This window comes from Delphinus delphis, chromosome X (genome assembly GCF_949987515.2).
Source record: "Delphinus delphis chromosome X, mDelDel1.2, whole genome shotgun sequence".
NCBI lineage: Eukaryota > Metazoa > Chordata > Mammalia > Artiodactyla > Delphinidae > Delphinus > Delphinus delphis.
The window spans coordinates 117495562-118589260 of record NC_082704.1 but is presented as its reverse complement, the minus strand read 5'-3'; the positions used below and the strand labels follow the sequence as shown (position 1 = coordinate 118589260).

Here is a 1093699-nt window from a genome sequence, read left to right as displayed (position 1 = left end):
GCCTAGCCGCTCCGTGGCATGTGGGATCTTCCCAGACCGGGGCACAAACCCATGTCCCCTGCATCGGCAGGCGGACTCTCAACCAGTGTGCCACCAGGGAAGCCCAGCAAGATTTTTTTTGATCCACCTCCTAGAGTAATGGAAATAAAAACAAAAATAAACAAATGCGACCTAATGAAACTTCAGAGCTTTTGTACAGCAAAGGAAACCATAAACAAGACAAAAAGACAACCCTAAGAATGGGAGAAAATATTTGCAAACGAATCAATGGACAAAGGATTAATCTCCAAAATATATAAACAGCTCATGCTGCTCAATATTAAAAAAACAAACAACCCAATTCAAAAATGGGCGGAAGACCTAAATAGACATTTCTCCAAAGAAGACATACAGATGGCCAAGAAGCACATGAAAAGCTGCTCAACATCACTAATTATTAGAGAAATGCAAATGAGGTATCACCTCACACCAGTTAGACTGGGCATCATCAGAAAGTCTACAAACAACAAATGCTGGAGAGGGTGTGGAGAAAAGGGAACCCTCTTGCACTGTTGGTGGGAATGTAAACTGATACAGCCACTATGGAGAACAGTATGGAGGTTCCTTAAAAAACTAAAAATAGAATTACCATATGATCCAGCAATCCCACTACTGGGCATATACCCTGAGAAAACCATAATTCAAAAAGACACATGCACCCCAATGTTCGTCACAGCACTATTTACGATAGCCAGGTCATGGAAGCAACCTAAATGCCCATCGACAGACGAATGGATAAAGAAGATGTGGTTCATATATATGATGGAATATTACTCAGCCATAAAAAGGAACGAACTTGGGTCATTTGTTCAGACGTGATGGATCTACAGACTGTCATACAGAGTGAAGTTAAGTCCGAAAGAGAAAAACAAATATCGTACATTAACACATATATGTGGAACGTAGAAAAATGGTACAGATGAACCGGTTTGCAGGGAAGAAATTGAGACACAGATGTAGAGAAGAAACGTATGGACACCAAGGGGGGAAAGTGGCGGGGGTGTGGGGATGGTGGTGTGATGAATTGGGAGATTGGGATTGACATGGATACACTGATGTGTATAAAATGGATGACTAATAAGAACCTGCTGTATAAAATAAATAAATAAATAAATAAATAAGCTACGATAAGAACTCTTAATCCTAAGAGTTCTCATTACAAGGAAAACATTTTTTCTTTTTTCTTTTTTTTTTTACTTTAGATGATGGGTTGTTCACTAAAATTACTTTGGCAATAATTCCATGATGTATGTAAGTCAAATAATTACGCTGTGTAACTTAAACTTAAAACTTGTATGTGAATTATATCTCAATAAAACTAGAAGGAAAAAAATTAAGCGCTAACAAATATTTAAAAAAAAAAGTGCTACTTTTTTTTTAGAAAACCTTAAACCCGAAAGGTAACAGATGATAAATTGGAAATGGATGAATCAAACGCATTTAGTACCCATGTTACCAAAAAGAAACAGGTTATAATTTGGCGGGGGTGGGGGGCGGTGGTTGTAGGCTTAAGGAGGCATCTGATTCCATGTGTCCAAAGCATGTAGTGAACCTCAGCACGACAATCCTGTCCCTTTGTGCAGGTAACTATGGCAACTACAGTCAGTGCCATTCAAATGTGGTCCTGGCTGAAATCACTGAGCAGCAGAATGGTCTTCTGTGCAGGTAAAAGAAAAGCAGAATTATCACAAATGACTCAGCCGTGTTCTTCATTCCTCATTTTAGGGATCTCCTCCCATTGTCAAAAGTTAGTTTTCCTTTCACCTTGTACACACAACTGTGTGCCTCTCATCTTTCTGAAAAAGTATTGAACAAAATTCCTCAGTAATCTCCAGCCACAGGTTCTAACTATTCCAGTTATGTTTTATTTTTACCTTCACCTCCGGCAGAAGAATATGAGAGTCCACTGCCAACGGCATTTCTAAGGTTTCATACATGTACTTATCAGCAGCATAAAAAAAGATTTCTCTGAGGCTTTCCCTCTATTGCATATTTGAGCATATGCTTTTGTAGCTGTGCTTTTGTTACAATGCCTCAATGACCATGTAACTTTGGGTAAGTCCCAAAACTGCTTCAGTTTTTTCATGTACCTCTAGGGGTTAAGGTAAGAATTAAATACAACCAATCATTAAATAGGGTACAAACATGAACTCTACTATTCTTTTCTTTTTTACGTAAGTGTAGTTGATTTAAAATATTGTGCTAGTTTCAGGTATTCAGCAAAGTGATTCAGATCAACCTATCTATCTATCTATCTATCTATTCTTTTTCAGATTCTTTTCCCATATAGGTTCTTACAGAATATTGAGTAGAGTTCCCTGTGCTATACAGTAGGTCCTTATTGTTTACATATTTTATATATAGTAGTGTGTATATGTTAATCTCAAATTCCTACTTTATCCCTCCCCCCTACTATTCTTGAATATAGGACATTGTGCTTCCCACTGGAGATTCAAAGCTCAATAAGAGGCTCTTTTCCCTTGACAAGTTGAAAACCAAAACCCAAAAACCAAGTAAGCAAGTACAATGTATCATAATATTGTGATCAATAGTCTATTGGCTATTAAGCAATGATATGTATAGGTATACACTAAACTGGCCATCAGAAAATTCACTTTTAGTCCTACCTCTACCCTTATCTAGCTGTGTAAGCTGGTAAAACCAGTTAACCTGTTTGGGACTCAGTTTATCCATCTGTAAAGTAAGGGTTGAATAAAATAATTTCCTAAGTCCTTTGATTCAAACCCATGCTCTAGCATTTCTCATTATATCTCTCATTTCTAATACTTATTAGAGGCAAGACTGTACCTGGAAGACACTTGTAGTTGACCGTCCTATAGCCATTGCCCCTTAATCTTGGCTAACAGCACCCTCCCCCAAGTTTTGTCAGGTCTGGGGCAGCAATATATTCAGGGAGGTGTGCTCTCCTCAACTCCACGTGATGATGTGGAACTGTCAAAGCCACAAAAAGGGGGGACGTGCGAAGAGTAACTCTACCTCCTGCCTTTGGATACGGGGGAGTGAGGAGGTGATGCCTGGAGCTAGGGCAACCATCTTCCAACCACTTGCTGATGTAAGGCTACCTAGTGAGGATGCAGAATGGAAAACTGAGACACATCAGGATTCTTGATGACACTGTCATGCCAAGAAATTAATCAATCCTTGAACTGTGCTTGAATTTGTGTGTGAGAGATTTTTTAAAAAAACAAGAAGAGGGCTTCCCTGGTGGCGCAGTGGTTGAGAGTCCGCCTGCCGACGCAGGGGACGCGGGTTCGTGCCCCGGTCCGGGAAGATCCCACATGCCGCGGAGCGGCTGGGCCCGTGAGCCATGGCCGCTGAGCCTGCGCGTCCGGAGCCTGTGCTCCGCAACGGGAGGGGCCACAACAGTGAGAGGCCCGCGTACCGCAAAAAAAAAAAAAGAAAATCTCTGTTGTTCAAGCCACCCAAAGTGCCCAACTAAAGCCATGCAATCTGAAAAGCTGAGTTATGGTACTTTGAAATGTTCACTAACCACAAGCCAAATTTACTACTGTAAGAAATTGAATTCATTTCAGACCAATAAGAGGATACGATGAGTGATTCAGAGAAAGAAAAGCCCTTAACCAATCTGATCTTCAACCTCCTCATCTGTAAAATAGAATCCAACGTATGTCTACGTCACTGAGATGGTTAAGGGCACAGTACGAATCCACTAACTATTGTTAATTGTTGTATCATACATGAGAAATCCGGTATGGCAGAGATTGCTATATGGCCACCAAATCGTGTTATATTTTGTTTTTCTTCCTGGACACACAGGAAGACCATTTTTCCCCAGTTGCCCACATGAATAGGTCTCAATCATGTGACTGAATTCTATGTTGTGCGAAAAAGTGATGCAATCCGCCTGTGGCCTGACTCCTGTTAATATCCCACGTGATCCTCCTGCTGGCTCTCCCAGTGTCATATTACTGTTGAATTTCAAGGCACGAGACCAAGTCTTCATATTGGCCACTAGATGGACATTGAATATTTTTATTTTATTAAAATATCTAACAAGATTTACTTAAACTTACGATGATCTCCTTTCACTCATGCTTTCTATTTTCCATTTAAAAATGAAAGGCAAGGGGCTTCCCTGGTGGCACAGTGGTTGAGAGTCCGCCTGCCGATGCAGGGGACACGGGTTCGTGCCCCGGTCCGGGAGGATCCCACATGCCGCGGAGCGGCTGGGCCCGTAAGCCATGGCCGCTGAGCCTGCGCGTCCGGAGCCTGTGCTCCACAACGGGAGAGGCCACAGCAGTGAGAGGCTCTCATACCACAGAAAAAAAAAAAAAAAAGAATGTAAAAAAAAATGAAAGGCAAGTTAATAATTAAGAAAGCTAGCTCAAAATCTATACAAAATTAAATATGGGGAAATGGCTTTAAAAATATCAGATAAAGTTTGCAAAATCCATGGACAAATTCTTCCCAGGGAAGCAAAGCAGCTACCCCTCTAAGTAGGTGCATATAAGTGGTATTATTTATACCTAAACATCCACTAGGAAGAATGCCCGTAAAGAAAATGATGTCCTTAGGCACATACATTTATTTTTCCTTTTCTCAAGCACAGCCTAGACAGCTTATCTTCTCCTGCAGCTTGTAACACACACTCTGCATTTCCACTCTGTCTGGTCTGGCTGGTTTTAAAGGAAGATGTGGGGTTGTGAGAAAATGCCAAAGGAGAAATCCACCTCTCCTTGTAGTTGAATCACATTTACCACGAGATATAAGCAAGTAAATGTGTGTGCCTGCTAATGGCAACATAGTTTTCGTTTTACGAGTTGTATCATGTTTATACCAACTTCTTCTTTTTGTAAGCAGTTACAATAACAGAATTACAGTTTATATCCATCTAAGTAAAAAAATGCCATGGAAATAATTTCTATATATGTTACCTAGAAGATAAAGAAGTCTCCAGCATTTCCCAAAGAACTCTAGCTGGCATTACGATTTTTTAATGTGAACCATGTAATGTGGAATACGATTAACATAGGAAATGATTTAAAATTTTTAGCTTAATGAAATGCAATGTACATTCTCATTCGAATTTGGTTTTGCATTTCACTTGAAACAGGGCGTAAATATGAATTGACTGATTTCGATATAGCTTGACTTTGAAAATAGTAATTTTTGAACACTTAATCCTAAAGGGTCCACCTCACTGGAAGATTGAAAAGAAATGGTCCTCTTCAGTAATAGTATGCCCTTCATAACTTTTAAAAATGTATAGTAAAATAAACTGATATATATTAAAAGAAACAGAAAAATACAGAGACTGCATACATGTTTAAGATAAGATTATGAAAACAAAAGATGTCAAAGAAAGTTCACTGGAAACTAAACCCACTGCCACTAGGGAGTGAAACCTCTGTGCTGATAGGGATACTTTAGTGGAAAATTTTCAAAAGCCCTATTTGCTCAAGTTATTTGCTCAAGTCACTTATCTCCAGCTTGATTTTTGCCTCAAGAGTTTCACATCTAAGTGAGCGTGTTCGAACACATCCAGGGACAGGAAACTCATTCCCTTCCTTGCAATCCCTTCTACAGTTGGGCAGCTCTATAAGTTAGAAGATATACTGTCAGGGTAAGTAAATCTAGCTGCTACAACAAAAGACCCCCAATTCTCCATGGCTGGACACAATAAGGATTTAGTTCATGCTCATATCACAGTCCAACATGGAGTTGCTGTCCCGATTCCTCTCACGCGCCCAGGCTCCCAACCACCATCTTCTAGGGTCTCAGAATTTTCCCCTGGGTCTTCTGCACCTGGCTGGCTGGCAGGCTAGGACATATAGCGTATCAGGGTCCCAAGGCTGGAGATGAGCTCACAGATCTTTGAGGGCACTAGCTGTGTCTGTTAAGGAAAGCTATCCTTCCATTGAGCTAAAGTGCTTCTTGCAGGAGCTTCTCCCTGTAGGACCCAGCTTAAACTTGAGTCGTATTGACTAAGTTTAATTCTGCTTTTGTACAACAGCCCTACAGATATTCAAAGATAGTCGTCGTGCTTCTTGGTTCACTTTTGTTTTGGGGCTACTCCTACAATTAGCCAACTTGTTCTCATATGGTCTGTTTTTATGTCCCCACGTGATCTTTTGTTCTTCTTAGCTCCAGTTGTTCTATAGCTTGAGTAAAAACTAAATGATACTGTGGCGCTTGCTTCGGCAGCACATATACTAAAACCTGGAATGATACAGGGAAGATTAGCATGGCCCCTGTGCGAGGATGACACGCAGATTTGTGAAGTGTTCCCTATTTTTTACGTGGATGGACCTAGAGACTGTCAGAGTGAAGTACGTGAGAAAGGGAAAAACAAATATCATATAATATTGCTTATATGTGGAATCTAGAAAAATGATACAAATATTTGCAAAGCAGAAATAGAGAAACAGATGTAGAGAACGGACGTATGGATACCAGGGGGAGAAGGGGGGAGTGGGATGGACTGGGAGATGGGTATTGACATATATACACTACTATGCATAAAATAGATAACTAATGAGAACCTGCTGTATAGCACAGGGAACTCTACTCACTGCTCTGTGGTGACCTAAACGGGAAGGAAATCTAAAAAAGAGGGGATATATGTATACGTAGAGCTGATTCACTTTGCTGTACAGCAGAAACTAACGCAACACTGTAAAGCAACTATACTCCAATAAAAATTAATAAAAAAATACTGCAGTAGTGATCCCACGGCTGCCAAGCTACATTTCTTCCTTTTCGCACTTAGTTTAATGGTAGGACTGATATTCTATTCGTTTCACGTTGTTGGATTTGAATACTGTGACTAGCCTAATCCGCACACATTTGCTCCTATCTGTTCCATCTCTGGCCCTTTAAACATGTGACATCCCTAAAAGCAACTGAGCAGTTTAGAGCCAGCCATGAACACAGCCAGATGCTCAGACCAAAATCTTTGTAGTTATCCACGGTTTGTTTCTTTCTCTCAAATCTGACATCCAATTCAAAGGGAAATTCTGTCAGTCTCACCTAGAATCTGACGACCTCTCACCATATCCCACTGCTCTGGTCCAAGCCTCCCCCATCTTTTGATTGCATTCCTGCTATAGCCTCCTAAGGGGTGCCTGCTTCTACCGTGCATTCGGCCTGCACCCCCTCCCCAGCCTATTTAAAGCTGTCGTTCCTTTGAACTCCTCTGCTCAAAACTCTCCAACGGCTCCCACTTGCACACGAGTAAAAGCCAAAGGTCACGCGACACCTACAAGCCTCTAAAAGGTCATTGCCTGGCAATCCACGACACACGCCTCATGCTCCCGCGTCAGGGCCTTCGCACTTGCTCTTCTCTCTGCCTGGGATTCTCTCCCCCAGGAGAACAGCATGCTTTGCACTTCTTTCGGGTCTCTGCTCAACTGTTATCTTTTCCAAGACGCTTCATATGACAAGACAACTTCCTCACTCCTCTCTCTTTCTGCAGCTGTGTCTTCATAGCATCTCTCACTACCTGACATATTAGACCCTCGTTGGTTTACTGTCCATCTCTCTATATTAGAATATAAGCCGAATGAGGACAGGGACTTGTTTCATTGACTTCTGTAGCCTCAGCATTCAGAATAGAGCTGGATATATTGTTGGTGCTCAGTAAGACTTGCTGAGGGAGGCATGAACCCTTTACTGCCCTCAGCTTCCGGCTTCGCCCCCGGCCTGCCAGGTCCCTTGGTTTTATGTGTTCTTTTCACAGTGAGGTTACCTCCTGTCCCTTGAATCTGTACTTCAAAGTACGAGCTGTTTCCCCAACCTTAGATATTACCCTTCAAATGTATAAATTAATGAATAAAATGTAAGCTTAATTAAGGCACTAAGTAGTTTCAACTCTAAGTTCACTTAGGCAAGACCGATTCACTAATTCTTGTGTTTTATTTCTGCCTTCTGACTTAGAAATCAACTCTGGGCAATAACCAAAATTCTCTCTAGAACATATTTTCAGCACTAGGCATTGGTTTTTGTTTGTTTATACATTTATTTATTTTTTATTTTATTTTATTTATTTTTGGCTGCGTTGGGTCTTCGTTGCTGCGTGTGGGCTTTCTCTAGTTGCAGCGAGCCGGGGCTACTCTTCGTTGCGGTGCGTGGGTTTCTCGTTGTGGTGGCTTCTCTTGTTGTAGAGCACGGGCTGTAGGCGCACAGGCTTCAGTGGCTGTGGATCGTGGGCTCTAGAGCTCAGGGTCAGTAGTTGTGGCACAGGGGATTAGTTGCTCCGCGGCATGTGGGCTCCTCCCGGACCAGGGCTCGAACTCATGTCCCCTGCAGTGGCAGGTGGATTCTTAACCACTGCACCGCCAAGGAAGCCCGGCACTAGGCATTGTTAATGCAAAAATCAGCACAGCACATTTCTCAGAAAATATTTGCTCTTAACAATGGAAGACAAGGTCTATACCTGCCTTAACCTTTCTTTTATATCATCGACCAAAAAGGTAGAAATAGAAACCTACATTTTTTTAAAGAAAAAAAGGAAAACAGGGCTTCCCTAGTGGCGCAGCGGTTAAGAATCCGCCTGCCAATGCAGGGGACACGGGTTCGAGCCCTGGTCAGGGAACATCCCACATGTCGTGGAGCAACTAAGCCCATGCACCACAACTACTGAGCCTGCGCTCTAGAGCCCACGAGCCACAACTACTGAGCCCGTGTGGCACAACTACTGAAGCCTGCGTGCCTAGAGCCTGTGCTCCACAACAAGAGAAGCCACCGCAATGAGCAGCCCACGCACCACAACAAAGAGTAGCCCCGGCTCGCCACAACTAGAGAAAGCCCACGTGCAGCAGTGAAGACCCAACACAGCCCCAAATAAATAAATTTAGAAAAAAAAAAGGGAAACATTGTTTTTCCAATGAAAAATCCAAGAATTGAAACATGAAAAAGGAAATTATCAGAAAATTCCCCCCAATGTGAAAACATAACAAAATTTAATTATTTTGTTGATGGAGGTTAAAAAAGACAGTGATAAAGTTTTAAGGCCTTCTGCCAAAATCTACTATCATTCCTAGCCATACCTTTTAAGGTTTTCCTCCATGGGAATGCGAAAGAAATTTATCAAAAAATGTCTGTTGTGTAAGTCGTCCCTGCCAAGCATTCTCCTTGAATAACAGAAAATTCTACCAGTATTTTAAGAGAGCTGTTCTTTAGCTTCAATTAACCACACTCCTTAGTGAAGCATTATAAAGATCTGTGTATCATTTCTACGGTCATTCAGACAATGAATATTTATGGAGAGCATGTTTTATATACAGAGTTTGAGAAGAGAAAAAGATTATTCTCGGGGAGGGTAAGAGGGAGTCCTGAGAGGGAGGGGATATAGGTACACATATAGCTGATTCACTTTGTTGTACAGCAGAAACTAACACAACAATGTAAAGCAATTATAATCCAATGAAGATGAAAACAAAAGGTTATTCTCAGCAGAGATAGTTCTAGCAAAGATGGAATTTCTGCCGGGTCAAGTGAACCTTTAGTGCACGTAGATATAGACATTAATATAATGATCGTTACATGTAGATATAAATATAGCAGCAACCAAAAGGAATTTGGTCTTATACTACCTAATAAATTTATTCGTGTACTTCCTCTACCTTGAAAATATTACCTAAATAGGGAAAACACTTTTGTCATGAGAAGAATTTCCCCTTCCAATAGCACTAGCTACTTTTCCTTTCTTGGGTAAGTCAGTTATTCACTTAAGAACAATTTATGGGACTCCTATACATGCCAGAGCGGGTAGGGCACTGGAGATATAAAAATGTGTAAAACCCCCAAAACCCACAGTAGACACGGGGGTAGAGTCAAGGGCAACAACAGGACTATGTGCTACAGAAGACTCGCTCTGATACATTCATTCATTCAACAAATCTTTATTAAGTGCCTTCTATGTGCCCGGCACTGTTCTAGACGCTTAGGATACATCAGTGAAATAAACTGACAAAATCTCTGTCTTTGATGTGCTGCCACAGCATGATAGAAAGATAAGAAACAAGAAACAAAATAAATTATATAGTATCTTAGAAAATAAGCCCTATTGGGAAACAGAATATGGTAAGGGGCAGTGGGAGTACTGTCGGCAAGATGTGGGGCCTGTAATTTACACAAGAAGTCAGAGAGGACCTCTTAGGAAGGTAACATATGATCCTCTCAACTTAAGTGATGTCCATTTGTGGGGTGACACCAGTATGTAGTGGAAAACCTTGACTTTAGAGTCCAGTTGGCTTGGATCAAAATGTGTTCCATGTTACTTAACAATCCGAGCCTGAATTTCCTCCTCGACAAAATGGGAACAATAACACTTCCGTCACAAGTTGTTGGAGAGGTTGAAACAATATTTGCCAAACCTCTTTTTTAAAACATACACCTGAAGTATAGTAAGTACTCAGTCACTTCAGACCCTGGACTTGCCCTACGGGCCATGAGACAGCCTGCTCTGTATGGCTTCCATCTGTGGAAAGAGCCACCCATCTTCATCCCCCAACACGCAGGCCAGGTCAGTCACCTTTATTCTCAGAATTTTCTTAATTGGGCCTAAGAGAAAAGAACACTTTTCTCTCAGGTTATGATGTAGTGAGGATGTGAGCCCAAGAGCTGAAAGTGACCAGAGAGCCCCTGTCTTGTCAAGACAGCTGGCCCAAGAGACTGAAGTGGGTAGAGAACGAATAGAAAAGATAAGAAGCAGAGGCTGTATTCTTTCACTGTTCTATTCCTAATTCTGTGGGTCCTCAGCTGCCCTTCTCTAGTAGATTGCAAAATTTGGCCACAAATTCCATCAAAAAGTAGAATCTATCCACTCCTTGAATCTGGGCATGGTTATACAGTTCTTGTAGGTCAACAGGACACTAGCGAACGTGAAGCAAGTAGAGGCTTAAAAAGTGTTTGTGCTTTGGGAGCTGCCCTCTCTTGCTGCTGGGTACCTTTCCGTTAAACTATGCAATGGTCCAGGTCAGCCATCTAGAAGATGAGAGACATGGAGAGCATAGATCATATAGACCATGTACAAGCATCATAGCTGATGCTTCCTAGACCAACCAGTCCCCAGACGACCTGCCAGCTGACTACAGACACATGAGTGACCCCAGGTGAGACCACCTGAAGAATCATCCAGCTGAGTCCAGGTAATCGCTGGCCCACAGAATCATGACCTAATGATTGTTGTCTTAAGCCACTAAGTTTACAGAGAGCTTGTTATGCAGCACTGGATAGCTGATACACTCTTCTCGCACACACACCCAACACAAACAAACTTTCCATTCCTTTCCCTAAAATAAAAGATTTTTTCTTTTGCCATTTACAACCAAAAGGCATCCTGACTAAAATGAAAGGGCTTCCTGTGTCCGTGTCAGTGCCTCGATGCTCTGTCCATTCAGTTTATTCTGTGACTCGAACTATGCCCCTAACCCCCAAGCTTCTCCTGCCAGCCCCCATGTTGCCATTACCCACTTATGCTCTGTCCTCACAAGTTGCCAAAGAACCATCTCCTCCCTTCTCTCCATGCCCAACAACCTGCAGGTTGGACCCGTTCCCGTGGCCTTGGCCAAGGGTCTGTACCTGCCACTTCCTGTTGGCTCTTCCCAATGCCAACTGCTTGATGATGTGACTCTCCATCTGTTACTGATCATCGGACCTACTGCCACCACTCCTCACTTGTCTGTGTAGACCTCCTCCTGCGAAGAGGAGAGCTATCCACCTGCCAAATACTGACAGCCAGCTTCCTCCTTGGATGTTCTGTTCCATCAGGCCCAGATTCCCATGCTCTTATTCTTTTGGTTTTCGGTTTATCCTCTGTCTGAGATACAGCTGGGCCTGGGAAGTTAGGTGAATCTCCATGAGCTCTCATATCCAGATGATAAATTGTAAACAACAGAAGTAGATGATGATTTTTAAAAACAAGCCATAAGGAAATACTCTTTCTCTCTGGTGGAAGAATATTGGCAAGGCTGTTGCAGAGACCTGTGGAGTCTGTGGGCTGCCTTTGGGGTGCATAGACAGTGAAGAGCGTTCCGAATAGTATGAACTGGATAGGTCAACGCTCAACTCGTATTCCCTTAAGCCTTTCCATTTCTGTGCCTGGTGGGCTGACACCTGCCAGCCCCTACATCTCTTTGCTAGAGAGCTTTCTCTGGTGCTGGGACCAATTTTTGCTTGCTCTGGCAAGGTCAGAGGTACTGCAGAATTAAAGTCTCCCACCTCTGGCCCTGTGCAGTCCTTACCTAGTCAATGACCAGAGTTGGTATATAAATACCCCGACTCCCTCGTCACTTGGCTGGGATACCTCTGAGGAGTCTGTTTGACACTGGCTCCCAGAGTTCCCCAGTAGGATTAAGCTTCAGGTGCCCACAGTGATAACTTACTTGAAACACAGTCTTTATTGGTTTCCTTCCCTCCTTTGTCTCTCTCCTCCAAATAAATCACTTGCGCTTGAAATTTTGTTTCAAGATCTACAACCAGGAGAACCCAAACAAAGACAGTAAGCCACCTACTGAACGCCCTGAAGGACAGGAGTTGGATCTACGAAGGTGACGGCAACAGTTTAGGGGGAAAAGAGCCCAACGATGTGATGATGAACAGAACCAGCCACTGGGATGGGAAAGAGGCTAAGAGCTGCCACTGGGCCCCATGTGCCCTCTGTCCAAGAGTCTGGGTGATTCTCCTGATAGTGGAGTAACTGAAACAGGCCGAATATAAGGGCAACTTTGGGTTATAACCTGCTTCATCTGTAACGTGGGCATCAGTCTCTTTGCCCAATATCCACAGGGCAATAAACTTGTGGAATTTAATTTCTTTGCATGTGGAGCTATTCAAGCATTACTCTGCAGATTTCTATGGGAGAATGATACTCTGATACGATTCTTTGTCTAAGAGCAAAGTACAACTTAAACAGATAACCAGGGGTGTTCCAATAACTATGTTCAAATATTTATGCAACATTGACTTTTTGAGCACAGAGTTAAATACCTTAGTTCTTTTGCCAAATGCCTTCAGACTTCATTGACTTTTTTTGGAATTAGTACAAAAGCAGAGATTATATCCAAAACTTGTACAAGGATTCTGTGTGGTCCAGAAGATGATGAGTCTTTACTGGTACATATGAATTAAATATTGAACATGTTTACTTTTCATCTTTTGGGACAGAGTGAACAACCAGACTGACTGAGGAAAGACTGCTCTATAAATCTTGGACCTATTCTTCTAACAAAGAGCAGAAACATGCTTAATAGTTCCGAATGATGAGCCGTGTAAGAAAAAAAGTGGTTTCGGCATCTGGGAGACAAGGCTGACCATCTGAAGAGGGCTCCCTTTGCTCGCAGCCAGTATTGTTGTCACTGCTTTGTCAAGAATTCTGAGATCCTTCGAGCGTGACAGGGAGGATAGGAAATCAAATCTCTCTACTTCACAGAGAACGTATTAGAACCGCTTCAAAATTAGCCCCTGCTCGGCTTAATGAAATTTCCCTATTGTTCAGCGGTGGCCCACCAGGTCCACAGCATTCAAGTGGTAGCCCTTTGCCTGTAAAAAGCCTTGCAAATCAGAGGACCTACAAAATGAAGGTGATTATTCCTCTTCCCCAGGTTCACAAAAAGACTCAAACCTGCTCAGCCTTTGGAGTAGGCTAAATATTCAAGGCATCCCGACTTAGGAGGACACGCTTTATTCTCCAATGCACAATTTAACGTGTAAAATGCCTATGATATCGAGCCAGACGTTTCTGCTATGAAACTCGCCAGCCCTGCTGTGCTCGAGAAATCAGTTTCGAGAAGGGCAGAGTAACCGAGAGACGTGAACTGGAGTCACTCCTCTCTGGTGTCGCTGAAGCGTCTCCAGTGGGATTTCACTTGGAAGGCCTTCTCCCTGAGGACTTCTCCCCAGGTCTGGTTAAATAAATTAATTTATTTAATTTAAATTCACTGGCCTGAGATAAGAGAATTATAATTGCTTCTCCACTCGTCATCCCTTCCACTCTGCACCCACACACAATCTTTGTGTTTCCAACCCTCCTGAATGTGTCACTGCAATATCCACGTGACTTTCTAGTTGACACCAACATGTGCATAAAATCTGACCTCGCAGCTCACCTTTTATGAGTACACACTCACTCTCTGTGTGTTCACCTCCCTTTGGCCTAACAACAGTGTGCCCCAATTTACAGTCTTCAGGGCACCAGTCAGTGACGCAACGTAGCAAACAAAGGACCTCTTGATTCAGATTAGACCAATGTCAAATGCTGATGTGTGTAAATCATTAACTGTGTTTTCACTGCTGAGTCCAGTTTGATCTTTCATTGCCTGGTGACCCCTGGGGTCTGCGGCTCCCCAAGAAGCAGGGACGTTTAGGATTTCTTATTAGCAGCTCATAACTAATTTATAGATTACTGTGGAGTCAGGTGCACAGATTCAATGCCTCATCTATCACTGTAAGTAGCTCCAGTGTTAAGGGCTGGCTACTTCCCAGCAAGCAACGAAGACAACAGAGACGAGGACGAGGGACAAGACCCATAAGCCACAGAAGGGATATCTTTCCGAAGAAGCACGAATGTCTCAAGGTAAAGAATTTACTACTTACAAACGACCAAGCTCTCTATCTCCTAAAGGTAAAACCCACTGTATGTCACATAGTAAAAAAAAAAAAAAAAAAAAAAAAAGATCATTAAAATTATGTTTTTCCTCTCTGATTTGCCTTCTTCAGTGAAGATTTACCAGAACAGCTGCATTAGACTCAAACTTGTAGCAAGTACGATTGCTTTTTAAAAAAGAGAGGGCTCTTTCTTAACTAGAAAATTTTATCATGCCAGGAAATGACCTTGAAAGAAAAGGAAAACACTGAAGCCTAATTACAGCTTTGATAACACATGTGCTATGTCTTTGCACAACAGCACTGAGCGTAGAGTTTATTTCCTTACGATTTTCTAAAGAGTGTGGTATTATGTGCACATGTTGATACGTGATAGAAAGAATTGAAAAGTGCAAATGCTAAAAGGGCTGTTTATTACATATCTTCAAAGAAACCAGCGACTTAGGGATGTATAGTATATTCCTGAGTTTTACGTGGTTTCCTCGATAGCATTAAGAGTTTTCCGCGAAGATACTCTGGAATTCCATCTCCAACACAGCCAAGTATATACTCCCACCCTCTGACCCCTCAGTCACGTCCACAACTTTGACACACAAAGCTCGTTCTCCCAGAGCAAAGGAAAGATGGGCTGTGTAAATAAAACCTAAACCCAGTGGCATCTGAAACAAGTACTAGCGGAATAAAGAAATCTCTGAACATATTCATAAGGAGTGTTCCTTTATGGTACTTTTCTCCGTCTCAGGGACAGCACCGAAGCTGGGCCACATTCTGAAACTGTTGCTATGGCAAAAGCGTCTTGTTTTATTGACTATGGAGCACATTGTTGTGTTTAAGTCATGTAAATGATCAGGATACAAAGGAAAGGGCCTCGGCAGGCCCTGCTCAATCACGACAGCGCTGGGGTCTCTCCCCCTTGACACATGCATTTACACAGCCTGGGAAGGCATTTCTTTCAGAAAGCCTCACTTGCTGGGTGTTGCTAACTGGTCTTTGGAGACATTTATGAGATCTCCATATCTTTGAGAATTGATTCTGCAGGGGAAAAAGAATTCACAATGATGAAGCCCTTGCTTTTGTTTTAAGGCCAGGATCTTTCTATAGAAAATTTGCATTCTCTGCCTATTAACACATTTTTGTTTCCAGGCTCCTGGTCTTGTCTAATACTTCAACTTTCTATCAATTTCTGTCACTTAGAAGCAAAGTAGGAGAGTTTCTCTTTTGTTCCCCACTTATCTCTCAAATGTGTGTTTTTAATTAAGTATTTTAGTACAGCATCAATTCACACTGATTAGACATAATTACAGAAACAAAATATGCAGAATACATTTTAATAATGCCTGCCACCTCTGAGGAAACAATGAGGATCTAATTTAATGATCTAAGTGTTGTTTGAAAGCAATGCAGAGTTAAAAAATAGTAATATATTTTGAAAAGGAGCTTAATAGTATTTTTGGATACAAATGTAATCTAAAATGCACCATTATCTGGGGTTTCAATACATGTAATTTTAAAAAACCCACTGAGGGCAACATTTGTTTACATGAAGAATCAAATGACACTCTTTAATAATTAAAAGCCTGATCCAATGAAAACAGTTTCAATTGTGACACTTGAGACAAGCTGTGATAATTTGCAGCCCAATTTCTCAGGGAAATTTTACCACTATGAAAATCGACTTTTGACGGTATTCTGTCAGTGTCGATTTCCAGGGTTTGACACTCTATGTACTTACGAAGAATGTTATCATTGGGGGAAGCTGCATGAAGAGTACATATGAATTCTCAGTACTAGTTTTGCAACCTTTTGTGTCTTAAACTATTTCACACTACAAAACAGTTAGAGCAAAAATCCACTTTGGATGCCGGATAAAAATGTATTTTTCCGACTTGTAGAAAAATGTGCTGTCTCAGTAGAGCTTAGGTAATTACAATTACAGAGCCATATGACATATTACTCCCAGCACTTGTGTAGGGGTCTGGAGTCGAAGGAGTTTTAGACAATAAGTTAACTTTCTCAACAAAAATTCTATGTACTCCACATTTTCAATTCACTCAGAAAAGAATTCTGTAAACAATTATAAGTGAGAGCTCTATTTACTTTTACTACTTCAGACGTCCTTCCAGTAGTTATTAAAACAGTATTTACAATTCCCATAAACCTAGTTGTGGCATTGGATCTCTCACTTTAACTTTGTTGTTCTCTTTTTAAAAACTTGGTAGTTAAAATCCTAGTTTTGCATTCCTCCTCTTCATGAGTGAAGTTCAGAGAATAAAAAAAAAAGATTATAAAACATAGCACAGGGGCTTCCCTGGTGGCGCAGTGGTTGGGAGTCCGCCTGCCGATGCAGGGGACGCGGGTTCGTGCCCCAGTCCGGGAAGATCCCACATGCCGCGGAGCGGCTGGGCCCGTGAGCCACAACTACTGAGCCTGCGCGCCCGGAGCCTGTGCTCCGCAACGGGAGAGGCCACAACAGTGAGAGGCCCCGCATACCGCAAAAAAAAACAAAACATAGCACAAACCAAGATTATACCTAATGTAAATGTCTGTTCATATTTCACTTGGGTGTAACCGCGTGTGTCTGTGTATGTGTGCGGAGGTGTGTAATCATACAATGTCAGGAGCAAGAGAATCATAGGAATCACCTAATTCAACCTAAATATTAACATATTAAAGATACATATATTTGGTATTTATAATACATACTGCTGGTTATATAATAAGTCTTTGCCTTTCCACGGCATTCTTTAAGGGGCCATGATAGCACACACCTAATTTTATCCTAATATTATTCTGTGAACTTACTAGAGGTCGTTACCATTATTCTCACTGAGAAAATGGGCAGCTAGCTTCTAAAGTGGTCCAACGCTAGCTTACTCTTGTAAGGCATGCTAAGGTGAGGTTGGGGATTAAAACCCAGACTCCATACTACTGAGCCGTCAACAAGAATGAAATCATGCCGTTTGCAGCAACAAGGACGGACCTAGAGATGATCATACTAAGCGAAGTAAGTCAGACAGAGAAAGACAAATACCATACGATATCATTTATACGTGGAATCTAAAATATGATACAAATGAACTTATCTACAAAACAGAAACAGACTCACAGACGTAGAGAATAGACTTGTGGTTGCCAAGGGGGAGGGGGTTGGAGCAGGGATGGACTGGGAGTTTGAGATTAGCAGATGCAAATTATTACATATAGAATGGATAGACAACAAGGTCCTACTGTAGAGCACAGGGAACTGTATTTACTATCCTGTAATAAACCATAATGGAAAAAGAATATGAAAAGGAATGTATATACACGTATAACTAAATCACTTTGCTGTACAGTAGAAATTAACACGACAACTATACTTCAATAAAATAAATGAAAAGAAAAACAAAACCAGATTCCACATCCTTGCTCAAGGTACTTCATTCTGAGCCACAGTCTCTAAGGCCACGGTCATGATTAAATTATCTTGTTTGGCATCTCCAATAGTGCCACTTGGAGAAAATATTTAATTAAAACGATAACAGGAGTTAGTTATCTTTTTTTTTTAATTTAATTAATTTATTTTTGGCTGTGTTGGGTCTTCGTTGCAGCGCGCAGGCTTTCTCTAGTGGCGGCGAGCGGGGGCTACTCTTCGTTGCGGTGCATGGGCTTCTCATTGTGGTGGCTTCTCTTGCTGTGGAGCATGGGCTCTAGGCGTGCAGGCTTCAGTAGTTGTGGCGCACAGGCTCAGTAGTTGTGGCTCGCAGGCTCTAGAGCACAGGCTCAGTAGTTGTGGTGCACGGGCTTTGCTGTTTTGTGGCATGTGGGATCTTCCCGGACCAGGGCTCGAACCCATGTCCCCTGCCTTGGTAGGCAGATTCTTAAACACTGCGCTGCCAGGGAAGTCCCTCTCTTTTTAACTTATAATAAATAAAAGCATTTTGGAACACTGGGCTCTGTATCATAACTCTTTTTCTTTCCCTAACAGCTTCACTGACATACAATTCACATACCATAGTTTATTCATTTAACGGGCACAAGTCAAGGTTTTATCTGAATATCCACAGAGTTGTAGAACTAGCAGCACAATCTAATTTACAGAAGAGGCTCAGCTCCCATAAAAGAAACCTTGTATCCATTACCAATCACCCCCTACTTCCCCCACCTTCCACTCCCAGCCCCTAACAACCACTAATCTACTTTCTGTTTATACGGAGATTTACTTCATCTGGACATTTCATACAGATGGAATCACAGTGTGTAACCGGCCTCTTTTACTCAGCGCAATGTAGCATGTACCAGTACTTCGTTCCTTTTTATTGCTGAGTAATATTCCATCCTATGGATTTGCTACATATTATTTCTTCCTTCATCAGTTGATGGACATTTGGGTTCTTTCCACTTTTTGGCTATTGTGAATGATGCTGTTATGGGCACTTATGTACGAGTTTTTGCGTGGACATATGTTTCCATTCCTCTTGGGGCTACGCCTAGAAGTGAATTGCTGGGTCATGTGTTAACTTCATGTTTAACCTTTTGAGGAGCCGCCAGAATATTTCCAAAGCGGCTGCACCATCTTACATCCCACCAGTAATTCCTTTTTTTAACCTGAGCTAACAAAGTCACCCTGAGGGCTTATGTTTTGACTGTTATTAGTAAACTCCAAAGTCCCTTCTTTCACTGGCCAGTTGAAAGATGGGAGAGTGTATTTGCCTCACCATGATTTCAGAAAAGTGATCAGGAATCAGAATGGGAAGCAAGGAAATGAAGGATGTGTTTATCAAGTCTACATCTAGAGTGTGAATTACTTTTCGGCAAGGAAAATTAAAATTTTAGATGACAACAAATACACATTGACACAAAACTCAACTACCCTACAAAAATAAAAACAAACCAACCAGTCAAACAGAAACTCCCAACGTGCAGGCGTTTGCTTCTTCATCTCCTGAAGAATTAGAAGATATTTGAACTGTTTTTATAGTTTTGTAGTTTTCAATAGCAAGAGAGATTTTGGGCTATAAAGACATCCATGCAAAAGCCCTCACACCTGCTTCCTGCCCACAGACACACAACTATGAAAAAAAATCTCCAAAGATGCGCGAAGAAACCTTTTATAATCTCAAGGATTCTTAAGTTTCTAGACAGGGATCAATACAGACTTTGGCTTTTCAGACAAGCTCGGACACCTTCTGGAATTTAAAACACATGCTTGGCCCCTGACAAATCAAGTACGAGTCTGCCAGAGAGGGATGCAGAAGTCTCCTGGCTGGCATTGCTAGGTAGCTGGGGCTGAAGTGACCATTTTTTCTCCTTCTTCTTGATTCTTATTAGATCCATCAGTTGCTGCTTCTGACTTGTTCCTATCTGTGAGCTATGTGGCTGGATTTCAGCGAAGCCAGTGTGTCACTCCCAACCATGATAAGTAAACAAACGTTCCGGCTGGGGAACCATCTCCAGCAGGGAGAGCTGGAAGGTATTGAGCGAAAATGGAAGAGAAGCAGAGGAAGAAGGGATGGGTAAACAGAAAAAAAGAGAGGAAAAAGAGAGCGTGAAATAGGAAAAGAGTACGTCCTGGGACAAAGGTCAGAAGGGGGGAAGGGGTGGCAGAGAGCAAAAAGCCAAGAGCTAGGAGGCATGCTTGGGCTGAGGGTGTTAGCCCTTGGTTGGTACAATGAGTCATTGGTAATGCCCAACTTGAGTTTGCCAATGACTTCGAACCTCAGCAGGAGTTACCAGTGGTTTCTAGCTTTGCAAACTGAAATCGAAACTCAAAATGCCTTTGATAAACTGCAATTAAATATTACAGAGAAGAAATCCCCTCTAGGTTACAGAATAACACAAAAATAAATTTTTTTTTTAACGGGAAAGGAATAAACAAAGCTATCCAGCTACCTAATAGCAAGCACTGATCGTAGAAGTAAGTTGAATATGGGGATACACTAAAGTATTAGCTACCCAGCCTGCAGAAATCTGGCCATTCAAACTATTTCAAAGGTGCTCTGCCTATAGTTCCGAGCGCCACAGTTAAAGAGGGGTGTGGAAAACTTGGCAAGAGTTCGGGGCAAAGCCACAAAGAAGATCAAAGAGTTGAAGAAAAGGGGCCTGAGAGGAACGACTCAGGGAGCTGGAAAAATTCAATCTGGAGAAGAGAAGATTAAGGACATCACTGAGGAGCTTTTCATAGGCAAGGTGGCCACCTGCCCTCCATCGCCACTACGGACGGACAGAGACGCAAGAGGCTTAAAGAGGCAACATGGGGGATCTCAGTTAAGTTTAAGGAGTTCCCTGACATGAGAAACGGCAAATAATGAAATGGGCTCCTGATCATGGATGGGAATAAGGAATATCCTCTAGTGTCTTAGAAAAGAAGTAAGACTCTCCTAGGTGTGGGATGGCTTACAGACCTTGCTACCTAGAAGCTGGGGCTGGGATGATAGAGCGGGTCTATTCTAACATTCTAGAACACAATCTGGTTCGACTTCACACTGGTGTATTCATCATTCGCCTGACCAAATTTCTCACATTTCTTGGGCCTGACACAAAATACCTTGTCTGGCATGCTACTTTGAGATAGAACCATTTCATCTGTGATCAAGGACACTGGAAGAAAATCTTTGAAGAGTGGGAATCTGTTGAGGGAAACAAGTCAGCTAAACAAGACTCACCAGGGTGGGGGTGGGGTAAGGCACCTCGGAGTGCATGCTGGGATTCGGGCTAATTAAGATGTTGACTGAATCTATGCTAATCATGTCCCAGCAGACTCTGCTGGATTAGTATGTAAATTGGTAAACTCTGTTCTGAAATTGCCCTACCACCTGAGGTCTAATTACTGACTAGACATAACAAATAAAAATGGGATTTGTATTTTAGGATGTTTAATTATGGAAATACACGTCTGGAAAAAATACCAGTTGTATTGCACAGAAAGAGAATTCATAATGCTTTACCCAAAGTTTATGAAATTTTACAACTTTAATAAGAGCACCGCGAACCAGGATGGGTGGTGGGGGACTCCTTTCAGAGATCTAGCATCTGTGAAGGGAGACCAGAATCACAGTGATTAATTCGCTGCTTGAGTAACTTCCCCAAAGCTTCTCAAAGACTAATTGTTTCATTGCTGATACACGGCATCTTGTGAGCTTTTAGTTCTATCACCAAAAGAACTGGAACTCATCCATGAAGAAAAACCAAGATGCTATGGATTTAACTCAACTACTCCGTAGCGTGCACTCGGATGGAATTAAAAGCAACAGGCCAACAATATTTGTAGGAAATGAAACCCCTAACATAGTTTTTCTTCCCAGAAATTATTCTATGATATTGTAATCATTAAATTTATAAATGAGAAAATCATTAGTCCAATTCTGAAGCAAGAGTGTGTATTTCATGGTTTTAGAGAAAAGCAGCTTAGGTCTAGAATTCACTGAATGGGTACCTCGGGACACAAACTTCTTTGCAACTATTTATTGCCTCATCCTGTGACCCACCCTTTCCGGAAAATAACTCACATGGGAACAGTTATAAACAGAGTTTTAGACAGAGCTGTGATAGCTCTGCGTGCCCACTGTATTGCTGTTTCTCCCATGATTTTAAAGGCACATGGGTGATCATTAAATCTTTATTAGGCTTTACATCATGAAATAAATTATTCATGTTGTGCTAATACATTCTGATATCTTTACAGCCCTTCTGCCCACATTTAGCCAAACAAATCTCATTTGCATAACATTTTTATTTTAATTTAGGACAGTTTTGTTATGAAAATATAAGGCTTAAATGCCTATTATGTCCCAATTATGTGCCAATTTCCCACACTTTTCTTGGGTCCGTACGGTGCATGACTAATGAGGGAAAGTTCACATAATTAACAAAGACGGATGATTTCCTTTCACTTACAAGAAGTTTTAGAATGTTTGCTCTTGCTGTTACGTGGCAAGAGGATGGGTATTATGAAACAAATTCGGTGAGTGAGCTTGTGTTTACAGTAGCTTCAAGCCTCTATATATTTGAAGTTACACAGGTATATGGAAATTAAATTTGTTGATCACCTTGATCTGAATTAGTCGATATAAAGCGTTAACTTATCTTTGTGGTGCAGAACTACAGGGAAGAATAATACAGTATTACTGGGACCTGAGGATCTCTGAACTCCGAATGGAAATTCATTGAACACAATAATTTTTCATTGAGGGATCAGGCTTTGCAGATCTCACTGGCATGTTGATAACTGTATTTATTTAGGTTGCAATTATGGATTTTAGCTTCTTTGTTCATTCGTTTTAAAAATATAAGACACGCTAGGAGATGTTTGATTACCTAACGGTGGAGGCAAAAAATCTGAACAAACTTTCCCCTTCGATAAGATACTGAGTTCTCACCGTCAAGCAGTGCTATTAAGTTTGCATGATGACATCTTCCTGTAGGCAATGTATCACTGAAACATTATTTTAAGTGCTATTTCCCAATGCCCAAAGGCACCTGTCAGCAATTATGTATTATTTACTATTAAAACTAATCGTGACCTACTCTCAGCATTGATCCCAGGGTCAGGTACTCTGGGATGATCATTCTAACTTGGTCCCCCCTCCTTGTCAGGAGTTTTGGGAGAAGTCAACATGGGGTTAGAACATTTGGAAGGTTCACAGAGAGTGTTTTGCCAACACGTATGTAAGCAGAGCGTAAGCCCGAACAGATGTCACGTTGAATGTAAATCTCTCAGCCACTGGCTAGCAAGCTGTTGGGTAAACCTCCTATTTTTGGGAATTCTCACTTTGAAGCAAATTATACAATTGTAGAGCGTTATCCTTTCAACCAATGGGCTTTGAAATCCTCTTGCATTAAAGCAAGCTGCAGATTATTTCGATAAATAGGAATATTGATCCCCAAATGTGCCTAACATGGGAATATGACCAAACTCTCCTAGTCTGCTCTTCCAAATGGAGAAACATCATGGGGTCCTTCTCCGGCAGCTCTGAGTGCCCATCTTAGCTCAGTAGCCTGAGAGGCACGAGAGCCAGTCTTCCGGGCTAAAGGGCAGAAACCAGGAGTTCAAGTCCAGCTGTGCCATTCTCCAAGACTCTCTTTCCTCCCCTAGAAAGAGGAGCCTTCTGAACAGGAGCTGCAGGGAATAAACGAAAGCAAACGTGTGCCCAACACACAGTAGATACCAAATCATTGTCTGTGAAATAAACATCCAGTAGAAAAGGTTAAACACATCTAAAGGGCTTCCCTGGAGGCGCAGTGGTTAAGAATCCACCTGCCAGTGCAGGGGACACGGGTTCGAGCCCTGGTCCGGGAAGATCCCACATGCTGCGGAGCGACTAAGCCCGTGCGCCATAACTACTGAGCCTGCACTCTAGAGCCCATGAGTCACAACTACTGAACCCACGCGCCACATCTACTGAAGCCCACGCACTCTAGAGCCCATGCTCCGCAACAAGAGAAGCCACCGTGATGAGAAGCCCGTGTACCACAACGAAGAGTAGCCCCCACTCGCCGCAACTAGAGAAAGCCCGTGCACAGCAACAAAGACCCAATACAGCCAAAAATAATAAAAATAAATAAATAAACACATCTAAACTTTTCTGTTACATAAATTAAGAAGCCAACTTAAGGGGCAAGGTCTCATATCTTCCTGGTGAGCTAGCTGTAAAAGAAGAAAAGCTCACCCTATTGCTCTCAATAATATCTCTTGGTATTTGTTACCTAGTGACTACTGTATTATTTTTTTAGAGCCCATAGGTACCTGTTCTATCACTTCACGTTGCAACTTCTGCAAAGATTATAGAATAGTTTAAAGAAGATAACAAGAGAATGTAAAAAAGAAGTTTACACCTATCTTTTCTTGGCAAGAATGATTTTCCTTTTAAAGAGCACCTGCAGTGAGCGATACTCAAATCTTCACACACACAAGGCAGCTCTACCCAACAGACTCGTCAATGATAACGATACTGAAGAAGAACCATATTACGGACCAGGGCTTTTCAAAAGATGTAAACATTATTTTAGAATTCCTGAGGCATTTAAAAATTTTATTTCTAGGTCTGGTATACTGAACCCAAAGCCTTTAAACACACACTAGCAGAGTGAGAAATGAGATCTTGGGGTCCAAATGTTACTCTGGTACCTCTCTCCGCCTAAATTTCCCCATCTATCAGGCCAGTGATTTTATAGCATTGTTGTAAGGATTAAATGGAAGAATGTACAGAAAGTGCACAGCACATGGAAGCACTGGCTCAACACCCCTGCATCTGACCATCTTAACCTTCTCATCGCCTTGCTTTTTCCCACTTTCCTTTTTTTTTTTTTTCCTCCGGTACGCGGGCCTCTCACTGCTGTGGCCTCTCCCGTTGCGGAGCACAGGCTCCGGACGCGCAGGCTCAGCGACCATGGCTCAGGGCCCAGGCGCTCCGCGGCATGTGGGATCCTCCCGGACCGGGGCACGAACCCGCGTCCCGTGCATCGGCAGGCGGAGTCTCAACCACTGCGCCACGAGGGAAGCCCCCCACTTCCTTTTAGAAGAAGACTATATCCTCGTGGCAGATTTCTCCAGAGGGATAGCTCTCATACTAAACAGCCCATAAAATTAAAATTAGTTATTAAGTGAGGCAGTAGAGTGTTATAATTAAAACCGTGGGCCCTAGAGCCAGACTACTTGGCTTCAACTCCCTTCTCTCCCCGTGCGAATTGCTGAAACTTGGGCAAATTATATAATCTTTCTGTCTCTCAGTTTCTTCATCTGAAAAATGGGATGATAATGATACTAATATCTACCTAAGAGGCTTGGTATAAGGCGTAAATACAAGGTGCTGGGAGTGAGATAAAGCACTCAATAAATATGAGTTCTTGTTATTCCTATCACTGGTATCTTCATAACTGGGCTTTGAGCTACACGAGCAAAGAGGTCTTTCTGGCCACCACTGTACTCCCAGCACCCAGCCCAGTGTACGCACATCTTCTCAGAGTCACCCACCCAAGTTATCCAAGTCACAGACCCTTTCCTCTCAGCTGTCCTGCCGACACGCTCTTTTTATCTCTCAAACTCTTCCCCGTCCCCTCTTCTACAACTCTTCGGTCCTGCATCCCAGCTGGCATCTTCGTTGGGCCTCCATTTCCATAGGACTCTCTCTGTAAGCTTCCTAACAAGGAAACCTGAGTACTTCACCTTCTCCACTTGAAATGCTTCCGTGACTCCTCCTTACCTACAAGATCATGGAATAAATAAATATCATGTAGCTATAAAGAAATATTCAAAAGGGTGGGAAAATCAGAATAATGTCTCCCCAGTGATGTCCGCGTTCTGATTCCCCAAACCTGTAAATACGTTACGTGGCAAAGGAGACTTTGCAGACGTGATTGAGGATGTTGGGACGGGAAGATTTCCTTGGATTAGCCTGGTGGGTCCAATGTAATCACAAAGGTCTTTTTAAGGGAAACAAGGAGACGAGAGAGTCGGTGTCAGAGAAGCAGACATGACGACGAGAGCAGAGAAGTCGGAGGGACGTGAGGCCATGAGGCAAGGAATGCCGGTGGCCTCTAGAAGCTGGGAAAAGCACGACACAGATGCTCCCCTAGAGCCTGCAGAAGGAATGCAGCCCTGCTGCCATCTTGGCTTTAGACCACTTCAGACCTCCAGGACTGTAAGAAAAGAAATGCGTGTTGTTTTAAGACACTAGATTTGTGGTAATTTGTTACAGCAGTGACAGGAAACAAATACACAAGGCAGTTGGATAGATAGTGCTGACTACGTAAATGTGTTGGGGTCAATCAATGACTGTACTCTGGGCGCGCCAATACATCTAGAAGTCTTTTTTATTCGTGACATGCCACTGGTTCCTCTCTCTCAACTCAGTGCTTTACAAGGGGGCTGGGATGCATTTCCCAGGTTTCTACAGCTCTGTCCTTTCCTCACCTTCCCTGCAGGAGGCAGGAAGTGAGGCCTAGCGGGGTGGGAAACCCACGTGTCTATACAAATAGAGGAGGAGACCCACTTGCCTCCCAGCTTGCCTGCAGACTGGGACCCTACTAGATATATGGTGAAAACCAGGGCAGGTGTGGCCAAAAACCAAACCAAGTTTACTCACTTCCCCTATAACCAAGCAGACCTAATACGCCGCCTTCTGCATTTTAATATGCTGCTTCTACTCTGACGTTTCAAAAGCAGTTTTTACACGTAAATACATACAGCACCTGTCGAATCCCTACATACATATGTTGGCTGTCAGCTCATAAAGGAAGCAGGGAACAGGGTGAAACTGTCAAGGGAGATTCTCTGGAAGCATTAAGATAAGCTATAGGGAATGATCAAGTGATCTGGGATCTGGGAAGAAAGAAAGACATGGCTGTTAAGAGAGTGACACAGAAGTGACTAAAAAGTACCTTTGTGGAGCAAGAGACAGATCTGGGTTTGCGACCTCAGTAGTCACATGACATGATTTCATTCTTAGTTCTCTGGGTCTCAGCGTCCTCATCTTTAAAATGGGCATAATAATACCTATTTTGCAGCATTGTTGAGAAGACTAAATGATAACATGCTTGTGAAGATGCCAGGGCAGTGTCTGCTACGTGGTGGATTCAAGAAAGGTTCCTTTCTTTCCCATGATGCCCTTTTCCGATTGATATTATTGTAAACTATGTACTTTATTGTAATACATCATTTAACGAGAAAAACATTTCACAAAAACCATCTAACAGAAAAAAAGCTAATAAGTCAAGATAAAAAATGAGAAGGAACAGTCATTTATAAGCTGTAAAGATGAAGCTTGTGAAAACGTTTTGGTTCATACTTTCCCAACCTGCACCATGACTGGATTAATTCATGAGAAACCTGACTTTTGAATTCCTGAAATGCCCAGCCGTGAGAATAACACACAGTGGATCTTGTGCAGTGTGAGAGGCTTATTGATCAACTCAGCTCCCGGATTCTAAGTAGCCAGTAATCTATTTTAAGGTATCAATAATTCAGAAGAAGGAGCATTTTCTGTGGTTGCTGAAACCACATCTGCACTTGAACCATGTGAACAAGCAAACAACTGTCAGAGCAGCCAAAGTTGGTCTCTTCCCTTCTAGCCGTGGCCACCTCTGCAGGGAGCCCCGGCAAAATACAGTTTTTATCTCTAAGAGCAAATGTGGGCCACGCGGGTGACACCCAGACACTCAAAAAATAGAGGCCAGATGAATGACCATTGTGTAAGGTGGTGGTGAAAAATGACCAGCAGAAGTATTTTAAAAGATCAACCTGGAAAGAAAATCAATTCTAATAAACTCGATGCTCTCGGGCTCAAATATCATGAACCTAAATAGTCTTTGAAACTGCAGTGAGCAAAGCAGCAGAGGATAGGAAATAACATTGATCAAACCTGAAAACCTCCCAGGCATCCTCTGAGTTCACAGATAAATTGATTAACTGTTATCTCACACCCAGGACCCCCAAGTTAACTGCCTGAATTCAGTAAATAATTCCCAGGCAAAGATAAAACTGCTTGGTTAAATGAGCATTTTCAGCTGAAGAAGGATGAAAACGGAAGAAGAATGAAAACCACAACTGAAAGGGAATTGGCTTTCATTTTTTTAAAGAAAGAGCGTATATTTTTCAGGCATTGATATTAATGTGCGTGCAAAGAAACTTTATTTAAATAGTTATATACTTAGAAAACCTGATTTTTGAATACTCTAATAATCGGGTCATTTTAAGACGGCAGAATTAAGGAGACAAAACTCTAGGGGCCTAATCTCAATTGAGGTTAAAGGTGCGGACCTGTGTAATTACTTGCTGCTGAATCATTTTACTTGAGTATCGTTTTCATGATGTACAGATTCAGCTGGAATGATCGTAAGTGTCCTCTCTGGTATATGTTAAGTTTAGAAACTAAACATCTACCTTGCAGAACTTTGCACAGCTTGCGACATTTTTAGTTTTATTTTAATGAGGAGGGGAAAAAATGCCGTCAGCTCCATCAGGCAGCACCCAAACTTTGTCAGGGAAAAACCACCACAGCAAAGATTACCACCCCTCCTGTGCTGTGGACGGGAGGGGCAGCAGGGTTTGCAGGAATTTGGTTCTCAGCTCTGGGGACAGGCTTCTGGACTTGTCCGTCACAGAAACAACAGCTGTCTGTCACTTATATCTTCCCCATGCGTACACCAGCTTGGAGGACTTTAGTAGCTTGTTTGAGGGATAAATGGCCTCCAACTGAATTCATATATTTCTAAACGATTCAGACTCAAGTTTACCAGGATATACTAAAAGGATATATATATGTATATATATATATATATATATATCCACACAAATACCAAAATCAATTCTAAAAATAACAGAATGGAATTAGGGAGTAAGACCTAACGTTTGCCAAATAAGGCCACGGGAGCGAGCTGATTCCTCGCAAACGCTGAAGGAGCCTTGCTACCTACGCTTTCCGATTCTGCAGCAGTTTCCTCACTGCTTTCCGATTAGAACACCGGCTGAGTAAGGAACAGAGAATGTAAGTGCTTCGTGACTGACTCACAATTCCATTTTCCTCATTTTAGTGGGACCACTCTCCCCTTATCTCACACTGTCTAGAACTTACTCTTGGGACTGTTTGATGGATCAGCAGTGGTTTGGGTCCGCACGGCCCTAGTTACAAAACAGGTGAAATGGGCGTCCTCTGAAATGGGCGTCCTCAGAAACGGGCGTCCTTCCTTTCTAGAAAGGCCTGATTTTTCTCCCACCTCCATGCAGTTATATCCTGATATATTATATCATATCTAAATGATATATTATATCATTTAGATATAACTGCTTTACAAATATGATTATCCTATAAATAGCTGCATTCCGATACGGAGTATAGGGTCTGCGTGTGTTTCGTTTAAACCAGTTGCTCAGAAGTGATGCTAATCAACTTTGGGAAAAGTCAGATTATGCTCTGACTACCAGCCCTTTGTGCAGGAAACAGCGCCTTTCGCAGACGTTAGCCAGAGACAATGCAGGATAACCCCCAGAATCGCTAACCAATTTCCCTTCCTTCCAACACCGCCACTTTAATAAAGCAGTTAAGAGTAGCATCCCAGGAGCAGTAGGAAAAAAATAAAAAAGGAGCCTTACCAGTTTCTCCTGCGGTAGACAGACGAGAGAAAACCGCCCCCAGCTGCTCTAGGCCGGGCAACTGGGTTTCTTAGAGTCACTTGACTGAGGGGACCAAGAAGGCTGAAGTCTTCCTTTGCTCTGTTTGGTTTCTCCCCAGCAAGCCCTCCCAGGATCTTTCCCACAAAGCGCTCTGCTATTCTCTAATCCCCTCACAAGGAAAACCGGCACACACACCAAATGACTTCTGCAGAAGCGCCTCTCCTGGGGAGCGGGAGGGGAGGGGGTGAAAGGGGGTGTTTGCTGGCAGTAATTCCTACGAGGCGGATCCTCAGAGAGGCATGGGACCCGGACAGCAAGTACGGAGCCCGGGACCGGGATGGGTCCCTGGCAAGCGTGGGGATTCGCGTTTGCTCTCTTTCTCGGTGCCCTCCAAACGCTCAGGGATGGGCAAGGCAGCTCGCCTAAAACTTCATCTGACTTCTACACTCCTTTCTACTCCCTCCCAGGACAGAAGAATTTCAAACAAGGTAGGGAGAGATCAGCTAGAAGCTGCCCAAATCTAGCTAGCACTTTCAAAGCCCTTGACAATTTACAGCAGCTGCTTGTTTCTCGTGTATCCCCAAACTGAAAATAAATTGAAAACATCGAGAAAAGGCAGAATAGCAAATAGGAAAACGTGGATGGACATGCGCTAGCGAAGATCCTGAAAATGACCTAAATTCAATTTTAAAAATCATGTTTTAAAAATAGTAATGAAAAGTCAGTTGCTAAGTTGTAAGGCACGACCTTTTTTAAGATCTAAAGTTTACCTTGTCTTCCCGAGGACAGGGCTCACCCTGGTATTTCACAAAACTTTTCGCACCTTACAAACCCAAATCCCCTTCCAACCGAAGACAAATAGCTTACATATATCTCAGAGACGCTCTAATCGATCTGGGATTCCTCCCTTTCCCCTCGAGTTTTGAAAAAGAAGACTTACCTTTCTAGCGTGTCATCTGAAACCCCGAAACGAATAAATCAAGGAGGAGATAAGCAGATGGCAGCCTTCTACATTTTGCAGTGAGGGTCATTATTTCTAAGGAGACGCTGCTGCGCGGGTGCCTCTGCTCGGCAGCATGCCATTTGGGCCTTTGAAACAAAATGAATCGGCTTCACACCACCAGCTTTGCTACATACTAACACTCCAGAATGCCCCAACTGGGGCAGGCCGCCTCTTTCCGTAGCGACCCTGCACAGAATCAGAAGTGACGGTTTGATGGATGAGTTTCCCAAGAGACAATGCAATCTGTGACATCACGGTTCTGTCTGCACCCCCTACCCCAGGCCCCGTCCAGCCTGTCCTCTCTCGAAAGAAAACTGCCCCTGCTTGGTGACAGTGCCATCTCAAAAGCAAAAATGAGCCCGGGGTGCAAAACAAATGCTATAACTTATCTGTCCTTCTTCACTTCAATTTTCTGATTCCCCTTGGCTGGGGTAAGGAAAGGAGGACCGAGATAGGAATGGTCTGGGGAGAAAATTCAGACAAAACCAAACAAAAGCGCAGAATTCGATATTCTAAAAGTTTATCACCGGACAGCAAAGTAGTAACCTTCAAAAGGAACATTTTATTTTTCCTATCACTATTGAACACCTCCACAGTGACACGCGATTTAAGAGATTTTACGACGAAATTATATACAAACAACTGCAAAGATATTTCAAGTGTCTGTATGAAGACTTTCAGACTTAACCGCAACTCACTTAATACCACATTTTTCTTGATCATAAAAGATTTTCCTCTTCCTCACTCTCAAGTAATATATAACTTTTGAATTAACCTTGGCTACTCGCTCTATTCTGTGTTTTAGTTGTTCTCTGAACCAAGTACACGTCAGCAGTCTTAACGGTTAAAGTAATGCTTAGTGGCTGTGTCAATTTACATTCCCGCCAACAGTGCAGGAGGGTTCCCTTTTCTCCACACCCTCTCCAGCATTTACTGTTTGTCGATTTTTGGATGATGGCCATTGACACAGCCACTATGGAGAACAGTATGGAGGTTCCTTAAGAAACTAAAAATAGAACTACCATACGACCCAGCAATCCCACTACTGGGCATATATCCTGAGAAAACCATAATTCAAAAAGAGTCATGTACCACAGTGTTCACTGCAGCGCTATTTACAATAGCCAGGACGTGGACGCAACCTAAGTGTCCATCGGCAGATGAATGGATAAAGAAGATGCGGCACGTGTATACAATGGAATATTACTCAGCCATAAAAAGAAACGAAATTGAGTTATTTGTAGTGAGGTGGATGGACCTAGAGTCTGTCATACAGAGTGAAGTAAGTCAGAAAGAGAAAAATAAATACCGTATGCTAACACATATATATGGAATCTAAAAAAAAAAGGTTCTGAAGAACCTAGGGGCAGGACAGGAATAAAGACGCAGACGTAGAGAATGGACTTGAGGACACGGGGAGGGGGAAGGGTAAGCTGGGACAAAGTGAGAGAGCAGCATGGACATATATACACTACCAAATGTAAAACAGACAGCTAGTGGGAAGCAGCCGCATAGCACAGGGAGGTCAGCTCGGTGCTTTGTGACGACCTAGAGGGGTGGGATAGGGAAGATGGGGGGCAGATGCAAGATGGAGGGGATATGGGGATATATGTATACATATAGCTGATTCACTTTGTTGTTATACAGCAGAAACTAACACACCATTGTAAAGCAATTATACTTCAATAAAGATGTTTAAAAAATAAAATAAAAGCAAAAGAAATAATTTTAAAAAGTAATGCTTACTAAGTCCACTTGAACTTCTAATACAAACGTACTTGCAAATAAAAGCTCTAATATCTTTGCCACTCTCATCATTACCTCCATCCTTTTCACCCACTTAAATTTCAGATGTGTGGCACAAGGACAATACAAAACCCAGAAGATATCTATATCTATATTATGTCTGTCTCATCTATCTCATCTATTTATCTATCAATCTCTCTCATCTATATCTCTATCTGTATCATCTATATCTATACTCTTTTTCTAGCTTATCTATCTACGAATGATCAGTAGATCTAACTATATAAAAATCAAAATCTTTGGCATGGCATAAAACAACATAAGCTAAGTCAGAAGAAATGACGAACCGGGACAGAGGGCCTCCCTCCTTTACGTTTAACAAGTGGGGAAACTTTGAAAAGAGAAAAACCTACCACCCAAAAGAAAAATGGGCAAAGGTTATGAAACAGAGGTGACATATAATTGGTCCTTAAATGTATGGAAGGATGTTCCTTCTCACTTGCAGTAAGAAATGCAAATGAAAACTACACCAAGATATCACTTGTCACCTAATGGACTAGACGAAATCCAAAGGTTTGGCCTCATACGTCATTGGAGAAACAGGCACTCCCATAGGTTGCTGGTGGGAGTACAGAACACTACTACAAATATGGAGGGGGGTTGGCAATAAGTAACAAATTTAGAGCTGCATGGACCCTTCCATCCAGCCATACCCCTTCTAGGCATCTATTCCACAGAGTCACCAGTACAAGCATAAAATGTCATACGTTCAAGCAAAATAATGGAAAGCCCAGCAGTAGACTGATTATTCCATAGTACGGCTCCATAGCAAAGTTCTGCCCAACTGCAAAAGGAAGGTCAGATCTCTATGTACTAGTATGACGAACGGCCAGGTCACTGAAACGAAGTGTAGAAGAGGGCGTGGGGCTGTGAGAAATCAGGAAGTGGGAGGACTAAAAGTCCTAACGTAGCGTAGGCGAAACTGTGATGTTTGGTAGATCAGGCTTATTAAATGCATTTCCTACTAACAATATTTTCAACTTACGTTGGGTCTATCAGGATGTAACCCCATCGCAAGTCGAGGAGGATCTGTAGTTTGCGAATCCCAGACAGAAAAGGATAAGCAAACACAGAGGAATCTCGGGTCCGTTTCTGCCCTTCTCCCCCTCTTCACTTCCTTTCCCTATAAAAACCTATTTTTATTAGATTTTTATTTATCCTTCCAGAGTTACCTTTTTTTGTAAATACAGGCACAGGCATATAGACACTTCTAGTCCTACAGTTGGGCAAAATCATCTAACACCAAGTCTATATTATAATAAAGTATTGAATATCTCATGTAATTTATTGAATACTGTCCTCAAAGTGAAAGCCAGAATGGTTGTCTGGGTCTAGAATGGTCGTAAGTGTATGGGTTGTTTCCACTCATGATCATGGGGCTGACCGCTGGCCAGCATCACGAGAGAGAATCAGACTGCATAGCGCTTGCCAGGGAAACGATCAAAGTTCAGAATTCGAAGTACGGTTTCTACTGAATGGGTATCGCTTCCATACTACCATAAAGTCATAAAACCATGGGACTTCCCTGGCAGTCAAGTGGTTAGGCCTCCGTGTTTCCACTGCAGGGGGCGCAGGCTCGATAGTCGGGGACTACCTGTATAGCCTAAGGACCCCAAAGGCCCTCTGCCTGGTTTTGAAAATAAAGGGTTATTAGAACACAGCCATGCCCATTCATGGCACGTTGTCCACGGCTGCTTTCCTGCTACAGTGACAGAGCTGAGTAGTCGCAGTAGCGGACTGAATGGCCCACAAGGCCTAAAATGTTTACTATCTGGCCCTTTACAGAAAAAATTTGCTGATCCCCACTCTGTGTGATGAGATGACTTTTAGCATACTGCAAGAGACACTCTTAAGAAGATGAGGTAGATATCCCTGGTTTCTACTTTAAAAGATGTTAAATTGAGATCAGAATACTTGTGTTCAACTCCTGGATGTCTCTGTCTGGTTACTTAACTTCCTTGGACTTGTTTTCATCATCTGCAAAGTGATGACCCCTGGCTTTGTTGTGAAGATTAAATAAAACAATGAAACAGGGCTTCCCTGGTGGTGCAGTGGTTAAGAATCCGCCTGCCAATGCAGGGGACATGGGTTCAAGCCCTGGTCTGGGAAGATCCCACATGCCGCGGAGCAACTAAGCTCTTGCGCCACAACTACTGAGCCCACGTGCCACAACTAGTGAGCTTGCGCTCTAGAGCCCGTGCTCCCCAACAAGAGAAGCCACTGCAGTGAGAAGCCCGCGCACCACAACGAAGAGTAGCCCCCGCTCTCCGCAACTAGAGAAAGCCCGCGCACAGCAACGAAGACCCAACGCAGCCAAAAATAAATAAATTAATTAAAAACAAAAACCAATGAAATAAATATGAAAGCACCTTGTAAACTCTCAACGACTATACTAAGATTTATTTTTAATATTATTATATTAGAAGGTGATAGGTAATACACATATACACACATAATCAGTATAGACAATTGATATTAGAGTAGCCATGACATTTAAAAAATTTGCAGCACTTAACAAGAAAACATTGCGTTTAAACTTTTCTCCACTTAACATTTCTAGGTAATATTATACTTATATCAGCCATGGTCACAGGATAACTCTCAGCTCCCATCTGTTCTCCACAACTAGTCAAGTCATTGCATCTGATCATGCGCCAATACTGACTCACAGGTAAAAGCCTACTCAGGACAAGGTCTTCAGACTGCAGTAGAATTGTTTGGTTTTCAGAAAGCTCTCGAAATTTTGAGACTTGAAGATATCTTTAAGTTCTAGTAGTTAAAATTCATCTAACAGAGGTTATCTTACTATGAAGTATGGCATACTAAATGTATTTGGGGTCCATCTGGGGACTATATGTGACACATATGTACTCAGATTTGAGGAAGAGACTCCCACACTCAAAATTCATGTTTGCATAATCACTTTTTCTTCTTTGAATGTATTATTTAAAGAAATTTTTTTAAAAATTTTTATTTATTTATTTTTGGCTGCGTTGGGTCTTCATCGCTGCGTGAGGGCTTTCTCTGGTTGTGGCGAGCAGGGGCTACTCTTCATTGCAGTACGGGGGCTTCTCGTTGTGGTGGCTTCTCTTGTTGCAGAGCACGGGCTCTAGGCATGCAGGCCTCAGTAGTTGTGGCTCGCGGGCTTCAGTAGTTGTGGCTCGCGGGCTCTAGAGCGCAGGCTCAGTAGTTGTGGCGCACGGGCTTAGTTGCTCTGCGGCACGTGGGATCTTCCCAGACCGGGGCTCGAACCCACGTCCCCTGCATCGGCAGGCAGATTCTTAACCACTGTGCCACCAGGAAAGCCCCTGAATGTATTATTTTTAACATAAAAGCCAGAACTTCTTTTTGTTAGAACTATCAGTGGTTCTTCTTATACTCAATGATCTTTCCTTTTCAGTTAACGAATTTCTAGTAACTGATTTTGTTAAAGTATTTTAACTATTTCTAAACCATACATATCTGTGAGTCTCTAAAAAGTGAACTGCCCCCAAAGTGCATCAAAAGCCCTTAAAATATGCACATGATTTGACCTGCACCTCTACTTTTGGGAAATAATATTGAGGAAATAAGGCTACACATACCACTGTGTTCAGAGAAGTACATACAAGTGATGTATAAATTAGCAAAGCAACAACATCAAAATACTAGTAACAAAAGAAATGTCCCCAAAGAAGAAATCAGCTACAGAAGTTGTGGTATGGTCATTCAAAGGAATATTGCTATTCCTGCTATCTACTCCTATATAAACAAACCACCCGGAAACCTAGTGGCTTAAAAGAAGCCACATGCACCGTGCTCACAAACCTGTGATTTTGGAAGGGTCCAGCGTGGACAACCGCCTCTTCTCCACTTCGCATCAGCTGCTGTGGCTTGAAGGATGGAGGCTGGAGTGATCTAAAGACTTGCTTACCACACGGATAGCAGCTGATAGTGGGTGTTGCCTGACACCTTAGTGGGGGCTGGTGGCTAGAACACCTACATACAGCCTTTCCTGTGTGGCATGGGCTTCCTCAAAATATGATGGCTGAGTTCCAAGGGTGAGTGTCCGAAGGGAGGAGTAGGCAGAAGTCATATCCCCTTTTAGGATCTCTCTTGGAAATCATATGGTGTCACATCTGGTGGATTGAGGCAGTCATAAAACTTCACCCAAGTTCAGGGTAAGGGGACGTAGACTCTACCTCTTGCTGGGGCATGACAGGTCCAGAAAGTGAAGGGGGTGATGGAAAGGTTGTCGTCATCATTTTGCAAAGTATAATCTGTCATAATTATGCAGTCATTAAAAATGATACAGCAGATCCAATTTATTGACATGGAAAGACATTCAAATGATAGTGAATGCTGAGTTGCTAGAATAGCCAATACGGTGTTGTCCACTAGAAAGAACACAGGCACATAACTGACACTCAACACAAATTGGTTGAATAAATTGTTGTATAGAAATGAATTATGTTTTATGCTTGTGTCTATATTGAAAACATTCTAAGAGAAGCTACATCAAAATGTGAACATTGGTTATATTTCTGTGATGGGATTACAGTTTCACTTTTTTAAGATAGTGAGTTTATAATATTCTTTTAATGAATGTTCATAGAAAATTAAAAGGTATTTCAAAATGAACCTCAGAGGACAATAGTCTGAGTTGATTGTCAGAAAGGTTGCCCTATTTTTTTAAAGATAATTGAAAGCTAATTAGAATGCTCCCTGCCAAGCACTTTTTCCTTTTTCTGCCTTTTGGAAGAACTGATTGTTTAGCTATCTGTAAGCATTTAATTGATGTAAAGTATAATATTTAAAGAATTTAAGGGACGTAAAAATAAAACTTTCTCTTTCCTTTGTAATAACTGAAGAGCACCAGGAACATAAAATATAATTACTTTTTTTTTTTTTTTTTTTGCGGTACACGGGCCTCTCACTGTTGTGGCCTCTCCCGTTGCGGACGGAGCACAGGCTCCGGACGCGCAGGCTCAGCGGCCATGGCTCACGGGCCCAGCCGCTCCGCAGCATGTGGGATCTTCCCGGACCGGGGCACGAACCCGCGTCCCCTGCATCGGCAGGCGGACTCCCAACCACTGCGCCACCAGGGAAGCCCGAAATACAATTACTTTAAACTATAAGATACCTCATTACAGTAATTTGTCTCCAAATTAGTCATTGGTGAGAATAACAGTAATCAATTCACATTTTCATCACTGAAACAGTAGGCTATAGTTCAGTGGGGATCAGGATATCAGAAAAGAAAAACTGTGGTGTGCATGTAAGGCACCTTTTTCTTGAACATTAATATTTTTAAAATATATGAAAATAGAACTTATTTTTGGAAGCAAAATTGCTAACTTCTCATATAGCAAATACTTTGAAAGCGCTGCTTAACCAAGATGTTAGAAATGACACATGAACCAATGTGAATGGACAATTTCCTCTTGTGCTGGGAGAGTGATAGTGTCAGATTTGGGCATTGGATGAAGCTGGATTAAACAAACAATCCTGATAGAATGAGAGTCATTTGTGCGACACCAGAAGAATACAGTTTTAGCTGAACTCCTAAACTGGTTTAATAGTCATCAGCTTTTAGTAAGCCTTGTCATGTTTGTATCCAATTGTAGTCATTTCCTTTTACTTGACTCCAATTGAAATCTCTAATATTTTATGCTAGAGCTCTAACTTCACTCCTTGAAAGGTCACTCCTCTGAAGGAATGCATGGGTGAACTCAGCTCTGATTCTCTAGAAGCAAAAAGAGTTCCACGGTCAACTCTTAATGACGAAATCATTAACATCCTGAATAAACACAGTTCATCTTGTCTCTGGAAGCTAGGATCTCTGATCCTCCTTTTTGGAATCGGATCATTAATCACTTGAATCACAGGCGCGCTCACACCCACACTCACCCCCACCCCCTCCCACCTCCGACTCCCACAGGCAAGATATTATTCATCCAAAGAGTCAATCATTTTGTCTTTCCAAAGAGTTTTTGTTTTTTCAGTTTGTAAGTTAATTGCTTCAAGTAATAAATGCTCAGTGTGGAACTGTGGATATTAAAAAAAAAATCTAAGAAAAAAAAATCACCTATAATTCAAAACCGAAGTGACAACCACTATTAATAGTTTGCTATACATATTTATAGATAGATGGATGATAAATGATAGAGATAACATTCAACAAATTGAGTTCATACTGGAGATATATATATATATATATACATATATACATTTTTACATTGTGTTTTTCAAAAAATGTCATTATTTTTGAATCTTTAACAGCTTTACTAAGGTATAGTTTACGTATCACAAAGTTCACCCATTTTTAATGACTTTTAGAAAAGTTATCAAGTTCTGCAACCATCACCAGAAGTCACTGTTAGAGTATTTCCATCACTCCAACAAGACCCCCTTGCTTCTTTAGAGTTTATCCCCATTCCTACCCCCAGCCCCAGGCAACTACTTCCTATTTCTATAGATTTGTCTGTTCTGGATACGTCCTATAAATGGGGTCATACAATACGTAGGTCTTCTGTGTATGGCCTCTTTTACTAAAAAAATTGTTTTTGAGCGTCATCCATGTTGTAACATGTACTATGACTCCATTGGTTTTTAACCCTAAATAGCATTTGTAGCTCTTCATCAAATCTAGCATAAAAACACTCAGCTTTAACCACTCTTTGGGTCTTTATTTCTTTATAAAGGCTCTTGTGTCATGTAAAACTTTTGTTAAATAAATATGTATGCTTTTCTCTTGTTAATATGTCTTTTGTTACAGAGGCCCCAGTCAAGAACTTAGAAGCCTAGAAGAAAAAGATATTTTTCTTTTCCTCCAAGAGCTGGTTGATTCATTCAACAAATATTGATCCAGTGTCTACTATGTGCCAGCCCACTGTCCGAGATGATTAGTTCACACTAACATACAGGAAACGCAGTTGATCCTGCTTTCCCATGGGTTAGAGTCTATTTGGGAAGAAAAACACTCAACTTGAGGGGATAATACAGTGAATGAGAACTATGGAATGAGAGGTACAGTTAGCATTACAGCATGGAATAGCAAACACCTAACCTCTTCTATGGTTCTGTGAGCCCGCACTTGGAACACCAAAGTTGGTATAAAGATTATTTTAAGATGATGACATTTGAGATTCAACAGATACAGAAAGAAGTCTTCTTGGAGTTTCCCTTATTTGACTAAAAGCAGAAACTTAGGAGAAATGAAGACTACCATAAATTCCCTCTTGAGGGTGCCTTCTACTCCCAGGAGACAGACCAAGAGTAAACCCACCACAAATCCCCTCTTGGCGGGAGTTTCCTAGTCATGCATAAGCAAACATCATAAACTTAAAAAAAATCTGCCATTTGTTCTTCTAAAAACCCATCTGACTTTCCAAAAAAGACCTATTTGTTCTTCCCCACATATGTCTTTACTCCCCACTCCATTTGCCTACTAAATTAGGTATATAAGCCCCAGACTTTAACCACTCCTTTGAAATACTCATCACCAAGCCCTCCCATGTACGTGTGCAGCACATGTATATGAAGTCTGTCTGTTCTCCTGCTAATCTGTCTTTTGTTAGTTTAAATTCTCAGGTCCCTCCCAATCACAAACCTAAGAGTGCAGAGGAAAAGTTTTTCCTACCCAACAGTTTTTTTTTTTCCCCAGAAGAATCAACGTTGGTGACGAGTAAGTAGGAATTAGCCAGGTAGGGTAGGAGAGACGATGGAGCCTGCTCCAGGGAGAGACTTGTACAAAGACCAAGAAATAAGAGAGAACAACACATGGGCCGACAGAAGGAAATTCGCCAACACTGGAACGTGAATTTCACAAGGGAGAGTGAAAAAATAGATGGAGTCCAATAGATAGACGGGGGCTAGACTGCGCTGTCCAATATGATCAACTGAAATGCAGTGAGTCTGGCTGAGATATGCTGAAGATGTAAAAATACACACCGGCGTTCAGAAATTTAGCATGAAAAAAGAATGTAAAATATCTCGTTAATAATTTTAAAAACAAAGATCATATGTTGAAATTATAATACCATGGCTATATTGGGTTAAATAAAATATATGATTACATTGAGTTTTATTTGTGTTTTATTTGTAATTTTGCTACTGGAAACGTTTTAATTACACATGCAGCTCACATGATATTTCTACTGGACAGTGCTGTTCTAGACCAGGGAGGGCCTGAAAACCTAGATTAGGACTTGTTGGTGTATCGAAAAATAACATCGGCTCTAAGAGGTCACTAGCCACTATTTCAACGAGCTACATCCTGATTAATAATTGTGTTGCCTGGAACAAACAGGAGGCTGACCTTTGCCCATAATCAAATGGTTTTTTTTAAAAAAAACAGTTTTTTGAGAAGTCATTACTACAATTCTCATGGACCTTTACTTTCTTATACATTTGCTACTAACTCCCTCTGTTTCAAGAAGCATAGGGCCTGGGGATACCCCCCAGGTTCCCAGTACCATTTATCCCATTTATAAAGGAACTGGGAGATTGGACACTCCATTTATTTCAGAAATCTACCAGGTGGTTTTGCTTTTCAGTTAACAAAAATCTGCTACTTCCTCCAAGAAATAGAAACAATGGATTAACAGGGCTACTCTCAGCGGGTGAAAATGCTGACTTTATTCTACAAAGGGACACCACAGCCAGCTCTTAATGGCTCTTTAACGATCCATCCAAGGATCAACATTCAAAGGACTGGATCCCAGAATGCCTCAGGGGACGTTTCCTAAACTCAAATTACAAGTCCAAACAAAACCCAAAGAAACACTGAAAGAAACCTACAGAAGCTTGGAGCAGGGGAATTTGGGGATGAGAACTGTCTCTCAGTATGCAGAAGCTTTCAAAATAAGGCGAGAGAGATGATTTATACGGGACTGCCTGTGATCACTCATCACTGATGAGGGTTTTTTTCCATGAAAAATTCACTTTGAGTCTAATAAAAAAGGGAAGCTCAAATATCTTTCCTGATGATTCAGTATGTTTGCTTTAAAGCACATAAGACCCTTAAGAATTGATTGAAGGATTTGGTCTCTTTCCACATATCTGGCGTGGTGTCTGCGGGTGTCCCGTGGTGGTGGTTTGTTTTTGGAGCCATGGCTGGGAGGCAGGGGGTGGGTGTGCCCTGACTTGTGCCGCATGGTGATGGAAAGCAGGTTTTCTCCATCATGACACTATTGACATTTGCGGCTAGATCATTCTCTGTCCTGGGGGCCGTCCTGTGCATTATAGGATGTTTAGCAGCATCCTTGGTCTCGACTCACCAGATGCCAGTAGCTTCCACCACATCCCGCTGGTAACAACCAAAAATGTCTCCAGACTTTGCAACAGGTCCCCTGGAGGCCAGAATCGCCTTCCCCCACCTCCTCTTGAGAACCACTGATGTAATCCCTTAAAATACAGTATTTATAGAGACACAGACTTCAAAGCATTGATGTGCGTTTTCCCGGTTGTTTTTTTACCCCTTAAGTGCTATGATGCAGACCTAGACATGTGTGTTTCTAAAATCTTTCTAACAAGTTGGACAGCGTTGGAGAGAACACGTTTTCCACTGAACCCCGACCCCGTCAGGCAAGCTGAGAGTCCAGCCTCAGTCTGGAGGGATCTTTTACTGGGGAGGCTCTGGTCACACGTTGACATTCTGCTGGGGCGAGTCCTGCCCCCATCCTCTGCAACCATCCCAAAGAAACTGAGAAACAAGATAGTCTCATAACCCCGATTTGTGTTCACCCTTAAATGAAATAAAATGGCCCATCTTAGTGTACCAGGGAAGGGCCAAATGTGACTCCATGTTGGATCTGTTTCTTTTACTTTAACCTTTGCTTCCCGTTGCTTTGGTTCACTGAAAGGATACTGTCTCTACATAATGGCCTGCCTCGGGGAACCCTGCCCCTCTGCCTGAATGTTAAACCAAAGTGCCTTTGTTCAGGGAAACATCCGGACCCTGTCCACCTGTGGATGGCTGTAAGAAAGAAGAAATTAACACATCCCCTCCCCGAGGCTGGCCATTCCAGGGGAAGTTTGCAAATCTTATGGCCTTTTTACTTTACTTCCTCATCTCCTCCCCCTCTCTGCTGGAAAAGAAACTGGCATCCAAACCCCGATAAGATGGTTATTTTGAGACTGTAGTCTGCCATCTTCTCGGTCTGCCAGGTCTGCCGGCTTTCCGGATAAAGTCGTCTTCCTTGTCTCAACACCTCACCTCTTTATTGGCCTGTCTGCGAGCTTGGACTCGGTAACATTAGTTTTTCAAAAATGGATCTCATTTAAACGGACAACCGACATCTTGACAAATGCACGATTCTGGTTGAGAGCGCACATTTAATAGTGAGGTAGACTGAATTTATATGGGTGTGCTCTTGTGAATGTTGTCCTAAAAGTGATTCAGAAAGGGTAAGAGGGGGTATACCTCAGTGGTAGATCATATGACTGCAGAAAGGGTAAGGGGTGCTATTCTATGATAAGGGGATCAACATCCTGAGTGTCCCCCACTATTCACTTCTACAATCATACACCCATTGAAGAGGAGCCGAATATGCTACCCCCAAATATGCCACTTGGGCATGACGATGACTTTGAGCGAAAGGCAACTGAGAAACAGCAGGTAGAGAAAAAGCTCTCTACCCTCCCCTATTTGCCCAAAGGCAGGGCATACATTTCCCTCCGTGAAGATGTCTCCCCTCCACCCTCCGGTATCAAGAGGAGACCGACTTATCACTGGAGATGGCAGTGAAATCTGCATCAAGAAATCTTACTGAAATAATCCTTATCTTCCATTAGTCTCCTCCATGTGTTCCTCACAATTTACTGTCCCCAGAGTCCTGAAACCCTTCTCCATTGTCTTGGCACATGTCCACCAATTTATAGCACTCTGTTGAAATAGTAATATAAGCCTCTAGGTCTGATAGCCTCTTTGGGGTTTTCACTTCATTTCTGTGAGCCCCCCCATATGCATATTTAATAAACCTTTTTCTCCTGTTAATCTGTCTTTTGTCAGTTTATTTTGCAGGGTCCCAGTCACCGAACCCAAGAGGGTAGAGGAATAAGCTTTTTTCCCTCCCTGACTCCATGTTGGCACCTGGAAGAGACCTCCCATGTGGACGTAGAACAGATCAAAACAACAACAGGTCATGCTGCAATTGTGCAAATATGGGGGACTGATACCTCCTATCTAGAACAAGTTTTACTAACACCTTTATTCCACCAGTGGGCCTTGCCAGTTTTAACCATCACTAAGGAACTAAATCCCTGGACAATCCTCCCCCACCCTCCTACAAAGAGTTGCCCTTTTGAGAAGCAGCTCCATTGCAAACTGGAGTCTGCAGCTCGGTGCTCTACCCCTGCGACTTATGCTCAGAGGCTCCCATTAGACCCATCGCTTGTTTCTGTAGCCCTGTTTTGATAGGTGTGGCTCGTCTCTCCCCAGAGCAGTGTCCTGCATTTGCCCCTACCCTCTGAGGAGCTGTACTTCCTAGTGGTACCACACTCAGCCTCTGTGAGGCAAAATAAATTTCTGGACATCACAGAGTCTATCATTTAACTCCAACGACCACAGATATACTCTTTGAACACGTTAAAGAATTGCCTAGATCTTTTCACTTAAGACCATGCAGTTTTTAGATAGACTCCTGGATGCAGATTAGGTAAAGTGACCAGCTCGGTACTTCAGTCAAGTTTTACTGTAATGCAGCTGAAAGGTAAATTTATCCTACGATGTAGCGAAACACCATTATACTTTCCCTCCTTTTTAATATATTGTGCATCTCATGGACTGTGTGAAATATGCGTAATAGAAATCGGGGTAAAAAGACATTTTTAGAAAGTTCTTTACATTTCGGAAAGTGGGATTTCAAGTAATGGATTACAGGCAAAATCTTTCATAGTAGCAGAGCAAAGAAAGAGGGAGGTAGCTTTAAGATATCTTAGGGAAAGAATTAGATTTGCCTTGGATAGATAGAATTAAAGGACAATCTATATATATATATTTTTTTTTTGCGGTACTCGGGCCTCTCACTGTTGTGGCCTCTCCTGTTGCGGAGCACAGGCTCCGGACGCGCAGGCTCAGCGGCCATGGCTCACGGGCCCAGCAGCTCCGCGGCATGTGGGATCCTCCCGGACCGGGGCACGAACCCGTGTCCCCTGCATCGGCAGGCGGACTCTCAACCACTGCGCCACCAGGGAAGCCCCAATCAATATTTTTGACTAAACAATTTTTAAAAAACCCAGGTCACTCTTACTCTATGACGATGTGAAGCCTACCCATGCAATGGAAATGTTCTGTTCTTACACTGGTGGGAAAGTAAATTTGTAGACTTTAGCAGTTTTTTAATGTCATCTACAAAAAACTTTTTTGAAACTATGGAGACAAGAAAATTATTTTTTTAGACAACTAAAGAGAGGCTTGCAAGCCTGAACACAAATCATTAACAATGCAGTGCTGGAAACTCTGTTTTTTTGCTTTTTTTAATGTAAAATCCAGAACAGGCAGACTATCGAGTTCGAAAAAGAAATTAATATAACCTCCCAGGCAAGAAGAAAAGCAAATACTCACTCTAAAGCAGCTGCCGTTCATGCCAGCAAAGGTTAGAGCAACAAGGCTATTTTCTAACAAAGTGTGAATCCCATTAGTGCCGAAGTGTTATCCATTCCTTAATCCTTACATCTTAGCCTGAACAGATTTAGGATTTTACTTCCATCATGATCTCAAGACTGGTAAATAGGACCCACAGAGATGGGCAAAAATGGTGAAACCATTCAAAAGGCATTTTTGTCTTAGCGTAAGACTTTGACATACACACAATAGGCAGTGGCCAAAGTCTGCGCAAATACCTCTTTAGCATGCTTAGGTGGACAAAGTAGGGAGCTGCCCCCCCCCCCGTTTCCCAGATTCCCTTGCGGCCCCCATTGTCTCTTCCCAAATACACAATGATGCCATTTCACGATTGGTACACTAGATGTGGAGCACTTGGAAAAGTTTCTCTGGGGAGCTCAGAATTTAAACTTGTTTCATTTAAAGAAGAAGAAGAAGGAAAGTAGAGGAGTTGCAGCAGCAGCTAAAAAAGTAAAACATCTGGAAATTATCAATGACTGACTTAGTTGTGTGCCCAACCAAGGTGATATACTAACTTTAATATTGCAGTCCAGTGGACATTGATTGTTTATTACAGCAGTTCATCTGCAAGGATCTGAAATCAAAATGCTTGCATATGATTTTTTTTTCTGTATCAAGATCTGTCAAGTATGCCTCCTAAGCCAGATTGTGTCATTGGGCAGAACCAAATAAAGTCACAAAATGAAGTTACCTATTCTCGTAAAGAAAAATCCAATGTAAGAAAAGCTCATACCTTGGCAAAGATTTTCAACATGGTTGCAGTCAAGTCATTTTCCAATTTTATAAGTAAATAACATTGACCACATGAAATATTCGGCCAGAAGTATACACAGTCGCGATGACTTTTCTTTATTAAAGGTGTAAAGCTAAGTGTTCAAATTTAAAATTATTGGACTTGGGTTTCAGCACTTAAATGTATGCGGTGAATGGGTAGGATAATTATACCACGATGTGTTTAACACAAAGAACGTTTCTATCTTGAGGAAAAACCTTCTGATTCCCAACTGCACAAAGCTGTACCAACTTGCCAAGAATGAAGAAATAAAAAAAGCTCACTGGAAGTAACATTTGGTTGTGCACATTAGCACTGAAGACAACTGTGGTTTAGAAATTTCCCCTCTTTTAATTATAGCAAGTAAACTATTGTGCCAACTCTCTTTGGGCAGCTCAATTTTCATCCTAGCTGACTAGCCTGAAAATGAAGCTGTCAAGAGCCCTAGGTTAAAACTGTTTTTCTGAAAAGAATGTGTATTATATAGCATGTCTCCAAAAGTTGTGGAGAATCTGTTCAGAAAGATACGTCGTCTTCAAACTGAGTCTGATGCATAGTTTTATTACTTAAGGTGAAGAAGATCCATACGGAAAGTTCTTTTAAATAATTTAAATCATATATACAGCAGGACTTCTTTTAGGTATCTTACTTATTTGCCTTTAAGTACACACCATTTTCAGAATCCATGACTAAGTTGAATACATGCCATTGTGTTTTTTTGAAAGCAAACTAGGTTTGCACCAATACAAGTTCTTACCCGACATTCACTTAATCACCAGGAAAGTTCTTTGGTAGTTATGAAAAATTCTATAGGACAGTTTACTCTTTCCTGCAATTAATGAATATTATGAACTGAATGTCTGTGTCTCCCCAAAATTCATATACTGAAGCCTTAACTCCTAACGTGACTGTATTTAGAGATGGGATATTTCTGGAAGTAATTAAGGCTAAGTGAGGTCATAAGGTGGGGCCCTGATCCAATAGGATTAGTGTCCTTATAAGAAGAGACACCAGAAAGCTTGCTCTGTTTCCACGTGCATGCACTAAGGAAAGGCCATGTGAGGACACAATGAGTAGGCAGCAGTCTGAAAGCCAGCAAGACAGCCTTTACCAGAAACCTAATCAGCTGGCACCTTGATCTTGGACTTCCCAGCTTCTAGGACTGTGAGAAGTAAATGTCCGTCATTTAAGTCACCCAGTCTGTAGTATTCTGTTATGGCAGCCCGAACTAATACAATGAACAACACAACTTAGTAGCATAAATATATTTTAGTTAGAATCTTGTCATTACAGTAGGATTCCTGGAGCAAGCACAAAGGATACTGGGATTTAAGAAGGAAAAGTAACCGAAAATCACACAATAAGCGTCTTTAGCCTCTAAGAATTTTTACTGCCTCACGCTCAAACGGTACAGTTTGCAATATCCACACAATTAAAAGTGATATTTAGCTACGAGCTTATACGGTCTCACTAAGTAACAGCAAAATGTAAGGAGATAGTCATAAGTTCATTATATCCAGAGTCAGGATTTTTAGCCATTGAAGGCAATGTTTAATACATTCTTTTTGCAACACGAAATAAAGGTGATGGATAATTCACAAAATAAAATAAGACGTGGCCTACGAATTTCAGAGGTGTTTTGAATCCTCTCTTCCAACATAATTTTCTCATTTTAAAAATGAGAAAGACCAAAAAGTAGAAACAACCTAAATGTCCACCAACTTGTGAATGGATAAATAAAATGTGATCTATCCATGCAATGGAATATAATTCAGTAATAATAAGGAATGAACTATTGATATATACAACAATATGGATGGACGCTGAAACATTAGGGTAAGTGAAAGAAGTCAGTTGCAAAGGACCACATATTGCATGATTCCACTGATAGGAAATGCCCACAAAAGGCAAATCTCTATACACACAAAATCGATTAGTGGTTGCCTGGGGTGGGAGATGGAAACAAGGAGTGACTGTCAGTGGGCAAATGGAATCTTTGTGGGTAATGGAAAATTTCTAAAGCCGGATTGTGATGAAGGTTGCACAACTCTGTACATTTCTTAAACTTATTGAATTGTACACGTAAAATAAGTGAATTTTATGGTCAGCAAATGATATCTCAATAATGCTGTTTTATAAAAAACGAAGAGAGGGGGCTATGAAATGCTGAGAAACACACCCGCGGTCACCCATCTAAATGAAAACCCAGGCCAAAGCCTCAGAAGATTCAGATCTTCATTCAGATCTGTCAAAACTTTAGATGTATTGCGACCTCGTCTATTAACATACATTCTTGATCTCTCTAGTCTTCCACTGGAAACTGAGTTAAGGGAAAACAAATACAGTGGGTGGTTCTTCTAACTCTGAGTTTTCATTCAGTAACTCTAGCATATATAACATCAATTTTTTTTCCAAATTAGAGTAAATATTATTTTAGATGGTAAGATTGAGATCAGAGTGTTCTATTAAGAAATCACTAATCCAGGTAGGTTACCATTTTTTTAAAACAAATAACCAAGTATACACTCTTTTAAGATTCCAAGACTCTGAACAAAATTTGTGGAGGCTTTTCAAACATCCATTAGTACTAGCATGAAATCGGGCGCCACTTTCCTTTCTTTATATTGATATGACACCACGTTGCTTATACTGCACCCTCACCCCCTTCCAGTGCATGTACACACACACACACACACACACACACACACACACACACACACACACACACACACACACCTCAGGCTGACTTTTACCTTCAAACCTTGGCTGACCCCTCTTCCTTGAAAGCTATAACCATCCCCTTCCCACCTCACTTTCCACCTCCGGTCTGGGGAAATCCGCCTTTCAGATTCAGGTCTGATCTTGCCTTCTCCGGAATCCTGCTCCTCTTTCCCATCCACAACCTCACTTTTCTTCCTCGTAGCACGTTAAACACCTGTTCTCGAGGTATCACTCACATTAGACTGGGCTTAGATATGGAACTGTCTCTGCCTCTAGACGGGAAAGCGCAGGGATAATAAGGTCTTAGTCATATATGGATGTTTAGGGTCGAGGATAGAATTTAACACACCGTAGGTATTCAGGAAGTGTCACAAAAGGGAAGGAAGGGAAGGAGGGAAGGAAGGGAAGGAAAGAAAGAAGGATGTGAGGGAGTAAATCGTGCACGGCTGCCTCAAGGATTCTCTCCATTAATGCGTTTATTTGTCTTGTGCACTTATAGTTCAACCCTTTGTCCATAGCCCTGATGAGCCCCAAATCACTTCCTGTTCTGCACCTCAGGACCACTTCTCCTGTCATTGAAGGGAAGGGGCTAATGACCCTGAGGGAGAGAGTGCCCTCTTGGGAATCGCCATCAAATCAGAGGGGATCTGGGGCCCCAACGACTCTGAAAGTACTTTAGAATCTTCTCAACTTAGGCAGCTCGGAGGTTTACGACTGGGAGCCAGATGCTTGGGTATGTGAGGGTGTGGGCGCAGCAGGGAAAGTGAACTTCGGACGCTGTAGGCACGTCCCGAGTTTAGCCCAACTTCCCGAGATCCTAAGGGACAACCTCAGTGGAGTCGGGGTCTTGATCAGCAACACAGTGGTGACAGTGACAGTGACAGGAATATATAGTACGGGCCACTGATTACGTAAAGGTTTTACAGAGCTTACCTCACGGGACCACCCAGAATAAATACAATTTTGGGTACAATTTGTTCCCATTTTATTGTATTTATTTTTTGTTCCCATTTTCAAGATGAAGACACAGATTCGGGTGGGAGATGTAACCTGCCCAAAGTAATGGACTCAGCAAGCGATACTTGGAACGCTCTTCTTCCAGATGGCTGCTCCCTCTCCACGTTTCTTTACCTCTTCTCCACTGTCTCCTTTCTTTTTTTTTTTTGCGGTACGCGGGCCTCTCACTGTTGTGGCCCCTCCCGTTGCGGAGCACAGGCCCCCGGACGCGCAGGCTCAGCGGCCATGGCTCACGGGCACAGCCGCTCCGCGGCATGTGGGATCTTCCCGGACCGGGGCACGAACCCGCGTCCCTTGCATAGGCAGGCGGACTCTCAACCGCTGCGCCACCACGGAAGTCCTCCACTGTCTCCTTTCTACGAGGCCTCCCATGATTTCCTTATTTAAACTGCAGCCTCCCCCAAATCCCTTCCTTGTTTATTTTTCTTCATTGCACTGACCACCTTCTAATCCTTACGGAGTTTACACATGTATTTTTATAACGTCTATTCACAAACATTCCCCTCCACAAGATATAAATTCTTCAAGGACAGTCATCTTTTTCTCTCTCTGTGTTGAGGGCTCTATCCCTGGCACCTAGACAGGTGGCCCGGCATACAGAACATTCTCATCAGTATCTGTTGAATAAATGAGTAATTCAACAAGGATTGGGATGCCTTGTTGGGCCTTCTCAATGATTTTTCCAGAAGATATTACACCATTTCACATTCAACTTGTTAATGACATTCCGCTTTCGAGCTTTCACCATTTCCCATTGGTAAATGTAAGTGTCCTACAGAGAAGTTCACTGAAGACAATGCTGGTGCCTTCAGAAGGTTAAATTTGCAGAGAACTTAATAGTGCTAAAATAACTGGTAAAGCTTGACAGAATGTTAAATGTTATACATGCAGGTGCACTACCATATCTGGATTTTCCTTTTTCTGAGAGTTAAAAATGTGATATACTTAATCTAGCTAAAATGAATATTCCTCTATATATGTATTATATATTTTAGGGGCTATCTCCATTGAAAAATGGTGTATTTGTTTATCTCTAATTCTATCTCTCTGTTAGGCACACTGATGAGGCACCCTCAGTGTCTGAACTGAATATAAGTTAAGTTCTCTGGGGGTAGAAATAGTTGCCCCACCCCTTTGCCAAATGCAGCAGCTTCTAAAGTATGTTTCCTTGAGATGCTTCCCATTAAGGATGTCACGAGACCAAGAAAGTAAAGCCTCTGGGAGGTCTGTACAAAGACACCTGTATAACTTTGTTCAAGTGTTTCCTCAATTTATGTGACCATGGTACCTACTGTTTGTGGACATCTGGAATAACTCCCTTTGAGAAAGCTGGTTAAAAGCAGTTACTTAAAATACCTGTATTACATCCTATACCAAATGCCCCAACCATTCTCATCTTTGAGGGAGGAAGGGAGAGACAGGGGGGAGGAGCGAGAAGAAAAAGGAGAAGAGGATGGCTTAAAATCAGATATTTTGGGCTTCCCTGGTGGCGCAGTGGTTGGGAGTCCGCCTGCCGACGCAGGGGCCGCGGGTTTGCGCCCCGGTCCGGGAAGATCCCACATGCCGCGGAGCGGCTGGGCCCGTGAGCCATGGCCGCTGAGCCTGCGCGTCCGGAGCCTGTGCTCCGCAACGGGAGAGGCCCGCGTACCGCAAAAAAAAAAAAAAAAAAAAAAAAAAAAAAAATCAGATATTTTGTTCATAATGATTTTTTCTGTCCCTTTGGTGGGTTCAGAATTGTTCCTTTTTCTTTTAAAATAGATACATAAAGACTCAATGCCAGTTTTATTTCATCTCCAAGTTCTGATGAACGGAAATGAGATTTATTCTAATATAAATCACTAAAACAAATCTATTGCCAAAACATCTCTGAAGTGTATGTTGGAGAGCTTTTATAATACAATTTGTATTGTGAGACCAGTTATTGCCTGTTGTACCAAAACCATATGGTGTTAGTTTCACAGGAAAAGAAGATGTAAAAGAATGCTTTCAAACCAGTGCCTAGTCAAACACTCGGCCCATCCCCTTTCTTCCCCCAGTGCCTTGTCCAACAGACGCAGTAAGCTTTCTATAAGTCATCTCACTTTTTGAAGTGGTCACAAAATCTTTCCTAACTGTTTATACTTTAGTTCTTCTACACAATTATGACATTTTAAAGACGCATTGAGCTCTAAGCTTCACTTATTATGTCTTTGGCAGGTCAAAGTTTTCCTATGAATTTTATTCTTAAAAAGACGCAGTTCAGTGAAAGCCCAGGGACCACTGCATCCCACCACTCCCATCACCAGTAGCTTTGTCTCCAGAACCTTCTAATGGTTGTTGTGATTTGCTTTTGAGAAGGCAGCAAAGCTCTGTCACGCTGATATAGCATGTGACTATCAGTAAAAGTAACAGAGAACCCACATGCTATTGTACTCACAAATATTACTGAAAAAGAAGATGAGTTGAGAAATATTAAACTCAAAGAATGAGAGAAAGGAAGAAAAAAAGAGAAAGGTTATAATCACCTAGCTTCCTTTCCTTTATGATTTTGTTTTGATTCTCAAAACATTGTTAAATTTAATTTGCTAAATTTTGTTAAGTATTAGATGAATGTTGGATAAGCTTTAATAAGAAATTTGAGGCTTTATTAAATTAAATCCCTTTGTTAGCATGAACCCAATGCAAGTTTTAGAGCACTCTGGGGTGACTTTCTTGCGTCTTAAAAATTGAGCCAACTATGAAAACCGTATCTAGGTGAGTTAACGTGATTTCTCCCCGGCAGTACGGCAGGAAGTTTGCTCTGAGAAATCCATGCTCAATCCTTGCCAGGAGCATTGGATGAGGTATCACCACAGAAGAAGTAGAATACAGTGCATGATTTTAAGAAGCTTAGAATCCAGTTGATAAAACAGGGAAGGAACAAAGTTACAATATTTGCAACTTTGATTTACAAGAAATGGTACAATATGGGATCAACGATTTTATAACCTGCTAAATGTGTTGGCCAGAGTTCATTATATGTTAGATGAAAGCTCTGGAAAGTGGGATATTGCCACCTAGCTCAATAAACATTGTCAATACCACATGAGAGGAACTTTGTAAAGCCCAAGGGGATCGCTTTCACACCCTTTGATTTTTTTTTTTGGCTGCTTTTTGAGTCTTAGTTGCTGCGCGTGGGCTTTCTCTAGTTGTGGTGAGCAGGGGCTACTCTTTGTTGCGGTGCTCGGGCTTCTCATTGTGGTGGCTTCGCTCGTTGCAGAGCACAGGCTCTAGGCACGCGGGCTTCAGTAGCTGTGGCACATGGGCTTCTGTAGTTGTGGCACGCGGGCTTCAGTAATTGTGGCTTGCGGGCTCTAGAGCGCAGGCTCAGTAGTTGTGGTGCACGGGCTTAGTTGCTCTGCGGCATGTGGGATCTTCCCGGACCAGGGCTCGAACCCGTGTCCCCTGCATTGGCAGGTGGATTCTTAACCACTGTGCCACCGGGGAAGCCCGACACCCTTTGATTTCATAGAAGTTAGTTAGATTCAGGAGTTTCATAAAGAAGCCAGTGTATTCTGATGGAGGGAACTTGGGCTTTGGGGTCTTATGATTCCCACACTGTTTGTGCCTCTTTTTTTTTTTTTTTTTTTTTTGCGTTATGTGGGCCTCTCACTGTCGTGGCCTCTCTCGTTGCGGAGCACAGGCTCCGGACATGCTGGCTCAGCGGCCATGGCTTATGGGCCTAGCCGCTCTGCGGCATGTGGGATCTTCCTGGACCAGGGCACGAACCCGTGTCCCCTGCATCGGCAGGTGGACTCTCAACCACTGCGCCACCAGGGAAGCCCTGTTTGTGCCTCTTAATAGCTCTGTGATCTTGGCAGACTGCTTGACATCCCTAAAACCCGGTTTCCTCTTCTGCGAAACAAAAAGTCCTACTCCATTGATATTGTCAAGAAGATTAAATGAGATGGTGGACATCCTTAACTCTGTATCTGGCACATGACGGAAGCCCAGAAAACACTGGTTTCTTTCCTCTTAATAAAAGTTAATATTTATCGACGGCATCTCAACCACTGCACTTTATTTATTTATGGCTGCATTGGGTCTTTGTTGCTGCGTGCGGGCTTTCTCTAGCTGCAGCGAGCGGGGGCTACTCTTCGTTGCGGTGCGTGGGCTTCTCACTGCAGTGGCTTCTCTTGTTGCGGAGCACGGGCTCTAGGCGCACGGGCTTCAGGAGTTGTGGCTCGTGGGCTCTAGAGCGCGGGCTCAGTAGCTGTGGCCCATGGGCTTAGTTGCCCCACGGCATGTGGGACCTTCCGGGACCAGGGCTCGAACCCGTGTCCCCTGCATTGGCAGGCGGATTCTTAACCACTGGGCCACCGGGGAAGTCCTGAGCAAACATTACTAAGTACTCACTTTGTTTCAAGCTCTTTATGAATGGCTGAATTGCAACGATGAAGAAAACAGACATGGCCCTTGCCCTCATGGAGCTCACAACCTAGCCTAGGGTTTCTCAGCTTCAGTGTTGTTGACATTTGGGGCTGGACAATTCTTTGCTATGGAGAGCTGTCCTGTGCACCATAATACCGAGCAGCATCCTTGGCCTCCACCCATTAGACAGCAGGTTGTGACAATCAGAAAAGTCTCCAGGGCTTCCCTGGTGGCGCAGTGGTTGAGGGTCCGCCTGCTGATGCAGGGGATGCGCGTTTGTGCCCCGGTCCGGGAGGTTCCCACATGCCGCGGAGCGGCTGGGCCCGTGAGCCATGGCCGCCGAGCCTACGCGTCTGGAGCCTGTGCTCCGCAACGGGAGAGGCCGCAGCGGTGAGGGGCCCGCGTACCGCAAAAAAAAAAAGTCTCCAGACATTACCATATGTCTTCTGGGGAGGAGACTGCCCTGAATAAGAACCACTGCTCTTGTGAATACAATATTAAGAGTCTTGTGCTTAAGGAACTAGGAAACTCCTACTGACCCTGAGGCTCTTTCAAGATACACAGTTTGTCTTTAAAAAACAAACAAAAAACCGCCAGAGAGAGAGGGTGTGGAGAAAAAGGAACCCTCCTATGTGGTTGGTGGGAATGTAAATTGGTGCAGCCACTATAGAGAACAGCGTGGAGGTTCCTTAAAAAACTGAAAATAGAACTACCATAAGACCCAGCAATCCCACTCCTGGGCATATGTCCGGAGAAAACTCTCATGCAGAAAGATACATGCACCCCTATGTTCATAGCAGCACTATTCACAATAGCCAAGACATGGAAACAACCTAAGTGTCCATCGACAGATGAACAGATATAAGAAGATGTGGTACATGGACACAAGGGAATATTACTCAGCCATAAAAAAGAGTGCAATAATGCCGTTTGCAGCAACATGGATGGACCTAGACATGATCATACTAAGTGAAGTGAGTCAGACAGAGAAAGACAAACACCATACGATATCGCTTATATGTGGCATCTAAAAAAAAAGATACAAATGAACTTATTTACAAAACGGAAAGACTCACAGATACAGAAAACAAACTTATGGTTACCAAAGGGGGAAGGAGGGGAAGAGATAAATTAGGAGTTGGGAATTAGCAGATACACACTGCTATATATAAAATAAACAACAAGGACCTACCGTACAGCAAAGGGAACAATACTCAGTATTTTGTAGCAAACTATAAGGGGAAAGAATCTGAAAAAGAGTAGGTGTCTATAACTGAATCACCGAGCTGTACACCTAAAGCTAACACAACACTGTAAATCAACTATACTTCAATTAAAAAAAAAAAACAAAACTCAGTCCTCTGCCATAATGTGTAGCCTGACATGTAACTACCACCTCACAAAAAAGTTTCACATTCCTCTGCTGAAGGCTTTCTTGGTGGAACTATCTCTAGTTTGGAAAAAGAAGTCATTAAGATTTGCTCCATAGGGAATTCCCTGGCAATCCAGTTGTTAGGACTCTGCGCTCTCACTGCCGAGGGCCTGGTTTCAATCCCATCCCTGGTTGGGGAACTAAGATCCCACAGGCCACCGGGTACAACCAAAAAAAAAAAAAAAAATTTGCTCTATAGAAATATGTTTCATAGTCAACTTACCTGAAACAGAGTATACCATAAACTAATTACTACGTTTCCAAAAAAATTGAAAGGGATCTGTAGACATAGTGACTCATACTATAGTTGGGGCTAATTGTAGTTTTATAATTGGGCAGCTGAGGAAAGCATTGAATTGGGGGTTGCTAGGTTCAACACTGTCAGGTTTCTCAGAGAATTTTCAGGTTGTTGGTGCTATTAGCCCTGGCAGGTTCACTGTTGCAATCCAAAAATGACACAGGGAAAACTTAGTTCTCTACACCAGCGGTCCCCAACCTTTCTGACACCAGGGACCAGTTTCCTGCAAGACAATCTTTCCACAGACGGGGTGGCAGAGGTGGGGAGGTAGGGGCGGGTGGGGGGATGCTTCAGGCAGTAATGCAGGTGATGGGGGGCAATGGGGAGCAGCAGATGAAGCAGCTTCACTGGCCCGCCGCTCACCTCCCGCTGTGCGGCCTGTTAGGAACGGGGCTGGTCCCCTGCTCCACACTGAGACTCAGGAACCCAGTCTTCCATAGTGTGTGGGCGGTGGTGGAGGTTTTCACAGACTGTGACTACAATTCTGATACCGTAAATCCCTTACATATGAATGAGTTCCATTCTGAGAGTGCGTTCGTAGGTCCAGTTTGTTCATAAGTCCAACAAAGTTAGCCTAGGTACCCAGCTAACACAATCAGCTATATAGTACTGCACTGTAATAGGTTTACAATACCTTTCACACAAATAATACTCTGGCTTCTGGACATCCTGGGCTTGAAATAAAGATACCGTACTACTGTACTCTATACAGTATTGAACAAGAAAGTACACAGAAGCACAACCACTTGTAGAGGATGCACGCACGTGACGATATACACCAGACACGTGAATTAACTTACGTGACTGGACGTGTGAACGCACGTTCCCATCTCTGAAAATTCGCAACTTGAAGTGTCATGTGTAGGGCACTTAGTGTATTCCATTGGTAGGAATTCAGGTACATGACTACTGCTAGACACAAGGGAGGCTGGGATATGGAGTCCCACTACGTGTCCAGGGCGGAAAGGAGAATTGTCTGGTGAACATCTAGCCGTACTTGGCCCATATGGTCAAAATCATTTTCATTGCCCAAGAGCCATACATTGTCTCATTTTCTGATGTATAAAATCAGAATACGATATACTTTATAAAGATTCTGTGAGGACTAATGAAAGATGTGTAAGCTACATTCTTCCCAAAGATCTTGTGCTATGTATATATCTGATATCTAGAGAATAATCCGCTATGCTAATTTATAGCCCCATTATGAACAGACACATTCTTAATCCCTGGCAGACATCCTGATGTGGTCAATCCGTTATCATTCATTACAGAAAGGAGAATGTGCTATGCCGTACAAGTTCATGTCCCTAAATGATGCTGTAATATTTTCTTTTGCTCTCAATGTGTGAATTATTAAAAATAAGCTAGCTACAATGTCATCATTTTTGATTATATCAAAAACAAAGGCAGAGACAGGACTGCTTCCAATCTGTGAAGTTATTCAGCATTTAATATTCCCTTTGGGAAATCAATATGGTTTGGAGGAGATTATTTATACACCACTAGTCAAGTGTGGTTTAAATAAATGCAGCATATTCCTAGTACTCTGTGAATGAATCTTTCAATGTCAAGACCTCACTATTGAATAAAGAGATATATCATAAATCAGCTAACGGGAAAATGGTTAGCAGAAATTATCTGGTCATTCTACTGATATAGATGAATATCTTAGGTTCTATTTTTCTCGGATTTAGTCAAATCATAAAATAATGAATGTCTGGGCATTGCATGCCAAGCTATTAACATGTATTCATTATTTAAAATGTATGTTCTATGAAACTAATTTTATTTTAGGGGAGTGAAATGTAGGCTGGTGGTTCACACATGAATAAATAATCATGCTTTTCTTTTTATCCCACGAGGTAAAAAAAAAAAGAAAGAAAAAAGAATTAATTGAACGACAACAAAGTAATTCCTAACCTTAAGTAGTCAGGGTGCACTCTGCATGATTCAGGATACAAATCAGCATCTTGACCTCAAGCTTCATGGAAATTTGGGGCAGAGGAGGAGAGTTAGCAGGGCGGAGAGAAAAAGGACGATGAAGATAAGCCTCAGGTCACTGAGCTAAAGCACGTGTTGGTGAATTTCTCCTTAGGCTGCTTGACTCATATTAGGAAACAAAAATTCCTGGGAGAAACTGCAACTAAAAAGAAGTGCAGCTAAAGAGATCGACTTTTCCAAAGCAATCCTGGGGGGTATTTTTGGAGTGAGAACCCACAAACCTCAGTGTGAACAGAGAACCGACGCTGGCTTTCCCTTTCCCCATTTACCTGCTCTCCATACAACGAGTATGCCCTGCTTTAAGCACATAGAACATGGAACCGGAGGGATAAATTCATTTGTCATTATTAAATTTACAAAGGGATACCACTCTTTACTGCAACAGTCACTATAAAATGTATTTAACTAGTGACTTTTCCTCGGAGCCCATAAAAAACGTTGTGGTTTATAAAACTTATTTTCACATATTTACGTTGAACAATATGAAATGGTCACTACCCAACCATTCTGACTGGCAAAAACGGCAGTTTCTTAAGGTCCAGCAACCTCAAGATTTAGCTTTCTGAGAACATATCCTTTATAGAAAGCAAGCGGTGCCCTGCTGAGAAACCCTACAACAAACTGGATGGGGAAATACTTAATGGAGTAAAATAATTCAAAGGGCATTATTTTGAGGTAATTAAAAATCCCCAATAATCTGACCTCCAACACTCTCAAAGTATTGGACCATGACACTTCAAGTGTGGACCAAAACGCTCAAGAAGTTCTGAACCTACAAACTGACACTGTCAAAAGATCAACATTGTCCAACAACTGACTGACTGCACCAGTTTGCAAGAGCAATAACCGAACAGATAGATCAGTCATTGGCGTCACCGAAGAAAAAGACGTTGTTGGCTGATGGTATCTTTCCTTTTCCACTGTTGTAAGTATCACGTGTGCAATGCACTGCATGGCTGATATCACAAATCTGAGTCTTTTAATATCTGGGAGAGACAGAACAGCAGGCTGCAGGCGGGTTAGGCGAGTTTTGCCCTTTATGGCTCATTTGTCTGAGAAAGAATTTGGTGAGTTGACAAGTTTCTGAAAGTAGAGGAAAATGATTTGAGTGAAGGCAGCCAGAGGCAGTTAGCAAATCCTGACCACCATCATAGTTGTCCCCCACCGAAATTTCAACTCCAGTCCAAATTTATACAAGTGGATTCACTTACGTGGTACAGAATTCATTTTTTTATTAACCATCATTGGGTCCTTTCTTCTGAACCCTGTACATTTTTGGATGGCAGGCCATTTTGGAAGCTGTAATCCCCTTGTGACAGGTTATAAGAGCCAGGTAAAACCTTCGTATTTTGTTCTAACTTAGTAGACTCATCTTTAAGCAATGATGACTGTGATTCCAAAGACGAACTTCAGGAAAGGAAGTGAGAAAGTCAGAAAGTCTGGAGAAGGTGGGAGGAGGGAGTGTGTGTGGGATGTGTGGGGAGAGAGGAAGACAGCAGATTCTTCCCTTTTTTTTTTTTTTAAAAAAAGTGATTTTTCACTTCTAAATGAGACAGCTCCATTTAACTGCCCCGAATTTATGGGTCTAACCATTGGGAAAGATTATGTGTCTGGAGTCCTCTGGGGAAAGAAGCTACCTGGCGGTCCAACATTCATGGTCAATTGTTATTACAGGTGTGGGAACTCATTGCTGGCAAAGAGAGAATTTCTAGGGCAGGAAATTTAGGTGGGGTTCCTTGATGGGGCGGTGGGAGGCAGCCAAAGCTCTGTGCCAGTAAAGGGTATAGGTAGCTACCGCAGCTAGGATTTTCTGCTCTGTACTTTAGAATTTGGGGGCGATCCATGATTTCTCTATAGAAATGCACGACCAACTTTATGTGTCCATTGACTTAATTTTGCCCAGAATTTACACTAAAATACGAAGCAGCCAAGTTTTTCTCTTTTTAGAGTGATAAGATTATCTTTTATAGTTTTAATTAGTAAGTCACATAAATTAACAAGTACGTTATTGGGCACCAGTCACGTCTTTGCGATCAAAACCTGTGTATAGTGAAATGACCTATCTAACAAATGCATGAGTCCCTTAGAATAACTCTGGAAAAAAGCTGTCACTGTATTAACCAATTAACCAGTGAGTGATCAGGATAAATTGATGAGGTGGACACACTCTGAATTATTTTTAAAATACTTTTTTTTTCTTTGAAAATTACTCAGGTAATTCATGGTCACTGTAGAACGATTGGGTTGGCCAAAAAAATTCGTTTGGAAAATCCGAACGAACTTTCTGGCCAACCCAATGCTAGAAAATCCAGGGGAGTACATCAAGACCACTTATGAGCTAGCCCACCTTCCAAAGTCAACCACTGGTAGCAATTTATTTTGTAAACTTCCAGAGTTTTTCCCACGTAAATAAAATAAAATAAAATATAATATATTTTAAGTGGGATTATTCTACATATACCACTCTGTAATCTGCCCTTTTAATAGTATCATTATCCTTTTTAACCACTATGTAATATTCCACTGTAAGGGTATGTATACACCATACATTATTTCAACTAATCCACTTCTGTTGGTCCTTTAGACTGTTAACAGTCTTTTGGTTTGATTATGGATTAGTTATCCACATCATTTTATATTCATGTTAGCAATTTGTCCAATTACTTCCTTAGGATAAATTCCTGGAAGTAGGATTGACTGGTAATAGGATATAGTTTTTGGTGGACGTTTTAACAGAGATGATGAAGTGCTTTCTTTGAAACTTGTATTCACTTGCAATCTCACCAACCGTATGAGAGTTATTAGTATGTTTTAAGAGTTTCCAGCCAGGCCATTCCCGACTTGGGAGGAGAACAGGGCATATTTCCTACTTTGCTCCCTTCTTTCCTTCTCTCCTTCTATTCCTCCCCCTGACAAACACTGATCCATCACCTACCACTTTCAGGCAGGGGACACCAAGTCTCCGATCACATTAGCCAGCACGTGTGGGAGGGTAATGATTTTCTATGAGCTCATCTTTTGCCCTCTTATGGAATCCACATAAGTATTATTGAAAATTCCAACATGTCGACCTCCAATCTCCCTTTCCCAGATGCTTTTCACATCTGGAAGTAACACACATCCTTCATTTTACTCTGGAAATACTGTCCCTGGAACCGTGGGGGACAGAAACCAGCCACGTCCCATCTTCCAGCTGACGGCTCAACACATTAAGTAGCTCTTCCTCCCTTCTCCCCCTCGGTGATGATTCTATGGTGTCTCTTCACCACATCCCCACTCCCCAGGCCCAGCTCCAAAGCAGTGCAGAGACAAGAGCGCATGGGTTACGCAGAGGCATCTGTCAGCGCCCTTCCTCCCTTATCCCAGACTATTACGTTAATGAGCTACTTTCATGATGCTCTAAGAAGCCAGGATGAACAACAGTCTTTTTGTCAAGGAAAGTGACAGTTAATGAGAGTTCTCTGTATCGTTGTAAGTAGAAAGCCCCTAAGTAACTTGTAAATTAGTGAGAGGAACTTCAGAGCTCCCTCTATGCCCAGAATGCTCTGACAAGTTTCAAATCATTAATGGACCGCTTTCAAGCCCTTGTGATGCTTGGGCGTTTACGATGACTACTAAAGGCCAACAAACCACACCGATAATTATAAATTAATAAGACACATTGAGCTGTACGTGACGTGAAACATGATTAGAACACTCCCAACCATACTGATCCCACAGACCATACTAGGAGCTTAGGAATTCTGGCCAGGCCTCTTTCAAGTGGTCCAAAGTAAAAGTACACTGTTTTTTAATGGGGGTTTTCTTCTCTTTCCAACTATTTCCCTTCACGTAGAGAAAAAGAGAGAGCAGGGAATTCCCTGGCGGTCCAGTGGTTAGGACTCAGCGCTTCCACTGCAGGGGGCACTGGTGTGATCCCTGGCCGGGGAACTAAGATCTCACATGCCGTGTGGCATGGCCAAAAGATTAAAAAATTTTTAAAAAAAGAAAGAACAAATGTTAGGATCATTGAGTTGATGAGGCAAAGGGTTAAGATGCAATAGACAGCGAATGAAGGTTTGCCCTGGCCAAATGTTGAAAGTGAAGCTCAAGTGAGTTACGGTGGCACGTTCTTACGAGAGTACCTTCTAATTCTTTTGAACACTTCAGTGATTCTGTGAATGATTTAACTTGGTGGTTCTCAACCAGGGGTGATTTTACCATGAAGGGGACATCTGACAACATCTGGAACATTTTTGGTTGTCACAACTGGGATGGAGGTCTACTGGCATCTAATGAGTGGACACCAGGGATATTGCTAAACAATCCTACAAAGCTTAGGACAACCTCTCACACCAGAGAATTACCAGCCCTAAATGTCAATGGTGCCAAGGCTGAGAAACTACGATTTAATGTACTTCAAATTCAGTTTGTTTGATTCAAAGTTGATATGTGAATAATTATTTCAAGCGTTATCAGCTGTGACAACATGTGATCTTAAAATTCAACTCTAGCCAAGATTATAGGTAGAAGCCTTCATTTTCTTTTTTTCTTTTTTCTTTTTTTTTGTCCATACCCCATGGCATGTGGGATCTTTGTTCCCCAACCAGGTATTGAACCCACACCCCCTGCACGGGAAGCACGGAGTCTTGACCACTGGACCGCCAGGGAAGTCCCAAGACTTCATTTTCATATCAGGAAACTTCTGTAGAGGGGTAGCTAGTGCCTCAGTAACATTTGAGTCCTTCCGAAAGACCATTGTTGGAGAAAGAAAACCATGAAGAAGAACAATGAGAAATGTGCCTTTTCTCTTCAAGAAACTACTGGATACATTTTTAGGTTCTAGAAAAAATCATGTAAAGCTTGGCTGCTTTCCTTTTTAAACTCGTTCTAATTGTAAGGTGAGGGGTTAAGGAGGATTCCTATTGAAAGCAATTCCTTCAGATCAGCTGAAATCTTCTGCAAGTCCTGAGAGAACAAGAGACCACTATAGGATGAGACTGCACCTCAGTGGTTCTCAAAGTGTGTTCCCTGGATCGGCAGCCGCCGCAGCAGCACCACCTGGGAACTTGTTACAGATGTAAATTCTGAGGCCTCACCCGGACCTACAGAACCTGAAACTGATGGTGTCTCACTGTGACTGACCACGTCTTCCAAGTGATGCTGATAACATGCCCAAGTTCAAAACAACTTTAGCTAAAAAAAAAAAAATGTTGGCAAGATAGAGAAGACAGAGAAACAGAAAATTTCTTAAGGAAGATCTAGGTTTGTGTTACTCAAGAACAAATCAAGATATTCTCTTAACCTCAACAACTTTTTTTTTTTTTTTTTTTCTGGCCGCGTGCACGGCTTGCAGGATCCTAGTTCCCTGACCAAGGATCGAACCCTGGGCCCACAGCAGTGAAAGCTCACAGTCCTAACCAATGGACTGCCAGGAAATTCCCTTAACCTCAACAACTTAATTTAAAAGTACAAAATCTGGGGCTTCCCTGGTGGCGCAGTGGTTGAGAGTCCGCCTGTCGATGCAGGGGACACGGGTTCGTGTCCCGGTCCGGGAAGATCCCACGTGCCGCGGAGCGGCTGGGCCCGTGAGCCATGATGGCTGCTGAGCCTGCGCGTCCGGAGCCTGTGCTCCGCAACGGGAGAGGCCACAGCAATGAGAGGCCCGCGCACCGAAAAAAAAAAAAAGTACAAAATCTGAGTTGGGGTTTTCACTTCGAATCTCATTTCCAGGGCAGCCTGTGATGTCATGGATCTGTAGACTTAAAGCTCATGGGCTGAAACCTTTATTGTATTAATTTGTATTTCCTTGATTACTAATGAAACTGAACACCTCTTATGTGTAGGTTATTTATATTTTTTATTTTGTGAACTGTCTTTCATATCTTGTATGTACTCTTTTATTGATTTATCTTGTTTATATTAATTCTGTCATATATACACTGTGAATATTTTCTCATTTGATGTTTGTCAGTGTTTACTGTTTACAGTCATAGAAATTTAAAAATTTCATTTCATCCAAAAAAAAAAAAAAAAAGCTAACGAGCTGAGATAGTCCACAGATCTTTAGAGCTGAAGTCTTGCCATTTAGTAAGTTTTAGGCCAGGGGGGCGATAGGGAACCCTCTCCTGATGACATTCCTGGGCACATTCAGGCTTTTCATGATTAAAGAGGGGGAGGAGCTAATACTTCCTATCACATCTGCACTCATCTCAGTTTCAAGTTTTGAAAAAAATGTCATCATTCATGTTGGCATTTTTGTGCCCTGTGACAACGGGATTCAAAATGCAGAGACAAGAAAATGCCCACTTTCCAGTTACTATTCTAGCACTGGCCTGGTTTAATCATTCTTTCTTCCCAGGTGCACCACTGTACTTAGAACACTTGGAATTTTATGCTCTGACAGAATTCCCTCTTACAGACTCCATAGCAAGATGCTTTCTCTTTACATTTTGAAAAGATTACCTTTAGAAGAAAATGAAAATACAACGAAAGCGTGAGGGGAAAGCCTTCTTTTGTGCCAGTCCTTGGGCACCCAAACAACCAGAAACACTCATGATCATGCCAGCATCCCAGCCTAGGGAAGAATCATGCCTTCCTGGAGCACAGCTTAAAGTGGAGCCCAGGTGAAAGCTGAGCAGGAGAGGGCACAGAAGACCCTCAATTCCAAGGGAGCCCTAAGTGAGGTGACTGTGGAACCTGGAAATCTATACAGATCATGGGGCCTTCATGCCCAAATGAAGAATTCCTCTTCTAAGAGAAGTGGCACAGATTCATCTTTGACAGTTGCCGATCTTGTGTAGAACTAGCACAGTCTGTTTACAATTCATGAGCAATCTATCTTTGTTAATCGGATCTGGAACATTCTAACATGGTTCGTGTTTCAACTGTCTTAGCGGCACTGCTGATTTAACTGTAGCTCATGCTTCCAGAGAGCCATGGATAAAAGTCAGTCACAGGTAACACACCAAACAGCCTCATCTGTAATACTCCAAACATTATGAAAAGAGAATGAAAATGAAACCATGTCTGGTAGGGCTTGAAAAGATTTTATATCCAAGAAGCCTGCCAAGATGTGAACATGAGGGAACAATATCATCAGACCTAAGGGGGAAAAAGCTACTAAAGCAATTAGTGATAATATGGAGAATGCCAAGCTTTCATTAAATAAAATTCTATCGTTAAAATAGGACAATTTCCCAAAGTGCTTATTGTTCTAATTTTATGTAATCAAGACATAATATTCTCTTTTGTATACTGTACGTATTGCAATTTTTAAAGAAATGATTTAATCGGCATGCATTAGAAAGTCAGTTTTTTTCTCAAAAATGAAGTTAGATGTTGAGGTTTTCTTGTGTTAAATAGGACATTTTCTCTCTCTCTGTGTGTGTGTGTATATATATATATATATATACACACACATATATGTATATGTGTATATATATATATATATACGCACACGTGAATAGATAGACTTCTCTATAATCAGAACTAAAGGACAGCTTTCTACAGTGTGAATGAAAGAGTAATTAATCCAATGCCATATACACAGGACTGAGTAATAACAGATGTACAAGGTCTGTATGTTTCAAACTCGGAGACAAATTCATATAAAGTATATTTTTGTGAGTTTCTGGCTTATCAGATCTAAAGATACAGCCCTCTTAGCTAATGTTTCAGTGACATCAATCTATCAACAAGTATTTTCCATGGTCATTCTGTGCCCAAAACACAGGATCAGATTTCCCATCACCCAAAGTTCAACTTGGAACATAAGGATTATGGGGGCAAAAAAACTTCCTTAACAAATGATGCTAGCAAAAACCAAGAACTGCTTTCTTGGGCAAAGGAGATTAAATCTAAAAACACTTCTTTCTGAAAATTAAGGCCAAATCAATAGTTTTGCACTTCAAACAGAATACTTTCTTTTATAGGGTACAGGCTTGCTATTTTGGGGATTATGCAAAGAAAAATTTTCAAATTGCCACACACACAGTTCTTTGGCCATATCTTTACACCGTTGAGTAAATGTATGCTTAGGAAAAACATTTTATCCTACGCCAGGTACAATTTTAAAAGTGAGCACATGGCTGCATAAAAATCATATCATAGATGATAATTCTTGTCCAGAGTTGGGAGAAAGGGGACACAAATTTCTCAAAAGCCCCTTCCAGTTCTCGTATTTTCTTTTGCCATGTAAAAGGATACACTCTGCTGGCTTATCCCAGGGAAATTCATACTGCTATTATAAATACATAGCAAATTATATAAGCAAATGTGAATTTGGAGTCTCAAAAATTCCTTTAGGAATATATGATATGATCTGGACTGTTAGTAATGCTGGCCACTTATTTATTATTAATCAACTGGAGATGATAAATCTTTAAATAGTCCCCGAGGACACAAATGACCATTCCAATGGGGGAAAAAATATGAGACAAACAGGAATTAGTCAATTGTTCTCTCCCACCAAACGAACCATGAAAGCAGCAAAAACACCTTCCCTGGTTGAGAAACATCCTGTAATTTAAGTTGCAGGGTTAAGGCGTATCAGCCCTCAAGGGGAAAACTGAAATTTATCTTATCATGCTAGTTTTCTAAATTATTTATTTACTTATTTAAGCAGAAAAGGAATTTCTGAGATGACTGGAAATCTAGCTCAGAAAATGCACAGGAACAAAGGGAGCCTAGGCAGTCAGAAACCCAGCCCAAATCACGTCTTAGAAATTCGTTTTTCTAAGGAGAAAATCCCTGTAGCAACCTCTGACACTGAGAGCCCCCATTAGAAACGCAGAAGCTGCTGTTCCTGGAAAGTGTAACTGTCCCTTTCTTGCTGGTCACCCCCTCCTGCCGACCTTATCAGAAAGACTGTGTGTCGGGACTGAGGATCTAAAGAACCTCTTCTTCTAGGGGGGTCACTGAAGTTGAGGTGGTAAAGAACGGATGGAGGTGTAATGGTGCCCTCTGCTGGAGAGACTCAGTAATGCTGCCCAGTAAGTTTCCTACTGGGGCTGAAGTAATCTTGGGGGCGGGGGGGGGGGGGGGTGAAGGGCACAAGGGTGTTCCTGGAACAAAAAGTCCTGAGAAGTACTCTGCAAAAAAGTAGTTGCAAAACCCCAAACCACATGAAATTAGCTTGATTCTGAGTTGACAGTAGAATGTGAAACCAGCTGTATTTCATCCTAAAATGTTAGCACTATAAACCCTTCATCAAACCTGGAGACAATTATTTTCTCACTATCTGGACAAGACCACATTTGTAGCGGCTGAATTTTTCCAGGGCAGACTTTGCTTTCCCATTTTCCTTTTGCAGAGCTCCCCTCTCACAGACTTGCATAAACAAGCCTCACTCGAGGATGAAGGATGCTCTGAGGTTCAGCCTTGCTGGACCGTCCATGATTCCCCTACTAAAAATCATCAAAGGAATTTGTTATGAAAGCACACATCACCGTGGCCTTCCCAGGCTTCTTAGAAATACAGAGGAAGGCCACAAACTGATTTTAAAAAGTCATTTGAGAAAGTTTAGGAAAACAGCGGTATTTCATTCAAGGAGTAGTTTCTTGACCTCATTTACCAGTTCTGGAAGCACAGTTTACATATTTAAACTACCTATCATTTAAAATAGCTAAAAGTAAATAAGGGACAGTAAAAGGAGACTGTCAAAATGCACTGCGTGCTGATTGAACTTTTGGTAATAGGCATACTGTCGGCTTCACTACCTTCAACGATATCTGCTAACCTCTGAGATATTAAGGAAACATCATTTAAATAGAAGTGATGAGTAAAAGAGACAAAATATAATTGCTTCAAGGAATCAAAACACTGTCTCCTGGCTAGTGTGGCTTTTTTTTTTCCTTGTTGTTGCTGTTGGTTTTAAAACTGAAGCCGTGACTAGACACCCGAAAACCACGGCTTTGGTTGGGTAAGTGAATGACTGATGGATTCATTCACTCAGTTACACACCTGTGAGGTTGGCTTCATGGGTGTGCAACCTGTGTAGTTGCACAGGGCCCCGTGCTCTGAAGAACCGTGAGCGTGGTTTAATGCTCTACTGTCACCATCTTGAAATTCTTAGAATTTTTAAACCAAGGGCCCCGCGTCCTCATTTTGCACTGGGCTCTGTGAATTGGGTAGCCTGTCCTGTACACGAGCTTATTCAGCATGTAGTTTTGAGCACTGTCTGAGGCTGACCTTCCTGGAGAACACAGTGATGTCCAAAGTATGATGTTCTTGTTGAAGGAGCTTATAGTCTAAGAAAGGAGATAAGACATGTCCTGTCCAAGGACCATGAGAGCATGCAGCCGAATATAATAATAATTCAATAAAAAGAGGCCTGGGCACTCTGTAGTTGAGAAGACGATGGCAAGATCATTTCCAGCTGGGAAAACCCGAAATGCCTCATGAATGGGGTGTCATTTGAGCTGGGCCTTTCAAACTGATGCTTTAGTACTTATTTCTCTGCAGGAAAATAGAAAAACAAATAAAATAAATAGAGGCGCTTTCCCTTTTTGCCATCTGGTCCACTTTGTGGTTTTACTGTTTTTCTTAGTCACCTTAGTTGACTTTGGACTTTTAATCACGGGCTTTCAGTGTTTTTGTACTCATAAAGTGTGGTCTTCCGTAGAGAAAAGAGTTTTAATTTTTAAAAATCGGGGGACGGGTCCAATTTGTGTGCCTCTCAGCAAGCTTCGTTGGAGATGTCAGATGGAACCAATGGGGGGGCCTTCATTTTCCATGGCGGTTGCTCCGTTGTTACAGCCTCATGGCTATGAGGCAATGCTTGTGATCTCAAACTGTGTAGTATTGTGTGAGCGATTCAGGGAACACTTCCCCACAGGGGGATAAATCTTATCATCTCACTACAAAAAAAAGGAGGCTTCTTTTTCCTTCCAGGGATGATGTCACTGTGACACTGATGGTGCCAAACCTCTATCTAGAAAGCCAACTACGTCCACTTTAGGGCCCTAAAGAAGCTCAATAAAGAAAATCAGACACCAAAGCTATAATTCGTTGTACCCAAACGTCCAGATCGTCTCTCTCTCAACTTCCACAAGCGCCTTCCCAGCAAACTCTCTGCTTAAGAGAGATCTGGTTTTGAGGACAGCGAAGAGAATACAAGAGTATTCTCTAAGATCTGAGGTAAAAATTATACATGTAGGGCTAAAGTTGAATGCAACCAATTTTTTTAAAAAAATTATTTTTAGGATATACTGGCCACGTTAGATAATAAAAGTGAATTTTAAAAAATCTTCGTACATTAGTGGACGTAACCACATGCCATGCTTAGGGTCAACGTCCTTAGAAAAAGAAGAATGTACTGCATAAAAGAAATAATACCATCAACGAAATTTGCAGAGTATGCAAATATTTTTTCTTTCCTGCACTGTTTCATAGTTACTCTTAATATGTTCTATAACATATTCCTAGAATGTAGCCTCTTTAATTCTTAAGGGAACAAGGTAGAAGTTAAAAGAAAAATCCACTACATGTTGTTAAGCCTCTCATTGTGGATAAAGCTACGTAAGCAAGGTACGATGCAATACATTATATGTTCTGACATTTTTCTTTTAGCCTTGCCTTATCTCAGCTTCATTTCTCACTAGATATTTACACCAGAGCCAGCAGCAGATAGTCTCTGTATATCGACGAAGCAGCATTTGTCATTTCTTACAAAACTGATCCTTTTGGCTTGCCCCATATAATACAATCAAGAGAGAGCTCTTAATATTTTAAGAAGCTAAAAATCTAATTCCCTAGGAGGGAAAAACAGTAAACATTTAAATGAAATTATTTACTTGTACTTTGTGACAAAATCAAGACAGAAAAGTAGGCATTTTTAACACTGTAGGTTATATGACTCAGGTTAAGACCGAAGGTCAGGGATTTTACGTATTCAGTCTGTAACATAAAATTTAGTTGAGTGTTTCTTTCTCTGAGAAAAGAATGCTAAAGATACATTTGACTCAAATTCAACAGCCAAGCCTGCTTGAATGAAACCACTGTCTGGCAGAATTTATGAGAGCAAAAGAAAACCGTGTAAGCAGCAGTTGGCTTTAGAAAGGGGAGGCATAACAGAAGCAAATCCAAGAACAGCAAGCTTTACCTTTGCCCTCATTTCCCATTTTAAGAACTGTGGCAGCATCACATGTTTCCAACTTGAGCCTTCTGGTTCTTATAACCACTACGCTTTGGCATTCTGGCAACTCGCTGACCCACATTTTTGGTGGCCCCACTGTGGTTCGTGTGGGTCAGGGAGCCAGGAATTGCTGACTAAACTCTTTCTGAAGCTTGTGGCTACACAGGAACCAGTGGGCAACGGTTGGATTCCTCTTCTGCGCCCGGAGCACATGACATAGTGGGACAGGGAAGGGGTACAATTAGCAGATGTCACAAGACTGCTTTCTGGATCCCCATGGAATGCTGGGAAGAGCTGGAGCAAAGAAATAGGTCTGCAATCAAACCTCCATTTATGTGGTGTCCCTGTTATGTGGCAGAATGAAGATTCATGCTGTGTCTATTTCGTCGCTATTTCTTTTTCAACTCTGCCTTTTGACTTACGAAGAACGGGCTCATCGGAGCCATGGGTAGATCCAAATGAAATGAAAATTGGCCTTCATTCTGCTCAAGTAGAGGGGATTTTGCGACTTTTTTTTTAAGTTTTTTTTTTTTAAGACTTGAGAGCATCGCTGTTCTGTCTAAAGAAGTGGTTCTCAAAGTGTGGTCCCCCGCCAGCAGCAGCAGCACGGGGAGGGGTTAGACGGATGGAAATGAGCAGACTCCCAGGCTCCATCTCAGTCCCACTTAATCAGCATTCTGAGGCTGGGTCCCAACAACCTGGCTTTTACCAAGCCTTCCACGTGATTCTATCGCACGCTCAACTTGAGAACCGCTGATCTAAGGAATCAGTGCGGAGGTGACGTCTATGACAGTAAACAGTGTTGCCCTCCCCCTGGGAAATGGGCTCCTGCTAATGTGTTACCAGGGGCACTTCAACTTTGTATTTTGTCCATGACATCAGACCACTCTAGTTTAGCTGAAGAAAATAAGCCACCTGCTCCCTCAAATACTGTCATTTGGCTGGTTCAAATTCAAATTGTCCAAGGTTTTCCTAAAAGCCCAAAGCACAAAATATCATTTGTATGATCGAATAGTAATTCTTTGGACCATTCTCCGTATATTGTTGCTGGTTTCTGTGCAATTAAAACGCTTATTTTCTCTCTGAAATAAATTTTTCACAATTTATAGGCTCAAAGATTTTTAGAATGGGAACGGATCTTTACAATTCATCAGCATATATATATTTTTTAACCCAGGGAGAAACTCAGGCCACAGGATGAGGGCTGTGAGAGGTGATGCGGAGGAATCTTCACGGGTGAAATGGGACTAGGTGGCCAGCAGCTAAGCTATAAATTCCTCTACTAGAATCTGAAATCAAGGACCACATCGTATTCGTTTCTTCTCTCCCTTCCATATCGCAGTTCTTGGAACAGTGTTGGCACGGTTCGATCAATGTTTGTCGAAAAATGATATGAAATAAAACGTGTGTTCCTTTTTCCCCTGCTCCTACAGGGATGAGGGAAGATGAAAATTACTTCAGTTTCTATTAAATAATAGGTTACTTCTTTGAAGTTACCAACCTAGGAGGCTGTGATCATATAAAATGGATTCTATTAACAGGAGGCCCAGGACAATGAACGGGAATTATCAGGACTGAGATCTGTCGGAAAGGCTACTTGGAGATGTTTGCACAGCACAGGCTCATTACTATGTCTGGCTCAGGTCAATTTTATTTAGCACCATGAAAACAGACTTAGCTTATGATATTTTAAGCATTTTAAACAAAGCGAGACTTATGCTATGGGGTGTGACTTTGGACCTTCCACTGTACCAGGTTTTCCCCAGATCTGGAGAGGCAAGAAACTGTTTCTTTATGCATCGCGAGCGCAAAGTGGGAAGCCCCCTCCTTCTCCCTTCTAATATCACCAGGAATGAATAGGCAGCATGTTTCCCATAATTCAGCAATAACTGGGCTATTATTCTTTAATGTCTCAGTTTATTAATGTAACCAGTATCATTCCTACCATGCCCATGTAATTAAATTACCCAACAGACATTTGATATGAAGCTCTCAATCCCCACAGAAGCCCAGAATTTCTATGCCCCTTTGTGAGTCCCTAATGAATGAGTGGCACAGACACTTCTGTCATCCACGTTCATTCACTGTCCTCTCTGATTGCTCTGCTGTGTCGCAGGGCCTGGCTCCTGCAGACAAACTGGGAACCGTTCAAAAGTAGAGGAGGGTCACGTTTCCAACAGCAACAAGCACTAGGTATGCTATCACCTTCCTTTCTGTTTGTCCGGCTAAACCAGAGGCTGACCAAATTAAATTCTGAAACCACTGCCTGGGTGGATCAATGGTACATTCTTTAACCTTGGCTCCCGAATGCTAATCCTTCCTTGGGTCATGAGTATAAAGGGAAAATCAACTGAAACATTTTTTTAAAGCAACCATTGTGTCCCTCCGAAGATATGTCACCTTGTGACTTTGTGAAAAGGAAAACAAATAGTTTTACTTAATAATTAACTGTTTGACTTTAAAACTTTGCAAATGGAGCTATAATAATGAAGCTTCCTCAATCCAGATGCTATCCCAATCCAGCTTGTGAAAAGGTACCTGTGATTATTAATAAAATAATGGATTTTTCTTACATCAACTGTTTATTTCAAGCTATTAATTACAAAACACAAATCACGCGAAATGTTGTAGAACTTGGACATGAATTCTTTAAAATAATCAAGAGACTTTATTCCTAGAAATGGCACTTTAGAGACTCTAGATGTTTCTAAAGACTTTTTAAAAACTTGTATTTTGCATTTAACAAAATGTAACACGATTATCTTAGTACATATTTGTTATGAGGAGAGAGTCAGATTCGAATGCACACCTTGACACCTGAGTTTTGAATATTTAATTACATGCTTTATATATGGCAGGAAGAGTATAAGGAGATGTAACTGTAGAGGAATAAAAATTGAGACCTAATCTCAAAAACAATTACTTTGCTTTAACGTGAAAGAAGCTTCAAATCAAAGTATATGACGCCCACATTAAGGAGATTAGAAATGTTTCCAACCAACCAACCAAGCTTTTATTTTTTTAATAAATTTATTTATTTTATTATCTTATTTTATTTATTTATTGTTTCTGGCTGCGTTGCGTCTTCGTTGCTGCACGGGCTTTCTCTACCTGCGGCCAACGGGGGCTACTCCTCGTTGCGGTGCGCGGGCTTCTCATTGCGGTGGCTTCTCTTGTTGCAGAGCACAGGCCCTAGAGCTCGCGGGCTTCAGTAGTTGTGGCACACGGGCTCAGTAGTTGTGGCTCGCGGGCTCTAGAGTGCAGGCTCAGTAGTTGTGGTGCACGGGCTTAGTTGCACTGTGGCATGTGGGATCTTCCCAGACCAGGGCTCAAACCCGTGTCCCCTGCATTGGCAGGCGGATTCTCAACCATTGCGCCACCAAGGAAGCCCCCAACCAACCTTTTAGAACGGCTATTTGAGAGAAGAAATCACATCTTACTGGAATGTAGAAAATTTAAATGTGGCTAAAATCTGAGTAAAAATTACTCTCTTACTTTGACTGCTCTTTAATGTTAAAGTTTGTTTACATATGATCAACATAATTTTAATTTATGTGATGTCTCAACTGCACAGATACACAGAAAAAGTATTAAATTTAAATCCTGAAAATATTTCAGGTGAAAAGAATACTTATAGTTATCAGTAACTATTCTGTTAGTCTCAGAAGAACTCAATAAAGGTACAAGAAAACATCTAAAACATACACCTGAAACTAACACAACATTAAAAAAAAGAAAACATCTGAAACGGGGGGACAAATAGAAAACGAACAACCAGGTAGGAAACCTAATCTTAACGATACCAATAATTACATTAAGCATGAAGGGACCAAGCACTCCAATTAAAAGGCAGAAAGTGTCAGACTGCACTTAAAAATATATATATAATTAATTATATGCTATGTAGAAGAGACACACTTTAAAGATAAAAACACAAAAAGATTAAATGTAAGAAGATAGAAAAAGATATACTATGAAAATACTCAGCAGAAAAAATTAGCTGAGCTATAATAATGTCAGATAGGATAGTCAATGAACATTTGTCAGAGACAAACAGGAACATTTCATAATGACAAAAGAGCAAATTGTCAGGATGACATAATGACAATAAATGTGTATATATTTAATAACAGAGCTTCAAATTAAATGAAGAAAAAGTGCCAGAACTAGAGAAGAAAAAGACAAATCCATGCTCCTAGTTGCAGATTCTATACCTCTATTTATTTTTTATTTATTTATTTTTAACCATTTGTTTAAACCACTTTTAATTCAAGTATAGTTAATTTACAATTGTGTTAGTTTCAGGCATACAGCAAAGTGATTCAGTTATACATCTATCTATCTATCTATCTATTTTCAGATTCTTTTCCATTATAGGTTATTACAAAATACTGAATATAGTTCCCTGTGCTATACAGTAGGTACTTGTTGTTTATCTATTTTATATATAGTAGTGTGTATCTGTTAATTCCAAACTCCTAATTTATCTCTCTCCCTACCTGCCCCTGTGCTAACGCATATAGTAGTGTGTATATGTTAATTCCAAACTCCTAATTTATCTCTCTCCCTACCTGCCCCTCTGCTAATGCTTTCCTAACCATGTTTGTCTTCTATGTCTGTGAGTCAATTTCTGTTTTGTATATAAGTTCATTTGTATCATTTTTTTTAAGATTCCTCATATAAGTGATATATATAATATTTGTCTTTCTCTGACTTAATTCACTTAATATGATAATATCTAGGTCCATCCATGTTGCCGCAAATGGCATTATTTCATTCTTTTTTTTTAAACTTTTAATTTTATATTGGAGTACAGCTGATTGACAATGTTGTGTTAGTTTCAGGTGTAAGGCAAAGTGATTCAGTTATACATATACATGTATCTATTCTCTTTCAAATTATTTTCCCATTTAGGTTGTTACATAACATTGACCGGGGTTTCCTGTGCTACACAGTAGGTCCCTGTTGCTTATCCGTTTTAAATATAGCAGTGTGGACACGTCAATCCCAAACTCCCTAACTATCTCTTCCCCCCACCCTTCCCCCTGGTAACCGTAAGTTCGTTCTCTAAGTCTGTTTCTGTTTTGTAAATAAGTTCATTTGTATCATTTCTTTTCAGATTCTGCCTATAAGCAATGTCATACAATATTTCTCTTTCTCTGTCTGACTTACTTCACTCAGTATGATGATTTCTAGGTCCATCCATGTTGCTGCAAATGGCATTATTTCATTCCTTTTAACGGCTGAATAATATTCCATTGTGTGTGTGCGTGTGTGTACACACTGTATCTTCTTTATACATTCATCCGTTGATGGACATTTAGGTTGCTTCCACGTCTTGGCTACTGTAAACAGTGCTGCAAAGAACACTGGGGTGCATGCATCTTTTCGAATTAGAGTTTTCTCTGGATATATGCCTAGGAGTGGGATTGCAGGATCATATGGTAACTCTATTTTTAGTTTTTTAAGGAACCTCCATACTGTTCTCCATAGTGGCTGCACCAATTTACGTTCCCACTAACAGTGTAGGAGGGCTCCTTTTTCTCCACACCCTCTCCAGCATTGATTATTTGTAGACTTAAAAAAAAAAAATTGGAATATAGTTGTATTTGTAGAGTTTTTAATGATGGCCATTCTGAACAGTGTGATACCTCACTGTAGGTTTTTTTTTTTTTTTTGGCGGTATGCGGGCCTCTCACTGTTGTGGCCTCTCCCGTTGCGGAGCACAGCTCCGGACGTGCAGGCTCAGTGGCCATGGCTCACGGGCCCAGCCGCTCTGCGGCATGTGGGATCTTCCCGGACCGGGGCACGAACCCGTGTCCCCTGCATCGGCCGGCGGACTCTCAACCACTGCGCCACCATGGAAGCCCCCTCATTGTAGTTTTGATTTGCATTTCTCTAAAATTAGCAATACAGATCAACTTTTCACGTGTCTGTTGGCCATCTGTACGTCTTTTTTATTTATTTATTTATTTTTGACTTCATTGGGTCTTCGTTGCAGTGTGCGGGCTTCTCATTGCGGTGGCTTCCCCCATTGCGGAGCACAGGCTCTGGAGCACAGGCTCAGGAGTTGTGGCACATGGGCTCAGTAGTTGTGGCGCATGGGCTCTAGAGCACAGGCTCAGTAGTTGTGGCGCACGGGCTTAGCTGCTCCATGGCATGTGGGATCTTCCCGGACCAGGGCTTGAACCCGTGTCCCCTGCATTGGCAGGCGGGTTCCCAACCACTGCGCCACCAGAGGAGCCCCATCTGTATGTCTTCTTTGGAGAAATGTCTATTTAGGGCTTCTGCCCATTTTGTGATTGGGTTGTTTCTTTGATATTAAGCTGTATGCGCTGCTTGTATATTTTGGAAATTAATCCCTTGTTGGTAGCACTGTTTGCAAATATTTTCTCCCAGTCCATAGGTTGTCTTTTCATTTTCTTTATGGTTTCCTTTGCTGTGCAAAAGCTTTTGAGCTTAACTAGGTCCCATTTGTTTATTTATTTATTTATTAGTTTTTGTGGTACGCGGGCCTCTCACTGTTGTGGCCTCTCCCGTTGCGGAGCCCAGGCTCCGGACGCGCAGGCTCAGTGGCCTTGGCTCACGGGCCCAGCCGCTCCGCGGCATGTGGGATCTTCCCGGACCGGGGCACGAACCCGTGTCCCCTGCATCGGCAGGCGGACTCTCAACCACTGCACCACCAGGGAAGCCCCCATTTGTTTGTTTTTGTTTTTATTTTCATTACTCTAGGAGATGGATCCAAAAAAATATTGCTGTGATTTATGTCAAAGAGTGTTCTACCTGTGTTTTCCTCTAGGAGTTTTATAGTTCTACAGTATATATGCCTCTATTTAAGTGACAGATACAACAACTAGACAAAAAAAGTCAGGTCTTTAAAAAAAACCCCAAATATTTAAAAAGTAAATAACACACATCTAAATAATCCACGAGTAAAGGAAAAAATCACAAGGACAATTAGAAAGTACTTTGAACTGAATGAAAAACAAAGCTCAATATATCAAAATCTGTGAGATGCAGCTAAAACACTGCTGAGAGGGAAATTTGTAGAGTTAAATGTCTATAAAAGAAGGAAAGTTTAAAATCAGTGATCTAAGTTTATACCTTAGGTAGCTAAAAAAAAGAGCAGCAAATTAAATCCAAAGTAGTGGAAGGAAGGAAAAGTAATACATCACAATCAGGAATATAAGGTTAATTTAACATTCAGAATCAATCAACCAATAAAATTCACCACATTAAGAGGAAGAAGGAGAAAAATCACATGATCATTTCAATAAGGGCAGATAAGGAGTTTTATAAAATTCAACATCCATTCAATGATATAAAACTCTGCTAACTAGGAATTGAAGGCAATTTTATCAACCAAATGAACAGCACCTATGGAAAAACCTACAGTTCACATCATACTTCATTGTGAAAGATTGAACACTTTCTCCCAAGGTCAGGAACAAGACAAAAATGTCTGCTCTAACCACTAATATTCAACAATGTACTGGATACTATAGCCAGGGCAGTAAAACAAGAAAAGTAAATAAAAAGACATAAAAATTTAAAAGGAAGTAAATCTGTTCTTTGGAAAAAAATTGCATGATTGCTTATATAAAAATTTCTGAGGAACCTACAAAAAATTGCTCAAAATAATAAGTACATTTAACAGTGTCACAGAATACAAGATTAATATAGAAATCAGTCATATTTTTTATAATTGCAGCAGGATAAAAGACAGGGACTTGATTTAAAGACGTGCAAGACCTAGACTGAAAACTATAAACTACTGCTGAGAGAAATTTTAAAAGACAGAAATAAATGGAGACATATACGATGATTATTGCTTGGAAGATTCAATATTGTTAAGATGTCAATTCTGCTCTAATTGATCTATAGATTTAACGCAACTCCTGTTAAAAGCCTCAAGGCTGTTTTGTAGAAACAGACAAGTTGATTCCAACATTTACATGAAAATGCAAAGGAACAAGAATGGCCAATCTTTAAAAGAATAACAAAGTTGGAGAACCCACCCTACTTTATTTAAAAACCAATTATAAAGCTACAGTAGTCAACAGAGTTTGTTTCTGGCTTAAGGACAGACTGAGACCAATGAAACAAAATAGAATCCAGAAATATATTCACATATATATGGTCAGCTGATTTTCGACAAAGGCGCCAGCGTAATTAAGCGGGGAAAGGAACAGTCTTTTCATAAAATGGTGCTGGAATAACTGGAAAATAATGTAAGAAAAAACGAACTTTGACCTCTACCTCACATTACATAGTCATTAAGTTGAGATGTAGCATAGACCTAAACTTGAAAGCTAAAATTGTAAAGATTCTAGAAAAAAACAAAGGCAAACATCTCATAACCACAAAGTAGAAATACATTTTTCACAGAAGAAGCAAAAAATAATAAACGTAAGAAATTGAAAATTGTGCTTCATCTAAATTTAAAAGTTCTGTTGGACTTCCCTGGTGGCGCAGTGGTTGAGAATCTGCCTGCCAATGCAGGGGACACGGGTTCAATCCCTGGTCCGGGAAGATCCCACATGCTGCAGAGCAACTAAGCCCGTGCGCCACAACTACTGAGCCCTCGTGCCACAACTACTGAAGCCCGCACACCTAGAGCCCATTCTCTGCAACAAGAGAAGCAGCCATCTCAATGAGAAGCCCGCGCACGACAATGAAGAGTAGACCCCACTCCCCGCAACTAGAGAAAGCCCGCGTGCAGCAACAAAGACCCAACGCAGCCAAATAAATAAAAAAATAAAAAATTTTTTAAAAAGGTCTGTAAAAAAAAAAGTTCTGTTCATCAAAGACACTGTTAAGAAAATGAAAAGGTAACATATAGACCAGGAAAAATATTTTATCTATCCATCTAGCCATCCATACACACACACACACCTGACACAGTAATTGTATCCAGGGTATACACTGAGTTGGCCAAAAAGATTGTTCGCTTAATGAATACGTTGTTCAATAAAGTTCTTGGTGAAAATGAAATATGTGTCTTTTATTTTTACTTAAAACTGAAGGAACTTTTTGGCCAACCCAATATAATACCCCTCCAATTCAATAATAAAAAGATAATCAACCCAATAAAAATGGGTAAAAAATGTGAAGAGAAATTTTACAGTGGAAAGTACATGAACAGAATAAGTACAGAAAAAAGGTTTTTAACATCGCTGTTTATCATCAGGGAAACGTAAATTAAAAACTCAACAAGATATCATTTCATACCCATGGGAATGGTAAAGATTAAAAAGACATCACCAAATGTTGGTGAGGATGTGAAGCAACCGGAAGAATCCTCCTACATTACTGGGGCGAGTGTAAAATGGTGCAAGCACTTTGGAAAACTGTTCTGCAGTTTCTAGTACATACACCTATGCTGCTCCCCGCAATTCTGCTCTCAGGTATTTACCTAAGGGCAGTGAAAACACACGTCCTCACAAAGACTTACACACAAATGTTTAGAGTAACTTTATTCATAACAGCTCCAAACTGTATATAACCCAAATGTCCATCAGAGGTGAATGGATAAATAAGTTGTGGTATGCTCGTGCAGCAAAATACTACTGGGCTATAAAAAGGAACAAAAAATTGATGTAGGCAACAACATGGGTGAATCTCAAAGCATTATGCCAAATAAAAGAAGTCAGACACAGAGAGTTCACAAGGCATGACTCCATTTATACGGTGGTGAAAGTGAGAACAGCCAATGTCTATGGGAAAGGGCCTGGAGGAACTTTCTTGGGGTGCTAACAGTGTTCTAGTGGTTGGACTCGCGCTTCCTTGGCGTATGCATTAATAAGACTCATTAAATTGTGCCCTTCTGATCTGTGCAGTTCACCTTATGTCCGTTTTTACCTCAATTAACAAGTTCTGGTGACTCCTATCTTTTTCATAGCAGTGGTCTGTCAGTCACTGCTAGCTTGTTTGAAATACAACATAGGAATCTCGGGGGTCAATTGCTAATCAAGGTCACTTCCATTTGGTATGTCTTCCCCTCTCTTTTCCACCAAGAGTCCATCAGACATAGTAGGAATTGAGAAATACATGCCTCCAATTACATCCTAGTTTCTCTCTGTCCTTACCGCTCTTGCTGTTTATACTGTATGCCCTTTTCTCCCCTACCCTAAAAGAAAATCTATGATCTGTTCTCTAACAAGGTTAGGGAATTTTTGTCGAATTTTAAGTGTAGGTGAGTTTCAAGCTGAAGTTCTGTTTAAATTTCTTATTCTTCCAACTTCAAAGTATTCTGCCTTTAAAGGCAAGGGATTCCTGCCTATAATATTATACACTTATTCATGATTCTTGAGGTACACCGTCAGGGTGTGCTACCTTCGTATATTTTTCCAACCTCTACCACGGAGTACGTATTACACCTGAATTAAAATCAGTTGTCAAGGGTTAGCTGTGATATCCTTAATCTAAAGTTGTTGATTTTACCCTAATTATGATTCTCACACTGAGTTTGAAACCACAGGGTTTTTCTGAGTTGGGTGGGAGGGGTTGTTTTTAAAGCAGCACTTCCTAATGGCTCTATTATTGAGTTTTTCTTTGGAAAGAGCAGAGAATCATTTTGTCCTCGATATTCATAAGCCGTGTTTGCTGTTGTTGTTGTTCAAGACTCCAACTCCCTCCCTTCCCAAAGAGAGCCAAGGATAAGGCTGTTCACGAGTGTTAGGGTTTGATGATGGAGGTGGAGTGTTGTTCTCAAGGTCACCAGGCTGTCTTCAGCCCCTGAACATGTGGTGGAAAGCAGAAGACATGTTGGCGTGTGAACTTCGTCCATTTGTGACCAGAACATCAGACTTGTGAATTCCAAGGTCTTTGGATTTTGCCCGGGCGACCTCCTTTTTCCCTGCTACCAAAGAATTCTTTGAGCTAAGGCTCATTTCCTCTTACACTTATTTGTGAGAGCTACTTAAGATATTTTGTTCAAATGAAAGTGCTTAAACCTAATTTAAACTTAAACCAAGAAGCGGCATAATATCTCTAAATAAAATCGGAAACCCCCAAATTCCTCATTCTTTCATCCCTAACCATGGTTCGCGATAACATCCTAAACAATCTTTTTGTATAATCAAGTATTTATATACAACCACAGGCTTTAGAGCATTTGTACATATATGTGTATAGTATAGATGCCCATTCAGATATAGTTTATATATATAAAATATATTTTGAAGAAATACATGTATAGAGTTATTGTATTTACATTGTATATATATATGTGTATATATATATGTGTGTGTGTGTGTGTATATATATATATATATATATATATATATATATATATATATATCCTCTCACACAAATATGTAAGCACACTCTTATTTCAAAATAGTCTCTGCATTTCCCCTCCAGATCTGGGAAATAAAGAGTCTAAGAATATTGCTTTTCATTCTCAACAAAGAAGTGGGAAAGAGCTTATGAAAACCTTATTTTGATCCCTTCAAAAATATGCTTAGGAACGAACGTAAGCTCCAAGGATAAGAGCGATTTGACAGAATTGCGATTCTCAGAGAGCAATTTTCTCAGAATTCTCGAACAACTGGTTTCTACAAAACCAAGCAAACACATCAAACACACACACACACTGGGGCCCTTGTCAATGAGGCCCTCGCTATCGATGCTCAAGGGATGCTAGAAACTACTCTGTTCCTGGTTTCAGTAAATCTGCTCTCTGGATGGATCCTGCAGCCCCAAATTAAGTAGGTTTTGGTGTGTAGATTTGGGCCAACCCCTCACAGAAAAAATGTCGCTGTTCCCAGTGGCAGAGCCTGGAAGGAGAAACAGAAGGTCCCTGCCACAGTCTCAGAAATTCCTCCTCTGTAGAGTGACGCCGATGGCAATGCGTGAGACAGACAGCGGGAAAGAGGGAGAAAGGAACAAAGTGGGAGAGGGTGGGAGGGAGGGACAAGGGCAGAAGAAGGGCAGGACAGCAAGAAAAGAGCAGAGAGGCCAGGAGTAATGCAGTGAGGGGGAGACGCAGAGTGGAGGGAGGGGCTGACAGGACCGGAGCGGAGCGACGTAGGAGAGCAGAAGTACAAAGGGACCTAGAGACACTAGAGAGAGACCAAAATAGAACAAAGGGAGGGTTGCAGGGACAAAGACACACTTAAAGGAGAAGAAGATAGAAGGATAAAGGGGAGAAGAGGTGCAGACTTGCAGAGACACAGGGACGGATAGAAAAGGGTCTGAGGGAGGCTGTGCAAAGAGGGGATGTTGGTCTGTACCCTGCAGGTCTGCAAGCCCTGTACTTGCCCAGACTTGAGACCAAAGAAAGAGCCCGGAGACAGCAACAGAGACATCAGTGGTTTACTGGATACGGATCTTAAACACCTGAAGCCAGGTCCTGGAGTCTGTGTGCAGCAGACGGCGGGCAGGACATGGCAGCAGCCTTCACTACTCAGGAGAGAAGGAGGCTACCCTTTATAGGGGGAACTGACATCAGGTGGGCTCATCAGCTACCAGGGACGAAGTAAGCCCTATAATTAAGAGGGTTGGACAGTCACATGAGTGAAGCAGGGACTGTTGAGCAGGGGATGTACAGAGAGCAAGAGAACAGCCATCTGGAATGACCTAACCATACGGGAGACCACACTGGCAGGTAAGCCACCAAACAAGGCAGCATGGGCATGGCCCAGCTGTGTGGTTGGGCACCCCTGTGATCCATCCCTTGGACTGCTCCTCTCATGAAGTGCACAATCTCAGACGGCCGAGTCCAGGGAGCTTCGGGTCACCTCTCCAACCACCAAGCTGTCCTGATCTCATTGCAAACGTAGATATCACCACTCCGGCCTTCTCAGTGTCTTGATGAGTTACAAGAGGCATTCTCTTTTCCCTCCCCAGTTACGGCTCAGAAGAAGCGCGCACACATAACAGGAAATGCTAGAGTAAAGCCGGGGGTGGGGGTGGGTGGGCTGGAGCGGGAAGGAGAAGCTGTAACCCGAGGTGGAATCACCCGCAGCAGGTCTCACTGCCTTTCACAAGGTCATGGGCAGATTTTACCAGTCATACCACCTCCAGTTGGTAAACAGAGGGAGGCCCTGCCCAGGAAGGATTAAGACCCAGACCCGAAAAGCAAATGAGAAAGTCTCTGGTATCAGGATACTTTGTCTGGAACTTTGTTTCTCCAAGAAGTCAGTGGGCATTTCAGCCAGAATGACCAGGTTTAGCAAATACACAGACAGATGCCCAGTTCAATTTGAATTTCACGTAAACCATAAATAACACTTTAGTAGAATACTTTTTGAAGATAAATATATCACACATAGAGAGGGCGAGAGAGACATGACACACTGAAAACAGGGGTGAAATGGGAAGGGGGAGGAGAGCGAGTGGCAGAGGACAAATGCAACGTTTGGGACACACTGATACTAAAATGTTATTTGTTGTTTGTCTGAAATACAAATTGAACTAGGCATCCTGTAGTTTATCTGACAACCTTGGTTTCGGGTCTGTTTCTTTCCCCCTGTCATTTTCTTAACCTATTTTCACTAATTCTACTGTCTCATCCATCCTTTTTATATCTATGGTTAATGACATCTATTATGATTTACCCTCACAGCGTAGCAATTTTCTGCTAAATACAAAAAAATTTCCTAAACTTTTGTCCCATGTGCCAGGGTTTTCTTTTGGTTTGTTATGCTTTTCATTCTAGCATCTCTTTTGATTCAAGCAACGTTTTGTCAGGAGAAAAGACAATGTGTTTACTTCTTCCAAGAGCAGAAAACCTGGTATGGGATGGGAAGGACGTCAATACGTTGGATAAATTGTTGAGTGAAGATCCAGGGAACGGAAATAAGATTGAGGAGGGGCGGCTGAGGAGACTGAATTGCACAATCAGACATCCTGTTCCTGTGTGTGGGTAGCACGGATTCCCTGTCCAGGAGCTATATTACCGTCTTCCTGTAGGAGTGGTGGCTGGGAAATGAGAATAAATGACCTCTGAGATTCCATCTAACTGGGATTTTTCTGGCATTGATTTTAAAAATGGGCCCATCGAAAAACTCTGTCATCGAGCCTCATCATTCTGTGAAACACCTCCTATATGCCTTTAGAAGAAATGAGCATAGAAAACTTGGGAACCCCCCAAAATGATTAAGCTAATGTTTTAACCTTCCCGTCAAATATTCTCAGAGAATATCAGGGCACTACAAGGACTTTGGGGGTGATCCCAGCATGTCTTGGGGAAGTGCCAGCGGGTGGAGTGGAATGCGGATATTGCTAGCGAAGGATAAACGTATGAACGCGTGGCAGCAGAAGACTGAAGAATGCAACAGGAAGATGAGAAACAGCAACTGGGACAAACAGGACTCTGACCATGGAGAAACAAAAACCCTATTCAACTTGCTACTTGAACATGGAGTGCGGTGTATGCCGCAGTGATACTCTCCCTATCCCCCCCCCCCCCCCGCCCCCGTGTCCTAAAATGTAGATTCTCTTTTCTGAGCATATATAGCCACAGCATTGGAGAACTCAGGGGAGAATTAGCCAGAGGCTAGGTCTTGGAGGATAGGTTGCATCTGTTCTGAATATGTTCATGGCCCACGTGTGGGCACTGACCTCCTGTCAGAGACGCCTCTGAAGTGCAACCCAAGAAGATGTGTTGACCCAGAAAATGTTTATACAAAGCTTACATACTTGAAATCTTCTGTGCCTTTCGCACAGCAGCTAAAGATATTCTAGAACTGTACCGCTGTCACCTTTTTCTTCTTTCTTAGTTTTAGAACTGGGATGCTGTAAGGCATAAGGGGGAAAGATAAATGGAGAAAATCCAATATATGAACAGATGTTAACTTACATTCATGGGGCACCTCAGACTTTACACAGGGCTTGGGGTTGGCTATACGCTCACACAGGACCCTCCCAACATTGCAATGAGGTAGGAATTATTGATGGCATTTTCGAGATAAGGAAACAGTAACTCAAGAAGTGAAGGTCCAGCCGGGGACCAATATCAGGGCTTTTAATTTTCAAGTTCCACGCTATTCTCGCTAAACCAGAGGTGCCTTCCCCAAGGCCACATGATTGATATGAGGTAAATTGACCTTTATGATCTTTCTTTGTGTCCAGGCAACTTACAGAGGTTCATGAAAAGAGAAAGAAGGGTAGTATAGTGATTAATTACTGAGTCCTGGAATCAAATCTCTGTTCCATCATTTATTAGCTGTACATCCAAGAGCGAGTTTCTTTCCTTTCCCAGACTTAGTTTTTCTAACAGTAGAATAGGTTGAAAAATAATATTTTCTTCACTGAGTCGTTGTGAGGATTAAATAAGTTCATATGTGTAAAGTCTTAGCATAGAAAATGCCCTCACCTGGACTTCCCTGGCAGTCCAGTGCTTAAGACTCCGTGCTTCCGTTGCAGGGAGTGCGGGTTCGATTCCTCCCCGGGGAACTAAGACCCAGTGCGGCCATACAAAAGAAAATGCCCCCACCTGCACATACTGTCGTTAGTATGATGATTACCTCAAGGAGTGGATTATACTCTTTCCTTCAGTGCTGACTCGCCCATCAATCTAGAATGTTGCCTGTGGAGTCTCGTTCTGTGGGCTTGTTCTAAGAGCGTCAGGCATTTTGAAAGAAGGGATTAAGAGCTTCACCAAAAAGTAACTTATCTTAAAGTCCAGTCAGAGCAATCCAAAGAAATATTTTCTAATGATTTTTGAGAAATGTGCAAAATGATCAGAAATCAAATGTGAGATGTGGAACAAAGCCTATTAGCAACTGAAGCTGGACTTAGAGGAAATGCACACAAAAGGGGAAAAATTCACTGTGCTCCCGCCAAGGGTATCTGTGTCTTGTCTACATCATTTTTGCTTAAATGCCTCTAAGCTTCTAAAGCCCGGAAAGATAACCTTGGACTTTTAAAGCTAGGATTTTGCTGATAGGATATTAGATGATGAAGCATTTCATGACACTGTTATTTAATTAGGAGAGAAAAGATAAACTTCGGAAATAAATTAAGACTACCAATTTCAACACTAAAAGCCTTAAAGTATGGAGTTATTCTGAAAATGTTTGGAGATGGGGAGAGACCTGCACGCTAGGGATCTGTGTGCAGAAAGGATGTGTAGATCAAGACAGCAGCCTTGGGCTCTGGGCTACACCCTGAATCACTGTAAGTGGTAACAAGGTAGGACAAAGACATGCTTTCTTTTCTGTTCTTTTCTTTTCTTTTCTTATTTCTTCCCAACGCACTCTTTTTTTCTTAGGTGATTAAGAAGATTTCAGTCTTTGAAAATAATCTTTGTTCTTTTCACAGCTGTTAAGAATCTAGAGGAAGGTAGTTGCTCCAAGCCTGTCCACTGGGGGAAGGAGACAATCGTTCATAATCTGCTGAGCTTGCAGTCGGAACACCATAAAATACAGCCCAATGGAAGACTGATTCCACTGCTGGGAGTGGGGAGACATTCTACTAAAGGAGCAACTTGCAAAATGAATTGTGTAAAATCATGTCTCAAGAAGAAGGGGGATTTAAGAAGAAAAATAATACCAAGTGACATTTAATTGAGATGTTTTGTCTTTCCAGGAAAATTAGTTGATGAATAAACATACTCAAGGTTACAATTGGGTGGAATGTCTGGAGGAATAAGTGGCTAAAACTAGCTATATTCAAGGGAATGAGAAAAGCATGTTATATTTCTATAAAGCTCTTGGTAAAAAAATAAAAAACTGGAGGAATAAGCAAACCTAGGAAACATTTTGAAATAGGATGCATTTGATATTGAGGCCTCAGTCTTCCAACTTAGTTCCCTTTTCCCCTTTTTAGCTCCTGTTGCTACTAAGAGACCTCGCCCCATCTCTCTCTGTGGCCCAGTGCCTTCATTTCTCCCTCCCTCCTGTATTTTTTATCAATTCCTGATCTCAGATGAGAGTCTGAAACCCTGGCATTTAAAGTTATAAGAACTGATATGAGATGACCACATTTTACCTCCCCTTTTCCAGAACTGCATTCTAATCGGGATCAAAGATTCATGTTGAAGTCATGATTTTACGTGGCATTCAAGACTGCGGCCAGAAAGTGGGAAGAGGGAATAAGGGAGTTTGAGGAGGAAAGGACCAAAAGAAGGGTTTTCATGAAAACACAGTATGTTAAAAACTAAGAATCCCCTCTACACATGTGGAGCACGGACCTGCCAAAGGCATTGTGTGCTTACCGTACAAGGTCGAATTTAGCCCTTCCAACAACCAACCGAACTAAATCTACTTTTCTCAGGAAGCACAGAAAGGGAATGTTGTGCAATACCTTATTATGACTTTTCTTTGGTAGTGACTTAAAAACACTTTAAATGGTAAAGACAAATTGCTTGTGGTTTACACATCCAGAGAGGGCAAGATACTTTATCCCTGACTTCTCGATTTCTTCAAATAATTACAAATTATTCTCAGTAGAAAAATTAGACTCATTTTCTTCACAAGTCTATGAGATTTTTACGTCCCCATCCTAACATAAGTGGCCCTGTGGCATTTCAAATCTGCAGTCATTGGAACAATTGGTTGACTTTGGCAGTCTCTATGACTAATGCGCTAACTTCAACCCATCAAATGAACTAAAACCGAGTGTGTTTGAATATTTGGTCTACAGATAAGCCTATGGGGGACATTCAAACAAATGAGGTGAACTTGACTTTTCTGGTCCTTTCAAGATTATGTTCAGGGGAAAGGTTACCCAACAGTTTAGAAGAGCCAAGCCAAAAACATCTACATCCAAAGCCTTCCTTTCAACAATAGACTGTCTTTGCATTTTGCTAAATTTTGTTACTTGGAATTAAAAGCTTATTAGAAGCAAGTCTTCCCTGCAAGCTGACATATTCAATTACAGTCATCTGTTCTAGAGAACAGACTGTGTCTAGACAGAAGAATACCACTGTGGCTTAGAAGGAACACGATGCGTTACAGAGGCTGGATTCTAGGGCTGGGTGACCGTTTTTTACGATCTGCGCCGGGAACACCGTTTGATAAGCTGTTTCACAGCTTCCCAAATGCACGTCGGTACAAAACGACCTGAATGGCTACAGCTGAGAGCAAAAACCCAATGAGATTAAATGACGAAGATTTGGTGGTGATGGGAGAAGAACGCGTAAGCCGAAGAGAAATAGGAAACAGAGCATTAAAAATTCAAAATAAAATCAAGCAAACAACACCAGATCAATAGAAACGAAAGCCAAGATTCCAAGCTTTGCAAGAGAAAAAAATTCTCGTCTGTGTTGCATGTTCCAGGATCTTCACAACTGTGTTTAGGGCGGGGGTGTGGGATGAGTTATTATTCCCACGTATGTGGAATAAAAACAAGCAGTTGGCCGGCTATAAGAAATGAAACATCTGTCCCGGGAAGCCTCCTCCCAAACAGAACCACACTGAGTGCATCCCACAGGCAAAGGAACAGGCTAGGGGAACTGGCTGGTCCTGATAGAAACTTGTAAGAAAGCAGTCTTCATGTTTTGAAATGTTTAGGCTTAAATGCATGTCTAGCACTTCAGCGACTTAAAACGCAGTAGACATGTTTGATCTTAGGAAGAATCTCAGTTTAAATCAATTTTCCTAGGATGAGTTTACACGCGCTATAAACCCTGCGTGCTTTGCAAACCATTGCCAATAGGTAAGAATAGGATTCTGCTCCCCGATGCAGCACCCCTGGCCCGGCCCATGAAATCGGTCATCATTTTGAGAGTCATAAATACAATCATTGTCAGCTTTCTGGTTTCCATGGCTTAGAGATCTGAGACGGCAGGGGTTCATTTCGTACTACATTTGCCCCCTAGGTTGGAGAAGGAAGACGCAAATAAAAGCAAGGACACGACGTAGGTACGGGTGGTTGCTAAGAAACATGCAACTGAACGCAGGCTGCCACTTAATAATGGCCAGAGGGGGTGTGTGCTGTGATAACATCAGCCGTGATAGCGTAGCCTCTCGGCCCAGCAGGGGCCAGTGCGGTGGGGAAAATGAAAAGGAAGGCGGTCTTGTGAGGGAAAATGTAAGAAGATCTGGAAAGGGAAATGAAAGTCTGAGGCCCTTCTCACACTGAGATGGTGCTACCGGTGCCTTGTGGGTAAAGGTTAAGCTTTGTGTTATTTTCTACTAGTAATGAAGGTGGACCGGATTAGGACTGATTCCCACTCTGCTACTTGCTCACCTGGTAGCCTAGAGCTCTTCTTTGAAAGACCGGGGCCCTGTGAGTTCACTGCTCAGGACTCCAAGAGTCACCGCATATTCCTGACTAGATTAGCCCCATCAAAAGGAAAAAGGGACTTTAGCCCTGAGCTAACTAGTTACCTAGCTCCAAACAGCCATAGGACAGACATACCGTATTGTGCAACCGCCATGATCAGCACAGCCCAGTGGCCCAGAGTATAGCCTCTGGGGGTCTGGCTAACGTGGGTTCAAATTCTGATCCTTCCGCCTGGTGACCTGGGGCAAGTTACACAAACTCAAGTCTCGGACTGCTCACTGTGATTAGAGGCGCATAATAATATTCACAGGCTAGTTTTCAGCCCAGCACCCCGTGCCCCTTTTCTTCCAGTAACGGACCTCCCCTGCTCTTACTGTGGAGAAATCCCCAGCCAACGTAGGCTCTAGTGGGGTTACAAGTAAGAATACCAACACCTGCCAAACCCACCCCTGTCTCAGCTACAGTTAATTGGCACAAGGATTTGGGCAATGACTCACACCAGGTGGACCAGAATCCTGCCACTGGGATTGTAACTAGATCAGGGCATGGGGTTCACATACGTCCAGGGCAAGATGCCTTCTCTCCAGTGGTGAAGCTGGCAGGGCTACTGGCAACCACTTTTCCCATCTCATGGATAAAGCTGGTCTACGGAGGAAGAGAATGACATTGACAAGCAAAGACATGCACAGGTGGGAGAAACAAGTGCCCCAGGTCATTTGAATACCTGGCTCTAGTTCCTGAGTTCCCTGAGACCATCTTGGTTCCCACCTACCACGGATCTAGGTGACAGTTAGATGAGAAAAGAATCTTCAGCACAGTGCCTGACACAATGTAGTTCATAAGTGTTGATATTAATACTCTCTCACGCCCGGGTGAAGAAGTTCATTGAACAGCTGCTTCTCACCCCATTTGTTAACTGAATCCTATGGAAAGTGGCCTGTCCAGGATGGAGGAAAGAGGACACGATGTGACTGATGTGACTACAGAGTGATGATCTGCTGTGGAGTGGCCCCGCTGACAGCGACCACCCCCACTGTACCCCCCGACTCACTGAACCAAGTTGCTGCAACTGTCCAGCTGTTCCAGCTTCCAGATGGACTTGTTCTTAGTGGCCAAGAGTTCCTGGGTTTCACCAAGTTAAGAGCAAACAGCTAAACGAAAAGGGCTGGACAAAAACATTACAGAGACTAGATCCCGGCCCCGATTCTGCCACGTGTAAGTTTAAGACTAAGCACCGCTTTGGGAAGGGGTGGAAATTGAGTTCACAACACTATTGAGAAGATCCCATCCTTAACAAGTATAAGCTCTAGAGAGTCTGAGAACATGTGGAAGAGTTGTGAATATTTTCCTAGAGGGCAAGAGAACTGGTATTGTGACTAAGGCCATTTCTACACATGCAAAGGAGAGAGAAGAAGCAAAGATTCAGTCCAGCAATTAATGCACTGAGCATCTTCTGTGTGTCGGCACTGAGGTTAGAGAAATTAACCACAGCTGTTATTCTTATGGCGTTCACAGGCCGACCCCTGAAACAGACCCAGAGACAAGGACTAGGAGAGCTGTGAAATCCCAGAGGAAGACGCAATGATTTACGTCTGGAAGAAGGCCAGGGAAGGAGACACAGAAGAGATAATGTTTGATCTGAGCTTTGACATTCAACAGGCAGAGAAGAGCTGGGAGGTCTTCGTGAGCAGAGACAACGTGGAGTCAGGGTGGCGGGATGGTGCAAGGCATGCTTGGGAAGAGCCGAAGAGGCAAAAAGGACTGTGGCTAGAACACAAGGTACGTTGGCACTGATATCCAGCTACGCAGATGAGGGAGCCACTGAAGACGTCAGAGCTTGGGAGGGAGGTGCTCAGTCTGTTAGTGGGCTCAGCGTGGGGACAGGGGAAGGCTGGAAGGGATAGGGGACACTAGAGGAAAGAAGAGCCATCATAATCGTTGAGAACAGACCCGACGAGGATTAGCACGACAGTGAGAGTCAATGTAGTGGCAGCTAGGATATGAAGGTGTTTTCTCGTTTCTTGGCTGCGTCGGGTCTCAGTTGAGGCATGCGGGATCTTTCGTTGTGGCGTGCGGGCTTCTCTCTAGTTGTGGCGCGTGGGCTCCAGGGCACGTGGGCTCAGTAGTTGTGGTGCGTGGGCTTAGTCGCCCCGAGGCATGTGGGATCTTAGTTTTCCGATCGGGGATCCAACCCGTGTCCCCTGCATTGGAGGGCGGATTCTTTACCACTGGACCACCAGGGAAGTCCCTGTTTTTTTTTTTTTAAAGCAATCTATGAGTCAGAGGATTCCAAAACATACACAGTCTGTTTTAAAACTCAAAATATTTGTGAATTTCAAGTGAAGGCAAATCTTCAAAAATCGCAACTTTAAGACCTCATTGACCCCCTATATAAATTTTCCTAATTAAGGCAAGGGCTGCGGATGATAAGACAATAAAATGATCATTTGTGTGTGTATATTAAAAATGTTTTCTCTAGGCTTTAAACTCATTTCTTCATGGAAAGCTTTTTCTCATTACCTTCCCTCTTCTGAGTATTTGGAAGCTATCCATTAAGTAGTCCTTCCTTTGAACCCCAAATTTGTGGGATTTATTTTATGAGAAGACCTTTATGCATTTAAGATCTGCGCACACCTTTTTAAAAAAATTTTTTTAATTTACTTTTATTTATTTTACTTATTTATCTTTGGCTGCATTGGGTTTCCATTGCTGCGCGCGGGCTTTCTCTAGTTGCGGGGAGTGGGGGCTACTCTTCGTTGCGGTGCACGGGCTTCTCATTGTGGTGGCTTCTCTTGTTGCAGAGCACGGGCTCTAGGTGCATGGGCTTCAGTAGTTGTGGCACACGGGCTCAGTAGTTGTGGCTCGCGGGCTCTAGAGCGCAGGCTCAATAGTTGTGGTGCACGGGCTTAGTTGCTCCGTGGCATGTGGGATCTTCCTGGACCAGGGCTCGAACCCGTGTCCCCTGCATTGGCAGGCAGATTCTTAACCACTGTGCCACCAGGGAAGCCCACGCACACCTTTCAAAAGTTCCTCACACTATACCTTTCAAAACCAAAAGCTTCAGACATTAGGCCTGATCTTGCAGAAAAAAAAGGAGGAATTTTTTTTTTTAGATGTACCAATTCTTTAAGCTTCTGGGATCCATTTAGTGAGCTGGAGATGACAACGGTTCATGAGATTCTAGTGGCCCAAATCATAAGGAACTTATACAGTCTTGCTGCCCCCGGGAATGATATTCATATATTTCCGTTGACAACTGGCTCCAGCTTCTCCCACCTGGCTGGTCTCTCCCCTGCTCGCTGTCCACAGGGCCCCTCTTCAAGCAGTCCCATTGTTCTCCGGCCCCCGCCCATCGAGCCGGCTGTCATGAGGCTAAGACACAGAGCCAGCAGCGGCAGGGCCAGGGCTTCACGGTCCCAGGCCCAGGTTCAATTTATAGCCCTTTCCCATGGGACAGAAAACAACTAAATGTGAAAACTCACCCCTGATTTATGAGGTGCACTTTGTGAAGTCTGAAATTAAACAGCAAGCAAGTTGAGATCACGCTGGTCAACGTAGCTAGCCTTAAAGATTTATATACTAGCCTGAACGACTCAGAAGGAGGTCTGAGTTACAGACGAGTGCATAGTTATAGGTTATTGATGCCTTTACATCGAGAAGAAACTTCTCTTAATTTACAGGAATTGACTATAATGTTGGGTAGTTATCACCTGAGTAACTTATTGTTATGAATTAACCCATCCCCGAAAGCTAGTGGGAACTATAATAATTACAATGAGGTGAATGAATGGAACACAAAGTAGGGTTTAGGGAGATGTAAAACCAGTTTCAGGGTTATCAATACACACGTTGGTGGCCGTGTAGCACGTATGCCACGTCACCCAGAAGAAAAATGGCTTCACCCACAGTGCACAGTAGATGGTGGGTTATGAGATAAGCAGGGGTCTGACTGCCGGTACTTTCAGCCTCATTAATTCCATGTGCCAGAGAAACGTGTGACAGGGCATGTCGGTACCATGGGGCTGGGGCTGGGAGGTACACTCTGGTGCTGTCATAAGGCAAGAGCGTCTTTGCTGCTGCTACTGCAACAGCCCCTTCTTTCTACTGCTCCTCTGCAGTCAGCTCTGGGGTCATGCATAGTTTTCATCTGTGCAGAACAGATTATTTCTGGAAGGTTCTGACCCTATCCTCACGCACAGCCACACTAGGTAACGTGGGGTGTTTCGTATATCTTCACTGCCAGAAATGCCTCTGCTAAGAGTGCACCATTTCCCCATCCTCTCTTTCCACTTTATCTGAGATTCCCATCATAGGGGCTCTTCCTCAACGTTCGATTAGGCCTGAAAGAGCTCTGTCTCCACAGGGCACTGATACATTGCAGACAGTATGTGAAGAGAAAGGCGCAAAGGGTCCAAGCAGAGACGTCACCACCAGAAAGGGTAGACCAGGACCTCACGACTCCCAGTGCGGTCCACGCACCAGCGGCATTAACATCTCCTGGGAACCCGGTAGAAATGACGAATCCTGGGCCCCGCCTCAGACCCGCTGAGTCAGAGTCTGCGCTGTAACAGGATGATTTGACGGCACGTTACGGTTTGCCCTGACCTTGAAGAAAGAGGAGCAGTGTTGTTTGGAACAAGGATGGCCAAACCAAGATGACTAAAGAGATGGTTGAAGAGAAACTCGCTATTGTGCCAGGGAGCAATATTCCACCCATTGATTCCCGAAGCGGGGTGAGCACCGGACTGTTCACGAATGTACATTTCCAGATCACATTGCAGAATTCAGGTTCTGTTGATCTGAGGAGGTGCCCGGGAATCTCCATTTTTAGCAAGCACCTGTGTGCTTCTCCTGGAGCTGGTTGTTTTTGGGTCTCCTATAGATCACTCTGTGTCCCAACTAGCTACTACCTACCACTGCTTCTAAGCCGCCATCATCATAACTTCATGGGCATCAACGTCACGATCTGGTCGCTGAGTAACCCGGGACCATTCTCAAGTCCACAGCCATCTTCAGACTTACTGACCGTGAAAACTTGAAATTATAGACCTGCATTTGCTGTTGGCCTGACTAGAGTTATCCAAGACAGCTGGTGAAGTGAGTCTATATTTAGAAGCATACTAGTGAGTATGCTTTTGTTGAGGGGAAATGCCAGTGATTCCAGATGGGCAGGGGGACATAGGGTTGTGTCCTCAGTATCACAGTCACGCCTGCTGGCGATGCTGTCACTTCATCAGAAAACGATACAAAGTCAACACAGGATTTCTCTCAGTAATTTTCTCATCGAAAACAAAGGTCTCTACTTCCTGAAACAAGAAGGGAATTTCAGGCCTGATGCTTGATCAACGGTCAGCATTTGCCCTCCCTGTCTCCCCTCCTGAGGCTTCAGAGAAACACCCAGCTTTCCACACGGGGCCCACTTCTCTCCTGGAGTCATAGGAAATGCTGGCTTCTCTTGCAAAGGATTTTGCCTCACAGGGCGGCAGTTTGGAAAGAGTCTTCTTTTCCCTAAAAATGCCAACATAGGGACTTCCCTGCTGGTCCAGTGGTAAAGAATCCACCTGGCAATGCAGGGGACGCGGGTTCGAGCCCTGGTCAGGGAACTAAGATCCACATGTCGCGGGGCAAGTAAGCTCGCGTGCTGCAACTGCTGAGCTCGTGTGCCTCAACTAGAGCTCACGTGCTCTGGAACCCGTGCACCACAACTACAGAGCCCAAGAGCCCTGGAGCCCGCACGCCACAACTAGAGAAGAGAAAACCCGCACGCCACAACTAGAGAGAAGCCCGCGTGCCGCAACGGAAGATCCCGCATGCCTCAATGAAGATCCCGTGTGCCGCAACTAAGACCCAACGCAGCTAAAAAAAAATAATAAAATAAAAAAATAAATAAATCTTAAAAAAAAACAAAGCCACCGTAAGGAGTATGGTGCAGGGACCAGGAGTGTGAATTCTCCGGCCAGTCTGCCTCCTTCAAGTCCTACTAGTCTCTTACAAACGATGACACCTCGGGCAAGTTCCCCTGTGCCTCAGGTGGGCCCCTAGAAAACGGGATCCTCATAATACCTCTGTCACAGAGCCACTGAGAGGATTAAATGGGAAAATGTAAGGTGATGGACCTAGTAGATAGCATCGTCAACCTGTTCCCCAAAGCCCCTCCACCTAGAAACTTGCAAGAGCAGATGGTGGCCAATTGCCCAGACCCCTTCCTCCATGGCCTCCTGGGTACCCAGATTTCTCTATCCTCTGCAGGGAAACTGGCACCCAAATGGGGACATTGTTCTGTAGGGCGGCCCATCAGATGAGGACATGTTTTTCTCCCTTTCTCTTGTTCACCTCACCTTTCAGAGTCCAGAGTCCACTACCGCATTCTTCATTTGTTTCTTCAAAAGAAAAGTCTGCAAGGACTTCACTCTAACAGGCCCGGTGAAAATGCATCTGAACTTCCAAAGGCCCTGCCCCACCCTCTCACCCCCGCCAAGGCCCCTTTCATCTGGCAGTCTCTAATCTAGAACCAGTTAGAACGAACAGACCCTGCTCCTCTGTAAGTCCTGCCCCTTTCGGCAGATGCCTGCCAGATCTGGCCCCTGTTGCCTCTGTTTGCTCAAATGGCTTTTGTCGTATTGAGGGGAAATGGGAATAGGACATGTGGTGGGAAGGGGTGGGTAGAAACAGAAATCTTCAAAGACAAAACAAATGAGCACTGAGCCCCCAGTTCCATGTGTAACATCCGTGGGGGTCACGAGGTTGCCGAAACGGTGGCAGTCGTCGGCTAACTAGGAGGGTGAACGGTATGCTGTGCTGGTTTGGCTGAAAAGACTGTCTTCCCCAGTAAGCAAATTATTGATTATAAACTGTTATGATTCCATCGGAGCCGTTGTGGCCAACTGCATTATTCCATCTGCCTTAAATGTCTGCTGTGTTCCCATGCCAAAACCCTTATGAAATTTCCACTGGAAAAAAAAATGAGTAGCAAATTCGGGTCTCAGTGCTCATATATAATTTCAGATTTCATTAATGGTTATTAAATATATGCCCCGAGGAAGGATAAAGTTCTTCATATGAATGGAAAGAGAATTGAATTTATAAATAAGGTGACTCTGTTTTCAAGGACTATTCATTAGACATATCCAGGACATACTTTTTTAAAAAAAACTTTCAAATGAAACGTGTTTAAAATCTCACAGGATAAAAATGTTGGGAAGGGGCTTCCCTGGTGGTGCAGTGGTTGAGAGTCCGCCTGCCGATGCAGGGAACACGGGTTCGTGCCCCGGCCCGGGAAGATCCCACATGCCGCGGAGCGGCTGGGCCTGTGAGCCATGGCCGCTGAGCCTGCGCGTCCGGAGCCTGTGCTCTGCAACAGGAGAGGCCGCAACAGTGAGAGGCCTGCGCACTGCAAACACACACACACACACACACACACACACACACACACACACACACAAATGTTGGGAAAATGCAGTCTTGCTCAAAAAATTCAAAACACCCCTAAGTCCGAAATATTGTTCTTCGCCTGGAATTTGAAAATGAATTTGGGGGAAATTTTTTTTTAAGTTGTAAAAATATTTTCATATTGCGGCCCAAAGATATCCACAATTAGGAAAGATGGATGTATCTATTGGTAGGTGGAAAACTGGATGCTAAACAGAATGTTGAAATTAAAAAAAAAACTCCTTTTAAGAACCACAATTATAAAAAGATGAAAAGAGGCTATTTAAGTAATTTTGACTAAGTGAAGCCCTTCGAAGCTTTAGGCTACTAAAGCCACGTAACCTGGACAATATATTCTTAGGAGGAGTTGTCAAATGCCCAAGTAAGAAATTCAAATCCTTTTCAGGCCTGTTGCAAATCTCCCTGAAAGCTGTACAAATGGCACGCTTTTAGCTTACAGTGAGTAAGTAGATGGAGAATGTTTTTTTAATCTTAATGAGTGCAAGTTAAGTATCTGCCCGAGCGCTAAACTCCTAAGGAGAGAGACTGTTGCACTCAAGACATTTTTGTACCAGGTGAGTTTCCTGACATCTATTTACACTGAACTGTCTTATTAGCCAAGAAGAGATAAGATCATTTTTTTTGTCATCAGCTGGCCTGCTGCTGCTACATGAAGTATCATTAGAGATAAAATATACAGAAGGTCTTCAAGAGTAGTGAGTTCAAATTTCAGCTCTTCTCACTCAGAAGTGAACTTGGTGATATTTTCTAGCCAAAAAAAGAGCTTTTATAAATAACCTTAACACAAATAAACTGTTGATGCAATGAAGACAATTTTCCTATTTGAATTTTATGTCATGAGACCCCCTGAAATGGAATTTTATCTTTGAAAACAAATAATTCCCAGAGAGGGGCTGAGATGAATAAAACCTCCCTCCTGCCCTATCTTGTATTCATTTCTCGAGTGAGGTGCACTGTGTGACGGAGCAGATGTGATTAGCCCGACCTGTGGGACCAGCAGGCCATTTTCTATTGACCCTGTAATCTCTACGATCAGTCTCAGATCTAGGGAACATTTCCCTCGGAAAATTCACATCATCGCAAATGAAAAGTCTCATTATTCAAAAACAATAATTATTCAGTTGTAGAATACATCAAACATAATTCTTATTTTTACTGTTTTCTAGGTATCCAAATTCAAAGAAGTTGGCCCCAAACATATGAAAATGTTGAGCTTTACATTACCCTAAAAGTTTTTTTTCTTATAAGTTTGATTCTAAGATACAAGTTCTTTTTTTTTTTTTTTTTTTTTAAAAACCAGGCTGTTGCTCATACCAGAAGTGCAATGCCAGAGAACTTGTAGGAAAGGTTTGGAAAAGCCATCTTAAAGTGACATTTATATAAGGGGATAAGCACGAAAATGCTAGTGTAAATCCTATCCAGCTGGTTATGAGGTGGACTGTGGTTGACGTCTGTTTGTAGATTGAAGATTTAAACAGAAATGCTTTGGAAAAATAAGCGAAAAGCAACATGAATCCAAATATGGCCTCTATTAGGCTACAGAGCAGTAAAAGGAATTCCTAGAGAAGATTGCAGAAAACAAAAATCAACTTCCCTCCCTGAAACAGTTACAAAAAGTAGAAAGTAGAAAACAGTGAAGAATACTGAATCACTTCCACTGTCCAGTGTACAGAGTTTTTTCAAGAGTTGCTGATAGGAGATGGTGGCTAATCTGCCAACGAGCACAGAAAAAAGAATTTTGAAAACAGACAAACTAAATGTCAAATGGTGCTTTCATGGAGCAAGGGGAGACCTGTCATTTCATAGGGAGCACGAGAAGAAGAACAGATTTCTGTTTCTTAGCAAAGACATTTGGTGCAAGGCAGACTAGAGCCTGGCTAGATCAGAATCTCATCAACCCCCAAGCCCGGGGTGCTTAGCGCCCGCATAAAAGCTCAGGTGGCAGCTGTGGAATCTCAGATGAACTAATAAATATGGAGCGAGCGAGCTGAGTTTAGCAGGAAAGAATGTCAGCAATTTACCAGTGGACGCCTAGGAGCTTGTCGTAACCGTCTTGTCACGGTTTTCAGAGAAATGAAGTTCCAGAAATTTCAGAACGGCAGAGAGGGCCCACTGAAGTCAAGAAATTCAGGACGAAATTGGGGTGGGACAACTGGTGAAAAGGGGACATGGCTTGTTTTCCGTTGCTAAATGCTTCCCCATGCTTGCACACCCAAACTTACTGTGAGAAAGCAGAGAAAGGTGTACTTTGTAAAAAGTTTCTAATGAATTGAATTCCACTATGGGGTGAATCTGGCACTAATTTTCTTGGTGACGTGACACCACCTTAAGAAATGAACAAGATATCCAGGAGATAACCCTGTTTCTCTATTTATGCACACACTCAAACATACAGTCTCATAGAGAGAAGCAAAATTAAAAGCAGACAGCAAACAGCCATTTACAACATAGAAGCTTTCTGTAGTCCGTGTAAATTAAGCTCCTTCGGAAGGAAAAAAAAAAGCCCACGCTATGTATTTATGCAGGTGTTTTCAAACAAGTTTCTCAGATTATTGGATAATTATAATGCTATCATCTACGAACGAGCAGTGAAATTAAAAATCAGGACACTGCACGTGGGGAGCAAAGCAGAGAAATTTCATGGGGAGCTTTTAATTCTGGGAGGAACATTTTGAATAGAGTATTAAGATTGATTGTATCTAATTAAGATGCTAAATCATATAGTGAACAAAGACAAGGGAAAACACTAGGGTCTGCGGACTTGCAGCGAAGGCCTTCAGGAGCCCCCGCTCCCTCCCTTCACAGCCGAGGAGCCTGAGTTCCCGGACATTCCTACCGTGTGAAATCACACACACAAGCTGGGGTCAGGGCTCTGTGTGTCCAGTCGTTTATTCATGTATCAAAAGGGGGAGATATGCACACATTCAAACACACAGAGAAAGAAAGGATGTGAAAACAATGCAGTGTGCGGTTGTGGGAATGTATCATTCCCCCAGGAAGAAAACACACACGCTTTGCAGAGAAAAGGAATTCATCAAAGTCGAGCCTTCCTGTTGTGCGCTGAAAGGCTGGGTGGCAGACAGGGACTCTCAGATGAAGTGAAAATGACAAGGGGGTCCTCACACTTGAGCGCGCATCGGCTTCACCTGGAGGGCTTGTCAAGGCAGTCTGCCGGGTTCTACCTCCGGCGTTCCTGACTCAGTCTGGGGGTGGCCTGAGAACCTGCATTTCTAACAACTGTCTCTGTGGTGAAGCTGCTGGTACCCAGATCACACTTGGGTTTAGTGCCCTGCACTAGCACAACTGAGGCTGGCTGAAACTGGATGACTGAACTGATGGATGAAAATGATGCTCTTCTACTGGATCACATAAAATATGGTGTGCGCACCTATCACCTGCCAATGAAAGCAGTGACGAAGCAAGATCAATGGGATGGAACTTAAAAACACAGCTGTCTCGGTAATAAAAGCTACATGAGTAATTACTGTAATTGTAGAGGTGGATGCACGCAGTTCTAAGAAGTGTGGGAAATTTGTATGTCATTTTGGGGTTAAATTAAGTATTTCTGAAACGACTTCATTAGAAAAGAACTTTTTAATTACCACAACTTTACATCCAAACTCTTCCTTTCTAAAGAAAAGCATTACGGAGTTTAAGCTGCAGAGTCTTATTACTGGATTTTACTTTTCAGCAGAAAATGCAACTCTATCAAAATGAAGAAATTAATGTTCTGTTCAAGCCTGCTATTCAGAACAATGTAGTTATTTATAAATCAGGTTTTCAATTTTGGCTAACTTAATATGTACAAGAAAGAAAAATAATAGACATGTAAATATAGATTTGGGGGCAACTCAAAAATTTATGAATCACGGTAATGGTGTTAAACCATATTAATGTCCAGCAACTGCTCTCATAATTCACTTTATACTTTGCATTAAAGACCAGTTTATCTATCAAGACAAGATACAAAGCTTCTTTGTTCTAAGTTGGTTTATTTCTTCTCTTGATTAACCCTCATCTGAATCTGCAGGCCGGCGACAAAGAGTTTTGTTAGGTCTCCAAATGGCTGTTTGTCTTCTTGAAAACAATCTTTTTTTTTTTTTTGAGGGGGATTGAACCCGTGCCCCCTGCAGTGGAAGCGCGGAGTCTTAACCACTCGAATGCCAGGGAAGTCCCTGAAAACAATCTTTAATAGTACTTTTTTACCATGTCACGCTCCTCCACATGTAATTAAAATAGAAGAGCTGCAAAAATTTAAAGAATGCAAATCACAAATTATATCTGTATAACAAGCAGATGAAGTGAACTATTGAAAATCTGTACGCAGTTAATTAATTTTGCACCGGCCGGCAAATGATTACAGATGTTCCCCGCTCGTAACCTTTCCCATTTTGCATATCCTTCATCCTGTAAAACGCTCATTTCTTTCTCAGAAGCTCCCAGATAGTAAATACTCCATTTTCAAGGGACGTGGACAACATATACATACATCATTCTGGTTGGGCAGTGAAGAAGGTGGCTAAAATCATGTAATTTCTCCAGTCATTGTACCTTTGCAGATGGGTGACAAGACCTTCCCATAGAGTGAACCTCTGCAGCACTTCCTCCTAAGCGCTGTTGCCCGGCTTTGGGCCTCAGCTGAATACTAGAGGGAGAGCAAGGGGGTAGGCTCCACTCGCATGTGGCGCCTCTAGGCTGTGGGGCAAGTGGCCTTAATGATTTGCAGAACTTTCTCCTGCAGTGTGAAGGGGTTGGAAACATAGAGACATCAAATCTGATTTCCCAGGTGATGTGAGATAAGGAAGACTTCTGGTGAACGATGCCCCCGGGCAAGATCACCTTAGTCACTTTCTGCTCGTCTGCGAAGCCACCTTCCTTTACATGCTGCCTTGGGAGCACCCGTGCAGTCTCCCTGCTTCAGGGAGTACCTTCACCTCACTTTCCAATGCCCCCTCCGGCCCCCCCCCCCGTTTCTCCTTAGTCACTTTTGTCACTGACATCACTGTGTCGCCCACTTGATACATGATTCTCTGCACCCATTCCAGCTGCCCAACTTTCTCGTTTTAACTCCTCTCTTCTGGGCCACCTCCGCACTCAGTCCTCTAATAAAAGGAGTATCCGTGTGGTTGGTAAAGCGCAACTTAAAAACCGATATAAAAAGTATTCCAGGGACTTCCCTGGCAGTCCAGTGGTTAAGACTTCACCTTCCAATGCAGGAGGTGTGGGTTCGATCCCTGGTTGGGGAGCTAAGATCCCACATGCCTCGTAGCCAAAAAACCAAAACTTAAAACAGAAGCAATATTGTAACAAATTCAATAAAGACTTTAAAAATGGTCCACATCAAAAAAAAAAAAAAAATCTTAAAAAAAAAAGTATTCCAGGCAAGTGAATTCAGCTGCCGGATATATTAGGCAAGAGTAAGCCTAATGGCACTGTTGGTGGGAATGTAAATTGGTGCAGCCACTATGGAAAATAGTACGGAGGTTCCTTAAAAAACTAAAAATAGAGCTACTATATGATCCAGCAATCTCGCTCCTGGGCATGTATCTGGAAAAGAGGAAAACTCTAATTCGAAAAGATACATGTACCCCCATGTTCATTGCAGCACTATTCACAACAGCCAAGATACAACCTAAGTGTCCATCGACAGATGAATGGATAAATATGTGGTACATATATATAGTGGAATACTATATATACTGAGTAGTACGAATATTACTCAGTCATAAAAAAGAATGAAATAATGCCATTTGCAGCAACATGGATGGACCTAGAGATGATCATACTAAGTGACGTAAGTCAGACAAAGACAACTCTCAAATGATATTGCTTATATGTGGAATCTAAAAACGGATACAAATGAAAACCAATTTATGGTTACCAAAGGGGAAAGAGGGGAGGAGGGATAAATTCGAAGTTTGGGATTAACAGATACACACTACTATATATAAAACAGATAAACAAGAACCTACTTATAGCACAGGAAACTGTATTCAATATCTTGTAATAACCTATAAAGGAAAAGAATCTGAAAAAGAATATATGTGTATGTACAAATGAATCACTGTGCTGTACATCTGAAACATTGTAAATCAACTACATTTCAATTGAAGAAAAAGAGAAGGCTCAAGGGGAATCTGGGTTGGACCCTCAGCTGACCCACACGGACACTGCTCTCCAACGTGCTCCCTCACTGCGCTGCTCTGCCTGTTTCCCACAGGACTCCCCTTCCAGGACGCCCAGCCTCCAGGCTGCAGTCCGCACACCAGCCTGGGAAGCGCTTTTCCAAACCAATCCTCTTTTCTTTCCTTTTTTTTTTTTTTTAAACATTTATTTATTTAGGCTGCGCCGGGTCTTAGTTGCAGCACGTGAGATCTCTAATGGCGGCATGCAGGGTCTTTAGTTGCGGCATGTGGGATCTAGTTCCCCAACCAGGGATCCAACCCGGGCACCTTCACTGGGAGCGGGGAGTCCCCTCCACTGGACCACCAGGGAAGTCCCTGAAACCAATCTATTCTTCAAATTGAACACTTTGCATTAAGTCATCCACCAACCACAGCCCTGAAAAATGAAGGCTCAGTGCATGACAGTGATGTGAGCCCTGGATAGTCAAGGGCAGGTGAAGGCTTTCGTTCGGGGGCAATAAAAGCACACGCTGTCTTTCATTAATCTACAACGGCTCACTCTTCTCTTCATTCCGCTGACTTACCTAGTTAAGTCCCCCTCCCGCTAAAGATACGAGAGGAATGGAGTATCACTATATACTTCATTCCAAACCTGTAAAATGACTTTTATTTTCTTGGGTATGCCTCAGATAACAAAGAAAATTTTAAAATTTACATTTCCCTTTTATGCTGTCCGCATACACATCTCATGTGCTTTTGTGACTGTATTATGTGCCGGGGGGCGGCGTGGGGGAGAATGTTAATATGAAGTTGTCTTTGTCTTGTCAAAAAATAAAGCAAAAACAGAAAAGAAAACTGGACTCATCTTGAAAATACTGGGTTGCCCTAAGCTTTGGGTAAACATTGGGAAACGTCCAGAATTGTCTGCTCTTCCGGCAGAAGAATCTATAGAATATTCACACCAATCAATAATTCCTGCCTGGAAACTAATTGTCTAAGCTTCACGATCACTTTTATTTTCTGTTAATGACTGTGTAAGTACCTGAGAACGAACGGCAGGAAGTTGTCACACGGCTGGCATCAACCATCATCTCTTACTCAGAGCAGCTAACAGTAAGGAAATCGTTCCTTTTACTAAAATACAGACTAGGATTGTCAAGTAAGTTGTTACACAAGTCTAATCATGTAGAACCTGCATTCCGTTCTGTCATTCCCCACCCCGCTTTTTCCCCCCCTCTAGTGTGCACACACGTGCACACGCACACGCACACACACACACATACATACTACACTTGTAAATCTTCTATAGATGGAGAAGATGCTGCTTTCCTTAACCAGTAAAGACCTATATTATTTATTTTTTACAAATTTATTTATTTCTTTATTTTTGGCTGCATTGGGTCTTCATGGCTGCGCGCGGGCTTTCTCTAGTTGTGGCGAGCAGGGGCTACTCTTCGTTGCGGTGCGTGGGCTTCTCATTGCGGTGGCTTCTCTTGTTACAGAACATGGGCTCTAGGCACACGGGCTCAGTAGTTGTGGCTTGTGGGCTCTAGAGCGCAGGCTCAGTAGTTGTGGTGCATGGGCTTAGTTGCTCCACGGCATGTGGGATCTTCCCGGACCAGGGCTCGAACCCATGTTCCTTGCATTAGTAGGCAGATTCTTAACCACTGCACCACCAGGGAAGTCCCAAGACCTATTTATTTAATCAATGGTAACGTGCTCCGCCAAGCACTGTCAGGGGCTTGTTCTCTAACCAAGTACAATGAAGCGCTGGCTACTCTCGGGGCAGAGTTTTGTATAAACTAGGACTCAGGGGGTTGAAAAGGGTCCAAGGAACCCTGCGAGGCTGTGTGTCCAGAATCCTCCACGCGCACCTCGGATGCTCCTGTCATGAGGGCTTGGTGGGGAACACTAGTTGGCTGCCTCCTTGGTTACAGGGTAATTACAATTGAAAACAAGCATAATTCTGGGCCTGGTTTTCAGATAATCGAAACTTATAACATTTGAAATAAAGTCCTTTTACTTTTAATCAATCTATGAGTGGAAGATTGGCTCTGATCCTTCACTTCTCCCTGTGTCCCAGCCGTGTCCCTGTGTTGCCATGGTACACCGTGAACAGGCTGTACTTCTCTGCCTCTTGACTTGGCCACGTTCTAGCCCAAGGAATGAGGTCGAAGTGGCACTGTGCCAGTCCTAAGCCCAGGATTCAAGAGGCCTTGTGTGTTTCCACTTGCTCTTGCAACTCTGCCAATGCCAGGAGAATGAGATGCCTGGGCTTGCCTACTGGTCCCAAGAGAAGAATGGGAGGCACTTGCAACAGAGCCCTCCTCAAGCCAAGACCAGATAAGCCAACCCTCAGCTGATCAGCAGACTTGGGAAACATCATAAATCATACCTGTTCTAAGCCACTACACGTGGGGATGATTTGTTATGCGGTATTAACTAACTGATATATCATGAAATCAGTATCAGGCAGGTTTGGTTTACGGCACTAATTGGTGGCGGTCCACGTGATTAGTTTATTTTTAAATGTGATATAACAATACAATCATGTTACTCAATATAATCTTGAGAGAATCCTAATAGAAACAGATTAGCTTTTCAGTCGAACGGCTCTATATCCACTCACAGGGAATGTTCCCTCATCTTTCAGAGCCTCGGTTTGGGCATTTGTAAAGCCAGGATTATCATACTTACCTTGAAGAGTAGGAGTTAATGGGTAAAGTATGTAGTTTACCGAGCATACGGTAGAACAGTAAATGTTATTATTATTATTATTTTTGGCCATGCTGCGCGGCCTGTGGGATCTTAGTTCCCCGACCAGGGATGGAACCCGCGCCCCCTGCAGTGGACGCGCGGAGTCCTAACCACTGGGCCACCAGGGAAGTCCCTTAGCTATTATTTTTATTCAGTACAATGTGCAAGAGAAAGTCTACTTTATACTTGAGTCAGTATTTGTATTCCATGATTTTTTTCATCTTTTAATTTTTTGCTCATTTTCTTCTGTTTCCACTTACACAACTCCTCTCTGTTCCTTGCCTTAGGTCTTTTGAAAAATTCAAGTACAAAATCTGCCATTCTTCTTGCCCAGTGCCCAAAAGGGATGATTTATCAAAAGCGGTAAGTCCCACGAGCTATTTATATTGCTCTGGACACAAGTTTCATGTTATGGACAAATTTTCAAACATTAAGCTCTTTTGAAAGAAAATCAAGCATAGAAGATCATTAAATGACCTCCTTAAAAAGTGAACATTTTTTTCTCTCCCCTCTCTTCCATAAACTCCTTCAAATAAGTATTTGATATAATTGAGATGTTTTCTAATTAAACCCATCATCCACTCTGTGTAAAGCAATGACAACAAGAAAATGCTTGCCTTCCTTTCTGTTGTAGCTACAGAAGTTATTTCACTTTGCAAAGGATCGTCAAATGATTTTGCCAGGAGCAAGCAACCTTTTTCTGGAAAGGACCAGATAGTACATATTTTCAGCTTTGTAAGCCATATGGTCTCTGGTGCAACTATTCAACTCTGCGGTTGTAGCACAAAACCAGCCACAGACAATATGTAAACGAATATGTATGGCTGTGTGCTAATAAAAGTTGTATACAAAAGCAGGTGGGCCATAGTTTGCAGACAGCTACTATAAACTGCAAGACAAAAGTCATGCTGATATTAATGCAAAATGAGCCGCACTAAAGTTCAGATACTTCCTTTACTATAATATCCATACTATATGTAAATATCTCTTGGGCTTGCTTTTAAATATCAGAACTTTTTAAAGGTTTTGTGTAGGACAATCATAAGGTTGGGTTTTATTCATGGCATCTATCCTCATGGTCCAAAGTTCCCCAACATTTGCAGGCCAGAATATTTTAGTTTCAATCCTGCCGGCAGGCTGATTTAATTCAATTTCATTCTAATTATTCTGTATAGGACATTCATTCTGCTATTTCCACAAAGATCAACATGGGGTCTATGTAGCACCAATGTAACAGTATTTCCGTCTATTTGCATGTTACTCAGTCCTGTTTTAAATGGTGACCATATTAGACAAAACATTTTTTGTTTTCCAAATAAGAACCAACAAGAATATCAAAGGAAATACATGTCCCCCCCGACCCCAGCCCCATTTCATGTGGAATCTCCCCCTGGCTTCCCAAAGCTCATCATTAGGGTGCACTCTGACACCACTTTTATTTAGCTCTTCCTCATGTTCACAGGATCTCACACCAACCCAATAATCGTTCTGGTTCACCCCCGTGAAGACTGCCTAACTAACACACTCAGCCCATAAGAAACAAGTTAAAGAAAGGCACGCACGTGCACAGAGTTCACACGAACCCAGCTGCCCTGACACGCTATGGAAGTATTCATGTGCAAGCTGAGTTTGGTGTGCAGATGTTGGTGAACGGTTCATGAAGACCTCCACGAGAACATCAAGCCTGCCGCCGAGTGAACTAGCTAAAGGTGAATTTCTTCCAGGTTTCCATCGTTAAAAACATTTCATTCACTAAGATGGGTTTCAGCAATCTCACGGTGTGACCTTTACTTTATCGGGTAATTTAATCTGCCCTTAATTTCAAAGGGTGGTATTCTGAAATAAAGCTAGACTGCGCCGTGTGTCCCTTTTGTGAAGTAAGATGCGGGTTCCTCTCGTCTTCAAGAAGAAATGATTTATCATGCAGCATGTGATAGATCAAGCCGTAAGATTCCCTTTCATCTCTGAGCCTGTCTATATTCCCAGTTTTTAGGACTCTGGATTTTCTTTGACTGCCCGGATTTTGATTATTTTTGTTTCAAACCATTCTAACCAAAAACGTTGCCAAGGTGGGCGTTGAAAAAAAATTCCAGTTCATCATTGTGAATGTAAAGAAAGACAGAGTCAAGAAATTCATGTGAAACTAGATTCCTGGTTTGGACAATGAGTATGTGTAGAAACATCAGTGTTTCTCAAAGCCCACTTCCTGATACCGTATGAAAATAAACGGCTGTTTTTAATAGCAGAATTTGTGTAACGATTGTTAATACAAAGCTAAAAGCTGACACGGAACCCTTTCATCTAGGAAGCATGCTGCCTAATGTTGTGCAGGCTGAAAGACAAAGAAAAAAAAATCAAAAAACAAAAAAACCGGTGCTCAATTCCCCAATGCAGAGCTTCCTTCCTTAGGGTCCGGGCAGGGAGCAGAGCCGAGGGCACTGATAGGTTATGAGAAAAAGAACGACACAGTCACGGCACAAATGGTCCTATTGCTGTGTGACTGTGTTCGGCGGACGGTCTGTTGCCCTGAGCCAGTGGTTCACAACGTGTGTGTGTGGGGGGGGAGGGGGAGGTGATTTTGCTCATCAGAGGACATCTGGTAATGTCTAGAGACACTTTTGGTTGTCACCACTAGGAGGGGGTGCTACTGGCATCTAGCGGATATAGAGGACGCTTAGGAGGCTACTACACATCCTACAGGACACAGGGCAGCCCCACACCAGAGAACGGTCTGGTCCTAAATGCAGTAGTGCTGAGACTGAGAAACCCTGTCTGCCCTTGGAGGGTACTTGGGGGGCCTGTAGTGAACTGGAGAGCACCAGCTCTCTCTAGGGGCAGCAGCTCGAAGGTTCCAGCTGATGTGGGCATGTGGGAACCTTCCATGCAGGAAGAGAACCAAACAAAGGACTGAGATTTATTCAGGATATGATGGAATGACTTCAAATTATCTTTAGAGCCAGATGAGAAGAATTAAAATATCTTAAGACTTGTTGCCAGAAGGACAACACAAAGAAAGCCAACTTCTTTCAACCTAAATCAGATGAAAGAAATGGGTAATGAAAAGGGGAGAAGGGAGGGAGAGGGATGGACTGGGAGTTTGGGGTTGGTAGATGCAAACTATTACCTTTAGAATGGATAAACAACAAGGTCCTACTGCAGAGCACAGGGAACTATACTCAATACCCTGTGATAAAGCATAATGGAAAAGAATACAAAAAAAGAATGTCTCTATGTGTAGAACTGAGTCACTTTGCTGCACAGCAGAGACTGGCACACATTGTAAATCAACTCTACTTCAATTAAAAAAAGAGTGATAAAAAAAAGAAATGGGTAATGAAATGGATTCAGGGTCACAGGTTGACACGGTGATTCTAAAACAAAGGATATCCATGGAGGCACAGTGCATACACCCTGGCTGACAGCAGCCTCCCTGTCCTACACCCTGGGTCAAATCTCTAACCCAGAAGCTACCATGTTAACGTCCTCAGTCAACCCATGATGGAAACTCAGTTGAGTTAATAAATGAATTTCACAGCGTTCTTTTGTTTTAAATTTAGGAACACATTTAGTAACTGTAGTGACAATCTGGGTATGTGATTGAAAGCATTTTTGATTTTTAAGAGTATTTTGGCATTTTAGAAAATGGACATATTTGCTTAGTCAGTAAATATTTGTCAAATTATTAAATGTATTAGCCTTTTTTTAAAAAAAATGACTTATTTATTTATGGCTGCGTTGGGTCTTCGATGCTGCACGCCGGCTCTCCTTAGCTGTGGCGAGCGGGGGCTACTCTTCGTTGCGGTGCGCAGGCTTCTCATTGTGGCGGCTTCTCTTGTTGTGGAGCACGTGGCTTCTCTTGTTGCGGAGCACAGACTCTAGGCGCTGCAGGCTTCAGTAGTTGTGGCACGTGAGCTCAGTAGTTGTGGCTCGCGGGCTCTAGAGCGCAGGCTCAGCAGTTGTGGCGCACGGGCTTAGTTGCTCTGCGGTATGTGCGATCTTCCTGGACCAGGGCTCGAACCCGTGTCCCTTGCATTGGCAGGTGGATTCTTAACCCCTGTGCCACCAGGGAAGTCCCCATATTAGCCTTTTGATTCAAATTTTAAACGTGAAATTGACTTTAGACTTGTGATTGTAAATCGAAAAGTATAACAGAATTTAACTGTTTGGTAAATAGTATTGGACTCAAGGTGAACTTTCAATTCTCTAAATAAGTATGGATACTCCAGATATTTAACAGACTCAACCACTGAAATGTTTAAATGGTAAAAGTCTAAATATTTTAAAGTTTTAATGGTAATAAGTTGAAACATTTAAAGTTTAAGTGGCAATGACTTGAATAAATTAATGCATGTATTAGATTTACAAAAGTTATTTAAGTTTTTTAAAAAGATTTTGCCTATTAGGGTTGTAAGTTCGCCCAGTTAGATAGATACTTGAATGGTTAAACAGAAAACAGAATATATTAACTTTATAAATGTAGATTACAATGTATAAAGAATTTTAGCTAATTAAATTTAGAAATGAGAGCAATTGTTTGAGTTTAGATTGTTTAACTTAAATTAATTCAACACTAATCAAAACCCTCTGTAAAATTATTTGCTCTTATTATATACAAAAATGTTACTTGAATTATAAGCAGAAAAAGAATATTCGTAAGTTGAACTTAAACCTTGAGGGATATTTTGATTTTTGTCACTTAAATAAGTTAATTATCAATTTAAAGCCTACAAAACTGTATATAGCCCTTTAGGGTGGGAAGGAGGGAGGGAGGGAGGGAGACGCAAGAGGGAAGAGATATGGGGATATTGTTATGAAGCAGAAATTGTAAAGCACCATTGCTTTACACCATTGTAAAGCAATTATACTCCAATAAAGATGTTAAAAAAAAAAACAAAAGAAAAATGCCAGCCTTAGACATTTAAAAAATCATTAATAACAACCCAACTTGTCTTTTAGCAATCAAGAAATAATGTTCACTATTGAGCAAAGGTGATTTGTCAGAAAGGTGCACAACTTTCCAGGTTCCAAAGGTACAGGATTTCTGGAGCCAATCCTATGTACCCCATTTGTCTCAAGGAAACTGCAAAGCAGAGTTTGTAGCCCCTGGACAGATAAGGCAATGGTGCTGACTAGAATCCTTTCTGGAAGCTGTTACCATTAAACAGAATATAAGAATGTTAGTTCTGAAGGACCCTTCTCCCCAGGGCTGAAATGGCCAGGACACCCAGTGTAGAGGACGTTTCCAACAGGGTTACTCATACACCCTCCCCCGTCTGTTAATTTGTTAGGATTCATTCTACAATACTTTCCAATTTTTATATAGCAGTTTCTACAGACCTCAGTGAGTTCCTTTTCTGCATGAGTAGATGAGCAAAGAGGTACCATGAAGCAAAGTATATGGCGACGACGCACTTACGAGAACTGTCTGACAGTGTTGGGTAGGGGAGCGCGTTTTTGAGTACAAGAGGGGAAAGTGAAGGCTGGCATCTACTTTTTCCTCTAATTTCCTATCATTTGAAAATGATACCAAGACTATGCTCTGCAGTTCCATGATGTGCAGTTGTTAAAAGAGGCATATGATTTTCTTTTCTTTTTTTTCCTGCTCTGACTTTAGACAATGTATCAAGATGACCTACGAGGACACCTCATAACAGCTAGAATCGGTATTTAGACAGAACTGATGACAGGATAGTAAGCTGAAAATAAAAGCGAAACCCTTTTTATCTTATTACCTAAAAAAAATAAAACAAAACCCAGGAAGCTCTCAATTTAGCGCTAAACCAAACAGCACCATCTGCTGGCTGTTTGCGAATAAGTGTTATCTAATCAGGGCCGCCGAACAAAGCTAATGGATGGGAGAAAAGGGAGAAGCGGGCTCCCTCCCCACTCTTTCCTCGGTGTCCTGGGACTCCCTGTCACAGGCCCTCTGCAACGCAAAGATGACAAGGCTTGCTTCTAAGACCAAGCATCCCCATTTCCGCTGGGACCCGTTTTTCCCCCTTTCCTTGGATTCAGCTTGGCCATCAACAAATACATTTCTAAGCAAACAAAGATTCCGCTTAACTTCCTCATTTTCTTTTTCCACTCCTGCTCTTTTCAGTAAAGAGATTAACTACAAGCTTGCCAACCAATCAGCGCAAATACACTGAGAGCCTGACTCTTTCACTGAAGCTCCAAAAGGAAGGCCTGGGTAGCAGGAGGTGAAGGTAACTGAGGTGCAGCTAATCTAGCACCAAGCAGGCTGTTTCTACCCACCGGCTTCATGTTTCAGTTCATACGGCATCAGGACTAGCTCTCAGCTGAGATGATCCTGCTGGGCTTTTTGACTGTCTTGCCGTTTCCATAGATGAGCTGGCCTGAACAATATTTATATTTTAATCAAATACAAATCCACATGAAACCGTCTTTTTCAGTTTCTTTTCCTGTGTAACGAAATGAAATGAGGGAAAACACTGACCTGACTGATCAGATTCACCACTCCAAAGAAGCTCAAATGTCATCACCATGGCAACAGAACAGTCAGGGTCCACCCTGTCTCTTCCCTCAGACTGGAAACTGCATCGCGCCCTCACTAATGAAGGAACGTGGTGAACACACTAAAAACAGTGAGTTTGGGGCTATGAGGAAGGGTCTTAAGACTGATCAGCTTCATGAAACATTCTATCCTGTTTTTAGTTTTCTTTCTCCAAATTAAATTAGCCTCTGAGGACCTGCTTTGAATAAAGGATTTGCTCACTTGCTGGCTTACTCTGTGCTTTCAGAAGGATCCCATGTTATTGAGCCCTTTGTTCTGGGAAATGACAGGGATCATTTCTACTTTGGAACCCAAACTGGGCAAATCTCAGGCGAAGTGATGCAGAAGGTCAGTCCAGGGTACATATCGGGGGGTAATTTTAACATATTAAGAAGGTATGCAAAAGATCCTCTATTCGTTAGAAGATCGTTTATTGAAAATTCTGAATGAGTTTCTGACTAAACTCTTCCAAGGCTGGTGTTTATGTAGGCAGTCAATTAGCTTCAGAACTCAGGAGAAATGTCCCTTTCATCAATTATGTGCCTGATATTTGAGTTCCTTTTGAGGGAAAATTAACCTACACAGCTAGTCTAAACCCCTTCATTTTATCATAATTAACCATTTCTTTTTATCCATTCTTAAAATTGTAGAAAATGGCTCAAAACCATCTTCCTTAAGATTCTTTTTATGTCTTAAAAACCTAGGTTTCGCACAAGGAGGCCAATTTGCCAAAAGCTAATTTTCCAAGAAGCCAAATACACGAAATCTACCCACTGTAGGTTTAATCACTTTAATAGTTTTGAGTGGAATGTTGGATTTTAGTGATTGATATATATTTTCTGAAATGTAAGTAAATTAAGGGCAGCATAAGAATTCTAAAAATGCTACAAGTCTGGCAAAAGAGAAATACTGTAAAATTCCCATATGGAAAACTATTTTTAATTAAAAATTGGCATTTTTTATATATGCCAATATATATAAAGACTGTTTCAGCTACTCCTGATTTCAGTCTGGATGTTTTTAAAAGACACTCCCTGGGGCTTCCCAGGTGGCGCAGTGGTTGAGAGTCCGCCTGCCGATGCAGGGGACACGGGTTCGTGCCCCGGTCCGGGCAGATCCCACATGCCGTGGAGCGGCTGGGCCCGTGAGCCATGGCCGCTGAGCCTGCGCGTCCGGAGCCTGTGCTCCGCAACGGGAGAGGCCACAACAGTGAGAGGCCCACGTACCGCAAAAAAAAAAAAAAAAAAAAAAAAAAAAAAATACGGTATCTAAAAGACACTCCCTGTTTTTTTCCATTTATCTAGTTTTTAATGGACTATCAGTCTTTCCCTACTACATCTAGTAATTAAAAATTTTTTAAATTGTAAATTAAATTAAATAGAAATTAAATTAAACTTTAATTAAATAAGTACAAGTAAAATTTAAAATACAAATTAAAAGGCAGATCAGATAAGTCAGCATTTAAAATTAAAAATGAAGTTGAAATTTAATTCAAAGTATTGACATTTAAATCCAAAAGCAAATGTTCATAAATTGCCAAACAATTCTATCATAGGGTTTGATTACACACACACACACACACACACACACACACACAGACACACACGCACACACACACAGACACACACACACACACACAGACACACACGCACACAGACACACACACACACACAGACACACACGCACACAGACACACACACACACACAGACACACACAGACACACAGACACACACACAGACACGCACACAGACACACAGACACACAGACACACACACACACACACACAGACACACACACACACACATATAATTTTCTTTAAACAGCTGAGATTTGACATGGGAGGTAAAATCATGTAAAGAAGTGGAAAGGGAGTATGGTGGTAACCCGGAAGGACATATGAAGAGTTGAGTGAATGGTAGCTCAATTTTGAAATACATTAACTATAAATATGTAATTGGACATGAAGGATTACAAAAATGAACTGGTTAAAACAACTAAAAATGCTGAAAGATGACTGCAAAACCAAAATATTTAATTTAATTTAAACTGAAAAATGACCAATTCTGATATTTTGATTATTGATAATGAAATAATACATTTCTGAACATATATTTTATTAATTATTAAATTGACTGTATAGAAAATGTACATGTAACCCATCATCAGATGCTACGGTTGAACAGTTGTGTTAAAGCTGTTTAGATACTCCTTGGAATGCTCTAATGCCACCTTTTAATAAATCAGGACATTTATATATTAGCTTTAGGTGAATGGATGAGAATCACTGTGTGTGCGTGCATACGTAAGTATGTGTGCATTTATGTGTGCAGGTTTCAAATTCAGCTATTTCTTACCTCTCCTCCTTTAATCATTGTGTTCTGACCAGTGCAGAGAATAGCAACTCTAACGATTTTTCCATTTTAGATGCTATGATTCTACTAATGCAGCCTCAGAGTACATTGTTTAGTCCCAAAGTCACACTGTGCCTCATATCAGAGCTTTTAGTCAACTGATACCGCCAATTATTTTTTGCTAGAACTGATGTAAATTCAAATCGCCCTGATTCTGCTGTTGTGCGGTTGAACTTTCTTGAACTTAAGCACTAGATTTTTTTCCTGGTTACGTTTTCTCTTGTTTTACACACTACATTGTATTGTTTGTTGTGTATTAGTTAAGTCTGTGATTTCTACCTCCCCCTCAGTCCTTTGCTCCATTTTGGCCTAAGGTAGCCTGTAACAAGTCTGTCACTGAAGAGTGACACATACTTGCTGAACACACTTGTCCTGTCCCCAGAGCAAATACCTCTAATACCTTCCAAGATTCCATTTATCCAACCCTGTGCAATGAATATTTTCATCTCTCCTGTCCTCTTTTATTTGAAGTTCAACTATTGAAACATGCGAAAAATGCACTTACAAATGGCATTTTAGTAAAAACTTAATTAATGAACAAATGATGCCAAGTTAATTAAAAACTGAGATGAAAACAATCTGATAAAATGATTAATCTTCCTGAAAGTGTTGAATGAAAGCATACAGTATATCTTCATGAATATGAATGTCACAAATGTATGTTACAGTGACAGCTACATAATCAACTCTAAGTTTTAGGCAGCTATCTAAAATAACAAAAAGAAAGTTTAAATTATTTATATTTTATTGGGGATTTGAGTATATTTCAATGGTGCATATATCCAGCATTCTGAGAACCCACGCTCACTCTAAACAAGATAACGACAAAGAATCAAACCATAAAGAGAAGAAAACTTCAAAAGCTCAACAATGAAGAAGAGACAACTTCTCTTCTTCAATTCTTGAAGAAGAGAAGAAATCAAAAGTTTTAAGTGACCTTCCCCATCCCAAACTCAGAATTCTAAAGGACACTAAGAAATTACGGATTTAGTGAGGGAATTCTTCTGAAGTCTCTTGAGTAGCTCTTCCTCATGTTAGCAAAATCTTTCTTGGAAATAATTATGGCCTCAATTCTAAAACCTGATAAACTTAGGAAAAAGTTTTAGTGGCCAGTGTCACTCATAAACTTCAAAACGAAACATTAAAATAAAGTAACAAAAAGAATCTTGTAATGCTTTGAAATAAAAATAATCCCCAATCCTGGATGATCTCTTGCAGAAATATTAGGAAAGCTCAGTCAATGGAAATCCAATTTCCAGACCGGGGCACGAACCCGCGTCCTAATGAGAAAGAGATCATGTGAACATTTCAAGAGATAACAAAAGAGATTTGATAAAAATGGATGTGTACTTCCTTAAAGAATTAAAGGAGAATAGAAATAGTGCCCATTAAGATGTCACTGAAGACCTGTCTTACCCTGAAAGCTAACAGCCACGCCCTAGCGCCTCACCGTCTAGAGCTTTCTGTGATGATGGAAATGTTCTCTACCTGTGCTGACCCATATAGTAGCCACTAGCCACTTATGGCTACTGAGTACTTGACATGGACATTGTGACGGCAGAACTGAATTTTAATTTCATTTTTATCCATTAAAAATTAAAAAGCCACATGTGCTAACGGCCATTATAAAGCACAGTACAGCCCTAGGGGGTGTCTCTTTGTTCAAGGTGGGAGGGAGGGCAATAATGTACAGTGTAACTGTTATTTTTGATAGTTTAGCAGCTGCTGTTATCAATTATTAAGACATTTTTAAAAAACAAATAGAAAAATTTTAAAAGCTATAATTTTATGTAGATAGTATAATTTTCTATCTAAGCAATTAAAAGGAGTTACCTTTAAAAATATAGTCTTAATTAGGATTGTGTAAAAGGGAGAGAGGTAAATTTACAAAAGTCTGTAGCACTGATCTCCAACAGCAATACTGACACGCTGAAAATGGTGGAAAGGTAATGCCATTCACGACAGCAACCAGAAAAAAGGAAAACCATCCCTACCGATTAGAGAACATGAGACGAATATAATATGGCTTATCGAGAAAACAAGAGCATAAGTCTATCAAAGAATATCCTGCACATATCTTGGGGGGCGCTTTTCTTCCAGATTTTCAGACTAACACTAGCCTTTCAGGCCACAGAAGAAGAAAACTAACACTGAGTTATGCTAGATGTCTTCTCTATCGCTGCTCATTGTAGCAGAACAACTGGATTCAACACTTACTTTGCACCTTTTTTTTTTTTTTTTGCAGTACGCAGGCCTCTCACCGCTGCGGCCTCTCCCGTCGCGGAGCACAGGCTCCGGACGCGCAGGCTCAGCGGCCATGGCTCATGGGCCCAGCCGCTTCGCAGCATGTGGGATCTGCCCGGACTGGGGCACGAACCCGCGTCCCCTGCACCGGCAGGCGGACTCTCAACCACTGCGCCACCAGGGAAGCCCCCGAGTGTGATTATTAATGCATGTGCTGGAACCTACATGTCTAACTGAGGCCTGGTCCTTGGGAAGAGCCATCTTGGAAGTGCAGGTGTAAATTCTAATTAAGCTAAACTCGTTCAAGAATTTCTGAATTACTCTTTTAAAAGTTCCTCCAGAGCCAGTGTACAAGTAACAATAAAATTAGCCTTACAGATTTTCTGTGAGGAAATAACAAAGCCAATATTGTGAAGAAAACAAATAAAATTTATGAGGAATACCTTTAAAAATGACTTTAACTTGAATTCTGGTACTCCCAGAAAAGCAGCTTTGATTCGAAGAGAATACGGAGGCAGTCAAAGGCTTTCCTCACACTCGGAAGGGGGCTTCTAGGAGCTTTCATGGGCTTTAGAGATTGGTGGCTTTGGCTCTTGACTACATCTAAGTCCACCTCAAATCTCAACAACTTTTCTTTTCTTTGCTAAAGTGGTATAATTCTAACTACTCCTCTGTTTGGCATGGATGGTCTTGAAACTGTCTTCCAGCTCTAGAATGCTTTGAAGTTTAGGAAGAAGCAAACTGCAATGGGATTTTTTGGAGGTCCTGAATGGCAGTGAGCAGTGGGGCAGGGGATGGGGATGGAGCAAGGAGAAAATGAAAGAGAGAGGGAAGTGCTGGGGGGAGGGAGTGAGGGAGGGAGAGGGAGGGGGAGGGGAAGGGGGAGGGGAGAGGGAGGGGAGGGGGAGGTGAGAGGGAGGGGGAGGGGGAGAGGGAGGGGAGGGGAAGAGGGAGAGGGAGGGGGACGGGAGGGGGAGAGGGAGAGGGAGGAGGAGAGGGGGAGGTGAGAGGGAGGAGGAGGGGGAGAAGGAGGGGGAGGGGGAGAGGGAGAGGGAGGGGTGGAGGGATAGGGAGCGGGGAGAGAGAGAGAGAGAGATGGGGGAAAGATGAGCAGGCAGGAGTTGGGAGTGAGGAACGATAGAGAGAATGGGGACTATAGAGCATGCGTATGAGAAGAGATGATCTATAATTAACTGAGCTGTAGGAAGGGCTAGTTGGGTGGGGAAAGAAGAGCAAGGCAGATTGGAAAGAAAGGAGGAAGAGGGAGAATGCGGGTCAAGAAACCACACATTAGACATTTCCCAGCATTGGACACCAAAGACTACTCGACTCAGATGTGCTTGACTGCTACGTAGTGTGGGAGAGGGGAGGGGAAGGGAAGCAAGGAGGCAGGGGGTGTCCATGCTGGGACACTGGTCAGGTCCAGTACTCATTAAACTGAATCATGAATGAATGATTTGTTTTGACATATCACACTGAGATCCTCAGGATGGAAGCACAGCATTAAGTGTTATAAAAGAGAATATTTCTGACATTAATGAAGGCCCTGCATCAGACAGAGACGCTATAAATTTCCTTCTACCCGTCAGGAGAGTGTACCGTATGAGACCCTGCAAGGTAGCCTTGGCCTCCCTGAAGACCAGCAATCCTCTGGATTCCTTACTGTGGATAATGGGACCCAATAATGCCAGCCTGTATATTCAGGTTGATTAAAAAACAAGTGACCTCAGGGAAAGAGAGATGTCTTCCGCAAATTAAATCAGCAATAGCTTCAAGTGTTCTTAAACCTCAGGTTCCTACACAAACAACTCCTGACAGGTAGACAATGGAGGAAGCCTATTCTCTTTTGAACAGCTGTGAGTTAGAAGAGCCAGATGGAAGGAAGAGATTCAATTCCCACAGTAATTGTCCAGATTATCTAAAGGCATTAAGGCTTGCCCTCTTCCTTCTCCATCAACATGAAGGATTTCCAAGAGCCTTAACCCCCAAGACAAAGCAAAACACCAGTTTTTTCCCAAAGCAGAATGCCAGCAATAAACTGCACTCAGAGCGATTTTGCCTTTTTTCAAGATGCCTTTCTACTATCCTGTGTGATCTTGGTAATATTACGAGGTAGGCGCAGGCAAGTTTTCAAAGTGAGGACACAGATGTTCTAAAAGGTGAAGTGATTAACCTCAGGCCACACCAGACAAGTTAGTTACAGAATCCAGACAGAGCTCAGAAGACCTGAAGAATATTCCAATATTCATGACAGCCAGAATAGCCAATTTCAGGCTTCTCACCGGAATTTAATTTAACTTTATTTGAATTAAGGTCTTGCAAAGGTGATGAAAAAAGAGCAACCAGTTTAACCCCATACAACTACTGAGCACCTAGAATGTTCTAGATGCTATTTTTGTGGTTAGGTTACAATAAACTAGATGTAGTCCCTATCTTTAAAACATACTGTTTAGGGCTTCCCTGGTGGCGCAGTGGTTGAGAGTCCGCCTGCCGCTGCAGGGGACACGGGTTCGTGCCCCGGTCCGGGAGGATCCCACATGCCGCGGAGCGGCTGGGCCCGTGAGCCATGGCCGCTGAGCCTGCGCGTCCGGAGCCTGTGCTCCGCAACGGGAGAGGCCACAACAGGGAGAGGCCCGCGTACCGCAAAACAAAAAACCAAAAACATACTGTTTAGCCTGGGAGACAAGAAAACAGGGAAATAAACAATGAAATGAGTTAGATGTTTCCAGGTGGAGAAGGTGGCAATGGGAATACCAGTCCATTCACTTATTTTCAATTATATACTCAATAAATTGACATTAAGCAGTCACCATGTGCCGTGCACTGTGCAGCCATGTGCTGAGGACACAGAGATGGAAGGGTACATGATTCCTTCTCTCCAGAATCTAGGAAATACACATGGAACGGCCAAATGCTGTGCAATGAGGTTACGTCTAGGGCAGAGATGCACATATGAGAAGCAATGGAATCACAGAGAAAGGAACTGAAAATCTACCTGCGGAGTGTGAGACACTTCCACTGAGCATGCGTATGAGTAGAGACTATCTATACTTAACTGAGCTGCAAGAAGGGCAAGTTGGGTGGGGGAAGAGCAAGGGAGATGGATTGGGAAGGATGGGAGAAGAGGGAGAATTGGGAATCTGAATCCGAAACTTCTAACACCCCGTCTTGCCCTTACGAAACTTAGCACATAGCCAGAACAGGCCATATGGACAGAGAACTACAGTAAACCGTGGTCAGTGCTGCTGTGTTTGCGAAGTGCTGTGCTAACACACCCTCTAGCAACTCCTTCTGCGTGAGCACGTGAGGAAGCATCGCAGTGCTGAGGACTGAGCTGGCCCTTGGAGCACGACCAAGTCTATCAGGGGGAGAAGGCAGAAGCCATTTCAGGCAGATGAGAACAAAGAAACAAAGTCTCCAAAGCATGAACATGCTTGGTGATACGGATTGGGAAGTCTGGAAACAGGATCTGAGATTCGATTGAATAGAAGAACAGAACAGGAGGCAGGAAAGCGAAAGCTGTAGAACATATGGGACCTGGGAAACCTGCAACGTAAGTGAAGAGAGAGGGGCGGAAGATGGCTTGCAAGTTTCTAGCTTCACTGGCTGAGCGGCTGGAGAAGCATTCGTGGAGGTGAGAGACACAGAGAGGAATGGTTTGGGGGTGTGGTCGGCAGAATAATGGCCCCCAAGGTGTCCATGCCCTCCTCCCTAGAAACTATGAGTATGTTAGCTCGTATGGCAGAGGGCGTTTGGCAGATGTGATTCAATTACGAATCTTGAGATAAAGAGATTCTTTTGGATTCTGGAGATTATTCAGATGGACCCAGTGTAATTACAAAGGTCTTTGAGGAGAGAGGTAGGAGAGTCAGAGGCGGGGAAAGAGATATGATGATAGAAGTGAGTGAAGGAGAGGGAGAGAGGGAGAGAGAGGGGGAGAGAGGGGGAGAGAGGGAGGGAGGGGGAGGGGGAGGGGGAGGGGGAGAGGGAGAGGGAGAGGGAGAGGGAGAGGGAGAGGGAGAGGGAGAGGGAGAGGGAGAGGGAGAGGGAGAGGGAGAGGGAGAGGGAGAGATTGATTTGAAGATGCTTTGCTGCTGGCATTGAAGATGGAGGAAGGTGTCATGAGCTAAGGGACACAGGTGACCACTAAAAGCTAGAAAAGGCAAGGCAACAGATTCTCCCCCAGATCCTCCATTAGGAAGGCAGGAATGATGAACCATTTTGGACTTTTTCCATTGTTTTAAGCCACTAAATCTGTGGAAATCTGGTACAGCATCAGCAGGAAACTAATACGGGAACAAACAGGAAGATTAAAAATTCAATCTTACGACTGTTGAATTTGCGTACCTGGGGTTCACCTACTTGGAATTCACACGAAAGCGAGAGTAAAACATGTTGAATTGGGAGTCTGCAGTATATAGGTCATGGTGACGCCAAGGGGCTGAAAGGGGTTATCACTAGGAGCGAGAACCAGAAAGTGGCTGGAGCTACACCCTAGCAAAGAGCAACCTTGAAGGATTTCACAAAGGAAAAGGGATCAGCTACAGAAATGAGGAGGTGGTGGGAGGGAAACTTCGAGGGCGCCGTGTCACAAAAGCCTGGGTGAGATGCCTAGCAAGGCAACTGTCAGTGAAGTTAAAGTCTATCTGAGGCCAGGTGGGAAGAGCTCAGAAAAGAAGGCGCTGGACTTGACAATATGGCGGGTCTTTGGTGACGTTGGCAAAAGTAGCTTCAGTAAAGCTGTGGGATGGAAGCCAGATCAGGTGGAAGAGTGAATGGGAGATGGGGAAGTAGAGACAATGGCAGTCCATGATTTCTAGGAGGTTCTCCTGAAAGTTGGGTGAACAGCAGGGTGAGAACTGGGTGGGTTGAGGGAGAAGTATTTGAGTACTTGCTTGGTTGCTACTTTTTGAAGTTGGGGGTTATCTGAGCATGTTGTAGACGGAGGGGTAAGATATTAAAGTGGAAGAAAGAAGAGGGAATGATGGATAAAGGCTGAATTCTCTGGAAGCCTCCATTTTAAGAGTAACAATTTCAAGAGAGCCCATCTTTATTCATGTGTTTACTGTGAACACACAACATGAGACCAACTCCCAAAAGTCTTTCAAATGTCCATTAGCTGAGAAAGTGAGATGTCTTCACAATTCTGTGGTTTTCACAACTTATCTCATGAATTTCTACCCATCACCAGGGCTCTGATGGTGGGAGGGGTGTGGAGGGGTGGAGAATTGAAAGTAGGGTTTTTATTTGTATACGTTGCAGGGAGCATCAGAAATAAGAAAAAAAAAAAAAAAAACTTAATCCAGGCACTTGGTCCTAAATAGAGAGAGAAATCTTCTACTTTGTTTTGGGAGTTATACTAAACGAATTGTTGAAACATTCATTTCAGCCAGGAGCATATTGTTAAATACAGTTTGGGAGGAGAGAAGCAATGAATCCAATCAGTCTCAAAGAAACATAGATGAAGGAAGTAACAATAAGTTCCTGAGTTCCTTTATACCAGGTTGAGTGTTTATAGTTTAAGCTGAGAACTGAATATTGAAATGGCCTACATAAGTAAAAAAAAAAAAAAAAGTAGTTTTTAAAAATATCAAATCTCCTTTAGTTCGTGAACACAGGAGTTTTCAGTGATGTAAAATATAAACAGTGCATTTTTCACTTTTTGAAAAATATAAGGAGTAAGAGTTATATTTGAAAAATGAAATTTCCTGGCCTGTCATCATAGAAATTTGCCCTAAACACCCAGGACAGTGATACCCTAAGTGATATCCTGTGATGTACAGGTCCATTAAAAATAATACTCTCAAGATGGCTGCACTGCTGTCTGTAGGTTTAAATCTGATAGATGTGTTATGCATGTTGAACAAGAAAGGAAACCATCAAATTCCTTTTAGTGACCTCAGGAGATTGCCCAGAGCCTTTCTAGTGCATTATATGACATTCATTTGTTGTTGCTAAAATTCCCTAAGATTCCATAACTCCTGTTAAATTCAAAGGTAAAGTCACCATTTGCTTTTGTGGGTTTAAAACAGTTTCTATCTACACCTCCATAGGTACATGGTATTGAGGATGATCTTTTGGATAATTAGTAATACTTTCCATTAAGTTTGGTCAGTGTTATCTATTGTTCCTGGAAATCTGATTTTGTATATATAAAACAACAGTACAGAGGGAGGAACCAAGATGGCGGAGTAGAAGGACATGCTCTCACTCCCTCTTGTGAGAACACCAGAATCACAGCTAGCTGTTGCACAGTCATCGACAGGAAGACACTGGAACTCACCAAAAAAGATACCCCACATCCAAAGACAAAGGAGAGGCCACAATGAGACTACAGGAGGGGCGCAATCACAGTAAAGATCAAATCCCATAACTGCTGGGTGGGTGATTCACAGACTGGAGAACACTTATACCACAGAGGTACACCCACTGGAGTGAAGGTTCTGAGCCCCACGTCAGGCTTCCCAACCTGGGGGGTCCAGCAATAGGAGGAGGAATTCCTAGAGAATCAGACTTTGGATCCTAGTGGGATTTGATTGCAGGACTTTGACAGGACTGGGGGAAACAGAGACTCCACTCTTGGAGGGCACACACAAAGTAGTGTGCGCATCGGGACCCAGGGGAAGGAGCAGTGACCCCAGGGGAGACTGAAACTGACCTACCTGCTAGTGTTGGAGGGTCTCCTGCAGAGGCAGTGGCTGGCTGTGGCTCACCATGGGGAAAAAGACACTGGCAGCAGAAGTTCTGGGAAGTACTCCTTGGCGTGAGGCCTCCCAGAGTCTGTCATTAGCCCCAACAAGGAGCCCGGGTAGGCTCCAGTGTTGGGTTGCCTCAGGCCAAACAACCAACAGGAAGGGAATCCAGTCCCGCCCACCAACAGTCAAGTGGATTAAAGTTTTACTAAGCTCTGCCCACCAGAGCAAGAGTCACCTCTACCCACCACCAGTACCTCCCACCAGGAAACTTACACAAGACCTTAGATAGCCTCATCCGCCAGAGGGCAGACAGCAGAAGCAAGAAGAACTACAATCCTGCAGCCTGTGGAACAAAAACCACACCCACAGAAAGATAGACAAGATGAAAAGGCAGAGGGCTACGTACCAGATGAAGGAACAAGATAAAACCCCAGAAAAACAACTAAATGAACTGGAGATAGGCAACCTTCCAGAAAAAGAATACAGAATAATGATAGTGAAGATGATCCAGGACCTCGGAAAAAGAATGGAGGCAAACATCGAGAAGATGCAAGAAATGTTAAAAAAAAAACCTAGAAGAATTAAAGAACAAACAAACAGAGATGAACAATACAATAACTTAAATGAAAACTACACTAGAAGGAATCAATAGCAGAATAACTGAGGCAGGATAAGTGACCTGGAAGACAGAATGGTGGAATTCACTGCTGCGGAACAGAATAAACAAAAAAGAATGAAAGGAAATGAAGACAGCCTAAGGACCTCTGGGACAACATTAAACACACAACATTCGCATTAGAGGGGTCCTCGAAGGAGAAGAGAGAGAGAAAGGACCAGAGAAAATATTTGAAGAGATTATAGTCAAAAATTTCCCTAACATGGGAAAGGAAATAGCCATCCAAGTCCAGGAAGTGCAGCGAGTCTCATACAGGATAAACCCAAGGAGAAACACACCAAGACACACAGTAATCAAACTGGCAAAAATTAAAGACAAAGAAAAATTACTGAAAGCAGCAAGGGAAAAACGACAAATAACATACAAGGGAACTCCCATAAGGTTAACAGCTGATTTCTCAGCAGAAACTCTACGAGCCAGAAGGGAGTGGCATGATATACTTAAAGTGATGAAAGGGAAGAACCTACAACCAAGATTAGTCTACCCGGCAAGGATCTCATTCAGATTCGATGGAGAAATCAAAAGCTTTACAGACAAGCAAATGCTAAGAGAATTCAGCACCACCAAACCAACTCTACAACAAATGCTAAAGGAACTTCTCTAAGTGGGAAACACAAGAGAAGAAAAGGACCTACAAAAACAAACCCAAAACAATTTAAGGAAATGGTAACAGGAACATACATATCAATAATTACCCTAAACGTGAATAGATTAAATGCTCCAACCAAAAGACACAGGCTTGCTGAATGGATACAAAAACAAGACCCATATATATGCTGTCTACAAGAGACCCACTTCAGACCTAGGGACACATAGAGCCTGAAAGTGAGGGGATGGAAAAAGATATTCCATGCAACTGGAAATCAAAAGAAAGCTGGAGTAGCAATGCTCATATCAGATAAAATAGACTTTAAAATAAAGACTGTTACAAGAAACAAGGAAGGACACTACATAATGATCAAAGGATCAATCCAAGAAGAAGATATAACAATTATAAATACATATGCACCCAACATAGGAGCACCTCAATACATAAGGCAACTGCTAACAGCTATAAAAGAGGAAATCGACAGTAACACAGTAAGAGTGGGGGACTTTAACACCTCACTTACACCAATGGACAGATCATCCAAAATGAAAATAAATAAGGAAACAGAAGCTTTAAATGACACAACAGACCAGATAGATTTAATTGATATTTATAGGACATTCTATCCCAAAACAGCAGATTACACTTTCTTCTCAAGTGCGCACGGAACATTCTCCAGGATAGATCACATCTTTGGTCACAAATCAAGCCTCAGTAAACTTAAGAAAACTGAAATCATATCAAGCGTCTTTTCTGACCACAAGGCTACGAGATTAGAAATGAATTACAGGGAAAAAAACGTAAAAAACACCAACACAGGGAGGCTAAACAATACGTTACTAAATAACCAAGAGATCACTGAAGAAATCAAAGAGGAAATCAAAAAATACCTAGAGACAAATGACAATGAAAACACGACGTTCCAAAACCTATGGGATGCAGAAAAAGCAGTTCTAAGAGGGAAGTTTATAGCTATACAAGCCTACCTCAAGAAACAAGAAAAATCTCAAATAAACAATGTAACCATACACCTAAAGGAACTAGAGAAAGAAGAACAAACAAAACCCAAAGTTAGCAGAAGGGGAGAAATCATAAAGATCAGAGCAGAAATAAACAAAATAGAAACAAAGAAAACAACAGCAAAGATCAATAAAACTAAAAGCTGCTTCTTTGAGAAGATAAACAAAATTGATAAACCATTAGCCAGATTCATCAAGAAAAAGAGGGAGAGGACTCAAATCAATAAAATTAGAAATGAAAAAGGAGAAGTTACAACAGACACCGCAGAAATACAAAGCATCCTAAGAGACTACTACAAGCAACTCTATGCCAATAAAATGGACAACCTGGAAGAAATGGACACATTCTTAGAAAGGTATAAGCTTCCAAGACCGAACCAGAAGAAATAGAAAATATGAACAGACCAATCACAAGCAATGAAACTGAAAGTGTGATTAAAAATCTTCCAACAAACAAAAGTCCAGGACCAGATGGCTTCACAGGTGAATTCTATCAAACATTTAGAGAACAGCTAACACCCACCCTTCTCACACTCTTCCAAAAATTGCAGAGGAAGGAACACTCCCACACTCATTCTATGAGGCCACCATCACCCTGATGCCAAAACCAGACAAAGATACTACAAAAAAAGAGAAAATTACAGACCAATATCACTCATGAATATAGATGCAAAAATCCTCAACAAAATACTAGCAAACAGAATCCAACAACACGTTAAAAGGATCATACACCATGATCAAGTGGGATTTATCCCAGGGACGCAAGGATTCTTCAATATATGCAAATCAATCAATGTGATAAACCATATTGACAAATTGAAGAATAAAAACCATATGATCATCTCAATAGATGCAGAAAAAGCTTTGGACAAAATTCAACACCCATTTCTGATAAAAACTCTCCAGAAAGTGGGCATAGAGGGAACCTACCTCAACATAATAAAGGCCATATACAACAAACCCACAGCAAACATCATTCTCAATGGTGAAAAACTGAAAGCATTTCCTCTAAGATCAGGAACGAGACAAGGATGTCCACTCTCACCACTATTATTCAACATAGTCTTGGAAGTCCTAGCCACGGCAATCAGGGAAGAAAAAGAAATAAAAGGAATATAAACTGGAAAAGAAGAAGTAAAACTGTCTCTGTTTGCAGATGACATGATACTATACAGAGAGAATCCTAAAAATACCACCAGAAAACTACTAGATTCAATCAATGAATTTGGTAAAGTTGCAGGATACAAAATTAATGCACAGAAATCTCTTGCATTCCTATACACTAGTGATGAAAAATCTGAAAGAGAAATTAAGGAAACACTCCCATTTACCACTGCAACAAAAAGAATAAAATACCTAGGAATAAACCTACCTAGGGAGACAAAAGACCTGTATGTAGAAAACTATAAGACACTGATGAAAGAAATTAAAGATGATAGCAACATATGGACAGATATACCATGTTCTTGGATTGGAAGAATCAATATTGTGAAAATGACTGTAGGACCCAAAGCAATCTACAGATTCAGGGCAATCCCTATCAAATTACCAAATGGCATTTTTTACGGAACTAGAATGAAAAATCTTAAAATTTGTATGGAGACACACAAGACCCCGAATAGCCAAAGGAGTCTTGAGGGGAAAAAACGGAGCTGGAGGAATCAGACTCCCTGACTTCAGACTATACTACAAAGCTACAGTAATCAAGACAATATGGTACTGGCACAAAAATAGAAACATAGATCAATGGAACAAGATAGAAAGCCCAGAGATTAATCCATGCACCTATGGTCAACTAATCTATGACAAAGGAGGCAAGGATATACAACGAAGAAAAGACAGTCTCTTCAATAAGTGGTGCTTGGAAAACTGGACAGCTACATGTAAAAGAATGAAATTAGAACACTCCCTAACACCACACACAAAAATAAACTCAAAATGGATTAGAGACCTAAATGTAAGACCGGACACTATAAAACTCTTAGAGGAAAACATAGGAAGAACACTCTTTGACATATATCACCGCAAGATCTTTTTTGATCCACCTTCTAGAGTAATGGAAATAAAAACAAAAATAAACAAATGGGACCTAATGAAACTTCAAAGCTTTTGCAAAGCAAAGGAAATCATAAACAAGACGAAAAGACAACCCTCAGAATGGGAGAAAATATTCACCAGTGAATTAACGGACAAAGGATTAATCTCCAAAATATATAAACAGCTCATGCTGCTCAATATTAAAGAAACAAACAACCCAATCCAAAAATGGGCAGCAGACCTAAATAGACATTTCTCCAAAGAAGACATACAGGTGGCCAAGAAGCACATGAAAAGCTGCTCAACATCACTAATTATTAGAGAAATGCAAATCAAAACTACAATGAGGTGTCACCTCACACCAGTTAGGATGGGCATCATCAGAAAATCTACAAACAACAAATGCTGCAGAGGGTGTGGAGAAAAGGGAATCCTCCTGCACTGTTGGTGGGAATGTAAATTGATACAGCCACTGTGGAGAACAGTATGGAGGTTCCTTAAAAAACTACAAATAGAATTACCATATGACCCAGCAATCCCACTACTGGGCATATACCCAGAGAAAACCATAATTCAAAAAGACACATGCACCCCAATGTTCATTGCAGCACTATTTACAATAGCGAGGTCCTGGAAGCAACCTTAATGCCCATCTACAGACGAATGGATAAAGAAGTTGTGATACACACATACAATGGAATATTACTCAGCCATGAAAAGGAAAAAACTTGAGACATTTTTTGAGACGTGGATGGATCTAGAGACTGTCATACAGAGTGAAGTAAGTCAGAAAGAGAAAAACAAATATCGTATATTATCGCATGTGTGTGGAACGTAGAAAAATGGTACAGATGAACTGGTTTACAGGGGTGAAGTTGAGACACAGATGTAGAGAACAAACCTATGGACACCAAGCGGGGGAAAGCTGCGGTGGGGTGGGGGTGGTGGTGTGCTGAATTGGGTGATTGGGATTGACAGGTATACACTGATGTGTATAAAACTGATGACTAATAAGAACCTGCTGTATAAAAAAATGAATAAAATAAAATTCAAAAATTAAAAAAAACAACACAGTGAGATCTCAAAACTTTAAAAACAACAACAACAAGAATGCATTTTTCTGGGGCTTCCCTGGTGGCGCAGTGGTTGAGAGTCCGCCTGTCGATGCAGGGGACACGGGTTCGTGCCCTGGTCTGGGAGGATCCCACATGCCGCGGAGCGGCTGGGCCCGTGAGCCATGGCTGCTGAGCCTGCGCATCCGGAGCCTGTGCTCCGCAACGGGAGAGGCCACAACACTGAGAGGCCCGCGTACCGCAAAAAAAAAAGAATACATTTTTCTAAAACTGGTTATAATTTGACTTCTTGGATTCAGAAAGTACTTTGGTATCTTTCACCGCTTCAATGTTGTTGTTATGAGCAATTGTCATTTTTATATATAGTACTTTAGACATACTAGGTTTGTACGGCATTCTCTAGATGTTGCTTTTCTACAAAATAAATTCCCCGTGTCAGCTTGGAAAAAAAAAGAGATGAAGATGTTGTATAAAGTCCTCAAGGTGTTTCAAGAACTCTGAACCATTTAGAATGAACGTATACACACTAATATATATAATAGATAATCAACAAGGACCTACTATATAGCACAGGGAACTCTACTCAGTATTCTGTAATAACCTATATGGGAAAAGAATTTGCAAAAGAATGGATATATGTATATGTATAATTGAATCACTTTGCTGTACACCTGAAACTAACATAACATTGTAAATCAACTATACTCCACTATGAAATAATAATAATAATAAAAAAAGAACTCTGAACCACTCCTAAATCTGCGAGCTACACAGTACTTTTCCTAGGTGCTTTGGATTGCTGGAATATTGTTTATCTGTGCCATTTTAAATGTCCATTCCACACACACACAGATAATCATCCTAGGAGTCGCTCACCCAACAGGATGCTTTTCTGATGTGTGTGTAATAATGCCTTATAAAGTACACCTCTGAGACAAGAGTCCACTAATATCCTAAAGAAAAAGCACAGAGATGAACGCGGCTTCAGTGTGATCTGAGGGATAACAAAAAGGGTTTATATCGGCTTCTCGGTGGAAAGTGCTGGGGGCGCCTTTTGTGTTTCCTGTTTTGGTGAGTGCCATTGCCGCTGTTCCAGTGCCTCAGGATCGAAACCACCAAGTCATCATTACAACTCTCCTCTTCCTCACACCCCGCAACCAATTAGCTGCCCAATCCAGTTGATTCTATGACCTCAACGTGTCTGGCATCTGACCCCTCCTGTCTGCCGCCCATAGTTCCTTCTGCCTGGATTCTGTCATGGCCTTGGTATGGGCAGCGTCCTTTCCCCATCACTCCTCTCTACCGCCACCACATTTCTCTTCCTATGATTTGGATGATATAATTTCCTGGCTTACAAGCCAGGAGGAATCACTATTACGAACAGCATGAAGTGCAGGATTCTGAAGCTGATTCAAAGTGTATCAGTATATGGTCCGGGGACCAGTGTGGTTCACCATGGGGGGACAGAGACAAATAGGGAGCAATCACTGAGAAACCTCTCTAGACATTCTTTCCTGTTTTCCTATATTTGTTCTGATTCTATTCATTGAAATGTAATTACATGTCTGTTGCATCTGCTAATGTAGTTTTCAAGTTTGTAAATTTAAAAAATATCTTAATACCTTTTTTCTAGTAACTCAGTTTTACTCTTGAAAAACATATGTATCAACAGACCACACACTGACAACTTAAAGCTGATTGTGAAGCACTGTTCTACAATGGTGTTACACCAAGTGTGGTTCCTGAACTGGCAGCATCCCCATCATCTGGGAGCTCATTAGAAAAGCAGAATTTCAGGTCCCGCCCCAGACTTACCAACTCAGAATCTCTGGGAGTGGATACCGGAAGCCTGTGTTTTAACAAGCCCTCCAGGTGCTGGCTAACATTTGGGAGGCACTGATTAACAATCTTTCCACTGCTCCTTCAACCCCCTGCAGCCCCTGGTGGCTATGAAACACTTCAAATGTGGCTACTACAACTGAGAAACAATCTTTAACTTTATTTAGTTTGACTGAAATCTACATAGCCACAGGCACCCCCTGGCTGCCATACTGGACAGCACTGGTCTATTCCCTATACTCTAACCTTAAATGGACAGCTGCAGTGCCACCTCTGTGCCATATTTTTAAGCTTTTCAGTCCACCGAGGAAGAATTGTTTTCCAACCCCAGCACCCTCACAGTAATCTATTAAATTTCACCCATCTTTCAATATTTTCAACTCTTCCAAGAAGACCTCCAGGGTCTCCTTTATTTAACTTAACTTCCCTCCTTGTTTTCTTTTTACGGTGTTTTTCTTTTTAATTCTCTTATAGAACTTATTACTCTCTGTTTTGTGCCCAAGTTATTTAGGGATGGGTTTGTCCTCCCCCAGATGGAGAGATGCTAGTTTCATCACCTTTAATCCCACAACAACGCCTACACGGTACTTTGCAAATGGGAGACATTCATCAACCATGTAATTGAATTAAACCTCCATGAAACCAGAGAGAAAAGTCTTCAACACCAACAATGCATCCTAGTGTTCTTAGAAGTCAAGACAGGATGAATTGGAAGACTGGGATTGACATATATACAATAATATGTATAAAATAGGTAACTAATAAGAACCTGCTGTATAAAAAATAAATAAAATAAAATTCAAAAATAAAAAAACAAAACAAACAAAATGTTAACATATACAATTTAGTTTAGAATAGGAAAAATGTTAAAGTCACGGTGAAGCATTTGTCACAGGATCAAAATCCATTGTTATAAAAATAAACACAGTGCCTGCCTCATCATTTCTTTAGCAGCAGGAAAGCATTTTCCCTTGGCCTCCATCCTCTACCTCCATCAGAACTGTTCCTTAACTAAATTTGAGATTAGAAACAGACTTGTAGCTTTTTAAAAAAAATGCCGCTGCCATATTCCTGGTGATAGAAAAGCAGTTTTCCTGTCAATTTCATGAAAGATATTAACGTTCTGACTGGATCAACATTTTGCTACAAATAAAAAAGGTAATCTTTATCTTTACAGAAAAGGTGAGGAGAAAACACAACTCATTCTGCTTTATTTCAGAGTTCTATGCTTGATCCTGTTCTTCCAAAGCTATAAAATTAAAATACAAGACATTAACCACACCAAACCAAACGTTAGGGTGGTTAATAATTAAGTATATTCTGCCATCAATGTAATGAACCTCAATAGACTTTTATACGGATTACATACCCACAATGACTCACAAATACAGCACCACAAAGAACTTACACTTCACAATGCCCTCACAGAAAAGTGAATGGGAAACGCATGTTACTTTCCAGCAATGGGAATTGGCAGCATTCATATTACATTTGAAAACCTGAATGTCAAATACAATTGACAGTTTTTGGAGTGCCTTTCATTATGGGAACTCACCAACTAACATCAATGCCAACTCCCCTTGCAAGTTGTATTTTCAAAATTTTTACACTGTCTGATTGTGGCATGGTAGAAAAGCGCACGAATCAACAAGCTCCAAGTGTCCACATGTGACACATCTGATGCTCTTCTCAATCTGTTCTGAGAAACCTGGAAGAATGCAGGTTTCTAGACAATACTTTCTAATTTATTGTGGGCACTAATTTAGATGAAGAATAGGCTGGTAGTCCAAGATAAGATAATATATCTCAATAACCCACCATTTATTAGAACATAATGGCAAAAATATTTTAAGACGTGAATTAATGAAAAAAAGATATCACGGTACAAAAAATATATTCCTAGCTATGTAAAAACAAGTAAATATATGTGAAAATACAGAAAAATAACTCCTAACTGTTAAAACTGGTTTCCCTTGAGTAAGTAATGGTCGTGGGGCAATGAGGAATATATTTTTCATCAATCTACTTTATGTATTTTTGCTAGTTTGAATATTTTGTAACAAGAATGTTTCCATATACTACGTGTATAACCAAAAGTAATAATTATTTTAAGAAAATAACAAAAACATTCTATTTAAAGAAAAGCAAAAGAACTATTTTTTTTCCTGACAGAAGATTTTCTCCTAAAATGTAGTATAACCCAGAGCAAGTTTTTAAAAAATGTTTTGTTAGGAAAACATAATAAAAAATTAAACAGGGCTCCCTAATGAACTGTGATTAACTCTTATTAATGACAATGAATATTTATATAGTGCTTTATAGTTTAGAAATTATACTTCACAGTCATTATCACAGTTATTAACTTAATGGTGAGACAGATTTCACCATCATCATTTTACAGATGAGGAAACTGAAACTCAGGGATGTTAAACTATTTGGCTGTTACCACCCAGGTCATAAGTGGCAGGTCCAGAATTTGATCCAAATTCTGACTCCAAAGCTCAGGTGTCAGCCACCATACTCCCTCAACTCAAGGAGATACAGCTCAGAGAAACTGACTAACTGAACCTGATTAGAGAAGTTAAACAACAGAATCTAGGCAACTAATGACTTTGTAAAGTTTAATGGATTTATTTGAAGCAATTCTGTATGAAATAGTAATATTTTATACAGCCTGAACAGTCTTTAATAACTTCCCTCCATACTCCTTCTAGCGATTCTTTCTTTAATTAGAAGAACCAGCAGTGGGAGAGAATGACTTAAGTTTCCCTGGATCCCAATCCCATGCTCATGGTTGTATCACATTTTAGGTCCATTCATTGTTCATTCACTTGTTCCACAAATATGTATTGATCTCCCCATGCGTTGCTTATTATGTGTGCAGGAAATGGTGTCAGAGAGAAGAATGAGGCATCATCCCTATTTCTGGGGAACCCCACACTCCTGGGAAAATAGGTAGAAAATAATAACCCCATGTGAAAGAAAGAAGGGCAATACCAGTGTATGTGCTGACCTGAAGTAGTTCTCAAGAGGGGTGACTGTGCCACCCAGGGGATGTTCAACAATATCTGGACACAGGTTGGTGGTCACACTTGGGGAAGTAGCATGTAGTAGGCAGAAGCCTGAGATGCTGCTAAACATCCTATAAAGCATAGGACAGCCTCCATGGCAAAGGACTATCTGGTCCAAAATGCTAACAGTGCCAAGGTTTAGAAATATTTTGCTATAGCATATTACTCTTTCCAGATTTTAAGTGAGGAAATTTACATCAGCTAAACAGAGGAATTTATAATTCCACAATAATGAGTGCATTAAAAATGTAAGTCATCTATTCTTTTTTTTTTTTTTTGCGGTACACGGGCCTCTCACCGTTGTGGCCTCTCCCGTTGCAGAGCACAGGCTCCGGACGTGCAGGCTCAGCGGCCATGGCTCACGGGCCCAGCCGCTCCGCGGCATGTGGGATCTTCCCGGACCGGGGCACGAACCCGTGTCCCCTGCATCGGCAGGCAGACTCTCAACCACTGCGCCACCAGGGAAGCCCATCTATTCTTGAATAAATGCCCTAATCCTATCTTTATCTGTCTGTGGGATTAAGACAAAGGATAACTTTTCTAGAAGTGGGCTAATAATACCTAAGAGGATTCTCCATCTTTAAGGGAATGAATTCCTATTCTTTTGCCCCACCCTTGGCCAGGCTCCCATCATCTCTCCCTTCTGAGACTGTTGTGCACCAGGATCAGATTGTCTTCTGTTCGGCCCTCTTAACAGATCCCCACTGCACTGGGAGCAACATTCAACCTGGCTTCAACACCAACAAGGTGCCTGTGACCTGGACCCTGACGACCTCGCACCGCCACCTTGTTCCCTCTGCTCTAGCCACAGTGATCCCAACTCAGAGGCTTCCCATATTCTGTTTCCTCTAAAGCTCCTCCCCCACCACTAAGTGCTCAAGCTTCACATCATGACCTAAACAGCATGCCGGCAAAAAGGCTTTCCCTAACTTCCCATTTCCTCTCATCCTCTCCTTCCTTATCCATGCTCCCTGCTTCTCCGCCCTACTCTGTGCTCCTTGCCCCTGTGGCTCTGTATAACTGAAGCACCGTTGCTAGCGGGCTCCGGGTTGGATTCAGCCAGTGGGAAGCATCAGTAAGAGATCTGAGGGCTGGAGGAGATGGACATCCAGCTATTTCAACCTCCTTTCCTACTTAGGTGCCATTCTGGGAGAGTTCCTCCTGGTAGCACCCCGGGTCCTGCTCTCATTAAGCCCTGGTGCCACATTCTGTCCCCTTATCCACTTTAGCTGATATGAGTTTCTGGTTAAGGTGGCATCGCTCCTGTGTCCCCTTCACCGCCCTCACCTCTGCAAGTGGGCCCTTCATTAATAAATTTTCGTCTGAACCATCTAAAGTGAATCTTGTTACTGGCCAGCACTTGGACATTCATACACCTCAATCTAAATCAGTACAGATTCTTCGGATTATTTTTCATACAGCTACTTCCACAGCCCCCGGGCATTTCTCCTCTGAGCTTGTATCATATTTTATCAATGCGCACATGGGTGGTTGTATTTTGATTCTTCGTGTACTATCTGTCGCCTGACCCAACACAATTACGTATGTTCGACAGGGATCATGGCTGTTTGGTTAATGACAGTTGAATGGATGAATTAAATGGCAGGCCATGTCATCACTGAAGACAGACACCTGAGATTGTCAGGAAATAAATCACTATTAAAAAACAATGTTAATATAAGGAATTTATGGATGAATAAAACAACATATGTGAAGGAAAATGCTTGAAGCTTTAACTACCTTCATGCACGGAGTCAACTGACATTTGTCCAGCACCTTGCAGTGCCACATAGAGGCATGAAAAGGAAACTGTCTATTTTCTCAAAGGCTTAGAGGCCAATGGGGAAGACAGAAATGTAAAGGTAATGGGGCACCTGAGACACTTGAGCCAGGGGCACAGTAGGGTCAAGAAAGAGACTGCTATCAAAGGGGGACGATTTACAAGGGAGGCATCTGGAAATAAAAGAAAAAAATTAAGAGCACGTTTCAGTTTTGTTCAGAAAACACGATGGCTCGTAGGACCGTAAATTCTTTGTCCCTCAAATTCAGGAAGGAAGAGAAGGAAGTAACATCCATGCCAAAAGGTTGCTTTGGGGTAACGTCTCAGCCCAGATAAAAGCGTCCAGTTCACACTGGCAGGCGAAGATGCAACGACATGAAAATTGCCTGCGTTTTACTACAAGACTCCAAACGTGGGTTCTGATCATAATGGAAACCCAAATGGTGCAATCGTGGAAGCCTCCAGCTAGAGTTCCTGCATTTTCTGAGCCGAGAAAGGTTTAAGTAATTTACTCGCTGTCAAGTTTGATACACATGTGTGTGCCACTGGGTGGTATGTATGGGTGTGTGTGATTACAATATGACATTTATAATCCTCAAGGTAACAGTTATGTTCACTAACATTCTTTCTGTCTTGAAATATTAAGAAATAGCCTAACATCTTTTTTCATTGAAGGAATACTTTTTTTACCCTCCTGTCTACAGGAAAACAATTATATCAACAAATGATTTTCTCATCTTCCTGATTCTTGTCGATGAGTTGCCCCAGTCCAGAGAGGTCATGATGAGTCACAAATCATTCTGATTAGAAGCAAATAAACACTTAGGTCCTGTCGTCCGTCAGACGTTAGAACAGGGGTTGGCAAACTTTTGTTATAAAGGTCAGCTAGTAAATATTTTAGGGTTTGTGAGCCATATGGTCTCTTTCAACAATTCAACATGGTCATCATAACATGAAAACAGCCACAGACAAGATGTACATGAATGGGCATGGCTGTGTTCCAATCAAACTTTAGTTACAAAAAGAGACGGCAAGCCAGATTTGGCCTCTGGGCTACAGTTTGCCAGCCCTGCACCAGGCTACACAGAAGGAAAGGGAAAAAACGAACTGGGAACAAGGGAGACAGCTCCAAAACAAGTGGGAAAAATAGAATCATTGATGCAAACACTGCAGTGGTACCAAGGAGAGAATGCTCTAGTTGTAAGATATACTAAGAGAATGATAATAAATCAATAAACTCTGACCTGCCACATGAGAAAATAAAACTAATCGGTAGAATTTCCTACCAACTATAACTACTGTGCAAAAAAATCCTATTTTGACAAATATAAATAAATACATAGCTCAGACATAGGAGCTAACTGTAACGTAGATAAGCCTTGAAAACATGATGCTTGGTGAAAGAAGCCAGACACAAGAGGCCACATATTGTACGATTCCACTTAGACGAAACGTCCAGAAGAGGCAAATCCAGAGACAGAAGGCAGATGAGTGGTTGCCAGGGGCTGGGGAGGAGGGAACGGGGAGCGACTGCTAGTGGGCACAGGCTTTCTTCTGGGGCTGATGGAAATGTTCGGAATTAGAGAGTTGTAATGGTGGCACACCTCTGTGAATGTACCAAAAAACCCACTGAATTGGACACTTTAAAGAGTGAACTTTATGACATATGAATTATACCTCAATTTTTAAAAAGGGAGCAGGACATTCTCACTGAATGCCTCCATCTTTCCAGAGGGCAGTATGATGCAATATATTGGGTTGGCCAAAAAGTTTGTTCGGGTTTTTCCATAAGATGTTACGGAAAAACCCGAGCGACCCTTTTGGCCAACCCAATATATTAAAAGTCCTACAAATGTGAGAAGCGAAAGAGAAAGAGGAGCTAAGGAGATGTGGAAACGGAAAAGCAGCAAATCAATCAATCAATCATGTCAGCAACTGGGATGGTCCTCTGTATATCAAGTCGAACACAAAAGGGCGTCTACCACGTCCTGAGAGCAATTAAAAGGTAATACTTCACCCTTCCACCTGCCTGCAAAGTGGCCATGGATGTGCGATCTGTTTACCTGAGTTAACAACACATTTGCCGGGACACAAGATGATTATCGCTGGGCACTGGGCTGGGAGCTTTTTAGGCTCTGCTGATCGTTCCCAGGGTTCCGCAGGGTATGCGTTCTAAATTCCATTTCGCAGATGAGCAAACGAATTGTCAAAGGCCATGCTCTTTCCCCCATCCCTCCTGATCTCTCAGATCTCACGTGGGTGGTGCCTCTAGCAGGAGGTGGGTGTCAGCCTGCCCCTCACTTCCTGAATGTTCCCCAGCTGTGTTCTTTCCCCGAAGGGGGGTGCAGACGAGGCCCTGCAAACCAGTTCACAATATCGCCATCTGGTGCTCAGCAGCGGGCTCGCAGCTGGCTTTCCTGCTCTTTCCCCTGCCATAACTGCCACAGGGATCTATTTAAATCTTCAAACAGCCCAGTCCAAAAATGGCAGAAGGCCTAAATAGACATTTCTCCAAAGAAGATATACAGATGGCCCACAAACACATGAAAGAATGCTCAACGTCATTAATCATTAGAGAAATGCAAATCAAAACTACAATGAGATATCACCTCACACCAGTCAGAATGGCCATCATCAAAAAATCTAGGAACAATAAATGCTGGAGAGGGTGTGGAGAAAAGGGAACCCTCTTACACTGCTGGTGGGAATGTAAATTGATACAGCCACTATGGAAAACAGTATGGAGGTTCCCTAACAAACTACAAATAGAACTACCATACGACCCAGCAATCCCATTACTGGGCATATACCCTGAGAAAACCATAATTCAAAAAGAGTCATGTACCAAACTGTTCATTGCAGCTCTATTTACAATAGCCCGGAGATGGAAACAACCTAAGTGTCCATCATCGGATGGATGGATAAAGAAGATGTGGCACATATATACAATGGAATATTACTCAGCCATAAAAAGAAACGAAATTGAGTTATTTGTAGTGAGGTGGATGGACCTAGAGTCTGTCATACAGAGTGAAGTAAGTCAGAAAGAGAAAGACAAATACCGTATGCTAACACATATATATGGAATCTAAGGGGAAAAAAAAAGGTCATGAAGAACCTAGGGGTAAGATGGGAATAAAGATGCAGACCTACTAGAGAATGGACTTGAGGATATGGGGTGGGAGAAGGGTAAGCTGGGACAAAGTGAGAGAGAGGCATGGACATATATACACTACCAAACGTAAAATAGATAGCTAGTGGGAAGCAGCCTCATAGCACAGGGAGATCAGCTCGGTGCTTTGTGACCACCTAGAGGGGTGGGATGGGGAGGGTGGGAGGGAGGGAGATGCAAGAGGGAAGAGATCTGGGAACATATGTATATGTATAGCTGATTCACTTTGTTATACAGCAGAAACTAACACACCATTGTAAAGCAATTATACTCCAATAAAGATGTAAAAAATAAAAATCTTCAGTCATCTCATGTCCCTGTCCCCCCACTAACTCCAGCTTAAAAAGTGAAGCTCTTCACCCAGACTTAGAAGGGCCCAGACTCCCTGGCTCCTCGGCTAGCACCCGTGCCGCATCCTGCCCTTGCCCTTTGTGCATCAGCCTATGGGCCTTCCTTCACATCAAGCCTCAGGGCTCGGCCCGGCTGGTCCCTCTGCCTGGAATGCCCCTCCCACGCTGCGTCCTCCTTCAGGTCACGTCCCACAGAGACTGTCTTTGTCTACTGTTCCCAAGTAGCAACAACGCTTCAATTCCTTTCTTCTTTCCTCTTTCCTTTCTTTCCTTCCTCCTTCCATAGAATGTAAGCTCTTTGAGAACACGAACTCTGTGCTGTTCACTGTCCCAGCCCATTGAAGGCACTCAATTATTTGTTGAAAGAATTAATGGATGAGGATGAAACCTGGCAAAGGTCCTATGTTTAGCTAATGATTAAAGATGGAAATCCCACAGCACACAGCCTTGCCTCTGCGGAGCGCTAACCAATAAATGGGAGTTCTAATGACCACAGACTTCAGAAGGTCCTCATCAACACCGACCATTTACAACTGCCCTCACCCCCAAAGTTCCATGTCTGAGACAAGTTTCTGCCTGGAGAGAGTTTTTATGACAGACTCATAAAGCCCTGAATCATGTGGTTTACAGGGAAAGTGCTAACGCAGTCATAATTACATTGGTGTGAGCACACTGGCATCGAAATGTAGCAAACATAGACACAGGCATTTAAGAGGGATCAGCTGCTCCCGACACAAGATCAACCGCCACAGAGAAACCAGTGAGCAGCTCAGGAACTTGAACTGAGTGGCTGAAGGTGACAAACCCTATAAATCAGCGAGTAAAATGACACTTTGCACCGACACCTCGGAGTAACCAGCTCACTACCCAGAGAGCTATGCATTGGGGGGAAACCTATAAGTCATGGATACCACGTGCCCCGATACGGTGACTGCCATTCCTTTTTTGTTTAATTAACCCAAACACAAAAGAAACAGAAACATCAGTCCGTGGGTGATTTCTTTCTTTTCTCTTTGGAAGCAGATCAAGAAACAGGAAGGGACACGACTTCATTATACATTCAGCACTTACCTATGGTGTTTTTTTTTTTTCCTTTCTAATCTTTGAAATAACCGTTGATCCATTAAGAGACTTGAAGGCGAAAAATGTCAAGCCTTTGACCTTTTCTTAATTCACACACATACTGAGCCAGTGAAAACATACCCACACACCCACCCAGTCCATCTGCCCACAGTTAGTACTTTCCATGGCCTCCGTGACCATTCTAGAGCAAGGTTTCTCACCCGAGGCACTGCGGACATTTTGGATCAGATAATTCTGTTGGCGGCAAGGGGATGGGGGAAGGGGAGATGTCTTGTGCACTGTTCAATATTTAGCAGCCTCCCTGGCCTCCACCCACTAGATGCCAGTAGCACCCACCCGTCAGCTGTGACAACCAAAGATGCCTCCGGACATTGCCAAATGTTTCCTGGAGGGCAAAACCAACCCAGGTTGAAAACCGCTGTTCAGCCAACAAGGACCTACGGTACAGCACAGGGAACTCTACTCAATATTATGGAACAACCTCAATGGGAACAGAATTTGAAAAAGAATAGATACACGTATATGTATAGCTGAATCGCTTTGCTCTACCCATGAAACTATCACAACATTGTTAACCAACTATACTCCAATATAAAGTAAAAAGTTTAAAAAAAGCGACTGTACATAAAAAACTGGAAGAAAAAGCTCAGCAAATGTTCTCTAATTATTTTCCTCTTTCAACATAGGCTGCCACATTTTATCTCTTGGACACTATAAACTTATCAATCCAGAATGTGTACACGCATTGCCCCTGTATCATTTGTTGCTGAGTCGTGGACATTACTCAGCATCTTACTGAAATGCCAGAAGGCCAGGGCTGCTCTTGGAGGAAGACTCCTGAAATTCAATGCAGAATTCTATGCCTTCATAAAGAACTGTATGCCAAGATTACACCTTCTTAAAACAGCCAGGGCCTGTAAACGCCTCTAAGACTCGGCAATATTTGCAATTGGTGGACGGATCTCAAAACTGGTTTCAAACCAGACATTTAAAGATCATAATATTTGTACAAAGAGCTCTTTAAAGGGAAAGAAGAGAGCTGGTTTTAGTTTGAAACCAATGAAGAAATAAGTCGTCTGTCTCTGCCTTTTGCTAAAGTAACTAACCTCTCTTAATGACGATGTATTTAGATTAACAACAGAAAGAGCGGAACTAGCCCTGGTATCGGCCTTACAAGACCTTACATTCTGCAAAGGCCATTAATCAGCAAACAATCTCTAAAGACAACCTAAAGAAAATGTGTTCCAACTGCCTCATTCCCTTGCTTGGTTATAATCCAAGAGTAAATCCTCCAAGTCTAAATCTTGCTACCCATAAAACTTCTTATCTGCCTTTACTCAGTAAAAGCCATCAACCAAATCTCTATACACGGCTTTTCCCATGGAGGAATGAGGCTGTAAGTTTGTTCACTAAAAGGCACTAGGTGGGAAGAAAGACTAAGCAAGAAATCTGCCATAAATCTTCATCAGCCTTCTTGTGTAAAGCTGACATGGATTTAGACAAAGCTTTTCTTCAGGGTTTTCATAAACTTTATTATTTGCCCAGGAATAATTTATCCTAATTGGAAAAATGCATTTTAAAAGCTGCTGACAATCGTACATGGGTTATTTCACATTACCCAGGAAGCTGACCACTGTAACACTTCTGCGGCATCGTCACACTGTCGAGGGATTTTGTTTGCTTTTACAATTTTCTTGTATGATATTTTACGGGTTTTGATTTAGCACCAGATGCACGTTTGGTATGAATGGTATAATTTCTTTAAGAGGGTGTTTACAGAGAGATGAAAAGTAGATTAGTAGCATTTTTTAATCTTTATTTCCTGATGGGTTAATGACATGCATGGTGCAAACCCCACATTTTTATTGGGGCTGAAGAGAAATATATTTGACATAATCCATTTCAATCTAACTTGTGGTTTTGCTTTAAGCCCTCGACGAATAGCTTGCATCTTGAGATCTATTTAATACCTTGCCTTTCTTATTAACAAAACCGAAACTAGGCCATGTTCAGGGTGGTCAGCTGGAGAGAATGTGGCTCATCAGAAAGGGCGGGTGTATACCCAGCATTCTTCTCGAGGAACAGCAGGGCTCCCCACAAATGTGGAGCGTGGGAGGTCTGGGCCCCGAGTCTAACTCTCGACTAGGGGCTGTTTGAACTTTTATTAATGACAATTTAAACACCCTTCCTTTCTATAGGTCTCCCATCAACTAATTCAACAGCTGTTGGGGGATCATACTGGCATCACAGATTCAGTTTAAGAGGAGTCTAAATGCTTCCAAGTCACCTTCATGTAATTTCTAGAATAACCGATCATGAATAACGAGCATCTTGTAGTTATAAGTCAAGGAAATTAATGATTTGAATACTACTTGAATAAAGTGTGCTATTGTTTCCCCTCTCATCCCCCCATTCAATGGAGGTACATCTAGCAATATACCTTCTCTGCAAAAATGTGGTTGCTAATTTTCAGGTGACCTAACAGAAATTCATCTGTGTAAACTACTGCACAGTGAAATGTCTTACGGGCCAGGCATGCACTGTATTCCTTCTATTTTCAGATGTTAAATACTACTTAAAAGCTAACTATTTAAGAAGTCTGAGGACAACTGGACTTATATTTAGAGTGGGACGCAGTAAATCAGCTTTACAAGGAAGCTGCAATTTCTCCCATTTTACGGAGAGGTAAAGCGATTCGCCGGAGTCGTGTAGCCAGCAAGGGGCTGAGACGGGCCTTGAAGGTATCTCCACCCAAGCATGTAGTCAGTGCTTTCCCCTCCGCGGGGAAGAGGAAGTCATCGCCCTGAGGTGGGGCGCTGTTGGCTCCCATCGCGAGGACGTGGTGAATGGAACCACTGGTACTCCCATGCCAAACCAGACACGTGTTTGATAGGACACCAAAGTATTAAGGGCATCACCAGTCAATATTAGTACCTGTGACTAAGTATCCTTCCTATATGTTACGCCCTCTCTGAGACAAACCAATATGCAAAACCCGTGCTTGACGCATTGCTTAGTCCTTAAAAATCTCACCCGTGCTGTCCAGTCAACCTGTTTTCTTCTCTAGACGTTACCCATCAGCTGTTCTTTATTCTGCCAGCACTTTAAATGGCCAGAAAGCAGGCACTGAGCAGGGGCCTGGCCTTTGGAAGTGCCTTTGAGTACAGTAACAGAGCTGCACACTGGAGCGGTGGGTTCTGAAATAGCAGTTTTGTTTTGTTTCTTTTAAAATTTTATACCTTATTTATTTTTAAAACAATTTTTTTGATGTGGACCATTTTTTAAAGTTTTTATTGAATTTGTTACAATATTGCTTCTGTTTTATGTTTTGGGTTTTCGGCCGCGAGGCATGTGGGATCTTAGCTCCCCGACCAGGACCAAACCTCCACTCCCTGCACTGGAAGGTGAAGTCTTAACCACTGGACCGCCAGGGAAGTCCCGACAGCAGCTGTTTTATGGTTAGCAGCTGCTGCATCTGCGGTGGGCTTTGCAGATGGGGCCTTGCCAGCTGTGGCTGTGACCTAGAGAATTAATTCCTTATATTCTCCTATTAGAGCAATTATTCTCTACGCCTCCCCTCCCCATAGTGTGTCCCCTACAGGGTCCCTCTCGATTTGCTTTGTCACCTTCCATCAAAACGTCCTGAATCATCTGTCTTGTCCCCAGAACTTGGAGCCCCTCGAAAGCTCACTGCTGTGGATTGCCTTAGGGTCTGACAACCGTGCCCGGCTCACGTTGATGTTCCCCCCTCCCCCCTCCCCTCTCCTATTTCGGTTTCTATCTTCTGAAAGTTCTCATCTGAATTCTTTCATTTAATTCTTTAAACTTCACTGACTCAGGCTCTACAACAGCACTTGACCACTTTGAGTCCTCACTGCATTTTGCTTCTATTACTGATTTACTTTCCCTTAGATTTCTAGTGCAAGTCAGAAAGGCGAAGAAGACACACTGCACTCTCTGGAGTCTCTGGCGAGCTATGCGGTGAGGAATATCTTTAATCATCTGAGTTCACTGTGATCCTTATTCCTACTTCTAAGGAGAGAGCGGAGTCAGGAGAAGGGAGGGAAGGGAAGAAAGGGAAGGAAGGAAAAGAAGTAAAGGGAAGGAAGAAAAAAACAGCAAGAAAGTCCATCTGTATGGTCACTGTAGGAACTGTAGAGACTGTGTTTTGTAAGCACCTGACACTGAACAGCCATTTTTGTGTTCCTGAGTCTAACCATGAATACTCCAGGGCCAAACAGAAGACACACCACATACTGGAGTAAGAGAAGATGTGCCTTGGATTGATTTTTTGTCACCATGATGGTAACTGTGGGTGAATTTTCTTCTTATTGGTGAATATCATTGGAATTTTTATTTATAAGGTGAATTCACATTACATTTAGATCTTAACTGGTGCTGGGATCAGCCTTCTAAAATATCTGATATTAGCAAGCAGCACTGAGGTGAGGTCATCGGATCAACATTCACATCAGAGACAACCCCTCTCCAAACCGCTCTCACCCACCAGGCCACCATTACTAAAATTACTGCGATGTGGTCACCTCTACCCTGGTTTCTGCAGACAGTTCTTTAACACAAATTTTGTCCTCCTTCCTTTTTCCCCCTCTCAAGCAAATGTCAGTGAGGAATAATGGACAAGTAGACAAGCACCCAAAAAACTGTTTTAAAGAGAGCTGTATTGAATTTGGGCAAAATGATCAATTATCGACCATCATGCAGAGTACGATGAGGGGCAACAGACACTGTAATTTGTAGGAAACTTCGATTTCTAACCATGCATGTAGGCCAGAGCATGAAGGTCGCAGGGAAAATCTTATGAGAGTAACAAGTCAGAATCAAATCCCTTGGGCTATTTTATAAAAATATCGTAAGTGAAAACCATCATTACCAAAAAGCATTCATTTACTGAGTTAATCAGTATATGGTTTGGGTGAGATATAACAAAAATCATGACAACTCAACAGACTTCCAGAACTTCCAGGAAGTTTAGGGTGCGGTTCAGATACCAAACAGACTGATTAAAGTCTCATTTTGAGCCATGAGGGAGGTGAAGAGATAGTAGCATGCCATGAACACTTTCACCCACCAGATGGGAGACCAGCAGGCACTCTTCCCACATCTTCACAACTGTTAGGCAAAGCCAGTATGTTTATCTCCATATTTCTCAAAGGAGAAATTGAGACCTAAAGAAGGCAAGAAACTACCAAAGTCCAGACTTGTTGGAAGTAGCTGAGCTGGAATCTGAACTCTTTTCTGGACCTAGAAGTCTTTTTGACCAGGCACAATAGGGTACCTAATTATACTGTCCTTCAAACCACCAAAAGTACTATGGTAGGCACCTCTAAGATGGTCTCTGATGGTCTCTACCTGCTGGTATTCATGACTTGGTATCTACCTTCCCTTAAGTAACTTGCCTCTAACTAACAGAATAGGGCAACATTGAGGGAAGTCACTTCCATGACTGGTCAAAAAAAGATTGTGATCTCCATCTCGTTACTCTCTCCCTAGCTGGCTTTGATGAAGCAAGCTGGCATGTTGGAGAGGCCCACATGGCAAGAAATGGAGCGTGGCCTCTGGCTAACAGCCACAAAGGAAATAAAGCCCTCAGTCCAACAGCCCTCAATGAACTGAATCCCGCCAACAACCAACACGAGTGAGCTTGGAAGCATATTCTTCCCCAGTCGAGCCTCCAGATGAGACTTCAGCCTCAGTGGACACCTTGATCACAGCCTTGTGAGACCCTGAGCAGAGGACTCAGCTGAGGTATGCCTGGACTCCTGACCAGGAAAACCTGTGTGATAATGAATGTGTATTGTTTTAAGCCTCTAAGTTCTGGGGCAATTTGTTAGGCAGCAATACATTCCTAATACAAGAGCCTCACAGAAAGACCAAAAATAAAAGCAATTGGCTTGACACATGTAGCTACCAGTTTGAGACCCACGGAATACAGTGATGCTATTTTTTCAAAGTGACAGATAGCTGAACTCCTCCACTAGGTCATACCCCCAAAACAGGCTAAAAACAATGCAGTGAACACATTGCCTCCCGGGCCTAATACATTTGCTTAACTCCTGTGTCAAAAGTATAAAGCAGAAAGGGTGCAACCATTAGGCAGAAAAACAATCAATGAATACACAGATGTAATGAATTAATATAAATGAACAAAGAACAAGTACATACTGAATGATGCAAATTTTAGAAATCACTTTAACCAGGCTGGAGTTACAGAGAATTCCAACCTACACTGAGATTTAAAACTAGGGGATGGCTGAGTCATCACCTAAGGCATCGTTTTGGTAACCTGGCTGGTTAGGCTAGCTCTGTTTGGTTTAGCTGCATCAGCAGGGAGCAGTCCTTTGGGTTAGAAAGTTTTCATCTTTTTCGGAGCTTTTATTTTTTAGTAAGTGAATAACCAAGACTCAAATTCAAAAAATTTCTGGCCTGATTACATTTAGTAATATGAGAAATTAAGTAATTTCCCTTGGCTTTAAAAATTAGTCAAGGCTCATTTGGAATTGTTAAAATTCCTATTTATTTGATTTTGTTGTTCTCTTCATCTATAGATTAGCCTTTATGTTCAATATCAGTTCCTTTGTATAACTATTAGAAGTGACAATTGACAATTTCCATACTAATGGGAAACCACAGCTCTAAACTTTATTATCAGAATGCAGAAATGTATAACTTTCCATTCTGAGGTCAGTACGTATTCATCATACTAAGTTATGCTCCATCAGCACTATTTCTTAGTACTTGGAACAGAGTGTGAGTTTGAATTCTTGTCAATTCACTTTCTAAACAAGTAGTCTTAACCTCCTAACTCTCAGTTTTATAATCTGTAAATGGGGATGAATATAAAGTCCTTGAGATGGAGATTTCCATATAAATTAAGTGACATAAGTAAAATGCTTATATTATGCTTGGCACATAACAAGCAGCTGTTACTATATTTTAAAGATTTTCTCCTTGTCTTTGGTTTTCTGTGGTTTGAATATGATATGGCTAGGTACAGACTCTTTGGTATTTATCCTCGTTGTGTTTCAGGAACTGCTGGGATTTATGGTTTGGTTTCTGTCATTAATTGTGGAAAATTCTCAGTCACTGTTACTTCAGCTATTTTTTCTGCCCCTTTCTCTCTTTCTTCTTCTGATAGTCCCATTATGTGGATGTTATCCCTTCTGCAACTGTCTCACAGCCCTCGGATACTATGTTCCTTTTTTTTTTTTTTTTTTCCTATTCTTTTTTTCTCCTTGCATTTCAGTCTTGGGAAGTTTCTATTGGCATATCTTTCAGCTCACTGATTCTTTCCTTGGCCATGTACAGTTTACCATAAGCTCATCAAAGGCATTCTTCATTTCTGTTACAGTATTTTTGACTTCCAGCATTTCCTTTTGATTCTTTCTTAGAGTTTCCATTTCTCTGCTTATGATACTCATCTATTCTTCCATGTTGTCCACTTTTTCCATTAGAGCCATTAGCATATTAATCACAATTATTTTAAGTTCCTGGTCTGATAATTCCAAAGTCTGTACCATACTTGAGTCTACGTCTGATGCTTGCTTTGTCTCTTCAGATTGTGGTTTTTCTTGCCTTTTAGAATGGCTTGTAATTTTTTGTTGAAAGTTGGACATGATGTGTTGAGTAATAGGAACTGAGATAGGCTTTATGCTGATCTGCCTAGGAATTAGGCTGTGTTTGTTGTAGCTGTAGGTATCAGAGGCTTCAACTTCCTTGAGTATCCTTGTTCTGTTTTGTGTTGTTTCCCCTCCTGTGGTCTTTGTGTTTCCCTAAAAACTCCTGCTTAGAGTCTAAGCATCATAGTTATTTTGCTTGTAATCTACTGTCATTAGACAGGAGTCCTATTAATGCAGTGATAGAGTGGGGGGGCATTCTATAATCCTATGATTAGTTCTTAATCTTTTAGTGTACCTGTGCCCATGGAATGTGATCCTCACAAGCACTTCTTAGCTTTTGCTGTTCCCCTCAAGCAAGGTAGGAAGGCTAAAGAGGGCTGAAACTGGGTAATTTCCCTTCTCTCAAGTCAGATAAAGCTCTAGTAAATTCTTTTCTCTTGCTGGTGAGGTTTTTGTTGTAAAGAATGCTCTGGGATTGTTTCAAAACAGTTACTTTTCCCCTGAGCTTATTTCAAAATTGTATTTCAAAATGGTTTCTTTCCCCCTCACTCTGCCCAAGCACTAGAGGATTTTTCTCTGAATTTCACCACGAGAATTTGGTGAGAATCCTAGGGGTGAAACACGCAAAAGTATGGGGTCCCCACTTAGAATGAGCCTCCAGTAGTTTTTAACTCTCAAGCTAGTCGATACTCAGCCACCAGCAATTCACTGAAGTTCTGGTTTAAGTGTGACTACCAGCTACTGGGGCCAGTGGCTTCCGCTTTAGGTAAACTGATTATAGTCTCTGTATCTGCCTGTCTCTCCAGTTTTGAGGATAGTACTTTTTGTCTTGTGAGTCCATTCTCTGATGGAGCTCAGTTACTGATTTTCAGTTTGTTCAGCCTTTTTCTTGTTAAGAGGGCAGAAGTGATGGTTTCCAAACTCTTTACGTGCTGGAGTGGAAACCAGATGGTTCTGCTGTTAAAATATTTTAAATTTATGAACAAGTTACACTCTCCTCAACTAGAGACATCTATAAATCTACAGATCTAGAAATCCAATTGTCCAAACGTGTTTCTATCACGGCACTCAAGTTCCTCACATTATCAACCATATCTTATTACATGAAACAAATCAGAAATAGGAAAACAACTGCTCCTTTTTCATAAGTACAAACATTACCGCAGTTCATTCTGAAAATATATTTTAAGTAATCTAACTGGCAATTAATGATCTGAAATAGGAAAGAAAAAAATTCTCTCAAATCAAAGGGGGAGGGATGGGGAAGGAATTCTTTTCCTACTTAGAACTGAAAGAAAAATATTTAGTTAGAATGCTCATTAAAAGAATCAATTCCAGGAACTTATAAAGAAGCACTGCGATAAATGACATATTAGTTTTCTACTGCTGCATAACAAATTACAACAAATTTAGTGAATTAAAACAACACTTTTTATTATTTCACAGTTCTGCAGGTTTGAAATCTGGACAGGCTCTCTTCGGTTCTATGCTCAGGGTCTCACAAGGCTGAAATTAAAGGGTTTGACAGCTAGGACTCTTATCTGAAGGCTCTGGGAAACAATTCACTCCCAAGATCATTCAGATTGTTGACCAAATTCAGTTCCTTGTTGTTGTAGGACTGAGGTCTCCATTTCCTTGTTGGCTGCCAGTGTAGAGTTGCTCAGCTCTTACTGGCTGCTCTTCCATCCGTACACATGGCTCCTTCCATCTTCAAAGCCAGAAATGTTGCATCAAATCTTTCTCATGCTTTGAATCTCTCTGTCTTCCTCTTCTGCCACCAGCCAGAAAATGTTCTCTGCTTTTAAGGGCTCGTGGGACCAGATCATACCCACCAGATAATTTCCCTATTTTAATAGGGAATAACATAACGTAGTCATGGGAGTAACATCTCATAACATCACAGGTTCCAGGGATTAGGACAGGACATCTCTGGGGGGGCATCCTAAAAATTCTGCCTACCACAGATGGGTAGGCAGAGGGCTCTTAGGATGGGAAAAGTCAGAAATATTCAGCACATTGGAAAATTTTCTAAGAACTAGGCCAATTCAGTCTGCAGAAGAGAAGAAATGGGTAACAGGTTCTACATCTTTCAAAGGCCATGTGTAGAAGAGATGGTATACATATAGTCACCCCACAAAGAAGATTGGGTAGCTATTGTATCCCGAAGTATGTGTCAGATGTTGAAAAAGTAAAGATGAATAAGATCCATCTCTGGTCTCATGGAGCTCACAACCTGATGTCCAGAGAGGAGAAGCTGACACAAAAGCTTCTAAGGCGTTCCTATCTGACAGACTTCTCTAGAATGAGCCTATGTTCCTTCTCTCTATGATGAACTTACATATGATAACCATCAAAACTCCTTCCTATGAGATCCATCTCTGTACTGACCTACCATGATGTCCCTTTTTATGCTGCCGTTATCTGTGATGGACCTCTCTATGATGCAGTCAATCTATGATGCCCTCCTCTATAGTGCCCCTTCTGTGGTATTCCTCTTCATTATGCCTATCTCCAGGAAGCCATGATCTAAGATGCCTGTTTTTAAGAAGCCCCACTCTGAGAATCCATTCTCTTTTTAAAACTATTTTTTTACAGTGGTAGAATATTCATAACACAAAATTTACCATTTAAACCATTTAAAAGTGTACAACTCAATGGCATTAAGTACATTCACGACACTGTATTACCATCACCACTATTGATTGCTGTAAGTTTTTCATCCTCCCAAACTGAAACTCTGTACACATTAAATAACTACTCCTTATTCCGTCCTCCTCCAGCCCCTAGTAACCTCTATTCTCCTTTTTTTCGTTTTATTTTAAAAATTTATTAGGCTTCTTTTTGACTTCCTTCCCTCAGCTTTAATGAGGTACACTTGACAAATAAAATTGTATATATTTAAAGTGTACAATATGATGATTTAACATATGTATATGCTGTGAAATGATTACTGCAATTAATTAACACATCCATCACCTCACGTGGTGACCTTTTGTGCATGTGTCTGTGTGTGCGTGGTGATAATGCTTAAGAGCTACTCTCTTAGCAAATTTCAGATATATAATACAGTATTGTTAACTATAGTCACCATGTTGTACCTTATATCCTCAGAACTTATTCGTCTTAGAACTGGAAGTTTGTACCCTTTGACCAACATCTCCCCACCCCTCAACCCACTCCCTCTCCCCAACAACCACCATTCCACTCTGTTTCTATGAGTTTGACTTTTTTTTTTTTTAGTTTCCACATACAAGTAACACCAGCCAGTATCTGCCTTTGTCTGGCTTATTTGACTTAGAATAATGTCCTCCAGATTCATCCATGTTGTTACAAATAGCAGGATTTCCTTCTTTCTATGGTTGAATAACATTTCATTGTATATGTATATATATGCACTATATATATGCACTATATATATGTGTATGTATATATATACACTACACACACACACACACACACACACACACACACTACATCTTCGTTATCTATTCATCTGTAGATGGACACTTAAGTTTTCTGTATCTTGGTTGTTGTGAATAATACAGCAATGAACATGGGAATGCAGATATCTCTTTGAGATGCTGATTTTACTTCCTTTGGATGTATATCCAGAAGTGGAATTACTGGATGATATGGTAGTTCTAGTTTTAATTTTTGAGGACTCTCCATATTGTTTTCCATAATGTCTGTACCAATTTACATTACCACCAACACTGTAAAGAGATTCCCCTTTCTACACACCGTCACAACCATTTGTCATCTCTTGTGTAACATAAGGATACAGTTTCATTCTTTTGCACATGAATGTCCAGTTTTCCCAACACCATTAATTGAAGAGACTATGCCAATTGTGTGTTCTTGGTGCTTTTGTCAAAGATCGGTTCATCATATATGTGTGGGTTTATTTCTGGGCTCTTGACTCTGTCCCATTGGTCCATGTGTCTGTTTTTATGCCAGTATCATACTATTTTGATTAGTATAGCTTTGTAGTATAGTTTGAAACCAGGAAGTGTGATGCCTTCAGTTTTATTCTTTCTCAAGGTTGCTTTGGCTATTCAGAGTCTTCTGTGACTCCATACAAATTTTAGGATTTTTTTTTTCTATTTCTGTAAAAAATGCCACTGAAATTTTATAGGAACTGCACTGAATCTGTAGACCACTTTGTGTAGTAGGGACGTTTTAAAAGTATTAATTCTTCCAGTCCAAGAACATGGGATATCTTTCTATTTGTGCCTTCGTCAATTCATTTAATCAATGTCTAACAGTTTTTAACACACAGGTCTTTCACCTCCTTGGTTAAATTTACTCCTAAGTATTCTATTGTTTTTGATGCTATTGTAAATGGGATTGTTTTCTTAATTTCTCTTTCAGATAGCTTGCTGCTAGTGTACAGATTCACAACTGAATTTTGTGTGTGGATTTGGTATCCTGCAACTTTAGTGAATTTATTAGTTCAAACAGTTTTTTGACGGAGTCTTTAGGATTTTCTTTATATACTTTTCCTCTCTCTAGTGTCCTTCTCTATGGCACCCTTATCAGTGGGATAAAATGTCCTTCAGGGGATGATATCCTTTTCTTAAAGGCATTTGAGTAGAGGCAAGATGGCCAGCAGTCATGGATACCATAGAGAATTCTGAGGTCACTTCTGACTAGGATAGGACAGCAAAGTCCATCTCTGCATAGTGGCTTTGAGCTATTATTTCAGCATCTGTGATGTATTTTCACTGACTCATCCAGACACGCTCCATATTGGTCCCTTCCTACGGCCAGTGGCACATTCCATGAAAAAATGCCAGGGCACAGTTTGGTGTGCTGTTTTTGGTGAGGTACATTTTTTTCTTTTTTTTTTTAAGCCTGTTTTTGCTTCTATTTAACCATAGCTTTTATAGTGGTTACTCTGAGCCAGGGACTGTTGTAAGCACTTTATAAACATGAACGTATTAAATCCAGTTAATTCTGATTTTACAGATGGGGAATTGAGAACAGAGAAGTTGAGAAACGTGCCCAAGTTAATACAGCTGGTAAGTGCAGATGCTGGGATTCAAACCCAGGCAGTCTGGCTAAGAATCTATACTCTCAAGCATTCAGTTGAAAGGTTAATAAATTTATTTTTGAAGATTGACCAGGTACAAAACAAAGATACAGTTCTTGTGCTTACTAAGGAGTCAAATCAAGTCCAAAGAGGGAAAGAGGCTTCCACTGATGGTGATTTTGACACAGAGAGTACATGAATGTGAGTGAGGAAAATTTTGGGTGGGAGGGTAGGCAAGGGGCTAGAGCATGAAGAAGAGACTTGTCAGGGCTATTGAAATTTGAAACCATGAAGGATCAGACTAGGACTGATCCACAACGAAGTTTCATATGAAGAGTAGTGGAATGAAGAAAATGTAGATAATTTAATAATTTGTTCATAAAGCTGAATTTATTTAATATAAATGACTCCTCTTTAAGATTACATCCTACTGGGCTTCCCTGGTGGCGCAGTGGTTGAGAGTCTGCCTGCTAATGCAGCGGACACAGGTTCGAGCCCTGGTCTGGGAAGATCCCACATGCCGTGGAGCAACTAGGCCCGTGAGCCACAACTACTGAGCCTGCGCGTCTGGAGCCTGTGCTCCACAACAAGAGAGGCCACGACAGTGAGAGGCCCACGCAGCGCGATGAAGAGTGGCCCCCACTTGCCACAACTAGAGAAAGCCCTCGCACAGAAACGAAGACCCAACACAGCAAAATTAATTAATTAATTAATTAACTCCTACCCCCAACATCTTCTTAAAAAAAAAAAAAGATTACATCCTGCTTATATTTTTTGATGGTAAAATGTCCATTTTTTGAATATTTTGTGTGTAAGAAGGTTTTTTTGTTATTGTTATGTCATTAGTGGCAAAATTTAAAGTCAACAACTCATATTAGTTCCCTGATATTAAAAAAAAACCAATAATAAAATACCTAGGAATAAACCTACCTGAGGAGGCAAAAGACCTACTCAGAAAGCTATAAGACACTGATGAAAGAAATCAAAGATGACACAAACAGTTGGAAAGATATACCATGTTCTTGGATTGGAAGAACCAATATTGTCAAAATGACCATACTATCCAAGGCAATCTACAGATTCAATGCAATTCCTATCAAATTACCAGTGGCATTTTTCACAGAACTAGAACAACAAAAAAATTAAATTCGCACGGAAACACAGAAGACCCCCAAATAGCCAAAGCAACCTTGAGAAAGAAAAACGGAGCTGGAGGGATCAGAATCCATGACTTCAGACTATATTACAAATCTACGGTAATCAAAACAGTATGTTACTGGCACAAAAACAGAAATATAGATCAATGGAACAGGATAGAAAGCCCAGAAATAAACCCATGCACCTATGGTCACCTCATCTATGACAAAGGAGGCAAGAATACACAACGGAGAAAAGACAGTCTCTTTAATAAGTGATGCTTGGAAAACTGGACAGCTACATGTAAAAGAATGAAATTAGAACATTCTCTAACACCACACACAAAAATAAACTCAAAATGGATTAAAGTTATAAATGTAAGACTGGATAGTATAAATCTCCTAGAGGAAAACATAGGCAGAACACTGTTTGACATGAATAGCAGCAATATCTTTTTGGATCCACCTCCTAGAGTAATGAAGATAAAAACTAAAATAAACAAAGGGAACCTAATTAAACTTGAAAGTTTTTGCACAGCAAAGGAAACCATAAACAAAACAAAAAGACAACCTACAGAATGGGAGAAAATATTTGCAAATGATGTGACAGACAAGGGATTAATATCCAAAATATACAAACAGCTCATGAAGCTTAATATCAAATAAAACCCAAACAACCCAATCAAAAAAATGGGCAGAAGAACTAAACAGACATTCCTCCAAAGAAGACATACAGATGGTCAAAAGTCACATGAAAAGATGCTCAACATCAATAATTAATAGGGAAATGCAACTCAAAACTACAATGAGGTATTACCTCACACCAGTCAGAATGGCCATCATTAAAAAGTCTACAAATAATAAATGCTGGAGAGAGTGTGGAGAAAAAGGAACCCTCCTATACTGTTGGTGGGAATGTCAATTGGCGCAGCCACTATGGAGAACAGTATGGAGGTTCCTTAAAAAACTAAAAACAGAGCTACCATATCATCCTGCAATTCCACTCCTGGGCACATATACGGAGAAAACCATAATTCGAAAAGATACATGCACTCCAATGTTCATGCAGCACTATTTACAATAGAGATTTATACATTATAAATATTTTATAAATTTTTACATTTCTAAAATGTATAAATGCATTCATTAATAGGCAAGACATGGAAGCAACCTAAATGTCCATCGACAGATGAATGGATAAAGAAGATGTGGTATATTTATATGGTGGAATATTACTCAGCCATAAAAAAGAATAAAATAATGCCATTTGCAGCAACATGGATGGACCTCGAGATTATCACTCTAAGTGAAGTAAGTGAGACAGAGAAAGACAGGGACAGTTTCGACGGAGGAAAGAGGGGTGAGGGGCAGGTTACAGTGGGATAGATAATTCTCATTTATCTTTAGGCAACTGAACTCGAGTGACCACGCAGAAAAAATATATTTTGGCTCCGTATCTGCATGTAGTTGCATTCTGCTGGTTGTTAGGTTGCCATATCTTTTAAGACACATGGGGAAGAGGAGTGCCATAAAGAAATTAAGTAATTTAAGCCATAGCTCTGAAGCAAAAATACTGGCAACTCCAAAATTACTCATTTGTGGCAGTGAAAAAATCAGCCATCAGCTTTTTTTACCACCCTCTCTCTTTCAGTTATGCCAAAGTAGATAAACATCAACATCCTAAAAATCTCCTCCCCGAGCATCTCTATGAGGGATCAAAGTAATGACCAGGGATGCATGTCTCCATCAGCATGTCAAGTCATTCCAGTCCTGTTCTGCCTGTTCCAGAGTTGGGAGGACACCTGAGACTGGATTTTATGTCCTTTCCAGAGTGTGTGTGGCAAAGAACACAGGCCTCCCAGCCGCCAGCCTGATCTGCTCTAGGAGAGCTCGTGTGGGAAGCATGCCCAGGTCCCCCTTGAACCAATGTGGAGAGTTAATCACCAGCCAGCGCACTGTAAATTGAACGTTCACCTGTGATGAACTGGCAAAGCCAGCCTCCCTGCATGCCTCCCTTCAGACTACACGATTTCAGTGAGAATGTTGTCTTTACAATCTGAAGGCCTGGAAACATTAAAAAATAAAAACCGGAATTGGCCTATTCCTGGAGCCTAGGTACTGAGCCTACTGGGATAACATCAATCTGCAGGTTTCCCCCAGCATGGAAGACATATTTCATCCTATAATTGAAAAACAGACTTGATTTAGATTCCAGTGTGTCAGAGCTTACACTTGGGTCTCTTAGTGGAGAGGTCTGGGCAACAGGGAGACGGTCTCGTTCTGAAAAAAAAGACACTCCATAGACACTTGTGGAGAACGCTGCAAAAATGGAGCCAGGGTGATGTTTGAAGAAGGATTCTGAGACCTCTTGGTAGATTCTGGGGTTAGATTGAGGGATGTGAGGCATGGAGAGCCCAGACACGAAACAGAGCAAGTAGTGGCCTCCCATCCCGGAACTAGCATTTGTGGAGTCCCACTGCAGGCTAGGCACTTGACGTGTGAGTTCCCTGACTCCTCTCAACGTGCCTGACACTGGTTATCATTACCTCTATTTGAAAGAACTGTAAAGAAAGTCCAGAGAGAAGGGTAACAGAGCTGGCCAATGACCCAATGATGATTTGAACTGGAACCCAAGTCTGTCTTGCTCTGAGATCATATTGTTTCCCGTGCTCCGCAAGAAACCTCGTTCCTTCCCTCTGAGCAGGTGCCTATTGTCCTATGGGCTGAGTTTGGAAAGTTGTGATGCTTCTGCCAGAAGGACAAAGCAACATAACCCAAGATCACATGCTATCGACTCAGGCATTTTCCTATGGAGTTTATGTTGTGAACTGATAGCATCCTTTTCCTCATTTTCTCAGGGAATGCCTGGAAATCACATGTCTCTGCTCAGGGCTACTTTAGGAAACCCAGATGACAATGGGAAGCCCTCAGAGCCTAGCAAATTCTGGGCAAGTATCCCTCTCATGCAGAGGTGGACCTACTTTTCCTGAAAAGGGTTGGTGAGTTGATGTTTTAGGCTTTATGAGTCAGTCTCTGTCACAACTACTCAACTGTACTGTTGTAGCCCCAAAGCTGCCGTGGACGATATACATCAGTGAACAAGTGTGGCTATGTGCCAATCAAACTATTCATGAATTTCATATAGTTTTCACTTGTCACAAAATATTATTCTTCTTTTGAATTTCTTTTTAATTAAAAAAATGTAAAAACCATTCTTAGCTCGTGGGCCATACATAAACGGGTAGAGACCTGGATTTGGCCTGTGGGCCACAGTTTGCCAATACCTGCTGTAGAGGATCATACTTTACTGTTTCACGTATGCTCCATAGTTTACTTCTAGAAAATTTACAAAAGTAGAACAGAAGATCTGTTTACAACTAATTAACGAAAACTACTAAGTGTAACTAGGCATTTTAAATCATAGTAACACCGTATATGTATAACAGATTCACTTTGCTGTACACCTGAAACTAACACAACATTGCAAATCAACTATACTCCACTAAAATTTTTTTTCAAAAAATCCTAGTAACACCAATTTTGGGTTTCTAGAGTAGCTCACGGAAAATGAGGTTCTGTATGACTTTAAAAAAAAATTATTTCCTTAGGTTTTTAATCCAAAATTGGGGTTTATTTTTATTATTTTTTTATTGGAGTATAGTTGATTTACAGTGTTGTGTTAGTTTCAGGTGTACAGCAAAGTAATTCAGTTATACATACATCCATTCTTTTTTAGATTCTTTTCCTATATAGGTTATTACAGAATATTGAGTAGAGTTCCCTGTGTGTATGACTTTTTTAAAAGCTATTTTTTACTTGAAATTTTCATTGAGGTAAATATAAATTCACATGCAGTTGTAAGAAAGAACCCAAAGAAACTCTTTGTACCATTTTAGGTACACTCTTTGTGCCTAATTTCCTCGTATGGTAATAGTTTGTAAAACGATAGTAGAATAACACAAGGAGGATACTGACATTGATATAATCTACTGATCTTATTCAGATTTCCCCTGTTTTACTTGTATTGGTGTGTGTGTGTGTATTTAGTTCTACGCAATTTTATCAAATGTACAGATTTGGGTATCTGCCACCAGGATCAAGATGCAGAATAGTACCATCGCCACAAGGATTCCTTGTGTTACCATTTTGTAACTACATACATCTCCCTCCATCCCTTCCAGCCCTAATCCCTGGCAACCACTAATCAGCTCTTCATTTCTGAAATTTTCTCTTTTAAAGAACGTTATATAAATAGAATCATACAGTATATAACCTTTGGGGACTGGCTTTTTTTGACTCAGAATAAGTCCCTAGAGATTCATCCAGGTTGTTGAATGTATCAGTAGTTCATTCCTTTTTACTGTTGTGTGGTGTCCCACAGTGTAGGTGTACCATAGCTTCTTTAATGCTCTACCTGTCGAAGGACACTTGGGTTCTCTCCAGGTTCAGGCTAACATGAATAAAGTTTCTATGAATGTTTGTGTACAGGTTTTTAAGTGAACATTTCATTTGTCTGGAATAAATGTCCAAGAGTGCAATTTCTGGGCTATATGGTAATTTCATACTATTACTTTTTAAAAGTTCCCTTTGAGCATGTTTCAAAATAAGCTTTTTTAACATTATTTCAAAAATACTCAATAACAAATGATGGCATGGTAAAGGCCCTTTAAAAGTTTCCTGCCGCCTTGCATTCCCATTTTATAGACCCAGGAACTCCAGACTAGAGGACTAAACTGACCCCAAAAAGTCACAAGTTACAGAATGGTCAGTGCAGCGTAAGCCAGGACAAGAAATCGCTTCTGTCTTGCCATTTAGTGCTCTCTTCCTATCACACTGCACCAGTGAAATTACAAATGGAAACGGCCAAGGATGGGGTGCCTCTCATCACAGAAGAAAGGACATGATTTTCTTGGCCCTTGGGGATGTTGTGAGCTCACATCCAACCATGCGTCCTTGACACGGCCCCACTCAATGGAGTCTTGTGTGGCTTCTCCACTCAAAACTTGAAACTGCCTCAACGGTGTGAGCGAGTGATCAGGGACAGCAAAGTGTGAACATGACAACAATGCTTAATAATTCTCCCGGGTGTGTGTGTAAACTGGAAACTCGAATGCTCTGTGACCACAGCAAACAAACAGGCCCCCAGGGGTTATGCAGCTGCATGGTTAACAAGTTGATTCTACTGATTAGAGAAGGTTGAAGTTGTTTGGATAAGTTAGCAATTCCTCCAATCTAAAACCTCCAATCTAAAGTTCTGAGGTCCTGAACGGTCCAAAGAAGAATTTATTTCATTTCTACATGAGTTGGGACAATTGGTTTTTTCACTCCAATGGCCATGACTAGAACTGCAGATTCCCTACATTTTTCAGTCTCTCCTCAGAATCTAGGAGGCATTGCCACAGTGTGTCCATATCTTAAACTGGTTCTCCTCAAAACAGCGTCTTTGGACCAGCAGCATCGCCTGCAAACTTGCTAGGAACGCAGACTCTCAGGCCCCGCCCCAAGACCGGCAGAATCAGAATTGCTGCAGGTAAACCCCAGCCACCTGCTTCGTTACTAGAGCTTGCCTGGAGACGCCGAAGCTCACTAAAGCTTGAGCAGCGGTACAACTGTCTCCAAACTACATTTCAAGTAGACAACGGAAACGGAAGCCATAGCTTGCAAATAAGTTTAAAAAAAACCAGCCAACAAAACAGTTTCAGTCCTTTTCTGTCAATTACAGAGTCTTTACGAGGTCAATATTGATACAAGCATAAGCCAGAGTTGTTATTTCTGACACTCAACGGATCATAGCTCTCTTCACACGTGCTACATGTACGTTATGTTTCTAATGAAAATGTTCAGTTCGTGCTTCTACTTAGCACCTATTTAAAATTCTTTATCAAACTGTAATTTCCTTGAGGGCAGGAAACGTGTGTCTCCACAGCCTAATAAAGTGGTACCTAATAAATGGTTGTCGAACAACCATTTGTGCTTTATATTACAGTGGTTTTGTCCTCCACTGAACAGTGCACTTGAAGGTTGTAGAAGATTCTGGAATTGCGAAAACATTCTGACTATCCTTAAGTATCCAGCAGATTTCCCTGAACACAAAGAACTTGCAGAAATTGTTGAATAAACAACAACCAATGAAATCACATCTTTGGTGTTGCTGCACTGACTCCAAATAATTTTACTGGGGACATTAGTTCCATGTGCATGTGGGAAAAACTAATTTCATAGGTGCCGTCTGGAATATTGTTGAAAAAACATTATTACCTACAAAATGGAACTTGAGACCGTGTGAGTAAACAAAGGTGCCCTGTGACAGAGGTACCTTCTTTCAGAAGGGTCACTCATGGAACAATAAAGCTGGTAGGCGCCGGCTTCTGCTTCTACAATTCTTTTTTTTTAAAAATTATTTATTTTATTTATTTATTTTTGTCTGCGTTGGGTCTTCGTTGCTGTGCGCAGGCTTTCTCTAGTTGAGACGAGCAGGGGCTACTCTTCATTGCAGTGTGAGGGCTTCTCCTTGCGGTGGCTTCTCTTGTTGCGGAGCACAGGCTCTAGGCACATGGGCTTCAGTAGTTGTGGCACGCGAGCTCTAGAGCACAGGCTCAGTAGTTGTGGCTCACAGGCTTAGTTGCTCCGCCGCATGTGGGATCTTCCTGGACCAGGGCTCGAATCCGTGTCCCCTGCATTGGCAGGCAGATTCTTAACCACCGCGCCACCAGGGAAGCCCTATAATTCTTCTAGTTAAGAAACCAAATTACACTGTCTTACCAGATGATCCAAATTCTGGCGTTAAGGTAGGGATGTCTCAAGCTCTTTGTTTGAAGTTGAACCTTTAGACTGTTCTGCCTGTTGGTTATTCTGTAAGAGTGAGAGTAACTGACACGACCACAGAAAGGTATTACGACAAATAGGCACTCTTGAAGGATCAGATATGTGTAAAGGAAAACACATCTATACTCAAGGATCTGAGATCACTTAGCAAGGAAGATTTGTGCTGTTGAATTTTCATACAGCTCATCTGAAGGACGGGAAATTCTAAGTGCTCTCCTCAGTGCTCTTTGTTATACAACACTACAACAGGGATACAAATTCTGTAAACTACCTTTCAGTAAAACAAGCAAATAAATCATTCATCTGTGCCTAGGCATTTAAGAGGAGGAAAAAGTGAAATTAAGCGTTTATGATAAGAAGACTTCAGCAAGGAAGTACTTTGGAAATCTACAATTATTAATAATCATAGGATGACTTCAACATGGTTTTCTTTCCCATCCAAAGAACATTTCCTTGAGGGTGACAGGAAGACGAAATGGCTACAGATATTCATTCATTTCCTTCATGCAATATCGCTGCCGTCTCTGCATATTTATAGGAACAGGATTCTGCTGTTGATTAGGGGTTTTGCCCTCTTGAAATGGGGCTGCAGGATATGTAGATTTCTAAAAGGACGAACATGTTGCTGATCCAAGAGGAAATACAAAACCAGTCTGGGAAAAATATCACCTTCCAGACAAATTTTCACTCTGTACTTAATTTGTTCAGGTATTTCACAGAGAATCTGTCACCAGGCAAAACTCTTAAAAGCTAGTTTTGGGACTTCCCTGGTGGCGCAGTGGTTGAGAGTCCGCCTGCCGATGCAGGGGACGCGGGTTCGTGCCCCGGTCCGGGAAGATCCCACGTGCCGCGGAGCGGCTGGGTCCGTGAGCCACGGCCACTGAGCCTGCGCGTCCGGAGCCTGTGCTCCGCAACGGGAGAGGCCACAGCAGTGAGAGGCCCGCGTACCGCAAGAAGAAAACAAAACAAAACAACTAGTTTTGAGCCAACATGTGTTACAACAGTTGTTGGCAATCCCTGAATATTTTCGTAGCGTTAGTTCAAATATACTGAGTAACGTTTGATATACAAAGCTTCAGGCTGATCTAGTCTCAGAAAGATTCTTTAAAGTTATAAAGCTGTCCATTGTGAACTGAATGGACAGTGTGGTAGAAAATGAATGTCCACCTTCAACTCTGGCAGGTCACTGTCTCAACAGGCTATCAAGCCTTTTCATTAGTTATATTCACAAAGAGATCCTAAGTCCCGCCTAAGTCCATGGACCTCTGAAGGAAGACTAAACAATTCTGAGTGATTTGGAGTAAAAGCAGTATTAACCAACAAAGTCAAAAGCTTGTTAGCGGGCACTCTCTCCCCCAGGGAAATTTGTTCTCCTAACCTCTATGCCATTCTGCACCTCCCAGGGCATTAACAGCTAGTGATGGTTCTCCAATGTGGCTTCTTCTTTTCTGTATCTTTCCTTAGCTGGGATGGGAAGCAACACATATGTATTAGTTTTATTTTGGTTTATTTATAGGGGAGTAATTTGCATCATGTGCACATCTGTGTGTGTGTGTGTGTGTGTGTGTGTGTGAGAGAGAGAGAGAGAGAGAGAGAGAGAGAGAGAGAGAGAGAGAGAGAGAGGAAAGGAATACTCAGAAATATTGAAAAAGTTTGAAGACCACTCATCTAGTCTTTTCAACTAATTAAATGAAATTAATTTGAACTCTAATTTATCTCCCTTCTCACATCCCTCTATTTGTGACTTACAGAACACTATATTCTTTTTCTTACACACTCCATTATAGTTGTTACATTTACTCTATGCAATGGCCTCAAATTTCTCCATCTCATTCTTCTTTTCTCCCAAGTCACGAGGAAGTGGGCGTGTTTTTTCCCACCCCTAACTGCTTCCCTTTGGTACACACTCATGTCCTCCCTTCCATTTTCACAAATTCAATATTTGGAACCCAGAAAGAATAAGAAACAAATAGAAATCATTACAACCTAATATTTCCACATTTGTTCTGTCTGGTCTCTCAGAGCTCCTAATTAGTCTTGTCTTAATTCTTTGGCAAATTTCAGGAACTTTCACAATCTCTGAATTATCATCTTCCAACATTCTCACTTGGGAATTCCATGGAAACCTCCTGCCCCCATGCAATCCTAGGATTTGATTAAGAGCCATATTTTATGGAATGCCATGAGAGCTCTCACCTCTCTGGCCTATTCTGTAACATTCTACAAGTTACAGGACCCAGTATGTACAGACATGTCCTCCCAAGCCTTTCCAATCAGTGGGCTAGGGAGAGCCATTATAGTATTCACTATACCTTTTGCCAGTCTTTTTTCAAATCTGGGATCATAATTGATGGGTTTTATTTATCCCATCGGTAGAGCCTTTGTTTCATGGATCTCATTTTCTTGAGCAGCCCCACTGGCCTCAAACCCTTACTTGCCATAAAAGTCAGATAAAATTGCCCACCAAGAGGCCCTGGAATACAGCCAGTCTGTTGGAATTTAAGGAACGGTCCTTGCTGCCCTGAAGCTTATCTGTGCTGGACACGAGCGTAGCCCGGAGGGCAAACCGATTGCCTGCCACACGTCAGGGTAACATAAGTATGCAGGGGAGGAAATGGCGAACCCTTGCGGGGCAAACCGAACTGGGCAAATCCACAAAGCCATGGTCGGTGAGCACAAACCAGTAGGTCGGCTGTCCCATATTCAGTAAATGAAAATGTGAGGTTTCTTTTGACCTCGTGTGCTGATGTAAACCTACGGTTCACACAACCCCCGAAGACAACGCATTCCACAGCAGGCCAGGGTCCGTGAGTCATAATGTCATCCTTGAAAAAGGTCAGGAAGGTAGGAAATATGATCTTTACAATTTTTGTGTACCTAAAGGGTCCATGATCTATTAAACAAATGGAAAGAGTGATGGTTTCAGGGAAACACTAAAAGAGTCTTTAAAAATAGTCAGTTGATTCCAGTGATTTACGTCATCAAGAAACAGACCATCTTAAGTAACACATGGGCAATAAAAGCGAGCAGATGTTTGCATTCTAACCAGGGCACTAATGGAGGTGCTATTGCACGGTATCAAAGTAAAGTCTGCCATCTTCAGAACTGCCCACTGGAGTTTTAAATACAGCTGCGTAACTTTGACTCAACAACCGGTAAGCTTTCCGGGGCCACTCTGAACATCATGCCCTGCCGCAGGTAAGAATGAATAATTCACCGTTAACGTGCTATGTCAAACTCATTTCCTGAAATGGACCTTGAAGCGTGTGATTGACTGTAAGATCCGAACGTGCCATAAAGACAATTCCTTGGGTTGCTGAATTACGAACATAAGTTATTATGAGCGAAGCACAGTAAAAGTAAACGAGCGAGTCCAAACCCACAGGAGACTGGATTTGGAATTTCACGCGCAGGCTCTCTAAGCCTCGCAGTTAGGGAGTCAAGCATCGGGTACTTGGGTAAAGCTTGATAGTGGAAATGTATTCAGAAAAGACACCCTCTCCCTCCCACTCCCCTTCAGAAATTGAAAGTGTTCAATAAACATTAAGCCAGGTTCTTCTGGCTCAGTAACTGACTCCTGGGAGTATGGAAGGCATTTGGAGGATTAACTCTTTAGGCCACCAGGCTAGCGTAATTCTAGGGCCGCTGCCCTAGAATGATCATTTATTAAATCAGAAATAGCCAATCAGCTCTGGAGCACCTCAGAGCTAAGGAGCCGGGATTCCTGCTACACTGGCGTTTTTTGAGTAGGGACATTTAAAAAGCAAATTGTGGGGACTTCCCTGGTGGTCCAGTGGTTAAGAATCCATCTTGCAATGCAGGGGACGCCAGTTCAATCCCTGGTCAGGGAACTAAGATCCCACATGCCGCGGGGCAACTAAGCCCGCGTGCCACAACTAGAGAGCCCGTCTGCCGCAACTACAGAGCCCACGTGCTCTGGACCCTGCGTGCCGCAACTAAGAGCCTGCGTGCTGCAATGAAAGATCCCGCATGCTGCAACTAAGACCCGACACAGCCGATAAATAAATAAATAAAGCAAAGTGCGTTCACACTACTATTACAGAATACGACTAATGACAAAAACCAGACAAGCCCTGCCATTTGTAGGGGTCAGTTTCACCGGCATGAACCCCGCCAGGACATTATTCCGCAGCCAGTCTCTGGCACCTACCCCTTGGCTGGCTGTCTTGTCACGTGGAACAATAGTGCCCCCTTCACCTGATTCCTGCTGTCTTCCATCACTCGCCCGCTTTCATTTCTGTGCCATCTACTCCTCTTTTTTATCAAGACACCTAGAGAACAATGTCTTCTCAGCCCCACCGACTCAAGCACAATGACCGTTTTTGTCTCGTATCATATTTCTTGATTTTTTAACGTGACCTCCTCATTTCTTACTTACTTCTGTAGCTGGCTCTTCCTGCCCGTTTGCTTTAACTTTGCAAGCATTTCCCGTGAAGTTTCATTCTCACCCTTTCTTTTGTGGTCTGTTTTCCCTTTCTCTCTCTCTCACACTCTCTCTCTTTTCGGTCCCCAGTATTTTCTAGCAATTTGTGGCTTTTGCCCCTTCTTTTCTTGAGCCCTTTGTCTTCCACCTGCTTGTTTGCTAGGCTTTTGTTTATGGATGGAGGGTGGACTTGGCTGGGGAGGGGAGAGTAGATTTTTGTTGCTTTGAGACCTCCTTTCCTCTATCATCTCCTGCTACTCTTTTTTTTTTTTTTTTTTTTTTGCGGTACGCGGGCCTCCCATTGCTGTGGCCTCTCCCGTTGCGGAGGACGCGCAGGCTCCGCGGCATGTGGGATCTTCCCGGACCGGGGCACGAACCCGCGTCCCCTGAATCGGCAGGCGGACTCTCAACCACTGTGCCACCAGGGAAGCCCTCTCCTGCTACTCCTTTCTTTCCTACACTCTTTTTTCTTTTCCTTTCTTTGTTTTACCCCCCGACCTCTTTGGACTTCCACATAACTTTTAAATCATCATATTTGGTCTTAAAAAAAAAAGTGGCCTTTTCTTTTCTTATGTTTCATTCGACTTAAAAAAAAATCAGTCAACAATGGCTACAGCTTATCCAAACTTTCAAAGGGAAACATACATTTGTATACATGTAACATACATAGATACATACATAGACACGTAGAGTGTTGCTATATTATCCATAGTGACTCTAATAGATAAAACAAGAACTGGGTGTACTAACAGTAGTATGTGGAAATATTCTACAGGAACTATATAAGCCCTGAAAAGGTCTTGGAAGCAGCAATAAAAATTAATTTTATGATAAATATATTTTGGCATATAACAATATTCATGTTTCACTGGAATTACTACTGTTATATATTGACATCTAAAGTTAACTGTGAAACTCCTGATCAACAGCAATAAGTTACATACAACACACACACACGCACACACACACACACACAACTGTTCTTGTCCCCACAGAAGGCAGGTCATTTAAAAATAAACTTTTGTATAATCTAAAACTCACATATTGACTTATGCTACCAAAATACAGCCTGGAGTAAGCAGAGAAACAAGTAAATCAAATGGACAAGTATATATAAAATAGACTGCTGCAGAGATAACACGGGACAGATTTTATTAACTAATTTATGACCTACAATCTGTTGGCGGAGACCTTCCTCCTCCGCAATTTCAGTCTTCCTGAGCTGGATAAACAGATCAGAAGGCCTGATGGTGTGCAAAGCTCACATCTTTATCTTTGCAAGAACTTTATTTGGGGGCCTGGAAACAGAAGTTCCCACCATTTTTCATTCACTGTAACGTCTGATGTGCTTTCTCTTTGCTGCAACCTTCACTTCGGATCATTCTACCAGGTTCCTTCTTTATCTTTGAGCTATTGGCAAATGATTTACTATTGGCAGGTCACTACACTCACAGACAGTGTGAACTCTCTCTGGTTTGACACTGTCTCGCTCCTGCTACATCACTGTGACTCCTCAAGCAACCAGACGTGGAGCAACTACTATTGCACACGCTAATCAGAAGTTTCTACTGACTGCTCCTGCTTGGAACTCCGCAAAACTAGAGCCAAGTGCGTCTTCATGAAGTGAAAAGGCAGCTCCTCCGGGAGATACAATTCGGATTTAGAATCGCCTTTTTAAATTGCTCTTATACCTTGAAATACATTTGCATCAAAAAGGACCACACAGAGAAAAAATTATAAAGGCAGGGAAGGTAGGGGAAAGAGGAAGGTCTTAAAAGCATGTCTGAGACTTCTAACTCAGATCACAGCTTCCACTCCACTTCCTTCTCCGCTCCTCCCACACCCCCAAATCCCTGCCTGGGTGTAGACAGTAAACTCTCAAATATCCACACGGGGAACCAAGCACAACTTGCTTATCCGAAAAGTCATACAAATGTGTCACATTCTTCCACCCGAACAAGTGAAATAACGAAATAAGATGCCTCCCACTCTCTCCCACCCATTTTTCTGTATGAAAATAAGTGTTTCTTGCATGGAAAAATAACCGAATGGGGTCTGGATGGGACACTTAATCTTTCTGATAATTCAGTGGGAGATAAATGTGGCTATAAAGAGACAATAGTGGGTCAAGAACGGAGGGAAAGAAGTGGAACCAGGCAACAGGGGGAGACTTTTCGTAGTGACTAGGATCCTACAACGCCAGAACACCTGCAGAGACGGACGCTAATACCTGGTTTCCACGGGGGGCTTAACCCCTTCTGCCGTTTCACCTGCTCATTGCAGCGTTTTCCTAACCCGATGGCTGCAGCTTTCACTGTCTAATGGCTCCCTTTAATGAGGGAATATTTGGAAGCCAGAATGGAATTCGCTGAGGTCACTCAAGGGCAGCGGAATTACATATGTCGTATAAAATGCTCTCGCTAAACTGATGCTAGAAAAACAGAATGGGAAAGCCTTCACCCGAACCCTACAGGGAGTATGTAGTTAATCGACTGTGATCACCTGTTAGTGCAAACTCTCCGGTTACATTTTCCTAAATCCTATAGTCCTCTTACAAGTGATAAGGGATCTCAGCTGAGAAAAGCAATGTAGCTTATTCCTATATGGGATCCCTTAATCCAGGCTGAGAGAGAGGAGGAGAGGGGGTTGGAACGAAATAGAAGGAATTCACTGGCCAACTGAAGCCAATAGCTGCCCTGTACATTATCAACAAGGCGAAACTTCACTAAGGTAAACTTACAGAGTGTTGAGACCTCAGCTGTCAAAACTCTCACACCCCACCCCACCCCCTCGGAAGTTCTTGAAAATAGCCACTCTTCCTCTAGGCTTCATTGCTGGTCAATTTTGGAATAATAATAGGAACTCATGTAGGTAGGACCTTCGACCATATCTGAAGTTATCTTGATTGTCCCAACAACCCTGTGAGGTGGATGCTTACGGCCTCATCTTCTTTTTTTCTTTTTTGGCCATGCTGCACGGCTTGCAGGATCTTAGTTCCCCGACCAAGGATCGAACCTGTGTCCCCCGCAGTGGAAGCGGGGAGTCCTAACCACTGGACCTCCAGGGAATTCCCCTCATTTTAAAGATGGGAGAACTGAGGTTCAGAGAAACTTAGCATCACAAAGCTAGTAAATGGATGAGCGAGGACTTGAACCCACGCCAAGCCTTTCGGCCCCAAAGCTGGCGCATCTTCCACTCCATCAGGCTACAAACGATTCCTCTCTCTACTGTCAAACCAGGTCAACTTTCATTGTTCCCTACATCATTAATGACACCACTATTCCTCTAGTTAGGAGGACCAAATTCCTGGGAGTCTGCCTTGCCGCTTCCTGGTCCCTCATCATCGCTCATGTCCCATTCACTACCCACTGCTGTCTATTTCACCTGTGAAATATAACTGAAATCCACCCACTTCTCTTCCTCTCTACCTCCACGATATTAGTATAAGTAGACATCATCTTTCCCTGGACTCCGCTTTTAGGCTCACCCACATTCACTCTGATGTCCTCCGATCTAGTCTCTCGGATGCTGCCAATGTGGTGTTTCTGAAAGACAAATGTCATCCCTTGTTGAAAACTCCCTGATACAGTCCGGCCATTTCCTACCCCTCCAAACACTGACTCACATCCCTTCCTACTACCTCTCAGTTGAAGCACCCCTTTCTTGGGGAAGCCTTCTCTGACTTCCCTTGATTAGCTAAATCCTCCCAGTACAATCTCATGGCAACATACAACTATACAGCTTTTATTCTAGGCAGACTTTTACTCTTGTTTGCATGATACGCCATCAACGCATGTAGGGTGATGCCTGGTTCAAAGCAGGAATTTGATAAATATCGTTGAATGAATGTTGAGCTTCTCCTTTATTTCTCTTTTCCTGCTCTCTTTCCGTTCCCATATCCTCATCCCTAACCCATTCCTTGTCCCATCGTCACAGGCTCTTGCTTTCTTACTTCATCTTAATGGGAAAGAAACCCCCGCCAGAGCAGTAAATACGGCAACTACAATTGATGCTCTTTCTAGAGCCATTAATTTCTACTAAAACACTCTTGACACCTTAAAAGACAATTAAATCATTCTATAATGCTGAGATTTTAGGCATCCCTGTGGGATGGGGGAGATACACTCTATTTCCTGAGTTCTCGGGGGAAATGCTTTCCAGTTTAACAAGGCTGACATTGGGATGTATCTTACACTTGCTGCTGCCCAGGGGGCAGTCACGATACAATTGTCACTGCCCACCCATGAACCTTCTTGGTCCTAGAAGTTCATATTTTTGTCACTTCTATTGAGTTCTAGGCATTATTTGAAACAAGCCCCCCACATTAGGAGAAGAGAAGTCACATGCCTGGCAAAGCCTCTCAAAGAAATGAAAAGGAGGAAGGGTTTCCCCCAGGCCAGAAGGAGATCGTCTTAGGGCTCAGGTGGGGCTAGAGGAAAGGCGTCTGGACAGGCACCTAGGAGATCAATGGAACCCACCAAGAGTGCTGGTTCTTAACACATTTGTGGAAATGTGTCAGAAAGGCTGAAGAATGAGTGCACTGACAAGTGTAGTCGCTTGGTGGATATTCCTGGGGGTATGAAGGGATAACTGCATTCCCAGGTAGGACCATTTGAGGAAGGAACATGGTTCTGGTTGTTGCCTTTTGGTAGAGACTCAGAGATAGTAGAGAAGCTCTTTAAAAAGAAATGCAGTGGGGCTTCCCTGGTGGCGCAGTGGTTGAGAGTCCGCCTGCCGATGCAGGGAACGCGGGTCCGTGCCCCGGTCTGGGAAGATCCCACATGCCGCGGAGCGGCTGGGCCTGTGAGTCATGGCCGCTGGGCCTGCGCGTCTGGAGCCTGTGCTCTGCGACGGGAGAAGCCACAGCAGTGAGAGGCCCACGTACCGCAAAAAAAAAAAAAGAAAAAAGGAAAAAAAAAAGAAATGCCGTATTTTGGCACAGAACATGATGGCATCGTGCAGAAAAGCATACACGTGACAACTCCAAATGAAAAGTGCTTTAGCAAAGTTGGAATCTTACAAAGTTTACCCTGACTATATTTTCCATTTTATGTATGCAAAGGAGGAATACATGATTTTTGTAAAACATTGCTCTAAATAAGCCTAGAAGAATTCTTTCAAAAAAGTAGCATAAAATGTTTCAATGCTAAGAAAACACTGTTAGGGTCTAAATGGAAGAATGTTTTTTCTTTCTTAATGCTGTATCTTACAATAGAGGTTATCTCAAGTTCAATGAAAATAAGTCAGAAATAGAGAGTCACTTGACCTACGTTTTGATAAAGCCACTTCTGTGGACTGAATTGTGCCCCCCTCCACCACCAAGTTCATATGCTGAAGCCCGAACCCCCAGTGCGGTGATATTGGAGATGGGGCCTTTGGGAGGTAACTAGGGTTAGATGAGGTCATGAAGGCTGGATCGCCATGGTGGGATTAGTGCCTGTATAAGAAGAGGAAGAGAGAGAGACTGCTCTCTCTCCATCATGTGAGGACACAGTGAGAAGACGGCTATCTACAAGCCTCCAGAACTCTGAGAAATGAATGTCTGGGCTTTGACCACCCAGTCTGTGCTGTTTTGTTATAGCAGCCTAAGCTGACTCATACACCTGCCCTGTTTCCTCATCAAAGCAACACCATATGGTCCCCACTTGCCTTAGCCAGGAGTGAACTTTGGGCAGGGCACATCAGCCCACAGGACACATCCCGTCCACATCATAGGAGTGACATCAGATTAAATGTTATATTCCACTGGGGTGGGATGTGATGTGTGGGGAGTGGGAGAAAGAGAGTGGGATCTGAGGATAACCTTGGGGGCATAACACCTTAGAGAAGTCCATCCTCAAGACCCCTGCATAACCACTGTTATGAACTGAAGCCAGGGAGAATTCTACTTATTGTTAGTAAAACAAGTTTTGCTTATAAAACGTGTTACTTTGGGGAAAACACCTTAAAAGGGGGAAACTTTGTCTGAGACAACATAGATTGCTACCGAAGCCTTTAGAACAAGGGTCTCAAACACAAAACCTACAGGGGACAAACAGGTAACACACATTAGAAAAGAGGACCTGGTACAGGGCATTAGAAAGTATATCACGCTTCACTGAAAAGCATATTTGAAATCACCGAGTGGGCAAAATGACATATGGGACACCAGTGTTCGTCTTCTACTTCTTCAACCCCTTAATTGCCTTTTTTTTTTTCCCGCACGTGGGATCTTTCGTTGCAGCATGCGGGATCTAGTCCCCTGACCAGGGATCGAACCGGGGCCCCCTGCGTTGGGAGCTCGGAGTCTTAACCACTGGACCACCAGGGAAGTCCCCAGCCCTTAACTGTTTACTGGAGGATGCCTCATCCACCCCGACACATTTCAGATCCAACTAATACTTATTGACTGGCCTCCTGCCCAGCATTGTGCTAGGTGCTTTCAATACTCATAACTGTCCAGTGAATTGTGTATTTATGTCTCCAGTGATACATGAGGAAATTGAATCCCAGAGAAGTTTAAGATGACTTAGCCAAAGCCACCATCCACTACTTTGGAAGAAACTTGGGAAACACGCTATATTCTTTTGTTTCTTAGCTTTAAGCCAAGTATATCAGTTCGAATAAACTTGTTATCTGTTCTCTAGTAGTTTATGTACTGTTTTGTTCCCCAAGGCAATACATGATGACTCTGTCAGTACAGATCGAAATAGCTGCACAATTAGATACTCATGGGGGAGGGGGAAATAATTCTGGTTTAAATAACCAAGGCCTCTGTTGCAGAACAATAGCTATAAATAATGCAGTATTTCCTGGCTCGAGCTCTTTGACCAAAATTCCAATTCTGTCACGTGTTAAAACTGAAACTGTCAAATTGAGGAGGTTCTGCTTAATTTCACGTCTGTCTCAAGTTTAGACAAGTGAAGAGCAACTCACAAGAGAGTGCGCAGTTGTAGCCAATCTCTATGCAGATCCAGCTATTAAGCACCCAGCATACCTGAGAATGCTATATTCCACAAAGCACTGCTATCCATTTCCATTTTCCTTTTTTTTTTTTTTTTTTTTTTTTTGCGGTACACGGGCCTCTCACTGCTGTGGCCTCTCCCGTTGCGGAGCACAGGCTCCGGACGCGCAGGCTCAGCGGCCATGGCTCACGGGCCCAGCCGCTCCGCAGCATGTGGGATCTTCCCGGACCGCGGGCGCACGAACGCGTGTCCCCAGCATCGGCAGGCGGACTCTCAACCACTGCGCCACCAGGGAAGCCCTCCATTTTCCTTTTAAATAAAAAACAAAATTAACTGAACCCTGGGCAATACTACGTAAAGTAACTCAATTTCTCCGAAAGCTTCACTCACAGAAGATTCCCTTACATGTGATTGCAAGCAATTAATTAAAAAATGGAAATGTACTTTTACATTTAACTAGAAGTCCTAGTCTAGTATCTATCACCTCGCCAGCCAAGCATTCTTCAAATATAAATATATTTTAAATTGGTTTTGCCAGTGTCCTAGATACTTCGAAAATCCTGCTGGCGCAAACCAGTTATTGATTCACAGTCCCTGATTCTAAGCCTCTCATCTACAGCCCTAGAAGTAACAGCAGGTGCTCTTGCCAGCCTCATAAGAATTGTCACTGGACAATTAGTAATTTCCAGTGGTTAAAAGCCAGTATAAAAGCTCTCGAGTTACCTAGTACTCTGGAAAGCTCTCTTCTTAATGTGGCGCCCTGGGAACCCCTGACAACCCAAGAAAATGTGGCCTTGAAGAATACATTAGCAAAATATAAATAGGTATCATCCAGCTCCCTGTCATTTAGAGACGCTCTGCAGGGCATCTACCGGACACGTTCTGACCTGGAAATCATCTGGTCACTGAAAGCATGAACATCTTGAACTGTGTGTTAACCTGTTTTCTGCCCACAAGCTGGAAAGCTCTGACTTCAACAGCGCCCCTCAGGACGATCAGCCATAAAAGTGAGTGGTCGAGTAAGTTTGTAGCAAATCATACTTCAAATGCTGCACACCGTGCAGGCAATGAGACTTCTCTTTGCGGAAATGCTATCAGTTGCACGAAGATTTGGTTTAAGTTCATCTGTCTCTTGTATACCCGCTTTTCCTCCCGAGTACTTAGCACAGGACTTCAAAAGGCACTCAATAAAGATTCGCTGAATGAATGTAACAGGAATTAATAACACAAAATGTTTTTGAAAAGGTGATTGATGTCAAATGGTAGGCAGAGAAAGTTCGCCAGGGATAGGAATGCTGTGCACAGATTTGGTACAGGGTCTAAGGAAAGAATTTACAATTGATAAATAACCTTTGAAACCAGGTTCTTTTATGTCATTGCCTCTGGACTAGGCCACACTGGCGGCAGGAGGAGCTCAGCCGAACACACTGTGATAGCAGTCTGAGAAAGGGAAGCATACATGATAACAAAACGTTAGAAAGGATCCCGGGAGGAAACACTTTGCCATCAGCTTTCCAGGAGATCTTTAAGAATAGAACAACAGCGACAACGACAGCAACACACGCACAAATACTTATTTAAATTCTTTATAGAATAAAGGGGGAAAACTGGATGACATACAGAGGACCTTGACATCCCCACCGTAGCATGAAAGATGATAAAAATTAGGGTATTTTTCATCACATTGAGCCCCAAGGCTTGGGTTAACACAGTGTAGTTGAATTTTGACTGGCTCTATCTGTATTCTGGGCCTGGATTGTCAAAGACGGTTTCCTAGCTTTTACACATCATGACAGATATAGAAATTGACCCTATCTGTACAACATACTGGGGCAAACTGAGGAAGCTATGTGGTCCACGGATAGACTTCAGGGGGATACGGCCAGCCCAGGCACAGCCAGATGACCCAGATGCCAAAGAGGGATTAAGTCTTGGGCATGTCTGCAACCCACTGATCATCTCTCAGCACTCTTTGGCCCATCTGTTGGGAAGCTTTGCCTTAGAGAATGTTCCTCGGGATGATCAGGCAAAAATGGAGCCATCAGGGAAATGTGCAGCAAACCATACTTCATACGCTGCACTTTTTCAGGGAGTCACAACACACATTAGCAAAGGACCGCGCCGATGCTCCGTTACTCTCTTTTTCCGCCCCCAGGACTTTTCATCCTCCTTCACCAGGACACTTACTAACATCTCACAGACCTAAGGAGGCTGCCGAATGGTTCCAATGTCCACACAAGCACGCAGCACCAGTGACTCGAAAACAGCTAATGCAACGCCACCACATCCTACCTGCCTTTCACTGCAGGATTCTTTAATCTTCAAGAAGGAATCTTCCTGGAACTCTATTAATGGCAGAGTGTTAAATACAATAATCACTATTACTGCCCCCAAATGAACTGCCGGGCAGCCAAAGGTAAGTAGATTCAGGAGTCAGGGCTCCCAGTCACTGACAGTAATTCATAAGACACTGGCAAGGAGAACTCTAAACAGGAGATTCCCCAAACCCCAAGCTCACCCCCAGCGCTCCTCGCCCTAGGAGACTTATCTACCTTTCTGGTTACATATTCCTTTGGCTGTTAATGTAATCAGTGTATAATAACTGCGTACATATCAGCTCACAGAAAAAACGGCAGACCTGCTAGTTGATTTGGCTTGGGGCCATCTCTTCGGCAGGGTGAGACAACCCGGTGTAAACATCTGTTATTAACCGTGTATTTTAAAATAGTGTTTTGTGTCTCCTGGGTTCCTAATTCCCATCAAAAGCAATACAATATCAAGACTCCTGTTTTTCTGAGCAGCACCTAGGAGATAACAAGCTTTAAAACATTTGCATTAGTCTTCTCAGTTTTGTCGCTTGTGCTATTAATTTTATTTACTAAGACATCTACTGTATTACACACACTGCTTTTCTCGGTTTTATTCCCACTGAGGTGAGCAGGTTTCATTTAAACTGTGTTACCACGAACAGTAAGGCTTTTGCAAGTCGAGAGCGCTACATAAAACTGGCCACAGCTTTTGTTTTTATGAATATGCAGTTGCCAATCCCTGTATTAAACCAATAGCCTCACTAGGGAATAGACTATGACTTGCAATTTTTTAAAAAGTGGCCATTCTCTCAAATCTGCTTGTTTGCGCTGATTACTTTTCTTGAAATTAATTGAAAAAATAATTTCTTAATATGAGAGATTGGAAATTGGGTCCTTGTGCCACTTGCCTGCTCCCCAAACCCTTAGGATTAAGTCGCTGTGACAGAAAACGACAATATTTCTCTGCGAGATGAACAATCAAATCGTTCAAACAAGCTCACTCAATTAATAAAACCACCTTGCCATAAAAAAATAAAAATTTGTACCCAATTCAAAAATCACTTTGGATGGCTGTACTATTAAAAAACAAAATCGATTTTCTTTTCAAAACTTTTACCTACGCCCCAGAACTCAGCTGCAATAGCTTTTTCTTTTCTCACTCAGTTGCCTCTGATAATTGACCATTCCCGAGTATTACTAAAATTCCCCTGCAAGTCTGTTAAACACTTTCACATTTCCATGTTTAATTACATTCAGATTTCAATTTTTGTCTACATACAGAATAGAGCCAAAATTTAACTCAATCGACTGCAATGCCTTTGACATAAAGACTTTATTCATCATTCTTGCCTTATGTATAAATAGACACACGCTACTTGTCAAAATACAAGAGTGGGCTTCTTTACATTGTCTAGAACAAAGAGCCCCGCTCGGCTTCTTTCTTTCCTCAGTGTCTCAGAAGGTGTCCTTTATTACATGTGCAGGATGCAAGGATTTTGCTGCCGCATGAATGAAAAATGATACCTTCAGACTGCCTTTTTAGTGACAAATTGCACTTCTGCAGACTATCACACTGCCTGTGGTTTTAAGAACCCCACTTAGATTTACTATTACTTCCTTGGGGAGCTCAGCCTTCTCGCAAAGCACCCCAGGGCTCATTTCCACTCTTTCAGAGTGCAACAAAGATGAGAAAGTTTGCTCATCGCGGTGGGAGAGAAACTCTTGGCTAGTAAAAAAAAAACACTCTCTGGAATGTCTAAGGAGCGAAAATCACTGCCTCTGTGGATTCTTGGGGTACAAAACAGGCAGGAAAAGTTGTCTGGAGGTATTCGCGAAGCATTGTGTTTGTTCAGGAAGGAGCTGTGGAGTTAGCGGCTGAGCGACGCCTCTCCCTTTGCTTCCTGGGTGAGAGCAATGAGGCGTGCCCCTTAGCAGAAGCAAGCAGACAGAGATCGGTAAAACTCACCGGCTTCCCCATTTTTCCTAGGACGGGGTTTTTGTTCCTCAACTGTGATCTGGAAGAGGCAAACCTGTAGGTCCTCCAAGCAGGCTGCCTCGGATCAGCTGAATGACTGGGGCGTTCAGGAAGCTTGCTCTGTCCAGCTCGGAATCACTCCCCCTCTCCGGGCTGTGTGCTTCCACGCCTCCCAGTCAGCGCAAAAATCCGCCAAACTCAGGTCAGCCTAACAGGTTTCCTTATATAGGTAAACACGAATTGCATTCCTGGTGAAAGAAGTTAACTAGGAAGCCCGGTAACCTGGTTAACTCTACACACGCCAGAATGGCTCAGAGTCAGCCAGCCTGCGTATGGTTTGCTTGCAGTACAAAGGGATTTGTGCGATTTAATTAAAATCATCTTTATCCCGGCAGTCTGTAAAATTGGCTCTTCTAGTGTGAGTCAACAGCTAGTATTTTATATCATGAGCTATGACCGACCTTATATTATATAAAGGCACTGTAGGGAGAAAAATCGAAGCATAGGATATAACTTGTCTTGAAATTATTTTTCAAAGAAGCAAATAGAACATGTGATGGGAAAAGAACACGAACAAACCTCTGTCAAGTGAGACTCCAGTGCCTTGTTTGAGCAGAGTAACTAATAGTTATTCAACTTTCCCAGGCCTTTAGTAGATAATGCAATGAGATCATTTTGAGTTTACTCCTTTTACAATGCAGTAATTGCTACTGTTTTTTTTTTTTGATGGGCGAAATGACACATAATGACATCTATTTATTCCCCGAAATAACCCTCCTGAGCCCACATATTGAAGTGTTATTTGATGGTTTCAGGAAAGAAATCTAAGACTTGTGAATTTGCATAATTACATGGAAAAAATTTTAAACAACCTCCTAGACTTCAGAAGATAAGAAAATGTATCTTTAAAAGTACTCTGTGGAAGGTCTAACCCTAGGCTCAAAACAGTTTTTAAACGTAAGTGTGTAACACATCAATTGTCTAATAATTGGCTCTCCCCCCTACATTTATCTACCATGGAGGAAAGTAATAATTCTTTTCAAGTCTAACCGATTCCACTGAAGTCTCAATATGAAGTACAGACTCAAGACTTAGCACCTGAGTGTTGGAGGTGAAGATTACCTGCTAAATAAAACTTATCTTAAAATGAATCATTTGTTCCTATTTCATCCACTGGTTGACTGCTCCTTGAGTAACGCCATTCTTAGCAAAAATAGCTCCGTGTTGCGTTTTAGGTCTCTGCTTGGGAAAGGGGAGAGAACGAATGTTTACACACTACCGAAGCCAGCACCAACACAAGCCAATGATGAAGGGTTTCTGCTAAGAGCAGGAGAGTGCAAAAAACACGGGGCAGGAAGAGCAACTACTCTTTGATTGCATTTTCCACTGGGTAAAGACTTTTCCATACAATTTCTCTTCATATCTCCACAGGAAGTGTGTGTTATTACTTCCTTTTCACGATAACAAAATTGACTCACAGAGATAAAGTGACTGGTCCAAAATCTCGGGATCCACTTGTAGCAGATCCAAAATCCCAGATCTGCTAGAATTGACTTCCAAGAGAATTTGCAAAAATCAAGTCAACTTGAAGAGACAGGAGAACATTAAAATGGCAGTTTTCCATGTTCAAATATAAGTTTTAGGAATCACATGTCCAGAGAGTTTACAGGCAATACACAAACTGATAAAAATACTCTTTATAAAGTCATAAGTTACTGCTAAAATGACTGCATTTACATGACTCCAGAATGATCCTAAAATGAGATATTAAGTGTATTTCTATTGAATACAAATTTGGGTTAAAAATATTATGAAAATATAACTTTGCAAATATTGCACACGTTCTTCTGTTCAGAGTACACACATTTCTATTATATCAAGTTAAGACTCATCTTGACTGCCCCACTGGAAGGAATATTAGTGTTTTCTACTTATTGGGTTTTCATTAATCTTAAATAAAACTCTGTGTGCCATGCTAGGTAAATAGCTTTCACTAATATAGCCCATTTATGATCCCGCAGCTTTTAGGTTCTCGTAATTCCCGCAGAAGTAAGTTCTGTTTGTGCAGGAACTTTAGACTTTATTAACATGTCGATGCAAGACAAAGAATGCATTTTTTTCCAGGGCAGGCTAAACCTTTAAGTGCCTTAAGCTGGCCTCCAAATTTGTTCTTACAATTCTAAGCAAACAATCATTTGGGCTTTAAACATAAAATGTCTTAGGCTATAATTATTGAATTGGAAGGTCAAAACGCAATTTGGATCTGAAAGTAGCCTGTTTCAAAGAGGGAATATAACCCTCTGCTAAATGCATTTTGGATGCCTCAAGAAATGGTTTGGGAAAGACTGGGTCGCGGAAGCAGCATGAAATCAACCTAACCATAGAGGACCCCAATGAGAGAGTACTTACAGCTGAATAATTACACCACGCCAAAAAAATAGCACTTATGGGAAACTAAATAAAATACAAGACCGATTTGAAGGGCAGAAAATATCATTGTGGTTTAAAGAAAACATCAGGGGACAGATTTGAGAAATTCCCAATGACATATAACTAATGAGTAGTTGAGCTATAATTCAAATCTCGGTCCATCAGACCCCAGAATGTTCGCTCTTTCTACTGAACCCTGAGGGTACCACACTATCCAAGAAAGAGCAAATGCCTTAGAGGCAGAAGATGCTTCCATTCTGGTTCCGTCTCTTGGTTGTGTGACCTTGCATGAGTTACTTGTAATGCGTCTGAGCCTCACCTCCAAAATGGAAATAAAAATGGGTGCGTGTCTCACAGATGACGGAAAGTACCGAAAGCGATTTTTGAAAAATCCTTCCACGTATTTATTGATGCCTCTATGGTCCGGGCATTCTGCTAGGTTCTAGGAATACAACCATGAGCAAGTGAGGCATGTCTCCCCTTCACGAAGCTAACAATCTTGAAGAACAGCCTGTGCACGTCTATATTATGGAATGTGAAACTCTAATGTTTCCCTAAATTTCGTATAACGCAAACATGTTTAATTGAAGTTCCACCTCAGTACAGAAATACTAATAGGCAAATGTCCAAGCTAGTGCTCTCACTATAGTTAGTGCAAGTTACTCTTACTGACCAGAGCCTGGCCTTACCATGATTACACTTGTTAGACCTGGGCTGAGCCAAATGCCGCCATCATAATGACAATGTCCTTTTATCTCACAGTTGAGGGGGACCAGCATGTTCAACTGAAAAACACCTCGAAGATACTTAGGAAGCTGGATGCACATGGAGTTATTTTATCATTAGCTCTGTATATATGAATGGGATGGAAAAGCATATAAAAGATTCCCTAAATATGTCAGCCAGCTATCCATCTATTAATCTATTATTAATTCACTTCTACGCACTAAACATTTAATTGGTGTGCCCAATGGATAAGGTTCTCCGAGGGATACACACAGAAAAGGATGTATAGAAAAAGAACGGTCCCTAGCTTTACTGGAGATTTCTAGAAAAATGTTATGGTGCTCAAGAGCTGTATCAGGCACAATGGGTGAGGTGATGCTCTGGTAACAAGCAACCCCCAGATCTCAGTAGCTTACAGCAACAAAGGTGTACCTCTCACTCACGCTGCACACTTATGCAGATCACTAGGGAGGGTTCTCCTATCCAAAGTCACTCAGGAACCCAAGCTGATGAAGGTTCCTTTCAACATGTACTTCCACGGCTGCTGACACAGGAAACAGGGACTTGGTGAATCATGAAGTGCCTTTCAAAACTTCACTCCGTAAAGGACACAAACTTCCGCCCACCTTTCATTGGCCAGAGCAAGTCCTCTGGCCCTGCTTAACTTCAGAGAAAGACAGGAGAACCAGACTACATGACGAACGAAGACATGACAGCCATGGCAAATCATCTGGCTGGAGGAAAGGATCCATTCAGTAGACACATTCACGACCCCTATGGCATAATGACTGGCGTTTGAAGTTTGGAAATCACTGACCAGATCCAATTTCTAGAAGACTGGGAGTTTAAAGGTGGACTCACAGATTATCAGTGGTTCTGGCTGAACCTTGAGGGAAAGAGTGACATTTGAAAAGGATGTCCTGAGGCAGGCTCTTCTTAATATTTCTATCAGTTACTTGAGTGGTGAAATAAAAGGCAAGTTGATTTAATTTGCAGATGGTGCCAAATTGGATAGCTAACACCTCAGAGGATTGTATTATAATTCAAAACGACCTTGAAGAGTTGGGGGAAAAAGACGTTAAGAAAGAAGCTTGAGTTCAACAGTGATAAATAGAAGATTGGAATGAAACGTCTACGAAATGGATGGTAGAAAAACCATATTGAGCTAATACTAGCCTATAAGTTGAACATATGCTGGCAGCTTAGCACTTTTACTTGTAAAGCCTTTGGTATGGTGGTATTAGCCATGTAAGCAGTGGAAAATAGGTGTTCTCAGAATACTACTTCACTGGGGATCCACATTTTCAGAAATAAGAAATCGGAGCAAATTCAGAAGCAAAAGCAGAAATTTCCAAAAGACTAAGTGCCCTAGGTCAGGAGTGAGCGAACTGTTTCTGCGAGGAGCGGGATAGTAAATATTTTCAACTTTGCCAGCCATAAGCTTCTCTGCTGCAACTACTCGATTCTGCTACTGTGGTCCAAAACGGCCATAGATGATATGTAAATGAACGGGCGTGACTGTGTCCCAGTAAAACTTGCTTTACAAACCCGGGCAGCCAACCCTGGGCTATGCTTTGCAGACCCCTACTCTCTACATTATGAGAGCCGTCCCAGAATGGCAAGGAACTCACATTTACTGCAAGTGCCCAGAAGGCAAGAGGGACACTATTTTGGCCTAGTTCGTTTAATACTGCTTTCCACACAGGTGCTAGTGAATAAACTGGTGAAATAAATACAATTAAATTAGCCAAAAATGTTACTATACTGGTCTCCTTATTAAATATTCAAAAAGAATTGGATCACGTAATTCTTGAAAAGGTCGTGGAAATAAAATCCAAAATATAGTTTACCTTCTCAATTTGTTAAATATTTATCAATTATATTGTCTTTTAGGTATAAAAATATGACTGGTGAAAACTATAATAAACCTCGAAAAGAAGGATCACAAAAATGAAATTAAAGGGAAAAAATCTGCAAAGCAGAATGTACGCATATAGCCCCTTTAATTTTTTCCCAAGTTCTTTGTAACTAGCTGAGCTTGATAAAGCAGATGTTGTCTTAATTAGACACAGGTGAAAATGGAGACAAGGAGAGGTTAACTCAGTTGTCTAATGTCACCAAGCTAGTGATGATGGAGAAGAAAATAGGACCCGGGTTCCCTGGGTTTACAATTCTAGACCATGATAAGCACCGAATGCATAGGAACTCAGAAAAGAGAGCCAATACGGAATGCAATGAAAATCCTGCAGCGTGTCTTTCTGGGTGCCTGGAGGAAAGCCCAGCACTCTAAATATCACCTCTCCTTCCCTCCCCCAAGTGCCCCGCACCCCCTCCCTCTCCAATCTAGTCTACTTTGCAGTCAACCCCACGGCCTATCCCTCCTTTGATCAAGCCCTGAAAGCTAAAGCCTAGTTATGGGTGACTGTGTGTCCAAACGCCCTCGAGTCCTGATTCTGACTACTTCTTTCTATCGCCTCTGACCCTTCCAGTCTCTCAGCCTCTGCACTATAGGGCGGGATCATTCTTAGTGCTGGGGGCTGCCCTGGGCATCGCAGGATGCTCGGCAGCATCTCTGGCATCTTCCCAATGGATGGCAGTGGCACTCTTCCCCCTTAACTCCAAGGCGTGACAACCCAAAGAGTCTTCAGACATTGCCAAATGTTCCCTGGGTGCTGGGCTGGGGTGCAAAACTGCCCCTGGTTGAGAAACTCTGAACTAGATCACTGTAGCTGCTTTTTCTTTTAGTGGGATTTTAGTTCCCCGACCAGGGATTGAACCCGGGCCCACGGCGGTGAAAGCGCCGACTCCTAACCACTGGACCGCCGGGGAATTCCCCATAATTGCTTCTTAATTGCTCTCCCTGCTTCTGCCCTTGCCTCTCCAGTCTATGCTTCACAGAGCATCCCAAACCATCTTTTAAAAATATACATCAGATCATGCCATCCTCTGCTTGAAACCTCTAGCAGGGGACTTCCCTGGTGGCGCAGTGGTCAAGAGTCTGCCTGCCAATGCAGGGGACGCGGGTTCGAGCCCTGGTCAGGGAAGATCCCACATGCCGCAGAGCAACTAAGCCTGTGCACCACAACTACTGAGCCTGAGCTCTAGAAGCTGAGCACAGATTCTCCCCTAGAGTATCCAGAAGGGACGCAGCCCTGGAGACACCTTAATTTTAGCCCAGTGAGACCTGTGTTGGACTTCTGACCTAAAGACCAGTACAAAAATAATTTGGGCTGTTTTAAGCCACTAAGCTTATGATAATTTGTTACAGCAGCAATAGGAAACATACACCTGGCATCTTCACGGCTAACCCCTAAAGCCTCAGAATTTATGCAAAAGTTTTCTCCAGGAAGAGGTCATCCATGATAAATGACAACCCGAAAGGACATCACCACCCATCCCACATGCAGTGGTTCCATGTCAATTGCCCTATTTTATCACCTTCATAGCTCTGATCACTATGTGACATTACCAAAAGGCAAAAACGATGACAAACGAAAAAATAATAATAATAAATGGGGTGGTCTTTTTATCTGCCTTGGAACAGGAATGTTGGAGAAAGAACCAGGTTTGGATTAAGTAAAGAACGTTTATGTTGGATGAAAAGACATTCTTGACGGTAGTTGGAGTAATTGCACAATGAAACAGGCTGCCAAGAAGGGCCACGGAGGACTAGATCGTGGCAACACTTACAGAAGAGATGAGATAACTCAAGTCAGGAGAGTAGGTGGAGCTCAGCCGAGAGCATTTACTTGATGACCTGCTTGTTCTTCCTCCAGCTTGCAAATGTGTGTAGCACAAAGCAATGAATCACAGGACAACATCTGCATGTAATTGCATTTCTGTTCCAATAATAAATGTTTCAACTGCTATGCTATTTATGAAAGCTGTTATCATAAAGAGCCAAGTGGGGGAAATTGGAAACACAAACGCTTATCTTAAGAAACCTTTCCTTTGCAATTCAGTGTCCAAGTACCCAAACACCCAATTCGCTGTAGTATATGAAATGTCCCGGGGAGTTTCTTTTTTGAAATTCTATTTGAAAGTGATTTTTAGGTGTCTAAGTCCCTGTAAAAGCCCTTTCTGTCACCCATGGTTTTCTAATATTTTTTTGAACCCGAAGAGGAACAAAGGCTAGAAAATTGTTCATTATTTCCCTCACGGACTCATCGTCTGAATTTTGGGCCCATGGTCGATGGGGGAGAGAAGGTGTTTTGCACTTTCTTTTCAGTCAAGATTGTTTACTCTCAAAACAGAAAACGAGAATGACAGATCCTCCCACCCACCTCACTCCCACAAACCTCCCCACCCGCCAGGATTTGGGGCCTTTGAATAACTCGCGAAATGCCAAGACAGTTTAAAATTATTAACCACCCATACAGAAAAGAATAGGAAATAAGAGAAACTCTTATTTCCTCGGATCAGCCTGCCCCCTCACCTCCCCACGGTGGCAGATCGTTTTTCCATAGGCCCTGGTACAGGAGAACCCGGCTCCTTCATTCAAAGATCCCCACGCCACCAGTGCCACCAGTGGCACCAGCAAAGGCTAGCAATCATTCTGGCCTCTTAAACTTAGCTTGGAGGGAATGCGTGGTCCGCGAAATCAAGCAAGCTGAATTTTTGAACAGTTCACTTTACTTGCAGTTGCGTCTGTCAATTTGGGTAAAGCATGAAAACTCGATCAAGCCACAGAGAAAATGAAGCCAGAGCTCTTAGAAGCCTGCCTCTTTCCATTTCGCCAGGCAGGTGTTTCAGGATGATGTCTTTGACAGTTGCTCTTTTAATGAGATGGCAAAACACCATGCAGGAGGGAAAATCCTCAAAAAGCAACGAAAATAAGCAACTGTACAATAATAATTCTAAACTGCCCCCCCCATTTCCCAAGGTCTGTATCTCTTAACTCCTACCTGCTTAGCTCTCACTACATTAGCACTGTTTACAACACCGCAGTTGAGTATCAGAATCAAAAGAAAACTTCGAACATCCTTTTAGGAGGATGAAAATGTATCACAGCTTTCCGAAGTTATTTTTAATTAACTCTTTAAAACCCAAATCGATAAGAGCGGTTGCACTATGGAGTGGCTAGTATCTAGGCTGCCTGAGACATCTCTTTTTCCCCACCCAGGGACCCTGACCTATGGTATAGATGAGGCTGGAGACAGATATAGAGATTTTCGTTCACTTACCAAGTAACATTGATTAAATACTATGTGTCAGACACACGTTCACATTTGGGGGTAGATAACAGCAATCTAACTAAAGGTGGGAAGAGTTTCAAAAGTTATGTTATAGTGAAACGTATAAAATATTGCATTTTCTTGTTTTTGCATTAAAAGCAATGTGCATTTAGTGGCATTAGAAATCAACAAGAACACATTACCAGTGATAAGTGATGCTGACAGCATGTTACGATGTGATGAAAAGGGTACTTCACCTCCTTGGTATCCTTCCCCAAACCATGACCCCAGTCTAATCATGAGCAAAACAAGAGATAAACCTAATGTCTTAGTGCATCTGGGCTGCTGTAACAGGATACCACAGGGTGGGGGGCTTAGAAACAACCGAAATTTATTTCTCACAGTTCTGTGGGCTTGAAGTCTAAGATGAGGCTGCCAGCATGGTCAGGTGAGCACCCTCTTCTGAGCTGCAGACTTCTTGTATCCTTACCTGGCGGAAGGGGCTAGGGAACTCTGTGGGGTCTCTTTTATAAAGGGTACAAATTCCAATCATGAGAATTACACCATCACACTGCAGATTAGGATTTCAACATATGCATTTTGGGGAGACACAAACATTCAGACTGTGGCAGCTAAAATGAGTGACATCCTATAAAATACCTGACCAGTACTCCTCAAAACTGGGAAGGTTTGGAAAAGGAAAGACAGAGAAACTCACAGCCCAGGGGAGCCTAAAGAGACACGATGACTAAATACAATGTAGTGCTTTGGATGGGATCCCGGAACAGAAAGAAGACATTTGTGAAAAAACTAGAGAAATCCGAATAAAACCTGTAGTTTAGTTAATAGTAATATACTGGTGCTGGTTTCTTAGTTTTGACAGAAGTACCATGGTGACGTAAGATATTAACATTAGGGAAAACTAGGTAAAGAGTATAAAGGAGCTCTCTGTACTTATTTTGAAACTTGTTTGTTAACCTAAAATTATTCCCCCCGAAGTTATTTAAAAACAGAACAAAACAAGAACAACAAAACAACATACCACATTCATTTTACACTGTGGCCAGAGAAGGAAAAACAAGATTGAGAAAAGATCCATCGAAGAAGGACAGAGACCAGAGGCAGGGAGGGACATACAAAGAGCAACAGACAGATAGAGAAATAGACGGGTGGGCTCCAGGAGGGTGTTAGAGCTCCACGGCCTTGTTATGCGGCTCCCCGCTATTCTCTTAAGCTACAGGGATCAGAGAAAAGGATCATTCTTTAAAAGAACTCAGAGATCTGACATAGTTTGGAAACATATTAGCATACAGAGAATCTTCGCAACGTCAGGTATATTTTTTTCTATGTGGTTCTGAAGGTTTTGTAGGTGTGTCAACGAATAGCTTCGGTTTACCAAGTTTTTCAGGAACCTCGGAGAGACTGATCACCAAACTTTCAACACTGAAAGCTGTCATTTGCCAAAGAGTTGCTCTCTGAGAATGCCACCTCTCTAGTGTCCCAATGCCACCAGGGCTACATTTAGAATTGGTATTTCACTTGGTCCTAATAAGCACTTCTATTTAGAAATCAATCTAGTTCTTGGTCTACTTGGGAATATATATGACGGGAAGCAAAACAAGATAGTAAAAAAAAATCCCTAAAGCTGGGTTCTGTTTTTATGGTTGCGCATATGAAGTCTTTGGGGTTCTCTTCTTAGAAGAGTTGTCCCAGTATTTCACAGGGGTTTCCCCGATCCTTTACCCCCCCCCCCCACAGTTAATCTGAATTAATGCAGGCTAAGAATTTCTGCTGACCGGTGTGCACTCATTTACACTTTCTACGGTATTTTCTAAAAAGGACTTGAAACAGTATTAACAATAAGTGAGGACAGTCCGGACCAGGTTAAGTGTGAGATATTAACAGCCAACCATGTATTTCGTGGATGGGATACTCACACCTAGGTCTCCAAATCTTTTACTGAGCTTGATCGGAGAATCCACGTACATATTACACGGAAGAAATCTCTACCTACAAACCGATTGAGATTTTTGGTAATGGTTGCCATGTTGAAAACGGGAGAAGAGGGAGATAGACCTGGGAAGACATCTCAGGGGACTGCCTATTTCAGCTTGAATTAATTTTATATCATAAATGTGAAGTTCTTGTGAGCTTGGACTTAAACTTTAATTCGGCAAATTACATAAACTCTTCAGCGAGAGCCAAAGTTCTAAAGTGCCCGCTTCCATTTGTTTTCTTTTTCCCCTTAAACAGCATACCAAATCTGAATCTGATTAAGTCTGCTGAATTCGTTATCAGTGCTAGGAACTACGTATTCTGTACAGAAAATTAACTTCACTTAGAAATGCATGTTTTGGTGGTTTTACTCCTAAAAAAATGCTGATTAGAAAAGCAATAAATCCTGGGAGAGGCCAAACTTCATTTTTCCCAATAATGAAAACAAGGCTGGATTTTGAGGGATGAAGACACATAATGACTTTACATTAAACTTGCTGTCAGTAAGGGATGTCCTGGTTACTCTCTGCTGAGCACAGTACGTGGCACTTAGTATATATCTAGCTTTCTTCCTATGTATCTACCTATCTAGCTAGCTATCTTTGTATCTATCTGTCTGTCTGTCTAACTACCTATCTATCTATCTACCTATCTATCTATCTCAAAGTTTCTCAACATCAGCACTACTGACATTTTGGATCAGACAATTCTTTGTGTGTGTGTGTATGTGTGTGTATGGGGAAGGAGCTGTCCTATGCACTGTGACAACCAAATATGTGTCCAGCTATCGCCAGCTATTCTGGGGTGGAGGTGGGGCAGAATCTCTCTTAGGTAAGAACCACTAATTATTTCTATCTCTATGTACCTACATACCTATAAAAAAAAAATGAACGAACGGATTTTATAGTAAAACATCCAGGCTTCAACCTGGCGTGACCAACTAAGAAGGTGAGGAAGATTAGCGGGATTTATCTCATATGATAAAATGCATAATATATATCTATTGTAATAATAAACTATAATACTATTGGGTTGGCCAAAAAGTTCACTCGGGTTTTCCCGTAAGATGGTGTGGAAAAACCCGAACAAACTTTTTGGCCAACCCAATATGTAATAAATGCAAGACAATATTTTGGGATTCCCGTATGTTTCCCTCCCCTATGCCTTCTACCTACTACTCTTCTGCATACCAGGTGGCAACACACTTTTTCTGTGCACACTGCTTTCAGATACAGCTTAGAACACATAAGTCAATTGTTTTGCAAAATCAAGTTAGTAAAGTCCTAGCAGATCATAATAATCTGAAAAGCAAAGCTCATTTGATATATAAAAAGTAGGCTTTTGAGGGGAAAAAAATGGGATTTTTTTTATTTAATAAGTTTTTCTTTAAATATTAAGAGCCAGGGCCCCAGCTGATTCAGACCACAGAAAGTAAAAAAAAAAACCAACAAAACACCCGACCAAAGAGATTTGGTTTCTGGAAGCAGAGACAGTACTATCCTATTTCCCATCTAAAAGATGAGGAAAAGACAACTTTACGGGGTACCCTGCCCACTAACCCAGTGGCTTGCACACAGTAGGTACTCAATCATTATCATCTAAAATAAATTATGCCACATTTTTAAGAATATATAACTGGTATATCAATACTTCATTCTAAACTTTAATCATAAACAAGACCATAATTAGAATAACTTGGATCACTTTCTCTGAATCAAAAGCCCAGAGTCTGCATTTTCATAACGCACCAGACTCCTCCATATACCACAGCTGAGTAGAACACAGACATTCAACTAGGAAGCAGACAGATGACCTTGGGTATGCCATTAAAACTCTTTGAGGCTCTTTGATCCCATCATCTGTAAAAAGGGAGAGAGAACAATTTCTACCTTTTAGGGTTTCTCTGAGGATGAAATGAGATCAATAAGACCCAGTGCCTTATTATAAACATTTAGTCATTTGCTTAGCGCCCCTGGAGACTGGCTTCCATGGTCAACAGCTTTGAATGCAGGACCAAAATTAATGTTCCTCCTGTGCTTGAATCAAGCACATATCCGTGAAGCCTTCTGAGAAGAGTAACATACATTTATACATGATACAAATGTAGATACAGTGGCAGCAGTGTATGCCTTACTCTTTCAAGGTAACTCTTCCATCCTATCCCTCCTTAAACAGAAAGAGGATGCATTTAAAAATATATGACTCCCTTTTAACCCTGACCATTGTTTAAGGGCCCCCAGGACACATAATCCCAGGAGGTGGACAGAGAAGAGATCAGCTTCAGCTTAAAGTCAAGACTGAACTGTTTCTCCACAGCTGCCCTGGCTGACCCAGCTTACTGACCCTTGTCTAATTTCCAAAACATGGTGGATTTGACTATTCTACTCCGGGCTGGGTGACCACCGTTAACTCGACCCCTGGTGTAAATGACCTCCACGGCCTCATTCTCTCACTGCCTCATTAATTCACTCGTTCCTTCTCTGATGAACTATATTCAAGTTATAGTTAAACAGTGACACTCAGTGTTGCGGAAGATCAAAGGATGATTCAGGAATTTACTGTGTGAACAATCTGCTCTCACGCATACACATATACACATAATACAGATGCATGTGACATAAGAATCCAACTAATATGTTTCTAAAATTCAATGAGAAAAAGACTACAAATAGAGGCTTCTGCAAGTCTTCGCTGAAGGGCATCTAATCTGGTCTTTGAGGCATGGACAGAATTTGGTCTTAAGGAGAGAGTGACTCTATAGGTGTTCATTTTATAAAACTTTGTTAAGCTGAACATATACACTTAAGTTTAAAACATTTTGGCAGACTCTTTAATCATCATGTTTCTAAAGTTTGCACTACATTCTCTGCTCTTTTGACCATTCCAAAATATGGTATCTGAAATCTATATTTTAATTAGGCTAACAAAATTATTTTGTCAAACCACTTCTAACAATAATTGGGGTGTACTGATGAAATGGAAAACCGGGATTGGGATTCATCCATCTAAGTCATCTAAAACTCTGAAACCAAGATAATTTTCGCAAAGAAATAGAATCTATAGTTCTCTTCGCTTTCCTTGACTGAATATTTCCTCTTGTAACATATGGATAAGATTATTGGTCTCCCTGAGGTGTGTGGCTATTAATGGGAGTTACTAGGGCAATTTGTTCAAGTACTTTAATGAGCCCAGTGTATTTGAGATCAGCTCAGGATATCTTTCTTCCATGCGCAGACTGACCAAGGGTTCAGGAGCTAGTTCATCCATCACAGCATAAAGGGCCTTAACAGAATCTACGTAATGGGTGGAGGGTGAACTACTTACCCACAGTCCCCTGGGGGAAATCGACAATTAGATTGGTAAGTGGCTTGGAGAGCCAGGGATGGCTTTGGGAAGGACAAAGAAGAAGAGGTGGCGTAAGATATAGGAGAAAGTCCAACCACCGAGTGAGAAAATGTTTCAGTGCCTGGTGGCTTTGGAGGGTAAGAGATTACGAATCAGAGGATCCAGGGGTTAAGCTTAAATATGGGGATTTGTATATTCTAGTTATGTTTCAAAATCAACTTATAATAAATGACACAGACAAAATAGAACTCTTAAGGATAAAGGAGTAAGAACAAAATAATGAACAAAAGGAAGCAGTTGGATTAGAAAGCAAGTCAGCACAGTTATTACAACTGAACACAATTATTAGCTCTAAGACCCTGGTAGCCAAGGAAGAAAGGGAAACGAGACAAATTACACAGCTCATGTGACATACAGAAAGAGACAACCATTTCACCAGCATCAAGCCATAGATATTTTATTCAATGGATCTTGTGGTAGACAGAATAATGGCCTCCCAAAGATGTTCATGTCCTAATCCCTAGACCTGTGAATGTTACCTTACACGGTAAAAGGGACTTTGGAGACATTATCAAGTTAAGGGTCTTGAGATGGAGAGGTTCTCTCACATTATTGCTGTGGACCCAATGTAATCACAAGGGTCCTTATATGGGAAAGAAAGAAGTAGGAGGGGCATAGTCAGAGAAGGAGATGTGATGATAGCAGAAGAGGTCTCAGTGGTACCATTGCTGGGAAGAGCCCAGGACCCAAAGAATGCAGGCGGACTCTAAAAGCTGGAAAAGGCAAGGAAACAGATTCTCCTCAGAAAACTTCAGAAAGAGCTAGCCCTGCTGAAACCTTGATTTTAGCCTAGTGAGATCTATTTTCAGACTTCTAACCACAAAATTGTAAGATAATAAATTTCTGTTTTTCTTCAAACCACTAAACTTATGGTAATTTGTTACAGCGGCAACAGAAAATGAATACAGATTGTTTTTATAATGGATCAAGAGAAAAATCATTAAAATATAACTTTTAGCTCACTTCTGCTGGAAGTAAAAATAATATGGCTGAGTTATATAACTTTCTGCTGAGGCTGACTAGGTATAAGAATCAAGACTAGAGCATTTGGAGTGATTTCTAAACCAGGCACATCAGAATCTGAGATGATGATGAAAAATTCAGATTCCCAAGTCCTCCAGTATTGCTAAACAGACTTTGTGGCTAGGACCTGGGACTCTGTATTTTTAACAAGCATCTATAGTAGTTGTCATTATTGCAAACAAATTACTACAGAATTTAGCAGATCAAAACAACAGACATTTACATTTCCCAGTTTCCGTGGGTTAGAAATCTAGGCATGCCTCAGCTGGTTCCACTACTTCAGGGTCTCCTAAGGCTGCAGTCGATTCACCAGCTGGGGATGGGGCCTCATCTGAAAGTTTGACTGGGGAAGGATCCACTTCCAAGCTCACCCAGGTGGTCAGCAAAATTCAGTTACTTAAGGGCTTCTGGACTGAGGGTCTAGGTTCCTTGCTGGCTGTTGGTTGGAGGCTGCCCTCAGTTCCTTTTCAGACAGACCTCTCCAACATGGCAGTTTGCCCTATCAAAGCCGGCAAAAGAGAGAGTCCACTACAAAGGCAGGGATTACAATCTTAGTAATGTTATCACTGAGGTGACATCACATTACCTTTGCCATATTCGTTTGGTTAGAAGCAAGTCACAGGTCCCACGCACACTCAAGGGAGGGGATTACACAATGGTGAGAAAACCAGGAGAAGGGATCACTGTGGGGGTGGGTCTTCTTAGAGTCTTTCCACCGCAGCATTCCGGATGATGCTGTGTACAACCAAGTTAGGAAAAGGACTAACCAAGGAGACTAAATGATTAGAAGGAAACGACCATTTCATTTGGGCTTTTGACAGGAAGCGGACATGAAACATTTCAAGACTGTGGGCTCTGGTGATATCTCAGCTGTGTCCTTTATGGAAAAAAAAGATGTTATGGGTTAGCTCAGTGTCTGGACCTTGGAGACAGTCATTATCATTACCCCCAGGCCCCTCTCTGCTGCCAGCTCAGTTGCTCCCTGTCTCTGAGCTGACCTCGACATCTCAGGGTAGCAGCTTAAGTGGGAGGGAGAGAGATGAAGGAACGAAGGGGGATAAACTGACATGGTAATAGTGGGTCTCTGAAATTCATGAGTTTTGATTATTTTTACTTTCTTGTCAAAAAAATGTAAATTTTGCCCTGTTACGATATAAAGAGAATCCCTTTCACAATTTATGCAGTCGATTTTAAATACTAATCCTATTTCAAGCTCCATCACATTTTCCTCAAATATTGAAACGATAATCTGGCAGAAACACTGGCATGTGCTTGCCAAGCCCTCCTGGGCACAAAACTAAACAGTATTTCCCAGCCCCTCGCAGTGAAGTGAGGCCAAGGAATGGAGTTGGCCTGTGGCAAATGGCCTGCCTCCTCAAGCCTCCTGCTTGGGCCGTGAAACTCTCTCTTCACTCACCCCTTGGCCAGATATTGAGAACACAGCCAATGCCTCTGAGGCCCTAGTAGTGACGGAGCCACTAGAATGAAGGCGGATGGATCCCCAGACAACTACTCCCTTTCTACTGTCACTGGCCAACTGCGCTGAAGTCAAATGTGAGTAATCAACAGTTGTGGGAAGTCACTGTTCATCTCAGCAGCTGACATTACTTACCCTGACTAAAACGGTTGTATTATTTTCTTTGTAGGACAAATGTCACACGCTGGGTATAGAGGGACAATGTAACAGAACAGGTCATGAGGGTGGCGACGGGGGCATACACCCTTTGTGTTCTTCCCTTCTAAACTACACAGCACCCTGGATCATGCTACACACCAGTTCTCTGTCTGTGGAAAATGAGGTCTTTTCTCAGTGGGTCTGACAGAGTGGGGCCTCCTATTCTGACTCAGACACTGATTCTAAGGAGGCTGACGGCCTGGAATTGACATACTCCCACCCAGCTGACTTGGAATCATGACACTACTAGAAGACCCTGCTTCCAACCTGTGCCCCCAGACCAGAGAGCTTCTGTATTAATGCTAGTCTGGCCCAAGCAGAGGTTGGCTACAGCCTTTGCACACCCTTTGTGTAGTGGAAAGTTTGCTTCCACTTGAGGGTGCAGTGATGGCTCAGGCCCAAGTGAGATGGCTCTCATTTCTACATTAACACACAAGCCTGTGCCATTAAGGTACCAGCCTGTCTTGTGTCAAGATCCAAGACTTAACATTTTTTTTTTTAATTTTTTGGCTGCGTTGGGCCTTCGTTGCTGCACGCAGGCTTTCTCTAGTTGCGGCGAGCGGGGCCTACTCTTCGTTGTGGTGCGTGGGCTTCTCATTGCAGTGGCTTCTCTTGCTGTGGAGCACGGTCTCTAGGCGCGTGGGCTTCAGTAATTGTGTCACACGGGCTCAGTAGCTGTGGCTTGCGGGCTGTAGAGTGCAGGCTCCGTAGTTGTGGCACACGGGCTTAGCTGCTCCGCAGCATGTGGGATCTTCCTGGACCAGGGCACGAACCCGTGTCCCCTGCATCGGCAGGCGGACTCTCAACCACTGCGCCACCAGGGAAGCCCAAGACTTACATTTTTAAAAAGAAGAAAAAGACCATTGAAGCCAACTAGTAGCAAAGTTCTCGCTTTGCAATCACGAAGTTCTCGGAGGAAGCAACTGTTGGAAAATACACTGCTTCCCACTGAGCTTTTCAGAACAGCGATAATCATGATCACGGGCACAGCAACCACCAGGATAATAATGCCATTTAATATGTGTGAGGCCTTTGTGCTCAGTATATCATGTTTTGTGCAGTTTTATTTAAACTTCTGAGATAAAGTATCAATATTAGTATTATACTGCCATGTGCTGATAATAAAAGTGACTTGCAGAGAAGTTGCCACACAGCTAATAAGTAGGAGGAGCCGGGATTAGGAGGCAAATCTAACTCCAAAGATGACGTTATTAACTCTGTGTGTGTGTGTGTGTATAATGAACAGATTTTGTAATGATTAGACTTTATATATATATATATATATATATATATATATACACACACACACACACACATACATATATATGTGTGTGTGTGTGTACTGAATAATATTTAAACCATATAGATGTATGTGTATATATGTAATGAATAGACTTTAAACCATATTTATATGTATGTATGTATACATATACTTATTTAATAGAATTTAAACCATATATGTATATACATCTGTGCATCGGATAGACTTTAAACTATGTATTGGGTTGGCAAAAAAGTTCGTTCGGGTTTTTGTAACATCTTACAGACAAACCCGAACGAACTTTTTGGCCAGCCCAACATTTATATGTATGTGAGTGTGTGAGTGTGTATGTGTGTGTGTAATGAAATAGAGTCCCCAAGGAGGGAATGCTTACTTTGCCAATGCCCCAAAACTAGTGACCGAGGTAGAAGTCTATCCTGAGCTCCCCCCATCTATAAAAGGGACCTCCCTGAAGTCTACGTGTTAATAAGGGTAACTTCTAATAATTTCAGCATATGTTTGACAGGCTTTGCAAAGGGCCAGAAATATGCATCTCCTGCGTCATGCCAATAGAAAAGGCCACGGGATAGTCTAAAACTGGCGTGTCCTATGGATTATAATATTAAAGATTATTTCTAGAATTTATTATAATGTTGTATTTAAAAGGCCTGGATTAAAAAATGAACACATGATATCTCATACAACTAATTCAGAACTTGTGGAACTTGTGAATTAATATGTATGCTAATTTTAAAAAGTATAGTTCTTAAGGTTTTTTGATACAGAGGGTTTAAAAATATGTAACATCTTTAACTTTAGCCTGCACATATACAGAGCTTTGGAATATCATCTCCCATATCAGTTATGAACAATTATTTGGTAAAAATACTTAGGGCTTAGGCAGAAAATTCTCTTAGTTGATATTCAACTAATGCTTGCTTACTTATTTACTGAAGGAATAAATGAACAGATGACTGATATGAGAATCACACTACTGAACCTGATGATAATTAAAGGTTATAAAGTATATGCCACAGATTTTCCTGAGTAAAACAAATCAGACAACACTATTTGTCACACATACAAGACAAATGTCAAGTTACTAAGGGGAATCCTCCTACACTGTTGGTGGGAATGTAAACTGGTACAACCACTATGGAGAACAGTATGGAGGTTCCTTATAAAACGAAATATAGAACTACCATATGATCCAGCAATCCCACTCCTGGGCATATATCTGGAGAAAACCATAATTCAAAAAGATACATGTACCCCAATATTCACTGCAACACTATTTACAACAGCCAAGACATGGAAGCAACCTAAATGTCCACCGACAGAGGAATGGATAAAGAAGATGTAGTACATATATACAACGGAATATTAGCCATGAAAAAGAATGAAATAATGCCATCTGCAGCCACACAGATGGACCTAGAGATTGTCATACTGAGTGAAGTAAGTCAGACAGAGAAAGACAAATATCATATGATATCATTTATATGTGGAATCTTAAAAAATGGTACAAATGAACTTATTTACAAAACAGAAATAGAGTCACAGATGTAGAAGACAAATTTATGCTTACGGGGTGGGGGGGAGTGGGGGGAGGGATAAATTGGGAGATTGGGATTGATATATACACACTACTATATACAAAATAGATAACTAATAAGGACCTACTATATAGCACAGGGAATTCTACTCAGTACTCTGTAATGACCTATATGGGAAAAGAATCTAAAAAAGATTGGATGTATGTGTATGTATAACTGAATCACTTTGCCATACAGCAGAAACTAACACAACATTGTAAATCAACTATACTCCAATAAAAAATTTTTTTAAATGTTAACTGATGATAAACTTGGCAGTTTCGTTGAAAGTGTGAATTAAATTCTGATATGGGTCTCTGCTGCATATTCCTCAATTTGAGGACTGTCTTATGCCAACTCAGGATGCCATAACAAAACACCATAGACTGGGTGATGTAACACAAATTTATTTTCTCACAGTTCTGGACGCTGGAAGTCCAAGATCAGGGTACCAGCATGGTTGGGTTCTGGTGAGGGCTCTCTTCCTGGTTTGCAGATGGCTGCCTTCTCACTGTGTGCTTACATGGTGGAGAGAGACCAAGTTCTCTGGTGTCTTCTTATTAGGGCACTAACCCCATCAGTTGGGCCCCACCCTCATGACCTCATCGAAATCTAATTACCTCCCAAAGGCCCCATCCTCAAACATCATCACATTGGGGGTTAGGGCTTCAACATATGAATTTTGAGGGGACACAATTCAGTCCATAGCATGGAGTAATGAGGTCGTGATTCAATTTTTAATTTTCTAACCAACAGTTGGTTACATTCTAGAATTCTGTTACACTGACCTCATATCACAAGCCCCTCACTATCATGGTTGTGTAACAGGGTTTCTCAACTTCACCACTATTGACAGTAGGGGCTGCTGTCCTAGGTCTTGAAGGATATTTGACAGCATGCTTGGTCTCTACCCACTGGATACCAGTAGCCTTTCCTCTAGTTGTGACAACGAAGATTGTCTCCACTCATTACCACATGTCACCTGGGATGGTTGGGGGGGGGCTCAACTGTTCTGCTTGAGAACCACTAGTGTAGAAGAATGATGAGCACGTGTGGGACGCCTTCAGCAGGGAGCTGTAACCCCATGACCTGGATTCACTTGCAGGTATCAACATTTATCTGGGTGGGACTCAGGCCATTGACCTTCTTTTGACCTTAGTTGGCTCCAAGCCTCTTTACAGGTATCCTGAAGTTAACTGGTGACCTAGTCCGATCTCTCCACCCAGTTTATGTTTTATTTTTTTTATTGAGGTATAATTGACTTATAACATTGTGTAAGTTAGGGTGTACAATGTGTTGATTTGATTCATTTATATATTACAATACAATTACCACTGTAGCATTAGGTAACACCTCTAACCCGTCACACAACTATCATTCCTTTTTTTGTGGTGAGAACAATTAAGATCTACTCTTTTAGCAACTTTGAAGTTTATAATCCAGTACTGTTGACTATAATCTCTATGCTGTGCATTAGATTTCCAGGACTTATTTATCTACTAGTTGCATGTTTGTGCCCCTCAACTACATCTCCCCAGTTCCCCCACCTCCATCCCCTGGTAACCACCGCTCTACTCTCTGTTTTCATGAGTTTGGCTTTTTAAGATTCCACATATAAGTGACATCATACAATGCTCGTCTTTCTCTGTCTCGCTTATCTCACTAAGCGTAACGCCCTCAAAGTCCATCTATTTTGTTGAAATTGGTAGGATTTTCTTCTTTCTCATGGCTGAATAGTATTCCATTGTGTGTGTGTGTGTGTGTGTGTGTGTGTGTGTCTACACACACACATACATAACACCGTTTTCATCCATTCATTTGTTGTCAGACACTTAGGCTGCTTTCATATCCTGGTTATTGTGAATAATACTGCAATAAACATGGGAGTACAGATATCTTTTCAAAATCCTGTTTTCATTTCCTTTAGATATATAGCCAGAAGTGGGGTTGCTGGATCGTATGGTAGTTCTATTTTTAATTTTTTGAGGAATCTCCAAATTGTTTTCCATAGTGACTGTACCAATTTACATTCCCATCCATCCAGTTTACATTCTGGCCATATGGATAGAACTTTTTTTGTTCTCGTCAAAATACCTAAAGTTTAAACTTTAGTTCTCACCTAACTCTCCTGGGATCTGGCAGTTACTTCAAAAAAAAAAGTACTACTATACAGGCTACTTTTAAAATTACTTAGATCAGAACAGATATTAAATATGATACATTTCACTCTCTTGACATTGACAGCTATTAAAAAAAATTTGATGAGCATAAGTGTTTACATGTATCTTCTTTTTTAACAGTCTCCAAAGCAAACAATCTTTTTTGCAGACACTTAGACGAGGTTTTAATAATGTTTCATTAAGATCTCCGTAAGACTTGTAGCGACATTTACATTTTGTTTCAGTGCTACAGGAATGAATTGTTTTTCCTCAGGGGAACAAGGTCTCCAAAAATACCTTAAGGGAATGCTTAAGGGAAACAGACACAAATGCTAAAGTTTCCTATTGCAGCCCAGAGATAAACTGAAGAACCTCTCTTATCCAAAGAAGCAAATGGAGTTAACTCCTGAATTTGCTACCAAAAATATATTTTCACTGATGCTCCCCGTGAGTTAACTCAATCTCAAGTCCCGCCCCCCACCAAAAGCATGATGTAGTAAGTGGGCAGGTGTAGTTTAAACAAAGAAATACAAACAATTATGCCTCTACACGAAAAGAAAAGTTCTCCAAGTCATCCTTGGAGAACACTCAAGTGTCTCCTCACTGTGTTTCCTCAAGTTTCCTTCAAGTTTCTGGGTCAGATTTGCCAATGCTATTGTTGACAGAGTCCTCTCAAAACCAGAACATAACGTTCTATGCTTATTCTCTCTTGGTCATTCTCTAATAAATTTATTTAGAACCAAGACATGTTATTCCAAGCTGCAAGGTCCTCAACACAGCACGAGAAATGTGGGTTTTCTTCCATCTGCCCCTTATATCTTTTCTCTTAATAACAGTCCAGTAATCCGATTTGAGCTTGCATTTTACTCGGGACTCTATCAGGCAGCAGAGAATTCAGTTTGCTCACTTGCTTCCCAAGAACCCAGGCTGAAAAGAAGTCTTGTTATTGTCAAAGCAAACAACATAATTTGAAGACTTGTAAGGCATTAAAAGGATAAGAAAGAAAATGAGGTCCTAGTCCTTCAACACGTGATCTCTCAGTTTTTACTCTTCGGTGGGAAGCAGAAGGTGACTTTGTTTTCAATACAAAGTAGAACTTAAAAAGAAAAACTTTTGTAAATAAGGAATTTTCTCAGTTGCCCCATGGATGATTTTCAAGGGTACAGGAAAAGCATGTGTTACTACCGAGAGGATGTATTCCCGATCAATAGCTGATGCAAAAGCTTCTTTCTTGTCACCCCAACTTGCCCACGTTAAGCCTCACAGCTAAAACCACATGAGAGTGCCAGGGTATATTTATCCCCCTCTATGCACAATTCTTAGTTTATACTGTTGGTTCAGATCATCTCCCTCAAGATATTTTAACCAGAAGAAATATTTTGCTTTAAACCAAGAGTCCCAGGTCTCGGCTTAAAATCTGTAATGTGCTGAGAACATTTTGCGGGGCTGCACTCTGCTACATCTGCCTACCAGCTGCCGGAAACGTAAATACACAGAGCAAATCTCCTATCAGAGATGCAGGTGACTTTGATATCTTAGAGGAGAGAAGGTAACACAGAGAAAAGCTGTCGAAACGGAGCGGGAAATTCCCCTTCTTACCTTGCCCTAGACATCCCTCACCCCATCCCATGTTTTGAAAAGTCATCCTACAACTCAGAGCTCGAAGCTCAGACTTCTCATGTTCTTGTTGTGGCTTCTGACCTTTCAGCTGACCCACTGATAACCCAGCATAAGAGACATTAACTAACCATATGCTGAAAGGTTGGACCATCCCTTAGGGGGTATTGAACTACACGGAGAACTCTATGTCCTGGCAAGGGAAACACAGTCTAACCCAATTTTTTTTTTCACCACTACATGCATTTCACGGGCCTGGGAAAAATGGATCTTCTTACTTGTTTAACCAAACTCCATCAAAACAAGACTGGGTGTCGCCCAAACAACTAATCAGAGCCTGGATTTTATTGTGGCTCGAGGGGAAAGCAGAAAGATCATTGACATTTTCTTGGCTCTCAAGCTACAGTAGGGGACCTCCCAACCCACACATTCCTCAAGGGATACCAAATGTCACTATAATTGATATGGAAAGGGGTATTAACTCAAGAACCCAGATATCCTCATTCTTGTTTTGGCAAATTGATTGACATAGATGAGGGTAGTCATCTACAAAGACATCGTGCTACACTTGTTCTTAGTGCCTTCTTAGAGTTCAGTCCAAAATACTGAGCTAATTCTCAAAACCTCGCCTCTGATGTCAGAAAACTTGCAAGAACTCTATGCATTATTACCAGCAGAGAGCTACTGCTCAATCAGAAGGCAAGGCCTGCTACGTAACCTCCCTTCCAGAGTTAGAGATCACTGTCTTCCAACAAAGCAAACCTCCAACACGAGGAAGGCAAAGAGCCAGAGTTCCTTTCTTAAAACCTCTAGGTCAAGGTGCCAGATTTTCCAGCCATCTCTCCCAACCATAGGTGGCTTTCCCGGTTTCAAGCGCTTATCTAATTTTTATCCCCACCGCCCCTACTTTGGTTCAAGCCCTCTTGTCTTCCTTGCATAATCACATCAGACTGTTTTGTTTGGTTTGGTTTTGGCAAAAGTTATTGAGGTATAATTTACATATTACAAAACTCACCCCCTTTATGTGTACATTTCAATGATTTTTAGTAAGTTCACCAAGTTGTACAACTATCACTGTAACCCAGTTTTAGAACATTGCCATCACCCCCACAGAGATCCCTCTTTACTATTTACGGTCAATCCTTGTTCCCACTCAGAGAGTCCTCGGAAGGATTAAATGTATTACAATGTGTGAAGCCCTTAGGACAGTCCTCACTGAAAGTCAGTGATGACCAACGAATTCTTCATGTTTTGCCTTAGATTCCACTCCCTTTTAGAAGCTGTCTCTGATCCCATACGTATGAGCTTGCTCCTTGAGATCAATGTTTCCATAATACTTTCTTCTTGTTGTATCATGTTATCATTGCCATCATATTGCCATTTACTGGCCCGTCCCCTGGCAGTCTCTGAGTTTTGTAAGGCAAATTAAACCGCTTCGATCACTTCTACCACATCTATCTCCCAGAGCATAACTCACAGTAAGTGCTCATTAAAATCTTTGCTGAATTGAAAAACTGTGCTAGATGTTCTCTAGATTCCATCCATTCTCACACCTTTCTTTGTCCAGTTTTCTCTGCCAGAGAGACCTCCATGGACTGTAGTACCCAGACTACTGACCACCTGCAATTTGGTTGGGTTGGGCCAAAAGGAGGATCTGGCAAGATTGAGCGTGTCATCTGATTCCTGTTGGGACCCTAAATGGTACAATGGCTGAGCATAGCCACTATTATACAATTCACATTCCTGCTGGGGGGTTCGGGTGGCAGAGGTTGGGGGGCCTCTTTGCTGTATTTTGTTGGAGAGGTGGTGGTGCGGGAGAAAATTATTTCATTATTAAAATAGCCTGCGATGTTTATAGTTGTTATTTTTACATGTATACATGTCATTCGCCATATGCCAGCATGTGTTATTGCCAATGGTTTCCATATGGATCGTTCTTAAAGCATTTTACTGGTGGATCTTGCTACAGTGTACTCTGCAGTGAAGACTGGGTAGTAGCTTGTGATTAATGGAAAATCGTGGTCCACCCAGAGTGCTAAGATTCTTCAAGCATCATGATGCTTTCTGGTTCCAGCTAACGGTACATTTCCCAGGCAATTACCTCTAGTTCCATTTGAAAAACAATGCTGATATGTGACGTCGTAAGTTCCATTACAGCAATAGGCTGTAGACAGCCATGTACCAAACTGTGAAACCAGGAAAGATCTGTAGGTCCAAAGCCCACCACCCACACACCTGTGTGTCTTATGTTGATCTGTTAGCGTCTGTTGAGCACACACTCCTTACAGAGCATGGTCTTATTTGGTCTGTTCCATAGAAACAAGAGGCCTGGACTGAACATTCAAATAGTTTGTCATCTAACTATGGCTTTGTGTCAAGGAGGTGTCTCTTATATGCATGCGTATGAACGTAGAGTTATAAGCAATTGCCCACAAGGACCTGGCATTATTATCCCATTTGCATGACTTAAAATGTTTCTCTAATATGATCAAAGCTCAGATTTCAAAAGCCCGAAGTAAATTCTTTTGTCAAAGCCATCAAAATGTGTCACGCACTCAATGTGAGAGGCTACACAGAGGAATTGGTGAATTTATAAAACTGTGTACTCTAAAAAAAATAGCTGTGCTACTTTCCTATGGCTGCTGTAACAAATTACCACAAGTTTAGTGACCTAAATCAAAGCCAACTTATTATTTTACGGTTTTGGAGGTCAGAAGTCCAAAATGGGACTCGCTGGACTAAATTCAAGGTGTCAGTGGGGCTGTGTTCTTTCTTCAGGCTCTGGGGGGGAATCCGTTTCCTTGCCTCTTCCAGATTCTAGAGGCTGCCTGTGTTCCTTGGCTCGTGGCCCCCTTTTCCATCTTCAAAGCCAGCGATGGCTGGCGAGCCTTTCTCACATCCATCATATCACTCTGACGCTGCTTCATCCTCACGTCTCCTTCCCTGCCTCTCCTGTCTCCCTCTTTCACTTACAGGACCCTTCTAATTACATTGAACTCAGCTGGATAATCCAGGATCATCTCCCCATTTCAAGATTTTAACTAAATCACATCTGCAAAGTCCCTTTCGCCATGTAAGGTAACATACTCATAGGTTCCAGAAGTTAGGATGTGGACATCGTTGGGGGCCGCTATTCTGCCTACTACAACAGCTATTAAATAATTATTTAACATTTTAGAGACCTGTGCCTTTGCAGTTATAAATAATGAAACGTGGTGGAAATTAAAACTATTTTATGAGTGCTTTGAATTTCACCCTATAGACACAAAAAAATCCCTAGACACGTTCTGTTGCTTTGATGTCTTTACATATTAAATAACTATAAAAATAACAACTTCAAAGGGTTTCGATGTTTGAATTTTAAATTAATAATGCAGGTAAAGTTACTGTTATAGAGAAAGTACTTGAAAGAGTCCCCAGTCATTACACACCATTTTAATACATATCATTTTCCCTGAGTTAGGAAACACAAATATTTCAGTAGTAATAATGATAACCGTTTAGGTTTCAGATGTCATTTTGTGATTTGGAAAGCCCCATGAAACGATTTCAGTTTGTATCCTCTCATCTTCAAAATTAATACAGGAGAAACACAATTTTTGAGTCTACATATAATTTTTACTTATATGTAGTTTGGGGTTTGGCTTTCTACAAGATAGGAACTAGAAAAATTTTTTGGTTTCTGTGGTCGAAGCAAGGAATTCTTCCCCCAAACAACAAGCCAACGATCATATGTGATTATCCATTTGAGCAACTGAGAAGGTAATTGCAAGATTTGAGGAAGGCCAGGTTGGACTTAGCACCGTGAAGGTTATCATAGCCGTGTATTGTACTGAAAACAGTGAAGTAAATGGCTACCCAACAAAACATATGGATCAAAAGGTTAACTGATTGCCTGGTTAAGGACGAGGGTGGTGTAAACAGAAAGGGCGCCTGCTTTTGTGGCGCCTACATTCTAATGGAGGGTAAGAGGGAAACAATATACCAACAGGTAAGTGAGCCAATATGGGAACAGTATAATTCCAAGAAGGGTAGATGCTACGGTGACGGTGACGGGATGGGCTGTGTTTGCGGGAGAGGGGAGGCAACTCTAAGGGAAGATGTCTCCGGAGAGGGGACATTTGAGCCATCGTTTGATGATAAGCAATTCACGCCGTATGTTCTTAAGAGCCTGGATCACTACGGCCCCTCTCTTCGTCTCCAAAGTGAGGTGTGTGTACTACTGACTGAGCAAGCTAATCGGACGGAGTACACGGGAGAAAGATGAAAACATCTATTTGTATTTATTTTAAAATAGAAAACAAGGTAGAAATTAAAAATGGTATTATGTAAATTTTTACGTTGGCACCCTACACTTGGTCCCTATGACAGTCACTCTCCCTCTGGAGTATTTCAACGTATTACATTTTATAAGACCCTATTAAGTGAACTTAAAATGTTATTGTCTAATTTTAACTAGAATAAACCTCACATAATGGACCAATGGTCTTCAAAGTTTTCTGTAAGGAAACCATGGGTAGAGGTAATACTATTAACGCAATTTCAAGCTAATAGGAAGAAAATGCCAGAAGCAACTCTTTTTCTCCTCCAAGTAGGCCATCGACAGCCATATTACGACTCTTCATTCAGAGCCAAAAAGAACTCAGCCACAAACATTTAACATTATCAAGAACCTCATATAAAACATGTATTGACAACCACTTCCATTGTGGACAAACCGTACCCAGCCTTTCCATAGGATGAAGCCATCACGGTGAGCAACACATCTCAAAATATACTGGTTCCTGACTCGTGTGTATAACATAAGTTAATATACATATATTTAGGTTTTGCGTGCATTTATTTTTACTTCTAGACTCGCACAATCAAACATGCTTTGTGATCCCTGCCCCAAACTATTTGATAGTTTACGGCCCTTGTCAGCGACTGTCGGCAACCATATATGGGACAACCCAGCTTTGAACTCTGAAACGAATTTTCAAGATGGTGTGAAGTTTTGAGCATAATCAAAGTGCCAAGAATCACATAATCCAGCAGAATCTGGGTGGAGCAGCAATTCCCCAGTGCTTCGGAAGGAACATTCCAGTTCCAGCTAGAAGCTGCAGGGAATCTGAGCCAGTCCCTGAGGCAGTGCTCTAATTCCTATGCCTTCAGTTCATACAGGATATTGGCCAAGATTCCTCTGCAGCTCCATTCCTCAAAAACAGAGTTCCGAGAGTCTACACAGGGTCTGATCAGTGACAAGTTTAAGTGAGTGAGTGTGCGTTTGGGTGCATGCATGCACACACGTGTACCAAAGTGAGACCAACCAGGGTTTCCTTTGACTCTTTGTGATTTTGTCAAACACCGTTGAGATACTTTGATGCTTGGATAAAGTATTTCATAAAAGAGGTCGTTACTTTCTCTGGTCAGTGGCCAAGAAAATCCAAACTGTAACTATAGGCATGTTGACCTAAAACAAATAGACTGCCAGATATTTCTCTAGCAAAGATGGGTTTATTTGGGATCAGCAGAGAATTGCGATTCAGGGTCTGCAACCATGGCGAGCCTCGTGCAAGTCCCCACATGGCAGAGGAAGAAGAATGCTTTCATACAGGGGAAAAGGAAGTTGGGAGGGCTAGAATAAATGAAGAGTCCATGGCTTTTCATTGGCTCAACCCTCTCCATGAAAGAAGAGGAGTCTTTCTTCTTCCTGCTGGGCTCTGCTATAGTCACAGGGCATGAGAGCACCCCCTTCTTGTCTCCCAGCTCTATTTAACTGAGGTTTCTGTTTATTACTTTTACAGACACCAAAGAAAACCATACTTCGAAAACATACACCCCGATGTTCACTGCATTACTATTTACAGTAGCCAAGACACGGAAGCAACCTAAACGTCCCACGATAGAGGAATGGATAAAGAAGATGTGGTACATATATACAATGGGATATTACTCAGCCATAAAAAGGATGAAATAATGCCACTTGCAGCAACATGGATGGACCTAGAGATGATCATACTCAGTGATATAAGCCAGAGAAAGACAAATATCATGTGATATTGCTTACATGTAGAATCTAAAAAATGATACAAATAAACTTATTTACAAAATGGAAAATAAATGGTTACCAAAGGGGAAAGGTGGGGGGAGGAATAAATTAGGAGTTTGGAATTAACATATACACACTACTATATATAAAATAATCAACAAGGACCTACTGTATAGCACAGGGAACGCTACTCAATATTCTGTAATAACCTATATGAGAAAAGAATCTGACAAAGAACAGATATATGTATATGTCTAACTAAATCACTTTGCTCTACACCTGAAAGTAACACAATATTGTAAATCAAATATACTCCAATATAAAAAATTTAAAAATTCCATTAAAAGAATCTATGGATAGGGCTTCCCTGGTGGCGCAGTGGTTGAGAGTCCGCCTGCCAATGCAGGGGACGTGGGTTCGTGCCCTGGTCCGGGAAGATCCCACATGCTGCGGAGCGGCTGGGCCCGTGAGCCATGGCCGCTGAGCCTGCGCGTCCGGAGCCTGTGCTCCGCAACGGGAGAGGCCACAGCAGTGAGAGGCCCGCGTACCTACCGCAAAAAAAAAAAAAAAAAAAAAAAAGGATCTATGGACAATGAAAAAAAGTTAAATGTATTTTTTTTTGCCAGTTTTTTTACCTTGTTCATTTTTTTTAACATCTTTATTGGAGTATAATTGCTTTACAATGTTGTGTTAGTTTCTGCTGTACAACAAAGTGAATCAGCTATATGTATACGTATATCCCCATATCCCCTCCCTCTTGCGTCTCCCTCCCACCCTCCCTATCTCACCCCTCTAGGTGGTCATAAGGCACCGAGCTGATCTCCCTGTGCGATGCAGCTGCTTCCCACTAGCTGTCTGTTTTACATTTGGTAGTGTATACATGTCACTGCTACTCTCTCACTTCGTCCCAGCTAACCCTTCCCCCTCCCCGTGTCCTCAAGTCCATTCTCTACGTCTGCATCTTTATTTCTGTCCTGCCCCTAGGTCTGTCAGAACCAGAGTTAAATGTATTTATAAGTTATGTTTCCATTTTACTCTAATGGTATTGATGAAATAATTTGCAATTTTGTTTGTCCTTAAGTATAGGAACTAAATACATCATGTAGCTGAGTCCTTTTTCGCCATGAATAAAGAACCAATGTAGCTGACGATGGCCTATGATATAAGGCAACTGCTAATCTTTAAGGATTTCTTCATGATTAGATTGTGGATGCTTCAACATGTATAACAGAATGCATCCCCGGGAGAAAAAGGACAGTAGAAATTCAAAGGTGCCCCAGACCTACCATACTTCACATTTATCAAATTGCTAACTGTCCTGTCAAAGGATTTTTCTTTCACTCCCTTTGCCTGCCCCCTTGGTCCCCTCTTCAGTAAGGCAGGTACACCCACTTTTGGAATACAGACTAAGTCATCCCATAAATACGAGCAGGGTAGAGTCACCTAAGACCCAGCTGGTCGTGGTGCATTTCATTCTCATTTTTCATCTATATCTCTACCATCCCAGGCTCTGAAGTGTAATACTACAGAAAGAACATGAATAAAAGCATCTTGTGCATGTAAATCTATGTGTGAGTGTGTATGTTTTGGTCATGGTGACCACTGTCTCTGAGGAGACACATACCCTCATTTGACCTTTGATGGTGCTGGTACGGGTGCTAGAGGTGGGTGAGCATGTATGCATGCACAGACATTGGCAGAGGGAGAGGGAACAGGCTTTCATAGAAGACCCTTTCCCATACTGTGGGAAAGAAGATAGAGTCGAAGCCTCTTGAATTACTAAACAAATACTGCTTGAGGGCCCATCCCAGGCAAAGGAAACTTAGGAAACTGGCTTGAATGTTCCATGAAAACTCTATATTTGGACCTGATTATGTGTTCCTTGGAAAATCTCTTCTGTCCCTTTCTTATTTTTTTTAATTAATTAATTTATTTTTATTTGTTTATTTTTGGCTGCGTTGGTTCTTCGCTGTTGTGCGTGGCCTCTCTCGAGCTGTGGCGTGCGGGCTTCTCGTTGCGGTGGCTTCTCTTCCTGCGGAGCACGGGCTCCAGGCGCACGGGCTTCAGCATTTGTGGCTCTCGGGCTCTAGAGCTCAGGCTCAGCAGTTGTGGCGCATGGGCCCAGCTGCTCCGTGGCATGTGGGGTCCTCGCAGACCAGGGATCAAACCCGTGCCCCCTGCATTGCCAGGCGGATTCCCAACCACTGCACCACCAAGGAAGCCCCATGTCCCTTTCTTATTTTTACCACATCTACCCTGAAGGTAGATTCTGGACTTTAGGTTCAGGGAATCTATGAGTTCCAGGTCGACTTTAATAAAAATATTTCTAGTTCTAAGCAATTTGGGGGTCAGGGACAAACTAGCCCCTATCTGGGTGAAGTGGCCAGCTCAGAGGGGACCTCACAGACTTGATCACCTTTGAGAAGGAAAGGGGTGGGCCTGGAGTCTCTCAATCACCTTGGCCTCCACTTTCTTCTCCACAGAGACCTACTTAGACACGTCCATCTTTGAATACTGAGGTCGTAGTGGATTTCCTCTATAAAGGTCAACGTCCCAGGGGGCTTCGAAAGCCCAATGTCCTAAACCAAAAATACAGAAAACCAAACACCCCCCTGCTCTTGTCGTCACAATAAACATGTGCCACAATAGGATGGTTTAAATTTTTTTCCACGTGGAAGATTTGATTAAGTTTAAAGTAGACTGGGTACACAGTTCTTTCCTGCAGCTGCAGATTACGATGAGGGTAACCCAAAACACATGATCACATGATAAAACAATGTAATGCAGCGCTTCAAGAATTCCGAGTGGACAGAAGGTTGGAAAGCGATCATCTGTGTAAATAAGAGCTGGCCTCACATAACGGTAGATACTTGTAGATTTAAAAATCCAAAGAAACACGCACTTTCCCCAGGATGTCATTCTCAGGATAACAGACACGATTCCAAGTGCTTCTACACAAGCACTGTCATGCGAAGCGCCTGGATGTCCATCACTCTCCAGTACTACCTATTTGAACAGAATGTCAACCTGGAACTCTCTGGAGGGGCTTTTTATTTTTATGAAAGTAAATTCAAAAAAGATTCCAGCATTTCTCTTTCTTCTTGATCTTGCTGTCAGGTCACCAACCAACTTGCTTCTTTCTGATGTTAGCCCAAGTGAAAGAAACTTCTTAGATGATTTTTGCAGTTTCCTCATTTCCCTGCAACCCACTGCCTCTTTTCCTGGCCAGTCCAGACACATGTCTTCGGACCCTCCACGGAGGTAAAACTTGTAGTACTGCCCCTTCCACTACCACCAGCGACCTGCTCCAGCACTTAGGAAACTTTTGCAGAATGTTCTTTCTTGCTCACAAGTATAATCCTCTCATGATGCATGAAATATTAAGAGATAAAAATAGCATTTTGGAAAACATTTTGGATGACATATGCAGGAATTGGACTAAGCATGAAACGGTGTGATTTACTGGAGAGAAGACATGCTCTGCAGTTAGTAGCCTTGATTCACCGTACTCACTCTGCCATTCACCAGCTGGGGGAAGTTGGCCAAGTCATTTGGCCTCTCGAAGCCTCATGATCCTCCTTATCTTAAAAGGGACCAAGAAGGGCTTCCCTGGTGGCGCAGTGGTTGACAGTCCGCCTGCCGATGCAGGGGACACGGGTTCGTGCCCCGGTCCGGGAGGATCCCACATGCCGCGGAGCGGCTGGGCCCGTGAGCCGTGGCCGCTGAGCCTGCGCGTCCGGAGCCTGTGCTCCGCAACGGGAGAGGCCACAGCAGTGAGAGGCCCACGTACTGCAAAAAATAAAAATAAATAAAAGGGACCAAGAATATCTCTCTTACCAACCTGCAGGGTGTTTTTAAGTATTGGATTATTTGTAAAGTGCTACAAATAAGCGGGTTACTTACTGGTATCCAATGACTGGTTTCTGTGCTAAAGAAAGTTAGAGGTACTTCTAGAGATTATTTGGTAAAACCAGTTCATTTTCTAGATGAGTGATCTGAGGCACAAAGAAGAGAAGAAACTCAAAAGTTTGGCGTGGTTACCTAGTAGATGTGTTTTCAAGATACACAAGAATGACACCAACGATTCTGTCGCCCGGTGTACTCACTCCCTGTGATAATTTCCACGATATCTATTCAGAACCGATTTAGAGAACATGACAAGAACGTTTCTTTTCCAGCTATTCCTTTCAAACATTCTCTGTTCCAGCTCCCTTCTCCTTCCTCCAAGATACCCTGGGCAGATCCTGTAGTTGCCTGCCTATTCTGATCTTTGAAAATGCCCGGGCCAGTCCAGTTTAAACTTCAATCTCATATTCAATTTATCATGAACACTTTATCTGGGTGCCCAGTACGGGGCCTTGGCCTGAAGGGTTTTGAATGGGGGGAGAGATTTTTGACTTCTTTCATACTGCCCTCTTCTGGGTTCTTTCCTCCTGTTCTGTATCACAGCCTAGGAAGAAAGAACAGGGGTGGTGGTACCTGGGGCAGACATCCCCGATAGAAGAGGGCTTTTGCAGTCTTCTCTGTTGACTATTCCTGCTCGTCCTTAGGGGCCTCGTGCATGCATGAAACCAAACACTCCATCTGACCTGAGGCTCATGGATACATTTTTCTAGAAGCGCCTTGGGATGGATCCTCCCACCACACAGTTCTCATGCATGAAGCATATACTTCAGCTTGAACCCACTGCAAAAACTGCCGCTGGCCAAATAGGCAGCCATCGTGAGGTGATGACTCAAGACCAAGTACATTTCTTTGTGTCTGTTTGACTCGTGGGAAACCCAAACGTCCAGGTTCACCCAGAGTGAGCGCTACTTAGTCTCTGTTTTGCTATCTCTCTACATTGATTGCCAGGCTCCTCAGTCCCAGAGAAGAAATCAGCAAGTCCGTTACACAGGCAAACAGCCAACTATGGAATTAAATGACATCCTTCATCTCTAATAATGATGCTCTAGAACCTTCTCTAGCACTTGATTTAAAATTTAGAGATGTTCTCTGATGATTCTCCACTGTATTCGCAGTCTTCTACCCATACAGGTTAAGGGAAGTGGTGAGGAAATTGCAGCTATTTGGGGCCCCCCAACTCTCATTGAGTTCTATGGACTTTGAGAATTGAAAGTGGGAATATCTGGTGCCTGCTGTTTTCATTCTGGTGTCTTTATCTGCTCAAATCTGTTAAGCCCCTCTAGTAAATTTTTCAGTTCAGTTATTATACTTTGCAACTCCAGATTTTCTATTTGGCTCCTAAAAAATAATTTCCAGCTCTTCATTAATATTCTCTATTTGGTGAGATATTCTCATACTCTTCTTTAGTTCTTTAGACATGGTTTCCTTCAGTTCTTTGAACATATTTAAAATAGCTGATTTAAAGTCATGGTCTAGAGACTTCCCTAGCGGCACAGTGGTTAAGAATCCACCTGCCAATGCAGGGGACACGGGTTCGAGCCCTGGTCCGGGAAGATCCCACATGCCGCGGAGCAACTAAGCCCGTGCGCCACAACTACTGAACCTGTGCTCTAGAGCCCGCCAGCCACAACTACTGAGCCCGCGTGCTGCAACTACTGAAGCCCACGCGCCTGGATTCCATGCTCTGCAACAAGAGAAGCCACTGCAATGAGAAGCCCATGCACCACAAGGAAGAGTAGCCTCTGCGCACCGCAACTAGAGAAGGCCTGCGCAGCAACAAAGACCCAATGCAGCCAAAAAAAAACCAAACAACAACAACAAAAGCACCCCAAAACAAAACAAAAACAAAAAAAGCCCTAATTGTCTAGTAAGGCCAAAATCTGGCTTCCTCGGGGACAGTTTCTATTGACTGTTTTTTTCCCCTAGTGGATGGTCCATACTTTATTATTCCTTTCCATATCTCATAATTTTTTGTTAAAAATGAGACATTTAAAATAATACAAGGTAGCCACCCTGGAAATCAGATTCTCCCCTTTTCCTAGAGTTTGTTGTTATTTTTTTGTTGCTATATTTGGGTTTTGGTTTTTGTTTCTTGTTTTTTTTTGGGGGGGTGGGTGACTTTCCTGAACTAATTAAGTCTGTATTCTTTTTCATTCAAGGCCACTAAACTCTCTTCTCAGTTAGCCAAATAGAGCTCTATTCACTTTTCTCGTACTCTGTCAAACTACAAGAGAGATGAGTCATCCAGGGAAAGGAGGGAATTAGACCCAATGATATATCTACATATGCCTATATATCTGTATCTATATCCTTTAGGCTGAAGGCTGAGAATGTTCAAGGAGTGAGTGACAGCAGTAATTCTAGAGATGCCATACCAGGACCTTGATTCCATTACTGGTCACTAGGAGCCAGGGACGACTTTGGGCAGATGCAGAAGAAAACTTTGACTAAGTCTAGACCTGTACTGCAAATGCAAGATGATGCCATTTCCAAGAGTGACCAGTTTAATATAGTGAAAAAAAGTACATTTCAAAACTATTACAGTGGTTGGATGAAGTATAAATATGACACTAATTAATGTATTTGCCTCCTATGTCAACCTGTGGGTCTGGTATGAACGTTCTAGGGATCTCAAAGTTCACCAATAAGGATTATTCTCTTAATCAAAAACCTAGTCCAAGATGCAATTTTTTTCTTAGGTCCTGAAGGATGACTCCAAGGTAGAGAAATCACAAGGGCTGTTGTTTCATCAGATCCCAGCTCACTATTCTTCTAGCCTGCCTTTGCTTTCATGCCGGTGGTAGAGATTTCTCCTGTTCACGCATACCTGCGTCTCCTCTCCCCTAGAGCTATGTCCAGTTGTTCAGAGTCATGTGACTAGTAATAGCCAATATGCTGCGGGAAGAAGTGACTTGTGTCATTTCCCAGCTGGGGAATTTTATTGTCATTGTGAGACCCTGCAGCACTCTCTTCCCACTGCTGTCATGACTGCTGATGTTCCGTATGCTGGTGAGTCTATTAGCCTGGGTTCCAGAGGCAGAACGACATAGAGAAGCACCCTTTACAGACATCTGCTATTTATCAGATGTGATTAAAAAAATAAACCTCAGACCAAGCACAAGTACTGAAATTGAAACTGTGATATAAAAACTCCCAACAAACAAAAGCCCAGGACCAGATGGCTTCACAGGCAAATTCTATCAAACATTTAGAGAACAGCTAATACCTATCCTTCTCAAACTATTGCAAAAAACTGCAGAGGAAGGAATACTTCCAAACTCATTCTATGAGGCCACCATCACCCTGACACCAAAACCAGACAAAGATACCACACACAAAAAAAGAAAATTACAGGCCAGTATCACTGATGAACACAGACGCGAAAATCCTCAACAAAATACTAGCGAAGCAGATCCAACAATATGTGAAAAGGCTCATACACCATGATCAAGTGGGATTTATCCCAGGGATGCAAGGATTCTTCAATATTGACCAATCAATCAACGTGATACACCGTATTAACCAATTGAAGAATATAAACCATAGGATCATCTCAACAGATGCAGAAAAACCTTTTGACAAAATTCAACACACACTTATAAAAACTCTCCAGAAAGTGGGTATAGAGGAAACCTACCTCAACATAATAAAGGCCGTATATGACAGACCTACAGCTAACATCATACTCAACAGTGAAAAGCTGAAAGCATTTCCTCTAAGATCAGCAACAAGACAAGGATGTCCACTCTCGCCACTTTTATTCAACATAGTTTTGGAAGTCCTAGCCATGGCATTTGCATTTCTCTGATGCTTAGTGATGTGGAGCTTCTTTTCATGTGCCTGTTGGCCATCTGTATGTCTTCTTTGGAAAAAGTGTCTATTTAGGTCTTCTTCTGCCCATTTTTAATCAGGTTGTTTGTTTTCTTGATATTGAGTTATATGAGCTGTTTGTATATTTTGGATAGTAACCCCTTATCATGAAATCCTGCCATTTGAAATAACATGGATGGACCTAGAAGGTGTTATGCTTAGTGAAATAAGTCAGAGAAAGACAAATATTGTACGTTATCACTTATATGTGGAATCTAAAAAATAAAACAAACAAGTGAATATAACAAAACAGACACTCACAGATACAGAGATCAAACTGGTGTTTACCAGTGGGGAGAGGGGCAAGATAGGGGTAGGGGACTCAGAAACACAAACTACTATGTATAAAATAAGTAAGCTACAAGGATATATTGTACAGTACAGGGAAATATAGCCAATATTTTATAATAACTTTAAATGGAATATAATCTATAAAAATACTGAATCACTATGTTGTACACCTGAAACTAATATTGTAAATCAACTATACTTCAATGAGAAAATGATAAATAAGTACTAGGGATGTAATGTACAACATGATAAATATAATTAACACCGCTGTATGTTATATATGTAAGCTATTAAGAGAGTAAATCCTAAGAGTTCTCATACGAAAAACAACTTTTTTCTATTTTAAAAATTTTGTATCCATATGAGAAGATGTTCACTAAACTTATTGTGGTAATCATTTTATGATGTATGTAAGTCAGATCAGGAGGCTGTACACCTTAAACTTATAGTGTTGTACGGCAATTGTATCTCAATAAAACGGGAAGAAAAAAATAAAATTTATTTTTGTAAAAACAAAATAAACCTCATGGTGCTACCCGACTAGGAGTTTGGAGGTCTTTTTTAGCGTAGCATAATCCGTGCTATCCCAACTGGTATCTTACTTCATTTCGCGATTTTAAGCTTGACCCACGTACAGTCCTCTGGTTTGGCCCTCTGCACTCTTTTTACCACATATGTCATATTCATCAGCTTCCTCATGCTTATTTGGGACAGTGAAGGGAGGAAAAGCGTTCATATTTTTTTCTCTTTTCCTCTGAGCCTCCCACTAACATATGAAGTTATGACACAAACCATAACAAACCAGTCTGTTCTATATTTAACTAACATTCTCATTCTCATTCTCTTTCTCTCTCTCTCCCCCCCCCTTCCCTCTCCCGCTCTCTCTCTCTGAAGGACAGATTTGACATGGAAGTCAACTGTCTACAATTAACTGATGAGACTACACACATACTCAGAGTTCCAATGCCTCATTATAACTTCAGCAAACCACCATCGTCTTGGGTTTCCTCTCGCTGCTCTGTAAAGCAAGGACAAGAGTGGTATTTCCCAAGGTGGTTATGAGACTGAGTGTGTGTGGGTGCGGGGGGAGTGTTAGGGGAAATGGGGTGTATTTTGCATAACGTGAGCTATAATTGAAACAGGCACTCCATTCTGAGGGAGTGGTCAAGAGAACTAGTATGGACCTCCAGAGCATGCTGGAATCTGTTTTATATTTTCCCACATTTGTTTCATGCTAAACTCTTTGGGTCCCCATTCCCCATTGAGATATTTGGCCCCAACGAAACACTAGTTACTAATTTAAGAATAGTAGCCAATCCAATAGGAAGAAGAATCATTCTTGTATCAGTGTGTGGGGTAGGAAAAAAATGTGTTTCTGCAAATTCTAAATGCTTTCATTTTTAACTTCTTCTCATTTTGATTATAAAATAACCGGCCACTTTTCATTAAAAGATTAGTCTGCTTATACAATGTTGAAATAATGATTAAGCCTTATCAAAGCATATGCAGGGTAAACTACATTTCATTTTCACCTCAGGCATGCAGATTCCAGTCCTCCCCAGAAGCAACTCTTGCTACTGTTATATATTCTGTGAATACAGAGACATAATATGTGATATATACAATGTATAAAACCTACCCCTCCCCATAGTTATCAACAAATATGGGAGCAGACTGTGTACACTGTTCTTAACCTTTTTTTTTTTTTAACTGAACAAGGTTATCTTGGCCATTGCTCCTCTTCCATCCACATAGAATGACCCACTTTTTCTAATGGCTAAATAATATTTCATTGTACATTTAGGACTTGACTTGGTGCAGTTGGCCAAATGGGAGGTCTGTAGGTGGGTCTAATTAAAAAATTGTGAGATGCAGTAGAACATGCGCCGTGATAGCGCAGGCTATGCTGCATTAACAATCCCCGGATGGTGGACATTTATCTTGTTTTCAGACTGACTATTACAGACAATGCCATGAAGACCTTGTTTGACCATTGCATACATGTGCAGATGTATATGAAGGATATATTCCTAGAAGTAGGGTTGCTGACATAAGGGGTGTGTACATTTGCTTTTGTTTTAAATAAACTTTATATACAATCAAATGCATCCTTTTTAAATGTGCAGTTACCACCAGCACAATTAAGATATTGCCTCCCATCATTAAGCTAAGACTTTCCCAGTCTTCCTTTCAGTTCTGTGTGTTCAATATATCACAGTTCCAGCCAGTAGGGTATAAATCAAAGTCCGTTGGGACCTATCTAGGTACGATTTTATTTACCTAATAAAGGGACGGGTGTGCCAGCACTGCTCCCTCCCTCCCTCCCTCCCTCCCTCCCTCCTCGCTCCTTGCTGACTTGATTGCAGACACGGTTCCTCATGCTATGGTTCGGGGGCTCTGGGTTGCCAGCAGCCACGTACCTCTAAACTTCAAATTATGTGAGAAAAGTAAACCTGGACTTATTTAAGCCATTGTGCCCCACATAGTTTCTTATTTTCAGGAGATCAGACGAACACTCCTCACGTTCCTTATTATTCATCTAAGCAATAGCAAAGGGGATCGCCAGTTGACATGGTGTGGTTTTCATGCTTACTCTTAAGTTGTTTTAACAGACACTCACTTAATCGTGGCTGAAGGTGGAGCCTCGTTTGTTTAAAATCTATTCATTGTTTTTTCTGTGACTGGCCTGTACATGTCTTTTGGGTATTGATTTGTAAAAACTCTTTACATCTTAATAGCATCGGCTCTTCATCTGTCATATTCGTCTTTTGTCTTTCAATTTTGTGTACGGTAGGTTTTTCACTGGTCCGAAATTTTTACTTTTAATAGAATGGTTTCCTTGAAGTGAGATGTCCTGCGTTCAGCATTAGGTCATCATTCTAAGGGAAATGACACCTGAAGTTTCAGAGAAGCCTGACTTTCCTAAGTGTGTATCCTTCCAATCTGTGTGAAAATGTCACTCCCTGAGGCCTTCCTGTGTAGGTTATATACAGATAAGTGGATCATCTGTCTAAGAGAAGTCCTACTTAAAGCACTGAGAAAAAATGCCTTTCTGCGGTTTAAGGAAAGGTGTACTCATACTTCCAATCTTTTCTAAAAAACACGGCTCCTCTTATGACTTCAGCTGTATGATATGGACAGCTACGTGGTAGGTCCAAGTTGGTCTCCCAAGATCAAATTGTATCTCCCTTTTCATGATCTCTACTAAAATCATTTGTCTTAGTTCATGAAATCTTCCAATGTCATTATCAATCGAGTGCCAAAATATTATCAACAATTTAGATTATTATCATTAACATAAAAAATCTAAGAACCAGGGACAATCAGCTTGGTGTGGGCTTTTCTTTCCCTCTATGGCTATATAAGGGTGGGCGTTCGTTTTTTTTTAACCTACATGAAATTAGAATTTTATAGTACATGCCAAACAAAATCAGCCTTTTCCTCAATCCCATTTCAGTTTTAGACTGTGATTTCGCTTTGGCTTACATTTTAATAAAGTTGGCATTTTTACCTCTGCTGCATCTGGAAATTCCCAATTGGCTTTGTCATGATGCAAACTGAAATAGTAATTCAGTTGGACTGCATTTGCTTTAAGGAATGAACCACCACTTTTTACATTTTTCTCCCCTATGATTTATTGATTTGCAAGATGTGCTATGAAATATACATATATACACACATATACACACGCACACACAGAGACTGAAGTTAAAGAAGAGAAGCAATGCGTGCATGGCTCAGCTTACCGCTAATTTGATTTCTTTGTTTAGGGCAGCTCCAAGGAGTTAGAAGCTGAGAAAAAGTGAACTCAAGAGAGAGGACAAACAATAAATATATATGTAGATTGTTGAAAATACAATTGTTTCCATCCCTTCACTGCTTTTGGAAAATAAGCAGTATTGTTTTATGTGTTCAGTATTTAAGAAGAGTATATCCTGATAAATCAGTAACTACAGGCAAATCCACTAGATACCCTAAACCAGTGTAAGTTTAGGCACCTTCTTTTCTTGCTCGAGGTTAAACGCAGGTGACCAACTGTACCATTTACCCAGAACTGGGGCGGTTCCCAAGACATAGGACTTTCAGTGCCCGGGAAAGTCCTGGGAAACTATGACGAGTTGGTCAGCCTAGAGCAGGGAAACCTGTCACGGGTGTTAAAACTGTACCCATCTGGGTTTGATATTGGAATACATGACTGTCCTTTATGCGCCCAGAACTGACATCATCCCTAGGACATGCTCATAGTGTCAAAATGGAAGAAAGCATTCTGAAACCACAGTATTACATGTTTTGTAAGTTGAAAATGAATGCTTTTTGTAGTTGAATGTCCCCAGAGTGATCAGGATATTGATATAAATGCAATATATTCTAAAACAAATTCAGTTAGAGAAAAACAACCTTCCCTAAGATAAACATCAAGTCTAAGATGTACAGCAACTTAGTGTTTTGCTATGACGGGAAGAGGGACGTTTACGGTATGGGTGGAAAGGCAATATTCTGTTCAGAAAGCCATTGAGAAAGCAGCTTCTTTTATCGTTATTAGCACTGGACCCTCCAAGATAGTGGAAAGCCCATTTTATGGGGAAAAAATCACCAGTGGCTGACGTTTTGGTGGCAACTTTAAAAAAAGCTATACCTGAATCTGCCACTGTTGTCCCCATTCAGCTAGGCACAGAATTGGAGACCGTATCTAAACGCATCGGATGTGAAGAAAAGACCTCTGAAAAGGAGCTATTAACACTCCCAGATCATATATTAAGTAGTTTACAAACAACTAGACACCTCTCTTATCTGTCCTTCACAATCGGCCATTTTGTAGGAGGTATTCTGGTTGAGAACTTTTCCATCTACTTTTGAGTTGATGGCTAGACAAAATGCACAGATGAGGGATGAGACCTGGCTGAACTTTTTTATTCTTTAAGAAGACTCAGGCTGTAACCCAGATGTCAGCCCAGCCATGCTTTCCCTTTTGATTCTCACTAAATCAGGTGGTACCTCCATCCCAACAGCAGTACAGATCCTCCAGGGATTCATGGGGGCAGGTGGGGCTTGGACTTCTCCTAGTTGTTTTTGACTCTAATTCCTTCTTCTGACGAATTAGTGGTGTTTGGACTGCGTCACCCTTTTGAGCTTATCTTTTTTGGTGGTCATGGGGTTGTACCGGTCAGATCTCCCTTCAGGACAATTTGCTGCCAGGAATGTGGTTAGCAGACAGCCGCCAGTGGTACCTACAGATCTGCGATGACATTTATGCCATGGGTACACTGCCTCAGGGCCACTCCCAGCCAAAGAATTAGCAGGAAAGGAGACTAGATCCAAGTCCCTATCTGACGTGGATTCCCTAATGGCAGAGCTTTGCTCTGGGAGTCCCCATCGTCTAGGCCACGATGGTCTCAGAGCTGCACTGCTGGCCAGGAGGCTCCTGACCCAATCTCGCTTCCTTCCTTCTTTCGTGCATCATGGATTAAAGGCTCTCCCCGCCTCCTGCTGCTCTACCTCCCCCTTATCTTTCATTGGTATTTTCTCCATCTGTGTATCTGCTTCTCAGACGATCTGAATTGACACAGTTATTCTTATTGCCTTATGCTAGATGCCACTCTAAGTACCAAGGACACAAGGCTCTGCGTTTAGCAGTTTTTTACTGAAGGTTGGAGGCAAAGGATGGCATTTACCCTGTAACACACAAAATGATGTAAGACTGCATCTTTAGCATCCTTGTACTCAAAATCTTTTGTTTACACCCCATCTTCGAACTTCCCATCAACTCTCTTCCCATAGGCTCCAACCTCTTGCCCCATCTTTCACGTTCCCAGCCTTGCCTCATTTCTTTGATCTCCACTCCGCACTCAATATTTGCCATGTCCCCTAGATCTCTGTTAACTTCCCCCTTTACAAATTATGTAATTGGGATATCACCTGCCACAGTTCAAGCAGTTTATTATTTCTCTTTCTAAAAGTAACTGTGAGGCCAGGGCAAAAAAATAACATTTTTTTCAAACTCCACTATGCATACCATGAATGACTAAGGATAAAGGACCACAATTCTCATATTTACAGATGAAACGAGAGATAACTCTACCCAACCGGAAAGAGGATTTCTTTACCCCTATGATGTCATGAGAAATAAATGAAGGGAAAAAAGAGCTAAATTGGGTCAAACCCATGGTATTGTAATAATGTTTTACACATTTGGGATTTACTGTAGAATATTCTTATTTGCCATAAAACCACCTTAGTTTCAGCATCCACTGATAGTCACTAATTCTAATGACACAGAATGTGGAAGAGATGAACTAGCTGTTTGCTAAACCCATTTTCCTCTTTTGTTGGGCAGTTCGGTGTGATCACATGACAGAGTGTGGCCAGTGAAACATGGGCAGGAGTGACGTACACCACACCCCACCAGGTCTGGCTCGTAAAACCCCTCATTTGTAGATCCCCCCTGCTCTTTCCCCCTTTTCAGCAATTGTGGAAGACAGCAAACCCACATGATGGAAAGATCCTGGGTCTCTGAAATTAGGTATGGAGAAGAGCATCCTACCTATCAAGAATTTTGCCAATTTTTATTGGGTGGCTCTTTTCTTTATTATTAAATTTTGACAGTTGTCTTTATATTCTGGATACAAATCCTTTATCAGATATATGATTTGCAAACATTTTATCCCAGTCTGTGCTTGTCTTAACGATTCTCTTAACAGTGACTTTAAAGAGCAGAGTTTTAAAAATTTGATCAAGTTCATACTATCAATGTGTTCTTTTATAGATCACATTCTGGTTTTGTATCTAAGCAGCCTTTGCCTAATCCAAGACAAAACCTTTCCCTTCTATTTTCTTACAGAAGTTTTATAGTTTTAGGCATCACATTTTCATCACAGATCAAATATGCTGCCTATGTCATAGGAGATAGAGATCAAAGTTTCTTTTTTTTTTTTTTTTGGTTTATGGATATCCTAGTTGCTCCATCACCAGTTTTTTTTTTCAAAGATTATCCTTTCTCTACTGAATTGCTTTTGCACCTATGTTAAAATTCAGTTGTCCATATATACGTGCATGAATTAATAGGTTCTCTGTTCTGTTCCACTGATATATTTGTCTGTCTTTATATCAATACCACACTGTCTTGATTACAGGAGCTTAATAATAATTCTTGAAACTGGGTAGTGTTTTCCCACCTTTTTTCTACTTTTTCAAGTTGTTTTGGTTGTTCTAGCTTCTTTGCATTTCCATATGAATTTTAGAATCAGTTTGTCAATATCTATTAAAAAATCCTACTGGGATTTTGACTAGGATTGCATTAAATCTATTGATCAATTTTGGGGGAAGTGACATTTTAACTATATTGAGTCTTTTGCCCTTTGAACAAGGCATATCTGACTTTTTATGTAGGTAATTATTTAATTTCTCTGAAGAATGTTTTATAGCTTTACCTGTACATGTCTTTTACATATTTTGTCCAATTTATCCCTAAGCATTTCACTTTTTATGCTATTGTACATGGTATTTTCATTTAATTTCCTACTGTTCCATGCCAGTATATAGGAATAGTTATTTTTGTATATTGATCTTGTATCTTGCAACTTTTCCCAACTCGCTTACTAGCTGCCGCAGCTTTTTAATAGATCCATCGTATTTTCTACATAGGCTATCATGTCATCTGTGAATTTAGACAGTTTTACTTTTTCCTTTCCACTCTTTAGTTCTTTTCCTTAACTCATTTCTCTGGCTAGACTATCCAGTACAATTTTAAATAGAGGTGATGAAAATGGACAAACTGATCTTGTTTCTTATTTTAGAGAGAATGCTTTCAGTCTTTCACCATAAGTATGACGTTAGCTGTGGGTTTTTCATAGACGCCTTTTATCAGATTGATGAAGGTCTCTTCTATTCCTGTTTGCTGAGAGGTTTTGTCAGGAATGGATGTTGGATTTTGACAAATGCTATTTTCTGTGTATATTATCACATAGGTTTTTTTTCCTTTTTTTTAGTTTGTAAATATAATGAATTAATTGGTTGATTCTCACATTTTATGCCAACCTGCATTCCTGGGATTAACCACACATGGTCATGATGTATTATAATTTTTATATATTGTTGGATTTGAATTGCTTAATTTTTTTTTTTTTTTTTGCGGTACGCGGGCCTCTCACTGTCGCGGCCTCTCCCGTTGCGGAGCACAGGCTCCGGACGCACAGGCTCAGCGGCCATGGCTCACGGGCCCAGCCGCTCTGCGGCATGTGGGATCCTCCCGGACCGGGGCACGAACCCGTGTCCCCTGCATCGGCAGGCGGACTCCCAACCACTGCGCCACCAGGGAAGCCCTGATTTGCTAAATTTTTATTTAGAAGTTTTCTGAGAAGCATTGGTCTAGCACATATTAAATATTCAAAATAGGTTAATGACCCAACTGCTCCAATGTACATGCCCCTTCCGCAGTTGCTGTTTTTCTGGAGTGAGATAAATAAAACTACAAAAAATATGCCCAGTAGTACTTTTAAGCACCTGGGCAAATTTAATTAACTTGTTAGGAGTTGTCATAGGAATTTAGGTTAAATTACATTTAAACCTAAGTTGAACTTCTATTTCTTAGCTACATGAAAATAATGAGCACATGTCCCTTCCTGTCTGTAACAAAGGGTCTCTGGAGCTGAGGCTTTACTTGCAATCTCAAATTCCTCTCTGGCTTTCTACATTCAGTTTCAGACTTACACAAGCAGCAGAAAAGCCCACCGTTCAAAATCATGGCTAACAGGGTGTCTTTACACCCACACAGGACAGTAGGGTCAGGCTTCCAGTAGAGAGAACTGGGAAAGCCATCCAAATACATTACGCTCTGTTAAATCTCACACTTCAGATCCATTCACCCCTGAGCACACATTATGTCCAATTCACATTCTATATACACAAGGCTGTTATGCAAACTGACTGAATTCCAATGCTTGTAATCTTCTACCCCATTCTTACACGTCAAGCAAAACCAAGGTCAACCTGATGCAAGAGCAGACAACTCGTCTTCAGATCTAGTCCTCTGTGTCATCACCTTCCAACATTTCCTGGGTTAGTGTCATGGGCTGTGCAACACAGCCACTCAAACTGCCCAGACAAAGGAAAAGTAGTCTGTTCTGTTGTCACCTATAGACTGTTTACACAACAGCTGGATGTGGACCCCTGTCCCTCAACCCCGGGTAAGCGGCTGGGTGTTAGGAGGCCTTGGAGTAGGGAGATAGCGAAAGAATCAGCAAATGTTTGTGGGTATAGGCGGGGCTGTCTGTTGGGCCATAACACATAATGTAATACGATCTAAAATCTCCACAGAGCAAACAATGTTTAAGCTTAGCACATTTGTGTCTAAGGACCTTGAACGTTTACACTCACATTCCATACTAGGCTGAAACACTCAGGGTGTGGAGGCAACTTAATCCCAGGGGCCTCAAATACCTGTAAGGCAGGCTTGGTGGGTCTCCCAATTTGTCTTCTGACTATCTTCTGAGTGATCCCATTTGGGGTTCAAAAGCGACTACTATAATTTAATCTAGTATTTTGTAATCAACTTCAGGTATGGTGGAGTGGAAGTATATTTTTAAAATGAATCATAGCCCTACTATTTACCTAATTTTTCCCCTTCTCTTGTTCTCTATTTGCTATTATTATATTCTAGGCAAAGATAGGATGGTAAATTAGTAGAAGTCTTGTTTACTGGGAGATATTGCTAAGAAAGCTCTGAGCTATTTCTCATGAGCACGTATTTCTAAATTTTAAGCACTAAGTGAAAACGAAGCATTTTTCCCTCAATTTCTTCTGACCAATTTATTTGGAATGCATATTCTTTCATTCACCTTTTTTGGGAATTGCTGTCTGGGTGCCCAATGCAAAGTTTCTGATTTTAAAATAGTAAAGCCTTTGTGTGCAAAGATAATCTCTTATATTTATTTGTTAGATACCAGCATATCTAACACAATGCAAGTCACATTAAAAAACTTCCGTAAATACTTACAAAGAATTTGAAAAACTGTGTATTTAGGGTAACACTTTTTGTTGTTTGGACATTTGGTCCAGTGATTTCCTTAACTCTTTCTTGTTTTTCATGATTTTTATCATAGACAAATCCTTCTTTCACTCTAGCAGGAAGTAGATTTTCTTTTTAAAAAACACATAAATATAAAAATTTATATATGCTATATTTGTATATTTTTGTATTTATTTATGTATTGATGTATTTATTTCCTTCTGAAAACATAACTGGCCATAAGTATGAAAGAAGGATACTGCCAGAGACCACACTCTGTGTGTTGAACAATACTTTGGCAAGACTTTGTGAGCTACAACCTCCCTGGAAGGAGGAAGCACAGAGTGGCACATATGCTGAGCTGACACTCCTAATGATGGATATCTTCTTCAGATGGACACCACCAGCAATACCCGCTTCTCGCATCATCACCACCAAGCCGCCATCTCTGTCCTAGCTCTATATTTAGGTTTAAACTCTAGGATTTCCCATGTCTACTGTGTGTTTTGCTAGTCTTTAGGGTAGAATCCCCTCAGGGAATGGTGGTCTATCATATTCTAAAGACGCAATCTGCTACGCATTCCGTCCTACTGGTCTACCTAAAATTGTGTAGTCTGTGTTTGTCCTTTCAGCCTCTTGTCTTCATTGGATGTGGGGAGGACGGAAGCAACAACTCTTCCTTATGGAAGAATTCCAATTAATAAAAGTAGAAAAAATGATGGAAATCAAAAATAGAATTTCTAAATAAAACAGTTGTAAATGAATTTGAGAAGCACAGTGATGACTGAAGATCCACCAATGGATGCTTCAATGAGTGGGTAATAGTCTAAGAAACAGGGTATTTGCTTCAGTAGTATCTCTCCCAACATATTTAGTAATTACAAAGGGAAAAAATAGTAAGTTATAGTGGAGAATCCTGGCAGATACCACCTTAGCCAGGTGATCAAAGTTAACATCACCAGTAATACCTGTGGACACCATGCACCCCCAGATATGGTACCCTGAGAAGTGCTCCTCGCTTCAATAGTATTCTTGCCCCTAATGCATAACCTCAGTCTGATCATGAGAAAACATCAGACAAACCCAAATTGAGGGGCATTCTAACAAAACAAGCAACCACTAGTCTTCAAAAGTGTCAAGATCTGGAAAGAAAGAGAAACTCTCACAGATCAGAAGAGACTAAGGAGAAGTGAGAGTTGCATGCAATGTGGAATCCTGGATTGGATCCTGGAACAAAAAAAGGGTGTTAGTGGGAAAACTGGTGAAATCTGAATAAGTTCTGTACTTTTGCTGGTAGTTTTATGCTGAAGTTAACTTCTTAGGTGTTAAGAATAGGGCGAGCTGGGTGAAGGGTATATGGGAACTCTCTGTACTATCTGTGAAACTTTTCTGTAAGTCTACAATTATCTCCAAAAGAAAAGATTAACTGTTAAAAAGAAATTACATCTTAGGTCCTAAGGGGTATCTTGTAGCAATCATGTTTAAAAAAAATTAGCTCCAGAAGTTCCCTTTTAATCCTTTTTTACTTCCCAATACCTCTACCCTTTTTGCTACTTCTCCAAATAAAAGATTCTCAAGGTTGACAGAATGATTAATTAGTTCCATAACCTGCATTGAGATGGCTTCTTCTCTCTAGTGTGAAGTGTCCAGTGCCCAGTAGTCAGTCATGAGTCTTCTCCTTTTTAGCAAGATTCGAACCTTTTCCACTCGGAAAGATGGCCCTTGTAGAGAGTTCATTCTAAACAGACTCAGGCTCCAGGGGGTGGGGGACCAAACAGAAATGGAAATATACTGGGCAACCACGTCACCAGTCAGAAAAGTACTTGGTGAAGTTTGGGAAGATAGTTCATGTCTTGGACAGAAAACCTAAGCAGCTATTCTACACTGCAGAAAATACTGGAAGGTGAAGTAGAATGATCACATCTTCTAGAGAAGAGCCTCTTGATTTAAACCCTGTTGGGGCTTTCAGGACAAATTTCCTGCTCTCACCTCTGACTATTTTCAAAGAAAATTATTTGTTTAGTTTTAGATATTACCGTTAACGTTCCTTCCTTCCTCATTCAGTGGGTATTTGGGCTTCTCCCATGTATAGGGTGGATGCTGGTCAGAACCCTGTGGCCAGTATTAAGTGATCCCATGGAAGAAGCCTGGGACTTCATGTTGGAGGAGCTGCCTTGCAGTTCCATCTCTGGCTCTGTTGGTAGATGAACCTGAGGTGTAGAGCTGCAGTTCCCCTTAGAGAGCTGGCTCTCCAAATTTCTTAGATGTTTAAGAAATACAGATACCCAGCCCACCTTTGGAAATTCAGATTCAGTAGGGTTTCTGTTCGGATTCTGGTGTTTTCCAAGAAACAAGAAGATTTGTAACGTGCAGCCAAGTTTGAATTTCCCAAAGATGCTGCATCATAAGCCTCACCAGGGAAACATTTCAAAACACATGGGCTGGTAGAACTCAAGAATCGCCATTGATTCCAAGTTCCATGGGTGATTATTATCCTAAAGTTTGTGAAATACTGATCAAGAGACAGAATTGGAATGTAGGCTTAAATAGCTGGAAAGTATGATACACATGTAGATTTTGTTATCTTTCATTGTATCCACGGATGACGTGTTTAGCATGGCACAATTCCAGAACAAGTGATGACCTTGACTGAAAACAGTATTATATTCATTTGTATCTTCTGAGCTTATAGAGGCAGGAGGAGGCTTCCCAACCAGCAGAATTATCACGATCATCCCTAGGGATTAGAGCACTGACATTTGACAGCTACCACTGCTTTCTGTGCAGACCATCTGAGTAGAAAAGTAATTGTGTTCTCATGAGATTATGACCCCACTTTACAGGGTAAAATCAACAGATTTCAGGTATTCCCGCTAAGATAAGTGTCCCAAAGTACCTATCGTAGAGCATTAGTTCTGTCTAGGGATCATGGTTCTGTGCAAGAGGTAATTCCACGGAAAAGGAGTTGTGTGGACAAGTGGTGGGGGGAAATGTGGTATTTTAGATTCATCTCTTGGAGATTCATAGCACACACTAGCATATTAAAGGCTCTGATAAATCCTACACGTCTGATTAACATTGTTTAATCCAACATTTTAAATTAACTTTAATAGAGAATTCTTTTTTTTTTTAATAGGGATACCTAGTCACATCTGGCGAATCTGCTCTTTGAAGAAACCTTGAGGAACATTGTTCTAAGGTACTAATATTGTGCCGACACCTAGGAGAAATATTTATGGGATTTAATACCGATGACAAGGAACAGACATTTTCTCTGTTCTCAGAAGATGCAATTAAACAAAAAATTAGGTACAAATGGAAAAATGCATTTGTTTAATAACTGATGGCAATAACCACATAGAAAAAAGAAATGTTCTGTTTTATATGTCTGTTTACATTGGGATATTTAGGGAATCAAACAAATTATGGGTTACCTAAGCTCGAAATCAAATAACAGGCATGTATTAAATACTACTGGTTACTCTTTGCTCTGTTAGTTGCTATGGACACTACAAAGTGATATGGGACACAGACTTATAATCTCTATTTATAGATTTATAATAGATCTGTCATATTAATAGTGAATGTTTATTGAGTCTCTAATATGTGCTGGGGTCCAGTCTAGTGCTTTACATGTATTATCTCACTTAGTCCCCACGACTGCCATATAAGGTAAGTACTGATATTATGCCCATGTTTTTTGAGGTCTGGATCTTTTCTAAGTCATACTGATATTTAGTAGCGAACCTGGTGTCTAAGGCTTGAAGGTTTCACTCTAGAAACTCCAAGCTTGACCAGTACACGGCCTCCAAACCACGTGCATGGGTCCTTGCTAGCTAAGCACGTGGAAGAAAGGATTCCTGGGCTTGGAGGCTCATCTTAAAATTCCCCACTTGCTGTGGCCTGACTTTAAAATCTTAGCTCTGTTTGATTTAAAGTATGTTTTAAAATTGACATTTATCTTTTTATTTATTTATTTAATTTGCGGTACGCGGGCCTCTCACTGTTGTGGCCTCTCCCGTTGCGGAGCACAGGCTCCGGACACGCAGGCTCATAGGCCATGGCTCACGGGCCCAGCCGCTCCGCGGCATGTGGGATCTTCCCGGACCGGGGCACGAACCCGTGTCCCCTGCATCGGCAGGCGGACTCTCAACCACTGCGCCACCAGGGAAGCCCTCTTTTAATTTATTTAAAAACATATAAGTATATTATATATATATATATATATGTATGTATGTAAGCAGTGTGTATTATCAGGTTGAATCACCATACAGTACACACAATCAATATACATCCGGTGTATCCCAAACATTTGCTTTTACGTTCAAGAAAGTTCCTATCCCTTGCTTTTGTAGGAACTAGTGTTTTGAAAAACAGCTTGACCAAGTTCATTTTTACCATCCTACTTCAGTGGCGGCCCACATGTGAAATTTCAGCCTTGTTTGGGCTCTGCACACGGGCAGATTTCATAGTCTGTCATTATTTCTCAGCGACGTGGAATTAAAGGCCTTTCCTTGTGTCTGTTGGCAACTTTTGGTTCCTCGATCATACTGAGGCACTATAAGCATGAAAAACCCTGCTGGGTTACCAGGAGTTTTAGTCTAGCGTACCAGATATGATTTCACGTCAGCCCTACTTGTTCGTTTTCTCTTGGTCGAATTTGGTCTTCTCCTATCCCTTTGGGCTTCTATGTTTGGATATTTATTTGTGCTTCTGTTGTTTTAGAACACGGCTTTCTTGTTCCATGGGATCCTTTCAAAATATTAAGTCGACCACAAAGATGACAAAACACTCTCATTGCTTTATCTTTTCTTGTGTCTTCTTACTCCCTGCAGTTTCTTGGTGGGAGGCTAGGGCAAGACTTGCTACTGACTGGGTGCCAAGCTGTTCACCGTGTCATGTCTTTTGAATGTGCACATGGCGACAGCTCACGCGCAGGGCCAGAGGCGTCCTTGCATGAGCCCCTTCCCTTCCAAATCCCTTCCAGGATGATTTTCCCATTTCCTGTCCTGCTGATTGCACCCTTGGAAGGGATCTGAAGTCTGGAGTGTCTTTGATGTTTTCTTCTGTCCATGCCAAAGCCTCCCCAGGAGACGACAGGCACTCTCAAGCCTGTGCAAATGGGTTTTTAAGTCAGTGTGTCTGCCAAGCTGTTGTGTTTCTTTGCTGTCTCTTTGATGTCTATCTAGCATGGTGCCTCGTATGCCTCACCCAGTGCCTGGCATGTAACAAGTCCTCATTACCATTGGCTTGGTGTGGAAACTTGCACGGAAAATATTTCTGGAACTCCCCGTTACCCATCCCAAGTGTATTTCCTTTTTCCCGTTCCATCTCCTTCCCTCTCCCCTCTACCATACAGACGTTTGCCAGATGTGAAGAATTTTCAATACATTAAAGTAAAAAAACCAAAACAAACAAATAAGAAAAACCAAGAAGAGGTAAGAATGTGTTCCTTTAAATAACAGACTGCAGGATTGGAATAAATGTGTCACTTGACTCGTACACTGAGAACCTACGGTTTCAAGGCTTCAGATCTTCTGACAAGGCTTTGGACTCATCCAGTTAGCCCAGTTTAAATATATTCCTTTCTTGGTCTTTCTGAGGTGCGAGAAGGGTATTTATGGAGGGGCTGATCCAAAAATGAGGTGTTAACAAATCAGACAATCGCTTTCACCACCTATTGACACATACATGAAAGTCTACTGACAACTTTCACCATGTTCATTTTATTTTATGCTCACTAGTTGCGTTCCAAATGAAATTTTTTACCCTGAAGAAACTACTGAAATAAAACACAAGGGGTACAACTTTAAAGGATGCTATGTTAAATTTAGAAGTTGGATAAGCCACTGACATCATTAAAAAAAATATATATATATATATGCGTATATTTCAGTTCCTAGACTTTCAGTCATCAGAATGTTCCAGTGTAACTCCCTGGGAGGGAGTACAAAGGAGGACACTGAGACATGGCGAGGTTAAGGGACTTGAGTCCAAGGTCATTCACTGAGTCATGTTTTCTCTCAAGACTTTCTTGAAGCATTCTCTTCTCTTTCCTCCTGACTGATTATTCCAGCTCCGCTCCTTCTGGGAATGCCTTGACATTTTTCTTCCTTTTCAACTTGAATTGTTCTACCTGGTACCTATCATTCTTTTGTATTTGGTGTTTCCGTCCAACAGTTCCAGCAGATGCTGCTCCTCTTTCCTTTCCACTTCTTTGAGCTTCTGACAAGCGTGCATATCTCTCCTTCAGTCTCTGCTGTCTGTCTCATCTTGGTTAATATCTGAAATGAATGACTTGCCGATTGTGGATTATTAAGACGAGTCTCGTGTTGGCAGACTTCAGCCCTGGGAGTATTTCCCAGGGGACTGGTCAGGCCAGATAGAGCCATAAGCTTGGCAGCATTGTGTCGCTTCGAATGATAATAAATAATGCAAGGGAAGGGGCAGTGTTTCGGTGAATAAGGGCAGAAATATTACTTCTGTTGGCTCTTTATTAACTATGGAATGCAGAGGAACAGAGGCGCAGGTAATCCAGATACCTAAACATGATATTTGTACGTGGCTTCACAGCGCGCCTTCTGCAGTGAAACTTGAACACGAGCTTTCTGACCTTCCAAACATTCACAGGGGTGTTTAACCACTGGACTGAGGCACTGGGCAATTGGTCCAGATTATTTCTCCTGAAATCCTCCCTCCAAACCTCACTGGCTGAAGATGGGCTGCTTCCCATTCTCTGTTGCTTCTTGTAGACCAAACCGTTCTGGCTGAAGGTACGTGTTTGCACACTTCAATCTGCCTTTCAAATGCAGGAACAGAAGACTTTCTGGGGTTCAGAGAGTATAGGCAGAACAGGTTAAACAGTTTGAGGGCAACTGGATGCTTGGTCAAAACACAAGCCATTACCAAGAGAGTTCAGACCAAAGGTGGCAGGGCCAGTGAAGAAATTCTAGAAAGAACGTAGGCCAAGATCCCATGAAGATTAGGACCGGGGACTGGGGAATCTGGGTGAAAGCAAGCAAGCCAGGCAAATGTGATATAATGGGAAAGTAGAAAAGATTAGCTGGTATCGTCAGAACTGTTCTCTGCAAAGGGCCAGAGAATAAGTCTTTGGGGCTCGTAGGCTACAGGCTCTGTCCCACAACTCAGTTCTGCAGCAGCTGCAGTGCGGATGCAGCCACAGACATCATGTAAAGGAATGGGAACGGCAGGATTTGTCTTGCTGTGAGTCAGTTTGGCCTGTGGATCATAGTTTGCCAATCATGAGGCCAACAGAGCCAAGAGCACACTTGCAGCCAAAATGTCCTTTGGGTTCTATACACAGTCCCTCCTGGTCGGTCCTGTCTTCACTTAAAACCTCCCCAAGGGGCAGAGGACTAAACAAATGACTACAGTCACTTCAAACAAGGCAGAATAATTTGGAGGATTCTTGATAACGAGGGGTCAGAGTTCCTCTAGTTATTACTCTATATCTAGATAGAGGGGTGAGCATTACCTCGGAAATGAACCAAATTACTTACGTTTATAATACATTCCCCCCAGTTACATACGCTATATACTTTTATTTGGAAGTTAAATTTTAGAAGTGCTTTATGCTGAGGTTTCTTGAGATATTTTGAACCAAAATTGAATATAAGCCACTACTATTATTATTAAATGGCCTCAACTTGAAATTTTATGATATGAGTAATTCGAACCAAGTTCTTGCCTTAAATTATTTCAGTAAGTTGAAATAAAGGAAACACTAACATTCTCTCCATCCTTTGATTCATCTCTGGCCTAGTGTTTTGTTTAATGTTCTCCTTAAACATTATACCTTTGAAATACAAGCTTTTAGAACATGATGGTGGCTAAATAGAGAAGGATGAACCAGAGGAGAATTTCAAATCACCTTGCTCTAGGAGAGTTAGAATATACAGAAAACATTAAACTAACCCTTTTAGGAGTAAGATATCAATTCTATTTTCCTTGTACCCTCTGGGCTTTTCTTGAATCTTTGAAATCCCTTCTCTATAACTGGAATCCCTGTGAAGATATTTCTGTATATTTATTCTCAAGTAGCATTAAAAACACTTTAGAATTCTTTGCTAACTTAATTTTATGGTATTTTATAATTTTATCAGCCTTGTAAGTTATCTGGATGCAAACATAATGCAAGATAGGCAAAGGCATAGCTGCTCATCTGCGGGATGAGTAAAGAGAGAAAAATACCTTTCAATATTTTCAGTTTCCATAGTGTCTTATTAGTTCTCTGGAAATTTAATTTCGAGCCTGTATCATACTTTGCAGATTTGATTTGAAGTAAAAGAGCCAATTTCAATAAAATATCAGGAAGATGTTTTCCTGTTTTAAATTTCATTAGACTGAAAACTGGTGTAAGACACACTTCGATCCACGTCTCAATCTACTACTTTGTAACATGGGAGTTGAAATATTAAGCAAATTGTTTTTCATGTAAGAAACTTGTCAGCAATTTGCTTTTACCTTGTGAAAGAAAATAATAGTCTCACATCCCAAACCAGTAAACAGACTATAGAATCATTTGAGCCTTAGGGCTGTGAATATTCTGATTATTAAATCCATGCATTCCTTTGGGCATAAATTAAGTAGGCCACAGGGCAGTTGGAGGGTGACCACAGCTTGACAAACCTTATGGTTCAGCAGATGTGGTTGTAAGATATGGCTTCACTGAAAAATACTCACCAGTAAGCAATTTTAGAACTACACTCTGAGGTTTTGATTTAAAAACCTGGAATTTCCAATAGAAAAGGAGGGGGTTTATATCATATTGGTCGTGAGATACAAAAATACTTAGTTGCCTCAAGTAAGCAGTAATGTGAACCAACAGAGTATTTCAAATTGCAGTATTTCTACAAATGTGTAAGTCATGAGCTGAGAAAGGCTTTCAGCACAAACAATGAACCTATTTCAGTTTCTTTTCGGTGACTCCCAGATACCCAGGGGCTTTTCGCGGCATATATATTAGAAACCTTCAAGTGGATCATTTGCTTTAAAAGATCAGCTCAGTATCTGAGTAAATTATTTGAACGGTGTATTCTCTGATTTGGAAAATAGTATGTGTATTGTCACGTAGGTGTAGAATTATTGAAATGTTCCAAGATTTTAGGGGAAGCACCACAGCCACAATCATTTCCTTGGCTGTGGAGCTGAACACTATCATTTATAATATACATTGAGAAATTCCATAAAATCATGAAATGCGCAGGAATCGAGTAAGTACCTAGACATGTGGGAGAATAGGAACGAAGGAACTTCAGAAACAACCTAGTGTCAACCTCATGCTTCCAAGGTTTGGGTTAATAAGAATTGAGTCAGACCAGCAGTACTACTTTGATCTAGATCAAAACTTCCCACTGTAATTCCCTGGCTATGAGAGGAAAGTGGATTTCCAGATTTCTCTTTGTAAAGGAAAAAAATAAACGCGAAAGATGCTGACATACTTCTTCAATGGTTTTAAAACTTGTGGTTAAATTTATGAAACTCAGTAAGTTACGATCCAACATTTACATAAAAGGGGGGGGGCTGATGAAATTCACATGTCCAAAAGTTACAAAGGAAACCTCTAAGATAAGGCGGGATGGCCGGTAAAATTTCCTTAACGGCTGCTGGTTCCCCACCTGGGGGATAATTCCTACTAGGTGAAATACTTAGTGCACAGAACCTCTTGATTGGTTCCAGTTCCTCGCTTACCTTCCCATGGACTGTTCAGAGTATTTACTGGTTTTATTAGTCAGGACTCTTTGCTTTCCCAATCCTAACAATATTTATTTTAAAATATTCCTGTTTATTTGTAGTGTCCTTGAAAATGACCATATAAAACCTCACCGCACTAACTCGTACAGACGAATGAAGACCAAGAAAAAGAAAAGTCGTGTTCTCATTGCCTAAGAAGCTGACAGTGTTTTCTCACTAGACTGTAAGTTCTGCGAGGGTAGGGATATGAAGTAGTTGTCCTTCATGCGCTAGTTATGTGGTTTGTGCGTAATATAGCAATTCAATCAATATTTCAGTTTGAGCGATTACACCTGGTGTTACCAGCCCCTGTGCAAAGTGTTTCCTCTACTTATTACCAATTACACTTCACAACGACTTTTCTAGTTAGGCAATATTATCCTCATTTTATAAAGTCCCAATATCACACAGCAGGAGAGCAAAAAGAATTGGGATTAGATCCTAAGTTTCTTATTCTAAGTTTCTTACTTCCACACCAGCTGCCTAAAACAGTATTCAGTGGACAGAGGCAGTTGCAAAATCTTGCCTCATCCCAGCAAATAAAGGATAATATTTGATTCTTCTCATTTTTATCTGAATATCTGATATAGGTATCCTTAACCACAGAAAAGGAAGTGTTTTGAAGTTCATTATTTCTTTCAGTTGTGAAGGAACCCAAAAGTCATCAGTTAACTATTCAGAGAAAAACCTTCCCCATTCCAATATTTTCCTAATCACGTTCCTGGTTGGAACACAGGCACTGAATTTGGAAACTGAAGCCCATTTCCTGTCTAAAATGGTTTTCGTTCATTGAATGTGAACGCTTGTTTTTTATTGCAAAGTTGTTTACAAAGCTTGAATTGCTGGAATTCATTTCTTTAATGAACAAAAGAGTGATGGAATATGGAGCTGGAAGGAATTCACAGAGGGCTGCGTGCAACTGGCAGCGTTTTAAGGAAAAGTTTTCAGTTCTCATGGAGGCTCCTCAGTCCAAACTGGAGGAACATTCAGGTAAAATTCTTTTAATGAAAGAAATGAATAACTGAGAAAAAGGAAGTTGGTAACCTCTTCAAACTAAACAGAGCTTGTTCTCATCCAAAAGAATCATTCATTCAGCAAATATTAATGAACATAAAATCCTTACTACATGCCAGGCATCAGGATACAAAGTTCACTAAGACTGATCTGTACTCATAAAATGTAACCGGTAATTTTATGTCCTTATGAAAAGTGGCAAATGACTGCTATTCTTAGAGGCAGTTCGTTGAACTGAGAGCAAATTACATTCAGAACCCTAACAGGTAGAACAATAAAATCAACACATGAGGCTGAGATCAGCCGGAAATACAAGTCCCCTTCAATACCAAAACTCGATAGAGAGTTGACTTATAGAATGTATGCATCAAAAGAAAGCATTCTTTTGTTTAATTTTTTTAAAAAAATGTAATCAAAATAAAATTAACGATTCCTTAATGTTCTCTAATTTAAATTGAGATACAATTCACATACCATAAAATTCACCATTTCAAAGTGAACAATTCAGTAAGTTTTAGTATATTCACAGAGGTGTGCAATCATCACCATTACCGAATTCCAGAACACTTTCATCACCGCAATGAGAACACTCTGTACCCTTTAAGCAGTCACTCACTCTTCCCTCCTTTTCCCAGCCCTGACAACCACTAATTTACTTTCTGTATCTATGGAGTTGCCTATTCGGGACATTTCATGTAAATGGAGTCATACTATATGTGGCCTTTTGTGATTAACTCCTTTCACTTAGCATTATGTTTTTGAGATTCATCCACACTGTAGCATGAATCACTTCATTCTTCTCTATAGTTGAATAATATCCCATGGTATGGATAGACCACATTTTGTCCATCTATTCATCAGTTGATGGGCATTTGGGTTGTTCTCACCTTTAGGCTATTATGAATAATTCTGTGATGAACATTCATGTACATGTTTTTGTGTGACCATGTTCCTTTCATGGTCAACTTAGAAAGAAAGAAAAGCAAGAGTCAGAAAGGTACCCAGCACTGTGCCAATGACAGCAAATGTATCAGTAGTCTGTTCCTTTTGTTGCTGAATAGTATTCCATTGTATGAAGATATGACTATTCACTTACCAGGTGTTAGGATGCTTGGGTTGTTTCTAGTTTTGGGTAATTATGAATAAAGCCAGTATAACACAGGTTTTTGTGTGAATATAAATTTTAACTTCTCTTGGGTAAGAATCTAGGAGTGGATTACTGCATCATATAATTCTACACTTAACTTTATAAGAAACTGCTAAAATCTTTTCAAGGAAACCCAACCCTTTTTCATTTCTACCGACAATGTATGACTTCCAGTTGCTCCATATCCTTGCTGACATTTGATATTGTCAGATTTTTGTCTGTTTCATTTGTTTTTAACCATTCTAATAAGTGTACAGTAGTATCTCATCAATAGTTTTGATGCTTTAAATCATCCTAGCTGGGTTTTTTAATACTGTTTTTTATTTGGCAAGCATTGGGTTGGCCACAAATTTCGTTCGGGTTTTTCTGTAAGATATTATGGAAAAACCCGAACAAACGTTTTGGCTGACCCAATAACTTGTTTTGTTGTTACTGTTGTTGTTTTTCTCCTTAGCGTTTAAAAAAACTTGCACAGATGTAGAGAGAATAGTATAATAAATCTGCATAAACTGATTACCCAAGTGTCAATGATTATCAACATTTTGCCAATTAGTTTCATCAAGCACTACTACCATTTTCTGGTTTTTTTCTGTAGTTCTTTAAAGCAAATCTCATACTTTATTTCATGTCACTATTAAATATTTCAATATGAATCCCTTGAGTGACTTTAAAAATAAAACAAAATGTAGTCAAAACAAGATTAACAATTCCTTAATGTTCTCTAATATATAGTCTATGTTCAAATATCCCCAGTTGCCTCAGAAGTGTCTTTTTAAAGGTTATTTTGTTTAAATTTAATTTCCTTATGACATTAAGTGGAAGCTAAAAAATCCGAGGTCCTACTCTCTCCAAATGATTGAGGTTCCACTGAATTTTCAGAAATAGTTTGAAGTTAGTTCAGATTTTACCCAAGTTATAGTTTAGCTATTCCAAATTATATTTTTATTGCACAGAAGTAGTTGGGGATTATAAGGCAGATATTAAGAATACAGAATTGGTGTATCATTTAACTCACAGATCAAAATACTGAAAAAAAGACTGCTACTATTAAACAGTGCAGCCAACTGATTCTGTTGGCAGTGAAAACATGTGTTGGCATTACCAGCCCAGGGTACGGCAGAAAGGACAAATACAGAGGTGGGGACACAGGAAGGGGTTCTTTATTTGGCCACCAGACAGGAAGACTTGCTTCTCACACCTGGCATTGTTCCATACAAGGCTTGTTCATAGTAGGCCCTCAAAACAACTGGAGAATTAATTAAACATCCCATCAGGGGCTTCAGCCAAATAAAATTTTGGTTTTGTTTTGGAATAAAACCCAAATAAGAAAATTTTAAGTCATGTCAGTTTTAACTTTCACTTCATTTAATAAGCAGACAATATTTTATTTTGAATTAGTTCCACTTTAGTTCACAGTTGAGTCATACAAAAATCCAGAAATCACTATGTAGATTTGAAGATAAGCAACTTGTTCTGTTCTAATTTTTAAATTAATATCTCAGTTTAAATTCCTGGTGGTAACAAGACTTTTCTTCAATGCAAACTGTCGTGCTGTGTTATATGGCTCTCTACATCCCCTCAGCTCTTTTTCAGGGTTTGCACAAATGTATTTGCTAGCTCTATTACCGCTTGGTCCAGATAACAAGGCTCAAGGAAATGTAGCCTGTACAATAAGAATATAAACGCTGTTTAAAATCAGACTTCAGAGCGGGTTCAACATGGCATAATCTGTCTAAGTGATCTGTAATTCGCCTCTCTAGATAGTCATCGCGGCCCTGGAGCAGTTTAAAAGGTAGTAGCTGCCCAAAACTGTTTACCATTAAACAAAGGTTTGCTTTTCTTTTATGTGGCAGGAACAAAGGTGCACTTCTAAATCTGTGTCTGAAAAACGTGTAGGCTTCGAAGACTCCGATCCACTCTATAACTCTTGGTTTTCGTATCCAAAACAAACCTTTTAAAGTGTTCTGGGGGTTTGGGTTTGGTTTTTTGGGGGTTTTTTTTAGCTTAAAAATTAACAATAATTTTATTTGTTTACTTTCGCCTGTGTCAGCAATTTGTTCTTGTTTTTTTGTTTTCCCTTGGTTGGGTGATCTGAGCGAAGGTATGTGGGTTTTACTTCTGGGGGCAAAGCTGACATAAAGAAAACTTGGAAAACCCAAAAGAGTCCTGAAAGGAGGGTGTATTACACTGAAATGTATCCCAACAATTGGCAGAATATTTAATAACACTGAGTCATCATGATGGGGAATGTGCCCTTCATAAGGACAAAGATGAGTTTTCATCATGGAGAACATACACCTCTCTTATTGAACCATGGTGCAATTTAGCAGTCCATATAGTTGCCTTCCATGGTAGCTAAAAAGTAAACATTAGCATTTTTGTTCACTGTTCAATTTCATAAAGTTAGCCCACTGCATTGCTTCCATCTTCAAAAACGCCTAGTTTCATTTTCAAGCCAACTCTAGAAGACGTAACATTTTAAGCACTAGGGGACTCGACACTCATACATACATAGCCTCTCATGGATTCAATTAGTCACCATTAGAACCTGAAGATCTAAGTTTCTAAGTTTCTGCTTAAGGCAGGTCTCCCCCAGGGCCTTGTGCTCTGTCACAGTTACATTTGGTTTCTGCCAAGTTCTCTATTTGGAACTTAGATTGTCTTTTTAGACCTTCACCAGTGGAAGGACAATGCCAGGCTTTTCATTAGCGTAATGGACCCATTTGCCAAAGCTAACAGAATATGATGTTACTGATCAAATTCCTTAAACATGTTGGCAAAGTCATCGCTTGATTCTACCTATTAGAATTGTGGTTTTCTTCCTTTCTTTCTACTACCAGATGAAAGAGAAAAAGATAGTAATGTTTTATAACCAGAGTTTTTCAACCTCCTTGGCACTACGAAGATCTGGGGCAGGATCATTCTTTGTTGTGGGAGCCGTCCTGTGCATCATAGGATGTTTAGCAGCGTCCCTGGCCTCTACCCACTAGATGTCAATACCCGCCCCCACCCCAGTCGTGACAATCACAGATATCTCCAGAAACTGCAAAATGTCCCTTGGGGGACAAAATCATCCCCTGTTGAGAACCACCATTTTATAACCAGCAAGACAAGTATCTATCTTCTGTCTTTTGAATGACTTATTCATTGATACATTCCACAGTCAACTACTCTATAAAAGAGTGGTGCTGGACACTAGGTGGCGCTAGACATGATCTGTGCGTGATGCTTATCTTCACAGAGTTTATGGATTAGCCTAGGAAGCCCCCAGTCTAACCTTGTTCCTAACATCCCCCTAGCAAGAGCCCTGAACCACAGGCAATACAGGCTAGGACCCATTCTGTGAACTCACATCTAGCCTTGCCTCATGACCTCCGTGTTTGTCCCCAAATCCCCAAACCACAGCACCTATGTGGCCTCCGTGACCATTCCAAAGGATGATCCCACTGTCTTTTGAGCTGTTTCACGGTACTGGCTTTGTACCATTCATGACCTACTGCCTGGTTTACAGGTGCTATGTACAGCTCATCATTTTCTTACAGCACCCCCCTTGGATGGCTGGTTGGTTGCCTGGATGGATGGTTGGGTCAATTACTGTGGAGCACCTTGGTAGCCAAACTAAAGGGTTTGGAGACAAATTTTTTTTTTTGAGTATGAGAATGACATGACCAAAACAATTACTTAGAAATATCATCATGTGACACTGCGCTAGAAAGACTGGAGAAGGGAAAACCTGAAGGCACGGAGGTAGTACCAAAATTATTTTATATTCTTCCTATGGATCAATAGAGTACATCAGCAGAATAATGGCAACGTGAATGAGGAACAAAGGAACAAAAAGGAGAACTATTTTAAATAAAAAATAAATAAGGTTTTGAAAGAGGAAGTGACCATTACAAAGGAAATGGAAGCCAAAGGACTCCGAAGTTTGGAGCGTGGGGATCTAAAAATATGGTTTCTTCACTAAATACAGATAGAAGTATTGAGATGAGCCAGGGATGTTCTGATGGACTGAGGTCATCCTTCTTCATGTAACTTCCCTCCTTTGAAAGTAATATTCTTATGAATCTCCTACTCTTAAAGTCAGCAGTAATCTAAGAGCTACCAAATTCGAGAGTCAGATGATTCACTCTGTGAACGTCGCATGGAAAACACTGATGAGTAAAGCAACAGAATATGGATAAAAGAGGACTTACAGGATCCCTCCACTGCTATGAAGAGAACAGACTATGGTGGGTCTAGGGTAGAAGCAGGGATATCATTTAGAAATCTATTACATCAGACTCTGGTGGCAGGGATGGAGACTATGAGAAGTGGTCAGATTAGAGATACATTGTGAAGACTGAGCCAACAGAGCTGTAGATGAATTCACTATAAGAAGTAACTTAGGGACTCCCCTGGTGGCGCAGTGGTTAAGAATCCGCCTGCCAATGCAGGGGACACGGGTTCGAGCCCTGGTCCGGGAAGATCCCACATGCCATGGAGCAACTAAGCCCATGCGCCACAACTACTGAAGCCCGTGTGCCTAGAGCCCGTGTTCCGCAACAAGGGAAGCCACCGCAACGAGAAGCCCGCGCACCGCAACGAAGAGTAGCCCCCGCTCGCCGCAACTAGAGAAAGCCTGCGTGCAGCAACGAAGACCCAACGCAGCCAAAAATAATAATAAAAAAAAAAGAAGTAACTTAAAAAAACAAACCAACCCAAGTTTTATGGCATGAATTACTGAGTTGAGGAATTTAGGGAAGTAGCCAGTTTGGGGGGATATCAAAAATTCATTTTTTGACATGGTAACATTAAGGAACTTGTTAGATATCCAAGCACAGATGTCAAGTAGCCATCTGGAAATATGAATCTAAAGTTAGGTGCTTGGCTGGAAATAAAAACACGGGAGTGGTATTGCACAGAGTTCTTAATTGCAGACGACAGAATCCACTCTTGCCAGTTTAAATAGAAAAGGGATGTTACATAGCTCCAAGGATTTTGGGGTGAGATGGAACGACACTTGGTTGTTATGCAGCCAGAAACAATGTAGCCAGGGCAAATGTCTAACCACACCAGGAGCAAGTTCTAATGGAAACACCACTGTTGCTACTACCCACTGTGATGTTAGGAACTGGACATTGGAAATCTATCTGACTTGCCTCAGACAAGGCAGACACCTCAGCCACCATGAAAGGTGACCCTGTCTCTCCTAGGCATGACTGCACCCGAATCTTGCACTTCTGTGCATTTGAGTCATAGAACTTTGGTCACATGTCTCCATTCTAGCTACAAGAAAAACGTACAATTTTAGCTTTACAAGCTCTCCATTAATGGAAGGCAAGCTAGAGGAGTTTGGAATGAGTGTTGAATAAGTCCATTTGCTATATCTGCTTTAGGGAGTCATTGGTGTATAGGCGGTATTTACAGTTTTGGAATTGGGCGAGGCCACCAGGGGAGAGAAGAGGAACAATGCCTGGGATGAGTCCTTAGGCACCCCAATACTTAGATGTCCAGGAAGGAGATTGAGAAGGGTCAGGTAGTGAGGAAAAGAAGAACTAGGAAAAGTGTGGTATCCTAGAAGCTCAAGGAATAAGTGATCAACTGAAGTGAATGGTGCTTTGAGATAAATTATGGACAGAGAACTGCCTACTGGATTTGAAAACACTGACATCATTTGTGACTTTGACAAGAGGCATTTAAATAGATTGATTAGAATGGGTGCAGAAGAGCTCTGGAGAGGCTGAAGTGAAGACAATGTGTATAAAGGGGCAAAGACGTGTTGCTGGGAGTTAGGGGTGAAAATGGGACCAAGTGAAGATCTTCCTTCAAGTGGGAGATGTTTAAAAATTTAAAATGAGGGTGGACAACCTTGCCTTGTTCCTGATCTTAGAGGAAATGGTTTCAGTTTTTCACCATTGAGAACGATGTTGGCTGTGGCTTTGTCATATATGACCTTTATTATGTTGAGGTAAGTTCCCTCTATGTCTACTTTCCAGAGGGTTTTTATCATAAATGGGTGTTGAACTTTGTCGAAAGCTTTTCCTGCATCTATTGAGATGATCGTATGGTTCTTCTCCTTCAATTTGTTAATACGGTGTATCACGTTGATTGATTTGCGTATATTGAAGAATCCTTGCATTCCTGGGATAAACCCCACTTGATCATGGTGCATGATCCGTTTAACGTGCTGTTGGATTCTGTTTGCTAGTATTCTGTTGAGGATTTTTGCATCTGTGTTCATCAGTGATATTGGCCTGTGGTTTTCTTTCTTTGTGACGTCTTTGTCTGGTTTTGGTATCAGGGTGATGGTGGCCTCGTAGAATGAGTTTGGAGGGTTGTGATGAGTATCAATAGTTTCTTCCTTTTTATTGCTGAGCAGTATTCTATTTTATGGATGTACTACCACTTCTGTATCCGTTCACCAATGATGAACACGTGAGTTGCTTCCAATTGTAAGTGATTATGAATAGAAATGCTAATTACTTTCAGTTTTTTGGTGTCCACAGATCAAGAGGTGTCTTCATTTTTACTGGGTAAGTATGGAGTGGGGCTGCTGAATTATAAAATAAGTGTATGGTTATCCTTTATCTACACTGGTGTGGTAACCATTTTATATTCCAACCAGCAATTTATCTCATATCCTGAGAACTACCTAAACTCATTTATTAGTTCTAATAGATTTTTTGTAGATTCTTTGAGATTTTCTACAATCATGTTGCTGAAAAAGACGGTTTTACTTATTCCTTTCTAATATGTCCCTTTTTTAAAAAACTGCCTTATTTCACTGGCTAGGAATTCATATCGACTAGAAGTACTGAGAATAAACATCCTTGCCTTATTCCTATATCTTGGGGAGAAAATATTCAGTCTTTAACAGTAAAGTATGATGGATGTTTCTGTTGATGCCCTTTATCAGAATGAGGAAGTACTTTTTTTTTCATGATGAATAGACGCTGAATTTTGTCGAATGATTTTTCTGCATTTATTGAGATGAGCATGATGAATTTCATTGATGTTTGAATGTTAAACCAATCTTGCGTTCCTAACATAAGTCCTATTTGGTCATAACTTATTTTTTTTCACGCATTTTATTTGCTAATATTTTGTTAAGAATTTTTATGTTTATGCCCATGAGGGATATTGGTCTGTTATTTTCTCTCCTTTAAATGTCTTTGTCTGGTCTTGGTTTCAGGGTAACACTCGCCTCATAATTTGAGTAGGAATGTGTTTCATCTTCCTCTATTTTCAGGATGAGTTTATATAAAATTGTGTTATTTCTTCTTTCGATGTTCATAAATTTTGCTGGTGAAGTCAGCAGAGCCCAGAGTTTTCTTTGTTGGAAGGTGTTTAAATACAAATTTAATTTCATTATTTAGTATAGGATTATTCACGTTACCCATTTCTTCATGGGTGAGCTTGAGTGTTATGTGTTATGTTCAGTATTTTTCATTGCATTTACGTTATCAAATTTATTAGTATAAAGTTGTTCATAATAGTCCCTTTATTCCCCTTTTGGTGGATCTTTTTTTTTTTTTTTTTTTTCTTCTTAGGATCTTAAATGATGCCTCCTCTTTTATCCGGGATACTGTTCATTTGTGAGTTCTCCCTCTTTTCTTAAACAGTTTGGCTCAAATTTTATCAATTTGATTGGTATTTTTCAAAGAAACATTCTGGGGCAGAATGGAGGTTTCGTGAAGTCAAAGGTAGGAATGCATAACATGCTTTGAAGAGAGACAAAGGCCAAGCCAGCGCTGCAGGCATTCATGACTAGAATTCTTAAGCCCTGTGAGAAATCAAGCTGTGCAGAATTCTGTTCTAGCACTGGCTTCTCTTGGTTGCGTTAAGTGACCACTTAGAGTGAAAGCAAAGCTCAGCTCCCCATGCTGAGCCGTACACCTGAATGCTCTGGAAACTTGTCCTTATTTTATTCTCCTTCAAAACCCTACAGCCTGCTGACCAGGTGAAAGAAAAGAACATATGGTCTCTATTTAATTCCTTCGTGCTTAGCGCCAAGACAAGAGGAGGTTGAAGAGTGAAGATCTCTTGGCTGTCTGCAATGCTTTCCTTTAATCTTACTTTATTTACTAAGAGCTAATAAAAAATCTGAAGTGCTTAAGTCTCCAGTGTTGTTTTTCTTCTGGGCATTGGTATTTGATTTGTTGCTTGGCCTGAACCCCCCTAACTCTTTTTACTGCTGAATGTGCCACTGTGAACCTCCTTTTTAAGGCTCTTTTCATTCTCCTTTCTTTGATATATTTTTCAGCTTCTCAAAGTTTGTCTTTTCCCACTCATTCAAATTATTCTAAGTTATTTTAAAATATAATAATATTGGACTTATAAAAGTAACAATTTAATTATAAAAGTAACGGTTACATGAACAATTTTGGAAGAGAGGAGAAAATCATTTATAATCTCACTGCCCAATTGCAGTAGCTTTTTATTCTTTTAATATACATATCGCATTCTGCAAACTGACAGTCAGAGAGTGTACAGAATTCTTCCCCAAATGTCTTTCATTCCATGTTATCCTATCAACACGGTTCTCTGTTTGCTAACTCTCCTTTGTAATTGCTAGGTTGGATATTCAAGTGACATTGCCTCAATTTACTTAGCCACCCTGCTATCAGTGGGACATTTAGAATGATAATATCTGTTTTTAAGGCCACGTTAACACTGACAGGAGCTTTGTAAAGCAATCAAACCTGCACAAAATTAACATGTAAGGGCCAATAATGTGTGACATTTTAGATATGAAAATGACAAGTTGTAAAAACTTTGTGACAAATAATCAACAAGAACAATAATTCTTCTTGTTGAATAATAATAATTATTACTGTGACAAATAATTCTTCGGTTATTTTCAAGACCTACAGCTGTAGATGGGGGATGTGAGCATAGACATGACTGGAGTACCAGCATCCTTCTTAGAAAAGGGGAGGATGGCTATTAATGGAATCATCCATCCCCACAGAGGCAATTTCCTGCCATATCATTTCTGAAATTTATCCTTGAAAATGTGATCCTTGATACTATATCCAACTCCCAGGTCAAACTAACTTTTACCTTTAATATTTGTACAAGATAAATATTTATTTATCAATTATGTCGTAAGTAGCTTTTTAATTATCTTCCCGATTCTAAGAGTCACATCTTCTAATATTTTATTTGGAGCCTTTAAAAAACTGAGTTGTTCTTCTCAGGGGTTCATATTTCTCTATAGACAATAAAAACTGAGAATAAGAGCTTAAGAAACCTGAACGCATCGTCACTATTAAGCCTGATCACCTTGTTTTTTGAAAACCGGGAAATTGTAAAATAGACAGAAACATGCTCTTACCCTTTGTAAATTACTCACTGTACTACCTCTTTTTAAATATTGTGCTTCTTAGTATATCAATTTCTTTTCTTTTTAAAATTATTTTAACTTGTTAATAAAATACTTAGGATAGGGTATTAAGAGGTACAAACTACTATGTATAAAATAAGCTACAAGGACATATTGTACAACCCAGGGAATATAGCCAATATTTTATAAAAACCGTAAGTGGAGTATAACCTTTAAAAATTGGGAAACACTCTGTTGTACACCTGTAAAAAATTAAAAAAAATAAAATACTTAAAATGTACAGAAATCCTTGAGATTCTTAATATGATCAACTCCTAGTCAAATACATTTTACCCATACTAAAACCCTGTAATACTCTTACTAGATTACTTTTTCCTTACTCATTCCATTTTTAATACCTTTTCCCTTTTTAATACATTTTTCTTTAATTCTATTTTATAATACATCAGCATGTCTGTTTTGTTTGTGTGCACACGTATGTGAGATTTGATATTTCCCTGAATATCCTTTTTTAATCCTTTATTTTAAAATATTTTGTATCACTTTGTTTTATGTTTCTCTTGTGAGCAGCATATATTTTATTATCTATCCAATCTGATAATCTTCATGGTTAATAAATATATTAATCTTTTTGCATTTATTCTTACTGACAAGTTAAAATTTCTGTAACCTTTTACTTTTTTCTTTATTCTCTGCTACTAATTGTTTTCCTTTTTTGACTTCTGTTGGATTAATAACTTTTTCTGTTCTTCTTTTAAAAAGATATCGTTTGCATTTATATTACTTCAGTGGCTCTTCATGTTAACATACATTGCAATTCTACAATTTTCTAACAACTTTAAGGTTATTTGACGGTCCCACTCTTTTCCAGGGCAAAGCAAGTACTTTAATGCCTTAAATTCCATGGAAAATTCCACACCCTCTCTTTTTATTATTGTTCGTAATTTTACTTTGTTCTCTTTCAAAAAATAAACTTATTTCTTGTCAGAGTTATGTCCATTTACATATTTTATTAATTTTATGCTCCCCTTTTTTTCTTGTATCCCACATTTCCTCCTGGGTTTACATTTCTTCGTGCAGAAGCCCCTCATTCCTTGGTACTTTAGTGAGGGTCTCTTGAGGGTAAATTCACTTAGTCTTTGTGAAACTGAAAACGTCTTTATTTTGCTTTTGCTCTTGAATGACAGTTAACTGAGTATAAAACCCTAGGTTGACATTTACCATCAGCACTTTGAGACTATTAATCTTACATTATCTTCTAGCATCTATTTCCAATTATGAAGAAATGTCCTGGGAGTCTACCTGACAACAGTCCATTCTCTGTCTTTCTCTCTCTGGCAGCTCTTAAGACCTTTTGTATACTACCCTTCATGTTCTGTAGTTTCATTACTATGTGTCTAGGTGTAGATTTATTTTCATTTAACCTCCTTAGCATGGGGGGCATTCTTTTAAATTGAGGACTTGTCTTTCTCCGATTTAGACATATTTAAGCTATTGTAACAGTCATTTCCTCTAATCTGACACCATTTCGACCAGTTAGGGGGTTGAGGTACCTCGTCCCAGTCTCGAGAGGGTGGAAGTCTAAGCTCTGCACCTGGTGTTTGCTGGCAAGGGTGGTCATGCGCCTCCAGTCTTCTCTGTGGTGTTTCACTAGAGTGGTTAGTATCTAAAAGTTCTTTATGTTGCTAGTCTGTCCTCTTCCTGATCCTTTAGCTAGAGAGAGATGGCTTTTCTCAGGTGTTTGGGTTTTTTTGTGTGTTTGTTTGTTTGTTTGTCTGTGCCTGTTAGCATTTCCAGGTATCCAGTCTGGGGCATATGATATACAAAGGAAACCTCAGGTTCCAAGATCCCTAGTGGGTCTGCCTTCTTTTCTACACCTTTCTAAGCATTATGCTTGTTTTATGTATTGTGTTCAGAGCTTTTAGTTCTACCTACTTGGAGAAATAGGGAAAAGTATGTCTACTGCATCTTCTTGGAAACAAAACCCATGTATTTTAAAGTCTTTGTCAGTTTCCTCTATAAATTAATTTTAAGTGGGAAGAACAACTAATTATTTACTTATCAATATTTCTGGCTATGTTTCTTGCATTAGATTTCTTCACTTGTTTTTGCATTTTGGTTTGTAAGATCATTTGAAGAGGAAAGTCTTGCTTTATTTCTCTTTCTCTCTCTTTCAATTATCACCCATCTCTTTCTAGTAATTTTGTTGTTTCTTTCTCCAGACCCTAGACGCCAATTCTAGAACCAGGTTTAAAATGTAATTCAGGGTCTCTGCTCTTTGCACTAAGCAAGAGTTATCACAGACCTGGGTCCCAAGCCATTTGGTGATTTGGTTAAGCTCCTAGTTAACCAACTACGCCTGAGGTTTCCCACTGGCTTGGCCCATAGGTAACGAATTGTGAGCATGGTCCCGGGCAGTGAGTGGCAGCAGGTTTCTCAGCCTCCTTTCATTCGTGAGGTAAAAGGAAGTCCCATCTCAGCCCCAGCTTTAAGTAATGAGCCTATCCTAGTGCATCTCGAGTGGAGATGGAGAATCAGAGAGTACTTTAGTTGCTCCTACTTTGCAGAAGTCCAACTACCTGCTATCAGACTCAGATTCCAAGAGGTCGCTTGCTTCACCACTGCCTGCCATTTTGCTCTTCTGTTGTATTTCTGGACCACAGAACCGTTTAATTACATGCTCTCTAAAAAAATCTTTTTGATATCTCATTGTCATGTGCTGGGAGCAGAAACTGTACACCAAAGCGTGAACTTACTGGGTCATCTAGATGGAAAATCTAAACTTCTCTTAAGTATGTTTTGGAAACACTTGGAGGAAATAGTTTATGTAAGATAACAAGCTCCGAAATCCAAAAGCATCTTGAAGTTTGTTTCATAACAGAACCAGTTTTTTTAAAGAGTGACATCGTCTATTTATTAGCCATTTTGATATGTAATTATGCAGTTCTCTTACACCCGCTTCACCTCAACCTACTATCCAAATATGGGGAGATGGTAACTTTCTGCTACATTGTTATTGAACATTATTGGGTAAATATAAGCCAATTGTTTACCATGATTAAATTAACTTTCTTGTAAACTTTATTTTCTGGTGCTAATAACTGTCTCATTTTCCTTTGCTTCATTGTCTTTTTACTTATGGTCAATTCTTCCAATACTTTAAAAGATTATGGCAATGCAGATTTCTATGTGATCAAATCTCTCAGTCCCTATACCCTTTTCTCCTTCCTGACTTTCTTCTTATACTCTTCATCTTCTTTTTCCATTAGGACCAGTTACTTTCTTGGACTTCTGACAGTTGTCTTCTTGAAACTTCTCTTTCCCATCAACCTTCTCCTCTTTCCCGTGCTGCATCTCTCGTTTTCAGGACTTGAGTTCTTCTTTCTTGGTTCACTATAGTATGGCCCATGCTCCAGGAACTTCCTAAGATGCACTAGAAAAACCTTTAAATATGTCTGTTTTGCTCTCATAAAATGATGAGTTTACTCTCATAAAATGATGAGTTTAGCTAGTACAGCATTCTCGGTTGGAAATTATCTTCCCCCAGAAGTTTTGGAAGTCACTGCTCCATTTTCTTCCAGTTAACAGAGTTACTAAGTCCAAAATAGTTTTCATTCCTGATCTTTCATATAGGACCTGATTTTTTCCCATGGAATATTTTAGGATCTTATTTACATTCTGCAATTTCATAACTGACGTACCATGATGTGGGGTTTTTAAATTCCTCGAATTATGCTCTTGGCGGGTCTTTTCAAGATGGTTATTTATGTACTTGAGTCCTAGAAATTTTTCTTGAGTTGTGTGGCAGAGACACCTAAACTCCCATTGGAATGTTGTTTTTCCCCTTTGTTATGGTCTGAATGTTTGCATCCCCTCAAAATTCATGGGTTGAAATCCTAACCCCAAGGTGATCGTATGAGGAGGTAGGGGCTTCGGGACGTGAGTAGGTCACGAGGGTGGAGTCTTCGTGAATGGGATTCGTGCCTGTATATAAAAGAGGCTCCAGGGCACTTGCTAGCCCCTTCCCCCATGGAAGGACATAGCAAACAGTGGGTAGTCTGCAACCCGGAAGAGGGCCTTCAACAGAACTTGACCATACCGGTAACCCTGATCTTGGACTTCTAGCCTCCAGAACCGTGAGCAATACATTTCTGCTGTTTATAAATCACCCATTCTATGGTATTTTTTGTTATAGCAACCTGAATGGACTAAGATAGAAAACAGAGTTTTGTTTTTCCCTCTCCAGAGTCCAGCCCCCTCCTTGCACCCAGGTGGCCAGATGATAAGTTCTCCCCAGTGAAGTGGGAGAAGAGTGACATGTGGTACTCTGGGCCAGTGTAATGAGGAAGTCGGCAGATTGCTCTATTCTCTTTTCCTCCACTTGCCAGTGAATATGAAGGTGCAAATAGCAAGGTGCTGGGGTGGCAGAGCCACAAGATAGAAGGCTCATGGGTCCCTTAGTCATCACGGGGAAGAAGCAGTTGGTAACCAGTAACCAGGAATGTTTACCTGTTGTGTGAGCGAGAAATGTCACTTTAGTTTTATTAAGTCACTGACGTTTAGACCTTATCTGTCATAACACTCAGTGCTCCCTGACTGATACATTTCTCTGAAATATTCTGCCAACTGCTTTCTCTGCTCTCAATTTCTAGAATGTTGATCAGTAAGATACTAGACTTCCCAGATTAACCTTCTACTTTTTAATCTTTTTTTTCACTTTGTATCTCTGACTTTTTTCTTTTCCACTTTGTATCTCTGACTTTTTTCTTTTCCACTTCTAGCGGTATTTATTTGAAAATTTCTTCCAACCGTTCTATTAAAAACATTGGAGGGGAGAGAGAGGGAGCTATCATATTTTTAATTTCCAAGAGTACTTTCCTTTGATTCTTCTTCTTTTATAGTATGTAGTTCGTGTTTGATTCAATATTTTCCTTATCTCTGAGGATAAGAATTATAGCTTTTAAAATTATTTTCCTGCTTCTTATATCATTTATTTCCTTTTTGTATGTGTGTATTGAAAGCTATTCCTCAATGTCTTATGATCCAGGGTAGCCCTGTTTCTTTAGATTGAAGCACTAGAAATTTGACTGAATGTTCTGTGTGTGGCACGGGGGAGCGGTGATGGTCTTGCCAACTAGTGGGCTTCCTGTAGGGCAACTGGATGGCCAATAGCTTCTTCATTGGACCTCCAGTTCTCTGTCTTGGGTTTTCAACTTGGCCCTGATATTCTGAGAGCCATACAGGGGCAGGAGGCCGGGTGGGGGCGTGGAATGAAGTTTCCATAACTTTTTATGCACACTTGCATTTCACCCTCACCTCCACCTTAAGATGTGTCACGTGTTCCCCCCCCCCCCCCGCCCCCCATCCTCCCGCATTCTGAAGCCTCTCTAGTTCAATGTCTCCATGGAATAAGACTCCTGGTCTTATTACAAGGATTAAGGAGAAATAATTACCAGATAAGAAAGCTAAGGCTGGACTGTGGAAGCAGAGCAGGATTGCCCAATTGGCACAGTCCAGAGTTTTACAGGTCAAGTAATGTATTAATGATTATTTTGGCCAGGATATGGGCAACACAGGAGACACAGTAAGTGGTGTATGGTTTGGGGTCCTATCTGATTGACCTTCCTGTAGGATAGAAGGATCCCAGCAATGATAACCTGGATCATCAGGATATCTCACTGTGGGGTTCTCCTGAAAACAGAGCCTGAGATGATGACTTGAGTGAATGTGGCACGTGATATTTGAAATAGAACTGACGGAACAAGGAGAGTGAGACAGGAAGGGAGAAAAAGCCACAAAAGACTGAGTTACTGATTTAATAGAGTGTGGGAAACTGGGGCTCAAGCCCAATCAAAACCATCTGAAGAGCCAGTAAAACAGACCTCAGAAATGTCACATCAAATGAAATGGAAATAAGGTTATCTGTCTATGGACTCTCACTGCCCCTCTTATCAGGGTCATTAACATGACCCTGGGAGCATTAACATCCCCCTCACACTTCAGAGCAGTGGTTGTTTAACACCTGAAGAGTCTCCCCCTGCTTTGGAGACAGCTCCCACCATCCCAACAAAGAGATGCTGAGATGGAGATGCTGCAAGCTGGCAGAATGCACCGAATGTTCATCCCAGCTACACGGAGATCAGTTAGACTAAGAGCACACAGTGAAAGACACCATGAGGATCTGCTACACATGGGTGGCGGAAGATGATACAAGTGACCAAACAAAAGAGAGACGCACCTGCCTAGCTCAAGGGCACCAAGGTCAGAGGGTTCAAATAGAGATACTCCAAGGAGCCCTCAAAAAGGCCCACATGAAAAACAAACAAACAAACAAAAACAGCTTGAAACAACTGTCAATCACGGCAAAAGCAAAGCCAGCTCAGAAGGGACCAACGCCATTCATTCCGTCTGCCCTTTCCGACTCCTCCCTATGTGTAGACGCTTGAGCCATCTGGTCAACAGGCTGGAGGACTGGGCAAGAGGAAAAATCCAAGTCCATGCCTCCTTTCTCCACTGGAGGCTTCAAGCCTGGGGAAGTGATGAAGTGCTGCCTTTAAATCAAGTTCAGAGTTCTCATTACTATCCTGGACTCGACACTGACTTGTGAACCAAGAGTGTTTGCAACTCTCTATAACCGTACGAGCTACATGTTACCTAAGAAAGAGCAGAAAAGTTTCCATCTTGGGGCAGGGGACATTCAACCCTTCCAAACAAAGTTCTATGGAGGATGTGGGAGATCAGTTAAGATTGCATTTTGATTGCAGCATCGGTTGTCCTTTTATGATCTAAATGTATCAGGCCATTTTTATAAAATAAAATTCATCTTTGCTTTTCTTTTATTTCTGAGTGACCGTATTTCCCGAAGTGAAAAAGGTGATGAAGGATCTGACAGACAGGAAGTTTGGCTTGAGGCTGTAAGAATCCAAATCCTTTACCATTGCTGATAAGGCCTGGTGTGGTCCTGAGTCTGCTTAGCCCTCCAACTCATGTAATACCCTCTTTTCTCAAACTCTGTGCTCCAGCCACACTGAAATTCTTTCACTTCCTACAGAACATCACCATGTAGCTCTTCCCCAGTCCTCCATATTGTCATTCTCTCTCCTTTCCTCCCACCTCATCTTTTACACCCACCTAATTACTTACCATTCACTAGATCTCAACTTAAATCCTGCCTCCCCCAGGAAGACCCCCCCAAGCATCCAAGTTTACATCATGTATCCTTCAGGTGGTGAAGTAACTCATGGTGCCCCATCCCTCCCAGCACCTTACCACTACTGTATCTACCTGTTTACTTTACAGGGCACTCTCTGCCCTCACCCACTACCACAGTCTCTGTAGGAGCTCGTCTGGCTGGTTCACATCTGTAGCCCCAGAAATTAGCATAGTGTCTGGCATATAGTGGAAACACTTGTCAAATGAATTAATTTCTATGTGCATGTTCATAAAACATCTGACAAATGTACACAAATTAAGCCACAGGTTTTTAAACAATCAGCTTTGCAGGAAGGAAGAAAATGACAATGTGTTGGAACCATCCTGGAAAATTCAGGATTTATGGTGGCTGTATATTATATCCCTTAAGAGAGAGTTTCTCAAAGTGTGGTCCCTGGACCAGCAACATCACTGGGGAGCTTGTTAGAAATGCAAATTCTCGGCACCTCCCCCTAACCAGAAACTCTGGGGGAGGGGTCCAACATGTGTCTTTAACAAGCCCTCCAGGGTACACTCAATTTTGAGAACCACTGCCCTAAATGCCGCTCCCCCCAAAAGCGCTTAAGTCATATTTGGAAGGAGGAGATGGTGTCTATTAAACATCCCTGAAAGTCGAGACCCATGTGATCTCCTCCTTCTTGATGCCATTCAAGTTAACCATCTAAACTAAAGACCTCCCCACACAGCCCATTACCAGAGGACTCAGCTGGAAAGGATTACATGTGAGCAGCATTGTCAACGTCTACAAACGGGGTCCAGGTGTGCGCATCTGGTACTCCTGGCTAGGAAATCACTGGATTACTTGCTTCATTTAGTTCTACATTTTAACGGTCTGACATTTTAAACCGCATGGCTGAGTTTTTAATCAGATGGGCCTATATCTGTACCTATCTTGGCACGATGACTCACTTTGTGGGAGAGTTGAATTAGCAAGGGCGTTAAGCCTCAGGTTTGGCCAAAGGGAGAGGAAGTGACACTTGAAATGTTTGGCTGATCTATATGTGACCTCGAGATGTGAGATCAAAGCCTCCAGGTGGAGAACAGTGAAGAGCCACGTAGAAATCAACCAGACCCTGCAGTGAGTATAATATGCTGATTCCTTTACCCAAGAAGGTTGTATATTCTTAAAATCCTATCAAGCTCAGGGAGGGGGGAATTCTTGTACCTTGGATCACATTCTGTTTTACCCATGAGGGCCACCAACAAGACCAATGGGACAGACCTAAGACATAGGAAGGAAAGTAAGTTTTTAAATGGAGTAAAAAAAAATAAAATTTTAAAAACCAAAACACAAACAAAAAACAAAACTAGGAGAGTGAAGGGAAGGAAGGAAAAAGAGTGAAAAATTTTCAGTTCAGGTTAACAAAAAACAAAGAAAAAATAAATAATGTGCCAGACACTATGTAGAGGAGGAAAAAAAGAGAGAATAAAAATGCTCATCATCTTAGTGCCAAAGGCTATATACTTATCCTCTACAATGTCTCTGTCCATAAGGAAACTGGTAGCCACATGAAGCTATTTAAATTAAAATCAATTAAAATTAAAGAAAATTTAAAATTCAGTGCCTTAGCCACACAAGCCACATTTCCACTGCTAGTTAGTCATATGTGGCTATCATATTGAACAGCACAGATTAGCACACTCCCATCACCCTAGACGGTTCTATTGGACAATGCTGCTCTAGAACTTACTCTAAGGCCCAACTTCCAAGGATTCCCAAATTCATAGAATATGGAAAATCAAAGGTAAATGGCCAAGGATGTAAGTAATTTTGCTTTGTTGATGAGTTAGAATTCTCCCTGAAATTCAGTGCAAACATGGCCTGATTTGTTTAGCTACACATCTCTCAAGCATATACACAATTTAACACAATGAATGTTAACTTGAATGCCTGCTCTGGGCAAGGCACTGCCTTGGGTACCACCTGAAGAGTCAAGATGCATAGAATGTAGCTCGTGTTCTCCAGGGTCACATTCGACAGAAAATGTTAAGACCAGGACACAGTTATAAGAAAAATAGGTACATTGGGAGAGGTATAAATTAAGGTGTGGGTCTCCAGCGTTGCTATGCATATCATAATAGCCTTGTTAAAAATACAAATGCTCCAGCCCCATCTGAAGAGAGAGGCTTCCAGCATCAGGAATATACCTCCTTCACAGAAGCAGACGCCTGCAGGATGGCTGTTGGGTATAAAGAGAGAGGGCAGTGTAGGAGAATGGGCATTCTCCTATAGGCCAAAAGAAGGAGGTTTTATAAACTAGCTTTGGCACAAACATTTGTGTGTTTTTGACCAAACCACTTCAGCAACTTAACGAGTGACTACTGTCAAAACATCCCATCATGATTTGTTTTTGAATCTTCAAAAGCCAAAAAGGACAGTTTGAATCCTTGAGTAGGAAAATGATCTCAGGAGTTAGTGAGAGCTGAATGGAATTAACAGGGAAACAAAGTCCTAAAGTCACCAGAGCTATTCAAAGGCCTTAAGCCAACCTAGAACACAATATAGCCTATCCTTTGCGGACAGACGAGTCATCTGTTATACTTAACGAGCTATTAATTAATCTAGAGGGATCAGCATTCCTTAAGGGAAGCACACATTTTTTAAAGATACAATAACTTTGGATTATAGGAAAGCATCCCTGGGGATTGCAATATGTAAAGCTAAGAGCAGCTGGCAAGTATTATGCCCCAAGATGCTGGGCTTATCAGATGACAGAAACTCTGAGGTTCTTAGCCAGGGAGTAACTTTGGGAGCCTACGTTATCAATAGCTATCTCCTGGCCCATCCCTCGGCAGTGACGCCTTTAACGTCAATGGCTGACTGACTCGGGCCAGTGAGATGTACACCTGCCCTGTGTTTGAACAAAACCAGAGAAATCAGCATTATGTTTGCAGTTGACTTTGATAGCATCATAACCTAAAATCATGTATTAAAATTTTAACTTTTCCATTCTCATCCTGGTTTCATTTTTGTTCTTCTATTCTGGGGTATTGCAAAAACTCATCCCTTCTTTTTTCTCTTTCTTTTCCTTCCTTCCTTCTTACTCCTTCCCATCTTTCTTCCCTTTTTATTTTTTAAAGGTTGGAGATGAAGGGGATTGCTCTTTCTTAACAGGATAAAGCAGGTAAACAGCAAGAATGTTGATTCACTCAAGGCTGTCTTAACTTTCTTTGTCTGAACATATCCTGTCACCACCACCAGAATGCCTTCTTTAATGACAATTTCCTGTTGTACCAGATCCCAAGACTTTAATCCTTGTGAAGGGCCATGCAAATGTTAGATTTGTAAGTCATGTGCAGTTGTTCCAAGGAATTTTTATTGAGTTACACGGGACATGCAGGTTAACAATGCAATTTCTGGCTTTTATTAAACACTAGAAGTCTATGTTTCAACGAACGCAACAAAGAAAACTTTGGGAGTGATACATAGCACATGGGAAGACCATCAGGTAAGGCTGTACTGGTTGTACACTGCTCAACTCCAGGGAGAGCCATTCACAGTCTTTGAAGTGAATAGTGTCCCTGGGAGTTGTACAGTGTACAACCTGCTCAACTGTTCATAACAGCCTTAACAGGAAGCTTTCTAAATAATTATCATAGATTATTTGTTCACTCAATTAAGTATTTATTGGGTGTTTCTCATATGTAGGCTCTGTACTAGATCCTGGTGAGCAAGACTGATTGAGTCTCTCTCTTCATGGAGCTAACACTATACAGGCAGACCTCACTTTATTATGCTTTGCTTTCCTGCGCTTCACAGATACAGCGTTTTTTATAAATTGAAGGTCTGTGACAACCCTGCATCACGCGAGTCCATAGCCACCATTTTTTCAACAGTATTTGCTCGCTTCATGTCTCTGTGTCACGTGTGGTAATTCTTGCAATACTTCAAGCTTTTAAATTATTATATTTGTTATGGTGATCTGTGAGTGGTGATGATCTTTGATGTCACTACTACAGAAGGATTACTGCTTACTGAAGGCTCAGATGATGGTTAGCGTTTTTTAAGCAATAAGGTATTTTTAAATTAAGGTATGTACGTTGTTTTTTAGACATAATGCTATTACACACTTAATAGATTACAGTTTACTGTAGACACAACTTTCATATGCACAGGGAAAACAAAAAAGTCATGATTTGTTTTATTACAGTATTCACTTTATTGTGGTGATCTGAAACTGAACCTCCAATATCTCCAAGGTATACCTGTATTAGGAGAGTCAAATAATTAAGCAAGCACTCATGATTAAAGCTGGGATACAAGACGAAATACATGGTGCTATGGAGCACAGAGGATGCAGTCCCTTTGGGGAGGGGCCAAGAGAGGTTCTTAAAGGAACTGATGGTGATTTCAAAATACTAGGAATGAATAGAAATTCGGCCGAGTGGATATGGTTGGCTTGGGGAGGTAGTAGGGGATGCTGAGAAGAGAATGTTTCAGGAAGAACATTATGCATGAAAAGGACAGAATGATGTGCGGCACACTGACTCATCAGCTACTTCCTGCTGCCACTTTTGTTGGAGCCAAGTGTACTTGTGCTCTCAGTGCCCAGGGCAGAACCGAGCCGTGGGTCCTGCTTGGGGAAGTCGTCATCTCTACGCAATCACCTGGACAGCTGTGTTTTGCCCCTACTTAATGACACTTGTCTCTAATCTTATGCTTTGTTTCAAAGTAGTCAGAGTATTTTACTCCCCGCTTGACTGGGGGAGCCCACTGAGAACAGGGTGTATTAGCTCTCAATGTCCTGTTATTATTCTATCTTTGCATGTGGTAAGTATCTAATAAATACTGGGAGAAAATAATTGAACCATCATCTAACTTATGGTAAATCAATGTGAGATAAGGACTTGGAAACTTTATTTTTCCTTTTCCCAAACTTTCAATTAAGTTAAACCAACATACACATCCACCTCAGGCAGTCTCCGAGCCTGGTTCTTCTGATTTCAATTGTGCCATTAGTCATCACATAAAGTGCAGTTTCCTGATATTGTAATATGACAGAAAAGGACATTTAAACAAGTAATGGTATTTGCAGCAAAAGACTCACGATCTCATGTTTTGATTCCAATCTTATAAACACTTGAAAGTAGCTTTATAGGTGTCTTGGGCTAATTCTGAGAGAGCGTATAGTTCTTGTGCAGTCATTGGAAAGAAAACACAGTATCCTGTTCCAATAAAAGTTTCAGACACGGCAGTAAATCAAGCTCTCCTTTCAGAATACAACATTAGGCCGTTGGTTTGGGCATAACATTTGGTAATATCATTGAGACACTGAAGGCAGTCGTCACAGCCCACATATATCCCCAGTTCCAAGGGCGGCTTTATACCGAAGCCAGAACATGACGTTGGCATGTGGTTTTTACCTGGTATGGAGGAGACCATAGAGACAGCCTGAAATCCATTAACAAGATTAATCTTTGCCTTGACACCAGGGGAGTAGCTTTTCTGAAAGCTCATCAAATATTTTTGTGTCTTCACTAATAAGTGTGCAGTAACAGTGGGAGAAAGTTGTAATTCACTTCATTCAGCTTAGCACTTTTTAAAACATGTTAGATTGCAAATACGTGCACTGACCTAACTCAACTGCACCGTTCCTTTCTCTTGCTAGTGACAATGTACAGTCACAGTGAAGATAAGTGATCTAAAAAGTGGGCTTTCATAATGTGGCTGATATCTTCAGCTTGCATGTAAAGTAGGAGATTTTACATCTAATTTTCTCCTGGTTTTCGGACTACTTTAATTTCTCACAAGATCTGATTCCAGAAGAGCTGTGCCAGATCTCATCAGCCATGACGGTGGTAAAAGTTAGAGAAATACTGACCTCCAGATTTCTCTGGAGAACAAATTCAGATTTAATGCTGCCAATACTCCATATTTCTTGGGAGAAATATGCTAGAATCTTTGATTTCACCTACAGGGATACTCAATAAAAATGAATAAGGTTACTCATTTAAAAGCCTCCCAGCTACTATATGTTCTCATTACTTTTTTTTTTTTTTTTTTTTTTGCGCTACGCGGGCCTCTCACTGCTGTGGCCTCTCCCGTTGCGGAGCACAGGCTCCGGACGCGCAGGCTCAGCGGCCATGGCTCACGGGCCCAGCCGCTCCGTGGCATGTGGGATCTTCCCGGACCGGGGCACGAACCCGTGTCCCCTGCATGGGCAGGCGGACTCCCAACCACTGCGCCACCAGGGAAGCCCTGTTCTCATTACTTTAAATTCTGATGATCTTGGATTACACTGGGCTGTTTCAGCACTTAATTTTTCATAGTTTCTTGAGACTTTCAAACAAAGCAAATATACTCTTCAGGTGTAAATAATTGATATGTTACAGCAGAGATATAAACAGCTTTACAACCGAGCATCTTTCCATATTTGCTCTGCACATAGTTGTCCCGTGATTTTTTAAATAAAAGAATAATTCTATCAATATTTCTCCATATCAATCAGCCAAAATATGTTAAGGCCAGACTGTGACTTGGATAATTTTCGAACAATATACTTCCAATTGCAAGATACAGTGCAAACCGCTCAGCACATGCAGTGCACTATTGCTCTGGTCCCTAGGTCTATGTTCTCTCACAGGCCAGCCCAGCTCCCAGGAATAGCCAGTAAAGTGACTGTGCCAGAGTCACCTCAGTGGGCGGCCCCATTCTCCAGGCCACAAGAATGTTTACCTTGCTCTGTGGGACCCTCGATAGCTCCATTCTCTCCCCGAGCTGAGCCCTCAGGCTTCCTACAAAAATCCTTCTCATAACTGAAGGTTCAATCCTGTGCTAGTTGCTGGAACCAATCTTTAACTTCGTTGGAAGGATTTCAGGAACTCTTTTTAATAGCTAGAACACGCTTTCATACTCTCTTGGTGCTCCTGTAACTGGATGTCTTCTTCGTCCCCAGCATAGCTGCCTCACCTGTGGCCTCCCAGCTCACCTCTTGGGTTCAATCTGTATCTTGGTAATTGGAATGAGCTCGGCATCCTCGGGCATGTAGTGTCTTCATCCCTTCTAGGCACCTTGCAGGGGTGGAGGACTGCGTTCTCTTGCTCCGGATCGGCTCGGGGAAGAACGCTCCTGCAGTCTCCTGCCTGCCTGCTGCGGGGATCGCTCAACGCCCCTCTGGCTCCCGAATTTCCTGCCAAGGTGTTACTCCCACTTGCCAGACACTCCACAAGATCTTCTAACCCCTGTTTGCTGTAGGCATGATGGCTGGGTACTGTGATCCACTTGTGTGTTAGCCCACATCCTCTGCGAAGCAAGTGCTGAGACACGACGAAGTGCTCAAGGATTTCATTAGGGGGCACGCCTGTGTGAAAGGAACTAGGCTGGGGAGTGGAGAAGGACGGAAGAGCAATCAGACTGTGACACACAGTGACTTCCAGTGAAGGAGAGAAGGGGAGAACGCAGAAGCTCCTAGTCGGCCCATCAGTCTGAGGAAGGTTCGGAAGAGCTGTCAGGGCATCTCAAGCAAAGTCACCCATCAAAGGGGTACTGTGCCTTCCGGGGACGGGCTTGCCTTGCTATCCCCTCATCATGAAGCCATTGGCAGGGAGCAGCCTGTGGGGGCGGGGGTTGGCACACACACCTCACGATGGATTGCACGGGGCAGCAGCTGGGGCCCTTGGTCGGTTCCCTGTCCCATGGTCACAGGCCTGCCAGGTGCACACTCAGGGCCTTCACAACCTGCCAGGATGGACTTTCTTCCAGCACCTGAAGCTGGGTCTGTACCCTAGGAGCTAGCCCCACCCTGGCAAGCGTGCTGTTTTATCTCCAGGACCCAGCCTCTCCCAGCCTGCTCACGCCTTATCACAGGTAGCACTTTCATGTGTGAATTCCCTCCTGGCATTTCTCAGGGAATTTATGTGTGTTTCTAAAATCCAAATTCCAAAAAAAAAAAAAAATTAGTTGAGACATCGAAGAAATAAGAAAAGGTGTTATAATCATTCTCCTCCGAGAATTAAGACTGAACAATCAACATAGAGACATAACTGGTTTGACGAAAGTCACTGCCACCAAGTCAAAAGAGCAGGAAACTCTTGACGCACAGAGTCAAAGAACAACGTCGGCGTTTCCAGAACTGGGACAGGAGCCCAGAAGAGAAGTCGGGAGCCAGTCAGTCAGCCTTGCTTGCCCCTGTTGCTATGTCATACACGTATGTTCATGCAAATAAGATAAATATTAATAAGTTTATATGCATAGTATACTTTGTACAAATCATATCATTGGTGTTCAAAGAAAGGCAAGTGTTTGAAGCAAGGTAAGTTCTTCAATTGGCAACTTCCATGTGTAACTCTGGGTAGCTTTGTTAATCTCACAAGGACACCTGAATGTAAGGTTATTCGGATACCACCCAGTAACGCTTGCCAGCATTTTCCAGTCTTTGAATATTTGTTATAGGTCCCAATTCTTTGTAGATAAGGCTAAACCGAAAATTCCTTATTCAACAATTTTTGATATCCATAATTCCTAAAGAGCATGAAGAATTTTGGAAGTATTTTAACAATAATGCATAATAGAGAATAGCTTATGAAATTCCCCAGAATTCTCATTTCTTGTTCTGAGTCCTGAAGATTGGAAACACTGAGAGAGAAGACTTGGGAATTCTCCAGGAATGAGGAGAGAAATAACGATGACTAAAATGAGCCTTTGCCAATCAGAATTCAACGCTCTTAGCCAAGCAGAACTTTAACCTCACTGCTCTGTGAACCTAATTTAACTGCTCCTTCACAACAAGGAAAATAATCATATCATACAGGCTTCAACTGTGAATCTTTCCATTTTAGAAAAAGATAAGAGTTTTCTTGTAAATTATGCATCCTCTATAGGGCTTGGCAACCACATAGCGAAAATGGAAAGAGATACTCCAATCTAATAAAAAGAAAAGTACAGCCTTTCATTTATGATATTGCTGCAGAAGGTTTCATACACTGGATCCTTGGTGAACAGCTCTAAAGAGCTAGTCCTGATTCTACTCCAGCGTCTTGGTTTGCTTGGAATGCCATGACAAAATATCACAGACTGGGGGTAGGGGGTGGGGTTCAACAACAGACATCTATTTCTCCCAATTTTGGAGGCTGGCAATTCCAACATCAAGGTGTTGGCCAATTTGGTTCCTGGGGAAGGCTCTCATTCTAGATTGCATTTTGCTGGGTCCTCGCATGGCAGAGAGACAGCAAGCTCTCTGGTGTCTCATTTCGAGAGCACTTTTCCCATCATGAGGACTCACCCCCGTGACCTCATCTAACCCGAATTACTTCCCATCTTAAATACCATGACACTGGGGCTTAGGACTGGAACATATAAATTTGCCCAGGGGTGGGGGGGAAAAACATTCAATCCATAACATCCAACATGGCTTCCTGACACAGCCCCAGATCATACAAAAAGGGGTCCAATCCTGGAAGGGTGACTGGACAGTTCTCAGCCCGTCTCCTTGGTGCTCCTTACTCCCCTGCAGGAACCAGTCCCTTAGCGTCCTCCTCGGGTCCCTCTCTGGGATCTGGGCAGAGAGTGAAGGGGGCACTGCACTCCCATATACTGAGGGCAGACCACGTGCAGGGGCTCCACAAAACATCATCAACTCCCATCCTTCCAACAACCCTAGTGGGAGCCCTCCTCCGTTTTACAGACGAGAGACATTTGGGGTTCAAACGGTTTCAGTAATTCACATGTCCATACCACACAAACAGCAAGGACTAGACCTAGTTTTTTAAAGATATACCATATACCATAAAATTCACCCTTTGAAACTGTACACTTCAGTGTTTTCTAGTACATTCACAAGGTAGTACAACCATCGCTACTATGAAATTCCAGAACATTTCGTCATCCCCTCAAAAAACCCCATACCCATTAGCAGTCATTCCTCATTCCCCCCTTCCCCCAGCCCCTAGAAACTGCTAATCTTCTTTGTCTGTATGCAATTGCCTACATTGGACATTTCATAGAAATGGAATCATATATGACGTGGTCTTTTGTGCCTGGCTTCTTTCACTCAGCATAATATTTTCAAGGTTCAGCCATGTTGTAGCATGAATCATTACCTCACTCTTCTTTATGGCTGAATAATATTCCATTGTATGGACTGCACACATTTTGTTTATCCATTCATCAGTTGATGGACATTTGGGGTGCTTCTACTTTTTTGGCTATTATGAATAATGCTGCTAATAACATTCATGTACAAGTTTTTGTGTCGACATATGTTTTCACTTGTCTTGGGCATATACCTAGGAGTTGAACTGCTGGGTCATACGGTAATGCTATCTTTAACTGTTTGAGGAACTGCCAATAGACCTAGTTTGGAACGGTCTAGTTTTGATCTGTCTGGGTTCCTCCCACCACATCAAGCAATTATCACAGTTCCTCTTAATCTTTGCTACACATTCCAAGCACCTGGGGACCTTTAAAATATACTGAAGCCCAGGTATCTTCCTGCAAGACAGCCTGACTTAATTGGTCTAGGGTGGGGCTTGGACACTGGCGTTTGTTTAAAGCTCTGAGTGGATTCTACTAGGAAGCCAGGGTTGGGAACAATCACATTATGCTTTACATATTCAGGTCTGTAGACCTTTCAGCTGAGGTTGGCCTCCCTACCGTTGATAAAGAGAAATGACTGGCTAAAGAAGTCTGTGGAATTGTTGCTTGTCTCTTGACCACATCATGCTTTAAGAGAGTAAAGATGCACAGGTCCCTGACAGAGGATCAGACGTGTCTCGGAAGCACGGTGAGACCATAGTGGCCAGCAGGCCTGTTGGGGCCCAATGTACATCCATGGAAGTCAGGGCACATCCCCTTTCTTGAGCTCCGGGATGACCTGGTTGTCTATCAACCTCACAACAGCCCTCTGAGGTGGTAATGGCCGTGATGTCCATTTTATAGACCAAAACTCTGAAGCTTGGAGCGTCAGCAAACATCACCCACGGTCCCCAGGGGGTAGAGCTGAGATTTGAACTGAGGGCATCTGGCTCCAGAGCCCTCAGTCTTAACTGCTTTGCGATACTGACTCTGACTCTGTTCTACTAAACAACTTCATCGGTGATGAGAAATATTTCTGTACCTTAATTACTGCAAAAATATCCCCAAACACAGTACACTCTATGACCAAAACCAAAACACTCTGTTGAGAAATGAACCAACGAGTTTGACACTTGGCCAAAGGCACTAAGAAAATTAATACTGATATCAGAAAACTTCAGATACTCCGGCTTCCAAACTTGTGCACCTGACCCTAGGGCACAAGATATTTTTTCTCTCTACCCATGATGGAAATATTTAACGTTTCTTTTCTGCTCTGGGGATGCTCTGATAATGCACTATGCCTGATAACATCGCCCTGAATCTGGGAGGAGTTCTGAAACGCTGAAAAGTTTGCTAAGCATTTATCAGCCCTGTGCAGCCTGGGCTGCTCTCTCCTTCTACCAACCAAACCATATCAATTTCCAAACTGTCTCTCTCAGTAGCCTCTGGTTTTATTTAATTTACTGCACTTGGAATTTGATAAGTTCCTGGCTAGCTTTCGCATTCTTTCGCATCCTCGTAATTCGCATATTATCTTTCAGTTTTCAGTTTTTCGAATCTTCTAGTTACTCCTGGAGAAAAGCTGCTGTACCGTTTTATCTGGTTAATGCCTCAAAAACGTAGTCAAACACAGGCATATACCGTTACCCAGAAATGTCACTGTTGTCCAGACACTCCTCAAGGCCTGACATTTTGGGAGGTCCAATTTTGTTCACGGGCCCCATTAGGGTTCTACCGATGAAAAAGAATGCTCCCATTCTACAGGAGCTCACACTTTTGTGGGAAGGACAGACAACAGCCAGTTACAAAATAATATAAGCATTCTGACCGGTATGTCTGACCGGTGCTGCCCATATGCCCGTGATTGCAGCAGCCAGCACAGACTGTGGAAGCCAAGGAAGTTTTAAAATTGGAGGTTGTAGAACATGATAAGTAAAGAAGTTCCAGGAGGCTATGAGAGTGCATGTGATTCAAACACAGATTTGGGGGCAGGGAGCGAAAAGACATAAAAATCGTTAATCCTCATACAGTTTTAATACACACCATGCGTAGTTCTTCAGCTTAATAACTCCCAGTAACCCTCACAGCACTTGAGAGGTAGCCCATTTTTGAGATGAGGATACTAAGACAGAGAGCAGTCACAGGGCCCAGTAAGGGATGAAACTATGATTCGAACCCAGGTAGCCTGGCGTCAGAGTCCACAGTTTAATTCTAACAGGCTGGTGTGGAGAGCGTGTGTCAAATCCCGAATGACTTGGCCAGTTCATCCCATTCATTTGTTCATTCATTTGTTCAACACATACTCCCAGAATGCTGCTATATGCCACGCATGACGATAGGCTTGAGGACGAACGAGACAAGGCCCTTGAATTCTACCCTTAAGACAGTGGCGTAGGCAGGGCAGTGGGCAGGCCGCCATTTAATGAAGATGGAATAGAATAATAATACGACACGGCCTCCAACAGGAGGAAATGCTATAAAACAGGAAATACTCCAGCAAATAACCTCAGTCAAAATCATGAAAAGAAAATTTAGGCGCAACAGGAGACCTAATAAAGGTAAATCTCATCATGTGTAAGTGGGAAAAGACTAGTAAAGAAAATACTGTTTCACACAGAAGAGAAGGAATACTGTCCAGAGACAGCTGATGCCAATGGAAAGGGAAGACAATTTGGTATAAGGGGGTTACATGGAGCAGAGGGCAGGGCAGGCTTGCTGGGCTGGTAAGTGGCACCTGAGGCACCATGAACAATGCTTGGGTCTCTATCCAGATCCATCATGGCTTCTCCCAGAACACCCAAGATGTTGCCAGCACATATTAGCATCTGGAGGCAAGCCTTAATAATCTCTCTGGCTGGCCAAGAGGAACACTCACCTAAAGGAATAGAGTTCTGAATTCTTCCGGAAACACACTCAATTAGAACACTCTGCTCTCAAGCGATAACGACTTCAGCAGACTGGGCACACAACATAGGATCTCGCCAACTCCCCACTGTCTAACTTGCTCCAAAGTGAGCCTCCCTCACCTCCCCTGCCGCCTCCAGAACTTGAAAGTGACAAGAGGGGGCAAACTACTGGGCTTAGAAAGTTTTCCTCTGAAACTCCTTCTTGAACTGAAGCAGGGACAACACTTTGGGAAGCTCTTTCCAAAGCAGATTTTTCTGCTTGACCAAAGATATAATTTTTCCTACAGGAAGTTAAGGCACCTCATGCTGGTGTAATTGAGTTTCCCTGGGAAGAAGCTGCTGCCCCCTGGGTGGTCACTGCAGCTGAAAAATTAAACGCAGATGTTTGGCGGGTCGCCTCCCCATGCATCCTGCCCTTTGTGTTTTTCCTCTTAGAGCGATGGGAGTGCGTTCAGGATGTCCCTAATGCTGGCCCTACGTACTCATCAACAATATGTCCATGCAGTTGGCTGTTATACAAACCTCTGAAATTAATCAATCATCCAGTGACTCCAGTCACCTCCCGTATTGTTTATCCCTTCTCCCAGCCACTGTCCTAGCAATGGACACAGCAGTTGTATCCCTTTTATTTGAGGAATGACTGTGGGAAAACTCACAAGTTTGCGAACTGCAGATTTTTAAAGCTGTGTTCTTATTTTAGAAACAACTGTCGATGATTTTAACCTTTCCAATGAAGGTAAAAAGGGTAATGGTTGCTTTCCTAACATGGCGCTATTAGGCAAGGGTGATTGATGGATATCGATTTGCTAGCGCATTCACCTATTAATAGTAATTTTTTGAGAAATTATGAGTTGGGGAAAAGAAGAGGTTAAACTTTTAAAACTCGCCTTTACAAATATCCTACTATTTCTTCTATTACAAAAAACATATTTATTCCAATCCCCCTCCAGTTACTCCGCTCTTTATTTCCTTTTATAACACAACTCCTTTAAAGAACTGTCTGTACTCCAAGCCTTTTCCTACACGTTCCATGTTACTTCAATTTCTTCATCTCACAACAAAACCCATTCACTTGAAAACCTTCCAGATACAAAACAAGTCAGCTCTGCTTTGGGGCTGAATCTCATTTTCCTTCCAATCCTCTACTCTCTCATTTTAGGACTATGTTCTAATTAGGCTTGTGCGTCAGTTCAAGGAGGGCTTCTTTTGAGCTCACGGCTATGCTCTCCCATGGTAGGTCCTTAAACAGGCCAATAAAATCATAGTGAAAACTCTAAGACTTCATTCTACAGCACAAATATTAATCTATTGTCAGCTATATTTGCAGGCAGCAGTATTTTCTAGTATCAACGAGCCTGTCCAAATCTGATACAATGCCCCCAAAAGCATTATGATATACAATGCAAATACTGTGTTTCCACTGTTTTTAGTCAGGGCCATTAAATAGTGTGTGTGTCCACGTGTGTGCTATGTACCCTAGAAGTACACGAATGCCACTCAGTCACCTTGCACTTCTATAACTGTGCTCATCGAATGTGTTTCTTCCCAAAGTGATAATAGTAGACTAGAGTAATGGATTGGTTGGCAAGTACATTCACCCTTTAATGGTAAACCCTGCCAGCAACTTTTGAGTAATTATCAGGTGGAAAAAGGAGTAAGTCGAAGTTTTCAAAACATGCCGTTATTTCTTCCATCACTCAAGCCTTCTCCAGATACTGCCCATTTCCCGATTTCCTTTTACAACAGAAGTCCTTCAAAGTGTTGTCTCTACTTCCGGTTTCCAATTTCCTGCTCGCATGAATTTCCACCTTGGGAACTTCTTCTGATCAAACTTTTGCAGTCACCACTCACCAACGCTGTTCTGCTGAAAGATCGCTGGTTATTTCCACATTACTAAGTCCAACCTCAATTCTCAGTCCTTTTCACGTGGGGCTCATGAGCAGCATTGCCCAAACTCATCACGTTTGGACATACAACATGTCCAAGTGGGAACGTTTAATATTCTCCCTCACCTGCCATTTGCTGCCAATCCTGCTCCTGGTTTTTCAGTCTCAGTTAATAACAACTCTATCTATCTTTATGCTTTGGCCAAAGACCTTAGAGACACCCTGACTCCCCCATACTCACATTTGATTCTCCAGCAAATCCTACCATCTGCGCTCATCACCTCTACTCTGACCACCTAGGTCCAAATGACCTGGTCTAATCTCTTCTAGATTATTAAAATGGTCCCCTGGCTGCTGGCCTCTCAGCTTCTGGCAAGACTGGGTTTTATGTGTATATATATATATATATTTATATATATGTATACATCTATATATTTATATATGTACATACATACACACACATATATGTATATATATAAAATACATTTATAAATGTATATTTTATATATAAGAACATCAACTCCTCAAGACTCTTCTCTTTTTTGATGTTTTCACAAACTGTTAGTCTGAATCTGATTATAAAAAATTTTGGGAAAAAAAAAGAACGAATACAGCAGTCTATATACAGGAGTCACGCAAAAAAACAAGTTTTGTGGTGGGGGACAAAAGCATTATGACCTTCCAGGAGAAATTTAAGTCTATCCATTATCATCTGGTGAGAACATTCTCGACTGAAATAAGGACGGAAGAAATGACTTTGATTTATTCATTTTTAAAAGTTCTTGTATTCTGGTTTTATTTTCCTTGCTTCCAACTCTTAAGGGAAAAAAACATCCACATAAATTAAGTTTTTAGATCTACTCCAAGGGAAGGGAACAAGTTCTTCTTTGTGCAATTTTGAGAGTAATCTCCCTCCATCTATTTTAATATATGGACTGACTCCCGATTCCATGCCCAGCTCCTATTCCATGTATATGAATTAGCTCCATGTTGCCTAAGAATTTAAAAGGGCAGTAAATTAACTCTACTGAATCCCATTCACAAATAGACGATAGCAAAGTAGCACTGAAAGCTTAAAGCAGGGTTCAGTTAGCATCAAACTCTTTTACTTGTCCAATGGATAATCATGCCACTATTACTTAAGAAAATAAAATTTGTGATGTAATATCACTGTCAATTTATTTCACTATAAAGCTGTGGTTTTCAGCTGGGGGCAATTCCTGCCCCCCTCCCTGGGACATTTGGCAATGCGTGGAAACATTGTTGGTTGTTTCAACAAGGAAAGGGGCGGAGCTACTGGAGTCTAGTGTGTAGAGCCCAGGGATGCTTCTAAACATCCTGCAATGCACAAGACAGCGCCCCCCAACGAAGAATTACCTGGCCCAAATGTCAAGAGTGCCAACTCTGAAACACTGTCATTTAAAGTTAAAACAGGCCTTCCCTGGTGGCGCAGTGGTTGAGAATCTGCCTGCTAATGCAGGGGACTCGGGTTCGAGCCCTGGTCTGGGAGGATCCCACATGCCGCGGAGCAACTAGGCCCGTGAGCCACAACCACGGAGCCTGCGCGTCTGGAGCCTGTGCTCCGCAACGGGAGAGGCTGCGATAGTGAGAGGACCGCGCACCGCAATGAAGAGGGGCCCCCGCTCGCCGCAACTAGAGAACGCCCGTGCACAGCAACGAAGACCCAACGCAGCCAAAAATAAATAAGTAAATAATAATAATAAAGTTAAAACATTTATCACTCTGTCTGACCATGGGGTATAAATCCAATTAAAATAGATTTAAATTTTATGAGACTTTTGGTTTTCAGACTTTTGGTGCCTTTCATTGAAGACACAGCATTTACAATTTTATGTAAGTCACCCAGGTGGCACCGAAGCAACCTGTGGAAATACTCTGAGAAGAACTCAGTGGCAACTAATTTCCTGAAGCACTGCTCTGGCACCAAACTGACACTCCAGAGGTGAATACAAAAGCATGAAGCAAGTGCATTGCACATAGTAGGTGTTGACAGTGTCTAGTGACTTATTGACTCTCACTCAGAATGTGTTTGCAATTCAAGTTTCTGGATGGTTTGTTAGTATCTACATTTATCAACCTGATATGGTATTCAAATACTTTGGGGTCCAGTAGGGTCCCGCAATTTCTATCAACGAAGGTGATGTGAGATGATTTAGGAAGATTTTATTCTAAAATGCTCAAATCAACCTCTGTTTCAAGTATAGGCATATGTGTAGGTTTTGATATACCTCTGTAACCACTGGGGACATCTTAAATTGGAAATCCCGCATGTACTGTATTCTCTACTTTTAGAGACTAACTGAAACATTATTAGCTTCCAGAATGAGGATACCTGAAGGACTAATAAATATCTAGTGCAACCACACCTCTCTCATTACAAATGAAGAACGAGAAGCTCCCAGAGGTTAGAAGACTTTTCCAAGGCCACAGAGCTGGTTAGTGGCCAATTGTGGACAATAGCTCTGCTCTTCTCTTGGAGCATTCCGGGATTTTCCCAATAGACTAATCTTTCTTTGCTTGACTTGTTTGGAATCAAACTTTCTAAAACGGCTGTATAAATTTGCATTGTCTAGTTTATTTTGAGTCTGTAAACTTGATATAAGTCCCTGAATAAGTTATTCATCATTTCTCTGAAGTTAAAATCTTTCCACTAGGTACACAGCACAATTCTTCTTTAAAGTGAGCTGAACATTATTATTATACAGACCCAATAAATGCAATATATAATACATAATACTTAATACACAGTAACTGTCATTAATAATTTTTTTGCCATAACGGCTTTTGAAGAGTTGTATCACTTTGGGGACAATTCCTTTTTTCCCCAGAACGTCAACTTTTTAACCCCAAAACACACTAAATAAACTATAAGAAGTGATATGTCAACGTATTAATGTAGGCAATGACATACCAATTTACCTGACACAACAATTTTTAGTCAGATAATTCAACAGTATGGAACAAATCTCAGGTATACCGTGTCTGAATAAACCCAAAGAATTCCGTTTGGTCCTTACACCAAGCAAGCGGAACGAACAGGTTGATGGCTGTTGGCCACACGTGCCATTTCTACATTTTTAAGGACAATCATATTTAACCTTAATGTTTCTCCAAAAGTAACTTTCTGTGCTACAACTTCATTTGTAAGTTTGAGTATAATGTAACCATAAGCCTTAAAAGGTTAAAAAACTGGTAAGGAAAATGGGTCAGAAAAAGAAATGACAACAAACCTTCAAGATATTATATTTTACATATAAAATCTATTTAAGTATTTACCTATTAATTTATGTAGTATCTAATTAACAAAAGCTTTTTTTTATTTAATCGTTTTCAGGAATAAATTAAAGTTAAGCAAAGATAGAGTTGAAAGTGATTCGGGATTTTTATCGTAAAATTCTACAGGTCACCTTTCCCTGCTCCCCAGAACAGATTATTACGATATTTCATTCTACACCTTCTCTTTGCCTATCTTCTCTTTATACCTTTTCCTGTCAGCTAAATACCGAAGCGTTGTAACAGACACTTCAGAAATGCCTGGAGTCAGGCATGTGACTTTAATAGGAGGCTCTGGCTAGAGCTTTTTGCAATGAAAACCAATTAATGCTGCATTCAAATGGAAATGGAAATATTTCATCCCAAATTACCTTTACAAGGTGATTCCAGCTTTTACATATGAGAATAACAGTTGAGATTTTTATCCGTGAATTTCTCAGGAGCTCCATTTTCAAACTATGTCTATTTTAAACACACCATATGGATTATGTACTCTAAGAACTACTCTGGCCTAAAAAAAAAAAAACAAAAAAACTGTGCAAACACAAACCACCCAGTTCTAAAGTCCCAGCTGGTACTTCTGTTACCCATAAGTGCTCTTTTCTGTTTATGTCTCTTACACCCACATGTATATATGTTTACAGTTGGAATCCTTCACCCTTGTCTCTTGAAAATTCCTTGAGCAAAAATGCAGCTCGGAATGGGACTTCACTCCGTTTCTGCAGGTCAATATTCCCCCCGCCCCGCAGTGCAGACAAGGCTTAGGCTGCAGGGGAAAGGCTGCCAGGAGAATGCATAGTCCAGAATCTTCTCCTCCCCCCTTCCATTCTAATTTGCTTGTCTGCTGTTCCATTCACTTGAGGCTTAAATATCTGCTTTTGCAGATGCCACCCAATCTGTTGAGCCAGCACTTCCCGAAGTATGAGCCTTACCGGCTGTTGACAAGAGTCCCATGGAAAGAAGCATCCCACGGCAAAAGCGTGGGGAGTGAAAACTTCTCAAAACCTTTTATGCCCAGAGCTTTCCATGTTAACGTTCAGTGTAAACATTCATTGCGATGGGTCAGTGGAGTACAGGCTCTCTTATAGTCTGTTTAAATATGGAGCTCTTCCTTTTCTCCTGGGTGCCATACAGGAAGAATATTCCACAGAACTCATTTTGGGAACTACTACCAATGTTACCGGCTGAAGGGAACTTCTCAAGCTCTAGTACTATATCCCAGGGCATGAGTCTCAACTAGGACACGCAGGCCTCCTAGGTGGCTGCTGGGAAGCTATTTTTAAATAAGTGGCACTACTGGCACATGTCAGGACCCGCCACACAAGCGGTTGACTATTTCAGCCCTGATAATGTACTCCCCTGTGACACACTCACGTTGTCACACATCTAGGAGTGATAGCAATGATTTCAGGGATGATGAGACACGTGAGGCAAAGCAGAAAATAGACAGAAATTGAACTGTGTCATTTAGGGTTTATGAATTACAAGTAGCAGCAATCCCTTTTGTCCTTCCGTCCCCCACTACATGATGATTACCTTGAGAGCAGGGCCAGGCTGTCCTCAGCTGTGGTCCTGGCACATTTGTGCACTCAGCGAGTATCTGCAGGGTGACTCAGTGATCACCAAATTTGGGCACTCTACTGTTCGTTTGTCCCCAGTCCAAAGTGACCTACACTGAGTGAACAATCAGCTCTCTCGTATTTGAAAACTCCAGTAAAGAGGCTTCAAGGCATCCTTCGTACTCTGCTCCAGAGTTGCATGACACTCACGGCTAAGAAAATCATCCTCAGTCACACCTTCTGTCTTGTGCAACTGTCTAAAAGGCACTTGACGGATGGTGGCCATTTCCCTGGAGGTGTCAAGTTCAACCACACTGTTTGCCTCAACACTTTCGCAAAACTACCAAAGAACAGGATTTTCCTTCCTGCATGAGTAGATGAAGAACAGTCTCTGGAATCTTTTCCATTCTCACCTTAAAATATTCACACACACACACACACACACACACACACACACAAATATCTGTATGTATGTGTGCATTCACAGATGTGTGTTTGCATGTACTAATATCTGCCTAATCCTATATGTTCAAGACTTCAGCCATTTTCGGGTCCTCATCCTCCTGTGAACTTTGTTCATTTAATGAGCCATTGAATTTGATCCATACTGTTCCTGAAAGGACACTCACATTCATTGGATCTTCTCCAAATTTCTACCATTAGTTCTGGACTTCCTTCCCTCTCACTTACACTGTGCAGTAGGCTCCAAACTAGTAGACAGATATTTTCAAGCTCCCATCCAGTATTGCATTTTTATGGCCCTTTATAACCGCTAAAATGTCTTGCAATATGTTATTTAATGCTTGTGACAGTCTGTGTGTGCAGATGAGGTCACTGTGGATGGTAAACAATTAGCTCAGCGTCCCACAGCTAGTAATTTATTTGTCAACAAATCACACTTCCCCCAACCTTGCTTTCTCCTCATGGACCTTTGACAGTTTTAAAAACACAATTAAAAAAATTGTTTTAAAGACGGCTAAATAGGAACTTATTAAGCAGGAAAAGACAGAATGTGTCTTTATGTATCATTAATAAAGTTATTAGCCCTTAAAATCATAAAATAAGTAACTACGGATCAAAATTAAATATATTCTACTTAAAGCTAGTTAATTTACACTATGAGAAAATGACGAGATACTTGTTGTGGTTAACACCTAAGGGCATGTGAAAAGTGGTACGTTACCATGAAAGGGCTCTGATATTCCCTAATGAATTGTTGGGATTCGCGGATCTTGCCACGTAGAACGTACGGCGTATGGTGGGTGCATACACTGTGTTTGTCTATGCTTTTCTCCCAGCATAGGCGGCCTCTTCCCAGTATCACCAACCTGCCAAACCCTGCCCAGCCTTCGAGCTCCCGCTCACAGGCCACCCTTCCCTCCACTCTGCAAGTCTGCTCTGCTACCCTAGGTTGATGCTTTTAACTCCCGTAAGGTACTCATCAGATGCTAGCCTATACCCTGGTTATCTAGGTACATATCCTCCGCCCTTAGAGAATAATTCATTCACTTACTGATTCAACAAATAACCCTTCAGCGCTGCTACCATGCCAAGCACTATTCTGGGCTCTGAAAACAGAGAGTCTTAAGAAATAAATTCTGCCTCAGAGTGCAATCTTGGGCAAGCACCTGCCATCTTTGTTATGTCACATATGTTGATGAATAGCGCTGCTGTGGCTGGTTCAGCATGTCTGATCGCAGACTCCAGTTTACAGAGAACTGTTTACTCTTCCCTCTCTGGTGTAGCCTGAGACTGTAAATCCAACAGAAAGACATCTTGCATTTCAGCCTTGCATTTAGCATCTAATAGCTGACTGCACTTCAAACAGAACGGTGCTTCTATTGAGAAACAAGTATCCCTTACATGAGCCCAGCATTCCATTAACCAATCAAAGAAAGTGTTGTTTAAACATGCCATTTCCCACTGAATTCTTCTCTTAATTATGTAGCTCAGAGCAGTAACAGTAGTGCAGAAATCTGTCCCAGCCAGGGTTCTTTTCCACTAAGGAACTAATTAGAACTTCTTTTTTATATTTATATATAAGAGGGAGTTAATTTTGCAAAGTGTACTGAGTTCAACAGTGATGAGAAGGGTCCATAGCCTCCCTGAATAATTAGGAACAATTGTTTCAGTGCTTTGGTGCTAATTATAATTGTCAGTTCATCACCTATATAATAAACTCTTCTAAGGGACTCTTTCCACAGCCAGTGTAAACGAATACACTAAGGAAAACAAAGAGAAACTAAGGGAAAAAAGGGAAAACAACGTTCAGAAGTTTCGGTAGACCCTAGAAATTACAGACTCCATCATTACTTTATATCTTGGTGAATTCTTTCAAAGCAGAATTTGAGACAGTTCTTAAGTAAGTACATAAATTCCGAATAAAAATAAGAAGCTGAGGTCATGAAAGGATGTAGAAAGATGTACACTCATACATTTGATGAAAATAACAGGTGTAACTCTGAGCTTCTTGTTGGCCAAGGCAAAAAGAGAATAATGACCCGTAACTACGTTCTCCTCAGCAGAATGGACCACATATATGTGTCTTCTCTTTGGCTGAGCACCGCAACTGAGACTGGATGGTAGCTTATTCATCTTTGCCTCCCAGTTTGTTAAACTGGATCTCCCATCCCAAGTGGAGGTCTGGGCTCCATTAAATTTGACTAAGTTTCCTCTGTAATTGAAGATAGTATTGTATTAAGAGCTTATAACTAGGATGCCTGCCTTCCCTCCTGACTCCCTGTAATCCATTCTTCAGAGAAAAGTTAGAGTGATCCCTCAGGAACGTAAATCAAAGCATGTCTCTCACATGCTTGCCATCCTCCCAAGGGTTTCCGTTGCATTTAGCATAAAGTCTAGACTCCTGTACTCTGACACCTATGGCTCTATAAGATCTCAGCTCGTACCTCCCTTCCTTTCCCTCAACTCAGCTTGAAGCACTGTGGCGGGGGGTGGGGTGGGGTCTAAGCTCCTGCAGTTCCCTCTGCCTGGAAAGCTCTTTCCTCTGACTTTCACATACTTGCCTCTTCATTCATTCAGCTTTCATGCTAAATTCTCAGGAAGCACTCTCCTGACCACTGCAGAACCAGTCTGCACATGACTTTTGAACGCATTACTAGGTCTTACTTCCTTCCCCTTGCTTACCGTCTGAAGGGATCTTAGTGCCTATCTTTGTTTTCTTGTTTTTCAGTGTCCTCACACCAGCACATAAACTCTTAAGAGAAGAGGCATGTGTATCTTACTTCCCTCTCCATCCCAGGAGCTCAGAGCCACGCATGACACATGGTGGTGATAAACCAAGCAATCCATGAAAGACCATATACTCTAAACTGATTTTATTATAAAATGTACCAAACGAAAGAGGTATGTAACTATATCATGGTTAACTCCCTTCCCAAACTATGGGGTAAAAGTCCAAATCAGTGTATTCATTTAATGCAGGGATCAGCAAACTTTTCTGTAAAGGGCAAATATTTTAGGCTTTGCGGGATATACCGCCTCTGCCTCAACTACTCAACTCTGTCATTGCAGCACGAAAGCCACTACACACAACACGTAAACAAATAGGTGTGGCTGTGCGTCAATAAAACTTTATATGCAAAAATAGGCATCTGTTGGATTTGGCCTGTAGTTTACTAACTACTGATATAATGTGTAGATCACAATTAGTAGCAGGAAAATAATAGTTAAAAGTAAAAAACAAACAGAAAACAAAATCAATGTTAAAAGACATCCAGCAACAGTAGAGTAAAAATCTGTATGACTAGAAAAATAATGAAACCAAGTAATAGTAATAAATGAATCCACGATAAGAATAGTAAAAGAAAGACCAAATAGTAGCAATGCCAATGGCCACATCATGGTTTAGGCCACACTCACAGGCTTCACTCTGTGACTGTGAAGAGATAACCCTCCCTCTCGAGAAGATGCTGATGACGTCACACTTGGAAAAATGGAGACAGGTCCAGGCACCTCATTAAAGAGAAAATGGAAAAAAAAATGTCCAAAAAATTGGAAAGTCTTAACAGTCACTGGCTCGGGAAGCTAATGCTTGGAGAATAATTAAAAAGACCCCAAGATCTGTAACAAGGTGGGACAAATGAAGACGATAGAGGACACACCCAAGTGCTCATGTAAGAACATTGCAAATACTGTAGAAAGAAGAGGTATACGCTGTTCATCTATCTGGAGACTTGAAAACATGAAATAGAATGAAATTCGGATAATACATATTTAAGTCAAATTTTCCTACCAGAATAAAAATTCTCAATATCCAGGGTTTTTCTTCAGATTTTTAAAGTCTCTTCCAGTGATCCCAGAAACTGTTTCCAAGAATATGAGTATTTACATTTATTTAACACTTCACAGTTGTCCAGATACATTTGGAAACTCCATTCCAATTTGATCATTAAGGCAGGCCGGAAAAAATTTAATATCCCCATTTTGTAGATGAAGAGACAGAGGCTCAGAGAAGTTACTCATTAGCTAGTAAGTAGTGGTAAAAAGCCCAAGTTTTGAAGATGTGAATTCAAATTACTCAAAGTCTGATTTGCCCATTTACCAGTTTAAGAAAGAACTTACTCTAAACATGTATGTCTTCATGGACTCAAAGAATGTCACACTTGGAGAATTTCTGGCTATACATTAGGTTTAATGGAATGATTATTTTTAAGTGTAGCAATGCCTGGGCCCCATCCCAGAGCAATTAAATAAAAATTTCTGGGAGTGGGATTCAGACATGAGTTATTTTTAAATGTTCTAAGGCATTGCCGAAGTTGAGGATCACTGATCAAGTACAGAGGTCGGCAAACGTTTTGTGTCAAGGGCCAGACAGGAAATATTTGAGGCTTTGCTGGCCATATGGTATCTGCCACAACTACTCTGCTGTTGCACGGCGAAAGCAGCCATAGATAATATGTAAACAAGTGGGCATGGCTGTGTTCCAATAAAACTTTATTTACAAAAACAAGTGATAGGCCAGATTTGGACCAAGGGCCATGGTTTGCTAACCCTTGATCTAGAACCTTTCTGTGGAAGAGACGCCTAGAGATGTTAACTATTTTACCCAAGGTCTCATCATTCATCAATAACAAACTCAGGGCTGGGATTCTGCTCTTCTCTCACTGGCCTACCACGGTTCCACTACTAGCTTGCTCTTGGTCTCTCAAACCACAACTTTGGATATGCTATGCTTCATTTTCCACAAGCTTAAAACATCACTCTCAGAATAACATATCATTTATTGGGAAGAAGGCTGCCTTTGGACATAGAGAGCTGTGGTTTTGAGTTGCAGCTCTTCCACTTACTAGCAGGGGAACCTCTGGCAGTTCCCTCAAATCATCTGGAGTGTCTGCGTTATAACCCACGAGATTCCCAAAGGAAAATGTCTGTATGGATTAAATGATTACTGAATGACCTGGTACCATGTGTGGCACAGAGTAAGTGTTCAATAAATATTTATTACACAACCTGAGGACTTTTACTGTTTTAAGATTCATTTTTTTGTTACTTCATGTGGAAAAAAATTGGAAAAACCTAGAATATTAGGAAAATAGAAACATTTCACCAAAATTTACTCTCGCCGTCGGAGAGAGGAACAGGGACGTATGAAAAAAGGGATGGGAAGAAAGGTAAAGGAGATATGCAAAGAAGCTCCCCCAAGAGATTCTGATGGCCGTGGTCCCAGCCAACCTCACGACCAACTGAGAATCAGTGCCCTAAATTTTGACTAATTTTCAATCATCCTAGAAGTTGAGGGGAGATGAAGAGAGTGTGAAGATTCCATGTTTTCATTCAGAGATATAAGATTTGGGGTGGGGGTTTGTTCACTCCATCATCCTAAACTTGGCTACTTGAATATGAACGTAAATCTCCCAATCCATTATTTGCCACTGAATATGAGAGACAGGGTTAGTCAAATTATGAATTCAGGATTTACTTGACATGATATGATTGATTTAAACTTGATACCATTAGTGAATTTACTTTTCAAAATATCCTGGGTGACCATCAAGCTACTTATTTTTCCACTGAGATTTATAAGATTTCTATGTCATATATTCTAAAATATTAGGATGGTCTATAACCAGGAACTGTTGGTTGACTGTACAACATACATTTCCTTACCTCCTTGCTAAGGGATTCCTATTTCATTCAAACATAGCTTATTCGAGGGCAATCATATGTTTCATGCTAGGCAGTCTGATCCTATTTTCAGCTCCACTCACGGATCTGATTGATCTAGGGGTAATAAAGGAAGCTTCCCACCAGTGATTGGACAGAGAATGGGTATGTCACCTTATTCTGGCCAATGAGAGATGAGAAGTCAGGGAGGGGCTTCTGAGAAAGGTTTACCTAATTCTCCGGAGAGGGCAAGAGGAGAGACTCTTTCTCCTCTTTCCCTAGAAAGTACTGTGTCCATAGGCAATGCCTGGAACCTGAGCTGTCATCTTATCTGTAGTTAAACTAATGATAAAGATGACCCAGACAAGTGGTGTCCAGAACCTGGATCCTTGCTGATATCATTAAGTCGAAGAATCAACCACCCTGAACGTGCTCCAGCTATGGATGTTTGTTTATGTGAGCTAATACCTCTCCTTATGGTTTAAGTCATTAAGAATATCTTGATTCTGAATGCATGCTACTGAAACCTTTTATCTGATGCTATTTTGTGGATGTGTTTCTCTCCCATCTCTCCTAAAACCGCTTTTCAACTTACATTTTCAAAATAAAAAAAAGCAGAGAGTGAGGACTGGTTCAAGATGGTGGAGTAGAGGGACATGTATTCACTCCCTCTTGCGAGAGCACTGGAATCACAACTAACTGCTGAACAATCGTTGACAGGAAGACACTGGAACTCACCAAAAAAGGTACCCCCACATGCAAAGACAAGGGAGAAGCTGCAATGAGACGGTACGAGGGGTGCAATCACAATAAAATCAAATCCTATAACTGCTGGGTGGGTGACTCACAAACTGGAGAACGATTATACCACAGAAGTCCACCCACTGTAGTGAAGGTTCTGAGCCCCACGTCAGGCTTCCCAACCTGGGGGTCCAGCAATGGGAAGAGGAATTCCCAGAGAATCACACTTTGAAGGTTAGTGGGATTTGACTGCAGGACTTCAACAGGACTGGAGGAAACAGAGACTCCATTCTTGGAGGGCACACACAAAGTAGTGTATGCATCAGGACTCAGGGGCAGGGAGCAGTGACCCTGTAGGAGACTGAACCAGACCGACCTGCTAGTCTTGGAGGGTCTCCTGCAGAGGTGGGGTGTGGATGTGGCTCACCATGGAGACAAGGACATGGGCAGCAGAAGTTCTGGGAAGTACTCCTTGGCGTGAGCCCTCCCGGAGTCCGGCATTAGCCCCATCAAAGAGCCTGTAGGCTCCAGTGCAGGGTTGCCTCAGGCCAAAGAACCAACAGGGAGGGAACTGAGCCCCACCGATCAGCAGACAAGCGGATTAAAGTTTTACTGAGCTCTGCCCACCAGGGCAACACCCTGCTCTACCCACCACCAGTCCCTCCCATCAGGAAGTTTGCACAAGCCTCTTACATAGCCTCATCCACCAGAAGACAGATAGCAGAAGCAGGAAGAAATACAATCCTGCAGCCTGTGGAACGAAACCCACATTCACAGAAAGACAGACAAAATGAAAAGGCAGAGGACTATGTACCAGATGAAGGAACACATAAAACCACAGAAAAACAACCAAATGAAGTGGAGATAGGCAACCTTCCAGAAAAAGAATTCAGAATAATGATAGTGAAGATGATCCAGGACCTTGGAAAAATGGAGGCAAAGATTGAGAAGATTCGAAAAATGTTTAACAAAGACCTAGAAGAATTAAAGAACAAACACACAGAAGAATTAAAGAACAAACAAACAGAGATGAACAATAAAATAACTGAAATGAAAAATACACTAGAAGGAATCAATAGCAGAATAACTGAGGCAGAAAAACGGATAAGTGACCTGGAAGACAGAATGGTGGAATTCACTGCCGCAGAACAGAATAAAGAAAAAAGAATGAAAAGAAATGAAGACAGCCTAAGAGACCTCTGGGACAACATTAAATGCACCAACATTCACATTATAGGGGTTCCAGAAGGAGAAGAGAGAGAGAAAGGACCTGCGAAAACACTGAAGAGATTAAAGTTGAAAACTTCCCTAACATGAGAAAGGAAATAGCCACCCAAGTCCAGGAAGTGCAGAGAGTCCCAGGCAGGATATACCCAAGGAGAAACATGCTGAGACACACAGTAATCAAACTGACATGAATTAAAGACAAAGAAAAATTATTAAAAGCAACAAGGGAAAAACCACAAATAACATACAAGGGAACTCCCATAAGGTTAACAGCTGACTTCTCAGCAGAAACTCTACGAGCCAGAAGGGAAGGGCACGATATGTTTAAAGTGAAAAGGGAAGAACCTACAACCAAGATTACTCTACCCAGCAAGGATCTCATTCAGATTCGATGGAGAAATCAAAAGCTTTACAGACAAGCAAAAGCTAAGAGAATTCAGCTCCACTAAACCAGCTGCATAACAAATGCTAAAGGAACTTCTCTAAGTGGGAAACACAAGAGAAGAAAAGGACCTCCAAACACAAAGCCAAAACAGTTAAGAAAATGGTAATAGGAACATACATATTGATAATTACCTGAAATGTGAATGGATTAAAGGCTCCAACCAAAAGACACAGAATCACTGAATGGATACAAAAACAAGACCCATATATATGCTGTCTACAAGAGCAGACCGATCACTGAAAGAGAGGGGATGGAAAAGGATATTACATGCAAATGGAAATCACAAGAAAGCTGGAGTAGCAATTCTTATATCAGATAAAGTAGACTTTAAAATAAAGAATGTTACAACAGACAAGGAAAGACACTACATAATGATCAAGGGATCAATCCAAGAAGAAGATATAACAATTATAAATATATATGCACCCAACATAGGAGCACCTCAATACATAAGGCAAATGCTAACAGCTATAAAAGAGGAAATCGACAGTAACACAGTAATAGTGGGGGACCTTAACACCTCATGCCAAAGGACAGATCATCGAGACAGAAAATTAATAAGGAAACACAAGCTTTAAATGACACAATAGACCAGACAGATATGATATTTATAGGTCATTCCATCCAAAAACAGCAGATTACACCTTATTCTCAAGTGCACATGGAACATTCTCCAGGATAGATCACATCTTGGGTCACAAATCAAGCCTCGGTAAATTTAAGAAAATTGAAATCATATCAAGCATCTTTTCCAACCACAAAGCTATGAGATTAGAATTACAGGGAAAAAACACAAACACATGGAAGCTAAATAATACATTACTAAATAACCAAGAGATCACTGAAGAAATCAAAGAGGAAATCAAACAATACCTAGAGACAAATGACAATGAAAACACGGTGATCCACAACCTATGGGATGCAGCAAAAGCAGTTCTAAGAGGGAAGTTTATAGCAATACAATCCTACCTCAAGACACAAGAAACACCTCAAATAAACAATCTAAACTTACACCTAACGAAACTAGAGAAAGGAGGACAAAACCCAAAGTTAGTAGAAGGAAAGAAATCAAAGATCAGAGGAGAAATAAATGAAATAGAAACAAAGAAAACAATAGCAAAGATCAATAAAACTAAAAGCTGGTTCTTTGAGAAGATAAACAAAATTGATAAACCTTTAGCCAGACCCATCAAGAAAAAGGAGAGGACTCAAATCAATAAAATTAGAAACGAAAAAGGAGAAGTTACAACAGACACCACAGAAATACAAAGCATCATAAGGGAATACTACAAGCAAGTCTATGCCAATAAAATGGACAACCTGGAAGAAATGGAGAAATTCTTAGAAAGGTATAACCTTCCAAGACTGAACCAGAAAGAAATAGAAAATATGAACAGACCGATCACAAGCACTGAAATTGAAACTGTGATTAAAAATCTTCCAACAAACAGAAGTCCAGGACCAGATGGCTTCACAGATGAATTCTATCAAACTTCTAGAGAAGAGCGAAAACCATCCTTCTTAAACTCTTCCAAAAAACTGCAGAGGAAGGAACACTCCCAAACTCATTCTACGAGGCCACCATCACCCTGATACCAAAACCAGACAAAGATACTACAAAAAAAGAAAATTACAGACCAATCTCACTGATGAACACAGATGCAAAAATCCTCAACAAATTACTAGCAAACAGAATCCAACAACACATTAAAAGGATCATACACCATGATCAAGTGGGATTTATCCCAGGGATGCAAGGATTCTTCAGTATACGCAAATCAATCAATGTGATACACCATATTAACAAATTGAAGGATAAAAACCATATGATAATCTCAACAGATGCAGAAAAAGCTTTTGAAAAAATTCAACACCCATTTATGATAAAAACCCTGCAGAAAGTAGGCATAGAGGGAACTTTCCTCAACATAATAAAGGCCATATGTGACAAACCCACAGCCAACATCATTCTCAATGGTGAAAAACTGAAACCATTTCCACTAAGATCAGGAACAAGACAAGGGTGCCCACTCTCACCACTATTATTCAACACAGTTATGGAAGTTTTAGCCACAGCAATCAGAGACGAAAAAGAAATAAAAGGAACCCAAATTGGGAAAGAAGAAGTAAAACTGTCGCTGTTTGCAGATTACATGAATTTGGTAAAGTAGCAGGATACAAAATTAATGCACAGAAATCTCTCACATTCTGATACACTAATTATGCAAAATCTGAAAGAGAAATTAAGGAAACACTCCCATTTACCATGGCAACAAAAAGAATAAAATACCTAGGAATAAACCTACCTAAGGACACTCCCATTTACCATGGCAACAAAAAGAACAAAATACCTAGGAATAAACCTACCTAAGGAGACAAAAGACCTGTATGCAGGAAACTATATGACACTAATGAAAGAAATTAAAGATGATACAAACAGGTAGAGAGATATACCATGTTCTTGGATTGGAAGACTCAACATTGTGAAAATGTTTATATTACCCAAAGCAATCTACAGATTCAATGCAATCCCTATCAAACTACCAATGGCATTTTTCACAGAATTAGAACAAAAAATTTCACAATTTGTTTGGAAACACAAAAGACCCTGAATAGCCAAGCAATCTTGAGAAAGAAAAACGGAGCTGGCGGAATCAGGCTCCCCGACTTCAGACTATACCACAAAGCTACAGTAATCAAGACTGTATGGTACTGGCACAAAAACAGAAATAGAGATCAATGGAACAGGATAGAAAGCCCAGAGATAAACCCATGCACATATGGTCACCTTATCTTTGATAAAGGAGGCAACAATATACAATGGAGGTGCTTACTGCATTTGGTCTCCTTTGGAGGTACATCCTCTAAGTCTGACACAGGAAAAAGTTAAAACTGTTCTGAATGAGCAATCCCCCTACCCCACCATCTTTTAACTCTGATTTATTCCTAAGCTGAAAGTATTTGGCACTAGTTGAGCTAAAATAAACTAACTCTTATGACATATCAGTAAATTACTGGCCGAAATAAAATCTAAAATTCCTCCAGAGTACTTCACATAAACGTCAGCAGAACAATTGAGTTGAGGTAAAATATTTTGTTGAAAGGCCCCCCCCCCAAATTCACCTGAAGGAATTTGTTTCCCTAATCTCTGACAATGTTTAATTTTCTTTCCACAATAATTATAGAAAAAATCTCACTTGTATGTAAAATCCCCTCTTCTCTCAATTCTTCTTTGCCTCCCTTCCTTTTCCATATCTTTCCCAGAAAATGGAAATAAAAACATTAGGGAAATGTTTAAACTCTTAGCTAAATGATAGCCTCTCAAGATCTGGCTAAAAGAAATTATGCATTTACTCAGTATTCACAGCTTCTAGGTTAAAATTCTAGAAAGACAGAGTGTTATATTTCCAGTCTATCTATCTGATTTTCCTTTTAGCTGACCCAAGAACAGGCTCAATTACTCCAAAGACTTCGTAACAAGGGCACATTTGGGAGAATAGTGATTTCTCAGCCCCTAATTAAATAGCCTTGAGGAACGAACACACACACACACACAGAGACACAAACACACCCCACTCAGTCATTGCACTTTTGCCCATTCAAAAACTTGTAAGAATGACTTCAGCTCCATTGTGCTTACGAGTTTGTCCTGCCTTTCTGTCACTTGAAATTCCAAAATGATACAGTCATTTTAGAAGCTAGAACTACAGTGTCCACACCACATGGAAAATCCTTAGGCCAACTTTTTCCGGGTTCACCACGAAATGAACAAGTCAACAAAATGTTGGGTGGCTCACAAGGCAATAAATTTTTCCTCTAAGATGTTGTGGTATCATTTTCATATTTACTTCTTTTTTTAAAAATAGATATTCATTGGAGTATAATTGCTTCACAGTACTGTGTTAGTTTCTGTTGCACAACAAAGCGAATCAGCCATATGCATACATATGTCCCCATATCCCCTCCCTCTCGAGCCTCCCTCCTATCCTCCCTATCTCACCCCTCTAGGTCATCGTAAAGCACCAAGCCGATCTCCCTGTGTTATGCTGCTGAATTTTTTTAAGGGAAAAATATCTCTTAACTGCCTCTTCCTTTTGTTGAGAAGCAATTTTGAAATTATCTGGTGGTTTGATAAATTTCTCTTATTTTTCTCAACCTTCCTTCAATTGTGCCAGTATTTTTCAGGCCACTCTCCTTTCTAGATGCAGGAGAAAAAGAAAGATTGCACTTGGATTAGGAAAATCGGGATCAACCCCAACTCTGCATTTATTAGCCACATGGACCGTGGCTGGTCCTGGAGTCCCTCTGAGCCCAGTGGGCTTATCTGCAAAACAATGACATAAATAACTATAGCATGAGTAGAGGATTCAAAGAAATGGGGGTTTGTGAAGAAGGCTTTCTAAGTGCCAAGATGCTGCACATAGGTATTTTTTTATTCAGACACATCTGTGTGATGAGGAATATTTGGCAAAAGAATGCACTGGCCTTCTTCCTCTAGGAAGAAAGGGTGCTGTCTCATTTATCAGCACTCCATGCTATAAGGACAAATGTCTTCCCACTCTGATCTCCAGAAAACTCTCCTTCTCAACATTCAGAACCATCCTAGTCCAGTTCCCAGAAGATAATGCCACTCTTACCATTTTTGGAGCTCCATCTACTAGTAACATCTCCCTACCACTTCATTTTCTTTCATCTCTCTGCCCCTTGTCTTGTTCTCCTCTGCTTCTTATCATTAAGGCTCCATCTCCTTTCCTGACCAAAGGAGGATAGGCTGCTCCTTGTCACACCTCCCATGATTTGGGGGTAGGGGTAGATGACTAGGAGGTGATGAAATACTCTCTACTCTCCTCTGCAGCTTCTAGGTTCCTGCCTCACCAATATGCAATTATACTCTTAGTTTTTAAGTCTTTATCCATAAGCTTATGCCTCTCTCCTTTGCCATTCATTGTTGTTACATCCTGGGACACTTTCTCAGGACCTTTAAGACCCTGAGCATCCAACACAATCTTCCCTTTCAGTGGCTATCATCCTTTAAGGCTCTAACAACCCTATCGAAACCCTTTCTGACACCACACCTCCCAGATCCTTGTCCTTTAGGGCTCTAAGAACTCATTTCTTTGGCACTTCGCCTACAAGGAAGCATCACAATACACTTAACCATTGATTGCTACCAAAATCTCAAACTGTGAGAGTCCTCGAAGAAGTCACAACCTCCTGACCTTTCAACTCTTCCAAATCCTAACTCCTCCTACAGCTCTTTCCTCATCATGACACCCACTTCTTGACCCCTCCCTGCTTTCCCAGTGGATCACCATCTGTGGTCAAACAATAGGCCCTGAAAGGTATCCACGGCCTAATCCCTGGAACCTGTGAATATGCTACATTATATGACAAAAGGGATTTGTAGATGCAATTGAATTAAGGATATTGGGATAGAGAGAGAATCCTGGATCATCCTGGAAGGCCCAATGTCATCATGAAGGTCCTTATAAGAAGTAGATAGGAGGAGCAAGGCCAGACAAGGTGATATGAGGATGGAAGCAGAGATTGGAGTGATGCAGCCACAAGCCAAGTAATGTCAGTGCCCTCTAGAAGCTAGAAGAGGCGAGAAACAGATTCTCCCTTGGAGCCACCAAAGGAACCAGCCCAGACACCATAATTTCAGCCCAGTGAAACTCATTTTGGACTTCTGACCTCCAGAACTGTAAGACAATACATTTTCAATTTAATCCCCTAAACTTATGGTAATTTGCTACAGCAGTGAGAGGAAACTAATACACCACTCACGCAGCTGAATGCCCTCTTAACCCAGTTCTGAGAGTGCCAATAATCAATAATTTCAGTTTTGCCCTTATCTTCACCCTAGAATTCCTCTTGTTTGGGGCCTTCCTGGATTCCTGCCCTGCCTTTCTCCAACTCTGATTGACTGCTATCCTAATGATGGATTTTTTCATTCCTGCTCATCAGTTTCTAAATGATGTTGGAACAGATCCCGAACTAGTTAACTGGGGTCATTTATACTTCACTGGGTTTTAGATTTTTTTTTTTCCTTTAAGATTTCTCACTAGTGGCTTAGTAACAGAAGGTACCAGTATTTCTCCTCTGCCTGGGATCCCAAATCCATCTCCTTCCACTTCACTGTTAGATGAACTCACCTTTTCTGAGGTTAAGATCATCTACAGCCTTTCAACTTTGCTTCTATCTTTACTCCTTTTTCTTACCTCTTGTCTCAAAATCAGTACCTTTTCTCCTTCTCCAATCCACATCCTCTCCATGCCACCTGGATCTCATACCATCCCACATATTCCTCAACTTCACTCCACCCATTAGCTTCTGGCATTGGAACACATACAGAGGGGTCATTAGCTCCACTCCTTGTGCAGGGAAGCAACATCTAAGCCATGCAGCGTAAATCATTCTCTAGCTTTTCCAAAAGATCTCCAGAGCTAGGAATCCATATCTTCTTTTACTTCCCCTTCTATTGTTTGCTTGCCTTAAAAATCAAGAAGTTCTCAAGTGGGAAAGAATATTCAGTTGTTCAGCCTTTCAGAGACACACAGGAAAAATGGTAAACATAATGACATTAATAGGAATTCTCTGAGATCATGCAGATTGAAAATTTCTATACCAATGTCTTCATAAACATAAAATGATTCTTTGTTTTGTTTTGGAAAATAGAGGCCCTCTTCCCAGGAGTCCTAAAGAACTTTGTGTTTTATGTAGTAAGCACTAGCTGTTTATTGAATTAAATGGTCAAAGCAGCTCATTGAAATGGAAATTTTCCATGAGCTGATCGTCACGGGCCATAGAACTCTTAGCCCAAATAGCTGGAACCGCCTTCAGGTAAGAATCTCTCCATCTCTGTCTCGGTAAGTTGGTTACAAAATATCATTTTCCTCAGTGTATAACCTTTATCATATGGCTTCCCATTGTTGAAAACACAGTTATCTGCTTTCTACTGCTGACACTATCATATTCTTGTTATAGGTTTCAAAAACCTCACGTAATAGTTCAAACAATTTTTTGCTGGCAATGGAAGCCCATGGACGAAGAGAAAGAAGCATACAAGGGAAAAGTGATTTTAGAAAAACAACTGACTTTATGTAGACGTTAAAGATGCCAACATTTTTGGGGGAAAAAATCTTGCTTATTTTAAAATGTCTAACATTATTCTAGCCAAATAAATACAGAACTAAGCTCTTGTAGAAATATAATCCTTGTGGAAAAGATATAGATTTTTTTCATATAGCTATTTACTTTTTCCTTAAATTAATTGCATGTGTATGTAAAGTCCACAAGACCTATATTTTAAAAACATATTAAATATATTAACCTTCTCAAAAATTATATTTTCAATGAATTTACATGTATGTGACATATGTAAGCCATTTCAATGACAGTGTAAGAATACGTTAAAAACCCAATTTATGAAAATATCTTTAAAAAATTATGAAGTGTAAAAAAGAGAAGCAATATAGAGTAGCAAAAAGAAAGTACATGTATAAGTCAAGCTGATCTGGATTTTAATCTTTATCACTCACTATATAACATTTAACAAGCTCAATCCCATTAATACCCAAAATTGGGTATAATAAATTCAGAAAATATGAATGACAGACATCATTCAGTATGGTTAATATATATAATAGGTTGATATTAAGAAAGCTTCCAAATGTATCTCACCCTGGTTATAAACCAAAAAGATAATTGTTCAGGAGATGTACAATTGTCTGGAAAGTAAAGTCCTAATAAAACCCTAACATAACAGGAAAATGAATTGACGTGGATAGGTCAGTAGTGCTATAGACATACAATACAGATCATTGATGTGTTTGCCTTAAAATAATTTCGGCTAAAAATGAAGTTGTTTTCATAAAGTGAAGCTTAGGTATATTTTAACATTTTACTCTGGCATCATTATCGTATGGTATTTGAAGAGAGAAAAATAGGTATATAATTTTGAAATAAGGAAATGAAAAAAATTTTTAAATGGGGACAATAATAACGTAATTCTCATCTTCCAAGGCTATTATGGCGCTTAAATGAGTCATAGCTTCTCCGAAAACCTGGGTTTCCCCTCTTCCTTCTGTTAGATAGGAATAATTCTTTCTTCCTCAAGAGTGCCCAACACAATGCTTTGAACAAAGCGGACATTCAGTAAATGTTTGCTAAGTAAATCAATGCCTTGAAAATCATTTGACAATGTATAATATCTGCTTTCCTCCACACTGAGAAAGAAACCCCTCAAAATCAATCAGGTTACTTATTTCCCTTCACATAAGAACTGCATCTCAATTTATTTTGGAGAATCTTACACTTTGAGTTTCTAAGGTTTTCATTCAAATTATTTATCTTATATGGGGCTTCGGAACCATGTGACTAAAAAAAAAGAGATATCAAACTTTAAGGAAAAGCAAAGCACATCATCTTATCCATGCTGCTTCTGCAGAAGATTTCATACACTTGGCCTTCGATAAACATGTCTTTCCAAAGTGCTATTCCTGATTCTACTCTAGCATGGCTTTCCCAAGACCAGAACCAGCTCATGAAACAGTCCAATCAGGGAAGGGTGACTGGGCAGTTCTCAGCCCTCCTCCTTGGTGCTCCTTACTGCCCTGCAGGAACCAGTCCCTTAGCGTCCTCCTCGGGTCCCTCTCTGGGATCTGGGCAGGGACTGAAGGGGGCATTTCCCTCCCATGTACTGAGGGCAGACCATGTACAGGGGCTCCACAAATATCATCAACTTCCATCATTCCAACATCCCTAGGGGGAGCCCTCCTCCGTTTTACAGCTGAGACACAATTGGGGTTCAAACAGTTTCAGTAATTCACATGCCCATGCCACACAAACAGTAAGGATGACAACTGCTTTTTTTCCCCCTAAGATATAGTTTATATACCATAAAGTTCACCCTTTTAAAGTACAGTTCAGTGGTTTTCAGTGTATTTACAGTGATGTGCAACCATCACCACTATCTAATTCGAGAACATTTTCATCCCTCTAAAGAGAAACCCCATACCCAGAAGTAGTCACTTCGCGCCTCTCCCTCCAGCCGTAGGCAACCACTATTGTACTGTTTGTAGCTTTTCTGTACCTTTCATATAAATGGAAACATACAACATATGGTCTTTTGTGACTGGCTTCCGTCACCTAGGATAACGTTTTCAAGATTCATCCACGTGGTAGCATGCATTTGAACTTTCTTCCTTTTTCTGGCTGAATAATATTCCATGACACACAAAAAAATATTTTTAAGCATTACATTGTTAAACAAAAACTGTTTGTGGTCATAAAGTTCAAACACCATGAGGCAGAAAGATATAAAGAAGAAAACACCATTTCTCAACTATCAGACTGGCCAAAAGCTAAAAGTTTTATAATACTCTGTGCTGCCGAGGCTGTAGGAAACCAGCATTCAAGTGTTTCTAGGGCAAGGATGATAAACTGGTTCATTCTTTATGGAGGGCAATTTGGTAATATCTATTAGAATTATAAATTCCCCTTCTGGAAATTCATTCTATAGATACATCAGCACATATGTGAAACAATGCATTTGTTTCAACATCATTTGTTGTAGCAAAAGACAGGAAGCCACATTACAGTACACTACTACTGAACTGGTTAAATAAATGATGGTACGCCATACAGTGCAATACTCTAAAGATTGAGAAAGTTCCTTACATACCAATATGGAAAGTTCTCTAAGATACTGTCATACCTGAAAGAAGAAGGTGAAGAATACTACATATAGAAAGTTTTTTAATAAAGAAAGGGAGTAAAGTAGAATGCATATATTTATACTTTATATGCATGAAGAAACTCTGGAAGGATAACAAGAAGCTACTCATTGTGCTTACCTGTTTCGTGGAAGAGGTCACAACATTATGACTGGGGCATAAGTTGGGAAACACTTTTGGCTGTGCATATACATGCCGTGGTAGGCAAAATTCTAAAAATGCCCCAAAGCTTCCTGTCTCCTGACTACTTACTCAAACACTCACCTAGGTACTGCTGTGAAAGGACTGTGCAGATGGAATTAAGGTTGTGAGTCAGTTGATCCTAAAGTAGGAAGATTTTCCTGGAATATCTGAGCGGACCCAATGGAATCACATGAGCCCTTAAAGGCAGAGAGGAAGGCAGAGGAGTCAGTTGAGAGATGACGAAAGGGGGTAAGAGAGACTTGACCCACTGTTTCTGGAGGGGGCCACTAAGAAAGCAAGAGGAAGGATGCAAGCAACTGCTAGTAGCAGAGAGTACTCCAACTGACAGCCAGCAAGGAAACAGGGACCTCAGTACTACAACCACAAGGAATCAAACTGGCCAACATCCTGAATGAGCCTGGAAGCACATTTTCCCCCACAGCCTCTTTAGGAGAGCCCAGGTAGCTGACAGCTTGCTTTCAATCTTGTGAGCCCCTGAGCCGAGAAACCAGCCAAGCCACCTTGGACTTCTAACCCACAGAGCTCTGAGATTTTGTGGTGTTTTAGGCTGCAGTGTTTGTGGTAATACGTTACAGCAGCAATAGGAAACTAATACATATATGGTTGTACTGCTTATCTTTTTATGATAAATGAAGATGTAAAGTTAAAGAAAATCCAAATACACCTCACTAAGATAGCTGAAAATAAGGTTATCTTTCCAGGAGCGTAACTATCAAGTCAAAAGTTCATGGTACTTTTCTTTGTTTCGTGTGCCTACACTTAAATAATTTCAGTCTGAAATCACAATTTTGATAAAAATCCCCTGGGCAGCAAGTCTGTCTTATAAAACCTGAATGGTAGGCTTGTTTTCCCAAGGCCCTCTGTCTCCTAAATCTAATGTCTTCTCTAAAAACTAAAATGCCAGGATATAAACACAGTTTATTTAATTCTTAGTTAGAACTGATAAAATTAAATTAATAGACTCTGAAGAGACAGACACTTGGCTTAAAGGAGAATGTTTGCCTTCTCTAATTGAAATGTCTAAAGGTTAAGCCTGCACTTTGTCTAACATTTAACTACACGTTTCTTCCCTTTGGTATTGGGTATGTTCCAGAGTTTTGTTAAAGGAGTTTATTGTTCCTCCATGGAAAAAAAAATGGTCAAATAAGTGGTCTTTAATACAGAATTAAGATGAAAGCTCCAAGGACACCAGTTCTCTTTATTATCATTTAGCTCTTTATAGCTAAAAACTTTGTATGAAAACAAAAACCTTCCAAAATTAACTACCTTCCATGAGAAAAAGCAAAAATCGATTTCCTTTCTAATTTGTTAGAAGTTAAATTAATCTCACTGTTGAGAAAAACCTACCAATTAATGTCACTGTTAGGGAATATCTACTTATTTTCAAAACTCTCTTCTAAGACCTGCGTCTACTTCTTGCTACCCACTGTTGGTCAACATCTATCACAGTGGTTCTCAACGAGGGGCAATTCTGCTCCACGGGGCACCTTTGGCAATGTCTGGAGATATTTTTGGTTGTCACAACCGGGGGGTGCTACTGGAATCCAGTGGGTAGAGGCCAGGGGTGCTCTTCAACATCCTATAGTACACAAGACAGCCCCACAACAGAGAATTGTTTGGCTTCCAAATGTCAACAGTGCTGACGTTGAGAAATCCTGGTCTAGATGAATCTAGAAGGATGGCTTGGTAATGAATAAAGATGTGAGGTTCTCCATTTAGGAGAAACAGGGAAAGCCAAGTTAGTACAGGATGGTCATAAAAGGGAGAAAGAAAGAAAGAAAGAAAGAAGGGAAGGAAGTTCTTTCCTTCTAAGTTTCCCCCAAACTGAATTCAGTATCATTATTAAATTTAAATTTATTAAAAAGAAAGTCAAATTTAAAGTTCAGTGCCGCAATCACACTAGCCACACTGCAAGCCACATAGGACAAGTGACTACCAGGTTGGGAGCATGAATTCAGACAATATTCCTGGGACATAGTTCTGAGGAAGGCTTAATCAGCAAGGTTGACTGCTATGAAACAAGACTGCTGAGCGATCACTAAGGAAAAGGACATGACTTTCTTACTAGTGTATCATGGGTGACCTCTGAGATACAAGCTTTCAGTGAACAGATGAACTTTAACGAAGATTTCAAGGAAGATTGTTTTGAAGGAGTAAGAACAAACGTCCATTTTTATTTACTTATGCTTATTTCATTTGTTTGTTTTCTTGCCTTTTTAGGACAAGGAAAACTGGATTGGTTATACTGATAAAATGTGGTTATACTAATAAAATGACCACCAAGCAGTCTCAAGTCTCATTGTGCAAAAAGTTCTCCTCTGAAATAATGAGAACTTCAAATAATTTCAGAAAATTTTCACAACTCAAGCAATCACATAGGAAGGGGCATTTATCATGTATGACCTTTAAAGTGAGGTATATAAACTGTTTCGTGAAAAAAGAAATGATCTAGCACAAAAAAGATATGCTTCTCTCCTTGTTCCTCTTATACCCAGTTGTAAAGTCCAGTTCATGAAATATAGAAAAAACAAAAGGTGATTAAATCTAAATAATCAGCCAACTGGGGTGAGGGGAGTGCAGAAAGGAGAGTGTTTTGGTTACACTGGTGTCTGGCATGAAGAGAATCAATTGGTAAACTGATTCGCTTTTGTTTTTTCACTCTTCAGCAGCATTTTCTGAATGGTATAGAGAGCTTAAGTCTGATTTCCCCATTTGAAACCAAAATGGATTGGCATGACAACTATTTCTTTGAGTAAACCATAAAAAAATAATTTATTCAACTGCTTGCTTCCTCCATCCCGGACAGCTGGTTGCCATCCTGGACCGTGAACTGTCATTCTGGACCTGAGAAGCCCTTCCTTCGTGGGGAACCTGGGCTGCTCCCGTGACGCCACACGGCCCTTGAGGGGCATGCCCTGTGGCTCCTTGGAAGGGATATGTGAGCTGGAAGGTTGCTACGGAGCAGCAGACGTGAGTCACTCCCTTTTGGAAAGCTCAACTGCTGTAAACAACCGTAGGTGGCAGATTTCTGGGAGGGAGTCCGCTCCTCCAGCCTCTAAAAAGGGAACACTTTTGCCCAGACCCCTGAGAGCATTTGGTTCCAGCACTCTCTTGGCTTTGGGTTAGAGAATCTAGCTGAGTAAGATCTAATCAATATCATCATGCATTCGCTCTCTTTAAAGTCACTGACATGCCAGCCTGGGGGCGAGAATTGAAGCCCAATGCCACATGCGCTTCCGCCTCTGTAGGTTGGTTAGCTTTGCCTTATGTCACACTGTCGCATCCTAAATAGGTCTACAAAGTCATGCGGATAGATCCGCATGTTCTATGTAACTACTGGAAAATAAATAAAACACCATCTTCCCGATGTGAGACCTACAGCATCTGCCATGTAAGGGGAGAGTATTCTATTATTCTTGGTGATAAAAGTAGATATTACATAGAAGATATTCACATAAACAATTCTACTTCCAACTCATTAGTAGCTGAATTCTCCCGCCATGCTATGCTCTCCTGCTGATTTTGCAAGTCAACAGCCCTCAGTCTGTCTCTCCAGTCCCCGCCTGCCCCCCCAACCCCCGCTTCAAGACTTTGACTCGACACAGACTTCTGTCTCTCTAATCCCTGCCCATCCACCACCTTGTCCAACATTTCAGAAGGACACCACAGGATCTTGGCATTGAGCTTGTGAAAAGTTGCCAGGCCTATCTGTATCAATGCCCCTACTGAATGCTCATACAATGAAATTGGAGTTTAGTATGAAAAACCCCATCGCTTTCATAAATGCTGCGATAACACTCATTACACCAACACAGAGCAAGAGAAAGGTGCTCAGACTTAATCCGTTTTAATCTTAGTTATTTCCTAATATAAAAGACTGTGGGACTTTTCACATTCTTTTGGAAGGATTAGTGAAGGCAAACATGAATAACAAATTGACATTTCTGAGTTTTGGAAGAGCCAAAAGCAATACAAAAGGAAGGCAGACAGATCAAATTTCTGAGCAGAATTATTTTTCTAAGCGGAGTTTAACAGTTAACATTAGGAACAAATGTTAAACAGCTCTGCACAGTTATTTTTCTGTACCTGGAACACATTTTGCCAAACAGTTGAAATGACAAGTTTGAAAGACACATCTTGATGTCATAGAGACAAAGGAACTTCGTCTATGTGACAGGCATGAGAGAACTTTTTTAAAAGAAGAGTTTCTTGGATAAAAATTTTTATATTCCTTCAGTCACTTAGTTGTCTGAGATATTCCAAAGCTAACGGTGTCTATTACTTTTCTAGTGAAGAATATGTTGATTCCTTTCAAATCATTGAATACTGGCATTAAGAGATTTTGAAATAATCTACTTTGGCCTCTTCATTTCATCAACGAGGAAAACAAGATCTACGAAGAATCTCCAAGCCATGCAATGTCACAAAATCAGAGATCCATGACAGTTTAGGAATAGTACGCTGTTTTTTGATGATGCATTCCACGATCTTTTCTCATTGTCCCTTTCCTCGAGAACATTCTTTATTGTTGTATAGCATTAACTTCCTCTTCCATTATAACCCCATTCCAATTTGCTTCAATGTACCTTGAATCAAAATAGCAAGAACAAACTGGTTGTTGTGGTTTTGCTTGTCTTAATGCCCCCACTGAGGGCACTGAGAAATGCTGTGAAGATGGGTTCCACCCAAGCACTTTGAAAGCAATTCATGTCTAACTAATAGAATTGTAAAATGAAAAGATCCCTAAGGGACTAGTTCCAAGATGGGATTCTGGGTCTTAACACACTCCACCTTCACACTTAATCCTAGACGTGGGGTTCAGTCTAAAGCCGGGTTTCTCAACTCTAGCCCTATTGACTTTGGGGGCTGGATGAGTCACTGATCTTGAGTGCTGTCCTGTGCGTTGCTTAGGAGGCCTAGCAGCATCCCTGGCTTCTACCCATTGGATGCTAGTAGCACCCTCCCATTGAGTGGTGATAACCAAAAATGTCTTCAGACATTCCAGATGTCTCCTTGGGGGGGCTAAAATCAGCCCAGATTGAGAAACACTTGACACAAAATAGGAACAAAAGCCGAGATGAAAAGTGCGATAAAAAGGAACTCACTGGCACCTTCGGCTATGAACCTTCTTTAGCTCTAAAGCCACTTAAATGTTTTGGTTGAAAAAAAAGGAAACTTGTTTTAATCAACCCTATGCCTTTCCTCACTCCCCCTACACTTCTGCCTTCAAAGTGTATTTCTGTTGCCATGAAAACAGAGCCTGCCTGTTTGTAATTATAATATTACTCTGTAGCAAATTTCAGAAAGAACCAATTGGTGCACTTCCAACCTTCAATTCACTCTCTCCTCTTCTCCATTCCTTAGCGGGGAGTTTGGAGAGAGGGGAGGAATGAGAGGAGAACGCTTCCGTACACTCAGCTCTGGCCTCGTTCTGATGCCTACACTCAGTACCAACCTCTCAGGTCTCCAGGACCTGCCCACCAAACTTCAAGCACCACCCTGGCTCTGCCCCAACTTCATGCCACGACAAGGTTCTCATCTGCTCAGCATTTTCACCCAAGACCACAGAACTTTGGTGAGAGATGGTCAGGACTCAACCATAGTGATGTGATGAAGGAAGGGAGGGAAGAGGTAGATAAGCCATTCTTAATCAAAAATGAGTTAGGATATTTTATTTGGAGCTTGGGTTACTTCTTAGAATATACCAATGATAGCCGTGCTGCAGAAATTTAATAGACATGTTTAATAGATGTGGTGCTTACGTAATTTCTTCTCTGGCTTTTCATAGATTGAGATATAAATAATAAAATGCTCAAATCTGAAGTGTAAAGCTCCATGACTTTTTACATATGTATACATTCATGTCACCGCCTCCCAGATCAAGACCGCATTACCCTAGGTTTCCCTGCCTCCAGTTAAAACCCACCCGCCACCTCCCAAGGCAAGCAATATTCTGATTTCTATCAATGAAAGTTAGCTCTGCTTTTTTATAATTAAGTTGCACAATATGTACTCTTTGTAGCTTTTTTCCCACATAACGTTTCTAAAGTTCATGCATATACTTATATGTGTCAGTGGTTTGTTCTTTTTTGTTGTTATGTAGTATTCCATCATGGAAATATACCACAGACCCTGTTAATGGATATCTGTGGGGTTTTAAAAAATATTTGGGGACCATTCGTAAAGAAAATGTATGCAAGGCTTTGTTCGGATATATGCATGTGGTTCCCTTGGGTGTATAACTAGGAGTGAAACTCTAATATTAACGAATAGAAAATATCAATCATTAAACTGAAGTTTTTATATCAGTATAAAGACTTAAAGGACACAACGATCATCACTCATTTATTTTGCATAAAGGAAAAATAGATGAATTTCTAAATTATGTATCAAGAAAAATATATACTAACATAGCTAACAGTAGGGTGAACACAGAATGTGTCTTGACACTGGGAAACTTTTCAGAGTACAAAGGGCACTGTTAATATTTGCACTGGGGCCATTTAACCCGGAGTTGCCTGAGAAAACTAAATCTTACGGTCATTCAAGCTAATTCTGACTGAGAAGATGAAAGCTAGGGCCAGGTATCTAATGCCAACTTCAGAATCAAGTCCCTTTTTTGACCTTGGCCAACTTGTTTAAACCCTTGTCCTTTAATCATGACATTGGTCAGAATCTTTTCCACTGAAATTTTATGAATACTTCATTAAGTGGCAAGTCATAAATCATAAATCTCAAATCCAATAGAGCTGTCTAGGAAGGACTGAGGGCTGGAATGCAGACTTCCAGGGTTGAGGTATACGCTTTCAAGAGCTTGGCTATACCCGCATCTAACGTGCCACTCAATTAATTTATGAGGTTCTCGCTTCTTTTTCATTTTCTCTTTCAGTTCTGAAGACATTCTGACTTAAGAATAAGTTTAGTCTAGCCACATATGCTCTATGTTATTTCACTGAAAAGAAGTGAACTGCAAATTACATCAGCGGTTGCTACGCGTTTGGCAATATCTTTCTTCTTCATGCTTCAGTCACTGGACTTACTGTGTGATGAGAATCCCAGAAGCCCAGTGCGACAGTGCCTGAAATCTCGACTAAATCAAATACCATGAAATTGTTTCATCAAGCTGATTCTCAACATTGGATGGGAGGGGGTGAGAGTCACCCCATTGAAGCTGCTGTTCTTAGGCTCACATGACAAAACAATGCTTTATTTCTACAGTGTTTAAAAGTGTGAAAGCTACACAAGACAATAACCATAAATTAGCAACGCCTTTTGAATGTGAAGGACTGCCAGGTTTTACAGGCATTTAAAACTACATTTGTTGAAAGACGGAGATAGAAAGCGGCACCCCTTGAAAGGAAAACAATGTATACTGGCCACATTTAGAATGTCCTCAGATTTGCTGTACCAAAATGATAAGTTGCATAGAAAGAGTAAATTTAAGTGGAATAACGATGATCTGACACTAAGGAAACTGTGCTTCCTACTGCAGAAAAGCAGCCACTCCAAGTGAATTCACTGGCAGTTGGAGCCTGTTACAAATTTACAGGTTAGAACGAGGACTAGAAATACAGTACAAGATTAGAAAACTGAGATAATACTTGTAACATGAATTCCTTGTGGAACAAGCCTTGTTTTATAAAATCATTATCTTAATGTTAAGTTCATCTTTTCTAACATTTTTGGCTGAGTCTGTACCTTCTAAAAATTAACCAATGTGGTCACATTTTTGCATTAAAAAAATCCCTATCTACGCTAATATACAACCCAGTAATCATACTCCTGGGCCTCTATCTACAAGAAATGAAAATTCATGTCCACATAGAAACGTATACACAAATATTCACAGCAGCTTTTCTGGTATTAGTCAAAAAGGGGAAGCAACCCAAACATCCATCAACTGATGAACAGATAAACAAACTGGTATGTCCATACCGTAGAATACGACTTAGCAATAAAAAGGAACAAAATCTTGATACATGCAACAATTTGGATGAGTCTCCAGATAATTATTCTAAGTGGGGGAAAAAAATCTCAAAAGGCCACGTACTGCATAATTCCTTTTTTTTTTTTATGCGGTACGCAGGCCTCTCACTGCTGTGGTCTCGCCTGTTGCAGAGCACAGGCGCCGGACGCGCAGGCTCAGCGGCCATGGCTCACGGGCCCAGCCGCTCCACGGCATGTGGGATCTTCCCGGACCGGGGCACGAACCCGTGTCCCCTGCATCGGCAGGCGGACTCTCAACCACTGCGCCACCAGGGAAGCCCCATAATTCCATTTATATAAAATTATCAAAATAGAAAAATTATAGAGCTGGAGAAGAATTTAGTGGTTGCCGAAGGTTCGAGATGGTAAAGCACGAGTGGGTGTGACCAGAAGGGGGTGGAGCATGAAGGAGCCTCGTGGTCATGGAACATTGGGTATCTTGACAGTGGTAGTGGCTACACGAATTTACATTATGTGATAGAATATGGAAGAGAACGATACCCACATATGGCACCAATGTCCATTTCATGACTTTGACACTGTAGTGTATAGTGTCAAATATCTATATATATAAGATATAACCACTGGAGGAAACGGGGTATATGGTACATTGGATCTCTGTATTATTTTTGCAGCTGCCTGTAAATTGAATTATTTCAAAGTAAAATCTTTTGAAAAAGGTACAGCCACATTTATGTCTGAACACACACACACACAGGTTTTGCCCCCTACCTTTTGAGTCATTACCTCCTAGGAAAAAATCCTTCCTAAGGTCAATTTTCATAAGTAAGAAACAAAATCACCATTAATGGCAAAGAGGAAAGTTTTCACGCATTTCTGACACCCAAAAATCAACCAATTTATGCTAAGGCAACACCAAGTCACATTAAATGAACCCAATCACGTCAGTACTGTACACAAGTTGTAATAACATAACAAGGAAATGGTCTTCTAATTCCTCACTAACAGAATTGTCTATCTGTATGTGTTTCACTCTTTCCCAGCAGTTATGTACTGTGCATGCAAGTCTGTAATCATAATGCCTGCACTTGACACTGTTAAGCAATTGTGCATTTAGTTAAAAAAAAAAATAAAAAGAAGAGCAATGACAAAACCATCAGTGGTAACAATACAGATGGTGCCTGAGATCATCATTATTTGAAGCAAGAAAGCCGGGCATTTTCTTGGAGGAAGAGGTGCAAGATGCCATATGCCTGTTCCCTTTCTACGGCACACAGCCGCCCGCAAGGCAGGGTGAATCTAGCCCATAAATATAAGTAGGAATCTTAGACCAAACTCCCCTGAAAAGTCCAATTCTTATAACCTGAATGGCATAAATTGAAAAGAAAGGCTGAAATGGTATATGACTAAATCTTCAAGGCAACTTGCAACTGGATGTTAAAATTATGAGGAAGTTTGTTTCTCATATATTTTTTTACACTTTCCACATGCATATTTTACTTATAAAATCAATTTTTGAAATATATGTAACTACTGTATAGCACAGGGAACTATATTCAATATCTTGTAATAAGCTATAATGGAAAAGAATCTGAAAATAATATTTTCTATATATATACACGTGTCTATGTGTAATAGAACCACTTTGCTCACACCTGAAACTAACACAACACTGTAAATTAACTATACTTCAGTTAAAAAATGGTTTAAAAATGTACACATACACACTGCTATGTATATATGTACACATATCTGTGCGTACACACCTGTAAATGGCAGTGCTCACCAAGGGTCCTTGATCTGAGACGGAATGGTGGTAGACACTTGCTCCCCCCAGATCCCCTGAAGTCCTTTTCACTCCTTCTGGGCCACCTCCCCTGGTTTTGGTACATTTTGGCCTCCAGTGACTGCACGCGGCACTGCCCTTGGACCAGGGGAGCTACTTCGGCTACACCACATCCTGACATACCTGGTAGTTGACCCTTAGCTCATGACTAACAAGAGGGGAGCACGTAAACAAACACAGCTCCAGGCACCAGAGGAGGGGGCAGCCTGTGGGGTGTAAGTTGCTCTTGGAGCTACCCCGTGGCCCAGCAGAAGGAAGATGCGACTTTGCTTGCCATTGCATCCCTGCTTGTCTTCAGCCCTGGCTGCCTGCTCCCCCGATCCCTTCAGCCGCATCACCTGCAAGTGTTTTCTTTACCACTTACATATAAATCCTCATTTCAGAGTTTCTGGGGACCAAACTGAAAACAAGACTACTTTTCACATTAAAAATTTTCTGAAGCCAAGGCATATCTTACAACTGAAATGAACATTTAATGCAGCTTTTGTTCTTGAAAGATCTGTTATTAAATCCATGTTGCATCCTATAATTGATGACATCTAAGATTATAAGCTGTGTGAGGGCAAGGTGGGTCTATTTTATTCTCCACTGTGCATCCAATGCCCCAAACATTGCCTCAAACATATTTTACTCATTAAATTTTTGTTGAATTAATGGATCAAAAAATATAGTTTTATAATGTCTTGTATTATTATTCAAGTGATGAATTTTCTTGATGGTAGGGCATGAATCATGTCTGTATTTATGCTTTCCATAATACTTAACGCAAAGTCTTCTCCAAATTCAGCACCAACAAATGTTGACTACAATTGGAACACAGATGCAAAAAAATTTTACAGAGGGAAAAATACGTATAAAACTAGGAAAAAGCAGGAGAGAGAAAATAAGGAAAGGGAAAGAAGAGTTGGGGACAATAGGAATAAAGAAAGACTAGAGGGGTGAAATCACAAGAAATGACAAGTGGCAGGTCAACTTTCAAGTGACAACAAAGAAGAGATTACAAAAACCATAATGGCTGGGAATAAGATGTGAACAGGAGGCATCTGATCTACATCGAATTTAAGCAGGAAGAGTACACGCTTGTTTGTTTTTTTAAGACCAGAAAATTAAAATCTGGACTAGATCTCCCAGAGTATGCAAAATTCCCCATCCAGCAACTATGGACAGGAAGTAAGAAGACGCCCTAACACGGCACCATAACACAATGGTTTGCAGAGCTCACCACAATGCCAGGGACTTCTAGACACAACCATAGTATGAGAAGACTCTGAAAGCCAGGCTGGCAACACTGGGCATCCATATTCTTTGGGCCAACCAACGAGCACTCAAGTGCCCTTTCATCTGTCCTTCACCACGGCCAATCTTCAGGACTGAGTCATTCTTCTCTAGTATTCTTTAAAGACAGCCAAGCAGACATGGGGATGCTATTTGCAGTTTGGTGAGGACCTGATCAAAGGTAAGGTGACTTTTGAAGCTGTCCTGCATTAAGAGGTGTCTAGATAAGACAATAGTGTAGAGGAACAAAAATACACTATTTCAGTGGGAGCAAAAGTACCGTTATCTGTGTTTGTGTTAAAGCACACATGTGTCCATGTGTGCTGTGATGTGTCTAATCACAGTTGGCAAGTACTGCTGTGGAATTTGCTGAGTTAAGGGAGTTAGTATCATTGGGAGGGAATGAAGTCAACGTAAAGGATATAATGCTTCCTCTGATACACAAAATTCATCTCATTCTGATGAGTCTCCCCTTTTACCTGGCATGCCCAAACTCTCCAAGAAGGGGCGGAAAGCGGCGGAAACGTGAAGGAGACAGGAAACACAGGGCAGGGGAGACCCAGAAATCTGAGGCAAAAAGTCAAACTCTATTCAGGATGGGAATGGGAGAGGTGCAGGTGTGGGCAAGGCCTCAGCTGCACCTCCACTCGCACTTTCTTGCCCCCTCAAGGAGGGAGGGAGCAAGAAGAAAAGCACTGCAACATCAGCCTGTCGTCCCCAGAGGCTCCCCCATCCATCCCCACCTGGCTCATCTCTCAGGGCCATCGCTTCCATCCAGGCTCTGTCTGGAGCACGGGGGGTTGGCTCAGCCCAACCTCCTTTACACACAGGTTGCTATATCCTCGTCTGAACAGGGCCACCCATTGGCACGGCAAATGTGGCTAGAGCGAGTAATGAGGAAATGTCAAGAGAGGTGAGCAGAGAAGTGGAGTCACCTAATAAGAGACGCCTTCCAACTGGAACCCCTAAAAATCCGTGCTTCTCAACCAAGGGCAATTTTGCCCCTCCCCCCCACCAGAGAGCACTGGGCAGTGTCTGGAGATACTTTTTGTTGTCATAGCTTGGGGTGGGGATGCTGCTGGTTTCTAGCGAGTTTCTAGCCAGGCATGTTGCCCAACATTCTATAATGCACAGGACAGCCTCCAACAGCCAAGCATTATGTGACCCCCAAATGTCACTAATGCCACGGTTGAGAAACCCTGGCCTAAAAGAAGCCAATCCTGAAGGTCAGCTTGGTGATGGACAAGCAGCCGGATTACACGGCCAAGGACAGAGTTGGAGAGAGCCAGGCAGGGGCTCCACAGTCACAGTCCAGAGCCCGCCTCTTCACAGCTGCACGGGCTCAGGCAACGACTACACATTTCTCAGTCTCAGTTTCTTCATCTACAAGACCTGGGTCCTCACAACTGCACAGGTATTTGCAAGGGTTAAAGAACATGTTGGCCATAAAGCACGTCTCAGCAGGCACTCAACAAAGAGCACTTCCCTTCCCTTTTCTGGTTCCAGATAATTTCTGGAATGAATACCACAGAGGTAGAGGGAGGAAGGGGACAGTCCGACCCTCTTCCCACAGCCCGACATTTTCAGGGTTCTTTGATCCTCCTTCACTTCTCTTCTGTTTTCTTTCTCCTCTACCTCCTTTTTTTTTTTTTTTTTTTGCGGTACGCGGGCCTCTCACTGTTGTGGCCTCTCCCGTTGCGGAGCACAGGCTCCGGACGCGCAGGCTCAGCGGGCATGGCTCACGGGCCCAGCCGCTCCGTGGCATGTGGGATCCTCCCGGACCGGGGCACGAACCCGCGTCCCCTGCATCGGCAGGCGGACTCTCAACCACTGCGCCACCAGGGAAGCCCTCCTCTACCTCCTTTTGAGAATTGAGATTTCCCATCCATCAGTGATCACAGGCTCAGGCAGGGGCTTGAGTTACCACTGTTTTCACCTTGTGACTCAGGAGGATCCAGCCGAGTGAACTTGCCGGGGATCTAGACACAAAAGAAACCAAGAGGCCTCTCGGAAAACTCCTCATCCTAAGAGAGCAAAGGGTCAACAGCAAAAGTGTGTTTCGAAGACAAGACGTGAGCTTTGAAAGAAAGGGGTCATCCTGAGCACAGCATAGGTCCTATAACAGAATTGTTTCCTTGTTCAGTCACTGTGGAGTCACCCTGAGTCTCTGGACAAAGAAACTCTAATAAATTTCTACTAGAAACCAAAATTGTTTCTGCAAAATTTCCGAGGGCTACTCAAAGAGCAAAGGAACAGAAAATCTGTGATCGTGGAGGAGTTGGCACTGGAGGAGGCATTGATGGCAGTGGCTGCTTCATTCTGATAACCATACTGGTGACACGGTGGCCACCAGACACACTCTTGACAGAGGGCATCGGTTGCAACAGCAGCAGCAAGGCTCTCGAGAGACATCGGCAGTGGAAGTAGTTTCTTTGGGGTCATTAAAAGCCATCAAATCCCTCCCCAGTGGACTTCCCTGGTGGCTCAGTGGTTAAGAATCCACCCGCCAAGGCAGGGGACACGGGTTCGAGCCCTGGTCCGGGAAGATCCCACATGCCGCGGAGCAACGAAGCCCGTGCGCCACAACTGCTGAGCCCGCGAGCCACAACTACTGAAGCCTGTGCACCTAGAGCCTGTGCTCCACAACAAGAGAAGCCACCGCAATGAGAAGCCTGCGCACCGCAATGAAGAGTAGCCCCCGCTCACGGCAACTAGAGAAAGCCCGCGCACAGCAACAAAGACCCAACGCAGCAAATAAATAAACATAGCTAGCTAGCCAAATTTTTTTTAAAAAAATCCCTCCCCACAGAGACCCAGAGGAGGGGAGGGGAGAGATGGCAGGCACTTCCCACAGCATCGGGAAGGAAGTCACCTTGTGAGTATGGGGGTGCATCCCCTGGAAAGCCCCAGTGCTCCGGAGGGACCACCCAAGCAGTGGAGGCAGACCAGCCAGATAAACACCGGTGGTTGTCACTGGCATCTTTTTCTCTTCTTTGTGTCAGAGGAATAAATATACTTTAATAATTTACTGATTACAAAAAGTAACACTCATTTTAGAAAGGTTGGAAACTAACAACAAAAAAGAAACATGGCAATTGTCAATCATGCCACTGCTCAGAGATGACCTCTTGCTGACGCTGCAGTGCATTTGCTTTGGTCCTTTTCTTTGCTGCGGGTATTTTTACATAGTTGGGAACATGCTGGATGTCCATTTCCATGGCCATCTTTTTTTTTCCAGCTCACATGGAGATGGTCTAAGAGGTCGAAGCTGTGGGAAGACTTACCACGGCCCCTACCCACCCAGCTCCATGAGGGGTGGGGAAAGTGAAGTTAGTATTCTTATCACTTACCTGATCTCCCAGCAATGCTTGTAGGTCACTGTACCCTCACTTCCCCATTTCAATTAAGAAAATATATTAAGTTCAAATTTTTCCCGTTAAGGTGAGGGAAAGGGAAGCCAAGGTAGCTTGACCTGCATGGCAGTGCGTTAGGAGACAAAGGAATACCCAGGAGCCCTCCCTCACCCAGACAATCACGGCACAGTCTCCCCTGGAATCAGACAGCCTGGAACACATACAGTGTAAATAAAGACCTAAGGAGGAAATAAAAGCCTGGCTCTCTATAATATATTAGAGGAATGCAAAATACTAGACCTAAGTCATTCACATTCAATCTCTTACATTCCATTATTTGTATCCGAAGCTCCTTTTCTTGTTCTTTATGTCATTTTTTTTGACAGGATGTTAATCCTCAATCAAGATTGTAAAACTAAACCATTTAAAATATATGCATGCTTAGCCAAAGGATCCCAGGGTTTAAGAATCATTTTTAAAATTAGATTTTTCAATTCCGTTCAATAAACATGTATTGGATGTAAGCCCCAGAGTCTCCAACTCCATTCATTTGTAGGCACGAAAGGCCCCCAAGAGGCGAGCCCACTCTAGCCCAACCCCAATTCATCTGTCCTCCAACCAGTAATACTTTCATCGAGAGCTTCCTATGTGCTGAGGTACTGGGCAAAGAGGTTTTTGAGTTCTGTATCTAATACGTCTACAATCAACACACATTTCTGTCTTTACTGTAGACAAGAAATATTTCACGTTCCTCTTAACTCTCCTATATGTATAAATGTATATAACTCTCCTATACACTAAGTCCCCTTCATACGAACCTTCAAGTTGCGAACTTCCAAAGATGCGAACGTGCCCCTGTACACCAGCTGCCCAGCTGCTGTACTGTACTACTGTACTTTTCAAGGTACTGTACTGTAAGATTTAAAGTGTTTTCTTTATTTTTTATGTTTGTTTTTTATGTATTGTTTGTGTGAAAAGTATTATAAGCTTATTACAGTACAGTACTATATAGCCGACTGTGTTAGTTGGGTACCTAGGCTAACTTCGTTGGATTTAGGAACAAACTGGACTTCAGAATACACTGTAATAAATGGCACCAAAGTATGGCTTCAATGTTGGGAGGCAACAGGAAATACTGGGAACTATGGCGACCCAGAGTGTTCATTATGCACCTAAAGAGAACAGTCACGACTGATCCTCGCTGATTGATGCCTGTGGGTTCGTGGGGTCAATGTCAAGTGTTTCAAGAAAACCCCGATATCTCAGTTTTTAAATTAAATCTCCCTTTTCTAAAAGTTCAGGTATTTTATATACTGTGTAGGCCCAAAAGAAAATGACGAAGATGAGGAATGTACTCTCATACGTTTTGAGAGTGCGCATACACTGGTTCAACCTCTATGGAAGGCAGTTTGGAAATACCTGTCAAAATTAAAGTGCACATTCTTTCTGCATCGGATATCCCAGTCCTAAGTATTTATCCTGCAGAGATACTCTCACATTTGTGAATCACATACATGCCCACCAATGTAAAACTAATTAAGTAGATACAGTACACCCATGCAATAGAATTCTATGTCGCTATTTAAAAATTGAAGTAGCTTTGTACAGAATGATTTCACAGATAGAATGCCAAGTTAAAAAAACCCCACAAAGTGCAGAACATTATACACATATGCTAACATTTGTGTAAAAAAAAAGATGTATACATACATAACTGTCTATGCTTCAAGATGGCCAAGGGCCATTGGATCTCCCTCACACTTGCATGAGAGAAAAAATAAAAATCTGTATGACTCTGGATTCACAGCTTTTGGCCACTCTTCCACGGCCTTTAGGCAGTTGCTAGGAGCTCCACACTTATCCTCTTCCATAATCCCCAGTCCCTGTTTCCAGATGGGCACTCCAACTTCTCAGGGCAGCTGGAGCCCGGCCTGAACAGCTAACAGAAGCTGTGATCATCAGACTTTACCATTTCTCTTTCCTTGGGTGGGACACTGCCTCTGGCCTTCCCTGGCCACTCCTTCCCTTGCTGCTAAACAGTACCTGGGATATGGGCAGCCCCCCCCCCCGCCCCAGAATGAGCCCTCCCTTTGCCGTGCCTCCATGGGCATCAAGGAATGGACTACTGTCTCTCTCTTCTGAACCGAGTCCTTCTATAGCCTGGGTAGAGCACCAAGTCCAGGTGTAGTCCATGGAGCACAAGAATCTCATTACTTATATGGTCAAATAAACCTTACGAACGCTGCATACACTGGCATATTCACAAGCACACTAACTTGATGATGACTCTGAAGACTGCAGTGTAGAAAAACAGTTGCCCGTTGCCACCCGACAGTTACCCGAGATTATGTGATGAATGACTCTTCCCTCTTTTTGTTGAATGCCTGTGAACATCATGCAGAACTAGGGTTTTCCAAGCATAACACACTTGGGAAAATCTATTCTAATCCAAGCCCAGCTTCCATTCTTCGCTCCAGCTTGCCCTTTATAAAAGAGACTCCAGTGACCTTCCCAAACAAAGCCACAAGGGTTACGGTCAACTACAAAGAAAAGAGACTAAACAGGAGAGGGAAAGAAACCCAATAAGGAGGAACATTTCAAAATTAAATGTCTAATTCTATGATTTCATGGTTACGTTCATTTCAGACAGAAAACGAACCAGATCGTGGAAAGTAAATAAATCAGACAGCAGAAGGCAAGCAGGCGTGAGAACAGACAGGAATGTTGAAGGTCACGGCAGGCAATGGGTCGTAAATCAGGAGCTAAGAGAATACAAGTGCCTAACGGGAGGTCAAGGTCAGTGGTTCCACTCTGGGCCGCCCATCAGAAACCATTAAAAAGCCACCAGAGTGAAATGGGTTACGGACTCTTCCCCAACAGAAGGTTCAAAGATGACTACCTTAGGTTTGATTGATCTGAATAGTTAGAGGACAACATGGTTCCTCACGTTGTATACCTAAAGGAAACCATTAAGATGGCAAACACTGTAGATTTGTATATTTATTGCCATAATTTTATGGTAGACTCCTTCTAGCAAAATTTTTATATTATGACAATCTAGACATAGATTACATTTCTCCTTCATGCGAAGGTGCCACATGAGCTGCAGCAGCCCTTCCCCAGAGATCTACTCAGTCCAAAGAAGGCCATGGGGCACATGGCTGGATGCCAGCTCAAGTCAAGTGACTTGCCTCCTACACCTGGCTCCACTGGACAGTTTTCTTCACCCTTCTAGGTCTGAGGGTCCTCATCAGCTAAATGAAATTTGGTACTAGATGATCTTTCAGTTATTTGAATATACTACGCACTTTCCCACCTCGGATCTTTCACACATCCTGTTGCCTCTACCTGAAATGCTTGTCCTTCACTCATTACCAGGCTGACCCTCCAAATCCTTCAGGTGTCAGCATAAATACCAAATATTCTGGAAGACCTTCACTTCTACCATGGTTACGTCCCCTACTGAAAGCTTCTTCTATCATCCACCAACATAATTCACATCAGATTTTACCATAATTATTTATTTTGGTGTTCGTCTTTCCCACTAGACTTTAAACACTGCCAGGAAGGAAAACATCTCTTTTGTTCAGGGTTATCTCTTCACTACCAAGCACACAGTTAGATGAAGACATGAATGATATCAAAATGGAAACCACCAAGTCTCATTTTTAAGGATTTTTTTCGAGATCTAGTATACCTCTTCATTTAAATTTAGCAAAATAAGTCAAATTCACTAGTCTCCTGCTTTAGAAAATCAATTCCTGAATCCTGATTTCTTATCTAGATGTTTTCTTCTAAAAGTAAAGTGCTCTACAGGTTCAAATACATTCCTGTAAAGTTGTATATGTTTTGAGTATGTGAAAATTGTTTTCTATTTTAATTATACTCAGCAACTTAGAAAAGGTTTAGAAAAATGCCTACCATGCAATATATGTTGGATATGACTTTTATTATCCTTAGCTCTCTATTCACGGGCAGGGACTGGGAGGAAGCTGCTGCTGTAAGGTACAGAGTACATGCGGGCTCTCCAGCGCAGTCCGAGGCAATTGATAAAAATTGAAATGGCAACATTTCTTTGGGTCGGGGAGCCCAGAAGAGCCGAAGTCATTTAGAAGTCCCACGAGAATCGCTTGGGATCCTCCAAATTCTCTCACTTCGGTGTGGGCAGTGGCAGCACGGGAGAGGACAGAAGCCAGGATGGAAACACCAGTTAACACAGGGAGGGTGACAGGATGAGAAAACACCAGTACTCAAGAAGCAGAGATTGGAAATGCCAAGAGACAAAGATTATCAACGTCCCTGGTCAAATGTTTGCCAGCCTTTCCTTTTTAGGTGTCTTCAGAAGGACAGGATAGCAAGTGGCTCATGGTAGGAGGCATCCCAAGCCTGAAACCTTTACAATTGTCCTCCAGTTCTTTAACTGAACATGGAAAATCTCACTGGACAACACAGAAGCACTGAGCTGAGAGAAAAAAAAATTAAGTTTCTCCATCAATAAATAATTTGTTAGCCTACCGTTCTCATGTTATAGTTTTGTACCATTTCCTGCCATGAAATACCAGAAACTAAACTAAACCTAAAACTGTATAAAGCTTTACATCTGGGCATTTAGAGACTACTGATTCATCACTAAGTTGTCACAAGCGATGTATATATATATTGGCCTCTCTCAAGAGGTCATTTACGATGGGAAGACACTATCATTAACTTCACTTCCAACAGTTGGCCTATTATAATCTGGTTGTTCCTTTCACAAAACATCTGTGACATTGCTGGAACTTGTCATTAAGTCCCTTGGCAGCAGGCTCTACCTCTCATCTTTGCCGGGCACTGGCTTCTCACTGCCGTTTTCTCACCCAGCTCCACATGCTGTAACTGAGGACTGTGGCTGGGCTTGCATGTGTAATTAGAGTTGGGCCTCTTTGCCAGGCGGTTTCTCCCTTCTCTACTAATTAGTCCAGTTTTCCCTTTAAGGCATGTAAGAACTATCAGTTGAGTCAAATGAAAACTATAGGCTGGGTGATAGCAGTTTTTAAACCTGTGGATCATTTTCCATATTATATCGTATGGTCATGACGATTACTCTGCACTTATGGGTAAACTCTTCAGTTACTCATTAGCTCAGTCCAGACACATCGAGGCTTGTCCTAGTTAACTAACCTTTTAAGCCATGTGACACGGGAAGAACAAATCCTTCTTCAACAGGTGTTAAACTAAATATCATACTAAGACCTTCCTTTCCTGGTGGCTTTTCTAGTAATTTTTCTCACAACACAACAATTCCAAAGACAAGGATTTGGAACAAAAAGTAATAAAATAATGGTATCTTGAATATCTCAAGAAGCTACAGTCATATTTTTTTTTTACATCTTTATTGGAGTACAATTGCTTTACAATGGTGTGTTAGTTTCTGCTTTATAACAAAGTGAATCAGTTATACATATACATATGTTCCCATATCTCTTCCCTCTTGCGTCTCCCTCCCTCCCAACCTCCCTATCCCACCCCTCTAGGTGGTCACAAAGCACCGAGCTGATCTCCCTGTGCTGTGCGGCTGCTTCCCACTAGCTATCTATTTTACGTTTGGTAGTGTATATATGTCCATGCCTCTCTCTCGCTTTGTCACAGCTTACCCTTCCCCCTCCCCGTGTCCTCAAGTCCATTCTCTAGTAGGTCTGTGTCTTTATTCCTGTCTTACCCCTAGGTTCTTCATGACATTTTTTTTTCTTAAATTCCATATATATGTGTTAGCATACAGTATTTGTTTTTCTCTTTCTGACTTACTTCACTCTGTATGACAGACTCTAGGTCCATCCACCTCACTACAAATAACTCAATTTTGTTTCTTTTTATGGCTGAGTAATATTCCATTGTATATATGTGCCACATCTTCTTTACCCATTCATCTGATGATGGACACTTAGGTTGCTTCCATCTCCGGGCTATTGTAAATAGAGATGCAATGAACACTGTGGTGCATGACTCTTTTTGAATTATGGTTTTCTCAGGGTATATGCCCAGTAGTGGGATTGCTGGGTCGTATGGTAGTTCTAGTTGTAGTTTGTTAGGGAACCTCCATACTGTTCTCCATAGTGGCTCTATCAATCTACATTCCCACCAGCAGTGCAAAAGGGTTCCCTTTTCCCTTTTCTCCACACCCTCTCCAGCACTTATTGTTTATAGATTTTTTGATGATGCCCATTCTGACTGGTGTGAGATTATATCCCATTGTAGTTTTGATTTGCATTTCTCTAACTAATGATGTTGAGCATTCTTTCATGTGTTTGTTGGCAGTGTATATACCATTTAAAGCTTGTGTTTCCTTATTTATTTACATTTTGGATAACCTGTCCATTGGTGAAAGTTGGGTGTTAAAGTCCCCTACTATGAATGTGTTACTGTCGATTTCCCCCTTTATGGCTTTTAGCATTTGCCTTATGTATTGAGGTGCTCCTATGTTGGGTGCATAAATATTTACAATTGTTATATCTTCTTCTTGGATCGATCCCTTGATCATTATGTAGTGTCCTTCTTTGTCTCTTCTAATAGTCTTTATTTTAAAGTCTATTTTGTCTGATATGAGAATTGCTACTCCAGCTTTCTTTTGGTTTCCATTTGCATGGAATATCTTTTTCCATCCCCTTGCTTTCAGTCTGTATGTGTCTCTAGGTCTGAAGTAGGTCTCTTGTAGACAGCATATATATGGGTCTTGTTTTTGTATCCATTCAGCCAATCTGTGTCTTTTGGTGGGAGCATTTAGTCCATTTACATTTAAGGTAATTATCGATATGTATGTTCCTATTCCCATTTTCTTAAATGTTTTGGGTTCGTTATTGTAGGTCTTTTCCTTCTCTTGTGTTTCTTGCCTAGAGAAGTTCCTTTAGCATTTGTTGTAAAGCTGGTTTGGTGATGCTGAACTCTCTCAGCTTTTGCTTGTCTGTAAAGGTTTTAATTTCTCCATCAAATCTGAATGAGATCCTTGCTGGGTAGAGTAATCTTGGTTGCAGGTTTTTCTCCTTCATCACTTTACATATGTCCTGCCAGTCCCATCTGGCTTGCAGAATTTCTGCTGAAAGATCAGCTGTTAACCTTATGGGGAGTCCCTTGTGTGTTATATGTTGTTTTTCCCTTGCTGCTTTTAATATGTTTTCTTTGTATTTAATTTTTGACAGTTTGATTAATATGTGTCTTGCCGTATTTCTCCTTGGATTTATCCTGTATGGGACTCTCTGTGCTTCCTGGACTTGATTAACTGTTTCCTTTCCCATATTACGGAAGTTTTCAACTATAGTCTCTTCAAATATTTTCTCAGTCCCTTTCTTTTTCTCTTCCTCTTCTGGAACCCCTATAATTCGAATGTTGGTGCGTTTAATGTTGTTAAAACAGTCTAGAGGTCTCTGAGACTGTCCTCAGTTCTTTTCATTCTTTTTTCTTTATTCTGCTCTGCAGTAGTTATTTCCACTATTTTATCTTCCAGGTCACTTATCCGTTCTTCTGCCTCAGTTATTCTGCTATTGATTCCATCTACAGTATTTTTAATTTCATTTATTGTGTTGTCCATCGTTGCTTGTTTCATCTTTAGTTCTTCTAGGTCCTTATTAAAAGTTTCTTGCATTTTGTCTACGCTATTTCCAAGATTTTGGATCATCTTTACTATCATTATTCTGAATTCTTTTTCAGGTAGACTGCCTATTTCCTCTTCATTTGTTAGGTCTGGTGGGTTTTTATCTTGCTCCTTCATCTGCTGTGTGTTTTTCTGTCTTCTCATTTTGCTTATCTTACTGTGTTTGGGGTCTCCTTTTCGGAGGCTGCAGGTTCGTAGTTCCCGTTGTTTTTGGTGTCTGTCCCCAGTGGCTAAGGCTGGTTCAGTGGGTTGTGTAGGCTTCCTGGTGGAGGGGACTAGTGCCTGTGTTCTGGTGGATGAGGCTGGATCTTGTCTTTCTGGTGGGCAGGTCCACGTCTGGTGGTGTGTTTTGGGGTGTCTGTGGACTTATTATGATTTTGGGCAGCCTCTCTGCTAATGGGTGGGGTTGTGTTCCTGTCTTGCTAGTTGTTTGGCATAAGATGTCCAACACTGTAGCTTGCTGGTCGTTGAGTGAAGCTGGGTGCTGGTGTTGAGATGGAGATCTCTGGGAGATTTTTGCCGTTTGATATTATGTGGAGCTGGGAGGTCTCTTGTGGACCAGTGTCCTGAAGTTGGCTCTCCCACCTCAGAGGCACAGCACTAACTCCTGGCTGCAGCACCAAGAGCCTTTCATGCACATGGCTCAGAAGAAAAGGGAGAAAATGTAGAAAGAAAGAATTAGTAGAAAGAAAGAAAGAAAGAAAGAAAGAAAGAAAGAAAGAAAGAAAGAAAGAAAGAAAGGAAGGAAGGAGAGAGGGAGGGAGGGAGGGAGGAGGGAAGGAAGGAAAAAAAGAAAGAAGATAAAGTAAAATAAAATAAAGTAAGATAAAATATAATAAAGTTATTAAAATAAAAAAATAATTAGTAAGAGAAAAAACAAAAAAACGGACGGATAGAACCCTAGGACCAATGGCGGAAGCAAAGCTATACAGACAAAATCTCACACAGAAGCATACACATACACACTCACAAAAAGAGGCAAAGGGGAAAAAATCATAGATCTTGCTCTCGAAGCCCACCTCCTCAATTTGGGATGACTCGTTGTCTATTCAGGTATTCCACAGATGCAGGTACATCAAGTTGATTGTGGAGATTTAATCCGTTGTTTCTGAGGCTGCTGGGGGAGATTTCCCTTTCTCTTCTTTGTTCTCACAGCTCACAGGGGCTCAGCTTTGGATTTGGCCCCGCCTCTGCGTGTAGGTCGCCGGAGGGCGTCTGTTCTTCGCTCAGACAGGACGGGGTTAAAGGAGCCGCTGATTCGGGGTCTCTGGCGCACTCAGGCCGGGGGGAGAGGGAGGGGCACGGAGTGCGGGGCGGGCCTGCGGCGGCAGAGGCCGGCGTGATGTTGCACCAGCCTGAGGCGCCCCGTGCATTCCCCCGGGGAAGTTGTCCCTGGATCCTGGGACCCTGGCAGTGGCGGGCTGCACAGGCTCCCCGGAAGGGGGCTGTGGATAGTGACCTGTGCTCGCACACAGGCTTCTTGGTGGCGGCAGCAGCAGCCTTAGCGTCTCATGCCCGTCTCTGGGGTTCGCGCTTTTAGCCGCGGCTCGCGCCCGTCTCTGGAGCTCCTTTAAGCAGCGCTCTTAATCCCCTCTCCTCGCGCACCAGGAAACAAAGAGGGAAGAAAAAGTCTCTTGCCTCTTCGGCAGCTCCAGACTTTCCCCCGGACTCCCTCCTGTTCAGCCGTGGCGCACTAGCCCCCTGCAGGCTGTGTTCACGCCGCCAACCCCCGTCCTCTCCCTGCGCTGCGACCGAAGCCGGAGCCTCAGCTCCCAGCCCCGCCCGCCCCGGCGGGTGAGCAGACAAGCCTCTCGGGCTGGTGAGTGCCGGTCGGCGCCGACCCTCTGTGCGGGAATCTCCCCGCTTTGCCCTCCGCACCCCTGTGGCTGCGCTCTCCTCCTCGGCCCCGAAGCTCCCCCCTCCGCCTCCTGCAGTCTCCACCCGCGAAGGGGCTTCCTAGTGTCTGGACACTTTTCCTCCTTCACGGCTCCCTCCCACTGGTGCAGGTGCCGTCCCTATTCTTTTGTCTCTGTTTTTTCTTTTCTTCTTTTGCCCTACCCAGGTACGAGGGGACTTTCTTGCCTTTGGGGAGGTCTGAGGTCTTTTGCCAGCGTTCAGTAGGTGTTCTGTAGGGGTTGTTCCACGTGTAGATGTATTTCTGGTGTATCTGTGGGGGGGAAGGTGATCTCCGCGTCTTACTCTTCCGCCATCTTCCCCTTGTCCTAGAGTCGTATTTTGCAAATGTATCACTGGTCCATTTTTCCAACAGGGTGACAAGAGAATTAGAAACTTTCTGGCAGTAGCATAGGTTGTTCCAACACTTCCAACACATCGAGTCCGTAGGTTACCCTAGCACGAGGACTAGTAGCTTCCAGATGTTAACTATGGGGCATGTGGTATATACTCTTACTTCCTTCTCCAGGAGTTCTCAAAAACTGGTCCAGGGACTGGCAATGTCAGCATTACCTTGGGAATTTGTTAGCTGGGCAACTTCTTGGGACTCACCCAAGACACAGTGAATCAGAAACTCTGGGGGCACAAGACAGCAATCCAAGTCTTAAGGAACTCTCTGGGTGATTCTGGGGCATCTCCCTCAGATGGAGCTCCACTGCCAATCATACGGCCAAGCAGATACGGGCAAAGCCAGTCTGTACAGATTTTGGTGGAATCCTCAAAGCTCATCCTGTTACTATGCATCTTACATCACAGAAAACAGTGTTAGGATCATTGTTAGCCCTACGAAGAAAAGGAAGAAGGAAAAAATGTACCAATTTCCTGGTAAATTTCCCCAATGGTTTTAACAATCTTTACCATATGCAAAGCATAATGTTCTCAAAGATTAAATACCACTCTTGGGACTTAAAGAAAAGAGGAATAGAAGACCATACTTGGGGAAAGAAATTTCTCTCCTTCCTGCTATGAAGAAATATAACACTTATTAGGTCATTCCACAATCTAGTGCACTGGTTTCTAAGACAAAGAAAACTTTTAAGACAGAATGGCCAAGATGAATCAGAATACCTTCTGTAGTGACTTTTCCGGTGCTGCTGACACACAACTTCTCCGAAGAACTTTTTCCTAAAGAGAGTAACCTAATTACTCAAGTTCTCTTCACTGCAGTGACAAAGGAAGGGGGAGGGGAGTTCAGGTGAAAGTGTCTTGAAATCAGAGCCCCAGACCTACGCACATTCTTCACATTTGTGGCATTCTTGAGGCCACTGGACCACCCCTAATGACAGAGAAAAGACGACTAACTGGAGGCAGCACAAACAGCAATTATTAAAGCCATTTCCAAGTGGGTAACTCATGAAAACACATTTCTTTATAGCCATTAAGTGGCAGTAAGGATAAGGGAGGGCGTGCCAGCTAATGTAAGAGTGTGAACTGAGCAAGCGCCTTCCTGAACTTATCAGCAGGAGAAGGCTTTGAGGGGATGGAGATGCCTGGGCGCTGAGGTCATCTCAGCTCTAGCAGCTACCCCACCACTTCCCAGTGCTGTCAAAATCCAATTGTTTGTTTGGATTAGCTCTGCCAATTTACAATAGATGCTTCAAGGAAATCAAAATAATTTATTGTGCTAAGTGAAATTTTAGGACCAGGACCAGCCAGGTAATTTAACCTGGAGGCGCAGCCACTTCGTTCATTAGCACTGACCTTGGTCAATTTATTAAATCCCTCGTTCCAGCGACCCCATGAGTCTAGTGGGAATATTATTGTCATCTCGTTACTGGATGACTCCCGAGAGAAATGTATGAAAAGAGCTGGGCATTCTACAATATTCTAGGTATTCTTATTTTTATTTTGAAGAACCAATTAGAAGTGGTCCATATTCCAAGTCTCTGTCACTGAAACTGAATGGGAAATTACTGAGCCAGTGGCAGTCATACTGTTGTGCGTGACGTAGACCATTAAAAGGAGATCAAATGTTTCTTTGAACAGCAGAGCTTTTCTTCATTCAGAGTGAGTGTCTGTGTGCACGCATGTGCACGTGCACACACACGTAAGAAAGAGTAATTTAAGACAACTGAAAGGCTGATTGTCAACAGTGCCTAGGAGTCTGAGAAGTTTGGGATAAGCGAGAGTGACGTAAACACCATTAAGCCCTGATTCTTTTGGAATAAATATTCTAGAGCTGATCTGGCAATCCAAGCCTTCAAATGAGGAAGTCGCTACACCAGCAGGGTAGATGCCATAGTTTCGGCCTTCAAGGTGGCCCTACATTCACTATCTGCCTACCAATGGCATTTCTTTGAGCTACCTCTGAACCCTTCCCTAGGTAGCACCAGTCCTTCAGGCGCAGCCAGCTGGGGTTGCTGTGCCATGGCCCAAGGGCAGGACAATTCAAATTCATTATGTCAGATCAAGGGAAGAATTCCGAACACTGGGCCCTCCACCAAGAATGCAGCATCCTGACCCTCCTACTTCAAGCCCTGAGAAGTTTTCAGCAAAAATAACCCTAGCTAAGCATAACTCCTGGGGAACATAAAGATAATCTCAGTGAGGTCACAAGGAGCTAAAAAAAAAAAAAAAAAGTCTTTAGAGATCAAAGAGTTATACTAAGAAAGGGTCAGAAAATTCAGGATGTAACGATTTATCTTATACGCTTCTGCTCTTTCTGAGCCTCAGATGGGTCTGCGATGCTGGGATACTGGGATGAGGCTACCTGTCCCACAGGTAAAGCCTTATGTTGAATCAATTCCTATTACTTCCACGCTGAAAAGAAACCTCATTTTACCTTTTCAAATAAATGAGTAGTATGCAGCTAAATAACATTCAAAACAGAGAAAGTCATCATTGTGACAGACTTGTAAAAGGCACTTGCAGGAAATTGCACAGAATAAGCAGAGTAAATATTACTGAAGTGAACTGGACGCTTCGTGTAACAACCGCCTGAAACGCCAACTTTCTTTCAAATTTCACTTTTCCTCCTTTCTCTTTTTTGCCAGATGAATGTACTTCCAGCTGGACCAAGGAGAAGCAATGGTGTCAAACAACGACTTGTTAAGAAATACACACCTGTCATAAATGCAAGATTCTCTCAGGGGATATATTGAATTGCGTTCCCTGCTTCCTATGAAAAGGTGCAATGAAAAAATGAATTAACTATCAACTACCAGATGTTTCTAGCATCTCTATTAGTCTGAGAAAGATGAAACAATTGCTGCATTGTACAGATGTATAACTCACATAAACATAAGTATTTAGGATGTGGGAAGAAGGCTCAGCTAAATGCGTCTTGAGAGTAATTGATCTTTTCTCTTTGGCAATGCTTCATAATAACAGGAAGAAATCTCTTCTCCTTGAATTGACACGTCTTCTACCAACACAAAGAATAGATGGGCATTTTTCTAAGGGCACAATCATACAGATATGCACTTTTAGTTTGACTTTGCTTCACTGCATCAATTATAATTAACGTGAATTTGCTGGTGATTTTCATACATGTACATTTCATGATTTGAAAGCTGGCTAGTTCCAGAAAGTTCCAAGTACTGTAAATCCCATTCTCTAAATAACAAGAACGGATTCTAGTGAGGACAGACATTGTGATCAATGGTGCGGGAAGCACAGAGCTGCGTGCTCTGTAAAAATAGTAAAGGAGAATATATACAAAATGTTTGAGTTCCTTTTGACTTCACCACCATCGGTTCAATGTTCAAGTATGTGGCACAGTCAATGTGTCATTTAAGGGAAGGGACAGAAGTATATCATGACAACAGCCTCGATGTCTGCCTCTGGCTCCACATTACTGTGTCTCCCAGTTGACTGGGCTTTGAATTCAGTCCGCTGCCATCTCAGTTCCAAAGGAGAACCATAAAACGGAAAGCAGAAGGGGAACACCATTTTGTGTCACATAGTACACGACTCACAAACAGGACTCACTCACACTTGGCTCACATGCCAAAGCTGATGGATTTTCCCTAGTGGCTGCACAGGCCCTTTCTAAAGGATTCTGAGATCATATCTGGGCAGAAAGACGGTTGGAGTCTCTTAGCAACATCTGACAGTACTCCAGAAAGACAGGGTGTCAGCTCTCGGGCAGGAATTTTCCAGCCTGGAGCCTGGTAGCAGTTAAGGCAGTGGGCTTTCTGATCAGCCAGACCTTGGTTCAAAACCACAGCTCCACTACTTACAAGCTCAGACATTCTAGGAAATTTACTTCACCTCCCTTAGATTATTATCCCTACTTGAGAAAATAGGAAACAATGAAAATTACCCGAAAAGGCCACTGTAAAGATTAAATGACATAATGTATGTAAAGGTTCACCCATTTCATGCCATAGAGTAAGAGCTACAAGAATGACAGCTGTGGCTATGACAGTAGTGGCTGTGCTAACAGCAGTAGTAGCAGCAGTAACAGTCTAGTAGTAATGGTAAGAGTAGGAGTAGCCGTAACATTACTTAGTAGTTTAAAGGCTCAAATGTGAAACATTTCCGTTATGGATCAGAGATGAAAACTAATATCAAAGGGGAGAGAGGGAATGGGAGGGAGGGAGGGAGGGAAGGAGAGGGGGAGAGAAAGATTGAGAGAGAGAGACTGAGAGACTGAGATTGAAAGAGAGGTGTTCTGACTAGCCAAGTAAACTGGAACCTGAAATCATCTCTGGAGATCATACCGACGGTCATCATCCTTCTACTGAAGTGACCCCCTCAGCCCCAGTGAGGTTTACCCTTCTCTCTTGGCTGTTCTCATAGTGTGACATGTGCCATATCTACTAGACTAAAACTGTGTCAGTACCTCTGAGGTGAAGGTTATGGTTTGAACTCTCTGAGTAAAGTGAGTATAAACCAAGGAAGAAGTGAAGCAATGACTGGTGGTCAGGTGCTACTGAAAATCTTGAAAACATAGAGAAAACAGAAATGGAGGGAAAAGCCACCATCCCTTGAACTAATCCTTCATCCCACTGGTGCCAGTTCTTAGGACTCTGCTTTCTGAGTGGCACCCAGAGGTGAGTTATCAGGTGGCTTGGAGAGTTGAGAGCATCTGTGGATGAGTAAGAAAGAAGGAAACTGGTGAGTAGTTGAATGCTGAGAACACAGGTGGTATGTATGTTCCCTCTGGATACTGGAGCTACTAACTGTAGCAGGGTGGGTTTGAGAGGATCAAAGAGGTGTTTCACAAAGGCAGCATGTTCCAGTAAATTTGTTAGAGAAATAATGGCCACCCTCCAGACAAATAGTGAAAAAAGGAATATTCAGAGGGAAGAGTTCAAAAGAATTTTAAAGAGCAGTGTTGGTAGAATAATAAAGAAATAGTAGCTATAGATCATAGACTTTTATTCCTGGAATAAGCCTTTGAGATCATTTAATCTAATCCCATTACTTATAAATGAAGAAATACACACCTTATGAATAACAGACCTGTGGAAATAACCTATTAAAACCCCGAGTTACGGACGCTGGTGGGGAATCCTGACACCCAAGGAGATGGGAAGAACCCCCAAGTGAACCGGATCTTGGTTTATGAGCCAGGGGTTGGGCCAAAGCTCCTGCGGTGGGAGCTCCAAGTCCAAACCACTGGACAAACAGAGAACCTCAGACCCCAGAGAATATTCATTGCAGTGAGGTCTCCCGGAGGTCCTCATCTCAGCACCAAGACCCAGCTCTACCCAATAGCCTACAAACTCCAGTGTCGGAAGCCTCAGGCCAAACAACCAAAACAGGAACACAATCCCACTGGTAAAAAAAGGAACAAAAAAATGAGATGGTAAAAACATATGTCACAGATGAAGGAGCAAGGTAAAAACCTACAAGACCAAATAAATGAAGAGGAAATAGGCAATCTACCTGAAAAAGAATTCAGAGTAATAATAGTAAAGATGATCCAGAATCTTGGGAATAGAATGGAGGCATGGACTGAGAAAATACAAGAAATGTTTAACAAAGATCTAGAAGAACTAAAGAACAAACAAACAGAGATGAACAACACAATAACTGAAATGAAAAATACACTAGAAGGAATCAATGACAGAATAACTGAGGCAGAAGAACGAATAAGTGAGGTGGAAGACAAAATGGTGGAAATAACTACTGAGGAGCAGAATAAAGAAAAAAGAATGAAAAGAATCGAAGACAATCTCAGAGACCTCTGGGACAACACGAAATGCACCAACATTTGAATTATAGGGGTCCCAGAAGAAGAAGAGAAAAAGAAAGGGTCGGAGAAAATATTTGAAGAGATTATAGTGGAAAAGTTCCCTAACATGGGAAAGGAAATAGTCACCCAAGTCCAGGAAGCACAGAGAGTCCCATACAGGATGAATCCTAGGAGAAGCACATGAAGACACATATTAATCAAACTAACAAAAATTAAATTCAAAGAAAAAAAATTAAAAGCAGCAAGGGAAGAACAAAAAACAACATACAAAGGAATCCCCATAAGGTTATCAGTTGATTTTTCAGCAGAAACTCTACAGGCCAGAGGGAGTGGCAGGATATACTTTAAGTGATGAAAGCGAAAAACCTACAACCAAGATTACTCTACCCAGCGAGGATCTCATTCAGATTCGAAGGAGAAATCAAAAGCTTCTCAGACAAGCAAAAGCTAAGAGAATTCAGCACCACCAAACCAGCTTTACAATAAATGCTAAAGAAACTTCTCTAGGCAGGAAACACAAGAGAAGAAAAAGACCCACAAAAACCAACCCAAAACAATTACGAAAATGGTAATAGGGACATACATATCAATAATAACCTTGAATATAAATGGATTAAATGCCCCAACCAAAAGACACAGACTGGCTGAATGGATACAAAAACAACACCCATATATATACTGTCTACAAGAGACCCACTTCAGACCTAGGGACACATACAAACTGAAAGTGAGGGGATGGAAAAAGATATTCCATGCAAATGGAAATCACAAGAAAGCTGGAGTAGCAATTCTCATATCAGATAAAGTAGACTTTAAAATAAAGAATGTTACAAGAGACAAGGAAAGACACTACATAGTGATCAAGGGATCAATACAAGAAGAAGATATAACAACTATAAATGTTTATGCACCCCAAGTAGGAGTACCTCAATACAGAAGGCAGATGCTAACAACCATGAAAGGGGAAATCGACAGTAACACAATAAGAGTAGGTGACTGTAACACCCCACTTACATCAATGGACAGATCATCATCATCCAAACAGAAAATAAGGAAACACAAACTTTAAGTGACACAACAGACCAGAGAGATTTAATTGATATTTACAGAACATTCCACCCGAAAGGGGCAGAATACACTTTCTTCTCAAGTGCACATGGAACATTCTCCAGGATAGATCACATCTTGGGTCACAAATCAAGTCTCAGAAAATTTAAGAAAATTGAAATCGTATCAAGCATCTTTTCTGCCCACAACACTATGAGACTGGAAATCAATTACAGGGAAAAAAAACAGTAAAAAACACAAATACATAGAGGCTAAACAGTGCACTACTAAATAACCAAGAGATCACTGAAGAAATCAAAGAAGAAACTAAAAAATGCATGGAAACAAATGACAACGAAAACACAATGACCCAAAACCTATGGGACGCAGCAAAAGCAGTTCTAAGATGGAAGTTTTTAGCAATTCAATCTCACCTCAAGAAACAAGAAAAATCTCAAATAAACAATCTAACCCTATACCTAAAGCAACTAGAGAAAGAACAAAGAAAACCCAAAGTCAGTAGAGGAAAGAAATCATAAAGATCAGAGAAGAAATAAATGAAATAGAAATGAAGAAAACAATAGCAAAGATCAATAAAACCAAAAGCTGGTTCTTTGAGAAGATGAACAAAATTGATAAAACTTTAGCCAGACTCATCAAGGAAAAGATGGAGAGGATTCAAATCAATAAAATTAGGAATGAAAAAGGAGAAGTTACAACAGACACCACAGAAATACAAAGGATTATAAGAGACTACTACAAACAACTCTGTGGCAGTAAAATGGACAACCACGAAGAAATGCACGAATTCTTGGAAAGGTACAATTTTCCAAGACTGAACCAGTAAGAATTAGAAAATATAAAGAGACCAATCACAAGTAATGAAATTGAAACTGTGATTAAAAATCTTCCAACAAACAAAAGTCCAGGATCAGATGTCTTCACAGGTGAATTCTATCAAATATTTAGAGAAGAGCTAACACCGATCCTTCTCAAACTCTCCCAAAAAATTGCAGAGGAACACTCCCAAATTCATTCTACGAAGCCACCATCACCCTGATATGAAAACCAGAAAAAGATACTACAAAAAGGAAATTATAGACCAATATCACTGATGAACATAGATGCAAAAATCCTCAACAAAATACAAAGAAAACAGAATCCAACAACATATTAAAAGGATCATACACCATGATCAAGTGGGATTTATCCCAGGGATGCAAGGATTCTTCAATATACGCAAATCAATCAATGTGATACACCATATTAACAAATTAGGGAATAAAAACCATATGATCATCTCAATAGATGCAGAAAAAGCTTTTGACAAAATTCAACACCTATTTATGATGAAAACTCTCCAGAACATGGGCATAGAGGGAAGCTACCTCAACATAATAAAGGCCATATATGACAAACTCAGAGCAAACATCGTACGCAGTGGTGAAAATTGAAAGCACTTCCACTAAGATCAGTAACAAGACAAAGATGTCCATTCTCGCCACTATTATTCAACATATTTTTGGAAGTCCTGGCCACAGCAGTCAGAGAAGAAAAATAAAAGGAATATAAATTGGAAAAGAAGAAGTAAAACTGTCACTGTTTTTAGATGACATGATACTATACCATAAAAAATCCTAAAGATGCCGCCAAAAACTACTAGAACTAATCAATGAATTTGGTAAGGTTGCAGGATACAAAATTAATGCACAGAAATCTCTGGCATTCCTATACAACAAAAATGAAAAAACAGAAAGAGGAATTAAGGAAACAATCCCACTTACCATTGCAACAAAAAGAATAAAATACCTAGGAATAAACCTGCCTAAGGAGGCAAAAGACTTGTACTCAGAAAACTACAAAACACTGATGAAAGAAATCAAAGATGACATAAACAGATGGAGAAACATACCATGTTCTTGGACTTGAAGAATCAATACTGTGAAACTGACTATACTACCCAAAGCAATCTACAGATTCAATGCAATACCTATCAAAGTAACAATGGCATTCTTCACAGAATTAGAACAAAAAATTTTACAATTCGTATGGAAACACAAAAGACCCCGAATAGCCAAAGCAATCTTGAGAAAGAAAAACGGAGCTGGAGGAATCAGGATCCCTGACTTCAAACTATACTACAAAACTACAGTAATCAAGAAAGTATGGTACTGGCACAAAAACAGAAATATAGAACAATGGTACAAGATAGAACGCCCAGAGATAAACTCATGCACATATGGTCACCTTATTTTTGATTAAGGAGGCAAGAACATACAATGGAGAAAAGATGGCCTTTTCAATAAGTGGTGCTGGAAAAACTGGACAGCTACATGTAAAAGAATAAAATTAGAACATTCCATAACACCATACACAAAAATAAACTCCAAATGGATTAAAGACCTAAATCTAAGACCAGAAACTATAAAACTCTTACAGGAAAACAGGAAAAGCACTCTTTGACATAAACCACAGCAAGATCTTTTTTGACCCACCTCCTAGAATAATGGAAAAAGAAACAAAAATAAACAAATGGGACTTAATGAAACTTCAAAGCTTTTGTACAGCAAAGGAAACCATAAACAAGACGAAAAGACAACCCTCAGAATGGGAGAAAATATTTGCAAATGGAACAACGGACAAAGGATTAATCACCAAAATATACAAACAGCTCATGGAGCTCAGCATCAAAAAAACAAACAATTGAATTAAAAAATGGGTGGAAGACCTAAATAGACATTTCACCAAAGAAGACATACAGATGGTCAAGAGGCACATGAAAAGCTGCTCAACATCACTAATCATTAGAGAAATGCAAATCAAAACTACAATGAGGTATCACCTCACACTGGTCAGAATGGCCATTATCAAAAAATCTGGAAACAATAAATGCTGGAAAGGGTGTGGTGAAAAAGGAACCCTCCTGCACTGTTGGTTGGAATGTAAATTGATACAGCCACTATGGAGAACAGTATGGAGGTTCCTTAAAAAACTAAAAATAGAACTACCATACGACCCAGCAATACCACTACTGGGCATATACCCTGAGAAAACCATCATTCAAAAAGAGACATGTAACACAATGTTCACTGCAGCTCTACTTACAATAGCCAGGACATGGAAGCAACCTAAATGTCTACTGACAGATGAATGGATAAAGAAGATGTGGCACAGATATACAATGGAGTATTATTCAGCCAAAAAAGAAGTGAAATTGAGTTATTTGTAGTGAGGTGGATGGACCCAGAGTCTGTCAGAGTGAAGAAAGTCAGAAAGAGAAAAGCAAATACCATATGCTAACACATATATATGGAATCTAAAAAAAAAAAAAATGGTTCTGATGAACCTAGTGGCAGGACAGGAATAAAGACGTAGACATAGAGAGTGGACTTGAGGACACGTGGTGGGGAGGGGGAAGCTGGGGCAAAGTGAGAGTAGCATCGACATATATACAGTACTGAACGTAAAACAGATAGCTAGTGGGAAGCAGCAGCATAGCACAGGGAGATCAGCTCGGTGCTTTGGTATGACCTAGAGGGGTGGGATGGGGAGGGTGGGAGGGACGCTCAGGGGGGAGGGGATGTGGAGATGTATGTGTGCATGTGGCTGATTCACTTTGTTGTACGACAGAGACTAACACAGTACTGTGAAGCAATTATACTCCAATAAAGATCTATTAAAAAAAAAACACGAGTGGGCTTCCCTGGTGGCGCAGTGGTTGAGGGTCCGCCTGCCGGTGCAGGGGACGCGGGTTCGTGCCCCGGTCTGGGAGGATCCCGCGTGCTGCGGAGCGTCTGGGCCCGTGAGCCACGGCCGCTGAGCCTGCGCGTCCGGAGCCTGTGCTCCGCAACGGGAGGGGCCACAGCAGTGAGAGGCCCGCGTACCGCAAAAAAAAAAAAAAAAAAAAAAACACGAGTTATTGTACTAGAAAGAGGAAAAGAGTATAGAAATGGAGATGCAGACTTAGGAGTCATCTAGGTACATGCAGTAATTGAAATCATGTATGATGATACAGTTCACCCTAGCAGAGGGAAGAGATGCATTTCAGCTTCCAAGCAAAGCACGTAGAGAGTGACACACCCATACTGAAATAGCCAAATGGGAAACACCCAAACAAAGAAAACTCTATGGTCCAAACCATGTGACTCAGAGGGAGCTGGACAGTTATAGTTCATAATTTTTTGGCATATCAGTTGAACTTTATTTTTTACTCTTGGGATGATTCTGCTTCTCAAAGACTGTTAAGGAAATAAAGGCAGATTCAAACTTTACACAGTGTGATACTGTTTGGCTAACAACTGTAAATATGTAAAGGAAAAAGAATATAAGAAAGACCTTTTGTCTGTTGGTAAGCACTGAAAATATTTAGATGGAAGGTGAATCAAATACATATGATTATAGTACAGAATGCAAAATAATTCATCATTCTTGAAAGCAAATGTATGAGTTAAAATAGTTTCAATATTAAATAATATGGCTCTACAATCTCAGACAATTCCAACAAAAATCATGAACTGCATAAACACAGGGGAGGGGAGAATAAAAGCAACTAATAACCTCATCTTACATGGGATACAAATAATTATATTTCCTTTGTGAAACTGACAATTAGAGATATACAGGCTGTATTTTTTTAATTTAATGGTAACCATTATAATGAAAATACATTCAGTGTTTCCAGAGGAAAACAGCCCAGGAATTAACTAATAATAGTTATATACTATTTACTATATACCAGGTACATTCAAGGTATTTATTTATATGGCCCTCAGAATAACCCTGTGAAATGGGTACTATTTTTATCCCCACTTTACAAATTTTACAAATGAGGACATTTAGGTACAAAGAATTTAAGAGCTACTGATTCTTTTTTTTTTTTTTCCCAAGAGCTACTGATTCTTGAAAAGTTGAAATGAGATCCATGCTCAGGAAAGCATATGCTTGAGCTAATGGTCTTAACTCATATGCAACACATGCATCAAAAGATGGAAACCAACAGGGACAACAGAAAAATATTTTTAAATGTAAACCAAGATGTTAGAAGATCAAATACATTAGCATAAATATAAACACAAACTTGTTAAACTAATTTTTTAAATATTTAAGTATTTAATATTTAAATAAGGCTTATTAAAAACCTGACAAAGAAAGATTAAAGAGAAAATTATAGCCTAAATCATTCTTAAATCCATAAGCAAAAATCAACATTGAATAGAAGCAAATCAAGACAGTGAATTAAAACAACTGCTGTGTATTATTAGAATGGCACATCTTAGAAACATGGGATTTATCTAAGATTTACTGCTAGGAATTTTATTATTTTGATTGAACACTTAAATATGTCAGAGAAGAAAAACGTTATTTCAAGTACATCTCAGAGGAGTATTTTGTTAAATATAATACTTGTTGCCAATTTCTTAAAATTCTAGAATCCAGAAATATGGCTATTTCCATATCATAATAATTAATGTCTCTATTAGGAAAACAGTATCACAGTTGAATGTCAGCACAAATGCATTCTCACAGAAATCAAGAGCAACTCAGGATGCCCAATATCACCACATTTCCTGAAATTGTCCTAGAAGTTGTAGCCAACGTACTAAGACATGAAAGAAAACATTTATAGTTATTCCCATAGAAAGGGAAAACTCTTACTTTGTGACTGATTTTTATCTATGTAGAAAATTTAAAAAACAAAACAAAGCTAGTACTGGTATAAGTAACAGTAAAGTACCTCAAAATAAAAATATAGAAATATAAAATATTCTTCTATATACCTCTAGTAATAATATAATGACATAAATATTATAGTCACAATATGAGGAAAAAACCCTAGATTTAATCTAGGATTAACAGGGAATGTAAAGAAATTGTTACATCTATTGTGAGACTTAAGATTCAAACACTTGAAAAGGCATTCCATTTTCCTGGATGGAAAGTCTAATGAGTAAGACGTCAACAATTCTTCCCACATAGTAAGATTAACCTAATTCCAACTACAATTCCATCAGTGCATTTGAAGAGTCTTTAAAAAGTTATTCAAAATTATATCAAGAAGATTAAAGGGATATCATGTAAAAATAAAATTTTGAAAGAGAAGATAAAGTGTGAGAAAGTATGATCTACCAAATATTAAATTATATGCATGCAAATTTGATACATGAGAATTTACTAGATATTATACAGTTACATTTATTGTATATTATTGCTTATTAATGATAAAAGGAGGCAAATTCACTAAACAGTACTGTGACAAAAGCACAGATTTTATCTTCATGACTATATATATTCCAAAGTAAATTTCAGAAGAATTAAAGATTTAAATATAGGAAACTTCCAGCTACAGTAGCACTGACGTGGTGCTACTACAAATGCATATAAATGCTGGATACAATAAAAAAAAATTTTAGTACACAGCCGACCTTGAAAGAAGGAAAGGAAAGAAGGCAGAGAGGGAGGGAGGGAGGAAGGAAGGGGAAAAGAGAATAGAGAGAAGAAAATCCTCTCAAAAAAATAAATAGATAAAAAGGGAAAAAGAAGGACTCTCAAGCCAGAGTAGTAAATGAGTAAACTGACACCAAAGTGTCCCAAGAGGACATGGACCTTATTAAGACTGGGGTCTGTTCTGCTTTGGCATGTGGGTGGTCTGGGAATGAATTTATAGGAGCCTGTATTATGGATATACCAGTCCAACAAATTATATGAGCCCCCCTATTGAAAGTCACACAGTTAAGTCCCAAGGAGGAGGAAAATAAATCCATAGACATAGGGAAACCACACAACACGAAAGACTACTAGAAAATTTTTAAAGCAGCCAGGGAGAGAAGACAGATTCCATATAAAAACAAACAAACACAGTTAGACTTCTAGCAGACTTCTCAACAGAAGTGGAAGATAATGGCTTAATATCATCAATGTGCTGAGGATAACTGTCAACCTAAAATTCCATACACAGAAAAAATATCATTCAAAGTGGTGGGAAAATAAAGGTATTTTTCAAACAAGATTGAGAGACTTTCCCATTCTCAGACCTTTAATAAAAGGATTGCCAAAGCTTAGTTATAACTCAGGAAAGAAAACTGACATGAGAGGCAAGAGTGAACAAACGGAAAAACGAGATAATGAATGTAAACAATCACTGCTTGTAACTGATAACAATGAACATTACAATAATGCTGACTAATGGGTATAGTAACAGTAAGTTGGAACTAAAAATCCAGACCACAACAACATCGATAGGGCAAAGAGAATAATCAAAGTGAAAGAGTTCGAAGGTCTCATACTGCCTGGAAAGAGGCTGACTGTAGAAAGTGACCGAGACCTTTCATAGAGTCACAGAGGCACAGTCATGAGCATTATTGGAATGAGAACACAGAAACCCATCTGGGCTGCAGACAGGCAGCAGGCTGGGACTGGGCTCCACATGAAGTACTAAACAGCTGGAACCCGAGAATTCCTATAATCAACTGGCACCCCAAATCTAGACAGAAAACTCAAAGCAGCCTGTGTGTTCACCCTGATTGCTGAGGATGCTTTCCATGCTGCCCTGTAGCAAGGGAGAGGTTCCATGCTGCCTTGTAGGAAGGGGCACATTCCCGCTACCAAACACAGGCACATACTGCAGGCTCAGCAGCACCATGGGCCCAAGACAGCTCTCTGTAGGATGGTGGATTGAAGGGAGACCTGCAACTTCCAGTCTCTTGCTTCAATTTCCCCTATAAAAGCCCCTTCTTTAAAGAGCCCCATATGCCAGAGTGGACTTTGCTCCAAATCCAGAGGCATAACATGGGATGACCCAGAAGAAATCCACCTGGCATAAAAGTCATATATGCTTTTTTAGTTTTAAGGCTAACATTAAATTAACAGAATGCAATAATGCCAACCAGCAGAGAAATATGGGGAGATAAAAACAACTCAAACAGAAAAGTGAGAAAAAATTGGAAAAAAGAAAATGAAAAATAAAAGGGCAGAAATAAATTTATATATCACAATAATCACAAAAATATAAAGAAATTAAATCTACTTGTAAAAGGATATTCTCCAATTGAGTAATACAACGAAACTAGTTTTGTGGTGTTTATAAGAGACATAACTCAAAGACAATCCACAGACTTGAAGAAAATCATTGCACATCATTTATCTGATAAAGGACTTGCATCCAGAACACACCATGAACTTTCAAAACTCAGTAATAAGAAAACAAACAGCCCAACAAGATAAAACTGTGCAGAAGATTTGAATAGACACTTCAAAAGTAAGATATACATATAGAAAAAAAAGAAAAACCACACACACACGAAAAGATACTCAACATTAGTCATTAAGGAAATACAAATTAAAATCATGAGATACAATCATATGCCTACTAAAATGACTAAAACTTTAAAAATTAACCATACTAGGTGTTGGAAAGAATTCAGAGGAACTGGAACTCTGAGACTGCAGGTGGGAGTATTAATTAGCACAACCACTTTGGAAAACATTTTGGCAATTCCTTAAAAACTTAATTATATACCTCCCATATACTCCAGTCATTCCAATAGAATACATACTCATAACAAATAGTTGCACATAAATTATCATACCAACTTGTAAGAGTCCAAAACTGGAATCAGCCTAAATGTCCATCAACAGGTGACTAGATTAAGAAAACTATGGTATATCTGTACAATGGAATACTACTGAGCAATCAAAAAGGAATGAGCTACTTATACATGCAACAATGTGGATCAACCCAAAATAATTATGCTGAAAAAAGCCAGACTACTAAAAGTATAATTCAAACTATAATTCAATTTACATAAAACTCTAGAAAATGCAAACTAACCTATAACAACAGAAAGGAGATTGGTGGTTGTCTGGGGATAGGAGATGGCAAGGGGCCGGAAGGAAAGGTTAAAAAGGGACACAAAGTAGCCTTGTGGGGGAGTTGATGGATATGTTATCTTGATTTTAATGATGGATTCACATGTGTATACATTTGCCAAAAGTTATGAGATTGTACATTTAAATATGTACAGTTCATTATATGTCAATTATACTTCAATAAAGCTGTTATTATAGAATGACATACAAAAGGTTAAAGTAAAAGAATGAAAAAAATATTTGAGGCACATTCCAAAAGAAAGCTGGTACACATTAAACAGAATAGATTTGAGAGCAAAAAAAGAAAATTTTAAAAAAAGGTTTTAAGGTGAAGAGGATCTTCATAAAATGGTAATTGAAAAAATTCACCAGGAATATGTGAAGATCCTGAACATGTGTGCATCTGACAGTGTGGGCTCAAAATATATAAAGCAAAAAGTGAAAGTAATATAAGGAGAAATGGTGAAAATGATACTCATAATAGTAAACTAAAATAACTCTCAGAACTCAAGTATAGGACTTGCCTTGTGGCACACTGGTTAAGAATCCACCTGCCAATGCAGGGGACAGGGGTTTGAGCCCTGATCCGGGAAGATCCCACATGCCGTGGAGCTACTAAGCCCACGAGCCACACCTACTGAAGCCTGCGTGCCTAGAGCCCGTGTTCTGCAACAAGAGAAGCCACTGAAATGAGAAGCCTGTGCACTGCAAGGAAGAGTAGCCCCCGCTCGCCACAACTAGAGAACGCCTGCGCACGCAACGAAGACCCAACACAGCCAAAAATCAAATAAATTTATCAAACAAACAAAAAAAGAAACCAAGTATATAGCAAGGACAAAGAAGATTTGAATGACACAATTAACAACCCTGAACTAAATGAATTAGAAAATTCCCTGCACTCCACAATATCAGAGAACTGCTTTTCACGTATTCATGGGACATTTATAAAAATGACCATATAATAGTTCACAAGGAAAATTTCAACACCAAGGAGTATCATACAGCCCATGTTTTCTAATCGTAGTTACGATACAGCTATAAATTAATCTTTAAATGATAAAAAAATACAATATGAACTAAAAATCACACAGCTAATTTCCAATATCACACATCAACCTGGATATACATGTTTACCTCTACACCCTCCCCAGACTCCCCTAAAATTACAGTTGTAAAAGGGCCAGGGGCTTCCCCGGTGGCACAGTAGTTGAGAGTCCGCCTGCCGATGCAGGGGACATGGGTTCGTGACCCGGTCAGGGAAGATCCCACATGCCGCGGAGCAGCTGGGCCTGTAAGCCATGGCCGCTGAGCCTGCGCGTCCGGAGCCTGTGCTCCGCAACGGGAGAGGCCACAACAGTGAGAGGCCCGCGTACCGCAAAAAAAAAAAAAAAAAAAAAAAAGATCCAAAACTCACAAGAATAAAGAAGTGGGGAAAAAGCCTGTACCCAAACATTTGGAATCTGAAGCACAGATGGAATTTCAAATGGCAATGAGAAACCCCTAAAGCAAGCCAATTCGTACCACAGGACCCCGGGATCATTCAGGAATTGGAGTCACTGCATACCTTCAAAATTGGGTTACAGGCAATGCAGAAAATAGTACGATTAGTTGCATTTTAAAAAGCAGTTCAAGTCATGTATCTTTTCCTTAACCCAGGTGATCTGGACTACTCTCATTTTCATAAAAGTTTGCAGATATATTTTTGGGAGGTGATGGGTTGCAGGTGCTTTGGGTTTAGGGATGGTCAGGGGAAAAGAGGCAGTAGTGTATACAGGGAAATTAAGTGAAATTCCACTGTCTAATAAGTGATATCCTACTGAGCAGCTTCCAGCCAGCATTAAATCCCCTAAGACGGAGATAGAGCACTTCCCCCTGCGGAAACTCGTCTCAAAGAAAAGACTCACAGATCCTGAGATTTGGGGAGCAAAATAACTCATCCCAATGATTCCACATTGAAGCCCGCTGCTCTGAAAGGCCCTCCTTCCCCAATACCCACACGGGAATCCAGAGCGACCAATTAGCTCCTTTTTTATAAGCTGGAAGCCAAGGATCCCTAGACCTTCCAGAAAGCTTCCAGCAGGAATGACAGATCAATACCAAAGAAGACCTGAAGAAAACATAGGTAGTCAGGGAGGACACTTTAAAAAATTATATCATCCAAGAGATAAGAAAAGATATGGCATTCAGAAAGGAAAGACAGGGTGGTATTTTTAAAAAGAAAGACAGAAATATCAGACCTTACAAAGTAAAATCATGATAATAGGCATTAAAATGTATGAGAAGGATTAAAAGTTGAAGTTGATAATGCTGCCAAAGAGGTAAAACAAAAACTTAGGGAAACTAGAGAGAAAGATAAAAAAACTAGAGGGTAAGTTTAGGAGCTCTAAAATCCAACTTAGTAGAAATTTCAGAGAGAGCAGAGAATATTGTAGGGAGGAAAGTATGTAAGAAATAATACATAAATTTCCCAGAATTTAAGAAGTTTCCAGATTGAAAATTCCTGTCAAGTGTGTAACACAATGCAGTCTTTCATCAGGTTGAGCACCACTCTGCTTTATTATATGACTATGAAGTAGCATACCATGAACTAATTATATTCCCAGGAAAAGTACAAATGCAGTACTGTTGTCACAGAACCACTAACAGTCTAGGATCATGACACATAGCAAAAGCAGCCCAGGGTATCTCTGTATCCTTTATAAGATCAGCTTTCCTATATCACCATGGAGAATATTGCTAGAAACGTTCTACTATGAAGAAATATATTCACAAGGGCTTTCCTGGTGGCGCAGTGGTTAAGAATCTGCCTGCCAATGCAGGGGACACGGGTTCAAGCCCTGGTCCGGGAAGATCCCACATGCCGCGGAGCAACTAAGTCTGTGCACCACAACTACTGAGCCTGAGCTCTAGAGCCCGCGAGCCACAACTACTGAAGCCCACGTGCCTAGAGCCCATGCTCCATGAGAAGCCACCGCAAGGAGAAGCCCACGCACTGCAAAGAAGGGTAGCCCCTGCTCACCGCAACTAGAGAAAGCCCATGCGCAGCAACGAAGACCCAATGCAGCAAAAAAAAATTAATTAAAAAAAAGAAATATGTTGCCAAGAGTCAAAAGGTGAAAGCAACCAAGTGACCATCAACAGATGAATGGATAGACAAAATGTACTCTACCCACACAGTGGAATATTACTTAGCCTCAAAAAGCAAGGAAATTCTGACATATGCTCCAATAGGATGAATCTTGAAGACTTTATGCTAAGTTAAGTAAGCCAGACACAAAGGGACAAATTCTGTATGCTTTCACTCATACGAAGTAGGTAAGAGTTGTCAGAGTCATAGAGACAGAAAGTAGAATGGTGGTTGCCAGGGCCTGGAGAAAAAGGGGGAATACAGAGTTATTGTGTAGTGGATACATGGTTTCAGTTTTACAAGATGAAAAAAGTTCTGGAGGTGGATGGAGTGATGGTTGCACAACAGTAAGGATGTGCTTAATGCTACTGAACTGTATATTTAAAACGATTTAAATGGTATATTTTGTTACCTATCTTTTACCACAATTAAAATTTTAAAAAATAAGGTATTAAGGAGTTGTGGGAAGTTAAACATTTAAAATTTTACCTTTTCTTTAAAAAGTAAAAAATCTTTGATTCAACATTCCCAGCCACGCATGTATGGATGTATACATATATACAAACATGTATGTGTGTATAGCACTTTTCATTTAATATTTAACTTAAAAAATTTTTTTATTGGAGTATAGTTGATTTACTATGTTCTGTTAGTTTCTGCGGTACAGCAAAGTGAGTCAGTTATACATACACATATATCGACTCTTTTTTAGACTCTATTCCCATATAGGTCATTACAAAGTACTGAAGAGACTTCCCTGTGTTATTCAGTAGGTTCTTATTAGTTATCTATTCTATATATAATAGTGTGTATATGTCAATCCTGATCTCCCAGTTTATCCCCTCATCCCCCCCCCCCCCACCGCTTTCCCTCCTGGTAGCCACAAGTTCGTTTTCTACATCTGTGACAACTTCTGTTTTTGTAAATAGGTTCATTTGTACCATCTCTTTAGATTCCACATATAAGCAATATCCTGATATTTGTCTTTCTCTGTCTGACTTACTTCACTCAGTATGACAATCTCTAGGTCCATCCATGCTGATGCAAATGGCATTATTTTGTTCTTTTTTTATGGCTGAGTAATATTCCATTGTACATATGTGCCACATCTTCTTTATCTATTCTTCTATCAGTGGACATTTAGCATATTTAACTTTATGTCTATACTCATAACTGATCTAAAGTGCACAGATCTTCATGTAGATAATCACATGACTACAGTTAATCAAACTGTAATTTTACTAAAAATCGTTTTGAGTTCATGGTGGTCATAAATATGCTCAACTTAGCATTACTTGCCTTATAATTAAATGGCTTAACATAAAGAACTAATGTGCAGAAATATTTTTTTAAAAGGAAAGACACAGAGTGGGTGATCATAGGAGCTTTGCATTCTTTAAAGAGAATGTTCCAAAACATTAAATTTATAATAGTGTACATTCAAATAGAGAGGAAAGAAAAAGTGTGTCTCCTTCAGTTTTCTGCTGAGAGATATCTCTTCTTATCTTTCTCCTGCTCTCCCATGATATCCTCTTATCAGGTTAGAAACAAACTTTAAAATGCTACCTTCTCTATATTAATTTTGCATACAGCAACTTTACTGAATTCATTGATGAGCTATCTGTTGCTTTTCTATACACTAACAGTGCAATATCAGAAAGAAATTAGCCATTTACCATCACATCAAAAAGAATAAAATACCTAGGAATAAACCTACCTAAGGAGGCAAAAGAACTGTACTCCAAAAACTGTAAGATGGTGATGAAAGAAATTGAAGATGACACAAACAGATGGAAAGATATACCATGTTATTGGGCTAGAAGAATCAATATTGTTAAAATGTCCATACTACTCAAGGCAATCTACAGATTCAATGCAATCCCTATCAAATTACCAATGGCATTTTTCACAAAACTAGAACAAAAATTTTTTAAATTTGTATGGAAACACAAAAGACCCTGAATAGCCAAAACAATCTTGAGAAAGAAGAACAGAGCTGGAGGAATCACACTCCCTGACTTCAGACTATACTACAATGCTACAGTAATCAAAACAGTATGATACTGGCAATGAAAATAGACACGTGGGTCAATAGAACAGGATAGAAAGCCCAGAAATAAACCCACGTATTTACGGTCAATTAATCTTCGACAAAGCAGGCAAGAATGTACAATGGAGAAAAGACAGTCTCTTCAGTAAGTGGTGCTGGGGAAACTGGACAGCTACATGTAAAAGAACGAAATTAGAACATTCTCTAACACCACACACAAAAGTACACTCAAAATGGATTAAAGACCTAAATGTAAGACTGGATACTATAAAACTCCTAGAGGAAAACATAAGCAGAACACACTTTGACATAAATCACAGCAGTATTTTTTTTGTATCTATCTCCTAGAGTAATGGAAATAAAAACAAAAATAAACAAATGGGACCTAATTAAACTTCAAAGCTTTTGCACAGTAAAAGAAACCACAAACAAAACGAAAAGACAACCTATGGACTGGGAGAAAACATTTGCAAACGATGCTACCAACAAGGGATTAACTTCCAAAATATACAAACAGCTCATACAGCTTAATAACAGAGAAAGAGCGCAATTAAAAAATGGGCAGAAAGGGGCTTCCCTGGTGGTGCAGTGGTTAAGAATCCACCTGCCAATGCAGGGAATACGTGTTCAAGCCCTGGTCCAGGAAGATCCCACATGCCGTGGAGCAACTGAGCCCATGTGTCACAACTACTGAAGCCCGCACGCCTAGACCCCATGCTCTACAACAAGAGAAGCCACCGCAATGAGAAGCCCGCGCACTGCAACGAAGAGTAGCCCCTGCTCATGGCAACTAGAGAAAGCCCGTGTGCAGCAACAAAGACCCAGCACAGCCAGAAGTAAATAAACAAAAATAAATTTATTTTTAAAAAATGGGCAGAAGACCTAAACAGACATTTCTCCAAAGAAGACATACAGATGGCCAACAGGCACATGAAAAGATACTCAACATCGCTAATTATTAGAGAAATGCAAATCAAAACTACAATGAAGTACCACCTCTCACACCAGTCAGAATGACCATCATTAAAAACTCTACAAATAATAAAGGCTGGAGAGGGTGTGGAGAAAAAGGAACTCTCTTACACTGTTGGTGGAAATGTAAATTGATGCAGCCACTAGGGAGGTTTCTCAAAAAAACTAAAAAGAGAGTTACCATATGATCCAGCAATCCCACCCCTGGGCATATATCCGGAAAAAACTATAATTCAAAAAGATACATGCACCCCAATGTTTGTAGCAGCACTGTTTACAATAATCAAGACATGGAAGCAATCTAAGTGTGCAATGACAGATGAATGGATGTGCTACGTATATACAATGGAATAGTATTCAGACATAAAAAGAATGAAACAATGCTAATTGCAGCAACACGGAAGGACCTAGAAGTTATCATACTACGTGAAGTAAGTCAGACAAAGACAAATATGATGTGATATCACTTATATGTGGAATCTAAAAAAATGATACAAATGAACTCATTTACAAAACAGAAACAGACTCACAGACATAGAAAACAAACTTATGGTTACCAAAGGGGATCACAGGGAAGGGGGATAAATTAGGAGTTCGGGATTAAGATATACACACTACTATATATAAAATAAATGACAAGGACCTACTATATAGCACAGGGAACTATACTCAATAACTATACTCAATATCTTGTAATAACCTATAATGGAAAAGAATCTGAAAAAGAATCAGTTTATATATATATATAAATATATATAATTATACATATATATAATCATTTTGCTATATACCTGAAGCTAACACAACGTCGTAAATTAACAATACTTCGATTAAAAGGAATGGTAAAAAAAAAAAAAAAAAAGTTATCTTCTACTCCATCTCAGTCAGCCTTGAAGGAAAGTCAGTGTTCCACCAGCACTTGTTGAGTATGCATCTATTTATGGTCTCTAAGTCAGAGATTTTACGAGCTTCCTGATAACTCAGATATGTTTTAACTATCTCTTCTCTTAAGTAATCAAAGTTCTTCATTTCTTTCCTGCTTTGCCTTTATTGGAAAAAGACAGTTGAAATCTGTATGTTTTAGATTCAAATCATGTTTTAATGTGGTCACTGAAGAAACATTTTAAAAGTAGATTAAAGCTTTATAACTATAGTCTTATATACTATATGATGCCATTTATGTGAAATCCAAGAAATGGCAAAATTTTAGTTACAGAAAGACCAGCTGTCTGGGGCTAGGGGTGGGGAGAGGGGATTCACGGTGAAAGTTGGGATGGTGATAATCAACTGAACACCACAATTCACTGTACTATATACTAAAAATGGGTGAATTTTATTGTGTATAAATAATACCTTAATTTTTTTAAAGTGCCTTTTTAAAAAGGAAAAACAAATCCAGCCTGTAGTCTCACTACTCAAACACAACCACTATTAATCGATGTGTTCCCTAATGTTTATCATACATTTTTTCTTCATTTATAAACATAAATGGGCTCATATAGCCTTTTTGCAGCCTGTTATTATAACAATTTAATGTATTTTCTATATTACATGGTCTTTGAAATCACCATTTTCATTACCTAATATTCAATCAAGTGACAATTACTTAACTGTGAAAACTATTTAATCACGTGTCTACTGTTACTGATATTGGTTCTTGCCCATTACTAATTTATACAAACATTACTGACAAAAAATTTTTGTACATAAAGTTTTTTCCTTCAAAATTTAGAAATATTTTTTAGACTATATTCCCAGAAGTATAATATTGAGCCAAACAGTATAAGTATGTTTAAGGCTCTTGCCAAACTCTAGATTCTTGCCAGAAGAGCCATACACATTTTTACTGCCTCCACCAATGCTTAATGCCCTTTTCACCCGTCCAAAATTGGTTATTATCATTTTTTACATCTTAAAGACTTCCTAAGGAACCTCTCCCCACAGCCTTTCAGCCATAATGAACTCCTGTAACCTTTTTTGTGTCAAGCTTCTCAAAATATCTTTTTCAGACCCTGAATAGCCAAAGCAATCTTGAGAAAGAAAAACAGAGCTGGAGGCACAGGCTCCCTGACTTCAGACTATACTACAAGGCTACAGTAATCAAAACAGTATGGTACTGGCACAAAAACAGAAATATAGATAATTGAAACAGGACAGAAAGCCCAGAGATAAACTCATGCACGTATGTTCACCTTACCTTTGATAAAGGAGGCAAGAATATACAATGGAGAAAAGACAGCTTCTTCAATAAGTGGTGCTGGGAAAACTGGACAGCTACGTGTAAAAGACTGAAATTAGAACATTCTCTAACACTACACACAAAAGTAAACTCAAAATGGATTGAAGATCTAAATGTAAGGCCAGACACTATGAAACTCTTAGAGGAAAACATAGGCAGAACACTCTCTGACATAAACCACAGCAAGATTCTTTTTGACCCACCTCCTAGAGAAATGGAAATAAAAACAAAAACAAACAAATGGGACCTAAAAAAACTTAAAACCTTTTGCACAGCAAAGGAAACCATAAACAAGACAAAAAGACAACCCTCAGAATGGGAGAAAATATTTTCAAACGAAGCAACTGACAAAGGATTAATCTCCAAAATATACAAGCAGCTCATGCAGCTGAATATCAAAAAAGCAAACAACCCAATCCAAAAATGGGCAGAAGACCTAAACAGGCATTTCTCCAAAGAAGATATACATATTGCCAACAAACACATGAAAGGATGCTCAACATCAATAATTAGAGAAATGCAAAAATGCAAAACTACAATGAGGTATCACCTCACACTGGTCAAAATGGCCATCATCAAAAAATCTACAAACAATAAATGCTGGAGAGGGTGTGGAGAAAAGGGAACACTCTTGCACTGCTGGTGGGAATGGAAACTGATACAGCCACTATGGAGAACAGTACGGAGGTTCCTTAAAAAGCTAAAAGTAGAACTACCATATGACTCAGCAATCCCACTACTTGGCATATACCCTGAGAAAACCATAACTCAAAAAGAGTCATGTACCACAATGTTCATTGCAGCATTATCTACTATAGCCAGGACATGGAAGCAACCTAAGTGTCCATCGACAGATGAATGGATAAAGATGTGGCACATATATACAATGGAATATTACTCAGCCATAAAAAGAAACGAAATTGAGTTATTTGGTGGATGGGCCTAGAGTCTGTCATACAGAGTGAAGTAAGTCAGAAAGAGAAAAACAAATACCGTATGCTAACACATACATATGGAATCTAAAAAAAAAAAAAAAAAAAAAACGGTTCTGATGGACCTAGGGGCAGGACAGGAATAAAGATGCAGACGTAGAGAATGGACTTGAGGACACAGGGAGGGGGAAGTGTAAGCTGGGACGAAGTGAGAGACTGGTATGGACTTATATATACTACCAGCTGTAAAATAGATAGCTAGTGGGAAGCAGCCGCACAGCCCAGGGAGATCAGCTCGGTGCTTTGTGACCACCTAGAGGGGTGGGATAGGGAGGGTGGGAGGGAAGGAGACGCAAGAGGGAGGAGATATGGGGATATATGTATATGTATAGCTGATTCACTTTGTTATACGGCAGAAAGTAACATTAAAGCAATTATACTCCTTATAAAGATGTTTTAAAAAGTACCTTTTTCTTTTTGTTCCTGTCGTCATTCCCCATTTTCTCTTCCTTCTTCCCTTCTCTCATCCACTGCATCCCCCTCCCATTCCCAAGGCAACTGTAATTGATATTTTGCTTCTTTATCAAACAGAACACCCGTTATAATATAAATCTGAGAAGGTTTCGCCTCGGCCAGAACAGAATCTAAGGCATGGGAACAACAACAGCTCTTCGTGTAACACAGTGCAGAAGATACTCATAAAAATCAAACACATTTTAGAGACTGGAGTGTCAGAGGCCAGGGACTGCAGACCTTCCTAGTGATAGGGAGTCTAGGAAAGCAGAGAGTCAAGGAGTCGGGCTTGAAGGCTGTCATTTCCTTTCTTAAATCCTTCCTTAACAAAGCAGAAATCTGGGGGTAGAAGAGTCACTGGGACCTGGTGAGAATCAGGCACATAGTAATCAGCTAATGGCTGAACAATAAACCATTGTTATTGAGCAGAATCAATAAACTCGTAAACTGCCCTTCCCAGTTTGGACTCCAGGGTCAGTCATTCCCTTGGATCTCCTGGGAACCTTTAGTTTGTCCACTATGCTTCCCTGTCTCTCTCACACACACACACGCACATGGTCCTTTTCTTGTGAAGTCTCAGTCTTACTCTGTATTTCTATTCCCTCCTCTTGCCACTCATTGACCAGTGGTGTATCAAAAGGGCGGGGAGGGGAGGTAGTGGTATTTTATCACTGACAGTGTTTACAATCACAGGTGCATGATAATAATGAAAATAAGACCAACTTTCAGCCAGTTTTATTAGTCTTTTAAAATTATCTATATACGATATACCTCCTTCTCTCTGGACCCAGGGTGGACTGGCCCCCTGCATACACTGTGGCTGGTATATTCTTTTCCCCTACTTCATTTATCTTTTCATTTACCTCCCAGCTTCAGCTAACTCATGACTTGTGAATCCTCATAACCACAGCTTCTCTGTTTCATCGCCAAGGTTGCCACGTGTGGCCACCCAGGTTCTGTACTGCACAACTGTGGGAGTCCTCATGGCTCTCCTTCTACCTTGCTACTTTTTACCTTAGGCTTTTGATCTTTCCTAAAGAAGAGCTGGAAGGAAGATCCAACCCTTCATTTTGCACGTCCTAATTGAAATTTCCAAGGGGCAGGAATCTGACTGGATTGCCTCGCCTTTCCATGCGAGGCCACGTGGGAGGATCAACTCCACTGAGTCGTGGACACATCTTGGATCCAGTAGACGATCACCCTGCTGCATTCTAGACCAATTCCTGCGGAGCGGAAAGTTGCACTTCGGAAAGGGAAGATTTAGACATGCAGGCACCTGATAGGCACACCTCATGGAAAAAAATCTTGCCTTACTTACAGGATATCAGTAGCTCACACAACGTACTGAGTGGTATTAGGAAATGTACAGCATCTTCACAAAAACCAAGGACCAGTTTGTTTACTCGGAAGCCAAGAACAATACCCAACCACTCTAGTCTCTTCCAAATGAGGCCAACATCACAGCTTTCCTACCCTTGTACAGCTCACACCAAAACTCTACTTCTGTCTTCAGAAGGCAAATCCCATACACTTACGCTGCTCGCTTCTATATCAATGTCTCCTGTGGGTGCCTTTGACTGCTGAAATCTAGGTCATGGGCAAGTGTCTGGCTCCAAATGAGGCTGTGGGAGAGTTTTGTGCCTTCTACTTTGGGAGGCAAGAAGTTTCCCACTGATTACAAGAGTGTTTAAAAGAATCTAGACAACAATCATCCACTATATCCTTCCTTCTTTATGACCAAATTCATATCCTCCTCCTAAGGCACATCATCAGATTCCCTCAGGCATTGGGCTCTCAGGCTCATGGAGCATACCTATACTGTGGCACGCTGTATTGGAATTATGCATTTGTGTTTCCCTCACTCATAAACTCCATAAAACCCATGAGTGTCACGGGTGTGCCTTCTTTGCATTCATTATTCTTCTCCCTATTTAACATGTAACCAATGTCTGGCATATGGTAAGCACTTAATAAATGTTCCTCTTGGAAGACTGAGTAAAAACTGAAGAAATCCTAATTCAAATGTTCTTTATCTGCAAATAGTTCAGTGATACACCATTAGCTGAATTCTTTGACTCAATCCCCCCAATTCAAGGGAAGATTTTAAATTCCGATGCAATAATATAGCATTGTAATGTACAAAGTGCCTAACCAACACTAAAAACCTTTTAAATAGTTTGTGGTTTTCTAATATGCCCAAGGGAACTTAGAACACTAGCATGAGTCTTCCCAAAATTAGCAATACACAAGCAATTTGAATTCAGGACCCCATGATATTATTAACAAAGATGTGACTTTGAAATGGAGACACAGTAGTGAAGAAGAGTCCAGAGAGGGGACCTCAATGTAAAAGTCATTTAAAATGAGTTCCGTTTGTCTTGTTAATAACCATGGGATCTGCATCAATGTTACTCTGTCTTTACTTTGACATCATAAAGTGGTCTCCGTGGACCTGCTGACAGCTTCATGAGCTGATTGTGACAACAGTCTATGTCCAGTGAGAGGAATAGGCAAGTAGGGAGTACATATTTTTATAAATGAACATAAAGGGGGCTTCCCTGGTGGCGCAGTGGTTGGGAGTCCGCCTGCCGATGCAGGGGACGCGGGTTCGTGCCCCAGTCTGGGAAGATCCCACATGCCGCGGAGCGGCTGGGCCCGTGAGCCATGGCCGCTGAGCCTGCGCGTCCGGAGCCTGTGCTCCGCAACGGGAGAGGCCACAACAGTGAGAGGCCCGCGTACTGCCAAAAAAAAAAAAAAAAAAAAAAAAAAAGAACATAAAGGGAATAGTGAAGCAAGTTCCCTTTCTATGTTTGAAACGTACATGCTTAAGTTTCTGAAAAAGAATTGGTCACTTGGAGTCAATTCAAGGAATCTAACATCGATCTTTGATAGCCATTTAATTGAAATTGTTATGAATCAGTTCTGCAAGTGGGACAATTCACCGAGTACCTGAATGGTAGATCCTCACCCCACACCCCCAAATTGTACAATTCCATGGCCCTGTAGCCTTGCAGAGTAGACAGTGTATGCAGGGGATGAGAGTGAGGTAGGTAAAGGGGAGAATTAATGCAACATATACCAAATGTATTAGAAAATACTCAAAAAAGATACATCCTAGAGCTACTCTGATCACTGAGAATAAAGGTAGAAAAACAAAGTCAATTTCAATACGCATTTCCACTTTTCCCTCCACATTTTTAAAGGTAAAAAAATAAAATGAGCAACTTGATCCTGAGCGTAAGTCATCCATTGCCTCTTGCATAATGAAATTTCTTTGATAGGAAAATCAGGCGAACCTCCCTGTGCTAAATACATTCACTGTTTTCCTCAATGTTTTGTTAAAGAGGAGAAAGAATCCAGTTACAATTGCTACAGTAGCACGTTTATTATCACAGGGCTACTTTAAACATAGAGAGCATTTCAGTACAATATAGATAATTTACTTTCCAATTATGACAGGCCAGGTTCAATTTCACGGTAGACTTGGCTAGCAAGGAAGGATGGTCTAGCGTTCATCTGTGGTCTCCACATAGCTCTGGGCTTAATCTCAGCAATATACAGTATGAACTATGAGGGACCATTAATTAAAGTCCAAAAGGCCAAGTGGAAGATGGATGTTTATCCGACACAACTACTATTTTCTCGGTCTGTTTCTACATTGTGCAAATAAGGATTTTCTCCATCAAATGAAGAAAAGAAAACATTTCAGAAATGTCTGTATTTCCAAATATTAGGCTGAAATTCAAATTTTTCTAATAAATTTTGACAGTGTTTATACATGTTCTTAATCTAATCATTTATATATTCTTTTTTCTTCTAAAATGATTAATCTGTAAATGCATGTGACCTTGGCAACTAGCAGAATTGTGTTTTTCACTATGGTCTCAGCAGTTATGACTTCTTTTTCCTACAATACTTCACTACTAGATTTCTCTTCCTCACCCTTTCATCCGCCATCCCTTCTTTGCTCTATTTTTCTTCCAATTTCTCTTGCCCTTCCCCTCTTCTGTCTTTCTCCATCATGTACTGTAGGAATATAGAACTGTGATATATTTTTATTTATAAAATATCTTGCACTTTAAATAAAATGGAAATGATGCTAACACTAACTTCATTGGGTTCTTGTGATGATTAAATAAGTTAATGTAGGATTGGGATTAACATATACACACTACTATATATAAAACAGATAACTAATAAGGGCCTACTGTATAGCACAGGGAACTCTACTCAATACTGTGTAATGACCTATATGGGAAAAGAATCTACAGAGTGGATATATGAATATGTATAACTGTTTCACTTTGCTGTACACCTGAAACTAACACAACATTGTAAATCAATATGCTCCAATACAAAAGAAAAAAATTAAAATACAAAATAAAAGCACTGGAAAAAATAAATAAGTTAAAGTATGCAATATGCTTAGAACATTGCTGGGTACATAAGTTAGCAGACGTCATCTTTATTTTTGGTAGCTACTGAATTTTATAATCCTTGTTCTTAATTTCAAAGCAGATGAGTGAAATGTCTAGCATTTCTCTTAAAAAAGCCATCTGAATAACTTACTCTTTATTTGTTCTTCAGTCTCCTCTCCTGCTTTGAGGAATTCCCAGCATCCCCAACTTTTTAGAACAGTGGTTCTTCATCTTTTGGGGATGGCAAGAGAAGCTCTAGCCTTCATCGCCCAAACACTGCCCATACACTAACCCAACACTTTGCACACTGCGCGGGGTTTCATTGACATCTTTAGTTCATCTACTGGTAGCTTAGTGGTCCATTTGAGAAACTCTGCTCCACAGAGAAGTTTTCCTTCCCTGATTAGTACCATGTTACATAAATGAAAAACAAAAAGCATGTGCTTATGACAATACCAAAGCGGGGTGTGGGGGAGAAAGAGGGGTTGGGGTGCTCTTTGAAAATTTTGGTTACTGCTATTTCCATAGTAACTAAACATAATATTAGCCTTGGGAAAAATGTAAAACCTCACGGGTCCTCTTCACACTTATTTAGGCTTTGGCATTATTTTATTTTGCATCACGTTGGAGGGATTCATCTTTGTAGGTGTCGGGACCGTGATCCACACATCTTGCCTCAGGACTAAAAACAGTACGGTCAAGTGAAGAGAGCAGGGATTTTGGAAGTTTATGTCCTGGAGTTTGTGTTCTGGTTCTCTTCTTTCACTTCCTTGCTTTGGATGAGATATTACGTTTCTCAGAAGCCTTGTCTCTTAAGGTTTTAAGAAGGTAATACCACCTACTGCACAGGCTATTGGAGAGAATATGAGATTGGTGTGTTAAGATTCATAATGCTTGTAGGCCCCCTTTCCTTGGATTTTTAATAGTTAAAGTTTGCTGAATGAACAAATGATAGTGAAGCCTGTTGCCTTACTGTTTTAAGAGCAATTTTAGGGCTTTCACACCACGATCTCCATGCCTTACTGATCTTATCTGAGTGACAGATTTTGCTTTTGTTGGTTTTACTGTAAAATTTGAACTTAGAAACATAATTGTGGCATAGTGTTGCTGTTGTGAGGATGGGACATCCTTAAACAACACAGAGAAACTGTCCATGTGCCTATTTTCTTTGACTTTATAAGGGAAGGTATAGAGAAAAAAATGAGGAGATAAGAATGAAATGGTAAAAATGGGTGTGAAGTATCTGTATTCCTTTATATGTTTTATAATAGAGAACAGTACAATTGGTATTAATCCTCTGATGCTTTAAACTTTCCATTTTAAAGACAAATGCTTATTCTTTTACCCTTATTCATGTTTTTCTACTTGCTTCATAGTCTAATAGGTGAAGAAATAAAATACCACACCTGGCAATGGTTTTTCATGGCAATATTCTGTTTGGAGTATAAACTTCTTCATACTATTTGATAAATTAAGAATTGCACGCAAATTCCATCTGCTTATGCCATGTTCAGTAATTAATCTATTGCAAGCAAAGCAATTTTTCTTAACTTATAAAAGAATTTCCACTGAGAGGAAAAATTAATATTTCCTTAATTCTTTCCCATCCACATCTTATGCAAAAAGTACACTTTTTTCTGTACACTTAAATATTGCTACAGGGACTTCTCTGGTGGCACAGTGGTTAAGAATCCACCTGCCAATGCAGGGAACCCGGGTTCAAGCCCTGGTCCGGGAAGATCCCACATGCCGCGGAGCAACTAAGCCCGTGCACCGCAACTACTGAGCCTGTGCTCTAGAGCCCGCGAACCACAACTACTGAGCCTGCGTGCCACAACTACTGAAGCCTGCATGCCTAGAGCCCGTGCTCCACACAAGAGAAGCTACCACAATGAGAAGCACGTGCACTGCAACGAAGAGTAGCCCCCGCTCACTGCAACTACAAAAAGCCCGTGCGCAGCAACAAAGACCCAACGCAGCCATAAAATATATATATATATATAGCTACAAAATTTACCGATCAAATATCCACTCAGAAAACCTAAACGCTGAGATGGATACCTCTGAGAACAATTGTCCAAATAACTTCTGAATTTCCATTCTACCAGGCATTGGGTAAATGTAAAACGTTAGAGGCAGATATTTGGGTAGCACGTGATTTTCCTTTGAGGGACAGAGGCATACATGCAGAGACTGAATGATGCAAATAGACTAGCATTTGGAAAATCATCCCTTTAAATCTATGTATCAGGACTTTTTCTTCCTTTTTCCCTTCCTAACCTTGATGGTTACTGTACTTCTCTTTTCCTATTTCCCATCCTTCCTTTGATAAAAGCAAAGATGATACTGGCTTTTTAAAATTTTCATATCGGAAGCATTCTAAAAGAGACAAGTTCTGCTCTTTTTTTTTTTGTGGTTTTCCTTCTTTATTTTTTCTTCCTGTGGTGGGAGGATAGCTATTAAATGATTTTTGAGATGCTGAATTTATAAAGACATGAAATTTACATGAAATACCAACCATTTCCACCAATAAACACTTACTGAGCACCTACTATATGCATCAACATTAGGCACTGAGGACACAAACATGGCTTAGGTATAATTGGGGCCCTTTACACAGGAACTGTCTATTGGGAGAAACAGATGCTTAAATAAGTAATTATCAAACAGACAGACTCTCTAATCAGTATGTGCCCAGGAGTTTGCTGGCACAGAGGATGACATGATGACTTCTGCCTAGAAGCAAGGGGTATCAGAGATATAACATCACAAAGGAATGATGTAGAAACGAATTTAAAAGGTGAAGCGTTCCAATAATGGCCGAGTAGATGACTGGAAGCACCCCTACCCTGAAGGAAAATTGGACAACATATTGAAAACAGCTCACTTATGGCATTCAACAACAAGGAAGTAAGCCATTTTATTTCATTTCTATTTTTTATACACCTTTATTGGTGTATTAAAGTCAAAGAACTAGAAACAGAATCACAAAGAGGTAATCCTGCCATTTGGGTGCCCCTTCTCCCTGAGGAAGATTTGTCAAGTGCAAGAGAAGTCACCTTCCTCCCCACAGATACACCAGAAATACATCTACACGTGGAACAACTCCTACAGAACACCTACTGAACACTGGCAGAAGACATCAGGCCTCCCCAAAGGCAAGAAACTCCCCACGTACCTGGGTAGGGCAAAAGAAAAAAGAATAAACAGAGACAAAAGGATAGGGAAGGCACCTGCACCAGTGGGAGGGAGCTTTGAAGGAGGAAAGGTTTCCACACACTAGGAAGCCCCTTCGCGGGCGGAGACTGCAGGTGCCAGAGGTGGGGAGCTTCGGGGCCACGGAGGAGAGCACAGCCACAGGGGTGCGGAGGGCAAAGCGGAGAGATTCCCGCACAGAGGATCGGTGCCGACCGTCACTCACCAGCCCGAGAGGCTTGTCTGCTCACCCGCCGGGGCGGGCGGGGCTGGGAGCTGAGGCTCGGGCTTCGGTCAGAGCACAGGGAGAGGACGGGGGTTGGCGGTGTGAACACAGCCTGCAGAGGGTTAGTGCACCATGTCTAGCCGGGAGGGAGTCCGCGGAAAAGTCTGGACCTGCTGAAGAGGCAAGAGACTTTTTCTTCCCTCTTTGTTTCCTGGTGCGTGAGGAGAGGGGATTAAGAGCGCCACTTAAAGGACCCCCAGAGGGGCTTCCCTGATGGCGCAGTGGTTGAGAGTCCGCCTGCCAATGCAGGGGACACGGGTTCATGCCCCGGTCCGGGAAGATCCCACATGCCACGGAGCGGCTGGGCCCATGAGCCATGGCCGCTGAGCCTGCGCGTCCAGAGCCTGTGCTCCGCAACGGGAGAGGCCATAACAGTGAGGGGCCGCGTACCACTAAAAAAAAAAAAAGAGCTCCAGAGATGGGCGCGAGCCGTGGCTAAAAATGCGGACCCCAGAGACGGGCATGAGACGCTAACGCTGCTGCTGCCGCCACCAAGAGGCCTGTGTGAGAGCACAGGTCATTATCCACACCCCCCTTCCGGGGAGCCTGTGCTGCCCACCACTGCCAGGGTCCCGGGATCCAGGGACAACTTCCCCGGGACAATGCACAGCGCACCTCAGGCTGGTGCAACGTCACGCCAGCCTCTGCCACCGCAAGCTCACCCCGCACTCCGTGCCCCTCCCTCCCCCCGGTCTGAGTGAGCCAGAGCCCCCGAATCAGCGGCTCCTTTAACCCCATCCTGTCTGAGCAAAGAACAGACACCCTCTGGCAACCTACACGCATGAGCCCCGGGAGCTGTGAGAACAAAGAAGAGAAAAGGAAATCTCTTCCAGCAGCCTCAAAAGCAGTGGATTAAAGCTCCACAATCAACTTGATGCACCTGCATCTGTGGAATACATGAATAGACAGCGAATCATCCCAAATTGAGGAGGTGGATTTTGAGACCAAATTTTATGATTTTTTCCCCCTTTTCCTCTTTTTCTGTGTATGTGTATGCTTCTGTGTGAGATTCTGTCTGTATAGTTTTGCTTTCACCATTTGTCCTAGGGTTCTACCCATTTTATTTTATTTAAAAAAATATTTTCTTAATAATTAGTTTTTATTTTAATTACTTTATTTTATCTTCTTTGTTGCTTGCTTTCTTTCTTTCCTTCCTTCCCTCCTTCCTCCTTTCTTTCTTTCTTTTTTTCTCTTTCGTTCTTTCTACTTTTTCTCCCTTTTATTCTGAGCCGTGTGGATGAAAGGCTCTTGGTGATGCAGCCAGGAGTCACTGCTGTTCCTCTGAGGAGGGAGAGCCAACTCCAGGACACTGGTCCACAAGAGACCTCCCAGCTCCACATAATATCAAACGGTGAAAACCTCCCAGAGATCTCCATCTCAACACCAGCACCCGGCTTCACTCAACGACCAGCAAGCTGCAGTGCTAGACACCCTATGCCAAACAACTAGCAAGACAGAAACACAACCCCACCCATTAGCAGAGAGGCTGCCTAAAATCATATTAAGTCCACAGACACCCCAAAATACACCACCAGACATGCACCTGCCCACCAGAAAGACAAGATCCAGCCTCATCCACCAGAACACAGGCACTAGTCCCCTCCACTAGGAGGCATACACAACCCACTGAACCAGCCTTAGCCACTGGGAACAGACACCAAAAACAACGGGAACTACGAACCTGCAGACTCCAAAAAGGAGACCCCAAACACAGTAAGATAAGCAAAATGAGAAGACAGAAAAACACACAGCAGATGAAGGAACAAGATAAGAACCCACCAGACCTAACAAATGAAGAGGAAATAGGCAGTCTACCTGAAAAAGAATTCAGAATAATGATAGTAAAGATGATCCAAAATCCTGGAAATAGAATAGACAAAATGCAAGAAACATCTAACAAGGACCTAGAAGAACTAAAGAGGAAACAAGCAACGATGAACAACACAATAAATGAAATTAAAAATACTCTAGATGGGATCAATAGCAGAATAACTGAGGCAGAAGAACGGATAAGTGACCTGGAAGATAAAATAGTGGAAATAAGTACTGCAGAGCAGAATAAAGAAAAAAGAATGAGAAGAACTGAGGACAGTCTCAGAGACCTCTGGGACAACATTAAACGCACCAACATTCGAATTATAGGGGTTCCAGAAGAAGAAGAGAAAAAGAAAGGGACTGAGAAAATATTTGAAGAGATTATAGTCGAAAACTTCCCTAATATGGGAAAGGAAATAGATAATCAAGTCCAGGAAGCACAGAGAGTCCCATACAGGATAAATCCAAGGAGAAATACGGCAAGACACATATTAATCAAACTGTCAAAAATTAAATACAAAGAAAACATATTAAAAGCAGCAAGGGAAAAACAACAAATAACACACAAGGGACTCCCCATAAGGTTAACAGCTGATCTCTCAGCAGGAACTCTGCAAGCCAGAAGGGACTGGCAGGACATATTTAAAGTGATGAAGGAGAGAAACCTGCAACCAAGATTACTCTACCCAGCAAGGATCTCATTCAGATTTGATGGAGAAATTAAAACCTTTACAGACAAGCAAAAGCTGAGAGAGTTCAGCACCATCAAACCAACTTTACAACTAACGCTAAAGGATCTTCTCTAGGCAAGAAACACAAGAGAAGGAAAAGACCTACAATAACAAACCCAAAACAATTAAGAAAATGGGAATAGGAACAAACATATCGATAATTACCTTAAATGTAAATGGATTAAATGCTCCCACCAAAAGACACAGACTGGCTGAATGGATACAAAAACAAGACCTGTATATATGCTGTCTACAAGAGACCCACCTCAGACCTAGAGACAAATACAGACTGAAAGCAAGGGGATGGAAAAAGATATTCAACGCAAATGGAAACCAAAAGAAAGCTTGAGTAGCAATTCTCATATCAGACAAAATAGACTTTAAAATAAAGACTATTACAAGAGACAAAGAAGGACACTATATAATGATCAAGGGATCGATCCAAGAAGAAGATATAACAATTGTAAATATTTATGCACCCAACATAGGAGCACCTCAATACATAAGGCAAATGCTAAAAGCCATAAAGGGGGAAATCGACAGTAACACATTCATAGTAGGGGACTTTAACACCCCACTTTCACCCATGGACAGATCATCCAAAATGAAAATAAATAAGGAAACACAAGCTTTAAATAATACATTAAACAAGATGGACTTAATTGATATTTATAGGACACTCCATCTAAAAACAACAGAATACACATTTTTCTCAAGTGCTCATGGAACTGCAGGATAGATCATATCTTGCAGGATATTCTGCAGATATGATCTATTCTGCAGGATAGATCATATCTTGGGTCACAAATCAAGCCTTGGTAAATTTAAGAAAATTGAAACTGTATCAAGTATCTTTTCCAACCACAACGCCATGAGACTAGATATCAATTACAGGAAAAGATCTGTAAAAAAAATACAAACACATGCAGGCTAAACAATACACTACTTAATAACGAAATGATCACCGAAGAAATCAAAGAGGAAATCAAAAAATACCTAGAAACAAATGACAATGGAGACACGATGACCCAAAACCTATGGGATGCAGCAAAAGCAGTTCTAAGAGGGAAGTTTATAGCAATACAGTCCTACCTTAAGAAACAGGAAACATCTCGAATAAACAACCTAATCTTGCACCTAAAGCAATTAGAGAAAGAAGAACAAAAAAACCCCAAAGTTAGCAGAAGGAAAGAAATCATAAAAGTCATATCAGAAATAAATGAAAAAGAAATGAAGGAAACAATAGCAAAGATCAATAAAACTAAAAGCTGGTTCTTTGAGAAGATAAACAAAATTGATAAACCATTAGCCAGACTCATCAAGAAAAAAAGGGAGAAGACTCAAATCAATAGAATTAGAAATGAAAAAGGAGAGGTAACAACTGACACTGCAGAAATACAAAAGATCATGAGAGATTACTACAAGCAACTCTATGCCAATAAAATGGACAACCTGGAAGAAATGGACAAATTCTTAGAAATGCACAACCTGCCAAGACTGAATCAGGAAGAAATAGAAAATATGAACAGACCAATCACAAGCACTGAAATTGAAACTGTGATTAAAAATCTTCCAACAAACAAAAGCCCAGGACCAGATGGCTTCACAGGCGAATTGTATCAAACATTTAGAGAAGAGCTAACACCTATCCTTCTCAAACTCTTCCAAAATACAGCAGAAGGAGGAACACTCCCACACTCATTCTACAAGGCCACCATCACCCTGATACCAAAACCAGACAAGGATGTCACAAGGAAAGAAAACTACAGGCCAGTATCACTGATGAACATAGATGCAAAAATCCTCAACAAAATACTAGCAAACAGAATCCAACAACACATTAAAAGGATCATATACCATGATCAAGTGGGGTTTATTCCAGGAATGCAAGGATTCTTCAATATATGCAAATCAATCAACGTGATACGGCATATTAACAAATAGAAGGAGAAAAACCATATGATCATCTCAATAGATGCAGAGAAAGCTTTTGACAAAATTCAGCACCCATTTATGATTAAAAACCCTGCAGAAAGTAGGCATAGAGGGAACTTTCCTCAACATAATAAAGGCCATATATGACAAACCCACAGCCAACATCATCCTCAGTGGTGAAAAACTGAAAGCATTTCCACTCTTAAGAGTGGAAACAAGGTTGCCCACTCTCACCACTCTTAGTCAACATAGTTTTGGAAGTTTTAGCCACAGCAATCAGAGAAGAAAAGGAATCCAAATCAGAAAAGAAGAAGTAAAGCTGTCACTGTTTGCAGATGACATGATACCATACACAGAGAATCCTAAAGATGCTACCAGAAAACTACTAGAGCTAATCAATGAATTTGGTAAAGTAGCAGGATACAAAATTAATGCACAGAAATCTCTGGCATTCCTATACACTAATGATGAAAAGTCTGAAAGTGAAATCAAGAAAACACTCCCATTTAGCATTGCAACAAAAAGAATAAAATATCTAGGAATAAACCTACCTAAGGAGACAAAAGACCTGTATGCAGAAAATTATAAGACACTGATGAAAGAAATTAAAGATGATACAAATAGATGGAGAGATATATCATGTTCTTGGATTGGAAGAATCAACATTGTGAAAATGACTCTACTACCCAAAGCAATGTACAGATTCAATGCAATCCCTATCAAACTACCACTGGCATTTTTCACAGAACTAGAACAAAAAATTTCACAATTTGTATGGAAACACCAAAGACCCCGAATAGCCAAAGCAATCTTGAGAACGAAAAATGGAGCTGGAGGAATCAGGCTCCCTGACTTCAGACTATACTACAAAGCTACAATAATCAAGACAGTATGGTACTGGCACAGAAACAGAAATATAGATCAACGGAACAGGATAGAAAGCCCAGAGATAAACCCACGCACATATGGTCACCTTATCTTTGATAAAGCAGGCAGGAATGTACAGTGCAGAAAGGACAGACTCTTCAATAAGTGGTGCTGGGAAAACTGGACAGGTACATGTAAAAGTATGAGATTAGATCACTCCCTAACACCATACACACAAATAAGCTCAAAATGGATTAAAGACCTAAATGTAAGGCCAGAAGCTATCAAACTCTTAGAGGAAAACATAGGCAGAACACTCTGTGACATAAACCACAGCAAGATTCTTTTTGACCCACCTCCTAGAGAAATGGAAATAAAAACAAAAATAAACAAATGGGACCTAATGAAACTTCAAAGCTTTTGCACAGCAAAGGAAACCATAAACAAGACAAAAAGACAGCCCTCAGAATGGGAGAAAATATTTGCCAATGAAGCAACTGACAAAGGATTAACCTCCAAAATTTACAAGCAGCTCATGCAGCTCAATAACAAAAAAACAAACAACCCAATCCAAAAATGGGCAGAAGACCTAAATAGACATTTCTCCAAAGAAGATATACAGACTGCCAACAAACACATGAAAGAATGCTCAACATTTTTAATCATTAGAGAAATGCAAATCAAAACTACAATGAGATATCACCTCACACCAGTCAGAATGGCCATCACCAAAAAATCTAGAAACAATAAATGCTGGAGAGAGTGTGGAGAAAAGGGAACACTCTTGCACTGCTGGTGGGAATGTGAATTGGTACAGCCACTATGGAGAACAGTATGGAGGTTCCTTAAAAAACTACAAACAGAACTACCATATGACCCAGCAATCCCACTACTGGGCATATACCCTGAGAAAACCATAATTCAGAAAGAGTCATGTACCACAATGTTCACTGCAGCGCTATTTACAATAGCCAGGACATGGAAGCAACCTAAGTGACCATCGACAGATGAGTGGATAAAGAAGATGTGGCACATATATACAATGGAATATTACTCAGCCATAAAAAGAAACGAAATTGAGCTATTTGTACTGAGGTGGATGGACCTAGAGTCTGTCATACAGAGTGAAGTAAGTCATAAAGAGAAAGACAAATACCGTATGCTAACAGATATATATAGAATTTAAGAAAAAAAATGTCATGAAGAACCTAGGGTGAGATAAGAGTAAAGAAACAGACCTACTAGAGAATGGACTTGAGGATATGTGGAGGGGGATGGGTGAGCTGTGACAAAGCGAGAGAGTGGCATGGACATATATACACTACCAAAGGTAAAATAGATAGCTAGTGGGAAGCAGCCGCATGGCACAGGGAGATCAGCTCGGTGCTTTGTGACCACCTAGAGGGGTGGGATAGGGAGGGTGGGAGGGAGGGAGACGCAAGAGGGAAGAGATATGGGAACATATGTATATGTATAACTGATTCACTTTGTTATAAAGCAGAAAGTAACACACCATTGCAAAGCAATTATACTCCAATAAAGATGTAAAAAAAAAAAAAACATGAGAAGGGAACAAGAAGCGGAGAAGTTGAGTAGAACTTCTGACAGTCTCCTAAGTCTAGGGGAACAAAATTGGGAATCGTGGATCACCAAAGTGAGTGGGAGCCTGCTAACCATGCGAGGCTGTGGAACGGGACCGTGAGGGGCTGGCGTGGAGGAGTCAGGCTGCTGGAAAAACATCATCCCTCACGAGCAACTGCTGACTGACTAAATGATCAGATCTGTCCATCAAGGGGGTGGTGGCCCCTCTCTTTGCCAGCTGCCCCATCAGAGAGCGTACAGTGGCTTGATGGCTATGTGGCAGAGGCGAGGTGGGGCGGTGTGGCCCAAGCACCAAAAGAATGTGAATCCACAGAATTGGGGTTCTCAAGTAGGAGGATTTAGGCAAGAAAAAAAAAAGTGGCAGAGACATGCATCTGGGACCACCATCTCCAGCCAATTATGTCCCATTTGGAACATTAAAATAGAGAGAGGGGGAGAGAGGGACAGGGGTAGGGACGAGAAGGTGGGAAAATAACCCAATTAAAAAACAAGAAAGGGCCTCCCTGGTGGCGCAGTGGTTGAGAGTCCGCCTGCCGATGCAGGGGACGTGGGTTCGTGCCCCGGTCCGGGAAGATCCCACGTGCCGCGGAGCGGCTGGGCCCGTGAGCCATGGCCGCTGAGCCTGCGCGTCCGGAGCCTGTGCTCCGCAACGGGAGAGGCCACAGCAGTAAGAGGCCCGTGTACCGCAAAAAGAAAAACAAAAACAAAAAACCCCATTCTATTATATAGTGATCATAGTTTCCTACAATTGCACAGAAGACATATTCCTTAAATCCACCATGATATTAACTAATTATGTTAACATCAATTTCACTTTGCACCATATTGGAACTAGTTTTATTTCAGCTGTGGTTTGTGGAGAGCTGTGATCTCTCTTCATTCCCAGTCCCCTTCTAGATCCCCAGTATTTAACAGTTTGAATCTCCAAATAAAAATTTCTTACCTTGTTGAAATTTTTTTCTAAGTTCTAAAAACTTTGGGTTTCATGTTGACCACTCAGAAGAAGTGGGAGTTGTTCAAATTTGTGCACATTTCTCGAAACAGAGTTGTGAGTGAACAAAGGCAAAGTTTCCATTTTGTAGCTCAGTGATAAATGAGGCAAGTCTAGCATAGCTCTTGTACAAAATACAAAATACAATTTGTCTTTCTCTTCCTCTCATTACGCTTAGAAGGACCAGGTGACTGCCCCACAAAGTATTTATTCCAACAGCAAACGTGGTCTTACTGAACTGGTTTCTGTGGACGCCATGTGTTTATAAATCTCCTTATCCTGTTACCTCCTCTTCTCTCAAGCTGATACTCTGTATGGTATGCATTAATGCACAATTGTTTAAAGGGTGAAAAATCAAAACTCAGGAAATTTCTAGTTCAGGATCTTCGGAGCAATGAGAACTTGGCCATATTATATATTCTGGGTAAATTATGACACGGTTTTTACCACATGAACAGAACTGCACTGAAGGTATAAGTTTACAAGGGAGAGAGGAATAGAAAAATTACATTCAGGCCACAACACCCACGTAATTGGGCTGTAGAACTTTTGGAATTTCCTGACAACTGTTCTAAAAATTGGACTTTGCACGTTGATATTGTGGTAGCAATATTTGTATTTAGTTTCCATGGGCTTATTAAAGGAAGAAAGCATTCTAGAGAAATCTTCAACTTAGCAGTCCCTAACCCAAAAGTTCTTAATTCTTGTGTCTTTATGGGATTGCAATGGAACAACAATAAATCAGAACAAAAGATTAAAATGTCTTTATGAGTTCTTATTCTTTACGTTTGTGTTAAGAATCTTTCCTGAGAAATTACCATTCTGCTAAAGTGAACTTTTAACAATTTATCATTCAGAAATATCAAAGCACAGGTATCTGTGCTTTAAAATTTGTTTTTGAGCAAGAAATAAATGGGTAAAAGTGATGGAAAAAGCTGAACTGGGGAACTATCATTCATATTCATTTCCTCTCTCCCTCTCTCCTGACCACAGCCTTAATAACTAAAGAATCAAGTTTTAACAAGGATAAATCTTTAGCACTTCTTCTTGCTTCATATATGCAAATAGTAACCACAGACAGTAATATGGTTTTCTAGATAAGATCAATTAATCCTTTGGTATCTGCTAAGAATTAGAAATCAGTGGCTATGTAAATATAATTTCCTTACCAACTTCCTGAAGGGATTGAGGATTTTAAATAAAATTTGCTATTAAATTCTCAGTCTGAAAAGTTACATCTTTCATGACTGTAACATCAAAAGCTCTTTTGAACTGCACAGATTTTAACAGTTGAAAAAAAGAGTATGTGAATTACCATGCTTCCTAAGTTTAATTCAGTTTCAGAAAGAGGGTAGAAATACATCAATTCACCATTTATCTCCTGGAGTGGGTGAGAAAATTCCACAAACAAAATTGAAAAGCCTTTACTGGATTAGAGTTAGAATTTCATTCTTAAATTTATGGAACACGAATATAAATGATTATTACTAACAATTCTGTTCCCCCGAGTAACAACCATAACAGCAGCTAACACTTGATTTCTCACTTTGTGTGAGTCATTGTGCTAATAAGCCCTTCACCCCCTTATCTCATTTAAGCCGCTCAAAAATGCTATACCCAAATATGTATAAAATAGATAACTAATAAGAACCTGCTGTATAAAAAACTAAATAAAACTCAAAAATTCCAAAAGAATTCTATATCCAAGATGCTATTACTACATCCTTCAGATGGAAAAGGCAAGAGCCGCTTAACAAGGTTTAGGAACTTGCACGGTAAGAGCATGCTTGGCAACAGGTGCACACTGCTGGTGCGCAGCTAGTGAATACTATTCAGTAGAAAATACAGGAACAACCGCAACACGTGGCCTTGCAGAAGCTGAATCACAGCTTCTGGAGGGTGCAAAGTGAAAAAAAAAAAATGAATTTAGAGTCCTGCTATTCCGAACAGGAAGTTGATTGCTGAAGAAACAAACACTGCAGAAGTGTTCCATCTTTCACTTCTGCCTATTTCCATTCTGGTCATTACCTATTACTTCTACTATGGAAGACGAAGGTTTTGGTAATTGTTCCTCACCCCGACTCCCCACAGACACCTCCCATCTCCAACCCTCCTAAGCACTGACAGGGTTCAGGACATGCTACCCCCAAATACAGCACCTTGTCGTATTGCATTTTTCCAGCTGAAGGAATTTGAGAAAAGGCAGGTGTGCGAAGGACTTTCTGACCTCCTGAAGCAGGTCAGAAACCCCTCCGTGAGAGGTGCCCTCCCTACACGGGGAGGAAAGAAGTACCCTCATCTCCAAAGTCAAAGGGACACAGAGAGGAATCTGAATGAACCGGTCTTGCTATGTTTCCCTCACTTCACTCTACTCATTTCATACCCTTTGTCCTATGGTATCTTTCCACGACTTTCTAGTCTTCATCAAGCCTGGCACAAAAACACTCACGTTCAGCCATTGCTTTGGGTCTTCATTTCCTTATGCAGGCTCCTGTGTCACATAAAGGTCATGTTAAATAAATTTGTATGCTTTTCTCGTGTCAATCGGTTTTTGTCAGTCTGATTTTCAGACCCAGCCAGGGACCCAAAGAGCATTAAGGAAAACTTTTTCGTCCTTTACAGTATTCATCCTGTAATTTTGCTTAGGCTGTCATTTGCTTTTTACATTATTATGACGCTGTAAATCCTATTTATAACTGAGTCACGTTATATACTATGACTGTTTTCCCATGCAACGTTTTGTTTTTCTTACAGTTACTAATGGTCTTGTGTTTGACTGCTTAGTTTTGTATGTACTTATTACCAACACATTTTCCAATTATCCTCAAGTTGTGTACATCTTTCAAGACATTAGGACACAATGACACCTCTGGATAAATCCAGAATCTTCTGATAAATCTGATACATGAGTCTTCAATCAATCTGGATTGATTATCCTTTATACCCACATTAGTTATCTACTGATATAAATTTAGTGGCTTCAAACAATACTCATTCATTATCACATCGTTTCTCTGGGTCAGGGGTCCAGGTACGGCAGAACTGATTCTCTATTCAGAGTCTTACAGGGCTGAAATCAAGATGACGGCCATGGATGCATTCTCATCTGAGGCACGGAGACCTCTTCCAAGCTCATGCGGCTCTTGGCAGGATATGATTCCCTGTGGTGATAGAACTGAGGCCCTCAGCTTCTACAGACCACCCACCATTTCCTGCCATGTGATCCTCTCCATAAATAGCTGTCTGCCTCTCTAACGCCAACAGGAGAGAAGATCTGCTGCTTCGAATCTCTCCGACTTCTTCACTCTAGGATCTCTGGACCCTCTTAAAGGGCTCACCTGATCAAGTCAGGCCCACCAAAAATAATCTCCGTTTTGATGAACTTAAAATCAACTGGTTAGGGGCTTTCATTACATCTGCAAAATCTCTTCACCTTCACCATATAACTTAACTTAAATCATGGGAGTGATATCCCATCATGTTCACAGACCCTGCCCAGACACGGGGAGGGGATTATTCACAGCATGTCTATCAGGGATTGGAAATCTTGGGGGCTGTCCTAGAATTCTGCCTACTACTACACCTAATAACTGGAGGTCATCCAGGAATCCTCTTTCATTACTATCATGGGGATTCCCTTAGCCTTTCTCTTGGGTTGGAGTCCCTGTTTCCTGGACCCTATGTCTTCTTTCTTGATTAACTCCTTAATTTTGTGGAAGCACATCTCAAACAGCTTCCTGAAAAGGGCAGCACGGGAAGCTAAGTTCTGTTTTTCGACACTGAATATGCAATTCTCAGTTTGAAGGGCTTTCTCCTCAGAATTTTCAGTGTGTGCTGCTCCATTGCTTTCTAGCTTACACTGTTGCTACTGATAACTTGATGTCTTCTAATACTTGATACTGTGTGTAAAACTTGCTTTCTTCCCCCTCCCTCAGAGTTTGTAGACTCTATTTTCTGTCCCCAGCTTTCTGAAATTCATTGATAACAAGCCTTGGAGTGGGTCTACTTTATCCACTGTTCTGGACACTCAGTCACCCCTTTCCATTGGAACATTCATGTTCTTCGATTCTGGGAGATATTTTTTGAATTACTTTATTGATGATTTCCTTTTCTCTGTTATCTCTGTCCTCTATTCATAGAACTTCAATTATTCCAGAACATTCTAGATGGCTCTTTTTTTTAAAAAAATCTTATCTTATTTTCCTATTTTCTATTCTACTTTCTGGGCAGTTGCCTTAATTTTATCTTCTAACAGTGTGTGTTAGCATGCTTTTAATGTCTAAGATTTTGCGTTCACTGAATTTTTTTATAGTATCTATTTCTTGCCTCACAGATTCATATCTTCTCTGAAGATATTAATAAAAGTTATTATGCATTTTTTTCTTTCCATTGGTACTTCAAGTTAGTTTTCAAAAAATCAATGTCTGGCAGTCCTTGACTGTCTGGTCGTATTTAAGGGTGAGGCACTAAAAAGATGACTGGGAGCTCTTGGGGGCAATGCTTGTCAATGGTGCTTTTCTCTCTACGGTGATATTTGGAAGACCTCGGATTCCAGTATCCTCTGCTCATTTCTTTTGTAAGTTACGTTTTCAGAGAAGATACTTCTGACCTCTTGCATTGAAAGTACACGTCGGGCTTCCCTTGGTGCAGTGGTTGAGAATCCGCCTGCCGATGCAGGGGACGTGGGTTCGTGCCCCGGTCCGGGAAGATCCCACGTGCCGCGGAGCGGCTGGGCCCGTGAGCCATGGCCGCTGAGCCTGCGCGTCCGGAGCCTGTGCTCCCCAACGGGAGAGGCCACGACAGTGAGAGGCCCGCGTACCGCCAAAAAAAAAAAGAAAGTACATGTCTGGCTGCCAAAATTCTTGAGCCATGGGAGGGGAGAAGGCTGGAGATCTCAAGTCTCATATATAAGGTTTATCTTAATCCCCATGTTTTCTACTTGGTGTCTCTGTTTTAGCTGTGCCTCATACTGTCTCGTTCAAAGATCATCTGTTTATCCTCTTTACAGAACAAACCTCAAGCCTCTGGCCAGAATAGGGGAGGGCTGTTTGCTCAGCTGCCGAAATTTGGAATGGAGATATGAGGGGCTAAATTCTTAAACAGACTTTCAACCAATTCTTCCACCTGCCAAACTCCGCTCCTTTGGAGGCTTCTGCGATGGACATTAGGTCATTTCTCCCCTTTCCCCACTTCCAGCTTAGGATTCAGCTTTCTCATGTCTGTGAAGTCATTTAATTCCCATCTACCTTCATACCAACCTCTAAGATTTTGTCACTGTTGTCTCCTATCTCATTCTTTGTCCTTGTCTATTTATATCTTCTTTCCACATTCCTTTGCTCTCATTTAGTGGGATTTGGGGAAGAAGAGGAGTTAAAGTACTTATATGTTCAAGCTGCCATTCTTAACTATTTGCATAGAAGACAATCAATCAAAGTTTTGGGGGGTAATCTCACCAGGTGATTTGACAGCCTGCCTGGAAGAATGTACTAGTGAGAGAGGCAATAGACTTGCGGACAAAAATAATGGTGAGACATTTCTCTACAAGATATTAAAATATAAGTACATCATTACTAAAATGGAGTCATTTTAGTGGTTACAGACAGATACGTTAATGGAGCAAAACACAGCAAAACCAAATACATAAAATATTTGGTATACGATAATGTACTAACTCGAATGGTGAGAAAAGGATTAACATGCAAATTAGCCAGTTGACAAATGACATTATAACAAACAACTAACAATTTTCATATACCTATGTATAAAGCCTTCATCAGAATACATTCTGAGAGTCCCTACCACCTCCCAGCATCAGAAAAGGGTCCCAGGGGCTGACAAGGATTCCAAGGATGTCTTTCAGTATTTGCTTGTATCTCTGCCATTTCTCTTTGCCCTGGCTCTTGTGGGCCATCTGAAGGCAGCTGGCTTTTCTGACACCACCTGCCCACTACACACACATGCACACCCTAAGGGATCATGACAGCCTTTACCACCACTCCCAAGATCATTGAGCTCAGTCCTTGGTCCACAGGCTCCCACACTGTCTGAAGTTCTGCCGCTTCCTTAAGGCCCAGTTGAGAGTGGGACACCTTCTCCACTGCTCTCAGAACTCCCAGCTCCTATCCATGGGGCTTGGCAATTTTGCTCCTTAGGGGCTGGGACTGCTGCCTCACTTCTTGAACTCTTTGAGCCCTGATCTGGTTCTCCCTGACCTCTGAAAACAAGGGCCCCTTATCTGTCCCCTGAAGCAAAAAACTACACATGCCTCCAGACAGGAAGCCCTGGGGTTCCACAATTCTGTCATCTTGATTAACAAATTACCCCCCCAACTTTGCACCTCAAGCAATAACATGAGGAGACATGTTTTGCTTGAAACCCTGCAACTTGGGGCTGCTCAGAGGCTGAGGGCTGGGATATGGAATTATCTGAAGGCTAGTGCACTAACATTTCTGGCGGCTGATCGTGGCCGCCCATGTGGGAGACGGTCTCCGCTACTGCTGCCAAGTCAGGAATGAACACATGGTCTCCTCATGTGGCTGAGGCTTCCTCACAGCATGGTGGGTGGATCTCAAGGATAAGTGTCCCAAAGAGAGAGCACATCAGGTACAGCCAGAACACTACTTACGACCTGGCCTCGTAAGTCATACAGTGTCACTTCCACTACATTCTATTTGTTGAGCCCGTCCCAAAGTTCTACTCAGGCTCAGAGGAGGAGAAACGGATTACACCTCTTGATAGGGTGGTGGCATGGTTCTAGAGGACCATGTGGGCCTGGATATGTTGCTGTGGCAGTTTGAGAAAATATAATTTGCCATACCTGCCTTCCTAAGTTAAAAAAGAAGAGGAAGAAAAAAGTTTCCTTTATCTGTGTGTGAAAAGCCCACAGGCAAGAAAAGATACAGTTAATTTCTCAGTCAAGTTACCCTGCCCATCTGGTTTCATGGTTGCCATACAAGTGCTAACAAATGCTTGGCTACATCAATTAACTCTGCTTTGCTCCAAGGTCATGGAATAGCTCCTTAACTAGACCCAGTCATCTTGAAAATAAATGATACTGCTAACAAGCGCAACCAGACAATAAAAAGAATGGCTCAGTGTAATTCCATTTCCACTAGCACATGATCTATTAAAGATACATCAGGAAAAAAAAGATATATCAGGACATCTTCTTTGCCTAAATAAGGGCAGCCTATAAACACTTACAGTGACAGGAGTAGGAAATCATCTTCTGTTTTCTTTCCAAGTAAATTACTTGTACATTACTGCTCTATTGAACTCATTTATAGACGAAAAGATCACGTTTTTGTTTTTGTTTTAACTAAGAACAAGCCACTTATTGCTAAAATGCAACATTACTGTCTTGGCAGCCACATTTAGCTAAATCTTTGTAGAGGTTCTGTCATTTGACTTTCTATCATGACTACACTTTTTGCAAATGTACCCATGAAAAATTAGCAATTGCCTTTTGCAGTGTTTTTTTCTTTTAGGAATTAGGCAATCTGCTTAGAGATTTCTAACATATAGAATAACTGCATTTCCTTTATTATTATATTATAAACAGTTAATAATCTAAACCAAATTCCTGGTTAGTTTCACTAAATGACATGCCAAAAAGTTGCCTGAGGCTAGATTCTAAAATTCATAAGTGATATATTTGCATCTGGAATAGGGCGAGGGAGAAAGTTTGATTTGCTTATATCCTTTCTTCTTTCAAATAAATAAGATTTGAGCTAAGTAAGGAAGCTTTGTCCCATGTACTGAGGGTCTTTCTTAATAAATGAGTCAAAAAATAATGTGCTAATGACCTTAAATCTAATGTGAACCAGAGACATGGCCCATTTAACTCCCAAATCTGACTCTGATCAATGGAATTTCCTGGGAGACTTGTTAGAAATATAGATGCCTACAGAGACCCTCAAGAATTTGCTTACGTCTGGTGTAACACCCCAGAATCTGCATTTTACACAATGTCCCTATTTGGAGACTGATACAAATGGACCGATTATCCCAGATGATGTTTTGTTGTTAGTTTTGACAATGTAATAAGAGAACTCCTACTCTATGCCAGCCATGGTTCCAAATGCTTTACAAATATTAACTCATTTCATCCTCATAACAAGCTAATGACGTAGGGGCTATCACCCTCAACTTACAGATGAGCAAACTGAACGACAAAGACGTCAAGTAACTTGTCTAAGGGCCACTCTTGAACCCAGGCAGCCTGGCTCCAAAGTCTATGCTTACATTCACTGTGCTTTGCTGACTTCTGGGAGACTTAATCGCAAACACATACAAAGTATTTGTGGCCATGGACCTACAGGATCAAAGACCAATTGACTGGAAGTCGTCAGCTTCCCTTTATCTCAGCCCTTTGTAGCTGGGGTTACCATGGTGGGCTCGACGCCATGGGGTTTCTGTGACAATGTAGCCATGGAGTGCCAAGTCCTACCACCACGAGGAGACAGTGCTACCCAATTGTCGGCCATCCTAACTCCCCTAATTCCCATTATGGCAATCATCTTTATCCTCTGGGTTCTCCACTGGGACGGCCTGGAACTATCCTGCCATCCATACCCATTCCCAACTCTTGCCAACTTTGTCCCTTGAGTGACCAACTGATGGGTGTCATTTCCCATAACCCACAGCTACTGCCTGAGGTCCTTCTCTGAGGGACTCATTTACAACCATAAAGTTTGTCCTCCCAGTGACCACCACTCTGACCCAGCAACCAGACCACATTATCCTGGACACATCCGCCATCCAGAACCAAGCCCTCATCTTTCCCTAGGTCTGGTGTCTTCAGCCTCACCCTAGCCCGTGCCTCAGAGCATTCAAACCCAGAAATAAAATACACAGCTCCCCAGCATGCTTTATGGGGTATTCCACATCCCCATATCTGGAAATAAGCTGATAGCTCAAAACTATACTTACAACTTGCTATCCCAACTCATTCCTTCCCTAAAAATGAGGGCAATCCAAAAATGAGACTTTAAAAGCTTTCATTTACATATAAGTAACTTATGATGCCTCTTATGGTCCTTTTTTAGCTCATCAAGAGGTACATTAAGATAACTAGGGCTAGTTCTTAGCTGCACATGCAGTATGAATGGGTATAAGGCTAAATTTTTCATTCCTAAGCATTTGGGTCAAGTTGTCTTGGGTGTGAATTGCCAGTTGAAACAATTAACTCCACTGAAGTCCCGCCTAATTCACAAAGCTTCAAATGAGGGTCACACAGGAGCACCAGAATACTAAACTGGTTACACTGAAGGGGTCACCAAAGGAAGACTGCATGCTAATACTTACCCTGCAGGCAGAAATCAACAGAGACAAGGAACCTAATGATGAAGAATCAAGTTCTTGATGTAACTGAGTATTAAATTCTCTCTTAAGCCCCTGGCTTTTCACTTCATTTAAGTCTACTTAAGCAACTGACCTTTTATCAAAGGTCACCGATGAAATCCTGGCCATCAGGCTCCACAAGTTGGTTTCAATCTTTTCCTTCTTTCGATTCTTCTGGGTTGCCCCTACTGGACACATCTTCTTCCCAAAGTGTTCCCATGATTCCAGGACAGGTTTTTTTTGTTTGTTTTTTTCTGGTGTTCCCACTTCTTCTCTGTCCATTTCTTAGTTTTTATTCCTTTTTTTTTTCCTCCTCAGGCTTCTAAATGAAGGCATACCTCACAGCTTAGTTTGGGGTCCTCTTTTAATATTTACTCTTTTGGTTAGTCTGTTCACTCCTTTGGCTCCTATTTTTCTATCTCAAACCCTGATCAACTTCTTAAGCATAGTTCTACACTTCTAAGTTGCTTGTACACATCGTTACCACGTACACATCGCTAACCGATGACTCACCGACCGCCGCAACTTTACACCATGCTTCTCTTCTTCCATTCCCTGCCCCGGCACCCTCAAATTCCCCAATATAGCTCCTCTTTGTGCCTTCCTCTCAAGCTACCCAGGCTCACAAACTTCAGGTCACCCAGGACATCCCCTTCTCATCCGCCCTTGTACCTTAACAGCTGTTGATTACTATAGATTTTGCCTCCCCAATTCATCCAGGTCTATGTCACTCCTCTCCTTCCCCAATGACACTGTTTTACACCCCCATTACCTCCTGCCTAGAGTTAACATCAAGAGAAATACAAGTGCTCTATTTGTTCAAAGATTATTAAATCTTAAATGGATTATTCACGTATCTGTTCCAGATAACACAAGGCAAAAAACACTGAATGATTATCAATCCAGGGAAAATAACCCAAAAGGCTAAAATGAATGCTGTGTCTTTAGATAGAAGCTAACTGTTGTAGAAAGAATTAATATTTACAAGGGGCAGGGCTCCTTTTTAAAGGAGACAAGGCAGACTCCGTGCTCCCAATACAGGGGGCCTGAGTTCGATCCCTGGTTGGGGAACTAGATCCTACATGCCACAACCAAAATAGACAAAGCAAAGGTAAAAATCCATAGTTTCTTCCCTCCTCTAGTCAGTGTATAATACAGAGATGATGGCGACATAAGGGTGCATATCAGTCTTTCCAAGTGCTTTTTATAGAACATCTGAATCAGGATCATCTGTGGCTATCTGTTAAAATGCTGTTTCCCAGGCCCCATCCTTTACCCTTCTTTTGTAGTGTACGTAGAACATCCTTTTTAAACAAGTTCTCACTACGATTCCTATGCACATTAGAGTTAGGGAACCGCTAAAATCTAACAAGAAAAACGGTTATAAAGCTTAGATAAGAGTATTATAAATTACATTCATTTTCCTTTTTATACTTGTCTCTCTTTTTCAAATTTTATAGTTATGTAAGAAAAGGAATGTGTGATTTTAAAAACAAATTTGTAGACTATCCCTGAATTTTGCCTACATATATCAGGCAATAACTCATAGATAAATTCTTTCAAAATACTAGGAGGATTCTGTAAAAGAAGAAGAGATTTGAGGCAGAACTTTTCCATATATTCTCAAAAGTACAATGAAACTCAAGAGTGACTTAAATAATCTAACGGGATTTTTTTATTCAAAAAATTTTTTTTCAAAATTCCAGATGTGTAGGAAAAAGATAATAAAATTATAATACCATTGTTCTTTTTTAAAAACTCAAGTTCTCTTGCTAATAGTTAAGAATACTGATTTATTTAAAACATAACATGTTTCTGCTTCATAACAACATCTGTATTATTTTACATTTTTATTGGCAACTTTCACTGTACCCTGGTGATTTCTAAAAATCCTCATACTTCCCTGCTGGTCAAAGTTTCCAAAAAATAATAAACAAATGATTATTAACTCTGATCTTTTTATTCCATGACCATGTATCCCATAAGAAACACTTGAGAAAGCTGAGCTATTAACTTTGGGGAAAATAAGGTCCATATAACCAGATCTGAACTTTAGAGATTATTTTGAGGTGGGCAGATCATCAAGAGTAGATAGGGAAATACCCACCACAAGTGCATTATTCCCAAGAGAGGGTGTCAGTATCTGGACTTCCATTAGCATTAAACACACTCCTAAGTTTTCCTCCTCACAAAAGCGATGTCCATTGCTCACAGAGAAGCTGCCATCATGGCAAGTGTTGCCTGTTGCTCAAGTTTCCAGCCAAGTTGTTCTCAACTGGGAATGATTTGGACCTCTGGTGGACATTTGGCAATATCTAGATATTTTATTGGTTGCCAGACCTGAGGAGAACTGTTGGTATCTAGTGGGTAGAAGCCAGGGATACTGCTAAACATGTATCAAGCACAGGACAGCCCCCAAAACAAAGAACTGTGAAGCCCAAAATATCCATAGCACCACAGTTGAGAAACCCTGGGCTAAACCCAGTTCCATAAATTAATACCCACTGCCATAAAGTCCGAGGCTCCGTCTGTTCCTGCTTCCCAACCTCCCAGCATAATAACCACCATCTGAATCAAGCACCTGGGCTTTGGGGCTCTTTATACCCTTATATTAATGGTTACTAATCTCTTTGAAGCCTTCCTTAATCCATGACCTCGCCCCTAGCCCCTGAACCAACTCTGTCCATCAGAGAGTTCAGATCCTTCCATATCACCTTAAACTTCTATTTAGTAAGTACTATTTGCACTGGAACTAAAAGTCTGTCCCTCTTGCTCTCAAGAATCATCTTCTTGAGTGTGAACTCTTACCTAAGTCTCCCTAGCATTCAACACAGTGCCTTAAACATAATAGGTGCATAATAAATATTTGTCAAACTAACGAAATAACTTTAGACTCGCGTTGTGCCAAACATAGATGATGATTCACAGAATACAGAACATAACCTTTGCCCTCAACTACTTCCACTGTGGGGTGAAGACACACACAGGGAAGCATAGCTGGCAATGTAAAACAGTACCTACAGAGGAGCGGATGTATAACTCAGATAATAATTACTACAAAAGATTCCTCCTGATGTGTGAATTCCCTTAGAATCCAGGTAAGCAGAGAGGGCCTCACAAAAGTGAAAATTTAGATATACCTCAAAGGATGAGGCTATCTTTTGTGAGTTACTAAAAGTGAGGAGGCCATTCCATGCTGGTAGGAGGTGGGTGTGAAAAATGGAGCTTGGGCCAAACTGGTCTTTGCGAAACCATTTTGCCAAACAGAACTATGGCCTTTGAAAGCACATTCTTGGGCTCCTCTTTCATACTCCTGCTCATACAGTGTTCCGAGGAGGTAGGGGTTTTACAGAAAAGCAGTGGTAGAGGCCTAGGCATTATCATCTACGAAAGAGAACTCTGCGTCGGATTCTACTTCTTAGGGAGAGATTTCGCTAGTGTAGTGGATGCTGTAGTGCGCTGCCCAGACCCCCAGGTGCCATGCATATTGGATAGGGGTGGCTCACAGCTGAGTTCCCCTCTAGGAACTACTCATCGCTTAAGACAGCCGCCTCACCCCAGTTCACACCCGCCTCTCTGAGCGCAGCTTGCATCCAATGATCGTTCAACGGAGAGGGATATAAAAGCCTGGGCCCCTTGTCTCAAGGCAGGACAACTCTGAAGATCCGTCAAAGCTCTAAATCTTCCTAACCCACGACCATTTCAACTCCTCCCTCTCTCTATCCTACTTCTATCATTCCTCCAGAGGGGTTGAGAGCACTCTCCAATAAATTATTCGCATGAAAACCTCCATCTCAGAGTTTGTTTTCTGGAGAACCCAACTAAGACTACAGGAGAGGAAAAGAACCAACAATACCAGTGGTGGCAATGAGAAAGGATGGGGTCCAGCAGATTTTAACACTGTCCTTCTTGGGCAATCATCAGTTAGGCCACTGTAAGTAGGTAAGGAATAACTGGTCAACCACCTTGCTCACCCTGCAGTATTTCATTCCTACTACCGAGCTGGTACCCTGGGAATTTTTCCCACCTACCCTCAAACAAGACCTGCTTTCAAAGCCTCAACCACGTGGGAGGTTAAATGACTGACAGTAGGTTAAAGTCTCACCTACCAGAAATCAGTGTTTCCATTTAACCTCGATGCAAGCTAAATCAAGGAATCAGCTTGCCGTAGGAGAGTGGTTGGGGAACTTCAGGAGCCCTGACGGTACCTTTGAAATCACAGCAGTCAACCTGTATGGTGGCAGAGTCAAGGCCATGAACTCACCAAACTCCATTTTCTTATCCACCTAGGCTCCATGTTATAGATTTCCCAGCCTCCTCTGTGATGCTGCCGGGCCGTATGAATGAATCCTGGCCCACATGGTGTGGGTGGAAGTGACGGCTGCGCACTGCGAGGCCAGGTCCTTAACTACCACCCCCCCCCCGAAAAAAACCAGACAGTTCTCCATGCATCCTCTCTTCCTTTTTCTACCATTTGGTTGAAAATAATCTAGTCAAATTCTGAGGCCTCAGGGGAGAGTAGAGCCATAAAACGTATAGAACCTGGGTCCCTGAATGGCTGAATGTAATACAGCCTTCCGACGCACCACATCAACCGTGCTTGGGTTATGCCATAGAGATTTACAGGTCACTTATCAAAACAGATAGTTTTGCTTACCTTAACGCATTTGAATGCAGTCGTAAGAGCTAGGTTTGTGAGAAGGTTCCTCGATATTTGAGGAAACTTGTCTCAGAGAAGCCCCACACATAAAAATATCCTAGAAGATTCAGGAAAAAGCAAAGACTTCTTTGCCATTATAGGCTTAGCTAGTGGAGATAATTTAATCAAAGGCATAACCACTTACACAGCAACAAACAACTGGCATCCTGTATTCAGCTATGGAAGATGTAAGTGGATCATGTAATTGCATTCACCCATACATATTATACACATCATTGATTGTGTGTTAATGTGTTTAAATTTTGTTTCAAAAACAAAGTACACTGTCGGCACGCTCTGCGTAAACAGACTCTGAGAAAAAATGATGAACAATGTCTGGGAAAAGAGAAGGAAAACTTGAGGAAAGTGAACTAAGATTTTCACTTTTAAGTGAAAACTTGGATAAAATATAAGGCTGGTTAGGTAAATATAGAAATTATACAAGCCAGAAATTTAAGAAATGCGTATTTTAAAAGCCAAGATAAACAAAACATGATGAATATTAACTCACTGTTACCCTGCTTTCTAGATTCCTATATTCCATATTTGGAATAGAAAATAACCAAGTGAAACAGGATGACTTGCTTTTCTCTTTTAAGTGAATTTTCTATGTTGAGGGATTTGGCTATGCCTCAGTTCTCTGGAGGGACTATTTTTAAAAAAAAACACAGATTGTTATCTTTGAAACCATCTTCACAAAGGGCTCAAATTTGAAGTAGTAAGAAACTTTGGTTTCAAACCTAGAAACGCATCTGATTTCATTTTATTTTAAATTTTATCCTCAAAGAGCACATTACGTATTTACGTATTTTAAGTCACTCTGGAAGGGGGCGTTCAAAACTCTTTCAGTTCACAAGAGTATTCACTAGACTGCAACATTTTCATCCAGTTACTAATGTCTGAACACCTCTAACACTCATTGCTGGTTCAATCCACGATATGGGTGTGTGTGTGCACGCGCACACACACACAGGTCAGTTTGTTGCATCAGAGGCACTTTTAAGTTTCTTTAAATGTGGGATCACACACTGCTTCAGGGAAAAAATGCATTAGATAAGATACAGTGAATGGATATTCAAGCAGCTACACACATACAACTTGAAAAAATCTGAGGAAACTCAAATTTATGCTTCTGGTACTAGAAGTCTATGCACTGTCAACACAACATTTTGATAAATTATATTTCTCTTGATTTCAATCAAAAATGCAAAAAAATGACATATTTATAATTAGGTTTGCAGCACTGAGTATATTTCTGACGGGATAGGATTTCTAGTTTAACTAGGTATCAACGAGAACTAAATCCAATGCATATAATTTTACACATCTGCTGATTAGCAAAAATGTCCATAGACTGACTTCTGGCTTCATACATTTCAAACTTTATTGTTTTCCCCACTCTCTACATACTTTTGTGCCACATCCCACAGGGCACACTCATACCCCAATACAATTCACACTCATACCCCAATCCTGTGCTTCAAGTCATAACACAGAGTGAGTCAGCAGAGTGGACAGAAGGAGTCTTCATGGAAGCCATCCCTACACTAGAACAACTAGTGGTAATATACACAGACGAGACTGATAATAAATATATTCCACCACTAATTATGGGGGTGTCAAAGTACATGTAACAGCTGGGAATTTTATATCTGTATTTTTCATTCGTGAGTAAACATACCAAAAGTTAGCTATGTGTATCCCCAACTCAACTTTCCCTTAGCTAGATTCCCCAAAAGCCCACGGCCTCTCAAACACCCTGAAGAGAGGTATAATGGAGGGGACTTTGAAATGGGAAGAGATAGCAGTTTTAGCCCACTGTAGTTAAATTATATTACTTTTGCAAATTGTACAAAAACACAGAACATTTGAAAACAGGGGCTCCTCCCAGCATTCTAGAAGGGACCCATCCAGTGGCGGGTCCTCAGGTTTAAGCTTTAGTAGCTTCAGGATGTTTCTGGCTTATTACCATGTCACCTACAATTATTTCTATATATACATATATGTTTAAGTTTATATTTCTTGTGAGATTTTATGCCAATTTTATCAACGGCTATAATTAAACAAACATTTGTTTTGACTTCTGCAAGAAGAATCACCTCTATTTCTACTATTTTCGTAACACAGACTGAGTCTGTTCAACACTACTCATTTTAACATTTGCAATAAAGACGAGATGTCATTTGACCTTAAACTTACATAATGTTATGTGTCGATTATATCTCAGTAAAGCTAGGGGAAAAAAAGATTGCATTTGAACTGACAATGACCTTTCCTTAACAATAGAGCTGTGAATGAACTTTGCTCCAAGAACTCCCACATGTTCCATTTTTCTTATCTTTAATAATAGTCATTAATCAATCATTATATGCACACACACAAATACACACAGAAAGACACATGTAATTTTTCTCCCTCTATCACATTCTTCTAGCCTAAACCAGATTTTTTTTGGTCACGGGGGAAAAAATCTATAAATAAGGTGCTAAAGAAATAAGAAAAATACATGAAAAGTCATCTAACATGTTAACACAGTTAAGGAAATCAATGCCACACCCCATTCCACAGATTCCATGGGCAGATTTTCCCCTCACATTTTATACCATAGTTATATACAACTTCACATTATCATAAAGCATGCCTAAAATTAAAATACTTTAAAATCTCATCACTAGCATTTTAGTCAAAGTCAAAAGAAGGGATTTAAGTTGGTGCCTTTAGTTCAAGAAAAAATTCATAAGATTTTACTATTCTCATTATTTAAAATAAAGGCTGTTGGGATACAGCACACCTTGGGGAATTTTCCTTTAGAGCCGTAAATGTACTAGCAAGAGAAAAATAGTATATTAGTAGTATATTAGTACATTAAAGAGTGTTGGTACATGCCTTGGCTCTAAACTGGTCTAATATTAAAGAGTTATGATAAATTCCTTCATAATTTGAGAGATTCACCCTGGGCCGGAAGCCAAGGGTTCTGGGATTAACGAGACGAGCACAGTCCCTACCCTCACAGAACTCACGATCTACTGAAAAATACAACTACCCGAGCAGTCACAATCGAGTTGTGACACTTGTTACCACAGAGGAATTACAAGGGGCTTCAGGAGGGCAGAGCAAGGGAGCTGAACCCAGGAGTGGCCTGGGGAAGTGATGTGTAAGCTGAGACTTGCAGATCCTTCATGGTGCAGTTGTGTTTTATTAAAAGTTTGGATCTATGCAGAGTGGAACAGAGATTGGAGAAGACAACATGGGGGCAGACAGAACAGGTAAAGACCACTGACATTGACACGAGAAGATGGCATCCTGAACCAGGGCAATGGCAAGGAAAACGGGCAGAAGTAGATTCATGAGCTATTTCAGAGCTAATATCCACGGACTTTAGTGATGAGTTAGGATGAGTGATAAGAAAACAGGGAGAATTGGGAATGTAGCTGAGAGTGGAAGGTGACGGTTTTTGTTTTGTGAAGTCGGACGAGTTGAGCTCTTTGGCTTCAAGATTTCTATTTTAGTTGATTCTCCAGAGGCAGACGCAAACATGTCAAATTAGAGCTTGGCCTTGTGATTCACGAAATTTTTAAGAATGTGCATGCGTGGTGTAATCACTGCTGTAATTTAACGGGGCTGCTTTGTGCCCTAAAGCTGAGAAGCAAGCATACCTTTGTGTGTTCGGAATGTTAATTGAATTACCTCCGACTTTAGTTTATGTTCCTTAAGTACAAGCTCTTAAGTCAGGCAAAAGGGATCACAGTTATGTAGTACCATACTTAACTATCCTTTTTATAAGCAAGGGTTTTTATACCGAAAATAAACAGAGGCATACAGACATAAACCCATAAATTATGTGGGCAAGTACTTTAAAGGAACATGTATTTGCACGAGGACCAAGAGAGCCTTCCTAAAAGGGACTAGGTCCTGGGAATTCTCTCTAAAAGTGATTTATTTCTGTCAACATTCTTCTTCAGTTTAAACATACGCATTCACATATATTTAAATTTCTCCAGACATCTGACTTTAAAGTTTGACTTCTGATGTTCTGAATAAATACCTTCAGCAAAAAAGCAATAAAGTAAGTTAAGGCAGCTTTTCTTTTTGAATCTACCTTTCTTGTACAGATCTTCCTCTAACCACCTCAAGATTATTTGATAATATTTCTTCAGAGATGGTTCCGTATATATATATGTATAATATATACATAATACGTATCATACACACGTATGTTACAAACTATTGAAATGTTTTTTATTGCTTTGAATTTTTTTCTTACAGAAGAGTTCTCAGCTTTCTGGCAAGATAGATTTCAGACTTTATAAATGTATTTATATAATCACTTTCAACAAGCATTTATTAAACATCTACTCTGTATAGGTGTATGTGCTGGTGTGTGTCAATGCATATTATTACCATAATAAGTCAACTGTCAAAAAACAACTAATAAGTAATAATGTTAAAAAAAAATTCACAGCCACAGGTAAAAACAGGCATATGCAACAATTTTCTACCTTTCTAGTTTATTAAGGGACAAGTGAGAATAAAACAAACTTTTCCCTGGTGTATGGTAACAGGAAGTGTCCGTTCTCCAGCCTTGATAACCCATTCGCCATAGAATCCGGACAACCACCTTCAACAGGATACTGCACGTGGCCAATGGCACAGGTCAAGTTATTGCACATTCTAGGTGATTACTCAGTGCCCAGAAAGTCTTCACGTTATTTCTCTTTCCTGTAAAATAATCTTTAGTTCCCAGGAGGAGGTCATTTTGCATTAAATGATGAAACTGCACTTTTGAGTTCTGTATCCTCTTAGTGTGTATCATATTAGTACATTATCCGTAATAGAAAAATCTCATCTGTTAGTTTAATGCAAAGCTTTACTTTCCCCTCACTTATAACTTACAGAAAGACATGTTGAACAAGTTAGTTATGTCAATACATGTCTGTTAAGCCCATGAGCTGAATTCCAAAAGGACTGGAGGAATTTTTTTAAATGCTCTGCTTACACTGCTGCTACGTTAACATCGCTGACCCAATTAGAAACATACATGGACAGTTCTGTATCTGTAACATTCTGTATGATTTAAATGACAAGGTACCTTAAAATGGAGCCAAAATGTGTGTTTTGATGTTCCAGAAGAGATTCTCTCTGGCAGAGGGAATGTGATTCTTCAGCTAATTAGAGAGTGATCTCTCTTTAAATCTGGAGTTGGAGATGCCCAGCATAAGAAAGAGAATGGGCTCAAAAGTTACCCAGAACAGAGTGAATTTTTGTATCGTTCCTCAGGCCTTGAGGTACCAGGGAATTTTGCTGGTGTGAAGGCGGGTACATCCAAAGAAAAATCACTCCAAGGAGTTGCTGACTTGCCCTGGGTAGCCCACCACACACCCAACGGCTGCCCCTGGGATGACCATGCCTTGGCTCCCCCGTTGCTACGTAATGAAACATCATGGACAGACTCTGTTCCCTGGTTCCAGGGTTTGTCCCTCAGGTGCTGCTCCATCACTGCCTTTACTCAGCTCCAAACCTTTGGCTCTACTTCCTGCCTCTCCCTGCCAGTCCCACACTTGATCTTGGACAGATTTGGACACATGGATATTTGGTACCTTGTCTGAATATGGTTTGAACTCACTCTCTGGTACCCATGTCTCTGGCTACCCCTCCATCCGAACTCTGGTGTCCAGTGCATCCACTAGACTCAATGCTGCCCAAAAAGAGCAAAGCAAACAGTCTGAATTATCCTAAAAGGACTGCATCAGTCAATCGGGACAGGCTTAGTGACGCTTATGTAACAAACAGCTCCAAATTCTCCATCGGCCAAAGCAGAGGTTTACGTTTGGCTTATTCTACACATCCATCGTGGCCCAGCTATGATTCCGCTCCAAGATACCTTCGCTCAGAGGCTCCTCTACTTGGAACATCCCTGGTCCCCATGGCTAGGGGAAGAAAGCACGATGCGGTGCAAATGAGCTCTTAAAGACTTGTCCAGAAGCAATACATTCCCAGACACATTTCATTGGCCAACACAAGTCATGTAGCCCTGCCTCATGTCAAGGGGGCACAAAGGTACAATCCCACCCAAAGGCAGGAGAACCAAAGATATTGCTGAATAATATTACCTATTACCACAGGCATCAATTTTGAAGCCACAGTTTTCTGATCTCTTTGTTCATGGAACTGGAATATGGATTCAGTGTTGGTTGGCTCTATCTGTTAACTCTTAGTAATCCCTAGAGAAAGTTTGATTTAAGGTTTAATTAAGATACAAAAGGGATTGGCTGAGAGGAAGTAAGTCCTTGATAAAAAAAAAAAACTTCCAATGCTGTAACTACTAATTGTCATTACTCCCAATATATTAATAACAGCTAGGGTTTCACTTATCAGGCATTTGATATATGCCTCTAAGCTCTTTACATCTATTAATTTGTTTAATCCTCCAGCAACACCATGATGCAAGTACTCTTTTTATTCCCATTTTATAGACAAGGAAACTTGACACAGTAGTGTTTAGTAACGTGCTCAGCGTCAACAGCTATCATGGTTTACTGGACGCTACTTTAATCTTTAAAATATTAACATAAAAGTGTAATATAGTTTGGCTCTTCTACTGTACTAACTCCAGGGTCTCCACACTGGGTTACTGTAAGCCTCCGGGCTCATGCTTTCTAAAGCAATGTCACAGTCTTTAGGCTTTCATCCAGAGATATTTCTGGCACATCACAGCAAAGAATGGAGTAGGGGGGAAAGTGCAGGACTTCTGATTCTGACTAGAATGTACAAAGTCTTAAGAGAGCATCATTCTTACCCCACCCACCAAAATAAGCCTGATACGCCACAAAATCAAACTTTTATAAACTATCTAAGAGTGGGGTATGCAAAGAACCCTAAATGAACACATTTCCAGAAAACAATGAGCCTGTCCTAGGTGAGAAGAGAGCCGTAGCTGTCCTCACTCGGAGCAGGAAGATGAATGGAGAAGAAATACACACGGAAAGGGTAAGGAGAAAGAAGCCAAGACTGCAGGGAAAGTTCAATGGTCACATGTGGTCTGGCAGGACAGAGGACAACACCAAGGGTTCAGCCACAGAGCGAGTCTACGCTGACCCATCAAATCATTCCCACGGCTTGTCACCAAGTTCTCAGGGGTATTGTGCCAAAGGCTGGGACAGGACAGAAGACGGATTTCCCCGTGAGAAGAACAGGGCCTTTCCCAAGTGCACGGCAGCCATGTCCCATCTCTAAAAGCAGAACGGAGAAAACTGCATCATTGGCCCTCTGGGCTCTGAGGTACCAGAGGCATGGGGCTTGTCAGTTGAGAGAAATCCATCTATGACACTCCTACAAGTCAGCAATAAGGAAACAGTAAGAATGGACAAGTTACCAAGGAAATGCAAATTAAACCCAAATTTAAGAGACAGACATCAAATACTGCTGAGAATATGGAGCAACTAGAATTCTCATACATTTCTGGTCAGAGTTTAAAGGAGTACAACCACTTTGGAGAACTGCTTAGCAGTTTCTAACAGTTAAACACATATCTGTCCTAAGAACCAGCATTCCACTCCTGGGTAATTACCTAAGATTAATAAAATACACGTCCAGAAAAAGATTTGTTTACCAATGACCAAAGCAGTCTTACTGATGAGCTCAAAACTGGAGACTACCTATGTGTTCATCAACATGTAAGTAGATAAAATTTTGTATGTTCACACAATACAATACTGCTCAGCAATTGATCAACAATACGAATTACCAATACAATCAAAAACATAGATGATTCTCAGAAACATTATTCTGAGTCAAAGAAGCCAAGCATGAGAGTACACATGTATGCATCCATTTATATGAAGTTCTAGAACACGCAAAATAATGCATGGCGATGAAACCCAAGACAGTCGTTGAATTAACCAGAAAGGGGCACAAGAGAGCTTCTGGCATAGTGGAAATGTTCTATTTTTTGGCTTCGGATGGTTAATACATGCAGTTGTCAAAATTTAATCGAAATGAATTTTTGTGCAATTTACTATAGCTTAATTATACCTCGCTTTTAAAATGTACAAGGTTAAATATCATTCTTCCCGAACACTGTAATGAGTCAGCTCCAGAGTCCATGATACAATAAAAGCCAGGTCCTGTAGGCCACCCAAGGTCAGTATAAAACAATCACAGCACTTCTCTTATTCAGAGCATTTAACAGTTGGGTGCAGACACGATGGGACTTGCTTTAAAAAAGGCACGACCCCACACCTCATGAGTGACCCTACCCTTTCATCTGTTTGTACCCCGTGTTATCTCACGCTGATTCACCCAAAACCTGCTGATGTGTCACTGCCATAATCTGTGTCAGCCCTTAATTGTTCAAGGTCAGCCCTTAAAGCACTGGGGATTCCCAGTCTAACCATGCAGAGCTTATCAACGTATGGCTTGCTGGAGCTCTACCAGTAACTGCTTGATTATTTTGTTATTGCCATTTCTGATCTTAACTTCTCCATACAAGCCTGTGCAAACTCTTTCCTGTGAGGCTCCTTCGACACGCTCAGAAACAACTACTCCTATAGAGAAGGAAAGTGGTATTAGGCAGTAGGGTGACTGTAGGTGAGAAAACACACAACTTGTCTTAATACTTCCTAAAGTGGCACTTCTAACACTTTAATGTGCAGAGGAATCACCAAGGAATATTGTTAAAATGACGATTCTGGGGTCTTCCCTGGTGGCGCAGTGGTTGAGAGTCCGCCTGCCGATGCAGGGGACACGGGTTCGTGCCCCGGTCCGGGAAGATCCCACATGCCGCGGAGCGGCTGGGCCCGTGAGCCATGGCCGCTGAGCCTGCGCGTCCGGAGCCTGTGCTCCGCAACGGGAGAGGCCACAGCAGTGAGAGGCCCGCGTACCGCAAAAAAAAAAAAAAAAAAAAATGACGATTCTGATTCAGTCGGTGTGGAGTGAAGCTCCAGATTCTGCATTGCTAACAAGCTCCCAGATTACAGGCTGTTGCTGGTCCACGGAGCAAGTTTTCTTTTCTCTAGGGTTAAGTTCTCTGTTTCTCGGAGGTGCCTCTCTCCATGTGTGAATTCTCAGTCCAGGCTTCAACATTTGACTGCTTCAGGTTCAAACATGCAAGCTAGGGTCCCAGCAGTGGACCAAGGATAGCTTTTGGAATTCAAAATCAACATTCTGGAAAGGCAATTTTCATGTATTAACTCAAAATTAATATCAATACATCTCCTCTGATGTATTCCCATCATCCACGTGTAGGACTTCCCTTGCCCAGCAGCTTCCACAGAGTAGGCAGACCTTCCAGAATCATCTGGTACTAGAGCCATGGACCATATGCAGGAGCTACACCAAAACTTCCGCTCACACTGCTTAGCAGGAGCACACTGCCTGACAGCCAAGGAGGCAAGGAGGGGTGCAGGTCAGTAAGCCCCTCTCTGGAATGGCTCAGAGCCTGCTTCCATGACCAAGCGGGGAAACAGCTTCCTTCCCCAATGACTCTGCCGAGTACAATGTTGCTCCTCAGAGGGATACAAAGGAACACAGATTTTGCCTCAAAGGGACCTTCTGGTAACAGCATTACAAGAGATGGTAAGATTATAATGACAGTATGATACTTGGCATCCAAGTCTTAAATCTTTCAAAAAATACTTAAGATATTATCTCTGCACAAGAACTCCAGACCTCCTCTTTTATTTTTTTTAGAAAAATACACTTGGGTCATTGAATCTAAATAATTCAGAATATTCATAAATCCCCCAACCATTTTATTTAAGCATTTGATTTATCATTCACAACAAAACTTTCTATGTAAAACAAGAAATACTAATGCTTAATGTAATATGATATACAAGAGTTATTGCAATTGATCAGGTTTAATTGGATTAGTGGCAGGACTTCCCTGGTGGCACAGTGGTTGAGAATCTGCCCGCCAATGCAGGGGACACGGGTTCAATTCCTGGTCCGGGAAGATCCCACATGCTGCAGAGCAGCTAAGCCCGTGCACCACAATTACTGAGCCTGCGCTCTAGAGCCCGCAAGCCACAACTACTGAGCCCATGTTCCACAACTACTGAAGCCCGTGCGCCTAGAGCCCGCGCTCTGCAACAAGAGAAGCCACTGCAGTGAGAAGCCCGCGCACCGCAACAAAGAGTAACTCCCGCTCGCCGCAGCCAGAGAAAGCCCGCGCACAGCAATGAAGACCCAACACAGCCAAAAATAAATAATAAATTAATTAATTTAAAAAACTGGATTAGCGGCATTAGTTCTTGAGCACACACTTTGTCAAAGAAACAAAAACAACTAAAACATACGTGCACACACAACATGGCAGCAAAAGAAGTCTTCAATCTGCCCACAGTTTTGCTAGTTTAAGAAGATGAGCCCGTCATAATGCAATGAATGTTTAAGAGTTCTAAATTTTGCAGAACGAGCTTAAAAATTATACATAAACCCTAAATGGAGGCATCCAGTTAAGTGCTGCCTCTAACGTTCAGGAATCCACCTACATACAGAAATCTGTGGATTTATTAAGAAACAAACACTGGAGGCGTTCAGCTGGGATTCCTGGTACTCAGCAAGACAACTACATAAGCATATGGCAACAGTCAACTATTTTATTTTCATTGCTTGCCTTCCCTTAAAGTCTTCCTCTGCCATCGTAGGACATTTTATGACAGTGGTTCAAGGTTGTGGGAGTCTTTATTTCTAAAAAGTAATTCTGCGTAACTCAACATTGCAATACTAAAGCACTCACCTAGCAGTGGCCCAATACTTTGGTAGCAATTATAAAATGGATACTCTAAGTCAAGCCTAGTTTTCCTAACATGGCTTTAGCTGAAGCATCCGGATTTCTCTCCACACTCAAAATGAGGAGTGATAAAATCTGCAGGTGATCAGATATCTGAGGATAATTAGAGGTAAATTGAATTATTACAGAAAAGCCCTGGGTTCTTCTGCAACATAGTATAATCACCCCCCCACCACCGCCTGCACTACAATCACCACTGGCACCCTTATCACTATATCATTACAATTATCATCACCATGACTGCCACCATCATACACTAGTGATGGTACAGAAAACTGTAGAAGCCTTATTGAAAATAATTTTGGCAGTAACTATTAAATCTTAAAAATTCATAACCCACTTGCATCCTATAAAAATACATATGCAAAAAAAGCATGGAAAAACTTATAAAAATGTCAATTCTCACCAATAAAATTCCAAAGTCCCAACAGGATTATTTTTAGGCAAATTGACAAATGGACTCTAAAATTTACATAGAAACATTGCTTGAAACAAGGAAAAGTTACAAATGCCCTAAGTAATTTCAAAGACAAATTTATTTACCAAATGTTTATCAAGTGGTTATTACATGCCAGATACTGTTTTAGCCAAAGGGATGACTAAATAAAATCTTGGTATGTTCCTACTACAGAACCCTGGGTTCATGTAATAAGAATAAAAGACACCTAATCAACTAATGTGGAAAAATCTACAAGACATATTGTGAAGTTAAAAAAAATCATGGCACAATATATGCAGTATGAGGCTGTTCCCTAAAAATCATCTCGATCTGGGCATGTAAAAATATAACTGCATAGAAAATAATCTAGGAAGATATCTACGAATAGGGGATGGATGATAACTTCTGGAGAGGAAAGTGGGATTGAGTCATGGACAAATCTGGCTTTGTGTAATATTTGAATTCTTAAAAGAAGAATGTGTTTATTACATGCATACCTAAAATCTACCAGGCTACCTGAAAAATACTGATGAAGTATTACTTGTCACAATCTAGTCTAGAATAAACTGTACGTAATAGAATGTTTTCAAATACCATTTTTCTAGGAATTCAAATTCCGTAGGCTAATAATGACAGACGAAGTTTCTTTTTGTTTAAAGAAAAGGCAGGAAGGGAGGTGGTAAGAGGGAGAACGTACCAGGATGGTGCTGACCATCAGTTAAACGTAGATTCTTATCCCTGTTCTAGTACCTGACAAACACATATGTCCTCAGAATGTATGCTTTCAATAACAAGCAACATGATATCTAACAAAAAATGACTTAAACAATAGGGATTTCTTCACCCACACAACCAGAAATCTAGAAACAGAACAATGCCAAGGAGGACAACTGCAATAGTTCTCCCTTGGCTTTTACCTCATAGTTGCAACATGGCTGCTGCAGCTGCAACAAAACACCACATCCTTACAAGACAGCAGTCCAATGTAAGAAGGAACAAGGTCTTTTAAATATGCAGGTCTCTACTTTATTAGCGAGGATAGCTTTTCACAGCAGTCCCCACAATTTCCCCTTACATTTAATTGGCCAGAACCAGGTCACATGGCTACCCTCAAACGAATCACTGGGAAAGAGAATAACGTTTGACTTAAGCCCAAACATATTTCATATCCTGAGACTAAGCCCTCCTTCCCTGAGCACATAACTACCCACTACCTGCAGTAATTCTGGGTTCCTCCGTTAACAAAAGAATAAAAAAGAAATCACCACTGAACAGCCAATGAACTGCTACAATAAGTGATTAAAGGTTTAGTTTGGTCATCTGTAAATTGAGCCAAATGACGTATTCTCATAATTGTCTGGTGCGCTAAATGCGACACTATATGGTGAGCACTTGACTTATACTAGCTGCTTGATAAATCTCAGTTTTCTTCCTCAACCCCTTCGCCATCAGCAATTATATCATTATTTCCGTACGGAGCCTTTGAAAAGATAGACATCAAGAAAACTAGAAGGTGAAGTATCTAGATATAGTTCTCCATTCCTTGCATTTAGGTAGTTCTATGTACAAAATATATTTATATTCTGCAACCAGAAATGTCACTACCTGCCTGAGGGCTGTTACCTAAAATGCCAAATTAGTTTCTGCAAAGAGTCCTGTAGCAGCACAACTAAGTGATAGAAGCCATTAGAGGAGATATACCATCAGGGAAAGACTTTTTCAATATTAATTTCAAGTTTATGTCTTGAAGAAAAAAGGGATCCATGTAAGTGCTAATTGGACACTATAACCTCATGTGGCGGAAGGGAAGAGGGAGCTAGGTCTCTGGGGTCTCTTGTAGAAGGGCACTAACCCCAGACTCCCATTCCTTTCTTCACAACTCAGGATGACACATTTACCTTCTCATGAAGAACATTTCCCTGCAAACTTCAAAACCGTAACACCCAAAGTCCTTTGCACAGGATGATGATTTAAAATTATTCCACTATGAACAATCTGATGACAAATTTGGCATTTTGATTTTAGCCACGGCAGGCAGGGGAAGAGTAAAAGGGCTCAGAGTTGGGCTTCTCTCCATCCAAGTAGACAGATTTACCTCGAGCAGCAGTTCTCAAACTTGCGTGTGTATCTGAATCACCTGGAGGACTAGTTAAGACACAGATTCTGGGGTCCTGCCTTCAGTAGGTCTAAGGTGGATTCCAAGAATGTATAGTTCTAACAAACTCCCAAGTGATGCTGAATATGCCATTCAGGACCACTCTTGGAGAGCCACTGCCCCCGGGTGATGCAGGAGCCACGAGCATAAGTGATGGCATCAGTCTCTCGCTGAATCCTCACCTGTGAACTCAGACTCATCCCCAGACAAACAACAATGGAGAGAAGAGCTGTGAAAGGTATGACATTGTTGAATAATTTCAAATTATTTCCAGGCTGCAGAACTTGAGACTGGAAGACTTCATTTTGGGGTAGACCCCCTTCAAGTAAGCTTGAAAGGAGAAGAAAAAGGCCACCTATCGAAGTAAGCCAGCTTCTTACCATGTCACCTGCCAACTTTCCAACAAAGAGAGAACAAAGTAACACACAAATTCTAAATGCTTTCAAGGGTTTGCAAGTATTTCAAGTAAATTAGCCTTCCTTTCTTTTAGGCCTCAAGAATTTAGGGCTTTTTGCATCTCTGCCATCACAAAACTCTGAGATTGGCTTGGGCTCCATCACAAAACCCAAGAGCGTGGCCCAGACAAACTGGCTAGATGAGCCTGCTGTCAACTGCTTAGCCAACAAAGGACCGAAGAACTGGATTAGAAAAAATTTTTTCTGTCATTTGAGGCCACAGAGTTTTCCAAACAATATTTTAATTTGCATACCGAGCCAAATTCCCTCTCGGAGGAGGGACAGAGCACATTCCATTGTGTAAGATAATACTCATTCCCACACGGTGATGTCAGGGCTCAGCGAGCAATGCTCTTTCTGAGATCCTTTTCCTTGCCATTAAGGTTCCTATTATAAAATTTTAACCACTTCAGAATCGAGCAAGATGTTGCAAATCTTTCTGTTAGCGTTTTGGCAAAAGCGAAAGAGACAAGGCTGTCACCGACTGCCTCATGCACAATTATTTAATGACTTTTCCCTCATGGTATGAATAGGATTTCTGAAATCTATCTTCACCTCCCAGGACTTTCTTCTCATAGGAATACTGATTTGGGTAGTTTATTTCTGCCAGCTTTTGACGTTCAGGGAGCAGTCTGATTGTTTGCTAAAATGACAGGAGGCCTTTCAGGGCTCTAAGACTAAATCCTGGTAGGAATTTTGAGGTTAATGGGAAACACACTGGGCATTTTGCTAGTTAGGGGAATACTAGGGCACAGGGAAGATTAAGGACAAAATGCTCTCTAACACATAAATGAAATAAAATGGCATGAAGAAGTATAGCACAGCAGGGAGATTTTGGCAAGAGCCTGTTCTTATGATTACTTGAAGAAACACCAAGTTAAAAAAAAAACCCACAATACTTTACCTACTAACTATGTATCTATCTTTTCTATCTGCATGCATATCCCATAATTTTAAGATTAAAGAAAAAAATTGGATTTCCATTTGAACTCCAACCATGTGCTACTTTGTAATTGTGAAAAGCTTGAAAAAAAAATAGAACAGTGAAGAAAATACAGTATCAACCAGCCTGAAATAACGGTCGTTCACTTTTAGTCAATTTAACAAAGCTAATTTTCAAATGCAAAAAAGGAGAAGAGGAACAATTGAAATCCCCTTGACTTTTTTCCTCGTCCTATTTACCTCTCACTATTGAATTTCTTGGGAGCCCTTCTAGTACATGGGTTTGTACTTTTATTTTATCTACATAAAATAAAAATATATATTCCAAACATATTCCAAAAATAATAAAAAATATATATTCCAAAACAATGCTGAATATAGTCTTGTATGTTTTCTATTATCTACATAAACGCTACCAATACAGTACGTATGATCATGAAACTTTTTTTTCAGTGTTATACTTCTGAGCCTATAGATCGAGGTCATCTTTAACAGCAGCATCACATTCCTTTCTATAAGTACACTACAGTTTGTCTTTTAGCCAGCCAATAAAAGCTTCCACTACTGTTGGAAATGGTGTTGTCCAGTTGACAATTACAAATAACGCTACAAGGAACAGTCTTCTCCATGTTTCCAGAGGCTAGAGTGGAAGAGTTTTCATTGTGACTCCGTTGAGGACAGAGTGTTGGAATGTCTGCACGCTTTCAGCCATGTTAGATACCATCAAAATGCTCTCCCAACGGGTGACCGCAATTAGTATTCCAATCAGAAGCACTGACAGTTTCTGTCTTCCCTCATTCCGGCCAAAACCCCAACTAGGTCATTCTTCAGTTATTCCACTCATCCAAGGATCCCTGATCAGCAGCCACGATGAGATTTTGGCCCACAGCTGGAAGGAGACGACCGTGGGCACCTCTTACACCTCTACGCAACAGCATCCCCCCTTTCTAGAAACAGAGCCTCTCTTTTCTACAGAGAACTGTCCTCCCACCCGGTGGGTTGTTGGTCACAGTCACGAAGGAGCTTCTCCCTATAGGTATAATGACCCATCCAGAGGTGGAGAACAGAATATGAACAAGCAGAATTTCTCTTTAGTGGTTAATATGGGCTCTGAAAGAAAAATCTCGAGCTTACTTAAAATTTTAAAGAACTTCAGGAGTACAGAATAAGCTGTCTTTATCTGCCTGAGGATAAGGGAACAAAGAGGAAAGAGGAATCAAGATTAGACAGATAGCAATTCCACTCCTAGGTATACATCCAAAAGAACTGAAAACAGGGACTCGAACAGGTATTTCTATACCGAGGTTTATTTTAGCATTATTCACAATAGCCAAAAGATGGAAATGCATGTCCATCAACAGATGAATGAATAAACAAAACATGGTATATAATACAATGGAATATTACTCAGCCATAAAAAATACAGTACCGATACCTGCTGTAACATGGATGAACCTTGAAAACCTTATGCTATGTAAAATAAGCCAGACACAAAGGGACAAATACTGTTATGATCTCACTTATATGAAATATCTAGAATAGGTAAAGACAGAAAGTAAATTAGAGGTTACCAGGAGCAGGGGGGAGAGGGGAATGGGGAGTTACTGCTTCATGATTACAGAGGTTGTTTAGGGTGATGGAAAAGATTTGGAAACAAATCGTGGTGATCTTTGTACAACATTGTTAAGGTAGTTAACGCCGTTGAATTACACACTTTAAAATGGTTAAGATGGCATATTGCATGTTACGTATATTTCATCACAAAAAAAATTTAAGAACTACAAGACCTTTGAGAATGAAAAAAAAGATCAGACATATAGACAGACAAAAAGACGCACATATATATCTCCCAATGACATCGTTAGGCTCCCTGGAGCCTGCCAGGCCTGAAATCAGAACTAACAGTTTTGTTTTTTTGCGGGCTATTAGAGGAGCTGGTAATAGCTTGAATAAACATGGCAATTCCATAATTTCCCTTCACTGCTTGATACAAGGTCTATCCCAACCCAATTTTTTCCAGATACATTTCTCCTCTGGTTAATGTGCTATGGAGAAATGAATGACATGCTGAAGAGGATACCAAGGAAAAAAAGAGTCCACAACAGTGAGAAGACGGACATTAAAAAATGATTCTGTACTGCCAAAGAGAAATGATCCAAGATCCTAAGGCGAAAATAATTCTCACATTTCAAGCAATCATACTGACCTGGAGAGTGGGTGCCCCCTTTTCAGAGCCACCGCCCCTTCTCGGAGGAGGCAGGAGTTCCCTCCTCTTGTGTAAAGGCAACTAAGGATTCTTGCCTTGATTTCACCTGCTGTTCAGTAAGGAAACTGATCAATCCTCAGTGGCAAAGAAGACGGGGAGGAGGAAAGAGAGAACTGCTTCCCCTTGGTTTATCACTTTAATTTGGTATTTCTAGCTTCACAAAAATTTAGCAACAGACAACATAAATGTAGCAATATAAAAGTAACGGGAGATGTGCAAAACTAGATAGGCAATTTTAGACCTTAATAAATTCATGGGAACAATTATACTTTGAATCCAACAGTTTCCCCTTTCTCAGAAATTACACATACAGCAAACCTGGCTGACTTGACTGTAATCCTGCTCCTATTATGATTTTAAATGAAGCAACAAGTAAAAGAAATCCATTTGCAAAGAGACAAGCTGTAAGATTAAAAGTATTATTTATTGTAGAATTTCTTAAGGACTTAAACATGTGAGGTGTACAACAAAATTGTCTAGGATTCCAAAATAAGTAGTAACTGTGATAAAAATCCTAGAAATACAACAGTCTTCGGAACGAAAAAGAAAGGGAGAAGAAGTTTGCTTGTGCAGAGCAGGGGAAGCGAAAGCACGTCAACAGTAAACTGGCAGACCCTGGAGACCGCAATAGGCGAAACCCAAGTATCAGTAAGAGGATAGATTGCTTTGTAAGTGTTTTCACAGTGGCCAAGCACTAAAAATGCAAATTCAAACGGAAATTAGGCAAATATACCTAGTATGTGTTCAACATGAAAAGAAAACCACAAAGATAGGAAAGGAATACTACAGTATATGGAAGTTTTTTCCTCCCATGGTTCTTTTCTTCGTCTTCTTTTTTTTTTTTTTTCTTTTTTTGGCTCTGAAATAGCTCCATAAGGACTGGAAGGAGGGGAGAGCAAAGGAACCAGGGAAACTCCTTTAGAAAAACAAACAGGGTTTCCAAACTTCATTTATGCTGCCCTTCATCCAGTTCAGTCTGTTTCTTTCTCCTCTAAATGCTGACGTGGGTGCTTTTTCTGCCTGGTATTCATAAGCAAGACATTTTTGAAATATGTAGCTTCATACCAGTAATGGGGTGGGGTGGGACACCACACAAAGGAGCTTGCCTTCCAAATATTAGCACAAAGAACTGCTTCTTGAAATGTGTAACATTTCCAACTCTGGGAAGGCACTGCTGGCTAAGGAAGCAACACAAGAGGACTACAATGTATAGTCCATATCTCATTAGAATACAATCAAAAATATGAGCTGCTATTTCCACTTCTGACTCCATGTGAGTTTTTAGTCTGTTTCTCATTCATGGAGGTTCAGTTGAATGAATAATGCCATAGTTAGAGGGAAAAATTATTTGGCAGAAAGGAGGGGCAAGGAGGGGACAGGAGAAATAATTGACATGGCAAGTCATTTGATATTACCAGTTAAACTCCAGAATTGGGGTTTTGAGGATAATTCCAAACAAAATCCCAGACATTGGTTTGGAAGCTGTTTCTCTAATCTGTGTTCTACTTTTGTGGCATTCCAATGAATGATATCCTCAAATTTTAACTGTTTTCTTCAAACCGAATTTCCTGTGAATTGGCAACAATGTAATTGGATTGAAGAAAATACGATTAATGTTGAGAAGGACATATTTTCTCTGAATCTTTTAGAGGAAAATCCATTCTGTTTTGGTCAAAGTACGAACCAGAGTTATAAATAATTCATTATACAGTTCTATGATAAATTTGAGGGCTTACTTAAATACTGACATTTTCTTTGTAATATTAGGCTATAATAATTAAATGTATCACAGGGAGTTCGATTCTTCATTAAAAATCCATTTTACTAGCGGTTACCAGTGGGGGGGGAGGGGCAATATAGGGTGAGGGAGTGGAACGTATAAACTATTGAGTGTAAGATAACCCTACAAAGATGTATTGTACAACACAGGCAATATAGCCGGTATTCTGTAATGACTGTAAATGGAGTGTAACCTTTAAAACTGTATAAAAATTAAAAAATTAAAAATCCATTTTAATTCAAGGCCAAAGTCTTAATTTCCTTCCTACAGTTTTTTATCTTCTCATTTGTGCACATATTTCCTTGCATCCATTCATTGGCTCACTCTAGAAGCTGAGAGCTGTAAAACTGCTGCATACGTATGTTAATAACTATCCTTTATTAAACAGTAACTGTAGTAACTATATGTTATCTAATTTAATCCTTGAGACAATGTTTTCATCTCCATTTAACAGATGAGAAAGCAAGTCCCTGAGGTGTTGGATAACTTGACCACAGCTGCATTTAAATGCAGACCGAACGCCAAAGCCTGTGCAGTTTTCAGTATGCTATGCTATCGCCAACTGAAAGAAGATGGCAATGCCGCCACAAAGGGGGCTATGTTAACATACCAACCAAATGTTTATAGAGAATAAATAGAACAATATATCAGAGAAAAGACCTTTTCCAAAATATTAGTTATAAGAGCTCTAAAAAAATTCTAGAACTACATCCCCTTAATCCCCAATCATTAGTATTACTCCATTATTTACATTTATATTACTGGAAATTTAATGTTTTTTAAAAGATCTTAGTCAACTGCTTGACAGTATTTTCATCACTACAGCATTTACTACTTAATAAAAATTCAAATTATACACCAACTCAAATTCCTCAATATACTTATATTGGGTTTGAAAACTATTTCCTTCAAGAAATTGGCCACAAGGCTTCCCTGGTGGTGCAGTGGTTAAGAATCCGCCAATGCAGGGGACACGGGTTCGAGCCCTGGTCCGGGAAGATCCCACATGCCGCGGAGCAACCGAGCCCGTGCGGAGCAACTGAGCCCGTGCACCACAACTACTGAGCCTGCGCTCTAGAGCCCACAAGCCACAACTACTGAGCCCGCATGCCACAACTACTGAAGCCCACACGCCTAGAGCCCGTGCCCCACAACAAGAAGCTACCACAATGAGAAGCCCACGCACCACAATGAAGAGTAGCCCCCGCGCGCCACAACTAGAGAAAGCCTCCGCACAGCAACAAAGACCCAACTCAGCCAAAAGTAAATTAATTAAAAAAATAAAAAGAAATTGGCCACACTCACATCATCCTTGTGCCTATCTTCCTCTGTACTGCAGAGAGACTTGACAATTTACCACCAGACAAAACTAAGAAAAAGGAGAAGTGATGTTCAACCAGAGAATAAATTATCACTCTCCTGCCACCACTGTCCAGCAGCCCTACTGCCATCCAGAGGGAGTTGCAGGGAGTATTTTAGTCAAGTTACCTAACGTGGCTACATTGTATCATCAACTAATAAAAGCTGAATTAGTTACCTCACCCCTCTTCCCAGTATTTCACAGAGGTGAAAAGTGAAAATGAGATGGACCACACCTGGGAGAGAAGGGAAGGACTTGTACCCCAACTTAAGAATCTAACATCTATTTCTGTTAAATAGGGAGATATGAAAATATGTATAAAGAAACATTTTCTTATGTACTTGAAATATTAACTGTCATTGGAATACAATGTGGTGTCTTTTTACCAAATAATAACACATTTGAAACAAGGTTTTCCAAAGCTATGGTGACTTACATAATTCTAAGAATGAAGGTCTGTTATGAGTTCCATCATACATGTTTCCCATCAAACTAGCCCCAAAGACAATTTGTAGCAACACGTAGAGCTGAGAATAGATACAATGGAATAAAGTCTACTTTTTCTATGTAGCCTCGAATCCACCCCTCCGTATTTGTGTGTATGATTTATATTATCTTAAATAGATCTTAAGACTATAAACTAACATGATTTCCTATAACGATCATATAATACTAAGCTATATATATATAAATGATAATATTCTAACTCTTTCCAAATCTCACAATTTTGTTAGCAGTTTGGTATATACCTTTTTACATCTTTCTTAGGCTCATTGTAATGTGTATCTATTGCCTTTTTATTTTTTTAACATCTTTATTGGAGTATAATTGCTTTACAATGGTGTGTTAGTTTCTGCTATATAACAAAGTGACTCAGTTATACATATACATATATCCCCATATCTCCTCCCTCTTGGGTCTCCCTCCCACCCTCCCTATCCCACCGTTCTAGGTGGTCACGAAGCACCGAGTTGATCTCCCTGTGCTATGCGGCTGCTTCCCACTAGCTATCTGTTTTACCTTTGGTAGTGTATATATGTCCATGCCACTCTCTCGCTTTGTCACAGCTTCCCCTTCCCCGTGTCCTCAAGTCCATTCTCAACGTCTGCGTCTTTATTCCTGTCCTGCCCCTAGGTTCTTCAGAACTTTTTTTTTTTAAGATTCCATATATATGTGTTAGCATAATGGTATTTTTCTCTTTCTGACTTACTTCACTCTGTATGACAGTCTCTAGGTCCATCCACCTCACTACAAGTACCTACTGCCTTTTAATTTTCTTCCAAAAATAGGATTACTCTACAATTTGCTTTTCTCATTTATCAATAATCAGTATTCCTCTGCTTAATACGTGAAAACATGCGTTCTATTTTAATAGTTGCATAATGCATCACAGTATGAATATACAATAATTTATTCACCTGTTCCTATTTTTAAAAATTTATTTATTTTGGCCTTGCCCTGAAGCATGTGGGATCTTAGTTCCCCAACCAGGGGTCAAACCTGCGCCCCCTGCATTGGAAGCGCAGAGTCTTAATCACTGGACCGCCAGGGAGTCCCAACTGTTCCCATTTTTAAAGGCATCTTGGCTATTTCTAAGTCATTTGCTTCTTCGAGTGATGCTACAATAAACATCCCTCTGCATATGTTTATCTATTGGTGGTTTTATTTCTCTAGAACCAAGTCTCCAAATTGAGAGTACTGGGTAAAAGCAGATGTTCATTTTAAAATTAAATAAATACTGCCAAAAATCAATAGCTTTTCATGTTTAGCTTAATGTAGGAACAGATATTCACATATAGAAATATTTATTGATATGTCTGTAAATTAAGCTATGTGAATGCACAGATTTCCTTACTCTGTCAACTGAGAGGACCTACTTGCAACAAGCCCACTTCATACCCAGATCTTGGATTTTAATAACATCCTCCAATGAAAGGAACCAGAGAGCCTTGTAGTGATGGCTAAGTCTAGGGCTAGGGCAAGCAATATACAAAATGAGCCTGGAGCAATTTGAACAAAAAAATGAATAAAGTAGTTTTGGATTATAACCCTAAACAAAATAATTATCCATGAGTCCATACTGGTAGAAATAAATAATTGAATAAATAAATGGGGGAGACCAGACATGTCTTCCATGCAGAAGAATTCCAAATAATTCATGTAGATCCTCTGCCCCCAAGAAGGTAGAGGATAATTCCTCATTCCTTAAATATGATCTGGGTATAGTGACTTGTTTCCTAAGAATGTAGTATAGAAAGGGGTTAAAAAAAAAACCCAGTAATTTTACAGTGTAGCAGCTTGACAAACACTACCTCAGTCAGGTGATCAAGCTCTGTATCAACAGTGATAAGACATGTTGGCAGTATATACTGTTGATAATGTGATGAGAATGGAACTTTACCTCTGTGGTCTTCCTCCCAAGAACCCACAACCCCAGTCTAATTATAAGAAAAACAAATCTCATTAGTGGGGTATCCTACAATATACCAGACCAGGACTCCTCAAAACTGTCAAGGTCATCGAAAACAAGGAAAGTCTGAGAAATTGTCACAGCCGAAAGGATGTGAGTTAAAGAGACATGACGACTATATGTAAATCAATGACTAAAACAGTTTCTTGGATAAGATTCTGGGACAGAATAAAGACATCAGGTAAAAACTAAGGAAATCTGAATCAACAATGAACTTTAGTTAATGATGTTTCAATACTGGTTCACTGGTTTTGACAAATGTACCATACTAATGTAAGATGTTAGTGGGGAAACCAGCTGTGCAATATATGGGTACTCTGTACTATCCTTGCAACTTTTCTGTAAATGAAAAGATATTCTAAGAAAATAGTTTTATTATTTTAAAAAACAATAGCTCTTAAAATACCAATTAAACTGGGGAGTGAAAGAAAATCATAATAGCAAGAAATACAAAATACTTCAAAATACATTTTTAAAAGGTATAGAACCTACATGAAGAAAACTACAAAATTATATTAAAATTATTAAAACAAGATCTTTTAAAGGTAGAGAAGTACCAGGGTCCTTTTCTGGAAGACTTAATAAAAAGGTCAATCTATTGGTTTAATACTATTTCCACAAGAATCCAAGTGAACTTTATTTGGATTGTTGGACTTTTTTTTTGAAGGGGGGGTAGGCGGGGTGAAGAATCAGATGAAAATGGTTATAAAGTTTTATGAAAATAAGAAATATTTAAAATGTGATAAAGAAAGATTTGCTCAACATTTTAAAACATATAATAAAGTTACTATAATAAAAGGGTATGGCATTAACATGAGAAAAGACGAAGAGATTCAAATATATAAGAATTCAATGTCTGTTAAAGCAACTGTTTCAATTACAAAGAGAAAAAATATATGATGTATTTGGAAAGGAGAAAAGGAAGGAGGGGAATGGAACACTGAAAGCAAAACTAAAAAGCAGAAATGCATATGACATGTTGAAAGGATTCAATGAACTCAAGCAGGAATACAAGGGAGTAGTTGGGGATTAGGGAAAGCAGACAGGAGAAGGTTTGGAGAGGGCCAAAATGTCAGGGTGTAGTTAGGCTTTATCCAACAGTTACAAGACTGCTAAGGAAAAGTTTGAATGAGACAGAGAGTTGATGGGGCAGGGGTAGAAGACTAACATTTACTGAGTACTGACTGTTGTCCAAGGTGTTATTCTCAGAAATTGACATAGATCATTAAATCCACATTGCAACCTTATGAATTTGGTAGTTTTCAATTAGTAGTTTGTTGTTCTGGTTCACCCTGTTGTTTTATATTTTGTAGTAATATTTATACTGTTATTTTGAATTTTTTCCTGTAGTATAAAGAAAACAAGTATACCATTAGTATTACAAAAAGATTTTCCATATAAGAGAACAAAGCCATAATTATAAAATTAAAGCAGAAAACTAGTATTGTTAATTCGAGTTGGAAATATGTATTATTAATATGAACTCCTAAGTTTTAAAAATACATACTTTCTGGTTCTGACAAGTAAAATGACCAGTAGAAATGAACGCCCAAGCCCTTAGATTCTTGCCTCCAATTCCATTCCCCTCTGAAAGGTATCAGAGTTTCTTGGAGAAACGGTCAATTCAAGATCTGGTTCAGTGGCAGGGAAGATAAAAGATGAACCTGGGACATTTTTGTAGTGCCAGAAATCAAGGAAGCTTTTAAAGACAAATAGAATCATTTCCAAAGGACACTGGAACCAGCTTAAAGAGGATCCTACTAGTCAAATCTATGAAAATCTGAGCATCAAACAGTAACTGCAGTTCAGTATCCACATTTTACAAGTAGTAACTGTAGAAACTCAGGCTGGGGGAAGTGAGATACTTTGCCCAAGAATATCCAGCCAGTAAGAGGTAGAGTCGATGCTGACTGAATTTTCATGACTCCAAAGCATTGTTTCTACCATACGCCATGCTCCTTGACCAAAGCAATGCTTAACTGAAGAAACAAGTGCAGAAGTGAGGAGCATAAGGGGAGACAGTTAGGAAGAGGCAAGTAAGGAAACCTGAACTCAGTTTTCACTGGCAAGGATTTTATTTTCTACTAACTAGCTCCATGCAACACTACAAAAAGATGACTACGGATACCCAAGCAGTGGCCGGATAAGATGGCATATTAGAAAAACCACTCAAGTCCTTCCAATAGTGGAAGTCCTGCCTCATGGTGACACTTCCCCCTCATGTCCCTGTAACAGTGGTCAAATCCCCACTCACGACACAGGATGTTTTCCAGCCCAGGTATCTCTGCTATGGAGATGCCTAAACACCTGTTGACTATTCCTTCAGTTCACCCTGGTGCCGTTGGGGGCTACAGCCAGTCCTGGAATTCAGCATCTGATGGTCTCCTAGCCTTTCCCAGCAGGCTGCAGTAACTCTTCTCACCGCTTTGCCCCCAACAGGGACCCTATCCCTCCTTTAATTTCACCAAGAACTAAGACCAGGCCCTAGAATTTCATCAATTTTTGCTGACCACATGAGGCTAACAGGAGAAAACTATAACGCAGAAGAGAACATTTAAAGCTAGATATGAAATAGTACAGCTCCTGGTACCCACCATGTTACAGAGTAGAGCCCACCTCTCATTACCTACTCCTCCTGGGAGGGTTTTTGACCTTTGTCTCCCCCGTACCCAAACTCTCCTGGGACCTAGAGAGAGTAAACACTAGTTTATCCTTGATTACCAGCCTCAGGTTCCCCTCCTGTGAGGGTCCAACTCTGGCCTACTACGAAGAATTAATAGGCACATGGCTTAGAGTTACAGCTTCCCTTTGACATAACCAAAAAGTTTACTGTGGGCATTTTTCTTCCCACAACTGAAGAGCAATCATCCTCACAGTAGAATCAAGCATCCATCTCTAGCAACAAGATAAACCACAGAAACTTCAACACTAGCGTGTCTTTTTCTCCCAAGGCTCAAATATCCCAGAACTAATTTCTTCAATTAAGGTCCAGATTAAAATTCTGGGACTTCCTTTCATCTAGATTCAGAAGTCTCAGTGAAAGAAAAGCCGTCCCCAAGCATGTGACCTACGATGAAAAGAGCACCCTTGCTGTGGGGGAGGGGGAGATGGGAAGGGAAGAATCCACATAGGGTACCCATTTCCTCCCCAGAGCAAACACCAAGGAGCATATTACTACCTCACCTCCTCTCACCCATTTTATGATTCAACTAGACCCAAGAGTTTCACTTCATTCTACATCTCAACTAAGAAGGTGTACTGATAGATTGTGACCTCGGGGTGGTACAGCGCAGAGACGTGCAAGGTGGTCACAGCTCTCCCTTGAAAACAACCTCGCCACCTCTTTCCCCAGCCATCACCGGCTGCAGTCCAGCTGCCTGATGCTTGGGAAGGGCAGGCAATGTCCCTCCCTCCCTCAATCCCTCTCAACCTCTCCACTTCTCCCCTTCCCCCTCATTTTCTCTGATCTTATCTGCCTACTGACAGCTGAAGCTTTGGACCCCACCCAGGGAGAAGAGAAGATCTGCACACTCCACTCTTGTAGCCTGGCGCTGGACCCCTGGGGGCTGACCTCTATGGACTACATGAATCAGCCCCCCAGCGGCGAGTCCTAGCATAATATCAGAGAAAGCAAGAAGACTGAGTTTGAAGTAAGAATTCCCCCAGCGCCCTAGCTGCAGGGTCATCTGAAGCAAGCTCTGTTTGTTGGCCGAAGGTCACAGCCTAGGCAGCTGGCCTCCTTGACTGAGCTCTCCTTGTCTCTGGGTCCTGGAAACTGTTCTCTCCCCTCCACTCTTCTGGCTGAGGATGTAAACAGCATCAACTCTTACTAGCCCCAGGGTACTGGACCCTCTTGAGGCTTCCACACCTTTGTAACTAGACCCTTTAATAAAATCTCTGCAAATGACTCAACATGAATGTGCTGTCAGTTTCCTGTTCATACCATGACTCATCTAAGTGCTCAGGAAAGTTGTAACTTAACTCATACCATTGTGAGATGGATTTATGCTCTCTGAGACGTCCGCTTTTCTGAGGCAGGTACCTACATTCTCAAGGGATCCCTCTGACTGCAATCGCTGGGACACTATATGGCCTTTCCTCTGACTCACTGTTCCCAGTCCCCTCTGAGCTTCTGCCCCCAGCAGCACACACACTTGCCTTGTAATGCTGAGGTACCCCTGCTCGGTATGATGGCCGCTGAGATGTGCTATCCAGACTTCCACTCAAGGAAAGCCTTGTTGCCCCAGCTGCTGAGAACACCACGGGCCAAAAACCTTGAGCTGGCAACTTAGCAGCACAGGGCTGCCAAAGTCAAGGCGAGGTCCTTCCCAGGCTGGCGTACACCCGTTGACCACTGGTCAAAGCAAAGGTATAAAATCCCTGACTTTTGGCCTAAAGCAGGACCACTATAATGGGGAATTTTAGACCAGAGTTCCCCACGGGAATGGCCAAGGCTAACAAGGCCTGCACAGCAGCTCAACTTTACCCTCTACCCAATCCTGCTTCCTTCCTCTCCCTTTCCCAGGTGTCGACCTCAAGGGCATCCCTACTAGACATGCGCACACTGAACCCCCTCTCACGGTGTGCTCCCTGAAGGAACCAACTCATAGCACTCAGCTGCAAGATCCTTGCTCAAACAACCCTCGGCCAATACTCCCATCACAAACTCCGCAGATGGTCTCCAGAATCCATGCAACCTACAGGGAGGGCACTTTCCTTCCAGACGGAGCCCCCTCCCTCTGCCTAAGCCATCTGGGCTTCCGCAGATGAGTCAGGCACCTGCCCCAGCCCTCTGGGGTCCTCGGATGCAAAGGACAGACCTCACATGTCTCAACACAAGTCCCATAGGTGCTCTCCTCACTGTGACAGGGGTTACGGGTAGAAGTCCCCTGCCCTCATTCTTCGATGCTGGGGGAAATGGTGGGACTCTCAGTGCCTCTTCCTCCAAGGAGACCCCGTCACAAACACATCTTTCTTCTCTATCCTCCTGACTCATCTTCCATGTCAGTGAGTCCTCTGTTCAGGTTTTCCATGGCCTACTTAAAATGACTGTCCTGGTGGTCTCTTGGAACGTGGTGTCCCTTGTCTTCATTCCTGAGCCAAAAACGACCCTGGGAAAGTCCCATTTTAAAACTACGGGACATTATGGAAATGCTTGAATATGGTAAGATTATCTTTTCAAAAAATTCCAGTGGTGGTCTTCCCTGAGGAGGGAAACGGATGTGCAAAGAAGGAGGACAGAACTGAGACGTACTTTTCATTCTCTTGTTTTTGGGGATTTTTGTACCATGCGCATGCATGTTATACCTATTAGATTGAACCTAAGGAAACTACCAATGTTTGACAATTTTTGATCTACAATTTTCTTATTACCTTGTTTGTCCTCAGCATAGTCAATTGCAGGAAACCAGAGGTGAATTACTTGATGTTTCCCCCACCATCCAGTTATGACAACTGTTAAGTGACCGAAGCTGCCCCTTATCCCTTGCTCTCAAACCTTGACCCCGCTATATCATTTTCCTACTGCCATCTTCTACTCTCGAGGTTTCTGGCGGCAGATAGGAGCTGAATGCAACCTTAGGAAGACAGGAACACTCCCACTGTCACTACCCTGTGTCCAGTACTGTCCCCAAGGCCCCAGATAAACAACCCTCTTCCAAGACTCTAAGACACCACCGTCTCCCTCTAGTCTTCTACTGAATTTCTTCTCACTGCCCACAGCCCAGTGAAGAGAGACTGGCCATTCCATGGTACTGGCCATGCGCATCCAAGGATCTCTCATGGTATCAGCCTCATGTGTAGACATAGCTGTCTCCTTCATTACACTATTCATTTTTTTTAAGAAAAAAAGTTCATGTCTTTATCCCCCAAATGAGAACAGCGCCAGGATCAGAATAGCAGGTACTCAATAAATGATTACTGAGTGAACGAACGACCTCATTATGAAAGCTGGCATGATTTCATAGCATAAATGAACTCAGCAAATACTTTACGCTGTACACTCCTTATTCTGGTTTCAGTGCAATATTCTGCCTCGACGTGCAATGGGATACAACTGTGAATCATTAGCATACGCAGACTCAATTACTCAATGGTCCGTGTATGATAGATGTCTTGGATACACAGTCCTAGCACACAGAAACACACTCTTTCTGAAAACATCCCTTGACAAGAAGGGTAGCCAGTAAGACCCTGGCTCCTACAGACGATAATTCCGTTATGCTTCAGAGCCTCCAAATTTCTATCTTGCTTCTAAGTGATGAGGAATTTCAAGTCTCTGAGGAGTACAAATAACAGGAGAAAACTTTGTCAGGAAACTACAGGCCCCCAGGGCCAGAGTTTAGAAAACACTCATGCAGGTGAGGCTGCTTTCAAGAAGTTTTGACTATATAAATTCCTCTTTGTCAGACTTAACCATGTATTAGTCTAAGACAGTTATTATATTTTCTTACTATAAGTATGCACTGTGTCCTGCACCTGGAGCTTTTGCCAAATTGTAGATTTATTCCTCTTTCTATACATCTGTGAAAAGAATGTGTGTTCTGTTTCATCAGGGAGTTACTTGAAGTCACAGGTTGCTAATTCCAAATGAATAGAAACAGTGATTAATCTGGGAGATACGAGCTCGCCACTATTCATGTAACAGATGTCCATTATGATGAGTTACACATTTGTTCCGTGTTTACACTAAAACACAAAAGAAGACTCAACTATTTTGTTAAAAAATAAAAAGAGAAAAGAATGAAAGGGCGATGGGGGAAGGTAGGGAATTAGAACATACTGGAAACTGTTTATTCAGGCGCCAGGTTAGATGCGATCAACGTGCGGTGCGGTACGTCGCAGGGTGGCAGGTAGAGAGGCAGAGAGTGAGCGGAGCGAGGGAGAAGCCAGGGTAAATGTTCCTGGCTTCACGTCAGGGTGTGGATATTAACTCAGTTCATCTCACTCGCCTGACAGAAGCACTAATGCCAAACCCGGCAATTTCATCAGCATGAGCTACGCAGAAGATGGGATTTCAGAGGGAGGCATGAGAAAAGGAGACTGATGTATGTAATTTTATTCAAATAATTAAAAACAAAGTTGGCAGTCTATCTTCCTGTCAAGAAGAATAAATATCAGACTCTGGAGTTGGAAGGCCAACTTAACTTTGGTCCAATACAAACTTTAGAGTTGATTCTTCACAAAAAAAATCCATTCAAAGTGATCCTTCTATGTGCCTTTGCAGTTACTCTGTGCGCAGAGCTGACGTAGCAAGAGGACAGAAGCCAGGAATAAGTGCGGAGGAGGCCGCCTGACTGAGCCACGCTAGGGCTGTTAGTCTCACAGCCATGAATACAGGGTTTGTATAACTGAGCTATTTCTCCAAAATCGGATGAGCCCAAGAGAAGTTTCCAGAACTTTCCTTTCTCTCATTATTTGCCTCCTGTCCTCATAAGCCCAGGAACTAAAGAAAGGCCAGGCACACAGTAGGAACTAAGTACATACATATATACACTTTTTTTTTGGTTTTTAAACAGCCAACCGTCATGACTTTTTTTAACATCTTTATTGGAGTATAATTGCTTTACAATGGTGTGTTAGTTTCTGCTGTATAACAAAGTGCATCAGCTATACGTATACATATATCCCCATATGTCCTCCCTCTTGTGTCTCCCTCCCACCCTTCTAGGTGGTCACAAAGCACCGAGCTGATCTCCATGCACACACGCTTTGTTAAATGAGCTGATTGAGCATGGGCTGGACTTAATGAATGACACGTGCACACGGATTATATTTATCAACAGATTAATTATCTTACAGATCTGCAGGCTCGCTGGATTATAGCAGAGGCAGTATCACAACCAAAAGCTAAAGAATCTTCTTTGCATGTCGTAACAGGGCTGTAGCATGGCAAACTCTCTCTCTCTCCAGAGTTGCTTTTTAATAGCAACACTTTTTAGAGAAGAGAGCAAGCTCCATTCCGTCACTTAATAAAGAGAAGAAATTAGCATGGCCAGCTGGTAAAAAATGAGTAATTCCAACAGACTCACCGAGGGTTTTGCTTTTAAAGCATTTTAATCACTAGTCCTCTCTATTTCCAGTAACGTATCCAATCTCTCTTCAGTTGCTCCTCACATGTTGAGTTTTAAGATGTGAAACAGTCCACTTTTACATCTAAGCCCTTTTTATTATTGGAAGATTATGACAGAAGGGAGCAATCCTCCTCGCATCTGTGACACAATTCCACTTAGAGAGCAAAGGTATCCTTCAGAACCGTCCTCATGCTGATGACACTTCCGGGAACCACGTAAGGCAGCAAGCAAGAGCCTATTCGCTTACCTCAAGCAATGCAGGGAGGGACACACTGCAAAGGTAGTCAAAATGATTAAGGAGGAACTCAGCCTCATAAAAATGACATGTTGCAATGCCTAGTTTGAAGTGTTAGTAAGCGGGTACTTGGAGCCAGGTATAAGGTTCTGAAGACGTCCTCAATCTCTTTGCCAAATAATTAATGTTTTTATTTAGTCCAGTCCCACCAAGTGAGCTAAGTTGATGATGCCAGAGAAAAAAAGCTTCCATTTTTGAAGGCAGTAGGAATTCGGAGAATAGCGGGGTCAGCAAACTTTGTGTAAAGGGCCAAACTGCACACGTTCTTGGCTTTGTGTGCCCCAGGATCTCTGCCATTATGGGGAAAGCAGTCATAGTCAAAAAGTAAAAAAAGAGAAAAAAAGGCAGAGCTGTGTTCCAATAATACTTTATAAAGGCAGGTGACAGGCTGGATTTAGCTCACAAGCCATAGTTTGCTTACCCCTGGGATGAAACATACATGTCTCTCCAAAACAGACTGAAGATGCCAATCTTTAGATCCAATTGAAAATTATAGTGTTTCTTCATTCCCTGTATCTTTATTTATTTTTATTTCCATTCCCTGTATTTTTAAAACATGCTCAGCACTACCTACGATTCTTGTGTGCATCTTCACAGTGTTCCAACAGCATGTTCCTTAAATCAACCATTGAGATGCACTTCTCAAACTATCTGCATAAGCTTAGATTCAATCAGGAAAATAAAGTCATTCTAAACATCCCAGGAATAAAGAAGTCAATACACGAATTCGGGCTTATATCAGGGTTGGAATATCTGGGAGAGTGGGATCAAGCAAGTCGACTCCAAAATGGAAAAAACAAAAACAAAAAAACAATCAAAGAAGGTCACTACCAAAGAGCAGGGAAGCACGCACTGAATCCATCAGCCCATCACCATAGTGTGGGTGGTTATCAAAAGCACTACAGGAATTTTTCCAGTTTGCAAGAACCTATGAGCAACCTCTCAGCAACTGTGTCAGTCTGCATCACCAAAGCGTCTTGGTTCTCCATCACTCCCTGAAAAGCCACTGTGAGTCTCCTGCCTGCCCAACATCCAGCTGCAATCACCCCTGAACATAATCGCTTCTATTCCTTTCACCCGAAAAAAAGCTTATGTTACTCCCTTTGGCAAACTCTAACTCAGGACCGTATAGGGAAGGAGACTGGAAGGGATGTCATGCCCACCTGGCTTCTCAAAGATGTAGAAGAGATCTTAGAAGGGGAGGTAGTGATACGTATTGTACTTGATCATGACTAAGTCACCACATTCCAGCCCTTTGTCAATGTGGCATCCATACCGTCTCCCTTTACCCATTTTTAACTTCCAAATAAACAACATAATGCTTCTGTTCTACTTGATGCAACGATTCCCTATCCACCGCAAACTCACTCAAGCTTTCCCCCCAGGCGGAGCCACCAAGTCCTGTTTGTTATTTTATCCATAAATGTTTGATGGCTGTCTTGCAGTTCAGTCACAATAGCTCTTTCCTACTGTGCAATTTAAAAATTGAAATACAGGTTTAACTCAATCCTTATATTACATAACAAAGAGAAGGATACATTTTATTGATATATACAGATATCCATATCAAAACTGGAAGAAAAATGCCTTAACACAACCCTCATTTCTACAACTGGTCACATGACCGTTGCTAGCTCTTATACCCGGCTTCTTTTATTACTCATGGGGATCACATGAACCCAGAACACTCGAGTGGGATCATCATGCATTCTGAACACCAAGCTGGGACGTGCCACCCACCAGTCATCGTCAGGTGACCCGTGTGCAGTAGTCCAGCCTAGGTCTCTCCAGCTCCCAGGGCCCCAACAGACCCCAAGGTCTCACCCACTCTAGTGACCCACTTTTTGGCAACTGCCTGGCTCAAGCGAAGCAAACAGATCAGGGTTCGGCGTACCAAGGAAAGGAGTGGAGCCCATGTTTTAACCTTTAAATCTGGTTCCTGGTCTTCTCAATGGGTACAAAATTTAGCTTCACCTTCAATTAATATCATCTCCTTCTCTCTTCCTCTCTAAGATCTAGATTTTAGAGATAAGATCTTCATTCAAATTGCACCTAAAAGGCATGTATTAGCTCCCTGTGATCTAAGCTGGGTAGCTGAGTTGATTATAGACTAGGGTTCGTGGATTTAGATTCTGCATGAACATATCTTGCTTTGTACCAAGGAAGAGCCTATTTCAGGACTTCAAAGTCTAACTCCCCTAGCCAGCCAGTTCTCAAATGTGTGCTTGTGGTCAAGGGCAAGGATATGCATGATGTTTCAGTGCAAGCCCTACCCCCGTCCGTAAGAAGCCAACTGAGAAGCATTCTCCTTAATGACAGGTGTTTTAATGGGCAAAGGATAATGAGGTTTCTTTTTAAAAAGAGGAAAAAAATGGTCAAAATATTATCATCTGAATAATCTTTGCCAATTAAAGCCCCCAAAATATCCAGTTAGAATACCAGTTTCCAAACCCTCTCTCAGTGGACTGGAGGACACGGGGAGGGGGAAGGGTAAGCTGGGACGAAGCGAGAGAGGCATGGACATATATACACTACCAAACGTAAAACAGCTAGCTAGTGGGAAGCAGCCGCGTAGCACAGGGAGATCAGCTCGGTGCTTTGTGACCGCCTGGAGGGGTGGGATGGGGAGGGTGGGAGGGAGGGAGATGCAAGAGGGAGGAGATATGGGGATATATGTATATGTATAACTGATTCACTTTGTTATAAAGCGGAAACTAACACACCACTGTAAAGCAATTATATTCCAATACAGATGTTAAAAAATAAAAAGCTTACTGGGGTACTAACCTGCCTACTGAAGAGTTAATTACCCAGGGAATGTATTTGCGTTTGACTTTCTTTTATTTCATTAGAATTCATATGCTCTGAAGTCACATGTTAATTCACAGATTTTTGCCCAGTGGTAAAGGTAACCTCAAAGGTTGTAGTTTTATTGCCCTGTAGCATGTTAACCAGTTTTGAATCTATCCTAGCAATATTATTCCAACACACTGTTTTTCCCCTCAGAATGTCTATAAATACCAAATTCTTCAAAATGCTCTTCGCATCATCTTAACCCTCTTAGGGTTTCCATTATTAATGAGTTGAGTAAATTCTTGACATGCATTCATTCTCTATTTGTGTGAGACCCCTGTTTGTAGCTCTTTAAAAATTATACTTTGACAATACCTACATCATGAAGTTATTATGAGAATAAAATAATGCAAATAAAGTAATTAAGGCCCTGACATTTTAAGCAGTTAATGAATATTAGCTATTATTGTTAGCTATAATTAAATGCAGTTTGATGCACAGGAAATAAAAAATGTAGCATACTCCTAACTTAACCCACAGATACCCATGCAGTTAAACAAAAATAAAGAGAATATTCATTTAACATTCAGCTCCACCTTGATTTCCCTTGGGACTTTTGACTCCTCTTGAGTCTAGCCCAGTGAATTCAGCTTTTGAATTAATAGCCATTTTCATGGATGATGCCATACCTTGTAATTACTGGGATCCGTAACTGTTGGGATCTGTAAGGGTATACAGAAGAATCTATCCCATAAAGAAAAAGAACTTCCCCACTTCACATGCCCAATAGTAGATAATACAATTAAAACAAGGATTAAAGTAAAAAAATCCTGCTTTGAGAGACCCAATTATTCTTACTCATTTTATTTCCTTCAATTTTAATGGGTTATCCTCTGGATTTTTCCCCCGAAGTTTTTAATAGCTACGTTCTTCCTATCTTCCTTTGTCTGAGTTCAGAAAGAAACGAAAGGACAATAAAGGGAGAAGCATGACCAATTCCTCCAATTTCACTATGATTTTCGTTGCTATTTATACTCAGATAACTTACTCAGATTATAAATCCTCAAAAAGACAACTCAATTTTAGTTTTTGTTTTTCGGATTTTTTTTTTGTTTGTTTTTCTGTTTTTTGGAACCTGGCATAGGAGTTAAATCAGCTTTGGCTCAAATAAGCTTTGGCTCAGAGGAACCAACTGAATTGAATAATTAAATACATGTTGAAACAACACTTCAAAAGTAATACATAACCTTTCCATACTGATGTCTAGAAAAGAATAAAAATCATCTGTAGAAATAAATACAAGTACTGAGGCACACAATTTCCACGTACGAGCACAGGCGAAGCAAATGGAACTGGGATTTACTCTGCACTGTACACAAAACCACAGAGCCTGGGTCATCAAATACTTTTTAAATAACTTCAAACACTGAAACACAATGCAGAAACCTACTGCACTCATTTTAAAAAAGCAAACAAAGGAATATAGGGACTTAAATCAAGATTAAACATTCAGCTGTTGTTCAGTTCCAGTGAACCAAAGAAGATCAAGCTGAATGTGAAAGAAAGTGAAGAAGACAAATAACACATGTAGTACTCAAGCGTTCCTTCTCTTTGCGGAGCTTATTCGTGTGTCTAGACACGATCAGATGTTTTATATATAAATATATACACATACACACACACACACACACCTATGTATACTTCAGATACATAACGTGTGTACGTATGCCTACCTGTTTCATATATATTCATACCAACACACATTTCTTAGCCTTTGAAATGAGAGAATACCACTAAGCAAGTAGAGAAATCAGTTGAGGCGGCCCTCATTCAAGATTCCTGTAGTCCCTGGCTACTCAAAGTGCGGTCGCAGGATCAGAAGCGTCAGCATCACCGGGGAGCTTGTTAGACATGCAGAGTCTCAGGCTCCACCCCACATCTCCTGAATCAGAAGCTAGATTTTAACCACGCTGCCTGGTGATTTGTATGTACACATTCAAGTTTGAGAAGCAGTGGCCTAGATCCGTGCTACCCACGACAAGAGCTATTAGCCACCTGTCTATTCACCTGACATGTGATCAGTGAGACTGAGAAACTGCTTTTATTTTAATTATCAAAATGTGAATTTAAAAGCTAATACTTGATTCCATTACTGGAGTACTTCTAAACATGTTGGGAACAACTCAGATATACGAATCTGGAGACAGATCAAGTATTTCTGATGAAAATTTACTATCTGAATTGAGAAAGTGCTCTAAGTGTAAAATACACACCAGATTTCAAAGACGTGGCATGAAAAAATGCCTGCAACATGTCATTGATAATTTTTTAGAACGATTACAGGTTAATATTTCAGATATGCTGAGTTAAATTTAATACATTCTTAAAGTTCACGTGCTTCTCTTTAACTTTCGAAAAATATGACTACTAGAAAATAACGCCTCATGTATTATTTTTACTGGACAGTACTGCTTTAGAGCCACGGTTCTCCAATTATAAAATTACTGGTGCCTGGGCTCCCATCCCAGAGATTCTGGTGAAGTTGGTCTGGGATGAACCTGGGCATTAGGATTTTTCAACTCTCCTTGGTGATTCTACTGAGCCGCCAGGGTTGAGAACCACCGCCGCAGGTTAATACAGATTCATTAATCACAACTGATACATAATGACCTCCTGAAGACCTTACATCGTTTAAGAGCTCCCATCATTCCTCAGCTCAAAGGTGGAACTGGAGAAGTAGTGCGTATTTCTTACCTAGAGGGCAAAAGCACCCCACTGATGTTATCAGGGCTGGAGTCTGGGTGATATTATTCTACTTCAACTCCAGGCAGAATCAAACATACCAAAACAGATGGAAATCGAGGTTTTCTCAGTGTCTCCAGAAACCCGTCCCCAGCAATGTCAGCAATTTGTTCCCATATCCGACGCAGTGGATCTCCAACTTCTGTATGTTTAACAGAATAACCCCTTGCATAGTTTGTTTAAAAGCAGATTGCTGGGCCCGAGCAAGTCCTAGGAACGCTGTGGTAGGATGACAAGCCATCCTGGATTGCCTGGACTGTCCCAGTTTGGGTTTCAGCACCACATCCTGGGAACGGGTCAGTTCTGGGCAAACCAGGCCAGGGGGTCATCCTACCCCGGCGAAGTGCGTGTTTAACGAGCAGCCCAGGTGACCATCCTGGGCGCCAGGTGAGCACAGTTTGAGAACCACGCCTAGAAACACAAGTTCTTTAATACTTTCTAGTGACGTTCCTTCTGAACTAACCAAGCGCCCTAAGAAAGCAGCCACTGAAGTGACACAAATAGTTCAGCAAATAACCGACTGGAGAAATGTTCGAACCTAATTAAACATACCAGTAAATTGTTTAAAACTGTATGCAAGAACAGCTACAAAAAGCATCACCCTGGTAGCCTTGAAAGGAACTATTTCAATGTCAAGAATTCAGCAGATAGGAGCTGGGGAGGCCAAGTAAGTGTGTGGCATGAGGTCATGTCAACCTCGACTTTGATCACTGCTTCTGTCATTTGCTAGCTGTGTGACTTTGGGGAAGTTCCTTGACCTCTCTGTGCCTCAATATTTTCATCTGTAACGACGAAGTAATTTATCCCAACACTGAAGCTTAGCCATCAGAGTAAAAAATAATGCATTACATCAGACTGATCCCAGTTGAGGGATAGTCTACAACATACCTGACCACTCCTCCTCCAAACTGTCAAGGTCTTGAAAAACAAGGAAAGCCTGAGAAACTGGCACAGCCAAGAGAAGCCCAAGGAGACAGGATGATCTGCTGTAATGTGGCCTCCTGGAAGGGGTCCTGGAATAGAAAAAGGACACTAGGTAAAAACTAACAAAATTCAAATCAAGAATGAAAGTTAATATTAATGTATCAAAATTGGTTTATTGCTTGTACAAATGCACCAGGCTCATGTAAGACGTTAGTCATAGGGTAAACGGTGTGTGCAGTGTATGGGAATTCTCTTTATGGCTTTGCAACTTTTCTGTAGATCTCAAACTACTGTAATTTTAAAAGTTTATTACAAAAAATGCCTAGCATAGTAGTGCCCAGGTCAGAAGTACACAATTAACAATAGTCATTACTATTACTGTGAACTGTAGGTGACGGATGATATCGAAGAAAAGAACAGCATCCTCATTCAACATTTTCATGAGAAACTAGGAGCTTGAAAGCCTTGGAGATGAGGGTTGAGGGAAGAAAAGATGAGAGGGAAGACGAAGAGGCCATAAAGACTGTTTATTTCGTCTACAGCCAGTCCCAGGCCTGTAACTTCTGTCACGTGACCCTGGTTTTCTCCCTGACGTTGTTCAGAGTCTGTAATTATTTTCTTCATTCAGTTGTTCTGAGTTCTGAGCCCAACCTCCCTTACCTCTCCACCACGGACTAGAACCAGAATCCTTTTATGTTTTCTTCTCCTAGCCTCCTTGTAGCTCCCCCGCCTCTCAAAAAAATAAAAGCCCGCAGGCAAGGAAACACAAACACCACTCCACTGACCAAGTAACCTCGCTTGGTGGGGAAGCCCTCAACATTTGAGTCCAGAGTTGCTAGGTTACATCTGCAAATAGAGGTGATTGAGCTTAAACAGAAATACTTTAATATTTGCTTGTAGTATATTGTATCTTGTATTTTGGGGGGGTTTTTGCGGTACGCGGGCCTCTCACTGCTGCGGTCTCTCCCGTTGCGGAGCACAGGCTCCGGACGCGCAGGCTCAGCGGCCATGGCTCACGGGCCCAGCCGCTCCGCGGCATGGGGGATCTTCCCGTACCGGGGCACAAACCCGTGTCCCCTGCATCGGCAGGCGGACTCTCAACCACTCTGCCACCAGGGAAGCCCTACCTCATGTTTTTGATTTAATTTAAGCTTCAGAAAAATTTTGTTGGATAAGCAGGGCAGATGTTTTTACCTCCATTTGAGTGATGTAAAAAATTTTGAAAAGAAAGGAAGCAAGGGGGGGAGGGAGGGAAGAAGGAAGGAGAGAGGGAGAGAAGAAAGACATTTAAAGTGACAACAAGATTCATACAGTTAATGTGTGCATCATTGTTTTAATCTACTGGGGCCGCCCTTACAAACCATCACAGACTAGGGGGCTTAAACAACAGAAATTGAGTTTCTTACAGTTGTAGAAGCTGCAAGTCCCAAACCAAGGGGCATCGGGGTTGGTTTCTGATAAAAGCTCTCTTCCTGGCGTGCAGATGACTGCCTTGCTGTGTCCTCACACGGTGGAGAGGGAAGGTTCTGGTGTTTCTTCCTCTTCTTATAAGGACACCAGTCCTATCCAATTAGCACCCCTCTCATATGATCTCACTTAACTTTAATTACCTCCTTAAAAAAAAACCTTCTCCAAATGCAATCACACCTGAGGCTAGGGCTTCAACATATGAATTTGGCAGCGGTGGGGGGGTGGGGAGGTGGAACCCAATTCAGTCCATAGAAGGAGGAGCTAACACTTCGAGAACGGGGAAGAAGTACCAATTAGACTACAGGTAGCTAACTGTGGCCACGCCCATTCAGCCACATATTGCCCGCAGCTGCAGAGCCGAGTAATTTCCAGACAGAGACTAGGGCTCACAAAGCCCCAAATACTAACTCTCCCGCCCTTTACAGAAAACGTGTGCCAACTCCTGGGTTAGACCGGTATATGATCGTTCGTCCCACCCACAGATGACTCCACAGGTTGGTATTCTTGCCACTCCACTGGGAGCAGAAGTGACTTCCAGATTCACAGCCCGCAGGGAGGGAGCTCGAGAGAACTCAGACATGGGAACAGAACATTCAGAAAGGTAGCCTTTCCAGGCCACCCCGCCGCAGCGCCTAGGGCTTTCCTCTTAGACCTTGCAACTGTGGGTGGATGTCGGCCCTCAGCACAATGGCTTCCGACAACCCTCTCAGCCTTGCAGACCCTTTTTGTCACCCAGGCCCAAATGCCCCGCTGTCTCCAATCACACCCTATCAGTGTTTGCTGCAAGCTATTTTAGGCGCTCAGTTTCTTGCAATTTTACTTTGTTTCAGTTTATGTTTTGCACCGGGGCATGTGTTTTGTATGATTAGGATTTACATAGAAAGCAGATCACTTGAATTAAGGGAGCCTTGCAATAATTATGGAGACCTTAAGGGGTTTCCAGGGCTAATTTCAGGACTGTTAGTCCCAAATGCAGTTGTTGGTCCTTTTCGTTATTAGACAGTATGTTCCCTTTTCTTTTCAGCATCCGATATTGAACTCATGGTGCTTTCCTTATTGCATTGATTACAACTCAGGTTCCTTTTGATAGAGGCATTTGCCAATAGAAAACAGTTCCTAGATCCTCTTGGAATTAGTAGAGACATTCCCCAACTTACTTACTCAAGAATCCAGAGCCTTTTCATTAGGCCTATGGTAGAATTTAAGGAAGCAAAACTACAATTGGGATTAATTTTACTGTTGGCTAACTGATCTCATTATTATTTGACTTCTTGATCTCCTGTCCACACAGACAAATTATTTGCATGTAGATTCCTGCTGCTTTAGTCTGTCCAGAATCAATTCCTCTGAGGAACATCCTCTCTCCCATTTCATGTGGTCCTAGGTGGGCTATCAGTAACAACCCTCGGGGCCCCCGCAAATCATATTACCCTGTTCTACCCCTCAACAGAGTCAATGATCCGAAAGAAAGTATGTGACCTGATAGGAGCTAATTACCCAGGATATTAAAGAAGTTGGGAGAGAGACTGTCACACAGATGGACACCGGGCTGAGAGAGGGAGGCAGAGCCCCCAGATCCAGCCCTTCCTGAAGCCTTCCCCACCCCTGGACTTCCTAGGGATGTGAACCAATAAATTCCTTTTTCTGCTTGACTAATTCAAGTTGGGCTTCTCACTCAAATGTCCTCACTGATATAACATGCTTCCAGATAGATTTCTGAGTGTCCTCAGAAACATGCACCAGCAGCTTCCAGCGGGCACCAGGCACTGAGCTCTGGGATCCATGGGTCCTCATCTGAGCTGCAATCTTGGAACTCCCGGGCCATCCCTCTGCTAGGTTCGAGGGCTTTAGAAACGGAGAACCTATGGGACATGGGGTGCCACACAGTCCCTTGGCTATATTTATGCCTTCTCTTATGCACAAAAGTGCATTCTGGACTTGCTTTCTTACGTTCTACTTCTCCCTGTCCTTTGGCCCTTCTTGGAGTGGAAGCGGGACAAAAATCCTTGTGCTGCTGACACTGATGGTATCAATCTCAGGAAAGAAGAGAAAACCAAGTAAGATCAGTGGACCCCCAACAATGATAATGCTGAATGGAGTGGGATGGCCAAAGTCTGGGGCCAGGTTTGGACCCCAATCCGACCAGTGGTCCCAAGCACCGCAGAGGTAACCGGGAAGGAGAAATAAAACCCACAGCCCACCACCAAGTGGCTGCAGAATTACCCCTTCAGTGAAGACACATGTTTTTCTCCTTTGTTTTCCACAAGATACCTTTCTAAACCCATCTAAACTCTGCCTCACTAGATTCTTTGTCACCTGAAGTGTTAGCTATGACTCAGAGTTTCCTGAGATAAACTCTACAACCTCCCTCCTCCCCCAGGAAAGTTCCTGACTGAGGCCCACCCACACCAGCCAAAACTCTGATCCAAGCGGCTGGGAGATACCTTAATGCCGTTTAAACTATGCACTTACATGTGTTTGCAGGTCCTGATAAATAAGCACCCTCCTTTGTTGTCTCATTTGTTTGCAGTTTAACTTGGCTTCCTCTGTTTCTAACTGATGGGAACTAAAGTCAGTTTTTAAGATGCACAAGGAAGGAAAGCTCTTTGTGTTAAAGGCGGTCCGCCAAGGTGCTAATTCCATCTTTGGTAGGTTTTTCCCAGGACTGTGTTCCTTATCCAGGAATTTCCCTGAGCTTGGTGGTTCGCTAGTCCAAATTCCAGCTCTGAATAAATAAACCAGCTGAAGTGCTCCAATGCCTTAGGGACTAGCAGGGCAGTTTCTGAACTTCCATCGCCCCCCAGTGGCAGTTTCCTAAGTCTTTTTGTTAGTTACTCAAAAAGCTTTAGGTTAAGATTCTTCCCTCCAAAGCTGTTTAAAATTTTTTTTAAAAAAAATTCTCACACTGAAGATTATGAAATGTGTGTGTGGAAGTGTGTTAGTAATGTTGAGTTTATAACCTCTGGGTCACAGGGTCGTAGATTCATGCAATTGACAAGAATCATGCAATTGACAGATCTCACCAATGAGGATGCCCTTTGGAAAAAATTCCTACCTATCATAGCTGTACAGTCCAATATTAAAGTGATTACCCCAAATGCACTTTTGTTTTTAATTTAGAGGATCTAGATCAGGGTTTCCATTTTTCTGGTTCAATGAAATCACTGTCATTGACTATAATTTTTAAACTCATGCTATCCCTTTGTAAACTTTTCCACCATAAAATGTTTTGTAACATTGTCCTAGAAGGTGAGAAATCATTTAAAGCCAAAAAATATGAAGGTTTACAAGCCATGTATATAAAACTTTGTAAAAGCCAACATCAAACCCACACAAATAACTAGAAATTATCACTGTTAGGTTGTCAAAACCTGCAGCAGATTAATACACAAAGTGGCAGAATCAAATGAATGGAAGTTCGTGATTTCAAACTTTAACCAAGTGAAACTCAGAAACAGGTGATAGAGTTGCCCCGAGTCATCATACAGAGATAGTTTAATGATACTGAAGAGTCTCCATGGTCAGTAGGAACTGATGGTGTAACATTGAATTCATCCCCCACCCGTCCGCTCACCTATCATCCCATCCCCTTGTCCATCCTCCCACCCATCCATTTAGACAGGTTTAGGAAGATATCCTGTGGAAAACAAAAGGGAAAAAAAGTGTTTCTTCACTGCAACAATAATTTTGCAGCCTCCTGGTAGCACACTGTGGGCACCTCCATCCATCCGGCTGTACATTACGTATGTGTCAGACATTGTGTGAGGTACCAAGGACAGAAGATGGGTAAGATGTACTACCTGCTTTCATGATTCTCAAAGCGAAAGAAACTTTTAAGATTTTCTCAGTATGGTCTCTATTCTAAGGCTTCATTCTCAGAGCAGATGGAAATAACCAGTACCAAATCGCCAAATCCAGAAAAGACTCTCAGCAGTTAGCATCAAGTGGGCCTAGAGACCTAGTGGGCCTTGGTTGCCTGGGGGTAGAGGTGAGACCTCATTCGGCCACAGCCATTGAATGTTTTCTCTGAAAAACAAAATGTGGGCTACGTGGGATTCCAAAAACACAAACTACTTTGAGGGAGAGAGCAGCTATAACCTATGAAACAGCCAAGGGACACTTTTATAACGTAATAAGATCACAGCCTCACGTTATATAGAGTCAATGCTTTTTTGTGGCTGGTATTATTTCACCTCATTTTCGAGAAAAGGAGGAGGTGGAATTTAGGGAAGCAAGTCCAGACGCAGGAGGCTTACTTTCACCTCAGGAAGGGGAAGGTTCTCGCCTGCCTGCCCACGATGGGGTTATTACTTCAGCTTATTTTTCAGATCCCAGTAAATTCTTTTGGTTCACCACCTGCTAGACCCTGCCTCCACACCCCTTCTCAATTAGAGGCCAGGCTTATAGTCCTTTAGATATAATACTGACCTGGTGCTAACCTCCTACACCCCAAGCGTTCCCGCCACTCCTAAACCCAAAGCGGAAATGTGTGTCCTTCAGCTTTCTGTACTCAGATCTTGACTCCTTTCCGGCCAGAACATTCTCCTCCTCTGACCACCCCTCTCCCCCTACCTTTGGAGGATAAACTTCATCAAATCTCTTTTGCTCAAGTATCCCAAATCCTGGTGGTCTGGGGGCCTCATTATTAGTGTCAAAGTCTATCTTTTCTCTCTTTTTTCCTGTCTAGCATAATATCTTGCACATAGGAGGTGCTCAATAATTTGTTAAAAGGAAGGGAAGGGGCAGTAGTGGGAGAGAAGGACGGAAGGAAGGGGGGAAGGCCAGAAGGAGGGGAGAGAGAGAGGGAGAAGAGAGAACAATAAAGAAAGAAAGGAGAGGTAGAGAAAAGAATTCTCTTACAAGGACCTGCTATCTCCCTAATTAACACCACCCACCAATTAAATGCTCACTTGTCCTTAATGAATGCCCTCAGCACACTTTTGAAGTTTGTTTTCAGTGATGTGACTTTAAACAGATGTAATCTATTGGAGTTAATAGTTCACAGTGATGGTTTTCAATGTTTTCCTGTGGTACTTTGGGGGCCAGACTGAGCTGTTCTCTGTTAAAATAAAATAACACCCGCCCCCCCCCCACACACACAATTTTCAGGAAACCTTTAAATGGATAGAACATTCTTAAATTTAGCCCTTTTCCCACCACACAATTCTCATCTATATTGTCAAGTGTTCGCAGAGAGCAAAGCGTATGAACACAGAACGACAACACAAAATCCAAGGAAGTTCCCAGAAGTGGAAATCTCTTTTAAGTATTTAACCACTAGTATAATATGCAATCAATTGTTTCTAGTTCATGTGATACAATAAAATATATATTTCATGCTGTTTCCCACGGAGTAGTAGCCCATTTTCATTCTAGCAGTCACTTTTTGGTACTAGAATTTCCAGCACCATAGCAGACTCACCTGAGGATAAACATATCACATTGTAGGTGACCTTCAAACCGCATCAGTGCCACACAAGCCTTTCTCACCCCAGGGGGCTCAGTGCTCAGTGCTACAACCCTGCAAAAAGCAATGGAATCAAGTATGAGGCCACTCTGAGCAATTACAAAGGCATTTTAAAAAATAAAGCAAGTATATTATTTTCATTGATAATTATTATTGAAATTATTCAGATAAAGCTAGGGGTTAATTATATTACGATTATAAACAGTAGAATAGTCATACTCATCTCTTCTACTCCCTAATTATCAAGCTGAATTAATTTGGGGTAACTGAAAACTTTAGACAGATGTTCCTGCTTCCACGTGAGACAAGAAAGATAATCAATTTTCCTTCCGGAGGAGGTACTTTAAAGTAATGCTTCTGGAACTATCCGTAGCGAAGGACTGGTTGTCTTGTTTTGTTTTTTTAATTTCTAATCAATTGCCCACCGATATTTTCGTAAAAACCAAAACCAAAAAATTACTAATGGAATGAAATAAAAAGCAAATGTACGCCAAATTTCTTTATTCTCAGATTCATGAGAAAGAAAATTACTCTCTTAAACTGCTACAAAAGTTTCTGAATGCTTACTCTCAATCTCTGTATTTCTTTCTACGGACAACACATAGGGTACTCGAAAGCCTTGCCATCCAAAGTGTGCTCCTTGGACCAGAAGCACTGCCATCACCTGGGTGCTTGTGAGAAATACAAAAGCAGATTCTCATGCCCCAGCCAGAGTAAGCGAATCAGAATCTGCATTTTAACAGGATCCCTGAGGGATAGATACACCCAGTAAAGTATGAGAAGCAATGGTCTAAACTAGAAAATCAAAAGCAATTGTACAGATACACAGACACACACATATCACTTTCAGACCATAGAATGTTTTAGTATCAGCTCACCACATTTTGTACAATATTTAATAGATTTACCCTTAAGCAAAGTGTAAGCCTTTGTCAGCTAGGCCTGGCCTTCCCACTGCCTGGGGCTCAAGATCTGATTCACTTGAATCTCCAGGTCCTCAGAAGATCCAGTTTCCCTAAGTTATATGGTGCTTCTCAGCAATCTATGCTCCCATGGTCACCTCTGCCTCTGGACTCCTCTTTCTACCTGTGCTGGTTCAGTTCACATTGACTCAGATGAACAAATCAACCCCTCTATCATCTTCTACAGAAGCCCATTCACCAAAGCGTTTGTTGATTTTGTTAAAACTTGGAATAAAAAGAGATAGACGGATATTTCTTGAACATGTTTAAAAAAAAAACTATATGCCAATCTAAAAAGTTAACCCAATGCTTAATGGATAAATAACACTAGACACATTCCCACAAAAATTAGGAATGTCCACAACCACTTCTATTAGTTAATATTTTGCTGCGAAGTCCTAACTTTTTTGCAATTAGCAGAAAAAAGAAATTACAGGCATTACAGTTAGAAATGAAGAGGTAAAATTATTATTAGTTGAGATTATATGAAAGAATCCCTGGAAAATCCAAGATAAAGAAACAAAAAATAAGACTAACGAAAACACACGAATTCAAAACATTGCAAAACAGAAGTTGAATGTAGTCAACAGCTTTCATAAATGTACCAATAAGTTTGAAGATATAAAAAAGGAAAAGATTTCCCTTACATTGCAAAACCGAAGTTTAAATACCAAGGAATAAACTCAACACTTTAAAATGATTTTAAGAAACACTTTAAAATTGCACTGAGGGACACAAAAGAAGACTTGAACATCTGGAGAGGGCACTGCATATTCATGTATAGGATGACACATTTTTCTAAAGACTTCTAGTTTTCCTATATATATAAATTTAACATAATCCCAGTAAAATTACCATCCAGATTTTCAAAAAAAATACAAAAATAAAAAACTTGACCAGCCAACTCCAAATTTCATTCAGAAATATAAACAAGCAAAAGTATCAAGAAAAATTCTGAAAAAAGAAGAAGAATGAGAGAAGAATGACTTGCCAGATGGTCCCAGTACTTTAACATGATATTGGTGTGTTGTTCATGGACATAATAATGGCTCGGAGTAAAAAGTCCACAAACAGATCTGAGTATACATGGGAATTTCGTGTCTTAATAATGAGATGATATCTCAAATCTCTGTATGTGTGTAGGGGGATATGGGGGGATGGTTTATTGAAAAAATAGTCCTGAGACAATTGAGTAACTGAAAAAAACAGGGGAGGTTAGAGCTGTACTTTATTCCTTACACCAGAATAAATTTCAAATACATCAAGGGTTTAAAGTAAAAAGGCATAGCAGAGCAGCTCCCTCGCTGCGATCTATTGAAAGTCAGCCCTCGACACAAGGGTTTGTAAAAAAAAAAAAAATAAAATAAAATAAAAATAAAATAAAATAAAGTAAAAAGGCAAAATTTTTATAAATTTGAAAAATCGTAGAAGAATTCATTTAGGACTTAAATGAAAGTAATTCTAACGACACCCCAACACCCAGAAACCATATAAGAAAAGACTGTGAAATTAAGGTGCATAAAAATTACTCAAAGCAAAATTCACCACAAACAAAAACAAAAGAAAAATGACTGAGAAAATATTTCTAACTCATTGTTATGGATCGAATTGTGTGCTCCCCCTCCAAATTTGTACGTTGAGGTCCTAACCCAAATACGACTATGTTTGGGGATAGGGTCTTCAGGGAGGTAACGAAAGTTAAATGAAGTCTTAGGGGCGTGGCCCTAATCTGATAGGACTGGTGTCCTCTCAGGAAGAGATACCAGAGAGCTCCCTCTCTCCACATGCATAGAGAAGAGGCCAAGAAAGCAGCTGTCTACAAGCCAGGAAGCCAGAAACCAACGCTGACGGCACCTTGATCTTGAACCTCTGACCTCGAGAACAAAATAAATTTCTGTTGTTTAAGCCACTCAGTCTGTTTTATTCTGTTATGGCAACCCAAGCAGACTCACACACTCATACTTCGGAAAAAGAGTTAATTTCCTTACTATGTAAATAGTTCCTACAAAATCAGTAACAAAAAGCAATACAATGTATTGATGAAGGTGTGAGGGAATGGGCTCTCTCATACATTCTGAGAGGGACTGGTACAACCACCTATTGAGGGTAATTTGGAAATGCCTACCAAAGATAAAAGCAACTTCCTCTGGAGCAAGTCATTTTGATTCTAGGTGTTTATTCCACAGATCTGCTCGCATGTGAGAAAAAATGTAAGTATTACAATATTATTCATTGCAGCATTGTTCGTAATGGGAATGCATTAGAAACAATTAAATTTTGTTCACTATTAAGAGACCACTTACATAAATTATATTAATCTATACAATGGGACAGTGTACAACTGTTAAATAAAATCAAACTGGAATGCTTTATGTATCAATATGGAAAACCTCCAAGATATTTTAACTGAAGAAAACAAGGGTGAAAACTCTATGTGAAGTATGCTACCATTTGTGTAAAAAAAAAAATGTAGGCAGGGAGAGAACAGATGTTATATTGCATCTAACAGTGTCTGATACACCGGAATAACCCCCAGTTAGCCTTTAAAGGGCAATTCACGGTGATGTTTGTACAACATTGTCAATGTACTTCATGCCACAAAATTGTACACTTAAAAACAGTTAAAATGGTTTTTTAAAACCATTTTAACCATTTAACCATTTAACCATTTTAAAACCATTTTAAAAACCATTTAATTTAACAGTTTAACATTTAATTTAACAGTTAAAAAGTCAATTCAGAGGTCATCTCCTCCAGAGTAAAGGCCATGGCTAAATACATTTTCTTTATCCTCCCACAGTAAGTTTATAGAGTTACGAAATAAATGAAATTATCTGAAGATGTGTCTGTCTCACTACCTAGAGTATTGGTGAGGCAGCAGGGAACATGTCCCACCCATCCCATGGCCTCCGAGACTGGCTCCAGAACCAGCACGTGGTAGAAGCTCAGGAAATGTTTTCCCTACAGATTTCAGACTCAAGGCTGCAACGTCAGCTTATTGCTGAGTTTCCAGCCTGCAGGCCTGCCCTGCAAATTTAATACTTGGCACTGCTCACAGTTGTGTGAACCAATTCCTTAAAATAAATTTCTTGATATGTAGCTAGCTAGCTAGATCTCTGGTTGGTTCTGTTTCTTTGGAGAACCCTGATTTGGGGCAAAAGAGCACTCCTCAGATAACCTCATGCGTTAGGCTTCCTACTCACATGGCTGCCTCTGCTTCTGACGTAACATCAAGGAAAGTGCAACTGAAGAGGGGCAGAGTAACATATTTTAGCATTTTTGTTAACAATTTATTTCATACTTTATAATTCACAGTATATTTCTTTGGCTATAAAGCCTTATATTGCCATTGCTGGAGATAGAGACAGACTGAGAGAGAGAGAGAGAGAGAGAAAGAGAAGGAGGGAGAGAGAGAGAGAGAAAGAGAGAGAGAGAAGAAAAATCCAAACCTTTGCTATAATATTCTGATTATATCTTTTAAATATTTGTACCAATAACTCTGTATTTAGAGCCTGTATATCTTTGGTTTTTAATGCATAAGGAGACCAAGCAATAAAATAATATCACAAACATCTGTTCCTAGGATTCAAGAGTTAAAGTATGAATTTTAATATCCCCCACAGCATATTTCTTGGAAAACTGTGTCTGATGTGGTGGTGGTAGAGAATGGTTTGTCAACTTGTCTTTTGCGGCTTTAATTCTTCAATCCCACTTTACAGTGAATCCAAACCACTTAAGAGAGCCTCCCCCTCCTTCTCCTACAGCCACTCATAACTTACCTTCTTGATTTTCCTTCCATTTTTACTTTTCTTCTCTCCAATTTATTAATTCACAATGCTTACGATAACAAACAAAACTGCCAAAGAGGCAGGAATATATTTAGGTGAGCTAATCAGGCATTCCCTTCTGAGTAGGGAAACCCAACTAGTCCGAAGACTCTTTGGTAAGTACAGAATGATAGCAAAGGAGAACAAAAGCCGTGAAGGCTATCACCATTCATCCTTGTGGTCTGACCATCCAACCACACCAGATGACTTACGTTTCTTTATTTGTAACCAGCTCTCACTTCCCTGAGTTTCAGTTCTGTGCTCTGAACTGCTTCTTGGATTTCACTGTCGATAACCATTGTCATCACAACTGCAGTGTTTCCAACAATGAACTCATCTTGCCCCTAAACCCAGACATTTCTCAAAATCAGCAGCCATTTCTTTTACTGCCTCTCTTCTTGCCTTCTTTATCTTTTCTCTTTATACGGCAAGTTGGTAGATTCAGACATAGCCTACCATGTTGTTGTTTCCCCTCAAAAGAAAAATTATGTTGCATGGTCCTTGGCTACAGTTTATACTTAAAAAGTGAAAGGCAAATCCAATACCAGCAGGAAATTTCATTAACATAACCCTATTATTGCTCCATTTCTCTTTAATTTTGGTAATTATTAGCAAACCGGATCCATTACCAATTATTTCCACAGGGGAGAAAGGATGAAATCTCTCACTCCTCTAGGCAAGTCTATCCTGATGTTTCCTGCCTGGGTGGCTGGTAACACGTTGCTCCGCACAGCTCCTCTCCAGAGCAACGTGCGTTTCATCCGTTGTGACCAGTGGTACACTCCTGGCATTCTCAGTCCACCATGTCAAATCTGCTCACACATAAAGGCCCACTTGTGGTAACAACTGGCCTAATAACTTAATTACAATAACATAATAGTAATAACAACAACAGTTTACTATTAAACACCAGCTTTTCCCCCCATTTCAGCTTCAGAATAACTGGGGTGAAAATAGATAACCAACAAGGACCTACTGTACAGCACAGGGAACTATACTCAATATCTTGTAATAATCTATAAGGGGAAAAAAGTCTGAAAAAGAATACATAGACAGATAGATAGACAGACGAATCACTTTTCTGTACACCTGAAACTAACACAACATTGTAAATCAACTATACTTCAATAAAAAATTTTTTAATTAAAACAAAATAGGGTAAAAAGGAGGAGAATTAAGTTAAATTTTCCCAACGTAGTTACTTAGTAACTACACACACACACGTACCTGTACATGTGTATCTATATTATATACTGTCCAAGCTGAGGAGGTAGGAGCCCATGCTCTAGCTGCCAGGTATCAAGGATAGCAAGTTTCTGGCCTTTGGTTTGCCTAGAACAGGGTCTCTCAACCTTGGCACTATTGACATTTGGGCTGGCTAATTCTGTGCTGTGAAAGCTGTCCTGTACATTTCAGGATATTAGCAGCATTCCTGTCCTTGATCCAGTAGATGACAATAGCAATCCCTACCTCCAGTGTGACAGCCAAAAATGGCTCCTGCATGGGATGGGAGTAACAAAATCCCACCCCCACCTCCGCGTGAGAACCACCGCTACACAGGGGAGCGAGCCCCTGCCCCCTATGAAACCTCATACAGGATGGATCCCCAAACAGAGTAAAAGGCTGGGCATCTCCCTGTCAGCATTCATCAGAGGACAAGCTTCAGTTTTCTGAACTGGTCCCATAGCAGGCCTGTCAGTGCCCTCCCAGGCCCACTTGGCACATATCAAGGAGTGTTCAGTCTTAAATAAGTTCAGCTATAAATTAGAGAAACTTCTTCAAACAGTCATGGCCTGTGTACATCTGGAGATATGGAACTAGGGTTCAGATAAGTTGAGAGTGACCCACAATAAAAGGCAGTTATCTATCATCAGTGAATTAAAATTAATTCATTTTTTTAGAGGTTTATGTTAAGAGACCCTGGTCTCATCAAAAAAATAAATAACACACACCCACACACACACACACAAGCTTGGAACTTGCAATAATATATTCTCTGAAGTTATTACAATAGTATTAAAAATATTAAACAGAATGATAACCTCCAGTAATTTAATTTTACTGGCAACAAATCCCTTTGAAGAACAGTGGCATTTACCATATTTCAAAGAGTGAGAGGCAGCCCTGGCCCTTGAGAGAGACATGATACAGACATGGTCCCTCTGCGTACCGATGCGGCGAGTCCTGGTGAACCCATGCAGACCCCGTGGAACACTGAGCTATAAGGACGCCCACTGGCTGTGTCTTAGGAACTTGCCTTCATGCATTCAGACCTTAGCAAAGACTGTGAAGGTCAAGGGCAGCGCTGGCAGGGGGCCAAGTGAAGGTGTCCAGGCATAACTGGAGAGTGGTGAAGACTGAAGTTGAGAAAAGCAAATTCTCCCTGTTGTCGGGTCAGTAACTCTTCTTTTTAAAACCCTCCTATGGCTTCACATCTCACTTAGAAGAAAATGCAACCCCCCCGCCGCTCCCAAGAAGCCGAGCACGCTCCAGTCCCCACATCCTCTCCTACGTTCTGCCGTCACTCACCCCGTGCAGGCCCCGCTGGCCTTCCCCTGTTCGTTCCAAGCACAGGAAGCTCTCCTTTGCTGTTCCCATTGTCTGGACCACTCTTTGTCCTGACCTTTACACGGCTGGGTCCTTCTCATGAGTCAGGTCTCAGCTAAAATGTCCCCCCCTTAGAGAAGGCTTCCTGACGACCACATCTGAGGTTGTATCCAGGGTTCTCAATCTGCACTGTGCACACGGATCTCCTGGGGAGCCTGTTACAATGCAGACTTGGACTCAGCGGTGGGGGGATGGTGTTGAAGCTGTAATTCTGCATTTCTAACAAGCTCCCAGGAGATGCAGATCTGTTGCTTCCTGGACCACACTTGGAGTAGCACCATCACCCTTCAATCTCTGTCACACCACTTGGTTTTTCTTCATGGTGTTTCTCACACTTTGAAATTATTTGTTTGTGTACTGGATTGTTCATTGGTTGCTTGATCTGTTTACTTAGAAGGTAAATTCCCTAAGAGCCAGGGCTTTGTGCAGTGCGTTCACCTGTGTGTTCTCAGCACTTAAGACCTGGCACATCACAGATGCGCCACATGTACTGTTGAATGAATGATATTGTTCAAGATTCATTGACTCTTCTACCCTTTCAGTGCCTGCCTACTGACTGCTTCAGTGACTGACAGTGCTAGCTACTCAAATGCCAGCCCAGGAATTGCTAGCTGCAGGTCCAAGCTGAGATACGAAATTTGTACTAAAATACCAATCTGCTGTCACTAAGCACAACTTTAGTTGAGATGATGTATTTTTCATAGCAAGATTTTCTTGATGAAGGAAGCAGTGCCTTACTTTCCCTCTGGTCCAAGGTCCTCATCTCATTGCAGACTGGTAAGTGTGTGAACTAGACGCACTGGGGTGACACATTGTGAGTAGCACTAAAATAAGGGATAGAAAGCTTTAAAAATGTATTTTCTGATTTCAAATAACCATAGGTAGGTAGCATAAATAATATACTTTTAAATACACGATTACAAAATATTTTTGTCATGTACTGAAATAGAGTATTGTCTCAGAGACAAGGAATTGACCCCCTGTCTTTCCTCCTTAGCTATGCCCTCCCAGGCCACCTGCACTCCATCATAACCAAGAATTTTCCTACTTTTGCCCTGACAGAGTCATTCCCCTGCCACTTACACCACACTCCTGCATGTCCATGCCCACACTCCTCCCCACATGGCCATGCCCCTCCTCTCTGCCTGGCCATACAGAGCTCATCTGGGTCACACTCGTCCTGCCACACCCATTTTCCTTCTTGGCCACACCTATATCCCATGCAAAGCTAGCTATGTCCTCCTGCTGACACCCTACCTTCTGTGTCACATCCTCATTCCCAGGCCACACTCTGTTCCCACACTCTGGCCATGCCACTCCTGAATGGGCCAAACCTTCTGTGCTTCTTCCACGCAGGGGCCTGATCCTGGCAAACCCTGGGGATGGGCTCCAGGGATCTAAGAAATTTTGACAGAGAACAGAGAATGGCAGGAGAGATGGGAATTAACAGTAGAAGAAAAAAAACAATTATGGGAGAGAAGGGAGAATTCTGTGAGAGATAGAATTGTGAAAGATGATCAAGTATTGTGAGAATGGAAAATTGTGGGAGAAAATGGGGAATTGGGGAGAAAAAAGAATTGGAAGAGAAACAGGAAATTATTAGAAAGAACAGAAAACTGTGGGTGAGTTGAATTGTGGGAGACAAGGGTAGTTGTGGGAAAGAAGAGACAATTGTGGGAGAGTTAGAGAATTGTGGGAAAAAGCAGAGGCTTGTGAGAGAAAGGGAAACTCTGGGGGAAAAACAGAGAATTGTGGGATAGATTAGGAATTACGAGAAAAACAGGAAATTGTGGGAGAGAATTAGAGAACTGTTGGAAAGAACAGAGAATTGTGCATGAAAAGGGAATTGTGGAAGGGACAAGGAATTGTAGGAGTGATAGGGAAACTGGGGGGGGGGGAACTGGGACATTGTGAGAGAAAAAAGAATTGTGAGAAAGAACAAAACAGACAATTGTGAGCAAGAACAAAAAATTATGGGAGAGAAGAGAGCATTATGGGAGAAGAAAGAATTGTGCACAAGAGAACTGTGAGAGAAACAGAATTGGGAGGAGCAAGGGGAACTGTGAGAGAGAAGAGAATTGAGGAAGAAATGGAGAATTGTGGCAGGAACATGGAATTGTGGGATAGAACAGAAAAGTGTGAGAGAGATCAGGAAGTATGGGAGAAACAGGGAATTGTGGGAGAGAAGGGGGATTGTGGGAGTGACAGAAAAAACAGACAATTGTGAGAACAAAGAAATGTGGAGAGAAGACAGTATTATGGTAGAAAGGGGAATTGTGAAAGTTAATGGGATTCTAGGGGAGAGAATAAATTGTGGGAGGTAAGGAGAACTGTGAAAACAACAGAGAATTTTAGGAAAGAACACAGAATTGTGGAAAAGACAAAGAATTAAGAGAGAAACAGAAATCTGAATGAGACAAGAGGAACTGTGGGAGATGGGGAATTGTGGGAGAAAAGGGAATTCTGGGATAGAACAGAGATTTGTGGGAGCCATGGGGGATTGTGGGACAGAGTAGAGAACTGTGGGACAAAACTGAGAATTTGGAGGGGACCTTGAAGATGGCGGAAGAGTAAGACGCGGAGGTCACCTTCCTCCCCACAGATACACCAGAAATACATCTGCACGTGGAACAACTCCTACAGAACACCTACTGAACGCTGGCAGAAGACCTCAGACCTCCCAAAAGGCAAGAAACTCCCCACGTACCTGGGTAGGGCAAAAGAAAAAAAGAAAAAACAGAGACAAAAGAATAGGGAAGGCACCTGCACCAGTGGGAGGGAGCTGTGAAGGAGGAAAAGTTTCCACACACTAGGAAGCCCCTTCGCGGGCGGAGACTGCGGGAGGCGGAGGGGGGAGCTTCGAAGCCGCGGAGGAGTGCACAGCAACGGGTGCGGAGGGCAAAGCGGGGAGATTCCGCACAGAGGATCGGTGCCGACCGGCACTCACCAGCCCGAGAGGCTTGTCTGCTCACCCGCCGGGGCTGGTGGGGCTGCGAGCTGAGGCTCCGAGGCTCAGGTTTCGGTTTCCCACGGAGCGCAGGGAGAGGACTGGGGTTGGCGGCTTGAACATAGCCTGAAGGGGTTAGTGCACCTGCCGAAGAGGCAAGAGACTTTTTCTTCCCTCTTTGTTTCCTGGTGCGTGAGGAGAGGGGTTTAAGAGCGCTGCTTAAAGGAGCTCCAGAGACGAGCGCGAGCTGCGGCTAAAAGCGCGGACCCAGAGACGGGCGCGAGCCGCGGCTAAAAGCACAGACCCAGAGACGGGCGGGAGACGCTAAGGCTGCTGCTGCCGCCACCAAGGGGCCTGTGTGCAAGCACAGGTCACTCTCCACACCCCTCTTCCGCGGAGCCTGTGCAGCCCGCCACTGCCAGGTTCCCGGGATCCAGGGACAACTTCCCCGGGAGAACGCACGGCGGGCCTCAGGCTGGTGCAAAGTCACGCCGGACTTTGCCGCCGCAGGCCCGCCCCGCACGCCATGCCCCTCCCTCCCCTCCGGCCTGAGTGCGCCAGAGCCCCCGAGTCAGCAGCTCCTTTAACCCCGTCCTGTCTGAGCAAAAAACAGACGCCCTCCAGCGACCTACACGCAGAGGCGGGGCCAAATCCAAAGCTGAGCCCCTGTGAGCTGTGAGAACAAAGAAGAGAAAGGGAAATCTCTCCCAGCAGCCTCAGAAACAGCGGATTAAAGCTCCACAATCAACTTGATATACCCTGCAGCTGTGGAATACATGAATAGACAACCAATCATCCCAAATTAAGGAAGTGGACTTTAGGAGCAAGATCTATGATTTTTTCCCTTTTCCTCTTTTTGTGAATGTGTATGTGTATGCTTCTGTGTGAGATCTTGTCTGTATAGTCTTGCTTCCACCATTTGTCCTAGGGTTCTATCCGTCCATGGTTTTTTTTAAAAATTTTTTTCTTAATAATCAATTTTAATTTTAATAACGTTATTATACTTTACCTTCGTTCTTTCTTTCTTTCTTTCCTTCCTTCCTTCCCTCCTTTAGACAACGAATCATCCCAAATTGAGGAGGTGGTCTCTGACAGCAAGATTTGATTTTTCCCCCTTTACCTCTTTTAGTGAGGGTGTATGTGTATGCGTCTGTGTAAGCTTTTGTCTGTATAGCTTTGCTTCCAACATTTGTCCTAAGGTTCTATCCGTCCCTTTTTTTTTCTAAATAAGAATTTTTTAATTCAATAACTTTATTATACTTTATTTTATTTTTACTGTATCTTCTTTCTTTCTGTCTTTTTTCCTTCTTTCCCTCCTTCCTTCCTTCCTCCCTCCCTCCCTCCCTCCTTTCTTTCCTTCTTGCCTTCTTTCCTTCTTTGCTTCTTTCTTTCTTTCTTTCTTCCTTCCTTCCTTCCTTCCTTCCTTCCTTCCTTCCCTCCTTTCCTTCTTTCTTTCCGCATACTTTTACTAATTCCCTCTACTTTTTCTCCCTTTTATTCTGAGCCATGTGGATGAAAGGCTCTTGGTGCTCCAGCCAGGAGTCAGGGCTCTGCCTCTGAGGTAGGAGAGCCAACTTCAGGACACTGGTCAACAAGAGACCTCCCAGCTCCACATAATATCAAATGGCAAAAATCTCCCAGAGACCTCCATCTTAACACCAGCACCCAGCTTCACTCAACGACCAGCAAGCCACAGTGCTGGACAACCTATGCCAAACAACTAGCAAGACAGGAACACAACCCCACCCATTAACAGAGAGGCTGCCTAAAATCATAATAAGGCCACAGACACCCCAAAACACACCACCAGACGTGAACCTGCCCACTAGGGGGACAAGATCCAGCCTCATCCACCACAACACAGGCACTAGTCCCCTCCACCAGGAAGCCTACACAACCCACTGAACCAACCTTAGCCACTGGAGACAGACATCAAAAACAGCGGGAACGACGAACCTGCAGTCTGCAAAAAGGAGACCCCAAACACAGTAAGATAAGCAAAATGAGAAGACAGAAAAACACACAGCAAATAAAGGAGCAAGATAAAAATGCACCAGACCTAACAAATGAAGAGGAAATAGCCAGTCTACCTGAAAAAGAATTCAGAATAATGATAGTAAGGATGATCCGAAATCTTGGAAATAGAATAGAAAAAATGCAAGAAACAGTTAACAAGGACCTAGAAGAAATAAAGATGAAACAAGCAACGATGAACAACACAATAAATGAAATTAAAAGTACTCTAGATGGGATAAGTAGCAGAATAACTGAGGCAGAAGAACGGATAAGTGACCTGGAAGATAAAATAGTGGAAATAAGTACTGCAGAGCAGAATAAAGAAAAAAGAATGAGAAGAACTGAGGACAGTCTCAGAGACCTCTGGGACAACATTAAACGCACCAACATTCGCATTATAGGGGTTCCAAAAGAAGAAGAGAAAAAGAAAGGGACTGAGAAAATATTTGAAGAGAGTATAGTCGAAAACTTCCGTAATATGGGAAAGGAAATAGTTAATCAAGTCCAGGAAGCACAGAGAGTCCCATACAGGATAAATCCAAGGAGAAATACGCCAAGACACATATTAATCAAACTGTCAAAAATTAAATACAAAGAAAGCATATTAAAAGCAGCAAGGGAAAAACAACAAATAACACATAAGGGAATCCCCATAAGGTTAACAGCTGATCTCTCAGCAGAAACCCTACAAGCCAGAAGGGAGTGGCAGGACATACTGAAAGTGATGAAGGAGAAAAACCTGCAGCCAAGACAACTCTACCCAGCAAGGATCTCATTCAGATTTGATGGAGAAATTAAAACCTTTACAGACAAGCAAAAGCTGAGAGAGTTCAGCACCACCAAACCAGCTTTACAACAAATGCTAAAGGATCTTCTCTAGGCAAGAAACACAAGAGAAGGAAAAGACCTATAATAACAAACCCAAAACAATTTAGAAAATGGGAATAGGAACATACATATCGATAATTACCTTAAATGTAAATGGACTAAATGCTCCCACCAAAAGACACAGATTAGCTGAATGGATACAAAAACAAGACCCTTATATATGCTGTCTACAAGAGACCCACTACAGACCTAGAGACACATACAGACTGAAAGTAAGGGGATGGAAAAAGATATTCCATGCAAATGGAAACCAAAAGAAAGCTGGAGTAGCAATTCTCATATCAGACAAAATAGACTTCAAAATAAGGACTATTAAAAGAGACAAAGAAGGACACTACATAATGATCAAGGGATCGATCCAAGAAGAAGATATAACAATTATAAATATTTATGCACCCAACATAGGAGCACCTCAATACATAAGGCAAATACTAACAGCCATAAAAGAGGAAATCGACAGTAACACATTCATAGTAGGGGACTTAAACACCCCACTTTCACCCATGGACAGATCATCCAAAATGAAAATAAATAAGGAAACACAAGCTTTAAATGATACATTAAACAAGATGGACTTAATTGATATTTATAGGACACTCCATCCAAAAACAACAGAATACACATTTTTCTCAAGTGCTCATGGAACATTCTCCAGGATAGATCATATCTTGGGTCACAAATCAAGCCTTGGTAAATTTAAGAAAATTGAAACTGTATCAAGTATCTTTTCTGACCACAACGCCATGAGACTAGATATCAATTACAGGAAAAGATCTGTAAAAAATACAAACACATGGAGGCTAAACAATACACTACTTAATAATGAAGTGATCACTGAAGAAATCAAAGAGGAAATCAAAAAATACCTAGAAACAAATGACAATGGAGACACAACGACCCAAAACCTATGGGATGCAGCAAAAGCAGTTCTAAGGGGGAAGTTTATAGCAATACAAGCCCACCTTAAGAAGCAGGAAACATCTCGAATAAACAACCTAACCTTGCACCTCAAGCAATTAGAGAAAGAAGAACAAAAAAAACCCAAAGCTAGCAGAAGGAAAGAAATCATAAAAATCAGATCAGAAATAAATGAAAAAGAAATGAAGGAAACAATAGCAAAGATCAATAAAACTAAAAGCTGGTTCTTTGAGAAGATAAACAAAATTGATAAACCATTAGCCAGACTCATCAAGAAAAAAAGGGAGAAGACTCAAATCAATAGAATTAGAAATGAAAAAGGAGAGGTAACAACTGACACTGCAGAAATAAAAAAGATCATGAGAGAATACTACAAGCAACTCTATGCCAATAAAATGGACAACCTGGAAGAAATGGACAAATTCTTAGAAATGCACAACCTGCCAAGACTGAATCAGGAAGAAATAGAAAATATGAACAGACCAATCACAAGCACTGAAATTGAAACTGTGATTAAAAATCTTCCAACAAACAAAAGCCCAGGACCAGATGGCTTCACAGGCGAATTGTATCAAACATTTAGAGAAGAGCTAACACCTATCCTTCTCAAACTCTTCCAAAATACAGCAGAGGGAGCAACACTCCCAAACTCATTCTACGAGGCCACCATCACCTTGATACCAAAACCAGACAAGGATGTCACAAAGAAAGAAAACTACAGGCCAATATCACTGATGAACATAGATGCAAAAATCCTCAACAAAATACTAGCAAACAGAATCCAACAGCACTTTAAAAGGATCATACACCATGATCAAGTGGGATTTATTCCAGGAATGCAAGGATTCTTCGATATACGCAAATCTATCAATGTGATAAACCATATTAACAAATTGAAGGAGAAAAACCATATGATCATCTCAATAGATGCAGAGAAAGCTTTTGACAAAATTCAACACCCATTTATGATAAAAACCCTGCAGAAAGTAGGCATAGAGGGAACTTTCCTCAACATAATAAAGGCCATATATGACAAGCCCACAGCAAACATCATCCTCAATGGTGAAAAACTGAAAGCATTTCCATTAAGATCAGGAACAAGACAAGGTTGCCCACTCTCACCATTTTATTCAACATAGTTTTGGAAGTTTTAGCCACAGCAATCAGAGAAGAAAAGGAAATAAAAGGAATCCAAATCGGAAAAGAAGAAGTAAAGCTGTCACTGTTTGCAGATGACATGATCCTATACATAGAGAATCCTAAAGATGCTACCAGAAAACTACTAGAGCTAATCAATGAATTTGGTAAAGTGGCAGGATACAAAATTAATGCACAGAAATCTCTGGCATTCCTATACACTAATGATGAAAAATCTGAAAGTGAAATCAAGAAAACACTCCCATTTACCATTGCAACAGAAAGAATAAAATATCTAGGAATAAACCTACCTAAGGAGACAAAAGACTGTATGCAGAAAATTATAAGACACTGATGAAAGAAATTAAAGATGATACAAATAGATGGAGAGATATATCATGTTCTTGGATTGGAAGAATCAACATTGTGAAAATGACTCTACTACCCAAAGCAATCTATAGATTCAATGCAATCCCTATCAAACTACCACTGGCATTTTTCACAGAACTAGAACAAAAAATTTTGCAATTTGTATGGAAACACAAAAGACCCCGAATAGCCAAAGCAATCTTGAGAACAAAAAAAGGAACTGGAGGAATCAGGCTCCCTGACTTCAGACTATACTACAAAGCTACATTTATCAAGATGGTATGGTACTGGCACAAAAACAGAAAGATAGATCAATGGAACAGGATAGAAAGCCCAGAGATAAACCCACGCACATATGGACACCTTATCTTTGATAAAGGTGGCAGGAATGTACAGTGGAGAAAGGACAGCCTCTTCAATAAGTGGTGCTGGGAAAACTGGACAGGTACATGTAAAAGTATGAGATTAGATCACTCCCTAACACCATACACAAAAATAAGCTCAAAATGGATTAAAGACCTAAATGTAAGGCCAGAAACTATCAAACTCTTAGAGGAAAACAGGCAGAACACTCTATGACATAAATCACAGCAAGATCCTTTCTGACCCACCTCCTAGAGTAATGGAAATAAAAACAAAAATAAACAAATGGGACCTAATGAAACTTTAAAGCTTTTGCACAGCAAAGGAAACCATAAACAAGACCAAAAGACAACCCTCAGAATGGGAGAAAATATTTGCAAATGAAGCAAACGACAAAGGATTAATCTCCAAAATTTACAAGCAGCTCATGCAGCTCAATAACAAAAAAACAAACAACCCAATCCAAAAATGGGCAGAAGACCTAAATAGACATTTCTCCAAAGAAGATATACAGACTGCCAACAAACACATGAAAGAATGCTCAACATCATTAATCATTAGAGAAATGCAAATCAAAACTACAATGAGATATCATCTCACACCAGTCAGAATGGCCATCATCAAAAAATCTAGAAACAATAAATGCTGGAGAGGGTGTGGAGAAAAGGGAACCCTCTTGCACTGCTGGTGGGAATGTGAATTGGTACAGCCACTATGGAGAACAGTATGGAGGTTCCTTAAAAAACTACAAATAGAACTACCATATGACCCAGCAATCCCACTACTGGGCATATACCCTGAGAAAACCAAAATTCAAAAAGAGTCATGTACCAAAATGTTCACTGCAGCTCTATTTACAATAGCCCGGAGATGGAAACAACCTAAGTGCCCATCATCGGATGAATGGATAAAGAAGATGTGGCACATATACAATGGAATATTACTCAGCCATAAAAAGTAACGAAATTGAGCTATTTGTAATGAGGTGGATAGACCTAGAGTCTGTCATACAGAGTGAAGTAAGTCAGAAAGAAAAAGACAAATACCGTATGCTAACACATATATATGGAATTTAAGAAAAAAAATGTCATGAAGAACCTAGGGGTAAGGCAGGAATAAAGATGCAGACCTCCTAGAGAACGGACTTGAGGTTATGGGGAGGGGGAAGGGTGAGCTGTGACAGGGCGAGAGAGTCATGGACATATACACACTAACAAACATAGTAAGGTAGATAGCTAGTGGGAAGCAGCCGCATGGCACAGGGATATTGGCTCGGTGCTTTGTGGCGGCCTGGAGGGGTGGGATAGGGAGGGTGGAAGGTAGGGAGACACAAGGGGGAAGACATATGGGAACATATGTTTATGTGTGACTGATTCGCTTTGTTATAAAGCAGAAACTAACACACCATTGTGGAGCAATTATACCCCAATAAAGATGTTAAAAAAAAAACAACTGAGAATTGGGGGAGACAAAGGGAATTCTGGGATAAAACAGAGAATTGTGGGAGAGATTAAGAATTATGGGAAAAAACAAAGAATTGTGGGAAAGAGAGAACTGTGGGACAGAGTAGACAATTGTGGAAAAATAAGGAAATTCAGTGAATGCAGAGAATTGTGAAAGTGACAGGAACTGTGGGAGGCACTGGGACCTTATGAGAGAAAAGGAAATTGTGACAAGGGAAAAGCATACAATTGTGAGAGAGAATAAATAACTGTGGGAGAGAATAGAGTGTTATGGGAGAAGAAACAATTGTGATAAATGTGGTAATATGGGAGAGAAGAAAAACTGTGGGAGAAATGGAGAATTGTGGGAAAGAACAGAGAACTGTGGGAGATGAGGAATTCTGTGAAAGAACAAAGAATTGTAGGAAAACAATTATGGGAGACACATGGAATTGTGGGAATGACAGGGAATTGTGGAAGAGAAGAGAGGATTGTGGGAGACCTGTGGAATTATGGGGGAAACCTGAGAATTGTGGGAGACGGGAACTGTAGGATAGAAAAGAGAATTGTGGGAAAAACAAGGAATTGTGGGAGTGACAGGGAATTGTGGGAGAGAATAGAAAATTGTGGGAGACACATGGAACTGTGGGAGTGACAGGGAATTGTGGGAGAGAACAGAGAATTATGCGAGGCACATAGAACTGTGGGACTGACAGGGAATTGTGTGAGAGAACAGAGAATTATGGGAGGCACATAGAACTGTGGGACTGACAGGGAATTGTGGGAAAAAACAGAGAACTGTGGGAGAAAAAGGGAACTGTGGGAGACAGGCGGAATTGAGGGAGAGAGAGAATTGTGGGAGTGACAGAGAACTGTGGAAAAGAGAGGACTGAGAGAATATAGAGAACTGTGGGAGTGAATAGAGTATGATGGAGGAGCAAGAACTGTGAGAGATAATGGGGTACTGCAAAAGAGAGTAAGGAATTATGAGAAAGACAGGAAATTTAGGAAACAGAATTGTGAGAGTGGAGAATTATGGGAAAGAATAGAGAATGGTTGGAGACACTGGGAATTCTGGAAGTGACAGGGAATTGGGGTTAAGAACAGAGAATTGTGGGAAAAACAAGGAGTTGTGGGAGAGATGAAAAATTGCAGTACAGAGTAGACAATTATGGGAAAAACAGGAAATTGAGTGAGTGCAGACAATTTTGAAAGTGACAGGGGAATTGTTGGAGGCATTGGGGCACTGAGAAAGAACCATGACAAGGAAAAAATAGACAGTTGTGAGAGAAAATACGTTTTATGCGAGAAAAATTGTCATAAATAATGAGGTAACAGGGGACAAAAAAAGAACTGTGGGAGAAATGGAGAATTGTGGGAAAGAACAGAGGATTGTGGGAGACACATGGATCTATGGGAGTGACAGGGAATTGTGGGAGAACATGGAACTGTGGGAATGACAGGGAATTGTGGGAGAGAATAGAGAATTGTGGGAGACACATGGAACTATGGGAGTGACAGGGAATTGTGGGAGAACATGGAACTGTGGGAATGACAGGGAATTGTGGGAGAGAATAGAGAATTGTGGGAGACACATGGAACTATGGGAGTGACAGGGAATTGTGGGAGAACGTGGAACTGTGGGAGTGACAGGGAATTGTAGGAGAGAATAGAGAATTGTGGGAGACAAGGGGAACTATGGGAAAGACCAAAGAATTACGGGAGAGAATGGAGAGAAAGTAGAGAATTGTGGGAGTGAACAGAGTATGATGGAAGAGCAAAAACTGTGAGAGGTAATGGGGTACTGCAAAAGAGAATAAAGAATTATGAGAAAGACAGGAAATTTAGGAAACAGAATTGAGGGAGAGTGGAGAATTGTGGGAAAGAATAGAGAATTGTTGGAGACAGTGGGAATTCTGGGAAAGAAGAGAGAATTGTGGGGGACAGGAGGAATTCTGGGAGTGAGGGAATAATGGGAAAGAACAGAGAATTACGGGAGACACATGGATTTGTGGGAGGGACAGGGAATTACGGGAAAAAACAGAGAACTGTAGGAAAAAGAGAGAATTATGGGAGACAAGAGGACCTGTGGGAAAGAAGGAGAATTATGGGAGACATGTGGAATTGTGGGAGTGACATGGAATTGTGGGAGAGAATAGAGAATTATAGGAGACATGTGGAATTATGGGAGAGATGGAGAACTCTGGGATAAAACAGAGAATTGTGGAATCCATGTGGAATTGTGGGAGTGACACAGAACTGTGGGAAAGAAAAGAGAATTGTGCATGAGACAGGGAATTGTGGGAATCACTTGCATTTCCATAAACTAATAATGAACTAGCAGCAAAAGAAATTAAGAAAACATTACCATTCACAACTGCAACATAAAGAATAAAATACCTAGGAATAAAGTCCCCAGGAAGTTGAAAGACCTGAACATTGAAAACTGGTTGACCAAAAAGTTCATTCGGGTTTTGCTGTAAGATGTTACAGAAAAACTGAACGAACTTTTTGGCCAACCGAATATATGATTTTTATTAAAGAAATCAAAGAAAACACAAATAAATGGAAGGATATTCTATGCTCATGGATTGGAAGGATTAATATTGTTGAAATGATCATACTAACCCAAAGCAATCTACACATTCAATGCAATCCATATCAAAATTCCAATGGCATTTCAGACTTCCCTGGCGGTCCAGTGGTTAAGACTCCACGCTTCCACTGCAGGGGGCACAGGTTCGATCCCTGGTAGGGGAAGTTCCGCATGCCACGTGGTGTGGCCAAAAAGAAAGAGAAAAAAAATCCAATGGCATGTTTTCACAGAAATAGAACAAACAATCCTAAAATTTGTATGGAACCACAAAAGACCCCATATAGCCAAAGCAGTCTTGGGAAAAAAGAATAAAGCCGGAGGCACTACAGAGTCTGATTTCAACTATATTACAAACCTACCATAATCAAAACAGTATGGTATTGGCATAAAAACAGACACATAGATCAATGGAATGGAATAGAGAGTCCAGAAATAAATCCATGCATACATGGCCAAATAATTTACAATAAAGGAGCCAAGAATACACAATGGGGAAAGGACAGTCTCTTCAATAAACGGTGTTGGGAAACTGCACAGCCACATGCAAAAGAATTGAACTGGACCACTATTATACACTATACACAAATATTAACTCAAAATGGATTAAAAACTTAAAAGTAAGACCTGAAACCATAAAACTCCTACTAGAAAACTCCTACAAGTTTACAAGGCAGTAACCTCCTTGACATTGGTCTTGGAGATGATTTTTTGGATTTGGCAACAAAAGTAAAAACAAACAAGTAGGACTACATCAGACTCAAAAGCTTCTGCACAGCAAAGGAAACTATCAACAAAATGAAAAGGAAACCTACCGAAGGGGAGAAAATATTTGTAAATCATATATCTGATAAGGCATTAATATCCAAAATATATGAAGAACTCAATAGCAAAAAACAAACAATCCAACTAAAAAATAGGAAGAGGAACTGAGTAGATATTTTTCCAAAGAAGATATATAGATAGCCAACAGGTACATAAAAATGTGCTCAAAATCTCTAATCATCAGGGAAATGCAAATAAACCCAGATGAGATATCACTTCACACCTGTTAGAATGACTACTGTCAAAAAGACAAGAAATGAGGATGAGCGTGTGGAGACAAGGAAGCTCTCGTGTGCTGTTGGTGGAAATGTACACTGATGTAGCAACTAAAGAAAAAAGCATGAAGTTTCCTCAAAAAGTAAAAATAGAACTACCACATGATCCAGCAATTCCACTTCTGGTTATTTATCCAAAGGAAATGAAAACACTAGCTTGAAAAGATGTACACACCCCCACGTTCATTAAAACATTATTTACAATAGCCAAGACATGGAAGCAAACTAACTGCCTATCAATGGATGAATGGATAAAGAAGATGTGGTATTTGTATACAGTGGAATATTACTCAGCCATAAAAAGAATGGAATCCTGTCATTTGTGACAACATGCAAAGACGTTGAGAGCACTATACTAAGTGAAAGAAGTCAGACAGAGAAAGACAAATACCATGTGATCTCACTTATAGTAGAATCTTAAAAAAATGTACTCACAGATACAGAGAACAAATTAGTGATGCCAGAGGCTGGGGGTTGGGGGCGGGGTGAAATAGGTGAAGGTGGTCAAAAGATACAAACTTCCAGTTATAAAATAAGTAAGTCCTCAGGATGTCATATACAGCATGGCAACTGTACTTAATGGTACTGTGTTGTATATTTGAAAGTCACTAGTTGAGTAGATCTTAAAAGTTCTCATCACAAGACAAAATTTTGTAACTAAGTGTGTCATGGATCTTAACTAGACTTATTGTGGTAATCATTTCCCAGTATATACATATATCAAATCATTATGTTGTACACCTGAAACTAATATAACATACATCAACTATATCTCAATTAAGAAAACAATTAAAACAACCCCTCCACCACAAAAACTGTGGGAAAGGAATTATGGGAGAAGCAGAGAATTGTGGGAAAAGACAGATTGTGAGTGAGACAGGGAATTGAGGGAAAGAATAAAGAATTGTGGGAGGCATGGGGAATTCTGGGAAAGAACACAGAAATGTGGGAGACACAGGGAACTGTGGGAAAAAACAGAATTGGGGGGGAATTGGGGAAGAAATGGGGGAATTGTGAAAGAGGTCAGAATATTATCAGAGAACAGAGAATTGTGAGAGAGAATGGAGAATTGTGGAAGAGATGGGGAATTATAGGAGAAATGGAATTATGGGAAATGAGAATTGTGCAAGGGATGAGGAATTGTGAGAGCTCTGAGAACAAAAGCAACACTGTAAACGTAAGTAATTGCAGGTTTGGAAAGGAGACTAATTTTACCAGGACCAGTCATAAATTCTGTTTGTAACTCTAAAAGAGATTCAATTTTTCCTCTCTGCTAAACCCTGGGTCTGACAGCAGCAGTTCATATCACATTACCATGGATTGGCAAACCCGTATACACTGCCTTGTATATGTGCGTGTACACATACTCACACATGCACATACTCACACACATATACACACACACAAATGCACACATACACATAAAAATAAATACATACATGTCTTGGAAACTTCATACATGAGCAGAAATAAACCTAATAAAATGGATGGGAAATTTTTAAAATATCCTAAAAAATAAAACAAAATGAAAAACTGATAGAAAATGAGACTGCCAGTCTGGGAATCCGACATATGAGTAATAGAAGTTACTTAAAAGAGAGAATGAAGAAAGAGGAGGGGAGCAAGTTATTAAGAAAATTAATAATATAAGATAATATCCCTAACATGAAGGATATCAGTATCCAGAATGAATGGTCCCTTCAGGTGCCAAGCCAGTGAAAGCAAAGAGGTCTATATCAAGGCACATCTTTTCAGGCCACTGGAAGAAAGAGACGATGTTAAAAATATTGAGGAAGAAAAAAAAGAAATGACATCTGATTTCTCAACACCAACAGTGGGAACTAGAAGATGATGAAGCAATCACTTAACAATTCTGAAAGAAATGTCTCTAAACCTAGAATTATATATCCAAGCTAGCAGTCAAGTGGGAGGGTAAAACAGACATTTTTTGATTTTCCAGACCTCAAAAACTGATGTGCTCCCAAAACAATGCAAAGAAGAATACACGGTATCCAAAAACCAGAGATCCAGCACAGGGCAGGAAAAGGTTGACAGCAAGTCCCAGGAAGACAATGGGCAGAAGTCATTTCCAAACAGTCTAGAACTGGGCAGTGACAGAGGTGAGGTGTTTATTCAAGAGTGAGGACCCAAGGGAAAAAAAAACCAAAAAAGGAAACATAAAGAGTAGTTGATATATTTGAATGCATTGAGAGGAGATTTACAATGCTGATGGGTAATCATTTAAAACTACACAAAGGGGAAAAACAAGGCAAGTATTAAATTCTAGTGGAAAAGTTATACAAGAAAAAATTTCATCATTGGTCATTACGAATATTTTTAGAGTCATAATAACATAAATACTAAACCGTGATTTATCCAAAATTGTTTATAACTATTGGCAGACGGGAGGGATGTGTTTGTGTGTGCATGTTGGTGTTAGCGTGTTACCTGGAATGTGGAGGGACAAACAAGACAAAACAATTCAGAGAGTGGAAATTGGGGTCGAAGGTGTCCTGCCAGTCTTCTCACCCACCTACCACTCTTCCTGTAACACGCGACGTTAGCAGCTCCTTCTCTATAAAGCATTCTTGTTACTTACACTTTCCCTTCCACCCACTTCCTGCACATCATCCTCACAATAGTCACTTCTTCCTTTTTGGCCAGGAATAGTCTGCACATACATATACTGACATGTAAATATTGTTACTTGTTTGCATGCCTGTCTCTTCAATTACCAAAGGCTTTTGCCCTTTTGGTGCCATGTGACCCTTTGGAATCTGGTGAAGTCTGTATCTTCTCAGAATAATATTTTTACATGCATAAAATAAAATACAAGAAATTACAAAAGAAACCAATTACAGTCGCTCCTCAGTATCCGAGGGGACCTGGCTCCAGAACCCACCACGGATCCCCAAATTCGAAGAAGCTCACGTCCATAGGCAACCCTCCATATCCGCGGTTCAACCAATCCCAGATGGTGTAGTACTGTAGTATTTACTGGGGGGGAAAAAAAAACAAACAACCCTGCATACAAGTGGACATGTGCAGTTCAAGCCCCTGTTGTTCTAGGGTCTACTGTATGTTGAAATATAGTTATCAACATATTTTAAAAAACAGATTAGGCTAGGTTCCCCCAGGAAATATACACCAATGTAACAGAGTTTTTTTTAATGCTGTCTTGATCCAGTTTTGACGCTCTGGCTAGAGGCTGGTCAGTTCCCCGACTTCAGCATCTAAGCTCACACCCCCCAATCACCTCCCTTTCTGGGATGTCACACTCGGGGCCACTATCCACCTGCCCTTATCACCCCAGGGCCAGGTACCAAACAACTGGGGACAGCCCCTATGCTCCAGAGCCTGCTGAAATTATTCCAATTAGCCAATTCTAAACCTGCTTGCCCTGCTTTGCCCATCCCTTCTTATGGAAACCATAATAAAGGCTCATGCCCACAGTCCCCCTCTCTCCTCCTGCCTCGTGATCAACCCCAGCGCCTCCACGTGTGGCGCCCCACGGTGTGGTGTGTCCTCCATCTCTTGGGATCTGTGAGTATAATAAACTACCTTTTTAATGGTAGTTGTTTCCCAATCTGCCGGCCTCACCAAACCTAAATAACAATTACACTTATTAAAAAGGCTGAGACTCCACAAGATTTGTGCATACAAATGTTCTCATGGGGCTTCCCTGGTGGCGCAGTGGTTGAGAATCTGCCTGCTAATGCAGGGGACACGGGTTCGAGCCCTGGTCTGGGAGGATCCCACATGCCGCGGAGCAACTAGGCCCGTGAGCCACAACTACTGAGCCTGCGCGTCTGGAGCCTGTGCTCCGCAACAAGAGAGGCCGCGACAGTGAGAGGCCCGCGCACCGCAATGAAGAGTGGCCCCCGCTTGCCACAACTAGAGAAAGCCCTCGCACAGAAACGAAGACCCAACACAGCAAAAATAAATAAATTAATTAATAAACTCCTACCCCCAACATCTTAAAAAAAAAAGGTTCTCATGAACAGCTTCGAGAGAGTGATAGAAAGACAGGGCAAAAGGAGAAATGGAACTGTGATGCAGTCACAGTGGAAGCCTCAGCTGACCCTAGGAGCAGCTCTGAAGCTGGGATGGCCCTTCTGAGTTGTCGCGCTTGAGGCTAGGGGCCTGGGCTTAGGTACCCTTGCAGAGACGACTCAGAGGCAGCAACCTGTCCCCAGAGAGGGAATGTGATTTTGCTTGAAGCAGTTCTCTTAGGCAGAGGGCGATTCCTGGAAAGAGACTTCACAGATCCACTACGGTGATACAGAAAGACATATGCTTCTTATTAACACTTTAAAAAACAAGATAAACTTACTTTAATTTCAAAGTAGTGATGAATAGTATTTTGAGACAGAAATAACCATCATATGTGACATTATTTCTCTGTGAGTGCTACCAGTGCCACATATAGCTAACACTACTAGGATTGGTTGCCTGCCTTCCTGAAGGAAAAAAAAATGCTAAATTTCTGTTACAGGCAAGTGAAAATACAAACCTTCAAATCCACACACCCAGTTAAGAAGACCTGGGGAGCCGGGACCTTGTTTTGTTCATTTTTAGATCTCCAGAGTCGGCCACAGTTCTGCACACCTACTGATGTTTCTTGAGTCATTACTATAATTAAAACTGACGGGATACAATTTAAAAGATAGAAATTTTAAAACGAACTCTTCCAAAGCAACGCCTCCGCAGCCTAAAGCAGCTACAGCAGAGAACGTCACTCTACGGTAAGTCTCTGGTCCAGCCGAAGCTTCTCTCTGCCCGCTCTGGCCAGGAGGGGCGGGGCCGGCGAGGGACACTCGCACTTATAGGCCGAGGAAGGAGAGGGCGGGGCCTGCTCCTCCGTGATTGACGGAAGCCCTTCCCTTTCAGCCCGCGTGCCCGCCTTCCACGCGCCCGGAAGTTCCGCCTTCGGAAGAGGAAGTAGCGGCGCGCAAGAGAGCCTGCAGTGACCGGGGCAACCTGCGGTGACCGAGCGAGGGGAAGGAGGTGCCGGCGGGTCGCTGCCACTCCGCGCCGGAGTTGGCGGTTAGAGGCGGGGCCGGAGCCCGGGACCGGAGTCAGGTGCGGAGGGGCGGGCTGGCTGAGGCCGTGGGGGTCTGAGATCCTGGGATTCGACGGTAGCACGCGCGGGGACCGTGCCAGGAAGACTCTGGCCGCGCCTTGCCCTCTACTGTCCTTTTCTTCCTTCCTCTAATCTTTTTTTCTACGCCATACCCTTCCCAGACTCCCAGACCCTCGCTGAGCTCCAGGGCCGGGGGTCTAATCTGGACTCAGTGGGCTTCCTTTCTCCCATCGGATCACCACCTAGAACCCCCTTCTCCCCAACCCCGGGCCTACACCCCCTCGCTGTGACATGACTTCTCAGGGACCTCCTCACGTCACCGCCAAAATCCGCACACCCTTAGAAACGTGTCCCCAAAGGTGGTGTAGATTTCACACTAGTATTTCCCAAAGTGAGTGATATGCTAAAGCTCCACTTCGAGGGCGAAGTGGAGGGCGAAGTGGCGTCCCTGCCCAGCACATTTCCATAAGGGTGACGAGGAGGAGAAACAAGCGTTGGCCAGATTAAGAACACTAAGGGGGCTTCCTTGGTGGCGTAGTGGTTGAGAGTCCGCCTGCCGATGCAGGGGACACGGGTTCGTGCCCCGGTTCGGGAAGATCCCACATGCCGCGGAGCGGCTGGGCCCGTGAGCCATGGCCGCTGAGCCTGCGCGTCCGGTGCCTGTGCTCCGCAACGGGAGAGGCCGCAACAGTGAGAGGCCCGCGTAGCGGGGGAAAAAAACCCCAAAAAACACTAAGGGAGTAGTTGGAGCCCAGGCATCAGCATTAATCTATCTCTTTGCTCTGGCACCTGTGAATTTAGACTTGCTTGGATTCAACACTGCGATTCCAACCATGGGTTTGTCTGTATCTACCCCTGATGTTGCAGTTCAGACGTCAGATCATCAGACAGCAGCCCCGCCTTCGGGATGCCCAATGCATGAAGAGAAAATGAAAGGTAATCTACCCTTTGTCTAGGAAATAAAAACGAGAATTCTCAAAAGAATCCTCAGGAGACAGTACAGCATGCTGGTGAGGCGCCTAGGCCTGGGAGTGAGGCGACCTGGGTTCACTCCTTAGGTTGTTACTTACAAGTATGTGACTGTAGACAAGTTACTTCTCTAAGTCTCCACCCATCCTCTGTAAACCGAGGATATAATAACGATATTTCACAGGGTTAGTGTGATGGTGGAGATAGTGCATGAGAGTGTAGGGATTCTTCCCATACATCAGCCCCCACCCCCAGAGTTTGCCATTGTCTACTTCAGCGGTTCTCCCCCCTTCACCCTGCAGGGCACCTGGCAACGCCTGGAGGCATTTTTGCTTTGTCATAACTGAGAGAAGAGGGTGTGTCTAATGAGTAGAAGCCAGGAGTTCTGCTAAACATCCTGCAATGCACAGTGCAGCCCTTAAAACAGGCCCCAGATGTCAAGAGTGCCCAGGCTGAGAAACCCTGGTCTAGATCTCGCTGTCTTTCTTTACTAAGACAGCTTTACTCCTCCATCCGTTGGAGTACTCTCTGTGTAAAACTAAGGCATTGCCGGGACTTCCCTGGCAGTCCCAGTGGTTAAGACTTCGCCTTCCAATGCAGGGGGTGCGGGTTTGATCCCTGGTCGGGAGCTAAGATCCCACATGCCTCACGGCCAAAAAACCAAAACATAGAGCTTCCCTGGTGGCGCAGTGGTTGAGAGTCCGGCTGCCGATGCAGGGGACACGGGTTCGTGCCCCGGTCCGGGAAGATCCCACGTGCCGCGGAGCGGCTGGGCCCGTGAGCCATGGCCGCTGAGCCTGCGTGTCCGGAGCCTATGCTCCACAACGGGAGAGGCCACAACAGTGAGAGGCCCGCATACTGCAAAAAAAAAAAAAAAAAAAAAAAAAAAAAAAAAAACCAAAACATAAAACAGAAGCAATATTGTAACAAATTCAATAAAGACTTTAAAAATGGCCCACATCGGGCTTCCCTGGTGGCGCAGTGGTTGGGAGTCCGCCTGCCGATGCGGGGGACGCGGGTTCGTGCTCCGGTCTGGGAGGGTCCCATGTGCCGCGGAGCGGCTGGGCCCGTGGGCTGTGGCCACTGGGCCTGCGCATCCGGAGCCTGTGCTCTGCGGCGGGAGAGGCCACAGCAGTGAGAGGCCCGCGTACAGCAAAAAGAAAAAAAATGGTCCGTCTTAAAAAAAAAAAGTCATTGTATGATGGACTTGCTGTTCATTTTTTAAGTGCAAAGGGGAGAATGGAAATGCTTTCATTTTTAATCGGTCCACCTTCCGCTTTAGATTGTCCATGTAAAAGTATGGCCTGAATTCACCTGACGTGTGACTTCTTGTTTTAAGACGTGAGGGCAGGAAGCAGTGTTGCATGCTTACTGAGTGCTGACACTCCCTTGTTATAACAGTTATAGCTTTTATATAACAGTTATAGCTGTTCATTCCCTCCGTCAGTCAGCAAGGATTTGCTCCCTGCCCACTCTGTGCCAGGCACTGATGGGTTTTGTGCGTTTGTTTTTGCACTGAGAGAACAGCAGTGTCCGAAACAGACAAAAATCCTTTGCCTAGTGGAGTTTACATTCTCATCCTCATAATCCTGCATGGTAGGTTTTCCCCCTGTTTTATAGTTAAGGAAACTTTCAAGTCACACAGCTAGTAAATGGCAAAGCCAGTGAAAATTCTGGGACCTTGGATAAGGACCAGTCCAGTGCTCTTCTGGGCTTTCTTCATACAGGAAAGAATGGAGGCAGACTTGGACGAAACAGGTGTGTGCCTGCTCTGAGCATCCCCAGGAAATCACAGAGCCCTGTGTACGGTTTGATTTCATTCGCTGTGTATCCAGGAGAGCCGTCAGCTGAATTTGCATTAGGAAAGAATGTAGGTATCTGTAGGAGATCGAAGGGGCTAGTGGTTATATAATACGAAAAATGTAAACAGGATTTTCTCTGCAACACCCAGCTGGGACCAGTGGCCCAGAGAAGACTGGCACTTGGAATGGTGGCGAGGAGAGGAGATGGAACAAGTCTCCCTCTACCCCTCAGGAGACAGCTGTACAGGGTCCTAGGGAATGAGGGTCTGGGAGGAGAAGCAGAGGAAAGGAAGTGAAAGGAAACATCTTTTTTCGTGTAGGGCACCCAGCATTCAGTGTATTCCTGGTGCCAACTGCTGCTGCTTAAGATAAGGGTTCCTTTACACAAGCGCTGTCTTCCTGGGCCGTAGCTCTCCCAATGCCTGCCCCCCACCTCCTGAGTCTACACCGCCTTCTGGGTCCGCACACTCGCTTCCAACAGTACCCAGGATCCTTGGGCACTCACTACCCTGCCCGCTGCTGTTCTTGCAGCTGGAGAGCTTTCCTCTTAAGTGGCATCTGGATCCTACGTGGATTGTGGAACGTTTTCTTTCATGTGTGCCCTTGCTTGATAAACTTGCTATCTGCTGACAGGGAATAGAACCTCGGCCAAGTGCTAATTTTCTGTGCCCTGTTTTAGTCCTGGAGCAACGCACAAGCAGAGTGGCATTCTTTTCTCCAGTAGCCTTTCTGAAGGCTCCTCTGCTCATTTTTTATCTCCTGTCCCCAGTCCCTGAGAGAAGGCCTCAGTAATGAAAGCCTGGCCTCCTGTGTCCCGGTTGGGGTTGGATCTTGTCTGGAATTTGGGAACAGAAAATCAGGGAGACCCAGTCACATGTGGCCCCCGGCCCCACGGAGGTTCCTCTGTAGCAGCTCACAGCAGCTACCTTCCACCCCTTACTAAAACCCTGGTGTGGGCAGTAGCTTCTCTTGCAAATGCTGAGGCTTTGGGGTTTATTTTTACTAGGGGAATGACACAGTAAGCCAATGGGTACCCCTTTCTCTTTCAAGGGGCAGGTAAATTTATTGCTGGTCTTTAGGATGTTAGAATGTTGACTAGCTTAACTCCTGGCAGCTGTGAACAGTAGCAACCTGGCTTTGCCTGTGCTGGTGGGTCACTAGTCAAACATTCAGCTCTTTGGGCCCAGGATGAGAGAGGCAGATGTCCTGCCTTTGTGGTGACACTGTTTTTACCCTTCAACTATTTCAGGCGGTGCAGTGCGTGCTGAGCCATCTGACCCAACCTGTGGGAGCAAAACGGACTCTGTGCCTGCGCACCAAGAACGCGCGTACGAGTACGTGCAGTGTCCCGTCACCGGCGCGATGGCTGAGAATAAGGAGAACCTAGATCCTTCTAACCTGGTAATCCGCGCCCGGCCCCTCTTCCTAAAGTTTTTATGCAGAGATGCTTTTACAGACTCCAAGACAAACTGCTAGGATTGATTCTTCTGTCCTTTGAAAACAGAGAAGTCTGATATTCCATCCACAGTGAAAATCTAGAATGTGTCACTAAGTGTAGTTTCAGAGAGCACCTGAGAAAGCAAAGGGCCATCCCGAAGCCCCAGAGTGGGCTGACCAGGAATAAGCCAGGCCAGAGGACATTGCCTTTTGGGATAGAGTTTTAGGAGGGCAGGAAATTCAGTTAGGAGCACAGCTAGAATTCGGAGGTGTTCGTGGTCTGGGGAAACCTCGTAGGCACGCTGCAAGATTGGGGCGCCTCTTAAGGCACACCTGGGTGCCAGCCTGTACGGCAGTGACAAGGGTGGTGCAGTGTCACGTGGCAGCCAGCAGTGGAATGCCATCGAGAAAGCAGTGGTATGCTGCTATCTGTCTGTCTATAAATACACACACACAAACACACATGTATATACATAGCCCCACCTTCTCTCTTCCAGGAATTTGTAGCAGTTCCTGCCCATCATGGTATTAGTTTTTACTTTTTAATCCTTGAGGAGAAAGAGACCAAATTTTTAAGTACAGCGTGCATTTACCATTTATGAGAACTCAAAACAACGAGGAGAAACAGCCAGATGACCTGAGAGTCTGCAACTTTGATGTCGCTGGTCTAATAGGGAACCTGTGCTGTGTTCGTGATGCCTTGCTTTCTAGGAAGTAGTTCATTATATTGTTTCAACTTTATATCTCTAACCTTTTTTTAAAAAACCCACTTACTTTATTTAGATGCCACCACCTAATCAGACGCCAGCCCCCGATCAGCCGTTTGCACTATCTACTGTGAGACAGGAGTCATCTATTCCGAGGGCAGATTCAGATAAAAAGTGGGTTTATCCTTCCGAACAGATGTTCTGGAATGCGATGTTAAGGAAAGGGTGAGTGAGTAAGCACATTACTGAGGGTATAAATTTGCTCGTGAATCTAACGTCTTTCACATTTAATTCTTAGATGAATCAAATGTGAAAGAGGTTTTTAATCCCCCAGACGTACAGTAAATGTTTATAATAATCAACTGATTTTTCAGACTCATCAGAATATAAGTGCAAGGCCAATGTATTAGGATTCTCCAGAGAAACAGACCTAACAGGATGTGTATGTCTTTCTATACATATAGAGAGATTAGTGATAAGGAATTGACTCACAGTTACGAAGGCTGAGAAGTCCTACAATCTGCTCGGCAGGCTGGAGACACAGGAGGGCCGATGTTTCAGTTCAAGTCCTAAGGCAGGAAAAAGACCGATGTCCCTGTTGGAAAGCAGGCGGGCAGAAGGAATTCCCTTTTACTGGCAGAGGCTCAGCCTCTTTGTTCTGTTTCAGCCTTCAGCTATTAGATCTGGGCACTCTCTGCCCATTTAAATGTTAATCTCATCGTAAAATTAACCCATCATAGCCAGTAATAGTTTAAAAAAAAAAAAGGTAACACTACTATATAAAATACTTGGGAAAGGTAGGGAATCCGTGATGCCAATTGAAAAAGTGTCACCTTAAAAATAGATGGATCCTTGATATCTGGGTAAATCTGATTTTTGGTGACTCAATGAAATGAATACATGGCATTCTCAGTAATATTTGTCAAGTTTTACCAAAATGTTCTTTCCTAGGTGGACATGGAAGGATGAGGATATTAGTCAGAAAGACATGTATAATATCATTAGAATTCACAACCAGAACAATGAGCAGGCCTGGAAGGAAATTTTGAAGTGGGAAGCCCTTCACGCTACGTAAGTCTGTTTGAAGTCTTAAAAAACATCCTTCCGGCATCTTCCTAATGTCATTGCCACTTTCTATGAAAAGAAATAGAGAAGCATTTTATTCAAACAATGTGCTATTCTGATAAAACATTTTAGGTAGTGGGCCTGTTCCAGACCACCCCGCTCGGCCATGTGAAATGGCAACTAGTTAATTATGCTCGTGGGTTTGGTGAGTCCCAAGTACAGAAAGGACAGAGCAGGGATGGCTCGTCTCTGCTCCCTGATGCATGGGGTCTCAGCCACCGAGACCCAGGGGTCAGGGGTGGCTTTGACAGCCGTGGGCTGGCATCTTCTGGTAAGTGATACCAGCTGTCGGCCGGGACACTTGCCCATGGCCTCTAAATGTGGCTGCTTTGGCTTCTTCACACCATGGTGGCTGGGTTCCCAGAGCTAGAGTTCCAGAAAGCGGCAGGGAAGCTGCCTCTCCTTTGATGACCGCCTGCCCAGATTCAAGGGGAGGGGCCGTAGACGGCAGCTCTCAACAGGAGTGTCAGAGTCCACTGCAAGCAGAGCATGGGGGTTGGGAGATTCTAAAATGCTCTCTGCCCACAGGGAGCTGGGAAAACCAGTTTTGTTTGTTCACTCAGCAGCGTTTATTGACTCCCCATTAGGAGCAGACATCAAGAGGCATCTTTGCACACGGCCCTTTTTCTCAGGGAGACTAACCAAATGCAGTTGTGAGCTAGTGGCGATGGGCCATCAGTCTCTTCAGGGCCGCGGTCCTCATGCCGTAGCTGCATCAGCATCACCTGCGGGTTTGTTAAAATACCGAGCGCTGGGCCTCACCCCTAGGGTTTGTGATTCAGTCAGTCTGGGGTGAGGCCCAAACTTAGCATTTCCAGAATGATGGCGGTTTGAGGGCTCCCCCGGAGAAGCGTGGGGCGGAGGCTGGAGTCTCCACGGAGCCAGATTTGACCATGGTCGGTGGCTAATATTTTTAATTCATGGCAAAATGCGAGTGATTAATTTCTTGGGTAAAATCCACGTAATGATTTTTAAGGTGCTGTTTGTTTTTTCATGCTTGGACTCTGAAGTTCATTAGTCACTCCCTGGGTGTCACTTGGCCACGCTTCCCCTCTCAGTTCCTCGGGATAGGCAGGCGTCATCCTCCTGGCTGGCTCGTGACGGGGGCTCCGAATGTCTGCAGCGACTTGTGCTGAAAGTGTGCTGTCGTTAGAGCCGAGAAGGGAAGGAGCTCGGCTAGTCCTCGCCTGGGGGCCCGTCACACTCGGGGTGCTTTGCTCCCTCCCAGTTCATTAGAGAGACCCGCCCAGGCCGAAACCTGTCTCAACAATGACAGCAGCTGCCCAGACAGGTGGTCTCCGGGAGCTCCCCCTCCCTCCACAGGGGCCGCTGCCGTGTGCCTCGTGCTAGGCCTACCGTGACCCCCCAGTGCCGGCGCGCGGGCCGGCGGGCACCTGGGACGTCCAAGCCCAGGGTCTGCCCAGAGGCTGAGTGGACTGTCTAGGCAGAACCTTGCCCTCCGTCAGCTTGTATGCAGTTACTTAAAGAGATGGTTCCAACACTGATGACATTAGTTCCTAGGGAATCAGCCAGCAGTTTTCTTTCCTCACGAAGGCTGTTTATTGGTTTCAAATGAGAGAAGAGTATAGGATTTTCGTATATTCATCTGAAAAAACCCCAGCTGCTCTTCGTGAAAGCGAAGCGTGATGCCCGATGCCTCACACTTTCCTTCCTGAGAGTGTACCCCCACCCCATGTGGAAAGGCCCTGTTTCCTCACTCCTGCCAAGAGCAGTGCAGATGTATGGAGCGAAAGGCGGGGAGTAAAACGTACTTGATCCAGAAGTAAAGCACAGAATTTTTAACGAATAGGGCTATTTCTTTGAATTTTTTCGAAGTTACCTTTCTCTGTAAATGTGGTATTATGTAAAATGCCTACAGAAAAATGTGTATCATTGAGAAACTGCAACACCCTCTTTTTCAAGGGAAAGAAAATATTTTAATAGAGTTTTCTTCCTTGGGAATTTCTAGGGAGTGTCCTTGTGGGCCATCACTGATCCGGTTTGGAGGGAAAGCGAAAGAGTATTCACCAAGGGCGAGAATTCGTTCCTGGATGGGGTGAGTGTCAGTGCAGACATGTTCTTTTCTGTTCCTCAGGTCAGGGTCTGCTTTCTCTTGGCAGCAAAACCAGACAGTGGAAGAACTGTGGTGCTAACTTCCAAAACGTCACCGGCGCCCAGCCGTAGACCTGCGCTCCCGCAGGGCGGCCGCTGGCGGGCGGATTGCTCAGGGCGCCGCGGGCTGCTTCCTGTCTAATTCTTACAGGATTGAACCAAGCCATCTTCTGTGTTCTCGCAGCTGTCCCCTCCTCCTCCCGCGCTCCATCTCTGTCCGCCTGTGCAGTCAGCGCTCCTCTTGTAGTCGGATTTGCAGCTCACACCCGCATTTCTGCAGGACCTCAGCTGACCTCCCAGGCCTGGGCGTCTTTCCGCCGTTGACCTTATTCCCTTGCAGCAGATAAGCTGTCCTCTGACCGGGGCTCCTCCGGCCCTCCAGCCCCACCAGCCTTCAGCGCTGTGGACTGTTCTGACCTCCGAGTCTCACCTCCCCTTAGACGTGGACTCTGAGAGCAGGCCTCCCCACGCGCGGCCTCACCGCCTTGCTCACCGCCTAAACCCGAGCTGAACACCCCACCAGCGTTTTAACCCCCGCCGCCATGTTTTCATTCCAGGTACGAGCTGCCTTTTGACAGGCACGACTGGATCGTCAACCGTTGCGGGACAGAAGTCAGATACGTCATTGACTACTACGATGGTGGCGAGGTCAACCACGACTACCAGTTCACCATCTTGGACGTCCGGCCGGCTCTGGATTCGCTCTCGGCCGTGTGGGACAGGGTGAAGGTCTCCTGGTGGCGCTGGACTTCCTAACCACTGCTTTGTCAGACATGGGAATATATAAACTATTTTTTTTTTCTGAGCAATACATTAAACTACTTTCCCCAAACTGAATTGCACTCCTGATATAATGGGAGTGTCAAGGGGGTCATCACACCTTACATGTCACTTAGCAGAGGGCACTCTGCACGTGCTCTTCTGAGCTCTGTTTCCACCTTGCAGTTGATACTGCATCATTTTAAGTCGTCTTCCCATTTAGAGAAGTGGGAAGCACTCCCTGTAGCATTGCCTGTGTATTTAATCTAGAAAAGTCTGAACAACCTCCGAGAAAGACCTTTGCTTAAAATATGAAGAGAGCTGCTTTCTTCCTCCCTGTTTTCTCTTACATACTGACACGTAGATCTGAAAGCCCATGGGATGCTCAGGAGCTCTGACCTGGTCCAGTGTTTCAATTAAAAGTGTTCTGTTACGCTTTTTAAAAAGTCACCAACATTTCTAAAGTCCCTGCGATCCAGTAGTGAGCCCTGAGGGAAATGCGGTCACACACTGGAAATGCGCTCAGCCAGACTGAAGTGTGTCTGGCTCTGCACATCTTCGCTTCTGTGACTTTTTCACACTGGACCTTGATCTAGAATAATTTCAGCTCCCCCATGACTTGATGATGCACGTGCATTGGAGTATATGTTTTAACTTTTTAAATATTTTTGTTTTAATTCCAATTGTTCTGATATGTAACTCTGCCCGCCCCCCGCAAGCGGGCCTCACTGTACTGGCATTTGACAACTTAATCCCACCCTTGAGTCCCATTCCTTCCCCTGCCTGAAGCCCTTCTCTGCTTGGCCTCATCTGAACCATGAAGGTCTGGCTGAAGTCGCAGTGCTGGGGACAGTCCCACTCTAAAACACGATTATATTTTGTCCACTGTTGTTAGAATTCACAAGGAGAATGTTTTTCCCAGATGTAGAATGGTTGCACCAACTCACTGTCTCCGTTCACATTTGTTTTTTTAAGGGAGCTCTAAGTTTGCCATTGAAATTCTTTATACCAGTAAAATCCATACACTGGTTGTTCAACTCACAGCAGCATGTTACAGATGACTGTTGGTGGTTGTTTTGGGTTTTTTTTTTAAAGTATTAATAATATGAACTCCTTTCATTTGAGTGCTGTAGTGTTAAATTAGTAGATGGACTTAGCAGTTTGGAGTGATCCATTTGGTATGAATTTCATTTGTTGTGTCTCTTTTGTGTGGAGTTTTAAAAATCCAACAACCCTAAACTCTTCTACATTTCAAAATACTTGTGTGTTTTCAAAGAAAATAAAGCTGATAGTTAACAGGTTTTGAAAATCTTTTAAGAGTAACTTTACACTTATTTCATCAGACAGATGAACTATTTCTAATCTGAGGAAAATAATTACTGTTGGCATGTGTTTTGGTCCTAAGTGTCATTGAGTAAGCATAGGTTAAGGCATTATTATGAGAAACCACGTATTGTAACTGGAAACTGAAAATTGAGCCGCAGGCAGGGAATCACCCCTTTTATAGGGTTCTAGTATTTCTTGAGAAAAACCACCTCTAAAGTAAACTGTCAGGTGAACCTGATGACAAGATCATGTTTGTACACCATTACTCCACTCCGAGAGAAGACTAGAATCCTGGATATGAGAGCTGCTTGGTGTCCAAATTATACTTGATTGTATCCAGGGATCAATACTTCTCTGCTCTGATAGGGGATTTCATTTATAACTTGAAATCAGTTTGGATATTCTCCAGGGTTTTAAACTAAGTCTTCAGTCGTAGACTCTTCAGAATCAGAACAAACTACTGCATCTAAGGCTAAGGATTAGCAAACGAGGTGAGGGTTTAAACTGGGGCTGCAGATGAAAATGCAGCAGTATGCCTAGTGGATAAAGAAAACGTGAGGGAGATGACTAGTGTTCAGCCATGATAAGGAATAAGATCTTGCCATTTGCAACAGCATGGCAGGACCTTGAGAGCGTTATGCCACGTGGAATGTCAGACCCGGAAAGACAAATACCATATGATCTCCCTTATATGCGGAATCCCAAACGGCCACAAGCACCCAAAATCCGGAGCTCGTAGGTAGGACGTTGACATTGATGTTGGCGCTTGCCCGAGTGCGGGGCGGGTCTCCAGTTACAAAGCAGATAAGCACAAAGTGCAGCGTGGGGACTATAGTTAGTAAAACTGTAGTGCATATTTGAAAGTTGCTAAGAGAGTAGATAACTAAAGTCACCACAAGAAAGGAAAAGAAAATTTCTAAGGTGACAGGTGTTAACGCCTTCTTGTGATGATCATTGTACAACATATACAGATATCGAACCATCATGTTGTACGCCTGAAATTATACGGCATTAATTATACCACAATTTTAGAAAAAGAAAAAAAGAACGAGTGTCCTGGAGGCAGACGGCTGGCTTAGAGCCACGACTCAGCCCTTCACTCATCTCAGTATCTCTGGGCCTCAGCTTTCTTGGCCATAAAAAGAATTAATAGAACTGACTTTTCGTTTGTTCACATGGCTATTACAAATACCATCAACTGGGTGGCTTATTAACAATAGAAATTCATTTCTTACCGTTCTGGAGGCTGGCAAGTCCAAGATCAAGGCACTGGCAGATTCGGCGTCTGGTAAGGAGGGCCGGCTTCCCGGTTCAGGGATGGCGTCTTCTTGTTTTGTTCACGTGATGGAAGGGCGAGAGAGCTCGTTGAGGTCTCTTTTATAGGGTAACTAATCCCATTTCTGAGGGCTCCTCCCTCATGACCTAATCACCTCCCAAACCACCTGAAAGCACTTAGAGCCTGCAGCTGGGAAAGGCTTAAAGAATGTCAGCCATCGCCTCATCATCACCAAGGGGGAAAAGGCATGGATGGGAAGGAAAGAAGTACTGAGAAATAATCCCCACCCTCTGACTCCTCCCAAGAAGAATCTGTCCAGAGGGGGGACGGCAGGGCCTCCTCCTGATGTGGAGGATTGGCAGGCACTCAGCTGCTTGCTCTAAGCGAGCTCACGTTATTTAAGATCGCTAAAGGGAAAAGACAGGTAGCAGCAGTCTGACCTTCTAAAGGATATAAGCACAACAGGGTGACATTTGGTTTACTTAATGTGCCAGATCCACTCGACAAAAATAAAGATTATAATTGGGCCCTTGTGCTTCCTCATTTGAAATGTAGCTCATTGTGTCCTCAGGATCACAAAGCTATCCCGTCCATGGAAACTTAACGCGTGCCCAGATTCAACGTGGATTGACAGTGTTATGTCTACTGCAAGTAAAATGGACCAAAGATCATTTCAAAAGCAACGTATTCCTCCTTAAGGTAAAATTTTCAAAATTACATAATTTCTTAGATATATAGTATATTAAAGCAACATATCTCACTTCTCCACCCCTCCCCCCAATAACAGAAATAACACATTTCATTGCTGCAATGGAGGGGAAGCCATAGTATCTTAAATAAAATTCTCTGCCATTTGTATATGTGGAAAACATCTAACTTCACGCTTCTGTACTCTACTCTCTTGCTTTGAAGAGAAAGCTGACAGCACTTTCTGCCAGCTTTTAACACACACCACGTGGCAAGCATGCCACTGTTTTTGTGAAATCATAGCAGGTACTGGAAATTCAAGTTTCTAAGACAGGTTTCTTCTTGGGGAGCCTGTATCGATCTGGGGGTGAGGCTTACATTTATAATTAGCTTTTACTTAAGGCTTTAACAGATACATTGTCACATGTGCCAGGGGCTGCAGAAACTATTCATGTTGAGTGGTCTAACCTAGGAATCGTGAGAAGAGAGACCATTTCACAGCAACAGTGGAGTCCTGATGGATGCTTAAAGGTTATCATTTTGGAGGTCTGTGCGGAATTGTCTTTTATACACATTGCTATTCCTTCTACATTTAGGATAAGTTAATGGGATGAGTTTCTGTGGCTCTTCAGTGGCTGGGTATGGAATAGTATCAGGATGCTTTTGGCTGCAAGGAAGAGAATCCCTGCTGGGACTCACCACCATAAGTGCAAGACTGGGCATGTGCCTGGTCCATTGCGTCTCTCCCGATGACTTCCTTCCAAGCTCAGTTTCAACCTCGTCTCAATGGGCTGATTTCTTTCATCATCATCAGATGGCTTCTAGTTGCTGTCTGAGCTTTCCGATCCTTATTTACGGCCAGTGGATATGAGGCGGGGTGGGAGGGGGAAGTCTCCCACAACCAATGGAAAATAAGTTTTCTCTTTAATCGATCTGGGCCAGTTTGGCATCAGGCCTGGGTCCTCACACCCCTCACCTTTTACATTCCCAGGGGAGGGCCTCGTGCTTAGATTAACCCAGACGAATCATTTGGAGAAAACTGCAGTGCCCACTAGAGAATTATATCACGAATTCATTGAAAAATCCCATCCTTAGTTGTCATTTCATTGAAGTATTTTTTCCTTCACTCTCTTAGGTTGCATTTCCAATCTGGAGATGGTGGCTAGTGGAAGGGAAGAAGAAAGTGTTGGGCTTCTTCATTTCTAGACTGATCTCTGCATTGGCTAGGGGGTTTGAACAATCACTTTAGGTCTATAAGCCTCACTTTCCATAGATTCTCTTGAAGGTTCCTTTCTGACCAGAATTCTAGGTTTTATGTGGCCTATTTCTCTCACGTTCGATGGACTGGGTTATGCCATGTGTTATGCTGAAAATTTTTAAGCTCAGGGAAAATAATGTGGTTTGAAAACCTACTTCAAACTAGTTTTTACATAAAGTACATCAACGGATGCACTCTTTTTTTTTTAACATCTTTATCGGAGTATAATTGCTTTACAATGGTGTGTTAGTTTCTGCTTTATAACAAAGTGAATCCGTTATACATATACATATGTCCCCATATCTCTTCCCTCTTGCGTCTCCCTCCTTCCCACCCTCCCTATCCCACCCCTCCAGGCGGTCACAAAGCACCGAGCTGATCTCCCCGAGTGGATGCACTCTTAAAAGACTATATTTCAGATAATTCCTGGTTAACCAGTGCTTTCCTCTTCCTCTATAAAATGTGCTGGCTTAGAAACAACCCAAAAGTCCATCAACTGATGACTGGACAAACAAATTGTGGTCCATCCATACAATGGAATCTTATTCAGCCATAAAAAGGAATGAAACACTGATATATGCTACAATGTGGATGAATCTTGAAAACATTATGCTAAGCAATACAAAGGGCCAAATATGGTATGATTCCATTTATAGAAATGTCTAGAATAGGTAAATCTATAGAGGCAGAAAGTAGATTACTGGTTGCCACAGTTGGGGTGAGAGAGGAACGGAGAGTGACTGCTAATGGGTGTAGGGTTTTCTTTCAGGGGTGATGAAAATGTTCTAAAATTGATGGTTGCACAACTCTGTGACTAGATTGGAAACCACTGAATTGTACACTTTAAAGGTGTGAAGTGTCTGGTATATACTTATAGCTCAATAAATCTACTTGAAAAAAAAGGAAAACAATGTGCTGGCTGGTCCCTACAGCTAACAGATGCCCCTCTGCTCCTAGTAACCGAGTAGTCAGTCTACCAAGAATCAGTAACTTAATTAAACAAAACGAAAGACGATGCATAAACCAAGTCTGTACATACTAAGGAGTGATTCAGAAGGGTTTAAAGGAGAATCACTAAAAATACTGCCATGAAACTGGAAAGCACTGGGGAAATCCTGTAAACATCCAGAATAATTCTTTGCTCACTGCTTCGCAGTGGTTTCTACACTTTGCTGCAAAGAAACTGGAAGCGGGATGTTAGACGATGGCTGTGGATGAGCTAAGAAGCGGGAGGTGGGCTGCTGACCCTCCTGCACCCAGAGAAAGAAACAGCCTCAGCTCCACGTTGGAAGCTTAGCAAATGGTGTCCTTTTGTGCTTTCAGTTAAAACGTAAGGCAAACTCATTTTATGATTTCCTGTTTCATCTGACTTAAAAAAATATGTGACCACCTAGAGGGGTGGGACAGGGAGGGTGGGAGGGAGGGAGACGCAAGAGGGAATAGATATGGAGACATATGTATATGTATAACTGATTCACTTTGTTATAAAGCAGAAACTAACACACCATTGTAAAGCAATTATACTCCAGTAAAGATGTAAAAAAGAAAATGACTCGATACTGTTCAGACAAAGTATTGCATTAGGGCAGCATTTTGGACCTTGCTGCCTTTCCCCACTCCACCTCTCCCCATTCCTTGGTTTCCCCAGCTAGATGCTCTTCAAAATTGTGTGTAGATCAGAATCCCCTGGAGGGCTTGTTAAAATGCAGATTGCCTACCGCCAGGGGTCCCGATTCAGTAGGTCCCGTGAGAATTGGCACTCCGAGAGCGTGCCCAGGAGATGCTGACCCTGCTGACGCTGGGGCCAGGGTTCGAGCTTCCCGTTCCTCCTGCATCCTTCAAATCCTCTGCACTTCCACACGCCCCATCTTTGCGATACATTTACAACGGCCACGTATTTACACAGCCGTGGGTCAAAGTTCCAAGTAGGAAATGTGAAAGCAAATGTTACGCGCAAATGCCACTTGTCCAACGTTGCTTATTCCCAAGTCGTCCTTGAAGTTCTCCCACTCCCCTCAGTTCTAAATGTTGCAGAATTCCACCTTTGTCTTAATAACGAAAACCTTTCCTTTGAAAGCTCATCTCACATCGCTTTGGTAGGTGACGATGGGGGCGGGGGAAGGTGACAATGGGGTGAAGACAGTGCCCACCCAACGGGGACACAGAAAACCCCTCTGATACTGGGTACTTCTTCTATGTGAGTCGTGGTCTCAAAAGGCAACCGCTTTCCTGGTGGCCGCTCCCCTGAGCTGCACAGGTGTTCTGGGTCGTCTCTGCTGATTGAGCTTCTTCACCACATTCGCTTGCAAGGGTGTAACAAAGTGCACCATCAGAGTGGTTTGAACACCAGAAATGTATTCCCTCCCAGTTCTGGAAGCTACAAGTAAGATCAAGATGTTGACAGAGCTGTGGCCCCTCCGAAGGTGCTAGAAGGTCTGTTCCGGGCCTCTCTCCCAGGTTCTGGCAGTTCTTGGCTTGTGACAGCAGAACTCCAGTCTTCAGAAGGCGTTCTCCCTGGGTATGTGTCTGTCTCTGCGTCCAAACTTCCCCCTTTTTATTAGGGCAACAGTCACGCTAGATTAGGGCCCACCCTAATGACCTCATCTTAAGTTGATCGTCTGCAAATAAGGTCACTCTTTCCAAATAAGGTCACTCACAGGTACTGGGGGTTAGGACTCCAGCACCTTTTCGGTGGTGGACACAGTTCAACCCGTAACATTCATGTTTGCAGAATGGCTGTGAAAAACCTCACCAGCGCCAGGCCAGCTTGTCCCTCTGGCGTCTGCGCTCTGTCACTGCTGAATTGCTTCTTTGTTTGCACACTTTGCTCGGCAGTGACATTGCAAACCAGAACTGCCTTGGTCCCTAGCAAGTCTTTGCCCTTCTGCCAAGCTCAGCTGTGCTCATGGCCACAATGGCATCCGCCCCTCCAGATGGGATAAGCGGCTGATGGTGGCCAGCTCACCTCCTGCGAAGTAACAGGAAGAAAAACCAACCAGGCGACTCATCTGCCCTCAGGTGCCCCTCATGACTGAGTTTCCCAAGCAGATTCTGGACCCAGATCCTTGGTCTCTGACCAAGTAAAGTGATTGTACTTTAAGAAGACTCTGACCACTGAGTTGCCATGTTTCTTTCCTGCATGAATAAGCGTGTTTCTAATTCCTTCTCTAATTCATTTTACCCTTGTGGAGAAGAACACTCAGAATCCCAGACTTGGCATAAAGATGGTTTTAAGCTGAAGACATTTGAGATTCAACAGATGCAGAAAAAAGCCTTCCTGAGCTTCCCTTATCTGACTAAAAGCAACTTCTGGGAAATGACGCTACCATAAATCCCCTCGCTGGGGGAGTTTTATGGTCCTGATGGAGACAGAAAGACTGATCTTACCTGTATAGACAACCATTATCAAAAACTTTCTTATCTCCTGTCTGCTCTCCTAAAAACCCGTTTGTTTTTCTTAAATAAACCTATTTGTTTTTCCCTTAGAAGCTGTTTCTCCCCATTCCCTTTTCCCTGCTAGGTTACGTCCGTCCGTAAACCTTTAACTATTTAAGGACCCAGATAATTCTTCTGTTGGTTCCTGTATGCATATGAAATAAACCCTTTTCTCCTGTTAAAGTGTCTTTTGTTTAACTGGTGATTAAACACCTACACCCTCTAAGCAAACGTGGGCATCTTGTTTGTAAGGAAACAAGAAACAGCTTTGCTCCCCCTAGTGGACAACGGAAGGTTCGGTCCAAACAGCAGGTCCGCACACTTGGATGGCCCGCCACCAAATCCTGGTCCTGCTACCTTCCAGCTATGCGGCCTTGGGCAACCCATTTGAGTCTTTTGTGCCCCCTGGTAAATGAGAATAGTCATGGTTCCAGTCTACCGCTTGTGGGGGATGAAATGAGTTAATGTGAGTGAAACTTAGACCGAGCAGGTGTCGTCAATAAACGTTAGCTCATCGTACCTGCATTTCGCAGCCGAGGGCCCCAATTAATTTTTCTAAAGTGATCTCACATGGGACACCAATTATACTGCCAGCTGTTGAATACGTGTTGTATGGCTGCCGCAACTCTAGGTATTTTCTCACTTAACCCTCAGAACAATCCTGGGAGTTGGGTGTTATTATGCTTCGACTACTCTGAGAAAATGGAGAATTAGCCACTTAAAGTAACTGGTACCCAGCTAATGAATGATAAAGCCGGTAGTCAAGCTGTGTTCTCTCTGACCCTGAAGCCCACACTTTGAAACGTCACTGTTTCTTCAATCATTAAATACTTACTGAGCGCCAACCAGGAACCATGGAAATACACACCTGCTTCTCACGTTTACTATGAAAGTTTAAATCTTAGGACTGAAAAGGTGATGCATCACAGGCCACCCGCCCGCCCACAGTGTCTCCGTGCTTGCCATCAGCTTCTCCCCAGACTGTCTCCTCCTTTCTCTAAAAACCTTTTTATCTGGAAAATAAAGTCCTACCATTGTACTCGCCAGACGGTGGGCGGCCTTGTACTTTTTCTCCACTGCGTGGTAAACCGCTCGATCGCATTTCTACACATACGTTCAGCCAACATTTATCAGACACCAACTCTATGTCCGGCCTCTGCCAAGTCCTGAGGACGCAGTCCCCAGCGTCACGGACAGAGTGGGAATGACCTACGGATAAAAATGTACGGCCGTACCCATAATGCACAGCGACGCTCGTTAACACGGCCACCTGCGCCAAAAGCCGGAGTAAGCGGCGATTCAGCGTGTTTGTGGGAGGGGAGGAGTCAAGCTAATTTTACAAGAAAATTAGCATTTGACTGAATAGGAAAAACAAGGAAGAGCATTCGAGGCCCTTGGGACAGAGGCAGGAAAGCGTGTCCTGTCCGTGGGAATGGGGAGTTTTCTGCACGTGGCCAGAGTATATGGGGAGAGATGAGATGCAGACGGCAGATCGAGACCAGATTGTGGAGCGTTTTGACGTCATCATGAAGGATGTGGACCTTGTCCTGTAGGCCAGAGGGAAAAGCTGGCCCCGATGTTTTTTAAGCAGGGACGCGCCTACGACAAAATGAGTCAACAAGCCTGGGATCCCAGGGAGGCTGCTGGTGAGACTCCCTGGACGGAGAGGTGGGTAGGGGCTGGAGACCACGTGGCTCCACGTGGAAGTCGAGGCTGCAGTTGGTCGTTCAGGGCTGTTGAGGCACCGTGGGGCGTTCGGTGTAGATGTCAAGCAGGCTGTTGGGGACCTAGTGGCTAGCAAGGCTGCAGATCAGGGTGGCCACACTTAGCAAATAGATGCTCAGTTCAACTGGAATGTCAGATAAACAGCAAATCCTTTTGCAGTATTTGTGTGTCCCATGCAATATCTGGGACAACGAATCTTTTAAAAGTGTAAGTATATCCCAAATGGTACCTGAGATACACTAAATTAAGATTAGTCATTTACCTGACATTCCAGTTGAACTGGGCTTCCTGTATCTTACCTGGCGACCCTACCTGAGAGGTACCAAGGTGGCACACTCTGGATCCTGGCCCCTTTCCCTACCATGCCAGTATGTGGAGCTTTTATTACTAAACCTGGGATGGCCCAGGCAGACTGGGATGAGTCTGAGTTGCTCACTCAAGTCTGAACAGATGTTGCTCAAATTGAATTGAGAGAATTTTCCGACCCTTCTGAAACCTGCGGGGGCCTTCGGCTGGGGCTGGTGCTCTGTGCACCGTGAGGAACCGCAGACCACGCCAGGCCAGGGGTCCGCACCCCAGAGACCACTGTCTGCAGCTCCACGTCTTCACGACGTCATCCGCTGCCTTGACCGTGCCAATGAATTCCAACCTTTATTGGAACTTTCCTGTGGTTTGGATTTTCTTCTTGAGAAGAATATTTGCTACTGATTTAGTCCTGTTTTAAAATTCTGTCCGGTCGAGATGTTGTCCTGTTTTCATCTCTGTGTGACTCTTCCTCAGTCATTTCCTTTCTTCTCAGTTCACTTGAGTCCACCTCCTGCAGTTTGCTTATCAGAGCGACATACACCACAGGCCTGGACTCGGTCCTGACCTCTCCTTAGATTTAATCCCAATGCTGTTTCTCTGTCAAGCAGATGTGCATTAAAATGTGCATAAGAAAAGAAGCTGGGCTTATTTAGAAATTGCTTCAATTTGCACAAACTCCATTGGTAGAAGAGATTTTCTTTTCTATAAAAACCCACAACAAACGTATGTTAATAGCTTCTTAGATCAAGACAGATTCCTATTTGGCCATTTCTGCCATCATTCTGCCCCATTGGCAGAGACACAAAAACGGTGACTGAGTATTCAAAGACGCAGAGACATCTGTGGCACGTTGGAGCTTTTTTCTTTTCTTTTTTTCTTTTGCAGTACGCGGGCCTCTCACTGCTGTGGCCTCTCCCGTTGCGGAGCACAGGCTCCGGACGCGCAGGCTCAGCGGGCATGGCTCACGGGCCCAGCCGCTCCGTGGCATGTGGGATCCTCCCGGACCGGGGCACGAACCCGCGTCCCCTGCATCGGCAGGCGGACTCTCAACCACTGCGCCACCAGGGAAGCCCCTGGAGCTTTTTTCTTGATTGTAGGATCTCTTTGCTCCCAGGAATGAGTGACTTCAACAGCCTGTTAAATGGTTTTGTCCAAATTGAAAGAGTTTTTTTTTTTTTTTTTTGTCTTGTCAGGTATTATAACGTTTACAAGGTGTTAGAAATGACTCCAATTTTGACTCAGGTCTTTGGGGCTTGTGTGTGTGTTTTAAAACAGCTTATTTTCAGGCACAGAAAACAAACGTATGGACACCAAGGGGGGAAAGGGGGGGTGGGATGAATTGGGAGATTGGGATCGACATATATACACTATTGATACTATGTATAAAATAGATAACTAAGGAGAACCTACTGTACAGCTCAGGGAATTCTACTCAATGCTCTGTGGTGACTTAAATGGGGAGGAAATCCAAAAAAAGGGGACATACGTATATGTATAGCTGATTCACTTTGCTGTACGGTAGAAACTAACAACATTGTAAAGCAATTATACTCCAATAAAAATTAATTTAAAGAAACAGCTTACTTTCAATGTGATAAAGGCATCTGAGAAACAAGCTTTCACTCGCTAAGCTAAAGTTAGGGCCACTGGGCTTAAACCATCTAAAGAGAAAGGGAGAGTGAATATTGTTCAGTACATGTACGTACATGGGCATAAACAGGCACAGCACACACACACACACACACACACACACACACACCACAATTTAATTATATAAAAAATATTCCGAGCCATGTTTTCTGGACTATTCTTGATCTATTAATAGATAGACATACTTTACCTTTTGTGACACAGACGTCAACCTCAGGGCCATCTGACCTGGCAGTTTAAAAAAACAGGACTATTAGGGCAAGAACCTGGTGGGGGGGGGGTCCCATATATCAGGCAGTTGAGTCCAGAAAGGAGACAGAGAGCTGGCCAGACTGGTGTCAAATTCAAAGCCAAGAAAACAGAGTCAGCGGGAGGAGAAAGAGAAGAGGTGGCACAGGAGAGCAACCTGTGGTCCACAGTCAGACAGCGTTTGCTCTGGGTCTTGTTGGCAACTTTGGGCTGTGTGTGGGCAGCCAGGAGGAACCAGAGGCCGGCAGGCGAATCCCTCCCGAGTTCCTGCCAGTGGCAGAAGTGCTGGACCCAGTGACAGAGCTTGAAGATATCCTTATCGTTCCCCCGATAAGAGGCATCAGATAGCATTTTTAGACTTCATTATTTCAGCCCGGAAGCAAAAGGAGCATCTAAGGCCTATAGTGCAGATGTAATTTACAAGGATTGTGTTGGGCAACACCTGTCCAGCAGGTGGGAAACCTGAGTTCCCATCCTGGAGCAAACCACTTCCTCATCGACAATTGAGTTTCAAATGAGTGACAATCAGCCTTCACTTGCTTCAGCGTCACCGGGTTACGTCCCCAAGCCACCTGATATTTTTTACTAGCTCTTTAGCTGTGTATGTATAGTACTGCCGGTATTTATTACACTTGGACTTGGGGATAGGGAAGTGTACGTTTGGAATGGGGTGCGAGTTCATTCACTAGATTTAATGCCAGGGAACGAAGGCTTTGCTTAACTTTTTATTCATTATGGCACAAGTAAGAAATTTAGGAAACACCACTGAAAATGTCATCGCCAATATGAAAATTAAGAGTAGCATGTTTTATAAAAAAAAAAAACCATCTTTTTCTATAATACACATTCCCTTATGAAGTGAAAAAAAATTTTCATAAAATACTGAAGCGAATTGCCACCCGCTGGTCAAAAATTGTTTTGCAGTTGAAAAACTTCAAATTTACTACTGCACTATGGTAGGAACACTTTACACTACACGTAAAATTACCAAAGAAAACATTTCCTCAGCCTTTGGCACAATGTAAATACAGAGCTTAATCTTTTTCCAAATATGATTTACTTCACAAAGCACTGCATATAATCTGGTTAATACTGATTATGGGGCAAAAGGAAAAACGATGTTCTGTAACTTGAATACTCTCTTTTGACCCTCAAACACTTTATAGCTGGATTCCAGTTTGCAGTTTTGAAAAATACATAAAAATCGTACATTATAAATATATATTATATATGGTCTATATAAAATTGAATTTGACCTAGAATGGGAAGGACAACTTCTTAATTATTCTTTCTTTGTCAGGCACGGCCTTTCTCTCTGAATTCTTTCTAAACAGATTCTAAAAATATATTCCATACTGTACCAAATTTAATATTTTCCTTAAAACATATTCAACATGAAAAAGCATTCAGTGACTATATTTTTTCGTATCTCACTACTATAGAAAAATATGGCTTCTCATATTCTGTTTTATTTTGTTTTGTTAGTGTTTTCCTCAGGCATCGAAGAAAGGGCTGTCCCCAGTTAAAAAGCTACGGCCAAAGCACAGAAACCTGCTTGTGCGTATTCTAGAACACTCTATAGAATCTCATTACTTAGAATAAGTGATTTAAAAATGTGTTCCTTCTGTTTTCTGTGAATATAACATATAGGATTATCATACATAATCTGTTACAGAATATACAAGAGTCAAGACTGAAGACACATAAATACAATTAAGCTATACCAAAGCAAGAGGTTTATCTTATACAGAGCCAGCGTGAATAGCTTTTAGATTGGATATTAGCATCCACTTCTGGTTTTGTTTTTTCTGAAGGCTGGCTATGCAATAGAATCTTATTATAAATGCCCAGGGTCCTAGTGCTCTATATCTTTAAGTGAACTGACTTTTCTCGTGTTATTATTTTTTTTTAAGTGTAAAAGAAGAAAAACAAGTAAGTGCCCAATTGTCCAACCCCACTTTTTCCCCTACGGAGTGGAAGAAGGCTGTGTGGGACGTGAGGGCTGAGCGTGGAGGGCTCATCTCATACCAGCGTTTCCGGGAGGGCATCGGGGTTGTCGGTGGATAAGAGCTCCCAGATCTGCCACCGCTCCCTCTGCCAGTCGAGCCAGCTGGGTTCCCCCAAGGTCTTACTGTTCGGATCGCTGGCGGGACTGGGGTAGGCGCTGCTCGCTTTCTGCTGGGCGGCCTGACGCTCTCGCTCGGCTCTTTGGATTCCCTCTTCCAAAGCTGTTCCCGAGCCTCCTTCTGGCCTCTGAGGCCTCCACAGCGGCGGCTCCGCGGGCTGCTGGGCCGATGCTAGGGCCTGCTTCCCTGGACCAGGATACGGAGGAGGAGGCCTCTTGTCGCGCCTGGCACCCTCTGCAGGTCTCTGGTGCAGAGGCTTGGCTCTCCTCTGCAGCCAGGCCGCCTCCGGCTCGCGCTCCGCGAGGTCTTCGCTCCAGCACGGCTCCGGCCTTGGCCTTGGCGCGCGCCTCCCGCCCCCGCCGCCCTTGATGGGGGGCGTGCTGCAGACGCGGGCCACGGGGGCGTGCGCCCTGCCCTCGGCGATGGTGCTCGTGGTCTGAGTCCTGCCAATGACCTGCGCACTGCTGTCCAGGTCCATGGGGCTCCCCTGCCACCGGGGCCAGTTTGGGGACAGGTTCCCTTGCGAAAGAGAACACGGCCCCGGTCGGAGGGAGCTGCTTTCAAAAATGTCTCCGTAGGAACCTGGGAGCCGGAGAGAAGGACGAGAAATGGAATTGGTTTGTAGAGCCCCTGTCGGGATGCCCTGTTATCTCCTTCCTACTGCCAATTTCAAAAACTGAAGAAGTGCTGACACGCTTAGTTGTTGTTGCCTAAAGTGAAAGACCTCCTAGTAAGAGACACGTGCAGCGCTTTTGGATTACTGGCGCAATTCGCGAAGCAGCTCCAAAGACAGATGCCTGGACTCTGACAGGTTAGCTGTCAAATGCAACCGGATAGTCCTTGGCCCTAAGTGATGTTTTAGGAAAGCCCCCTTCTGCGTGGTTATGAAAACTTCTCTGAACCTAGAAGGTGAAAGGAACATTCCCCTCCCGCTCAGCGCAACTTGCAATCCAGAGGAGACATAAATGTTTCCACGTTTCTATTGTGTCAATTAAAGCTGTAGGAATAAATGAGATGAATCAAAAGTGCCTCATCTGGTGCCAGAAGATAATGAAGACAGCAGCCGCTGTGTACATTCCACCACCTCCACTGTGGGAGAGACTGGCTCGTTGTTCACCAGATCGTCCCCTTTCCTTACTGGATGACATTTCCCAGCCTCCGTTGCAGTTAGGAGGGCCACATAAATGAGGTCTGGCTAACACATGTGCAGAGGTGTGATGTGAGCCATTTCTAGGCCTGGTCTAATAAAAAAATGAACAAACAAACAAACAAAAACCCAAATGCACTCCTAGTCTTTCCTGCTTGCTCCCTTCCTTTAACTTCTAGCCCAGGATGGAAAAACCACGGAAGACTCCAGCCTCTGAGGATGGGGGAGCCACTGGCTAGATGGAACTTGAGCTCCTGAATGACTCTGTGGAACAGAGCACTCCCACCCTTAATCGCCCTGCACAGTCCACAGTGGACTGGGCGGTGAGGGAGAAATCAACCTGCGAGAGGTTAAGCCACTGACATTTAGCGGGTGTTTCTTACAGCAGTTAGCCTTCCCTAACTGATACAACTTTCCTCAGGAAATTGAAAGGAGAGCAAAACAGTGCATTTCACAAGCAAACGAGGAGTTCCTGGGGCCTATGTCCCCAGGCTGCCTTTTTCCTATGGATTTGCCCTGTCCTCTCATTTCTTTTTAGTAGGCAGGGAAAGAGAGCAGATCATTTTGGGGAGAGAGGGGCATATGAGCATTTATACAGGGACAGATCAGAGTTGAAAGAGCGAAGGAAAACAGAGCAGAATATCGTGGAATACTTTATCCTTGGGGGGAAAGGCAGTAAAGCACTTCATGGGATACAATGAGATGTAGTTAGATAATGGATCAGAACTCAAACTGGATTAGAGGCCATTAAATTAAAAACGTACCATGCTTTAAAACTGTAATACGGGAGGTGTTACAAAACAATGAGAAAGGGAACATATACACACATGTACACACACATATACATACATACACACACATTCGGGAGAAACAATTTACACGCTTCATGTAATAATATTAACATGTATTCCAGATGGATTAAAGAATTAAGGGTTAAAATAATGGAATACTATGAAAGGGAAAAGTGCATAGATGACTGACTCTCCAATGCTTAAGTAAAAGTAAAGATTAATTTTGTGAAATAATTCACAACAAGAGAGAGTGATAGACTTACTTACGTAAAACATTAAAACAATTTCAGATATCCAAAAAGGGGAAAAAACTGCAAGGGATAATAATATCAGTGGCAAACAAAGTGGACAAAGGCTTAACGTCTTTATGATAGGAAGAGTTTGTAAGAAGCAATTTTAAAGACACTAGCACACACAAATAGCCAATGACATAACTGATAATCAGTGGGCGAAATTCAGCTGATCAATAGAAAAACGAAAAAACACTGGTGAGAAAGAAAGGCCAATGAAAATAGTACAAGTTTGCTCTTTAAGGAAGCCAAAATGCAAACGCAGTGATTTGCAATACGAATGAGGTTCGAGTGACACGGACAGTGCAGTGAAATGGCACTGCCACCTACGGCTCATGGGGCATCAGACAACGCATCTTCTGTGCAATGTGAAGTGACTGCACCTCTGAATTCTTGAAAAGGTGCATCATTTTTGACCCACTTTCCTATTCTGTTTTTTTTGTTTGTTTTGTTTTTGTTTTTGCTGCACCACGCGGCTCGCAGGATCTTAGTTTCCCAACCAGGGATTGAACCCAGCCCCTCAGCAGTGGAAGCTTGGAGTCCTAACCACTGGACCGCCAGGGAAGTCCCCCACTCTACTATTCTGGATTTGTAACTGGCTTTCTGAAATTTTGTGAATTTGTTAATAACTTAAAATACCAAAAAAAAAAAAGTTCCACAGAAGAGGTCCCTGACATCATGACTTATTACTACATCAGTAAAAAATGGAAACAACTCATTGTCCCAGCATTGGGCTCTAAACTACGAATATGCATCTGGCATACTACATGGCTCTCAACAATAACAATGGAAAATAACTGGAGAATGGACGGGAAACAAATCACATAAAGGTACACAGACAGAATGACTGTAACTATCTTTAAAAACTCTTGCAAATGAAACGAAATAAAGTCAAAGACTGATGTACTTTGGTGGAAAGGATAAGTATAGCTTTATCCCCTTTTTCTCTGTTTCCAGCATTTTCCAAACAATATTTGACAAGCATGTAATACGACGATAGTAAGGTGAAAATGAAAGGAAATTAACTTAAAAAGTAAATGAAATACCGGTTTTAAAGAAGTATCCTTTACCTGTCATTCCTGGGTCTTTGGATCCACTTTTTAATGTTGAATGCCAAGTTCCCCAGATATTGAAAGCCTCCTCTGCCATGTCTAGGAAGAAGTGTATAAAAAAGGTATGTAACTCACAATCAAACTGAAGAGCAAAAAATCAATAGACAAATATGTTTATAACATCTCTTTTGCTCAAAGTACTATATTCGAGATTGTGATGGACACAAGGCAGAATACGGTGCAGACCTGCCTTTTAAGATGCTTATTCCATTTGAGATTTACAAAAAGGCTTTTTCTCTATGATGGCTGTGGTAGACAGAATAAGGACTCCCACAGAGATGTCCGTGTCATGATCCCCAGAACCTGTAAAGATGTTATATTCAAAAGGGACTCTGCAGGTGTGCTTAAATTACGGATTTTAAGATGAGGAGATGATCCTGGATTATCCGTGCGAGCCCGATGTAATCACAAGGGTCTTTATAAGAGGGAGGCAAGATAGAAGATGCTACGTTGCTGGCTTTAAAGATGGAGGAAGGGGCCAGGAACCAAAGAACGCAGGCAGCCTCTGGAAGCTGGAAAAGGCAAGGAAACAGATTGTTCCCTAGAGTCTCCGGAAGGAACACAGCCCTGTGGACCCATTTTAGATTTCTGATGTCCAGAACCGTATGATAATAAATTTGTGTGTTGTTTTAAACCACTAAGTTTGTGGTCTTTTGTTACGGCAGCAATAGGAAACCAGTAGAATTGTGATGGGTGGCAACAGCTCTGACCGCATTAACACAGAGACAGAGGAGTAGTTAGTTTCTTTATCTGGCAGCAACAGAGTCAGTCCTGCATGTACTTATTCATACATCCCCTTAGTCTGTCTGTAAATATTTACAGCCTAAGGCACTATCTTAGGTGTTTTCACCGTCTCATTTAATCCTCACTACAATTCTGATAATAATGATATTTCTAGAAGCAAACGTCTACCGGATGCTTCCCTGTGTTCCGCAGTTCATACGCATTCTCTCATTTAATCCTGAAGAGATGACCCTGAGTCCATTTTACAGATGAGGCAAGTACTCTCGCATTTTAAAAATAAATGTTATGCCTGATGGGAACATGGGTTACTGTTTTCATTGTAAATTTAAAAAACATTTTGACACGAATATTTGTAAAATTAAAAAAACTGCTGTGATTAAAAACACCAAAAGAAAAAAAAAGCCCTTTCAGAGTGGCTCTTCGGATTAAACTATAAATTTGAGATAAAATAGTAAGAATTTGTACCGTGTCTTCCAATTATTACTTTAAAAGTGTCCTGTTGAGTCCTGACCCTGAGGAATTACTCTGTGGAGGGAGAGAACAGAACCAAACATTCGGTGGTCAAATGAATTTGAGAAAAGCTGCAACCCATACCCTCCCTCCCATTGTGGAAATCTATGGTGCCCACTAGCACTTTAAAGAGTTTGAGAACTTGTACAGTAGAGAGACCGTTAGCTTGGTTAACCCAATATTTCCCAAATGTATTTGACCATGGAAACCTTATTCTGCCTAAAAACGTCATCTCCCATGGAGACCTCTTTGGAACATGCCAGCTTGTTATATAGTAAGTTCAGCTTGTTCCTTTTATAAAAGTTAACAGCAATGGTTCGGTGACATCTTAGCCTAACAAATACGCACCCCAACCCACAGGCCAGGACACATAAAGTTCCTCGGATGCTGGAGCAGGAAAGTCAGCTGGGAATGTCAGGGGCTGTCAGAGCTTGAGACCGCTTCCCAGCTAGCTGGGTCTGCAGGGACTCAGACTCAGAGTCGGTGTTTGGCAGGTCCTCAGTAAATGCTCACTGAGTTAGAGAAACGTGAAATGGTGAAGGGATGGAGAGGAGGTCCAAATCACCCACATCAGGCCACATGCAATCAAAGTCACTGGTGGAGTTACCTTTCCCAAGCCTTGGTCCAGGAGAACTCTCCCTCGACTTCGAAGATGGCAAGTGGCCCACCCGCACATACTGCTCTGGCCCTTTGTAAAGCTTCTCTGAGCCCCCCGGGGCCACGTCCTCTTGCATAGCCAGCAGGGAGCGCTCGGACAGCACTGGGGAGTTGTTGTCATAAGGGGAGAGGTCTCCGCTGGAGGCCTTGTTGGAATCTGTGGACGAATGCCTTCCTCCCATGGAAAAGGAAACTTCCGACCTCAGCATGTCAGGGCTTCTGGCACAGGGAGACAATTACAGGTGCATGAGTGTGTTAACAATGAGCGACCAGATTCAAACAATCCGACGGTTTCACACAGGACAGGAGGAGAATGCATGGACACGGGCTGAAACAAAAAGAGCTTCTGAGCAAGGTTCCAAGACTCCTGTGTCAATAAGGTGAAAGCGTTTCTATGAAGTGGCCAGCAGATGGCAGTAAAACCCAACAGATGTTACAGGAAACAGCAAGGCGAAGTGGGGCGGGGGAGGGTGAAACACATGGATGCCTGTCTTCTCCAAGGTGCATCACTGAAATGCCTGTTGGATCAATCCCTGTTTCGATTTAAAAATTAAAGTCTGATGCTCACTATCTGTTAAGTAGGGAAAAACTGTAGATAACTCTTTTACTTTCCTCAATAACCTGAATTAAAAATAATTCAGCTAAAACTATGATTGAAACTTTACGTGTAGTTCATTATGGCTTTACGGACACCTTTTCTCCCCGCACCCAAATACTTAGTGTAAGTGAATCCAACCTTCCTGAGGACGAGAACAACGATGATGCTGCTGGTGTGATGATGACGATGACGATGATGACGCTGGTGGGAATAACTGTTTCATGGTTAAAACGGTGGCTAAAAGGATAAATATATGACCATCACTAGAGTCCACAGTATTTAAGTACACCTAAAAAGACTCTACAAGGCACTAGTGCTTTTACAAATTGATATAAAGCGTACTAATTAGCATATCCATTAAGGTTTATATGTGCATGAGTTGTCACAGCAACAGAAATAACCGTGAAAACAGTGAGCGGAACAGGAAGATGAGAACATCAGGAACAGGACAAGAGTGTTGAAAGTCTTACCTGGGAACATCTGTATTTTCCACCTTCCTCAAAACAGTGGCCCTGACATCTTAAAGGGAAATGATCACAGATTGATGACAAGTTCCCAAACCCGTTTCTGTTCCCCCCCACCGCGCTCCCCCACTTCACTTCTCTTTACTTGTCTTTGCTTTCTTTTGGTTTAATTTTTCAAAACAAATCCTTTGTGATCTTAAAGAAGGCAAACCCATGCCCGAGCAAGGCTTTCCTGACCAAAGGGTTCTGTGCATGCAACACGGAGGAAGGACGCTCTCAGGGGGTCTAGCTTCACGGTGGTCTCCAGCAGGGGGTAGTGCCAGGGGAAAGCATCTCAGCAGCTGTGTCATGCTTTCCCTGTCACCGAGGCAGCTGAGGGAATTTCTTACCCACATGGAATAAACAGTCCTTTCCTTGCCTCCTGTTTAAACCGATGACCGATAACCTTATGGGAAAGAGCCAGAGGACAACCACGAAACTTTAGGCCTCCAGTGAATGAAGGAAAAATAAAAGGAACTTACTACTCCTGCTGGGAAGTGGGGGAAGAAAACGATTTAACCTCCACCATTTAATTAAAGGGGGAACCCTCCCTAATTCTAGTGGAGGGGACACAAAACAAACCAAACGGACACTTGTCTGTCGTCATGGGGTTCGACTCTCGCCGAGGACGCTTTACTATGAAAATGAGAAAAATACGAACGTGCTGAATGGGTAGCAACACAGAGCTCAGCTCAGAATCAGGGTCCTATGTTCTGACCAGGGCTAGATATCAAATTGCTGGGCTAATTTCAGTTGTTTTCCCTGTTTAGTTGGCATTTTTCCGTTCATTAATGAAAATGTCTTATGTCTACTCGGCAAGAATAAGTCATAGTGTTATATCGATAAGAGTGGGCACATAAAGCCTTATTTTATGGGCTGTTTTAAAGAGAGTCAAGTCAATTCACTTGCCAAAACAAAATAACCATCAGGGCTTCGAATGCTTTTTGGTCCCTTTACAATAGGAGGAAAGTTTTGGAAAGGTCGTATTGTAGCTCATGGAGACCACAATAGTTCGGTCTCATAGCTGGCTCTTCTGTCTTACAAAACATATAGAAGAGCATATATTAAGCAAAGTATTATAAGTTGCAGATTCAGCCGACAGTTATGTGCATAAAGAAAAACACCTCATGAAAGACATTTCTTGAACGTCTCAGTACTAGGGACATTTGGGTTTCTCCCAGGCAAGCAGGTTATTTTTACCTACTTGGAGGTAAAAATTATTTCTCCACATAGAAACACGGGTCATGAAATAAAGAATGTATCTCTCTTTGCAATGACCGCTAAAAGGCTCTGAGGAATTGGGGCTCCACTCGAGTTGGCGTATTGGAGCTTGTGTGAAGTCTTTGTGTGTTTCACACCCCAACTTCAGCTTACCTTATCACTCTTTCCACTGCTTTCCTTTCCCTGGCCTTTCAAGTTACTTACTATGATATTGTTCCACTTTATATATTTTTGCGAGCTGCTTCAATACATTGTTTTTGGACTGGCGTACAGACAGGGAAATCAAGTCCATGTCGCTGGGGGTATTAAAAAGGCAGCATGCTTCATGAGAGCATTCAGTTTGGTTAAAACAAAACAGAGAACAATAACGGCAATAACAAAAATAACTGAAGCTGTCACATTGTTTTCTCCTCCATGATCATGGCTGTGATGGGATCTGGTCCAGCAGAGGTGAGGTGGCGGGGGAGAGGTGGAAAGCCACTGTCCTCTTCCTCTGTCCTTTGGGCTGACTCTGCAAAACCTCACTCAGTGGTTCTGATGCGGCCGCATCGCTATCACCTGGGAAATGCATTACTTGTTGGAAATGCAAATTCTCAAGCTCCATTCTGGACCTCCTGACAGGACTGGCCACCATATGCAGGGCCCAGGGCAAAATGAACATGCGGGGCCCTAAGATTAAAAAAATGATTAGAATTTCAAGATGGTGAGAGCAGATCACTAAGCCAAATGGGTGCTCCTTCTGAGTACGGGGTTCAGCCCATGAAGCTGGCTTGGCCGACTGAAAGGGAACCTCTGGGGGCAGGGCTTTAAGAGCCCACCAGGTAATTCTGATGCTTGGGGAAGTTTGGGAACCCCAGATACCAAACCTACCTGCCTTCCCTCAACCCACAGATGTGACCGTGAGCTATGGATCTAGTAAGAGTCAAATCAGGAGGGAAACCACAGATAGTGGCAGCGGGGGTAAATGTGGTGGTCCTGCAGGATCCGGATAACCGAACGTCGTTTGGTGATGGCTCAGAACGTGTTAAGGGGAGGCGGGGCAGGAGGGGCCAACCTGCCTTTCTCCGCTCCTCTGTGTCATGCTCCTAAGTCCACCCACCAAAGTCACCACAGCTGCGGCCCCAATCAGGGGAGAAACTGCAGGACGTGGCTAGAGCTAATCCCTGGAGGTAGAGGTGAATGAAGCAGACACGGACCACGAACCTCCTCAGGGTGGCTGGGGTCACAGCCAGGGACACGGGCAGGTGGGGACACCCCACGAGAGGTGATGCCTCTTTTCCCAGCCCGCGTACTTGCCCGTGGCAGCGGAAACTGATTGAGTGCCCATCGCAAACAGCCTGTGGTATGTACACTCATGGGAAGTAACCCCTTGGCCTGAGAGAAGCACAAAAGTTGCTATTTATACAGAGTCCGTTATGTGGCAGAAATTGGACTAAGCTACCGTTAACAACTCTCCTTGTTTCTGATCACAAGTCTAGAGACGAGCCAAAGAAATGAGGAGATATCAAAATGACATGTCTTTCTAGCAGTACCGGCATTAGGGGTCGAGACTCCTAAAACTTGTTTCATAAATACTATTCAAAATGATTAAAAATCAACAGTAAAACGCTTGTTTTATGCTTAGAGTTGGTGGGCCCTTTTATATGTTTAAAGTATTTCCTATTTTTCATTTTATTTTCTCGGCAGAGGTCAGTAAGATGGTGGCCAAAGGTGCCTAAGAGCCCACGCCCAAGAACCGTCTTTCCACACGACAGCCCACCAATTAGTAAACAAAATAAAACTCCTCAGAACTCTCACTATAACATCGGCAGTTCGGAGTTTTAAAATGTTTTCGTGTCATTCCATTGCTTTATCATTAAATCAATCGGAAACAAATCCAGGACCCTCCCTCTGGACAATGAGACAAGCAACCACCGACGTCTCCTCTAAGATTTGCCTCTGAAATGATTCTACTCTAGGAAGACAATTTGAATTCAACACTCCGAGTAAAGGCAATAAAATATTCATGCATTTATCTAAACTATTTATCCTAACCAGTGATTCACTGGATGAGAAATCGTTTAGAAGCACAAAATGCTCCCTCTTTCTATGTCTCGGAATTTCATGGATTTGAGCGGATGGATACACTGCCAGTTGACATGGGGTTGCTTCCATGAATGGAGAGCTTTCCCGTGAGACCTGAAAGCCCCGGGACCATCCACAGCATGCATGGCCGGTCTCGGCCAACCAAACAAGCATGAGATGGACGTGGAGAGCGAATCAGTTTCTCACCCTTAGCTGGTCCCTCCAGGTCAGGGTGTAAACACGCTGGCAGGGTACTGTGGGCAGGCCTGTACTGCAGCCGGAGGCACAGAACTTGTTCTGTGGATAAACGGAAAACTCCGGTTCAATCACCGGAAGCGGCCAGCCCAGCCCCTCACTGAGCAACCCCAGTGAGGAACACCTTTGGGGATTTCGAACTTGCATCGGCTTCATGCTTGGCTTAGCCATGAACGGGTAAACCTCAGTCTGCTGGAACTCAAAGCACATAACCATCTCGGACACTATTAACGGTACCAGGAAAGGAATCCACTGCCACAGTAGCTCTGGACTTATGGACGATTTTCACATTCATCGTGCTCAGTTCTGCAAAGCATCCCTGATGCAGAATCCTAGGGACAAATGCACCCTGCTCCAAAGAGACGCTGACCTGGATCCAAACTCCCACCAGGACATAAAGCCAGCATCCTGGACGTTAGAATTCGCCCAGGTCTTCTAAAATTTTTTGATATGTTGCTCATCAGAGATTTTTGGTGTTCACTTTGATTTTTAAAAAATACTACACTTCAATATTGTTCATTTTGATGACCGTTTTAACACACCCTTAAAATCTGCACCTCACTCCCCTCACCCTAGTCCCTGCCCTGCCGGGATAATGTACTTCTGTTCTGTTGCAAATGCCTGCGTTTTAACATACTTTGTCCTCGTTGACTCCATTCTCATCCCCTATTACCTTACAACCCTAAATCAAGGGGGAGGGTCTATTTTAAGTATCTCTGAAGAAAAGAGCACATAATTCTAATAAATATACCAGACAAGCAATTAAAAAACTGGAAGTCTTTCATTGTTAGTGAGATAAATCTCTTCTAATCTCCTCTTGGCATTCCATTTTAGTTGAAGCCAAAAATGTAAGTAGACAAGCACAAGAAAAAAATACTGAATCCTACTCTCACTCCCCCAATTCTGTTGTCGCACATAAAGAAGGGAAAAGACTCAAATCAAAACATTAAATTCCCAAATATCACTAAATGTTTCATCTTTCAAAACAGAAATTTTGATGAATATGTTCTCGTTCTTGGTTTGACACTCTTTTGAAAACTTACTTGTCCACTCCAGATAAAATCTTGTGCAGTTCCCACGTGGGGCACAGGAATCTAAAACCTTATTTAGGTATGTGAACTGACGGCAAAGAACAGAAGCTTCAGGAAAAAAAAATCAAAGGGTTGGAAGAGAAAAATGAGGCAGCTCGTGCATATCACTGCACTTATGATGTTCATTTTAGAAGCTACTGTTGCTTCCCACTCTGTGGTCTTCCTGCAAATCCTTTCCATGCTTACCTTTTATAGCCCTCGTAGCTGAGTTTTCACTAAATAAGGTCTTCGGAACAAGAATTCTGTCCATTCCCATTGCGCCACAGCTTATCCAGATTCTCGACCTCATGACCTGCAAACGCAATCGCTTCCAGTCCCTTCAGAAATCTACCTGGCCTGGTGCGAGCAGGTCATGTTCCCAACTTCAGTGCCTTTCACCCTCACCCCTCTGTCTGTTCCAGAACTACGCCATCATCCTGATGCCAATCATATCAGGTGAGCTTTGCCTTTCAAGACAGTGCCACAACTTAACGTGGATGGGTTCTCTCGCGCCATATTGCCTTCATAGGTTGCTATCTCATGGACAGCAAGGTAGAATCTAGTGACAGCCGAGTTTTTGGTAAGTAGTTGTAAATGAACAGAATGGTGGAATTCTAAGCAATGTGATAATGATCACTAACAAGTACTAAGCATTTATCTAAAAACCAGATTCTATTCTAATAGCAGAACAACTCCATAAAGTTAGTGTGACTTTTTATCTCTAGTTTACAGATGAGGAAACTGAGACAGAGAGAGATGAATTTCTTTACCCAAGACCGCACAGCTAATCGCAGTGGAACTGGAATTTGGACTCAGGCAATGTGGCTCTGAATCCGAAGCTCATAACCGGCACGTTGTATCACAGAAGGGTGTGCTATTGATGGATAATTGACATGTCAGTGTGGCCGGCACTGTCTGGCATTGGGGGTACTATCATTTGTCACCACTGTATTCTGTCGTTACCATGATCTATCATCACTGTAATTCTTTGCCGCTGCTTCTTGATTTAAGCACCGCTGCTATTTAAGGGCTTCTGCCCTCTGTGCTGGCCTCTTTATCGTGTCCCCAGCCAGCTGACATATTTACTTTTATGACCAGGCCCTGATTCAAGCTCCCCAAACATCCAGGCCTATTGACAACCTCTCCAGCCTACAAAGTTCCCTGCAAATCCGTGCTCTTCTCAGAAGATATCGAAACTCCACGTGGATCTATGGTCTGGAGCGCTGGTTCCCTTCTTTGTCAACACAAAGACCCCTTTGGCATGTAACAAATCACCTACCTCAAGTCCCCGGATGACAGTAAATACGTAGTAGCTAATGGGGCAGCGCTCAGCTGTCAGTTCTTAGCCTGGCTGCTTGTGAGAAACACAGGGGAGCTTTTAAAAATCCCAGTGTCCAGACTGCACCCCGGAATAAATGAATCCAAATCTCTGGGGGGGGGGTGCCCAGGCGGAGCTGTTCTTCAAGCTCCCCAAGTGATTCGAACGGGAGGCAAGGCTGAGAACCCGGGGCTCAGCACGTATCATCTTCACCCTTGTAGGCCTCCTTCGACAAGTCTGCAAGTCCTTAAAGATGTACGCATTTATACAGAGAAGGGATAAACAACGAGGTCCTACTGCAGAGCACAGGGAACTATATTCAGTATCCTGTGATAAACCATCATGGAAAAGAATATCAAAAATGAATGTACATCTGTATGTATAAATGAGGCACTGCTGTGCAGCAGAAATGAACAAAACATTGTAAATCAACTACACTTCAATAAAATAAATAGTGAGAGAAGAAAAGAATATGCCTTGAGATTTTAAGCTTTTGCTACTCAAAGTCTGGATCATGGCCCAGCAGCATCACAGCATCATCTGGGGGGGGGGGGGCTTGTTAGAAATGCAGTTTCTCAGACTCCCTCCCCTAGACCTACTGATTCAGAAAGAACATTTTAACAAGATCTCCTGGTCACCTGGATGCATAGCGAAGTTTGAGAAGCGCACCTTTCAAGCACGAAGAGACTACCTACAGCGCGAGGGTTAGGACGTTTCAAGCCTCAAGAGGCCGCTAAAAATAAATATTTATTTACTAATGTACGGATTTTCACTTCACGGTAGCATCATCGACCTTCTGGGCTGCTACCTGACCTGTACCTAGAGGAAAACAACCAAACACTCGCTTCTCCTCACTGCCAAAGTCTCCTCCAAATGTTTTCTGTTCGGTACTGCTAGTCTGCGACATCTCCAGTGCTCCTGTGAGCTTACCTTCCTTTTCTGGAAGCCCTGACACTCACCTAAGATCGTGGTGTAGCGTCAGCTTGCCTAGGCCTTACAATTCTTATTCCTATAGGGACAGGGAACAGAAGACGCTGCACCATTGTACAGTTTGGGATGGGCTTAACATGTACGCTTCCTCCTTTTCCTAAGAGTAGAGAAAGAAAGGCTCACTTCTTGGCATTTACATGCAAAGAGCGTATTGAAAACCACATCAAAATAACTTCTAACATCTATTCTTCAAAGTATAATATTCATATATTTTTAAATGTCACATAAAAGCAGAAATTCGATAAGTCAAAAATCAGTGGCTTTTTTAGGTGTGTGTTTTCTACCTTTCCCACAGAGAAGTGTTTTAAAGGCAGCTTAACGAGGGATTCACAAAGAGAAAGGCTGCCATGTCTGTTCTCTTGCACAGGCGAGGGAAATAAGTGAGTTCCTTTAAAGTCCGGTGACACAAGATCTCCTATGAAGAAAAGCCCTTTGTTTGTTTAAATTAGAATCTCCACCTTGATGATAGGAATCTAGGAACATTTTAAGCGAGCCCAATTCTCTGATATGAAACGCAAGACCATGAAATACCAGCCCGTGTATACAGTCTGAATACATTTTTATTCCCTCGTGGCTCTTAGGGTTTGAATCCTGGCAGATCGCCTTACTTGAAGCAGAACTTATCTTGATAATGATTGGCACAGAAATGGATTTTTAAAACTGCTCTTGAAAGGACAATCCCCTTAAAAATTCTTCCCTGTTCTACAGGACATGGAGCAAAACAATGTGCAATTCCTTTCCACCAAATTTCTCTAAAGAATGTAATTTTTACATACCTGAAATAATTTTAAATGAAAATTAGTACATCACGTTCGACATCAATACAAAAGAACAATTTAATGCGTGTCCACGTTTCTGAGATACCATTGAATAAGACATACCATGACAGTATTTTATGTATGACTCAGAGGGGAAAAATGCTATGAATTAATTTAAGACACGTCGCTGATTATAAGATTAACCTCAATTTCAGAGCTGATAAAACATGGGGGAAAATGTGTCTTAGAATTGTTGAAATTCAGTAGATTAACAAGCACAGCATAAGATGATACTTTCACGAAGGAAACAATGTTTCCTGTCACAAATTTAAGGTTTGGTGTCATGGTGGCAACATCACTCCTGGTTCATGCCGCAATATTATCCCCGTAACTAGCTTTGTTAAAGTTCACCCCCATACACTCTGCCTCTAGAGCAAATGGTTAACATAAATCATAAAATCTGACTAAGGGGAAAATTCAGTGCTTCTCCTTTGGGGGAAAAATGGTGGCTAACCGTAGCCTACTGCAAGGCTTGTATTTCCCTCACTGCAAACATGGGTGCTTGTGTATACCGGCATGCATTGCGTTTTTCTCAAAAGGATGCTAGCTAGAAAGAGCGGGAGAGTTAGGAGGGTGAGCATCTCTAATTTCATGGGTACCGAGGCCTCGGCTGAGGCCTGTCTTGTGGTTTGCTAATGCATCTGTCCCGTTGGTAAGTTACACACGTAAGACGCATCCAGGCGCAGCCTTAGGGGCCCCTAGGCACAGTATTTAGGATTCTAGAAGTGGAATCACTGATGCACATCGCTGTCAGTTCCTGAGCTTCCTGCCAGTGCGATTTAGTAGGTTTTTTTTTTTTTTTTCCAGTAAACACAGTCAAAAGGACCGCAAGGGGCTAGAAAAAGAAAACTGAAAACAGAAAAATCCCATAAAGCAGTTTCTAGTTTGATAAGTGCATTGGTAAGACAAGCATTTTCTGTTTAGGTGGATCGATCAGATTTGCCAGGAAGTCACCAAAATTCCACTCAAGTCACCCTGCGTGGAGTTATGTAAACTTTTCTAATTCTTTGGAAATGAAAATAGAAATCCCCAAGGCGGCTTTAGAAGATAGAAAAACTGGCATACTCACGAAGATTGGGAGGCCTTTCTTCTGAGTAAATAGTCCACAACATCGGGATCGGTCTCTAACAGGCTCATCAGTACTTCATTCTGGAGATCCGGGGGAACCTGCAGGGGCCAAATGCTGAGGCGTAAATAAAACCACTCCAGAAGGAGGCGAACTACAGTCACTGGCAACTTGACGACAGCATATAAAAGGGTGCCTTAAAAGTTGTAAGAAAACAGAGTGATCTCTTGGTTAAAACCAAACCTACACCAACCCATACAGCCAGTTTCATTCTTAGGACAAACTGGATGATTACCAAATAGTCATATTCAATAGTCAATTCAATTCAAGTGGGGTGAACTGTCACACCACTTGCGACCGGAGACACAGCCTAACCACTTGGGTACCTCTGTTGCTCAGACTCCATTTTCTCGGCTTTCAATAAGCAAAATATTGCGGTTAAGAGGAACGGTGTTCGTAATTTACTGTCCAAATGGGGACACTTTCTAGAGTTCATATTTAGAACTATGCCAAGACAACAGGCGTAAGTTAGGACTGTCTTGGGCAGTTCTGGAACATAGGATCAGTTTATCGAGGACGGGCCCTGGAGCCGGAGACTGCTTGTATTTGAGTCCCAGTTCCACTTGCTGGGTGTGGGAATTCTGGCAAGGTATATGACGTTTCCAGGTCTCAGCGCCCTCAACTGTAAACTAGAGATAATAAGAGTACTCACCACAAAGGGCTGACGTGGTGAGTAAAGGACTTACTACATGTTGAGAACTTAGAAAAGCACCTGGCAACTAGAAAACACTCAAAAAAAATGTTGACTACTACGTTTGCACGTGCCACTTTGTCATTCAGTGCCGGCCTTCACTCCTTTCTTGCCTCCTGGTCTATCAACAATTAAAAGTTTCTTGCTGGGCTTCCCTGGTGGCGCAGTGGTTGAGAGTCCGCCTGCCGATGCAGGCGACGCGGGTTCGTGCCCCGGTCCGGGAAGATCCCACATGCCGCAGAGTGGCTGGGCCGGTGAGCCATGGCCGCTGGGCCTGCGCGTCCGGAGCCTGTGCTCCTCAACGGGAGAGGCCACAGCAGTGAGAGGCCCGCGCAAAAAAAAAAAAAAAAAAAAGTTTCTTGCTTCATAATTTGATGAGGCATTCACTAGACTGTTATAGATGAGCTTCATGTGTTTCTCTAAGCCTAATCCTCAGTGCATTAGAAGATGACCTTACAATCCTAAATCACTCACGTAGAAGTTTTTTCTGGGAGAAAAGACTGAACTCGGCTCCAGTGGCTTTCTACTCTGTAGATGCTGGTAGCTCAACCACAGGAAATTCCAACTGTTGAGGGAAAATACACGTTCAGTCTGATTCTCTCACATGTGGGCTCGGAGACAAGACCCTTAAATACTGTGGCGACACGTCTTCTAAGAACGAGTGTTGGTGGAAGAATGGCCTTCTGCCTCTTGCAGAACTCAATTCTTCCTGAGCTCTAAGAAGCTGGACGCAATTTTATTAACAAAAACGGGGATGAAAAAGCAACAAAATGCTTTCCTCCTTTCATAAATCTATTCTTCCTACTTCATTCTGAATCGTCATTAATGACATTGCCAAACCCTAGTCACACAAGCTCAAAATCTGGGCTGGATTCAAGCTTCTCTGTGTCCTTTTCCCTCCCTGTTCGGAGCTGGGAGATCTACTTGATTTCATCTCCGTGATGCCTGTTACTTCTTACCTCTCTTTCCCATTCCAACTGCAATGATCCAGGTTTGAGTGTTCATTACCCGTTTGGAGTGGTCATCTGTTGGCCATTACCAGCCTTCATTTCCCTCTTCTTATAACAGTCATAGCCCAAGTTCCCTCTGGAGAACTAACTGCTCTCCAACCTCCAGCTGGAGGGTGAGGTGTGACCTAGCCTAAGTCAATGATCATTCCACTCCCAGACTACCGTGGTTGCCTGAGCGATGAGCATGTGACTGCATTAGAAGCAATGAAAAGCTGTGAGAATTTCCCAGAGGCTTCAGAGGGACAGGATACAGGGCCTGAGGCTTGTGCCGAGACTGAAGAAACCATTCCAAGCAATGGAGAGAAAGTAAAGGGCTCTCGTGACATCACTTGAGTCCTAGGTAAAGCTGCACCTGAAGCCACATCTGCTCTAGATTGTTCAGCTGTGTGAGCCCCCAAATTCCTTAAGCTGGTTTGAGCTTTTAGTTGAAAAGAAAGATATATCCTTGATGAGGCTTTGATACAACAGCTTGCTAACTTGTGTACTATTTCCTTCAAGTTGTACATCACATTTCTCCTCTATGTGGTTGTCAGAATGCTCTGATCAGGACACTTGATCCAAACCCCTTTTGATCAAAGCCGCTTACTTGCCTCCATCTGTATTTCTCATCTTCTCCCCTAGCAGTCATCCTCACACACCCGCGACCTCAGTAGCGCTGTGCTTCTCACTCTGACCTTTCCCCACCTCATTCCTTTAATTCGTTACATAAATATTTGGTGAGTGCTTACTGAGCGCCAGGCACGGGATGCTGGGATCCAGCGGCAAACCCAGCAGACGGGAATCCATGTCTCCTTGAAGCTGACAGTGAATATGGGGAGACTGGCATGAAACAAATGAACAGAAAACATAGCATGGATCCCATGGAGAAAGGGAAAGCAAAGAAGGGCAGTGACGAATCCTGGGCCGGGGGTGCAATTTGAATAGGACTGTCAGAGAAACTGACAATTTAGCAGATGAAGGAATTGGAGAAACTCATTCCGAGCAGAAGGAAGAAAGAATTAGCAAGATGTTGAATCAGGAGCAGTTTGGAGGCCAGTGAGGTTGGAACAGAGTGAGAGGAAGAAGGGAAGCGGTAGGAAGTATAGGTCAGGTAACCAAGGCCAGATGTTGTGCAGTCTTACTGCATGATAATGACTTCTGCTGTCAGTCTAAGTGGGTGGGGAGCCACCGGAAGTTTTGAGCAGAGGACTAACATGACTTGTCATCACTCTGGCTGCTGAGTTGCTAGGAGACTGTAGGGAAGCAAGGGGTGAAGCCAGGAGTGCAGATGGGGCTGTCGATACATCCAGAAGAGAGATGATGGGGGGCCGAGCCAGCATGGTGAGCGGATGAGAAATATCCGGATCCTGGAGACAGTAGACGATAGCATTAGCTAATTGACTGGATGGAGAGAGAGAAGGAAGAGGGAGAGGGAGTGGGAGAGGAAGAAGAAGAGAGAATGACTTCAACGTTTGGGGCCTAGGCACCGGGAAGGATGGGGTTGCTGGTAACTGATGTAGAGAAGCTGCAGGGCGAGGAGGGTCAAGGCTGGGGGTCAAGATTAGGGCTGTGGCTTTGGTGTAAGACTGAGAGGCCTGTGAGACATCCAAATGGAGGAAAGATCTAGTACGTGATTGGAAATAAAGATCTGGGGTTAAAGGGGAGTCCTGGGCTGAACATAGAGATTTGGGGGACACATATAGATGGTATTTAAAGCTCTGTGACCAAATGCAACGGCCTGGGAATGAGAATGGAAGGAGAAGAGAAGGGGCAGGACTTTTAGGTCCAGGCTGAGAGATTGTTCTCTTACTATATTGAATACATTAAATAAATAAAAAGACTGCTAATTTTGACAAACAACATGACCCAACAGATACACTTGATTACATTAGTTTTCCCAAAAGTAATATTCAAAGGGTGCAAATGAGAAGAGAGAGAGAGAACTCATTAAAAACAAAATGAACACCAAAGCAAAAAATAATATAGGCCAAAAATGTATATATTGAATTTTTTAAAAAGAATCTTCCATGAGCAAATTAGGAAGACTATTTCTATTTTTGTCCAGTTGGTTTAAAATTTCCTGTGCTTAGACATGTAATACAAGGTTTTGCTCCAAGCACCAATCCATCCCCACTAAGAATAAACAACTGGACTGCACGGCCTTCAGAGCGGTGCACACGTCACACTATTAGTTCTCTGAGAGTATATGGTGTGTCTAATGCTAACTTATCAACTCAGATACATTATTAGAATAGGTTAGAGGAAGGATCATTATTGGAAAATAACTTGCCATGAAGTTTTGCAGAAATAGCATCATTTCTGCAATTCAGAGTTTTCACTCATTCAGCCAGGCTTTATTCCCAACCAATTATAATTCCTGAGGCTTATTTTCTGGAGCGTATGTGACCTTTACTTGGTAACAAATGCAAATAGAAAGGGTCAGTGCTATAAACCTATCTACAGTTTCTTTTCGAAAGACTCACGACACCGTTTTGGCTTGGAGACACTATTTACAAATAAGTGAAAAATAGAGCTTAAAAATGTGGACCCATGTGTTGCAGGAAGAGTAGATAATATTTTCCTATGCATTATGCAAGACTAACTACAGTGTGCGTAATCCATTACTTTAATTAGCTTATTTATAGCCCACTTTGATTTAAGGCAGCTTCCAAAATTCATATGATAAAACCACATTTGTTTTTGTTTTTTAATAAAGGAATGGTTCCGAAAATTGGAACCAGTGGGAAAATGAAGGTAGAGAATTTGAAACGATGCCTGGAACTGACTTTTAATATTCATACTACAGCATCCAGTGCTGTCTTCCCAATAATTCCTGTCATCTCTGTCCACGTTTGCACATTTCATTTCCTATTATTTAATAAAAATTTCAAACTACTGGCTCAGTTCAATTGGATGAGCATTCATTTTCTATTAATTTAGATACTTAATAGAGAAACTAAAGTCAGGGGAATGAGCCGAATAGAAACACCAGCTTACAGTAAGTAAGAAGAAATATCCACGCAGGCCACTGACATACGCATTCCTTTTCAGTAATTAGGATGCTGTCGAAAGAATATCTGACCAAGAATCGATAGTTCCCGAGGTCGCGTTTTGGCTCTGCTGCTTATAATTAATATAAACTTGGACACGTCGACCAGCTTCTTTAGGATTCTATTCCTGAATCTGAAAATCCGGGCATATCCTATCTGTCCCCTTTGCCTTTATGGAGATGTTATGGGGATCAAAAGGGCTAACAAATTTGAAAGTACCTGACTAGTTGCAAAGGACTTTAGAATTACAGATTTTATTGGAAATAGACAAAATAATAAGTTAAACACTTAAAATAATAAAAGCAGATAACTTGGAGATGGTCAATGTTTGTTCTGAGATTTCTTTCTTGACTAACAGCCATTGATTTCCACCTTTTATCCTGTGTGCTTGCAAAGAAACATCATTCTTCTCTTTTGCCTAACACTTCTGGTGGGTAACTAAGTTATGGGATTTCCTCTCGATATGTCTCCGTTCTTGACCACCCCTTGATTTCTAGAGTTACAGTGTACGACCTCTTGGCCCCTCAACTGCAATGGTCTTGAAGCCAGACTCTGTGTAGCTTCTCCATTTTGGCTTTTTCTCCTGTGCCAGACCTCAAGTCTTTGGGCTGGTCACATCATCAGAAGGCAGGGATTATCTGACTTGACCACCTGGAACTGAGAGAGGGTCCTAAGGTTGCAGTTCTCTGTCAGCTGGCCTCCTTCACAGCTAGGCCAAGATCATATGAGCCAATCCTGGCCAAGGTACCCTAAGGGGGGGGGGTCTTATAGAAGCTTCTGGAAAAGGTTCTCCTCCATACTGACAAGAGATGCAGGAGAGAAAACATCTCTCTTTGGGACTGGATGTGATAATGGCTGCACGAGGTGCTGGAAATGACTGTGGTCTCTTGCAGCTAAAGATGGCGGACCAGAGAGAGCATAAGTGCGAGTGAGCCGCTAAAATCGTGCCCCCAGACTTCTTATTATGTGAGATAATAAATCCTGATGTTTGCCACCACCTATAGTTGATTGTTCTCCACCTTGCAGTTGAAACTCCTACCTGCATATCCACGCCCTTTCGCCCACTCACTCACTCACTCAATTTTATACGCTTCCAGAACACAGGGTAGGGTGCTGCCTTCTACGCAATGGATGCTGAATAAATGTTGCTGGAATGGCTACAAATAATAATAAAAAATAACCCAGAATTATTGGTCTTCATGGTGTACACTGGTTATGTTGCCTTTGTCTAGATGCTTCTCTCTACTTATAAGTAGTACCAATGTCAGGCTCCAGCAAAATTTCCTTGCTACTCATTTCTAGAGTTGGAAGATAAATTTCCTTCCCCAACTGAGGCGCACCAGAATTTTTCTAACAAGTTCTTAAACTACTGTTTCCATTAACAGAAAAACTCTAAAAATGAAAAGTACGACTCAATAATCAAGATTTTTTTCTTCTGGAATTTTGTATATAGTGAAATGAAAACTAAGGCGTAGGACTGTGAAAAACACATTACTTTTTTTAATCAACCAATTCTGGACATTTAAATGAAGGAACCAAACCCATCCCAAAGGGCTTCTTCCCTTACAATTTATTGTTTCTAATCAAAATCTCTACTGCGTTTCATGGCACAGGGAGATCAGCTCGGTGCTTTGTGTCCACCTAGAGGGGTGGGATAGGGAGGGTGGGAGGGAGACACAAGAGGGAGGAGAAATGGGAATATATGTATACGTATAGCTGATTCACTTTGTTATACAGCAGAAACTAACAGAACATTGTAAAGCAATTATACTCCAATAAAGATGTTAAAAAAAATCTACTGTGTTTTAGTCAACTATTTAGTAACTTTAGATAATTTCTAACGGTACCATTTATGGTTGTTTTTATCTGGAGACTCAACTCCTTCGATTTTCATATATTCCTTCAAAGGATAATGCTATCTCAAAACTCAAAAGAACTTTGGACCGTCCTGCTTCAGAGAAAAAATGTAAACACTGCACACATGAAGGAATAAAACTGTCACAATTAAAATCCACCCTACCAAATTAAAAATGAAACCTTGAATGATTGCCTAGGGTATAACTGCTATGATGTATTTTATTCCATAAACCAGAGAGAGTGAAAAATGGTTTGACTTTTCTCCCTTTACTAAGTCACCATAACAAACCACTAAGGGCATCTGAAAGAGCACTTCCCAGGACCCGATCCTACTGTACTGTACTTGGGTAGGTGTTTCACAGCAGTCCACCACTTGGCACTGAACCAAGAAGAATGCTTTGCATTTAAAACTCTAACAGTCCCCAGCAGAAGTAAATGTCATTGGAAGTCATGATGATATTTTTTTTGAGCTAACAAACACACCGAGAGAAATCACTGGCTATTTATGGGAGCAAAAGCTCACACATGCGCAGGCCCAGCCTAGAACTTTTGTGTAGCTCTGGGGTGGAGGGTGGCTTAATATTATATAAGGAGGTCTCAGTGCATTTAAAGGGCCAGAATGCGTTAAGTTCAAGAAATTTTTCTCACGTGCCTGACACATGCGAGGCAGTGTTTTTGGCAGTCGGGGCGCATTATTGAACAAATATAGTCGAAGAGCCCAGGACTCATGGAGCTGTGATGGGGGATGACTCGAGGAAGGTGAAGAGCTGCTGCCCCTCTCCACCTGCGTGTGTCACCTACAGTGCAAGCATTCTGTCACTACAGACAGGGACAAGGTGAGCAGGCTCTCACAGCCATCTGCTGGCCTGGACATCAAGCGGGTCGGTGTTATGATCAGTCCAGAGGGATTAATGCTGTTGAAGGTCCCCTTTCCGCGCCATTTTCAAACTGGTTAAAATACTCTCCCCCGCCCACCCCCAGCCAAATGAATTCCATAGCTGAGACGTCACATTAAAGCACCTCATCTTTTGTGAGGGGAGGCATCACACCGTAGAAATAATTCACTCAGTTGCCGCATCACTTAGGCGAACGACGCTGGCTTGCTCCTGGTGCAATGGTGGTGCAGTTGCGAATGAGCTGATGATGGACATAATGACTAGCCGGACCCCTGGCACACAGACAGTGGTTATTTTAAAAGCAGTGGTTATATAAAAAGGGAAATGGAAATCGTATATAATTATCTGGATGGGGGTGGTCTCTTGTTCGATGCCCTGGATTACTGCTTGACTCCTTTTGACTTGGCACGTGAGAGAAGTTTTAAGAAAATGTAATTTGTGCCGGGAAAGAAGAGAACACAGAGCAAAGCCTGGCTTCTGAGCTTGGAGCCCTCATCACAGCCTCTGACCCTTGCTCCCAGTACTTCTCATTCGAAATTTCCCATGTGCGCTGTGCTGATCCCCAGCTCAGGCTGACCAATCAGCAGGGTGGGAACGCGCTGGCGTTCCCACGCCTCCACAGCAGGCACTTTCCATCAGCCCACAAGGGCGGTGCCTTCTCCTCTTTCCCTCTCTCCAAAAAAGAAGGCCTAGTAGTATCAGCCCTGAGACCGAGCTGACTGTTTTCTCCACTCCACTCTGAAGCTCTTAGTAATTCTGAGAGCCACGATGCATTTTCTCTGGTATTTCCGACATCAATTACAGAAGCCACAACTTTCACAACAATTAATGTGTTCATGATTGAGTCGGTGAACGCTTTCTGCCTCATGGTGATAACACTGACCATTTCTACGTATGCATGATTCTTCTCTTTTATTTCCAGTGTTCCCAGAGAGAGCATCACTTTATGTTTTCCAATTTTTAGATAGTTGTTGATGTCAGAAATGGACGGTCTGATTTACAGTTTGGGGGAATCTAAGGAGTATGGGCAGCAAACCCGAAACAAACAAACAAACAACAAAAATGCATTTTTCTCTAGCACTGCATTATCGCAGTGTGTTTTTGTAACAAATACTTACCGAGCACCCATTTCCTGCCAAGTACTTTCCGGGTGCTGTTGCTATCAGTGAATAAAACAAACAAAAATCCCTGCCTTCATAAAGTTTGCATTCTATTAGGTTTCAACAAGCATAATAAATAAATACACAGTGAGCTGAAGGTGATAAGCGCTAGAGCTAAAAGAAAGAGAAGAACAAAGGCTAGGAGTATATATGTGTGGGAGTAGGTCGCAGTGTTACACAGCGTGGTGAGGGTAGGTTTTACTGCGAAGGTGACACCGGGAGGTGCTTTGATAGGGCAGGTACCTGATCAATTTCTTACAATAATAGCAGTGATCTCTCTCTCTCTCTCTCTCTCTCTCTCTCTCTCTCTGTCTCTTTTTGGAGCCCCTAGTATATGTCAGTTCCTGTCCTAAGTGCCTTAGGATGTCATTTCTAATTCTCAAAATGATCCTGTAAAGCTTCATCTCATTTTTGTTTTCAACAGAAAAAATGAAGACTTAGGGAAGGTAAGCATAGGGCCAAGATCATGTAGCAAATACATGGCTGAGCAGAGATTTGAATTCTGGGAGCTGATTCCAAAGCTCACGGTCTTCCCACCATCTTGGGAGTTTCCCAAGATGTGGTTAGGAAACTATCAGAATGCCCTGGAGGTATTCATTAGAAAGTGCACCATTCTGAGCCCCAGCTCAGTGCTACTACGTTTGATTCTCTAGAGTGCAGCCCAGGAATCTGAATGTCTGACAAATTTTTCTTGCAACTGTTGCATGTTCAAGTTGGTGAACCGCGGTTATGATCTGCTGCCTTGGTCTCTTGCTAGAGTGATCATGATGGCTGTTATCATGACCTTTTTCCAGCTCTAGGATTTCTAACCCAGTGCCTGAAAAGCAAACAACCGGTAAAAAGACTGTCCTAGCCACACTCTCGAACTGTGTGTGAGCCTCTAAATCTGGTTATCTTTTCTGTATTATGGGACCAAGCCAGGTTCTTTTCTGTCCTTTCCCATTAACTCGGATACTGGCCACTTGGGAGAGGCAGTCCAACATGAGGAAATGAAGGACATTACAACACTCAGAACAAGCTTTGGGTCCCTGCCAGGCCTCTGTGGCATCAGTTCTTCAATGGAATCGCTGCTTCTAGGATGCATTCTGCCTTCAAGGACAAACTCACAGCCACCTTTTCTAACAAGTTTCCCTTTCTGATGCCAATGGGAAGCGATGCCTCCCTCTCTGAGCTTGTAAACCCTTCCAAGGACTGTGAAACAGCACAATTGCTAACCACCTTTAACCATCAGGTCCTGTCTAGCTTCATCCTTCCTTGTTTGGAATTACTGTGCTAATTCTGAAAGCTTCTTAAAACAAAACAAAATGAAACAGCTATCTACATGATTGAATTTTTGTCCATCCACACAGACCCACTTTGCCAACCAGCCACCAGCTTTGGTATAACAAATTAGATTCTGAAATGCCAAATATGCCGAAAGAATCTACAAAGTGATGTGATTAATTAAAAAAAAGAGATGAAGCTAGGTCTAGGGCATAGAACCATGCAGATTTTAGAACTAGAAGGGATCTTGGTTACCATTCTAACCTAGTCCTTTGATAACTAAAGAAATGGAAATCTAAGAAGATGAGGTCACACAGCTAATGTATAGTAAAGATAGGACTACAGCAAAGTTTTCTGGTTCCAGAGCCAGTTTTCTTTTCTTTTTTTTTTTTTTTGCGGTACGCGGGCCTCTCACTGTTGTGGCCTCTCCCGTCGCGGAGCACAGGCTCCGGACGCGCAGGCTCAGCGGCCATGGCTCACGGGCCCAGCCGCTCCGCGGCATGTGGGATCTTCCCGGACCGGGGTGCGAACCCGCGTCCCCTACATCGGCAGGCGGACTCTCAACCACTGCGCCACCAGGGAAGCCCCCAGTTTTCTTTTTATTGACACAGGCTTGGGATCTTTGTCCTACCTCTCCTCCTACTTCCTTGTCCCTTTCCTCAACACATAATTCTCATAATCTGTCTAAGGAGATCAAGAATGCTTACGTTAATGGTTAACTTACTCTGAGAAAGGTATCCTTAATTCCTCCATGCCTAAACCTTTTCACAAGTATAAGGAGTAAGGATTAGTAATATGGAAATCATACGTCACAGAGCTACCACTGAGTCATTCATTAATTCGACCAATATTTCTTGTGTTTCTACCATGTACCAGGCATAGGGGTAATGCAGTAAAGAAAGTTAGGTGGGGCTTCCCTGGTGGCGCAGTGGTTGAGAATCTGCCTGCCGATGCAGGGGACACGGGTTCGAGCCCTGGTCTGGGAGGATCCCACATGCCGCGGAGCAACTGGGCCCGTGAGCCACAATTACTGAACCTGCGCATCTGGAGCCTGTCCTCCGCAACAAGAGAGGCCGCGATAGTGAGAGGCCCGTGCACCGCGATGAAGAGGGGCCCCCGCTCGCCACAACTAGAGAAAGCCCTCGCACAGAAACAAAGACGGACGGACGGACGGAAGGAAGGAAGGAAGGAAGGAAGGAAGGAAGGAAGGAAGTTAGGTGGAAATGAGCAAAAATTCACCCTGTCAGGGAGCTCGCATTCTAATGGGGAAACACAAACAAGAGAAATTAGTAAAACCCTTATTGGTAATGGTAACTGCTAAGAAGAAGAGGCAGGGAAAGGGAATAGGAAGTGAGGATGTGTGTGTATGGTGGTGGTGTGGTAGGGGGCTGGATTTTAGACAAGGTGACCAGGGAAGGCCTCGCTGACAAGTATAGATCACAACTGGGGAACACAAATAAGCTATTACCCAAGAGGATCTCGGTGTCGGTCTCTACAGGGAATGGCAAACAAAGATCAGATGTGGAAAACGCTGGAAAAGATGGAGTATTGATGTTCTTCTGCTGTTCTTAATAATCCAGGCAGCAGGAACTGGAAGGAGAGGAATGGCACAGCTCAAACGGCAGCAACTGGACTTTCAAGGAGGCCAGGAAGAGATGCGTTAGTGTCTGAGGTGGAAAGAAACGCCTGATGGTTTGGTTTCACGTAAAGAACTCTGCTTAGAATACAGAATTTAGAGAATGCAATTAAGATTGACAAGACGTATTATTTTGTCTTAAAAAAGAATCTAGAGAGCATGTAGTATGCCAAGACTACTTGGCAAGATGATACACGACTTAAAACTTGATGAAAATGTTGAAAAATTCAGACATCTGATTCATCCAAATATGTAATTAATCACGAGGATTGTGGCTGAAGGGTGAAATTTATATAGAGTTCATGAAAATTTCCACTTTTTTTTGAGAGCTTACTGCATGCAACACATGGGCAGTGCCTCGGATACTCAAAGAGGAGCAGGACACCATTCTACCTCAGTGAACTTTTCATTGTGGAAACCCATTTTCACTTCCTCCTGGGCGTCCGGCAGGAATACATTTCTCAGCTTCCCTTGCAGTTAAGTGTGGCTTGTGGCAGAGCTCTGGCCAATGGGATTGGAGTGGGCACGATGGACATCCCTTTTGGTTCGGCCCATAATGGCCCAGGGGATTGAGGAGTCACAATATGCAAGGAGCTGGGGTCCCTAAATCGCCACCTGGAACGCTGTCCGCTAAACATCTGATTAAACTTTATGTGAATAAGATACTTATGTCTGTTGTGCTGAAGTACTAAGATCTGAGCCAACTTGTGTTGCCCAACTAATACAGTTATTAATTAACATTTGCATAGAATTTTGCAGTTTGCAGAATGCTTTTGCATATCAAATGATTCTGGGAACCACCCCAGGAAACGGGTCAGATTTTAATTTTTTCCCATTTCACAAAAGCTGAAATTGATGCTTATGGAATATTGAATTACTTGGTCATGATCACAAAGGTGAGACAGAGAGGGCAAATATTCGAAACTACTGGCTCTCAAATGCACAAAAAATAACTGATATAAGACAAGGATGGAAATAAATCTAATGCAAGGCATTTGATAAATACAGACAAAATATTAAGGAAATTCAAAAGAGGGAACTACCATACTTGGTTGAAGAAGCCACAAAAGGCTCTAGTGGAATAGGTAAGATTTATGGCGAGCATTTGTAAATTCAAAAGAGAAACGGGAGAAGAATCATGGAGAAAGTTCCTGTAAATTTTGACATGCAATACGAGTGGTGAATAGACGTAGAAGAGAGTTGGCATTTGTTCTAATGATCCGAGGGAAGTTGGAGCAAGCAATGCAGTTTTTTGAAGGAAAACAGGAACTGGTAATTCAATACAAATCAAAAAAGTATTTACTGAGTGCCTGTCAGATGGAGGGCCTTCCAAAAGTGTACAGAGGATACAGAGAGGAGATAACAAGGGCACAGCCTGTGTTTTAAACGCGCTTATGATCTACCAGGGGAAATGGTCAAAAATGACTTCAACACAATGTTGGATACGGTAAACATCAATAGGAACAGTAACAGGGTTCAAGGGACAGAGAAGTGACACAGCAAGGTGACGCAAGAAGGACAAAGGAAAGACAGGTAAAGCTTCGTGCAGGACACAAAACGTCCAGATTGACCTTGGAGGAGGTGCTACTGCTGAGGATGGTTAGAAATACATGAATTCACGAGGGCCACGTAGAGTTCCAAAAAGAAGAGTTTTATCAGTTTGGGGGGCAAGGACACTGCTATACAAAGAATTAAATGATTCCAAAACATGACCATTGTTTAGGGGACAACAAAATGAAATGTATAATTTGGATATGTTTGTTTAAACATGGAATCACAAACTTACAGTGACATCATAGGTATGTAAATCTCTATTAACTGCCTGGCTTCCAGTGAATTCAGCTAATGACCAGCACTATGGACCTAAGTTGTGCTGTGCCTGAGTTTCCTTATGCCACCACGAGGCAATCAACAGGCAGTTGACTGAGATGTCTTGCCAAAGAAGGGCCACTTACCATGAACAGGGCTTCATAATTTTCAATCATTTTCTGCACCACGGCAATGATGGCTGTGCTCTCTTCAGCCCGGGCTGAACTCTGGACCGAGAATTCCTTGTCTGACGACTTCTGCTTGTGCAGCAGGTTGGGTCCAAATATGGTGGCCAAGTTTAGAGATGTCATTTTGTTCCCAGTGACCTATAGAAGCAGAGGACACAAGGACTGTTGTGATTTTTGCTTTTCAAAATGCCAGGTGGTTCAATAATCAATATAACCTTTTGACTTTCTCTTTTTTTTTTCTGCAAGGGCTACATCATCTCTGTCAGAATCCATGAAAAGCATCACCATTTTCCTTTTGCTTCATATCTTGAATTGAAGCTCAAAGCTCAGTGCTCATCTCAATAGCATACTGAGTAAAATTTTATAACTGTTACTTTTGTGAAACTGGTACTATATAAAATTTCTATCCTGTCTGCTCTTCAAAAATATTGATGTCCATCCATCCAACTGACCATCTTATCCATCCCCCTGTCTATCCTTCATCCATCAACCCATCACCTCTCTATTAATCCATCCACTCGGCACCTACCACAGGCTAGGCATTTTTCATGGATTCTGATTATTCTAAAGTTTTTCCAACAATGATCACAAACCAGCCCTTATTTTAAAGGGTTCACGTTCTAGAGGATAAAGAAAATGATCAATTACAAGCATTGAGTACAAAGTATGAAACTATCAACTCTGGGGGCCCCAGGGACACTCCAAAGAGGCGGCAAAATCTGCACAAAACCCTGAAGGAGAGTAGAGTTTGCTGGGCTGCAAAGCAGAGGAGCTGGCACAGCGGGCACCTTCACAGTGGTGAGAACACGATATGCAAAGACAGAAACATGTAAGCTACGCCAAGGCCTGCCAGGAAACTCAGCACGGCAGAAGGTCTTGCAGGAAAGGCTGGCGAGGGCCAGGTGAAAGTCATTGTTACATGTCCCCTGTGGGGCTAAACTACTCCTGGTTGAGAACCACTGGCCTAGGCCAATTTTTATCTCTTGTTGAAATGAGTTGAAAATCTACGAGTGCCCAGAAAGGCATGGGGACTGTGGCTGCTTGGTGAGGATCCTTCGCCTGGGACGACCTGCACAGCCTTCAAGAGGCAGCCTGGATACACAGCATAAAATTCCTGACTCACAGGTGAGACGAAGCCTCCTGAGTCCCGACCTTGCCCCGTGGAGCCCTGAGCTGGTGGCTACCCAGCCCTGCATGGCACATGGGGTGTGTTATTTTTAGAAGGCGAGGCTGTGTTCAGGTTTGCTGCCAAGTGAAATGATTTCATGTGGTAAACACTGGGAATTTTCAAGAAAGTGCCCTTAATGTACGACTGTTCAGTTAGGTTTTTCCTTTGTTTCATTTCACTGATACAAAACTTGACAAGTTTGCATGTTATGTTTCATTTCTCTTCCTGGAACTTCATGGCTGAGGATAAAATCAAATATGCACCATTTTCAAATTCATCCCTTTAGAACTCAGAGGCATTTGGAGAGCTTCCCCTTCCCCTCTTAAAGGAATATCAGGGCTTTCTCATTTTTTTAAAAAAACATGTCAAATGGAAGATTCTGTTTCCTTTGAAAAGCATGTTTAGTACAAGGACAGTCCAGAACACCGCTTCCGCTCTCCTTCTCCTGTTGCTATTCCGGGAATGCAATACAATCCCTCCGTAAAACTGCACAGAGACGCCAGCTGCAGACCACGCTGCTGTGGTGTGTTAACACCTTTTTGCTTCATTTTGGTTTTATTTTATTGTGTTTTAATCTGGAAAGGAGACTTGCTCACAGACGGCTTCTACCCTTACCCCTCAGGTTTCAGCATATCTATCTATCTATCTATCATCTCTCTATCTATCATCTCTCTATCTATCATCTATCTCTACGACTGCCCAAGAGCGCACAACACAATGTGTACTTGGGCTTGGTTCATTATTTAATTGTCAGCCAGTGCTATGTTTCCAAACGTTATCAGGAAAACATTTATCTCTACTAAATAAGCATCCTAGATCATTTTTGATCCGAATAGGAAGAGCTCACATTTATTGATATTAAAAGTTTAGCATGTAGATGGGGGAGGGACAGATTGGGAATTTGAGACTAGCAGATGCAAACGATTATACAGGGAATGGATAAACAACAAGGTTCTACTGTAGAGCACAGGGAACCATATTTAATGTCCTGGGATAAGCCATAATGGAAAAGAATATGAAAAAGAATATATACGTATATATACACATATATAACTGAAATTAACACAACATTGTAAACGAGCTATACTTCAATAAAATAAAATTTTTTTTTAAAGTTTAGCATGTAGAGTCACTGGGCTAGAGGCTTTCCACAGGCTGTCTCAATTCCCTCTCACTGTATGCTTCCGAAGCCGCTGCTGCTGTCGTCCTTACTTTACAGACGAGGGAAGTGGTGCCCAGAGCCGGGCTCCAGGCAGCCCCCCGCCGCTCACTCATGCTGGCAGAGCCGGCATAGCGGGGATGTGGGAAAACTGGCTCCAAAGCCGGGCCGGCACCAGGGTGAGGGGAGGCACGGGTCCTGCTACAGTTCCAAAGCCGAACTCCCACTCGTTAGAGGCATGCATCTCAACAAAGGTCAGTAATCCCGGCCTTGTGTCAGTGGTTCATAACTTCTTTTTTGCCTCATAGACTCTTTGAAGAACTGGAGGCCAGCTATGGACTCTCTCTCCAAAAACAGTGTACATTCACACCACATATTCCATGCCATGCTGGGGGGTTCTTAGACACCCTGAAAAACCACTGCTCAAGAGGTTTCAATGATGTCCCTGCAATAGTCTTTCTAGAGGAAATGAAACCTTTCTTACATTTGGGAATTTCTCTTTTCCCCTAAGGAGCAAAGCAAATAGCAAACTAAAAAAAAAATTTAAAAAAAAAGGAATAAAACAAACCAAACACAAGATAGCAAAAGCAGTCAATAAAATACCACTATTTTCCCCTCCAAAGGCACTCATTGACCAGCCAATAATTTTTCTCAATGTCTTTCTTTTAGACATCTTTAAGTTAGTGATGCATTGAAGTTTAAGCACCTATTAGAAAAGAAATATTACATTCATTTTATAGAGGAGGAATCTCAGACCTTCCCCTACCCCAACTCTGTTTTCCTTCCTCTTCCTCTATTTTACAAAAACCAGGTCACATAGCAAGGTGCTGGCAGAGCCTGGGTGAGCCTCCAAGCTCCTTGACACTCTGATTCAGTTTTCTTCCTGTTGCAGCCCATAATAACTACCCAACGGATAGGTAAGACATCTAGCACAAACTAACAAATAGGTAAGAGAGAAACTTGAAAAATTCTTCGTTTCTTGATTATATTTTACAACTGAATTTTTGTCTCACTCCAATTCTTTACCTGCTCATGCCAAGCCAACTTAAAAAATCGTGAGCAAAAAACCTCTCTGCCGTTCCTCTCCCTCCCCTTTTCACTTCTACCAGAAGGGGTTTTCAGCTAATTCCCATCCCTATGCCATGCTTATGTGGTCCACTTACTCAATCCCTACACACCCTTTGATATGTAGTTTAAATTCAATCTCCTGCACAAAGCCATTCCTAACTTTTCTGCTCCACGTTCATCACTTCTCTGAAGTTCTGCAGTGACTCTGCGTTGTGTCCTCTAATTCTATATTTGCCTTGTGTTTTTACCCCCTCCTGGGAACGGCAGTTAGAAAATTCTTGAACAATGTTCACTGGTTTAGAGGAACAGAGAGTAGGCGCTCAGAACTTACGTGATTCAAATACCAAGGCCATTCTTACATGGAAACGTTTATAATGTGAATTGCTGTTTTTCCATATTGCTATTCCTACAAAACCTTCCTAACTCACCCTCTTCCTGTCTCTAAGCAATCTAAAACACGGATTATATCACCTTAGTTGAATCCTTCCGAAGATTCATGGCTTAAAAGAATCAGTCCTTCCCCTGACAAAGGCATTCAGTACTCTGGGAACATAGTCCAATTTCCCCTCAGACCTCATCAGTACTTTCCCACACTGCAGCCTTAACTCTAGTCCAAGACGGCTGTGTGAATTACTTGCTTTCCTGTAACTTCTAACCATTTCACGGAAGCAGCGCTCTCCTCATATTTCCTCTGTTGCTTTAATTTTTGGTTACTAGCCCTTCATTTCGATTCAAGGTTTAGGTCAAGGATGTCTAGAAACCCTTGTCATCTCCTGCCTCCCGTACAACTTTGCTGTTACCAGAATATTTTTATACTCCTTGTAATAAACTAGTTTTCTCAATGACTGTGCAGTGCCAGTTGAAGAAATTTTATCTCCAAAGTTCAGATAAGGAAACCCAGGTTTAGGAAGATTAATACATTTGTCCAAGAACACATGATCAGTGACATGTAAAGCTAACAAGTGTTCTCAACCAGGGGTGATTTTGAGCTTCCCCTCCTTCCCGGGGAAACCTGGCAATGTTTAGAGACACTTTCAGCTGTCACAACTGGGGCAGCATCACGGGCCGGGGGGAGCTGTTACTGGCATCAAGTGAGTAGAGGCCAGGGATGCTGTTAAGCATCCCACAATGCACAGGGCACCCACACAGCACAGAATTACCTGGTCCCAAGGGTCAATCGTATGGAGGCCGGGAAACTGTGAGCTAGACCCCCAGCAGAGTTGTTTTTTCCTACTTGCTATTCTATATTTCTGTTCTCCGTAAATCAGAGTGGTTTGGGTTTGAGGCACAGCTAGGACTTTGCTAGTCAAGGGACCGAACCGACTACTAGTCAATATGACACTTTTGTGTGAATTAGAAAAAGGAGCCCTTCCTCAAGATATTTTACTGCCACCTGCTGGCATATTGTCCTAATATCTCTGCAAATCTGCATTGACTGTGGGGGACCTGGCACCTCGCCCAGGGTCACGAATGCACAACTTGCACTAGCGTTAAGTGGAGGCTCCCTGGGGAACGCTGGGTAAGTTACATAACCCCTCCAGCCCTCGGTTTCCACCGCGGAAACACAGGGATGACGACCTCTCTCTTGCTCCATGGAGGATTAGCTATAATATATGTATAAAGGCCCAAGCACACGGCCGGCACATGGTAGGAGAGACGTGAATGGCACCTAGCTGGTACCTATCCAAGAATATTTTCTCCTCTTTGCCACAGGCAATGCAGTCCTGTTCAGCATGTGGACCGAAAGCATGTCTGCAAATGATTTCAAAAAGACACGAGTGAGTTCAACTGGACATTTTGCTTTCCTCAATGCCTTCTCAATCACCTAAGACCCGACTTTCTTCTCACATAGTACTTAAGAAACGTCAGAGAGGCAACCGACATACCTAGGAACCCAGACAGGGCTCTGTCTTGACCCAATGATTAGGCAGATGATTCTACAGCTTCTCTTATATCTATAGTCAATCAAGGCTGACACCCAGACGGGTAATATAACTACTTAACAATTATGAGAATTACAGTATATGCTTTGAAGAGCTGTGTCTGCTGAAAGAAGGTGGCAGTGCTATGTTATGAAACCTGAAGCCAGCAGAGGTTTCACTAATAACTGCTATAGAGAGAAATGGATAACTCAGGAAGGTTCCATTCTCACACTGATAGGGAGGGTGAGGATAAGAAAGGGAGAACTGCCTTTCTGAAAAAAAATACATATAACCATGGCCTTTGGGAAAGAAATCTGACAAACACAGAAATGAATCCACAACACAGCTGTGTTCTGCTTAACAGGATTTAAAATAAAAGCTTCTGGGATAAGTAAGCTTGGAATGCCCTTGCCGCCTTCTTGTTGATTTACAATGCATGTCCACATATTAAAGGGTCTGAGATCTCCTGGGGAATCCAAGGTCAGGGAGAAGTATGACTGCATGGTTTCAAGAAGGGAAACAGGTCTCTCGTTAAGGCAAAGATTAAATAGGCTGCTTGCTAACAGGTCACTTAAAATTGTCCAAGGGAGAAACTGGAAAACACCTTGAAGCACAGGAGTATGACCAAAGAGAACCAGAGCCCAAGACCTCAGATGGGGGGCCAGGTCCAACAAGAACGTCCCAAAAGGGTCCAGAGGACTGTGCAGAACCTGTCTTTAGCAGTTCGTACCATGTGGCATTGAGATACATGGCAACAGTCAATAGATCTGACTTTTCAGTTCTCTCTCCACCTGGTTTTGAAGCAGGATCCACCCTCCATCGCACTGAGCCAGTCCCTATTTTGGGGGGAGGGGTGAAGGAGAGAAAGCACCTCTAAGATGGAAGATCCTAGACTTCTAGCCATAAGGCACATGGGCGCTCCAGAATGAAATGGAAGAATGAAGAGGTGACACCATGTTTGGGCTTCAAGGTAAAGCAGCAGATCAAGTGAGTTACAAGGACACCATCTCCCCCCGCCTCCTTTACTCCATTTTCCTCATGCTTGTAAGCACCTCTGTAGCTCACGTTCATCTCCTTCACACAAATGGAAATTCAGGGTCTTGAGTAAAGCATCATCATGGAAAATGACAGCCTCAGTTGGAAGCATCCTTGCAACATACAAGGAAGTTAATGGCCAATGCGCTCTTAGGAACGGTCCCTCCGGGGAGGGGGGAAGCCTGCATTAGTTCTCTTCCTACATAGACACATAGGCCAGGAAAGGGAAGTTTCATTTTCTCCAGGTGAAACATCTGACCAAATTGGTAGCGCTCCTTTTTTTTTTTTTTAAAGTTGAAGTATAGTTGATTTACAGTATTGCGTTAGTTTCAGGTGTATAGCATAGTGATTCAGTATTTTTACAGATTATATCCCAGTATAGGTTATTACAAGACAGTAGGTATAATTCCCTGTGCTACACGCTATGTCCTTGTTGCTTATCTACTTTATGTATAGTAGTTTGTATCCGTTAATCCCACTGCCCGAATTCATCCCTCCCCGCATCTGTCTCCCGTTTGGTAACCGCACGTTTGTTTTCTATGTCTGTGAGCCTGTTTCTGTTTTGCATAGACATCCATTTGTATTAGTTTTTAGCTCTCCCTTTTAAAACAGGAAAAAGGAAGAACCAGAGCATCTGCTGCGGTGGCGGTGGGGTGCGCACCTCTTGCCCGTCTTTGCTGACGTTGTCCTCGGCGTGCCTGGCCACGATGGAGAGGAACTGCAGCAGCCGGTGGAGCGTGTCGCAGTTGCAGGGAGGTAGAAGGTAGATGAGGAGCTGCAAGGTGCCCAGCTGTTCCTCAGGCTCCAACACTAAGCAAGGCAAAGAGAGGCGCTCCGAGTGAGTCAAAGGGGGACGTCATGCCCTTCACGCTCAACTGCCTTCAGAAAGGGATTAGCACGGCAAGTCACATTTCATTCCTTGACCCACTCTCCCATTGCTTTAGCAATTGAACAGTAAGGTTCTATGAGGGATACAAAGATGAATTCGACCTGGGGAAATGTACCATCCAGAGAAATCCTTGTAATCCAGGTTAGAAAGGTAACTCCACGTCCCTTACTTTCTTCTCCCTCTTTCCCCTGGTATAAACCATCACATACTTTATGGATGACAGTCTTTCATGGTAGTTAACTATTTGCTGACAGTGACTGAGAATCTGTGAATGTTCTTAAATTTGAGTTTAGAAGACATTCGAGGCCCTTGTCTGTTGAGCAAAGTATAAGAGGTAGACTTTTTGTTGGCGATAACCAACAAAACGGCCCAATGTCAGTGTCTTCTCTCTCTTTTGTGAGCCTATCTTAACTGCAGCATGGATGAAGAAATTCATGGAGGCTGAAACCATTCTGGTGGTTCCTCCTCCCTCTCCCCGTCCTTTTCCCCTGTGTGGGATCTGTGTCTCTAGCCCTGAAGCAGCCACATTGAAAGTACTGACACTGGGCGATGCCATCGCGCTTTCCCTGGAATGTTTCCTGCCCCCCCCAGCTTTCTCACTCTAGGTTCCAGAAATGCAAACTCATTTTTAGGCCCAGACTCAATGTGAACTCTCTCTGTTCCTCCAAAGCATCAATTTATAGCAATTTCTACCATCCTAGAGTCGTTTGAAGGCATCCCAAATTTTTCTTGGCTACTTCCATTTGTTTTATTGCAACTTTCTACTTGCTAATTCTCCCCAGGGTAAATCTCAGAAAATTCCCCAAATAGCCCGCTCATTAGACACTGATAAATAAGGGCAAAAAAAAAGCTATTAGAAAACACATGCATAAGGTTTTGGTGAATGAGTGGGACATCCCAGTAACCCAGGAACACATTCCTGCAAATGGCTGCGTTACGCACAGAGAGTATTGATGAAAGCTGTGTACAGCTCCCTGGTGAGAAGGGGGTCCGGCATGTCCCTCAGGAACTCCTTCAACAAGGCAGCCACGTCATGAACGCTGTGCTCTTCCTCCAGGGACACGTCAACCCCACGGTCAAATTCCTCACGTAACTGGAAAGACAACGGTTCAAGTGGCGGTCTCAGAACACCATACGTCAACGTTCAGCGCCCAGCAAAAGAAGTGCTATGACATGCAGCAGCTGGTGTTAAGTTTACCCAGACCCCAAGAAGGAGGAGCAAACAACATGTCACCTTGATCTACAAAGTCTATGCAAACCCAGCCATGAATATATATATATATATATGAAATGAATTATTAAATCAAAGTATCTGTGCGTTTACTGTTAACGATGCAAGCAGAAGGGCTTGATAACGACATCCAGAAGGTTGGGAGGAAGAGCTAAGGGGTTAGGTCAATTCTAACTGTGGGAGGGAGGAATTAATCTATTATACAGTGGTTTTGCACGGCAGCAAATTTACCATGTTGGAATTTTGACATTTTCCAGAAATACTCGACAAGAAAGCAAAGAGATATTTCTGCAAACAAGGAAATTAAAAACCCCGATAGGGGCTTCCCTGGTGGCGCAGTGGTTGAGAGTCCGCCTGCCGACGCAGGGGACGCGGGTTCGTGCCCCGGTCCGGGAAGATCCCACATGCCGCGGAGCGGCTGGGCCCGTGAGCCATGGCCGCTGAGTCTGCGCGTCCGGAGCCTGCACGTCCGGAACGGGAGAGGCCACAACGGTGAGAGGCCCACGTACCGCAAAAAAAACCCGAAAAACAAAAACAAAAGCAGAACAAAAAAAACCCTGATAAACCATTTGTGACTAAGCCTTGAAAGATGACAATAACGAAATAAAATCTGCCTTAGATTTGTCAAAGTAGCCTTATTAACATTTTCCAAGAAGATTTCCTGCTTTCATCATCATACTCGGTCCTTTAGCGTTTATAACAGTAGGAAAACACAATAGCAAAAGAGAGTCATAACTCTACACCCTATTTTCATCTCGGACAGCTCAACTTCTCTTAGGTATTGTTTGTTCTCTGCTGTTAAAATAATTTTGTGAGTTCATGAATGTACTCTAGGCAATAAACTTCTGTAAGTGTTCATTTGCTGTGTCATTCATTCACCCATTCACTCAGCAAAGATGTACTGCACACTTACTGTGTATGGCCTTGTTACAGGTCCTCAAAATACGGTGACGAGTAAAGAGGCAAAGCCCTCCCCCTCCTCCAGCTCTCAGGCTGACAGACAGGTGACAAATTGGTAATCCCACCAATGATTAATTAGCTCTTTATACTGTGACAGTTGTTCTCAAGAAAAAGTGTAGGATGCTAAGGAGTGATATACCAAGATCAAATGGTGAGTTAGAGCATTATTTCACACTTGAAATCTAACCACTAATTCTATATGTATTTTTGAGAATCCTTACGTAAATCTCCATGCAAAGGTTTTCCCTTTAGTGGATCCAGATATAACTGAGGAATAATTTCCGTCACTAGCCACCTCGCCACCCGACAAGAATGCCTGTTGCTGTCCCGAATCGCACATCAATTCCAGGCAACTCATCCTTAGTGTGTATCGGGCAGCCAGAATGAAGAAGGCTTCCATCGGCACCACTCCTAATCGTGGTCATCTAAACACACCATGTTTTTCTTCTGAGCGCACACGCACACGCACACGCACACGCACACACATGCAGAAAGAACGGATGGTGGGAAGAGCTTGGTCTAAACTGCGTGCTCCTGAATTAAATTTCTTAATCTCTCTAAGCCTCAGAAGAAGTGGGTGAAAGGGGCTTGTCTCCCAGCCGGTGGGCGGATTCAACGAGACAACGCTGATAAAAATATTCTGCAATTCTGCACAGGTGAGAGGCCTAAGAAATGTTATTACTATGCTAACTTTCTTCCTGCTAATCTTACTGTGAAATGTTAAATGTTCAATAGTATCTTATGTGACTATTACAAATGAAACCAACCAACCAACCAAACAGAAAACATACTTCTTTTGAAAACCCCTTTTGTCTTGACAAAAAAAGAAAGACATTATGAGGAGACACTTATTTCAGTTAGTTTCAATAATATGAACAAATAGCGTTTCTTCAGCTTCATCCAACTAAAAATTATTTTCATTTGCCTTCATTTTTGAATTGCTGGGTTCCTTACTTCTTTCTGTTGGCACCAACAGAGGGAAAATAACATTTTAATTTTCTTTTAGCCAACAAATGAATTCTTTTCTCAAAGGATGGTTTGCCTTTTCTGAAGCCGTCATGAACACAGATACCTGCCTGGTCACAGGAGCCTATTCCTGAAGCTCTCATATCAAACTTCTTTTGCAAGAATGCTGCAGAGTGCAGAAGGAAACTGAGGGGTACAGTCCCCACATGGAAAATGAACTGGGGAATCAATGGGACCTTGGAAAAGTAATATGAATTATTTATTTTCGAGAAAGTAAAGCTATAAACATAGTATTTTAAAAGAAGAGATATTAATGGCATTACTCATGTCTCATTTTAGTAAAAACGGGTGCTGTACAATTGTTTGCTATTTACGATCACTTACTGATCAGGTACTCTCCGAATCTCCTACATTTACAGTGTCAGTAAGATGTTTATAAATTAGTTTCATTTGGCTGTACATGCGGTGGGCACGGCCAGATGTTTTGCTTTCAGTTGTACGATCCTAACTCTTTCACGACCTTTCTGAGATTCTGAGTTGTTGCCTTTCACTTCCTGGGACTCAATTATACTATAATAGGTGGGAGGGTACAGAAAAGATATTCAGAAATGAATTTGCATGAGCTTGAACTTTGCACGATGTAATTCAACTAGAAGTCAGGTGAAACGTACAATATAATCTTCACTTTTCACTTACTTGTCTCACTCTCTTTTTTGAGCTTCCAACTCGGAATATCCCCACTGTCTGGAGGCCTGCAAGTAAGCAAACAAAATCGTCAGTCCTGTTTTGTGGCTTGAAACTGGAGGAAATCAAAATAGATATAAAAGGGAATGCCAGCACCACGCTGCAACATGCAGGGCAGTATAGTAACTTGACAGTGTGCACGAATGCTTCTTTATCCCGCACTAGATTCACCAGGTACCTAGAGGTTAGCCCTGAAAGTACCAGGATCATTTTACGTTAAATGTTTCTGATGAAAAAATTTTCTTGCGTTATTATGTATTTCCACACTTTCTCCATATGAAAAAAATAATGTAACATTTTCTTCATCATTCAGAATAAACATGAATTTTCTATGAATTTCCAGCCCTTTATCAATTTTAAAATAGACATTTCTTGCTTTACTGATCATAATTAAAACATGTACTTATTAAAGAAAATCTATAAGGTGCAGAAAAATGTAAAAAATAATATACTTTAAAAAATACCTGATGCAGAAGTAATGACTTAATATTTGAGTTTATTTCTGTTCAGTCTTTTCTCCGTGAAAAAAAAATATCGGGGGTAGAATGCTGCTGCTTTTACTCAATATTATGCCACAATAATTTTTTATGCCAGTAAAAATTCTGTCCATGTCATTTAAAATGGATGCAAAATACTCTACTGCACGAATGTGCCACAATTCACTTCATATTCTCCTCTGAATGACAATATAGCTCCCCGCAACATATATGCACTTGTTTTGATACCATAACCAGCCCTATTAGGAACAACTCTGTACATAGGTCTCAGTTTACATTTCTGATTGTCTTAAGATCATGTCCTAGAAGTGGGATTATGGGGCCAGTGCATGAAAAAGAGTTATCCAGCCCCAAATGTCAGTAGTGCCAAGGCTGAGAAACTCTTTGCTCTAAAAAATTAGGTCTCTTAAAAGAAACATAATCTACCACAAGTTAAGACATTTCAACAATAGTTCCTTAATATCATTAAATATCCAGTCAACGTTCACATAAGGTTCACAAACTGTGATAGGCTGGCGAGCCTTGTAGTCTCTTAATGTGTTTGTTTCCCCCTCTCTGTTTATATGATTTCCTCGTAACTGGTTTGAGGAAGAAATAGCATTGATTTCCCACTGTAGATTTTCCCACTGCCTGGATGTAGACACTCTGTGGTGTCATTTATGTGCTCCTTTCTCCCCTTTATTTCCTCTAAAGAGATAGTTAGAGCCAGAGTTTTCTCTGATTCAGGTTTGGACTTGGGGGCAAGAAGACTTCACAAGAGGTATTATGCACTTCCTTAAGGTGGCACAGAGGGTCTGCATGACTCTCCTTTCCTATGCAAGCCATGAGTCACTGCCACTGATGATCATTGTCTACGTTTATTGTTTCATTGGTGGCTCATCTTCTCTTCATTTGGGATAATGAGTTACAAGGCTGATGGCAGATTGTAGCTGCCAGGGGTGGCTTGTAGCCACATGAAGAGAGCTGCTGTGAGAGTCCACAGACCATGAAACATAGTCAACACTCCAGCAATCAAGGCATTATTTGCATCCTGAATCTACCTGTTCCTGAATCTAGATATAATATTCATACTTCCAGCATGTAAGTGGGAATTTGGGGGGCTGCTTTGCTTAATCTGCTTTTATCTGGGTTCTTCTCTCTTGCCACGGAAAGAGTTCTGACTAGTCCAATATATAATGATATTGGAAAGAACTGAAGTCTTTACAACATTATTTCTTCCCATCCAGAAACAAAGTAGATATCTTAATTTATTTCTTAGTTTCTTAACATTTCTTGGTAAAGCTTTGCAGTTTTTGTCACAGAAGTTTCTTACTTATTACAGATATTCTACGTAACTATACGTTTGATATTAATATAAAGGAATTATTTTATTGTTATAGTACATAACCTATTATTGCTCTTATATAAGACATGGATATCTTTTTGTGTGTTTATTTTATGGTCTTGCCACATTGTGTATTGTGTATAAGACTTTTAAAATTGGTTTTCTAGAATTTTTCAGTTAGAAACGATAATATCTATAAATATCCCATTTATCACTTTTATTTCTTATGAGCGTTATCCTGAATTTCCAGAATAATTTGAGAGAATCATGCTGAGAGGCTAGTTATTGCTGACTTGCAGAAGTACATCTTGGTGCTTTGCACTTGGGTGGAATTTTGCTTTGCATCTATTCTCAAAAGACTTGTGCTCCTTCCTTGTTGCTGCCATCAGTTCATCTGCCTTATAACTGAGTCCAGCCCCCAGCCTAATCTATTGCTTCTACCTCTCTGGGAGCTTGAAAACAGGATAATCAAGGTATTAGAATCAAATACAGAATTATATTTCTTCACCTACAAAATGAGCAAAATAAGTATCCACCTCAAAAGTTGTTCAGTGATTCAATTAATGAATGTATACAAAATACTTAGAATTGTATCTGGCATCTACTATTATACAGAGAGATATAGGCCCTAACTGAACTAAATAAGGCTTTTTGTGCAAAACAGAAAACTGTAATATAATAGGAGGTCTTAGCAATTTTAATTTTGGCTGCATTTATTTTCTTGTTGGTCCGATGGTTTCCAAGTGGCTGAAATTTCTACGTAAGTGAGATATCACATAAGGGCACTTTCTTCCCAGGTGGGACTATTCCTTTGCCTGAAGTCCTCCATTCTGTTCAAAAATGCCCATTTCTGTGTCACTATTTCCTAAATTATAGTCTTTTTCCACTCAGTAAAAGTGACTGTGATTCCAAAAATAACTAGCTAGTGACTGATTGCTATAATTTCTATGTATCAATTGATTATAACCTGTTTTAAGTTTTTTAAATTAATTAATTAATTAATTTTAGGTTGAGCAGATGACAGCCTTCAGACAGCCAATGCCATTCTCTGACATAAGCCTTAGAGTCATTTTCCTCAAAGAGAAGATACAATCTAGGCATCCAGTAACCTTGACTTGAGACAGTCACCGTTAAAAACAGGTGTCCATCAAAAAAGGCATAGATCTGGCAAAGAAATGGGACTTTGCTGTACCCTGTGCCAGAAATGGATATGATCGCCTTTCTCTCCTTTTTGTCAGAAGCTGAAATGGAAACTAGAACCAGGGCACCTGAATCTCAGGCTTAGGGAATTCAAGTAATGAGGGCAGGCATAATAAGGAGGCGGCCCCACCCTAAAATCAGCCTACATCCTTTAAGTAGAAGAGAGTTGGACTCTTTGTTATATTGTCTGGGTTTTTTTTTTTTTTTTTGTCGTTTTTTTTGTTTGAAATGTGTGCTTCGGGGAAATTAAGGATGCTTAAAGGAATTTTGGCCTAATAGTGGAGAAGGCATTTGGGTGAAGTAAAAGTGAGGAAGGGTGGCGTACACGAATATATAGATGGAGTCAAGATAACTGTCCAGGACCAATTGTTTTTGTTTGTTTCTCTCTCTCTCTCTGTTTTGTTTTTGTGTGCGTGTGTCCAAGACCAATTTGGGAGAGAATGAAAAGGTCTTTGACAAATGTCTATGAAGCTAAAGTGAATCAAACTCTCTGCTACCCATTTCAAACACTGGCAAATGAAGTCTTACAAAAGAATTGTTTTTGAAATTTGCTCTTTTATCACTGGTTTAAAGTGACCAAGATTAGTATCTGTTTGAATTTGAAACTATCTCTTATTTTTCCAGAGCCATTTGGTCTAAACATCATGGAAACTCAGAACAGAATCAGGGCCTTGAAAGATCATGTAGGTTATCTTCTTTCCTTTAGGCCCTAAACTGCATTGTAACTATTTCCCCCGCACCCCCCCAAAAAAGTGAACTTCCCTGTTTTTTAGTAATCTTAAAGGAAATGCTATTTTACAAATTATAATTCATGAAAATTTATTTTCAAAAAGAAAATACAAAGACATGCCAAGCCTTCTTTCACAAAAGCAGTTACTCAACCTGGCACTGCATTTTTGCATGGTTAGAGTAGAATTTTCTCGTTTAGAATTCTTTATAGCACTACAGTTCACTCTCTACATTCTCTATAGGGAAAAATTATAATTATAAAAGTATGAGTCGCTTTTTCTACCTCGTAGTAAAGTTTAGGCTGAATTTAAATATTCATGTAAATCCTTTAGGTGCTAAAAGCAACTAAAGAACTCTAGTTGCTAAGCTATTTTGAAAAATAATTCTGTTCAAGTAATACTGATTGAAACATTTACATTGTGTTATCATGATACTAAGTATTGGGAATTCAAAATGTCTAAGATATTTTTATTGATGTCCTGTTTACTTTCCAAGGAGAAGAGACAGATAAGAATGTACACTCATACACATACATATACATATTGAAATTTTGTATAAACAAAGTTTCGATACATATTACTTATATTAAGTCACCCATATGATATCTAGTGATTTCCATATATAATGAATTGATTAAGAGACCTGGACATATCCTAGTCATTTTTATAAAGTCCCACTTTTATTAGAAAGAAATAGATGAGAATGTCAAGAGTAGTTATATCTATATGATAGCCTCAGAATTTGCTTTTCTGTTTCTTTTTTTTCTCTATTATGATGTGTATATTACTTTTATAGTAAAAAAGCAATTACAGTCATGTATGTCAATTATTTCTCAATAAAACTGGAAAAAAGAAGCAATTATAAACTCTTCTCACGTCCACAAAACGCATGCTAACATTATAGCAAACAAATTCAGATCGTAGACATGGCTGTTTGATGAGCCAAAAGTCTAAAGTTCCGCAAAAATTTTAAAGAGCTGTAAAGTCAGCGTATTAAGTGGAACTGAGTTTCCAAAACGGTCACGATGAAGAAATCTTAAGTGGACAGCTTTCCACAAAAATGCAAAGAGCAATACAGAAAGAAACCTATTGTCCCAAACTATGTATTTTCTATTCACTTAAGGAATGGTTCTCTAATCTGTTTTTTTTCTGTAAGAAGCTGGACTATTATTTTTTAAAGGAAGCCTTGTGGAACCTCAATGTATAAAAAAGATGAAAGTGGCCCTGCTTTCTTTGCAGGGGGTCCTGAGGATAGCCCCAGCCCAACAGACCTTGCCCTCCCCTCAATTCCTTGATCTCCAGGGTCACTTCTGAGGACTCTTTAGGGCTGCGGAGCCTGAATACCATCAGGTGGATTCGCGCCGCCCCAAATCTGGTTCAGCCCTACTGGGGATAAGCAAACGTTCATGTTTGTAAATTTTCTCTGCAAAGGAAATTTTGGCCTAGAGCCTGATCAAATGAACATAGAATTGGAATCGGGTGCTTGAATGAATGATGCCCGAATACATGAAAGTCTTCAGTACTTGACTGCTGACAAACAATTTTGCTTACCATGTTTTTCTAGATGTTGACAGCAGCTGTCCACCAGCCTGGGGACCTGTCTGTAAATGGGATTCAGACTGAGTTTCTTATCTCTGGCTTTTTCTTTTTTGCTTTGAGCTTCGGCAGGCAAGGAGAGCTGTAACGCTTCTAGCAGTCGAGACTGATTGTCGTCAAGATCGGTGATAGAATCCACTGACATTGCACCCTGCAAATTATACACAGACATGAACACAGAGTGCACATGGAGAAAATAAAAACTGCTTCCCCCAATGCCATCCAATAAATCCTTTTGCCCATGACCACTAATCACACTCGAAATAATACTGTTTAATTGTGCGGTTTGTATTTTCAAAGGAAAAAAGGTTAGGAAACCTCCACAGCATAGGGTAAGGTAATGACAGTTACAATTTCAACAATAGACAACTTCTGCCAAATGGAAGACAAGAGATGGCAAACATACAATTAGAATATTTTGACCCAACCACTTCATTCCTTGAAACAAGAAAAAAATCACATACTTGACGAATGAGGTAAAGTCAGAGAACTCTTGTGAAAAAAAAAGAATAATTCAACTCTCGAAAGTAGATTTTAAAATAGGAGGATTCCATAAACAGTCTTAGTTTAGTTTTCCCCAAGACGTGACACAATGAACTTTATTAGGGGAATAGTCCCAGGAGACAGCTGTAGGGAAGTAGGGAAATGAGAAAGGGAAGTGAATGCAGCTACTGAAGGGGGCATCACCAGGCCTGTGACAAGCCTGTGACAAGCCTGTGGGCCGCTGGAGCCCAACTGCCCTGGGGACCTGGGAGACCGTGTAGACCATGCACCCCAGAGCTATTCCTGCTAAGGAGTAAGGGAGTTGGGGGTATTTATACCACGAGTCTCAAGAGTCATTGATTAAAGACAACTTCTGGTAGGGGTGGGGAGGTGACATTAACGCCTTGCTACTCGCAGCCCGTCGTCTCTATGGGTGGGCGCCTCTGGCCATCGGAGAAAGCCCCCAGCCAAGAGATGAGGTAATGACAGGTGGAAGGAGGGCTGGCACTCTAGGAATGGTAAAAGGCTGAGGGTAAGGCTGCAGGGCACCACTCATGCCTGTATGGCCACCCACCCTTTGCTGAAGCATAGAGGAAGAAGTTGGCTGCTAGCAAGGCCTGGCCAGAGGGGAGGGCATTTGGGACGCCCATTGCCTGGGCTCTAGATTCTCAGAAAGCTCATGTGTGGCATTTTGGTGTCATTGCCACATAGGCTTATATAAACAGTCTGAGAGCCTGTGCCAGGATTGGAAGAACAATTCTCTTGTCTGTAAGGTAGAGAAAGTGATGGGGGTCTGAATATGCCAACTTAGCTTTACACACGGCGAATCCCTGAAAACAGTGGTGGGTGGCTCAGGTGCCCCTGAGTCTTGGGGAGGTTCTAAATGTTGGAGGCTGATTGAGAACTGCAGATTTTAACTGGGAAGTGCCTCAGGGTTTTGGTTTTTTGGTGTTTTTTTTTGCGGTACGCGGGCCTCTCACTGTTGCGGCCTCTCCCGTTGCAGAGCACAGGCTCCGGACGCGCAGGCTCAGCGGCCGTGGCTCACGGGCCCAGCTGCTCCACGGCATGTGGGATCCTCCCGGACCGGGGCATGAACCCGTGTCCCCTGCATCGGCAGGCGGACTCTCAACCACTGCGCCACCAGGGAAGCCCGTGCCTCAGGTTTTAACTAGGGCAGCAGTCAATGGCTGGAGGTGGCAAAGATTTGGGGCTTCAGGTGAAAGGCAAAGGAGAGATCTCCCAGTGACCTAGGAAGTTTCAGAGATGCTTATCACCTGACTAAGCTAATCACCAACCAATTTGCCTGGAAACTCAGCTTTCCTGGATTGAAATTTGAAATGCCAAATAATAGCACACTGCCTGGAACATAGTACTCACTTAATAAATGGTACCATATTATTACAGTATTGATTTGAAAGAGGACGTGTGTGTGTGTGCGTGTTTCTACAGTTACGTTTGAGAAAAAAGCCATGTTCCGTTGGTAGAAAAAAATCTCATTGCTTATGAAGACCAGCAGCAAGTTCACTCGGCCAGGCATAGTTCTTGGATGAGATGAAGAGATTAACAAAGACACCTGGCCCTGCCCTCGAGCCTCAAAGTCTCATGGGAAATTCTGGTACCACAACAGAAGGTTACACTAGAGTAGGATCAGTGGTGATGTTGTAGAATGTTCTGGATATCACGGGTAAGCAAGGAGAGGCACCCAATATCTTTGAAAGAGGTCAGGGAAAGGCTGTGAGGGGTGTGTCAGGTGCCTTGGGGCCGGTGCAAATTCTCCCTGAATGGGGTTGTTGACAGATACCTGGACACAAACTGCATTTCCAGTTTTCACATGAGCCAAGACTCAGAGAATAACCTTAGAACTCTTCCGTTGTCCTGACATCGGGGTCAGAGCAAACACTGGTTAACTCACCCTCCTCCTGGCCCGAGGAGCCGGCTCCGGGGTACTGGGGGACGTTGACTCATTTGGTGTTTCCGAGGTGGAGCTGAGAGATGAGTTACTGCTTGAGAGTTCTTTGTTTTGTCTTTTATTTCCAAATGGGAGGAGGGAAGCCACAAAATCGGAGGCATCCTTCTGCTCGCCCCTCTGCGAGTCCTGCTTGAGTTTATAGGCCCGGTCGTTTGCGATGACTTGGGATAAGGGCATTCCAAACGCCTGTGGGATGAACTCTGGAATCAAAAACCAAACATTCACTTTCAGAGAAAGACTGCACCAGGGGAGACTCTCAGTCATGTTGCAGATCAAAGGGCAGACAAATTCCAACGACTGTTTTCTGAAGAACTGATTCATCCATCAATATACGGAGATGACTGTTGAGTTTGTCAGAGTGGCTGACGTTTCTATCTCAATAAAGAAAGCTAGGATGTATAAAGAGCATGGGTTTTAAAAATCTAAGCCTCGAGTTTTTCTCGACGTATCTCAAGTATGTTGAAAGGAAATAACTTTATAGAGAAGGGTGACATTTTTTGATAGGATGAACATAATACTTCATCCTCGTGAGTAAACGGTTTTACAAAATGTGTCTTTGATTGATGTCTCAAGAGCCCCCAAAGCTTACAAGGCCTGAGAAGACTCTGTGCGTATACAGTCATTCAACTGTCACTTACTAATACCTACTGTGTGCCGTGTCAAGGTATGCAGTGAGGAGTACAAAGCTTACAGAAGGTCCAGTCCTCGCTCTTGAAGGGTTCAGAGTGTGGGGTGAGGTGGGGACTGGAGAATCAGATACGTAAATAATTGCAGTTGTGTCTATCATCTGTGTAAGAGAGAGATGCCAAAAATTACTGAAATTCAGGTAAGTGGCTACACTCTGAGGTTCCCAGTCAAAGAGCTTCCAACATGTGAAATGACAACTCAAGAGACAGAGGAGCAGCTTGGGAATAAGTGTGTTCTTTTTTTCTTTGTGTTCTTTGTTCCCACATGCTGCCTCCAATTGCTGGGTTAGGGCTGTCACGCTCATGATCTATACTCAAGCCATTCTCCGGGCCACATGAAGAAGTGGATTCTCACCACTAGATATCCGATGAAGAGCCCAGAATATAGTTTATTAAATCCTCTAGTAAGGACAGTTTGGGGGAAGGAGCACAATGCAGAAACCTACGGCTTTATTTGGAGATGTGTACACAATTGCATTCTGCGTCTCTAGAGTAAATCCACTTGTATACACGCACATTGTAAGCACGCTGATCCTTAGGGCCACGCGTTTTATTCGTAATATTTTAAATTCATGCTAAAAGCATCAATAATTATATTAAATGCATTATTTCTTTGAGACTAAAAATTACATCTCCTAGCAGCAGAAAACTGGAGTCTAGCCTCTCCCTTATTTTTATAACCCTTATGAATAAACCAGAATGAGCAAGGGAAAACAATTCTGAGGTTGAAAATGCTAACATTAAATCAGGTGGAAAGAGGCCCTAAAAGGTTTTCCTCTTTGATCCACGGCAACATTTTGAACATCCCGGGGCTAATGGTCAAGTCTGCATTAAAAGCAGAAATGGCACTTGAGGGCTTCCCTGGTGGCGCAGTGGTTGAGAGCCCGCCTGCCGATGCAGGGGACACGGGTTCGCGCCCCGGTCCGGGAAGATCCCACATGCCGTGGAGCGACTGGGCCCGTGAGCCATGGCCGCTGAGCCTGCGCGTCCGGAGCCTGTGCTCCACGACCGGAGAGGCCGCAGCAGTGAGAGGCCCGCGTACCGCAAAAGAAAAAAAGAAAAAGAAATGGCACTTGAAAAGCCTGAACCTCTTGTTCTATCAAAACATGCAATTCATTTTGAAGTGAAAAATCAAAACTTCAGCATTTCGGGATTTTTCAGAGGATGCTTATCATCCTCTATAAGTGTGTTAACTGGTCGGCATACGTGAATGCAAAAAACAGTTCAGGCATTTGTTTTGAGGGATCAATGTGGACAGTGTAGCAAGATCCAATACTCACTACTGATAAAAGGTCATTTCCACCACTAGCAAAATTAGAAACCAAAGGGGACACCGCAGGGTTTATTGTGTAAATCAGTGCTATCTTGTCTATGGGAATAATCAAATAGTCTTCCTTCAAAAAGCTTGGGGCAAATCTAGGAACATGCGTATGGCAAGGCTGATAGCTACTTGGAATACATAAAAACTGTTGGTGGGTAATGATAGCAGAAAGGACACTGATAAAGGTATCAAGTGACCTGTGTCTGCTCAAGCAGGCATACTCATAGCACGGATTTAATGTGACATGAGGACTATTGATTCCTCTCCTAGACATTTTTTCCACATAAAGGAAACCAACCAGACTCGGCTAGAGATCTCTAATATCCTTGGAAAAAAGAAGCAAGATGGTTTCCTTTGGTATCTGTCATTTTTAATATCTAGAAGTCTGCCACTCTACTTGTAAACTGGAATAACTGAATAGAAATTAAACAGATGGAATAAATGAAGTCATTCTCCCCAAATGACTCTTCTATTTCTTTTCTTATTTCTGCTTTTCTCTAACAGGCTTTCTTTCCTGGCTGAGTTTATTTATTCTTTCAGTGGTAGTGTTTTGATGCAGTCTCTTTAGTTTCGCGTTGCTTTCTCCAGAGAACTCTCTCACAAGCTTCAGAAAGGAGACAGATCTCTCTGTGCTCTAAACTTGTGTCACAGTGTCTAGGCCCTGGAAAATTCTAGGCAGGGTTCCTTGAATGGGATTGCTTCTCAAAATATGGGTACTGTGAAACTGAGGACTCGGCCCAAGGCTGTTGAGCAAAACCCTCCTTTCTGTGTAAATAAAGTGTTGGGCACACATGCTTATCTGTGGGTTCAAAGCTCTTCTGTTGGGGAGGAGAAGGGAACCTACAGACTCTGTGTTGATAGCAGCTAATAAATTTGATAATGGGTTTTTCAAACCATAAAAATATTACCCAAGACTCAGTGTTCTGGGCCCAGGGACTGTGTGTATCGTGTTCTAATCTATAGTATGTGTTTACTGAGGAGACTGCATCCCCTGCTGTCCTCATTGGTAGAGACTGTCTCTGCTCCCTCCCCATGACCCTCAGGGCCAGGAGGTGGTGTGCTGGTCGCTCAGCTGTGCTTCAGCTTCCAGATCCTCTCCCTCCTGCTGTGTGGCAGAAACCTGGGGCCACTGCAAGCTCCCCTGCCCCCATGCTCACTGCTATCTTCTATCATCACCGTCAGAACCCCCGTCTACCATCATCCCGGGAGACGTGGATGTCTACCCAAATGACCCATCTGGTTCTGTCCTCACATCTCCTTGACTTTCTCCTCTCCTCTCACTTTTGCCTGCAAGCTACCTTTTCCACCAACTCCCTCGGCCCCATCCTGGACCTATCCTCAGCAGAAGTGATTTGGCCCCTGGAATCAGACTTCCTTCCTCCACCGTGGTCTCACCCTCCCACCCCAAGCTCATGTCTTACACTGCAGTGTGGCAATCCATTTAAAGACACCATTAAGCCACCCCATCCTTAATTCACTTTGATGGCGTCTCAGTGCTCTTAGCATGCAGACCGGAAGTTGTGCTGCGGCCCACAGTCCTGTGCGAGGTGGCCCCTCCTATTCCTCCCTGGAATCACACCCCCCCTGTTTCTCTCATCTCCAGTAACAGCACTCAAGACATTTTCTTTGAGAATTTCTAAAGAGTGATAATTGATACTTGATGTTTCTACTGTTATTTAACATGGCACAAAACAAAGCTGTATCAACTATTCCTACGTAGTGCTACTTCACAGCTCACATATATTAACCCATTTAGACAGTGAGGGACAATAAAACGTGGCATGATGTAACTTCGGCACAAAGAAAGGTGCTAGACCTGAACTATCACCAGAGTTTATGTTGATAAACACTTCATCATCTGAAACTATCCTGTAGACAGGGGACCTAGCTCTCAGACTTAGGCCACAGTAAAACCTATTTCCCTTGTGCTCTGATTAGGAACCGCAATAACTGGCACAAAGTAGCCATTTTAAAACCTTTCCCCAAGAGTGATTCTTTTTGACACAAGAAAGAAATATTCTGAAGTTCTGAAAGTTTAAAAAATACTTTTTGGATGCCAAGTAATTTAACTAAGAGAAATGAAGAACCTTGGAACTATTCTGTATGAAAATATGTTTTCTGAACCAGCATCAACCCTGAATTACTTTCTGTATGGAAATCAAAAGTCATATGGGCACTGCTTAAGTGGCAGGAGGGACACAGAAGTGTCACATGATCTGCTGTACATTATGTTAAGGCAATTAAATAAAACACAGGCCATGATTCATTCTGATTGAATCAATTAATATAGCAGCACATCAAACACTTAATGAATCGCTTTATTGGGAGAGCGATTCGATTCTAAAAAGCTGCTCCTGTTTATTTTTAGATGACCCAACCCAAGAAGTCATCTAGAATTTCCTGTTTTCCTTCTTTTACTCTTGGATTCAAATGATTGTCATTTTTCACATGTGCAGCTGTTATGAACCCCAATGCTAATATTCAAACGGAAGAGAACGATGTGAAATGATCACAACGATGCGAGACCTGCACACTGCCTCATCACACCCCGGTTCCCAAGGCATCCACGTAATGGATGCGTGGACACACACAGGACTTTATGTTCAGAAAAGATGCCATGTAATTAAGTTTCACTTAAGCCTAGGACGTCACCTTTTTAACGATCGAAGCTGTATTTTAAAAAAACCTCTTTTGCCATAAATCCTGGTATTTTTCTCCTTAGTTGGATGGGTGATGTGTTTTCTCTTTGGAACCACCAGGACCTGCCTTCCTTTTCCCAGCCAGCACCCCTGTGCAACCCTATAGAACACTGCCAAGTTTTCACTGAGCCTATACAATACATAAATATGATTTGGTCTAAAATGTGTAATAGTCCAGTGCATAGTGGTTGATTACTTCCCCTGGCCCTTCCTGCCCTACCCTCACTTCCTGCTGTTTTCTTACATAAGCGAGCACACATACATCTCCCTCCGTTGAGGGAATTCAAACATCTGCAAAAAATGTTCATTGTGCTTAGTTTAGCCGGAACGGGCACTTCTGAAGAATCACCTCAAGTCTACATCGTGAGTGTTCAGATCCTAGTGCCATTATCTTGATCCTAGAATAAACAACTTTAAAGATAACACATTGCTGCTATCAGTCTGAACGATCCCTTTAATAACTCTATAAACACTGAGAATTCTCACGAATCCTCTAATCTCACGAGATAAAGATGGTCCATGGCAGCAACAGACTGAGTAAAAACTCTAGTTTAATAAAGCTACGCTGGCTACTAACGTTCCTTTAAAAAATAAGGGTAAGAACACATGAACCAATTAAATACAATACAATTTATCAGACAAGGATAGGTATCTGGACAAGAGTTAATGTCTTTTGCATTCATTATGCCAGCAGTAGACTCTCCTGTGGTAGAAGGTGCCCTGGGGAGTATACTGGTTAGTATGGACCAGAGTTCTCTTCTTAGAAGGTGCACATTAGTAGTTTATAACATTACTCCTGCTCAGCACTCCTACAGACCAACGGGATCAGATTTTCTGGGGTGGGGGTCTGGGCACTGGAATGTTTAAAGGTTTCAAAAATTATGCTGCTATGTAGTCAGGGGTAGGGATCACTGCCATTTTCATGTCCTTTCCTTCAGTTTGAGGTAAACATTTGAAATGTCTGGAGATACTTTGGTTGGGGGCGGTGCTACTGGCATCTAGTGGTAGAGACCAGGGATGCTATTAAATATCTCAGACAATGTACAGGACAGCCTCCACGAAAAATAATTATCCAGTCTAAAATGTCAATAGTCCCAAGGTTGAGAAATCATGCTCTAAGGGAAGTAAAACATTGGCTTTCCGTTCTTTAGAATTCTTTAATCTCTTTTTAGTCCAAGAACCAGATGTCATGACCCTTTAGGCACAGTTCAAGATATGGGCGTAGAGTCTCGGATCAACGGTGTGTCTCGGTCTTGTCTAACACTTACCACAAAGCATTTATTTTTATACCTTCAGTTTCATTGCCTTTCATTACTTTTCAAGCAGAAATTCGATCATTAGATAAAAGAACTCCAAGGTGAGATATATGGCTTTCCTGACTCTACACTCGTTCCCTATGTCATATAAAATGGAAATACATTCACATGACCACACCATTCAGCAGTCATTTCATATGAAACCATAGAAACAAGCCACAGAAAGATGTACTGGGTTAATGAGGCCCAGGTGTCCATTATGCAGGCTCAATGAATATTAGTTAAAAATGACCACAAATACCTCTGAAAGAGTGGCTAAGCTATCGGTTTCCTAAATAGATATAGAAGGGGACAGTATGAAGAGAGTCAACAATTCCCAAAACTGTACACAGGGCAAAAAAAGAAGCGTGCTGTGATCTAACATTACAATGCTGAGAATGTCCCATCTTCAGTAGCCACGAGGGTGAGACTGTTTCTTTCCAGTAGTCATGGTGGCGGAATCCAAACTCCTTCTCATTCAACTAGCCCTGCCTAACTATCTGGATTTGCCAGACAGCTGGTTAGCGTTAGGGATGCTATCCACGGCTGCTCAACCTGGTTTTCCTTATGCATTGCTGATTGGCTAGCATCATAATTGGAACCATAAGCCTGGCAGAAATCACTTTTTGCTCAAACCAGTCGAACTCATCAGTTCAGTACAGGGCCACTCCAACAGCCTTCAATGACATTCCATCGTAGAAATCCAGTTTACATAATAGAGCTGAACCACATAACTCAATGCAATTCAAAAACCCCACCAAATTCAACCATTAGGCTCCACGGGAGATGCATTTGCTTTAGTTCATTCTGTCCTTTACCTCTGTCTTTGTTTTTCTCCTTCCCTAGTGAATCCAGTTTCTTTCTCAAAGATTTCTTTCGCTTTTGTCCATCTGTAAATATTAAAAGAATGAAAAGTTGTAAAAACAAGCATATAACTGACATTTTACATTATGAATAACTACATCTGAGCAAAAGCATGACTTCTCACTTTACTCAGAATTTGGCATTTTAAACAGAGTAATGGCCCTGAAAATACATGAAAATCCTTGACTAGGGTTGCACACACAACCAGAATCTTGGTGTGTGCCCTTAAATTGTGTTTCAATCATGGGAAGTACAGGAAACTTACCTCCTTCAGAAGTCATTTAGTTTTGACACTCAGATATGTTTGCTTTTTCTCTTACATGAGTCTCTTCCTATTCTTCATGTTCACGCAAACCACTGTTATCTCGAATAAAATCTCCATGAGAGGGGAGCCAACGATACATACGGCTTTGATATTCATGAGCTAGCAGAGTGTAACTGGATAAGGAAATGAATTCGGGGTCCATAGAACTCAAACCTAATTATTGCTGCACCATTTACTCATTATGTGACTTGGCACAAGTCTCAGGGTCCTCATCTGTAAAATGGGAATTTCGTGGAGCTGTTGTGAGAATTAAATAAAACAATGCATATAAAGTGTTTAATGGGGAGCCTGACACATTCCATAAATTCAGATCTACTTTCTTTTGGGGGGTTTCATAGTATTCCATAGTATGCCTCTACCATAATTTAATTAACCACCCCCCCCCCACTGATGGACATTTGGGTTGTTTCTAATTTTTTACTAGAATAAGTAAGGCATTTATCCTCTTAGCATCTTGCACTTGCAACAAATGTACTTAACTGGTTAACTCACCAAATGATATAGATACCCCTCATATCAGTAACCAGCTGCAAATGAATTCCTAGGATATCATCGTAAAATATTGGCAGCCATCATCGCAAGGATGTGTTTTGGAATAACGCAGCTGTCAACTTAATGTGTGGGAAGCGCAACTCGGGAACCCACACCGCTACCAATCAGGAGAAATGCAGCCCATGCTGCAAGGAAACTTATGTGTAAACGGGGGATTAAGAATTGGCTTTTTTCATAAGATACACTTAAAAGTGTAGTAAAGAAAGAGATTCAGCCCGATAAAACTTAAAGGCAAGGCTCTGATTATCAGGAAAAGACAGACTAAGCATTCTTCAACAGAAATGAGGGTTCCTGGGATCCTCATGGGGCTGCAGACGTTCCCAACGCCTCCTCTCTGAATTTTTGGAGGCAAAAGACATCACAACGTAATCAAAAGGCACACTCAATCCCTCCTTCCTTTCAAAAAGCAAAGCAATATTTTTAACGTGATTCTCCTCCCATGAAATGGAAATCGTTCATAAGAGTCTTCACTCTTGCAGTCGTGAGATTTGTATAGATGAAAATTATGTAAATCCGTTGTGATGTGGCAAAGAGCCGTCAGTCTCTTACATCATGTGTACGTTCTTATCTTCAGTGTCTAAACGATGATCTCACCATAGGGCCTTACGTGGCTTGTTACATACAGACAGACATTAAACATACTAACTGCACAAGATTCTAATCTGTTCTTCAGATAGGACTGACAGGTATTTTACTTTGTAATACTTTGTTCATCACTAGTTCATATAAACAAATATATCTGACTATAACAAGATCATATTTCTTCAAAAAATTCTATCATTCCTTCATTTTAATATTTAGTTGACGCAGAAGAATAACTAAACCATATATTAAAGCTTAAGTGCGGTGGGGGAGACCATCAAGACGGTGGAGGAGTAAGATGTGGAGATCAGCTTCCTCCCCACAAATACATCAGAAATACATCTACATGTGGAACAACTCCTACAGAACACCGACTGAACGCTGGCAGAAGACCTCAGACTTCCCAAAAGGCAAGAAACTCCCCACGTACCTGGCCGTGTGGCTGACAGGGTCTTGGGGCTCCAGGCGGGTGTCAGGCCTGAGCCTCTGAGGTGGGAGAGCCGAGTTCAGGACCGGTCTCAGCCACCGGAGACCTCCCGGCTCCACATAATATCAAATGGCGAAAGCTCTCCCAGAGATCTCCATCTCAACACTAAGACCCAGCTCCACCCAACGGCCAGCAAGCTCCAGTGCTGGACACCCCATGCCAAACAACTAGCAAGACAGGAACACAACCCCACCCATTAGCAGAGCGGCTGCCTAAAATCATAATAAGGCCACAGACACCCCAAAACACACCACTGGACACAGTCCTGCCCACCAGAAACCATAAAACAGGCACTACTCCCCTCCCCCAGGAAGCCTACACAACCCACTGAACCAGCCTTAGCCACTGTGGGGCAGACACCAAAAACAACGGGAACTATGAACCTGCAGCCTGTGAAAAGGAGATCCCAAACACAATAAGTTAAGCAAAATGAGAAGACAGAGAAACACACAGCAGATGAAGGAGCAAGGTAAAAACCCATCAGACCAAACAAAGGAAGAGGAAATAGGCAGTCTACCTGAAAAAGAATTCAGAGTAATGATCGTAAAGATGATCCAAAATCTTGGAAATAGAATGGAGAAAATACAAGAAACATTTAACAAGGACCTAGAAGAACTAAAGAGCAAACAAACAATGATGAACAACACAATAAATGAAATTTAAAATTCTCTAGAAGGAATCAGTAGCAGAATAACTGAGGCAGAAGAACGTATAAGAGACCTGGAAGATAAAACAGTGGAAATAACTACCACAGAGCAGAATGAAGAAAAAAGAATGAAAAGAATTGAGGACAGTCTCAGAGACCTCTGGGACGACATTAAACATACCAACATTCAAATTATAGGGGCCCCAGAAGAAGAAGAGAAAAAGAAAGGGACTGAGAAAATATTTGAAGAGATTATAGGTGAAAACTTCCCTAATATGGGAAAGGAAATAATCAAGTCCAGGAAGCACAGAGAGTCACACACAGGATAAATCCAAGGAGAAACATGCCAAGACACATATTAATCAAACTATCAGAAACTAAATACAAAGAAAAAATATTACAAGCAGCAAGAGAAAAACAACAAATAACAGACAAGAGAATCCCCATAATGTTAACAGCTGATCTTTCAGCAGAAACTCTGCAAGCCAGAAGGGAATGGCAGGACATATTTAAAGTGATGAAAGGGAAAAACCTACAACCAAGACTACTCTACCCAGCAAGGATCGCATTCAGATTTGGTGGAGAAATTAAAATCTTTACAGACAAGCAAAAGCTAAGAGAATTCAGCACCACCAAACCAGCTTTACAACAAATGCTAAAGAAACTTCTCTAGGCAGGAAACACAAGAGAAGGAAAAGACCTGCAATAACAAACCCCAAACAATTAAGAAAATGGTAATAGGAACATACATATTGATAACTACGTTAAATGCAAATGGATTAAATGCTCCAACCAAAAGACACAGACTGGCTGAATGGATACAAAAACAAGACCCGTATGTATGCTGTCTATACAAGACCCACTTCAGACCTAGGAACACATACAGACTGAAAGTGAGGGGATGGAAAAAGATATTCCATGCAAATGGAAATCAAAAGAAAGCTGGAGTAGCAATTCTCATAACAGACAAAATAGACTTTAAAATAAAGACTATTACAAGAGACAAAGAAGGACACCACATAATGATCAAGGGATCAATCCAAGAAGAAGATATAACAATTGTAAATATTTATGCACCCAACATAGGAGCACCTCAATACATAAGGCAAATGCTAACAGCCATAAAAGGGGAAATCGACAGTAACACAATCATAGTAGGGGACTTTAACACCCCACTTTCACCAATGGACAGGTCATCCAAAATGAAAATAAGGAAACACAAGCTTTAAATGATACATTAAACAAGATGAACTTAATTGATATTTATGGGACATTCCATCCCCAAACAACAGAATACACTTTCTTCTCAAGTGCTCATGGAACATTCTCCAGGATAGATCATATCTTGGGTCACAAATCTAGCCTTGGTAAATTCAAGAAAATTGAAATAGTATCAAGTATCTTTTCCGACCACAAAGCTATGAGACTAGATATCAATTACAGGAAAAAATCTGTAAAATATACAAACACATGGAAGCTAAACAATACACTACTAAATAACCACGAGATCACTGAAGAAATCAAAGAGGAAATCAAAAAATACCTAGAAACAAATGACAATGAAAACACGATGACCCAAAACCTATGGGTTGAAGCAAAAGTAGTTCTAAGAGGGAAGTTTATAGCAATACAATCTTACCTCAAGAAACAAGAAACATCTCAAAGAAACAACCTAACCTTACACCTAAAGCAACTGGAGAAAGAAGAACAAAAAACTCCCAAAGTTAGCGGAAGGAAAGAAATCATAAAGAGTAGATCAAAAATAAATGAAAAAGAAATGAAGGAAACGATAGCAAAGATCAATAAAACTAAAAGCTAATTCTTTGAGAAGATAAACAAAATTGATAAACCATTAGCCAGACTCATCAAGAAAAAAAGGGAGAAGACTCAAATCAATAGAATTAGAAATGGAAAAGGAGAAGTAAGAACTGACACTGCAGAAATACAAAGGATCATGAGGGATTACTACAAGCAACTCTATGACAATAAAATGGACAACCTGGAAGAAATGGACAAATTCTTAGAAAAGCACAACCTTCCGAGACTGAACCAGAAAGAAATAGAAAATATAAACAGACCAATCACAAGCACAGAAATTGAGACTGTGATTAAAAATCTTCCAACAAACAAAAGCCCAGGACCAGATGGCTTCACAGGCGAATTCTATCAAACATTTAGAGAAGAGCTAACACCTATCCTTCTCAAACTCTTCCAAAATATAGCAGAGGGAGCAACACTCCCAAACTCATTCTACAAGGCCACCATCACCCTGATACCAAAACCAGCCACAGATGCCACAAAGAAAGAAAACCACAGGCCAATATCACTGATGAACACAGATGCAAAAATCCTCAACAAAATACTAGCAAACAGAATCCAACAGCACATTAAAAGGATCATACACCATGATCAAGTGGGGTTTATTCCAGGAATGCAAGGATTCTTCAATATATGCAAATCAATCAACGTGATACAGCATGTTAACAAATTGAAGAAGAAAAACCATATGATCATGTCAATAGATGCAGAAAAAGCTTTGGACAAAATTCAACACCCATTTATGATAAAAACCCTCCAGGAAGCAGGCACAGAGGGAACTTACCTCAGCATAATAAAGGCCATATATGACGAACCCAACATCGCTCTCAATGGTGAAAAACTGAAACCATTTCCTCTAAGATCAGGAACAAGACAGGCTGCCCACTCTCACCACTGTTATTCAACATGGTTTTGGAAGTTTTAGCCACAGCAATCAGAGAAGAAAAAGAAATAAAAGGAATCCACATTGGAAAAGAAGAAGTAAAACTGTCACTGTTTGCAGATGATATGATACTATACATTGAAAATCCTAAAGATGCTACCAGAAAACTACTAGAGCTAATCAATGAATTTGGTAAAGTAGCAGGATACAAAATTAATGCACAGAAATCTCTTTCATTCCTATACACTATGACGAAAAATCTGAAAGAGAAATTAAGGAAACACTCCCATTTACCACTGCAACAAAAAGAATAAAATACCTAGGAAGAAAACTACTTAAGGAGACAAAAGACCTGTATGCAGAAAACTGTAATACACTGATGAAATAAATTAAAGTTAATACAAACAGATGGAGAGATATACTGTGTTCTTGGATTGAAAGAATCAACATTGTGAAAATGACTATACTACCCAAAGCAATCTACAGATTCAATGAAATCCCTATTAAACTACCAATGGCATTCTTCACAGAACTAGAACAAAAAATTTCACAATTTGTATGGAAACACAAAAGAGCCCGAATAGCCAAAGCAATCTTGAGAAAGAAAAACAGCTGGATGACTCAGCCTCCTTGACTTCAGACTATACTACAAACCTACAGTAATCAAGGCAGTATGGTACTGGCACAAAAACAGAAATAGAGATCAATGGAACAGGAAAGAAAGCCCAGAGAGAAACCCACACACATATGGTCACCTTATCTTTGACAAAGGAGGCAAGAATATACAATGGAGGAAAGACAACCTCTTCAATAAGTGTTGCTGGGAAAACTGGACAGCTACATGTAAAAGAATGAAATTAGAACACTCTCTAACACCATACACAAAAATAAACTCAAAATGGATTAAAGACCTAAATGTTAACTATAAAACTCTTGGAGAAAAACATAAGCAGAACACTATGACATAAATCACAGCAAGATCCTTTTTGACCCACCTCCTAGAGTAATGGAAATAAAAACAAAAATAGACAAATGGGACATAAAGAAACTTAAAAGCTTTTGCACAGCAAAAGAAACAATAAACAAGACGAAAAGACAACTGTCAGAATGGGAGAAAATATTTGCAAATGGAGCACCTGACAAAGGATTAATCTCCAAAATTTACAAGCAGCTCATGCAGCTCAATATCAAAAAAAACAAACAACCCAATCCCAAAATGGGCAGAAGACCTAAATAGACATTTCTCCAAAGAAGATATACAGATTGCCCACAAACACACGAAAGGATGCTAACATCACTCATCATTAGAGAAATGCAAATCAAAACTACAATGAGGCATCACTTCACACCAGTCAGAATGGCCACCATCAAAAAATCTACAAAAAATAAATGCTGGACAGGGTGTGGAGAAAAGGGAACCCTCTTGTACTGTTGGTGGGAATGTAAATTGATACAGCCACTATGAAGGTTCCTTAGAAAACTAAAAATAGAATTACCATATGACTCAGCATTCCCACTACTGGGCATATACCCTGGGAAAACCATAATTCAAAAAGACACATGCACCCCAGTGTTCATTGCAGCACTATTTACAATAGCCAGGACATGGAAGCAACCTAAGTGTTCATCGACAGATGAAGGGATAAAGAAGATGTGGCACATATATACAATGGAATATTTCTCAGCCATAAAAAGAAATGAAATTGAGTTATTTGTAGTGAGGTGGATGGACCTAGAGTCTGTCATACAGAGTGAAGTAAGTCAGAAAGAGAAAAACAAATACCATATGCTAACACATATAAATGGAATCTAAAAAAAAAAATGTCATGAAGAATTTAGGGGCAAGACGGGAATAAAGACACAGACCTACAAGAGAATGGACTTGAGGACACGGGGAGGGGGAAGGGTAGGCTGTGACAAAGTGAGACAGTGGCATGGACATATATACACTACCAAACGTAAAATAGATAGCTAGTGGGAAGCAGCCGCATAGCACAGGGAGATCAGCTCGGTGCTTTGTGACCACCTAGAATGGTGGGATAGGGAGGGTGGGAGGGAGACGCAAGAGGGAGGAGATGTGGGGATATATGTATATGTAGAGCTGATTCACTTCGTTGTACAGCAGAAACGAACACACCATTGTAAAGCCATTATACTCCAATAAAGATGTTAAAAAAAATTTTTTTAATTAAAAAATAGAAACTGGAAAGAAAAGAAAAGCTTAAGGGATTTATTTGTCATAACCAGTGGACAGATCCTAAATTTCAAACAAGTTGTCAAAGAACCAGAATACACGTAGGATAGGAGACATTTTCTTTTTTTCTTTTTTTTTTTGGCGGTAAGCGGGCCTCTCACTGTTGTGGCCTCTCCCGTTGCGGAGCACAGGCTCCGGACGCGCAGGCTCGGCAGCCATGGCTCACGGGCCCAGCCGCACCGCGGCATGTGGGAGCTTCCCGGACCGGGGCACGAACCTGTGTCCCTTGCATCGGTAGGTGGACTCTCAACCACTGCGCCACCAGGGAAGCCAGGAGACATTTTCTTTTAAGATACAGTAGAACAATTTTTTAAACTTTTTTTTTAACTAGAGGATGTATGATACATGTAGATGTGTATAAATATAGATGTACAACTCTCACATAACCAACGGCCAAGTTTGGATGTAGACTACAGCTAGTACCTGAGGAGTCCTCTGTACGCCTCCCTTCCTGTCACCCCTGGTAATCTCTGGACTGACTTTTGCAGTATCAATTATCTGCTTTCCTTTATAGTTTTACCATCTATATATGCATTTATAAAGAATATAATTGTTTTTATCAAATTCATAGAGATGGAATCATACTGTAGGTATTCTTTCTTGCCTCATTTATTTCATTCATCAACACTTCCTAAAATACACCCTGTTGAGGCAGGTGGCTGTAGGTGATTGCTATTCAGTGTTTTCTTGAATGAATATACCACAGTTAATTTTCCCACTGAACTGCTGATGGAAATTTGAGTTGTTTCTAGCTTGGGACTATTAGGAACAATGTTTTTGTTCATGTCTTCTTATGTACAAAAATCTCTCCGAGACAGCAGTTCTTAAAGTGTGGTTCTAGCACTAGTAGCATCAGTATTACTTGGGAACTCGTTAGAGATGGGGATTCTATGGTCCCACCCCAGACCTACTGAATCAGGAACTCTGGGGTTGGGGCCCATTGAGCCCTCCAGGGGATTCTGGTTCACACTAAAGTCTGAGAACCACTGTCCTAGGATATATATGTAGAAGGTGCACATCCAGGTCAGTGCGTATGTAATCCTAGGCTTTTAGGAGGTAACAATGAACTGCTTTCCAAGTAGTTTTCCTAATTTATACTCCCACCAGTAAGAGAGTTTCCATAGTTCCACAAGGATACTACGTATTTCAAACTCCAAAACTCTAAACAATATCTTGAAGCCTCCTTATAGGAAAAATATGATCTTTGTGAATATTGGTCTATCATAAAAAATGCTTAGCTATTTACGACAAATATTATACTTTCACTTAATTAGATAGAGGTGAAAGTTACTAATAGGCAACTAGACAAAATGATGGATGATGGGCAATAATGTGTAAGGAGGCACTGCTTTAGCCATTTTCTCATTTAAAATCCTCAGGAAAATAAAGAAAAGAAAATAAATCAAGTAAAATCCTCAGGAAAAATGACCAGAGCTGTGCAATAAAACTAGTCACTCCTCTTCTCCCCTGTGATCGATCAGTGGTTTGTTGATTGAGTCTCCAGTTTTTGAAGAATGTCTTTTGTTTCCATAGAGCATAGAGAACCTGCTCAAGGGACTGCCGTATTATGTGCTTGCAACCATACAGAATATTTTGTGTTCAACCAGTTGCTCGGATGCCAGTAAGTGGGTTAAGGGCCATTCCATCTTTTAAAGAAATTCAAGCTTCCTAACTGTCCACACTGCACAGCAATGTTTTTATAATGCAAATAGTGATGAGTGTATGCTTACTAACTGCTCTCAGAGTGGGCACTGTCTTACGGACTACGGAGACCTGTAGAGAAAACTGGGGTCGCACGTCCTGATCAAAGCCATCTTGGAACAAGCCCTTGAGGACTGCCCTCCACGTGCCTGCGGGAGACCACATCCTAGATGGGAAAGCCCACAGACATACACGACACAATAGCAGATGGCAAGACAGCAAGCCTTCCGCATGCGAGTGACCACAAAGCAAAGGAATCATCGTTATGGAGTGCGGTTAATCTGGCCATCTTGGGGGAGGCCAGTACCAAACAGGGTCTCCAGGAGGGCTGACAACAAGAAAACATTAGCTTGCTCCCCTAGGACAAGGCTTTTCACGGCCTCACTCGCTGTCAGCTAGTGTTCCAGTTTAAGGCTTGTAGGTTTCTCTACCTAGACGACAAGCTCTCTGAGGGTAGCACCATGTCTCCTAGGCTTTTGTCTCCCTCCAAGTAAACAGCACAGGGCAAGGCACGCCATGAGGAATTGTCAGCACTGTCCATGGCCAGAAGTCAAATGGAAGTTTTGGGTTGGTTCCAAAGAGAACCCAGGACCACTGAAGTACACAAGTCCTAATTTTAATCAGATCGGATCAGATTCAGAGAATACAGGTTATTAAACAGTATTCCATATTAAGTTGATTCTAGAGATAACGATGATAAAAAATATTGTCCAAAGAAAGACTTGTTTTTGGTGATAGATGGAAGAGTCAGGGTTACTTTGGGGGCATGGCTCTTGCCTGCAAGGGGGCAAGAAGAAGCTTCCTGGAATACTGGGAATGCTGTCTCGATCTGGTTGTCGGGTACATGGTCCGTGCATATTAAAAACCCACTGAGTCGTACGTGTGGACATTCATATTTAGGTACATTACTGTATGTATGTTATTCCTCAATAAAAATAACAAAAGACTTTGTCATTTTTACAGAATGGCACCAACATAAAAAGTGCTTTAACTGAATGGGGCTGAAAACTCAGCAAGAAAGTCCTGCAAAAGAAAGTTCTCCCATGTCTAACTTTTTAAAATATCTGAACGCCCATGATCTCATCCAGCTACCACAACTTCCCTGCGACACTGGCACACAGGAACAATGAAGCGCTAGTGGGTTTTGAGTATGTATCAATACTAGAAGCCTAGTATCTATGACCTTATTACATCCTCACAGCAGCTCTACAAAGCCCACACTACTATATTTTGCTCTTTTATAGATGAGGTTAGGAGAGATTAAGTAACTTGTCCAAGGGCAGAAGTTGGTAAGTGGTAAATTTAGAACTTGCACCCAGGTCTAGCCAACATCCAACTGGTGCTCTTAACCTCCACCTGTGCTGTAGGGAAGAACGTGTGGTGTCTACTTGAGGGAAGTGACATTAAAGACCAGATATAGGGACCCACATGCCCAAGGTAATACAGAGTTAGAGAGGAAAGAGAAACGAACAATACCGAGCTCTAAATGTTCACCAGGATTCACATGAGTCATTTTTGCATATATGATATTATCTAATACACATCAACATACAATCCACTGAGGTAGCCTTTTGATTTATTCATTTTAAAGTTGAGAAAATTAAAATCAGAGAACTAAAGCAAATTGTCCCCAAATCACAGGACTGGTAGGTGGTAGAGCTGGAATTCAAACCCAAATTGCGGCTCTTTCCAAAAAGCATGGTTCTGTCTTGAGAGGGGTAGCTAGGAGGAGAACCCAGACACCTGTGACGAGAAGCTGAAAATCCTTTGTTTAAGGTCACTTTGCCTCTGCATCACGAGACATGGTTCTGGAGGTGTTTGTAAGACAGTGGATGTTCATTCGTAAGGGTCATTTAGACTCCTCCCTCCCAGAAGCCTGGGCGATGGACAAGAACACACTAAGCCTCGTTCCTTAGCGAAGCAGTCACAGAGAATGGGTGTAGACGGCTGAAATTCACAGGTGCACTTGGATATGGGACAGGGCATCAACATTTAAACCCCTGTAAATCCCTTCACTTGCAGAGTTCTGCAAAGATCACATTACTGGAAAGGAGAAGAAATTGCCTCTGCGCTGAGACACGGAATGAAGTCGAACAGGACTTACTAATAAGTGCAGCTCTGCGGTCAAAACCCTCTGCTGATGCTGCCACAGAGCTAGTCCAGTGGGTATGCCATGACCACATCCAGCTCCCCACTATTCACGTGGTGTTTAGCCCACACAGTGACTGATTGATTGATTGATTTAACTGAAGTAGAGGTGATTTACAATGTTGTGTTAGTTTCAAGTGTACAGCACAGTGATTCAGTTATACGTATATATGTGTGTGTATGTATATATGTATAAATATATTCTTTTTCAGATTCTTTTCTCTTACAGGTTACTACAAAATATTGAGTAGAGTTCCTTGTGCTATTCAGTAGGGCCTTGTTGATTATTTTATATATAGTAATGTGTGTCTGTTAATCCCGAACTCCTAATTTATCCCCCCCGCCCCCATTTCCCCTTTGGTAGCCAACAGTTTGTTTTCTATGTCTGTGGATCTATTTCTGTTTTGTAAATAAGGTCATTTGTATCAACTTTTAGATTCCACATAGAAGTGATGTCATATATTTGTCTTTCTCTGTCTGGCTTATTTCACTTAGTATGATCATCTCTAAGTCACGCAGTGATTTATAAAAACTTGAGCTCTAAGGTGAAATCTTGGGAAGTTCACATATATATCTGGATTTCTAACCTCTTGAGAAAGGTGGGAGACCTGACAGCACTGGCTCCCACATTCCTCACACTCACCCCAGGCCCGCATAGACGCCTAACCCTGGGCCACTGCACACCTGGCAAGCCTTCGAGTCTGCAACTCCATCCTAGCCTGAAAGGAAGGTTCTAGCTTGTTTCAAGTCTTCAAAAAAATTCCTGCTGAGAAAAGTTTGAAGGAATGCTTTTTGGCACCACCTGTCCTGCTTTTCCCAACCACAGCTGCCTTGCTATTTACTTGGACCAGAAAAACAGACTCTCAGAGAACGCAAACCAAAGGAATTCATAGGCAGTGAGAGGAGCTCAGTAACAAAGTGAGGAAAAAAAGATATAAAAGAAACACTTGGTGGCAGAATGGGAAGTGGCCCTTTAGAAACTGCATATAACTTATGCCGCAGTTTCTCAGTCTTGGCACGAGTGACTCTTCGCTGTGAAGGGCTGTCCTGTGCGTGGTGGGCTAGTTAGCAGCATCCCTGCCTTGAACTGAACAGACGCCAGAGCACCCTTCCCTGTTGTGACGACCAGTAATGCCTCCGGACGTTGCCAAATGTCCTGCAGGGACAAAATCACTCTGGTCGCGAGCCACTGGTCTGTGCATAACTCCACCTAGAGAACAGCTCTGGGCTCAAACCATGTGACATCCGAACTGTAAAACATTCACATTTTCCCACTTGTCACAATACTCACTTTATACCCCATCTCAGTTTTTGTTTTAAAGAGCACAATATAAAAATGTTTACGAATTGTTAAGCCTTCATATATAACGTTGAATTTTGGACACAGTAACAATTCCCTTCAATTTATAAAAAAATGCGAGTCTGCCTATAGCTCTCTTTATACCAAATTGCTAATTACAGGGAGGGGAATATAGCAAGTTCCTTGAGTAAACAGCCTTCTATTTCTTTACATGCAGTTCTTTTTCTCCTTTGATGGTGGTGATGATGGCGGGGAACACCAGATCGAGTCATCTGGCATCTGAGGGTGAACAGCTGTGTAAGTGGAGTGTCTTTAGCATTCAGGGAAGACTCAGGGGACACCATTTCTTCTTCTTCTTTAGTTTTTTTAAAGAGGACTAAACAGTGTGGATGAAGAGACCTACTGGCCAGTCCTCCATTGGCCAGAACAAGAGACCTGGCCAGCCCTCCATTGGCCAGAACGAGGATTCAGGAGGAATTTGCAGGAAGACAGTTTTGTCAACAAATGGAACTCTTCAGCAATGGAATGAGCTGCCTCACAAAAAAAGCACTGTTCACTGTGGCCTCTATCTTGCATGCTCTCTGTCTTGCATCCCTCACTCTGGTGGAAGCCATGGCATGAGAAGCCCTTTGCAAAGGGCTATGTGGTGAGGAACTGGAGTCTCCAGCCAGCAGCCACATTGATCTTCCGGCCCGCTCATGATTTCAGATGACTGCAACCCTGGCTCAGGTTGATGGCAACCTCACGAACCAGAACCTGAACCAGAACAACCAGGATAAGATGGTCCCAGAAACTGTGTGAGATAAGAAATGGGTTTTTTTTTTTTTGCGGTACGCGGGCCTCTCACTGCTGTGGCCTCTCCCGTTGCGGAGCACAGGCTCCGGACGCGCAGGCTCAGCGGCCATGGCTCACGGGCCCAGCCGCTCCGCGGCATGTGGGCTCTTCCCGGACCGGGGCACGAACCCGTGTCCCCAGCATCGGCAGGCAGACTCTCAACCACTGTGGCACCAGGGAAGCCCATGTTTGTTATGTTTTTAAAAGAAGAAAAAAAAAGATGCTCGGCTAAATGCATGTAGTATCCTTGATGGGACCCTGGAACGTAAAAAGGTTGTTAGTGGGGAAACTGGTGAAATCTAAACAAAGTGTGTAGTTCGGTTGAGAGTAACATACCAATGTTGGTTTCTTAGCTGTGATAAGTGTATCAAGGTTATAAAAGATGTTATCATTAGGGGAAACTGGGTGAGGGGCGTCTGGGAACTCTGTATTATCCTGATAACTTTTCTGTAAATCTAAAATGATTCCAAAATACAAAATTTATTTTTAAAAAAGCCCTTTCTCCCAGGCACTGGATGTATTCAAACAAAGGTTGAAGACTCATTTGTCAAGCATGTGAGGAAGTGGAGGCTTGCACTGTTCACTGAAGAACTTCTAAAACACGGACTTGGGCGCTGAAACTTACGGCGAGAAGGTGACTCACATGCCAGAGTTTCTGATCTGGCTGAAACTATTGGAATAATCTTCCTATTCACATCTCCCTGATCTGAAAGAAAACATGTGTCCAGGCCAATATAAAGCATCCATCAGATCTGCCATTCTGTGTAGCATGTTTTCTGGAAAGGGAGTGGACAGTTGAGAGGCTTGACCAGACCTGTTTTTATGGCTCTGGTGATGTCTTCCTATGTGGCTCATTAGATTCTCTTCAGATACCTCCTGTTTCTTGGGTTCTCTAAATCCCTTTTCTGCTTGAGTTATCCCGACTTTGTGCCCATCACTGGCATCCAAGAACACTGCTTAGCACAGAAATCTGTTTATTTTTCATGTACTGATGCCTATCCTAATAAACCGAAATATAGTTTTTAAATTATATATATGAAAGTACATTAGGTGAGTCACGCAATCTATGGCTGTCTTATAAAAGTGTTTACTAAAACGATTTAATTGTTTACCAAGACTAAAATTCATTCTTTAGTCTCATCTACATTCCCCTTTTGATGGCTCTCAAGCCACAGACCTCCCCCAAAGTAAAGCAAGCAGAAGACTAAACCAGATGTTTTATTTCTAGTTTGGAGCAGATTTGTCAAAGAAATAATATTATTTATGGCTCCTGGCACTTGAGGGCCATTCATTGGGCCCACACTCCAAGTCTAGTGTTTTCTAATAATTAATCTCATCAATGTAAGTTAATTTGGCCAAATAAATCAACATTGGAAAACACATAGGGACTGATGAGAGCTGGGCAACCAAAACCCCAGTCAAAATCATATCCCAGGGCTTCCCTGGTGGCGCAGTGGTTGAGGATCTGCCTGCCGATGCAGGGGACACGGGCTCGTGCCCCGGTCCGGGAAGACCCCACATGCCGCGGAGCGGCTGGGCCCGTGAGCCATGGCCGCTGAGCCTGCGCGTCCGGAGCCTGTGCTCCGCAACGGGAGAGGCCACGGCAGTGAGAGGCCCGCGTACCGCAAAAAAAAAAAAAAAAAAAAAAAAAAAATCATATCCCAGGAAAAGTCGGGCTGGACATTGGAGCCAGTTAATGCCATACCCATGCTCAGTGGAATGAATTCAAAATTGCCTCTGCTACTCTGAGTTGCCTGCTCCCTATTCAAAGTGCATCCCAAGAAAAGGAAAGGAGAGCAGCCCTGACAGGAGGGAGTAGTAGGTGCCAGGAAAGTGGCTACATCTGCTTCTTGGCAGGAACTGTGGCAACAATCCCAGGATAGGGGAACCAATAGGACCAGTGCATTACTCTGGCCTAAGAGTTACACTGGGATTAACCCCAGAGATTTAGGACACGAGCCAAAGCAGGGCTCTCTCCTCTACTCTAGAACAAGTAATCTCTAGTAAAGGGTGATGTGCCGCAGCACGTGATGAATTCCTTGCCTCAGGGATATTATTTATACCACAACAGTTAATCCATTCAAAGTGCATCTTACCCCTGGAAAGTGGGCTCATCCTCCACAGATCGATCCATCCATTGCTCCATCTGTCCCTCCATCCAACATTAAGGATGAGACAGAGCTAGGTGTTAGTTATGAACCCAGATGAACAAGCATTGTCTCTGCTTTTGAGAAACTCAGAGTTTAGTGCTAAAGACAGATACATGGAAACCTCATTAAAACAAAAGGAAGAACTGCTTCAGTGGAGACGGTTACTAGGTGGTAGATCAGAAGCAAGAAGGCTGTCCTTGACGCTGCTTGGGAAGGCTAATGTTCAAGTTCAGTCTCTTACAGGATGAAGTTGCCCTTCTCAGGGGCCTTTGAATTTTGCTGGGGATTTCTCCCAGTAAGTCACACAGTGACGGCTTAGTCTAGGAAATCCTTTCCCATCCTAAGCCTCTTAATGTTTTATTCCTAGCAATCCAAACTTTTATCAAGCAAGCATTCTACTGGTGAAAAAAGATGAGAAAATCACAAATTCAGGAGTGGACTGACAGTTTCTTTAGTGCGAACTAGGGCTTAAGAGAGTGAAAAAGAAGAATCCTGGAAGAAAACAATCTACATGGAAAAAGTGGAAAACAATGTACTCAAGCCCAAACTGGTCCTGCCTTTCAGCCAACTTTGAGCCTCACTATATATCTTCCATGCTATAGACTGGTGGTTATTTAATCAAATCTATAGGTCAAAATTTCCATTTATATATCACCTCATCCTTAGCAGTTTTTCCATTAACCTTGATTGAAATAGAAAGCAGGTAGAAACAGGGTGATTGAGTCATTCTTCTTGGTTTAAATCCCAGTGAATCAAACACTGTTTCTTCATCCTGCTAGCACCTTGTGGATTAGAGTTTTCAAAATCTGTTTCCAAAGTGTCTGTTTCTTGGGGAAAGAAATATTTATGGTATTCTTAAGCAATGCAGATGCCTCTCCTTAGAGCCGAGGCTCCCCAAACTACTTGAGAAATGTAGTAATCCCCATAGTTTACATGTTGAAGTGGTGGTGAAATTATCAAAGCTGTGGGCAGAAAATAAGAACATTCTGTGAGTCTCTGACTGTTGTAAGAAAGTCAGCTCTCGGAGGTCACCATGCTTCCAGCTAAATTAAACACTAAGAAACCTTTCCCGTTTTCTGTAAATTAATTTGGCAAGGTAATTCGTTCTGAAACTTTTTCTCAAGAGGAGAAAAAAAGACCTTGTAGATTCTTGAACCTCTAAACAAGTGTGTTTCTGTTACAGAAAATCAATGAGATATTTGATTTGTTGAGCACGTTTCGTTATTCTATCAAAACGTGAGGTAGGGAAGTTGTTTGCCTGGCTTGGATGCCATGGGTTTAAGAGCTCAACGATGGTTTTTCTTTAGCCAGGCATTCTTTGTAATCACTGCTTACTGTAATAACTGGTCGTGAACAAATTATGCCCTAGAAGGATCTTTTCCTTTCTGTCATTTTTTCCACTTTCAAGTGTTATGAGTTAAAAAAAAAAGGGGGGGGGGAGCTATAAGCTCGTGTTCCAAAGGAGGAGCACTGCTGTTACCTCTTCCCAAACTAGGAGCTCGCCTGTCCTTCCAGGCTCTTGAATTTGCATCTCTTATTGCACATACCCTAAGTTGAAAACAGTATTTTTAACTTAGTCTATGGAGGTCTTGTATTTGCAGAGACAGAAGTTTCCAAATATCAGAGCAAGAAAAATGGCTTTTGGCAAATCGCTTCCTTAAGTTATGTTTATTTCCTGGAGCGTAAAGGAAAGAAAGCAGGTGGGAGGACAAAAAGACAGAAAGCACTCATCCCAAAGAAATGCCCTGGATTGTTAACTCAGGGAAATTAATTGCAATTTAGAGGAGTTTCAGCATTACACATTTTAAAGCCAAAGCCTGCAGGTCTAGTTGAAAAGGTAGAGTCAGACAAGGGTATTGACACATGGTGTGATTTTTGACCTGTCTAAGGGGCTAATGCTACCTACCTTCTTTTTGACAGATATCGTTTTATAATGAATAAGTAAGAAGGGAATCAATTATCTTTAAGTCATAGACTTTAGGCCTTGGAAACTCCTCAAAATTTCTGCTGGTTGCTGCCATGAAAACAGCTCTCATAGATTCAGTAACTGGACAGATGGTGCAATTAGACGAAAGCTGTTGTGTTTGATTATTCGTTGAGCCATTTGAAACAATTCTTTATGATATAGAAATAAATGTGCTATGATTGAATTTTTAATCCTTTCCATTCAATTTCTTAACAATTTCCGGAGCAACAAAAGCAAAGCACTCTGTCAGACACTAATGCAAATCAATATGCAAACAGTTTCCTCCCCGTTGCTTGTTTGCAATGGCAGAAGATGACACTGCTATTATGAACACCAATGGTTACTACTCTAAATCCATCTTTATTCTACTACACCCCCCCCACCCAATTTTTTCTTTCCCTATTTTGTTAGGTGCTCTCCCTCCGTGTGGTCATGCACCCTGGGATGAGTCCTCACCCCAGGCTCAGGAAAGGAAACTTAAGTCAAGCTAGTTCTTGTGATTTCTTTCTGCTTGCTGTATTGATCTGGGCACTGGCAACTGTTGCAATTCTAGGGATCGAGAAGGGAGGGAAGTCTGCTAGGAGGCAGCGGTGAAAATCCTTCTCTACTATTAAAAAGATACTTGCTGAAGAGTCACTGCTCTTCTCTGCCTCTTCGTGCTGCCATAGAGGCAGTGATGCCGGTGGCTGCTGCAGTCATTTTGTGACAATGAGGGAAGCCAGCCAAAGACCAAAGTGACCCATGATTATGGCAGAGAAAAAAGGTGGAAGGCCACTGAATTTATGTCCTGGAACTAGCCTTTCTGTGGGCTCCTAGTGAAGTAATATAATCAATTTCTTTGTTATATAAGTCACTTTTGGTTTGGTTTCCATAATTTGCAGCCAAAGCATCTTAACGATGGATAACCCAAAACTCCAGTTGTGGGATGTGATCTTCCTACGTATATTTGCACCAGTCTTGTCATATAGTGCTAGATAGCCCTAAGAAAGACATCCCTAGAAGATCTGAATTTGTGTGTGTTGGGTGGCATCTAAGATAAGGAAGGAGGGTAAAAGCAGGAAGATCAGATTACAAAGAACTGTAAATTTGTAAATAAGTAAAGTCCTTAAAGAGAAAGACAGTTAAATTCTCAGTTATCAAACCAGATAGTAATAATAAAGTTAATAATCAACCCATATTGGAGACTGACTTCTTATTAAAGTCACCATCTGATGCATAACCAACATTCTATAACCTGCATGGTGGCATCAGCTGTTTGAGCAGCTCATTAAAATATTGACATTTCTTTCTTGTTTAGCTTCACCAAGGGAATTTACTGCTCACTTTGAAAAAAAAAATTTGATTACATATAATATAAACACTAAAACATCTGAGAGATGTGAAAGTGTGATAATTAAAAAACACTCAATTATGGAAGAGTAAAACTAAGAGAGTGAAGAAATTGAAATGAATAGGATGGTATAATTGATCAACCACATGGATAATAACTGTAAATTACTATACCAAATTAATATTAATCTCTTCAATCAGAGGTCAGCAAGCTTTTTCTGTAAAGGTCCAGATAGCAAATATTTTTGGCTTTGTGGGCCATATGGTCTCTGTCAAAACTACTCCACCCTGCTGTTATAGCACTAAAGTAGCCTTAGACAATACCGAGACAAATACATAGGGCTGTGTTCTAATAAAACTTTATTTACAGAAACAGGCAGTGGGCTGGATTTGGCCTTTAGGCTGTAGTTTGCCCTCTCCTATCTTAAGTGAAGACCACCTTAAACTACTTTTCCAGAGCTTTCCACTTATAAAAAACTTTATAAACACCCACTGATTAAATTTTTAAATAATCTTGAGGGCTTAATTTCAAATTATCTAGAAAGTTTGATTGGTTTAAAAAACACTTGGTATTTAATTTCAGTTGTTACTATTTGCCTTTGTTTTTGCCCATGGAGAAACAAAGAAAAAAGCAAAAATGGAAGCTCCTATTCATATTTCAAGGATGGGACATTCTTCGTAATTATCAAGTTTACTTTTGGGCCATGATCCCAACGGAGAGAAGAGTGTAGTCTTGAAATCTTTGAAAGGTGCCAGAATATTTCACAAACTGCAATGACAAAAGTTTTGTCCAAGATGCCAAAGCCTTGTGCAATAATAGCCGCTACTCCAGCAAAGATACATCCGTATGTGTAAATGTGGCCAGTAGGGACAAGACCTCAGCTAGAAAACTATATTGTCTAAGAACATAAAGGAAGCCATTTGTGAATATGACGGCACAAAACATATGGCTTAAGTAAGCACAGACTATTGTAATGGCTTGCCTGCTTGGCACAGAACAGAATCAAACAGCAGCACGCACTTGAGAACGTGACATGGAAAAGCCCTGGGGTACAGAGGAGAGCACCCAAGAAGAAACTTTCAACGACAACCTGCAGGGAAACCTCTCGTCATTCCTGGGTTTCATTGGAACAGGTGGATGAAGCAGCTTCTACCTGTAAGGGTCACCAAAAGTAACTTGGACAGGACGATATCCACTGCTCTGATGTGTCTGTGCTTTCTCTGTCGACAGATTAAGAACTCCTTGAGGATGTGGACTACTTTTAACATGAGAGCAGTGAGGCAGCACGGGAAGCCCCTGGATGGTACGCCAATGTTGGGCTCTAGATAGAGAAGGTACTAGATGCTTACCAAGGGTCTAGCCTAGGTTCCTTTCTGTGGCCCTAGGGAACCAATGCCCCATCCACCTTACCAAGGCCCTAAGAGCCACAGCAGGGAACAAGTGAAAGGTTTCCCTGCTGCCAATTTTGTTCTTTTCTTCTGGATCGCCTATTTTCCATTCCATCTGCCTTTCAAGATTGCGATATTCAAACTGTGGGTCATAACTTATTAATGAATCATGAAAACTTAGCATGTCATGACAAGCGTATTTTAGAAAATGATATAGAATCAAACAGAAGACAATAGGAGAGAACATTATAGAGGATATCAAAGTGTATCTCAGATAACAATAAACACCATCTGGTTCATGTGTTTGCTGGGCTGAGATGTAAAATAAAAGATACAACTAGCTCTATAGCTCACACACTAGAGACATTTGTTGAGGGCCACTGAGCCCAGTGGTCTAACATTATTCTTTGATCACCCTATTTGGGGATGTTTGTCTCCTATCAGCATTTGTACCTACACTGAAGTTTGTGGATTTTACCCCAGGTTGCAACTTCAACTTTACTTACACAAAAAGCTTTGATAAACAGTTCTCGTGCTTCACCTCTTCAAATGGACAATGCCGGCAGGGATAACATAGAAATTGGACAGCTATAGTTTCTGTCTAGGGTTGTTGCATAAACACCCAAGCTCAATCTCCTTGCCCATCAGGTTGCCCTTATTTTTAAAATCAACATTCGAATCACAAACCAAAGACAGCTGCAGTGTTAGCCAACCAAGAATATCATTTTCTTGATTTCATTGAGTTGTTTACTTGGGGTTTACACTGCCTGAGGGACAATGGCGAGGGACCACTTTATATAGAAGCCATATAACAGCAATTTTGAGGCATAGGAGTACTCTTTTATTAGACTATTGCCCACATGTTCTTAAACCATCAGCTATTCCTCATTCCATGAGACTGTTCTTAAAATACATAAACGAAGCCTTTCTCAATTGTGATATCGGAAATTAAGTGAAGAAAAAAAGCACTAAAGAAAACTTGAACATGCCATTTCTCTCTTATGAAACCATTCCGCTTTAAATACTTAGTTTCCATTATAGTGAGATAAAGGCTACACTAAGCGGCTTTACAGATTGGGTGTAAGTCAGTCACTTCCTTTTATTTTACCTTAGACCACAGGTGAGCCATTTTTTCCTGTAAAGAGCCAGACAGGAAATGTTTGAGACTCCCTGAGGCATATGGACTGTCACGACTATTCAACTCTGCCATCGTTGCTCAAAAGCAGCCACAGATGATACGTAAATGACTAAGCATAGCTGTGTGCCAATAAGATTTTATTTACAAAAACAGATGGTGAGCTGGGTTTGGCCAGTGGGCCAGTTCACTAACCCCTGCCTTAGACCATTGGTATTAAATGCTATCAAAATAACATTAATTGAATCTGATACATAAACAATACTCCATTGATGTGTTCTGAATACATGAAAAGTTCATGAAGGCCATCAGGCGTTGCTTAAATATTCGACCATGGTCTCTGCATTTGTTTCCTGGGTCTGCTGTTAAGGATTGAGACATTTACAGACTAGAAACTCTGATCCAAGAGCTTATGCAAATGTATAAATGTGACACATCTTCTTTATCCATTCATCTGTCAGTGGACACTTAGGTTGCTTCCATGTCCTGGCTATTGTAGATAATACTGCAATGAACATTGTGGTACATGACTTTTTGAATTATGGTTTTCTCAGGGTATATGCCCGGTAGTGGGATTGCTGGGTCGTACGGTAGTTCTATTTCTAGTTTTTCAAGGGGTGGGATAGGGAGGGTGGGAGGGAGATGCAAGAGGGAGAGGATATGGGGATATATGTTTATGTATTGCTGACCACTTTGTTACACAGCAGACACTAACACACCACTGTAAAGCAATTATACTCCAATAAAGACGTTAAAAAAAAAAACAAAGAGCTCATGCCAAGAGCTGCCTTTGACGGGTACAAACATTCCATGGTCGCCTCCATGGGGCAAACTCAAGCTCACAGGGAAAACTCTATTGATAGATATGATCCCTCCCACCAAAAGGCCTCCTGATTTCTACCACTAGGTTCTCTATAGCATCTTCAAAATTCCCTTTTTGAAATATCAAGTTTAGAAGGGGTAACAAATTAATAAGCTCATCAGTCATCTTAAAAGGTTTATGTAAATCTTATTAGTTTTTATTTTGCTTGTCTCCTGGTTGAATAGATATAGAGGAGGGAGGAGCCACAAGACTGGAGAAACCTAGGTTCCTGCATAACTGTGTGGAACACTCTCCCCTCCCAATCCTCATGGCCAACCTGCAGTGGATGGTGCCTGAGCAAGAAAGAAACTTTTATAGTACTAAGGTACTAAACGGTTAGCCTATCTCGACTAATACAAGTATATATCTGTGAGATACATTCCCAGAAGTAGCATTATTGGGCCATTTAAGAGTTAGATGTTGTCAAATCGCCTTGTAAGTTGCTGCAACAATTATAGTCCTATCAACAGTACATGAGTGTCTGTTTTCCCAGAAAGTATACCATCCAACTTTTGGAGCCATTCCTGTCTAAGAGAAAAAAAATTCTCCTTGTCATTGAGCTTGCATTTCTTGAATGAATATGAGGGTGAGAGCATCTTTACAAATATTTATAAATCATGTGAATTTCTTTTTCTGTGAGCTGCCTATAATTTGTCCACATTTTAATTATGTTCTTTCTCATATTAATTTGTAATAAAGCTTTGTATCATAGAGAAGTTAGCCTTTAGTTTGTCAAATGTGTTGTAAATTTCTACTTTATTTATTTATTCACTTATTTATTTGCCACACAGATGAGTCTATTTTTTTTTAACGTAGTGAAACAGGTCACTCTCTTTATGTTTTCTGGGTAGTGCCTTCCTCCATGTAAAAATATATTAATATCTAGCTATGTTTTGTTTTGGTGCATTTATAGTTTCATTTTTTAAATCTTCAAATCTTCCTTCCACATCAGTTTATTTGGATGTAAGGAGTAAGGTCAGAATCCTGATTTTTCTCCTCAATGGCTGTCTCATTGTCACAAATACAATACTAAGCCATCATTTCCCCCTGACAAGAAATGCAATATTTATGTCATAAGTTCTCATTTATTTTAGCTCAGTTCTGAACTCTACTGTCCCCCATTGATCTACCTACTGTGAAGCAGTACAATATTCTTTTAACTGCTTTAGTTTTATGACATTTTAATAAATGGATAGGGATAATTTCCATTTGACCTCTTCTTCAGATTTTCCCCTGCCTACTTACTCTCATATAATTATTCGCCAAGATGATGTTTAGATCAATTTAGTGATATTACAAAAACAAATTCTGTCGGTATGTTTTTTGGAATCACATTCGGTTTATAGATAATTTATGACATAATTTACGTCTTTATATTGTTGATTCTTTTTATTCAAGAAAAATATAAGTCTTTTATATTTATTTCTAACTTCTCATTCAACTTAGAGTCCATAGTCTGAGATTATAATCATTCCCTTGGATACTGTATTAGTTTCTTATGGCTGCTGTAACAAATGACCACAAACTTAGTGGCTTAAACAACTCAAATTTATTGTCTGACATTTCTGGAGACAAGAAGTCTGAAATGGGTCTCACTGGGCTAAAATCAAGGTGTCAGCAGGGTTGCATTCCTCTCTAGAGGCTCTAGGGACAATCTGTTTCCTTGCCTTTTTTAGCTTCTAGAGGCCTCCTGCATTCCTTGGCTCATGGCCCCTTCCTCCATCATCAAAGCCAGCAACACTACATCTCTCTGACCATTCCTCCAAAGTCGTATCTCTCTCAGATGGGAAAGTTTCTCTGCTTTTTCGTACTCATGTGATTAGTTTGGACCCTCCCAGATAGTCCAGGATAATCTTGCTGTCTCAAGGACCTGAGTTGATCACATCTGCAAAGTTCGTTTTGGCATGTGAGGTAAATATTCAAAGGTTCCAGGCCATCTTTGAGGGGTCCAGTATTCTGCCTACCACAGATATACTCTCAACTGCCATGTCCCTCTCTACCATTATTGAACTCAACCAGAAAATCCTAACTCTACTGAGAGGAAATTTGGATTAAACAGGGCTGGGAAACTCAAACTACAAAATGGTGTGTTTGCTTTAGCAGTGTTCAGCTGCCCAGATGTTTATTTTGCAATTTAAATTCCCAGCTACTAACCTCAAATAGACCTTTAGGGCTGCCCTGCAATCCTGCAACATTGCTGGTCCATCAGCTTCCCTCTTTTCCATTCCTCTCCTCTTTCCTCAAACCTCTAGGACCTCCTTCCCAGCCCCACTCCTAGCAGATGAAATCGTTTCCTATTTTGCTGTGAGTGAAGAGGCAATCTGGAGTGAAATTCCATATGCTCTCCCATCATCTTCTAATCTACCTACATCTGTACCCATATAACCAATGTCCACCTACTACTAAAGCTCAGGAGGAGGTCAAACTCTCTACCTGTGCCTTGGATCCCACCACTGGGAATAACCCCAGTAATTTCCCAACCCACCAATCTTCTATTCTTCCCTCTCTATGGTGGATACCAGCAGCTGATGAATATGTTATATTACCATTCACCTGAGCCCTGGGAGCACCAGTCTCATAGAGGAAGAGGGTCCTCCAAACAGATACCCGTAAATAAATTCCTACAGTCATCCTAACGTGGCAAAGAACAAGAGTATGTTTCCATTTTCATTGTACTCACTATCACATTAGGTTCTAGGCCCCAGCAACTATTTATGTTCCTGAGTAAATTATTCATACAGTGAATATGAACCCTGTTTAGAACCTCCACTTAGGGGTTTACATGGAACCAAGTGGCTACCCTCGGACCAGAGCTGCCATCATAGCACTCAGCACCGCCCATGCATTTGAAGGATCTTGGTAAACGTTCAATGTCTGTAATCATCTGCCCAAAACAATCGTTTCAGAACTCTTTGGTGATGTCTGTTTTTTTCCACCCAGCCACCCAGTTCCTTCTCTCCTTCGTAAGTAAGAAATTATTTGTAAACCGTTAGCTCCTACTTTGATGGAAAATATCAAAATAACTCCTGTAACCCAAATATCTTTGCATATCTTGATAGAACAAATCTTTCCCTGAATGTACTAGGACCAACATAGTCTCATAAATAAGCAATGGAGACAGAGCTTCTAGCAGATAAGTTTTATAAAATTCTCTGTTTGGTAAAGGTTATTTATTTAGTGGACTCTATAAAAAGCACGAACAAAGAGAAACATCAAATTAACTGGATTTAAAAACAAAGCTACAAAGAATATTTTTTCCTTGGTATCTCATCTGATGTGCATCCAATCTGGTTTTCACATAACTTTTTAGAGTCATCATTCCCTTCACTATAAATTTGGTTTGCCAGAAACATTTCTATTAAAAATTTTTCTTAGGAACTGAAAGAACATCTGTTCTTGTAAAAGGGACACAGGACGATTGGGCCCCACCTGGGCCACCTTGTGAGTTAATGGGGAGGCGAGGGCAGGCCTCATCTCCACCCTAAAACCAAACCAAGACAAGATGAGGCAGAATGAGAAGGTCTTAGGGAGAAGCAGAAACCTGGCCTGATGGTGATTAGCACTCATTTTTCACCCATTGCCAAAGGGATTTTCTTCTTACTTGACCTGAGGATCTCTGTGTTACATTAGTATGAAAAGATATAACAGGGGTAGGAATTTCCTCCTGGAAGGAACTGGCTGTGGTTGTGGTGTCAAGTAGCACATGATGAGGAAGCCAAGGGAGCCAGGCATCAGTCAGTGAAATGTGCCTGTCCACCAGCCTCTTGGCCTAACCTACCTCTCCCTTCTCCTGAACTCTTTCATGACCTCCAGCAGAGTCCGAGATTCCAGCTTAAAGAATGAAAGTGGCTCCTCTTGCCACTTCTATTTAACACAATATTGGAAGTGCTGAACACAGCCATCAGACAAGGAAAAGAAATTAAAGGCATCCAAATTGGAAGGGAAGAAGTAAAACTGTCACTATTTGCAGAGGACATGATACTTTATATAGAAAACCCTAGGGACTTCCCTGGTGGCACAGTGGTTAAGAATCCTCCTGCCAATGCAGTGGACACGGGTTCCAGCCCTGTTCCGGGAAAATCCCACATGCCGCGGAGCAACAAAGCCCATGCCCCACAACTACTGAGCCGGTGCTCTAGAGCCCATGAGCCACAACTACTGAGCCCGTGGGCCTGGAGCCTGTGCTCTGCAACAAGAGAAGCCACCACAATGAGAAGCCCGCACACCGCAACGAAGAGTAGCCCCTGCCCACTGCAACTAGAGAAAGCCCGTGTGCAGCAATGAAGACCCAATACAGCCACAAGTAAATAAATAAAAAAGAAACCCCTAAAGTCTCCACCAACATACTATTAAAACTAATAAATGAATTCAGTAAAGCTGCAAGATACAGGATTAATATACAGAAATCTGTTGCTTTTCTACACAGTAATAACAAACTATCAGAAAGAGAATGTGAAAATCAATCCCATTTAAAATCACATCAAAAAGAATAAAATACTTAGGAATAAACTTAACCAAGGAGATGAAAGACCTTGACTCTGAAAACTAAAACACTGATGAAGAAAATTGAAGATGATACAAAGAAATGGAAAAATAGCCTGTGCTCTTGGATTGGAAGAATTAATATTGTTATAATGGCCATACAATCCAAAGCAATCTACAGATTTAATACAATCCCTGTCAAAATACCCAAGACATTTTTCACAGAACTAGAACAAATAATCCAAAAATGTATATGGAACCACAAAGACCTGGAGTTGCCAAAGCAATCTGGAGAAAAAAGAACAAAGTTGGAGGTATCACTTGCCCAGTCTTCAGACTATACTACAAAACTACAGTAATCAAAACAGCGTGGTACTGACACAAAACCAGACACATAGAGAGAGCCAAGAAATAAACCCACACACCTCTGGTCAATTAATCTCTGACAAAGGAGGCAAGAATATACAATGGAGAAAAGACAGTCTCTTCAATAAGTGGTGCTGGGAAAATTTAACAGCTACATGTAAATGAACAACATTAGAACATTTCCTCACACCATATACAAAAATAAACTCAAAATGGATTAAAGACTTAACTATAAGACCTGAAATCATAAAGCTCATAGACAGAACATTCTTTGACATAAATCATAGCAATATTTTCTTGGATCTGTCTCCTAAGGCAAAAGAAATAGAAGTAAAAATAAACAAATGGGGCCTAATTAAACTTTTTGTTTTTGCACTGTAAAGGAAACCATTGACAAAAATGAAAAGACAACCTATGGAATGGGAGAAAATTTTTGCAAATGATATGATCAATAAGGGGTTAATATCCAACATATAAAAACAGCGCAACATCAAAAAAAAAAAGCCCAATTTAAAAATGGGCAGAAGACATGAATAGACATCTTTCCAAAGAGGAAATGCAGATGGCCAAGAGGCAGATGAAAAGATGCTCAACATCGCTAATCATCAGGCAAATGCAAATCAAAATCACAATGAGACATCACTTCACACCTGTAAAATGGTTCTCATCAAAAAGTCTACAAGTAATAAATGTTGGTAAGGATATGGAGAAAAAGAAACCCTCCTACACTGTTGGTGGGAATGTAAATTGGTACAGCCCTGTGGAAAACAGTATGGAGGCTGCTAAAAATAGAAAACTAAAAATAGAACTACCATAAGATCCATGAATTCCACTCTAGTATATATCTGGAAAAAATTTTAAAAAGGTACATGCACCCCAATGTTCACAGCAGAATTATTTACAATTGCCAAGATATGGAAGCAATTGAAGTATTCACAACAGATGAGGGGATAAATAAGATGTGGTATATAGAGAGAATGGAATATTACTCAGCCATAAAAGAATGAAATTCTGCCATTTGAAGCAATGTGGATGGACTTAGAGAATCTTATGTTTAGTGAAATAAGTCAGACAGAGAAAGACAAATACTGTATGATATCACATATGTGGAATCTAAAAACTAAAACAAATGAATGTATATAGCAAAACAGAAACAGACTCACAGATACAGAAAACAAACTAGTGGTTACCAGTGTGGAGTGGGAAGGGAGAGGGGCAAGACTGGGGTAAGGGATTAAGAGATATAAAGTACTATGTAAAAAATAGGTAAGCAACAAAGATATATTGTACAGCACAGGGAATTAGAGCCATTATCTTGTAATAACTTTTTTTTTCAACATCTTTACTGGAGTATAATTGCTCTACAGTGGTGTCTTAGCTTCTGCTGTATAACAAAGTGAATCAGCTATATGTATACATATATCCCCATATCCCCTCCCTCTTGCGTCTCCCTCCCACCCTCCCTATCCCACCCCTCTAGGTGGTCACAAAGCTCCGAGCTGATCTCCCTGTGCTATGCGGCTGCTTCCCACTAGCTATCCATTCTACATTTGGTAGTGTATATATGTCTATGACACTCTCTCACGTTGTCCCAGCCCACCCCTCCCCGTCCCCGTGTCCTCAAGTCCACTCTCCATGTCTTATCTTGTAATAACTTTTAATGGAGTATAATCTGTAAAAATACTGAGTCACTATGATGTTCACTTGAAACTAAGATAACATTGTAAATCAACTACACTTCCATTTTTTTAAAAAAAAGAATAAAAGTGGCCCTAAGAGCCATCATCCAATAAAAAGTTCTGTGTGGTCACTGTCTTTGTGCTACTCTTTCTAGTCAACAGAACCGAGCCTCCTACTACAGAGGTAAATTGCCCAAGCTCACATGTGGAGGGGGGAGGGGGTGACCGGACAAGTCCTCATATTCTGGTCTTCACACTCCCAAGCCAGTGCCCTTTCCATCAGACACAGGTGAGCCAAGAAAACAGCTCCACCAACACTGCTGTTGACGGAATGCGAGCACATGTGTTCATGTGTGTATTAAGGTTGCTCAGCCTCTCCACTTGGGCCCTTGGGCCCTGACAATGCTTGCTGTGGGGGACTGTCCAGTGTATTGCAGGATGTCTAACAGCATCCCTGGCTTCCATGCAGTAGATGTCAGCTGCGTCCTTCCTCCAAGCTGTGAAAACTGAAAGTGGAGCCAGACATTGCTGAATTTTACCTGGGGAATGGGGGAAAACCATCCCTGGTTGAGAACTACGTATCTATGTGTATGTGTGTATATATGAAATGAATGATCTTATGAATATTCATGAAGCATCCCCTCAACTCCCTAAAAAAAGAAAACAAAGGAGAAGTTCTGCAGACACTGAAATCTTCCAAGGCAACCTTCTGGCTTTCAGATGCTTGCTATCCCTCTCCTGCTTTCCTTTAGGTTTTAGGCACAGCAGCCAATGTTGCGTTTTTACGGCAGGTTTACTCTATTTGTATAACATCGCAGCTTTTCACTTCACCTCAAATTACCTTACGGCTACACACGAATACACATTAAAAAGTATCTTTATAGAAGATAGTCAACTTTCAGAAACAGGCTTTACAGAGCAAAGGATTTCAAATACATACTTCTCATCTTTATCAGAATCAGGATCTGTGTTTGTAAAAACGTCAGACAACCAGACCTGCACTGGCTCCAGTGTCACAGTGGTGAACCCCAACAGAGACAGGCCAGGTGAAAGACTGGATAACAATGAGTTAACGTTGGTATAATCACTGATTCTGAGTTTGCATAAGGTCAAATGAGAAGTTTAACAGATTGTTAAAACATTCTTTTCAACTGCTTATTTTGAAATCATATTGAGATAGACATGGTTTTTCTTCTAACCCTTTAAGTTGACCTTTCTGAAACTTTTTTTTAAGTGGTTGTGCTGAAGCCACGTAGACCGTTGAGATACACATGGCTTTCCCCTTTAATGCCCCAAGTTGATCTTCCCTTTAAATACACATAATAGTCGACATGTAAACTGTCCCACTTGAACACATCTTTCAAAATGGTTGCCAGCGCCAGCCGGTGACCCAGAAGCTACAGCTTCCTCCCTGTGTTAACAGTGGGGTTGAGAGGACTCTGCGGCTTGGGGCTGTGGCAGAGCAGATGTGTGACTTCCAGCATCCCCCATGTGATGGCAGATGGGGCCTTACCTTTGGGAATGGTGATCTGACAGCTCAGGTCACAGTCCTGCTGCAGCTGATAAAAAGCCACTTCCTGCAGCCGGGCTCGCTCCAGCTCTGAGAGGCTCTGGATGGAGACTGACCTCAGCCGTACGCTGCGACCCGACATACTGTTCCACGTGAAGTCACCCTGCAGATCAAGGGGAAGCACATCAAGGGTCACACAGTAATCTACGACTCGCAAGCCTCAGCCTCTCTCTCAATCGGTCATAACGTCAAGCAAACTTCATTTTCACGTTCCCAAATTGGCTCTCAACCCCTGAAATCAAATCCACTCTTACTTAACTGTGGATTTACTCAGTCAACTGCCAATATCAAAATCTGGAGTATCTGCTAGGTCATCTGATCCCATAAAATGATGCAAAGAAAGCTATGTGGGAAGATGCTTCAAGGGTCCTGCCTCCCCTCTCTCGTGGGAACACATGGGAACTTTTCGGTTTTTCTTTCTCAGTAACAGGAAAAACTACCGCTAACTGCCATTGTGCACACTAGACATAGGAGGGGAAACGTATACTGACAGCCTACCGTGTACCAGCAAAGCGCCAAGGGCTCTTTAGTTACTTCCTCTATATAATAATACAATCTAGTATATTTATTATATATGACACAATATATTATTATTATATATAACTCATACTTATGATACATTATTGTAATATATACTTAGGATACATTATGTTGATATTATAGTAATATATAGTATATATAAATATAATATAATATAATATAATATAGAATAAATTGAGGCTTAGGAAGGTTAAGTAGTTTTCGCCAAATTGTAAAACTTACAAGATTTGAAACTAACCAGAACTCCAGCTAAAACATCTTAGGCTTTTAAATTCTATGCTAAATTGTAACCACTGAGTTTCTATTTAGAGCAGTCTAATGAGCTCTTTTGATCACAGTAAGTATAGAGATATGATCAATAAAAGCTACACATATTTACAGAGACGTTTGATGCTAAAATACTCCACATCAAAGAATCAAAGCAAAGATTCCCACAATCCTGAGGCTATCTGTGTGCTCACACACACACGTCTGATTTCACACCGCTGAGAGTGAATATCTCTACCCTTGATGCAGACAGTGAGAAAACGATGACCTAAGAAACAATCCTTCACAATCCTCGGAAGCCCAATGTCCCCTCACTGAGGAGGAATTCCTACGAATCACAGATATCAACCAGGGCACAACAGCTGTGAAGAGGTATCTACTGCTTCGTTAACAATCAAGAAAAATTGTGGGAGAAGGAATAGTGCTGGGCCCTACAGACACTGCCAGGGACTTCTTGCGGACGTGGGGAACATTTAAGGAATCCCAGAAGACTTCACCATCCTCACTATTCACCTTAAAGAAGAGAGACAGAAAGGCTGGCCCCAGCGACTGCTAAGACACCTTTGTTCCCTACTGGTAGCAAATTCCTGCCTAGAAGGTTCATTCCAAAGAGTGAACGGCACTGTGTTAATTCTTTGTTATTTTTTTCCTCTTTATCTGGGATTTCATGGATTTATTTAACAAATGGAGATACCATACTCTAGTAGGGGCAGAAAATAAACAAGGGTAAGTAAAGAATGTAGCGTGTTAAGTAATGATAACTGCTAAGGAAGGAACAAAAAGCAGGGAAGGGGCCGGCAGTGTGAGGAGAGGACAGGGATTTACACTATTAGGTGGAAGGGCTGGGAAAGACCTCACAGGGAAGTCCAGGTTTGAGCAGAGCTTAAAGGAGATGAGGAATTTTTGTTTGTTTGCCTTCACACCTGTGCATCTGCATCCAGTGGGTGAGAAGGAGGGGTACCAGGGACCCAGGAGGGGCACAGGGAACAGGGTGTGGGAATGCGTCAGGGCCGAGGAGTGAGTGCATAAATGTAGGCAAAGCGGGTAGGCTGCAGTCACGTTCGGTAAACTGAAGAACATTCTTCCAGCCCCAGTGTATTTTGGATTTTTTTCTTTTTCTTTTTTTTTTTTTTTTGGTACAGCTGGACTAACCACAAGTTTCGACAGGAACTGGGGACTTAAGTGTTGGGTGTACCTCTCACTCACACCCTTTAAGATTAGGGCACCACAGGTACGATATCAGTGAATTGCTTTCCCCTCACCCAAATGGGAAGTTCCAAATGAGCTGGGGATTTTTAAATATGAAGTCTAGGTATCTAAGGGAGCCCGCGGCTGCTTGAAGTGTCAAAATGGAATTACATATCTATTCTTTAAATGCATTTAAAAATATGCCCTCCGACGGGCTCTAGTATCTGTAGCAGGGGTTGGCTATCTTCTTCTGTAAAAGGCCAGACAGTAAATATTTCAGGACTTGTGGGCCATGTGGTCTCTGTCAAAACTACTCAGATCTGCCTTTGTGGCATGAGAGCAACCATAGACAGTTTATGAATGAATGGGTGTGGCTGCGCGCCAGTCAAACTTCATTTACAGAAACAGGTGGAAGGCTGGATTTGGACAGTGGGCTGTAGTTTGCCAACCTTTGAACAATAGCTCATGACTGAAATAAAATTAATCAATCCCTAGAAGACACATTTTATTTTTATTTAGTATGACCTCCTGCATAATGAATTCAAACGAAGTTCAATGAGCACCTATTACGTGCTAGAAACAGTATTAGGCTTGGGATTGTCAAAATGACAACACAGTCCTCGTTCTTTTTTTTTTTTTGGAACCAACTGACTCACATTGTAGTAAATACAAAGTAAAGCAATGATCGTGGCTTGAGCTGTCTGGTTCAGTGATCGGGCGGAACGTCACACACAAGCTCAGTCACTGCAAACAATGGTTTTCTGGCTGTGACCACTGGCTGTCACTTCTAACATAGTAGAATCATGTCAGGGGGAATGGAAAAAGTGAGCACCACTTCTTACCATGTTCTCCCTAGTACTGCCAGTCTCCCTCTGCCCCTGTGTTGGATACAGCAGAGACCACCCACCAATCAGCCCAAGGCAGGCCAACAGGGAGGGGCCAATCACTCTGTTCTCCAACTACAGCCAGACTCACCTCCACAGCAGTACCTGTGGCCCTAGCCTGGACTCCTGTACAGGAGTCTGGCTCTGGCGGTGGCAGCTGGAAGAGGGTAATAGGACCTCCTGCTGAATGAAGGAAGTTGGGTGAATGAATGGGTCAGCTGCAGGGGTCACTTGCAAAGGGACTGGAGTGATAAGAAAAGAACTCATTCAGGCAGATACTTTTGATATCTCCCAAACCTGCCTGTGGCAGGAGGGGAAGCCATCTCCCATGGGAGAGGAGTCAATGGGGTGGAAGGCCATATTCTCACTACTGAGTCTTTGCAGGAGCCAGGGCTTCAAGGCACAAGGCTCCTGGTTCCTTCTCTCCACCACCCCCTCCACTCTCTCCACTCACTCCTTGTGCTGCTTCTTCTTTTTCTTCTTTGCTGCCTTGCTGTCTTTTGACGTGTGCCTTGCCCTCTTGTGTGTCACTCTCAGAGTCCGAGCTGTCAGAGTCAGATGACTTCCTGTCTCTATGTTTCTTTTTCTCCTTTTCCTTCTTTCTTTTTCTAGAAGAATTTCTCGTGGGGTCAGGCTTTTCAAACTCTGCTGATTTTGCCTCTTCCTTCTCTTTCTCATTAGGTATCAGAGAGTACTTGCTCCCACCTGGTTGCATGAAACAATGCTTTGCAAAGTGGCCTTTACAGCCACACTCCTTGCAGGTAGTGTTCAGGACAGCCTCGAGGGTGATCTTCTGCCCAGTGTAATCCTGGAAGGACTGCCTCTGCCTCTCTTATTGCTCAATGATAACGTTGTTGGCGTCAAGGTCCTTCCCAGTCCCTTGGTTGACAGCTTTCACGGCGAGGGATACTTTTATCCTTTCCCTTTTCATCTCTCGTCCGATAAGCTTCACCCACACCTTCTCTCCGACATCTACTATCTCAGAGGGCTTATGCACGCGACAGGATGACATGTGAGTTCGATGGACCAGACCTTGCTTCCGACAGCCTGGGATTTTGACTTGCCTCCACAGTCTGTCACCATAGCAACCTCTCCTTGGAAAATAGTGTAGAGAGCAGGCAAGTTCTCCATGGTCTCGGGTCTTCCTGAATTCATCCTTAATGTTCTATGGTTCCTCCATTTCTCTTCTGCTAAAGCTAATTCAAGTGTCTCGGTGTCAGCACCCGGTCTCCACGCCGCAGCCAGTCCTTGTTCTTAAGGAGTTAAATTTTGGTAGGAAGAACACACTCGGTCCATGAAATACAGAGATTATGATACTAGGAGTAAGCACCAAATGCAATGGGATGCCTAGGAGAAAGGCTTTGACATCTATCTGGGGATCAAGGAAAGCTTTATAAGAAGGCAGCGTTTCCCAGGAGACCCGTAAGTTGAATAAGAGGGGTAAGGGTTTGCTCCGTAGAAATGCAACATTGGAACAAAGGTGCCAAGGCAAATGAATTTGAGAGAACGGCCTTGTTTGGGGGAAATTACAAGGCTAGAAGGAAGGAAAGAGCAGGAGGCGAAGCCACGCAGAACTCAGGGCCATATCCTGGAGGGCTTTCTCGGCAGGCTTTGCAAAGCAGATTGGATTTATTCAGCAGGTGATGGCTAGTCATTAAGGAACCTTGAGTAAGAGAGGAACGTGATCAGATGACTGGAAACACATTTCCAAGGGAATTGAGGGAGGGTGCAAGCCAAAGATGCAGAGATCAGAAGAGCCACTGGGCTATAGGTATGACGCTGATTCAAATGTGAACAGATAGGGAGATGCGCAGAACCACAGAGATGCCTGGGGACAAATTGTATGTAGTGGAGGGTAGGGAAGGAGTAATCTAGGATGACTTAAACACTTCTGGCTTGAGCAACTGGGAGGATGGTACACTAAATCACCAAGATGAGGAAGGGCAGAAGGGAGAAGAAAGATGTTCAAATGTGACATTCTGAAAGTGATATTTTATCTCTAAGAAAGAAAGAAACAAAACACATGACCAAATCTGGCAAAACAGAATCAGGCCAGTTTGCATCTTTCTTGAGTCTTCATTTTCTTCTCCCAACTAAAACAGTTCCAACGCAATCAAGTAATACATAGTTCTGGAAACTGCTCACAAATGCCTACACTTAGCATAATGAAAAAGTGAAGATGTGATGCTTTCAATTTCTCTGAGTCCATTATACATCATAGCCCGTGGCTCTTAACTTCGTAGACTTTTAAAATTCTTTGGTAAATTTGGAATTATCAGCCAAAAGAGAGGAAAGGCTTGGTCTACTTGTAATGACTTGAATTTATGGAGTTGTTGTCTCCTAAGACTTTAGTTCTTATAGCAGCTGATGGCTCAGGAGAAGGCTACAGCCAAATCCCAGAAAGAGAAAAGAGTGTGGCGCTTTCTTGAAAGCAGGGCAGCTGCATTCATCAGCCTTTGGAAGAGTCATTTCACAAAGGAGGTAATACTGTCCCCAGAGCCAACTGGTTCTTAAACCCATCCTTAGCACATGGCTGAAAAAACAATTTTCTTGGGAGAGAAGGTCATCAAATAATTAACAAAGAGGGACTTCAAAGATACCTCCAAAGCTACCTATTATCAAATGTGTGGCATCTTAAAAAATATCAGTTACATTTTTGATTATGGGTAATGGACCAAGATGCTTCATAATCCATTTTATACCGCAAACGTGAATGACTGAAGCCTGAAGTGTTCACACAGCCCTGGAAAAGTCTGGACGGGCCACTCCAGTTCATCACCCTCCACCCTCCACCATCTCATTGTCTTTTGCCACCTGCCAATCAGCAGTCATGAATACATCAAATAATCTGCATCTTCCCCTGTGTCCCAATTTTCTCACCGCTCCCAACCTATATTTCTACCATTGTGAATTTTAATGATTTTTTTCAGATTAAGCACATGCGATTTCAACATGTTTTTTCAAGTTGGAAATACGTGAGGTCCATTTTTGGGAAATTATCAAATTAACACAATTAACTGACAGGTTAAAACCATATTCATTCATAGTATCTTGCAATAAAGTCAAGAGGTATCAGTGCCTGCCCTAAATGACATAGAACAGCGTTCTTCATTTTTATTTTTATCCTTAATGCAATATAGACATTTTGCACATACGGTCAAGTAAATGTCACAACACAATGGCCGGGAAACTCTGCGAACATGTCTTAAAACTACAGTTGTATTGCTTTTTAAGGCGTGATAATTTAGTGTTGGCTCACAATAAGTTACTTGGTCGAATGCATCCACATTCCTAATTTCAGTCCACATCATCTTTTAAAATTAATTTGTTTAAAGAGACCTTTCTCAAAACATTCACCCAAGGTTTATCCAAATTATCCCAAGGTTCAAATCAGAGTATTCGCAATGAAGTACCTAGAAGTCTAAAATCTAAACTCAGCCTGTTTCTCTTCCGCCTTCTCACCTCTCCCTTCAGGTTGCTACAGCTGAGGACGGAGCCCCCAGATGCGGCACCCGTGGGAACCACACAGACCAGAGTTGCGGGGAGTCGCCGAGCAAATCCATGAGGTTTCCACATCTCCTCAGTGGCCTCTTTCTAGAATTCCTAGGGGTCACAGTGTTTCTGTGCGTAAAATATGTTTGCCTTTATATTACGAAAATTGTCAAACATGAGGAAAGAAAGAGATTAGACTAATGACCTCGCAGAGGTTCTGAGGCAGGTGTCTGCTCTGCAGTTGAGCACGCTTTTTTTTTTTTTGGTTTCCTGATTGACTGACCCATGCAGCCAGGATTGAGAACCACTGCGCTCCAGGGTTGATCAGATTCAGGTTGGGTTGTAGTAAGTCTGCTGTACCTAGAAAATTCAAGAAGTTCGCCACCAAAGAAAGATGCAATTTTACCACAAGATGTTACTTTTTGAAACAAAATGTGAGCTTTAAGACACTCAGGAGTAAGCACCATCTGCTTTCCTTTGTTGAACAACAACAACAACAACAAACGACTTGAACCAGACACTCAGATTCTAAAGCCTATGCTCTTAGCCACTACAACGTCCAGGCTGGTGGATACAAAGCTTGAGATGCCCTTCAGCCTGCGTTTTGTTCTGCAGAGGTAGAGAGACGTATAGTATAGAGTTACTGGACAGGAGGTGTGGCAGACAGAATGCTAAGACGGCCACATCTTAATTCCTAGAACCTGTGAATATGTTACCTTACCTGGCAAAGGGAACTTTGCAGATGGGATTAAGTTAAAGGATCCTGAGATAGGGAGGTCATTCTGGGTTATCCAGATGAGTCCAACCTAATCATAAGAGTCCTTGCCAGAGAGAGGCAGAGGTGGCTGTGTGTGTGTGTGTGTGTGTGTGTGTGTGTGTGTGTGTGTGTGTGTGTGAGTGAGAGAGAGAGAGAGAGAGAGAGAGAGAGAGAGAGAGAGAGAGGGATTTGAGGATACTAGGCTGACAGCTTTAAAGACGGAGGAAGGAGCCATAAGCCAAGAAATGCAGGCAGCTTTTGCAAAAGCTGGAAAAGACAAGGCACACATTCCCCCCAGAGTCTCCAGAGGATGCAGCCTTTGATTTTAGCTGAGTGACACTGACCTCCAGAACTGTAAGACATTAAATTTCTCATGTTTTAAGTTTATGGTAATTTGTTACATCAGCAATAGGAAATGTAACAGCGAAGCAGCAGGAGGGAGCGTTAGAAGAGAAGGTTGGTGAAGGTCAAGGGGATTGAGTTCAGATGAGGATAAGCTCCCAGACACTTAAGAAAGTAGGTGTTGACCTCCCATCAGATTTTTATCGCCCTCTTTCCTGGTGCTACAGTGCTGCTTCATACTACAGGTACCACCACCAATGGTTTGAACTGGAGAGGTTCCAAGACTGGAATTTCGAAAGCGCTTTCCCCACTAAATAGAATTTTAGAAACTTACACATAGTAAATATTTCAGGCTTGTGGTTCATAGAGTCTTTGTCACAGCTACCCAGTTCTGCCAATGTAGCACAAAGGCAGCCATAAACCACATGTAAACAAAAGTTCCAATAACATTTTACTCACAGACACTAAAATTCTAATCTCATCTAATTTTCAAGTCACAAAATATTATTCTTTTGATTTTTTTCAACCATTTAAGAATGTAATGACCATTCTAGGCACGTAGGTCATACAAAAACAGGCAGCAGGCTGGATGTGGCCCACTGGCTGCAGTCTGCCAACCCTTGATATAAAGAGATTGGGATCATTTAGGACGCTACACATACTTCTTTAGCATCTACTACCATGCGGCAGAGACCCGGTCCCTAGCGCTCTGCATCGTGAGCGACATACATCAGCTCGATTCATGAGGGCAAGAAGCCTGTCTGCTTTACTGACCTGGGTGTTCCCAGTATCCAAGATACTACCTGGCAATTAATTATCACTGAAGAATAAATAATTCACAAGCAATAAATATTTGTCAGTCTAGGGACTACATGAATCACATGCATCATGAGTTCAATAAGAAATTGGAAACTAACCAACTCAGGTAATATCGTATCTATGAGGGAAGATGTCTTCAGGATTTGAATAAACTGCTAAGAAACAGTCTTTTGAAACAGAGCCAGTTGTTGAGCCCCGAAATGCCGGTATATGAGGGCAGAAAATAAGTGTAAAAATATCGGACTTGAGGAATAATGAATCTGTGACACTCAGGCTCATATGTCAGATGTCTTACGAGCAGGAAGACACAAACATAAGGGTCAATGTTGCCCTGTGACCCTCATCACGTGGGCCATGAAGTAATAAACAAGCCGCCAGACGCGTGCCACAGCCCACGGCACAGCCTAGGATGTGTTTCTGGTGGTTCCTCAATTCTCAAACGCACATTCCAGTCCAGCATTTTTCTTTGGTGACTGTTTATCTCATAAACGGATGACTCATTTTCAGGCTCTCTGGATCCAGTTTTTGCGTGGCTGTCATAGGACTTTTTTTTTTTAGGTTGAAAGTGGATGATTTCTAATTTGTTTCAATTTCGTAAATGTGAGGTTGAAAGTGACCCAAATGTTTCTGGATAGACAAAAGCCCTTGATAGTTATAAAAATATCCTTTTTATTTTCGGGTACTATGGGACAGCATTAACAAAAGGTAACAATACGATACAAAAGGATATACCACAGTGGTTCTTGGGGGTGAGTTTGCCCTCTCAGGGGACATTTGGCAATGTCTGGAAACATTTTTGGCTATCATGACTCTAGGGTGGGGTTTCCTACTGGCAACTAGTGAGTAGACATCAGGGATCTGCTCACCATCCTACAAGACACAGGACAGCCCCACGTGCCTGCAATAAAGAACCACCTGTCTCCAATTGTCCACCATGCAGAGATCGAGAAAACCTGGCATAGCGTAAGCTGGGTCTGCTGTTAGGCCCCAATTACACACAATGTCCTCAAAATGATGGTGTCAGAAGACATGAACACTCCTGAGTTTTGTTTATCATCAAAGGCATGCACCATGCACGATATACTCTTACGCATCTATGCATGATTATGTATATTATCCGTGTATTATTCTGTATATTATGGAAATCAGTGAGCAGAATCATAGAAGCTATTTAGAACTAGCATTAAGAAGCACAAACAACACAAACCAGTTTAAAAGAGGCACGCAAAAACAGCCTCAATACAACAGAATCTCGATTAACTGGAGAACAACTCACCGAAAGCATTAACTAAAGAGATTTCCTTCCTGCCAGAAGTATATGTCTCCACGTTTAGGAAAAAAAACAAGCAAAAGGCAAAGTGAAAAACCAACCATCTAATATCTGGGGTTTATTCAGAAAGGTCATTCTTTTGAGCTCAACTGCATCTTTACAAACAGACTTGATTCTTCCCATGAAATAAACTTGATTGAAATACTTTTGGTTTTGGTCTATACCACATTGTTTTATTATGGCCTTGAAACAAATCTCTAATTGCAGCAGCTCTTTAACCTCATCCAACTATAAACTTCCCAAGGCCCAGTGAGCCCCCAAGAAGTGACGCGAGACTGCTCACAATATGGCCTGCAGACAATTCTTGTAAACGTGCAGGTTTCTGGGCTCTAAGGCAGATTTAGGGAACTAGGGTCACAAGGGATGGGGCCCAAGTACCTTCGTCATAAACCAGAATCCTCGGGGGATTCTTATCTTTGCACAATAAAGATTGAGGCCCACTGGTGTGGTAGTAAGGACTTGGATTCAAACAGCTACGAGCTCTTCGGCAAGATTCAGAACATCTCCAAGCCTCAGTTTTCTCACCAATAAGATGGAGCAAAGAAAAAGACTTAACTCCCAGGTTTGTAGTGATGGTATGAGTCAATGCAAGTGAATTTCTTGCCGAGTACTTATTAGCTCCCAGCAAGCCCTGAATGTGTGGTAAAGTTATCATTAATTTTAATCATCATTCCTCTAAATTTGCGTCCCCTTTTTAAGCCTGGCAGTTTTAGTGACACCAAAAACTCTTAAGAAATGTGTGTTGAACTCATGAATAAATGGTTCTACTATGCGTAAGATGCCTTTTCTACGTGTCTACAAGCCAGCCAGCTGGATTGTGGCTCCATATAGGTGAGAAGCAGAAGCAAAGACCAGATGAGTAAGTTAAGGTCTGAACAATGGCAGGCCATTTACATAAACCATGCCAGGGGCTGAATTTCTTTTGTCTTCTACTGTGGCCAGCTGTCATTTATTAATAATTAATAACCGCTGAAGCACGGCCTAAGTTTAAATACCAGGCTCACAACCAACATTTCTGAAAAGGGCTGCCTAGTTCTTTATAATTCCAAAATAAACACATCTCCAATGACAAGGAACTCCTTTCCTCATGAGCTTCTGGGCAAAGCCGAGGGTATCTGCATAGCTGTCACACCCCTGTTTGGACTCTTAAAAAGAGGTTATTCCTTTATGAACTCAACAAAATAACATTTGCTAATTCTTCTCTTGATTCTTCGAGCACTTCTTCTCAACAGATCTTTAGGAAGATTTAATACTTCTATATTGTATATAATTTTTGTTTTCTTTATCTATTCTGGTCCTTTTTTTAAAAGCAGAAATTTTAGAAAAGTCTGAACGTTTGGTTGGTATAGCAGTCCATTTTAACCTTTTGCCTTGGTATATTCGCTATCGATTGCTACATAAGGGGTACCAAAATGTTACAGTAACATGGTGGGAAAATGCGCCTCACTCATTCAACAAATATTTAATCGGCACCTTCTACAGGCCAGGCACTATTCTATGTACGTGGATTCATTGGTGAACAAAACGAAGAGCCTTGCGCTCATGGAGTGTCTAGGCCAGTAGAGGAAACTGATAAGAAACAAACATAATAAATGAGTAAATTACACAGCAAGTTACAAGGTGATAAGGCCTAGAGAAAAAGAGAAGGTAGGGGAGTGTGAGGGGAATCAGGAGTGCTGGGAGGGTTTCCAGGGCAACCTTACTGCGAATGTGATATTTGAACAAACTCTTATGGAGGTGAGGTAATGAGACAGGCAGATTTCAGGAGATGAGCATCCCAGGCAGGGGTGAGTTGACACGGGGGCAGCTTGGGGCAGTGGCTAAAAGCAAAGGTTGGCAAGCTAGGCTGCCTGGGCTTGAATCCCAGTTCTGCCACTTTCCAGCCATGTGGCTTTTAGCAAGCTTATTTTCTCTCCCCATGCTTTGTTTTCCTAATCTGTGAAATGGGGATGATGACAAGTCAGGGCTCGGCAAACTACTGCCTGTGAGCCAAATCCCATCTACGGATTGTTTTTGTCAATAAAGGTTCATTGGCATATTGCCACAAACATTTCTTTAGGTATTGTCTATGACTGCTTTCACGCTACAATGGAGGAGTTGAGTGGTTGTAACAGAGACTGTCTGGCCTGCAAAGGTGAAAATATTTACTATCTGGCTCTTTATAGAAAAGTTTGCTGACCCCTGTACTAGACTAAAAGTAAAGGCACATCTATGATGAGGACTTGTCTTTGGGATCAACATTTTCCTCCTCTCGTAAGATTTTGTTTCTCTGGGCAACATCCCAAAGAACCTGTAAAGAGATCACATGACACAGTAAGACTTGGGGATTCTGTAAAGTATGTAAAAGCTAGGGTGCAATAAAAGTGGTTATCTGCAAATGGCCTATTCATGTGGATTACTGATAAACCAAAGTAGAAACGAACATTGTCAAACCCAGTGCTGTGCTACCACCACTCAAAAAACAAGAAGCAACACCAAAAAACCCCAAACATCACTCGTCACACACATCTTGTTTCCAGTGGAAAGAACCTTTCCGATGGTTGGCATAGAGGGGAAAAGAGCCACATATTCAAAGTTCCCAAAGGCAAAAACGTCAGAACGAAAGGCAAATTTCATTTCTGTGTATCCCTAGTTGAATCGTGGACTTGTCTACCAGCCGCCAATTTAACTTTGAGTTTTAAGCTTCACTTGACTCTTGGAATGGGGAAGGGGTAAACGAGCCTCTGCACAGATCCCAACAGTGTGGAAAATGGAAACACTTACAAGAATTAGAAACTTCTCAATGACAGCTCTAGCAGCTGATAGTTTTGCTTGCCTTTCTATAATTAAACTTAGTTCACTGAAATCAGAACGACAGACCTCCAGAGACGGACTGGACCTTGGAGATAATTGCTAACTACTCTGCTAGCTACTGTTCTAGGTCCTTTATTTATATTAGCTCATGTAATTCTTGCAGCAACTCTAAGGGCTATGCTACCATTATTACCCCCATATTTCAGATGAGGAAATCTTGAGTGACTTGACAAGATCACACACCTAGTAAACGGCAGAGTTAGAATCTGAAGCGTGGCTGCAGGTTCCAGAATCCAGACGGTAACTATCACAGGTATTTCACCACTTCTCCTGAGAAGTCAATCCAACCCCTACCTTTACAAAGGAGCAAAGCAAAATCCGAAGAAGTTAGGTGACTCTGCAGTAGCAGAGTGGGATCCGGGTGCTAAGGGTCACATTCTGTCTTCTCCCGCCACCGAGTCTTTTCATTCTGAGACATAACCTTATAATAGGGTAAACCAGATGATTTAAAAATCCGGTTTATGATTAGCCTTATCTAATATCTGAGCTGTTCTCCGAAGCCCATATTTATCAGAGCCACGGCAACTAAAATGTTGCCCCAAGTTCAAGAAGCCTAGAGGGGAAGATAAGCCGCTTTACCCTTTCAGACCTGAAAAACAGCCTGCACTGAATCTTCGGAGAAATCAGCCCAGTTCCATTTCATCACGGCATGCTGCTTCCGGGTCCAGGTTGCTCATTTCAAGCTGCTCCGACATTATCATTCAGTCTAAAAATAACGTTCTCATAAATCTCTATTGGCACGGACCGTACTTAGCTGTCACACATCTCAGACACTGATCAATCCACTTTTCTTCCCACATCACAAGACAAATGTGGAACAATCACAACATTTTATCACAGTAATCTGGAAAAGAAATAGAAGTATAGATATTTCTATTGCTTACCCATGAATTACATTCAGCTGTGTCTCTGCTGTCCTCTCTAATTTCACTGAACTAAGCTTGTAGTAGGAACTTGAGTCTGCTTGAAAAAAATTATTTTTTTTGGTGAAAAATGCATCCTGAAATGGCAGATTGCAACGAGTGTCTGAGAAATGGCCCAGCTGGCATAGCTGTGACTCCCAGGATACCTTTTGTTGCCAGAGACCTCCGCTACCATGAGTCTTGGGGCCAAAAAAATGCAATCTTTTCATCGGACCATTGAGAAGTTCCTGTCCCTTCAGAACAGAGGCAGGCTGTGCCGCTGAGTGAGAGAGTGTGTGAGTGTGTGAGTGTGTGTGTGTGTGTGTGTGTGTGTGTGTGTGTGTGTGTGTGTGTGAGTGAGAAAGGCAGTGCTAAGGGGGAGGGACAAAAAGAAGGCAGAGAAATTGAAACTGGATTTCCTGCTTTTTATTTTCATAGGACTATATTGAAGAGATATTCTGGAGTTAGGAAAGGATTCCTCTTAAAAAAAAATCCCCTTTTCCACAGGGATCTACGAATGGTAATTGGATTGTAACTGTGCAAACTGTCCTTATTAGGAATCAACCAAAGAATGACGGAAGCCTTGGGTAAAACCCCTGAGAGCATGGTAAGGCACATAGGGTGCTTTCTTTGTTTAGGATAAATTCTCAATTCTTAAATTACATTTTAAAAACACTGCCTTCTTCCTTTTTCTAACACTAGAAAAAAACCATTAAAAAACAAAACGGTTTCATTCTCCTTTATTCTCAAGTACAACACATGCTCTGAATCTTACGCGCTTTGTGGAACAATAGTCCTTGAGGAATTGTTCATTTCCTGAACAGAGGGTATGGAGGTCAGAGTGGGTGTAACCACGTGGCCATGTTTAAGAGGGTGCAGGTTGCCGGTGGAGGTGGCGGAGAGATAGCCATGAAGAGCAGAGAGAAAAGGGAAGATTTAAAACATATCGTGACCACTGACTATCTTGATCTCCACGTATTCCACATGGCGCTGAACCAAAACTAACTCAAAAGGACTCAAACTGACTTCAATATGAAGTTATACTCCTCTTGTGGTCTCAAGTGAATTCCAACAAAAGAATCACTGTGATTATAATTGACAAACTGAGAAATGATTTCATGGAAGACCTTACTGACTCAAAATTTACGGACTCGGTACATTTTTTTACTAGGATTCTGTGAGGTTAATCATCTCTTGATGTAAGCCACACATAGCTTCTGTTGCTGCTGGTATTTAGTAAGAGGAAAGAATTTAAAACCAATAAAATACGTCAGATGGTTTTCTTTACTAGAACAATTACACTTAAAGAGAAATTCAGAGGAAAAATTTACCTGTTACAGGATATACCTTCGCCTCCACTATCCTCAAAACCCAGATGCTGAAAAGAGTCATCATTCCAGCAGATAATCAATATGGTTCATGTAATCTGGATACTCATTTATGGAATTTAAACCCTCAATTAAAGTTATTTAATATAATATTTCACATGAAATTGATAAAAACCTGAAGACAGCACCTCTCAGAGCCACATGGGGTAGTCCCAGGCATGGACCACACCTGTCAATATTCATGCCCTAGTGTCCCCTGCTCTTCAATCCTGACTGGCTCTGTGATCTGCTTTAGCCAATCAAATCTGGCAGAAACGATGGTGAGATAATTCTGGACCTAAGGCTTAAGAAGGCCTGACAATTTCTGCTTTTCCATTCTTGGGACCCTTGAACCACCGCGTCATAACTGTGGCTACTGTACTGGAGAGACCACGTGGAGAGGCCACATGGAGAGTGAGAAGAGCTTAGCTGTCCCAACGTCTCAGCTCCCAGACAACTTCCCAGTTGAGTGAAGCCTTATAAGCGACCACTGTCAAGGCCAGCAGAAGTGTCCAGCTGAGCCCAGGTCAGACTGCAGAACCGTTAGCAAATAGAAGGGTGGTTGTTTTCAGTCACCGAGGTTGGGGTGGTTTGTTACGAGGCAGTGAATAACCAAATCAACATCTTCTTGTGTTGAAGACAGTGGAGCCACAGGATGAAACAGCCTGGGTCCTTGAATCCTTGTTTGGAACACAGCTGTCCCACCAATCGTAGACACTACGAAAATAGGAGTGAGTAACAAACTGTATGGTGAGATTTGGGGATGTATGTGATATGGCGGTCAACCTCACCTCCCTTAACTTCTTTTGTACACACAGATCGCAGTTCTAAACAGTCTGAATCTGGAGTCCTATCCCTGGAACCTCTCGTGTACTTCTCCCCACTGAACGACACGGCAGGTCATTCCTTCACTTCCTACGTTTTCACGTGGAAAGAGAGGGGCTGCTCAACCAGAAGATAAAATAAAAACTATTCTTTACAGGTCATTTTTCAGAACACGTAGAAAGTCTTTTAGGAACAAGAGGATAAATATATGTTTAATGACATCCTCCAGGTTTTAAATAATATATAGTCAATATTTAGAAATAGGTGATGCTTTTCTTTCAGAATTATGACTTAATCTGATAAAATGGCATAGTGAAATTTCATCTACATCACATTTATTACTGAGAAACCTTTTGTTGGTCCAATTACCCTCTTTTGACCGGTACCATAGAATTGGCACTTGAGGTGTTGCTATTTTTTCTGATTGTACATAAAAAAAGTGAAAAAATTGTTAAGGACATTTCAATCCTTCTGATACCGTACAGACTGCAGTGAAAATCTGATCTTTTAGTTTAACTGTCAGACTCTACTTTTGTATTGTTCAGAACTTTCAGAGGTGAGGTGACAAGTAAAAGCACAGAAGGACGATTCTGTATTCTCTTCCCGGCTGTCATTTGCTTCCCTAACCATAGCTCTCTGTCCTCTCCCCGCCTCCAGCACTTGACTTTGGTCTAAGTTCTAGTGTCCTCCTGCTACTACTGTAACCCACTTGCAGAGAGAGTAACTTTTAGATCCTTTAGATCTAAGTATCTACCATCAAAGCCAAGTATTAGGTAACTGGAAACTGTTTCCAAATGCAATAGGTTTAACCCTTAGGCTGTATCACAGCATGCCAATGACATTTTCTTCAATGAGTCCCTTGGAAGACATGTGTGCAAAGTAAGTAGGACACAGAGCACACCCAACGAGAACTGGAAGGCCTCTCTGTAACTGGGAGAAATCTGGTAAACGCACGGAGGGCAGCTGAGTCCCCAAAGCCATTACGGAACAGAGGCACAGAGATGTGCACAAATAGAGGCAGGGAAGCAGGAGGAAACAAACAGAAAGCTGATGGGCAATCACCTCCGGGAGTAAGGGTCAGGGCACTGGTGTCTGTTTGAAAGAAAGAGAAATAGTCATTTTAGGAAACCTCCCAAGTGTCATACCCTTTACAAGTAGGAATATGCATGCTAAGTTTTGAGGTAGAGGTGTGACACAATGAAAGGGGTGTTTTAGGAAAGACGAATGATGCAGAGTGGTGCAGAACAGATGGGAAGGGGAGAGCAAGAGGAAGGAAACATTGAGGTCTACAGGGATGCTTTTCTTTAGGACAGTCCCTCAGTTTGTCCAATAAATCTGGATCCCCAGGGAGTCAGATCCAGTATTATACTTGGAGAAATACCTTCAGGGGTATAGTGAGACGTTCGTATCTCACTTTATGTGTTGGGGAGGGTAGACCTACAAAAGATCATTTTCTTCTGATTCTCATAGAGATGTATGGGTGTGACATCACTGGTTTCAATATGATGCAGAGGGTAGCACTTCTTGTGTAGGCTGCTCTTCCACCCACATTGCCAGGAAAGCTGCTATAAGGACGGATGCTGCAGGTTCCACCCAAGAAGGACACTCAGATGAGAGGACGCTCATTATGGGTAAGATGTCAGGTAAACTCTCTGAAGAGCAGGTCATTTATTCAGATATGAGCAGATTCACTGCTCATTAAATAAGAAATGGATTTTGGAACAAGATTATCTAAAAGATACAGGGATACTGAAGAAATGTTACCCCAAACTGGAGAACTCAACCCCAAATTAGATATTTACAAATAAGCAGGAAGTAAAGCAAACCTTAAGGAAAGATGAATATCATATTTAGAAGATGGAAAAATCTGTGCTGAAAACTCTTAGGCAAAACAAAATAGGCAACAATAACAAAAAAAACCAAAGTGAATTCCTTTCCACTTTCTCATTTCAATGCTACATTTGACAACGTTTTGTTTCATCAATTGCACTTAACAGTCTGCAAAAGTCTCCTCTCATTGAGGTTCCTCTCTAATAGGAAAGGAAAACAACTTCCTAAAACTTACATTAGACTTAATCCACTTATTACCTTAACTAATTAATTTGGAGTACCACCAAATGCATAAACATCAGTCACCTCTAATCTATTGCCCAAGATGTGAGATGTTGACGATAAAACTTTCAGCTTCAGTTTAAGATAATTTATCTTATTAAACTCCTTCAACAGGTAGTTCAAAATCGGCATGAGTTGTTGTAATACTTCAACCTAAGTGGGCAAAGGCAACTTACACGTTTTCAATTGAAGGTTGGCAGTTAACTCACCTAAATCTTTACTCGTCTAGCATATGAACAAGCAAGCTGTTTTAAATAAAAGTATCTGCCTCTACGTTACTTGACTGCAGAAAAAAAGTCTAGTTTTAATAATATCCTTGGAATAGTTGCTTCAAAAGCAAAATCAGTTCAGATGCAGGTGGTGATAAATTTTAGAACAAACTCTACAAGGACCAGCCGTTCTCTATCCTGGTTGTGCATTAGAATTACTCAGTGCATGCCTCAATTAAAAAGAGAAAAGAATTACTTGGTGCGGTTTTCAAAACTACTCATGCCCGCGACCGCCTCCAGACCAACGAGGTCCAATAGACCTTTCTGCGATTATGGAAATTTTTGTACAGTCTGATATGCTGCCCACCAGCCACCCATGCTAATGAGCACTTGAGATGGGGCTAGCGAAACAGAGTCATTGAATTTTTAATTTTATTTGATCTTCATTGATTTAAATGTAAGTAGCCACTGTGGCTACTGGCTATTGTACTGGACAGTGCAGATACAGACCAAACCAGTAAGACTCTTCAGGGCTGGGGCTTAGGCATTGGCAGGTTTACAAAGTTCTCCAGGGGATTCTAATATGCAGTCCAGGATGAGAACCACTAATGACCTGGAATTAAGGAAATCATCAGGGGTGGCAAATGCCTTGCACTTTTCCCATAAGGCATTACTTTTCTCCAAATTCCACTACGCATGTGCCATGCACCTTTGTCTCTCGCTCCTGTCTCCATTCCTCCCTTCTCACATCCCACCATACTGCCACGTGAAAGGTGCACTGTCTATCTATTCCTCTATTTACTGACCCTGCCAGATTTCTCTGACACCAAGCATAGATTCTGATCCTTTCCCCTTCTCTTTCAGGGGCAGCAGAAATAAAATCGAATAATTCTACCCATTAAGAATTAAATTCCCTAATTTGTACGCCCATAACTTAAAATTGTTTTTCACTTGCACAGGCTTGATCCACATGCCATTTTCTATGATTCCTGCCCTGGATGTGATGGGGAATATTTCTAACCGTAGCGCAGTTAAGCGACCACAGTCTTTGGGACGGTGTGATAAGTGGGTCTCATCTGACCACAGTCTTTGGGACGGTGTGATAAGCGGGTCTCATCTGCTCATTTGCAGCTGTTTCCTTCAAATGGGATGCGGTGTTACAGCACAGTGGTTGCAGGGCAGTTTCTGTGGTCCTACCACCGGGCTTTGAATTCCAGCTAAGCCCACAACTAGCCATGTGAGTATCTAACCATTCTAAGCCTCAGTTACCTGCTCTGTAAAGTGGAGATAAAAAGAGTCCTGTGGGAGATGTAGAGAATAAACTAGCAGTTACCAGTGGGGAGAGGGAATGGGGGAGGGGCAATACAGGGGTAGGGGAGTAAGAGGTACAAACTATTAGGTATAAAATAAGCTACAAGGCTATATTATACAACATGGGGAATATAGCCAATATTTTATAATTAACTACAAATGGAGTTATAACCTTTAAAATTGTGAACCACTATATTGTACACCTGTAACATATAATATTGTACAGAAACTATACTTTAATTTTAAAAAATAGCCCTGTGGGAAGGATGGAGCGATGCATGTAATATGCATGACGAATGAGACACGTGCTACGCACACGCTCTCCTAGACCCAGATTTTGACACACACACCTCCGCCCCCGCAAAACACACACACAATTTTGTGGTGAGTAAAGCACACAGCAGGATAAAACTTTTGGGAGGAACTCATGGAATTCATAAAAACGTGTTCCAAGCAATGATTAATTAATGTGGCAATCTGAAGACAATTTGGAAAATGGCTACAAGGAAAAGTAATATGATTCTGTGATTTTTAAGAAATAGTGAACCTATTTATTCTAATGAGTCTTCATTTTGATTGATTTCCATACCACCAGTTAATATTAATGGGACAAGGAAGTGTGTGCTAATAAACATAGATAAACACTTTATTCATAAAAAGGGTAAGACTCAGAATTCCAGGGGATTTAGATAGGTGAGGAATAACTAACATTTCTTGTGGATGTAAATATGTACCCATCATTATTCCTAGCCCTAATTATGTACTCCCTGCTTTAATCATTAAACAATTTTATGAGGTAAGGTATCTTAATATGTACCCATTTCACAGATAAAGAAAGAAATTAAGCACTAGGAGATAACTTGCACAAGGAAACAAATTGTAAGTGACACAGCTGGGATTCAAACTCATGGGCCTTAACACCAGAGTGTGGGGTCTTAACCTCACCTCCCTATGAGTACCAAACCTTTCTCTCAAGGTATGGCGGGGTATGGCTCAAAGAGTACATCAGAACGACTGTGTAAGGTGTCTCTAGGCTCATCTCAAATCCTCTCTCATTTAGTTCTCTTACAAAATAAAATTCTGAAGTTTCTAAGTTATCCGTTGTCAATAAGAAATCACTTCTAACATCGAATGAGGCACGACTTGACCTTGAGGTGGCAACTGCTGATCTAGAGCACAGGTGCACAGACTACAGCCCTGGCCATATCCAGCCCCTGCTTGTTTTTGTAAACTAGAGCCCAGCCAAGGCCCATTCATTTCCACCTTGTCTAGGGCTGTGTCCTGATACAGCGGCAGAGTTGAGTGGTTGCACTAGAGACGTGTGACTCCCAACGCCTATAATATTTACGACCTGGCTCTTCACAGAAAAGGTCTGTCGATCCTGTCCTGGACCCACCGAAAAGAAATCACCAGACATGTAGCACAGGAAACGACAGAGTTTCAAAGGAACCACATCTTTTTACGGCTACCATTGCAACATGTACATACGTATGAGCAGATGAGTCTACAGAGATTGCTCAAGAGCATATTTTCCCTTTATGTTTCTTTGGAGGCGCCAAATGACCTAGACACTTTAGATATGGAGGGAAGAACTTGTGATGTCTCGCTATGGAGGGAAGAGGAAGATTGGGACTGTTTAGATGTCAGATATTTTCCCAGAAAACTCTAGCTTCATAGGACCCCTCCCTCCTCTGTCACCGTCACACTCCCCACCCCACCCGTCACCTTTCAGCTAGTTTCTTGACTTATTTAATAACATTGGAAATCTATTTGATTCTTTACATTTGCGCCATTTCACTCTCGCTAGATTGTACGTAGACACAGCACTTAGAAGAAATAGCACTTACATTTTGTGCTTTTGCATATCTGTGGGTTGAAAGAAAGCTTTTGGGAAAGTACACCTCTGAGTTTATACTGAAAACCATTTGTGTCCATTAGCGTGGAAACAACAAGACCAGCTGGTAATATTTATATTTAGGACATTTGTTCCGAAGTAGCTAAAATCACTTCCAGTTAAAATGAAAAAGATCTTGCTTCCTGGCTTTTAGTATTAAGTGTCAAAACATGTAAAAGGGGCAACTGAACAGAGCGAAGCTAATGTGCAGGATGACACAAAGTACCAGGCAGGACATGAACGAACCATCTGCACTTACTGGCCCAGAGCTGGTGTCTTAGTTGCCATTTTTCAGACTTTTTCTTCCCCCCAGCAATGTTTTCTCTTCAACATACTACGCTTAAAATGATAAATTAAAAAGTGTTTCACAGACCTGGCTAAATAGTTTTGCTTTGATATAAGGAAAAGAATGCTTCCTTTGAGCAATGAAACATACAGAAAATGAAGTTTAAAAAAGTAAATTACTCAGGCTTGGAGAGTTATAACTAATGGGTGCATCTTAATTTATTTATTTATTTTTAGTTTTGGCTGGGTTGGGTCTTTGTTTCTGTGCGAGGGCTTTCTCTAGTTGCGGCAAGCGGGGGCCACTCTTCATCGCGGTGCACGGGCCTCTCACTATCGCGGCCTCTCCCGTTGCGGAGCACAGGCTCCAGACGCGCAGGCTCAGCGGCCATGGCTCACGGGCCCGGCCGCTCCGCGGCATGTGGGATCCTCCCAGACCAGGGCTCGAACCCGTGTCCCCCACACTGGCAGGCAGACTCTCAACCACTGCGCCACCAGGGAAGCCCATGGGTGCATTTTTAATAGACTTGATTTCTTAGAGCAGTTTCAGTTTCCTAGCAAACTTGAGTAGAAGGTTCAGAGATCTCCCACATACCTCCTGCCCCTACTCATGTATAGCCTCTCCCATTACCAACATCCCCACCAGAGGGGCACATTTGTTACAATGGATAGACCTACACTGACATATTATAATCATCCTAAGTCCATCGTTTACATTAGGATTCACACTTGGTGTATGTTCTACTGGTCTGAACAAATGTGTAATTACATGTATTCACAATTATAGTATCGTACAGAGTAGTTTCACTGCCCTAAAAATCCTCTGTGCTCTACCTATTCATCTCTCTCTTCCCCCAGCCCCTGGCAACTACTGATCTTTTCACTGTCTCCATAGTTTTGCCTTTTCCAGAATGTCATCTAGTTGGAATCATGCAGTACACAGTCTTTCCAGATTGGCTTCTTTTATTATGCACTGAAGTTTCCTTCATGTGTTTCCACAGCTTGATAGTGTATTTCTTTTAGTGCTAACAGTCTGTTATCTGGATGCACCACTGTTTACTTATCCATTCAACGGCTGAAGGACATCTTGTTTGCTTCCAAGCTTTGGCAATTATGAATAAACATCCATGTGCAGGTTTTTGTGTGGCTATAAGTTTTCAGCTCCTTTGGGTAAATACCAAGGAGGGTGATTGCTGAATTGTATAGTAAGAGTATATTTAGTTTTGTAGAAACTGCCAAGCTGTCCTCGCCAACAATGTACGAGAGTTCCTGTTGCTCCACATCCTCATCAGCACTTGGTGTTGTCAGTATTCTGGATTTGGGCTACTACAGTAGGTGTGTAGCGGTATCTCTTTGTTGTTTTAACTTTTATTTCCCTGGTCACATACCACGTGGAGCATCTTTTCACGTGCTTATTTGCCATCTGTATATCTTCTTTGGTAGAGTGTCTGTTACGGTCTTTGGCTATTTTTTAATAGGGTTGTTTGTTTTCTTATTGTTGAGTCTTAAGAGATCCTTGTATATTTTAGACATCAATCTTTTATCAGATGTGTCTTTTGCAAATATTTCCTCCCAGTCTGTGATTTGTTTTCTCATTCTCTTGACATTGTCTTTCACTGAGCAGAGTTTTTAATTTTAATGAAGTCCAGCTTATCAGTTATTTATTTCATGGATCGTGCCTCTGGTGTTATATCACCACACCCAAGGTCATATGGGTTTTCTCCTGTGTTAACCTTCTAGGAGTTTTATAGTTTTGCATTTTACATTTAGGTCTGTGATCCACCTTGAGTTAATTTTTGTGAAGAGTGTAAGGTCTATGTCGAGAGTCAAATTTTTGTTTGTGGATGTCCACTTGTTCCAGCACCATTTGTTGAAGAGACTCTCTTTGCTCCATTGTATGGCCTTTGCTCTCGTGGCAAAGATCAGTTGACTGCATTTATGTGGGTCTATTTCTGGGCTCTCTATTCTGTTCCATTGATCTATTTGCCTATTCTCTTGCCAACACCACACTCTCTTGATGACTGCTATTTTATACTAAGTCATGAAGTCAGGTAGTGTTAGTCCTCCAACTTCGTTCTTCTCTTTCAATAATGTGTTGGCTATTCTGGGTCTTTTGTCTTCTCACAGAAACTTTAGAATTAGTTTGACAATATCCACAAAATAACTTGCTGGGATTTTGATTGGGATTCCCCTGAATCTGTAGATCAAGTTGAGAAGAACTGACATCTTCACAATAGTGAGTCTTCCTATCCATGAACATGTGCTATCTCTCCATTTATTTAGTTCTTCCTTGATTTTATTCAGCAAAGTTTTGTAGTTTCCCTCACATAGATGGTGTACAAATTTGGTTACATTTATACCTAAGTATTTCATTTTGGGGGGTGCTAATATAAATGGTATTGTGGTATTAATTTCAAATTCTACTTGTTTATTGTTGGTATATAGGAAAGTGATTTTGTATATTAACCTTGTGTCCTACAACCTTGCTATAATTGCTTATTAGTTCCAGGTTTTTTGTCGATTATTTCATTTATTTATTTATTTATAATTTTATTTATTCATTTTTGGCTGCATTGGGTCTTGTGTGTGCTTTCTCTAGTTGTGGTGCGTGGGAGCTACTCTTTGTTGTGGTGCACGGGCTTCTCATTGCAGTGGCTTCTGTTGTTGTGGAGCACGGGCTCTAGGCGCGCGGGCTTCAGTAGTTGTGGCACGTGGGCTCAGTAGTTGTGGCATGTGGGCTCAGTAGTTGTGGCTTGCGGGCTCTAGAGCGCAGGCTCAGTAGTTATGGCGCACAGGCTTAGTTGCTTCGTGGCATGTGGGATCTTCCCGGACCAGGGCTCGAACCCGTGTCCCCTGCATTGGCAGGCAGATTCTTAACCACTGCGCCACCAGGGAAGCCCTTTTCGATTATTTTAGATCTTCTGCATAGATGATCACAACATCTGTGAACCTGGCAGAGATCCAAGAGGTAAAACTTGCAAAAGTGTGGAGGCCTCCTGATGACTGGGTTTCCCTGGGGATTTTAACTCTCAGAGTGGTCCACACTGACTCTCTGGCAATTCGTCAATTACAGTTCAGGTTTCCCTACCCCAGCACTGGTTCCCTTGGACACTGCTGCTCCAAGAAGTTGTGATTCTCTGTATTCACCTGTTGGTCTCTCCAATTTTTGGAGGCATCAGTGTGCGCTGTGACCTCCCTTCTCTAATGGACCTAAGCAGAGTTGTTAATTTTTCAGTTTGTTCGGACTTGTACTTGTTAGGTGGAGTGGTGTCTTCCAAGCTTCTTACATGCCAGACCAGATACCCAAAGTTCTGATGCAATTTTTTAAAGATAATATTTACATACCATAGAATTTACCATTTTATGGTATATGATTCAGTGGTTTTTTAGATATATGCAGATACATGCAACCATTACCATTATCTAATTCCAGAATATTTTAGTCACCCCCAGAAGAAACTTTACTAGCAATCACTCTCCATTCCCCTCTCACCTCCAGCCCTGACCACCACTAATCTACTCTATGTCTCTATAGATTTGCCTATCTTTGACTTTTAATGTAAGTGGAATTACACAAAATGTGGCCTTTTGTTTCTGCGTTCTTTCTCTTGGCATGTTTTCAGGGTTCATCAGTATTCCTTCTTATGGCTGAATAACACTCACTGTATGGACATACCAACTTTTGTTTATCCATTCATCAGCTGATGGATATTTGGGTCGTTTCCACTTTTGGGCCATTCTGGATGAAGCTGCTGTGAATTTTCATGTACAAATTTTCACGTGAACATGTTTTCAGTTCTCTTGAGTATATGCCTAGGAGTGGAATGGCTGGATCATATGATAACTCTACAAATAGCCAGACAAAGCCAACAGCAAAAACAACGGGAGTTTGAACACCAAGCTTTTAAAGTAATTTTAGTGCAAAACTCATTTTCCACTTCATTCCTTTCACGTGAGATAAAATATCAAGTACAAGCAAACCCACACAATGCTTCCACTTCATACAGATTGGCTTTTCGAGCTTCTACCAAGCAGTGAGAAAGAATCCAATTCCTCAGTTTCTTTTCTCTTCACAAGCTGATGATCATGAGTGGCTTGAAAAATGTAAACATTTGGAGTGTTCATTTTTTTTAGAAACTGAGCCAGGTAATGGCTCTACCAAAAAGAGCAAGTAAACTCTCTTAATCCCTTTATGTTCATATTTTAATTCCAATGACTAAGTGTTGATATCTAGCCTGGCAATTTTACATGTTAAAGTAAAGCACAGTTCAGATCCCAGTTCCTTTCAAGGAGATATTCTTGTCTATATAAGGAGAGAAGCTAAAAACAAAATGCTGCACAGAACAGTTCGGTAGCCTTGTTTTAATTACTCTTGTGTTCTTTGATTTTATTGCTCTTCAGGTGAGGAAAAGCCAAAAGAGCTTAATACCTCCTGCAAGATAGTCATTCCACACTGCAGTGCTTAATAGGGTCAGAAGCAAATAAACAAGAAAGATAATCACCCTAGCTGCCTTCTGGCTCTACAGAACAGTCCCTCACAGTCTCCACTGTCGAAAAATGGAGAAGGGCTTCCCTGGTGGCGCAGTGGTTAAGAATCTGCCTGCCAATGCAGGGCACACGGGTTCAATCCCTGGCCCGGGAAGATCTCACATGCCGTGGAGCAACTAAGCCCGTGCGCCACAACTACTGAGCCCGTGCTCTAGAGCCCGCGAGCCACAACTACTGAGCCCACGTGCCACAACTACTGAATTCCGCATGCCTAGAGCCTGTGCTCTGCAACAAGAGAAGCCACCGCCATGAGAAGCCCATGCACCGCAACGAAGAGTAGCCCCCGCTCGCCGCAACTAGAGAAAGCCCGCGCACAGCAATGAAGATCCAACACAGCCAAAAATAAAAGAAAAAAGAAAAGAAAAATGGAGAAGCCACTGAGACAGATAATGTGGTTGGCAGAATAATGGCACCCCCAAAGACGTTCACACCCTAATCCCCAAAACCTGGAAGTACAGTTGACCCTTGAACAACATGGGTTTGAACTGCATGGGTCCACTTATGTGCAGTTTTGCCCCCCAATAGTAAATACTACAGTACTACACGTTCTGCGGTTGGTTGAGTTTGCAGATATGGAAGCATATATGCGGAGGAACCCTGTTTACTGAGGGCCACTGTAAGTTACATGCTAAATTTCAACTGCGCGGTTTGGGGGGTGTGTGTTGGTGCCCCTAACGACACCCCCCCTTGCATTGTTCAAGGTTCAACTGTATGTTGCCTTACATGGCAAAAGGGACTTGCAGATGTAATTAAATTAATGACTTTGAGGTGTGGAGAGTCCCCTGGATTTCCCATGCGGGCCCGATATAAATATATGGGCCTTTGAAACAGGAGCACCTTTTTCAGCAAAGTTCAGAGAGGCAAATATGACTATGGAAAATGGGTCAGAGAGACGCAATATTTCTGGCTTTGAAGTTGGAGATAGGGTGCCGTGAGCCTAGGAATGTGGGCGGCTCCTAAAAGCTAGAAAAGGCAAAGAAATGGATTCTTCCCTAGAGCCCCCAGAAGGAATTCAGCCCTGCTGACACTTTGATTTTGGTCCAGTGAGACCTGTGTCAGGTTTCTAACCTACAGAGCTGTAAGATAATGTGTGTACGGTTTTAAGCCATTGAGTTTGTGGTAATCTGACACAGCAGCAATAGAAAATGAACACAGAGGGAATCAAAATTTCTGTGCCTACAAGGGACTCATAAACTATTTAAGGCAGGATTTCCCAAACTGTTCCATGATCGAGTAAGTCTGAGAAAGTTGTTCATGTGAGTCCCATCTTAAAGAGTCACAATAACCATAACTAAGGAAACTTGAGAAGTCCTGCAGAGGGAACACTGTAGCTCAGAGTACCTTCTAAATACACGCGCTATAATCTCACCTCCTTTTCTTTTCTTCTTTTCAGAACATGTCTTCACACCCCTCAGATTCCTCAGAACATAGTTGGGAAACGCTGAACTAATCGCACCTGCTCAGTCGAGAACCTGAGACCCAAAGGGGAGAAGTGACTTGCCAAGATGGCACTTTGGCAACACAAAGACACAGCCCTGGCCTCACACTCTGTCCCACTGACAAGAAGACAACATTTCCTGGCACCCAGGTTTATCTAAGTTAGCCCTCTGGCGGGAGAAGATGTTATGAGGAGAGAATCGCCACCACGAAACTCACGACATCACGTTCTCTGCTCGATAATATCAAAACCAATGTGGCCACTTTAGCACTGAACTTATTTTATTGTTTAAAATAAACGTGTTCAACAAACTATTGAAAATTTACTAATTTCATATTAACAAGAAGAACACGATAAAATATATACTTTCCCACGATGATTGAGCACGTTCCTAAAAACGCCCAATTCTGCTGCCAAAGTCCATTTTCCACAAATTCTTGTTTCCATAAATGCTAGTTGGAGAAGGAACAGGGGTACAACCAAAGGCTGCTGTTTTCCTTCGTAGCCCTTAAATAATGCTTTCTCCACATTTCCCACTGCCTGTTCCAGGAACACTGTCCTTTGATGTCTTTCAGATATATATTATCCACATCCTTTTTCAGAAACTGAATACTTTTTTCCACCACCTCAGTTTTTAAATAATAATAATAGTAATAATAGTAAAGATTACAGCTAATAAAGCTAAAACTTGGAATACTTATTTTGTACCAAAGACCGTGCTACGTGCTTCACGTGAAGAACCTCATTTAATCTTTACAACAATGGATTAAGGTAAGTATTACTACTAACATCTCTATTTTACAGATGAGCCAACTGAGGCACAGAGAATTTGGGTACTCTGCCCAAGGTCACACAGCAGGCGTGGCGGAGCCAGAATCTGAGCATAATTTGATTTAGAGCCAGGGACCTCTGTAAGCAGTAGCCCAGCGGTCCTCAACTGGGCGGGGGGGGGTGACTCTACCTCCCAGGGGACGTGCGGCAATACTTGGAGACATTTTTGGTTGTCACACTGAGGGGTGGAGTGCTACTGGCATCTAGTGGACAGAGGCTAGGGATGCTAAACATCCTACAGTGCCCAGGACAGCCCCCCAAACAAAGAGTGATCCCACTCTAAGTGTCAAGAGCTTCAAGATTAGGAAACAGTGCCCAAGTCGAATGCCTCCCAAGGAGAGGGCATTTTGAATGGGCCAATTGTTGGTAAGATATGTGCTTCTCATTTCCAGGTTAGAATCTCTATCTGGGAAATGAGGTTATCTCAACCGGGGGTGGAGTGCACTTAGAGCCACGGGGTCCGTTCGGTGCATCTTCTCATAGCATCCATTTACTCAGTAGTTTCAGTTGGCATTTTCACGCTATGCCCTGGCCCCCTGGAACTCTAGGTCATGTAAATTTTTGTCCTTCAGTGGACACATGGGAGAGGCAGTAGCCCACTAGAAAGTGTCTGAAAAGGGCCAAAAAGAAGATTTGGGTTTTCATTAGCCTTGCCTCATAGCCCAGAAGACACAACAGCAGTGTCTGTGTCACAGATAATGGCAATAGCAAAGGGACGCAGCCACAGTGGGTTGTTCGGGATGTAGTTAAAGTATTTTTGGAGAGCAGTTCTGCATATCTACTCAGAATGTAACGGTGCATACCATTTGACCCAGCAATTCTACTTCTAAGAATGTATTTTATAGAAATACAGAAGGTGCAAGATACATTCACGAAGATATTCACCTCAACACCACCTCTGAGAGCTAAAAAAAAAAAAATCAACATAAAAGCAACAGAAATGCATGCCTATGTTCACCAAAACGTGCCCAAGAATGTTCACAGCGGCACTATTTCCAACAGCCAAAGACTGTAAACGACGCAAACGTTCATCAAAGTAGAATGGATGAACTGTGGTATATCAACACAATGGAACACTGTGTAGTAATGAGAATGAATAAACAAACTCCAAGCACCTACAACAATACGGGTGAATTCCACAGACATATTGAATGAAAGAAGTCTGACACTAAAGAGAACATACTGTATAAAACCATAAATGCAAAGTATAAAAAGAGGCAAATCTGTGCTGTGAAAAGACAGGTTAGGAGTTATCGTCGGGGAAAAGTGACTGGAAGGACGTTCAAGGGGGGCCCAGGGTACTGGTCATGTTGTTTCCTCATCTGGCATAGGTGTGTTCACTTTGGGGAAACATTAAGTTGTAAGCTTATATATGATTGTATGATAGGTGCACTTTTCTACATGTGCATTCTATTATATACACACACACACACACACACACACACACACACACACACACACATACATGCATATATAAACATCAACAAAAGTATCTATCGGTGGATGACTAGCTACATAAACTATGAAATGGGATATCTACTCAATGGAATTCTATGCAGCCATTAAGAAAAATGAAGTAGCTCTCTCTGTATAAACTTGGAAAGATGTCCACTATATATAAAGGTAAACAAGGAAGTGGCAGAACAGCGTGATGTCTACTATAATTTTTTACAGGAAACATATGTGAGCCTGAGCACAGAAAGAGCGGAAAAAATATTCTCAAATGGTTAATAGTAACTATTGCCTTAGGAGGGGATTCTTAGGGATTTTAACATTCTGCCTAATGTATTTCAATATTGTTTGAATTTATTTACCAGCATGTATTATGCTTGTACTCAGAGAAAAAGGACATAGAGAAAATTAAGATGAACAAAATATGCCTTACATTTGAGATCATTATTTCATCACTCAGGAAGAGGAGGGATTTTGCTGGATGAAGGAAATGATAATGGAAAAAACCTAGTGCCTCACCTGCAGGGTCGCTAATTGAACCCAGTGAGGGTGGCCACATTGGTTTGTTGCTGGCAGTCTTAACACTCGATTCAAATTAACACTTGTTTGCTGGGCTGCCCCACATTCTAATCTAGTTGTGGTGTGACCACCGCAAACAGGATTTTTTGGCCACACAAAGAATGTGTCTACAAAATGGCAAAACACCAAACACCGAGTGCTTTGTGACCACCTAGAGGGGTGGGATAGGGAGGGTGGGAGGGAGGGAGATGCAAGAGGGAAGAGATATGGGAACATATGCATATGTATAGCTGATTCACTTTGTTATAAAGCAGAAACTAACGCACCATTGTAAAGCAATTGTACTCCAATAGAGATGTTAAAAAAAACAAAAGAAAAAAACGGCAAAACACTTGGATTTGTTTGATTATATGAAGAAAACCGTGTATTGAGAGGAAGGAAAAATCAACACAGCTACACCCAAAGTAACCTACTCAGATGGGTGGTTCATGAAATGCACTCATTCATTGAATCAACATTTTAGCCTCATGCGGACTCTGTGAGAGATTCTGTTTGAAATGAAATACTCGTGGATGCATCAGGAGACCATGAACAACACTTTTTCTGCCCACCAGCAGCAAATGTTTTCTGGGTGCTCACCGTGGATCTGCCAGCATGCTAAATCTCAGTGGGGCCGATACTCCTATTTTATAATCAATTGCAGATGCCACTGTGTTGAGTGTACTTAATTCCACTCATGGCACTGAATGGAACTTCGCTTAAAAGAAAAAAGCCCACTGATTTGGGCAAAGTTGATAGAACTACAACTTTTCTTATACAGTAAATGTCTAAGAGACATATGTAACAATTCATAAAGTGGAAGAGACTGTGTCCCATGGAGTTCAACCCTGGTTGCACATTACATTCAACCGAAACAGAATTTCTAGGGGGCGGTACCTGGCTGGTAATATTTGTAAAAGCTCCCGAGGTGATTCAAAACCACAATGAATTGGAGCCACTGCTCAGACCGATTAAATCAGAAGCTAGATGGAATGGGACCCAGACAGGAGTATTATTTAAAAGCTACCCAAGTGGCTCTAAAGTGTAGTCTGCATTGAGACCAATTTCTTCTAAATTTCTATTATAAAAGAAGTCAGAGGTGGCCCTTCAAGAAGCATTTTGTAAAGGGTCCCAATATTACGTGCTTTCAGCTTGTGCAGTTTTATGAGCAAATTGATCACAAGGTGATATTCTACCATGTTACGGCATCAGATGTTTCAGCTGATGTGTATATATTAGCTCCCAGTTTCTTAAGTGCTCACTAGGCTTAAACACTACTCCACATACTCCATTGAGATAATTTCATTTAATCCCCATAATAATTCTGTGAAGAACTGAGTAGGAACAGATCTTTCCAGTTGAACCACCACACAGTTGTGGTGGGTTTTTTTTCCCCAGAAGTTTTGCTTTTACTCAATTTAATAGCTGATCTGTGAGACCCAGACCCTTTCAGATTCTCTACCTATTCCACTTCCTAATGGACGGGGTGGGAGAATAAGTTAAGGAAAAATCTACGTATGTACACTTAAAATCTTGAAAATATCTTTGGATGTTTGTTAAATAAACTTTTAAAATAATTTTAAGTCAGCATGAGTTTAAGGCATTCTGCAATATCCCTGATATAAACAAGAGTTAAGAGCAACATTCTGGAATTGCTATAGTCTATGAGAAATAAGAAAATCCACGTTTTGTATTCACAGAGAAGCCCTTGTACAACAGCAACGTACTCGTAAACGCAATTCGAGTTTACTAACTTTAGTCTAAAAGCACTGCCATACACAGGGCATCAAGTCCTAGGCAGTCAACGCTACACAGACTAAGGCAGTATGAGGAAACACTTCCTTAAAATTGAGAGCAGGAAATGGGCCAGTTATTCCCTCCATAATGTTACGATTCCCACTCTGAGCACGGCAGATCTTGAGAACAAGAACAAGCCATAGACACGATTTCCTGCAGCCCATTCATTTATAAACGGGTTACCAGGGCGGAAGAGGGCCTCCTCCACTCACGCATTTCTGAACAGAAAAGAGGTCACGCTTATAAACGGACTTTCTAGAATGTACATATTTCTGAATCCTATATGCTTCCTCTCTTTCTCCCATTCCTTAGACTAATTTACATGAGTAGGATATGATTAAACTGTGATTGCCCGCTTGTTTTCATTAGCCACAGCATAAATCAAATCTTATGCTTCTTTTGCTGCTCAAGGGGTGCTTATAACCTGCAGTATAATTTTTTTAACATTTTTATTGGAGTATAGCAGCTTTACAAAGTTGTGTTAGTTTCTGCTGTATAACGAAGTGAATCAGCTACACGGATACATACATCCCCATATCCCCTCCCTCTTGCGTCTCCCTCCCACCCTCCCTATCCCACCCCTCTAGGTCGTCACAAAGCACCGAGCTGATCTCCCTGTGCTATGCGGCTGCTTCCCACTAGCTATCTATTTTACATTTGGTAGTGTATATATGTCCATGCCACTCTCTCTTTGTCCCAGCTCACCCTTCCCCCTCCCCATACCCTCAAGTCCATTCTCTAGTAGGTCTGCATCTTTATTCCCATCTTGCCCCTGGGTTCTTCATGACCTTTTTTTTTTTTTTCTTAGATTCCATATATATGTGTTAGCATATGGTATTTGCTTTTCTCTTTCTGACTTACTTCGCTCTGTATGACAGACTCTAGGTCCATCCACCTCACTACAAATAACTCAATTTCATTTCTTTTTATGGCTGAGTAATATTCCATTGTATATATGTGCCACAGATGCTTTATCCATTCATCTGTTGATGGACACCTAGGTTGCTTCCATGTCCTGGCTAGTGTAAATAGAGCTGCAATGAACACTGTGGTACATGACTCTTGCTGAATTATGGTTTTCTCTGGGTATATGCCCAGTAGTGGGATTGCTGGGTCATACGGTAGTTCTATTTTTAGTTTTTTAAGGAACCTCCATACTGTTCTCCATAGTGGCTGTATCAATTTACATTCCCACCAACAGTGCAAGAGGGTTCCCTTTTGTCCACACCCTCTCCAGCATTTATTGTTTGTAGATTTTTTGATGATGGCCATTCTGACTGGTGTGAGGTGCTACCTCATTGTAGTTTTGATTTGCATTTCTCTAATGATTAGTGATGTAAAGCATCCTTTCATGTGCTTGTTGACAATCTGTATATCTGCTTTGGAGAGATGTCTATCGAGGTCTTCTGTCCATTTTTGGATTGGGTTGTTTGCTTTTTTGATATTGAGCTGCATGAGCTGCTTGTATATTTTAGAGATTAATCCTTTGACAGTTGCTTCATCTGCAAATATTTTCTCCCATTCTGAGGGTTGTCTTTTCGTCTTGTTTATGGTTTCCATGCTGTGCTAAAGATTTTAAGTTCCATTAGGCCCCATTTGTTTATTTTTGTTTTTATTTCCATTTCTCTAGGAGGTGGGTCAAAAAGGATCTTGCTGTGATTTATGTCATAGAGTGTTCTGCCTATGTTTTCCTCTAAGAGTTTTATAGTATCTAGCCTTAAATTTAGGTCTTTAATCCATTTTGAGTTTATTTTTGTGTATGGTGTTAGGAAGTGTTCTAATTTCATTCTTTTACATGTAGCTGTCCAGTTTTCCCAGCACCACTCATTGAAGAGGCTGTCTTTTCTCCATTGTATATTCTTGCCTCCTTTATCGAAGATAAGGTGACCATATGTGCGTGGGTTTCTCTCTGGGCTTTCTATTCTGTCCCATTCATCTCTATTTCTGTTTTTGTGCCAGTACCATACTGTCTTGATTACTGTAGCTTTGAAGTACAGTCTGAAGTCAGGGAGCCTGATTCCTCCAGCTTCGTTTTTCTTTCTCAAGATTGCGTTGGCTATTCAGGGTCTTTGGTGTTTCCATACAAACTGTGAAATTTTTTGTTCTAGTTCTGTGAAAAATGCCATTGGTAGATTGATAGGGATTGCACTGAATCTGTAGATTGCTCTGGGTAATACAGTCATTTTCACCATGTGGATTCTTCCAATCCAAGAACATCGTATATCTCTCCATCTGTTTGTATCATCTTTAATTTCTTTCATCAGTGTCTTATAGTTTTCTGCATACAGGTCTTTTGTCTCCTTAGGCAGTTTATCTCTAGGTATTTTATTCTTTTTGTTGCAGTGGTAAATGGGAGTGTTTCCTTAATTTCTCTTTCAGATTTTTGGTCATTAGTGTACAGGAATGCAAGAGATTCTGTGCATTAATTTTGTATTCTGCTACTTTACCAATTCATTGATTAGCTCTAGTAGTTTTCTGGTAGCATCTTTAGGATTCTCTATGTATAGTATCATGTCATCTGCAAACAGTGACAGTTTTACTTCTTCTTTAACAATTTGGATTCCTTTTATTTCTTTTTCTTCTCTGATCTGATTGCTGTGGCTAAAACTTCCAAAACTATGTTGAGTAAGAGTGGTGAGAGTGCACAACCTTGTCTTCTTCCTGATCTTAGAGGAAATGGCTTCAGTTTCCCACCATTGAGAACAATGTTGACTGTGGTTTGTCATACATGGCCTTTATTAAGTTGAGGCAGGTTCCCTCTATGCCTACTTTCTGGAAGGTTTTTATCAAAAATGGGTGTTGAATTTTGTCCAAAGCTTTTTCTGCATCTGTTGACATGATCATATGGTTTTTCTCCTTCAATTTGTTAATATGGTTTATTACATTGATTGATTTGCATATATTAAAGAATCTTTGCATTCCTGGGATAAACACCACTTGATCATGGTGTATGAACCTTCTAATGGGCTGTTCGATTCTGTTTGCTAGTATTTTGTTGAGTATTTTTGCATCTATATTCATCAGTGATATTGGCCTGTAGGTTTTTTTCTTTGTGACATCTTTGTCTGGTTTTGGTATCAGGATGATGGTAGACTCGTAGAATGAGTTTGGGAGGGTTCCTCCCTCTGCTATATTTTGGAAGAGTTTGAGAAGGATAGGTGTTAACTCTTCTCTAGATGTTTGATAGAATTCGCCTTTGAAGCCATCTGGTCCTGGGCTTTTTTTTGTTGAAAGATTTTTCATCACAGTCTCAATTTCAGTGCTTGTGACTGGTCTGTTTATATTTTCTATTCCTTCCTGGTTTAGTCTCGGAAGGTTGTGCTTTTCTAAGGATTTGTCCATTTCTTCCAGGTTGTCCATTTTATTGGCATAGAGTAGCCTGTAGTAATCTCTCATGATCCTTTGTATTTCTGCAGTGTCAGTTGTTACTTCTCCTTTTTCATTGCTCATTCTATTGATTTGAGTCCTCTCCCTTTTTTTCTTGATGAGTCTGGCTAATGGTTTATCAGTTTTGTTTATCTTCTCAAAGAACCAACTTTTAGTTTTATTGATCTTTGCTATCGTTTCCTTCATTTCTTTTTCATTTATTTCTGACCTGATCTTCATGATTTCTTTCCTTCTGCTAACTTTGGGGTTTTTTTGTTCTTCTTTCTCCAATTGCTTTAGGTGTAAGGTTAGGTTGTTTTTTTGAGATGTTTCTTGTTTCATGACATAGGACTGTATTGCTATAAACTTCCCTCTTAGAACTGCTTTTACTGCATCCCATAGGTTTTGGGTCGTCGTGTTTTCATTGTCATTTGTTTCTAGGTATTTTTTCATTTCCTCTTTGATTTCTTCAGTGATCTCTTGGTGATTTAGTCGTGTATTGTTTAGCTTCCATGTGTTTGTATGTTTTACAGAATTTTTCATGTAACTAATATCTAGTCTCATAGCGTTGTGGTCGGAAAAGATACTTGATATGATTTCAGTTTTCTTGAATTTACCAAGGCTTGATTTGTGAACCAAGATATGGTCTATCCTGAAAAATGTTCCATGAGCACTTGAGAAGCAACTGTATTCTGTTGTTTTTGGATGTAATGTCCTATAAATATCAATGAAGTCCATCTTATTTAATGTATCATTTAAAGTTTGTGTTTCCTTATTTATTTTCATTTTGGATGATCTGTCCATTAGTGAAAGTGGGATGTTAAACTCCCCTACCACGATTGTGTTACTGTCAATTTCCCCTTTTATGGCTGTTAGCATTTGCCTTATGTATTGAGGTGTTCCTATGTTGGGTGCGTAAATATTTACAATTGTTATATCTTCTTCTTGGATTGATCCCTTGATCATTATGTAGTGTCCTTCTTTGTCTCTTGTAATAGTCTTTATTTTAAAGTCAATTTTGTCTGATAAGAGAATTGCTACTCCAGCTTTCTTTTGATTTCCATTTGCATGGAATATCTTTTTCCATCCCCTCACTTTCAGTCTGTATGTGTCCCTAGGCCTGAAGTGGGTCTCTTGTAGACAGCATATATACGGGTCTCGTTTCTGTATCCATTCAGCCAGTCTATGTCTTTTGGTTGGAGCATTTAATCCATTTATATTTAAGGTAGTTATCCATATGTATGTTCCTATTACCATTTTCTTAATTGTTTGGGGTTTGTTATTGTAGGTCTTTTCCTTCTCTTTTGTTTCTAGAACTTCTAGAGAAGTTCCTTTAACATCTGTTGTAAAGCTGGTTTAGTGGTGCTGAATTCTCTTACCTTCTGCTTGTCTGTAAAGGTTTTAATTTCTCCGTCGAATCTGAATGAGATCCTTGCTGGGTAGAGTAATCTTGTTTGTAGGTTTTTCCCTTTCATCACTTTAAATATGTCCTGCCACTCCCTTCTGTCGAATGTTGGTGCATTTAATGTTGTCCCAGAAGTCTCTGAGACTGTCCTCAATTCTTTTCATTCTTTTTTCTTTATTCTGCTCTGCAGTAGTTATTTCCACTATTTTGTCTTCCAGGTCACTTATCCATTCTTCTGCCTCAGTTATTCTGCTATTGATTCCTTCTAGAGAACTTTTAATTTCATTTATTGTGTTGTTCATCATTGTTTGTTTGCTCTTTAGTTCTTCTAGGTCCTTGTTAAACATTTCTTATATTTTCTCTATTCTATTTCCAAGATTTTGGATCATCTTTACTATCATTACTCTGAATTCTTTTTCAGGTAGACTGCCTATTTCCTCTTCATTTGTTTGGTCTGATGGGTTTTTACCTTGCTCCTTCATCTGCTGCATATTTCTCTGTCTTTTCATTTTGTTTAACTTACTGTGTTTGGGGTCTCCTTTTCACAGGCTGCATGTTTGTAGTTCCCATTGTTTTTTTAATTTTTTTGCGGTACGCGGGCCTCTCACTGTTGTGGCCTCTCCCGTTGTGGAGCACAGGCTCCGGATGCGCAGGCTCAGCAGCCATGGCTCACGTGCCTAGCCGCTCCGCGGCATGTGGGATCTTCCCGGACTGGGGCATGAACCCGTGTCCCCTGCATCAGCAGGTGGACTCTGAACCACTGCGCCACCAGGGAAGCACCAGTTCCCATTGTTTCTGGGGTCTGCCTCCAGTGTGTGAGGTTGGTTCTGTGTAGGCTTTTGTGTAGGCTTCCTGGTGGAGGGGACTGGTGCCTGTGTTCTCGTGGATAAGGCTGGATCTGGTCTTTCTGGTGGGCAGGACTGTGTCCAGTGGTGTGTTTTGGGGTGTCTGTGAACTTAGTATGACTTTAGGCAGCCTCTCTGCTAATGGGTGGGGTTGTGTTCCTGTCTTACTAGTTGTTTGGCATGGGGTGTCCAGCCCTGGAGCTTGCTGGCCGTTGGGTGGAGCTGGGTCTTAGTATTGAGATGCAGATCTCTGGGAGAGCTCTCATCGATTGATATTATGTGGGGCTGGGAGGTCTCTGGTTGGTCCAATATCCTGAACTTGGCTCTCCTACCTCAGAGGCTCAGGCCTCACACCAGGCTGGAGCACCAAGACCCTGTCAGCCACTCGGCTGCAGTGTAGCCCAAACTCTGCTTGAAAGAATAGTTTATCTGGACCATCTCTGCTAAAGATGGAGACCCCAGGCTAACCACGCCTCCTCACTGGGGAAATCTGGTTATAGCATCCAGGCACGCAATATGAAGGATCTGCGGTTTGGCTCTCTGCAGTTTCGGTTACCCACGGTCAACCACAGTCTTTTTCTTTTCCTTTGTGCTTAGTCTGGTTTCACTGGCTCACAGGGGGCCGCATACAGAGGCCTCACACCTGTCACCTGGCACCTCAAACCAGAGTTTCTGGCGCAAAATGCTGCAGTATAATTTTAAAGCTGAGTTAAGCAAAACTCTCTGAGAACCATTAATACACTTTTGTGGCTGTAGCAGAGAACGTGCCAAATCCAAACTGATATACTTTTTGAATTATTGGCGCCATGGTTCCAATGCTTCATAACGAAGGTGAAGACCACTGGCACATACCACTTTATTTTATTTTTTAAATAACAATTTCAATCTTTTTTAATACTCTGAAAAGTGGATGGTTCTTCCCACCAGATATTTTTTTGAACAATAATTTTACCTAAATAACTATTGTGCTCCTTTCCTCTATTTTTTTTTTTTTAGATTTGCCAGCTGCATTTTCCTTTGGGGGGGGCTGTGTTATGTCTTTGTTTCTGTGCACGGGCTTTCTCTAGTTGTGGCGAGCGCGGGCTACTCTTGGTTGTGGTGTGAGGCCTTCTCATCACAGTGGCTTCTCTCATTGTGGAGCACAGGCTCTAGGTGCACAGGCTTCAGTAGTTGCGGCATGTGGGCTCAGTAGTTGTGGCATGCAGGCTCAGTAGTTGTCGCTCACGGGCTTAGTTGCTCTGCGGCACGTGGGATCTTCCCAGACCAGGGATCAAACCTGTGTCCCCTGCACTGGCAGGCAGATTCTTAACCACTGCACCACCAGGGAAGTCCCTCCTTTCCCCTATTTATCTCTTCACTATTTTCTAAAAGCAATCGCAGAATTTTAGAACTCAGGGTTCATCATTCAGATCTTCAAGGACCCTGAAACAGTGGTTTTTCCACCACAGATGCTGGGTCCAGGCACCCACCCCACTTCTACACCTCTACACTCAGCTCAGTTCTTAGGTAAGTGCAGATCTGCGGTTCTCGACTGGGAGAAATTTTGTTCCCCCTCTTCCACAGGGAACATATGGCCATGTCTGGAGACACTTTTTGCCGTCCCAGCTGGGGGAGGAGGTGTTCCTGGCATCTAGAGGGTGGAGGCAAGGGATGCTGCTAACATCCTACAGTGCACGGGACGGTTCCCACAACAAAGAATTAGCTAGTCCAAATGCCAATATTGCTGACTCTGAGAAACCCTGCTGTAGAGGTTCTCAGAGACCCTTTTTCCAACCACATATTGTATGATTCCATCTTTATGAAATGTCCAGAATAGACAAACCCATCAAGTCAGCAGGAAGATGGGTGGGTGTCTAGGGGTTACGTGAAGGGCAATAGGGAGCAGCTGCTAATGGGTATGGGATTTCTTTTCAGGTGCTGAAAATGCTCTGGAACTAGATTGTGGTGATGGTTACAAACCTGGTAAAGATACAAAAAATCATACTAAAACCCACTCAGTTGTACACTCTAAACAGGTGAACTTTATGATACGTAAATGATAGAGCAATAAGGTTATGAAAATTCTTTTTATAGACCTTTCATTAAGTAGTTTTTATTTCTAAGCAAGAGCATTTTTGAATAGCTCTAGGTTTAGCTGGAGAATATTCTGTGGCAACGCTTTTTAAATGCAACACTATATTTTATAGGAAAGACATTAAAGACTTTTCCTTTTTTAATTAATCTATTTCTAGATGTTCCCGTAATGTTATTATTTGGTCTGGGGCCCTGAGATATACTGCATTCATCTGTGAGCTAAGAGGTCAGGAGGGCCTGGGATACGGTGGGTACCCAGGGGTCTGGCCTCTGCTCTCGCTCTCATTGTGATGTAAAGATGGCCAAGTCATCTGGCCACTTCCTGCTCCAACGTCCTCATTCCTGACGAACTTTCTTGTTAGAAACCCAAGCAAGCAAGGATGGTGAGAGCAAACGCTCAGTGCTTTACAGCTGCCAACAGTACACAACTCACCTTCCTTGCCCTGGTATCCAGGGTCGCTCTCTTCCCACCAGCCACCTGCATCACTACTTTTCGATCTAAAATCTCCACTCCTGCCCAGCTGGTCTCCTTCTGCACACCCAAACACGCGCTGCATTTTTCCGTTTCTGTTCTTTCCAGTGACAAAGCCCTATGATGGAATAGCCTCTACATCTATCCAAATCCTTTGCACCCCCAAAGCCCAGACATCATTCTACCTTTTTTCCAAAGCCTCTGGTTCACGGTAAACGATAGCAGTTATTTTAGGTGACGAACTGTACATTTAGTTGCTAAGAGCATGGAAGCACTACAACATGTCACCTCTGGGACCTCTTCTCGTACTACAGCCTTGACCTCATACCACGCCAGCAGCATTGGCTTCCCGCCAGTTCTCCCACATTCCGAGTACGCCTCCATGTTGGCGCCTTCGTGCTGGCCCTTTCCCTAGAGATGCTCAGGTTTTGTTTAAAACCAACCACCCTACTGAAACTTGCAACTCAGCACTTCTAATGCCCCTTAGCCAGCTCTATCTTTTCTTTTTCCTTAGCCTTTCTCACTTTTTAAAAATCTCTAATAGTATTTTATTTTTTAGACATCTTTACTGGAGTATAATTGCTTCACAATGGTGTGTTAGTTTCTGCTTTATAACAAAGCGAATCAGTTATACATATACATATGTTCCCATATCTCTTCCCTCTTGCATCTCCCTCCCTCCCACCCTCCGCATCCCACCCCTCTAGGTGGTCACAGAGCACGGAGCTGATCTCCCTGTGCTGTGAGGCTGCTTCCCACTAGCTATCTATCTTACGTTTGGTAGTGTATGTATGTCCATGCCACTCTCTCACTTCGTTCCAGCTTCCCCCTCCCCTCCCCGTGTCCTCAAGTCCATTCTCTACGTCTGCGTCTTTATTCCTGCCCTGCCACTAGGTTCATCAGTACCTTTTTTTTTTTTAGATTCCATATATCACCTTTTAACGTATCATTTATTTATCGTATCTATTGTTCACAGTTGCCGTCTGCGAGACTGTGAACAGGGATCTCTGTCTTTTACTCACTGATACACTCCATGAACGTAGAACATGCCTGGCATGTGGAAAGTAACCAATAATTCTTTAAACATGTAAAATGCTAGAACATCAGATGGCACTTAATAAACTTTAGTTTCACCATCATAACTGTCATCATCATCAACTGTACCATCGTGGGGCAACTCTTGTACTATTATTCCACACCACTGCACTGTCTTTACCCTTTCCTGTTTCTATATTTTATATAATGTATAAAGATGGTAAGCTTCTGAGGTTAGAGACCAATGACGTGTATGTATTTTTGATATGTCTTTTTTAGATTGAGATATAATTCACCTGCCATAAGATTCACCGTTTTAAAATTTACAATTGAGTGGCTTTTAGTAGAGTCACATGGTTCTGCAACTATCACCACTAATTTAATTCCAGAACATTTCCATCACCCCCTCCAAAAAGACGCCAAACCCATTAGGAGTCACTCCCTAGTTCTCTCTGCCCCACCTCCTGGCAACCATGAATTTAATTTCTGTCTCTATGGATTTGCCTGTTCTAGGCATTTCTGAAATGGAATCATACAAGACATGGTCTTTTGTGTCGGGCTTTTTTTACTTAGCGTAATGCTCTCAAGGTTCATCCACGTTGTCGGGTGTGCCATTCCTTTTCATGGCTGAATGATATCGCATTGTATGGCTAACACGCCATATAGTTAAATGTGTGCTATGCTTTGGGTATGACAGATAGATAATAAATATTTTATCCCAGGGATTTAAAAATTTTGGAGATATATGGCATGCTACTGAGAAGAGACTTAGCACGTGACTATGATTCTCCTAAGAGCACAGTGGTGATGAAGATGATTTATCATGAATCATAAAAAGAGATTTTATGATTCTCAAGCTATTTCAGCACTATACTGGGGAAAATGTCATCTATAATTAGAACAAACTTGCACTCACTCCACAGAATTCTGTGACAGGTGACTGTCACAGAACTCTAATTTCATTTCAAGTGAAAATTCCTATGATAAAATGGATGTGAGTAGAATTGAATTCACTTCTGGTATTCCTGCTAATTTATTTCCTCAGAGTTATATCAACTTCAGATCTAGTTAATACTCCAAACAGACATACCATTCATGATGTGACTTTGTAAGTAGAGGTTTGGAAATAATTCTCAACTACTATCACTGAATTTTATATAATTTAGGGATATGCTGAAGAAAATACTAGCTGAAAAGCTGCTCAGGGCGCTGTCCAAGTTCAAAGGGCCGTGAGCTAAAACAATAACTGGAATGGATAACAGGAATGACAACGCAGCCAGAACTGGGGACATCGCCCGTACTTAGGTCTTACCATATATTTCTTGTTCCCTGTAGAATTCGTAGATGATGTTAAAATAGTATTCTGACATTTTACATTCATGTCCCTGTGGGTAATTCCTTAAGAGATGAAGATGAAAGGTATGCTACTAAACTGTAACAATATAAGACTTTTCTGTCCAAGAACAATAGAAGAAATTCTGCGTATCGAATATGTGAGAATGATCATTTCCAACCTTTTGGGTGGTGAACTATTTCCTTTGTTTCTTCAAATTTGCTCTCTTTCCTCCTTGAGCAATTACTAAAATCGTCCCTCAATATCGGAAATCATGCTAGGAAGAGTCAAATATATGCTGAAGACATTACTAGCTTCCCCTTAATGGTGTTTCCCCATTTTCCAGGCAGTAAGGTAAGTGTACAAGAGTCAAGAACATTTGCTCAGGGGCCAATGGCCCGACCACGATTCTGACCTATGCTGTCCTTTGCCAAAGCCAAGTTCTCTCCACCATAGCATATCGCTTTTGTTTGAAAACTACCGGTCTGTGTATGTGTACATTGAATCCCGTTAGGAAAGTGCAACTTACTTTGGTGTATTATATTTTGCTCAATAGGCAAGTAAAAACGCTTGTTCGTACATTACTGTGTTACCTGTGTTAACACAGACGTAACATTTTCACTCCCGACACTTACCAGTTAATTATAACCCAAACATACTATCCATCTGCATATAATTTCCCTTATTGAAAATTGCTCCACCAGATACTCAGCAAATGCTTACAGACCTTTCAAATTACAAGCTGTATGAATGCTTATATTATTCAGATATTTTTTTACTAACGATCTAAAAGGGATCCTATCACTTTCTAAAACTCATTTTTTTGTCTTTGATTTTTATGTTCAGCTTTTTCCCCCTTGAGAATGAACATTAAATAAACCTAAGGCCTACAGAAGATCCCGTACTATCACTCATCGCTTTCACTGAACGTGAAGGAGAAATATTATACCCTAAACCTCTTTTATCTCCCCTGCATTTGTTCCATTCACCAATTATTTAAAAGAAATAAAATCTTGGTTTCCCAGAGGCTTTCAGGCATGAGTCCCTTAGATAACTCTTGCTAATATTTTGGTGAATATCTCCCCAAATGGAGATAGGGAGAGAGAGGGAGGGAGGAAAACAGGAGCGAGAAGTAAAAATCTATTTTTTCCCACTTAACTATGTATCACAAACATTTTCTGTGCCAACAAATACAAACTGATACCCTTTATATGTGCCGTAGTTGATCTGAAGCGTCCCCTATTGGTAGACATTTTGCTTTAGATGTTAGTTCATAAACACTTCTATCTACTTTATACTGTCCTTAGAAACAGCAGGCACTGCCTATAACCTAATATCTCCCTGATGACTCAGTGTGTACGTATCCGTTAAGGTACAATCCCTGAAGAAGCAGAAAGTCCAGGACATTAGGCTGAAAAGACTGAAGTGGGCCTAGATACAATTAATATGCCCCTTCCCAGTCCAGCCAAAGAACTATTGGAACACTCTAGAGGGAACGCCTTTCCCATAGGCCCCACGTCTTTTGGTGTCACTGCTCTCCCTCTCCGCCCTCCTTACCCCTTTCTCTGCCACAAACCCAGACATAGGCAGAGCGTGTGTTAGTCTCCTGAAGGTGAGAAGCAAGATTTGTTCCAACGCCCACCCCCAGCATTCTCTACCCCAACTCCAAGTGGAGCTTTCTTTTAGAATCTGTGAGCAGTTTGAGAATCGGGTCACTGTCTTATTCATCTTTGTACTCCAGCACCAATGACCGTGCTAGGCACACACTAAGGGCTCGATAATGGCTGTTTCAGTTAGATCACAGTTTTGGCCTTTAAGGGATATGTTCAGAGCTTATGACCCTAGGACCACCTCCCTTTACTGCATAGCTGTCTTATCTCCTACTGCTTCAATAATGTTTCCTTTTTTCTTTTCAGAACTCTTGCGGCTTGCTTTGATCACCATCTTGAATACCATCACAATGCCTTTCCTCTTCTTATATGTGCCTTTCTTCTTTCTGGTCCCTTACCTCCATTACTGCTTTTCTTACGCTTTTTATTCCAAGTCTACTCACTTATTAAATGTTGTTAGCCAGTAGAAGATTCCTCTTTTTTTTCCCATATCTTCAAACGACCAGCCATAAAACATAGTTAATTCCAGCATATTCTGGAATATGTACTGATGGTTTGCAATCAATAAAGTACGTGAATGTGGGTGAGAGAGGTTTTTGTTTGTTATTATTCTTTTCAAATTACACCTTGGGCCGAAGCCTAAGAAGCTAATAATAATAATAAAACTTTATTATATTAAGCAAATAAACTCAGTCCCAAATAAGGGAAAAATCAGTTATATCTATTATAGTATATTTGCTTGTAATATATTACAATTTGAACTAACAGGTGAGAGCCAAATGTAGTAACGATGTTATGCTAATAGATTCTAAACCTTTTACAGCATCTCCCTTTTTAGGTCCTTATCAGAGGCTATTTGTATGAAAGTCCAAAGGAGCAATTGACAGCAATGCTGAGTTACCCATCTTAGCTGTTTAAAAGGCCCATCTAAATCACTGCAAGATTTCTTTGTCTAGGGAGATTCCACATAGATCAAGGACATTTTTAATATTTTCATTATGTCATGGATAACTTCTCTATATTTTCATCGATTAATTGGCACATTTATCCAGCACCTACTTTGTAAAAGAGATTTTCCTAGGTACCAAAGAGCTCCCAAGGAAGTATAAGACACAATACCTGACTTCTAAAGGTTGCGAAGGGAAGTCAGTGCGTTTATCGGAATCAATTGGTGGTGGTGTCCCTGAGTTCAGAAGAGGGTACAATTCCACTCCAGCAAAACAAACAAAACAACCATCTTGGAGAATGATATTTTCTTCTAAGCAAATGTCTACAGAAGAAACATTTAAAAGCTGACTTTGGTTCCAGCTACTTAAGAAAACCTACTCATAAAATTGTTCCAGAACACTAGATAGTCGTAGACCTGCTTTAAAAGAAGATTCAAGAGTTGAGCTCCTAGAGATGATAAGAAAGGCTCCTGGAACTCATATCACCTCACTTATTCAAAGATCACCCACATATCTCGACCACTGCTGAAAACCAGGAAGTTGAGCAAAGGGGGAAAAGCCCCAAACAAAACAAAACATCCTCTCAGCGTTCGAAAACCAAGGCCACAAGACGGAAATTTTTGAGCTTTTCTCAAAAGTGAGCCTCCCAGGCTACCTCTGCTTAGAGCATCCCTTTACTTACAGTCCACACATACTTCTAACAAGTTTGGGCACGTGATTTTCCAGCGCACTGTAAATCAGAAGCAGCAGATTAGAAGGGGAGAAGTTGCCAGCATAAGCAATGTGAGAACAGCAAAATAAGTCTACTGTAAGCTGTAAGTCAAGAAAAAGAATAACTACTACCCAAAAAAATGGGCAAAAGAACTTATTAAAAAATTATAAAGCACCACACAAAAATTTCCTGTATGTATAAAATCTGTTGTTGTTGAGTGCCTACTTTTTGTCTGAGGCCAGGCATTGCAGAAGGTGAAGACATTTAAAATATGCTTCCTCTCAGAGCTCAAGGGTGCTTTGGCTCTTGACTACCATGGCTTCTCTTTATCAAAAGCAGTTGATTGGGACACGGCAAGGAGGTGTTACAGCAGTAGGTTAGATTCTAGCTGCCTGGAATTAACCCATGCTTTCCTCATCTCTGACCACTGGCAGGCAGGGACCATCTGGTTCCTGATTTGTGCCAAAATCCCAGCCTGAGGTCCTTCCACATGAATTGCATGTTTTGCAGCCCTGCTTGATCCTACAGGAATCAGGAGAGAGTTAGAGCAGCTGTTTCTGGGCCAGAAGGTGTCTGAATGTAATATTTTTAGGACCCTTTCTTGGACCTTCCTTCGTCCCATTAAGCAAGAATGGGAACCTATAATTCATAAGGGCATTTCTTCACTCATCATTTTGGAGAAAAGCTTTTAGAAACAGCAATAAAACCATGCATGTATTTGTCTCCTAAGTAACACAAATGGTCTTAGGTTCATAAGTATTCAACATATGTATTTGAAATGAATGCATAAGTGAATAAAGACACATTCTGGGGTCATTCTGCCACAGATATTCCAGAGAGACTGCCATAGAGGAAAATATTTTATTCTTGTGATCCATTTTAAAAATACTGACTAAAAAAAAAAGAAAATATTTGAGGTCAAAGAGTAAGAAAAACAAGAACACAAATACTTCGGAAATGTTATAGCCTCTACACAACAAAATAAGTAGTCAATCTAGTAAATTCTGTTTTATGAAGTCAACTTACTCATAAATGAAACAATAGCTTATAGGAAAAAATTTTCAATTGAATTTTTTTCCCCAAAACATTGACTAACTTTTAAGTTCTGTATGTGGGACCTACAAGAGATTTCAAGCACAGAGATCCATATTTTAGTACCTTGTGACTCGGGATACGCAGTGGGGGAAAATAAACAGAAAGAACCCCAAAATTTCTATTGCATTTGCCGTCACACTGAACAACTGCCCATAGTGAACTGGCAATGACTCACTATCCAATGGACCAGAGAAATTAATGCCATAACAAAGGATCATTTCGTTGATCCTTGTGGCCAAATATATGACTCTCTCTCACTGTCGAAAGGTAAGGCAAAGTAATGAGAAGAATTCTGTAAAACCACAACACCGCTATTAGTTCACCAACGACTTGTCCTTAATTTTTTCAGGCACTTCAATATATGTAGTTAAATAAAATAGGGCAAAGGATTGCAAAAGCATACAATATGATCTACATTTTCCTTCCTCTCCCTCCTACTCTCCCTTACCTCCTTGCTGCGCACCTCCCAACCTCTTCTCCCTCCAAGTAAGCGGATAGCATTTCTCCTAAAATCCATTTTGCAAGTTCATTCAAAAGCAATCCTTCTTGCCTTTGATATACAATAAATATACCCATAAATAAATGCAAACTATGGACAGAATTGGATTTTAGGACCATATTCTATGTTCCCTTTCATTCATACACTTTGCATGTCATAAACTCCCACTTTCTTTTTTGTAATTTCTCTCTCTCTCTGATTGAAAGGTCTACCTTACTTTCTTCACGATGGCTATTCATTCCCTACTAACTCATCCTCAGAGATCATCTTAGAATCTTATTTGTTAGCATTTTTTAAACATTAACCGTGTGCCAAGTGATGGGGTTGGGGAAGGTGATGATTTTCCATTCCCCCCAGAGATGTCTCTCATGTAGTTTTCACACAAATCCTCTTAGGTAGGTTCTATAATTACCTTCATTTTACTGATGAGAAAACTGAGGCTCAGATAGACTTAGTATCTTGTCAATGGTCCCTAAGCCCTCGGGGAAGCTGGGTTCAGGACCCACATAATTCTAATCTCCAGCTCTTAATAATACTACATTGCCTTCCATGCATATTTTCTCCTTGAATTTAATTCAGCCAATGTGGAGCATCAATAAAAGAATATATGTACATGAACAAACTTTCAAAATATTACTTAAATAGTCGAAAAGTTCTGGCTATACTGCAATAGTATCTGGGTATGTAATGAGTATTTCTTCTATTGACCTAATAGTGATAGACTACTCATCAGCTACCTCTTATCACTGGTCACAAATTTTGCTTTTTAATTGATCATATTTTAGAATAAAATAAAAAATCCATACGCTTTACTAAGGTAGAAGTGTCAAAGAATTTAATAGCTAGATCGGAGATCCTCTCAGAGAGAGCAGGGCTTTGGTTTGTTGTTCAGGCAAAGGAGAGGCTGCTGAGAACATGGGGACAAGACAGCAAAAGGGACAGTAAGGAGACTCTGAAAAAAAAAGGGAGAGTAGAATTCGGACTTGCTTACTAGAGAATGTGGGGTTGCGCCAGAAGGATGCAGGCTAAGAAGGGTCATCACACTGAGAGGGGCTGAGCTGCTGTGTGGGGTGTGGGAGCCGGGGCAATGCTTCCTGTGATACATATTTGTTTGCAGGAATCACAATGCAGTTTTAAGTGTGTGGTGTGGTATGTGATATGTTCCTTGCCTTGTCTTTCAGATCATGAGTAAAAGTTTGGTTACTGTGATAACCTTGAGTTCATGGGTGCTTGGATGGCAGATGGGCTGCAGGATGGGGCCGAGGAGAAGGGACTTTATGCTCTTTCCGTGGACACCAGAATGGTGATAAAGGAATAATCACAGGGAATGAGAAAATACCTTCAATGCAAGTAGAAGATAGAGCAGTGGTGATCCTGAAATTATAATCCCTCAGAGAATTATTGGAAAGAGCTTTCGGATTTTACCAGAATGGGGATTTGAATCAATTGATCCTGTTCTGAGGGCTAGGGAACCCTACACTTTGATTACACTTCAGAAACTCAACCATCTAACATTTTTTTGGTAAAGAACAATGTTGTTTGTTAGAACCAGGGAACAGAGAATGACATAGCCACTTATTGACAGTAAATTTGAATATATCAGCATGTGCAGTCAACTAATTTGCTGACTTAAAGACAGCCTGATGAAATTTTTGCCTGTTAAACCTATTATTGCCTATAATGAAAGACTCCATATGCACTAATCACAACATACAGCCTTACATTTGATCCCAGCTTCTAAAAGTCATGATGCAGGGATTTTTAGTTACACTCAACACATTTTTCTTTCAGAAACCTGATTGGCTGTTCTAGATGCCATGAATGGTATATAATGAGCTCTTAGTTGGAAGAAATCTAAAGGATCAAGCAGCATCCCTGAGTTTCAGACAGAAACTTAATCTGAGTACGCGCATTCAAAGGTATGTGGATTTTATTCATAATTTGGTATCCTTTCTATCAGACTTATTCTTTTTCTGCATTTCGTGTTCAAAAGATGCCAATTAGACTCTGATTACTTAAATGAATTATATTACTTTCTAATGGAGCAAAATGTTTATCTATATTTCTTTAAATTTTAGGTCCAGAATCCCGAAGCACTTTTCAGGGCCAAATTTCACAGCAAAATATTTATTTTAATTACTTATCAATCAAGGTAAAAATAATCTTTCACAGGCTGTGATCCATTTCTTGGAAAAACATCTCATTTAATTCCATCAGATAGAACCATCAACTGAATGATTTCCTTCATTAATTCAAACTTTAAAAAACAGATTTAGGAGGTAAAAATGTCAGTGGACTTCTCATAGCCAGCATTATTACACTTGATATTCACTTCCTGTGCAAAATTTAAGGCCTTTCTTCTGATACTTCTCAAACTTAGTCAATAATTTACACCACAAAGCAATGTATTTTAGGATGGCTTATTTTGCTTCATGTTCCAAGGGTCTTATTTGCAGAATAATTACAGTGCAGTGTCAAACAAAAGGAAGATGTCATTAACTAAATATGGAATCTTTCAAATAAAAGGCATTCATAATTCATGGAATAATCACAGAATATTAGCACCATCCTCTCCCTTCCCTTCAACCACATCTTTTGCTCCACATCTGGAGCTCAGGGATATGTCACCTGAGGGTCTTGCCTGAAGTCCTACGGGTCAGAACACCTGAAACTAAATTCCACTCCTTCCTTATTCTATTTCCTCAGATGATTGGCCTTTGTTTTTAACAGTAGCAGTGCTCAGGTGGACGGTACCAAAAAACATTTGTGTGCCTCCTGGTTCTAAAAGTATCAGATACTGTGCACCTTGATGATCTCCTCAACTTTTAGAGCCAACTCTATTCTTTTAATCATTAATTATAAGCTACATTTAGCTTCTATGACTCTACAGGCTATATAGGTATAGGAATATGGCATGCAAAGTCGTGTACTGATAGATCATTTATGTTCCTACAACTTGTTCAGCTCTCAACCTAAATGAAAAGCATCTTTATTACCACTGTAATTCCAGAAACAATAAAATGGGTTCAGAACTGGAAACCATATAGGAATGAAGTAACCTCACAAGGAATGGTCCTATCCTTTTAACCAGCAACAGACTAATATGCGTCATGTGGGTTTTATGAAGCATTAATTACGGCCATACTTGAGAAGAGATAAGAAAAGTGGGTGTTGACTTATATTTCAGGGCCATCAAGAAATGGGGACCTGGATTTTGTTTGCCTGCCTCCTGGGAGCAGCCTTCTCTATGCCCGTGAGTAAAACACCCCCTTCATAAGTCAATGTCCAATTTCACAAGCTTGGAAGTAAAAGTCTGCCCCACAGTTGGTAAACGTTAGGGTTTAAAACAGTACAAGATCAGATATCCTCAAATGTCTCTGTGTTTAAGAAACACTATGAAGAACTTGTAATAAAAAAAAAATGGATTCCCAGATGCCAAAGATTCTGATTCAGTACGGCTGGGGTGGGACCAGGAGATTCTGATGGGACACTCAGATTGTAAATAACATCACCCATCTCTAGATGGAGGAAACTTTTGGAAGGGACCCTTGAAAGGCCTCCAGAGAAAGTACTTAATCAGCCTTAGGCAAATATTACCAAAATGTCAGTTTTCTCTAAAACCCAATTTCTCACAAGATCCAAATATTTTCGTGCTCTCCAAACTCCACTGCCGTTGTCCTTCAGAGGGTAAGATTTTGTGTTAGGAATTCCTTTCTTGACCCACCTCCCCGTTCTGAGAGGCCTCATCCTTTTGGGCGCACCTGTTAAGCACATGACTTCCATGTGGTCGTCTGGAATCCAACCTATGCTCAATACATATGGCTATATTTTACATTCAAATGTACCAAGGACCAGGGAGTCTGACCAATTCTCTCTAAACACAGACACAGAAGAGGTTAGGTCACATGCAGGCAAGGCAGGATCCATCTGCTTTTCGGTGGCCTAAAGAGCAGTTGATACAACCAGAAGCCAGCAAAGCTTGAATATCTACTTCCTCTCCTCCTCTCTCACCCGTAAGACCAAGATTCTGTGCTCTGCCTTCCTGAAATCCTACATTGTGGCAATTCCTAGTCCCCTGAGGGCCCCTGCATTACAAATCCAGTCCCTTTTCCACTCCTCAGTTCAACACCCCTATTCTCTGAGGGCTTCTATCAAGAAGACAGAGGAAAGGCAGTTAACTAAAACTAAAATAATTCACATTCAGATGAGAGGAATAAATCCTCTTATGAAATAGGAGCATTTCAAGAGAACAGAGCCTTAATCAACTCGCTGCCTGAGGGGGGGGATGATCTCTCTCCTCTCCCTCTCCCACACTCCAGGGCCAACCAGAATTCCACAATGCGGGTTAAAGGAAAGAATCAAATGGACATCAAGCTTCAGCTTAAGCAGAGAAATATTTAAAGACAATCAGGCAAAGCCTCCAAAGTTCTGAGGGAATAGTGATGTTTGAATCAGAACTTTGTAGCTAAACAAATGAGCATTCAAATCTGAAAGCGAACTAAAATTAATTTTGGATATGCTAGTGCTCCAAGTCTGTTGGGAATAGATCCTTTCTAAACAAATGGCTTATTGCAACAAAACTAATACAGTATAAGTCAAATCTAAGAGAAGAGGGTGAGATAAAAGAATCAATGGTCTATGACAATAGCAATTCAAATTATGTGTAATTCTAAATTAATTATATATATATAAGGTAATAGTACCCAGAATATTTTAATTTTGAAAGGTAGAGGATAAAGAGAAAAGTAATGCTAATTAACTGAGTTTAAAAACTAGGCTAATTCAACAAAAGTCGGGCATCAATCACTTGGCCTCCACTTCTGAAAAGACAGAGAGTCCTGGGTTAGATAATTATTCAGGTTGTTCTTCATTTTGAGCTTTAAAATTTTTCTGCCATAGAAACATTGACAGAATGATAAAAAGATGACAGAATAATGAAAAGAATCGGCCAAAACTTCATAAATCAACTCTTTCATTTTCCATGGGACTTATAATGTTTCCACTTTACCACACCCATCTTGTTTTCACATTCATCGATAATTCACGCTTAGTCGTTTTGTTGTTGTTGATGTGCTATTTACTTTGCATGCCAATTATGAGTAATCTCGTTGGTACTTAAGCACTTATCCACCTCCTGATCTATAAGGGAAGGTTTGTGAGACAATTCTCTTCTTGCTGGTATTTTCTAATTGTGTAAGAGAAACATATCATTCTTCCCAACATGGAGTGAGTGTTGAGAAATGGAATATTGCCTGCCATACCAGTAAACAAAGGATGTCACAGTCCTCAGGGATTGCAGCCACCGCCACGGTGAGCTGTGAGCCCCGAGGGAACTCAGGAAGGGAAGAATACCTGCCATCTAGCAGCCATCAGACGGCAGCCACTCCCCGCGGTGAGCCCTGAGGAAACTCAGGATATGAAAACACAGGATACTGGCCCCAGATAGCTGAGGTGCCCATCAAAGGAAGGATTTCAGTGAGCCCAGACTCTTGCATCTTCCCATACATAGAAAAGCGCTAAATTCCTTAACTTGAGATGTCTGGTTTTGGTTAATTAACAATAATCTTTCGACGTTCAGACTACCTGCCCTTTGTTGCAAAACTTCTATATATCCTGGCTCCCCCCTTGCCTCCTTGGAGCAGTTTTCTCAGGGTTACTTGAGATGCTGTCTCCTGGGCTTGAAGTCCTAAAAATTTCTGCCGAGTACAACAGAACTCTCAACTTTTAGATTGTGAATATATTTTTAGTCGACAGTTGCATCAAGAAATGAAATGACAGAGTAGGATAGAGCAGGATTCATTGACAGCATGGCTGGAGGGGTGTCTGAAGATCACTGGAGGATAAATGTGTGCTGGCTTCTGCCCCCAGGTCATTTAGCTGTTCTGGATCTTTTTAAAATAAGAGGGCTCCTCTCCTACACAGCGTACATGTTCAAACTAAAAGGAGACCTCAAATATATTCTGCACTATATAGATTTTTAAAAAGTAGCTTCAGTCTGTCTTAATGTGAAAATTGCATATTGACTTAATCTCTTCCTCTCTCTCTCTCTCTCTCTCTCTCTCTCTCTCCTTCTTTCTCTCCCTCTCCCTCATTCTTTTTCTTCTCCTTTCCCCCTCCCTATAAAAGCTACCACCTCATCCTGGGCACCCTGGTTATATCAACTTCAGCTATGAGGTAATTTTTCTCTTTACTAATTTTGACCATTGTTTGAGTTAACAATGCCCTGGGCTCTGTAAACCATAGTGTGTTGATTCTTCATTCAAGATGTTTCTCAGTCCCACTTTTTCAGTTCTCACTACCAGCTTCCTGGTTTAAGCCCTGATGGGTCACCTCAAGCCTGCATTGCCCTAGAACACTCCTACCTGGCCTCTCTGACTCAGTTTCTCCTCTTACATGGCTATAAAATTTATCCATCATGAACTACCACTCAGGGGGACTGCATAGTAGGGCAGAAATGAACTGTGGCTGAACACCTTTGTTCTACCCCAGCCTGTAAAACATGGGGAATCAGGTAAGACGTTATTTAAGATCCTTTCCAGCTGCAAAACTCCTGCTTCTAAGATGTTCATACTCTATGCATCTCCTTCATTTGTCTTTACTGAAATATGAGCGGTCTGTGAGACATTCTGTAGAGCAATGGAAAGCATGAGATTTCTAGAAATCGGGTGTGAGGCTCTCCTCAACCCCATACTAAGCATGTGACCTTGGGCAAATCATTTTCTCTCTCTGGAACTTTAGTTTCCTCATCTGGAAAAGGGAAATAAGAATAATACCCACACTTCAAAATGTTATTTGGGGAGCAAAGTAATTCAGCAATATAAAAGGTGCTTTGTTAAGTATAACTTGAACAAGGTTAAGAATTGTTCGTTGTATTGATATCAAATGTTGTACACGAAGGAGTCCCCGGGCCTGACGTGAACTGAATACATAATGTTTAGAAAGGAAGGAAACTCTTCCTTCTTTCATACGTTCAAATGACAATCCATGAGTTTGTTTACTCATACAAAGTGAGGAAAAGTGTCAAAAAAATATTTGAGGCAAGATTTTCTGTTAAACCTTAAAAGGTTGACATATTTGACCTGAAAACCTGTGTTTCTAGGATGAGGGACAGTGTTTCTGCCTCCTTTATCTGTTTCATTGTGACATCAAATCAAAACAGTATATAATTAATGTTATATGACATTAATTTTCCATTTTGTTTTTCTCTTGCAAAGAACAGCAGGGGCCGGGGAATTAAACAGACTTACTACTTTTGTAACCTCTGTCGAGCTCATGTACCTCTTTAACTCTCCGTGACCTTGTCTGTGAAAGTGAGGGTGAAGATACTTGCCTCAGAGTATGTGGGAAAACATGAAAAATGTGTGTCATGGATGTAAGGTAGAGCCTCACACATAGGGAGCACCTGACAAACGTTTACCTTATTCTTTCCTCCATAGAGCATATTTTCAGGTTGTCCGTATTGACGGGACTGCATCAGTGAGTGTATGTTTCACGTCACTAAATCAAAACAAATGTATTCTAATGTCTCTTTCTCCTAAGGTGCTTACCCCTCTGAAGTGGTACCAGAACGTAATAAGACACCCGGTACGTAGATTATTTTTGTTGTTCTTTATTCCCTTAAAATATCAAGCATGCATTTCAATTCCCTTTTAAGTGAGGTAACATATCTATGCCACATATAGACACTAATGGGAAATCTAGTTTGTAAACTGTCATATCTATGTACACAGTTAGAAATTCTTGCACAGGGAAACATGAATAAGTGTTAATATTGTCACAATGACCAAGAAAACACTGCTACTTCTCCAGCTGGAAGTGCTGACTGAAAAAAAAATGCAGAACATGAGTGTTGTGAGTTAATTTTTATTTGGGACAAGGTGAGAACTATAGCCCAGGAGACACATTTCAAAGGGCTCTGAGAAACTGCTCCGAAGAAGTAGTGGGGAAGGTCAGTATATATGTGATTTTGGTGAAGAGGAGTACATGCACTCGAGCACAGTTTTTGCAGAAGGTTGCTGCAAGTCATGAGGAGCAGACATGAAGGATTTCAGTGCTTTTCTAGATGTGAGGAGATTGAAGAACTGGGCTCATAAAATCGTCTCCTGAAAAGAGCTAACCATCTGAAAACCTGTTCTGCCAGTTTTTCCCAGAGCACAGAGTGGCTCATTCCTGATCTCCACCCTGAACTTCTTGCAGGGGGTGTTGAAGGTCAGAAGCTGCAGTGGCTCATAATTTAATCCTTGTAGAAGCAGATGGCAAGTGACAATTTGTAGGTGACAGATGTCAATGGAGCTGATGGTAAACCTGATTCTTTGTTTCTCACCAGTACCCGTCCTACGGTTACGAACCCATGGGTGGCTGGCTGCGTCACCAAATCATTCCCGTGGTATCCCAGCAGGCTGCCCTGCAGCCTCATCACCACTTCCCCATGGTGCCAGCCCAGCAGCCCGTGGGCCCCCAGCAAACCATGATGCCAATTCCTGGCCAGCACTCCATGACTCCAAGCCAACCCCACCAGCCACACCTCCCTGTGCCCGCCCAGCAGCCCGTCCAGCCACAGCCTCATCCGCCCCTGCTGCCCCAGCCGCCTCTGCCTCCGATGTTCCCCATGCAGCCCCTGCCCCCCATGCTTCCTGACCTGCCTCTGGAGGCTTGGCCCGCAACAGACAAGACCAAGCGGGAGGAAGTGGTGAGTACACCCTGAAGTCGCTGCAACACCTACAAAAACGGTAAAGCGAGACTAGCCCCCAGAGTTCTCAATTCCCACACAATCCAAGGCCTGGAGTTTCAGTAGCAACAGTCTGATGATTCTGTGAGTCCAAGCCTGTACTGTAAGTTTCTATTATAAATGCGTTTATCTACATGGCTTAGTAATTAAGACCGTAGCTTTCACGGTGGGTTTAAATTCCATAATTACTTTGAATTCCTACCAGAATATGTATTATTGAAACCTGTTAATTTTAAGGACAACACTATAAGGGAATATTAGTTCTCCTTATCTTTCAGAGGTTTGACCATCAAGAGTAGGCTAGAATTGCACTGAAGATTTTTAAAAAGGGTAATTTTTGACAGTGAGGGGATGCAAATATTTGAACGGGTAGGTGGGAAATCTCTTTAAGAACCTAAAAGAAAATTACTTGTCTGAAGTGGTTTTTAATGCAACCTGGAGGAGGCTAAACTAGACACATTGCTAGATTCCTTTTTCAGTGCTGGGATTCTACAGATTAAGCTTTTAGCAAGAAGTCTTCACAATTAAGCACAAAATATCCTTTCATTACAGAAACCTCTTGCAAATGAGTGGGAAATAGTCAATAAAATAAGTGACCCTTATCCGTATATATAAATCCTTACTTGTGTGTATGTGAGATTATATAATTCTACTGCATGTATGAATTCAAATGTAATTCCAAGTTATAAATGCTATCGATGATCTTCTACTGAGAAAGTGAGGAGTGAGGGAGAAATGACCCGGATGGGAAGCCAGGATATCTGGGCTCCTGTTCCGGCTTTGCACCCAAAGAGGAGATGGTATTGCACAAGTCACTTCAAATTTATGGGTGTTTTCCCTTCTTTAAAATGAGAGAAAGCAACTAAATCAGATAATTTTCAAGCCTCTGTCTAAGAACAGATACCATAGTTTTCCAATAAAATTATATGTTTATATATGGCTTCAAAATTATGGGCATATTTGTGGAGAATACAGAGCATATTTGAAAATTGACTGTATCCCAAATAAGCTGGTGCCAATAGTGGATTATTCTACTCTAAGGCACATGTTCCCTGTTTGTACAGAAAATGCATTTATTTATCTCTTTATTAATAGTTAAGGCCATGAACTTTATAAACATTGCCAGAGCTATTTATGGAAAGGTGACTTCGGGTAGGTAGTTTGAACTCTTTAAAATTCCCATGTAAAATTAGAGTATAACAATAAATGCTGGAGAGGGTGTGGAGAAAAGGGAACCCTCTTGCACTGTTGGTGGGAATGTAAATTGACACAGCCACTATGGAGAACAGCATGGAGGTTCCTTAAAAAACTAAAAATAGAACTACCATACGAACCAGCAATCCCACTACTGGGCATATTCCCTGAGAAAACCATAATTCAAAAAGAGACATGTACCACAATGTTCATTGCAGCACTATTTACAATAGCCAGGACATGGAAGCAACCTAAGTGTCCATCGACAGATGAATGGATAAAGAAGATGTGGCACATATACACAATGGAATATTACTCAGCCATAAAAAGAAATGAAATTGAGGTATTTGTAGTGAGGTGGATGGACCTAGAGTCTGTCATACAGAGTGAAGTAAGTCAGAAAGAGAAAAACAAATATCGTATGCTAACACATATATATGGAATCTAAAAAAAAAGTAAAGGTTCTGAAGAACCAGGGGCAGGACAGGAAAAAAGACGCAGACTTAGAGAATGGACTTGAGGACACGGGGAGGGGGAAGGGTAAGCTGGGACGAAGTGAGAGAGAGGCATGGACATATATACACTACCAAACGTAAAATAGATAGCTAGTGGGAAGCAGCCGCATAGCACAGAGAGATCAGCTCGGTGCTCTGTGTCCACCTAGAGGGGTGGGATAGGGAGGGTGGGAGGGAGGGAGCCGCAAGAGGGAGGAGACATGGGGATATATGTGTATGTATAACTGATTCACTTTGTTATAAAGCAGAAACTAACACGCCATTGTAAAGCAATTATACGCCAATAAAGATGTTAAAAAGAATAATAAAATAAAATTAGAATATAAATAGTGATAGCTTCTTAGAGTTGTCTTATGGAAAATAAAATAAAGTGATGAGTTCAGCGCCAGGCATGCAGGAAGTACTCAACAAAAGGCAGCAACTGTTATTTTATTATTGAATAATAGTTTTAAGTGTTCTGAAGGCAGGGGCCTCCATCTTGGACACCTCGTATCTAAAGACAATGAGATAACAAAGAAAGTTTGAAAATTATAGAGTTCAGTTTCAATGGCTGTAATATTGTTTTGGCAAAACTGAAGCCGTATGTGTGACTGTACCTGATACTCACTAGGAATATTTGTCAATTGTTTTACTTGCTCTTTTTGCTTTTTTTTTCCCCAGGATTGAAAGATCAGAAAATGAGAACAGGTATTCCAGTTGCTTTCAGAATGACACAAGAACACAAGGAACGATTTGTTCCTACCATCACTTAGCAAATTCTGTAACTGAAAAGTACCTTTAGCAAACAATAAAATGTTTGAAAGACCATTCATGTCTTTGTGTTGAATTAAACTTAAAATTTCATGTCGCTTGAAAGAAGATGTAATAAATGGCTCTTCTTGAATAAGACAGGAGCTGCTCATTTACACCTACAAGTTGACCATTCTGCATGCAAATGAGGACTATATTTCTTTGTGGAGAAAATTAAAATTACACCATCTCAAATCTGTTAAAAAACAGAAGTTTATACTGTAGTTGTAATAGTTGATAACGTGAAAAATTATGAACACGTATAGTCACTGAACCTGAACCAAAAGAAGGGAAGTTTACACGAAGAATTCTTTACATTAAAAAAGGTAAGATTTTGAGAAGTATTTCTATTACAAAACAAATTAAAACTTGGAATGCTGGCTTTACACTACACCACATTAGTAACCAAACTCTGGTCTTGTGATCTATCTCATTCTACTGAAAGTGATTTTTTGATGAAATTATGTGGTACGTATAATGAGGTACTGAATTGTAAATTATTGAGGTAGTTTTCCTAAGAAAACTTCTATGAAATGGAGCTTTAAATAGAGAATCACAGTGATTTTAATACAAGTCATTGCTTTCACTTCGTCATCTTTAAGATGATAAATTCTACTGTACAGTCTTCAAAATGTTAACAGATGCATAAAATGGACTCAATACGAGTTTTCTTTCCCACTTATGTTTATATTTGAATCCTTTTTTCCTCCTACACCCAAACAGAATTGTAAACAGTCTTTTTAGGGTTTATATTACACAGTACCCACAGTAACTTTATTCTAATACCTTTATGATTAAGGCCCCTTAATCATTTTCTGGAATGAATAAACATAACTTTACTGGGAGGGTGTTGATATTCAAACAAATAACTTGATTTTAAAGAATTCAGAGTCAATAAATAAGCAGGAAAGCTTTTAATCAATTGGCATAGGCCAATTCTAATCAATTTAGTCAATATTTATTCATCACCTTTCAGGGCAAAGCACTATTCCATGTCCTGATAAAAATGGTAAGTCCCCATCCTTAAGGAATCTAGAATCTACCAAAGAGATAAAATAAGCGCACAGATAATGATAAGAGAAGGCCTAATAATATTAACACTATGACAGAAGTATAGTCAAAATGCCCTGGCAAATGTGGCAGACATCGTTAGCTAGGTGTGCAACACCTTTCCTCACCACTCCTTCCTTGTCGGCTGTGCTGGAATTAATCCGAGCATGGGCCTTCCACAAACTCAGGAGAGAGGAGCTCCCTCCCCTGTCCCACGGAACGCATGTTCGCTCCTCCAGTTACCATATCCATACCAAATGCGGCATCTATTTCCCTTGCTAGTGACTGATTTAGGGATTGGTTGTGGTGGAACTTAAACAATGAATGAGGCCAAAAGGGAAGTCTAGTAGGAGAGGAGGAGCTTCTGGGGAAAAGAATTACCCTCTAATTTAAGATGTATACATACATGCTAGGAAAAAGTGCTGTCCTGTCTTTGGATCTATTTGTTTGAGGATGTGATGCCTAGAGTTGTGTCTGCCATCTTGTGACCAGGAGGGGCAAGTGGCAAGGCAGAAAGCCCCTAGGTCGTTGGTGGCAGCATCGTGTCCCTGAATTAACCAACCTTGGAACCATCTAGCTCTAGATGAATGATACACACTCTATTTCTATGCTAGTGTCTTTCAGTTGTGGGTCACAATTGATTAGTGGGTCATGACATCAGTATCAGGACCCCTATCATTTATGATGTGCCAGCAAACTTTCTCTTCCAACAATGTAAAGCTTCTATGGCCAGGACTAAGGAGAATTATTTTGTCAATGACTTTCCTGAAAAAAACAATCCGATAGGAAGATAGATAGAAATACATATCCTGGTGTATTCTCCAAAATATATGCCTCCACCATACTCTGCCTTCCACAGCTCACGAAAATATTGCCATTATGTTTACTCCTACTGAGAAACACTTCAAGGGTGTAAGGAATGATGTTACTCGAAGACTGTGTGTGATACTGGAAAGAACACAGACTTCGGAGTCAGACTGGGGCTGCTTTCAATTTTTCTGATCTAAGAGGATTCTCTATTTAGGAAAGCCATGGACAAAATAATTCTCCTTTTATAATCATTCAAATTATATATATGCATATATATATATTCAAATCATTTTTTGAATTACAGGGAAAATGTCAGGTTTTGGACTCTGAAGACTACTCACTGTGGTATGAGATGTACTGCATAAGTTAATTTTATAAGAAACTGAAACTTGTGTATTAAATGCCCAAACATGTGTTCTAACATAATCATCTTCATCACAGTCTTCTACGATGGACCGGCATATTAATCACAACAGAGCATCTGTTTGATGGCCCAGAATGAGACTTATGGACACCCATCAGTGAACTGTGTTGTCTTGGAAATTCAGAGGTAATAATGCTGTTATGCCTGTTTTAAATTGCCCTGTATTGCTTTGTCGTTCTAACCATTCCTTTCTGCTCCTGGCTATCCCTTCTTCTTTGTGTTAATGTATATTTACACCTTCCGATATGTAGCTTACTATGTATATATATTCTTCCTAACAAAATAAAGTGTGTTGACCTTTGGATTGTTATTCTGGAAGTTCCAACAGTCACTCTGAGACTATTTTATTTCCTGATTGCCTAACTGTGGCAGATGGCTGCAATGGACAAAATACATGTAGGTGGATGTGGCTATCACTACATAGTGTAACAAAGCTGATAAAAACTGAATAAAACGAGCATTTCTAATTAATTAAAACTCAGGCTTAGTCAGCCACCCAATGTTGTACGTTTCTGAATCATATATGGAAGAAAAATCACTAGATACTAATGACCAAGACTCAAAGTATCGGTTGAAGTAAATAGCAATACTGATCATAAATGCACTAATAAACCCAAACTTATACATAAAGACTTCTGAAATCCGTAAAAAAGCAAAAGTATATTATTTAACAAGCTGTGCTATGTCTTTGAGATGAAGCGAAAAGATACAGATGAAGTTGAGTAGACCACCTCAAGGAAACTCCCATCTCACCATAGCCACTCCCATGTCACTAGTACATTTGAAATCTGCTCTGCTATCATTCACTGCTTGCTAGTGAGACTTCAATATGCATAATTTTTTCCAGGGTGCAAATACACGTATAGGAACTACCCCTAGAGAGTCATCAAAATGCACGGAAAGATATGTTCAAAGATGTTGCTTACAGCCTTATGTATAAGAGGGAGAAACTGGACCTCACATAAAATTTCCTATATGTATCTGAAGGAATTGTGTGATAAAAAGGATGCTCTAGAAGAAAATTTATTAGGGGAGAAAATGTGATAAAGTAAAATTTAAGACCAAGACTATACCGTATGTGAATCACCGTAACATGTAAATGTTACATGTTACATCACCATAACATGTAAATAATTTAAACACACGTACATAGATGTGCATAGAAAAAAAACTAGGAGGAAGATACATCTGTTTGTATGAAGGTCCAATTTTTCTACAAAAAACATAAATTACTTCTGTAATCAGGAAAAATTTAATTTTTTTAAAGTTTGTTTTCCCTTTCTCCCGCTTTAATCCAGACACACCCCCTTCCTTCAGTTCCCTTTGATGTGAGTTTTGGATCTTGGTGGGCCCCCTGCAGGTAAATTCCAAGCACAAATCAGTTCATATGTACTTGATTTTTTGGAGGAATATTTGGACCAAAGAAAGGTGAAGGGAAAGGGGCAACTGGCTTTAGCAGGAACAAAAAGGAACAATACAATCAAACAGCAAAGAAGATATGAGCCTTATAAAGTTAAGGGATAAGAATTAGAAACAACAAAAATAAAATAAAATAGAAATGACCATCGAGGCAGCTCCTGCTGAAATTCTATCAAAGATTAACTGCATTCAACGAGCAGGCAGGTCAAAGAGAAAACTCAATGTCTAAGCCCTAAACCCTTAAAGAGAGGTGGCTTGTGGTGACTTTCCAAATTAAACGGGTTCTCTTTTGATTCAAATAATACCTGAACTATTGCTGACTTAAAATTAGTTAATTATCTAATTTTACTTTTGGGCTTCAGCTAGCTATAATGTACATTTTTCTCTCCTATGCTTAATTACATTCGGTCTCAATCATCGGAAGAGCTCAACCTCAATCAGTAACAACTCCAATTAACCAGAAAATGCACACAGTTCACTTATTAGAAAAGGCAAAGGAAAACGCAATCTAACAAGCTAATTTCCAGGCTGCATTTTCATAACCACCTATCTTTTTTTTTTTTTTAGGTGAAGTTTGGTTTTATTAAATTGAAAACAATTTGAAAGAAAACTCAAGGTTGGAATCTTACTTATTTAAATTAATGAGTAATGCTTATTACTCATTGCCAGATACATGGCTCTCGGATGATGAGCTGTTTGGAAGGCAAGAGCCTTTTCACAAGCAAAGCAGCAAAATTAGAAAAAAAGTGTAAAGTGTTACTATAATATAAAAAATGTACAATTAGCATGCATTGAGGATGGGAATCAAAGGATTACCTGGAGGTAATCTTCACTTAGAGACAGGAATAGTTGTCACATTTTCCAAATCGAAGTTTAGATATGTAGGGCGATAATATAACGGAATATTTAAAATCAGAGACATACACCGACTGGCAATTACGCTCTACGCTTGCACCGCTCAGTACGCATCCTCACGCGGCTATTCAAATTTTTAAAAATTCAAATGAAATAAAATTTAAAATTCAGTTCCTCAGTCACACTAGATACATTTTAAGTGCTAAAAGGCCACATGGGGCTAGTGGCTACCATACAGAACAGATACAGAACATTTCTGTCACCACCGCGAGTTTTACTAGACAGCGCTGCTCTATACACTGCTTCCTGAAGTAGAAAAGCAACTCTTACGAGTTCCAAGATTTTAAACAAAAGATCAAACAGAACAGATTTGCTGGTTAAAACTGAACATCTCCAGCCATTTTCCAAGCATTCCAGGAATCACGATCTTGTACGGGAATTTTCGAAGAACTATAGACGCGCCCTTCGCTTCGTCAGGTCGAATCACACACTCCAAAATGGTTTCCCCTCTAGTTTTCTTTTAAAATAGACAAATCCAGAGTTCCACTAAATTAATTTTTCTTGTAAGAGACACTAATTTAGTTCCAAAGAAATGGTCATTTATTTTCAGACCTCTACCAGCCACGTCCGCACTGGCGGTACGAGGTGGGGGCTGCCCTCGACCTAGGGCTTCACTGGAAACAGGCCAAAGTGTAAGCTGATGGAAAGATAAAAGAAAAAACTAACAAACTTTTGTCCATCCCTGAGGGTGGCTGACTGCCTGTAAGCGTTGGAAAATATTTACATTCTTTTCTATTTTGTGGTTCAAACCAACAGCGCAACATAGGACAAATGGGTGCGTACACATACACACACACACACACACACACACGCATACATGCCAACTGAGTCTACCTGCAGTAAAAGGACACATGTGGAGACATATACCATTTGAACAACTTGAAATTTTAAACAAAACTTCTCTCCACTCTAATCATTTAGAGACTGAGAGACTGTATGGCTATTGTATTCGTTATCATCACCAAGGTACATGATACTTCTATCAAGAGAAAAAGGTCAAGTTGCTCACTTTATTTACAAGCAATGTCCAATTGACCACTTCCTCTCCCAACTCAACACAAAATGAAAACACTGACTTTTCCCCTAAATCTGAAGTGTGCCCCTTAGTAGTAACCGCTTGCCAGAAATACTAATACCGAGTTTAAGGCCAAGACTTTAAAAGACTACAAAATAGCAAGGAACTGTATTAACTTTTTTAAAAAGAGATCTGACTGTGAATGGCTTAACATGGAAATCACAAGGGAAAAATGATTTCAAACGATTTCCCACATTACCAGAACAGAGTGGTCTCTAGGTGGGTTCCATATTGCTTTAATAAAATAGCCATCAGTCTATGTTTGTTGTGAAATTCTTGTTAATCAGAATTTTAACTTACTGTTTTGTGATTTGGCTTCTAATTCCTTTTGCCCCCATTTGGTCTAGAGCCTTATCAGCAGGGGTCACTGGCTGAAATTTACTTATTCAAAACCACTTCCCTGCTGGGAAGAATTCATCCTGGCTTCATCTGAAACACCTGACTCTTCTGAGAAGATAAACAATACTTGAGGAATAAGATAGGGCTGGGAGTGGTGAGGAGAGAAGAGGTTGAGGTGGGAGGAAAGAAATGGTCATTTAGGTCCCAAAATATTTGCCTCGATAAATCACACCTGTATCATCTATCAGAAAAAAAATCCAGCTCAGTGAAGCCCCCTCACAAATGCCATGCCCTGTGGTCAACAGAAAATAGCCCAGGGTCCAGCATTTCTTCTCTTTTTATTAATCAAAAATATTCACAACAATGTTAAATAACTTCCTCAGAACAGCCAAATCTTGTTTTCCTCTCCAAAGAATTTTCCACGCTTCGAATTTGTCTGTGGAATGCGGGGGCTCTGGGGTCAGTGAAGTGTCCACACAAGGGCAAGGATGGCTTCCCAGTAGGGTGTCTGGGTTCAAGCTGTCCGGGTTCACAATCATGACCTTTGCCTACCTGCTGTGGAAACCTGGACAAGTCTCTTAGCCTCTCTGTGCCTCAATGTCTTCATCTGTAAGTCGTACTAACATCCATCTCTGGGTCCTTTCATGTCAGTGAGCTCCAAGTTCCATAAATGTTGGCTACCACTCTTATATGCAGAAAGGGAGCCTTCTCCTGGCTCTGTAGGCCCACAAAGGGAACACTACACGGTTGGAAGCAGGGATGATACAGGATTTGGAAGTAACATGGAAGTTTTCTAGGCCGAAGGCTCCAAAGTCGAACACATCTGTCAGGTCTCAGTGTGCCTTCTCTGACATATAGCTACCTGAACACCTCCCTTACTCACTGCTACACTGCATGATCCCTGCGTTCTCCTATCTGACATCCCCCGAGGCTGTCCTTCGCCACCCCCAAGGCCACTCTAAGGGTGGTAGGAGAGTAAATCCACCAGGAGGGTGGCATGCACTGCACAAGGCTCATTGGAGGCCAAAGCATTAGACCTCCTCTCTCTGAATGTCTTCCTTTCACCTGTTTGGTAAGGCCTGGCCCCCGTGTATACTGACTTCCAACTCTGAACCTTCCCTTGTCACTCTGGCGTTGGTCACAGTTCAGCTAATTCCACTTTAGGGATTTCTCTACCAAACTGTTTTTCACTAGAGCAGTGGTTCTCAACCAGGCGGCTGTGCCTTCTAGGGGACATCTGGAGATGTCTGGGGTCATAATGGGTGTGTGTGCGTATGTGTGTGGATGGGGGTTGAAGTGGTACCATCGGTAGCTAGTACGGAGAGACCAGGGATGCTGTTGATACTCCTCCAGTGCACAAGACAGACCCCACAACAAAGAATCGTCCAGCCTTGAATGTCAACACTGCTCAAGTTGAGAAACCCTACTCTGGAAACAATGCCAATGTTGAATCATACTGTGTGTTCAGAACTTAACATAAGAAAGAAAGAGACTCTGAACAAATGTACGACTCTGTGTGCATTTCTAAAACGTCATCGAGAAAGAAAAACCAAAAGCTCACATCTTATAGTAAACTTGATACAGGATCTCATACAAAGGGCTTTTCACTTCTTGCACCCACTGCATCAGAAACATCTAAAGAGCTTGGGGAGTGACCAGGCTATTAAAGAAAACGTGCAAGATGAAGAGACGGTCACTTCAAGGTTAAATCAGCTGATGTCTCTAAATCAAAGCCCTTCTGCAGAAATTAGAATAGCTGCTTCTTCTGAAGTTACATAAAAGTGGGTGCATTACCTGAGTAATAAAGAGGAGAAAAATAACCAGACCATGAGTCATTAGAGTAACTACTGGATTAGAACGCATTGAGTTTGCCTTGTTTTGGGATTTACTTGACTTTGGCAGACTAATGAGAAATAAGTAGTTGTGTCCATAGGGTGGGCAGGGATTTAAGATGCCTTGATTCTCGTGACTTTCAGAACCATCACTCTCCAAATATTTGATGAATATAATCAAGTTTTTGTTACAAAATTATTACCAAAAAACCTCTGACAACCATGGAGAATAGAAAGCAGTGTGCCTTAGGTAGAGGAGACCTACTGTGATTGAGGGCAGACCTCGGGCAATCTACAATATTGGATGCACCCAAGACACAGAACATCCTGTCTGTTCAAATACCAAAATCGAGACACTCTTCCAAGTGAGATTAACCCCCTTCCCCTGCCCCTGTACGCGTGAGCTTCAGCTCAATGCCTCATCTAGGGACTTTTTCTCGTTGGCCCGCACGGGCTGGAGCGCTCAAGCCTCGAGGTTTCCCAGAATGTGTTGGGCAAGCTGCTACTTCAAGCAACTACTTGTTTCTACTTTGGTCTCCCCACTAGCTGATAAAGTCTTTGAGGAAGATTTAGAAAAATACCTGGAGACTGGTCGGTGTGGTTAATATTTGCTCAAGGAACCACCATTAGCATTAAAAAGCCACCACACTGTCATGCAAAAGTAAAGCTAATATAACATTGAACATTTACTGAGCTGTTGTTATATTCTAGGCACTGTTCTAAGCACATGACATGTATTAGCTCATTTAATTTTCACAACCTTATAGAGGAAAAGTTGTTTCTGTCCCCAGTTTACAGAATGAGGACTTGTCTAAACTTTAAACTTGAAAAAGCAATGAGGCATTACTTAAAACACGCACATCCTGTCCCATGTTTGATGAGTGCCATTTAAAAGGTAAACTAATTTGTCATCTGCCTCTAAGATCCTAATTAAAACAACCTGTATCTATTGCTAACAGCAAATATAAATTCAACTTGATCTGAGTCATAAAGCTCGCCTCCTGTTGTCACTTAATTTTTCCTGCCCATTTGACCTCCCAAGGATGTGATAAGGAGCTAATTGTAAAGAAAGCGAAAGAACTCCTAACCCAATAACTCCTCTGCAGTTTTGGTCAACCACCACAGATGGGGAGGAAAGCTCTGCAAATGTGGGCAAGTACCACCACACCAGGGCAGCGTTGCCGTCGCAACCGGGAGAACCCCATCCATTCCAGCTGTGGGTGCGAACCTGAGCATGACCAGCCCTCACTCCTTCCTTGGTTCCAAAAGATGGACTGAAAACAAACCCAAGTCCAGTCCTTATAGGAACAGCAAGGTGCTGTCTTTCATTGATTCGTTCAGAGAAAGCTACAGTGGGAACTAATGACATCTTAGAAAATTCAGGCCTTGGCCCTACATTATCTTCCTTCCCAGGAAGAGCACTGAACTCATATTCAACACATATGGAAAGACCAGTTCTAGTGACACTGTGAAGTTCACCGAGAATGGTCAGAATAGGAAGGCTGCTGATATACTGTTAGCATGACATTGAATCAGAACTGATTGGCCCACATACTTTCTCTACCCGGCATCTGATGTCCACATTAAAATATATGAAAAGGTTCAAATATCTCAATAGCGTCCTGCATTGAAGTGTCCACAAATGCTAGCTATCGAGGTGGCAGTCCAAACTGGCTCCTTCCACCGGGTCCTGACTAGAGAAGGAAACATTTGCGAATTTGCACAGCCGCATGCAGTAAGAAACCTGGGCTTGGAAGATTTACAAAATCCAATTTTCACCCTGTGATGAGGAACTTGGGCTCAACCTGGTTTCCACAAATAATTTGTTCTTAATCTGAAAATAGGCACAAGTGAGTAACTTCAAAATCTTTTTTTAAGAAAAGACAGTGATGGATTTTTAAAAGTATTTGCTGAACATTGCTTAAATGTGCAATTCCTATCAGCAAGATTTCTGAAGAGAGTTGGAAAACGAAAGGGGATTTACTGCCTTTGTGGCTTATTTTCCCACAGGTAGGAAAAAACGTTCCTGATGAACAGCGATAGGTATCCGGGAACCTGCAATCACTGCAGCCTGAAGCAGATTTCTCTTATAGTTGCTAATAACTATAATAATCAGAATCGCTATATTAAGTCTTTGCCCTCTTTCAAAATGGAATCATTAAACAGATTGTAAATGATGGGGATTTAAGAGCAATAACTTTTCTCCAGAAGTAACTTGGTTTTTAACAAATTAAATAATTAATATATATTTAAACTGCTTTATATGGATAGTGGCAACGTGCGCACGACAGAGAGAGGAAGAAATCTGCAAATGCATTGAAGCAGCGTGGTCACGTAGTTTAAGGTAAGAGATTGCCGACCTGCAGGAAAGCCTGTGAGTTCACCTTCTGGGTGTTAAAAACATTCACCAAATAAGCTAATGTTTCATATGATACCCTCTGTTCCTTCAGGAAGGATTCCAAGAAACCTTTACTTGTAGCTATATAAAACCAGCAAGTCTCTAAGCTCTGTGAACACTTCGGTAATATTCTAAATTAATACTAAGAAAAGAGGAATTTTGAGGTCTTTCTATGAAATCGTAAAAAGCTGGAATCACAAAAAATAAGGTTTGTACGAGAGATTGCAAGCAGCAAAACCAAGGCTTTCTGATTTTCCCCATCAATCATCTGTCTTTGCTGCATGGAAGAGTCAGACCCCATTCTCTGGTTTCACACCGGTACCCATGTTGCTTGTAGATGACATAGAATCTTGATCCTCCATCATACTGAGGGGAGGAGCAAGACGTGCCCTTGTCCCAAATTTCTGTCATTACATGGTACCCAATGATCCAGACCCAAAGAGAAGCTCAAAAGCAATGATGATTAGTCTCAGTTCTGTCATGGACTAGCCAGGTGACCCTGCCACAGTGGGATCCACTCCTACACTCAGTTTCTTCATCTGTCTCAGAAAAATATTGCAGTAGAAGGCCACTAAGACCCCTGCGACAGTAACAATATAAGGCAATGTGCATTGCTAAAGTCAAATTGCATCAATTTTTAAACACCGAGAAAACAGCCGAAAGGAAAGGTGCAGAAGAAATGGCAGGTCCTTACTGAGATTCACTTTAAGCTTTCAGTAAAAATATGAGTGTCTTGGCAATGATATGTAACATTCCAGTCAGCCTGGCTCGAAGGCTCTGAACCTTCTCCTAAAGCAACAGGCAGAGACATCTTAAGTGTCATCTGAACCATCTGAACTTTGAAGTTGAAAGCGACTCTGGTGCTGGAACAAGCTGAGTGAATCCCTCCAAAGCAATTGCTCTCTCATTCTTTCCTGCTTGTGTCTACCTTCCCCTGATGCAGCTCCAGGATTACTACCCCATGAGTCGTCCATATCTTATTGGCTTGGGCCCTGCCTGGTTTCAAGCAAGAGGCACAAACACACACAGACTGAAATGTACACACAGTATCTTCTTACCTCTCCAGGGTCCTTACATCTCAGCAGTAGCAGCAGCTCCAGGCAGATCTGACTTCCCATCCTCCCCACACAGAGCCCCTGGCCAGTGTGGGAACAGAGAAGGAGCCTGGAGACAGGGATACTGCTCAGAGAGCTAGAGCAGCCGGGCAGGGCAGGAAGGCTCCCTGGCTGGAATGTGCAGCTAGAGGCCCTGGGAGGGAGAAGGCCTGGGGTCACTGTGACCCTCTGAGTCAGACACCCTGGGGAACTCTCAGCTCTGAAAGGCCTCCTTTGCAACATGAGGTGGAGAGGCACCGAGAACTTACTAGGGGTAAAATTCTAAAAGTTACAAAACTGAGGTAAATGGTCATATGGATGTATACCAGTTTAAAGTAAATGGTAGAGATGCAGTATGAATGCCGGAGGGGATGCATGTAAATGAAATGCTAACTCATATATCTGATAAGGGGCTTGTGCCCAGAATATATAAACAAATCTTACAACTCAATAGTAAAAAACCCAAATAACCCGACTTTTAAATGGGCAAACGCTCTGAATAGACATGGCTCTGAAGGAAATATACAAACGGCCAAGAAGCACATGAAAAGATGCTCAGCGTCGTTAGCTATCAGGGGAATACGAATCAGAACCACAATGAGACACTACTTTGGAAAACAGTTTTTCGTTTCTCAAAATGCTAAACGTATAGTTACCATATGACCCCAAAATTCCACTCCTAGTTATATGCCCAAGAGAACTGAAACTATTCGTCCACATAAAAACTTGTACGCAAAATTGTTCACAGCAGCATTACTCATAATAGCCCAAAAGTGGAAACAACCCAAATGTCCATCAATCAATGAATAATGAAACAAAATGTGACGTATCCATAGAATGGAATTATTCAGCTATGAAAAGGAAGGAAGAACTGATATGTGCTACAACGTGGATGAACCTTGAAAACATTATGCTGAGTGTACAAAGCCAGACACAAAAGACTACATATTGTATGATTCCGTTTCCATGAAATGTCCAGAACGGGCAAATCCACAGAGTGGCAAAAGATTAGTGCTTGTCAGGGGCTGAGGCAGATGGGAGGATCGGGGCAGTAATGACTAAGGGGCACAAGGTTTCTTTCGGGGGTGATGAAACTTTTAAAATCGATTGTGGCGATGGCTGCACAACTCTGACTATACCGCTAAATTACACCCCTTAAATGAGTGAACTGTATGGTATGTGAATTACACCTCAATAAAGCTGTCCCATTAGAAACTGAAATGCTGGCTCTTACTGCCTTGCCCCAACCCTTCCCCGATTACACTGGGCTCTTCCGAGATCACCCTCCTCCTGTAGATTCACCTATGTGGCTCGGCTGGCCACAGGCTTGGCATGAGGAGAGAGGGCTTCCCCAAGCACGGAACCGTGACTACCGGGCCCTGGCAAGCCAGGACCCTTCTCCTCAGCTTCATTTCTAGGCCACTGTTGACAAGAATTCTGCTCCGGCTTCATGGTTTGGCCCCTCTCCGCCCTGACGCCTTCATTCCCGGGTGGTGACTCTATTCCCAGCACGCCCATGGTTCCCATTTGTGAGAGTCCTTTCGAACTTACAGTTGCTCCTGTATATGCCATGTAGCTGCCCTCTCCAAAGACGACATGTGACTTAAGCACAGTGGCCCCTCACAGCTTAGTAACTTTCTCATAGCTGAAATTCAGTAGTAAATTGTTACCCTTCACCTTTTTTTTTTTTTTGAAGGGAAAGGGGCTATTTTTTTGAGCATTTTAAAAATAAGGGTATTGCCTCTAGGCGCTATTGTGCATTTTTACAGCTATAAGTAAAAACGAAATTAGCACGTGATGCCAATGAAGGAAGCAATTCAATGAAGAGACTACCACAGTGGTCACTGGGTTAAAGAAATCCAACATTCTTACATAATTTTATCATTCACGAAGAGAACTACATTAGAGCTACTGACACATTTTAATTACTGATACTCATTAGTATTATTTGTTTCCATATCCTTTATCTTTCCAAACTATTCTTGGGCACAATGTACCAATGCCTACGAAAATTATTTTCTTAATGATAACTAGTTCCATCCTGTCCCATGCTCGAGATTTTGCTTGAGTCAGTGCATTCTGTTATTAGGACTAGCCTTAAGAGAAAGGTTTACTAGTGGCCCCAATCAGTTACCATGCACAGTGTCTGGAATTTATCACATTCTGGACCAGCATGTAATTTTTGCCTATTCTGGATGTGTCTGAAAGTTTTTCAACCTTTAAAAGTCCTTAAAGTTACTCATTTTTATGCAAATCAAAACTACAATGAGGTACCACCTCACACTGGTCACAATGGCCATCATGAAAAAGTCCACAAATAATAAATGCTGGAGAGGGTGTGGAGAAAAGGGAGCCCTCCTACATTACATTGTTACTAGGAGTGTAAATTGGTACAGCCACTATGGAGAACAGTATGGAGGTTCCTCAAAAAACTAAATACAGAGTTACCATATGATCCTGCAATCCCACTCCTGGGCATATGTCAGGAGAAAAAACAGAATTCAAAAAGATACATGCACCCCAATGTTCACTGCAGTGCTATTTACAATAGCCAAGACATGGAAGCAACCTAAATGCCCAGTGATAGATGAATGGATAAAGAAGAGGTGGTAAATATATACAACGGAATACTACTCAGCCATAAAAAAGGATGAAATAATGCCATTGGCAGCAACAGGGATGGACCTAGAGATGATCATACTCAGGGACATAAGTCAGAAAGAGAAAGACAAATACCATACGATATCACTTATAGGTAGAATCTAAAATATGACACAAATGATCTTAGCTTTGAAACAGAAACAGACTCACAGACATAGAGAACAGACTTGTGGTTGCCAAGGGGGAGGGACGGATTGGGAGTTTGGGATTAGCGGATGCAAGCTATTATGTAGAGAATGGATAAACAACAAGGTCCTACTGTACAGCACAGGGAACTATATTCAGTATCATATGATAAGCCATAATGGAGAAGAATATGAAAAAGAATGCATATATATGTATAACGGAATCACTTTGCTGTACAGTAGAAATTAACACACTGTAATCAACTGTACTTCAGTAAAATAAAATTTTTAAAAAATTATTCATTTTTACAAGTTGGTACCATTGCCCTCTGAAGGACGTCGGTGGAAGGAGGAGGGTTTTCCGTCTGAGGGATAAGCAAGGCTGCAAATGAACGTTCCCAACAGACCCCGCCTGTGTGCATTCTGTGCTGGAATGTTCATACAGGCTTTTTCTCAAACACACTTGAGTGCTGTGGGTAATAGATGTCAAATAATAAAACTCAGAGGCACATGCTATGTTACTTTTTAAGGGAAAAATGTGGGGGGAAATCAAAGGGTTTAACAATTTTATTCACTGGCTTATACTCAGCGACTCCGAAAATTTGGCCACTGCCCAGGTTTGTGAATTTCTATGGAAAATGAACTGTGCTTGGCAAGCCTGCCGAAATATGAGGCTGATAAAAAAATGTTTCATGCTTTCTCAAGACCTTATGCCACTAACTGTGTGGGATTGGAAAAACTGTTCAAATGTCAATTTAAACACTGTAAAGAAATGATTTTCTATACCCCTATGAATTGGTATTATGCTGTTGATTCCAGAGCATAACTTGAACGAAAGTTTCCTTGAGTTTTAACTAGGAAATGTTTCATGGAGAATATGGCCTTCAGATTAGACAAGTTGAGCTCAGCAGAGTTCTATTCAGAATCAGAAATGTTAATGCAACGCATTATCTTACAGCTACGGAGAACTGACTGAAAATTCAATTGACACAAAGGTTGTTAGGAAGCAGGTCCTGAACTCAAAGAAAGGAGTAGAGGCCAAAAGAAATAAAACATTACTGTAACAGCCCAAATCATTACATAAAAGAACACTGTGGTGAATTCCATCGCAAGGTTCATGACTCGTGAACATTATCTTCAAACCAGTCATCTCTGAGTTTTATAGAGTCGACTGTGCAACTGGCTTCTTGACCCTTCCATCTGGTATCTCAGGGTCATCTCAAACTTCATTTATCCAGTGCTGAACTCTTGACTCTCCTTTCTGGCAAACGTCTTTGTACCTAAGCCTCCTACATCTTAAGAGGTGTTTAGAAAGCATTTATCTCAGTGCCTGGCATGCAGACCTGCTCAATAAAGGCTGATGATAGTGATGATGATTGATGATGATGAAGATGATGATTTTTATGCACCCAATTAGTTGAGCCAGAAACCAAATGTTTTTTCTGAATTCTTTTCTTCACTTCATGTCCCACATTTAATCCATTCCCAGGTTCTGTCAAGTCTGCCTCCAAAAAAAATCAGGAATCCTACCTCTCTTCTCCAACTCTGCTTTCACCATCCCACCTCCAGCCTCCATCACATTTCTCCTGATCAAATGTAACAGCCTTCTAACCAACCTAACCATGTCCACTCTTGCCCTTGCACAACTAATTGTCCAGAGAGGAAACCAGAATGGTCTCCTTAAATACACATTATCAAAACATACATGGTGCTTATCATGTATTTATTCAATATGTTAAACATCCTTTTGAAGTAGGTACTATTATTACTTCCATTTTACGGGTAACGGCTTGAGCAAAGAGACGTTGGAATATGTCCAAGATCACTCTGCCTCTACGGGGCAAAGCCAGAATTCACACTCAAGAAGTCTGAGTCCAGAGTTGAGCGTTCAACGGCTACACAAAATACCATGCCATACCCCAGCTTTAAAAATACAAGCAAGCAAAGACTGTCAGTTCACTTCACTTAAAGTCCGTCTGCACAGGATTTCCCTGTGCAAAAGGGTCTGGGCTGACCTCCTCGGCCTCCCCCATCATGCCTCTCTCTTTCCTCCTGCTTGCCTGACACTCATAAACAAGACAAGCTAGGTGCTGCATAGGTTTCTGCCCGTGCTGTTCCCAGTGCCTGAAATGTTCTTCCCAGGAATTTTCACAGGGCTGGCTCCTCCTCCTTTATTCTGTTTTTGTCCATGTTTTTATTTTATTTTTAACATCTTTATTGGAGCATAATTGCTTGACAATGCTGTGTTAGTTTCTGCTTTATAACAAAGTGAATCAGCTATACGTACACATATATCCCCATATCCCCTCCCTGTTGCGTCTCCCTCCCTCCCACCCTCCCTATCCCACCCCTCCAGGCGGTCACAAAGCACCGAGCTGATCTCCCTGTGCTATGAGGCTGCTTCCAACTAGCTGTCTATTTTACATCTGGTAGTGTATATAAGTCCATGCCACTGTCTCACTTCGTCCCAGCTTACCCCTCCCCCTCCCGGTGTAATCCCGCTCCCTCAGTAAAGCCTTCCCTGACCTTCCCAGTCTGAAATCAATGTTCCCTGGCTTCTCGATCTCAACATTCCATTGGTTTTCTTCTCAGCACTTATCTCAGTTTGTAATTGCTTTCATATGCTTGTCCATTTGTCTATCGACTGTCTCTCCCATTGGTCTGGAGGCTTCACAACAATAATATTGTTTACAACTGTATTTTCACCAACTAGCATATTGCCTTGCACTTAGCGGGTGAGGAGACAATTTGATAACCGTTTGGATGAAGACAAGAATGCTTTGGCGGTATGAAACATCCACTTAGACCTTTGGTTCTCCAAACGTGACTGGAATCACCTGGGGATGCTTTTAATCAAAAGTAGAGTCCCAGGACTCTGTTTTTTTAAGCGCTTACTTTTGAGGCCTATCACCTACTTTTGTAAATAATTTTTATAATTTTGATTTTGACACGATTTGGCAATGAGTACCTCATGGAATTCTAGTTTCGCGGTTACTGTTAAGTAATCATTGTGTATTTTCAGGAATACTTGCTAGGAGAGAAAAAAGTACATTATAAATCGCTTTCATGTGTGATAAGATTGTTAAAAACACTGTCAACGAAATTGACATCCTATGTTTTAAGATACATAGCTAAGAATTTACATAATTACCTTGGGAGCCAATAATTTCCTTTTCAGCTTGTAGACATTTGTGTGGGCTCCTGGAAAGCTTGTGGTTCCCCGGCCCCGTAATCAGATAATGGTGTGTAATAAACAAAATGGACCAGCTGGAGTCCAGCCCCAAATCAACCACAACAGGACTCCTGCCCAGGAATCTGCATTTCAAGAAACTTTCCAGAAAATTCCTGCGCAAATAAAACTTGAAAGCTATTTTTTTCTCTTTATTTAGACTTATGTGTACTGTTATAGAAAAATATACAACAGAAATGTGTCCGCTTTTTAAATTTGTGGTTTAATTCGGAGAAATTCAAGATAATGTTTCACATAAAGGAAAAACATACACTATTAATTGATGTTAAGCTCACTAAGTGTCCAGAAATGCAGTTTATCGGCAATCTTTTCGGTAAAATTAATCATCTTTGTTAAATATCTTTTGTTAGCCTCCATGTACACATGGGATGAAAGGGACAGGCGTTTCTCACCTTGGAGAGGAAGGATGAACCATTTGGCCAGATGGAAAGAATAGGAAGGCAAGTGCCTTAGCCCATAACTCGACTATGTTTTAGGCTATAAGTGGATAGTGTTAAGAAAATAAAAATCGAAAGCAGGAAGAGGTTTCTTGGCTTGCTCAAGAGATAAAGGCGGCTGTTTTGTCTCTTTTAGGGAAAGATACCTAAATTCCAGAATATGACAGAAGTGCTCAAGTTAAAAACAAAAACAAAACAAGAAGACATCCAGCACTGTTTTCGATGTCAAATAAATAAACGTGGTAATAAACCGTGCCCTTGTCCAAAAAGCAAAGGGAAGCTCTGGTGAGGACCTCACCAGGTCTTGCTTTGTCTCTAGCTCACCCACAGGTTCTCCCCAGTCTTCCTTGACACCTCCAGGGCGCTCAGCGTTAGTGCTGAACAGACGCCGGGGATGCTTTCCTGCCTGCTCTGCTGTGACATTCCTCTCTTCACGTGGCCCTTCCCTGCTCAAAACCCTTCCACTGTTCATCAGTCAGTTGAGACCTTTCGGCACAAGACCCCAGGCTTTCCATGACCTGACCCGAATCCATTCCTTCAAACCATTCTCTGGCCCTTCTTCCCAGCAAGCCCTGCGCACCCTGCTCAATAGAACTGCTAACTCTCATACTTTTCGGATTCTGTCTTTGCTTTTGTCGTTGGCTTTCTCCAGAGTTCCCTTCACCCTCCTATTTCACATTAAATATCCCATCCGTTATTACACCTTGCTTGTATCTTCTGTGCACTAGGTTCCATCCCCTTTTGCCTACTCAAGGGCATCACTCCAGCCATTCTCTTATACATCATTAATTTTCTCTTCTCAATTGGATGAGTCCCATTAAAGTAAAAGTAAACATTAAAACGTACTGATATAACTCCCACCATACAAAAGTTCTTGATCACACTTCCCTTTTTAGCCACCTCCTCATTTCTCTCCTTCTTTTTACAGAAAATAAAGCCTTCAAGGAAGTGTTCATATACCCTACCTTCCATTTCCTCTCTTCCCAGTCTTTCTTGAACCCACTTCAGTCAGGTTGCCCCCTCCACCCATCAACACTGCTCTTATTGAGGTTACCAGTAACCTTGACACTGCTCGATCCTCTGATCAATCCTCAGTCTTCATTTTACTTGACCCGTCAGCAGAAAACCCCATGATGTATCCAAACCAGAGCTCTTTTAGGAGTCCAAGTGGGTGCTATTGACAAGTATGCTAATTGATAATTGTGCATTACCTAGGATTGTATCTGGCAAACAGACTTACTGTCATCTACTCATTGGAAGCATCGCACCTACCTATCACAGCCCATTGTCCCCTCCCTTTAAAACACTTTCTTCTCCTGGCTTTTCAGATGCCACACTCTCCGGGTGTCCTTCTAGCCCACTAGCCACTGATTCTGTCTCCTATGCTGCCTCCTATTTCCTCCTCGCCTCCCTGAACGTAACATACTGTTGGAATTTCCCATAGTTCTGTCTGGATCTCCTTTATTTTTCATCTGCAATTACTCTATTGGTGATTTCAACAAATCTTAAAGCTTTAAATGACATCTATACACTAATCACCCCCTAATTTATATCTCCAGCCAGGACCTTTATGCCTGAATTCCCTGAGTTCTTCAACTTCCTCTCAACCTACTCCTCTATGGTTTCCCCCATCTAAGTCGATGGCAAGTTCATCCTTTCAGTGACTCAGGCCAGAACCTTCACTCCCTATCACCTCTGACTCCATATGGTACCCCACAGCCAATCCATTAGTGAATCCTACTGTTACTGCATTCAAAACATGCCCGAATCTGACCTTTTCTCGTCATTTCCACTGTTCCACTCTGGGCCAAGCTAACATCATCTCTCACCTCGATTAATAATAAAAATTTCTAAATGACTCAGCATAGAAAGTGGTTCTGCAAACCGTCCCTAGAATACTCATTTCTCCTCACTGAAGATAATTTTCCTTGAGAAAATCTTCGGATTGTCAGTGAGTCACTTCCAGTCTTATCTTTTTCTAGAAAGGTATTAATGCAGATGACGCAGAAGGAAACAGAGGTGCAGAAAAGCTCTCCCAAATCCCACTGTGGGGACTTGGATTGCTACAGAGAGTGGTTTATTCTTCGGCAGTTCACAGGCTTCTTAATGATGCCTGAATTACCCTTTCGTGCTCAGAACAAAATAGTACCATTCCATGATGTGTGTTTATTCTTCATGTGGACAATGTATAGAGTGGGCATTCCCATGCATTTTGGGGCTGAGTGAGCTGATCTTGGTAGTATCACCCTTCCTGCCCGTGACTGATCCTGGAACCCAGACCGAAAGCCATCAGCCCTCCTTACAGCCAGAGGCACGTGATGGAAAGGTATCTGGAGGCTTCTGCAAAATGCTCCCTTGACTGTAAGCAAGAGACACAGCAAAAAGGAAACCTTTTCTTCCTCTATGCCAGGGTTTCTCAACCTCAGCACTACTGACATTTGGGGTCATCTGTTGTGGGGACTGTTCTGTGTATGAAGGCTGTGGAGAAGTAACACCGACCTCTACCCACTGGATGCCAGCAGCATCTCTTCAGTTGTGACAACCAACAATGTCTCCAGACATTGCCAGACGTCTCCTGGGAGTGGATTACCCCAAGTTGGGAACCACTGGCCTAAATATTATCAGATTTATCCCCAAACTGCCACAGGTTCCCTCAATACCAGCTTAGAGATGCTTAGGGGAACACAAAGTCAAGAGAATTGCAGGAAAAAGACCAGAGTCAGCTGGGTGAAACCCATTATACCTATAGATTTTTGGTGACACACGCCTCTACAATTCCTAATTATTTAAGCTGGTTTAAATGGGTTTGGCAATTATTACCAGCCAGGGGCATCAAAGGTCCACCAAAGGGGATCCAGGGTCCACCATCGCGGTTCACAGCACATTGCTTTACTCCAGGGCATTCTACAGCTTGGAGAAATGAGCCAAGTCCCACGTTGCGGCACGATTCTATGGGTTCAGCTTTATGTGTAGGACAGAAATAAAATGGCTCATTTCCCCATTTGTTAATTGCTGCTTGTGTACACTTGTTATGGAATCGTATAATTTCAAAGCAGGAAGTGATTTTAGGGAAGGAGAAATACGCTAAAACCAACGTCTATGTTTATCATCAAAGGAAGGCTTACCAAAGAGGATTAAGCCATGTGCCTGCAAATATCAGGAACAGAGCCATTATCTACTTCAGAACACTTCCCGAGAAGGACGAGTCACCATACATCTTGCGTAAAAAGCAAAGGGAGACACGTTCTTATGGCTACATACGCTTAAATAGTCCCTTCTCCCTAAACAGGAATTCTACATGGTTTCAATGACTAAATCAATTATCCATCTACAGTGGACTTCGTGCCATTTCTGCAGGCAGATCTGTCATTTAATTTTACCATCTAGCAGGATTTTTTTAATCTGAAAACTGATGAACAAATAGCGGTGGCATAACCGGCAGACTGTTAAATTCTGGGTATGAGGGGAGGGGGAGAAGATACAAAATTATAACCTACCTCTTAGGATTTTTATTTTTCATATACACATTAGTTTGTATTATCTTTCCTTATTATAAAAGCAATGAAAGCTTAAAACTAAAAAACATCAGAAATATAGAAATAAGCAAAATGAATAATATTTAAATAATCTATAATCTAAGAATCAATCACTGTTTATATCTCAGTGAATATTCTCCCAAATATTTTTCTTGCATATTGAGATATTTCTTCCCAAATAGTATCATATTATTTTGAAATCTACTATAATGTATTTTAAAAGTTCCTTTTATCAGATGTTCAAGTTCTTCCTAATTCATCCCCATCTGTAAACAGTGCTTCATATGAATGGCTAGCTGAAAACAAGTTACACAGGCTCAGAAACAAAAATGTAAGGGCAAAACACAAACAAAAAAAAAGTCTGCAAAATGGCCCAAGGCTTAGGATATCATTGGCTTCAGAATTCTGCTACCATTCACTTGTACATCCAATCACACAAACCAGCCTCAAAGGGGACAAAGTGGGGACTTCCCTGGTGGCGCAGTGGTTAAGAATCCGCCTGCCAATGCAGGAGACATGGGTTTGAGCCCTGGTCCGGGAAGATCCCACATGCCGCGGAGCAACTAAGCCTGTGAGCCACAACTACTGAGCCTGCACTCTGAAGCCTGTGAGCCACAACTATTGAGCCCATGTGCCACAACTACTGAAGCCTGAGCACCTAGAGCCCGTGCTCCGCAAGAGAAGCCACCGCAACGAGAAGCCTGCGCACCGCAACAAAGAGTAGCCCCCGCTCGCCACAACGAAGACCCAATGCAGCCAAAAATAAATAAATACATAAATATTTTAAAAATAAATAAAATTCAACTTAAAAAAAGAGAGGACAAAGGGGAGAGAAGAGCAGCCAGCTTTGCAACAGAGTAAACTACCCCTGCGATAGACAGGATAGGGCAAACACTGAATGAACCTGATGGAGAAACATTCAACAAATGAATCCCAAACAGAGTTTCTCAGTTTATAAGTCATAGAGTCACTGCCTAGAAAAAACCAGGTTTTCCTCAATCGTATAATCAATAAAAATAAATAATGTGCTCCGCTACAAAAATCCTGTGATGGCAAGTCCAAATATCTAGATTTACATATATATCCACAAATCTGTATTTATATCTATATTTGTATTAATATCTGTATTGATACCTATACCTATGCCTATATGTACATACATACCTGCAACTATACCCATATATCCATCCATCTATATATCAGTGGTTCTCAGACTTGAATGTGCATCAGAATCCCCTGGAGGGCTTCTTATTAAAACGAAGATTCCTTTATCCCATCCCCAGTTTCTGATTCAGCATATCGTTGACACAGTCTAAGAATCTGCATTTCTAATAAGTTCCCAGGTGATGCAATGCTGGTGGTGTGAAGTCTACACTTTGAGAAGCGCTGCCTATACTTCTACCTCTATCTTTATCTCTATCTCATTACCAATCTATATTTTAGTAAACATATGGCTATCCCCACGTACGTACTTTAACTTTCATTATCATCAATTGTTAATATAAATCATAGTGTTACATACTACACAAAAGAGATATCATGGTGTTCTCAAATTCTCTCCACTTAATTTAATAAAACATTGTATAAAAATTATTACCATGTACCTTCTTCCCCCCCAGGATAATAGTTAAATCACGGTACATTTCTTGCTTTTACTTGGTTTTCACTGCCTTTGGCTTTTAACTTGATGTATTTACATCTTAACGATTCAGATTTATTTTCCAAACAGTGAGATGAAACAGGGACGACTCAAAGCCAGCTTCATTTTGAAACTGGCCAAGCTCTTGTAAACAAGCTCTTGACGGAGCAATCTATAATTCTCTGAACAGTTGGGGGGGAAATATCACACGGAAAAGCAGATGTTATTCTCCTAACTCTTTTTTTTTAGGTCTACAATTATTGTCTACAGTACTGAACCAACCATATTACTTCAAGTAAATTTTGGCTTTGCTGGATGTCAGCCACGTTACCATACTCAAGATGCGGTTCGAAGAACAAAGCTTCTCAGAGACACTTCTGTTGCCTGCTTCCTCATGTTAGTTTGACGGCGCAGGATTTAGGGGTTGGGTTGGTTCATGTTTGCTGCATGCAATGGGAACACAGTTCCCCAGATGCCAACCTTAACCTAAATAAAAGCTAGGCCTGCATCTCTTCAGGGTCAAGTTAAAGAATACGGGCTGTGCTGTCTCAGACCTCAGTGGGTACCAATTAGAGACAAGACGTATACACAAGGAAATGTAATTGGTAATTTTAATGGGTAAACAGTTGCAGGACTGAGAAAAAGAAAGTCACTTTGCGCTGGTGCTGGGATTTCCATTTGTTCAAATCTTTCAGAAACAAACGTTATTTCTCCAGAAAGCAAAACGCAGACGTTGAAAAAGGAGGCAAATTTTTACAGATGAGGTCAAAGCAGAGACTGTCTGGATCGAGGAGTTAATGTGTGACAAGACAGAGAATAATCCCAAGAATGATGGATTTCACTACTGAAATGATTGTAAATTACAGGCCACCTGCAACCTATCCCGAATGTCTTTTATGGTGGGAGAACAGGGTAGATGGAAGAATGGGAAAAAAAGTTGTGCCCTAATGGAGAAAAGGAAAATGTGTGTTTTGACCAGTTCAGAGAGTCTCTCTTTCCACCTTAGTATATCTGCAGATGGATAGATGCGTGTCCATGTACACACTCACATTCAGACTTTACAGAATAATTCCAATTTAAATATAAGATCCCCTTGTTCCAATTAAGCATTCAAAATGCCCCTAATTGCAAACATTTCAGCAAATAGCCACTGAATAAATGATATAGTCAGCAACACTGAAATAAAATTGCCACTAAAAAAAAAACTATGCCAAAAAAGAAAGAACTCATAGGCTGCAATAATACAAAACTCTGCATTTTTTTTTTTTTTTTTTTTGCGGTACGCGGGCCTCTCACTGTTGTGGCCTCTCCCGTTGCGGAGCACAGGCTCCGGACGCGCAGGCGCAGCGGCCATGGCTCACGGGCCTAGTCAGTCAGCAACATATGGGATCTTCCCAGACCGGGGCACAAACTCGTGTCCCCTGCATCGGCAGGCGGACTCTCAACCACTGCGCCACCAGGGAAGCCCCAAAACTCTGCATTTTAACATCTACAGCTGTATATGTGTTAGGTGCTGGGTTTTTTTTGTGTTAAAGACATGTCCAATACAAAAAGATAATTTATTGCAAATTGTGAAGAGAATTTACTGGAAGCATTACAATAGGAGAAATGGTGACTGTAAGAGTTTTCAGATGAAACAATTGGCCTGTAGCTCCAATTTGTTTAAAAATTTATTCTATTAGGCACAAATTTAGTTGCAAAATGTTATTTTGAAGTAAAAATTAGTATAAAAGATGGGATAAGTGAACATTTTCCAAAATGAACATCTTTTCTAAAGAAATATAATATTATATATAAAGAACAGTGAGATAAATGCCACTTATGAGTAACTTCTCAATAAAATGCATGAATGCATGAAAGAATACATTTTTAGAAATCTGTTGGTTCTCAGATTTTAGCTCCCAGAACTTCAACAGATATCACACACACACACACACACACTCATTTTCAAATTGAACGTAATCCTATTAAAAACAAAATTGTGCCCAAACAAGTTACAACTGCCCATCACACCGAAAGATGCACAGTTTAGCTACAGCCATTACAGCAGGTTCCACATTGTTCAAATTCAGATTTTAAAAGCACAGTAACACACAAAGCAGTTATCAAAACAAGTCTGCATCAGAAATTCAAGAACATTTGTCACAGGAATAGGGTAAAACTTTTTACTCCCATCATTAATATAAACTGACCATAAATATCAAAGCTGCCGGTACCTTAGCGAGAAATCTTTATGAAGGAATTGCAGTTGAAAATGACAGCTCTGGGGCTTCCCTGGTGGCGCAGTGGTTGAGAGTCCGCCTGCCAGTGCAGGGGACACGGGTTCGTGCCCCACTGCGGGAAGATCCCACATGCCGCGGAGCGGCTGGGCCCGTGAGCCATGGCCGCTGAGCCTGCACGTCCGGAGCCTGTGCTCCGCAACGGGAGAGGCCGCAGCAGTGAGAGGCCCGCGTACCGCCAAAAAAAAAAAAAAAAAAAAAAAAAAATGACAGCTCTGTAAAATGAGATAAGGGACCAGCTAAGGGATTATCTTTTCTTTGTACTGTGATGAGATATACATGAGTAAGACTGAAACACTGATGTCAACTTTAGAGTTGCAAAATGTCTGAGGTCTGAAGAACATCTCAAGAAATTGTCGGAGAATAAAGAAAATATTTTAGTTAATCATCTATAGTACAGAGCTCCGCAACCTTGGTATTCTTGACATTTGGGGCTGGGTCATTCTTGGTCATGGGGGGCTGTCCTGTGCATTGAAGGATGTTTAGCAGTATCCCTGGTCTCCACCCACTAGATGCCAGGAGCAAACCACCCCCTCCCAATTGTGACAACAAAAATGTCTCCAGACATTGGCAAAAATGTCTTGGGGTTGGGGTGAGGGAATTCTCCCAGTTAAAAGCACTGATAGCACACGTTTACGTAAACTTGTTTGATCAATTGTAGTAAATATTATAAAACTGTCCAAAAATTTATATTCATGCAGAACTCATTCTGTGAATTGTGCCAAAGTGTTGTATACAAATTTTCATATTTAATCAGAACAGATTGACAAATCTGGAATGACTGCTTCTTAGGCATAAACATTATTAAAATCCACTAAAATACTTCCGATGATCTTATGAAAATTTCCAAGGATTCTCATCCAGAATTTGTGATTTGAGGCTTAAACCAAAACATTATCACTGTTTTGCATAACGCTCTCTACAAAATGGAAGCACAGATTGTGTTATCACTGGAAACTGCATGGGAATGATGTTGCTTATGTTATACTATAGATGAAGGAAAACAATCTGTTTCTCCTGTTTGAACAGAATCTCAGAGCAATATTACTGAGGATGGTACACGCTGAAATTCTAAAGATTTTTATATTACTTATCACATTTATCTTAGATAAATATTGATAGTCTGCATCAATTACTCAGGAATCAACTGGCAAAAAAACCCTTCCTGGGGAAATTATTTCAGAAATATTCAACTGCAATAAGCATTTAAGTGAGATTTTGCTCTTAAAATTTGTCTTGGTAGAACCTGCTAGTAAAGTGAACAAAGAAGAAGTATATGCAGGTCAAAGGTGGTTGACTCTACTTTCAGTTTTTTATTCTGAGAAATTAATTTTCCAAATAAGGAAAATAGGCAAATTTTCTTGCCTAAATTTATTTTAAAATATGTGACTACATCATCTAATGATAATAAATCCAGAGATTAAAATGCTTATCAACAACTATTAAAATTATGATATATTCACTGACAATGCAGAAGAATTATTCAAATTTGACAAGAAATTTTAAGAATAGTTATTGAACAAGTGGGGACAACATGCTTACTTCAATAATAAAAGACGAAATATGAAAGCTATTACTATTTTTCTAAATTGTTTATTTCTTTCTCATCTCTTTTTATAATTTTCTGATGAAGATGATTCATTTATCACTAAATGTAATCATCTTATCATATCACCAAAAGACATTTCATATAATTAAATGCATGCCAGAAAAAAATATCTTTGTTAGTCTGTACATATAAATTATTCGTTCAGAAAAAACTGTCACTGTTATTCACATTCCCATGCAGACAAACATCTCAAACCTAAATTTTGATTCTGTAATTATTTGACATTTATTATTGAAATTATAAAGATTGAAACTATAAGGATCTAAAATAGATCTCATTGGAAAAAGGAAAACATCGCAGATCAAACTTCTTTTTTTATAAAAAGTAGTTCTTGCTAGATTAATAGCTCTCCACTGGGGTGCCTTTCCAGCTCATAGGAATTTGGGGCTATATGGAGGCATTTCTGGTTGTCACAGCTGGGGGAGGGCACTACTGGCAGCTGGTGGGTAGAGACCAGGGATGCTGCTGAACACCCCATAATGCATAGGACAACCCTTCAAAAAAATAATCTGGTCCCAAAGTTAATAGTGCTGAGGCTGAGACACCCTGATCTAGATAAAAGTATTTTCTGGTTTAACTTGTGCAACAAAGCAAGATGCACCCGATTCAACTGTGATGAGAATCCCTTTTTGGAGAACATGTGATTACCAACGACATTTGTTTTCTTCCATGGAAGGCAGAATTTTAACTATCCTTTCTTGCTACTGTTGGCATCTTATGGAGCAGGAAACAAAATGGAAGACTGAAGGGACAGTAGAAGCAGCCTCAAACGAGCAATCCTTGCTCTGCTGTTCTCTAACTGAATGTATCTTATTTGAGCAGAAAGCATGTGCTTTGATACCAAGTCAATGCGATGCCCTCACTGCAAAACAGGAATCACTTGTCATGATAAGAAAAACACATCATAAAAACTAATACGGCTGAAGCTTAAGCAGTGAGTGTGAACAACTGTCTTTTTCCCCTCCCTGATGTCAGCCATAAGTGATACTCTGTATTGCTTAGGAGTCACTATTAAAATCAAACTTTTAACAGCCCTAAGTAAACATCTTCATTTTCCAAAGACCTAAGTGATGGTAGAGTAATATGATTGCTTACAGCTGCAAATGCCTCATCGTGAACTAAACACTTGTTAAACTTTGGCTAAAATTTCTCTTCAGTGGCTTATAGTGTCTTTTCCAAATAAAATCATTTTTTAAAAACTAATTCACTAAATAATGCCATGGTAGACCCCTTAATTAAGTCATGAATAGATGATGCAAATAATCCATTGATTACACAATAAATGCACATTGAGTTAAAACAAAACAACCTATGTTCCTAAATATAAATTACTTTATAATTTTACATTAGGGACTAGTACTGTGTAAATTACTCACGTTTTACCCCACCCAAAGGAAAGAAAAAGAGAAAACTTCATGCTATGAAGGAAAAAAATATTTCCTGTGTGTTTACTTTTCCTGGGTGTCTATGATATTCTTTAGATTATAAGTCATCAACATTTCAGGAGACAGGTGTCAAGATTCTGAACCGGTTAGGAATGAGAAGCTGAGGTAAGGGAAGGGCATCGGGCATTCATTCCTACTAAGAAACAAAGTCGTGCTCCCACAATCCATTGCAAAGACTTGGGGAAAAAAAGTTCCTCTTGAATTGCAAATAGTTCAGGATGAAATATACAGTCATTTACCCTTCAGTATGAATTACTTTAATCAAATTCTTTTGTTCTAAAGCCAAACTGAGTTCAGCCCTTTTAAGATTTGGAGAGACTTGATCTTGCTGGATGTTTTGCAAAGTACCAAATAATTTTGGAAATGTCAACACCTCTGGGAAGGGCACACCCAGTAAGCACCATAATCCAGAGGTATTATCACTATTGGTGAGTATTAGAGACATTTGGATACAAAAGAAAAGCAAGAAACATCACTTCACCAAAACATAGTGACTACTTAGCAAGCCCTCTACTAGGTGCCAGGAGTGTAGGTGCTGGGGTAAAAAGATAGGATAAACAACCAGGTCCTACTGTACAGCACAGGGAACTATATTCAATATCCTGGGATAAACCACAATGGAACAGAATATGAAAAAGAATGTATATATGTGTACAACTGGGTCACTTTGCTGTACAGCAGAAATTAACACAACATTGTAAATCAGCTATACTTCAATTTAAAAAAAAGATAGGAGTAGCTGAGACTGAACCTAACTTCACACGGCTTCCCAGGAATTTTGAGTCAAACACAACCTGCTTCTGGGTAATATCTTATGCTAAAAAGGAAAACAGACTGTGTTTATCAAAACAAAAAGACTTCATTTACAACAGGCTTGGTGACCACAGAAGTTAGCTCAAATCTTTGGTTAATCTACTCCGTTAGAAGGCACTTTACAGGGACGGCAAAAGCATGAACTCAGGCATTGCTGATTTAGTCAGCACGTGGCTCGCTTCTGGGGGCATGCATTACCGTGGCGCCCATTCAGACATGCAGTGATAGTTTACATGGAATCCCTGAAGTTACAAGAAAATCACTTTTGTGTTGTGAATGCTGTTGTTTGGTATTAGATTGGTGATAATGCTCTTATTTTACTGAAGGAAGAATGATAACGTGTCTAAAGTCATTTCTGAACTTTGTACATTCAGCCCCAAACATCTGACTAGTATTATTCTGTGTGGTAGTATAGCTACGGTACACGCCATGTACCCAGTGATTTAGTGGACAAAGCATTAATAGACTGGATTTGGGTGGGCAGCAGTACAAAATCTTTTCAGTGCAACTTATCTCCAAGTCTAACGTTATTTTGGTGCCCTGAAGTTGCCAAAAGGCACCTGAGGCTTTTGTGTACAAAAATTCTACTGTCAATTTAATTTTCAACCCATTCAATCCAAAGAATATGAACCCACAGCTAGATTGTTCTTCAGACCAGGTAACTGAATGTTCTAATCAAATTCTCTCAGGGCTATAAAATAGCTAGTTCTGTGAAAGGCAATTGATTTGATAATCACAGAGGCATGGTGGGGACTCATTAAAACAGGCAAGTGTTAGAAAGGAGCTTTTCCTCTAAATGGCAGCTCTAGCATCTTTGTAATTCAACGAACCCCATTACACCTACACAAGGACAGATTCCTCACTTTAAATAATGAACTTCACGAAGGCTGACAAAACTGGGCACTGCTGACGCCAGGGTCATGAGCTCATTATGGGAAGTTCCTGGAGCTGGTGCTGGAAGAGTGATTCATTTGTTCTCTCTGTGATGGTAAAGGTTTTAAGGATCAACACTGGAGTAGTCATTTTTTTTCAACATTTCAATTTAGTAACTAAACAGTCTGACTGGCTCATTTCTTTTTGCTATCTCATCTCTTTCCAGCAAGTTCCAGAACTGCGTCTGTGTTACAATATATTCTCAGGCAGATCCTGGCAATCGTTTTATAATCACCGCCACCACAATGACAACAAAAACAACAACAAGAAAAGGTAACAATTAGTTAGCACTTACTATAGGCCAGCTACTGTCTTTTGTTCGCGGTACGAGGGCCTCTCACTGCTGTGGCCTCTCCCGTTGCGGCGCACAGGCTCCGGACGCGCAGGCTCAGCGGCCATCACGGCTCACGGGCCCAGCCGCTCCGCGGCACGTGGGATCCTCCCGAACCGGCGCAGGAACCCGCGCCCCCTGCGTCGGCAGGCGGACTCTCAACCACTGCGCCACCAGGGGAGCCCAGGCCCGCTACTGTCTACGCATGCTCCTGAGCCCAGAGTGCTCAACCATGCTGACTGAAAGTCCGAAGGAAACCCACCAAATGTCTCAAGGCTTAACAAGATACACATGTGTCTTAGAGTTCCAGAGAGCATAGCAACTACCATTTTGGTATCTCTGAACAGGCTGGCCTAATGTTGAAAAACAAGTAAGTGTAATCCTTCGTGCATTCCACAAATATTCACTGAGGGCCTGCTGTGTGCCAGGCTCCAGATATGCTCGCTCATTCGGTCCTCACAACAACGCCAGTTTTCCCACTGTCCGGGCAGAAAGGTGGACAAACTTGCCCACAGACCCACAGCTAGTGAGTGGCAGCATCAAAATGAAGAGAGCAGATCTGCTTAATCATCCAAGTCACTTGACAAAGGGTGTCACCATTCATCTCGGCACCCAAGCTAGAATCTTCAGGACCCCCCCCTTCCTGCTCTCCATTACCCCACAAAACTGGCCAATTCTCCTGAGTGGCTTCTCTGCCCTCTTCCTTATTCCTCTGCATTCCCACATCCTTGCCTTGGCCCTGGCCCATATAGGCTTTTTTTGGTTTTTTATTGAGGTTAAATCCATGCAAAATCAAATTAGTTGTGTTTTTTCTTTGTTTTTTTTTTGGTTTTTTTTTGCGGTACGCGGGCCTCTCACCGTTGTGGCCTCTCCCGTTCCGGACGCGCAGGCTCCGGACGCGCAGGCTCAGCGGCCATGGCTCACGGGCCCAGCCGCTCCACGGCATGTGGGATCTTCCCGGACCGGGGCACGAACCCGTGTCCCCTGCATCGGCAGGCGGACTCTCAACCACTGCGCCACCAGGGAAGCCCAATTGTCTGTATAATTTAAATTAAAGCTTGCACAGGTGTTTCAGTCAGCTAAATATTTTAGCCTGGACTATTTTAGTTCAAAATTATCCAAATAATTATCTCAAAACTTTCTATGTAATTTAGCATGCAGAGAATGCCTCTGTGTGAAGTGGTGGTATATTTTTCAATCAGATGTTATTTTTCTGCTAACACTATACCATTTCTACTAGTTCTTAAAGTAACTAGTGATCATAATTATTGGGATTTAGTCTTCTGGCCATTTTCTCCTGCAGAGTTTACAGGGAACCTATGAAAGTTCAAACACACTGTGTTTTTGGCAAAGGACACTCATACTTTGTCTGCATTTTACTGCTTCCTTTGCACCTGGGAGCAGCTATTTTAAGACTGTCTAGACAATCACCCCCAGCTTTTTCCTTTCTTTTCACATAATCACTGAGCAAGGAGGGTAGTAAATAGACGATGCTGGCACGCTCTCATCAAATATACTATACAGATAGAGTCAGGAAGAAGAATGCCTTTCACCTGGCTCACAAAATTGAGAGGCTTTAATATATGGTCCCAAGTGATCAGTCTTTAAATCAGCAAGAAGGTCTCCCACCACCCATACCTCTGCATTGTAGTATCAGGATTAGACTTTTTGGTTGAACTGTATGAAATGGTTAATTTTTTTTTTACTGTTTTGGATGTATAAAAATGGTAATTTCAAATGATTCAACTCAAGAGATTTGGGAAGGAATCTGGGGGTGGTCTGGTTTCACTTCCCTTCTACAGTTCCCAGGAAACGCTCACCCCTGACTCTAGTGACGACCCAGAATGCACAGCTTCTGCAGGAAACCATTTCTTGCCATTACAGGAAATAAAGGAACCAAGTATGATCCCTGGACATTCTCCACATGCTTGTTCTACTTAATTCCTCCGAGTCAGTAAGATCCCAGGGAGACAGCACAGAGTAAGTCTACTTCACCTCTTACAGCCCTTTCTTTCAAGAGGTGACAGACAGCTTTCGAGCTCTCCCTCCACAGGACTCCTAGAGTGCACTGTCCCCAGGCTCTTTAATGGGTCCTGAGAATGCTTCCTCATGTCTCATCCTCCAGGGAATCTTCCTGCCGGTAATCTCTGATGATCGCAGTATTTCTTTTTGGAGGAAAAAACTGCACGAGGATGGAATGGAGGTAGATAGGCAGATATGGATATAGACACCTAACAATAATCAATTAGTTTTATTTGCTTCCTTATGTTTTATTATTAGTGTACTTATTTTTCAATAAGGTACAGATACGTTATTTTTCTGCAAACACTATGCCATTTCTACTGTCACTTTCAAGTGCTTTCTCCACCCTTACCCCTGTTTTCCCCCACTTCCTCCGCGCTGTCATGTGTAACCAAATTAGCTTGGGGGTCTGAGGTCAAAAGCATTTCTCCTGAATACAAATTGGAATGTCAGAAACAAGAGCAGCCCAAGAAGGCTGAGCCACGAGTCTGGGATTTTCACTTCGATGCCACTCACGGTGGAGAACTTTACCTGTGCCAGGCCCTGGGGTAAATGCAGTGGTGGTGGGGATACAAAGTCGACAGACACTCAGTCTCTACTTAAGCAGATCACAGTTCTGGAGAGAAATACAATTATAAGGCCAAGTGGAGCAAGCGCACCATAGCACCAAGTCAGAAGACATGCGTTCCGATTCTAGCAGCCGCCACTTACTAGCTGTGTAATTGGGGCAAGTTGTTGGACCTCTCCCACTTCCTCCCTTGAAAATCACTTAATAAGAAGAAGAATTCTGATCTTATTTTTGCTTTCACTTAATATTTAGTAAGCCATTACTTTTAATGAGGATTCATTGCATGCATATACTACCCCATTTCACCCTCAACAATCTCACTCTTAGAACGAATTATTACTTTCCTCCTTTCAGACGGACAGATTAGGCTAAAAGAAGTAGATTAACCTCACCACTGCCACAGGACTCTTTCCTGCGGGACAATAATGAAGTCCCAAGTGGAAGGCAAATTCCTCTAGAGTTGTCGGCAATTTTTAACTTTTGAATTGCCAGTATCCTCTCACTTTCAACTTTTCACTTCCCAGTCACTCTTTAACACAACTCAAGTCTGTTTTCTACTCCCACTATTCAGAAAAAAAACTGGTTTGCTCAAGATCACCAATGATGTCATGCTGTAAAGTTCAAGGGGGACTGTTCTGCCTTCGTTCTACTTGACCCCTCAGCACCATTAGTGGACCACTGACCCGGCCATCTTGAATCCGTTCCCTCTCTCAGCTTTTGCGTACGTACACCACTTTCCTCACTTCCTCCTTCACTAGCCACTAGATCACTAGCTTCTTTGGTGCTGCTTCTCCTCCTTTTGAGCTCTAAGTGATGGCCTGCCTCATGGCTCTGTTCTAGGCTAACATCTCTTAAGTCAAACAACCTTCTCAAGATGTGCCCAGGATCTGTGAACCTCCTGGATCAGATTCACCAGAAACAAGCTCCACGAAGGAAGGAAACTTTTCACATTAATTACTGAATTCCCGGCACCTGGAAGAGTCCCAGGCATACCTTGGTGCTCAATGAATATTTGTTGAAGAAATGGATTGCCTGAAGGGCTTGTGGAAATGCGTGCTCCTGGGATGTCCTCTTGGATTCCTAAATTGAAACCACAGTATATCTGACATCTGGGAACCCAAATCTAAATGGCTGGTCTTCTGTCACACGACCTTTCATCCACGCTCTTTCTTCTACCCAATGCCCTCTCCCCACTCCTCATTCTCCAGTGCTCTGGGAAGCCTTTCCCGAAGCCGTCTCTACTCAGACTGAGCAAATCTCCCTATTATGCCCTCTCACAGAACCCTCTCCTCTGCGGAACTTATTGTCACTCTAGTTGTACACGTACATGCGAGACTGCGTAATGAAGTCCTCTCTCTCCTGCCAGCCTGCCTCAGTCATGTAGGTTCCTCTTTACCATCATGTCCCCTTTTCCTCATCCGAGTCTCACCCACAGTGGGCCCTCAATATATATCAGGGAATAAATTCATATCTGTTATATGGATTAACGTTAACATACAAAATCATATTAATAATAAATATATAAATATGTTTAACTTGTAAATTAACAATATAATAAATAATTAATATTTAAGTGATGACACAAATTTCTCTCTCCAGCTCCAAGCTCTCTGAATTCTAAATATATGCGTGTGTGTGTGTGTGTGTGTGTGTGTGTGTGTGTGTGTATACTTCTAGGGGCTTCACATCTCCAAGTGGGTGTCTAATGCATTTCTCTATTTCAAACTGTCCCAAACCCGAAGTTTTTATTTTTCTCCCCACAACCTTGCTCCTCTCTCAATATTTTCTTCATGTCAGTAAATGGCATCATCTACCCAGCTGCTCAAGAAAGAACTTGGAAGTTGAATTTAATTCCTCCTTTTCTTTCACCAGCCCCTTATGCCATATCCAATCAAACACCCAGTTCCGTTGCTTCTACCTCTAAAATACATTTCAAATCCAACCCTTCTTCATCTCCACAGCTGCTGCCCAAACCTAACCCTCCATCAACAGTCAACTGGATGGCTGCCATGGCCCGGTAACCGCCCCGTGTCCGTTCTCGCTCTGCAACAACCAACTTTCTACATAGAACTAAAAACGTCAATCAAATCATCCCGAGATACAGACTGATCCCGATGGCGTCCTGCTGCAAGGGAATGAAGGAGATACACCTTAGCTGGGCCCTGCCTGTCCGTCCACAGCACCTGATGCCATTGCTCCCTTCTCTCACTCGACTCCCGACCCTCCGTTTCGCGTATCATGTTCCTTCTGTCTGGAGTGATGGCCCGTGTGTCCCCACCCCCTGCTCATTTCACACAGCTGGCTCCTTCTTATCCTTCAGCGCTCAGATTTAATGCCAGCTTCTCAGAGCGACCTTCTCTAATACTCTACGTACAATTAGGTTTCATCTTCTGATACGTGTTATCACAGGAATCTGTCTTCCTCACAGCATTCACCACGATTTGGAATTACTGATTTACTTTGGTTCATTTTCTTGTTTCTGCATGGAAAGCTCCATGTTAGTCTTATGCACCATTTCACCTTCCAGCACCTCAAACAGAGCCTGGCACATGGTAGACTCTCAGTAAATGGTTGTTGTACGAATGAACGGAGAAGAAAAAAACAGTCAAAACAGAACAGCTCCAACAGATTTGTGGATGACAGGTCCTGGGGGTACAGGGAGGGGTTGACTACGAAGGGACAGCATGAGGGAATCTGTGGGGTGGGGGGGGTGACAGAACTCTTCTGGGTCCCTATTGTGGTGGTGGTTAGACAACTTCATGTGTTTGTCAAAACTCAGAACTGTACCCCCAAAAGATGAATTTGACTGTATGTACTGAATAAATTAAAAATGAATTAATCAAATTGTATGTTTCTGAAACCTAAGTCAAGCCAGAATCAATCTAAGAATCCAAGCTCCACAGGTTCGGGGCTCTTCTGTGGGGGTCCATTAACTGCCCATGTTCATGGTCAAGTAGTGACTCAAACCATACTTCCCCAATTCTCATTTACCAGTTTAAGGAAAGGAAACCCGAAACAAAATAAACATGTGGAGGATAAACAATACAAGAAAAGACACTGTGGTAAAATAACATTAAAATTAATCACGTGATAAAATGCCAGCATTTATTTGTGCCTTTTGCCTCTGTTTGTACTGGCTCACTCCAGTGGTACCTCCTGTGCACACACCCACAGCTGACCTCGGCTTTGTGCAAGTGATCATGACTAAACTTCACATATTATGCTGGCATAATCTGTCCCTTCCCTGGAGGGCTGTTGCACACAGGGAGTTAGTCTCACAGCCCAACAACGTTGCTTTCACAAAATATACCATGGTCAACTTTCATTAGAACAAAGTTATATGGGCTGATACGTTGTTGTCTTTTGCCAAATTATTACTCGTCATTGTATATGCACCCAATATAAGCCACCGACAAACCCCATTCAATGGGGGGAAAGCAGGATGCAGAGATATTAATAGATTCTTTAGACATGAGTTGCATTCTCTAAAGTAAGCACATGACATACAAATTTCATCTTGTGACCTTCCCCCACCCCACCCCCACTATAGACTTTTATCCATTAGAACATGTTGATGGATATACCATTTCAACATGAAATATTTGGCTATCTGACTGATTTAGGGAAAGGGAAATGGTGAGCTAATTTCCTCTTTTATCAAGCTGAATCACTGAGCTCGCTCTGTTGCTACGCACGCATAAGTCAATGCCATAGCAACTTCTTGGTTTGCTCTTAAACACTGCAGCAGAACAATACTATTGGGAACGTTTTTCAATTCTTAGATTTTATTTGTTCTCTTAGAAGTTTAATTTTTATATTATATTTTACAGTACAGGGTTATTTAGTTATCCTTTGGAAGTTTTATCATTGGTTTTTTTTTTTTTTTACATCTTTACTGGTCATTGTTGAGTGCCATATATATCATCAATACCAATACAACAAGAAATGCTTACTTCTTGGAAAATTCTCCCATAGTTTCCCTTTATTTTTCTCAATCCTTAGTTCATAATTAGAAGTTTGTACTTTGGACAGTATACACTGGATCCTCTTCAGGATCTTCTTTGTGAGGACCCTGAATTTAAATGGGACTGAAATATATGACATGAAATTCATGGAATAGAGAAATGCATGAACTTCTCACAAACCTATTTAAGTCAATTCAGTGAAAGCCTAATTATCCCTTGGTATGTACTAGGAAGTGTGCCAGGTTCTAGAAAGAGGTAACAAAATCTTCACTATCAAGGGATTCAGAAAACAACTAAGAGGCAGAGATAAGAGCATATTCTAGTTTCTATGAGCTCTTGCTGTAGAAAATAAGGGACGTGTCCTCTGCTACTTTGGGGTTTAGGTTTTTCACCTACAAAATATGCTGTAATATCTAACTTAAGGCTAGTTTAAGAAAATCACAAGCCACATCACCTAAATTGCTGCTCTCTTTAAAGTGTCATTGGTTTCACTTTCAGATTTTTCATCATTAGTGTATAGGAATGATGAAAGATCTGAAAGTGAAATTAAAAAAACACTCCCATTTACCATTGCAACACAAAGAATAAAATATCTAGGAAGAAACCTACCTAAGGAGACAAAAGACCTGTATGCAGAAAATTATAAGACACTGATGAAAGAAATTAAAGATGATACAAATAGATGGAGAGATATATACCATGTTCTTGGATTGGAAGAATCAACATTGTGAAAATGACTCTACTACCCAAAGCAACCTACAGATTCAATGCAATCCCTATCAAACTACCACTGGCATTTTTCACAGAACTAGAGCAAAAACATTCACAATTTGTATGGAGACACTAAAGACCCTGAATAGCCAAAGTAATCTTGAGAAAGAAAAACGGAGCTGGAGGAATCAGGCTCCCTGACTTTAGACTATACTACAAAGCTACAGTAATCAAGGCAGTATGGTACTGGCACAAAAACAGAAATAGCAATCAATGGAATAGGATAGAAAGCCCAAAGATAAACCCATGCACATATGGTCACCTTATCTTTGATAGAGGAGGCAAGAATATACAATGGAGAAAAGACAGCCTCTTCAATAAGTGGTGCTGGGAAAACTGGACAGCTACATGTAAAAGAATGAAATTAGAACACTCCCTAACACCATACACAAAAATAAACTCAAAATGGATTAAAGACCTAAATGTAAGGCCAGATACCATCAAACTCTTAGAGGAAAACACAGGCAGAACACTCTATGACATAAATCACAGCAAGATCCTTCTTGACCCACCTCCTAGAGAAATGGAAATAAAAACAAAAATAAACAAATGGGACCTAATGAAACTTCAAAGCTTTTGCACAGCAAAGGAAACCATAAACAAGACGAAAAGACAACCCTCAGAATGGGAGAAAATATTTGCAAATGAAGCAACTGACAAAGGATTAATCTCCAAAACATACAAGCAGCTCATGCAGCTCAATAACAAAAAAACAAACAACCCAATCCAAAAATGGACAGAAGACCTAAATAGACATTTCTCCAAAGAAGATATACAGATGGCCAACAAACACATGAAAGAATGCTCAACACCATTAATCATTAGAGAAATGCAAATCAAAACTACAATGAGATATCATCTCACACCAGTCAGAATGGCCATCATCAAAAAATCTAGAAACAATAAATGCTGGAGAGGGTGTGGAGAAAAGGGAACCCTCTTGCACTGTTGGTGAGAATGTAAATTGATACAGCCACTATGGAGAACAGTATGGAGGTTCCTTAAAAAACTAAAAATAGAACTACCATATGACCCAGCAAACCCATTTCTGGGCATATACCCTGAGAAAACCATAATTCAAAAAGAGACATGTACCAAAATGTCCACTGCAGCTCTATTTACAATAGCCAGGACATGGAAGCAACCTAAGTGTCCATCAACAGATGAATGGATAAAGCAGATGTGGCACATATGTACAATGGAATATTACTCAGCCATAAAAAGGAACAAAACTGAGTTATTTGTAGTGAGGTGGATGGACCTAGAGACTGTCATACAGAGTGAAGTCAGAAAGGGGAAAACAAATACCGTAGGCTAACACATATATATGGAATCTAAGAAAAAAAAAAAAGGTCATGAAGAACCTAGGGGTAAGACAGGAATAAAGATGCACACCTACTAGAGAATGGACTTGAGGATACAGGGAGGGGGAAGGGTAAGCTGTGACAAAGTGAAAGAGTGGCATGGACATATATACACTACCAAACGTAAAATAGATAGCTGATGGGAAGCAGCCGCATAGCACAGGGAGATCAGCTCTGTGCTTTGTGACCACCTAGAGGGGTGGGGTACGGAGGGTGGGAGGGAGGGAGACGCAAGAGGGAAGAGATATGGGGACATATGTATATGTACAGCTGAGTCACTTTGTTATAAAGCAGAAACTGACACACCATTGTAAAGCAATTATACTCCAATAAAGATATTAGTAAATAAATAAATAAATAAAAGTATCATTGGCTGATGAACCGGAAGAATAATTGACTTGTTCCTGAAACACTTGAAATAGGTTTCAGATTCCACATTTAACTCTAAGGTTATTTAGCCACCTATGCCAATATTCCAGCTCGCTAAGGAATTAATACGTGTTATTGTATGGATAGGCAATACATTTCACTGAAATTTTAGAGATCCATCCACCCTTCTACAATCATATGTTAATGTGTCCAAAACTAGTACCTTTTGTTCGTCATTTTTGATTTAAGCATCTACTTATGATTTGAAGAATGTGCATCACGTACCTTAGAAAATATCAACTTTCTCTTTGCCCAGATGCTTTTTAAAATGTCTCAGGGAATTTTCATCCTTTCATTTCTGATCAGGTGGAGATCTGTACATTCATAACATTAGACTTGTTCTTGAACCAAGCTTACTGTAGCTAGCTCCTGGTTCTCTTAGAAGTGGGCGCAAAAGGTTTAATTCCACAGGTCTGTGCTGATTGTAATCATAGAACTGGAAGGTCCTTGTACTTACTGATGGATTATACTTTTAAGTTATGTGTATACTATGATAAATAGTGTTTGCATTTTTAGGAATATTAACTTGTTGCTTTACTAGATAGTCCTGAGGTTAATATGCATTTGGAAAGCTATTATAGAAACACACTTTACAGCCATTAATTCTCAGTGTGTTCCCAGGGCCAGAAGCTTCTGCCTCAGCTGGAAACTTGTTAGAAATTTAGAAATGCAAGTGCTTGAAACCCACACCAGGCTTACGAAATCAGACCCTCTGGGGGTGGGGCCCAGCACCCTGTGTTTTAACAAGCCCTCCATTGGATTTCAACGCATACTCAATATTGAGGACCACTGCTTTATATAATTCATATTTTTCAGGGGGATCATATATATACTGAAGTTGAGAAATAGCCCTTTTCTTCTTTTTGATGTTGTGTCTTTTTTTGTCTATTTGCTTGTTTTGTGTTACTTTTGGTATTCTGAGAAAAGTAGGATTCCTGCCTATCCTACTGTGGTTATGACACAAGACCACCTACCTGATGAAAAAATTAAAAGTCATTGTAAACATTTTAGCTTCAAAAAGCAATCTACTTTAAAAATGCATTATTAGAGCAAAAATAAGAGGATGACTAATTTGAATAACCTAGCAGCTTGGGACTGAAGAAAGAACAATGGTTTAGAGTCAGAGGAACTTCAGCCTAACACTTACAGGTTAAGTAGGGTTTTATCAACCTCAGCACTACTGACATAGTGGCATTTGGGGCCGGATAGTTTTATGTTGGGAGGCGGGGCTGTAGGATGTTCTGGCAGCACCCCTGGTCTCTCTACTCACTAGAAGCCAGTAGCATCTTCAACCAAACTGTGTCAATCGACATTGTCTCATTGTCAAATGTCCCCCCAAGGTGGGGGAGGGAATAAATAGCTCCCATTTGAGAACCACAGGGTTAAATAACTTGGACCAGTTCCACTAGTCCAGCAGAAATTCTCAACCTTGGCTGCACAGAAGAATCAATAAAAATACTAATGCCTTTGGTCCATCCCAGCCTGCTTGTATCAGATCTCTGTGGGTAGGCTCAGGGATCCACAGGTACTTTTTCAAAGCTCACCCAGTGGTGTTAAGGTGCAGTCGAGACCTAGAAGCACGGCACTGACATCACTGTGCCTTAATTTCCTTACCTAGGAGATGACTGCGATACTATTTGTTCTAACCACCACATAGGACGATCCAAAGACTGAATGAGAGAACGCTTGTGAAAGCACTTGTTCCACAAAGCATGAACTGTGTTAAGGGCAGCAGAGAAAAATAATGCATTTGAAAAAGTTGCTATGGAAATGAAAAGCTGTATTCAGCCCTTGATCATGAATTAGGATGATTTATATTCACTGTCTCTTAGACACACATCTCATTTACAGTAGGGAAGAGATATGGGGAATTCGCAAAGTCTCTCTTGGAAGTAAACTCGTAGCGTTCTTTAGTCCTGGATGGACAGAAAACTGTATCAAATCAGATCAAATTGGTCACACTGTGTACCAATGACAACGCATACATCTAAGATCAAATCACTAATCTTTCCATCCTCTTGGCTCTCAAGAACTGATTTTAAAAGTAGGAAAAATGCAGATCCATCTGAAAATAAATTGCCTCTTTAAAAATTGTGAGAATGTAGAAAAATCATACACATTAAAAGTCTGGTATAGGAGTCAACTGTGTCCATATGTATTATTTCTTTTAAAAAGAAAGATTAAAATATCTAAAACAAACAATACCAAATGTTAACAGTTATTAAATCTGAGTGACAGACTTTTGTTTAATTTTTTCTGTTCTTTTCTTAATGTTTGAAATATTTGATTAAAACTAAAAGAGGATGCTAAAATCAGTTTGAACAAAGCACTAGAGAATACTCTGAAGGAAAATAAAGGAGAAAAAATGTTTTAGTTGCTGTAAGGGGACCAAGAAGACGCCACAAGGATGGTGAAACCAGCTATAGGCAAAGGGGCTCCATCTCACAGTACCTGGCTCAGTTTACATTGCTGGCATATGTAGGTAGGAGACGTCAGGCCTTTGACATTCAAGATCAGTTGTGAACTTGCCCAACATGTAAGGAAATCTTATTAGTTTACTTTTGTCAAATGTTCTACCAGGCTTTAAGCTAAGCAACCTATTATGAAATATCTGCTACTACTCTCCTCTACTCCTTTCTACTATTTCTAGAAACCAATATGGCAGCAACTGTGACATCTTACATAAGACAGTGAAAGGACAGCCTTTTAGGCGCATCTTTTAAAAGAACCAATTCCTGGGACCTCCCTGGCTGTCCAGTGCTTAGGACTCCGCACTTCCACTGCAGGGGGCATGGGTTCCATCCCTGGTCAGGGAACTAAGATCCCACAAGCCGTGTGGCGTGGCCAAAACAAAACAAAAACAAAAAAAACCCAATTCGGGCTTCCCTGGTGGCGCAGTGGTTGAGAGTCCGCCTGCCGATACGGGGGACGCGGGTTCATGCCCTGGTCCGGGAAGATCCCACATGCCGCGGAGCGGCTGGGCCCGTGAGCCATGGCCGCTGGGCCTGCGCGTCCGGAGCCTGTGCTCCGCGACGGGAGAGGCCACAGCAGTGAGAGGCCCGCGTACAGCAAAAAAAAAAACCAATTCATTTGAAGTCCTACTGTACACACGTGTCGGCTTCATCAGATAAGTAAGTAAAACAATTTTTCTCCTGGAGTAGGACTTGGCAAACTGCAGCCCGGGTCCAAATCCAGTTTGCTATCTGTTTCTATAAATATGGTATTAACTTGATACAGCCTGGTCTGTTCCTTTACATATAGTCTCTGGATGCTTTCAGTTATAATTTCAGAGTTGAGTAGTTGCAAGAAAACCTGTGTAGCCTCAAAGCCTAACATATTTACCATCTGACCCTTTGCAAAAAACTTTCATACCTCCTGTCTTAGAGTGTAAACATATAACATTTTCCTATAGATAAAAATAAGTAATTGGAGAGGGCAGACAGCAGAAGCAAGAAGAACTACAATCCTGCAGCCTGTGGGAAAAAACTACATTCACAGAAATATAGACAAGATGAAAAGGCAGAGGGCTATGTACCAGATGAAGGAACAAGATAAAACCCCAGAAAAACAATTAAATGAAGTGGAGATAGGCAACCTTCCAGAAAAAGAATTCAGAATAATGATAGTGAAGAAAATCCAGGACCTCGGATAAAGAATGGAGGCAAAGATCGAGAAGATGCAAGAAATGTTTAACAAAGACCTAGAAGAATTAAAGAACAAACAAACACAGATGAACAATACAATAACTGAAATGAAAACTACACTAGAAGGAATCAATAGCAGAATAACTGACGCAGAAGAACAGAGAAGTGACCTGGAAGACAGAATGGTGGAATTCACTGCTGTGGAACAGAATAAAGAAAAAAGAATGAAAAGAAATGCAGACAGCCTAAGAGACCTCTGGGACAACATTAAACACAACAACATTCACATGATAGGGGTCCCAGAAGGAGAAGAGAGAGAGGAAGGACCCGAGAAAATATTCAAAGAGATTATAGTTGAAAAATTCCCTAACATGGGAAAGGAAATAGCCACCCAAGTCCAGGAAGCGCAGAGAGTCCCATACAGGATAAACCCAAGGAGAAACACGCAGAGACACACAGTAATCAAATTGGCAAAAATTAAGACAAAGAAAAATTATTGAAAGCAGCAAGGGAAAAATGACAAATAACATACAAGGGAACTCCCATAAGGTTAACCAGCTGATTTCTCAGCAGAAACTCTGCAAGCCAGAAGGGAGTGGCATGACATATTTAAAGTGATGAAATGGAAGAACCTACAACCAAGATTACTCTACCCGGCAAGGATTTCTTTCAGATTTGATGGAGAAATCAAAAGCTTTACAGACAAGCAAAAGCTAAGAGAATTCAGCACCACCAAACCAGCTTTACAACAAATGCTAAAGGAAGTTCTCTAAGTGGGAAACACAAGAGAAGAAAAGGACCTACCAAAACGAACACCAAACAATTAAGAAAATGGTAACAGGAACATACATATCAATAATTAGCTTAAACGTGAATGGATTGAATGCTCCAACCAAAAGACACAGGCTTCCTGAATAGACACAAAAACAAGACCCATATATATGCTGTCTACAAGAGACCTACTTCAGACCTAGGGACACATACAGACTGAAAGTGAGGGGATGGAAAAAGATATTCCATGCAAATGGAAACCAAAAGAAAGCTGGAGTAGCAATTCTCATATCAGACAAAATAGACTTTAAAATAAAGACTATTACAAGAGACAAAGAAGGACACTACATAATGATCAACGGATCGATCCAAGAAGAAGATATAACAATTATAAATATATATGCACCCAACATAGGAGCACCTCAATACATAAGGCAAATGCTAACAGCCGTAAAAGGGGAAATCGACAGTAACACAACCATTTAACACCCCACTTACACCAATGGACAGATCATCCAAACAGAAAATTACTAAAGAAACACAAGCTTTAAATGACACAATAGACCAGATAGATTTAATTGATATTTATAGGACACTCCAACCAAAAACAGCAGATTACACTTTCTTCTCAAGTGCGCACAGAACATTCTCCAGGATAGATCACATCTTGGGTCACAAATCAAGCCTCAGTGAATTGAAGAAAATTGAAATCATATCAAGCATCTTTCCTGACCACAATGCTATGAGATCAGAAATCCATTACAGGGAAAAAAATGTAAAATAACACAAACACATGGAGGCTAAACAATACATTACTAAATAACCAAGAGATCACTGAAGAACTCAAAGAGGAAATCAGAAAATACCTAGAGACAAATGACAATGAAAACATGACGATCCAAAACCTATGGGATGCAGCAAAAGCAGTTCTAACAGGGAAGTTTATAGCAATACAGTCCTACGTCATGAAACAAGAAAAATCTCAAATACACAATCTAACCTTACACCTAAAGAAACTAGAGAAAGAAAAACAAACAAAACTCAAAGTTAGTAGGAGGAAAGAAATCATAAAGATCAGAGCAGAAATAAATGAAATAGAAACAAAGAAAACAATAGCAAAGATCAATAAAACTAAAAGCTGGTTCTTTGAGAAGATAAACAATATTGATAAACCATTAGCCAGATTCATCAAGAAAAAGAGGGAGAGGACTCAAATCAATAGAATTAGAAATGGAAAAGGAGAAGTTACAACAGACACCGCAGAAATACAAAGCATCGTAAGAGACTACTACAAGCAACTCTATGACAATAAAATGGACAACCTGGAAGAAATGGACACATTCTTAGAAAGGTATAAGCTTCCAAGACTGAACCAGGAAGAAATAGAAAATATGAACAGACCAATCACAAGTAATGAAATTGAAACTGTGATTAAAAATCTTCCAACAAACAAAAGTCCAGGACCAATTGGCTTCACAGGTGAATTCTATCAAACATTTAGAGAAGAGCTAACACCCATCCTTCTCAAACTCTTCCAAAAAATTGCAGAGGAAGGAACACTCCCAAACTCATTCTATGAGGCCACCATCACCCTGATACCAAAACCAGACAAAGATACTACAAAAAAAGAAAATTACAGACCCATATCACTGATGAATATAGACGCAAAAATCCTCAACAAAATACTAGCAAACAGAATCCAACAACACATTAAAAGGAACATACACCATGATCAAGTGGGATTTATCCCAGGGATGCAAGGATTCTTCAGTATACGCAAATCAATCAATGTGATACATCATATTAACAAATTGAAGAATAAAAACCATATGATCATCTCAATAGATGCAGATAAAGCTTTTGACAAAATTCAACACCGATTTATGATAAAAGCTCTCCAGAAAGTGGGCATAGAGGGAACCTGCCTCAACATAATAAAGGCCATATACAAAAAACCCACAGCAAACATCATTCTCAACAGTGAAAAAGTGAAAGCATTTCCTCTAAGATCAGGAACAAGACAAGGATGTCCACTCTCACCACTATTATTCAACATAGTTTTGGAAGTCCTAGCCACGGCAATCAGAGAAGAAAAAGAAATAAAAGGAATCCACATCGGAAAAGAAGAAGTAAAGCTGTCACTGTATGCAGATGACATGATACTATATATACAGAATCCTAAAGATGCCACCAGAAAGCTACTAGAGCTAATCAATGAATTTGGTAAAGTTGCAGGACACAAAATTAATGCACAGAAATCTCCTGCATTCCTATACACTAATGATGAAAAATCTGAAAGAGAAATTAAGGAAACACTCCCATTTACCACTTGCAGCAAAAAGAATAAAATACCTAGGAATAAACCTACCCAGGGAGACAAAAGACCTGTATGCAGAAAACTATAAGACACTGCTGAAAGAAATTAAAGATGATACCAACAGATGGAGAGATATACCATGTTCTTGGGTTGGAAGAATCAATATTGTGAAAATGACTGTAGTACCCAAAGCAATCTACAGATTCAATGTAATCCCTATCAAATTTCCAATGGCATTTTTTACAGAACTAGAAGAAAAAATCTTAAAATATGTATGGAGACACAAAAGACCCCGAATAGTCAAAGCAGTCTTGAGGGAAGAAAACAGAGCTGGAGGAATCAGACTCCCTGACTTCAGACTATACTACAAAGCTACAGTAATCAAGACAATACGGTACTGGCACAAAAACAGAGATATAGATCAATGGAACAGGACAGAAAGCCCAGAGATAAACCCACGCACCTATGGTTAACTAATCTATGACAAAGGAGGCAAGGATATACAATGGAGAAAAGACAGTCTCTTCAATAAGTGGTGCTGGGAAAACTGGACAGCTACATGTAAAAGAATGAAATTAGAACGCTCCCTAACACCATACACAAAAATAAACTCAAAATGGATTAGAGGCCTAAATGTAAGACTGGACACTATAAAACTCTTAGAGGAAAACATAGGAAGAACACTCTTTGACATAAATCACAGCAAGGTATTTTTTTGATCCACCTCCTAGAGTAATGGAAATAAAAAGAGAAATAAACAAATGGGACCTACTGAAACTTAAACGCTTTTGCAAAGCAAAGGAAACTACAAACAAGATGAAAAGACAACTCTCAGAATGGGAGAAAATATTTGCAAACGAATCAACAGACAAAGGATTAATCTCCAAAATATATAAACAGCTCATGCAGCTCAATATTAAAAAAACAAACAACCCAATCCAAAAATGGGCAGAAGACCTAAATAGACATTTCTCCAAAGAAGACATACAGATGGCCAAGAGGCACATGAAAAGATGCCTAACATCACTAATTATTAGAGAAATGCAAATCAAAACTACAATGAGGTATCACCTCACACCAGTTATAATGGACATCATCAGAAAGTCTACAGACAACAAATGCTGGAGAGGGTGTGGAGAAAAGGGAACCCTCTTGCGCTGTTGATGGGAATGTAAATTGATACAGCCACTATGGAGAACAGTATGGAGGTTCCTTAAACAACTAAAAGTAGAACTACCATATGACCCAGCAATCCCACTACTGGGCATATACCCAGAGAAAACCATAATTCAAAAAGACACATGCACCCCAATGTTCACTGCAGCACTCTTTACAAGAGTCAGGTCCTGGAAGCAAACTAAATGCCCATCAACCGACGAACGGATAAAGATGTGGTACATATATACAATGGAATATTACTCAGCCATAAAAAGGAACGAAATTGGGTCATTTGTAGAGATGTGGATGAATCTAGAGACTGTCATACAGAATGAAGTAAGTCAGAAAGAGAAAAACCAATATCGTATATTAACGCGTATTGTGGAACCTAGAAAAATGGTACAGATGAACCAGTTTGCAGGGCAGAAATTGAGACACAGATGTAGAGAACAAACGTATGGACACCAATGGGGGAAACAGGCGGAGGGGGGTGGTGGTGCTGTGATGCATTGGGCGATTGGGATTGACATATATACACTAATATGTATAAAATGGATAACTAATAAGAACCTGCTGTATAAAAAAATTAATAAAATTAAATTAAAAAAATAAAAGATTACTTTTAATGGTTAAAAAATAAGTTATTGGACAAAATAAAATGTTTTACAATGATTGTTTATATTGTAGTCGTGTGATAATGTATATTTATACTATATTTTTCTTTTAATACCAATAAACCAATTATAAAGATTAAAGTATTAATTACCAAGTTTTCTCTTTTAAAAAACTGATGTGGTCTACCAAAAATCTTAACAGAGGATGTGTTGATTATTAATTATTAACGTGTTGTTAAAATATCACTGTTTGACCGTCTCTCAAACTGGCCCTTTCCCAGAGTAACTTATTTTTCTCATATAGCTATTTTCAGTTTAATAACTGCATTATTGGTAAAAACACTTATGGAAGTTTACTGAGCAAGAATTTTCCCTTTTGAAAGAAACAAAAAAGTCATATTTGTATGCTAAAGAGAAATATAAAGTAACAATTTCTTTCATTCCTTTAAAAATAATTACCTTAATGGAGAGTAAAGATGACATTTATGTGTCAACATAAGTAATTGCCCATTTTCAGTTTATTTCACATGCCTGGACTTTCCAATGTTCGGGGAAATTTTAAGAAAAGGGGCTACTTTTGTAGTTACATAAAATTGTATCATTCCCAGAAGCCTCATAAACTGAAAATGAAACCTTAATGATATCCTCAAAATGACCTCAAAATAGGAAAACGGTAAGTAATAAAACAGAGTGTAGAACGATGGTTGTCAAGGCAACCATAATCATAATTCCTTTGATCCTTAGTGAAGCGTCCACTGCAGTTCAATATAAGTTCATGTTTCCTTAGGAAGCTTATATAAATTCAAAGTCATTATTATCTACAGCAGTATCATTCTAATCAAGCAGGTGATGACAGGGATGTAAAACAGGAACTGAAACACCCATGGCATTCACGTTATGGAAGAAAGATGGGAAAACTGCACTTGCTAGCCTAGGCAATGGCCAAGAGAACATTTCTTTCCATTCAACACACATTTGTGGTACTATGCTAGCTACTGCCATGTATGGAAATGTGAGTCCCATACGTAGATGATGGAATAAACACAGATCAAATGAGCTACAATCCCCTTGTAGATCCCCATAGCCTTAGAGAGCCATGACAAACTACAGAATGGCTGGTATGCACAACCACAGATTCCCATTTGAAGAGCTTTTCCCTAAAGGTGAGTATTTACGACCATCAGTTTGCCTTCATAGTGAAGAGAAGAAAGTCTTTTCCATACAATTTTGAGGAAGCTATTACTACTCATTGTATCTCATTTGATGCTGTCTTTAGGACGGAAGAGGATGTTGTTTATCCCAGGAGATGGTCAATATCTGAGAGGCTGGGCAGCCAGAGGTGGCCTCGATGGACCCTAAACAACCTCTGCTCATATTTTCCAACTCAGACACTCCCCAGTCTGAAACTTTGTAAAGATGGCTGGATGTTTAAGGTCTAAATGCATTTTCCCATGGAAACGACATACATAGTCGTTGTGGTTCCCAGGCCAGCTGATATGGTCTCATTTAACCCATAACACACTAGAAATGCAGAGTGGGAAATATTAATATAAATGGGAACACCATTCTTCTCAGACCCTGGAAAAGAGAGAAGATTGTCCATCATGGTATACAGGAATGAACACTGGGTTGGGGACAGAGGTCCCGGTATGTGCCTCTAGGTCAGAGACCGTGTCCCGTGAGTACTGCTGATTCTCCTGGATCCATCTCAGCAGCCTGACCCACCAGAAAAACTCCATCCACAACTTGTTGGATAAATGAAATAATGAGCACCTCGCCGTGTGATTCTGGGCTAGTCGTTTCAGCATTTTGAGATTTGGTTTCCTTCCCTATAAATTAGATGTTTGGGAAGAGTAGCCCAGGGACTATGCTTGTCTTGTTCTCTATTCATATCCCCCTAAGATTCATGGGCAACTCATTTTAACCCTGTTTTTTGTGTGTGGGGGGGGGATACTACAGGGATAACAATAGTTTCCACAAGAGGCAGATGGGAAGATGTATCACAAGGATGGAGACAGAGTTAGGATAAGCATTTCACCACAGGTGGAGCTTAGAGTATCATGGTTTTAGAAAGGAAACTGCTGAAGAAATAGACACCTACCAGCATTTTTTACTGAACCAATAATGCAATAACAAACACTCCCCAAATACACCCTCGCGGCAAAGTCCTTTTTGAATAACTCCCACCCATCTTTTGGGTGTCTCCTTTCCTTGATCTTTTTCTTTATTTCTTTATTTTTTGTTTCTAGGACATTTATCACCATCTCACTTACTTTATCTTCTGCTATTTACTGGCTATCTCCTGACACAGTAGGATAAAGTAACAGCAGGGCAGGGCTGCATCTGCTTTGCTCAGAGCAGTGTCTCCAAAACCTAGAATAGTGTCTGCTCATAGTAGACATTCGATAAATAGTTATTGAATGAATAAATGAATAAACAGATGAATCACTGAATGAGAGAAAGGACTGTCCTCTTCTTTAAATCTAAATAAAGGACTTAGACATTTCAAAGTATGTATTTTCCAAAGAAGAAAAGGAGGTATTAATTGAAGACAAATTTTGGAATATTATTGAATCTAGTAGGAGAGGAATAATCATTTTTGTCAGAAAAACTAAGGTAAGGAGACCCAATACCCCAGACTACTACCCATTGAATTCAGTAACCCAGTGGTTGCTTAAAGATGCTCTTGACATAACCCCTATACAGGGATACCTCAGACACATTGTGGATGTGGTTCCGGACCACCGCAATGAAACAAATATTGCAATAAAGTGAGTCACACGAAGTTTTTGGTTTCCCAGGACATATAAATGTTATGTTGACACTATATAATGCAGTCTATTAAGTGAGCAATAGCATTATGTCTAAAAATGTACCTATCTTTATTAAAATATTGCTAAAAAGTGCTAACCATCACTTGAGCCTTCAGCAGGTCATAGTAGTAACATCAAAGCTCACCGATCACAGACCACCATCACAAATATAATAATAATGAAAACGTTTGAAATATTGTGAGAATTACCGAAATGCGACACAGAGACACAAAGTGAGCAAATGGTTTTGGAAAAATGGTGCAGATAGACTTGCTCGACGCAGGGTTGCCAGAACTTCAGTTTGTAAAAAATGCATTATCTGTGAAGTGTGCTAAAATGAGGCACAATAAGATGAGTTATGCCTGTAAACATGTATAACAAAGGAATGCTGCTTGGATTTTAGGCTATACTGAGGCCTGGGAGCCAACCTGGTACAGTGGAAGACAGCTCAAGCCAGGAGACGCCAGACCTTCAGAATCAGGGGGTGTGCATTTGAATTCTTGCTCTGCCTCCTAATGCCTATTGACTTTGCGCAGTTAGAGAACCTCCCACGTTTCAGTTTTGTCATTTTAAAAACTGGAATATGATCCATGCCTTGCAAAACTGTTGTGAGGGTGAAATGAAAAGATGTAAGTAAATAGGAAATAGAGGGCCTTTAATAGGTGACAGACACTCTCACTGTTGCTTGCCATCACACTCCCAGCTCTGCCCTCACTAGCAGCAGCCTTATTCAAGTCCCCAGATCCCTCTGGTCTCCAGTTCCCTTTCCTACAAAATGAACAATTGGGTTGGAATGATTCCAAATAGACCTGCCACTCTGAAAACTGTGCACTCAATTTTACTTCCCCAAGTATGTAATTATGGGGCTGGGTGAAACAGACATTTTAGAGATAATCTAGATTGATCTAGAGAGGCTTATTAAGTATTATGAATTGTCTGTGTTGCAATTCTATACTCATAACCTTAAAGTATAATTTTTCCTTAAAAAACCCTCTGGAAGAAAAGTTTTCCTTGTCTCAGCAATTCCAACTCCAGATAGCTTTCCAATGTTTGGGAGGGGCTGAAGGGGCCCAAAATTATAAAGATGAATGTAATTGGGTGCTGAAATCTTCCTTTTGCATTTAGGACTGTGTCTTGAAACAGAATCCTAGAAAAGAGAAGTGTGGTTCAGAAACACCAAGAGACCTCCGAAGAAGCCGGCAGGGTTTCATATACGTTTCAGTTGATTTACACCGTCAATTTGTTACTCATTTGCAAGTTCCCACATTTACAATGCCCCAAACAGGATGAATTTGACAACGTGTGAATCATAAAAAAGGAAGAAAATCAAGTTACTAAACAAATTATTTTCCCTTTGGGTCACAGGCACCTCATAAGATAACTTTGATGACGTACCTACATCACAGAGATATTTACTCAGGATGAGCAGGAAAGAATTCACTTGCTGCCATCTAGCCTTTAAAAATCCTTAAAAACTTTTTATATATTCAAAGAGCTCCCAGGGGAGAAAAACCTTAAAAGATTTAGGTCTATAACTTCTGCTTTAAAAAATGGCCTGAAATAGTTCCAAATACACTAGTGAAAAAGAACTCTCTTGAGTACAAACACAATTTTTGATATCTTAAAGCATATATTGGTTTGAACAACACACCTCTGGGTCATTTTCAAATTACATAACTTTGGTCAAATTCAAATCTCACACACACACACACACACACACACACACACACACACACACGCACGCGTGCGCGCGCGCCACACTGCCCCACCCACTTCTCTCATTTCCTCCTAATAACAACCAGAAAACGGAATGTTTTACTGCAACCATACACACCCTTTCCATTTGCATAAAAATAATGCCTTTAACCCATTAAAGAAGCACGAGAACATAATCAGGGCTGAAATTAGTCAAAATGAAGAAAAAGTTTTTAAAGCAAAAATAAACCTTCAATTCTAATGTAATTTTACCTGGATAAACAGCTACTATGTTAAAATAAACATCTGTATCACACAAGCAAATACAGGTGACCGAGAAACGCCCAACTTACAAATATCCTGTACATGGGAACAGCCAAGCCGAGCGAGCCGACGAGGACCAGGGCAGGCTCTCCCCAGCTTGAAGGTGGGAGAAGAATTCCCTTAGGGTTCACCTTAGTCTCTTTCTGCTGGACACGGACGGTGGTGGTGATCAAAGAAGGGGGAAATGGGTAGCCGTGATTCTCATGCCACCACAGTACTCCCTTCCCACCATGCTCACCAAGGAATCCATTTCCTATAAATGTTACAGAGAGTGCCTCGGTTCCCAGGCCGGTCCATCAGAAGTCCGCTGGACCCAAAGTGCAGCTGGAACTGTGCTATTAATACTAGGCTGACTTCCCATTTGGAAACCAACTCCAGCCCTGACAGTGCTCGTCAGCTCCGTTATGGTTAAATGGATTTGTAGGCGGTCCTGGGAGCCTGCCAGTTAGAACATCCTTTCTGTGGGAAAATTCCTGCCGAGGCCCAAACAACTCACTGACAAACACAGTTGTAGACCACACGTTGGGAGACCCTTAGGCATTGACAAATCACTCCTCATCTTCTCCTTCTGGAAATGCCTGGGTGATCATTATAGTAAACCCCTGCACAAATAAACATGCGGCAGGTCAAACACTCAGCACATGACCTGCTCCACGGTAACGAATGGGTATTTTTGCTGTCATCATTCATATGACAACAGATCTACCCCTTCCCTGACACACACACACACACACACACACACACACACACGTCCATAGAGACACATTACATACATGCACACGCACACACACTCCGCCATACAAATATGTTTTCATCTATACAGAAATGTCTTTGTCTTTTCTTGGGGAAAAGATGAGCCATAATCAAGGCTTGAGCTCTGTACTCTAAATGTTGTTCTTTTGCTCTGGGGATTGATTTGTACTTGGTCATCCATATTCTCAACTGGCTCTCCCAAGCCCAAAAGATAACTGGGGGACAAACAGTCAACATATGGAGGTGCTCAGCCATGGGACAGAAAGTGAAAGAATCGTAATCAAGATTAGACCTGGGACCTAAGTAACATCACGCTCAAATCAACTGAGAAACTCACTATTGCACAGTAGTCCTCTTAAATGAGTGAAACTTACTCGTGCAAAGGATACCGCTCTCACCAATGGCAAAGAGAATTTGGTACAAGTTGATGAATTACAATTTCAAAGAGTTCCCCCCCACACACAGAGCTAACAGGACAACAGATGAGACGTTGGATGATTACACTAGCTGATTGTAATCTGCTAGGAAACGAAGGATATTCACAGCCTACGTGCCTTAAAAACACACAGGGTTAACCAGTCCAAATGAAGCAATGGTTATGCTGAAGCAGGTACATCCTGTATACCCTCAGTTTACGGAGCAAAGGAAGCCAAGGCCTCTATTATTTACATAAAGACAGCACAGGAACCACTGGAGACCAGAGTAGTATATGAAAGAGCAGAGGGTCTTCCAAATCTGGTATCTTCTTAAGTCACTTGATCAGGGTCGTTAATTAAAGGGCAAGGGCAGACAAGGACCAAGCTCACTATAGCGACTTGTCTTCCAGGGAGGTGACCAGAAGAGAGATTTCAGCACACCTGAATAAGCTCCCTTAATTCTCCAGTGGAGAGCCATAAACGACACTTCAGCTTTGGTGTTAGAGCTTTCTTACTTAACCATCCAAAAGATAAAACAGTCTAGCACCCATGGAGAATCTGAAACGAAGTAAGAGCAGATTTAGGTTTATTTCTTAAAAGAAATGCCTGAGAATTGGCATATAAAATTTCAAGTTGGCATATAAAATATCAATATATCAGTCCATATGTAGGGACTTCCCTGGTGGTGCAGTGGTTAAGAATCCGCCTGCCAATGCAGGGGACACAGGTTCGATCCCTGGTCCGGGAAGATCCCGCATGCCGCGGAGCGACTAAGCCCGTGCGCCACAACTAGAGAAAGCCCACGCACAGCAACAAAGACCTAACGCAGCCAAAAATAAATAAATAAATAAGTTCATTCAAAAAATACACATGTATACTTTATACTATGTATACATACTCCGTTTACCCAGATTGGTGTATATATACTGTGTATATGTATACAGACTATTTTTTTTCATATAGTGTGGATCTTAACCCACTTGAAAAATGCCTTCAAAGTGTATTAATGAGTTCAAGCATATTCAGTTCCACATCCACCTGTGGGTAGCTAATTATTGATAGAAATTACTGCCTCACTAACTAACATGTTTCCAAACTGAAGGTAAGTTACAAGTATGCACATCTGCTTCGGTTGTGAAAAGCACGCTCCTTTGCACCACTGCACAGATTTCAACAAAAATATGCCCTCCAGGGTAGCCACAGCTCCTTGGGCTATTCAGTCTGATCAATACACAGAGGTAAGCACCCCCCCAAAAAAGCGTTCTCTTAAGGCACTTGGAAAGACGTCAAGAAAGAATTTCCCCATCCAAGTTAGGTTAATCTGCACGGTGCAGTGGAGACAGAAGAAGGTATTAATTCCACACAGTGCTTTCTCCCAGGCAAAAGTATTTTAAAATAAAAATAATGGGGAAAAAAGTTCTAACTTCAAGTCACTCTGAGAACTAAACTCCTTCTTTTCAGGGAATTTACCCATCTTGACCAGTGCTTAGAAGTCTTTAGTGTTGATGTATTTGCTGGGGTGTCCTCGTTTGACCAGAAGCAATCTGTCTCAGGCAACAGTAATGCTTACACTATACTAAAAAAAAAAAAAAAAAAGGATGGCAGATGTGTCAACCAGGGCTAAGCTGCCCCAAGGGCCACACCTATTTCTTGATAGTTGATCATACCCAGTGTAGGATGAGTTTGAATATGTGGCAAGTGGCCCCCTCACCCCACATTTCTAGCCCCTCTTCCCCAATTGTTCCACTTCCTTTCAGCACTTTCTGGTCACCCTCCTTGACCTCACGATCGAGGAGGGTGTGCCCATAAAGTGGCGCACCCTCTCCAATGAAGGGCCTAGGATTTCTAATGAGACAATCGTCTTTTGTGGCTGCATCAGGTAAACTTCTCATGCAAAGAGATGCTCAGAATACCTGAAAGGACAGAGCACCTACCGTTTTTATTATTGTTGTCAAGGTAACAAAACAGGTTGTGTCTGTGGTGCCGACTGGCTAATACATGGTTATATATATGGGAGAATTTGGTCTTTCATAAAAGCTGATAGTGGTAATGCTGGAGCGGTAGGTAACCTTTACCATCTCACACTTCTTTAGTGGCTTCCGTTATCTACCAAAGAGAATCTAATAGTGGTGAATGTCCATACTGATTAGGGTCAGTTTACAACACCTAGCCCACAAGACTGTTGTGATGATTAAATAAGATAATAACTGTAAAGTGTTTAAGATAGAGCCTGGCATCTAGAAAGAGCCACCACTACCTCCACCATCACCATCACCATCATCATCATCATCATCATCATCACTATCATTATAACCATCATCACCATCATTATCACCACCACCACTACCATCACTATCATCAGGACCTCCACCACCACCACCATCACTATCATCAGGACCTCCACCACCACCACCATCATCATCGTTTCTTGTGAAATGATGACTATTAATTACAGAATTTTAGTTAAGAAAGGAATGTGCTCTATGGTACAGTAAACGCAAAGGTAAACACAGTAATATATAGTCCTTTTATATAGAGGGAGGCCCCAATAGTGTATCAGCCTCAATATGTTTGCCCCACAGACCATCAACACACTTTTCTCCCATTACCATGGAGCCTGACCCCAAAAGGTTTAGGTAAATGACCAATTTCAGTGAAGTAATGGACAAATTTTTCTGGAAACTTACCAGATATAAAATGTAGCAGAAATGGTTATACATTCACATAGACTTAAGAACTATGACTATCAGGTACTAATTCACAAAGAGGGCAAAGCTACAATGGCAGGCACTTGGTCCCACCTGTCTCAACATCTTCATCATAAACTTACATAAAGGTATAAGTCATGCTTATCAAATTTGTAGGTGACACTAAGCTAGGAAGAGCAGACAATAGGAGAGAGAATTAGAGTTTTAAAATATAGTTTAAACTTACATATAATAATTTAATTAGATCAAAAGTTTAGAATGAGACTAAAATCAAAAGATTCAAAAAATTAGAGAGGTTTGCTTTTAAATCGTAACAAAATTAATGTGAGATAGAGAAGCAATTTGAGGAAGAGGTAGAGCTCTTAGACAGTCCACTAAGCTCAAATGAAGTCTGACAAAAGTGCTAAACGAGGTAATGGAAACTTGGGCAGCATGAAGAGAACTTTAGAATCCAGCTTGATAAAAATGATAATGCAGGGGACTCCACCCAGGTCAAAGCACCCCTGGAGTATCAGACTCTGTTCTGGAGGCCACACCTTTGAAAGATACTGACCCATCCAGCAAGCCCTGAAGGGGGCAGTGTGGATGGGGAAGGGAAGGTTCTGGATATATCATCATTTAATAAACCTTTGAAGTCCACAAGAGGGATCGAGGCTGTTTAGTCTGGAGCGGCAGAGACTGTGGGGTATGAGAAATGCTGACATAAAATATGTGAGCGGCCACCAGGTGGATTCGGTAGTAGATCTGGCCTATCTTTCAACAGAGCAGATTTGAAATGACTGAATGGGAATTCCAGGGAGTAGGCCTGGGCCTTTCCCAAGGAGACTCTTTCTAAAGAAAACATTTACCCAAGGATAAGTGACTTAGGGGGAAGAGGACTCAGTCACACTCAGAGGTTCATGCAGATAACCATTTGGTCATCCATTCCCAACATGGAGAAAAAGGACTCCTGCTTTGGGTGAGAGGCTAAATACAGGACCTCTGAGGTCCCACCGCTGTGATTCAATTCTCCTACATCGTTTCAGTGAAATAGATGAAGAAGAAGCAGGGGTTCATTAAGGGATAAGGGGAGGCTTAGAAATGAGAGAGAAGTTTATTGATGGCTTTGCGTGGCTGAGGTGTGTAGCAGGGTGGTGTAGTCTCCATGATAAATGGATTCATGGTAATTAATAAGGGCCTGAGTAAACTTCAGAATTTTGTTTAAGGCTGGTCCTTTGCTGGAGACAACTGAGTGGAAGGCAGTTCTGCCAGCACCCTAGGGGCTAATCCATGCCCTCTGAAGAATGGAATGACCCCTTATGTTTTTCCACGTTCCCCACAACACTTTAGGTACTAGGTACATGGCAGGTGCTCACCAACCACTTGCTACTCGGTTAACTTTCCACTTCTTCTCCAAGGGATTCAGGTTAAAGAACGAGGAATAATTAGCTAACAGTGGAAACTCTAGTTTGGCAAAGCAGCTGTTTGCTTGACTGCTCTCACTAGGGTACATGACTCTAACCTGATTGGAAGTATTTTGACGTCAGAATGATAAAAATGGTTTTGGCTGTTTTGTGGCAAAATAACATAGTGTCAATATGGGGTTTTTTTCTTAAATACTTTCATCACTGCTGATTTTTTTTGTCTTTTGAAAAACATTGTTATACTTTTCTATGTCTGGTGGGACATTAATGAATTTTGTTAGACTGTGCTTCAATACTGTAATGATTTAATATAATTATTTGATATAATATTCTAAGATATATAGCATATATATTTTAATATGTGCACAGTTTGATACCTAATAAAACTTTCTAGAAGATTTACATCCATCTAATCACTAGATAGTTAAATTATACCAAAACAAATTGAGAATTTATCACATAATTAAATAACATAAAATATTCACATTGCCTTGACCCAGAAATGAGGAAAATGATGCTACAGCGTTGCAAGTTTAAAACATTATTGCAGGGCATATTTGCTAGAGGGAGTATATCTTCAACTCTCCGCAGTGCATCTTCGTTGCTATGTTGGTAATGCCCTTAGTACTGAGACTGTGCCTCTAATGAATTTGTTTTCACCTTTTTTTGCTGGGGAATTTCATCACAGCTATGTTACCTGCCACTAGATGATAGTTCAACTGAGAATGCCACCACTTTCCCTCCTGCCGTCTGAGTATTTCACTGTGGATTTTAACTGCAATGGTGGTGTGCTTATGACCCACCCCCAAACTGCACTGAATTGGGAAGTCATTTTCTTTTAGTAACCTTTTATAATTAAAATCAAAATGACAGATACATCCACAATGCATCATTCTTTACAGACATTAGTTCATCATTGGACGTAATCACTCCCAGAGCACTGGGGATGGATGAAATCCAAGGGGCTCTGATTCACAGGATTCCTGGCTTTTCTCCCATTCAGTCGGTGGGAAATTCTCTTTTCAAGTTAGATGAGGGATAGAGTTAAAGAAATCTGCACCCTACACTCTCACGATTTGGCTCATGTCTTTATGGTTTCCAAATCTGATGTGTCTTTTGGTTAGTTTATCAGACTTCTAATTCTATCCATTGCATTCAAATGGCTGTAGTATTTTTTCTCCTTTCTTCTCCCAAAGTTGTAGCATTTTCAGATATGGGGTCTCTCTGGCTAGCTGCACAGGACTGCCTGAATGACACACAGCATCTCTCCACTGTGCTAAGAAGTCACTTAAAGCCCAGGGATTACACTGGGCATCCTACAAGTCATGACCAGCAGTGACCTAGGGACACAGTGATTTTCTTAATAAATATCTGCTATGTGGACAGAGGAGCTAGAAATGCCAACCAGGTCTGCTTTTTCTCAAACCTGCGTCTTTACTATGACTTTTTAAAAAACTGAGATAGTGGCGCAGTGGTTGGGAGTCCGCCTGCCGATGCAGGGAACGCGGGTTCGTGCCCCGGTCCGGGAAGATCCCACATGCCGCGGAGCGGCTGGGCCCGTGAGCCATGGCCGCTGAGCCTGCGCGTCCGGAGCCTGTGCTCCGCAACGGGAGAGGCCACAACAGTGAGAGGCCCGCGTACCGCAAAAATAAATAAATAAATAATAATAAAAAAGTGAGATAATTCACATACCATAAAATTCACCAAAGTGTGCAATCTAATGGGTTTTAGTATATTTGTAGACTTGTGCAACCATCACCACAATCAATTTTAGAATATTTTCATCACCCCGAAAAGAAACCCACACCCAATAACACTTACTCCCCATTCTGATCTCCCCCAGCCCCTGGCAACCACGGATTTGCTTGCTTTCTCCATGGACTTGCCTATTCTAGGTATTTCATATAAATGCAATCATACAGTGCGGGGCTTTTGTGTCTGCATTCTATGCTTAGCATAATGTTTTCAAGTTTCAGCCATGTTGTAGCATTTATCATTCCTTTTTGTGGCTGAATAATATTCTATTATATGCATATATCACATTCGCTTATCTGTTCATCAGTTGATGGACATTTGGATCCTTTCCTCTTTTTGGCTATTATAAATAATGGTGCTATGAACATTCATATACGTGTTTCTGTACGGACATAGGTTTTTATTTCTCTCAGGAAGACATCCAGGAGTGGAATTCCTAGGTCATACGATAACTCTCTTCTTAACTATATCTTAAGTGTTTTCCTCAGATAGCCATGAATGATGTCAATTCTTCTGTAAATTCTCCTACAATTTAGCAACTCTATCGCCTTTTTATAAGAGAAAAATCAGTTTTGGATATTTCATTCTATTTTATCATCATAAAGGTCACTCATTCATGTCTAGCAACAGTTTAATGCAAAGTCCTGCAGAAAGTCAAAATTAAATCCTAGGTATTTATCTTCCTAAAAATAAATTCATCTTAATTTAGAAAAATTCTGTATATAAGAGAATGGGTAAATTCTCCATTGATTAATAATACAAATGGACCAGTCTGAATTAGTGACGTGAGAAAAAACTTTTTATATGCAACCTTGCTTTAAAATATTCAGGAACACATAATCACTCAGAATAAAAGAAGAAGAAACAATTGGAAAGTAAGAGGGACTTTTTATAATTAACAAATTAATTCTGTAAATGTCTCTTAAAGGAAGGTTAAAGGTAACCAAACGGTCTTGCTCATAAGTACTGTCAATATAACCTCCAAATCTCATTTAACCTTTATTAATAAAAGGCTTGTTCAAAATGTGTATCAGTACCAAACCTCCTGTCACCATATTTCAGTGCATTCAAAATTCCTACCCACCTTAGCATAAGCAGTATTCAACACTGCAACTGTGCACTGTATTGCTTCACACTTTAAAAAAATATTCCTTCCCCTGTCTTCTAAGAAGATGCTCTCCAAGGATATTACAGACTTCAGATTTGCCCTCTTTCTCCTGCCTCCTTCAACATCAGTGAAATCATTTTGTAAAAGCCATTTTGTAAAATGGGATCGAAGAGCATTGGCAGTTTATCAATCAGTCACACAGATAAAATTTGCCTTTGAATCTTATACGAATACCATCCACAAACACAAAATGTTTTTTCCACCTTTTTAGTTGACCAAGAGAAATATACAAATACATTGCCTCTGATACTTCACTTTAAAGGCCCTCTTAAAGCAAGAGGAAAAAAACATATAAAATAAAGTTGAGGTGCAAGATTTTCGAGCAGTGTCATTCCTCCTGGCTTTGATGTTTTGAGATGGCGACTGAGTTCCCCAAATTGCTAACGAGGCTACCGCCCTTACAACCCAAGTGCTACGCCTTATCCCCACATGGCTGTTAAGTATGTTAAGGGAAGTGAAACTTCTAGGGTCAGCAACAGGAGGGTGTTGACAAGGAAAGCCACATGCATGGTGCAATGTGGGTTATTTTTCAAACTGGCTCCAAACTTTAAAAAGCCCACAAACACACATTAGGGTTGCCTTCCTTCCACCACTCAAAACGATCCCACTACTGGGCATATACCCTGAGAAAACCATAATTCAAAAAGAGTCATGTACCAAAATGTTCACTGCAGCTCTATTTACAATAGCCCAGAGATGGAAGCAACCTAAGTGTCCATCATCGGATGAATGGATAAAGAAGATGTGGCACATATATACAATGGAATATTACTCAGCCATAAAAAGAAACGAAATTGAGCTATTGGTAGTGAGGTGGATGGACCTAGAGTCTGTCATACAGAGTGAAGTAAGTCAGAAAGAGAAAAACAAATACCGTATGCTAACACATATATATGGAATCTAAGAAAAAAAAACGGTCATGAAGAACCTAGGGGTAAGACGGGAATAAAGACGCAGACCTACTAGAGAATGGATGTGAGGATATGGGGAGGGGGAAGGGTGAGCTGTGACAAAGCGAGAGAGTGGCATGGACATATATACACTACCAAACGTAAGGTAGATAGCTAGTGGGAAGCAGCCACATAGCACAGGGAGATCAGCTGGGTGCTTTGTGACCACCTAGAGGGGTGGGATAGGGAGGGTGGGAGGGAGGGAGATGCAAGAGGGAGGAGATATGGGGACATATGTATAACTGATTCACTTTGTTATAAAGCAGAAACTGACACACCATTGTAAAGCAATTATACTCCAATAAAGATGTAGTTCACCCCGAACCGCACTCCGCCCAGTTCCCGTGCTTGGAATACGTGCTATTTCAATATTTACCTCAGTCAAACAACGGTAGCAAGGCAAATTTTTCTCACATTACTGCTCGGCCAAGTACAGAACTCTGAGGTGGTCTGCTCTGCCTGCCATTTTTCCACGTGCATGTAACATTTACATACATGTATATAATTCTCACCAATGCAGAGGTAACTGTTAACCATCTGTACCTTAGTAAGAGGGAATTAATAAAGTAATAGAGGTTGTATGAATTTCCTTTGTAATATCAATGACATACAAATTCCAGATATGTATGAATCTCCTTTATAATATCAGTGACAAATTGTGAACTCAACTCAGCTGGTAAAGATAAGTCCACTGAACTTGCTTTTAGACAACCCGAGTTGGAATTTTTCTTCTACCAGTAACTACCATGACCTTGGGAAAGTTACTTAACTTGGTTAGCAGCCTCTGTTAGTTGCCAACCCAACAGTCATTTCCCCCTCCCTCCTGCTTCCTAACAGAGGTCTGATGTTGTTTGGCTATGCGACCCTCCCGACCCTCCCCCGTTTGACAAAGGGTAGATGACCTATCCCTGGTTCCAATGACAGATCCTCATTATATATTTTTAGTCAGTTGCGGTTATACTATTCCATTTGCCAGGACTGTTTTAAGAAGGGAAACGGATATCAGATTAAGTTCCATTGCATAACAATTAGAAAAAGAGCAAGAAATAAAAATAACGGTGGCTTTAAATAAGATGCAAGTATAATTCCCTCGGGGGGAAGAGAAGTCAGGTGTTAGGCAGCCTGGGGCCGAGGCTCCCATGAGCTTACCTGACTGTCGCTTCGCTGTGCTGCCTCAGGTCCCACATGGCTGCTTGGGCTTTGGACAGGACATCTGTACTTCAGCCAACAGGAAGCCCTCATTGGCGGGGACTTAGTCACATGGTCACAATTAGCTGTATGGGAGGCAGTGAAAGGTAGGCAGAGAGAAAGGGCAGCAACCAGCAGTCATTGCCACAGCATGTGACCCAATTTCAGCCAATGAGATATGCAGAAGCTTCTAGGAAAGTCTCCTGCTAAGAAGGAGACAAGGAAGAGGGGGCCTGTACTTCTTCCTGCGGTCACTGTTGTATCTAGATATGATGTTAGGAACTGATGCAGCAATCTTGCTACTAGCCTAAGAGTAAAGCTAACACACAAAGCAGGACAGAGCCTGCAGGGAGAAAGACCTGCCGCTCTAATACTCTATACAAGGATCCCACGCCACTCTGGATTTCTGATCATGTTAGATTGCAATTTCATTGCTGTTTCATTCTGTTGGAGAGGGAGCGTTCTGTTACTTGCAGCTGAATCCCTTCTAATTCATACAACCTGTCCAACAGGCTTCCTAAATTTGAAGATAGTTATTTCTCCCTCTTGGTCTATATTTTTACAAGCTAAAAATTCTAGACATATAAAAGACCAACCAATATAAAATAAAAGGCCAAAGTAACAGTGATTGTTTCAATCACCATTTTCAAAATACACCTTGGTTACTGCTAGTTTTATTTAAAAATGAATGCAGGAAACCATATTGCATTCATTTACTCAGGTATTGAAATATTTCCTAAAAAACATAACAGTTTTGAAATCTTGGCTTCACCATTCCTGGCACGGTGATCCAGAGCCAGTGATTTAGTCTCTGAGAGTCCCAGTTTCCTTACATGTTTTTTATAAAGGAGAAAATACCAACTCTTTTAGGAGCACGTGAAGGTCAGACATACATAAATGACATAATGTCAGATATACAGTAGGTGCTCAATAACTGGCAACTACTATATATCATGGCAGCCACTGAGGACACAAAGATAAAATGAGCGGATCTGGTTCAAAGTTGCATTCCTCCCTTCTTTCGCTCCGTCTTTCATTCATTCATACACATGTACATACATATATATTCCACCTAGTTCCAGAAGCACTGAAAGCAGCCAGGAGGTAAATATAAAAATTACAGCAATGTTTTCATTTATAGAATGAAGTGTACATACCAAGGATCTATGAGTAGTCAAAGCGCAAAAAGCAGGAGGCAGCAGATGACCCAAATGAGCAGAAACCATGAGGGAAAGAGAAGAAGAGTCAAGATATTAGAAACTAGAGAGAAGAAATGGATTAAAAAAAAGAGAGAGGGGATTGAGGGAGGGAGGGACGAAGGGAGGGAGAGAAAGAGAGAGACGGAAATAGTGAGTGAGTGGGTGAAGTTGAGTCTACAGCCTGGTAAACGTCCACCATCACTAAAGACTCAAATTTTGCACAGTGATGAGTTCCTTCTGTGTCCTGCCTGGGGTGATGTTCCAGTTCTCCCAAGGGCTAAGATGTTTTTCTCCTCTTACATTCCTTCTCTTGTAACTTTACAATGAATTTTTGCTATCTGAAATAACCAAGCATGCCTCTGTTCTCTGCACCAGAAGAGATCCTGAAACAATGTAAATGGTAGCAGAATCCATGGAATTAACAACAGCGTGTACTGTATAGCACAGGGAACTCTACTCAGTGCTCTGTAATGACCTATATGGGAATAGAATCTAAAAAAGAGTGGGTATAACTATATGTATAACTGGTTCACTTTGCTGTACACCTGAAAGTAACACAACACTTTAAATCAACTATACCCCAATAAAATTTAATTTAAAAAAAAAAACAGGGTGAAGGGAATGTGTGTACAGCGATAAGTGAAGAGGGCTGAGATGGAAAGGTGTTTAAGCACAGATGAAGGAGAAGATGCCTGCAAAGGAGATCAAGATGTACTGCCTCGGGAGGTAGGAGGAGAAATAAAGGAGTTGCGGAAAACGGAGGAAAAGAGGTTGTCAGGGAGAAACAGAGCTGGATTCAAACAGAGCCACAGAGCTTAAATGCAATAAGGACTCATCTTCCTGAATTGGTAATGAGGTCGTCTGTAACCTTGGAAAAAGGAGATTCAAGAGAGCGATGGGGTGAAAGCCAGCTAGCAGAGGGTTGAGGAGTGAATAGAGATGAGTATGTGAAGTAGCTTTGAGTGTAAACTGCCTTTATGCAAGGTTTAGCTATAAAAAACAGAAGAGGTGGCTTTCAGGAGAGGTTTCATCAAGGAAAGGTTTTGATATGAGCAGATAATTAAGTGTGTAGAGGAGAAGCTGAAGCTAGAGGAGAGTGAGATGACACTATTTGGAGTGGACCCTGAGGAAGCATGAGTGCATGGGATTTGGATAGGAAGACATATATCTTTACCTCTGAAATGGGGCCTGTGCTGCTTATTCGAATCTCAATTGTGATAGGTCTTTTACCACATGACAAGTTGACCCAGTACTTTCAAATGGAACTATCTGTAACAAAGGAGTATTTCAAGCTTTAAATTAGCTTGTTTTAAGCTTATGAAGTATTATGTATAAACAGTACGGCTGTCTATAATTTGCCAATTATTGTTACTTGTTCTGGATCATAAGCCCATTTCATAAGAGCACGGACGGGGCTGGGTTTCTGGAAGTGATAAATCTTATAGTTGTGGCTGGCCAATGATTCACCCAGGAAGTTTGAGAGACCAGGATGTTGTTACCTCCAGATCTTGAAGCTTTCAGGCTTCCATCCTATCAGGCAGGCACATCTGCTTCTCCAAATGAAGGAAACAAAACAAGAATAGAAGAGACAGTTGGCAAAGCCAAAAGGTCAATCTTTGCCCTCTCCTTCCTGGTTTCCTGTACTGATCTGGGACTATCTACGCGAGCTGCCTTGGAGCAATTCTGCACTCTGAGAAAAAAGCTAAAATAGGAACGATGAATAGTGCTTTCCTCTTTCAGCATCTCTGAAATGCCATTTGATTCATTTACTCATCCCGCAAATTTTAACTGACTTCCTACTATGTGCTGGAATTAGTTCTAGACGCTGGAAAAGCATGGTGGTCATAAAACAAATTTCCTATGTAGTATACATGCCCCTGGGTCTTGCATGAGGACTGATTATTAATAAGGATTCCTGTATAGCACAGGGAACTATACTCAATAACCTGCAATAACCTATAATGGAAAAGAGTCTGAAAAAGGAGCTATATAGATAGATAGATAGATCTCAATCACTTTGCTGTACACTTGAAACTAACGTGACATTGTAAATTCGCTAGACTTCAAAAAAAATAAGTAGAAAAAAAGTGGTGCTTCTGGAGAAGAAAAAAAAGGATTCTTATGGTTTATCTAAACGGATGCATCTGTAAATCTCACTAAGCATATTACATTACTGTTTACAAAAGATGACGTTGCTGTTTATTTTTCAGCATGAAAGATGCACACGTTGTACTTTTCATTTATGAGGTACAGCTCAGGGTAGACAAACTCTTAGGATAAATACTCCATTCTGAAACCCACAAAAGATCATGAATTCCAAAGCTTACATGTGTACCAATTGTCAGCATGGCCCATCTGGCCCACGGTGCCATATGCGCCAGAAGATCCAGGGGATACGTTAGAGAGGGCAAGTTTATTTTCTTACCATCCAAAACAGCATTCCTACCCCTCCTCCAACACTAACTTCCGGACTTGCCTTAATGATCACATTTGGACTCACCTTCCATTAATTTGTTTAAAATTGTTTTAAAATTCCTAAGTTAAAAAATGTTAGACTATAATCACTTCTTAAGATACAGGATTGAAAAAGAACAAAGACGCTTTCAATTTATGACTGCCATAAGGTTAGCTCTTACTCTAACATCACGTTTCCTGATACTGCTGTCGTCAAGCTGAAAGGGTACAGTATTACCTATTCTGTTAAGTACTATGGTTTCACGTACACCTCCGGAGCCCCATAGGCTATAAAAGTACCTGACAGGAGCCCGAGGAGGAGCCGCCCGGGCCCCGCCGGGCCCCGCCGCCGGGCTTAGCCCCGCGTCCCCGCCGCCGCACGGAGACCGCCAGGGCCGAGCGGCGCCACTGGGAGCGGCCGCGCGTGCAGAGCCCGAGCTGCCCGCGCCCGAGCGGCGCGCGCCGTGGACGGCGGCCGGGATGGCGTCTCCGGAGCGGGACGCCCTCCGCGCGCACATGGTCCTCGGCGAGTCTCAGGAGGGCCGAAGCCAGCGGGGCCCCTGGAGCGCCTGGCCGCGGCGCCCTCGCCCGCGCCCACCCCGTCACCCAGCCCCTTGGAAGACCTCGGCCTCCAGACCCGCACCTCCCCGGGACGCTTGTCCCCAGATTTAGCTGAGGAGCCGAGGTCCTTGGAGCCATCTCCGAGCCCTGGTCTGCCAGAGGAGCATGGAGAGGTGGCCATGGCGCTTCCGGGCAGGCCTTGTCCGGGCGCCGTGGGCCCCGAGGAGCTGGCCCTGCGCAGCAGCCGCCGCGCCGGGCGGCCGGGGCGCAGGGGCCTGGGCCCCGCCCGGGCCCTCCTAGAGGGTCGGGCTGCCTCCCCCGACTTGGGGTGGGAGCCCTGCCACCTCGAGCACCACCCTTGCCTCGAGTCCTTTAACCGGCCATTAGCATTTTCAAGAGGTCCCCTCAGGAGTTCTGGTCGCTAACGGCCCCCTCCCCAGCCGGGACCTCCTGGCGAGACTGTAACTAGTGATGTTTGTACAACCGAAGGCTCTGTTTTGTAGTTTAAGGAGAATAACATTGACTACGTTTAAAAAAAAAATGACAAAGGAGGAAAGGGTTTAATAAGTATTTGTGGAATAAAATAATTTACTAAACAAGTAATTGTCACCCTTTTAAAATCTGTAGCCTTGAAACTTCCCATCTCTCTACTTTCACTTTTTTACAGAATAGAGAATCCTAATATTTTCATGGATTCTTACCATAAAGATTTGGGTGCTATAACTGAGGTGACCATATGTCCCAGTTTGCTTAGGGCTGTTCCAGTTTATGTTCAATATCCCAGGGTCATTATTGCTAGTGACCCTTTCCCTTTCCTAAGGGTCCTGGTTTGAATGAAACTGTATCCACTGTTCCCCTGGGCTCCCTTGAGCCACTCTGTACTATTCTACATGTGGATTTCAGGAGCAGGAAACCTTTCGCGTACATTGCAGTTGTTTCTGTTTGTTTTCTTTCTCAGTCCCCCTTCCTGATGATACAGTGTTTCTATGTGTCTTCAGACTGTTCAGTAGCGATTGTCTAGGAAAAGTCTAAGCCAGCACTTTTCAAATTTTAAAGTGCAACGAATCCCCTGGGGCTGTTCTGAAAATTTGGATTCTATTCAGCAAGTCTGGGATGGGAACAGAAATTTTGCATTTTTAACTGGCTCCCAGGTGATACTGATACTGTTGGTTTGATTGGCCACACACTGAGTGGCGAGGGTCTGCAAGTACTCCTAATTAACCACAACGTAGAGACCAGCCATTATGATACAGTGTCACTCAGTGCTTATGAGCATACACTTTGGACGCCACAGCACTGAAGTCAAATCCTGCCTCTGTCACTACCTGTGTGATCTTGATCTCTCTAAGCCTCAATTTTCTTATATGTAAGATAGAAAGAATAATATCTATCTCAGGGGAATGGTGTGAGGATGAAATGAGATAATAAATGTAAAACAATCCTGTCCTCACCCATTGTAAATGTTACAAAATGATGGTAGTTGAAACTGTTGTCATCATAATCATCAGTGAGGTCTGCCTTCTTCCCCCTTCCACTGTATCCAGCACTTCCCTGCCATTTCCTCCTTTTTATTCACAGCTTAACAATACAAGGTACTCGTTAAGATAAACATCAGAGGGTAATGAGTACAGTCATACTGTGAATGGTTCCTTAAAAATGGACCTTTGGGTATGCTAAATTATCAAGTTGTCAGTACACGCAGGAGCTGCAATCAGAGTTTGGACAGATCCACAGGAAAGCAGGAGCAAAAACATTTAGCTGAAAATTGGTGATAAACTCCAGTTCGTGGGTGTTCAGTTGGCACTGGGTAGATTCCCCTAGTTTGCATGTGTCAACAGTGGCAGCCATGAGCAATCCGACTGTAATACTATTCTAAAACCCAGTATTACCAGCAGAAGAAACAGTGAATATTAGAAAAATAGGGAGGTTGAACAAACATTCTTCAAACTAGGTCTTGGTTTAAACTTTGTCTCCTCTTTTTCCTAATTGTGTATCAGGAGGCAACATTCCAAGTATTTCAGCTTCACTTTCTTTCCTTTAGCCTTTCAAAAGTCACAGAACCGGAACCTTTAACTATCACAAAGTGATAGGATTGAAATAGCATTTCGTAAACAGTAAGTTGCTGTTTAAATCGATGGGGGTCACAATCATTGTTGTCGTCACATCAAAATCATTATCCCCTTCCTCATCTTTAAGGTCGTCTCCAGCTATAAACATTTCCCTTTCCTCTGATGTCAGTCCTAATGTAGGACCAATGTTCTCTCTTTGGGTAAAGTCAACAATGGAAGGGGAAAAGTGAGATCAGAAACTTGGATAATTCTCTCACTAGAAAATTTATCTCTGACTATCTGGTCATCGTAAAACTGGATGTTGAGTTTGAAGTCACAATGTGCTGTATTTTTACCTCCTGCAATTCAAAGCTCACTGGAGACTATACTTTTCTATCGATTCATTCATTGACTTATTTAACACCTGATGAACACAGTACCTATGTCATGAAGAACAAAAGAAAAGGGCTCTCCCACTGAGCGCTCACAGAACTACCTGGGCATGTTTCCTGAGGCCCATCACTATCTACAGGCTAATCGTGCTCCATCCTGAGATAGAGGAGCACCTTGGCACCTTGAGGACAGGTGTATTCATTTTCAAAGGAAATCTACAAGAGAAAATATGCTCGTAATAAAGATTGACCCAACTATCAGAATGACTGACAAAGGGGACATATTTATTAAGATAAGTAGAGTTAACATATTTTTTCCACCAGGGTTACACTTGGCACTGACAGATCTTATTTGGTGCACAAATCTCAAAAATTCCTTAAGAAGGTCTCCATGTAGACAGAGAGAAATCTCCAGCACATTTCCATTATCTTATTGGAGGGATGGCTGTTTCCTAAAGAATGGGCAGCAAGGACATGGGCAGCATCAAACTTTGTGTGTTCACTCAAGTGCGCCTCTCAACAAATTAGTTCTGCAGGCACACGGCTGTTTATCCTCTAAACTAGCAGCTGGCAAACCATGACCCATCAACCAAATCCAGCCCATCGCGTGTTATTGTAAGTAAAGTTTTATTGGAACCAGACATACACATTCATTTACGTATTTTCTAGGGCTGTTTTTGTGCTAAAATGGCAGAGTTGTGACAGAGGCCATAAGCCCAGAAAAACTTAAAATATTTACTATCTGGCCCTAACTAATTAAAATATTACGTGCTTTACAAAAAAAAAATTAAACTTGCCCTGACAAATAACTGATTTAATTTGAAGAATTCATAAACGACTTTAATAATTTAAAATAATTATAATCCTTAATAGAGGCATTAAAAGCTAGTACAAAGAAGTTTTTGCTAAAATTTTCTCTACCGATATCCCTTTGGTATATAGCTAATCACTAACAAATGAATCAAATATTATTTATGAGAAAGACAATGCCTAGTTTTACATATTGGAATTCAAGTGGGAAAAGACAGGTAGTAACATAGATATTCAATATCTTTGATTTCTGCAAGTATATCATAAAGTAAATACTAGGACTTGAGGTTATGCTCATATCCTAAGAATCTACATAATAATTTGGAATAGACGAATTCATCCAAAAGACTCCTCTGTAACATAGGAAATGCCCCTGTATCATCTTAATTTAGATTTAATGTACCTCGTTATATATATATATATATAAAATATATATATATATATTTTATTTATTTATTTTTTTTTCGGTACGCGGGCCTCTCACTGTTGTGGCCTCTCCCGTTGCGGAGCACAGGCTCTGGACGCGCAGGCTCAGTGGCCATGGCTCACGGGCCCAGCCGCTCCGTGGTACGTGGGATCCTCCCGGACCGGGACACGAACCCGCGTCCCCTACATTGGCAGGCGGACTCTCAACCACTGCGCCACCAGGGAAGCCCCTCAATATATATTTTTAAACAATGCAAACGTATAATTACTTGAGGACCTAAAGCCAATAAGGAAAAATTGTATTTAAATGGAGAAAAGAGTTATCTTTGTGTCCTGCTTTTAATTTTAAGACATGAATACTTACATCTGATAAAACAAAAAGGGAAACAAGACCATCTGCCATAAGTAACTGCAACTTAAGTCCAAGCTACTTTTGAAATGTCCCTTCTCTCTCCTTCCAAAGGCTCTCAAGGATCTGCTACAGCTTTATTTTCACAATATCTAGACGCGTCATTAAAATCGGATGGGAAATTCAACAAAAGTATATTTTTCTAGGTAAATGAAGTACATAAATCAGAAAGTATTTTAATATCTATATTTATTACCACTTTTACTACCTCTTTCCAATATGTACAACTAGACATTATTTTTCTTACTACAAATACTTTCTGATTAATGAATCAGTGATTAACTATACACTACATATAACTATATAAGGGGGTAGTGATAAAGAATTTTATTTTTAAAAATCTCCATGTTTAGAGTATTAATCTCATATACCTCGTTTCATGTGCATCTTAAATAATAGTTAGGAAATTATTAAGAACTTAATTAGAGCAATGATTTACAATTCTAATTGTATTGAAAAGCTAAGGAAAGACTTTGGAAATTCAAAAGCCAAGACAGCTCATGTTGCTTTATTCCTTTCTTCCTTGTCAGGTGCAAAAAAATTACTCAAGAAATGCTCACCATGAGGAGATACTGAAAAAAACTATTCATACAAATTCCTAAACGTGAAACTAAAGGTTCTAATGGTCTGAATTTTTATATGAATGTTTTCTAATTTTTTTACTTCCATTTATTTTTTATAATAAGAATGCTAAATCTCTGCCCATCAGTATTGACCTTTTAAAGAGCTGTGGTAGCCAGTCCTCAATCCCAGGATACTAGAACGTTAGTAGGTGAGAAACCAGCCCAACAAATTCCTGCTTGATAAGTAAAATAAAAAGTAAAATGTAAAACAAGAGATCATGTTTTCTCCACTCTGGGGGGAAAAAACCCCACATCAGTAGCCCTCTCTTGAGTTTATAATGAAGACAGTGTTGAAAAAAAAGAAAGAAAAGGAAAGAATAAAGCGAGAAAGAAAAGAAAATGGTAGCAACGTTTACCCAGATTTCTAAAACACAAGGGTTAGCATTTGACCAGAGAACTTTAATTTTGAAAATTAAATCCTTGTCTCTGGATTTGGAAAACAGAAAGTCTATATTTCAAGCATATAACTAACATAAAGGAATTGTGCCTTTACTATGAAAAGCTACCTACCAAAAAAAAAAAGTGACATTCTGAAGGGCATACCTTGAGGATGTTGGTGAGGTAAATTTGATTTGTGATTTATTTCCTTTGCAGTGGGCCTCTGAATGATGACAAATAAAACACAGTGTTTGTAACCAAACTTGTCTTTCCTCTAGGAAAGGCAACCAGGATTAAGTTGACCAGCATTCGACAGAAATAGCAGCATCTGCCCTTCTGATTAATATTCCAATGGCCAAGCAATTTCTTGTTATTAATCGAGACCAAGCAATTACCTGCCTTTCAGCAGGTAAAGTACCAGAATCAAGGCCAATAACCCATGGAAATTATCCAAAGATACAAACACAAGCCTGAGGAGACATCTCTACGGCTTGGCCTGCTGAAGCAAAGGACCGGGGTTTCAAGAGAAGCCCTTCTTCACAGAGTCACCCCCTCCGTGGTACCAGGCATGGAGTGAGCCCAAGACAGAGCAGCTGTAAAATCCAAAACTGGATCCAGGAGGACTGCAGCTTACTTGGCCAGTATCTTGGGAGCCACCGTGTAGATCTTAAGAAAGCCTGTCTCTAGGGTAGAGATTCGGTCTTTCCGGCCCTTGGGGTGTTTCAAACAATAGGGGCTTGGTGGCTATAAAGGAAAACCTCTAAGGAAGATTATTCACCAGGACAGAGAAAACATAAAACACTTCCAGCATCACAAACATTGCTACCGGACAATGCCGTATATCTAGATGCTGTAAAAAATGTAAGGTGGCAGACTTCTAAAATTTCCTTTTCAAAATTTATCTGCAATGATTTCTTCTGTCAATTCCCCAGAAGTGGGCAATCTAATACCATCTTTGGCGCTACGGTTTCAATGGCTAATCATATGTTTGCTTAGTCAAATTGGAAAACCAAATAACTTAGAAAGAGTATGTCTTCCCCGAATGTGCTAATTTCTAGTTACTCATGGCTATGTGTAAGAAATTAAATTAAAACCTGCTCTTCACGTTAACAGACAAAAAGGGCTTTGTCTAACTGCCTAAACTGACTTGCCACACAGGAATCTAAGTGATAGCCAGATGTTACAGCGGTTGACTCATCCTTTAAATATCAGCTCCTCCATTATGTCATATCTCTGAGGAAATATCACCTTCTGAGAAAGCTTCCCTTACCATCCTACCAACTCCGCTCCATCATTCTGTCCTCTTACTTATTACCATCTGGCACATTACACGTTTATTGATTTGTTGTCAATCTCCCTGTTCTGTGTAATCTCTAAAAAGGACATATTGAACTATTTTATTCACTGATGTATCCATCATGTCTACAACAGTACTTCTGTTTTGTTCATTTTGTATATGCTCAGTAAATACTTGTAGAATGAATTTATGAATGGAATCTCCCGAAAATGGATATAGAATTTTGTGCATGAGCATTTCTATGGAGAGAACATCTACAACTTAGATATTATTCTGCATGGATTAGGTCTGTGGTCTAAGAAGACTAAGAACCTCAGTTATACATGTATAATGCCATTGCATTATCAGTAACATTATTATCCGCAATTTCCATAAATGAAAATTCTGCAGCTGATCGAATGCTCACTTTACTAGAATTATACAAAATAAACAAACATAAATTGAGAAAACAATGATGTAGACTGTTTATATTTTAAAAGCTTGTCACTGTTGTTGTAAAAATAGTAAAATCTGCACCAAAAATAATTTAATCCATACGAAATAATTCAGATCACTCCAAATTTCTATTCTGACCCTTCGTATTGAACACGTGGATATATTTACATATGTATAATCAATAACCATGTACTTTTTGTCTGTCAAGGTCTCCCTAAGAGATTTTAGCAGGAGCTCCAGAGGGTCACGTTTGGACGCAGAAATTGGGGCCTTCTAAGGCAGACCTATACAAGCCTAGGCTGTAATTCTCAGCACCAATGGCTTCTCCCTGCTATGTCTGCTTCCCCACCTATCCTGTCTGCTAAGTATAAACTGCACAGTCAGGGCTGAAGGAGCCACAAAAGTGAAACAATGTGTGTGCATGGAGATAAGAATTCTGGATGAGAGCAAGGGTTAGGAGGGGAAGTTGAAGAAGGACAGAAAAAGATTGGGTCAATGATGTACAAAAATAGAGACCAAAAGGGCTTAAAGGAAAGTGATAAGAAAATTAAATTACAGAGAAAAGAACAGGAAGATAAAACAAGTTCAAAATAGCCAAATGGATAAGAAATACAAACAAAATGTTAAAGAGAAGGGGAAGAGAATTGTAATAATAAAGGAAAAAAAATACACAGCAAAGGGAAAAGAGAACATAAAAAAGGGATAAATAGTGATACATCATGAAAAGAGAGAACAAAGATATATATACAAATACAGAAGGAAGAAAATAAAGAGATGGTCATGCGCACATACTCACAAACCTGGTGGAGGGTGGTGGGACAGCAGTACCAGAAACTCATCTGTTGACTAATATGATGTAGTAGGCACAGTAACAGCCCTCCAAAGAGGTCCACACAGTAACCCCTGGAACCTGGTAGAAGGGACTTCGCAGGTGTGATTAAGTGTACGGACCTTGAGATGGAGACAGTACCCTGGATTATCCAGGTGGCCCTAATCTAATCCCAAGGGTCTTTAAAAGCCAGAACAGATGGAAGGAAGGCACAAAGGCAGAGAGATGCAACACTGCTACTTTGCTGACTGTGAATCCCCAATTCACAGTCTCTTCTCCCACTCCCTGCCTTGCTTTCAACCTTGATCCTTGCTTAATGAGGCTCCAACCCCCAGCGCTAAAATCACATTACGACCGTCTTCATTAACGAGTGAAAAGAAGGAAATAAGTATTACAAATATCAGAAATCTTAAAAAAAAAGACACAAAGAGGTGATCAGAGAATTAAAAGTATGTTGAAGCATGCCTTTTGTTTTTAATTTCCCGAAAGTGAGCATAGAAAGGAATCAAAGGCCTTCCTTCTTACCTCAGCTTTGTCACTTACTAGATGGTGTGATCTTGGTAAATCCTTGAATCTCTCTCTTCTATAAACAGATGCTAATAATGCTTGCTTGCGCTCCTCACCCCACAAGGCAGGAACAGTTACTATGACTGTTACGTAATAGAGTCTATAAACTCTACAGCCCTGTACAAAAGTAAAATCTTGCTGCTAATCATTGGTTCTAGATCATTCCCTGCCCTTTTGCCTTAAATTATAATATTCAGAGACACTGTACCTTTACTATAGATCGATAAGCATGAAGAACATTCTAGCATTCCTTTTTCCTGCCTTCCAAACCCTACACAGATGAGCTGCTGATCTCTAGTGACTTACTTGAGGATTGAGGGGAAAATGTGTCCTTGAAAAAAAGTGAGTGACTCCTTTTAGTAAAACAACAAAACATCCATCTATCTCTCTCATAAATTTTCCACGGATTAACTGTCTTAAAACATGTCCCACCTGAGTACAAGTGGCCTCTGACCCAGGGTTCACGATAAGTTCCATGTTATGAGTTGTAGAGCCTTTGAACACATAAGATACTGAAAAGCTCGTGGGGAAGTCCTGTTTTATTGCCATGATACCCCTGACCCAACGCACCGTTTTTACACTGGAGCGATGACCTAAACGGACAAGAGCTCTTAAGAATATTCCTTGTTTTTCTTACTCTGTCACTTGGGTTCCCCAGCATTGTCTCTTAGTCACTCCTAAGTTTGGCACAGGAAAAGATGAAGTATCCCAGACTCTGGAGTCTACAAGAATTCTTCCAAAATGACAAGGAGGAATCTGCAAACAAATTAGGTTCTTGAAGAGCATACAATTCTGTGAATTCTCACCAGGAATAAAAATATGTGCCATGAGCCTTAACAAATAAAATCCTTTAACAACAAATAGCAATATTTATTCCTACGGGAGCTTGAAATAACTATGACTGAAATGTCTCCACTTATTTGCTTGTCTGTCATGTAGGAGCTTGAACTATCCGGAAGAGAATGTCAACTCCAGAAGTAAACCCAAAGCTTTCCAATGAACTTTCCTCTCAAGATAGGGAAGCTCTGAGACTCCCTCTGGCCAGAGGTGATGAGCTTCATAGCGTGTTTCTAACTAAGGTTACTTAATGAGCACGGTTCTCTGGTTTCCTGTGGCAGCCTTAAACTCTGCCCTCAGAGCGAAGCAGAGGAGTCTGTGAGATGGGCTGGAGGACAGCGAGGGATGAGGGCAAAGAGGAAACCCAGTTAGAGTAGCTGGACTGTCCAGAGCCATTTGGGACTCTGCAGACATTCCCACACACCTCGAGACACCCTGAAGACCTCCCAATTACAGCAGAATTTGCTCAGTAACAGCCGCAGTGGAGAAGCAGATGCATAGGGAATAGAGACACATCTTCAGAGGCCTCCGTGTTCCGAACGGCAGAGCAAACTCTACCCCTCAGTCTGCTACTCTGTGACGAGCGGCTCACGCAGCACTCTCATGTCCCGAACACGGGCCTCTCAAAGGCCGGCCGTGGGTGGCTTAGTCATGGCTCTGCCCAGCTCTGGCTGTAGGGTAGGTGTGCGGTGCTACTTCTCAAAACGACACTTCACACACTTTTAGGTTTCTACGCTAATAATTTTGAGGAAAACGGAAGTCAATACGTACAGGGTAAAACTTCATTTATCTGGAAAACGTTTGCATCTATTTCCCAGCCTTCCTCAGCAGTGCCTGATCAACGATCATTCTAGATTACATTCATCAGTGATGCTGCTATCCCCAAATCCTCAGGCTGCGGCATGGTTTGGACTTTTTTTTTTTCCACTTAGCAAAGTCACAGTGACCTTGCACAGAGATGATGCAAATGACTTAGTGAATTAATTGTTTTATCCTTTATTCACTTGTTAAATCCTTTATTCAATAAGGATAAATCCTTATTGAACTTCTACATATATGTTAGCCTGTGGGTTCAATGATTTATACTTTTGACCACTTAACAACAGGATAAAATATTTACAATAAATATTCTGCCACCAAAATAATATAACCATAACTAAGATGCAGCAGGTTGATTCCTTCACATGAGGAAGTCATTGATGCTGAAGACTCATGCTCTGGTGCTAGTTCCTAAACTTAGCTGTTTTAAGAAAGATGGTTTCACCCAATACTCTATAATGGCCCATAAGGGAAAAGAATCTAACAAAGAGTGGATCTATGTATATGTATAACTGATTCATTTTGCTGTACACCTGAAACTAATACAACATTGAAAATCAACTATACGCCAATAAAAAAAATTTTAAATACGTGGTTTCCGCATAGCACAGGGAGACCAGCTCGTTGCTTTGTGACCACCTAGAGAGGTGGGAGAGGGAGGGTGGGAGGGAGACACAAGGGATATATATATATGTATAGGGATATATGTATACGTATAGCTGATTCACTTTGTTATGCAGCAGAAACTAACCTAACAGTATAAAGCAATTATACTCCAATAAAGATGTTAAAAAAATATGTGGTTTCTGAGCATCCCAGATACTCGATCTAGATCCCAGTAGAAGAGGATCAGGGAATTCGTCTACCACCCTGGACGATTTCAACGCAGCCAACCTTTACAGAATACGTTAGGAGAATACTCATTTTTTTCTAACCGTAATATAGATGGCGAAGAAAAAAATAGACAAGTTAGAAAATCTTCTCTAGGTTTTACAAAAATTTTAACCTTCTGAAGTCAAAGGAGCCAATCAATATAATGACTCAATTAAGGGATACTGTTTTTTTCAAATTTTAAATAAATGCTATTTTTTGGGTTACAGCAGTGTTGTTTAAGGAATGAGGCAGAGAATGGTGGGGCACTGCAGCACAAACTACCTGAACGTGTCCGTTTTCTCTGACATTTTTATTTTTTACAATACTTTCTTGCCTGTAATGTATTCTCAACAAAAATCACATAAAATACCAAGTAATGAGCAATTTTTTGAAGAGACACCCAGATCAAAATAATTATTCCACTGGCTCTCCGAAAAACAATTCATGATTCAAAAAACGCACACACGAGAGTGGAAGATCTGTTTAGGGGCTGTCAGTAAATCAGAAACTCAAAGTGATTTGCAATTTAACACTTTGTGGCTCTTATCCTCTTCAGAAGGGTTTTACTAAATTCAACTGTAAGTCTAATTTTAGATAATCGAACCCCAAACCAAACCAGTGCCTAGGTTGACATTTTTTTTTTAACCTGGACTGAGTCTCCAAGACTTCCCTCCTTAGGCTGAGAAAACAGGAAAAAAGAGCCCCCTAGACTTTCAGCTGGGCATGGTTCCTGGGTTTGTAACTGCTGATTTCCCCATGAGTCACGCTTGTTCCTAGTAAATGCCAGGCTTTCCCCTCCTGGATGCCTGAAGAGAAACTTCTATTTGACAATGGAACACTGGAAAGTGATGAGGAAACCACACCATTGTGTCCAGCTCAACGTGACACAGAATGGCCTGGTGTTTTAGAGCACAGCTTGTCCCACTTGAGTGTGCAAGAAGGACCTAGAAGGCTTGTTAAAACACATATTCCTGGGCCCTACCTCCAGAGTTTCCTGTTCACTAGTTCTGGGATGGGGCCCGTGATCCTGGAGCCAGATAACTCTGTGTTGCCAGGCCGCTGTGCGCATTGTAAGATGCTTAGTAGCACCCCTGGTCTCTATCCACCAGATGCCAGTAGCTCCTCCCCAGGTGTGACAACCAAAATTGTCTCCAGACACTGCCAAATGGCCTCAGGGGGCCAAACTGTCTCCATTGAGAACCACCATTGAGAACCAATGGCTTAGAGGATGCGTCCTGAATAAAAAAAGATCTGAGTTGGGGGTGGGGGAGGGATGGGTTGGGAGTTTGGGGTTAGCAGATGTAAACTATTATATATGGAACGGATAAACAAGGTCCTACTGCAGAGCACACGGAACTATATTCAGTATCCTGTGATAAACCGTAATGGAAAAGAATATGAAAAAGAGCATATATATGTATAACTGAATCACTTTGCTGTACAGCAGAAATGAACACAACAGTATAAATCAACCATACTTCAATTAAAAAAAAAACTGAAGTTGGCTGAACCATTTTACTACCCATGTGATTCAGGGGAGCAGTGACCAAATTGTTAAATCAAGAGTGGAACTGTCCTTCCCCCACAGAGCTGTTGTAAGGACTGATTGAACCAGGATGTATGTGATCGTGGAGCATGGGGCCTGGCTCCCAAGCTGGGTTCGATAAGGGGTAGTGAGCACGCTTTTTAAAAAGACAGTCTTTGTATGAGCCAACATCCTCCAAACTCTGTTTATCACGGAAGGGTAAACATCTGTCTACTGGGTTAGAGAAATTAGTGTTCAGAGGCAATAACAACAAAATAAGCCCAACATCTATTTCTATAGTCATGAGGCTTAAAATCTAGTTCTGTGACTAATATGCTGAACATATTATTGTGACCCTGAAATCATCTCGACTTAAGACATACTTGTGTTTCTCAAGTTGTCTCTAAAGCAAAATGTTATGCCCGTTTGTCAAATCTCTTTCATCCCAATGACCTTAGAAAATAAAAATCACTTGTTGTCCGAAGAGCAAACACAACCTGAGGGGGTGAGACAAAAATTTCACAAGAAACTGGCTACAAGCGTAAGGCAACATTTAGGTATCTCATAACCTATCAACACTCTCCTACAAGGAACTCTATTGTTAGTTTTCCTCTTTTGCCACCAGGAGGAGTACAGAACTTTCTCACGCAATCACAAGCATTTGTGAGATATGCATTACAGAGGCTGGCGGACTTGAATAATGCTTTTAGTTACTTCCTAACAGGATAAAAATATCTCCTGGCATGAATTCAGCAGAGAAGGCTGTACGAACCACTTCTGTATATAAGGTTCTTTTAAGCTTTTCTATTCCAAACACTGCAGCAACAGCTATTTTTAATCCTGGGAGGCAAGAGATGACAAAGTTAACTGTCTCCTGGTGCTCTTTATTTCTTTATGTTTAAGATGAAGAATTAGGAATAAGACAAGTAAAAAATAATGTTACATAAGAGAAAGTTCTGCAATTTCGAGATTAAGTGTACGGCCAGTGACCAATAATTTACTATGGGAAGAGGGTAGAAAGAGGTGCACTGAAAGAATGTAGACAGAAATGGCCACATGGCTCCCCTTAGCATCCCTGAACCAAGTATTACGACGATGCCATTCACATCCCTACGCAGTTCTTCCCATTTTTATCTATTCCACCAGCAAGTAGTGGACACATGTTATCAATATCTTGGTAATTCTGTGAGCAAAATTTCTTAAGGCTTTTATTTTTATAGTGTGTTTTACCATCCTGCTATAATAATAATTGGTATGGCTCTTCAATGAATAATGAAGTTCTCCAAGATAGAACAACAAACGTTTAAGCAGAGGAACCACAATGGTTTTCAGATAATCCCTATGTTCATAGAATAATATGAAATGGCTTTGCATGTCTCTGCCTGCAGAAGGTAAAATAGTAAGACTTATGACAGTGATGACGATGGCGGTGATCGTGTTGGTTGTGGTAGTGACGGTGGTAATAATGAAGAAGACGACGATGGTGGCGAAGGTGATGGAGACTTTAGCTACATTTTATGAAAGCCTACCACCATCGGAAAGATAATGGGCTAAGCAATTAACATGAGTAGCTAATTAAAACTTCTCCCAACCGGAGGGGGAAAGAACGGAGCTGTCTTCATTTACTTGTTTTAAAGCTGGGACATCAGATCATCCTCAAAAACCTTTCAATGCCCCCAAACACAAAGATACATAAGCAAACAGATAGATATAAAGGTTTTTGTTAACTAAATACTAAATTAATGATTATTATGTAGAGAGTGCTTTTATGTCCAGACAAAATTCCATAGAGCTGTATTTGTGAAGGCTGGCTCTTCACTGGTGAGTTACTGGTGCATTTTCATTGACGTCCATATACAATAAGGCAGGAATACACATATCATATGGATCCTGCACAAAAGTTTTTCTTACTACAACGCAGTCTTTTTTATTTTCTCTACTGTTGTGACATTTTTACAATGAGCATGTGTTATATGTACAACCAAAGCCAACGCAGCTTTGTCATCTTAGAACAAACAAAAGATGTAGCTTCCAAGGATATTCTCAGAATAATCACTTGTGTTTATGAACCTGAAACATGGATGTGCACAGTTATTAAACTGTTTCCTAAGTCACTGAAGAGTCACCGAGTTTTTACCAAAACAAATCAAAGTACAAATGAAACTAACCAAAAATACTAATGAAAACGCACCTGTAATAAAAGGCAAAAATAATAAGTCCAAAGAAGCTTATACTTATATCAAATTTCACTTGGATCTATCTGTTAGGAATTTACCTAAATGACGAGGTGGGTGTGGCATCCGTAGTCATATTATTAGCAACGATAATTATTATTTTGTGTCTGGATATGTAAACTCTACATTATTTATTAGATTTTCTATTTCCTCTTGGCTAAAATCACTCTGGGGCTTGAGCCAAAGCCACCCCTAAGTAAAAGACATGAGTCAGATTAGCATTTACCAGAACATTCCAAAATCAATAAAGCATGTATTTTTAAGAGCCTTTTTCTGCAGGCTATCTTTAGGTCAGCAAAGGAAGGAGTTCTAAAAAACCAGGACTGGGAGTTCCACAAATAAACAGCCTACTTCATGGTTCCTTGTGGAGAAAAATCTGGAAACTCTCAAGGGGGTTTTATTGCTGATCTAAAGTGACTTGACAAAACTCAGGATCTCAAATGAGGGAAATCCTCTGGAGAGCGAAGGTTTGCCTACTGTCTTCTCAGAGTGAGTTCCAAAATCAAGACTTATTCTAGATTTACTGTGTAGCACAGGGAATTATGTTCAATACCCTGTAATAAACTACAATGGAAAAGAACCAAGAAAAGAATATATATATACATATATATATGTACAAGTGAATCACTTTGCTGTACGCCCAAAACTAACACAATATTGCAAATCAACTATACTTCAATTTAAAAAAAAGACTTATTCTAAGATCAAGTTAAGAAGACTGCAAAAGGGCTTTCCTGGTTATTACCTCTTTCTTCCTTCACCATCTCTACAAAACAATCCAGGGTGAGTAGGAAACTCACTGAAAATAACATTTATGTGGTTCTACTACTGATTCTTGTTTGCGGTCCTTGCAAACAAGGACCTGTGGCTGTGCTGTTCTGATCCCAAATTTCTGACCCATATCCTGAATCTGTAACTTCAGACACAAATGATCAGCCAATATGATGACTGAAAGGGTAGTGCTGTTCATTCAACTCCACCTCGCTTAAAATGGTAACAAAATACTTACTTCCTCTCATTTCAGAGGAAGGTCCACTTTGCACTTTGTGTATAAAATTCAGCTGGCTATGGCTTATAAAGAAATAGGCTGAGGAGTGACAAAACTTGAGAAAATATGGCGACTGGAGAAGAGAGAGATTATCAAACTATGAAAGGAAATAGAGTTTGGGCCTGGAAAAGAGAACAGGGTGTTTCCCCTTGCCTCTGAGCATAAATTAGAAAATACACGAAGCTTACTCACGTATTTTTCTGATTCAAACAGACTTGAAATTTGGAAAGATAGTAAATAAAGGAGCAAAGGAATTTTAACGCTTGAAAAAAGTGCAAGGAATGTTGTAGTATCAGCTTGCAGAAAAGAAAGATAAAGATAAAAGAAATTATAGGATGGCCAATGAGATACACAAAAACCACGAGAGAACTAAGGATTTCAATTGCAGAGATGGTCATGAGTCCAAGATCTAGCTGCTCTCAGTACTTCCGTCAAACAACCTGATGTGCGCTCCTACAGCCAAGATTTTGTCTTGAAAACTCTTCCCACTCCGAAGAACCAGGGATCCTCGGAGAGTAACTGAATCCATGGCATGAAGCAGGAGAAAATCAGGATGGATCTCCTATACTTTGCTGTCGCTGGGAAACGTGAATGCTTTCAAGGATGGTGCTACGTGGGCAAACGAGGCAGCTTAAAGGAGTTCTTACTGACGAAGGTATGACAGTTTAGGTATCAAAACAAAAAAATAATTTTGTGAAAAGCCATGAGAGCACATGAATACTCAAAATCGACAAATAACATGATATGCTCAAGAAAACTGTACATTATTTCCCCCGGGAATATTTCCTGGAAATGCTATACATTGATGAACCCACACACATGCTTATCACATTCAAGATTTGCTGAATTCCATTAAGTCGAAGTGAGCAGTGAGATGTTGCACAAGGTGTTCCCAACTGGGCAGTGACTGCAGAACAGTGGTTCTCAGCCCTGGCTATGCGTGACAATCACTTGCAGAGATTTAGAAATCAGAGGAGGGAAAAGGACGGAGCGAGCACAAGGAATCCATCCTCAAGCGAATGAAAAGGGCAAAGGGGGCCCATACGTTCATTGTGTTGCGGGAGCCTCCGCTGCAAAATCACTGGGATGAATCCAAGGGGCCTTTTTTGCTGTGATTCAGATACTAGAATTGAGAGCATGTGGCCTAAGTTTTAGCAACGAGGCAATTTATGAATTATTTTGGAAGAACTATCTGAAGAAACAAGATGAAAGCTGCTGGTGGGGTTTAGCAGAAATACTTTCAAGCAAGTCAAGGATAAAGACTGTTTAGATATTATTTAAAAGTGCTATAGAGACAACCAGGTTTAGGCAGAGGCTGGCTCCCGGGTTATAAGGCAGGTGAATTTGTCTTGCGGGAAGGGGAGAGGTGGATCCAGACGTGACGAGATGCCTGAGGCCTGGGTTCGTTTCTCTGGCCCAGAGCCACCAGCCATAATAGGAACCTGGGAGCCCTGCAGACATGAGGTGTCACATTTAAACGCTCAGGTGGGGTAAACAGGGACATAAGAGCATACATTTTAAATAACTAATGCACAAACAAAACACACGGGTCTCAAGTTAAAAATAACAGGCAGGCGAGGATCAGCATCGAGTGAAACATACTCTCCCAGCATCTTGAAACACACTGAAGAACTGGCAAAATGTAAGCGTGTCGTTTAAGGATGGACACATGAATAAGAGGGAACACGAAGCAAAGAAAGAAAATTAAGCTGTAAGGAGAAAAACTAGAGGCAAGTAATAATGGGAAACATAAATGGGAATTAGGGATAATGATCTGCCGGCAAGAGAAGAAATACCCGTTTTACAACAATAAAGGTTTTTCAGGTGGAGTGAGGTTAACAGTTGAAACGAAGGCAGCGGTCAGAAGAAGGTCATGGATTAAGTGGACTAGACTGAGCCAGCAGTTTCCCTGCAAGTCCAGGTCTGAGCAAAGGAAAAACACCGGGGAAAAAATCATTTGGTTAAAAAAATAATAAGAAAGGATAGGCAAAAGAGTTTGGCCAGCACTTTGCAGATAGGAAGAAAACAGGCCACAGGTAAATATGGGGAAGTGATGGATGAAGGCTAAAGGCAGCAAAGCTGTATCTTCTTACATCAGCGGGTGTCAACCCTGGCTGCGCTCTGGAATCACCGGGGCAGATTGAAAAAACACCTATGCCCCACGCTTGACAAGTGAGGTGGCATCTCTGGGGGCTGGGGCCCAAGCATGACATTTCTACAGCTCCCTCGTGACGCCAGTGAGCAGCCAGGGTGGAGACCCACTGCCTTGCACGTCCAGAGTGAAAGCCTGAGGTCCTCGGTCTTGAGATTAGCAAGACAAAACAGCCACTTACACCTGAAGCACTCCAATAATTGTGGCCAAAGTCATTTCCTTATTTGAACGTGGCAGATAAATGACTTGATTTTCCACTTGACTTCAAGAGCTTTAAAATTCAGAAAGAAGAAAGTTTTCTCACCTAATTATTATAAATATTTGTAACCATCTCTAAATAGAAATCCAATGTGCCAATGCTCTTCACACTGATAACACCTCACCCAGCCACAAAATAGAAACCAGCAACACTGAGAAATAAAGTGTCTTATTTAGATCATAAAACATCTATAGATTCTTTTTTTTTAAAATGAAGTATAGTTGATTTACAATGTTGTGTTAGCTTCTGGTATACAGCAAAGTGCTTCAGTTTTACATATACGTACATATTCTTTTCCATTATGGTTTATTACATAATGTTGAATATAGTTCCCTGTGCTATACAATAGGACCTTGTTGTTTAGCTATTTTATATACAGTAGTGGGTATCTGCTAATCCCAAACTCCTCATTTATCCCTCACCCCTGCCTATCCCCTTTGGTAACCATAAGTTTGTTTTCTATGTCTATGAGTCTGTTTCATAAATAAGTTCATTTGTGTCACATTTTACATTCCACATATAAGTGATATAATGTGGTATCTGTCTTTCTCTTTCTGACCTACTTCACTTAGCTTGATAATCCCTAGGTCCAACCATGTTGCTGTAAATGTCATTATTTCATTCTTTTTTGTGGCCGAGTAATATTCCATTGTGTATATGTACCACATCTTCTTTATCCATTCCTCTGTCGCTGGACATTTAGGCTGCTTCCATGTCTTGGCTATTGTAAACAGTGCTGCAATGAACGCTGGGGGGCATATCTTTTTGAATTAGGGTTTCCTCTGGATATATGCCCAGGAGCAGGATTTCTGGATCATATGGCAACTCTATTTTTAGTTTTTTAAGAAACCTAGATTCTTTTTCTTTCATCTCTGCCCTACATCAGTGGTTCTCAACTAGGGGCAATTTTGTCCCCTCAGGGGACATCTGGCAATGTGTCAGACATTTTTTGATGGTTATAACTGGGGACATGCTACTGGCATCTAGTGAGTAGAGTCCAGGGATGCTGCTATACAGCCTAAAATGCACAGGAGAGTGCCAACAGCAACAAAGAATGAGCTGGCCCAAAACATCAATGGTGCCAAGGCTGAGAAACCCTGCTCTAAACAATCATGTTTCCACAAATAATAACTAATATTCGCTGCCTTCCAATGTCAACAGAAATAAAACAAGTTTCAACATGCACAAATTATATGCCAAATTAAAGAAAAATAAAAAAGCCTCCCACAGAAAAGTGAAACACTAATAACATTATTTTGTGGGTTTACCACAAGGAGAGATGGAGGGCTGGAGAATCAGTATCCCGAAATGAAAACTGGGTTTCAAACTGAATTTGATTTTTGGAGTTGAGTTTACGTTCAGACAAACTGAAAGTCCTTTAAATGAAGACACCTAAAGAGCACGCTTTACCATCAACATTTAACAAATGGTGTCTGAAATAATACATCCATGTTGAATATTACATTTTAAACGCCCCACATCATATATCTGTAGAAAAAAATAAACTTTTTTTAGCCATACCCTTATATTTATTTCCACCAAACCACTTAGTAAATTTACTCTTTTTTTTTTTTTTTTTTTTTTGGTACGCGGGCCTCTCACTGTTGTGGCCTCTCCCATTGCGGAGCACAGGCTCCGGACGCGCAGGCTCAGTGGCCATGGCTCACGGGCCCAGCCGCTCCGCGGCATGTGGGATCCTCCCGGACCGGGGCACGAACCCGCGTCCCCTGCATCGGCAGGCGGACTCTCAACCACTGCGCCCCCAGGGAAGCCCAATTTACTCATTTTATAGAAATCAAAACAGATGTGAGATGGTACGATTATTTTCAGGACTGCAAAGCAAGTAGACAGTGAGAAATAATATGACTCCAAACATGGAAAGTGGGTGTATTAGAGCTGGAGAAAGAGTCTTCCCTGGCTTAAAGGCAACGAAAACTAATGAGTCGTCTCCAGTCCCTGATCTGTGATAACAGTAATTTTAAAATGCAAACTAGAAGACTATTTTAGAGGAAGATTTATAAATTATTAAGATTATTTGTAATATGTCAGAAAACATTGAAACATGACTGGGAGTTCTAAAACAGGCAATTTAAATAATGGATGAAACCAAGTACTTGATAGTTATCGGTTATTAAGGGCCCATGAGCGGGAAAGACTGAGCCACTGGTTGTCAAACTTGGCTGTACAGTCTACTCTGATCAATTGAAGATTGGGGGTGCTTTCTTTTTTTAATGATGCCCAGGCTCCTCCCTAGACCAAACGAATCAGGATCTCCAGGAGTGGAGCTTCTCCTGGCCTTTGGTATGGTATCGTACAGTACATCCCAAAGTTCAATGCGTATGGAGATTATCTAAGGATCTTACTAAAATGTAGATTCTGATTGAGTGCGTCTGGATGTGCCTGGGGTTTGGCATTTCTTGATACCAACAGTGCTGGTCTAAGGGCCACACTTCGGATAGGGAAGTGCCGAAAGCGTCCTGGATGATGCTAACTTGTAGCCAGCATTGAGAACCATCGATGGCTGAGCTCCTAGCTTTGGGTTGGGTGCTCTGTGGGCATAGAAATGAAATAGAAAGTAAAAAGCAGCATTCCTCAAACAAGGAATTATTGTATCCTAAATCAGAGCCCTCGCTGTCATGCAATCCACATATCTTTATCTTAGCTTCCAGTGTGCACCAAAGCAATCCTGGCTACTCCTTTGGAAGGGCAGCCCATTCCACGTTGATCGTAATTCTTGCACAGACTTAGCACTTGCTGTTCCCTCTTTTGGGATGCTCTGATTTCAGCAGAGGTCTGCATGGCAGGCTCCTTCTCATCATTCACGTCTTCTCCCAAGGTATTACTCTCAACACCACCCCATCACTCTCATTTCCTTATCCTGGTTTTTTTCTTCAGGTATTGATTATTGATTAACTAATCAACAGCAATAAGTGATTAGTGAGCTCAAAGAAACCCACAGCCACTCCAAGCCCTGCTGAAACACGAAGGCATCCTGACTATTCATCAGTAGAGGAGTGTTTGGGGAGAGGAATCCTAACGGGATAAAAAGTAATAAATGATTTTAGAAATCATACTGGCTCATATTTGGGGCGAGTCTTTACAGTTATATAATAATCTTTCATCAGTTATCTCATTCAATGCTTAGGAAAAACTTAGGAAGTAGGGTGGGGATTACTCCCATTCTCAAGGTGGGAAAACTGAGTTTTTGAGATGCCACAGAGCACAAAAGTAACAGAGATAGGAATAAAGACAGATCCCAGGGTAAGGTCCCTCAGCTTCACCTAGATGCCTTCTTTATTTTTTCAACATGCTCTTAAGAACCAAGGATGCAATCCTAAGAATATACATACATTTGAAATCAATATTCAGAGGGTAAATTTAGCCCACTACCATCTAGAATGGGAAAGTAAGGGCCAAAAGCCCAGTCTCACTGGTGTGTTCATCTCAACCCTTCACCTTACTTTCTCCCTGTGATTGCTGATGGGGGACTTTTCCATTGCTCGAGTGGAAAGCACTAAGAATTTTCTGAAAAAGACACCGCCAAATTCAGGAACTAGTCAGTTCCCTTGTATTATTCATGATTTATAAAGCAACCACTGATCTTTTTATTTAAAGGAAATGGAATTTTTAATTTTTTTTATTCCAAAGTTTATAAAAGTTGAGTAATAGCAATCTAAGAGATCATATAACGCTTACAAATTTATCAGAGAACAATTTATGTTTTTGAAATCTTGACTTTTTCCTACTTAAAAAAATAATAATGTTTCTTTTAAAAAATAAAGCAGCAAAGAAAAGCAAAAACAAAAAAAACACCAGAAATTTACTGTGGGAAGAGGAAATCGCCTATAGTTCCACTCCCTAAAGCAAGTCATTGTAAATAATAATGATATAAATAATGATATAGCTTTATAAGATAAATAAATTACGAGGCCCTAATGTACAACATGGTGATTACAGTTAACAATACTGTATTGTATACCGGAAAGTTGCTAAGAGAGCAACTCTTTTTTTTTTTTTTTTTTTTTCGGTATGCGGGCCTCTCACTGTTGTGGCCTCTCCCGTTGCGGAGCACAGGCTCCGGACGCGCAGGCTCAGCGGCCATGGCTCACGGGCCCAGCCACTCTGCGGCATGTGGGATCTTCCCGGACCGGGGCACGAACCTCTGTCCCCTGCATCGGCAGGCGGACTCCCAACCACTGCACCACCAGGGAAGCCCGAGAGTAACCCTTAAACCTTGTTGTGGTGATCACTTCACAATATATATGTGCATCAATTCATCATGTTGCACACCTTAAACTTACACAATGTTATATGTCAAATATACCCCAATAAAGCTGGAAAAAAATAAAAACACATGTAAAAAATAATACAGCTACTATTTATTGAGTGTATAATATAGGTCACATACTGTGTTATTGATTCTTTTTTATTTTCAATGGATATACTAAAACATATGCATATACATTATAGCTTATTTATAAAACTTTGATCATATTATATGACCTATTCTATTTTGTTGTGATACCCTACCGAATGGTGGTAGATGACAGATAGAATCATGACCCTCATCATCATAGCAGCCAACATTTAGTAAGTGTTCTCACAACAATTCTCTGAGGTAGGGTCTAATATTATTTCATGGTCTAGTTTAGAAAATTGAATCCTGGCGAGATTGAGTAGCTTATTTAAGGTCACAGCTCTGAGTGGTAGAAGTAGGACAGCTGAGGGCCGTCGGAGTCCGGAGTCTGAATTCTAATTCATGGTATTTTTACTTTGTCTTTGAGCTAAGAAAAATGTATTTTTAATGTTGATGAACATTAACTCAAAAAAGCTTCTTTTATAACTGCCAGAACTTTGCAATTGACTAATAATTCCAGAAAGTGTACTTGGTAATAATTGAACTCAAGTATCAAGCTCATGTAGACCTTCAGAAATAGCGTATACACTTTCTTAGGAGGTGGAGTGAACGGTGGATCCGGAGGTGCCAAATGGTATGTGGGTAGATGATGAAAATGGGGATCCTTTACAATGCAACTGGGGTTACCTTTCCATTCTAAATGGAAATGTGAGGTAAAATGAATGTGTACTCACAGATAAGTATAGTAGGTGGCTATTATTTCTCCTGCACAAACCTATGACTCTTTGCCCAAAAGTGTACATTTACGTGCCATGTCGTGGACGAGCCTCAAAAACATGAAACTGAGTGAATGAAGTGAGTCACAAAAGGTCACATACTGTATGAGTCCATTTATTTGAAATGTCCATAAAAGGCAAATCTATTGAGATAGAAGGTAGGTTATCGGTTGCCAGGGGCTGGGGGTGGGAAGAGGGAGTGAATGCAAATGGTCAGGAGCAATCACGCTGGGGTGATGGAAATGTTTTGAAGCAGATTGCAGGGATATCCGCACAACTGTGTACGTTTGTTAAACGTCAGTGAATTGTACACTTAAACTGGGTTAATTCTGTGATATGTAACTGTCAATAAAATTATTTTAAAGTATGCTTTAAGAGAATCAAAAAGTACTTACTTGCAAAGGAGGAAGTGAAATCAATCTTATACACTCAAACTTAAATTATTTAACATTGTATCTTTTCTTAGAAAAATCAAAATGTAATAAATGAGAACATCACCATTTTTTTTACTACTTACTCAGGATTCACAGTGATCTGACCAAGCTTTCATCTGTGGTTAATATAGAAACATCCCACTGATCTAGACACCAGACTTCTAAGAAATTCAACTTTCTAAAATCAGAAGTAGGAGAGACATCTGCACAACTATCAGGACTGCCTACATAATTTATGGAGCCCTGAGCAAAATGAAAATGCAGGATCTCTTGCTCAAAAAGTATTCAGAATTGCAAGATGGTGACTGCAGAGCATGTAACCATGCATGAGGCCCTTCTGCGCATGGGTCCCTGAGTGACTGCACAGATCTAATGCCCATAAAGCCAGTCCTAGCAACCAAACTAGTTGTCATAAAAGCTCTGGGTCAAGGCTACGCACTTTATTCAAGAACCTTATTCTGCTATAGAACTCCACTAACTCTCACTGTTTTTCTTCTATATACATACCTAGTGGACTTGGTTCTCTAAGTCATGGGCTGTGGGCAATCAGAGTCAACAAACGAGTGAGTGAGTGAAGGCTTTCTGAAGGAAGAAGCCTCCTTCGGATGGGAAACATGAAGAAAGCGACACTAAAATGCAGACGCAGGTATATGAATTATTATAATGAGACCAAGAAAGAGTAACTTCTTCCATCGCACCCTCTGTTTGTAAAAAGGTTGACATATAATACATTTTAGAGAATACTTATCCAAAAAAAAGTGAGGACTGAATGCGGCAGTAGTGTGCTGGTGAAATGCTTAATAATTGACTCAGGGTGGGGAGGGGGGGAAAGCCCTGATTTGCAGCCTTCGTCAATTTCCACGGTGTAAATACTCCCATTGTGGCAGACTTCAAGGTACTAAGGTGGGGAAACAGAAAATGGAGCTGGAAAGAGGTGCACACAATTGGCTTTCCATCCAGTGCAAGCCACCTGCAGCACACTGCTGAAACGGGGGAAACATCAGGTGCTACAGAAAGTGAAAATATAAGACAGGCCCAAGGCTCAGGAGGAGAAATAAAATTCAGCTCTGTTTCCTAATAAAACATTTTGTTCTAAGGGTTAGCAAACACAGAAGGCAACTGTTGCTATTTGCTAAAATGGGACTTGAATTCCAGTGGCAAAATCATCATGGATAATCAAAAACTGACTACATTATTATTTCCCTTGTCATTTTTCTTCCCAAAATAATCGTCTCTGAATGATTTCACAGTTAAAGATTGTATGCTTAAAGACAATCTGCTGAAAAGAGCTGAAAACTATGCCAGTGATATGGTTTAAAAAAAAATAGGAGTATTTGTTTTTAAAAAGGAGGGCAGAGCCAAGTAAAAATACGTCCTCTTTTCTATTCTAATGGCTTAACCTATGAATCACCTCGTAGGAGTATTATCGTACCAGAGACATGGAACTCTTTATAGCAAAAGCAGAAGACTTCACTATCAGTTTTAGTGTTAGTTTTAGCTTCCAATAGAAAAGAGGGTAAATGGGATGTTGAAAGGTAAACATTTCAAATCACAATAGGCTATGTTGAGAATCACTAACCCACACGACTGCTTCCACCTTAGGAGAACTTCAGAACCTCTTAAAAGTCAAGGAATCAACCCAATTCTGGATATGGGCATGACGTCACACAAGACACTTCCCAGATGGCGTCTAAGGGGGCAGCCATCTGGCTCAGCCGGCATGCCCCTCATTTCTCCAACCCCTTCTCGGTCGGCCTTCTTTTACTTAGAGGCAGGCATCAAGGAGAGGTCTGGGGTGATTGCCCCTCGTAGCTGCTCCCTCCTCCAAAGTGAGCAGGAGTTAAAGTTATCTGATAAAACTGTAGCCAGTCCACTTATTTTTTCCAAAGCATATACTGAGTGCTTATTATAACTGGGCACTTTTCTGGGACTCATAATTTTGTCATTCTTGGTAGGTACCGGTCCAAATTCAGAGGCAGTTCTTGGAAGGCAAGTTAATATACTGTGTAGCTAGCAGCCCGTTTAAAAATAAGTTCTGGAATGAATGCCAAGATGAGGACCAGTGACATATTAAAGATGCCTATACAGCTATGATTATACTCATTATATCTGTTTAACATAAGCTCTATTTAAAAAAGAAATCTGAGATCCTGTATGGAAATTATTAGTTTTAATCCAGTATCTTCTCTGCCTTTATAACTTACTGTTATGAGCACACGTGATGTCCTACCTAATTTGACATCCTTTAGGCATGGAAGATTTGATAATACTCATTATTTGGGCCCACTAACACACACACACACACACACACACACACACACACACACACACACACACACACACACCCTAAATGATTAGATGAGGGGAAGCTACTGCCAGTAAGAGCTGCTCATAAACGGGGCCCATCTTTGGGAAGCCACCGCCCAGTAGATAAGTACAGGTTTGTCATTCTTGGGAGTAGCTGATATTACAAGCCACTGTCATGAGATGTCCCCTGCATGTAAGAACCATGACAAGAAAAGCTGCCTCCGGAGCAGCAAAGTTAGTGTCATGTTGCCCAACTGTAGACATGTCCGAGGTCTTTGGACCTCTCTTCCGTGATCCACCCTTGGTGTCTGGAGAAAGATGGACATTGTTGATCTTTCAATATACTCCTCACCAAGAAGAAAGAATAATAACTTCCAGGAATACTAGTAACATCGCAGCTCCTGAAAGTTTGAGAAGGGAGGGACGGGGGTTGGAGAGCGCACATCATTATCTAGGCCATGGAGGCACATGGGAGAGGATAGTCTGCAAGGGGCTAAGCATGTATGTGTGTTAGAATATATACATATACATGCATATGTGTATAACACACAATATTAATAAATGTAATAAGAAAAATGTAACATATAAGATCTATAATGTAATACGTCACAATGTGTAATATATTTTCTCTCACATACTTAATTTCATTGCTGTCCTAGGCTGTATGAAAAAACCTGCAGCCAGCTGCCTTCTGAAACCTGGAATAATGTCAGGCCCAAAAGAATCCCCACCTTTATTTAACTCAATGATCGCGTTCTTTGAGAGACAGACTAGAGTAAGCATTCTAGTGACAAACTGCACAGAATTACACTACTTATTTGGGTGACATCAGGCAAGTTACTGCAACTCTCAGTTTTCTCATCTATAAAATGGGGACAGTAACTGTGTTCTCTAGGGTTTTATCAAGGTTAAAGAGGTTAGTATTTGTGAAAACCCTAAACCAGTGCTTGGTAAATACTAAGTGCTTATAAAATCTCTAACCCATGGGAGAATCTTATTTTTCTCGTGTGTTCACAGAGTCAATAAGAATTTCACTCATCTAGATCTAATATGAACACACAATTTGCTCTTAGTCTCTTAGTTTTTCTCTAGCATAAAAAACCCTCTTTTCAGAGTTCAAACGAATCACAGAAGAATTAAGTCACGTTTAAAATTGATGTGATTTACAAACTGGAATAAAAGCGCCAATCTCTTGCCTTGAATTCATCAGGTGATCAATATCTTCTTCCCAAACGCAAGCAAGTTCCTTAGGTACCTGTTTTGTCATTGCTGATGTTGACATTTTTATGTTACGTAATTAAGAAATCACACGAAAACAGTTTGATGCTACTGTTAACTCACTAAAAGGCACACCATAAGATGTAGTTTAATGATCATATTCTTAATTTGGATAATTGTACTTTCATATGGCATGACCAGTCTTTCACTTCAACAGTCCGTCGTTTGATTCTTTTCATTTTTCTTGACGTGGTTTAGAGATTCCAAATATCTGAATCTCACTTGACCACTGACCGGCAGTTGAAGAAAGACAAACATGAAACCAGACTGACTGCTGGGGAAAGCAACATATGGACAATTTATTTTTGAGTCCATAGGCATTAAACTTTTAGAAGGTTCCTTTTCTCTCTTTAGCCTAGAGTCTCAATCAGCTTTTATACTCGCAAGTCAACAGATTAACGTTCCTGATGATTCACTGTTTCAAAATAACACACATTGTACTTCCAGAGTTACTGCTTGAAATATTGCCGGCGTTTATTTTCTTAAGCATATTTGCTAAGTGGTACTGAAACACAAAAGCCCAAGAGAAAAATCAGACCTTCTACATTTGGACAAAAGGAGGACACACACAGACATCTGTTCTTTCTCTAAAATATGATGGATTCAATAGTAGGCTTGAGTGGTGTTTGTAAGTATGACATTGTGGGAGGGAGACAATCAATATGAATTCTGAGAAGCAATGGCTGTTCCTTGAATAGGTGTTCATTGCCGCACCTGTCACTCAGAAATAGGCTGTTGTTTGTGACCCCCCCCAGAGGGGTGGGATAGGGAGGGTGGGAGGGAGACGCAAAAGGGAGGGGATATGGGGATGTATGTATACGTATAGCTGATTCACTTTGTTATACGGCAGAAACTAACACAACAGTGTAAAGTGTAATTATACTCCAATAAAGATGTAAAAAAATAAAAAAAGAAAGAAATGTGCTATTGTGATTGTATGTGCCTCCTCCACTAAACAGAGCTTTTTCATATTCATAGCCTTGGCACTTAGTAGTTCCTGGCACACAGTAGGAAATTACGAAACAATTGCTAGGATAAAGACTGAACAAATGGGTCACTGTCTTAAGAAGCTTGTAGTCGAATTTGGGAAGCGAGACTAACTAACATGTGTGAGGTACTTCATCCTGAAGACAAATAATGATATCAACAGACTTGTGCAGCTCAAAGTGTCAAAGAGGATGTGGAGAAATCAGATCCCTTATATGCTGCTGGTGGCAACGTAAAACGGTACAGCCACTTTGGAAGACAGCCTGGCAGTTTCCTGAAGGGAGAAGCGTAGACTTACTGTATGACCCAGCAATTCCACTCCTAGGTATATTTCATCTCAAGAGAAATGAAACCATAGGTCTATACAAAACCTTGCACACGAATGCTTGTAGCAGCATTATACATAATAGCCAAAGAGTGGAAAAACCCAAATGTCCATCAACTGACCAATGGATAAACAGAATGTGGTATATCCATACAACGGAAGGTTATTCAGCCATAAATAGAAATGAAGTTCTGGTACATGATACAACGTGGATAAACCTTGAAAACATTATGCTAAGCGAAAAAAAGGCAAACATGTTATATGTTGCCATTTATATGAAATATCTAGAAAAGGCAAATCTATAGGGGCAGAGGGTAGGTTAGTGGTTGTCAGGGGTGGGGGTGGGAGGGTTGAAGGGAAATGGCAGGGGCTGTCTGCAAACGGATGCAGCAGTTCTTTCTGAGGTGATGAGAAAATGTTCTCAAACACGTGGTGATAGATGTACAACTCTGTGAATGTACTAAAACCCACTGAACTGTACACTTTAAGATGGTGAATTTAATGGTATGTGAATTCTATCTCTATTTTTTTGAAGATGCCAAAGACACATGGGTACAGGAATTCAGTAGAGAGAGAAATATTAATAACGTTTAGGAGACCTTCAGGGACTTCCAGGACAATGTGAGAGCTGAGCTAGATCTTCAGGAATGCATTGGATTTAGGTGGGAGGAGGGAAGGCATTTTGGATGAAAGGAAGAAGACAAAGTGAGGCTAGTCATCGTTCCAATCAAGAAAAGAAAGGCCAACATATGTTGCAATAGGATTGTCAGTGAGCTCGTGCTTTCTCCTGCTACAAAGGATATCTGCCTCTGCTTCAGGTGGAATTCACAGCTAAAGAACAGGTGGCCAAAATGCAAACCACATAAGCCTCTATTTTCACTCCTGTGGCTTATTATTTTCCCTTTAAGACACTAACTTTTAGATTTCTACATTAGACTCCATGTTTAACACTAGCCTAGCTTGACCTTTCACTGTATAATGATACTTGTCCCATGACTGTGCAGTATTCTATTTCTTTCCCAATATCTGAGGGTCTGAACTTCAAGAAGGGGGATGTCTATGTATCTAGGGGGACAGCAATGGCAGCTCCTAGTCAACTGAATGGATTTGGAAACCCCTTGCACTGTTTGTTTTGATAAGTTTTCAATAGTTTACTATTCGACATTAGAGGTCATGCCTCCACTTGGAATTAGCTCCATTCAGGAGACTGGATCATGGTGTTGCATAGCAGAACGCTATTTTAAAATAACATTCTCAGCACATTCATCAACATTCCAAAAATACTCCGCTTGGCTCTGATGGCAGGATCTGAGAATGGGTTGGTCATGATGACCACAAACTTTGCGAGGGATTCTTCCTGAAACACAGCTTGGTGGGGCAAACGAGAGAAGGCATGGGATTCTTGGGATGCGAAGGACACCTAAGCGAAGCTAATCCAGCCTCCCACCCAATACACAAATTCCCTCTGACAAGCCTTATAGGGAGGTATCACCTTGACCTTAACACTCACAGTTTTATGTCCAGCTAGCTCATGACTGGACAGTGTTTACCTAGATGATCCTAACAGCCTAGCCAAAACCTTGAATGAAGAGAGACTATATAAACTCTAGGGAAATACATACTGCTTAGAATAGGTTCTTCAGTCTCACACTGTTGCCACTTAGGGCTGGATAATTCTTTGTGGTGGGAGCTGTCCTGCGCATTGTAGATATCTAGCAGCATCACTGGTCTTGATCCATTGCACGCCAGCAGCACACCACCCCAACTCCGCCACTGAAAACCAAAAATGGCTGCAGACATTTCCAAATGTCCCCTGGGGGGCAAAACTGCTCGGGTGAGAACCAGTGGTCTAGGCTGTAACTGACATGGGGGAGCAGGTTAGGCATGTATTATTAATACTCAACAAATTATTCTGACACTCTACATTTTTAAGTGGTTTTTCAGGGTATTTCTCTATAAGCTGGCATACTATGCAATGCTGATGCCCTCTCAGACCACAACCGGCAACTGTTTCTACAAAAAAACTGCCCTGGCTGCAAAAAGGCAAAGTAATCAACATTTACCTGCTCGTGGTGGAATTATCATGGGTTTTGTTTCATCTGTACACATGAACATTGACACTATGGGTAGTCATTATGAATAACATAACAATAAACAGGCAACCCTGTGTATTTCAAAATTTCAAAAACATTTTCAATCAGTTCTTGAGAAACTCAATAAACAGCTTCTCTTAAAACTATATGGTAAAAGATTACCATCCATTTTGACTCCAACTTCCCTGAATGTTTTCCAAACATTAAAGACTGTGAGTCATGCTTCGAGCCCATGTCTAATTTAAGCAAAGCTTTATATAGCAGATGAATTAACAAAACAGAAGAGCTCTCCCTCCATTTTACATGAGGAAATGCATCATACAACTTGGGCTTTATCACACAGCAGTCGCCTCTCTTTTAGAACGACATTGTCTATAACTTTGCTTGTATCAAGAGGTCTAACAAGCACTGGCTCTCTCTGTGAGTATCAGCTCCAAGATGCTGCCCTGGCAACCAAGCCACACTCGCAATGTAACCAACCCTGAAACTGGAAGCAAAAAGAGTCTTGCATCTAAACGCTGGATCTAAATGTTTCACATGTGAGCGATGTTTGAACTATCCCCCTTTTGCCTGCCACTTCCCTTCTTCCCAGGACCCTATTACATAAAGGCTTAGGTGTTCTGGGGAATAATTGGGCGTCAATGGTGGCAGGGTGTGGGAGGATGCCTAGGTTACCTCCAGTATTACATACTCTACTTAGGAGGTGGGCAATTCCTATTTATATAATCCCTGATGAAGACACACCCCAGCAATTTGGGAGGGGGACTGCCAAAACAAGTAGGTAATTTCACTTGAACACCTTGTACTAAGTGCAAATCTGATTTACTGCTTTCAACTTCTTAGAAAGGAACAGGTATCATTGCAAACAATAGTTTGTGTGGGCTGCTCAGTGTGGGAAAGCCGGGGGGCTGAAATTCAAAGCCAAGCGAAACACCAGCAGAGAGGAGCAGCTGGATTTCACCACGCAGCAAGAAAACATGGCTCCGCCCCCATCCTACCTACCGAGATGCTAGATCCTGACTACTTCAGGGGGAGAACAGAAATGCAGTCCTGGGGTGCCCAGAGCTGAGCTGCAGGCATGGCGGAGAGTGAAGAATCCCACTAATTGATATGAAAACTTCCACAGCAGAGAACTGAATCGAATCTGTTGTCTTTTGGCTTCGAATTCAGTCCTCGAAAGCCTTGTGTCAAACACAGTAGCCTTTGTGGCTACTGAGTGTTTGAAATGTGGCCAGTTGGAATTAAAATGTGGTGCAATTGCAAAATATGCGCCACATTCCAAAGACTTGAAATGAAATATATATATATATATACACACACACACACACACACACACACACACACACACACGAAATATATATATATATATACACACACACACACATCTCCAATAGTTTTTTTGACTGCATATCAAAATGGTAATATTTCAGATGTATTAGGTAAAACAGAATACATTACTGTTTCTTTCTACCTGTTTTAGAAAACTTATTTAAACATGAAAATTTTAAACTCCCTATGTGGTTTGAATTACATTTCTATTTGACAGCGCTGGTCCCAAAGCTGAATGTTACTTTGAGGCATGATTTATATTGAGCTCAGAGACGCTCATGTAGGCAAGTGTTGCTTGACTGAGCTTGTCTATCTATTGCAAAATGTTAACTTCAAACATCCTTGAAAACTAAAATTTCATTCACTGCCTTCTTGGCAGAATCTGTTGGATAAACAAATCTGCTGTTTTGAGACATGAAAGCGATGGTTAACAATGTAAGTAAATTTTCTTCCTTTGCAGACATACTTAAACCATGTTAAAGCAGAGATGAAACAGGCTGTAACATCGAACCAGACCCATAATTAGGTGCTAATGTTGAATATCCTGCAATGTTTCAAAAAGACACATAGATGGAGAAAGGCCAGGCCTGCACAAGGCAGGAGAGAAGAAAATGTTGAATATATGAATGCAAATATGTTAACAGAGATCTGAGTCCCACTACTCTGTGCTTTCTAGGTACTACTTGCTTTTCAGCATCTCCCCTCCATTTTCACCACCACCACCTGGCTGATTCACGGGGTCGGAGGCAAAGCCACCTTCTTCGTCTCTCTGATGAGCCTCTCCGATGAGCCTCTCCACTCTTTGCATCTCCCACTGCCCAGCTGTCTTGCACCCCACCGACGGAAACCATCCTAACATTTGGCTCCAGAACCTGCCATAGTCACAAGGAGAATTCAGGTTGGAAACAAGGTCAGCCTTGCATCAAAGCCTTAAAATTTAACTCCACATAACCCACCCGAGCAAGAGACCAAAGACGAATGTTAGACTCATTAAGAGTCAAGACTTCCAATCTATTCAAGTCAATCTTCAGTCCTTTTAATGCAACATATAAAGTAAAATATAAAAATAATCCTTTTCCTTTGCATTTGTTCAATTTGTCTAGAAACTATTCCGTGCAGTTAGAACTCAATGAAAGTGACAGTGCCTGCCAACAGGAACTTAATTTTCACTTCATGAGTTTTATGCCCCTGAAAGCCTCTTCTTAAGAAATTTTGTATTTGTGGGTAGTTATAGGTTTTTTCTAATCTAGAGCTCAAAGAAAATCTGGTCAAAGGATACTGCTGTGGGTAACCTCAGGAAGGAAAAATGGCTCCAAAAATATTTTTAAAAAAGAGTAGGTCGCAGCTCTGAAGGCTCAGTAGAGCAAATCCTCAGCGACCCTGGATCATCTGGGAATGAGTCATTCTAGATAAGCATACATCCTGGATAGCCCAGAGTTTATGCTCTAACCATCTTATTGTAAGAGCTTTTATTTTTCTAATGGAGTCATTTCCTTATCTTTTTAAACCATTGAACGGTTAGTCTTATAGGCATAATTATAGGTGAAAATGCAGATCGAGTACAGAGCTGAATGAGCCTGTCACAGTATAACCACACAAAGCGAACGTGTCTCCAGCCATCCACAGTGACAATTACTGTGACTGATGTCTTTTCAATGTGGCGATCAATGTCCTTAGGCCAGGTGTGAGAGGCTGCTGGCTGCCTCTCCTGTGAATGTTAGAGTGGTTCCTGGTCCTACCTTTTCATTGCCTTCTCTCTTTTCCACTGTCAGCAGTATGGGAAAATTGCTATCCCACTGTTGATACTCACCTCTACCACCAAGAGGCATGGAGGCTCACCCCAGAGTCCCAAGTGACCAGAATGTTGCCGCCACGCAATCTCTACCACCCTTCCCCTCTTCGCTTCCCCTTCTTTGTCTAAAATTGCTTTTTCACACTTAAGAGCTCTCAAGACGGCTTCTCATGCACCTATTACTAATGGGTTAGTGTGCCTCTTTCCTTCTGTAAGACACAGTCCATGAAGGATGACAACCACTGGGTAAAGCACGTGCTCTCTGGATCCTAACTCTACTTCTCAGGAGAATTTCTCTTCCTTTTCTCCCTGTCTCTCTCTCTCTTTCCTTCTTTCTTTTTCTCTCTCTCTCTCTTTCCTTCTTTCTTTTTCTCTCTCTCTTTCTTTCTTTCATGCTTTATCATTAGTCATTTTTGCAGGCTGGTATCCTAAAAACTAAGGGTTTACTGTACAATTTTATATAATCATGGGGAAAAAACCCAACTAATTTTAGAATTTGAATGGATATGGTCTGGCAAGGATACTGGAAATCCTTGGTTGCTACACTAAATACTGAATTGCTATAAAATCAATTTCTAGTCAAATAATCAATTGCTGCTTCAGTTTTATTAATGGTTACAATCAAGTCAATAGCAAAAGAGTAAAGGGTATCATTTCCCCTTGGGAAGATGGAAAACAGCCTAACATGAAGGAGTCTGAATATGAACTCTGGAACCAGTTAACATAAGTTCAAAACCTACCTCCACCATCTAATATCTTTGTGACTTTGGGAAAGTTACTTAGCCTCTGCAAACCTCAATTTCCTCATCTATAAAATAGGATAAATAAGGCCCACTAGAGAGTTGTTCTTAGGATTAGAAAGTACACATATAAGGCATAGAGTAAAATGTTTGATATAGAGTAAGTATTGAGGGGAAACAGCTTTTTCCCATTTTGATCTTCTGGCAACAGGAGACTAAACTGGGCCTCAGCAGGGGACAGCAATCCTTGAACAACTGAGAGCAAGCAAGAATGCGTTTTCCAAGATATTGATCTTTCTTCCTTTTTAGAGGTTCACGGTACTGTTTGGCCTTAGGACATTCTGACTGAGCTTACTGTAAACACACACACACACACACACACACACACACACAATGTAAACACACACAACCCCCCCCCACACGCACACCATCACCACAACTACCACACCAGTTAAATAGATTATGCTACATTTGCCTACAAATGTCCACATAAAATGCATCTTACTTTCCTGTGGTTGGCAGTCGTGACTGCTCCCAGCATGTTGGCCCTGATTCATGCGTGGGATATGTGGGTTTGGGGCATTAAAATACACCCAAGTCTTCAGTGAAAGGCCAGACTATGCTCACGTAAACAGTCCTTGCTCATTCTGTTTCTGTTTCCCATGACATAAAATAAACTAGCTGTCACATATATATTGTAAGTAAACTGAGAAGTTTCTTAAGTACATATATGGCAAACCAACTCATAAATAGATAACCGAGGAGCTTTTGTTTCATAAGTCAATGTGCTTAGACAACTACCTTACAGTGGAATACACCATTCAAGTCTAGCATTGGTTGATTTTATTTTTTTACAACCACCTTTTTAAGATAAAATTCACATACCATATAATTCATGCGTTTAAAATGTTCAATTCAATAGTTCTTAGTATATTCATGGAGTTTTGTAACCATCACTACAACCAATTTTAGAACATTTTTATCACCTTGAAAAGAAACCTCGTAACTATTAGCAGCCACTCCCCACTGTCCCCTACACAGTCCTAGGGAGCCACCAATCTACCTTCTGTCTCTATGGGTTTGCCTACTCCGGACATTTCAAAATAAATGGAATCATACAACATGTGACTTTTTGTGTCTGGCTTCTTTCACTTACCATAATGTTTTCAAGGTTCATCCACGCTATAGCGTGTATCAGTATTTCACTCTTTTTCTTGCTGACTAATATTCCATTATATGGGTATACCACCTTTTATTTACTCATACATCAGTTAATGGACATTTGGGTTGTTTCTACTTTTTGGCCATTATGAATAATGTTGCTATGAACGTTCATATGCAAGTTTGTATGTGGACACACATTTCGTTTCTCTTGCGTATATATCTAGAAGTGGAATTGCTGAGTCATATGATAATTCTATATTTAACTTTTTGAGGAGCTGCCAGACTCTCTTCCAAAGTGGCTGTACCATCTTACATTCCCACCAGCAGTGTATGAGGGTTCCGATTTTCCCATCTTCTTACCAACACTTGTTACTATCTGTCATTTTGACTATTACCATCCAAGACGGTGTAAGGTGGTACATCCCTGTGGTTTTGATTTCCATTTCTCTGATGGCTAATGATTTAGAACATGTTGTCATGTCCTTATTGGCCAACTGTATGTATGTTACATATGTTTACTGGCCATTTGGAGGTAAATGTGGTGGAGGTATACGATGGAATTCAAACAGAATTGTGAAGGAATCCTACAGTTCTTTTCTTTTAATTTCTGCTAACACAATGAATGTCCTAAGGAATTTGTGAGTAACTTTAATCTTGAGACTGGAATTTGTGAGCTAACCATAAATCACTTAACCAAAACATGATGAAATGCTTTTCAACAAAACGCTGGAGGAAGCAGTAAGATTAATAACTAAAGAAAACAAATGACTTCAATAACAGAACTTTAAAAAACTATGAAAATAGAGCTATAAGTCATCCATCCATTGGTCAAAGGTATTATCACTGGTTCTTGTGTCGAAGATTAAGACCCCAAACTGGTAACCTGTCAAGCAGAGTCTACTGAAGTGATGTGTGTAACTGTGTGGGTGTGGGAGGAATGGAATGATTAATAGCAAAGCTAGCAACCAACTTCTCAATGCACACTGTCTGACAAGCACTGCTGTAAGCAGTGAGGCAAGCATTGTATAAGTTTCACCTCCAATATCTGTTACCCTTGCCACAACTCTGCAAGATTTTGTTGTTGTTGTTGCTCTTGGCAGTGGTTTGCTTACTTGCTACTGAGAAGGGCAACAAAATTCTTTCCATGCCCACATTCACCTCTTGCTGAGGTTAACAGCCACTGGGGGCTCCTTGAGCATAAAATTCCATCCAGGTACTATAAGCCCACCCTTACCCGTAGCTGATTGGCCCAGGGGTGGTGACTGATCTGACAGTCACCCAATCAGTAGGGGCCTATGAGGAGGCATGCTGAGATAGTTCTCCCAGCAGGGATGCCACTGCCCAAACTGAACTAATTGGATTCTCTGTTGCTAGTTAGCTGAGAGATGTAGTAATTGCTGTTCAGTGGGTGCTGCAGCAGAGGAGCCAGGAACAGTCAGAAGCAGATTTTAAAGTAGTAGAATCCCACCGCAGTCATCCATGAATTCTTTCTACGAGGGTTGACAAGATATCCAGGGCTGGAGACCCTATGGGTATCCTGGCAATAAAGGACCTCTTATCTTGAGTAACCAAAAGGCTGTAACACAATTTCATCATGTCTTTTTTTATGGATGAGGAAACTGATCACAACACACACACAGACACGCCCCATCACACTGTTTAAAATTTTTCAATAGCTTCTTCTTGCTCCTAGGCTACAATCCAATATCCTTGCTGTGTGGCTTTCAAGACCCTGTCATTCTTCTGCCCACCCCACCCATTTCTCCAAATGTTTCTTATGCCCTCTCCACCTCGCTCACTCTGAACTTTCTTCATTAGGTTATTGGAACCTGCTGTTCTTTTTTCTTTTTTTGAGGTACGCGGGCCTCTCACTGTTGTGGCCTCTCCCGTTGCGGAGCACAGGCTCCGGACGCGCAGACTCAGCGGCCATGGCTCACGGGCCCAGCCGCTCCGCGGCATGTGGGATCTTCCCGGACCGGGGCACGAACCCGTGTCCCCTGCATCGGCAGGCGGACTCTCAACCACTGCGCCACCAGGGAAGCCCGAACCTGCTGTTCTTCTTTGTTCCCCAGAGACTTTGCACAAACTATTCCTTCTTTCTGGAGAGCTTTCTCCCTCTCTTCACCAACCTAATACCTCTTCAACCTGGTACCTTGCCATAAACATTACTTCTCCAGGCATAAAAGATGCAACAAGTGCCACAGCCTGGTAGATCTGATTCCACAGCCCTCAGGAAAGGGGAAGGGGGGGTGTCTCTGAATTGCACCCTATGATTCATTGGATATCTATGTCAAGGGTTCACCCAGGAGCACACGCGGGGACCTGTAGCCACACACACCCTCTGGACTTCTCAGAGTGTTACTGTCAAGTTGCAGGGCTGAGAGCTGTTGAGCTGGAGGACCCCTTCCACATCCTCCCAGGAGGACTGCAAAGGTAGTGCTGGGCCTGCATACTCACAGAGACACACAGTCCTAGGCAAGGAGAGGAGGAGGGACCCTTTTGTGTGCACTGTGCTTTTTGTAATGGATACTGCTGGAATGTGCAGACTGCAGCAGAGTTCGTTTTTAAACGATACTGTGCTTTTTTGGTTTGGGTTTTTTTTGTTTGTTTGTTTTTCATTTTTATTTTATATTGGAGTAGAGTTGATTAACAATGATGTGTTAGTTACAGGTATACAGCAAAGTGATTCAGTGATACCCCATACAAGTACCCTCTTTTTCAAATTCTTTTCCCATTTAGGTTATTACAGAATATTGAGCCAAGTTCCCTGTGCTATACAGTAGGTCTAAAGGATACTGTTTTAAATACATAGGTGATTTTGTGATTTTAAAAAGAGCACTACAGAAAATAGTGTCGTAAAACAAATAATCACCTGCTAACGCGCCTTTCTTTAAAACCGAAATTATAGCAAAACTGAGATAGCACTTTACTTAGAAAGTTGAATTTCTTAGAAGTCTGGTGTCTAGTTTGGTGGGATGTTTCTGTGCTAACCACAAACGAACACTTGGTCAGATTTCTGTGAACCCTGAATAAGTAGTAAAAAAAATCGTGTTTTGTCTCATTTATTACATTGTGATTTTTCTCGGTGGGTGGTCTAGAAGGGAAAAAATATACGATAATTTTACTAATGTATTTCAAGTTTGGTTGTGTAAGATTGATTTCAATCCTTCATTTGCAAATAAATACTTTCTGATGCTCTTATTAAGGCCTACTCTTTAAAAACAACTTTATTGAGATACCCTTTGCATATCATAAAATTCACCTAGAAATTTACCAAACTCTGCAACCATCACCACAATCCAGTTTTAGCACATTTCAATCACCCTAATAACATCCCTGGTGCCCATTAGCAGTCATTCCCCTCTCCCACCCCCAGCCCCAGGCAACCACTAATCTACTTTCTGTCTCTAGAGAGCTGTGGAAGTCATCACATCTTCACACATACATATGAAATATAAATCAAAAAAGATCTCTCCGTTAACAAAATCCTACTTCTACAGCAAGATTTTGGTGTCTGTGATGTTTAAAAATTTTAAGGAACAAATAAATTAAATGTTTTAAATACACAGAAAAGAAACCTCTGAAAAACAGTCCTACAAACAACATTTTTTCCACTGTAAAATACTATTTTAAAGCTTATGACAACCAACCAACAGACAGCATTTTTCCGTCGTGCAATATTTTCCTCATTAAAGTCAAAAGTGTCCATTTTACTCTCTTCCAGTACTACCCCTACCCGCCCCCCAAATCAAACTCTTAACAGGTTAAAAGAGTTTATAGCACATATTCTCAACTTTATGTGCAGACAAAACCCTGGAGAGGTTTATTCTCCTCCAAACTTGGATCACGAGCTGAAGCAAGCAGATGAAACTTCCCCCAAATGACATCCTGTTCCATAGCTTTTTAAGGGTTAGGATAAAGTTTCTAGACCCTCTTTAAAGATATTCTGGAAATTCATCAGACTAGTCAAAAAGCCACTAACTTCCTTAGCAACCCGGTAATACTGTGAGCGCTCCCCGGTTAATTATAGATCTGTTATTTTAAGGAGCAAACATTAATTGAGATCTCTTAATTTAATTAACAAGGGGATATTATATAGCTTCCACAAAATAACCCTTTGCTCCTTAACAACCAATGGAAAAAATTCTTATCATGGTAAGTTAGAAGTTGCCTCCGCCATATATACATATACCATAGTTCTCAAGAAAATATTCTTCCCAAATTGCCTTTCTCTATTAAGAATTGACCATTGGTCAACATGACAAATGTATGAAATTGAGTCATTTCCGCATAACCCTCCAGCCCAGCACGACTGTGAAAGTAGATAAGTCATGTTTCATTTGGGTTTGTACCACCCAATTTACTGCACTAAAACACAACACCCTTGTTCAGGCCAGTTCACGGACTCCTGATAGCAGCCCTCACAGGCTCCAGGTTGCCGGTTTCTGAGTCTAGTACACTGCCTCGCACAAGGGAGCTGACCCGGTTTCTATTTTCAATTGGAATTTCCTCCTCTGGGGTGATATGATCCCCACCCTCAGGGGCATTTGCCTGGTTCTCTGTTCAGCGCCTCACGTTGCCCCTTGCTCTGGAAGTGAAGGGAATTCCAGGCTCACCTCCTGCAGAGTCCAGTGAGAAGAAGACTCACGGACATTACGCTTCACATATGGTGGGAACCAGGTCTTGTGAACCTCCCAAGCTCCTCTTAGCAGACACCAAGGTGATATTTACTCAGGAAGTTGCTGAGATCTAAGACAAGACCTGCAGGAAATGATAGCGGGAGGCCAGGTTGTAGCGCTAAAGCTGTAAAGACATCTCCATTCAAAGGGTCACAAGAATGCGGAAGAGTCAGCCAAAAGAAACATCACAGAGCGTAAGACGGGGCCACGTCCCTTGGCAAAACACGGGCTGCACTGGCAGGACCAACAGCTCTCTCACGGCCCAGCTCTTATGGCTGAGCGCTCAGCAAGCTATAGAGAGTTTAAAGAAAAGGGCAGTGATGTTTTTAGGGTCAGCCCTTGGAGGCCCTTTACATTCTTTCCTCTGAGGGAGTTCTGGATAACTAATGTAAAACTCTCAAATGCAAAACAAGAACCAGCACTTTAAACCAATAAGTAAATGATATTTTTCAGAGTTCAACTCTCCACTTTGAACTGGTAAGAATAGCAATGCTCACGAAAATTATTCCATCTAGAATATTTACAAAATAAGCTCTGAAAAAAATACAAATTTTATCTTAAAAATTGCCAAGGATTTGTTTTCTGGTGACTTAGAGAAGGAGACGAGGAGGATAGGTTTCAGACACTCTAAGTCATATGTGGATGCATCTTACTTTTTATTCAAGAGTAAGCCTGAGAGTACAAACTAGATATTATTCTTCTGTGAAATTTTCCTTTAGCACTGGACACACACCCAGTTCTCCACACATACTGGTGAATAAATGAATGTTCAATGCTATTTTGTCCTTATCTGAACATACTCAACTTTCTTCTCCATGCTAACCATGTGTGTCCCCTTTCTTTTGCCCTCGTTCTTATATAACAGTAGATCTATCTACAGCATCTGTGGTCATCTGGACATAGCTTTAGACCAGAAATCCACAAACCTTTTGGGTAAAGAGCCAGCTAGTAAATATTTTAGAGTTTGCATGCCATATAGTCTGTCGCAACTACTCAACTCTGCTGTCGTAACATGAAAGCAGCCATAATTGATATGTAAATGAATGGACACGGCTATTTCCACGGACACTAAAATTTCTATTGCATATAATGTTCACATGTTGTGAACCAGTCTTCTTTTGACTTTTTCCACTGTTTAACAATGTAATATTTATCTATTCTTAGCTTGCAAGCTGTAAAAAAAAAAAGCAGGCAGTGGTCCAGATTTGGTCCATGGGCCATAGTTTGCTGACCCCTGATATAGACAACTGAGTGACTGCAATATGGCAGGGGCTCTATTAGGTATGAGCGCCTACAGAACAAACTGAAAAGCAAAACAGGATTTGGCAACTGTCCAATCGGTTGATTCGATAGAGGAAGACAGGGCAAAGGTTTCAAACTCCAGAGAGGAGATTTTTGCATGTGTGCATTATTTTTAATTTAGCTTATCCATTTACATGTCAAAATTGATCAAACTCATCAGCTGATTTCCAAATGTTGGCTCTGATTTGTTTGAACTAAAGGATTAATATATTTTTCTTCTGATTGTAAATGACCTCGTCCACAATTTCAGAAGATGGTTTTAAACCAGGAGCTAAATTGATAAATCTTTCTCAAGTAGCACTAGTAAATTAAAGCTAAAATGTCCTGGGAGGTGATTTTGAATGTTTTCCTCTTGATATATTGAGGAACCAGAGCTGCTAAGCCCAAGGAAACAGGAGAAGACCGTGGTGATTCTGTTTAACTGTTAATATATTCAGTCTATTTCTATAATATTTCCTTGATATCTATTCAGTTATATCCAATCAAAGTGGATTTGTGGGGACTGGTATCAGCGGGATAGCCCCATCATCCTGCCTTTGTTGTTTAATTAGGTCATAAGGAAATATATATTGATATCCATGACAGAAAGAACTCACTGACCAAATAGGAAAAAAATTGAGATAGGTTTGTGCCTTCTTAAAAATGTCAGTATTTTCAGAATTTGATTACATACTGTGGTAAAGTGAACGATTTGCCCTATTTCTTCACCCCTTACTGCACTCACACCCTTGCCACATCATGGAGGAAGTGTACTTCCCTACCCAGTGACATTAGGCTTGGACGGGACTTGCCTTGGCCAATGGCAGGCAGGTGGAGATGAGAGTGTGCCGGAGTCCAGCCTATGCATTAAGTATTCGTAGTCGATTCCACTTGTCATATTGTGCCTCTGCACTTCTCCAGATAAATGCTGCCCCACCGACCTAGGCCCTAGAATAAACACATGTAGAATGGAAATGACCAAGGAGCCAAGCCCTGTAGGACTGGCAGCTTGACCTCGGGTCAAACAGCTGAGCTCTGCCCCATAAGCCAACCCCAGCTGACCCACAGATCCACGAGAATAAAAGATGGTCGTTTTAAGCCACTGAATTTCAAAGTCATTTTTTATGCAGCGTTAGTGTGACAACAGCTAACTGACAGAAACACAATTCTACATTTTAGACAACACAGCTATAAAGTAAAGCACCATTTTGTGTGTCTGTGTGCACGTGTGTACGCATGCCAAGTGTTCTATATTTCATTCCTTTTTAATGATATCCAAAACTTAAAAGTGTCCCCCAGTGCAGAAATCTCATGGAAGGCCCCAAGGTTCTTCACACGCGGGTTCTCCCTAGACACCCTACAATGGGTGATATGAAGTACCTACATGGTAATGATGGTATTCGCTGCCTACCTAATTAAAAGCGATAGGTGGTCTAAGAATGTCTAGATGTTGGAAAACATTCTCCCTTTCTAATAAAGATCAAGGCAAATCGCGTAGTAAAACTGAGTACTAATTGAAGTATCCAATAAGAGTGTGCCTATGTTTGCAGCATCAGACAGCATCAGCTCTTTTTACACCTTTTTTTAAACAGTGGGAACCAAATAAATGCAGGAAGTCTTTATAACTGTGTCCCGATGATAAGGTTTCACTCCGCAGCCATCCTGAATAAAAACAGCTATTAAGGTTTTTTTGAACCAGCTAATCTTGATAAGGTTCAAACGTTTCCCCAAGAGAGGTCTATGAACCGCCACTCCCTTCGAGATGAATGAATAAAAATGCATGTGTACCATCAACGCCAGGGTTTACATAACCCTTGTGCTGCCCAGAGCACAACCGGGTCGTGGCTACCGCAAATACATGTGGGACTTGTGTTTATCCTTGCTCATAAATACTTTTGGAGGGCAGAGTGCCAGCTCTCATGTACCTTTTCCAGGCGGCTGCAAGTTCAACCATGCGGCTGTCATTCCTGAAATGGATGTTCCATTAGAACAGCCATGCAAAGAGGGAGCATGGCGCATTCACGCAGGAGCTAAATTCTGTGCTGTTTCAATTAAAAGCACTTTGCTAGAGAAAACACAAGAGCTGGAATTACAAAATTACCACAACGTTCAGCTAAAAAATACCAAACAGGATGTCTTTATTTGTGGTTGTGTATGTTACTAACGACAAGAACACCAAAATCCTCTCTGATCTCATTATCGATTCACCTTAATTTTCTCCTGTTAGGTCTCTGCACGTTTTTGACATAAATGATCAATGGAGACAGGAATGTTCCCATTGTGCCGGAAGGACAGAGGAAGTAATTTAAAAGGTGTCATTTTATGGAGAACAAACAGGTCAGTGGTTGCCCGGATTACAGTAGGCGCCAGAGGTAGGATGTAGCGTGGGTGCGACTACAAAGCGGTAGCATGAGGGAGTTTTTTGGTGGTGATGGAACGGTCCTGTATCTTGAATGTGGTGGCAGATATGCCAATCTAGACACATGATAAAATTGCCTGGATCTCTCTCTGTGTCTGTCTCTCTCTCTCCATCTCTCGGTCCTTCCCTCCCTCCCTCACACGTACGCAAAGGAATGCATGTAAAAAACCGGTGAAACATGAACAAGGTGTGTACTCAAGTTAACAGCATTACACCAATGCCAATTTCCTGGTTTTGATATCGTACTGTAATTATGTGAGACGCTATCATTGAAGGAGGCTGGATAAAGGGTACATGGAATCTCTTGGTTCTACTTTGGCAACTTCCTGTGCGTCTAGAATATTTACAAAATGAAAAGCTTTTAAGAGTGTCATCTCAAAGGTAACATCTCAAGCCAATGCCATTTTAACAGTCAGCCACTGTGCAGTGGTTCAAGCACTGAGACTTGGCGGTCAAACCGACAAGGATTTGAATCCCAATTCTACTACTTACTAGCTGTGTGACCTTGAAACAGATCTAAACGCACTGCCTTGGTTTCCTCATCTTGTAAATGGGGATGATAGTAGGACCTACCTCACAGGGTTCTTGTAAGGATTAAATGAGATAATACGTGTAATATGTCCAGGGCTCATGGAAAGCATTCAATAAATATTGGCGATTATTATTATTGAGACTGCAAGTCAGCCTAAATATTTCTAAGAGCTCTAAGTTATTGATTAATTTTGCTGACATTCAAGCACGTGCTATCAGGCACGTGCTCCACGTGACCAGGGACACGGCATCTAGACATGGGCCCTGGTTCTGGCCTCCGCCCCTTTGGATTTTTCAGTTCTGGAATGAATTTGGTCTTTAGAGGTGCAATTACATGCACGATGGATGTTATGAAAGTGGATGCACAGGGGCCTCGAGGAGGAACTAACTTAAGAATGAGAGTCACTTTCTGCAGTCAAGGTTGAAAAGGGAGTTTTTCTCCCTGCTAAGCTAACTGGAGTACAGGGTGGTTCGACTGCAGTCCTCAGCTGCAACTCCTTTACCAACAGATATAAATGAGAATAAAGCACAGGTTAACCCATCGGCGTTGACGTATAACTTTCAGCGTCAAAACTCTTTACCCACCAACCAGAAAAAGAGGTAAACTGATTCTTCCTTTATCATTGTTTGGAAAATAAATTACATTAGACGATCCTATGGGGCTTAGAGGGAAAAAAATGTATTGCAGTTTGAATTTGCATTAATACATTTAGACCAAAGCATTTCTGAATTAAGCATGGAACTTCTCGATATTAAATTAATTACAACATCTATGTAGATATATACTGTATAGTACGTGAAGAGTAAGTATTTTAATAGGCTTGTGATGTGACTATTCTTAAAGACATGCACATCATATGTAGATGGAGTTGGTCTGACACATTACTAGTTTAAATGTGGTAATTAACCCACAGGGGAGAGGAAAGAGACATTCTAAGCAGTATGGGAGTCCTCTATATTCTCAGGAATTTAGGGTCTTTCACAAAGTAATTAAATCCCAAACAAGCCTGAACGCGCATATGATGAATTTTCTGTTTGCCAACTCTCCCCCACTTGTGCCAAAACAAGACAAAAATCCCTGCCCTTCTCTGTGCTGGTCTGTGCCCTCTGAGACTGACCTCAGTGGATTTGTTGGGTTTGGTACTAGAAGGAGATGAGTTAGCGCAGGAAGACCAAGAGATCAGAGTATTTACCTATTATCCCACGCCACCCCTGCTTCTTTATATTTTGCCCTTGCTGCAATCCTCGCTGGGTCCATTTCCAGGGTCCCTTCTAGCGAGGTTGGCAGTCATCAGGTTCCGGTAACACTGGACCCTCTCTGTGCCCACGTGGTAACAGCATCCCCGCTGCTAATTGCTGTGTGCCTCACCACCCTTTATTGATTCTTGTAAACCTGCTGACACATCCATAATAGTCCGTTCCTTAAGTGAGGCCTTTTTGAGTGTCCCATCTGTTTCCTGCCACATCCTGATGGATACAATGCCCTTGCCTGTGAGTCAGCAGCTAAGGTGGGAGAATACCTCATCTTTTGAGATCCAAGTTAAGACTGTGTTTTACATTTTGCTTAGACAATCAAAATGACATCATGATGGCACTGTTACAGGTCATGTGCATAAAGATTTACAAAAATAATACCACGTGCGACCATTTTCAAATTCCGCCAGCAAACCTGACATTCCATTTTCTTGCTAAACGATTATTACTCTGTGGATCGAATTAAACTGGCACCACCAAGTACAGAATCCAGAACCATGTCCGAGAGTCCCGTCCACGATGGGCGGCACCCACCTGGCCCAGGGGAGCTCAGCAGATACACAGCTGAGGCACTCCACACACTGGTGACATGCTTCTAGTCTCTTCATTTCACTTGGATGGACACCTTTCTTTACCAGAGATTTCAGTCAGCTACAGAAAGGGGTCATTCAAAAAATATTTTTAAAGTTGATTCATCTGAACATCTTTTGCTGTTTCCATGGCAACTTTTCCCCAAAGCCATAACTCCAAATTCTTCTGAAAACTTCATCTCAGAAATCTAATGTATTTGGCACTCCTGACACTCCAATTTTACTCTAAAAATTTAACTTAGAAGAGTTCTAAGAATGTGTCAAGCAACCAAAGAAATGGGGAGAAAATCCTGACCGGTTTTCATTTCAAAGGGTTATGACATCTTTCAAGGAAAGAGCCTTTAGTAACACTGATCATATTTGAGTGAGTAAAGTAGTCTTATACGTTGTGTATAACTTATCCAAACTGAGATGTATCTCATAGCCACATCCAAGCAGTCACCATAAAGACAGAGAGAGCAGTACCATATATAGATGGGTGGCAGTCCTTATTGTTTCATTTGATCTATCGCTAAGTTTTTAAGTATTCAGAAAGTATTTAAGAATAACATAAATTAGAATAGTTGATCTTTTGAAAATAAGGTTAGAACCAGAAAATCTGAGAAGGTACATTATACTAAATTAACTGTATTCGTTTGTAAATGTTGGTGAGCTTAGTCCAAAATTTTGCAAGCAACTAAGACCTTTAAATCTATTCACTCCCCATCATTTTGGAGCTTACAATCTAAAACAGGCCGTGCTAATTAACATTCACTGATGTGGCCAGGACTTGAGAAAGGGCTCCACAATCCTTGTCAGTGGCAGATAGGCCACCAATACAACTGCCACCCTGGGCTGATCGGGAAGTTGTTTTCGTTTTTTGTTTTGTTATTTTATTTATTTATTATTATTATTATTTTTTTTTTTTTGCAATTGACATTTGTTCATTTATTTACCCTTCATCGTGCAAACCCCACTCCTGTTTCAAGGCAATATATCATTATATAGAATTATTGGCCCATCGTTCACGTCTCCCACTATGAACTCCCTAATGGGAGCTCTTCCCTCTTAAAACTAACATGAAATCATGTGACCTGTTCCAGCCAATCAGATGCTCCCATATAAGACTCTGCCACTCTAAGAAGTAATACAGAGATGCAAGGATAGTTAGAAACCATTTAAGCCTGAGTACAAATGATAGGATGATGAAGATCACAGCAAATTTCTCTAATTTTTAAAATGTGAAAGCGAATGAAGCACTTATTCTTTTAAATCCAACGCCTTTGAATCCAGTTTGCCTCCTTAGCAATAGCAGTGGGCAGTGACTCAAACCTGACGATCCTATCCCTCCGTCCTCCTGGGTGGGCGAGGGGCCCACATTGGACCAATAAGGTGTGTCTTGACTGGGAGATTTTTAACCAGGATGGAATTGAGAGAGAAGAGCTGGGAGAAGCTAACTTCCTCCTCCTTCCTTTTGTTTTTCTTTCAGTGCTTCTGCGTTTCCCCCAGAGCAGGTCAGTCCACATCACAGCCTTAACGACTGACTGCTGGACAGAAGCGGGCGCTAGCTCCTTACTCACATACAGTCACAGATCCAACATCCAAGCACGCGGGCTTTCTGAGAATCCCTCACATCCTAGGTGGGAGATTATGATTCCTGATATTAGAGCCAGGACTATCAGATTTAATAAACTGGTATTCCAGCTATATCAGAATAGAGGCAGTGAACTGAGATAAGACCATTAGACATTGATAAATCAAGAAGTCAGCTAAAGTCTGACACAAGAGAGAAGACAGGAAGCATTTAAAAAACAAGATCCAAGATTACAAAGGGCATCAGAGTTGAGGAGTGAAGAAGTAAAAAGCTCAAGGTAATGAGGCTTCTGGAAGGGCCACCATCACCCCTCTCAGGGTAATCTCCCTCTCCCCCGCAGTGTGAAACATCATGTTCATAACCATGACTCACATCTGGAACAGGTAACTCACATGTTGTCCAGCTCGTAAATAGCAGGGAAATATGTATAATTCATTTTAGAGACCACTATACAGAATGAACCTCAAAAAGAGCGAAGATTTTGATGTCTACAGAGATATGTCTAAGGCAAGGCGTCTTAATCTCAGCACTGTTGACATCTGGGCTGGACAATCCTTTGTTAGGTTGTGCTGTGCATTGTTCAGGGTGCTGAGCACCATCTCAGGTCTCTACCTACTAGATGCCAGTTGTGACAACCAACAGTGCCTCCAGACATTTCCCAGTGTCCCCTGGTTGAGAATCACTGGCTTAGATTACCTAGAAAATGGATGCTGACGGACATATGGCCAGACCACGCTACGTAGAGGAAGCCTTCCTATGCCTCTTGTATCCTTAGCGGGTTCAGCTGAAATGAATACTAGGTTACAAAACAAAAGACCTCTCTGAAAACTTGTACTCCATTACCTCAGGGTCACCTCAGGTAAAGCACTGGATTGAACTCTCTGGATCACTTTGCCGCCGAATCCGAGGCTTTGTAGAGGCTTCTTGAACAGTAAGTGGTCCACCATGTAAATTAATTGGTGCTTTCCAAACGTGGCTGATATCAGAATCATTGATTCCAAGTCTAGGCCTTGGAGATTCTCACTTAGTGGAAATTGGGTGAACCCCTGAAGCCAATATGTTTTGCAATCATCAGATGATGGCGAGTGAAGTTTTGAACCCGCTGGTGTAATCTATTATAGGTAAAAACACCCAGGCAGCCAGATTCATTTCCTCATAGATATTTATTTTGTGCCCATCCTATACCAGGACCCATTCTAGGCAGCAGGGATATCGTGGGAAAAGAATGATTAGGTCCCTGCCCTGAATAAGCTTACACACCAGTAGGGAGAGTCAAACAATGTATAATGTACCAAGTAGTGGAGCAAACAATGAAGGCAGCACCTAGTGTGATATGATCAATGGTAACTGCTGGGATCAGAAGCACTTTGGAGAGAGCAGTCGGGGAAGGCGACTTTTTTTCCTGCAACTTGTAGGATACAAAAAACAGCCACACAAAGAACGTCTAAGGCAGAAGAAACAGTAGGAACAAAGGTCTGGGACAGGAAAGAGCTGCTCACGTTTGAGGAACAGAAAGTACACTAATGTGGCTGGGCAGTGGTAAGCTGAGGGAGGGTGTTAGGAAGCAGGGAGAATTATGTACGATGACTTGGAAGGCCAAGGTCAGGGAGGGAGATATTAGTCTAAGTGTAATGGAAACCAACCAGAGAGCTTTAAGCACTGAAATGTCACAACTTCATTTTCTTTTGAAAAGGTCTCAACTGGTCCCAGGCCTGGAATATAGGGTTACCACGTCGTCTTAGTGAGGACAACGGATGCTGCGGGTTTGGATTTAGGTAACAGCAGTGCAGATGGAAGGAAGAGGATGAATTTGGGGAGTGCTGTGAAACAGACCTGGCAGGGCTGGCTCAGAGATTCAATGTCGTGGGGTGCAGGAAAGGGAGGACTCCAGGATGACCCCTAAGTGTCTGGCTCGGGCAGCTCGCCAAGTCGCCAACCATTTACGGTGATGGAAAAGACCAAGAGTGATACAGGTGAGGGACAAGTGGGGAATCAAAAACCCAGTGAAGAGTGCATATGACTGGACAATAATATCACAATCAAGTTGGGACTCAGGTGTATTTGGTCCAGGGTTATGACAATGCGGGGAAAAGGAAAAGGAAATAATAGAAGTTTATGATCAGAAAGGACCAGGCAAAGGGTAGCATTTGTTTTCTTATTATTGACAGATATCTCTTCCAGGCAACATCCAAGAGGAATCCGATTGTTTATCAACTAGCAGCGGTGCTTAAGAAGTGTTTGGAAGGATGGGATAGGTAGCTTCCTAAGGTGATGAGAGTTCCAGACCAAAGAGGCCACATACAGAAAAAACTGAGTGCAGCAGAAAAGAATGCATATTGGAAGCTGGGGGCAGGTGGTGGGAAAGGTACCCATGATTAGCAGAGGTGTTAATTAAGGTGATTCAGTAATCTCCCACTTATCTGTAACTTGCAAATTTTTGGCTTTCTGAGGAGACAAATGACTAGCAAACAGTGTTATAAAAGTGAATTCTGAGCCATGCAGCAGGTCAGTACAAGTTCCGCTGAACTTCCTAACACGTCTACACTGGCAGAGCTGATGGATGATAACGGATTCATATCATCTCAGCCCTGCAACAGTGCCCAGTTCTGGGTGTCTTCGGAATTACCAAAGAATATCCTGTACTCAACACCACTGAATTATTAAGCGGACTTAATGACTTTATAAAGTCTTTCAAAATCGAATGTTCATAGAAAGCAAACTTAGAAACTATCATATTAAGACCTCGACTGATTTGGGTGAAGAAAGGCTCCCTGGTAGGGTAAGCAGCTTAGCCCTTGCAGTGGGTTCCTTAGGGAGGAGGAAACTTAAGCAGAGCAAGGAAACAGTCAGCATTTAATGATGAGACTGTGGTCAAGAGCACAGATAGTGGGGCAACTGCACCAAACAGGAAGTGATGTCAGCAACAGAGAAGCTCAGAAGTAGACCGGTCCAAGGGACGAAAATGGCTGCATCCTGACATCCAGACTCCATGGGGAGATATCCCAAGTCAGAGTCTAAGCCCCCTGCTTTTTGTCACACCTCTATGAACAGAACACACATCACCCATCCATAGATTTATCTTAGCCAGCGGCAACAGGAAATCTTCTTGTTTCCCTTACAAAAAAGTCCATTCTCTAGTAGGTCTGTGTCTTTATTCCCGTCTTACCCCTAGGTTCTTCATGACCTTTTTTTTTTCCTTAAGTTCCATATATATATGTTAGCTCAGTGCTTTGTGACCACCTAGAGGGGTGGGATAGGGAAGGTGGGAGGGAGATGCAAGAGGGAGGAGATATGGGGACATATGTATACGTATAGCTGATTCACTTTGTGATACAGCAGAAACTAACACACCATTGTAAAGCAATTATATTCCAGTAAAGATGTTAAGAAAATAAAAAATGAATAAATTAAAATAAAATAGAAGATAAAAAAAGATGCCTGATAATTTGTTCTAAAATTAACACTCATTTGGGACTTCCCTGGCGGTCCAGCAGTTAAGACTCTGTGCTTCCAATGCAGGGGGCGCGGGTTCGATCCCTGGTTGGGGAACTAAGATACCACATGCCATGTGGCGCGGCCAAAGCATCAAAAAAAATTTTTTTAATTACAACTAATACTCAGCTCAGTAATTCGCCTGAAGAAGTCGCCATACTTAATTGCATGGCTTGTCATGAAATTAGACTTTTGTCACATGATCTTGGCAGACAATCAAGGTTTGTAATATTTTGTGGTTAATGGAAGAAGGTATATGAGGACTGTTGGGAAAGGTAGGTTACGGTAATCTTTAACCCAGGCCAAGTGACCTGACTTTTGGGGGTCAACAAAAGTGGGAGAACATTGTTAAAGCCGTGATCATTGAAACTGGGGTGACTCATTATTCTACCCCCAGCACTTGTGCTGTGTTTGAGACTCTCTCTGAACCTCTGTGTTGGTCTCTCTCTAAAGTTTTGCATGTTCATTGTATAGCATATATATATATAATACTCAGAACATTTACTGTGTCTTCTCTTTCTCGATCTTATTACACAGTAAATGTCACATCTTCTTAGAAACATACATGAAAATCAGATAGACCAGGGCGTCTCAGGCGGGAGCAATTTTGCCCCCCAAGGGACATACGGCACTGTCTGGAGATACATTTGGTTATCATAACTGGGCGTGGCGTGGGGCTATGGTACTGGCATCTAGTAGGCAGAGATCAAGGATGCTGGTCAACATCCTACGGTGCACAGGACAGCCGCGCAACAAAGAAGTATCCTGCTCAAAATGTGCATTTTGCTGAGGTGAGAAATCCTGAGAAAGACATAAAGTTATGGCATTGAACTTAATGGATATTGGAATTTTGCGTTTTGTCTACACCAGTCCAATAAAGAGCTATCGGTCGTGTAATTCAACGATATGGATGGTGACGTTAGGTCACTGAAGGTACGCTATTTGATTGTTGGTTTATTATGGTGACAAAAGAGGAAGGGGCGAGGTTCTCTGAATGAGTCCGATGAGGTCTGTGGGATCACGGCACCTGGATGAAATTCCCCATTCTGTCACCAACTGCACCTGTGCCACCTTGAACTCCACCGCTCTAAGCTTGGATTTCTTTAGCCACAAAATAGAAAACCTGTCTAACCCACCAGCCGGATTTGAGGCTGAAAGTGACACAGACTGTGTCCAAACACTTTGCAACTTGTAGAAGAAAATACTAACGAGAAACTGCATTTTCTCTAGAAGTGCTGCCAGGCAAACATTGATCTGCGCATGTCACCCTTGACCCTCTACTCTAGCACCTCTGTAGCCCATCCACATACAGGCTGGCTGGTTCAGCGCCCTAAACATCTCTCAACTATGCTGACTGCTCTCAACCTCCAGCCCAGCTCGAGTGTAGGCCACCTCCTCTCATCTCTCCCTGGCCCAAGCGCCAGGATGCGCTCTAACTTCCCCCCACCCTCGACTCCTTCCAGGGACCAGAGCAGGATTTTCAAAATACAAATCTGACCACGTCACCAAAAGGCATCAAGGACGACACCCAGCTGGGAGGATGGAGTCACCATAAACTCCATGTGGGAAAACCGTGGGAGGAAAGGTTGGGAGGAAAACATTAGCTGCATTTTTGTTATGATGATAAAACAAGACAGTTGTGCTATACTTTGGGAAAGTGTTAAGTGATTTTATAAATGCAGGATGCTGTTATCTACTTAAGTGTTTGTATTTCTCTCTTTGTGACCATTAGGACCATTTAAAAAGATGAGTGAAGAGTTCATAACAACTCTTAACATTTTCACTATTTAATCGTCTTTGGAAAAGTGACCAAATAGCTGGCACACAATAGGCACTCCACAGATGTTTGGTGAACGAAGAAAATGTGAGCCATTGATTTCTTACATGCAATCTCACCTTGGACAAATGAAAAAAGCACTGAAGGAAGAGTATTGCTATATACTTGCCCCTGGATTATATTTCAGAGGTGAGGACACATGGAGGATAATTCTTTTCGAGGAAGATACAGACACAAAAAGCCCGCAGGACTCCAGGACAATACACAGTGGGGCAAAACCAAGATGAGAGAAATAAGTGGAATATTTATGCTAAAAGGCAAAACAAGCTCTTGGAATTACCTAAACCACTGTAGGGGAAGCTGACGAAGAGTGCAGCATTAGAATAGATCTTAAGCCATAGAGAGTTATGTTAATATGAAAAACAATGGGTCACAATAAAGAACATCCTTTTGACTTGTGACTGATACGGTGCTGCTGAATGTTGCTGCTTTATCATTCTAAAGTGTGCATAGGAAACTTCAGAGGACCCAGGTGACTTCTTCCAACTTGAGAACCAACATCTTCCCTCTGGAATCTTCCTTTTAAGAGTCTTAAATCAGAAAATATGTGAGTGGTGATCTGAGCTAGAATAAAGGGCTATCTCATCAGCATATCTTCAGAGAGCAAGAGGAGACATTAACATCAGCTTGACTCTAAGTTTATGCTTTTAGGAGAATGAGACAGCTGATTGAAAATCATTTTTAAATCGTTTTGTGATGCATTGGATGTATTTGCATAATTGAGGCAGTAATCATTCATAGAATGAATAGACTTTTTTTTTTTTTAAGGAGCCAGGTCTCACCTTTCCTCCCTCACCTCGTAAATGACATTGACACCTCAGATTGCAAATTAAAGGGCACCAGCACACAGTTCAAAATCTGAAAAAGGGAGTGCGGTGAAATGCTGATTAGACATAATGAGCACAGACCCTAGATCCTTCAGTGCAAAGAGACCTCTGCCGAAAACGGGTTGTCCTGAATACCGCTTTAAAAGGCAAATCGCTGAGCCATTTGTGTCTCAAAAAAACAAAACAAAACAAAACAACCCCACATACAAGCATTAGTAACTTACTAGTGTCTCACTGGGCATTTCAAGGCGAGTAACCCTGGCAAAACTAGAGAACGAGCCATCATACGTTCCTAGAACGTGTGCCTGAGAAGGAACCTTAACGATTTTCTAACTCAGGCCCTCTTTTTTTCCAGCGCAGCAAAGTGAAACCGCAGAAGTTCGCAGCAAGCACAACGGCCCACCCCCGGCTGATCCCGGACCCCACTATACGCCCCGGGAACCAGCTGGGGGAGATCGGGGACCTCTGCACCTACCACCCCCGTCCACCTCGACTCCTTCCGTGAAAACTTTCCTTTTTTTAATGTGGAGAGTGCATTTTGGAGGACACGAATTCCAGACAGATAACTGTCTCTGCCTCATTATCAATGTTGATAATTCTTGTCTTAAGTTTCTGCCTGCTTCCCTCCAGTTTTGAAACTTGGCACCCAGCACGTCCAATCTCAATAGTGAAAATCATGTCAAGGAAAACTCAGTAAAGTAGCAGATGCCAGAGCAACTACAAGGCTCCGCGTCAAAACGACACATCTTAGAAATGTTCAGACTGGGCTAAACTAACAAGGACGCCTGCCGGCTTCCTGGAGGCAGCACTCAGAATCTTCAGAAGCAGGACTCATTCCTCAGAAACATCTTGATTTTCATTCGACTTTTTTTTCTTAAGTCTTTTCTCTTTCTCAAAAATAGACTCAATCTCGAATCTGGATTTGGTCAGTCGGTCGTTAACCTTGAAATCCTGACTCCTTCTTTAAAGGAGGCAAATCCCACGAGCTTTTTGTCCGGTGTGTCCTGCGGTCCCCAGCGCCCCGTAGTGCCTGGCATACAGTAGGCCCCCAATAAATGTGGAATCTTTGAGTCAACAGGGAGAAGAGAGGCCACCGACACTAGACCCCCTGCCACCTTCTTATATTAATCAGAAAATGTGCAACACTGTGTCCCCCTACAAACTCCCTGGGAGTTTGCTCCCTTTCCAAGGAGCAAACCCGCGGCATCCCAACCCGCCCTGCAGCATTTCTCCGGAGGGTCCACTGGCCACACGCTGCCATCACCAAGCGGTCCCTGCCTCCCATCCAGTTCTGTGTCGGTTCTTGCAGGGTATGTGACCAAAGGTTGAGTGGGCAGACCTGGGCGCAGCCCTGGGAGCCCCGTTTCTCAGCCCTGGCCAGCGAGGCAGCGGCAGGGTCCGGCCCCCGGCCCCAGACGCAGTGACCACTGTGCGGGGCAAAGGACCACGGGCTCCGGGGATGGGGGCTCCCCTTCTAAGGGGCACCTGAGTCTCTGAGCAGATGACACTCGGGGTGACGCACGCGGCACTCTTCACCCACCCACCCGCCATACACACCGAGGACCTCTGGGAAGCCACGGATCCTTTCAAGCCCGCGCTGTCGCCTCTGAGCGCGCCGGGACACTCACCGCGTAGTGCAGCTGCGGTTTCTCGCGGTACACCGGGTCCCCCATGCCGCCACCGGGGAGGAGTGGCGGGCTCTCGGGCGCAGCCTAGGGTCGTGGCGCCTCTCCGGGGTCCCCCTATTTTACCGCCATCCTGGAGCAGCCACCGGACTCGAGCCCTGCTGCCTGTGCCCGGAGCGCGGTGCAAAGCGTCCCGGGCACCAGCGTCCCGCCGCGGAGCCGGCGGGGACAGGCAGGAGGCGACTGCGAAGGGGAAGGAGGAGTGTGTGAGGGGGGGGCGGAGGCCGAGTCAGATTCGATGGGCGGGCATTTAATTCCTTCCGCTGCTGGCTGGCCCCAGTCGCGCCCGCCGCCGCCAGCTGCTGGGGGCTACAGCGACCGAGCGCGCCCACGACAGGTGTCAGGGCGGCCGGCGCTCCTAACTCCTGCCACCCCGCCCCTGCCCAGGCCCGTGGGATCCGGGATGCCGGGGCTGGGCTGCTAAAGCCTTCAACACCAGCGACAGGGCGAGCTTGGGTTTCCAAGAAAGAGAGACTGACTAACTTTGAAGGAGGTGTGGATCTGATGCCGAAAGACGACTCGGAACCGGCCCGGCGAGGATGCAGTTTCAGTCTCTGGTCTTCGGAAAGCCTTCCTCTGGGAGAGTCTCAGTGGCGGGAACCGTAGGAGGGGGCAAGCGGAGAGGGACCAAGTAATGCTGCTCGAGGGAACTGCTGAGGAGGGGCGGCAGGGCTGGAGGCTTGCGGGGCCGGGCCACGTTGGGCAAACTGAGTCTCAGAGGGCTTGCAGGCCCCGGGCGTGTCTAGGGAAGCGGGCTGGAAGGGGGAGCCCCGGAAAATCTGCCCGAAGTCTGCTGGAACTGAGTAGGGGTGCCAGGCTGGACCTGAGTGGGGGGCGGGGTGCTCAGAGCCCTCCTGTCTATGTCTTAGCAAATCGGGAAACAACACAGCAAGGTTTTGGAAATAGAAGAAACGTCCACTATTTGCAAATTCTGCCAGCTAAACCAAATCATTTCAGCACGCGCTGGAGATTCACACCACCACCTAAAACTGGCCTCTGCTCCGCAATCCCCTCGTGGAAGCCTACACTTTAAAACATCGTGAAGAGTGCCAAGGTCCCTCCCAAGGCCTGATAGCCTGTGACTTACCTGCAGCCTCTCGCAAGCTGCACCCAGACCCTGTGAAATCAATCCATCCAAGCCCAAGAGGGGTGGCTATCAAGTGGAAGATGGATTTGGGGGTGGCTTGTGTCAATTCTTCAGGGTCCCACTATACTGGACTCCCTGGGTGGCCCTCCACCTGCTGGGGGGAGGGCTAGGAAAATAGGCTGCAGCCCCTGTGTTCGAGTCCTTACAATTTGGTTGGGCGAACCACCCACTGGCATAGAAGCCTTTAAAACAGTTGGCAGCATAGTTGCAAACAGCAGTGAGAATGTGAAGCCAGGGGTGCAGGTACCCTAAAGAATCTACTACTAGATCTCATGACAGTTCATCTGCCTGGAAAACTGTAAGATTATATCTACTAAAGCTGATCGTATGCCTACCCTCTGACCCAGCAATTCCACTCCTAGATACATAGAGAAATGGGTGCCAAGGGCCTTCTCGTGCACAAGAACGTTCAAAATATCTTTAAGCAGAACGGCCAAAATGGAAACAATCCAAACGTCCATCAACTGGTGCGTGATGAACCAACTGGTGCGTGAAGGGAATACATACTGCTTAGTGGTGAAAGGAAAATGCTACTGATAGACACAACATGGAGTATTCTCACAAATGCCGTGTCCAGAGAAAGAAATCAGACTCAAGAGGACGCACCGTAAGATTCCATTTATTTATTATGGAGTTGAAATTCACATGTTGAACTGAAATAGGCAAGTGTGATCTATGGTGACAGAAGCCAGAATCATGATTACCAAGATGGGGAAGTGGTCCTGACTGGGAAGGGGATACAAGGGAACCTTTTAGGGTTCTGGAAATGTTCTGTATCCTGATCTGTATGACAGCTACCCAAGTACACCCATATGTAGAAGTCCACTGAGTGGTACAGTTCAGATTTGTGTAATTTACACCCTCCACTATGTATCTTTTACACCGCAATAACATACAAATAAATTTAAACTCGACCCCCCGCCAAAACCAGGCACTTCCAGCCAGAGTGCCACCTGTCTTAAGAGAAAGTCAATTTCACCATTTGCCCAAGTCTCCTCCCTGCAGTCTGCCTTTGCGCAGATCACCTCTTCCTCTGCGAAGTGGGAGCGAACCCCCTCACCTTGGAGGCCCTCCCTGCTCCCCGACACGTCCAGGCAGAGCTGGAAAAACAACACACTAAAGTCCGCTCTTCACTTTCACTCTGCTCTGCTGCTGAAAGCAACCTTTACAGCTATGTCCTCAAAGACCCTCACAATGAGGCATAACCAGCCCAAGCTTCGCCACACAGCATCCCTCAGAGAATGCAGCTGGAGCTGCCAAAGGAGGGCATGCATGCACAAGTGCCCCCGTTTCGGGACCTCTGCTTCCTGCTGCTCTATTTAGAAAGAGGAACTCTCCAGCCTTAGGAGAGTTCCTCCGTCATACCTGCCATTAAGCCCTCAAAGCTAAAAATCCCTTTTCCTACAAAAACTAGTTCATTATTAATATATATAGACAATACAAGGCGGGTCCGTGGATTTAACAAAACCTTACACGTAATCCTTTGATCATTACCCTTGAGTATGTCGCCTCCATGTTAAAATTGCGTCATCTTAGGTTTTGGTTTGTTTCTATTCTGCCTTTGAAAATTTTATTAAGTCACTAAACGGCATTATTGTAAGCCAAAAATAATCCATCGTTCCCAAACTGTGTACTTATACTTTAGGAAGGACTACTGCCTGCTAGCAGACTTCTTGCTAAATTGTCAGTGCTAAGTTGGAGTTAAATTTTCCAGTGCGATAGGGTTGTTTTTTCTGTGTTTGAAAGGTTTGAGGAGATAGGACAAAGCATTGAAGAAAAGAAGTCATCAGTTCATGCTGCAAGACTCTTCAATTCACCTGCGAGTGAGTCACACACCACTTCAGTTCTCAGGGTCTAGAAGGCTGTGCAGAACTCTAAGAGGTCTGTTAAGTCTTAAACAATTTAGTCATATGATATCGCTTATATGTGGGGCCTTAAAATAATGATACAAATGAACTTATTTACAAAACAGAAATAGAGTCACAGACACAGAAGACAAACTTTGGTTACCAAAGGGGAAAGGGGGTGTAAATGAGGAATTGGGGATTGACAGATACACGCTACTATATAGAAAGGAGATAAACAACAAGGTCCTACTGTATAGCACAGGGAACTATATTTAATATGTTGTAATAACCTATAATATAAAAGAATCTGAAAAAGAATATGTATGTGTGTATATATATATATATATATATATAACTGAATCACTTTGCTTACCCCTGAAACATTGTAAATCAACTATACTTCAATAAAAAAATCTTAACCAATTTGAATTCCACATATTATTTTTATTTGAATCTATTTCAGGGTATATTTTAAACACCACTCTAATAACAATTTCTTTTTTGTACATCTCTGCTTCCAAGTATCCTTCCCATGTTATTTAACTATTCACTAGGTTACTTATTCAATAAATATTTTTAAGTGCATACAATTCGCAGTTATTGTTCTAGGTCATTTAAACTATGCATTAAATGGCAGGTGGATTTGCAATTCAGGTGTGATCTTTTGGGGTGATGGAGGGACATAAAGAGAGCACATAAAACCTCACTTCAGAAAAGGCTGAAGTTCACATCATTTACTGGTTAGGTTAAGAGCCTGCTTGCCTAATGTTCTCTTTTGGTTAGTCATTTTTTTTAAAATAAATTTCTCTGATGTTTATAATTTCCCCCAGAGAGGACTCAAAAATAATCTCTAGGAGTTCCTCTACTAGCATCACTTTTAAGAGAAAATATGTCACGCTAACAGTAGCATTTCCACAACTTCCTGTCCCCAAATATTACAGCACTTGCAGTACTGAAGGCTGCCCTTGCTGCCAGGGCATTTAAATTAAAATCCCTGTTTGTATTTACTCTGCCTGCCTATAAGCTGAGTTAATATTTTCCACATTTCGTGCCAACCCAAGGGTGATTACTTGGTTTAAGGAAAACTTTACCTAAATCTGTGGAAGCAAATTCAACTTCAGGGTGTAGCAGGAGCTGAAGGCCCATGTGAGAACTGCCACGCACTGAGATCAGAGCACGAGGCCCTTCTTGCACACCCAGCCCTGTCACTGTTGACAGAGTGGCGATGGAACCCTCTTGGATGGGGAACCTCTTCCCCCAAACCCACCTCCTATACTCTTCCATCCTATTATCTTGTCAACCCACCTCCAAGGGTATTTTTAAATTTTTGAAACAGGAAATTTGATAACATACAATGTGCAGCTAAATGAATTCTTGCACAACATACACCCATCTAACCATCACCAAGGTCAAGGAATAGAATACTGCTAGCGTGCCTCAACCGCATTGTAACACCCTCCCCCGTGACCCCAACCCAGGGGCAGACACTGCCCTGTCTTTATAGACTTCACTTATTTGCTTCCCTGTTATAACAGGGTTTCTCCATCTCAGCACTATTGATACCTGGGGACAGAAAATTCTTCTCCCCGCCCCCCAGCTTTACTGAGCTATAACTGACATATAGCACTGTAAAAGTTTAAGGTGTGCAGCGTGATAATTTGATACACATACAGATTGTGAAATGAGCATCGTAATAAGATTAGTTAATACCTGCGTCACTTCACATAGTGAACATATTTTTGTGTGTGATGAGAACATTTACGATCTACCCTCTTAGCAACTTTCAAGTGTACAATACTGTAACGTTAACTATACTCACCGCGCTGCACATTAGACCTCTCGGAATTTGTTTATTTCATATCTGGAAGTTTTTACCCTTTGACAAACATCTCCTCATTACCCCACTGCCAGTCCCTGGTAACTACCAATCTATTCTCCATTTCTGGGTTCAGCTTCTTTAGGTTCCACAAGTAAGTGAGATCATACAGTATTTGTCTTTCTCTGTCTGACTTATTTCACGTAGCATAATTCCTTCAAGGTCTATTAACGTTGTCTCAAATGGTAGGATTATTTATGGCTGAATAATGTTCCACTGTACATATATACACCACATTTCCTTTATCTCTTCATCCATGGATGGACACTTAGGTTGTTTCCATATCTTGGCTATTGTGAATAACGCTGCACTGGACATGGGAATGCAGATGTCTCTTGGGGATCCTGATTTCAGTTCTTTTGGATACATACGAAGAAGTGGGATTGCTGGATCATGTGGTAGTTCTATTTTTAATTCTACATTTTTGAGGAACCTGCATAATGCTTTCTATAATGGCTGTACCAATTTACATTCCCACCAACAGTGTGTAAGTGTTCCCTTTTCTCCACATTCTTGCCAATACTTGTTATCTCTTGTCTTTTTGATAATAGCTATCCTAACAGGTGTGAGGTGCTATCTCATTATGGTTCTTATATGCATTTCCCTGATGATTAGTGATGCTGAGCACCTTTTCAAATACCCGTTGGCCATGTGTATGTCTTCTTTGGAAAAATGTCTATTCAGGCCCTTTGCCCATTTTTTATCCTTTTAACATCTTTACTGGAATATAATTGCTTTACAATGGTGTGTTAGTTTCTGCTTTATAACAAAGTGAATCAGCTATACATATATCCCCATATCTCGCCCCTCTTGCGTCTCCCTCCCATCCTCCTTATCCCACCCCTCTAGGTGGTCACAAAGCACCGAGCTGATCTCCCTGTGCTATGCGGCTGCTTCCCACTAGCTGTCTATTTTACATTTGGTAGTGTATATATGTCCATGCCACTCTCTCACTTCGTCCCAGCTTACCCTTCCCTCTCCCTGTGTCCTCAAGTCCATTCTCTGCATCTGCGTCTTTATTCCTGTCCTGCCCCTAGGTTCTTCATAACTCTCTCTCTTTTTTTTTTTTTTAGATTCCATATATATGTGTTAGCATATGGTATTTGTTTTCTCTTTCTGACTTACTTCACTCTGTATGACAGACTCTAGGTCCATCCACCTCACTACAAATGACTCAATTTCATTTCTTTTTATGGCTGAGTAATATCCCATTGTATATATGTGCCACATCTTCTTTACCCATTCATCTGTTGATGGACACTTAGGTTGCGTCCATGTCCTGGCTATTGTAAATAGAGCTGCAATGAACATTGTGGTACATGACTCTTTTTGAATTATGGTTTTCTCAGGGTATATGCCCAGTAGTGGGATTGCTGGGTCATATGGCAGTTCTATTTTTAGATTTTTAAGGAAACTCCATACTGTTCTCCATAGTGGCTGTATCAATTTACATTCCCACCAACAGTCTTTGCCCATTTTTTAATAAGATAATTTGGTTTTTTGCTATTGAGTTGTATGAGTTCCTTATATATTTTGGATATTAACCCCTTATCAGATATATGGTTTGCAAATGTTTTCTCCCATCCTTTAGACTCCCTTTTCATTTTGTTGACTGGGCCTTTTGCCGTGCAGAAGCTTTTTCGTTTTATGAAGTCCCGATAGTTTATTTTTGCTTTCGTCGCTTGTGATTTTGCTGTCATACCAATAATTCTTTGTTGTGGAGGCAGTTCCCTATGCATCATAGGATGTTTAGCAGCATCCCTGGCATCTACCCACTAGATGTAAGTATTATCTCCTTCCCCCAATTGTGGCAACCAAAAGTATCTCTAGACATTGACAAATGTCCCCTGGGGGTGGGGAGGCAAGATCACCCCTGTCTGAGAAGCACTGCTTTTTAGGAAGTTATGTATCCACAAATCTTAGAGCTTAGTGTTGCCTGCTTTCTAACTTCATATCAATGGATTCATAAGTATGTTTTTATTACATCTGGCTTCTTTACTCAACATTGTGTTTCTAAGGTTCTTCCATGTTACCATATGTAGCTGTAGTTTGTTCATTCCCATTGCTGTCTAGTATTCCATTGTGTGTGTTTACCAATATTTATCCTTTCAGCTGCTGGTGGACATTTGCATCCTTTCCAGTTTTGGACTACTGAAAACCACACTGCTTGAACATCATTATACATGTCTCCTTGTACACACGTGCCTGCATTTGTATAGCGTGCAAACCTAGAAACAGAACTGCTGGGTCATAGGCATGCATATCTTCAACTTTACTGGACAATGCCCAACCGTTTTCCAAACTGATTGTACCAGTTAGAATCTTTATTTACACTATAGTATAAATAGACTGAACATAGTTTATATAAAGGCTGAACATAGTTTAGAATTGTCTCTCTTCTAGGTTTTTTCATGGGGCTACAAAGATAAAATTCAGGAAATCAAACTGCAGGATCGGGAAGGAGAGACAGGGAAGAAGCTTAAGGTTCTCCTTGTCCAAAATCATGTCTCTTAGAAGTGAAGAAAGACCTACCGGCCCTGCTAGGGTCATAGCATTGGGAACACCAGTGCTGAGTCCGTCCACACGTATGGGTAAGAGCAATGGATACATCAGTTATGCTTCTGAGGGAGGACATATTTTTAGGCAGAAGTCCAGCGTATAGTGTTGGGGGGTGGCGAATGTCAGCAAACTGTAAACATAAGTGCCCCTTAAGGAATTACCATTTTGCCCCACAGCCATAGTGCACTCCCCCCGTTCCTTTTAACCTTAACAGGGATACGGGGATGGGATGGATTCAAGGAAGAATGAAGCGTCCCGTTCCTTTCTCCAGGTATATTAGAGAGAGAGAGCCCCCAGCCTGAAGACACACCTGGTCCAATGACCAGTGACTGAGGCATTCCTATGGGTCCCAAGAATATGCCCGGTGCTGTGGTGACACAGGACAGAGAAGAGAGTATCCCCTAGAACTCCTGCCCTCAGCCTTGATCTCTACTCTAAAGAATATCAGGAAGGTAGACATCAACAACTAGAACTGGGAATCTGATGATCTATGGGTGCAGGGAAAGAAGGTGAGGGAGGCAGGGTGAGAATAAAGTGACCATTACAATAGGTTCAGTTTAGAATCACTGGTTTGTCCTTTTCTTGTCATTTTGATATCTTCACTGAAGAACTGCTACTCAGTGCCTTGGAGCCAAGGAGAGTGCCCTACGAAAGTATCCACAGAGAGATGTTTCTAAAATAAATGTTCTATTTCAGGCTCATTAGGCAAAAAAGCAGAGACTGTATTCCCTCTAGTTATGATTTCCCAAGAAACAGCTGGAGAATCAAGAAACTACTTTTCATCATCTCCATAATCTAATGTTAGTCTATTGCCTCCACCCAACCACTTCCAACCTCCTTTCCTCTGCGTGGTGTTGCGAGCGTGTAAAGCCTGCGGAACACTTGTGACACCACCAATGCTGCAGGTGCTGAAATGATTATCTGGAATGATAACGCTTCCACTAACCACTGAGCACCTACGTCACTGGCCCTTTGTCCAACTAGATGCTTTGCAAACAGCAAATCTGGATCCTCGGAATAACTGTGTGAGGAAACTATGATTATCTCCATTTTATTCATCAGGGTAATTCACTTGTTTTGCACAGCCGGTAAATGGTGAAGTTGAGGTGTAAATGAAGTTGGGTCCAAATCTCTTTGCAGGCCATTCCAGTATGTTTCAAAGCAGAGACTCTTTCATTAGATCGCTGTGGTGCCTTCTTATGAAAGGGGCAGGCAGACACTGCCAGTGCCCCACCCACATCTCCCTAGGCCAGTGGTTCTCAACGGGCACAATTTTCCCCCAAGAGGACACCTGGCAATGTCTGGAGATACGTTTTACTGTCACAACTGTGTGTGGGGTGCCACTTGTATCTAGTGGGTAGAAGCAAGGGCTGCTGCTAAACACCCTCCAGCGCACAGGACAGCCTCCCGCAACAAAGAACTATCCTGCCTAAAACGGCAAGAGTACAGACGCTGAGAAACAAACCCTTCGCAGACATAAGAAATTCACCTTCAATAATTTCCACTTAGGAGTACAACTCGCGCCAGCAACACATTTTCCATTAGTGGAGTGGGTCTTGCGCCAAGGAAGGAAACAAGGAGAAATTCCCCCCGAGCAGAATGGTAGGGTCGAGCTTTGGAACCTACGTGCAAGTGGGTTTGCACCCAACACAGCGTGTCAAAAGGCTAGCAGAGAGTGTGAAAACTGGCCATTGGTGTGATCAACACTAGTAGCTATGGAGTCATTTGGAGCACTTGACTAGTCACCCAAGGAAGCCACTGTTACGTCCTCCAAAACCTCTGGTTTTGGAGGCTCAGCAGCGTTTGAATGATGACACCTGACATTACTCTAGTGCCTGGAGCATTCCAAGCAATTTCACGTGTAACAGTTCTCCCCTCCCCAAATTAATCTATTTTGTGATGATGATTTCCATTTTTTATAGGGAGCAGAACATATAAGGCAAACGTTAAGAATTTGTTGTCAGGGGTGTAATAAAAGGAGAATGAAACAGAGTGTCCTTTGTTTGCCAAGTCACTTAACCTATCTGTATCCCATTAATCCACCAAATAGAGAGCATGGGCCAGAGAGTTCCAGATCCCCAAGGAATGCTGGGCACATAAAGGTCAAACATCAACAGTTCAGCAGGGCCTTCTTTGCCTTGCAGTGCAATGGAACCAAGCCTCACTTCTTGACTCTTTTTCTCTGGGACCATGCTGTATGAAAGCGCTTCTCAACCAGGGGTAACGTTGTCTGCCAGAGGACATCTGGCAGTGTCTGCAGACACGCTAGGGGATGTGCTATTTGCATTTTGTAGGTAGTGGCCAGGGATGCTGCTAAACATTCCACAGTGAACAAGCCAATCCCTATCCCCCAACACACACACATACGTAACAAAGAATGATCCGGCCCCGAATGCCAAGGTTGAGAAACCCTACTGTATGGAAAAAATTGTTCTTCTAGTCAAAATAATCCTAATATATCAGAATCTAAGCATCACACTAGGACTTTTGTCTATTTCAACTTTGGTTGCCATCATTCTTCACATGCGTACACACCACACATTATATGATTCCATTTATACAAAGTGTCCAGAAAAGAAATGTGAATCCTACCTCCATTAAAGCTGAGAACCAGAGAGACAGAGAGACAGAGAGAGAGTAAGGAGGGAGGGAGGGAGGGAAGGACAGAAGGGAGGTCTTTATGATAAATTGAGTAGTGCAAGAGAAGGAGGCAGCTCTCCTGGGGAGTGCTGATGTCTCCTCTCCGGCAGTTGTTAGAATGACCATCAGCTAGAGAGGCGGCACTATGTAAGCAGCTTCACTAGAGGACCTGTAACTCTAAAATGTCATAGCTAATGTTTTATCTCTTTCCTGTTTCCCTGACTACAACATGTGTGGTTCAAGGCTAAAGACTGGCTTCTGTTAATGCACTCAGTCCATTCTTTCATTCATTCTTTCAATGCCAACTGAAGGCCTTGTGCTATTTCTCTCTCTTAATAATACAGTTGCTTCTTGCCTTAGGTAGAGTTCCTCAGAAACAGAGACTAAGATGAGGATTCATGGGCAAGTGATTTATTAAGGACATGGTCCCAGGAGTGACTGGTAAGGGGTAAGCGTAACAGGGTAGGAAAGGGGACGAAGCCAAGTAATGGTGTGATTTCTGGCACAGTCTCGGTCTCAGCCTGATGCTGAGAGGAGCTCTGGAGTTGCCCCACCTCGAGCCAAAGGAGTTGACCTTAAATATTCTCACAGCCGCCAGTCATGGGCTATGGGAGGCCCCAGGGTGATGTAAATTCCCAGGCACTTCTCGCTGTTTGTGGGCACAGGGAAACTCTCAAACACCCCAAGGGAAATCCTCTGAAGACGTTCACAGATGTTGGTCATTAGAAGCAAACCACACAGAAGCTGGGGAATGGAACTGACACACAGAACTGGTCAAGATCTGAGAGATTCTGGGCAGAGTACCAACAGCAAGTGTCCACTACACTTTTTGCTTGAAAACTTGTTAAGCTCTAAAGGCTGTTTATGACTGTTTCTGTGTCCAGATATCCTGAGCAGGGTAGAAGCTTGCAGCCCCCAGATGTGTTGCCAGCAAGGTGAGGTATGAATTGATCTTCCAAGACTCTACACTACAGCTCATCCCCTTCCTTGCTGATAAATGCTTTATCATCTGGCATCTTTGCCCACACTAGACCTATTCCATTTCATACGCTGAAAATCTTCTGAAGTGGTTAATCCGCCCACAAGCACTGCGGGGAACTTCTCAGCAGCTTTAGCATCTCCAGTGGTCATTTAGCCATGGACTTGAAGTTTGGGTCGATTCCAAAAGCTGCAAACCCATGGAACCATCCACAACTAGGTTACTTTACTTACTGGATTCATTTCCTTCCCCTGGATTATCATAAACAGGTCTAACATGGAAACAACCTAAATGTCCATCAACAGATGAATGGATAAACTATACACACACACACACACACACACACACACACACACACACACACACACACACAATGGAATATTACTTAACCATAAAAAAGAACGAAATACTGCCATTTGCAGCAACATGGATGGACTGAAAGATTATCATACTAAGTGAAGTAAGCCAGACAGAGAACAATAAATACCATATGATATCACTTCTATGTGGAATCTAAAATATGACACAAATCAACCTAACTACAAAACAGAAACAGACTCACAGACATAAAGAACAGACTGGTGGTTGCCAAGGGGAAGGGAGGTTGGGGGAGGGATGGAGTGGGAGGTTGGGATTAGCAGATGTAAACTATTATATAGAGAATGGGTAAACAACAAGGTCCTACTATATAGCACAGGGAACTATACTCAGTATCCTGTGATAAACCATAATGGAAAAGAATATGAAAAAGAATGTGTGCGCGCACGCGCGCGTGCGTGCGTGCGTGTGTGTGTGTGTATATATATATATATATATATATACCTGAATCACTTTGCTGTACAGCAGAAATTAACACAATGTTGTAAATCAACTATACTTCAACTAAAAAAAATAGGTCTAAGATGTTGATCCCCAAGCGCACAGTTAAATTTTTCTCTGCTTCATCAATCATTTTATGACATCATTTGTTGATTACCATCTTTTTCTGGGGATTAAATTAGTACGTAAGTGTGTGTGTGTGTAGCAGTTAGAACCGTACTGGGCATATATAAGCTCTATATCAATTTTTGCTATTATCACATAGGTACAGAACTCTCAGGTTGCATGATGAGGTCTTTGTCCTCAAAACTATTCTTCCTGCCAAGGGACTTGCAACAATTTTTCTGACCTACTTGGATTTTGAAAAATTGTTTCTATCTTGCCTTCCTTTCTGCTACTTCCTTTTTTTAAAATGTATTTATTTATTTATTTGGCTGCGCTGGGTCTTCACTGCTGCGCACAGGCTTTCTCTCGTTGCAGCGAGTGGGGGCTACTCTTTGATGTGGTGCAAGGGCTTCTCATTGTGGTGGCTTCTCTTGTTGTGGAGCATGGGCTCTAGGCGTGAGGACTTCAGTAGCTGTGGCACGCGGGCTCATTAGTTGTGGCTCGTGGGCTCTAGAGTGCAGGCTCAGTACTTGTGGTGCACGGGCTTAGTTGCTCCTCAGCACATGGGATCTTCCTGGACCAAGGATTGAACCCGTGTCCCCTGCATTGGCAGGCGAGTTCTTAACCACTGTGTCACCAAGGAAGTCTTCTGCTACTTCTTACTAGCATTTTCTCCTTCATTTCCTCTGAGATTATCATACAAGATGGGGTTAATGGCACAACTCCTCAGCACCAAACAGAAGTACTGTAAATATTAGGTAAACTGAAAAACAAGAGGGGAAATAAAGCAGAAACAGAGAGCTCCCAGAACCTCTTAATGCATGTTTTGACGGTGAGGAGAGAGCCAGAGGGCTTTACTCCAGAGTATGGTTTTGTTTGTATCTATGAAAGTGTACAAGTTGAAATTCCATAAATGAGGAGCTTCTATACCACTTTCTATTGCTAATATTTTCTTTTCCTCTGAAGTCTGTCCCCAGGATTTCAGATCATGATGAGCACTTAATATATGCATGATAACTGATGTTAGAAAGTGCTACAGGGGCCCAAAGCACTCTAGCAGGGGCATAAAGCATTCGAGAAAAATCCAGGAAAATACCAAAGGTGAAAAACCATCACTCAAATCATTTACAAAAAAACCGGAAAAAGAAAGCATGTTGTACTTCAACTTTGTTTTGTTTTGTTTGTTCTAAAAGAACAAATGAGGAGAGACGTTTGTCTCAGATCCGGCATAGGAGTAAGAATGGTTTTTACCTTTCTAAATGGTTGAAAGAAAAATCAACAGAATAATATTTCATGACATGCAAATTACGTGAAACTCACATTTCAGCATCCATACATAAAGTCTTACTGGAGCACAGTCACGTCCATTCATGTATGTATCTGTCTATGGCTGCTTTCAACTGCCTAAAATATCTGGTCTCTTGCAGAAAATGTTCGCTGACCCCCGATTTAGAAAACTAACATAGCACTTTATTTCCTTTCGTTTTTTTTTTTTTTTTCTACTTTTGGTTTTCATCTTCTCCCTCTTGGAGGAGTTCTATAATTCCAAAGGAAAAAAATATATCTTCCATATATTCGTTTCTATTAACATCTCAATTATTTTGTTTCATTTATAGACTTGAAACAGACAGACAACTGGCCTAAGATAAAGCAGCCTGTTTAGGGCAGGCAGACTTCCGAACTGGATTCTGTTTTTCCACATATCTAAGCTTTTAGAGACATACCTATGTTATTTCTAGAAGTCTCGGGTAAATGTATGGGGGATTCATTTGGGCTGTAGAAGGCAGCCCCATCCCCATTTCTTCTAGAGCAGTATAAATCATAACCAAAAGCCAACATTCCCTTGTTGTGTTCGTATGCACTAGTGTCAAATCATTTGTCAAAGTATTTCTTTCTCATTGATTGGTGTTTTCTAAGTCTCATCGAAAGGAAAGCTTTCCCTGTGCCCTCAGCTTGCAAGTGTAAACCTGCTTTTGGACACGTGCTGTTCCTTGGTATCCATCACTCCAAATCTGAATGGAGTTCGCACACATCTACACTGGATTCAATTACACAGCATGCCATGTGCTCTGAGACCAGAAAAGCAGAAGATTCTAGAACATCCATGTCTACATTTGGCCCTTAGAGTCTGACGATTTTGTCCTGTCTTAAAAACCTTATGTCATTCCAAGCAAGCAAACTTGAATTGTTATTTATTTTTATGGCATCAACTTTTCAATGGGCTGTGACTTCTAAGTCATGCCATACTGGATAGACAAATGTGTATATATAAAATTTCCAGACTGGTTGAGATTCTGGAAGGTATTCAGAAATTCAACCCGTTTTCTACAAGCACGATGCACAGAGCATCCTCTTCACATTCCGAACGTCCCAAAATGCGGCCATCCTCCTTCCTGGCTCCTTGCCAGGGGAGATGCCCTTGGAAATTCTAAGCCACATACTGAATATGAGTCCTTTGTTTTCAAGGGGTAAACTCCCTCCACCTGTAACACACTTCTTTCTCCATCACATCCACCAGTTCCCTCCCGCCACACCTTCCATTTCTCCTTTGCCTGTATAACTCCCACTAGCCTCTCTAGATTTCCGGGACCTTACAGACCCACCTCACCACTCTGCAATAGGAGGCTCTGCTAGCCTTCTGGTCATACCACTATTACAGCGACCATGTTTTCTGTTTCCTCTTGAAACGCTGCTCTCATCGAAGACAGGGACTGTCATAGTCATATTTTTACCCCCAGAGCCTAGTCCCGGGCCTACTACACAGCAAGCACTGGAGAAATATTTGTTGAATACTGTTATTAAATCTGCTTCCAGAAGATGAGAACAGTCAGCACTTGGTAGTTACAGCACCAGCAAGTCTAGAATCGCTACAACGGCAGCGACTGCTGCTTGGAGTAACTTGGTGATTTATCCAACAGAATCATTTCCTCGGACCAGTCTTGACTCCCATGCCCAGATGCTGAATGCTGCAAATGGCTCACATTATCATCAAGACACTATGATGTGGTATTGAAAAGTAAAACCTTTTAAAATCATCATTCTGGCCCTTAGGAAAGAATAAACCACTTCTCCAGAAAAGGAAAGTCCACAGGAAATCACAGGGATGCTGTCCAATCTCAGGGCTGCCATTTTAGCTTATAGAATAAATATATTCAAGGGCTTCTCTCAAGGGAGTTCAACATGACCAAGAGGTGAACGTGGCTCACAGAACAGGGGAGCTTCCCCAAAGCAGAGCAGTTTAGGTAGGATCTATAGGAGGTCAGGCTCTTTACTTTGGTTTCTCATGAAACAAGCAGAATCCACTCAAAATCCCATGAAAAGGCTGAGCTTTGACAAGTCTGAGTCCCATCTTTACACATTCACCCTTGTTCAAATCTATTATCAGACACTGAGACTTAGTTCCTTCCTGGTTCAACACTGAGGGACCGCCAAGGGGCAGCATAATTTACTTCTCCTAAGACGAGGCCCACAAAGCAAGGCACCCACTTAACTTCTGATCACAAGAGTTTGGCAACGGCACCCTTGTTCCAACAGCCCAGCCCCCTAACTCCACTCTCCTCCTAGGACTGCTAAGAAGAAAAGGGAAGGAACATGGAAGTTATTTCCTTAATGAGAAACCCCCTTGGAAGCAGCAGTAACCCAAATATTGGGACCAAAGCAGTTGGGTGGGTGACTCTTTCCCTTGTAACGGCCAGATCTTAATTTCCACAAAAACGCAAGTTATGCAATTTCTCTGGGGTTTCTCCTAAACTGATAACTGGATTTTTTTCCAAAAACTTATCCTTTGAGGTGCTACACCAGAGCTGGGAAGCTGCATCAAGATAATCTAAATCTTCAGAAAGTCTCACAAGCAGTTGGCTCCGGTTTTTTCTCACCGCTCGCCAGTTGCTTTTTTCTTTCCTTTAGGGGATGGTAATTTTTTAAATGTCATGAATGTCTACACATATGTATGTGATTGCGTATATTTATACACACACATACATAGTCTCAAGTCTCTGTAAGATACATAAAAATGATGTCTTTTTAAATTAAAGATTCTGGATAATTATGAGATATGAAAAGAAGTACATCTTATGTACGTGCCAGAACTTTTAGATCGAATATCTAGATTTATTTACAATTATTCAATGATTTAAATAATTTATAGACAGGGCTTCCCTGGTGGCACAGTGGTTAAGAATCCACCTGCCAGTGCAGGGGACACGGGTTTGAGCCCTGGTCCGGGAAGATCCCACATGCCGCGCAGAGCAACAAAGGCCATGCTCCACAATTACTGAGCCTGCGCTCTAGAGCCCGTGAACCACAACTACTGAGCCCGGCTGCTACAACTACTGAAGCCTACACACCTAGAGCCCGTGCTCCACAACAAGAGAAGCCACTGCAACGAGAAGCCCGTGCACCACAACAAAGAGTAGCCCCCGCTCGCCGCAACTAGAGAAAGCCCGCGCGCAGCAACAAAGACCCAATGCAGCCAAAAATAAATAAATAAATAATTAATTTTAAAATAATGATTTATATACAAATATTCAATTCTTTAAATAGTTTATAGCAGCGCCTTTTTAAAAAAAGTATGGCTATCAATTAGTCTAATGCTTCGATTATTACATCCCTTTCATTCATTTTTAGCATTTAATATTCTCCTTTCTTTTATAGTTTCTCACTTACATCCATGGGAGGGAACAAATTGAACTCAAAGTATCAGCGAAAAGTTTGGGTAATTCTTTAAAAAGACCTGGCTATTTCTTCTGAACTTCTCTTTTAAGAGCTGCCTCAATTCCTGGCTTTGGAAGGAATAATACTTTAATCCTTTTTAAAATCTAAACTTGATGTTTTGGAGAAGTGCACACATCTTAAGCAACTTCCCACACAAGACTGGGCAGCCCGCCAAAATTCAAGAGTGCCATCGAGGCAGACAACACCGCATACAAACAGCTCCCTCAGTCTCCAGCGCCTCGTTACAACTTCACAACGTTAAGACTAAACAGAAATGGGGGGGAACCCTCCTTCCAAAATGCCTTCTTAGGATCCATAAATTCCACATTCAGCTGACCTTGCAGCCTTCACTTTCTCCTCTGGCCAGAAAGCCCAGGGGTACGGGGTCTGCTCAGTGGGATAATCCACTGCAGCTTAGATACAACCATCTTATCCTTGCCACGGGCTGCTTGGAGCTGAGACCACCTAGGTGGCCACACTGTCAGGGGGGATGGAGTTTAAAGCAGAAAGCCGGAAACAGAAAATGTGTTCCATTTGTTACTGAGACTAGAATGCAAACATAGTCTCAGACAAAGGGCCAGGCCTGTTGTGTAGCCTTCTGTGGTTGTATTAGGAAGAACACATCATCATAGGCAACATTTTTAATAGAAAACTGGCTGAGAGCGCCACTGCAACGTTTCCAACATTAAAGAGATATGGATTCTTTTTCTTTTTTCTGGGGAGGGGGGCTCCTTATTGAAGTCCAATATAATACATATACAAGCTGAACAGTACTGAATTCGTAAGTGTACAATACAGTTCATTTTGCCAAAGTGAACATCCCTGTATAGTGACTACCCAGAACAAGAAAAACCCTCTCCCAACTTTACCTGGTAAAAGTAACCACTTTCCTGACCACCACCATCATAGATATTGTTTGCCTTTTTCTGAACTTTGGATCAACAGAATCCTGCAGTGGACAGTGTGTTTTTCATCTGGTGGCTTTCATCACTACTGCACATTATAGCATGCGATACCTCACCTTCACTGCTGAGAAGTATTCCATTGTATGAATAAAACATGATTGTTTTCCTTTTCTACTGTCGAGAGACATTTTACCAGCCTGGGGTTACTAATGAATAGTACCAATATGAACATTCTAGAACATGGGTTTTGGTGAACATAGGTAGGCATTTCTGTTGGGTGTATACCTGGGAGTAGCATACTCCATTATAGGGAGTACATGCATTCTGCTTTAGTAGATACTGCCCAATAGTTTCCCAAAGTATTTGTACCAACCTACACTGCCACAAGCAATGTATGAGAATTCCAGTTGTCCCATATTAATGCACTACATGATATTGTCAGTTCTCTCTCTCTTCCTTAATTAGAGCCATTCTGATGGGCATTCAGTGGTACCGCACTGTGGTTTTAATTAACATCTCCCTGATGAGTAACGAGTTGGAGTACTTTTCATATGTGTATTGGTCTTTGGAGATCTCTTTTGTCAAGTGTGTGTTCCAGTCTTTTGCCCATTTTTCCATTCAGTTATCTGTCTAGAATTGGGGTTGGCAATGTTTTCATGTAAAGGGACAGATGGAAAATACTTTTGGCTTTGCAGGCCAGAAAGTCTGCGTCACAACTCCTCAACTCTGCTGTGACAGTGCAAAAGCAATCACAGACCACACATAAATGAATGGGCGTGGCTGAGTCCCAATAAAACTTTCTTTACCAAAATAGTCAGTGGGCTGAACTTAGCCCACAGGCCATGGTTTGTTCACCTCTGGCTTAGAAGAACTACGTGGTTTTGATATTTAAATATCAGCAAAAGTTGAACTGTGTACCAAAGCTTACTAATTGTCTATCCAACATCCACTCTTCTGTTATTTACTGGTAACATAACGATGGAGGAGGCGTCATAATACCTGGCTGAAAAAGTTAAAGATATCAGAGACCCAGTGTCAGGTGGAAGGCTTCTAGAAAATTGTTAAAGGGAAGCTGTCTCAGCAAGGATGACACTCTGAGCTCCCCTCTTCCTTATTCTTTCTGTCCAAGACATGGGCATGATGGCTGGACATGTAGCAGCCATTTTGTGATCATGAGACAATCTAGAATAGGAAAGCAGGCACTAAGAATGGCAAAACAGAGAGAACTTGAGACACTAATGATATTGCTGAACTGCTATACTAGCCCAATCCTTTCATTTGTTTTATGTGTGAGAAAACTTACCACCTACCTTGTCTAAGACACTCTTATTTCAGTTCTGTTTCTGACAGCCAAGTGTAATTCTTAATGGAGAAAAGAAAACTCCCATCTTGTTTGATTATATTTTTATTCCTACTAACTCCTTACCGAAATTCTAACCTTCAGCTTCCTTGTTTAGCTATTTCATCCATTGTCACTGAACGCTTAGCACATGCTCTTTTATCTTTTTGTGCTTTCTCTCTCACTGTTTCTGTCCTGTTTCCTCCCCTTGGTCGTGTACTTGTTCACTGAGAAGAAATACCCCATATTTCTCTGTGCCCACAATACTTCAAAGTAAGTTCATCATGTGTAGTCAGTGCTCCAAAACATAGTTCTTTGTGATGAGAATGTTTATGCTAAAGATGATGAAGAACAAACTTCATTAGGCAAAATGATAGCATATTTTTGGTCAGAAAGGCAGTTAAAGAAAGGAGACTTTGGGGTCTGTAGGCAAAGGGCAGGGCTGGGTAGCCTCTTAACAGGCATAGAGTCCTATAATACTAATACTCTAAATCTAGGCAACTCAAAGTTACACTATTTGGGGCACTGTTTACTCTTCTGGCACACTAATGTGAGACTGATTTCTTATATTCTGAGCGCATTTACGTTGAGGTTCAGGTGAATCTCTTCTCATATCCGATGCTCTCTTACAAGGCAGAGTAGAGGGGCTCACATTTCCTGGTTGCTGTCCCTTGCAGTTGTATAGAGCCAAGGTCACACCCTCCTCAAAGACTATATCCTAAGACAGTATTCTATATAACTTGGAAGTATGAAATAGACTTTCCAAAGCATAACCTAATTCAATGATTTAAAACAGCCACTTCTATCATATTCTCTACAGTCCGTTTCCCTTAGTTTACAGGCGGTTATTTATTTTAAGCTAAAGACCAGTTTTAGAGGTGATCGCTTCAACGGAAGGCTACTGGACTGAGAGCCACAGGGAAATAGAGCACAGCTGCCAACTGAAATTTCACAGCCAAGAGGGAAGAAGGGCAAGACCCAGGAAATACCTGAAAAATCTACTGAAATCCATGGGAGATAAAGACACAACCTTCAGTGGTAGAGACAACAGCCATTACAATTTTGATGCCAGGTGTAGCCAGGGAGAAAAAACCATCACAATGTGAAGTCAAGGACATTGGGACAAGGAGTTGTCAGTAGGTGAAGCCAACTGGCCTCAGGTTTTTTTCCAGTCAGGGATCTGTAACTTTGGCCCTCCAGACCCAGAGGGTTTTGTCTGGGCTAAAGAGACGATAAAGGCTCTAGGAGGATGACAAGAGAAGGAAAGTGTGGGGAAGAAGGGAGATTATATGTCCAACATCTCACGTAGATCCATGAATCTGTATTACTTTAAAACTCAAATCTCAGCTGGTATTGAGTTACAGACAACCAAATTAATGCTGACCTCTGGAATGGACTGTTCTCACATAATTACCTTGCATTCACTATGGGTTGAAAATCTTGTCGTCATATTTTCAGGTGGGAGCCCGATTCTGATTACAGGTTAGAGTGCATATTACTACCTGGAGATTTTCTGTGCGCTTCTTTTGAGCAAAGGTACATGCCAGGAACCACACAATCCAACCGTCCACTCAAGGCTTTAACAAGCAGTCTGTTCTACATGTGACAGGATTTACTGAGGAATAAAAAAAAAAAATCGTTTTTCCTTATTCTTAAGACCAAAGGAATGACTGCTTTTCAAACTACCTCTGATTTCTTCAACTCCCTTCTATTGTAGCCCAGTCTGTTCTAAACTCACTCTCTTCTGTCTGAAGTATTGCAAAGCACTTTTCCAAACAGGAAGCCTGACCCCAGTAATAGCGTGATTGTAAAAGCCAGTATAAAAGCCATTATAAAATCAGCAGCAACTCTTTCTTTACTTAGAACTTTAAACTGTCTCTATTGAGAAAAGAAAATTCTTTTAAAAGCACAGTTCTTTTCCCTCTTGTCTGAGCTCACTTTGTCTAGCTGGTCAAAAACTGAAGTCATTAGGAGTTAAGGCTCAAGACTTGAGTATGTAGTCCATACGGGCATGAAATGGTTAAACTTCCAGGCTCCAAAGCAGGACAGGAAGGAGTCAAAGACTTCTGCAGAGGAAAAGAGCCTCCTGAGATTGTAGGAGCCCTTAAAACTCACACCCGTTCTCCAAAGCCAAAGGGCCCCGAACTGCAAGGGGGCTGGATAATTTTCACCCCTATTTGGACACTCTTTAGGGTGATGTTACTTAATAATCACATCCGAGCAACAGACAAAACCCCAGTTATCCCGGACAAACCTAGATGTGTGGACACCGTACACATTTAGCCCCTTCCTTCCACCACTCAATGCAAAGCAGGGATCAAATATGCAGAAAGAAGCCTATGCTTGTGGCCAATGCTTTTTAGAACATCAGTTAAACGATACCAAACCAAGGGCTGCGCGATATCAAATTAGAGCAGTGTTATTCAACCAGGGCCATTCTGTCTCCCAGGAGACACTGGGCAATGTCTGGAGACATTTGGGTGGCAATAACGGGGAGGGGGTAGTGTGGGAGAGATGGAGGGGTGCTCGTGGCATCTAGTGGGCGGAGGCCAGGGATGCTGCCAAACATCCTACGGTGCCCAGGACGGCCCTCACAACAAAGAATCATCCGGCCCCACATATCAAAGGTTGCTGAGGTTAAGAAACGCTCACTTAGAGCTGAGCGGAAGCTAGAGAAATACCTAGGATGGGTCATGCCCATTCCAAAGCACACTGGCATGAGATTTAAAACACGTGCACTACCTGCTATGCTCAGTGAACGTGTGGAAGGGAGATCCTGTCACAAATTGGGCAGAATTAACTTTTCATCACAGCATGTTAAGGGTTCACCAGTTGCTTCGTGCAGAGGGATTAACAAATTGAGTGTCAGACTCTCATTACTGTATACGTTCAAGTAACATGTCGAAATAAACTGTAAATCTAATTTATTCCATCCAGAAGCTAATCACTCTTAATGAATTCTTTTGTTTTTGCTCTACAATCTGGGATAGAAGGATCCCTTCAGATATTATTCCCTGAAGTTGCCCCAGCTGACCGTTCTGATGAGAATTCCCATGTGCAGAGTGAGAAAAGCAGACCATGCTTTCTGCTATCTTCTTTCACAGTGAGTCCTGAGTAAGGCTCATTCCATCTGGGCATGTTCCAAATGAACAAGTCAATAAATTCAGTTTTGCTTTAGAAAGAAAAAAGCGGTAACCAAAAATGCTACTTGGTACCCATTTTCCAGTGGGAATAGGGCGAACATGGATGTAAGCAGGGTTTTTTTCTTCTTAATTGCTTTTCACTTCTTTTTTTGATGCCTTCCTAAGATAAATTCTCCATGTGACTCACACTGAAAAGAAAAAATTTTCTTTCAGCCAAAAGAGTCGTTGGCAGAAAGCTGACATTCCATTCCTTTCCTGTCCTACCAATGTACACACATTTAACTCCAAGGAATGCCTGATCAAAAACAGCCCTTCAGGGCCCTGGTTGAAACATCAAACCACCTCAGAGAGTGACAACCTCAGTAGTAAATATTTAATAAGCCTTAATACTAAGTATTTAAATACATTCAAGGGACAATGAAACAACAAAACTCTGATCGACATCTTAAGGAATATCTGCGGAGAAGTATTCTCCTACTTCACCATGTCTGCTAAATCACAAGAGGAACATTAAGCCTTGACATCTTGTCAGAGATATTTTTGGTCAAGCTACATTTTACTATCAAAAAAGGGCGCTTATTAATACAGAGCCTCTAAAAGCTGGGAACAGATTTTCAGTCCAAGACACCGAATTTCCATGAGGAAATATTTTAGAACACAGGCATCGGTACAGCGAACACTGAACTACACTGCTCGTCTTGTGCCTATGGACCACACGGTTGAAGGGAACGGCACTGCAGTGTCAGACACTTACATTTCTTCAAGACCAGGGAGGACATGCTTGAGTGTTCAAGGAAGCAAGTTAAGATGACAAACCTGACGACTGTCTACGACAGACTATCGTGACCTATTAGGTTTCCATAAACCCATCCATAGTTAGAACCGTCCATGTGTCATCATCATTTCCAAGTTATTTCCCTTCTATAGAGTCATAACCAACTACGGCATAAAAGTTAAAGTCAACATTGAAAAGTCAAACCAAGGACTTCCCTGGTGCCACAGTGGTTAAGAATCCGCCTGCCAATGGAGGGGACACGGGGTCGAGCCCTGGTCCGGGAAGATCCCACGTGCCGCGGAGCAACTAAGCCCGTGCGCCACAGCTACTGAGCCTGGGCTCTAGAGCCCATGAGCCACGACTACTGAGCCCTCGAGCCACAACTCCTGAAGCCTGCGTGCCTAGAGCCCATGCTCCGCAACAAGAGAAGCCACCACAATGAGAAGCCCGCGCACCGCAACTAGAGAAAGCCCGTGTGCAGCAACGAAGACCCAACACAGCCAAATAACTAAATTAATTAATTAATTAAAAAAATAAAACCTTCATACAAAAAAAGTAAAACCAATTAAAATCTGTACTTGAGGAGACTTTCCCACAAAATGACACAACCTACTGGAGTCTTTTACTATCTTAGATCAGGGGTTAGCAAACTACAGCCTGTGGGCCAAATTCAGTCCATCGCTTGTTTTTGTAAATAAAGTTTTATTGCAATGCAGCCACAATTCGTTCATATATTGTCTATGTCTGCTTTTGGCCTAAAGAAGCAAGGTCAAGTTTTTGTGACAGAGACCTTCTGGCCTGAAAAGCCAATAATACTTATTCTCTGGTCCCTTACAGAAACAGTTTGCTAACTTCTGCCTTAGATCTCTGGCCTCTTCCAAGTGGACACTTTCAGAGAGGGTATCTGTATATATAATTAATAATCTTCAAGAAAGAATGTTATCTACAGACTTAGCAAAAAACAAAACAAAACATGCAAACAATCACAAGTCAAAAATACATGGTTCTACCAAGAAAGATGTTTCTAAAGGATGCTAACTCTGCAAAGCATTGACTGAAGCAATGCAATTTGCATAAATGCCTTGTAATTGACATAAAGAGTTGGCTGATATGTACATTTCCCGATGCAAGAGTGAGGGTTTTTAATTTGCTGTGGTGAGTGCTCTTAAATCATGGAGCTGTATCTACTCTACAGAACATAACTGTGCTAAAACGTTTCAAGGTCACTGTGAGATAGCTCTTATGTTCAGGAAACTGGCAATAACCAAGACAAACTTCAGAAGAAAGGGGTACGAGAGGAGTGAACACATATTTCTCCACACATATGCTTACCACCTTAATTGCAATGGCTTTCACTTCCAAGCAAATCCAGCCACCCTCTCTCATGCCTCCACCCTAATTGTACTATTTTGGAATCTTAAACTCAAATATTCCAGTCTTTGAGCACCCCCTCCTTCCTCCTCTCTTGATTTTCTTCCAGATAATCAGCAGCCCGCTCTCAACTTCAGATAAGGACTCGCCTTCCTCACCTAACCCGGATACCGAGGTCGGCTGCAGAAATTCTTCTTTCTGTGTGACTCAGCAAAGTCCTCTCCTGATCAAACAGACCACACCCCCTCCTTCAAGTTGCATATTAAGTACACTGGGAAAAACTTACACTAATGTGCAGACTTCATTACGCTCAGTGAGACAAGTGAGACAGAGAAAGACAAGTACCGTATGATCTCACCTATACGTGGAATCTAAAAAACAGAAACAAAAACCAAGCTGATACAGAGAACAGATTGGTGGTTGCCAGAGGTAAGCGGTAGGGGTGGAAGTGGGGGGGATGGGCGAAGGCCGTCAAATGATACAAACTTTCAGTTATAAAAATAAGGCATATCTCATTGTACTGCGCTTCACAGATATTGCGCTTTTTTACAAATTGAAGGCTTGTGGCAGCACTACATCGGGCAAGTCTACAGACACCATTTTTCCAACAGCATTTGCTCCCTTTGTGTCACTGTCTCACATTTTGGTAATTCTCACAGTTACCTTTTCATTATTTTTATATTTTTGTTGGTCGTCGGTGATCAGTGATCTTTGATGTTACTACTATGATTCGCTGAAGGCTCAGAGGCTGGTTAGCATTTTTTTAGCAATAAAGTATTTTTTAATTCAGGCATTTACATGTTTTTATGGACATAATGCTATTGTACACTTAATAGACTATAGTATAGTGTAAACATAACTTTTATATGCACTGGGAAACTAAAAGATTTGCACGACTCACGTTATCGTGATATTCGCTTTACTGCAGTCGCCTGGAACCAAGCCCGCCATATCTCTGAGGTATACCTGTAAATAAGTTGTGGGGATGTAATGTACAGCATGGCGACTATAGTTAATAATATTATTTTTGCATATTTGCAATTGCATATTTATATTACGTATGTGAAAGTTGTTAAGAGAGTGAATCTGAAGAATTCTCATAAGAAAAAGATGTAACTATGTGTGGTGATGGATAACTAGACTTGTGGTGATCATTTCAAAATACATACAAATGTCGAATCATTATGTTGTACACCTAAAACTAATATAATGTTGTATGTCGAATATAGCTCAAGAAAAAACAACATGCAGGCTGCACAAAAATCCACGGTTTTTATCTGAGAGGAGCCCAGAGCACTGCGTGGCCATCAGTCTACTGTGTTCCTCTCTTCTCCAGTCCCTTCGGCTCTTAGCCTACAGTCCACTTCCCTTCTCAAGCCCTTACCCAAACTTGCACCACTTGAAGTTCCCTCTTCTCTCACTGAGAAACCAGCATGATTACTGAGAACGCTTCTTCCCTTAAAAGATACAGATGCCTGGGTCTCATATAACTGGTCTCGGGGTCAGCCTGGGCAGCAGGTTTCTTAAAGGCTCCCCAGGCGATACAGTCATGGCTGGGAACCATGACCTAGACTGGAATTCCTCCACAATGAACGTGTTCATCCTGGCCCTCTCTCCTGAGCTCCAGGTGATCTAGCAAAAAGCTCCCTAGACATCCCCTCAGGATATTCCTCAGGTATCTCATATTTACCATGTGAAATACCAAACATTATCCACGCACCTCTCCCACCATAAAGTGTCTCTTTCACTGAGAAGCCTCACCTTTACTCAGTTTTCCAAGCCAGGGGCCAGTGACGCCTCCAGAATTGTATACACAGCACCTTGGTTTAGGGTGGGAGACTGGGAGCGAGCTATTTTGACTTGGTTTCTATGCTTACCTGGGGTGGTTGGGAACAGGATGCTTTTGAAGATTATGAGAAGCCAGATGTTCCACTAGACTAGTCCACTTCCAGGACTATCTTTCTAAACTGCTGGACAGGCCCGTCACATCCCATTAGCAATGGGATCCAAACGTGTGGGCAGCCACTGTGCATTGACTGTGAGCTTCTGGAAGACACCACACTGTTCTGTTTCCACGTCTGCGTCTCACTCTTCTCTCTACCGAGGTACATTCTCACTGGGCTTTTACGGTGAGCTCCAAAGTCAGACCTCCTCTGAGACTCACATGCCCACATACCCCTCCCTCCTTGGGCTACTCTCGCCCCTGTCCATGCTTTCTCTCGGATGAAAATTCATCACTTATTCTCCACACGCGCTTTCCTATCCTGACCGACCTCTCTTGAAAGCAGAGATCACAACTTCCTGATTTCTAGATCTGCATCCTGGAGCCCAGGCTCTGGCACACCACAGGAGACGTGGTCATAAAGGCTTAGTGAACTGATACGAGAAAGTCCAAGGATTCAGAAGGATTCCGGGACGATTTGTATGTGACTGACATCAGTGACCGCAAATGCCGTGGGCAGATATGCGAGTAGACGCTCATGGACGGACATGTCTGGAAAGCCTTGCCTCAGAAAAAGACAGGCTGTAAACTCCCACGGTGCCGCTGGGAAACACCTGAAGATGCTTGCACAGGTGTGATATTATTTCCCTGTGACAGGAGAGGTATTCACTCTGACAGCAATGGCTGATGAGTGAGCACATTCCAGAGCTGTGTACACTCAGCTGTCATCAGAACGGTCCCCAGATACCAACAACAAGGAAGTTTGTTCTTGCCCCTTTAAGTGAGGTTTTCCAGAATATTAAGAAGTAGGTTGACGTGTAGTTGATATTTACACAGAGCCTGACAAGTCATTTATACTCGAAATCTCCTTTCTAGAGCAAAGAACAAGTTTGTGTGTGTGTGCATGTTTGGGTGTGTATATGGTTTTTTTTTATTGAGGTATAGTTGCTGTACCATATTATATAAGTTTCAGGTGTACAACGTAGTGATTCACAATTTTTAAAGGTTATACTCCATTTATAAATATTATAAAATATTGGCTATATTTCCCGTGCCGTACAATAGATCCTTGTATCTTATTTTATACCTAATAGTTTGTACCTCTTAACCCCCTGCCCCTCCCCCCTTCCCTCTCCCCACTGAGAACCACTAGTTTGTTCTCTATATCTGTGTCTATTTCCGTTTTGTCATATTCACTACCTGTGTTTTCTTTTGCTACCTCCTGTGTGTTTGATCCCAGGGTGATTAATGAAATGCTCTGGAAAAGAGTTTGCTGCTCTTGCAGCCATTTCAACACATGGTGTTGAAACAAAGTACAACAAACGTGTCATTTCCATGTGCTCTGCTACCTACATGAAATTCTAAACAAGTAGTACAGTGTGAGGCAAAGGGAATTTATTTCTGGAATTGAGCACCTAAGCCTCTCGGGCTTCTGAGTCACGCAAGGTTCGAGATGAACTCTTCACTGTGAGGCTCTCAAGAGGCTGCCGTTAGTAAAATACATTCTTCCAGGGTGGAGCAGCTCTGACCATGCCCTGAAGCGTCCAGAAGATTCACCCTGAAGAAACCCATTTCAGGGCATCATATTCATACACTGACTATTCTTGCATCCTGAATGCTAGCCATTCCCAAGCCATGAAATTCATGGTCTAAAGTAGGGTCTCCCAGCCTTGGCGCTATGGACAACTTGTGGCTGGACAAGTCTATGGGGTGGGGGCCTATCCTGTGCACTGCAGGATGTTTAACGGCATCTCTGGCTTCTACCCACTAAATGCCATTGGCACAACACCTCCTCCAGTGTGACAACCAAAAATGTCTCTAGTCATTGCCAAATGTCTCCTGGGGGGCAAAATCACCTGCCACCCCCCGCCACTGAGAACCACCAGAGGACGGCATCTGGCTGGGGAATCATCAAGGAGGCTGTTAGTAGAGACCCCAGGTGAGAGACTCAAGCATCCCCACTCCTGGATCCAGCCGTGCAGCACAGCTCACCCAGCAACGATCAGCCCTCCTGCACCCTATATGCACATCCAAAGTTTTCCTAAGGCCAGCGTCACGCAGAGCCTCAGTGAAGATTTATCAACAATAGTTGCCCCTTCCAAAACTCCATTCCGATACCATTAGTAGATGCAGGGATATAATTTAGCTGTTAAATGCAGGGACAAAAGCCAAGATATTGCCTTTATTGCTTTCTCAATTTTTTTTTTCTTAATCACCCCAAGAGAAAATGATATCACTATGGCCTATGCTGGAACCAAAAAGCAGGCGCACCACTTGTTACCATGGCAGCAGAGCCAAGGCGCATTTCCTGTAACCCTTTGAGTTCACAGTGCAGGCTCCCAGGGCTATCTGACTTGATTTTCTAATTGCTCTAATAGAGGAATCAGTACACTCATGCATTGCAATTCAAGAAACAGAACTTCAATTAAAAGTGATGATGAGCATTCGAATATGCGGCTCCTCGCCCTCGTACATTGCTGGTGGGAATGTAAATTAGTGCAGCCACTGTGGAGAACAGTACGGAGCTTCCTGAAAAAACTAACAATAGAGCTACCATATGATCCGGCAATCCCACTCCTGGGCATGTATCTGGAAAAAACAAAAATGCTAATTCGAAAAGATACACACGCCCCAATTTTCACAGCAGCACTGTTTACAACAGCCAAGACATGGAAGCAACCCAAGTGCCCATCAACAGATGATTGGATTAAGAAGATGTGATATATAAGAATATTACACAGCCATATAAAAGAATGAAATAATGCCTTTTGCAGCAATGTGGACAGAGCTAGAGAACACTATGCTTAGTGAAATAAGTTAGAGAAAGACAAATATTATGTTATCGCTTATATGTGAAATCTGAAAAATAATGCAAATGCATGTCTATGCAAAACAGAAACAGACTCACAGACATAAAAAACAAACTTGTGGTTACCCATGGGGAGAGGGGAGGGGGACGGAGAAATTAGGAGTATGGGATTAACAGGTACAAACTACTATATATAAAACAGGTAAGCAACAAGGATATACTGTATAGCACAAGGAATTATACCTATTATCTTGTAATAATCCATAATGGAATATAATCTGCAAAAATAATGAGTCACTGTGCTGTACATCTAAAACTAACACAATGCTGTATACTAATGGCAGCTCAATAAAAAGATACGTGGTTCCTCTAGCTGAAAGGGGGCTCTTTCCAACAATCTGGCATTTGAATTCACTGGAGTATTTCCTACAGTAAGTTTCCATATGAAAGGGGGAGATCAGCTCAAGGGGAAACACCAACTCTGGAGGCTCTTTGTAGATTTATGACTTCAATTCTGAATGAAGGCAGAATCTAGGAACCCAAGTAAATGTTCTGAAGAGCAAAATCCTGGCGACTCACGGCCCCACTAGTTTGTCCTCTCAGCTCAGTTTTCACACTGTAGACCTCCTTCATCCTGTACAGGGGTCACCTCCCTGAGTCCCCAGGCTAAGACGATGCCGCTTCTCCCTGACCCCATAGCACCTGTTCAGAATCTGCCCCATTGGAGGGACATTCTTTAACATGCCTGAATTCACCGCTAGACTGGCAACTCCTAGAAGGCAGAGATGATATCTTCCCCGGCATTTAATAAAGGTTTAATAAATGTCTATTGAAGTGAGGGGACTCTTTTGTTTGACACTTAAGAAAAGATGAAAATCAAAGGATAACAAAAGAAACTCATACAAGAATTTAGAAAAACAAGAAAAAGAACAATTATGAACCATACACTCCCCCCAACTCAGACTTCTGGCAGGAGATTTTGGTTAGTAGAGATGTAATCTGAAATTCTCAATTTTCCTTTGACTGGGTTTAGAGTACCTACGCTATTCATTCAGCCATCCGTTCACTCAAGGAATACCAACTGAATGCCTACAATGTCCTAGGCACCCAGCAGGTGCGAATAATAATGTTTTCTACTTACATAAGGTTTTCTAGTGTGTGTAACAGTTTCAGCCACATAATCTAATCAAAGGAATCTCCAGAAACTCCTTGAATGGCTGTTTCCTAAGACCACACACAGTGAGAGAGCCACCTCTCCTGACTAAGGCTATGCTTAGTGTTCCTCTACAGCTATTTACGTGCAGAATAACACCTCTGAAGAATTTTATGCTTGTCAATAAGCAAATAAATGAAATGCCCAATCTTCAAACTTTCAACGTTCAGTTCACACAAGAATCATGCTAGTTAATCAGACCTTTACTCTAAGGAGATTTGTCACAGAAGCAGCAATTTGCACACAAGAATCTCTTGTCCCCTGGGCTTTGTCCTAAAGCAGGAAGCTCACTTAGTTATTAAGATAAATAGCAGGGCTTCCCTGGTGGCGCAGTGGTTGAGAGTCGGCCGGCGATGCAGGGGACACGGGTTCGTGCCCCCGGTCCGGGAAGATGCCACATGCCGCGGAGCGGCTGGGCCCGTGAGCCATGGCCGCTGAGCCTGCGCGTCCGGAGCCTGTGCTCCGCAAAGAGAGAGGCCACAGCAGTGAGAGGTCCGCGTACCGCCAAAAAAAAAAAAAAAAAAAAAAAAGAAAGATAAATAGCAAAGGGAAGCTAAGAAGCAGCTAAATGAATTCTACACTTTTTCTTAGCCTTGCAAAGTTGTCAAAGCCAAGTTTTCCAAAACTACTCCTCACCACTATACTCTGAAAGGCTGACCTAGGGGCACCTTTACATGGGCGTTTATAAAAGCCCCTAGCCAAAATAAGGTAATGCTCGTGTGGGTTTTGAAAATCCAGAAATAATTAGATACACTTGGGTCACTCAGAACCTAGAACTGGGCAAGCTACAATTTCATTTGAGATGTATTAAATTTATTTGCTGCAATTTTATGAATATGTGGGATAGGCCAAGTATTTTTTTTTACCACGTTTTAAGAGTGTTCTTAGATATTACCTTCCCCAGCGTGCTAAAGATCTTGTGGCTTGTCCAGCTTCACTATGCACCTGCCGGGGCTTCTGAGGGGAATTCAGTCTCACAGAAGTGGTTACTGAGCATCTGAGCACTTGAAAGTGGCATGGATCTGGTTATGGTGCTCGAGGATGGTGGATGGGCAAGGAAAAAGACACTAAGCCGTATTTCTGGACATTGAATATTTATTTCCAAGAAGTTCAAGTAAATTACTTGAGTTATCGCAAAATTACTTCTGGTTGTTACCAACAGTGTTCTTTTTACTCTTCCAAAACTGAGCCTCATGTGAGTTACATGACATGTCCCCAGCCCTCTGATGGTATATTATTGCTCAGCAAGGCTCATAAAAGCCTGCCATCCACATTTTTACTTTAGTATTTCCAAAAGCAGAGTAAGCAAAGTAGCAATGTAAAGCATATGTGTCAACTCTCATGTTTGATAATTGTTTCATTTTAACGTGCTTTAATTAAATATTGATATCTTCCTGAGCCATCTCCTGTGATTTTGCACTTCAGGTGTGGTTGACCGTCTTTCCTTGGTTTTGTCTCATGCTGTCCCAGAATCTTGAAAAAAGGTCCGTCTCAGAGGTGAGCTCTTTCGGGAAGCTTCAAGAAATGAGTGGGCTTTCACGGAACCTTCCATGGTGAATGTCCCTTTTTTATAAAAATCACACTTCTGAAATATAAGCTTTAAACTACTTTCCTTGAAGCATTCAGAGTACAGAAAGAGAGAAAGGATGCCTCATTTGCAGCCCCTGAATTAAAACTAAGGGGATCTTTTTTTAAAGGAAGTAACTGCCTGAATAAGAGGGATTTATTTTTCTTAAGGAGGCTTTCCAACAATCTGGCATTTGAATTCATTGGAGTATTTCCTACAGTAAGTTTCCATATGGGGCTGCACTGGCAAGAATCAAGAAGTGTGGTTTTCAGGTCTTGGAGCTGATTAGGTTTATGCTGTGCTCTGTTTACCGACTGTACAGCCCATCCAGCCCTGCCTTATTGTGAGTCACAGCTGCAAGTCCTGCTTACAAATTCTCAATTTCCACTTCCATGTGAAACAGATGGTTCAGCTGGGGAACGTAAGAAGTCCTTTGTGCACACTGGGCACTTTAGATAGCATTCGGCATGGGAGGGGCTTCATGACACAGGCCACATATTATGCAAAATATTCTTTATTCAGTACATACACCTCAATCCAGTTCGGCCTCATGATTGGAATTATTGCAGACTATGGACCAATACTGTACTACCCTGGGAGAGGAGCTACCAATATATGGTTTTATAACAAATCACAAGTTTTTTCAAGCACAACTTGGGGAGATGCCAGATCTTTATTGTAAACATGGAAACCAACACTTAATTTTTCACGAGTTCTCCTGAACTCTATTTCCTCATTATTCAATGGGCAGATTCTAATATATCTTCTTGACGTTGGAGAAGAAACATATTCTCCAAGGCAGTGGAAGAAATTCCTATATTTACCAAATGGAAATTCCTCCATTTGCTTTCCAGGCCTCTTTTGAAAATAACCACAGGGAGAAATGGGATATACTCTTTCAGAATCCAAACTCTAAAGTACTTTTGCAGATTCTGAAGAGTGAAGACAAAAGAAGAAATTGTGACCTTCCGCCTGGAATAATGGTTAGGATGATATGAGCATGGCTAGACTCGCTGGTTACATCTTTGTCATTCTCCAAAGCATTATGAGAGGCAGAACAGTTAACGATACCAGTCCCTACCACGTATGAAGTGACCATCTGAAACTGGAGCAGCCCGATGTTGCCTTGGTTGTGTAAATGCAGCCAAGGACTTCATTAGCCCAGCAGTGTGGGGACAAAAGTGAAATGTTACAGTTTTAAACTAAACATAGCAATGATATTAAACCTGGCAAACTGGGGGAAAAAAAAGAGCTTGTAGGTCTCTATGGTCAATAAATCAAGACTTGGCCAATTCATTATATTTTGATGTTCACATGGTAACTGAAATTATTTTCCTCTTTTTCATCTACCTTCAGTATCTGTGACTTCCCTCTGATTGTAATTTTCATCTCCTTTTCATGGTGAGTGATTTCAGGAGGCATCATATTATTTTAAAATAAGAGGACAGGAGATTAGATCATTCCACTTTGGTCACTTGATATCTGTGGCAGATCACTTAAAACCTTTGGATATATTTTTTCATCTCTAAGATGGGGATAATAAATATTTGCGCTGGGAGAATCAGATGGCATAATATACGTGAAAGTGTTTGAAAATTCTAGCTTGTTGTATAATCTGCAGACGATATAACCACCTAGATAGGTAACTCAAGAGATTCCACAGATAAATTATTAAAATTAACAGGTGGCTGCAATAATTTCAACATTCAATATGCAAAAACAAATCACATTTTGATAAACTTGCAGCCAGCAGCTATACACTGTAATATTAAAGACTGTGCCATTTATAATTGCAAAATAATATATCATGTACCCAAGAAAAAGCTATCAGAATATGCAAGACCTTTATGTGGGAAATTATACATGTTAATTATTGAAAGCCGCTACAGAAGTCCAAAGTAAATGGAGAGAAATACCATCTAAAGACAAAATCTGAGTAAATATGTCAATTTTCCCCAAATTTTAAAATAGGTTTCAAGTAATTCGAAGCAGAATCCCAACTGACTATTTTTTTATGGAAGTTGATAAGAAAAGGCTCAAGAATGGCTGAGATTTTCTTTAAGGGGGGAAAAAAACCAGGTAGAGTGACCTGCCCTCTCAAATGTCATTGAGAGGATGTGGCAAGGGTGACGGAATAGACAAAGAAAACTTTGAAACAGAACAGAATTCAGCTACAGACTCACATATTCACGGAATTTTGATATATGGCAGATGTGGTGTCTTGGAATAGAGAATTTCAACTACCCTGTCAATATGACAAGAGGCAGGGGCTGGAGGTGGGGTAAGCCCATTGATGTCCCCTGGGACCCAGCCAAAGCTGAACCTTCTTTGCATACCACAGAACATGAAAGCACTCCTTGAAAATGGGAACAACATAAAACCTTCATTACGAAAGACAATCTTGGTAATAATATGTTCAACATAATTCAGAAAAAAGAACAATTATGATGTTCACGAATCAGTGAATCTATTCTATACAAAACTAGAAGAGGCATCCCACCCTGAAAAAAGGAAATATGTAACCAGTATCCGATAGGCAATATGTTTTTACCTGCTCAGAGATTCCCCCAAAATTATTTTTGTTGTTGTTATCCTTAAAAAGGGACTGGTACTACTTAGGAACACAGTGCTCAGCTCTGAGGCGCAATCAAACATACAGAATAAAATAGAGATTTAGTACTATCGGGTTAATACCACTAGCAACAGAGAGAAGCACAGCACGCAGTAGTCACAGTACGAACCCTGTCCATGTCCCTTAGAATCACCTTGGAGAGCTTCAAGAATTGACAAAGGTCTGAGATTTTACCCTACTTGCAAGCTAACAAGTCTTTCTGCCGCAGTTTCACGGATGCTGGCAGAAGACATGAGACATGTGAGTCAGAGACTCACAGCGTGGAGATGTCATGGATAGTTTATTCCTCACAGCAATAGTAGTAGCCAGAGTATTGGCACTGGCCCCAGTTCCTCTTCGCACCGAGTCCCACAAGGACTAAAGAGATTCAGCTGACACCTGCACACGTAATGGACTGCATTGCAGGAGAGGAACCCTGAGCTTAGGGAACATAAATTTTTATAATGGGCAGTAAGCCTGCCTGAACTTTGTCCCAGAAGGAGACATTATCTTTATTATGCTGGACCACAAACAGACCTACCCTTCACTCTAGAGGGAGACATGGCCTTCATCTCTCAAGTATGTTCACTATACAAATATTTTTGAAAAGAGTTCCAAAACAAAGGTGTTTTGCCCCTACTCACAAGATGTATGAAATATGAGAGACGCAAAGAGATTAGTCTTTCAACAGTGGTCACCTGCAGACAGTTTCCTACATTCAGACGGCTTCCTTTGTCTGCCTGGAGTGTGCTGGATCACTTGCACGGGCAGCCTGGACGTTCAGAGTGGCTAACGGCCCAGAAAAGATTACTGAGGACGGTATACATACCCCCTGCTTCATCAGGCCCCACTGGGGCATTTCTGAGGTGTGTTCTATACAGTTTCTCAGAAGAACTGAGTTCCAAGTTCCCACAATAGTGATCAGTTCATTAACATATTATTTATTGGCTTTTCCCCTTTCCCTGTATCACGTCCCTACTCCCTCACTGTGCTCCTGGCATCATCTCCCAAATAAACTACCTGCCCTCAATTCCTGGTCTCACTGTCTGGTTTTGGAAAACCCATACCAAGACAAATAGAGCAAAGACATAAACTCATGCTGAATTTTCAGTGTCCATAACCGACATCTTTACTTTGTGATGTGTAGACTTTACACATCTCAGTATGAAAACAAATTCTTTCCCCTAATAGGATGGTCCCTGATTCACAGCATTACTATGATGACTCAAATCTTGATTCTCCTGAGGTCCCAGTTGTAGTAAAGCAAGATAATCCTAAGCTTGATGCAGTCCAACCTTCTGCAATAGATTTACTGAAGACTTTGGCAAGGCTGCAGGCCAGGGAATGAGCTCATCCTTCAGAAAAATGCCTCTGCCTCTTGCCACTCTGGTATTTTGAAATGTGGCAGGGCAGGGATAAGGAACTGGCTTGGCACAAGAGAGTGTATCTAAAACCCAATGTGTGTAAACATACAAATTGCTTGTGGATTCCTAGAGCTGGGCAGTGATTCCTGACTCATCACATCTGCCCTAGGCCTCCTCCATATGGCACACTACGGCTAGAAGAGTATATTTTGGAGTTGTACCAACTAAATTGTGTATCTTTTGGCAAGCTACTACACCTCTCTAGTATTTGCTTTCTTCATTTATTAAATGGTGGTGATAGCATCTACATCTCATGGTTTTACTGTGAGAATCATACGTGATAATATATATAAAGCTCATACTACAGGTATCCATTTCTTTCATTCAGCAAATATTTATTGAATGTTGTTTATGTGCTAAGCATTGTTCTAAGAGGCTGGGATACATCGGCAAACAAAGTAGACAAAGAGTCCTGTCCTGGTGGAGCTTATATTCTAGCAAAGAGAGATAGACAATAAATAAGAAATATAATACACAATCATTTAGAATATTACATACTGGTAAATGCTAGGGAAAAATTAAAAGTTCAGCAGGGCATGGAGAGGGTGTGGAGAAAAGGAAACGGTCCTACACTGTTGGTGGGAATGTAAATTGGTACAACCACTATGGAGAACAGTATGGAGGTTCCATTAAAAACTAAAAATAGAAGGGCTTCCCTGGTGGCGCAGTGGTTGAGAGTCTGCCTGCAGATGCAGGGGGCACGGGTTCATGTCCCGGTCCGGGAAGATCCCACATGCCGCGGAGCGGCTGGGCCCGTGAGCCATGGCCGCTGAGCCTGCGCGTCCGGAGCCTGTGCTCCGCAAAGGGAGAGGCCACAACAGTGAGAGGCCCACGTACCGCAAAAAAAAAAAAGAAACTAAAAATAGAACTACCATATGATCCAGCAATCCCACTCCTGGGCACATGTCCAGAGAAAACTCTAATTCAAAAACAGGGACTTCCCTGGTGGCACAGTAGTTAAGAATCTGCCTGCCAATGCAGGGGACACAGGTTCGATCCCTGGTCTGGGATGATCCCACATGCCACAGAGGGACTAAGCCCATGCGCAACAACTACTGAGCCTGAACTCTAGAGCCCGAGAGCCACAACTACTGAGCCTGTGTGCCACAACTACTGAAGCCCGCGTGCCTAGAGCCCATGCTCCACAAGAGAAGCCACCGCAATGAGAAGCCCGCGCACCACAACAAAGAGTAGCCCCCGCTCGACACAACTAAAAAAAGCCCGCGCACAGCAACGAAGACCCAATGCAACCAAAAACAAATAAATTAATTAAAAATTAAAAAAAAGGATACGTGCGCCTCAATGTTCATAGCAGCACTATTTACAATAGCCAAGACATGGAAGCAACCTAAATGTCCATCGACAGAAGAATGGATAAAGAAGATGTGGTGTGTATGTATGTGTGTGTGTGTGTGTATGTGTGTGTGCGTGTGTGTGTGTGTGTGTGTATATATTTATTTGTATATATGTGTGTGTATGTGTGTATGTATGTGTGTGTGCGTATGTGTGTGTATATATATATTTATATATTCATATTTCTATACACACACACACAGTGAAATACTACTCAGCCATAAAAAAGAAGGAAATAATGCCATTTACAGCAGTATGGATGGACCTAGAGATTATCATACTAAGTGAAGTAAGTCAGAAAGAGAAAGACAAATACCATACGATATCACTTACATGGGGAATCTAAAAAATGATACAATGAACTTATTTACAAAACAGAAAGAGACTCACAGACATAGAAAACAAACTTATGGTTACCAAAGGGGAAAGGGGGGGAGGGATGAATTAGGAGTTTGGGATTAGCAAATATCAACTAGTATATATAAAATAGATAAATAACAAGGTCCTACTGTAGAGCACAGGGAATTATATCCAATACCTTGTAATAACCTATAATGAAAAACAACGTGACAAAGAAAAACTATATATATGCATGTATAACTGAATCACTTTGCTGTACACCTGAAACTAACACAACAGTATAAATCAACTATACTTCAATTTTTAAAAGTACAGCAGGATAGGGAATCATCAGGAGGGAAGAAGTAGGGTAGAGCAGTTTGCAGTATCAGATGAGGTGGTCAGGGTTCTCAATGAGAGGTTGAGATCACAGAAAATAGCAGGACGTGAGGAGGAAGTTAGAACATTGATATTTGGGGAAAGAGTGGTCTAGGCAGAGGCATAAATATACTTTAATGTACATTAAATATCTTCCATTAGCCATATTTATAAGTGGCTCTTTAATTAAAGTAAGCAGTACTGACAATAACAATAAAAGGAACACGGTAAACATTTATTTATTACTCATTGTGTGCCAAGCACTATTTATGCTTCTAATATATTAACTGAATTGGTTCTCACTGCAACTCTTTGCTATAGCGACTATCTCCGAGAGAGGTACTGTAATGTACTATTTTGAGATAATAAAACTGAGGCAGAGAGAAATTAATAAATTGTTCAAGGTCACAGCACGTAAGTGGTCTGGGGTGGAATCAAAGTATTCTGACTCAACTATTAGCACTCAACCGCTACCCCATACTGCCTTTCTTTAATGAATAGTTAAAGGGGTGCTGGACAGGTTTCCTGGGGTAGGAATTGGGGGTGTGGAGAGAAGTCCAGATGGCAAAGAGGCATGAGGGGTGTTTTGGGGGTGATGGAAATGTACTCCTGAAACAGACGCAGTTTATTATACATAAATTATTTCTCAATGAAATTGATTTAAAAATTAGTTTTGCATATCTTGAAACCACCAATTCCATTCACCCCCGTTACCCTACAGAACATTTCTCTTCATTTAACCATGTTTCTAATACGTGGACTGAGTGATTTATGTATTTTCTCTTAACTCCCTTATTTTTCCTTGAGGTAAAACTTGTATAGACTATTAAATTTGAGTTTCTCCACAGTAGCCAATGAATCTGATTGACCAAAAAAATGTATAACAGTTTCTCTTTGTTTACTGCTTGTGGTAGGCAGAATTCTAAAATGGCCTGCAAGATTCCCACCACCTGGTATATACACCCTGTATAACTCCCTCCCCTTGAGTGTGGGCAGGACCTGGGAATATGATGGGGAATACAAGGTAACCCTTGATAAGTTACCTTATATGGCAAAGATGATGTCACTCCCATGATTCCATGATACCATATAAGACTCCATAGTAGCAGATGAGAAATTCTATCCCTTGCTGGTCTTGAAGAAGTGAGCTGCCATGTTAGCCAAGGGCCTGTGAGAAGGCCATGTGGCGAGGGACTTCTGGGGGCTTCTAGGAGCTGCGAGCAGTCCCTGGCTGACAGTCAGCAAGAGGGAGCTTAGTTCTGCAATGACAAGGAACTAGATTCTTCCAACATGAGTATGGAAGAGGATTCAGAGCGCAGGATGATACCTTCTTTGAGGCCTTATATGATCCTAAGCAGAGGATCCAGTTAGGTGTATCTGGACTCCTGACCCACAGAAACTATGAAATAATCAATGGGTGATATTTTAAGCCACTACATTTGTGTACTTTGGTACCCAGCCATAGAAACGGAACACACTGCTCCTTCAAAAGATTCGCTCATTCATTTAACATTTATTGAGCCCCTGCTGTGTGTCCTGCCCCAGAACAGCTCCCTCAGGCTGGAAATTTCCACCATTCTTCTCCTGCTTTAACCTGCTAGTTATATTTAAGTGCATCCTTCTGTGTTCCTCGCGCAACTTATCATGGGGCTTAGAGCACCGTCCTAGGAGCCAAAGTGCCTGGGTTCAAATCTCAGTTCGGCTCACTAGCTGTGTGACCTTAGGTAAATTATTACCTTTTGCACCTCAGTTTCCTTGTAATAGTTTCTACTCCATTCAAATGGGCCATATGAGTCAGAGTAGGCTGGGGCAACAGATTAACCATGGAACCTCAGTGGCTTCATACAATGAAAGCATATGTTTTACTCATGCTAGGTGTTCAACTTGGGTTTTCCGGGGGCTCCGCTTCTCACAGTTACTCATGGACTCCAACTGATGGCAGGTCCTCCAAATTGCGACGCGACCATCTTAGCACATGGCCTAGAGAGAGCTGGACGGTCATTTACCACCTTGGGCATGAGGTAACACACGTTACTTCCGCTCACAGCCTGTGCTTTAAAACCAGTCACCTAGTCCCACCTAACTCCAGTTGGTCAGGAAGAGACTTGAACACAGAAGAAGCCCGCCATGTGGAAAGCTTCCCAGGTAGAGAGAAGAGACAGTATAGAGGCTCTGAGAAAGGAAGGAATGACATAGTCAAGGAGGAGTAAGAAGCCCACTGCGAGAGCTGTGTGGTGACTCAAGCTGAGGCACAGTGGAGACGCAGGGGGCAGGGAGGGCTGAGATCACGCAGGGTCTCACCATGACTCACAGGGCAGCAGCTCATTCTTCAGAAACAAATGTCCATCCCTGGGAGCTTTTGTTGACTGTCTTATCTAAAATAGCACCCTCTTTCTCCAGCCACCCCCATTCCTTAGCCTGCTTTAATTGTCTTCACTGTACTTACATGTAATTATATCATGTATTTCTTACTGCTTCCCTACAGTCTCCCCCTACTAGACAGTAAAATGAGGGCAGAGATTCCTGTCTTGTTCACTCCGTTCCCAACATTTAGTACAGTACCTGCACCTAACAGACTTAAAACATGCTCACTGAATGACTAAATGAACGAACGAATGAATGAATGTGCAGTTTGATTTTGCTTCTACACACCAAATGTGATGAGTTCAGTTAAGGAACACAGTGTCTGCCTCAAAGGCCATTCCAAGATAATTTTTCCATTTAGACCCTGTAGGAGTCAATTATTGGGCGAAATGCTAGTTCCTCATTAGAGCTGACGGCAGGAAACACATCTGCAACCTACTTCTGAAAACCACGGTGCTTCCAGCCCAGATAAAGGACCAGGCCTGCACAGGAGTGAGTGTCACTTGGCTCTTTCAGCGGTAGCCAATCATACCGAGTAGGGAGGGTTTCTGAGGGCACGAGCAGTTCTGGAAGCCACATCGTTCCTCAGGCAGGCCCACCCTCAACAAAATGTAGATCCAACTCCCTTGAGTATTTGGAAATCCAAACTTTCTTCCCTTAGAGTCTTTCAAACAGAGTTGCCCAAATAAAGCCAGGCTGCCTCCAGTCAGCTTAGTTTAAATTAACTTTCCTAGAGTAACATGTATGTATTTTTGGTCATTAAATATCTTTCAGAATAACTTCTGAAAGCCTTATGTACTTTATTTTTCCAAGTAAGTTTTATTTTTACATTTTTTATTGAGACATAATTGATATACAACACTATATATATTAGTTTCAGGTACACATCACAATGTTTCAATATTTGTATATATTGCCAAATGATCACCATGATAAGTCTAGTTGACATCCATCACCACACAGAGTTACACATTTTTTTCTTGTGGTGAGAACTTCTAAACTCTACTCTCTTGGCAACTTTCAAATATGTAACACAGTATTATTAACTACAGTCACCATACTTACATGACATCAACAAATATCATGTATGGGCCAGGCAATGAACAAATTATTTACATTCGCTCTCGTGATAATATCGACTATAGGTCTTACCATCACCATGTTATAGATAAGGAAACAGATGAAGAGAGGTAAAGCCATTGGCCCCAAGTTCATCCAATCACTAAGGAGAGAAGAAGAATTTGAACATGTACGTTCAGATGAGTGCTCATCCTATATTCTATGACTAGAGGTAATAAACTGTGTTACGGCGTCCAGATTGAATCTTCCTGCCCTTAAATCACACTCACTTTGTTATAAATACTTGTTTAAATATCTGTACCTCACCCAGCAATTCCACTTCTAGATATCTCCATGATAAATGAAAACGTATGTCCTCCCAAATATTGGTACATAAATGTTCACAGCAGCGTTATTCACAACAGCCAAAGAAGCAGAAACAATGCAAACGTCCATCAGCCAGTTACTGGATAAGCAAGATGTGGCCTATTCATACGCTAGAAGTCTACTCAGCAATAAAAAGGAATGAAGTCCTGATACATGCTACAACATAATAAACCTCAACACTTACGGGAAGTGGGAGAAGCCAGACAAAGTGTATCATGTGATGCATGATTCCATTTATATAAAATGTCCAGAACAGACAAATCTTTAGAGACAACGTAGATTAGTGGTTGCCAGGGGCTGCGATGAGGAAAGGGGAGAGACAGGTAATGAGCGTCGGGGGGATGTTACTGGTGTGACAGAAATGTTCCACGATTGAATTATAGTGATAGCTACACAATGCTGTGAATTTACTAAAAATAACTGAATTGTAAATTTACGAGTGAATTTTACAGTATAGATGTTATACCCTAATAAAGCTGTTTCTAAAAAGAGTGAGAGAGAGAGAGAATATGTCTGTGTTGCCTCTTAGACTATTAACTATGAATGCAGCAGGCATCTGTATTTTTCACTTCTATACCCCAAGTGCCTCGCACGTTTGCTGGGCACAGAGAGGAAACTCAAAGAAGCTTTGCTTACTGAATGACTAAATGAATGAGGTGTTGGTGTTGACAGATGTGCCTCACTGAATTTTCTTCCCCAGATCTCTCCAAGGTACAGATTTCTTCGTAACCATCACAACCAGGCTTTGGAAACATATCTCAAGGATGATGAAACAAACAAATTTTCTTGCATGAGGACAGCTCAGCAGAATGTTATCAAGGAAACCACATTCCTATCTTGGAGGCTAAGGATGGAGCTGAAAGATGTGACTGGAGTTTAGACTTCCTGCAGGCAGAAAATCTTCCCTGCTACAGGCTCTAGTGGCCGAGAACCAGGGGCCAATGTCAAGGAGAAAAAGATCGGACCTGACCAGAAACTGGTCAGATAGGATGCCCTGCAGACTGCCCACATCCCAGAGCTAAGAGGAAGGCTGGAGGAGGGACAATAGCATCTCTGGAAGTAAAAATATTTTCTTTTACCCAGTTGCCAACTTGCAGGGAAGGAAGTTAAAGCAAAGCTGCTTTCCCAATTTAGGGCAAGGATATTTTCCATATCTTTGTAGAAATATTTTATTTATGAGACACAAAACGAACGAGGGGCAAACAGAAAGCAACGGTATGGCCTCTTAGCACACGGTGGGCTGCACGTTTCCTTCTCGTGCTTTTTAAAACACTTTAAAAAAGGCAAGTCCAACTTGTAAAGTCACACACATCTAATTCACTGTGAGACTTAAGGCCAAGAGATGTGACCTGAGCTGAGTCACAGCTGAGTCAAAGGGAACTGCCTCATCTCTGCTCCACCCACAGCAGTGTCCTCTCCATAAAAAAATATCAAGCTGTGTTTGTCCCAGAGTAAGATTAAACCTTGAGATGATGTGGGAAAATGACCTTTTGCTTTATTTGTATGGTGTATAATGGCGTCCTTGTGTTTCCTCCTTCCCAACCCTCTGAAAACACTTTCCGACCTTACTTTAGCCCTGGTCAAGGAACAACACAGTAAGAATATAGCAAATTTGTCCTTTTAATGACTCATTCAAGAAAGAAAACATTACCACCATGCTGTGTTTTAAAATTCACTCCAAACTGATTCACTGAATTTTTATGAGATTTAGGGTGACATTCTGATCTCCCAAATCTTAGAAAGCAACCACTTCTTCCCCCAGATCAACCATAACAGCTGTGCCAGGATGGGATTCAAATTTACAGTTTTGTGTGGCAAAGAGTCCACATTATATTTTCTCCCGACTTTCTAACTAAAATCCTACGGTGGCACAACAGAAGATAAAACACACAACACCAGGAAGTGTTGGACCCAGGCGGCGCCTTGCTGAACTTGCGTAGGTAATTCTACTAGCTGCATGGTTGATTGAAATGGTTTTTTTAATGTAGTGGTGAGGCCCTTGGAAGGATGTGGGAACACGCTTCCCTCTCTCCCCTCCTGTCTGCTCAGTGGTTGAGAAATTCATGTTCTGTCCCAGCCTGAAATCTGGGCAGATGTGTCTCTCGTCAGTGGCATGGGTAGATTTCTCTCTTCCTGAGAGATTTCTTTCTTCTCTCTTCAGAGAAGGTTCAGTTGAGTTGGTGACAGAAGGTGAATGAGCACTAACCAGTTGAAGCAGGGGGGACACTCCCAGCAGGACGAGTGGCATATCTGATGGCCTTTGGTGCACTTCAGGGAGTTCAACGTTTTCAGTGGGTCCTTAATTCTTCAGCCCCCAAGATCAGCATAGAATCAGAAGTTTTGCAACTGAAAGATTCTCTGAAGGAATATACTTTTGGAACAAATGGTCAACTTCAATTAATGAATAATAGAAGAGGACAGAGATTCAACCCTTTTTAAAAATCATCTACTCATGTTGCTACACATATATCCAGCCTGGCACTTCTAACTGCTGCATCGTGTTTCCTATTGTGTGTCTATGACATTTCACTTACCCCTTCCGCCAGTGATAGACACTGATTGCCTGCAACTCCCCACTGCCACGAAATGGTGTGATGAACATCTCTTGTACTGCCCTTTATGGACTTGTGTAAGAATTTCTCTGGATATATATACTCAGGAGCAGAAGTGCTGAGTCATAGGGTAAGGTACTTGAATTTGACAAAGGATTACAAGATTGGCTTCCAGAATGGCTGCACCAGGCTATACCCTGACAGTGCCTGAGAGTCCCAGATCCACATGTCCTCACCAGCACTCGGCATTTTCCACCTTTCTAACTTTTGCCAATATGTTGAATTTAAAATGATGTTTCATTGTTGTTTCAATTTGCATTTCTCTAAAAACAAATGAGCTTGAGGATCCCATCATATACTTAATAATAATAAACTCCCTTCCCTTCCCTTCCCTCCCTTCCCTTCCCTTCCCTTCCCCTCCCCTCCCCTCCCTCCCCTCCCCTCCCTTCCCTCCCTTCCCTTCCCTTCCCCTCCCCTCCCTTCCTTCCCTTCCCTTCCTTCCCTTCCCTTCCCCTCCCCTCCCTTCCCCTCCCCTCCCTTCCCTTCCCCTCCCTCCTTTCCCCTCCCCTCCCTTCCCTTGCCCTCCCTTCCCTTGCCCTCCCTCCCTTCCCTTCCCCTCCCCTCCCTTCCCTTCCCTTCCCTCCCCCTCCTCTCCCCTCCCTTCCCTTCCTTCCCTTCCCTTCCCTCCCTTCCCTTCCTTCCCTTCCCTTCCCCTCCCTTCCCTCCCTTCCCTTCCCCTCCCCTCCCCTCCCTTCCTTCCCTCCCCCTCCCCTCCCCTCCCTTCCCTTCCTTCACTTCCCTTCCCTTCCCTTCCCCTCCCTTCCCTTCCCCTCCCTTCCCCTCCCTTCCCTTCCCTTCCTCTCCCTTTCTCTCCCCCTCCCCCTCCCTCTCCCTCTCCCTGTCTCTTCTTGTTTGTTTGTTTCTTCCTCCAAGAACTGACAATTCAGATCCTTGCCTGATTCTTCTGTTGGTCTTCCTGATCCTAGCATTGCTGCTGAAACCCAAGATGAGGCAAAGTGATCCTAGAGACTGTTAGCCACCTGGGAATCACCATAGGGAAGTGTGGGGCAATACAGCAGAATGATAAGGTCATGGACTTTGTAGCCAGACTGCTGCCCTGATTCAATTCCTACTTCTACTCCTTAGAGGTGACTGGCCCTGGACAAGTAACTTAACCCCACAGCGCCTCAGTCTTCCTATGTGTAACCTAACGCACGGGGTTCTTGTGAAGATCAAATGCATGTGTACACATAAAATGTTTAACCCAGTGCCTGGCATGTAGGGACTATACACAAATGTTAGCTATTATTATTAAACTACTGTCTACCTCCTACTTAGCCGTGATCTGTACCCCTAAAAAATATACGCTTGTACCAGCAGGCAGCAGAAACAAAGGAGAGAGAAGACACCCCTCAGCCTAGGACCAGAGTTCTCTGTTCGTACTCACATGTGTAAATCCTGCCATGGTCTGGGGCTCTGGACCTGGCTCCTCCTACCTGGCCAGCCTGTTTAAAGAACCTTCCCAGAAATCTACCAATACTGCCACTCCCCACCCTGCCTGTGATGTGTCCCCATAACGCCACCACAGTAGCCGTGGCAGTCATCTTAGACCATGAAGCGCCTTTAAAGAGGAAGACAGGTGCTGGGAAGATGGAGGAGGGAGACGGAAGGAACATGGGGCCCCGGTAAATGTAAGTCCACCATCTCAGCCTCCTTTAAATAATAAAAAAAAGAACCTCCTATCTTTATGAGCTATTGTCATCTTGAGTTTTTTTGATATATTCAGCTAAATCTCGTATTCATTTATCCACTGTTTAAATGTAAAATTAATTCCACCTTGAGGTATCAAAAGCATGTCCTCCTTGTGGCCGAAGACAGACGAGTTCACAGTGGAGCTTTCACCCAAAGAGGAGTATTTACAAAGTTATTGTTTTACCTCCAGGTAAGCATGAGTTATTTACTTTTCTTTATTTTGAAAGAAATCACTGTGCATTCAATTCAAATATTTCTTGTTGAGCTTTTTTGTTTAGCATTTTAAGACCACGTGATTAATTTTACTGATGTCTAAAGCACATAGACATGAAAACCGAAACTAAATCACAGATGAACAAGGAATACACATGACAATATATTAAAAGGCAAAGAGCCAGATGTCCTAACACCCAAACAATTATTCATAAACTATAAATAGAGGGGAAAAGGCACAGGATGTTCCTACCTGTTTATAAAAATTAACACATCTCGCCCAAATCCTCCTTCTTTTCCTGTCTCCAGTAATTGTCAAGCAAGTACAACTGCAAAGCTAAAGAATTCGCCAGTCCTTTCTTTCACAAGCTTACTCCTCTCTGTATACACTGTTCATTTTCTTCAATATTTCATCAGAAGGCCTACCTTTAGAGAACTTGCTTCTTTTTATTTAACCACAACGGACCTCACATACAAAGCAAAGCTAACATTTATGAACAATTTACCTTCCACTTTTTTTCCACCAAATTAAGCAACTGGCCACAAAGGAGTGCTTCATTCTATAGATGCTAAAAAGAGGCAATGGCAGGTGAGCTCGTTCTCCCACCCTCACCCTGTCTGGTCATGGCAAAGTCCAAAATGCCTTCCAAGCCTAGAACAACCATCCAGTTCCACCACTTTCATCGCTCAGCTGCCATCTTCTCTCGGCTTTCTCAATCCTATTTGCCGATTCACCATGCAGTCCTCTCTATTACTCACCGATCCTTCTAACAACCCAAGCCACTACATATTTTATAAAGTCAGGCAGCCTTATTGTTTCCCCCTTTTCCGCAGAACTTGGCTCTCTTGCTGTTCACCTCTTTAAATAGAAGAAGAATGACACCCAGTTATTGAGCCAGTTGTTACTCTCTTTACATGGGCTTTGCATTCAAATCTAATTTTGCCCTCTCAATACTTCTACGAGGTAAGAACCATAGGAGTTAAGGAAACTTAAGCCCACAGAAGTTAACTTGCTAAAGTTCTCAAGACATTCCCACTTTATGCTCCAACCTTCCTCTGTCCAAAAGAAATACGATGCAAGCGACATATGTAACTTTAAATGTTTCGGTAGCCAGGTTTAAAAAGTAAAAATAGACAGGTGAAATTGATTCTAACGATATATTTTATAATTTTAAATGTTTCGGTAGCCAGGTTTAAAAAGTAAAAATAGACAGGTGAAATTGATTCTAACGATATATTTTATCTAACCCAAATATCCCACATAGTATCATTTCAACATGCGATCAATGTAAAAATAATTATTAAGATATTTTACGTTGCTAGAGCATATCTCAATTTGGACAGTACATTTTCATTAGAAATACTTGATGTGGATTTAGATTTCATAAAATATACAGTTGAAAGAGTCGACTCACATACCCAAGTTGTACCAAACATATAAAAGTTTTACGAACACTGAACATAGCATCAACTTTTTTAGTAAAGTTTAAATTTAACTTCATTATCATTACATAAAATTAAAATCAGTTTGTCAGTCGCACTACCCACATAGCAATTGCTCAGCGGCCACAGGGGCTCGGTGGCAGCCATGCTGGACAGCACAGCTCTAATCTAGGAATATGCGCTTACAGACAACTCGACTATATGCTCCCATCTGAGTTCACGCAGTAACTATGCCTCCTCTTCCTCCAAAAGAAAACCTCATCACTGCCCACCCTCCAAGCCTCAGCTCAGATCCTCCTCCTACACGGAGACTCTCCTGACCCACTCAAAAGGAATCCAAAAATCCACTCACTCCTCCAAACTTGCAGAGCACGTTCTCCGGGCCTCCTGAACGGCAGCCATCATACTGCTCTTTGCATAATAGATGCTTCCTTTTATTCCTGTCTCTTTTACTACCAACTTTGGTCTAACTCAAAATTGTGTAAAAAACAGCTCCTCAAAAATTTTTTTGCCTCAATCACCCAAAATGATTTGTGGAGGAAGTATTAAAAAGAAACAAGTCTAAACCTTTGAAATGAACATATTTATCCTCACAAACAAAACCAGAAGAAGAAGAAAACGATTTCAGGAAAAAATTATAATCTCTTTGGTGTCCTTACATAAGCTGCGAAAGAATATGGATAAAGGGAGTATTAGTGTACCTCATTTTTTGTAAGCTTTAGAACAGACACATTGGTCTTGAAAACCAAGGGGCATTTTAGACGTACATATTTATATATATTTCTTACAGTAAAGCAGAATAAATATCCAACCTTCCACGGAAAACATCTAGGAATGCTGGATAACATATTTAAAATCTGTTAAAGATATGCATGAGTAGACAAGAAAATAAGAAACACCTAGGTCTCAAAATAACCAGAGAGGACATTGTAGCTCTACAGCTACTGTTTGCCTGGAAGGCATTTGTTGAACCTGGTGAACCTAAATTCTAGTGTTCCTGGCCTCACTGATTCAGGGGATGAAATGCAAATTCCAGGGTCTGCCCAAGGTGGCAATTCGAATAGGACATTCCTTCCCCTAAAGCTGGAACTCCAGCAGTATATATTCTTGTGGCAAGGGGAAACACCCCTCTCTCCAATCATAAAGGAGGAGAATCTCCTACCTCAAACCTGGCCAGTGGAAACAGCTCCAGTGCACATCATCAGGAGAATGGGTACACTGCGGTATACACGTAGAAGGAAGTGTGACAGAGCAACAAGAAACAGTAAACTACAGATGAATGCAGCACCGTGGATGAACTCACAAATATAATGATAAGCAAGAGAACCAGACACAAAAGGATACATACAGTATGATTCCACTTAAATAAAGTACAAAAATGGGGAAAGTTAATCAATGGTGATAGAGGTTAGAATATAAGTTACCCTTGGAGAGGGTGGGTTAGAGACCATGATTAGTTACCAACTTTCAGCAGCATTGTATTTTGAAGCTTGAGGGCATGATGTCTGCTCGTAGTATTTACTCATAGATGTGTGTGTATTTATATATATAATATATATTAGTTATAAATATATATCATTTATGTTTTAACTGTATTTATATAGTTATATATAATTATATATTATATACATTTAGTTATATATAATTATATATTTTAGTTATATATAATTACACATTACATATATTTAGTTATATAAAATGATACATATTTAGTTATAAATAATTATATATATATTGAATTTACTCTTATATCTTCTCCATAGAAAGCTGATATAGCCTCCTAAACAGTCTCTTGCAGACTTCTAGCAATTCCAGTCCACTAAAACACAGCCCGAAACTCTGAGTGAGTGACCTCCTTACACCCCAGGAACTAGGGTCCAAGGGTGGCAGGATGTAAAGTACGAGGTCTGCACACCAGTTGCACACAGAGCATACGCACAGAGAAGGGAATGATGGCAGAACAAAAGGCTCTCTGGTGTGATTCTCAGCAGTCATCTGCCCGTTTGCTCTCAGTGGAAATCAGCTCTCAGAAGCCAGTGGAACACCACCTGGGCATCAAAAGAGAGAGGAGAGAGAGATGCGTGCATCTCTCCTAATTGATGGGACTCTGTTTCATAGAGGAGCCGGCGCCTGTGTTGTAGAAACAGGAGACGGCAGCCCCAGATCCAGGATGCCTCCTTTGATGTGATGACTAGGACATTAGTGTGCCTGACTGGAGGTACACAGCTCACACTGCATATCAGTCTGGGTGCGCAGCTACCTGGCTAGCTCAGCTAAGCAAATACTACAAGTGAGCATCACGCCCTCAAATTTCGAAATACAACGCTGCCGAAGGTCGATAAATAAATGATGGCGCTAAACCGATTTCCAGCTGTGTATTTCCCAGATACTTTCAAAATCCCAGCTTCCCAAGAGCTTTCATAGTTCATTTCCTCATAGGTATTCTTGTGATTTCATCAGAAATGACTGACTGATAGGTTCCCTTGTGAAAGTGCCCCATTTGGACAAGTTAAATGAGTAAACCTGGTTAAAAAAATATATTCACCAAGGTACAATTTCCAAGAGCCCAAGCATTCTTGGCTACTTGCAAGTATTACTGGAAGGCACTCAAAACAAACACTCCATTTGCCAGATCTTCAGCAAAGAAAATATCAGCCTGTGTGAGCTAATGTGGATGTCATTTTAGAATTAGCTTCACTGCCATCTCAGGGTAGCTAATACAATTGTCCTCACCTCAAAGTCTTTTGAACAGAGATTTAGAAGGTGGGCAAGCTGCAAAGCTTGTGACTTTCAGTGTGGTTCTAGAAAAACCCACATATGAGTAGATTTGGCCTGGTCACGTAGAAAACTTGCCTTAACCTACTAGGTATTGGGACCACGGAGGAAGTTGAAATATTGGTAGGAACAGCAAGGGCTGGCTTCATGGGTGTGCAACCCGGGCAGTCACCAGGGCTTTGCACTGCAAAGGCCCCCACGATTCGTTTACTACTCTGCTGCTGCCATCTTGAAATTCCTAATAAGTCTTGAACAAGGGCCTCAGCATTTTTATTGTGCATTGGGCCTCCCAAATTATGTGACAATCCTGGAAACAGCAGTGCGGCTTTACTTCCACCCCCTTCCTAGACATCTTTCTTTCTTGTCATTTGCATATACAATATTCTCTATTCACACTAAATTAAAAATTTACTTTTAAGCAGTTGGGTCTCTTTGAAGGGTATGTCTCATCAGAAGGATGAAAAAGAGGATCAAAGAACAGTAATGTGAAAAGATAACATCAGTGGGAATGGAAACTGGTTTGGGACATATGGGAATTCTCTGTACAATTTTTGCAACTTTTCTATAAATCTAAACTTATTCCAAAGTGAAAACACCAGCTCATCATAAATGTACAAAGTAAAATAAGTAGTTTTAAAAAGACACTTGTAAAATCATAAAAAAATAAAAAGCAAGCCTCTCATACCTGAAAATTAAAATAAAAAAGAAAGAACAACATTCTTCTAAAAACCTACTGGAGTGGGAGCGCTTTCCAAGGACTCAGCTTTGAGAACACAACAGTCGTTGGGACCATCTGGATGGTTACATGTGACTGAACCTCGTTAAGGCCTCTCTATAAACTCTGGAGATCGCGGCTGGCGCGTTTGGAGATCTACTTGTCTCGTGGCTGCTCAAGACAAGCCTCCGAGGAAGTCGTATCACTTCTGCTCATCTGACCTGGTGAGGCCTCCGTCGTGAGGTCCGCATCAGCTACGAGGAGGGCTGACAAATGCAGCTTGGTGGTTGCAAAGAATCAGAATGAATTAGAACGGCCACCATCACCGGCTAGAGGTAATGAACCAAAAAGATCATGTCTGAAGTACAAAGAACGGTTGAGTTTTCTGTTGAGCTACATAAATGTTAAAATGTGGATCTCTTTCAGAGAGGGTATTATCAGATCCGAGTGACCTTGAAGGTGTCCTCAAGGATCCCCCACAGACTGAGTGCCTCCATCATTGGGCAGACAGCCGTGTGGCTGACAGGCTCTTGCGGCTCCGGCCAGGGATCAGGCCTGTGCCCTCTGAGGTGGGAGAGCTGAGTTCAGGACATTGGTCCACCAGAGACCTCATGGCTCCACGAAATATCAAGCGGCAAAAGCTCTCCCAGAGATTCAAATTTCAACGCTAAGACCCAGCTCCACTCAACGACCAGCAAACTCCCCTGCTGGACACCCTGTGCCAAACGACTAGTAAGACAGGAGCACAACCCCAGCCATTAGCAGAGAGGCTGCCCAAAATCATAATACGGCCACAGGCACCCCAAAACACACCACCGGATGCAGTCCTGCCCAGCAGAAAGACAAGATCCAGCCGCATCCACCACAACACAGGCACAAGTCCCCTCCACCAGGAAGCCTACACGACCCACTGAACCAACCTTACCCACTGGGGGCAGACACCAAAAACAACGGGAACTACGAACCTGCAGCCTGTGGAAAGAGGACCCTAAACACAGTAAGTGAAGCAAAATGAGAAGACAGAGAAACACACAGCAGATGAAGGAGCAAGGTAAAAACCCACCAGACCAAACAAATGAAGAGGAAACAGGCAGTCTACCTGACAAAGAATTTAGAGTAATGATAGTAAAGATGATCCAAAACCTTGGAAATAGAATGGAGAAAATACAAGAAATGTTTAACAAGGACCTAGAAGAACTAAAGAACAAACAAACAATGATGAACAACACAATAAATGAAATTAAAAATTCTCTAGAAGGAATCAATAGCAGAATAACTGAGGCAGAAGGACGGATAAGTGACCTGGAAGATAAAATAGTGGAAATAACTACCACAGAGCAGAATAAAGCAAAAAGAATGAAAAGAATTGCACTCTCAGAGACATCTGGGACAATATTAACTGCACCAACATTAGAATTATAGGGGTCCCAGAAGAAGAAGAGAAAAAGAAAGGGTCTGAGAAAATATTTGAAGAGATTATAGTTGAAAACTTCCCTAATATGGGAAAGGAAATAGTCAATCAAGTCCAGGAAGCGCAGAGAGTCGCACACAGGATAAATCCAAGGAGAAACATGCCAAGACACATATTAATCAAACTATCAGAAATTAAATACAAAGAAAAAATATTAAAAGCAGCAAGGGAAAGGCAAAAAATAACATACAAGGGAATCCCCATAAGGTTAACAGCTGATCTTTCAGCAGAAACTCTGCAAGCCAGAAGGTGTGGCAGGACATATTTGAGGTGATGAAAGGGAAAAACCTACAACCAAGACTACTCTACCCAGCAAGGATCTCATTCAGATTCGATGGAGAAATTAAAACCTTTACAGACAAGCAAAAGCTGAGAGAGTTCAGCACCACCAAACAAGCTTTACAACAAATGCTAAAGGAACTTCTCTAGGCAGGAAACACAAGAGAAGGAAAAGACCTGCAATAACAAACCCAAAACAATTAAGAAAATGGTAATAGGAACATAAATATCGATAACTACCTTAAATGTAAATGGATTAAATGCTCCAACCAAAAGACACAGACTGGCTGAATGGATACAAAAACAAGACCTATATATATATGCTGTCTACATGAGACCCACTTCAGACCTAGGGACACATACAGACTGAAAGTGAGGCGATGGAAAAGATATTCCATGCAAATGAAAATCAAAAGAAAGCTGGAGTAGCAATTCTCATATAAGACGAAATAGACTTTAAAATAAAGACTATTGCAAGAGACAAAGAAGGACACCACAGAATGATCAAGGGATTGATCCAAGAAGATATAATAATTGTAAATATTTATGCACCCAACACAGAAGCACCTCAATACATAAGGCAAATACTAACAGCCATAAAAGGGGAAATCGACAGTAACACAATCATAGTAGGGGAGTTTAACACCCCACTTTCACCCATGGACAGATCATCCAAAATGAAAATAAATAAGGAAACACAAGCTTTAAATGATACATTAAATAAGATGGACTCAACTGATATTTATAGGACATTCTATCCAAAAACAACAGAATACACTTTCTTCTCAAGTGCTCATGGAACATTTTCCAGGATAGATCACACCTTGGGTCACAAATCAAGCCTTGGTAAATTCAAGAAAATTGAAATTATATCAAGTATCTTTTCCAACCACAACACTATGAGACTAGATATCAATTACAGGAAAAAATCTGTAAAAAATAGAAACACATGGAGGCTAAACAATACACTACTAAATAACCAAGAGATCACTGAAGAAATCAAAGAGGAAATCAAAAACTACCTAGAAACAAATGACAATGAAAACACGATGACCCAAAACCTATGGGATGCAGCAAAAGCAGTTCTAAGAGGGAAGTTTATAGCAATACAATCCTACCTCAAGAAACAAGAAACATCTGAAATAAACAACCTAACCTTACACCTAAAGCAATTAGAGAAAGAAGAAGCAAAAAACCCCAAAGTTAGCGGAAAGAAAGAAATCATAAAGATCAGATTCATTGGAGCTCTATTTACAATAGCCAGGACATGGAAGCAACCTAAGTGTCCATCAACAGATGAATGGATAAAGAAGGTGTGGCACGTATATACAATGGAATATTACTCAGCCATAAAAAGGAAGGAAATTGAGTTATTTGTAGTGAGGTGGATAGACCTAGAGTCTGTCATACAGAGTGAAGTAAGTCAGAAAGAGAAAAACAAATACCGTATGCTAACACATATATATGGAATCTAAAAAAAAAAAAGGTTCTGAAGAACCCAGGGGCAGGACAGGAATAAAGATGCAGACTTAGAGAATGGACTTGAGGACACGGGGAGGGGGAAGGGTAAGCTGTGACAAAGTGAGAGAGTGGCATGGACATATATACTCTACCAAATGTACAATAGATAGCTAGTGGGAAGCAGCCACATGGCACAGGGAGATCAGCTCGGTGCTTCGTGACCACCTAGAGGGGTGGGATAGGGAGGGTGGGAGGGAGGGAGACGCAAGAGGGAGGAGATATGGGCATATATGTATATGTATAGCTGATTCACTCTGTTATAAAGCAGAAACTAACACACCATAGTAAAGCAATTATACTCCTATAAAGATGTTTAAAGAAAGCATAATGGAAAAGAATATGAAAAAGAATATGTATATATGTATAACTGAAGACAATTGCATTGCTAGGCATAGTTTAAAACATGCTTTCTCGGGCTTCTCTGGTGGTGCAGTGGTCGAGAGTCCGCCTGCCGATGCAGGGGACATGGGTTCGTGCCCTGGTTCGGGAAGATCCCACATGCCGCGGAGCGGCTGGGCCCGTGAGCCATGGCCGCTGAGCCTGCGCGTCCGGAGCCTGTGCTCCGCAACGGGAGGGGCCACAACAGTGAGAGGCCCGCGTACCGCAAAAAAAAAAAAAAAAAGAATTACTGTATCAAAGAAAAAATTTTAATGGAAATTATAAACATGACAATATAATAGTAATGTTATTTTTAGAACTGTTAAAAGATTTAATTTAAATGTTTAGATATAGCAAAACTATGTTTAAATATCAATAGTTTATTAAACTAGCAACAATGAAAATCCCTTTTGCAATTGCCACAAAAAGTATAAAAGAGCTACGACTCAATTTTGTAAGAAATTTGCATTGACAATTTACATGTGTGTGAATGGACAATAAAATTTCATGAAAAGATACTAAAGAAGACCTGAATAAATGAAGAACCATACACTATTTCTGGATGGAAAGATTTGATTTTGTAAAAACTCAGTCTTCCCCAAATTAATACATAAAAATAAATTCTCTAAGTAACTGGGGAAAAAAAGAACACAGAGAAAACTCTCTCTACCCCCTTAAGGGGTGGGGGTGAAGGAAAGGGTCCTCGGGGGAAGGGCAAGGTCACAGTCTAACCCCTGAGCCCAGGGACACAGAGCTTGCCTAAGACTGGAGCTGAACTAGGTCAACGGTGGTCTAATACACTTAGAAACACATTTAGTTGAGTGCTTCTTGCGTGAGCGTGCTCTTAAGAAAGGTGTTACAGCTTTTGCAGTAGGAGGAATAGTCCCTGTCCTTGTCTCCAAGAAGTGTGCACTTGAGCAGGAGAGAGAACTTGACCATGGCTACAGAGGTAAGGCAAAGGGAGAGGGCAAAGCTCAGATGGCAACCTCAGGCCAAGGTGAGCAGGGGAACTTTTTCTTTTTTAAACATGGGAAAGGGAAAAGGACATGGAAGCAAAAGTTTAGGGCAAGGGGCACGTGGCAACAGTAAGAGCTCCTGTGAACTGAGGATTTGCTGCTTACCTAGTGTGCTGTTCAGTGTCTCAGAAGCATTTTTCTCATTCAGTCAGTACATTATAACTCTAATAAATTAGCCACCTTTATGACTTGCAGCAGTGAAGCAATGTTCCCAGGCTCAAAGAGCTAGTAAAGGCCAGATGCACAGCTTGAAGCTACTCATTCTTTTAACAATCAATGATTTTTTGAGCTCCAATCATGGCCTGGGCATTGTTCTGGGGGCCAGAGATAGAGGAGTGAATAAAACACAATCCAGAATAGGTCTTTGCTATCTTGGGATGTACATTTTAAAGGGGAGGTCAAACACAGAGAATAGAAAAGCAACAAATATATGACAGTTTCTCAACCTTGGCACTACCTTGGCACTATTGACATTGGGGCCAGATAAATCTTCACTGGGGGCTGTTCTATGCATTGTAGGATGTTTGGCAGCATCCCGGGCCTCTGTTCCCTAGGTGTGGTAGCACGCTACCCCCACTCCCAAGTAATGACAACCCAAAACATCTCCAGACACAGCCAAATGTGCCTGCGGGCAAAATTGGTCCAGGTTGAGAACCACTGATATAAACGAACTTAATAATTTCAGATTGTGATAAGAGACAAACGAAATAAAATTGGATTGTGGATGGAGAGCGATGGGGAGGTACCACTTTAGACTGAAGGATCACAGAAGGTAACTCCAGGGAGTGGAGGCCGAGAAGCAGACATCAACACGTCGGCGAGAGTTCTAGGCAGTGGAGAGTTGCAGAGAATCAGAGAGTTCCAGGTGCAAAGCTTGTGAGGTTGCTAAAAGAATGTAAAGAAAGCAGAGTGGCTGAAGTGTAATGACATGGGATGGGTGGGCAGGGATCAGATCATACAGCGACTTGTGGTTTCTGTTTTAAAAAGATAACTTAGTTGCTCTGTGGAGAGCAGTTTGGATGGCAGGAGAAGAAGAGGGAATGGGTTATCTTGGAGAGAGATGGTGCGGGCTGGAATAAGCCTTCAGTGGAGGAAATGGGAAGATACTGGACATATCTGGCACATGGAGCTGTAGAGCTGAGAGGCCTGGCCTATAGACTGGGTGTGAACAACAAATTCCCTTCCCTTCTGGGTGTCTGCCAAGGTGGGCCCCATTTTCCATATTCCTGGAAATCTACCCCTGCTTCCAACCAGGGCAGACTTGCTGCATTTCCGTTTGCTTGGACTCAATCTCTTGAGTTCTTCGTCCCTTTCTGTACCTTCATCTTCCACTAGGTTGCCCCTGGATCCGCGCCTAGGTCAGCTCCATGTCCAGGGGCCTCATCTTCCCTTAGCGTCCCTGCCCTTCCCTCACATCCACTTTCCCTCCAAACACTGCCAGAATTCTAACTCTCTTGGGAGCTAAAGCTGAACATTCTGTTTCTATGAATATAGAAATGCATGAACTATCTCCATTACAAATTCCAGAGAAGGGCCTAGGGGGTTTCTCAAAGTCATCTTATGAGCTACAGATATAGGAGATGTAGGGGGTCAGAAGTGCAATAAAGAGGAATGACTTTCAGCTTAATGGTACAACGTAGCAGCCAAGGAGCGATATTTAAAGTGATTTTTCTACTGCATATGCTTGTAGTGGATTGAATTATATTCCCCCAAAAGATATGTTCAAGTCCTAACCCCCAGTACCTGTGAATGGGAACTTGTTTGGAAATAGGGTCTTTGTAGATGTAATTAGTTAAGATAATCACATTGGATTAGGGTGGGCCCTAAATCTAGTGACTGGTACCCTTATAAAAAGAGGAGAGGACACACACAGACACAGACACACACAGGGAAGAGGCCATGTGACAATGAAGGCAGAGATTAGAGTGATGAAGCTACAAGCCAAGGAACGCCAAGGAAGCTGGGCGCCACCAGAGCGAGGAAGAGGCAGAGGGATTCTCCTCTAGAGCCTTCAGTGGGAATGGGGCTCTGCTGACACTGTGATTTTGGTCTTCTACCTCCAAAACTGAGAAGAAGGAATTTCTGTTGTTTTAAACCACCCTGGTTGGGGTCATTTGTTTTGGCAGCCCTAGGAAACAAATACAACACTCCAAATGCTCATTTGGACAATCTGGGCTAAAAGGTACCTTTTATCTACATGTGAATTTTCTGCTGAGAAGCTGTAACACAGAGTATTTGAAAGATGATCAATATGATGGAGAATTCCAGCATCTGACCTGAGTTCGGTTGGTATTTTACACACGTGACCTGATTAAACTGCCTTCATGATACTCCCTTTAGCTGTACAACTGCTCCACTAGACCGCAGGCTCCGGGCGTCCAGGGCTCCCCTGCTGAGTTCTTTGTACAACGCATACCCTCAGGGCCCTGAAACTGCAGTAGTGTGGGTGACGGTGCCTCAGTAAAGGCTGACCAAGACTTCGCACATTCTGATTACTCTTTCCACAAGCCATTAAGCTCGATATAGGCCCGCATGACTCCAAAATGACCTAAAATTGTCAGCCTCGCACCACACCCGAGTCAGCCTTGGCAAAATGCCAAGGATTACGCCCTGGTTTCATCCCCAAGTCCATCCACAGCCTTGCCTATTGGTGCTCCTTTGGATCCGCATACCTCCTTCCCTAGATCAGGTAAGTGTGTCTTATTTACATCTACTTCCATTTCCATCCAAAGGGAATTTAAATGGAGATATAAATCTCCCCAAATTATAAATGACCCGAGGCGTCGTAGCTCCAATGACAGAATACTAGGCAGTGAGAGAGATGTTTTGGATGGTAGCACTTCTCTGTCGTGCTTTCAATTCATAGGCAGGGGACTAGCTGCCCCTTTTCTTAGTCATACAGAAGGATAAAGACATGAAAATCAAAGGAACAAATTAAAAGTGTAAAAGCAGCAAACAGATGGCAATTGAAAACATTTTACAGCATGATACGAAAGTTCTCATTGTAACACACTCACTCCCAGTTACCATTTACCTCAAGGCTTCTCCTGCCCTCACACTCTCTGTTCTTCTAGAGTCAAAATTTTAAATATATACAATTTTCCTGGAATACATCTGCAATGTAAGAGCTTTAGAAACACAAGTAAGCACAAAATCCTGGGGTAAGAATGTAGGCATTTATGTGTGTGCACACAGATGAAAAGGTAATCAGCCTATAAGCTCAGTTTTATAATTCGTCTTTCATTCAAAAATGTATACGAACGCCATCCATGGCACTGAATATTCTACAGCACCATCTTCAGTGGTTAAACAGTGTTCCATAATAGTGGTATATCATAATTTAAACAAATCACTATTATAGACTGTTTCCATTCTCCCTTGGCCCTTATTTTTTTTAAAAAATAGGCTGCGATAACACAAGCTTGAAGCTAAATTTTGGCACACATCTAGGATTATTTCCACAGAATAAATTTCTGGATCTGAAACTGAAGTCTCAGGAATTAGCATTTTTAAGACTTTTGATTCCTCTGCAGAACTGCCCCCCTTCACACACCGAAAGACTGCATGCATTTCCAACTCCAGCAGCGTAACTGAGTGCTTCTTTCCCTACCCAATCACCAACATTACGCGTTATACATTTTTTATCTTTTTCAAATTTACCCACTGAAAAATGGTGACAAGTCATTTGAATGTTACATAAATTAAAAATGCATATATATATAGCTTTTTCAAAATAAAGAATCATAGATCTAATTGTAAAAGGCAAAACTTAAAAGCTTCTAGAAGAATAGAAGCTTCTAGAATATCTTTCTGACTTTGGAATAGGCAAACAATTCCTAGGACAGAAAATCTGATACATCTGACCTCATCAAATTTAAAAAAAAAAACTTTTGCTCATGAATAGACACCATTGCTGAAGTGAAAAAGACACATCACAGACTAGGAAAAACGTTTAGAAAACATATATCTAACAAAAGACTTGTATTCAGATATATTTTTTAAAAGCTCCTGCAAGTAAATAATGAAAAGAAACAATCCAATAATGAGTGTAAAAAATATATAAACAGGAAACTCTCAAAATAAAATACTCAAAAAAAATAATAAAATAAAATACTCAAATGGTCAATAAATATATGAAAAGGCATTAAACAAGGAAATTAATAGTAAAACCATAGTGAGATTCAAGAGGTCCTAGACAGTGCTACAAGACAAGCAAAAGAAACATACTGGAAACAAAGAAGAAAGACTAAGTTTATTCCCAGAAAACATAATCATGTATTAACTACATAGGAAGAAAATCTAGAAATCTACCCCAAAAAGCTACTAGAACTATAAGTGGATTTAGCAAAATCTCAGGATGCAAGGTCAATATACAAAAACTGCTGTATTTCTATTTGCTGAAGGAAGAATTGGAAAATGAAATTAGGAAAACAATATCACTTAGAATTGAATCAAAATTTTATCCAAAATGCACAAAGCACTCAGGGATAAATGCAACAAAATATATGCACAACCTAAAAACTCAACATTTAAAAATATTGCTGAGAAAAGAAATAAGGCATAAATAAATTATTTAGTTCAATGCAATCCCAATCAAAATTCTAGCATCAGTTCTTGCAGAAATTGACAAACTTACTATAAAGTTTTATAGAAATGCAAAGAGCCAAGATTAACTAGTACATTTGAACAGAACAAAGTTAGAGGGCTTATATTACCTGATTTAAAGATTTACTATAAAGCTACAGTAATCAAGGTAGGGTGATGCTGTATAAAGAAAGATATACAGAAAAAAAGATCAGAATAAATAACCCTCAAACACACATAATGCAGTCAAGCGATTTTCAACAAACTGTCAAAAAGTAATTCAATGGTCAAGAATAGAATTTCAATAGATGATGCTGGAAAAATGTTTTTTAAAAATGAAACTGGGGCTTCTCCGGTGGCACAGTGGTTGAGAATCTGCCTGCCGATGCAGGGGACACGGGTTCGAGCCCTGGTCTGGGAAGATCCCACATGCTGCGGAGCAACTGGGCCCGTGAGCCACAACTACTGAGCCTGCGCGTCTGGAGCTTGTGCTCCGCAACAAGAGAGGCCGCGACAGTGAGAGGCCCGCGCACCGCGATGAAGAGTGGCCCCCGCTCGCCGCAACTAGAGAAAGCCCTCGCATAGAGATGAAGACCCAACACAGCCAAAAATAAAATAAATAAAATTTAAAAACATTAAAAAAAAAATGAAACTGGCCCACTTCATTCTATATATCTATATATCTATACATATATACATATATACACACACATATATACATATATATACACACATATATACATATATATACACACATATACACACATATATACACATATATACACACATATATACATATATATACACACATATATGTATAGATATATAGAACACAGACCTAAATGTAAATGTTAAAACTATAAAACATTTTAAAGAAAATACAGAAGAAAATCTGCAATCTTGTGGTAGGCAAATTTCTTAGGATACAAAAAGCAACGAGCATAGATGAAAATATTAAAAATTGGATTCCATCAAAATTAAATACCCCTGCTCCTTGAAAGATATTATCAAGAAATAAAAAGGCAAGATACAGACTAGGAGAAAATATCCACGATACTTATATCTGACAAACAACTTGCTCCCAGAATATACAAAGAGTTCTTACAACTTAAAAATAAGATGACAAACTATCCAATTTTTAAAAATTGGCAAAAACTTTACTAAAGAAGATATATGAATGACTGATAAGCACATGATAAGATATTTATCTTCATGAGTCATCAGGGAAATGCAAATTAAACCACAATGAGGGTATCACTATAAGCCTACTAGAATCGAAACATATTGTATGATTACAGCATTGAACAACAAATGTTGGCAAGAATGCAGTACAGCTGGAACTCTCATACCTTGCTGACGGGAGTGTAAAATGTGACAGCCCTTTAGAGAACTGTATGGTAACTTCTTACAAAATTAAACATACACTAACCATATGACATGGTCATTTTACTTCTTGATATTTACTTAAGAGAAATGAAAACAGGTGTCCCCCCACCCCAAAATTATACACAGTGTTTCAAGTAGCTATATTCATAATTGCCAAAAACTGGAAACAACTCAAATGTTCATCAACAGATGCATAGGTATAACATATTATGATACGTTCATATAATGGAATATAACTCAATAATAAAAAGAAATTACCGATATACACAAGAATATGCATGAATCTCAAAGACATGCTGAGCAAAAGAAGCTAGGTTAAAAAGTGCACATACCATATGATTCAATTGTAAGAAATTCTAGAACAAGCAAAATTAATCTATAAGGTCAGAAAGTAGATCAGTGATTGCCTGGTATGAGGGGGGAAGGCACTGACTGGGAAGGGCCATGAAGGGACTATATGGTGATGGAAATATTTGATATCTTGACTGGTGGGGTAGTTACATGGAGATATATATATCATTAAAGTTGATTTAAAAAAACATAATGAGAGACAATTACATACTCCTCAGTATGACTAAAATTACAAAGACTGACAAGATCAAGTGTTGACAAGGATAGGAAGCAATTGGAACTCTTGTACCTTGCTGGAAAACTTTTTTGGCAGTTGAAGTTAAATAAACAGCTTTTCTGTGAGCTAGCAATACTACTCTTAGCTTTATACCCAAGAGAAATTATTACATATGTCCACAAAAAGATATGTACAAGAATGTGTGTAACAGCCTTATTTGCAACAGCCAAACACTGGAAACTACCCAAATATCCATTGACAGGAGAAGAGATAAACAAATCATTGTATGCTCATACAATGGGAAACTACTCAGCAATAAAGGAACAAACTAACGATGCCCACAACAACATGGACAAACTCAAAAAACACGTGTTAAATGAAAGACACATAAGAGTACATACAAAAAACAAAGAGTACCTACGGTATGATTTCATTTACATACGTTGCAAAAACAGGCAACGCTAATCTATTTGGATATAAATCAGAATGGTGATTGCCTCTGGGCAGGGGAACTAACCGGAAGAGAACAGAAGGAAACGTTCTGGGGTGATGGAGATGTTTTATATTTCAATCTGGGCAATGGGTGTGTACGTTTCTCAGAATTCATCAAGCTGTATACTCGAACATGGGTGTATTTTACTGCTATAAATTATACCTTGGCAAAGTATAAAAAAACCAAAAATAAAATCCAAAGCTAGGAAGATTTGGGGGGTGGAGAATTCTTCAGAACTTCTGTTCACTTGTAGGTATTTTCTCATTTTCTTAGAGATTCCAAAGATGCTACTTATCAAGAATATCCTTCACAAACAACAACTTCCTCTTACGGCAAAGTGACACACAGCTCTAGTCCTCTGAGGTCCCAAAGAAACAAAAACAGAAGCCTGTTGAGATGCGGAAGCCCCAAATCTTTGAACTCACAAAAGAAGGAATTCTAAGTTGGGAACCCAAACATTTTCTGTTTCCTAGAAAAACCCTCATGCATGCAAAAGCTTCAAGCAAGCAGGCAACAAGGCTACTGAAACAATGATCTGGTCGTCACGATACCTTAAAAGGCTTCCAGAATCAACTTCAGTGCCCACTGTAAACAAATGCAGCTTTCTCCCAGAGTTACTCATAACAACCCGCGCACTCTGCGGTCACAGTTAATCTGACTCGCAGGGCCCTGAGCTTGAGGGCCATGTGTGTCGGAAGATTCCTCATATGCCTTTAGACAGGCAGAGCTTGTGCGTGACTGGACAATCGGCAAAGGCCTTCCGAAACAAGGGCAACATCACAGTTCAGCTCCTTGCACCACAGCTCCAAAGACTCAGCCAAAGAGATTTAGTACTGGAGACACCTCGTTGCACACTCATTTCAGACGGTAGCAGCCCTCAGATCAACAGGTCATGGTATAAGTTCAGTTGCTCAGGAAGCATCTGAAGATGTGTAATTCTGATTATAGGGTGGTACCATATGACAGACGTAATCTACAAATTCTCAAACTTAGAAGAACTCTATTCAGGGCCAGCTTCATGGGAGTAAAACCTGTACACAGGGCTCCACGCTCAGAAGGGCTCTGGACATGGGTGAATGCTCAGCTGTTGTCATCTTGAGATTCTAATAATTTTTTCAAAAGCAGCCTCGCATTTTTATTTTGCACTTGGCCCGCTGCAATTTAACTCCAAAATGGATCACAGACCTAAATGTAAGAGCTACAACTAGAATTCTTAGAAGAAAACAAAGGAGTAAATTTTCACAACCTTGGGTTAGGCAAAGCCTTCTTAGATATGACACCAGAAGCACAAGGAGCAAAAGAAAAAATAGACAAAATGAACTTCAACACAATTTAAAACTCTTGTTCTCAAATGACATCAAGAAAATGAAAAGATAACCCAAAGAATGGGATAAAAGTATTTGTACATCATATATCTGATAAAGAATTTGTGTCCAAAATACAAAGAATTCTTGCAATGCTATAATAAAAAGACAAATAACCCAATGTCAAAATGTGGAAAGGATATAATAGACATTTGTCTAAAGAAGATATACAAATGGTCAATAGCATATGTGAAGATTCTCAGTATCATTAGCCATCAGGTAAACACAAATCAAAACCACAATGAGCTACCACATCAGCCCTACTAGGAGTGCTGTAATCAAAAAGACAGGTAATAACAAGTGTTGGCAAGAAAGTAGGCAAATTGGAACCCTCATACACTGCTAGTGGGAATGTAAAATGCTGCAGTCACTTTAGAAAATGGTTTGGTAGTTCCTCAAAATGTTAAACATAGAGTTATCATATGATTCAACAATATCACTCCTAGGTATCTATCCAAGAGAAGTGAAAACATATATGCACACAAAAACTTGTACATGAATGTCCACAGCAGCATTATTCATAATAGCTGAAAAGCGAAAACACAAATGTCCACCAACTGATAAATGGATAAGTAAATTGTGGTATACATAACAGAATATTATTTGGCAATAAAAAGAATAAAGTACTGATGCATGGTACTACGTGGATGAACCTTGAAAACATTATGCTAAATGAAAGAATCCAAAACCAAAAAAATCATGCACTGTATGATTCCACTGATACAAAATGTTCAGAATAAACAAGTCCACAGAGACAGAAGTAGATTAGTAGTTGCCCAGGACTAGAGGTAGAGGTGGCGGAAATGGGGAGCGACAGCTAATGGGTACGGGGTTTCTTTTGGTGTGATAAAAATGTGCTAATGATTGTGGTAAAGGCTGCATAATTCTGTGAATATACTGAAAACACTTAACTGTACACTTTAAATCGGTGAATTTTATGCTGTGTGAATTAAGCCTCAATAGAGCTGTTTTTTTTTAAGTAATGTTTAAGTAGTCATTAAAGTTTTAGCACATCAGCTGCTTTTTTTCCCTCCAGTCTTTTTTAGTTGAATGAACCAGGATACCCAGCAAGAACACAGCAATGCGTACACTCTAAGCCCAGCCCAAACTCCCCTGGGCCACTAAAGGAACAGACATGAGTTACGGGATTCCCATGACGCTGTCTCCCGCATCTTTGCCCTCAGCTGTAGTTCCCTGTACCACCAAAAGCTCACCACTGTCCTTTCTAACACAGGGTTAGCAAGTCTAAGGGAGAGGACGAGCAAAAATTTTTTTTATTTTTTGATTTGCTTTATTCAAACAACTCAAAATTCAGCTGCTTCTTTAGGCCATGATAGTATTAACAAGCAAAATCTTTTAGAAAAATCATCCGAAGTGTGTGCAACATATCAGAGGTTAATTGCATCTGGTCTTTAAAAATACAAACTACGAGGATGGGCTCCGGAGGGTTAGTATTTACAGAGGATTTTTTCCTCTATTATTTTTGTGAGTGTATGAACTGGAGGCTTTCAGAAGAGGGGCTAGTGTGAAATGCTAGAGAATTCCTTCCCCAGGATCCTCCGTGACTGCATTACTCAATTATTCCATTCCCATGAGCTTCTCTCAGGGACAGTAGTTATTTTCTTCTCACACACATGCACATCCACACACAAGTGCATCTTCAGGCCTTAAAAACCCAAGACCATTATGATGAGTTGCAGGAAGGTCACAAAAGCTGAAGAAGGAAAGGACAGGAGACTGTGGGAAGTAGCAGCAATGATTAAAGTGCTGTGATGGAAACAATCTAAGTGGCGAGGTTGCAGTGAGTAGAACAGAAACTAATTAGGCGGCAGAGCCGGGATCCCATGGTGAAAGGATAAGCCGAAGTCAGTGACGGCGGGCATTTTCGTGGTGGGGGTCCCTGCAGAAAGAATGTATCCAAGTACAATTGTCAGATAAAATACAAGACACCTAGTTAAATTTGTATTTCAGGTAAAGAACACATACTTTTATAGTATAAGTATATCCCCAATATTGCATAGGATAGATTTATACTAAAAACTTATTTGTTGTTTTCTGAAATTCAAATGTGTTTGCTAAATCTGGCAATTCTAATTGCAAGGGAAGAAAGTCTCAGTTCAGGCAATGCCTGGTAAGTGTGAGTGGGGAGAGGAGATTCTGAATATAGCCACAGCACTCTTCCCTTAGCACAGGACAGACGAGACACAAGTACCAAATTAACTCACTAAACAATAAAGAATAAAAGAGTTGTGGCACTGGGACTTCCCTGGTAGCACAGTGGTTAAGAATCTGCCTGCCAATGCAGGGGACATGGGTTCGAGCCTTGGTCCAGGAAGATCCCACGTGCCACGGAGCAACTAAGCCCGTGAGCCACAACTATTGAAGCCCACGCGCCTAGAGCCTGTGCTCTGCAACAAGAGAAGCCACCGCGATGAGAAGCCCACGCACCGCAACGAAGAGTAGCCCCCGCTCGCCACAACTAGAGAAAGCCCGCGTGCAACAACGAAGACCCAACGCAGCCAAAAAATAAATTAATAAATAAATAAATTTATTTTTTAAAAAAGAAAGTTTGAGTTGTGGCACTAAATCTGACAAATTCACACGAAGTTCATAGAGTTCCACCTCTTGGAGGACATCCTCCCCAGGATAACAGGTGAAAACCTGGAAGCCAGAGTTCCAGGAGGCCAGTGTTTTAAGCCAGTAGTTCTCAACTGAGGGCAATTTTGACAAGGTCTGGGGGACATCTGTCACACGACGGGGGGAGGGGTGATGGTAGAGGCCAGCAATGCTGCTAAAATGTCTAGAGTTCACAGGACAGGCCCCTGCAATTACGTATGATCCAGCCCCAAGTATCAGTAGTTCTTGGGGTTGAGAAACCCTACTCTTAACTAAAGAGAGTCAGAAGAACCTAAATCAGGAAGAGAGGAGCCGCAGGAGAAGGCATCACTGACAGCTCGGGTACCCGCAGCAGCGGGGTTGAAAGATGAGACTCGGGCTGACCCCACAGTACCTGCAGAGCCAACATCTCTGTTCGCATGTAAGACCCCTGGAGGTGCCTAATGAGTTGGGGGAATGTGCAGAGAGCTGACGGGGGCGGGGGGGGGGTCCTGAGATGCGGACCTCTCAGCACTTGTCTTTCTGTTGGAGCCACCCTCTGATGGCCAGATTGTTCTAGTTCACTTGGCAACAACCGAGCAATGCACCCACTATCCGGCCCTGGGGTGCAGACTCGATGCAGGTCTGGACTCTCATGGACCCTGTGGCAGATGCCCTCAGGGCTCTGCTCACACCCCCTCCAACTTCTTCCCCAGTCTTGTGCTGTGTGGCTCTGGAATGCTGTTATTCCAAACAGCCAGTCTCTGTCTCCTAGTTGCAGGACCACACTCGAGTTTCCACAGCCCTCTTTGTCTGCACACGTGGAGAGCACAAAGCGCCCGGAAATTATATTCCCTCCCCACAGGGTTGGGGGCACAACCCTGAGGGGACAGCAGTGCTGAGTGGGATCTGCACTGTTCGCAGTGCTCCTCTGTGGGGCTGAGCTAAAGTTACTCTCTGGAGGGGACTTTACGGAAACTTGAACCCTCGTGGAGACTCCTTCCATTCTTTATCCCACTTCCCTTACTGTTCTTTCCTGAGAGTATTTCCTGATCAATCCCTTTCACATCAATCCTAGTTTCAGGGTCCACACGTGGGGAACACAACCAAAGGCAGAACTCATTCACTGTCCTCAACAGATCTGAGGGATGGACATGAGAACAAAACAGGCTGCGGCTGACACTGGCCATCACCTTACCAACAACCATCTGCACACACTCCCTCCTGCCCTGCCCAGAGAACCTGCAATGTGTTCAGGTCGAAGGCCCAAAACCATTGATATCAGGGAAAACTGTCCCTTCCCTTAGCCTCAGAGGCTGAGTCACGACTGCTCCAAGCTACTCATGGTAACCCCATCATTCCACGCCACTGGCTGTTCTCAGATGGACATATGACACACTTTTGGCCAATGAGATATAAAGAGAAGTCTCTAGACATTTTAGAGAGTAGAGATCTACTCCCCAAAATAAGAGTGTTGTAGAAAGAAGGACCTCTTTACTATGCACAATACACTGCCCAGCTCCTGATTTAACTGGGTTACCGAATCAACCCAAGAGCACCCTACCTTCAGACTTCTAGATCTGTGAAATAATCAAATATCTTCTGTTTGCTTAAACCACTGCTGATTGCTTGCCAGTGACAGTCTTCCCATGAAATTGGTCAAGAAACTGGATGCCGTAATACAGAGGGTTCCACTTTCTCTGCGGCCATGAGCCGTAAGAATGGATGTTTCTGTTGGCCAGTGATCATCTTCCATGATTACAGGGAGAAAGACGTCTGTAGTAGGAGAACACAAACCCTCAGGGAAGGAAAAAGAACTGAGACACTGCACCTACAATAAAGTTAAATCTTATAGTGACACCGGCTCCAACTCCCTTATCTGTAAACTGGGAAAAATAATCTCTACAATGCAGAACTGCTATGAGAATAATTTGAACTAATAATTATTAAATGCCTGGTTCCACTTCCCTTAAATTTAAAAACCTTGGATAATGAGGTATTCCAGCCTTATCTGCAGAGAAGCTTAATGCTGTTATCTGATAGTGTTTGAGGCGCATCCTAGAAGTCGGGTGTGCCTGGGCTTGAAAACTGGCTTCCCTTGAAAAGACTTTGGCACCTGATCCAGCTTTGCCTTGGTTTGTGCAGCAGCTGTGCTCAGAGATGACAAAAGTGGGGGTGGGGTAAGGAGGGAGGGAAAGAGAGAGATGGCGGCAGGGGGAGAAAAGGAGGAAGATGGAAGGAGGCAAGGGAAGGGAAAGGAAAAAGGAAAAATGCCTTATAACACATTGGAATTCCAAAAAGCTTCATGGAGTTTCATTCATCAAGGATCTGTTGAGCCCCATTCCATTAAGAAGAAAAAAAAAAAAAAAAAGCTAAAATTTTACTGACTGCTTCCTGTCATAGAAACCCTCTTTAGCATTTGATTTTCAACATTACATTTAACATTCAAAAAGAAAAAGCTATTAAATAGGGGCTTCTATTATTCCTATTTTACATCTGAGAAAACAGCAGGTCAGAAAGGTCGTATAAATTGCCCAAAGTCACACAGCTAAGTGGCTCAGGAATTCAGCCCAGGTGTGCCTAAGTCCACAATTCTGCTCTTAGCCATTCTTCTGCTAAAGGCCAGTTACTAAAAATGAAAAGACACAACACATCACTCAGAGTGTCATGAGCTAGCCAGTGTAATTACCTCAATTCCGTACCCTTGAGACCATTAACATAAATAAAATAAAACAAAATGAAATGCAACATCTCCCCGTCTGGAAGTTCACAGCCCATGGTGGAGACAGAATGTAAATACATAATTTCACTGCATGATAATTGTTCTAAACTCGCTGGAGAGCTGTCGGAAGTTGCAGAGAGAAAATGTTCTTCATTACAGGATGAGTGAGGATTTATCAGGGAAAAGTCTTAGAAGCAAAAGGGGGAGGAAAGAAACAAAGCTTTCAAAGGGCATGCAAGACACAAGGTGTTTTGAGAGAGGAGAGCAGTTGAATGCATTAGAAGTAAAATTGTAGAAAATGCCATTTAACTTCCAAAAATATTCTGAGCCTACATAATGTTAGTCTCCCTTCTCAGTCCTTGAAGCAGTTCTTAGTTAAGATATAGACATTTTTTTTTTTTTTGCGGTACGCGGGCCTCTCACTGCTGTGGCCTCTCCCGTTGCGGAGCACAGGCTCCGGACGCGCAGGCTCAGCGGCCATCATGGCTCATGGGCCCAGCCGCTCCGCGGCATGTGGGATCTTCCCGAACCGGCGCAGGAACCCGTGTCCCCTGCATCTGCAGGCGGACTCTCAACCACTGCGCCACCAGGGAAGCCCCTAGACATTATTTTTAAAGGCCCATCCACCTTTTCTCTCTTCCACACACATAAGTAAAATAAACTTTGAAATTACACGGTATTTTGTAATATTTTAATGCAATTGTTAGGGAATTTGTTATAATGCTAAATGAAAATATACTTTTTAAATTGCAATTCACACACGTTGCTTATTTTCCTTGTGATGACTTGGGATGGGGGTAGTGAGCATAGCTGTTACATCTCCCCAGTTGGCAGGTTCAAGAGGAAGGGATTCTTCCACAAGCATTTACCTAGCTGGTGAAAGGATGAGAATGCGCCTCCTGACCCCCGGGTGCATGTGGATGCCTTACTGCCCCCTCTCTCCAACTCATTATTCATACCATTCACAGAAGTGGTCCTCAATTCTTTCTTTTCATGTGTAGAAGCAGCTTTACTGAGCAGATGTCTTATTTGATAACATTTTGATTCTGAGACAGAAGCAGCAGCTGATTTTGATTGACTTTGATCTCTGTACATCGAAATGGCCATTAGGCATATTATTAAGTCTGCACATGGGATGGAAGCAGGAGAAGCCTGGGAGGCATGAAAAATGAGCCCAACACAAACACACGAGCCACCTCCTAATAAGGAAAAATGATGTTTTAGCTATTCTCTTGCAAGGAAAAAAAGGCTGGGTTGTAGTGACCTGAAAATAAACTTGCCCAAACATCATGCTAGGTCAAGTAGGAAACCCAAAACAATCACTGGGTTACCATGGGCGAATTCTACATCAAAATTCAAATGAGTTCAAGCGATAAAAGAAAAGAAATTTTTAAGGGTGTTAGGATTTATTTTCAAGGGGTGAACAAGCTTAAGTTTCCATGTATGCAATAAGTGCATACTTATTGACATTAAGCAATCACTTATTCATTCAAGGTATGTTTGAGTGCCTATTTCAGGGCAGGCACTGCTCTAGGTCTTGGTAACATACCAGTGGATGAAGCAGATTAGAGGGGAAAACAAAGAGAAAGTAAATCAATTATAATTTCACATGATGAGAAGAACATGAAGCGCTTCCTTCCCTCTTTCCTTCCTTTCTTTCTAAATATTCCAATATAAGAGCCATGAGGTGGGCCATGCAGAATAGGTATCTGCACAGGGTAAGGTAGGGATGGTGGCCCAGCAAAGTGTACCAGCCCAAGTAAGTTGAGCAGGGCATTTGCTCAAGGTGGCCTGCTGCCGGAGGTTAGAGCTCAAGTGGCATGAGGAAGGCATCCACACAGGGAGGTAACAGTGCTGGCCTGGTATGGGTTTCTGGAGCCAGAAAGGGATGAATAGGGTGTTCATGTGCCACATGGAAGAAGTGGCAGTGGAAGCAGCTTGCAGTTGGGGTTTTGGAGACTAAGGCAGCAAGAGACAGGCCAGTGTGAGCTGTCAGAGGCCAAGAGAAGTGAGAAAGGCATCCATGTAGAGGCACAGGGGTTGGAGACATAGGTGTGAACTCATGGTTTTCAATATATAAAAATAGACATAGAGGGGACTTCCCTGGTGGCACAGTGGTTAAGAATCTGCCTGCCAATGCAGGGGATACAGGTTCAATCCCTGGTCCAGGAAGATCCCACATGCCGCGGAGCAACTAAGCCCCTGTGCCACAACTACTGAGCCTGTGCTCTAGAGCCGTGAGCCACAACTACTGAGCCCATGTGCCACAACTACTGAGGCCCGCACGCTCTAGAGCCCACGTGCCACAACTACTGAGCCAGCGTGCTGCAACTACTGAAGCCCGTATGCCTAGAGCCCATGCTCCATAACAAGAGAAGCCAACGCAATGAGAAGCCCACGCACCACAGTGGAGAGTAGCCCCCGCTCCCCGCAACTAGAGAAAGCCCACGCACAGCAACAAAGACCCAACACAGCCAAAAATAAAAAACTTTTTAATTTAATTAAAAAATATATAGAAATAAATACATATGTAGATATAAGTAGATATATGTATACGTATATGCATATGCATATATAGATACATGCATATATTCTCCTAGATCTCTCCACTGAAGACGTCTATGAATTATGACACTCGATAGCAATGAGTACACTTTGTGTCGAGATCTTGGTCTCTAAGTACCGTTTTATACTAAACAGAACCAGTGGTTGATGCAAGTGTTAGAGCAGGAAAGTACAAGATGCTCCTGGAATATCTTGTTAGGTCAGAAAGCAAGGAAACGATAAAAGAATGACGGGGATATAATGGAAAGACAAAGAAAGCACCTTGAAGGGGCTCCCACTTCAGGTTTGTCAGATTCAGCAAATAAAAAATGAGAATGCCCAGTTAAACTTGAATTTCAGATAAACAGTGAATAATAATAATAAGTATGTCCATACAATATTAAGTAGGTCTATGCAATATTTCAGACATACTGAAAAATTATTCATTGTTTATCTGAAATTCAAACTTAGCTGAGTGTCCTGTATCTTATCTGGCAACTCTGTCCCACTGGTAAATGTGTGACTCTTTGAGCATTAAAATAACTGAGAGTAATGAATTATAACCCACTGAATAAAACAGGAATCCATCAGTCCATGGTGAGATAAATAAGCAAATAGGAAGAGTGCAAAGCTTTTCCATATGGTGGAATGCCAACTAATATTTGTAGAAGGAGTGATGGAGACAGAAAGTTATCATGTGGCAATTATCACAGTAATAATTTAGCCAAGAAACATCAATGGATGCTGAAACTAGCAGGTAAAAGTTTGATGAGGCGTGAGATATTTACACCTCCTCAAATGTGATATTTCTGACAAAAACCAATAACCTGAACCTAATCATGAGGAACCATCAGACAAACACAAATTTAGAGATATTCTACGAAACAACTGGCCTGTACCCTTCAAAAGTATCAAGGTCCTGGAAGTCAGAAAAGACTGAGGAATTGTTCCAGATTTAAAGAGATTAAAAGACATGACAACTAAATCCAACTCATGATCTTGGACTGGATCTTTTTGACACAAAGGAGATTATTGGGACAGTTGGTAAAATTTGCAGGGGGTAATCCTACCACTTAGAAGTAACTGCTATTAATTTACATGTTGATATTTAGCCTCCTAGTCTTTGTTGTGTATTTACATAATGTTATTATAAAAATGAAATCATCCTGTGTTTATTGTTTAGTAACAACTTTACCAATAAACATATACAGGCAACATGCTTGCATTGTTAAATATTCTTCTAAAACACATAGTAGTTTGTTGTTGTTGTTGAAGTATGGTTGATTTATAGTGTTGTGTTCGTTTCGGGTGTGCAGCAAAGTGATTCAGTTATATATACTTTTTCAGATTCTTTTCCATTATAGGTTATTACAAGATATTGAGTATAGTTCCCTGTGCTATACAGTAGGTCCTTGTTGTTTATCTATTTTATATGTAGTAGTGTGTATCTTTTAATCAAGCGCTGTAAAATATCGGACACTGAACGTAAGTGAAAATGCACTAAATTTGAGAAGAGATGAGAACAAAACAATAAATTGATTTTTGTCTTGAAAAATAATTTTTGCATGGGGCCCAGGGAATAAATGGAAGTAACATATCAATGTTAATTTCCTGATTTTGATTATTGTGGTCATTTCTTAGAGGAATTACACACTAAAGTACTAGGAGTGAAAGGGCATCACGTCGGCAACTTACTCTCAAATGGTTTAGGGAAAAGGTTTTTGTACTATACATCACTGCAACCTTTTTTGTATGTTTGTATTGATTTAAAGTAAAATTTTAAAAAATATCACCACCATTAAAAATAACATAAAATGGAGCAAAGCTTTATTTTTTTTAAATAGTAAGGCAGTTTGTCACACAGACCTACCAACAGTGTTTATTTCCTACACCTCCTTTCCAGCTCAGTCTGATGCTCAGCATTTTACCAGGTGCAAAGTATATGACACGTTTCTTGTGTGCAATGAGCTTACAATCTACAGAGGATGTAAGGCTTATATACGGTAAGAGAAAACTATTAAATCTGTACAATTTATGAGAAGTGCTAAATGAATCACCCCTAACACAGGTAAAACTGGGTAAAGTCTCTGAGCTAGTGTTTTCTGTCAGCCTGCCTGGGGAAGATGGGTTTCTATTAAAGAGCATAGGTAAAGAGAGAGAAAAAAGAATTTGAAACCAGATAGGGAAGAGCGTTTGATGCTCAAACAATAGCAATCCAACAAAGGCTCCAAAGAGGAAGAGACTTAACTAGCTTCTGGGTCCCAATTAGGAGATGACTCTGTCAATCCAGGTATATGATAACAAGAGAGTCAACCAGGGTGAGTACTGGCCAAAGTAACGGGTTGGAAAGAATGGGGGCTACTGAAATTTTAAATGACAAAGAAACAAACTTGGTTTTCTTTATTCTAGAGCACAGGTGGGCAAATGTTTTCTCTAAAGAGTCAGATAGCAAATATCTCCAGCTAGTAAATATTTTCAGCTTGGTAGGTCAGTCTCTGTAGCAACTACCCAACTCTGCCACTAGTGCACAAGCAACCATAGACAGTACTTAAATAGGCATGACTGTGCCCCAGTAAACCTTTAGGTGTAACAACAGGCATGCGGATCAGATGTGGCCCACAGGTCACAGTTTGCTGACCCCTGGTTGAGAGAAGTCCAGGATAACTTTCTGGTTTTCTCTTTGGGTGACTTGAAGAATGATCACGCCACTGAGATGAGTAGAAAAGTTAGAAGGAGGAGGTATTCAACATAACAGCATCAGTTTGATTTTACCCATGTTGTGTTTGAACACTAAAAGGAGGACTAAATAGAACACTAAAAGGAACACTAAATGGGGTCAAGGGATCAGCGACCTGACCACAGAGAAGAGAAGATCGTGGAGACAGGCAGAGGGATGCATTTTATGGAGGTGTTGGAAATGCACGGTAAAAGGTAATCAGGAAGCAGGTGAGAACTCAGATACTGTGTGGACCAGACAGGTGGAGGTTTGAAACCAGGCACCTGACAGGCATCAGAGGAGCACTGGAGATTAAATGGAAAGAAGGCAGTGAGTTAAACCATAAAAGCAATGTGGCAGACACAGCCTCAGATGACCCCTAATGAGTCACACCCTTGTATAAGCCATTCCCCTTGTGTGTGGGCAGAACCTGGGACTTACTTTGAACCAACTGAATATGACAAAGGTGATGGGATGCTACTCCCATGATCATGTTCCACTATATAAGACTCCACCTTAGCAGACTGGAGCAGCAGACTCTCCCTTGCTGGCTTTGAAGAAGTAAGCTGCCATGTTAGGAGGCCTGTGAGAGAGTCTGTGAAAGAGCCATGTGGCTGCACTCCAGAAGCTGAGCATAGTCCCTTGCCAACCACCAGCAAGAAAACCGGGAACTTGGTCCTACAACCACAAGGATCTAAATTCTGCCATGTGAGTTGGAAGAGGACTCTGAGCCCCAGAAAGAAATGCAGCTCAGAGACACCCTTGACTGCAGCCTTGTGAGACCCTGAGCAGAGGACCCGGTTAAGCCATGCCTGGACTTCTGACCCAGGGGGACTGAACTAATCAATGTGTGCTGCTTTGAGCCTCTAACTTTGTGGTAATTTGTTATATGCTACAATCGGAAACTAATACAGACGATTTGGAACAAGTTGTCCCAGATGGTGGCAGTGTTTCAGATAGCCATTGATGTCCAGGTCTGCTTCTGTTTGACAGTTTACGACTATTCATAGCCTTTGGAAGACCCAAACCTAGAAATGCCTATTACAAACTTTTTACCTTTTCTTCTTTCTTTTAAAATGATTGGTAGAGGTGGAAAGAAACCATACTAAAATTGTTTTGCTTAAGCATGAATTCGACTTTATTGTCAAAATTCATACATAGAATATCAACATTGAGATCCAATTTTCAAAAAGAATATTTCACGTTAAAATTGTAATGCCAGAGAAGAACAGTGAAGGGCGAGGATGAAGCAGTCAAGGTCAGAATTGAAATGGGCATTATGTTATTCTCCAGCCATCCTCGCCTCTTCTGAGGTATGTCAACAGTGTAGAAGCAAACCAGCAACAGACATCACAGGAATTCAGACCTGTCTCCAGTTCTTGGAAAATAGAATACAATGTGCTGTGTATCATCTTAATTACCCTTGTTACTTAACAGTGCAATAATAAACAGAACAAACGAACAATTCTTTAATATGTGATTTTGGAGAATTACAAAGCAAACATTCTATATCAGAATGCAAATTTCTATACTAGAAAAGAATGACTGAAGAAAAGAAAACCTAACCAGTCACTCAAAAAGCACTAATATATGTTGGCCAAGTCCTATACGTGTTGAGCATTCAATCAACAGTCCGACTGAAGGGCTCAAAAGAGCCCCTCCATGGGGAAAAAACTGCACACTTGCCTCACGAGAATCAAAAATACACAATCCGTGCATTCAAGTTACTATAGTTCTTTTAAAAAGAGGCATCTTTATACGTATTAGCATGGACAATGTTCAAGGTATAGTACAGTTCTTACATAATGTGGTCCTACTTATGCTGAGAGAGAGACAGAGAGAAAGAAAGTGCCCAACTACACTTCGATTCCTGGCCCCCTTTGCAGTTAGGTATGGCCACGCAACTAGGTTCTTGCCCAAGCCTGTCCTTTAAGTTAGGTCGTGTGCCTTCTTCATGCTGCACTTCACTCTTTCTCAGTAGGTGGAATGGTGACTACCAGAGTGACCTGGAGGACCACGTGTTGAAGATGGCAAAGACACAGTCATCCTGGGTCCCCAAATGACTGTCTAGAGCAGAGCTGCCCACCAACCTGGACTACATACATCAGGCCTTGACATGAAGGAAAAATAAATCTCATTATTCTTTAAGCCACTGAATTATGGGAGTATCATTCCAGCTTAGCCAACCCTAACTTACATGTGCATTATAATATAAAAAGTATATCACACAATAAATGTCTGTACATGCATTGAAAATGTTTGCAAAAATAGTCAACAAACTGTTAACAGTAGTTATTTCTGGGGAATCGACATGGTGATGAGGGATGGGAATTATTGGATGGATGAAGGATATGAATCCCCTGGTCTTAGAGCCCATCCCAAAAGCTCAGGCTCAGTCATGGGCACCAGGCTTAGCCAATCAGATGCTCCTGACCAGCACTCTGAATCTGTAGAAAGTGACAGAGGATGCCAGGGCAATGAGGGATTATTCATGGGGGCAAAAGCAGCACTGAGTCCAGCAGGAGTGGTGGCAAGGGTCCACAGATGCAGCTTTCTTACCTGACTACTCCTTGGTGTGACCTGTCTGTGCTCTCAACTACCAATGGTTTGGGTTATGGAGAGGAGAGTCAGAATCCTGAGGGTGTTGGCATGGAGTTCAGCTATGGGGTCCAGATGTAATAGCAAGAATTGCTCAAGAGAGAAATGAGACATAGATGTGGGAAACTGTCAAGACGTGGGCTCTACTTTTAAACAGAAAAAATATTTAATAGAAATTCATATCAAATTGACCAAATAAGGCTGTATAAAATTTCCCATACAAAACTAGATGCCATTTCTTAAATTAAATCAAGATTTCTCAACCTCGGCAGTATGGACCTTTGGGGTTGGATCATGTTTTGTTGCAGGGATGGTGGCATCCTGTGTACTGTCGAGTATTTACCAGCATCCCTGGGACCTATCCACTAGATGCCAGTAGCACAACCTCCCTCCCCATTCTAACAACCAAAAATGTCTCCAGACATTGCCGAATGTCGTCTAGGGGGCAAATTCTCCCCTCCCACCAGGTTGAGAACCACTGCATTAAGTGAACTAATAAAAATCACTGCTTTCCCTCTAGCGTGTTTTCTTTTAAAATCCCACAAAATGGTCAGACCATTTGGGACATAACTGAGCACTGGCTCAGTCAATTAATATGCCTGGACATGCTTTAAAAGCCTGTGGCTGACATAACGCTGAGCAATACAGTAATTAAGGGAGATTACAGAAGCAGGATCCAGAAGGTCATCGCAAATGGGCCTAATAGATATGACTCCGTTCGAAAAGGACAAACAGAGCTTAGTCAGAGTCCAGACCACCAACAGCAAATTACAGGATGGAAAGAGACATGATTTAGCTTCTGCAAGTGGGAAAGGAAGTTCTGCAAGAGCAGGCTGCAGTGTGACTACCAAAGGGAGTGGTACTACAAAAGGAGTGGAGTCAAGCTCCTGGGGGTCAGCGAGGTTGGCTGGTCAAGTTGGCTGGTCTTAGGTTCACCTGTGGGAGGTGGTCACCAGGATTTGAGGGACTTGCAAGGAGGTCTGGAAGGTGTTGATGGTCACAGGGTCCAGCTCTGATTACAGAGGAGATTTTTTGGTAACGAGCCCACCTTTCGTGCACTTATCTGGAGGCTTTGGCTGAAGAGGTAGGAGCTGAGGGTAGAGCAAAGGCTCATACTACCATCTATACTTTTCTTTTAATGATTATCTTTGCATGTCTAAATAAATGGCTTAGATGATTGGAAGTTAATGGTCCATCAAAGAACCATTTTTGTGTGAAATAACAAAAAAAAAACAGACAAACATTTACAGATAAGAAATCTGAGAAGAAGAATTTTATAGCTAGCTTAAAAATTTATTTAGGAAACACTTGGTTAAAAACAATCATAATGGGGCTTCCCTGGTGGCACAGTGGTTGAGAGTCCGCCTGCCGATGCAGGGGACACGGGTTCGTGCCCCGGGCCGGGAAGATCCCACATGCCACGGAGCGGCTGGGCCCGTGAGCCATGGCCGCTGAGTCTGCGCGTCCGGAGCCTGTGCTCCACAGCGGGAGAGGCCACAACAGTGAGAGGCCTGAGTACCGGAAAAAAAAAAAAACAATCATAATGATAGGGAACTTTGGGAAGCTTCAGAACCTATGTTTGCATTTGTTTCACAATAATATTTGAGCCAAGTAAAACTACTATGACATCACAGCACACTATATGAATAAATGTCTCAAGCAAGGAGACCAGAGAAAAGAGGCAGAGAATTCAGCCATTATGCGAAACGGGACTACTGACACATGTCCCTGAAAAAGCCTGTCCCTAGTTAACTGGTGCCTATGGTAGACATTTATTGCCTCCTCAACAGCAAGTCCCCAACACCTGTCCTCCACATGCTTTCCTTGCTGGCAGAGACTTGTCTCTGCTAAGGGCAAAAATGCCACATACTCACACTTACTTTCCCAGACTCTTTTGCAATATAAATATGGGCACATGACCCAGCACTGACAAATGAGACCTGAGGGGAAGTCTGCTAGGAAAGCCTGACTTTCTAAGAAAGGATTCCTGTCAAAATAATAAAGGTTTAAATGTCCTCTTTCGTTCACGGAGTGTTCTGAGGTACCAAAGAAGCGAGGATGGCCTCTGGTCAACTGCCAGTGAGAAACCGAGGCCCTCAGTCAAACATCCCTTGAGGGACTAACTTCTGCCAACAACCAGAGTGAGCTTATAAATGGATCCTTCTCCAGTTGAGCCTTCAGATAAGATCCCAGCTCAGGGTGCACCTTGACTGCAGCCTTGCAAAAGATCCTGAAGTAGAGGATTCAGCTAAGCTGCGTCTGGACTCCCGACCCACAGAAACTGTGAGACAATGAATACATATTGTTTTAAGCCACTAAGTTAGTGGTAATTTGCTATATAGTAATAGATAACTAATACAGTGCCTAGGTGAGATTAAAAACATCCTTACTGCTTCAGCAACTTTCAGTCATATATTCTGTTACGTGAATCCAAAAGCAGCCTGGATGATACACAGGGAGATTTCTTATGCAGATGCTGTCCTTTTGTACTTATAATATTTCATTATCATAGTAACAAGTTCTGCTTATTATAAGATTTATTATGTTAGATCTGCTATTATAAGATTCGTAAGAAAGCTACTGTGCTAACTTTATATTCCGACAAATGAGTGAGATTCACAGAATCACCACGTGCTCTTCATTAGCATTGACCTTTGAGAATGATTCATTCTGGTTAAATGCATTCTGATTATCTTGAACTAGCAAAAATTATTATACGTATTAATACCATTTTTACAGCATTCTTACATAAACAGACATCTACACTTGTGTTATTGAAACCAAAGTACATAAATGGACCCAAGTCCAGTGGGGATGTCAAGGTAAAAACACCGTGAGACCCAATTTAAGACCTGTCTGTACTCTCCCTGCCCCAAGACCTTAGCCTACTCATTTCACTTCTTGGAACGCTATTTCATCATAACCATAGCGCAGTAACACTCACCCCACAGAGTAAACGATAAAAAGTAAACCAAAGTTTGATTACATTGAAGCATTTGTGGGGGGAGGAGAAATTGTTTAAAGGTAATATATTGTCCCAGCTCTCAAAGAATATTTGGTTTTGTTGAAATAAAAGTAGACATACATAGAAAAAGTGACCCCAATTATTTCTGGCCATGTTTAGTAGCCATTTGCTAAAACAGGACTTTCTGGAAGCATTTTAAAATGAATATACCTAGCTGCATTTGGCCAGGGCCTCTAGCAACTTCTGGTAAACATTTTAAGATTTAAAGATTTTACCCATCAACTGAGTTATATGTAGGAATGCACTTGTCCGTATCCCTGTCCCAGTAACTAAAATAACATCTTGGAAGGAGATATTTCTGTTGTCGTAATATATTCTGGCTGTGTCTACAGGTTGGCAAAACAAGTGAAAACTAAAACATTCAGACAAAGCAGGTACTTGGCACTTTAAGAATTGGTTGTTTTATTGACTTAATCTTTTCTCCCCCAATGCATGGAGTCAAGCCGACTTTTGTGTGTAGACATAACCTTAGTGTTTACAGTCGGATTCGGGGTCATTCATCTTTAGTCAGTCATGCGTTTGATCTGAAGATATTTGTGAAGTTTACATTTATGAAAATGTTTTCTTAAGTTCATCAAGCAGAGTTTTTCTTCCTTCTAAACATATCATAGGATTCTTTTTCTATTAATTCATTTATCTTCAAAATAGTAGTCCTGTGCTTCTCCACTACTTTCCTTTCTTAAACAAAATAGCGTGTCCTCATCTCCTTCTCAGTGTCCCTTCCGGGGGCCTCCAAGATTCAGATATCCTCTGACTTTTTTTCCTCAGTAATTCCTCTCCTGAGAGCAAAGGTTCCCTTTTAGGTGTTTACAAAATGACCCATTTTCTCACATCTCCTTGCTATCCTGGGCTCCAGGATCCCCGATCTCTGGTTCCCAGGATTCATGGTCTTGTTTTCCCTCCATCTCAGTCTTACTGCCTGAAGGGACTCTGATCCCAGCCTCTCCCAGGCACTGCTGGATGCAAACGGGAAGAGGAAGGAGCCGCATGGAGGTCTGCCCCTGGACAAAGGCCATCTTTACATTCTGAGGCATCTGGCTTTGCCAAGCATGACTTCAGCTGGAAACAATCTCGAAGCAGGAAGATTTACTGAGCTATATTCTGCAGTTTATGTGTGCGAGCACCAGCTTTCTCCTCAAAGACTGATTCAGACCTAGGTTGTTGTGGTTTGTTTTGTTTTTCTGCTTATAATTTTCTCATTAGAAGAGTAACAGCATCTCCCAACAAAGTCTTTAGCGTAGGAGGATATCGGAAGAAGGGAGAAAATCGCCTCATCAACTGTAAAAACGTCCCTGTAGGTGATTTTACAAAATGAGACAACTTGAAAGGGCATTAAGACTCACCTGGCCCACCTTTTCTTCTTTTTATTCAGATAATAGATATTTATTGGACCCTTTCTTTCTTTGAAAGACACTTCCGAAGACTCTCCGACATCACTGCCGTGGTCCACCTGCCTCATCTATGGGGGCCCCCTCTCTGTGTCTGTGTCCCCACTATCACCTGACTAGCCTACTATGCTGTACACCCCTGAGAATAAAAATACCTTTTTCCTAAGAACATTTTAAAAACTTTTTATTAAACCCCACAACTTAAGATTTGGAAGCAAAAATAAGCATGTTTTTCAAAATATATATGTATACTAAGCCTCAGCAATTCCATTTCTAGGTATATACACATGGGAGTACATATATGTGTTCACTAAAAAACATGTACAAGAATACACATAAAAGCACAAGTTATAACAGTCAGAAACTAGAAATAAGTTAAATGTTCACCCATAGTAGAATGGATAAATTGTGGTATATTCATACAATGGAATACTACACAGGAATGAAAATGAATGACTTACAACTACAGATGAAAACCTGGATGAATCTCACAAAAATAACGTTAAAGCCAGACACAAAATAACATGTAACATGCGATTACATTTATATAAAGTGCAAAACGAATCCATATGGTTAGAAGTTAGGACAGCGGTTACTTTTGGGGGCAGATAATTACTGGAAGAGAGGCTGTGAGGGGTTTCTGAGGTTCTATTTCTGGGGATGCTCTATTTCTTGATCAAGTGCTGGTTACATGTGTGGGTCCACTTTGTGAAAATAGAGCCAGGGATGCATTATGATTTATACACTTTGCTGCATGTATTTTATACATCAATAAAATGTTTATAAATAAACTCTGTGAAGACTTCTTCAGTAACCCACACAGTTCAAATCTCACTTCGTCACTGAACCTTCCCCTGCATCCCTGGGACAGAACTCATCACCTGCTCCTCTGACTTGTTATGGTACACTGCACATTCCTCTACTAGGTGTATTAATTCATGATTATTTATAGATCTTCTTGCCAGGGAAGAAGACTAGACTCTTTGCCGCTTGAGGACAGGGGGCACATTTTAATCACCTTTGTGTGCCCAAACACTAACATACTGCATGATTCAAAGTAGACCAGAAATAAATGCTACTGGATAATCTCAAGCAAGCACTTTGGGTGCTCATCAGACAGTTCCATCATGAACTGATTACTCTTCAGCCCTTGCCAAAAACTCATTGAAGTCACTTGATAACCCAGAGAGAGAGTCCCAGAGTCTGAAGGAAATGTCAGCCATCTCTCTCTCGGATCTTCAGAGACTCTACCCGTGATTTGTTAGATCACAAGCAAAGACAATACCCAGATGATATTTGGGTTCCGTTGCTCAAAGAAATGCCTTTAATTTCACAAGATCTAATGTCATACCCCTGTTATTTTTTGGTAAAGAGCTGAGACCAGAAATATCCATTTGTGAATGCACACACACACACACACACACACACACACACACAATCCGTGTCTTTGGTAAAACCACGGTTGAAAATATGTCTATGTTATTATACAATGTCCCATACATAAAACCCTACAAGATATATTTCTCTTTGAATTCGGGGGTGAGGAGGTGGTCTTTGCTGATTAACGTTTATATTAAAGATTGCTTTTGGAAACCCAAGAACTCTGTTTCTGCCCCCCGCCTTTTTTTCATTTGTCACGAAATTCCAAACTCAATCAAATGTTTAGCCTAAATGACTAAGTCACTTCAGGACCATGATGACATCTATGTTTCTGCTCCTTTTATTTTGTTTCAGTTATACTTTTATTTGTAATTGCTTTTTGTCTATTATGTTTACTTTGTTAAGCCTCCTTGGGAATCAGGTATACATCTTTAATCAGGATTTCTCAATCTCAGTACTATTTACATTTGGGGATGGATAATTCATTCTGTGGGGTTGTCCTGTGCATTGTAATATGTTAAGCAGCATTCCTGACTTCTACCCACCAGATGACAGTAGTACCCGCCCCCTCCCCAGTTGGGACAACCAAAAATGTCTCCTCCAGTGAAGAACCACTGTCTTAACTATATAATTAAATATTCTAGAACTCTTTTAAGTCCTTGTATCTAAACTTGCTTATCAAGTAGCTATTAAACAAGATGCAATCCAAAGTAGTGATTAAAACCCAACTACATCCTTCACAAGATGTAGTTAAGTGCTGTACAAGTAAGTCTTTAGCCAAATGAGGAAAACACATACACATTCATTGCTTACTTAGCCAGGAGACATAAGGCTGAAGAGAGATTCAGTAAAGGTCAGTGAATGGGGGATAGTGGTTTCATGCCTTTCCTGGAGGCAAACATATAGTGAAAAAAATGAATGGAAGCAGTTAACAGCCACAGACAAAGTTAAAGAGATATTTCAGATGCCACACTGGGAAAGCCCTAATGGGAAGAGTAAACCCCAAAGTTAGTGGGTGCTCTTTTTCATACTTCTCCCTAGTCCTAGTAAATGAAGACATCTGGAAGAAGGTTGGATTTTTTTTTTTTCAAGGTAGAAAATGACTGATAGGTCTGGATGGCTTTTATTCAACAAACATGGAAGCTTCCCTGAAATCTTCCCCCTAAAGAAAAACACATGAGGGAAGGACTAATGGAGGTGACAAGCCACTCAATAAGAACTCTACCCTCCACTGTAGTGCATTCTACCTACGAGCTCTCGTTTCACTGTAGGAGGTAACCTGGACACGTTAGGGTGCATTACCCTCATTTTATACTTGGGTAAGTCAAACGTATAAATGGCACAGAGTCATGAACTTGAGAATACAGAATAACCTGAGTGAGGATTACATTAATTCTATGCAACCTACAAAACCCCAATCCATGCCTCGTCCTCCCACAATTCTCCCCGGATTACCCCCAGCCCTCAGTTGGAAGTATCCAGTTCTTCTCTTTAGCCTGTGCCTTTCGCTCTTTTATTAGCGTTGTCTATGTGTAAGCTTTTTCTCCCTACTCTAGCAGAATGTGTCTTTAATCATCTTTGTTTTCACCACTGTTTTTACCAAGCACAGAGCCTTGTAGGACTCAAAACTACTTGTTTAATTGAGCCTCATCTATTAATATACTCCCGAATCCCCACCAGTTATTCAGTGGTGAAAGTTGAGTATAAAAAGCCTCATCTTAAGGGGAGAGGAGTTCCTGAGAAATGCCTGGCAGTCTGTGACTCAGTGATCTACTACGAAGGAACATGAATGTTTATGATCAGGGAGGGGGAGCTGACAACTGCTCTTTACAGGGTGAATTCTTCGCCTACACTCGACATCCCATGTGACCTTAGGGTGGCACAAGGGATGTTGAAGGCAGCAGTTTTTAAGCAGCTACTAGAGGTACACGCAAGCGTGAAAGATTCTACTTCTTACTGTACACATCTTTAAAACCAGGAATACCTGTTCAGTTGACAGGGATATTTATCTCTTGGGCCTCTACTATTCCTATGGTATGGAAATTTGCATTTGTGTCTTTAAGAAGCACAGCATAATTATTTCTAATACGCATTTTCACTTACATGAATTCTCAGTCCTTCAGAGTGCCCACAAGTTAGTGATTTTAACCCCCATTTTTGTAGGTGAGAAACTGAGGCTCACAAAGGTTGAGGACCTTCCTAAAGTCACTCAGATATTTAATGACACAGCAGGCCATCTGATTCTCAGTCTAGGGCAGTGGGTCTCAACCAGGAGCGACTGTGCCCTTCAGAGGACACGTGACAATATCTGGAGACAGTTTTGGTTGCCTCCAGACACAACTGGTGTGTGTGTGTGTGTGTGTGTCAGGGGCGGGTGCTTCTGGCATCTAGCTGGGAGAGGGCAGGGATGCTGTGAAATATCCTACGGTGCACAAGGCAGCCCTACATCAAGGTCTTATCTGCCTCTGAGTGTCAATAGCACTGATGTTGAGCAACCTTGGTCTAGATCAATTGACCCCCCCGCGCGCACACACACACACACACACACACACACTTATAATCTGGGTGCAGCATTGAAATCTGTACCATTTAAGCCACCTGGATGCAACGCATTATACCACTGCAACCACACCCTGTACAGTCACCTGGAAGACCCATAAATCCAGATTAAGTCTTGAGGTTGCATGGTCCCGCAGCCAACAATGGTCACCGTATGGAGCAGGGAGTATGGAATAAACAGGGATATCAACCAATATTCTCTTAAAGGTCCTCAGGTCAAATTCTTTCACCCTATGATAGTGGCCACCATTTTCCCAGTCTTCAAATCTTTGAATATGTAGAGTCAGGTTAGGAATATTTTTCTACCAAGAGCAGCTATAAAGGTGTCATTAGACAAATTTCAATGATTTAAAACTTATTCCCCCACCCCTGTGCCCAATGCTCAGAACTGAAACAATCTTGGCATCATACTTCAAGCTTCTGGGTACCAATATCTCTTTATATTTTCTCTCATTTTTCATTTTTCTTACCTCTTAAAATATTTAGGACCATTTATTCTTTGCCTCCCACTTAAGCAAAACCTTTTATTTTAAACCATAACCAATGAGACCTAACAGCATTGTCCAATGGGCTTTTAGGATCACAAAAGATCTTTCTTTCCTACTCTTGGAATAAGCCACTACACAGATCTAGTCCAACTATTTCTATACAGATGAAGAAGCAGGCCCCAGGGAGGGGAGGTGACTTGATGGCTCAAGGGCAGCGAGTGGCAAAGTTACAGCTGACACCCAGACACCTAGGCTACCCACTCTCTACCCCTCCCTTGCCTCTATCATGGTCTCACCATTCCTGTCTTTGTGGGAGAAATAGCAAGGTTTTCACAGAATCCCCCAATGCCATATAGGAGTTACCACATAAACTCCAAATGCCCCCCCACTTTTCCTCTAGTTTTGTTTGTATGGATGAATACATTTCAGAGCTCTCTATACTTAATTTTATTCTATTTATCAAGCACTGAGCTCATGCACATTGTGTGTAATACACCATTCTAGATATTTTACAAATATTAATTCATTTAATCTGCATAGCAACCTTATGAGGTAGATGTAATTATTTCCCCCTTTTCACAGACCAAGCATAGAGAATTTGGGCAACTTGCCAACTCACACAACCAGTGGGAAGGAGAGCAAGGATCTAGCTACCCTACGCTCTGGCTCCAGGGTTTCCCCTCTCAACCACCATGCTGCTTTCTTGAAGGTTTAACTACTAAATATATCACAAGAAGTCTTGCCATAGTTGTAGCTGTATATATTATCTAGATCAAAAGGGAAAGTATACTTTCTTTTGGATTTCTTCTCCATGACATACCCAGTATCATGTAATTAACTATGAAAATGTAAAGTTAGGGGAATGTCCCCTGTCCTCTGTGTGTGCACACAGAGAGAATGAGAGAGAGCAAGCTCTCTGATGTTGCTTTTTTGTGTGTGTGTGTGGTACGCGGGCCTCTCACTGTTGGGGTCTCTCCTGTTGCGGAGCACAGGCTCCGGACGCGCAGGCTCAGCGGCCATGGCTCACAGGCTGGACCAGTGTCCCCTGCATCGGCAGGTGGACTCTCAACCACTGCGCCACCAGGGAAGCCCCTGATGTTTCTTTTTATAAGGACATTAATCCTATCGGATCAGGCCCCACCCTTATGACCTAATTTAACCTTAATTACTTCCTTACTCCAAATACAGTCACATTGAGAGTGAGAACTTCAACATATGAATTTGGGGGAGACATACATTTGTCCATAAGAAGCTCATCAAAGACTCATGTCACCTTACCAGCTAAAGAAAATAAAATTTGAGATTTTGGTACCTAGGACCAGGAAGGGTTGGCAGTAGAAAAGAAGGGAAGAACCTGGGGGATCAAGAATAATGTTTTTTGGTCCAATATATGGCCTATATCCAGATAATAAAAATAATTTCTTGGAATTTTTATCTCAAACGCTATATAGAATTTCAGTTTTGTACTTTTTGTGGCACCTCAGAATCATATAATTTCCAAGTTGGGAGTGACTTTTATTTTCAGATGCAAACACTGAGGTCCTGCAAAGCTAAGTGACCCTCCCAGCCTGGCAGGTTGACTGTTCACATTCTTAGTCCTCCTTGATGTTTTGCTGCAGGGAGATGATTGTTCATTGATTTATTATTTTTAAAATTCAGGGTGCATGCTAAAAAAAAAAGTGGTGCTGTTTTGAGAAATGTTCTATTCAGGAATTTAAAGTCATAAGTCTAAAATCCAGAAGATTATCAGAAAAGAAATCCAGAAAGTAAGAAGGGTTAGAAAAATATAAGACACATTGTCCTGTGTTAAAAGTTGCATCAACAAATGGTGAAGTGGAAGGAATGTGGCTAAAGGCAAAAAAAAAAAAAAAAAAAAAAAAGCTGTGTGAAACAGCCCTCGGCTAATGACGTGGGTACAGCCATTGCAGGAAAAGGTCCAGTGGTTTCATAGACCCCACTTCCAGGAATAAACTCCTCTGACCTCCAGTGTGCAGAACAAGAGGACCTCTGGGGTAATGGGGAATCTTAAGATGCTAAACAAAGGCTATTCACAGACAGCTGTTGATGGTTTGAAATCCTCTCACAGAAAACATTTGGTTGACCTTTAGTGTATCAGATTAGGCCATGGAATGCCCAGTCAAAAATGTGTAATGTACGTGAGCCATGGCCGCTGCGCCTGCGCATCCGGAGCCTGTGCTCCACAACGGGAGAGACCACAACAGTGAGAGGCCCGCGTACGGAACAAAAAAAAAAAAGTGTAATGTGTACTGTCCAGTAAAAGTGATATCAAATGAAGGCAAAATTATAAATGGCATTTTCCTGCAAATGATTAAGAGTTGTAGTCACAGGAAGCTATTCTCTCTGGAAAGGATCTAAGATGGATTATTTATTCCTTTCTTTTTTTTTTAAATGTAACAACTTTACTGAGATACTATGCACATACCATACAATTCACCCATTTAAGTATAAAATTCAACCTTTTTTTAAACATCTTTATTGGAGTACAATTGCTTTACAATGGTGTGTTAGTTTCTGCTTTATAACAAAGTGACTCAGTTATACATATACATACGTTCCCATATCTCTTCCCTCTTGCATCTCCCTCCCTCCCACCCTCCCTATCCCACCCCTCTAGGTGTTCACAAAGCACTGAGCTGATCTCCCTGTGCTATGCAGCTGCTTCCCACTAGCTATCTATTTTACGTTTGGTAGTGCATATATGTCCATGCCACTCTCTCGCTTTGTCCCAGCTCACCCTTCCCCCTCCCCGTGTCCTCAAGTCTATTCTCTAGTAGGTCTGTGTCTTTATTCCCGTCTTACCCCTAGGTTCTTCATGACATTTTTTTTTCTTAGATTCCATATATGTGCATTAGCATATGGTATTTGTCTTTCTCTTTCTGACTTACTTCACTCTGTATGACAGTCTCTAGGTCCATCCACCTCATTACAAATAGCTCAATTTCATTTCTTTTTACAGCTGAGTAATATTCCATTGTATACATGTTCCACATCTCCTTTATCCATTCATCCGATGATGGACACTTAGGTTGCTTCCCTGTCCTGGCTATTGTAAATAGTGCTGCAATGAACATTATGGTACACGACTCTATGATGTTGTGCACAGTTCTCCAAAACAGTGAACTTTCCAGCCCAAAACGTCAGTGGTGCTGAGGTTGGTAACCCTGATATAGGCTAACTGCTGTAAGAAATAACCCCACATCTTAGCAATTTAACTCAACAAATATCTATCATGCTCATGAAAAGACCAAAGCAAGTGGTCCCCTGGGGGACCGAATTGCCTCCATGTGACACCCACTGTCTTCTACTGCCGAATATACCCCATTTCTCATCTCTTTGGTGTGCACAGGCTTCTCTCTCCTAGTATGTCATTTCTCCATCCTTATCACGAGAAACCTAAAGTCCTCTGTGTGATTTTTGGTATCTCCTTAATTTGATCTACTCTTATTTTCCAAAGTTCTTTTTTTTCTAGATTCCACTCATGCATGACGGATACTTAGGTTGTCTCCATACCTTGGCTACTGTAAACGATTTGGCAATGAACATGGGAGTACAGGTAGCTCCTGGAGAGATCCGTTTCACTTCCTTTGCATGTATTCCCAGAAGTGGGACCTGCTGGGTATGGCGGGGCTATTTTTAATTTCTTGAGGAAGCTCCATAATGTTTTCCACCAAAGTTCTTGATAATTACCACCCACCAACTGAGTCTCTGTAACACTGCCCTCTTATCCTTTGCGTATGTATTGCACACACTCACCACACACATTTCCACCTCTGTGTATCCTACTATCCACTCCCACAAGACTTTCAATCCCACCCTGACGGCTTTCTCCCTTCTGCAAATTTCCATAGCCACACAGGTATCTAACACGGGGTGAGCAATGGGTTCCATCTCACTGGAAAACTACAACTAACTGACAGTGGCTGCTTGGAGCATGGCACTGAGAAGGCACGGGTATTACACAGGCTCAGCAGCAGGATGTTGCGATCACTTAGTAATATCTACCATGGACCTGAAATAGAAGGGTGCTATCCATGCCTTCCCAGATATTGTCTCACATTGCTCTCTGTTGGCTTTTCTTAGTCCTATTAGAATTTCCTAAAAGGCAGGACCAATGTTTCACACAAGAGGAAAAGCTCTCTCAGGTCCTCAGACAATAAAATATTAGCTCATAGGTCAGTAAAGGGCACAGAGAACTTCTTGAAATCATCCCTAAGCCTTTTACTAATGCATTCATCCAGAAGAAAAGGGGCGTTGTGATGCAGTGATCCCCTAGGCTCTGTGTTCATCCCACTGTCAGGTTAGAGAGGTGTATTTTAAATTCTTCAAGTTGTCAGTTTGAGTAGCAGCTATATATTTATTGGGGCATAAAAAATATACCTCCTCCTTTTTTGATAACCAAAGCTCTCTCTCAATAGTCTTGGCCAAATTTCTGAAATAAGGTAAAAAAAAAACTTTAGGCCATGGAAATTTACACCTCTTAAAATAGTTTTTGGACATCTGCTTGCTAAATGTTTCACTTTTATTTTTCTTTGAAAGTATATTTTGTATTAAAAGAACAAAACAAAATCATCTTCTTGTTTATTAAAAAGTGATTCATACAAATTAGTAATGGAAGAAATCTGTCCCCTTCCAGGAGCAGTAAACAATTTATTTGCTCAAAACATTCTCTAAAATTTATTTGAGCTAACTCAACACTTCATGTGATTCATGAAATTTTACTGGTATTTCTAAAACAACAAATGAAAACTAAGTGATTGAGATGGAGTCAAAAGTCCCCATGAGCCTCTTCACTGCCACACCACCCCCAAATATGAAATCCCCAATGGAAACTAATATTTTTCCTGTTAAAGTTGATTATCTATGAGTAGACATAGACCATCCAGGTTACCCGTAAATCTTATGTGGCTATTTCTAACCCTACTGCTGGGGAACTCTGAACTCTCTCTGCACTCACATCTTCACTTACAGAAACAGCTCTTGAGCCCTTACTATTGTCTCAGATCTAATACTCAGTGGTTGAGCTGCTATCCTGTGCATGTTACATCTTACATCTTATATCCGCCTTTTCCATTCTCACTGCCATCAACCTGGCCCAGCATCTCTTGACTTCTACGCATACTTCTACCTCCCTGGGTTAGAAAGTCTAAATAAGCTTCGCCTATTTCTCCCCAATGACAAAAGTATGACCAGCAGATCGTGGGGGCGGGGCTTACAGAAAGGCAAGTTCTGGTTCAACAGAAGAAATAATAACCATAAAGGAGAAAACGAGAATGGCAGTAGAATGAGTAGAGTTCAGATTGTAACATCACACAGCCTGGGTTCACAACTGGGCTCTGACACTTACTAGTTGAATACTTCGGAGAGATTATTTAACCTCTCATGACTCAGTTTCCTGAAATGTAAAATGGAGATAACAACAAGATGTACCCCATTAGGCACCTGGGAGAATTAAATAAGTAAACGCCCAAAAGGCATACAAATTCAGAAAACACATGAGTATTCAACAACCAAGGACATTATTATCACTCTCATTTTTATGATAAAGGAAGTGGTGCGGTTACCCATTAGGGCGGAGAGTGCTAACTAGCCAGCGATACACTTTCCTCTTCTTTCTGGGAAGTAATTAGTCCGTACCTCTCAACCTGCCTTGCAGTTAGGAGTAGCCATTGACTGATTTCTAGCCAGTGGAATATAGGAGGACGAGCTGGGTGTTATTGTCAGATTTGGCCCATATAAACCTCTCACATGCACTTCCATACCATTTCCCTGGTAGCCGGAATGGAGGGACCCCGGTGTGGTCTTGAAAACAATATGCTGAAAGTGAGAAGAGCATCTTCAGATGGCATCTTACATGCAGAAGAACGGGGTCCATCCCCCTTGACTCCCTCAACTCCATCCTAGTCTAATTTGAAGCACCGTAAACTGATATGGACGCAAAAATAAATAAATCTCTATCGTTCTGAGCCATTAGATGCTTTGGTCTATGTGTTAGCTTATTCTGGCCCAGGATTTCTCAGCCTCGGCGCTGATGACGTTCGGGGTCTGATAATTCTTTGATATGGGGGCCGTCCTGTGCACTGTAGGATGTTTAGAAGCATCCCTAACTACTAGGTACCACTAGCACTCCTCCTTCCCACTTGAAGCAACCAAACGTGTCTCCAAATATTGCAAAAAGTCCCCCGGGGAGCAAAAAATCACCCTAAGAACCACTCTTCCAGCCTATCCTAACCATATACCTATCTTCAGAGGTATTCAAGATACTGCAAGCATGACCTCTTTCCAGGGCTGGTTGAGCAGGAATGCTTGAGATGTTGAAGCCTGCCCATGATCTAGCATCCTTTCAATTCTGCAATTTATACTGGGACTTTTATTGGTGCAAGAGATCATACACATTTACTGCTGGATGAATTCTTAGAGATTATTCAGTCCCTAAGGAAAACAGGACCTGGAGATGTTACAGGACTTCCCAAGGTCATGCAGAAATCGGGGCTGCCAACTCCCAGTTTAATTTCACTTTTACTACCCCACACTGCCTGGCATGGGACTGAACGGATACATTGTTCTGTCTTATTATTACATCATGTTTTCACCAAATAAAAGCATCGAAATTTTCTTTCATAGTTTAAGTTCAAGGAAAATGCCCCAAAAAGATGCCAGGAGGGAGGCACTGAAGGACAGCAGTTATCTACTATGTACTATATTTTAAAAATCTGTCAATTCTTTATTTACAATGACCAAAATTTACAGAGGAAAAATATCTACACAAGAATACTTGGCGTCAGGCTCTATTTGCATATGTTGTTAGTAACTACACGGGCCCCTCTGTCCAGAATTGATATTAACCAGGTTCACCAATCTCCTAACTCTCAAAAGGCTAGACTCGTTCTCAAGGCACTGAGTATCAGAAAAAGAACTGAAGCTAATCTTTTCTAGTATTGGTACCTATGGCAGAGTTTGAAAATATATATAAAAAAAACTTTCTAATCCATACCTTAACCTTGGATTCTCCCAGAAGCAGATAGTGAGATCAGAATGGATGCAAGTAGTTTAATTGCGAGGCGGTCCCAAGAAAGATTTAGAGGGGAGGGGAGGAGTGAGACAGGAAAGGGAAGGTGCCAGTTCCGAGTGCACTGATGAGCAGGTGACTACTGTGGGCAGCTAGGGCTCAGCGCTGCTCGCCCGGGGGAGACTGTGGAAGGCCCGACTCTCAATCTTCCCATCCAAGAGGCAAGGAAGGTCATGTTAAGGGTTTCTTCGTGGCTGGAACTTCCTGCCATTTCCAGACTCGCTTGCTATTGGCTGAACACAAGAAATAGGGAGGGGCGGCAGAAAAAGCCTTCTAGTAAAGAGTTTCATGTGTTTGCAGTCTAAAGCCTCCAGGTGGATGTGGGCAGGGCACCAGAAGCTCCTGCGATGGTCCAGAATCAAATCATGGCCCTTCCATTCCCCCGCCCCTCGCATCTCTCCCCAACTCTAGTAGTTTCTTCTCCTTTGAGCTCATCTCTGCATTCAGGGAAAGGAAGCTCACTCATTCTGGGTCTATCGCTAAGATTTAATTGCTGTAGTCTAAAGATTCCCAACAAGTGGGACACAGACATTTGGAGGTAAGAGTGAGGAGAGCCTCAAATTATATAAAGTAATCCTCAAAACACTTTTCTCACCAAACATCATTTGTAGAATAAACAAGTGATCTCAAGATACAAATATTTTTTTTTACTGTTTTTCATATGCTGTTTGCTGCTACTGTGAAAATCATATATGAATCCATTTTAAAGCACAACCTACTTTGCTAATTTCTGTCATTATGTGGGGTTTTTTAGACAACAAAAATTAAACTACCACAATTACTCATTTGAACCATGAGAAATTAAAATGAGGGAGGGAGATCCTCCATAATTGAAAAGTTTGGAAACCACTGATTTCATGGTTGGAGAACACTAAAGGAGAATTACTCCCGATGACGCTTTGCTGATATGAAGGGTGTGTGTGTGTGTGTTTCTTTTAGTCCATCTGCTTGCAAAGTATTATTAAATGCCACTTGGACTACACTGAAGTATTTGAGTCCAGGGCAAAGTTAAATGTAAGCTTGAATACTAGCTCTATGACTCAGTAGCTGTTTGACCTTAGACAAGTGACTTAACTTCTCCAAGCCTGAGTTTCCACATCTGTAAAGTAAGTTTTTTAAATGCCGTGTCTTTCTTCTACGAGTGTTATGAAATTGAAATGAGCTATATGTATAAAACTCTCAATTCAGAACCCGGTAGTTAGTAAGTACTCAATGCCTGATCGTTACCTTAGCTTAACCACTCTCTTCCGATGCACTGTTCTACTGAAATTCAAGTTGAACTGGGTGTCCTAGATTTTCATTTGCTAAAGCTGGCAATGCTACGTTACATGAGTATGCCTGATCACAGACACATAAAAGCCTTAAGGATTTCTGGATACGAGTTTCAGTTCAGTTTTACAATTTCTACTAAAAATTCTAAGAAGCATGGCTGGATTTCTCTCAGGAACCTTAGTCTAAAGATTCATATTCTCATATGAGTAATCACTGCACAACCAGGGCCCTGAGTTCTGAATCCCAGTTTGAGAAGAGATGGCCTCTTGGGCTATTTATTCTAGTAAGACAGTGTTTATGTTTCCTTTCTATGACATATTTGTATAAAATATTTGCTCACCCTTCAGCACAGAGTGAGACGAAACACTGCTAGTGAAATCTAGCTTATCTAGGAAACATCTTCCCATTCCATTCGGGCATACATCTGAGTTAGTGCAGGCATGACGTAGGCTCTACTGCTCCTCACGTTTCACTGCCTGCGTTTCACTAGCACAGTTGCCCAGAATGGTCCACAGAGTTTCCAAATACAGGAAACTACATAAGAGGTTGCCTGTCGTTTTGATCTATAGAATGTGATCAATGCACATTCTTTGGATGCTTTGAAAAGACCACGATGCACAATGAGGTTGTGAATTCTAGGGCTTCTAAACAACATACTGGCCCAGCCCACCTAGAACTGAACCACCTACAGCAAGATCTTCATGCAACAAGGCCCAGATCCTGGTCACTAATGCCTTTGTCCCAGGGTCAGGGACACCAGGCTTCCTGAAGCAAGAGCCTTTATTAATCTTTTGAGTTCTCACCAGGTCTCCAAGGCACATTTAAACAAACAAACAAACAAAGTAACCTGGAACTCTTAGTCTTTCCTGTAGCCAGGTATGAGTTTAATGGTTGAAATTCTCAAAACGTTACTAAAACCAACACAGTATTGAGAGAGAGATAATGTTCAAATCAGCATAACTATCAGCGGAGTGGTTGGCATTCTAGACTTTCTATAGGAAAATATTATCCCTAAACGAAGTCTGGCTGGCGCAGACCAAGAAACACCTGCGATTTTCACGGCACCTCCTCTCCCCACCATACTTTTACTACTTTTACTTTTCTGCGTCCCTTACTCTAAAGAATATCTTTCAAGTTCTTAGCATAATGTCTAGAACATAGTAAGTGCCTGATAAAACTCAGCTCTCAGCACTATTAGCAAGTACTGCCACCTGCCTGAAGCTTGAGGCTGGTGGACTCTAAGCTAAATCTTCAGTGTCTCTGATAGTTCAGACTTTGTGGGACTAAAGACAGTCCACAAAGGCTTCCCTGGTGGCGCAGTGGTTGAGAGTCCGCCTGCCGATGCAGGGGACGTGGGTTCGTGCCCCGGTCCGGGAGGATCCCACGTGCCGCGGAGCGGCTGGGCCCGTGAGCCATGGCCGCTGAGCCTGCGCGTCTGGAGCCTGTGCTCCGCAACGGGAGAGGCCACAACAGTGAGAGGCCCGAGTACCGCCAAAAAAAAAAATAAATAAAAAATAAGACAGTCCACAAATCACACTGTAGAGCAATGTTCCTCAAATTACCTGTACTGAAAGACCAGGGTTTGGTTTATTTTGTTTTTTCAATCCATTGCAGACTCGTATTTTTGGAAAATGTAATAAAAATAAAATAAATTACATATAAAATTATGCTGTCAAATTTCTATGAAAGTTTCTAAATGTGTGTCCTCTCACTTGATTTGCTTATCTCACTGCAGACCTGCAAGGACTGTGCAAGGACCAGCACTGGTCCAGGGACCACACTTTAAACAGCACAGATCTAATGGTCACTGCATACACACTTCACTAGTAAAAAAAAAAAAAAACAGAGACTCTCGCACTGGAAGAATATTATTGTTTTAATCAATGAGTTGACCTGTGGTTTTTTTATTAATAAGAAAAGAATAACTCTCATAAGCCAAGATAACGTGTTGGGTTTGGAATTTTATCTAATAATATTTTCAGTGGTAGATTAAATTTCAATTATATATAGTGTTTAGGCTAATGTTAAAATCTGTATTTTCCTGAGCACACAGACCGTCAACAGGTGGAGGTCTGCTCAGGGAATAAGACTTATTTTGTTACAAATACATTGTGAATAATACAATATACATACAGTGTACAATACTACTCAAAGGAGAAAAAAGCCTAGAGAAGCTAAAAAGCGTGCGGATCTATCACTCCAGAAAGCCACTATTTTACCTGGATATGGCGCACTTAAGTTCACAAGCCCTTTTCACCAAGCCATGCTGTGTTACTGTTTGGAATACCTTTCCCACTCCCATCTACCAAGTGAAATTCTGCCTATCTTAGTCGGTCCAGATCAAGAGTTGCCTCTCCAGTGCTTTCTGAACATTCATTCATTCACTGGTCATCCATTCATTCATCCAACAAAGGCATACTGCCAGGCACTGGTCTAGGTGCTGGAGATAGAGCAGTGAACAAGCCATTGTTCCTATCTTCCTGGAGCTTGTGTTTTAGTGAGGAAGAAGGAGAAGAAAACAAATTAACAAATATATTCACAATACAGTACCTGGTAAGTGAAGTTTTATGAAGAAACTAAACCACAGACTCAACTTCCTTCCCTCATCAGAGCACAGAAAGTGATTTGTGAGACTCAAATTTTCTCAATTTTTCTAAAGATGATGCATAACTATTATCATTCTAGTCACACAGGAGACAAGTTAATTCATTACACACAATGGATGCCTTAGGGAATGAGGTCTTAATTCTCAGACTGAGAGAGAGTGAAATAGAGAGTGAGATGCTATTTTAAATAATGTGCACGGAGGAGCCTCTCTAAGGATTGTACAGGTGAGAAGAGATCTAAAAATCAACCCCTAAGAGTGAGTCATGTCGGTGCTTTGTGACCACCTAGAGGGGTGGGATAAGGAGGGAGGGAGGAAGACGCAAGAGGGAGGAGATATGGGGATATATGTATACATATAGCTGATTCACTTTGTTATAAAGCAGAAACTAACGCACCACTGTAAAGCAATTATACTCCAATAAAGATGTTAAAAAAAAAAAGAGTGAGTCATGTGGATAACTAAGGGAAGAGTACTCCAGGCAAGGAATAGGAAATACAAATCCCCAAAGAAGTAGGGAATTTGTTGAGTCGAACAGTTGGGAGACCTGTATGATTGGAATGGAGTGAGTGAAGGGCAGAATAGTGGGAGATGAGGACAACAGGGCAGGGCTATAAAGTAGACAGGTGCCTCACCAGCCTATTACTTTGTTTGCAGCCCAGGTACAGCACCACTGACCTATTTCTATTCAGTTAGCAAAGCATTGTTTGAAGGCGGAGTCCGTGTGATTTTGGCATCCAGAACTGCAACATATTAAGCCTTAAATGCATTGACTGAATAAGTGAAGAGATGAATAAACAAATGAACACACGGCTTTCACGAACATCACTCCATTCATTATTTGCCACACTCTGAGGAGGCAGTTCTGGTATTATTATATCTATTTTGCAGACAAAGAAATCTTCTAGATGTTCATCAACTTGCCTGCAGACACAGAATTGCTGAGAGCTAGGGCAAAGACGTTCCAAATTCAGATTTGTTTGTTTGACTCCTGGTTTAGTGCTCTTTGTATGCCTCAAACTTCCAATTATGGTCATTAGAATGGACAGCTGTGTAAGCTTTAAAAAAATCTCGTGTATTACACTTTCCGAAAATGGTAGATGCAAACTTGAAATTTAATTTGTTAGGTGGTTTTCAGTGTGGGGACTGGCTGCCCCCTCCTGGCAAGGTAAAAAATAACATGAAATAAAAATCCGCATTCTCGGGTTTCCCTGGTGGCGCAGTGGTTGAGAGTCCGCCTGCCGATGCAGGGGGCACGGGTTCGTGCCCCGGTCCGGGAAGATCCCACATACCGCGGAGCGGCGGGCCCGTGAGCCATGGCCGCTGAGCCCGCGGCCTCTGTGGGAGAGGCCACAACAGTGAGAGGCCCGCGTACCGCAAAAAAAAAAAAAAAAAAAAAAAAATCAGCATTCTCTAGTTAGGCCAAGACATCCCATCCTACCCTGCACCACTCTCCTATCACTCAGTTTCCTCTCTTTCCTGGATATACTTTTTATTCATATTTGTCAAGTTCACTTAATGACAGGGGCTACTTTTTTGTGCTATGATATTTATTTTAAAACCTGAACTGCATCAGATATTTAATTCCCATTTGTCATTTTTGCTTTAAAATTTGTTAGAATCCAAAATTACCTGAATATATTAGGAAAGTCTCATGCTTTCATTTCTATCTTTAGATGAAACACATCTTATACTAACTTCCCTGCAATGTACAAAGTCTGCAATGTACAAAGACTTTCTCATATGCATATAAAAGTTGTTTCCCCTATGACCATGTGTCTTCATTAATGTCATGTGTTGAGAGTATAACATCTGCTATGATATTATAGCTTTTGGTTCGAAATTATTTTTAATATCCATGAACATTATTAGGCATTGGTAAATATACCTAGATAACATCAGGAGAAAATCATTCTCCACAAATATATCACAAACTCTGGATATTGTTAGGAGTTTAACAATCTATTAGGTTTTCTAGCACCTCTGAAGATGCCTATATTTCATCTAAAAACATCCTAAGTATTCCCCCAAATACTGAGTTAATTATTATAGAAACAAGAAAGGGACAATGATACAGTAAAATTCATTCTTGAAAAAGATCTAACTACTAGAGATTATGGTAACCAATGAAAATGTACAAATATGAGAAGTATTTAATATGCTCATTCTGTGGGATAATAATGCTACAATGTACAATAATTCTTGCTTTTCAAATGTCCCAAAGTAGACATCATCAGGAAAAAGCAGAGCATTTCATTAATTCTGTCTGGTCATTTCAGTGATATTAAGTTGGGCTGGGCTTTTAAAACTCTGTAAGGCAGCATGAAGAAGGCTAAAGAAAAGACTGGTTTTTCTCTGGCATAAACACAATAGTAGCTATCCCAAGCTTTGAGCTTCACTTCACAATCCCTTTGTATCCCCATTTTGTCCAAAATCCAGAAAGCTGCATAGGGCCCCAGCCATTAAAGCCAAATGTATATAAGATTACTGAGATGAAAAAGATCTAGTCTTATGAGCACCGCACTCTAACTCTTACTACGCAAAGTGTGCTCCCCAGGCCAGCAACAATACCATCACTGATATTAAAGATGCAGAAGCTCAGGCCTCCCGCAGTGCTGGCAAGATACCCCAGGTGATTGTACGTACATTCACGTTTGACAAACACTGCTCCTACTAGATGCTGTGAAAGCACTGACCTGCCTTGAGCTGACATGCAGAGGTGAGTAGGCATTAGAAAAGGATTTGGTGAACACCTACTGGTGTAGCCACAATCTCTGTTAGAGCTCACACTGTTTCTTTAAGAATACAATTTCATTCATTCATTCATTTTTTATTGTTTGATGCCATTTCTTAGCCATTATAAATATTTGGTATTTATAATATCATAAGTGTGTTCCTGAACATATTCACTTTAAGACCTTTAGTCTTTAAACCCAATACTTATAAAGGGATTATGAAGAACATGGCTAAGAAATGGCATCAACTAGGGAAGGAAGGGAAGGGAAGGGAAGGGAGGGAGGGAGGAAGGAAGGAAGGAAGCAAGGAAGGAAGCAAGGAAGGAAGCAAGGAAGGAAGCAAGGAAGGAAGGAAGGAAGGGGCTTCCCTGGTGGCGCAGTGGTTGAGAGTTCGCCTGCCGATGCAGGGGACACGGGTTCGTGCCCCGGTCCGGGAGGATCCCATATGCCGCGGAGCGGCTGGGCCCGTGAGCCATGATGGCCGCTGAACCTGCGCGTCCGGAGCCTGTGCTACGCAGCGGGAGAGGCCACAACAGTGAGAGGCCCGCGTACCGCAAAGGGAAAAAAAAAAAGAAAGAAAGAAAGAAAGAAATTGTATCTTTAAAGTAACAGAGTGAACTGTATTAGAACTTGTGGCTACACTGTTACGTGTTCACCAGAACTTACTCCCTCTTCGCCCTGGCTGTGGTCATAAGACTGGGTTCTGGCCAATGACGGAAGCAGAAGGGATGGTGCACCACTTCCAGGCTAGCCCAGAAAAATCTCCCATTTAAGACCCTTCTCCAACCTCTGACTGGAAGTAAAGGATTCCTCAGCCCCTGGGCCGGGGTCGGCAAACTACAGCAGCCCAATGGTTCTGTACTGCCCATGAGCTAGGAATGTTTTTTACATCTTTCTGGTTGAAAAAAATTAAAAAGGAAGAATATTTCATAAAAAGTAGATGAAATTCAACTCTCAAGTGTCCACAAATAAAGTTTTATTGGCACACATCCATGCTCATTCATTTACATATGGTCTACTGCTGCTTTCACACTCCAATGATGGAGTTGAGCAATTACAACAGAGACACTACAGTTCACAAAGCCTAAAATGCCTTCACAAGGAAAGTTTTCTGATCGCAGCCCTCCTAGGGCTGAGCTACAAGATGGGAGGAGCCTGGGTCCCTGAGGCACCGCAAGGAAGGCTGCTTACCAAATATCCTCATTGGACGGTGACATAAGAGAGAAAGAAACTTGCATACTGTTACTTCACTCAGATTTCAGAGTTCATCCTTTTCAGGACATAGGCTTACTCCAACTAATACAAAGGGGTTTTTTGATGCCTAGGGCAGGGGGCGGGGGCAAACATATGAATGAGACTACATCAGGTAAACTAAAGAAGATGGAAGAATGCAAATTTTTAAGGAGATACCATTTTGTGCTTTATATTCACAGGCCTTAAGTCGTGCTGGGGCTACCGAGGTGAAGAGAACAAATTTTCAGTACAGGGATTTTAAAATATATACTGTATATTGCCTCATGCCCACTAGGTGGCGCTTAGGAGCCTTTATACTTTCAAAACTAATCTATTTCAGGATCATTACAATGTTTCAACTTAACTGATAGTTTGTATCTAGCAAAGCCTACTGTGTATTCAGTGTTATTGCTGGAGATACAGAAAAAGATATAAATCAGGGCTCTTTCCTCCAAGTATTGACCACTTGTAGATTTCAAGTTAAAAATGTTTAAAGTAAAACATAAGTCGTCCTAACCCCGAAGTTAGAGTCTTCTCATTTCAACACACTTGTTGCTGGTTTGATAATTATTTAAACCTTGTAAATGTGCTTTTACCCAAATGGTTATGGGTCTCACTCTACATGAGCAAAATACTGCCCCCAAAATCTCTGTTTACAGGAGAGAGAGCTGTCATTAACCCCTTCCTTGAGATACGTTTCTATTAGTGACAGTCACGTAATACTGTGAAGAGAGGTTCTTTTTTTGGTTTTTTGGGGGGGGGGGTTTGTTTGTTTGTGTTTTTGTTTTGCGGTACGCGGGCCTCTCACCGCTGCGGCCTCTCCCGTTGCGGAGCACAGGCTCCGGACGCGCAGGCCCAGCGGCCATGGCTCACGCGCCCAGCCGCTCCGCGGCATGTGGGATCTTCCTGGACCGGGGCACGAACCCGTGTCCCCTGCATCGGCAGGCGGACTCTCAACCACCGCGCCACCAGGGAAGCCCTGAAGCGAGTTTTTGATTCTTACCACACTTAGCCTCAAATCCACTGTGCAGCCTTAAGAAAAATTCATTGAATCTGAACCATAGTTTCTAGCCCATGACAAAGAATATGGACTGTATCCTAAGGGTAATTAAAGAAATATTGAAAGGTTTGGGGTTTGGGGAAAGATCACTGTGGCATGAAGAGAATTGGAGAACTGACGTGGTCAATACTATTAGAAACCAGTTAGGTGGCCTCGACTAGGGTAGTGGGCCTCCTGATGGGCGGAAAGAAATGGGGTCTGGAGACCTGAACTTTATCTAAGCACTTACAGTCCTCGTCTCTCTGGTGGATAAAGCTCATGCAATCTGACTACGCCCTTCCTAAATGCGCTAGCTCAGCCAAGTTCCTTGAGTCCTATGAACCGCAGGCAATTCCATCAGTAAAACGGAGGTACTGTCCACATCACCAGTGCTCTCATGGGGATTAAATAAAAGAACACCAACAGAAGGTGCTCAGTGCACTGCCCGGCAATTCACAGATGTGCAGCAAAGGATGTTATTGTGGGTCCCACTGTCTCCACTCTAGAGAAAACCCTTACACCTTCACACCTATGTTGAAACTGTAGCCTGCTGTTGGGTCTCCCAGTACCCTATAGTGATGGCATAGGGCAGGGTTTCCCAGCCTTGACACTAATGACATTTGAGGTTGGATCATTCTTTGTTGTAGGAGGCTGTCCAGAATCTTGGAGTTCTTAGGATTTAGTAAGATAATTTAAGCAAAATATTTTTGCATCGTCTAAGCTAGGGTGTCTCAAACTCGGCGCTGTTGACATTCAGAAGTGGGTGCTTCTCTGTGGTGAGGCTGCCTCTGACCGTAGGGCGTTGAGCAGCACCCCGGCCTCTATCCACAAGATGCCAGCGACACCCCTTCCCTCCGGCCGTGGCAACCAACCTGTCTCCAGACATTGCCACATGTCCCGTGGAGGGCAAGAATCGCCCCCGCTTGAGAGCCACAGGTATAGGACATGGTCTAGAACAGCCCTGTTCCATAGAAATATAATGCAACCACAACTGGGAGCCTCTATGTAATTGAAAATGTTCTAGTAGCCATGTTTAAAAAGTAAAAAGAAACAGATGAAATTAGCTTAAATTATATTCTTCTTAACCCAATATAGCCATGATACTACCATTTCAACACATAATCAAAAAACACATGATCTACATAGAAATTATCAATGATATATTTTATATATTTTTTCATATTAGTCTTTGAAGTCCAGTGCACCTACTTAACCCTTACAGCACATCTCCATTTGAACTCACCACTTTAACTGCTCAATAGCTATGCGTGGTTAGGGGCCACTGTACTGGACAGTGCAGGCACAGGATCTTATGGTGTGTACTTCTATGTACTTACATCCTGTTATTTCCTTCCCCCCATTTCCCCTTCACGTCCTTCAATCTTATTAGTTTTATATTTTAACCACATACTGGAGATGTTCCCACAAGTATCCCATGGCTCCTTCTGTATTGCAATGAAGCACGGTAGAAATCAACTCTAAAAAAGTGGCCCTTCTCCTCAGTTCCTCCAGCATCGGTCACTGCTACCCTCTGGTGTGCTGCCTCCCGCCCCCACCTTCCAGTGCCCATTGAAGTCCTTATCTCTTCGTCATGGCCGTCTGCTCACCGACTAACACTTGCTTTCTATTGATAGAATCATTCCCACTTACATGAGGCTCAAAGTAGCCATACTGTCTTCTTTAGTAAATTGTTTAAATCTGCTGACGAACAGGTCAGCAAGCCTTAATGTGATGTTCTGCAAATAGTGTGGACTCAACAAACGTCTCCCAGTGAGCACTGGGTCTTTACATGAGGCTATTTGGTTTACTTATGCTCAAATAATAAGCATTCTTTTTTTTATTGATTCAGTCTGCTTTTATTATTTTGTTTTCTTTTACTTTATTTGAATTGTCTTTATTAATATATCCCTTCCACTTTCTTTAGCTTTCTTGGTCTTCTCCTTAACTTTTAAAGTTTATTGCTTATACATATATTTTCCTTTTTAAAATTAATACAAAATGTTAACAGAATAATATAAGCACAAAGATTATAAAATCAATTATTACTAAAAAGTTGGTAACCAAAAAAATAAACAAGGAACAGTTACCTGCCCCACTCCTTCCCACATTCCAGTTCTCTTTTTTGTTTTTTAACATCTTTATTAGAGTATAATTGCTTTACAATGGTGTGTTAGTTTCTGCTTTATAACAAAGTGAATCAGTTATATATATACATATGTTCCCATATCTCTTCCCTCTTGCGTCTCCCTCCCTCCCACCCTCCCTATCCCACCCCTCTAGGTGGTCACAAAGCACTGAGCTGATCTCCCTGAAACCAGCAGGCCACAGTGGTCCACCTTGGGCCTTTTCTCTTCACTGGCCAATAGCTTTGATACACTATAAAAGGAAGCTTTTAGGGCATGCGTCCTTCTTCAGGTCACCATATTGTTTCCCCACATTCCAGAAACACCCACCTTCTCTCATCTCCATGCCCATCTGTGCTGAAGCAGACACTGACTCTGGGGCTGCATTCCAGACACTCATTAACAGAGGTCTGGCTTACATCTGACAGTAAGTATGGTGCAAAGATGTCCCTGATTAATGTCCTAGAGGGGATGCATCTGTGATATGTTCAAGTCAAACAACAGCAAAAACATTCAACTTCCCATTGCTGTTCTGCAGATCTCCTTTAGGCTGGAATTTCTTTTTTTTTTTTTTTGCGGTACGCGGGCCTCTCATCTCACTGTTGTGGCCTCTCCCGTTGCGGAGCACAGGCTCCGGATGCGCAGGCTCAGCGGCCATGGCTCACGGGCCCAGCTGCTCCGTGGCATGTGGGATCTTCTCGGACCGGGGCACGAACCCGTATCCCCTGCATCGGCAGGCGGACTCTCAACCACTGCGCCACCAGGGAAGCCCGGGCTGGAATTTTTAACTCTTTTGCTATGGTTCTTGCAAACTAGCTTCGTAGTTTTGTTAAATTACGTGTCTTCGTGACCATCAAGTTGATGAAATTTGTTCATTTATTCATTATGCAAGTATTTTGTCAGCATCCTTCTGAGGTCCTGTTTCAGCTGGTTTTCCTTTGCTTAGCCAACCTCAATAATCCCACAACATAACATACAACAAGGCTGGTGGGCCAGAGCCCGGTGAGTGAGCAGAGCCAACTAACCAGCTTATAGGGTGGAGCAGACGCAGTCAGTGCCCCACACACACATGCTCTAAGCACTGACTGTTGCAGTACATATCAATGGCATCCTACTGCACGCGTATGCAGCCGTTTGCCTAAGGGCTATCTCTTAGCCAGAGAACATACGGCAGGCCAGAAGTGCTGGGGAGCGCATGTCCCTGGATGTAGCCCTGAGCCAATGGCATATGGGAGTTGGAGGATAAGTATCCCAGCTTCTTTGCCCTCTGATACATGTTCTACACTGGCTCCCAGGCTCCCGAATGGGACTGTAGTCCATTGGCTAAAGTGGAATGTGTTTGATAGTACACTATTTACTGGATTTCTTCCTTCTCTGTCTCATCTGCTTCTCCTCTACTCCTCTAGTCATATTCCTCAAATAACCCCCTTGAACTTGAATCCTAGACTCAGATCCAGCTTCTGGAGAACCTCACCCAAATCATGCTAACTTTCATTGAGACTGAGACAGAGATTTTGGTTCTTGTGAACAATGACCATTAAGAGAGAGGATAAAATCTTAATGAAAGTTGAAAAATAATTTAGCTTATGGTGTGAAGATATGCATAAGAAAACGTATTTCTGGACCAAAATGTGACTAGGAGAAAGCAAAGAACCTGTACAATTATTTTCATATTTGTTTCTGATATTTGAATTTTATCTACCAAGGATAAATAGTGTGTTTTAATTCTCCCAAATAACAGCATAACAGGAGTTTTGTATAAAAGATTACCAGTCAGAAATGTTTCTAAGGAAGAGCCTCCAAATTTCCAGACCTAATACTCCAGTAAAATCCAATGGCTTGCTTTGTCTTAAGGTGATAGAATGAGCTATCACAGTCACAAATACTTCAGACATGAATTCCCTTTTCATACATGATGGAGACTTGGAGCTGTTCCCCAATATTTGTTCTCTTCTGACACAGTAATAGAGGATTCAGGGTAAGCTGGCATATACCCAACTAGAATAAATATGTTACCCAGCCTCCCTTACAGTTCGGAATAGCCACGTAACTAAATTCTGGAAAATGGGATGTAAGCAGAAATGTCCTGTTGCAACAACAGAAAATTGCCTTAAGAGACAGTCCTTCTCAACTGTGGTAATTTGCTACCCAGGGGACATTTGGAAATGTCTTGAGACATTTCTGATTGTTACAACTGGAGGTGCTACTGGCATCAGATGGGCAGAGACCAGGGCTGCTGCTACACATCCTACAATGCACAGGACGGCCCTCACAACGAAGAATGATCCTGCCCCAAAATGTCAATAGTGCCGAGATGTTGAAACTCTGAATTAGACATTGGATTTGAAACAAGAACTCAGGAACAACTGCTTCTGGTTTCCTCAAGCTCTGCACAGAATCCAAGTGCTTTTTGCTTCCCTGATATCTACAAAGCAGTAAGAGATGATGCTGGCTCATGCTATGAGCCATGGTATTCGAAATATTCTGAGTCCTGAATTTTTGTTTAACCTGATTCATGTTCTCTGTCATTCACTAAAGCAGTGGTTCTCATAACTTTCTGGTCTCAGGACCCCTTTAAGCTCCTACAAAGTACTGAGGGCTCCAAATGCCTGCATTTATGTGGTTTTTATGTACTGCTATTTGCTGAATTAGTAATTAAAATTGAAAAAGTTTTAGAACATAAGCACACATTCCACTAGCAGACAGCATAATGACATCATCAATCATCACACACCACGTGATCTTGGGAAAATTCTACTGTAGACTCCTGAGAGAATGAGAGTTAAAAGCACACAAATCATGTCTTCACATTATAATGAAAATAATTTTGACCTCAAGGAACTCCTGAGACTCAGAAACCCTCAAACGTTCCTCAGACCATACTTTGAGAACCATAGGACTAAGGAACCCACTTTAAAGACATAGATATAAATATTCTAGTATCCTTTGTGACAAAAAGGGGACTTTCTCCTTGTAAATATATGCTCATCGTTTCTAAAAGGTACAGAGTCCTTTCTCATAGCTCTCTGAAGCCCAAAGTATATACAAATAAAAGAGACCGAACATTAATTATAGCATGATAACAGTGACTTATGACATTTGTAATACTGAATACGTACATTGAACTGGCTCACTGGTCTTTCAGATCACTTGAGAAAATGAATCAGTCATTCTAAATTTCTTCTAATGTGAGATTTCTGGAACTATCAGAAGATCGTGGTTTCATGTTTAAAGAGTCCAAACCCATTAAATCTGGTAGTGAAAAGGGACTTTGAGATCTTGAATTATACTTCTCTTTGCTTTTCCTAGCCTTTTGCAGTTGAGCACCTCCCAATAAAATTTATCTTTAGGAGAAGAGCAACACAATGTATTCCTCCCCAAAAATCAATTGCCCAGAGAGGAGACCCAGAATGGCTTTTTAAAAGAAGATTGTGAGAGAGCTCAATATTTTTGTAACTTTTTTTCTCTACTTGTTAAGAGTTCACTCCTCAAACGTGTACAATAGTAACCAATGACTGAATTTCTTATAGACAGAGCTATGTATATAATCTCAGTGGTAGACATCAGTAAATAAAAACTGGTTGGCTTTTCAAAAAATGTTCCTAATTTTTAAAATATTAAAATAATTAATTTTTAAACAATCATTTTCTCCATGTCTTAATATTCTGGACACTCGATTTTTAGCATAGATGCCTGGAAACGAATCCCGTTGTTCTGTGTAAATAAAGATCATGATTTCCCAGACTTGGCACTATTGATATTTGAAGCCAGATAACTCTTTGCTGTATACATCGCGGGATATTAGTAAGATCTTTGGCCTCCATCCACCAGATGCCAGCAGCACTCCCTGAGTTGTGACAACCAAAAATGTCTCCAAATATTGCAAAATCCTCCTCGGTGGAGGACCACTGATTCAGGACCACCAATTTACCATTCAACTGCATGAGAAGTGAGTCATCGAGACAATTAACTTACGCAGAACAAGCAAACGCAGAAGACTTGGGAATATTACTCTGTGCTTTCTCGGCAAGATCCACGTAAGAGCTTTGTTTCATTTCTATGAATTCAACTTAAAACTATTCCATTGATTCCAAGAAAGTTAATTGATCTGTGATTGTGCAGAGCTGCTACCCTACTGAACAGATGACCCCTTAGCCACCCACATGGACATAAACTCAGACATTTGGGGGTAAACATTTTCTTCCCATCCTCTCAGGAAATGTCTCCCAGAGACCCAGACCACAACTCCCACTTCTGAACTAGCGTAGGCGATCTGACATCGGGAAACACCCGCATTCAATTAACGTTAGCAGAGTGCCTAATCACTGACTGTTTAGGTGCTGGGGATATGAAAAGGAATGCGACTTTATCCCCACTCTGGAGAAAAACACAGACCTATAATCACAGTGTACATATCTTCACGCTTCCCCCACACTCTGTTCCCAGCCACCAGCCCTTAATTTTGTCTATAAGATGATCTTTTAAACTTGTGTAAGATGAAAATCAATAAGCCTAAGGGAGTTGACTAGCCAGGGTAGATCAGTTAGCTCTAAGCTTACTGGGTATCTAGGGACAAAAAAATCAACAAGTCCAATATTTAAAAGAATTAATTTAGAAAATTTACCATGAGAATCAATACTATAGCTTTAGAGAAAAGCTAGCAGGAAGAGGAAGAGGCTCTCTGCTACAAGAAACCTTAAATTTCCTTCTGCCCTTTCACCCAGTTCTAGAATCTTCTTTCCAATAATCATGGTAAATGGTCACCTTTTAGCATGTTGCGGGAGTTCCACAAGCTAAATTGCCCATTTGACAAATCACTGTCTTTCCTCAGCCAAATGACTAGTCCAGCTCAAGAGCATCTTAGATCCCACTGAGGTCTCTAAACATGACCAGCCCCCACCCAGTGGCCACCAGTGGCTTTCATTGTTGGAAATGGCTAATTGACACCAAGATGGCCCTGAGAGAATACACAGAAAATTCAATAAAAACCGTTTCTTTGAGCGAGGCACGGTGCTCCTTCACAGAAGGAAAGGACAAAGCAATCGCATGGTGCTGGAAGCACTTCATAAGCGGTACTGTGTAAGCAAATTGATGGGTCTATGGACTGCAATTTATGAACAGTATGCAAGTCGTCTGTTACACTCACACACACCAGGCCAGCAGGGAGCCAAACGGCTGCTGTGGACCAGCCATGGCATAAGGACAGCATTTTGCGGCACACTTTGAGTGGCTTGAAAACAGTGTCCAGCAATGCTCATCTCCTGTGTGCCTGGATGGAGCTCCATGGGCACACAATTGTTTTTAAGTGTAGGTTTTATTATTATTCATGTATTGCCACTGAAAAACTAGCTTGTTACTCACAGTTCCCAAGAGTAGGAGGCATGCCATGTCACACGGGGCCACATGGAGAAATACTAGGGTCGGTCAGGAGGCAGAAGACGAAGGGGGAAACATGGGCAAGAGGCTTTATTGTGGTTTCCAAGGGAAGGAATAGGCGAGGCACTGTAAGCAGGCTTAGAATTGGCTAGTGTGAACAGGCTCAGGGATGCAGGGGCTGTCTCCAGCGTTTGGTGCCTGCCCCGGGGTGATTAGGGCAGCGGGGTACTGACCCGGAGCACGAGAGCCCTATAGAGGAGGAGGTTGGGATAGAAGCTCTGGATTGGCTAGCTTGCATATGAAAGGCATGCTTGCAGGTGAGTTGTCTACTATCACCAGGAACTGACTAGCCCTGGGAGGGGCATTTCCCTCCAGAGTCAGCAAGGCTCCAGAGGTCAAACCATCAGAAGTACAGAAGATAACAAGGCAAGACTAACAGCACTTCACCACTGCAACACAGACTTAACAACTTACAGGTCTCCCCAGGAAGCTACAGGCTTCTTACTGATCTTTGTTATACAGGACTTATCACATCTGGTAGCTGCTCAATAAATATGACTCCTGGGGCCACCATTTACTAGCTTCATGACCTTTGGCAAGTTACTTAACCTCTCTGTGCCTGAGTTTCCTTATGAGTGAAATGAGGATGATAATAAATAATAATAATACAAATCACATATAATTCATATGAGGATTGAACTGGTTAATACTTATAAAATCTCTATAAACACCATATAAGTGTTTGGTTTTCAAAATGTCGATTGAACGGAACTGAAGGCACATCAATGGGAATGATGAGCTTTTTGTGAATGATGTCTGTCTTCTAGGGTTGTGAGGCTTTTCCCCCACTTAGATTTCAATTGCATTTGTTTGGGGAGCTGTAAATAATGATTGGGCAAATCACTACTTTTTCCCCCAAAGGGAGAAGACAGCTCTGCTCAAATAAATTCTATTCCTGTCAGCTCATTCCCCAGAAGCTGGTCCTCATGCCAATGGAATCAGAGGAGGGAGAATGGGAGAGAGAGGAGGGGAGAGGTGGGAAAAAACCTTCTGTGGTTTATGGACAGATCATTCCCATGCCCTCATCCCCAATTTCCCAGTTCAAGCAATCTACCCAACTTCAAGTCTCAGTTTAGGGCTTGACCTACAGAAAAGTGTGATGGAAAGGCATGAGAGCTGACTTCATTTTCTGAAAATGGGTTTGATTTCTCCCCCCACACACACACACTCATTTGCAAGCCAAGAATACACTATCTGTCACATCTTGGACCTGCAGTTAAGGCTGATGTGGAAAGACTCTCTTTGAGGTTGAAGAGTCTTTGAGTCTAAGATGCAAAGTTAGAAAATCCTCTAGGCTTGCTGGAGGGCAAACTCAAGGATCAACTAGCACGCATTAATCTTTTTAGCAGCCACCTTATTTACCGTAAGTCAACACACAGACACAATAGAATATGGGGTAGAAAGGGTCTCTTCCAGGTAGGAAAGAAAGTATGTATGGGGGGGGGTAATAAAAAGGAATACCTTTGGGGCTTCCCTGGTGGCGCAGTGGTTGAGAGTCCACCTGCTGATGCAGGGGATGTGGGTTCGTGCCCCGGTCCGGGAAGATCCCACATGCCGCGGAGCGGCTGGGCCCATGAGACATGGCCGCTGAGCCTGCGCGTCCGGAGCCTGTGCTCCGCGGCGGGAGGGGCCCCAACAGTGAGAGGCCCGCGTACCGCAAAAAAAAGGAATAGCTTTTACTACCTGGAGTTTCAAATGAGAGATGAAGCAATGACTTGAAAAACGGAGCTGGTAGTGTTTACACAGGGATGATTCACTTGAGATACTAAAAGAATTTCAGGAGGGAAGGAAATGTAGACAGAAGACCCTCGGGGCTCTTAAAGGGGCTTGTGAATGCCCCTCCCCGATGCAGCTTCTCAGTTCGAATGTCCTTAGTGGCTTGATTCATTTCAAGGTTCCTTCTCTTCAGAGTCTTTGAATGGCTAAAAATTACTTTGCTTTACCAAAAAGGGCAGTATTTTGTATATTTCTAGAACAACAGCTCTCAACCTGTGGCAATTTTGCTCCACAGAGGAGATCTGGCAGTGTCTTGAGACATTTTTGATAGTCACAACTAGAGGTGAGGGTGGGGGGCGGGCGCTCCTGGCAGCCCCCGCGACAAAGGCTGACCCAGCTCCAAATTTCACCAGTGCCAAATTTAAGAGACCCTAGTTTAGAAGATGCAAGAGTATTTTGCTCAAATTATCTCATTAAATCCTAACAACTCTAAGAGGTATTAGCCTCCCCTCCTTTGCTGCTCATATGAGGATGGGAGCGGGCCAATGTCAAAAGTGGGTGGCAAAGCTGAGTCTAACCCAAGACTGCCTAACTCCAAAGACAGTACCCGTGAACAGTATGCTAGATGCACGGTCCAGAAACCCTATAAATAGTGTGTGTGTGTGCGTGTGTGTGTGTGTGTGTGTGTGTGTAGAAAGGGGAAGGGGAAAGCTTACATTCCAGTGCTAATGTTTAAATTTGCTTAATTTTTAAAACCTTTGTTGAAGTCAAGATCCCCTAAGGAACAGAGCAATGCAGTCAAGGCCATATACTCATAGATGGATTCCCGATTTTCAAAGAATAAGAATACAGGGAAATTGCCTTAATGCTAAAACCATATTCAGTGTAATTCAATCTTTGATGATTTAGAAGGTTCCTTCAGCCGTAGGGCTCCCGACAACCCTTTCCCTGTATCTAGACTGGTTTAAATAGTTTTAGGCATTTGGCTTTATTGTGAAGCATACAAAGTGATACATAAAGCATGTGAAAGGTACACTTTCCATGCAATGGATAATGCTCAGTAAGAGGGGAAGAGAAAGAGTAAATTAAATGATAAAAAGTGAACATATGACTACAGGATATACATCAACAGCAGGTGTCTATAAGTCTAATTAATGCTCATTTAGGAGAACAGAAAATGTTTGAATGCTTAAAATCCATGTACGGGGGAAGTTCCACTGGCCAAACTTTAGTCAGAAGTCAGGGATTTACTGTATGTGGGACAAAATGGAAAATGTTTAAAGCATGCCAAAACCCTGAGTGGCCTTTAGAATACGACCAGGAACTTCCCTGGTGGTCCAGTGGTAAAGACTCCACCTTCCAATGCAGGGGACGCAGTTTCCATCCCTGGTCAGGGAACTAAGATCCCACATGCGGCGGGGCAACTAAACTCGCGTGCCGCAACTACTGAGCTCGCGCGCCTCAACTACAGCCTGCATGCTGCAAACTACAGAGCCCATGCGCTCTGGAACCCGCGCACCACAACTAGAGAAGAGAAAACCCACCCGCCGCAACTAGAGAGAAGCCTGCGCACCACAACGAAGAGCCCGCGCGCCGCAACTAAGACCTGACGCAGCCAAAAATAAATTAAATAAATAAATAAATAATCTTAAAAAAAAAAAAAAAAGAATATGACCAAAGTTCTAACCAGCCCTAGAGGCTGGGTTATGCCTGTCATTTTGAAATTGGCTTCATGACCACGTATTTTGAGGTTGAAAAATCTGGCACCCAGAACAAGTGTCTTTTTAAGTTTTCATTATATTTGTTGGTAACCTGTTTGGAATGGGGTTCACTCCACCACCCATCTTGTTTATTTGTTTCAAGCAAGGGTCAATATCATATTGTCAGTTCTCTGGTGGAACTTAATTTCCCTCTGACGTCTTGGTCATTTGAGTAGTGTGATTTCTGTCTTGTGAATAAACTGATTCTCTATCAGCCTTTCTGAACCCAGCCTGTTGCTATGCAGTGGTAAGAGCAAACATTTCAGCGAATAGAAGAAATGATAAATATTTCATGCTAGACTTACACAAGGCAAGTTTTCCAATAGGGCTGAAGCTATTTGGCAGAAATTAAAACATTATCTTAAACAAATAAAGAAGCAAAATCTTAGAAGAAACGATCTCATAACCCGGAAACTTCCTACCAAAAAATATGTAAACAGCTCATGATTACATTTACTGTTCAGCTGGAGATCGATCCATCATAGTATGGAATAGACAACCTCTCAGGTATAGCTCATCTCACACGCTAGCAAGCTGTGTGACCTGGAGCAAATGCTTTTCCTTCTCTGATTTTCTCATCTATAAAATGAAGGAGGAGGGGAATACTCTACACGATACAGGAAGTTATTCTTGACAACTACAAACGGACCATGATTCTATTATATAATTCTCAGGAATAAGAAAAATCCTATTTGGCAAACTAAAGTTTAATTCTCCAAACTATAACACCTTTCAACAATGTGGACTTCAAGTAGATATTGTACTTATTTGTAAATATCAAATTGAATAATAGTCCTGTTAGTTTCAACAACCCTTAAATTTAAAATACAAAAATTCAAGTAGCTATATAGTTTATTTCCTTCAAACTTCTGTGCAGTAGGAGCTAATTCTCTCAGATAAAACTATCAGACTTTTTAAAAACAGATTTGAGTTTCAAAATGGCCCATCAACTATGACTTCCAGATTGCAAAACAGTGTACAAGCCAACATTTAGAAACTTAAGCATGGGAGTCAAATGGACACCCTGACTCTATCCTTCATTTTTAGCTGAGATCTGTTGAAAATTATACCTTAAACTTTAAGCTCAACATCTCTCAAATAGGAATAAAAGTTGCTCTGAACACTGCATAAGCTGATGTTGGCTCAAGGTAACACCTTGAATTGCAGTTAATAATTTTATTATTCAAAGAGTATCTTACCATCAATAGCATATTTCCTTCCAGTTTAAAAAAGTGAAGTAGATTGACATATATACACTAATATGGATAAGATGGATAACTAATAAGAACCTGCTGTAAAAAAAAAAATAAAATTTTAAAATAAATTAAATAAACGCATAACACAGGGAGATCAGCTCTGTGCTTTGTGACCACCTAGAGGGGTGGGATAGGGAGGGTGGGAGGGAGGGAGACGCAAGAGGGAAGAGACATGGGGATGTATGTAGATGTATAGCTGATTCACTTTGTTATAAAGCAGAAACTAACACACCATTGTAAAGCAATTATAATCCAATAAAGATGTTTAAAAAAAAGAACTAAAAATATAAAAAAGTGAAGTGGAACAAAGTAATAATGAATCACATTTTTGTGAAAAGATGTAAGAATTCCCAATTCAGGAAGGTAAACATGGGTGACACCCATCTGGATATGCAAGAATGGGGCCACTAGGGCTTCTCTGGTGGCGCAGTGGTTGAGAGTCCGGCTGCCGATGCAGGGGACACAGGTTCGTGACCCGGTCCGGGAAGATCCCACATGCCGCGGAGCGGCTGGGCCCATGAGCCATGGCCGCTGACCCTGAGCGTCCGGAGCCCGTGCTCCGCGACGCGAGAGGCCACAACAGTGAGAGACCCGCGTACGGCAAAAAAAAAAAAAAAAAAAAAAAAAGAATGGGGCCACTGTGATTTGCCCTGCAGCCAACCTTCTGTTTTTATTTCTTTTGAAGTCCTGCCTTCAAAATAATACAGAAAAATACGAAACATGAGCCTTCTCCTACTGGGAGAATTAAGAAATGAACAATGATTTAAGGACTATTTTGTTGTCTTCTGTGGGACTCCTGATTTATATCTTGTTTTTGCTTTTTATGCTGGGACATTATCTTATTTATATTTATATCCCTAATGCCCGGCATTTATTTGGTTTACCATAAAAGATTACTAATTGTACTTAAATGTCTTTCTCCATCCAATAAGCCCTTTAAAATGACCATGGTGGGAAGAATTTAATTATGGTAGCAAAAATCTTTCAAATATGTATCTTTAAAACGCTAGAAAATATAACAGCACGAGGATTAAGAAAGTATTAAGCCTAAACTCACATCTGTTTTTTCCCAAGTTCCATCAGTGTTGTTTAGTGTTCAGAGGGTTACAAAGCGAGGGGTAATGATGCACATTTGGAAACCGCTTTCGACATTCTATTAGACTTAAGTAATTTTCTTCTCCCATGGCCTTTTTCTTTCCTTTGATGGACCATGTGTTGCTGGCTGTTTTTTTACACTTGCTCTTCCAGTCTCCATGGACTGTCTCAGGTGGCTGCCTGTTTATTTGTTAATCACTTCCTGGCAGCTTCCAAACTCCTCTAACAGAAATTGAGGAAACTTGAACCTCCACCACCCCCCTGTTTGTTCCAGGTCTACATCCAGTGTTCTTTCCCATCTCAAACCCCACGAAAAATGTGAGATAGAGATGATGACCATCCATAAAATGTTATGCATGTAGAATCCATTTCTGGTTCTATTTCTCTGATAAAACAGTGCCAGGAAACATGACATGTCTTTGTGAATGAAGAGGTGGGGAAAGCACAACTTATGAAGTGGGACATAGTAATACATGCGTTTCTTTAGTTAATAAAACAGGGCTGAACTCAAGCGTAAACACCCAAGGCATTTTTTTAAACATCTTTATGGGAGTATAATTGCTTTACAATGGTGTGTTAGCCTCTGCTGTATAACAAAGTGAATCAGTTATACATATACATATGTTCCCGTATCTCTTCCCTCTTGCATCTCCCTCCCTCCCACCCTCCCTATCCCACCCCTCTAGGTGGTCACAAAGCACCGAGCTGATCTCCCTGTGCTATGCAGCTGCTTCCCACTAGCTATCTACCTTACGTTTGGTAGTGTATATATGTCCATGCCACTCTCTCACTTCGTCCCAGCTTACCCTTCCCCCTCCCCGTGTCCTCAAGTCCATTCTCTAGTAGGTCTGCGTCTTTATTCCCGTTCCTAAGACATTTTTTGAAAAGCCAGGGTTACAAGAAAATCTAAAACGTATCAGCCGCACGCTATTTTTTTTTTTTTTTTTTTTTTTTTAGCCGCACGCTTTTTGAAGTCATTTGGGTAGTAGAATCTTTGGCCTGTCCAGAAAACCTAAAAATAGCTTGTGGCTCGACATGATGGCATCTGGGTAGCGACCTTCCAGTAGAACATGTCACAACAGTTCCACTGCAGTGTGAAAATGGACGTTTGAATTCTCGCATGAAGAATGTGCCTAGACTCTCGGTGGTCTTCCCTCTGTGGCAAGCCCGTCTTCCACGGCAGCAGAAGGAACAGGGGCATTATGAAGCTGTTCCAGAAAGAAAACTTGGTCTCTTACAGACACCACTTCTCAAACTTCAGTGTGTACAGGAATCACCTGGGGATCTTGCTGATTCTGCAGGTCCAGGTCGGGGCCTGAGACTCTGCATTTCTGATGATCTCTTAGATGGAGCCGATGCTGCTGGTCCACAGCCCAGACTTGCAAGAAGATAATGGAGTATTTCTAAGCGGGGTTGATTTTCCACTCCCTTCTCTTTGTTTAACCAATTGGTCCACTGAGCAATTTGAGCTTACGAGAGTAGAAACTGAGACGCTAAAATGTTCAGGTGAGTGGGCGCCAGAGTGGACCTCTAATAGGCTTTCTCCCTGTGCTTCTCTTTTTATCAGCGAGAGGGCTCCTCAGCGCCGTGCCCTTACGTCTTACTGGCCAGAACTGGGTCACAGGGCCATTTTTAAGTCGCAAGGGAGGCTGGAAAAGACAGTATCTGGTGTTTCCAGACACTTTCCTGGGGGGCAGCCTCTGACATTAGCAAGAAGAGGGCAAGGGATGGCTGCTGGTCTCCACTCCAGTTAAACGCGTGCGGTGTGCTCCAGTGCACACTCCCGGGATCCACTCCAGTTAAAAAGACACAGCCCTTGAAACTACATTTTAAAGATGAACCTGTTCAATTTCACAAACTGTTATGCAAAGAGAGGTGGAGAACCACTGACCCAAGCAGTCCTCTTAAAACTGCCCACCACACAATACCCTGTATTTGGTCCTGAGTTTCCTAAGAGAAGCGAAGGAAGTGATAAATGGGTCTCTGGGAACCTGAGCTGATTTGACGGTTAAAGCAATGGGTTAACCGCTTTCCAGGGTCTCGGAGATTCTGGACTCACTCAGCACTGGTTCTCACCAGGTGTTTCTCAGAGTCACCCAGGGACCTTTAAAAAAATACCGATGCTTGGGTGCTAACCCCAGAGATTTTAGTTTAATTTGTCTGGGATACGGCTTGGGCAGTGAAATTTTTTAAAGTTCCCGGATAAATCTAACATGCAGCCATGGTTGAGAGCCACTGCACTGGAACTGTGCTTCTCGATCTGTAATGTGCACTGAAATCACCTGGGCATATAGCTAAAACGCAGATTCTGACTCAGCAGGCCTGGGCTGGGGCCCAAGTTTCTGCATTTCTCAGAAGCTGCTGGGGACGCTGATGCAGCTGGTCTGCAGACCCCACTTTGTCTGGCAAGGCGCTAGAGCAGAGGTACTCAAAGCGGGATCCATGGACCACTGCACTCTGAAAACTACTTACCGCCATTCCATGACAAGTGGAGACCTTGCGAACACTCGGTTAGAAACTTTTACTCAACATTGTGGAGACACCAAAGAGCCTAATTTTGTATTTTACAAAGGTAAAAGAGACTGGAACAAAATACCTGGTCCTTGCACTGAAAATCTATAAACTGCCGGCCTAGAGCACAGTTCCCTTCACCAACATATAAACTTAAGGGTGGGAATGCCATCTTATTAACCACTGAAGGCCCAGTACCTGGCCATAAAGGGTACTTGGTAAATGTTGCTCGAACGAATGAATGACTGAATGAATAAAATGCTGGCCTTCTGGTTGTGGTTATGGGTATTTTCCAAAAGGAGGTAGGCCTAAGTTTACGTGGACTTTAATGTGCAGAGAAAAAGGCTGGAAAGTTGTGTGTAGGTCAAAATTTAATTTGGTTTTTAAACATTTGCTGAGAGCCTCTACAGTATATTTTGAAGACACAAAGATGGGCAAAACGTAGTCCTGGATCTCAGAAAGCTCAATTTATCACCCTGCTACTCAAAGTGTAGACCAGTAGCATCGCTGGTTGTTAGATATGCAGAACCACAGCTGGCTCCAGACCTGCTGAATCAGAGTCCGCTTTTGAACAAGGCAATTACTGTATACATTAAAACTGGAGACGTGGGCTTCCCTGGTGGTGCAGTGGTTGAGAGTCCGCCTCCCGATGCAGGGGACACGGGTTCGTGCCCCGGTCCGGGAAGATCCCACATGCCGCGGAGCGGCTGGGCCCATGGGCCATGGCCGCTGAGCCTGCGCGTCCGGAGCCTGTGCTCCGCAACGGGAGAGGCCACAACAGTGAGAGGTCCACGTACCGCAAAAAAAAAAAAAAAAAAAAAAAATTGGAGACGTGTTGCTCTAAATAGGTGATCCTCAACCTTGCGTGAACATCAGAATCACTTAGGGAGTTTTTAAAAATTATGATGCCCCCCCCCCCAGACTACTTACATCAGAACCTCTGGGAGTGAGATCCAGACATCAGTAGATTGTAAATTTCCCCCAAGTGGTTTCAATGTGCAACCAGGGCTGAGAACCACTGGTTTGGAGCTCTAGCAGGTAGATGAAGGTGAAATGCCAGGCTGAGGAATTTGCACTCATTGAACGAGCAATGGAGGGAGGGTCCTTGATGAGTTTTGAGCAGTAAGCTGAATTTTCAGAATTATACATTCGAAAGATGATTCAAATAATTGCAGCTTAGTCAAATCAGATAAGGTTGAGACTAGCCATGGAAAAGGTTGTCTAGAAGACTATCACAATACTTATCTCGAGATGACAATATATTCTCTTGTCAAATTCCCCACTTTGTAGAGAAACTAAGGGAGCCTATTCTGTGTGTTGGTGGGTGGACTTTTTGGCAGTGGTGACATGTCAGAGGGCTGACTAGGATGGCCCATCCAACAACTTGATTTGAATCAGGGAGAGCCAGCAGAGCATATCTAAGACAAATTCTTTAGGGGAGGGTGAGTGGAGAAATTCAGAGAACAGATACAAATGGCCAAAAGCAGGAGACGGGTGCACGATTCAGGAGCTGGAGGAGCTGTCAGAACAAAAGCCGCGGACAATGTTATGGTATCTTGGTTTTGCATTATGGCCAGGTGGCTTTGTGAAATGGAATGTGGGCCTGGATGCAGAGTACGAGGTCAGGACGGAAACTATAAACTAAACTGAAAGTCTGTCGATCATCAAAATGTCAATTATGTATACTCCAATGGAGGAATCACAGCTGGCATCTCACAATGTCATTTACAGGCTAATTCTCAGCAAATTAGGAAATTCCATCTGTTACAGCCTTTCATCCTAATCAGGTGAAGTTTTATGGTATCTAGAGAGTCAATGTTACAGATCTGATAAAGAAGAAAATGGGTTCCTTTTACTAAACCCAGAGTTTCAGTTTTCAGAAGATGAGTGTTAATGAGTTGTACTAAGATGTGTTGGAGTTGTTACCCCCAGGACCTCAGAATGTGACCTTATTTAGAAATAGGGTCTTTACAGAGGTAATCCAGTTAAAATAAGGTAATTAGGGTGGGTCCTAATCCAATATGACCGATGTCCTTGTAAAATGGGGAGATGTGGACACAGAGACAAATTTGCAGAAAGAGAACACCATGTGAAAATGAAGGCAGAGATAAGGCTGATGTACATGCATGCCAAGAGATACCAAAGATTGCCAGCAAACCACCAGAAACTAGGAGAGACGCATGGAACAGACTTTCCCTCACAGCCCTCAGAAAAAAACCAACGCTGTTAACACCTTGATCTCAGGCTTCTAGCCTCCAGAACTGTGGGAGAATAAATTCCAGTTTGTCCTACTTGGTTACAGCAACCAGAGCAAGCTAATACAATGAGCTAAAAGAGAAGATAATATAAATGGAAGCCAAACCCGAGGAAGTTTACTTGATGTAAAGTTAAGCCAGTGCTACTAATGAAAATGACAACTATTTGTTGAGAATGTGTTCTGTGAGGAAGGATGTGAGAAAGTATGTTTTCAAAGCTTTATTTGTGAAAAATCAGGCTCGAGTGAGTAGAAAAATCCAATCTTGAGCACACAGACAAAATACTTGCTGAGAACTTTTTAAAAGAAGAGCTATGATAGAACAAGAGTCTCAAGAAATATGGAAACAGTCCTTTCTGATTAGAAGTGCAGAGTATTTTTATCCTTGAGGCAATTTACCACTAGGTTTACTAAAGCAGATCGTAGATTCCAAAAAGCCAACGGGGGAGGGAACAGAGGGAGTCGGGAAAGGAGGAAGGAGCCAAATGGATGAATAAGGGAAGGAAGAGGCACAGAGAATATCAACATGTATTGCACAACCAGTTCTTGAAAAATGTGTCAGCAAATACCAGGCCAGCTGCAGCTGGCAAGTAAGTGGCCAAGCTCCTTTGGGTAAGGGAGGTAGTGATAGCAAGTTCAGCGTGAATATCAACATGGGTCGAACTATTTCAGAAAGACATTTCTACGGCGCTGAGTTTGTGAAAATGTACTATATTCAAAAGCTACTCCAAATGTTAAAAACCATGGCAAAAATCTAAATATAACGGCCTAAATGTAATCAGTCAGAAGTTCCTTTTAAGAATCATCCTATTCCATCTTTTGTAGTTAGGAATTTGGGGTTTTTTGAAAAAAGAGAACCTGAATTTCCAAAAATAGAAAAAATACTCTCTGACTTTTGTAACCTTCTTGGTAGTTGGTTAGGTGGTATGAATAATACAAAATGAAGCCTGAGTCCACCACATTTATTTGAGAGCAGAGGTACAAGTGCTTTTGTATAATCTCCCTCTCCCATAGATAGCTACAATGAAAAAATGTATGATGACATGTCAAAAACACAGGAAGGAACACAAGGAGATTGGAAAATTGTGGTGAAGCAGAGCAAGGAAGAAGGGCAATCCTCGTAAGCAGGACCTTTTAGGCAACCTATCGATGAATAAGAATTTACTGAACAACTACTCTGCGAATGATTCTGCCCTGGGCGCCACTGGGGACAACAGAAGTTTCTGATGGGATCTCTGTCCTGAAGGGGCTCATGCGACGGAGAGGGTGGTAAGAACAACAAACCTAGAAAGGTATCTAGAAATACAAGCCTGTTTGTGAAACATGCCTTATGATGGTAATGAACAATTCATTGATTCATTTCAAATTCACTTACGAATATTTACAGACCCATGCCTATGTACCATGTACTGCTCTAGGTTCTAGGGAAATAACTCTAAAAGAAACAAAGCAGTTGCCCTCATGTAGTTTATACTCAGTGGAGACACAGTGGGAGAGAAAAGGCAGGCAATAAATAAAATACATAAATAATGCATAATATGTAAGTGTTACAAAGAAAAATAAATGCAGGTATCTCGGTCAGTTTGGGCTGCTATACAAACACCATAGACCGGGTGGCTTAAACCATAAACATTCATTTCTCACAGTTCTGGAGGCTAAGAAGTCAAGATCAAGATGCCAACAGATTCAGTGTCTGGTGAGAGCCCTCTTCCTGATTTATGGACAGCTGTCTTCTTGCTGTATCCCCATATCCACATATTGGAGAGAGAGATCATCTCTCTCACGTCTTTTCTTATAAAAATCCTATTCTACTCATGAGGGCTCCACCCCCATGACCTAATCATCTCCCAAAGGCCCCACCTCCAAATATCATCACACTGGGACTTGGGGCTTCAACATAGGAATTTGAGGGGGACACATTCGGTCCACAGCTCCAGATAAAGGGATGTGGGAAGGAGGCAGGGGTGATGCTTTTTTATACGTGATGGTCCGGGGAAACCTCTCTGAGAAGGGGACATTCGAGCAGAAAGTTGAGGAAGTAAAGGAGTGAGCCACATTGATATCTGGGGGAAAAGCATTCCAGGCAGATGGGAGAGTATGTGCAGAGGCCCTAAGATGGGAACATATATGGATATTTGAAGAAAAGCAAAGAAGCCAATGTGTCTAGGAGTGATAAGAGTACAGTTCAGAGTGACATGAGAGGAGCGTCAGAGGGCATAGACCAAGGCAAGAAGTATGGGTGGAAACGCTGATGAAATGGGAGTCTGTTGGAGGGTGTGGAACATGAAGGATAGCATGCCCTGTGTTACCTTTTAAGAGAGAAACTGCCTGTTCATTCCATCCTTCAACAAATTTTTTGAAATTACTACTCTGTGCCAAATAGTAGGCATGTAAGAATAAGTAAGGAACAGTCCCCACCCCATTATTATTGTTACCACACATCCTTATCATCAACGTCACAAGCAGCAGAAGCACTACCCACCCTGTTATCAGTACCATCTCCACCATCACCAGCATCATCATCAAGACCGCTACCATCACCACCCTCCCACTTCCTCCGCCTCCACATGCTGTTACTTACTAGATAATAGGCGCTCAGTACAGTTGCCTGAGTAATGGGTTACGATCCAACACCTTTCTTTCCAGGAGACTAAGGTGCATGGAGTCAGTTACATCTGACCTCCATGTAGCTCCCAGGGCTCACGAAGTGATTTGAGTTGCGAGGAAGACCCAAGAGGCTAGGCCACATGCCAGTGCAAATTGGCCAACCTGCGCCATACCACAGCAAGGCTGCTATCTAGCTGGCCAACACTCAATTGGGCAACTTCCTGCAACAGACCCATTCTTTGTAGATAACAGAGTTTCCCCAGAAGTCCCACACCACCCGCCAAAACATACAGTTTCTTATTTCGGTGTTCCCACGAAGGTAGGGCTTTTTGAGGACTAAAGCAAAGGAGTTTCTCCAGAACAGGACATCAGTTACTATTAGGAGAGCAAACTATACCTAATTGTGCTATGGTGTAATTCTAAGGTTGCCCTTATTTTCATGAATTTAATTTTAGAAGCTGAATTTCTTCTCCAAGAAATGGCTCTGCTTTCAGAGTCTTTAGTGCTTCTAGAATATCCTGCTTATTGCTTCCTATATTATACTATATTTATATGACTGTCACCCTACTAGGCCCTAAAATTCCCAAAGACAGAGACCATGTCTTATCCACACCTGTGCCCCAATAACTTGCTCAGGGTCTGGCACATAGTAGGTGCTCATCAAATCTTCATCAAAATAAGTTGCTTTTCTTGCTTCTCCCCCTACAACAACAATCACACTTTCTACACTAGGACATTGTTACTGAAAAGAACAAAGACACTGTGATTAAAAGGAAACCAAGCTTTGCTAATAGACAAGGAAGAGGAGGAGATGGTGCTTGATGTTTTCCTCCTTCCAAAAAGTTAATACCTGTTATTCAGTTGACAGTTTCCTCTATAAATCCTATCACCCATGTAAAAGTCCTTTCTGGAAGCAGATCAAAAGTTCTGAAATTATGCTGTCAGAGGTAGTATGACAGATATGAATAGAATATAGCATGAAAGCTAGATTACTTATGATGAGAAAGATAGCAGCCCCAATCCTGCCCCAATCCTGCAACAGAAGTAAAACACTAAGAGCTTGCAGGGGTCACAAATGGTACCAACAGACTGCAAGCTTTACCCCCCAGAGCCACAACAATCTCTTGAATTTTAGCAGTTTCTTCTTTCTTTTTAGTGAAATACAAAAAGTATACAGAAAAAGACACACAAAAAAATTCCATGAAAAGAAATGAACAGAGATATTACAGGAGCCAAAGCATGAACATCCTTTCAGGAATAATCCTTTAAAAATGGGAAGGAGACCGACCTATTTCAAAGATGAGCCTTGTGATTCAGCCCAGTGTTAACTATCATGGAAACACCCGTAAGCACGAGGAACTTCACCCCAAATCCGTCCCCATGGTAGGTAACATCAAGTCATCCTTAATTAGAAAAATGTCACGGGTACCACAATATAAACTGGGAATTTGGGATCAAATCACAAGAAAGGAGGTTTCTAACCTCCGACCTGTTAATCAAATCCAGGCTTGCTTTTGAGCAAATCTTAACTCCCAACTTATACTCAAGGCTAACATGGTCTCCAATGACTTGCATGGATGAGAAATAACCCAGACTGGGAGCAGACGCACTAAATCACTCTAGACAGAAATGGCTTGTTGACCCACCACAACGCACACTCATGTCACCAAGTTAAAGAAAGCTGTAATGGGACCATCACGAGGAATTACTGGGATGGAGCTACCATTCCCAAGCCTGTATGCTCCATGTTACTTGCTGCCAAGATTTAAAAAGCCCAAGCAATGTGCCTGGGGAATAATGAAGCCTGACCATCAGCACACTTTAGAGCGGGCCGCAGCCTGACCTCAAGGCACTATTTATTAGTGGTGTTTGCTTATTTTCCCCCCAAAGGCTGTGGTTTATCCACAACATCTGGGCTTCATCGTTGATTGGAAAGCTTACGAGGGCCCTCGTGCCGAGTGAGGCAATGGAAACAGAAAATGATGTCGGAGGACTGTCAGCAGGCCTTTGGACATTGCCAAATGGCATGTTCTTTTCCAAGGAACATTCAGGATGCAAATAAAAATCAAATAACACTTCTTCTTGGCAAAAGAATGGGCTTAATTTGCTTTTGTTTTCTTCTCTCTTGTTTTTAACTTGAACTGGGCTGCAGAGGGCTACGCAGACTTTATCAACTCTACTTGCTCTCCTAAGATAAAGACCTTTAGCTACAGTTTGAAAAGGAGACCAGTTACTTCCAAGAAGATGCCCCCCTCGACCATGCAGAATTCTAGAGTAAAGTCATGCAAACTCCCTCAACCTCCAGGTTGACTACTTTGGGGATGTACTGGGACCTGTCACTTGGCCTCTGGCAACTTGTCTGCTCTGGCTATACCTACTTTTCAGCTGAAGAAACAAATCCTTATCCTCCCTTCCTTTGAAGAGTTCAGCCATGGCAACAGCTCCTCCAGGACATCAGAGTGCCTCACGTTCCAGCAATTTCAAGGTCACAATCCCCCGATGGAAGACGAGGCAATACTTTCACCTCACTCTTGCATCACCCATGCCCTCGGTCCGTTTCCTCCTCTGCCATCTCTTCTTGCATTACTTCAGGCTCTTTAGAGCGGCTTAAGGCCTCAGCACCTTTGCGCATGCCAAGTGTACACTCTGCCTACCTGGAATGCCTTCCTCTTCCTTCTTTGACCTACTCCAACTCATCCAGCAAAACTTAGCTCAAGCTTCACCTTCCTGCATTGGGAAGACTTCACTGTCTTCCAGGATAATGCAATGGCTCTCCCCATAGCAGTCGCTTCACACTTCTGTCACTTAGTATAACCACTGATTTATGTATCCGTGTCAACTATCAGGTGCCAAGCTTTTTGGAGCAGGAAATCAATCTGATTTGCCTCTGCATTTCCAGGCTTGAACATAACAGGTGTTCAAAACTGTCTGCTCGATAAACGAGTAGTTCACTGTGTTGAAAAGACAAATCAACCAAACAACCATGCTTGTTCTTTAAAAGCTAAGAAACAAGCCTATTTCAAGGTCTCAGTCCTAAAAAAACAGAAGTAGTCCCCCACGACTTGAGGGCTGCCAGTGCCAAATCCTCAGGTGAGAACAGCACAGTGCAAGAGGGTTTGCACAGTGAGGTACCACCTCACACCACTCAGGACGGCCATCATCAAAAAATCTAGAAACAGTAAATGCTGGAGAAACAGTAAATGTGGAGAAAAGGGAACCCTCTTGCACTGTTGGCGGGAATGTAGATTGATACAGCCACTGTGGAGAACAGTACGGAGGTTGCTTAAAAAACTAAAAATAGAACTACCATATGACCCAGCAATCCCACTACTGGGCATATACCCTGAGAAAACCATAATTCAAAAAGACACATACACCCCGATGTTCATTGCAGTACTATTTACAATAGCCAGGACACGGAAGCAACCTAAGTGTCCATCGACAGATGAATGGGTAAAGAAGATGTGGCACATATATACAATAGAGTATTACTCAGCCAAAAAGAGGAACGAAATTGAGTTATTTGTAATGAGGTGGATGGACCTAGAGTCTGTCACACAGAGTGAAGTAAGTCAGAAAGAGAAAAACAAATACTGTGTGCTAACGCACATATATGGAATCTTAAAAAAACAGTACTGATGAACCTAGTGGCAGAGCAGGAATAAAGACGCAGACGTAGAGAACAGACTTAAGGACACAGAGGGGGAAGGGGAAGCTGGGACGAAGTGAGAGAGTAGCACTGACATATATACGCTACCAAATGTAAAACAGATAGCTAGTGGGAAGCAGCCGCATAGCATAGGGAGATCAGCTCGACGCTTTGTGAGGACCTAGAGGGATGGGATAGGGAGGGTGGGAGGGAGACACAAGAGGGAGGAGACATGGGGATATATGTATACATATAGCTGATTCACTTCGTTGTACAGCAGAAACTAACACAATATTGTAAAGCAATTATACTCCAATAAAGGTGTTTTAAAAAATTTTAAAATAACTAAAAGAGGGTTTGGCAAACCTTTTCTATAAAGGGCCAGATAGGAAATATTTTTGGCTGTGTGAGTTCTACAGTCTCTGTTTCAACAGCTCAGGTTATAACGTGAAGGAAGCCACAGACAATACATAAATAAAGGGGTGTGGTTGTGGGCCAATAAAACTTTATATTTCCAAAAACAAATAGCAGATTGGATTTGGCCTGCAGGACTTAGTCGGCTGATCCCTGATCTACAACTTCAAATAATCCCAAAGTATCACATTTAGTGTCTAATGAAATGGGAAGTACTGTCACTTGATATCTAGGACCCTTCGCAAGAGTTAGAATGTGGGAAAAGTCATGAAGGACATTCAGATGAGGACACTATGGGGCTGATACTCATCTTCAAGAAGATACCTCATCACCTGAAATCAGATGGCTTTAATGACCATGAACCATGTAATTGGACCCAGTTCTTCAGGTGATTCTGAGCTTACTGGTGAGACTGAAGGGTCACAGGGCAGGAAGAGAGAGTAATAGTGCTAGGAGGAGTCAGATCAATCCTTCCCCCATTATATAATTTTCTTTTTTAAAATAATTTGCATTTTATTGGAGTATAATTGCTTTACAACATTGTGTTAGTCTCTGCTGTACAACGAAGTGAATCAGCTATAGGTATACATACATCCCCTCCCTCTTGGACCTCCTTCCCACCCCCATCCCACCCATCTAGGTCAACACAGAGCACCGAGCTGAGCTCCCTGTGCTATATAGCAGGTTCCCACTAGCTATCTATTTTACACATGGTAGTATATATATGTCAATCTTAATCTCCCAATTCATCCCACCCTCCCATTCCCCCACTGTGTCCACAAGTCTGTTCTCTATGTCTGCATCTCTGTTCTTGTTACTGTTTACCACACTTAGAAGTCAAAGCACCACCTTAAAAAAAATCTTTTTAAACACCAAAATGTAGAATGCTATGAAAGTCATTCATTTTCCACTTAACTCTTTTTTGATACCAATATGTCCTGTTTGAGTCTTTCATTGTTTAGCATTCTCCTTATTGCTAATAACAAATTTCCAGAAAACCCATTAATTAATCAACAAATATCTACTAAACACTTGCTGCAGGCCAGTCACAGGGCTAGAGCTATGACAGTGCTTCTCAAAATGGCCTGGTCATGCAGATTACGGGCCAAATTTGGCCTGCTGCCTGTTCTTGTAAATAAAGTTTTATTGAAACCCAGCCACACCCACTCATTTACACCTAGTCTATGGCTGCTCCCATGATACAAGGGCATGGTTGAGTAGTTGCGACAGAGATTCCGTGGCCTGCAAAGCCTAAAACGTTTACTATTTGGCCCTTAGAGAAAGTGTCAACCCTTGATCCAAAGCAAAGGACCCAAAACAACATAAATGCCCATCAGTAGGAAACAGGTTAAATACAATAAAGGGCCTGAAGAGACATGAAACTATATCTATCTCCAAGGAACGTCAAGTGTAAGAAATTGTGTACAAATAGTGCACTACCATTTGTGTGGGTGTATATGTGTGTGTGTGTGTGTGTGTGTGAGAGAGAGAGAGAGAGAGAGAAGAGAGACATGTATGCTTACAAATGTGTAAACCATCACAGGAAGAATGTAAATATATGCAAGAAAATGGAAGCTGATGGATGTTAACTAGACTTATGGTGATCATTTCACAATGTATACAAATACTGAATCATCATGTTGTGCACCTGAAACTAATAGAATGTTGTATGTCAATTATAGCACAATTTAATTTTGATTTGATTAAAAGAAACTGGTCCTCAGTTGTCTCTGGGTAAGTGAAATGTTAGACTCAGGATTGATATGGGAGGGAGACCTTTACAAGGCACATACTATTGTGTACCATCTCAATTATTTTAACCATATATACATATGAGCTGTTCAACATTAATAAGTATATAAAAATGAAATAACATTTTTAAAAGTTGATACGTTAAATAAAATCAAGGCTGGCTACTCTAAGGGAAATAAAGTTATATTTGGCCAACCCAAATTTCCTAACAGCTCCGGAAAAAAAATGAAGTGAAATCTCTTCTTTTTTTGCCACTCCGATACCAACAGCGACCTTCCCTCTGGCTTCCACCTTTGAAATGCAGTGTCACTCAAGGTTCACTGACTATTTTGAGTATAAGCAAATCTAATTACTCAAGACTTTTGCAAACTCACGCCACCCAGAAAAAGTTAATGCCTTTATGTTAATTTGATTCACTTTCTATTTTTGGAACTTTATTACTTTGAACACATGCCAACTGTCATACTTCTAATTTAATTGCTTAATTGTGAAATTTCTATGCCATGTGCATTGGACTGACTAATTTCTGCTTTGGGGAGAAAACCCACATCAAGTAAAAGTTACTTAAAAAAATGTAATGACCATTGAGCACCTGGGATAAATGCATCTTTATGGCCACATATTAATATCATTTTTAAAAGGGATTGAGCTAAAAAGAAGGAAGAGAGAAAAAATGCTCTTTTATTAGAAAACTCGTAAGAGAACAAAAAAGATCTGAAATGAACATATTATTTTAAATAAGTAATTTCACTACTAAAATTCCTTGAAGAAATTATTTACCAACTGTAATTAAGTGAGCCAAGAGTTAGAATATCCTCTTAATTTAAAAACACAAGAGAACCCAGTTTAATAACAATAAAGATGTTCAGGTATATAAATAACATGGGTCAGAGAGCAGGCATTATGGAAATGTATCTTGAAGAAAACTGAGCATTATTCTTCTCCTCAGCTAATTTTCAGTTTTATGAAATCCACAAGATGTATATAATCAGAAGCACATTAACAAAGAGGAGTGAGCATTTCTCTCTTACACGCATGCACACACAGATAAGTACACACCCACTAATTAATCAGAAAGATACTCCCATGAGCCAGAACAATAATGCATTTATACAAAGATTGGAAACACACTTTGCACATATTTTTCATTTGTAATAGTTAGGAACTTGATTGGTTACCAGTTCCTAATTTCATGTCACAACTTAAGTCTAAAAGGAACTGGCATAAATTCACATTTCTGTTTACACATTAAATCAAGGTGAAGTTAAATTCTGGAACAAATACTGGTATTCTTGGCTTCTCCTACAACTGAAAAATAATACCCTTTGATAAGTCATTGTTGATTAGCTTAGAATGATTTCCTGCAGGCCTCAGTTTCTGTAATACGTCTCTTAGCATTCTTATTTGTGATTAGTCTAAAGGTCTAAAACATCATTTTTTAAAGGTCATAAAGAGTCAGGTGCAGCCCCCAAACCTACTCTCTTATAAAAAATTTTGTTTACATATTATCTTATCATTGTCAACAGAAAAATCATATGAAGCCTAAAAGGTGTTTTTACTCGAAGAAAAATTATAAGATGATAGATAGCAAGAAAAGACAATAAACCAGTGTTCAGTGTAACTAAGGGACATCTCCAACATAGAGAGAGAAGAAAAAAATACAGCTTCCAATTAATTAACTGTATCTACTTTGGACAATAGTCTTAAATTTTAATACTTTCATTATTGTTGTTATGCCTTTCTGTTTGCTTGCTAATCATTATCAAAGAAACAAAATTTCAATATTATATATATACATATATATATATCTGTGAAGTACTCTGCAATCAGAATTTTTTTAAATCTTCAGAATAAGATTTATTATAATTCTAATACAAATTTTCTATAAGAAATAGAGTAGCAGTATTAGATATCAAGGTATTCAGAATATTTGAAGTTAATGTTCAGTTGGATTAAATCAGGAGTCCCTAGATGCTTAGGTAGAGTACCTTTTATTTGTCTTATACAAAAGAACAATTTATTTTTACAGAGTTCTGGTTTTATTAATGTGCTCTCAAGAAAAAAAAACATCATAGTTGGATGTTTATTATTAATTCATCTAAATAGAGTAAAATTCCTTCACAAAACCTAACCATGAATGTACAAAGACTATTTTACATTGTGATGAATAGAAAACTGACTACTAGCATTCTATGAGGAATAAATCAGACTGTATCAGTTGTAACATGCAGTAACATTTTTAAACAGCATTAGGTCAATTTCATGGATACTTCAGCCTTCCAGTCTTGTACCCAGGCCAAAAGCACAGCTTCTGGAAGCAAATGTTGTGAATCAGATGACAAGTAGAATATACCACTAAAAACATCCCCAACAATGGTTCTACTGGCCAGGTCCCATACCCTGTAGGACTGGTTGGATGGAACAGGTGTCCGGGGATGACCCTCTGGCCAATTCTCATTGCCTCTTGGAGACTTTCTCCAAGGCCTGTCCCTGGATGAGCAGACTTATCCAAGATTCTGACCTCAGCACACAGGAGTAGAATAGACACCAGTCAGCTGATTAAAGTGCACAACATATTCTACCAGAAAGTAAGGAAATCTCAGAGTACAACTGTACTATGCATAGTAAGGACATGGGTACAAAGTTGCCCAATTTTCCTGGTAGCTCTGCTTGAAGCATAAGTCCCAGTACATTCCTATTTCACATCAACAACTATTACAGAATCTTAATTTTGAGGGCCACCATGTCTCCAGTTGATTTCTCCCTTTTTTCTATTGGCCTGTCCCAGATCATAAATATTTTCCTTAGCACCTTCAATTTTGGAGAAATAACATTCTTTGAATGCCCCGGGCTAACAAATCAGCTTCAGAAAATTTCTAGAGACAGAATATGGCCTGAACTATCAGTAAGCTACTCAGTAACATGTTCTTTCTTTTATGCTGTTCCTTGTATCCCAGGGGCTAGAAGTCTAGGAGCTACAATTTCTAGACTCCCTGCCATCACAGTTCAGAGTGAGGTCACACAAATGAGACACACTCACAAGGCAGAAGAGAAGCCAAAGCCCAGTACCTCCGTGAGCATTATACAAAGCCCTGCACTAAACAAAGGAAGTGGCAAGCAGGTGTGTAGGCTTTGGCAGACGCCAACTGGAGGTGTTGCCAGGTCCTTCCAGGTACAGCGGGTAGCTGAGATTGTCAGTGGTGCTTTCTTATAGGTACTATCTTCCTAATTTCTAGAATGCTAGTTGCAGTCCTTTTCAATTCTTTAGTAAGCCTCTAACTCTTGTATTAAGTCGCTTTCTTTTTGAAATATCTAAGGGTTTTCTGTTTTCCCACCTGAATCCTGGTTAGTGCAGAATGGCTGAGTCATAACTGGGGTTCCCTGTTGGGAGAAGGGCGAAGCGAGTTAACTGGGTTCCACAGGAGCAACTTGGGCACCAACAGTGAGCAACTGGCAAAGGTTCAAGAAATCCGGCTGAGCTCAGCATCAGGGATGGCAACTGTCCGTGGGGACTCAGACTCAGAGCTGGATATCAGTGGCAAGACTCAAATTACTGACAGGAACAGAGTCTACTAGCTTCGGACCTGACTTCAAGATCCAATGTTGATATTTTAAATAGTGATGCCCTTCCTCTACACCCCAGGTACAAATTTAAGGCAAGCAAGACAGTGTGCGAACCAACACAGTGGTACCTGCGGTCTCCTGGCTGGTAATGCAGAAAAGATGGACTACAGCTTTAACGATGCCGAGAAGCCACTGGAGACTGAAGGCAATAATGAAGGCGATTTCCGGGAGGTGAGAAACGCACCTGGGAAAATGCTGCTTTAGTCTCTGCCTCACTAGTAATAGCGTTCATTTTATCAAAGCGGGCTAGCACAGAGTGCTTGCTTCTCTCCGCTCCAGGAGAATATGGCCAGTTAAAAAACCGAAAGGAGACAAGATCTAGGGCCATGGCTGAGGTCTATATCCTTTCACCCCCAAGCTCCCCACATCCTACAGCTTTGCTAAGATACATCATGCTTCCCTTGGAGATTACATTCTCCTCCTTTACGTCTTTGCAGAATGCAGATTACATTAATGAAAATTTTATTTTAATTCAGGACTAGATAAAGTACTAAACAGAAACTCCCTTAAACTCTCTGGAACTTGGTTTCCTCTTTCATTAAACTGTGACGATAATCCTATTATTCAGGGTATGCGTGAGGATTAAATGAAACATTACATGTATAAGAGCTTTAGAATGCAAATTATTACCAGTAAAAATTCATTGCAATCACATCCATACAAAAATGCCTATGAAATACCTCCATGAGCATTATGCAAAGCACCAAACAAAGGAAGTTAAGGCCTTTAGGGCAGAAAAAGATTGCAAAGCATAACAAAAGCCCAAATTAAAAACAAAACAAAACTGTTTTTGTTTCTTTAAAAATAATATCACCAGCCAAACTGTTTGACTTTCAGAGTCATGGCTTAGAGCATGCTCAAACAATTTCTAAAATGTGGAAACATTTGTGGAACTTGTGGGAAAACACAGTTCCCAAAAGCTTTACTCAGAACAAACCCACGAGAAATAACAATGTCCACATCATCAGAGACATACACATCGGTGCACACTCGTCCCCAGTGCAGTCTGGCCCACCCAGAATGTAGTCCTTAGAGCACTTGGTGACAACACTGATCAACAGCATTTCATGGGCAAATCTCTGCAAATTAGCTCAAGATTTCTCTAAACATATTGAATTGCCATGTTTGGAACACAGCGTCTCGGTTTGGATTCCCCTGCAAGTGGACCCTGAGACAAGGATTTGAGTGTAAATAGTTTATTTGGGAGGTGAGTCAGAGAAGGGAAAGAAATCAATAGAGTTGTGTTATCAAACCAGTTACTTCTGTGGGCACTGGAGCTCGATCCCACTGGGCAATGCTGGGAGACAGTGTAAAACATTCCTCAGAGTTGTTCCAGTTGAGGAACTAGGACGCTGGAGCAACTATCCACAAACTCCCCATCCATCACTGGTTGAGGGGTGCCTTCATAGCCATTAACTCCCCAGAACTCCCCTTTGTCAGAAAAAAAAAAAGCCCTCAGGTGCAGAGTTTCAGGTGTTCCCGTTAAGCAGCCTTCAGGTGTAGAGTGAATGCGGAGGGGGCAACAAAGAATTACCTGGACCCAAATGTCAAGTGTCACAGTTGAGAAACCCTGTTTTAGACAATGAGAATAGTAAAAGGTTAACTTGTGAGGCAAAAGAGGCATGTTACTTTGTAAAGGATGTCCCAGATGGCTAGTTTAGGTGTTGAAAGAAGGTGGCAAGGCTAGAAGGATTTCAAAAGGTTTTGTTAATTAGAAATTCCTGTCCTCTTACATTTTAATAACACATGGAATCCTCATAAGGTGATCAAAATCAAGGCGCTGACTCTGGCACCAATTGTAACACTATTGTACCACTGAGCATTTCTACTGCTGACTTCCACAGAAGTTGGAATGCACGGATGTCTGCACCATGGTGGCCTCTCCCAACCACATCCTCTGTCCTAATTGAGGTCTGGGTAGCCCCACATCTTCTTTAGCATATGTTGCTTATAAACAGTCTTGGGGGTTCCTCCTGATATCTCTGTCCTTCGTAGTCCTTCATTCATATGTCTGCTTAAACCATCCGGGGTCTCAAGCTGCCTCCCACAGAGGACTCAACAGGCACTTCTGTTGGCTGCCACAAGTCTTCATTCCATGACATTTATTTCTCTCACATTTAAAAAGCTGGCTTAACAGAAGCTTAGGAATGTGGTGAAAATGCAGAAAAGAAAAGCTCTGAATAAAATGCAGAGCAAAAAACTAAAAATGAATTTCTTGTTTACAGCAAGCTCGAGTCTGGAGTAAAAGTAAAATGAAACATGTTAGAGACCTTCCAATAATGGGTCTTGCATCAAGAGGGAAAAGGAGAAGGGCAAGGTGAGAGGAGGGCTCTGAAAGCGGCAATACGTCTCATGAGTTTTGACATGAAATTTATATCCATTTAAGTTATTGGCAGAATCAGAACCAAGTGGACAAACTCTAAATTATAGGAAGAGCAGAAAAAAACATATCCTCCTCTTTAATTTCTGAGTCTCTAACAGACCAAAAAATTACCACTTACGTTCGCTAATCTGCAGCTGAGATTTCAGAAGCAAATGCAAGCTAAAAGTAAGATCATAGGCATAATAACTTTTTCCGCTCATTTGATAAAATGAACATGATTTATTTTATATGTTACTGATATGAAACTGTAAATATTGGCTAATAGGTTTAATACATAGTTGCCATCTGGGCTGAAAGTTGGTGATGGCAACACCACGACGATGATGGTGATGGTTAGCAACTGAGTGTTTACAGAGCCTCAGGAACTATGAACATTATGTAAGTGTCATTGTTTCAGTTCTCAATGTGATTGTAAGATACTATTATTATCCCCATTTTACAGTGCAGAAACTGAGGCTTAGGGTTTCTGAGTGAGTAAGTGGTAGCTCTTGGAATTTATCTAGATCTATGTAGCCCACACTCGTACCATCTCTCTGGTGGTGGCATTTTGGAAAGAGCCAGTATTACTTTGACACACAGTTTTAAAACATTGAATCTACAATTTTAAATGTAAGAATCATTTAAATTATATGCCTCTAGCTTAGGAATTGGGCTTGGGCTTTCCTTCTAGGACATTCTCTTTGGGTATTTCCCACGACTCATTTCTGTAGAGGGGCAGCCTGGTAGATGGAAAAGGCATAGACTTCAATGCGAGATAGATTGAGTTCCAAGTCCTTGCCTCCCAACTCTCTAGCTGGGCGAACTCAGGCAACTTAGTTATTGTGGCAGGCAAATTCTAAAGAGGGCTCCCCAAGATTCCCATCCCATGGGTAATCTAGATGCTACTAAGAAGGGATTTTGTAGATGTAAATTAAAGTCCCAAGTCAACCTCAAGATATGGAGATTATCTGGATGGGCCCACTCTAATCACATGAGTCCTTTAAAAGGCAGAAGAAGTCAGAGAGACTGGAAACATGAGAAGGGTTTGACTTGTAACTTCTGGCTTTGAAGATGGAAGGACCACAAGGCAAGAAATGCTGATGACCTCTCAAAGCTAAGAAAGACCCCCAGGCCACAGCGAGCAAGGCATCAGAGACCTCAGTCTTATAACCACAAGAAACTGAGTTCCGCCCACAACGTGAACGAGCTCAGAAGTGATCCTCTCCCAAGAGCCTCCAGTACAGAACACAAGTTTGCAGTAATTTGCCACACAGCAGTATAAAACTAATACAGTTACCCTCTCTGAGTTTGTTTTCTCAATAATCACATAGAGGTAACCACGTATACCTTGTAGAGTTATCAGGAGGATTAAAATGAGAATGTACTTAGCATGCCTAGAGTGTACCTGACATAGAGTAGGCAGTCAGTAAATGTCACTAATGACTCTGGAAGTCAAGGTTGAGGGACAATCACACTTTAACACAGACAGGGCATGAAATTACATAAAACCACAAGTACAAATTTGAATTAAACTATGATACAGGAGAAATTAACTCAAAATGAACATGCACTCTACAAAGCTTACGGAGAAAGCTACTAACTTATGAAGCGAGTTCCAGGAGCTGATCTTAGGCCAGTGCTTTGGGACTGGGTAGACATTTCCCCATAAGAGCAGTGTTAATACCTGGTGATTAGGGCTCAGGTCCATTAAACCCCATTAACTTATTAGGTACCTAACTGTCTTCAGGAGAACCCAATCATAATGGGTAACAGAGTTTCTTTGAAGAAAACAATCCTTCTCATTTATGCCACACTTCGTACTCTAAAAGGAACGTTCATCTATTTTGCACTTTAACCCACATAGCAACATTTCGAGGGAAGCACTTGGAGGCAGAGATGGCAAGCTGACGACTAAGAACGTGTGCTCAGCCAGGGGTCCACATCTCCCGAACCCACCCCAACCTTGCAGCTGAGATGGGGCCACATGATCGAGTTCTGGTCAGTGGCATGGAGGCAGGGCTGATGCGTGTCACCTCCAGGTCAGGCTCATTGGGACCTGCCACTCTGTCATGCCACTCCATGGAGCACACAGGTTGAACATGGAGGTACCACAAGGTGAAAGAAACCTGAGTCCTTGAATGCCTGCATGGAAGTCTGCCCTTCAAATGCCCGAATCAATTCCAATGCCAACCAAAAAGATAAACTTTTGCTGTGTTAAGCCACAGAGATGTTCAGGTCGTTTGTCCTAGCAGTTAGCTTTTTGTCACAGCAATTAGCCAGCCTAGTAGAGATATATGGACTTTACCGTGAGGGGCTGCCATAACCGAGACCTGATACTATAGTGCGTAGAACTGGCTTAGCCAGCAGGTAACAGGCAGAGAGCTAAAAAATATCAGTGGTTGGAAAAACAAGCGACACGTTACGCATCAGTGAAACATTTACTAAAGTTTACACCTGTGATGACCTGGCAGGCAGACCATACACCTTTAGAATCAAAGTGTTAGCACATGTTGGATACTTTTGACTGCTTCTTTTTTTTGCAAGAAAGGGGAGGGGGGCTGGGACAGAATGTCAGTTATGCCCGTGGAAATGAAAGGAACAGGATTCCAGAATTTGAGCCTAAAAGGTTGGAGAAGCTTACTCTTCTAAATGACCAACTGTATGAAAGAGAGAAAGGTTTGGAACATTAGTATTTGCTGGCCTCCATAGGCCAACTAGCTTTGGAGGCTCCCATCACTACCCTCATTTAACAGATGCAGTTCAGAGCAGTTACATTTTTGCCCGAGATCACATGACTGTATGAAGTGACAGATCCAGAATTTGAACTCATATCTGTGCATCCGACTTCAACTTTCGATACATTTCACAGCCAAAATGCTGCAGTGGATTATAATTTCTTAACTGTGTTGCTGGTTCAGGAGCTAAACAACAGTGAATTTTCTTGGGAACAAAATTAACTTTCCACGCTTTTTATGGGAACTAGAAGGTGAAATCAGTGCTTCAGTTTCCCTAAAATGGGATCCCTGCATTGTTTTCACTTAGAACTCCTTGTTCTCCTTTTTTTTGCCTACTGACAAAATGAGATTGGTCTCTTAGGGGGATACTGTCATTTTATTGAAAATTAGATTTGAGAATTTGCTTTTTTGTTGGCAGCGACTATGGCATATACGTATATACGCTATTGCTCTGATCAATGTTCATAGTGAATGCTTAATAAATACTTATGCTTATGAAAAGAAATGCTTATGGTTATGTGACTATTGAGAGAAAAAGCACTAAATCGGCACATGCTAGAATTATTTGTAGCTTTTTTCCACTGTTAGATTGTAAGCTCCTTGCAGGGAGGAGCTGAGTTCATTTCATCTTCATGACTAATCTTAGAGCAACACCAAGCAGAGAGAAGTACACAGTAACTACATGCCCAGTTAACAACTGAAAAGCACTGACATTTTAAGTGAAATGGAAGTAAGCACACAATGTGAGATTGGGAAGTGTCTTAATTTGAGTTACCCCAGAAGCAGAGGCTGAAGCAAAGATTCACGGGCAAATAGTTCATTTAGGAGGGTTATCAGTTTCCTATTGCTACTGTGACCAATTACCACAAATTTAGTGAGTCAAAACATTACACAGGTATTATCTTACAATTCTGGAGGTCATAGTACAAAATGGGTCTCACTGGGCTAAAATCAAGGTGTGGGCAGAGCCGTATTCCTTCTGGAGGCTCTAACAGAGAATCCATTTCCTTGCCTTTTCCAGCTCCTAGAAGGTCACCTGCATTTCTCGGTCTGTGGCCCCTTTCTGTCTTCAACGCCAGTGGCATAGCATCTTCAAAACTCTATTTCTGTCATCTCTCATTTTCTGAATCTGAATGCTCTGCCTCCCTTTTTCACCCGTAAGGACCCTAGTGACTATACTGGGTCCACCTGGATAATTCAGGCCACTCTCGGCTCAAGATCGTTAATTTAACCCACATGTGCAAAGTCCCTTTGCCGTGCCAGGTAGCATATTCACAGGCTTCGGGATCAGGACACAGACATCTCTTAGGGGCCATTATTCTGCTAGTGCAGGAGGTAACACCAGAAAACACTGGTAGGGGAGAGAAGAAGTGGGGCAGGGAAGGGAAAGAAGCCAATAAAATGTGAGCTCGCAAGGCAGACACCAGCAAGGACAAGTGAGGCTCAGTCCTGCAGGGAGACTCTACGATACAGGGCAGATATGCTTCGCACTTATCTCAGAAGACAGGTGATTGCCTACCAACTGGCCATCCATCACCATCTGAGTAGCTCCCACAGTCACTGACACCTCTGGCTTGCCCTGTGATGGCAGTGTGCTCCCATGACCAGAGAGACAGCACTAGGAAGAGTTCTCAGGTGTTCTCAGGCGCTTGCTGTGACAAGGAAGTGACTTCTGGAATCGCCTTATTCGACCATATCCCTTTGCAGAAAAGCAGAGGCCCAGAATGGTGGAGACGTTACCCAAGGTCACATGACTAAAGAAGAGCACTGACGGCGGCTTCCATTTAGTTAGCATCTCAGACTACAATGTGTCAGGTGCTATATCCAGGGCTTGACATGCGCTTCCGCATTTAACCTTCATAGTAACCCTCTGACGTGAGTATTAATATCGTCCTAACAACCTTGGCCAAGATCACACACCTAGAAGTAGCCTTAGATGTAATGAGCGGCTGTTTGGTGGAACGGAAGTCTATGGAGCACGGGTTGGCAAACTACAGGCCGCAGGCCAAATCTAGCCTTCCCCCTATTTTTGTACAGCTCATGACCTAAGAACTAAATGCATTATTCTAATCGTAGTCTTAACCAGCCTAAAATACAGCAGGACTATCACCTCCTTAATTCTAGACGCTATACTTCTGTTAATGTAATCCAAGAAAATTTTTATTCTTTTGGAAATTGCCTCAACAAGTTAGCTTCTACTGCCAACTTACTCTCAGTTGAAACACATAACATACTTTTACTTTAACTTGTATGCCCTCTATCCAGGTGGTTTTTCTGCATTTACCTTTAAGAATTTTTATTTATCCTTGTTATAATTCATTTTGTTAGATTCAGCCTATTGATCAAGGCAACCCAAATCTTTCTCTAGCTCTCAATCTCTCTTTTCAGCTTCACAGCAACCTATGAGGCACCTTGTTTTTATTTTTTTTTAACATCTTTATTGGGGTATAATTGCTTTACAATGGTATGTCAGTTTCTGCTTTATAACCAAGCGAATCAGTTATACACATACATATGTTCCCATATCTCTTCCCTCTTGCGTCTCCCTCCCTCCCACCCTCCCTATCCCACCCCTCCAGGCGGTCACAAAGCACCGAGCTGATCTCCCTGTGCTGTGCGGCTGCTTCCCACTAGCTATCTACCTTACGTTTGGTAGTGTATATATGTCCATGCCTCTCTCTCGCTTTGTCACAGCTCACTCTTCCCCCTCCCCATATCCTCAAGTCCGTTCTCCAGTAGGTCTGTGTCTTTATTCCTGTCTTACCCCTAGGTTCTTCATGACATTTTTTTTCTTAGATTCCGTATATATGTGTTAGCATACAGTATTTGTCTTTCTCTTTCTGACTTACTTCACTCTGTATGACAGACTCTAGGTCCATCCACCTCACTACAAATAACTCAATTTCGTTTCTTTTTATGGCTGAGTAGTATTCCGTTGTGTATATGGAGGCACGTTGTTTTGAATGGCTCCCTGGATCTTAAAAATCAATGCAGCCAAAACAGAACTCATCATCTTTCTGCCCACACCTGCATTTCCTCCTTTATGGTCTACCGCTTAATGAGCATCTCGAGGAGCACACCACGATCACCGCCTCAGGGGAACACTATGTTCTAATGTCTGGCATGTTCTCTAGCATGTATGAGTGTACTCACTAAAATGTGAAGGAAAAACAGAAAGAAAGGAAGGAGAGGAGGGAGCAGAAGGAACGGAAGGAGAACAGGGCATTTTTACACTTTTAAAGGAAGGAGTGGAGGTTCAGTATGGAAAAGATATAAAGGCAGCACTGCTGTGCTCAGGACAGAGGAGGTCCTAGGGTCTCAGCAGCCAGGCACGGGCATTGCTGCCTCTATCTCCAGTCTCCTAAGGCCAGCTGGCGAATAAGAATGCGGAGATTCCACCATCTAAATAAGGAGATAGTACTTCACAAATGGAGGGTTATCACTTCAGTGCTGACTGTGCATATGGAAGATCTCTTTTGCTTTCATGATTGAAGATGCTGCCTCTATTCGAGGGGACTTTCCTTAGAGAAACAGTTGGACAATCATGGGCCCACTTGGAAACAGTAAACAATTTCAAGGACTGATTACGGAGCATCTGTACTTGCCTTCTAAACTAAGGAATAAAGACAAGGTCACAAATCCTTAGCCTCACAGTATTATCTGTATAGTAATACTACAGTGTTACTGTAGTATAACATTATAAATGAAAACTTTATTATTTAAGCTAAATTTTAAAATTATAGTCATATTACTTCAGAGTATTTTCCAATTTCATCAATGCGTGTACAATAAATGTTAATTATTAAAAGGTCCCAGAAATAAGATCTTGATTAAGGAACTCTATAAATGAACCCACCTTCCACAGTCTCTCTCACCTAAGGACATGGCAAATTCCCAAAGGCCCGCCTAATGCCCCTAAACCTACAATCCAGAAAATTCCCAGTGCTTCCAGCTGCCTAAAAGGTATCTCTAGATAAATTATTATGATTCTTCGCAGCTTATGGGTTTAGCTGTATTTTCAGAGAGAAATCTCAAATTCCGAAGAAGATTACTTCATCTGGGCAAATATTTTACTGTAAAAGGTACGAGACTCAGCACTTGTGAAAGCCTCTTTCAAAACTGTGTCAGGAGACAAAAGCTCCCCCGAGGAGGGGCAGAGAAGAAGATGCTGACAGGTCTATTATGAGCTCTAACCATGTATGTGCATTCCCAGAGAAACCATTCCTGGCCTCATTTTTTCCATTTTAATGTGTCAACAGCAGAATAGAAAGCGCCTGCAAATTATACCACCAGCCGCTGCAACTAGCCTTAACTGCCGCTACGACACATTACACGCCAGAAACATCCCCTCAGAAGTGAAACAATATGTCCTGTAGGGTAAGTGAGGAATCTATAAGGGTGATGGCTATCAAAAAAGCAACTCATTTGAACAAACCCCTAGTGTTCACAATTAACCTCATTAAATAGCATTTTTTCATTTCCAGCTTCCTTTCCGAACTTGTGTTTCCTACAGCTCTTTCACGCTGTGGAGGAAATTAAGTCCCTGGAAATAATATCTTTGTTTTATACTCAAGTGGGCTCCATGGACAGCAGAACTAACCACCTAGGAGCTAACGGGAAATATAGACTCTCAGGTCCCACACGGGACCTAGTAAAGCAGAATCTGCACTTTAACCAGGGCCCCAGGAGACCTATGTACACAGATGTGTGAGCAGCAGCGATCTATCAGAGAATGAGAGCTCAATAAAACTGATCAGCTGTTGCAACTCAAGAAGTGAAAAGAACTCAACTGAAAAAAAAACGGAATCTGAATGGACATTTCCCCAAGGAAGATACATAAATTGCCAATAAGCACATGAAAAGATGTTTGACATCATTAATCATTAGGGAAGTACAAGTAAAAGCCACAATGAGATACTACTTCACACCCCCTAGGATGGCTATAACAAAAAAGATAATAATAAGTGTTGGAGAGGATGTGGAGAAAATGGAACCTTCATGCACTGCTGGGGGGAATGTAAAATGGTGCAGCCACTGTGGAAAATAGTCTGACAGTTCCTAACATGGAATATGAACCAACAACTTCACTCTTAGGTACATACCCAGGAGAGCTGAAAACACGTCCAGAAAAACACCTGTACACAAACATTGACTGCAGTGTTATTCCTAATAGCCGAAATGTAGAAACAACCCAAACGTCCATTAGTCGGTGAACTGATAAAATGTGTTACACCCACACAGTGGCATATTATCCAGCCATGAAAAGAACGGAGCCCTGACACTTGCTACAATATGATGACTCATGAAAATATTAAAGAACATGAAAGTAGCCAGTCACAAAACGCCAAATATTATATGATTCAATTTATATGAAATGTCCAGAACAGGCAAAACTACAGAGACAGAAAGTTGATTAGTGGTTACGTAGGGCTAATTAGGTGGATGGGATGTGTGTGGAGGGAGGTTGAAAGCTAAAATATATGAGGTTTCTTTTTGAAGTGATCAAAGTGTTCTAAAATTGACTGTGGTGATGGTTGCATATATCTGTGAATACTGTGAATATACTAAAAACCAATGAATTGTTTTGGAAAAAAAAAAAAAAAAGAACAGTGAATTCCACGGCCGCCAAACTTCCATATATAACGTGAGCCTAGCTGGAGATATGATGACCCCCTGAGTAGAACAAAGAGAACTGATAACAAATGCTTTTGTGTTAAATGACACATCACGGATTGAGCACTTCCTGTGTGCAGGGTCCTATGTTGGTCCTGAACAGGAATTTTCCCTTGAAATTCTCCCCACAGCCCTGAGAGTTAACTACTATAATCATCACCATTTTACAGATAAGAAAACTGAGGTGTTGGAAACATACTCAAGGTCAACTTGCTGGTGAGCAGTGGTGAAGCTCAGATCTGAACCCAGGAAGTCAGTCTGGGAACAGAGCCTGCACACTATCTCAATCTCTTAATCTCTCTCTCTTTCTTTCTCTCTCTCTCTCATCACCCAAAAGATACTTTGGCTAAGTGTTACCTAACCTAGTCCACACATAGGTGGTAGAAGAGCCTTCTTGGGAGCAGTGAGAGGTGGGGTTATCCCTTGCCGCTCAGGACTCGTCTTCTCCAAGCCCCCTTGCTTGTTGATTATAGGTTGCCAGTATTTAATGATTTTTCTCTTTGTATCGGTAGATAGAATGGCTTATTCTGATAATCAGCTTCAACCTCATTTTTCTGAATTTTCCAAAATGTAAAGTACTTTGGAAAAATCAGCCAGCCCTTCTTTATTGGAAAAACACTTAGTCAAACAAAACTGCCTATTTTCAGAAATGCCTTGAATGAGTAAAGGACTAGTCAAATTCCACATGGAATATGTTTCTATGAGTCATATATAAGAAAAAAATTTCTCATGTGTGATCATAAGATACTGGTATCTGTAGCAAAACTCCTGCCAAATTAACAACTCTGATTTGATTATTTAAAATCGCAGCTAACACATATATAATACTCACCATGCTCTGAGTACTATTTTAAGTGTTTTATATTTACTCATTTAATATTCACAATAAGCCATAAGGTGTTTTAAAATGTCCCATTTTTAAAATGATGAAATGAAGAATTAAGGTTTTCACAGCCAGTTAATGGCAGAGCTTGGGTGTGAAACCAGACAGTTGATATTCTGAACTACAACACCTTCCTAACTACTCTTGGCGAATAATAGAAGAAAAAGCTATAGCTTCTGCAATTAGAGATTACTGGGCAAAGATTAATGCAACACATTTAAATCAAGTAAATTTCATGGTTATAATCATTTCTACAAGCTCAGAAAAGAGTTTTGTCAGTAAGTGATGCTTGTCGCAACTTAGGTGAGCTTGAACAGGTTGTTTAAACATACAAAAGAAGCCATACAGGCCACTCAATGTTCGACATCCAATGAATTACCAGGAAGAACATGGTCTACGAAGCCAAGAAATCATTCCTCTTTTACAGTCTAATTCTACCGCTCATGTCTGCATGGAATGCAATTATTCAGAAGAAAAGTGAACTAGAAAACTAGTCTATTTGTATTCCCTGCTAATAATTTCAAACAACTTCATGGTTCATTAGATATTTTTGTATACTCAGCCAATAAGTATTTTTTAATGGAGAATGATTACAAAGCTAAGTAAATAAAAAACTCCATAATAATAAATCATGATCAAGTAGGCTTTATCCCAGGAATTCAAGGAGGTTCAACATTAGGACAGCTATTAATGGAATTCTCTATGTATTTATATTAAAGGACGAGGAAAATAACATTGTCATCTCAACAGATGCTAAAATATATTTTACAAAATGTCAAAGACTTCCCAGATTAAAAGAAAAATATAACTATTAATAAATCAAGATAGAAGGAAACTGCTTTATATTGGTCAAGGGTATCTACCAAAACTTGTTAGAAATCATCCTAGTTTAACAGTAGAAAGTTAGAAGTGGTCCCATTATTCCCTGGAGCAAAGGCAAAGATGCCCGTATTCAACACTGTACCAAAAGTCTTCATTAATACATAAGACAAGAAGACAAAATGGAGCCTTAAATATGGAAAAGGACTGCCAAACTGCTATTATTGGCAAGAAATGATTTCCTACCTACAAGTACAACCCTGTGAATTTAAAGTTTATTAGAATTGATACCAAAAAAGCAATAAGGTTACTGGATATAAGAACAACATACAAATTAATAGATTTCCTGTATGCCATCAATAACCAAATTGAAAACATGATGGAAAAGTAGATTTCATCTAGATAAGGAAAACAACAAAGAAACAAACAAAACTAAATCTATAAAGTACTGAAGAATAAAATTAATAAGAAATGTTCCAGGTACTTCCCTGGTGACGCAGTGGTTAAGAATCCGCTGCCAATGCAGGGGATACGGGTTCAAGCCCTGGTCCTGGAAGATCCCACATGCCGCGGAGCAACTAAGCCCATGCACCGCAACTACTGATCCTGCGCTCTAGAGCCCGTGAGCCACAACTACTGAGCCCGCGTGCCACAACTACTGAAGCCCACGTGCCTAGAGCCCGTGCTCCGCAACAAGAGAAGCCACCGCACTGAGAAGCCCGTGCACCACAACACAGAGCAGCCCCTGTGCGCAGCAACAAAGACCTAATGCAGACCAATAAATAAATAAATAGAATAGAAGAGAATTAGAAAAATATTAGCTGTTTTAAAAAAATGTGCCAGATGCATATAAGAATTTTACAAAAATGAAAGTCTCTTAATTGTGGTGATTATTTTGATGAATAATCATTGAATGCAAGCATGTCAGCCACTAAAACCCCACAAAAGAGACACGCTGAATTACTCACTTTGGCTATTCCGGTCTAGTCTGCCAAATAATTGATATTTTGCCAATGTGACCAGCTTCAGAGGCAAAAACAGATTCCATCCCTTGGGCATTTATCCTCATCCTCTGGAGTGTTTATCAGCCCCTTAGAGAGTAGCAGGCCCCAGTGATGCCTTCCTGGCCAGCGTTCTGTCATACCCCATACAGTACCCCAAAGAGGAGGGTGTGTCCACATGCTGCTGTGTGAGGGAGTGTTGTGAATTGCCTTACTGTTTCAAGGAATATAAACAATTTCATTTATCAAGCAAGAGCCCACCTGGGTCTCTTATACATTCAGACCATTTTGCTGTCAAAACTGCTTCGCGGTGCTGATCCTTTGTGTGTACAGCTTCAAAATGGTATGATTATAATGACTGCAGATGTAATGTAAAGGCATCAAATTACACAAATGTTAAATCAGTGTGTTTGGTAATCCACATGAAGAATACATGCATGTCAAAGAGAAAAGAATTCTAGATAAGAATTTGTGCTGGAGAGGGTGTGGAGAAAAAAAAAAAAACCTCCTACACTGTTGGTGGGAATGTAAATTGGTGCAGCCACCATGGAGAACAGCATGGCGGTTCCTCAAAGAACTAAAAATAGAGTTGCCATATGATCCGGCAATCCCACTCCCGGGCGTATATCTGGAGAAAACCATAATTCAAAAAGACACACGCACCCCAACGTTCACTGCAGTGCTATTTACAATAGCCAAGACATGGAAGCAACCTAAGTGTCCATCAACAGATGAGTGGATAAAGAAGATGTGGTACATATATACAATGGGATATTACTCAGCCATAAAAAAGAATGAAATAATGCCATTTGCAGCAACATGGATGGACCTAGAGATGATCATATGAAGCAAAGTAAGTCAGACAGAGAAAGACAAATACCATATGATATCACATATATGTGGCATTTAAATAAATGATGCAAATGAACTTCTTTACAAAACAGAAATAGACTCACAGACATAGAAAACAATCTTATGGTTACCAAAATGGACACCGGGGGCAGGGGGAAGATAAATTAGGGGTTTGAGATTAACATATACAAACTGCTATATATAAAATAGGTAAACAACAAGGACCTACTATACAGCACAGGGAACTATACTCAAAACCTTGTAATAACCTATAATGGAAAAGAATCTGAAAAAGAATGAATATATATACATATATGTATAACTGAATCACTTTGCTGTATACTTGAAACTAACACAAAATTATTAATTAATTATACTTCAATTTTTTTAAATAAAGGGAAAAAAGGAATTTGTAAGATAATTATAGGCCTAGAGGGTAACCTGAAAGAAGATCCTACATCAAGAACGATTAAAGGGTTCCAAGAACTACAGCCAGCAATAAAGAATACTGAGATTGGCATAGAAGGATGGGAGATAGGAATGTAGTTATAAGCATAAGTAATTGCACGGTTCTGAGCCATCGGTTCCCAATAATTTAAAACAGGAACCAAATCTGGGATGTTTGCTCTCTTCAAGAACAGATTCCCATAGGGTCAGTCCTGAGAAGAGATCTGCTAGGAATAACTGCAGAAGGGCACGTATGCTGTTGAGGGGCTAGAAAAGTGAGTCTTTCAGCAGAAATGAATTTCCTGAAAACACTAACCCCTTAATATGGAGAACACTGTAAAAATCTATGGGCCACAGGATTCTTCACCCCCATCAAAAGAGCAAATGAAGAACAGTTAACTATATTTAATAGAACAAATCCTTATAGTACCATGATTTCAATGGCATGATGTTTTCTGTATATTTAACCCATCTCCCTGATTTCCAAAGTGATATGTGTTCACCGTAGAAAGAATTAACCTTTTTTGTTCTTAAAAACAAAAGTGTGATTTTTACAAGTGTGTTTTTCCATTTATGGAACTGCCCTTGAGATGTTCAGAGTCTGAGGTAGACACACCCATTACCCCAGGTAACGGACATTCTTAAGGAATGCTGGACATTCTTAAAGGAATCCGAGAGAGCCTCATTTCTGGGATGATCTAACACTTTGAAGATTATAGGATTGGTTTATTAGGTTAGGCAAAATGTTTTAAGCTCTCTGGGTCACCATTTTCTGATCTACAAATGTAGATAATCATCACTAACCACGATTATTGTGAGTTTAAGAGGGTGCCGGCACTTTGCAAAAATGGTTTGCCAGTTAGTTCCAAAAAAACTTAAACATAGAGTTACCGTATGACCCAGCAATTCCACTTCGAGATATATACCCAAGAGAAGTGAAAGCAAATGTCCACACAAACACTTATACACTAATGTTCATAGCAGCATTGTTCTTAATGGCCAAAAGAAGTAGAAACAACCCAACCATCTACCAAATGATGACTCAATCAACAAAATGTGGTATATCCCTACAGTGGAAGATTATTCCGCGTCGAAAGGAAATGAAGTACTGGCACATGCTACAACACGGCTGAATCTTGAAAACATTAGGCTAAATGAAAGAACTCAGTCACAAAAGACCACCTATTATATGATTCCATTTATATGAAATGTCCAGAAGAGGCAAATCCATAGACAGAAAGTAGGCTAGTGGTTTTCTAGGGCAGGGGAGGACAGGAGGAATGAGGAGTGACTGCCAAAGGACACAGCGGTTCTTTTTGGGGTGATGCAAATGTTTCAAAATTAGATAGTTATGACAGTTACACAACTCTGTGAATATACTAAAACCCCCTGATTTGTACACCTTAAAAGGGTGAATTTTGGGTATGTTAATGACATCTCAATAAAGCTGTTATTAAAAAATAATCCTGTATTCTGTTGTTTATCTGTAATCTTATTGTCAATATCTGTATGTAGGATAATAAGATATATTCATCTGGTGCATTGAAATTTATATTGGTTTGTTTTACCATACTTTTAAGTAATGAACTTTTATAACCATTTTTGCAGCTTCTCATGTATGGATATCAGGCAGAAGACTGCATAGAAAGGGACACACTATATTTCTAGGACTTTGTGAATAGATTAAAATATCAAAAGCCTGGGCAAATACACTCACTTGGAAAGTCTGCCTCTGAGAAGTATTTCAGCAAGCTCTCCTTGTTTTCTATAAAAACAGGGAGCTTTTCTGAGTGAAGGAAAGAAGGTATTTAGTTACTATCTGCTGAAATGCTGAGTCTGAACAAAATTATCTAATGAGGAACCCGATAGGCTGGTTTGGAGGGGAAAGGTTGATACATGAGAGTGACAAAATCCAGACCGGCCCAATCATGTGGTGATGCCTCATTAAGAGACTGCAGAACAAAATCTACCTCATTGCAAAAACTTTTGCCCTCACTTCCCAAGTCCCCCTTGATCTGTGTGAACTGTTAACTATCTCTAGCTTATGAGAACCCAGTACATCAGCCTGAAACCCAGCGATGAGACACACTCAAAACACTCCAATGAAAATCTAAAAAAGCAATTAACTGCTGTTGAGAAGGGAAAAAAATACAAGACTAATCAGGCATGCTTTTAAGAATCAGCCTTATTTTGGAAGAAATAGAGAGGCGGGCTGATAGAGAAAAGAGAATCAGAGGAAGACAGAATAAGAGAAAACACAAATTATACTGGCTTTCTGTATTCTGAGGTTTCTAAGGCCCTGGATGGGGATCTGATTTTTTTTTTTTTTTTTGGTACACAGGCCTCTCACTGTTGTGGCCTCTCCCGTTCTGGAGCACAGGCTCTGGACGCGCAGGCTCAGCGGCCATGGCTCACGGGCCCAGCCACTCCGCAGCATGTGGGATCTTCCCGGACCAGGGGCACGAAGCCGTGCCCCCTGCATCGGCAGGCGGACTCTCAACCACTGCGGCACCAGGGAAGCCCGGGATCTGATATTTTAAAAATACAACGCAATGATAATAAGGAGCTTTAAAAAAATCCATTCAGATTTGAGAAAAATTTAGATCACACCTCTACAAAGATAGAGTCCCTCAGAGGTCAATTAATATATTATAATTCTTTACAAGGATGTGGAGAAACTAGAACCCTCATACACTGATGGATTGTAAAATAGTCCAGTTGCTTTATAAAACATTTGGGCAGCTCCTCAAAAACTTAAGCACAGAGTTACCATATGACGCAGCACTCCTAGGTATATACCCAAAAGAATTGATAACATATGGCCAAAGACTCGTAGCTGAATTTCATAACAGCCTTATTCATAATATCCAAAAAGTGGAAACAACTAGAATGTCCACCAAGTGATGAATGGATAAACAAAAGGTGGTATACCCATACAATGAAATATTATCTGGCAATAAAGAGGAATGAAGAACTGATACATGCTACAACACGGCTGAACCCCAGAACCATTATGCTAAATTAAGGCAGACACCAGAGACCACATATTTTATGACACCATTTATATGAAATATCCATAATGGGCAAATCCACAGAGACTGAAAGTAGAGTGGTGGTTGCCAAGGGCTGGGGTGGAGGAAAATGAGGATTAATGCCATTTAAATGGCTATGACAGGTTTTCTTGGGGTAATGAAAATGTTCTAATACTAATTTGTGGTGATGGACAGACAACTTAGCAAATTTACTAAAAGCTCATTGAAATACATACTTGAAAGGGTGAACTATATGAGATGCCCCAATAAAAAATTTTTTTATTCATAGAAAAAGGCTGACAGTGAGTGTCTTGGAATGGGAGAATGGTGTGTGATTTCCTTTTTTTTTTTTTTTTTGAATTTATTTATTTTTTATACAGCAGGTTCTTATTACTTACCTATTTTATACATATTAGTGTATGTAAGTCAATCCCAATCTCCCAATTCACCCCCCTACCACCCACACCCCCCACCACCCCCCGCTTTCCACCCTTGGTGTCCATACATTTGTTCTCTATATCTGTGTCTCTATTTCTGCCTTGCAAACCAGTTCATCTGTACCATTTTTCTAGATTCCACATATATGCGTTAATATACGATATTTGTTTTTCTCTTTCTGACTTACTTCACTCTGAATGACAGTCCCTAGGTCCATCCATGTCTCTACAAATGACCCAATTTCTTTCCTTTTTATGGCTGAGTAATATTCCATTGTATATATGTACCACATCTTCTTTATCCATTCATCTGTCGATGGACATTTAGGTTGCTTCCATGACCTGGCTGTTGTAAACAGTGCTGCAATGAACATTGGGGTGCATGTGTTTTTTTGAATGATGGTTTTCTCAGGGTATATGCCCAGTAGTGGGACTGCTGGGTCATATGGTAATTCTATTTTTAGTTTTTTGAGGAACCTCCATACTGTTCTACATAGTGGTTGTATCAATTTACATTCCCAGCAACAGTGCAAGAGGGTTCCCTTTTCTCCACACCCTCTCCAGCATTTGTTGTTTGTAGATTTTCCGATAATGCCCATTCTAACTGGTGCGAGGTGATACCTCATTGTAGTTTTGATTTGCATTTCTCTAATAATCAGTGATGTTGAGCAGCTTTTCATGTGCCACTTGGCCATCGATATGTCTTCTTTGGAGAAATGTCTATTTAGGTCTTCTGCTCATTTTGGGATTGGGTTGTTTTTTTAATATTGAGCTGCATGAGCTGTTTATATGATTTGGAGATTAATCCTTTGTCCGTTAAATCATTTGCAAAGATTTTCTCCTACTATGAGGGTTGTCTTTTCATCTTGCTTATAGTTTCCTTTGCTGTGCAAAAGCTTTTAAGTTTCATTAGGTCCCGTTTGTTTATTTTTGTTTTTATTTCCATTACTCTAGGAGGTGGGCCAAAAAAGATCTTGCTGTGATTTATGTCAAAGAGTTTTCTTCCTATGTTTTCCTCTAAGAGTTTTATACTGTCTTGTCTTACATTTAGGACTTTAGTCCATTTTGAGTTTACTTTTGTGTATGGTGTTAGGGAGTGTTCTAATTTCATTCTTTTACATGTAGCTGTCCAGTTTTCCCAGCACCACTTATCGAAGAGGCTGTCTTTTCTCCATTGTACATCCTTGCCTCCTTTGTCATAGATTAGTTGACTGTAGGTGTGTGGGTTTATCTCTGGGCTTTGTATCCTGTTCCATTGATCTATATTTCTGTTTTTGTGACAGTACCATATTGTCTTGATTACTGTAGCTTTGTCATATAGTCTGAAATCAGGGAGTCTGATTCCTCCAGTTCCAGCTCCCAAGACAGTGAATGTCTTGGGATGGGACAATGGTGTGTGATTTCTTTCTTGTTCTTTTTTTTTTTTACACCTTCAATGATTTGCAAATTTTTTACATGAGCAAATTCTTATACTAGGTTCCCCAAAGTAGACCTGAAAGGAAGAATTGTGTGAAAGTGATTCATAAGAAGTATTCCCAGGATGAATGAAAAGCGAAGTAGGAAAGTGAGACTAGGAAAGTAAACATGCCAAGGAAAAATGTGGTATCAGGCCAAGATCCTGGGAAGGTTAGGTGTGGCTCAATCCATAGTAGTGGGGGAAGTTGGGGAGATAGTGTGGGTCCCACAAGACTCATCTGATCAGGAAGCTGGAATATTTATAACAACACACATACACACACACATATGTATAGCACCACAATGCCAATCAGTCACTGGCTGTCCCCACCATGCCCCACCCACCTGCCACGAGGAGTAAATTCCCAGGAGCTTGTGGTTCTTTGTGTGCCAGCTAAGTAGTGGGACCCAGAGCCTAGGGATGGTCCTCCAAAAAAGAGACACATGTACTGGCTGTTGGGTATGGAAGCCCCCAGGAGCTGGTGTGCACAATAATTGGAACAAGGATGCCAAAGAATATGGATGAAGCCCTGGCAACATGCAACAAGCATGCTTTAATTGTACAGGGAGAAAAAACACTCAGAACTATTCACAGTATATAATATACACAGAAATATACTATATGAATGACATAATCCACATGCACATAATAATAAAGGCTTGACACTATTTCTGACACATTCTATAAAATTTATAGAAAAGCCAAAAAAGACGTGGTTGCTGCTTTCTTTGAAGAAGAGAGAATTAAGGTCCAAAATGGCACAGAAAGCTAGGAGTCATTAGCTTAAGGGAAACTGTCAGTGGAGGGGGATGCACTTTGGGAGAAGCATGACTTGAAGAGCCTCTGGTAAATTTGTGGTTAGATAGAAGATGGTCCTCAATGGCAACAAGCATCCTGTTAGAACATATTTGCACCTTTAATCTTTGTCAGACCCCAGAAGTGATGTCACTAAATACAGATGTTTAGCGTGCACAATGATTTTACTGTCTAGGGTCTAAGGAGTTATATTTAATATATATCTTTGGCGAGTAGTTTTCTAGAAGTTTAGTTCCTTAGGATCAGCAATGAATGACTAATCGGTTGATAAGATCTGGCAACTCTGTGGATACCTTGAACTAATCTGGAAACACAAAACTGCCTAAAGAAAACATCAGGATAAAAATTCCCACCTCCATCCATGCTTTCTTCACATCATTGCCCAGGAATATCATGCCACTGGAGTGTCTATTTGTCCTCTAACCCTCTAAAGTTGATTGCTCCTGAAAAACTTCCTGTTCCCATAGTTATTCCATAAGCAGTAGAAATGCGACCTTTGGCACTTATAGAGTGGCCTGCAGAATTATCCAAGCTGGACAGGGAAAAAAAATTAGTGAGAAAAAGCCAACTGAAAAGGCTACATACTATAAGTTTCCAAGTCTACGACATTCTGGAAAAGGCAAAACTATGGGGACAGTAAAAGGACCAGTTGTTGCCAGGGTTTAAGGAGGGTGGGGAGGGAGGGATGAACAGGCAGAGCACAGAGGATCTTCAGGGCAGTGAGACTACGCTGTATACTACTATAATGGTGGATACATGTCATTATACGTTTGTCAAACCTATAGAATATACAAAAGCAAGAGTGAACTCTGATGTAAACTATAGACGCTGGGTAGCAATGTGCGTGTGAAGATATTGTAACAAATGTGCCAGTTTGGTACAGGACGTTGATAGTGCGGGAGGATGTAGGCAGGGCAGGGGGTCTATGGGGAATCTCTGTACCTTTTCCTCAATTTTGTTGTGAACCTAAAACTGCCCTTATAAACAGTCTATTTAAAAAAAAAAAAAAAGCAATGAACAGAAAAAAAAAGGTCCTCTCAGCTCTCAGTAGCCATGAATTCACTATGCTCCATTTACCTGGAGCCTTGGCCAGGGCCAGCTAGGTAATTGGCAGGGCCCAGAAATGAAAATACAGGGCCCCTTGTTCAAAAATTATTAAGAATTCCAAGATGGCGACAACAGAGCCTTAAACCAAGTGTGGACCCCTCTGAACACTGGGTCCTCTGTTACTGCACAGGTCACATGCCAATGAACTGGCTCTGGCCTTAGCTTACGGTTGCGGTTCTCCTGCTTAAAACACTTAAGAGCCCCCTGTAAACAATGAGGAAGATGTCCAAAGTCCTTAACCAGTTCTACATGCCCTTCAGGATTGTACCACCCCTCTTAAGCTTCATTTCCACAGCCCCACCTTACTTTCTATGTTCTAGTCACCTAGAACTTCCTTTAATTTCTTCAATTTTTCACACTCTCTTAGCCTCAGGGTCTTTGCCTGTATTTCCCTTACCTGGACTTTAATTCCCTGATTTTTCGTCACTGTAACTGTTATTGATCCTGCAGGTCTCAGTTAAGCAGAGAAGTGACAGCTAAGTAAATCAGTGTTCATATTATACATCAAATAATATTTTTAAAATTTAAAACTATTTAAAATACTGTTTTAAACACTAATTTAGGAAAGAAATATATCTTTTAATACAAGAAATAACCTTCAAATTTTTTGTACATGTAAATCTGTATTTTCACAAAGCAGTTTACATAAAATAAGGCAGCCTGGTAGTTTTCCATATAGCTTATCATATTGCCAATTGTTGAAGGAGCGCAAGTTTCTGAATACTTGCTTTTGTTTACAAAATAGAAAACAAAGCCTGCAATGATGTTGTCTTCTGGATGAATACAATTTCCTGCTGATTCCTCCATTCTCTTAGAAAAGAAAGGTCAAAACAAAGCTTAGATTACTCCTCCAAAAACATCACTTTTATTATATGGTCATTTTGGTCAAACTTGTCCAAAATTATGTAAATTAGCCAAAATTAGCACCCAAGCACTTAGCGAATAAGGTCTGGCCCCTCCAGGCTTGGAATCTGGAGCGTGTTCAAACTGGCCTCTTAATTTTCTGGTCTCCTGACCTACACCTATCTTCAAGCCCAGGTAATCTAGTTCTAGAGACACTCTTTAAGGTTTCACACCACGTTGACTTTGATCATGTTATTTTCCTGGCTTGTGAGTGTCTTGATATCTCTTCTCTGCCCACATGATCCAAGCATTTAATACATCATTTTTTCTCAAAACTAACTGTGTGGTACTTTCCATAAAACGGAGTCACTATGAACCCATATTCTGATATGTAGCTAAGTGACCAACCCATCCTGCTTTGCATGGGACTTTCTGAATTTACCACTAAAAAATTATACATCTCAGAGTCCTCCCCTTCATCCCCCAAGACAAGGCAAACAGGGATGATTGGTCATCCTGTAAACTCTGATATAAATTATGAGCTTATCTTGCTTTTCACAGACTGAACACAGGGCTTCAAGTAAAATGTTTACTCAGAAATATTTCTGATTAATTTCAATTGCATGCATTTGTGTCCCTGTTTTTTAAGCAGCCATTTTCACAAGTGATTTTCTGTAAATTCATCATAAGGTCCAAGTACTGTTATAATTAGACAAAATGGTCTGTCAGTTTCTGGCAACCTAGACATGAAGAGAAGTTCGGAGCCAAAATGTTAATAAGCTTTTGAAAATATGGTAGAGCTAGGAAAATCCATGTTAACTTAGTCTACAGCTCGCCGGTGACCACTAAGAAGTACCTGAGTAGGATTGAAGTTTATGGCCAATTAATACAGCTGATTAACATCTGTTCTACCACCTTTAATCTTGGTGGTAATGGTAGGGTATTGAATCTGCCTTTTTTTGTTTTCAAATATATTACATTAAACATTACTTTGAATCCCCCAGGGGGAAGCAAGTATCATTCTGTAAGCTGTAAGGAATTATGGAGTTTATCACTGTTAATATAAAAAGCAAAGCCAAAGTCAACATTTTTAATCAAAAACTGACATCGGGTCAGGGCTTGAACTTGGCTCTTGAGAAAAGCAAGCAATCAAGACTCAGCAATCATGTTCCAGGCAGAGGGAAGAACGTGTGTAAAGCCTTAAAAGTGAGAGCCCTCAAAGTGTATCTAAGGAGCTGAAGAGTTTATTTTGTTTGAGACAGAATTTGAGAAGATAGATAGTGATAGACCAGTGATGAAGAAGTAGAGAGGTGGATTCAGATCCCCAAGGGTCTTACAAACAAGGTCATGGAGTTTGGACTTGATTCAAAGAGCAATGGAGAGACATCAAAGCATTTCAATAGGGAAGTGGATGTCAGATTTTCATTTTCTGACAAACCACTCAAATAACAAAAGGAGAGAGTGCACTGTTGATGGGTCAAGTTGGAGGCGAAGAGTCCAGTCCTGAGGTTGCCACAAGCCGTGGTGTGACTGAATATAGGGCAGTGAGGGTGGAGAGAGGGAAACTGAAGAGACATTTAAGAAGTAGAAGCCACGTCACCTGGCAACTGATTGGATGTGGGATGGGCACAAGGTAGAGAAAATGGCTGAAACTGACATTCAGGAGTCTGGACTCGGCAACCAGTGGGCCTGGTGCTGGTACGGGAACTTCACCCCTTCTTCACAGGTACGGGAACTCCGGAAGAGGGTTGGGTGGGAGTAGGGGAGACGATGAATTCAGCTGCTTTATACGCTGATTCTTCAACTGACAAAAACTTAAAGGGAACACCAACTTATAGTGCCACGCTTAGCATCCAAATAGATATGTCCATTTAAGAAACACAGCCCCACAATCGAATACAGTTTCAAAACAAATGTTTCCATTGTGAAAAAAAGAATGCAGCAAGTAAATGGAATAGAGGCGTCAATTTGTAATAAGTCTAGGCTTTTAGTGATAAAATGCCCTGTGGCCTAGCGCAGCTTTTTTCCCCGTGAACTTTCTCGTAGGTAGATAGCCAAGATACCACGCAGCACTCTCAGAAGCCATTTGATGAACACAGGCCAGGGTGCTGCCCATGCATGAGTTCGTGAGAATGCAAGGAAAGTCAAAGGAAAATAGCATCCAGAAGGAGAGCTGTAACTTTGACTACATAATCCCAGAGCATATCTGGACGATAATGTACCAGCTCAACGAGCTCGTCAAAGAACTATATGTTCTCAGTATTTAATGTGGGAACAAAATAGTCTTGCATTCTACTTCAAGACTCTAGGCCTAGAAACAAACAGTAAAACCTCTGCGTTGCAGCAATATAACAAAATCTTGTACAAAATTTAAACCTGTAGAGCAGATATTGGGGTTTTTTTTAACATCTTTATTGGAGTATAATTGCTTTACAATGGTGTGTTAGTTTCTACTTTATAACGAAGTGAGTCAGCTATACGTATACATACGTTCCCATATCTCCTCCCTCTTGCGTCTCCCTCCCTCCCACCCTCCCTATCCCACCCCTCTAGGTGGTCACAGAGCACTGAGCTGATCTCCCTGTGCTATGCGGCTGCTTACCACTAGCTGTCTGTTTTACGTTTGGTGGTGTATATATGTCCATGCCACTCTCTCACTTCGTCCCAGCTTACCCTTGCTTCACCCTTGACCTTGACCTTCAACTCTGCCTGTCGAAGGCTGCCTACCAGGAACACCTGTAAATCTCTGCCTCAGGGCTTTTTTCTGGCTGAAGGAGCAAGACTTCCTTGATCAGGGCAAGCTGGAAATACCAGAAAGTTAATGCCCCTCGAAGGACCCCTTACTGATGACACATGAGGTGTTGGGGGGCAAATACATCAATCTCCTGGGCCCCCAGTTGGGATAATTCTGAGGGGTGTTCTACAGTCTCCAAAGTCTTCTGGCAAGATTGAGCCCAGTTATGGGTAGTGGGCAAGCATCTGACTGCATGCAGTTTATTTTGGAGGTGTTCCCAGGAAACTAGTAGAGGAGTATGAAGTGAGATAGGAAAGGGAAGGTATACGGTAGTGCAGATTAGCAATGTGGGCAACTTGGGTTTGATCCCGCTGGGGACTTCTGGGAGACGGTGTAGATTATGCCTCAGAGTTATTCCAACAACACTAAGGAAGTTGGTGTGTGTATGTACTAATGCCCATTGGTCATTAGGCTAAGGGTTGCTCCTGGCAGATGTGGACTGCTTGGCACTTCCAGTCTGCACCATGCAGAGGCCAAGCAGACTGCAGTGTCCAAAGAGGCAGAGAGCATGCGTTGGTAGATGGAAGGCAACGGGTCACAGTGAACAGGAATGGCAAATGTTCAGGGGCGCTCACCGCATCCGCTGCAGAGAAGCACAAATCTTGTAGACTGTGCGGGACTGATGCAGGTAAGTCATAAAGGACGAGTAGGAGCTAGTAGGGTTCAGGAAAGGGCTGTGGGACTGACAAGGCAGTAGGTGGGAGGAGGGTCTGTCTGAAGGAGTCCCACCAGGTGGGAGGCTGTTGGACCTATGCAAAAGAGAATTGGTGCAGACATGATGCCAGGAAGAGAAAGTAGAGGCGGAGAGAGATGGAGTCAAGAGGACGTGATGACTAATGTGAGGGTTAAGAATCCTGAAAAGAAGGTCATTCTTAGACATCTGCCTCAAGGGACCAGATGACCGTACTATTCATTATGCCAGGGACACAGAGGGACAGACCATTTATGCTCCGGAGTAAGCATCATAATTTAATTTTTTTTAAACATGTTGAGTTTGAGACCTCTGGAGAATCCAAGTAGAGATACACTGTGAATGTTACTGGTCAGGAACTCAGAAGCAACCCGTGCTGAAGGTAGAGACTTGATATCATCAGAATATATGAAACAAAATTAATTCCACAAAGATTTTTTAAGATATCTACTTTGTGCTAGGTACTGTGTTAGTCTCTAAAGATATGTAGAGGTGAATATGAAGGAAGAAGTCCCTTCCCTTTCAGAGCTTTCAGTACAGCGCAGTTTTCAACAACCATAGATGTTGGCAGAAACCACGGTGGCTGATAAGATGTCCAGGGAGAGTGTCAACACTGAGAACAGAAGAACTATGAACAATTCCAATATCTGAGGAACAACCACAGAATGAAAGCATTTGAAAGAAACCAAGTACATATGTCCAGTGGAGTAGAAAAAAATACGAAGATGATCAAGACTGAAAAGAATCTACAATAACCATGTGGTTTTGCTGGTCATAGTCATGCTGTGTGTATTGGGTTGGTTGTGGTTGGGGGAGTTGCTGAGCAAAGATGTAAAGGTAATGAGTTCAAAAAGTGATTAAATATTTAAAAAGAACTGGAGCTATTTATATCATAAATGTGCATATCGTTAAGTATTCCCTATTACTAGATATTCTGCTATAACATTAAAATGTAATTGATACTCTAAAAAAGTCTAATCTTGGATCCTTCACAAATATTTCTAACTTGTTCCTTAGATAATGACATATCGCAATAAGAAAAGCAATACCTCACATTAGTAAGGTGCTTTAAAGTTTATCAAACAAAATGTATGTCTCGGTATCTGCCAGGATTCTTGGTTGCAAGCAACAGAAATCTGACTCTAACTTTTAAAAAAATGAATATGTTGCAATATATTGGAAGAATATCAGTGCTTTCTGGGGAGTCAAGCTTGAAAAATGCACAGGAATGAAGGGAGGCTACATACCAAAAGTGTCTATCCTGGATCCCTGACAATGCCACAGTGCCTGTGCAATGCCACTGCCATGGGACCCAGTGCCCCTCCAGCCTGCCACTCATCTCCAGGCCTCTTTGTCTCTGTATCATTCACTAAGGGGAACAGCTCAGGCAGAAGAATCTGATTAGTTGAGTCTAGGTAACATACCTTTGCTATGCCTACCTGGGGGCGGGAGAGGAAATATCTGTCCCTTCAGCCTCCCAGAGAGGAAAGTGCGAATCTGCTTTACATCACAACTCACATAATGGGTATCGCCCAAATCTAGGGAAGGGATGCTGATGTGGCATCACCTACTGTCTACAGCCTTTTGGTTTGCTTATCTGTCAGCTCCACGCTCAATCCCTACACTCATCCTCTTCTTTCAGCTTTACTAAACTTCCATGGGGTGAATTATCATTGTCCCCATTTAACATTGGAGGAGACTGAGAATCAGAGCAGTGATATGCAAGCATTTGCACCAAGATTCAAATCCAAGTCCTCTAGATCTAAGTAGACATTTCTCCAAAGAAGACATACAGATGGCCAAAAAGCACATGAAAAGATGCTCAACGTCGCTAATTATTAGACAAATGCAAATCGAAAGTACAATGAGGTATCACCTCACACCAGTCAGAATGGCCATCATCAAAAAGTCTACAAACAATAAATGCTGGAGAGGGTGTGGGGAAAAGGGAACCCTCCTGCACTGTTGGTGGGAATGCAAATTGGTAAAACCACTACAAAGAACAGTATGGAGGTTGCTGAAAAAACGAAAAATAGAACTACCATATGATCCACCAATCCCACTCCTGGCTGTATATCCAGAAAAAACAAAAACTGTTTAAAAAAGATAAATGCACCCCAATGTTCATTGCAGCACTATTTACAACAGCCAAGACATGGAGGCAACCTAAATGTCCATCGGCAGAGGAATGGATAAAGATGTGCTACATATATACAATGGAATATTACTCAGCCATAAAAAAGAATGAAATAATGCCATTTGCCACAACATGGATGGACCTAGAGATAATCATGCTAAGTGAAGTAGGTCAGATGGAGAAAGACAAAAATCATATGATATCACTTATATGTGGAATCTAAAAAAATGATACAAATGAACTTATTTATGAAACAGAAACAGACTCACAGACTTCAAAATACAAACATGGTTACCAAAGGTGAAAGGTCGGGGAGAGGGATAAATTAGGAGTTTGGGATTAACATATACACACTACTGTATATAAAATAGATAAACAACAAGGACCTACTGTATAGCACCAGGAACTCTACTCAATATTCTGTAATAACGTATATGGGAAAAGAATCTGAAAAAGAATGGATATATGTATATGTATATCTGAATCACTTTGCTGTATACCTGAAACTAACACAACATTGTAAATCAACTACACTCCAATATAAAATAAAAATTAAATTTAAAAAAATCTGAGTCTTATAACATCGAGTTGCAAAAATTCCCACTGATTAGGGTTAGCTCAATTCACCTGAGTATTTATGGACTCATACTTTGCCCAGAAAATCAGGATGTATGTAAGAACAAAGAGCAATGTGTATAAAGATTCCCAGTGACTGACAGCCACTGAACGGGCCCACCTGACTTTATAATTATTCCCGAGTCATAGAGATTGCCATTATGCACATTCATTGTAGACTTGTGCTCAAGAAATGACCAAGAATATGGTCTTGGATCGGAAGTATGGAGTGGAGTTCCTGCCCCGGAATTTAACACCAAATTTGTCCAGTCCATGCCACTGGTAGTGGCTCTCGAGCGGTATTTAAACCCTGAGCAGAAACTGTGAAATTCCTAAATCAGTTCTCAGGTAACTTAATCCCCTAAGAGTATAATTTTTACACTGGGAAATAGCAACTGCTATTCAGATGAAGAGGATCTATAGATGTGAACATTCCAGTCCTATTTTTTTAATTGACCAAACTTCGATATGAAAGTCTTTTTGTATCTCATACAAAACAAGGTACAAAGAATGCTCTGGAATGTGTCTTATCCTCAGCCAATTACTGCTTTGGCTGACAAATACATGGGGGGTGGGTTGCGATGTTTATACACCTTGTTTGTGTATATGTGTGTGTGTTGGGGGGATACTTCAAATACATCAGACTTGAAACATCGAAGGGCCAGTGGTTTCTGCAACTCTAATATTAGATGTTGTTTGATTTATTAACAGGACATTTTTTTTGCCTTATTCACAGAGTGGGGAAAGAGGATCACATATCTGAATACAGTTTACCAAGAAAAATAATGTGATTTATACTTAAAGAAGAAAACAGAATTATGAGTAGAGAACTTAGGTTTATGCATAAAGAACAGAATCATCTTAAAGGTCTACTTTCTAGTCTGTATGCACACTGTCTTACTCCATCCGGGCTGCTATAACAAAACGACCATAAATCGGGTGGCTTACAAAGAACAAGCATCCTCTCACAGTTCTGGAGACTAAGAAGCCCAAAGTCAAGGGCCAGCAGATCTGGTGTCTTGTGAAGGCCTGCTTCCTGATTCATACATGGCTGTCTTTTTGCTATAACCAGGGATCTTTCTGCGGTCTCTTTTATAAGGGCACTAATCCTATTCATCTGACCTCATGACCTAATCACCTCCCAAAGGCTACACCTCGCAATATGACCACCTTGGGGGTTAGGATTTCAACACATGAATTTGCGGGGGAGAGGGGACAAACAGTTTATGCTCTATCATATTCCTCTGATTTAACAAGCTGAAAGAATATGATAAATCAAAATGGAAATGAAAAATATTCACAATTTTTAATGGATGAAGCCATTAAAAATAATAACCTAGGGCTTCCCTGGTGGCACAGTGGTTGAGAGTCTGCCTGCCGAGGCAGGGGACACGGGTTCGTGCCCCGGTCCGGGAAGATCCCACATGCCATGGAGCGGCTGGGCCCGTGAGCCATGGCCGCTGAGCCTGCGCGTCCGGAGCCTGTGCTCCGCCACGGGAGAGGCCACAGCAGTGAGAGGCCCGCGTAACAAAAATAATAATAATAATAATAATAACCTAAATCACTGAGTTGCAGCTATATATTCAGCAGTGACCAGCCTCATCCAATCCCTATAATGATGTTAATGAGATGGGCTCCTATCCTGGAAAGTAACACTGAGGTTATCTAGCCCATCCCATTGGTAGTGGCTCTCAAATGGCCTTTAAGCCCTGAGCAGAAGTTGTGAAATTCCAGAATCAGTTCTCAAGCAATTTAAGCCATTGAGTTTTTTAAAAAATTGTTTTTTATCCTGGGAAATAGGAAATGCAATTCAGATTAAAAGGATCTATGCCAATGAACATTTGATGTGAATACTGTCCTCTTTTGACTAATACTCATAGGTGGAGGAGACTTGCTTAAGAGTACAGTGTTCATTTCCTTTGTTGTGTAATATCTCCCTATTCCCCAGTATGAGATGAAAATCAGAAAAAATGTTTTCCTTGAATGCTTTTTCACCTTTTTACTTTGGATCAACTACTCTGGCTGTCAACAAAAGTTCTTTTATGTTAAAACAACTCTAACCAAGTGGTATTAGTGTAATCATTTCCCAAACTGCACACAATGACAGCAGGAGTGAGAAGCGCAGGGGTTTGCAGCTACCACTCGACACCTGAAAGCCCCACCCAGCGCCCCCTCCACACAAATGGACAATGGAGGACCCTGCTGTCAAGTAAGGACCCTTAATTCCAGGGGTACTCTTCAGCCCCTACGTGGGGTTGACAGGCCTATAGAGCTCTGGGGGTGAGCAAGGACGCCGAAGTGGCTCTCACACCAACAGCTGCCATGGACACGAAGCTCAAGCTCCAGAAACCTCTGCATTATCAAGCTTTTGAGACTAACGCTAACATTTTCATTCAAAGTCTAAGATAGCGTCTTGGCCCTTCAAGTGAATGGCTCCTGTCTACAACCCCTGCTCAGGCACATAGCTTAACCAGGCTACTTCCTCACCAATAACACTCAAGTCCTGGTGACCCATCGTGGTCAGGCTTCAGACTGTGAATCCCCAAGCATTTACCACTAACTTCTCCCCCTTTCACTCATGCCAATATCTTTCTGTGTCACTTTGTGACTAATGGCTGCCTCCAAGACTAAGCTGTAAACTCCATGATAACAGGGACCCTGACTGCTTTGCTTATCACTGTATTCCTCAGTGCCTAGCACACAGTAGGGGCTGATTCAATGTTTCTTAATGAATCACAGGACCTGAAACATTCTTCATCTTCCCTAACTTACTCAGGTGTCACTTCCTGCATAAAGTTTTCTCAGCCTGCGCCAACCCAAATGACTTTCTCCTTTACCCCTTTTTTATGCCACATGCAGCACCACCAAAATACATGGAAGTACAACAGGGAAAAACAGGGCTTTGGGGGCTCAGAGGCACACAGAGTATGAACCAAGGAAAAACATAAAGTTCAGAAGAGGAAAAGGATGAAACAGAAGAAAGATGGTAACCTTGGTTAAGATGAATTAAGCCAAAGAACGTGAAACCATGGGTCAAAAAATAATGATATGTATTAGTCAGCTATAGCTGCAATAATATTACATAACAAAAACCCCAGAACTCCGGAGCTCACAAAAATAAGCATTTTCTTGCTCACATATCTTAGGTGGCTCTGTTACAGGCTAGAGTCAGCTGGGTTTGGCTCTAGGCTTCAGGTCAGATCTAGATCTGTTCTATGAAGCCCAGGGTAATGGCTACCTGGGGCATATTCTAATCACTGCAATGTTAAGAGACCAGAGGCCAAGCTTAACCATGCAATCACACATAAAAGTTGTACTTGTATCACATCCACTAACCTTCCATTGGCTAAAGCAAGTCATATGGCTCAACAACAATAGGGTGTGAAATACACTCTACCCACTCCAGTACACTGCAAGATCACACTGCACCAAGGGAATGGAGAATTGAGAACACACGCTATCACACTGTACAAAGAGCCTATCACTATGGCCCAAAAGAACAAAAACACTCAAGCATTCAAAACACATTCTGATGACAGAAATGAATGACCTATTCACGGAGTTCACCAACAGTGGGAAACTTCTGCTAAATCACAAAGCAGCTCCAAGTTTCATGTGTGAGTTAGAAGGCTATGTTCTATAGACATCTAGAAATTTCCAGTGTTCACATGAAACCTACACAATCCATGCAAGATACAGCTGTTACTTATTGTGTGACTAGGCTCAAACCTAGCTTATTTGGAGCCTCCCGCCCCCAAGTTCTCCATCTTCAACAAATAGCACCATTTTTGGTAGTCTTAGGATTATGTTCCCTAGAAAAAGACTGTGAGCCAGGGAGCTGCATGCAGAAGGTTTATCAGAGAATCCTCCAGAGAGATGAACCTATGAGGAAGTGAGGAGGGAAGGCCCAGGCAGAGGGATGAGTGGACCCACGATGCAGTTGCCATGGAGGCCTCAGGTAACCAGACAAGGAGCTTGAGCTGGGGTGGCCCTTCAGAGGCAAGGGGGCCAGGCTTTTGTATCCCCAGGTCAGCCAGTCAGTGGCTGTGGACTGCCCTCTCAGAGGGAGGGTAACCTTGGGAGAGTCAGTTCTATGGGGCAGAGGACAATTCCAGTGAAAGGCACAGCTGTCAGCCTTCAGCAGGCACCATTCCCAGCAGCTTGGGTTGAGTCAGTTGTCCCTGAAGACGACAGAGCCTGGACAGAGCACCACAGTATCCACTACAACTGGTGTCCACCAATCTGCTTAGGAATCTATGCTAAGTAACTGGGGGGAGGAGAGAATAGTTAGTGATTGTACCCGAGGGAGAGGAGAAGGGACGAGGAGAATGGGGGGGAATAGTCTCCATTTGGTCCTTGGGATTGGGTTTGAGTTCGGTGGTTAAAGCCCTTAAATTTCCACGAGAGACTCCACATCTGAGTGTCAAGTCAAAATGACAAATGTTGACCCAGAGGTAGGGAGCTGTCCATTCTTCCCCACTCTGCCACAGAAACCAAGAGCGTGCTTGGAGAGTACAGGGTCTGGCCTTTGTTTGTGTTGATCTAGATAATGGAAGGAAAGGTGACGTGAATGAAGTCCAGAGAAGATAGAATGATCTATATGACACCCAAGAGCAACCCCAGCCCAGGGAGAAAAGAACAGAATCAGAAAGGAGTTGGGGGTGTGAGGGTGGCCGTGCTGTGAGAGACAAGATCCTGAGTAGGCTGAGTAGGAAGAGGAAAAGGAAGAGAAGGGAGTGAAAAGAGGCAAGTGAGGAGAGACAGAAACTAGGCTGTGATGAACAGGATTTAGGGATTTTTAGGTCACTGAAGATTTTCTGTGTGCCATGGAATTTAATTTCACTTTAATTCTTTTAAGAATAACAAATTCTTTAAAGTGCAACTTAATTCTTTGAATGCAACAAAGATTTAAGTTGCTTTTCCACTTTTGGAGGTTGCTGCATTTGTGTTTATTTGAATGTGACACGCAGCTGGACTGGATAGGAGGTGGTTATATAAACAAAGTGAGAGAACTAATAAAAGTGTGCAAGAATGGAGGTGCAACACTTAGTGGATGTCCTTGTGATGGTTTTCAGAGAGTTGTTTTGCATTCCATGAAGCTCCTTGCTGTGTTATTGACTTTTGAGAACCCCAAGAAGGAGCTGCAGCTTCCACTTATTCGTACTGTGTGCATGCTTTAGGAGCTCTTTGAGGGCAAGGGTTGTCCATGTAGATCCAAGGTGATTTGCAGACCTTGGAGAGCACAGGATCAGTGAATGAAATCCGAGAGAATGAGTGGATGGATCCTGATGGGGTCACATCATCAGCTAAAGTGAAAATGAAAACAATTACCAGGGTCTCCCTTAGGCAGCCCAGGAACATTAGGCGGAAGTACAGTGGGAGCATCTTTTCAGTGTGAAAGATACCACCAATTTCTCAAATTGCTTTTAGACCTCTGAGACTCGGTTTTACTTTTTAAAATCTTAAAATCTCCATCTGAGCCCAAGTAAGTTTAGTCGTTCTTTAATTTAGGTGTCACTTTCACTTTCCAATGAAACCTGTCTATCAGTAGTAATTTAATAGCTTAAATATGTTAGAAAGACACTTAGCAAAACATAAATGTTGCTCAAAATACAGTGACTAAAAATGCCAAATTGCGAAATCACCTCATTCAATGCTTCATTCTCTCCAATCTGTTTCTTATTTCCTTTGTTCTTCTACTTCCCATAATAAGATGCTCAAATACTTCTCCCTCTGTAAGTATTAATTTGATTAATTGGGATTTTGTTCTTAGAGTTGCTAAGTCATGAAGTATATTCATAATTCCTATAATTTTTGTGTATTACATTTAGAACATTGGAAGCATCTTCATTATGATCTTTAAACACTTGTAGCTGTCACTTACAGACAGCTAATATTATAATCTGTATAAATGTGTTCCTGGCAGACTATGGTTTTTTGGGGGGGTATTTTTTTGCCCCTTTGCATTTTGACAACGTACAATTCTTACCTCTTCCTGCATTCAATGTTGCTTTCTAAAAAACCTTATTTCTATTATCATAGTTTCCAGCACCTTAAGTGATAATATCAACAGAAGTCTAAAGAGACGGCAGACAGTGAATACACACAATTTACAGAGCTCATTTACAGGCAGCATTTTCTGACCAGAGTTCCGTGAAAAAGTCAGATCTGGAAATGAGTGGATATAAAAGGAGGACCACTGGTGGTGATTACAGCACAGTAGATGGTTCCACACTCTGTTTAAATAAAAGCAAGCAGGATATTCCCACCGGTATTTAGTGTTCAGAGACAGGTCAGGTGATGTTTGAGTTGCCCAGAGGAAAAATTCATGAAGCTAAGAAAATGAGAATTAAAGGCAAAGTAACTGACAATTTGAGGTTATGTTCAGGGTTTTAAAATCTCCGTCTTCCTTTGTAAATATATATATTTTAAAAATAGCTATGAAGGAATGTAATCTAGTTCTTATTGCTGGCTGCTTGGTTACTGTTAAATGAGGTATGAAAGTATACTTGTCACGATGACCTTATATTCTACCTTAAATTTATGTTTAATCGTAGCCCCGAAGCTGGGCTAATAAATAACTTCTAATCTTCTGGCTTCTTTCAACTAAGTTTTGAGTGAACCAGTACAAAAGCTTAACAGCACAACCGATACTACAGGCTACAATGAAAAATAAGGGAAAATAGTCACATTTTGGTTCTCCTTAGGGTACTTACTTCAAAAATACTAATTCAATAATTAAATCTGCAAGCTGTATGAAATCATATTTTGTGTATAAAACAGACTATTATTTAGAGATGTTTTGTCCTCCTCACTGGAAAAAGATAGATAAGCCTGGTTTTCATTAATCTCCCATTTACTACCATTTCATAAATAAATTTCAGTTTTATGAAGTGATATTTCACAGCTAAAACTCTAGAGAAAGTAATGGACTGTCAAGCAAAGGTGGCAGGACTGTGTGAGTAGAATGACTGAAATGATACCCTTCCTGCAATATAAATAAATGTAAGTAACGGAACAGTAATATAAATGAGAAAGCGATTCTTCTGGTACATTTCAGTGTTCAGAATATAAAGAGAAGTTATTTTTCTTTTCTATAAAATTGAATTGTGAAATGTATTAAATATGAGAACATGGCTATGGTACACTGGACACTGATACGCTAGTAGACCGTGACCACCAAAGCTGCCGCCACCATCATCAACATTACCATCATCATGATCACCATCATAAACACCCAGGACAAGCGCGGGGTCCTAGGAGAAGGGACCCAGCCTTCAGAGCCAGACAAGTCTGGTTGTGAGACATCATGATTTCCTGCGCTTTCATCTATGTGGTTTTTGCTCATCTAGGTCACAGCTGGATATCTATGCGGCATCATGAATGGCAGATTCCATCATAATTAAGAATGAAACTCCTGGTCTTTAATAGTAGTCATGGTAATGGCTGGAAGACAAAATGCCCTGTGACCAGGTAGACCTGGGCTGCAAACCTATCTTCACTATTTATAGCCAATGGGCCTAGGGCAAGTTCCCCAATTTCTCCCAAACCTTAGTTTTTGCATTTACAAACTTGTTATCTTAATTTGAGTTTCACCAAAAGAAGACTCTGGAGAAAATGGGGATGCAGATAGTATATATGGGAGGTGATCTCAAGAAGCCCTAGGGAGGGAGTGGGGAGAGTAAGGTAGAAAAGGCAGAGAAGCCAATGAAAGGCGCATCAACACGTGGGTCCCTGCTACAGACTGGTGGGGCTCAATCTTGGCGGAGACACTCTGAAAACCCACAAGGAACGCATCTGAGAATCACCTCCTACAAAGGGGAAGACTGTAGCATTTTTCTACTTACTTCTACACACCACTGATTGAGGGATGCCCTGGGGAGTGTCAGTTCCCCCTTGGCACGTCCAGGTTGCGCCCACATGCAACAAAACAAGCTCGAGGGATGCTAAAGGAAGCCCCCCAGCAGATTTCAAGAAGGAGGAGGGGGGGCTGCCCTGGTGGCGCAGTGGTTGGGAGTCCGCCTGCCGATGCAGGGGACACGGGTTCGTGCCCCGGTCCGGGAGGATCCCACATGCCGCGGAGCGGCTGGGCCCGTGAGCCATGGCCGCTGAGCGTGCGTGTCCGGAGCCTGTGCTCCGCAACAGGAGAGGCCACAACAGTGAGAGGCCCGAGTACCGCAAAAAAAAAAAAAAAAAAAAAAAAAAAACGAAGGAGGAGGAAAAAGAGAGGAGGAGACGACAAAGATGATAGTGGCAGGCCCTTGCAGTGAGAACCCATCAGCATGCAAACTGTACAAGCTACAAACTGTAGCTGCGGGTAATACCAGATGGCTACAGAGGACATGGGGAAGGGCACGACTGCACCTGCTGTACTCAGGACAACGCAAGTTATCTTTCCAGGACATCGTGAGGATCAGCGACAGGAATGTAAAGTGCTTCGTTCATAACAGCGACTCAGGAAATGGGAGCGACAGTGGCAAAGATGCCCTACAATAGGAGGATGGGCATTACCAAACTGAAAAACCTGCCAGTAACCGTGTCTGGCCAATCCAGAGCTCCTCCTCACCTCGAGGTGTGTGCAGGTGAGCTTCTCTGCACAGGCTGCCTACACTGTTGATAAACTGTTGGTGCGGTTTTAGAAGAAGGTTTTGTCGAGTTTTCAGAGCAATAAGATAGACCCAGCCTGTGTCACTGAGTTGCCACATTCAAGTGCGCACGATGCCTTCCACGGTCCCTTCCTCCACAAAAAAATATATAACACATATTTTATGACCACACTGGTATAAAATGAGTATACTAATATTATACATTAAGACATTTTCGGGTTTCCCTGGTGGCGCAGTGGTTAAGAATCCGCCTGCCAAGGCAGGGGACTCGGGTTCCAGCCCTGGTCCGGGAAGATCCCACATGCCGCGGAGCAACTAAGCCCTCGCGCCACAACTACTGAGCCCTCGCGCCACAACTACTGAAGCCCACGTGCCTAGAGGCCATGCTCCACAACAAGAGAAGCCACCACAATGAGAAGCCTGTGCACCACAAGGAAGAGTAGTCCCCGCTCACTGCAACTAGGGAAAGCCCACACGCAGCAACGAAGACCCAGCGCAGCCAACAATAAATAAATTAATTAATTAATAATTTTTTTTAAAGTACATTGTTTTTTCTTTTGAGCAAAAGAAATTAAAACATTCTGTGGGCCCCTGAAGTACTGTGGGCCCCAGGCACTGTGCCTGCTGTACCTAATGGATCAGTTGACTTTCACATATTATTTATGGTTTTTATTGCCCTATAATATTCCATTTCACAGATGTATCACATTTTATTTATCCATTTAGCAGTCAATGGATATTTGATTCCCAGAACTTATTAATCTTATAGGTAGAAATTTGTACACTTTGACCAGCATCTCCCCATTTCCCCCACCCCCAGCTCCTGGTAACCACCACTCAACTCTGCTTGTAATCCTTCTGCATTCTCACTCATTCCCCTTTGGATCCATAGTGAGTATGTATAAGAATTCTGGTTTAAGAGTTAAGAATGAAGTCTGCAACCAAAACTTAAACTCAAATCAAGTTATTATTCCTTGGTTACGTACCAGCCAACTAAGCCTACCAGCTGTAGGCTTAAAACAAGGAAAGAACATTGTGTAAATACTAAAGTTTCCATTATTCAAAATGCCCATAATTTCCTGAAATTGAATGGTTTACCCCAGGTGAAAAAATCAGTGATCACTCCCTATAAGCAGACACGTTCAGGAGCCAACAATCCGTTATTTTCTCTGGGACTTACCGTCTGCTTGCCTATCTACCTCACTCCCACTTCAGGAGTTGGCCTCCTGCAGCCGTATTTGTTTGGTTACAGCTGACCGAATTGGAGCATTCACTCCACCTAAGCAAGGCCGATCGTATTCCTGCATCTGGGAATAGGGACTGCAAGGCTAAAGGGCTATTATCAGGTTCTGTGGGGCAGCTGGGCCCATCTGACTTAACCTCTGACAGTAGGCTACCTTTTGGCCACCATTGGTACCAAGAATCTGAGAAGGATGGTGAACAGAGAAAAATGAATGAAGCAAATGTCAGAGGTGAGAGTATCCAGAATAATACAGGTATAATTCTAATTTTAGGTTCCACCCTTTTCCTGAGACCTGGCTATATCCCTGCTCTTGGGATCCACAGGTACCCCTATATACTTTTACGAAATGTCCTTTAGCTAGTTCAGTCAGCTTAGGTTAAAAGGAACCAAAATCCTAACTAACACATAAAGTTATTAGAAGCCCTAACAGAGCTTCTTATAGTGGATAGTAAAGGATAAATTTGAAGGTTCCCTACACTTTTTTTTTTTTTTTTTTTTTTTTGCAGTACGCAGGCCTCTCACTGTTGTGGCCTTTCCCGTTGCGGAGCACAGGCTCCGGACGCGCAGGCTCAGCGGCCATGGCTCACGGGCCCAGCCGCTCCGCGGCATGTGGGATCTTCCCGGACTGGAGCACGAACCTGTGTCCCCTGCATCGGCAGGCGGACTCTCCACCACTGCGCCACCAGGGAAGCCCTCCCTACACTTCTTAATTGGCATTTCACTATCTATAATTAAACTAAAAGGATTTTGAGCATCAGTCCCATCATATCAATACTTCTGGCACTATAGTTTATGGCCAGGGTGCCATTCTTTGGAAAAGAGGAAATAGAATAACACTTTTAGGAGGAATCTATGGTTGCTGGTGTATGACGGCTCTGGGCTAAATCCTGCCTGCCATCCACCTCCATCCCCGACTCCCAGGTTTCTGAGAGAGCTCCAGGCATGAAGAAAAATGGCAGAAGAGAAAATAAGATGGTACTTTTTATTTTTAGTTGGGACTGTTTCTAATACCCCAGATGAGGCCAGGAGTACTTGGCAAGAAACCAGAAGGGTTTGGGTCGCAAGGGCATCATGGCCCCTCACCCACGGCTCATGTACCGCGGGCACACATGGTCCGTCTGAGCGCAGGAAACTTTGCTGGCAGCACCCACTTCCCTATATGTCCAATTCGGCAGGCAGAACCTTCTATATGGCCCACATAGCCAACTCCACTCCAACCCTTACCTCAAGGACCTGCTGGGCAGACACAAGGCACACAAGCAGAATCACAGCGCCTGTACTTCTCAGACTCTCCAATTCCATTCTTTTCCCTCAAGGGCTGATAAGGGGATTGTTTTCAGGGCAGCCCCTGAAACACAAAATTGTTGCTAAGGCCTTTATGAATCAGGGGAACCAAGAACAAGAACACAGTTCATAAGTGATGGGTTTACTGCATGCGTTCTCCGTGGGGCAACGTCGTCACCAAGGGGGTAAAAATTGATTTTGGAGGGAGAAGAAAACTTACTCTTTGTTATGTATAAAGTGCAGGTATACATATACTACGTAAATAAATAAACAGCATATCTGTACTACTGAAATTTCTTGGGGGGTCAATTAGGGGAAAAATGTCTAAAAAAGGCCCTACTGAATCACTATGCTGTACACATGAAATAAATATGATACTGTAAATCAATTATACTTCAATAAAATTTTTTATTATTATTATTTTAAAGCCTCCTTAGAAAAAACGGCTGAGAGACATCTGAGCCTATAGCAGATGCTGTGGTACCACTTCCGGGCTCCCTCGCCCTGGTCAACCCATTCTCAGCTCTGCGTGCACTGACTGCTAAAAACTCCCTGTTGACTCCTCCTGAGAACTGCCCTTTCCAGAAGGGGACCCACCTTTCCCAGGGAGACTATGCTCCCACCTTCTCCTTTTCTATTTCTTTCCTCCATACTGTGCTCCCTTTCTGTGAATGTTGACCTGGTCCATGCATTTTTTCATTCTGCACCTTTCTCAGACCTTCCTGTAACTCACTGTTTGTTTTGCAAACTCAACCTTCTCTTTATATTCCCCTGGTCTTTTCTAAGCACTTCTGAGTACTCTTCAATAGTGTCAATGCCTTTTCTTCTACTACTCTTGTAAGTACTCTGAGGGATATGACCTTGCCTCATTCTCCTCTCTACTCCCAGGACCTAGCACTGTTCCTAGCAGGAACAGATGCTGAATAACTGCCAGACGGATCAAAGTAATTTACAGAACATCGTCGCAAGTTCTTTGGGTAGGTTGCACCCCGCAAGTACTAAGAAGGCCACAAAGCAACTTCCAGTTATTTCAGAGATGGTCCTCCACTAAAAAGACCCAGTTCCACTTATTTTTGCATTCCTACAAGCACCAACTGCCAAGAAAAAAAATACCTAAGACACCCTTTTCAAGCTATAAGCCAAGTGCCATAAACAGAACATTTTAAAAATAAGTCAAATATGGTGAGACAGTGTATCAGTACTGAAATAGCTATACTTAAGTTCAAGTGCTAAACATAAATAAAATATAAACAATGCTGACTTCTTCTTGCAGAGTATCTACAGTTTACAGACTTGTTTTATCTATACTGTCTCTTTTGAGGCTCAGGCAGCCTAAATAACATTTTACTCATTTTAAAAAGGATGAAAATGTTTTAACAGGTTCAAGAGGCGCCCTCAAGGTTGCAGAGTAATGTATGGAGAACGGAATTCAAACCCAAGCCTTCTATGCCTACCTAGTCCAGTGGTTCTTAAGGAGGGACAGGGAAGTTTTGCCCCCAAGGGGACTTTTGGCAATATCTGGAGACATTTTCTGGTTGTCACAACCGGGGAAGAGGTACTATTGGCATCTAGCAGGAGAGACCAGGAATGTTGCTAAACATCCTACTATTTAGATGTCCTCCATCACCAAGAATGAAATACCTGGGCCAGAATGTCAATAGTGCTGAGGTTGAGAAAGGGCTGGTCTAACGTGTTAGCCATAATAATACACTCCTTTGAGTGGACAACGTGGCTCTTAAATGGGTAGGGAGCTATAAAGGCTTTGGCCACAGAGCTGCCGACACCTTAGTTTTAGCCCATTGATCCCCATTTCAGATACCTGACCTCCAGAACTGTAAGATAATAACTGTCTTAAGCCACTAAGTCTGTGGTCACTTGTTACAGCACCACAGGAAACTAATATAGCATTATGCACACACATAAATGCATTATGTGCACATCAGCTCTCCTTCAAAACTGGAGATTCTACCAAGGCATATGACTCCATCTTTATAAGTAGAAATCTACACAATTATGACTAAGCACACTCACTGATAGCTGATATATTCTGGGGGTTTATACCATCTCCACATTTATAATCTCATGTATTCTCTAAAACACTTTACCCAATGAATTATTGTGTATTGTAGTGGGCCCATGCATGGTTAATTGATATGCACAGCATACATGGTGCCACCAGTAGAAATCACTAAAGAGAAAAAGAAGAGGAAGCAAAGAAATATAAAATGATTGTCCTATATAACATACTTTCTTCATACACAATATTATGTCCCATGGATAAATAAATAGATGGCCATTACGCAACCCATGTTATTGAAATTCCAACATAAAAGCAAATTGCTATGAGTGAACTGCAATTACATATACAAAGAAGAAGACATTTCATCTACACACCTAAGTGGAAGTACAAGCATTGTCATTGTAAGCCCCTCTACTTCTCTATAATAAGCTCATGTGATTACCAGGCAAACAAAGATTTTCAAAATGCAGACCATCCCTATTCACAGTCCTCTGTGTTTGAGTGCATAGCTGGGGGGTTAATCCTTTGGATAATATCACTTTTCAAGGAAGGTGGGCTTTAGTAAAGAATTTTCTTAAATAGAAGGGATTAATAATACACTAATCTCCTTAGTAACTGAAGCTAATTTATGAGAACTATAAACTTTAATCTATTTCCAACTTTAAAAGCAGAGAACATAAGTCAACCAGAAAAGTATTTATGGCTAGTGACCAAAATTAAAATTGCTTCTCTTTTGGGCAGAAGTAGCAAGAGCTCTGGATTAGGGGGAATACAAAGGATCTAGTCCCTGTTCCGGAACCAAGATACTATGCAGCTTTAAGAAAGTTCCTTGGGCTCTCAAATCTTGGTTTTCTCCTCTACAATATTGAAATGTTGGATCAGTTATGTGTCTCTAAGGCTCTTTACAGCTCAAAAACAATCTATGCCTTAACAGCAATGCAGGATTGTCTTATTAACTTCATTTTGCTAACATATAAAAGCATAATTTATAAAGACATTTAAACCTTAGGTTGTATCCATGACAACGTATGTCTGGTGACTCAATGAAAAAGAGCAGCAAGATTTGCCCTATAGTCTATTCAGTCTTTAGGGATCGATGTCTTCACTTGGCTTGCAGTGAAAACGTTGACATGGATTACTGCCCTCTAATAAAAATAATTTTCATTATGTTTGGCTAGAAATCTGTGTGCGATGAAGGGTAGGGTCCAAACAACAGATCAGCATATCAGCTTCGGCGGCTTTGCCTCCCCACTTCCTCCTAGAAGTCCCCCCCGCCACCCTCCTATCCCTGTCCAACATCAAAACCAAGGCATAACTATAAATAGGTGCTGGAATTGACTTAACTAACTTTAACATAGAGGGACAGCGCCTGAGTAGGTTCCAACTTGGCTACATTTTCCTTCATTCCTGAAGATTTTCCAGCAAGGTCTAAATCTCCCGCTGCCGTCTTCTCCCTGACAGTCTTCAATGTACTTCTGCATTATAACTACAGGCAGCACTTTCCTTTACTCTACTCCTTACTTTGTAGGACAATCTCCTCATTTTCTTGATTTGCAACATGCAATGCCTATGCTCGGTCCCAAAGAGATAACACATAAAGTCATAGAGAGATGTCGTACAAGTCATTAAAAAAATGTCTAGAGGTTTCAGTTAATCTGAGCAATACTCCAAATACAGGATTTGGCTAAAAATAAAGCAGGTTTATAGTAGCTTTTGTTGTAAACACACACACACAAAAAAAGGACAAAATAAAATCATTGCTGGGGCAGGAAGGTAATTTTAAAAAAGCATCTAAAGGAATTAAACTAGCAAGAAAAAAAACTCAATGCATAAAATCTCAGACATTTTTTGTAAAACCTTCTTCTATGACTTCTGGGTAAGAAAGAGTTTTAAGTTTATGCTGTAATGTGTCCCCTCTGTTCCATACATGTAGTTATGATAAGTGAAATATAAAAGAAAAACACCAAAAGACAACAGCAAAATACAAACTAAGATATACATCCTCAGGAACCAGTAGCCGTGAGTGTGAAGTCACAGCCTACTGGATGCTGGGCCCTTAAGCACTGAACCTGGGCTCTAGGTGTAAAGCTGGACAGGATTTGGAACACTCTGCTTGTTAAAGGAAGCTAAATCAATTATTGCCAATTGATTCCAGGATTTACAGGTTACACCACTGGTTATCAAGGAGGAGGATATTACTTTGTTCCCCAAAGAACATTTGTCAATGTCTGGAAACATTTTTGGTTGTCCTAACTAGAGAGAAAGAAGTGCTTCTAATGAGTATCTAGTGGGTAGAGGCCAAGGATGCTGCTAAACATCCTACAATGCACAAGACAGTCCCCCACAACAAATAAGCATCTGGACCAAAATGTCAAAAGTTTTCCTACTGAGAAATCCTTGGTTATATCAAGCTGAAAACCAGTGGAAGCAGGTGGCATCAACACAGTCTGCCTAGATCAAGATCTGAACCAAGCTGCTACTGGCTTGGAGACTGGCTCTGCATTATTTCTAATTTCATTACGGGACAGGAGTTTCAAACCATCATACTAAATGTAGTTCTGTTCTGGGGGACCAGGTAGAAGTCAACTGAAAAATGCCAGACACAAAGAGATGCCCATAAAAAACAGAGAGAGACAGAGTAAAGAGAATGAAAGTACAAGAACAAATGAGCAAGAGAGAGCCAGAAAAACACAAACAAAAAATTCCACTCAAAATTAGCCTATGAACCAAAATTATGAAACACGTGAAGAAATATAACACTGAAAAAGACAGCCAATAATATAAATATTCAGAATATGAGTTCGCTCTGATGAAATTAATTTTATAAAATAGCTTGACAAATACTTTAAAAGAAGTAAGTTTTAAATGTTCAGGAAAATAATAGATGAAATCACATCTGCAAAAATAGAAGAAATTATGACATATAATCAGGCAGAAGGGAGGAAGAACAGGTAAATACAAAAAGAAATCAACTAAAAATCTGAAAAATATATAGTTTTTAAAATTAAAAATTCAAAGGATGGGATAATCTTTAGACCTGAAATAGCTGGAAAGTAAATTAGTAAAGTATATTTTGCTAGCAAGTAATTTGCCCAGAAGCCAGAAGAAGGAGAAAAAAACATTAAAACTTGTGAAAGACCATTTAAGAATCAGGGCAGATGGTTTGAGAGTCTCCAACTTCCGAGGCTTATTAGAGATTTAGAACCTCTTATTAGAGATTCCAAAAAGAAGGCTGGATCAACTAAAGAGCAGCATTTGTACATAAATATGCAAAAGTTTTCTTTCCATTTTCAAAGAAAAATGAAAATCCTCAGCTGAAAGCACTCTGTAAGTATTCAGCAGCATAAATACAAATAAATCCCACACCTGGACATATTTTAGTAAAACTGAAAAACATGACTTTCAAAAGCCAGTAGAGACAAATGGTAGCTTAACCTAAAAAGAAGTGACTATCAGACTCAGAGCAGATTTCTTATCAGCAACAAAAGTTAGTAGAAGACCCTGGAACAACACCTTTAAAGTGATGAGGAAAGATAATTATTAATATAGAATTTTATTCCCAGATAAACTACCATGACACATTGAAGCCAGAATAACTATATTATAAAACATAAAACTTTTGGAGTGTTTAACACTCACAGGCAGTCACTAATAAGAATTAATAAAGGATTTCTTCCAGCAAGAAGAAATGTGAATTCAGAGGAAAGGCATGGGGCAAAGGAAACAAAGCATTTGTGTTTCTTGTCAATGAAAAACAAGTAACATTGCTGTGGTGGTTAAACTGTAGCACTTTCAAAAATGCCAAATGCCCTTGAGTTCAGTAATCTTAATATTTCATCTCACACTCTCTACTTTAATATACTGCTTTTAATTTCACTAAAGGAGAAAATTCTATTCTCAAGTACAGAGACCAAAAAAGTTTTTGGCAAGAACATGCTTATAGAAATTTTAAATGACCAGAATAAATCAATTATATATAGACACAATGTACCAAAGAAACAAAAACACTCTTCAAAAACATAGTTACCAAACATCAGGGTTGGGGGGAGAAGGTAAAGGAAATAGAACCATCAAAAAATTGGGAATGGGGAGAACTGTTGTATCCTGGACGCTGCTCTGTCACAAAACCAAGAGCACTTCAACTGCTTAATCTACAAAATAAGGGATTGAGGGACATCAACATCCTTGACCCTTGACCAAAGGAGCTGTTAATCTAAAAGATCATTAAGGTATCTTTTTGCTCTATTATTTACCAAAAATTATATAGCAGCCACAAGTGTAAAACCTTAGCCTTGTAATATATTATGAATTAAAGTTTTAACTGTTCCAAGAAAATATTTGACATTTTCTCCATGGCTCTCTGCCAAGTTTTTCAAAGTAGATATTCAATGTAGACAATGGAACCAAAACACAGAATTTATCAAAAGTCCAGATAAAATCTTAGTATTTATAAGCCACAGAAACATGTTCTATGCTACCTTTGACATTTGTTGACAAAATTGCAGAGGAGTCATTAAACCTGGAACTACACAATTTCCAATAACTCCTAAAGTTTTGTACTAATTGTATGCCAGATATATCAATGGTGCCTGACCCATGATATATTCTCAGTACACTTTCAAGAATAAATAAAAGAAAATTACAGGAAAAAATAGACTATAAGAGAAAAGTAGAAATTGATGAAATAGAAAACAAGATATAATGAAAGATATGTAAAACCAAAAGTTCGTTTCTTACTAAAAAACAAACAAATAAAATGGAAAATCTTAAGATATACTAAGAGAAAACACACATATATACAATATTAATAATACAAATGTTAATAATAATATAATAAAATTAATAATACAAACAATAATTAAATACAGTAAAGCTTTTAAATCATGAAAGAATAACATAAACATCATGAAAGAAATTTTTAAATGTGGGTAAAATGGATAATTTTAAAGAAATGTATAAATTATGAAAATTGCTCAAGAAGAAACAAGAATCAGAACAAATAAATAACTGTTAAAATAATTTAATTGGCAATTAGAAGTGTGCCCTTGAAAATGACAATCAGGCCCAGATGGTTTTGTAGTTTGTTCAAACAACTTCAGAAAATGGGAAAAATTACCCAATTCTCTGAATGAAGCTAGAATTTTTTTTATACCAATTTGATAGGGACTGTATGAAAAATCAAAACTGTAGACCTACCTGACAATGAACATAGATGCCAAAGTCTGAAAGAAAATATAGCAGAATTTTAAAAATCTGGCATGTATACCCATAATGCAAGGATGGTTCAAAATTTTTAAAAAGCTAAAAATATAATATACCATATTAATATATTAAAGATGATATATTAATATAATGAGATGCAGATATATTAAATATCTGCATCTCACTGTATTCAGGAAAAAATCCATAAAATTCATCACTCATCCATTATTTTAAAAACTCTTAGCAAACAAGAATTAAAAGAGACCTTTTTAATCTGGTAAGCATTAAAAAAACAAAACCTAGGACAAAATGTCAGATCACCACTGTCACTCCATCCATTTAGAACAAAGCTACTAGTTCCACAAAATTCAAATTCTAAAGATTACTTTTCCAGTCAACTCACTGTCTTTTGTTTCTATTTTTAGACCCATAGGTAAACTTTCATTAACAACGTGATATAAAAGTGTACTGAATGTCACTGTAAATTTGAGGAAAAAAATGAAACAAAGATGAGCCATTTTCTCTGCAATAGATCACTTCGCTATCCAATTGTTTATTAAGCCACAACTTTTGAAAGGACTGGCTCGTGTAATATTTGAGATTTCAGAGGAAAACAAAATGTACTAGATGGATCCGACTGTCACCTAAAATGTTTGACATAGGGGAAAATATTATGATTTTGCTGTCTTGGCTAAGCTTCTGAAATAGAAATCACAAAATTATTTCACAGACAATTATTTGAAATCTAGAGCGAAAGTTATACTACTGTTAAAATGGAAAAGCAACTGTCCCCTGACATCATCTTCTGAGTTAGTAAAGATATAAGTAAATCTGTAAAAATAGAATTGCATTATTGTCTACTATTGAGGATTTAAAGGATTTCTTATTGAAAGCCTTACGAGTCTTTTTACAAAACCTTCCTTTTAAAATAGCGATATTCTTTGTATATTCTGCATCTGTGCAAACAGCAGCAAGACTACTACTCTGCAGCAAGCTGATTATGAGAGCATAAAGAAATTCTAACCATACGCAATTTTAGGTACCACTGTGAACTGGAATAATGGTAACCATTTCCTCCAAAACTCCCCTGAAAATGCCAACAACGTATGCTACATCAAAGCAAGCAGGCAATGAACAGATGAACTCCTCTTCCCTAATATGGAGGCTTTTTAACAAGATGGATATAAAGATAGTTTGGTAAAACTAGAATTGTTTTTTCCCTGTTTAAATATTTCAGATGTGTATAAATATTTTGTTTTGCTATCAGCAGAAAATAATTATGTGTACTAATCATTCCATAGCTCCCAACCATGGCTAATTTTGGTCATTTGCCTACAATGAGTGTTTATTATTATCGTCATGTGATCATTTCAGATGTTTCAGACACTACAGTGTGTGTGTACAAGTTGGAGAGCAGGTCTTGCAGGTCTTATATTTTTACACTTCTATACAAAATTAGTCGATTCATCCCAAGAGAGCTAGGAAAGGAGGGAACTTGCCTACTTTCGTCTATCTCCACCTCCTTCTTCTGTGCCATTACCTTTAATGATTTCAGCATCAGTGCAGCCCATAACCTCATAGTTCCTCAATTTCCTCTGGTCCAGAAAACTCTGTATTTACTCCAAGGTCACCTCACCTTGGGTATTTGCCATCTTTTCGGAGCGCTTAACCTACAAATGTTCTCTGACTACAAACTTCTGTTCTTCCAGTTAGCATATGTCCTTAATCTTTCTAAATCTTCTCTTTATTGTCATTTTAAATTCATTCATTCAACAAATATTTATTATTTATGCCAAGCACTGAACTTGGAGCTGGGGGTACAATAATGAATAAGACCAACATGGTCACTGAACTAATAAGGCATTTATGAATACATATATATATATATATATATATGTGTGTGTGTGTGTGTGTTTGTGTGTGTATGTGTATATATATATGTGTGTGTGTGTGTATATGTATATATATCCTCTTTAGGACATTGAATTCTGGGAAAAAATTGCTACAAGTCACTCCTAACTCCCAAAGGCAGCATTTCATTATTAAAGCACATACTCCCACAAATTGGAAGGCAAAGTCATTCTTTCTGTGCCCAGGAATAAGCTACTCCCCAAGGCACCGAGTGGCAGCAGGATGCTGGGTTGAGGTTCCCCTTCGCACACCCTTAAGTGTTCCCTGCCAAATCTGACCTCATGTTTCAACCACAAACACACAGCTAATAATAGCTTCTGCTCTTAACTTACAAAATACAATTCTTAAAGGCAGTTTCTGAGAACCAGCCAGACGTCTGAAAGGAAAATTTACAGAGCCTAACCAGCAACTACTACCAAAACAAAACTGCTCCCAGCAGCCACACGGCATTTCCAAGTTTTACCAGCAAAGTTCTTTGAAAAGAATCTGAGGCTCCCGCAACCAGTGTGTATGTCTGTTCAGCCTAGAGGTCAAGTCTTTTATTTACCCCCTGCAAGTTTCTGTTCTCTCAAAACAAGTAACAGGTGAACATATTTTGGGATAGGCTCAAGAAAAATGGATAAGCAAATATATATGTGGTGGGTAGTAGAATTTGGCACGTGTTTGGTAGCTCTGAGGGAAATATTTATGTAAAGTGTTACACTTAGTTTTTTAAAAAAAAGCTGATGTCTGGTATATTTTTCATCCTCTAATTAAAAATTAAATTATAACATCTTCATTCCACTATTCAGACTATTTGTAAAACCAAAATATCCAAGAAGTCCAATTCAAGTGACTTCTGAAAGCGCAGACTGTGAACTATGCACACATCCAAGTCCACATGTGATGGAGGTGCCTGGGCCCTAGAGGTCTGTGGGCAAATAAAACTCATCCTCCATGTGGTTCTGGTAGGTAAGAAAGGACTGTAACCTCTATGAGGACAGGGACCATGTCTCTTCCGTTCATAACTGTATGCCTAAAGCCTCGTGCAGTTAGTATGATGGTTGGCATGGACTAGGTACTCAATAAACATTTGATGTTTGAATTAATGGTGAATGAGAGGAGGATGGATGGATGGATGGATGGAAAGATGGATGAATGCATAGATATTGTTCTCTATTTGGATAGGTGAGGAAGAGTTAGGGGTAGAAAAAATGAGTTGGGGAAAGATTTCTGGCCCATATTAATGACATTCTTCCTTTCGCAATAAGACAAAATACTCTGGGCAAAGCTTTGATACTAGGTGAATTAAGGTGCAGATCCTGGAGTGACCTCTGATTAGCTATGCAATCTTAAACAAATAACATCACCTTTTGGGGCCCATTTCCTCATCACTAAAATTGATAAGAAAAAGTTATTTGGGTTGTTGAGAGGATTAAATGAAATAACAATGAAAGAGCTCATTGGTACTGTGTTTTTAAAATGCTGGAAACAGATAAATTGAAGAGAGTTGATGTCGACCTCTGTGCTAAAGGACATGTTACTCACACACAGGGAACAGAGATAACACTTCAGATAATTCTGGCCCCTGGAAATCTATGATCACTTTAAAGATGCATAGATAAAAGATCTTCTGCTGTGTCTGTGTTGTAGCATTATGTTGCTAAGGAAAATGCTCATCAAGATAAACTGTAATCATCTCTTCCCTAAAACGGTAAAATGAATTAATGAATTTTACTTTCACATTGCATGATGCTCCATGTTGTGTGTGTTCTAGTGCTGTTTTAAAGGATCACAAAGTATGGACAAACGGAGGCACAAAAGTCTAGAGCAGGAGTCAGCAAACATTTTCTGTAAATGATCAAATAGTAACTATTTTAGGCTTTCAGGGCCGTACAGTCTCTGTCACAACTACTCGATTCTGGTGTTATAGCACAAAAGCACCCAGAGACAATGCATAAATAAATGGGTGTGTCTGTTCCAATAAAACTTTATTTATGGACACTGAAATTTGAATTTCATGTAATTTTCATGTGTCACAAAATATTCTTCTGGGTTGTGAAAAAAAATTGCATGAAAGGATGAATCTGGCCCAGGGACCATAGTTTACTGACTACTGGTCTAGAGCAAGCAGTTACTTTAATACCTGACTGGAGTCCTCTAATGAATCAGGAGTATTTACTTTAAATATGAGGTTGATATTCTCCTGATGATCCAATGTTAAAGGTTAAAATAATTAATATTTAACTAGAAATGAAGCACTATTTTCAAGCTACTCAATTAGTGAAGTTTGGGAATACTTAAAACATGCAGACATTTGCTGCTGGACACATTAGCTACCATCTATGTTTTCTAGCAAAGACAACAAGTTAAGAAAATAAAAGTAAGAGAAAACAATTTTCTTCTGGTTTTGCTTAATTGATTGTTGAAGTGTGTTTTAGGGTGATAACAATTGGAAAGGCATATTTCATTTCCTAATATAATACATAGCAATTTTCTATCCTGCTTTTAGAAAACCTTCGGGATTATTATTTCTGTGACTTATTACAACCTGCCTTTGGGGGCAGAGAACTGAAATGCCCCAATCACAGGTTAACTATTATCATTTGCAAAGCTCTGATTTGATTTGACCAATAACCCTCTAAGTTAGAGACTTGGAATTATTTATCTTCTTCTTTATTTTCCCTTAGAAAATTGTGTTTTTAATTGACCTAAATCTAACTCGCACAGATTCTGCATAAATGATCACAGTGTAAAGAATTAAATACAATTTCTCCACTTCTGTTTGGTACATTAAGACTCAGCAGGAACTGCAGCTCAACTGTCAAATTAAAAACTCTTCCAGTCTTCACAAATACATGGAAGCAGTATTTACGTGGATACAATTCATTCCCTTGATATATTGTTGCTATGGACTTAATGTTTGTGTCCCCCCCCCCAAAAAATTGATATGGTGAAGCCATAACCCCCAGTGTGATGGTATTTATAAGTGGGGCCTTAGGGAGGTAATTAGCTTTAGATGAGGTGATAAGGGTGGGGCCCCCATAATGGTAATAGTATCCTTATAAAAACAGGAAAAGACCAGAGCTTTCTTTCTCTACCACATGAAGACATAGGGAGAAGGCAGCCATCTGCAAGCCAAGAAGACAGTTCTCACCAGGAACCAAATCTGCCTGCACCTTGATCTTGGACTTCCCGGCCTCCAGAACTGTGAGAACTAAGTGTCTATTGTTCAGCTACCTAGTCTATGGTATTTTGTTGTAGGAGCCCGAGCTAAGACAATTGCATTGCTAGGCAGAGTTTAAAACATGCTTTCTCGGGCTTCCCTGGTGGCGCAGTGGTTGAGAGTCTGCCTGCCGATGCAGGGGACACGGGTTCGTGCCCCAGTCCGGGAAGATCCCACATGCCGCGGAGCGGCTGGGCCCGTGGGCCATGGCCGCTGAGCCTGCGCGTCCGGAGCCTGTGCTCTGCAACGGGAGAGGCCGCAACGGTGAGAGGCCCGCGTACCACAAAAAAAAAAAAAAAACAAGCTTTCTCTAGCTGTGCTGCCCTCAGCAAGTTGCTCATGGCCTATTTTCAATAACATGAGGATTCTAGTGGTGCCTGACTTGGAGTTGTCATGAGGATCAAATAAGTTAATATTCATAAAGCACACAAGGAACACTTTATAAATGTACACTGACAAACTTCCGCATATTTATAGATGTATTTGTACATCTGGTGGCTTAAGCTATATACACAGCCAATTATTTTTATGTAAATGTTGAGTAAGCTTTAACCAACTAACAGTCATGTGAAAATATAAAGAGATAAATAAAAATTAAAATAACAAAGTGATACTATTTCTCAGGTTGGCTAATTTTTTAGAACTCTTTGGTGTTGCCAAGTGAAATACTCAGAGGCATGTTTTAATGGCCTAACCTTTCCAGAAAGTAATTCTGCAATATTCCTAAATCCTTAACGTTATTCATACCCTTTGAATCACTGATTCCTCTTTTAGCAATGCTTCTTAGTGAAATAATAAGATGTGGTCCCAAAGATGGATATATGAGGATATTTACCATAGCGTAATTTACAGTCAACTACTCAACAAGAATTTCCTCTCCCCTCACTTTGGGCACTGCAATGTCATCAGTGCTTCAAGGAGACAGTCTTTGTGCTCAAGAAGGTTACATTCTAAATGGTAAGAGAGCAAATAAATACACATCAAATAACAGCATGTAATTCTTTTCTTGAGATACATAAAACAGTCTAATTTCTGACATGCTTGCACCACTGATGTCTCAATAATTCAGATAAAGGAAGGCCAAAGTACTACAAAGATCCTTCTTGGAAGAGAGTTGATCTGGGCCTTCCAAAGTGGGTAGTACTTGAATGCACATGGAAGGGAGAAGAACAAGACATTCCAGGTGAGGTGTGACCAGTACAATTTTATGTTATGCTTGTTACTCTGGTGTAATTATTAACAGTGCCCCTTTTCACATTCCAAAGTGTCCCCATTTTAACGATAAATTATATGAACACTCTAAGCAAAAATACCCTAAGTAGAGGGCATTCATGTTCACTAAATTGAGTCAATCAGCTCAACAGAAAATAATTTTTACCAGCACCAGCAAGAGAACATTTGTTCATTCAGATTATTTGTTCATTTATTCAATGTGAATTTATAAAAGGGTAATTTGCTTTAACTTTTTTCTGTCAGTGCAGAATGAGAGCCAATTACAGGAATGGACTGTAAATGAGAGCGCCTTTTTTTTTTTCCTTCTGTACAGCTATCAGGATACTAGAGGAGATATCAGCAAAATTCCTAAAGCTTCATGGCAACAGGCATATCTAGAATTTGTAGAGTGAACAAAGGTCCCCAATGGCTTAGGGAAGAAGCTTATGTGGATTTTCCAGGATTCTCCAGGACAGGGATTGAGATAAGGTTTTTTTCCCCAGGTTTCTCCTTAGAACTAGAGTTTAAGGCTCACAGAATTAAATGACTTGCTGGTCTGAAATCAACTGAGATTTGAGGAAGGGGCTGGCATCTACATACTCGTCAAACCAAACCCCAGTTGGGCATCATCATTTCTCCACACAATGTGAAATTGGAAGTACTAAATCATATGAATGGCTGGCACCAGATAAAAGCCACAATCATTCAGCATTCTTGCACCATCACAAGAAAATCACAGCTTGTTACAGAGAGTTCACGAGTAACCATGGAATATGAAATCCAAATTTTGGTCAGGCAAAATTTAACAATAACTTTCGTCAGCCAAATATGTTACAGAATATTTTAAGCCATGATCAATTTGATAAAAATATCTGCATAATTTCCCTTTATGCAAAGTGAAATTAAAAGGCTCTATAATACCGAAATTGAACTACTCTCTAACAAAAAATGTGGCTTCAAGGTAATGCCTTATTAATAAACTTATAAGCTGTAAATTTAAGCAGAAAAATTTGACCGAAGAGAAAAAAAGAATTAACCAATATGCAATCAACAGTTAGCAAGATAGAGATTTTTCTAAAGAAAAGTCACTTTTAAAAAGTCCTTATTGGGCTTCCCTGGTGGCGCAGTGGTTGCGAGTCCGCCTGCCGATGCAGGTGACACGGGTTCGTGCCCCGGTCTGGGAGGATCCCTACATGCCGCGGAGCGGCTGGGCCCGTGAGCCGTGGCCGCTGAGCCTGCACGTATGGAGCCTGTGCTCCGCAGCGGGAGGGGCCGCAACAGTGAGAGGCCCGCGTACAGCAAAAAAAAAAAAAAAAAAGGCCTTATTGCATAGCATTCATTACTCAGTACATCACGGGTTTTATCATGGTCTGATTGTGCTGGCAGCACACCTCAAATGTAAGAGTTGAAACAGTCAAGTTAATGTTTAGGGCAGGCAGTTCCATTAAAATATGACAAAAAGCAACAATGATAATATTTGATGCGAAATCCTGCCATCATCCAAGATTCTGCTGGGGTCACAAAAATTAATTTTAACAATTCTGACCTAAAAAAATTATTCTAAATTTTGCTTTCACTTTCATTCCATCTGGATTATTCCTCTAATAATGTATGGAAGCAAAAGTCACTAGGCTAGGGCTTCCCTGGTGGTGCAGTGGTTGAGAGTCCGCCTGCCGATGCAGGGGACACGGGTTCGTGCCCCGGTCCGGGAAGATCCCACATGCTGCGGAGCAGCTGGGCCCGTGAGCCATGGCCGCTGAGCCTGCGCATCCGGAGCCTGTGCTCCGCAGCGGGAGAGGCCGCAACAGTGAGAGGCCCGCGTACCACCAAAAAAAAAAAAAAAAAAATCATTAGGCTAATTATTTGAACTCCTATTCAAGAGAAAAGCCTATTACACTAATAGAGAAAAAAGACAAAACTAACTCTTGATAATAAGCAGATTTTTAACTCAAATGTCTCAGTGTGAAAGGCTCAAAAATCACTTCACTGAGTTTAAATATGTTTCTGTTTCCCAAGTTCTTCCCAAACCTAATTAAATTTTTCTATAATTGCTTTTACCCTTTCCTATGAAGTATTAGCTATAATAAATGCAAATTTTGATAATGCTTTTATTGGCATTTTTTAATCTTCCTAGTTACCAGCGGCTGGGTGGCTTAAATTAAAATGATTCTTTTGAGACTATCTGAAGTTACTTTTTGAGTAGTTTCATCAATGTTCAGGTAATAAATAGTGATTAATTTCTCCTTACAGAGAAAGAAACATGACAATGTTCAATAATACAAATAAGGTTGTTTTCCTATCAAAACGATATGGCCAGAGCTATAAGAACAACAATTTTCAACGAAATCAGGAAAAAACCTATTCTTAATTCCCATAAGGAAGCACACCAGAGCATTAGGCAGATAGGGACAGTTATTAGCACCAAGTTTCTCAGCTATTGAAAGCAAAATACAAATAAGTACAATGAGAAAAAACAAAAAGTGGGAAGGAGAGCCTGTTTTAGGCAATTGGTAGCTAAGACTATCTACTCCAACACAAAATAAATCCTGAATAATGTTTACAGTTGGATTAAGGAATATGGTAAAGTGAAAAAAGTGCAAGCATAACACTGGAAACTACAGACAGAAGCAATGCAAACTAAGTGGTCTGAGGCAAATCTGCCAGAACTAAATCTCTGCAAGTCGTTGGCAAGTTGGCTTACGTTAAAAACTGAAGCTTGAAATAATGTTCTGGCTCTGTGTGCAAATAACCAAATTTCAGGCATTAAATGAGTTATCTACGACCACACAACTCATTTGACTGAACTGTTTAGATATTTTTAGTGATTATTGTCATCTAAAATTCATTCTGTACCCTCCATTAAAATCTCCACTTGTTTTCAGTTGTAACAGTAACTCTTCCTGGTATCTGTCCAGTGAACGAGTCAGCTGGCAGACAGAGAAAATAGGGCCAAATTACTACTCCCCTGATATTAAATTCAAGTTTCAATTCCCAACCCAAAAGAAGAAAATATTCATTTTCAACAGGTGAAAGAAAAATCATACGTAGCCCCAGACTAACTAAAAGACTTATATTTTAAAATTGAAAATGTTATTAGCTACTATGAAAGAAAGGTTAAAGCACTAATTTGGTACACTAGAATGAATACGATCTAATGGATAACAAACACTATTTTTAGACAAATGTTAGGCTGCAGAGGAATGCCACACTTGTAAATGGGAAAGTTGATAATTTAGCTATTCTGAAAATTAGAGGTTTCAGGAAGCATGAATTGAAAGTCTCATCTGAAGGGATTTCTGACTGCCAAAAATCAGGAATGGGAACCCAGAGTCTAAGAAATGTGAAAGGGTAAAAGACTGACAAGGCAGCAGGAGTGGAAGGGAGCAGAAACATAAGACTGAAACAAAAAAGGGACATTGGTACAGATTATAAAAATAATATAAATTATTTTTAAGATACTCCTTCTGAATTAGACAACTGTATGATACTGTGGCTTAGAAATAAATTTTCACAGGATTTTATTTTTGTCATATATTTTAGAGTGTGTGTGTGTAAGCGCAAGAGCAAGAGAGAGAAAAGGGAGGGAGGAGATACTGAGAGAGATCACCACCAACCTGCTGCACCACCAACTCCCAAATACCACTGAGTTTTAAAAGTAGATGTGGGGCTTCCCTGGTGGCGCAGCGGTTGGGAGTCCGCCTGCCGATGCAGGGGACGTGGGTTTGTGCCCCGGTTCGGGAGGATCCCACGTGCCACAGAGCAGCTGGGCCCGTGGGCTAGGCCCGTGGGCTGTGGCCGCTGGGCCTGCGCGTCCGGAGCCTGTGCTCCGCGACGGGAGAGGCCACAGCAGTGAGAGGCCCGCGTACCGCAAAAAAAAAAAAAAAAAAAAAGTAGATGTGAACCATAATTAACATTTTTAAAACCTCCTTTTAAGTTTAAACCAATTTACATTAAAATTTTAAGTGATTTTTAATAAGCAAGAAGGTCATCCCTACAGCTACGATTTTATGCTAGAAACAAATACACGTTTGGATGACTGCTGATATTAACAGAGGAATGAATCCTGTCACCACTATTTTATTCAATGTGTTCTCTTACAGTAATATTTTTGATAAGCTTCTGAACCCATAATTTTAAAATCCAATAAAATGTAAAAGAGACAAGAGCAATGCCCTGGGAAAGTGAACGTCCATATTCCACTCTAATCCATCCTCACTGCTCTCTCATCAGGCTAAAGTTGTTGATTCCACATCCACTGCTCAAGAAAACATAAACCTGTCATCTGCATTATCTTCTAGGTTTGTGTCTACATTTTGCTTCCCATCTGAACATAACAAAAACCTAAAAAGACTTATCTTTTCATTGAATCGAAGAAGGAAGCTTCTTCTACACTGGAATTGGGTGTTTATCCCAACTCTGCTTTTGTTTGCTTCATGGTGTTTTTAAAATTGAACACATAAATGCAAACATGGTGAAGAACAGTGCTGTCCTTGCCTTAAAGGACTTTCTATTACAAAGCATGTGATGGGACAAACAAGGAAACATCACGAAAATAAAAGGTTTGCTTGGGTGCTTAAAAACTAGCTTTCTTTCCCGCTTTATCCTATAACTGAGACTCCAATCATAATCTCACACATGCACTGACTGCTTCTTCCTTGGAGCTGTTGTTTAGACTGCTTCTCTCTCTCTGAGCTATTCATACTTCTTCCCCAACCTCAGATGCCTGGAAGAATCTCTACACCACATATTGACAGTCTATGTTCTTCTACAGCCAGTTCAAGGTACCCGACCCCCACCCCGCAGTGTCCTATCCAACTAGAACAGTAAGCTGTATGAAGGCTGAGGCAGTTTTTTTTACATCACAGGATTTTGGACAGCGACAGAGGCATGGACGTTTGACAAATATTTGCTGGTAGATGGACTGATGGATCAGTTCTTTTCTTGGCTGGTAAGTGGAAGAAAGTATAGGGAAAAAACCTGTCCTTGGGATAATCAGTCCCCTAATTATCTGATTTCACAAAGGATCAAGGCATAACAATCGCATTATGCCTAGGAAAGGATAGGCCAAAAGTGGCCCCTTGTTTTCACATTTACCACATGCTTCAAATTGGCAGCGCCCCTGAATTAACAGCCACGGCAAGGACTTGCTGAAACTATACTCACAGGAAGTATTAGGGAGAGGGGAGAGTAAAACCTATTCCTGTGCATGGAAGAAGGGGACATTTATGGCTCTGAGAAGATTGCCCAGATGGGAGAAAACTTCCAAAGCCGTTTATCTTATTCTTTGGCAACAGCAGCGCATAGCCTGGGATTTGACACACCGACAATTGCAGCAAGTAGCTCAAAGCCTCGGCATTTAAGAAGGAGGAGAACCTTTTAGTTCTGATATGCTGAATGGTCGCTTTCAGCCTGAGGAAGGTCACACCACATGTGACATTTTAGTAAAGTAGCGGATGATGCAATAAATTTGGCCTTAGAGACATTGAAAAACTTCAGAGAGAAACACAAATGACAAAAGCACGCATTTAAATTATGTGAATAAACTGATGTGTACAATATAAATATTTCCATGACCTGTCTTTGGAGCATTTCAGCAAAACATGCATTCTGCATGCTTGAATAGATTCCATAGTCAGAATAGGGCAATATTCTCCTTGTTCAAATAAATGCTCTTAGGCTAAAGAATTTTAACAGCCCACAGGGAGAAAGCCTAGAAACTGCTGAAGCAGATTCTAAGCATGCCCACGTGGTTTCTGCTCAGCTGCAGGTAATTATCAAGCACATCATTCTGGCAAAAGCTTGACAACATCACTTGCTTTCTCATCTTTTTTTTTTTCATTATGCTTTTCTCCCTATAGAAAAATACCATTTTAAAAAAAAACAAACATCCAAATCTTTCCTACATTCCTTGACAGGCCAATGGATGGTTTATAACTTTACCCTTTCTTTTACTCATTTTCAGTCCATGGGCACAGAGCCATTTCATCTTTTCTAATTCATCACGTATGCATGATAATAACAAGTATATGCAATATACCATACATTCGATATTAAATATAAGATTTCGTTTCTTATGTATGTAGTACATCTTAGAAACAAGTGGCAGGATTTGCACAATCGCTTCAGATACTCACCTAAAGACGATGAGCACCTATTCCAACTTTGGTCCTGTTGCTCAAAAGCATCTGTAGAGTTGCTTTTTGGAAACACTCCTCAGATGTTTACACATAACATGCCATAGAGTCACACCTTGGTTAGGCAAAAAAACTACACTTCCAGCAATATCCACTGTCATATTTTCTAACTGAGCCTAAGCAGTGAATTTTTTAAAACCTTAGTGTACCCAGAAATGCCACTTCTAGATATATCCACACACAAAGACTTATAAAGAGAATCCATTGCATCATTATTCATAATAGCCAAAAGGTGGAAACAACTCAAATGTCCATCAACTGAAGAATGGATAAACAAGACGTGCTCTATCCGTACAATGGAATATTATTCAGCAACAAAACGAAATGAAGTCCTGATACGTGCTACAACATGGGTGAACCTTGAAAAAATTATGCTAAGTATTGAATAAAGGAAGCCAGAGATGAAATGCTACATATTGTATGATTGTATTTATATGAAATGCCCAGAATAGGTAAATCCAAAGAGACAGAAAGAGAAAACAGATTAGTGGTTGCCAGGGGCTTGGGGTAACCACTCCTGGGGAGTGACTGCTTAATGGATACAGAATTTCTTCTTGGGGTGACGAAAACGTTCTAAAATTGATGGTTGCACAATTCTGTGCCTGTACTAGAAACCACTGAATTCTACACTTTAAATGGGCGAACCGCATCATGTGTGAATTAAATCTCAATAAAGCTCTTTCAAAAAAAATTAAAGGGAATAATGGCTATAACTGAAATCTCCTTAATAAAGGGGTTCTCCTGTTGTACTTCCCTACTTTTGTTTTTGTGAAGAACACATTTGAGATTTTCCAGAAAGCACTGAGAAAGAAAAGTGGTTTTCTTAGCTATTGCCTTAACCACGGACCCACCCGTCCAGCCATCCAGCAACAACAGTCAAACAGAACAGTCCGCAGCACAGAGCTCCTTCTCCCACATGACTCCAGTCTCCCAAACTTAAGAGCTAAGAGGAAAATGCCTCCCCTTCTACATTCTTGCTTCTTGACAGCTATTGTGAAAAATAAGTACAAAAACTCTTAAGGTTTGGTTTAAAAGCAGAGGTTCCCATCCAAAAATAGTGCATTTAACACTTTACACCAAAAAATTCTGAACAAGTTTACCCCCCAGAGGGCTACTATTTACAGTTCTTGCTATTTGGGAAGAAATGTTAGTACCTTCCTCAGAGACAGAAGTAACCACTCTGTCTTTTATGCTCCTAACACAGTTTTAAAACAGGTACACACTACTATATTTAAAATAGATTAAAAAAACAAGGATCTACTGTACAGCACAGGGAACTATATTCAATGTCTTATAATAACCTATAATGGACAAGAAACTGAAAAAGAATACATATGTGTGTGTGTATAACTGAATCACTTTGCTGTACACCTGAAACTAACACATTATAAATCAACTATACTCCAATAAAAAATTTTTACAACTATTGTTTAACTTATACAAGTAATACCTGTTTATTTGAGAAGAACTGAAAATACAAAAATGTAAAAAGGATTTCAGTTCATCTGGAGAGATTATAATTTAATATTTTGATGTATTTCCTTCTGAATTCTCTTTTTATACACACTTACTTCAAAATTCCAAGTCACTTGTATATAAAGTACATTGATTATTGAATTGGGCCCTTACAATGTGGCAGAAATATCCATTAATAGGTGGAGTCAATGCCCCCATTCTTTGAATCTGGGCTGGCCTTGTGGCTTGAACAACAGTAGACAGCATAAGTGATGGTATACAGTTTCCAGGCTATGCTTCAAGAGGCTTTGGAGCATCTTCTCCATCTCTTACAACCCTGCATCTACCATGAGTACAAGCCTGGGCTAGCCTGCTGGAGACTGAGAGACTACATGGACCCGAGATGAATCATCTTTTGCCAATATGCTACATGACCACACATGCATGAGTAGCCCAGTAGAGAACAGCCAAGTTCCGCCCACATCAACAGTACTCCACCAACCTACAGAAGCATGTACAAAAATAATAATTCATTGTTGTACAAAGCTAAGTTTTGTGGTTGTTTGTTACATAGTTTTATTCTAGCCATAGATAACTGATACAGTATATAATTCTTGTCTAAGTTCTTAGAAGCTGACTCCAGCTGAGCAGAAAGGGAGTTGACAGGATATTGGGCAGTTAAGGATCATGGAGAGGCTCAGAACAAAGTTTCCAGAACAATTTCCAAGACCACATCATAGAGCTGACCTAATAATTAAACCGCATTTGACCCTTCTCAAACTCCAGATGCTATCATTTATGTTGCCTCCAAAATCTCAACTTTGCTACAACCGCACTATCATCAGACAGACGTCACTCTCACCAGAAGCTCAACCTTTCTGACACTGCTGCCACCAAAAGCTAGAAGCTTCCGGTTCCACTGTTGCTAGAAAATGGATGCTTTCATTATGCTCTTACCTAGAGAAACCTAGGAGCATTTTCTCCTATAAAAATTATATCTAGGGGCTTCCCTGGTGGCGCACTGGTTGAGAGTCCGCCTGCCGATGCAGGGGACACGGGTTCGTGCCCCGGTCCGGGAAGATCCCACATGCCACGGAGCGGCTGGGCCCGTGAGCCATGGTCGCTGAGCCTGCGCGTCCGGAGCCTGTGCTCCGCAACGGGAGAGGCCACGACAGTGAGAGGCCCGCGTACTGCAAAAAAAAAAAAAAAATTATATCTAGCTGATTAAAAAAATAGGCAAAGGACTTGAACAGACACTTCACCGAAGTGGATATAAGGAGGGCCAATAAGCATATGAAAAGAAGTTAAACATTATTAGCTGTTAGGGAAATGCAAATCAAAACCATGATGAGATACTACACCACCCCTAGTAGAATGGATAAAAATGGAAACCACCACCAATGCCAAGTACTGACAAGGATGCGGAAAAACTGGAACTCTCACACATTGCTAGTAGGAATGCAAAATGGTACAACCACTCTGGTAGACAGTTTAACAGTTTCTCATAAAGTTAACATATATTCACCATGTGATCCAGCAATCCCCCTTCTGGAATTTATCCTGGAGAAATGAAAACTCATGTTCACATAGAAACCTTTACACAGATGTTTATAGTAGCTCTAGTCATAATCACCCAAAACTGGAAATCACCCAAATACCATTTAACAGGTCACTAGATAAACTATGGTACATCTAGACCATGAAATTCACTCCTCAGCAATAAAAAGGAACAAAGTATTGATAATGGGTGATGACTATAGGTAGAGTCTATATGACATGATATTTTGTCTTGATGGTAACAGGGACTGCAAACAGGAAATTAAATGATGATATTAGTGCTTAAGGAAGAAGAAAGTATGAATTAAAATGAGCAAAATCTGTCATTCAGGAAACTAGTTAGAAGGTCCAGCATGAGAGACGAGGGGTCAGTGCCAGGATGGACAGAGAGAAAAAGATAAATATGATGACTGTGTAGAAAGAGGAATAAGTCTTCCCTCATATGGGGCCATATAAATACAGAATATAAAAAAGAAGGAACAGTCAAAAATATTGTCAAGGTTCTGAGGCTGCAAAAAATGGTTATCATGGAAGAAAACAGGAAAGTTTAGAGAAAAAGCTGGTTGTGATATGCTTATTCATTTATTTTCCTTTCAGGGAGAAAAGATCATTAATTATTTTGAACATTTAGAGTTTGAAGTGAGATGGAACCTACAAGGAGAACCATCCTGTAGGCAAATGGAAATATGGGACTAGGATTCAACTGAGGAGGGAAATAGCAGTTTGCATCTCTAAAGGATAGAAGTGATAGCTGAAACTAACACACAGTATTAGCCAAGGGAACAAAATGGTGAGAAAACGCATTTCTTCCATTTGACTAAAATTATATTTGACAAACATGAATATCCAATTTAATCTACAAATTTCTATCATGAAAGCACATTACAAACATCTGTTTTAGTACTGCTCAGTTTTAAAAGAAACCTTACATTAGATTTACCTTCTGAAAGATAGTCAATATCATAGGAAATAATGACATCAACTTTTAACCAGGAGAAATATTTTAAGTGAAAATCAAGCTCAAATGTAACAAGATCAGTATATTCAAAGAATGCAGTATATAAATCAGGCATATTCTGCTTTTCTTTGCAAAGCACCTCCCAAATCCATACTTTGCTCTCTGGAGATATTAACGTAATTGCTGAGGATGTTGGCCAATGGTCATTTTTCCAATGGTATTTATTATAAAACAATCTTGGCAAGTGAAAGAAAACAGCACACACTGCTAATATTTTGGTAGAATTATGTGTTTATTCTAGCACGGTTAACAAGAGAGAAGTAAGCACTGAACAAGTACAGAGGAATGCTGCTGATGTAAATGAATATTTATTCAAAGCTCAGCTCTTCCAGCCCCCTCTGATAGGGGGATGACAGAGAGCATTTTGATCTTGGATTTCTCCCAGCCTCGCACGCCAACAAATGCAGCACCCAAAGAAATGCTTGTTGATTGCCCAGGGTGGCAATAAAGGCAGACAAAACAGTACCCTATGAGAGAGCTTCTCATGTGATGGAGAAGAAGGGTGGGAAAATCCAAATTACAGAGAGAGAATCTGGCTGAAGGGCCAATCAAGTCAGTTGGTTGCTAGTGCCATCACTGTTATGAAGTCGCCTTCTTCAGCGCCTAAGCCACAGTCTATACCCTCAGTATCGCTTCTGCTCAACAAGCATATGACCATGCTACTACACAGGCAGGACAGGAGGATGTGGCTGACTGGGTGAAAAGTATCACCTTTAATGGACACATATTTTACTAATGTAGATAAACAGTGACGCTTGGTGTTCAAATGATGTCCCATGTATTCTTCCCATCACCCCATTCTAATCATGAGAAAACGTCAGACAAACCAAACTGAGGAACATTCTACAAAATACCTGGCTGGTACTTTTCAAATGTGGAAAGGTCACAAAAGACTGCTTGGAAGAAACTAAGAAGCCATGCTAACTAAATGCCATGCGGGATCCTGGATGGGATCTTGGAATTGGAACTGAAAAAGAACATTCATGTAAAATATGGTGAAATCCACACTACTATATATAAAACAACAAGAACCTACTGTGTAGCACAGGGAACTCTACTCAATATTCTGTAATAACCTATATGGGAAAAGAATCTGAAAAAGAATGAACATATACATATATGTATAACTGAATCACTATGCTGTACATCTGAAACTAACACAACACTGTAGATCAACTATGCTCCAAAAAAATTTAAAAAAAAATTTTAAGTACATACATTGATATTATTTTAGTAGGTATTGCCAAATTACTCTATGAAGTTTGATACCAAATTATAAGGTGTTTATTTTTCTGCCAACTTGCTAACTTTGAGAACTGATCATTTTTGTCTTTGCCACTTTTATTGGGGAACAATATGAACCCACTAGATTGACATATATACACTACTATATATGAAAGGTAACTAGTAAGAACCTACTGTATACCACAGGGAACTGTATTCGGTGCTCTGTAATGACCTATACGGGAATGGAGTCTGAAAGAGAGTGGATACATGTTTATGTATAGCTGATTCACTTTGTTATATAGCAGAAGCTAACACACCATTGTAAAGCAATTATACTCTGTTAAAAAAAAATGAAAATCATTTGGTACATAACCAGCTTGGTTATTTTTTTTAAAACATTTTTATTGATAGCTATTGGTAGATAGCTATCTATCTTACATTTGGTAGTGCATATACGTCCATGTCACTCCCTCACTTCGTCCCAGCTTACCCTCCCCTCTCCTCGTGTCCTTAAGTCCATTCTGTACGTCTCTGTCTTTATTCCTGTCCTGCCGCTAGGTTCTTCAAGAACACTTTTTTTTTTTAGATTCCATATATATGTGTTAGCATATGGTCTTTGTTTTTCTCTTTCTGACTTACTTCACTCTGTATGACAGACTCTAAGTCCATCCACCTCACTACAAATAACTCAATTTTGTTTCTTTTTATGGTTGAGAAATATTCCATTGTATATATGTGCCACATCTTCTTTATCCATTCATCTGTCGATGGACACTTAGGTGGCTTCCATGTCCTGGCTATTGTAAATAGAGCTGCAATGAACACTGGGGTGCATGTGCCTTTTTGAATTACGGTTTTCTCGGGGTATATGCCCAGTAGTGGGATTGCTGGGTCATATGGTAGTTCTATCTTTAGTTTTTTAAGGAACCTCCATACTATTCTACATAGTGGCTGTAACAATTTACATTCCCACCAACAGTGTATGAGGGTTCCCTTTTCTCCACACCCTCTCCAGCATTTATTGTTTGTAGATTTTTTGATGATGGCCATTCTGAATGGCCATCATCAAAGAAATCTACAAACAATAAATGCTTGGTTATGCTAATCGCTTTGATGTTTGGGTTCCACGTAAGTTAAGCGAAAAAAGCCTTGACTGTATTTCCACATGCGAATTCTCTAATGAAACGTAACAAAAACGTTCTGTTTTTAAAACAAATTGTGACGAGCGATGAAAAGTGGATACTGTACAAAAATGTGGAATAGAAGAGATTGTGGGGTAAGTGAAATGAACCACCGCCAACCACACCAAAGGCCGGTCTTCATCCAAAGAAGGGGATGTTGTGTATACGGTGGGATTGGAAGTGAGTCCTCTATTATGAGCTCCTTCCGGAAAACCAAACAATTAATTCCAACAAGTACTGTTCCCAATTAAACCAACTGAAAGCAGCACTTGACGAAAAGTGTCCAGAATTAGTCAACAGAAAATGCATACTCTTCCATCAGGATAACGCAAGACCGCACGTTTCTTTGATGACCAGGCAAAACCTGTTACAGCTCGGCTGGGAAGGTCTGATTCATCTGCCGTATTCACCAGACATTACACCTTCAGATTTCCATTTATTTCGGTCTTTACAAAATTCTCTTAATGGAAAAAATTTCAATTCCCTGGAAGGCCATAAGAGGCACGTGGAACAGTTCTTTGCTCAAAAGATAAAAAGCTTTGGGAAGATGGAATTATGAATTTGTCTGGAAAATGGCAGAAGGTAGTGGAACAAAATGGTGAATACGTTTTTGAATAAAGTTCTTGGTGAAAATGAAAAGTGTGTGTTTTATTTTTAAACTGAAGGAACTTTTTGGCCAGCCTAATAATAACAACTCATGGAGTTGATATGAGAACTAAATGAAGTCATGCAAGTAAAGTAATTCTAAGAGAGTTTGACTCAAGTAAGTGCTCAATAATTGTTAGCCATTATAATGGTTATTACGTGTCCCCCTAGACTGAGGACCTTCAGAACAAGGACCACATGTTATTTTCTTTTCTGGGTGGAATTCTCAGAGCTGGATTTATTTATTTATTTATTTATTTTACATCTTTATTGGCGTATAATTGCTTTACAATATCGTGTTAGTCTCTGCTATATAACAAAGTGAATCAGCTATATGTATACATATATCCCCATATCCCCTCCCTCTTGCGTCTCCCTCCCACCCTCCCTATCCCACCCCTCTAGGTGGTCACAAAGCATCGGGCTGATCTCCCTGTGCTATGCGGCTGCTTCCCACTAGCTGTCTATTTTACATTTGGTAGTGTATATATGTCAGTGCCACTCTCTCACTTCATCCCAGCTTCCCCTTCCCTCCCTGTGTCCTCAAGTCCGTTCTCTACGTCTGTGTCTTTATTCCTGCCCTGCCACTAGGTTTATCAGTAACATTTTTTTAGATTCCATATACGTGCGTTAGCATACGGTATTTGTTTTTCTCTGACTTACTTCACTCTGTATGACAGACTCTAGGTCCATCCACCTCATTACAAATAACTCAATTTCATTCCTTTGTATGGCTGAGTAATATTCCATTGTATATATGTGCCACATCTTCTCTGCCCATTCATCTGTTGATGGACGTTTAGGTTGCTTCCATGTCCTGGCTACTGTAAACAGTGCTGCACTGAACACTGTGGTACATGCATCTTTTTGAATTATGGTTTTCTCAGAGCTGGATTTAAATCCTACCTTTGCCATTTATTGGCTTTGGACTTCCCTGGATTATTTTGAGGATTTAGTGATCCATTGCTTTTTAAAGCATGAATAGGATAGCTAGCTCAAGGCAAGCATTCAAAAATACTGTTATAATTATCATCTTGCTAAACCCAGAGTTCAACACTTAAGATATGCTGAATTGTTTGATGAATGAATGAGTGAAGTAATTGGTAAGAATGAGTGACACTACTCCAGCAGCTGATATCAATTATCATTATCAACTAATGATATCAAAAATTAAATTTCTTCATTTGCCACCCCATGCCTCTAAGCTTTAGAAAGCCAGTTCTAACCCAAGATACTTGTTTGTGTTGCTCTGTTTTATTAACATCCAGTCATTTGGAAGGATCTCCATGGAGTAGACTGAAAAGTTCTAAGAACAAGTTGTTTTGCACAATGATACTTCAGTAGCCAGTGGGGGGTTATGAGCTGCAGTTATTGCCAACTGAAGAATATGTGGAAATTCCCTAAAGGCGGCAGATAAATCAATGTAATAACTCTTACCTAATGAACAACTACTATAGGATTGAATGTACAGTCAACTTCTGTGCCCCAACTCTGCATAAAAAAGGGCTTATTTTGCCATTTACTCATGGGTGTATGCATGTGAAATTTGACAGGAAACAAACAGCACTGTTTGATACAATTTAAACTATTGTACACAAATCAAAACGTAAAGTGTAGAGGAAAAACTTCACTGTATCATAGTTTCCTCGAGTACTGCATATTTTCCTTAGAGTATAAAAAGCCTAAAATTGTGTCTTAAACGATAGTTATTTATATTCACCATAGTATTGTTGCCTTTTTTCCTCTGAAAGCATTATAAAATCTATGTTCATCTGCCTATGACAGCATTTTAGAATGAAGCAGATGGAGTAATAAACAGACACCTCTGCGTGACACCTCATAGCCCACGGGTCCTAAGTGCATTCACCAATTGATTTCACAACCTCCTACAAAGTGAATACAATTACATTCCCTTTAAAGGTGAAGACACTGAAATTCACACCTTATGAGTAAGTGGCTCTGGGATTTGACCCTGGGCTAATACACCTCCAAAATCTAAGATTATACCATCCTTCAGTGATGCTTCCGGTTGGCTAAGATTGTGGGTGACTGATCCTAAATGCTGCCCCCCATGAGCCTGTGCTAAAATTTTTGAACTCAGCCAGAACTGTGCTGGGAAGTTCTGTTCAAGCTCACAGGGACCTCTGCGCTGCTAGTGAGCCAGCTCCAGTGAACGCTTGGTCGTGTGAAAGAGGTTACAAGGTAGTTCAAAAGCCTGGAAGGAATTTCTACCAATGGAGGATGGAAACCAATGGAGACATTCTCCAGCTCCCCATATTTTAGCTTGTGACAGATCAAAGAAGGCCACAAATAACTTTTGCTTCTCCCATCAACAGGTGGAATCTATTTCCCTTGCCCTTGAATCTGGGCTGGCCCTGTGACTCATGCTGACCAAATACCATGAGATTACCATGCAGTGAGGAAGCCCACGCTATCCTCTTAGAGAGAGGGGCCACATGGAGGATCACCAATGCACCAGACATGTAAGTGAAGACATCCTGAACTTTCCAGGCCTCCCAGACACCAGCTAAAAGCGTCCAAATGAGTGAATCCAGCTGATGCCATGTGGAGCAGAACTGCCCAGCTGAGCCCTGATCTAATTCCTGACAGAATCATGCCACTAAGTTTGGGGGTGGTTTGCTATATAGCAGTAGATGATGGAAACATGGGTAGAAGATCCTCAGAGGCATTCTATGTGTTTCCCAGTGGTCCTGGTGGAACCTTGGTCATTCCTTTGTCCACAGATGTGAACTTTATGACACAAATTTATAACGGCATTTCATTCTTCTTCATTCCTGCTTCCCGGATCACCTCCCAAATAAACTGCACTCACCCAGGCCCTTCCTTTGGAGGAACTCAAACTAAGACACAGAGCCTGCGCCCTTCCTACAATTTTTTCATGAAATTTTAAAAGCTTTTATTTTCATAAAAATAATTTATCCATATCGTTCCAATTATATATGGTAACATCCAACCAATCATTTTTATTTCTAAAGCAAGATGTTATCATGAATTTAAAAGTTTATGAATAGACATACACTCAGAAAAATTACACTAATACATTGTGGTCTAAAACTGCAGAAGTCATTCCAAATAAAAGAAAAAAAATAATCTTTCTGCACTGCAAAAATATTGCATAGAAACATTTAATTAATGACTCAAAGGGAATCTTTGTAGGTATGCTAAGTTAATTTTCTTCTTGATCATTCAACTTTCTTGATCATTCGGTGAACTTTAAAAAAAATAATTTTACTTTTTAAGAATGGTTTTAGATTCAAATGAACATTTACATAAGCTATGTCTTCCATATCTTTATATAAATTAGGAATGATACCTTATGGGGACAGTAAAATACATAGCATAATTTTAGACATTTCCTATAAAAGGGATATTTCTAGATGAGGAAAGGCAAACTAGACAATTGTGACCCATTGACTCTTCTGCATCTAGCTCCCATCCCTCTCCCACAGGGAGAGCCACAACTCCGAATAATACTGCAGAGAGAGAGAAACTATTTCACTTTCTAAAACAACTTGTAACTCTGAATAACCCATTTCAATTAAAAGAACCCTGAACAAGAACCTAAATATCTGATCGTTTGCATAATACTTTACTGATCTTTAACAGTGCACTTTCAGTTATACAGGAAAGAGTCATTTATTTCCAATTCAATCATAAATTAAAAGATTAAAATATTGCCATTGCAGCAGAACGACAATATACTTGCTGAGTTCATGACTCAGAGCTTCTGAAGTTAGTCTGAGACTCATATCACACTCCTTGACCTTCAAGCCTGCTTACCATCTCCATATCGTCTTTCACATTTATTTTCTTGGCATTTTGACAAACACGTTCTGACAACACCATTTTTTGACAATATACTACCGTTAGAAGCCAGATTCAACATGCCTCTTTGGAGGCTTGCAGAAAGACCCAGAGCCATCCTCTGTGATATGATATGAAAACTGCACCTGTCTTTGAGCTCTCTTATAAATCATCACAGGAAGAAACCTGACTCACTGGGTCGGCAGCAAGAACCTAGAGACAGAAAGTTCTAATCCTGGATTTCTCTAAGTAGTTTGCAAGATAACTTCGGGTCAATAGTTAACTTTCGTTTAAACTGTTCCTCAATTCTGGTTTAATATATTCATAATTTTTCTCTGCCAAAGAGAAAATATGACCAAACTTTGTGTGGACGCTCAGAATGAAAGCTAAGCTAACCCATACTTCCTTACTGACAATAAAAATGCAATATTGGTAATTATCTGTATGACAGGAGAGGCAGAATTCGTTTGTAGCATGATAAAAGTCCCAGGGAGGCTTGTTCTGAACACAATTCCAGGAAGAATTTCCATGTCCATTATTATCGAAAGGCAGAACTGTGAAATGTCTCCATTGCGGGCCGGGGGGCAGTGCTGGGCATAAACTGGGGATGTCGTAGATAGGATTTAAGTATCGCAGGGATGTCTGGACTAGAAAGAAGACCTTTAAGGACCTTTCCATCCCAATATTCTGTTTTGTTCATAGAATGCTGGAGTCAGACTAGAAATGAAATGGGAGTTATGGTTAGATTTTGAGCAAAAAAAAAAGCATCTGAGTGTCGATGGTATTGTTTCGATTTAGTGATGCTGCCTTGTTACCCTGCACAGACGTTGATGAGATTAGCCGTGAACAACAGTCAGCTTGATCTCACAAGATAGTGGTAGTGTGAGGAAGTGAGAAGAACACCCGGCTTGAAGTGAGAAACCACACTGCCATTTGCCAGCTAGAGAACCAGGGCTGGACTGGGAGCTATCCAGTTCCCAACATGCTAAGGATTCTCCAAACAAAAAGTGTCTGATGCAATGAAGTTAGTGTGACTAGTGTGTGGGAATGAAGGTTACCCCCTGGCTTGTTGGCATGTCTTGTGTTACACCAAATCCACAGTGCAAGTCTGGTAAATTCCTGTGTTCCAAGTCACTAGTCCAAAAGCCTGGGGCGACAGCCTGCTGTTGCTCCAATGCCTACCATAAAAAGTATACCTTACTTAACAGCTTGCAAAATAAATTTTCAATTGCCTTCTGCTGTTGTCCAAATCAGCCAGGTCTATTCATTCACTTGATCACCTAAGCCCTCTTTGAGTGCCTCGGTGGAAAGATCAAGGTTCCTGGCACACAGAGTAGGTGCAGAATAAATATTTTTGACTAACACTTTAATTCAAGTCCTACCTTTGTTGCTTCCTAGCTGTATGACCTGGACACGTCTTCCATTTTACTTACCTTTTACTCTGCTTAGTATCTTTTACTACGTCCTATGCGCTGGGCACTTTCCAAGTAATCAGGTCATGAGGTCCTCACAAAACTCTTCAAGGTAGGGACTTTAATTATCCCCATTTGACAGATGAGGAAACTGAGGCAGAAAGATGCTTTGTAATCTGTTCAAGGTCACAGAGCAGAGCCTGGATTTGAATCCAGGTGGTCTGGATCAGAGTCCAGCTCTAACTCATTCACTTCATTTCTTCTCCAACTAAGTCTGGCTGCCTCTTAATCGCAGTCTCAGTGTCCTTACCTGCAAAATGAAGGATGATACTATCGCCCCGCAGAGTTGTTGTAATAACAAAAAACTGCTGAGCATTCTACAAATACTAATTGTTATTTCGCTTATCATTATGATCATCACCTATCAACTGAAATAAGTGGGCAAGGAATCAATCGGAAGTTCCAATATAAGCAGAATGCTACTTTGTTCAAAAGCCAGAAAACCTGGTGGCCCAGTTCAGGACTTCCATGGACCAAATTATTAACTAGAGTAGAGGCCTTGTTATAATAAACCCCGATGCAACGTGCCTACTGTCACCTAAGGTTTATCTTTCCCCTTGCCCATCCACTTTTGGGTCTCAGTACCAGCTTGCCTAACTGTTTCTGAACCCCTGAGGGATGAGGTTATTGGCAATGCAAGCTGAGAACTGAAGTGATGCTTATTCACACTTCAGATCCTGTAGGTAGTATTAATTCACCTGTTTCCATGAGTGTCCAGGTATACAGAAGCAAAACCACATTATTTTCCTTGATCCATGGGTCACCCAACTCAATTCATGTCCAATTTCTTCAAAGACGTTCTAAGCTCAGCCTTCTCCTCTTGGGTCTATCAGCACACGACTTGATGGGTAGTTTCTCAAGTTGCTTTTAGTTCTCATGACTCCTGAAAATCTTTGGCTATTTAATAGCTCTGGTGTGATATGGCCAGGCAATTTTTCAAGATTGTAAGTACTTTTTAAAGTCTCTGCCTTTTCTGAAAAACAATCTCTTTAATAGCTTCTCTGCACTTGCTTCCAAAGCGTAATAATCAGGACATAGAATATCCACAGTAACCAGTCTCAGGAAATCCCAGGCTGGCTGTTCTCTCCTCCATTGAATCTGCCAGAGGCATTACTACCTCCTTGTTGCACCTTTTGCTGACAGCATTTAATATACATTAGGACCGGGCCTACAACATACCTCTGCTCATCTACATTTATGTTTATGTTTTACTGAAAAGATGATGTAGCAACAATATTGATATATTTTCTAAAAGTCATAAACAGTGTTCTCTTTTAATTGATATTAAAATTCACTATACCAGGCTTCCCTGGTGGCACAGTGGTTAAGAATCCTCCTGCCAATGCAGGGAACACGGGTTCAAGCCCTGGTCCGGGAAGATCCCACATGCCGTGGAGCAACTAAGCCCGTGCGCCACAACTACTGAGCCTGTGCTCTAGAGCCCGCGAGCCACAACTTCTGAAGCCCATGTGCCGAGAGCCCGTGCTCCGCAACAAGAGAAGCCACCGCAATGAGAAGCCCACGCACTCCAGCGAAAAGTAACCCCCGCTTGCCACAATTAGAGAAACCCCGTGCGCAGCAACGAAGACACAATGCAGCCAAAAATAAACTAATTAATTAAGTTTTTTAAATTCACATACCATAAAATTTACCCTTTTAAAGTGTACACTTCAGAGGTTTTTAGTATATTCCTCAGGCTATGCAACCATCACAGCTACCTAGCTCCAGAACATTTTCATCCCCCCAAAAAGAAACCAGGTATCCATTGACAGTCACTTCTCATCACTCTCTACTGCCATCCTCTGGCAACCACTAATCTATTCTCTGTCTCTATAGATTTGCCTAATCTGGACATGTCATATGAATAGAATCATACAATATATGGCCTTTTGTAACAAGCTTCTTTCACTTAGCATAATGTTTTCAAGGTTTATCCATGTTGTAGCATGTATTAGTACTCCAGTCCTTCTTATTGCTGAATAATCTTGTATTTTATAGGTATACCACATTTTGTTTACCCATTCATCTGTTGATAGACATTTGGTTGTTTCCACCATTTTGGCCATTATGAATAATGCTATGAACATTCACTTACAAGTCTTCATGTACACATGTATTTTCAGTTCTCTTGGGTAGATACCTAAAGGTGGAATTGCTGGGTAATATGGTCAATGTTTAACTTTTTGGGAAACTGCCTAACTATTTCGCAAAGCTGCTGCACCATTTTACATTCTCGCCAGCAGTGTATAAGAGTTTCAATTTCTCCACATCCTTGTCAACACTTGTTATTATCTGTCTTTTTTATTATAGCCATATATATGCTATGGTATAGCCATATGAAGTGGTATCTCATTGTGGTTTTGATTTGTATTTCCCTGGTAGCTAATGAAAACATCATTATTTACTAGTTAACACAATAACTAATTCCATTTTTTCACACACTACCTTCCATTTTTTGCCATGTTGTAACATAGTTGCAATTATAGTCTCAGTCTCTTTATCATAAGCAATGACCCAGAGAGGATGCAGTAAAATTTAGACCAAGACACCATGCCCGTTACAGAAAGGGGAGCAAAGGTGAGGATGACTTTTGTCTTCCTGTCTGCAAAAATTAAAAATAAAACATCGGAAACAATCAGGGCAGAGTTGCATAAATTCCAGTTTGTCCCCTAATGCAGATTTTAATAAAACAGAACTAATTTAATCTACGTGTGTTAACCTTCTCTGTGAATGTAGAAAGTTACAGAAAATTGTAACCTTCTTTTGACAAAATAAAAGAATACCTACTCAGGAAAAAAATTTAAAAAGACATCATGCCCCAATGGTGTATCCCCAGGATTTGGAAAACCACTGTCAGAACACATATTCCCTCAGTCATTGAATGGAGTCTGATATAAAACACTTTCCCTTTATGCGGACACCAGATTAGAAAAATCAGAACCTAGCTGAGCTCACATTTGCGTAAGTCGTGAATATGTCATGACACGTATGATAGTCAAAACATTTCTTTGAAGGTGATATCTGGTTGAGCCATAAAGTATGGTGGAGTCTTCTCAGATAGATATGGAACCAGGTGATGAAAAGCAGAATGAGGAGAGAAGAAAATCCCTGCAGAGAACGTTTACATTAAATCATAAAATCCTGAGCTGTATCGTGAAGCCCAAGGCCCTGTCAGATTTACTCTTTGCCATCATCCTGCTCCTATAGGTGTTTCCAGTTGGATTTCTCTAAGTTCCTGAAGCATACTACGCCCCTCTTAACTACAGGCCATTCTTTCTACCACCTCCCTTCTTTGTGTTTGGCAAAGGCCTCCTTACCCACTGGCTTCAGCTGAGACATCCCAGACCTCCTTAGTCCTTGTGACAGCTTCCTATGGCAGCTGTGACAAACTATCACAAACATCATGGCTTAAAACACACTCACTTATTCTCTTACAGTCCTGGAGATCAGAAGTCTCAACGGGCTAGGATCAAGATGTTGACAGAGCTGCTGTCCTTCTGTAGATTCTAGGGGAGAATCTGTTGCCTTGCCTTTGCTAGCTTCTAGAGGCTGCCCTATTCCTTGGGTCACGGCTCCTTGTTCCATTTTCAAAGCCAACAGTGTAGCATCTTCAAAATCAATCTCTGTGCGTGTCTCTGTCTCTCTCTGTCTCTCTGTCTCTCTCTCTTTCTACATCTGTCTGTCTGTCTCTCTCTCTGGCTGATTCCGTCCTCATATCTTCTTCTCTAACTCTGAACTTCTTGCCTGTTTCTTATAAGGATCCTTGTGATTACATTAGACTCACCCAGATAATCCAGGATCGTCTCCCCATCTCAAGATCCTTAACTTAATCACATCTGCAAAGTCTCTTTTGCCTTATAAGGTAACATATCCATGGGTTCTGGGAATTAGGACATGGACATCCTTGCGGGGGGGGGGGGGGGGGGGCGGGGATTCTGTACCACAGTCCTCCTGTCACAGTGCCACAGCATTCTGAGGAAGTGCAGGGATTTATTTACTGGAAAGTGTTGCTTTCACAAACATGTAAGCACCTTGTGGGGCCGTGCCTGTTTACTCTGCATACATTCCCCAGTGTCTACTGCATAGTCAGCCCTTGATAAATATTTGATGACAACCTGGCTGAGTGGCCAGTTTGGTTCTGTTGGACGAGAATTCCTAGGGAAAGAGGAGGAGGTCAGCTAAGATTATAGCGTGAAAGGCTTTGAAATGACTGGCTAAGCAGTTTGGATTTCATTCTGTACACACCAAGTCCCAGCAAAGGTTTTTACTCAGGGAGTTAACACGATTTCAATTGTGTCTTTGGAGTAGAAAGCCCATAAGCCAGATGGGAAGAGGGGAAACTGAAGGCAGGGTGACCAAGCAGAGGCCACAGCAAATGAGGCCCCAATCTAGGCAGTGACAACGAGAAGGAACAGCTGGAGAGCGATGTAAGAACTTGGACACATTCCTCTTCAAATCCTTTCTAGAATGGAGCGAATGAGAAGTAAACACAACAGGATTTGATAACTTATTGGAGATGACAGGAGAAAAAAAAAAAAAGAGGGGGAAAACTGAAGACATTCTGGCCTGGTAAAACTAAGCCGGCCTAAGAATGGTGACACCAACCAGAAATAAGGAACACAGAAAATGAGTGTGCTCACAGGAAAGGGGGGCTGATTCGTTCCGCCTCAGTCACGTAGTGGGCATCGCGAGCAGATGTCTTGCAAGAAATCAGAAATAGATGTTAGGAGCTCAAGCACACAGAGTTACGAGTGTCCCCAAGAGGGATGATAGCGGAAGTCGCAAAAGTGAACGAGATCATGAAGGGAGAATGATCTGAATGTAGGGATGCATGGACCACAAGCACAGAAACAGAAGAGCAGGAAGAGACATTACAGACTGAGAAGCAGGCAACGGGGAGGGAGCTGAGACTCTTCTGTGAGTGGTGGGGAAAGGGGGTGGGGGACGGTGCAGAACAGTGCTGTCAGTTCTGCCCAGAAGTCCAGCCAAAGGAGGTCGAAGAAAGTCCACGGATTTGGGCACCTTTGAGAAAATTGTTTCATTAAGTAATGGGGATAGAAAAAAGATTGCCAAGGTTCCAGATGTTCATGGTCGCTTACTTTTTCCAGAAGTTTTGCAGTTAATATTGAGAGTCAAGGAGGACTTCAGGGTTGGTTCTGCCCTCAGCTTGCTGTCTGAGTTTGGGCTTAACCCTTTCAGTCCCTGTCTTTTTTCTTTTTTTTTTCCTGTGGTACGCGGGCCTCTCACTGTTGTGGCCTCTCCCGTTGCGGAGCACAGGCTCCGGACGCGCAGGCTCAGCGGCCATGGCTCACGGGCCCAGCCGCTCCGCGGCATGTGGGATCTTCCCGGACCGGGGCACGAACCCGTGTCCCCTGCATCGGCAGGCGGACTCTCAACCACTGCGCCACCAGGGAAGCCCTCAGTCCCTGTCTTTAACTATAAAGTAAGGAGGTTGCAACTAGATGCTACCCAAGGTCCTTTTAGAGTCTAAAATTTGCTCTTGCCAACCCTCAAATCCCAAAATTCTGGTGGAAGCTCAATTCAATCTGAGAAGAACTTGTCTTCATATTATTCTCTATTTAGGTTAAAAATTACCTTAAAGATTAATCTCCAAAATTTACAAGCAGCTCATGCAGCTCAATATCAAAAAAACAAACAACCCAATCCAAAAATGGGCAAAAGACCTAAATAGACATTTCTCCAAAGAAGATATAAGGATTGCCAATAAACACATGAAAGAATGCTCAACATCATTAATCATTAGAGAAATGCAAATCAAAACTACAATGAGATATCACCTCACACCAGTCAGAATGGCCATCATCAAAAAATCTACAAACAATAAATGCTGGAGAGGGTGTGGAGAAAAAGGAACCCTCTTGCACTGTTGGTGGGAATGTAAATTGATACAACCACTATGGAGAACAGTATGGAGGTTCCTTAAAAAACTAAAAATAGAACTACCATACGACCCAGCAATCCCACTACTGGGCATATACCCTGAGAAAACCATAATTCAAAAAGAGTCATGCACCACAATGTTCATTGCAGCTCTATTTACAATAGCCGGGACACGGAAGCAACCTACGTGTCCATCGACAGATGAATGCATAAAGAAGACGTGGCACATACACTCAATGGAATATTACTCAGCCATAAAAAGAAACAAAATTGAGTTATTTGTAGTGAGGTGGATGGACCTAGAGTCTGTCATACAGAGCGAAGTAAGTCAGAAAGAGAAAAACAAATACCGTATGCTAACACATATATACGGAATCTAAAAAAAAAAAATGGTCATGAAGAACCAAGGGGCAGGATGGAAATAAAGACGCAGACCTACTAGAGAATGGACTTGAGGACACGGGGACGGGGAAGGGTAAGCTGGGACAAAGTGAGACAGTGACATGGACATATATACACTACCAAATGTAAAACCGATAGCTAGTGGGAAGCAGCCACACAGCACAGGGAGATCAGCTCGGAGCTTTGTGACCACCTAGAGGGGTGGGATAGGGAGGGTGGGAGGGAGGGAGACGCAAGAGGGAAGAGATATGGGGATATATGTATATGTATAGCTGATTCACTTTGTTATAAAGCAGAAACTAACACACCATTGTAAAGCAATTACACTCCAATAAAGATGTTAAAAAAATGTTTTTAGTAAAAATAAAAATTACCTTAGAAATGAAATGAATTGTAGCAGAGAAATACTCCAAGAGAAAGCATATGAAAACTGAATAACTATTTTCCTAAGTTATAAATTCTTAGGCCGTTATGTTGATTTCAGACATAATTCCTTGTAAAATGCCCTTTGTCAATTTCCTGTTTGAAGCTGTCTTACTCTAATTACTTCCTCTTTGGTGACATGGGTGAGCCTCTATTTTTAATCACAATATTCCTCTCTGCCCATGTTTTAAATTTTAATTCCAGTTTCTGTCATTACATATTTACAATTCAATTCTTTCTTACACATATATTGAGACACCCCATATTTTTTCCTATCCTCAATACCTTTCAAAAAGGTATTTTTTCCAACTCAAAGTCTTGGTTGACATATACCAGGAAAAAAGAAAAAATGACAGAGTAAAGCCAGAAACATGAGAGAAAATGGTACCGGAAAGCAAAACCTAGAATTCAGCTTCTTGTATAAAGTAATAAATTATATAGCGTTTCTCAAGGATAATCATTTGTTGTGGCAGTCTGTCCCGTGCACTGCAGAACAATTAGCAGTATCCCTGGCCTCTATCCATCAGATGCCGGTAGCACACACCCCCTGCCTCAACTCTGGCAACTGAAAACACCAACAGGTATTGCCAAATGTGTCCAGGCTGCAAACCCACCCCTTGGTTGAAAACCAGTGGTCTACAGACACCAACCTATTCGAAGTAGTTCAACAGTGCAAGAAAACAATTTGCTAAAGCGGAAAAGTAAGAAATACAGAAGTATGATGTTTCTATGGCAACTCCCATCTGTTTGCAGGATGCTTGGCGTGGTTTCCCCATGCCTACCTCCTCTATCTGTCCTCCTGTTTGTTTCACGCTACTGATGCATTGCCCCCACAGACACTAGAGTGATCTCTCTAAAACACATATCCAATCTTGTTACACACTCAGGCTTAAAAATCACCAATCTACCCCATTCTCCACCGCAGGGTTTCTCAGCCTGGGCACTATTGACATTGAGGGCCAGATAATTCTTTGCTGTGGGCGCTATCCTGTGCCTAGTAGCGTGTTTAGCAGTGTCCCTGGATTCTCCCCCACTAGATGCCACTAGCACCTCCCCTGTTAGTAGGCAGAATAATGTCCCACCAAAGATACCCACGTCCTAATCTCTGGAACCTGTGAATATGTTAGCTTACACGGCAAGGGGGAATTAAGGCTGCAGGTAGAATTAAAGGTTGCTAATCAACTGACCTTAAAACAATGAGATTGCACAGGGAGATCAGCTCGGTGCTTTGTGACCACCTAGAGGGGTGGGATAGGGAGGGTGGAAGGGAGACACAAGAGGGAAGGGATATGGGGATATATGTATAAGTAAAGCTGATTCACTTCGTTATATAGCAGAAGCTAACACGCTGTTGTCGAGCAATTATACTCCAATAAAGATGTTTAAAAAAATGACATTATCTTGGATTATCCACGTGAGTTCTATGTAATCAGAAGCACCCTTAAGAGAGCCTGAGGAAGAAATGACTGGAAGAAGAGTCAAAGAGATGCAACATGGCTGGCATTGAAGATGGAGGCAGGGGGACACTGGAAAAGCAAAGGAAACAGACCCTAGCGCCTTCAGAAGGAACACAGCTCTGCCGACACCTTGACTTTAGCCCAAGGAGACCTATTTCAGACTTCTGACCTCCACAAGTATAAGATAATAAATTTGTGTTGCTCAAACCCATATGTTTGGGGTAATTTGTTACAGCTGCAAAATGAAGGTAATAACATCACCACCCCCAGTTGTGACAACCAAAACTGTCTTTGGACATTGTTAAATGTCCCCTGGGAACAAACTGTCTCCAGGTTGAGAAGCACTGCTCTACAAAACAGAGTCCAAACTCCTGAGACATGCACAGTGGGGCTCTTCATAATTAATGCTACCCAACCTGTTGAATACTATTATCCGACACACAGTGAGACACAGCCTGTGCTCCAGGCACACCAAACTTCTAACTTCAAAAACACTCTATCAATACATCCTTTCACTTCCCTGCAGATTGGATGTCAAGAGGTGCTTTGGTCCTCCTGCCATTTCTACCTCAGCCTATAGTTACTTATTATTCCACAAACAGGTGTCTAATTTCTGGTTTCATTAGGTTGTTATATAAAAAGCCATGTGGTTGCTACATACATTAAACCGCATATATCTTAACCTCCTCCTCCAAAGAAATTATTGCACTTAAGCCCCTCTAAGTCCTCTTTGTTGGAAACTCTAGCGTCACCAACACCTCTGTGCCTTTGCAGGTCCACTCCTTTCTATTTCATCAAGGAATCACTTCCCTTCTTCTTCTAAGTGGCAGTCACCCTTGAAGATCAAGTTCAAGTGTTCTCTGCACAGTGAAGCCTTTCAGGACTCCTCAAAGCACGGAGAATCCCATCCCCCAGTCCCTGATTGTGCTGACCCTCTGCACCGCAGCTCTTGGTTGACTCATCCATCTGCCTCCTTAGACTCTTTAAGGGGCGACACCATACTTTAGCCTCTCTGCATTCCTGGTACATAGAGAAATGCTTGTGCTCAAGAAGTTCTTGGAGTGTAAATGAAGAAAAGAAGTCATGAAGAGAGAAATAATTTTAGTTATGGGTTATCGAGGCTGCCAAACTCTATGTCAGCTATGAGCGTAATCTCAGCTCTGATCCAAAAGAATTAGGAGAACCCCAGAGTTAGAATGAGACCTTACTCCCTTGTTTATGATCCGAGTCAAGGACAGAGCCTGGCTGCTAGGAACAAAGTTGAGAAGTATATACCAATTGTGTTACCATGTACCATTTATCCCTTCCTCTTCTCCCTTTTTCTACTCAATAGATATTCTACTCAGCATGTCCATGAATCAGTTTTCGTTAAAGCAATCCTAAAACACGCAGTAAGGAAATACTGAGTTGTAGCTGACTTTGTCTAACACCTCCTGGTTTTAGGCCATAAAAATGCCATTTGTGAGCTCTGAGTGAGCACAAGGCGTAGAGCTACAGGCATTTATGCGAGTCTTGGGAGCAGGTGCCCTTGTACGAACAATTTAGTTTAAAACCAGAGAATCTGCTTAAAGAACTAAGTAGAAGTGGATGTGATCCATTACTGGCTACACCTGAACGAAGGTGAATTCTCAGGTTTGCCTATGGATTCAACGGAAGAGAAACTGAAAAGCTGAATAAACCATAAGAGATCCGTGGAATCTGCACGCAACACTCAAGAGGGCTCCACATGCTTTTGGAATGGGAAGACGTCCCCGAGGCAACTTTCTGCCAGCTGAAAGCACTCTGTGGGCTGTCAAGATGGCCATCATGGGGGGGCTACATTCAACTCACTGGTGTAGTAGTTCTCAGCTGGGGCAGTTTTGACCCTCAGAGGACATCCAGCAGTGCCTGCAGACACTTTTCATTGTCACACTGGTGGGGAGGCTGCTATTCGCACCTCGTGGGTAGAGGCCCAGGATGCTGCTGAACTTCCTACAATGCACAGGACAGTGCCCAAAGCAAAGAATCGTTCAGCCACAACTGTCCATAGCGCAGAGGCAGAGAAACCCTGAACCAGAGCAACCAGGGGAAGCATAAGAACCAAGTCTGTACGATCCAAATCTCCCCTCCAGGGCCCATAAGTAACCTTGCAAGGTGTTCATTTGCCAGACTTTTGGCATCATTAGTAAAGATTCTCTTTTAGGACAAAGGACCTAGCTTGCTTTCAAACGAGAAGGACAAGCAGTGCTCAATAGGACGAATTTCCTTGGTTTTTGAGAGGGTTCCAGGGCATTAAACCTTTGAAAGGTAATCCAAGCCATTAAATTCCAGACCCCGGGGTTACGTTAGGATATCTGGGACTCCATTAAACAAAACCAGCCTTGGACCTTCATGCCAGGATTCCATCCAGTCATTCCACGTCTGCCTCAAGAATAAAGGGATTACACACACACACACACACACACACACACACACACACACACACACAAACATTTTATGAGAAAATTTTGTTCTTTTGCTAGATGGCTATGTACTTAGTTTTAACCACTGAAAAGAGGTGAAAGTCATGGTAGGTGAGCCTGCAGACTGCACAGAACAGTTTGAAGCCACCCAGTATTGATGAAGTTCAGGTACTTGTCCATTAATTATGAAATTTTAATAGATAAGAAGAAAATTTCTAACCAGTTGTGATCATCTACAGTAGACTGCCTTTCGGTCATAAGAGCAACAAACAGCATCTATATACTACATTCCAAGTATGTACAGTTGCTAAGAAAAGCAGAGACGTTCTTAGTGATGTAATTGGTTGAAACATGAATGTCAGTGGCTATCCAGTCCAAGAACTTGGCTTGCTTTTGCAGTTCTCTCAACTCCTACAGATTGATCTGATAATGTGTGCTTCTGATATAGAGTAGGAATCCAGGCCCTTCTAAAGACCAACAGAGATTCAACATTTATTCTTGACCCTCTTTCTAATGCTAAGTTCCCTGGTTTGGAGAGAATCTCTTGCTTCCTACTTGACTTTTCTCTCTACTGCCTATCTTCCTCAAGAAAATGGACAGAACAGTCAGCAGTGTTTGTTAGTTTTTGTAATCCATGCTCCCCACCCAACAGCAGCAGTTACTCTGACACAGTAACTAATATTTTACTAATATGTGACGCGAGTATTCCTGATAAATACTGCTGATTTTTCTAAGGCAGTCTAACAAAAGCCAAAATTCCACAGTCACTCACGTTAACAGAGCAAGGTATGATGTTGGATACTATTTTCTCGCTGTTTTTCTTGGTTGTATTTCCTTTATTTAGCCTAAATCTCCAGCAATTACATGGTATTTCATTTCATTTCTGTAATTCTAACTGTACTTTAAAACATTTAATTACAATGGATGGAATCTCTCCTTACGGAAACAGATCCAAGGCAAATCTATAGAGTTTGTGGACTGAAAAGAGATTAGGAGTTGTTCATTTTTAAAACAACTGGTATTTATTCTCTAAAAGCATGCAGCTTTCCAAGTACCCACCAACCACAGTTCCCCATTGGCTCTGTTCTCCACTCTTCTAAACCAGAGAGCAAACGTTTATAAAGGTACCAAATACCTCCCTCTGAGCTCCCTATTTCCTAACGATTCCTGATTCATGTATATTTCACTACTAGTAGCCCTTAGTGGAATCTGGGTATATTTCCATGATCTTTCATAGCCTTAGGCAGAGATTTTTTTTTTCTCCAGGATTAAACGAGTACTCAGTACCACAGATCTCTTAAATCAGACCTTTAGGGAGAAGAAAAGATCAAAACTAGAGAATTCTAGTAGTTACTCCCCCAAACACACAGACCTACGCACACACATATCAACAACACCCTCAAGAATAATGTTCCTGAATTCTCTGTAAAACAACCAGATGGCAGAAACATTTCAAAATATATTTCCTCCAATCCTGACAAACAGCTTGGAAATAGATCATTTGAGTTCCAAAAAAATATCAACATTGGGTGAAGGAATAAGATGACCCTTGGAAATCACCTGCAGCACAAAAAGGAAAGCACCTCTTCCTCTAGCTCCTACCACTGCTCCAAAGGGGAGCCAAGAAGTCCTAAGAAGACACGTGTGGGTGGCCACTAGGGACGCCCCATTTGCAGACACCATTTAACCAGCCAAAGAGGAACAGCCACACCGGGAAAAGCCCTCAGTGGGTCCCTGGCTCTGTAAATGAGAAGGAATTAAAGAACTGCCCAGGTGTCCAGTCTTGGGCCGTGAGGACACGCGGCAGCGGGCCCTACCTCACACTTCCACACCACATAGGGCTGGCCGTGGCTGTCGGGCGCGGACTGGAACTTTCTTTGCTGGAGCCACCTCCTGGGAGAAGCGAAGATGCCGTTGGGGCCTCCCCCGGAGGAGCAGAGGATGGTGCTGCGGCCGCTGCCCGGCCCGGCTAGGACTGTAGGCAGGTCCCATACCATGCTCTTCTTGAGGCCGCTGCGACCAAGGGGGACCTCATAGTCAAAGTGGAAGCTGCCAGAAGGTGACTTCTCCAGCGGGGTGCTGGGTGTGGAGAAGGACGAGCAGAGGGGTCTAGGGGACGGGAGTCGGTTGACCCGGGGAGGCGGGCCCCGCGGAGAGGACGCCAAGCGAGAGCCGAGACCCTCGGCCAGCGACAGCGGGGAGCAGACGCGGCCCCCGGTGGCCCCCCGCGAGCCGCCCTCTGAGCCCGCCTCGCCCCCGCAGCCGCCGATCAGAGCCGGGTCCAGGCTGCGGGTCTGGCGAAGCTTCCTCTTGGAGAAGCCCTTGGCCGAGGCCGCGCTGCCCGAGGCCGGCGAGGAGCAGGAGAAGACGCTGTGGAGTAGGCTCTGCGCGGACATCTCGGCGGGGCTGTGCCTGAGGGCCACCCTCCTCCAGCTCTCGGAACTGCTAGCGCTTTGGGGCGCAGAAAACAAGGGGGCTCAGGCGAGGCTGCCAGACGGGGTCGGGCCAAGGCTCGCCGAGGCCGGTGGAGGGCAGTTCCCGGCTCACGCGCCACCAGCGCGCTCCAAGTGCCCCGGCAGGGGCAGAAGCAGGAGATCCATCACCAGCCTTCTAGGAAAAGGCGTGAGGACGGAGGGCTCCTTTGGTCGCCAGAACTTTCTCCCAGAGCCTAAGTCACGAAAAGGGTAAGGAAGAGGAGGAGGAAGGTCAGGCGCTCGCTGGGTGCCCAGCTCCGGCGGCGAGCGCCACTCCCCCTTCCCAGCTGAGGCAGGAGATGCCGCGCTCCCGCTCCCAGGCTCTGGACAGCCTCGAAGTCTCCAGCAAGCTCCTCCTCGCGCCCTAAGGACGGTCCCGAGGGCTGGGGAGGAGGCCTCCTGGGCGTGCGCCCAGGGCGCGTCCCTCGCGCTCTCGGCGCAGTGAGAGGGACTTCCTCCCGCGCTGGAGCTGGGCACCCGGGCTGCGCCCCCGTGCACCGTCGCCGTATCCGGACCTCTGAAGCTACGCGTCTGGCCGCCACTTGGCTGCTGCGCCCACTCCTCTGACTGGCTAGGCGCAAGAATGTCTCCAAGCTCCAGGTTCCCCCGAGGTGCCAGTCTCGCTACAAAGCGGGGACACGGAGCGCGCAGCGCCCAGGGCCTTCCAAGGGCTGAGCGGCTAGGGTGGGAGAGAATTCCCAGCTGCGCTCAGGGAGCTAAGGGGACAACCACAGGGTCGGCTGTCCATGACCCGCCGGAGAGGGGCTCTTGATATTCTCAGCCCAGCCTCGGGCCCAGGGCAGGCGCGGAGATGTCCCCGCACGCTCGCGCTAGACGCAGGGGGAAGGGGGCGGCCCGGACGGGTAGGGCGGGAGGGAAGCCAGGTCTGGAGCTGGGGCGGAGCCAGGAGCAGGAGAAAGCAGAACGTGGAGTTCTCCAGGCACCAAACCTGGGAGCGGCGCAGCGAGAGCACCGCTCACCACCGGTACCGGGTCGCCTGGGGAGAAAGCCCCGAGGACGGAAGTGCGGACCTTCTCCCCCGTCTCCCCTCCCCCAAATCGAAGGGGGCGCCAGCTCCACTCACGTTTCTGGAAAGGAAGGGAAGTGTCAGATTGCACCCCACCCACTGGTGTCAGATGGATAATAGCCCAAGGCGGCTGCTCTGAAGCTGGAGATAAATCTCCTGCCTTCCTTTTCTCCGCCCTGCTGTGTTTGTTTTTAAAAAGGAAGGTTAGAGATTCAGTTCAAATGTAGTGGCTGCCGATGAATGGGCTGGAGATGGGGACCTACTAAGAAAAGGAGGGGAAAAGCGAGGGGTCCTCGCCATGTAAGGGTCGTGCAGTAACTGTACTAGAGGAGGAGGGGTGAGTGAGGCCGAGCAGGGGGCAGGCGCCCGGGCGTCAGCCCAAAGGCTGCGGAGATTGGCGCTCACAAAGCGATCGGTCTCCGGGTTCTGCTGTGGGACGCCTTTGGGCGCAGCGCGCAGCGGCCACATTCCTGGGAAGCTGGAAAACGCTGGCGATGTCAATGTTCCCTGCTTGAAAACAAGTCTGGGAGCACCTTCCCCCGCTACTGTCCCACCCCTAGAATCTATACAGCGCGAAGCTTCGCCCGCTTCTCGGAGGGCTTTTTGACGTAACATTTAAGTTTTGCGACGCATCTCACAACCATCTCAGCAGTGGAGCAGAGAGAATGTTGGAAATGCCTGCGTACTTTATTTAACTGTGTTCGTGTGTCCTCTTTTACCACTTCTGGGTGAAGAGAACTTTATACAAATGTAAAGGTGACTTTCTTTTACCATTACTTTTATTAAAGAAAAAAAATTACAGTGAACTTATAAATACAAGTGTTTGACACAAACATTCGCCGTGCCGTGTATAACATCAGAATTGTCCAACTTTGATTTTGGAAGGCTTGTTTCATTCCCTATAAAGTTTTCAGGGGGAAATTTAACGTCTTTCTCTTCTTAAAAAACGTGTTCGACGGTCCTAGGTATTTGACTGTCTAGGAGGGGTCACATCATGAAATCTAATTAACAGAAGAATTCGATACCTCCATAAAGGGCTTCATTCGGACCCCAGGATTTCTGACCTATCCGTTTTTGTAAACGCAGCGGGACCCACTGCGCTCAGGGAGTTCCCTCCTGTAACTTTATGACCTATCTGCTGCCACAAGACAAAAATGAGATACAAATTTCCCATCACCCTCAATGCCACCCAACTCTTCTCACCCTGAAACATAAGTACTCTTTCCAGTGGCTGACGATTAGATGTGCTGTGGAGACACACAGCCTTTAAAATTGCTTACTTTCCTGCATGACTACACACACCAAATTACACTTGGGGGATTGCTGTCATTTGCTTTCTCCCCTCCTCAAACAAGTCACAGTAGAAGTAAAAGAGGGCGGGTCTTGCCTGCCCTTTCCTTAGTTAACAATATCATGTAACTTGTCACTGGTAAACACGTAATGTCTCTACCATTTGGATACCAGTGCACGGAACTGCTTATGCTTCACTGGATTTGGGCATTTGGAGTAGATGGTTAGCAAAGTCACACGTCACAGGACCACTTACAACTCAGGTGGTTAAGCAAATGTAATTTATAATTTATATATGTGCTATTTCTCTAAGCTCGAAAGATGACCGTGGGGTTGAAAATGCAAACTGCCACAGTGATGTAGGGCTAATAAGAACGCCCTCCAGGCAGGAAGGCATACATGGTTGCTCATGGATGAAGGCATACATGCTTGCTCATGGATGTTGGGGAGCCGGTGAGCAGAGGGACTGTTCTACCAGCACTTCAGGCTTAGAGCAAACGCATCCAGTTCATTCATCATCTTATTTCCAACAGGTCCTGACTCTCCATTAGCCTGGAGCTTGCCTCGGCGTAGGGAACAATGAATAAATTGTTTTGAATATCCATAAGTTGAGCTCTGGCTCCTTTTTAAAAACCCGCTGTAAGTATGTATGTTTTTAAAACACACGGGGAAAATGTAACGGCACTTCTGGAAAGAAAGATTTTATAAGAAAATTATTTGGATTTTTTTAATGATATTTTTTAAACTATTGTGATTTCCAGTCTGACTGCTATTAGGCTTATTTTGCACTCATTTTGGTGTATGGCTTATTCATTCATTCCTATTTAGGGCATCCCACTTTACTGTTGTTTGTTATACAATCCCTTTGCTTATACAGATCCAACTCACACTGGCCTTTCTGACTGACTGCCATTTTATGCCAGACATGATTAAGGAAGATCTGGGTTTCATTTACCAATTTCCAAAATAACTGGTTTGGGCTTCCCTGGTGGTGCAGTGGTTGAGAGTCCGCCTGCCGATGCAGCGGACACGGGTTCGTGCCCCGGTCCGGGAGGATCCCACGTGCCGCGGAGCGGCTGGGCCCGTGAGCCATGGCCGCTGGGCCTGCGCGTCCGGAGCTTGTGCTCCGCAACGGGAGAGGCCACAACAGTGAGAGGCCCGCCTATCGCAAAATAAATAAATAAATAATGACTGGTTTTGTTATGTTGATCCCCAGAATCTTTCTTACACAATTCATCAGCCTGCTTCAGAGGCAATATAACTGGTAGTCTAGAAATAAATCGTTTTGAATGCATATACTTTAAAACTCAGGTGTCTAAGATTTTGCTCCTTTATTAGGGCATTTGATGTTGAAAAGTAGTGTCCATACTTGCTTTTGGTTTTGTCTTTTTCCTCAGAGCTGAAGTTAATCAAAGCCTAAGGATACCTTTTATTAAAGGGCAGAACAGTGTGTTCACTGTTCATTCCCTATTGTAATTATCCTAGAAACTCAGGATAAAAAATATATCTATTCCATCCGGTCATGGCACAAGAATATTCTAATGAAAGTTCTAGAGACCTTGGTCTGACATCAAGGTATCCTCTCATCAAGGATCCTCGAAAATTCATCAGTGTTCTTTCTATTCCCTTAAGACACTGTTCTACAAACACATACATCTTACTACCAAAGCATATATTCTGCTAAACCTAAATTTCCCTTTTCTTAACTTTATCCCTTGAAATTTTTCTTATCTCCAGCCAAAATTCCTCTTTCCCCTTGGTGTCTAGACCCTCAAGCTATCTGTAGATTTCTATCATGCCCCTTGGGTCTGACTTTGTGGTTTGGCTACACTATAAAGTTCATATTTTGCTTTAAAACCATCATTGTAGATGATCTCTGGACTGCCTCCAGTTGCTTATTTCTTTGTAGTCCTGAGGTCCAATATTCCAGGTTAGGGCATCCTATTTTACCCTTGTTTGTTATGTAATCCCATTGCTTACATAGTCCCAAATCACACTGAACTTCCTGATTGACTGCCATATAATATTTCAGACTTCTATCTGATTGGCTCCCAAGTCAGGCAACATCACTGATTTTTGTTTCATCCTGCCCATGTCTCTCAAACTGACTGTGATCCCTCTGATATCATTTCTTCATTCTTAGTGGTATCTGGGATAAACAATTCACAGCATCTCACGCTCCCATAGAAGAAGTCAAAGGTTCTGCCTCCAAGCATGAAACATGAAAAGGAGGACATGATTTTAATCTGTGTGATGTGGAATATATGAGAAGCGGGTGGAGAACTTTTACAGGACTTAAGAATTCTAATTACATTAAATAGCAATAGTGTCCCATGCCTAAACTACTTCTTGATTATAAGCTAGGAATTTTTTGCAGCTGAACCAAGAGTGTTTCTCTAAATTCCTATTCTAGGATCTCCCTGAACGAATATAATAGCCAAGAACTTAAATTACAAATGACGGATAACAGTGGAGGTAAATTTCAAGTCGCAGGATAATCCTGTATGAGTAAGATTAGCAAAAACTCACTTTGTTAAACACCAACCCAGCACTGAGGAACACTGATCACTTTCCAAAGACGGAAATGGTGTCATAGTTATTCTCTAGATGGTGAATATAATGATTTGCAAGATAAAAGGGTATTTGAGAGATTGAGTCCTAACTGGTACTGTGATGTGAAAAGACTAAGATATAAGTTCAACTCTCTACCTTAGAGAACAATTTAATATTATAATACCTAAAGAAATATCCAGAAAAAAAATATTTATGCCAACACTAACGGGAAAAAGCACCGAACATGTCCACACCATTTGGTAACTCGAATTTAGTGTTGTAGTCAAGATTATCTACTCAAACAGCCTGGTCCTAACCCTTCAATCAATTGTTAGTATAATAATGTAAGAACAACTAACACTTGTTGGAACTTCCTATATGTCAGGCACTGGGCTGAAAATATGCATGCATTATCCAAATCAACAGATACACACACACATATACACAGAGAGAGAGAGAGAGAGAGAGCGCGCTATAATACTTAACCCCCGGTTCTACAGATGAAGAAAACCAAGATCTAGAAGCATCTAAACCCCTAGTTAAGTGGCAGAGCTAGTATTCAGATCCATGTGATCTAACCTCGACTTCTAACTCTTGCAGAACTAGAATTGCAGATTAAGAAGCCGTTCAGTTTGGAAGTGCTTTGGGGCCATGTCTGAATGGATTTCAATTTGTTGATTTCTTATCTAGCTGTGTGACCTTGAGCACATCACTTCACAACTCTCATCCTCACTTCCCAGTCTGCGAAATCATGTTCACTTCAGAAGGCTGTCGAGATGAGTAAAGGACCTAATGTATGCAGCATGCTTAGCACAGAGCATCGTGGAGAGAACAAGCACAGTGATGGGAGTTATTACTATAATCTATACAAAATCAATCATTTTTAAATTACTTTATGAATCCAGCTACACTGAATGACCATCCCTAATGCGAGTTCACCTGGTCTTACATCCAAAAATCTAGTCAAACCTTTCTAATGTGCTAATGAATCCTGTGTTTAAAACTGTTTGTAAAAGGCCCATGGTCGACCCAGTAGATAGTCTAGCTGGGATTTTCACCACCCTCCCCAAGTTTTAGAGGTGTTGTCAATACCAACTAAATAATACCAATACGTTCTTTCAAGGGAGGGCACTTTTTTGAGCCAAGTGAAAGACAGTTTGGGATTCTCTATATTCAGAGCAGGGTGTAGGAAATTTTTTGCCCTCTGTTACGTTTATGTACCAACAGGTCAGTTTTTTGACTCAATATTTTGGATCAGTTTCACATTGCCCAGAATTGGAACCATGAACTCTCCCTTTAAAGCAGGCACCAAGTTGAGGTTTTCATACTCATCTAGTTAACCTCAAGATCTGTGACAATTTCTCCTGGCACTATATTCAGAAACCTAAATGACTATTCTTATTCATATTTCTCACTTTCCCCCTACTTTGTGTGTCTAATTCCACCATCCCTTACCAATTATGAACTGAAAAAAAAGCAAAATCAATGGAGAGAAAAAAAGTCCTGTTTCTGTGTTAGCACCTACAATGAACACACAAAAAGCCACTTGCAACACCATTCATCTCTCATTTTCTGTGCAAATATTAGCAACGTCTTCTATGTTTTCTAGTGTTTCATCTTTATCTTCTCAACTTTAAAAAGCAGTTTTGCATACACACATTGTTCTACCCTATTACTTGTTTATTTTTCCAGCTGGTATGAGTACAGTATTTCTAAATATCAACTCTTCTGTTTTCAGGGTACTCATTAGTGAGACAGGTAAAAAGCAAGGTTGTATAAAAATCTTAAGCCAACTTGCAGTTTAGATGTGCATAGCAGAGTTTCAGGGACCAAAGCATGAAACAAACAATTGTTGTTTACCTGCAGCCAGCATTTGAAAGAGCCTTCCAACATTAAATCCGAAATATGTGACCATCATCACTTTTGTTTTGGACTTTGAAACTTGATCTCAAGAGACTTTTAATAATAATACAAGTTGGCTGACAACCAAATGTAATTTCGGTTTATAAACATTTTTGAACATGCATTTTGCGCCAGTGGCGTTCCTTCTTTGTTAGTTTTACTTTCTTCTGTCTTTGTGGGTGAAGATGCACTTGGAGTCTCAAAGTAAGTTAATTTTTTCTGAACCTGGTACATGGTTCAGCTATACTTAGTTACTTAAAGTAGTTTTTAAAACCTTCCCATAGCGTATGTTTTAGAACTACTTTTGAGGATGAAGAATTATATAATAATGTAAACAAGCTTTAATATTTTGCTATTACTCTAAAATTTTCAGTCTAAACATTTTTCAATATTTCTGATTTTTAAAGTAACTGAATAATACAGATTTTTTCCTCTGAAAATTTTATTTTTTTCCCCAGAATCTTCACTTCTCTATATTGAATGGAAATGGGAGAACCTATTTGCCCAGTATGTTTTCCTAATGACAAGATGGAATGGTGTATAAACGGGAGAGGAGAAAAGAAAAACAATTGGTACTGTGATTGAGGTATGCATTTTTTTCTCATCTACTTTATTGAGGAATAATCTACATACAATAAACTGTACCAGTGAGCTTTGATAGCTGTGTGTACCTATGAAACCTCCACCACAATCAAGATACAGAACATTCCCATCGCATCCTGGGTATGCTTTTATTAACGTTCCGTGAACATTAACCACTAGATTTTGCACTGTATAGTGGTTGAAATGTGCATTCAGTCAGTATAGAAAGGGAAGGAGAATTAAATAGAGAGCAGGGCTTTGTACCTCTCATACTGAGTTGAACTGTATTCCTCCCAAAAGATATGTCCAAGTCCTAACTGCTGTAACCAATGAATGTGACCTTATTTGGAAATAGGGTCCTTGAAGATGTAATGAGGTTAAGATTAGGTTAGACTGGATTAGGGTGAGTCTTAAATTCAATGACTGGTGTCTATAAGAGAAAGGAGAGGGCAATTTGAATACACACACACACACACACACACACACACACACATAGGAAAAGGCCATGTGAAAATGGAGGCAGAGGTTGGAGTGATGTGTCTACAAATCAAGGAACACCAAGGACTGCCAGCAACCACAGGAAGCTAGGAGAGAGGCATGAAACAGACTCTCCCTTACAGCCTCCAGAAGGAGCCAATCCTCTTGACACCTTGATTTCAGACTTCTGGCCTCCTTAACCGTGAGAGAATAAATTTCTGTTGTTTTAAACCACCCAGTTTGTAGAACTTTGTTACACTTCTTAAGCATAATGTGTCACAGTTTGGTTCTCATTCTTTCTAACATTTTAATAAAACCCAGAGCCAAGAATTCATTGAGCAAAAAGCAATCCCAAAGATTTTAAAAACAGGGCAAGAGAATGGCTAATGAATGCTTTTCAGTGTTTCATTTTAAAAGAAAGGAGAAGAACGGTCAATGGCACTGCCTAGGTGCTAAGCGTGCTGACATCATGGTCATAGCAGCAGTTGAGCTGCAGCTGGGTCCCCACATGGTTCCAGCCCTCCTTCAAGATGAAGTTCACTTTGCCTCCTCAGGAAACTTCTGCCCTTCTGTGCATTTGTTTCACGAAAGGTACTTGGGGCTTGGTTTTGTAATTGATCAGCAACACAGAGAAGTGTATCACGGGCTCAAGCTAGAGAGAGACACTAAAGTCCAGAGGGGTACCTCTAAAGCAGGGGTACCTGCTTTAGGGTACCTTTTTTGGTGTTTAATTCACTGTGCATTAAAGGGGCTGAGCACACACCTGAGGTGCAAATGCTAGAATGGACCTAAGAGAAATGCCTTTAAAAGGACAGATGGGAGCTGATCAAACTCCTCAACAGGCATGGAGAACCAAATCCTGGTAAGGTTTGCTCTACAGAGAACCTCCAGGGATCTAGCAGAAAAAAGAGAGCTGCTCAGGTTCATAGCTGGATGCCCTTCATTTGCCTCCTGTACGATTTATTGGGAATTCCTTGGGTATTTTTCACAGTTCACTGCTTTGTGGCGTGACAAAGATTAGAGACATACCAAATAACTCCCACCCCCCTTTAAAGATATAGGAATGGAAATAAGACACTCAAAGGTTGTAATAAGCAGGCTGTGAATCAGGGAACCAAATTTAAGGGATTTCCTCCTTTTTTAAATAGAAATGGTTTTAATAAAGCAATGTCATGGAGTTGGCAAATGCAAACTGTCAGAAGTTTTTGAAGATTTACAGCGCAGTGAGGGAAACGGAGAAATTAGAATCATAGATCTAATTTTTTTTTTTTTTTTTTTTTTTTTTTTTTGCGGTACGCGGGCCTCTCACTGCTGTGGCCTCTCCCGTTGTGGAGCACAGGCTCCGGACGCACAGGCTCAGCGGCCGTGGCTCACGGGCCCAGCCGCTCCGCAGCATGTGGGATCCTCCCGGACCGGGGCACGAACCCGCGTCCCCTGCATCGGCAGGCGAACTCCCATCCACTGCGCCACCAGGGAAGCCCCCATATAGATCTAATTTTTAATTCAGGCTTGGCTACTAACTAGCCCAGTCAACTAACCTTGAGCAAAATAAATCCCTCCTCAACTTCCAGGTCTCAGCTCAAACTGAGACCTGGAAGCTGAAAAGCTCTCCCTGACTTCTCCTTCCTGGGCTAAATTAGGTAGACGTTATATGCTTTCTTACTCTCAGACCTTTTCTTCATCATAGCACTTATATATGGTATTTATTAATGCAATTATATATGTTTAAGCTCTGACATCGCCAAGATTTTAAGTTTCATGAAGCAAGAGCCATCACTGATTGGTTTCGTCTTGTATTCCCAGTGCTGAAACAGTTCATATCACATAAGAATAAGGTCTCAATCAATAACCTTAAATCCACCCCCCAGCCCCAGTCTCCTCATCTGGAATTTGGCTTTTCAGGTCCCTGCTGGCTCTTATCTTGTGTCTCAGAAAACTTGGAATTATCCTGAGGCACCAGAGGAAGGTATCTTTGTTGATTTGACTTGCTGTGGAAGAACTAAAAAAACAATAATGATATAAGCATCTGCTTATCAAAACTGTTGCTATTTCATTAAATGCATGGTCTTTGAGTGAGACATCAAGTTTGAGTCCTAGATGTGTGTGTGTGAGAGAGACAGAGACAGAGACAGACAGAGAGACAGAAAGAGAAAGGGTGTGAGGGAGACCAACCAACCTTGGGTAAAGTTATTTAATTCTTCAGAGACTCATTACTTTCTCTGATACATGGACTTAATAGCTATGAGGTATAAAGCATTTAGCACGTTTTCTGACATATAACAAACACATAATAACTGTTACCTATTATTAATAAAATTTATTGGCATGAAATATAGAAATAAGGGACATAGTATGGTTTGTCTATGGTCCTCACAACGTGATGAGCTAGTTACTATCTTTATTGTCCAAATGAGGAAACTAAGTCACTAACAGGTTAAAAACTTGCCTAAGTGATCTAGTAAATGGTAGACCCAGGATTTATACAAGTTAGCTTGTCAACGATGGAGCCAGTAAGCTAATCCCAACAGACAATACTAACTGCGTTTTTTAAACATGCTTTCTATGGAAGATGCCTGACAAACAAAAAAGAAACGCTAATCTCATTCACACTATCTAGATCACGAAGCCAAGACTGGGGGTATCTGCGTGTGGGGGTCAGGTGTGGACGAAGGGAGAAAGAAGGGCTTAACATTTCAAAAGCACCTATTCCATGTCAAGAACTTTACGCGGATTGTTTCTACACAATAGTGCTGTGATGTCAAAACCCCTCTACTTCCCACTACACTTCATGAATATTGAATCTGGCTAAGAAGGACAAAAGATCACGGTCATCATAAAACATGAACAGGAATGTCATACATTTGATTTGAACTTGCCCTTCATACTTTCTGAATGCAGATGGGAATTAGGCAGCCAGAGCTGTGTTTCTTGTGTATATATTAACTTATTAAAAGAGTTCTAGCCTTTATTCTTTCAGGATAAATCTTTAAATTTTTTTCCCAATATCACTATCTAGTGCTTTAAACAGGTACTCTTGGGCACTTTTCACCTGCTGCATATTCCTCTTAAGTTGTAAAGCCTGAAACTGGACACATCGCTCTTATTAGAGATATAAACAAGCTGTGTTTAGTTTGATTCATGTGTACTGAATAAGAAATTGAGTAGAAGGCCTTTAGTCGCTTTCTATGATTTGCCTGATGTCCCTAGGGTGGTGGTAAGCTCATCAAATTCTTGTTATTTATAAAGTGAGGGAGGCCAATTCTAACAAACTGGGTTTTAAGGTTATGAGAAGTTACTGTAACTAAATTCCCTTTTATTATTCAGAAGGGCTCCTTTTGCCCGGATGAGTTCTCATCAATGGAAAGTCAGTGTACTTGAGCCAGATGATCCTTGAGGCATTTCCAGTTGATGCTGGAGCAAATGGTGTCTTTCTAAATGGAGATTGATTTGATAGAGGGAGGGCCAAGAAAGACTCTATTTGGCTGAAACGTGACAAAGTGTGGATCATTAAGAAAATAGAAAAAAATATGCTTAAACTACTCGAGAGCTTGATTAAGGAAATGATCAACTATCATTTGATTGCATAAACCTTTTATTCAAAAAGTCCTGAATTCTTTCAAAAGCATAATATCCTTTATTGACAATAAACACTTACAGCTCAGCAATGCCAAGGCAATCTTTTATGCATTCAGTATGTCCTCAAATCTGTGCCTCTTTCTTTGACCTAGTTGTTAATATCTCCACCAGCAATGAGACTCATACAAGTAGGAAAAGCACAGTATCTAGTCCATTTACTTAAGAAATGGAGAAATCCGTGGCACAAAAATGACAGGTGACATGCCTATGATAAGAGATACCGCATTCTATTCATTTCTTATCCTCAGAATATTCTACAATGCCTGATACAAGATAAGCTAATTAATATGAAAAAAATGAATGAATTTGAGTGAATGAATGAGAGATTACTGGAGCTAGAATTCTTGCCACCTGACACACGAGGTCATCCTCCATAACGTTGTTCTCAATTGCATCTCTGACATTAGTTAGCTCAGTTCATTTTTTAAAACATCTTTATTGAGATACGAGTCACATACCATAAGAGTCACCATTTTCAGCTCAATTCATTAACTCAGCTTAGCCAAACAGTGCTGAGTTATATATATGTATTTAAAGTCTGATTCAAGATTTGTTGAGAGATGGGGTGAATATACACAGCTAAAACTAGTTTTGGAATCCATCTCTTGATTTATTTGTTAATGTATCCCTTGAGACCACCAACTGAGAACTGAGTATATTTTCCAAAATATATACTGGCTATAACTAAAAGAGGGGTGTTTTGGGGGGGGTACATTTTTAACTTAGTGGAGAAGTCATTACAATGATGAGGAGATTGCTTTTTATTTAGTCAGAATCTTGCTAGGAAAAAAGAGCTTCCAAAAGAGAGTCATGGGATTTTCAGAGGATTGACCAGATCCAGAGGCTAAGACTTCTAAGGAGAAGCCAGATGGATTTACTACTACCGATTTCCAGCAAGATAAAGTATTTGTTTTCATAGATTGCTTCAGTGTCCTGGTTTGACATTTACTCTTGTATTAAAAGGCAAATTAAAAACACTGGAAATGAAAGGGCCAGATAAAACATAATCCCAAACTACCCTGGAGGGACAGAGTAATTGATAATGATGACTTAGAGCCCCCTTTTGCAGCCCTGGACAGCTAGCGTTCCCGAGCACTATTTGGTCGGTGCCTCTCTTTATTTGAAAAGATTTAATCCATGGTCAACAAGCTTCTTTCTCTTCTAGAGCTCAAACTATTAGTCTAATGCAGAACATTGTCAACTTTTTAAAGGTAGACACTGAACTCAATGACACTTTCATTTGATAAGATTGAAAGACAAATGAAAGTGACCTGCTGGTGAGAAAGATCTTTTCTCCTCCTTTTTTTGTCCTTTGTCAGCTTTTTTGTTCTATTGCTAACAGAAATGAAACTTCTTCCAAAATGTATCCCCTTTTGTGTGGCAATCACAGGACACCTTGGAAATACTGATTTTCACACATGATCTTTCTAGAGAAAGAAACTTCGGCACAGATCTCTTGACTGACCTGTCTCAAATTAGTCCAATAGTTTTCAAACTCAAATAGTTTTCAGTAGGTGGGTTTGAACCTTCAAGTTCTAGTCAAAGCACCTCTTGAGATATTTCACCCCAAAATGGGTGATCATGGCTTTATACCCATATTCAAACAGTCAACAAATATTTCTTGAGCAACCACTTATGCACCAGGAATTCTCCCCTGTGCTGGATATACAGCAGTAAACAGAAAAGAAAGTGTCCCTGCCTTCAAAGAGCTTACCAAATTGTAAAGGGAGGCACATGGCAAATACATAAACAAGTTAATATATTGATAAAATTTCAAGCCATGTGCTATAAAGAGTGGAAAACAGAGGGAATGGTGGGCTGCTTTACCTACAGTGATGCAAAAAGACCTTTCTGAGGAGGTGGTAGCCGATTTGATATCTATTTGCCTGTAGAGAACTCAGACTAAGACAATAATCAAAAAGGCAAATGGTGGTGACCTTAAACACTCTGAGCAACCACGGCAAATGTAAAGGGTAAAAGCCTTAATAGACCTGAAGCTTTCCCAAAGGCTCGCTTCACTGTCCTTATAAGAAAAACAAAGTCTCGCTTCTCTTAAGGGACCTGTTAGAGGCTTTAAATAATCAATTGCCTTGATTGGCAATGGCATTTTACCTTCAGGGGCCAGGCATTCCAGTTCAACCCACAGATCTATAATCTCTCTGAAAAGACAGTACTTCTGTGATTTAAAAAATGTCTTTGTAAAAGTACATCACTTACACTCAAATTATAGTTTCCAAAACTAAATATAATTTTGGCACATATGCCATTGGCTGACTTTCCTGCATTGCATTTGCCTTTAAGGGCATGTTCACTTTCTAGTTCTCATGCTTTCAGACACTGCTGTCAGTTGGGTTCACAGCCCTGCAGGGGCAGTGTTTCAATGACCTCCCATGTTTTCATTAATTCTTAAAAAACCTTACGCAAACATTTCTCTTCATATTAGGTTTTGCAAACCTTTGCCCTTGTGCCTTTTTTTCTTTCATAAAATCCTAAATTTGGTGCTTAGACTAATTTGACCTCAAAATATATCATCTTTTAAATAAACACAAGACTTGACAAGATCCAGAAACTGGTGCTGAAATGGAAGTCAGGATCCTCTCCAGTTTTCTGAGGCCAGGTCAACAGAGCTACAGTTATCCCAATAACTCAACAGGGAAATAAAACACTCTATTTGGGATAAGGAAAACAAATAAACATTCAAGGGAGTATCTATTTGGGGGGGAATTCATTATAGAGATCTCGATGAGTGTTACCTGAATTTTCTGAGGTATTTTCTAGAGCCTATTTCACCTTGGGCTATGAAGATCAGCCCCAATGTCACAATTTCTTGGTCAGAAACATCCAAGAGAACTCAAACGATCAGCAGTAGATGCACTAATTAAACAGGACTCCAAGATTCAAGGAGCTGCTCCGGACTCCAACTATGCTACTTTGGTCAAATCTCTAAACAACTGCAGTCCTTTAGTTTGCTAGTCTGATGATGTGGATGGTGATAAAAACCCACTAATGTGTCAGGCATCTTTTCTTACTTGCTCCTCCACAGTGAGTGAGTGCTATGTAAGTATAAAATGACAATGCCATAGTAGTAAAATCAGTTTTTAAAAGAAAATAAACATGTGTCTTACAAAGCAAAGCTCAAATATGTAACTTTCATTACTTGCTAGGCTTTGAAGGAAATTTTGTAGAACACAATTTCCAAGCCGGTTGCCTCATTATTTCCACAGAAACCACAAGGGGAATTAACTAGGAGAGTTGAGCAGTTACACAAATAACTCACATGGAAAAATAGCAGCTTTGTAATGAATTTCCTGAGTATTGCAGCACTGTAGAGATGACAGAAGAATTCTTTTAAAAAGTGGGGCTGAACCAAGCAAGATTAATTAAGATACTAGCTCTTGGAACATATAAAGTTTATGCATATCAGTGGATCCTTCCTGGGACCAGGTTCTTTAGCCCGATTATCTATGAGACTCAAAGATAAATTCATCATTCCTGGAAAGATAATAGTTTAGAATCAAGACTGAGAGCTGAGGGGGTGGGGGTGGGGGAGAAATTCCATCAACCCAGATTGTTTCCTCTCTGCCCAGCTGGGTTTTTAGGAATAGAAACATGGGAAGGGAGGGAAATAAAAAGGGTGGTGGGTCAGAAATTGCAGACTGACAGGTTGCGAAGGGATTTGCAGCCTCTCAGGAGGGGTATGGAGGGATGCCGGGAGAGATGACAAATGAGGAAGCTCTTTCAGCTCCCCTGTTACAAGCACTGCTGGCTATCGAATACTGCAGTGCTAGGGAGACTGCATTGTTTTCTTCTTCATAGGCCACCATCTAGCAAATCGTGCAAATAGCAAAGGCATATCCAAGAGGCAAAAGAGCAAAGGGTGAAGAGCACAGATGCTAGAATCAGGGCCAGGTTTATTTTCTGGTTCTTCTCCCTACCAGCTCTGTGCCTCCATTTCCTTCACTGAAAAATGGGACAATAGTCATCTTTGTTTCTGGGCTGTTATGAGAATTCAATGAGCTAATACTTGTAAAATGCTTAGAATCGTGCCTGACACATTGTGAACACTCAATGAGTGTTTTTTAAATTAATAAGTACAGTTACACCTAACACTTTTTATTCTGTGTTTTGGTAGGTGTATCAGCTGACAGAAAACAGGAAGTATTTTGATTGCTCATAATTTATACTTCTATTTCTCTCTTTCCAAGTGTTTCTATTTATAAAGAGCAAGTCGTTGTATTTCCATTTATTTTTACAATTTTTTAATTCTGGAAAAGTTCTCTAATAGAAATTTCAACCCCCCCCCCCCAAATTTTTTTTCTGACATGGAACTGGTCTTCAGAAAGTTGATTAATCCATCATGGCCAACCAACATTTTTTTCCTTCATAACATGTACACACAATGCATTATAGGGACTGAAAACTTTTCCTCCTCTGTGAACTGCCTTGACTTTCTTTCACACTGGGGCTTTCAAAGAATCCGTTTGTGATTTTTTTTTTCCTTTTTTTGGCTGCATCGAGTATGAGTTGTGGCACGCAGGATCTTTCATTGCGGCATGTGGGCTCTTCATTGCGATGCATGGGCTTTCCTCTAGTTGTGGCACGCAGGCTTCTCTCTAGTTGTGGCATGCGGGCTTCCCTCTAGTTGTGGCACGCGGGCTCCAGAGCGTGTGGGCTCATTAGTTGCAGCATGCAGCCTCTCTAGTTGTGGCGTGTGGGTTCCAGGGCGCTTGGGCTCTGTAGTTTGCGGCAGGCAGGCTCTCTAGTTGAGGCACACGGGCTCTCTAGTTGTGGCGCGCAGGCTCAGTAGTTGTGGTGCGCAGGCTTAGTTGTCCCACAGCATGTGGGATCTTAGTTTCCCAGCCAGAGATCGAACCAGTGTCCCCTGAATTGCAAGAAGGATTCTTAACCACTGGACCACCAGGGAAGTCTCCCATTTGTGATTTTACAGAAAGTTTTCTAATGAATAGTGCTGTTTTGAAGTTGAATACATTCATTCTGTGGAAAATATAAGGAACACGGCATGGAGAAGAGCAGGAAAATTTTGAGAGTGAACCAAAATATTTATATATTTGTCCATAAAAGATGTGCACCAGTCATCTTAGAATATATAGGAAAATGAGCTTTGCCCTCGATGCTAAGACCTACCTCCACTTGCAACAACATAAAGGACACCGTAAGCTTTCCTTTCTTACTGGGTCACCACAAAAATGTGAGCTGAATCTAGAAACAATAAATGCTGGAGAGGGTGTGGAGAAAAGGGAACTCTTGCACTGCTGGTGGGAATGTAAATTGGTACAGTCACTATGGAGAACAGCATGGAGGTTCCTTAAAAAACTACAAATAGAACTACCATATGACCCAGCAATCCCACTGCTGGGCATATACCCTGAGAAAACCATAATTCAAAAAGAGTCATGCACCACAATGTTCACTGCAGCTCTATTTACAATAGCCCGGAGATGGAAACAACCTAAGTGCCCATCATCGGATGAATGGATAAAGAAGATGCAGCACATATATACAATGGAATATTACTCAGCCGTAAAAAGAAACGAAATTGAGCTATTTGTAATGAGGTGGATAGACCTAGAGTCTGTCATACAGAGTGAAGTAAGTCAGAAAGAGAAAGACAAATACCGTATGCTAACACATATATATGGAATCTAAGAAAAAAAATGTCATGAAGAACCTAGGGGTAAGACAGGAATAAAGACACAGACCTACTAGAGAATGGACTTGAGGATATGGGGAGGGGGAAGGGTAAGCTGTGACAAAGCGAGAGAGAGGCATGGACATATATACACTACCAAACGTAAGGTAGATAGCTAGTGGGAAGCAGCCACATGGCACAGGGAGATCAGCTGGGTGCTTTGTGACCACCTAGAGGGGTGGGATAGGGAGGGTGGGAGGGAGGGAGACGCAAGCAGGAAGAGATATGGGAACATATGTATATATATAACTGCTTCACTTTGTTATAAAGCAGAAACTAACACACCATTGTAAAGCAATTATACTCCAATAAAGATGTAAAAAAAAATGTGAGCTGAGTGAACTGAGTGTGTTCTTAGCACTAACTTTAGCATCAAGTCTGGTGGTCTTTTTTGGAGCCAGACTTCTCTTGTTAACTCAAAATTGTTTTGGCAAAATGTAAAATAGCTGCTTTATTATTCTTCGTGTTTTGGAAAATATAGTTTCAAGTTAATACTACTCTTTGAAATTATCCTGTTTCTTACACTACCTCACTTTTATCTAGTTGCCCACCATGCTTGCACCTTCAGTTTGAATATTCTGTTAATGATTTACATTTGATGAATTTTATTTCCTCACACATACTTTAATGCCAATTTTTCCCCCAAAGAAAGTACTTTGAATGGAATTGTACTAAATTTCAGCAAAGGAAGGGAACAAAATAATTGTCTCGCTACAATAATTTTTCACAGATTAATTTAAAGGAATTTAATTTACAGGTTAATTTAAAGAAAAAGATAATATATTTCTCTTCTAAATAATAATCTATAATGTGTCCTAATTATTTTTATGAACATCCATCAGTGCATATAGCAACAGTTGCGTTCTAGGGAATGTAACTACTAATGGCAATTACAGATGTTAAATAAAAGTATATTTTCTTTCTACCACTGGCTAGAAAAGTACCAGCAAATACTTTTCCTCTATAGCTATTTTTTTTAATTTTAGCAAATAAAAGTAGTACATATTTTTCCCATCTCACTTTTGGCACAATGAGAAGAGACATAAGCTTCACAATAAAAGTTATTTTGTGAGCAATCTGAAGTCCGCAGTTAGGGAAAAAAAGCAGTAGCCCCAAAGGACTGGAGGAGAAGTAAGTGGTCAGCCTAGAGAAGGTGCAAAGGAATTCCAAGATTGTCATACGGGAGCACGATCCATTTAAAATGGAACCGAGTGGGGAGGTATGTTCTTTATTCTAGAACTTACAAGGCCCTGGTCAGCACAGGGAGACATGCGTCTCCTGGCAAAAGGAGGACTAAATCCCCTCTAGCTATGAAGTGGACAATTTAAGCCATTCTGAGGTTTTCAAAATGCAGTATTTCCTTCTCTGTGGTTGCATAACAAATTTCAATTGATTGAAGATTTGGGGTGTTAATGAGGTACATTCCCCCATTTAAGGGAAATAAGGTATCCCTGGACACCTCTCCAATGCATCCCCTCCTCCACAGCACTGCTGCCACTGCTGTGAATCAGGCCCTCACCATCTCACCCTTGACTCTGGCCATTGCCTCCTAAATCTGTCTCCCTGACACCAGCTTCTTCCTCTTTCAGTTGCATTTACCTGGCCCAAAGTTTTATTCCAAAAATTCAGAATTTATCAGGACCCTCTCCCAGTTAAGCACCACATGACCATCACCAGCTCTCGGAAGCATGTGGTCTTTCCCAGTCACAATCTAGCCCTGACTTGGCATTTCATTCTCACACCCTCCCCCCCTTCTCCTAATGGCACCACCGGGCTGCTATTAAAACACACCTCTTGTCACATCTTGGTATCTTAAAGAGGCCTTTTCCTCTTTTTGGAATGTGACCTCTAACTTCCTTTAAAATGTCTAACACACCTGCTTCAAGAATCGAGGCGCAGCTTGAACTTCACTTCTATGAAGTCTCCTTCATGCTTTTCATAGCCTTCAGCACATGCCTTCATTGCTGCATTTTCCACATTATGTTGTTAGTGTGGAAGTGTCTCCCCTACTAGACTGTAAAGGAACACTGGCTTCAATTCATCTCGCTTTCCTAGTACTCAGCATGATACTTAGCTCTGAGTAGGTGCTTGAGAAATACTCATTTAATTGAATTGAATACTTAGCTTTAGTTAGCCATATGAAGAAATAAAGCAAGATATTTAAGCATTTAAAATTAATTTCAACTTAAATTTCTTTAAAATAAGGGAAGAAAGAGGAGCCTGATTCACTTCATTCCAAACCAATGACAATATGTTTCAAAAATTGGCTCTATTTATGAAGAAAAATAACTCGGACTGCTATCTCAAACCATTGTGTAAAAGTGGCCTCAAAATGAATTAAAAACCCCATAATGAAAGTCGCCCATGGAAAACAAAGCAGTGTTTAGAAGCAGTGAACTGAAAGTACACAAAAATAGATAGATCTTAAACATATAGAGTTAAGTAAGATCATAAGAAACAGAATCAGATCTTGCATGCAACAGCATCTATATAAATTAAAATCTTAAATATAAAAATGCAAAATAACAATGAATATTTTCCCAGAACACATTCTTATTCAGAGACATATATTAACCACGTTAGGGTGTATACCTAAGGCAGGGTTGGGAATGAAGAAGAAAATTGACAAAATAAAACAGGAAAGAGACATCACTTGGGCTGATGATAATAGCGGACTATGAAAGAGGATTTTTCAAGGGTATATGTCTATGTAAAGACATATATTGAACCTGTCAGGGTAGTGTAGTGTGAGAGGAAAATAAAGGGAAAGAATAAATTTTTTAAGTGGGTAATGAAGAGGATCATGTATTATGCACTGAGGAATATAAGTAACTCATTTGTGGATTTAAGGTCTAAATAATGAAATTAAAAGCTTAAAAAATGCAAAAGAGCATTCAAAGTTTGGTCTCATAAAACAATGGATGCGTAGGGCAACAGAGCATCCGTCTTCATGGTGTGATATCACACTGCTGTCATAGATAATGATACCACAGAGGGCTGCGAGAGAGCAAGCAGAAGGGACTTCAGCTTACAAATGACTCGTTTTCCTCCAGGTATTAACGACAATAAAGAAACAGAAGGGGTGCCGGCTCCCAGGTGGAAAGAGGTGCCTGCTGCTCATTGTCAGAATGAGCAGCCACTGTGTTGGATTTAGGGAGAGAGGGAGAGTGCTAGGGAAGAGAAATGGCCAACCCATGGAGCCCACGTAACTGTTGTCTTTGGATCTGCTGAAGCTCACTTAGCATCTGTGTGTCTTTGGGGGATCCTGCCTATTTATGGTTAATATAACCTGGACCTTCTCAATTACTGGACACCCTTGGTCCCCATTTCATCTCTGGAGAGTGGGGTTGGATGGAGGTCATGTGATAACGGCCTGAGACCTACATTTCAAAGGCCTGAGGACAAGATGGTCCCCATGCAGGAGGGTTGCCCTCAAAATTCCCTTCCTGTTTTGATTGAAGAGAAATTGTTAACTGCTTTTGTGGGACCAAATGGAAGGGTCACCTGTTTCGCTCATCTGCCAACATAAACAAGGAAAATCTTCATTCTTTTATGTGAAACAGCACATCTGGACTTATTAAATATTATTGCTATTTCGACACAATTTATAGTTAGCATGTCCTACAATTCTGGCTGAAGGCAAATATTTATAAAATGTGGAAAACTGATTGTTTTTTAAACTCCAAAATTACTTGTATTCAAAGAGAACAATACTCTTTTTAACCATTAACAGCTTGACCTGCTGTGTTAAAAACATGAACTCTCCCAGACGTACACTGAAGAAGACTGACACCGCAGTCTCTTCATGAGCTATTACTGATGACGCCTCATTCATTAGCTCTCTTCCTGGAAATCTGGCGCCGGTTTCACACCGTATTTTTTTGTGGGGGCTGGTGAGTGACCGGTGGAAAAAGTCTTGAAAGAAAGAGAACATCAAATGTTGAGATTACTTACAGGACACATTTCAAGAGTCAGGCCTAGAACTCAAGCCTCTGACTTGAACTTAGAAACCTGGGTTGAACTTGTTGCTTCACGATACCAATTATTCTGTCTATGTAGGAACAAAAAAAGGTTGATGCAAAAATTCCCGACTTGGGGCTAAACATGTACTCTCTTGGCTTGTTGCTCTTTTGTCTTTGAGAGAGAGAGAGAGAGAGAGAGAGAGAGAGAGAGAGTGTGTGTGTGTGTGTGTGTGTTGTGATGCAGTTCAACAGTGTTCACAGGAAGATAAAGCAAGGAGGAGGGGGCTAGCAAGAGAAGAGAAGTAACTTTATCTTTGACCTATTGAGTGGCTTTTTGAAACCTGAGTCATCAGTTTGCTGTTGTCCCGTGGGAAAGGGCCAGGAAGCAATAAACAAAATAAATGATGGAATCCAAATGGAAAAGCAGTGCTCTGTGAGCTATTGACTGCATAAAAAGGAAGATGGGATGCAAATGTTTATTCTACCAACGTGCATATGGTACTCCAACGTATCAGTTTCTAGACTGAATATACAATCTTGTGACGCTCTGTTCACTCTTTCTGTGCACAAGCCTCATAATGCCATAAACTTAAGCTGATTAACAGACCTGCTATTTCCCACTCAATTTACACAGTCACATTTTGACGGCAGAAAAACATTTCTGTACTATAAAGCGTCAGGAAAAGAACAGTAGTGACATAAATTGAACTAGATAAATCTAGGGCTCTAGTACCACTAATGTTATTCCTTGCTTACCATCAGCATGAGGCACACTAAACCCCCAATTCCCAGTTGAATTTAATTCAACTCACTGACAAGATGTTACCCAATTCTGGAAAGACAACACAGAAAAAGCTCATAATAAAGAACAGTGGGATCAATCATCTAACTGAACTTAGAGAATCTTCTGATTATTATAGGTGTGTACAATCCTTTAAATATCACTCAGATACTAAATCTTAAATAATTACTAACGATAACAACGTATACCCCAGCCTATTGCTATTTTTGCTTAATGGATCATTGAGAAATATACTCTTCAGAATAGGAACCATATGCTCTCGTTAACATATAATATGTATTATAGTAAAGATAATAAACACTGATAAGTAAGTAAATGGGTTTATTAATCTGTTTCCTCAATCCAAAAAACACTAAATGAGTAATTATCCTGAGTGAAGTAATTCGATTTTCTTTTTAGAAACCCGCCAGCTGAGTGAGTTCTCCAACATAGCCACCCATGGAGGTGGTGCACATTATGTTGTTATTGCTCAGAATATGTGAAAATCCTTTATACAAAGGGTGTCTGATGCTATTTAAGAAGCAAATAGCACTTGTTTCTGTAAAGTTACATATTATTTTAGCTCAAAATATATGTTTTTCACCTTGACCCATCTTTCTTATCGCGGTTGATCCAAGTGGCTTTAACCCAAGTCAAAAAATTAAATACATTCTCAAAGCACTCACCACGATGGTGCTAAGCATGAGAGGGGCTGCCCAAATGCTCTGGGCAAAGGCTTCATCACTGCTAAGTTTAATGCCTCCAAAGTCTTTGTCAAAGGGAATACTTGTACTTCTTTCTAGACGAGTAAATTCTGGTGAAGATGTATAAAAAAGATCAGTCACAGTGATCTGCAGGATAGTTAGGGAGCTATAAATTCCCTATCTGCCTTCCTCATTCTCACTGAGGTCCTTGTTTCTTATTTCACTGAGAAAACCAGCAGACTTCCTCTTTTCTGCCTCAGCACTACATCTATTCCATGTACTCTTCTTTCCAACCTCTCTTGCAGAAGAGCTGTCCACACTCTAATCCAGGGCTTCTCATTAGCTTTTAAATCTCTGTGGCATCTGTAGTTAGTCCTTTTTATATTCCTAATAGTGTTTTGTGGGGTTTTGGGTTTTTGACTTCTCTATATAATGAGTTTTGTAAGTTGTATGTCACTACTGTTAATCTTTTAAAATAAAAGATTATTTGGCTTTTAAAATAAAAGACTACTTGGCTTTTATTTTAAACTACTCTATTATATCTTTCTTTCAATTTATGTTATCTTTATTATTCTCATCCTTCTACATTCTCTGACCTTATTCTGTTTCTTTCTAGCTTTCTAATTTGGAGGTTTCACTTATTTTTAGTCTTCTAATATAAGCATCTGAGTCTATAAACTTCTTATTAAATACCACATTAGCCTCATACCCCAATTTTTTTTTTTTTTCCTTCGGTACGCGGGCCTCTCACTGTTGTGGCCTCTCCCATTGCGGAGCACAGGCTCCGGACGCACAGGCTCAGCAGCCATGGCTCATGGGCCCAGCTGCTCCGCGGCATGTGGGATCTTCCCGGACCGGGGCACGAACCCGTGTCCCCTGCATCGGCAGGCAGGCTGTCAACCACTGCGCCACCAGGGAAGCCCTCATACCCCAAATTTTATATGTAGTATTTTTAATATCTTTAAGTTACACGTATTTTCAAATTTCCAATGTGATTTCTCCTATGAATTGTATATATTTTTTGATTTTTCTTAAATTCCAAAAGTGTGGGGTATGTTTTTGTTTTCTATTGTTTTGTTTGTTCTTGATTTCTAATGTAGTTGTCATCAGAAAAGATGAGATATATGATAATGTTTTTTCGACATTTGTTGAGATTCTTTTATGTTCCAGTATATATTCAAATTTTATAAGGTTCCACATGTGCTTGAAAAGAATATATACTGTACGGTTGTTTTGTATAATCAATCTTTCCCTCTCCCTCTCTTTATATATATGTATATACGTATATACATATAGTCAAGTTTGCTTATGACATCTTCTATATCATTATGTTTTTCTTCATCTATGAATTACTGAGGAGGAAAAGTGAAAATGATTCCTCTGATTGTAAGTTTGCTATTTCTCCCTATAATTTATCAATATGTTTTACAGATTCTGAAGCTATGCTATACAACTTTTAAACTGTCAAAATTTTTTACTCACTAAACCTTTTATTAATAATTAATGATCCTCTTAGTAATATATTTTGCCTCAAAGTCTATTTTAAATGATGTTACCATGGATATACCAACTTTATTTGGATTAATATTTATCTGATATAATCTTTCTAATTATTTTACTTCCAACACGTCTGTGCTCTTTCGTTGCAGATGTTTCTTATAAACAATATAACTTAGAAAAAGTTTTTTTTTAATTCCAGCTGCTGATCATTGCTTCTTCTTTTTTAAAAAATAAATTTATTTATTTATTTTTGGCTGCGTTGGGTCTTCGTTGCTGTACATGGGCTCTCTCTCATAGTGGCGAGCGGGGGCTGCTCTTCGTTGTGGTGCGCGGGCTTCTCACTGTGGTGGCTTCTCTTGTTGCGGAGCATGGGCTCTAGGTCTGCAGGCTTCAGTAGTTGTGGCACGTGGGCTCAGTAGTTGTGCCTCCCAGGCTCTAGAGCACAGGCTCAGTAGTTGTGGTGCACAGGCTTAGATCCACGCGGCATGGGGACCTTCCCGGATCAGGGCTTGAACCCGTTTCCCCTGCATTGGCAGGCGGATTCCTAACCACTGTTCCACCAGGGAAGTCCCTGATCATTGCTTTTACACTAGAGAGTTAGTTACAATTATTATGATTATAAACTATTTGGGTTCATTTTTCCATCTTATGGTATGCTCTTCCTTTGTCCCAATTTTTCTTTTCTCTTTTTCCCTTTTCTCTATTCCTGCTGTCCTTTGGATTAAGTTTCTCCTCTATTTTATTTTTCCCCTCTCCTAGGGTCTAGTGTCCGGTCCTGCCAGATAGCTGTGCATTGCCCTAGAGACCTGCACACTGGCCACTGCTTCTGTTTCCTTCAGTTTTCCCCCAATAAACAGCGCTTCAGCAGGACTGGGGTATGTCTGTTTAGACAGGGCTCATGTTTGCATAACACTAATTCTAGGTAGTTGGATTATTAGTTTTCTGAGGTAAGGACCGTGTTCCATTCACCTTCACATTCCCAAAACACAGCACACTGCCTGGCACATAGTAGGCTCAATAAACGCTGACTGAACTCATAAATGAATGAGGAGTAACAAGGAGGAGCGTCACTGCAGGGAAGGACTGTCTAGAAGGGCAATGGGAGAGGGCAATGTTGACGCCGGGAGTACAAAGCCTTAGTTTCACAGGTGTAGAGAATTGTGTCAGTTAGAAGTAAATTATGACACTTCATAAAAACCAAGCCTAGAATTTTATATTTGAAAAGTCTTAAAATGTGGAATCAGTAAGGACAGTGGAAAAGAAAGGGTGATAAGAGAGGATTTTAAAGATGAATTTTTCATTAAAGCATAAGACTTAGAGATTTCTTCTGCCAATGACTGCCATAATTGCATATCGAATATTAATCATATCACTGAGTTACAGGATTTCTATAAGATGGGTGCTCACCAACTCATACTTATTTATGTACAATCAAGTCTTTACCACCAGGGCTGGTCTAAATATGCTCCCTTACTTTTGGAGTCCCCATTCTACACTATATAAAACATACTAAAACAGGACTTTCCTGGTGGCACACTGGTTAAGAATCCGCCTGCCAATGCAGGGGACACATGTTCGAGCCCTGGTCCGGGAAGATCCTACATGCTGCGGAGCAACTAAGCCCGTGCGCCACAACTACTGAGCCTGTACTCTAGAGCCCACAAGCCACAACTACTGAGCCCGCGTGCCACAACTACTGAAGCCCACGCACCTAGAGCCCGTGCTCTGCAACAAGAGAAGCCACCACAATGAGAAGCACATGCACTGCAACGAAGAGTAGCCCCTGCTCGCTGCTACTAGAGAAAGCCCAGACGCAGCCACTAAGACCCGATGCAGCCAAAAATAAATTAATTAATTAAATAAAATACATAAATTTATTTTAAAAAATACTAAAACAAACCCACATCCCAAAGGAAGACTAATTCATTGCTGCAAAAAAATTTAAGGATTTTATAATTATGTTTTACGATATTTGGCTACAAGTAACTTCTGATTTATGAACTGGTTATAATTTCTCAGCAGTCGTCATGCATACACACCAACTCTCAAAAAGTGAGAAAATATAACTTACCGATAGTTTTCAAATGTAATGAAATATTTATAGATACTAAATTTATTAATTATTGAAGTTGACATAATTTTAGGCTTTGTGGACATTTAATTAAATATTTATTCATTTCTATTTTACAGTTTTCACTTTATATTCTTGAGCCCATAGATTTTATTTCATGTCTTGAATATTTTTCACATCTCTGAAAAGCCCCAAAGCCTTAGTCACATGCTCATAGGACATAATGAATAAATTGGCCCTACCTCTATCCCTTGCCTGCTTTAATGCTGCAGCAAAAATATGATCAATCATTTTTATGACTTTAGAAATAATGGGCAACCATGATCACTGTATCACAGAAAAATAAACCAGCCTCTGTAATATTGCTATAATAGTGAATGTGCCAGCTTTGCTCCAAAACATCAAGTAGGAAATTGCTTCTCATTTCCGCAGTCTTGGTACACCCATTTTCTTTGGAAATGATCCTTGCCGTCCAAATTCTCTCTGCTATAAGACTTCTTAACTTCAGACACTAATTGACATGGATTTTCTAAAATATGTTATTCAACAAAGTATGAAGCAAAACCAGCTGCCCTTGAGCCTAATCAAGTCTATGGAATTCAACAGCTCTTAAGTATCTGCACTATGGCAAAGTTTGCTAAAGGTTGAGACTTTCAAAGGATCAAAGAGTGAAGAATTATAAAATCATTTACATTTGCTTTTGGGTGTTATTTTAGTCTCTATTTCAGATGTCCTGGGGACTTATAATACTTTAAAATAATGGAGTCACCCTGTTAGGCTCTCATGGTCTTGCCTACTACGCTTTCCCTCAAAGCACCTTTCTGATAGTCTAATATCAGAAAACCAATCAACAACAGAAAGCAGAGTGGTTGTTCTCTGAAAGGTACAGAGAAGGAAAGAAGAAAATTTGAGGGCCTACTGCATGCCTGACACCTTACCTACACCCCCTCATTTCACCTTCAGAACAATCCTATGTCGTCAACACTGGCAATAGGGTGTGGAAATAGTCTAGGGTCAGACAGCTGAAGAGGTGGCAGATGCATGTTTTAAACCCAAATCTGTACCTAAAATCAAAGCCATGTCTTTGCACATCATCTCTGGAAACGGATTTTTTTTTTTTTTTTGATTCATGCCATCCTAGGACACAGAGGTAATTACGCTGACTTAAAATTTTAGTTTACAGTCTCTAATAGACTAAAGATCTCATGTATATGGACTGACTGATTCATTAAAGAAAGTTGGTGAAAATGTCAAATGGTCTTGAATAACTGAAATCTGATTTTACTGTTGATATTTAATACTAATTAAAATTAACTTAATATCATTATTAATTTTGTTTCTCTCATTTCCAGAGTTTGCTCAATTTTCTTATAAAGTAAATCTGCTTGTCTTTTCATATTAAGAATTATTTTTCATGCAATTTTATTAGACATCCACTAATTTATTTGCCACTAAATATATTACTATAATATGCATAATTTCTTAAAATAGAAGCTAGAGTTATTTTTGCTAAAATAATTCCTCCTTAGAAGCCTCATTTGCAGAAGTCTATTTCAGACATGCCTTTTGAACTTAATTTTGATCTGTGTTTACTGTATATCACTAGTCTTCTATTTATAGTCAAGAGGTTAACATTCCCATGTTCCCTTTGACCTATCATTCCTAGCATCTAATTCCTTCACTGAGACCTAATTAAATGTAACTTAAAGTATTTAAGAGTCCAAATTACTTAAGTGATGTGGTCTATGTTCAGTAAGAATTTGAACATTTTCTTAAAGAATTGAAAGCTGACTTGATTTACTCACAATTATATCTTGTGTAATACTGAAGATCATATATTAGTTATAAGAGCTATAAAAAAACTGACCAATTGGAGCAGCTAGGTAAATCTTCAACGAGTTACTGTCTTAGTGCTTTAGGGCTACTATAACAGAACGTCTTAGGCCGGGTGGCTTACAAACAACAGAATTTATTTCTCACAGTTCCGGAGTCTGGGAAGTCTAAGATCAAGATACCAGCAGATTCAGTGTCTGGTGAGGGCCAGCTTCCTGGTTCATAAATGGCCATCGTCCTGTTGTGTCCTTACACAGTGGAAGGAACAAGCGGGTTCTCTGTGGTCTCTTTTATAGGGGCACTAATCCCTTTCATAAGGGCTCTGCCCTCATTACCTAATCACCTCCCAAAGGCCCCATCTCCAAATGCCATTACCTTGGGTATTCGGTTTTAACTTATGAATTTCAGGGGAACACACACATTCAGTCTATAGCAGTTAGTATATTTTAAGTGTATATTAAGAGGTTAGGTGTCAGAGAAGAGCTATATAGAAGTTATTTATCAAAGGTAGGATGAACATAGATAGAGCAGACTCTGCTAGTTGCCCACTCAATACCCACTCTCTCCTTCTTCCCAGAAGACTCATTTTCCCAGTCTGTCTTGGAGCAAGTGTTGGCCATGTGACACCAAGATGATACTCGTAACATAAGGCAAAATTTTCAGAGCGTTCTGAAAATGCTTCTGCTCTCATGACTAAAGAAGACACCTTGGCACGGGGCTCCTCCCTTATTAGTGCCTTGAATGTGAATATGAGGTGTGAAAGAGCGGCATCCATTTTGTGGCCATTCACGAATAAACATGAGGGAAGATCAAGATACGGAACCACAAAGCTAATGCTAGCAGCAATCTGCCACCTCTAGATTTTTTGGTGTGTGAGAACAAACCTTGATAAGACATTCTTAGCTGTCGTATTACATGCAGCTGAATGCAGTCCTAACACCATACTTGTCAACTTTCCTGCTAAGAGCTTGCCCCTCAAAGTGTGGTCCATAAACCAGCAGCCTCAGTGTCACCTAGGATTTGTAAGAAATTCAGCATCTCAGGCCCACCTCAGACTCTTTGAATCAGAATCTGCATTTTAACAAGATCCCCAAGTGATTTGTATGCATACTAAAGTTTGAAAATCACAGTTCTAAGACATTATGGAAACAGGGAGAGAAAAAAATACCCTGTATACACATATAGAATAATAGTAATTTTTCCAAACAAGGAATTATAGGGGGAATGGGGGGAATGGGAGGATTAGTTTCAAACATTTGTCTGTATATCATCTTCTAAGTGCAAGGCATTCATTCATTTATTCATTCATCCACTCATTTATATTCACACATACACACACGTACACACATATATTATACGTACTGCAGTTTATATTCATTATATTATTTAAACTTCAGATACGGTAATCATTTAGTCAGTGATCCAAATGGAAGAGGAAATGAGGCTTAAAAAAGTGAAATGGGGCTTCCCTGGTGGCACAGTGGTTGAGAATCCGCCTGCCAACGCAGGGGACATGGGTTCAAGCCCTAGTCCGGGAAGATCCCACCTGCCGCGGAGCAACTAAGCCCATGTGCCACAACTACTGAAGCCCGCACGCCTAGAGCCTGTGCTCTGAAACAAGAGAAGCCACCGCAATGAGAAGCCCGCGCACCGCAACGAAGAGTAGCCCCGGCTCACCGCAACTAGAGAAAGCCTGCGCGCAGCAACAAAGACCCAACTCAGCCATAAATAAATTAATTAATTAATTAATTTTAAAAAAGTGAAATGATCTCCAGAGCCATCCAGACAGAGCTGTCTTATGAACCTAAGTCTTCCAGACTTCAAAGTCTACCTCCTTCTGCTATACTACACTGACTTACTGGCTACAAGTTGAAAGGAGGTGGAAAATGAATAAAATTTTGAAGGAAAGGAAGATGTGCTTTAATGGTTAAGGACCAATAGAACGAACTGCTGGAATCTGCATTTTCAAGCAGAATTTAGGAGATTAGGGAGATCAAAGACTCCTGGAGGAAAAGAAAACAAGATGGGGAAATATGGGGAGAAGGGAGTTTACATTGTGAATGGCAGTTTACAGGCAAGGGTAAAACAGCAACCAACATTATGAAATTGACTTGCTTTAGAAATCCGCAGCCAGAATTCTAAACTCACGCAGTTGTTTTCTGGCACAATGTCCAGGAGATGGTTTCTTATCTGAAACACTCATTTATGTTCATATTCATAGGCAGTTTTGCTGACTATGCTGTTGGCTTAGCATTGCACATCTGGTCGCAGGGCAGGGGGCTCATCTGGGCAAATCTGAACTGCCTAAAATGGTGTTGATTCACATAACCTGTGCAAACACAGACTGAAATCAACAAGCATTAGGAATATTTATTTTTCCTTAAGAATGATAATGTTCAGTGGAAATGACCATAAGGGAACATGGACAGTAACTGACACTGTATGGATCAAGGGAAGGCCCCTTTTCCAAAGAGCGCTGGCCCCTTCAGCAACATCAACGTTAACCAAAACCCAAAAAGAAACTTCCTGTTGACCGAATTTGGGAAGGTGACAATTTGCTTTGAACTCACTATTCTTCTTGGATCAAAATCTCTATCATGGGCTTCCCTGGTGGCGCAGTGGTTGGGAGTCCGCCTGCTGGTGCAGGGGACACGGGTTCGTGCCCCGATCCGAGAAGATCCCACATGCCGCGGAGCGGCTGGGCCCGTGAGCCATGGCCGCTGAGCCTGCGCGTCCGGAGCCTGTGCTCCGCAACGGGAGAGGCCACAACAGTGAGAGGCCCGCGTACCGCAAAAAAAAAAAATCTCTATCATTAGAGATCTTCTTAATTAACTTAGAAAACAAAGTTGAAGAATAGTCCCCAGAAAAGCTCCACTCAGTAAATGTTTTATAAAACTCAGGAGAGGAGGCCAGCAAACTCCTCTTTCCCACTGGTGTTTGCATGTTTATCAAGCCAAGATAAACGGAACTTCCTAAGACATTATTTTGATAGTGCTATTTCCCTGCTTTAAAAAATATATATAATCCAAATGTGTCCCCAGCCCTCAGTCATCATCTTTCTCATCATCCTGCTTCATTATTTTCACCATGATTTTCGTAGCTAAAATGACCTTGTTAATTTCCTTTCTGGTTTATCTTCTATCTTCCCCTTCTACGACGAAGGCTCCGGGGCAGTAAGCGTGAGGAGCATCTTAGTCATTGCTTCATGATCAGCTCCTTGGGACTATGCCCGGCACTCCATAAACACTTGGTAAATGAATAAATGGTGTCCAGCATAGAGAAAATAAACTGCAAACTCGTCCCTATTTTCAAACTCAAGACCTTTCATGGGCTGACTCCAATTTCAGTTTCCCAGGCTTGCTATTTCCCTCCTTTCACGTTTGAGCCCAGCCACACTTGCTCTGTCATTGGCCCCCAAACAGAAGGACTTCCTCCTCACCAAGGTTTCTTACTGAGTATCCCCATGCCTGCTGACCTGCTCACCCAAATTCTGTCCATGGCCTATTGCTGTCTTTCCTTCTTTCTGAAGCCACCCAAACTACTCCCACCCATACACACCTTCACACCTTGCTCTTCTCTGAACCCCGCATGGTATCTGTTCACTCAGTGTACTGAGCAATCATATATATTCTGCCTGCATTCTCCTTCTCCTCTTATATCGGTACACTTTGTATTATCCATTTAATATGTTAATATGTTATATAAATGTTCATGTGTTTCTATTTTGTTTTATTACATATATACTAAGCAACCATACTTTCTTCACTTTGCTTCTCAAACAGAAAGTTGCACAGGGCTTTTCACAAAACAGACTTTTAGAAAACATATAAATTGAATAATAGATTGAGTTAACTAATGAACATTTAGAAGGTACAGTTATAAGGGTCTGAGGAAGAAGTTCCTTGTGATATGGGGAATGTTACAAAAGCAATAAAAGAGGAACTTTTGACTGGTGTTACTCTATAGACCAGGGAAAGAAAATAAATTTCCTTTCAAAGGCCACATTGAGAAACAATCCTCAAAAACAACTTGTCATGCCATTCTGCTAAAAGTAGAAAAATCAATTGCATTTAAAAATCAAGCTAGAAAAAATAAAATTAAATTAAAAAAATAAAAAAATAAAAATCAAGCTAGATTTTAAATGAGATTATTCTGGTGACTATCAGAAATATTTTAAAAGTCATACATGCCATGCTTGGCCCCCAAGACTTGCCAATGTGTACTACATGGGAAACAACTATAACAGACACTCAATTAAATTGTACAAGATCCACTTATGATCATCTCACCCGCTAGCTCATTGGAAATGTATTTTATGATAGATAATAGTTACTCAAAAACCCATATTAGCATGATCAAATCATTCATGCTACTTAACAAATATCTGAACGGATTGTTCCTTCCACCACATCATCTAATTTATTGATTGCTCCCCACATTTCATTATTTTCTATACAATAGGATATAATTTCTAAATGTATAAATGATATAAAGTCAGTTCTTTTTATCAAGACGAATAGGAAAAGAATCTCATATGCTGACTTACAATCTCTTGGCTTTTTTTCAAAGGTTGACATCTATATCTCAGCTTTGCTACAATGTATGAATGCATGCAAAACTGTTCACTTGGTTTTGAAAATTGTGGATTTTTTAAATCTAGGATTCCTTCGAATAAGACTTCAAAATTAAATATACTATCAGAAAAGGCTTTTGATTGTTTCCTATTAAATGTGAAAGTAAAAAACTATCTCCTTTTGCATGATTTGAACTTTAAGCTGATGTTGAATATTTCTACTTTGCTGCAATCTATGAAAACATGTTGCCTGTGTTTTCAACTTTTGACAGAAACCAAGTATAACTCTGAATAAAACTTCAAAAAATAAATTTTCTATCACAAAATGCTTTTAGTTGTTTTACTATTAAACGTATGGAAAGAAGGTAATTTATCCCACCAGAGCTATTCCATATAATTAATAAATTTTCCATACAATTCTGTACAATTAATGAAGCCAATACTGACAGTCATAAATAGTTTACTCAAAAGCATGTCTCTATTCACTGATGGTGTTAAAATAGTTTCTGTCCCAGGAGATTTGGTCTCTCCCTCTTTGTTTTCCTCCCCCCCGTTTTGTGGTGCACAATACATGCTCAATGTGGAAAATTTATAAAATAACCAAAATAAAGAAGAAACATCTCAAAAAAGACAATATTTTAGTGTATTTCATTCATTATAGCATTTTTTTCTCCCCACTATTTTTGTCCATGCATTCATTTATCAAAAAAGCATAGCTATTAATTGGGATCATACTTTTATAGCTGAAATTTTTATTGAACATTATATCACACACATTTTCTCAAAGGGATAAATATTCCTCAAAAGGATAAAGTATTCTGAACTTGTTCATGTTGGAGTAATACTATGCTTAATTGTGTTTATGGGATTTTTTCCTAAAAGCATTAGCACCGTGGAACTAAGCTTCTTTGATGATTTATTCAGTGTTTCTATGATTTTTAAATTAAGCTCTAAATTTATTGTAAAAAAAGTCTTGAATTTTCTATTTCGTAGATTCTCACCTCTATTTTCTACATGAAAAGCAAAGCTTACAGTTTCCCTGGTGGTGCAGTGGTTAAGAATCCGCCTGCCATTGCAGGGGACACGGGTTCGAGCCCTGGTCCGGGAAGATCCCACATGCCGCGGAGCAGCTAAGCCCGTGCGCCACAACTACTGAGCCTGCGCTCTAGAGCCCGCCAGCCACAACTACTGAGCCCACGTGCCACAACTACTGAAGCCCGTGTGCCTAGAGCCCGTGCTCCACAACAAGAGAAGCCACCACAATGAGAAGCCTGTGCACCGCCACGAAGAATAGCCCCTGCTCGCCACAGCTAGGGAGAGCCTGTGCACAGCAATGAAGACACAATGCAGCCAAAAATAAAATAAATAAATTTTTTAAAAAAGATTTGAGCACTTCACTATACATAAATGATATCTCCATGAAAAAAATTTTTTAAAAAAAGCAAAGCTTAGATCTGGGAATTTGTAAATCACTCCTGCTTATGTAAAGTGGTTATCACAGTACTTGGCACATGGTCAGATTTCACGGAAAGTTAGTCAGTGTTATTCTCAGAATTCTCGAGATTATTCTATTTGAAACTTCAGCTTTGAAAATGAAGCAAATGCCATAAAAGGAGGACCTAAATATGAATTATTTTTACATGCGTTACTCTAGGTCAGGGTTTCTCAACCTCAGCATGACTGAAATTTGGAACTGGGTAACTCTCTGCTGGCGGATTGGCCTGTACATTGCAGCATGTTTAGCAACATGCCTGGTTTCTACCTACTAAATGTCAGTGGCCCTCCTCCCACAGCTGTCACAACCACATCTGTCCCTGGACACTGTCAACCTCCCCTGGGGAAGGCGGTGCAAAATCACCCCAGGTAGAGAAATTCTGCTCCAGGTAATCTGTCTGAACCAAAAAATATATACATATATATTCCCTTATAAAGACCTTCTGTCATCACCAAGCCTTTGGGCATGAGTATTTTATTCTAAAATCTCCATACAGGGGCAAGATTGCCTTTTCTCTTGAGAAGTCTCTTAAGCTTCCTCATGTTCTTGAGATACTAAAACGCAGATGGTGCCAGAACTAGTCACCAGAGATGTCTGAGCCAATAGGATTGAACAAAGGGGCATGTAACAGAGATATCTGAAAGGCTGAAAGTCTGTGCATTTGGAAGTTAAAACATCCTTCCATTCGCATCCAAAAACCAGGACAGAACCACGTGATGTTGGAATGATGAATGAGAAGAAAACATCCATGAAGAACACATGCCTCCTCCATCTCCGTCATCGTCTCCTTATTTATTCAGTATAATGACCGTGAGTTACTTCACTATTAACAGCAGTATAACAGTAATCAAAAATTAGTTTTAAATTTAAATTACTTAAATAACGAACATATCTGGAATACATACAGACTTTTTACTTTGGGGGAAACTAATTATATCCGCAATGACTATTTCTAAAGGTTATGTTCTGAGGTACTAGGTATTAGAACTTCATCACATCTTTTGGGGGGACACGTCTCAACCCACAGCAATTACTAAGTCTTTTCTTTTTTCAAACTGCTTTGAGTTAAAGACGTTTATTCATTATGGCAGGATGCTAGCTATCCACCAACAATTGTGCTCCCTTTACCTCATGAGGTGTGACCACTGCAAGGCAGCTGCCCCATCTGGCACTATGTTTTCCAGCTGCCCTTGCTTCAGATGTGACTATGCCATGAGTTCTCACCAATGATATGTGGATCGAACTGAGTTTGTCAGTTCAAAGTAGGTTTTCCTTTCACTACATTCTCATGGAAGTTGACATTCTGGTAAATGTACCTTTAAATTCCAAAATGATTTTAAGTTAATAATGGAAGGAAAGCAGTATACGTGTTATCCCAACTTTGGACAAGCTATAGGGATAGATACTATATACTATAGAAATAAAGACGCAGGAATTATTAACCAAGAAGTGAGCAGTGAAGTAACGCAAACCTCTCTATTCCCTATGCTCTTGAAGGAAATGATGTGAAAAGAAAGATCAAGGAGACAAGAAAAATATTGGATTTTTTTCCTTTTAAAATAGAACTTTATTCTTTATTTTAATGGCCATTTGTTGAGTACCTATATCAGTTCCTCACAGTGGTTCTAAGATAGAAAAATCTAGGATCCTGCAAACAAAAATCATTTTGAAACGTCTCAGACCAGGTGGTTAAAGGGTTTGCCCTTGTTTTGGAAGCTGCTTTGAATATTAGATTTGGAAAAGAAAGAAGGCACTTTGGTGGACCAATATATGTGCAGTATACAGATTTGTGCATTTATCCTTCACTTTATAACAAGAGGTTACATAGATTTTGGAATGGATGTATTGTTTTAAATCAATAAAGTGAGAGAACAGAGAGAGAAAACACCCATTAGAGTATCACAAGTGAAAAAAAAACCTACCAGGAAATTTTGTTCCTGCATCCCTCATCTTAAAGAGTTAAAGGAACTTCAAGATTCAGGCTGCTAGCTCAGCCTCGCCCACCCCTACCTAGGCCAGTCTTAACTTAGTCTGCCGTCACATGGGCCTAGGACGGCTCTTGCTGACTCTTCACGCAGAGGTCCTCAGTCTCTCTAGCATCTCCCCAAGTTACGCCCCATCCACAGTTCCCCTCTGAGAGTCCTGCCTGAGGACCATTCCATTTGGATGGGGCCTTGACAATCCTTTCAGTCCCTCTCCCTGGGCACTGAAACTTGAGAGGAATCTTTCCCTACTCCTGCCCCCAAAGCTGGCCCCAAGGTCCTTGTTCCCCATTGGATCTTATAATCTGGATAATCATCCATCCTTCTAGTCAGGCATAAAAACAAGAAATCTCCCAAAATCACCCTTTAAATCTGTGGTCCTCAGACAACCCACATCAGAATCAAATATAGCACTGGTAAAAAACGCAGGGTCTTCAAATTGCTGAGGCAGACTTTCTAACAGTGTGGCTTGGGGGAAAAATACCTTTTAGCAAGTATTCTACATGATTCTTCGTACATTATAGTTTGTGACCACTGCCTTAGATCAAACATAGATTACTTACTCCTGGGGTGCTCCCACCTCCCCAAAAGCTAAGACTTGGACCTAAGCCTGTTTCCCCACAGAGGCTATACTGAGTTTGGCATGATTTAGCTCATATCTAGATTCAGGCTGTTCACAAAGTGTTATTTATAAGTAGTACATAAGGTATCTTATAAGTAAATGCAGATGAACCTTTGAAGCGTCATTGGAGTCGCCATCTGGTGGTCACAGTAAGGAATGGCATGTTTTCCTGAGGAAATGATAGTTTGTAAAAGTGGGAGGGTTTTAAGTATTTCCTTGGTATCTTCAGGTATTGGCAATCACAGTCTTTCTTTTTTATCTTGTGTGCTCTGAGTTTTTCTTTACATAAGCAGAGAATTTTGATACATCTGTGGAGTGTACTTTCACTTTCAAACAGGGATGATCTAGCCCGGCAAACGTTTTCTATAAAGGGCCAGATAATAAATATTTTAGGTTTTGTGGGCCATGTGGTCTCTGTTGCAATTACTCAACTCTGCCATTGTAGGTTGAGCGCAGCCACAGACAATATGTACACAAATGGGCATAGTGTGTTCCAATAAATCTTTGTTTGTGGAAACCGAAATTTGAATTTCATGTCATTTTCACGTCATAAAATATTATGCATTTTTCAACCATTTTAAAATGCCACAACCATTCTTAGCTCATGCAACTTGCAAAAACAGACAGCAGGGAGAATTTGGCCCATGGGTCATAGTTTGCCAGCTCCCAGTCTAGCCTACAAACCACTTTCATAGTCTTCGTTCAGGATGATGATGAAGGATACCTACTGCATACTTGCCCTGGGTGTTTCTTGTTCATGTCTCCACATACTAAAGAAATGCAGGGCTGTGAGACTAACGTTCCATCTGGACCAGAAATTTTGCACCCTGTAGAGCCCTGACAAAGACAGCCACGAAAGGCAAATAACAGGCTGATTAAAGGACCCCTATAGAAGATCATTTCTTCTAAAAATGAGCTCACAGATAAAACTTACGAAGCATGTGAGGAAATCAAATTCCATGAGAAATAGCAAGGATAGATAATAGATAAATCTGATTTGATGATTAAAATAAAAGATTCAGTAAATAAGTTGAACAGTAGGCTGGGCACAGCTGAACAGACAACTGTGAATTACAAGCGAGAGCTAACGAGCAGATCAGAGAGCAGAAGGATAAAGATGTGCAAATTTCTCAATGGGAGCCAAGAAACCAGACAGATGAAACGGTGAGCTCCAAAGTACCATTAATAGGAGTTACAGCTGGAAAGATGGAGAGAAGGTGAGAGAGGCGATAATGGAAGGGATAATGGCCGAGATTTTTCCAGGAAATATTCTTGCAGCCATGTGTGAATTTAACTTCAGTCTATTTGGGGGTTTGAAAACATGGGCTTTGGAACCAGAAAGATTTTGGTTTGACAGTGATTCCATATTTGAAACCTGAGGTCGTGGGCAAATAGCTTAAGCCTTTTTCTGATCTGTCAATCTACCTTCCACAGGAAGATAAGGTAGGAGGGACTTATCAGAGGGCCTGGCTCTTGTTAGCCATCACTATGACTGTAACTGGGAAGCACATGAAAGATCTCAGCTAGGGTGGAGAATTGGTTTAGGAACTAAGGGGGCACCTTGGACTTTTCCACTTCAGTTCTTGAAGTGCTGTTCTTCTCTACAATGTTCCTGCATAAATCATTTTTATTTGTCTTCATTTTTTTCTCTCTCTCTCTCTCCTTTCGGTGGGGGTATTTTGTTTGCTTTTTATTTTCCCTGCCATCTCACACTGAGTTCCCATCATGGCCAGGTTCCCGCGTGAGAACTGTCTCTGTATCATAATTGAGGTATTCATTTGGATCCTCCAATGCCAGTTGCATATCTGGCATTTCATATGTACAGAGTTCTTTTCTTTGTTACCCTCTGGTCTTGAAGTTAGAACCTCCTGGGACCTTTAAGAAATAAGAAGTCCATGTCACTTAGCCATCCCTAGGACAGCAATTAAAAATAAAAATAGATTTCTTTGAACACCAAGTGGTTTCTCACTCTTAAGTGACTTTCCTATTTTATCTTCTTTTTATGGTGCTTGGGGTAATACTACTCTATCTTGTTCTCACAGATTTCAGCAGGAAAGGATGCCTGGTTCACACGGAGGAACTGGCTGCCCTCACTGTGTCATGGTCCCTAGATTAGCACCTCTACTTTGATCCTTCATGTTCACTGCCACCCCACCCCAAGGTCCTCTATAAATCAAGATTATTGTTTTGCAAAAAAAAATCAACTAAGATTTTGTAGACTGATAATTAGGGGAAAAATCTGTGCCATAACAGTCCAATTCTAGCTGATGATGGTGACATCAGTTTGGCTGAAACTGACACCAGGAAAAACCTTTGTTCATTACTGAGAATCAAACCAGCAATTAATGGCTTTGGTAGGCTTGGGCCACAATCCTCCCTGGCCTCACTTCTTTGGCACTTCACTGCATATGGAACTGAAGCTGGAGAAATCCTGAAAAGCACACCTTCTCGGTTCCTTGCTTTGCAAACCAGCCACTAGAGGCCCAGAGCGAGAAACTAAGCGTCGCCTCCCACCTCTTCCCCTCTGCACTTCGGCTGCTTTTCCTCTGCTCCTGTCTTCTTCTCTGAAGACAGCATATTTAGATCTTTCATTAGTTACGAGTATGAATTGTCAGTATTTAACAAAACAGTGATTTAGTCTCACCTCCCCACTTTGACAGCTGTGGACTCTGGGGTCCGCTGAAATGAGGTGGATCCTTACAGCTAGTGCATTAGCTTCCTGTGGCTGCTGTTACAAATTACTGCAAACTCAGTGGCTTGAAACAACACAAATTTATTATCTTACAGTTGTAGAGGTGACAAATCCAAAGTGGGCCAGTAGGACTGCTTCCTTCTGGAGGGTCTAGGAGAGAATTTGTTTCTTTGCTTCTTCCAGATCCTAGAGGTCACCTGAGGTCCTTGGGTCAGGGCCCTGCCTTACTCTGATCCACTTTACTCCTCACAGCTCCTTCTCTGCTTCTGACCCTCCTGCCTCCATCTTAGAAAGTTCCTGTGATACCACTGGGCCCACCCAGATAATCCAAGATAATCTCTCCATCTCAATAGCCTTCACTCAGTCATACCTGCCAAGTGTGCTTTGTCATGCAGGGTACCATATTCACGGGTTCCAGGGATGACGATGCACACATCTTTCGGGGAGGAGTGGGGTGCATTTTTCTGCCTAGTACGGAAGTATTGGCTGTACTTGTCACCAATGACGTGCCTTGGTGTATAAGAAAAACATTTTTATTGCCGTCTAGCTTTTTCAAGTATGTCTTCTTGCCACCATCACTAATGGAGTTGCCTTGAGAGTAGGCTCTTTCTTAGGCATCTTTTGCCCCCTTCCAAGGTCAGGACTTCATACGTGATAGTTGCCTGGTAATACTGATGCATGCAATGTGATTTTGTCTACGAGTACACGGCATTAGAGGATGATCCAGGTGGAGGTCCCTGATATTTTCTTCCATAGAACATATGCATCAACCTCAAAAATATGTATAATGGATAGTGCCAACAGAACACTTACAAAATGATTATTGCACATAAAGAACAAGGCACAAAATAAATATTGAATCTTCCTTATTAAGCTGCTTGAAATCTGTGACTCTCCCTTCTTCATTCTTGCATGTCTCCTCAATACTCTTCTACATTTCTTCTGACTGGCTGACTCTAGGTCATGAATAAACCCCTCACATGTGGAAAGTTAACTGTCATCTTCACATACTGAAGAACTTAAGTGGTGCTTTATGGGGGTGATGATGTATGACTGAAATACAATATGAAAATCGACATGTGCCAACTGAGTAGCTTCCATTTGTGAAGTTTCCACATTATCAACGTTACTCATGACCCCCTTTAGTGTTCTGAAATAAATGGGAGAAAACGGAGTCTTAGAGGTGATTGAAAATGGCCCCAAAGCTTGCGCATATGCAAAACGGATTTCTGAACAACCACCAGTATTTGGAGAGCCAGTGAGGAACTGTCTTTATACTCAGGACACCCCAATATCTCACTTCTACCACTTTGATGAAACTACATGCAGCATTTGCCAGACAGACTAGCACCTAGATAGATTCCTGGCTGCTTAGCGTTGGGGCTGGCAGAAACTCACGCTGGCCATCCGTCTCCTTCGAGAACCATTTGGGTGTATTAGGTATATACAAGGTGTCCTCCCTTTTGTGTGCGGAGATGCGTTTACCCCCGTCACCAACACATCAGTTGAGGATAAGTGGTGGCACCGATTCACGATTGTCTTTTTGCTCCTTCCCATTTGTTAACAAAGATACGGGTTTTTCAGTGATAAGCTGGGATCCACAGGTAAGGAATAAAGGGAAGTATACCTGGCCCTACTTGATATCAAATACAGACCTTTAAATTCACCAATACCTTAATAAAATGTAAAATAGAATATGAACAAAGGGATGAAAATAATGTTCAAATTCATCTGTTAGGGTATATAGTGTGTGTGTGTGTGTGTGTGTGTGTGTGTGTGTGTGTGTTCACATGCATACACACATCTCACAAACCAAATCAAAAACGAAATTGATTAATTTACAGGGTTCTATCTACTAATCTTTGTAGATAATACAACCAAAAAAGATGACAATGATGCTGATACCATCGGTATGAATATCTGTGCATATTAATGGGCTTAGTTAATAGAGTTCTCCTCAAGTTGCTTCAAGGGTCCTTAGCTCTGGCATGACATTACTCAACATAATTCTCCCGTTTCCTGATGAATCCTTTTATTTTAGGGTACCAGATCGAGTTCCTGGGCTGTATATTATAATCTCCTAAGTAGAGTTAGCCAGAGGTCAATAAGCACCATTTTGAGAGCCAAGGACCTGACACAGGTATGTTTTGCTTTCCACTGAATTAAATAAGAGGGAATTTTGAATAATTCAGGGCCCTTCCTTCTTACAAATAAGTCTGAGTTTTGAGGAAAATGCAAATTAAGGCAGCTTTTTCTGCTATCTATTTTCGGCCAGATTTCTTTTCTCTCACTTCTCTTCAACTCCTGAGCTGTGTTCCATTCTATTCTGGTTCATCTTCCATGTTAACTAATAGAGTTAGCTGAATAAGTTACTTAAGGAGGAACCTTGAATAGAATGTTTGTGTCATAATAGGAGGCAAAACTTCTGAAGAAGGTGGCCATTATGATGAAATGACAAGAGTTAGGGTGGACAACAGGGCCTGGAGTCCCTCCAGGACCCCTGAAACCACACCATGTACACCACCTGGTAGCTGCCTCTTCCACTGGTCCTAGAATATGGTTATCGAAAGCTGGACTGTTTTTATTTTTAATGTACCTCTAGGAACACCCAGTTAGAAGAACTACTTTCTTCTCTGACTTATATTTTTAAAAATAAAGGAAAATAGGCAGTTTTATACATTTTTAAAACTGTCAGAATTCTTTCTTTGTTCCAACTACCTTCTTCATTCCCTCATTGGACCTACATTTTTCTCTGAGAGAACGATGTCTGTAAGACTGACTGGTTGCCCTATACAGACTCAAATATCTGGATGCCAGAATGGAACAGACTTTTGTTATGGATCCTGTTCTGTAGCAAACTCCAGACCAATTCATTTGAAGTAAATTGAGCAGAAGACCCAAGAGGAACACCAGTTGAGGGGCGCATGAAAGTTCAGAGCAGAGGTTAAATGTCGTTTGCTGTTCTCGCCTATTGTCTCTTTCTCCTTATGTTTCTGTTGTTCTTCTGTCTCTCCTCCTTCTCCTGTTCTAGGTTTAGATCACCTTTATTATAGTGATAATGAAATACTTTATTCTACAAAGGATTTTTTCAGACAAATGCTTTGTACAGAACATTCTTCTCTCGTGAATTTTTCCCTCTTGTGCACTTCAGAGTACGATTTAGAACAGGGTTTCTCACCTTGGCACTGTTGACATTTGGGCTGCAAAACTGTGTTAGGAAGCTATGCTGTGAACTGTAGATTGTTTCGCGGCATCCCTGGCCTTGTCCCATTAGATTCCAGCTGCACCTCCTCCCCAGATGTGACAAACAAGAATGTCCAGATATCTCCAAATGGCCCCTGGGGGTTGGGAGAGAGCAAAATTGCCCCCAGTTGAGAACCACTGATTTTAAGGAATAAGTTTTTATTTCTCCAGGGTTAAAATAAAGTAATTAAAAATATAAAATTTCTACTAAAGGTCTTGTGCTGTAGCTGGCTATTTTATTCTCAAATCAGAAGGGGTTTCATATCATTTCAAATGTCCTTGACAGTCTTCCTAGTTTCATATGCAGGCCTTATAATGTTAAGAGATTGTCATATAAAGTCCGCGCCGCCATCAAGCTTGATGCTCTTGTGCAGTGAGGCCATAGTCTTCATCACTGTTTCTCCGGTAGCTCATACTGGCACACCAATCTATGTCACAGTCACAATGGCAACATCTGGGCTTCTTCCCCTGCTCTTTGATTGTAACCCCATCTTCTATTTTCCATTCTGTCTTATTCTAAACTTTTTGTTTTGTTCTCTAGCCAGTTTTTCCTTTTCCCATGGTTCTATCAAGAATCCCTGCTGTCTTGGGTTTAAGCAGCCCATTAGATGGAACGTTATCAAAGGCTTTCTGAAAATTGAGATTATCCATGTTGCATGCATTACCGTTCTCCGATGTGTCTGTAAGCTGCTCCAAAGTATACAAAAGAGCCAGTGAAGTTAGATAGATAACATCTTTCTACATAAAATCCCCTCGCTCTGTCTTCTTGAGGCCAAAACACCCATCTGAAAGGGAGAAAAATGCTCGTCGAATATGTTTTGAATGCAGTCCAAATATTCGAATGCTTGGCATCATATTGACAGCCATCTGGCGGGCTGATAAAATTTTTCTTCTAGATACTTTGGTGGTGTGTAGCCAGAACTTCTGAGTCTTCTTGGAATACTAGCGATTGTAGCTGGTTCAGAGTTAACTAACATTTATTGAGCCCTTACTATAAATATCACACATAAATAACTATTTGATCCTCATGAGCATTGCGTAAAGTATGTGTTTCTGTTCCTTTATTACAAATAAGAAAAATTGGCCTTAAAGACTGAGGTCACAAAATAAGTGGCAGACTCAAACTTGAATTTGGGTGTCCTGATTCCTACTCTAGTCTCTCTCCTCTACAGCATAGAGGAAGAGCACAGAGTCCTGTGCCCAACAGACGAGTTTCGATTCTCATTAAGTAACTTTCCATTATCATTGCTCAAAATGCAATCCTTGGATCTGCAATGTCAGCAACATCTATGAGCTTGCTAGAAATGCAGAATCAGGGGGTCTAGTGCAGACCTACAGAATCAGAATCTGCATTTGAACAAGATCTCTAGCTGATTCCTTTGTACATTAAATTTTGAGAAGTGACGCTCTTCGGCTCTGTGAATATGCTAAGGCAATCACCTGGTTGGATACTATGCTGTGTCCCTTTGCAATACCAGGATGACCAGCTACTCAGCCTCTTCCTGTTGCCCCTGCCTACGTTCCTTGGCTATGGTACCCTTACATCCTCCTGGACATGGCAAGCGGCTTCAAGTCCTTTGTCAACACCAATGAATATGCAGTGGTTTCCTAGAACTTTGTGTTGAGAAGGATCCTGAGGCTCTATCAGGCTTAAACTCGTAAGAGTCTGATGTTGGCCATAGGTGTGGGAAGTGAAAGAGGAGAACACACATGACTTAGATTTGCCATTCTTATTCTAGACATTCCTTCCCTTGTTCTCACTATCGATACTTATGCATTTATTACCTCATTGTTGCAATACAATTCTAAGTAACTGCATAGAAAATCTGATGAGACAATTCCAGCTAAAAGTTGATCAGTGATAATGAATTATTTATAATTCTCAAGTAACTGTGCATTTTCATAGGGCCCTTTAATTATCTGAAACAAAAGCATAATTAATAGCAGGGTTAGGACTCATTAGGCCTTTTATCATTTTTCAGTTCAATAAACTTAGGATCACAATATGATGGTGGGCACCTCAGCTTCCCCATCTTCTTGTAAATTGGCAGCATTGATGAGGAAGGACACATTGTAAGAGAATATAAAGGACCAGTTCATGTCCATCTACACCACCAAGGAGAAAGACGTAGGACCTGCTTAAGGGGAACAGAATGAAAGGCTGTGTGGGACAACTGACCCAGCTATAGAAACTGGACCCACCACGAGCAGTTCAGGAACTCAGACTCAGCCACGAAACACACTGGCAAGTCACATGAGACTGAATACCATAATTACAGATCACATTTGCACAAAGTGCTACCATGTCCAAAATACTTTCCCATTTTCTCTACTGAGATCCTCTCAGTTCTTTTGTTAAACCTTACTTTGTAATCGATTTTTTTTTATTTTTCATAAGTGTGTTATTAGGGTTAGAGTCGGTATAACTGAATGTGATTCTTTTAAGGTGTGTTTTTATGAAATAAACAAAAGGATTCGTTGAGAACCTAATTCAATTCTAAGAAGTGAATGAATAAATGGTATGGGAATAGTTAATAGACACACAGGGGCCACAACGACTATAAAAGCCCAAGTAGTATTTATACATCCCTTCTGTATTGGTCAGGGTTTTCCTGAGAAACAGAACCAATAGGGGAAATGGAGATGGAGATATAGATGTAAAATTTGTAACAAATCTCATTCTAGATATCTATCTGTCTCTATTGAGAGAGAAACAGCGATCTAGAATGAGATCTATTATAAGGCTCACATGATTATGGGGACTGAGAAGTCCCATGATTTGCCGTTTGCAAGCTGGAGACCCAGAAATCTAATGGTGTAAATTCCAATCTGAGTCCGAAAACCTGGGAAGCAAGAGTACCTATGGTGTAAGTCCCAGTCCATGGGCAGGAGAAGACTGATGTCTCAGCTCAAGCAGTTGGGCAGAGAGAGAGAATTCAACCTTCCTGCACCTTTTTGTTCTCTTCAGACCCTCAACTGGTTGGATGATGCCCACTCACATCAGAGAGGGCAATCTGCTTTACTCAGTCCACCAATTCAAATACTAATCTCTTCCAGAAACACTCTGACATACACACTCAGAAATAATGTTTAACCAGATATCTAGGTATCCTGTGTCCCGGTCAAGTTGACGTATGAAATTGCCCATCACAAGTCCATGCCTTGTCAACTTGACACTGATATGCATCTCCTTAAACCACATTTGATCTCCAAATACAATAACAGAGTCATAATTCCACCTAACATGATACATCTGTGCTGTGTACAACCAAAAACATACTAACTCCTTCCCCAGAAGAGGAGGTAAGCCCTTAAGTGACGTTTACTCTTTCCCTTGATATCCCATAGCTTAAATACTATGATGCAGAGTCACTATATCATATGTTACATGATAATAGAATAAGAGAGAAAACAGATCTACTGTGTGTGTGTACATGAGGGCATGCACAATTACAAGGAACTGTTCTAGGACCAGAGCCCTGACTCTGCTCCAGATTCTTCTTCTTTCATCATCTTAATGTCTAATGTTTCTCTTCCCCTTGATAACTCATATCTAGGCTGATATGCAGGTCCATGTAAAGGCATTTGCTTCCTTTTATCTGGGTTGATCTGAGGGCTCAGTTTTGTTGTTGTTGTTGTTGAGTTGTTTTGGTCTTTAGTTCCTCAAAATTCAGCTTCTCAAGTACAGACATTTTCTTTACAAATTTATTTTTAATTATGTGATGACTACATGAACACATTTTCACTTGTAAGATGATCAACCATACAGCTCCAATCAAAGTCACCTTTGGTATTCCTGCTACCTATGCCCACTCTGAGGCTTCTCCACAGAGGTGATGACTGTCCTCAGTCATTTTGGACTCTTTGACATCCCTTTAGCAATGTCTGTTACTATTTGCAACTCACCAAACGCTAAAATACATCTAGCTTGACTACTGTTGTCTGTCAGTCAATGCCTTCTCAAAAATGCTTTCCTCGACTACAGTTAGAGAATGATAGAACTCTCTGGCTTAAAGGACCAAGGGACTGGGAGTAAGGGGAGATATCTTCAGAAGCAAGTGTTGCCTGAAGGTTCTCCTTTCCTATAGCCTTTGGAGGAGTCTGTCATTTTCAGCTCCACAGATTCCCCTGGGCAGCAAGAGGGCGGAGTTAGAAGCTGACCCTGGTTGCGGAGTCCTGACTTGCTGGAGTCTGGTTGTCTCACCATATCGTGACAGCCACACCATTTTAGTGTGGCTTTGGAAGGGAGATATTCAGATGGCATGGGGCTAAGCTATACCAGGTGCCCAGTCTCAAGAGCTAGGGGGTATCTTAATCTGTTCAGGCTGTTATAACAAAATACCACAGACCAGGCATCTTATTAACAACAGAAATTTATTTCTCACAGTTCTGGGGGACTGCAAGCCCAAGATCAGGGTGCCAGCATGGTCAGGTTCTGGAGAGAGCCCTCTTCTGGATTGCAGACTGCCAACTTCTCCCTGCGTCCTCACATGGTGGAAGGTATGATGGAGCTCTCTGGAGCCTCTTTTATAATGGCACTAACCCCACTCATGTGGGCTCTGCCATCATCACCTAGTCACCTCCCAAAGTCCTCACCTCCTAATAACATCACTTTGGGCATTAGGCTTGTAAAACATGAATTTTGAGGGGGCACAAACATTCAGACCATAGCACATGCTAGATTCAAAGCTGTCTTGGCCAACGTTTCTCCCCCTTTTTTCCTTCACCCCCAAGTTAAACTCAGTTCCAGTTCCCTAATGCCCAATGCTTCCTTACCTTTGGGCATGCCTCACTGCCATTTTCCCTTTTGCCTGAGAATCTTTGCTTACATTTTTTTTCCCTATTTGAGAAACACGACATAACAAGAAATTTCACACATTCACAGAAGGGTGTTTTATGCCAAAAGATACTGAGAATCTAAAAGACAAAGAAGGTAAGAGTGCTAGATGGAAACAAAGAGTCAAGGTTGTACTGGCAGGCTTGCTCCTTCCATCTCCTTCAGTAATGCCCCAGTCGTTTTCAATTTTAAGGTAATAGGAGAGGGCTGGTCCACAAGTACATTGTGCTTTTCTTTCTTTTTACTCTAAAAAACTTTATATAAATGTATCCTATTAAGTTGGGCTTGGATACTGTATCATCTGGGCCCATGATAGCAGCAGTTATGAGACTAGCAAATCTGTTAAATTCCTGGAGCTACTTTACTGCTGCCTTCCCAATGGTATAGCATATATTAGTTTCCTATTGCTACTATAACAAATTACCAAAAACTAAGTGGCTTAAAATAAGACAAACAGTTCTGGAGGTCAAAGTCCTACATGAGTCTTAAGGGGCTAAAATCAAAGCTCCTTTCGCAAGGCTGATTCCTTCTGTGTGCTCCAGGGGAGAATCCACTTCCTTGCCTTTTCCAGCTTCTAGAGGCCGTCTGTATTCCTTGGCTCCTGGCCCCTTCCTCCATCTTCAAAGTGCATCATTCCAACCTCTACTTCTGTCATTCCATCTCGTTCTTCTTTGACCTTCTTGTCTCTCTTATAAGGACCCCAATGATTACACTGGGCCCTATCCACTTTGGTATGCCCATGTCTGTAGGTAAAGAGAAGGATCTGACTGGACACTTGGGAGTAAAGAAGATACAGAAAGTAACTGAAACCATATCGGGTGATGGGACACTGCATAGAGCAATGGTTCTTAATCTTTTTTTAGAATCTAATGGACCCTACAGATCTTTGTTTCAGAAAAATGAAAAATCATACACAACTCCACATGCAATTTCAGGGCTTTAAGTGCTCTCTACACATGCGTGAATGCCAGGTTAAGTACTCCTAATGTGTAGTCATCTACACTAAATATCCAGTTAGATCCTTACTTCATACTTCTCACCAAAATATATTCTGATAGATCAAAGACTTGATTCTCACAAAAGAAAACATGGGGGGGAGGAATAAACTGGGAGATTGGGATTGACATATACACACTACTATACATAAAATAGATAACTAATAAGAACCCATTGTATAGCACAGGAAACTCTACTCACTATTTTGTAGTGACCTATATGGGAAAAGAATATAAAAAAGAGTGGATATATGTATATGTATAACTGATTCACTTTGCTGTACAGCAGAAACTAACACAACATTGTAAATCAACTATACTCCAATAAAAATTAATTTGAGGGCTTCCCTGGTGGCGCAGTGGTTGAGAGTCCGCCTGCCGACGCAGGGGACACGGGTTCGTGCCCCGGTCTGGGAAGATCCCACATGCCGCGGAGCGGCTGGGCCCGTGAGCCATGGCCGCTGAGCCTGCGCGTCCGGAGCCTGTGCTCCGCAACGGGAGAGGCCGCAGCAGTGAGAGGCCCGCGTACCGCCAAAAAAAAAAAAACACTTAATTTGAAAAAAGAAAACATGAGTTTTAAAAATAACCTCAAGGTGATAAAAGCTTTTCTAAAAATAAGACAATAATCTCCAACCCATGAAACAAAAGATTAACAAAATCAGCCAGATAAAACTACGTGTGTGTGTGTGTGTGTGTGTGTGTGTATTCTGTGTGGAAATTAATCCATAAACAAAAAGGCAAATGACAAAATGGGCGAAACATCTGCAAAGATAAAGGGTTAATTTTCTTCATGTTAAAAACATTAAGTTGTTAAGACCAGTAATTCAATAGATGTATAACGTCAGTTCAAAGAAATTGATATAAAATCATTTTATTTAATTTGAGAAGATATTCGGTTTCATTCGTAATAAAAGAAATGCTATTTTCAAATGTTAATTTGAAAAATATTAAGAAGACTGAGCACAGTCTTAGTGAAGGTACTAGGAGAATACCATACATATATTGCCACTGGGAATTCAATATGTACAACCCCTATTCTGGTGCTTATCAAACTGAAATGTGTACACAAATCACTCGGGAATCTTGTGAAAATGCAGACTCTGGTTCAATGCGTTGGAGGTGAGGCCTGAGATGTTGCATTTCTAACCAGCTCCCAGGTGACGCCAACACTTCTGAACCACAGGCCACACTCTGTGTGACTGGCAATGCTTAATAAAACATTTCAATGCACGTATCTCTTAAACCAATAACACAATTCCTAGGAATTTATCCTACTTATATTCTTGCATATATGGGACATGGTGTGTGCGCAAAATACTCTTTGTAAGACTGGTTGTAATAATGAAAGACAGTAAGCAACGTAAATGTCTGTCACAGTAAGTGTGCTAGCACAGAACTTTCTCAGGCCCTTCTTTGTTCCTATATTGTATTCATGGGGGGTTAGAGGACTGAAAACTGTATTTACCAGACTCTCATACAGCTAGGATTTGTGACATGATTTAGATGTCATCAGTAAGCTGTATGTGTATGAAATTTAAAATAAAAAGAGATAGCTTCCTGATGCTCTGAAGTCTGCAAATTGAGGTGGACATGAGCATTTGCAGTAGCTATACACCCCACACCCAGGGTCTGCTCAGGAGCTCCATGACTAAGAGGCTCAGTTATGGTGGCAGCAGTGACAGTAGCAGCTTCCTGACTTATTAATCATAGCGATTATGGTGTGACCTTTAAACCATTAGCCCACTAGTTACCCCCTGAATTCAGCTTCTGACTTGCTTCCAATGAGTTTTCAAGCACCTAATTTTCTGTAGCAAATCCCTTTCTACTTGAAACATCTAGAGTGTTTTGTAGTTGTTGTAGTTTTCTGCATGTAACTCTGACTAAAATAGTATTTCACACCAAGATGGAGAACTGGGATAAGATATCCAACCTGTTTGGTTTTCATGGCCGTGATAACTTCATCACCAAACTGGCTTATATCATCCCACCATATACATAATCCCAACCAGCTGAAATACTATTCAAAGGCAAAAGGAACATGGAATGCTAAATGAAGAAAGACATTTGTAAACACCAAATATAACCTCATGATTAGTTGTCAAATTGAGGAATGTAACAGCTACAGATATTTTTTTCCTTGTTGTTTTATGTATACACCTTTATAAATTAACCAAATTCCTTTTTCTCTCTCCTCCTTTCTACTATTATTTTTTAAATAAATTTACTTATTTTATTTATTTCTTTTTGGCTGCCTTGGGTCTTCGTTGCTGCGCACAGGCTTTCTCTAGTTGTGGCGAGCAGGGGCTACTCTTTGTTGCAGTGCGCGGGCTTCTCATTGCAGTGGCTTCTCGTGTGGAGCATGGGCTGTAGGCACATGGGCTTCAGTAGTTGTGGCACATGGGCTCAGTAGTTGTGGCGCACGGCCTTAGTTTCTCCGCGGCATGTGGGATCTTCCAGGACCAGGGCTCAAACCCGTGTCCCCTGCAATGGCAGGCGGATTCTTAACCACTGTGCCACCAGGGAAGCCCTCTACCACTATTTTATACCAAGATGTATAAATCGTGGTTGTTTTTATCACTTAGCCCTTGGGTTATATGATATAAAAGTTCAATTATGGGCTTACCTGGTGTCACAGTGGTTAAGAATCCGCCTGCCAAGGCAGGGGACACGGGTTCAAGACCTGGTCCAGGAAGATCCCACCTGCCGTGGAGCAACTAGGCCCGTGTGCCACAACTACTGAGCCTGCACTCTACAGCCCATGAGCCACAACTACTGAAGCCCACATGCCTAAAGCCTGTGCTCTGCAACAAGAGAAGCCACTGCAATGAGAAGCCCGTGCACTGCAACGAAGACCCAAGGCAGCCAAAAATAAATTAATAAAAATACGTAAATTTATTTTTAAAAAAGTTCAATTGTGACTAATTTTAAAAGACCTTGTACGAAAATCTAGAAACAATAAATGCTGGAGAGGGTGTGGAGAAAAGGGAACCCTCTTACACTGTTGGTGGGAATGTAAATTGATACAGCCACTGTGGAGAACAGTATGGAGGTTCCTTAAAAAACTACAAATAGAACTACCATACGACCCAGCAATCCCACTACTGGGCATATACCCTGAGAAAACCATAATTCAAAAAGAGTCATGTACCAAAATGTTCATTGCAGCTCTATTTACAATAGCCCGGAGATGGAAACAACCTGAGTGTCCATCATCGGATGAATGGATAAAGAAGATGTGGCACATATATACAATGGAATATTACTCAGCCATAAAAAGAAACGAAATTGAGCTATTTGTAATGAGGTGGATGGACCTAGAGTCTGTCATACAGAGTGAAGTAAGTCAGAAAGAGAGAGACAAATACCGTATGCTAACACATATATGTGGAATTTAAGAAAAAAAAATGTCATGAAGAACCTAGGGGTGAAACAGGAATAAAGACACAGACCTACTAGAGAATGGACTTGAGGATATGGGGAGGGGGAAGGGTAAACTGTGACAAAGCGAGAGAGAGGCATGGACATATATACACTACCAAACGTAAGGTAGATAGCTAGTGGGAAGCAGCCGCATAGCACAGGGAGATCAGCTCGGTGCTTTGTGACCGCCTGGAGGGGTGGGATAGGGAGGGTGGAAGGGAGGGAGATGCAAGCGGGAAGAGATATGGGAATATGTGTATATATATAACTGATTCGTTTTGTTGTGAAGCTGAAACTAACATACCATTGTAAAGCAATTATACTCCAATAAAGATGTTAAAAAAAAAAAAAGACCTTGTATGAGCTGCAAGAAGTTAGACAGACAGGCATGAGTCCGTGTGGCTGCTGGCCTCCGTCTCCTAGGATCTACTCTCCAGCTTCACATGTATGAATCAGCAGTGACACTTGGGGCTATGGCAACCAAAACTTCTGCAACTCCAGATCATGTCTATGGTTGTGTAACTCTCAAATTAGTAGTACAGTGAAACTGCATGACTTTCACTCCTCCATCCCTTTCAATTATTTTAATTGTCACCTAAATCCCTTTATTAAACCTCTTTATGCCAGAAATAGGGTCTCTCAAGATTCGAACCATTTTGGAGCCCCATACATACTGCTAATACATATATACTAATAAACTGCTGTGATTAAAATACCTATATACTGCTTGCTAAATGAAATTAAGTCACTTAGGCAGGCAGTCACATTCAGTGACATTTAGAACATACCTAACATAGCTTCCTAGGAACTAGCTTGCTTATCCAGTAGGATCCTAAATGTCCATTGACAGATGAATGGATAAAGAAGATGTGACACATATATACAATGGAATATTACTCAGCCATAAAAAGGAACGAAATTGAGTTATTTGTAGTGAGGTGGATGGACCTAGAGTCTGTCATACAGAGTGAAGTAAGTCAGAAAGAGAGAGACAAATACCGTATGCTAACACATATATATGGAATCTAGAAAAATGGTACTGATGGACCTAGTGGCAGAGCAGGAATAAAGACGCAGACGTGGAAAACAGACTTAAGGACACAGGGCGGGAAGGGGAGGCTGGGACGTTTTGAGAGAGTAGCACTGACATATACACACTACCAAATGTTTTTTTAGATAGCTAGTAGGAAGCTGCTGCGAAGCACAGGGAGATCGGCTCGGTGCTTTGTGACCGGCTAGAGGGGTGGGATAGGGAGGGTCGGAGGGAGGTCCAAGAGAGAGGGGATATATGTATACTTATAGCTGATTCACTTTGTTGTACAGCAGAAACTAACACAACATTTTAAAGCAATTATACTCCAATAAAGATGTATAACAAAAAAGTTGCCTGGAAAATGTTATTAAACTAGTAAAAGTGAATTCGTATTTAGGTCTAGTTCAAATGACACAGTTTAAACAACGAGTGAAGAATGCATGACTTGCACGGAGCCGCCTGCCGGTTTGAACCGCAGCCCCGCGCGCAGAGGGCCATGGGGCTGGCGCCAAGGGCCGGCGATTCGCCGCGGGAGGCGGCGCGGGACCGTGGCATGGAGGTGCTGGCCTAGCTGGGGCCTGTGGCCCTACGTCGTCTGGTTGCGACGCGGGTCCTGCGCACGCTGCGGGGCTGCAGCCGCCGGGCGGTGAGCGCCCGAGGGGCCGGGAGGCAAGCCGGGGACACCAGGCGGGTGTGGGCATCGTGTCCACAGCTTGCGTCCCCTAAGCCACGCTTGGGCCATGATCACTCGGTGAAGCTGCGCTGCGACACCGCAGCCGACTTCTTCCCGCGCTCTGAGGACCTGTGCACGCTGCAGGACTCAGTGCCTCTGCCCGCCTTGCGCGCTTCCCTGCGGCAGGGCCTGCTGGGCTTAACGCCGACCGCCTCTGCGGGGTGGACTGGGTGCCGCTCCTGAGCACCCTCTGCCCCTGATCTGTATCCAGAGCTTCTTCCAGCCACGGCTGGGCGAGACAGGACTCTTCCACACGTGAGAAAATGGGAGTTGTCTATATGTTAAATCTGTATAGACTTCACAAGTGACCTTTTGTCTTTCATCGAAAGCACTGGACCTGCAGCAGTGTGGCCTCACCAGTGAAGGGGCAAAGGCTTTACTAAAGGCCCTTGAAGCCAACAGAACTCTGCTCGTTCTGGATATAAGAAAAAATCCACTTGTTGTACCAGTGGATAACTTCTCCATCGGTGAAGGAACCACGCAAAGCTGCTAGGTAGAAGAAGAGAACTATCATTTTGGAAAGTGGTCGAAAAGGAAAAGCTACTATTAGAATTGATGTCCAGTGGAGGCCCAGAATAGAAGATGAATACTCCATTCCGCATTGGCAACACCAAAGGAGATGATGCTTTAGAAAAAAGATTTCTCGACAAAGCTCTTGAACTCAATATGATCTCCCTGAAAGGGCACAGGTAGTGAGTACGTGCCACATCCAAAAGCTTGTCAGAGAATTGGTTTAGTTTTCAGACGCTGAAGGAGACACATCTAGGAGCCTGCCTATCCTGGAGTAGCAGTTATTGTAACTAGTTGGGAAAGACCGTTTGTTACGGGGGTGCTCCTGCTGCTGCTTACAGGCCCCTTAGCGCGATTCCATGGCCGGGAGCATGGGGGGGCCACACCTTCTAGGAGCTTTGGTCAAAATTTCCTTTGAAAATCTGCTCTGACAGCACAGAGGTCTGGTGCAGCCATCCCAGGTCTGGTGCAGCTGGCACAGCCTGTTCAGTGTAAGAACAGACACTGTTGCTCCCCCAGACATCCGAGAGAGTAGTTAATTCTGTCAGCTCCATGGAAGATGTATGTTCTCACGCATGAGAATAGCTGCCCGCTCCCTGCCCTCTGCATGGCAGGCTCATCGAAGAGTTGAGCTAACCTAGGTTACCTGTGAGCGTGACGGTCCTTCACTGCGTTGGAAAGGAATTTTCTAATGACTGAGACGTGTGACGCTCCTGGCCACCTGCGGGGGCTTTCAGGTGGGAGGTTGGACACGATGGCCTCAGGTGCCGTGACTCTCGCAGGAGCTGGTGACGGGAAGGAGGGTCGTCCTGATGCTCAACCAGATGCTCCTGTTCTTAACGGCTGCATGGGTGGTTCTTCTGGGTCCGTGGGAGGCATTTGGGCCTCTCTGCATAATGCTGTCACCATCGAAGATGTCAGAAGCTGGCAGCCTTCATGAAGCCTTTTTTGGAGATGCACCAGCTATGAGCACATCCTAACCAATATACAGTTTGCCCTTGAACAGTGTACATAATTGAAAGTCACTTGGGCATGGCCAGAAAATCTAAACAAACACAGTATTTTTCTCGAATGAACATACTTATGATAGATTTTCTTCTCTTTCCAGAGAACAGCAAAGCATCCACAGCTGTCCCAAGCTGCTGAAACTTAACCTTAGTTCTGACTTGAACTGGAAGCTTTTAAAAAGTCTTCTCTCGCTTTTCTAGCAAATTCCAGCTACTGTTGTCTTTGCTGCTATGTTTTCTGCATAGATCTCATATTCAAAGCTGCCTATGGGTTTAATTATATGCCAATTGCAGGTGATTATTTTTAGAGACACACAGCATGGAGGGTGGGTGGGGCCCTCTAGGTGCTGAATTTTGATCCTTTGCAAGATGACAGCAGTGGGGTCTTCTGGATTCTTTCTTTATACGGTTATTCTCATAAAGCGATAAAAGTGACTTACTATATGTTTATACAGCAAGGTCTGTTTTTAATACCAAATAGTTTATATCTTTATGCATTTATATCTCTGTGCCTTTATATTTCTAATAATACGGTTCTTCTTGGTATATGTTAAGACTTTGAGAATTTATTAGGATCCCTGACCTTGTGCATTAGAGTGTTACGTTCTCAACAGTTGTGTGACTCCCCTTCACCCTTCCCTCTCCCTTTTTAAGCTGCTTCACAAGATTTGGAAGCTCCCTGATTCACTTTTACTTTCCTTTCAGTGGGTAGAAGAACAGTTGTTTGGTTGGTTGGTTGGTTGGTTTTGTTTTTCAGTTATGCTGTTAAACTAAAAATCTGCGTTAAATTCCCTTACTGTTTCTTCACGTGACTGTTCTCTTTCTGGTGTTTGACCAGTGATGCTGTGAGTTCGGGAAGATCTTTGCTGAAGAGTCTTTTCCCCTATTGTTCATCCATTGTCAGTGTTTTATGTTGACCGTGTGAAGGACAATAAAGTCCTAAAACATCTAAAAAAAAAAATGCATGACTTGTCCCAAGTGTTATTTTACAACATCAGTTTATTATAATCCTAAAAACTGTTTTTTAAACATTGCTGGATGAAAATTTTTAAAGATTTCCAAAAAAGGGAAATTTGATAGCACAAATCTATTTGGTCAGAGACACTGTCTTTACAGGGAATCTAGGAGCTTTCTGTTTATAAAATCCAGTATTATTTGTATTTTTTTCCTTTGGGATATAAACAATGAAAAACTGGTAGAAAAGATTCAATACAGTAAACTATAAAATTATCATGTTTAATCTATCAATCTCAGTGAGAAGACCCAAAGATGTTCATAAGATAAGTGACTTAGATCCGCCACAGTTCAATATAAGCATTTAGGAAACACGGCAAGCTGATGTGATGTACTTGACCACATTTTTTCATTGTCAACTGTGGTCAAAAAGGCCACACTGGGCATCAAGCAATCCCTGAAGTGCTCTCTGATGTCTAGACTTCAAGCAAAGTAGGCTCTGGTCACATCTTCCAAATCTTTGCACGTGCTTTTCCATTTAGCTCCACAACCAATGTTTCCTCTCCAATTCCTTCTCTTTCAGCACACAGTCTCCTTTAGAAGGCCCTTCTGTGACCTTCAGACATGAAATTGCTCCTCTGGCCCTCTGTATTTCCTTTACTGTTACATTTGTTCCCATTGAGTTTGTAAACTCATCTCTCTGTCCGACTAGTCTGTAGTTTCATGAGGCCAGGAATGTGCTTCTGTACTCTCATCTCCTTAGTCTCTCCTCTAGTATCTGGTGCCTACTCAATTCTTCTTAGATGAGTTAGTGATCAGCAACAACCGCACTGCATAATCTCCCCTTTCCTACTCTCGTTGTCTCTCCGTGGCTGCGTTTCTCCTAGGATGCACATCTCTTTCAAAATGCAGAATTTACACTACAAATTCACTGTGTAAAAGTACTGGGGGTAGAAAAGGTGAAGGTCTCTTTAGGACTCTCAAGCTCTGAACTGTGTGCCCTCTCCTGAACTTTTATGTGTTCATTTCACTATTAAATCAGGAAAGTGTACAGGTGCCTTGTTTCACACATCTTTTGTGAGTCTGCCGGCCCATACAGTCTTGCAGAAGAGGAAAGTCTTGAAAATAGGTTCATGTCTATTTTGTGGGGGGGAGGCGGGATTACATTTGACAAAAGCTCATAAAGCAACTAAGGAACAGAGTAAAGTAGTCGTTGAGGATGATGATGATGATGATGATGACAACAATTACAGCAAACAGTTATATGTAAGAGGCACTAAGTACTTTACAATATATTATTTAATCTTGTCCAGCAGTCCTAGGAGTCAGATATGAATATCTTACTCAATCTACAGATGAGGAAACTGAGATATGTATGCGTGCACGCACATTACGTGGACTATGGAACCGAATGACCTGGGGTAGATACAGGCTCCACTCTATGTGCCTCTCAGAACAGAACCCGGCATACTGGGCCTTTCCGGGGCGCTGACCATGCTGTGTTTCTGAATCTCAGTTTTGGTTACCTAAGCGTTCATTTCACAACAATTTGTTAAGCTGTATGTTTAGGTTTAATGAAGTTTTTGTATAAATGTAATATTTTACAATTTTAAAAGGCCGAAAGAGAAAAAGGAAGGGTAGAAAGATGGGAGAGAGGGGGAGAAAAAAGAACGACGGGGAGGGAGCAGGAAAGGAAGAGCCTGACAAAGTAGGCATTGTGTAAGTGTCAGCTATTATTGTCTGAAAACAATTCCCCATGCTTTTGGCTGTATTTTTGAAGGTACGAACAAGATATTGACCAATAATATATCAAGTCAAGTGTCATCAGCACAGATGTATAACCAGCTCTTTTTTTCAGAGGGGCTTACTTTTGTGGAAAACCGCCAAGTGTTTCACCTCTTATTACAGTTAAAACTTCATTATGAAATATCTCAGATACACAGAAAGTTAGAGAAAATAATATAACAAATACCTGCACACTTACCACACAGTTTTATCAATTCTTTATATTGTATCCTATTTCAGTTATTTTTAAGTTAAAAAAATAATTAGTTATACATTTATGCAACTGAAAACCCCCCTCCCTTATATGTGCTCCTTCCCTCATCCTGTTTCTCTCCTCTCTTGGAGAAAGCACCATCATTATGAGTTTATTGTTTCTCTTTCCATGCATTTGTATACAAATATCATATATAATATTGTTTTACATGTGTTTTAAACTATATTTCACTAGTTATTGTGGTGTTGATGCAATGGCTCTATGTTATTTATTTTATTTGCTGTGTAGTAGTCTATCGTATGAACATATGCTATATATTTTATTTTATTTGTTGTGTAGTAGTCTATCGTATGAACATATGCTATGTATTTTATCCACTCTCCATTTGTCATGTATTTAAATAAGTTTTGCAATAACAAGCAATTCTATTAAGAACATTCTTATACTGGTCTCTGCTATATAAAGTTAAGAATTTTTCTAGATATCTTCCTAAAAATGGAATTGGTGAATCAAAGATAGTGTATCTTCAACTTTACCATCTATGGTCAAATTGTTCTCCAAAGTGGTTTTTCCCATTTGTACTCCTACCAGCAGCATTTAAGAATTCTCATCTCTTAGTATCTTTACCAGAACTTTGTATTATCTAGACTTTACATTTTTGCCAACTTGAGAATGTGAAATTTAAAATTGTTGTTTGAAGATACACTTCCCTAAACACTAATGAGGTTATACATATTTTCAAATGCCAAGACATGGAAACAACCCAAGTGCCCATCAACAGGTGATTGGTTTAAGAAGATGTGGTGTGTATATATACAATGGAATGTTACTCAGCCATAAAAAAGAATGAAATATTGCTATGTGCAGCAACATGGATGAACCTAGAGATTATCATACTAAGTGAAGTAAGTCAGAGAAAGAAAGACAAATATTATATGATATCACTTATATGTGGAATCTAAAGAATAATACAAATGAACCTATATACAAAACAGAAACACACTCACAGGCACAGAAAATAAACTTATGGTTACTGAAGGGGAAAGGAAGGGAGGGAAAAATTAGGAGCATGGGATTAACAGATACAAACTACTATACGTGAAATAGATAAGCAACAAGAATTTACTGTATTCAGTATCTTGTAATAACCTACAACGCAAAATGATCTGAAAAAATCTACATATATACATACACATAACTGAATCACTTGGCTGTAGACCTGAAACTAACACAATATTGTAAATCAACTCTACTTCAATTTTTAAAAGTAGAAAAAAAATCATACCCTTGAGAGATTCATCTATGTTGTTTGTTCTCTGTGATATACTGTATTCTATTGTATTAATATATTACAATTTATGTATCCACTCTACAGTTGAATATTTGTATAGCTGATAGTCTAGGTGCTACTACAAAGAGTGCTACTATGAACATTCTCATACATGTCTTTTGGTAAACTTATGTATACATTTCTGCAGAGCATATAACCAAGAATACAATAGCTGGCCATAGGCTATTACATGTTAAACTTTACTAAAGCCTTCCAAACAATTTGCAAAAGTAGTTGTTTCAATTTATTCTCCCACCAGTTGCTCCACAGCTTTGCCAAAACTTGGTATTATCTGTCTTTTCCATTTATGGCACTCCAGGACATATAATGAGATCTTGGTAATTTGCATCTCCCTGAATTTACATCTTTGCTGAAGTCAATCACTTTACACATATCCTCTCCCACACTGTGACTTGGTTTTTCACTATTTTTATGCTGCCCTTTGATGAACAGGAGTTCTTAATTTCAACGTAGTACACTTTTTTTTTCTTTTTAATTAGTGCTTTTTGTGTTAAAAAGTATTTTGCTAACTCCAAGGTCATGAAGAGATTTTCCTAAGATTTCTTCCAAATAGTTTATTGTTTTTACCTTTCACATATATATCTACAATCCACCTCAGATTGGTTTTGCATATGGTTGAGTTAGGGGGTCAAGATACCTATTTCATATGGACATGCAGTTGACTCAACATCATTTATTAGAAGGACTATCCTCGCCCCACTACACTGTAGCAGCCCATTTCACATAATTCAAGTGACATGTGTGGGTCTCTTACTGGACTCTCTATTCAGTTCTATTTGTCTACTTGTCTATTCTTACATTAATACCACAGCATCTTAAATACTGTAGCTTTATAATAAGGCATGATACCCGATATCTTCTAATGAAAAGATGCAAAATAAGATTTATTCTAGGGGCTTCCCTAGTGGCGCGGTGGTTGGGAGTCCGCCTGCCGACGCAGGGGACACGGGTTCGTGCGCCAGTCCGGGAGGATCCCACATGCCGCGGAGCGGCTGGGCCCGTGAGCCGTGGCCGCTGAGCCTGCGCGTCCGGAGCCTGTGCTCCGCAAAGGGAGAGGCCACAACAGTGAGAGGCCCGAGTACCGCAAAAAAGATTTATTCTAAGTATTTGACTTTTTAAATAAATTTATTTATTTATTTAGGTTGCGTTGGGTCTTCGTTGCTGCGAGCGAGCTTTCTCTAGTTGCAGCGAGCAGGGGCTACTCTTCGTTGCGGTGCACGGGCTTCTCATTGCGGTGGCTTCTCCTGTTGCGGAGCACGGACTCTAGGTGTGCGGGCTTCAGTAGTTGTGGCTCACGGGTTTAGTTGCTCTGCTGCATGTGGGATCTTCCCGGACCAGGGCTCGAACCCGTGTCCCCTGCATTGGCAGGCGGATTCTTAACCACTGTGCCACCAGGGAAGGCCCAATTTGACATTTTTGGTGCTATTGTAAATGGTATTTTAAATTTCATTTTCACTTGCTTATTGCTGGCATATAGAAATAGAACTGACTTTATATGCAGCAACCTTACTAAATGTATTTATTAATTCTTATAGCTTGACTACAGATAGAGCTTTAGATTTTTTTTATATATAGACAATGGTGTCATTCGAAAATAATGATAGTTTTATTTCTTCCTTTTCAAACTTTGGCTTTATTTTCACTTCTTTACTTGCCTTATTGCTCTAGCTAGGACCTCAGTGTTTAATAGGACTGAGGAATAGTGAACATCCTTGTCTCATTCCCCATCTCAGGGGAAAAGCTTTCCATAATACACTGCTAAGTGCAATGTTCTACAATTGTGTGGGGTTTTTTTTTCTGTAATGATTGTTTTTATCCTTATATCTTTAATATTCATTACCTGGGTAGTTTGCTTCATTTAAGACTCGATCTCTCTTTTTTTATAAAAGGTAACCTTGGATTTTTTTTTTCTAAAGAACAGTCACTACTTGATAAATTTCTGGCATGTGATTTCCATTTTGAGTATCAATGTAACTTTTACTAAAATCCGTCTATCTCTGTTTTCTTGCTTGGGCCTTGCCTTTTTATTGCATTCTGAGAAATAAAAGGAAAATAAAAAAACATAGATTTGGGTTTGTATCAAAGCTATTCAGGTCACTTATCCATATTTTTTAAAAAATTGTTAAAGTATAATTGATTGACAACATTGTATTAGTCTCAGGTATACAGCACAGTAATTCAATATTTTTACAGATTATACTATATTTGAAGTTATTATAAAATATCAGTTATATTCCCTGTGCTGTACTATATATCCTTGTATCTCACTTGTCTTATACATAGTGGCTTATACCTCTTAATCCCCTACCCTTATCTTGTCCCTCTCCCCACTAGTAACCACTAGTTTGTTCCCTATATCTATGAGTCTATTTCTGTTTTGTTATATCATTTGTTTGTTGTATTTTTTAGATTCCACATATAAGTGATAACTTATACTTGTCTTTCTCTAACTTACTTCACTAAGCATAATACCCTTTAAGTCCATCCATGTTGTTGCAAATGGCAAATTTTCATCCTTTTTATGGCTGAGTAGTATTCCATTACACATTTTCAATTTAAACTAAAATGAGATCAAGATGATTTTGAAGGCTAAAGATTCTTTTTTTTCTTTCATTTAACAAGCAATTCTGGAGCAGTTGTGCTGTACCAAGAACGATGCTAGGCTCTGCGAACTGTGAAGGCTGAATATTCACTAATTAATTAATTAATTGACTGTTAGTTCACTTAACAAGCGTTTTTGGAGAAATTATGGTGTACCTGGAACTGTGCAAGGCCCTGGAGATACAGAGGAGTTCTCAAGGAGGTCCCACTGCACAGGAAGAGATGACAGTGGCTCAGACAAGGGGGCAGCAGCTCAGACGGAATAAAAGATAAATGCACTGGACAGCTATTTAGGTGCTAGGACTTGGTGCACGATTACTGAGAGGGCTGAGAGAAAGAGGGGTGTCAAGAAGGACTCCAAATTTGAAGTTACTTAGGAAGTAGAATTGGTTGAATGATTGGGTGAGAAACACAAATTAATAGGTGGTATTAAGATATATGATTTGAGTAAGAGGGTGGATGATGACTTAGACACTGGGATTCACTGAGACACAGCAGAAGCTTAGGAAGAAAGGTGATGAGTTCCACTTGAACTTGTTGCATTTGAGATACTTTGGGTACTCCACAGACACGGGGCAAGCAGGCAGTTTAGACACAGGAGTCTGACACTTCGGAGTAGAATGTCTGGAGTTAGGATTTTGCAGATCACAGTCGGCCGCATCAGTGGGGCTGAGGTGGCCTTCTGGGGATATACCACCATTAAGAACTAGGGTTGCAGGTCTGACCATCTATTGCATTAACTAGAGTCCAACCTCTTTTCAGTCACATGTTTATATAGCCACAAAATAATTCATATCTTGTCTGTGCAACTTCCCCAGGTGTGGTTACAGCCCTTCCTGGGTGGGTGCATAGTGACTGAGAATCAGATTCACTAGTTACTGTTTTTCTGCAATGGAAACCAAGTACTGAGTAAAGAAAAGCAGAAGAATTATTTTCACATTTTGGCCCCTTTTGCATCTTTCTGTTCCTATGTGAGAACCTGTCTTTCACCATCCGTTCTAGCCTCCTACTGCAACATACCAACAATTATGTAACATTATGCAAGTCACGATTGTGTGTTACCACACTCAGAAAACCATTTGCAAACCAAGGATGGAATTAGAATACTCATTACAGCTAATATTTATTTTTCATTATTAAAATCTTACTTGGATGCCAATAAAATGAAAAATTAAATTTGGTGCAAGGCTTGTAGAATAAACCCTTTATATTATTTCAAACCCTGTTAAAAATGTGTCTTAAATAACTTGGCTCACTTTCCCTCCTTTGCCACATACAAAATAGTGGTCACATCAGCAAGTACTCAGTATGTTGACAGTTATATTCATTAGGACCCTTGGTTGCAAGTAACAGAAACCTATCTGAAAACAACTCAAAGAAAAAAGAATTTCTTGCCTTAGATTCAGTGAGCTACCCAGCTACCATAGAAAAAAACTGCAAAATCTGAGAATTCAGGAAACATGATCATAAGGACATTATTATTATTGCATGTATTTAAAATAATATAGATCTTGATTAAAAAACTAAAAATAGAACTACCATACAACCCAGCAATCCCACTACTGGGCATATACCCTGAGAAAACCATAATTCAAAAAGAGTCATGTACCAAAATGTTCACTGCAGCTCTATTTACAATAGCCAGGACATGGAAGCAACCTAAGTGTCCATCATCGGATGAATGGATAAAGAAGATATGGCACGTATAAACAATGGAATATTACTCAGCCATAAAAAGAAACGAAATTGAGCTATTTGTAGTGAGGTGGATGGACCTAGAGTCTGTCATACAGAGTTAAGTAAGTCAGAAAGATAAAAACAAATACCGTATGCTAACACATATATATGGAATCTAAGAAAAAAAAAAAGGTCATGAAGAACCTAGGGGTAAGACGGGAATACAGACACAGACCTACTAGAGAATGGACTTGAGGATATGGGGAGGGGGAAGGGTGAGCTCTGACATGGTGCGAGAGTGGCATGGACATATATACACTACCAAACGTGAAGTGGATAGCTAGTGGGAAGCAACGGCATGGCACAGAGAGATCAGCTCTGTGGTATGTGACCACCTGGGGGGCTGGGATGGGGAGGGTGGGAGGGAGGGAGACGCAGGAGGGAGAAGATTTGGGTGCGTGCGTATGTGTGTAGCTGATTCACTTTGTTGTAGAGCGGAAACTAACGAACCATTGTAAAGCAATTATACTCCAATAAAGATGTTAAAAAGAAATAATAATAATATAGATCTTGGACTACCATGGTGGCGCAGTGGTTAAGAATTCGCCTGCCAATGCATGGGACATGGGTTCGAGCCCTGGTCCGGGAAGATCTCACATGCCACACAGCAACTAGGCCCATGCGCCACAACTACTGAACCTGTGCTCTAGAGCCCGCAAGCCACAACTACTGAGCCCACGCACCACAACTACTGAAGCCCGTGCGCCTAGAGCCCGTGCTCCACAAGAAGAGAAGCCACCGTAATGAGAAGCCCGCACACCACAGTGAACAATGGCCCCCGCGAGGGGGAAGGTAAGCTGGGATGAAGCGAGAGAGTGGCATGGACATATATACACTACCAAACGTAAAATAGATAGCTAGTGGGAAGCAGCTGCATAGCACAGGAAGATCAGCTCGGTGCTTTGTGACCTGCTAGAGGGGTGGGATAGGGAGGGTGGGAGGGAGGGAGACGGAAGAGGGAAGAGATATAGGGATATATGTATATGTATAGCTGATTCACTTTGTTGTAAAGCAGAAACTAACACACCATTGTAAAGCAATTATACTCCAGTAAAGACGATAAAGAAAAAATAAAAAAGCATTGCATGGGCTTCCCTGGTGACGCAGTGGTTGGGGGGTCCGCCTGCCGATGCAGGGTACGCGGGTTCATGCCACGGTCCGGGAGGATCCCGCATGCCGCAGAGCAGCTGCGCCCGTGGGCCTTGGCCACTGAGCCTGCGCGTCCGCAGCCTGTGCTCCGCAATGGGAGAGGCCACAACAGTGAGAGGCCCGCATACCGCAAAAAAAAAAAAAGCATTGCAACTTTTGTAAACTCTCGGAGGCTGGATCCCAGCTCCGGCTTTTACGTTATGAGCTTTCAGACTCATAACTACACCTTTGTATCAGACTATTCCACAAAACCACAAAACACATTGTTACAATGTAGGTCTGCATATCACCCAAGACAAAAGTAACAAAAAGGTATCTACTTGCAAGGTCAAACTTAGGCCATAGGCTGTTACAACTCATCAATGGGCTGTTCCAGAGATTCATTTAAAGTTTCTTTCTAACATTAAAGAGCGATTCCAGTGAAACTGTATCATATATGGTCATTAGGTTTACCCTTCATTCACAAAGCCTATTTAACCCTGAATACATGCGAAGCACTTCTTCAAAGTCACCAGCGCTTACGTCTTTATGTCCAGGTTAAAAAAGAAAACGCATTCTCAGTGGGAGGGCCATTTCACCAATAACACCCAAATGAGCAGTAAAGATCATGCTAGGTGCCAGTAACTTAACTCTCTACCACTGCACAAGAGGTGTGATCAGGGCAGTTTGGGCTGCACCAGGATTTATTATACCGCATAACAGGCAGCCTGGAGTTAGGCAGCGCGGTTGGTTAATTTCAGTGAGCCAGGGACGCAACAACGTATCAAAGACCCAGGCAAGCGTTCCCGCCCTAGCATTTTACACTTATCCTCAGAGCACCGAGGATGGCTGGCTGCAGCACTTAACCGACATTCCCACGCAGACAGTAAAGACCAGTAAGAAAGAGAAGCGCTTTTATCACATCCACCCCTCTCTGGGCGGAGAGAGGGGGATCTTTCCTTCCAGATGTGCTCGCCCCCGCTCTTTCCCCTCACCATGAAAACTTCTCTCAGTGGCCGGGACTATATCACATGTCCATGCCCGAAACCAATCACAGCAAGAGGAATGGTTCTCAGGCCTAGCTGCACATTGGAATCACCTGGGAGCTGTGGAAACAATGTTAACGCTAGGCAAGAGTAGGTTTTAAAAGTTCCCCAGCTATTCCATATGTATACTCAGAAGCCAGGCCTACGATCTCTGGTGGGAGGTCTACTCTGAGGACTTGGGAAGGCAAACACCTGTACAAAACTGGGGTTCTGCTAGCAGCCAGGGACCTGGAACAGCCAAAGGCCACGTGTGAACAATTAATAAATTTGCCGCATGGACATACCTTGCTATAGCCAAGAGAAGGGATCTCTGCAGGTCAGTCGCCCACTAGACGACCTATTACGAGAAATAAAAAAAGATTTCTGTTATAAGAGATTTGATAGCTATCTTAATCCGCTAATCCCCTGCAAAAAAAAAAAAGTGGAGGAGGAAAATACCTTATAAACTTCAGCTCGAGTGTTGAATTAATTAAACAAGGAGGTCCTTAGATGGAGGTGGCTCTAATGCCTTGGAGGCCTATATAAGCAAACCAAAATCAAAATCTAATCCTGTAAATGCCTCAAGGTTACCAGATTGAAACCTAAGGACGACCAATCCCAAACAGCCAACTAAGCTTGAAGCTACATCCCATCGATAATTTCCTTACCTTGGTTATGCCTTTTCTCTATAAAAGTTCCCCCTACCCAGTTCCGGTCAGCAGGCCACTCCTAACCACTTCCGGTTTGGTGCTGCCCGATTCTGATTTTTCTTCAGACTCTTAAGAATTTTTAATATGCCTCAGTTTATCTTTTAATAGTTCTGATGTCAGAACAGGGAACCAAAGGAGCCCCCAGGAGCACTGAGCAAACAAGCAGAGGTACCTGTGAAGCCCCTTGACCGGCTGCCTGCTCGCTGCCTCTGGAGGTGGGCGAGTTCGTCTCGGAGGCTGGATGCCAGCTCCGGCTTTTACGTTATGAGCTTTCAGACTTCGAGCCTTTCTTTCTCCGGAGTGGGGCGAGAAACTGGCCAGAATCAGACTTGTTCCGACTCAGCAACCGAACCGATTCCAGGGACGAACTGTGTCCAACTTACAAAGGGGACGAGGACCAGGACGACTTAGAAAATGGACCAGGTCCGATGACAAACTCGGTCCGTCCGACTTTGAAACTGGAGCCGGTGCAGAACAAAGTGGTTCCGCCTTAGAAACCGAAATGGGTCTGGGGACGGACTGGGTCCAACTTAGAAACCAGACCCGGTCCAGGACAGATTGGGTTTGACCTAGAAACCGGACTGGGTCCAGTATGAGGCCTCAGGTGAATAAAATTTTGTTTTAAGGTTAACCTTACCAAAGATAATCCTGAGTTACAGTGGCCACAGTGGAGAACTTTTAACCACCTGAGATAACCTTATCCCCTTACGAGGTGCCCTAGAGGAAAGGGGTCTCAGCCAGGCACTCACTCTGAAGGGTAGAGGGAAAGTTATTCTTCCTCCTCTACAGTTTCTAGTGACCAGGATGAGACCTACTGGGACACCCCACTCACTCCGAATCCTGCAGACGGCATCCTGGGAAAACTGGCAGAAGCCTGGCAAAGGGTAAGAATTCTTACCAAGGTCAGCTCTCCAAAATCTGTGGAGCCTGGTCGAGAGAGGAAGGGAAAATTTCACGTTGTCCCTTCCTTTCCCAATTTACATTGGCTGGAAAACACATTGGTTATGGAGCCTTTCCCTCCCAGGGAGAGCTGTGAGATATCAATGTTTTACCTGGTCTTCTCTAGGATGCCCAGAGGCATCTCATGAAATACAAACTCCAGGGAAGTCATTCTTATCGGGGGAAAAAAGAAGTGGCAGCAGCAGCTATTTGGACATTGAGTGAATGAAAAATCTTAACACTTTTTCCCACTAGTATTAGTAAAATCTTTAACCATCTGAGCAGGTAAACTTAACTTATTCTATCTGCCAGAAACACAATTGGAACCCAACCATTCTTTTATAAACTAGTGAATTTTGCATTATTGTATGTATCTCATGCCTAAAAAGTTGAAACAAAAGCTATAAGACCTCTGCATCTGTCTGTATGTTTATGTATGTAGGTGATAAAAATGTGATATTCTTCTACCTTTGGATGGTATAGCCAAAATTCATTTGTAAAGAGCTCTATTTAATAGGCTGAAAAAACAAACATTTATATAAATCAAGTGTATGCTAAGAAATGTACAGACCAACCCAAGTGTTTTTCAAGTTCACGTGATCTAGCATAATCTTTGGTGAATGAAAGCTAGTTTAAGTCTGTTGGTTTAATTGAAACAGGCATGTCTTTAGAGTGATCAGTATTAAGTAGAATATTTTTATTCTACCAAGGTTAACTAAAGTCAAATACGCTTTTGCAATCTCTGTTACATAATTTGTCAGCAAGAATGGTAACTTAAGATGATGGCTGGCTGTTCAATGTCTCATGAAATTCTCAGGAGTAATCTAAACAATTGTTAAGAACAAGTAAATTAAGGAGATGTAAGATAAAAATTTGTAAGTGTACTTTTCAGCAATAATCATGCCTTATGGTATATTTGCTTAAGAATAGTTTCCAAACTCTTTCTGGTAACTTAAAACCTTAAAGTTGGATGAGATAAGTTAAATGAAGGCTAGTCATTGAACATCTAGATCATTTCCAAGTAAGATAAAATACTGCAACGTTAATTACTGAACATAGATTTAGCCACTTTTGGCTTTCTTTGGCAGAGGAACTGAAGATATTCGGTTCTATCAGTAAGCATATTTTGTGCCACATTGAAAAATTACTAAGAGGAAGAATATACTTCTAGAAAGTGTGAAAAGTATTTATAAATTTGCCAATCCACAGACTGCTAATGTAACAAACAGTCCACACTGGTTACTTCTTAGTTTTCACTAGGAATAAAGGATTCTAAAAGGTCAAGAATTCTAATAAATATATGTAATTAAAGCCAGTTAGAAATAAGAACGGTGAGAGGAAAGAACTGTGTATCTGTAAACTGAACTGGATCCTGAGTTCTTCTAGTTTCCTCAGATGTCTGGTTGCAACTCTCCAAACTAATGTTTCCAATTTTCTCCCACTCTTCTGATTTCGAATCACGAAGAATATGACTGCCCTTGAACCTCCTTGGAAGGGACGATACCAGGTCCTTCTCACTACCCAGATCACAGACAAATTTCAGGGAATTGAACCTGGGTACACATCCCCCAATTAAAAAGGGCTTCTCCAGAATCTTGGAACTGCACGCCAGCTGGAGATGTAAAATTAAAAGTAACTAGGGGGGCCGGCCGAGCTGACCACGCACAGACCCGGCGCGGCGGCACTGCGGCCCCAGGGCAGCCGGCGCCAGGGACATGCGCTGATTCGATCCCTCCGGAGAAGAGTTAAAAAGTGAAAAGAGGGGATCCAGGGACAACTTCCGCGGGAGAACGCACGGCGGGCCTCAGGTTGGTACAACGTCATGCCGGCCTCTGCCGCCGCAGGCCCACCCCGCACGCCGTGCCCCTCCCTCTCCCCCGGCCTCAGTGCGCCAGAACCCCCGAATCAGCGGCTCCTTTAACCCCGTCCTGTCTGAGCAAAAAACAGACGCCCTCCAGCGACCTACACGCAGAGGCGGGGCCAAATCCAAAGCTGAGCCCCTGGGAGCTGTGAGAACAAAGAAGAGAAAGGGAAATCTCTCCCAGCAGCCTCAGAAACAGCGGATTAAAGCTCCACAATCAACTTGATGCACCTGCATCTGTGGAATACATGAATAGACAACGAATCATCCCAAATTGAGGAGGTGGGCTTCGAGGGCAAGATCTATGATTTTTTCCCCTTTTCCTCTTTTTGTGAATGTGTATGTGTATGCTTCTCTGTGAGATCTTTTCTGTATAGTTTTGCTTCCACCATTTGTCCTAGGGTTCTATCCGTCCATGGTTTTTTTAAAATTTTTTTTCTTAATAAATTCAATAACTTTATTATACTTTACCTTCTTTCTTTCTTTCTTTCTTTCTTTCTTTCTTTCTTTCTTTCTTTCCTTCCTTCCTTCCTTCCTTCCTTCCCTCCTTTGGACAACGAATCATCTCAAATTGAGGAGGTGGTCTCTGAGAGCAAGATTTATGATTTTATCCCCTTTACCTCTTTTTGTGAGGGTGTATGTGTATGCTTCTGTGTAAGATTTTGTCTGTATAGCTTTGCTTCCAACATTTGTCCTAAAGTTCTATCCGTCCCTTTTTTTTTCTAAATAAGTATTTTTTAATTCAATAACTTTATTATACTTTATTTTATTTTACTGTATCTTCTATCTTTTTCCCTTCTTTCCCTCCTTCCTTCCTTCCTCCCTCCCTCCCTCTCTCCTTTCTTTCCTTCTTGCTTTCTTTCCTTCTTTCCTTCTTTCTTTCTTTCTTCCCTCCTTCCTTCCTTCCTTCCCTCCTTTCTTTCTTTCTTTCTTTCTTTCTTTCTTTCTTTCTTTCTTTCTTTCTTCATACTACTACTAATTCTCTCTACTTTTTCTCCCTTTTATTCTGAGCCGTGTGGATGAAAGGCTCTTGGTGCTCCAGCCAGGAGTCAGGGCTCTGCCTCTGAGGTAGGAGAGCCAACTTCAGGACACTGGTCAACAAGAGACCTCCCAGATCCACATAATATCAAACGGCGAAAATCTCCCAGAGACCTCCATCTTAACACCAGCACCCAGCTTTACTCAACGACCAGCAAGCTACAGTGCTGGACAACCTATGCCAAACAACTAGCAAAACAGGAACACAACCCCACCCATTAGCAGAGAGGCTGCCTAAAATCATAATAAGGCCACAGACACCCCAAAACACACCACCAGACGTGAACCTGCCCACTAGAGAGACAAGATCCAGCCTCATCCACCACAACACAGGCACTAGTCCCCTCCACCAGGAAGCCTACACAACCCACTGAACCAACCTTAGACACTGGAGACAGACATCAAAAACAGCGGGAACGACAAACCTGCAGTCTGCAAAAAGGAGACCCCAAACACAGTAAGATAAGCAAAATGAGAAGACAGAAAAACACACAGCAGATAAAGGAGCAAGATAAACATGCACCAGACCTAACAAATGAAGAGGAAATAGCCAGTCTACCTGAAAAAAGAATTCAGAATAATGATAGTAAGGATGATCTGAAATCTTGGAAATAGAATGGACAAAATGCAAGAAACAGTTAACAAGGACCTAGAAGAAATAAAGATGAAACAAGCAACGATGAACAACACAATAAATGAAATTAAAAGTACTCTAGATGGGATCAATAGCAGAATAACTGAGGCAGAAGAACGGATAAGTGACCTGGAAGATAAAATAGTGGAAATAACTACTGCAGAGCAGAATAAAGAAAAAAGAATGAAAAGAACTGAGGACAGTCTCAGAGACCTCTGGGACAACATTAAACACACCAACATTCGAATTATAGGGGTTCCAGAAGAAGAAGAGAAAAAGAAAGGGACTGAGAAAATATTTGAAGAGATTATAGTTGAAAACTTCCCTAATATGGGAAAGGAAATAGTTAATCAAGTCCAGGAAGCACAGAGAGTCCCATACAGGATAAATCCAAGGAGAAATACGCCAAGACACATATTAATCAAACTGTCAAAAATTAAATACAAAGAAAGCATATTAAAAGCAGCAAGGGAAAAACAACAAATAACACACAAGGGACTCCCCATAAGGTTAACAGCTGATCTCTCAGCAGAAACCCTACAAGCCAGAAGGGAGTGGCAGGACATACTGAAAGTGATGAAGGAGAAAAACCTGCAACCAAGACTACTCTACCCAGCAAGGATCTCATTCAGATTTGATGGAGAAATTAAAACCTTTACAGACAAGCAAAAGCTGAGAGAGTTCAGCACCACCAAACCAGCTTTACAACAAATGCTAAACGATCTTCTCTAGGCAAGAAACACAAGAGAAGGAAAAGACCTATAATAACGAACCCAGAACAATTTAGAAAATGGGAATAGGAACATACATATCGATAATTACCTTAAATGTAAATGGACTAAATGCTCCCACCAAAAGACACAGATTGGCTGAATGGATACAAAAACAAGACCCTTATATATGCTGTCTACAAGAGACCCACTTCAGACCTAGAGACACATACAGACTGAAAGTAAGGGGATGGAAAAAGATATTCCATGCAAATGGAAACCAAAAGAAAGCTGGAGTAGCAATTCTCATATCAGACAAAATAGACTTTAAAATAAGGACTATTAGAAGAGACAAAGAAGGACACTACATAATGATCAAGGGATCGATCCAAGAAGAAGATATAACAATTGTAAATATTTATGCACCCAACATAGGAGCACCTCAATACATAAGGCAAATACTAACAGCCATAAAAGGGGAAATCGACAGTAACACATTCATAGTAGGGGACTTAAACACCCCACTTTCACCCATGGACAGATCATCCAAAATGAAAATAAATAAGGAAACGCAAGCTTTAAATGATACGATAAACAAGATGGACTTAATTGATATTTATAGGACACTCCATCCAAAAACAACAGAATACACATTTTTCTCAAGTGCTCATGGAACATTCTCCAGGATAGATCATATCTTGGGTCACAAATCAAGCCTTGGTAAATTTAAGAAAATTGAAATTGTATCAAGTATCTTTTCCGACCACCACAACGCCATGAGACTAGATATCAATTACAGGAAAAGATCTGTAAAAAATACAAACACATGGAGGCTAAACAATACACTACTTAATAATGAAGTGATCACTGAAGAAATCAAAGAGGAAATAAAAAAATACCTAGAAACAAATGACAATGGGACACAACGACCCAAAACCTGTGGGATGCAGCAAAAGCAGTTCTAAGGGGGAAGTTTATAGCAATACAAGCCCACCTTAAGAAGCAGGAAACATCTCGAATAAACAACCTAACCTTGCACCTCAAGCAATTAGAGAAAGAAGAGCAAAAAAACCCCAAAGCTAGCAGAAGGAAAGAAATCATAAAAATCAGATCAGAAATAAATGAAAAAGAAATGAAGGAAACAATAGCAAAGATCAATAAAACTAAAGGCTGGTTCTTTGAGAAGATAAACAAAATAGATAAACCACTAGCCAGACTCATCAAGAAAAAAAGGGAGAAGACTCAAATCAATAGAATTAGAAATGAAAAAGGAGAGGTAACAGCTGACACTGCAGAAATACAAAAGATCATGAGAGATTACTACAAGCAACTCTATGCCAATAAAATGGACAATCTAGAAGAAATGGACAAATTCTTAGAAATGCACGACCTGCCAAGACTGAATCAGGAAGAAATAGAAAATATGAACAGACCAATCACAAGCACTGAAATTGAAACTGTGATTAAAAATCTTCCAACAAACAAAAGCCCAGGACCAGATGGCTTCACAGGCGAATTCCATCAAACATTTAGAGAAGAGCTAACACCTATCCTTCTCAAACTCTTCCAAAATACAGCAGAGGGAGGAACACTCCCAAACTCCTTCTACGAGGCCACCATCACCTTGATACCAAAACCAGACAAGGATGTCACAAAGAAAGAAAACGACAGGCCAATATCACTGATGAACATAGATGCAAAAATCCTCAACAGAATACTAGCAAACAGAATCCAAAAGCACATTAAAAGGATCATACACCATGATCAAGTGGGGTTTATTCCAGGAATGCAAGGATTCTTCAATATACGCAAATCTATCAATGTGATACACCATATTAACAAATTGAAGGAGAAAAACCATATGATCATCTCAATAGATGCAGAGAAAGCTTTTGACAAAATTCAACACCCATTTATGATAAAAACCCTGCAGAAAGTAGGCATAGAGGGAACTTTCCTCAACATAATAAAGGCCATATATGACAAACCCACAGCCAACATCATCCTCAATGGTGAAAAACTGAAAGCATTTCCGCTAAGATCAGGAACAAGACAAGGTTGCCCACTCTCACCACTCTTATTCAACATAGTTTTGGAAGTTTTAGCCACAGCAATCAGAGAAGAAAAGGAAATAAAAGGAATCCAAATCGGAAAAGAAGTAAAGCTGTCACTGTTTGCAGATGACATGATACTATACATAGAGAATCCTAAAGATGCTACCAGAAAACTACTAGAGCTAATCAATGAATTTGGTAAAGTAGCAGGATACAAAATTAAGGCACAGAAATCTCTGGCATTCCTATATACTAATGATGAAAAATCTGAAATTGAAATCAAGAAAACACTCCCATTTACCATTGCAACAAAAAGAATAAAATATCTAGGAATAAACCTACCTAAGGAGACAAAAGACCTGTATGCAGAAACGTATAAGACACTGATGAAAGAAATTAAAGATGATACAAATAGATGGAGAGATACACCATGTTCTTGGATTGGAAGAATCAACATTGTGAAAATGACTCTACTACCCAAAGCAATCTATAGATTCAATGCAATCCCTATCAAACTACCACTGGCATTTTTCACAGAACTAGAACAAAAAATTTTGCAATTTGTATGGAAACACAAAAGACCCCGAATAGCCAAAGCAATCTTGAGAACGAAAAAAGGAACTGGAGGAATCAGGCTCCCTGACTTCAGACTATACTACAAAGCTACAGTTATCAAGACGGTATGGTACTGGCACAAAAACAGAAAGATAGATCAATGGAACAGGATAGAAAGCCCAGAGATAAACCCACGCACATATGGACACCTTATCTTTGATAAAGGTGGCAGGAATGTACAGTGGAGAAAGGACAGCCTCTTCAATAAGTGGTGCTGGGAAAACTGGACAGGTACATGTAAAAGTATGAGATTAGATCACTCCCTAACACCATACACAAAAATAAGCTCAAAATGGATTAAAGACCTAAATGTAAGGCCAGAAACTATCAAACTCTTAGAGGAAAACATAGGCAGAACACTCTATGACATAAATCACAGCAAGATCCTTTCTGACCCACCTCCTAGAGTAATGGAAATAAAAACAAAAATAAACAAATGGGACCTAATGAAACTTCAAAGCTTTTGCACAGCAAAGGAAACCATAAACAAGACCAAAAGACAACCCTCAGAATGGGAGAAAATATTTGCAAATGAAGCAACCGACAAAGGATTAATCTCCAAAATTTACAAGCAGCTCATGCAGCTCAATAACAAAAAAACAAACAACCCAATCCAAAAATTGGGTTTAGGCAGAAGCCCTAAATAGACATTTCTCCAAAGAAGATATACAGACTGCCAACAAACACATGAAAGAATGCTCAACATCATTAATCATTAGAGAAATGCAAATCAAAACTACAATGAGATATCATCTCACACCAGTCAGAATGGCCATCATCAAAAAATCTAGAAACAATAAATGCTGGAGAGGGTGTGGAGAAAAGGGAACCCTCTTGCACTGCTGGTGGGAATGTGAATTGGTTCAGCCACTATGGAGAACAGTATGGAGGTTCCTTAAAAAACTACAAATAGAACTACCATATGACCCAGCAATCCCACTACTGGGCATATACCCTGAGAAAACCAAAATTCAAAAAGAGTCATGTACCAAAATGTTCATTGCAGCTCTATTTACAATAGCCCGGAGATGGAAACAACCTAAGTGCCCATCATCGGATGAATGGATAAAGAAGATGTGGCACATATATACAATGGAATATTACTCAGCCGTAAAAAGAAACAAAATTGAGCTATTTGTAATGAGGTGGATAGACCTAGAGTCTGTCATACAGAGTGAAGTAAGTCAGAAAGAAAAAGACAAATACCGTATGCTAACACATATGTATGGAATTTAAGAAAAAAAAATGTCATGAAGAACCTAGGGATAAGGCAGGAATAAAGACGCAGACCTCCTAGAGAACGGACTTGAGGTTATGGGGAGGGGGAAGGGTGAGCTGTGACAGGGCCAGAGAGAGTCATGGACATATACACACTAACAAATGTAGTAAGGTAGATAGCTAGTGGGAAGCAGCCGCATGGCACAGGGATATTGGCTCGGTGCTTTGTGACAGCCTGGAGGGGTGGGATAGGGAGGGTGGGAGGGAGGGAGACGCAAGAGGGAAGACATATGGGAACATGTTTATGTATGACTGATTCACTTTGTTATAAAGCAGAAACTAACACACCATTGTAAAGCAATTATACCCCAATAAAGATGTTAAAAAAAAAAGAAATATTAAAAAAAAAAGATATCAGTAATACCAGAAGAGCTTGCTAAAGATTTTACAAGAGAGAACAATAAGCCTCAGTGCTTTCAAATCTCTAATACTTGCTCCAAACAATAATATGTTTAAAAAACCATATCAACTATAAGCCATAAAGAAAAAAATATAGCTTACTAGAAAAAAATTAAGGATGTCTATATGCCAGAAAGATGATGAACACATTTCTCAAAAGACAAATGGGAATCTGGGTACCATTTTAGACAGATCCATTTGACAAACAAAAGGTAACTTTACATAATACAGTATGACCTTCACACAATTAAAGAGTAATTACTTTATACAGATAGAGAAATTAAGGACAAAGAGGCCCAAGGAAAGGGACATGAATAAGGACATCAGAGGAAAGAAACACCAATGGCTTACTGGCATGTATAAATATGTATTAGTCTTAATGAAATGCTTATTTAAACAAAATGAGGATTATTCAACACAATAATCATAGATGATGATGTGAAAGTTGACATTTAGTGCTTCCCAGTAGCAGTATTCTCACGGGTGCCTATTTGTTTATTCATGTGATCATTCACTCACTCGTCCAAGCGTTTACTGAGCCGTTGTTACATGTCCACTGCCTGAATAGAGAGCAAAGCCTCCCACTTTCTGTTCACTAAAATCTCACATTATAATAATAAAGGTAAAGGTGTGAAAGATCAGAATCAACTGTGATTAAAAATTTCCGAGCTGGGGGAAATCTCAAATGTTTCAGTTCTACTCCCCACAAGTACAAATGTAGGGGGATTTCCCCTCCACTCACTAGGGGTCCAGAGACCTATACAGTTTTCTAATTCTTGCAGCTGTTCCGGGACTTCGCAGTGAAGGTTCAGCCTAGGGCCATCAGATGGACACCTGGAAAAGTTTTTAGGCTCAGGCAACTGTCCAACTAGATTAGTCAGCAGAGGAGGTACTGACTGCTGACCAAGTGTGGTCCTCATCAGAATTATGGTGGGTGAAGGGGAAGAGATGGAAATCATTATGCCAGGCAACAAGAAACCAAAGGAGAAGGAGAAAAAGCAAAGATAGAGGATCTGAATAATAGAATTAATAAGCACAAACTGGTATAGAGAAAACTTACCCTCCACAAGTAGAGGATACACATTATTTTCAAGCACTCAAGGAATAGTCTCAAAAGTTTACCATGTACAAGTTTACAAAGAAAGTCTCAGAAAACTTTAATGAGTTAATATCCTACAGACTGTGTTGTTTGACTATAATAAAATTAGGTCTTTTAAAGGATAGCTTAAACACCTAACATGCTTAGAAACTAAAATCATACTACCTAATACTCCTTGGATTAAAGGAGAAATAATAAAAATGAGATACTCCTAACATGAATTAGCAGGAGAAGATTTGTGACTTGTAGCTAACACAGAACTCTGTGAGAAAATTGCTGCTCTGAATACGTTTATCAGAATTCAAAAAAGTATAATGAAGACAAATAAGCTTTGTGTTCAATTTAACAAGCTAGAATGAAGGGCAACAGACTAAATGTGAAAGAAACCATAAAGGAGGAAATAGATATAAATAAACAAATGAGGAAATACAGACCAAAAATAAAGAATAATTATAAAATCAAGAAATGATTACTTTAAAAGATTTACAAGATAAACCATGGGAGACATCAGGAAAAAAAAAGAGCCAAGACTAAAGCAAAATATGAATGAGAAAAGTAAAAATACTATAGCAATTTAAAAAGTAACGAAATAATATTATGAATTAGTGTGTGCCAATAAGCTTGAAGCCCAAGAAGAACGAGCATACTGCTGGGGGAAATAATATAAATGGCTAAATTCTGCAGAGAAAAACCTGAAAAGGCCAATTGTTTGGGAGACTCTCACTTGTTCTAGTATAACTTTTTATTTTATTTTACTTTATTTTTGGCAGCACTGTGTGGCATGTAGGATCTTAGTTCCCCAACCAGGGACTGAACCCGTGCCCCCTGCAGTGGAAGCATGGAGTCCTAACCACTGGACCACCAGGGAATTCTCTCTGGTCTAACTTTTAAACACATTTAGCCTCACTCGCTTCTCGCCAGGAAGAGACAGGGATTTCTTTGGTAAAATTGTAAGCAGCAGTGGGGCATGCTTCACCCAGCCCCTTCGGATCCACTCACTTTTCACAGGATCAACCTACCAGCTGAATGATGAATTCTGATCTGCCACGTAGTAAGGAGTGGAGCAAATTCAGGGGTGAATTATTAGCAAGTCTGCTTGGCTAGAGATCTAAAGTCACAACTTGCAGTCAGCTTTATCTATGTCTCTCTGATGCATACGTATCTACCAATAGGTTCCAAACTCGGAAAGGGAAGAAATGGGTATTATTAATTAGCCCATCTCACAAATCCAAATGCCTGTAACTATTACAGAAATAAAACAGTCATCAGACTCACCCTTGTCCACTGCTCCACATACAGGAAAGCCCTAGATCTATATAGCTTTAGAGATATATTGTACAAAATGTTCAAGGAACAGATAATTCCACCTCTCACACAAGCTGTTTCAGAAGATAAAAAATGAGAGAAACCTTACCAACCCGTCTTATAAGGCTCGTATAAACCTTGGTTTCATAGCTGAGACAGAACGGATCATACAATGAAATTTAAAGGCTATCTCCCTTATGAACATAGATACAAAACTGGAAAATAATATATGATAATAGGATAATGCATCATAATCAAGTAAGATTTGTCTTAGGAAGAGAAAACTGATTTAAGATAGGAAAATACGTCTGTGTGATCCCCCACCCTAAGAAGATAAGGAAAACATTTAATTTAAATAATCAACTCAATGGGGACATCAAAAGCATTTGGTAAAGACACATGATTTTTTACAAAGTACTTTCCAAAACCTAAGAATAGCAGGAAACTTCTTTAACATGATGTAGTCTCTGTAGCAAATAAAACAAAATAAAACCCAGAAAACCTTCTCCTAATTACTATAACACATTAGGCACATAAATTTCAGGATATCCATGTCTGATACTGTCTCTACATTCAACCTAGTACTAGAGGCCATGATCAATGAAATACTACCCCTTCAAAATAAAACGTATATGATAAAGATATCACCACATACCACATGGTGCAGGAACTCTATGTGGAGGATAACACAAGTATTGAACATTACCCAAAGCATATCAAAGTTCACTAACAAAGAATTAGTATCCATAAAATACAAAGGAATGGTAAAACCAACATGAAAAAGAGAAGAAATCCAATAGAATGAGAAACATTATTAACCAAGAAACAATTTAAAGAACAGAAAATCTAAATAGCTGAATCACTAGTAATCACAGAAGTGAAAGGAGATTACACTATTTACCAATCAGAGTTTTTTTAAATTAAAAGTCGGGTAATACTAAGTGTCTTTGTTATCACTTGCTGTGTAAAAACTTACCCCAAAACTTAGTGGCTTGAATCTATTATCTCAGAGTTTCTATGGATCAAGAATATGGGTGCAGCTTAGCTAGTCCTCTGGCTCTGCATATCTTCTAAGGCTACCTCATCTCAAGTCTCAGTTGGGAAGGATCTGCTTCCCTAATTGGGTGTTGGTAGCACGCAGCTCCTTGTGGGTCGTTGCACTAAAAAGCTCAGGTCCTCAGGAGCTGTTCCTTGATATGCGAGTCTCTTCACTGAGCACCACACAATATGCTTTCATCAGAATGAGAAAACAAGGGGGCAAGAGAGACCGTCAGCAACAAAGTTCTAGCAAGAGGAAACTTAATCATGTTAATCACATCCTATGACTTTTGCTGGCTTCTACTGATTCAACTCATTAGAAGCAGGACACTAGGTACAGCCCACACTCAAGGAGAGTGGATTACACAAGCATGTGAACATCAGGAGGCTGGGATTATTGGGAGTCATATCAGAAGCTGCTTCCACACTGTGTATTGATGAGTATGCAGGGAAACAAGTAATAATAGAATTCTATTGGGAAAATAGACTGGTACTGTCACTCTGGAGAGCAACCTGGCAGTATTTAGAAAAAAATATTGCTTATAGACAGTTTGTGTCCCTCCAAAATCCATATGCTGAAACCCTAGCCCTCTAGATGTGATGGTATTTGGAGGTGGGGCTTTCGGGAGAAAACTAAAGTTGGATTAGGTCATGAGGATGGGGGCCTTATGATGGGATTAATGCCCTTAGAAAAAGAGGAAGACACAGGAGATAGCTGTCTCTCTCTTTGTGTGTACACACTGAGCTAGGCCATGTGAGGACATAAGCAGGAAGAGGGCCCTCACCAGGACCCAACCATGCTGGCATCCTAATCTTGGCCTTTCAGCCACCAGAACTGTGAGAAGTAAATGTTTGTTGCTTAAGCCACCAGTCTATGGTATTCTGTTCTAGCAGCTGAAACGGACTAAGGATATCTATGACCTAGAAATTCTATTCCTGAGCGTATATTACAGAAAAATATATGCAGAAGTCCATAGGGAGACATGAATGAGAATGCTCCTCATAGCAATGTTTCTGGCAGTGGAGTGGAGAGCCAACATAGATGTCCCTCAAAAGAGGAAGGAATGGACAAGTTATACTTGGGATATTCGTTCTAATGGAATATGATGCAGCGTTAGAAACAATTAGCTAGAGATACATATAGCTACATAAGTTGAACTTAAAAGCATAAGGTAAGAAACAGAACGAGGTCTACGGCACAATGCACCACATTCACACACAGACACATTTCATAAGGCTATATGTTTCGCAAGAGTACAAACATATACGAGGGCATGATTCAAACACATCCGAGTAGGTGCCTAATTGTGGGAAGGAAATGAGTGTTGGACTCTAGGATGAAAGAAAAATAGAAAAACTGTAGGAGAAAGAACCTTGTCAAACTCAATGATGACAATATGGCCAGAGTCCAAGAATAGAATAAAAGAAAAAATAAAAGCAACCTTCATGAGTGGGCAGTTAATTCTAATCCCTGCCTTTAAGTTGCAGAGCGGGCAGAAGATAATTTAATCAAAATCAGCAGGCTTTAATGCCAGATGCTCTAGGTAGGGAGATGTTTATTCATGGGAGCTGTCTTTTTGTTAGTTTGTAAGATGATTCATATCTCCACCAATATTTAAATTCAGCCATACAGTTTTTGGAGGGATTTTAAGTAAGATATCCAAAACACTAGCTGATAACTAAGGGTGGGAGATCTCAGAATAAACCACTGAGTAGGGGTGGCCTTGGAGAATAGCTTGGAGGAAAGGTTTGTTCTCTACCATGTGCACCACCACAACTGAACATAGGGATATGAGGAGGGTGGCAGTTCGGCTTGGGAAGACTCTTCTCTCTAACTGAGCCATCCTGGCCTCATCATCATCCCCCCCCCACCCCGCCTCATCATCATCCCCCCCCCCACCCCGCCCCAGGTGTCAGGAATGGTTCTTTGAAATGTCTGAGCTACATCAACAGACGTGTCACAAGGGCTGCTTTGTGATGGCTAAGTCCCTCCTTAGCCACCATTGGCTGAGGGTACGGACCCTTCATCGTCCTGGGGAGCTGTATATATAGCGTGGTCAGTAGGCCCGGAGTAGACCACTGGTAGGCTTCAATACAGCTGAGGCGTGCCGAAGACTACGAGAGCCTGATACAGACATGGATCGAAAACCCTCGAGAGCCAAACGGAGGAGGGTGGATGAGGCTCCCTATAACCTCAGACCTAGACATGGTGGCCACGTAAGATGACCCTACCCAAGCTGTTTTCTTCATGGATTCCCTCTCCCCCAAGAATCCTACCCTCTCCCTGCCTGGCACAAACCCCCTCCTCAGCCCTGACCCCTTCTCATGAAGTCTCCCTTTCCATCAATAGCCCATCTTCTTCTCCCTAATCCAATGTCCTTTTGACCTCACTCTGTTGTCCTTCCAGGTGCTGAAGACAGCCAGGACCGTGAGGAAACCCCGTCAAAGGAGTCTGAATAAAAAAGCCTCTAAGAAAGCTGTCAACCCCACAAAACAGCAGAAGAAAGCTACAAGACAAACACTCTCCAGCTGTTCTCACAGGCTGGATGAGACACTAAATCAACGTCAGAATAATGCAGAGCAGAACCAAGAGGCCGAGCAGAACCAAGAGGCCGCGCAGAACCAAGTGCCGTGCGGCAACACCCCTCCAAGCGAAGAGCTGGTGAGCCAGTAAAGCTCAGGGGGAGGCCAGAGACCTCAGAAATATCTGCCAAGTCTGAGGTCTGAGAAATGGCCAACTGTGTAGACACGGAATTTTATAGCATCAGGGTACACGGATGCTAATTAAATAAAAATCAACTTGTGAAAATTTCTGTGTGTTTCTGCGAGTTCTCTCATGGTGGGAGCAGGGAAGGAAGGGAAGAGGCAGGTGTGTGAGGAGGGAGGGACATTGAGTCCTGCAAGGTTGCGGGGGACACTGGCAGAATCACAGTTAACCAGACAGTGGGGATAAGGAATGGGTCAGGACTGAGTGCTGAAGATAAATTTCCTACTTAACACTTGAACCCACAGGCAAGGTGGAAAGGGGCTTGGCGTTTCTGTCTTTGGGGTAGGGGGCTGGACGAGGGGCACGACAAAGTGTACATTGCCAGAACCTAAGTGGTGTGAGGTGTGTAGGTGGCAGTATCATCCCAAGAAATAGACAAATCACTTCCAGGCCACCTACGTCATAGAAGTGTTTGCTACATCTCACCCTACGATGCCAGCGACTAAAGGTCCTCCAGAGGGCCAAAAATCTCACCCTACTAAAAGTTATTGAAAGCACCCTGAGGACTCAAATAATGGTGGATGGAAGCCACAAACTCAACACTGATCAGCCCACTTTCTAAAGAAACTTAAGGTGGAGCAGTGGCTTCCCAAGGGCAGGGAAGTAAGAGCTGTCTGCTCTCAGTACAGGCAACTGTCTACAAAGAATTCTAAAACAACATCATCTCCCCTCCAAACATCTTTTATCTCTATTCCTTCCAAAGTTGTTGTTGTTTTTTCTCTGAAGAGACGATCCTTTTAAGTGGTTTTATTGAAGTATAATTGACATATAATAAATTGCACATGCTTAAAGTGACCGCTGAATGAGTTTGGTCATATGTGTATACTTGTTAAACCATTACCACAATTATAAGTGTGAAAATACCCATCACTCCCGTAAGTCTCCCCTTACCCCCTGACAATTGCTTCCTCTTGTCCCTCTCTGCACCCCCATCCTCAGATAACCACTGATTTGCTTGCTGTCTCCACAGATTACATGTTCTAGCATTTTATGTAAATGGAATCAGTATGTACTCATTTTTATCCAGCTTCTGTTACTCAGCATAGAGAGTCAATGTTCTTGTGTACATCAATATTACATTTCTTTTTAATATTATGATTGTTATTTTGTTGAGAGTTTAGTAGCATTTAAATGATGCCACAAACTTGCTTTAATTTTATTTAAAAATTAAGATCATTGTCAAGCCATGTGCAGTCATAAGAAATAGAAAGATACCTTATACCCTTAAATGTTGCATATAATGCAACATTTAATAATCTCCCACTACATAATTTTCTCTTTACATCCCATTTTAACCCCCAGTATCTACCTCATGGGTTTCACTGAAGTATATGTGTCATATACAAAGAAAGAGAGAGAGAAAGAGGGAGGAAAGGAGAAAGAGGGAGAGGGAGAGGAAGGTGGGGGTCGGCGGGGGAGGGAGAGAAATTCCACTATAATGCCCTGTATGGGGTGTTTATTTTCCTATAAACATTAGAACACACTATGCACATCATTATGCAGCTCATTTACTCTTCAGATCACTCCATGGACATCCATGCCAAGATGCATATATATCACTGGATAGATACATAGATTTATGGATATAGACAGCAGATTTTAAAATTTAGCCTCTGTAAACCACAATGTCCTGTGGGAAGAGCTAGTTTTTGTAAAATGGAATCGATTTTTCAATGGGAGATTCAAATTTCTCTAACAGCATTTTATGTGTTCATTTATTTTCCTACTGTACACGTCATTAAAACTCTAGCTATAAATATATATTAAAAAAACTCTAGGTAATGCCATATTTTAAAAATGCACGTATGACAGAGCCTTCATATACTCTGGTTTCCGCTATTGCCAATCTTCTCAGCAGGCTCCTTTTTTATGGTAAATCTAGAAGATTTTTGTTAAGACTTCATGTGGCAACTAACTAAAAGTTGCGCAGGTTTGCAAATACCAGTTGTGTTGACTGGAGATTTGACTTATAAAAAGTGAAAATAAAATGAAATATCCAATATTTGGGAAAAAGATAAAAGCTGTGACCACTGGTGAGAATAGGAGAGTAATAATATAATAATAGCCCAATAAGATAATGAAGAATTATGATATATACATTATAAGCAGGGGTCCTAGAATCTGGGAGACTGGATCTAAGTCTCAGCTCTGTCAGTTACATATTAGTGTGAATTTGGGCAGGTTACTGGACTTCTCTGAGATTCACTGTTCTGATCTATAAAATACTGGGTCAGTAAACATTTTCTGTAAGGGGTCAGGTAGTAAATACTTTAGGCTTTGTAGGCTATATAGGTTTCTGTTGTGTTAGCACAAAAGCAACCACAGACACTATGTAAGTAAAAGTGTACAGCTATGTTCCAACAAAGTTTTATTTGTAAAAATAAGCAGCTGTGGTCTATATTTACCCCCACATGGATACTGGTTTTCTGGCCCCTAAATCCCAGTGACTATATATATATATATATATATATATATATATATATTTGTTTTTTTTAATAACTGCCATCGAGAAAGAACTAAAGCAAGAATGTAAAATATCCCAACATATTAAATACCCATAAAAGAGATTTATATATATATATATATATTTTTTTTTTTTTTTTTTTTTTTTTTTTTTTTTGCGGTACATGGGCCTCTCACTGTTGTGGCCTCTCCCGTTGCGGAACACAGGCCCCGGACGCGCAGGCTCAGCGGCCATGGCTACGGGCCCAGGCGCTCCGCGGCATGTGGGATCTTCCCGGACCGGGGCACAAACCCATGTCCCCTGCGTCGGCAGGCGGACTCTCAACCACTGCGCCACCAGGGAAGCCCCATAAAAGAGATTTTAAAGTGAAGGATTACTATAAGCCACGCTAAGATAATAGGTTGGAAAAATGCAGTCTGATCGATTTCCTTAAGATTATAAAATACCAATTTTCACATATTAAATTTCAAAAAACGGAAAGAAAAGCAGAATAACCGACCCAACTATAAAATTATTAAATGTATTCTATAAATCTTATTTGGTCCTTATTAAAAATATAATAAAGGAGATTTCATTCTAAAGGTTGTTTATAATGGAAAGGCAAAGCTCTGACAATCTGGCCCATCAATACAACCCCCAAATGATTTAATTGTGACGCAAATAAGATAAAATGTGGAAGTACAATATTACAGAAAACATTTGATTTTTTAAAAATATATTTTAAAAATTATTTGTCAGCCCTGGATTTATATTTAGAAAGATAGACTTCTCATATCCTGAAATTGCTTTATCAGGGGGAGAGCATATATATATATTTTTTACCAGTAATAAGAAATATTAATCAGGTCATTACTGACAGTCCAGTCCTATATTGACTATTTCTTGATACTCCATGCAAAAAGGATAATTTACTCATTAATATTTTACTATTAGAAGTTCTTCTGGGCTTGAAAAGTTAGTTCAGGTTCCAGAAAGACCTAATTGTAAATATTGAGTTACGTAAAGATCAACATTTAAACATTTAAAAATATTCCTCCTTTGTTTTAAGGTTTTTGCTGTTTTTAAGTGGATTCTGAGGCTGCAGCAGAAAATTACGGCACCATCAATTAGCTATGCTTTCATATATGCATTATGGTGGTTGTAGAAATGTCATTTCCCTACCTATTTTTAGCATGAAAGACAGACACTAACAAAAAACTATTAAAACTTGTGAAAAATGTCATAAAAGACATGTATATAAGACAAAAGGTACTTAAAGATATCAGAGGGGGGACCTTGAAGATGGCGGAAGAGTAAGACGCGGAGATCACCTTCCTCCCCACAGATACACCAGAAATACATCTACACGTGGAACAACTCCTACAGAACACCTACTGAACGCTGGCAGAAGACCTCAGACCTCCCAAAAGGCAAGAAACTCCCCACGTACCTGGGTAGGGCAAAAGAAAAAAAGAAAAAACAGAGACAAAAGGATAGGGAAGGCACCTGCACCAGTGGGAGGGAGCTGTGAAGGAGGAAAAGTTTCCACACACTAGGAAGCCCCTTCGCGGGCGGAGACTGCGGGAGGCGGAGGGGGGAGCTTCGGGGCCGAGGAGGAGAGCACAGCCACAGGGGTGCGGAGGGCAAAGCGGGGAGATTCCCGCACAGAGGATCGGTGCCGACCGGCACTCACCAGCCCGAGAGGCTTGTCTGCTCACCCGCCGGGGCGGGTGGGGCTGGGAGCTGAGGCTCTGAGGCTCGGGTTTCGGTTTCAGACAGAGCGCAGGGAGAGGACTGGGGTTGGCGGCTTGAACATAGCCTGAAGGGGTTAGTGCACCACGGCTAGCCCGGAGGGAGTCCGGGGAAAAGTCTGCACCTGCCGAAGACGCAAGAGACTTTTTCTTCCCTCTTTGTTTCCTGGTGCGTGAGGAGAGGGGTTTAAGAGCACTGCGTAAAGGAGCTCCAGAGACGGGCGCGAGCCGCGGCTAAAAGCGCGGACCCCAGAGACGGGCGGGAGACGCTAAGGCTGCTGCTGCCGACACCAAGGGGCCTGTGTGCGAGCACAGGTCACTCTCCACACCCCTCTTGAGCGGAGCCTATGCAGCCCGCCACTGCCAGGTTCACGGGATGCAGGGACAACTTCCCCGGGAGAACGCACGGCGGGCCTCAGGCTGGTGCAAAGTCACGCCGGACTTTGCCGCCGCAGGCCCGCCCCGCACTCCGTGCCCCTCCCTCCCCGCCAGCCTGAGTGCGCCCCCGAATCAGCGGCTCCTTTAACCCCGTCCTGTCTGAGCACAAAACAGACGCCCTCCAGCGACCTACACGCAGAGGCGGGGCCAAATCCAAAGCTGAGCCCCTGGGAGCTGTGAGAACAAAGAAGAGAAAGGGAAATCTCTCCCAGCAGCCTCAGGAGCAGCGGATTAAATCTCCACAATCAACTTGATGTACCCTGCATCTGTGGAATACCTGAATAGACAACCAATCATCCCAAATTGAGGAGGTGGGCTTCGAGGGCAAGATCTATGATTTTTTTTCCCTATTCCTCTTTTTGTGAATGTGTATGTGTATGCTTCTGTGTGAGATCTTGTCTGTATAGTTTTGCTTCCACCATTTGGCCTAGGGTTCTATCCGTCCATGGTTTTTTTAAAAAATTTTTTTCTTAATAAATTTAATAACTTTATTATACTTTACCTTCTTCCTTTCTTTCTTTCTTTCTTTCTTTCTTTCTTTCTTTCTTTCTTTCTTTCTTTCCTTCCTTCCTTCCTTCCCTCCTTTGGACAACGAATCATCTCAAATTGAGGAGGTGGTCTCTGAGAGCAAGATTTATGATTTTATCCCCTTTACCTCTTTTTGTGAGGGTGTATGTGTATGCTTCTGTGTAAGATTTTGTCTGTATAGCTTTGCTTCCAACATTTGTCCTAAAGTTCTATCCGTCCCTTTTTTTTTCTAAATAAGTATTTTTTAATTCAATAACTTTATTATACTTTATTTTATTTTACTGTATCTTCTGTCTTTTTCCCTTCTTTCCCTCCTTCCTTCCTTCCTCCCTCCCTCCCTCTCTCCTTTCTTTCCTTCTTGCTTTCTTTCCTTCTTTCCTTCTTTCTTTCTTTCTTCCCTCCTTCCTTCCTTCCTTCCCTCCTTTCTTTCTTTCTTTCTTTCTTTCTTTCTTTCTTTCTTTCTTTCTTTCTTTCTTTCTTCATACTACTACTAATTCTCTCTACTTTTTCTCCCTTTTATTCTGAGCCGTGTGGATGAAAGGCTCTTGGTGCTCCAGCCAGGAGTCAGGGCTCTGCCTCTGAGGTAGGAGAGCCAACTTCAGGACACTGGTCAACAAGAGACCTCCCAGATCCACATAATATCAAACGGCGAAAATCTCCCAGAGACCTCCATCTTAACACCAGCACCCAGCTTCACTCAACGACCAGCAAGCTACAGTGCTGGACAACCTATGCCAAACAACTAGCAACACAGGAGCACAAGCTCACCCATTAGCAGAGAGGCTGCCTAAAATCATAATAAGGCCACAGACACCCCAAAACACACCACCAGACGTGAACCTGCCCACTAGAGAGACAAGATCCAGCCTCATCCACCACAACACAGGCACTAGTCCCCTCCACCAGGAAGCCTACACAACCCACTGAACCAACCTGAGACACTGGAGACAGACATCAAAAACAGCGGGAACGACAAACCTGCAGTCTGCAAAAAGGAGACCCCAAACACAGTAAGATAAGCAAAATGAGAAGACAGAAAAACACACAGCAGATAAAGGAGCAAGATAAACATGCACCAGACCTAACAAATGAAGAGGAAATAGCCAGTCTACCTGAAAAAAGAATTCAGAATAATGATAGTAAGGATGATCCGAAATCTTGGGAATAGAATGGACAAAATGCAAGAAACAGTTAACAAGGACCTAGAAGAAATAAAGATGAAACAAGCAACGATGAACAACACAATAAATGATATTAAAAGTACTCTAGATGGGATCAATAGCAGAATAACTGAGGCAGAAGAACGGATAAGTGACCTGGAAGATAAAATAGTGGAAATAACTACTGCAGAGCAGAATAAAGAAAAAAGAATGAAAAGAACTGAGGACAGTCTCAGAGACCTCTGGGACAACATTAAACACACCAACATTCGAATTATAGGGGTTCCAGAAGAAGAAGAGAAAAAGAAAGGGACTGAGAAAATATTTGAAGAGATTATAGTTGAAAACTTCCCTAATATGGGAAAGGAAATAGTTAATCAAGTCCAGGAAGCACAGAGAGTCCCATACAGGATAAATCCAAGGAGAAACACGCCAAGACACATATTAATCAAACTGTCAAAAATTAAATACAAAGAAAGCATATTAAAAGCAGCAAGGGAAAAACAACAAATAACACACAAGGGACTCCCCATAAGGTTAACAGCTGATCTCTCAGCAGAAAGCCTACAAGCCAGAAGGGACTGGCAGGACATACTGAAAGAGATGAAGGAGAAAAACCTGCAACCAAGACTACTCTACCCAGCAAGGGTCTCATTCAGATTCCATGGAGAAATTAAAACCTTTATAGACAAGCAAAAGCTGAGAGAGTTCAGCACCACCAAACCAGCTTTACAACAAATGCTAAAGGAACTTCTCTAGTCAAGAAACACAAGAGAAGGAAAAGACCTATAATAACGAACCCAGAACAATTTAGAAAATGGGAATAGGAACATACATATCGATAATTACCTTAAATGTAAATGGACTAAATGCTTCCACCAAAAGACACAGATTGGCTGAATGGATACAAAAACAAGACCCTTATATATGCTGTCTACAAGAGACCCACTTCAGACCTAGAGACACATACAGACTGAAAGTAAGGGGATGGAAAAAGATATTCCATGCAAATGGAAACTAAAAGAAAGCTGGAGTAGCAATTCTCATATCAGACAAAATAGACTTTAAAATAAGGACTATTAGAAGAGACAAAGAAGGACACTACATAATGATCAAGGGATCGATCCAAGAAGAAGATATAACAATTGTAAATATTTATGCACCCAACATAGGAGCACCTCAATACAAAAGGCAAATACTAACAGCCATAAAAGGGGAAATCGACAGTAACACATTCATAGTAGGGGACTTAAACACCCCACTTTCACCCATGGACAGATCATCCAAAATGAAAATAAATAAGGAAACGCAAGCTTTAAATGATACGTTAAACAAGATGGACTTAATTGATATTTATAGGACACTCCATCCAAAAACAACAGAATACACATTTTTCTCAAGTGCTCATGGAACATTCTCCAGGATAGATCATATCTTGGGTCACAAATCAAGCCTTGGTAAATTTAAGAAAATTGAAATTGTATCAAGTATCTTTTCCGACCACCACAACGCCATGAGACTACATATCAATTACAGGAAAAGATCTGTAAAAAATACAAACACATGGAGGCTAAACAATACACTACTTAATCATGAAGTGATCACTGAAGAAATCAAAGAGGAAATAAAAAAATACCTAGAAACAAATGACAATGGAGACACAACGACCCAAAACCTATGGGATGCAGCAAAAGCAGTTCTAAGGGGGAAGTTTATAGCAACACAAGCCCACCTTAAGAAGCAGGAGACATCTCGAATAAACAACCTAACCTTGCACCTCAAGCAATTAGAGAAAGAAGAACAAAAATACCCCAAAGCTAGCAGAAGGAAAGAAATCATAAAAATCAGATCAGAAATAAATGAAACAGAAATGAAGGAAACAATAGCAAAGATCAATAAAACTAAAAGCTGGTTCTTTGAGAAGATAAACAAAATAGATAAACCACTAGCCAGATTCATCAAGAAAAAAAGGGAGAAGACTCAAATCAATAGAATTAGAAATGAAAAAGGAGAAGTAACAACTGACACTGCAGAAATACAAAAGATCATGAGAGATTACTACAAGCAACTCTATGCCAATAAAATGGACAATCTGGAAGAAATGGACAAATTCTTAGAAATGCACAACCTGCCAAGACTGAATCAGGAAGAAATAGAAAATATGAAGAGACCAATCACAAGCACTGAAATTGAAACTGTGATTAAAAATCTTCCAACAAACAAAAGCCCAGGACCAGATGGCTTCACAGGCGAATTCCATCAAACATTTAGTGAAGAGCTAATGCCTATCCTTCTCAAACTCTTCCAAAATACAGCAGAGGGAGGAACACTCCCAAATTCCTTCTACGAGGCCACCATCACCTTGATACCAAAACCAGACAAGGATGTCACAAAGAAAGAAAACGACAGGCCAATATCACTGATGAACATAGATGCAAAAATCCTCAACAAAATACTAGCAAACAGAATCCAAAAGCACATTAAAAGGTTCATACACCATGATCAAGTGGGGTTTATTCCAGGAATGCGAGGTTTCTTCAATATACGCAAATCTATCAATGTGATAAACCATATTAACAAATTGAAGGAGAAAAACCATATGATCATCTCAATAGATGCAGAGAAAGCTTTTGACAAAATTCAACACCCATTTATGATAAAAACCCTGCAGAAAGTAGGCATAGAGGGAACTTTCCTCAACATAATAAAGGCCATATATGACAAGCCCACAGCCAACATCATCCTCAATGGTGAAAAACTGAAAGCATTTCCGCTAAGATCAGGAACAAGACAAGGTTGCCCACTCTCACCACTGTTATTCAACATAGTTTTGGAAGTTTTAGCCACAGCAATCAGAGAAGAAAAGGAAATAAAAGGAATCCAAATCGGAAAAGAAGAAGTAAAGCTGTCACTGTTTGCAGATGACATGATACTATACATAGAGAATCCTAAAGATGCTACCAGAAAACTACTAGAGCTAATTAATGAATTTGGTAAAGTGGCAGGATACAAAATTAAGGCACAGAACTCTCTGGCATTCCTATACACTAATGATGAAATATCTGAAATTGAAATCAAGAAAACACTCCCATTTACCATTGCAACAAAAAGAATAAAATATCTAGGAATAAACCTACCTAAGGAGACAAAAGACCTGTATGCAGAAACGTATAAGACACTGATGAAAGAAATTAAAGATGATACAAATAGATGGAGAGATATACCATGTTCTTGGATTGGAAGAATCAACATTGTGAAAATGACTCTACTACCCAAAGCAATCTATAGGTTCAATGCAATCCCTATCAAACTACCACTGACATTTTTCACAGAACTAGAACAAAAAATTTCACAATTTGTATGGAAACACAAAAGACCCCGAATAGCCAAAGCAATCTTGAGAATGAAAAAAGGAGCTGGAGGAATCAGGCTCCCTGACTACAGACTATACTACAAAACTACAGTAATCAAGACAGTATGGTACTGGCACAAAAACAGAAAGATAGATCAATGGAACAGGATAGAAAGCCCAGAGATAAACCCACGCACATATGGACACCTTATCTTTGGTAAAGGTGGCAGTAATGTACAGTGGAGAAAGGACAGCCTCTTCAATAAGTGGTGCTGGGAAAACTGGACAGATACCTGTAAAAGTATGAGATTAGATCACTCCCTAACACCATACACAAAAATAAGCTCAAAATGGATTAAAGACCTAAATGTAAGGCCAGAAACTATCAAACTCTTAGAGGAAAACATAGGCAGAACACTCTATGACATAAATCACAGCAAGGTCCTTTCTGACCCACCTCCTAAAGTAATGGAAATAAAAACAAAAATAAACAAATGGGACCTAATGAAACTTCAAAGCTTCTGCACAGCAAAGGAAACCATAAACAAGACCAAAAGACAACCCTCAGAATGGGAGAAAATATTTGCAAATAAAGCAACTGGCAAAGGATTAATCTCCAAAATTTACAAGCAGCTCATGCAGCTCAATAACAAAAAAACAAGCAATCCAATCCAAAAATGGGCAGAAGCCCTAAATAGACATTTCTCCAAAGAAGATATACAGACTGCCAACAAACACATGAAAGAATGCTCAACATCATTAATCATTAGAGAAATGCAAATCAAAACTACAATGAGATATCATCTCACACCAGTCAGAATGGCCATCATCAAAAAATCTAGAAACAATAAATGCTGGAGAGGGTGTGGAGAAAAGGGAACCCTCTTGCACTGCTGGTGGGAATGTGAATTGGTTCAGCCACTATGGAGAACAGTATGGAGGTTCCTTAAAAAACTACAAATAGGACTACCATATGACCCAGCAATCCCACTACTGGGCATATACCCTGAGAAAACCAAAATTCAAAAAGAGCCATGTACCATAATGTTCATTGCAGCTCTATTTACAATAGCCCGGAGATGGAAACAACCTAAGTGCCCATCATCGGATGAATGGATAAAGAAGATGTGGCACATATATACAATGGAATATTACTCAGCCATAAAAAGAAACGAAATTGAGCTATTTGTAATGAGGTGGATAGACCTAGAGTCTGTCATACAGAGAGAAGTAAGTCAGAAAGAGAAAGACAAATACCGTATGCTAACACATATATATGGAATTTAAGAAGAAAAAAAATGTGTCATGAAGAACCTAGGGGTAAGACAGGAATAAAGACACAGACCTACTGGAGAACGGACTTGAGGATATGGGGAGGGGGAAGGGTGAGCTGTGACAGGGCGAGAGAGAGTCATGGACATATACACACTAACAAACGTAAGGCAGATAGCTAGTGGGAAGCAGCCGTATGGCACAGGGATATTGGCTCGGTGCTTTGTGACCGCCTGGAGGGGTGGGATAGGGAGGGTGGGAGGGAGGGAGACGCAAGAGGGAATAGATACGGGAACTTATGTATATGTATAACTGATTCACGTTGTTATAAAGCAGAAACTAACACACCACTGTAAAGCAATTATACCCCAATAAAGATGTTTAAAAAAAAAGTGAAAAAAAAATTTTAAAAAACTAACTAGGGGGCTTCCCTGGTGGCGCAGTGGTCGAGAGTCCGCCTGCCGATACAGGGGACCCGGGTTCGTGCCCCCGGTCCGGGAAGATCCCACGTGCCGCGGAGCGGCTGGGCCCGTGAGCCACGGCCGCTGAGCCTGCGCGTCCGGAGCCTGTGCTCCGCAACGGGAGAGGCCACAACAGTGAGAGGCCCGCGTACCGCAAAAAAAAAAAAAAAAAAAAAAAAAAAAAGCATTGCAACTTTTGTAAAAGAGTAACTACAACTTTGTATCAGAATATTCCCTAACCACAAAACACATTGTTACAATGTAGGTCTGCATATCACCCAAGACAAAAGTAACAAAAAAGTATCTACTTGCAAGGTCAAACTTAGGCCATAGGCTGTTACAACTCATCAATGGGCTGTTCCAGAGATTCATTTAAAGTTTCTTTCTAACATTAAAGAGCGATTCCAGTTGAAACTGTATCATATATGGTCATTAGGTTTACCCTTCATTCACAAAGCCTATTTAACCCTGAATACATGCGAAGCACTTCTTCAAAGTCACCAGCGCTTGCGTCTTTATGTCCAGGTTAAAAAAGAAAACGCATTCTCAGTGGGAGGGCCATTTCACCAATAACACCCAAATGAGCAGTAAAGATCATGCTAGGTGCCAGTAACTTAACTCTCTACCACTGCACAAGAGGTGTGATCAGGGCAGTTTGGGCTGCACCAGGATTTATTATACCGCATAACAGGCAGCCTGGAGTTAGGCAGCGCGGTTGGTTAATTTCAGTGAGCCAGGGACGCAACAACGTATCAAAGACCCAGGCAAGCGTTCCCGCCCTAGCACTTTACACTTATCCTCAGAGCACCGAGGATGGCTGGCTGCAGCACTTAACCGACATTCCCACGCAGACAGTAAAGACCAGTAAGAAAGAGAAGCGCTTTTATCACATCCACCCCTCTCTGGGCGGAGAGAGGGGGATCTTTCCTTCCAGATGTGCTCGCCCCCGCTCTTTCCCCTCACCATGAAAACTTCTCTCAGTGGCCGGGACTATATCACATGTCCATGCCCGAAACCAATCACAGCAAGAGGAATGGTTCTCAGGCCTAGCTGCACATTGGAATCACCTGGGAGCTGTGGAAACAATGTTAACGCTAGGCAAGAGTAGGTTTTAAAAGTTCCCCAGCTATTCCATATGTATACTCAGAAGCCAGGCCTACGATCTCTGGTGGGAGGTCTACTCTGAGGACTTGGGAAGGCAAACACCTGTACAAAACTGGGGTTCTGCTAGCAGCCAGGGACCTGGAACAGCCAAAGGCCACGTGTGAACTATTAATAAATTTGCCGCATGGACATACCTTGCTATAGCCAAGAGAAGGGATCTCTGCAGGTCAGTCGCCCACTAGACGACCTATTACGAGAAATAAAAAAAGATTTCTGTTATAAGAGATTTGATAGCTATCTTAATCCGCTAATCCCCTGCAAAAAAAAAAAGTGGAGGAGGAAAATACCTTATAAACTTCAGCTCGAGTGTTGAATTAATTAAACAAGGAGGTCCTTAGATGGAGGTGGCTCTAATGCCTTGGAGGCCTATATAAGCAAACCAAAATCAAAATCTAATCCTGTAAATGCCTCAAGGTTACCAGATTGAAACCTAAGGACGACCAATCCCAAACAGCCAACTAAGCTTGAAGCTACATCCCATCGATAATTTCCTTACCTTGGTTATGCCTTTTCTCTATAAAAGTTCCCCCCCTACCCAGTTCCGGTCAGCAGGCCACTCCTAACCACTTCCGGTTTGGTGCTGCCCGATTCTGATTTTTCTTCAGACTCTTAAGAATTTTTAATATGCCTCAGTTTATCTTTTAATAGTTCTGATGTCAGAACAGGGAACCAAAGGAGCCCCCAGGAGCACTGAGCAAACAAGCAGAGGTACCTGTGAAGCCCCTTGACCGGCTGCCTGCTCGCTGCCTCTGGAGGTGGGCGAGTTCGTCTCGGAGGCTGGATGCCAGCTCCGGCTTTTACGTTATGAGCTTTCAGACTTCGAGCCTTTCTTTCTCCGGAGTGGGGCGAGAAACTGGCCAGAATCAGACTTGTTCCGACTCAGCAACCGAACCGATTCCAGGGACGAACTGTGTCCAACTTACAAAGGGGACGAGGACCAGGACGACTTAGAAAATGGACCAGGTCCGATGACAAACTCGGTCCGTCCGACTTTGAAACTGGAGCCGGTGCAGAACAAAGTGGTTCCGCCTTAGAAACCGAAATGGGTCTGGGGACGGACTGGGTCCAACTTAGAAACCAGACCCGGTCCAGGACAGATTGGGTTTGACCTAGAAACCGGACTGGGTCCAGTATGAGGCCTCAGGTGAATAAAATTTTGTTTTAAGGTTAACCTTACCAAAGATAATCCTGAGTTACAGTGGCCACAGTGGAGAACTTTTAACCACCTGAGATAACCTTATCCCCTTACGAGGTGCCCTAGAGGAAAGGGGTCTCAGCCAGGCACTCACTCTGAAGGGTAGAGGGAAAGTTATTCTTCCTCCTCTACAGTTTCTAGTGACCAGGATGAGACCTACTGGGACACCCCACTCACTCCGAATCCTGCAGACGGCATCCTGGGAAAACTGGCAGAAGCCTGGCAAAGGGTAAGAATTCTTACCAAGGTCAGCTCTCCAAAATCTGTGGAGCCTGGTCGAGAGAGGAAGGGAAAATTTCACGTTGTCCCTTCCTTTCCCAATTTACATTGGCTGGAAAACACATTGGTTATGGAGCCTTTCCCTCCCAGGGAGAGCTGTGAGATATCAATGTTTTACCTGGTCTTCTCTAGGATGCCCAGAGGCATCTCATGAAATACAAACTCCAGGGAAGTCATTCTTATCGGGGGAAAAAAGAAGTGGCAGCAGCAGCTATTTGGACATTGAGTGAATGAAAAATCTTAACACTTTTTCCCACTAGTATTAGTAAAATCTTTAACCATCTGAGCAGGTAAACTTAACTTATTCTATCTGCCAGAAACACAATTGGAACCCAACCATTCTTTTATAAACTAGTGAATTTTGCATTATTGTATGTATCTCATGCCTAAAAAGTTGAAACAAAAGCTATAAGACCTCTGCATCTGTCTGTATGTTTATGTATGTAGGTGATAAAAATGTGATATTCTTCTACCTTTGGATGGTATAGCCAAAATTCATTTGTAAAGAGCTCTATTTAATAGGCTGAAAAAACAAACATTTATATAAATCAAGTGTATGCTAAGAAATGTACAGACCAACCCAAGTGTTTTTCAAGTTCACGTGATCTAGCATAATCTTTGGTGAATGAAAGCTAGTTTAAGTCTGTTGGTTTAATTGAAACAGGCATGTCTTTAGAGTGATCAGTATTAAGTAGAATATTTTTATTCTACCAAGGTTAACTAAAGTCAAATACGCTTTTGCAATCTCTGTTACATAATTTGTCAGCAAGAATGGTAACTTAAGATGATGGCTGGCTGTTCAATGTCTCATGAAATTCTCAGGAGTAATCTAAACAATTGTTAAGAACAAGTAAATTAAGGAGATGTAAGATAAAAATTTGTAAGTGTACTTTTCAGCAATAATCATGCCTTATGGTATATTTGCTTAAGAATAGTTTCCAAACTCTTTCTGGTAACTTAAAACCTTAAAGTTGGATGAGATAAGTTAAATGAAGGCTAGTCATTGAACATCTAGATCATTTCCAAGTAAGATAAAATACTGCAACGTTAATTACTGAACATAGATTTAGCCACTTTTGGCTTTCTTTGGCAGAGGAACTGAAGATATTCGGTTCTATCAGTAAGCATATTTTGTGCCACATTGAAAAATTACTAAGAGGAAGAATATACTTCTAGAAAGTGTGAAAAGTATTTATAAATTTGCCAATCCACAGACTGCTAATGTAACAAACAGTCCACACTGGTTACTTCTTAGTTTTCACTAGGAATAAAGGATTCTAAAAGGTCAAGAATTCTAATAAATATATGTAATTAAAGCCAGTTAGAAATAAGAACGGTGAGAGGAAAGAACTGTGTATCTGTAAACTGAACTGGATCCTGAGTTCTTCTAGTTTCCTCAGATGTCTGGTTGCAACTCTCCAAACTAATGTTTCCAATTTTCTCCCACTCTTCTGATTTCGAATCACGAAGAATATGACTGCCCTTGAACCTCCTTGGAAGGGACGATACCAGGTCCTTCTCACTACCCAGATCACAGACAAATTTCAGGGAATTGAACCTGGGTACACATCCCCCAATTAAAAAGGGCTTCTCCAGAATCTTGGAACTGCACGCCAGCTGGAGATGTAAAATTAAAAGTAACTAGGGGGGCCGGCCGAGCTGACCACGCACAGACCCGGCGCGGCGGCACTGCGGCCCCAGGGCAGCCGGCGCCAGGGACATGCGCTGATTCGATCCCTCCGGAGAAGAGTTAAAAAGTGAAAAGAGGGGATCCAGGGACAACTTCCGCGGGAGAACGCACGGCGGGCCTCAGGTTGGTACAACGTCATGCCGGCCTCTGCCGCCGCAGGCCCACCCCGCACGCCGTGCCCCTCCCTCTCCCCCGGCCTCAGTGCGCCAGAACCCCCGAATCAGCGGCTCCTTTAACCCCGTCCTGTCTGAGCAAAAAACAGACGCCCTCCAGCGACCTACACGCAGAGGCGGGGCCAAATCCAAAGCTGAGCCCCTGGGAGCTGTGAGAACAAAGAAGAGAAAGGGAAATCTCTCCCAGCAGCCTCAGAAACAGCGGATTAAAGCTCCACAATCAACTTGATGCACCTGCATCTGTGGAATACATGAATAGACAACGAATCATCCCAAATTGAGGAGGTGGGCTTCGAGGGCAAGATCTATGATTTTTTCCCCTTTTCCTCTTTTTGTGAATGTGTATGTGTATGCTTCTCTGTGAGATCTTTTCTGTATAGTTTTGCTTCCACCATTTGTCCTAGGGTTCTATCCGTCCATGGTTTTTTTAAAATTTTTTTCTTAATAAATTCAATAACTTTATTATACTTTACCTTCTTTCTTTCTTTCTTTCTTTCTTTCTTTCTTTCTTTCTTTCTTTCTTTCCTTCCTTCCTTCCTTCCTTCCTTCCTTCCCTCCTTTGGACAACGAATCATCTCAAATTGAGGAGGTGGTCTCTGAGAGCAAGATTTATGATTTTATCCCCTTTACCTCTTTTTGTGAGGGTGTATGTGTATGCTTCTGTGTAAGATTTTGTCTGTATAGCTTTGCTTCCAACATTTGTCCTAAAGTTCTATCCGTCCCTTTTTTTTTCTAAATAAGTATTTTTTAATTCAATAACTTTATTATACTTTATTTTATTTTACTGTATCTTCTGTCTTTTTCCCTTCTTTCCCTCCTTCCTTCCTTCCTCCCTCCCTCCCTCTCTCCTTTCTTTCCTTCTTGCTTTCTTTCCTTCTTTCCTTCTTTCTTTCTTTCTTCCCTCCTTCCTTCCTTCCTTCCCTCCTTTCTTTCTTTCTTTCTTTCTTTCTTTCTTTCTTTCTTTCTTTCTTTCTTTCTTCATACTACTACTAATTCTCTCTACTTTTTCTCCCTTTTATTCTGAGCCGTGTGGATGAAAGGCTCTTGGTGCTCCAGCCAGGAGTCAGGGCTCTGCCTCTGAGGTAGGAGAGCCAACTTCAGGACACTGGTCAACAAGAGACCTCCCAGATCCACATAATATCAAACGGCGAAAATCTCCCAGAGACCTCCATCTTAACACCAGCACCCAACTTCACTCAACGACCAGCAAGCCACAGTGCTGGACAACCTATGCCAAACAACTAGCAAAACAGGAACACAACCCCACCCATTAGCAGAGAGGCTGCCTAAAATCATAGTAAGGCCACAGACACCCCAAAACACACCACCAGACGTGAACCTGCCCACTAGAGAGACAAGATCCAGCCTCATCCACCACAACACAGGCACTAGTCCCCTCCACCAGGAAGCCTACACAACCCACTGAACCAACCTTAGACACTGGAGACAGACATCAAAAACAGCGGGAACGACAAACCTGCAGTCTGCAAAAAGGAGACCCCAAACACAGTAAGATAAGCAAAATGAGAAGACAGAAAAACACACAGCAGATAAAGGAGCAAGATAAACATGCACCAGACCTAACAAATGAAGAGGAAATAGCCAGTCTACCTGAAAAAAGAATTCAGAATAATGATAGTAAGGATGATCCGAAATCTTGGGAATAGAATGGACAAAATGCAAGAAACAGTTAACAAGGACCTAGAAGAAATAAAGATGAAACAAGCAACGATGAACAACACAATAAATGATATTAAAAGTACTCTAGATGGGATCAATAGCAGAATAACTGAGGCAGAAGAACGGATAAGTGACCTGGAAGATAAAATAGTGGAAATAACTACTGCAGAGCAGAATAAAGAAAAAAGAATGAAAAGAACTGAGGACAGTCTCAGAGACCTCTGGGACAACATTAAACACACCAACATTCGAATTATAGGGGTTCCAGAAGAAGAAGAGAAAAAGAAAGGGACTGAGAAAATATTTGAAGAGATTATAGTTGAAAACTTCCCTAATATGGGAAAGGAAATAGTTAATCAAGTCCAGGAAGCACAGAGAGTCCCATACAGGATAAATCCAAGGAGAAATACGCCAAGACACATATTAATCAAACTGTCAAAAATTAAATACAAAGAAAGCATATTAAAAGCAGCAAGGGAAAAACAACAAATAACACACAAGGGACTCCCCATAAGGTTAACAGCTGATCTCTCAGCAGAAAGCCTACAAGCCAGAAGGGACTGGCAGGACATACTGAAAGAGATGAAGGAGAAAAACCTGCAACCAAGACTACTCTACCCAGCAAGGGTCTCATTCAGATTCCATGGAGAAATTAAAACCTTTATAGACAAGCAAAAGCTGAGAGAGTTCAGCACCACCAAACCAGCTTTACAACAAATGCTAAAGGAACTTCTCTAGTCAAGAAACACAAGAGAAGGAAAAGACCTATAATAACGAACCCAGAACAATTTAGAAAATGGGAATAGGAACATACATATCGATAATTACCTTAAATGTAAATGGACTAAATGCTTCCACCAAAAGACACAGATTGGCTGAATGGATACAAAAACAAGACCCTTATATATGCTGTCTACAAGAGACCCACTTCAGACCTAGAGACACATACAGACTGAAAGTAAGGGGATGGAAAAAGATATTCCATGCAAATGGAAACTAAAAGAAAGCTGGAGTAGCAATTCTCATATCAGACAAAATAGACTTTAAAATAAGGACTATTAGAAGAGACAAAGAAGGACACTACATAATGATCAAGGGATCGATCCAAGAAGAAGATATAACAATTGTAAATATTTATGCACCCAACATAGGAGCACCTCAATACAAAAGGCAAATACTAACAGCCATAAAAGGGGAAATCGACAGTAACACATTCATAGTAGGGGACTTAAACACCCCACTTTCACCCATGGACAGATCATCCAAAATGAAAATAAATAAGGAAACGCAAGCTTTAAATGATACGTTAAACAAGATGGACTTAATTGATATTTATAGGACACTCCATCCAAAAACAACAGAATACACATTTTTCTCAAGTGCTCATGGAACATTCTCCAGGATAGATCATATCTTGGGTCACAAATCAAGCCTTGGTAAATTTAAGAAAATTGAAATTGTATCAAGTATCTTTTCCGACCACCACAACGCCATGAGACTACATATCAATTACAGGAAAAGATCTGTAAAAAATACAAACACATGGAGGCTAAACAATACACTACTTAATCATGAAGTGATCACTGAAGAAATCAAAGAGGAAATAAAAAAATACCTAGAAACAAATGACAATGGAGACACAACGACCCAAAACCTATGGGATGCAGCAAAAGCAGTTCTAAGGGGGAAGTTTATAGCAACACAAGCCCACCTTAAGAAGCAGGAAACATCTCGAATAAACAACCTAACCTTGCACCTCAAGCAATTAGAGAAAGAAGAACAAAAATACCCCAAAGCTAGCAGAAGGAAAGAAATCATAAAAATCAGATCAGAAATAAATGAAACAGAAATGAAGGAAACAATAGCAAAGATCAATAAAACTAAAAGCTGGTTCTTTGAGAAGATAAACAAAATAGATAAACCACTAGCCAGATTCATCAAGAAAAAAAGGGAGAAGACTCAAATCAATAGAATTAGAAATGAAAAAGGAGAAGTAACAACTGATACTGCAGAAATACAAAAGATCATGAGAGATTACTACAAGCAGCTCTATGCCAATAAAATGGACAATCTGGAAGAAATGGACAAATTCTTAGAAATGCACAACCTGCCAAGACTGAATCAGGAAGAAATAGAAAATATGAACAGACCAATCACAAGCACTGAAATTGAAACTGTGATTAAAAATCTTCCAACAAACAAAAGCCCAGGACCAGATGGCTTCACAGGCGAATTCCATCAAACATTTAGTGAAGAGCTAACGCCTATCCTTCTCAAACTCTTCCAAAATATAGCAGAGGAAGGAACACTCCCAAATTCCTTCTACGAGGCCACCATCACCTTGATACCAAAACCAGACAAGGATGTCACAAAGAAAGAAAACGACAGGCCAATATCACTGATGAACATAGATGCAAAAATCCTCAACAAAATACTAGCAAACAGAATCCAAAAGCACATTAAAAGGTTCATACACCATGATCAAGTGGGGTTTATTCCAGGAATGCGAGGTTTCTTCAATATACGCAAATCTATCAATGTGATAAACCATATTAACAAATTGAAGGAGAAAAACCATATGATCATCTCAATAGATGCAGAGAAAGCTTTTGACAAAATTCAACACCCATTTATGATAAAAACCCTGCAGAAAGTAGGCATAGAGGGAACTTTCCTCAACATAATAAAGGCCATATATGACAAGCCCACAGCCAACATCATCCTCAATGGTGAAAAACTGAAAGCATTTCCGCTAAGATCAGGAACAAGACAAGGTTGCCCACTCTCACCACTGTTATTCAACATAGTTTTGGAAGTTTTAGCCACAGCAATCAGAGAAGAAAAGGAAATAAAAGGAATCCAAATCGGAAAAGAAGAAGTAAAGCTGTCACTGTTTGCAGATGACATGATACTATACATAGAGAATCCTAAAGATGCTACCAGAAAACTACTAGAGCTAATCAATGAATTTGGTGAAGTAGCAGGATACAAAATTAAGGCACAGAAATCTCTGGCATTCCTATACACTAATGATGAAAAATCTGAAATTGAAATCAAGAAAACACTCCCATTTACCATTGCAACAAAAAGAATAAAATATCTAGGAATAAACCTACCTAAGGAGACAAAAGACCTGTATGCAGAAAATTATAAGACACTGATGAAAGAAATTAAAGATGATACAAATAGATGGAGAGATATACCATGTTCTTGGATTGGAAGAATCAACATTGTGAAAATGACTCTACTACCCAAAGCAATCTATAGGTTCAATGCAATCCCTATCAAACTACCACTGACATTTTTCACAGAACTAGAACAAAAAATTTCGCAATTTGTATGGAAACACAAAAGACCCCGAATAGCCAAAGCAATCTTGAGAACGAAAAAAGGAGCTGGAGGAATCAGGCTCCCTGACTTCAGACTATACTACAAAGCTACAGTAATCAAGACAGTATGGTACTGGCACAAAAACAGAAAGATAGATCAATGGAACAGGATAGAAAGCCCAGAGATAAACCCACGCACATATGGACACCTTATCTTTGGTAAAGGTGGCAGGAATGTACAGTGGAGAAAGGACAGCCTCTTCAATAAGTGGTGCTGGGAAAACTGGACAGATACCTATAAAAGTATGAGATTAGATCACTCCCTAACACCATACACAAAAATAAGCTCAAAATGGATTAAAGACCTAAATGTAAGGCCAGAAACTATCAAACTCTTAGAGGAAAACATAGGCAGAACACTCTATGACATAAATCACAGCAAGATCCTTTCTGACCCACCTCCTAAAGTAATGGAAATAAAAACAAAAATAAACAAATGGGACCTAATGAAACTTCAAAGCTTCTGCACAGCAAAGGAAACCATAAACAAGACCAAAAGACAACCCTCAGAATGGGAGAAAATATTTGCAAATAAAGCAACTGGCAAAGGATTAATCTCCAAAATTTACAAGCAGCTCATGCAGCTCAATAACAAAAAAACAAGCAATCCAATCCAAAAATGGGCAGAAGCCCTAAATAGACATTTCTCCAAAGAAGATATACAGACTGCCAACAAACACATGAAAGAATGCTCAACATCATTAATCATTAGAGAAATGCAAATCAAAACTACAATGAGATATCATCTCACACCAGTCAGAATGGCCATCATCAAAAAATCTAGAAACAATAAATGCTGGAGAGGGTGTGGAGAAAAGGGAACCCTCTTGCACTGCTGGTGGGAATGTGAATTGGTTCAGCCACTATGGAGAACAGTATGGAGGTTCCTTAAAAAACTACAAATAGAACTACCATATGACCCAGCAATCCCACTACTGGGCATATACCCTGAGAAAACCAAAATTCAAAAAGTCATGTACCATAATGTTCATTGCAGCTCTATTTACAATAGCCCGGAGATGGAAACAACCTAAGTGCCCATCATCGGATGAATGGATAAAGAAGATGTGGCACATATATACAATGGAATATTACTCAGCCATAAAAAGAAACGAAATTGAGCTGTTTGTAATGAGGTGGATAGACCTAGAGTCTGTCATACAGAGTGAAGTAAGTCAGAAAGAGAAAGACAAATACCGTATGCTAACACATATATATGGAACTTAAGGAAAAAAAATGTCATGAAGAACCTAGGGGTAAGGCAGGAATAAACACAGACCTCCTAGAGAACGGACTTGAGGTTATGGGGAGGGGGAAGGGTGAGCTGTGACAGGGCGAGAGAGAGTCATGGACATATACACACTAACAAACGTAGTAAGGTAGATAGCTAGTGGGAAGCAGCCGCATGGCACAGGGATATTGGCTTGGTGCTTTGTGACAGCCTGGAGCGGTGGGAGGGAGGGAGACGCAAGAGGGAAGAGATATGGGAACATATGTATATGTATAACTGATTCACTTTGTTATAAAGCAGAAACTAACACACCACTGTAAAGCAATTATACCCCAATAAAGATGTTTAAAAAAAAAGTGAAAAAAAAATTAAAAAAAAGTAACTAGGGGGCTTCCCTGGTGGCGCAGTGGTCGAGAGTCCGCCTGCCGATACAGGGGACCCGGGTTCGTGCCCCCGGTCCGAGAAGATCCCACGTGCCGCGGAGCGGCTGAGCCCCTGAGCCGCGGCCGCTGAGCCTGTGCTTCCGGAGCCTGTGCTCCGCAACGGGAGAGGCCACAACAGTGAGAGGCCCGCGTACCGCAAAAAAAAAAAAAAAAAAAAAAAAAAAAAGCATTGCAACTTTTGTAAAAGAGTAACTACAACTTTGTATCAGAATATTCCCTAACCACAAAACACATTGTTACAATGTAGGTCTGCATATCACCCAAGACAAAAGTAACAAAAAAGTATCTACTTGCAAGGTCAAACTTAGGCCATAGGCTGTTACAACTCATCAATGGGCTGTTCCAGAGATTCATTTAAAGTTTCTTTCTAACATTAAAGAGCGATTCCAGTTGAAACTGTATCATATATGGTCATTAGGTTTACCCTTCATTCACAAAGCCTATTTAACCCTGAATACATGCGAAGCACTTCTTCAAAGTCACCAGCGCTTGCGTCTTTATGTCCAGGTTAAAAAAGAAAACGCATTCTCAGTGGGAGGGCCATTTCACCAATAACACCCAAATGAGCAGTAAAGATCATGCTAGGTGCCAGTAACTTAACTCTCTACCACTGCACAAGAGGTGTGATCAGGGCAGTTTGGGCTGCACCAGGATTTATTATACCGCATAACAGGCAGCCTGGAGTTAGGCAGCGCGGTTGGTTAATTTCAGTGAGCCAGAGACGCAACAATGTATCAAAGACCCAGGCAAGCGTTCCCGCCCTAGCATTTTACACTTATCCTCAGAGCACCGAGGATGGCTGGCTGCAGCACTTAACCGACATTCCCACGCAGACAATAAAGACCAGTAAGAAAGAGGAGAGCTTTTATCACATCCACCCCTCTCTGGGCGGAGAGAGGGGGATCTTTCCTTCCAGATGTGCTCGCCCCCGCTCTTTCCCCTCACCATGAAAACTCTCTCAGTGGCCGGGACTATATCACATGTCCATGCCCGAAAGGTTAACAAAAGTCATATACATTCATGTAATCTCTGTTATATCATTTGTCACCAAGAATGGTAACTTAAGATGATGACTGGCTGTTCAATGTCTCATGATATTTTCAGGAGTAATCTAAACAATTGTTAAGAACAAGTAAATTAAGGAGATGTAAGATAAAGATTTATAAGTGTACTTTTCAGCAATAATCATGCCTTATGGTATATTTGCTTAAGAATAGTTTCCAAACTCTTTTTGGTAACTTAAAACCTTAAAGTTGGATGAGATAAGTTAAATGAAGGCTAGTCATTGAACATCTAGATCATTTCCAAGTAAGATAAAATACTGCAATGTTAATTACTGAACATAGATTTATCCACTTTTGGCTTTCTTTGGCAGAGGAACTGAAGATATTCGGTTCTATCAGTAAGCATTTTTTTGTGCCACATTGAAAAATTACTAAGAGGAAGAATATACTTCTAGAAACTGTGAAAAGTATTTATAAATTTGCCAATCCACAGAATGCTAGTGTAACAGTCCACACTGATCACTTCTTAGTTTTCACTAGGAATAAAGGATTCTAAAAGGTCAAGAATTCTAATAAATATATGTAATTAAAGCCAGTTAGAAATAAGAAAGGTGAGAGGAAAGAACTTTGTGTCTGTAAACTGAACTGGATCCTGAGTTCTTCTAGTTTCCTCAGATGTCTGGCTGCAACTCTCCAAACTAATGTTTCCAATCTTCTCCCACTCTTCTGATTTCGAATCACGAAGAATATGACTGCCCTTGAACCTCCTTGGAAGGGACGATACCAGGTCCTTCTCACTACCCAGATCACAGACAAATTTCAGGGAATTGAACCTGGGTACACATCCCCCAATTAAAAAGGGCTTCTCCAGAATCTTGGAACTGCACGCCAGCTGGAGATGTAAAATTAAAAGTAACTAGTGGGCTTCCCTGGTGGCACAGTGGTCGAGAGTCCGCCTGCCGATGCAGGGGACCCGGGTTCGTGCCCCCGGTCCGGGAAGATCCCACATGCCGCGGAGCGGCTGGGCCCGTGAGCCATGGCCGCTGAGCCCGCGCGTCTGGAGCCTGTGCTCCGCAATGGGAGAGGTCACAACATTGAGAGGCCCGCGTACCGCAAAAATAATTAAATAAATAAAAAGTAACTAGGGAGGTTCCTCCCCAGAAGCAGTTGGCATCTTGAAGTAAAAAACTCTGCCAAGATCACAGATCAAGATCTTTATCCCCAATATGAAATCTTTATTCCTTTTGCCTTCTTGCTACTTGTGTTTTCTCTCTGTTGACGCATGGAAAGACAATGCTCCTTAACTCCGACCACTATCGCTGCATCTGCTGCTAAGGCCATAACTATACAACACAAGTCCTGAGACTTTCTTGCTAATGTGGTTTAGATAAAAGAAGTGCTTCAGATTACTTGTTGGCTGATCAAGGAGGAGTCTGTACCACAGCAAATACCTCTGCTGTATCCGGTTCAACACCTCTGGTATTGTAGCAAATACAGGAAGTTAACAAACAAGCCACTTGGCTAAAACGGGTTGATGCCCCTTCATGTGCATTCTTTGACTGATTTGATACCAACTGGTTTGATCCATGGGGCCCTGGTTAAGGAGGATACTTCAGTCTCTCTGTATTATCTTCCTAATAGTCCTCACTGTAGAGCCCCTGGTGTGCTATGTTCTCTCAATGGTCTTAAATGCATGGTCACAGCCATCAGCAGTACATCAGATGGTCTCACTGCACTTAGAGAAACAGAAACAAGATGAATAACGAGATAAACAGCAAAAACAATTCTTCCACGGATCTGACATCAAAACCTATGTGAGTTTCACAATGAGACAAGAACAATTTTACTCTTTTGGTGACTGAGAGTGGCGCTAATACCAAAGTTTTGTTCAATCTCTCCCATATGAGAGGATGACCAAAAGGGGAGAACTGGGGCTTCCCTGGTGGCGCAGTGGTTGAGAGTCCGCCTGCCGATGCAGGGGACCCGGGTTCGTGCCCCGGTCCGGGAAGATCCCACATGCCGCGGAGCAGCTGGGCCCGTGAGCCCTGGCCGCTGAGCCTGTGCGTCCGGAGCCTGTGCTCCGCAACGGGAGAGGCCACAGCAGTGAGAGGCCCGCGTATGGGGGAAAAAAAAGGGGGGGGGGAATAACAGTCTAATTAATTAAACAAAGAGGCCATTAGACCGAGGTGGCTCTAATGCCTTGGCATTCTAGGTAAGCAAACCAAAATCTAAGCCTGTTAGTTCCTCAAGGTTATGAAATCAAAATGATAAGGACAACCAATCACAAACAGCCAACTGGTCTTTATGCTGTAGCCAATCAACACTTGCCTTACATCTGCCTTTTCTCTGTGAAAGCCTCTCCCTGAGCTACTCACAGTGTGGCACTCCTAACCACATCTGGTTGGGTACTGCCAGATTCCAACAGATTTCTGCTCAAATAAACTCTTAAAATGTTTAATATCTTCAGTTTAACAAGAGCACTTCCACTCGGGAGCTTTTTCTGACACTCTCCCTCCTCGTAGGGAGATGTAAGCACTTGTGTCTGTTCTCTTCCCGGCCAGCTTTATCAGAGCACTCATGAGGCTTGCACTTGCTTGCATGCTCTGCCCCTCCTGAAATGTGTCCTCTTTGAGGCCAGGGGTAATATCTGTATCCTACTTTATGTGTCTAGCATCCAGCACACAGGAGGCTCACACAAAGGCATTTACACAAAGGCATATACAGTGAATAGACTGATTTATTCCTAAAACAACACTGAGGTAGAAGCCACTATTATCTTCACTTTAAATGTAAGAAAACTGCATCACAGAGAGGCTAATCACTTGTCCAAGGTTACACATGAACTAGGAAGTGACAAGTGTGGGACTGGATCCCAGAGCCCACCATGTTCTTTACCTTTACCCGCAAGAGGAAAAGATGCTCTACCCGCATTAGACATGGAGACCTCTCTGGTGGGTCCTAATCTGGATGAGGGCTGCAACGGGTGTTCCCATTGGTGGGATTCGTAGCTTTTATGATACTGAAGGCTTTTGCATTCTTGGACTTTTTGGGGAGACGGGGAAAAAGACATTGCTCAAGGACATAAGGGGTAGAAATGGAGAGAAACAAAAGAAAGCAGCCAAAGTTTTGCTGTGAAAGCCTAGAATCTGGAGAGGAAATCTCCATTCACCAGCAAGAAAAATAAAAACATTAATACTTGAGTTATGGCTTAACCATGACATGCAATTGCTTGTGCCCCAGAGCTCCCCCTGCCATTTACGGGGAACACCATCGTCAAAATCTCGTCCCTGATAAACCACAACCTGAAGAGGAATCATGACTCCAGTTCTGGCTTCTCCACTGTATTATCCCAGACACAGGTCTTCCGTGGCTTCCCCCAACCTGTCCCTCCTCTGATAGCCCTTATTCTGGCCAATGGACCTAGCACTCACCCAACTGGTTATGCCAGAAAATCTGGAAGTCTTCCAAGATTCCTCCTTCACTTTCCACCTTCACATTCAATTGATGTCTGAGTTTTGTGGATTCTATTTCATAAATCCATAATCTATCCAATCAGTCTTCACTGTATGCTAAGAGTGTGCAATGATGAACTGGATGAGATTCCCTCCAGCCCTGCCTTCCCAAGCTTCAAGGAGTTGAGCATCTTAAAGAGGACATTTTGCAAATGAACAGCCCTCCTACTGCAGAGTAGTAAATGCAAGAAATGGATAAATAGAGGGCTGGTGGGGTGGGGGAAATCCCGGAGGGGTGTATCATCATCTAGGGAAGCCTGAGGGGTTTTCTCTTGGCTGTGTCCAAAGTGAAGTCTGTATGTGTACCAGGAACCCAGTGAAGGCGGAGGCAAGTGCAAATTTCTGGAGTCAAGAACAGAGCCCAGAGTGTGGCGGACTGGCAATTCACTACCACCCCAGAGCCTCAAAGCTGGTCTCCAGTTGGGTCTTAATTCAGCAACTACACTGCCTAAAGACTTTCCATTCCTCAAAAGAAAACAAACCCAGCACCATCTTTCCTGTCTGTAGAGGTTTGCCCTTCAAGAAGCGTCTCCCAGCATTTGTCATTCGTCCTGAGCATCCCCTCAGGTACCTGCTAGTACAACACCTCTCACCTGTAGGGAGTTTTCGGTGTACAGTATTGGAGAAGACAGACCTTGAGGGAGCATCTCTGCGAGTTCTGGGGGTTGGAAAACCATGGAACGACCTGGTAAGGACCCATCAGCCTCGCCGCCCACGGCTCACCCGCTGTCACTGGGAGCCTCCAGGCCTGCCACCTGCTTGTCCTGGCCCCGATATGTCCCAGTGCTTTATTCACTCTTCCACCACCCTTCGCCCCCCGCCCAAGGCCACTGCCCATCTAGACCCGACCCCAGCCCGACGTCCTCCCCGCGTGGCCACCGTGCTCTGCTAAGGTGGAGGATGCGGCGCGGCCAGGGAGCTCCCGGAAGGCAGCCGCCGGCCGGCTTCCCCACAGCCAGTGCCCACCCCAGACGGGCTCTCTCCTAGCGTCTCCCGTCCCCGGACCGGAGAGCGGGTGTCCGGCGCGAAGACCCTGTGGGCCCTGCTTCGGCCGCCTTTCCCAGGAGGGCGCGAGGGGCCGGCCGCTCTGCGGGCGGACCTCGGCCGCGGGCTCCCCACTCGCAGCCCAGCGGGGACTCGCAGGGGCGCGCTCGATCGGGAGCGCGCGCGCCCGGCTGCTCCGAGGTCCGGCAGTGGCGCGAGGCGGGCAGAGGCGGAGCCGAGGGCGGGCCGGTCGCAGCCTCCGCCAGTCCCCGCTCCTTCCCCACCACCCCAGCAGAAGCGCGCCACCTCCCCGCCCCCACTCCCCTCCCCCACCGCGCGCGCTCCTCCCGCCCCGGAGCCTCGCCCTCCGCCACGATGAGCAAATGAGCGCGAGCGAGGGCATGAAATTTAAATTCCACTCAGGGGAGAAAGTGCTGTGCTTCGAGCCTGACCCCACCAAGGCGCGAGTGCTGTACGATGCCAAGGTGCCGCCGCGGAGGGACAGGGAGGAGGCGCGGGACGGGGACCCCGGGACGGGAGGCGAATGCGGATGCGGGTGTGGACGGCGCCGCGGAGCGGGGGAAGTGGCGGGGCCCGGGTGCTCCCTGCTCGCGGCTCCTCGGCCTGCGCGGCGCCACACGGGCGACAGGGGGCGCTCTCAGAACACCGCGCTGGGGAGCCTGGGCCCGGGCGCTTCCGCTTCCGCTTCCGTCCGGTGCCTGGGGTGTACTGGCGCCCTCGGAATATGGTGTGCGAAGTCTTAGGCCGGGGAGCTGGCAGCGGGGTCCGCCTGTCCAGGAGATCGCTGGCACACAGCTTCTGCCTTGCGTTTAGCCCCTCATTCTGTGCGATCTAGTGCCGCGTGGGCTCCCAGTCGTGTCTAGGCTCGCCCCCTCCCGTAGGCCGCGACCCCCACCCCGAGGGCAAGGTTGCCCGGCTGTCATAGTCCTTCGGGGCCTTGCAGCATTTAGGTTTTCAGTCTCCGTGTCGCGCCCCGTGCCTGTCCGCCTAAGTCTCCGGGGCTCGGGGGACGTTGAGCCACATCTGCAGCAACTAAGGTCTGAACGGCCAGAGGGAGTTGGCCTCGCACTCCGGGAGTTGGGGACTAGCCCCGGGCCCCAGGTGTGTCTGGGAGGTGCTGCCCTTTGGGGGATTGCCCAAGCCTTCCGGGCTCTACATTTTACTTTCGGACTTTACCCCCGCTGCCCCCGTCTCAGTGTTCTGTTTGCTGTGCTTCCTCCCTCCCCGCCTTGAGTCTCCCCAAGGGTGACACGCCCCATCATTTGCCCCAGGCGTTTTCCAGGGGACACCGTTGGGAGGGATGGCGTTAAGCTGCGAGCCGAACTGGACCTGGACGCAGCGGAGCCCAGGAGACTACAACTCCCAAAGGTCTCTCGGCTGCAGCTCGCTTGTCTAGCCTGTACCCTTTTTAGTTAGTGACAGTTCGGCCGGCCAGTGGTTTCGGAAGCTGCACCCGTTCTCACACTCAGAGACCAATCGGGGTGGTTGGAGGGATGCTTCCTATTTTGAGGCATCCACTCAGAAAAAAAAATGGAATTGAAAGGAAAAATGTTTCAGTCCAGCTCTCTGTCTAAAAAAGGAGAGAATGCTTTCTTTTCTTTTACGAAAAGGTCTATGATTTAGTTTTCCTGATTCAGCTTCTAATATTCTCTATGCTCTATCGTTTGTGGACGATATTTCCTGGTTTCAGATTGTCGATGTTATTGTTGGGAAAGACGAAAAAGGCAGAAAGATCCCAGAATATCTGATCCATTTTAATGGTTGGAACAGAAGGTGAGTGTACTTGTTAAACCGGCCTGAAAATTGATCACCTCTGCACAGGAACATTGCAAACTTCTTTGTTAAGTTCTAGAGACACTCCTAGGAAAGTTTCATTTCCTGTTTTTGCTTTTTTAAAAAAATCAAACCTTGCCTACTCTGAAGAATGATTATTTCTAAGTCGATTATATTTGGATTCTCTATGGGTAATTTTGGAAACCCCAGTTGCTTCTGTGTCTGAATGAGTTCCGTTTTCAGTTTATTTACGTCTTTTTTGTGATTTTAAAATATTTAAATAGTTTTCTAAAATGTACGTAATTCTGAGACATCTGTTCCTGTGAGGTGCTTTTAACATTTGTTTCATATCAAACTAAAATAATGAATTTTACATTCTTTTCCTTTTTTGTTTGATTAGCTGGGATAGATGGGCAGCTGAAGATCATGTCCTTCGTGACACCGATGAAAATCGGAGATTACAGCGTAAATTGGCAAGGAAAGCTGTAGCTCGCCTGTAAGAATACAAAGAGCCTATAAATGTTACTCAGTGTGTTTTCTTTTAGTGTTTAGAATTTTTATGGAATAAAAGTTCTAAAATCTGGTAAACATGGTTTCTTAAGTAATTTTACATTTTTAAAGTGTGTTAGCGAATAGTGTTTCTATTGTATTCGAAATAACTGCTGTGCTTTCAGAGAGGTTATTGTGTAGTATTCTGAAGTGGAGATTACCAGTTCTGTTTTAAAGTTTAATTATATCTTAGGTACTTAAGAATTACTGTTATTGTGTTTTGGTTTTTTTCTCAAGACCAATATCAGTCATCGTCAGCATTTCAGTTGTGTTTGTTTCAGGAGAAGCACAGGAAGAAAGAGGAAGCGCTGCAGGTTGCCTGGTGTGGACTCTGTCTTAAAAAGCCTCCCTGCTGAAGAAAAAGATGAAAATGTTGAAAACTGTGAGTGGCTTGACTCATTTTCTCTGGTTAAAAGGAGTTTTACCTAGTTCTTTTATACCGCAGGATTGAGGGGGAAGATTCATTCGAATTACAGACAGGGAAACATTTTAAGCTCATTACATAAAACATTTGCCCCTTTTGTTGGTAACAATTAAAGTAGCAGTCAATAAGTTTCTAATTAGACTTCATCAGTCTTGCACATGACCACTGCCTTCTCAGCCAGTGTCTTTATATGGACCCCTCAGAGGTGCATTCTCATGTTTTCTTCTTGGTACATTGCTCCACTTATGAATGCGCCAGGGAACCATAGGGTCCTAGGTGACTGAACACTTGCAGATCATTTACCTGTGTGGTTTTTGCATTCCCTTGAAATTGGTGTTATATTTTTTCAAAATAAATTTCTATTCTGAAAGGTACAGTAATTGTGTTCAGCGTTTAAAATTTATGCAGGATAGGGCTTCCCTGGTGGCAGAGTGGTTGAGAGTCCGCCTGCCGATGCAGGGGACACGGGTTCATGCCCCGGTCCAGGAAGATCCCACATGCTGCGGAGCAGCTGCGCCCGTGAGCCATGGCTGCTGAGTCTGCGCGTCCGGAGCCTCGGCTCCGCAACGGGAGAGGCCACAACAGTGAGAGGCCCGCGTACCACAAAAAACAAACAAACAAACAAAAAAAAAAATTTATGCAGGATAGTAGTTTATTATTACCAGCAGTAGGACATGCATGCCACCTTAAAGAATTGTAAACATAAGGGTTAGGGAAGTGTATAATGCAGGTTTGCCTGGTGTTTTTTGTTTTACCTAGCAATAAGCAGTTCCTCTGATGACAGTAGTGAAGAAAAGGATGAAGAAATAAGTGAAGAAAGTGATATTGAAGAAAAGACTGAAGTGGTATAAAGTTTTTATTGTAAAAACTCTTTGTCTTTGGCATATATTTTAGTGGTAAATTTCTAGTTGTGAAATGTTTTTTTTAACCAAATATTATAAAATTGTACTTCATATATAAGGGGAAATAGCCCTTAACCCTTACTTATAGTTACTGTAAGAACCTCTCCATGGCTCTTCATACCCATAAAGGGTTTTCACAAATCATAGTTACCTCTTTCTTTCCAGTGAAAGTGTGAACTTTTTATAATGCCGATTAAGTATCAGAGTTTGGCATATTCTGTTTGCCTGTCTACAAAGTTAACATGAATCCCACTGGTAAAGTTAAGTTGGGAAGAAGCAAAATAATCATTTGCAGTGTGGTTAGTGGCCTAAAACAAGTTAACTTTTGGCTTTTAATATACTTTTCATTAGAACACTTGGCATCATTACTGGTGTAAATGTCGAAGATTAACTGGGTTTGTTTCATTGTAGGCTGTCCTTATGTTAGTCCTTCTTTGGATATAGACTCTCTGTTTTAGGTAGCTAAAAATGGAATTGTGATATTGCAGAAGGAAGAACCGGAGCTGCATGCAAAAAAGGAAATGGAAGAAAGAACAATAACTATAGAAATCCCTGAAGTTCTGAAGAAGAAGCTTGAGGACGATTGTTACTATATCAACAGGAGGAAACGGGTATACAGGGATAACATATAAAACATGGATCTGTAATAGAGCTTTCATTTAGCTGTATTTTGCAATCTTAAAAAGTTGAGAACCTTGGAGGAATGAAATTCATATTTTAAGTTTTGTACTGAGTCGGGTTTTAAACTTCTCTGACAGTACTGTTCTGCTGATGAAAGTGTGCAGTCTTTTCCAGCCCTGGCTGCCCATTAGAATCTTCTAGGGAGCTTCGCAAAGTCCTGATGCCTGGGCTTCAACCAAGAGGTCAAGGTGAAATTGATTCTTGGTGTTGGGGGTGGCAGCTGTGGATATCTTAGAGGCTCCGCAGGTGGTTCTAATGGATCACTAAGCTGAGAATCACTGCTTGCATTTATTTTAAAAATTATTACTGTAATCTACATGGGGATATGATCAGTAGAAGAAAAACGTCAAAGAGCTTCAAAGCACATTTGCTTAAAAAATTATCTTCAAACACAATTGGCTTTATTTTTGAGCTTCAAAAATGATGTAGAGGGCTTCCCTGGTGGCGCAGTGGTTGAGAGTCCGCCTGCCGATATCGGCACGGGACACGGGTTCCTGCGCCGGTTCGGGAAGATCCCACATGCCGCGGAGCGGCTGGGCCCGTGAGCCATGATGGCCGCTGAGCCTGCGCGTCCGGAGCCTGTGCTCCGCAACGGGAGAGGCCACAGCAGTGAGAGGCCCGCGTACCGCAAAAAAAAAAAAAAAAAAAAAAAAAGATATAGACAAGACCACTGTTTCTTGGAATGTATGGTTTATACAATGGGATGTATACATCAGATGTTTATATTTTTCTTAACAGTTAGTGAAACTTCCATGCCAGACCAACATCATAACTATTTTGGAATCATACGTGAAGCATTTTGCTATCAATGCAGCCTTTTCAGCCAATGAGAGGCCTCGCCACCATCATACTATGCCACATGCCAACATGAATGTGCATTATATCCCAGCAGAAAAGAAGTAAGTAGGGGAGGGATGCTTGGCGTTTCATGGTTCGCTTCGGGTATTAGAGAAGTGACTTCCATTTAGAACAAGTAACATGTCTCTGTTTCAGTTATTATGAATTCATTTACTATAGCACTTGATGATTCACGTAATAACCAGTTTAATTTCAAAATATTGTCCCTTTTTCGGAATGTTCAGTAACTCCTTAGGTATGTGGTGTGGATCCATTGAGTATATGCAGTGCCTCAACACCTGGAGTTTTTTTCAATGATGTAATTTAGGGAGATAACTCTTTTTCTTCCTTGAGAAGAACCAGAATGGGGGATGAGAATTTTATCGAGGCTTGTTTACAAACAGGTCTTTATCCTAGTCTGAGTAATTGTCCTTATAGCTTGCCTTGGGCACATGAGCCAGCAGGAGTAGAATCAGACACGTAGATTGTTCAAGTTTAAACAGGTGTGTTAGTTCGTCAGGACCGCCCCCTTCAGCTCCTGGTGATTGGGGTCTGTCCACCTTCTGCAGCACAGACTGCTTGGGCTCCTTGTGTGGCACTGGGCATATTCATTTGTGTTCAGTGTGGTAAGGTAAAATTATTTATTGCACTTTATATTATAGATCTGTGTTCCCATTTAATTCTTTATTATTAGCATCTACAGGCTAACTTTATTTTTTACACACATAGGTATAGTATATAGCATTTAAAACTCTTCCTTCTTAAAATGTGCAATTTCACTGTGACATTTTGGAAAGTTCTTTTATTGCATCTCTAATCTCTTTAATCCTCGCAGCGTTGACCTTTGTAAGGAGATGGTGGATGGATTAAGAATAACCTTTGATTACACTCTCCCATTGGTTTTGCTTTATCCATATGAACAAGTTCAGTATAAAAAGGTGACTTCGTCCAAATTTTTTCTTCCGATTAAGGAAAGTACCACAAACACTAATAGGTAAGTTAACTTGCAGTTCAACCATCAGATATCATCAATGAAATAGCTAAATCTGTTTTTGAAGATTTCCATTGGATGCTATGGGGCCAACACGTTTGGAGGAGGGAGTAAATTGCAAAGCGCCCATACTGGTGGTTTTCTTTTTTCCTGGGTAAGCTAAGTCGTCATTCACTTGCAAATGGCTCTAAAAGGTTTTACCAAGTGAAGATTTCAGTGTAGAGAAGTTGGCTCTCGTGTAGCCATCCTGTGCTTTCCAAAGACAGTTGGGTGAAGAGAGCACGGCCTGAGAAAGGTAGATGTGGGTTTGAATTTGGCTCCCTCGCGTATAGGTTGTGTGGCTTGGGGAGGTGTCTTCTGAGCCTCTTGCTTTTGCCTCTGTACGATGGAAAGAACATTTGCTTCTGTAGGTAGTTATTAAATGGGGACGTTCATAAAGGGCTGGCCACCTTTGCCCTTCAGGTAAGGTTAGTTTCCTTCTCGGTCTGCTGTGTCACCACTTTCTTCCCTCAGTGGCCAAGCATTTCCAAATATATTTTCTTTGGCGGGGTTGAAAGTCCCCCAGCCTGAGTCTATGCCTACATCTGTGTAAGCTACTTCCCTCTCCCTCGAGGCCTGTCTTCCTGAGAGTGGTCTGTTCTCATGATTTCCACTCATCCATCTCTTGCCTGTTTACCATCTGCCTTTGTCTCCCACCTCCCTCTGCTCCCAAGGGGCACTGACAGCCTCCCACTTGGTGTGCCATGTGTCGGCCACCTTTCCTCCCACCCCATCCCTTTCCTTCCCGGGTCCTGTCTCCTGGTTGTCTGCCTCATGACCGTCTCTTCTCAGCCTGCCTTCCTTCCCCATTGGTTCCACCCCATTTGAGAGGCCTGTGTGACTCACTGGGGACCTGTGTTGATGTCCCCATGCCCTCCTCCAAACCTCGAGGTTCCCAGTGTCTGGGGTGGACCGTGTGTTGCCACAAAATTTGGCCGATGTTTGTGGCGTTTCTAATCTTACCAGTAGTTACACTGTGATGAGATAATGTGGTATTATTCTCTCCACCAGGGTTTCTCAACCTTGGCTCTACTGATGTTTTGAACCGTATCATCTTTTGTGGTGGGACCGTCCTGTGCATTGTAGGAAGTTGGGCAGCATCCCTGGGCTCCACCCATTAGATCCCAATGGCACTTTCCCAGTTGTGACAATCAAAACTGTCTCCAGAAGGTGTCAGTGTCCCCTGGCAGAGTGGAATCACTCCCAGTTGAGAACCACTGATCTAAAACAAGTATAAAAGGGCATCACAATCTTTAATGCCAGTGTGCCTTGAGAAATTATTTAAAGGGTTAAAATGATTTAATAGGTTTAGTTACTTTTGAAGAAAATATTCGTTTTGGCACATCTGGAAGTGAAAGTTTCTAAGCCTCCTGGAGTGGAGTGGAGGGTGTGTTTACTGTGTGAAAGAAGACGTTGAAGAACCCCTCCAGGTTTTACAGAGATTCTGTGGGCCAGGCACGTGTGACGTTCTCCCCTGTCTTCCGCAGGAACCCAGAGGAGCTCTCTCCAAGCCCACCTTTGTTGAATCCATCCACACCACAGTCCGCAGAGAGTCAGCCAACCACAGGCGAGCCAGCCACCCCCAAAAGGCGCAAAGCCGAGCCGGAAGCCTTGCAGTCTCTGAGGCGGTCCACACGCCACTCCGCTAATTGCGACCGGCTGTCGGAGAGCAGCGCCTCGCCTCAGCCCAAGCGCCGGCAGCAGGACGCGTCTGCCAGCATGCCCAAGTTGTTCCTGCACCTGGAAAAGAGTAGGTCCACTCCCCATGCAGGAAGGCTCCGCCGGGGAGAGCCGATGTTGCACTTCGTGCTCCTGAAACGACTGCAGCCGGCAGGAGGTGCTGGGGGAGAACAGGACGAGCACAGGGTCACATCCAGATTCGCCTGCTCAGCTCTGGGAATTTGACTCCGGAGTTCGGCCCGCCTGAGGCTCATGAGGCATTGTCCCTAACCTACCCTCAGCTATAGCTAGGAGAAGGGAGCCCCCCACGCCTTCAGCTCCACAGCGTGGATCCTTGGCGCTGACCGGTTAGAACTGGCCCGCAAGTCTGGTAGCAGCCCCTCCCCTCAGCCCTAATCTGCCGGTACTGGGCGGTACTGGGCAACCGCTAGTTACTTCCGGTCCCTATGGATTTGCCTCTGCTGGGCGTGTGTTCATATCAGTAGAATCGTACTATATGTGGCCTTCTGTTTGCGGCTTCTTTCACTTAACATAATGTTTTCAAGGTTCATCACATAGCATATCTCAGTACTTGATTCCTTTGCTTTGCTTTTTTCCGCCAAATAATGTTCCAGGTATTGTCTTTAATAGGGAAGTCTTATTGTTAAAGATTAATAACGTCTCTGCTGCTTGTAAAGGTCTTCCAGCAATCTTTAATTCAGTAACTGTGTGATTTACAAGTGAATAATTGACATCTTTTCCTTTTGAAGAGACACCCGTTCATAGCAGATCATCCTCACCCGTTCCTCTGACCCCTAGCAAGGAAGGGAGTGCGGTGTTTGCTGGCTTTGAAGGCAGAAGAACTAATGAAATAAATGAGGTAAAGAGTTAGTGCCTGCTGTTCATCCCCAGTGAGTCCTTCCTTCTGTGGTTTCTTAAATCCTGCAGGAGGAAGTTGGGTTTTCTTAGAAGAAGCATTATGTTACTCTTGCTGCGGATAGTAACAGAATTGTTCATATGATTGTAACGTATTTGTGGTTTCTAAAATGAGACAATGGTTAGGACTCCAGCCCTACACTTAACATTCATCTTTTATTTCAAATAAGTACAAGTATTGAAGTGTGAGGATTTTCATTTTATGGAACAGTTATCAGCACATCTTTTCTGCAAAAGGCCAGAAAGTAAATATTTTAAACCTTGTGGGCCACACAGTTGCTGTTGAGCCTACCCACCCCCGAAGCATCCACAGGCACTCTGTGAATGAATGAGTGTGCTGCGGTCCAATGAAACTTTATTCATGGATGCTGAAATTGGAACATCAGATAATTTTTGTATGTTATGAAATATTCCACTTTGGGCATTTTCTCAATCATTTAAAAATAAGAAACCCATCCTCGGGACTTCCCTGGTGGCACAGTGGTTAAGAATCCGCCTGCCAATGCAGGGGACACGGGTTCGAGCCCTGGGCCGGGAAGATCCCACATGCCGCAGAGCCACTAAGCCCGTGCGCCACAACTACTGAGCCTGCGCTCTAGAGCTCGTGAGCCACAACTACTGAGCCTGCGTGCTGCAACTACTGAAGCCTGCGTGCCTAGAGCCCACGCTCTGCAACAAGAGAAGCCACAATGAGAAGCCCGCACACCGCAACAGAAGAGCAGCCCCCGCTCGCCGCAACTAGAGAAAGCCCGTGCGCAGCAACGAAGGCCCAACGTGGAGAAAAATAAATAAAATAAATGAAATAAATAAATATTTTTTAAAAACCATCCTCAACAGTAGTATTATAATCATCCCTTTCAGGGCATGCTATATGCCCGCATTGTGCCAGGCGCTTGACCTAAATTACCTCGAGTTCTCGAGAATAGCCTCACCACCAGAGTTCCATTTTATGGATGGGAAAACTTCAATTTAAAACTATTTTTAAGGCCAGTTAACTGAGGTAGGTAGTGAGTGTTTCAGGAGTTCGGGAGATGTCTTAGCCCACTGGGGTATTCTGTGAATCTCACCTAGGAAGTGGGATTTTTCTTGTTTCTGTGCATAGGGAAGGATGGCTTTACTAGAAAGAATATTTGATGACAGGGGTCGGCAAACTTTTCTTATACAGGGTCAGATTGTAAATATCTTCAGGGTTGTGCACCAGCGTGAAAACAGTATGGAAAGTTCACAAATGAATGAGTGTGCAGTGTCCCTCCAAAATTCATTCACGCACGCTAGTAATTGAATTTCATATGACTTTCATATGTCGTGAAGTATTATTCATTTGATTTTTTAAAAACCATTAAAAACGTAACCGTGGGGCTTCCCTGGTGGCGCAGTGGTTGGGAGTTCGCCTGCCAATGCAGGGGACGCGGCTGGGCCCGCAGGCCATAGCCGCTGGGCCTGCGCGTCCGGAGCCTGTGCTCCGCAGCCGGAGAGGCCACAGCAGTGAGAGGCCCGCGTACTGCAAAAAAAAAAAAAAAAAAAACGAAAAACGAAACCGTTCTTAGCACATGGGGGTTGGATTTGGCCCAAGGGCTGTAAGTTGGCCGACCCCTGCTAGAAAACTCAATTTGTGTTACAGTGATGTTGAGGGAAGATTTAGGAAATTCCTAGTGCAAGCAGTCCCTGATTTTCCATTTTTCAGACAAGAGGGCCCTGCAAGTGTTATTATTTATGGGGAATCATGTTTCTTCTAGAAGACATCTGAATATTGAGGCACGGCCATTCCCTATCTGGTCACTGGTGCAAGGCCGCCATCTAGTGGTTATAGGTAGAGCTGTAAGCTCTAGTGAAAAAGGATTTCTAGTCAATGGTTGGAGTTGGGCAGACTCTCAATGATTCGTGAGACCTTAGTGCATTCCCCCTCCATAAGTGCCTATACTGGAGTATGTTTTCCCCAGGGCTCTGCATCCTGACCACCTGAGACTCACTCTCCCAATGACGTTCACTGCCCCACCACATGCGGAGGGTCTGGACTCACATTCCTGCTTGAGATCACAGGTGGTTCCCGTGCACACCCCAGTTAAGAATCCTCCACTAGAAACCTGTTATTTTCCCCCATAATGCATCTTTGATAAATAGGAGATGATTCACTGCACTGAGATGCAAAATTGAGTGAGGTAGACTGGCTTGCTAACTAACCAGATGAGCTGCTTTTGCACACGTGCACTTCATGCCTCCAGTGATCTCAGACTCCCCTATGTTCACTTTGAGTATCATTGTCGAAAACAGTTCCCGAGCTTCAGCTGTGTGCACCACGGGGTTAGGTGCTGGGGATAGTGTAAAGGTGCTGAAACTTACTCCTACCCTGAGCCTTGTACAGCACAGAAGGGTGGGGTCAGTGAGGCAAGGGCTGAAGCCCAGACATTCTGCATGGAGTCATATGGAACCGTGGTGGTACTTGTTAACTTCTACGATTTCATTTGATTAAATTGACTACATCATCAGCCTTTCTCGGGTCGTTTTGGCATCCTTCTGCTTGGTCTTGTAGAGGGTTTCCTTTGACGCTACTATTTCCAGATTAAATTTGACAGATCTCAAAAAGCAAAACAGCAACTCAGGAGAAGTGTTCTATAATTTGCTGAAGTATTTCTGTGGAAGCTCATCAGAGAGTTTTGAAATTCAACTCGTACTTTAACAAAAGCCCCCAATCCACCCACAGTTCTGAAATTCAAAGCGAAGGAAAAGAAATCAGTTACCAGGGTTGAAGTCTATTTTCACTTGATTCAATGGATGAAATTAGGTTCCAAAGTGAATCTAACATAGCAGAAAATTAGACAACCTTGAAACAATGGTAACATCATTACTCAAAACATCTTTGGATCACTTTTTATTGCTTCACTGTCTAAAAAGCAGAATTTTCAGTAAAGGAAAAGGGGCAAGATGACCAAAACAGTTACAGCTAATTTACAGGTAGTAGCTATTGAAAATTAGAAAATAAAGTATTTCCCTAATCTAATTTTAAGTCTTCCTTCCTCATTTTATTTAATTTTATAAGTTTGTGTTATTTGATATAGTGGCATTTTTTTAAAATTTATTTATTTATTTTTGGCAGTGTTGGGTCTTCGTTGCTGTACGCGGGCTTTCTCTAGTTGCAGCGAGCGGGGGCTACTCTTCGTTGCGGTGCATGGGCTTCTCATTGTGGTGGCTTCTCTTGTTGCAGAGCATGGACTCTAGGTGTGCGGGCCTCAGTAGTTGTGGCACGTGGGCTCAGTAGTTGTGGCTCGTGGGCTCTAGAACGCAGGCTCAGTAGTTGTGGCACAGGGGCTTAGTTGCTCCGTGGCATGTGGGATCTTCCTGGACCAGGGCTCGAACCCGTGTCCCCTGCATTGGCAGGTGGATTCTTCACCACTGCGCCACCAGGGAAGCCCGAGTGGCATATTTTTTTCATCGTCATACAATTTGTCATAATTTTTAGGTGGTTAGAAGTGTCTCCATGTTGCCAAGGAAGGTGGGATGGCTTCAGAACCTCCACATTGGTTTCTTGTCATTGTTTTGTTCCACATTTGGTTTCCTCCCATTTTCTGATCCAGCTGTGAGGCAGCTCCAGAGGTGCCAGAGGGATGGGAAGCTTGGGTGTGGAAATGTGACACTTGATGGGTGATGTCTTTCTGCTGGCCTGAGAATGTCAATGTGTATGTGTTTCTGCCGGGGTTCCAAATGTTCAGATCTGTTGGTAGTGGAGTGTTAAGATATAACAACAAAGCATTCAATCTGCTTTTCCCAGGTCCTCTCCTGGAAACTTGTACCTGACAGTTACCCGCCAGGTGACCAGCCACCTCCACCCTCTTACATTTATGGGGCGCAACACTTGCTGCGATTGTTCGGTAAGAAATCCTGGTCCCTGCTTTCTTCTTGCCCTTTTTATTTTCTTTTTTGATTTTAACACTTATAAGCTTATGTACATCTTGTGGTAATTTTGGCGTCTAAGAAAAATCATTAAATGTTGATCTCAAAAAAAAAACACCGAAAGAATCTTAAATTTCATAAAAATTGTGTTTGTAATGTTTGTACTACTACTCTGTTTTTGTGTTCAGTAAGAGTTTTGGTGTTGCTCGGCAACATAGATGTTAATTTCAATTCAAATAAAGACACATGGGGCGCCAGAGGATCCCTGAGTGTGTCCTACTCATCGCCAGATTCTGCCGATTGATTGTAAATGGTTTTGCTTTTATTTTTAATGCAGTGAAACTTCCAGAAATCCTTGGAAAGATGTCCTTTTCTGAGAAGAATCTGAAGGCTTTACTGAAGCACTTTGATCTCTTTCTGAGGTATTGTTATTAGTTTGTCAAAACTTACTCTGCCACCTTATATATGACTTTTCTGAACTTGTCTTCAGCAGATGTGGAAGCTAGCTCTGTGGTATTTTAAATGGTAGCAGTATTACCCAAGTATGGTTGGTTCTAACAGTAATTGTAACATGGGGGTTTGGGGCTATTTTTTTCATAGTTTATCTGGTTTCTAAGTGAAGGGTATTCAATGTACGGAGGTAAAATTTTTTGGTGTCACTAGAAGAATCCAGTTGGATAACCATGTGAATAGAAAATTAATTTTCTAAAGAAGTGATTGAGGTTGATAATAATTTAATTCTATGTATTTTATTCAGGAGTACCCTAAGTATGTGACTTTTCTTTGTTGCATGTATATAAACTAACTTAAATTTACAGGTCTGATTTTGGTGTCTGTTCTGGAGTTAAGATAAATGTGCTGATAGTTTGTGAGTTCGGAGAAAGGTATTGTTTCCTTCACCTGACAGAGCCAGTCATTTTATTAGCGTCAGATCATTTGTCCCGAGGCTCTCTCCCCTCCCCCGCATCTGGGGCTGTGGACCCCAGGCTCCATTATGCCTGTGGCCTAACTCTCCCACCCAGATGTCTATTGACCAGTTCCTCTTGGCGTTCAAGGCTGGTTGTCACTCTGCCTCACCCAGCTTGTCACATCTCCCTGACCTGTTTCTTGATTCTCTTTAAGGGGGTACCTTTTCCTTGTATTTAGTCCCCAACCTGCAAGAGCTAATCAAGTAGGATTCACCAGAGTGGAGACCACTCCAGCCAGAGAAATGGGTCTTGGAGTTTTTAAAAGATATTTGTGTGGGTATTTTGAATAAAGTATCCAATAAGTGGAATTAGACTTTATAACATTTTATTAGAAACAAGTTTCAAAAACGCTCTCTTCCCCTCCAGCCTCCCCCTCAAAAAAAGCCACAGCTCTGTTTGGCTTCAACATTTCGTTAAGCTGAAATCAAATAATGCCAAAATGAGACAGCTGCAAGTTAGCATAGGAGAGGCTGCTGATTTTGAGTTATGCGCAATACGAAATAGAAATTAGGGTTTTAGAAGGTAACTCAGAAAGATTTACAAATAAATGTAGTACGGTTGACCCTTGAACAACATGGGTTTGATCTGCACAGATCGACTTATATGCGGATTTTTAAAAATAGTAAATACTATGTAGTACTACATGATCCATGTGGTTGGTTGAGTCTAGGGATTTGGAAGAACAGTGGATATGGAGGGCCCAACTGTAAGTTATACAGGGATTTTCAACTGTGTAGGGGGTCGGCGCCCCTGACCCACACATTGTTCAAGGGTCAGCTGTAATGGGTTTTGAAAATGTATCCAAAGACGTTAACTAGAGAATCAATGGATCAGTAATTGCTGTAGGAAGGGTACACTCAAAGAAGACAGAGTTATCTCTCAAATGAATTTTGATTTGGTTTTTACTAAAGAAGGTATTGCAGAGGTTTATCCTTATCTTTTTAGGAATTTGGACAGGTGGGAAGAGGCAGGGGAAACAAACAAGGGGCTAATTACTTAGCTTACTAGCTAATGTGGCCCGTGTGAGAATGTTTTAGCCATTCATGGTGAAATATTTGATACTTCAGAGTCAAGGTAGTACCTCTGTGTTGCAGATTCTTGAGTGGCTACATTTTAACATCCATCCATAGTCAGGCATAAGTCAGTGCTGCTTACCTATTTTGGTGGAACTGCAGCACCTTTTGGCATGGCAAATTGGGCCACAAAATGCTCTTCACTAATTAAACCATTCAGTTTTGATTTAACTTAGGCCATGTAAGTACTGTGAATTTCTCAGGTGACATTTATTGATTTTATAATTGATTTTTTACAGTTTTTTTTTTTGTTGTTGTTGTTTGCGGTACGCGGGCCTCTCACTGTCGTGGCCTCTCCCGTTGTGGAGCACAGGCTCCAGACGCACAGGCCCAGCGGCTACGGCTCACGGGGCCAGCCGCTCTGCGGCACGTGGGATCTTCCCGGACCGGGGCACGAACCCTTGTCCCCTGCACCGGCAGGCGGACTCTCAACCACTGCGCCACCAGGGAAGCCCCTATAGTTTGTTTTTAAAAGAGGAAAATGTGGGACTTCTGTGGTCAAGTGGCTAAGACTCCATGCTCCCAATGCCGGGGGCCCGGGTTCCATCCCTGGTCAGGGAACCGCATGCCACAACTAAAGATCCTGCGAGCCTCAACTAAGACCTGGCGTAGCCAAATATAAATAAGTAAATAAAGAAATGAGGAAAATGTAGAAATAGTCACGAGGCCTTTTTGCACAGAAGTGATTATATAATCAAGACTGCCACCTAGTGGAGTTTACGTTCTATTTCTGTTTGTACACTTGATAGTGAAAGGATTCCAATGAAATAGTCATTAACGTCGAAGCCGGATATGTGCAATGAAAGTAACCAGTATATAGACATCAAGATTATATTCATTATTTTTTTTTTCTATCTCATACAGAAAAGAGTGAAATGTTAGAGTGGTTGGAAGTTAAAATTTTGCTTCTTGGTATTTGGCCTTTGTTGTGGTGATCATAGAGGCTATTTGTTTTCTTTTTCCAGGTTTTTAGCAGAATACCATGATGACTTTTTCCCAGAGTCTGCCTATGTTGCTGCCTGTGAGGCACACTACAGCACGAAGAACCCCAGGGCGATTTATTAAGGTTTTGATGGTTCTGGAAGAACAGCTTCTCTATCTAGCTTTGCACTCTCCGTTCCCGATAAAGAACTAGGGAGTTGGTGGGCCTTCCTTACAGGCAGAGCGAATGCGACACTCGCCTTGGGGGTGTGTGGCAGAGGTGGGCCCATTTGTTTGAGTTGCTTACCTACCGTAGTTATTTCTGTTAAGGATTACTTCCTAGGTACCTGAACGGCCTCCAACGTGTGACCCTTGCCACAGTACATGTCATCTGTGACGGCGGGCAAAGAGCAGCTGTGTTCACAGTGAAATGTTCACGAAAGTATGCATAGGTTGGGCTGTTTCAGTAGATGGAGTTACTTGTTAGCAATAACCACATTTTTTAGTTATTTGTTAGCATTAAACAAAATTGTTTTGCAAACCGTTTTCATTCCTGTGATAAGGCTGAGCAACAAAACATTAGTTTTGCTTGGAAACTAAAAAGTAGTCCCAGAATATTTTAGAGGGGGTTGATATTGATGGCAAAAGAAAATTTGCAGCTATACATTTGCTTGTTACAGTTCCTTTTCTATAAAACCTTATTTTTGGTGATCTAAATAAAGCATTGCCTGAATGTTTGAGATTTTATAGCTACACTTGGTTGTGTAATGTTATAGTTCCCTTTCTGTAGGATGTTATTTTGGGTGATCTCAAATAAATCATCTTGTTGGAAAGAACCAAGAGAGAGTTTTCACTCTGGTCTTGTCCTCTTTCTTCATTGTAGAAAAACAGCAAGGTAACTTTGATTCATAACTTTTTTGTGTTTTATTTTGTTTTCCCTTTGTGACTTTTTTATTAAGGACTTTTGTTTTCCTTTCCTTCTTTGATTTTGCCTGACTAGAAGGTGGTTACTGGAAGTTGGGATAGCTCCTCGCTGGTTTGGGGCCAACGTATTTATCCTCTTCCAACATTACCAGCTGATGGTCTCCGAAGTCATCCTTCTAATCCTCACCTAAGTCTCTCACATGCCTGCCCTTTTCTCCAGGATATTTTAGAAAGTTCCAGCTCTGTTTGAGGGATACCAGTACCATACAAGCCTTGAACATAGCATCTGCATTTTCTCGTAGCTCGGTTTAGTTGACCTTAATTTCCAAAGATCACTGGACATGAACGACAAGAGCCACAGGGAGTTTCAAAACTCTCTAAATGGTTCCATCAAAGAGACTTCTGTATACACTGACCCGTGAGAATCAGAACCTCGAAGTCGAGTAATGTCATCTTAGTGCACATAGTTGCTAAGCAAACGTCAGGTTTTGGCTTCTAACCTGGAGTAGCATTTGGGTTCGTGCTAGGTTTCATCTCCATTTGGTTTATGCAATGCTTGTTTAAATCTGGTGCACCTGCAGTATGCTCTGAATTGTTGAAAAAGTTAAATCAGTAATTATCATAGCCTGGAAAAGAAAAAATTTTTCTTTTATTAAGAATCTACTTGTTCAATGTCCCCAATGAAATGAACACAGACTGTCTCTTGGAACATTTATATAGTTATATACCTTGAGTTTACAATTAATGCATTTTCTAATAATGAACAATTATTTTCTTCCCTTAAAGGCATTTTTCTGTGTGTGTGTGGCTTGCGCATGTGGGATATTAGTTCCCCGACCAGGGATCAAACGTGTGCCCCCTGCAGTGGAAGTGCAGAGTCCTAACCACTGGACTGCCAGGTTCTTAATCACAACTTCCCTTAAGCTAATTATTTGTACCTTAGGTTTGATTTAAATAACTGTTCAAAGTATTATCCCTTTATTGTATATTGCTAATAATTTTTCAAATAATTCATCAGTTAAAAAAATGATTTAAATGTCTAGACTGGACTTCCCTGGTGGCGCAGTGATTAAGAATCCGCCTGCCAGTGCAGGGGACACGGATTCAAGCCCTGTTCCGGGAAGATCCCACATGCCGCGGAGCAACTAGGCCCATGCACCACAACTACTGAGCCCGTGTGCCACAACTACTGAAGCCCACTTGCCTAGAGCCCGTGCTCCACAACAAGAGAAGCCACTACAACGAGAAGCCCGTGCACCGCAACGAAGAGCAGCCCCCGCTCGCCACAACTAGAGAAAGCCCGTGCACAGCAATGAAGACCCAACGCAGCCAAAAATGAATAAATTTTTAAAAATTAAAATAAATTTAAAAACTTTAAAGTAAATGAATTTAAATGTCTAGACCATCCTTATAAAAATTATACATTATCCTTTTTTTGTCAATTTTTATAGTTACTTTCCTAAACTGCCAAATCTTGCAGTTAAGTATCACATCATTGGATTAATGTCTTCCTTTTAAGTTGTTTAAAGATGTATTGAAAGTATTTCTATAACTTGTGTGTCATATCAGTTGTACTAGGACTTTGAGAAAAACATGTGAGAAGGAAAAAAACATTTCCGAACAGAAGTAGATTGTAAAGCATTTCATAGTACAGTGTATACAAAAAAAGAAAAATTTACCATTTTACAAAAGTTGACGTCTGTCATTAGGTTATTTTATCAACTCTGTAAACATTTGAGCAAGTGCAATTACCCTGTTTTGCCATTATTTTCTTAATAATTCAGTGGCCCCTGCCCTTTAACATTTAGCCAAAGGTAAGTTTATCTGAACATTTACTGACAACTGTGGTACCAAAAACTGCTAGGTATTGAAAGATGAGAATGAGTAAGGCATTGGTGGGGGGATATAGTTAAGAGAATCTGTACAGCCATACCACTGTTATTTTTACTAACCAAGTTAAGTTAGGAAGTGTGTTACTTTAACCAGTTCTTAATTTTAAAAAGTATAATGTAACCATAAATGGCAACATTTCCCCAAATTAAGCTCGTCCAAGAAAGAATGGGTAACTCTACTCTTTTAACTGGTGTGTGGATGTCAGTTTAGGTGGGTTTGATTACTAAGTTTTCACTAGTTATAAAGTCTGGCAAGATGGTGTTAAGGGACTTGGTATCCATTGGGAAAAGAAGTTTCAACATTAAAATTAAAAGCAGTAACGGGGGGGCTTCCCTGGTGGCGCAGTGGTTGAGAGTCCGCCTGCCGATGCAGGGGACGCGGGTTCGTGCCCCGGTCCGGGAAGATCCCACATGCTGTGGAGTGGCTGGGCCCATGAGCCATGGCCGCTGGGCCTGCGCGTCCGGAGCCTGTGCTCCGCAACGGGAGAGGCCACAACAGTGAGAGGCTCGCGTACCGCAAAAAAAAAAAAAAAGCAGTAACGGGGAAATCGTGTTTTTATACCCCAATGAGCTAAGACTCCCCAATACACCAGTTAAATCTTTTTTTTTTCTTTTTTAGGAATTGGAGAGACACTTTTTTCTAGCTTCTGCTTGTCTTATGCTTGAGCCAGATTCTTCCAGATGTTCATTTGGGACAAACCCTTAGTGCATTTTTTTAATACATTTATTTATTTTTATTTTTAGCTGTGTTGGGTCTTCGTTTCTGTGCGAGGGCTTTCTCTAGTTGCGGCGAGCGGGGGCCACTCTTCATCGCGGTGCATGGGCCTCTCTTGTTGCGGAGCACAGGTTCCAGATGCGCAGGCTCAGTAGTTGTGGCTCACGGGTCCAGTTGCTCCGCGGCATGTGGGATCTTCCTAGACCAGGGCTCGAACCGTGTCCCCTGCATTGGCAGGCAGATTCTCAACCACTGCACCACCAGGGAAGCCCTAGATAGTGCATTTTTAAGCTGATTGAATTATGTTGGTTTTACCTAGTTTCAGTAAAAACAGGATGCTATTCTCCGTGTCTCTTTCTTGGAATACATCTTATAAACTCAAAGTGAATTTGTAAACGGCCATTTCTTTGCTTCAACTTTCCCTCTGATTGGTGTAAATAGCGGGACCAATAAGCAGAATATAAGTCCCCAGTGAATGTTTTCAAGGCCTGGGATGATGTGCTTCCCCAGCTCCACTCCCTCTGTACATTGACTGGTGCATCAAATAGGAGGCCGGCCCAGATCATCTTGCTGAGATTATACATGTTGCCAATGTACCTCTGGCATCGAAAGCATACATATTACATCTGTCCTCAGCAAGGAATACAATTACTATAAATGAGTGAATAAGCAAGAGTTCATGTGTTAGTGAACAGTCGGGTTGTGGACTCAAGGGGTTGGTGGGGATTTCTGAGGACAAAAGGAAAAGCAATGAAGGATCTACTTCAGAAAAAGAGGATTGGGGCATGTTTGCTGGGTGACTTGCAGTGTAAGCCTTCCCTTCATCTCCGTAGGAGACCGCGGCCAAAATATCAACCATTCACTTCATGCTTGAGGAGATGGATTTGTGCTTTTGACCTTCTGTGGAGATGGATTGCCAGGCTGAGACTTGCCTCCAGTCAGGTGGGGAGAGAGCAAGGATACCCCAAGAGTTGGTAACATCAGGTTCCTGTGTTCTTTCACTCACCAAAAGGGGTCCGGGAGGAGACAGACACAAATGGCCACATATTGTGTGATTCCATTTATGTCAAGTGTCCAGAAGAGGCAAACTATAGGAACAGAGAGTAGATCAGTGGCGTCAGAGGATCGGGAGAGGAGGGAATTGGAGCTGACTGCTCATAGGTCTGAGGTCTCTTCAGGGTGATGGAAATTTCTGGAATTCGTTGTGATCGTTCTCCCACTCTATGAATTTACTAAAAAACACTGAATTTTATAGTTTTAAAAGGTGAATGTTATGGCATGTGAATTATATCTCAGTTAAAACAGGGAGATCTAGGGATTGGCTATGCCTAAAACTCAAAAAAAAATACAGCACGGAAATCCATTTTTGAGAGCTGAAAGGCTGTTTGATCTAATACTCCGGCATGCCTCATTGCCCAAGGCAGGTAAGGCTCCTTTTCTCACTACCCTGACTTCACACTTCACCTGAAGGTCAGAAGATCCAGGGCTGTGCCTTCATACAATGTCCTTCTTAGGCAAATAGGGAGTTGGCAGATTTCAAACTTCTTTGACTCCCAAATTCTTCTGCATGCCAGGGCATGAGGAATAACTATATACTGATATTCTGATATAAGCCAAAAAAGGTTAACAAACAGAGAGATTAGTGACAGCAAAAGTAATGTGAATTAAGAATAATGCAAACCATAGCCAGTTCATCTTTTCAAGTCTTCCTGTTTTGGAGTTTCTTTGCAGCATCAATCTTCATCCTTCCAGAAGGTCATAAAAAAATCATAGGAGGTAAAGTGTTCAACTGTGTTTTTCTATTGATTTGTACTTTTCTCATTCAGATTTACAACTTTCAGTGGAATGATTTAATAAGTCATTTAGGAGATCTGCTTTGGCACAAGGTAAATTACACCAGCCTGCAAGTTCTATTTACTGTTCAATCTTCACGATTGTAAAGGTGACTTTTGAGAAAATTTCAGGTCATCAGCCTCCATTAGTTGCCCATTATTATCCAGAAAATAATTCTGGGTGAGATGATTTGTGAACTGTATAGAAACACACCTATTAGAGTCAGAGGATGGAGGCTGTTTAAATATGTTTGGGTGGTACATAAAACGAAGTCTGAAAACCAAAACGCACTATTAGAGGGAAAAGTAAGATTTTCTTTTGATATATGATAATTCATCTTATCTTTTATATTCTTTAGCACGTAAAACTTAACCAGTCATAGCATTAAAACCCTTTTTTGATTTGGTGGTCCATAAGAAGCCATGGTGTGGTAGACAGATTGAAAAATTTCTAAATCTTTACACATACACCATCTCCCTGTCCCTAACCCCTGAAATGTAAATTTGCGGTTTCTCTTATCAAGAGGTAGGATCTAACATATAATATTGTAACTCAACTCTACTTAAATTTTCAAAAAGATTTTCCTTTCCCCTTGAATTTGGTCTGGGGTGTGTGTGTGTGTATAAGACTGACTTTCAGTAGATCTCAGCAAGAGAGCTGCTTTGCTACATACAAAACCCCAACTAGTTTGGCTTTAGGAGTTGCTTTGGCCAAGAAAATGTGCCAGGATCGATTCACTTCCCTTCTCTTCCTTAGAACCTTGCTGAGATGTGGACAAGCCTGGGCTAACCTGCTGGATGATAAGAGACATGTTGCCTAGTTATTCTCATCACTCAGCCAACAGCCAGCCAACTGCCCAACATGTCAGTGAAACCATTTTAGACCGATGAACCCCCAGCCTACCTACCAGCCCACCACAGATGCATAAACAAGCCAGCCAAAATCTGCCAAGCCTATCCTAGGTTAGCAGAATCATCCAGTTGATCCATATATTATTTATTGAATATAAATGCTAATTATTTTAAGCCACTGTTTTGGGGTGGTTTGTTACGCAGCAATAGCTAACGTCACAATGTGCCTTTGTGGTGTATATGTTTTGCACACTATCTATGGAACAGCTCAAACTTCATTGCCTTGGGTGAAATTGCTGAAACTCTGGCATGTTCAGAAGCCATCAGCTAACCAAGGGAACGTGTACCAGCTCTTGCTCCTACTCAGGTACCAAGGGAGAGAATGGATAGAGGCAGCAACACATCTTTGGGATCTTGTAGCTAGCATGACCTGGGTTTTATTTTGTAAGAAATAAAAGTTTGCAGAAAACTAGAAAGGAGAATATAAAATATGTTTTTGCCATAAAATTAATAACTTTTTATTTTGTAATATTTGTTTCCAGACACTGTTTGAAAAAGAAATAAAACATTTTGGATTTGGCTAAAGTTCTTTTTACCACTACGTGGATCCCAATCCTTTGCCCTTCTCCCAGAGGCAGTACTATCCTGAGTTTGGGGTAGTGTGGACAAATATTGTGCACATGAAACTTCTTGCTCTTATACTCTTCATCATATTTTAGCATATATAGATGCATATTTACATATACATATATACATACATGTATAAATATACATATGTACATACATGTATAAATATACATGTATGTACATATACAAAACTACATCAATTTGTGTTTTCACATAGGCACACATTTAGTTCTAACTGCTGTATAAAAGTCTATCACGTGGATATACTACCCTGTGTTAATTCCTTTACCATTGTTGGACATACAGATTGTTTCCAAGTCCCCCTTTTACTAACAGTGCTGCAAAGAACTAGCACTTGTACATAGTTCCTTGTATTCAAATGCCAGTCTTTCTCCAGGTCATACACCCAGAATTGTTGGATGGTCAGACATGTGGGGGTTTTTTTCCCACATTTTCTAGAGTCTAAAGTTACCCCATTAGAAATGGCTTTGCAAGAGTTCCCGGGTGTTAAGTTTCAGGGCAGTTGTCTTGCAAGACATTTATAATACAGGGAGCTAAAAGAAAAGAAAAACTGGATGAAAACTTGAAATCGCTTTGAAACGTCCTCCGCATTACCTCAACTCACATCGACCCTTCCCTAACAAGAGTGTTTTTAGGCGGTATTGGGGATTGTTCTTTGATGGGCTCATAGAAATTAGAAATAAAAACTTAACTTCACAGTGGTAAAAAAGCAGGGTAGGAGGTGATGGTCTGCTACTTTGCTGACTAATTGGTTTCCAGGGCAACAATAAATGACATTATGGAAAGGAGTTGAAAGGTCACCCAAGGAATATTTCAAATATTGTGTTGAATGGGGCAAACGCACCCCATTAGATAATTTCTGAGGGGTCACGGGTTCATTAGTCCATAAGGCAAACCAGTTCCTTTGGTCTTCTCAACTGAGAGCTCAAATTTAAAAACCTGCATTTTACCATGCCAAGACATGATATGGTAAACGTACTATGGTACAATCAAGGTTAGGTCAAACAACATTCTCTCTGTAAACAGGAGAAAATCACTCTTGTTGCTTAAAGAGTCAGTAGCTAAATGTTCTTAGATTTTACACATCCTGTGTCAAAAGTGAATGAGCCTATCCTCCCCATAAATGTTCTTCTCAACGAATTGCATGTACCCTTTGTCCTTTGGGTTTAGTCCAGACGGGTAGATCATGACAGGATGATGTCAACATAACTGTATTGCTTTCGATGTGTAACCTTATCTGAGAGCCACCTGAGGTTTTTTGATTTATGTCAGGTTACATTATAGATGCTCCGTAATGCAGCTGCTCTTAGTATAAAATTGCTGATTTGTAGAAGTAATACTCTATCATGCATTTCGTACAAAAAACAAGGAGAAATAAAACTATTGGAAAACTACATCTTTGTCTTCAAAACGTCCAAGCCAGACCGATCACAAAATCATGATTAAAATAATATCAACGGGGTTTCCCTGGTGGCGCAGTGGTTGAGAGTCCGCCTGTCGACGCAGGGGACACAGGTTTGTGCCTCGGTCCGGGAGGATCCCACACGCCGCGAAGCGGCTGGGCCCGTGAGCCATGGCCGCTGAGCCTGCGCGTCCGGAGCCTGTGCTCCGCAACGGGAGAGGCCACAACAGTGAGAGGCCCGCGTACCGCAAAAAAAAAAAAAAAAATATATATATATATTACCGTACAAACTGAATGCCGTTTCCTTCGTAACCAAGCGCTTACGCACTGCGGCTGTTAACTTTGCAGTTTGAGGTGCGACAGCAAAACCAGCACAGATTTCATTTTCCTTCTTCACAATGTCACGGGGAGAAGATGTGTTCTTACCAGAGGTCTGAGCTATCTGAGCATCTGATATTTTTCTTTCCTTATTGAGTCGAGAACTTTCACCTTTTCACTTAAAGGAAGCACTTCAGGGCTTCTCTCTGGCATTTCCAAATCACCAGCATCACTCCTCTGGCACTTTGGGGCCAGAATTAAGTAAAATCAGGGCCTCTTGAACACAGCACTGCGACACTGTGACAGGTGATAACTTCTGCCACTAAGTAACTACTGGGCGGGACTCGCTGGACAAAGGGACGATTCATATCCCAGAGGAAACAGAGCTGTATCGCGAGATTTCATCACGCGAGATTTCATCACGCGAGATTTCATCACACTACTCAGAATGGCACGCACTCTAAACTTTATGAATTGTTTATTTCTGGAATTTTCCATTTAATATTTTCCGGCCTCGGCTGACCACAGGTAGGTAAAACCACAGAAAGCAAAACCAATGATAAGGGCTTCCCTGGTGGCGCAGTGGTTGAGAGTCCGCCTGCCGATGCAGGGGACACGGGTTTGTGCCCCAGTCCGGAAGGATCTCACATGCCGCGGAGCGGCTGCGCCCTGAGCCATGGCCGCTGGGCCTGCGCGTCCGGAGCCTGTGCTCCGCGGCGGGAGAGGCCACAGCAGTGAGAGGCCCGCGTACCGCAAAAAATAAAAAAAAATATATAAATGAAGTAAACTCCTGCTTGCTCCCAGAAATCACTCTAAAGGGAACACCTGATGCTGGGTTTTTTGTTCTGTCCTTGCTGTTTAGAATCAAGGCTTTGGTTTTGGAAATATCCAGCATATTTTGTACCCTTAAGGGAAATTTTATAAAGAGGTTTTAGGTGTTGCCAGTTTTTCAGTGATTATCTGGCGGTTCCGAATCCACGGGTCTCTGCTCTGCTACGTTTTGCGGAAAATGGGGCTCTGCGTACCACCTTTTTTCCTGTGCTGGCTTGCTTCCCGTTTCTGCCAGTAGAGGGCACTGGAGAGGGAAGCCGGAGGCAGGGAGGCGGGGTTTCATCCTGAAGGGCTCGCTTTTCCTGTCCCGGATGCGAGGGCACCTCGCCTTGGCGGTCGACCCTGGTTGCAGCTTGCACCTTCTTTCAGGACTTCCAGAAGCAGCCTACTGGGAGGCGCCCCCTTCCTCAGGAGACCCTTCTCTAAACCCCTGGTCCCAGCGGCAGCCGGGTAGCAGCGCTCTCTCCTCCACAGGTATCAATACGTTTTACACATTTGGAAAGTTCTTGATACATTTGCCAAATTGCTTTCCAGACGAATTATTGTGATTTACACTCTCACTGGTTATGTGTGAAAATGCTTCTAGAAGGCCCACTCCCATACATTGGTTGTTCTTAATTAACTCATCATTGTCTTTTACCCGCAAAGCCTAAAATATGTATTATCTGGTGCTTTATAGATAAGGTTTGCCAAACCTGATCCAGGTTTTCAAATATATGACAATTGTGCCTGCCTATTTTTTATATTTTCAGAGTTATTTTTCAGTAGCTGTTGTTAGGCCCATTTTAACCCTCATTATTGAGGCATTTTCCTCCTTTTTAATTGATTTTATTTGTTAAAGGGACCACTTTTATGGTTTTTTCCCCCAAGAAATTTGCAGTTGGATTTATCAATAAGGCTATGTTGTTGTTTTCTAATGTATTTCTTTTTATGCTTTAATTATTGTCTTCGTTCTGCTTAACCTTAAAAAATCATTTTCTGAAAATGTTAAGGTATTATTTTTATTATTGTTAAACCAACCAACCCCCATCTCTTTTAAAAAATCACCATACGAACATTTTCAGCCTCCCCAAAGCTTTCCAAGTTAAAACGAAAAGGCACAGACACATCGAAGCACAATTAAAAACAAGGGGGAAAAATCATCCATCCTCCCACCACCATAGCAGGTGCCTTAATCATTTTGGAGTTTTTTCTTATCTCCTCTTTGAGGCACGTGTGTTTCAAAGGTTAGTTGAAGTCCTCTGTTCTCTGATATTTAAATTACATTTGCCTAAGTGCCCTTTTCCACACTCTCTGGGAAATCTAGTCCCCTGGTCCACGTTTCTGTGACTCCAATGGGGCTTTTCTCACGTGTATATCAGTTTCTTCTCCATAGCCTTCCTCTCCTCAACCATTTTCTCTCTCTTTTCTTAAAAATTAATTTAGTTTTGGCTGCATTGAGTCTTCGCTGCTGCGCCCCAGCTTTCTCTAGTTGTGGCGAGCGGGGGCTACTCTTCGTTGTGGTGTGCGGGCTTCTTATTGCGGTGGCTTCTCTTGTTGCGGAGCACGGGCTCTAGGCGCGCGGGCTTCAGTAGTTGTGGCGCATGGGCTCAGTAGTTGTGGCACACGGGCTTAGTTGCTCCACAGAATGTGGGATCTTCCCGGACCAGGGCTCGAACCCATGTCCCCTGCATTGGCAGGTGGATTCTTAACCACTGTGCCGCAAAGGAAGTCCCTCTTTTTTTTTCCCCCTGGGAGGAGTTATCAACTTTGATCCTTTTATCACTAGTCAATTACAAGTTGCTTCTCATCAGCAGACTTAAATTCAACAACTATGGTTTTTGGTTTCCATGAAGTCTTTGTTTCTCCTGACCTGTTTTCTGTTTAATAAGACAAGTATTGATAGAATTGGAAAATAATGCTTTCTTCAAAGATGGGATTCTGAAACCCCTGACACTGAGACGGTGGATTTAAAACATAAAAATCTTTCCAGAGGTTAGAATATGATTATATTTTGTGTCTTACTGCCGTTGCCAGATGATTTCACTCTTTCTTAGATGATTCTCCATGTCTTACTTGTAGTTTAGGAGAGGCATTTTTCATCCAACCTGCTCACACTGCCATCTGAACAGAATGATGTTTTTTGCTTTGAAGCTATGAAAGAAGATGATGGAGTTGGCTTGTTTTAAAATTCTTTTAAAGTATCAAAGTTTTGAAATACTAGATGGGACATCAGAACCTTAAGTTGAGTGCATTTATTGCTGCGTAATGACAAAGCTTGGTGGTTTAAAATGACAGTATTCCTTTTCACTGCCCTGTCGGTTACCTAGACTGTCACGTAGTTCCCCGCAGTGTTGGCTGTGGCCACTCCTGCGACTGTATTGAGTTGAGAGCTCAGCTGGGGCTGAAACATCCCGGACGGCTTCACTCAAGACTGGCACCGCACCTGGGGTGCCTGCTATGTCTGGGGACTGGTGGGGCCTGTCCAGCAGGGGAGACAGACTTTCACATGGTGACTCATGGTGCCAAAAGCAAAGCAGAAGCCACCAGGCATCTTCCACCATATTCTGCTGTCAAAGCAAGTCACAGGGCCACTCCAGATTCAGAGGGAGAGAAAATAAACTCCATGCCTTGACGGAGAGAGCAGAATGCACCACAGCCAGGCGAGTACTCCTTGGCAGCGATATTTGCAGACAATCTATCCAAACTTAATGTAGGGCCTTCCCTGGTGGTGCAGTGGTTAAGAATCCGCCTGCCAATATGCAGGGGACACGGGTTCTAGCCCTGGTCCAGGAAGATCCCACATGCCGCAGAACAACCAAGCCCGTGCACCACAACTACTGAGCCTGTACTCTAGAGCCCGTGAGCCACAACTACTGAAGCCCGTGCACCTAGAGCCCATGCTCCGCAACAAGAGAAGTCACTGCAATGAGAAGCCTGCGCATCGCAATGAAGAGTAGCCACCACTTGCCGCAACTAGAGAAAAGCCTGTACACAGCAACGAAACCCAATGCAGCCAAAAATAAATACATAAATAATTTTTTTAAAAACTTAATGTAAATCCCATGAATTACATTCAGGAAAATAATCCCCTAGATGCTGAAATTTTACATATCTGGTATTCATTGTGCCGTGGGACAGTGTGGATAAATAATTAAATGTCTAGTGCATCGGTCAGTAAAGGGCCAGGTAGTAAATAATTTAGAGTTTCTGGGGCATACAGTTTGCACTGCAACCACTCAACCTCTGCCATTAGAGTGCGAAAGCACCACAGAAAATATAGACATAAATAGATAGGGGTGGGTTCCAGTACAACTGTTTTTACTAAAAGCCGGTGGTGGTCAGGATTTGTCCTGCAGGCTGTGTTTTGCCACCCCTGGTCTAGGGAAATCCTGTACTGCTTTTCCTGCTTTCTAAAGGGATTTTAAATTACCTAGGAAGGAGATTTCAGATTCTAATAATACCTACATAAACTGTCTGAAACTAACTAAAGTTAATATAATAATGAACAAGTAGTGAGCTTGTACTTGTTATTTTTGTACCATTAGCATCACCCCATGCTAATAGCATCAAGCACCGTTTGTAGAGTCTGTTTATGACTTGAGAGTGATGCATGGTGGTACATCCTTTTTCCTTACTTGATTACCATTGCCTTTTAGATTCTGTAAAATCACTTAATGTCCTCAGAGAAAGGATATTTGATAATGTGAAATCCTATTTGGCAAACAGTGGGATAGTTGCTATTTTCAAAATACATTTACTAGCTTTATGTTCCTGTGACTCCAAATATTTGAGTTCTTGGGCTCTTAATAATGAAGCGAACGGAAAGTCATGATTTCAAAACCCTCTTCACCACTTTTTTGCAGTAAATGATTTTTTTTGACCTCTGCACTTTTCTGTAAACTCTTAACATCTCATATTTCATTCGTGATACATTAGTACTGATAAATGGAATATTGCCTGCAGTATCGGCAAACAAAGGATGTCACAGTCATCAGTGATTGCAGCCAGGTGAGCTGGTGAGCCCTGAGGGAACTCAGGAAGGGAAGAATACCTGCCATCTAGCAGCCATTAGGCTGCAGCCACTCCCCGCGGTGAGCCCCGAGGAAACTCACGATGTGAAAACACCTAGTCCCAGATAGCTGAGGTGCCTATCAAAGGAAGGATTTCAGCGAGCCCAGGCTCTTGCATCTTCCCATACATAGAAAAGCGCTAAATTCCTTAACTTGAGATATCTGGTTTTCTTTAATTAACAATAATCTTCTGATGTTCAGACTACCTGCCCTTTGTTACAAAACTTCTATGTAACCTGGCTCCCCCCTCACCTCCTCGCAGTTTCTCAGAGCTGTCTGAAACACTGTCTCCTGGGATGCAGTCCTCATTTTGCCCCAAATAAAACTTAACTCACAACTCTCACGTTGTGCATTTTTTAAAAGTCAGCGGTGCTTTATGAGATCGTAGTTGGGTTTTTTTCACACCCACACATGCCCGTATGTGGGTGGAAATTGTGGAGAGTTTTTTATTAGTGTGCACACCACTTTTTTGTTTGCTTGTTTTGTTTGTTTTGCACAGCATTTAAAAGTACAAGATATCCCAGGGAAATTAATTTCCATCCTCAGCACCAAAGATACTTCTTTTCATCTAAATATTTCTTTGTGTGAGCATTATATAATTCAGATATGCCATTCTTCTCATTGCTACAATATGACTTACATTAAATCCAAAGAGAGTATTTCCTTTTGAAATTAAAATAGGGACACTAAACAATATGTAATCTATGAAAAAGTAAATATTTTAAATGTTTTTCAAACTTATAGTCATAGTATTGACCTTTACAACTCTCAGATATTACTCTGCTATTTCATTCTTAGTTACCATAGTTTATTTTCTACCTTCAAGTGAGACACCGGAACAGAAAAGCTCGTGGTGCCCTCTGGGCTTCGTTTTCTCAGTCTGTAAGAGCTCAGGTGGAAACGCTGCTTTTTGTTGTCCTGTCTTCATGTTTTCCAGCTCCCGCCTGGGCTGTCACACCCCCAGCCCCAGAGGTGTGTGCCTATTGTATGCACGGAGGGGCTTGAGAAAACTGTCACCTGTCTGGAGAGTGGCTTTGACTAAGTGTCTGTTTTGTAAGTGTGAAGGGATTCCTTTAGCTTCTCCTGTGGATCCCTTGTCTGTATTGCTCTTGGACCTAGAGTCTGTCATACAGAGTGAAGGAAGTCAGAAAGAGAAAGACAAATACCGTATGCTAACACATATATATGGAATCTAAGAAAAAAAAAGGTCATGAAGAACCTAGGGGTAAGACGGGAATAAAGATGCAGACCTACTAGAGAATGGACTTGAGGACACGAGGAGGGGGAAGGGTAAGCTGTGACAAAGCGAGAGAGAGGCATGGACATATATACACTACCAAACGTAAGGTAGCTAGCTAGTGGGAAGCAGCCGCATAGCACAGGGAGATCAGCTCGGTGCTTTGTGACCGCCTGGAGGGGTGGGATAGGGAGGGTGGGAGGGAGGGAGACGCAAGAGGGAGGAGATACGGGGATATATGTATATGTATAACTGATTCACTTTGTTATAAAGCAGAAACTGACACACCATTGTAAAGCACTTATACTCCAATAAAGATGTAAAAAAAAATAACATTGGGCATTCGGTGGCTTCATGCAGACAACACATCTTAGGTTGAAAATTTCAACATCACTAGAATAGCAGTTGTTGCCTGAGCTCCTCCTCCTGCCACAGAAAGTTCCTTCTCAGCTCCTGCACCCACCATGAACCTCTCCAGGAACTGTCTCAGAAATGAAATAAAAATAAATAGAATCCGGGCTTCCCTAGTGGCGCAGTGGTTAAGAATCCGCCTGCCAATGCAGGGGATACGGGTTTGAGCCCTGGTCCTGGAAGATCCCACATGCTGCGGAGCAACTAAGCCCGTGTGCCACAACTACTGAGCCTGCGCTCTAGAGCCCACGAGCCACAACTACTGAGCCCACGTGCCACAACTACTGAGCCTGCACTCTAGAGCCCACGAGCCACAACTACTGAAGCCCACGTGCCTAGAGCCCGTGCTCCACAACAAGAGAAGCCACCGCAATGAGAAGTCCATGCACCGCAGTGAAGAGTAGCCCCCGCTCGCCGCAACTAGAGAAAGCCCATGCGCAGCAACGAAGACCCAACGCAGCCAAAAATAAATAAATAAAGTAAATAAATAAATAGAATCCATTCCTCACACCTTTGTTTGGAAGTGGGTTTTGCCTTCTTCTTTGGCCCTTTCAGACTGATGCTTCCTTTGTACTACCTTTTCATTTCATGATTTTTTTTTCCTTCAGCTCCAGAGCGCTCAGCCTGAAGGCTGACTCCACCCCTCCTACTGGATGAGATCAGGCTTCTAGAACCCGGCACAGAGCCTGGATCTCTGGGAGGGGCTGTTTCTCTTTTCTGCTTCCTTGAGGAAAATCAGTGCACGGCGATGCACAGACCTTATTCTATTTCATCCACCAGCCAGCTGAGTGGCACTTTTTTTAGACATATGAAGTTACCGTGCATTGGGTTAGCTTCTCTAAGCTTCCTTTCGAAACCATCTCCTTTGATTCTTGTCCTATTTCCTTTTCAACCATCTGTTGAAGTATCTTCTTTAGAGATACTGAAATTCAGACATGAAATACGCTTGTGAGGTGATTCAGGGCTTGAGAGGAGAATCAAGGATCCACTATGAAACAGAAAAGCCCTTTTCCTATATTTTCTAAAAGGCACAGAATAGTTTGAAAGTGCCAGTAATGACTTTTTTGAAGACTTAGAAGTGACGGTTATTTCAATTCGATTTCCTCGATTACTGTGGAAATTGCCACCTCATAAGGATGTGGGCCTTGGCAGGTGGAAAATGAACACTTTAATTTTCAGCCTAATTGCCTGCAGAGAAACATCGGGATGCATTCCGTGGATACCTCACAGTATGTATTGTTGAGAAATTGTTCTTCCAATAGACTGTTCAATACTACCACACTGATTATTTTATCTTTAACGTCTCATTGTAAATAGTAATCTTAAGTAGGATATTCTTTTCCCAAGGATAGTATCCTATTTCCCACTTTTCCTATATCTAAATGAACCAAATCTAATCTTTTGCAGGAACACACCACAAAATTAGCTCGCTATCAGGATGTGCAAAAAGAGTGATATAATGCAAATTGTTTTCAGTGTTGATGACTGAATTGTGTATTTCGATGAAGTCAGCCAAAGAGCATCTGAGCAGATTTTAGTCACCTTAAAGTATGGAGTTATTTTAAAAAAACAAAACAAAACATGCAACAGTAAAAAAAAAATGCCGTTATTTAAGGCAGCATTACACAAATAATACCTAGTAATTAGTGGCAATCACATGCTTTCTGCTGGAGACTTGCTAGAATCGTGGCTTGGCCTCCAGTCAGCTTGAGTAATGTCACATGCTTTCGGGGCCCATGGCTCCTACTGGGCTTCACGATGGCCAGGTTGACGAAGAACCCATGCCTGGGCCCCTCTGACTGTGGCACCATTTTTCATAATTGACTGTTCTGTAGCTAATTTGTCAACATGGAGTCTGCACTACATTGCATTAAATTAAGTGGTTTAACTTGGGTATTCATTGCTACATGATTCTGTAATACTCATTTTGCATTGGTATAACAAGGACATTCTTTCCACATGGACTCCAACATAAATATATATATATGTGTACGTTTTCATGGTACCTCTTTTTTTTTTGGAGTATAGTTGCTTTACAATGTTGTGTTAGTTTCTGCTGTACAGCAAAGTGAATCAGCTATACATATATCCCCTCTTTTTTGGATTTCCTTCCCATTTAGGTCATCACAGAGCACTGAGCAGAGTTCCCTGTGCTATATAGCAGGTTCTCATTAGTTATCTATTTTATACATAGTAGTGTATAAATGTCAATCCCAATCTCCCAGTCCATCCCACCAGCACCCCCGCCTTGGTTCCATACGTGTGTTCTCCACATCTGTGTCTCTATTTCTGCTTTGCAAATAAGTTCATCTGTACCATTTTTCTAGAGTCCACATATATGCGTTAATATATGATATTTGTTTTTCTCTTTCTGACTTACTTCACTCTGTATGACGGTCTCTATGTATGACAGTCTCTAGGTCCATCCGCGTCTCTACAGATGACCCAATTTCGTTCCTTTTTATGGCTGAGTAATATTCCATTGTATATATGTACCACATCTTTATCCGTTCCTCTGTTGCTGGCTATTTAGGTTGCTTCCATGTCCTGGCTATTGTAAATAGTGCTTCAGTGAACATTGGGGTGCACGTATCTTTTTGAACTATGGTTTTCTCCAGGTGTATATGCCCAGTAGTGGGATCGCTGGGTCACATGGTAGTTCTATTTTTAGTTTTTTAAGGAACCTTCATACTGTTCTGTATAGTGGCTGTATCAATTTACATTCCCACCAACAGTGCAGAAGCGTTCCCTTTTCTCCACACCCTCTCCAGCATTTACTGTTTGTAGATTTTTTGATGATGGCTATTCTGACCCGTGTGAGGTGACACCTCATTGTAGTTTTGATTTGCATTTCTCTAGTAATTGGTGATGCTGAGCATCTTTTCATGTGCTTTTTGGCCAACTGTATGTTTTCTTTGGATAAATGCCTATTTCTGCCCATTTTTTGATTGGGTTGTTTGTTGGGGTTTTTTTTTTTTGATATTTGAGCTGCATGAGCTGTCTATATATTTTTGGAGATTAATCCTTTGTCAGTTGCTTCGTTTGCAAATATTTTCTCCCATTCTGAGGGTTGTGTTTTCATCTTGTTTATGGTTTCCTTTGCTGTGTAAAAGCTTTTCAGTTCAGTTAGGTCCCATTTGTTTATTTTTGTTTTTATTTTCATTCATGGTACCTCTTGAACAAAGGAAGAAGAGAAAATTTGTCCAATAATATATATTTTGTTTTATAACAGAAAAGGATAGTGTAATGATTTTTCAGCTCAAATGAAAATTACAAATTCAGTACTTTTAAAGAATTTGGCTTAGATCTATGAAAGTAATGTATAAAATATGTTTATTTTTAAATGTTTTATTTGAGAAATGTTGAACATATACAAAAGTTGACCCAGTAGAATATTGAGCCCCCAGGTATGATCATCAGCTTCAAGCATTATCAGTTCATAGCCAGTCTGTTTTATCCATACTTTTATCCACTTCTTGTACTGCTCTCAAACTTTTTTGAAGTAAATTCCAGATATCACATCATGTAAAAATACCTTGACAAATGGAAGCATTTTAAAATGTTGGACAAAATAAAGTATAAACAGGTAATAGGTAATAACAGCTATTATGTCAACATAATTCAAGAAATGGAGTGAGGCCTTGGCATTTAAATGTCAACTTTATGGCAGAAAACCAGACTTTTCCAAAATAATAAGTTAGGTGTAACTTGAGAGCCAGTCAAATTGAAATGTTCTGGTTGGTCAATAAATATTTTGTCTGTACGCATATTTGTATATTTGCATATGTATAGAAAAAAATTTAAATCTCTGAAATTTTAACGCTGGTTGCTCAGAGTAGTGAGACTTTTATTTGCTTTTTTGTATTTCTGTATTTCTTGTTTTACAAATTTCTCAGAATGAGATTTATTGCTTTGGCAATGATTTTGAAAGTATTAAAAATGATTTTGACTACATGCAAGCTATTGTACCAAGTGCCAGATAGAGGCAGAAAGATCATAGTAGATTATGTCTTGCTCTCAATTCATGATTAGTTTGGGTCGGCTACATCTGTACCCATAGAAAGCCAGCATGGCACGCATTTTTGCTTCTTGCTCCCTTCTTTGTTCCCCCTTTCTCACATTTCCTGTGGGGGCCACCCCCCTTCCTCACTCCCAGTCCCCGTGGCTTGTATATGAGGTGGGTGGCTTCCTTTCCAGCTCCAAAGTTGGGTGCAGGACATAGACTGGCCAGTCCACTCCTCACAGACCCTTGGCCACCATGGTGATTGGTTGAGGAGGAACACGTGAACAAGGCAAGCCAGTCCAATAAGACTTGAGTGTATTAGACATGGGGAAGATATAAGTGTGGGCAATTACTCAAAAAGTTAAACAAAGAGTTATCACATGACCCAGCAAATCTACTTCTAAGTATCTACCCAAGAGAATTAAAAACATATGTCCACACAAAATACTTGTGCACAAATGTTCATAGCAGCATTATTCATAATAGCCCCAAAGTCGAAACAATGCAAATGTCCATCAAAAAGAGGTGAACAGATGTGGTCTATCCAGACAATGGAGTATTATTTGGCCATAAAAAGGAACAAAGTACTGATATATGCTACAACATGATGAACCTTGAAAGCATTATACTATGTGAAAGAAGCCAGTCACAAAAGAACATATAGATTATGTGATTTCATTTATATGAAATATACAGAATAGGTAAACCCACAGAGACAGAAAATAGATTAATAGTTG

At 41.5% G+C, this 1093699-nt stretch overlaps 4 protein-coding genes, 1 long non-coding RNA gene, 1 other non-coding gene and 1 pseudogene across 6 annotated transcripts; 4 read left to right on the top strand and 3 right to left on the bottom strand.

Annotated features, from left to right (window-relative positions):
• Nucleotides 1–6209: 6209 nt before the first annotated feature.
• On the top strand, nucleotides 6210–6317 carry LOC132419133 (U6 spliceosomal RNA). Its single transcript, XR_009518140.1, has one exon. It is a non-coding gene; the product is annotated as a U6 spliceosomal RNA (small nuclear RNA).
• Nucleotides 6318–407316: 400999 nt separating this feature from the next.
• Nucleotides 407317–440004, bottom strand: LOC132418386 (uncharacterized). Its single transcript, XR_009517989.1, has 3 exons — nucleotides 439926–440004; nucleotides 414199–414297; nucleotides 407317–407395 (listed from the first exon to the last, which is right to left on the bottom strand). It is a non-coding gene; the product is annotated as an uncharacterized lncRNA (long non-coding RNA).
• A 354-nt stretch (nucleotides 440005–440358) lies between these two features.
• HCCS (holocytochrome c synthase) lies at nucleotides 440359–450717 on the top strand. The gene is made up of 7 exons (XM_060001911.1): nucleotides 440359–440494; nucleotides 441297–441431; nucleotides 444516–444667; nucleotides 445487–445635; nucleotides 446362–446481; nucleotides 448505–448591; nucleotides 449205–450717. Exons 2-7 carry the CDS (start codon nucleotides 441329–441331, stop codon nucleotides 449401–449403), a joined length of 810 nt encoding a protein of 269 aa, XP_059857894.1. The 5' UTR covers nucleotides 440359–440494; nucleotides 441297–441328; the 3' UTR covers nucleotides 449404–450717.
• Nucleotides 450718–462030: 11313 nt separating this feature from the next.
• ARHGAP6 (Rho GTPase activating protein 6) lies at nucleotides 462031–947613 on the bottom strand. The gene is made up of 13 exons (XM_060001767.1): nucleotides 946966–947613; nucleotides 548403–548562; nucleotides 517956–518027; nucleotides 511080–511336; nucleotides 508640–508835; nucleotides 503292–503347; nucleotides 500381–500531; nucleotides 499211–499359; nucleotides 492156–492335; nucleotides 478602–478699; nucleotides 468646–468914; nucleotides 466743–466823; nucleotides 462031–464026 (listed from the first exon to the last, which is right to left on the bottom strand). Exons 1-13 carry the CDS (start codon nucleotides 947542–947544, stop codon nucleotides 463341–463343), a joined length of 2934 nt encoding a protein of 977 aa, XP_059857750.1. The 5' UTR covers nucleotides 947545–947613; the 3' UTR covers nucleotides 462031–463340.
• LOC132417901 (zinc finger CCHC domain-containing protein 17 pseudogene) lies at nucleotides 551562–552568 on the bottom strand (annotated as a pseudogene).
• Nucleotides 599049–606952, top strand: AMELX (amelogenin X-linked). The gene is made up of 7 exons (XM_060002686.1): nucleotides 599049–599102; nucleotides 601976–602023; nucleotides 602708–602711; nucleotides 603288–603325; nucleotides 603389–603433; nucleotides 604176–604538; nucleotides 606947–606952. Exons 1-7 carry the CDS (start codon nucleotides 599049–599051, stop codon nucleotides 606950–606952), a joined length of 558 nt encoding a protein of 185 aa, XP_059858669.1.
• A 110911-nt stretch (nucleotides 947614–1058524) lies between the features above and the next one.
• Nucleotides 1058525–1076249, top strand: MSL3 (MSL complex subunit 3). The gene is made up of 13 exons (XM_060002932.1): nucleotides 1058525–1058668; nucleotides 1059895–1059977; nucleotides 1060378–1060473; nucleotides 1060808–1060908; nucleotides 1061710–1061795; nucleotides 1062341–1062463; nucleotides 1063272–1063432; nucleotides 1064206–1064364; nucleotides 1065888–1066150; nucleotides 1066830–1066939; nucleotides 1070762–1070861; nucleotides 1071221–1071305; nucleotides 1073890–1076249. The coding sequence occupies exons 1-13, from the start codon at nucleotides 1058567–1058569 to the stop codon at nucleotides 1073987–1073989; spliced, it is 1569 nt and encodes a 522-aa protein (XP_059858915.1). The 5' UTR covers nucleotides 1058525–1058566; the 3' UTR covers nucleotides 1073990–1076249.
• Nucleotides 1076250–1093699: the final 17450 nt, after the last annotated feature.

What these genes read in the sequence shown, in the direction of transcription:
- HCCS (XM_060001911.1), top strand. Translation starts at nt 441,329, where the DNA reads ATGGGTTTGTCTGTATCTACCCCTGATGTTGCAGTTCAGACGTCAGAT. An exon ending in GCATGAAGAGAAAATGAAAG is followed by an intron (nt 441,432 to 444,515) that starts GTAATCTACCCT and finishes CAACTATTTCAG; the next exon opens with GCGGTGCAGTGCGTGCTGAG. An exon ending in ACCTAGATCCTTCTAACCTG is followed by an intron (nt 444,668 to 445,486) that starts GTAATCCGCGCC and finishes TACTTTATTTAG; the next exon opens with ATGCCACCACCTAATCAGAC.
- AMELX (XM_060002686.1), top strand. Translation starts at nt 599,049, where the DNA reads ATGGGGACCTGGATTTTGTTTGCCTGCCTCCTGGGAGCAGCCTTCTCT. An exon ending in GAGCAGCCTTCTCTATGCCC is followed by an intron (nt 599,103 to 601,975) that starts GTGAGTAAAACA and finishes TCCCTATAAAAG; the next exon opens with CTACCACCTCATCCTGGGCA. An exon ending in GTATTGACGGGACTGCATCA is followed by an intron (nt 603,326 to 603,388) that starts GTGAGTGTATGT and finishes CTTTCTCCTAAG; the next exon opens with GTGCTTACCCCTCTGAAGTG.
- ARHGAP6 (XM_060001767.1), bottom strand. Translation starts at nt 947,544, where the DNA reads ATGTCCGCGCAGAGCCTACTCCACAGCGTCTTCTCCTGCTCCTCGCCG. An exon ending in CTCCTCGGGCCAGGAGGAGG is followed by an intron (nt 508,836 to 511,079) that starts GTGAGTTAACCA and finishes TATAATTTGCAG; the next exon opens with GGTGCAATGTCAGTGGATTC. An exon ending in CAAAAAAGAGAGTGAGACAA is followed by an intron (nt 500,532 to 503,291) that starts GTAAGTGAAAAG and finishes TTGTCTTTCCAG; the next exon opens with TTACGTGAGGAATTTGACCG.
- MSL3 (XM_060002932.1), top strand. Translation starts at nt 1,058,567, where the DNA reads ATGAGCGCGAGCGAGGGCATGAAATTTAAATTCCACTCAGGGGAGAAA. An exon ending in AGTACCACAAACACTAATAG is followed by an intron (nt 1,064,365 to 1,065,887) that starts GTAAGTTAACTT and finishes TGTCTTCCGCAG; the next exon opens with GAACCCAGAGGAGCTCTCTC. An exon ending in GAACTAATGAAATAAATGAG is followed by an intron (nt 1,066,940 to 1,070,761) that starts GTAAAGAGTTAG and finishes TGCTTTTCCCAG; the next exon opens with GTCCTCTCCTGGAAACTTGT.